The sequence below is a fragment of the Eschrichtius robustus genome, chromosome 6 (genome assembly GCF_028021215.1).
Source record: "Eschrichtius robustus isolate mEscRob2 chromosome 6, mEscRob2.pri, whole genome shotgun sequence".
Taxonomy (NCBI): Eukaryota; Metazoa; Chordata; class Mammalia; order Artiodactyla; family Eschrichtiidae; genus Eschrichtius; species Eschrichtius robustus.
The window spans coordinates 66,636,426-67,789,858 of record NC_090829.1 but is presented as its reverse complement, the minus strand read 5'-3'; the positions used below and the strand labels follow the sequence as shown (position 1 = coordinate 67,789,858).

General features: G+C 41.3%; 1 protein-coding gene and 1 pseudogene across 11 annotated transcripts; one reads left to right on the top strand and one right to left on the bottom strand.

Annotated features, from left to right (window-relative positions):
• Positions 1–244,072: 244,072 nt before the first annotated feature.
• LPP (LIM domain containing preferred translocation partner in lipoma) lies at positions 244,073–928,345 on the bottom strand. Of its 11 annotated transcripts, none has more exons than XM_068546435.1 (12): positions 928,202–928,345; positions 858,327–858,443; positions 784,111–784,566; positions 696,527–696,727; positions 625,023–625,135; positions 594,304–594,426; positions 502,136–502,828; positions 407,487–407,613; positions 353,271–353,440; positions 254,816–254,994; positions 249,082–249,202; positions 244,073–247,496 (listed from the first exon to the last, which is right to left on the bottom strand). In XM_068546435.1, the coding sequence occupies exons 3-12, from the start codon at positions 784,160–784,162 to the stop codon at positions 247,368–247,370; spliced, it is 1,908 nt and encodes a 635-aa protein (XP_068402536.1). In that variant the 5' UTR covers positions 784,163–784,566; positions 858,327–858,443; positions 928,202–928,345; the 3' UTR covers positions 244,073–247,367. The 11 variants fall into 11 exon arrangements, with proteins under 11 accessions (XP_068402536.1, XP_068402542.1, XP_068402540.1 ...); XM_068546441.1 differs by lacking the exon at positions 784,111–784,566 and adding an exon at positions 748,864–748,925 and having other exon boundaries at positions 696,527–696,729; XM_068546439.1 differs by lacking the exon at positions 928,202–928,345 and adding an exon at positions 928,038–928,081.
• LOC137765893 (large ribosomal subunit protein eL28 pseudogene) lies at positions 916,205–918,933 on the top strand (annotated as a pseudogene).
• Positions 928,346–1,153,433: the final 225,088 nt, after the last annotated feature.

Below are 1,153,433 nucleotides of genomic sequence, written 5' to 3'. Positions count from 1 at the left end.
CCCATTATGTCCCTTTACATATCATGTCTTCCATCCAAACCAAACTGTCACCATTCCCCAAATGTGTCTCATGCGCTTCTACACCCAAGCCTTTTCTCAGGATGTTCCCTCTGCCTGGAGCCCCTCCCCATCACCTCCACCTAGAGGAAGTCTTCACAGCCCGAGACTTTCTCAACTGACCTTCTCCACCGAGCTTCTCCAATTGTCACCAAACTGCCACCGCTCAGGTGCCGCCTGCCTCGACTTTTACCCTCCACATTCTTTCACCTCTTTTCCAGCACATACAGTCTCTGTCTCATTATATAATTATTTCTGGACTGTGCCATTCCCTGACTAATCTGGGAGCTCTTTGAGAGAAGAACTGTCACTTTAATCACAGTAAGTCCTGTCATCCCTGGCATATAATAGGTGCTCAATTAACATTTATTTCATGGAAAGGAATGGTATAAAATGGAACAAATAAAAGGTGAAAAAAACAGATAAAGACCTAGGCACAATCATTTAGACCTAGTGCCGGGCTTTTGATCTTAGAGAATGAAATATTTTGTACAGTCGTGGCACCTGAAAAAAAAGTAGTTGGTGAGGGGAGGCAGGCAGATGTGGATAAGAAGGACAAAAGGAAGAACTTACTATTTATTAAGCTAAGGAGCCAAGTACTCTGTTGGGCAGTTGGCATATTTGTATCATTTGGCTCTCACAAGATCCCTGCATTCAATGGCTGAAGAAAGCGAGGAGAAGCAAGAGTGAATGCATATGTCCATGCCACTCTCTCATGTCGTCCCAGCTTACCATATATACACTACCAAATGTAAAATGGATGGCTAGTGGGAAGCAGCTGCATAGCACAGGGAGGTCAGCTCGGTGCTTTGTGACCACGTAGAGGGGTGGTGGGAGGGAGACGCAAGAGAGAGGAGATATGGGGATATAGGTATATGTATAGCTGATTCACTTTGTTATGCAGCAGCAACTAACACACCATTGTAAAGCAATTATACTCCAATAAAGATGTTAAAAAAAAAAAAAAAAGAGTGAACAAATTAGTTGCTCAAGGCCACACAGGCGGTCTGATTCTAACGCCTGTGCTGTTTCCCGAAGCATGTGGTTTCTCATAACAAAAGAAAGGGGAGAAGACCGTGCCTATTCCCTCTAATCTTGCCCTCCATGCTGATCTTCTACTAGATTCTGTCAGCAGTTATATGTAATAAAAAATTAACGATAGAAGCTAATACCTCCTACATGTCTACCATGTACTCAGTGAATAGGTACTTCACACACATTGTCCTAAAATTTCCTGATCATCCCATGAGGTAGGTATTATAAGTATCATTACAGGGAAGGAAACTGAAGTTCAGTGATGTGTCCATGGTCATGCCACAGTGCAAAGCCAAAGATCCAACCTGGATCTCTATGAGGTGCCCTTTCAGTTAAAGCTCATTTCCTCTACTCCATAGATTCTAGTCATAAGGGATTAAAAAAAAAAAAAAAAAAAAAACCCTAGAAGGAATCATTGTTTTGAATATGAAGGACACAAGAATTTTCCATTTGGTGATTTACATTTTTGTCCTCCAGAGAAGAATATACATGGAAACAGTTCTGGCAGGTGAAGAGAGTGGGGCAATGCCAGCATCCCAACACTTCCTCTGAGCTTTTACCTTTCCCTGGAGTTCTTGTATTTTGATTCCTGTTGCCATCACCAAGCTAAGTCCCCATCTCCCAGGGCTGGGGAGGCAAGGAGGATGAGAGAGAAATACTTTCCCTCTTTTCTTCTTCACTCAAGGTAAACATAATCTTTCTCCTTGTTTTTCTTAGCACAACTGAGACAGGCTGACATATTCAAGATGAAAATTTACCAAACACTGAGAAAAACCTGAAAGTAAACAAAGAAAATAAGAGTACAAAATAGATGACTGATCCTAAGACTTCTAATTAAAGAAGGGGTTTATTGAGCACCAAAGTCTATTGTATTCAGCCAACCAAAGATTATCGTAAATAATATACCAGCACCTTGCATGGGGTCCCCACCCTCTTGATGCCCATGTGGGATTATCTTCCCACTGTGAAGAAGAAATCGCCCAATCAAATCCCCAGAGTCAACTTACAGACTGCCTAGGGTCCTTCCACTCAATTTTATTTTTCTTTCAGAAAATTCAACTCATAGATCATTTGTCAAGAGGTGCTAACTGACATCCCGGACATCCGTAAGTCCCAGTGAGGTCTGTAGCCCATCTCAGTTCAGGCTGACAACTCCACCCACTTCCTTCTCAGCAATGTCGACCCCTCCACCCATCTGCCCACCCAACCACCAGAGAGATGTTCCTTTGGAATTTGAATTTTAGAATTTATTATGACATGAAGCCGAGAGCGGCAATGTCTGAGAAGGTCACCTCCTACACTCTTTTGCAATGCTTACAAGACTGATGACAGTGAATCTTTGCAACTCAAACTGCACAAAAAAAAAAACAAAAAACTTTCCAACAAAGCATCACTTACCACAACAGACTTTACCCCAAGGTTACGGGTATGAACCTGCAGAACCTGAGAAAAACAGAAGTCCTGTTTCTCATTGCCCGTCCCACCTTGCATTCCTAAGACCAAGAACAACATAGAAGATAATTTAAAAACACCAGCCACTGAATCAAATCATTCCTGTGTGGGACTCATGGTTGACTTCAAGTCATCTGTAATAACAATGACAAGAACACGTAAATAACAATATCGGTATGAACAAATGCTGCTGCCTTATATTAGTGCAGTGCTCCATAGCCTATGAAAGCTTCCCATCGCTCATCTCTACTGGGCTTCCCGTCAGTTCTAAGAAATCACCAGGACTGGGGATATAACTCTGTCCTTCCATCTTCCCAGCCTCCTCCTCCAGAATCATCTCTCACTTTCCCCTGGTCTCTCCCTCTCTATGACCTTGACACACCATGCTTGCTTATGCTTCTCTAAGTTTGTCCATCCTATTTCCTCTACCTGAAATACCACCTCCATCTCTTCCTTTACCTGATGAAATATGCCACCTTTGGAGACCTATTCCTTGGGTAACTTTTGTAATTCTCACAGTTGGTTCTTCCCTTGCTTATCTCTTTATCTGAAAAGCTGGAAAGAAACTTTATTATCTTTTTTTTAAGTGCATTGCTCAGATTAATTACCATTTTGAATAGTTTTTAAAGAGTATACTTTGATTTAACATTGAAGCAAAAAGTTGTGAGCACAGAATGGCACAGACCCAGGGCAGCAGGGTGTAAATGTGGTGTGAGTGGAGTACATTTTTATCATTATAACTGCCAGCTACTCTGAAGAAAATTTTGGAGACAATAAACTTTATTGTCTTCACAGCTTTCACAATAATTCTTCTTAAGAAGAAATTTGCCTTTGTCTAGGGCAAAAAGAAAAAAAAAAATACCTTGATAAGCTCTTGAGAGAGAAAATGTGTTTTTGCGGACAGCTTCAGAGAAGTGGGCAAACATCTGCAGTGAAAATGAGAGTAATTTGGTTTTATTCCTCAGAAGAGGGAATGAGAAAAGAAGACAACAGAGCTGTGAAAAGAAGGAAAATAGAGAGAACCCAACAAGATGGGAGCAAACTGAACTAAACAAATGGAGGCCAGTGTAATTCCACGTTGGTGGGAATGATGGTTTAAGGAAGGTGATGCCTGCTCTTCCCATTTGATGGTTTTAAAAGGCTTTAGGTCCACTTGATTTCTGGGAGCCTCAGTTTCCCCAGCTGTCCAAAGAGAATAATAATGAAACTTAGTTCACAAGGGCTGTTTGGTGGACTGAGTGTTACAAATTAGTAAGAACAGTTTGAAAACCAGGAAATAATGATGGTTACTATTTCTTACATGAGATGGTTTGAGGGACCCTCCCATGGTGATGGTGAATGACTATGACGTCATCATTCAATATCTTTTCCATCACAAAAGGTTTGGGCAGAGTCTTTGTTTTATAAATGTAGTCCCTGAGAACAAAAAGAGTGATGTAACATTAATAAAGTCCCGCAGTAAATAGACAATATCCCTTTTAATCCACTTGCTTATTTATTCAAGATTTTATTATTCTCTATAATACACATTGCACAATACATAGCACTAGTAATTCAGTCTTTGGTGCTGTTAGACAGATCAGGTTCCCCACAGCCAGGAAGGAGAGAGGATGGTGGAATTTATGAGAACTCCTGTCACGTAGACCCAGCAGGCTCCAACTCATCAACCTGGCCCAGGGAAGGAGATGGGGGGCATGTTCACGAAGCAGATCTGCCCGTCTTCCTGGGATGCAGCAGGAGGGTGTTTTGCTTTGTGTTTTATCTTCATGGAAACGTCCTCCCTAAAGGTAAAGGATTTCTGCCACACTCTCTAAACAGTCGAATCCCTTCCTTCTTTGCTTTTTCTTTTCTCCCTTGTCTTTCACCAAAAGCATCATTAGGCAAACCAGAACAGAAGGTGGCCGGAATCTGCCCTGTGTGTCTGCCTCAGAGAGCTCCGAGCCAGAAGGAAGGTGCCCCTCACCGAGTTCCTGGCATTTGATGTCCAGTCTGGAAAGGAAGTGTGGCCATCTGCCTTGGACTCTACTGAATAGATAGAGCCTCACAGCTCGGTCCTGTGGACACGTGAATCATGGACCACTTGGAACAGAAACAAGCCCTCTAATGCAGCCTAAGAAATGATCACTCCAGGGGCAGAATAAAGCCCAGTAGGATGGCAGGGAAGAGAAGATGAGAGAAGCAGGTCAGTGCCTGCTCGACAGAACCATGGCTGGCTGAAGGCTCGTTCAAGCTTCTCAGACAAACCGCTGATATTGGTGAGAACCAGAGAACCAGGTTCAAGGAGGCTCGGGGAAAACACTGGCTCCGGCACTCTCAATTTACAGATGAGGAAACTGAAGCTGAAGATGAGGGAGGGACAGCAGGTGAGTAGCAGAGCCAGAGTCAGAGTCAGGGAGCCTGTCGCTCCTCTCACTACTCTAATAGGACTCTCGTCACTGGCTGAGGACAGCCAGACAAGGGCAGTGTTGTAAGCGGCTGTTTCAGAGATGCTCTGTGTAAGGAATCTTTCCCACAGCCTGAGAACCCCACCAGCAGACCATCCACAGGCCTCTAGATAACACAGTGTACGTCAAAACGACTTTTATTTCCTGAGTGTTTTCTCAGCTGTGCCTTAAAATAAAATATATGTGTCTAATCTCATCCAGCTCTGTGCTACCTGCTGGCATCAGAGAACAGTGAGGAAGTGCTGATAGAGAGAAGCTGCAACAGAGAGTGTGAAACTCTGCCGGGAAATTAGGAGAAGGGTGATGGCAGTGGAGAAACCCATCTGACCAACTGCGCTGGGTGCATCTCCCATGAACGTCATCCTGGCTCGGCTCTTTCGCATAGTAAGAGTAGAAAGGGCACGGCTAGATGGACCTGGTCTCACTGTCACAGAGCAGGTCTTCCCCATCACAATAAAGGACAACCTTCCAGTGACTCCATCACAGACTCTTAAAGTTATCCCCGACTTTCTTTTTCTCCCATTTTGCATCCATTCCATCAGTAAACACTGTTGGTTCTAACTCTGTAATATAGCTTATATTTCTTCCCTGTTGCTGCTATAACAAATCACCACAAATGTAGTGGCTTAAAAAAACAACACAATTTCTTTTGTCTTATAGCTTTGGAGGCCAGAAGTCTGCAAGGCTGCATTCTTTTTAGAAGCGTTAGGGGGAAACCTTTTCTTTGACTTTTCAGAGAAGCTTCTGGAAGCCAGCTCTATTCCTTGTCTCATGGCCCCTTCCTCCATCATCCAAGCCAGCAGTGTAACATCTTCTCTCTCTGCTTCTCCTATCCTCACATTGTTTTTTCTCTTTCTTACTCAGCTGCATCCCTCTTATAAAGACCCTCGTGATTACACTGGGCTCATCCAATAACCCAGAATAATCTCCCCACCTCAAGATCTTTAAACATACCTGTAACATCCTGTTTGCCATAAGGCTCTAGGGATTAGGACATAGACATATTTGGGGGCCATTATTCAGCCTCCCGCAGAGCCCAACTCTGATTATTTTCTCAGCAATCTTAGCCTCCATTATCACTCACCTGGTCTATTGCAGTAACATCCTAACCAGTTTCCCTGCTTTTGCCATCCCTCTACCAATACTGCCCTCCCCCATCCCCAGCCCTACACACAGGAGTTCTTCTAGAAACAGCAGTCAGAGTGATTTATTTGAAATGTAAGTCAGATCACGTCAATTCTCTGCTCCATACATTTTCTGATCTCCAAAGCCCCTGTGATCAAGCCCAGTTACCTCCTCTGGCCACTCTCTTCCTTGCTCGCTCTGCCCCAAACACACTGGTGTCCATGCAGGTCCTTGAGCTTGCCAGGTGCACCCATGCCTCACAGTGGTTTGCACTTGCTGTTCACTCTGCCTGGGAACACTCCTCTCCAGATCCTCACATGCCCACCCCCTTATCTCTTTCAGGTCTTTGATGAAATGTCACTGTCTTAGCGAGACCTACCTTGACTGCCCAACTTAAAATGGCAAAATCATAATAAGGCCACTTCCCTACTCTCCTTCCCTGAGTTATATTTCTTTCTAGAATTTTTCTTGATCTGATATACTGCAGGATTTACTTATCTATTATCTTCTGCCTCTATCACCCCCAACACACACAGACATGTACACTACATGAGGGTAGGGATTCTTGAAGATTTTGCTCACAGCTGAAACCCCAGCACCTAGAAGAGTACCTAACACACAGTAGGCACTCCACAAATATTTGATGAATAAATGATTGAAGGTGCTTAACCTCTCTAAATCAGCGAATGAAGTTACTCCTCTGAGCCTCAGTTTTCATACCTATAAAATGGGAGTAACAATATCCATTTTGCAAGTTTCTCAGGAGGTGTTTTGCACATGCCTTCCATTTTCTGTCCAGCATCCAACCTTTCTTCCTATTTCTGAAGAATATCCCATGATGTGAGTTACGGATAAGATGAAGTGCCTTCTTCCCATCCAAGAAAAACAAAAGAGTTTCCCTCTCTTTATTTCCAGGCATTTTGGTAAATGGACATATGATCTAGATTTGGCCAACAGGTGCTTCTAACCCGAGGACCGGCTTTGGAGGCATGATGGGATTTACTCACAGAGGCTCTGGTCCAGTCCAGTGGCATCTAGACATGGTACTGTCTTAGCTAGTCAGTTATGGCTGAAAGATCCTCACCGCACTGAGGGTCTTCTAAGACGTGATCCTCTTGGCCCTCTAAGGCTGCGCTGGCTTCTGCCAATGGTCCACATCTAGTCCTCCTCCTTCTCAAATCAGTCAGCCCTCTACAGCTTCCAATCAGTTCTTCTTTTGCCTACGCTAGTCAGAGATTTTGTGGCCTGCGGCCAAGCCCCTGTAGTAGACTCATGGGGGAGATCTGGAATAGGTGCTACTGGTGCCCCATCCAGATCCCACTTGCCAACTGGTGCACCCATCTGGCAGCCCCTGAAGGTAGTGCAGCTAGCAGCTTACACACATGATGTTCAAAGAACTGCCCTGGGCTAATGGAAGCTGACTCCCCAGAGACACTTGGGAGGTTATCCCATCCCTCACACCTTATATTCAATGACTGACTGATCCAGGAGTCAAGAAGCCCAGACCTCTTGCTTCAGGTTGGAACCACTCTCCTGTGTGAATTATACTCCAGACCTGCCCTGAATCAGAACAAGTCTTGATGTCACCTGAGATCACATTGTTGCTTGGTTCTTCCCTTCCCTATCCTTCCCTATCCTCATTCCCTTGGCGACATTTTTCTGCAGAGCATACCTTCAATTCACCATGTGCACCCAAATCCCTTCTCAGTTTCTGATTCTAAGGAACCTGAATTAAGACAGATCTTGACTGATAACCAGATGAAGAGAACTAAAATACTTACTTGGAACAACCTTAGCCAGTGCCTGGCATGTAAATTCCCAATCAGTGCTAATGACGATACCTGTCAAAGTCTGGCAGTGGTAAACTCATTATCTGATATAACCTCCAACTCCATCTATATTATGCTCTGACTGTCAGAAGAAATATTTTCCTTAAGTTAAAAGATGTTTCCCTACATATGTCCTGTTCCTTTGTCCTATTTCTCTCCTCTAGCGTGATCCCAGCCACGCCTGATACCACTTTCATAAGATAGTTGTGTAAATAACAGTGTAGCAATCCTAGTCCTTCTAAGGTGTTCTCTTCACCAAACGAACGTTCCCAGTCAAGCAGACACAACTGCCCCACCATCACACAGTCCTTTGTAAAGGAAACTGCCCTCGTACCGTCTTCACTGAGTGATGGGATCTCCCTCTGGGTTTAGAGTAGTTATGTTCATAGGCTAGAACCTGCTTCTGGCCAAAGCTGTTTAGACCAGGAAGTGCCCATGACCTAAGGGTTGCCAAAATATAGGCTAATCAGCAACTATGGAATGACTTGAAGAAAACAATCTACCCAGCCAGGGGTTATGGTAATTAACCACAGTAATCAGATCATGTCTCACCAGATTTTATAGCATGGACTAAATGATGAAACTTGGTAGCATGAAGAGAAAAGGATAGATTCTGAGAGAAGCAGACGCTGACAGCAGCCGAGTTGCACTGAAGACGAAGTGCAGGATCAAGGCAGGTGTGCCTTACTTACTTCCCACAGTCCTTAGAGCAGGTCTAAGTCAGTCTGTTGGATCCAGATCGCCTTCCTGTTCCAGGCGCTGGGTGAGGCCTGATGGTTAAGATTTACCTGGCTTCCAGTAAACCCAGAGGCCTGTTTTCACATGTACGCACCCTTAAAATTAATCCTCCATCGCTTGATCTAACTGGAGTGACTTTCCCTTTGTCACAGCCAAGGGAACTTAACACTCTCAGTTACTAGGTACAAAGTAGTACCCTATTCTAAAGCCCTTTGCAAGGCAGTGGTTTTCGCTATATTTCGGGTCAGTTTTGACTCCACAGAACATCTCCAGCATACCTACGTTACAAAGTGAGAAGACTGCTACCGGATATCAGCTCTCCCTCTCAGCTCACATCGGTTTCTTCAGCATGGGTGGGTGCCTAATAGTACAGGAACCGCAGAACCCACCTGCTCTTCTGAATGCTTGGACTTACTGAACCCCAAGGACGAGAGCGCTAAGTCATTTTGGAGGCATGCTTGCTGTTTGAATTATCTGCGCTGATCTTTGCCCAGACATCTTGAGAAGTGAATGGGAGCCAACACTGGACTTTTACTAATTGAAAATTACTCAGCAGTTTCAATCAAAAGGTTGGGGTTTTTTTGGTATCTGAGACAAAACCAACGAAATCCAAGGCACTGTCAGAGATGCAAAGTCCTGGAGAGTCAATGTCCTTATTTCACAGGTAGGAAAACTGAGGCCCTAAAGTGAGTGACTTACCCAGGGTCATGTATGCAGGAGCTGGGAGAGCCAGGGCTCTAATACAGACGTCAGAACCTCCAGCCCTGCCGCTCTCCATGAACATCCACTCCTCCCTGCCCTCAGGGAGCTACAAAGGAAGCTGAACAACCCCAATGCATGAGTAGCACTGCATTGTGTTTACTTATTGATTTTCATTTGAAATTATTCCAGGAAAAAAAAAAAGTGACATCTGGTCTTAAGGAGACTCTGCTGAGGGCCCACATGCCTTCTGTATCCTTATGGGTTCTTATATTGAAAATCCATTGAAAAAGTAGTTATTGATCATGTACTGTGAGCCAGGTCCCAATCCAAGCACTGAAGGCTTCTTCCTTCGAGGAGTTCAGAGTTTAGCAAAGGGAGACAAGCATCAAAACCAACAGTTACAACTGAGTGAGGTAAGTGAGCAGTGGATATTCATACAAAATCTGCACAGTGCACAAAGGCCCTCCGGCCTCACCTGGCTGCTCTTCATCAAGGGCTATAGGCTAAGTTACATTTCCACTTTCTCTAATAAAGCATAGAATGGCCCCAACCCATTCACTGCAAAGTGTGATATTCACTCGGTTAATGTTTACTGAACTTGGCACTGGGTGCATAAAAGGACACTGGCCAATGTGCCCTCAGGAAAATAACAATTAACTTAAGTAATGTAGGCAAGAGTCTATGCTAAAGTACCTGTTCAACCATGTGGAAAATTCTGTGTACATAATCAAGTCCTGGGAAAAGTCTGAGTGGAAATTAACATCTTTTTGTGAAAGCTTCCAAGAAAAGGTGGGGGCCTGAGTTGGAAAGATGTGGCAGATGTCAGCTGCCAGATGGCAAGAAGGAGGCAGTTCCGGACACAAGCCTGAAACAGAGAAGCTAGTGTGGGAAGGTGAGAGCAAACTGACCCCATCGTGCAGAAAGAGTGGGCAAGGCGTGAGGAAAGACAAGGAGCAAGAGAAGGAATGAGAGGAAGTGCTGTAGGGTGGGTGGCATTTGTGTTTTGAATCTGAAAGTGTAGATCTGAAAGGGTAGAAGGATAACCACATCAGGGGAACAAAGCAGCTTTTGGCCGTCAAGGGAACAGTCACTATTGATCAATTAGACTGAAATCCCTCTCCTTGTGGCAAATGCCATCCAGAGGCTATGCATCTTTACAGAACAGAAAGACCTGCAGCTCTCCATAATTCAGCCACTCATCAAAAGGCTCCTGAATACCTTCCCAGAGTGCAGTTCTTAGAATGAAAGCAACAAGTTGCACGACATTAGTGAGAGCCAAAAGATTCCTTCTCAAAACTCCTTCATAGATGGTCTGTGGGCTGAGGATGGAACATATGCTGTAGATACTGAATGTGAGTTAGTATATTGGGCAGTAGACAAATGATGCTTAATAGACACTGCAGAGATGACTGGTCTCTAGTCACCTTCTTACAGATGCCCTCTTATAACGGGAGCCAGAGACCGGGTGATATAGGTTTAGTGTTTAAGAAAGTTAATTTACTCATAAAATGGGGGTTACCATAAAATGGGGTTTTCAGAACTGTAAGCAACTCTAGTAAAAGGCGTAGGAAAGAAGTCAATCTGAAAAGGGTACACACTGCATGATTTCAGCTATATGACTTTCTGGAAAGGCAAAACTTCGGAGACAGTAAAAAGGTCAGTGGTTACCAGGGAGTGCGGAAAGGGATGAATAGGCAGAGCACAGAGTATTTTTAGGGCAGTGAAACACTAATGCAAACTGTGCACATTGGTTGATTATGATGTATCAATGGAGGTTCATCAGTTGTAACAAACGTACCCCTCTGGTGAGGGATGTTGATAATGGGGGAGGTTATACATGTGTTGGAGCAGGGAGTATATGGGAATTGTCTGCACCTTCCTCTTAATTTTGCTAAAACTGCTCTAAAAAAAAAAAAAAAGAGTATTTTTAAAAATCAAGAATAAGTAACACATTTTTTTGATTAATTTAAAAGATAGGAAAAGATCTAGAACCTAGTATATGAAGACCCATGTCATAGGAGGGAAGGATGTACTTACCTCCAAAACCAGGCAGAGATGATCGTGTTAGCTAAGGGACCCTCCACAGTGCTGGGTATCAAACCATGTTTTGCTGGGCCTTAATACCGCCCCAGAGCATCCATATATACCAAGGATGGGAGATGGGAGATGGGAGACAATTCTTCAGGCTCTGGACTGTCACTTCTGCTTCAATCTGAATATCTATGGCTTCACCTCGTTCACGTAATGGATTTCCATAGACGATTTCAAATAACAAGAGGGTCCAGATGCTTAAAGTCATACGTACAGACACCTGTTGTCTATATTACTTTACCACCGAAATCTGATCCCATCTTTTCCTGCTAACTCATCTTAAGTGGACTCATTGCCTTGCTGAGACATTCAAGCTCCTTCGTGGTCTGGCCTCAAACTTCTTCCAGCTTTTTGTCTATAGCTTCTTTCCCACGTTCCTTACTTACCAACCAGACTACCTAACAACTTGCATCTTACACTCCTAAAATGGTGCTTTTTAAGTTAAAATTACTTGCTAACATGTCAAGTGCTTCCATTAGACTGGGAAGTCTTCAAAGGCAGGAACCATGTTTTGTTCATTACTGCTTCGTTACAAACGGGAGAACAGCCTGGCCCCTTCTAAGCGTTTGTTGAGTAAACGTTCTCATTCAAATTGCAGTGACCAGCAGTTCCCACCAGATGGCAGTGCGTGGATACCAATCAGAAGGGAGGGGAAGGGTTTAGGGCAAGTCGCCTTTCATCTCTGCCCTTGCAGACCGACAAGCAAATCTCTGCAGACATCAGGGCTTGTGACTGGGCAGGAGAATTCGCATCGCTGAATCAGAACCTCAGGCGGCCGTTGCATTCCCTCGATACTGCCTCTCTCTGAAAACATTCCTCCTGGAGGCTGAGAAAGGATTATGCTCCTCTGTGTTCTAGGAAGGACGGAGGAACTTGGAGTTGAGTTTGATCGTCACAGGCACAAGGTGACCATCTTCTCAGCACTTAGGAAAAATGGCCACCAACACCCACTGATCGCTGCCATCTGTTGAGGTTCTTTAACCTCCTGCCCACCCCCGTCTGCCAGACCCAGGCAGCAAGCCAAAGTCAGCCAAACCTGCAGGCTGACTTCTGAAGACAGTGTCTTCCTGGGGTTCCTGCCTTCCCCACTTGAGAGCACTGGGATGGTCAGCTCAGGAGACCTGAGGCGCTCTGAGCGTAGAGCACCTCCCCTCTTTACCTGGGGACCCGGTGCTCTGCTCTGGAGCTTCTCAGAAGCAAAGGGCTCCCACATGGAAGACATCCGCAGTCCAAATGAAAAGCAATGAGAAACATCTCCAAAGAAGGTCCCAGACTAAAAACGCCCAGGGGCAAAAGGGGCCTCACCTTTTCACGTCCTTCTGTTTCTGTGAGCCTCTCTCCTCACTACAGTCCAGGAAGGCAGGAGCCTTCCCTTCTTGCTACTTTGAAAGCCTCTATGTTGTTTCTGCCATCATCCAAGATGCTCTAGCTCCACTAAACTCGTCCTGGTTCTTACAGACTTCTCCTTTCTTCACTGCTAGAGCAGAATTTATAATGGGATGTGAGTCAGGAAGATTCTGGAGAGTTCAGCTCCTTTTAAGCAAGCAAGGCTCTCACTTCTAAGGGGGTTTCCCTGGAGATGGGACTCACTGGCTAACTCTGCCCCGCCCTGGACGACATGCCTCATTCAGTGGATAGCAGGGTGGTTTAACACTCAAGCTTTGGAGTCAGCAGACCTGGGTCAATGCTGGCTATGCCACGTCCTAACTGTGTGACCAGGGGTGAATTGCTTAGCCTCTCCAAATCCTTGCTTCCTCATCTATAGAATGGGGAGAGTATCTACATACCTCAGAGGGATGTTGTGCTAGTTAAATGACATGTAAAGTGTTTGGCACAGGGCTTCCCTGGTGGTGCAGTGGTTGAGAATCCGCCTGCCAATGCAGGGGACACGGACACGGGTTCGAGCCCTGGTCTGGGAAGATCCCACATGCCGCGGAGCAACCAGGCCTGTGAGCCACAACTACTGAGCCTGCGCGTCTGGAGCCTATGCTCTGCAACAAGAGAGGCCGCGATAGTGAGAGGCCCGCGCACTGCGATGAAGAGTGGTCCCCGCTTGCCACATCTAGAGAAAGCCCTCACACAGAAACGAAGATGCAACACAGCCAAAAATAAATTAATTAATTAATTAATTAAAAAAAAAGTGTTTAGCACAGTACCAGTTCAAGGTGCACTAAATAAATGCTAGCAATCGCTACAAGCATTAACAGAAATACCCTGCAGAAGACACAGCTCCCTAGGAGTAATTCTTGGTGTTACACTCAACACGGCTTCAGAAACATCTAAAGAATCCAAAAGCTCTTCATAAATCGTGTCAGGACCCATCCCTTAAATGAGAGCCGTTTTGCTTTTATTTATTTAGTCTTTCATTCAATAAGATCTAACTGAGTCTATAAGCTGGGGCAAGCTCAGGGGAGGCCATGAAGATACCCGTTTGTATCAGACATGGTCTCTGTCCTCAGGGAGCTCACAGCGCATGGAGAAGCCCACCCATAAGCAATTATAGTGTAGTGGGATCCGTGCTCTAACCTGGGTATGCACATGATACAGCAGATGCAGAGGGAAGGAGCCTGAGACCTGACACGCCTTGCAAGGCATTGCCATCCTTCATGCTCTAACCCTTGCCTTCCCGTCAGCGTCTGCTCCCAGAAATAACTGTCTTCCTGATGATACATTATGATACCTCAGACATCTAAACTTGGCACTGACTATATGCTCTCTTAATGGAATGCCCGCCTGCTTGGAAAACGCCTACCAATCCTCCAAGTTTCTGCCTAAAGGTGGCATCCTGTGAGAAGTCTTCCTCAGTCCCCGCAAGGAGACTTAGGGGCTTCTTATCCCCAAGTAGCCGTGATCTCATTGAAAGTGGGACCCACACACTTTTACTTTGGCCCTCAGCACTTGACTCGGTGGCCAGTGCACAACTGGCATTCAGCAATGGTGATGCACAAATGAAAACTGCTTCCATGCTGCCCACACCGTCCCGCCCCTTGCAACTAGCACTGGCCTTATTTCAGCCAGTCCAGGGAAAACCAGCTCATAGGATAGAAGGTCCACTGTCCGTCAAATCACCAGCATGCATTATTGGAACGCTCTATTGCCACAGAACGTTTTCTAATGTCATCTGAAGTTTCTTTCCTTTTAACGCCCACAAGTCTGGGCCTGGTTTTTCTCTTTAGAACAATGCAGAATAAATACGTTCCTATTCTCTTCAACACAGCAGCCCTTCAGATGTAGGAAGACATCAGACAAATATAATATCAATATAAAATCCTCCTGTGTGCTTTTCCTCTTCAAACACACACAGCTAATTAAGCCATCATTAACACACATTATTTAAGTGCCTAACATACGCTGAGCTCTTCTTAGAAGCTTTTTTTTTTTTTTTCATAGAGATATATTCATGTTTGGTCCAATTTCTTCTTAAGCAAGAAAATGGTGAATGGTAGACAAATTTACGATAGTGGTTACCTCTGGAGGGGAGATGAGGAAATGGAATGGGAGGCTCCCTTCTCCCCCAAAGAAAAATAAATTCATCAGTTATTACATCCCCAGAGAGTGTTCACTGGATTTTTTTTTTCACACACACACACACTGTATTTTATTTTTACAAGAGATAAATCAACTGACCCCAAACATTGTAAATGGATGACCACAACAAAAGCAACAATGATTGCAACTACCAAACACGAAACACACTCATACTATGTCATAATATTGACATTCAGTCCAGTAATCCTCCACTGAAACAGCTCCTTTACTTTGCAGTGAAAACTGATTTGTATATTTTTTGCCTCTGAGTCCTTGTGGGTTCTTAGAAGCTTTGAGTGTCGTAAATTTAGTCCTGATACCTCCAACACCACCAGCATACACATACCTAAGTTTTGATTTATTTCATCATGTTGGTTTCAGTCTCATGTTCTAGAGGTTCTAGATCATTTTAGGTACTAAAGCTTCATTATTGTTTTTAATATTGCATTAATTTATTAAAAATATATGCCAAGCATAATATTAGGCTTCTTTTTAGATACTTATATTGAACTGAAAGGGCAAGCAACTAGATTGCTTCTTTATAGGTAATGAGACTGAACCATCAGAGATTAACCCCTGTTCAATGTTACCTTGCTGATAAGGGTCAGAGACAAGAGACAAGGTCAACCCAGCCTTCCTCCAAGGCCAGGCCTCCTTCCACTGTATGTACAAGGCCATCTGTTTGTGCCAGTCTGTGGCATTTGCTTTTCATCTTAGTTTGGTGTCATCTGCAAATTTGGACATTTCTCCTTCTAGAGAACCTTTCAAGTCATGAATAAAAAATATTGAAAAAAAGCCTTTGGTCCTCACCAGGGATCTCTTTCTAGCCGACATGGAGCTGTTAGCAACCCTTAAGAGACATTTTTGTTACCTAACTGTGAAACCAGTGAATACATGACACGATCCTGCTCATATGTCACCATCTTATGCAAAATCACATCACAGGAAGCCGTGTGAAGTCCGTTGCTAAAACTTCCTCATCCTGCTGATTCACCAATTTAGTGGCACAATAAGAAAAGAAAATGTGGTGTGTCTAGCATGACCCATTAGTGGTACACTTGCATGAACTCCTAGTGATCAGTGCCTTTTCTTCAAAATGCCCACAGATCAGTTGTGTAATGATCTGTTTCAAAATATCAGCAGGAACCTAGATAAAACTCATTATTTCCCGGCTTCAGTGTTTAGTTCTGTATTAGGATGCCAAGTAAACCCCTTTATTCAAAGGAGAAACCCTTATGAACTTGTCAAAATTTTATCTGTTCCCAGGGCTATTGAGAAGCATCTCCAGTTACGTTGAATGCTCAGTTTGACAGCAGAACCTCCTGCTTCTTCATTTTGGTGCATGATGTCACATCTGTATCTCATGTCCCTTTTTCTTTCATTGCCTATTTGCCACCTGGCAGAGTGTTTGGCTAAATTTCCCTAACCCCCAAATTAAAGGCTAAAAGCTCTTTAAAATTGTAGGAATAAATGGCTGCCTATGAGGTATGCGGATCTCAGAAGTCCACTTACAGGAAACAGCTTTCTTGCCCCAAGTGTGTTAAATCCAGGAGGATGTGGGTGAGGTCAGATTGTTCATCATTGTATTCCCAGTGCCAGGAGCATAGTAAGTGCTCAGGAAGTATTCTTTACAGCAAGTGGGGAGAAGATACAGCAGCTGCAGACCAAAAAATAAAAATACAAAAGTACGTATACCTTTAGGAGAGGGAACTGAAAGTTTCGAACTCTTACTAAAATATGTGTGACTGATATGAGACACTTTCTAGAAACCAGGTCTTGTTTGAAGACTGCAGGAAGAGTTCCCAAAGATTCCTAAAGGAGGATGGGAAAGCTGCGGAGAGAGGAAAGGGAAGGGAAAAGTAGAAGGGCCGGGGAGCTGCACTGGAAACAGTAGAATAAGCTATAATGTTGGAGACAGAGGTCCAGGGTTTAAGCCTCCAGTGTCCACTGTTGGCTGTTTGCCCTTGAATAAACCTCACACCTTAACAGAGCCTCAATCCTAAGTGATGTGACAGAAGTAAGAAGTCACATCTCACAGAAGCGCTGTGAGCATCTAATGAGATAAAGAATATGAAAGCACTGTATCAAATCAGTGTCACCTACACCCAAATCTGTGTTGGGGTCAGCCTGAGTAGAAGAGCAGTGGATCACAAGAATATAGTTAGGATGGATGAAGAGACTGCTGTATAACTGTCAGCTTTCAGACAAACTTGAAATGTTTCTGACTTAGGAAAAACGTTGATCCCCACCGGGTTGAGAAGACAGTGCTTATGCGGTATTGGAGCAGCTGAGAGACAAAGCCATACACATACCCATCCAGCTCTGGGTCCTCTAGTCGACTGAAACTCAGTACATCCTAAACTGAATTTAGAATCTTTCACAGAGAATCAGTCATCCCTATTTCTGTTACTGATAGAACTGTATCTCAAGCCACTTGAGCCTGAAATCTGTGTCTTCATTATCAACCCTCTACCAGCCTAAGGGTGGGGGGAGGGGGGGAGTGGCAGTGGTAGGGATGGAGAGAACTGATGCAGATAACTGTCATCCTGAGACCTCTTTTCTCTGTTCTGAGCCCCATTATTCTCATCTGTTGAGTGGAGACGACTCCACCTGCCCCACTTGATTTCAGCGTTTTATGAGAATCAGTGATTAATGTAAAAGCTCTTTGAAAACTGTAAAATGCTCTGAAAAAAATAAAGATGTTCTTAATATTTGCAATAGTGTAAGACTAAACCTGGAAGACTGCCTTTGTCTAGATTGTACACAGAAAACTGAGTCCAAAAAACTGCTATTTAGTAATACCAAAAGATATTGTCACAAACAATTCATACTACCACTTGTCTAATTGTCCTACTTGTTGTCTGGCTAAATAGCTTGAATCTACGGAGTTCTGATGCTGAAAGAATTAAGGAAATCATTACTACATTAAAAGTGCAAAATTTTTTTTAAATATATTAATGAGGTAGTGGGAAGCAGGCTGAGAGTAAAGTAAGTTTGGAAGTGTTTGGTTTCCCTAATTGAATGGAGCTAATGAGTTTCTCCACTGAGCCTCAGTGCTGGGCTAAACAGGCTAACAAGCCTCAGATTTCTGTGATCTCAATAAGAAATGGCCAACTGGCAGCTGAAAATAACCTGCATCATGGGGTGACTCATTCTTCACACCTTTGGGTGAAACCTTTGCATCAGAAGGCAGGAGCAAGTCGCAAGCACCATGCAGGGCTGAAGTCAGATCCTCTGGGGTCTTCAGAAGCTGCAGACTCCTCATGACAAGGGACCTTAGCACCATGTCACGACGAGGTACAGAGAATCACAAAGTGAAAGCTACCCTAGATCATGGATCAGAGCTGGGAACAAAGTGGCAAAGAGGAGATGGAATTTAATTTAAATGACATTCATTGAGCCTGGAGGTGGGGAGTAGGATACAGAGATATAAAAGGCATACCCCTGCCCTCCTCCTACAAGCTTTTGAACAAGTTGAGGAAATAGATATGATTTTTAAAAATTAAAAGACAATTTAGAGCATCCTCAGTGCTCCCATGGTGTCTCCAGATATAAGCAATCCCTCAGCATAGGTTATGAAGCCAGTTATGACATGGCCCCGCCTCTCTCTCCATTTCTGGCCACGCCCTTAATTTCTCGCCAACACACACAAGGGACATGGATGGAGCTTCTCTCAGACCTGGAGTGCCCTTTCAGACCCCTCTGTGTGTGTGTGTGTGTGTGTGTGTGTGTGTGTGTGTGTGTGTGCTGCCCCTTTTGCCTGAAATGCACTGTTTTTCCCTCTGGCCTTGGAGAACCATCCTTAGTGGGGCCACATGGTCGAAGCCCTTCCCGATCACTCCTTCTGGTCACTCTGTTTCTCCCAGTTCCTCAAACCCTCCGTGCTCATTCGCCTGTGGGACTTTGCGCATGCACTTTCCTGTCTCTCCCATTCTTGTTCCTACTCAGCTCTCAGGTGTCCACTTAAATACAGCATAGAGAAGCATTCCTTGATGCCCCACCGCATCTAAGTCAGGGCCCGATCTTATTGTCTGCTAGAAGCCTGTTTTCTTCCTTCATTACACGTATGGAAGCTTTGAAGTGAGTAATAAATAATAAATTGTGGCTTAATCTGTCTGCCAGCTTCCTTGTGGCAGGAATGGATTGTTTACCACTACATCCCTAGTGCCTAGCACTGTGTCTGGCACACAAATAATTTTTAAGAGACTAAATGAATCAATGAATGAATGAGTAGAGTTTCTTCCCCCATGTTGTCCTGATCTTCCAAAGTACTCTTGAAACGTTGAAAGAATATTATGTCCCAGGACTCTAGTGTTTCATATACCTTCTGTGCCTGTGATTCCTGCTTGGAGCACATCCAGTAAAATTTATAAAACTTCCTATTTACAGAATAGTTGCACAACGAGGGCATCAACTTCCTTGAAATAATGGTTTTTCTCCACAAAATGATGCGAAGACCTGGAGGCATGAAGCTTCCCTCCCCGACTGAATTTAAAGCATCATGTGATTTATTGAAAATTGCTATCTTTAAATTTCCCAAGGAGACATCTATTCTGTAAAGCTTGATGTAGTCTGGCAAAACATCACTCATCACCAGATAGGACCCAGCTGATAACATGCCCCCTCCAAATACTGTGCTCGATGTGGCATGGACACACCCCAAGCAAGTCCGAGAAGAGCTGCCAGGCTAGTAGGGGGGCTCAAAGCTGCACCAGAACAGATGAACCGGTTTGCAGGGCAGAAATTGCGACAGATGTAGAGAACAAACATATGGACACCAAGGGGGGAAAGCCGCAGTGGTGGGGGGCATGAATTGGGCGACTGGGATTGACATGTATACACTGATGTGTATAAAATGGATGACTATTAAGAACCTGCTGCATAAATAAATAAAATAAAATTTAAAAATTAAAAAAAAAAAGCTGCACCAGAATAGGAAGTTGAAGGTATAAGAGGTGCTGAATGAGAGTAGAGAATGTTTGCAGGGTGCCTGATAGCCTCTCCAAATACCAAAGGGCTACCACCCAATTCGACTTTTGTCGTGTGTCCCAGAAGAAGGGCTCAAGGTAGGGGTGAGATTTGTGATTAATATAAGGAAAAACCGATTCACAGAGTCATACAGAAGAGAATGGGCTGCCTTAGAAGGGACTGACATCTTGGACACCAAAGGGATGCAAGACCAGAACAAGAGAACAATGAAGGGTGAATCTGTAAGAGACGTGAAGCATCTGACTTGGGAATGGGGATGGTAGGGAAGAGGTAGTGAATACTAACGGGCATAATTGATTGACTCAGGTGTGTGCTTAGGCATTTAGTCCTCACAACATCCTAAGTTGTGAAGGTACTCTTATCACCCTCCATATCCCAGATGAAGAAACTGAGTTACACAAAGCTTCAGAAAGTGCCCTATGGCACCAAGCCAGGGATGGCATCAGGATTCATGCCCAGGTTCACCCTACTTCAGAGCCAGTGCTCCAAAGACTGCTAAAGTCCCTTGCAAACCTAATATTCTGCGACATTTTGAACATAGAGATATCAAGGAAAAAAATCAATAAACCAGTCTCAAATGTAACTCATGGAGCTGAGTGAGTCCTCTGCCTTCTCCCTTCCTTTGTCCTCCAGTGTAATGCCTATGCTTGTGAGTACAGAGCATCTAACCAGGTTTCAAGTTTCCCGTGTGTCTCTGTGTGTATAGATCTGACAGGGCTAGTTCATTTCAAGTAACCAAGTATGTCTTTGGACAGCTCTTGTCAAGATCCAATAGAAGAGCCAATTCCAAAAATATGTTCCTTTAGTGGTTTTTTAGGGTTCTCTGCTCTGCACGGATTGACAATGTGGTAACAAGAGACATTCTGGAGACTGGATTTAATGCAACCATATGCTAGACAGAATGAGAACCCATATTGCAGCAGACCAGCCGGTACATTTCCATGTTAACAGAAGCTTGATTGCAAATTACATTTAGTCTCAACAGCTCAGTTCACTGCACACAGATGCCATGGGGGACTGTAAAGTTAGCGAGATGTGGGGGAGTACGACTAACATTTTTTTTTTTGAAAAAAAAATCCTTCAGCTGATAGAATGCCAAGGAGCATCAGCGCTGATGCTGAAAAGAAAATGCTGCTATATTTGTTTTGCCAGGAAAGGAAAAATAATCATTGTCGCGAGTTGTTAGTCAAATTATGAATACGAGCTCGGCTGGTAATTGTCTGATAATACAAACAGTGATATTAGGGCTATCAGATGCTTCATGCACTGTTTGACAGCTAACATGTACGTGCTCTCTGAATTTGGAGTTGGTTCACTAATTCCAAAAGTTAAGCAGACAGAAGGGCGGGTAATGGAGGAGAATTTCCCCAGGCTCCTGGCTTCATATCCAGGACTGGATCTGGGTCAGCTTCCTAAAGTGTGGTCAGTATCTCCCCCATGCAGAGGCGGATCTGTGGAATTATAGAAAGAGCACAATATGGGTTTGAGTTGCAGATCTATCTTTACTTGCTGTGCAAGCCCGGGTAAGTCATCTAACCACTCTGGGCATAGGTTTCTCCACTTCTGAAATGGGGATCATAATATTCAACCAGGTCCTCTTTCCAGGGATATTTTGAAGATCAGCTGAGAGCTGGTGTGTGAACATACAGTAAACACATGGTGCTCTAAATGTTGGGGCTATAATTTGCCTACTTGGCTGAGTTTCTTTTTGTTCCCATTTTAAGAGTTGAGCTGAAATGATTTCTTGTCCATTGTCTCATGGCTGGAGCAGAATTCTTTTGTCTAGGTACAAGCACTTTTCAGTTAGGATCATCCATCTTCTTTCTTTGAGGAGTCTGGCTACCGGGCACCTCTCACCCAGAGCCTGACTTGACTCACTTATCACGTGCTTTTCCCATAAGGAAGCTAGAAGACTTTCATCAGATCTCATCAAGGATGCAGAATGCCTTTACTCTCTCCACCCTCCTGTACTCCAGACTCCAAGCTGTGGTAGAAACTGTTCTACTCAGCAATACATGTTCTCCCCTTAACTGCTAGTTCCCAGAACCCCATTGCAGCTAAGTGTGGCCACGTAGCTAGGTTCTGCCCACAGGAATATGAGCAGGGGTAAAGTCTACAACTTCCTGGCCTTACCTTTAAACTTCTTGCCTCATTCTCTGTTGCCATCCACCAGCTGAGGGGCAAAGACTCAAGGATCTACGGGAGGACAGAGCCACAGATAGAAGGAAATTGGGCCCCTGAATGACTGTCTGGAACATAATTCCCTGCCAACCTGCTCTAGGCTCTCAAGTGAGTGAGAAATGGAAGTCTACTCTCTTCATCCACTGAGGTTCATTGGTTGGTTGTTAAAGTTGGTAGCCTACCATAAAACCCAAGCAATCATCTATTTTATCTCACCATATAAAATGTGCTGTTACCAGAAACACAACGAGTATCTCATCAAACACACCCCCAACACAGCATGCACATTCACACGTTTCCTCTGCCTCCATCATGCCCCTCAACCCCAACTATATACTCTTCTACTGAGCAAACTCCTACTTCCAGGGTTCAGCTCTGAAGAACCCACTCAGATGGAGTTAATGGCTATCTTTTCTGGGTTTTCACAGAACTTGTACATGCCCCTTACTGGATTATAGTGGAATTATGGTTGACATACATCTCCCTCCTCTTAAGGCAGAGAAACTGTCTCATTCAAACCCTTAGTGACTGTGTGAGAAAGCATCTTTCTTATTTTGCTTCTGTTTTCTTTCGTCCACTAGCTGTGGGATTGGGGGCCCTGGGGCTATATCTTCAGCTTAAAGATGGAAGAGCGCAGAGGCAAATGTAAATTCCCATTTAACTTTACAAGCTCTCTTCCTACAGCTCAGGAAAAGAAAGATCATATCTCTCTTTCTATGCATCCACCATCTGAGGCCTGCACTTGATACCTACAGAGATGTGAGGAGGGGGAGGGTACTGGCCTGAGAAAAGCCTACAGAATGTGCCATGGGCATGAAGCATGCCCCTATGAATGGAGGCCTCCTCCCTCTCCCTGATCACCCCGTGCCCCATCATCACCCCACTGGGACTCCTATTGATCATCCTTCAAAAGGCAAGAGGTAAAACTATGGCCTTTTCACATTGGAGTCCAGCTCAGCCTGTCAATCAGGGATGCTTGGAAGATACAAATGTAGAGTTCTGTCCACAGCAGGATGAGATGCTCGCATCAAACACCGCTTTGTACAACTTAAGGACACCCTGCTGGGTTCCAGCTCTAAGGGAACAAACCATTCTTGTTTTTGTTTTCCAGTGGCTATTGCTCTTGTTCCTTGTTTTGGTTTGTGATCTATTCCCCTTCCCCCACTTTGGGGTTTTCAAGAGCTGCTTTATTTTCTTACTTTCTTCTATTTGTTACTTTGGGTTTTTCTATTTGCTGCTCTCACATCCATCTGCATTGGCATTAACTATTTTTTTCAGATAACACCTAGAGAATGCTCAGGGATTTTCCAACGGTGGTGAGACACAAGGATGGCTAAATTAGGGTCCTGGATTGGGAATGGGCAGTCCAGCTGAGTTCCAGCTCTATCACCTACCAGGGACAAATCATTTCACCTTCGTCTCCTTGTCTCTAGGAATAAAAATATGAACTCGGTCCCTCTAGACTGTAAGCTCCATCAGGGCAGGGGTCATGTCCATTTTGTTCAAAACTGAACATACCCAGTGCTTGGTATGTTGTAGGCCCTCAATAAGGATTGTTCAGTGACTGACTGTCTATTGTAGAGACCAAATAAGGTAATAGACATAAAAAAAAAACTTTGTAAATCCTGTAGTGGTGTACACAGGAAAGCGTTATTATTGCACAGATGGGGAATGCATGCACTGTCCTCAAATTGAGAGTTACTTAGCTATTGTAAGATATTGAAAGATACTTTGGCAAATATGTTTCAAATATGCATAATATCCTTGGAGTGGCCCAGGGATGCAATTCAAATGGGAGACAGGGCGGAGAGGTAATCGCTGTCTTAACAAAGATGAAGAGAGGAGAAAGCAGCATGTGTTAGAGAGGCCTGGAATGTTCCTAAGCAAAAGAGTTACATGTCAGAGGGGAATCTTATGCTCACTTGTTCTAGCAGAACAGGTTTCATTGGCTGGCCAAGGTCACTGGAATCTAGAGTCAGATAAGGATTTTCCCAAGGAGTCATTATTTCTTAATGTGTTTTATATTTATTTATAATCCCACCGAGTCTGAAAAATGACTTACTTGTCAAAACAGACCATCCCAGCTGACATTTGAGCTGGTCGAATCTCTCATTTCATTGATGGGAGGAGAATTAAGAAAATGATGTGTCCAAGGTAACTCAGCTAGGTGTGATATTCAGTGCTAGCCACATTCTGAACACAGCTTTCTGAATCACAAATAGCTGGCAGCACTGATATTGGCCTATAGCAAGAAGGAAGATTAAAACACAGAAAAGGCACACAGAGAGAACAAGGACAAAAGTAGAGCCGCTTCTTGGGTTCCCTATGGCTCTCCATCCCTTGGTTCCAGCTCAGTTCAAGACCTAGTTACTTCCTGGCCCCTGGGTTCTGACACCCTCACATTCTTAAAATAAATTTCTCTTTGTAACCTGGCTAGCAGAGTTGGGTTTCTGTTCATGGGAACCAGGAGTCTTTACCAACCCAACTACTTGCAAGATGCTCCTTGAGGGTTCATATGTTCCCACAGCTCTGGCACAACACCCTGCACAGAGAAGGTGCTCAGTAAGTATAAGACCTGATACTGAAGCTTCAGGAATCTTCCCCAATATCCTCTCTCCAAGAGTGGCTTTCCTTTCCCCAAAGTCCCCTCCCATACAGATCTTGTACTGTAATTGCCAATAGACTCATCCCATGTCCCTTTCTCAATGCTCCCCTGTCCCAACATAACCCCCACAGGTTGCCATCTAGACCAGGTAGTAGTGGGGGAGGTGAAGAGGCTGGAGACCACTGTCCTAGAACTGTAAGCTTGTGTATTACATGAAGTTCATCAAGCATCCACCATAAGTTACTCAATGAATGTCAAAGGAAGTGAAAGAGAACAGAATCACCATTCCAGACAAAGAAATGAATAAAATATAGTCCCCAGCCCTTAAGGAGCTTAGAATTTGTTGGGAGATACAAACAAACACACACAACTAGAATATAACTTAAACATCATAAGAGACACAAGTACAGAGTACTCTGAGAGCTCAGACATCATTCTGGGACGTGGGATCAAAGAAGGCTTCAGAGGGTAGGAGACATTTGAACTGGGCCGTGAAATATGCGTAGGACTTCCCCAGATGGCCAGAGTCAGGGAGAAAGACATTCTAAGCAGAGGAAATAACAAGTGCAGTGACAAAGAGGGGTGGACACATGTGCCAATGACGGGGGGCTACAATTCATCTGGAATGGCTAAACTAGTATTTTCCAGGAGATGCTCTGGAAAAAAATGTTCTATGGCCAATAAGTATGGGAAATGCCTCCTGTATTCCCATTTAGAAATTTAAAATGCCTATTTGCCTATCAAAGGCTCTGAGAAATAAGTTAGGAGACTACATAGCTAGTCCAGGGAAATATGGCACAGGGCCTGAAGAGGGGCAGTGGAAGTGAGGACAAAAGGGCATGTATGTGAGAGAGATTTCAGAGGACGCATAATCAAGACTTACCAAATGCAGAAGAGGAAGGGATTTAAAAGGACCAAGTTTTAGCTTGTTGGACTGAATGGGTGGCAGTGCAATTTGAGAAGAGAAGTATTTGGGGAAGATAGCACAGGTTTTGCTTCAGTCCTGGTGAATGTGAGCTGACAACGGGGCAACCATGTGAAGATGTTAACAGAGAGCTGACAATACAGGTCTAGGTTCCAGAAGTGCTGCTGTAGTTCAAGAAGATGCTGGACAACCATTATAACCATTATGGAAAAGATCAAGCGCTGGACAGGGCATTGGATTGGATAAGCTCCAAGGTCCCTTTTGGCCCAGAACTAGTATGATTTTATGGCCAGAGGGGCCCACACTGAGGAGTGTAGATGGTCCAGCCTCTGCTTGCTGATCATGTCCAAGTGCATAACCTCTTGCAGCTGGTCATGGAAGTAATGACTGCAGAGGAGTTTGACATCTGCACACATCCCAATGAATGGAAGTGGTTTTAAAAGAAATGTCTTTTACTAGTAAAACTTTGTAATGACCCTGTAAAATGGTTCCATTTCTTATGGCCTGGCCTCACTGGGGAGAAACAATGGAAATACAGGATATTCAAGAACCATCATGGAAATTGAGTGTGTTCCTTTCAGTGTATTTCATTGACCCTTCCTAGGTATCCATACAGCCTGGGAGAGTGGAGACAGCACTGGGCTGAAAGTCAGGTAGCCGAGGTCCTGACTATATCATTAAACCACTTTACACCCTTCGGAAAATTACCTACCTTCTATGTGTCTCTATGCTTCGATTTACACACCTGTAAAATATGTTAAAATAATGTTACCCTCACTGCTTATTCCTAAGGTTGTCAGGAGGGTTCAATGAGATGGGTTTGTATTGTGAAAGATAACATTAACAGTGGAGACCGCCTGTTCTAAATATACATCTTAAACTAGTGGAGTCTCACGGGGCCCTGGACACTGAATCACAGAACAGGCTCATTTTGCAGATGGGAAATCAAGTCCCAGGGAGGGCAGGTGATTTACCCAAGATCAGACAGGCAGCAGAGCAAACCCAGCATATAGGTATGTGTTCTTCCTTCCAAGCACCACTGCCTTCCAAAGACCAAGAACTGGGACCATGGCTGGAAAGAAACCACAGGCTGGAAAAAATTGTGGTTGAGTAGCCAACCAATAGTATTCAGAACCCCAACCAGGAAATCAAGCCTTCAGGGTGAGTAGGCCAGCTAAAAACTATTTACCCCATATTTCTGCAAACTGAGCAATCTTCCTTTGTTTGTGTCAAGCTGAGTTGGCCACAGCTGAGTCTCCCTGACCCCTCAGCTCAATTACTTCAACATACACTAACATTCTATGATGATGAGCATTTTTATATTGATGTCTTCACTGACTAGATGAGAAGTTTAGACATATGAACGTCACCCTCTCTTGTAGATCTTCTCCTCTCTAACCCCAGAGGGAATGCTCTAGGTGGGGAGCAATGAGCTGTCCTCTGACACCAAATGTGTGTGGGATGGTTTCCTACACTAACCAATTGTCCAGCTATCTAATGCTAATGACTCAGGATTAAGGTGGACCCCACGGGTTAAGAGCTCATTTCTGCAAGACTGTCCCCACTTCAGATGCCAGTTTTACCATGTATACTTCTGACCAAAGCGTTATCAATTCAGGGGGTTCCCACAAGCCTCTCCTCACGTTTGATAATTTGCCACAGTAACTCACAGGACTCAAGAAAACACTATTTACTATCACAGATTTATTATAAAGGATACAGGTCAGGAATAGCCAAATGGAAGAGACGCATAGGGCAACACATGGGGGAAGGAGCATGGAGCTTTTCTGCCCTGAGTGTGCTACCCTGCCAGTACCTCAATGTGTTCACCAACCTGGAAGCTCACCAAACCCCATTGTTTAGGGGCTTTTATGGAGGTTTCCTTACATTGGCGTGAATGATTAAATCCTTGGCCATTGGTGTTTACTTCAAACTCCAGCACCTCTTCCCATTCCAGAGGCTGGGAGATAGGGTTGAAAGTACCAACCCTCTAATCATATCTTGTTCTCTTTCTGGCAACCAGCACCAATTCTGAAGCTATCTAGGGACCCCCAAACACCAGTCATCTCATTGAAAAAAAAAAAAAAAAAAGACATTCCTATCACCCAGGAAATTCCAAGGGATTTAGGAGCTCTGTGTCAGAAGATCAAAAGATGCTCTTACTACTTCTATCACTCAAGAAATTACAAGGGTTTGAGGAGCTCTATGCCAAGAACCAGGGACAAAAACTGAGTAGTGTATATTTCTTATTATGCCACAGTGGTCACACTTTATTTAGGCAGTGTCTCCTAACTGACCCTCCTGGATCTGACTTCTCTTTCATCTTTTCTCCCCATGGTTGGCATTGTTATCTTCCCATAGTGTCACGCTTCTCCCCCTCCCCAACTCCACAGAATACAGGGCAAGACCCAAAACTTCATCTTGGCATTCAAAGGTCTTTTGGATCTGGTCCCAGTCTGTCTTTCAAGATTTTTTTCTTCTACTCCCTTACTTGTACCCCACATGCCAAACTAAACCTGGACTCTTCACTGAATCCTGAATACACACAGGCCTTCCTTCACACTAATCTCACACTCTGGTAGGCCATTGGTCAAGGTCCATCTCTGTTTCCTTCGCACCTTCATAGTCTCATGTTTTTCCTGTTTTCAGCACACATTTTCTTTCATAATATCGTGATGTGTGTACTTGTCCCACTTCCTCATTAGATGGTCCTCATGTCCATCCCCCACTGCACTCAGCTCAGTGACTGAAAACCAAGTCTTAGCCAGAAAATAACACATTATTTGAGAGAAAAAAAGATACACACACTGCACCAGAACTGAAGACCACCATACTCAAAAACAAAAGCAAAAACAAAAACAAAACACCATTGGCTAAATATGAAAGCAGTTCCATGCAGCTTCAAATCAGAGCTGATTAGTTGGTTCTCCAGACAAGCACTTGGAAAAACTGTTTTACCTCTTCCCCCTCTTGTCTGTTCAGTTGCCTAAGTTGCTTTGAAGTCTGTAAAATGGCCAATACCTCCAATCAGAGCGGCATTTCCTTTCCAGACAGGAAGACTGCTAAGGAGAGAAGCCACGCTAGTTTTTGAGGTCTGAGCTGCTGCGGTGACTCATCCAGTAAAGCCAGAGGCTGTCTATTTTGATCTTTCTATGTTCAGAGTCTATTTACGGTTGTAATTTTCTTTCTTTCTCTTTCTCCCTTCCCGCCTATGGTGACTTATCGGACTGGTCACACACATTTGACAAACGGAACCTGTATGAGGAGAGAGTGAGCAGAATGGAACAGGCTTTCAGCTAAAACCCACGAAGGAATGAATGCTTGTGTTTACAGCTCTGATGATAGTGTTCTGGTAATGACTTGGCCTTTTTCTCCTTGACTGGATATTCCCCTGGGCCTGCCAGTCTGGGCTCCTGTTATTTAATGAGGACATTGGAGCACAACCTCAAGATGTATGCAAAAATGACCTTTTTTTCGGGCTCATTCCAAATGCAAAGAAAAGTAGACCCCCAATTAGACAGGGTGCCTCTGGAATACAACTTTGGAATCCCCTCTTTTCCCCAGAAGCTCAGAAGCTTGGAATCACACCCTCTCAGAGCCAGAGAGAACCACAGAGATGAACCAGTTACCCATTTTCATTCTGTGGATGGTGAAACCCAGGACCAGAGAAAAAAAGCAGGTGGTCATAAATCATCACCGGGAAGGCACAATCACAACAGACTCAGGCTTGGGGCCTAAGTCTCCACGTTGTAGTCAGTGTACTTTTGAGTGGGTCAAGATAGAAATTAACAGCTGGCTAAATGGTGGCTTACAGAAAGGAAAAGCTTCTCTTAATTTCCCCTGTGTGATACCGTGGCAGCATTACGCTCTCCTTTAGCTGTGCTCACAGTGAGAGACTAGCAGCATGAGCAAAGGAATTAGCCTCTAACTATAAACTCAGTGTCACACTTTTAGCTTTAAAAGCCAATGGGGGCTTCCCTGGTGGCGCAGTGGTTGAGAATCTGCCTGCTAATGCAGGGGACACGGGTTCGAGCCCTGGTCTGGGAAGATCCCACATGCCGCGGAGCAACTGGGCCTGTGAGCCACAACTACTGAGCCTGCGCGTCTGGAGCCTGTGCTCCGCAACAAGAGAGGCCGCGATAGTGAGAGGCCCGCGCACCGCGATGAAGAGTGGCCCCTGCTTGCTGCAACTAGAGAAAGCCCTTGCACAGAAACGAAGACACAACACAGCCAAAAATAAATAAATAAATTTATTTAAAAAAAAAAAAGCCAATGGAATATTACTCAGCTATAAAAAGAAACGAAATTGAGTTATTTGTAGTGAGGTGGATGGAGTTAGAGTCTGTCATACAGAGTGAAGTAAGTCAGAAAGAGAAAAACAAATACAGTATGCTAACGCATATATATGGAATCTAAGGAAAAAAAAAAAAAAGTCATGAAGAACCTAGTGGCAAGATGGGAATAAAGACACAGACCTACTAGAGAATGGACTTGAGGATATGGGGAGGGGGAAGGATAAGCTGGGACAAAGTGAGAGAGTGGCATGGACATACATACACTACCAAATGTAAAATAGATAGCTAGTGGGAAGCAGCCGCATAGCACAGGGAGATCAGCTTGGTGCTTTGTGACCACCTAGAGGGGTGGGATGGGGAGGGTGGGAGGGAGGGAGATGCAAGAGGGAAGAGATATGGGAACATATGTATTTGTATAACTGATCCACTTTGTTATAAAGCAGAAACTAACACACCATTGTAAAGCAATTATACTCCAATAAAGACGTTAAAAAAAAAAAAAAAAAGCCAACATAGGATTAGCATAAGAGTCAGTGGTGTTGAGTCTTAACTAGGACGACCTCTGAGGTCCCAGAGCCGCCTCATTCACTATACATCTGCATTTTAGCTTCACCTGCAAAATGGAGAGGGAATTCGTTTACTGACTGTGAGTTTTCTTATAAAGTTTAAATGAGAAAACATGGTCAGAAAGTTCTTGGCAATATAAAGCTCTGTTCTACTCGTGAAAGGATTTTATTATGTTGTTAGACTTCTACTTATAGGGTCTTATTTTCTTCAACTTGGTGATTTCATAGTCTCCTATCAAAGGAGACCCCTTAATTCTAAATGAGAGATTTTAAAGATTGTTTTTTGCTACAAATATTTCACATGCTCGTTGTAGACTACCTGGAAATCCAGAAACATATTTTTAAAAAAGAAAATCAACCATCTCATTACCCAGCTATAACCACATGCTTACACTAGGACTAAATTATTATAATTTTGCCCTTTTTGTGAGCTTTTTTCCAAGGTCATTAAATATATGTATATAATATATATCTGCATATTATTCCACCAGAATGCATCATAATATATTTAAATGGCAATCATTTTTTAATATTTAAGTAGTTTATCAGTGATTTCCTTAACATAAGTTTAAAGACCGCATGCAACCCAAGTTGGAATTTCTCTGAGCCGTCCTATAAATAGGGTGACCCTATGTTCTCTGGTCCAAAACAGGGCATTTTTTTAGAGTAGAAAGTCAAATTATTGATAATTATGCGGTGACAAAAAGCATAAATCTGAACTGTTTTGGGCAAAGTGGGACATATGGCTACTCTACGTACAGTCATAAAGAATTTTAGAAATATCACTGTCCCCAGGCAACATTGCATAAGGTAAAAAATACACACTCTAGAATCAGAGCATTTGGGTCCAAGATTGGGATCCACCATTGTTAGCAAAAATAACAGAATAGCACTGGACTTCAGTTTCTTCATTTTAAAATACAGGCTACTACCTGAATCTCAAACTTACCTGCATTTGAGTAAGAATGTAAATGAAGGCCTGTTGTAGCTGGAATAAGCTCAACAGTTGGGAAGATTTTTTTTTTTTTTTTTAATGGTATTAGTGCAATGGAGCTGGGTTCTCCTCACATCAGCATTCTTCATGAGGCGTTCTAAACAATTCACATTCTGCCTGAATATGCAAATGATTCCTCCAACAGGAGATAGGATAGTAAACCACTGACCCACACAAGGAGAAGCTACATTTGCCCCTAGATGGATCTCATTACACTGCACATAAAAGGACAATTAGTGTTCTCTTTAAAGCTGTCCTTTAGCTTTATTGACTGCTGGTTAAAATAATAGGCTACAGTTTAGAAATCGTTTGACCATGCCAGTCCTTTATCCTCTGATGATACTTGGGTCACTGGGATTATACCTATATAGTCTGTTTCAGTCCCCTGTTAAGAAAGAAAGCACCAAGAACAGAAGTTTAACTTTTCCAAGGAATTTCCAATTTCCTAATGAGGAACAATGCTTGAATTCTCTGAAGCCTCATAGTTTCTCTCAGGCAGAAAAGGAATTGTGGGTCTCAAAGGCAGTCAAATGGTTATCTTTTAGTTGGGTTCTTCTCTCTGAATTGAGAGAGACTATGGTGCTTATAACTCTATGAACAAAGGCATCCAAGATCTGCACATACATCATCATCTGGCTGGGGTTGCTTTACACTACACAGAGCGGACCTTGCAGTGAGAGCTTGATAACTGCATTATGGATACACCTGTCCTTGCCATAACCACCAAAGCAGTCATTTATCAGTTCAGTATTCAGCTGAAAAGCTTCATTATCACTTTAATAGAGTGCCTTAAGTATTCACCTTTATCAGCCTCCTTGAGATATGTGTACATTTTTCTTTTCTTCACAGTGCTTCACCCAATGCCTTGTATAGAAATAAGTGTTTGATCAATACTTGTGAAGTGAACAAAATAATTCCCATCCCCTTTCCAAGGCACACTTGAAACAACCATACCTTTACAGTAACCCAAACTCTTTTACTTTCTCTTTCACCTGTGCTTTAGTGACAGGAGTAATAAACTCGGAATTACAATAACTGAGTTTAAATGAGAGTGAAGCTACAACTCTTTCCTACAGAAGAATTTCAATTAATAAATGTAGAAGGAACAAGAAAAATAGAAAATGGCCAGAATACCACAATAATCGTGCAGTAAGCAAGATCCACCAATAGATGCTAAATTAGTTGGTGAAAGTTTAAATAGAAACATGGTATTTATATCTCCTCAAGGCATGTCCTCTCAAAATATTTAGTAATCACAAAGGAAAAAAAAAATAGTAAATTTACAGTGGAGAAACCCAGCAGATGTCTTTTTTTACCAAGTGATCAAGGTTAATGTTTCCAGTAGTACCTATCAACGTAATCTGATACGCCTTGAGAAAAATACATCCCCTCTGCATTATCCTTCCCAATACCTTCAGTATAATCACAAAAAAAACATGGTAAGCCAGAATTGAAGGTTATTCTACAAACTAACTCATCAGTACTCTTCAAAAGTGTTAAGATCATGAAAGACAAGGAAAAACTGTGAGGCACGGTTCCAGATGGCAGCAGATGACGAAGGAGATGTGGCAATGATAGTAGTGTGGGAATCAGAATTGGATCCTGGGAAAGAAAAAGGGTATTAGTGGAAAAAATGGTGAAATCTGAATAAAGTCTGTACTTCAGTGAATAATACTGTACCAAGGTTAACGTCTTAGTTTTGATTATTGTTCTATGGTTATACAAGGCATTAATGTTAGGGGGAGTTGGGTGACGGGTAAACATAAATGCTCTGTACTGTTTTTGCAACTTTTTGGTAAGCCTGAAATCATCTCAGAATAAAAGTTTAAAAAAATAACTGAACTTGAATGCTAACACTGCCACCATCCGTGTCATGTCCTTGGGTGAGTCGCCTAACCTCTGGGACCCTCACCTTTCACCATCTCTAAAGTCAGGAGACCTGTCCTCATATTTGTTAATGTGAGGTCAAAATGAGATAAGGGAACTAAGGGCACTTTTTAAATTATAAACTCTTTCTTTATAAAGGTATTTTTATTATCATTTACCCCCCTTACGGCGGTCGACAGAGATGGAAGCTAGCCTGCCTCTGTGTTCTCCCCTCCTGTGTGTGATTTCCGCCAAGGGTTGCTGCATCATTTCTCCATCATTGCTCCTCCCTCCTCCCTCCCTCACCTTTCTTGGAGTGGCTTGGGGATTTTAGGCTTCCTGTTTTATCTCGTGTGTGTGGTGACTCATCCACCTAGGGCTGCCAGATAAAATACAGGATGCCCACTTAAATTTGAATTTCAGATAAATAATAGATTTTAGTATAAGTATGTCCCACGTGATAACTGAGATACACTTTAAAACCGTATGTTTGTTTATCTGGAATTCAAATTTAACTGGGTGTCCTGTATTTTCATTTACCAAATCTGGCAATGGTACCTCCACCCAACTTCCAATACTCTGTCCCTTTCTTTAAGACAGCCCTTCCTTCCCTCATTCAGTCTCTCTATACAGTGCTGATGATCTCGGCCCTGAGCGTCCTCTAGCGCAAGGATTCCACCTGTGCACGATGGCGGTCCATGCTCCAGGAATAACCCACGAAGGTTAGTCAATAACAGGATGCAACTCTGGCAAAGTGAGTTCACAGGGAATGTGTGACTTAGAGGAATCTCTTCTCTCTGACTTGTGATTGTACACAATTTATTTTTAAATTGTTAGGGTATTTTTATGATCCACCACTCACAACAGCCCAATGATAGTCTTATGCACATTTTTAAGCCACAAGGAAAAATCGGAACAACCAACAGCCCAGATGATAGACCACCTCTTGAGACCTGTGGTCTGGTTTTGGGGAGGGAATGAGAAAAAGAGGGAACATTGAGCACAGCACTTTCACATACATCACCTAGTCACATGGGGAAGTAAGCCTGTTCTCTCTTTCCTGAGTAACTGAGGCTGAGGGAAGACGAAGAACTCAGACTCTCTTAAACTTATAAGGACATGACCATCTTTTTGCTTTAGGTCTTTCATTGCATACATTTCTTATTCTTCCATAGCATCTGGTCATCAAGGTTCTGCTCAAGGGCCACCTCTTTTTGTGAGTTTTCACCCCTGATTCTCCAGAACAGGTATGGTTTGTTTTTTTTCTGACTTTCCACATTACTTTGAAAAGAACTAAGACCTTTACCTGGGATTGTAGTCACACATGTCCACATTTGATCTCGTTTTTTGGCTTTGAGGGCAAAGACTGTGTTATGTTCATGTCAAGATTTCCTACAGTGCCTCCAAGCAAAGGTGAGACTTTCTAAATTGGGGATCGAGAGGCCAAGTCCAGGTTCAGATTAACCACGAACTTGGCCCATTGGTAACAGTACATACTGTTACAGGTACAATTTCAACGTTGGTAAATAGTGTCTGTTTATTCACATATAAAATTGCCTAGACGATTTCTAAGATCCTTCCAGGTCTGACATCCTGCACCCCGGGACCCTGATGTCTGATGGAGCAGGCATCTGAGTAATGGTCTTGCGCTGCCTGGCTACTGAAAACAACTTCCCGTATCACAATCTTCCCTTTTGGTTGAGACTCCCACATTCCTTCTCGCCACCTTGGAGGTGTATCAGAAATATTAAAAGCAAGGATCTTCTGTAGGGGATGCCCCAGGCTCCGAGCATGCCATTGAGTGAGCAGTAGCCTTTCCGTGAATCAATAGCATTAAATCTCCGCTGTCTTTTCCCCAAGGTCATCTTCAGGAACGATGTTTGCTGCCTCAAAGGGAAGGTGCAGTTTAATTGTAACCAGCAGTGGTCACAGGCTCTAAGTTTATATGTTGCTTTACAGAATATTCCTGCTAGATTTAAGTAGAGTAACTTAAATTACATTTCATCTTTCCGGGCCTTAGGTTACCAATTGTTCCACAATGGAGACCATGTGAAAAAGAGCTGCTCTTCTTTCCTCACAGTATTAGGTAGAAATCAAATAAGGTATAACTAGCAGCCACTTATAAAGTGTACATCACAAGCCAGGTACTGGGCACTTTTCTCATCACAATTCTCATTTGAACAATGAGGAAATCACAATTCTCATTTGAACAATGAGGAAATCCATGCTCAGTAAGTTTAAGCAAATTGTGCAAGGTCACAAAGCTAGGAAATCATTGGAATGGGATACAGATGCATTGCTGCCCCACAAACCCATGCTCTTAACCTCATGCTCCCCACTTCTTACGTGAAAATGCTTTAAAATCAGAAGGCATCACGCACATGAAGGAATTGTCACTTAATCCTCACAACACACCAGGGGATGGTAACGCAGATATTTTTATCCCCACTTTATAAATAAACATAGATCGGACCTATTTTTGTCCAGCTAGTAAGTTGTAAAACTAGGAGCCAAACTCATTGCCTGGTTCCGTGACCAGATTCCCTCAACTAAAGAAAGAGGTATATAGTTCCCTGTGCGATACAGTAGGACCTTGTTGTTTATCCATTCTATATATGATAGTTTGCATCTGTGCATAACTGAATCATTTTGCTGTACAGCAGAAACTAACACAACATTGTAGATCAACTATACTTTAATAAATAAATTTTATGTAAAAAAAGAATAAAAGGTATTGCAAAAAAAGAAAAAAAAGAAAAAGAGAACGGTATAACCTTCAAGCTCTGTCTGAAAGGAGAATGGTATATATTTTTAATACTAGAAGAAGGTCATGCCACCTAACAAGAGCATGGCTCTCCCCTCCATGTGTCTTCTGAGTCAAATTGACTTATTTCATCTGGAACAAGGAATTTTCCCGATGTCAGCACCTCATACCTCGAAATGGGCTTTTCTGTCTCATGTATCGTCCCCCAAACCTAAACTGCCAGCAAAGTCCTGCTTCCAGAATTGTTATTATCTATAATGATGCTCTAAACTTAGGCAAAGAGCCGACCTCTGTTCCAGGCATCAGCAGTGCTCGTTGTGCTGGCAGGGAGAAATCCACCTTGCACTTTGTCAGGAAAGTTAATCTGATATGAGACAATAAAGAAGGAAAGCCATGAGGGCGATGTTCCCGCAGAAGCACTTTGCCGATCGTGAAAGACATTTTAAAAATAAAACAAAATATAACAACAACAACTAAAAAACAGAAGCTCCATTTTCTGAGCAGATAATGAAATCTCTCACTGAAAAAAAAATGTAAAATCTGCCATGAAGAATGTTGCAAAAGAAGAGGATGGTCTGCTCAGAGGTCTGAGGTCCTGGAGCTGCCAGGATCCTAACGTGGGGCTGGAAGGTACTGCTTCCTTTGTGCCTGTGACTAAGAAGACACATGAATAGGGAGACCAAAGAAGCATTAAGTGGGAGAGAAGTTGTTTACATGAAGCTGTAGCTTTTCATTTCTTTGCCAATCCCCTACGTCTGTGGACCTCAAAAAGCAGGAGAAGCAGGGAGGAATTAATCAACTATAAACAAAAAACCCTGGAAAATATGATATGGTCTGGCAGGCCCAGGGCTCAACAAATAATAAGCACCTTCATCTATGTAACACTTTCTAGTTCACGGTACACTTCCAGTTAGATTATTTCTTTTGATCCTCAAAAACAATAAGGGAAGTCAGCTGGGATTAGAATCCCCATTTCATACGGGAGAAAACTGAAACCCAGAGAAGGAACGAAATTTGGCCAAGGTTACACAGCCAGTTTGTAACAGAACAAGAATTTGGACCACTTTCTCTGACTCTAGAATACAGGTTTCCCCCCACTATGCAACATGATTATCATAAAGTAAATGCTGAAAACAATAACACTTATGGTTTGAGTATAAGCACACTTCTCCATGTAGCTGCATAGAAATTAAGTGAATAAAATCTACCTTTATCATCCAAGATTAGAAAACAGAAAGTATAAGCGAGCACTTAGTGCAGGCAGGTACCTAAAAGATCACCTATGAAACCGAGTCAGAGTGAATCACTTAGGATCTCATTGCAAGATCTATTGTTGCTTTGGTAGAGAGTTTATTTCACTTTCAAGATAACAAACTAAATGTCATGATTTCTTTAACGTGGGTCTTCTATACAAAGATAGGTCTAGTCACTGCAACGGTTCACCCATTCAGCGAATATTTATCTTGCTCCGAGCCAGTTGCTAACCTTCCCAAATTGAATGCAAAAATACTTTAGTAGGTAGGTTTCATGGAGGAAGAACTAAGGATCACTATTTTTAGCAATGACTACAAAATAACAAATATTTATTTACGATAAATATTTTCCTCACGTGTGAAATGTGGAGGACATTGACTCGTGCTTCCAGGAGTTAACGAAGGCAACTTATATTGCTTGTCCGTATTTTTTGTGTAAAGTCCTTTGGTCTAAAAAACTCATAAGAAATATGTCCATACAAAGCAAGAAAAAGAGGAAGTCTTCAATTGAGGGGAGGAGGTGGCTGGGATGGCACAAGAGTAATCCAAGCCCTCCTGGTCAGCCTGTCTCCAGCCTTCTCCTGACAGAGCCCCATTAGGGAACCGCTGCTTTATTCCCTGTACAAGCGAGCCCTCAGGCCCCTCTGAGCCCCCAGTGCACGTTGCAACTGCCTCTCTTCTAAGCCACCGCGTTTTACTGTCATGAGGAGTTTTCCTGCCTGACCTCCCCCCCACCCCACCAGACTGAGCACCCCTTGAGGACAGGCCCCATGTCTTATTTCACGTCCCCACTCCAGAGCCTTCCCCGTACCGTCTCCCACACTCTGGAATCCGTTAATTAATGCGTTCTGAATAAAAGTCTGAATTAGTGAGTGAGCGAATGAACAATAAGTATCTTTAAGGAGGAAGGCAATATTCTTGAAAGATCTGATCAGAACAAATACAATTAGGGAAAGACAATATTCTGTGGCATCACTCTAACGCGTTTTGAAACCTAACTTATCATAGGGTAACACCCCTATTTTGTAAATGGAGGAGACACCAGCCTCGATGGACCTGCCAAGACCAGCAAGTCAGGGTCTGGGCGAGAGGACCCCAGGAGAATAGTTCTCAGGCACACTCTTAGTCCTTAAGGAGAATGGCTGCTGTCAAGTTAATCAGCCAAATCCTCCTGATTACCAGAGGTCAAGAGCACAGGCAGCAAACGATTTCTCTGCTGGCTTAGGCCAAGGAAAGCCTTGATAGCGTGCCAGGAAATACAATGAATGTTTTACCTTACAAATGCTGAGGAGACAACATGTTCCTTTTAGCATTAATTGCTTAATTCAAGAGAAGCCATTTAGGATCTGAGCCTGGTCTTTTTCCTTGATGAGTAATTTCAGGCTGCCTACCAAAGCTTTTGTTTGTTGGGAGGAGAGAGGAAGAGAAAGCATTTTGTTAAGGTACTTTAATTTTCATATTTAATGAAACAGACTGGGTAGCAGGTTCCTTTGATTTTATTTTTCTGTTCTCTGAATACCTTCTTGTGTATTACATATTCTGCCGGAGCTTCCTGCAAGAACTTTTCAATATTTCATGAGTTAAGGCTGTCAAACGTTACCCACTGAATCCAATACATTTCTTGCACAAATATTTGCTTGTTATTATTATTGTTACAGACCAATCATAAAAAGCTGGAGAGAAAGGGAACATGTACTGATGTTACCCCGTATTCTCTTGAGCGCAGAAAATTATATAACTCTCTGAAGCCCTCTTTTTATTGCTGCATCTAAAAGGCTTTGCATTCTTTACAGAATAATTTTTGAAGGGGTTATTTCTCCTTATTAAAAGAGAATTAATCAATCAATCAGATATTTCATTTGTTTCAGTTAATTAACAAAAACATTGAGAAAAACACCACTGGATTAGTGTCAGGAGGCAAGCTGGCTCATTTCAGCTATTATTTATTTTAGTGCTTTCTCTCTCTTTCTCCTCCATGAAAGGAGGGCAGAGACTTTGCCTGTTTCATTCGTAATTATAACAAAACTAGGACAGTGCCTGGACCACAAAAGGGGCTCAGTCAATATTTGTGGAATAAATGAATAAGATAGTTCAACAATTTGACTTGCTTTTTCTGGGCCTCAATTTCCTTGTTTGTGAAAAACCAAAAGGCTTGATAATGTCTGTGTTTTCCAGCTTACATAGTTATTGTAAGGATCTGAGGAGATAAATAATGGCTTTGTGAAACTGTTGAGTTATGCACATAATTAAAGGAGCAGCAGCATTAGTAATAACAGAGGGTCTGTACCTAATCAGCTCCTGTGACCTTGGCCTAAACATTCCCATTCTCTAGGCTTCCGTTTCCTCATCTATAAACAGACAGGCTTGGACCTGATGATCCCTAAATTTCTTTCCAGCCCAAACCAAGATCTTTAAACCAGTCAGCAAATACTTAGTTAGTCCCCACTCTATGCAAAATACTCTTCTAGGAAAAAAACACCAAGGAATAATGGAAGAGATTTCAAAGAAAAACAAAAACAATAACTTTTCTGAAATACTTCTTCCTGGTTATTTTTTGAAATGTAAAAGCAGCCATTAAGCGAAGAACATGGGAAGATGTGAAAAGCAGATTTCACAAGAAAAAAAGCCATTTGGAGAAATCAAAAATTTAGTTAGCTGCTGGTACATATCTTGTGGAGATCATTCTGACCTTCCAAACTGCTTGTGCAACAAACTTGGATTTGTGTTGGCTTTTAACATCTACCTAAGGAGAACTATCTTTAAAAAGAGCAAGAGTATGCTGCATAAAAATGTTCAGGAAAATGTAGATTTGGGGGGAGGGGGAGCCAAGGAGAAAGCAGCGCAAATATGCTATTATGATTTAAACAATCTACTTCCTTTGAGTGTGTGGACAACTCAAGGCCATTCCAGCACAGAAAGAATAAGCATCTTCACAGCTCTCTGGGGAATTCATTGAACCAAGGAGTCAGAAAAATTCCTCCAGAATTCAGTTGAACCGTGAAGGAACCAACCCATCAACAAATGTAGGTGTTATATCCATAGATTCTACAGGAAATTAAACCTATAAGACCACAAGTATATACACAAAATACCCTCAGTGATATTTATAAGATCATACATGATATAAAGCTAAATACTCTTCTAACATAACATGTCCAAAATTAATTTCATACTTTTAATTCTCAGACCTACTCATTTCAATTCACCATTTCACCTACACAAACCAAAAACCACAAAAGTTTTTCTTGATTTCTGCTCCCTCACCTTCTATGCCCAATGATTTATCAAGCCTTATTTTTATAAATGATCCTCACAAAATCCAAAGAAGGGCACGGGAATACCTCTAAGTGGAGGAGTGTATTTGTCAGAGTTCGCCAGGCTATGCCTCAGTAACAAATAATCCCCGGAATACCAGTGGCTTAACACAGCAAACATTTACTTCTTGCTCATGATACAGTTTGACGTAGGTTATCTCTACTCAGTGGTTCTCCTAGGCCATGATTCAAGGATTCAGTTGCTTCTGCTTTTTAACTACAAAAAGTATATTGTAGAAAGGGAGACAATATATGAGATATTTTCACAGGCCAAGTTTAGAAGTGGTTTACATCTCTTCTGCTCACATTCCATTGGTTAAAACTCAGTCACACAATCCTAATCTAATCCTTAATCTTAATCAGTCACTCAGTCTTAATCTAACTTCATGGAGGCTGCTGAGAGATGTAGCCTTCTAATGTATCCAGGAAAAGGAAGTCATGCAGTGAACTCAGAGCCACAAGGACTGATACTTAAATTAGATTATCTTATCCTATTAAAAGAAATTTATCAGGCACTAAGATTCACAAACACGCAGGGTTCTCTACCTAACTGACAAAATCCACTCCTAATTAAACTGTTCCTACAATTCTTGTGGTTTTATCCCCTAAGAAAATTAAAATATACAGATCTGTGTCTTTATTGTCACTTATCTCATTCTGAGATAAAAGACTTCTGCACATACAGCTCTGCACAATTTAATAATTTACCTTTAGCTTTCCCACAAGTGTAATCCTTTCTCCATTACACAATAAAATGCTTTACTAGTCAACTAAATTTTCCCATTTTCCCACATTCCTTTGAAACTGCAGAGATCTCAACATAACCTGGGCTCAGGCAGTGGTGTCTGACAATGAGGAGAAGTTTAGATTTCAAAACCCTGAAGTCAGTTGACCCACACCATCAAGGTTGACCAGGTGTGCCTTTCAGCTATAATTTAGACAAAATTTCCTGAGTCCTCTTAACATTTTTGCCTCTCCAGCCCCATTTAGCCGACGGACCCTCATTCATCTTTCAGGTCTAAACCTAGATATCACTTTTCTCTGGGAGGCTTTCCTGGCCTCCAAAGTCTGTTTGGGTGTCCCTTTTATATGAACTCAAAGTACACTGTTCTTACTTTTCTCATAGCATTTGCCATGCTCTGTGTTCAAAGCATCAATTTTTTCTCCCCCTGATGGGGAGGTGGTCAGTATTCCTCACTAAACTGTAAGCTCTTTGACATAAAGATGAGTTCTGGTGGCAGTGATGGTGGTGGCGGTGGTGGTCATTGTGTCTCCATCTCCTAAAGCCATGTAGATCCTCAAAACCATGTTTGTTGAATGAATAAATGAATGAATGAACGCATGCATGAATAAGGAAAAGTAGCAGCTAAATACATTTTGGAGTAATTTAAGGGAGGCCAAACAGTGTTGGCAATTGGTGATCACCACTGAAGTCCATGTAGATGGGAATAAGAAAGTTTCAGAAGGGTTACCTCTGGAAAAGAGCGATGACTTTCAAGGCACACTTGAACATCACTTCTTTCACAAAACTTGCTCTGGTCACCTCAACTTACAAGTGGTCATACTCCATAATCACAGGACCTTTCTTATAGCACTGAATATATGTGATTTTGTCTCATAGTGTCTTTTTCTTATGGTTCTAACTAGATGGTGAACTCTTGAGACAAGGAATATACTGTGTTTTAGTGTATTTCTCAATACTTAGTTCACTGCCTTATGTGTAGTAGGATTCCTAAATATACGTTGTAGATATTATACCTTATGAATGCATGTTGAATTGAGTGTAGATACAACCTACAGTAGAATTTTATATCTGAACACACAATAAATTTTTACATCTTTAAATCTGTTCTTGTGTGTTTATGTTGTTTCAAATCTTATCTTAAAGACTCTGTTTCCAGTCTCTCTCCCATTTCATATAATTGTTTAGGAATATCAATGACTAATAGTTTATAGACCATAAAGTAGCTGCATGACTTCTGGCAAATTCTTACGCCCTGTGTTTTATTATTCTCCTTTGGAAGTAGAGGATAGCAAACCTTGTCCTAGATAAATCACAAGGTGGTATATAGCTCAAATTGGATATTGTTTATTATCACACTTATAGTGTGGGAAAGTCTTTTAACCATTTTACATTACGGGTCACCTGAAGGCAGACTAGCTGTTCACTTTGAGGGAAGAGACCAGCACACCCTTGGGGTAATATAGCTCCCACCTTTATGAGAGTTACTCTTAATCTACCAAGTTGTTCCTTTGTGTATCTTCTGGGACCAAGGTGGGCAGTTTAGCCTTTGCCTATAAAATACTCAAATGGGGGCTTCCCTGGTGGCGCAGTGGTTGAGAATCCGCCTGCCAATGCAGGGGACACGGGTTCGAACCCTGGTCTGGGAAGATCCCACGTGCAGTGGAGCAGCTAGGCCCGTGAGCCACAGTTACTGAGCCTGCGCATCTGGAGCCTGTGCTCCGCAACAAGAGAGGCCGCGATAGTGAGAGGCCCGCGCACCGCGATGAAGAGTGGTCCCCGCTTGCCACAACTAGAGAAAGCCCTCGCACAGAAACGAAGACCCAACAAAGCCATAAATAAATAAATAAACAAATACTTAAAAAAAAAAAAAAACTCAAATGGGTAAGAAGAGGAAATCATACTATACCGTAGACCAAACATTAAATTATTCCCTTTAGCATCATTCAATATATAGAGAGACAATGAGATCAAATGTCAAAGTAAAGATAATTTTTTTTTAAATTCAATATAGAAATGTTTCAGATTCGAACAATAAGAATTTCAACCTATTATCAAATTCTCATGGAGAAATTGAGATCTAGAGATTAATGTCCTTTCTTATTGTATGTTTTGTGCCAAGAGACAAAATCTTCCCTATTTCTTTCTCATTTCAGCCAGAAGGTCTATTGGCTCAGAACCCTGGACAGAGTCTGAGTTCCCGTATCATCCTCAGTCTGAACTCTGTTAATAGAATAGGGTAGTTCCTTAAATGCCTTCCAAATTAAATTAATCTAATCAAGGCTTTCTTGTGGCTCACGAGTTTAAAACACCAGAAAGTTAATAGACACAAATGTTATCACAATGCCTGCTCCACACCATCAAAATATAAAAACCACAAGCAAATTCCCAGCCCCTAGAACAAAGATACCAGTCAAAATGATGCCCTAGATCTCAAGTATAGAACATTAAGACATGTAGCTGTTGCCAGGGCACAAGCAGATAACCAGGATATCTGAGTAGAGGAGAGTAAAGAGAAAAAAAATAATATCCACACCCTTCAGCCTTACCAATCTCTTTGTCCAGAGTCTACTTTGAACAAAACTTGGAACTTATACTTGGTAAGAATAAAAATCACTAAATTAAGAATAAGGATATTTACCCTAACTGCATGTGGGGAGAATTCACCTGTGCATACTCTCAACTTTTCTTCAGAGACTGACTTTCTTGCTTTTTTTTCCAAGTTTAGAAATTTTCAGTGGTCGCAGCCCCAGGCATCAGTCATTGTTGAGTTTGTTTGTTTGTTTTCTTCAATCCAACATACTAAACCTCTAAAAATAGCCAACTCTACCTTGAACCTGTGCTCCTGATACATCGGCACTGGATTGAGAGCTAATATAGCCTCCACACTCTATTTTAAGCAGGCATTGTAAGCATAGTGGCTATTGCCACTGCCTCTGACAAACACTGCATGTCTGGTGTTTTTACAGTAAGCACCTTTGCTATAGACATTTTTGTCACAAACTTTTCACTGCATAACTAATTGACCTTAAGGCAGTTTTGCTGTGAAAGATAAGATAACTTGTTGACAGTTTTTGGTTTGACAGTTTGGTTTTAACTGGTTGAAATGTGTTAGTATTTCTTCCAGTTAGTGATATTACTGATGGCTTTATTGAACTTACAGATGATGATGATTTAGCCCAAGAGTTGGTTTCTTATTTTGAAACACACTACATCGGAGGAGAGAGGCCCAGGGCCTCATAGGTGCAGAGTTGAACCCATACTTCCCATAGAACTCCAGAATGTCTGTCAACAAACAAGTGACAAGATGCTAAGAGCAAACAACACAATACAAAGCTCAGTTACAAACATTCATCCTAGTATTTGGAACTGATACCTGTCTTAATGAAGGAAGAAGTTTTAGCGAAAAAGAAAAAGTGTGATGCCAAACCAGGAGGCGAATCAACACACACACACACACACACAAAAATGTATAAACACTATGAACCAAAGACTTGAAAGATAAATGCTTAGGTACAACCCACAAAACAAAGTCATTTATTTGCACAGTATTGCCATGAACCTACACACATTTTAAATGTATTCAAATATTTTGTATTTCACAACAGAGTCTTTTTAATTTTGTTATTCATATCTCATGTTTCATTACATTCTTTTTAATTTCCTCTTTTATTTTTCATGATTTTCTCTTTTACAGCAAGTTAGTTATACAGCAAAAATGCTTGCGGCAAAGATGCTTAGAACCCAAACACTGATATTTGGGGTTTTGTTACAGCAGCTGGTATCACTTACCCTTACTAACACAGGGACTCCTCCATAGAGAAAGTGATGAAGTCGTGAGTTCTGAGTTTTCCAATTGTGTTTATTTTCAACAGGATCTGGTCTGTCCACATCTCCCAGCATTACATGGTCACATTTTGAACATGTTGTTCCATCAGATTAATATTTATATCAAGCCTGGACACCATCTCTATTGACTTACTATTCCTTTAGTATGTCTCTGTGTTTGGCACAGTTAAAATGCCCTTTCAGGTCTCACACTTTCTCACTTGTTTCCCAGATATTCGGCTCTTCCCCGTGGAGAGCTCAGGATGGCTCTGCCATCTCCAACACCTCCTCATCTGCTAACTAGGCCTCCACTGTGCCTGCTCTGGCTGCAACCAGAGTAGCTCCAGCAGCCAGGTCACAAAGGTGCTGCTTCCTTCTACCACTTCTGTACTTGGATGCAGTGCAAACCCATAGGGTATGGAACCCGGCCTCCCCAAGGACTAAGTACAAGGGAGTCTGTCTGTAATGAGAAGTTTGAGTAACAGGTGGTTGTAAGGAGCTGGCAGGTTAATTCCTCTCCCTCCTCCTTCCAGAGATGACCCACATGATTGAACAGCCACTGATTGCTTATGAAGATGTGGACAGCTCAGTAGCTCCCACCTTGTATTTCCTTACCCTCTTTTCCTCTTTACCCTCTTTTCCTTCACTCTATCTGCCTGAGATTGTACCTCCCAGTGAAGTATTTGTATTAAACTTTGCCTCAGGTGAAGGAAGAAAGACTGTTTGAACTGGAGAAAGAGAGATTTATTTAAGGGAAAGTTTGAGATCTTGGAGGACAGGCAAGTTGATATGAAAGGAAAGGGGGATACAGCCAAGTCTAACTTCTCTTTGAGAAGAATATTTTTAGTGCCTTTTTTCAATTATTTTATTTTAAATTGTGTTAAAATATGTAAAACATAAAATTTATCATCCTAACCATTTTTAAATGTACAGTTCAGTAGTGTTAAGTACATTCACATTGTTTTGCAACCAATCTCCAGAGCTCTTTTCATCTTGTAAAACTGAAACGCTACACTCATTAAACAGGTCTCCATTCCTCCCTTCCCCCAGCCTCTGGCAACCACTATTCTACTTTCTGTCTCTATGAATCTGACTACTCTAGATAGCTCATATAAACGGAAACATACAGTACGTGTCTTTTTGTGACTGGCTTATTTCACTTAGCAAATGTCCTCAAGATTCATGCATGCTGTAGCATGTTTCAGAATCTTCTTCTTTTTAAGGCTGAATAATATTCCACTGTATGTATATGCCATATTATTTATTCATTTACCTGTCAATGGACACTTGGGGTGCTTCCACACTTTGGCTATTCTGAATAATGTTTCTATGAACATGGGTGTACAAAAATCTTTTTGAAACCGTGCTTTCACTTCTCTTGTGTATATACTCAGAAGTAGAATTGCGGGATCATAAGTTAATTCAATTTTTAATTTTCTGAGGAACTGTCATACCATTTCCCACAGTACCTGCCCCATTTTACATTCCTCCCAACAGTACACAAGTGTTCCAACTTCTCCACATCCTTGCCTAAACTTGCTATATCTGTATTTATCTATTTTATTGTTGCCATCCTAATGGGTGTGAGGTGGAATCTCAGTGTAGTTTTGATTTGCATTTCTTTGAGAGGGATTTTTAAAAGAGATTTTTCATTTGTTCGTAGATTCAAACAGGTAATGAGCCCAAGGAAAGTCTCACAGAGAAAGACAGGGATGATGATGAGAGCTAGAACTCTATTGTTCTCTCCTTTGCTCCAGAACCAAATGCAATTTCAAATAAGATAAAGAGTAAGGGAATTAAGGCACGTTGATCTAATGCTAAAGGCTAGCACCTAATACAATTTAGACACCATGTCTCACCTACTGTTACTTTGTGGAACTTAGTTTTAGCTTTTATAATTTTAAAACCCAGCCTGCAATCCTGGAAAAATACACAGCAGGGAACCATTGGTCAACTATTAATACTTTAAAGGTCTGTATAATGAAACACCAACTGCATTGTACAAATCTATGCCTTCTTTTGTCCAAAGTAAGCTGTAGATGTGTGTACTAGCGGAAATCCAGCTACATGGATAAAACGTAAGCCAGTGCCAATCACCTAAGTCAGATACACACAAGAATTTGGCTTACCAAAGTATCAAAGCCTACACCTATTGCCCTAGCTATTGTGAAAGGCTCAATTTCTCCTGGAGGTCAGCTTCCAAACACCAGCCCTTGGGATTATTTCTCAAGGTTCCCAGCCCATGTACCAATCTGTTGAAGTTTGCATTGGGAGACAGTACGTAACACGCCTTTCTCCTCTCAAGATCTGATCCATTTAAGAAATGACTCAGGAATCATCAAAGATCAAAATATCAGTTTTACTACATAGAAAGGGCTTTTCTTCCTCCTCAGTTTCATGCTCCACTCCTGAATTGAACACATACATCCTGCCTTAAGCAGAGCTGGGCAATATAACCACAAGCTCCCACCAAGCAGAGTGTGTATATGACCTGGGATCAAGTCTCTCCAACAGTAGGTGACGTGGAGCAAAAATAAGTGTTGTCTTCCCTTTACTTCTGCAAAAACAGAAATTCCTACTTTATGTACTTTACTTTCTCAAAATATTGTCTTTGTCTATTAAGAAAAATTATCTCCAGTGCCTGAATGGTTGGGAAAGGCTCTGGAAAGCATAAGGGAGATAAAAACATTTCCCACTTTAATATCTCCAAAAACTATTTTGCTGCATATAGAAATAATAGTAGAAATCTCTAGTTGATAAAATTTAAGTATTATTTTTATTTCTAATTTAAATTTTCTATGACAATCATGCATTATCTTTAAAATCAGAAAAGAACACTAGAGCGTTTTTTAAAAAAAGAGTGCAGTGTTATCATTTGGACAAGTTCATATAAGAAGAAAATTATCAGATTTTATGAAGTACTGTTTCCCCACCTATGAAATTTTTTTGAAGGCAAAAAAAGATAACCTGAATACACAGCATCTAGATGTCTGGCACAATCTCTGTGCCCAACAAATTGGTTTCCTTCTCTCCAAAAGCAGCAAAGCTTGCCCCAGAGCTGGTGCCATTGGAAGGAAGGAAGGAAGGGAGGAAGGAAATATGGAAGGAGAGAATATAATTATATAGCAATATCTCTTATGAATATAGATGCAAAATTTCCACAAAGTACTATCAAATAGAATCCAATAGCATATAAAAAGGATTCAATTGATCCTTTTTGTATTCATCATGACCAAATAGAGTTATCACAAGAATGCAGGGCTGGTTCAACATTTAAATATCAGTAAGTGTAATTCATCATATCAACAGACTAAACAAGGAAAAAATAGATCACCTCAATAACTACTGAGAAATTTTTTGGTAAAATCTGACATCCATCCTGATTAAAAAGAAGAAAACCTCTCAGTAAACTGGGTATAAAAGTGAGTTTCCACAATCTACTAAAGAGTACTCACAAAGAGCTAAGCTAACATCATACTTAATGATAAAAGACTTTCCCCCTAATGCTTTTCCCCTAAGACCAGGATCAAGAAAAGAATGTCTGTCCTCACCACTTCTATTCAGGTACAAGCCAGTGCAACAAGGCAAGGGGGAAAAAAGGCATATACGGTGGAAAGGAAGAAATAAAAGAGTCTCTATTCACAAGTAAGATGATTGCCTAAAGACAGAATCTCAAAATGTATCCAAAAAAGCAACCAGAACTAATATATTAGTTTAGCAAGAGTGCAGGATATATGGTCAATCACATTTCTGCTTGCTAACAATGGATAATTAGAAATTTAAAATATAAAAGTCTTATTTACAATAGCAGCAAAAAGCATGAAATACTTATGTATATATCTTTCCAATTATCTAAAAGACCTTTGCTGAAAACTATACAATACTGATGAAAGAAATCAAAGAAGACCTACATAAATGGCTGTATATACTATGTTTATGGATCAGATTACTCAACATTATTAAGATGTTAATTTTTCCCTAAATTGATCTACAGATTTAAAGCAATTCCAGTCAAAACCCCGAAGGATTCTTTTTTTTTTTTTAGAAATTGACAAGCTGATTCTAAAATTTACAAAGAAAGACAAAGAAGGCAACAATGTTGAAAGAAGAAACAAAGTTGGAAGATTTATACCACCTAATTTCCAGACTAACTAGGATACTATATATAGTCAATTACTATAACAATCAAAACAGTTTGGTAAATAGAGAAAGGTTACACATATAGATTGATGAAATGCAGCAGAGACTCCAAAACAGACCCACACATGGTCAACTGCGTTTCAATAAAGGTGTAAAGGCAATTTCAACAGTCATCTTTTCAACAGAAAGTCCTGGAACAATTGGATGTCGACTTGCAAAGAAACAAACAAGCAAACAAAACAAAACAAAACAAAAAGAACATAGATCCTTGTACCTTATGCAAAACTTAAAATGGGTCACAGACCTAAATGTAAAAACTATAAAACTTCTAGAAGAAAAAGGGGGAAAAAACCTTTATATCTTTGGAATAAGCAAAGAGTTATTAGATAAAGCATAAGCCATAAAAGAAAATTTGATATATTGGACTTTATCAAATGTAAGAACTTCTGCTTTTTAATGACAATGGTAAGAGCACAATACGAGGCATAGATTGGGAGAAAGTATTTCCAAATGATATGTCTGATTATGAACTTGTAGCCAGAATATATTAAAAACTCTCAAAATTCAGCTACTAAACTAAAAAACAATTTAAAAGTGGGTAAAACATTTGAACAGATAATTTACCAAAGATATAAAAATGGCAAGTAGTCATGCAGATTAAAATCACAATGTAGTACCATTACGTACACATTAGACTAACAAATTAAAAAAAAAAAAAAAAAAACTGACAATACGAAGTGGAGCAGGTAGAACTTCTCACACGTTGCTGATGAGAATGTGAATTGTTAGAGCCACTTTGGAAATTGATCTGGCAGTATCTTATAAAGTTAGGCATAAATCACACAATGCAGCAAACCTATTTCAAGGTATTTACCCAAGTAAAATGAAAACCCATGTCCACACAAAAACCTGTGTGTAAACGTTTATAGCAGCTTTATTTGCAGTCACCAAAACCTGGAAGCAACCATGGTACATATGTACAATCAAATACTACTCAGTAATAAAAAGGAACAAACTATTGATACATGGAATAACGCAGATGAATCTCAGATGCGTTATTCTAAGTGAAAGAAGCTAGACTCAAAAGGCTTCAATAGTTTTGATCCCATTTAAATGACATTCTTGAAAAGCCAAAATCACAGGGAGAAAAAATAGATCAATGGTTGCCAGGGGAGAGGGACTGACTACAAAGAAACACTGGGGAATTTGGGGGAGTGAGAGAACTGTCCTATATCATGATTGTGGTGATGATTAAAGACTAAATGTTTGCCAAAATTTGCAGAACTGTGTACTAAAAGAATGAATTGTACTATTTGTAAATTTTACCTTAATTTTTTTAAGTGAGAAAAACAGTTCTCGATTGTACAGGAAGTATGCCTCTCAGTCCTCTCACCTAGGTGTACAATAAGCATTCATTTTCTATAATTCAATGTAATATTTCTATCTTGAGTTTCTATTCTGCTGGGTTGGTGGACAAACTTATTGCCAATGTTTCCTGAGACTTATCCCCCTATCCTTGTCTCCCCCAAGCTTATGCCATAGTTAGGACTCCATATGCAGTAGCAAGGTGAGAGGGCAATTACAATAGAGTTGCAGTCATAAGTCCACATGAGTTGCTGTATCCATTGTCCCATGGTGCATGGCTCACTATATCTGATAACTCTCCATTGTTTCCCTGTCACTCTTGGGGAAAAGAAATTTTTCTTACAAGGCTGCTGCATATCAATTTTCACATTGCATTCCACGCAGGAGGCTGCCATTTCCTCCTTAGGATCTCCTTACTGCTCCATCAGTGCTGCTGGGAAGTAGGGGGGAGGGGTCCTTCTTCCCTCTGGACCGCAGAGCTCTCTGAGTCATCCTGTCTCTCTCCCCCTCTCCCTTTTCCTCTCTTTCTTTCCCTCTCTCTCCCTCCCCCATCCTCTCCCAACCAACACACCCTCACAGGCTTACAAAGTGCCCAGAGGAATACTCTGCTCTCTCCTCTGCCTGCTTCTGGCCAAAATACTTTGTCTATATCCTTAAATACCAACCTTTCACCTTCTCTACAAAACTCTCAAAGTTCCCCTGAGGGCTTAGGCTTTTCCGTGACAAATGTCAGAAGGGTAAGCAGGCTATTTCTGAGCTCAGCCCTTTCCCTGCCTCCCCTGAAGCCATCAAGTACTGAGTTAACTACAGGGGTGCAGAGAGACGGAAGGGAGAAACACTGGTAGGAAAAAAAAAAAAAACAGACTGATATCTTAAAATATTACTCCATCTCACTTGGATCAAACAATCTAAAGGTGCTACCTTTATTGCAGTTTCCTCTACAGGAAGATGGAAATATCTGAGCAAACCACATCATTTCACAAGGTACCATAAATGTTGGGTTTTGATTTGACATGGTTAAAATTATGTTATTATGTTATAAATTATGTTATTCTACAGAATGCAGAAACGAATGTAAGGAATAATGTGTGAACCAACAAGTGACAAAGAATGCGCATAAAATCTTACTTAGAGAAGTTGTGCTCCTATCAGCATTCTGGACAGTTGTTATGAAGAAAAAAAAAAAAGAAAGAAAGAAAGAGAAAGAGATTCTAAAAACTACAATTTATTAAAACTGTGCTGCCCAACGGTAAGTAAAAATTAATCAGTGAAAAGACTAATTAATTCACATATTACATATTCTCCTTTTTTTAATGCTCCCCAATGGCACTCATGTACTTTTGAGGGGGATATCTGGAACCCTAAGCTCACTTAAAACAGTCTTTTTCTAGCAAGCAGCCAGCCCGGAATCTCCATATTCTGAGAGCTGCTGTCAGCTCACCCGTGCTTCCAGCCCCACATGAAGTCAGCCTGCCTTGCTACCAGACAGTCCGAACAATCGCACACTGGCTCTGAGAGCAGAGAGCACTCTTCAGGTGTCCATGATTCAGGGAAGCTACTGTCCAGACATAATGAAGCCCCATACTGCACAAGCCAGCAACTCGCTGGAGGGTTAGAGGGACCACATTTAGTTGGGTAGGCAACCAACCTGGTTTACCCCTGGGTGTATACGGTAGAAGTGAGGCGGTGACTTCCCCATCACACAAAGTACTCAAGCAGGCAAGAGATGACTGGAGGACACAGTGCAGAGGAGATTCAAAGGCAGTTGGTCTAAATGACCTATAAAATCTCCTGCCACCATAAGACCTTATGATTCTATGAACTTCCCTTTTTTCAAAGAAGTGAGAAAAAAAATACTACATGATAAGAAACTTCTCTTCCTTAATGAATCAAAGCCTGGCTGATTCCATACAGAAATGAAAATAAATGATACCATATTCAGGAATTATATAACCTGAGATATAAATCAGAGATTAGTATACAAATTAAGGAATATTTTTTTAATATACATCAAGTCAGTGAAATACTTGTAGTGATATACATAACTCTTCATTTGAACTAAGTCTGTGTTCTATGACTGTTCTGGGTTTCTATGGTTTTCTGAATGTAGGAGAATAAACAATAGACCTTACTAATTTGAAACAATGAAAGAGTAGTATGACTCAGTGGGGAAAAAAAGGCTAATGTATGGAATTTCTATAGAGGAATTTCTTGCATTGCTTTCAAGTCTCCATATTATTGCAAAGGCAATGACAAATAAAATGAAGTAAATAATAGGAAAAAAAGCATAATTTGTAATAGACATATTATGAAGCAAAAGATATGTTTGAGAGTATTTTTAATTTTTTAAGCCACTGGCTTGATAAAAACTAATATTTTCATTTTGACCAATTGCTCTCATAAAAAAAATACATTAAATGTATTCAGATGGAGACATTGTTTCCTGCCTTTAATCAGTATATATTACATACAGCCTGTGTGAAGTTCTGTGAACCCCAAAGAAATGGGATCAAGTCAGTGAAATCCTCCCCTCACAGTCTTCTCTAGCATAGGTCACATGAAGAAATCAAGTTTTAAAAGTCATGGGGTTGCAGGGGACAAAGGAAAATTCTCTGTACCTTTTGCTCAATTTTGCCATGAACCTAAAACTGCTCTAAAAAAATAAATATACTGGAAAAAAAAATTAAGGAGATTATATTTTACCTAGATCTTTCTAGGAAGTGGTTACTATTTTTTTCCAGGTTAAAAAAAAATTAAATTGTGGGCATTAAATCATTTCTAAAAGAAACTATTTTTAAAAATTACTAATGGAAAGAGCACTAGAAAAATAAATAAAAAATAAAAGAACAGAACAATTTTTTCAAGTCAAAAAAATTATTTTGATTAAAACAAAAGCACGAAACTGAGTCAACAGCTCCACATGTCACCAGCTAAGTGAGCGTGTGTTAGTTCCTTTTTCTGGACCTCAGTTTCATCAGACAAAAATTGGGACAGTAATGACCACCCTTCCCTACCTAAAATGACAGGAACCTGAAAACCCTTTGAAAACAGCAAGGCCACATACAAATGTAAGCAAGGAAGAAAGAAAACAGTATGCTTTAGGAATCATTCATTCATTCATACAACAAATATGTGCATTCCCAACATAAACCAGGCTCTCTGCCAAGTGCTGGGATTTTCACAATAAATGAAGCAGACAGAATTGCAAACTTTTTGGAGTTTACAGTGTAGGGGAGAAGGCAGGTGCTATATAATCATACAAGTAAACATATTTAAAATTGTGATGTTTGCCATGAGGAAAAAGTAAAGGCAAGTTGGAAAATATATCATGATGGGTGACATGATTTGCGTGGGGACTGGGAATAAGGGGTAAAGGAATCAAAGAAAAGTTTCTCAGAGGCTGGAAGCATGAGGAGTTGGCAGGCAAATTTTTGATGAGAAGAGGTTGCAGGGAGTATTCCAGGCAAAGCACAAAGCACGTACAAATGCCTTGAGGTAAAAAAAGCTTGACACATTCAAGACACTAGCAGAAGGCCAGGGTTGCTACTGATGGTTTTTGTGTTCCTGCTACCATGATAATGATTTCATACTACTTTTGAGAATAGACTGGAATAACTATGAATATTGACACACTAATTTTTACTTAGGCTAAACTTTCCTCAACCAATGTTTCCAATTTAGATGTCTCTATATCCAAAGCAAATCCTAATCTCTACAGTTTTAGTGTTTATTATGCCTAAAGGACATTTGAAATATCCTCTATTCTGTAGGCTTCAAGAGAAAGTCAACCCGTTAAAATTAAAAATTTTAAAAAGAAAATTGATAGACCAGAATCTATCCTGAGAAAAGCTAAGTGGACCTGAAACTATAACACATGAGCAACAGCTGAAGGTCCTAAGGCTGGAGGTGCTGAAAAAGAGAACACAAAGGAGATAACAGTCTTGATCTCACATACTTCCTCAAGCTGTCATGTAGAGAAGAGGCTATGCTGACTGTCTTTAGTGGACACCAGAGGATTTCACAGTTAAAGCCTGCAGGGGGGCAAAATGTTCCTCAGTGCCTAAGAAAGAACTGGATAAGAGTGGGAGATGCCTAATTTTGCAGAGGGAAGAAATAGGTATTCCTCTAGAAGTCACAAATAAATCATAAATATAAGTACAGATTACATCGCTCCTTGGGGACACTTAGAGAAGATTCAGGTATCTTTAGAGACCAATGTAGTAAACAACCTCTAAAGTGTCTTCCGGCACTGAGAGATGCCATTGAAAAATGTGACCTTAACCGAAAGATTTAAGAAACTATTCTCAGTAAAAGAGAAGTTTCATCTCCCAAAACCCTTAACCATTTAAAAGACTGGCACTGTGATGTAAAAGAATGAAATTAGAACACTCCCTAACACCACACACAAAACTAAACTCAAAATGGATTAAAGACCTAAATGTAAGGCCAGACACTATAAAACTCTAAGAGGAAAACATAGGCAGAACACTCTATGACATAAATCACAGCAAGATCCTTTTCGACCCACCTCCTAGAGAAATGGAAATAAAAACAAAAATAAACAAATGGGACCTAATGAAAGTTAAAAGCTTTTGCACAGCAAAAGAAACCACAAAAAAGACGAAAAGACAACCCTCAGAATGGGAGAAAATATTTGCAAATGAAGCAACTGACAAAGGATTAATCTCCAAATCTTACAAGCAGCTCATGCGCTCAATATCAAAAAAACAAACAACCCAATCCAAAAATGGGCAGAAGACTTAAATAGACATTTCTCCAAAGAAGATATACAGATTGCCAACAAACACATGAAAGGATGCTCAACATCACTAATCATTAGAGAAATGCAAATCAAAACTACAAGGAGGTATCACCTCACACCAGTCAGAATGGCCATCATCAAAAAATCGACAAACAATAAATGCTGGAGAGAGTGTGGAGAAAAAGGAACCCTCTTGCATTGTTGGTGGGAATGTAAATTGATACAGCCACTATGTAGAACAGTATGGAGGTTCCTTAAAACACTAAAAATAGAACTACCATATGACCCAGCAATCCCACTACTGGGCATATACCCTGAGAAAACCATAATTCAAAAAGAGTCATGTACCACAACGGTCATTGCAGCTTTATTTACAATAGCCAGGACATGGAAGCAACCTAGGTGTCCATTGACAGATGAATGGATAAAGAGGATGTGGCACATATATACAATGGAATATTAGCCTTAAAAAGAAACGAAATTGAGTTATTTATAGTGAGGTGGATGGACCTAGAGTCTGTCATACAGAGTGAAGTAAGTCAGAAAGAGAAAAATAAATACCATATGCTAAAACACATCTATATGGAATCTTAAAAAAAAAAAACAAAAGGTTTTGAAGAACCTAGGGGCAGGACAGGAATAAAGACACAGATGTAGAGAATGGACTTGAGGACACAGGGAGTGGGAAGGGTAAGCTGGGACGAAGTGAGAGAGTGGCATGGACATATATACACTACCAAATGTAAAATAGATAGCTAGTGGGAAGCAGCCACATAGCACAGGGAGATCAGCTCGGTGCTATGTGACCACCTAGAGGGGTGGGATAGGGAGGGTGGGAGGGAGACGCAAGAGGGAGGAGATATGGGGATATATGTATATGTATAGCTGATTCACTTTGTTATAAAGCAGAAACTAACACACCATTGTAAAGCAATTATACTCCAATAAAGATGTTTTTAAAAAAAATAAGACTGGCACCATGATCAGGAGTGGGATGGCCTTGATACCATGGCCATCTGAGAGTTGTTGAGCGCTTTGTAAACAATAAACGGTTTCAACAAAGTATTTACCAGTGGAGAGAAATTTTTATTCATCAGAAACCTTCTTTGGCATTACCCAGTATGGGTTTAGAAGAAACAGTTTGGTAATGGAAATTGGGGTAGGAGGTGGAAGCCCCAGGTACCTGGCTTGAGCAAAAATCCCCAGGTCTGGGGAAAAGTTGTTTTATAATTTCTGAAGGTAGATGGTGATGGGTCAGGAAAGTTATAGAGTCAGAACAGATAACAGAAGGTTGAAGAGCTATGCAAATGAAGGTAATGGGGCAGAAGAATGCATTTCAATATGAAATAAAGAGCAAGTGTTACCCGAGGGAGAAGGTATGTTCAGGAAAGTACAAGAATTAATAGTTCGGGTGTACGTTGTGTGAGCTAGTTTGGTGAACAGGTAAGCTAGAGCTTTGCTCATGAAAAAATAAAAGTTGACCCAGTAGGTCAGGGATTCTTAACCTTGAGTTTCTGTTAGCCTTCTGAACATATGAGTATAGTCACTTATTGGTACAAACGAGGGCTTTGTTCTGTGGTGCCCGAGATTTTTCTTAAGGAATCTGGCAACTCAGGATGAGCCAAGGGCAAGTCCTGGCTTTATTTATGTTGACTTAAGTATGATTATGAGACAAGATGGGACATAGAGACTGATAGAGATTTTATCAGGTCATCATGCTGATGAAATTTTAAAAACGTGACCTGCTATGATAAATTGTCCCTAAATCCTCCTCCCAAATCCAGTCCAAATGAGGGATTAGAAAGTTAGATAGCATTTACTGAGCGTCTATTACCTACCAAGTATTGTATAAGTGCTTTATTCTCCACTCAAGCCTGTAAAATAAATGCTATTCTCATTTTACAGCAGAAGAAGAGGTTAGCTCCTTTAGTCATTTCATTTAGTCATTCATTTATTGAGTCAACTTATATTAGTTAAATACCTCTTATATGCTACTATGGGTGGGGGCGTCTATCAGGTGCTATTACAGGGGGAACCTGCCAGGAGCTACTATAGTAGACACCTATCGTTTTATCTGTTCAGCACCTCTTCTTCTGAATAGTACCACTTCTGTTTTTGGATCTTCTTCTTTCTCCAGTCTATATGTATCACTAAAACTTCCATTTTCTCATCTATCCCTATTCCCTGACCACAAGCGATGGTCAACTAACTTTTGGGCTATGGGACTAAGAGAAAATCAAAACAAGGTCTGGTCAATAGCTGAAAGCTATAAGGTGAAATATTGAGGAGCTGAGATGGGCCGTGATTTTGCCAGCTAGAGGAAGTCCATAGTGAAAGGGGAAAATGAAGCTGCCATAGCAACAAATAGCAGAGACATGAGACAGAGACCAGATCCTGATGGCAGTCATTTATCCGGTCCATTTCTCTAGGTGTTCACCTCTTCCTGAGATTCCATGAGTATATCCCAGGATCCTTCAAAAATTCTTTCTACATAATCCCGTCTTTTTTTTTTTTTTTTTAACTTCTAATAGCTCGTTATGGAAGACACAAAGATGAAAAACACACAGTCCCTGCCTTACAGCACTCTTAAGAGGTGTTTCATAAGGACACATGTGTGGACATAGACCATTACAACATTATCAGTGGGATGGGGTGGGGACATAATCCTCTACGTTGTGTATCTGAATCAGCCAACTACCCCTTTCCTAGCCACTCATCCTCTGCAAGATCTTGATCTGCTTCCTCCCTCCAGGCATGGGCATCTCTGACTAAGAATCTGGCTATAGTGATGCACAGTAATTGATGCAAGGTCAGGGGCCTGCAAACGTTTTCTGTAAAGGACCAGATAATAAATATTTTGGCTTTGTGGACTATATAGACTCTGTCACAACTATTCAATTCTGCTCTTATAGTGCAAAAGCAGCCATGGAGAATATTTACATGAATGATCATGCCTGTGTTCCAATAAAACTTTATTTACAAAAACAAGTGAGAGGCTGGATTTGGGTCCATGGGCCGTAGTTTACCAATCCTAGCTCTAGGTGTTTGGGGCAAAGTGAAGTTCAGAGCCGTGATGTACAGTGTTAATCGATTGGCAGACGTATGTACCAAGTGCTGTAGAACCTCAGAGGAAGCAACAAACTAAGCCATGAGCATCAGGAAAACACATTTCTGCAAGAGATGACATCTGAACTGAGTCTTTAAAGAAACACAAGGTGGAGTTAGCCAGAGCAAGAAAGGATGGTAGGAAAGGAAACATTTACAAATGCAATGAGCTTTGAAAGACACTGGCACTTGAGGGACTCCCAATAGTTCCCTACTAGCGGGGCAAAAAGTAAAAAGCTAGGAGAATAGCAAAAATAAGAAAAAGGAGAGAAGCAAAGAGAATATTTTTTAAAAGACTTAATACGCTAGGAAATTTAAACTTTACCCTGAAAGTTTGGGGGCGCCATGGAAGAATTTTAGGCAGAAATCATCTGCCAAAAATCATCCGACATCACCCGATCCCTTTTTTTTTCTTTAACAATCTTTTAGGACTATAAAAAGTAGAAGCAGGAATTTTACATAGGAAAGCATTGCAATTGTTCAGATATGAAGTGATAAGGGCCTGAATGTAGGCAATGAAGTCAGTTGAAGCATTAGTATCAATAGGATCCAACTTAGAGATAGGTTGTATAGAAGATCAAGAGAAGGAAAAAAAAAAAGATACCCATAAGGCAGTTGGGTAGAAAAAAGGGGATAGTCATCAATATTGAAACATTTGGGGCATGGTGAGTTCCGTTTGGGACATGCTGAGTATGAGATACCAGTGAGATTCAAGGTGAGATGCAGAAGGAGAGTCATCCAAGGGCTGTGAAGGTAGATCAGCTTTTACACACATCTCCTTACTACATATGACCCTATGAGGTAGGTGCTGTTCTTATTTCCATTTTGCAAATGAAGAAACTGAGGTAAAAGAGAGGCAAGGGGAAGTGGTTTTTACAATAATTCCAGCTGGATTACAGAATTACTACTTAACTGAATACAGGAGCAAGTGTCAAGTTCATTTGGAAAGAGTATGTAGGATGAGAAGAGAGGAAGACTGAGGATGAAATCCCAGAAACAAAAACTTACAGGAGATGGGGACAGTAGTGACTGCGGTTATACACTAAATCCAAAATGTCTGAGTTCAAATCCCAGTTCAGTTGCTTATTAGCAGCTGTGTGATTTGAACAAGCCATTTAGACACCTCCAGCCCTGTTTCCTTATCTGCAAAGTGAGAATAATAATAACACCTCACTCCTAGGTTGTATGCATCAAATGAAAGGACGTATGTGAAAATCTGTCCAGGTAGCATGGCAATAGTGAATACTCAAGAAATAGTTGCTATTATGGTTATTACTAACTTGAAAAGGAAAAAGAAACAAGAAATGACTGGTAAAATAGGAAAAGTAGGAATAGCTATAGTCCCAGAAGCTAAGGAAAGAGAAACCTCAAGAGACAGGAAATACACAAAGCATCAAATACTATAGAGAGGTCAAGAAAAACAGGTCTCAAACAGATCTGTTTGGTTTACCCGCTTCAAGGTCATGTGTGGAGTTGTGGAGGCAGCAGCCAGACTGGCTGGTTGAGGAAAGAGTGCGTAGTGAAGAGGTAGAATCAACAATAGCCAAGTATACTCTCAAATGGTTTGTAGGTGAAGGAAGCAGAGACTGTTGGCTAAAGGAGGTACTGGTGCGATGTAGTTCTTAATCAATTTGGGTTGCTTAGGGAGGAGAGATGGGCAATTTTCTATGCTGAAGGGAAAAAGCAAGTAGTGAAGAAGAGGTTGAAGATTCAAGGAATAGGAAAGAACTGTTAGAACAGAGGGCTTGAGGAGGAAGAGGTACATAATGAAATCCAGAGCTCAGGGGGCAATTGACCTGAAAGGTAAAGAGATACCTATTCGACAGAGGCAGGTGTGGACAAGATAAGGAATGATCCCAGATACAATTCTCATCTGATAACATCAACATCACTGTGAAGTAGCAGATATGGTACATTGCTGACTGTGATAGAGCCATAGGATAGAGCAATTGAGTCTCTAGAAAATTCTACAATGTGTGTTGTAGGAAATAAAAGGAGGACAAATTCTGGATTCATAAAAGACTTTACAGGTGTCGTTGATGACCAGACTGAGGTTGAAACCATGAATTTGTAGTGGCTCCAATTTATGATTTTCCCCAGTTGGCTCAGCGGTCTAAGTGCAGGAGCAGAGGAAACAGAGTGGAGTTGATCAGAATGTGCAGTGGTCAAGAAAAGGGATGCATGATACCAACAAGAATGGCTCTCCAGGCTGGACAGAATGAACAGATGGACAGGAAAACAGAAAACTGGTAGGTGAAGGAAGGTAAGCATGGACAGCACAAGGAGTGTCGAAACCTCGGGGAATAGATGAAGAGGGTGAGAGGTGGAAAGATAGAGGTTTGTGGTCAAAGGATGAAATGCTGAAGTTTTTGAAAATCAAGGAATTGGATAGCCCTCTAGATAGTGACCACCCAGTACAGTGGTAGGACCTAGGGAAGGAGGGAGAACAGCCAGTTGCATGCCTAAGTCTCCAATGAACATGGAGAGAGATTAAGAGGGCCATGATTGGCGGTGGGGGTGGGATGTGGAGGATGTGGGTGGTGTAGCCAAAGACTATGCTATTTGAGAGCAACAGGGCCTAGGAGGAAGGATAATGATTTGGAAGCAGCAATGTGGGGCATAGGAAAAAGTCCCATTGCTCTAACGTCAGGGTAAGACTTAAGAAAAATGTGTTGGAAATTCAGGTAAGAGAACTTCCAGACAAGTGGTACACCCTGGGGAGACCAGCTTTCAGTAAATGCAGAAGATAAAGAAAGAACTCAATAAAGAGACTAAAAATGCGAGTTCGTCGGCATGGACAGGCAAACTTCAACGGAGCAACGCAAATGGCTGGGAGGGGTAATGTGCAAATGGGAAAGGGAGAGAAAGCAAAGCAGGGCAGGGATGCAGGGATGTGCCCAGATGAGCAGTAATGACCCAAGGGCATGGTTACCAAGGAGAGCTGTGATGTGAAGACTGGCAGAGCTCACTGCCTACAAATTTCCAAAAGAAGCTTTGCAATAAACCTGTTCTGATGCTAGAAAACCATGGCATTTGCTCAGAGTTCCAAAAAGCATGTTGGTGAAAATACGATGCCTCCAAAATAATCTTTTTCTGTGTGTGCAGGGCAGGATTTTCTTTTACCATAAACCTAGCTTGTGGTGGAAACTGTAGTGATTCCACTACTAAATAAGAGGGCACAGATCTCTCTTGGTGGCACCAACGGCTACCTGGACTGATCAAGCCAAGTGTCCCAGCTCACCTAGTCACCCAACAAAAAAGCTTATATTCAAACCCTTACCTAATGGAATCAAGCTCTGTGCTTTTTGTATTAGTTTACCTCTATTTAGAGCAGACTACCAATAACTATTCTAGCTGTTTCTCAGGGCCACCATAGAGAAAGAACAAATGAGTTAACATTTGCAAAAGCAATGAATTTTGCTAGCAGAGATACACCGTACAAATATTAGTCACTACTACTACCAAATAATTTATGGTGTGACAGTTTGAGGTATATACTATAAACAAAATATGAAGTGCAATAGAGTGGGGTAGAGAGGTAAGACCAAGACCCATGGGGAGTGACTTGGCAAGGGTTTCTGGAGGAGGTGAGATTGGAGCTGGCCTTCGAATGATGTGTTTTCTTTTTCCCAAAGATCCCTCTCCTCTAAATTCCCAGCCATACCTTGCCTAACTCCATTTCAACCAAGCTGAGGAATTCTGACCTTCAGTAGGGAATGGGGGAAAAACCAGCAAGGCCTGCCTCGGCTCACTGGAGCCGGGTGTGGGATGGGAGAGCAGGGCCCACCTACCTCACAGGCCATCATCTTCCCTTGGCAAAAACACTTCTTACTGCTCCAGTGCAGCTCCTGTGGCCTGACCTCTTTTTCAAGCCTGTGGTCAGCCTGCTTATCGGGCCTGACCTCCTCCAGCTGGATCTTGTTTTCCACTTGGCTTCTTTCTTCTCAGCTGTTGCCATTTTAGGCCTCTCTTACTGATTCTTGAAAGCAAAGTAGCCAAGCTTCTTCCCTCTGCCCAGGTCATGGCAAAGGGTTTGTATTTGGGCACAATGGACCTAGGTGGGACCAAGGTGTCCATCGTTGGCCTTCTGGTAGAGGTCTCATTTGGGTACAGCTGTGCCTTCTCTAAGAGTCTGGGGCTCGGAAGAACAGGACTAGATAACCTACCGTGTAAGAACAAAATGAAGAGAGACTCAACAGGGAGGAACAGCAAAGACTTTGTTTTTCAAAAAAATGGCTAAAGGACAATCCAAGGCCAGAGGGAGTAGGTCCCTGAACGGCCATTGTCCACTTTCCTTCCATTCTGAGCAGCTGAGCTACCAAGGGGCACTCAGTCCAGCCCCACATATTATACAGTTTTTTCCAGCTCTGAGGCCCAGCATGTACAGAGCCAGGAGCTCACCCATGTGTCACATAAACAACAAAGACACACAGAAACCTTTCTCTAAATTTTTGTGCCACAGATTTTGTGTTGTGTCTCCACCTCCAGGAGCAAGTGGCTTCCTGGAAGTCTCAAGGGGGTAAAAGAAAGCAAGACTGGTTCTCCCTATTACCCACTGTCACGCCACCACCCCGCCCGCCTTCCCCTTCCCACCCACAAGCCCTCCTACTCCCCAGGGTGCCATTTTGGAGCCAAAATCCACTTTGTCAGTGCAAGAACAGCCCTGCCTTCTCTTGCTCCACACACCATGTGACCCTGGAGAACCTCCAGGGCATATTTCATCTGGCATCAGCAACTAGAGGTCACCGTGACCCAAGACTTCCTGCATTCTCGGGCCTGGCAGCCCCTGCCAAAGCCAGCCATAGCGGGGGAAGGAGAGCGCCGCTTGGTGGGGAGCAGACCACGTGTGGTGTCTGTCGTCCCGGCTGCCAGCAGACAGCAGCACTGGTTTTCCACTGCCGGCCATTCACTGGACTTGGAGAGCTTTGTTCCTTCCCTGGGACCAAGTCAACAAGCTGAGACCAGAGGAGCTGCAGCCCTGGCATGCAGAGTGAAGCCATTTCTGTTTGCATGCACACCGTGGGCAGCAGCTGTGCTCCGTGGCCCCCAGAGATGCTGATTCCCCACCTGTCCTACCTGCTGGGCACTGCAGTGTGACAGGGTTCAGGATTCCCAGGGATTGCTTTTTTTTTTTCCTACATAAGAAAAAGCAAATTGTTATAGAGCCCAGAGACTTCATGTTTAAAGAGAGTGAAGGTGAACCTCTAAGGTCGGGAAACAATTTTAGGATTGGTTCACAGAGGCCCCTTGCATGCAAGAACCATAAAGTTTTAGGGCAAGAAAAGATCATAAACCAACCAAGTCGGTGGTTCTTCATCCAGTTTGGTAAAGAGACCTTTTGGTAACTGATGAAAACAACTCACTCCCTGCCCTAAAATAACCCATGGACACACAAGATTTGCTCACAATTTGGGGAGTGCAGGGACTCCTGGAGCCCACCTGTGGAAGGTCTTGTCTACCTCCAGTTCCATTCCTTTCCCACTTAGCCCTCTCATTTTGCAGAAGGGGAAATGTGAGGCCCAGAGAGGATGTAAACTCTTGCAAGAATAGAGGCTATAAGTGGTCCTACTGAACCCAGACCTCCTATTCACATCTTTCTAACAGATCGCATGATGCCCTCTCACCCCTGGAGCCCCTCTTCCCTTTGTCTTATTTTCTTTACTCTTATTGTCTTTCTTTTTCTTCATTTTTTCCCCTTTCTGCATTCTCTCCTTAGTTCTTCGCTCTTTCATTCTCATATTCTTCCTCTTTAAACCTTGTTTCCTCTGTGTTTTCTCTGACCCCATTCTCTTTTCTTTCTTTCTGTCTTGTGCCTCAGGCACTCAATCAATTGATCAATCTTAACTCTGGGGTCCTCTGAATAGGTCACCAGCTCCTGGTGAATCCAAAGACATAACGTGTAAACCTAGGAAAGAATGAAGTTGCAGAAAGTAGTCAAATCAAGAAGAAAATCTCTCTCCCCAAATCTTCAGGATAGATCTAGCACAAATGGGTCTTTTCACCCTTAGTAAAGAAAAGATGCATACATAAAGAGGGAGAAATACAAAATCAATCCTATAGATCAGTGGTTCTCAGAGTATCATCCAGGGACCCCTAGGGATCTCTGAGACTCTTTGAGGGGGTCTACAAGGTCAGAATTGTTTTCACCATAACACTAAGATATTCTTTGCCATTTTCACTGTGTTAACATTTGAATTGATGATACAGAAACCACAGTGGTTAAAAATTTCTGGGGCCTTAGCATGTGTCAAGGCATTGAAACCAAATTGGATTCATGGTCACTGTACTCCTCACTGCTATGGAAAAGGGTTTTTTTAAAGAGTAAATTTTATTTAAGAATGCCCTTAAAGAAGTGGTTCAAATTATTTATTTTATTAAATTTAGAACCTTGAGTACATATCTTTTTTTGTTCCATGACAAAATGAGAAACAGGTGTAAAGCACTCCTACTGCCTCCTGAAGCATAATATTTGTCTCAAGGAAAAGTAGTTATGCAACTGAGTTGTAAGCTATACCGATCACCTTTTCCAGTTTTATCTGGAAGAATGACTGACAAACTGCGGTTATTTACACCTGTGTATTTAGCAGATGTTTTCTTAATAATGAACAAAGTGAGGGTGAGGATGTCACTTCAAGGGCAGATTGACAGTACTTTTTACCAATCGTACTTTCAAGCTTTTGGTCAAAATTAGAATGTTGGAAAATGTGTATCCACCACCATAAACTTCATGGCTTCACAATACTTAAAACCTTTCTGATTAGATCAGTGGAGATGGTAACAAATGTGATTACTTGAATTTTGGAATCAAATGTGTCAACATTTGAAAGATCAGTGTAAGTCAGTAAAGCAATGTTTTCCAAATGACCAATACCTGCAATGGAAAAATATCCACTTGAAATGTAAGATAGATTAATAGATTTCACTATATCTGAGTACCAAATGTTCATTAATATGGTTTCAGACTCCACAATGCAACTAAATTTTAAGAAACTACCACATATTGAATTTTTGACATAGTAGCAAAGAAAAATGCCTACAATTATCTGAAAATGTTATTAAAATATTCCACCCTTTCCCAACTGCATGTATGTACAAGGCAGAATTTCCTTCATCTACTTTAACTAAACACCGTATTATTGCAGGTTGAATATAACAGAAGATAAAAAAAATCTACCAGTTTCAAGTCAGACTTTAAAGAGATTTACAAAAATGTAAAACAATACCACTCTTTCTTTTGGAAAATATGTGAATTGGTGAATTTTTTTAATTTCTCAGTTTTAATTTCTAATACAGTAAATATGAATAGGTATAACCCACACAAGAAAAACTCTCTAGAGTCCTCAATAACTTGAAGGAACACAAAGGAGTCCTGAGGCTAAACTGTTTGAGCATCCCTGCTATAGACTGTCCTAGGAGGAAAGAGGGATAAATCAGTGCGGCACTCATTTGCTGAGCATCTAGAATGGGCAAGGCTCAGTGCTAAGTACTATGGGGGACCGAGCTCTTACAGACCTCACGGTCCAGTGAGAAGACAAGACATTAAGGTCAATAACTACACTACGAGCACAGGAGTGCCACTGGAGAGAAATGAAGAGCCACCAGAGCGTCACGTGGGGTATAGGGAAGAAGTCTAGAAAAGTCTTCACAGAGGAGATAACAGTCGAGAAGCCCAAATAGAAACTGAGCATTTAGAAAACAAAACCAAAAAGAGGCAGAGGGGATGGGGAGGGGTTGTGCCTACCAAGCAAGGGGAAGAACCCGGGAACAGAAGAGCAGACGGTTTATTGGGTGGTGAGTAAATATTCCATTAGGACCAACTGAGGTACAGTATGCAAAGCCTCATGGGAGAAGCCCCTTGTACAGTTAGCGCTCCAGAAATGTGTGTCAGATGAATCTGTATATAAAAACAATGATTGACTAAGCCATGGATGGGCTTATCTATATCTTATCAAGCCCACTTCCCACAGTGTAAGGGAGAAAATTTTATGGATAAAGCTGTTAGAGGCCAAGAGAAGTGAGATAATTCATACAAAATCAGAGGCAGAGCTGGGCCCTGATCAAACTTCCCTATCCTGTCTTCAAAGTCTCCTTCACCAGTCAATTTCTTCTGAAGTCAAGTTCTGGCTGGAATTTCTCTGTCCAACTTGGAAGTGATTCCGAATGAGTAAGGGTGAGCCAGACAAAAACTTGGAGATTTATCATTTGAAGCACTTCCTCAGAATACCCACACCCTGATAGGAGCAGTGAGTACTCAGAAATGAAAACACACTGCTCTTGTCCTCATAGTCTCTGGAACAAGACATTTGGGGGAGCAAGACCCATCTGACCATGACTGAGAGAGAATAAGTACAGAGCACAGAGAAGACCTCTGTCTAAAGGATGATGAAACTTTCAAGAGGCATGGAGAAGATGGGAGTGATTCAAGAGACTTTTAAAGGATAAAGGCTGATTAGATACATAGCTACAGAGCACTCATTCACAGCCCTGCACGGCTGTGAGTCTGTCTTCTTTGTCTCTGGATCCCTAACACTCAGCATAGGGCCTATCACAACAGAGACATTCCATAAATGTTTGATGAGCTACTCTGAAGGCAAGGGTGAGGAAGAGATATGCTACTGAGACCCAATTTTTTTCCACCTCTATGAAGATATTTTTGATGTATAATATGTGTAAGTTTAAGATGTACAACACGATTTGATACACATATATATTGCAAAATGATTACCACGATAAGGTTAGTTAACACCTCCATTGCCTCTGATAATTAGCATTTTTGTGTGTGTAGTGATAACTTTTAAGATCTACTCTGTTAGCAACTTTCAAGTATGTAATACATTATTGTTAATTATAGTTATCATGCCATACATTAGATGCCCAGGACTTACTCCTCTGATAACTACAAGTTTGCACCCTTTGACCAACATTTCCCCATTTCCCCTACCCCCCAGCCCCTGGCAACCACAATTCTAGTGTCTATTTCTTTGAGTTTGATTTTTTTAGATTCCACATATAATGAAGAACATAGAGTATTTGTTTTCCTCTGTCTGACTTATTTCAGGTAGCATAATGCCCTCAAGGTCCATCCATGTTGTTACAAGTGGCAGAATTTCCTTCTTTTTTATGGCTGAATAATATTCCATTGTAAATATATACCACATTTTGTTTATGCATTCATATCTTGATGGACACTTAGGTTGTTGCCATGTGTTGGCTCTCATGAATAATGTTGCAATGAACATGGGGGTGCAGATACCTCTTCGAGAGAGTGATTTCATTTCCTTTGGATATATACCCAGAAGTGGAATTGTTGGTCATATGATAATTCCATTTTTAATTTTTTGAGGAGACTCCATACGATTGCACCAATTTACATTCGCACCAACAGTGCACAAGGGTTCCCTTTTCTCCTCAGGCTCACCAATACTTGTCGTCTCTTTTCGATAATAATCATTCTAACAGGTATGAAGTGATACCTCATTGTGATTTTGATTTGCATTTCCCTAATGATTAATGATGTTTGAGCATCTTTTCATGTACCTCTTGGCCATTCCTAAGACTCAGTTTCAAATATGCCACACATTATCTATGCTCTGGTCTGACTCCACACTCTCCCCTTCTCCACCATTAGAAATCTTGCCAGTCATTGGGACCCAAATCTGCCACTGCAGGCAACCTCTCTTGGACTGGCATTCAAAAGGTAGAAGTTGTCTGATTTCACTGCAGACAGACCTTCGTAGGCAGCCACGACAAATGAGACAGTAGCCATTGCAGATCGAGTCTGTGTCACCTTCACACAGTCTTTCTCACCTCCCTCTCTCATCAGGCAGGGACCACAAGAACTGCATTGGTACCCTAGATGTGAGCCTGAATCTCCGCAAGAAATGCTACAATCAATACACATGACATAAGACTGATATGATGCCCTGGAACTGGGGGAGCAACCTGCAAAACTGATGCCAATCATCTCCTGAGGTCATGCACTGTGCTCCTCCAGGATGGATGGGCTGCTCCCCAGCTTGACAAGAGCAAGGAGGAAGGCTTCAGTGATGGAGACAGCAAGAGGATTAGCACCGCTAAAGAAGGGATATTGTGTACTTCTCTCACTGCCCCATCAGCACTGACATGTGCAGAGATTCAGCCCTACCCATCATCTCCAAAAATGCCCACATTTAAAACACTTCCCCTTTGGGGGATTGGCTGACAATACAAGTGACACCATGAGATAATTAATTACACCTGGGTGAACTCTGGTGCCGTAACTCACAGAGCTGTGTTCATCAGAACAAATGACACAAACTTAAGATGTAAGCAGGTGTCAGTGAGGAGGCAGAGAGCTTTCAACAGGATAAATAGCAAGCCAATTCCAAACCCATGGACTTGAAGCAGTCTGGTCAACCCAAGACTTCCTAAGCACCACTTAAAGGGGAATCTCAGGGCACTTTCAATAGATATTTTTTGTTTATCAACAAAGCTTTAAAAATGGGGGATTCAGAGGCATGGTTGAGTGAGTAGGAGAAGCGGGGGCAGTCATGGAGTGCTTGAGGATGTATAAGAAAGAACTAATTTTACTGAAGAATATCTATTCATCTTATGAATCCAGGTAGAAGGTTACCTGTCCTGGACCCCCACTTACTCAGGTGGAGTGAGGCCTCCTCTCAGCTCATCTCATGTGACACCCTTTGCATCACCTTCTTACAACACACATAATGTGTCATAGTACTCTATTTCCAAGTCTGTCTCCCTATAGGACTCTGATGGCCCCTGAACTCAGGGACTTGGTGGAATTATCTTTGTGTCCCAGGGCTGGAACCTAGGGCTGGGCCCATAGTAGGAGCCCGGTATATTTAGAGGCTGTATTTTGAGTGAGACTCAAGTGAAAAACTGAAAAATGAACAATTGATTAGAAGTGGAGATAAACCTAAACAAAGCCAATGTCCCAAGGGCTGCTCTGACCATGTCTTTCTGTTAAGTTGCTTTCTTTACCAAGAATAATACTGTTTGATCTTAATTAAAAACAGTTAGAACAGCTCTTGGAGGCACAGTAAATTTCAAACTCTAAAGAAATAGATTTTGATAAATATAGAGAATTGGGATTGTGTTTCCTTTGTAAAACAAATACCTTTAAAAATAGGGGAGACATTTTTAAGTGTGTGAGCTTTGAAATTCCCAGAACCCAACATACTGGAAATTAGTGGCCTGAGCCCAAAATACAGATGGTTTCAACTGTCTTTCCATTGTCCATCCACATCCTGAAAATTATAGGAAAAATCCCTACGGTAAAAGATCACATTAAGCTGCAGATTCAAATCAGTCAGGTTCCAAGATTTAAATGGCTTCTTCTTTGGCATCTAGGTAAATATTACCAATAAAATCCCTGCAAGCCCACAAAATAAAAGACCATTTTATTTAGCTCACAGAAACAATCCATACAACACAGGACAAGATGTCTCTCCAATAAACTTATGAAAATCTGCCTTTTTGTAAGCCGAAATTACTATTCCCCCCCGTTCTCCTGGGTTACATCTCTAAGGTCACTATAGCCAGAGCTCTCTCTGAATGTCAAGGGCTACTCAATTAATCTTCTTGTTTGCAGAGATTTGAAAGCATTTAAGGAAGGTCAAAAACTAACATCAAGCAAATGCAGCTGAATTCCCCACTCTTGTGCAAATTTCACCTTCACTCTGTTCTTCTTTCCCCTTTCATTGTCTTTTCTGTGTTGACACTTTCTCCCCAACTTCTCCTTTTTATTTCTTCTTTCTTCTCTTCTCTTCCTTTCTCTCTGTCTTTCTTATTTGCTTTACTCTGTTCCCTTCCCATTATACAGGGTTTGGTTTTTGGGTTATCATCCAATTACCCTGGAATATTTGGTCTATTTCATCCAAATAACTATGTCTTCAGCATCCTTCCATTTACTCCCAGGAGTAAAGAAAGACAAGAGTATAGGATGAGAATAAAGACAGATTGTGTTCCTCAATCTAAGTAAGTTAGAGGGATGAAACATACAGAGAGGAAGATTGATGTGCTTTAGATTTTCAAGGTTTGACAAGTTCCATCCATTAAGTGAGTTAATACATGTAACACTTAGTGCCTTTCATGCCACAGACACTCAAAAATGTTAATTTAATTGTTTCTATCATCTTAATTATTGGCTGTGCTGGTCAGCCCTATTCCCAGCTTGTGCTAAACAGTTGGTAGCAGTGGTTTGCTCATATGCTAAAGCAGTGAAAGGCCACTCTGAAGTTGGGAGGGGGCTGGATCTAGAGCCCCACACGCTCCCATGCACTCCCCTGAGGAGAAGGTAAGCAACAGGTAACTGACAACCAACTTAAAAATAAGGAGAAAAGAAGAAAAAAAAGAAAGGAGAGGAAAAGGAAGGGAAGAGAAGGGAAGGGGAGGGGAAGGGAATAAAAGATAAGATTTGAGAAAAACCAACACCAGAAGAGAGAAGCCACAAACTCCACAAACACAAGTATTAACACTCAAGAAACAGAGTAAACAGAGGATACAGAGGCAGACATTTAAGATTAATGATTCAGATCTTCAGAAAGATTAAAGCAGACATCACAGCCATGAAAAAGGAGCAGCTAGAGCCTTGCTTATCAAAGTGTGGTCCACATCACCATGACCTGGGAGCTTGTTAGAAACAGAAATCTCAGGCCTCTTCCCAGAATGACTAAAACAAAGCCTGTATGTTTTACAAGATTTGTATGCCCACTGCCAGGTCATTTGTATGCCCACTGCCGTTAGTGGAGCACTGTGATAGAGGGCTTGGCATTTGAAAGTTTGATCATTGGAAGAAAATGACGGGCAGGCAGAAAAGAAACAGATTTATCCGAATTAAAAATTAGTGAATTAGGGGCTTCCCTGGTGGCGCAGTGGTTGCAAATCCGCCTGCCAATTCAGGGGACATGGTTTCGAGCCCTGGTCTGGGAAGGTCCCTCATGCCGCGGAGCAACTGGGCCCGTGAGCCACAACTACTGAGCCTGCGCGTCTGGAGCCTGTGCTCCGCAACAAGAAAGGCTGCGACAGTGAGAGGCCCGCGCACCGCGATGAAGAGTGGCCCCCGCTTGCCACAACTAGAGAAAGCCCTTGCACAGAAACGAAGACCCAAAATAGCCAAAAAAAAAATTAGTGAGTTAAAAGCCCCAGTGGAGGTGGTTTCTTTCAGTACTGCATCTGAGCTCTCATTGGTAAAGCTAGACATTAAGAGAAATTAAAGGAAGAGATATTTTTCTTAGAATCTTATACTTAGTATGTAAATTACCAGTGAAATAAGGGAGCAAAATCAAGACGTATTTAGGATTGCAAAGATTCAGAAAAGTTACTCTGGGGGGCGGGGTGGGGAGGCAGGGGGCCCAAGGAAAGAGCTGTGTGAAGCACAAAGAAAATAAATCAAAGATTAAATAATATATAAGATACAAGAAAGAGTGGTGAGTAAATGAAGTAGAAACCTAGATTAGGTTTAAATAACTCCTGATGCATGATTTTTAAATATTTATAATTAAAATCCCAAATAATCTCAAAATAGAAGGGGGCAGAGGGAAAAGAGACAGGAAAGAAGAAAAAACTACTTAGGTTCTGGTTCCATTTAGGGGTAAATAAAGGTATTGAGTAACTAGGTAGTAATAAAAAAATATGTTTAAATGTATATGTCATGAAAGACTGCAAGCTGTATGATTTCATTTATATTTAACTCTAAAAAAACCAAATCTAATCCACAGTGGCCGAAAGCATATCAATGGCTACCTGGGGCTGGAGAGGGTTTGATGGAGTGGGAGATGTACTGTATGGAAAGTGGTACAAGGTATTTTGGGGTGATGAAAATGTTCTATGTCTCAATTGTGGTGATGACTAAATGTGTATATAAATTTGTCAAAATTCACCAAAGTACTATACACTTAAAATGGGTATGTTATATTGTATGTAAATGATACTTCAATAAAGTTGATTTTTAAAAATGCACGTGTCACATATACAAAGTAACTGTTTGAAGAGTAAAAATTAGATGTATCACTTCCAAAATACTGGAAGAAGAAAGGGGGTAGGGGGCAGTTTGATTAACTCAACAGATACAACAGGGGAGTATCTGATAAATATGCATAATGATAAACATAGCTAACATTTATTTGGTACTTACTCTTCCACAGGCAAAGTTTTAGATACTTTACATATAGTAATTTCCTAATGCCTTTAACAAGGCAACAAATTTAGCATGATTATAGTTATTTCCATTTTATTGTTGAAGACACTGAGGCACAGAGACTTTATAGAACTTAAATAATGTCAAACATCTAGTATGAAAGAGCTAGGTTTCCAAGCCAGGTCACATAACATTCTGCTCTACTTTTTTTCATAGTAAAGAGAAACCATAAAGTAAAGTGAAAGAAACAATTGCAAAAATGTCATTAATAAAGCAAAATAATTCATAAAAGTTGTAATCTCAGTATAAATGTTTACTTTTGTTGGTCAACATTTAAACCCACTTTCCAGGTGGCTCTTGAAGAAGCTGAGGAAATGAGTTCCTAGCCTTTATTGGGAGGGGACTATATATTGGGACTTGACGGGAAGCGGATGACCCAGAGCCAGAGAATCAACAACCAGCTCCTGCAAGTGAAGCAAACATTAGTCTGGGCTAAGCTGCAACATCCAGTTGCTGGAGCTCCATAGTAAATACACACACACACACCCACACACACACGCACACACAGAGAATATGCAAAACACTCGTGCAAACCATGCCCATCACTAGCAGCCATCTTTCCCTTTTGTTCCCAGATATGATGGGGACAGGACTTACACACCTTTGCATGGTGAGAAGAGCTCACTCTGGAGCAGCTCCCTGACGGACTTACCCACCTTCAGGCATTGCATAGCCTCTAGCCTTCTCCACCTGCAGGGGCCATAATTTATACATATCCCACTTGCTGACAGAGCCTGTTCCTGGATTTTTGTTTTATTTTTGTTTTTTTGAGTCTAGGCTGTACTACTTTACGGTTTATGGGATTGTGGACAAAATCATTCAATCTATGTGTCCTCACTTGTTAAACAGCGTAATAACACTGTCCTTACAGAATTGCTATGAGGAAAGTGCTTACAGCCATGCTTGGTAACGTTTGTGGGCCTGTACTATCTCTTACTGCTATGTAACATTTTTATTAAGCAGCTACTATTTATGAGGTGATAGAAATGACAAAACTGTGGTTGCCTACCTCTCAGGATGTAGTCTCTCCTGAAACATTTGGGTAAGATCATCATGTTTGTAGCAACTGTGTAGATTTACTAAGTACCCTGTCTTCTTGGCATCGCGTAAGGTTATCACAATAACACAGAGAAACAACAGTTTTATAAAACTCACCTTTGTTTAGAAAACACTGCAGTGTTCTCTCTGGAGGGTGGGAGGGGTGAGAGGCCCGAGAAAAGTGAGGCGAGATGGCCATTCTGAGAACCGCACAGGAAGAGACAGAAGCCTTTTGGCTTAGGAGAAGCTTTCCCCGGAGACTGATTAGAAATGAAACAAGTTAACCTAATTAAGCAAATGCTACTTTAATTAAGTTGAGGAAAATGTAAGTTGCAAAGGTGGGGAAGACCCTTGGACTTTGTTCAGATTCTTGTCAGAGAAATGGAGGAGATCTTGCTGAGAGAATTATGAGGAATGACAACCTGAGAGGAATTCTGAGGCAAACTTAAATAATGATAAAGAGCTAAGTGCATTTTGCAAGGATGTCTCCTTATTTTTATGATAGAATGTATCTTCAGGAGAAAATTTTTTGATTTAGCAAGTCTTCTTGACCAGCTCAAGTTTGTGGGTCATCTCTGTTTGTACACTTTATAAATTTACATTTTTAGTAATGGATTGATAGGGTTTGTTATTAGAATATCTAATTAAAAATACACTAACAGGAGCTTCAAGACGGCGGAAGAGTAAGACGCGGAGATCACCTTCTTCCCCACAAATACATCAGAAATACATCTACACGTGGAACTGCTCCTATAGAACACCCACTGAACGCTGGCAGAAGACGTCAGACCTCCCAAAAGGCAAGAAACTCCCCACGTACTTGGGTAGGGCAAAAGAAAAAAGAAAAAACAGAGACAAAAGAATACGAACGGGACCTACACCAGAGGGAGGGAGCTGTGAAGGAGGAAAGGTTTCCACACACTAGGAAGCCCCTTCACGGGCGGAGACTGTGGGTGGCGGAGGGGGGAAGCTTCGGAGCCACGGAGGAGAGCACAGCAACAGGGGTGCGGAGGGCAAAGCGGAGAGATTCCCTCACGGAGGCTCGGCGCCGAGCAGCACTCACCTGCCCGAGAGGCTTGTCTGCTCACCCGCCGGGGCGGGCGGGACTGGGAGCTGAGGCTCGGGCTTCGGTCGGATCGCAGGGAGAGGACTGGGGTTGGCTGCGTGAACACAGCCTGAAGGGGGCTAGTGCGCCACAGCTAGCCGGGAGGGAGTCCGGGAAAAAGTCTGCAGCTGCCAAAGAGGCAAGAGACTTTTTCTCCCCTCTTTGTTTCCTGGTGCGCGAGGAGAGGGGATTCAGAGCGCCGCCTAAACGAGCTCCAGAGACGGGCGCGAGCCGGCGCTATCAGCGCGGACCCCAGAGACGGGCATGAGACGCTAAGGCTGCTGCTGCCACCACCAAGAAGCCTGTGTGCAAGCACAGGTGACTCTCCACACCACCCCTCCCGGGAGCCTGTGCAGCCCACCACTGCCAGGGTCCTGTGATCCAGGGACAACTTCCCCGGGAGAACGCATGGCGCGCCTCGGGCTGGTGCAATGTCACGGTGGCCTCTGCGGCTGCAGGCTCACCCCGCATCCATACCCCTCCCTCCCCGCGACCTGAGTGAGCCAGAGCCCCCGAATCAGCTGCTCCTTTAACCCCGTCCTGTCTGAGTGAAGAACAGATGCCCTCAGGTGACCTACGCGTAGAGGCGGGTCCAAATCCAAAGCTGAACCCCGGGAGCTGTGCGAACAAAGAAGAGAAAGGGAAATCTCTCCCAGCAGCCTCAGAAGCAGCGGATTAAAGCTCCACAAACAACTTGATGTGCCTGCATCTGTGGAATACCTAAATACACAATGAATCATCCCAAAAAGAAGAGATGGACTTTGGGAGCAAAAGATATATTATCTTTTCCCCCTTTTTCTTTTTTTGTGAGTGTGTATGTGTATGCTTCTGTGTGTGATTTTGTCTGTATAGCTTTGCTTTCACCATTTGTCCTAAGGTTCTGTCCGTCCGTTTTTTTGTTTTGTTTTGTTTTGGTTTTGTTTTTTTACTTTTAAAAATTATTTTCTTCACAATTATCTTTTATTTTTTATTTTAATAAGTTTATTTTATCTTACTTTATTTTATTTTATTTTATCTTCTTTCTTTCTTTCTTTCTTTCTATTTTTTCTCCCTTTTATTCTGAGCTGTGTGGATGAAAGGCTCTTTGTGCTCCAGCCAGGCGTAAGGGCTGTGCCTCTGAGGTGGGAGAGCCAACTTCAGGACACTGGTCCACAAGAGACCTCCCAGCTCCACATAATATCAAATGGCTAAAATCTCCCAGAGATCTCCATCTCAATGCCAAGACCCAGCTTCACTCAACGACCAGCAAGCTACAGTGCTGGACACCCCATGCCAAACAACGAGCAAGACAGGAACACAACCCCATCCATTAGCAGAGAGGCTGCCTAAAATCATAATAAGGCCACAGACCCCGCAAAACACAGCACAAGACGTGGACCCGCCCACCAGAAAGACAAGATCCAGCCTCATCCACCAGAACACAGGCACTAGTCCCCTTCACCAGGAACCTACACAACCCACTGAGCAAACCTTAGCCACTGGAGACAGACACCAGAAACAACGGGAACTACGAACCTGCAGCCTGCGAAAAGGAGACCCCAAACACAGTAAGTTAAGCAAAATGAGAAGACAGACAATTACACAACAGATGAAGGAGCAAGGTAAAAACTCACCAGGCCAAGCAAATGAAGAGGAAATAGGCAGTCTACCTGAAAAAGAATTCAGAGTAATGGTAGTAAAGATGATCCAAAATCATGGAAGTAGAATGGAGAAAATAAAAGAAATGTTTAACAAGGATGTAGAGGAACTAAAGCGCAAACAAACAATGCTGAACGACACAATAAATGAAATTTAAAATTCTCTAGAAGGGATCAATAGCAGAATAACTGAGGCAGAAAAACGGATAAGTGACCTGGAAGATAAAATAGTGGAAATAACTACTGCAGAGCAGAAGAAAGAAAAAAGAATGAAAAGAACTGAGGACAGTCTCAGATACCTCTGGGACAACATTAAACACACCAAAATTCGAATTATAGGGTCCCAGAAGAAGAAGAGAAACAGAAAGGGACTGAGAAAATATTTAAAGACATTATAGTTGAAAACTTCCCTAATATGGGAAAGGAAATAGTTAATCAAGTCCAGGAAGCACAGAGAGTCCCACACAGGATAAATCCAAGGAGAAACACACCAAGACACATATTAATCAAACTATCAAAAATTAAATACAAAGAAAAAATATTAAAAGCAGCAAGGGAGAAACAACAAATAACATACAAGGGAATCCCCATAAGGCTAACAGCTGATCTTTCAGCAGAAACTCTGCAAGCCAGAAGGGAGTGGCAGGACATATTTAAAGTGATGAAGGAGAAAAACCTACAACCAAGATTACTCGACCCAGCAAGGATCTCACTCAGATTTGATGGAGAAATTAAAACCTTTACAGACAAGCAAAAGCTAAGAGAATTCAGCACCACCAAACCAGCTTTACAACAAATGCTAAAGGAACTTCTCTGGGCAGGAAACACAAGAGAAGAAAAAGACCTACAATAACAAACCCAAAACAATTAAGAAAATGGGAATAGGAACATACATATTGATAATTACCTTAAATGTAAATGGATTAAATGCTCCAACCAAAAGACATAGACTGGCTGAACAGATACCAAAACAAGACCCGTATATATGCTGTCTACAAGAGACCCACTTCAGACCTAGGGACACATACAGACTGAAAGTGAGGGAATGGAAAAAGATATTCCATGCAAATGGAAATCAAAACAAAGCTGGAGTAGCAACTCTCATATCAGACAAAATAGACTTAAAAATAAAGACTATTACAAGAGACAAAGAAGGACACTACATAATGATCAAGGGATCGATCCAAGAAGAAGGTATAACAATTGTAAATATTTATGCACCCAACATAGGTGCATCTCAATACATAAGGCAAATGCTAACAGCCATAAAAGGGGAAATTCACAGTAACACAATCATAGTAGGGGACTTTAACACCCCACTTTCACCAGTGGACAGATCATCCAAAATGAAAATAAATAAGGAAACACAAGCTTTAAATGACACATTAAACGAGATAGACTTAATTAATGTTTATAGGACATTCCATCCAAAAACAACAAATACACATTCTTTTCAAGTGCACATGGAACATTCTCCAGGATAGATCAAATCTTGGGTCACAAATCAAGCCTTGGTAAATTTAAGAAAATTGAAATCGTATCAAGTATCTTTTCCGACCACAACGCTATGAGACTAGATATCAATTACAGGAAAAAATCTGTAAAAAATACAAGCACATGGAGGCTAAACAATACACTACTTAATAACCAAGAGATCACTGAAGAAATCAAAGAGGAAATCAGAAAATACCTAGAAGCAAATGACAATAAAAACACGACAACCCAAAACCTATGGGATGCAGCAAAAGCAGTTCTAACAGGGAAGTTTATAGCAATACAATCCTACCTTAAGAAACAAGATACATCTCAAATAAACAACCTAACCTTACACCTAAAGCAATTAGAGAAAGAAGAACAAAAAAACCTCAAATTTAGCAGAAGGAAAGAAATCATAAAGATCAGATCAGAAATAAATGGAAAAGAAAAGAAGGAAACAATACCAAAGATCAATAAAACTAAAAGATGCTTCTTTGAGAAGAAAAACAAAATTGATAAACCATTAGTCAGACTCATCAAGAAAAAAAAGGAGAAGACTCAAATCAACAGAATTAGAAATGAAAGAGGAGAAGTAACAATGGACACTGCAGAAATACAAAGGATCATGAGAGATTACTAAAAGCAACTCTGCCAATAAAATGGACAACCTGGAAGGAATGGACAAATTCTTAGAAAAGCGCAACCTTCCAAGACCGAACCAGGAAGAAATAGAAAATATGAACAGACCAATCACAAGCACTGAAATTGAAACTGTGATTAAAAATCTTCCAACAAACAAAAGCCCAGGACCAGATGGCTTCACAGGCGAATTCTATCAAACATTTAGAGAAGAGCTACCACCTATCCTTCTCAAACTCTTCCAAAATATTGCAGAGGGAGGAACACTCTCAAACTCATTCTATGAGGCCACCATCACCCTGATACCAAAACCAGACAAAGATGTCACAAAGAAAGAAAACTACAGGCCAATATCACTGATGAACATAGATGCAAAAATCCTCAACAAAATACTAGCAAACAGAATCCAACAGCACATTAAAAGGATCATACACCATGATCAATTGGGGTTTATCCCAGGAATGCAAGGATTCTTCAATATACGCAAATCAATGAATGTGATACACCATATTAACAAATTGAAGGAGAAAAACCATGTGATCATCTCAATCAATGCAGAGAAAGCTTTCGACAAAATTCAAGACCTATTTATGATAAAAACTCTCCAGAAAGTAGGCATAGAGGGAACTTTCCTCAACATAATAAAGGCCATATATGACAAACCCACAGCCAACATCGTCCTCAATGGTGAAAAACTGAAACCATTTCCACTAAGATCAGGAACAAGACAAGGTTGCCCACTCTCACCACCATTATTCAACATAGTTTTGGAAGTTTTAGACACAGAAGTCAGAGAATAAAAAGAAATAAAAGGAATCCCAATCGGAAAAAAAGAAGTAAAGCTGTCATGCTTTCAGATGACATGATACTATACATAGAGAATCCTGAAGATGCCACCAGAAAACTACTAGAGCTAATCAATGAATTTGGTAAAGTAGCAGGATACAAAATGAATGCACAGAAATCTCTAGCATTCCTATACACTAATGGTGAAAAATCTGAAAGTGAAATTAAGAAAACACTCCCATTTACCACTGCAACAAAAAGAATAAAATATCTAGGAATAAACCTACCTAAGGAGACAAAGAACCTGTATGCAGAAAATTATAAGACCCTGATGAAAGAAATTAAAGATGATACAAATAGATGGAGAGATATACCATGTTCCTGGATTGGAAGAATCAACATTGTGAAAATGACTCTACTACCCAAAGCAATCTACAGATTCAATGCAATCCCTATCAAACTACCACTGGCATTTTTCACAGAACTAGAACAAAAAATTTCACAATTTGTATGGAAACGCAAAAGACCCCAAATAGCCAAAGTAATCTTGAGAAGGAAAAACGGAGCTGGAGGAATCAGACTCCCTGACTTCAGACTATACTACAAAGCTACAGTAATCAAGACAGTATGGTACTGGCACAAAAACAGACATATAGATCAATGGAACAGGATAGAAAGCCCAGAGGTAAACCCACGCACATATGGTCACCTTATCTTTGATAAAGAGGCAAGAATATACAGTGGAGAAAGGACAGCCTCTTCAATAAGTGGTGCTGGGAAAACTGAGCAGGTACATGTAAAAGTATGAAATTAGAACACTCCCTAACACCATACGCAAAAATAAACTCAAAGTGGATTAAAGACTTAAATGTAAAACCAGACACTCTAAAACTCTTAGAGGAAAACATAGGCAGAACACTCTATGACATAAATCACAGCAAATACTTTTTGACCCACTTCCTAGCGAAATGGAAATAAAAACAAAAATAAACAAATAGGACCTAATGAAAGTTAAAAGCTTTTGCACAGCAAAGGAAACCATAAACAAGACCAAAAGACAACCCTCAGAATGGGAGAAAAGATTTGCATATGAAGCAACTGACAAAGGATTAACCTCCAAAATTTACAAGCAGCTCATGCAGCTCAGTATCAAAAAAGGAAACAACCCAATCCAAAAATGGGCAGAAGACCTAAATAGACATTTCTGCAAAGAAGATATACAGATTGCCAACAAACACATGAAAGAATGCTCAACATCATTAATCATTAGAGAAATGCAAATCAAAACTACAATGAGATATCATCTCACACCGGTCAGAATGGCCATCATCAAAAAATCTACAAACAATAAATGCTGGAGAGGGTGTAGAGAAAAGGGAACCCTCTTGCACTGTTGGTGGGAATGTAAATTGATACAGCCACTATGGAGAACAGTATGGAGGTTCCTTAAAACACTAAAAATAGGGCTTCCCTGGTGGCACAGTGGTTGAGAATCTGCCTGCTAATGCAGGGGACACGGGTTCGAGCCCTGGTCTGGGAGGATCCCACATGCCGCGGAGCAACTAGGCCCATGAGCCACAACTACTGAGCCTGCGCGTCTGGAGCCTGTGCTCCGCAACAAGAGAGGCCACAATAGTGAGAGGCCCGCGCACCGCGATGAAGAGTGGCCCCCGCTTGCCGCAATTAGAGAAAGCCCTTGCACAGAAACGAAGACCCAACATAGCCAAAAGTAAATGAATTAATTAATTAATTTTTTTAAAAAAACACTAAAAATAGAATGACCATACGACCCAGCAATTCCACTACTGTGCATATACCCTGAGAAAACCATAATTCAAAAAGAGTCATATATCAAAATGTTCATTGCAGCTCTATTTACAATAGCCAGGACATGGAAGCAACCTAAGTGTCCATCAACAGATGAATGGATAAAGAAGATGTGGCACATATATACAATGGAATATTACTCAGCCATAAAAGGAAACGAAATTGAGTTATTTGTAGTGAGGTGGATGGACCTAGAGTCTGTCATACAGAGTGAAGTAAGTCAGAAAGAGAAAAACAAATACTGTATGCTAACACATATAAATGGAATCTAAGAAAAAAAAAAGAAAAGGTCATGAAGAGCTTGGGCAAGACGGGAATAAAGACACAGACCTACTAGAGAATGGACTTGAGGATATGGGGAGGGGGAATGGTAAGCTGTGACAAAGTGAGAGAGTGGCATGGACATATATACACTACCAAATGTAAAATAGATAGCTAGTGGGAAGCAGCTGCATAGCAAAGGGAGATCAGCTTGGTGCTTTGTGACCACCTAGAGGGGTGGAAGGGAGACGCAAGAGGGAGGAGATATGGAGATATATGTATACATAGAGCTGATTCACTTTGTTATACAGCAGAAGCTAACACACCATTGTAAAGCAATTATACTCCAATAAATATGTTAAAAAAATAATAATACACTAACAGTGGGTACCACTTACTGGGCACCAACTATGTCCCTGATATGTTGTATATTTGTTTTTAATGACTCTGACAGGAGGTGTCACTATCCTCATTATACAGATGAAGAAGCTGAGAGTGATAGAGATAAAGAAACTTGTTCAAAGTCACAGAGGCAGTGAATGACAAAAATAGGACCTGAAGCTGGATCTGCCAAGGGTCACAGGTAACGACATTCTTATGATTCCACATTTAGAATTTGTCAAAAGTAACTTGACATAGGGCGCTTGGAAAATAGTTGTTTAATTAATTGACAAGAGAACAATAAATTCAGGAGATGAATAATGTTACACCTAGGAGGATATTTCAGATCAAATCCAAAATCCTCATTTCCCAGACCACAAAACTTAGAAAGGAAGGATGACCTATCTAAGGAACAAAGCAAGGCAGTGACAAAGCTGATATGAAAAGTTAAGAAGTCTCGTGATCCCTGCTCCAACTGTTCCCTAGATCCTTGGACAAGACCACGCGTCAGGCCCATGAACTAGTCATTCAGCTACAGTGACCATGAGGTGCCCATCTTGGCCTTCCCTCTCCTTCTCTGGGTTCTGCTGGTTCTCCTCTGTTGCCCACGAACCTTCTAGAAGAAGCCTCACTGTTGCTGCTCTAGCCCTGGTCAGGACCCAACATTCCAGCGAGAGTGGTCAGAGTTTCCAGGCCTCTGTCTCCAGGGCTGTGCTGGCTTCCAGGCAGCGTCCGTGAGAAGTGCCTCTTCCGCAGCTCAGTGCCGCCCTTGGTCACCTGGGCCCCAGTGGTTCTGCTTGTGCCAAGAATCTCACAAAATAGTTTTTAAACAAGACCTGCCAGCTTCCCCCTCCCTGCCCACCCTAGTCCACACTAATTATAGGCACTCAAAGCCAGTCAATGGAAAACTGAAAGAATGAACCACGCTGTCTTCTCTCTTTTTCTTGCCTTTCTCTTCCCAGACTCTGTCCCCACCCAAACTTCATCTCTCTCTCCCCCCAGTTATGTATGTGATAAGACACAAATACCCATAAATATTTCCTCCGTGTGTGAGTGTGAATGTGTATAAATGCAGCAGTGATGTTGTAAGCAGTCAAATATTCTGTTATGCTTGGTATTAATTTGCTGGTCTCTTTAAGTGTCAGTCACACAGTTAATGGCTACTACAGCTGCCTTTATTAAAGTTCTGACCACTGGAATTTCTCTCTCTGAGCTCAAGAAATTCAAAGTAAATTGTAAAGCTTGACACAGAATCAGTCCGAGCAAATGGCAGTGAGTGGCAGGGCACCTGAGAGTATTTGTCTCTGTTGCTCAAGTACTATAAGATGTCGCAAGTCTTGAACTGGACTTGGAATCAGTTGTAGGGACTCCATTAATGGGGGTGTGTACAGGTAAAGCCCAGAAGACTTCCTGCAACCTTGAGGAGTTAGGCAGAGAATTCACCAACTGTTGTGTGGCCTTCTGACAAGAAGCCTAACAGGTTTCTAGGTTTTCGTCTTACTGGATGAAGTATATTTAAAAAAAAAAAAAAAGAGTTCCACATATTCATCTTCCCTTGGTAGATCCTCTCAAAAGCTATGTAAGGTCCAGAGAGGTTAATTAATGATCTGTCCAAAAACATGCACCCAGGGATGGTAGAGCCAGGCAAGGACCCAGGTCTTCTCATGTGAAATAGCATGGCTTTCCTGTGCACATACTTACCTGCAGACCATCTTTCCACATATGAGACACGCCCTCTCCTATTTTCCCCCTTGGGTGTCCCCGTCTTGTCACTCACCACTAAGAGACTCCTCCCTGGAGAGACAGTTACACAGTCTACTCTTCCCACTGAGCTGAGGCCAGTAGCTATTGACAGCTTATTATCAAATGGCCTCCAACTCTTTACAAATGAGTTTAACCCCCTCCTAAGTCTCTTTTTGATCTCAAAACAGAAATTAATTGAACCTAGATGACTCCCAGGCAAATTTCAACCTCTACAGGCAGATAAATAGTACTACAAAAAGAAAGTTTCACCTATATGGAGTTACAACCAAGGAAACCTAAAATATGTAACACCATTAATGTTGTAGGACACTGTAAATTTTGGCATACACTTTTCACAAGGAAAGAAACTGGAAGAGAAGATAGTTATATTGAGCGTGTGTATGTGTGTGTGTGTGTGGTGGATTTTTTTAATGGAAAGAAATACATCACTACATTTTAACAAAACTTGAGAATAGAGAGGTAATCTTTGTTACTAAAGGATACAGAGTAAATCCAGCAACAGGTCTTCTTGGTCTGTATTTCCATCAAATTCTCTGTATCATTCAACACTTTATAACCATACTTTGTTCTTTTCTTCTCTTCTTTCATTCAAACTCGAATTTTGCCTTGCTCATTATGTGAGGATACCTTACCAGTTGAACCATATTTCCTGCCCCTGTACAACACTGACTCCCCAACATGCCCTGGCTTGTCTTTTCACTTTCCTTCTTAAATTCTACATGTCTTCCTACCTTTTTAATTGCAGTCTGTTACCTTTATGTCAGAAAGAGAAAAACAAATACTAACTCCTTTTTATCTCCCGTTTCTTAGGACATTAGCCAAGGCTAATCCTTTGCTCTCACAATAATCCCTCTCCCATGCGTTCTCTTTTCATCTCCTTTTTATTCATTCTCCTAGCCAGCTGATGACCTCCAAAACCACACTGCCACTTCTGTTCTTTCAACTACGTGCCAGTAGTAGGTCTGTTTTCCTAGATTTGTCTGTTTATATTTTGCCATTATCTCAAATCCAACTCATCCAAAGGGTACACATCATCTTCTCTCACCAGCTCATCTCAATTACAGTTATTCTTCCAGTTAGTCAGGCTGAAAAATTGGCATCATTTTTAACTTATTCTTCATTTTCACCTCTTATAATTAGAAAAGTTTGTCAAACACTGAAGTCTATTTATTCCTCTCTATACCTGCTGCCATTACCTTGTGAAGACTTGCTGGTCCACATGTGAATTATTGCAGTGGCTAGATTTGTGGTTTCCCTGTCTCTGGTCTCTCCTCACTCCAGCCCACTCTGCATATCCCTTCGAGAAATTATTCCTTCAACACCATTTTCATCATGTCACTCCTCTACTCAAATATCTGTAATGATTTTTTTATAAATAATTCTGAAGCTCCTTGTCAGGTTTTCAAAGCATACCATGTCATGGTATAATCCTGTTGACTAGTTTAATCCCAGTACTACTCTACATGCACTTCCTCATCTACCCAGAGTGGCTTTCCTATTCTGTCATAAATATGCCTCACACCACTTTGTATTTGCTCACGTAGGTCCCATTTTCTACAAGTGGCTCATTCTTGACCCTTCAAGTCTTGCAATTCAACTTATCCTTCAAGACCCAACCCATGCTCCTCTTTCTTTAGGAACCTCTGTTGGTCAGCTGCCAGTTTGCTCCCAGGTCCATCCTCTCCCTTCCCTTGTGCTCCCTGTATCATTACTAGGGAACTAGGCTCCTTTGCCCTCAAGCTTCTAGGTAGCTTTGGCCCCCAGAACCCATAGAAAAAGAGTAAAGGGGAAGAGGAAAACTAGCAGCATTTTTCTTTTCTTTCTTCTATGCTTTCTGTGATGTCTCCAATAATGGCTATGTCTTCACCATGGCTCTGGCTAATATGGACAGTCCCAGCTTCTTAAGTCTGGAAACAACACCACCTTTCTTTGGTCCTACCAGGTTAAGGGTGGTTTTTGTTTTCCGTGTTACCTCAACAGCCCCTGTTTGGTTTCTCAGCTCTTCTATCACAGGTATGGCCAATTGCCTACACTGAAATTCCCTCTATTTAAATATTTAGCATTTCTGTTTCCCTGTCCAGACTCAAGCAAAGTTGAACAGATAACTTTAAACATCCTTCCTTTCTCTAACAGTCTTTGTCCATTACCACATAATGTAGCCCTTTGTCATATAGGGGTTGGAATTGTGCAATACTTTTTCTCATTTATTCATTAATTCAACAGATGTCTATTAATATATATAATGTACATTCAACCATATCAGGTCTTGGAGATTGAAGGGCGGGCACAAAAAACTATTGGGTACAAAGCTTTTATAATCTTGGCGGTAGGGAGAGGTATCCACACACAAGTCAAGCACCAACATAGCAGTACTTGGATAAGGGTAGGGTGAATGTGACACAAAGTGATCGTTATCCATATTTAAACTTTTTGCCCTAAGAGATGAGGTTTTAAATATGTGCTTAGAGGATGAAGTTTATGTCCAGAAGGTCATTAAATAACAACTGGTTTATTTTTTCACTGTAGAAATTGCATATGGTATTACTGGGTTATGGGAAGTATAGAATGTCAACCAAAACCAAGAAAATCAAAAAGATTTATTTATTTGTTTGTTTGTTTGTTTGTTTGTTTGTTTATTTGGCTGCTCCAGGTCTTAGTTACAGCACGTGGGATCTTTAGTTGCGGCATGCGAACTCTTAGTTGCAGCATGCATGTGGGATCTAGTTCCCTGACCAGGGATCGAACCCAGGTCCCCTGTATTGGGGTTGTGGAGTCCTAACCACTGGACCACCAGGGAAGTCCCTCAAAAAGATTTTTAAGGCCAAGAATCAAACACCAATTAATCCTTTCAAAAATTATTATTAGGTTGAATTGCTATTCAATTAATAATGAAAAGAGATCCTTAAAATGAAACAAATTATTTATTCATTTATTTTTGAAATATACTGAGTGCTGGTGAAAAAATGTAAGTCATGGTCTCTGCCCTTGAGAAGCTTACAATCTAGTATGGGACACAAACAAGTAAACAAACAATAATGTATAGCCTGATAATGATAATTATGGCTACCTGCTAGGTACCAAACATTACACTATTACTTTACTTAAATTATAAAAACAAACATTTTTGCAGATATTATTACCACATATCACATTATTATTGTACAAGAATAAATAAATAAATAAAAACATAGAGTCAGAAATTGAAACTTTGTTTAAAGGACACAGCTAGTGTGTGCTGGAGCCAAAATATTTAAACCCAAGTATGACTAAACTCAGAGTCATGAGTCACTAATTACACAGTGCCGCATACGGTATCTGTCACCACCAGATCATTTTCCTTCATACAACCGTGAATTTATACAGCAATAAAGAGCTTATAGAACTTAGCTTACAAAGGAGTTTAGACTACAACCTAGCTAAGGGAAAGAACTTTCATTGCTAATCTCATGTTTCCTCTTCTTCCCTTATTCAGTAGGAGGTATGTAGGAAATTAAGAATGCATTTGTAGGACATTCTAATTATAGAAACACATTTTTAAGGAAAAAGGTTTCAGGAAAAATGTAATGAGACAGTGTTCTTCAGAGTAGATTAGCTGGAGAAAGTTTCTGTGACCAACTTTGTTGGGAAGAAACCAACTTTGTTAGCTTTGCTTGAGGAACATTGCATTAAATTTGAACCACTATATGTTTGGTTCTGTTCAGGTACAAAGCTGACAGTGCAATTTCTCAGTTCTCCAACTAAAACAGAGTTCAAGAAAACATGTAGTAAGAGATATTTGTGTTTCAACTAACCCATACTGAGTTCTTGAAAAGTGTAAGGTGTGAATAGTAATAGGCCGGCTCGACTGGAATTTATGTTTCTCTATAGTCACTTTTTAATTGAGCTATAATTAACATACAATAAAATGAACAAACCTTAAATGTTCAGTCCAATGAGTTCTGACAATTTTATACACCTGTATAGTCACTCCTTCAAATAAAATATTGAATATTTTCGCCATCCCAGAAAGTTCCTTGTATCCTTTTCCAGTCAATTCTTTCCATACAGGCAACAACTTTCTGACTTCTAGCCCCATAGATTAGTTTCACCTGTTCTTGGACTTTGCATAGAATCAGATAGTATGTATTTTTCTTTTGCATGTAGCTCTTTTCGGTTAATATATTTTTTATGTCCACCCATGTTGTTATGTGTCAGAATAATTCATTATTCTTAATTGCTAAGTAGCATTCCATTGAATTAATATACCACAGTTTGTTTTCTTATTATCCTGACAGGGACATTTGCATTGTTCCCAGATTTTAGCTTTATTAATAGGTTTGCTAGAAACTTTGTTGTTTAAGTTTTTGTGGACTTATGCTTCATACATTTTGAGTAAATACCTACAGATGGAATTGCTCAGTCATGGGGTACATACACATTTAACTTTAGAAGAAACTGCAGAACATGTCTCCATAGCCATGTACCATTTTACACTCCCATTAGCAATGTATGAGAGTTCCAGTTGCTCCACATCATCACTGACAATTTACTGTTGTTAGTCTTCTTGATTTTTGCCATTTATAGCTTATCTCACTGTGGCTTTAATTTGCAGTAAGCACTTTCTCATGTGATTATTAGCCATTAATATATATTCTTTTGTGAAGTGTTTGCCCATTTGTCTACATTTAAAATTTTTAACTTCTTATCTAGTCTGATTCAACATCATAATATTTAATTTGATAGTTCAGGTATTCATATATCAATTCCAGAATAAACGGTGATAGATTTGCCTAGGTGGCCCATTAGTGTATCCTTAGAAATTATTGGGCATGTTTTGCTTAGTTACATTACTTTACCTCTTCCAGTAATAATATATATGCATTTAAAAGCAGGGAAGGAGAGATCATTAAGCCCAGGGGTTAACAGAAACTTCCGTGTGGAATCATTAAATCACTTACTAACCATCTGCTTTTGGTGATGAGCCCATTCTGTTTTATTACAGAAGGTTTTTTGTAAAGAACAGTCTTAGTGACACATAATACACATATCTTAAAAATAAGTGATATTTGACAACCTATGGCTTGTTGAGAAGGGAGCAAACTAAGGTGATTCAAAAACCATTACAGCTGAAAGGGAACTTAAAGCTCATCTCAGCCAAACTACAATGTTCTATAAAAGACTGAGGCCCAGAGACTTAAATAATTTCCCAGCCAAGAACAGAACCCAGGTAATTTTACTTATAGCCCAATGCCCTTTCACCGTATTAAGACGCTGTTAAAGAAGAAAAGTACTCTCATCTCATTTACAGTCCAAAGTATTAAAGAATGTCTAAACTCAGTAGAAGTTTAGAAAAATACTAAATGGAGAAATAAAAGCCAACAGAAAGGCTACTTGGAGTCACTAAAAAAAATGTGGAATCTGAAGCCAGGAAACCCGGATTTGAATCCCAGCACTTTCACTCATTAACTGCACTTTAATATCCTCAACTGAAATTCGAGGTTGATGACAATAAATATGTTGTTATATTGAGAAACAGAGCAGAAGTGTAAATTGGGAAGGGGATGTTGAAACAGAAGACCTGCTAGCCTCCAGAGCCAGACGTCAGGAGTGGCAAAGAATAATGGGATAAAAGTGTTTTATGTAAGATGGGTGACAAAAACTAGGCTCACTGCTTGAGGCTAGGGATTTGCTGTAGGGGGTGTCCACATGCATAAAGGGGACAGGGGGAAGAAAAGGTTGACAATTTTATCCCTGAAGCTATGTTTTATAGTTTATAGAAAGCTGTGGAGCCAAGGAAGTAGGACTACAAAAACACAGCCTGATGTGGGACTGAGCTAGAAACCCACTGACTCAAAGATTGGATCTCAGACTCCCCTGGTGGTCCAGTGGTTAAGAATCTGCCCGCCAATGCAGGGGACACAGGTTCGAGCCCTGGTCTGGGAATATCCCACATGCCACAGGGCAACTAAGCCCATATGCCACAACTACTGAGACCGCGCATCACAACTACTGAATCCCGTGTACCTAGAGCCCGTGTTCTGCAACAAGAGAAGCCACTGCAATGAGAAACCTGTGCACCGCAACAAAGAGTAGCCCCCTCTTGCCACAACTAGAGAAAGCCTGAGTGCAGCAACTAAGACCCAGTGCAGCCAAAAAATTAATTAATTAATTAATTTAAAAAGATTGGATCTCAATACCTCTAAAATCCCATAGAGCTGAAACCTTAAAATGCCATTATAATATCAGGCTTGGGACTGGGTTTATAGGAGAGGTAGTTTCAAATGCCTGTGAAAATACAAAACTACTGACTATGAAGAAAAAGAGACAAAAAGAATCCCTCTGACACAAAATGGGCCCATTATCCCAAATTTGAAATGAAATGATGAGATCTGTAGCTAAGAAAGACAACCAATGAAATCAATGATTAGAACATGAATTAACTCTTTGTAAAATTAATTTTAAGAGATAGTGTGAAAAAGACTAAAATAAGAATGTTAGCCTAGCCAGAGATAAAGGAAGGCATAACATAATTAAAATGAACCAAAGATATGAACAAATGATAAATAATACAAGAATAAGTAGATACGACAATATGAACTTAATTGAAAAAGAAGAGAACAGAGATAACAGAGATATAGAAATAGAAATATTAAAGAACAGTTAAGAACCATGGAGAATAAACTGAGATGCTCCAACATATATCTAATAGGAGTTACAGAAGAAGAGAAGAGAAGAAAAATAAGAGAAATATCAGAGAAGTTTCCCAACTTAAAGAGTAAAATAAGTTCTTAAAATAAAAAACACTAAAAAAAATAAAAATAAAAAACACTCCAAATACCAATGTGAATTAATAACGACGAATCTACACTACAACACATGAAGCTGCAGAATTTCAGGGACTAAGAGAAAGGCCAAATTCTACAAATAACAATTATACTAATGGCATGAATGAAAAAATAACACATATTTGTGCTTACATTTCCTAAAAGAAACATGGAAAGGATAAACCAGAAAATAATCAAACTGCTTACCTACCAGGGACACAAGGGACAAGGGAGAATGACACTTCTATGAGTATCCTTCCTTTGTAATGTTTAACATATGAGATAATGTTAATTACCTACAAATTCAAAACATAAAATTAAATCAGCAAAGATGGGAAAGGGAACAATAAAAGCAAGTACAAACAGAAATCAATGAACATAAGTATATCAAATGACTAACATAATCACACTAAACGGGAAAGAAAAAGAGCTGTTCAGGTAACTTTTTTTTTTTTTTTAAAGGAATTCCTTTATTTTTATTGTTTATTTATTTATTTTTGGCTGTGTTGGGTTTTCGTTTCTGTGCTAGGGCTTTCTCTAGTTGCGGCAAGCGGGGGCCACTCTTCATCGCGGTGCGTGGGCCTCTCACTATCGCGGCCTCTCTTGTTGCGGAGCACAGGCTCCAGACGCGCAGGCTCAGTAATTGTGGCTCATGGGCCCAGCCGCTCTGCGGCATGTGGGATCTTCCCAGACCAGGGCTCGAACCCGTGTCCCCTGCATTGACAGGCAGATTCTCAACCACTGCGCCACCAGGGAAGCCCTGTTCAGGTAACTTTTGACACTGTCCTTTGTCTATATATTTTTCATCTAAAGAAAAAAAAAAAAGAACTGGAAGCAAATCTTGAATTTTTTTAAATTGGTTAGTTTTCATAGTGTTATAACAATATTTAAATAATTTTTTGTGTGTTATGGGATTGAACAAAAGAGTAAATATATTGAAATTTTGGGGAGCTAGCGTTCTTACTTGGAAGGAAGGGAATACATATATGGAATGGGGGAAGGGGAGGATTAACTCTGTGGGGGTGAAATGGAATTGGAGGAACCAGTTTAAATTCATGATTTCATATGGATGTCTATTTCCTGGACCTGTCCACTGAAAGATCTTGAAACAATGACACTCCCATAGCAATGAACCCAACTAGCGCCCAGATCTTGGATTCTAAATATCATTCTCATTAAAGAAACCAGTACTCCTTGGGAAGATGGCTGATTCGAGAACTAGAACAGGGGAAGTACAAAATAAGTATGAAACATCTTGTGCCAGAAAGTTAAAAAGTATCTAAAAAATGGAGGCATATACAAATACACAGAAGTCTACTTGAAAGTGCTACCATTTTAAAATCTAGGACAATGTGAGTGTAAAAATTAATAAGGATTGTTGTGGATTATAACCAGTTGAATATAAGAATCTATCAATCCATACTAATAATAAATAGGTAGGTGGATAGATAGATATAGTTGGATGGATGGGTGGAAGGGTAGACAGTTAGATAGGAGAAATGCTTCCTTACAGATGAATGCCAACTGGTAAATATAGAAGAAATGATGAAATTAGAAAATAACAGTTTGAAACCATTATAGTAAAAATTAAATTTAGGCAAAAAGCAATAATGAATTTTGGCTAGAGGAAGGTAGTTTTGTGAGTAATAGGACATTTACAAATCTAGAAGCATATCACTACAAGTTACTTATAAATTAAGAAAGGAAAAAGCTGGAGAAACCAAACACTTTAACCAAGTGATCAAAATTAACCTTACCAATGAATGGGAAACAAGACATCATGTATGTCCGGATGTGAGGCCACCGAGAAAGACACAATATCATTTATAGAGTAAACGAACCAAAAGGAATATTATCATGAGCGAACATCTGAAAAATTCACATTGGGGAACAATCTTTGAAACAGTGGACCAGTATTTTTCAAACTTATCAATGACATGAAAAACAAAGAATAACTGAAGATTTGTTCCCAATTAAAAGAAAATAAAGAGCCATGGCATCTAAATGCAATGTATGACTCTAGATTGGATCCTGAACTGGGGGAAAAATAACAGTTATAAAGGACATTATTAAGGCAGTTGACAATTCTAGAATATGATTTGTAGATAAAAGTATTGTATCAATGTTAAATTTCCTCAACATATTGATGAAAGAAGGGAACTCCTTGAGTAATAAGCCCATCTGTTATGCCTCTTCCTCCATAAATTTTAGAATCCAAGTTCAGTAAGAATATTAAATATTCATTTTCCCCCTTCATCACTGTCCAGTCTGCCTGATGAAGCCCAACAGGGCCAACATTTCACATTCCCTGATCACTACTCCTCGACTAATTGAGGCTTAGCTGTATTCTTCATGCACATGCCAAGGAGGAGAGAGATGATACCAGGCTTTAAGAGTCTGCAGCCTGCCTGAACCCAGCTCCGTGGAGACTTTCATGGAGATCCAGGTCCTGATTGTATTTGTGGGAACCAAAGCTGGATTGAATTGAGCACACAACCTAATTAACAGATTTGGAACCTTAGAAACCTTCATTATGCTAAAACTCCCACATCATCTTTTGAAGCTAAAAAAAAAAAAAAATGTAGCTCTGTTCATTACTTTATTGCAATAAGTGCATCATCTCTCCCTTTGAATACTCTGAGGCTAATGGTATGCCAAAGTATGCTGCAAAGAAAGATTCCAAATGTCAAATAGATAGCTAGTGGGAAGCAGCCGCATAGCACAGGGAGATCAGCTCGGTGCTTTGTGACCATCTAGAGGGGTGGGATAGGGAGGGTGGGAGGGAGACGCAAGAGGGAGGAGATATGGAGATATATGTATACATAGAGCTGACTCACTTTGTTATACAGCAGAAACTAACACACCACTGTAAAGCAATTATACTCCAATAAAGATGTTAAAAAAAAAAAGATTCATAATAGTTTTTCTTGTAGGGAGTTCTGTGTATGTATACATATATGCCACTGTGAATGAAATTTTTTATACCTGTGGGATGACCTCTTTCAGCAGTGTGTGCACAAGGAGGTGTGTGTTTACAGATGCACACTGGTGTTTGTGGGTGTAGGTTCATGCCTCTGTACAGGCATGTGGACACCCCTGCACTGGTGTATTTCTGTGTGTACATGAAAACTTACACACTGCTGAGTATAAGGTCGATAAACAATATAACTATTCAGGATCTCAAGATTGCAAATGACATTAAATCAAACTGAAAATTGTTTAAGCATAAAGGAAATTTACTGGCACATTTAACTGAATTGTCCAAGGTTAGCTTTAAATCCCCATTAGGGAAAGGGAGAAGTAGGGAACCACACCTAGTGGTGACTAATTCTCAGCACAGTGCTGCTGAGCAGGAATGCCCAGGATTCCCTGACGAGGAGTTCTTGCTTTTGGTCAGCTGATCTGGGAGCCTCCGCTGAGCTCTCCCCAAGGCACTTTCCATTTTTTGAGTTGTAGTCTCTTTGCTTCTGGGGAATTCCTGGGGCAAATAAAAAATCCAGAAGTCTTATCAAATCACCATATTTGAACCCAGAAATTGGTCAAGGAATTCCTGTTTCCTAGCAACAAGCCTCTCTTCATCCCCTTCACCCTCAGCTTTTTGGTCTGTCTTGATCAGTCAAAGGCCAGTTTGATACAGTGGTCACCCAGGGAATCAAACTTCTTCAAGCCCTTATTTAATTTCCTGCCATATTTCTTGGGCCACTGCATTTGCTCATACTAACTGAAGATGAGGGAAATCTGTTTTTTCAACACTAAGACTCTGGGATTCCTGGGTACACAGATATCTTAAATTTCAAGTTCTAGGTAGAAAGGGTTTTCAGAGCAAAACTGTATTGTCATTCTCTCTTTCTCTCTTTCTTTTTTTTTTTACTATATGTTTATATAATTTAAATTATTATTGAGATTATTGTTGATTTACATGTGGTTATAAGACAAAACACAGAGATATCCTCCAGACACTTTTCCCATTTTCCCCATTGGTAACATTTTGCAAAATTATAGTACATTACAATCAGGGTGTGTGGACTTTGATATAATCAAAGCAATCTTATTCCAATTCCTCCAGTTTTATTTGTGATTATTTTTGTGGTGTGTGGTCTTTGTGTGTGTGTGTGTGTAAGAAAAGATGCTTAACATTACATCATTAAGGAGTTGCAAATTAAAATAACATGGAGATAACACTATACACCTATTAGAATGACCAAAATTCCAAACACTGACAACACAAATGCTGGTGAGAATGTGAAGCAATGGGGGCTCTCATTCATTACTGGTGGGAAAGCAAGATGGCATAGCCACTTTGGAAAACAGTTTGGCAGTTTCCTACAAAACTAAACACATTCTTACCATGTAACCCAGCAATTATAATCCCTGACATTTACCCAAATGAGTTGAAATCTATATCCACAAAAAGCCTGAGCACTTATGTTTATAGCATTTTATTCATAATTGCCAAAGCTTGGAAGCAAGCAAGTTGTCTTTCAATAGGTAAATGGGGAAATAAATGGTGGTACATCCATACAGTGGAATATTATTCAGCACTAAAAAGAAATGAGCTATCAAGCCATGAAAAGACATAGAGGAAACTTAAATGCATATTAGGAAGTGAAAGAAACCCATTTGAAAGGCTACATATTTTCTGATACCAACTATATGACATTTTGGAAAAGCTTAAACTATGGAGACTTAAAGCAATCAGAATTTGCCAGGAGTTGTGGGGAGAGAGGGATGAATAGGCATAGCAGAGAGGATTTTTAGGGCAGAGAAACTATGCTGTATGATACTATAATGGTGGGAACATATCATTATATATTTGTCAAAACCCATAGACTATACAACTCCAAGAGTGAACCCTAATGTAAACTATGGACTTTGAGTGATAACAATGTGTCAATGTAGGTTCATTGATTATATTGTTATTGGTACAATAACAAATGTACCACTCTGGTATGGGATGTTGATATTGGGGGAGGCTTTTGCAGGAGAGGGGGAGGAGGAAGTATGTGGATTTTCTCTCTACTTTCTACTCAGTTTTGCTGTGAATCTAAACCTGCACTAAAAATAAAGTCTATTAAAAAAATTAGTTCAGCATATTTGTGTGGGTCTATTTCCAGGTTCTCAATTCTGTTCCATTGATCTATGTGTCTATCTTTCCAACAAAACCACACAGTCTTGATTACTATAGCTATATGCCTTAATAGAATGATTCCTCTCACTTTATTCTTCTTTACAAATTCCTTTGCTTATTCTAGAGTCTTTGGATTTCCATACAAAATTTGCAATAAGCTTGTCTATGTCTACAAAAGACAGTTCTGGGATATTGAAAGAAATACCATTTTAGGAGAATTAACACCTTTAAGATGTTGAGTCATCCAATCCATGAACACAGTATGCCTCTCCATTTATTTAGGTCTTATCTGATTTCCTTCACCAACATTTTGTAATTTTCATATTCTTAAAAAAATTGTAACTATATGAGGTCATGGATGTTAACTAAACTTATTGTGGTAATATACATACATCAAATCATTGTGTTTTACACCTTAAACTTATACAATATTATAGGTCACTTATTTCTCAATAAAACTGGGGAAAAAACACCTGTTTTGTTAAGTGTAGACACATAAGTGTTTTATTTTCTTTGGAATGATTTTTGAGTTGCAATACCCAATGAAAACTTTGAACTTTTAGGCTCAGGCAAGTTTCCTTGACAGATGTTTTACATATGCAGTCACAATTCATTGCTGGAGGAGTTAAGTGCAACCTGTGTGACTCCACTAGGAGAAGATTCTTAGCAGCTTGTGCCTGGATTCCTTCAGACCTTGCCCCATACACCGTTCCCTTTGCTGATTCTTCTTTTTATCCCTTCACTGTAATAAACTGGAACCAGGAGTATAAAAACTTGAGTCCTATGAGTCCTTCCAATGAATCACCAAACCTGTTTCTAATGTAAGCATTTTGGTGCTATAAATTTTCCTCTCAGGACTGTTTTAGATGCCTCTTACATATTTTGATGTATTGTATTTTTCAATATAATTTGGTTCTATATATTTTTAAATTTCCTTTGACATTTTCTTTTTTACCAATGAATTATTTAGAAGTGTGTTATTTAACTACATATTTAGAGATATTTATTTCCATTATGGTCAAAGAACACATGTTGTTAGATGTCAATTATTGTCAATTTATTGAAATCTATTATATGGTCCAAGATATGGTCTGTTTTGGTGAATGGTTCACAGGCACTTGAAAAAAAAATGTCTATTCTGCTGCTGTTGAATGGAGGATTTTTTTTTAATATGTCAATTAGATACTGTTGGTTAATTGTGTTATTTATGTATCTTATATACTTTCTGATTTTCTGTCTAGGAATTCCATTATTTGCTGAGAGGAGGTGTTGAAGTCCTGAATTACAGATTTAACTATTTCTCCTTTCAGCTCCATCAGTTTTTGCTTCATGTATTCTGAGGCTCTTTTGTTTAGTCTGTACACTCTAAGAATCATTATGTCCTCCTGGTGGATTGATCCTTTCATATGTAATTTAACTCTTTTTCCACTTTATCAGGTATTAATATACTCACACCTGCTTTTTTGTTTTGTTTTGTTTTGCTTTGCTTTGCTTAATGTTCTCATAGCATGTCTTTTTCCATACTTTTATTTTTGATATAGCTATGTCATTGAGTTTGAAGTGTATTTCTTATAAACACTGTAGAGTTCTTATGTACTTATTTTTCTAATCAATCAGCTCTGCCAATCTTTGCCTTTGATTGGTGTATTTAGACCATTTACATTTAAGATAATTATTGATGTGCTAGTACTTAAGCCTGCCATTTTATTATTTGTTTTCTGTTTGCTTTCTGTGCTTCTTCTTTCTCTGTTTTTCTTTTCTTGCCTTCCTATGGGTTACATGAACTTTTTTATGATTCCATCTTGATTTATTTACAGTGTTTTTGAGAGTATTCCTTTTTATGGTTTTTGTAGGATTTCTTTGGGTATTACAAAGATCATATATGGCACATCACATTCTACTGGCATCAATATTTTACTACGTCAAGTGAGGTGTGACAACCTTTCTTCCATTTAGGTTCCTTTACCTTCCTCACTTTTAAATATCATTGTCTTGAGTATTAGATGATGTTAGAATTTTTGTTCAATCATCATTTATGATTTAGAAAACTCATGAGGAGAAAGGTAGTCTATTGTATGTACTCATATTTTTGCTCTTTTTGCTATTTCTTTTTCCTCTCTAATACTCCAAGATTTTTCTTTTTTTTATTGTTTCCTGTCTGATTGAAGAAATTTCATTAGCTGATCTTTAAGGGTAGGTCTGCTAGCAACAAATTCTCCTAGTTTTTCTTCATCAGTGAATGTCTTAATTTCCTATTTATTTTTAAAGGACAGTTTCACCTGATAAAAAATATTCAGTTGACAGTGCTTCCTTTTAACACTTAAAAAATGTTGTGCCTCTTTCTCCCAACCTCTATGGCTTCATGTGAGAAATCTGTAAGTAATGCCTCATTTCTCTCTGGCTGCTTTCAAGATTTTGAAGCCATTTTGAAAACTAGAGATTTTGTCTTTAGTTTTCAGATTTTTAATTATGAAGTGTCTTTGTGTGGATTTGGGGGAATTTATCCTGCTTGTGATTTGCTCAGCTTCTTGAATCTGTAAGTTTCTGTTTCTGCTTTAAGTTGTAACATCTCTGAATACTCTTTCAGCCCCATTCTCTTTTGCTCAGTTCTGGAACTCTGATGTTATGCCTGGTGGTATTTTTGTTATTGTCATACAAGTCTCTGAGGCTCTGTTTTGTTTTCTTTTTTTCAGTCTGTCTATTTTCTTTCTGTTGTTCAGATTGGGTGAATTCTATTGATCTGTTGTCAAGTTCACTGATTCTGTTCTCCATCACTTCCCTGCTTCTATTCAGCCCATCCAATAAGTTTTTTTTTTTTTTTAATGTCTGACATTTTATTCTTCAGTTCTTTAAATTCCATTTGGTTCTTTTTTGTAAATTCCATTTCTTTGCTAAAGTTTTCTCTTTTTTCATTTGTTTCAAGGGAATTTGTAATTGATGTTGAATCACTTTTGTGTGTCTGCTTTCAAATCTTTGTCAGATAATTCCAACATCATATTCATCTCCAAGTTGGTGTCAGTTGATTGTCTTTCTCATACAAGTTGTGATTTTCTTAATTCTAAGTATAATGAGTAATTTTCTATTGTATTCTGGACACTGTTTCTATTATGTTAGGGGAATCTAGGTCCTATTTAAATCTTTTTACATTATCACTTTGTTTAGATTAAGCATGCAGGTAGGTCCTGGCCTACATTTTTGTGCTGTGGTTCTAATGATAGTGTAATTTGCACAGCACTTTCAATGTTACTTTTGTCTGGTTTATGTGAGGTTATTGGGGCTGGTCCCTGCTGGTGCTGCCTGAGGTGGTGGAAGGATTTCTCTGGGCTGGGCTACTGTGTGTTCCTGGTGGGAGAGGGGAGTTTCAGGCCTATGGACACCAAAAGGGTCTCCTGTCCAGGCACTTGTTGTGGTAGGACCCCCTACCTATGCTCCACAGGTCCCCAGTGTCTCTGGGTAAGAAATGGAATCTCAGGTTCTTATTCTAAGAGGATTCCCCGGCTAGGCCTCTTCTTTTGGCTAAGTTTTTCTTCCTGCTTCCACCCACCCACACTGATGTCTCTGGGCAGGGGAGGAAATTCTCAAGTCCAGTTAGGAAGCCCACTTCCCTCAGCTGCTCCAGATCAATCACCCTTGCTGGTGATGTTTGGCACACCTGATGTTGTCATAGAGACTCCTATTTAATCTAGGAAAGAAGGAGTCTACCTGGGCTGCCTTCCATTGCTAGGTTGGAGGTCAGAAAATTCTGGGATTCCTTTTTCTGTTTTGGTGGAGGGGGGACTATATAAGAAAACTTGCCACTGTGTTTTTCCTCCAGTCCTGGGGTTCTAAATGAGTCTGCCTTTTTCTTACCACCTTTTAGAGCTCTCCTTTTGGTTGCCTTTTATTAAATAATGTAAAAGCGTTTATACTTGTGCTTAGTGAGGAGGAACACAATCTATGCCATCTTGTCCAGATGTCATTCTCTTTTCATCAATAAGCCAGCTTTAATCTTAGCTTATCTCTTTCTTATAGAGCTTTTCTGGAGGCCACATGTTAGCCAGTAGACTCTAACATCATGAAAAGTACTGCATAGTCCCCAGGAGAATAAAGGAACTCTCTCTGCCTTTCATCCAACTCAGCCAGTTCTACATTTTTTTTTTTTTTTTTTTTTTTGGGTCAGTCACTTGCAACATCTCACTTCCTGGATTAATTTCTATATCCCTTAGGACCATGGCATAAGCAAAACAAATTGACTAACTAAAATTTTTAAAGGATTTTATTGTAAGAAGAAGGATCACTTGCAGAATTGAAAAAAGAGGGGAGCATGTGGAAGAATCAGGCTTGAAAAGTCATAAACAGGTAATCCCAAAAGTCTCAGTAGGACAAACATCCTGAGAACTTCATCAATCTCGCCACTGAAATAAATGAAGAGGAAGCATTTCTTCTATTTTGGGGTTATACTATTAAGACTCAAATTACCAGAAAAAAGGGGTCCCTTTGCCTACATTTGTCACAGACCTATTCCTTGGTCAAAAGACGGCAGAGTTTTTTGATTAACAGCCTTTCTAAGACAATGCATGATGGAGGAGAGATAATTCCCTAAAAGAATTTTGCAGGGCTCCATCAGCCCCTTACACTCACTAACTAGTTCTCTTATTTGTAATCTTCTCTTGGTCTATACCTAAATCCTGCCTTCACATTTTCTTCCCTAAAATAATATAGTCTAGGGCTTCCCTGGTGGCACAGTGGTTAAGAATCCGCCTGCCAATGCAGGGGACAAGGGTTCAAGCCCTGGTCTGGGAGGTTCCCACAGGCCACGGAGCAATGAAGCCCGTGCGCCACAACTGCTGAGCCTGCGCTCTAGAGCCCAAAAGCCACAACTACTGAGTCCTCGTGCCCCAACTACTGAAGCCCGCGCGCCTAGAGCCCGTGCTCTGCAGCAAGAGAAGCCACCACAATGAGAAGCCCAGGCACCGCAACGAAGAGTAGCCCTCGCTCACTGCAACTGGAGAAAGCACGCACGCAGCAAGGAAGACCCAATGCAGCCAAGAATAAATAAATAAATTAAAAAATAGTAATAAATAAATAAATAAAATAATATAGTATTTGAACTAATTGATCTTGTCAAGATTCTTTACATTCCAAGTGATATAGAAATCCAACTCAACCTAGCACATGTATACAAAGAAAATGTATTAACTTAGATAACTAGGAAGTTTACAGGAAAACCTCAGACAAAACTGGCTCCAGTAGTTCAAATGAAGTGACTAGGATCCAGCCTCTCCTTCTCTGCACCTCTTACCTCTCCTTGACTCTTCTTCAAATGTAGGATAAGCTTGGCTCCTTACCACGATTTCTTATCACAAGGTCTTCATGACCTGCTACTTTTCTAGCCTTATCGCCTGTATTTTGTGACTCTGACTTCAGATACTGGCAACTGAAACTCTCCATATTCCACGAAGATGCTACACCTACTCACCCAACCCATCTTCACCTACTAACACTTTGCTCACCCAACCCGTCTTCACTTACTAACTCCTCTGACCCTCTCCTTCCTGTGCTAGAAAAAATAAATCTCCCTTCCTCAATGCAGGTTTGTTAAATTATTACTTACTCTGCATGCAATTTACATAATGTCCTAATTTGTCCTTATGTATTGTTCTAAGAATACAATAACAATACAGGTAACATGTAAGAGCCTCTGGAGCCAGACTGTCAAGGTTTGAATTGCAGCTACAAAGCTATGGACTGTATGACCTTAGAGAAATTATATAACCTCTCTATGCCTCAATTTCCTCATTTGTCAAATTGAAACAATAATATTATCTCTCTCACAGAGTTGCTGTAAGGATTTAATTGAGTTTATACATGTGAAGTTCTTAGAACCGTGCCTAGTACATAGAAAGAGCTCCGTAAATATTATTCTTATTGTTATTGTTAAGACCTCTTTATGTGCTAAACACTTGGGACTATGTCGTATAATCCTCACGACAGGCCTGTGAATTAGATAATATCATTATCCACATTTTAGATATTAGGAAAGTGAGGCTTGAAGTGATTAAATAACTTGCCCAAGATCACAGAGCTAGCAAGTGATGGAGCCAAAACTGGTACAAATCTGCCCTGGGACATCCTAATGATCTTGGAGTCTTGGTGCTAGTGTGCAGAGGGGCAAAATTAGATATGTTCATAGAAGGAGGATTGTCTACATAAGACTTTCCTCAGTCTGTGTTAGCTACATCTTGCTCATGAACTGGTCTCTGAACATATGGGCCTTTCTCAAAGCCTCTGAGTGTGTCCTCTACTTAGTATATTTTGAGGTCCATTTCACCAATGCAGCCTGAGCAGCAAAAGCATAAATCATCCATCTCTTCCCCAGCCTCAGGAGTAAAGACTGAATGTGTGTGTTAAATACAGCTGTTGTAAGTTAGCCACATCCTGGGTAAATCACCTTTACAGACAACCTACTGCTTTCCCAAGAAAGCATTAACTTTAAAAAACCAGCATAAAGGATTATTTTTCTTAAAACAGTTTCATGATGCATGCCTCTTTGTTGAGGATCCTTATTTGTGGAGACTGTGTTAATCCTAACAGTACCTTGACCCTTCTAAATTCATTGATCCAGTGGGATGCTTTATGAGCCCCACAAAGTGGTCCATACACAGATATGTATGCATACAGAATAACTTAGTCACTTAGGTTGGATGTTTGGTACTATGTTATGATAACCAGCTAAATTCTTCATTTTCTACCTATTACACTGTCAACTGAGGCCAGACCACTTTGTGGAGACTTTTTATGTCCCAAGATTACATGCTTTGATCACACAGAAGGAGTCCATTGTTAAACTGGTCAGAGTTGGCTTCAAGGAGAACAAAACACAGGGTGGGGGAAAGATCCCAGGCTGCTAGGTTAAAACCTTGGCTCTAGCAAATATTTAAATTACTTGTCATCTCTAAGGTCTCATTCTTCTTGTATGAGTTGTGTAGGTGAAGGTGTATTAGGTAATCTCTAAGGCCCCTTTCTGGCCAAAAATCTATGGGTGCAGAACTCACCATCCAAGTAAAGAGTAGCCCAAACCAAATGAGTTTCAATTAACACTTTGGAGGTCCAGAAGAAGTTCCTGACATACATATATTCTTATGTTAATACACATATAGAGATATGAACTGTGCTTCAGAAATGAGAAGCACAGCTGTTGTTGTTGCTGTTTTGGGTTTTTTTTTTAATTTATTTTATTGAAGTATAGTTGATTTATAATGTTGTATTAATTTCTGCTGTACGGCAAAGTGATTCAGTTACACATATACATACATTCTTTTTCATATTCTTTTCCATTATGGTTTATCACAGGATATTGAATATAGTTCCCTGTGCTATACAGTAGGACCTTGTTGTTTATCCATCCTATATATAATAGTTTGCATCTGCTAATCCCAAACTCCCAATCCTTCCCTCTCCCACTCTCCCTCCCCCTTGGCAACCACAAGTCTGGAGAATAGCTCTCTCTTGTCTTCTATCAATGGGTCCATTTCTTCTGGTGTTTTATTTATTTATTTATTTTGTTTCAGTGAAAGGTTTGCCCACAGCTATTAACACTTTCTCCCTTGGGCCACACAGAAGGGTGGTTAAAGAATTCGGCAGAAGGTGATAGGATTGTAGAAATGAGACCATAAAATTCGTAAAGAGCAATCATGTCTCTGTAGGAACTGCATCTTCTCGCACATGCCGTCTTATTATCATCTCTGATGATTTTCTTTTTTTCTTGCGTCGTGTCTAGACAAAATAAAACTGCTGGAGGTTTATGAAATAATTTCCAATCCGACAATCTTCGTTTTCAAGGTATAGCCCAGAGGGGGTATTTTCCACTTCAATGATTTTGACCCAAAGAGATATGGCACACAAGCAGGCACCTCATGGCTGAAGCATACATCATATGCTGGCAGCACAAACAGTAATAAGCCCAGGGCTTCAAATGCCACTGTGTATAGAACATTTTTGGATTCACTCACTGATTTCCGAGGAATATTTTCTTGCTCAGCATTTACTATGCTCCTAGCAACTCCCCAATCCTAATGGGCCTTAGAGAGCTTACAGAAAGCATGATAGATGCAATGTCAAGCTGTTAATTTAGCAATGCTCCAAGGAGGAAGAGAGAGTGATTAATTCTTACACTTCAGAAATTATCCCTCTGGGTGGGGAGGGAGGGGGGAATCTCAAGATGCCGTTGGAAGAAGAAAGAGTTAGCGGGAGTAAAAAGCTCAGGCAGTTGAGATTACATACCTTCTTCGATATTCACATGACGTTGGTACTTCCCAGAGGTTCTGCCATCATTTTGATTAGTAGCCCCAGACAGTGCAGTCCCCAAAGGAGTCGGCACGAACCAGAATAAAAACTAAAAATCCCGCCCTGGTCCAGGACTATGTATTCAAGCTGTCCATCTGTCAGCATTGAGAGAATGGTTCAACCATTCCAGATGGAGTTGCACACAAGTGAGGGAGAGAGAATAAACAGCCATACATCTAGTATTACAACAATGGGAGTAGGCATGAAGTGCCCTGCATGTCCTCCTCTCCTTCTGGGTCCCACTTCTCTATGTCCTTCTGGTTGCTTCTGGAAACACTTCCTTTAAACTGGCTTCTTTAAAACTGAATTTTTGCCACTTGGTCTGCTTCTGGGACAACAACCCAAGTAGGGAACAGTACTTAGAAAGAAGATGGAAAAGGAGATGACACTAAAGGCTGTGGCATTGACGACTTTAGACTGGGAACTGGGAGATGCTTTCCCATAGAAAGCACCTCCTACTTTTGGTCTAAGTGTTCATATACAGAACTTTTAATTTGGTCCAGAGGAACTACATAACTAAATACCAGGTAAGATTTCATTGGAAAAGATAATTTAGGGCAAATGGATATTGACCACACATATACACATGTCTCAGTAATATACATGTGAAATCTCTTACATTGATATCAATTTTTATAGCATCCTTCTCCATCTAGTTGGCCTTGACAGAAAGAGCCATACCTATATTTTCAGAATAAAATAAAATAAAGCTGCCTGGATTCCAAGATCTTTCTCTGCCTTAAACAGGGGTTGTACTTGTTCCAATACTTTTTTTCTTCCCCTCTGGGTTCAATGAAGACTCAGGTGTTTTTGTATCAGTTTTTCTTGGTGGTAGTCTGAGGTGGTGTTAAGGGATGCAGTTGAAAGTGTTGACTAATAGCCATAAAACAAAAATTGCCTTGCCTGGACAGCTTCCACCACAGGGAAAGAAGAATGGAGAATGTCTTTAATCTTCAAACTTTTTAGAGAAACCAGTAAATCTTTTCAAGAAGCTTTAAAAACTCTGTTGTAATGTTTCTGTTATACAATCTTTGGCTTTTCCCTGGTTTGTCAGATGAATCATTCCCTTTTCACTGTATTTCCCTGCTGGGTTTTTGACTTAAAGAATTCCCTGCATAACTACTCCCTACATCTCAGGCCAGGAAATTTTTCCTAGATATTTCCAAGAGAAACAGCTAGCTCTGTCTCACATATTTAATCATTGGATCTTTGCAAGAGCCCTGAGAAGCAGACTTGATCATCCCTCTTACAGGACTGCATCATGTTCTCTGAGACCACATGGGCCGTGTGTAACTCAGTGCCCAAGAGGAACAGAGTTTACCAGCCATCTCTATCTGCCAATCAGTGGACCCTGAAATTAAATCTTACTGTCACTAACCTAGAAATTCAGCGTGCACACGAGGAACCACCGATCCCCAACCAAGACTCAACTGGGCTTTTGCCTCAGTTTCCTCAACTTGCTGGTCCCCGCACCCTGCCTCTTCGCAAGGCCCCAGGAGTCTGCTGTCCTCCTGCCAGTTCCATTCTGGGAGCGGTGTCCTAGCTGAGACCCTGAATCACTATGCTGTACACCAGAAACTCACACAACATTGTAAATCAACTATACTTCAATAAAAATAATTTTTAGGAACTCCCTGGTGGTCCAGTGGTTAGGACTCCAAGCTTCCACTGCAGGGGGCATGGGTTTGATCCCTAGTCGGGGAACTAAGATCCCACAAAAAAAAAATTATTTTTAAAGAAAAATAATTTAATATTAATGACAATGATAATGATTAAAATTCTACCATTTAGCAGAGAATTACTCTCTTCCGGCTTCTATTCCATGCACTATACAAATATTTTCCCATTTTACAGATTAAGAACTGAGGTTTAGAGAAATCAAGAAATCTGTTCCAGTATAACTGTTATAACTGACAGAGTCAAAATTGAATCTAAACATCTAATTCCAATATCTGTTCTTTTTTCCACTTATACCACAAAATGTATAAATTCTGATCTTATTATTTAGAACATTTTGAGACTTATTGCCCTTCTTTCTCCTAGTGACAAACAGCAGTTATACAAACCATTTGCCCATGAAGATGAAATGAAAAACTGGACCTAGACATCGATGAATCTACTGTAATTCTTGCAATAGAATGCTGTGCAGTTGGCAATTAGATTGTATTAGCGCTGAAAATAAAATCATATTTGTTTGGGAAGTCCTTTAGTATTCTTAGAACTGAAATATCATGTTTGCCATTCATGATATTTATCTTTACTGTAGTGCTTTAAAAATATATATATGAGCATTGGTTAAAAATAGACTTTAGCCAGTGAAGGACATGGTTAAATAAGCTCTCCAAGGGTATATTTCTGCTTATGCTAGATAAATTAGATCTTCCAGGGTAGCAGAGTTTTATTTGGTCATTTTCCAGGAATACTAATGAATACTCTGATTGCCTGAAAGAGTTCATTTTCTTCACCCGGGATGAGCATTACACTTTCAAAGATCAATCACACTTTGACCTAAAATGTAATACTGTGGCCCTTTTACGGTATACTAGCTTAGGTTTAAATGAATGAACTCTAATCTTTGTTCTGATCATAGCCTGCCCCTTCTCAAAAATGTCCAGTGGCTCTCCACTTTCAACAGAAGTCCAAAGCTTCTGTCATTCTAGTTTCTTTCAAGACCACCACCAACTGACTTGATTTCTTCCCCACCTCATGTATCCTAGACCACAGCTCTTTTCTGCCCAAAATAGTTCCTTCCTGCCTTTGCTATGCCTTTCTTAAGCTGGGTCTCCTCTCCTACTCTTTACCATTTTTACGTATGAAAAACATACCTGTCTTTCAAGGCTCAACTCAAATTCCTTCTTTTTCATGATGTCCCATTTAATCTCTCCAGCTCTGAAGTCCCAGGGATACTTATCTCTTTCTTATAGTACAGGTCACAGGCTACCTTGTATTTATTAATTTATGTCCATGTCTCCTCTGTCTCTTTCCTGTTAATTCTTTGAGGAGATGTACGGATTTTAGACATCAAGACTCATTTATTTATCCAACATTCCCTAGATATCAGCTTTGTGCCTACTATTTATAGAAAACAGACACCAGTGAAACGCTGATATTGGATCATGAGATAGGAAAATGAGACATGAAGAAAGTTCAGTTCCTTGTGTTAGTTCCCTCTCCTGGGTATAGCTCAAATGCTGTAGATGGCACTCATCATTCAGAGAGACCTCATTATTTCGAGGGAGCCGGCTTTCTCCTCTGGTAATGAAAGTCACTTCTTGTAATGGCATTCTTGCGGAAACTTTTGGCTCCCGTCAGTAGCCATCTCTGGATCACAACCCAGCTACTAGTTTTAAAGGGCAATTCAACCACTAGCCCCAAGCAGAAATGCCAATGTCACCGTGTCCTTCTCCAATTCAAGAGTGGGCGTCACAGAATTCCAGGGCCATTCCAGCACTGAAATTGAGGTGGTGAATGGCATGCTCTCAATATACACAAGCCAGACCCTGCAGGAAGTTGTCGCCCAAAAAATTTCAACAAGCTAAGCACAGGATTGACTTTGGTGACAGACTGCTTCTTAGTAAATCAACAAATTGTTCTTTCACCTGGGGAAAATATGAAAAATAAAGAGAATACTTAATGTCACAGAAGGTCAAATCCCATAAAAGGCCCGCGTGATATGTGGTTCAAACTTGCCATGTTGGTGGATGGAAAAACTGAGCCTCAGAAAGAAATGGCTTGCTCTGGGTCACAGAGAAAGCCAGGGGAAGTGTTGGGAGCCTCTCCGCAGCCTGACCCCCCCTGATTCCCAGTCTTGGGGTCGTTACAGTGCTCCTTTTGTGTCCCTTTTGATTTGCACCCTCTCCATATTTTTTCCTCAAAGAAAGAATCTTATTTTTGTAAAAACTCAGACTTCTTTAGGCCCTATTATATTCAAGCCAGTATTTGATGCTTCAGATTTATCTTATCTCTTACTTTGGATTTAGTTTGTGTATATTCTTGCCTCTGTTTTCTGAGCAGGACCCATTTATTTGTGACCTTAGAAGCGAGGTGAAACTAGAAAGGCCTTATAATTAGTAGGTGCAATAGTATTCTCTGTGGCCTGACAAAGGAGAATAAACAGTAGATGGTCAGTGTGATCAGTGTCACCAGTCACGAGTGGTGATGGGAACCAGGCCTACTATGGCTAGTTGCCATTGTCCCCTTTATGGAGGTCTTTGGGCCAAGACCAGGGTTCTAGTGCCCATCCTGCTGGTGAGCCACCGTGCATCTCATGCAAGTAACTCTCCCCCTCTCTGGGCATCAGTTTCCTCCTCTGTAAAATAAGGTTCCTCCCAGCCTTTGCAGATTATATGTTGTGATATACTGCTTTATCTAAATGTCAAAAGAAATTATTGCATTTTCTATTTTTTGGCATACTTTTCTTTGGGCAAGACTGAGTTCATTTTCACCAGGGATTGTCAAGTGTGCCCTAAGCAGCTGAGATATAAAGAAGCAGTCAGAAGCCCTGGATGTGAGAGCCAACTCTGACACTTGCTAGCCCAGTTATTACATAACCTCTCTGGGACGCTCTCTGCTCATCTGCAGACATAAGATGACAGACACCGTCCTCCTTGCTCTTCATTCAAAACCCATTTCTTGAAAATCTACAGTGGACCAGGGTTGGCGTGAGGTTTTTGAGATGTAGCTATCTAAATAATCTATAAATTGTGAAACACCTTATAGATGGAAAATGTTACCAATATTTTTATTCACCTCTAATTTAAAACTTTTTATGTGTCTAGCAGACTTGGATGACTCAAAGGGAGATAAAATACATGCTAAGACGGTAGAAAAATAAATGTAACCAAAAAGCATGAAATTGGCAAAAACATTTATTCTTGATAGCTTACAAATTCATTAAATTTGCAATCATGTCACCAAACTTCATCTTCTTTTGGCTTTCTGATACTTATTTTACGACCTAGGATATTTTCCAATTCCTAAAGATGAGAATATTTTAGTTTTTCAATGTTTGGGGTCTCTTAAGGACATAACCAGTCCTGATACCCAGCAGGTAACTCAATTCGCTTCAACCGTTGTTTATGGAACACCCCACTACGTCAGAAACAGGCCTCTAAAGTTGACATGAATGACCCAGAAGGATCCCAAGCTTAGGGGAGGGGGTGTTGATTTTTATATCAGAATTCAAATTATTAGGCTTGAGATTTATGTCTGGATTTGTATCTGACATTCAGCATTCTAAGGAAATAAACAGACCTGAAGCAACAAGGATAAGATGGCTCCGTGTGTAAAGGTGAGGGCTCTGTGCAAGGCAGTTGCAGAATCTGCTGGGTTCCTCCCCCATTTGAAAGCTTAGCAGAGAGTAAGCTCAGGTGGTCCAAAAGAAATTATACTCCTCTCTGCCACCAGAGAGCCCCATCATCAGGCAATAGGGCAGAAAATTGCCAACATCTGTGTGAATGACTCAGACTAGGAAGTTCCACCTCCCCACTTGAAGGTGGCAGTTGATGCCATGAGCACCTCACCCGTGTCCTGTGTGGGATTTTGGTTTGCTCCCTAATTAATAACGGAAGTATCTCCCACATATTGGAGGCTCCATGACATATGTTACTTAGTTAATCCTCACAGTAGTCCTGTGAATTAGGTAGTACTGCTAGTCTCCTTTGACAGATAAGGAAACTGAGACTGAGCGTGGTTAAACAATTTGCCCAAATCACACAGTTAGAAAGGGACAGAGTCAGGATTTGAACCAAGGCTGTCTGATTTCAAAGTTCAAATTCTTAGCCATAATGCTGTGTTTTCTCTGTTACCTGGATAACTCAAGCAGCTTTTAGTTCATCATCTTGGACCTGGCAGTGAGTTCAGAAAATGTAATGACCATGCTAAGTGAAACTTCAGCTTATGAAATGATCCAGTTTCTAGAGGAAGGTGAGCTCCTCTTTAACCAAGTGAGAGAAAGCAGAAAAGGGAGGAAGGGAGACTGGTGCTGTCCTAAAATAGCTGTGGCTGGTCTGCGCTTCAATAACCCCTCCCCCATTCTGTTTTCATCCATCATGTCTAGAGCTGTGATGTTATGCAGACAAAGGGCAAAGGGGTCCCAGTTCAAGCTGCAGCTACTTTCAGCCTAAAATTGAGACAAGTCTGGAGAAGCCCAGACCTAGATAGAGGGGGTGCTCAGGACTGAACAGACCTGAGGAGTCTCCTGGGAAATAAGTCAGTCTAAGGAATGTTGCCAAAACCCAGGCAGAGATGCCTGAAACTGCATCTGAACTGGAGAGAGGAATAATATCGAAGACCACCCAATGTTTTCTCTTAGACTCTTCACTCAGCTGAGTCCCCAGGGACTTGTGCCCAAATCCTGGGGAAAGAAGACTTGCAAGTAAACCTTTAATGGGACGTTTTCGCCCATTGTCGCCATAAAATTTTGGGTATAAGGGGATACACCACCATGGGAACAGTGTAAGAGACAATGGCACAAAGAGAGGGAAGGGATTTTCTCCATCTCATAGACATCAGCAGGAGTAGCACCAGTATCAGCAGTGGTACCAGCTTTAGAAGGCAGGCACAGAAATGCTCTTAATGGTGGACAGAATGGCATTTTGATTCAATCGGTGGATGCCAAGGACCTCAGCCACAGCAGGAAGCAAAGCAGTTTGCCTGAGGTGGGGTTTAGAGGGCAAGAGAAAAGCCCAAGAGAACCCTTGGCATAACTCTCTTGGCACCATCCACAGGGCATACCAGCAGCAGAGACAGTGATGAAACTACCAGGGAAACGGGCACTTTGGCAACCGTGACTGTGGAGGCTTATTTTTGCAGCCATAGGTGTACCTCTGGGGATGCTTAAAAATAATTGGTGGATGGTTAGGAAGTAGACATCCAATATCTCACTCTTTTCTTGAATTTCTAGGGAGAGAGAAAAGTCTATTTAGTCTTCATTAATATTAATTCATCTTCATTAAGGTTCATTTTATTCCTCACCACAGTGAGCACATCATGTGGAAGATAAGGTTTATAAGAAATGTGATCTCACTTCACAGAGGGAGGTGAGATCCAAGAGTTACAACCGGGTCCCAGGGAAACTCTCTTAAGGATGGGACAACGTCTCTTAAAGGAATGGATCAATGGCCTGATTCCAGTAGATTCTTGAGATTAACTTATTAGGGAATTGATATTTGTGGAGAGAATTCCATAGCAGGCTAGAGCTGTGTTAGTTAACTTTATGGAAGCCACTTCCAGCTCTAACGTTCTGTGGTTCTTTGAAAAATTAAAAAAATAAATAAATCTGGAATGAGAGGGAGATATCTGAGAATGATCTCCTTTCTGAGGTCCCCTCTGAACTGAGACAAACTTCACTTATTTTCTTGGTTTTCCTGAAATGACAGGAAAACAAGGAAAAATTTTCTTTTAATAACTTGGTGTTCAAAACTAGATTTCTGGGCTTCCCTGGTGGTGCAGTGTGATTAAGAGTCTGCTTGCCAGCGCAGGGGACACGGGTTCGAGCCCTGGTCTGGGAAGATCTCACATGCCGCAGAGCAACTAAGCCTGCGAGCCACAACGCCTGAGCCTGTGTGCCACAACTACTGAAGCCCGTGTGCCTAGAGCCCGTGCTCCACAAGAGAAGCCACCACAATGAGGAGCCCGTGCACTGTAACGAAGAGTAGCCCCCGCTCGACCCAAACTATAATGCTCTGACTATCCTTGTATATGCCATCTATGGCTCTGTGTAAGTTTCTCTAGGGTATAGATCCAGAAGAGGCATTTCTGGCCATGAGATTCACACATATTCAATTTCCTGACAGATTGCTCTCCAGAATGGCTCACCAGTTTACACTCCCACCAGCAGTGCATGGGGATTCTCATTTCCCCACATCTGTGCCAACAAGGGTACCATCTGACTTTCTAATTTTTACCAATCTGGTGGGTGTAAAATGAGTCTCATTGTGGTTTTAATTTATATCCCTCTCATTGCTTGTGTTGTTGGGGATCTCTTCATGAACATGTAGGTAATTTGGGTTTCCCCTTCTGTGAATTGCCTATTCATAGTCTTTGCCAATTCCTCTCTTTTTATTGTTGATTTGCAGGAATTGCTTAATTATTCTAGATATTAATCCCTTGTCAGTTTTAAATGCTGTAATTATCTTCTCCCAGTCTGTCTCCCATCTGCTACCTTTATCTACAGTGTCCTTGGCTGAACAAAAATCCTTAATTTTTAATGTAGTCAGATCCATTTTTCTCATTATGGTTTGGACTTTTTGGGTACTGTTCAAGAAACATTTCCCACCCCAAAGTCACCAGGCTGTCTTCCAACATTTTCTCACTAGCTTATAATTTATCTATATATTTAGGAGTTCAATGCATTAGAAATTTTATCAATTCTTATTTTTCTCTATTTATTGAGCCACTTTTGGCAATACTATATGCTAAAAATATCCATCTTTCCTTCACTGATTTATTGTATCAATCTAGTACATATAAGGACATCTAATCATTTATAATCCAAACTGAGAGAGATTTGAGAGTAAAGGGGGATATTATTTGTAATTTTAGTAGGCCAACAGGCACAAAGTTAGGACTTTGCCAGGCAAATTGGAATAGTCACCTTAATTTTATACCATATATCATATGGGACTGTTTATGGCTCTTTAATCTTTTCCATTATTCTATTTATCTCTTAATGTTACAGGCCGCATTGTTTCTTTTATGGTTATGTAGTAATACAGAGTACAACAAATATGCCCTTTTGCTTTTCTTTTCCAAAATTGTCATTTACTTGTGGACTTTTATTTTTCAAAATATATTTTCGACCCAGTATTTCAGATGTCTCTGCAGAGGTGTTGCTTACAATTCCAAGTGCAGTTTATTTAAGTTGGGAAAATTTGACATCTTTAAAATGTTAAGTTATCCCATCCATGAACATGGTTTATCTCTACTCTTATTTAGATCTTCTTGTATGCCTTTAGATAGAGACATTAATTTCTCCAAAATCATCTTATACAATTTTTATTAGGTTAATACACATATTTTAAAGTTGTATTGGTATACTGTGAATAACAAACACATTTTACATATTTATTCCTGGTGTGAAGAATGCTGTTGGTTGTTGTATCCATCATTTATCCAAATTATGATTCTACACCAAATAGCATAAAGGATTGTATTAATTTCCATAAACAGTTATGTCATCTGAAACTCTTTCTCTTTCCAATATTGATATCTAACTGTGTTTCTTGCTTTATTATACCAGTTATATTCTGTAGCATTAGGTTAACTAGTAGTGTAAATAAGGCTTTCTTGTCTTATATGAAATATGTCTAAAGTTCCTTCTTTAAATAAGATGTTTGCTGGAAATATTTCATATATAGCTTTTAGCTAGTTAGTGATGTACTTTCCTATGCCTACCTTTGAGAAAAAATTGTATAGTATGTAAAATTTGAATTTTATTCAGTAATTCTCTACCTCTATTGAATTAAGCATATGATTTATTTACTTAGTAAACTAATATGCTATTTACATTGATAACTTTTTGATGTGAAAAAGTCCTTGCATTGTTGAGTTAAACCATATAAGATCATAATACGTTTTTTTTTTAATTAATGTAATTTGTGATCTAATGATTACTTTGGAATTTTTACATCTATGTTTATAAATAAAACTGGCCTTTTTTTTAACATATAACATTTTTATACAGTCAAAAATCAATGCTAAAAAAAAAAAAAATCAATGCTACACTAGCCCCAGAAGATAATTTAAACACTTCAGCCTTTTTTATTTTTTCATTATCTAGGACACCTGTATAAAGAGGATTATTTGTTTCTTAATTTTTATTTTAAGAAATCACTTACAAACCGTTTAGTAGAGGATAGAGGTTGGGATGGGGACTTTCCCAAGAACCATTTCAGTTTCTTTTATGATGTTTGAATGTTTTATTTATTTATTTATTTTTAGCTGTGTTGGCTCTTCTTTGCTGCACGTGGGCTTTCTCTAGTTGTGGTGAGCGGGGGCCACTCTTCGTTGCGGTGCGTGAGCTTCTCATTGCAGTGGCTTCTCTTGTTGTAGAGCACGGGCTCTAGGCGTGTGGGCTTCAGTAGTTGTGGCATGCAGGCTCAGTAGTTGTGGCTTGCAGGCTCTAGAGCGCAGGCTCAGTAGTTGTGGCTCAAGGGCTTAGTTGCTCTGCGGCATGTGGGATCTTCCCGGACCAGGGCTCAAACCTGTGTCCCCTGCATTGGCAGGCGGATTCTTAACCACTGTGCCACCAGGGAAGTCCCTATGATGTTTGAATTTGAAATTATTTTAATTTCAAATTTTCTATTTCTTTTTCTGCTGATTGTGGAATTTTTTACAAAAATTTAATTATTCCATCTAGGTTTATCAGTTTACAGGTCTTTCATGTATTTACTGCTTTTGTAATCTCCTTTACACATATAATTATTTATTACACCTATAATTATAATCATACATTTGCTCATTACATCTATAGTTATATCTTTCCATTTTGTATTTTTCTAACTTTTATCTTCTTTTTTAATCAATATTACCAAGTACCTATGTATATTATTTATCTTATCAAAGAATTAAAATTTATTAGTTTATTTGTGCTCGTTTATATATTTTTATTGTTTCTTATTCCATTAATTTTATTTTCTTCTTTTTATTATTTCCTTCTTCCTCACTTATATGGGATAATATTATGTTGTTGCTATTTTTCTTCTTCAGTGGAAAATAAGTTTTTATTTTTATAGATGTTTTTAAAGCACCAAATTTCCTTCTAAATGCTGTTGTTCCAATCTTTTATTCCTTTTCTTCCTTTCATCTGTTTTAATTAAGTGTTTTCAAGGACTGCCCAACTCCAGATATTAATTTACCTTTATTCCACCATAGTTCTGTCAGTTGTTGCTTTATACATTTGAACATACATTGTTATGTTGGAAGCAAATATGTTTATGATTGTTATATATCTTCATCTGTTGTTCGGATTACCAGTATGTTACATCTATCTTTTTTTCTGATGACAATTTTTCTCCATTTCTAATTTGTTCAAGTTTGAAATTGCTATTCTGACTTACTATCAGATTGTATTTGTCTAGTGTTTTTATGCCTTATTTTTAATCTTCCTGTACACTCTTCTTTAAATGTAGCTTATATAGATAACATAATGGTGTTTTTAATCCAAACTGAAAAGGTCTGTTTTTGGTGGGTGAGTATAATCATGTATATTTATTGTAACTACTACTTTGTTAGAACTTACTGCTACCAAATTGTTTTGTGTTTTTTATTTATAAAATTTTTATTTGTTTCCTATTTTCCCTCCCAATATACCTGTCATTGGATATGTCAAAATTTATTCTGGTTGTTTGGAAATTACGCATTCTATTTTTAATATCCTGAAGTAATTCTTAAATTTACAGGACATATACCTACATTTAAATCACTAACAATTTAAAAGCTAATAAATATCTGTATATTTTCCTCAACCAGACAAATGCTTTAATGTGCTCTGATGAACATTTTGTCTACCCCTGCATCTCCCCAAACCTTGTGGGTATCATTGATAATCTATACATAGAATATTCTACACCTTTTTTCTTTTATTAAGAGGGATAGCAATTTTACTGTTACTTGCTTAGTTGTCTCCAATATCTATTCTCCCTCTTTCCTATAGTGAGAGAGCCCTGGCTTTTCATTGAGCACACAGCTACTCAAAGTAAAGACTACATTTCCTAGCCTCATTTGCAGCATGACTATGTGATAAAGTTCTGGCCAAAGATATGTGAGAAATTATGTGTGCAATTTCTGGAACATTTACTTCAAGAGAAGGAACATGATTAAATAAGTGGTACTGGGAAAGCTGGACATCTACATCTAAGACAATGAAATTAGAACTTTTTCTAACACCATATACAAATATAAACTCAAAATGGATTAAAGACCTAAATGTAAGACTGGAAACCATAAAACTCCTAGAGGAAAAAATAGGCAGAACACTCTTTGACATAAATCATAGAAATTGGGGGGTTGGGGAGGGAAGAATCTGTCTCCTAAAGCAAAGGAAATAAAAGCAAAAATGAACAAATGGGACCTAATTAAACTTAAAAGCTTTTGCACAGCAAAGGAAACCATTGACAAAACAAAAAGACAACCTACTGTGTGGGAGAAAATATTTGCAAATGATATGACCAATAAGGGGTTAATATCCAAAATACATAAATAGCTCATACAATTCAACATCAAAAAAAAAAAACAAAACAAACAACCTAATTTAAAAATGGGCAGAAGAACTGAAAAGACATTTTTCCAAAGAGGAAATGCAGATGGCCAACAGGCACATGAAAAGATGCTCAACATCGCTAATCGTCAGGGGAATGCAAAACAAACCCACAATAAGATATCACCTCACACCTGTCAGAATGGCTATCATCAGAAAGAACACAAATAACAAATGTTGGTGAGGATGAGGAGAGAAGGGAACCCTCCTACACTGTAGGTGGGAATGTAAATTGTTGCAGCCACTGTGGAAAACAGTATGGAGGTTTCTCAAAAAACTAAAAATAGAACTACCATATGACCCAGCAATTCCACTCCTGAGTATATATCCAAAAAAAACCAAAAACAATAATTTGAAAAGATACACACACCCCAATGTTCATAGCAGTATTATTTACAATTGCTAAACTATGGAAGCAACTTAAGTGTCCATCAACAGATGAATGGATAAAGAAGATGCAGTATATATATATATATACAATGGAATACTACTCAGCCATAAAAGAGAATGAAATTTTGCCATTTCATTCTGGATGGACTTGGAGGGCATTATGCTAAGTGAAATAAGTCAGAGAAATACAAATACTGTATGATATCGCTTATATGTGATATACAAATATAAAAAATAAAAGAAACTAGTGAATATAACAAAACAGACTCACAGACATAGAGAAGAAACTAGTGGTTACCAGTGGAGAGAGGGAAGAGGGGAGGGGCAAGATAGAGATAGCGGTACAAAGATAGAGGTACAAAGTATTATGTATAAAATAAGTAAGCTACACGAATATATTGTACAGCACAGGGAATATTGCCAATATTTTATAATAAATATAAATGGAGTATAACCTTTACAAATTGTGAGTCACTATGTTGTACACCTTAACATATAATATTTTATGTCAACTATACTTCAAAAAAAGAGAGAGAAGGGACATGACCTCTCTTTTCCTTTTCTTTCATCCAGCTGCTTGAAACATATTTTAGTTTTGAGACATTTTTGATCATCAATGTAACCAACATTTTTAAGAGGAAAGATTAACAAGCTATAAGCAGCCAGGATTCTTGACAATCCTGTGAAGCAAAACCATCCCACGAGTCCTGTACCACCTACCATTTGATTCTTCTTAGGAGAAAAGTAACTCATCCCTTGTGTATTGGTTTTCTATTGCTCCTATAACCAACTGTCACAATCTTAGTGACTTAAATAAATTTATTATCATACAGTTTTGAAGATCAGAAGTCATAAAGTCATGGTGTAGACAGGGCTATATCCCTTCTGGTGGCCCTCAGGAAGAATCTGTTTCCTTGCCTTTTTCAACATCTACAAGTTACTTGCATTACTTGGGTCATGGCCCCTTCTTTGTATCACTCCAATGTCTCCATCGGGCATCAGATCTCCTGTTCTGGCTCTGAGCCTCCTCCCTCCTTATATTACACTGGGCCCATCCACATAATCTGTGGTAATCTCTTTATTTTAAAATCTGCAACATAACCCCATCTGCAAAGTCTCCTTTGCCACATAGTAACAATAGTCATGTGTTACAGGGATTAGGATGTGGACATCTTTTCAGGCACCGTCAAAACACCTATAATACCTTATTTAAATAACTGTTAACTTTGGATCAGTTTTACACATAGCTAGACCTAAATTCTAATATTCCCTTGTTTCCCAAACTCTATTAGATTCTTCTTATTATCCCTTGTTTTTATTACTTTTGTTGCTTCTTTTCTTGTTAAGATACTTCTTCCAAGAGTGTTTGCAGAGAAGATTGTTGTTTGGAAAACTCTCTTTGACATGTCGTGTACAGTCTCTGTCTCCCCACTTCTCAGATAAGAGCTGCCTGAAATTTCCTCTCTTGGTCTTGACCATCCCTCCACAAAGCCAATCATCAACAGTATTAATAAAGAACCCAGTCTGTGCATATTTATATTTCAAGAGCCCAAAACAGTGCCTAGAACACAGTACTTACTCAGTAAAATTTTGTTACATGAAGCACTGAATTTGTTTTTATGTGACATCCACAGCAAAAAGAGAAAAGCCAACAACATAAGAGATATGGCAGGAGAGACACTAGAAAAAATATTCATTTACCTCTCAATATAGCATGCCTTGACTTCCAGAGATATGCACATCTATATAAAAAGCCTTGATATAAATGTATAGATAGATATAACATCACTCACACACATATCAAGTACATGTGTACCATATATCCTGTAGATAGGAGTTGTCTTGCCCACTTTTCAACTTTACATAGTTATCAGTGCCTTTTTTAAATTTTGTACTGAATATTTTCTCCAGCAGTTGGTGATGGAGTGTCAACACTGATGACAAGAGACCTCTAATATTGTGGTCAAGGGCATAGACGCTGGAGCCAGATAGTCTGGGTTCAGGTGCTGAGTTTGTCTGTTACTAGCTATGTGACCTTAGACAAATTACTCAACATTTGTGTGCCTTAGTTTCCTCATCTGTCAAGTGGGATGATGGTGATAATAGAAGCTAATTGATAGGATTTATGAAGGGTTTAAATGAGTTAATAAACATAAAGCATTTAACTAGTTGCAAGTAGTAAGCTCTATAAGTGCTAGCTATTATTTTTTAAATGGTATTTATGAAGCCTTCAATCAATTTTAAATGAGTAAATTAAATCGCTTTTCCCTTATACTTTATGGTGAAGTTTGCATGAGCAGCAGCGAAATGGAATCCATCCCATCCCATGAAAGATTGTCATAGATGGTAATCTGCCCATTAACCTTTCTTTATGCCTCTAAGAGGAGTGGTCCACTCCACTCCCTAGGGTGGACGAGAGTGGGGTGGGGCATGGGAGCACGTTTGGAGTAACCCTTCCAGCTCCTCTCTTTGCTTCTTCCCCTGCATGGGGATTGCCTGCATTTAATTTTTAGTAAGTTTAATTGGGAATAATCGTTGCAAGAATGGGAAACTGGTTGTAACTCAAAGCCAAATTATCCAGTCCAGATTTATTAGGGAAAATAAAAAGCTGAGCCCAGCGTATTTTGACTCCTGAGTCCAGTGACTATTCAAAACTCATTTGAGAAAAGTGTATGACTGACACCTCAGAGACAGTGTTGCCAGATAAAATACAGGATGCTCAGTTAAATTCGAATTTAAATTTAACTATGTGTTGGTTTTGTTTTGCTTTTGTTTTCGTCTTTTGCTAAATCTGACAACTCTATTCAGAAACTCCAATAATCATCTTACTCAATTCCCTCATTTTATGATGGGGAAACTGTGACATTGATGATGAAATAAAGTCTCTTCCATCTAGCAAATGGGGTCCAAGAGTCAAACCCAGGCCTTATTATGTCTTTTCTTAAGTGAAGCACAAAAAATGTCAGAAGTATTGAGGTTAAAAAGCAAGTAAAGGGGGGAGAAACATCTCTGGTTTCTACCTCTGACCTAAAAATATCTTAAATTTGGGATTCAGCTTCCCAGTCATTTGTGAAGCCCTATACTACCTTATTGTTGTTCCTAAAATCATTAACCCATTAATTAAGATCTTGTAGGCCTGCTCTGGAAAAGCTTATTGAATTGCTTTTGTCTGTTCTACAATAAATGACAGACAGAGGCAGTTTGGCATTAATTACGTTAAAGCCCTATCCATCTCTATTGATGTTAGCTCACGTGAAATGTTTTATAACATCAATATTTTATACTGTTTATTCCCTGCTCTTTTTATCATAAGCCGCAGCATCATAAAACACAGCACCTCTAAGTGAACCACATTTCCACGAGCCTGTTTTTGACTGTGAAATCACACCTCACACATAAACTGATTCTCTGTTTTTTCCTTGAACAAATTTAAATTTCGATAAAGAGGTATTATTTTCTCTGGCTCCCTTAGCACAGGCTAGCAGACATTATCATATTAATAACTTTAGAATAGAAAAAAAAGGTTTAATTTTCATTGAACTTCTTCCACAACTGTTCAATCCTGTTCAACCCACCTAAAATAAATTCTCACATCCAACCCACTAAATCACTTTGTTTTTTCCACCGAAAACACTTATTCGATTCCATCTTCAATAAGAAGTAGACCATGACTGGGGACATGCAGAAAGTTAAATTAGTCTCCCTTGCTCCTCTATTCTAAGATTCTTGCTGTCTTCTCTAAAACGCTTGTCATAATCTGCTCTGTAGGCAAACTACTTATGCATGTGTCCGCCTTGTCTGCTGGAATGGGAGCTCCCTGAGGGCATGGGCTATGTTGAACCCTAACCCACACAGCAAAAATAAATTATTGTATTTGTTTATCACGTCTCTGTTTACAGAGACAAATGACCATGCTAACTGCCGTTTATTGAGCTTACCACACTTCAGGCAACGTGCTCAGCATCTTATCCAAAGTATATCACAACAATACTGAGTAGTAAGAAATATTAGCACACCTCCCTTACAGGTTAAAAAAAACGAAACAAAACTGAGGCTTGAGGGGTAATTCAAAACAACTAGAAAATGCTAGAGCAGGAATTTAAATCTAGATCTCTTTGCACCAGAAGTTCTTTGTTTGCTTAATCGTTAGTTATAATGGGTGAAGACCTCAGATGCGAGACCATGACTGTGACCCTTTTCCATCCTTCACTTAGTACCAAGGAGTGCAAAAGCAAATGCATAGAAAGTGATGCTATGGCCCTGGAGAAGAGATCATTAAGTGACACGACTGGTCATCTTCCTAGGCTTGATTATCTGGCCTTTCATTGTTTTCCCCACCTTTATACAGTGGGCAACATGAAGAATGCCCAAGGGTCTACCTCAAGCGCCAGGGTTACGTGGCAAGTAGGGCACTGGAATGGGGATCAGGGAGCTGGAAGCCTGGTCCTGACACTATAATTTACCAGAGTTTCTGCATCTGTAAAATCATGAGATCAAACTGTATAATCATAATATAGATAATAGCTGTATCTTCCTATAATCCATGGGAATATGAGCTTCCTGAGAAACCCTGCAACTGGCACACAGTAAGTTCTCAATAATAAATACTTGGATAAAGTAATGAGTACATGAGTGAATAACAAAAATATGTCTCTTACTCCAGTTCCTAGGAAACACAAATAAGATTTCCCTTCACTTCAATGCATGGGAGAGGATGCGAGCTTACTGTTTGCAATGCTGGTGTTTTTAAGCCTTCCAACACACTTCCATCTGGCCCTGGTTTTCCATTTTTCCAATCTGGAACAACTTTTCCCACTCACTGGAATCACTTCTTTTCTTATGTTTACAAAACAGATGATTTGGTGATTTTACATAATTCATCCTAAACATAGACTAACTCAAACTGAGTCCAAGTACCATCCACCAGCAGCAGGGAACATTGCATTGGATGTAAAAAAAATGATTCTGTATGCCTTTGAAAACCTAGTGAAAACTGCAACCTGACAATATTTTTAATCACAATAATGTTGCCTCTGTGAGCTTGTCCTGCATACACCCTGCATGTGTTTACATTCCTATACAGGGTTTATAGTGTTTTGGTTCATTACAGACTGGTTGTTCAAGTGAATCCAGAAAAATGAGATTTTTAAGCATAGTTCTGGCTTTCTATTTACTTACCTTACTTAGTCCAGATGTAAACTTTTAGAACAGCCGCATCCCTTAGATGCAAAGGATTTACTGGTTGCTTACAGGCGTTTTGGGTTTCTGGTGGGGTATATTTTGAGTTTCTCTTGGCAGGGTCAGTGGAGGCAGAGTGGAGCAGGCTGAAATCTAGTTGTTTACAAAAGTAGGCCTGAGAGATAAATGTAGTGGAACCACAGGCGTCATTAAGTGAAAAACTTTTATTTTCTGGTTGGTCAGGGAAAAAAGAAAGTGTTGATTTGGGATTTTTCTCTAGTGCTTTCCCACCTTCACTATATAAGCAAACATTTATAGAGCATGCCAGGTACTTTTCTAAGCACCTTACATAAACTGACTCATCTAAAACTCATAACACTTTGATCAGCCCTGCCTTCCTTACAAAGAAACAAAAGCCCCAAAAAGGAATGCCATTTGCCTAAAGTTATTCAGTTATATAAGTGGTATAAATCAGGTCTGAAACCAGACAGCCTGGTTGAGAGTCGATGCTCTTACCAACCATACTGTACGTACCAAGCTGTGTCTGGACTATCCATTCTTGATTATTTCAGTGGCTTCCTAACCGGCCTCCTTACTTCCCACCAAATACCCACACCTTCCAACCCATCCTTCACCAGCATAACCTGCTTATAATGCAGCTTTGACCCATGTCGTTCCCCAGCTCAAAGTTCTTCAGTGGCTCTCAGCCATCTTCCCAAGTCAAGTGATACATCCTCACCCTCCTACTCCAAGGCTCTATAACTTTGTCCCAACCTCCTTTTTCAACCTATTTCCTGTATCACTACCTCCACAAGTACTCTGTTCCAGCTAAACTTAAACCCTACTTGCCATTCCCAAAACACAGTTTTGATTTTTCTATGTCCATGATCTTGTCCATAGGGCATGGAAAACCCTCCCCAATACCAAGGCTAATATAAACCTCACCTGCCTTCCAATGTGCAAAAATCACATGCTCTCTGTCATGGTCTGAATTAAATCCCCCTAAAATTCATATGTTGAAGCCCTAACCCCCAATGTGACTATATTTGGAGATAGGACCTCTAAGAAGGTAAGTAAGGTTAAATGAGGTCATAAGGCTGTGTCTAAATCCAATATGTCTCGTGTCTTTATAAGAAGAGGAAGAGACACCAGGGATGCACACGCAGAGGAAAGGCCATGTGAGGACACAGCAAAGAAACGGCCATTTGCAAGCCAGGAAGAAAGGCCTTCCCAGACCTCTCTGGCACCTTGATCTCGGACTTCCAGCCTCCTCAAGTATAAAAAAATACATTTCCGTTGTTTAAGCCACCCAGTCTGTGGTATTTTGTTATGGCATCCCAAGTAGACTAATGCACTCTCCCTTATTCCTTAAGGTAGGAATTCTCAATCTTGTGTTCAGTGACTGTTTTGGAGTCCTTTAAATTTTGGTAATGCCCTAATAGCAGACTAAAAATTAAAAAAAAAAGAAAAAACAACTCAAAAAATCACTATTAAAATCAACACGATCACTTCTGAGGAAGAACAGTGTCTTTGAATGTTTAAATATCACGTTTTTTGCACTTTTTCTGGGTCATTATACTGAACTGTATTTGTTCTTATTTTAGACATGTTGACTGATCTGATAGTACTTTCTTAAATATTTGAAAGACAACATTCTTACATATTCTAGAGAACATTCCAGAAAGCAAGCACAGGCTTGATTATGCCAAGTCTCTTCCTTCTCACTGTCAGTAAGTTTCTCCCTGCTCTTACCCTTATTTCAGGTGAGATGTCAATCACTGGAGTGTGTGTAATCACTAAGACCACAATTTAGTTTAACACTGCTCACGTTTCATCAGCACTCCTGAAAAGCACATCAGCAAACCGGTTAAGAATTACTGCATTTGGGCAATGACCATCTGAGAGTCACAGGATAACACTATAGGTAAATATAGGCATACATATTAGATTTATTTCTCTTGGCAAAGGACTTTGCATTAATAAATGAATAGAAACAAAGGACCAGAAAGTTGGTAAGTAGAAGGAAAGATTACGGGGTGATTTTAGTGTAGTTTTCTTTTTTTAATGCCTCTCTGCATTTCCAAATTTTCTCTGGTGATCAAGGATTACTTTTAGAATCATGGGGGTAGGGGAGGGAAGAAATTTTTACTGAACAGAATTCCTAGCTCTCTAGTCTCCCGGGTCCTTCCTTATAGGATGTCAATGGGTCTTCCTTCCCTAATTAGCACGTTTCTTGCCCTGCTCCTTGGTCTAGCATACACCCTTAAGCATCATTTACATTCACCAGGTCAATGTCCTTTCCCTCAGGTCAGTCAAATAATTGACCATATTAATGGGAACTAATGAATTAGTAGGGTGCAGTGCTCTACAACCCTGATTAATACATTTGAATTTTGATCATGCCTTCAAAAAACACCCCCCCAAATTTGGACTTTCTAGCCTTAGTACTAGCCAGTGGTCCATGAAAGTATGGGTGGGGCTAGACCAGCCTTCTAATCACTAACAAGAATGTGGTCACTTATTCAGTAGCTCTTCTCTATGCCGGAATAAATCATTAGTCCTGTGGTATCAAACAGACAGCTGCAGCACCAGGCCAAATTGCAAGGCCCTAATTAATTCCCTTAACCTTTCTCGTAACCACCTTTGCTGATCCACTCACTCTCAATCTGGAAAAGTCAAGAGGCCTTAGAGAGACAAAAGAAGGTATTGAGATGTCTATACCTTACCCTGCTGGGAGACAATATAGCATAATGCTTAAGGACTCTATTCAAACAAACAGATTTTGTTTTGTTTTGCTTTGTTTTACTTAGCACATCTTAAATTCCAAATGGACTCGCCCCATGACTGTTCCCTTTACCATACCCATTTGATGCCTTCCAGAGTCCATAAACCCTGCCATGCATCATGCGTGGAGCAAGAACAATCTCTGACAGCAAAGAGCAAACCCAAAATAAGAATGTCATTACTTTAGAGCCTCCCAGGCATTCTCCCAGCCCAAGGAAGACAGTAAAAATTCTTGCTTTGAAAGAAGGCATAGGATACCAGTTAATTTCTCATTGAGACATTCCACTATTTTGTTAAAATAAAACAGTGCCAGAGCTTGGGTTAGAACTATAGTTCAGAAACCCAGGCCAGGGTTATTGTCACCACATTAATGATTCTCAACCTTGGCTGCACATTGGAATTACCTATAAAGCTTTAATAATTACCAATGTCCAGACACACCCCAGGAGATTCTGATTTAATTGGTGTGGAGTATGGCCTGTGTATCAAGACCTGTAAAAGATCCCCAGGTGAATCTGATACGCAGCCAAGCTTGCAAACCACTGATCACAATGTACTGCCTCTCCTAGTGACTAATGGCCAACCATCCAGGTCCCACAGATAGTGAACGAAATAGCAGATGGACTTACATTTTTCACCCCAGCTTTCCCTCTCTGCCCCATCTCCCTATTCGCATATGTGCATGTAGGTACTTAACATAACGAGTTGTTTATTTAACCAATGGCTGTTGCACGTGTCATTGCATTTGGTACAGTGGCTTTAATTTAATAGATGCCCAATTAATGCTGAATGAATTGAATTAGTTTACTAATGATTTGTTTATATAGGCCTATATTTAAAATTTCCTTCTACTCTTAAGCCTTTTAAGAGTAATAAAAATATCCCCAAGGGTAGAAGAGAATTAGATGACTTTTTTATAAAAAGACAACACATAAAGGGAATTTCCTTCCCAACTCAAAGTAGAATCTCCTTAGCCAAGGGCACATGCCCAGAAACACTTTTGTTAACTACTTAAAATAAGGGAACATAACTCCCAGCTGATTTCTCTTCCTTATAGAATCATTAATGCTTAAAAGGTCACAAAAGCAAAGCTGTCAGCAGGATTTTTCTGGATGAGTAGATGCTCAACTTTGGCTGAATCATCAGTAAAAATGATAATTTCCTCTTCATTTAGAATTTTTCTTGGAACACACCTCAAAATACCCCTGGAGAGCTCTGGAGAGGGTCATAAGTTCCGCCTCAGAGCTTGATTTGGAGATACCTCACCCCAGCTCCCCAGTCACCTCTCACCTGCTCCACTGGGAAATCAGTAATTGCTTAATTAAGACTATGATCCCCCACTATGCATCAGACACTTTACCGGCCAGCGAGGTGATGAAAGATCTATGAGTTCAAGCAGTTTATGATCTGATGAGTAAGAACAGATGTACAATTCTGAGATGGACTCTAAAGTATTCTATGGGGTGTTGGCTTCAAATTCCAGAGAGACAGACAGACAGACAGAGCAAGGTGGGCCAGGATAGGTGGAGAAAGCTTCCAAGGGCAAATTCCCATCTCCAGACTTCTAGTGGTACATGTATTTGCACTGAGTACAGGCCTCTGGGCGGGCATTTGAGGAGATAATGGCTAGAGGAAGAGGAAGAAGCTTTACTAGCTGGCTCAAAAGGACATCTGAAGAGCAGGTTCCTGAAGAGTTCTGCCCCATGCAATCATTGAGGGGTCCATGCTATCTTGTGACTCTCCCCTCCCCTGCCTCCCTGGGTTCCTCACCATTCAGCCAGATGGTGAGTCCTAGGAGAGACAGGATCAATGAGAAAGGTTCTTAAGGGCCAAGCCTGGAAGTGGACACATCACGTCTATTCTTATTCCATTGGTCATAACTCAGTCCTGTGGTCACCCTGAACCACAAGGAAGATGAGAAAAATTTGTCTGCATGCTCAGGAAGAGGAGAATAAATCACTATTAAAGAATAGTAACAGCTTGCACCACAGTGTGCTGTTCTGGCCATCAAACTTCCAGTTTACTTTTTTTCAGCATATTGAACACACTTACATCCTCCCCAGAAAACACAACACAAAGTTCCATCCAGTCACTGCACCAAACTCAAAGTCCAGGATGTCTGAATCCATCCTCTCTGTCCAATCTGGATATATCTCCTTATGGTCCAGCGACCTACAAGCTACATGGAATATATAATAGTGAATAAGGAAGGATTACCAAAATAGAAACACTCATTCAACAAAAAAGAAGAATGGGAGACATGCAAAAGTGATGCATCCATATTAATTCCTTAATCTCTCTAGGAAGGCATTTTGAAGGCCTCCTACTATGCGGGTGGGGAAGATTAGTTGACTAGATGTTGAAGCTGCCCTTGGGAAGAGCTCTCTTGTCTATTTGTTTCTATGACAGCTGGCTCCCTGTCTGGGAAGTTCTTCCCTGTCCACTACCCTATGGCCATATCTGAAGTGAATGTTTGTGCTCTTTTGGAGCAGTCCAAATTTCACAGCCAATTTCCTGCTGGTATAAATATGAGAACCTGAAGAAAATAGAACAGCATTTTCAATCCTGGATCATAGTTTCTCTGACATTACAATGCACTAGAAAATTTGATAGGTTTATAATCTATTTGCTTCTTGTCAGTTCCTCATGCAAATACACACACTCAAAGTCTTTCCTAGATAGAGGAGAGGTGAATGTTGGTGAGCATTACTGGTTTCTGGTATAACTACCCAGTGCGTAAGAAAGGGGGGAGATAAGAATATGCATTTATATTTACTTGTTATTTTAAAAATAAACAGTAGAATGATAAGTACAATGAGCAAGGGAACACAAAGTGAATAGAGACAGGGTGGGAACCAGATTCTCAGTTTATATCTGTTAACACTGTTTGGATTTTTGAAACACATGACTGTAATATTACCATTATGCAAAAATGCATTACTATTTCCAAAAAATAGCAACTTTTAAAATGTACATAAAGAAAAGCTGGTGCTCACATACATCCCAATAGCCTGCCTTCCTTCAGCCCTTCAGAAGCATCAGTTCTCTTTGTGGGCTTCACTGATAGTGTTTATTTTCCCTAAATTTTGCTCAGATAGAAATGTGAGCACATTGAATCAGGGGCAAGAACCAGGTGGTAAGATTCACTCCTAAATCCTCAGCTTCTCTCCAGCTCCCCAGAGGAGTGATGGCAAGAACTAAACATATAGCTACAGGTACACCTAAAAAAATTACAACAAGGACAACGCTGAGGAAAAAATAAGCCATGGCATTTTCTGGCATACATGAAGGGTCTTTTTAAAAAGTCGCAGTTGGGGAATTCCCTGACAGTCCAGTGGTTAGGACTTGGCGCTTTCACTGCCAGGACCCAGGCTCAATCCCTGGTTGGGAACTAAGATCCCACAAGCCACTGGGTGCTGCCAAAAAAAAAAAAAGTCACATTTGGGTAAGTAGAGGAAAGGAGAAAGGACTTCTCAGACTAGCCTGCAAGACAAGAGGAAACTGTGAAACCAACCCATCCAAGGATCAAACGAAATCTCTAATTCATATCCAGACACGAAAAATGAAGCAGGGATTACACAGGGTCCTGCTCTTAGAAGAGCCCAATCTTGGTTTAGTGCTTACTCTACCATCTTGAAATTCTTAATAACTTTTGAACATAAAGCTATATCGTCTCATTTTGCACTGTCCCCCACACATTATGGAGCCAGTCCTGCTCTTAGATAAAATTTTCATATCTTACTATAGCTTATAAGACTTTCATAACTAAGTCCATTTTCTCTGTCTTGTCAGCCACTCATCTTGCTCTTTCTGTCTGAACACACACACACACACACACACACGCACATGCACGACTCAAACATTTGCACCCAATCCCCAACCCTTTATTAAAATACTCTTCAATCTGTAGATCTCTGTTTCAACATTATTTTCTCTGCCTTGTCACACTCCATTCCATAACTAGTCCCAATTACAGGGTATCTCTGCTGCTCCAATATGTCACTCATCTCCCTCTATGGCAACTGTTATTTGCTTTTCTGTATCTTTCAGAGAATGCTAAGATCCATGCCACTGTGTACTACTTCATCCGCAGTGTATTATATGGTTCCTATAGTATTATGGATATATGTACCTAATACTTCATAGTGAATGGTTAACAAACAGTAATTGTCTTTTTTTAATTTTTTTCAAAAGAAATAAATATGCAAATGCTAAAAAAAGATAATGAATCAGGGGACTAGGCAACACAAAATGACTCTGAAGTCAGTCAATATACTAGGCACAGCTCTGCAACAGCATTCCACAGTGATTAGCTACAATAAGTCTCCATAAATTTTGAAGGGCGGTCTTAAAGAAGAGGGCAGAAACTTGGTCTATATGGTCCCAGACAACAGAAGTATAAGCCTAGATGAAAGTTCCAAAGTGTCTGCAATTAAGAAAGTTTAAAAACAGTTGTCCAGATATGGAATGGACTGCTTTGCATTTTGAGGAAGGAGTGCCACGGAGGCCTGGGGCTGCACTAACCGGAGGAGCTGCAGGAGGCCTTGGGGCCAGGTGGTCTCTCAGTCCATGCCAACCCTGAAGCCCGGGGGCTCAACACCTTGTGGGTGACTTTGGCACTGTAACTCTCTCTCATTCTCTGCCTCTCTGTGCCACTGCTTGAACACTATGCCTGGGACGTGGTGTGGACCAAGTAGTAAGTAGTACACAAACACAATCACTGTTTCTGAAACCACAGCTGCAGGCGACAATGGCATGTGAAAAAAAAAGTGTTTGTTTCACCTTTAACACAACTAAGGGGATAAGCTGTGGGGAACACATTACAGAACTTCATTTGGAAGATTCAAAAGCCATTTTTTGAAGCCAAAAAGATAATAATAATAACAGCTAATATTATTAAACTCTTAAACATATATGCTAGGTGTGGTTTAAGTGTTTATTATATTTTAAGTAATTTAATTCTCGGAGGAAGTGGCCTTTGAGCAAGTGCTTAAAAAATAAAAAAAAGAAACTGACATTCAATATAGTGGGCAGGTAGAATATAATGACTGAATTCAAGGTCTGGGTGAAGCCTGTGTTGGTTCAGAGCAAGGTCCCAATAATGTCCTCTAATCCTTTTTGGTACTGGAGAATTCTGGCTCAATATTCATCAGATGAAGGGTGATATCTACAGACATGAAAAATGTAGATTTAGAAAACTCCTTAGGGTTACCATTTATCAGCGTGTAGCTACAGGGAGAATGGAGTAAGCAGAGATTTGTTTTGTTTTTTGTTTTTTTTTGTTTGTTTGCCTTTTGTTTGTTTGTTTTTAAGTTCTTGAGTTTGGAGAGACATTTGGAGAGCTTGGTATGAAGTATTCTGTTCTATAGCTGGAGCTGCTAAACCTTCAAGGATAGACTTAAATGTTTGTGTTGTGGTTGATGAGCATGAAGATAAATAGATTGAGCCAACCTGACTGGCAAGACTCTCCACAGTTCAACAACTCGTATCTAAGAATTACAAATAACTCCAAATCACAGACTCCTAAAAAAGAGTTTGTAGTCTAACAGCAAAGGAGAATGGTAAAGACAGGGACTAGAAGCCAGAGAATCCTGCTTTCACATCCAAATTTTGCTACAAGTGTTGATAACACTTGGACACAATCTCTAATCCTCCCATTCAGCAAGGCTCTTGTGATGGATGTGAAAAGACATGTCTTTGATCCCCCTGCAAGGAAGGATTTTTCGCCCCAGTTGCTGGGATTGCTGTCACAGGTCACCTTCAGCAGTCAACCCTCAGGGATGGCCTCCCATGAAGAGCTGCCTTACCCAAGGTGACACCCTTCCTGTTGTGGCACATATCCAAGAATGGAGGCTGGGCTATAAAGGCCTGGCCATTGCAGTCAAGGTGGGACAACTCTGATGGACCATTTTAGCTCCAGAGGTCCTTGTGGTATTAGCTGAAACTATCAGGCAACTGTGTTCCCTTATGGCAGCTCCATTTCTCCCTCTGCCCCCTCCCTCCCATAGGCACTGATCCCAAGGATGCTCCCTAGTAAATATACTGGTAACTAATCTCCTTCACCTGTACTGAAAGATAAGAAAGAAGAATCTAATCACTGAAATCAGATATGAAAGTGGAGACATTACTATCTACTCTATAGAAATTATAAAAGGGTACTATGAACAATTGTATGCAAACAGATTTGTTAACCTAGAAAAAATGAACAAATTTTAGATATACAAAATCTACCAAGACTAAATCTTGAAGAAATAGAAAATCTGAATTGAATCTATAACTAGTAATGAGAATCAGTATCAAAAATCTCCCAGCGAAGAAAACCCCTGGTCCTGAGAGCTTTACTGATGAATTCTAACAAACAAATAACTAATACCAATCCTTCTCAAAATTTTCCAAAATATGAAAGAGGAGGGAATAACTTCTAACTCATTCTATAAGGCCAGTGTTACCATGATTCCATACCCAGATAAAGTCACAACAAGAAAAAAAAAAAAGATGAATATCCCTTGTGAACACTGATGCAAAAATCTTCAACAAAATACTAGCAAATCAAATTCAGCAGCATATTAAAAAGATTACACACCATGACAAATGGAATTTATTCTTGGAATGCAAGGATGGTTCAAGAGATGAAAATTGATCAATAAAATACACCTCATTAACAGAATGAAGAAAAAAAACATATGATTATCTCAATTGATGCAGAAAAGCATTTGACAAAATTCAACACCCTGTCATGATAAAAACGCTCAACAAACTAGAAATAGAAGGAAACTATCTCAACATAACAGAAGTCATATATGGAAAACCCACAGTGAACATCATACTCAAGGATGAAACACTAAAAGTTTTTCCTCTAAGATCAGGAATAATGCCAGGATGTCAAATTTAACCATTTCTAAATAAAGTAAAATCAAAATGCAATAAAATTGGAAAAGAAGAAGTAAAATTATCTCTGTTCTCAGATGATATAATCTTATATGTAGAAAACTCCAGAAATTCCACACATACACACACACCAAAAAAAAAAAAAAAAACCTGTTGAAACTAATAAATGAATTCAGCAAAGTAGCAGGATTCAAGGTCAACAAGCAAAAATCAATTGCATTTCTATATACTGGCAATGAAAAATCTTAAAGTAAATACAAAGACAAGTTCACTTACAATAGAATAAAATACTTAGGAATTAACCAAGTAGGTGAAAGATTTGTACAATAAAAACTACACAATAGTGGTGAAAGAAATTGAAGACATAAATAAATAGAAACACATCCCATGTTTATGAATTGGAATATTTAATATTGCTAAGATGTCAGGGCTTCCCTGGTGGCGCAGTGGTTGAGAATCTGCCTGCTAATGCAGGGGACACGGGTTCGAGCCCTGGTCTGGGAAGATCCCACATGCCGCGGAGCAACTAGGTGCATGAGCCACAACTACTGAGCCTGCACGTCTGGAGCCTGTGCTCTGCAACAAGAGAGGCCGCGATAGTGAGAGGCCTGCACATCGCGATGAAGAGTGGCCCCCGCTTGCCACAACTAGAGAAAGCCCTCGCACAGAAATGAAGACCCAACACAGCCATAAGAATTTTAAAATTAATTAATTAATTAATTAAAGTTTATAAAAAAAAAAAAGATGTCAATAGTACCCAAAGCAATCTACAGATTGGATGCCATCCTTATCAAAACTCCTAATAATTTTCTTGCAGAAATAAAAAATTCACCCTAAAATACATATGGAATATCAAGGGACCCCAAATAACCAAAACAATCTTGAAAAAGAACAAAGGTGCAAGACTCCTGATTTCAGAACTTACTACAAAGCTACAGTAATCAAACCATGTGGTACTAGAATAAAAATAGACATATAAACCAATGGAATAGAATAAAGAGTCCAAGAATGAACTCCTGCATATATGATCAAATAATTTTTGACAAGGGTGCCAAGACCATTCAATGGGGAAAGAACTATTCAACAAATAGTTCTGGAGATCCACATGCAAAAGAATGAAGTTGGATCCTTACCTAACACCATATACAAAAATTAACTCAAAATTGATCAAAGACCTAAATGTGAGACCTAAAATTATAAAACTCTTAGAAGATAAAGTAGGGCAAAATCTTCATGACACTGGATTTGACAATGATTTATTGGATATGACACCATAGGCACAGGCAACAAAAGAAAAAATTGATAAATTGAAATTCATGAATATTTTAAAAATTTGTATATCAAAAGACAATATCAACAGAGTAAAAAGTCAACCCACAGAAAGGGAAAAAATATCTGCAATTCATATATCTGGTAAGAAATTAATTTCCAGAGTATATGAAGAATTCCTAAAACTCAGCAATAAAAAGACAGCTCAATTCAAAAATGGGCAAAGGACTTGAGAAGACATTTCTACAAAGAAGATATACAGATAACCAATAAGCACATGAAAAGATGCTCAATATCACTAATCATTAGAAAAATGCAAATCAAAACTGCAATAAGATACCACCTCACACCCACTACAATGGCTACTATCAAAAAACAAAAACAACAAGTGTTGGTGAGGGTGTGGCAAAATTGGAACCCTTGTGCACTGTTTGTGGGCGATTATAATGGTATAGCTGCTGTGAAAACAGTATAGCAGTTCCTCAAGAAAATTAAAAATACAATTAACATATGGATGATCTGGGAATTCAGCTTCTGTGTATATAACCAAAAGAATTGAAAACAGGATCTCGAAGAAATATGTGTACACCCATGTTCATAGCAGCATTATTCACAATAGCAAAACATAGATGTGACCCAAGTGTCCATCAACAGATGAATGGTTAAACAAAATGTTGTATATACATACAATGGAATGGTATTCAACCTTAAAAAGGAAGGAAATTCTTCAATATGTTCTCACATGGATGAAACTTGAACATTACGCTAAGAGAAATAAGCCAGTGACAGAAAGACAAATACTGTATGATTACACTTACACGAGGTACTTAGAGTAGTCAAAATTTTAGAGACAGACAGTAGACTGGTGGTTGCTAGGGGCTGGGGAGAGGGGAGAATGAGGAGTTGTTTCATGGGTACAGAGTTTTTGGTTTTACAAGAAGAAAAATGGTTAAGGAGATGGATGGTGGTGATGGTTGCACAACATCATCAATGTATTTAATATCCCTAAACTGTATACTTAAAAGTGGTTAAGATGGTAAATTTTATGTGATGGATATTTTGCCATTGGAAAAAAAAATTTCTTCAAGGGAAAACATTCTCCTTCCCCTTCTTTTGGTTTCTCTGTTTTATTTTTGGTTTTGGTTTGGCTGTTTGTCTTTCTAGCTTAAATATCTCAACTCAAATTTGTTGAACCTGAGGAACACCTAAATGAATGAATATACATCCCTGGTTGGGAAGATTTGATATATTATGTTGTTAACATTCTCCAAAATTTATTTTTACATTTCTTATTATTCCAGTCAAAATTTGAAGGTCTTTTTAAAACGAGAGTTCTTTGGAAGACTTACACACCCAGAAATAAAATGGGATTAAAGAGCTATAATTCTTTAAATAGTGGAGCAGGAACACAGAGATGGGTAAATAGAATGGAGGAGAAAGCTAAAACAACGGAGCCAAACACGTATAATAATTATGTATTTACATTAAGAATGAGGTAGATGCATTGCATTTTTAAAGTCCAGTCATCTGTATACTTATATAGGAATTTCGGTAGGTATATCTCAATAATTTGAGAGGGCAAGCATTTTAAATTAGAGAAGAAATAAAAGATTCAATAGTTAACGTGTATTGATCAATTTAACTATTTTGAAAAATAAAACCTTAGATATTAAACTTATACCATAGACTAAAAGAAATATTAGTTTAATTAACCCTTTAAAAATATGAGTGATATTTATATGATATCAGTATAAGGAAGGCAGCTGTAATATAGTAAAAGATGTACACATTGAATCCAACAACAATCCATTGGTCAAATAAATTAGATTGAAGCATATGTAGCAGTAAACAGTTGTTACAAATTGAATACTCCAATAGAATAATGGCCAATGGCTAATTTTTATATATAAATTTCAGTCTACTCAATACTTTTTAAATATCAGTTTAATCAGCAGAGACATTTTTTTCTATCAAACTGGTAAATTTGTTTTTCTTTTTCTTTATGATAATGTCCAAATTTGGCTGCAGTGTGAGGAAATACACAACTAGTGGAACTATAAACTGGTATAATCTTTGGCAATATGTAGCAAAAGCCTTACATCTTGCATCTTCCAGAGTACTTGAGCCAGCAAATCCAACTGTAGGAATTTATCTTAAATAAATAATCATATGGAAAAATATGTATATGTGAAAATTGTTTATTATAGAACTATAGTTAATAGAGATTATTGGAAATAATCAATGTTTGACAAAGGGGAAGATCAATTATATAATCTATAATGTATTCATATAATGGATATCATACAGCCATTAAAATTATTTAATAAATGCAGTAACTTTCATTTCTTGCCAGACATTTTTCTAAGTGCTTTACATGTGTTAACTCATTTAATCCTTACGAAATCCTATGAGATATATACTACTTATTATCCTTCATGGGGAAACGGGCAAAGAAGTTAATTTGACCTACATCCACAGTTAGGAAGTGGCAGGATGGAGTACAAAGTTGAGCAGTGTAGCTCAAGAGCTACAACTCCTAACCACCATGCACAATCCCACATTGTGGTGAAGGAATATTTAATACTCTGCAGAAATGCTTTGCTCCCTTCAGAATCGTATCTCTTTTCAGTAGCTCTTATTATAGGCATGCCATGAGTGCTATGATCAATGAAGAGTGTTCAGACACCAAAAGCCACTTTTTTGCTCACGTCAAGAATCCAGGAGGCATCCTTAATTCTTCCTAATCTCCCACCCCTATGCCTTCTAGTCCAACAGCAAGTCCTGTTATCCGTACCTCCAAAGTATGTCCCAGATATGACCACTTCCTTCCTCCACTGCTCCCACCCAACAACAAGCCAGTTTTTACATTCATTTGAAAGATCTCAGTACCTCCCTAATTTGGTCTCACTGCCTCTACTCTTAACTCCTATGATCTTTCCCACACAACAGTCAAAAAGATATATATTTTTTTAATATTTATTTATTTATTTGGTTGCTCCAGGTCTTAGTTGTGGCAGGTGGGCTCCTTAGTTGTGGCATGCGAACTCTTAGTTGTAGCATACATGTGGGATCTAGTTCCCTGACCAGGGATCGAACCCAGGCCCCCTGCATTGGGACCTTGGAGTCTTATCCACTGCACCACCAGGGAAGTCCCAGAAGATGTCTTTTTTTTTTTTTTTAAAACATCTTAGCTCCCAGAGAAATGGAAATAAGAACACAAATAAACAAATGGGACCTAATGAAACTTAAAAGCTTTTGCACAGCAAAGGAAACCATAAACAAGACCAAAAGACAACCCTCAGAATGGGAGAAAATATTTGCAAATGAAGCAACTGACAAAGGATTAATCTCCAAGATTTACAAGCAGCTCATGCAGCTCAATAACAAAAAAACCAACAACCCAATCCAAAAATGGGCAGAAGACCTAAATAGACATTTCTCCAAAGAAGATATACAGATGGCCTACAGACACATGAAAGAATGCTCAACATCATTAATCATTAGAGAAATGCAAATCAAAACTACAATGAGATATCATCTCACACCGGTCAGAATGGCCATCATGAAAAAATCTAGAAACAATAAATGCTGGAGAGGGTGTGGAGGAAAGGGAACACTCTTGCACTGTTGGTGGGAATGTAAATTGATACAGCCACTATGGAGAACAGTATGGAGGTTCCTTAAAAAACTAAAAATAGAACTACCATACGACCCAGCAATCCCAATACTGGGCATATACCCTGAGAAAACCATAGGTCAAAAAGAGTCATGTACCAAAATGTTCATTGCAGCTCTTTTTACAATAGCCAGGACATGGAAGCAACCTAAATGTCCATCGACAGATGAATGGATAAAGAAGATGTGGCACATATATACAATGGAATATTACTCAGCCATAAAAAGAAATGAAATGGAGGTATTTGTAATGAGGTGGATGGAGTTAGAGTCTGTCATACAGAGTGAAGTAAGTCAGAAAGAGAAAAACAAATACAGTATGCTAACACATATATACGGAATCTAAGGAAAAAAAAAAAAAAAAAGGACATGAAGAACCTAGTGGCAAGACGGGAATAAAGACACAGACCTACTAGAGAATGGACTTGAGGATATGGGGAGGGGGTGGGGTGAGATGTGACAGGGTAAGAGAGTGTCATGGACATATATACACTACCAAATGTAAAATAGATAACTAGTGGGAAGCAGCCGCATAGCACAGGGAGATCAGCTCGGTGCTTTTTGACCACCTAGAGGGGTGGGATGGGGAGGGTGGGAGGGAGGGAGATGCAAGAGGGAAGAGAAATGGGAACATATTGTATATGTATAACTGATTCACTTTGTTATAAAGCAGAAGCTAACACACCATTGTAAGGCAATTATACTTCAATAAAGATGTTTAAAAAAAAAAAAGACGGATAAAGCCAGTAAAGAGAATTTACATGAAAAAAAAATATCACCACTGACTCTTATGCTAATCCTATGTTGGCTTTTTTTTTTTTTTTTAACATCTTTATTGGAGTATAATTGCTTTACAATGGTGTGTTAGTTTCTGCTTTATAACAAAGTGGATCAGTTATACATATACATATGTTCCCATATCTCTTCCCTCTTGCATCTCCCTCCCTCCCACCCTCCCCATCCCACCCCTCTAGGTGGTCACAGAGCACCGAGCTGATCTCCCTGTGCTATGCGGCTGCTTCCCACTAGCTATCTATTTTACATTTGGTAGTGTATATATGTCCATGACACTCTCTCACCCTGTCACATCTCACCTCTCCCCCTCCCCATATCCTCGAGTCCATTCTCTAGTAGGTCTGTGTCTTTATTCCCGTCTTGCCACTAGGTTCTTCATGACCTTTTTTTTTTTCCCTTAGGTTCCATATATATGTGTTAGCATACAGTATTTGTTTTTCTCTTTCTGACTTACTTCACTCTGTATGACAGACTCTAACTCCATCCACCTCATTACAAATACCTCCATTTCATTTCTTTTTATGGCTGAGTAATATTCCATTGTATATATGTGCCACATCTTCTTTATCCATTCATCCGATGATGGACACTTAGGTTGCTTCCATGTCCTGGCTATTGTAAATGGAGCTGCGATGAACATTTTGGTACATGACTCTTTTTGACCTATGGTTTTCTCAGGGTATATGCCCAGTATTGGGATTGCTGGGTCGTATGGTAGTTCTATTTTTAGTTTTTTAAGGAACCTCCATACTGTTCTCCATAGTGGCTGTATCAATTTACATTCCCACCAACAGTGCAAGAGTGTTCCCTTTCCTCCACACCCTCTCCAGCATTTATTGTTTCTGGATTTTTTGATGATGGCCATTCTGACCGGTGTGAGATGATATCTCATTGTAGTTTTCATTTGCATTTCTCTAATGATTAATGATGTTGAGCATTCTTTCATGTGTCTGTTGGCAATCTGTATATCTTCTTTGGAGAAATGTCTATTTAGGTCTTCTGCCCATTTTTGGATTGGGTTTTTTGTTTCTTTGATATTGAGCTGCATGAGCTGCTTGTAAATCTTGGAGATTAATCCTTTGTCATTTGCTTCATTTGCAAATATTTTCTCCCATTCTGAGGGTTGTCTTTTGGTCTTGTTTATGGTTTCCTTTGCTGTGCAAAAGCTTTTAAGTTTCATTAGGTCCCATTTGTTTATTTGTGTTTTTATTTCCATTTCTCTAGGAGCTGTGTCAAAAAGGATCTTGCTGTGATTTCTGTCACAGAGTGTTCTGCCTATGTTTTCCTCTAAGAGTTTGATAGTGTCTGGCCTTACACTTAGGTCTTTAATCCATTTTGAGTTTATTTTTGTGTATGGTGTCAGGGAGTGTTCTAATTTCATATTTTTACATGTACCTGTCCAATTTTCCCAGCACCACTTATTGAAGAGGCTGTCTTTTCTCCACTGTATATGCTTGCCTCCTTTATCAAAGATAAGGTGACTGTATGTGCATGGGTTTATCTCTGGGCTGTCTATCCTGTTCCATTGATCTATATTTCTGTTTTTGTGCCAGTACCAAACTGTCTTGATTACTGTAGCTTTGTAATATAGTCTGAAGTCAGGAAGCCTGATTCCTCCAGCTCCATTTTTCGTTCTCAAGATTGCTTTGGCTATTCGGGGTCTTTTGTGTCTCCATACAAATTGTGAAATTTTTTGTTCTAGTTCAGTGAAAAATGCCAGCGGTAGTTTGATAGGGATTGCATTGAATCTGTAGATTGCTTTGGGTAGTATTGTCATTTTCACAATGCTGATTCTTCCAATCCAAGAACATGGTATATCTCTCCATCTGTTTGTATCATTTTTAATTTCTTCCATCAGTGTCTTATAGTTTTCTGCATACAGGTCTTTTGTCTCCTTAGGTAGGTTTATTCCTAGGTATTTGATTCTTTTTGTTGCAGTGGTAAATGGGAGTGTTTCCTTAATTTCTCTTTCAGATTTTTCATCATTAGTGTATGGGAATGCAAGAGATTCCTGTGCATTAATTTTGTATCCTGCAACTTTACCAAATTCATTGATTAGCTCTAGTAGTTTTCTGGTAGCATCTTTAGGATTCTTTATGTATAGTATCATGTCATCAAAAGATATCTATTTTTAATGTGATTCAGAACACGTCACTCTCCGACTCAAAATCACATAGTGTCTTCACCCAAGTTCTTTACCATAGCCTTCAAAGCCCTAGCATGCTCTGGTTCCCTCCTATCTTTCTAATATCATAAAATAACATATTCGCTTCCTGTGTTCCAGCCATATTGACCTTCTAGATGTTTTTCATACAAGTCAAGCTCATTTGCATTTAGGAATCTTCATGTACACACTCTTCCTTTCTCTCAATCTTTTCAAGACTGCCTCCTCCTCATATTTCCAGCTACAGCTCACATTCTACCTCCTCACAAAGGTCTTTCCTTAAAACCCAATTTAAAGTACACCTCATTACTCTTTATCCACCCCACAGTTTTATTTTTATTCACATCTAAATTACTTTACTCTTGTATTTCACACATTTGTGTGTTGGCTGTCTACTCCCACAAGAACATAAGTTTCACATACTTTAAACCATCAAACCCCCAGAACCTAAAATAGTGTCTGGGACATAGTAAAAATTCCATACATTTTTAGTTGAACAAATGAGTGAATGAATGAATGTGAATGAATATGAATTTTTTTGTTTGTCCCTGAATTGTTTCCACTCACAACACTTCCAACACCGAACGTGTGCTTTTTTCCTCATGCTAACCAATTCTGACACCAACTGGATGTCTTACATTTCAATTCTGACACTAACTACCCCAAGTTAGCTTTCAGGGCTCAGTTCCACAAGACTGTCCCCACTTCAGATGCCAGCCCTAAGTATTGGATCCTCAAGTTACCCATGCTTCTGTCTAACTTGGCTACAAGTTTAAGGGTTCCCATAACCAGCCCCCAAACCCCATCCCCCCTGCAAGTTTCAATATTTGCTAGAACAACATACAGAACACAAGAAAATGCTTTACTTACTATTATCAGTTTGTTATAAAGTCTACAACTCAGGAACAGCCAAGCGGAAGAGATGCATAGGACAAGCTACTGCAGGGTGATGTGGAGGCACAGAGCTTCCATGCTTTCTCCAGGAACACCACCCTCACAGCACCCTGTTGTGTTCACCAACCTGGAAGCTTTCTAAATCTCATTGTTCAAAAATGTTTACAGAGCTTAATCTCCAACGGCACCCCACCCCTTCCTGGAGGTTCATGGGTGAGGCTGAAAGTTCCAATCCTCTATTCTCTTGGTCTTTCTTGAGACCAGCCCCATCCTTAAGCTGTTTAGGAGCCCTATCCTAAATCTCTTCATTAGCATAAACTCAGGTGTTATGAATATACAAAAGACATTTCTACCATTCAGGAAATTCCATGGGTTTTAGGAGCTCTGTGTGTCTCAGGAACTGAGACAAAGACCAAATATATTTTTATATTATATCACAGTCTCTAAGAGTAAAGTTAAATCCTGGTGTGTAGAAAAAGGGTATATCTCTAAGATAAAGCCAAACTGAGGGAGAAGAAGAATCATACATCTCAAACAAGACACTGGGGGAGGAAGGGGACGGCATCTGGGGATGGCAGGAGGAGGCAAGGAAGATTGCAGATGAACTGCAGAGGGGAAAGTCTCCCTCTTTTGAGTTTGTAATGGGCAACAAGATGCATAGGAGATCACTCCTGAACTGTAGTCATTCAGATGTTCCTTCCCTGGATATATTACCAGGAGCTAGAAAAATAAGAACTCTTTTCAGGAACCTGAAAGCTTGTGCTAGTTCTTTGAGGCTGGAGGGTAAGTATCTCAGACAGTGAGCTAATTGGGCAAAATATAGGGTGACCAACACATCCTAGTTTACCTTAAACTGTCCCAGTTTTAAAAACTGAAATTCCCATGTCCCAGAAACCTCCTCAGCCGCTGGCAAACTAGGATAATTGGTCACCCTAAAAGATCAGAACTTTGCACGTTCGTAAGCAAAACTTTATATTTTTCTATCTTTGACTGGAGTTCCCTATAGCTTTCTTCAGACTTTGATATATTTAAAAATCCCAGGAACAACTTTCTGCACTATATAGAAATTAAGAGTGTTTAAAGGGGACCACCTGATGGTGTCAGTGTGATTATAGTGAGTGAGCCCCAGGGGAAAAATGACATATAAGGAAACAGAATTGGTGCTTCTTGGCCTAGCGATTCTCCTACCTATGCCAAATCTTGAAGACATTTTGCCAAGAAAAAAATGAATGGAGAGAGGGAGAAAAACATAAATGATTTGAATTAAAAAGCATATTAATCTGGCACTGATGAACCTCAATTCCTTTGAGCTGTTTTACCAGCAATAAAGATGGAATTTATGCCAGTTAATCTGCTCTCTCACACCAAGTCCCTCTTGTGGTCAAGTTGCTCATAGCTAAGAGAGGCCAGCAAGACCACCTTCTCAGAGTTTAAGATTCATTTTCAGTAGAAAATGTATTTGATAAATTCCAACATTCTTTCCAGGTTAAAATTTTTTTTTGAGTAGATGGTATCTCATTTTTTTAATAAGCTTTTTAAAAATTAAGGTATAACATGCATACAGAAAAGTGTGCAGATCCTAAGTGTACAAATCCATGAGTTTTCAAAGTAAACACACCCATACAACTAGTAAACAGGTCAAGCAACAGAATATTAACACCATTTCAGAAATCTCTCTTGTTCCTCCCACTTCACTGCCCTCACTCTCACACAAGTGTCCACTATACTGACATTTTTTTTTAACAGCCTTATTGAGATATATTGACACATAGTAAACTGCACAACTTAACATTTTGATAAGTTTTGACATGTATATACCTGTCAAACTATCTTCACAGTCAAGATAACATGTCTATAACCTTTAAAAGTTTCCTCGTGTCCCATTATAATCCTGCCCTTCCAGTCACCCGTTCCAGGTTAAATTTTATAATAAAATCGGAAATAAGAAGAGATGGACATACCATTTTGATTTCTGATCCTTTGTATGTGACATTTTCTATCATCTAGCGGCTTTTAGACACTTCTGTTTGCCCATGTTGTTCTGGATCTTTTTCATTCACTATGATAGGCACCACAAGTACACTTCCAACCTCAAGTGTCATGTGTTTTAGATTGGGGAGATTTTATAAAATTGATACTTGAATAATTTCTTCTCCACTGTTTACTCTGGTCTTTCGGGAGTGCCTAGTGGTTGGGTGTTAGAGCTTATGGTTTGATCTTCTAATTTTCTTTTGTTTTCTCTTGTATTGATGGTCTCTGTGCTTTTATTCTAATGACTGGCTTATTTCCTTAATTTTATATTTCAACTATTTTTCAGACATTTTTATTGTCATATTTTTAATTTCTCAGAAGCTCTGTCTTATTCTCTGGTTGTTTTTGTTTGTTTTGTCTTTAAATATATTAATATTAAACATCTTTGTCTTATTTTCAGGATGTTTTATTTTCTCTTACCTCTCTGAGGAAACTATTTATAATATTTTAGTTGGCTTTTTCTATTAAGTCTGCTTGTTTCAAATTCCTTTTTATTTGTTATTTATTTATTTATTTATTTATTTATCTATTTATTTATTTATTCTGTTTTGTGAGAGACTTTTCTCAGATGTTTCTCTTTTTCCTTGGAATTGTGTTTCCTTTGCCAAATTTTCTGTTAGTCTGAGAAATTTCTCTTTTTGCTATTAAAGAACTCTTTATATATTAAGGATATTGTAGGCAACCATTTTCCTACTGAATAATCATTTGTCTTATTTGAGTATCTGTATAGAAAATTTTTAATTTTATGTGGTTAAATTTAGTTGTCATTTTATTCAGGAGTTTGGGTAATATTGAGGCAAGCCTTCCATAATCCAAGACTGTATTTCATAAAATGTTACATTTTTTTCTAAAACATTTATTTTTTAACATTTACATTGTTATTCCATCTGAGCCTAATTCTGGTGTAAAAAGTGAAGTAAAGGTTCCACTTTGTTTTTTCCCAGATGACTAGGTACATGTCCTAACATAATTTATTGAGAAATTCACTGATTTGAAGGGTTACATTTAGCTGAATATCTTAGAAACCTGATCAAAGTGATTAAATCAAGTAGATGTTTTTCCCCATATTTAACCAGAAAGCTGAAAATTAAAAAGTCTCGGAGGGGGTTTTGTAATGTCATTCATATCCTAGTCTCTTTCTATTATTCTCTTCCTTGTAAACTTTATTTTCATGGTTGCTTCAAGTCATATAAAGGCTGTCTGACCCCTTACATAAAATCAGCTTATTCAGGGAGGAAGGGAGAAAAGAGAGGATAAAGAGAATAAAGGGAAGGAGAAGTATCTTACGGATCTTCTTATGAGTATCTCATGAACAATATTGGCTGCAAGAGAGGCTAGAAAATAATTTTTTAAGTTATATGTATTGCTGTCCTAAACAAATATCAGGCTTCCATTAATAAAAGAGAAAGGGAGAATAAATTTTGGATGCACTACTAACAATTTTGGGTACTAAATTGTTACCTGTGGACTTGGTAGATGACCTAGTGCATTTGACTACATATAAAATAATAATGCAGAGTATTTTATAAAGCTGTTAGAGCACATGGGGCTTAATTAGTTATATGTACTTAAAAATGAAGAAAATTAATAAGGCAATCATTAACTCCAGGAAAACCAAAGAACTGTATACAAACACGCAAGCAATCATGATTTACTATTTATCTCAACAATAAACCTTGCTTCTATAATCATGATAATGTAAATACTGAAGTCTTTCTGACTTCAGGAGAAGAGAAAAACCATTTCAAACAGCCTTTAAAGTTCCCATTTTTCCATCCTTGCTCATCTCCTGGGTTCCAGGTTACAGTGCATCAAGGACCTCTGTGAGGAGACTAGTAACAAGAGGAATATCACAGACCCTATGGATTCAAGTGGACTTCACATCAATTAGGACACTCTCCAGCTTAACTTTTCTCTACAGAGTCCCTGATAAATGGTTACTTGCCTTCTACTTGAACATATCCACTGACAGGGAGCTCACTATTCCTCCAGACAGTCTATTCAATTCCTGGACAGCTCTAATCACTGCCAAATCATTTCTTATAATTAGGTTAAGGTCAACCAGTTCTACTTCACTCTAGTCACACTTTTCTGCGCCATAAAGTTTTATAGTATATGTTCAATTCTTCTTTCACAAGAAAGCAATCAGCTATTTGAATATTATTGTCAAGCTACTCACTCATAATCTTCCCCATGTCAAACTCTTCCTCAGGCCCAATCATTTGATATGGTTTCACATTCCAGTGACATTTTGGACATCTTCTTTTGGATGCACTTCATCCAGTTAATGTCCCTCTTAAAATACGGCACTAGAACAGAACACATGATTGCCAGATGGAGTGGGAAAAAATATGAAATACAAAGTTTCTGAATTTCGCATTATATTCAGAAGGTACCCTGTAATATGTTTCCTTTTGGGGTCTTTTTGGAGATCTTTTGGCAAAAGATAGGACTGTTTGCCTTTACAAAAACTTATGGAAAGCCATGCATTTCATCCCCCAGACTTTTACCAAAGACATCTGTCCCTTTTCACTATCCACAATGCTAAAAAAGTGCCAAAATCTAGGCATGAAGTGAAAGAGAACGGGGTCTGAGTGAGCCATCCTCTCTTTCAGGAATCAAAGGAGAATTGTAAACTAGGATTCTTTTAACAGTGTTGAATATCAAAGAAGTCCAGGATGAGATCTTTTTCCAACACCCTGCCCTACCCACAAGAGACCATGTCCCAATTTGCTGAATTCAAACAGCCAGGCTCTGTTTCTGATCTGCAGTCTCTGTCAGTATTCTTTGTCTTCGTATCTACTCATTCCTCTTCTTTATACTCATTTAGAATACACTAATGGAAGTAGCCTGCCACGTGGCTTTCCTTTTTGCCACTTTTTCTCGGGAAATGTGATTAAAGAACTAGGAGTGGGCTGTTTTACGCACAAATATTCAGACAGTCTCTTAGCAATAAATGGCTGTCGCTCCTATTATGTGTCTGGCTTTGAGTTCTATTATCTGTTGTGAATTGTTGCAGGGCTCTGTGAAACAGTTTAAAGCAGCCTCATTACTCCCTTCCACACCTTCCGCTCCATCTGAGAGTGCTGCTGCTGTGATTGCTGGGTAATGTTTGCCACTAGACAAGGCACATAAAAGGATCAAGTTATGACTAATTCACTTGATGGCTGTGTGCCCTGTGTCATGCTCATTAACACCTCTCGACTTCATTATTAAAGAGAATCACAGAGCAGATCCCAGCGGGCTGACATTTATACTATAGTATGCTTTATTTTTCCATCTGAGCCACATCCTTAACACCAACTTCTCCTGATCATACTTACATTCTACCCCAGGCCTATTCCACTCAGCCACACTTAACTAGGTCTTTCACTGAATAAATAAATGTTTATGGGGGTCTGTTGCCAAGAGGCCTTTAGGTTATCTGGAAATGTGAGTTTATACCCTCTGAAGAATCATCCAACCAACTTTCAACTGAGAAGTCATCAGACATGCTCCTGATGGAAGTCCAAAGGGAAAACAATACACCTTAAAATATTGAAGTCTACTCAGCCCTTTTGTAATTATTATTTAATTTGAAGTTTACAACAACTTCTTGTGGTAGACTGAATAAATAGTACTCTATCAGTAGCTTGAACACTAGATTTTCTAACTCTGAAGAAGCATCATATAGAAGACAAACAGGTTATCTACAATTACAATGCTGGGCAAAATATAAAGCAATAGTATTATTTATGCTCGACTTTCCCAAGCTTAGTGATCAAAGTAATGGCAAAAGAAGATAGAGAGTATTTTCCTTAGTACTGACTCATAGTGTTCTCATCCAAGACTATAGGGGCGTCATACTTAGCTGCCTTAATCGTTAACTCCAGCTGAATAGTCATAAGTTCATATGGTAACTATTACTATTGTTCACTATTATCTAGGTATCCTCTACTTCTGAGTCCATGGAGGATTGCACCAATCTGCCTCTTGAAGTTGGGCATGGCCATGTGATTTGATTTGACCATGAAATGTGAGTGGAAGTGACAAGCATGGTTTTCATGTGGAAACATTTATTTGCAGATGCTTTAATCTATAGCTTAGCCCTTCCCTTGCCATGAGAATTACAGAAGCATGGAACCATATGGCGATACCATGAGATCTAAATAGCCTAAGATACTGAGTTAGCACATGGGAGACAGTAGCTCTGGAGAAACACTTGGACTTTTAGTAGAATTTGAATGAGCACTAGACAAAATTTTGTTATGATAAATTACTATGATTTTGGAGTTGTTTGTTATCACAGAGTGTATAGTCTATACTGACTGATGTAGTTTTCATTTGCTCTAGATGCATCATAAAATTAAGCCATTTGTGGAAAAGAAAAATAGATGCAGCATGGCTGAAAGCAAAAGGAAATAACTGAACTTAAAGTCAAAAGTTCAAATCCACTCTACGACATGAACTCTGCCGGTACCAAATAATGGTTGGCAAGGTTTTACAATGCACAAGGACAACCATCTGGTATGGACAAGTGACATCTGAAATCTAATCCATGCTTTTCTCATCATGGTTCAGTGCTATGTCCAAGAGCGGGCACCTTTCTCCAATTTACACAAAAGTGCTTTATGCGAAAGCCGATCTCACTTACCTTTTAGATGTCCTATGAGACATCAATTAACTTCTCTAAAGTTTTCATTTTTTTCTCATCTTTAACATATGAACAAAAATCTTCACCTCTCTGTCTGTTAGGAAATTTAAATTAAATGAGAGATATAAAAGTGCATATATAGTATCCATATCATAGACCAATAACATTCAAACCTGAAGTGTTAACTTTGATTGTTGAAAGACCCCTTCAGAAAATGTGGAGGTAATGTTTGTATCATAAATGACCACTTTCAAACTAAGTCGTTTGAGAAGCTTCACAAATGTGAGTTACATTGCACTTGTTCCAATGTTATGATAATATGTGTTTCCAAGTGACAGAAATCTGGTTTAAACTAATTTAGTAAAAAAGAGAAGGGGCGGTGAGTGGGAAGAGAGTGGTAATTGGTTCACATAAACAAAACAAGATTTGAGTAAGCAAACCACCAGAAGAGGAGAGATGAAGCTGGACTTTGAAACAAGTAGAATCAGGGACTTGAACATGACCACACCCCTCTCTTTTTTCATGTCTTTTTCTTTTTTTTGCTCTTTTCCTCTCTATTTGTCACTTTCCTTTCCTCTCACTGCAAACTTGCGTGTTCCAGATAACAAGAAACAGAGCTGCAAAGATTTCTTGAATTTTCCACTAGAAGATAAAGACTTACTCTCTTTCTCAATTACATTTCAAGAAATTCTAGAAATAATTCTGATGGCCTAGTCTGAACAAGGACCCACACTTAGACCAATAAATCATTTCCAAATGAAAGAAAACACCCTGGGACTTCCCTGGTGGCTCAGTGGTTAAGAATTGCCTGCCAATGCAGGGGACATGGGTTCAATCCCTGGTCTGGGAAGATCCCACATGCCACGGAGCAACTAAGCCCGTGCACCACAACTACTGAGCCTGCACTCTAGAGCCCGTGAGCCACAACTACTGAGCTCACGTGCCACAACTACTGAAGCCCCCGTGCTCTAGGGCCCTCATGCCACAACTACTGAGCCCGTGTGCTGCAACTACTGAAGCCCGTGCTCCGCAATGAGAAGCCACCGCAATGAGAAGCTCGTGCACCACAGCGAAGAGTAGCCCCCACTCGCCGCAACTAGAGAAAACCCGCACACAGCCATGAAGCCCCAACGCAGCCAAAAAAAAAAAAGAAAACAAGAATACACCCTGACCGCCCCAATTTGAGTAATATACCATCCATGGACCAATAAACTGGCCAAAAATGGGATCAGGGTCATAGAAAATCATGGTAGCCCCAACTAAAACCAATCAGTTGGAATGGAAGAAGAAAAAAAGAAATGAAAAATACAGATTAGAAAATATTATAGATGTCCAGTTTCGATAGTAATTTAAGGTGAATCAGTTGGGTAATGTGAAAGTAACAAAAACAAATTCAACATTCTGATGGGAAAGGAAGATCAAATTATCTCTATAATGGGTTCAGTGGCAGAATTTAGCAATGTATTTCTAGTTGTTTGAGTAATTTTCCAGAAAGACAGATTATCTGGGCCAGCTGGATGTTTTCCCATCCATTACCTCCCCCATTATGGGGCACTATCCACTCATCAGGGAGATTTAGATGAACCAGAAGCCATTTAACTACATTTCTCCGAATCCTCTTTGTTATATAGTTCTGGATAGAGTTTGTCAATAAGAAAAACTCACATGAGATTTCGGAAAGCAGAAGTGATTTAGGAGGTCAAGGTGGCCACACAGAGGGCCAGAGGGAAGTAACATAGCCAACCAAAATACTCGATTGGGAGCTTTCCCTGAGACTCAAGAATTGCAGCAGTTTCCTGGTGAAACTTTTGAAACTACTCATTACAGGGTTTCAGGCTGTTTCTCTGATATTTTAACTGCACCCTTCCTAATCTTCCCTTTCCCAGAAAAATCTCTAATTCCTATATTAAAATAGTATTCTATATAGAATTCAAAAACTCTATTCTTTATATAATTCAATGTTATATACACTTATATTCAATATAAAACGTATTCCTGCATTGCTTCGACTGACTCTGTTTTCCTGTCCTAACAAGACCGGTACAGGTGAAGATCCAGTTTGGTACAGGTGACGATCCAGTTAGGTGCAAGTAAAGAGATTCTAGGCTGGTTCACTATAAAGTACAAGAATCAGAGTGAGTTTGGTGAAGAAAAAGAATGAAAGATAGAGAGAATCGGGGGATTGATCACCCAGTAAAATGGTACAGCAAATCTCAGGATCCAACATGACAGAAAGAATATACTTACCTATAAAATGTCCAAGTTTTTTTTCTTGTGCTACAAAGAATGTAAGTGGGACAACTGGTAACTGTAAGATTAGATAATATTGTATCAATGTTAATTTCCTGATTTTGATAATGTACCATGGTTATGTAAAAGAATATTTTTGTTTTCAGGGTATACATACAGAAGTCGTTAGGTTTTGCAACTTATTCTCAAATGGTTCAAAGAAATTGGGTGGAAGGAGAGAGAGAAAAGACGGAAAAGAAAAGAAAACTGGAACTCCCAGTTCTACCCAGCAGTAACAAGGAGCTCACCAATTGTGTGTCAATGGGCACCAAGTTGGGAACCTAGCTTCCAGCCCTACATGGCAGTAGCAATGCAGCGTCCTCCCCTCCCCATGCCTAAGTGGACTCAGTAAAAGAAAGCTAAAACAGAAGGTTTTAGTAAGATCCAGTTTCTCATAACATAGTTCCAAAATGTCCAAGTTTCAATTAAAAAAAAAAAAAAACCCACTCATGCCAACTACAAGGAAGATCTCAAATTGAATGAACGAAGACAATCAATAAATGCCAACACTGAGATGACAGTGATGTTAGAATTATCTGACAAATATTGTAAAGCGCCATCATAAAAATGCTTCAGTGAACAATTATAAACACAGTTGAAGCACATGACAAAATAGGAAGTGCCAGCAAAAAAATAGGTCTCAGCAAGAAACAGAAAATACATCCCCTCCCCAAAATTAAAATTTTAGAACTTAAAAATACAATAACTGATATTTTAAAACTCAATGGATGGGTTTAACAGCAAAATGGAGGGAGTATATTAACTAGTGAACTTTAAGAACAGTAGAAATTACCCAATCTAAACAAAAGAGAAAAATAGACTGAGAGAAAATGAGCAAAGTCTCAAGTACCTGTGGGAATATAACAAAAGATCTAACATTTGTGTAACTGGAGTTCTACAAGGAAAGAGAAAAAGGGTGGGACTGAAAAAATACTTGAAGAATTAAGCCTGAAAACTTCCCAAATTTGTCAAAGAAAATGAAAAAAAACCCACAAAACAACACATAAATTTCCAGATTCAAGAAGCTGAGCAAACCCAAAGAAGGAAAAAAAACAAAGAAATCCCCAACAAGATGTATCATAGTCAAAGTTATGAAAATTGAATACAAAGAAAAAAATATTTGAAAGCAACAAAAGAGAACCAAAAGCAAACCTCTATGAAAAACACCATTCAAATTACAGTGGATTTCTCAGCAAGAGCAAGTGGAAGCCAGAGCAAGTTGCACAACACTTTCCAGCATAAATAAAAGAACTGTCAATCCAGAATCCAATGTTCAGTGAAAATATTTTTCAGAAGTGAAAGGGAAATCAAGACATTCTCAGAAACAGGAAAATTAAAAGAATTTGTCATCAGAAGACCTACCATAACAGAATGGCTATGGAAGTTCTCTAAACAGAAAAGAAATCATAAAAGAAGGAATACCAGGAAGGGAGAAAGTACATGTAAGAAAAAATATGGATAAATAAAAATAGACTATCCCTCTCCTCTTTTCTAAATTATTCTTGTTTTCTAAATTATTTTTGACAATTGAAACAAAAAATCATAACACTATGTGATGAGTATCTAAAGGTATGTAGAGAAAATGTTTAAGAAAGTTATATTTTAAGTGGGGGAAGGCAGAGAAATATAAAGGGAGGTAAGGTTTCATATGTCACTCGAACTGGTAAAATGACACCAATAAACAGTGATAAGTTATGTGTATATAATGTAAAACCTAGAGCAACCACTGAAACAGCTATAAAAAGAGATAACATTCAGTTATAAGTCATAGTTCTAGTTATTACTTTAAAATGTATATCTCAGTAATAACTAAATTTCCTTGTCAATTGCATTATTATGAACTTTCATCAAATCTTTAACTGTGGTCATTTTTAGGTCTTTTGTCATTTACAGACAGTTCTGGGTGTACTCTGATGCTTTTGCAAATATGTTCCTATAAAAGGGTTTCATCTTCAAGGAATTCATGGAAAAGACTCTGACAAGTACAGGTTTCTGGTAACTGACTGTACTGCTGAACTGAATGAATAAGCATTTTCAGAACTCTAATGGAAAACTGATGAATTCATAAAAGTGCTAACAAAAGATCAAGATGAAAAAAAATTAATTACATGGGACTGAGTGAACTGATGAGGATGATTATAATTTTTGTGACTTTCTGTTTGAATTAAAAAAAAAATCCCACAAGGACTCAGAGGCAAAAATATACAAATCAATTTTCACTGCAAAGGAGCTGTTACAGTGGAGGATTACTGGACTGAATGTCAATATTATGACATAGTATGAGTGTGTTTCGTGTTTGGTAATTGCAATCATTGTTGCTTTTGTTGTGGTCATCCATTTACAATGCTTGGTGTCAGTCTATTTATCTCTTGTAAAAATAAAATACAGTGTGTGTGTGTGTGTGTGTGAAAAAAAAAATGAGAGGGCAGGATATTCACCCCCAGAAAATGGAGAGGGGATTGGGGGAAGGAAACCAAGGAAGGATGAAAATCAGGGACACAGTCTGCAAAACAGATGTCTAGCATTTCATATTTTTATGGTTTGGAAATAGAGGTCTTCAGAGCACTGAAAACAAAAAAAAAAGAGATAACGTTCAAAAAAGCTATAGAAAAATCAAAATGGAATTCTAAAAAACTTTCAAGTAACCCAGAGGACGTTAGGAAAAACAAAAACAGAAACAAAAAATGGAATAAAAAGACAACAAAAAAAAATGGCAAGCATAACCCTAAGATATCAATAATTATAGTAAATGTAAACAGGCTAAATACATTAATAAAAGGCAGAGATTGACAGACAAGAAAAGAAGAAAAAAGTGATATAAATCATGCTACTTGATATTAAGGCTTAGTATATACTTTCATTAATCAATTCAGTTTGGTATTCATAGAGGAATAGACACATAGATCTATGGAACAAGATAGAGAACCAAGAATTAGATTCACAAAAATATGCCCAGCTGACTTTTGACAAAGGTACAAAAACAATTCAATGGAGGAAAGACACCCTTTTCAATGTATGATGCTGGAGTAATTGGACATCTACAAGCAAAAATAAATAAATAAAAAGAACTTCAATATAATCCTCACATCATCTTATATAGAAATTAACTCAAATGGATTATGGACTTAAATGTAAAATAGAAAACTACAAACTTGTATTTTAAAAAATAGGAAAAAGTCTTCAGTATCTCGGGCTAGGCAAGAATTCTTATAATTGACACTAAAAACATGATCCTTAAGGGGAAACAAATGATAAAGTGGACTTCATCAAAATTAAACTCTTACTCCAGGAAAGACTTAGGCTATGGTAGAACAAGATACAGACTGGGAACAAATATTCACAAACCTCATATACAACAAAGGACTATTATCTAGGATATATAAAAACTCTCACAACTCAATAGTAAAAACAACCAACCAAGCATATAAAAGATGTCCATCATCATTTGCTAAGAAATTTAAATCAATACCATAATGAGCTATCACTACACACCTATTAGAATTGCTTAAATAAAAAGTAGTGACGACACCAAATGCTGGTGAAGCTGCAGGGAAACTGGATCACTCATACATTGCTGGTGGGAATGTAAAATGGTACAGTTACTTTGGAAACAGCTTGGCTATTTCTTTCAAAACTAAACATGTAATTACCATACAAACCAGCAATTTTACTCCTGGGCATTTATCCCAAAGAAATGAAGACTTGTATTCATTCAAAACCTTACACACAAATGTTTATGGCACTCTGTTAGTTTCTAGTGCTGCCATAACAAAGTTGCACAAACTGGGTGGCTTTAACAACAAAAATTTATTATCTCACAGTTTGGGAGGCAGAAATCCAAGATCAAGGTGTCAGCAGAGTTGCTTCCTTGGGAGGGTTGTAAGAGAGACTCTGTTCCATGCCTCTTACCTAGCTTCTGGCAGTTTGCTGGCCTTTCTTAGTGCTTCTTGACTTGTTGAAGCATAACCCCAATCTCTGACTTCATGTTCACATGGTGCTCTCTCTGTGTGCATGCCTGTGTCCAAATTTACCTTTTTTATAAGAAAAGTCAAACTGGATCAGGGCCCATCCTAATGACCTCATTTTTACTTGATTACTTCTGTACAGATGCTGTTTTCAAATACTGTTATATTCTGAGGTACTTGGGGCTAAGACATCAACATACAAATTCTGGGGAGATGCAATTCAATTTATAACAAACACCTTTATTTGTAATATTCCATTACTGGAAACAATCCCGATGTCTTTCAATAGGCAAATATTTAAACAAACTGTGGTATGTCCATACCATGGAGTATTACTCAGCAATGAAAAGGGGGAGGGGGATCTATTGATACACACAAGAACCTGGATGACTCCCCAGAAAATTATTCTAAGTGAAAAAAGCCAACCCCAAAAGATTACATACTGTATGATTCCACTTCTGTAACATTCTCAAAATTATAAAATTGTAAAAATCGAGAACAGATTAATGGCTGCCAGGGGTCAAGGAGGTAAGAGGGCAAGCCAGAAATGGGTATGGCTAAAAGGGGAATAAGTGGGATCCTTGTGGGAATGGAATGTTCTGTATCTTGACTCTATGAAAGTCAAAAATCCTGGTCATAATATTGTGCTGTAGTTTGGAAGGTCTTACCATAGGTAGAAACAGGGTAAAGCATACACGGGATCTCTCTGTATTGTTTTTTATAACTGCATGTCAATTTTAAGTTATCTCAAAATAAATTTTTAAATACATACATAAATACATAAATTAAATGTTAGTTTTAAGTTTGTGCTATTTTTCTCAGATTGCAATAATTATATATGACCAAAACTGAAGACTTAGAAAATAAAGGATAATACATGGGGAAACATTTTTAAGTCACTCATAATACACATAAGGTTGGACTGTTATTTCTAAAAAGTAATGAGGTTACAGTACATACATCTGGGATCACCCTGCCCCTTAAACGGTAGATAAGATTGAGTCAAGTACATCCTTACTTCCATGTCCCTTTCAGTGTTCTATAAAAATTGAAACAGTCTCCCCAGATTTCTGTTCTTGCCTGGAGGTAGGAGCAGGAAGTGATTAGAGCTCACAGATGCCTGTGTTTCTGAAGTCTTGCTTCGGTTGAATCAGTTCCGTTTGTGGATCATCTACCAATTCTGTGCATGACATATCCAAGTTTTTGCAGTCCCACCCCTTTCCTAATACTCTACTCTCTTGAGATAGGTGTGTACTTAATATGTTTTACTAATGATCAAAGGAAGGTAACTGAAGAGAGAACTATATCATACCAACAAAAATATATTCAAACTGAACACCAGACTTCTTTGCTCTAGAAAGCCTTTGATTCTCCCACAACTGGACATCGTCACTGTCCAACTTTCTGCTGAGGTCTTCAGCCTTATGCTACCTTCTAACATCTTGTCTTTTCCCTCTTATTCATTCACTTTTCGTCCCACATTCCCAAATTCCTATTCATCATTTATTCAAAGAAGGTTATCCTTCTCCTTTGTTGTTCTAACTCCTGGTAGCCCATGACCTCTGAGTATCACTTTTCCAATAAGCATCTTGTCAAGGATTTTTCTAAACCAAGGCATTTTCTTCCTTAAGAGAAATTCCGGTACCATTTGTTAAGGAAACCCATTTATTTCACTTACCACAGTACAAAAGTGTATGCTTTCAGTGGATTCTGACTAGCCATGTGTCCAGGGACATTATCTAGAGACAGAGGTGATCAAATACCCTGATCTTTGGTTTCTCTGAATCATTTCTAATATTGGCCTGTTCCAAACTGGTTAAGTTTGGGGAAATGAAGGATTTCAACAATCATTACATGAAAAAATAATAATGCTAATAAGTGAGGATATCTGTCACAGTCATTCTTCCTTCTTTCTTGTTAACAAACCCCAATGTTGCCTGAGCAGTCATATGCCAAATCCCAAAGGATCAGTCATGATGGATATTATGAGCTGGATTGTATCTCCCCAGAACTCAGACTGTATTGAATCCCCATTACCTCAGAATGTGACTATATTTGGAGATAGGGTCTTTAAAGAGGTAATCAAGTTGAAATGAAGTCATTAGCGCATTAGAGTGGGCCTTAGTCCATTATGACTGGTGTCCTTATAAGAAGAGAAGATTAAGGCACAGACACACATAGAGGAATGACCATATGAAGCACAAGTAGAAGACAGTTATATACAACCCAAGAAGAGACGACTCAAAAAATAAATAAATAAATAAATAAATAATAAACAACCCTGTGGACACTTTGACCTTGGACTTCTAGCCTCCAGAATCATGAGAAAATTCATTTCTGTTGCCTGAGCCACCCTGTCTTTGTTATGGGTGGCACTCTGTTATGGCAGCCTTGAGAAACTAATACAATGGCTCCAAGTCAATCATGGAAATGTATTTATATTTTGCATATGGCCTGGTTATGAAAAATTAGGTATAACAGGAAGTCTTTAAGAGCTTTCCAAAAACTCTTATGTTGTGCTTTAGACATTATTCTGTGAAGATATGATGCTTGGAACTGTAATAGCCATCTTGAAAGCATGAAAGAAATACAAAGAAAATTCCCGGAACATTGGTCTTAACCTTTGACACTGATGAATTGCTGATCCAACCCGAGAACTGCTAATCTCTGGACGTCTTATTTTGTAAGTTTTATTAATAAATCTGAACTGTTTGGATTGGTTTTGAGAGGTGCTCACTATTTGCGGCCAAAAGCATCAAACTGTTACACCTGTAAGCATTGCTACAACTGTTTTCATGTGAAGTCAGTCCCATTCTTTGTCTGAAATCTGAAAGACTCATTTTCAGAGGTAATATTACTATAGCAATCACCAGAATGAATTTCAACACATTTCAGAAAGTGGAAGGAAATGGATAGAGGTACACTAAAAAAATACCATTAAATTGTATCTAAAGCCTTTTGGTAGAAGGTATTCCCTCCCTAGTCTTGGCATATTAATTCCTTCATTCCAGAAACATTTCCTGAGTATCACCTACTTATACTATGTTGGTGCCATTTCCATTGAAAGAGATATTGGGCTTATGTATACATTTTCCTGACTCTGGTTCAAGATTGTTTACTGTGTATATGGAGACTAAATATTTCAGCAAGACCCATTTGGCTGACAAATAGAACCAACTGAGTGAGGCAAAACCTGGCCTGGTGACTTTGGCTCCAAAAGCATCCAGACACTGTTCCTTCCACTTTCTTCCCCACACCATGATAGAGCATCCACACTGGTCCTATCAGAAAATACCTGAAGAGACAATGTTAAGATGCACAGTCAGTTGGTGGCCACAGAAGGATGGTGCAGCTGTGAGTCTCTGCTCCAGGGAGCATACCAATGGCACAGGCTGCTTTCCAGAGAACAATACCATTTGTAAAAGCATGCTGGCGCCACCAAGACATGGTCAAGCGCCATTCTCCCTTGAGTCTTGCTGCTCCAGAGGTGAGAAGACGGCTGACAAAATTAGTGGCAAGGTAACTCATCCTTCTGAACCAAGCAATTCATAGCTGGAGTGAAGAGGGAAAAGTAAAATAAGCCTTGGGTTTTTGTTTTTGTATGTATGTGTGTGATGACAGCCAAGGAATCATTATTTTCTTTCCCGGTGTCCAATAACTGAACAGCCACTTTTGAGGGCGCCAACGCTACCAGCTCAGTATTGTTGTTACCCCATTAAGGGGTGGGTAGAGGCTGGCAGTGAGACAGACTGTTTTAATTGGCCTTCTCCTGGAAGGGAAAGAGCCAAACGTTTGCGGAATGCTTATTCGAGCCAGTTTCAGAGTAATAAAAGTGCATCTTTGATACACAGAGAGTTTATGTTCTTCATAAAAATGCTAATTGCAATCTTTGCAGAAAGGAGTGGCTTGAATGCTTACCCCTTCAGCTCTTTAATATGAATACGGTTTACTATGTGGATGACCTTGTATTCATTAACAAGGGACAAGGCTTAAGTCCTCTCTGCAGCCTTTCAAAACCCACTTCAAGGATTCTACCACTGCGAATCTGAGAGCATTCAAACTCTTTTCATGGAAAACTGGAAAGCAATCTATTTGTTTCTTTAAAAAAAAAAAAAAAATCTCTTAATACAAATACAGAGGGGGAGTTTAGAATATTTTTTTCCTTCAGTGAGTATGTTTTTCCAAGGTCAATTTGGAGGTTCTTCCTATTTGGCTGAGAAAAACTGGAGCCCCAGTAAGCGTGTTCACAGCCCTCTCTGTGGCTTGGAAGGCTTCCCCACCTACAGATGCTACAAGAAGTTGCTGATGTTTTTCCAGGGCCCCACTATTTGCTTCTCTCGCTACAGAGAAGAAAGACAGGGTGATGAGTGAGGTTTTATTTATCCTGCTGGATGACTCATTCAACGAGACTTTCCAACCCAGAATCCTCACCTCTCTTTGCTCTATTCATCCGCACCCCCAGCCCCTTTTAGTTTTTGGTCCTTGGGTGGGTTTCCATTCACCCTCTCCCGTCGAGCTCTCCCTCCAATCTCAAAAAAATAATAAGAATTTTTTTTTAAGTTAAACTTCCCACAATTGCACTCAATTTACTCTGGGAACGCATTTAAAGGGCACGGGTTTGGAAACATGATCAACAAAATAATCAGTCTGGGTTACATGAAATACCATCTTTCCAGACTGAGCCAAGCCTTAAGAGGGAAAACAGCTCCCTTCGATCCCTCCCACCATGAATGGGACTCTGTTTCTCAAAAAGTTTTTATTGAATATTTCCCGAAATGATGTCGTCTTTCCAACCCGGACTGTGCGCAGTCTTTCTCAGAACCCCGTCCCATCTTTGGTCCAGCTGCAGGCAGGTGTTACCCAACAGCCTTGGGCTTCTCTGCTGCCTTCACAGTGTCTCCACAGCAGATGCTCTGTATTCTCAAGAATCCTGCTCTTTTTTTTTTTTTTTTTTTTGAAAAGGGGTGGGGTGAGGAGACACTAAATAGAAGGGAATCAAAACAAAGTAGACTAACTGGACCGACAAAACATCACATCATCTAACCAGTTTTTATTGCAGCCACACATCCAGGAGATCGAATGTCAAAATCTGGGTTCGTAAAACCAATTTCTAACATCTCTATCATCTTTTCTAATTAATTATAAAACATACAAGATATTGCTCTTTAAATTTTGTCCTTCCCCATCTGCAAATTGGACAAAGAGAAAGAAGGAACACAGAGCAGTAATATTTCTTATGAGATGCTGCTTCCCAGTCACATAATAAAATAGTCACATGGAAATCGTCTCCTCTGCCTGTTCTAGATCTGGCACAGTCCCGTACTGACCAAGGAGCCCGGGTTAACAGTAGCTTCTGTGGACTGCATCTTATAGGAGGTCAGGCTCTACCCGAGGCAAAAATGACCAAGGCTGGGAGAGATCAGACAAATCAGACTGTGTGTTAGGGAAAGCAGGAGTTTTTTTGTTTTGGTCTGGTTTGGTTTTTTGGTTTCTTTTGAGTGTAACTGCTTTACAATGTTGTGTTAGTTTCCGCTGTACAACGAAGTGAATCAGCTGTATGTGTACATACATCCCCTCTCTCTTGGACCTCCCTCCCACCGCCGCCCCCATCCCACCCACCTAGGTCATCACACAGCACCGAGCTGAGCTCCCTGTGCTATACCGTAGGTTCCCACTAGCTATCTATTTTACACATGGTAGCGTATTTCAAAGCAGGGGTTTTAACTCAAGGAAGACATTCTACAAATACCAAGTTTAGGTCAAGGCTAGCATCACAGAGCCAAGAGTTCACAGCCAAATTAATCAGTATCAAATGCTACCATGCTCTCCTAAAGAGAGGACAGGTACTTAATGGGGGGCGGGGGTGGGGGAGAAGGTGGTGAATATGTTATAGTTGTGAGGAGTGGAGAGGTCTTCCTAGAAGTATTGATACCTGCATTAATGAAGGTGTCTTTAATTAACCAAGTGAAGAATTGCTGGGTGTCGTGAGGTGAAAAAAAGTAACAAAGGAAGAAAGAACCACAACAGCAAGAGTATGGAGACAATAAACTGCATGGTATGAGGGAGAAGCACAAGAATATATAAATGATGAATGAATGAATGGCACAAAATGAGTAAGTAATGGCAAAGGGCATTGATGGCATTTGAGAAGGAAAGCAACACAGACAGATAAATAAATATAGCAAGAATGTGTTGCAGGATCTTGGGAGAGTCATAAGACAGAGAAACCTGTGACCTCCCCTGTTTTACTCCTGTGGTCACACTATCTGCAGTTTTATAATTTAAAATTTTTAATGTATATCTTCTCCCAGGTACGATTCTTTTTTGTCTTCACCATGTCGGTATCCCCAACACCAGCTAGATATCTAGCACATAGGAAGTATCCAATCAATGTCTGTGTTAAACACATGAGTATATGGATACATGAATGTATAAAGTGTAAAGAAACCCAGAGCAATGACAGCCACGATAGAAATAGAGATAAACCCAGGCAAGTCTCTATGAGGTGTTAAAATCCATAGCACTTGGTGATTGATTCGATTTGAGGAACAAAGAGGGAGAAGTCAAAGGTGACAGTTTAGGAACTAAGTGTCTGAGTAAATGCCACAGGTTTGGGTGGAGATGATAGGAGGCTACATTCTCAGGACCCAGAGTAGGACCAGGTCCAGATGGAGAGGAGGCTGGCTTTGGTCCTGTTGAGTTAGGGTAGTGATAGCTTTTGCTGAAATGTCTAAAAGAGCTAAAAATACAGAACTGGGGCTCAGAAAAGAGGTCAAAGCTAAAGAGAGAGGTTTGAGTTTACCTGTGGAGGGGTTGTTCGTTAAAGCTGTGGGCAAGGATGAACTTGTCCAAGAGGGCGGACAGAGAAGGAAAAGCAAAGACAGAGCCTTAGGGAGGGTGGCAAGATGAGCTGGTGTCTGAAGCTTGGGAACTGTGTCTTGATATCCTGATTCAGTTATCTGATCTCTCAGCCACCCAACCAACCCAGAAAACAGCATAGGTCCTTGTCCTGCCTAGGGAGAGGAGGCCTTTAAATGCATGCGGCATTCCAGCCCTTCACTACAATCAACAGTTCCTGCATTAACAATTAACAGCCACAGAGCAGCTCAAAGATTGCCACTGGGGCCTGTACCTTGCAAACTTATTTTTCCCTCTGATGCTCTTTAGTGTCTGACAATGTTATTAAAATGAAAGGATTTTTTTTTTAATGAGCTGGAAGGAAATCCATTTAACCAAATTGTTCGAAAAAGGAATAAAACACATCAAGACTCTTTGCTTTGCGCCAATCCACCAATATAGGATCCTGCAAAAACCTTCTTATGTAAATATTTACAAGGAGGGTAAAAAAGGAAAGTGGTTTGGGGAGCAACCAGATGGAATAATACAAGAACAAACTTGAATACAGTCAAAATGGGATTCAGCAACAACAGGGCATCCTCTCAGGGATCTACTATTGCCTGGGGGGAGAGCAAAGAAAAATATAGAGTTAAAAAGAAAACCAGCTCCGGGAGAGCATCTCTTGAGCCCCATTTCAGCTAATCTCTGAAAACTGGGTTTTTGTTTTTATTAAAATCTCCAAAAACCAATTATAGTAGGCTCCCTAATAATAACATGTATGAATTAATTCATTATTCATCACTCCTCTGGAACCAACTTCTACCCTCTCCCAAAGTCTTTCAAAAGATGCCATTTTGGTGCCTGGGGGTCCATGAGCAGGAGTGGGGCTTCCTCCTGGGTTGTGAGCCTACGATGCTTTCTCATTTTTCATTTCTCCATCTGCCTTGGGTAGCTTGATTACAAAGAAAGGATCTTTAACAAATAGATCAATTATATAATGTTTTTGTAACTGCTTTCCTGCCCTCCCCTCACCTCTCCCTGGGTTCCCAATGCAACCCTCTTCCAACTCAGGGAACATTTGAAGCGAGCTTGGCTCACAATCCATTTTGCAAACAAACCACAGAATAACATGATGGTAAAAATGTTAGCTGCAAATTTAATAAATAAGGAAATAAATAAGTGCGTAACCACAAAGGCTTGTCTGGCTCCTCCGCCATCTGACCACAGAGGCTCTCTGCAGCCTGTCCTCACTAGCGGGGAGGCCAGGAAACTGGGAAGACACTTCAGCCTTGCCCAGGGGTCTCAGAGGTGGAAGTTACACAGAAATAGATTTTTTTCTCTCTCTCTCACTGTGAGGTAGACAGTTCTATGTCAAAGCTATCCAACAAAAGACATCACCAGAGAGTGGGAAAGGTGGGCTTCTTGCCACTGTTGTCTCAAATTCACCCACCATTTTTCAGCACATAATAGGGGTCTGTGTCTCAAAGCATTCACAGGACATCTCTTTAGTAAGCTGGGCAAGAGGATATGATTAGTTCCATTATGCAGATGAGCAAACTGAAGCCCATCAAGAAACAAGTAGAGGTCAGATGACAACATTTCACAGATGCTATAAAATCTCCCTAATAATTGGAATGGGGGAAGGGAGCATAGAAGAGCCATGTGTGATTTTTAACCCTGCTTTCAAGACTGGCTGCTGACACTATTTATAATAACCAGGACATGGGCAACCTAAATGTCCATCAACAGAAGAATGGATAAAGAAGATGTGGTACATATATGCAAGGGAATATTACTCAGCCATAAAAAGGAACGAAATCGGGTCATTTGTAGAGACGTGAATGGACCTAGAGAGTGTCATACAGAGTAAAGTAAGTCAGAAAGAGAAAAACAAATATTGTATATTAATGCATATATGTGAAATCTAGAAAAATGGTGTAGATGACCTTATTTCCTAAGCAGAAATAGAGACACAGATGTAGAGAACAAGCATATGGATACCAAGGGGGAAAGGAGTGGGGTGGAAGGAATTGGGAAATTGGGATTGACACATATACACCATTGATTCTATGTATAAAATAGACAACTGATGGGAACATACTGTACAGCACAGGGAACTCAACACACTGTGGTGTCCTAAATGGGAGGGAAATGCAAAAGGGAGGGGATATATGTATATATACGGCTGATTCATTATGCTGTGCAGTAGAAGCTAGCACAACATTGTAAAGCAACTATACTCCCAAAAAAATTAATTTAAAAAAATAAAATGTATCCAGAAGACAAAAAAAAAAAAAAAAATAGACTGGCTGCTGAGATATCGTCATTTACAAAGATTTTGAGATGAAAACACCAGGTTTGCCAAGTTTTTTCCTAACTTTTACTTTGAAATCCTGATGGCCCCAAGCTCCTCTTCACCAGAAGACTTCTGTGGCTGATGGGTTCTGCTAAGAGTATGACCACTACAGTCCAAACAAAGATGCAATGGGAGGCTGAAGACTGAGCCTGAAACTGAATAATAGAGTGCAAAATTTTTGATTCAGGGCCCAGAGTCCAGTATTCACTAATTTTTTATGCCCTAGGACAGGGCTTAAGTATCAGGAATAGAAAACAGAATCCCTCATGTTTACTATTCAGAGACAGCAGCCTGCTAGGCACTTTAGTCAGACCTCCTGCATCACACAACCATAGAGGACCCCATTCACTGCATGGTCATATGAATAGTGTTGGGCAGTGCACATGACCTGCAGTGCCATTCAGGAAAGTCTGTCTTCAAGGAGATGCAAAAAAAAAAAAAAATCAAGAAAAACACACCCTCAAATAAGTTAACAATCAAATGAGGGAGACAGATGTGGATGCAAATGATGCTTAGAGGTGGGGGTAGTTATAAGCGCAATGTATAGGCTGAGAATGAAACCACTGTCCAGTTTACTAATCTCACATCAATTAATGCCTTCGGTTGTCACAACAACTCCATGAATAAGAGGTATTATCCCCTTTATTTCCAAAGAGGAAAACAGAGTTTCAAAGTAGGAACGTGAGGGACTTCCCTGGTGGTGCAGTGGTTAAGAATCCACCTGCCCATGCAGGGGACACGGGTTCGAGCCCCGGTCCGGGAAGATCCCACATGCCACGGAGCAACTAAGCCCGTGCACCACAACTACTGAGCCTGCGCTCTACAGCCCACGAGCCACAACTACTGAGCCCATGTACCACAACTACTGAAGCCCATGTGCCTAGAGCCTGTGCTCCGCAACAAGAGAAGCCACCGCAATGAGAAGCCCACACACCACAATGAAGAGTAGCCCCCATCTGCCACAACTAGAGAAAGCCCGCACACAGCAACGAAGACCCAACACAGCCAAAAATAAATAAATAAATAAAAAGATTCAATGCTTCCTTGAAAAAAAAAAAAATAACAATAAAAAAAACAAAGTAGGAGGGCTTCCCTGGTGGCGCAGTGGTTGAGAGTCTGCCTGCCGATGCGGGGGACACGGGTTCGAGCCCTGGTCTGGGAAGATCCCACATGCCATGGAGCGACTAGGCCCGTGAGCCACAATTGCTGAGCCTGCGCGTCTGGAGCCTGTGGTCCGCAACAAGAGAGGCCGCGACAGTGAGAGGCCCGTGCACCGCGATGAAGAGTGGCCCCCGCTTGCCACAACTAGAGAAAGCCCTCGCACAGAAACGAAGACCCAACACAGCCATAAATAAATAAATAAATAAATAAATAAATAAATAAATAAATAAATAAATAAAAAAAACAAAGTAGGAAAGTGAGTTTTCTAAAATCTCTGGCTCTTAGGTAGGAAGCTAAGCCCAGCCCAGGTCCCGAGGCCCCGCCTCAGAGCCCCTCCCTTGCCCCTCCCCGCCAGTTGGAAATGCTGTAGACGAGGGAACAACAGCGTCACGGTGCCTGCTGCTGAAAGCCACAGTCAGGGAAGAAGGAAAAGAAACTTTAAGAATGCAGGAGGCATAGAGATGATGCAAAGGAGACTGGAAGATGGGGTTGTGACATACCATGACTCACAGCACTTCTGGATTTATTAAAAGTCAAACCACATTATTCCTTGTCTAGAAGGTAGCATTCCAAATGCTGAAGCTTTCTGGCTTTAATACAAATTTTATTGTAACTCAATTGGGAAGGAACTCTTTCTAAAATCGATTATGCATTTGTCTGTATTCTAAAACAAAGCATAAAGAATATAAATTAGCCGTTTCTGAAAGGACTAGAGGCTGTCATTTTCTTCACTGAACTCTAACGTCAGATGACATTCTAGAGGACTCTCTCAATTTCAGGACTGCTTGACTCCCACACTCGACCCAGATTGCTGTGATTTTTCCATTCTTGAGGATTTGTGGTAGGGTTTTGTTTTGCTCTTCTGTCTCCTCCTTTATCAAGCCATCCCCCTTGTATTTCTCTCCATTTTCAAGAGCCTACCTGTAGTAGCCCCTTCTCTCACTTTTAATTTGCTGGTTTGGGTCTCGTATGTATTTATAGGTGACCAAATTTATTAGCAGTTTGTATAAACTAAAAGTAATCAAGCTCTGAGTGAAGGACTACAGCCCATAAGCAAACCGTAAACATTTGTGCATTAAGCGTGAGCCCTTCTTGTGGCTGTGCCCACGTCCTTTGCTCTTATTTGCCAGGTTTACTTGTGTTCTTCAATGAGTGGCCTTCAAGATCTAAAAGTCAAGTAAAACCTCCTTCAGAAGACATCCCATGAGTCCCCAGCAGAAATCACCTCTGCCTCTGAACTCCCAAACCACCAGATGTGCCTCTGGGGCGGGGCGGGGGGCTCACTGCCTACCTCTGGGTCATCGTCAGTGGGGCTGCTCCCTCTACTACAACAGAAGTGTGATTTGCATTTGACTTGTCTTTAATATCTTCCCCCAACCAGGGCTTTGTCCATAATGAAGACATACGTGTTGTCTTTAAGGGGATTTCATCCTAGTAGAAGAGGTAAAAGGGAGGAGGAAAAAAGGGGAAAGGTTGGTGGGGAAGGAAGATAGGGAGGAGGAAAAAAGGGGAAAGGTTGGTGGGGAAGGAAGATAGGGAGGAGATGGGGAAGGGAAGAAGAGAAATAAGAGGTGGAAGACCCTTTATTCCCTTAGCTCAGTTCGTTTTCCCAAACCAAGTATCAGCAGCACCAAGTGGGGCCATTTCTGGCATTTCCTGAGTCTCTTGCTAGATTCTGTCCAGTGACTGCCAACAAATGTAGACAGTTGCCCCCAGAGCTAGGACAGAGGACTGAACGTGGGCACCCAGGTGAGCCCCCCCGCAGCCCTGCCTGAAAGGACATCAAAGGCCAGGAGGCACACACCACACACACACACACACACACACACACACACACACACGCCCGCTGCCAGGAGGCTCACGGGAGGAGAGGGCTGCCCCAGCTGGCAGGAGGCTGTGCAGTCCGGTCACTGCGGGCTCTGCCTTTTCCTGGCTCCATAGCGCTGAGCTCATCCTGGGGTGAGCTCACCAGAGGCCCCCCTGCTTTCTCACAGATATTCAAACGAGCGGATGTTTTATTTTAAAAGACTTCGTTTAAAAACATGGTCTCAGAAATTTCTCTGTTCCTCTTGCTCTCATGCTCACCAATGCCAGAGTAAGAAAACTAGGCCAGTTTGAAATCAACAAAATGAAAGCTGTTAAACATTTGGTTGGACTCCCAATATATGCCCTATGAATATCCCCGCTTTGGAACTTCCACAACCTGTCTTCTTCCAGATTTGTTGTTGAGTGAATTGATATTCTGATTCACCACGGTATCTTCCCAATGTGCGAAGCATGGTGTTGCCACAGAGCGTTCACCTTTTAAGCTCTCGTGGCTTGGATGCTGCAAAGTCTCTCTGTTGTTTTGACCTTTCCAGTACCTACTTTCTCCTATTCTGGCAACAGCACTTCACTTTTCCTTTAGAGAACCACCCCTCCGGCTCTCAATCCACGTGGTTTATGAAGAACTGAACTCACTCCTCTAGGCTCTATTTGTGGAGGAGACCCAGGCTTGGCCAATCAGCATATCTAAACTTGCTGGCCACGGTGACCAACCTAGAGATGGACACATGCCTGTGTCATTCACTCCATGGAGAGTTAATTGTGGAATTTTTGCCAAAATTACGTGGGGAAAATAAAACAACTTTCCGTTACCATTTTTGAACTGATAGGATATAAACCTGCAGCTGCTGAGAAACACCAAGAAAAAGAGATGCTTGATAAAGAAGCCAACACAGAGAAAACCATAGCTGATGGAAAAAGAGAAACATCGTTCTGATTTTCTCACTGGCTATCTGTTGCAATTATTTCGTTAGGTGGCCAAAGCATGATTTTTCACTTAGTCGACTTCGAGTTGGGTTTCTGTTTGTTGCAACCAAAAGTGTCCTGATTAGTACAGGTGCAGAGACACATGTAATATAAAATTCTTATCTTTATAATGTTTATAGCTTGTAAAGTACCATCATATACATTATCTCATTTAAATATCATAAAAATTCCCAAAGGTGGCTATTATCATGTTCCCTATTTAATAAATGAGAAAATGGAGATTAACGAAATTACCTAAGCTCCAGTAGCCAGTAGATACCAGAGCCAGGACTGAAATCTTGTGTTCCTGCTCTAAATCCAGTGTCACCCACCCTTGTTACAATCGAAAGGAGGCAAGGTGAGCCCATGTATAACGTTAAACAACACAAAACATGACAGTCCGTGCGATGGTAAAATATACCAGATAAGGCAGCCTTTGTTTGGCGGTAACATTGATGGTTCTTAGAGTAAATGATCTGTGTCCTCAGAGGGGAGAGAGCGCTGAGGACTGGCCAGCATTAGGAGAATGTATGGAGGGGAAGGGATTGCACTGCTGGTAAATTTTCCTGGAGGATTTTAAGGCATCTTGGGATATCACATTCAGAAAGGCCTCTAAAAAAATCTTCTAGTCCAATCCCATCTTTTTACAAAAAATAAATAAATAAATAAATAATAAAATAAATAAGGAAATAGTAGGATTGGTAAGAGAAAGGGGTTTGTCATTATTATTATTGTATTATTGGTCATTCACTGACTATCTACTGACTTCCAGGCTCTATTTATGTACATTATCAACATTGCAAGTTAAGTATTATTATCCCCATTTTCCAGATTTGAAAAGCAAAACCCAAAAGTTTTTTCCTTGGTTCTTTTGTACAAGTTGTGCTTTTACCACAGATGCCCTTCCTTTTCTACCCAAATGAGGAGCACCTTCTTATCTTCCAAGACGTCCCTGAAGACACCTTCCACAGAGACTTTTCTACCCTCCACTCAAGCGCCAACGAACCCTGTCAAAGCACAACACTTCATTAGACTTAGAGGTCTTCATTCACCCATCCATCTCCCCTCTGCCAGACTGTGAGTTCCTTGGGGTTAGATACTCTATTTTATTTATCTTTGCATACCCAGTACCTGGCTTAAAAGCTGGCACCGGAGCTGATGAGAGGAGTGAGAGAATGAGAGGAGAAAAAACAGAGGACACAGCCTTAAGTTTAGGGACGTGCCCAAAGTTAGGAGGCTGTGAAAGAACTGAAGACGGTCAGGATGGAGATGTTTGAGTAGAACCAGAGTAACATTGGGTCTCAGGAAACACTGAGGGAAAGAATGTCAAAAGTATGTAATGCTGCCGAGAGATCCAAGAAAACCGACTGGAGAGAAGGTCAGACAGTGGATAACCATGCTGGTTTTGCATCCTGCTGGTAATTCTTTGGAACAAATTATCAGGGCTTTTAGATTTATTGAGAGAAAAGCTTTTTTCTGGAGGCAATCTGGAGGATTTATAAAGTTGAGCGATGGTGTAATTACACTTCCGTCTGGTTTGCCTAAATGACCTAGGGTGAAAGACCTTTGGGGCTTCCGGTTTGTTTCCATCTTCAGAGCAGAGAGACGGGTTGTAGCAGCTTAGCTCTCTTGGGGGAAAACCCAGCACAAACGATAGCGAAGCACATATCGTATGCCAAGGATATCAGGGTTCAAAACCAAAGTACAAGCCAAACTGATAAAAAGCTTCACGAGGGTTTAGTTAAACTCATAGGTGAGAAATTCTTAATGGATTACTAAAAAAAAAAAATCTAGAAATACAGGAGCGACTCCCCTCGTTTTAGTTGCTGCAGTGAGAGAGATAACCCAGGTCCTTCTCCAGAATACTCTCCCTGGCCACTATCAGAGACCCAGTCTGGGGGTGGATTAGCCTTGGGTCTCTTCCCAGGGGGAGGAAAGAAGAGTAAACCAGAAGACCTAATTTCAGTGTTTGTTCTGACCAGAGGTGTAGTGGTTACACAAGACATTTCCCTGCTCTGAACCTCAATGTTTCGACCTGTGAAGTGGGTAGTGTAATAATAGCTGTCCCACAGGGCTGGTGTGGGAATCCAGCAAGATACTGGCCTTAAAAATTATTTCTAAACTCTAAAGTGTTATCCCAATACTGCAAATTTCCAGCCTGGTAGAACTGCTTTCTTTACCAGTAGAGGTAAACGGTGGAAAGGGCCCCAAAGTGTGAAGTCCAAGCCCACACAACTCAATCTTTTTTCCATTTATCTTTTGACCTTTAGGATTCATTAATCTCAGTATAAGTATCTGCTGAGATAAAAACTTACATTTTTATTCTTTCATTACCTATTTACTGAATACCTATTATATGCTAAACAGTGTTCTAAGCACTGGACATATGAAGGGAAGAATAACAATAGTAAAAATAATAATAACAACACCAACAAATACCCAGCATTCCTTGAGCATTGTCTATGTTCCAGGCTCTGTATTAAGCAGCTGACATGTACTCCCACATTTAATCTTTTTAACACAATAGGAGTTGGGCATATTTATTAACTTCATATCACGGATGAGAAAACTAAGATTTGAAGACATTCAGTAATTTGCCCAAAGTCACACAGTAAGTGGCAAAGCCAGGGCTAGAACTAGGACTGCCGCAGGCTGCCTGTCCCTAAAGCCTGTACGGTCACCACCGTGCTAGAGTGCCGCAGTGGACAGACAGGACCCTTCCTCTCACAGCACTTGCGGACTAACCGAGGGTGCAGACAGGTCATCGGGCAATGACAGTAATTGCCCCCATGGGGAGCACCTGGGGAGAGCAACCCCTCTCAGGCAGGGGAACATGCAGGCCTGCTGCCCTGTGCCTGCCGGCCAGGATCTGAGGCAGAAGGCAGCACCTAACTCTAACCGGATACTTTCAGTACGGAATATTTTCCTCTGAAATCGTTACAACCTTTTAGATCTAATCATAATACTACCCCCTCACATTTCTGTAGGGCTTCATGTTTCTGACCTCTGTCTACAAGGTATTTTACACTCATGATCTCATTTGATCCCACAGTGATGTAAGACGGCCAGGGCTGGGACAATTAGCTCCATTTTACAGCTAAGAAAACGGAGGCCCTGAGAGAGAAGGGTCCCGAGTCATTCCAAGTAGCAGACCGGGACTTCACACTAAATCATCAGACTCAAGTCCAGGCTCCACCTAATACCATCTAGCACCTTGGTCCGGAAGATGTGACAAACTGAATTACCTCTCTTGTCAAACCTGCAGATGTGTTACAATAGACCTCAGAGTAGGGTTTTGAAGTTCTGCTTTCCATAAACCTGTAATTTTTTAGGTGAAGCTACTTTGTAGTTATAGAGTGTCTTTTGTTACTTCTAAACACTTTCAGCCTCAGAGTTCAGAGAATTTTGTACCCCCAGGATTCCTTAGCCATTAACTTTGATCTCCCCTGACCTTGTCTAATGTGATCATCTAATGTGATCATCTTAGTAATTTTAAAACATTGCTGATCACAGTATATATCACTTAGGGATGCCTGGCACACACAGAGCACATCAGTATCTGAAACGCACTGTACTTATTCTCTGGGGCAAGGAGAGCCCTCCAACCAGATTTTTCCATGGGCCTGAGCTTAAGAATAGCATTAGGATATGAAATCGATTTCCAAGTGTCATGAAAAAGTCTTCAGAGACTTTGAACACATTTTCTACTTGCTGAATATAGTCAGTATAGTTTTAAATACCAGAATATGTTATTTATTTCCACCGTTTCTCTCTCCCTCTTTCCCTTCTTCCCCAAAAGGCACCCAGCCGTCTTGCCCGGGGAAACTCCATGCAGGCTGCCACTTTTATAGTGATTAACACTTGGTAAGGACAAAAATTATTACCACTGACTCCTATGTGTCTTAATAATCATGAAGGATAAGAAGGTGATGAATGAGGGGGTTCTATATAGAGGTCTGAAAGCTATTAATGTAAATTTAAGGCTCTTTCTCTTCTAAATCTTATCCAGGATTGTTCATGTAACCAAACATCCTTGAGTTTGATTTCTGTTGGTCCTGGGCATGTGGGAGAGTTTCTGGGATAAACAAGCTGAACCACAGATTCCTTTTCTTAGGAGGCTCAGGTTGAAATACTTTGTTATTCATCAAACTCAAAATTTGAACATGTGATCTGAAATGTATAACGATCTTTACAGTGACAACAGAGCAGAAATCCAATGCAACCTGTAAAACCCTGGGCATATGATGATTGCCAGGAGGAGAGGGTGTGGAAGAGAAGGGCCAGCCAGACTGCAATTTGAATGCATATCTGGAGGACTCAAGGCTACTAGGGCAAGCCACTAGACATTGTAACTGTGTAACTGAGGACTACCGGAATCGCTACTCTATCCCCCAAAGCTATCCTTTGAAAAAAGCACAGCTCTGATCATGGTACTCAGCAGTTCAAAATTCATCCCTTTCCATCTAACTCCAGAGTGGTCCATGTTGTTTGTCACAGATGTGATTCCCTCCACCTGGAATGCCCCTCTCAGACCTTTTCTCCCTGGAAAACTCCTACATCCTGATCTCCAGCAAGCTCAAATGTCACCCCCTCTGAGAACTCTTCCCTAACTACCAGTACAGTTAGTTTTTCCTGCCTCTGTGCCCCCTTAGCACTTTGTGCATACCTCCAGGCTAGAAGAAACTGTTGCATTGTAATTTTTTATAGGTCTCTCTCCTTGGCTACGTTAGACTAATATCATACCATATAATATATATATATATATATATATATATATATATATATATATCTCCTCAGTGTCATACACAATGGCTGACACATAGCAGGCACTTAAATGTTCGATGAAAGAAAGAAAAGAGAAAAAAGGAAGAAAGAGAGGGAAGAAATCAGGGAGGAAGGAAAGGAATGGAGAGGTGGAAGGGAGGGAAAGAAAGGAGAATGAAGGAGGGAGAAGGAAACAGAAGAAGGAATGAAAGGAACTCTGTTTTCCCAACTGATAATCCTACTGTGAAATAGGAATAATCTCTCCTCCCTCTTTGCAGATATGAAGAATCCATATTTATTTCACATTCTCTCAATTAAATTGCTCATTTGTATCTACTAAGACATTTATTGATTCTTGGTTTTCTATTGATTCTGAAGAGGTCCTTAGGAAGATTTGATAAGTGTAGAAAAGATAAATAAGTGTACAACTAATAAACTCTATATTACATAAGCAAACATTACTTAATTACATTCCTCTTAATACACAGACTCTGTAATGAATTTTGAGGCATTTAATTATCAATTTGACAAGATAATCTAGGGGTAGTCAATGATTATACCAGTAAATTGTTTTAAAAAATCACTGACAATTATTAAGTCTTGTAACAGACATCCAATTAACTTGCTGGAGCTGTCTGGTTGAATAGACAGCAGTTAATTATGAGGTACTTACACATGCCTCACATGTTAATGTGCAAGCCTTTTTAATTGTGTAACGTCAAAAATGTTGTGTAAGGGAACAGTTTACCCATGGGGAATATTCCTGTTCTGTGCAGTGTGGCCACTGGACAGCAGAAGCATGATCTGTGATGTCTAGTCTGGCTTGTCCCACTTTTCATCTTGGAACAGAAAGACAGAACTCCCTAAGAAACGATGATTGTCATATGCAGTCCGGCCTCTGGGGCCATTCAAACTCTCTCTCGCAAAAGGAGCAATGGAAAAGTGGTCACATGACAAAAGTTTAGGATAATAGTGGTAACGTTTGCCACCTTATTTGCGCCAGCTATGGGCCAGACACCATGCAAGATGCTTTATATGGACTATCTATCTCTTTTATGGTCAAAAGGTAGAAAATCCCATCAATAGGCAGGTTTCCCTCGGAACGCTTAGTGGAGGAGGAGGAATAAGAAATTACATGTACCAGGCCAATGAGATGACTTCATCTTAGCTCAAAAGAAGGCTGCTGGCCACAAGGTCTGGAACCAGACACAGAGCAATGGTCCCAGTGTTGAAGACATAAACCCAGCCAAAGATCATTTACTTTTCAGGAATCCCAAGTACCTATTTTTCCAACCTGGATTCTGTGGTCCCAGGAGACACCTATTTCCCCGTGGCTGGGCCGCTTTTTATTTAATGAGCAGAGGAAAGGTGAGACTTTATAAACCACCTTTATTCTGACCCTCACAGTTCCAGATTTGACATTCTTTCTGGAGACTGACTTATTCACCCCATATCTTACTATCATCAAAACCCACAAACACTAAGCACTCAAGAGAGTATTTCTTGAATTGAAATGAATTGAACTGAATAGGATTGGACTGGATTGGATTGGATTGGATTGGATGGGCCTGCATTGGATTGCAATCCATTGGACTGGACTAATGGAATTGAACCTTGTAAGGAAGGAGAACAGACTCTAGAACCTATGTTTCTTTACTTTTAGGCCAAGGCACTTTCACTGATAATAAAGCAGCATGAGAACTATGCAGGGACTCTGTCGTCAGACTACAGAGTCCTAAGTTAAAAGTTCTAAGTTCTCAAGTGGTGATCAGTGCCACCACTTATCAGCTCTGTGAGGTAGGGTAACTTCCTTAATCTCCTTGTACCTCCCTGAGTAAAGCTAGGACAATCGTTGTACCTACTTTATAGGACTGCTATGAAGATCTATTCAATTAAGTCCTTGGAATAATGTCTGGCACATAGAATGCACTATATAAATGTTTTTAAAATAATAATTTTTTAAACATCATCACTTTGAATTGTATTCCGCTTTACATTTAACACAGCCCTTTCACATATGGCAACTCACATCACAGATGCATTGGAAGGATTATCCCTATTAATCCCCATCTTGCGAATAAGAAAACCAAGGCTCATAAAAGCAAGTGCAGATCAAGAAGTCAAGCAGGACATAAATAATCATAGAACTTGAGCCCAGTTCTGTCTTATTTAAGGCATATTTTCAGTTCAGTTCAGTATGATATCCCTGATAGTTTTCATATGTAGTCCTGACTGCAGTGTAGGCTGTCAGTTGCCTGATAGGCAAGAGTTAAGTAAAGTCATAGCATCCTCAGTGTTATTGGAATAGCCTTTTTCTTACCCAGTACTCAGCAAAGCAAAGGATTGCAGCCTGGACTAAGGTGAAAGGTCTGTGATGCGGTGTGATAGAAATAGCTCCATTGAAGGAGTCAGGAAACCTGAACTCTGGCCTTGACTCAACCACTAACTTTTGTCATACTGATAACTAACATTGATTGAGGGCTTACTCTGTGCCATGCACTATATTCATATCTTTTAAACCTCACAGCAAACTGTGGGCATAGAGACTTTTATTATTCCATTTTTCAGGTGAGGAAACCAAGGTATAGAGTGAATAAGTAACCTGTTCAGGTCAAATTGCTAGTAAGTGCCATAATAAATCTTATTTGTAGAATGAGGGCATTAGACTACTATGACCTCAAAGGTACTTTCACACCCAGTCCATCCATAATTCAGGGAGTTCTTGCCTAATCCTCACTCCCCTGGGGGGTAATTCTGTGGTTCTGAGCAATGCTACGTCAAACCTCAGACATCTCAAGGTCTCCCAGGACACCAAGGTTGAAAAACTGGTGAATTGTTGCAGAATGTGGGATTTTTCTAATCATTGAAAGAATGAAACTTTTAAGTGAAAAATAGTCAGAAAATAAAAAAACCCAACTCTTCCCCAGCTTACCAATTTCATGTATACATTTATTACATTTGTAATCATGAAGTTCATTCCATTTTGCATTTTTCTTTCTTCACTTAATTTACTATCACAAACATTTTTCCAATAATTATGGCTAAAATTCTTCATAATTATCATTTTCATGACTATATAAACAATCAGCAATAACTAGCAGATGATATTTGACAAAAAATATCATAATAAAATGATTAACCCTTTGCAAAATTATTTAAGCAGTTTTTGGCGTATTTTTTAAATATATAATGCTGCAATGAACCTCTTTGTGCAGTTCATTTTTCTCCTCAGATATGTTGTTTCTATAGCATACATTCCCCAGAAGGCAAGGCTAAGCAAAAGGCGTACCTGTGTTTGTGGCTCATACACTCTGTAAAGACAGAGTGTAATGTTGATAGTGACCACACATGGCCCTGCATTGATGAAATCTTAAGACAATGAACAGTGAATCTGGTTCCAGATTTTGAGTGAGTATTACTGGTTTGCTAAGGTGAGCAAACATTAATTTAATAGAGGTTTTGAATGCTGAATTCTTGGTGCTTGGCTTCAAGGGGGAAAAGGTCTGTAAGAAGTGCTTACAAGAAACAGACTTACAGGAGTAAAATGAGATTTTATGGGAAGTTTAAAAAGGCCAAACCTTCAAGAGATTAGTACTCAGGAGACATAAGCAAACCAGTTCTCTTGGACCTCACTTTGATATTTTTATCTTCATACTAAAGAAACACACTGCCATCAGTGTCAGCTAATCAGAAAATGTGGTTAAAGCTGGGAATCATCTGATATATTTTAACTTAAGACATTCATTTGCCAGTCAGTAGGCCAAGTCCTTTCTTTAAGCATACCCTTTCCAATTCCAGAGTTCCTTCTCATTTTTCTTGACTAAACCACTCCCATAACATATTCTCCATTATTTCCAGTTTCAAGTGTTTTTGTTTTTATTTTGTCTGCTTTTGTTTTATTTGTCTTAATGGAGGAAATCTTTAAAAACTTGCAGAATTCTTCTGGATCTTAATTTTTGTCATCCTTTACAGTTGTTTCACCCACAAATTAACTATAGAGTATTTTTTTGGCAACTCATCCCCCTTAAGCCTTTCCAAAGCAATTAATTATCATTGAAACGATCTCTTTATTTTCACACTCATACTTCATTTGTTTGCATAATACTTAAGTTATATAATTGCATTAACTAATACAATTGGCATAAATAAGTTTGGGGGGAAAAAGATCAACTGATTTTTAGTAAGCAGGCATACAGTTCAACTGATGGGAGGAGATGGGCACAGGACCCCAAAGAGCAGCCTCACAGCCATGAGTATTTAGTGTGCAGTGGGCATCTGTCAGAATGCTTTACAAAGGGAATGGAGGGCTTCTGTCAGCTCAGTGGGAGTTACATCTACTGACTGATGAGTGTTCCTCAACATGGAAGAGAAGGAGAGAATGAGAACTGAATTCCTGGACCCTGAATGCAGAAGCAGTGTATATCTGCTGTCTCCATGTCAACAAGGGGCTAAAGAGACACTAAGTGTAACTCTATGGAAAGAGTTAGAGCTTACGTCCTTCACTTTCTTGGAAACCTAATTCTAAGGTTAACTTGGTGATTTGTATGAATTTGGGGGTGATCCTAGACCCTTCTGGTGAAATCTAAGGAGGTTTTTTCTCTCTCTCCAAGAAAATTCACAGAAGCGTTAACAACTACAGGCAACTTCAGAAAGCTGATAGATCTTTTGGTACAGCCTGATCCTATAGGATTCTGAAGATCCCAAAATAGGGATTACTATTCTAAAAGGGAGGAGTGCTTTTTGTAATGGTAACAGTGCCACCATTTGGGAGGAACTCTGTGCCAAAATACAATGTACACTTGAAAATCTTAAACATTAGCTCTGGGCCAGCCCTTAGAGATCACGTAGTTTCCCTCGTCTTAACAAATTGGGGCTCAGAAAGGGCAGCAGTTTGTCTGAAGTCGTCTGTCCACGGAACAGTGCTCAGAACAGAATAAATTATTTTTCTGTACTCTACTAGCTTAAGAAAATAACTTCTCTCTAATGGCTAGTGAACAGGGCCATGGGTGTATTTGAAGCCTAAATATCTGGCCAGAGTCCATCTTCCAGATTCACTGGAGGTGAGAGATTCTGGAACGTGTAAGAATTGGATCCTGAAACTAGAGCACCAGCTAAAGGTCCTGGGCTCCACTTCAAGCTTTACTACAAAGTCACTGATGCTGGAAGTCATTTCTATTCATGTTTAATTAGTCCCATTAGATAGTTTGACTAGGAAATTTCTAAGATTCATTACCAATTCCCAAAAAGAAGTCTGGGTTTTCCTCCTTTTCTTGGCCTTTTTTCCCTTTCGCACAACCCGGAGATGATGACCACTAGGGGTCAGACTTGCAAGAAAGAACCCAAGTCTTGGATTTTTTTTTTTTTTTTTTTTTTAATTGGGAGGAAATGAGAGATCTCTAGCCTGGCAAGTAGCACCACATTTAAACTCTTTCAACATGGGAGACTCTATTAAATTCTTAAGACTTCTAAGAAACAGAGGTTTCCACAACCCTGTCTTCCAAGAAAGTCCTCCTTACAGTTAACGTAGGTCTCTCAAATATAATTTGAATCTCTTATTGCGGTGCTTCAGTGGACACTGGTAATTCTGGCTGTTATCCTCTGGGTAAGACGCATGTTCTTCTGAGCAAGCATCAGTTTATGTCTCACTCTTTCAATAAATAGCACCTAACCGCCTGACACTGTTCACAGGGTACACAGACATGGACCAGCCCTCAAAGAGTTTTGATGATCTCCAACATCTCTGGTGTTGGCTCTAAAGTTCAGTGATGAAATGAGATTACGTGTCATTTTCTTAGGTAGGGCCTCATTTTACACTTTTCAAAATAGAGGAGTCACAGTAAATGTCCCTTAAGCCTCTTTCATGTCTATGGCTATAGGAGTCTATGGTTCTCCTTGCTGGACTATTCTAATCCTAGTAGCCCTCTTTCAGAATTCTTTCTTTCAACCATCTTAATTATGCTTTATGCCTTGTTTCCCCTCAAAATGTGTCCATATTTTATGCCTCAGATGCACCTTTTCTCTAAGTATTCTTCTCACCCAGAGTTTACCATCTGCACCCATTTTCCAGGCTCTGTTCACCCAGGAGCACAGAGGGTGCCCTGGCAGAAGGAGAGCCCAGACACATGCTCCTCAGCTGGACACAGCACAAGACCCTCAGCCTCTTCCCATCCCACAAGGAGCTTAGTTTAGTTGTTGCCTTGTTTTTAAAATACTTGTTCTATATTATAAAGTCTCTATATATGTGTAAAAATTTCAACCAATAAAAAAGTGTCTACGTTCAGGAATAAAATTTCCCATTTCTTCCTCTTGCTCCAATTGCATGCCTCATAGGTGAAGGCTATAAATATTTTGGTGACTTTACTTCCATATTTTTTCTTTTTGTACACACACACGCAAGCTTTTTGTTTTTACCAATTCAGAATTCTCAAGGAGGTGTGCGCACCACTTACTAAAGATAGCTTTTTAGTGGGAATGAACAAACTACCAATACATACAGTAACAAGAATGAGTAATTGAAAACATTATATTGAATGAAATTAGACTTATACAGACGTGTACATACTATATTATTCCATTTATATGAAGTTCCAGAACAGGTCAAACTAATCTATGGTGAAAAAAATCAGAATAGAGTTTCTCCCTAGTTGGGGAAGACAGGGATTGACTGGGACGGGACATGTGAGAACCTTACAGGGTGATGTTAATATGCTATATATCCTAGTAGCGGTTTGGGATACACAGATGTACTATTTGTCAAAATTCAATGAATGTATAATTAAGACTGTTCATTTCATTGTATATAAATGTATATTAAAAGAAAAAAGTCAACAAATATTGATCTCTAGCTAATGATATTCATGCTGAAGAATTTAAGAAGTGTACTGTTATCTGCAAATTACTTTGAAATACATAAAGTGTGGATTGATGGATAAAGGAATGGATAAACAGATAAATGATAAAGCAAGTTTGGTAAAATGTTAATGGTAGAATCTAAGAAGTGGGTATATGTGTGTTATGAAATTATTTCATCTTTGCTATAGGTTTAAATTTTTTCACAATAAAATGGAAAAAAAGAGTGCCTTAAAAATTTTAAAAACATACAAATAGAATAGACTATTATTGATAATTGATTATTATTATTGATAATAACAATAAGTCATCACATTTTTGAGCCCTTAAGAAATAGCATAAAGGCGAGAGGCCCAATGCTGTCCTCTAGATCTTAACAACTTAGTAGCTACATTATTCATATAGGCTCCAGGAAGAAGAAAAAACTCTCAGGAAATAATAGTAATAGCTATGATATACTGGACACTCCTGCTATAAACTTCAAATACATTATGTTGTTAAATCCTTTCACTTTGAAAAATATTAGTTTTCCTATTTTAAGGAAAAACACGATAATAAGGCTTGGACTTAAGGCAACTAATTCAAAATCACATGACCAGTGAATGGCTGGGCCTGGATTAAAACTGAGTCTTACATAACCCCAAAGCCCATGTTCTGCTCACTAGAATACACTGTCTCTCACACAGTGCCCCTCCTGGCCTCTGCCTGCCAGGGAGAACCACAGACCTGGCATCAAGGAATGCAGAGGATGCAGAGAGAGGGGTCCCCACAGTTGTAATGGCGCAGTAGCTGCCTTGGTCACTTGGACCGCTGTGGTGATGGCTAAAGTTAGCTCCAGAAACCCTCATCATCAATCAGTGCAGGCTTCGACATGAAGTGACAGCCTTCAGGCTTTGTAGAGGAAGTTAAAGGCAGTAAACTCTAAACCAGCAGTAAAAATTAAATGTGTTCTGATGTGTTGGATCAAAACTTGGAAACCTCATGGGTTCCACCCTCCCCCTTCCCCCCATAACAGCTGCAAATGTTTGTTTTATTTCTCTCCCATCTGGCCAGCCCATGTGTAAACAGAATGAAGGGTCAGTGTCAGGATCTGAACTCCTCATTTCTCACAGCCTCTTACGGATGTAGTGAAATGGGACAGAGCCTGAGTTAGGAAATGTTTTTTAATTTCATTGGGATTTAGGCAGCAGTTTCCAAATGCACATTAGGATCTCTTACATATGGGTCCTTTTTCACGCCTTTGTAGGGAGGCCGTGTTGGGGAGTGGTGAGACCTCTGGGTTGAGAATTGAATGACCCAGATTCCAATCCGGGCTCCTCCAATAACTGCCCTTGAACTTTTGGGAGATTTTTTTCTTTCTAGGTCTCATTGTACCATCTGGGTTATAAGAGGGTGAAATCCTCTCTAAGGTTTCATCCAGCTTCAATATTCCATTTTTCAGCATAATTTCAGTGTTTACCATATTACTGCCTCTATTTATTCAGTAAGTATATTCCTAGCCACTGCCTTTCCATTGTCTGCATGGTACTTCAAAGAGTATCAACCCCCAAAACTTTTTAATGTTTGGTAACTTTCACCTTGTTTCCCTCCAAAGAACATGTTAGAACTAAACCCAATGCTAAAGATAGGATTCAATCTACCAATTATTGCTTCTGTTTAAAAAGCTAATTATTTAAGCAAGGTCTTTTGCCTTGTTCAAAATTATAAGCAGATTAAGTATTTGCTGAGCCTGATTTTTAATGTGAAATGTATGACTTTGATATTCAAATATACTTTAAAAAATTTCGATACATTTTCGTTTCCTAAAAACTAGATCAAGGTAAAGTTCTTGTTTAAAATAAGCATGCTATTAGCCTTGATAAATGAAATGCAAACAAAATAATGCATTATGAATTTATAAATATACCTTGAATGTAAGGTAAAGACTGTTGACTTAATTTAGTGAGCAATGAATGGCTGATGAAAGTTTTTAACCTAAGGAGTAATACAATCTGAGATTAGAAATTGAGTTATTTTAAGAAATTGCCCTTTGAAACCCAGCCATTAGGCCTCAAGAAAGTAGAATCCATAATTTTATGCCCATTTCACTAGACCCAGTTTCCCCTCTTTAAATCCTATTTTTCCACCCCAAGATGATCTTTTAGGCTGAATTACCACGGTGGATTCTTTCCCCAAATACTAATCAGCAAGATGAGACAAAAGAAAGAAATTGAAATAGAGGGAATGAGAAATGGAGAGGCAAGAGAACCTCGTGAAATGGATCCATCTTATTTTGAGCTTGTATTTAAATAGGGGGAGCTCGGAGCTTCCCTGAAGGGGAACCCATCTCTCAAGGAAATCCCAATCCTTTTTCATCCTTTCAGTGTCCCTGTTGGCCCCATTTCCAAGATGGTTGAGACTGCTGGGGCCTGCACCGGTCCAGCAGAGGGCACTCTTGGAACAGAATTAAGGACAGTGGTGGGAAACTCTGGGAGGACAATCTCAACCTCCTTCAACACAGGGCTGGCTGGTGTTATCTGAGCCTTCTGCGCTGACCTGAAAGACAGATCGTTGGTCCTTCTTGCCTTGTCATATGGAATTCTGCTCATAGCCCAGTTAAACTGCTGAAGACCCCATTTTCCAGTTCTACCTCTCTTCCCACTACCAAGAAAAAAAAATGACTTAACTGATCCTTAAGAGATAGGAAATGAGTCAAGAAATGTGGCATCCAGGTGACTGCACAGAAAAGCTGCTGAGAGCTGAGAAATCAGGAAAAGGTTAACCAGGTTTGGTATGTGTCAGAGACAGTCAAAGCAGCTTAAGCAAAATCACCTGTCTGCCTCTCCCTACCTCACCATCCACAAGGGAATGCCTACATTTTTTTAAGTGGTGCCAGATATCATGGACAGAGCCCAAATAATGACACAAAATGAACCTTAAATTAGGAATGGGTAGCAGAAATCCACAAAGGTTTTTGAGCCCAAGGATGATGCAATCAAAGCTTAGCAACTGGGTCGCCTAGCAGAAGATTTATCCATTGCAACCCAGCTAGTAGCAAAAAATAAGCACCAAGGAATAGTGCAGATCTGGGGTCCAGCCCTGGCTCTGAGGCTTCTTGGCTCTGTGTCTTGGGCCAAGTCCCTGGGGTAAGTCTCTTTAAGCCTCATTTTCTTTGTCTATCAACTGAAGGAGTTGAATCACACAATCTGTCAGATTCGTTTCACATTTTATATTCAGAGTACAGGTTTCAAGCATCCTAGAATTACAATTTAAAATATTTGGGGGGAATCCATGTATGGCAGGTAAAGGGTAGCTGACCATTCATTCAATCACTCATTATTCAGTGAACACACATGTCCTTCACAGGACAGAAGAACTTGTGTCAAACTTTCAGCCACATCGCCACTCTCCTCCAGATATGCCCTTCATTCACCAGCAGTAGGGGTGTGGTGTGGGGCTACAGGTAAGGGAGAAAACATCAGTTTCTTAGCTGGTTTTTAGACTCTGAGGTGGATTTTGGAGCTCCATCAGTCAACTCATGTAGAGACTTGTAGGCAAATAGAACATGAGTACTAAAAGGGACCTCAAAGTTCAACTGCTCTCCCCCATCATTTGATAAACGCTCAGACACAGATCTCAAGACAACATAGTAATTGATAGAATCAACCTGGATTATTTAGTCCTTATGGGTGAAATGTCACTTTCACCATATAACCATATACCTGCTAATCCCGTAAACTCGCTGGATTATTTAGATTTTCTTCTTCCAATTATTACTGGGTCCTTGCACTGCTTACAGAACATCACAATCCCTTCAAAACTTCTCACACAAAACTGCAACTCAAACAAAGGAGCACTAAGAAAATAGTTTGAGTGAAAGATGCTTTCACTAGGGATGCTCTGATATTTTGGATATTTTGCTTCAACTAAAGTTAGGAGGGCTTCAGTCAGTTCACTCGTCATAAGTGGACTTATTTCTCCACTTCACACAATGACTCAGATCCAGCTGAACCCTCATTTATTTATTTATTCACTTATTTACATAAACTTATGTGGAAAACAATTTGAGGAAGCTTACAATAAAAAGCATACGTATTTTTAAATCCAACTATAAGACAGGAGCATACATTCAATTATCCCTGAACCTAAAGGAACTATTGCAAACCCCAAAATGACCCCAAAAAACCCCACTTTTAATATATTCTTCTTTACTATATGAGTTCACCGAGGGTTTTCTATGTGGGTCTTTACATAAGGACCATTAAATAACTTAACAGACGATATCCCAATAGCACCTTCATAATAGAGAATCTTCTAGGTGCCAGTCTTATAATGGACCTGGGTAAATGTCAAGGCATATTGTCAAGTCGTATTTTAAAGGCAGAGTTCTGAGGCCCCGAACCATGTAGTCCTGGATGGTACAAGCCTTCCTGGAAACCTAACACAGGAGCGGGCGAGATCCGAAGCATCTTGAGGGGCAGCCGGTTAGCATGAACCTCAGTTCAGCCTTCTCAAACAGCAGCTGTCTCAGCCCGACTGGGAAGTAGGCAGCAGACAAGTCTAGACAGAGGTTGCTGACCAGGCCTTAAATCCAGATGTGCTGTGTTGGGACCTGAAGAAAGATCTCCAGGTTCTGGACACACAGGGAGTCCTCCAGACCTGCTTAAGCTCTTAAGGCTGCTCAGGCTTCCTACCTGAAGACCAAGGCTGCCAGACATAGCTTTGTGTCTAACACAGCAGTTACCACATCCCCCCTCACACACACACACACACACACACACAGGCTATTTCCTGATGGTCTTTACTGTAGCATCACAGCATGTTCCAGTTATTCAGGGCCATTTTACCCGTTTATTTTACAGAGATGGAAACAGAAGCTCAGATGGAGGGGAGCCGCCATTCGCTTAAGGCCAAACTGGGATGTGACTGATGCCAGCTCCAGAGTCTGTCCCTCGACCTGACAGATGTGTCTCACTAAAACACACTGCAGATCGCGCCGTGCCCCGACTCAGTCCCCTCCACTGATCCCCCGTGGCCCTCAGGAGAGAGTGCAAATGTCCCCACCCAGCATTAAAGCCCTCCATACAATAGTCCTGTTTGCTTTTTATTGCCAGCTCCCTGTTCCCCTTCTTGATTGCTCCCATGACTTTCACTCCCACTCAAACAGCCCAGACTCATTCCCACCTCCATCTTGAGACTGATTCTCCTGCCCACTTCCAGTTTCAGAGAGGTCGTTCTCAGTGAACTGAGGTGTTCTAGAAACTAAAGCAGCATCCTAAAATGGCTTCACATACCCTCCATGTGTGCCCCTCCAGAGAGTCCAAAATACACTGACAGGACATTTTTACTTTTAATCGTACTTTTTTGTACAATTACCAAGGTAGAGCCTCAGCCCCCTCCTGTGTGGTAGGAGTGGCAAATACACCCATTTTATAGGGGAGATGAAGGAAGTGAGACCCAATGCCGAGAAAGGGCATATGATTCATGCTCCAGAAAGCAGTGAGTCAGAGGGGAAGGAGAAAGAAGACCCAGCCTTCCTGACGCTGGTGATCCATTCTCAAAGCCAGGCATCTTGCCTGCTGTTATTTCCAAAGGCTTGGTGTCTTTAAAAATAAGTCAACAAACAGCCCAACAGGCTGACTTTTGAGAAAACTTATGATGCAAAAGGGCAAGAGACCATATCTTTCCTACCCTCTGAGCCATACCTAGAATGTTAACTACATATTTTGTAATAAAGCAGCTCTGAGCTTTCCAAGTTGTGACCTCCTAAGGCAACTACATAAATGAAAGTAGTTCTGAAGAGTGGGACTGTTAAAGAAATTGGGCAAGACCACAAATCCAGCTGAGGCTGGAAATGAGGGCTTCATCCCACAGACCGAGTGACCTTCTCTAGCGTTTGATACATATTTCCAACACCCGGCAGCTGTCTGACTATTGAGGGGCTAAGAAGCATGGGAAGAATTGGAGTAAGCCACTTCTAGTTGGGTCAGAACATTTGTAATCTTGGAAAGGCTTGTCAAAAAGAAAGTGGCACTAAGTCCTTCTGTAGTTCTTCCCGAGGGAAGAAGAAGAGAACCAAATGCCTCCAGGCTGGAGAAAAAGGTAGGCCTGAGAGCCCCCAGGGAATCAGGTAAGAAACAACTCTTATATATTCTTCACAACAGTTCACACATTTATTAAGTCTACTCATGTGCCAGGTACTTGGATAGAGACGGGAAGTAAGGTGACCACAGAATTTATCGTCCAAACCAGAGCACTCCAGAGTGAAAGAGGGAGCCATTAATTATACTAGGGCAACGGGCATAAAGTAGGAAGGCAAACCAGGATATTTGGTCACCTTAACCTTCAGAGTTGAGATCAACAACAAAGGGTCCCTATTCATAGAAAAATGTCTACTCCATAAGAAGGATATAATAAGCACAAAGATGGCTGGTTATACTGAGACAGCATTAAAAAGTCCCAAGAAGAGTTGAAAGAAAGATATTACATCTCTAGACTCTTTCTAAAGAGGAGTTGTCATTTGAGCTGAGTTTTGAGGGATGCAAAGGATCTGCATGTGTGGTAATGAGAGGTCAGTCTTCCAAGTGACTGTAAAAAAGAAGCTTTGGCCAAGCTCCAGTGACAGGGGAGTGTGGGCCTCCATGGGACATGGTAAGGAGGCAGAGTGGATCTGCTGTGGCTGCAGTGGAGGGCGGAGTGAACCCAGTCAGGGATGGGACAGGAAGAATGCTGATGCCCGGTTGGACTTGGTTTTAATTTTGTGAACACCCCCAGGGGTGAGCTCTCCTCCTGTCCTAAGTGGGGTTGCATAAATCAGCTTTCCCGGTCTTGGACTTGGGGTGAGACTCACCCAGATGTCCAGACTCACAAGGCATAGGCTGCTGCCGTTGTCACCAGGCCAACTGTCTTCCCTCCACTACGTAAGGGTGTCTCGTCATTTGAGGAACTGCTCGACCTCTTCTGGTTTCAGTACCAAGCACTTTCTCTCGCCATCCGGCCGCTGGAGAAGTGGGTTTGGACGTTAGGGGCAAGTGTCTGTTTGGCAATCCAACAGGGCTAGACAGCTTGAGGGGGGTGGATTTTAAGGGCTTTCCCCTTGTGAGTATTCAAACCTTTGAAGCTTCTTGGTGAGACTACTTATATTCCTATTTTTCAGGAGTACACACAAGTCCAGAAGAAGTTTGGACCTTGGGGCTTTCAGAGGAGTCAAGAGAGACAGAGAGAACATCTGTGTATCTGTGACACTTAAGCAGAGCTTTGCAGTTTGTAAGTGACATTCACATTTGAGCCTCACAATTGTGCGAGATAGGTCAGGAAGGTGTTATTGTGGCCAACAATTGACATATAAGGGAATGAAGGAGCAGAGAAATGGGTGACTCATCCAAGGTCACGCAGCAAGTGACAGAGCTCAAGTCTCCTGGAGCCAGGCCATGTATGCAGGCGGCCACCCCACAGCCTGCTCACAGAAAGGAGACGAGAGAGGAGGGGAAAGAGGAAGAGGAGGCCGAGTGGGAGGAGGGAAGGAGGAAGAGGGAGCGTCGCAGAAGAAGGATGGCAAACCCTTCCCTCTAGTCGTGGGGTCTGGGATGGACCTAAAAGCTTCTCCCTTAATCCTTTCCCACCCCAGTCCCATTTTTCTTCCTGGACCCAATAAAATGGGCCCGAGGCCGTGCGGTAGGGAAGGGCTGCCGGGTAACGTCTTCCCAGAGGCGCGAGCTTGGCCCCGCGGGGTGGCCCGGCCTTTCAAAGGCCACTTGTACACTGGGACGCGGCGCAGGGGCGGCCGGAGAGCCCGGGCCAGGAGGAGGGGCCAGGCCTGCCTTTGGTGCCTAGAAATCAAAGCAGCCAACCTTGGGCTTTTTCTTCCCCTCACACTGAGGCACTTTTATTGGCGAGATGAAGGGAGGCAAAGCGGGCCTACAGACCTCGCTTTGCTTTTGGAGGTTAATGACCCAGTTAGCAGCTCTTGGCTGCGTTTCCGACATTTTGCAGACATCAAGCCCCGCGTCTCTGCCAAGTACATTCTGTTCCCTGGAGCTCATCCAATGCATCTCAGATTACTATGTAATGCGACAAAGAGGGAGAGGTGGCTGGGAGGGGCGGCGGGGAGGGCGGGGGAGCGGGCGGCAGCGGGGAGGGCGGGACGCCGGAGCGGCGGGGCGGGGGAAGGGGGATGCCAGCCTAAATATAGCTCTCCTGGACACGCAGCCCCAAGGTGAGGGTGCGGAGGGCCCCGGGGTCCGGGCAATAAGTGAAGGAATCCTGAGGCCGAGAGCCAAGCCCCCGACCCGGGACGGCGGCGGGGTGGGGGCCGCCAGAGACTCCGGGCGCGGAGGGCGGGGAGCGGAATGATAAGGGGAGGGCCTAAGGGGATAGGCCCCGCCCCGAAGCCCTTCCCCCTGCAGCGCCAGCTGTGGCCGCAGCCCGCGCGCTAATTATAGACGTGAATGGAAAGCGGCAGCTTTTGAATGATCGTGTTGCTCGCGCTGCCTTTGGAGGCTGAGGAGCAGGTGCTGCCCCGCTAGATACAGTGATTCATTTAAAAGCCCTCTGTCACGCACGCACGCTCACCGACGTGCACAAATCCTCTGGCTCTCCCCCACCACCTCCAGGAAGTGCTTCCAGAATTGGTTTTAAGAGGCCTGGGCACCGGGGTCTGGGACAGAGACTGTGGGGCGGGGGGGCTTTTCCTGTCTCTTTCACCCATCCTTCGAAAACTCCCCGTGAATAACAAGAACCTTAGGCCTTTTCAAGCTGTGGGAAAGTAGCATCTTGTTTCACGGATGGAGAAACTGAGGCTGGGAGAGAAGCTGGGATGTACCCAGGGCACAGGATGAGTCAGTGCAGTGCCGAGACAGCCCGGTCGCCTGACGGCCTCTCCCTTTCCCTTACCAGGTTGGAACCTGAGCAGAGTTCACTTCAGTGGCATTCATTTCCAGGCATGGATCCTTCCTACAGACATCCATCCTTCCCCCTCCTTTCCCGGTTCAGCTCCTCCCCCATCCTACCCCGCACCTACACCCGCTCCCACACAGAAAACTTGCTAGTGCCAGCTGATTCTCACTGGTAGGTTTAATACCTCCAGGCCTGGAAACTGGGTAACGTGGAAACCATGCCCATCTTCCTGTCAGGTTTGTGGGAGTCAACCTGATGTGCCCTCTGTCAGCATACCCGCGGCATAACCACGTCGCGACGAATTCCAGAGGTGGCAAAACCTAGACGTGTCTTCCTCAGCGTCTCATGTGCCCCTAACACCCATAGTGGGCCGAGTGCTCTCACGAACATCATGACCTAACCCAGGCCACACAAGCACAGTAGAAAGTCGTACGTCCATTTCACAGAGTCCCTGTAGAAATGGCGTGTCGGAGGGGGAAGTGACCTGCTCACAATCATCTGCTGATGAGTGGCCAAGTTGGGAGCCAAATCCCGGACTCCCACCCCTGTCCTGGGGTGTGTCCAGTACTCGTGCTGTGGTCTGCAAGGGGGAGCAAGGATCCACCTAGTCATAAAGAGGGGTCGCTCAAAGTGACCTGGGCATCTCCAGCGTGACCGCTGGCCTCCCCTCCCCATAGTCTTGGGTCATTGCCCCAATATTCTTGCCTCCATCCTAGGCCGTGGCATGAAACTGGACACAAACAGCTGCTGCTTTCCCTAGGGCCAGAAATCTCCAAGCCTACTCACTGCTCCTGACTCCAAAAAAAAGGCCAGCCTCACTCACTCTGGGACTTATCCTAGCCCCTTACCTTTGCTGACCACTCTGGACATAACTCTTTGCCTGTGTCTCCCCGGTGCCCTCAAGATGTCCACCAGATGGATGGATAAATGTGCAGCAACAAGTACCACGCTGAAAAAAAAAGAGAGAGGGAATAGGTGTGCAGGATATTTTAATTGTTTTGTATTTGCCTCTTGGAAGCAAGGTACTGTATCCTAGTCTTTGTAAGTCCCCACCCTGCCCAACATACATAGGGTCCAGCCCAACGCACTGAGCAGAGGAGACCCACAGATGTTAAAGAATCATAAAACTTTCACATGGCTGAGGAAATTTGTATATACCTAGGCTGGCCATTGTCATGTGTCTCTGACAACACAGGTGAGTGGTTCAAGAACATGAGCTTTGCATGTACAAGACCAGGCTCTGCCCTGATCAGTTGTACGATATTGAGAATATCGTACAACTCTAATCTCTAGTTCTCAGTTTTCTCATCTGTAAAATGGGCATGATTATACTTCATAGAGGTCTAACCGAGCAGTACTGGCAGTGCTGATTCTATGTGAATGGTTGACTCTACAATCACTACCTAGTTTGGAACCCACATTCAGCTATGGGTAAGTTTTTTAACCTCCACATGCCTTAATGTCCTCATGTATAAGATGAGGATGATAAGAGTACCTCTTGCATGAATTAAATGAGCTGATAGATGTAGAGGGCTGGAAATAGTGCTTGGCACAGAGTAAGTGCTCAGTACACATGGCTGTCCTTTTTATTGGAATTAGATCTAATATACGGATCTAATATATGGAAAGTCCCTAGCATATTGCCTAGCAGAGTGTCAGCACCTAGTACTCATAATAACTATTATTATTTCCTCATCTATAAAATGAGATTGTAATAGCTCCTCTCACACAGGATTGTTCTGAGGATTAACTTAGATAATATCAATATATATGAACTCTCTTTGTGAAACTATATAGGACTGTTCACATGCTTCATTATTAATGGTATTATTGGGGCACTGATTCAACACATATTGTGTGTTACCTGCACCTCTTATTTGAGATTCAGAGATAAATAATATCCATGTGTTCAAGGGGCAGATAAGCAGGTAAGGCCTAGGATGGGTATAACTATATATAACTATCTCACACCAGGCAGAGGGTGATGAGCGCTCTGCCTAGCACAATAAAGCGAATGCCGTGAGGCATCAGGGAAGGAAGGCAAGCAGATACACTGAGGCAGAAAGAGGAGTTCAGGAATGGCTGCAGCAAGGATACAGGTGCATAAACAGAACCTGGATGAATGAGCAGGATTTGGACAAGTGAGGACAGAGGTGAGAGAAAGACATTCCTAGTAAAGGGATCAGAAAGAGCAAAGGCCCAAAGCAGGAATAGAAAGCGGGTAATTGGAGAACTGCAAGCACGTCCGTGTTCAGAGAACAGAGCCTGACAGAGAAGGGCCGGGGAGGTAAGCTAGGAGGCCAGGCAGCAGAGTCCCAGGGAGCCCAAGAGGGCCCTGTGATCCTCACTGATGACATGGAGGAACGATGTGCCGGGGACAGTCTAGGGATGATGATTCATGGTCAGACTGAAGAATCCCATGTAGCAGAAGTGCAGACAGAATGGAGGAATGCTTTTGCAGGGCCAGAGCTAAAGCGGCAGGAACTGGGGTGGTTTCATAGCTCCTTCATAGCACCTCTCAGATTTCATAATTGTATATTTACTTTTGTGTTTCGCTCTTTATTTTGACATGTAAGCTCCCTGAGTGATGAGAGTAAGAGTCTTTCTTTTCTTATTTATCCCCAGTGTCTGCCATGGTGACTGACACACAGTAGGAGCTCAATAAAGACTCACTGAGCAAATGTATGCTCCCTTGATTCCAAGGCCAAAAACACCACCCACGTGGTCCAAAAGCAGTCAAAGGATTCTCCAAGGTTTTTCCTACCTTTTGCTTCAGCAAACAGGTGTCCCCAGGGTTAAAAATTCACTAAACAGGAGAGCCGAACTTATTTCACAATCCTTCAGATAGGTCTATTTTTAGAAAATAAGATCAGAAAGAACTGGGAAAAAAGGGAAAAGAAGAAACCTGGAGCAGATATAAAATTCCTCCTGTAACTCTCCATCTCTTACCTAGTTACCTTAATTAGCATCTTCTATTTTTAGTCCTTGCTTTCTAAAAAAGTAAAAAAGAAGAGGAAGGGTGGAAAGAAAGAGAGAAGAAAAGAAACTACCCAAGAAATCTATGAGTTTGATCAACTGGTTTTGTTGTCTTCTCTACCCCTCTATGACCTGGATCCCTTCCCAGCTCAAGTTGGGAAGCAGAAAAGAAATCCAACTGGTTTCAGTTGTTAAGGATTTGGGACAAGCATCTGGCTGATAGAAACTTTGCCTACTCTCTTATTTCAGCCTTCTTTAAAATATCAATGTCATTGCCTTTCTTCCTCTCTCTTGGGATGGCAATTTGGTGCTATGATTCCTGATCAGAGGCACAGAAGGCCGGAGGTGGAACAAACAGAACCTAGAGGTTATTTGGTTCAACTCCTTTATGTTATAAATGAGAAAACCAAAGAAAACGAGAGAGGCAATGAATTCTCCAAGATCATCCAGCTCATCTTTGATGGAGAACAGGACCCAAGACTTCAAATTTCAAGTTAAGTGCTCTTTCCATACTCCATGAAACCCCCTTTAATGAAGTAACATTCATATGATAACATATATCACATTCGTATTTCCCTGAAAAAAAAATAAAGATAGCTTTGAAAGAAGCAGATCTGGGTTTGAATCCCAGTTCTACTGTACACTAGCTGTGTAACCTTAGGCAAGAAGCCAGATCTTCTACAATAATAATAGCCATCATTGCTGGGCACCGATCTTGTGTCAAACTCAGAAAAGTTAAGAAACTGGTCCAAGGCGGTACAAGTTTGAACCCAGCTTAGTCTGTCTTATTCTAAATCCCATGATTTTTCCATTGTACTACACTGCTTCCCTATGCTTCAGATTTCTCATCTGTAAAATATGGGATATTTTTAAGAATAAATGAGATTCAAAGTGCCTAGAACTGTACTTGATGTATACAGTAGGTGCTCTATAAACAGCAGCTATCATTATTTTGAACAACACATCTTGAATACATGTTACACCTGAGGTCTTACCATTTTGATTACAGTATATTACTCAAGAATGTTAGCTACTATCAGTCATTATCACCATACTCATTAGCTTTCCCCCTCCCGGTCTCAGCTTTCCCCTGATGTGCTCTCTCAAGGGGTTGGGTTCCAAACATGGAAGATCTAAGCAGAACAGGTAAGGCAGTGTGGGACCTGAACCCGCCTACTGGTGCTGGAATGCTGAGCAGACAACTCAGGTCTGGCAACAGAGCTACAGCCATTCACAGACCAGGCAACCGAGTGTCCAAGTACAGATACTCTGGGGGGCAGAGTACAGGGATTTGAGATGGGCAAAGCCAAAGGCAGACAGACCACGGCTTCAAAGACCAAATCATGGGAGCAAGGTCCAAGTTACCATTTCTGGCAAAAGCCAGACAAGATGTTAGCTAGGAGGAAATAAACCTGGGTAGGAAGATCACCAGAAAAAGAACATAAAAACCAGGATTAAAGCAAAAACCAGTTGGAAGCAATAGAGATTAAAATAGACCTAGGGGGGATTAAAATAGGCCTAGGGGGGATTAAAATAGGCCTAGGGGGGCTTCCCTGGTGGCGCAGTGGTTGAGAATCCGCCTGCCAATGCGGGGGACATGGGTTCAAGCCCTGGTCCGGGAAGATCCCACATGCCGCGGAGCAACTAAGCCCGTGCACCACAACTACTGAGCCTGCACTCCAGAGCCCGCGAGCCACAAGTACTGAAGCCCGCCCGCCTGGAGTCCGTGCTCCGCAACAAGAGAAGCCACCGCAATAAGCCCGCTCACCTCAACGAAAGAAAGCCCACACGTAGCAACAAAGACCCAACGCAGCCAAAAATAAATTAATTAATTTTAAAAAATTAAAAAATAAAATTGACCTAGGCCTTCTGAACATGACAGATGAGTCTTTTATTCCCCCTCTGATTATAAAATCTAATAAATAACCATGAAATTGTCTTGGTTATGTAAATAACCATGATATTATTTGTGGATACATCGTTTGGAGTGAAAGTACGAAAACATTCATGGGAATGATACCTACCAAATTCAAATAGTGTTTTCCCTGGTAGAGAGTAGGAGGGAAAGAAAGAGGGAGGAAGAGGAAATGGCAGGTGGGGGCTTTAACTATGTGTGTTACATTTAATTTCTTTTACGAAAAAAGAGATCTGAAGCAAATATGGCAAAATGTTAGCATCTGTTAATTCTGATGGTGAGTACACGACATCTGTTATATCTTTTCGGTATGGTTACATAGTTAATAATTTAAAATAAAAATATAAAGCATAAAAGTATTTAAAATCTAATAAATTGTATTAATATGTAATCACTGTAGAAAATCTGGGGATTTCATGAATAACAACATAGGAAGATAATGAGTTTTAAAAGTTATGATGTTGGTTAGCTGATGTGATATTTCTCAGGTAAGACAACAGGCCTTAATCCAATGAGATTCATAGAAGAAGTTCGTGGTAGGTTTGCACACTGACAGTCCATATATGTGTGTTAGGAGGAAGACTTCAGGATTCTTCAAATCAGACTATCTGGCCAACTATTCCAGAAGTGCCCAGCTGTTGATCCCTAACCTGGCTGGCCAGAAAGTCCCATTTTAAGATAAGAACCAAGATGTTATACTCTGATATGGAAAGAAAATCTAAAGAGACTTCTGGACCATCAAAGCTAATGTTACAAACTTCACAAACTAGAATTCATGGATGGAAACCCAGCAAGGATATGAAGAACAGAGCACCCCCATCAACCACTGCATCTGACTGACATTTACAGAACACTCTGCCCAACAAGAGCAGAATACACATCCTTTTCAAGTGCACATGAAACATTCACCAAGATGGACTATATCCTGGGTCGTAAACCTTCTGGATGTCTCCCACGAAACAAGGACCTTCAGACCCTCACTCAGAAATGAGTCTCATTTTACATAAAATTGATGGACCATCTGGAGTCTCTGATCACAGCATGACAGAAGAGAAAAACAGAATTGCTTCCCGATGGGCAACACTCATCAGTAATAGCTGGCTGCCAAGCCGTTTGGGAGGAGACAAAAGAGCTATAAAATACAGACACAAGGGCCCAGAGCTTAGCAGTCGAGGACCATCTAGTTCAGGGCCAAAGCATAACAGGCCCAGAGGTGCCCGAGGCACTCCTGTACTAATACACTCAGTGGTTTAGTAGAAAGAGCATATGTGAGTCAGCTGAAGAGGGTTTGGGCTTGGCTCTACCACTAACCCACAAGAGGCTGTGGGCCGGTCCCTTTCACTTCTCCTTTCTGGGAACTGGCTTCCTCTTGGGCAAAATGGAGTCACTAGAATCTAGTGGCTAGGTCTCCAAGTTGATTTCCACTTCTACCTCTCTCTAGTTTTGTGTTCATTCTAATACCCCTGGGTCTTCAAAGAAAGGAAAAATAATTCTTGGTGACTTTTGTGTTCGAAAGCAGGGCACAGTGTGAGACCTCAGAGGGCGTGTTTGCTTTCATGCCCTGGCTTATTCCCCTCCACAGTCGTAGGCATGCTCACAAGTATCCCGAAGGGTTCCACAAGGACATATTTACAAACAGCTTCCAGAAAGCAGTAAAATGGCAAAAACAAGCCTTGCAAGAGAAATTCTGTATACCAGACAATTTAATTCAGAACAATGAACCACATGAGGGTGTATAAATAACTAATTACGCTGGACAACATGAACAGCTTTTGGGGATGATTGCAAAATTGGGGAGGAAGGAAATGTGATGGGTATTTATATATTTGGGCTTCAGTCAAAGATTTCATATTCACTCTTAAGCAATTTGACTTGCAAAATTAGCTCAAACTAGAACACGGTCAAACGACTTGAAACTGGCAGCAGGTCTGCTATCGAAGGGGGATGTTTGTGCCCAAGAGTCCAGGAGACTGGAATGGAGGGCTGGGTGCATGCCCGTGCCGTCTCTGCAGGATGTTCCGTGAGAGGTGCCTTGGTCTCCACAATGACCCTGAGGAGCAAAGACTGTTCAGGGGCGTTTGTAATAAGTAGTTTCAATGGGAAGTCAGACTCATCTTGTTATCACACAAGCACATATTCCTGGACACTCAGTTCCACATTTTTCCTGAGTCTGTACTGTGTGATCAGTACTCTGTCAAGTCTTGGAGATACAGCGACTGGATCTCTGTAAGAAGCACTGGGATACCTCACTCACCACTGTGGGTCTGGTGCCTACCTCTGCCTCTGGTACCTATATACCAAGTGTGCAGAAATACTCGTCTGACCAGTGAATTGTTGAATGAAATGAGTAACACACAGTCCTTACCCAAACAGAATCCTCGGTCTAGTGGATGACATAAAACTGGGCAGTGCTCTCTAATACAGAGTGGGTGTCAATAGTGTGATCACCAAGGTGCCAAGGGCTCTGTGAACACAGAGAAGAAGGAGTAGTCAATTCCGACCTTAGGGGCTGGCAAGGCTCTTTCCTTCCTGCTGCAGTGTCCTCACACACCCATTTCTCTGTTGATACTCTCTGCTAAGTCCTATTCATTGTCAGAACATCACTTCCAGATTTGAGCAGGACCTTGAAAAAGATTCTGACAAAGAGAGATTTAGGAGAAGAGAATTCCAGGAGGATACAGTAGCCTGACCAGAAGCAAAGAAAGGGAAAAATGCAGATAATAAGAGTGACTGAAATGGTCCCCAGGAGCAGACCTGTCTTCCCCACAAATGACACACTAAGGAATGGCAGGGGGAGCCATCAGTGATTTTTGAGGTAGAGAAATAAAAGTACCAGAGCTAGAACTTAAAAAAGTGGCCCGGGGCTTCCCTGGTGTGGCAGTGGTTGAGAATATGCCTGCCAATGCAGGGGACACGGGTTCGAGCCCTGGTCTGGGAAGATCCCACATGCCGCGGAGCAACTAGGCCCGTGAGCCACAACTACTGAGCCTGCGCATCTGAAGCCTGTGCTCCACAACAAGAGAGGCCGCGATAGTGAGAGGCCCGTGCACCGCGATGAAGAGTGGCCCCCGCTTGCCACAACTAGAGAAAGCCCTCGCACAGAAACGAAGACCCAACACAGCCATAAATAAATAAACAAATACATTAATTAATTAATTAATTATTTAAAAAAAGTGGCTCAAGAAGCTTTCTGAAGGATTGATTGGTGGAAAGAGAAACTGGAGAGTGAAAGATAATTAGAAGGCTGCTAAAGTAATCCGTGGAAAAAGGGATGGGGGTCTGACCAGGGCAGCCCTAGTAGGAATGAAAAGATCAAAGACAAGGCTGCAGAATGATTGAAAGGAATCAACACGTGAGGAGACGGGAGAAGGAGAACCCAGCAAGAACCCTCAAGTTTCTGCCTGGGAGACTGGCTGACGGGAATGGAACTGTGAGCAGAGATTGCAAAGCAGCAAAAGGAGGACGAGTTTGGGAATGAAGTAAAAGAGTTGGATAGGCACAGCCAGCGTTGGAGCTGCTGAAGAGCCATTAATGGGAACCACCCCCAGACACGAGGAGATCAGGACCAAGACGTGGACTTAGGCGGCACCTGCCCAGAGTGGGTACCTCCATTTTCCCTGCACGGCAGCTCAGCCTGAGCCTCAGACAGCGACCCCAATCCTCCAGGATGCTAGAACCCTCTTTCTGCGCCTTTGCTGGAAACAGCGGAGGCACACCCTGCTTGTTATTCAGTCGTTGGCACAAATGGAAGCACTGCTCTTGGATCCTGGAAAATCACCTCTCTAACTTGAAAACCTTTTTGACTGTCTCTCCTTCTGCTGGGTTCTTCCAACCAGCGCATGTAGCCTGGGCTGTCCCAGCCCGCACTCCTAGTGAGACAGGAAGGAAGGGGGCAGGGCACAACCATTTAAAGAATGACACAACCATTAAGAGTGGGATACAACATAAACTGGTTAGAACCTACTAGGTCCAAGATGGCAGAAGATTCAACTTCCGGTAGACCTTGAGCCTCATTCTATGCTCATTGAAATAATTAGCATGCTAAATACACATCCGCAGGCGCCATGACAGTTCCAAGGCTGACCATAAAAGGCCAAAAAGTGGGTGGTGCCCCAATTCCTGGAAATCCCCACCCTTCTCCAAGATAGACTATTCCTCCCACTCTTTAGCCTATGAAATTACCCAGCCCATAAAAACTAACCTCCCCATATTTCGGGGCCACCTCTTGCATTCTGAGATGGCCCACACTCTGCTGACAGAGTGTGTATCTCTCTAAATACAACCGCTTTCACATTACAGTGGATCGCTCTTGAAGTCTTTCCTGCGAGAAGCCAAGGACCCTCACTTGGTTGCCCGTCCCAGGGGCTCTCCCGAGACCTGGGACATGACCATCCTCTTGCACCCCAATTTTCCAGCAATACAAGCAGCCAAAGCTAAATTCCCCCTCACCATGTTGAGCCAAAGAAAAAATGGACTTGGGAGAAAAAGAACACAAACAAAATCCCCACATAGCTAGAAAACATTCTCTCCCTAGCAGAAACTTCAGCTTTGACTGACAGAAAGATTACACCCCTAAGTTTTTCCAAACGTAAATAATAAGGAAACGCAGCCAAGTGCCAGATAGCTGTGAAGGAATTGCCCAAGGTGAGGGGCACCACAGGGTTATTTGGTCATGACAGTGGACAGAGAGAACATTGTTTCTCACCAGTTGTCCAGGGTCAGGTACAGGGAGGGGGAGGCCAGACCAAGCCAGACACCCTCAGCTCTCAAGGAGTTTTTCCTTGAAAGAGAAAAACAAAGGCAGGATGAGAACTCCCCCAGCTGCTTCCTCCAGGAGATCTGCTGCGGCAGAAGTCGCCCCTCACAGATCTGCCAAGAAGGAAGCTTCGAAATTACTCCTGACGAGGACACAGGGTCAGAAGTTCCTAGAATTACTTCCTACTTGAATCAAAGAAGCGCAGGAAGAGAAGGGGGTCTGCCATCAGATGTGAGTGACTTTGAACCCTGGCCCACACTCCGATCCCCTGGAGAGCTTGACTACCTCTGTAAGTGAAGGGGGGTCCTGCCTAGCAGCTGACAATCAGCACAAGCCATTTGCTCTTTTTAAGGCCCCACGGTGTTTAGCTTGAGCCTTTCTACGGGAGCAAGTACATTACTGCCCTAGGGCAGGACCACGCACCCTTCTCCACCTCTCTAAGGGATGCCCATTATTTTCGTCTTAATTTCAAAATCATTTCTCTTGTCTTTGATGTTGGTATTCTTCTTCTTACTGTGGGAGGCAGCAAATTTGGATTTGGAAAAGTCCCGAGGTTAAAAGCCGCTCTGCCACCGGCAGGCCTTTTGGTTTCCCTGCTGAGGGTTCTCAGGCCCTTCTGAGGAATAGATAATACTATATGTGCACATGGGAAAGGGCTTTGTGCCTTTATGCTCTCCACACGTCAGAGATCATAATCATGCACTGACTAAACCTGTCGGGTGAGTTTTCTTCCTCCTCAACTGCTGTTCCATTTCCCCTGAGGGTCACGCGATGTAGTAAGTGGCCGTCACCTGCCTTCTCCGGCTGCTTTCTCTCTGTCTCTGTCTCCGGTGGAACTGACATGTCTACGGAGCACGAGGTTACTCAGCACTTCCAGTCTGTGAGAGCTGCTTGCGTGGCTGATGTCAGAGCAAATTAGACGGAAAAGAAAGCAGAATGATCCCCACCATTAATGTAACCCATAACGAAGCACAGCCAAGCTGATCAGAGGACGCTAGATCAACCAACCTTGCCTAGAACATTCTCAAATAAAGGGACTTCATTTGGATGGATGGGAACTTGGAGCCAGATCGTCCCGGGTTCCAGTCCCATAGCCAGTTCTGGCTGGGTCACCCCAACAGGGACACCTAACTTCTCACATTGTCCTTATCAATAGAATGTGGTTAATAATAATAACTAATGAAAAGAGTTATCAATATTAAATTAAATGAGATAGTAACTGTGGAAGTGTCTGTCACATAATAAGTCCGCAGACATATGGGTTTCCTTCCTTCCTCACAGGACCAGAGAAAAAATGTAATAGCAACAATGACAGTAGAAGCTAATGTCTATATAGCATTTGTGATATAGCAGGCGCTGTTCTAGGAGCCTTACTTGTATTGACTCAATCTTCACAACTGTTTCCATCCTCATGTGATAGATGGGTGACCTCAGTGAGATTAAGCACGTACTTGAGGCCAAGTAGCTCTCAGGGGCAGAATCAGGGTTTAACGCCGGTAGTCTGACACTCAAGCATTGCGCTTACCCACCATCCTCTAGTGCTTCCCATGATCATGGATGGTAACCCACAAGGGCACTTTCTGCTTTGTTCTGAGATTTGATGCACAGGCTTTTCCCCTTTCATTAATATAAAATGGCTTTCTAGAAAATATATATTCTAATTAGTTTTTTTAATATTGCAAATGTGCTTTCCTGTCATTTATAATGACTCAGCTTCTGACAAGCTTGTTAATTGAATGCTATTTTTCCCCCACCTAAACCTCCTTGGCAAAGTTCACACGCGTCATGCAATTATTAATGGTTTGAGGAAGAGCATCCTATATGTAAACTGAAGAATGTTTACTAAAGTTAGAATTAACAGTGATTGATTTGATTTCACTGATTCGGTAACTGGGGAAATGAACAGGTAATTTAGTATTTACAGAAGAAGGTCAGGCATGGTTTCTGGGAGGGGCCACCAGATCCCTTCCAGAAGACTTTGCTCAGCCTTGCCTCCCCCAAAACCACCCCACTGTGGATCAGGAAAGAAAAGCACCGCCTCTACATTTGCTTCTGGCTGATTCACTTTTCTCACTGTGATGGGATCTACTCCGACACCTCCACAGACACCGTTGCCTGTGGAATAAAAGCAAGCCTCAGCTAGGCATCAAGGGTCCTCCACACTTGTCCAATATTCTAGACTGCTTCTCCAAAACTCTCTTCTACCACACTCTAGACTCTGCTTTTCCCCAGTCGCTCAATGATCCCTCCTTCCCCCAGGCCTTTGCACAGGCGGGGCCCTCCCCCTTCCACTCTGCCAAAGTTCTAGTAAATGTTCAAGACGGTTTAAACTGTGCCTTCCCCACATGTATGTCCCAGATACCCCCAGTTCAGAATTATTTTTCTTGCTTGAGTTTCCCACTGCATAAAACTTTGCTAACAAACATTTTAGAATTCATCACTGATCATCTTGAGTTGTGTGTGTGTGTGTGTGTGTGTGTGTGTGTGTGTGTGTGTGCTCCTTCCACCAGAGCAAACCTATAACTGGCAGGGTGAAGGTCACATTCATCTCTAATCACCCTCACAGTCCTTCATCAGCACAATCCCTGTGAAAGGAAGCTTTCAATAAATGTCAGTTTACTTGAATTGAGCTTCTCACGCAGCAGAGTGAAACCACTTCGTGCTTTTGCTTGAGTTGAGAGTCCACCCCCAGAGGCTAAACCAGCCAAGGAACTTTTTCCACAGTGACTATGACACAACTTCAGCCATCAATCTCTGAGAGCCAGAAAGAAAACTCTTCTTCAAGCATCTGGAGATTTACTTAACTAAAAGAGTCATTCCACCAGAACGTGTGATTGTGATTTCTCTTATTATCCAGAGTATGAATAAGAATCATTATCATGATAAATTAGTGGCAAGAGTCATTGATTTATACGAAGGAAAATTAATAATGCACCATGAAATTGTATTTATAGAATCTTTTTCAGGCATTCTTTGCACGTACTCTCTAATAATAAGAATTTGGACTTCCCTGGTGGCGCGGTGGTTAAGAATCCACCTGCCAATGCAGGGAACACGGGTTCAAGCCCTGGTCCGAGAAGATCCCACATGCCGCGGAGCAACTAAGCCCGTGCGCCACAACTACTGAGCCTGCACTCTAGAGCCCACAAGCCACAACTACTGAGCCCGCATGCCACAACTACTGAAGCCCATGCGCCTAGAGCCTGTGCTCCGCAACAAGAGAAGCCACCGCAATGAGAAGCCCACGCACCGCAATGAAGAGTAGGCCCCGCTCACCGCAACTGGAGAAAGCCCATGTGTAGCAACAAAGACCCAACACAGCCAAAAATAAATAAATAAATAAAAATAACCACACAAATATTAAAAAAAAAAAAAAAAGAGTTCACTCTGTAGCATTTTACAATTGGTATATCAACCTATGATTTCATCCTCATACCAATCTAGAGAACCTGGACTCATTGACAGTTTACAGATAAGCAAATCTAAGTCCAGGCAGACAAAGAGACAAAGAATTATTTAGTGCTAGAGTTGGGCCTCAAACTCAGGACCCCTGACTATATGCTGGATTCTCTTCTCCCAGACATTGTGCTATAGACTGAATGTTTGTGTCTCCCCGCAAAATTCATATGTTGCAATCTAATCCCCAATGTGATAGTATTAGGAGGTGGGGCTTTTGGGAGGTGAATGGGTCATGAGAGTGGAACCCTCATGAATGGGATGAGTGCCCTTATAAAAGGGACCCCAGAGAGACCCCTTGCCTCTTCTTCCAGGGAGATGACAGCCATCTACGAACCAAGAAGCGGCCCTTCACCAGACACTGAATCTGCCAGTGCCTTGTTCTTGGACTTCCAGCCTCCAGAACTCAGACACAAATGTCTGTTTTTTAAGTCATCCAGTCCGTGGTTTGTTATAGCAGCCTGAACAGACTAGGACACACTGCCAAGGGTGGAACCCCCAAAAGGTATATCAGTCAGGTCAGCAGCTTCCTCTCCAGGCACCGAGGGTCTTGTCCGAGGCCTGGGTGTATGTTTGTGCCACCCTAGCTACACTTGGGCAAGCACACTTTAGGAGTCTCAGTGCTGTGGAATTACTCATCCCCAGGTGTTTCAGTATCTATGGCTCTTTCAGGGCCTTACTTTCAATTTTTGTATCCAAGTCCCCTACATTCAAGAAATAATGTTATATCCTTACTCTCTAAACCCCTCCTTCTCCCTATCACCTTCACCCTGCACCATAAACTGCCTTCTTCTTTCAAATATCTTCTTTCAAAATGAAATTAGCGACATAACTGTACCCAGAGGAGGGGTTGTTCTAAGTGAGCTCAATCTGCATCTAATTCGGTAGAACATTAGTTCGCAAGATAAACTTCCCGGTTATATAGAAGAGAGCACACAGAAAGCACTCCGTACATATTATTGCTGAGGAAAGTTAAATAAACAAGAAATAATAATATTAATCAGCATGTTATTTAGATTTGGGGAGGTAATCACCATCAAAACTAGAGCCAGGATGGTTAGACGTCCTTGCCTCTGAGTAAAATGACTCATGGTGGGAGGGACATAAATCAGGAGCGTATTGCCTTTATTATATTCCTTCCACAGTATTTGACTTCAGGGAGCAGTCAGTCTAATCCCAGCCAAAGTCTTTTTTTGGCCTTTCTACCTGTTAACCACATCTTCCCCACCTGAAAATGGAAAACCACCCACTGGGGAGCCCGAAGTTTGCACCTGTTTTAACCATGTGTGGCTGTATTAACTTTAACAAAAATTCAGACATTCAATATATTTTACAAATCAGTCTGTTTATATGCTTTGCACCTGTGGTTTCTGGGTTGCATAAACAAAGGACCAAAAGCCTCTAGCAAGCATCCTTTCTTCACTCTCCTTCCCGTAGCCTAGAACAATGAGGCCAAATGGAAGAAATAAGCAAACACCAAAAGAGAGACGCACAGCCCTTTCACACACTCAACAAGGTTTCTTTCAGAATGGGTTACTAAGCCATCTCCCCATCAATTTTCTCATGATCCTGGGCCCAGTGTCCACTGAAGTCCCAGACCACCCCTTATGTCTCCTGCTGTCCACACTGAATCTCAGGCCTCCTTAGTCCGGGGCAGCCCTGCCCGTGCAGAGGGCAGAGGGAGAGTCCCTCCAGGCTGGTCTCATAGAAGGAGCCCAGGACATGTCCGTAGGGCTTCTGATTAGCCGGATGCTGAGGCTGAGTGAGGATGACGTGCCATCCTGGAAATGACACCATTTAAACCAAAGCCCCAAATAAATGTTTAAGTCTGAAATTAAACAAGAGTGACAAAGAGGAGTGGGTAGAAGGACGATGTGGGCTCTGGGCCTGCCTCTGCTGCCCAGTGGCTGGGGGTCTCTGAACAAGTCACTCCTCTGGACCACAGGCTGCGACTCCTCACAAGAGGAGGACAAAACCCTGCCTCGCCAGCCTCATAGGCTGGCTGTGATCCTCAGAGGAGATGCAGGGTGTTAAAAAGTTTGGGGAGCTATAAGGCTCTGTTTATTTTGAAAGTTTCTGTTACCATGCATTGGGCTGGAGAGAGGAGAAATTGTTTTATTTTTCCCTGGTCTGAAACTTTGAGTCACAAAGCAGCTAACTCAGCAGCTTTGGGGCAGACCTAGGGTAGGAATTCTGGCCTCCTGCCTCTGGTCCAAGTTGCTAAAATCCAGCACATCGCTCTAGAAAAGAATTCATCATATAGATGTCAGCTTTAAAAGCCAACCCAGAGGGCCCGAGGGCTGCTCGCCAGGCCCTCCCCCCAGGACCCTGGAGGACAGTCGCGCTGACTCTCTGAAACCTGTGCTTTCTCCCCAGGCTTAACCTTTCAGAGCCAGGTTCAGAAAAGAGGCATTGAGGGCTTCCTGTTTCTGGGGAAGGTTCATGGCATTTAGCTGAATCCCAGCAACCCTGTGAGGCAGGAGCAATTATCACCCCATTTTCAAGATGAGGACTGGGGTTGAGAAAGATGAAGTGAGTTACTCAAGCCTACCTGGAATTCCAGGCCCAGATCTCTCCAGCCTGAACTCCTGGGCTTTATGGTGACTGGACATGGGGCCAGGAAACCAGCTGTGAGGTATCAGAACCCAGCTCCAGGCTAGACTGGGCCAGAGGCGGTGGATACCCCACCCTCCTCCCTCCCTGCAAAGCACTTACTCTCCAGGGAAGTTCTAGAGGCTTCTGGGAGGAGCTTCTTTAACCCAGCAATAAGAGTGCTGCCAGCCTAGGGGAGACGTCGAGAGGGCCTGTCTGTTTCTCTGCTCGAAGGGGCCCTTGCAGGGGATGGTTATACCCGGGACAAATCTCCAGGGTCTCCGTCTGGCGGGGGACCCTCTCCGGGTGACCTGCCCACGTCAATCGCACTCAGGCTGAGTGGGCATGGCCCACGCGGGTTCCCAGCCAGCCACGGCCTCGTCTGAGACCTCCGAGTTCCCGGTATGCACCCGGGAACAATTACAATAGGTTCTAGGAGAGGGTCTCTTGGTCTCTGGTCAATACAGGACTCAGGAGAGAGGGCTGTCATCCTGAAGCTGAAGCAGCCGTTATATTCTCTAAAGATCTCGGGTGGCCACGCAGTCTTTGTCTCAGGGTTTGTTCTATCCAGCTCAGCATTTGATATAGGTTCCAGCTCAGGACTAGGGGACACTGGCTCTAGGACACCCTTAAGCTAAGAATTGCATTGACTCTCTGGATCTGGAGCCAAGGCTGGGGTCCCAGATAGAATGCACTCTTCCACTGATAGTGGGTGTGATTGTTCCCACAGGCCTAACAGATAGCCCTGCCCCTGCTCTCTCCAGGTAGCTCCACCTCTTACAGTTATGCTTCAGGGCAGCCCCTGGGCTCTTCAGCTCCCACCTGGGCCACAGGGAGGTAGGTGGACCTCTGGGGGCTGAGAGGCTCACAGCCTCCTCCCGCCTCTCTGACCATGGCCTGGGGCTTCTGGGTCTGGGTTTAGGAGAGTCAGTCTGTGGCTGTAGGACCTGGGTTACAGGGAAGCACTGAGGCCTGAACCTCTCACCTGGAGCCAGGCACTGCATGGGGAGGGGCCCCAGGAGGGCTGAGGGTATGAGGGGCCAGCTCAGGGTTGCTGTGGGGGAGGATGGCAAGCTACGCTTAGGCTTCATGTCTCCTCAGCCTCTGGGCCTTCAGGAAGGAAGTCGCTTGGCTTCCCTGACCCCTGGCGGTGGGCTGGCAGGGATCTAATTCTGATAGTGGCATTCTGAAAGGGCAGCTGGGCACAGCCAGGGCAGGCAAGGATCCTCTCTGGGCCTCTACACATACGCAGGCCATGAAAGGGATCTGTGGGGCTGGAAATGGGTAGGACCTCGGCAGGGTGAAGGCTGCAAGGTTGGGGCAGTCACAGACTTTCAGGCCTCAGGGTCTGAGTTGTCTTGGAGGGTTCTGGGCACCAACCTGAACTGGAGGTGATTCAGAGAGAATCTGTGTATCCTCTAGAGCCAGCGAGCGGGAGAGAATTTGGGAATGCGGGGAACCTGATTGGGTTTGGTTGGAGAGCTGCAGGAGCCACTTCCTTCCCTACAGTCTCTGGAAATAAACCCATGGGTCTCTCATTCTGGGCTTTCCTGGGTCTAGCAGGAGAGGCCATTGCTGGGCAGAGTCCTGTCAAATTCTTCTGGCACAAATTCAGGAGCCACAGGTGGACGCACTAGGTTGTGAGAGTGTGCTTTAGAGCAGCTGTCCTGAACAGATTGGGAGGGCCTGGAAGGTTCAAGTAACCGTCAAGCCCTTCCACTCCACAGCCCTTCCCCCAAAGGCTACAGAAAGGCCAGGCTTGTGGGCGCAAGCACCTTGTCAGGAGAACACAAATCTAGGCAAAGGGAGAAGGCTGCCAGGCCACCTACTAATTCAGGAAGGTCCTTGGGGGGGTCCTGGGAGACAAGCAGAGCATGGCAGTGTGGCTGGGGACAAGCAGTGAGCAGAGATTCAAGTAGCGATGGGGGTTGGGGGACCTGGAAGCAAGTACGCGTTCCCACACCTGGGTCAGATATGGGGACAGGCCAGGTCCCGCTAAAATGGGAAACTTGAGAAGTCAAGGATATTAGCTGGAAGGTAGGATTCCACTCCATGAGTTTATAAAGGCAGGGCCCCAGGTTCCAAATGCAGGCAGAGGAATCACGGCACCAGGGCCAAAGGGGTGAAGTAGCCACGGTGACTTGGTGCTTATTTCCCAGAACTACTGATCCCGGACTTCTTAAATCCTAATTGATTTTTTCCTTAATAAAAATAACATTTATAACACCAAAGAACCTAGGGCCAGGCTGACCCATTACAGGGTCTACATGGAATCTGGTACAAGTTACTGGAAAGAGGATGGAGAGCCCAACTCCATCACTAAATCCCTGTTTGGCCTTCAATAAACCCCATCACCCCCTTGGGCCTTCGTGACCTCATGTGTGAAAAGAGGGTGTTGGATCACAGCAGAGGTTTCCAAACTGCTCTCTGTGAAGCCCAGCGATCTGAGGAGGGGTCTCATGGGGTCAGATAAGACGGAAGCTAGAAAAGGAGGCCAAAGCCCCATACCCACAACTGCCTAGAGCACTTGCATTTTTAAGTTTAATACGTTAGATTTCCATATAAGATTTTATGTGGAAGCCGCAACAAGAAAAGGAATGAAAAGGAAAGGAAAGGGGGAAATAAAGACTAGAAAAGAAAAGAAAGGAGACAAGACAAATAAGGGTTCTGAGCTGGATGATCTCCAAGCTGTTTCAGTCTTGTCCTTCTCTGACTCACCATGACGCTCTCCTGCTCACATTTTCAAGAACCACTTCTGTTCCTTCCTGCCACCCTCTCAGGGAAGCATCCATACATAAGCCCAGAAAAAGCCACTGGTGAGATCTCATTTCCCAGCTCGGAGGAGTGCTGGCTCACAGAGGAGGAAACTGGGGGGTTTATGTGGGCTGGGAGGGAGGAGATTTGAGGCCCTGAGCTGTAAATCAGGCTCAGAGGTTTGGATTCCCTGCCGCGTGACCTTCAGATGCCCCCTCCACTCCAGAAGCCAGCACGCTGACATCCAGGCCGAGGGAAACATGCCCAGCTCCCAGGCTGCCCCTGAAAGCTGGGCCCACTCTCAAGAGTTGTTTTGATTTTTCAGGGAAAACTAGTCCAAGCCAAACCTTCCCTCCCAAAAACAACACAGGCAGGGATTTTCGATGTGCTTGGGAGATGAAGGCTTTGGGTGGCTCTTCGCCATTGCCCCCGGCCAGTAAGACCAACAGATAACATCCATACCTGAATCAGTACAGGTGGCTCCTAACTGCGATTTCTTTCTATTCTAAACACCTCCCACTCCTGCCGAGTCTCGGGATTTCCTATTTCAAATGGGTTTGCTCTCCCATTTGCCAGCCTGACCGCCTGCCTGCACATCCATCAATACCCAGCCCACGAGTCCAGGAATTCCACGGCTGCTTGGAGGTGTGGCAGTCCAGCCTGAACTGGGGACCTCCTTTATGCGAACACACATGCCACCCAGCCAGGGCGCTCTGCTGCCCTCTCACACAAGAGGAGGGTAGGTGGAAACTACCTGACCGCGTAGGGTGGTGGGATGAAATCTGGACGAGGAGTCAAGAGAAGGATTCCCTGGGGCCATCGCAGCTGGACCCTCCCTCCATGTGAGCTCCGGTGGATCACCTGCCCTTTCCAGGCCTGTCTCCTCCTCTGTGAAAAGAGGGAGATCCCTAACTTACTCAACCAGCATTTACCATGTGCCTGCTTTCTGGCGAAGTGGTTCTCCTTGACCAAGGTCACAGCCCAAGGAATGGCATGAAAGCCACATCAGTCAAATTAACTCTGGAGTTCAATAGGGTATCTGATGTCAAGACAGTTCTGCCTGTGTAAAGGAAATGAATTAGATGTATTCTCATCCCTGGGAAAGCTAACCGTGTAGGGAAGGAGAGTGTGACATCGAGGGATAATCACCTAACAGGGTGGTAAATGCTCTGAGAGGCTGCTCTTACAGTGCGTCCCAGAAGAAGTGACAGCTAAGTTGAATTTTAAAGGCTGAGCACCAAGCAGGGGAAACGAACGAGGTGGAGAGAAGAATATGGGAAGGGGCCAGTTTGGAGAATTTCAAGTAATTAACCAAGGACGGGATGCCCTGGGGTGAGAAGGGCAGAGGAGGTAAGAGATGGAGCAAATTAGATCTCCAGGGGCCTGTGTCCGTCAGGCTATGTGTATTTCAGGTTATGGGTTACTTTTTTTTGTTGCTGTTGTTGTCATTTCCTGAAGGCAGTGGGGAAACACTCAAATGCAGGGGAATAAGATAATCACATTTGTATTCTAGAAGTCTCACTCTGGCCGTCTTGTAGGGCATGGTTTGGAGAGGAAGAGAAACGGAAGACAGGGAGATCACTCTGGAAGCAAGAGCAAGAGGAGATGGTGTCACAACCCATGTCAGGCAGGACGGGAGTGAAGAAGGAAGCGCCATCCAAGAAGAGAGTAAGGGCTGCGACTAGATGAGCATTCTCCACTGCTGACTTTCTAGGACTCGACAGCTAAAGAAGTCTCCCGGCACACATTCCACCTCCCATTTTTATCCATCCCTCCTCCCATCTCCCACACACCGCAAAGTCTGGCCGGACCCTCCCACTCCCAGGCTTGGATAATAGGTGTGGCAGCGGGCCCAGGAGTTCCCGCCATCCCTTCCACCAGCATGTTCTGCTGCCTGAGCAGTTGGCTGCCACCATGAGTGTTAATTGGAGAGACATCTGAGGTGACCAGACTGGTGACGCCGCTGCCATGATAGACGCACTCCATCTGCTCCAGCAAGGCGCGTCTCCTGCACACAGGAGGCCGGCCCCACTCCCTGGGCCTGGGCCTTGTTAGAAGTGAGACTCAAAGAAGTTAGATTCACGGGCTTTGAAACTGAAAACCGCCTCCGAGAACGTTGAACCCAAGCCGCTCGGTTGATGAGGAGGAAACTAAGGCCCCGTGCCACCCAGGCTTACTCTTGGAGCTCAGGGCTAGGACGTCTGCTGACCTGTCCCCTGTCCTTTCTTCGTAGGTGGGGAAGGTGGGAAGCCGGAGACTGAGCGTCTAAAATCATGAGCTGACCTGTATGGGTCCCTCCGCAGATCTGCTCAAACTCTCCATGAACTGGTAAGTGTCGTGACTTGACTTTAGGATGAAATTTTCATGGAACCTATCAATTTCTTGGAAAATTTTTATGGAAGTTTATTCTATGATCTAGCTGGAAGGGACTTCAGAAATAGTCCAGGCCAATGGTTTTCTCACTGGTATTCATTTATTTGGGTTTTGTTTTTGTTTTGTTTTAGTACTAGAGCCTTTTTCAGGTAATGAAACTGAGGTTCAGAAAGGGTAGCACTTGGGTAAGATGACATAAGTTTAAGTGATGAAGTTACGAGATATGGTTGGAACTGAGCTCTTGGAACCCCAAGCACATAGTTCACGTCCGTTATCTTATTTGGTCTTCGCGACTACTCTCACTGCCGCCCACCCCCGGTTCCACCATGGAAGGGGACAGAGAGGAGAAAGCTCCGTGGTGAATAGTGTCTGTCTTATTTTAAGCTCTAAAATCTTCTAGAACAGACTCTTTTAATATTGCCTGATCAATGTATGGCATTTTCTAATTAAGTATTCACTTTCACCTATATACTCTCATGTTCACTGTGAAGAACGTCATGTATGCCATTTTACAGAAGGCAGAAAATAGAGAAGTGGGGGCATCCCATCCAGGGACCCCCGTACCCGGGAGTTACCATGCATCCTGAGGGTACCCCCACCCTCCTCAGTTGCCTTTTGTGGACTGAAGTCCAGGGTGGAGGAGGAGAACCAAGCTGCTGAGCTGAAGAGATGCTGAGCTGCAACATCACAAATAGCACTGCAACCTCCTCGATCTTGGTTCATCAACAGGGAGACAGAAGTCATCAAAGAGACCAATCTGAGATCTGTAGTTAACTAGGAGCCAAAGCATCCCGAGGAACCAGCAGTGATTAGAGGTCTCAGTGAACAGGAGAAGGATGTCTCCTTTCTGAGAGTCAGCCAACACCAGGAAGCCCCAGCTTGGCCTCCTCTGCTGCCCAGATGCTGAGAAGGTAAATACGCTGGACCAGGCCTGCCGAAGGACAAAGGTGAAGCTATGTGGCAGGCCCTAACATCAGCAGGGTCGGCAGTGCAGGTAAGATTGGATGCCAGAGGACCAACAAGGTGCTCCTAGGAGACCCTGGTCATCTGTGGGCCTGAGGCGCATCCTGCATCTGGGTGGGGGACGGAGGACCATGCCTAGGAGGGGCTCAGGACTCTGTCAACACCCCTCCACCTGGACGGTTTCAGAATAGGTTAAATCTGGCTATAGTGACCCTGAGAGGGAGAGAAGAGCAATGGAGAAATGCAGCTATAAGCAGGGCCGTGGTTTTTTATGGAAGGGGGCTTCAAATGCATTCTAATTTAGCCTATTTTTGGTCATGCGGTGATTGAGTCACTTGGCAATGACAGCTGCCTGATTCTTGGAAGCAGCTAACAACCCTCCCATGGCAATAATAGTGATAAAAATAATAAGAATAGCAGTGGTAATTATTAGTATAAATATATATTAAAATAACTACTATTACTTTAAGGACACTTAACAGATATAAACAGTTTTTAGTCCACAACAGTCTTTACTGTTTATTATTGCCTTTGCTTTTCACAAAACCCACAGTTGGTAGGCAAGGCAGGAATGGTAACCACACGCATTTTACAGAAGAAGAAACTGAGGCCCAGAGACTAGGACTGGGTTCCCTAAATTGCACAGTAAGTTAGTGGCAGAGCAGCCAGGATTTGGAGGTGGGAGAAGGGAGGAGGAAAGTTGAAAAATCTGCACCTGCTGAGTCCCAACGAAGAGGGATGCAAATTTCCCTCTGGAAGGGATGCATAATGTTCATCCTCCTGGGTAAGGTGGCCTTGGAAGGATACACTGTTGAATGGGGAGTCAATATCCCCAAAGATCCAGCTGTGTATGTGGAATGTGCCTTAAGAGGAACACCTTAAAAAAGGGAGATTCCCGGGACTTCCCCGGCCATCCAGTGGTTAAGGCTCTGTGCTTCCACCGCAAGGGGTGCAGGTTCCGATCTCTGGTCGAGGAGTTAAGATCCCGCATGCCACGCTGCGTGGCCAAGAATGAATGAATGAATGAATGAATGAATGAATGAATAAATAAATAAATAAATAAGGCTATTCCGGTCTCTGGGCCTTGAGCACAGAGTGGACAACACTCACGGCTGCCCTGGCCTCACCTACGTGATAGATGCCACAAGACCAATGGAATAGAATGAATAAGCTGCTTACACACACCTCCGGCATTGCTCTTAAAGATCACGCTTACCCCCTGCCCATCGGCTCCTGCTGCTCTGATGTGAGGAGCTTCTTGATGTCCGAGACTTTTTTTCTTCTTTGTCTTCGGTGCCTATTACATTGCCATGATCAGTACGTGTTGATTTCATGTGTGCCTAAAGAAATAGATGGATATACCAAGAGGCAACTGACCTGGAGCCTGGGGAGACATGAAATGTAACTCTTGACCGAGATAACCTGCTTTTTGGTGCCAAGAACTTGGTCTCTGTGTGTCTTCCCCTATGAGACCACTAATATTTACTCCCTTGGAAAGTTCAGTGAGAACAAAAACAACATGGAGTCTGAGAGACAAAAGGTTAAAGAGCGGCATGAACCCCAAGGCATCACTGATAGGCTCTGCTTAATAAATGCCACACAGATGCCGTCCCCCTCCACATTAGGCCTGGCATCATTTCTAACCTGATGAAAACCCAGCTACCTGAAATGATGCCCATTTAGCTGTTCCAGCCCACCTGGCTTCACACATACAACAGTTTCAATCTAGCTCTGGGACTTCACCCAAAAGACCATTTGATTTAAATGCAAATACCCCAAACAGGGCATTTGATTTAAATTCAAAGGCATAATAGGCATCTACATGTGCAGAGCTCTGTGTTAGGCACCCAGGGGATAAGACCGTTAATCTGATTGGTCCTTGCTCTCAAGGAGTCTGCAATATTACGAAGGACAAGATAGTACCAGGCAAATAATAAATAAATGCTAAATAGAGAATATTAGTTTCTTCTTGCAGCTTTAAAAAATTACCACATACTTCATGGCTTCAAATGACACAAATGCCTTATCATATAGTTCTCCAGGTCAGAAATTTGAAAAGGGGCCACTGGGCTGCATTTTTTCTGGATGCTCTAGGGGAGAATCTCCTTCCTTACCTTTTCCAGCTTAGAGAGGCGACCTGCATTTCTTCACTCCCAGCCCCCTTTCTCCATCTTCAAAGCCAACAGAATGGCAGCTTCTCTTCTCTCTGACCTTCTTCTGCCCTTTTATAAGGACCACTGTGATTACACTGGGTCCACCTGGATAATCTAGGATAATTTTCCCGTTTCAAGATCTTAACTTAATTGCATCTGCAAAGTTCCTTTTGCCATGTGAGGTGACATGGTCACAGGTTCTGGGGATTAGGACATGGGCATTATTGGGGGCCATGATTCTGTCGAGCACATAAAGGAACAGTTAGAAGCTTTGGGGGTACAAAGAAAGCCATGGTAAATTCCAACAAGAGCCTTGAGGGTCAGAAGGGCGTCACAAAGGAGACAACATTTGACCTGGTCTTGAGGGATAGGTAGGATTTTATAGGGTGAGAGGACAGAAGAAACGATGACAAATAATCTGGTGAGAGTGGAATATAAGATCTATTTGGGAGGGAAGCACTGGGGGAAGAGGCTAATGGTATTGTTTAGGCCAAACTGAGGAGCACCGCCAATGCCATGTGAAGCCCTTTGTGTCCTCTATGCAGGAAGACCTCAAACATTTTTTAGAAATGTCCTGTCCTGCCGAAAGATCATTTTCGCAACAGCATGGAGGATGTGTAAGAGAGGAAGAATGTACAAGAGAGGATAAGGCGACCAGGTTGAAGTTGTTGTAATAGCCAAAGCAATAAAAATGACGACCTTGGCAATGGTCTGGAAAGAGGGGAAGATGTAGAGATACTGAAGAAGTAAATTTGTGAGGACTTGGTAATTAATTATATACAGAAAGTTAGGAACATGGAAGAGGTAGAGCTATAAATGCAGTAACTTGAACTGATACCCTTATGTGGATTGTTAATTAGATGAACCATTAGCTAAAATGCATATGGGAAAAGGAGCAGGTTCGGGGAAGGAAGGGGATGGGTTCAGTTTAGGACATGCTGTTGAATCCAAGGTGCCTGGATCCAAGGAATCCAAGGAATCCAAGGTTCCTGGTGGAGATGCCAGCAGATAAGCGGAGTCTCAGAATTGGACGATAGCTGACAGAGCGAGACCCCTTACATCTGGCTGCCTCCCGTCTGTCCGGTACTAGGGTCATAGATAACATAAGTTTTTGAAACGAGTTGCTGAGAATTGTCATCAGACGGCAGAAATTCCAGTTCTCAAGGCTGAAGGAAGCATGACGAGAAGACACACTGCCACCTCCAGGCTAGTGATTCTCAGACATGACATTTTCACATGTCACAACGAGGGAGCAATTGTGGGTGCTGTTCTCAAAGAATCAGGAACAGAACCCCTGTGTATCCGTGACCAAAGTCAGCCTGTGTGGGGCTCAGGTTATGAGCAGAGGCAGAGAAGAGTGGGTGAGAAGACAGAGCTCTCCAGGAGTGGGCTTACTCTCCTCCATTTGTATGTGTTCCAGCTCAACCCTCCTTCTACTTTCCTGCCTCTATGACTTATGACCTCCCCTTCCACTTAGATTGCTTTTTCTTCTTCCCATCAAGGCTCAGCTCAAAGGCCGCTTCCTCTGGAAAGCCTTCCATGGTTCACCTCCAAGGACATAATACTCTTTCCTTACCATTGGTTGTATATTTTTTATGATTTCCTGCCTGTAGTATCTATTACAATCATCTGTGTTATAAGTATTATAATTAGTATTATAATCATCCGTGTATTTAAGGCTCTCTTTCTCACCTAACTCAGAATTTCTTGAGAGTGCAGATTTTGCCTGATCTATTTTTGTGAGCATGCCAGCACCTTACGTAATGCCCTATACGCTGTCAGTGCTCCGTAAATGCAGGATGAATGGATAAAAATAGTTGTTTGGGCATTTATGTTATTCCCTCCTCTTTCCCACCCTTTGATAAACAGACTTTGAGTGACATCCTTGTGGGCAGGGGTCAGTTCTTAGTAAACTCCCAAAGCCTCTCTTATGGATACCTTTCAAATGACCGGAAATCCATCAAACATTGTTGAACACTGTTGGGTTGATGACTTACGACTTTAGCAAAGAGACATAGAATAATGACGCCTGGGATATACTTATGTTGAAGCAATATGCCATGAGACATATTTAGGGCAGGAACTCTGCCTGTCTGATTCTTATCAGTAGCCCCATACTTTGTGTTTGTCATATTCTAGGTACCCAATATTTGTTGAGTATTTGACTACCTATAAAATAGAAAAAGGTTGGGGAGTAAGAAGAGATGATTTCTAGGAAAATTCTGTCTCTCCTAACTGTACAACTGTACATGTCAATCTGTATACCTCTGATGCCCATGGAAATTCTGAAATGAAATATAAATTTACGTCTCCATCATTATTGCAATGACATGTTCTTTGATATATAGTTGGTGGCCTAATTCTTCTTCAAGCCTCTTGAAAATTCTACCAATAACATCTTTTGTTTCTGTTAAGGACTATAATTTAAAATTCATTTTCTCACTTGATCCTACAAGCACCTATGGGGAAAAGTATTATTATCCTATTTTACAAGTGAGAAAACTCAAAGCTCAGTGGGGTAAAGTGATTAGCCCAGGGTCACACAGCTTGGCTGTGGCCAAGGCGCCAGGTGTCTTGATCCCAAGTTCTATGCTTTCCCCCTAGACCTCACTGCATCTTAGCCACCAGCAAGTTAAAGCTCTATACTGTATGAAAAACAGTATATGCAAGACAAATTCTCCAGTCTGAAGTTGCTACCTCTCCCATGCTGGCATAAGCAGGCGGGTTCACTGGGCCAGTGAATTCTTCTCTCTATCAATGCAAAGTCAGTCCAGCTGTGTCAATACTCTGGCCTGTGAGGCCCAGGGACTCTGGTCACAGAGGCAGAGAACTTTACAGTGAAAAATAGAAGAGTACCTAGATATCACCTACTTCTACCTGAGGCACAAAGAGGAAGTGATTTCCGAGTTCTCCTGAGTCCAGATCTTTAAGTCATTGTACCGTAACTACTCAGTGTCTCATGAAGACACATGGGGCAATCAAAACTGGATTCTCTGCTTTAGGAAAAAAGTGAGCCTGGCCTGCATTTACCCTGACCTGGTGGGGAAAGCCTGAATTAATGAGGCAACAAGGACTAAGAGCCCCTTCTCTCTGGGGGTAAAGGAGAGTGCAACGCTAGGTCCTTCAGAGCAAATCCCACAGCAAAGATGCTCTCAGGAGCCTGGGGGAATTGAAGCCTCATTCCTTGAGCGTGACAACCTGAGAGTCTCTGCTCCAAGCCACAAGCTGCCTCTGCCTATGCAGGTGGGCTAGAACAGGCCAGGCCCATAGGTAAACCTGAGTGGTGCCCCAGGAGAGGTCTTACCTCAAGACCCCCAGATCTAGATGGCCTCTAGGGGACACAAGGTATGGGACTTGATTTTTCCCTAAACTCGATAAAAAAGTCAAGCTCAGGTCCTCCATTTTCTCCTCTGTAGAGTGTGGCAGGACAGGCAGGGGAATTAAGTGACTTCATCATTGACAGACACTAGCCCGTTGGAACATTACTGTTTTACCTTTACTTCTAAAAAAGCCGACCACTTAATCCATAAACAAGGCAAGAGAAAGGTGTTTTCTGACTTTTGGCATTAGACAGGATTTTCTCCATTAGTGCTTAAAGCACTCTACACACCGTTGGCATGTTGTAATTTATTAAATGTTTTCATATTCATTATATCACTTCACCCTGCTAGTAACTCTGTGAGTGAGACAAGCCAGGTCCTCATTCATTCACCGGGTAGGTACTAGGTAATGAAAAGGCTTTGCTCTGTGCCAGTAGCTGTGCTAGATGTTGGGATCACATGTGCAAAAGGTGACAGAAGGGGAAACTGAGGCTCAGGAAGACGATGTGATTTTTCCTAGGAGTACAGAGGTACTCTGCAGGGGAACTGGAGCCCAGAGCCAGTTCTGCCATGTGGCCTTTTCCTTGTCTACACACACCTCACCGCCCATTTCTGCACACAGAAATTCAAAAGGATGATCATCTCTCCCTCTTCCTTTCTTCTCCTAATTTACATATTGCTAAATGATGAAATTATACAGTACATAATTCCACAGCAACTCTGCTGCTTAAAAAAAATTGGGAATGGAGTAATTAGGCAGAAAGTATTCTCAATTAGGCAGTGGATTCTGTTTCTAAAGCAGTAAATGGGGAAGAGATATTTTTTAACTGTCTCTTGCATACATTGCCACAGAATGATTGCTGCCTTGGAGAGCAGCAGCGCGGCTCTGAAATGGAACCCTCTGGTCTGGCCTCCAAGCAGTATTTTGCATCTGAGTTTCCTGCCTAGTTCCAGACTCTCAGATTTCAAAGGTAACCTCACACTTTAGAATCTTTGGAACAAAGTGGCAGTCAAGACCACCACTTAATTCTAGGTGTCTTCTCTAGATTTCTTTGTTTATTTTGAGGTTGGAAATGTGAAAAGTCCAGAGGTCTTGCCAGAACCCTTTGTGCTGGGAAGCAGCAGAAAATGATGGAAAGTATCTGGGTTTTCCGGAGCTGGTCTTGAATTCCTGAGCTGACACCTCCAAGTTGGGTGGCCTTGCAGAATTCTACCTCTCTGAACTTTAGCTCTCTGGGCTAATGAACACTGAGTAATTCCAACCCCGAAATAATAGTGAGGATGATGGGAGGTAATAGTAGTAAGTGTGAGGACATGATTTTAATTCCCAAACAGTCCTTTCCTGGTCCTATCCACACCTGAACATCTATAATCCCCTGTAACTTTCTCTCAAACTATTTCTGAGCAGCCTGAGGGGGTGACTCACACATGCTCTCATACACAACATCATTTGGAATATGTCATTTTGCCCCTTCTAGTACCTTCTGTTGACTCTAGCAATGAACTGAGGCAGAATCTCCACGCTGCCATCCCAAATTCAAGTTCGTGTAACTGTCAAAGGTGCAGACACCACTCATAGTGGTAGCCTCAAAGCATTAGAGCTACCTTGTGCTGCCTCCTTCTATGTTTCGTAGGCTGATGTTCCACGGGCCCCCTACTGGAGCTGCCTGGTGCTTCTAATCCATACAGACTTTCATGAAACCTTGCTTCAGATTTATGAGCATCCATTCTCCTGAGTTCTGGCATGAGTTGAGGCAAATGGGTACAATATTCTGAGAATGGCCCCTCTCCTTTCCCAAGGTTCACGTTCCATGGACCTTTGTCCTCATCCCTCTCCCATCCCTTAGAAGCCTTCCTTCCCAGCAGGTTTCTTGGTCACCACTGCAAATAGTCACCCACTGACCTATCCCACAGACCTTCCAGTCCTCTGCAGACAGATCTGCATCCTAGGCTAGGCTGAAGTCAGCCTAGCTGCAGGTCAACATTTCCAAATCACAGATGTCCACACTACATACATACACATGTATATATGCATATACATAAATATACAATATACATATATATATACATAAATCCACAGATAATTAATTGTTACATTGTGCTATACTGGCAACTGGAGGATACAACTTAGTTGAATACAAGTAACTATGGGGTAGATCTTTAGGCTGTCAGGCTAAAGTTGCTTTCTCTCATATCTTGAAAAGTGCAGGAAGCACAGGCTGTTCCAGGGACACGGAATGGGCATCAGCTGTACTGCACTCTTTGAAGTATGAGTGCCACCCACATGAAATCCATTTCCATAATTCAAATACTCAAGCCAAAGGCTGCTGGGGTATCCTGAGCCTCAGCTGGACTGGGACCTCTCAGAGGTGGGTCCTCTCATTTGCAGAAGCACTCAGATGTCCCTCACCAGACCAATGGCCATCAGCCCAGCAATGCCTGGCAAGGTCTGCAGCATCCTGCTTGGAGGTTTTTCTCTTAGAAGGTGACGCAGAAACTCCTTAAATGAAGAGAACCGAAGACAATAGATCACTTCCTATGTCCATTTCACAGAGGAAGACAGTATTTCAAGGAAGCGGATGTTTTACGTCTACACAGATTTCCACTTAGCCTCTGACCTCTTCTACTGCTGCTGTAAATCTGATGACTGCCCAGCTGTCAGTTTCCCAGATGGCATTTCTCTGCCATGCCCCTTTAGGAGAAGAAAAAGTGCACCAGAGGAGAGAGAGACTGTCTCAGGCAAGGTCTCTGTGAACAAAGCACATGGTTGTAGCATGACATTAATGAGAAGCTGAAGGGGGGTGAGGAAGAAAGGGGGTGTGCGTGTGCAGGCACATGTGCGGATGCGTGTGCCCCTTGAAGCCCTGTCCTTCTAATGATCTTTTCCTCTTGGTACCTCAACTGGGGTTGCAATTGTTGCTTAGGAATCAGTTCTGAGGTTGCAGTCATGGCAATAATTTTGTTTAAAAACACTTTATGATCTCAGAATTGGATTTCAATCTTATCCCTAGTCACCAGCAGACTAAGTGACCTTGAACAATTCATTTAACCCCTCGAGTCTCATTTTTTTTGCGTAGCTGAGAAAAATGTATTTATCCCACAGCATACATAGAGCACCCACTCTGTACCAGGCTCTCTGCTAGTTGTGGTGTTTTGCGGGGGGAGGGGAAGAAAGGAAATAAGCAACACTTTCCATCAAGTTCTAACGGGACTGCTTGATTCTTAACACTCTCCTTTCTCGGCCTGCCTGGCACCATTTGCTTTCTCTGTGATCAGAACCCGTCTGGCCCCCACTCCCGATCTCATCTTTCCCTGCACAAGCATCTTTCATGTACACATCTATAGACTCTCTCTCCCTTACGCTACCTTCCATATTCTCGCTCTCCTGAACTATGAAATACGTGTGCTATTTAAATTGCCCAACATTTTTCTATATACACACTCCCAAAGAACCATTTCTTTCACCTTCTTAGCATTAGCACAGTAATAATTTTTTCTTCATCTTTATTCTTTAATTAATGGCTGTCTCACTCATTTGATTGAAACTTTTCATGTAGACAAGACTCACATCTGCTCTTCTTCACCACTCTATCTGCAGAGCCTAGCACGTTCCCTGATACCAAGCGGGCACTGAATATCTGTTAAATGAATGAAGTAATAAACATTTTGTTTCTACCCTGCTCTTCCATAGATTCTCCTTCGGGTTTATTTAGCCCAACTGCCTCATTTTACAGATGAGAAAACTGAATTCCTGGGAGAAAGAAACTTGCTCAACACAAACTTGCTCACACTGTGCCTTAAAGGCTGAGACAGAGCTACACACCAGGTTTTCTGACTCCAGGGAAAGAAGATAGAATACCTATCATGCTGTTCTTCCTTTCCTTTTGGAGTATAATTGAAATGCCTCAGGGCTTACCAGTCTGTGACTGCCAAAAAAACAAAGAGGTAGGGGGAGACTTATTTTTTACTGAAAGTATGATAATACAAACTCCTAGTTGCCAGAAAGCAGCTTCCGTTAAGGTAACTCCCATCTGTAGTCGGGAATCCCCAAAAAGGAGAGTCACAGGGACCCACGAAGCAGAGTGTCAGCAACAACCATCATTCATCAGCCCTACTCTTTGCCTCTCCGCCCACTTGTCCACAACCGATTCCTACAGAATGATTTCTAGAAACCTCCCGGCTTCCACCCACCACTGCAAGAACATCAATTTTGGTGTCAAGCCTTCTGTCTCCGATGTTTTTAGTCTGCAGGATGCAAGACCGTCACTTGTTTCCTGCAGAAGGAAGGAAAGCAACTCCTCCCTCCCCCATGCCTTATGTACTGTTCTCTGTGCTGAGCCTCACAAAGGCTTGTGTCAATCCTCCAGATCCTATCAGTCTCACACTCTTCTCTCTACAGGAGCCACAAATCAGCCTGAGGACCAGTGAGGGACAGCAGGGACCACTGATACCCTGGATCGTCTTCCCCAGCACAAGCCCCCAACCAAGTCTCTCAAGGGACCTTGATGAGGACTGAGACTGGGGAACGTGACGTGGTGTCTGTCTACACTGCCTTAGTCCGAGCTTGGCAGTCAGTAACGTAACTTGTCATCAGTACCTGGGCCGAGACCGCACAGAAACTCAGACGCTTAGACAGCAAAGCTGATGACCTTGCTTCTCCTTTGTAACAAAGGCACTGTTTTTGCTGAAATCAAAGCATCGCAGGTAAAATTACCTATTATCTGTCAGGGACTTCCTTTATATTGTAGTGCGTCTCTCACTGAGTGCAGCCCACTGTGCTTCTCACAGAAGACCCCTAATACATGTGCTTTCCGTTTATAGCACATACAGGGTAACTCAATTATTTTGACGCCATGGATTTTGTCAAAACAAACACGTAGCTAAAAGTCATATGCCAAGTTCAAAGGAGAGTGAAATGGAACAAAGTGCTACTTGGTCTCTCCCAGCAAGATCCTAGAGGGAGATGGAGTTTCTCTGCTCTTTCCTCCACCCCTTCATTTATTCATTCATTAGGATTTGGGCTGGGACCTGGGGCTACCAACATAATAAGACCCAGGCCTTGGCCTCAAGGTGCATTTAATGTCCAACTCTACTGGGCACATGAAAACAGAAACAATCTAGCATCCGGCTTGCTAAAAAAAATGCTGGCCATGGGGGTGTCTGGGGGAGAAATGGCTAGAATCCAGATATCAGAGGAGCACAAGTTAATTCCAGAAAGATCTGAAATAAAGAGGAAAATGCCAAAACAGGAAATTGGATATAATATGGACAAACAAAGTCCAGGAAACTGAGTGGGAAAGCAGATGGCCAAGTACGTCCAGACATTAGGTAAGATCACTAAGCCATGTGTATTTGGGTGGCAACAGAACCAAGCCAGGAGGAAAGAGAGAGCACATACAGGATCAGAGCCTCTCCAGTCCAGGCGGCCCCCTGGGTAACTTGGGCTGACACAGCCAGGAAAGCAGAGGGGCAGCTCAGACCCTCTGCTGGGCCTCAAGGACCTTGCAGGGCCCTTTGCGGACTGGGATTTGATGTGTGACCCCAATTTAACCATGTTCCCGTTTTGGGGGGCGACTCTCAATCACTTGATCAAGGTCATATCGAAGAAGATTTAGGGCTAAAAATAGGGCCCCCAGACTCCACAAATTCTCCTGGTTGTCTGAGGACTCACAATTCTGCAGAAGACAAGGCCCAGAGAGCTCCCCTCAAAACTACGGATGTGGTAGGGAAGTGGAAACCAAGCCGACATTTGGTGTGTTGTAGCATTCCCAGCTCTGGTTTAACACAAGTGATGTGTTTCGCTCACAAACTGGCACTGAGAGCTCATTTACATTTAAATAAGAGGCTTGTTAATGCCAGCAGGAGGACGCTGTCAATGCCAAGCCTGGCTCAGGATTCCTGCCAAGGAGTTTCTAAGAGCATTGCTCTAGGAAACTCCCCCAGAAGAGAAGCAAGCATGCCTTCTCATTAAGACAACTCCACCACAGTGACATTTGCCTCAGAGCGGCAAGCCTTTGGCTGGGCCGGAAGCAAGTTGTCAAGTCTCAGAAAGTTATCAGTCTCCAAGACTGTCTTTTAGTTCAGTTTGGCTCCGTACACACTCCAAGACCACCTGGCACATGTAGGGTGGCCTGGTCAGGAGGATGGCAGGTTCATTCCTGACTGCTGGCCCCTCCAGTCATGTCAGGAGTTACCAAGAAGCACATGCAGATCATCTTGTGACAAAGAGAAGACCTACCGCATTATTGGACAACTCTCATTATTGGAAGTTCCTTCCTGGCATTGACAGGAAATATGTTTGTCTCTTGTGAGGATGGTTCATTCAAATACCTACAGATGCCAAGCAGGGAACATAGAGGATGAGACGGGCTGTTTATGAAACCCTCCAAAGTGGTTGGGAGTGTAGCTGTCTAGTCTAAAGGGGAATGTGCTACTCAGTGAGAACTGATTTTGGTTTTGTAAACATGGATCTTGTTCTCTGTGGCTTAAAAACTAATGGGGGGACTTCCCTGGTGGTGCAGTAGTTAAGAATCCACCTGCCAACGCAGGGGACACGGGTTCGATCCCTGGTCTGGGAAGATCCCACATGCCACGGAAAAACTAAGCCCGTGCGTCACAACTACTGAAGCCCACACACCTTAGAGCCCGTGCGCTGCAACTACTGAGCCCACCCGCTGCTACTACTGAAGCCCACGCACCTAGAGCCCGTGCTCCACAGCAAGAGAAGCTACCACAATGAGAAGCCCGCGCACCGCAACGAAGAGTAGCCCCCGCTCACCGCAACTAGAGAAAGCCTGCGCGCAGCAACGAAGACCCAACACAGCCAAAAAAATAAAAAATAAAACTAACAGGGAAGTCAGGTAATTAGACAAGAATCACAACACAATTAATGAGTGCTATGATGGGGAAGTAAAAAGTGCTGTGGAGTACATAGGAGTAATAGGGGTACCTAACTCATAATTTAAAGGTCATGAAGGGATTGATGTTTAAGTTCAATCTGAAGGATAAACAGAAGTTACCCAGGCAAAGAGGTTTAGGAGAGAGGGAGGGGCAGGTACCAAGGTCCTGAGGCCATAGCGAGAACAAACTACATTAGAGAACCTAGAGAAATTTTGTATGGGGAGAGCTTAAAATTCAAGGGAGGGAAAGGATGAAGAAGTAACTAGGGACTAGACTGTGAAGGGCTTTCCAAGCCACTGAAGTGTTTAGGCTTTAACCTAAGAGCAATGAGGTTAAGCAGAGGAATAACAGGATCAGGGTTGATGCTGGCTGAGTCTTCTAAAGGTTAAATACCCCCAGTTCTGGTAAAGGAGGCAACACAGTGGATAGAGAAGAGCTCAGGACTTGGAATCAGAAAGTGGTGGGTCTGGGTCTAGCTCCATCACTCTGTAAACATGGACAAGCCTCATATCTCTCTCCTGTAAAATGCGAAGAACATATACCATTGCTGGTGAAATAATGGTGACAGGGAACTGTCGCACTCTGTTGGTGGTAACGATAAAAGCATAAATTATTATGAAAATCTTGTCGGGGCTGTTTGACAACATGTATCAGAAGCCTTAAAACGTGCATTCTCTTGGACCTAATAATTCCATTTCTAATATTTAGCCTAAATAAAAAATTAAGCATTGTTTGCAAATATTTAACTTCAGTGGTATTCTATGCAGTGTTTGTAAGAGCCAAAAAAAAAAAAAAAAGAGTGTAATTTAAGTGTCTTCTGACTGGACATTCTTCAATGTTGAATGAAGAATGTTGAATGAAGAATTCTTCATTCTTCATTCTTCAATGACCTCCTGCTCAGGTCATTTTGGCCGTTAATATTTAAGCAAGTTTGGCTCAGGGACTCATCTCAAGTGCAGGGAAAACCCTGGGGCCCCGATCCCAATATCTCTGGTGGTTCTCATTCTCCAAGTTGACTCTGCCTCCAAAATCTGTTTAATTCTCCATCCCTGCTCTGTTTTTTGCATCTACCCCTACTGTCGCTTTTCTGTCAAGTACCACTCTGCATAAGACAATCCACCCCAAACATCTTTCACTCTCCCATGTACCTTGGCGAGGAGTACACAGCAAGGAGTGTGGTCAAGCTTTACTAAGGGTTTGGACAGTGAAAGGTTTCATGTTCAGCAGACAACTACCTTTCTCAGCACCCTCCTCCCCCTATTCTAAGCCTCTTTCCATCTACTCTCTTCTTTGCTTTCCAGGATCCTGCATTCTTGGCCTCTTCTTCGGCTACCCACGCCTAGGCTATTTCCCTTCCCTTATACTTTCCAGATTCATCTGGCTCTCTACTCCTCAATTCCTACCCTATACTAACCAGAGATTCCTGAATGGACTCTACTCAGTATCTTACCCATTAACAACACAGAAGAGCCTTAACTTAAGATTTCTTTCCCTTTCTTGCTTCCTCAATGGTGTCTGTGAATGAAAAGACACACCAGAAAGATTTATTTCCCCATTCAAATGCATTATTCCAAACTCTTCCCATTTTAGAAGGCAAAAGACGCACAAAAAATTGGTTTTGGTTTTCATCTTCTTACCACCTTTGGAAATAATCTCCATGTCCCCAAATCAAAGATGAAATCAATCATGTTACAACGGTGCAATGGAGCACAATAGAGAGGGTAAGATAATATTGTAGAACAGATATCAACATGGGAAAGTGTTCAGGATCTTTGGTTAAGTGAAAAATGAAAATACAAAACAATATATGTATTGCAACTCCATTTTAAAAATAGGTATCACTTGTTTGCATGTAGGAAAAAAGACTGGAAAATGGCATTACTGATTATCTCTAGAATTTTGGTTTTTAATGGGAGTAATTTTGCTGCTAGGGGGCATATGGCAATGTCTCATGACCTGTTCGTTGGTCCAATTGGGGGAGGAGACAGTGTACTACTGACATCTAATGCGTAGAAGATGCAGGGATGCTGTTAAACATCCTACAGAGCACAGGACAGTACAGCCCTCCAGCTCTGAATGTCAGTAGTGCTGAGGTTGAGAGAAACCCTCCTCTAGATGATGGGCTTATGGAATACTAAAACTTTCTTTTTTGCTTGTTTTTATTTCCTACTTTTTCTACAACGAGCATGTAGTTCATGTGTAGTTTTTATTTGTTTGTTTGTTTTTGTAAAACACATTAAGAGAATACTTCTGAAAAAGATCTGGAGCAAATCCCTATATTTTTTGCTACGGAGATAACTCATATGAAGGTACTTAGCACAGTTCCTCAGGTTTCCTCATCACCACAGTGACTTTCTCTAAACTCACTCCTTTAAACTGCGGCCAAGGGTCAGGGAACCCTCTACCCCAGAAGAAGCAGATGACCCTCTCCCCAGCTGTGCTTCTGCTCAGTCTCCCTACATGGCCTGAGCCTTTGGGCACTGTCATCACGCAGCTGACCCAGTGAACTTGCTATTCACAAGTATGTCACATATGTGGTCTCCGAAGGCATCTCAACAGAACTAGAGGTGGAGCAGGGCTCTGGCAGAGGAGACAGGGTGCCTTGCACACCCAGAGTTCCAGGCTACCAGATCCTCCACTCATGGAGGCACGTCTTGGGGATGCCATTACCTGGGAGAACCTTTGCCAAGGAATGGTTCTTGTGGTAATCAAAGTGTGTTTGCTTAGAAGTTTAATCACTTGAAGAAGCGGTTTATTGCCCCCCACAGACTCCTCTGCTGTGAACGTTAGTCCTAATTAGTAGCTGAAATTGTGATGATTTAGCAGAGCCTCTCTATTTGATGGCTGTGGTTTCTGGGCCACCAATCACAGTTGAAAAGGAAAAGGCAATCATCTCTGCCTTGTAATGAATCCTTCATCCTAACTCCCAGGGAGCTAAAAGGCCCTGTGGGAGGGAGATCACCTCGGTGCTTTGTGACCACCTAGAGGGGTGGCATAGGGAGGGTGGGAGGGAGGGAGACGCAAGAGGGAAGAGATATGGGGATATATGTATATGTATAACTGATTCACTTTGTTATAAAGCAGAAACTAACACACCATTGTAAAGCTATTATACTCCAATAAAGACGTTAAAAAAAAAAAAAAAAAAAAAAAGGTCCTGTGGGGACTGGCTTTTCCTTTGACCCTAAACCTGGTAGAAACTCAAAGGCTGTAGAAATGACTCGCCCCTGAGAAAAGTGAATCCAACAGCTGGAAGGGGCTTTGGTTGATTTTCAGAGCGGCGCTGTGCCTTCCTATGAATGCATCCAGCTTCTTGCAAAGAAAGGAGCAAAACCTCAGAGAGGGGAGATGGAGTATGGGAGAGTCAATCCCCTCTGCCCCCAGTCTGGTTGGGGGAGAGGAGAAGCTGAGTGGAAGCTAGGAGGACCAGCAGCCTGGAAAAGTTGGATGAGTCAGGGGCTGGCATCTTCTGATGTTTTGGAAGGAGAGAATGAATGGAGAAAATATTGGGACTGAAAAGCTTGGGTTAGACGATTTCAGCTATCCATAATCTGCCATGATGAGGGAGAAGGGACTCTTCTGATCTTCCAAAGGCACATTTGATGGGTGTCCTTCCTCTCTGTTTCCACTCTTTGAACACACTTCTAGAGCTTCGGTTCTGCTCACTTCTCCATTTTCTCTCTGACAGAAGTCATTACCAACCTGTCTCTAGTGATCTAGTCCACATGGAAAAGGCTCGGGATCTCTTTACTCTCTGTAAACACCACTCTGCAAAAAAACTTCCCAGAAGGCAAAACTAAGAGGAATAGTCTACAGGGAGATGGAAGGAACTGTTGGCAGCCCAAAGGTGTGAAGGTTTGTTCTGGAAGGAACAGAGCTCCCGAACTAAGAAAAAGAGTGTTTACATCGCGCCTGATGGGGGATGGGGGAAATGTCTTGGTGTCCCAGGGACACCGCAGATCTCAGGATGGGCAAGGAAAGTGTTGACTCCTCACTAGATGACCTGGGCAAGGTCCTTTCCAATTTGGATTGTGATATTCTTTGTTGCTTTTGTGAATAACACAGGACAACAAAAACAAAAACGACAAAATCCAAGAACAAAAAGCCATTGCTAAACTTAAGGGAACCCTTGGGAGGTTGTTTTTATTTTTCCCCTCTTCCATTTTTTTTCCCTTTCTCGAGTGGTTATGATAAGCAGCAAATTATCCTGTCCAGACAGCAACGTAGAACAACAGCTTGGAACGTTTCCATTCTACTGAGTCAAAAACAAACAAAAAAAAGTGCCAGAGGAAGTAATATTAGTCAGTACTTAGTCACACTTGAAAACAATGGGATAGTTTAGGTCGGCTTGACATCACACATTTGCGTCTGGCTATGGCCACGATGAAGTCCTTTTAGTGGGCAGATTTTGTCCCCGGTTTGAAGGGATTCCTCCCTGCCCTTGGATTACAGTAAAGCATACAAAATGGTTCTTCACAGCCCCTGAGAGAAAAAGGTTTGCATACAAACTCAGAAAGACTTGGGAATGAAAAAAAAAAAAAAAATGGAGTGGGAAATCTCTGGGCGACAAGAAAGGGCAAGTGTGTACTGGTCCGGTCTTCCTCTCCTCCTGGAGAAGTGTAATCGTTTCCCTCCTGCTCTGCAGTCACACCTCTGTGTCCATTTCCTTTAGGGACCACTCTAGCGAGAGAGCATATCTTAACCCTTACCACCCCGTACAGAAGCGTCCATTTGCTCGTTCATTCATTCATTCATCCAGGCTCCTCTTCATACGCATGTATTCCAGGCCTGTTACACCTGGCTCAATGCATACAGGGACGAATAAAACACAATTTTCAACCTTCAAGGTTTTAGTGCAGATGGAAATTTAAACTAGAAGAAAAGAAAGAAAATTTTACTTTAGTACAATAAGTATCCTACTATATGTCTGTTAGAAGTTGTATGGGCTTACATACGTAAGAGTGACAAATATCATAGTGGAGGTCAAAGAAAGAAAAATTCTTGGAGGTGGTGACATGGAGTCTGGGTCTTGAAGTGTCAGTAGTGTCAAAGGTAAACAAAGCCAGACATTAACGTGGAGAAAACAGATTTTATTCTGTAACTACTGACGGTAGGGCAAAGAGCTTTCCATTTGTGCAGTGGTGACTGGGCATTTTAAAGGGAGAATGAGGTAATAGGAGGGGAGTGGGCAGGGGCTCAGCTAGCTCTGGGCACATGAAAAATTACAAAAAGCAAGTAAGAGGATTGGTCAGTGTAAATGTGATCAGACCAGCTGTGTCTGCTGGCTGGCAACCATTGAAGTTAAGATTTTATCCTCCCACAGAGACTGGGAGACAGGGGCTCTATCCTTCCTGATGATTACATTTCAAAGGGATGGCTTTCAGGACCTTGAGAGAGACACTCTTGGGTTGGTTGTCTTAAAAGGACAGAGGAAGAGTTACAAATGTAAGCTTTTTTAAAGTGAATTCTCTAAGAAAGAGGAGGTCAGGGGTCTATTGTCAGGTGTTGGCCAGAACAAAGAGTAAATTCTTTTCATAGCCTTGATATTTTGCAGATAGAAAGTCAAAGTGGAGCTGGGTTGTCCCAGGGATGTGCCCTCAGGCTGCCAGCAACCATGTTAGCTAGCATTGATCAAGTCTCTTAGTGCAGGGATTTGGATGGGGTTACGTGCCAGAGGTCTTTTGTAGTTCTCAGTGGGTACCAGGTGGGAGGGGAAGGGGCAGCCTAAACACAAAGAAGGGAGCATAAAGGCGTGGAGAAGTGAGAAGGCCTGTTCTGTTTGGGAATGGTGCATGGTTTAGTGGTCCGCATGTTGGAGGAGGAGTCGGAGTAGATGAGTATGGAAAGATAATTTAGAAAAATTGTCAATTAATGGTGCTAATGAAATCTAGACCTTCAAAAAAAAGAAAGATAACCCACAGTCTTCAAGGTCATGCCAAGGAATTTGGATTGAATCTTGAGGGCAATGGAAAGACAGTAAAGGCTGGAATCAGAGGAGCAGGGTGGTCCTATTCGTGCCTTGGAAATAGGCTGGCCCCAGTGAAGGATGGTTTAGAGGTGGTGGTGAGGTGTTAAGTTCAGAAAGACTGAGGCAGGGAGAGAAGTGCTGACCAGTGATTTCCTAAAGGAATGAAAGTCTGGAATGAAAGCAGGGTGGACAAAATGCGGGAGATGGGAATTGAGGAGAAGGAAGGGACAGCTTACGGGAAACCATTAGATGAAGAAATAAGAGGGAGGAATTGGGGACAAAATTGAGGTTTGAACCCTGAGTGACCCAAAGGACATGGCAGGCTTTGCTGGCATGGCCATCCTGTGTTTGTTTCTTCCTTTTTACCTATTTATCTGGCTCATTCCCTTCGTAAGAGAGTTGGGAGGGAGGAAGCTCTCAGACCTGAATTTAGGAATCTTACTTGTGATAGATACTTCATGCAGAATTCGCTACCACTGTTAGTTTTACAACATCATAGGGAAGTAATGAATATTTTATTTACTTCCTGACTATAATAGCCGAGTTAGAAAGAGGTAAAACGCTTTGCTTTGGACATGAATCTGGAGTGAAACTGAAAGAGGATCAATTTAATTCAATTGGATAAGAATTTATTTAGGGTCTGTAATGTGCCAGGCTGTGCTAGATATTTTGTGGGCAACTAAATTACCAAGATCATTTCCTTCCCAGAAAAATCATGGAAATCGTTTGGGTATGCAGACATGTACATAACTGAGGAATGGTGGTATGCTAGTTTGCACTGGAATGGGAATCCAGAAGAGGGAAGTAGTCAGTTTCAGTAAAGAAAGCGGTGAAGGCTTCATGGAAGAAAAGTCTTTATAGAAGGTGCCAGGGGCAGAGAAGTGCGGGGAGGGAGAGGGGAAGTGTCCTATAATTGCATGGCCCACGCTGAGAGCTTTGCTCCCCATTTTCCATTCATCTGCATCTACATTTACTAAGGAAGTTACTTGTAGGATTTTGTATAAGAAGTGCTGAAAAGTGCTTAGCCTTCTTCTAAGGCAGGCTTAAGGTCATTAAGGATGTATTGAGCACTTGACTCTGCACTGGAGTGGAAAAAAGAGTTATCAGAAAGCACTTCTTTCAGAATTCCCTGGTGGTCCAGTGGTTAGGACTCCATGCTTTCACTGCTGAGGGCCTGGGTTTGATTCCTGGTGGGGGAACTAACAGCCCACAAGTTGTGCAGCACAGCCAAAAAAAAAAAAAAAAAAAAAAAAAGACAGCATTTCTTCCTTTTCTTTCTCTCTTAACTATTATATTATGAAATATTTGATAGGTATATAACACATATTATAATGTATAATAATAAAATGAAGGCCTATGAACCTACAATCCAACTAAAGAAATCTAATATTAATAACAGCACTGAAGATCCCTTATGCCATGTTTTTCACCAATCACATCTCCCTCCTTTTATCCTAACTCCACAACATAATGAGTTTTCTTGTTTTAAAATTTCCTATACACAATATGATATGAATATATCTATTTGTTTATGAATGTTTTCCTCTAACATTGTTTCTGAGAATTGACCACATTGATTTATTCAATTATAGATAGTTAGTTTTCAGTGTTATGCATCATTCTATTGCAGAAATATACTATTATTCACTTACCAATTCTTGGAAGGACATTTGTCTTATCTTCAGCTTTCTGCCATTACAAACAGTACAGCTCCGTATGTCTCTGTACACGCCTTTGGGTTACATGGGCAAGAGCAGCATTGTTTGTCATGGGATTTCCACATCATCATCTTTATTAGATAATGCTAAATTATTTTCCAAAGTGATTTTAACAATTTATACTCCCACCAATATTGTATATAAATATCCATTGCTCCGTCATCTCCAATATTTGACATCATCAGCCTTTTAAATATTTGCTGATCTGGTGGTATAAAATGATAACTTATATTGGTTTTCATTTGCATTTCCCTAATGACTAACATAAGTGTTTTTCATATGTCAATTGGCCATTTGTATTTCCTCTTCCATAAAATGACTGTTCTTGCCCCCATTTTTCTATTGAATTTTCTTTTTCTTAAGAATTCTTTGTATATTCTGGATAGTAATCCTTTGTTATTTTTATGTCTGGCAAATAGCTTTTCCTAGCTTGAAGCTATTATGAGTCTTTTGCTTAACTACATTTCTTAATTTTAATGGGGTTTAAATTATTATTTTATTTACAGCTTTAATGTTTTTTATTTTGTTTAATAAATTCTTTGTAACATAAAGATTCTTTTTAGCAGGTCTTAAAGTTTTGTATACATGAGGTAGGCTTTGGATGTTATTTTTTTCCACATGGAAAGCCAATTATCTCAGCATCTACCCTTGCCACAGTGATCTGAAATATCATTCATGTCAAAGATAAAGTTACCATAAATGGATGGTTTTGTTTTAGGATTCTCAGCTGTGGTCCATTTAGATTATGCATGTCTTTTTCTTATACAAATAATACATTGCCTTAATTACTATAGCTTAGAAAGTTTTATCTGGTAAAGAAAATTATCTTTGCTTGTTCTTTAAAAATGTTTTGGGTATTTGGCATTTGGTTTTCTGAGTAAATTTTAGACTCAGCTTGCTAAAGTCCATAAAAATTCTGCTGGGACTTGGATTAGCATTCCATTAAATCTATGAATCAATTTAGGGAGAATTTACATTTTTATGATATTATTTTCTTATCTTTGAAGAGGGTATATCTTTCCACTTATTTAGATCTACTTTAATGTCTTTCAATAACGTTTTATGATTTTCTTCATTTAGGTATTTTATATTTTAAAAAAGATATTCTAGGGTACTTTACATTTTTGGTCACTATTATATATGGTTTATTCAAAAATACATTATCAAAAATACATAATCAAACTCTTTGTGGCTACTGCACAGAAATAAAATGCAGTTTTGGTATATTAATGTTATATCTAGCAAACTGTTATGTGTATAGCATACTGATTTGACAACCAAATACATTAAGAGATGATCAACACGATAAGTCTAGTAACCATCTGTCACCATACAAAATTATTACTGTTATACTATGTTCTTTATGTTGTACATTACATCCCTGTGACTTATGCATTTTATAATTGGAAGTTTGTACCCTTTAATCCCCTTCATCTATTTCACCCAACATCCACTCTCCTCCCCTCTTGCAATCACCAGTATGCTCTATCTATAAATCTGTTTAATGTTAATTATTTATATATTATTTTGGGTTTCTATATATAGTTTTCTGTAGTTATATCATCTATGAATAATGCCACTTTGGTTTCTTACATTCTATTCTTTATATCTTTTATTCATGTTTTTATTATGACTGTACTGGTTAGAATCTTCAGTACAAAGTTGAATAGAAGTGTTTATAGTGGGTATCCTCTTTTATAATTTAAAATAACTACTTCTAATGTTTCACCATTTGTGGTGATCTTTGCATAGATAGACTTTACTCAAGGAAGTTTCTTTCTACTCTTAGTTTGCTAAGGGGTTGTTCTTTATTATGAATGTTTCATTGTATTACATTCTTTTCCTGCATCTATTGAGATATTATGATTATAACACTTTACTATTTTGTTCTGTGAAAGTGGTGAATCACATTAATAGATTTTCTAGTGTTCGACTACGCCTATATTCTGGGGATAAACTCAGGTTGAGATTGAACTATATGATTGCCATTCTCTCTGCTCGCCATTCCTTGTGCCTCACTGATATTCCTTCCTGGTTTATTTTCTTTCTTCCTGAAATATGTCTTTTAGAATTTCTTTTAGTTATGCTCTATGGACACCAAGCCCTCTCAGTTTTTGTTCATTTTTAAATTGTCTTTCTTCTTCCTAGAAATGGAGATTATATATAAAACCCTTTTTCTACTCTCTTCCACATTATTAAAGCTGTCAGTATGATAGCACAGGACTCGGGGTCAGGCCAGGACACAAGATCCAGCCTTGTAATTAAATTACATTGTGACCTTAGGTAAATTCTTTCCTCTCTCTGGGACCTAGTATTTCCTTCACAAAATCAGAGAACATGCTCTCTATTTGCCCTTTCTAGCTCTCACATTTGATGAATAGGGGCAAATAAATATATGTGCAGTGTTAAAACACAAAGCAGAAGGGGGCCAAAGAACATAAAGTGAGTAATTTGAGGAAAATAGGGAAAGGAAAGGCAAGTTCACATGTTACATGCCCTTCTCTGTTTACAGCTTTCTGGCAAGAAGTTACAAATACGCCGAGCCCCAGTGATGTATCTACCATTTGTTAATTCAAAGACACACCTTGTGTCTGGTACCTTTGAAACTGGCGGCCTCTTGCGGAGCTCTCAGACCCCTCAGCATTAGTAGGCTGAAACATGAGGTTGGAGAGGTAAAACCCAAAGCCTAAGTGGGAAGGAGAAGGGATACCCATTTCTGAATTTCATGGAAGGAGTTTCATGTGCCCTCTAGTTCTAGCCACTCTTACGTTTTAGACTGGACTAGGGGTCAGGGTACTGGGTTCTCTTGTAGATCTGTTTAAAAAGTTAAAAATGGGTGTTCAGTGAACGAATGGTGATCTTGGATTGTTAACTTTCTCACATTCTTAGCATATTCATCTATAAAACGTGGGCAAAAATCCTTCCAGATCACAGACCTATTAAAAATGATATGATAATGAAAAGTTTTGAAAATGCTGAGTTATACTCTCCCAAGTGTCTGATTCTTCCTGTCTTCTTACCATGGTTATTTGTCAGCTTTACTAGAGACTTCTTGAAAGCAGGAATTATGTCTGATTTTTATTTATGTCTGTATCCCTCAAGGAGCCTAGCACAGAGCAGATTCTCAGCATTGGAAAAGCATGCATAAACAGGTGGAATAAAAGTGCGAAAAGTCAGCCAGCCGTTAGTGATGTGAGTGGAGAACTCTCCATTTGCCGCCCCCCCACCCCAGGAACTGATTCATTTGCATCCAACTTTAAAAGGGGAAAGTTCTTTACTTGAAAGTTTAAGACAAAGTGGTCAAGTAATTCCTGAACGTATCTAACCTTAAGATCTTCCGTGCTAACAGTGGAGAAGAGTGGGTACCTTCATTGTCTTTTTGGCATCATATTTGCTTTGAGAGACGTTCCCTTTCTCAGAGGACCATATGGAAAGCAAAGGATGTAAAAAATGAATCACAGTAAAAGAGGTTAGAAGAAAGGAGACAGGGATTATCCAACTCAAAAAGAATTCCACACATAGGCAAGTAAATGTAATAACTTTATTGGATTTCTAAATATAATAAAGTAGTTGCAATTCTTTTACAGAAAAAAAAGGAATATGATTTTCGTATTTATTCTTATAGAGCATTGGAAAAACATAATTGATAGAAAAAACTGATAGAAGGTAAATAGAAACATGATTTAATATAGTTGGTAATGTATAAAAACAAAAGAAAATAACCCAAATCATTTGCTTATAACAGGTTTTATCTCATTTTCATAAGGAACCATGAGGGCTATTTTGGATATGTCAGTGATGGTTCATGATGTAGTGGAGAGATGCAATTTGCTAAGAATAAAAAAGAGAACTCTGTATTTTGGGAATACCATGGCTCTGTCGGTATCATACATGTGAAAAAAGGCATATTCCCTATACGTTTTGTGTGTGTGTGTATGGCTTTCCCTAAGTCAGAGAATGTTATTCAGACTCGCAGCTGATCATGGTGGGTCTATGACTGTATTTAGTTAGAAGGAAGCTCTTGTTCTTCGACACATTTAGCACAGAGAAGACCTGGTTTTTCCCCCTTTTCCCTTGATCTGTCTACTTGTAAATACCATTTAACATTACATAAAACTCTCTCATAGTCACAATCAGATTGAAACCTGGAGCAAAGCCATGCTGTCTCTTTCCCAGTCCATCTTGTTTCCAAGGAGGAAAAACTCTGTAGTATCCCAATGCCCCTTTTGACATCACACAGAGATTGAACCCTTATCGAGTACTAACATCTGATTCTCTAAAAAAAATGAAAGAAAATGACTAGTGTTGAAACTGAATAAAGTAAAAACGGAAGATCACCAGGAAGAGTAGACAGTTTCAGTGAAGAGTATCACTTTCTCCAAGAAGACAAGTGGTCTCATAAAATGATAACTAAGGAAGGGTGGTCCACACTCTGGAAATGATGAAGCCACGATCCGTTCCGCCCTCCTCCCTAGTTTAAGTAGTGGAGCCCCTTAGATGGAAAGCAGAATGGTGGCTGACTTCAAGGGCATGGGAAGCATCTTCTATTGCTTGTCCCCCTTTACTTCCATTTGGTGAAACTAGGTGGCATAGGAGACAACTTTGTGACCAAGTGGATGCCAAGAGCTTCCTTGGGGAAAGGCTAAATGGAGGTATCCTGCCTTCCCAAAGCAGAGGCAGAATCAAGTGAACGTGGAGCCAACTGACTTAGAAGGGAAGAGAGCGACTTGGCAAGTGTAATTTGCCAGCTGGTTGAGTCAGACGACACATTGAGAAAGATCTTTTTTGGAAGCACGTCCTCCCTTCAACTCTTTTCCTAAAATCGTGCATAGTCTACCTCGTCCTATTTGTCCAGACCCTCTCCTGTTGCCACACCTGGGTAAGAATCCAACTTCCTAGGCTGAGCTGGTGCTCCGTCGACAATATCTAAAGTTATAATGTCAGTGACAGAACCATGGAAACAAAAGCCATTAAATAACATGGGCTACTATTTTTAGGAGTCAAAGATGCTCTAAGGATCTGGCAAGGGCCTTTGGCCCCCTGAGCCTCCGATTCTCAGAGCCAAGACTTTTCTTTAGTTTTCACTGATGTTAGCCCGAGAGATAAAAGGAGAAGCAATGTGCTGACATTCTAAGCTCACCAATGCCTAGTTTATAAAACACACATATGACACATATCCTAATACAGACCCTGGCTCATTAATTCCCTTAAACAATTTTTTTCCTGACTAAATGTTCCAATTCCATAAAGCATAATATATTCCCTTGAAGTAGATACAGGAAACCTCAGCAATATGCCACCACCCAGTAGGATAAAAATATAAAGTGGCTGTATCAGCAAGGAATGCTCAGGGAATGTGCTTGCAGCCTGTTTCACGGTGCCACTTGGGAGGGGATATTGGAAACGAGGGACTTTCATTTGGCAAGGTTTCCTTATCTTAGCACCTACTCCTTTCGATGGTATGTTTTTGAAGGCTGCACGGTATGACTCTGGGTACCGTGTGTACATACATATGTAGGAATAACGTCTATGTTTCTCAGAATAGGCACTTTTTTGAAGGCAGTAAATCTAAAAGTAAAGTTAATAGAGCCTATATTTAGTGCTCATCTTCTCACTTTGCTGATGTGTATGCTGAACAGAAGATCACAGATTTGAGTCAGTCTCGCAAAGAGGCCGGAGTCGGCAAATGGCTATATTCAGAGCTGGGGAAGTCTTGCCAACTCAACTGTAGCTGTTAAAAGGCAGACTTGGAGAAGGTGCAATCGTTTTTCTCAAAGGTGACAGCACAGAAGGAGAAAAGCCTGTGACAAAGCCATGAAATAAAAGCTGGTGTGTACGGCTCAGAGAAAATTACTATCCTCCGGCTCTGCATCTTCATGTCACGTCTACTTCATGGCACAGATTTGCAACCCGAAAGTTCTTTGTTTTCCCTTCCTTTTTTGGGGGGTGCATCTCATAATTGCACATATTCCCAGTAGAGAAAGAGACAGCCCCATATCTGTTTAACTAATGATAAAGAATGATAAAGGTGAAGTTTAAAAGGCAAAACAAAACAAAAAAAGTAATTAATTGCATAGATAACAAGGCAAAAGTTCAATACTGCATCCTGCTGTTAAAACTTTTGCATTTAGTTTAAATTTTCGCTGAAGGCACATTAAATCACATAATTTTATTCATGCTAAATAATCAGACAATCGATGCCATCTTTAATTCCATTTGCTTTTTCATATGTTTCCTGAAAATTAATGAAGACTACTTCAGATTTTTGGGGGGGAAATATTCTGACTTTTTGTTTAATAAGAAATAATTCTTGGATAATTTGCCCATCAGCTTTCCCAAGAGAAAAAATGGGCACTAAAAGGAAGAAAGTCATTTAAAAATGATTTTGCAACTAGTTAATTAGAAGCTAATGGTGGGTGACAAGATTTAGTTTCCAGGGTCCTAAATCTCTTTCATCAAGGATACACCTCAGTTCAGGTATTTCAGTTAAGTAAGAAGTCTGGCACGGTTTATCCCAGTTTCAACTTGCTACCCAGTGAGGAAGGTCCAAGGCACTTTAACGCTTTTTGGCAATTTCGCCCTGATATGTTAATGCAATGACATTCATCTAAAAACTAAGCAGAAGGCATATAGGGTTAGTAAAATGCAAACACTGCCCAAATATCAACTCACCTTTTACTGTTTGAAAGTTAAAATATGAGGCCATTCCTATTGTTGGCATTTAAATGATAAAATCCCTTTTCCTCTCAAAGTCTGTGCTTGAAGGAATGAAGCATGTTGGCAGATACATCATAACCTGGCTAAGCTATTCGCCTACTTCTGGTTTATAATTACTAAGTGATCATCAACTGTCACCCAAAGAGAAAGAGAGATGAAAAGAAACTGGATTTTTTTCCTTTATATTTGTCTCCCAAGAAAGAAGAAAAATGGAGACATATATCCAGGAAAAGCTAGCTCTCCCCCTTGTGCACTTTCTAAACTAGCTCAGAAATGGCGTGAAATAATTTGGTGAGGGAAGACATTCAGGCTTTAATATGTACTCCCTCGTGATAGGGGAAAAGGAGTCAAAAAAACAACTCATTCTTATGCCTCGGTAGGAAGCAAAGCAGGCATCGTACAAGGTGGCAACACAAATGCATCAAATAATAATTGCCCAAGAATAGTCCTTACCCTTTTCCCAACAGGTAGAAATATAAAGAGAGCCTCAAGCAGCAGAGATAAATACCTTAGTCTCCACCCTCACCTCAAATTGCTTTGGCATATTTTAAGAGATAAATGGACGCGTACAAAAGTTAAATAGCTTTTTCTTTTCTTTTTTGGCAGTCACTAAAATGGGTCAGGTCTAGGAATTATTAGTTTCTTGGCCTGAAAAATCCAAGTGTTTTAAAAGAAGATTTCCTTTTTGAAGGATCAGCCTTCTTGGAAGATGTCTGCGTGTGTGTGTGCGTGTGTGCGTGTGAGAGAGAGTGTGCCTGTGTGCAAGCACGTGCATGGATGAGCGTTTTGAAGACAACACAATTGTATTTTCCCTAAGCATGGGGGGTAATATTGTGTACAGTGGAGGAAGAAAAAAATACATTCATAATTTCCTTTACATTATGTAAAGATAAACCAGAGTTTGTGGCTCCCTTGATTTTTTTAAAGGGCTGCTTTTTCATATGCACAGCTTCACTGTCCTTTTATTCCCTCTAATAAGACAGCACCATTTCTACCCAAGTGAGTCTCGGCTCAGGCGTACTTACCCAGATAATTCTGAAAAGTTCTCAGTAGCTTCTGCTACCCACTCCTGTAGTGAGGGTTATACCTGTTATTCTACGAGAAATCATTTTCCACTCCATCAGTCATCACATTAATCAAACTGCACAGCAAGATCAGCCACCTTTCCAGTGTCTAAATGTTGCCGTCTCAGCCAAGGAGACTCGTCTGCTGGCCCCGCCGGCCCCGCATGTATTTCCCAGGTGTGAAGACCGGAAAGGGGTGAGAGGCCATTTGTTATTTAACTTGGCCGTCATTAATCCCAGGGAATTCAGCAGAGGGATGATGAGACCAGCTTGATGGATGGCAGACTCTAGGGAGGGAAAATGCCTAGAAAGCTTATTAGATAAGCTCATTTTAAAGGTTCCCTGCAGTAGATTGAACTCAGATGAAGAAAGATATTTTTCAATCAGTGAACAGATTTTAACTTAAAGCCAAACAACTATAATGAGAAATGGGAGGAACTAAAAACCCAAGAGCACACATCAAAAGGCACAGCTTCCCGAGGGATGCAGCTCAAGAGAAGGCATGCCCAGTTGCTGAAATGCCACCTACAGCAGGTTCTAGAATATACACGCAGGCTTCCAAGTAAGTATGCTGGAAACAACATAGTACCAAACGCCTCATGATAAGTACACACAAATCACAAAACGACCACAGCTGGATAAGCCCAGGCTATCAAATAGCAAAAGCCCAGTCACAGAACGGCAGTCAATCCCATAGCATTTGTTCACAGACATTTCAAGGTCAAGGTCGGTTGGCTGGCTCGGAAATGCCTGATGCTGTGACATACACTTGGTGGGCCTCGATAAATGTGAACTGAGAGAAGAATATGCATTGTTTACCTACAGCAGTTCCTGCCTCTGTGGGGTGTAAATCGTAGCCCACAGGAGAATCGTCCTAAGGGTCAAGTCACTTCTGCACGCCACTGGATTCTAAATGACATGGTCTTGGTTGATAAATGGAACCTCACAGTTCCAGAGAGTTTTTCAGTTAATGTAAAGTAAACCACGGTCTCTGGGGAAATTTGCTGCAGTGTACTTCAGTGCCACAGTGCTTGTTCTTAGCGGTGGCCTTTCCTCACCGGCTCCATCACACTGCCAATCAGAATACCTAGTAGTTTCCCACAAGATGACACAGAAAATGCATGCAAGCTCTAAATGACCTCAAACACCACAGTACACACATGGCTCTGCCACCTGATAGCTGAGTAACCTATGTGAATTTCCTTGGATGCCCTCAAACAGGGGGCACGGTGGTCTGTGAGAAGCATACAGCATGCTCTGAGGTATTTTGTGCCCTAAGAGCGGCCACTGGAGAGAGCACTGCACTTGCAAGACCTGGGTATGTCCCCAAATCTACCACTTACCAGCTCTATCGCTTTTGGCAAGTCACTTAACGGTGCTGAGCCTCAGCTTTCTCTTCTAGGATAGGGCTATTAATAACCTTCCTCCCAGGGCTGTTTTATGTGTGAAAGCAGTTTGTAAGCTCTCTTAGGAATTATTATTTCAGAGCTCAGAAAGCCACCTCCAAGTCCTGCCCAGGAGCCTGATGACAGGTTCTGCCGATAGGACTCTGGAATTTAAGGCTGGGGTGGAAGGGCTGCAAGCCTTGTCCTCCCAAAGACCAAGGAATGGTATTGACACTAAATAGTAACTCGGGACAATACGCAAAGAAGGTATATACATTTCTATGTAAAACCATGACATAATGTAACCTCCTTCCTTTCGCACAGGACAACTGGCCAGAGGTGATGCATTTCAATAGAACCAGTATTTTCTGCTTTTGACATTTTCCTTGTTAGAAGTGGAGACCACACGCTGACATTTCCCAACATTTTAAGGTCAGTATCAGCAGAATGAATAACAGGAGAGGGTTTCATGGGTTAGTTACTGGGGGAAGGCATGAAGCTGTGTAACAACGGTCAGAACAGTTTGTCTTTTGAATAAGAAAGCAAAAACAGCAACCCCAAACTCATACTCTAAAACCTAACCCTTAGAAAACCCGTCAGACTGTTTTTAAGGATGTTTAAAGGTTTTCATAATCTTCAGCTAAAAAAAAAAATCAAAGTTTATTTTTTGTAAAGTAATGTGTTGCCGAAAGCAAAATATATTTGGAAGGAAAACAGAGGGAGGAAGCGACATTTTATTATGTACTAAAGATTAATTTTGTGTGGCACCAAGGAGCACCTAAACCCCAAAGGCTGGTTCTGGGAGCTTGGAACAAAGCATGATGGAGGAAATGGAAGGGCTTATGAAGTAATGAGCTCCTTGATGCAGGTGATACTTAAGCAGAGTCTGGATTATGACTTAGCAAGAAATCTATAAGGGAATTTTAACACCAAGTGGAATAGATGAATGTGGAGTCCTTTCCAATTGTGGACCTAGAAGTAATAGGAAAATAGAGGTGTCCTGCTCATTGCCTTGTGGGCTCAAAAGATACGGGTGTTTGGTGCAAGAGTGGATTACAGAACTATGAGCCAATGCAAATGTACATTTTGTATGTTATCAAAAAAGATTCCTGTTGATACTGTATGGGTTGGATTATAATTTGACAACTTATCCCATCTTACATTTACATAGAGATGAAAAAGCAAATTGAATCAATCTTGCTCTATGCTTTTCCCTTCTCACTGACCTTGAATATCTGGAAGCGTTTTCTCCTGTGAAGGACATTGCAGAATCTGTGATACTTAAAGCAGAAGGTCTTCTCTGAACATAACCTATGCTTTCCTTTTGTTTCTGGTGCCGTCAGTATTCTTCTCTAAACTTCTAAATCAAGCCAATGAACCAAGATTCCTTAACAAAGTTCACTCTTCCACGAAGCCTTACTGATACCACTGGGGAGAATTACTTTTCCTGAAGCTATATTCCTTCCTATGGAGTGCAGACTGAACCTATTTGATTTTACTGCAGTTAGCTTCAATCGAAGTTACTTAGGGGCTGATTCTCTTAAAGTGATTATTACATTGAGGAGATGAGTAAGGGGTAAAGATGTTAGAAAGACAAAAGTATAGAGAAAACATGGACTCCTAAGGGTAGTTCTTAACTAATCAAGTAGAGAAGCTGCTCACTTGGTCTAGAGTGCAACATCTATACGTACTAACATTTGAGCCCAGAAGAATGAAAGCAAATCTCAAAACCCAACCAGCCAGAAATATTTATGTGGAACCTATAAAGAGCCCAGGACTCTTTTTGTGTATTCAGTATGGGAACATGGACAAGAAATGTCTTATTCTTGAGGAGACAAGAACAAAGGGAAAGGGTTGAAGAGCATTTATGAACATTGACCAAGAAGTGGCAGTCTTATGGATGACATATATACTAACTAGCTCACTTCCTCTTTTGACTTTTTGGTAACAACAGAAACAGTAAAGGACATAGCGTAAGAGGACTGTTTTGCACACATGGGAGATCTATCCTCATCAAGCTTTCACTCTCCTGGGTCTGAGTCCTTGGGGGAAGTTTCCACATCGAATATCAGTTTCCTTTGGATGATTCCAATTCCACTTACTTTCAACCCTGAAGAAAGTGTTTTTACCTAGCCTGACCCAAAGTCCTGGCTACATTTCACCAAGTAGACTGAAACAAAATTAGAAAATACTGTTGGGTCCAACTGTTCAAAGGAGAAGCAAGAGGGTGCTTGGACTTGATACCATGTCAATCAATGAGGAAAAGTTGAAAGAGTTAGTGATATCTGACCTAGAGGCAACGATTTAGACATTACGCATTAGACTTCTTGTGCATAGCTCCAGAGCCAGAGTTTTGTTTAACACGGAAGAACTTTTGTAGAAAAAAGCTGCCCCAGTGGTAGAAGCGACTGCCATGAATAATACTACATACTAGCCAGCTCTAAGAAGATGTGAAATGGAGACTTGTCAGGAAAATAACGGGAGATTCAGATCCTTAAAGGACACATGATTTGTCTAGGAACAGCACTGGGGCTTGGGGTCAGCAATAGCCCTCTACACTGGTGTAGAACACAAGATGACATAATGAAACCTGTCTCAGTCTTGGTAGATCATTCTATTCCTGGGGTTGAACACTGAAGTTAGAAGCTATGTTCAGTACCAAGTTGATTGCATTTGTGGGTCATTTAATAAGACTTCTATTTGGGCCTATTAGGTAAATGTCTAACAGAGTTAGATGAATGATGTTTTCTCTTGCCCATAAGTGAATAAGTATCCTGGAAAAAGTAGCAAGCACACAGTAGGGAAGGATTAATGTAACCATCTTAAAGTATTACAAGAGAATTAGCTATGGTTTCCCTCATCTTTCTAGTATACATAACATTTTGCTTGTAGAATCCTACAAAATCTGTGCTTATAACAAGGGCTAGGATAAGAGATATTTATTAGTGTGGTTAGAAACTGCTGTAAATTAAGTAACAATCAGGAATAAAGAGCGAAGATTTTAGTAATTTTTTTTTTTGTAACTTCACGGGAGAAAAGTCAATGAGTTTAATAAAATGCATCTTCCACACAACTTCCCACAAAATAAGCCACACGCATGTTGGATAACAAAATTATAGAGTCTACAACTTTTTGCACAGGGTCCAGGAAAATAAAAGAGGTAAAGGAGTAAGTGTCTTTCCTTTCTATATTGAAGGAAAAATATGCCATTTTATATTTCTTCTTTGAACTTAGTAAGCTAAAGTTAGTTTTCTGTGCTTGTAACTAAAAAGGAGAAAAGCAGTACAAATCAATTCTAGTATAGCTGTTTAGGCAGGGCATTACAGAAAGTGGATGACTGGATTTGAACAAGAGACCCACAGACCAAAACAACCCCTGCCTACTGTGCTCACCAAGTAAGTACATCAGAAGGGATGAAATATTGAACGTGTGAAAATAGAAACCTCTAACCTTCAGAGACGCTTAGGGTGTAGTACAGCTTAACTAAGACTATGTAAGAATATGCATTGCCATCTGTCACAAAGAGAACGAGCTATGGCCCTCTCACAGAGGGATGAAATGACATGTATTATAAAAGTCTTGTGTAGTTATGGCCATGCCATGGGGCTGAGAAGCAGCTCCCATTTTAATTCTCTTCTGACAAGGGAAAAATACATTGTTAGCCATAGTGATTTTTAAACACCTCATAAACTTGGAAATATAAATATTTCACTTGTTTAAAAAACTACAATTGCCAATCCTTAAAACCCCTATGAAAATTCTGAGTTACACGGTACAAGAATCTTATTGTTTAAATTGTGACCTGCCCCTTCTCTCAAATTCCTCCTTCCCCGCCAAATCCCTCTCTTCTTGGAGACAGGTAAAAAAAAAAAAAACCAAAAAAACCAAAAAAACCCCCCCAAAAACCTCTGCCTGTTTATCAAAACAACACATTCACTGAGACCATCATTAATTCTCGGCAAATTCATTTGTGTATTGAATTATGTATGTATTAGTTATGCTTTTACTTTCCTCATATGTGACCCTCCTAAAAATGAAAATCAAGGTCAACTTGTAGAAAACAGAAGTAAGGGCAGAAACCAAAAATAGAAATACAGTCCTAGAATTCTAAGCTTTTTCTAAACAAATTTATAAAAAGTGGACACAGAAGGCATGTTTTGATCGGTATTAGCCAGAGCTCAAAAGAATCTCTGACTCATTTTAAGACAATATGTTTTACTGAAAGACCCAGATTGTTCTTCTCAGGTTGCTTTTTATAAACAGACTACAGGTCTGTAATCTGCGCTTCAGGAAAAACTCTGTTGCTGACCTACTCCCTGCAAAATACTGTGATTCAAGTATTAGGGTTTAATATTATTGTCATGGGAAAAATGCTGATATGTTTAAAAATTCCAGAAGGATAATAGCTTTCCCCTGCCATAAGGAAAACTCTCAAGTTTCACTGATCTAAAATAACATGCCACCACTTAAAAATATGATTGTTTTGTTGGTCAAAATGCTTTGGATTAAAAAAAAAATCTCAACCTAGTCTTAGAAAGATCACTTTGCCTATAGCTGAGAAAAGTAGGCCAGTCATAAAGGAATTTGCCAAGAACTCTGTGATCTGAGTCCCTGATGAAAACTCATTAAAATAAAACTGAAAGACTCTATTATCTCACCTCACTTTATGAATAAACACAATCTGGAAAAATAGGTACTTTTAAAGAAAGAATTTATGGGTGACACATGTATTTTGCAGTACAATTCTTCCCTTAATATGATCATAATTCCATAAGGATTGTAATGCATTGATTTAACTTATTTATGAAAAGTCCAAGCACGATAACATTAATGAGTAGGAATGCGAAGGAATAAGAAGGGAAACAAGGGGCGGGGGAGAGAGAGAGAGGGGAAGAACTCTCACCACGCCACACAGCTTTAATCAGATCACTTTTTAAAGGTTGAAATAATAAGTGAACTAAACAACAGCTTCATGAGAAAAGTTATCCGTCAAGGAAATAACTTGACCTGAAATGTTCATGACTGCACCATAACAATGACTCAGAACCAAGATCCTCAACTTGTTCTGTACACTATTAAATTAAAAAAACAACAACAAACAAAAAAATTGTGGCCATTAAAAAAAAAGTGGACATGCTGAATAGGTGTTAAAGGCTCAAGTGGAAGTCTGTCTTCATTATCTAACTAAAATGAGAGTAAGACCACTAAGTAAGACCACCTAGTCACTAACAACACCCAAGACATCACCTTGTGGCATAAGAATGTTTACCTAATTTAGGAATCTGTGAGGTACTTCTAAGAGGTGGCGAGAACAGAAATACTGTTAGAATACATTAAGATGAAGAGTTCAGATTTCTCTGGATTTCGACTTTTTGATGAGTATATCTTGGAGATTTGGGGATGGTTATTTAAGTGACAGACTCTTCAGTGGAGCATTCATAGTAGTGTAAAGATTCTTTAAAAATAAGGCACAAATACATGTTGCTCTCTGATTGTCTCCCATGAAAGTGCACCAAAAGAGCGATCTCAGGAAATGAACTTGAGGCACATTTTGCAGAGGTATATCTTTTCCAGCCTCCTGGTTTCCTACAGATGGCTAAAGCACGGTATGGAACATGCTGTCATATTTCATTCATAACACACATGCACTGTAGCTCTAGGCAACAGATGGACAATCGCTTGTTTAAACTACAAATGTGAAATACTAAGGTAGAATAGCAATATTTCTAGAAATGTATATGGAAAAAAAGCCTTTCCAAGCCAAGAGGAATGGTGAGAGGCTGTGAGGTTACATCAGTGTTTCCCTGATCTCCCTGGCAGCTGCCATAACTTCCCCAACACCCTGCAAAACTTGATAATGGAGGGATCAAGGGGCAGCTGACACAGATTTGACAAGAGAAGCCCAAACCATATCAAATAGAAATAACACTGTTACTCCTGGCTGGTTCACATTAATAGGATTTTTACTAACTAGGAAAACTGTTGGAAGTTGTGTTTTCAGAGTCCTGTCTATATTCCATAAACCCTCTACTATAGCCCCATGGTAAAATGCTCTTTTTTTCCCCTGGGACCCAAATATAAAACACTTGAGAATTTTATATGCTTGAAACATCACAAACATCTCTGCAGAATCTTTCATAGTGAGAAAACAATTATAGTGTTGATATCTCCACTGTATTAATCAGCATACACTCAATGAAGTAATTTTGATCAGAGAAGTTGCTCTTACAGAAACAATTTGTTAATGAAAGAAAAAAGAACCCACATCTTTGAGCTGCAGAGATGTTCAGGATCTCAAAGTCTTGATGCACTTTGCTGGGACACATGACTTAGTTTTGAGTTTTAAAGGCCGATTTGTTTGCAGATGAGACTCCACACTCAGTCGCCATGAGCTGGAGATCCAGGCAATGGAGAAATCTAATTGTGAAATGGTCTGCAGAGCCCAAGACATAGTGGGTTTCTTTTTCCTTTTCTATGTCTCTCATGTTACATAAAATTACCAAATATTTGTGTTCTTGACAATTTTTTTTAAAGCCAGTATATTTTTAGTATATTTTTACAAACTTTCTCTTATAGACGCTATGATTCTCTTCTATTATTTATGTATTTAAATGATTAACAATCAAGACAATATATCAAAAGACAGTAGAATTATAATCCTTAAGGTACTAGATCCTTATGTCTCTGTTATAGGCAAAATTTCATGTAGCTAAAACAGTAAAAAGTGATTTGGCATTGCTGACACCAAATGATTAATAGAAGATAAGAAAGCAATATAAATCATATATTTAAGAAATCCTGAAATAAAATATTTTAGGATCCTTTCCTTATTATACCTTGTGAAAGAAAAAAAAAATCTAAATCTAAATAGTCTATATATGTAGGTGTGCACATTCATTATTTAAAAAGTATGATAAGTCTATATTAAAAGGACATTTACTTTAAAAATCTTTGGTAAAGATACTCTGAGGTTATGTGATAAAAATGCACTATAAAGATTGTAAGCAAGCAGTATTCTGGCAATGCCACAGTGAGGGGCCTGTGAAAGCATTTTTTTATAACTCTCTCTTTTTTTTTTTTGGCATGTAAACATTCAGTTACATAAGGACTTAAATGTAACAAACAAGTAGAATGTTATTGCATTTTTATAGTATAAATATTTCATAAATTCTCCCTCCTTTGGCAAAATTCATACTAATAGCACTGCACTTCAAGAGATAAAATCTCTCTCTCAATAAACTGGGCTCTTTGCTTTTGACCAAAAGACAATTTCCCCCCAAGTATTTCATAGAAAACAAGTTACTGAAACAATTCAAGCAGATTATATTATTATATTATCATTATCACCTCAATTGTCTAATAGTCAGTATTCTTTGAGATCATCTGCATGGTCTGGCCTTTCATTTGGAAGACAGAAATTCAGAGATACAGTTGCCATTGTATCCTAAAATTCACATGCTGCCCGAAGTGGACCCCTTGTATTTCACATTATGAGAAATGTGAGATCAAGGAAAAGGGCAGCAAGGTAAGGAAAGGACAGTGGTCAAAGGACCCTTTGAAAAGCTGTAACTGTGGTGGTTCTAAAACAAAACCGTTTGGTGACCAAAGCAAATGAGCCACAGATTAACTCAGAAGAGCTATAAGCTTAAGAATTTCTTACAGAAAAAAAAAAAATCAACCACCTTTATGATTGATTATTCCTACTAAAGTAAAATAAATTTAATTGGGACTCTTGAGGCCTGGGTTGCAATTCAAAACATGCACAAACAACTTTTCATTTCTGAGTGTTAAAATTAAAAATTAAAAACAAAAGTCAGACTAGAAAACTTTCTAATCAGGAAAAAAATATCTGTGGAATCAGGGAAGGGTATACAAGGGAATGTAACTATATTTGTTATATTTGATTTCTTAAACTGGGTGGCACAGAGAGTCATTATATTATTATTTATACTTTTGTGTATATTTAAAATACTTCATAATTTAAAAGTATATACTTGTGGAAAATTTGAAGAAAGCTTTAACTAATCTTAACCCAAAATACTTAATTAGTTTACAAAACGGTAACCTGCTACTAAGAGAAGTGTCCTTCCTTAAAAGAAACATGTTAAAACGTAATAAAGTAGATGCGGTTCTGGAGCTGGCAAGCAAGCATTTCCCTGCCCAATAAGAGTTTGAATAAAGATTCTAGGCAGAGACTCTGCATATTTTTAGCTCAAAAAGGCAATTTTTTTCAGTGATTGTCTTTGAAAGTGTGGTGTAAATGTCACATCGATGATATGAAAATGTCTTCTGCAGTATGTAATTTGAGTTGCAGAAGGATTATAAGAATAATGAAACTGTGGTTTCACAATCTTTTCAACCTTTCCTGTCTTTTTAAAGTAAACTACACAAAACTAACACAATTTTATGTGCCCTGATTTGCAACTGTCAGGCAAAAAGGACCTGGGCCTGGAAAAAAAAAATTCTAAACTGCTCTTTATAGCTATTTTCCTCTAGAGAAAAAGTCAATTTTGGTAGTTGTGTTTGGATATTAAAAAAAAAATGGCAATATTTCTGACATGAAAAGTGGAACAGTATTGGAAATGTTATATTCTAGAGAAAACCAAGTTTGTCCATATTATTATGTCCAGGTAGCATGGAAAAGGAAAGTCTTAAGATAACATTTTGGGGTAATAATGAGTTTTTCAAATATCACCCCAAAATGCTTTATCCAGCATACCCTATCCGTAATTTCTTTAGAAAAATATTGAAGTTTGGTTCTCTCTCACCAGTATCTGTTTTCAAATGAGTCCCAAACACTGGTCATTATAGATTTTGAATTAGGATGGTTGCAAATTCGATGTGGGCTTCTTTTAACCTATGTAATTTACAGCTTAAATTCTTTATAGCCTGACATATAATTGTGCATTTTTTTTTCCCCAAGGGACACGACTAGTTTAGAGCAACAGAAAGATGTATTTTTCAATACACAGAAAAAGAATGGCTATCTTTTATGCTCACTGGCAATGTGGAAGCGATAGGATGGAGCCTTCAAGCCTAAAAGCACCTGTGAGTTGGCAGACTCACCCAGGAAAAACTGTGTGACAGCAAATACCACACTAAAAAAAGCCATTCAACCAGATGAAAAGTGAGACAAACATAGGGATTAAAAGTTAAAGGAATGCAGAAGTGAATGGGATGGAGTATAATCCGTGCAAAAATGTGCAAGTCCTTGGGAACAAAGGCCCATCAAGGTCCTACATGATTAAATGTGAAATGTGTATTTGGTAAGAATTTTAAAAAATCTCACACTCTATGTGTTTCTAAAGAAAGGTTAGTAGTGGATGAAGTAGAGACCACCCCATAGCTTGATTGCCTTTCCTCTCTTTTCCTATTTCTCTTCTTATATTTTTCTTGTGTTTCATCCTTCTCAGAGCCACCAACTAACCGCTAAATAGGTGACTGGATTTAAAGGTCAGTGCTAGCCTTGGCGGTCAACACCCTGATGCGGGCAGAGTTGCAGGTCTTGCAGAGGATGTGTCCATCCAAAGGGTAGCAGCCTTGGTTATCTCCTTCAGACAGGAGACCACCACAATCCTGGAAGAAGGAAGACAGATGGAAAGGATATCAGTGAAAATGGAAACATATTCCTTTGCTTTCCATTCAAGGCTTCCATAGTGAGGCCAACTACTACCTTTCCTCTTCATACACCGCCAACCCCTTCAAATCCTTCTGCAGGATATAACATGGTATGTCTTGCATTAAGCTTAAGTAGAGACTGGGGACATCAATATGAACAGAGTGAAATGAGCCTCCTGAGATCACTTAATGGGAAATACAGGTCCAGGAAAAGAAGAACCTGAGGGTCTAGGCTCCCAGCTAGTAGTTTTGCTCCCCTCACCCAAACAACAAGAACAAGCACAAGAGAAAATAAAACAAGAAGAGATCCCGAATCATTAATTCATCTTTGCCATTTATCATTAATTTAAGGATCTCTCAAAAGTAATATACAGGTGCAGGGACAGAATCTCCTGGTAATTGCAGGGCAGAAGCTAAGTTGTAGAGTGACTCCTGCTAAGCAGAAAGGCCACCAACGGGCTCTACTTACTTATTCCAACTTTAGAAAGAAAATAAAACCTTAAGGTTTGGGGGCGGGGGCTGGAGGGAAATGACCTAATGTACTTTTTTTTTTTAAAATTAATTAATTAATTAATTAATTTTTATGGCTGTGTTGGGTCTTCGTTTCTGTGCGAGGGCTTTCTCTAGTTGCGGCAAGCGGGGGCCACTCTTCATCGCGGTGCGCGGGCCTCTCACTATCGCGGCCTCTCTTGTTGCGGAGCACAGGCTCCAGACGCGCAGGCTCAGTAGTTGTGGCTCACGGGCCCAGCTGCTCCGCGGCATGTGGGATCTTCCCAGACCAGGGCTCGAACCCGTGTCCCCTGCATTGGCAGGCAGATTCTCAACCACTGCACCACCAGGGAAGCCCCTGCTGTACTTTCTAAAGGATACAGCACGGAGGAGAGGACACTGCTGTTTCTCTTTAGTCATAAAACCTAGTGTAAAAGCTGCAAGTCTTTTATTCTCTTTGCTCATGTGAAGGCCAGGGAGAGGCATGTAGGGCCAAACAAAGCACACTGCATGAAACAGGTGGTCGTTACAGCTCAGGCGGTGAATGACATGACTGCAGTCCTGGAGAGCAGGGGCCACCCCGCCAACCCCGCCAGCCTGTGTCTTGGGAAAATCTCCTCGTGGGACTAGAAGAGCCAATCTCATGAGGATGTGGTAATAAAGAGGTTCACACTATCTCTCGCAGACAGCTAATGCTAACTGCTGCACTCGGAAGCGCTGCTAGAAAACAAGAAAAGTGCTTTCAAAGAGGGGCTCTGGGTAAGTCATAGGACGAGGACAAGAAAATGTTTTAAAATCATTCTCTGAATGTTTTTATACCTTTTCATACCCAGATTAGAGGAGAAAGACTTGCTGCCCTTTGCTGTATAAATGAAGACATGGCCCTTGGGCAAGAGGCTTCCCTTGTCACTTCCAGCCTGGATTACAGGCCTCTTGTAAAACACAAGTCCTATGAACACAGGCACTAGGGGCTCCCCCAGATTTAATCATTGCTATATTTATGAAAATCCGGCTCTAGTGGGCCCGGCAGGGTGAGGGGGCGCCGACCACAGACCTCACACCGGTAGCAGTGAACATGGAAATCGCGATCCAGAGCCACAATCCGGACGGTCTCTTCCTGGCCGGGGGCTGGCATGATAGGCTCCTTGCACACAGAACAGCGGGGGGCAAACTTCCTGAAAATGGAGAGATAGTTCTGGTTAGATACTGAGCATAGACAATGGCAAAAAGATGAGACTTGGAGGTGAAAAGAAAAGGTGTAAACCAAGAGCCAGGACACCTGGTCTGCCGTCTTGTGTGACCTTGAGCAAGTCACTTTCCTTGAGTCTGCTTCCTCAGCTTAAAATAAGGGACTTACACTTGGTGACTCTTGAGGTCCTTCTAGATGATAAATATCATGATATTTGGTGAGGTAGGGGCGTGAGTGTGTGAACTGCTTCCGCATGAAGAGCTACCGTGGCGTGGGATTCACCTGTGGATAGATCGCAAACACAAACCCTGGGCTTGGGCAGGTCAGCCAGAGAGGCAAGGAGGCCCCTACTTGTTTCTGACTTCTGCTTCTATACTTTTGTATGTGCTCCCCAGGCCCTACCCAAGTATCCTGAGGTTGGTAACCTTGCCTCATTCCCAATTATTAAGCCTCTTCTTTGAAATGTGTCTTGAATTCTAGGAATGAACACAAGAAACCTCAAATACGTATCTTTTCAAAGCAGCAGAGGTTAGTGAGTTTAAATACTCTTTATACCAAACTTCCTATGGCCAAATCTGCACTTCTTATATTTTGGTTGTGTTAAACTTTTGTTTAAAAAGAAAAAATTATAAAGCTGTCCAGTTCTCTATTCTTCAAAGGATTTTAGAACTTCCAAAGGGTATGTGTATATGAATACCCCACCCGACACACACACACACACACACACACATACATATATATATACATACACGCACATATACATATGTTTTTGAGGTTAACTCTTGGTGAGGAATTTAATATTTCCTAATCTCTTAATATTCCTTAATATGACCAATGGCCATAACATTTTTTTTTTTCTCATAACAGATTAATAGGCTGCAAATATAGGCTGTGCACCCATCTGTATCTTCTGGAAATTAGGTGTGGTATTTATGAAGGTGTGAAATGAGACGTGATTTGAAACGGAAAGGGATAAGACCTGAAAAGATTAAAAAAGAAAGACTGAGCAACTCAGTTTTTTCATCGTAATGGTTTTAAGATTAATGATGTTAAAATTTATCTATTTGTAGAGAGACTTAAAAAGAAATAATGATAGTAATCTAACTCTTTGCAGAGCACTTTATGGTTGTCAAAGCATCTTTACATACATTATACTCTATATGTACATATTAATTTTCCTGGCAGCACCCAAAAGGCATCTGTATGGCTGCAATCTAAATAAATATGAATTAAGCAGCAGATCAATTGATTGCTATGAAAGAAAAATTTAGAGGATCATGGTACAATTGCGGCAGTAATCAGAGTTGTTATAATTGGTATTTTATGCAAGAAGTTCATACTCAGTGGCAAAAAAAATTGCTTTGGACTACTTGATTATTTTTGAATCTGGGTCATCAGTAGTGAAATAAGCAGCCTTCTGGAATCAGCTGCAAAATTTCCTTCCCCAAACCCACTGGGACTGTAAACTCTGTGAGGTCAGAAGTGTGTCTTGCCTATCACTTTATCTGTGAGTCTTCCCCAATGTCCCCAAGTAGGATTACTAACTCCTTGAGGATAAAATATCTTTCACTGAAATTGCCTATTTTAGCAGTAATTATCTGCATATCTTTGGAGACCTCAAAACTGTGAGCTTCCAAAGGACAGGATTTGCTCTATTTCTGAGTTTCTAGAAATAACTAGCGTGACTGGTGCAGAAGGTAGAAAGTCAGGCAATATCTAATGGAATGAAGTATTTGCCACATTTTGCATAAAAAGATGTTGCTTAGGCCTTTATGTTCAATCTCAAGGTTCCTCTTTGGAAAGGCACAGACTGTATTCTTGCTGAGTAATGATTTCTTCTTACCAATTGGCCTCATTTCTATGATGGGAAAAGGCAAAGTGAAGAGACAGGCAGTGGTTTCCACCGTCCCCACTGTGTTCCTTGGCCGGCATTTTGAGGATTGTTAAAAATCCCAGGTGGTCTATTTCAAGGCTCAGCTCACTAAGCAGACAATAATAATAAAATTAATTTGATAAAAACACTTCTGATGGTTAAAATTGTGTGCTTATTATTGTGCCAAGCCTTGTTAAGCACTCTATACACTTGGCCTTATTTTTTACTGATAGCAAACATTATTAAGAAATACTTTTATCATTTCTGCTTTACAGCCATGGGAGCCAAAGCTCAGAGAGGGATGATCTTAATCACTGGGTCCTGGCACATTTCTGGCAATCCACAAATGGATGCTGACTAAACAAATAAATGGATGCATGTAACATCCCTGATAAGAAAACACAGATAGCGGAATAAAGACTCAACACAGTGAAAGGGTCAGTTAAATGAATCTGCTTTTCTGAGCTCACTGTCTTGGCACTGGGAATACAGAAATGAACTCAGACTCCAGCAATCACACTGGTGAGGGAGTTCTATATATTTCTGCATTTGTTCTATTAACATATATACATATCCTACCATATTGCAAAAATGATTTAAGGGGGTTACTGTAAAATAGCGTGTGTGCGCGCGTGTGTGTGTGTGTATTCTTTATTACTAATCAGGCTATGTAAAATGCTATCTATAGTGAATTTACAAAACTATGAAACATAGAGAAGGAGATATAAATTCAAACATGGGTTTAGGGAGCATTTGAGATCAGAGGAGGATTCTTAGAGTAGATGATAATTGAGTTGGGCCTTGAAAGATGGCCATTTAGGTGAAATGGGAAAGTAAATCTGTGTGTGTGTGTGTGTGTGTGTGTGTTTTGGGGGTGAGGGTGCGATACAGGCAGTCTGCCAGGGAACTAGTTTGAGCAGTCATCTGAAATGACATATGGGACAGAGTTTCTGCCTAATAGGATGGAGGATTTGGGCCAACCCTGACTGATGGCAGTTATGGAGGGGATGGCCCATAAGCAAGGCTTTAAAAATAGCATTTTAGAAGCTTGTTACTCAGAGTGCAGTCCAAGACCACCTGGGACCTTGTCAGAAAGACAGAATCTTAGGCACTCCCACCCCAGACCTCCTGAACTAAAATCTGCAATTTAACAAGATCGCTAGGTGACTTGTAAGCCCACTGAAGTTTGGGAAGCACCAGTTTAAAGGAAGGGTTTCTAAGCAGGAGAGATAAATTCCTTCTCCTGGGCCTCCTGCATCTCACCATAGCTTCTATTCGCAGGCTGTTCTCGTTTCAGCCAAGCGGATCTTTCTTGAAAGCAGAGAGCCTTTCTTCACTCTGGGCCCTTTGTTATTGCCTGAGTTGTTCCTTCTGCCAAGAATCTCCATTTCCCATTTAGTACACTCTGCTTCCAGAAGCCTACTCAGATCCCAGGGCTGAGTAATATCTTCTGGGTCTGACAGCTCAAGCCCTTGCCTGTGCCTCACATCGTCACCTTTACAGTCTTTTCTGCCTGGTATCACACAGAATCTGCACTTATTCTCTCCCCTCGTCCTGGCAAGCTCCTTGCAGACAGGCGCTTCTCTCTACGTATTTCTACCTATGCAATTTCTCTCCTTTAGCACTAAGCACAGTAATTGGCACATAGAGGGCTCTTCATAGATGTGGTAGAACAGAATTGAAATACATCTCCCAAAAGCTCACAAATGGGAGATCTGTTCAGAATGATCAAGAATCTGCAGAAGGCGGCTATATTCCCCTCTCTGCAGCCCACTCTTCTTAGCCATGCAATGTCCATGGCTAAGACATGGCTAACGGGTTGGACTTGTAGCTGCTTTTTATTCCAGTCCTTTCAAGACTCAGAAATGGAGTTCTGTAAAATGTATCTTTTATTCTTCTTTGGGAAATGGAGAAAAGATCAAAAAGCTTCTCCCCCTGCATACCTGCCAATCATGCAGACAACATTATTTTTAACAATTTGTATTTTAACTGGCCACTGAATTAGCGGTGATGGGGAGCATTGGGGGTTTCAGATTCTTTTTCCCTTCAGTTGCTCAAGTCTGCCTTCCTGGAGTGTTCAGACCCACACACATGTCACCAGTCACAAGTCTCTAATTATGCTCTCCACTCCTAGAAATGAAAGATAAATGGCATAGATATAAACTTACATTTGTCAGAATTGATTTCCTGTTTTAATTGAGGGGTGTAACATATCAGTCTTTTTCAGCAACAGAAACATGTGTGCTCTGATTATATCTATCAGTCTTTCTTGGATTAGGGTAAGTCTAAGAAAGGAGAGAAACAGTGACAGAAATACACTCCCCAATGGTATCTTTTCACTTCCCTTAAATAGATGCAGGATTTTTTTCTTTTTTTTTCATGTGTAATTAGAAGCTAAAAATATCAATAACGTGAAGTACAATTTATGCTGTGACTGCCCTTTCAAAGTGAGCCCTTTCTTGTCTAATTCAGGTCGAGAATTCCTGCCTCTGGGGTTTTTTTTTTGTTTTGTTTTTTTAAATTTATTCAGCCTCACATCTTTTGGTGAGGTTTTCACTTTCCCTGCTACTTGAAAAGTGGTCAGGAAATTCTTTTTTTAAAATATGAGTCTCAGGTCCCCAAACTGTTTGTGGCAAGTACCTCCCAGTTGTTGACAATCAACAGAGCGGTGAAAATTAACCCACAAGACTGCACATCTGGAGGCCATAGAACAGATACCCAAACTGGTGAGCCATATGAGCTTCATCTCTCTGAGAGCCTCAGACTGTTCTTAAAGCCACTGCGAAGCAAACATGAGCCAGAAACCTCCGTGTCTGCCATTTACAAACCACATCTATAGCTGTCATATGGTTCCTAGAAATATGCAACAAATGTGATCAACCAATTAACCAACCAACAAACTGGCCAAATAAGAATAAGCAAAATGCAAAGCTATACAATTTTCATGAAAACTCCAGCTATAATAAAGAGGGATCTACAAATTAGAGAAGTGAGGAAGTGGTGACATAATTTTCCAGGCCCATCAGTTAAGTGGTCTTGACCTTAAGATTCTACTTTTTAATCGTCATCGAAAGATTAGAAAATATCCTGAGGAAGAGAAGACCGGGGTGGGGGGTGGGTAGAGCTTAGTGGAGGGTGTGAATATGCTGATAATGGCATAAAATAGCCTCCAAATATGTGAGAGGCTGCATTAGCAAGAGGGGTTGAACTGTTCTCTGTGCCAGTCCCTCCCATAACCGCCTATGTGCAGAGTGGCCAAGACGTAGAGGTCAGCTCTAGAGAGAACCCTAGGCTGTCTCAGATGGGAAGCTTTAAGACAGGGTCTGGTCTAATGACCAAACTGAGAAGCTCAGAGAAATTGGGCAATTTGTCCATTGTCACATATCTTGTTCATGTTTAGGCCAGGGAGAGCTACCCCAGGATCCTGCCTCTTTCCAGTACACATGTTCTGCGGCTAAGTCAACTTCCTCATAATTAGAGCTACACAAAGATGTGATGGATAAGCCCCAGGGAAGTCTTGAAGCAGAGGCCAGGCTGGAGGACCACATGGAGTACCTAATATCAATTCCTGCATTGGAGGAGGGGATAAATAACCTCTTTTTAACGTCCCACCAAATCCGGAGATCCTATAGCTCGGAGAGAGAAGAGTGTGAAGCCCAGATACAGGCAGTAAGAATAGACCCCAAGAGGACAATTAGGCTGCAGGAGGGAGAGTAGGTTGCCTACTTGTGGAAGTCTTCGATGCAATGGATGAGGCCGCCAGCGTCCACGGTGAACGGGATCCCATCCAGGCTGCGGTGGCACATCACGCAGGTAAAGCAGTGAGGATGATAGGCCTTCCCAGTGGCTCGGAGAATCCGCTCCATGATGGGCTTGGAGCACACGCTGCACTGCTCCAGGGTATTCTGAGGAGGAAAAGAAAAATGCCAACGTTAGGCTAAGACGTGAAGAGCTCCATTTATGTAGTAACTTACAGCATGACAAGCACTGTTACAGAACACATGGGCTCATGTGCTTATCACAGTATTTGGAGGAAGGCAGAGTGTATATCTTTATTACAGAGAGAATGAAACACAGATGGATCAAGTGGCTTTTCTAAGGTCATGCAGGTTCTGGGTGGCAAATGTAGGATTTAGGACTCATGTTGTCTGACTTCTACTCGTGTTCCTTTCCAATACAACAGGGGTAATAGCAAACTTTTCTGTAAAGGCCCATGTAGTAAATACTTCTAGCTTTGTTAGAGCAACTCAATTTTGCTGTAGTGGCAAGAAGGCAGCCATAGACAGTGTGTAAGTAAATGGGCATGACTGTATTTCAATAAAACTTTATTTACAAAAGCAGGCTGGATTTGGCCATGGCGATAGTTTTGACCCCTGAACTACACAATCCGGGATCTCCACTGGAAGAATACTTCTCTATTACTTCTAAAACTTGATTAGTCATCAAAATCCTAGTGGGGTCACCAAGGACCTTAACATTTTAGAGTGGTCTTTCTGACGACCCACACTCGCAGAGAGCATGCTGGTTGCAGAACCCAATCAGAGCTCAGCGTAATCAATGAGGCTTTTGATCATTTAAAGCCTTGATTCAAACAACACCATCTCCACGCTTAGTGTTGTGAACTCTTGATGGAAACGTTGAACCTAGCGGGGTTCCAGTTTTGAGAAATGAATTAAGAAAGTCAATTTATTTGACTTTAAAAATATGCTCAGCTTTAAAAATAAATCCCCCCCCCCCCTTGAAAAGGGATACCATTTATTGAGTCAGGACTCAGAAAGATTGATACAATTAGCTGTTAACTTTCCATCCTTGCCTAGAATACCATGCTCTCTTACCAACAGCCATGTTTCACATGTAATGTGCTATATTTCAACTGAGAAGTCTGGACTGACTCAATGAGTTTACGATTTAGAATAAACCTGGGATGGGGATCTGATTAGAAACATGTGGAACTCGAAGGGATGTGGAAATCAAGGAGTAATTTCCCTCTTACCACTAGAACCTTTAAATGGGCATGAGGCAAGGCGTGCCTGTAGGTAGATAACTAGTGTGCTGATGACAACTACAGCAACAGTTCCTGACTGGCTTCTTGTTTCCATCTCTCTTCCTGTAACACTTGCCCATCCTCACAGTGACTTCCAGTTTCCTTTCTAAAACACAGATGTGACCAAGCAGCTTTCTTGCTAGAAAAACTTATATGGCTCCACAATGTGAAAACAGCTCGTTCCTTACCTGACATGCAAACTCCCTTTTTAGGCTCAGATTCCCCTGATGTCTCAGACTGCTCACTTTTGTTCAAACCTACGAGAAACTTCCATATTTCTGTGCATTGGCTAATGCCTAGAAGGAATCACAATTTGCTATTTTGACCTTTCAAGGTACAGGTCAGAAGGCATCTCCCCAGTAAAGCCTTCCTCAATGCCTTCAGTTGGAATAAATTGCTTCTTTCTCTCCCCTTCCTGAGCACTTAATTCATGTTGCTTAAAGCACTTACAGTGTTCACTGTATTGAAGTTATTTGCACATGTGTCTATTTCCTCTACTATACTGCAATTCTTTAAGGGCAGGGACTACGTCTTAAGAATGTATTTCTCTGTTCCATGCTTCACCTGGTATACTACCTGGAATAAAAAGAAACTCAGGATGAATATGTGCAAAAAGAATGAAGGAAGGAATATTGTTTACATCCCACTTTGGCATCACAGTGCTGGCCCGATTCCCCTAACTCTGGAATCCAGAGGACAGTAAATCCATCACCGTCCTCTCCTCCAAGTTGCGGTTGCTGGAGGTTCTGAAATTGCTTAGTATGCCTCTGGTCACAGTCTAAACTCATGGAAACTATTAACCTATTTTCCCCCCATTTTGAAGTGGTGAAATTAAAATAGCAGAAGAACATAAGATGAGAGTCTGGAGATGACGATGGTCTCGACAATGAAGGCCCTAGTTCTTTTCTACCCTGGTGATCTGAGCTAATGTGGCTGGAAACTGTCTTCCCAGGGTTTGTGTTTTGCTCTTCTGTGGGTTTTCACTTTTTTTTTTTTTTTTAAAGCCAACCCTGTAATGGAGTTGAACAAACGAGAAAATGCTTGACCAGAAAATATTTTTGTTTGCATTGAGGCTTGGCTGCAAGATTCAAGCCCATTTACTCAAAACCAGCAGCAGCATATAAGGTAGAGTCAGTTTCTGAGGAAAGACTTTATGGTCCATGTTTAAAGAACAGGTAATCTGAACATTTCTGCTACAAAGGAAGAACAGTGTAAAATATACCTAAAGTGAGACTATTGTAAAATGCCCCTAAATCAGAAAATATAGGCTCCAAGAATGCATCTGACTAGAAGCTTGGACTAGCAAATGGTTGAGGAGGACATGTGAATCTTCCTGAGCCAGTTCTCTTTACTGTATTCTTCTCCTTTCAGTCTTCAACTGGCCCTCTAGGACCCTTAGACATATCTGCTCCTAAAGAAAGGATAAAGACTCTTAAAATGCCTGGGAGGAGGGCTTTGGAGTTCCTCTAGTCCAGACCTCTGATTTCCCAGGTGAGAAAACAGACCTGGAAGACTGATACAGCTGGGACCTGAGTCATGGAGATGATTAGGGGCAGAGGATGGGTTGGTACCCCAGTTTCCTGCCTCCCAATAATTCAGATAGGTATCTAATGAATTCATTATGTAGCCATAGAGAGACAAAGTTGCTAGATGAAGAATATGAATTGTCCCTCTGGATTTGTCAACATCTACTGTATGACCTTAGGTAAATGATTTCTTCTCTCTAGACCTTGGTTTTCTCACCTGTAAAACAATGATTAATTCCAACTCTGCAATTTTGTTACTCCGTGATATATCAGTATTAACAGAAACAGGTAAAGGTCAATGTTTCCATTACTAGAGATATACTAAAAACAACTGGACAACCCTTCATCTGAGGCTTGAAACGAGGGTTCATGTGTTAGAAATCTGGACTATCTAAACTTTACCTTACCACTTGGAATTCCAGAAATTGCTAGTAGTAGAATTTTAAGCATGACAGAGAAAGATCTTTGTGTCTTTTTATAGAAGGTTATTTTAAAGCCAGACTAAAAGATACACTCTTTATATAAACATGAGGCTTTTCTAAAGTAGGTTAAAATGAAACGGTTAATAAATAAAATAGTATTTAAGAAAATAGAAAAAGAAATAAGTCTTCAAGCAAACAAGTGGAAGAAGGGTGTCTCTAAGTATATCTACTCAAATTACATCTTGTATGTGAAGTAGGGGTGCCAAGTTTGACAGACGGGAATTAGGAAGGAAGAGGACACTCCAGCATAAGAACCTTCAAAATCAGTAGAGTGCTTCTCGGCCTGGCTCTGGACCCATCTCTACTGGGACCCCACCCGTGGAGCCCACCTTCCAGCTGCCACACTGAGCTCTCTGCCACATCTTTAATAAGCTGTGTTCTTTTACAAACCCAGACTACCTCACTTCCTTCTTTGTCTAGAGAAGACCTACTCATTCTTCAAAGTTAAGCTCAAACACTACCTCTTCGGCAAAACCTTTCGTAATTCTTCCTTTGTTATACTCCAAGCAAAATAAGTCACTTCTTCCACTCCCATAGGATTGTATGATGCTTCTATGACACCAAATATAATAATGTCCTTGATTTAAAGGTTTATGTCAACCTCCGTGACCAAACAGTGGCACCCTGCTCTCCCCGTATGGAGCTATAGTCATAGGTTGAGTTTGCTAGGAATCAGATTCTGAAACAGAGCTTTGCACTAAAGAAGTTATTGAAGAGTGGCTTTGAGCTCATGCCTGTGGGTGAGAACAGGAAGCATCTGGATAGAGGGAGGAATTGAACTATGGTTCAGTTATAACAAAGGCTTCTGATGGTTTCACGGAGAACCCTGGAGTTCGGATGGCTCTGCAGAATTGTCTTTCCTTGAAGCTAGGGGGAAGGGCTTTTATACCCCTACATCTGCCAGCCAACGGATACGGGCTGCTTGCAAGGAAGAAGAGAGGGACTCAGCTGTGAACCGTCAGCAGCCAACAATCCCAGCCAGTGGGGGAGTGAGAGCCTCAGTCCTAAAGGGGGTCTGGGCAGTGCAATACAGCAGTCACAACAGTAAGCATCCTTGCCCAGGACCTCCATGGTCCATGACACACATTAGGCAACAAGTAACCAGGTGTGAAACACCTTCTAGATTAAGCTGAAAGAATAGTCTAGATTTTACGCTTTTTAAAAATCCTAGGCCCTGTTTGAGGATTTTTAAGGATTTTTTGAAAATGTTTTAAGCAGTTACTTCAATGAGAGTGTGGTTAACAAGAGAAGATGTTAAGAGTAGCAGAAAAACCAAGAAATTATTTAACTGCTAAAAGGCACAGCTTATCAACTTTCCTGAAATGATGGCAATACAACTGTGATTAAAAACAAAAAGTTAAGTGAAAGTAAAAATAAAATCACCAACAAACCTTGTACACAAAACTCCCAAATGCAACTGTTTTTAAATTAAGAGATACAATCTGGTTGTATCTTTTCTGTCCTTGGATATTGTATAAATAAATTCTCTAACTCACAGTCAGAAGAGCTGGAAGAATCATCTGAATCTAAATGAAGCATACAGGTAACATAAGCATTGACTACTAGTTATATGATGGAGAAAATAATATTTCTAAAATTTATATATTACTTAGGTGTATGTGTGTTCGCTGTTGAAGATTTTAAATCAAGAGACATAAATATTTGAAGATTTGGAAGACCATAAAGTATTGCCATTTAGAAATGTTAAAATTTTCATTTCATAAAATTAAAATGTGGTCTTATATTCAGTCTTTATTGTTTTTTTTTTTTAGGTACCAAAGCAATACTGGAACAGAAAAGACTCTTGGAAAGATTAAGGGTGACAGCTCATGTTCTACATACAGTTTTGGTCTTGTTGAGCTAAGAATAAAAAGAAAAAAAAAAAAGGAGAGTTAGAAAATATGAGACTTTTAAAAGTCTTTAGAGATTATTCTGGTCCAGAAGTTTTCAACTTCCCGCACTTGCCTCCCTCTCCCATAATCCTTTGTTCAGGGAAACAATTTATCAAAGAAGCACATCCAAAAGAGTCCAAAATCACTTCTGGATGAAGAACAGGAAAGGATGGAGCCTGTGGGGAATCCACATAGTACAGTTTAAAACCCATCCAGCTGGTCCAACTACCAGATTCAAGAAACTAAGGTGCAGAGAGGGAAAACTACTAGTGGAAGATTTGGAATTAAGAGTATAGGTCTAATTCTCCATCCAGTGGATAACCCCACTGCTATTATCACAGTATACCTATTCCATATTTCAGTAGCCATACTTCACCTTACAAATATAAGGCTGACGACCTGCAAGCTACATGCATATCAATAAAGAGAGGAAACACGTTGAGATCTTAAGATAGTTCGTCTACTGTCAATTTCATTGGCTCCCACGGGGTAGGACAGAAAATTCATTGTTGGATCCCTAGCATCTACAACAGTATCCTTGCATAAAATTGATGCTGCACAAATATTGGTTTCATCATGAATAAACTCTGGATACTTGCCATAAAATAAAATTATTCTATTTAATCATGCAAAACAAGTCTCTTGTGCAAAGCTTCTCAACTGGCAGGCTAAGACACAGTGTGCCTCAAATGGGCCCCAGGTGTACCATATTTGGGAGGGTCAGAAGGGGCCAGAGATTCCATAGTCCCTGAGCAGTCACCTTGGGCCAAGAGAAGCCTCATCTACTCACGCCAGTGTGCTGAATGAATGCCATCACTTTCCACATGAATCGTGATGTGAAAGAAGTTGGGAAGCACAGCCTAAGTGTAGGTGTTCCCAACAGAATAGCAACGCGGTACAGTAAGAAGAGAACAGGGCTATGACTCAGCAAGCTCCACTGAAATGCCATTGACATTATTTAAACTCAAATAATTGTATTACCTACTTTAATTCTGGAATACAAACGTATTCTTGATTCTGGTAATCAAGGCTTCCCAGGTAATGACAGTACTTCTGGGTTTCCTTCGCAAATGAAGACATCATTTTATCTTGGTAGTTTTCCTAATAAGCCTGCAGTACAAAACTGCCCAACATCTCTGCCTCCCAGTGAGGCACGCATTACTTATTGAAAGTTTTTGTGCACTTTCCAAATGTCCTTTGCCTATATCTATATCTTAAATCTAAATCTATACTGTATTTATATCTAATACGCGTTTCAAAACAGACTGAAAATAACAATGGTAAGCCTAGTGATATCCCATCCCTATGACTGTGATTTTCCAACTAGAATCAAAATTCCTACTCTGTAGGTGAGAATTCTGATTTTTCAAAACAGGAAAAATTTTGAGTCAATTTATCAAATGGCATCAATACCTCAAGATGTATTTTCTTTTGATGTCATTACCGCCACACACAAAATGACAGCTATGAAACACGCAACTGAAAATTCAGTAAAAGAACTTCAACATTCTTATTTTTCTCACTTCTGTTACTCCTTTTGAGCACAACTCTTTGCATCCAACGCCTGTGTTACCTCAGCTTTCTCATAAATACCCTTTAAAAAAACTTTTCACATGATTTTCTGATGAGCAGAGCTGCCTCCCCACATAATTCAACATTGCAGAAAGCCTCAAGAGTGGGACAAAACATTTAACATCCTGGCAGGTACGGCTGAAGAGAGAACAGACGGACACCATGCCTGCCCGCAGAGGTTCCCACCATGGTAGGAGAGGTAGACACTTCTGTAAATAACTGACTAGAGGCGAAGGGCACAACAAATTGCTGTTATAGAGGAATGAGTAATGTGTGATGGGAACACAGAGAAGAGGGTAATTACTTATGAATGGTGAGGGAGCAGGCAATGTGGTGGTGATGTACGATTCTGGGAATCTATTCTAAGTGGGATTTGAGTTGGCTCTTGAAAAAAAACCCCACATTATGACAGTTTTTGGAATTAATGTTGTGTTATAACAAAAGTCTTCATTATATAAGTCCCAGATATGCCTACACTGAGACAAAATTCATTTCACAGGAAGAATATCGTAAAAAAATCAGTGTATTGGGCAGCATTGGTAAAAGGGAACTCAACATTGCTAGAGATGCGTGTCTTTGTGTTAAACTAACTCAAACAAAACATGTGTGACTATTAACATAGAATTTAGGGAAAACAATTCTTATAAGATTTTCTGTTTATATTTGAACTAAATAAACTGGATTTAAAATTAAGAAATGTGTCTTAAAACCACAAGGGAAAAAACCCACAGAAAGGACACAAACATCAAGACAATTAGATCATTTTATTCAATTTTGCCATGAGCCACAAATCACATTCTTCACAAAGTAAATAATGCCCTCCTGTTTATTCCGAAGCACTTAGGTTGGGCTTACAATCTGAGCTTTAGTGAATTAAAAAAAGAATCTCCATTAAAGGACATTTAGTTTGTCTATACCTTCAGGCCCAGAGAGGTGCTATTTTACCTTAAAATGTGTAGCCCTTGTGGAATGCTAGTTCGTTCAAAACAAAAACAGTTATCTTGAACGTCTCCTAACCCTTGAGAAAAATGATGGGGGAGCTGGGACTTGATGAGCGTGTCAGACCTTTATGCCAGGAGCAAAATTAAAAGATCACAGCACTCCACTGAGATTATTGTGAGAGGGGAAAAAAAGAGTAGAATTCCTTTCCTTCCAAGCTAAGTCAGATCATAGACTTCCCTTTACAACATCATTAAGGTACAGTCTGTTGCGACTTGTTAACTCAGGAACCAGAGAAGAGTCTGTGATATGAGGTAAGAGAATTACTGGTAGATTTAAGAGACCTGGGTTTGAAATCTAGGCAACTTTCTTGACCTCTTCGATCTTTTGTTTCCTCATCTAGTATAGAAGAATGAAAATATTTACACGGCAGTGTTGTAAGGACTAAATGAGATCACATATATGAAAACAAGTACACAGTGCCTGGCTGTATAATAAATGTTAGTTTTGTGTGATTCTTACAAATTCTAGGAGAGTAGAACATATATTGAATTAACTTGACATTCCTTGATCATTTAATTAAATTATTATATGTAAGCACTACATTTCCAACTTTTTGTTTCACCATCAATTCTCTTATATTTTACATCTCTACTTAAAGAGATGGATTATTGAAGGAATTCTGTGCATGATACTCTGGGACAACTGGATTACATAAAAACATAAAATGGGCTTCTGGATTCCTAAGAGGTTTCCCCCCTACTTCCATGAGAATTTTGTGGAAAAGCTGTTCTTCCTTTTATGTAAAATTATTATACTTCAAACCCTTAAATACCTTAGTTCTTCATAAAAGTAATTTTCATCATGTTATACTCGCAAAACAAAAACTGACACTTTGCTCTGGTAGAGTTTTTAAAGTTTAGTAACTGTACCCAACCAGGACCTCATTTGATCTCCACAACAGTCAGTAGAATGGTAGAATTCTTATCCCTGTTATATGCCATGTGCCTATAAATGTGGTTGGATTTGAAACCCTATGTCTTTTAAGTCCAAAGACAAAGTTGTTCATTCTTCTACTTCACACTGTTCTCCAATTAACAGATTTTTCCTATCTCTTGCTATCTGGTTCCCTTTAATGGCAATTACATTGAATGGAGATATTAACCTTCAGCAAACTGCTGTGCTATAGCCTTTCACAAATACACAGTTTGCTTGAACTTGAAAAAAATTATTGAAATCATCTTGCCCAGCTCTCTCGCCTTATATACTAGGACACTGCATTCAGGGAAGTTGATTGCCTAATGTTGTAAACTAGTGAAAGAGCTGAGCAGTATATAGAAACCAAGGTTTCTAACCAATTACCTTGGCTTCTATGTAGTGCTCTTTCCAAACCCCATACTAGATCCTTTTTGGAGTACCAAAACTTCTCTTTGGTGTTCCGGCCCTTGTTAACGATAAGAATATGACAACTCTTGTTGATTAGTTATTGACAATTATTTACATGACCAATGGAAAATCATTAGGTGGAGTATATTACATTACTTGGGTTTTTGTCACTGTCAAAACAAGGCTGTCTCACACTGATAAGTATAGAGGTTCTCCGGCCAGTAACTCAGAGGAGCTAATCCTAAACTCAGCATCATGGCATGATGTATTAGGTCCAGCTTTTATAATGCCTGCTATTTGCAACTTGTAAACAGAGGTTATTAATAGACACTCAGACCAGTTTCACTGAGGCAGACACTTTGCAGAGTAGCTAGAATATCACGGCATCTTGAACAAAATTCCATAATCTGAGTGTCAATTTTCTCATCTACAGAATGAGATATAATTATCCTGTCCTGTCTACCTCCCAGAATTGTGATAATTAAATGAGATGAGAAATTTAAGATTCACTCTTGAAGAATGTAAAGAGATGTAAAAATATTGTCATAAAGTTCTTTTCTCTGGGTAAAATTACTGTTCCACGTGAGAACAGAACCTAATTATTAGTTCTTCAGTTTCTGACTAATCAACTGAGAGGTTACTTTGCAGTACTCTTATTACTGGAGAGAAGAAAATATGATCTGTACAAACAGACATCCACAATCCTATGTATATTGAGTTTGAGAAAATACAGTGTGTTTTTTTCCTTTCATTTTTGTTTTGTTTTCAACAGACATTTTTCTTATTATATTTTTACATACCTGGAACACCTGATAAGTGATGGACCAGTTACATACCAGGCATTTAGGATGTACACAGAGAAGTCTCATGGAACATGTAGTTTACTGCAGATACACTTGGCAGGGTCCCTAACTGAACCCCTGATACCTGTGCCTGTGAGGTACCATCTTAATCACCCTCAATCATGTTCTCTTCAATTTAGAGTAGACAGGAGGTCCTGATGGGGAAAATGACTTATCTTTGGGTCCCAATACTAAGCCCAGCACTATTTGAAACTGGAATTGTTGAAATAGATGTTTATGGAAATCCCGCATGGTACAGTGACAAAGAGAAATGACCCTGAGCCAAGGGCTGTGCTCTAGTCTTGCAAAGCCCAGCCACTGGCAGGGAGGCATGTGCAAAGCATTTGCTTCTCTGGGCCTAAACTCCTTCACCTCTAAAATAAGAGACCTAAGTTAATAGACCTCTTGGTCCCTCGAAACTCCATGATTGCTTTGAGGCTGAACAAAACTTTTAATAGGGCAGGGCTCATTGTCTTGTCCACTGCTTCACCCCTAGTTCACTGAAAAATGACTGGCACATAGAAGGAACAGAATAAATATTTTATTAAGTCAGTAAATGAATGATTGGGAATGAATACTCCCAAGAGTCATCCAACAGCACTTATTCCCATAGACAGACCTGAAATTCCATCACCATCCTCAGATGGCCTTCCATCACCACCCTATGTAAGCAGTCCCCTCTCCTGAGCCAGACTCTAGCTCATGACCCTGTTACTTTCTTCACAGTCCTTAATTACTATCTGATATCACCTCCTGGATTTAGCTGCTGACATACTTAGTGCTTATCTCCCCACCAGCCTGAGACACGACTGCATTCACAGCCTGTGGAGCAGTACTTAACATATAACAGGCACTTAATTAAGTATTTATTGAATGAAAAAAGTAAATGACATTTAACTACCTAAGGTCTCTTCCAATTCTTGGGTTTTTTGGTTCTACCTCAGCAATAGTATATTTCTCAAAAAATCAGTGCTACAAACTTCGCTAAGAATATAAATTATCTGAAGTTAATTACACAACATAGTAGGTAGGACAACACTCTTTATACTTATTGTATCTGTCTACCATGGGTAACTGACCCATCCAGGGGCAAAATCTAAAACTGGGGTTTCAGTGATGTTTTCAGCCCCATGTATACATAGCAATGGCTGCCTGCCTGTGCATTTCAGATCAGAATTAAATCTATTGTGAATCATCCATTAGAATCAAGAACTGCAAGCAGAGACTAGAAATGTTCCCAATACCATTCTGCTCACGTGTCGGTTCCCTTCAGAACTGCCTGAAACTCAGCTCTGCCAAGATGTTTATCTTCTACCTGGCTTTATGAATTGCAATTACTTCCTAAATTATAACAAGCCATAAGTGGTCTGAGCCAAACAACTAGGGTCACAGAAGGTCTCTCCTTGTACTTCTGGGGATGACAGAAAAGCTTGTTTGAACCAAACTTGATCCTCTTTCAAAAGAAAGAAAACGTTTAAGCCTTTAACTCCTGGGAGTGGCAAAGAGAACAGCCAGAGGGCCATGAGCTAACTTCGATTCTCTAGAGATCAGTCTAACAGATTTGGCAATGATTTGGCTTCTGGTGAAAACAAGCCCTTCTAATTATACTTCTGCCAGTGGAAGACAAAAGACAGCACCATCACTTAGAAAGACCGTGATGACATGGCAACATCATGGCTGCGACTGTGCAGTTACCTTCTGAGCAGAGCACTGCCAATGTATATGTCAAACACTGGGCTCTGGCACCTATTCATAAGAACGTGACCTCCTGAAGAGTACAAAGTGAAGCCGGTGAAGTGATTTCCTTTCCTTCAACTGTATCTTGGCTGTAATATTTTCTGACACGAGAAATAAAATAATTCCATGTTTCGGTTCCTCTCTCTACCCTCACCGTGCCGGAAGTGGTTTACATTAAGTAGGTAAGAAAGGCAGAAACAACTAATATAGGGTTTTCCATTCTGTAACTGCTGAAAAACAAAGGGGACAGAAAATACAGATGTTTTCTCTTTGCTGCTACAAAAGGGTGGTGGACTAACTCTTTCAGTGTCTCTGGAATGCAAATTTTCTTTCACAGTTTAGCAGTCTTTTTTGGATTTCAGCACAGTGAACTAACACTTTCCTGGATTCCAAGACCTCCAGAGAACCAGATGGATGAGAGGAATTGGGAAAAAAAGAACCCACGCTACTTGAAAAAGGTATGAATTTCTCACTCTGCATCTAGCCAAAAGCTCTGAAAATTAGAAGAGTGAAATCACTTTGGGTTTGTTCAAATGCATGCCATCCTAGAGTTGTTTGTGGTGGGGTAAAAAAAAAAAAAAATCTAAAATGATTTGATGGTTTAGAGTTTGCGTTCAGTTTAAACTAGGAAGCAAACTTTAACAGAGATGATATGTTTACTATCAAAGGCAGGAAAGAATGTGGATGGAGATTACACAAGAGCATCATCCAATATGCCTGTGCTCTAAAGCCAGTCACTGCTCCCCAGTGCCGAACTTTTTCACTTGACACCCAAGGCCCTTCAGGATATTGTCTTCCCTTCCCTTTCCAGGCACCTACCCCACCATTCCCCCAATACGGTCTTTAACCTGTCAATCCAAACTTTTTAACACTTCACACGCCTTGTTCTTGCATGATTTTACATCCACTGTTGCCTCTGCCTTGAACATTTCTTAACAAGTTAGATGGCTCAGATTTTATGACCCAGGGCATGTGAATGCAACCTTCCTTACTAATCGTTTCCCTACTCTTCTGTTCTTTCACGGCACTGTTCATACCTTCATGATAGCACAGACCCTGTGTAGAGTGTCATCTGTCTATATGCTATGACACAGTGTACTTTCCAAAGATGTGACATCAACACATATCTCATCCCATATACTCCTCTTCTAGTGTGATGGATCCTGACTGTCCATCAGGGAGAGATGGATGCCCGGGAGGACATTTGTAACTGCCTGGCCAATGGAATGCGGTAGAAGTGATGCTGTATGACTCCCGGTGCTACTCATAAAATGAGAGATGGTCTTCTTCTGAGACACATACCTTTGAAGCCCTGAGTTGTCATGTTAGAAGCTGAGCTACCCTGAAGCTGCCACGCTGAAGAGACTACACGCAGATAGAGGGAGATGCCTGAAGAACCCCAGTTGTTCTAGAACAGGTACTCAAGTATTCCCAGGCTGGGCACCAGACGTACAGGTGAAGAAGTCTTTGGGAGAACTCAGATCCAGGAATCTCATGAGGGACCCCCAAGCCAGAATTGCTCATTTGGGGTGCTATCAAATGCCTGACCCACCAAACGTGAGAGATAATAAATGTTGATTGTTCTCTTCAGCTACTAAGTTTTGGAATGGTTAGGCATGTAGCCATAGTAACGGAAACATAAGCACAGTTTCCATATTTGATTATGAGCTCTTCCAATATAACAATTAAAAATGTATGTTTCTAGCATGAAAGAGGGTGAATGAAATATGGAAGAGATTGTTTATTGAAGAAATACTTGAATGAATAAATATTAACTTTTGGACATGGCCACATAAATTAATATCCTGTAACTTGATGAGGCCAGTTAGGTTTATTCAGCTAGGGCATTCTGAGTAACAATAATGCCCAAACCATATACATGCAAAATAGACCTTCCTCTTCCATACGGGGGGATAATGTGTTTTTCATATTTGGCAAGCTATTGTTTATTCCCAGTAATAGCCTGAGAATAAACTGGTACAGAACTATATGTATAGAGATCTTTTTCTCCAAAAGCTTCCAGTACTATTCTTAACATCTCTACAGGTGAAAAGACAACAACTTTCTCTTAGCGTTGGCATCAATTAATAAAGACAAATTACCTATTTAATTGTACTGTCAAAAAAATTAAGGGGCTACAACTTCACATACAACCTGGAGTAACATCAAAGTGAGAAGGACCTTAGGGACCATCTGCCCCAGTCAATCTGTCTGATCCATAAATCCCCTCTGTAACATCCTCAGTCAGTCAATCAACACTTGTCCAGTCCCTGGGACTGCTTGTGTCATGTCCAGTCACAGCAGACTGTCTCAGAAGGTGTCCATTCTACCAGTAGGTCTAATTGTTAGAATATTCTTTACTATATCAATTTAAATACCTGCCACCTCATTAGCCCTACTTCCGCCCTCTCAGGACAAGTCTGTTGCTTTTTCTATATAACAGCCCTAAAGAATATTAAAAAAAATTGCCCCTCCCCTTAGCCTTCTCTTTATTGGGATAAACACCTGGATTCCTTCAACAATTACTTATGGGACATGACTTCTGTCATCTTATCCTCTTGACCATCCTCTTCTGCACCAGTTCCCTTCAATGTGTGGGCCCCAGGAATAAACACATCACTCTAGGAACTACTGTTTCCCCTCTTCTACATGCTTCTCCTTATATGAGTGCTGCCGAAGGTGCATTTACTTTGCTGTGGTCTTATTTATTATTATTGATCTTGGGGTCAGATTGTCTCCCTTACAAGTCTTTTTTTTCTTTTTTTTGCCATGAACGTCTGTCAAATTAAATAATCCTCATATGTACTTGGAGAGTTAATTTTTAAAGCTAAGAATAAGATTTGGCTTTTGTCTCTCTTACATTTTACCTTGCTGGATCTGGGTTACTGTTCCAGATAACAAAAAATTTTAGTAATGTTAATGATCATATTTTACATATTTTCCTCCCATCCTTTACCTCAAACCAGTAAGTTCAAGTTAGATATATTCCAAGAGCTACAATTTTGCTACTATTAAAAGATGTTTGACAGCAAAATCAGTATCAACTTCCCTCTTCCTGCATCCCATGAGGCACCAAGTTCTACTATTGTGCCTACTAAATATGTAAATTCATCAATTATTCTCTTTCTCTACCATATTATTCCGTCATCTCTCACCTAGGTAGAATCACAGTAGCCTCCTAATTGGCCTCTCAGCCTCACCGTTTCTGTCTACTCCAATCTGCCACCATACTGATTTGTTTACAACACAATAGCACGGACTCATCAGACAGCTTTAAAAACTAAAGATTCCCGGACCACTCCCAGACCTATTTCATCGTTATCCCTGGGGTCGGGGCTCAGACATCCATAACTTTTAAAAAGTTCTATGATTGTGCCAGAGCTTCCCGATCTTTGCAGATTGTCTGAAATGTGAGTTTTTATAAAGCAAAAAAGAACTGATGATGCATCTAAACAAATTTATTGTGGGTATCTGGAGAAGAGTTTTGTCAAGGATTTCGATTCCTTTCAACGACCTCCTAGGAAACTGAGGTGGCCTCAGAGGAAACCCGAGCAAGCAAGGAGGAAGGAGATGGGAACTAACATTTGCAGCACTAGATACCTACTTCCTTACTAAGCACTGGACTAGGACCTTTCATGGGTATTATCCCCTTTAATTCTTAAAACAATGCCACTGATAAGATACTATCGTTATTTTAGAGGAGAAAAAACTCAAGTTTATATTTTTAATCCGTATGTACCTGAAGTCACAAATTGGAACACAGGAATTAAACGTGGGTCTGCCTGACTCCTATCTACAAGGCCTAGGGATTAATAAATACAAAAATATCTTAAGCAAAGGAGAAACACTGCATGTCGTATGGACACATACAATGATGAATTTATACATTTCAACGTGGTCTATAGGCTTTAATTAAAGATCACATCTCTGTGAGAAAAATCTAGAGTCAGGAAACAGAATACTAGTCCTGGAAATGTCCCGAATTTGCCATGGTATGCCTTGATCGTTGTTGTTCTATAGCTGCTCCTCCCGTCTTTCTTTAGAACCTCCAAATTTTAGCTAGGTACACAGCTGTCCTGAATAAATATTAGATTTTTCAGCCTTCCCTGCAGGTAAGTTTGGCTAGGGACTTGAAGGTGGAATGGAAGTGTCCTCAGAGGGAAGGGCTCTGGTCTCAGTCCATTGGGATGCAGGAGCTGCCATCTTGGGCCCCTCAGTAGGAGCCACAAGCTGAGCGTGGCTGAGGAAACCAGCAGGAGACTGGGTCCTTGCCTACCACTGTCCTGGATCTCTGCTTCCTTCCATAGAGAGAAATGAACACCGTTTTGTTTCATCACTGATTTCTGTCACTCCAGCTGAACCTAATCCTACCGAATACACTTGCTTTGTGATGTCCAGTCATCCCCCTTCTTTGTGTTTCAGTTTTCTCATTTATGTTAGAAAAAGGTTGGACTAGATGACACCTAAGGTCTATATCGCATTCTCTATGACTGAATGACAAGCTCTATAGAAAAGATTCCAAATTGAAATCAGGCTCTCAAAGAGATATCTGCACTTCCATGTGCACCGCACTATTCACAACAGACCATGTATGGAAACAATCCAAGTGTCTCCTGACAGACAAATGGATAAAGAAAATGTGTCATATACACACACACAGAGACACACGCTGGAATATTATGCAGCCTTAAAAAAGAAGGAAATCCTTCTATTCACAACAATATGGATAAACCTGGAGGACATTATACTAAGTGAAATTAATCAGTCACAGAAGGACCAATACTGCATGATTCCACTTACACGAGATATCTAAAAGAGTCAAATCACGGAAGCAGAGAATACAATAGTGGTTGCCAGAAGCTGGGAAGAGAGGGAAATAGGAAGTGCTTATTGAATGGGTATAAAGTTTCAGTTTTGCTAGTATATTCTAGAGATCTGCTCTACAACATAAATGCCTATAGTTAATAATATGGTGTTGTGCACTTTGAAATTTGTTAGGAGGTCAGATTACATGTTAAATGTTCTTACCACGAAAAACAAAGCAAAAGCAAAGCAAAACAAAAGGGACACAAGGAAACTCTGGATGTTGTTGGATATATCTATTATCTTGATTGTGGTGATGGTATCATGGGTGTTTGCACTGTCCAAACATCAAATTATACATTAAATATGTGCAGTTCTTGGTATATCGATTATACTTCATAAAGCTGTTGATGGAAAGAAAGTCCTAATGATTTTTAAAAAATTCTTACCTCCAGCAGCTTGACACCTGACCTGCTAGTGACTAGCCCTTCAAAATCCATAAGAGGGCTATGTCAGTATCAGTGGAAGCTACTGGAAGAGAGGAATCCACCCTGGTGCAGAATGCCAGTATAAACAGTTATCAAGCAATTGCCTATCGCTGGATATTCTAACGATAGTCCACTCAGCTCAGCCCCACCTGGAAACTCACGAGACAAGACTTGAGGCTTTAATAATACCCACAGGTCTCAATCTAGAGTTTGTATCACCCCATGGTGGAGACGTACATAAGAATTAGACAAGATTATTAATCATAAATGATTAACTGTAATCAAGGCCTGTAGACTCTCATGGGATGGAGAATAACATTTTATGATTTGTGATCATAAATACTTATTTATTTTCAAAATCTGCCTATCAGGGCCAGGATTAAGGTAAAGCAAGTGAGGCATTTAGGGAGCAAAATCTAAGGAGGTGTTCACTTTTAGGTGAAAGGATAAGTGGCTGGACACTCAGCCACTCCTCTTATGTAACCTACAGTCCAGCCAAATCAGATGCTCGCCTTACCCTGAACATGTCCTACACTTTCCCCCTTGGTGCCTCTCTTCATATGACTCTTCCCACTTCATCCCAGCCTGGACAACATCAGACTCCAGTCATATGTGCTCTCTTCTCTGATGCCTTCCCCGAGTTAGTCCCTCTCAGGCAGAATTGGCTGATACCTCTTTCCTCATCCATAGAACTTCTGCAGGTGTACTGTTGTGGCATTTTTCAACTGCGTTCTGGTTTTGTGAACATTGATCTCTCCCACCCTATTTTGAGCTTCTTGAGAAGGGACCAAGTTTTACCCATCTTTTGCATCCCCAGCACAGTGTCTGGTACAAAACAATAGGGATGCAATAAGAGTGCTTTTGCTAATGAATGACTCAATAAAAGCTCAAATGCGAAAAAGCCTTTAAGTTGATTCTGTTGAGGTTAACAGTGTGAATCCTCCTCTGGTTTAGTAAAGACTAGAATTCATAGAGAAAAGTTAGGTTTAAAAGACAAAAGGAAGAGCCTGGAAGTTTGCGCAGCAACTGTAACCATTTTCCTTATCTGAGGCAAGCACAATAGTAAACACTTTGTAGCCATGTAGCATCTTTCTCCCATGAGCTCTCAGCCCACTGCAGACATGATCTTCTTCACCTTGTGTTTGAATCAACTTGCTCCAAGGTCAGAGTCAGTATTTGACAGAAACAGCAGATGTAAGAGCTCTTGATTCCCATGTCAGTGCTCTGAGTTCCAGAGCACACTGTCTCCATTAACAGTGTTCCTCTTGTCAGGGATACACGGTATATACACAGGAGGAAATTTATGAAGGAAGCTGGCTCCAAGATCTGCTTAGATATGCTTCTACACCCACTCATGTTCCATCAAGGAGAACGAATCACAAGCACTCCAAACAGTTACCTGAAGAGAGGACCATTTCAAAATTCTAGACAAATAATGCATCTCTTGCAAGTGAAAATTTACTTTATGGTGTGGATCCTTTTTGTAATTCACTAATCCTCCCTCAAGCCCATTGAATTTCTTAAGCTTTTTACCATCCTCCCCCACACCTTCTAGCGACAGGAGGACGGTTTCCAGATTTTGGGGCTGCCTTAGCCTCGACTACACCATCAGGAGACACCTACCCATACAGAGGTCTTATCTCTGCAATGCGCACAGAGTGTGGTCACTTAGTAAACATTCTGATTATGCCCCACCTGGTCCTCCACTGGAAAAGAGTGTGTATGAGGCCTTTAAGATATAATTTTCTGGATCTAATCACAATTTGGTAAGATATAAGGCAATGATAAAAGATCTCAGACTCTGTGAGTGTGCACATGAAATTTACACTTCATTTTGGAAGTTCCAAAGTTAGAGATGAAAACTTTGGGCTTTAATTTTGATGTTATAATGAGGAGTAGCAGAAATGACAACTCCAAAGTAATTGCGTTACCACCTTTATTGGGTTCATGCCTTATGTGCCATGAATTTTATATGTATTATCTAAGAACCTCAGAACAACCTAGAAAAATAGAGACTATTATTCCCAATTTACAGATAAAAATATCAAGGCTTAAAGAGGTTAAGTGATTATCCAAAGTTATTCAACTGGAACATAGCTGGGCCAAGATAAAAAAATTAGCCTTTCTAACTCTGCAAGTCCATGCTCTTTCTTGTCCAATATATTGCAAAGAATATACCCAAGGAGATGGATAATAGAAATGATAGATACTTCCCAAATCCATTTTTGCTTAGAGATGGAATTTTGAATTTTCTACTGTATATGAGTAAATATACTAACCTCTAAACTCCCTTGGTATCCAAAATAATTATATTATTTTGACTTAAAAGAAGCTGGAAAAATATCCTTCTTCACTGTTCATCTCCCTCCAGTTAATTTCATTCTAAGTATAGATACAATTCCTTAAAGTGAAGCAAAGTTGCCTTTAAAATAAAAAATTCATAGAAAACATTTCCCGTAGGGAGAATGGTTGTGTTTCAAAGACCCCCTCCCTCTTTTTTTTCTATGAATTGGGAAGAGAAGGAGAGGAGGTATTTAAAAGTTGAGTTCTAAAGTAAAATAGACACTGCCAAGTGAATAATATTAGCCCAGGACTAGCTGAAATATAGGTAGGCCAGCACTTGACTATCTGGTGCCTAAACTCAGATGACACAACTATTACTACAAACAGGAGGAAAAAACTTAAGTCAACAGTTTAGAATCCACCACCAAAGACAATGGTTCAACATGGAAGGGAGACAGAAAGTACAAATCCACAACGTAGTTTTGAAGTATGATATAAAATACAATGAAGTATGATATTGCTGATTAACTTTGCAAATTAATAGTATTTAAGAACATGACAAATAGGTGCAAATTTAAGACCCAACACTTTTTAGGGAAATCTTTCTTGCAGCAAGTTCCAGACAACATTTCTTCTCTATGCTCCAAGTCTAGAAAAGGAACGTGTCGGGTGTGGAAGAGGAATAAGGACCAGAGATATTTGTCGACTAATCTGATGCTTTGGATACTTCACCACAGAGATGTAAAAGAGTGAAATCCTAGGACTGACTGATAAGGAAGTGATGTGTAGAGCCCAGAGGAAGGATTTGCAAAGAACCATGGGATCTCTGAGATGAAAGAGCTGAAGAGTTATCCAGTCTAACCAGACCATTTTACTGATGGAGAAACTGAGGCTTGGTGATGAAGTGGCCAGTTATACTGCTGAGCGGGGGCAGAGCTGCTGTCTGAACACAAGTCTCTTGACTCTCAGGCCAATGTTCTTCCCAATTCCACAAGACACTAGTGGAAACAATGACATAATAAACGACTACTACGAGAAGCAAAGGTATATGCCTAATGGTTCAGCTTGGTTTCAGGTGACAAACACCTGAGGCCCTTGGGCCTGAACAAAAGATGGATTTGACCCAAAGATTCAATACTTACTTATATCCCCATGTTTCCCACTTATATAAATTCATGACCAAATCAAAAAAGAGGAGAATGGATAAAGGAATTGGGAGTACGTTCATACAATGGAATACTGCTCAATAACAAAAAGGAACAGACTGATGATACAACAGCATGGATGAATGGATGAATCTCAAAACCTGCATGTTGAATGAAGAAGCCAGACACAAAAACAAATATGGTGTGATTCTATCTATCTGAATTTTTAAAAAAGACAAATAATTTATGGTGACAGAAGTTGGAAAGTAGTTGCCTCTGAGGGTGGCAGGTGGATATTGGTTGGAGAGATTCACAGGGGAACTTTCTAGGGTGATGTATACAATCGTCAAATCTCATCAATAGTTTAGAGGCCCCTAACAGAAACACTCATGATCTGAGTATTTTATTGCATGTAAATTATGCCTTTTTTAAAAACGAGAAAAAAAGCATGAAGAAAGCAAGTAACAATATTAAGTGATATTATAAATAAATGCTAAAATATACTAATATAATATTTTAAAATATAAATAAACAAATAAATAAAAATAGGAAAAACATTAACTTTATAGCCCATTTAACATAATGAATGTCCTAACTAGGCAGGGGTCTTACTCTCAAGAGTGCAAAGAAAGAAACTATAATTGTGCTTTTTCTTTTTATAAGGATGGACATCATTAGAAAGAGATGCTCTATTTCTCTGCTGCCTTAAATAGCTCTTATTCATAACTTAACCTTTTTTTCATAATGAGATCTGTAGCTCTTTCAATCGACATAGAAAAGTTAAAGAACACTTTCAGAGAAGGAAGGGATGCTTGAAATCATCTGGTTCAAACACACAACTGGGTAGTTGAGAAAACAGATTCAGAAAGGGGAGGTAACTTTACCAGAAGAGGCAGGACTAGAAGTTAGTGTTCTAAGTTTTCAGGATAAGCTCTTTTCACTGTCCCACACTAGCTCATGACCATGAGAGATGCCTTAAAGTTAGCCTGCCTTCAGACATTCAGCTTTATAAAGCACTGTCACTGAGAATACTAAACGCATACAGGTACAAGTTATAGAGTTTGCTTTTCTAATGTGTCTTCCATGTGGGCTGACAAAAAGAACCCACAAAGATTGTGTCTCACAAGCACACTTTATCGCTAGGCTGGTCCTCATGAAGAACCTATGGTATAACCCCAGCCCTGGTGCTCTCCTAATTCTCCTGATAGGTCAGGGGTGATCTGAAGACCCCACAGCCCACAGTAACCCTGTGCATTGGGACCTGAGAAGGAAAGCAAGTCCCAAAGACAGCACCATTTTCCCACGGGGTCTGGACGCTGCCACATCACACTGCTTCTCCACCTTTAGTACAAACTGAGCCTGAGCTTGCTCTGTGGGCCTGAGGGAGCCAGAAACAAGGCTGGAGGTGGAAAAGAACGTTATTGGATTCTGGAACAAGCCAAGATGCTGTTACTGGCTCATGTGATTTCATGTCATGGGCAAGTAACTTCACCATAGTTTCCTCATCTGTAAAACAAAGATACTAATGTCCCTTTGTGGGACATAGTGAAAGTAAAATCTAGCTTCTCCAAATGCAGAGATTCACTGTTACAAGGGTTGGCATAACATCTTCCCTTAGCTTGGGGAATAGCTGTATGGCCTCCTTTCCCAATTTCAACATCTGGTCCTCTAGGTCTCAGAGGAAGACATGGTTGTGTGCAGGTAAAACACAGCCTAACACACAGTTGCACACCCAACTATCCCTTGAATTCACAGATACTGGTTCCCAAATAGATAAGGGGTGCAACAAAGATCCGAACATATCATTCCCTGCCTCCACCAACAGCTGGAAAAAGGAAGGGAATCTTGAGTTTCTTCGAACATGAAGGAATAGGAAAACATACGGTGGGGAAAAGAAACTGCCTCTGTTTCGTGATAAATCTTTATGTCTTTTGATTTTCTAGGAACTAGGATTGGAATAATATCCAGCACCCTAAATTGACTTGATGGGTGAATTTTTCTCACATTTTACTTGTAAAGCAGACATTTATAATTTACTACTTGTGGATAGTAAAACTAAAGTTCAGAAAAGTTAAGTACTTATCCTGGATTGGCTGTATAAACAGTTAAGTGGTGAGGCTGGGTTTTATACTTAGGCCTGTTTGATTCATTCCTATGGCTTCTTCCCCTTTCTCTTGCTGTTGACTCAAATAAATAACCCTTTTAGCACATGTCTGAGCCCAGTCTCGACAATGATTACTGCACTTACTGCTAGCCCTAGAAGTGATGTGCAAAATGTTTGCTGGAGCCTTGGGGGCTCTAAGTACAGAATAAACATCAGTTATCCTTGCTGACCTCATAAGGGAGCTGGGCCTTGAAATCTAACCTAGGATAACAGCTGACACTTACAGACAGCTTTTAGATATTTAGATAAGACTCTATTAAAAGCACCAATAAAACCTTTTCCCTGTTTGTACACCACACTGTCCACTAGCTTCAGAGTTTAAAGAGGCTTTGTGTAGCCCAAGTGCCTTTCCATACTTGTAGGTGCAGTCAGGGTTCTCTCTCATTAAGAATTTTAGGGAAAAAAGACCTCCTCTTTGGCGATTCTTATCAAGTTGTGAGCAGACAGAGGTGTGGGAGATACCACTGCAAACTGTGACTTCCATCCCCCAGCTTGAACGTCCAAAGTCTTATAAGAAATTGCATTTCACATTTTTAAATGGGGAATGAAACCCACTCGTGTGAAATGGAACTGCTTCCAACCTAAAGCTGTATGTTTTCAAGGAACAAAATTTTTTCTAGAATATATTGTGAGAAAGATGAGACAGAGAGGGGTGAGGGGCTGGATAAGCCAAGCTTTTCTGACTCCAATCATGTCAGATGTTCAGGACCTCCACAGCCTTAGGAAAGAACCTGGGTTTAGGAGTTTCAAAATGTGGGTTCGAATCTCTCCCATTATTCAGAAGCAAACTTGTGTCACAAAGTCCTTTATTCTCCTACAGTCTCTCTTTTTTCGTCTGTAAAATGTAGATCACGATACATCCAATATTCTATTACATTCTATTATTTAATACATTCTAGATTTATATATAATATATCTAATTAATGTACTATATATCTATATTAACATTCTAATATACTCTATTATTCAGTAATACAATACTAAAGTAAAAGAGAACATTTATTTTAATACTAGAATAACATTAAGTAATATTAACAATAATAGAATGATAAAATAATAAAGTACTGTATAAGTCATGAGATGTTAAATAAATATTGGCTGTCATTTGAGATTGTTGCTCATGAGAAGCTACCTGACCAAAGAAGATCTGGAATAGGAACCACTAGAGATAGTGGTTTTTAATAATATGAGTTTGCATAGGTTAATCCCTGGTCCGAAACTGTTCCACACTTTCCCGTACTAGATAGATAGGGCGACAAAGTTTCCAGGGTTCCTGACGTTCCTAAACCCATAAGGCTAAAAGGACACTGTGCAAGGATTCAGACAAGGATTTTATAGAACCAAGCAAGGCTCTCCTCATTTCCTGGCCACTCTGCCTCCTTTTTTTGACTTGAGCAATATCCCTTCCTATTTCCCAACTTGTTAAGTTGTTAATTCTTCTCCAAGTAATGACAGTATTTAGAAAGACCTCTAAGGTGGAAAAGATTTTGGAAAGCCGGGCTGCAGGCATACCAAAAACAAACCATGGCTTTAATAGTCACTGGTCATCAAACTTGAAATAAGGGCAATTTCAAGATTTGTCAGAAAATATGAACTTGGTCAGCAGAACAGAATGAATTTCTCAGCTGGTTATGAAAATGACTATTGTTCTCTTTTCCCCCAAACAAAAGCAACCTCAATTTAGCTATGAACACAAAGGACAGAGGTCTTGCCTGACAGTGAGAATAGCATCGCTGGAAATGAAGCAGGTGGCCCAGACTACTTCTTAGCTCTTCTCTACCTCTAGAACCAGTCAGTCTGGGAACAGTCACAAAACAGAGTCATATTACATTTGTATTTTAAAACATATTGTGAATATACACAGAGTATCTTGATTAGGGAGAGTGCAAACTCTTAATTCATTCCCTAGCCATAAAGAATGCAAATATGTCAGCTTCGTCATCTGTAAATGATATGGATGTAGATAGGATCTCTAAAAGCCTGTGCAGCTCTGAGAGTTTAGGAATTTAGGACACATGAACACAAAGTTAGGCAACCAAGCTGGCCACGAAACCCAGGAATTGAGTCTCATGGACTGAATGCCATTTTGTGGGAAGATATTGAAAAGATTAACTCTGTCATTGGAAATGTTTTAATTTCTATTCATTTGAGCTCTACTGAAAGTAACACAAACCATTCATTTTGGTATTAAAAAGCAATAAGAGGGGATATGGGGATATATGTATATGTATAGCTAATTCACTTTGTGATGCAGCAGAAACTAACACACCATTGTAAAGCAATTATACTCCAATAAAGATGTTAAAAAAAAAAAAAAAAAGGATAGGATAGTTATACCAAACCTTAATGAACGGATAATATCAAGGCTGTACAAACTGTTTAAGAGAATTCACAAAGAGGTAAATGGCCAACTTTGTGCTTGCATGATTTGGATACAAAACTGGACAAGGAGTGTATAAGAAAAATATAAATGAATTAATCTCTGGTATGAAAATAGATGCACAAATCCTAAACAAAATATTACCACATTGAATCCAGCAATTCATTAAAAAGTACATCATGACTAAGTAGGATTTACCTTACTATCTCAAGGATCTTTCGGGCGTCGGAAAAATCTTTCAATACATTTCCTCAGTTTAACAAATTAAGGGAGATAATTCATATGATCGTTTTAGTATAGCGAAGGATTTCTTAGGACGGAAAGTCACATTAGAAAAAGACTGATAAAATCAACTACATTGAAATTAAAAATTACATTCATGCTTAGTATAAGACACCACAAAATGTGTTTAAAAAGCCACAAACTGGGAGAAATGATTGCAATGTATAACACTAAGAAGGGATTAGTACTACAAGATAATAAATAGACAAAAAAACAAAGAACAAACAAAAATATTGAAACAGTTGACAAAGGCAATTAACTGAAGATGGATTCTGAAAGGCCAGTAAACATAACCTCAGTAACACTGAAATTTAAATTAAGACCACTATGAGATACCAATTTATATCCAGTCACCAGAATGACACAAAAGTTCTGATGATATGAAGTACTGTAAAGATATAGGAAAATAGGAACTCTTGTACACAGCTAATAGGATTACAAATAGGTACTCCATATTCAAAGACAATTTAATAATATTTTAAAAGTTTTGAAATGCACATATTCTCCTATCTAGCAATTCTACTTCCAGGGATAGTTCTTTAAAACAAAACTCTAAGAATCTGAAGGATGTTCATTGCAACATTGTTTGTAGGAATACAAAATTGGGAAAAAATAAAATGTCCATAAGGAAGAGAATCACAGTGTAAATTTTAGTACAATGGAGTACTATGCTTCAATTTAAATGAAAATACTAGGTTTACAAACATTTATTTGGATGTATCTGGAAAACAATGTTAAGTGAAAAAGAGATTCAGAATTTTACATAAAATACATTTATGTAAATGTAAAACACAGTATGTCCAACATATAATGAATATTAAAAAAAAAGCAATAAGAAAAATGTACCAATTAAATGTCTCATGAAAACCTAGGTGATGCATCTAACAGAATTAAACAGCTCCTGGAATCAAACTGAAAATTCACCCATGCATTCATTCATGCATTGAGCCTCTACTGCGTGCAAAGCATAATTATAAGCCCTGCAGGGATAGAGTGAGGAATCAGATCATGGATGCTATCCTTGTCACGTTGCTCACACAGAAACAATATGAAGGAACCCCATACAGGCCTGGAAAGTTGACAAAACTGAAAAGTCATGGAACACCAAATGCTTATTGTATAAGAAGTCTAGGGAAAGTATGAAAGCCCTAAGACCGGCACCAAGAATTGCTATAGAAATAGGAACACACAGAAGCGTTTTGTGTTTGCCCTCCTCCAAGGCTATAGACTAAAGAGAATAATCTTTTATTTTATGCTTAAAGGGACGACATCAAAGAGTTGGAGGCTCAAGATGTGGGGAAGCGAAAGCTCACACAAAGAGAAATCAAAACAGTAGTTTGGCAGTAGAAGCTTTTGATACATTTTTCTTTATTCTCCCCCTTCTTTAAAGAAAATTAAAATAAACATTTCCTGGAGTTTCAAAAAACCTAACATGACCCTACAGCTCTAGACAGAAGTAATATATGAAATTTATCTGAAATAAAAGGCAAAATTGCCGGAAAGCATTTGTTCTAAATCCTGGCAGACAGGTGTTCACAAGATAGGTAACAAAGCCCTTGTTTTCTTTAACAAAAATGAAAAGACATGCACAGGAACAAGATGCACATGGGAGACGATTAGAATGGTTTCCCTGCAACAAAAACTATTGTCCTTGCCTATGAAGACTGTGCAGAGGCTCGTCCTTGAATCAAGAACTGTTACCTTATTGTAAACACCTCTCCTGTTAGATAGGGATGGGCACAGGCACCCTGCCCACACACACTCCACTGACCTCACAGCGGATGGAGCTTTTCCTCACGGTAGCAGACGTCCTTTCTTGCTGCCACCACTGATGGCTGCTGGAACTCTTTCTCATTTGCCTTATAGCTTATTCTCCAGTAGGGTCAGGACCCGTGAATAATTATTTTATCTAACGCTGGATTAAATGAGTTTCCCTGTGGGCTAAGGGATGCAACTAATTGGTATAAGCGTCTGTGATAAAATGAGAATAAACCATAAGGAAAATACGAACCAAGCAGGAATTAGCTTTGCCACAAACTCTTCCCAGGACTTTCAGTGAGGCAAAGTGCTCCCTCAGGGTTGAGTTGCTTCATCTCTGAAAAGGGAAGGCTGTAGTGAATTCTGTCAAGATCTATGAATTGGAATACTCATTCATCTCTGAACTACTAGAACATAACCCACCTGTAATTAGGGTGCTTCCCATACGGATTGTCACCGATCATTCAAATCCTTTCACTTGGGGTCCCACATGCTATGGCAAAATTTAGGATTGCATTACTGGTCCATGAGAAAAGTGTAACCTATGAACAGTCATTCACTTATGAAATAAACAGTTATGGAACATCAGCTTTCTGCATGGTCTTGTGCTAGGCACTGGGGTTATAATGAACTGGGCAAGGAGGTTTTCTGCATTGCAAGAGCTTACCACCTAGTGGGGGAAACTGAGGAAGTAAGAGATAACTTAAAATTTCAATGGTGGCATTTATGGTAGGTTGATTAAAAATTCTCTAGGCTCAAAGATGAGAAAGCAGGTAACTTCCTTGGTGGGGAAGGCTGCTAGCATGACATCTGAACAACTGAGATCATCAGCCAGAGGAACTCCAAGAAACCAGGCTCAAATATTTCACTCTAGCATTCAGCTGAGCACTGGACTTCAGGCCAAAAATCCAAAACAAACAAAGAACAACAAAAAATGAAAATGAAAATTAAAAAATAACAATATAGGCTTGATAAAGGGCGAAGACACACAATGTAGTGCTGACAGCACATTGCTATACGCTCCTGCCACTTGCTACCACCACACGTATTATTATGCTGACAAGAGAACAGGGTGTGTACAGAGGCAGGTAAAATTCAGACCAAAGGTAGGAAACATTTTTGTGAGACCAAATATAAAAGGCTATATAGATATTTGGCTGACTGAACACTTTTTAATCTAAGTTTTTAAAAGGAGGGGTTTGTGGAGGATTTTGGCTTTAATAATGAGACCTAGGTTTTATTCTTCCTAAAGTGGGCAAAAGAATAAAAATATCACTACAATAAAATAGTGATACTTTTAATAATAATGTGAGCCATACAATGTAAAGATAGATAGCAAACAGACCCCGAAAAATACAAGTATAAACATATTTTTCTTTTCCAAATGAGGAGAATCACAATACATAAACAGTCTGTACAAAAAGAATTAGCAGCGCTTTGCTGGGATATCCTTGAATGGACAGATTAAACAGCCTCATCATTTCTTGGGCTCTTGGGGATTAATTTACTTCATCGTGGCTCGTGGTTGCAGGGAGGACTCTTAAAGAAAATAAATGAGTTTGGGGCCGGCTGAAAGTGTAAAGTGGCTGGATTTGTAAGTGAAGACATTTTGCTTAGTGAAATCTCTCATCAGGTAAACTGCCAAGACTCCAACAGCCCTTCAAGAACAGACAAACACGTTCAAACCAGTTTTGCCTGTAGACAGAGCAACGCTAATTGCTTTACCCAGATTCTCTTGAACCTTCCTGCATGCAGAAACATTCAAATAGCCAAGCTGTATACACTGTCTCCAGGATCCAACCCTCCACCTGTGGAAAGGAATTCAAGTTTCAACTCTATCTCGCTGCCACAGGTTTGCTTTGGAGTCTAATTACCAACTAAGTTTGATGACAATGTAACTGGCTCCAGGGCCTTCTTGTTCCTTCCAAACAAAACGAAAAACAAATTCCTGAAGCAAGACCTGAAATGCACTGCTGGGAATCCAGGGTCAGTGATGCAATTCCAAACAGGGGCTGGTCTCCTCTTATCTTCACATCAGCAGCTTCCCTGGAGAGCCTGTCTTCATAAGCATGGACCAGCTTTAACAGATATTTACTGACAAATGACTATTATTTTAATAATAATAATCATTTGCAATCATTTGCTGATGTACAGCCACCAATATTTTCATAGATGCCACCTCACTTGATGGCCACAATTCTATAAGGAAAATACGCAGAGCAGGGCTTATTAACTTATTTAACTGGGTGAAAGTTTAGACTGCGGCAGAGCGGTAAAACTGGGAGCAAAAGATCCAGTGCTATCTGTCACATGCATTCCCCTTCAGTCCTTCTTTTATGAAAAAGGATGGCTCTGGACTGTTAGCCTCTTGGGATAGTCCAGACCCAAGAGAACTAGGACCTCCTCACCGGCCTACCTGAATCCATGGCTCATCCTAAGCTATGTCTGCAGAGTGTATTACCTCCACAAGAGCTGAGCTTGACAACATGCAAACCTGTTTAACACTGAAATGGGCTGCCCTGTGAAATGGTAGCTCCCTGTCACTGAAGATGTTTAAGCAGAATCTTGGTAACCACTTGAGTTGGACAACAGTAGAGGGGACTCCTTCATTGGGTGAGGCTTTTCTGAAGACTATCTGTTTAGAATACTGTAAAGGGTACTGTATTAGCTTTCAATTGCTGCCTAACATTCTTGGTGGCTTAAAACAACATACATTTATTATCTCATGGTCTTTGAGGGTCCATGCATAGTTTTTCTGGGTCCTCTACTAAATCTCACAGGCTTGCAATTGAGATGTTGGCTGAGATGCATTCTTATCTGGAGGCTTGACTGGGGAAGAATCTGTTCGTAAAGGATAGTTGATCCGTGATGCAACAGAAACAATCCAGGATAACCACAGAATCTGAATAGGTTCCTGGACTCTGCAATAAACTTGGCCCGTAATGCTGAGCCTCTTACTAGAACAAGACAGATCAACACATCACTTAGTATCACTGAATTGTACAGATAAATATAGAGACCTCTGGGGTTTGCCCAGAAACAACCTTCTTCACCGTTTCTTAAGTATGTGTGTTCACTGGGAGAGGGGCTATTTTAAAATGATATTTAAACTCTGGAGAGGGGGTTGTGCATACACTCTTTTTTCAGCCTATAAGCTTAAAAACGCTTTCATAAATTCTATATTCTTTACCATTAGTGTCAAATCTTAGATACACCTGAAAAGGGCTTCTAAAGGGCATCTGTTTCTCTGGTGTGTGTGGAAATTATAAAAAGTGTCCATTTCTTTCCTTCACATACATCAGTCATTATATTTTCACAGAGTTTATTCATCCCCCCCTGACATTTATACATGGCAATTTATATTTTCTGAAATTTCTTAACATGTCTTTTAATCTTCAAAGTATTCCTGTGAGTCAGGGAGGGCAAGAGTTAGTTTTATTTTACAGAAGTGAAAATTGAGACTTTAAGGCATTTTCCAGGGTCATAGGGTGAGTAAATAGCAAAACTCGGGTGAGAATTCAGGTCATCCAAGTGCCAGGCATGAACTTTTTCAAACTCGATATTATTGCTTCAGGTAATAGGAATTCAGGTGTTGACTCTGCCTTTTTTGCCATGTGCACTTGGATTTTTCACTTCACTCATCTGAGCATGTTTCCTTACTAGAAACATGCAGCTGATAATATCTGAAGTTTGTACCTCACACAGTTGTTCTAAGGATCAATCAAGAAAATGTATGAAATTGGTCTTTTACTAGAAAGTGCTAAACAGCTAGAATAACATGATTACTAGAGGTATATGGCATGCATGTGGGTTTTGACAGGGGATTGGGTGACTCCCAATAGAGAGAAATGGTTAAGGTTGCGTGAAGGTGGAATGAGGTTATAGGAGCTGGCTGGATCCACAGTCAAATGATCCTCAGAAAGCTTCTGTGAAGGAGCAGAGGGGTGTGTGAGTCAGGGAGACAAGGACCATGAGTTTGGCCTTCTGTAAGAGGTGGGAAGGATGGTGATGAGAAAGCAGGGAGGGGACGAGGAGAGGATGCAGCTGGTGTTTAGACGTGATATGAGAACGGGGAGAATTAGAGAAGGGTTCTAAAAACTGGCTTCCAGGAAAGATTACTGTGTCTAGGAAAGGGATATCCCATTTGTTTCTTTCTAATTTAGCAAGCGAACATAGATTCTTCTGTGTGCTGGGCACTATGAGGGACACAGAGACCAACAGGAGGAGGTTGTTGTCTTCAAAAGTTCAGTCCAGGGGCTTCCCTGGTGGCACAGTGGTTGAGAATCTGCCTGCTAATGCAGGGGACATGGGTTCAAGCCCTCGTCTGGGAAGATCCCACATGCCACGGAGCAACTGGGCCCGTGAGCCACAACTACTGAGCCTGCGCGTCTGGAGCCTGTGCTCCGCAACAGGAGAGGCCATGATGGTGAGAGGTCCGCGCACCGCGATGAAGAGTGGCCCCCGCTTGCCGCAACTAGAGAAAGCCCTAGCACAGAAACGAAGACCCAACATAGAAATCAATCAATCAATAAATCTTTAAAAAAAAAAAGAAAAAAAAAACGTTCAGTCCAGTAGGAGAAACAGACACAGATGAAAATACAGGTATTTTGAGAAAAATGGAATATTAGAGGCACAGTCAGATAAGAATATCATACACACAACATATACACATATACACTATATATACATCATATTTATATATTATACAATATATAACATCACATTAATAACAATACAAACTAACAATCATTAAGTTTCTACAGGGGACCAGCCCCTGCGTTGAACACTTAACAAGTATCATCTCATGTAATTTCCACAACAACCCAAGAAGATACCCCGAGAAGAAGATTTCTCTTATGATCCCTGATATAAAGACGAGGACTCTGAGGCCCAGTGAGGTCTATTAACGTGCCCAGTCACATGACTTGGATGGATGGAGCTGGGATTCCACCTCCAGCCCATGCTGTCTGACCTGGCACTGAGACCTTTCGTCCCTCCTCCTCTGGAACTCCCTCTTCCTTCCCGGCTTATTTTCTCTCAGCACTTATTACTTTCCCAATATTCTATATAACTTCCAATGATTTTGTTTATTGTCTCCCCTTTGAATGGAAGCTCCACGAGGAGGAATTTTTGTGTCTTTTGCTCACTGTTGTATCCTCAACAACTAGAACGGTACCTGGGACCAAGTATGTCCCCAATAATATTTTGTTGAGCAGGTACATGAATAAATGTTAAGAGATCACATTATCCTACTGTGGGTCTCATAGCTAGGGAAGAAGGTGGCCAGATGGAAACATTTGGAAGAAGAATGCGATGTACCATGAAAAGGTAGATGGAGACGAAAGTAGGAGAATGGAAAAAGTTATGCAGATAAAGAAACACTGAAAGCAGGTGGTGGGGAAGCAGATGGGAGGAACCGGGGTTGTTTGCAGGTCAGTGAGGAAAAGGACGATGAGAGAGATTTACAGTCCACATTCCACCAGGCACTCAGCTCAGTACACACTCAAAGCTCTGAATTCCCTCACGTCACGCTGTTACATGGTTGGAGAAAGGAATCTTCCCCCTGCCCCACCATTTGGCTCCTGCCTACATCTCCTCCTACTGCTGAAGTGCAGAACTCCCAGTATTTTCTTCCTGTCTACTCCTCTCCCCATTGTGGGAATGTCAGCCAGCTCCACTACTACTTCCTTTCGTGTTGTCAGTGACCCAACTGATTGACCTTCACTCATTCAGTCGTTTACCAAGTACAAAATTGAGTAAGACTTGTCTTATCCCCTTACCTGGGTTTCTGATTCAGCTGTGCAGAACCACCACATGATGGAAGTAGTCATGTTTCCCTCTCAAGTCGCTGCTATTTGGTTTGTACTCTTTATATCAGCAAGAAAATAAATGTATGTGGTGATGTGCTGTAGGGGTGGGAAATTATCTTCCCATAATCATGTGTCTTGGCAATAGTATGTTTATGTCACTATTATTTTAGCTTTGTTTCAAAAGAATATCCTGAGTGGTTGCCGGATCGGAGTTACAAGTCCTAGCTCTCTTATTTCCTCACTATGTGATCTGGCTGGTCATATATAAATCTTTGTTTCCTCATTTGAAAATGAAGATGGTATGGTAGGTGAGGTGGTGGTAACATTTTGAAGTTCCAGACGACTCTAATATTCCATCCCATTATTAATAAAATTTCTCAAATCTCCTGTATAATCAATCTCTTTTTAATAGCCCCAGTCAATGGAACAACTCGCTCCAGCATTCTGCATATGGTTTCTGCCATTTATTCATACACCTATTCAACCAGTAGTCTTTGAACAGCTACAGTGTGTGAGGAACTAAGCCTGCCCTAAACCTCATTAGGAAAGGGGCGGGAGGAGATAAGATGGGACCCTACTATCATCTCAAGGAATTTCATATCTAGTAGGAGATAAAGCATATTCAACTAAAAAACAAATAACACAAGATAAAACGTGGCTGAAGATATCCTGGGAAGTACAGAGATGACAGTGGAAATTCAGAGGAGAGGACTGTCACTTTCAGCCAGGACAATTAGGGCAATATCTTTTCAGAGGACGAGGTATTTGAGTTAGGTCTTAAGGGATAGGATGCATGCCAGTGGTGGAGGTGATGGTGGTGGTGGTGGTGAAGGAATTCCAGGCAGAGACAACAATACAAGCAAAGACACAGTGATGGGAAAACCTATTGCTAATGTGAGGGGATAATGAAGGAGGTTAAGGACATAGAGTTACCAGTCAGATCATGGAGGACCCACAATGCCAATCTAAGATATCTAGATACTATGTGATAGATATTATTTGACATTGCACATTAAGCCACATTCCTGTTTGCATGCAGTCTTCTGCCTATTAAAATGTCTATCCTAATACACACTGCTCAATTAAGACTAATAGGGCAGAACTTTCCAGATGAGACCTTGAACTAATTACTACAGAAAGTTAATGGGGCAAGAATCTACACTGAGGACAGCAAGATGTGTCCAATAAGTAAATCAGCAGAAACCAGAGAGTATTTTGTTAGTGCCCCAACCCAAACCAAGCATTAACTGGATGCATTCAAAAATGGCAAAAACCCCCTCAGCCTACAAGAGAGCATGAGCCGCTCTCGAGAGCGCTAACCTGTCCACTGGAGAGTCTGGAAGTGTTTGCAAGTGTACTGTTCTCTTCAGTCCATCTTGTGGCAGCTGCTTCTGAACCAAAATAAGTGACAGGCTATAGAGAATGAGCTGTCTGCCACGTAGAGTGGCACATAAAGACCCAGGGGAGGGGAGGGTGAGAGGAGACTTGAGGGGGTGGAGAGAGGAAAGAAAGGCTAGGTAGGATTATGTCAGCGGGTAGCCTAGGTAACCAGAAAACATCTTGTATATTCTGCTTGAGAGTTCAGTGGCACATGGAAGAAAAATGTGCCCTACTTCTGTCAACATCAACAGCATGGGAACAGGACATCTCTGTGCCTCGGTCAAGGTGAGAGCAGAGCTTTCCAGGACCCTTAAGTCTTAAGCATTTTGCAAAGAAAGAAACACACAGATTTGGAGTGTGTGTGTGTTGGTGGGTGGGGGGAGGTGGCACTGGGGTGTGGTGGTGAAGAAAGCTCTCACAGTGAGCGGGAGGTATTGTGAAGGTCCCAGACTATCGGGGTTACGTAGTTCTGAAGGCAGCATCCTATCAACTCAAGGGTTGAGTGGATATCCTGCAAGGGAAGGGCTCAACCCAGTTGACAGGGCTCAACTCCAGAGACAGGACATGGAGACACCTTGCTTTCTTCCTCAGTTTGGCAGACCACAGGGTTCTGGGGCAGAGAGAGAGCACTGGACTTTGTAGGTTCACTAATGAGAATATTAGTGTCCTAATAATTATGGCTAATTTATAGCTAATACTTAATAGCACTTACAATGTGCCAGGAACTGTACTGAGATATATGTATGTGAACATACACATACATATATACGCATATGTGAGAACGAGTATATATGTATGAGTATACAGTCAGCCCTCAAGATCTGCGGATTCTGCATCCACATGTTCAACCAACCACAGATCAAAAATATTCGGAAAAAGTTCCAGAAAGTTCCAAAAAGCAAGACAAATTTGCTGCACGCTAGCACCTATTTACAGAGCATTTACATTGTATTTACAACTCTTTACTTATGTAGCATTTATACTGTATTAGGTATTAATAAGTAACCTAGAGATGACAAAGAATACAGGAGGAGGTGCATAGGTTATATGCAAATACTAAGCTATTTTATATAAGGGACTTGAGCATCTGTGGATTTTGGTATCTGTGCAGGGTCCTGGAACCAATCCTCCCACATATATTTGTAGACATATATAGTCACAGACATTCTCATTTGATCCTCATGGCCATTCTGCTACAGAAACTTACAATCCTCATTGTAGATGAGAAAACTAAAACACAAAGAAGGTATGTAACTATGCCAAGACCATCTAACTAGTCTGTGGTGGAACTGGGAATTCTACAGAGACAGTCAGGTCATGGTCCATATTGGGGAAAAAAGGTGAAACTACCAAGCATAAAGAAAAAATGTACTTTCACACTTGTGAGCTCTAGTGAGTATGCATGTGTGTGTGCGCTCATGCACACACACACGCACACACACACATTAAAAGAGATACTCAGGTACCACTGCACCTGTACTGAAATGAACCTCAGATTGGAAAGGCGGCATAAATGGTCACCACTCTATAACTTTATCACAATGTTGTAAAAAAAAAATTGATGATATTAATAATCAGTACTAACTTGGGTATATGGTTTTATAGTTCATAAGAACTTTCAAAATCAGACATTTGCATAGAATGTGGGGGGCTAGCAAACCATAAGCAGAAGGGGTATATATTTTCTGCTTATTATGCAGCTGCTTCTGGTCACTTAAGATGAATTTCTGCCAATCCATAATAGCAACATGATTCTCAGATATGCCCTCACTCGTCATTCCCAGAACCATTATCCCACTTTACTTAAGGCCTCTAAAGCTCAGTACGTCATCCTCACCTTGGCCTTGGATGACTAAATTTATGAAGGAGACTGTGAGGTTTCATTTTGGAACTCAGATGAAGCCAGAGAAATGTGCCAAAGATGACAATGGACATATATGGTCCTTAAAAATGATTCTGACAGAATTCAGAATAAGCATGCCCACTGATTTCACATCTGTGGTGATGCAGCTGACATGCCATCAACACAAAGTAACCACTCCCACATGGCAGGTTCACGATCTTGCACGTGGTTCAAGGAGAGACAGAGTTCTCTGAGGGTTGTACTGCTCCAGTAGCTCACAGGCCAACTCAAATTGATACCATCCAAACTCAAACAGCAATTGCCAGCACTCTGGAAGGGGCTGTCATTCTAGATCCGTGCTGTCCAACAGAACTCTTTGCAGTGATGAACTCTTTGCACTGTCCAATATGGTAGCTACTACTTATTTGTGACTGTTGAGCATTTGAAATGTGGCCCATGGGACTGAGGAGTTGAATTTTTAATTTTAACTAATTTACATTTAAAGAAGCCACATGTAGCTAGTGGCTACCACATTGGACAATGCAGTTCTGGATCACCTAGACCAGCGTATTCATTTTACTCCTCCCATAAGTCATCTCCTTTAAACCTGACATCACCCAAATGAGTGAACGCACCGTTCAGAAGACAACACTGTAGCGACAGAGGGTAAATTACTTGCTCAAAATGGCACAGCCATTCCACAGCAGAGCCAGGATTATAAAATAAACCTCCTGATTCTTCTTCCACTGAACTACATATTTCTGAGATGAAATTATGATACAAATAAATAGATTAGTATGAGTCAAATCATGACCATTAACCTCCTCTTTTCTCCTTAAAATTCATGACTTTTGTAGCAAAGTATACTTAAGATCTAATGGTTTTAAGAATTAGCAACAGTAAAAACAACAAAAAAGGTCAGCCACAAAGATTGGATAGATGTGCAAAGGGCAGAATGTAAAAGTTTTATGATTGACAAATGACAAAACTGGTGAGTTGAAGACATAATTTGAAAATCCTAAATTAAAAGTTATTATTAATAGCATAATCTTTTTGGACTAGTAAAAACACGCTAAAAACCCCCATTAGAATCTTTGCCGGCTGATTACTATAGTTCCACATCTTACCCCTGCTATTCGCTAACTTTATTTAACTTCGTTTGTTATTTGTCTTTCTGTACTAAAGCAGTTACGGATTGTCATAAAATCCAAAAGTATTTTGGAGTCATGGGAATGCAAAAAAGCCTCTTCAAAACAAAACATTTTAATTTGTTTTACTTGTTCTTTTTTTTATTAACATTTACAACATAGAAATTGTGTTTGTTTTTTCCTCCCTCCACCCAAATCTGTACCCAATAAAAAATGTTTCCAAACTGGGATGCCAAGTTTCCATTCAAATCCCATTTTATTTTATATCCCTGGGTGAACCCTCCTTAGAACAAAGATTTACACTGAAGCTTGGATGAACTTAAAGTTGAAATAGTGAGATAAACCATCCGGTAGCCATCTGAGTCCTCCCAAGCCTTGACGGCACTGGGAGAGGAGCCGTCAAAGGAGAAGCGCCAGCTTCAGCAAGGTCAGGCCCTCTCTCTGGCTACTAGGGAAAGCTGCTTATAATCCTGAAGGTATTTATTCTCACCCATCTCCTCTAGAAAGGCTGAGAAATCTCACACCTCTTTGCCATATTATTTTGATTATTATCCTGGCTTGCTCCTCTCTCACAGATTGGCTGGAATTCTGAACAAGACTCTCGGAAGGAAGTACATAATTGAATTATAAAAAGTCCAAGTAAAACCTTTACAGAAAGAGACAGGCCATCTAACCTGAACCCAAGCCTTTGTGCAGGACTGCTCCCCTCTCAAGAAAGCTACCATAGTGTAAGGTTTACAGTTTCCTGTACATACATGTATGTATATATACACACACACACACACACACACAACTATGACAGGGGATTTTACTTTGGAGGGATTTCACATTGACATAAGAAAGAATTTCCTGTACATATGGTCCCCAATTTTAGACACAATGCATTCCTGGAAATTGTATCATAAAGCAGATCACCAGTAGGGAAAGCTGTGATTGTGCCTGCTTCTTTCATTCAACAAACATCTACTGAATGCCCACTATGTCCCAGGCACAATGACAATCTCTATCCCATTCACATGGTCTTAAAAATGATCCACGCATCAGACTGGGTAAGACTGTAAGAACAGAAATAAGTGTTTAGGAGGCTACGTCAAACGAGAGGGCAGCAGAGCGCGGAAGAGTAGGCATTGCCAGGACACTCTTTGGACCGCTGAGTTTGGAACTTAATCATAAACTACCTGAAACCATGACTTTCCAAGCAGACTGTCAGCATCTTGTGAACATATGCCATGTCAAACTCAGGTGACACAAGACCCCGTGGAATTTCAGTGCTCTCATCCATCTGCTGCTTCCTCTATCACTCTTGACCCATTTCTCCCAGAATTTGGCTCAGACCTTCCTGATGCCTCATGCCTCCAAATTTAGGCTCACTTCTCTTAGCCTAAGTAGATGGCTTCAGCCTTTTATGTCACAGAAGATAATGTTCATATGCCATCTATTCCCCAATATTTTTCCGCTTCACCTAAAAGAGTCCTTGCTGCCATTTCGTGACCTGTGTTTCCTTTCTCAGAGGAGAAAGTATAGCCAATCACTTCCAAGATAACCTTGACAGTTAGTAGGGACTCTTTCAAGGCCAAGGTTCAATGCTTCTAAAACCCAGGGCAGTTCTGTATTAAGTTCTGAGTCTATAGGAAGAGCAGAAAATAACAATTCCTTTAAATGCCAGAAAGAAATAGGGCACAAGGGAGCTCTCAAGGAGCTACTACTCTTCTTCCTGTGGAAAAGTAGCCCACATAGAAAGGAATCAATAGATCACTCAATATATCCCCAAAGTAAAAATTGGATTAATGCCCCCAAATTGTTTAAGGATGTTTCCTGCAATCTTAATGTATAAGAATAGAAGAATAAGTGAATGGTGGTATAATCATGTAGTATAAATGTTACACAAATATTAAGAACTAGGTTCTTAGAGAATGTATTTGGGAATATGTGGGAAAACATGCCTGGAAATAAAAGAGATTTGGAATAAAACCACACACACATATTATCATCAACTTACATACAAATATGTAAAAAGGTATCCAATATGTAAGCATAAATACATTTTATATAATATATAACATAAGATCATATACATATATGATTGCAATTTTGTTTTAAAAAGAAACAAAGAAAAAGATTAGCAGGTAAACTATTACAAAATGTTTATAGTAATTAAATAGTGAATTATGGAATTACAGGTGTTTTAAAATGTCCTTGTCTTTTTTAAAAACGTGTTTTTGTAAAAAAAATGTTGAACATCATAATAAAAAAAGATTTAAACCAATAATTCCCCACACGGGAATCACCTAAAGAGCTTTAAAAAATACTGATGCCTATAACCCACCTTCAGATATTCTGTAAGTGGTCTGAGGTGCTGCCTGGGTATCAGAACTTTATTTCTTATATATTTTTTAATTTATTTATTTTATTTGTGGCTGCGTTGGGTCTTCATTGCTGTGTTTGGGTTTTCTCTAGTTGCAGAGGGCGGGGGCTACTCTTTGTTGCGGTGCACAGGCTTCTCATTGCGGTAGCTTCTCTTGCTACGGAGCACGGGCTCTAGTGCGTGGGCTTCAGTAGTTGTGCCACGTGGGCTCAGTAGTTGTGGCTCATGGGCTCTAGAGCGCAGGCTCAGTAGTTGTGGCACACGGGCTTAGTTGTTCCGCGGCATGTGGGATCTTCCCGGACCAGGGCTCGAACCCGTGTCCCCTGCATTGGCAGGCAGATTCTTAACCACTGTGCCACCAGGGGAGCCCCTGGGTATCAGAACTTTAAAAGCACCTAGGTAATTCTAATGTTTAGCTATAACTGAGAATCAGTTTTAAAAATATGTTTATTTTCAACCATATGCTTTATTTATTTTAAATATACAGTTCAAAAAAGAATTTGACTTGAATTACAAGTAAAAGTCACATTCATTAAGGTTGTTGTAACTAAAATCTGAAAGAAAAAAAAAAAAAAATCGGAGACTACAGAGAAGAATGGAGGAGAGAACTGTACCAGAAACCGAAAAAAGATAGTTACTGTAGCACAGCATTAAATTTAGGCTTGCACTTCCTGGTGGCCAGGACAAAGAAAGGAATTTAATATAAAATAAAAATAATTAATTTCTATTAAAGAAACTTAGAACTAAATTCTAAGAGAAAATGAAAACATCTCTATATAATATAATATAGTGGAAAACATCTCTATCAATGTGTCACAAAAAATAGAGACATCTTTTCTTATAAAAGTTTCTAACACTGACTTCTCATAAAAGCCAAAGGTAAAAATAAAAGCAAAATACTATAAAGTGTTTGATATAAATTTTGTGAAACATTTCAGTGGTGGACTGAGCTAAATGGTCTGGGCTTACTGTAGGTGACAATGTATTTCTTTCCTATAAAAAGGATTATTCAAGAACACTGAAAACTAAAATGTGTGTCCTTTTCATTGAATTTCCATATATCTGTAACACAGAAGATAATTTCTCAGTTTAGTACTTTCAGATATGTAAACTGACCAGATATAGGAAATTTCACTTTGGGGCTATGTTGGGGAGTGGGGTATCTTGGGGAGATGCAAATACAAACAAAGAATGAAATAATTCAAGTCAGCAAATATGAAAGTAGGTTTTTGGGGAAAAAATATTGATGTGAACGTTTGAGAACTGCTTTCCACCTTTTATACCAATTAACACACACAGACTCAACCGTAAACAAAAAAGATAACGCACATACTTCTGTATTTTAGTGATAACTTCCAAAATACATTTATAAACATTTGACTCAAAATAACTTGAGAATTTCAACTTGAGTCTCCTCTGATCTTTACTCAGTTGCAAACTCACACACATACACACACGTGCACACACAAGTTTACAGGAGAGCAAAACATACCAGGGAGCCTAGGAAAGAAATTCTATGGGGGAAAATTTTTGACCTTTAACACAGAAGCAATGATTTATTGCTAACAGTACTTAATGTGAGGGTTTTGGAAAAATGCTTAGCACACTTCCTTGGGAGAATCTGCTAAAAACAAAACTGACCCTATTACACAACAGTGAAAATAACTCCGAGTCTTGTGGACTCTGCATGTGTAGTTGAAGTCACAGACACTATGTAACCTTTTGAAATCTCTAGTCTGCTTCAAGTTAGGGCACAAAGCTTCCTTTTCAGATATGATGGCCAAATATTATATATATATATATACATATATATATATATGTATATACATATAATTGCACACACATATATATATAATATATACAATAATTTAATCTCTTAAGGCTTTTAAATTGATGGCTGGCAGAGTTAGTTGATTAAAAATCCAGGTTTGGTCATGCTTATTCCACTGCTCACAAACCTTCCTGTTGACCCCCAGAGGTGAGTACACCATTCAGGACCGTCCTTGAAGCAGCCCTAAGTGTTCCTTCTGACCCTTCTACCTTTATTTTCTACTCCTGTCTTTTTACATTCCTGCCCCACTGGCTGGCTGATCGCCACCCATGTGTTGATCTTGTCCAACTCTGATCCTCGGCCCAGGCTCTTGGATCTTTCTCCTCCTTTCTGCCCAACGTTACCTGCCGAAGGTCCTACTCAGTCCTTAACACTCAGCTCCCACCTCCTCTACAAAGCATTCTCTCCCTGATCATCTGGTTAAAATAAATCCTTTCTCACCCAATTTTATATTTCTATTATAACACCCTTCAAATTCAACTTTTTTTGTTTTGTAGACAACTTAAGTTTTTTCTCTTCCTCTTACAAACTCCCAGAAGGCAGAGTTTGCTGTGTGGGTCTTTGTAGCACCTACAGCGAGGTGTACCATAGGTATTCGGTACAGATTTTTAAAAATGTAGTTGGATTTTTAAAACCAGACTAATCAAATAGAGTCATAGAGGAATAACAGAGATGGCAAAAATTTCATAAATTATACACATATAGAAATAACTTATGTGTTGCAACTCTTTAAAGATGAAGGGAAACAAATTCTTAAATTAGCTTCAACTGAATTCTCACGACAATTATCAGACAATTATCTTCATGGCGAATTATTTTCTCTTCCTACAACCCAAGTTGGTGTTAAAACAGATGCTGACCATACAAGGCTGGGAAGGAAGCTGGCATGTGTTATGTGTTTACAAGGAGTCAGGTACTTCACATATGTAATCCAGTAGAAACACTGCAAGGAAAAAATTTAACCCACACCTGCCCTGTGCTTTTTTTATTTGAAGAAACTGAGACTAAGAAAGGTAAAAAATTTTGCCCAGGGCCACACTGCTTGAAAACAGTATAAACCCTGGACTGTAGAATTACAAAATCCACACTCTTTCTACCCCACCAAGCTGCCTCTCACAAATACATAGTTAAGACTTTAGCTGAAGATGAAAAAGAGAATGGTTCTCATACGACCTTACATTGTTTTAGGGCTTTAGAGCAACACCTGTCCAATTGACATGGAACTATCAATACAAAATCCTGACATTTGCTTAGAGATGTAAGGGAAGCAATAGCTCAAGAGAGAAAGTAACAATAGAAACTATTATAGCACTCAGAAGAGCTTGAAAATTATTAAAATGAGGATGCATGCTTATATCAACTATTATATCGTTCTGTCAGATTACACACATTGTATGTTATTATTCACAAAAAAGCACAGGTAGATGTACTGGAAAAACAAAAAGGGCATTGATTAGAACTCATGAGGCTGATTTCAGTACAGGAAATCATGGACTTAGCGGTGGTATCTTGAGTAAGTCTTTCCCTTTTCTGGGTTGTCGTTGTGGCCCATTTGTTCAGTAAAGGGGTTGATTACATGATTTCCAATGAACCCTTGGTTCTGACACCCTGTGAGCCTGAGGCTACCAACTGATATACCTACACGATCTCACTAACAATGAAGACAGACTCTGCTCATGCCCGCCCTCTGAACATTATTTGATGTGCATTGAATTATGATCCACACCATTTTCCTAAAAGTATTAACTCATTGTTGATGCTAAGTTAAGAATCAGAAGGAAGAACAAAAATGTGAATGCCTAAAATAGGCCTCTGAAGGTGATTTCCTCGTTACTTTCCTTTAAAGGGTGCCCAGACACTTCACTGCACTGTAGCATCTATTTCTTCACTTTAGGTTAGGACGCGGAATTTCAGTTTTGAGACAAACACAGGATCTGGTTTTCCATTTTTGTTCTATATACAAAGCACAGTTACAACCACTTCGAATTCAAGCAGAACTCCTTTCCATCCCACGAGCCCACAAGAATTCTAACAGGGCTGGGTTTTGTTTTGGGGTGGGGAATGGCAGGAGCTGCAAAAATACTTGTAAAATGGAAGAAGGTGTGATACGTTGCAGAAAAGGGATGAGCTGCCAGGAGCAGCGAGGATGGAAAAACCTGGCATCCTAACTGAAACAGCTGCAGAAGAGGCATCTAGTTTGTTATATTCATTTACGTATCTTTACAGTGCAGAGCTAAGCGCTTAGGCAGCCCTTTTGAAATCTGAAAATGTGTTTTCCATTCATTCAGAGCTTATACATTGGCTCAGACTAGCTCTTGTTAGGAAGGTCATCTGGGAGGTCATGGCACATTGTATGCCAGAGTCTGCATTAAACTTCGATAAAGCTCTGGGAAAATAGGGTGAGTGCTGCTGGGAGGATCTGTAGAACTGTACCAATGTCTACTCCCACCAAACCACTCTGGTAGCCAGGGCCCATAACACAGGACATTCTCACAAACAATTATAATAATGGGGCGATGTCAGGAAATGGACTCATTTGCTCTAAAAACTTCGTGCTGGCTTTATATTAATTCATTTCAAATTTATTTGAAAATGGCCCTGTCTTTTCAAGGAGCCCCATTTTCCCCTCTCCATTATTTACAAATGCCTGTTTCCATGCAACAATCAAAGAGGCAGAAGAACGCCAGGGTACTGGTTGCTTCTCACTGCTCCGTTTTGAGGGAGAAAAAAGGAGATCGAGAGTGGCTTTTCTTCTATCAATGAAGGAGTTGTTATCAATGTTTTATTGCAATATTTTTTGTACCCTTACTGGGTGCTTAGCTCTATGCTAAGTGCTGGGGATTATATATGATTTTTCCAGTATTTAGGAACATAAGATTAGTTATTTCACATATTGGTCTTGGCTTCCCAAGTACATTCAAGTTCTGTTCATTCCCAGCAAGTAGATAAAAAGCATAAGTTTGTTTGACACTGAATCCAAATGGCATAGGATTTTAGAAAAGGGGACACTCTCAGGAAAGGTTTCATTAGTACTGATTTTAATATATATGATGGGAGGTATAAGCTCTGCCTGATTTAGGAGGGAGAACTGGGAGAGTAAATCAAAAGAGCTTCCCAGCGGATGAGGAGATTTGAGTTCTAGCTTAGATAAAGAGAGTAGAAGCAATGACTATGAGGTACTGAAGTACCTGTGGAGTGTTTTATAATTTATCAATCACAGTTTCTGATTTTACCTCAATCATCTCATTAGGAGAGAAGGTCAAAAGTGGGCAGAAACTTTACTCATTTGAAAAAAAAAAAAAACTCGCAAAACTAAAAAATCATATGGGCAGGATATAGATTCATTTTTCTTCTTATGAAATTTACTTTTGGATTCTCTCTGAACACAATGGACATAAGTGATCAGTAGTTGATGCAAAGACCTTAGTAATGAAATATGCTTCCCTGTGGCCTGTAGGAGCCTGCCTGCAGCCCACCATTGGCTTGAGGCAGAGAACATGGCTAGTCTACCCTGAACAGTTGCCAAGGGAACAGCCAGCAATTTATGACATTATGGTCTGATTAGGGTGAAATAGACTGACCCTGTAACAATGCCAGGAGAAGACCAGCTGCTTGGAAAATCACAATGCTTACCCAAAGTCTTCTTTCAAAAGACGCATGCAGCAACAGAAAATCCAAACCAACATATGCGACCATGAAAACAATTGCTTTTTCCAACAAATCCATTGTGGAGTCCTGGCCTAAATATAAAAGTTGATTACTGCTTCTATTTTTTTTTTTAAGCAGTTAGAATCCCCTGATATTTTGTCTCATTCAGAGATATAATCTTAAATCCAGACTTAGATTATTAACCAACATCAGCCAGAAAGGAAACGAGTCTATGTTGAAGTACTCTTAATAGCAAACCTATACCTGTCTCTATAGTCCTTGAACATCTTGGCTTTCCTCATAAAATATTCATGGGAATAGATGCAAAGTCTAATTATGCCTGTATCACATCAGAATGTTTATAGAAAGGCCAGAAAAGCTATCCAGGTGGCCTGGGAGCTGCCTTGAGTTCAAGGGATAGGGTTGGGTTTGGAACAAAATCCAAATGGCATGATGAGGCTTTGTTATCCATAGGGTAGCCATCAGAGTGAAGAGTTAGGGGCACTACATTCTAGTCCTTTAAATATGTACCTATGAATAAGTGCCTGGATTTTCGCAGATGTTTAATACATGTTGGCTGAGGTTAACAGTAACTAGTGTTCATTAAGTCTTAGTGTGTGTGAGGCACCGCTTGGCATGTATTTTCTCATTTAATCCTCACAATTACCCAAAGGGAGGAAAGACATATTACCCTTGTCCCCATTTATGGATGTGAGCACTGAGTCCTGGAGACAGGAAGAGTAATTGGCTTGATACCCCACAGCTCACAGGCAGGGAAGCCTGTCTCCTGAGCCCTGCCTCTAACCATTCTGCTATCTTGCCTCTCAACTGAGAGACTGAAGCAGTGCAAGGCCCAGCTTCCCACAGTGGGTGACACATGAATCATATACTGTTTCTGTCTTCTAAGAGGTTACAAAATAGTCTGTGTTTTAGCGTATATGTGTGTGAATGTGCATTAGAGTAAAAGAGGGGTGGAGAATACACTCTGTAGAACCAAACGAACCAAACGTGGAGTCGCTTATGTCAGGGACAGCATGGAGACAGTCAACGCAGGTGCAAAAAGGAAAATTCACCTTGCAGGGGTTTACAGCTCTTCTCAGAAATCAGCAGAGGACACCCGCCAATCCCCAAATGCCAAGTCTGTTCACGCCATTTCTGGACCTCTTTGTTCCCCTGACTCAGCTTCCCTGAACCAAACAAGAAAGAAGACCACTAGGCAACCTATCAGCTGAAAAAGCCAAATAACTTCCATATTTGTCCCATACAAATCCGTTAGCCTGCGAGTAACTCGGAACTCACTGGTTCTGTAGCCTTGAGTTTCCTCAGCTTGCAAGTCAAAAGCTTTGTAATAAACTCATGTTTCTGCTTTGTTTTATTCAATATGCAGAGTTTGGGTTTTGACAACATAATGTGTTCAGACAACTCTCATCCAAGCCAGAACAAATCTACTACAAGAGAGGAAAGAAGAATTTGGGGAACAACAAAGAGGAATTTTAATCCCATTTGACCTGGGAGAAGCCATTTAGTTTATTTGAAAGGGAATATAGGAAATTCAGGTGAGGGGGCAGTTGAGTGGAATTTCAATTAGAAGTAAATAGAAAAGTAAATAGAAAAGCTTAATGCTTTAACCCAGAGCCATTTCCATGAGAGTGGACTGTAATACTGTGAGGGTATAATAAAGAAAGGGGGAGGAGGGATTTTAATATTACTCCTGCGGTACTAATTATCTTCACCTCTACTTCCAAACTGAGTCAGTGCCGTATAATGATACTGGGAAAGTGAGGTTGTAAAATTGTTCCCAAGCTAACTCCTAACTGTGGTTTGTCTTCTCAGTTACTATCTCGTTGTATAGTTTTGGGCACCTTCTCATCTACTCAGAGAGCTAGACCAGATGATCTCCCAAGTTAAAGGCCCGATAGCATCTCCTAAGGTGATACTGGGATGCACTGACCATGACAGATAAGTGAATGAATGCTTTGTTAACCAAATTCCCTTGGGGAACTAGCTCCTTTAAAATAAGCTAGATTTTGCTCACGTGGGTCCCTGAACTCTGCAACAGCATTAACCTTGTCCTGGAGCCTGGCAGTTCCAAGGAGCAGAGTGTGTAGCCTCTGTGTGATATCTAGTGTTATCTGGCTGAGAGATTATAAACGCAATTAGAAGAGGGCCTAAAACTCTGTCTGATGCATAGTAGGCATCCAATGATATATCGAATAAATGAACAAATGAGTACTGATTAAGAATTCACTACTTACTAGCCTTTTAACTTAACAGTGACCTACTTTTCTCTTTCGATATCAAGTAAACAATCATAATAGTGGTACTGATTTAATAGATCACTGATATGGTTAAATAAGATCTGGCATGCAAAACGCTCAGCACAAAAACTAGCACAGAGTAAAGCATGAAGTCGGTGATATTACTGAAGAACCCAGAGGGACATGCATGATTGAATAAACGGGTGTTGGTGTTACTGCAGTTAAATAGCTAAGGTATTTGTTCATCCCACTGGAGGCTAATAAGTTCATTCATATGAGAATATATGTAGTGTATAATTTCCATTATTCAAAGACCATTTTTAAATTTAATTCATGAATTCTGTATATATCTGGGTGGCACAATTCTTTAAGCTTTCAGTGCTCCATTTATTACCAGGACTGGCTCCAGAAATTGGGGAAAACAATAGAAAACTTCACACTGATTCAGAAGCTATGTTTTGTTCATAATCACTCATCAATTCCCCTATTCAACTGGGTTCATTCTCCTCTCCTTCCTCTGCCCTCACTGACTGATACTTTAATTTAAACAGAAAACATAAAGGACACTAAGAGAAGTGCAAATTTTTCTCTTGAGTCAAACCTATACCTGGAACATTAGACGTCTGGAGTAAAATTTATTAGACATAATATACAAAAACAATAAAATATAATTGGCTCCTGGGGGTGAAGGAAATCTTAAAAACTACCCATGAATAAGTGAAAAAAGTGTCACTCTGGGCGTAGCCCTTTGAATTATTTAATAATCACATCTACAAAGCCCACACTAATCTACTCCATCAGTGAACATTTTGGAAACTATTTAGTTGGTTTTTAAAATATAATCTTAAAAAATCCTCAATATGCACAAGAGAAATGAAAAAATAAACACAGATGTGAAAGAAACAAACTGAATTGTGCTTTTTTGGATCCTCCTAGTCATCTTTGCAAATTCCTTCAAAGTATGCATTTAGATCTTTTTATGTCTGATTACATTCACCATTAAAACATTGGGTAAAATCCACCATTGCTACTAATGTGGAATTGGAGGTTTATGCTAGCTGCAAGAAATAACCTTTCAGAATTCTCTGGTTGTATGGAGACTGTTATTTGTCCACTGGCACTGCAAGTACCAATAAAAGGAACTGGGAAGCATTATAATGAAGAATTTTGTACCTGAAACACACAGAGGAAAAAGAGAATAACCAGGATTCTCCAGGTTTTACTTTATTCTCTGCCGCCTAGATCATCAACTGTATAAACTACCTTTGGTTTTGAACCACAAACCGTATTTACAAAATATTTAAAAACTTGCTCACCCTTGCCCTTGAACAGGCCAGGAGGAATGTAAGGGAATAAGAATTCTTTCCTAATTTCTACAACCACAAAGTTCACGAAGAATAAAAAGATGAGTAAGACAACGCTCCACCACTCAGAACTCTGAGTACAGCTGGGAGATTTCAACAAGTACATACCTTAGCAGAGTGCAACCCTGGGCAAGTCCTTTCCTCTCTCTGGGCCTCAGTTTTCTCATCTGTGAGAATTTAGGACCTGGTGATCTCTAAGGGACAGCCATTCCTTAATGAATGGTTCTGAGATTAGTTCTTCCAGGGGAAAAAGACCCAGATGATATCCTCAATATCTCCTTAAAACAAGGTCATATATTTCATTCCTGACATAATGACTCTAAATTCTATGAAATCTCTGAAGAAGATGACTCTGAGATCAAATTGACGGAGGCTGAGGCTGATGCTGATAATGATGATGGCAGCTAACATTTCTTGAGCACTTAAGATGTGCATGATGGCGCATTATTTAATTCATGTTGCTATTATGATTAGTCACATTTTAAAGAAGGGAAAACTGAGTTTTACCCAGATGGGATGTGCAGAACTAGGATTGAAGTTAAAATCTCCAGATTCCAGTTCTTAGCTGATATTTATACTACTATACTTGAGGGTCCAGATCAAATGACACTTTCTCCAATATGCTTTTCCTGATTCTTCCAGTCATGATTTCTCTCTCCCCACTCTTTTTTTTTTTTGGTACAGAACTTGATCACATCCCTATCTTTTAAGCTCCTCAACGGCAGTGACTTCTCCTTCACCTTTCAATTCCTAAGTGCCTATTATGTTAACAGGTTCTCAGTTAATGTTTGAGTATGTGAATATCCATAGATCTATTATGTTACATTTTAAAAGATGGCCTGTGGTCATTTAAGACAGGTGTACTTTTCTATAAGTTATACTTCATGGAAAATTTTCAATAAAAATAATTTATCAAGATTATACATATATACCTTATAATACATATATATGTATATATATGTACTCTATAAGTCATCAATTCTACTCCTATGTCTATATCTTACAGAAATATTTATATATGTGCACCAAAAGACATGTGATCACAGAAGCATTATTTGAAGTATTGAACCCAACTCTAACTAATACAAACTTCTCTCCATAATAGAATAGAAAAAATTTTAATACTTTTTTCATAAAATGGAAAGCTATACGTATAAGAAAATGAATAAACTGAGATGGACGGCTTCTTCATAGGATGAAGAAAGCTGGAAAGACCACTGCTACCATCCTTACAACAAAAAAACACGCCAGACAGTCTGCAAATCCACATTTTTTGAACCCATTAGAGAAGTGAGGCTGTCGAGTAACCAACTAACATGAAATCTAAGGAGAGACAGGATACCTGAAGCAAATGCCTCTGAATGCCATACTATCTGGTAAGAAGAAGTCATCTAAAATTATTAACACATTGTTAAAGGCTGGTTGTGGACGAGTATAAGAACACAGAGCTCCTGGGCAGTGAGGATAGAAGGGAAATTTGATTTACGACCCCCTTGTAGGATTTTCTGCACAGATCTCACCAGATTCTCACAAGAACGGCCTGAGGTAGGGTGAGAGTCCTGATAAAGTGTCTGTTCTGGTGTAAGCCTAGGGAGGGGAAGAGCAACAGCCCTGCAAAAGGCCTAAAGCCCTGCCCAGATCCTTCTCTCATATTTCCCTTCAGAACAAAAGCCTTAAGCCCTTGGGGAAAGGGCAGTGAATCCTGTTGCCCTTAGAGCACCAGTGAAGACCCACTGTGACTGGGGAAGGAAACAAAATAAGACTCTAGTGCTGGGGGAGAGGCAGGATCGTCGAGACAGCTTGCTCCTGAGACCCACAAAGCGCTGCCCTAAAACTGAGAGTGAAACAGAATGGAGAGCACCTCTCTGGCTTTATGAACATCAAGTAAAACATCATAGCAGTCTAGTATTGGGAGAGAGACAAGAGAGAGTTCTCTGAGGTACAGGCACAATGAAAAGACCTGAATCTGAGGGTGGGACAGATACTGAGAAAATCCCTTTGGCAAACCACTCCCCACTGCAAAGACAACATTAAAGGAATGTGAAACCTGTGTTGCACTGAGGGTAACTGAAGCAAAAAATCAAAAACACCCCAAACTAAGGGCAACTCATGACTAGGCTGACTCAAGCACCCTACACTAAAGGCCTCACAGAAGAAAAGATATGTCTATTTTCAGGCACAGAATATTTTGGCCTAAGTCTCTACTATCCTATACAAGATGTCTGGCTTTCAAGAAAAAAATTACAATGTATATAAAAAGCAAAAATAACATTATACCTTACAGTGCATATAACTCTATAACCCATCAATTGTACTCCTATGTCTGTACTTTATAGAAATATATATATGTGTGCACCAAAAGACATCTGATCATAGAAGCATTATTTGTAGTAATGGACCCAACTCTAAATAGTACAAATTTCTCTCAGTAATATAAAAGAAATAATTATGTTATTTTTTATACAATGGAAAGCTATACATACAAGAAAATGAATAACTGAGATGGATGGCTGCTGCATAGGATGAAGAAAGCTGGAAAGACCACTGCTGCCATCCTTACAACAACAAAACATGCCGGACAATCAAGAGACAAAGCAAACAGCAAAAACAGACTCAGAACACAGATATCAAACTGTCAGGGAATTTAGAATAACTGATTAACATTAAAGGCTTTAATGGAAAAGGCAGAAAACATGCACGACCAGCAGAGACACAGAGACTATATACTATGAGACTATGTCTTGTTGTCTCTTATGAGAATAAACTGAAAGTGCTAGAAATGAGAAACATAGAAGAAAAATGCTTACAATAGGCTCATGTGTACTCTCAACAACTGGGGAAAGAATCATCAAAAGTGAAGATAGGTCAAAAGAAATTATGCAAACACAAGAAAAGCATGCAAAAGAACAGAGAACCAAAGAGCCGTAGGACAATATCAAACATACATGTAGCTAGAATCCTAGAAGGAGAAGAAAGAGGGAATGAAGCAACAAACAACAATTTGAAGGGGTAATGGCTGAGCATCTCTAAAATTAAGGACAAACAACAAAGTGCAGGTCTGAGATGCAAGAAATTAAGGGACCATCAGGAAGGGTATGTATAAAAACTAAGACTAAAATAAGAAAATGAAAAAACCCTATAAATATAACATTTTCAAACTGTTGAAAAACAAAGAAAAAATCTTGAAACCAAAGGGGAAAAATATATACTGCATAGAAAGCAAAGAAGAAAAATTTTACAGAGACTTCTTGTCAGACATGCAAGTGGGAGAATAATGGAATGACATCTTCAAAGCGAGGAAAGGAAAAAATCTGTCAATGTAATTCTCTACTCAGTAAAAATATCTTTCAAAATGAAGGAGAATTGAAAACAAAGATTAAGAGGGAATTCATTTCTCACAGACCTCTGCTGCAAGAAATGTTAGAGGAATTTCTTCAAGCGGAAGGAGTATGACACCAGACAGAAACGTGATTTACACACACAAAAGGAAGAGTGCTAGAAAAGCCTAAATAAATAAAGTTTTTCTTATTTTTAATTGCTCTAAAAATTGTCTAAAGCAAAATTAGCAGCAATGTGCTGTGTGTTCATAGCATATCCACAAATAAAAAGAAATGACAAGAGCATAAAAAATGGCAAGGAGAGTGGGAATATTCTATGGTAAGGTCCCGATACGGTACACATAGTGATATAATATTATTTGAAGGTGGACTCTGATTAATTAAGATGTATGTTGCAAATCAAAGGACAACACTAACATTCCAATCAAGAGTATAAATAATTGAAAAAGTGTAAGAATAACATAGTTGTGAAAAATACACAACCCAAAATAGAAAATAGAAAAAGAATCCAAATATTTAGAAATTCAATAATATAATTCTAAATACCCAGGGCTCAAAAGGAAATAACAGAGAAATTAGAAAACATCTTGAATGAAAATCAAAGTGCAACATATTAAAATTTATAGGATGCAGTTAAAACAGGGCTTTTAAATTAAATGTTTATATTAGAAAAGACAAAAGACTTCAAATCAATGATTGAAGATTTAAATTTAAGGAAATAGAGAAGAGCAAATTAAAACCAAGGCAAGAAAGAGAAACAAAATAATAGAGCAGAAATCAATGAAAGCGAGAGCACAAAAACATAGAAAAAATTATTGATGGAACCAAAAGCTGATTCTTTTGAGAAAAAAAAAAAAAATCAATAAAATTGCTAAACTCCATCCAGACCGATCAAAGGAAAAAAATTAGATAAGACGTAGATTTAAACATCATGAATGAGAGAGAAAACAATACCACAGTACCTACAGACGTTAAAATAATAATAAGGGAATACTGTAAACCATCATTGTGCCTATAAATGCAGCCATTTAGATTAAATAGACCAATTTCTTGAGAGACACAAACTGTTAAAGTTCACTTAGGATAAATTAAATTTGTAGGTAAAAGCTTTCTAACAAAGAAAATTCCAGGTCCAGATGGTTTCACTAGCAAATTCTGCCAAACATTTTAGGAATAATACCAATTTCCACAAATTCTTCCAGAATTTAAGAGAGGATGGAACACTTGTTAATACCTTTTATGAGATAGTATTACCCTGATACCAAATCCAGACAAAGACATTACAACAAACAAAGACAACAACAACAATAAACTATAGACCAGTATCCCTCATGAAGATAGACGCAAAAATCCTTAACAAACTACTAACAAATTAGATCTAACAATACATAAAATGTTTAGTACAACATGACCAAGTAGGTTCTAAATGATCAGTGCTCTTTCCCCCAAGTTATCTCTCTGATATCATCTCCTACTACCCCCCGCTTGCTCACTTCTCCATGGTTACTCTGGACACTGATATTCCTCCAGCACTGAAGGCACGCTCCTGGTCTAGGGTCCCTTCCTCGCAACTTTCAACTCACTGTTCAAAGATGGTCTTCTCAAGTCTGACCCTGACCACCCAATTAAACGTTGCAACTTCCACTTGTACTGCATTCTTGATTGCTTGCTTTTTTTTCTTTTTCCTCTCCATTGCATATATCATTTTCAAATATGCTACATAATATACTTTTGTGTCAGGTTTATCATTTATTGTATATCTTCCCCTGCTAGGAAGGCAGAGGTTTCTGCTTCTCTGATGCCTATAAAGACCCTGGCATATCTGCTGAAAGAACTGAATGAATAATTGTGAAGTAACTCTAGATAACTATATATTTTTAAAGGAATAAAGAAGATTTTTCAGTATGCAAGGGTAAGTTATCTTGTAATATAAATATCTACCACTTTCCCATCTAAAAAATCTATTTTGAATAAGCCTTTGAATTAATCTGTTATACTAAGTCTTATTTAATGAATAAACTGGTATAAAAGAGTCCTGTAGATGACTGCAGAAATTAGCCCCTTCTTAAATGAACCAACACAGAAAGAAGCATTCAAAAGAATGTCCTCAGCTACTACCTGGACCATTTAGAGTTATTACTCCGCTCTTATTTCAGAGAGAATGAAGGAATGAGAGCCATAGCTATATCTTTTTATTTTTTTCTTTCAAGTCTAAAAAACTAAACTGGGAAAAATCAAGCCCATTTCAGAGGAGATGAGTGCTAAAATATCAACGCTAGTCTACATGATATGGGGACATGTTAAAACACATTTAATTACTGCAGTTCCTGTTCAAACTAGCAGTCCTTCTTTCAACACCATAATAAAGGGCAATAGATACTTGGATTATTCCTTGCATTTTTGTAAGGCACTATGCTATTCACAAAAGGTAAGAGCATCCATTATGTCTCTACTCTACCCTAGTCAGGATGACAATACATGCAGTAGTACTCTCACTGTAAAAGAGAAAAAAGAACTGAGGTTTAGAAATGTTAAGAAGATCTGCCCAAGATTAACCAGCAAAGAATGGCCAAGTAGGTAAAATAGGAGTCAGGACTGCAGTAGGAGTCAGGACTCTAAGGATCTGGGTACCGCTCTGGTATTAACTAGCTGAGGGTTCTCAAAGATTATCTCTTAACTTACAGAATTGAAAGCTTGGCCCAAATCAGCTACTCATAACTGTGGGCAGCAGATTCCTGCTGGGCCTTGAGTCAGCAGGGTCCTCAGATGAATGCATCACCTACGAACTACATAAAGTAACAGATAATAAAGAAATAATCAAAATAATAAAATAAGTCCTGAGCATTGTCTATAGTCATACGCATACTTTCAGTTTCAAATATATGTTGAACAAAAATAAGCAAATGGGATCTAATGAAACTTAAAAGTTTTTGCACAGCAAAGGAAACCATAAACAAGACGAAAAGACAACCCTCAGAATGGGAGAAAATATTTGCAAATGAAGTAACTGACAAAGGATTAATCTCTAAAATTTACAAGCAGCTCATGCAGTTCAATATCAAAAAAACAAACAACCTAATTCAAAAATGGGCAGAAGACCTAAATAGACATTTCTCCAAAGAAGATCTATAGATGGCCAAGAAGCACATGAAAAGCTGCTCCACATCACTAATTATTAGAGAAATGCAAATCAAAACTACAATGAGGTATCACCTCACACCAGTGAGAATGGCCATCATCAAAAAATCTACAAACAATATATGCTGGAGAGGGTGTGGAGAAAAGGGAACCCTCTTGCACTGTTGGTGGGAATGTAAATTGATGCAGCCACTATGGAGAACAGTATGGAGGTTCCTTAAAACACTAAAAATAGAACTACCATATGACCCAGCAATCCCACTACTGGGCATATACCCTGAGAAAGCCATAACTCAAAAAGAGTCATGTACCACAATGTTCATTGCAGCACTATTTACAATAGCCAGGACATGGAAGCAACCTAAGTGTCCATCGACAGATGAATGGATAAAGAAGATGTGGCACATATATACAATGGAATATTACTCAGCCATGAAAAGAAACGAAACTGAGTTATTTGTAGTGAGGTGGATGGACCTAGAGTCTGTCATACAGAGTGAAGTAAGTCAGAAAGAGAAAAACAAATACCGTATGCTAACACGTATATATGGAATCTAAAAAAAAAAAAAAAGGTTCTGAAGAACCTAGGGGCAGGACAGGAATAAAGACGCAGACATAGAGAATGGACTTGAGGACATGGGAAGGGGGAAGGGTAAGCTGGGACGAAGTGAGAGAGTGGCATGGACATATATACACTACCAAATGTAAAATAGATAGCTAGTGGGAAGCAGCCGCATAGCACGGGGAGATCAGCTCAGTGCTTTGTGACCACCTAGAGGGGTGGGATAGGGAGGGTAGGAGGGAGATGCAAGAGGGAGGGGATATGGGGATATATACACGTATAGCTGATTCACTTTGTGATACAGCAGAAACTAACATACCATTGTAAAGCAATTATACTCCAATAAAGATGTTAAAAATATATATATAGGTTGAAGATATTATGAAGAGTAAAATAATTATCAGTATTAGGTATTATGGAATTCATGACAGCTATCTGTCAGCATCTTATGTGTATCGACATATATTAACAGTATAGTTCACATGATTTAGGTGTTTGTAATGAATTGGAACTTAATATTTACTTTCTAAGCACCCTTCCAATTTAAAAATGCTAAGTTGTAGAGCCTGAGACAGATCACTTTATGACAAATCTAGGGCTCTTCCTCCCATGGGAGTGTTTTTTCAACATCTTTTTAGACCCAGGAGACTTTTTTTTTTTTAAGGCATTATTGAATTTGTTACAATATTGCTACTGCTTTATGTTTTGGTTTTTTGGCTGTGAGGCATGTGGGATCTTAGCTCCCCCAAGGATTGAACCTGCACCCCCTGCATTGGAAGGCGAAGTCCTAACCACTGGACAGCCAGGTTAGTCCCCACAGGAGCCTTTCTTAAATTTCAAGCCCAAAGTTCAACATGAAATGCAAGTAAAAACTGGGCAACTCTGTTTGACCAATGTCTCTGTGTAGCTGAAGTAAGAAGAGGGAGGTAGGACTCTGGAGAGCCCAAACAGCCAGGCCAATTCTTCCTACTCAGGGTCTTCTCCAAGGAACCCACAGGGCTCTGCGGGGCAGTTTCAAAATAACCACCAAGAAAAGGTTAAAACTCATATAACTTCCGATACATCCATAAGAAAAACATAACTCAACCAAAAAAAGGACAAAAGATGTGAATAGGCAGATGGCTAGTAAGCATATGAAATGATGCTAAACCTACTAAAAATTATAAAAATGAAAAAGAATTCCATTTTGGGGGGCAGAAATTTAAAATATGAACAGGTACAAGATCAGGGAGGGTATGTGGAATCAGATATTCTTACACACCATTGAGAAGAATGAACTGGGACCACCTTTTTGGAGGACTATTTCAGTAGGTATCAAAATGGAAATGCACATACACTTTTGACTCAGCAAGTTCATTCTAGAGATCTATTCCACAGAAAGTTCAAAACTGCATAAAGATAATTGCACAAAGGTATTTGCTTTTAATGGCAAAAATGGAAACAATGTAAATATCCATTGGTAGAGAAATGACTAAATTATGGTTCATGCATCCTATAAACACTATGGCACCATGACAAAGGTAGACCCATATATACTATCATTTTCAGAAAGATATCAATCCTCTATAAGGGGAAAAACAAAAGTCCTGAGATGTAGAATATTATGTATGCTGTGTCTGTATGAATACGTACATACACATATGTGTTTATAATGTATACAAAATTCTGGATTCTGGAAGTAGATACACAGAACTGCTAACAATGGCTTCTTCTAGGGAGAGGAGTTGGGAAGAATTTCACTTTTTATTTTAGATATTTCTGCATAATTTTATTTTTTACTAGAAGATCAATTACTTTTATAATTAAAACAAAGAACTCTGCTGTATAGCATGCTGCCTCTCTACATAAACATTGCTTGAATGAGGAAATGTAAGCCTAAATTACACATGAAGTGCAAGAGACAATTGTGAACCTCACTTCCATACCCGTTTACTGATAAAGTCTATAAAAAGAAGGTGACAGGGCTTCCCTGGTGGCGCAGTGGTTGAGAATCTGCCTGCCAATGCAGGAGACACGGGTTCGAGCCCTGGTCTGAGAAGATCCCACATGCCGCGGAGCAGCTGGGCCCGTGAGCCACAACTACTGAGCCTGCGCGTCTGGAGCCTGTGCTCTGCAACAAGAGAGGCCGCGATAGTGAGAGGCCTGCGCACCGCGATGAAGAGTGGCCCCCGCTTGCCACAACTAGAGAAAGCCCTCGCATAGAAACGAAGACCCAACACCGCCAAAAAAATAAAGTAAATAAATAAATAAGTCAGGAGCTCTTTAAAAAAAAAAAAAAAAAAAAGAAGGTGACAGGCACACTTTATGGGAATTTCAGCCCTTTACACATTCTGAAGACAGAAAACACTAAATACTACTAATGATGGAAAGAAAAAGGATGTCAACAACAGTAAAAAAAGATATAGTGGCATTAATAAAGACCTTTGTTAAAACAGCAAGACACTATTAAAATAATTAATAGGGTGAAGAGGACATGGAAACGGAAGGCAGTGAAGAGTGGAGCCTGGAAGTTTGCAGTGACCCCCACGTCATGCTTCTACAATTCTTGCGAAACACATCTCTGAGAAAAACGGGATCAACGTACAAGCCCATAAAAAGAGAGGTTTAAATTTTAAGTGGTTTTGTATCTGTTGCGAATACAAAGGTTAAACGGGTATTAAAAGAGCCATCATTCTTTCTGATTAAATTTTGATCCAAAGATAGAAGAAAATGTTCAAAATGAAGTAGAGACTTTATTAACAGTTACAGGAGATGCTGTGAGAGTTAAACAAAATCTCACTGGCTGAGGGGGAGCTCTTCTTTCTTTCTTTTTTTTTTTTTTTTTTTTCAGCTAAAGGTGAGGTTGTAAAATTGGAACCTTCATGCTGTGCCAGACTGAAGGAAAACCTGTTAAAAGGCAGTTGACTAATTCTGGATTATTTTTTTATTATTGCGAAGACTTGGCTTACACTGAAGGGGAAAGAAGCAAAACAACTACACACATGTAGCTGAACTGGCAATTAAATAATTATTCATCACAAAGAGTTAATCACCCTTTTAAGTGAAGAGGGTGCAACTCAGCTGCAGCTGTATTTTCACACACTGAGCAAGAACATTCAGCAGCAAGTGACAGAGTTCATAAAACCTAAACCTGTAGAGGCTGCACAGAGGGTGAAATCTGCCTCCTCTTAAGCATCTTTCCCTCATTTCTATTCAGCATCTTCCCAGCCTGGGCCACCCAAGTGATGGTGAGTACTGACTCAAGTCAGCAAGCGGCTACTTCACGGTCCCACTGAAGTGTTCTTTGACACCAGGAACTGTATCTTCTATTTCTGCCACCTCTCTGGGTAGTATTTCAAAGCAGCTATATCTTATACTTTAAAAGGCACATAAAAGAATTGGAACCCGTCCAGGGCAAAGAGACCAAGATGAACACAGGGAGAGAGAAGAAAATCTGACCTGTGAGGAAAGAGGATGGACCTGGACTGTTTACTTTCCAGAGGAGGCTGCGTAGCGGGGAACTGAGATTTATCCTCGAATGTCTGGGAGAGTGAACAGACTTTATTATGTCCCTGGACATGGCTAGATTTATGAGTTGCATTGCGTATTTAAGTGATAATTCAGCTTGGAGAAAGTATCAAGAAGGCAGTGTCAAGAGCACAGGTCCCGGAGTCTGACTGCCCGAGTTTAAGTTCCAGTACCTCTGACATCTGTGCCAAATTTGGACAAATTACTAAGCTTCTCTAAGTCTCAGTTTTCTGTTTTATAAAATGGGATGGATCAGAGTACCCATCTCAATGCATGAAATGCACCACATAAGTATTTACTAAATATTAAAATTATTATTTATAAGATATTTTGTATTTTGCATAAACAGTACATACTAACCACAGACACATCAATGTGTGCAGGATATAAACTACCCTCTTTAAATATCTACCATAACTAAGTCCCACACCAGGAGTTCTCTTATAAGTCTTCTCATTTATTCCTCACCAGAGATTCTCCTAGTGAGGAATTTAGGAGATTTAGATAGGTTAAGAAACTTGTCCATGGTCATAAATAAATGTTTTAATCATAGAGCTCTATTTGAACTAAATTCTTACTGACCTCAAAACACTTTGTCCCACTAGAAGGAGCTCTAGGAAACACAAATATCAAGAAAAGGCCCTTCTCTCAAAAGCTGCTCTTATGGAGAATATAAGACATACACATATAAAGGCATAAGTATATCAATAAAGATGACCTATGTCATAAAGTGAGCAGGAGAGAAAGTGATTACTTCCAAACTGTGAGACAAAAGGAAGCTTCAGGGATGAGGTGACACTGGAGTTGGCCATGTAAGATTTTGACATAAAGGTGAAGGGAAAGGCATTTCAATGCAGGGCACAGAATGAACAAAAGCAGAAGGTCAGAAAAGGGTAAGACTTTTTGAGGAATACAAAACAGGTCAGGACCCCTGAAGTATAGGATGTATGAAATGAGATGAGATTATCTGCTTTTTGATAATTCGGGTCATATGAAGGCTTTGATCTCTCCAACTCTTCTCTATCTAGAAGTCTAGAAGATCCCATGATTTTAATCTTTAGGCAACATTGAATCTGTAGGAATGAACATTCATCAGGCAACATAGATGCGATGGACTGGATTAACTGCAAGACACCTTACTACTATTTTAATCATCATGAACCTCAACCCTCTGGCAGAGGAAGCATTACTATGTACGGACTGTAATACATGGGCTGTATCAGCTCATGCATTAACAAACTGAGGAAGAACACTCAATAATAGCTTGACCATGGTTTTCCAGCAAATCCAGGCCAAAGATAGCCTTCAACTCCTGTCAGTTTCTGTCTTTCCCTGCTTTGTTAAATCACCAAAGCCCACACTCCCCAGTTCAGAGCCCAGACTGGTGTTATCAAGAAAAATAGCTGAAGACAATTCCCTCAAGCAGGTTTTCTATTCAGTGGGAGAAGAATAAAATCAATAAATTTGTCCTCAGGGCAGATTTTGTGGAGATGAGAGTCTTGAGTTCCAATTTGAAAGTTAGTTCCAGTTTTAGAAGGAAAAGAAAGGTCATCTCAGTGGGAAGAAAAGGGGATAAAGAATAAGTGACCTGGTTCAATCAGAAAGGGTGTTTTAAAGATTATGGAGAAGGGAGAACTACAATTGGATCTGTGTGGAAAAGTGGAAAGTATATTGGACTAGGAATCAGAAGGCTGTAATCTAGACCCATTTCTGAAAATAACTGCTGGAAAGTTGCTGATAAGTTGGAATTGGGTGGCAGAGGGAAGGCCTGGAAATATGACTCCAAATCCAGTTGTGTCTCTACTGAATCATGTAGTAGATGATGCAGATAGGGATCGCATTTGGAAGAGGAAAAACCCTTCACTCTGCGGGTTGTGTTCTTAACTAAGTCACGTTTCCATCAAGCTTGTCTTAGCTCTAGGAAACAATGAGGAGAATTGGGGACGTGGAGAATGCATGGTGTGTGGCTAAAAACCACAGCACTTAGGGAAAAGGCTCTGCCATTCACGTACTCATGATGTTGCTTCCATATCTCCCTTATTGCCAAAGACCTTTCAGGAAAAGCCTGTGATGGATGAGTGGTGTAAGAAGTAACGAAATGGCTGGGCTTTCCTTTACTTTTGGGAGAGTAGCTAAAATCCTTAGCATGGCCTAAGTCCTTCATGGTCTACCTCTGAAAACTCGCCTTGCATCAGGCTTCTCCGTCAGCCTCTGAGCTCTGACCACACTGGCCTTCTTTCAGTTCCTCAAATCAGCATGCTCCGCTGTCTGAGATGGCCAAACTCCACTCACTCCTCCTGCCTCAGTGAAGGAGCACTTCTTCAGGAAGGCTTTCTTGACCCCTCCGTCTAGGTCAGGTTCCTTTGTGTTAATTCTTTTAAGACAATCTTCTTTTTTTTTAAAAACACTCTGTCCAGTTCTCTGTAGAACACAAACTTCCTGAAAGCAGGCTGCTTGTCTGTTTTTGCTCACCACCGAATATCCAGTTGCTGATCTGTGGCGGGCTCTCAATGAATATTTGGTGCATAAGTAAATAAATATTTTCTTCCTCAAACATAAGGTACATCCCTCAGTTGTGGACATGGAGGAGTTAGAGGTTAAATTATCTAGTTGGGGGCCCATGGAATCTATTTGTTAGTCATTATTTTAAATCAGACCAAGATAGAAAACACACACAAGAATAAAGATAAATTACATTATGGAAAAGTGTCTTTTACATACTTTGTTAAGCTAAGTGATCCACAAAGTTTGATTTGGAAAATTCCAGGAAAGTACACTGATGATGAGGATGATTAAAGCATGGCTAGACATATACCAAACCACTTCCTCTTCCTTTGGGGCACACATGGTGGCTACATTTCCAAGCATTCTTTGCAGCTGTAGTCAAATGACTGAGTCCCAGCCAACGGAATATGAGTAGAAAGGAAACACGTTACCCAGTCTGGCCCAAACCCATCCTCATCACCACCTCATGAGGTCCTCAATGTTCTCTCTTCCCTCGTCTGCCAGATGGCAGAGACTCTAGTATGGGACCTGCAAACTCTAGGGAATGGTGGAGCCAGTGGATGGAATAAGGCAGAGACTCTGCCTCGCCAAATGGAAAGCACCTGCCAAATATCTGATTTTATCAGAGAGAAATAAACTATTGTGTTCAATCACTGAGATTTGGGAGTTTATTTGCTCCAGCACTCAGCACTACTTGCCCAAACTAATACATCAGGCATGGCATTAAGAAAATTATATTTTTAAAGTTCTCCTTCTCCATAATATTTGAGGTGAAATCATAAGGGTAGATTTCAAATTGACTTTCTGCTCAGTTCTACCGCTCCATGTTTTTCGGCGCTTGTAGATTCCTTGTAGATTCCCAGGGCTGGACAAGATCTTAGGGCCATTTTGTCTAGCTCCTAGCCAATGCAGAAAGTAATCTTTGGCATCACAGGTCACCGACAGTCTCTGCCAAGACCCTCATAAGAGAAGGCAGGAGGACCCTTGAGGTGTCTCTTCTCAGCCTGTATTACTTGTTATAAAATCGTTTCTTATGCTGAACCCCAAATCTCTTCTGTGGCTTCTTCCAGTGAATTATTCTTTTAACACTTCAAGAAATGGGTTTAAAAAACCATGTGCCCCCTCATTGCCTTCTAATATAAACCCAGTTAAACGTAAATTGGGAGCACGATAGAGTGGTGGAGGACAAACACAGTCACTTAAACCACAGTTGCAGAATATGCGAGAAAGTTTGAGACAAGAAATCTAGATTCACCTGTTACGCTGGAGGCACTTAGGAGCTGGAGAGTTATCTTCCTTACAAATGAGCCGCTAAAAGTCAGACTCTTATGTGATATTTGATTTTTTTTTTTTAACATCTTTACTGAAGTATAATTGCTTTACAATGGTGTGTTAGTTTCTGCTTTAAAACAAAGTGAATCAGTTATACATATACATATGTTCCCATATCTCTTCCCTCTTGCATCTCCCTCCCTCCCACCCTCCCTATCCCACCCCTCTAGGTGGTCACAAAGCACCGAGCTGATCTCCCTGTGCTATGCGGCTGCTTCCCACTAGCTATCTATTTGCCTATGCCTGGGCCTTACTTTTAAATATTCTGATTTCATTGTTCTGGAGTGGGGACTTAGCATCAGAGTTAAAAAAATTACCTTTTTGTTTGTTTTTTGGCTGTGTAGCTTGCTATCTTAGTTCCCTGACCAGGGATTGAACCCACGTCCCCTGCAGTGGAAGTGCAGAGTCCTAACCACTGGACCGCCAGGGAATTCCCTCTAATATTTTAATGATTCTAATGCACAGCCAGAGTTGAGAAACAGTGAGATACACTTCTATCAACTATCAATATAAGTTATCCATGTAGGAATACTGCAGGGAATAAAATGTAAGATTGCTTACAAAGATTCTTGTCCAAAACAGCCCCTAAAATCAGGCTGGATTCATGGACTGAAGAAAAAAAAAGCATCTTTTCTTGCCATGATTTTCACTCATTATCCAAGCACTCTAAATTGGAGGAAGATGATGAGTCTTGATGAGAAAGGCCTGGCTGGAGGTCAACCAAGACAAGGACATATGTCCTGCAAAGCACTTCCAAAGGAAATTATGCCAGCAAGTCACTTTATGTATTACACAGGAGAAGCCCAGAGCTCCTTACAGACATGGGAATGTGAGTTCCAGGAGGACAGGGACCAGTGTACCTTGCTCCCGGCTCTATTCCAACATCTGCAACACCGGCCCCTAAGCACCTAAGGGTGCATGCAAATTCTTTTTTATAGGTTCTTTGAATGATATTGAACCTAGTTGGATAAGAAACTAGAAAAGCTGTCCACTCACTCATAGGAAGAAAAGAATGGCTTCTAAGAGACCTGGATACCCCTTTGCTAATGACTAAAGCTCATATGCCCTAGATGAGCAGGTTTCACTTAAAGGGTGGTCATTCTGGCTTCAGAGCCAGAGAGTGAAATGATTGGTTACATCCCTCATCTGGGTCTCAAATTCACTATCAGCACAATGGGAAAGGGTAACTTGAGTCCTTTGTCTTGACAATCTCTTCCTTCTAGATTTCTAAATAATAAGAAACTTCTCTGTGCCTCTGACTGCTATGTGCCAGCCCCTCAGAAGCTAAGAGCCACCACAGCTGGGCTCGCTGTGATGTGGACCAGTGCCCACCAGAGGGACTAGAGACACATTCACTCGCAGCCCACAGCCCTGACTTCTTCCCTTCTTCAGATGCTTCAAGATGCTGTGGCTTCTACTCTTTATAAAAATCTTTTCTTGCACCAGAAAGTGAGGAAGTTTGAAACTAAATGTAGCGTTGTCTTTATCTTCCACTATCCACACAGCTAATACTTGAATGCAGTGCCTCATTATCCCAGAGGTCTTATTAGCAGGGTAGGGTGACTGAGCAGAGGATCCCACTTTGATTTTGCCTGACTTCTGATTTCCACACACATTATGAGTGAGTGGGGAAGAGGTGGGACAGACTGATCTAAACCATTCTTGTTTGCTTTTTGCTGTTTCTCCTCTGCCTCAGAGTCAGCCAGGTAGGGTTGTTTACTTTTAGAAGAATCTGTCAACTTCTAGATGGTTTTCACCGCACTGCCTCAGAGAAGTTGGTCCTGCCAGGAACAGGAGCCCTTCAGAAGAAGAGGGAACAAGTGATTCTAAAATTCCACCAGTGCAAATCTGAACTCTTGTCTTAAAACTTTTAATAAGAGGTTGACTGAAAGCCTAAACAGAAAGGTAGGATTCACGGCCCCACCTCTCACCAGTGTCCAAACTGGTAAGGTCCAGCACAATCAGAGGTGGAGGCAGTGAGCTGGCCTTAGGTGGGGGGAAGAAGGGTTATCATGGTGCCACTCCCTGAGACCATAAATACTGACTGACATGTGGTAAACCCATCTGATTGGAGCTGAAACCAGGAAAGATGGAAAGCAATTCTCAAAGTGAGAATGATTCCAGGTATTCTATCCCTTCCCTATTAAACAGAATCTTGAAGGACATTAAATTGTCAACTCCTATCCTGCCCTAAAAACTCTGAGGATACACATGATCACACTGGGCACAGTACTTGGGCTGAGGGAACAGAACAAGGGGAAGGTAGTCGGGAGAGAGCCCGGTGTAGGAGCAAAAGCAGGGCGCTCAGGCTCAGAAGACGTGGGGTCTGTCTGGTCTAAAGCTTATTCATGCAGCACACGCTGATAATGCATCTACTGTGTGTCAGGCGCCAGGTCATGGCAAGGGATGTAATAGTGCCTTCAGTACAATCGGAGGACAGAAACTTTCCCTGTCCTCGAAGAGTGGGCTGCAGACAAGCAGAGCCCAAATCCAGAGTAAGAAGTAGTAGGTGCTATGAAGGGAGACACATCAGCAGGACAAAACTGTCTCGAGAGGCCAGGGAGGCTCCATGGAGGAAGTGAAAAGTCCACTGAGATCTGAAGGATGGGAGAGAGTATTCTAGGCAGACAAAGATTATGCACCCAGGGCTGTGGGTGGACCAACCATGGTGCAACTGGAAAACTGAAAGTATCTGAAAGTGACCCAATGCGGTCAGAGTGGAGAGTGAAGGGATGAGGCTGGAGAGATACAAAAAGTCTGCCTTATCTCAGCCACGTCTTTGGGCAGCTGACTCATTCAACACATGTGTCATTGGCTCAAGGCCAGTGACAAAAGGTCCCATAAACAAGGGCACATTTAAATACGTTAAGAAGCTTTGCATTTATATACAGAATAACTAGGGACAGGGAGCACTGAGAAGAAGAGCTAATTGAAGGGTTTGAAATACAAGGGCAACATCATGAGGTTTGAATTTCAGAAAGATCATTCATTCTTCCATTAAGAAGACATCCTGGAGTAGGAGGCACGCCCATGAATCTAGGTGGCAAAGGCGCCAGAAGGAGCAAAGAGTAGACAGGCACTTATTTGTCTCAGACGTAGGGCCTTGATCTGCAGAAGGAGGCTATTGTTGAGAGGTGATGGGTGGCCTCTCGGGTCCTCCCACGCTGAGGCCTACGCGCCATGACAGCTGACGGATCACACGGTGCAGGAAAGGCCAAAGATTAGTCACCTGCTTGCTATTATGATTTGGGGTGAAGGTGGGAATTCTGACTCGCTGAGTGGGATTATTAATTTTTTCTTACTTTAAAAGTCATATAAATATAAAGCTTCTGAAGTGTGTTTTTTCTTCTTTAAGGTTTTTCTATTGTGGTCAATTAAATTGGGCAAACCAATGAAACCCACTGCAGCTCACTGAAATAAGAAAAACTGTTTAAGCTGAATGCTAACTTTTCAAATATTTGTATGTATACCCATGTATACTCATGTAAAAATCAAATTGGCACAGAAGGATATAAAGTGAAAAATAAAACTCCATCCCAGAGGTAACCACCCCAAAATTGATGATTCCTACAATTTTTCTATGCTTGTACATAAATGGGTGGTTCTGTGTGCACACGTGCATGTACGCGTGCACACACACACACACATACATTCACACGTGCACACACACACACACACATTCACACGTAAACACCCTTTTAAAAAGTTTCTCTTTAAACACAAATGAGATCCTTTACGTACTGTTCTGCTCCTTGTTTTTTCTTTAACTAGTTTTTCTTGGGTGTCTTTTATAGCACATATAGATTTATCATGTCTAAGTCTCCATGTTGTCGTATGAATTTGCCGTATCTTACCTATTTTGTAATTTTATTTAACTAGTCCCTACAACGTTACAAACAATGCCACAATGTACATTTTTGAACAGGTACTGCTGTGCCCTTGTGCAAATCAAACAGCATACTGTTTGAAATTAAATCATAGTGTCGAAATATGGATATAATTAAAATTTTGAAAGATAGTGCCAAATTTTGTTTCCAAAAGATTGTATCAATTTGTACTCTAATCAAAACCACACAAGAGTACCTGTTTCCCTCAGCTTTGCCAAAAGCAGGTATTAAACTTGTAAATCGCGGTCATTTTGATGAGGGGAAAATGGTATTTTAAACTGCACTTCTTTAAATAAAATAAGGCTGAACATCCTTTCATAGGTTTAGCAGCTATGTTTATTGTCTCTTTTGTGAATTGCCTGTTGATGTCCTCACTCTTTTTGTCTAATGGATGATGCTTTTTAAATCAATTTTCATGTGATCTTTATATACAATCAAAACTATTCGTTCCACTGTTGATCATTTTTGTTCACATGAATAAGTCACTGAACCTCAGTTTCCAAATGCGTGAGGATTAAATGAGATAATGGATATGAAAGCATATTGAGAAGTATAAAGCACTACAGACACATAATTCTTAGACTTTACAAGACTTCTTCACTGGAGTGTTCCAAATCATTGCACACATATCATCTAGCCATACAATGGGGCACAATGAGATGTGTTTACTGCCATAAAATAAAGACACCCTTTAAAGGGATGGGCACGTCAAATGCTCCACAGCAGTCCCTTAGTCAGCGGCAGAGCCAAGCGGGTCCAACTCTCCTGATTTCCAGTTCAATGTACTTTCCACTAAGCCAGACGTGCTATAATAACTGTTAAAAAACAACAAAAAACCTCGACTCTCTATGGATGAGGTAACATATTAGGTGAAATAACCATTGATGTTGGAGGGACCACAAACTGGGAGGATTAGCCATGTCCTACTGCGATGAGCCAGCCAGCAGAATAGCAGCCACTAAAACTGAGAAGGGGCACCAAAGACTCATGATGTCACACTTACAGTCAGCACTGGTTAGACCCTGAGTCATTCTGGCCTATACAGTGTGAGAGAACTTGCAAAAACAATTGAGAAGAGGGCTGGCAAGATTCACAGGAAGTGACTAAAAGGTTTGGAAATCAGGGGCTGTGCAGCGGGGAATCATTCATCCAGTACACGATCATTTACGCCACAGCTGTCCCTATAGCACTTACGCGTATGGCTTTGTATTCAGCGATCTCATCTTTGTTCAGTTCAGTCCAACCCAGCAGTCAAGAAACATTTGAGTGCTTACTATAGGACACAACGAGGAACACGATAACATCTCTGCCCTTGGGGAGAGTTTATAGAGAATGGGGTACATGAGAAATACATGGGTCATTTAAATGCAATCTTCTAAGTGGTATGGTAGAGGTAAAGGAAAAAATGTTACCACAGTGCACTGGGGAGGACAAGGTACAAGGACCACACTTTTATGGATGTCTAAATTGAGGTCTTAAGGAGGATAATTCTTGGCTAGGTGACGAAGATGGAAGTGAGAAGGTCACGTATTCCAAGAATGGAAAGTATTTGCTCAGCCCCAGAGGTAAGAGAAAGTCTCCCTGTTTTGGAAGTGTGTGTGTGTGTGTGTGTGTGTGTGCGCGCGTGCACACGTGTGCACACACATGGTCACGTGTATGTGGGTGCATGTGGCTATGGGCTTTTTATACGACAGTCTGAGCAGTGTGAACTTTATTGTGAAGGCAGTGAAAAGTCACTGAAGGATTTCTAAAGGTAGATATACAGGAAGCTAAAGTATTATATCAGAATTTGGTGAGTGACGGATAAGAGGAGACAGTGAGACAAGGGCAGGAATCAGGACAGCTCCTGTGCCTTTGATCAGGGAAAGCAAGTGGTGTCATTCACCGTGCAGGAACACAGGAAAGAGCTTTTTTAAAAGGGAAAATCGTGTGTTCTGTTTTGAAAGTGTTGAATTTGTGGGCCTATAAGCCAATTTATAAAGACTGGTAAGCGGATAGATACATCCTCTGGAGCTCGGAGGGAGCTCTCAACTGCAGATCTTGGCCAGAGAGTTTTCAGCACATAGATGATATCTGTGGTCACGGGAGCAGATGAAATCACTTAGGAGAGCGTGGAGTGAGACCAGACGGGGGATTAGGGCAGAACTCAGAAAAACATCGAAATAAGGAATGAGGAAGGGAAAGGAAATCTGTTAAAAAAGAGCGGGGTGCTGTGAGTAGACAGGTAGAAGGAGAACCCAGAGTGGATGGTGTCACAGAAGCCAAATGAAGAACACGTTTCGAGGAGACCGTGTCAACAGCTTTAAATGGTGAACAGGGCTCAAGAGAGATAAGGACAGAAAAGCCCCCAGCATATTTAGCATGAAAGAGGTCACTGGTGGTGCTGAGGAGTGCAGTGTAAGTGGAGATGTGGGGACAGAAGCCAGATTGCAGGGGGTGAGTAGTGAGTAGGAGGTGAGAGAGCAGAGAGAACAAAGCTTAGATGTGTGTGTGCGCGCACCTGCACGCACACACATGCGCACACGCACATATTTATTTCTAGGCAATTTTATTACATGTATACACGTAATATGTCCACCACCACAGCCAAGATACAGGACGGCTCCCTCACCACAAGGATCCCTTCTGTTGCCCTTTTATAACCACATCCACTCCTGCCCATCCTTAACCCTTGACTTCTCCCCTCAACCGTGACCCCTGGCAAACGGTGATCTGTTCACTGTATCTAGCACCCTCTCAAGAATGTTATATAAGTAGAATCATGCAACATGCAACCTTTTGGGATTAGCTTTTTCCACTCAGCATAATTCTCTTGAGATTCATCCAAGTCGTGGTGTGTATCAGTAATTCATTCCTTTTTTATTGCTGAATAGTATTCCTGGGTAAGAATATACCACCTGTTGAAGAACTTCTGGGTTGTTTCCAGTTTGGGGCTATTATGGATATAGCTGCTATGAACAGATTTTTGAGTAAACACGTCTTCATTTCTCTGGAACAAATGCCCAGAAATCAACTGCTGGCTTATAGGGTAGTTGTATGTTTAATTTTTAAAGGAACTTCCAAAGTGTTTTCCAGCATGGCTATACCATTTTACATTCCCACCAGCAAGGTATGAGTGATCCAGTTTATTCACATCCTTTCCTGCATTCCATCATCATTGGCCATTAGGGAAATACACATTAAAACTATAATGAAATATCACTATACACTTAGAATGGCTAAAATGAAAAACAGTAACAACACCATCCAGGTACCTATTTGAGACATGACAGCATACTGATGGTACTTAGACGCTTGGGAGGAAATGAGAGTGACTACAGAGAGAACTGAGGGAGAAAAGGAGCCAAGAAAAGCTAGACAATTTAGGGACATGCAAGAAGGAGCAAGACGGCAAAAAAAAAAAAAAAAAAAAAATCTGAGAAGTAGATAAATAGAAAAATCAGAAAGCTGGAGATGTCAAGGGAGCGGGGAGGATAGCTTTTTAAAGACGAAATGTCCATCCCACCCCCTGCTGAGATATCACGTCAGATGAACACTGACACTGATCTATGGTTTTGGCAATGTGGAAGTCGCAAGTCACAGATGTCCTCAGCCAGGGTAGTGGAGGTAGGAGTGCTGGGGAGAAAAGCCAGAATGTGAGATAAGGAAAAGGAGGCAGCATGTGTAATGAAAAATCTTCTAGAGTCTGGCTTTGGGGAGGAGATAATGCAACAGCTAGAGAGAGCTGTGTAGTCAATGGGGGCGGGGGGTGGCAGGGAGGGGATCTACGCCATGCTAGAACACAACTGGACGCTAATGAGAAGAATCCAATCAAGGACAGGCAGAGGATCCAGGGTGAAGAACAGACGAACAATGGAGTGAGGGTCCTCTCAAGATGAAGGAAATGGGATCAGAATACATTTATGCCAATTGGTGTTTGTTTGATAATCTGACGAGCTCTTCTGCTTGTTGTAACAGAAGGAACAGAGAGGACAGGCACAAATTTAACGGCAGAAGCTGAGGGAGTGTCTTCTGGTGGCTTTCATTGTCACTGCGGAGAATGAGGCAGTCATCTCTTAAGCAGTGGGGAGTGGGGATGGGGTGCAGTCAGATACTGGGGTAGAGTAGAGAATGTAGGTAACAGCTGAGAGCAGCAGATAAGAATGCAGGCTGTGAGTGGGGTTAAGGTGGGTCACAATTTATTCTGATATCAATATGCCTGGATGTGTGCTTTTCTCCAGCGACATCCAGCCGCTTTGGTGAGCAAAAGACAAGTGGTTGAGTTCACCCAGATTACAGTATGGCCAGGAAAGAGTGACAGGAGAGAAAAGCAAAGGATTGAAGGAAGATATTATGATGTAAATTTCTATGGTATATTTATAATCTATTTTCCAGAGGAGGTATGGTACGATAAATGTCTTCAGAGTGAATCTCAGCAACAACAGATAGCATTTATTAAACACCTATTAGGAGGCAGGCACTGTGCTTGGCACTTACATGAACTCATTTAACCTTCCCAGGAGCCCAACACAGTAAATACTATCAACCTCCTTTCACAGCCTTGCTTTAGAGAACTAAATAACCTTGACCCATCACAAAGTACAGAGTAGTAAAGTCCGGGTTCAAACAAATTTCTCTTTGATTCAGTCTGAGTTCTGTGCATTGCCTTGCAGCCTTCAGTTCAGGTACATGGAGACTGAGCCAAGAGACAAAAATGGTCCTGAATGTCACAAGACACTGAGTTTGGATTTTTCATCTTGGTATGTCCTGATGTGAATTTGCAGTTGCAGGTGCAGCTAAGTACCCTTTAACTAAAAAAGGCATTAACTGCTATTGCCATATTATTTCCATGCAGGGCACATGAATAGCTCTGCTACTCTTTAAAGAAGATAGGTATACCATGTGGGCTGTGGATGCAAGCATGTCGGGGGTTTATGGACAAACAGGTCCCTTTCCTGTGTTCGACTTTCATGTTGGAAAGGCTGGTAGAGGTCATTTTCTCCACTCCCCCTTCCTTGACAAGAGTCATCTCTGATAAGTGACCATCTAGAACCTGCCCCTTTCCTTCCAGTGGCAGGATGCTCCTGTTTGACACGGTGTATTCAGTCTCTTTGGGGATCTCTCAGGTATCTGCCTTCCTTTTTATGCAATACATGTTGCTGGGGCTGAACATGACCCATGAATGGCAGTAGCCGCTGTCTCAAAAAGTTCTATTTGATATTCACAAAACCCTGAAAAATACTGTTATAGCAATTTTACATGAAGAAGAAAGTGAAAACCCTGTATACCTCTCCCAGTGAGTTCTACCCCATGAATACACACAGGACCAATCTAACAGCTCTTTCACCCAAAAGCTCTCCAGTGCTGTCACAGTCAGGGTCCGGATGCCTTTCACCATCCAGATGCATGCTTTAAATACAACTTGAAAATGAGATTGCTCAATCTCCTTTGAAGGGGTGAGCATTGCTTAACAGTTGGAAGTGTCTCCTCCATTACTGGAACTGGCTGCGCAGTACTGTGATTACTGGAACGGGCTTTATGGCTGGGACACTTCATCAAATGTGGAAAATTTGAGGAGCGTTCTGAAAGAGAGAGTGGGTCCCGTTTGATAAGGACATGGACCCAGAAACAGAATGGTGTGATGAGAAGGCTCCCCGGGCAGTGGTGAGGTGGGATAGATGTGGAGTGATGGTGGTTGAGGTCAGAGAGGCAGTGAGGAGGAGGCTTTTCACTAGAAGGGAGAAACAGGTAGAAGCATTGGACTTTTACTGCAAGTCCAGACTAAGCATAAGCCTGGGCTTCTGGACGACTGTGTCCAGGTGGCTGGGGAAACTGGCTGGAGACTAGGAGCCCCGAGCTTGAGCTCTTCCCCTGACCCCATAACTTATTTGTTTGGGATCATCACTCTTTTCACTGAAGCCTCACTTCTCCCACTTGTGTTTCAGAATTTGGATACAAAATGAACCTGTTGCTGGGAACCCTTAAAGAGGTTCCATTTGCTGTCTCAGTTCTGGTCCTCACAGACCAGCCATTCCCCCAAGTTACTGCAGATTCATTTTGGATAGAGAGGCTACAATGCTCCAAAGAAATGCTGCTCTAATGCAGCTCCTAGAAACCCAAAGGATTGCTTTCAAATTTACCAAAAGCCTTTGAATTTGAATAACACCTCTGGCAAGGGTATAGAAATCAAAGCTCTCCCTCCCCCCAAAAATACATTTAAAAGCTCTCCCCCCATTTAAAAATACATTCTACCCAGGCAGAAACCAAGGAAGAGATAACCAACTAACAGATGCTCTGTTTAAATGACAAAGTTTAGAGCCACAATGTCTTACATTCAAATCTTCTGACCAGCTCTGCGTTCTTGAGTAAGTCCCTTAAACTTTCTGAGCCTTGATTTCCTCATATTAAACAACAACAACAAAACACACACACAAAAACAAAACCTGTACACCAAGCTCAAATTTAGATTGGAAATGTTTTATAAACTGGAAAGCACTAGGTATTATTATTATTGTTCTTTAATTCTAAACAATTAATGGACATCACCTATGCCAAGCCAGTGCTGACTGCTAAAGGTGCAAAGAAATAAGTAAATTACCCCTGGATGGAGATGAAACATGTACTTTAATGTAAGTTAGAAAATGATAAATGTCGTAAATCTTGTTTTACTTCTGATTGAAACAGATTGAAGAGAACAAGATCTAATATGCAATTTTACTTTATTCCAGCAGAATTGGGCAATGGGTTATAAAATTTTCTTTCAACTTTAAAACACGTATTGTTACTCAGAATCTTCTTTTTTGTTGTTGTTATGTATGTGTCTTTTAAATAAAGTTCTACATATCCCAAGAGGTCAATTTCTTTACACAAGGTAATGGAAATTCTAAGTACTACACTGGAAGAATGATATTGATATGCTGGAAGAATCCATTAGAAAGTGGTCAGGATGGAGAATTTCAACATTCATTCAACACATGAATGGAGAAGAAGAGAAGATTCAGATGGACTTGAGAACTTTCTTCAAATACCTAAAAGGCTTTCAAACGGAAGATGTATTAGCTGTCTACTTTGTGGACAGATGAGTAGCTGTTGTAAGGAAACAGACTTCCATCCAAAACAAGAAGTAACTTTATAACCTTTAGAGAATTCAACAAAGGAAAAAGCTGCCTTGAGAGCTAGTAAATTTCCCATCACTGGAACTGCGCTTATTTAAAAAAATATAATGGTAAATCCATTGCAAAACAACTTTGCAAACTCCGTGGCAAAAAGACTTTTGAAAAGTGAGTAAGCACGCCGCCTCTGTTTCTTTCATAAACTGTTCACTTGCCTAACTGGCACAAAATGAAAGTAGACCTCCATAGGCCAAGACCCACCCAGAGAAAGAGAACCAAATGGCACACTTGATGAGTTTGAAGGGGCCTTTTATGTACTACTCAAGTGAGCCTCTGCCTTCACTGGATCCCTGTGCGCCATCCTACATCGATCCACAACCCTTCCTGATTTTCTGCTGTCATTTGTACTAAATGAAATAACTTATTGTCTATAAAGTCTGCTTTACAATCTGGTTTTACTCATCAAGGGAATGTATCTGCAACATGTACTTTCTCCAACATCCCTATCTCTTGACAACGTTATCATCAGGTACTTTTTCAGAAGGGGAGGTGGCAAATTACTTCAAACTGCATGAATTTCTATAAGTGCAATAACATTCCTCAGTTTTTAAAGGGCATCTTTTTTTTTCTTTTCTTTTAAAGTTGTCATTTGAATTCAAACTCTTTGGAAAACATGCATAATAATCTTAATGATCCCATTGAGCAGTTTAAATTCAAATTGTGGAGCATTTGAAATACCATGCTGGCAGCACTTTCCATAAATTACTTTCAAATTCAATACACACACACACACACACACACACACACACACACATTTAACCAGTACCACACTCAAAAATATTTAAATTACACTTTCTCTTATCTAGTCCCATTTAAATTATTATTTGGTTGATAAATTAGTGCCATACTATCTGCTTATAAATTTCCAAATTAATTTTCAAGAAAATAATTTTGTGGTAGGCATGCATTTTTATTTGCCCTCAGGATAAATGGAACTTTGTTTTGTGGTAGGGTTCCTGGCTTTGGTGTGAGCTTGTGCTTGTGTCTGTATGCACACATGGGTGGGTATCTTGGTGTTTGGTACATCAAGTCCAATTTACTCATTTACCTTGCAATTCACTCTGTACATTATCATTTTTAGGAAATGCTGGGAGATAATCAAAAAGGCCACTTTTGCTAAAGAGACTGCTCAAACTAGACTCTTTATGAGCTCCTATCTACAGCAGAATTGAACTAATTACATCTTGAGAATTTAATGATTAAAGGAAACTCCTAGATATATGAGAGAAAAACCTCATTTTTGCTTTATTTCTAGTATCTTTGAAATTAATATTTGTTCACAAAGCTTGCCAGTAACATTTCAGAAACCAGGAAATATATATATGTGAGCTGGGAAATATTCTGTTTGTAATATATGGTCGAAATAAAGCAATACAAAATGTTGGCATTGTGCAGCAGAATTCCAAGCTTGTGCAATTGACATATTTAATCACAACTTGGCTATGAGGAAAAATTTCCCCATAATTTTGAAAATATGGGTGTTCTTTGGCACTGAATAGCACTGAAATCTATCCCCTTCCTGTGCAAAACAGTTGCAATGTTTGATACCACTCAAATTATCAATGAAACAGTAATGATTAGATACTCGGGAATAATTAGAATTTTTAAAGACTGATTAAAGGCTGTTTTGATGTGTTAACAGCCCTTAATGAAAGATACAATTCACTGACTGAAGAAGAGAACAGTCATACAAGTACAACACTCTAAACTGCAAATGTTGGGCAAAGACTGGTTAAAATAGAGCATCTACTATATTGAGTATGTTAGTATTTAGAAGCTATCTCGTAAAGTTGTTTATTTTTCTTAAAAGTGATTTTTAAAAGGCTAACTCAAATTTGTAAATTAAACTCTGCTCTACTCAAGGGCCAGCTGGAAACTTCTCCAGTGTGAGAGTCAGAGGGAAAAATCATCGGCGTCATCAACAACAGATACTGACTGAATGCCAGCAGAGTATGAGGCCTGTGCTTGGAGTCTCGGGGGAGACAGAGACACATGCCACGGTAAGATATTTACAATCTAGCTGGGGAAACAGGACTGGGACATGCTTAGATAAACAGCTACAAAATTATTCCCCCAATCTTATGTGTCCCCCTTCCCTCAAAGACCCAGTATGCACTTAACATGCTACATATTTGTTTGAATGGCTATCTCCTTCAAATGGGGAGCTCCCCAAGGACTCGGGGTTGTATCTTTTTAAACTCTGTAACCCTAATGCCCACTACAATATTTGAAATATAGAAGGTGCTTAGTAAATACTCAGTGGTTGGATAAATGACTGAAGACCATTTAGTCAGGCAACTGAGATGCCAAGGTAAGAAAACCAGACTCCCAGTCAGAAGATGGAAGTCAGAGCCCATTTCAGTTTCTTAGCTATATAGGCTACTTTCTCTGAGCCTTAGTTTTCTCATGTTTAATCTAGGAATAACACCTGCCCTGTGGAATTGTTGTGAGCATCAAATGAAAAACAACTATAAAGGTACTCTGGGCACATGCATTTAAGTATAAGGTATTATTATGCTAAGCAATTGGTACAGGTGGTAAATGCTAAAAGATATATAATTATCATAGCTGGACAACAGGTAGGTTATTAAGTGAAGTTGCCTAATACCATCCAATAGTAACTCAGGGAATTGGGAGTCAACTTATTCCTCCCTGAAAGCCTAATCATTCTCTTCCATGTGAAGGTAACACAAATACCTAATAATAAACCAGTTGTTATGTGATTTAGGAAGTTCACTTGGCTCTCTTTCACCTAGAAAAACTGTATTCTGGGCTTCAGTTTACTAATATGCAAAAAGTGGGGCTTGGTTAGAGAGTTTTCAAGGTCCTTTCAGGTTTCAATGGCATCAATATTGACTTCCACTCAATTCTACTAGCAAAATGGACTTAAACCGTCTAAAGGTATAGTAGCACTTTTTCATAGCATTTAAGTACCCACTTTTTCCGAAAAGGAAGAACAGCATCAACATGGCTTTTCCATTGGTTGCTGTTACTGGTGGTCTCAGGACAAAGGAACTTGGCCTTTGTAATAAATCCAATTAAGACGCCATCAGAAGAAGGTAATGAGTCCGAGACTATCTTGTTGCGTATCCAGAAAAACCCATGAACCAGAAGATATTCTTTACTTCCTCTGCTCCCACTTTCTCTGCAGAATAATACACATATCATGAACGTTCAACAAATCCTTACTTAGCAACAGGCTGGTTTCTTTTCCTTTTATCCCAGGAGTTGTAAAGGAGTTCAACATGGAAAACAAATGTTTAGAAATTGGAATTATTTTTGTGCATTCTTTTCCCCCTATCATATCCAACTCTACTTTCAAGGCCTAGCTCAAATGCTGCATCATCTGGGAGGTCTTTCTTGGTGCTGGTGTCCTCCAAACCCACCCTTTTCTGAGCTCTCATCACTGCCTGAGTCTCCCTCACAGACAGATTCTGCCTTATATTATACTTGTGTATGTGTGTGGTGCTGCTTCTCTGACTAAGGGCTCCATGAGAGCAGGGATTGCACCTCATGCTGCTCGTATCCCCCATAGCATTGAACTCAGCCCTCTGTACACAAAAGGTGTCCATTCGATGGCTCTCACAGTCAGCAAATAGTTTATTCTTCAGTTAAAAATATTCAAGAGACATATGTTTAAATGCTTGCTTTTCCCAAGGCAATGGAGACAGTAATCCTCCTCTCCATCTCCTGGATTCTATTCCATAAAAACTCAGAAACACTCTTGAGCAAAGTCTGACAGCACAATTTCACAAAAACAACCTTCATTTCATTTTACTTTGAACTTAATTAATAGTAATGCTTAACCTACCACCTCTTAATTACATTGGCAAGTTGGTGAGGCTTATTGATCCATGCCTGAGGAGTTAATTCCAAAAGAGACTTTGACAAAAAGCACTTTATTGGAGAACACATCGTTATTCTGGCAGCTTTTCTGGAATGACCTGCAGACACTGCCTGGCCAGACACAGGCCAGTTTGGCTTCCTGCCACTTGTGCCAATTTCCTAATGATCTAATAGGAATGCACAGCAACTCTCCAAAGAACCAAGTTTTTCTCTTTTCTCTGGTCTAAAAAATGAGGTAAGATCTAGTGGGTAAAAGTGTAACCTTAAAGGAAAATGGGCTATATGATGTTTTAAACATTAACAGGGCCCTACTGAGGGTCCACCAAAATTCTTTAAAGGCAACAGGATACGCAAACACCTGTTAAATATCTCAGTATGTAGCTTCTATATCTAGAAACACAGGATGTTCTAATCACCACTCCATCAACCAGGACCAATAATGCATTTACAGACCTATAGCCAAAAGGTGTAGTTCATTGCTATGGACTGAACTGTTTCCTCCCAAAATTCATGTCCAAGCCCTAACTCACAACGTGATAGTATTTGCAGATGGGGCATTTGGGAGACAACTAGGTTTAGATGAGGTAAGAGGGTGGGGTCCTCATGATGGGATTAGTGCCCTTCTAAAAGCAGAAACCAGAGAGCTTGCACTCTCTTTCTTTCTCCCTGTCATGTGAGGGCATAGTGAGAAGTCGACCTTCTACAAGCCAGGAAGAGGTCTCATACCAGAAACCCACCATGCTGGCACTTTGATCTTCGATTTCCAGGCTCTAGAACTGTGAGAAATTTCTATTGTTTAAGCCACACAGTCTGTGGTATTTTGTTATGACAACCTGAACAGACTAAGTCATTCATTTAAAAAAAAAATAAGTACTAAATACCTCCCAGGGTGAGAGGTATTGCTTTGGGCACTATTTTGGGAGATGTGGAGTAAGGTTTGGGCATGAATAGGAAAGAGACACAAAGAAGAACAGGAAAAAATGAGCCTGCTTCTTAAGGAGCTCACAGTCTCTATACATGTGGGTGAGACTGTCTGCCTAATGTAAGGTTAAGACAAAGGTGAATGATTAAAACAAAGGTATAGATAAAAGCTCTGGGGAGTCAGAGGAGGAAGTGCTTATCTTCAGCTGGAAGGACATAGGGAAGGATTTTCAAAACAGTGGTAACCAAACTGGGACCTGAGGGCTGTAAAAAAAAGAAAAAAAAAAAAAAAGCCTTGTTGATTAAAAAAAGACCTATCTGATGACAGGCCATCTGTTAACTTGAATTTATTTAAGAGAAAGGTAGAGGCTAAGATTTAGAATGCAGGAGCTCAAAGTTCTGCTCTAATCCTATGCTAATTCCTCATTTTCCAAAGCCCTTGGTTTTTTAAGCCTTGATTTTGTTAATTTGTAAAAAGGAATAGTAACAGTTCTCATTCACCTGTCAGGGTAGAAAAAGAATAAATATGTGGTATCAGAAGGAACTAAGATTTACCATGTGACACACTGGTACTGGTCTCTTCCTCCACGAAGATGTTCCTGTTGAATTCCTCCTTTTTCCTCCAAATGTCTCTACTCCCTTCCCTTAGTTCTTTCCTCTGAGGCCCCAGCACATTCAGTGCTATCTACTTTACGGAAAAACTATTTGTCTATTGGTTATGCTTTTATAATAGAATTTACTTAGAGTTTTTGTCTAAACTAGAATAAAAATATAAACTTTCACTTTTTTAGGGATACATTTTAGAAGGTTCAGTTTTATTTTAACTAATGTGTCCCAATGGCTTTATTGATATAAATTGCCTCAAATATCTTTTAGCATTATAAAAGAGCCCATAAAGTAAAAGTAACTTCTGTGGAAGATGTTTATGATCCAAAATAACTGATACAATTTAAAAACTCATCACATATGTGCATTTGTGATTTTCAGATTTCTTAGAGTTCTCAGTGCATCTATGCATTCATGACATCCCAAGCAAGTCTTCTCCCCTCTCCTGGTATCCTATTTTCCCGTATTGTAAATGTAGGAGACTGAATTATTAAATAATCTTCAAGTTAAAGAAATACTTTTTGAAGACCTATCAGGTATACCAGATATACCAGGCCCTTGTCACTACGAAGGGCTCAAAAAGAGTACCTGCCTTGCTATAAAGCTGATGCTAACCTCACCTGGCATCCCCTGACTCTGCAGGGGGGTGAGCAAAAGAGAGGTTCAGGAAGCAAATTTTTTTTTTAAGTAAGCCAGGCTGTGGGAGAGAATTACCATGTCCCATTCAAAGTCATCAGAACATCAGAGAACCTCCACCCTAACTCCCCGGCAATTTTCATCTGTAAGTCGGGCCTGTGTGTTTGACCTTGAGTACGGCAGCTCATATGAAGATTCTACAGCTGGAAGCAAGACAGCTGGCTTCACTCTCACATCCCTCCTTTCAATCTTTTACATTTACATTTCAACAGTGACTGCTCCCAGGCTCCCGGAGCCAAGTTCCCTTCTTTGCTTCTTATACACACATAGAGTTCCAAATCCAAGGTATAGCAAAGGGCAAATGGTCAAAGACTCTCTCAGCAGACACTGTGATCTAGAGGGAAACCCAGTCCCTCTCCAGCCCCTCTCATCCCAAATAAATATCAGAGCAGACATAGGCTCACATGTTGGGACAAGAACTAAGGAAAAGAAAAAAATGAATAAAATCTGATAACCCCCGACCCTAACATACACACACACACACACACACACACACACACACACACACTCTCTCTCTCTCTCTCTAAGGATTTCAAATCAGTAAGGAAATGTGCCAGAGTCTCAAATGACTATAATACCAGTTGTAGAGGGTTAAATCCTATAAGAGCAGGAGAAACAAAAGCCTTGCATGTTCAGGAAAGGCCACATCTATTTGGGGAAGTTCCAGGAAAGCTTTTTAAGGTTGGATGACACAGATTTTCAAATGATGGAGACAAAGCAAGGTACAAGACAGACAGCAGTCTGGGCACAGAGAGAGAAGGCTAAGATAGCAATGTCTGGGAGAAGTGTCCAGTTTGGTCAAGTGTTCGAAAGGAATGTGTAGGAGAGAGATGGGGGTAAAAGTGAAGTATTTGGGAGACTACTTCTTACAGAAAGTGGGGCTGGAGGTACAGGTACGTGGATCTCAAACCTGAGCATGCCTAAGAATCCTTCCTAGGAGCCTCGTAAAAGATGCTAATTTCCTGGCTGGTTGTGCAGGGATTCTGGGGAGTGGTCCAGAATTTTATTTTTAATGAGGACTTCAGGGTGATTCCAAAGCAGGTGACCTCTGACACGTTTGGAGAAACCAAGTTTCCAGAGTCTCGTGCCTGGCCACTGCCCCTCAGACTCTTGGAGCTCTCAAACCAGTAGTGTGCAGGTAACATTGCGGAAACTGAAATGCTGGCGAATAAACGTCCTTTGGTGATGTGAGTTAGGCAAACTTCTCCTTTGCAGGTTTTGTAGGTGTGCCCCTGAGGCTTCGTCTGTGCAGTTACTTACTGCTCAAAGCCCCCATAACCTTGAGTTTTATTCAGCCCTGTCAACCTCTCTGAACTCTCACTTAGCCACTGAGGTAAGAAATACCACTTTCATTCTATTTGTGAGGAAATTTAAGCTAAAAGAAATGAGGTGAATGCAGCATAGTAGCTGGCTAAGCTGGGTGTGAATGAGGTCTGACTTTAAATTCCATATTCTTTCTCATTTGCTGCTTCACATCAGGTCCCCTAAGTGAAAGACTGATATCTTACCTAGGACTCTTGAACTTATTTTCAGGTTTATTTTTAAGATCAATTTGAAAGCATAAACTCTCTCTCTCTCTCTCTCTCTCTCTCTCTCTCTCCCCTCTGCACAAATCCTTTTTCTGCCAATTGAAAATGTATTTCATTTTTCTCTTCTGAGGGTATGGAGCAGTTCAGAAGACCCTACTAACGCAGATTCCAAGCTGTAGCTGGGTAATTATCATTCCTTTATCCTTTAAGAGATATAAGATAAATATGAAAGAAAACGAGGACCAGACTCCTTCCCTATTTTCTTTCCATCCTTTTATCTCTAAAGTAGGAAGTTTACTGAACCACTGCCAACAATTCACTCAGCCTAATGAAGTATATAAGTAATAGGATTAAATAATCTTAAACCATTTTTACAGTGGCCTGATGCTGACATTCATCCAAACTCTGGCAAACACCGAGTGGTGAGTTCATGCTTGATTTAAAAATAAACAAACTAGGCCAGTGGGAAGGTTCTAGCACAAAGTTTCAGAGGCATTTAACCTGGAAATCTGAGACTCTCCATCTTGGTTGGGACTGAAGCAAATGCTGTCCTATTTCTAAACTCTCCAACCAAAATTTACACAACCAACATTTTCTAGGCATGTTTCTCAGGGGCCTGTAGCCACATATGGTTAAATCTCTTCATGTCAGTCACAAAGAAAGCAGTTCTTTGAAGGCATCATCAAGGCTCATGGTTTCTATTCCTCCCCCTGACATTAATAAACCATACAACCTCAGGCAAATCAGTCAGCTTTCTTGGGCTTTAGGTTTTCTTGGCTATGAAAATGACGTTATTGAATTTCTAAGGTTCCTCCTGGCTCTTAAAAAGCATTCTAATTCTATGACAACAGAAATGAATACAGTTTGGGATAGGCACTGGAGGAAAAGGTTTTGTTCAGCTAGGTCTCTTTCTTATTCCGGGAGGTCTACTTACAGGTGTGAGCTTTACTACCCTTATCAAGGACTGCCTTGAAGCCTGCAGGGATGTGGTGGGCAGTAATCAAAATCAGCAAAGGACTGGGGGCTATCTGGGGAAAAGGGCTAAATAAAAACCATTAGCAGAGGACAGTGCAGTAACTATTCTTCTCCCACTGAAAGCTGTGCTGTTGTATAATTACAGGGTGCTGATATAAATGCCTGTTAAAGTGAGAGGTGCTTTCCAAAGCATATTCAATCCCCAAATCATTTTGCTCATGAGTTAATTATCCCTGTAAAATTTTATAGCATTCTTCTCTTAGATCATTTACACTTTGAAAGGTTTACCTAGGTGTTTTATACTTTTTGTTACTTCTGTATAGGGATTTTTTTTTCCTGTTATATTTTCTAAACTTAAATTCCTAATTTTAATGTTGGTAGGTTACTAAACTTTTCTTATTCTAATACTTTAGGTTTTCTCAGATTTTCTTAAACAATAATCTTATCATCTGTAAACATTTATACATCCTAGTCTTATAATTTTGAGTGAAGAATCTCAGAAAAATAGGCATGATACAATGCCATTCATTTAAAATTAAGAAACACTATATACAAACAATACTATATATATATTTTATATATTATATATATTTATAGGTATAAGTATATATTTTAGAGGTATGTAGTAAAACTACAAAGAAATGCATGGATATGATAAAAAAACAAATTTAGCAGAGTAGCTACCTCTGTACAGGAGTCTTGAGAATGTGATTAGGGACAAGAACCTAAGGGATTTCAACTGAATTTCTAATATTTTATTTCTTAAATTGGATAATGGATACATGGAATTTCATCTTATTATGTTTTTTATCTTTGTCTGTGTTAGAAATATTATGCAATTGAAATATACATAAAACAAAGAAAAAGTCATATATATAGTATATATTTATCCTTTGTTTCTAAATTTCCATTACAAAGACTAGAATGTTAAGAATAATATTGATATAATAGGAGGGATTCTGTGCATATCTAGGAAAATCTAGGAAGAAGGCTCACTATTGGTTTATTTTATCCTATTGAAATTATACATCTTTTTTCTTCAATTTTACTTAGAGCTCATTTTGAGTTACTGCAATTGTTTTTGTTTTTAAACAAGAATGTGTGACAAATTTCATTAAATACCCTTTTGGCATCTATGGAGATGATTATCTAGTTTTTTAAAATTTGATATATCAATACAATGAATTATGTTAAAAGATTCCTGATACTATTCTAACATTGGAATCATGGAATAACCTGGGTTGTTTTATTATGTGGCATTCCATTTGCTAATATTTCATTTAGGATTTCTGCATTTGTGAAAGTTTGATTAGCATAGAGTGTTCTTTGGGGGGCAACCTAGGTTATGTATTATTATTCAGGGTCAGGCTAGCTTTACAAGATGATTTGGGAAGCTCATCTTCTCTTACTAAGCTCTGAAAGTTGAAATAGCACAGGAATCAGTTGTTCTTCAAAGATCTGAAAAATCCTGTTAGTGAAATTTCTTGGTTCTTTCTCAGGTGGTAGCTCTGCATTTCACCCATGTTTATGAGGTTATTTAACTTTTCTTCCCCTGTATTTAGATTTGCACAGAAAATAGCCTTTTTTTACATAAAATTTTAAGTGCAATAATTTTTGTATGTCTTCTATACCTATGCTAAACGCTTCTTTTTTCATTCCTAATTTTCTGTAAATTTTGTTTCTCCCTTTTTTTCTTGATTATCTTCACTGGATGTTTATTTTATTGTGCTTTTCAAAGAATCACCTCCTGGACCTGAAAATTCAGTATTTTTCAACGTGTCGATAACTGCCTTTATTTTAAACTAATCCCTTCTCCCTTTGGGTTGATTTTGTTGTCCTTTTCTAGCTTTTTAGGTTCATATATTTGCACTCTGGTTGCAATTAATGATTCTAACTTTACTTGGAACTCAAGTTTGGCTGCATCTCATCTTCCTGTCATACGGTGTTATCATTATCACTACTTTCTAAGAATTTTTTAACCCAAGAGTGTGTTTGTTTATCCTTTTATAGATTTCTTGTCTTACTATAACATATGTACAACTCTGCCTGCCAAAGTAGGAACTGTCTACATTTTCCTTTCAGACTATATTATGATGCTTTTCTAAATCTTCCACAAAGATTTGGAAAGATATAATCTCTTTGGTTGTATGGACCAAAGAGATTATATTAATCATATTAATCATATTATTCAACTTCTATAATTGGTTTGTCAGAGACTGCAAGAAATGTGTTACAGTTTTATAAAGACTATGGTTTTACCATTTTCATTTCATATTTCATCAATATTTTTATATCATATATTTCAACATAATGCTATTTAATGAAGAAAGACTCAGAGCTGTTCTTTGGAAACTGTGACATGTATCAATAAAATAATGTTCTTTGGCTTGATAGTTTTGTCCTATATTGTATTTTGTCTGCTATTTTTTATTCTCTCTCTCTTTTTTTTTTTATTTGGCTGTGCTGCGTGGCTTGTGGGATCTTAGTTCCCCCACCAGGGTTCGAACCCGGGCCCCCTGAAGTGGAAGCATGGATTCTTAATCACTGGCCACCAGGGAATCCCTGTCTGCTTTTATTATTATAGTTAGTAGGTAATTAATATTATTTCCTTTTGGTCTGAATTTGCCATTACATCTTTTCCTATCTCTTTATTTATTTATTTATTTAACATCTTTATTGGAGTATAATTGCTTTACAATGTTGTGTTAGTTTCTGCTGTATAACAAAGTGAATCAGCTATATGTATACATATATCCCCATATCACCTGATTTTTACCTATTAGTTTTATTGGTTCATGGCTTATCACCAATTTATTTGCTCTGGATTTCCCACACACTTTTTGATTAACTTATTTGTCTGCTGGAATATTTCTTTGAGTCACTTTTTCAGAAAGGGCATGTACATAATACACATTCTTTTTGAGTGTCCATGGAATATCTAAAAGAAACTATTTCTGTAGAAGGCAAAGTTTGGTATACTATTAAGTAAGAAAAACAAGTTATTAATTCATATGAATAGCATGACCTCATTGTGTTTGTGTATATGTGTAAACATTTATACAGATGTGTGGTTACATTTATAAGCATGTATCCATACAGAGGTACACTGAAATAGAAAAGGAATATGTGGTAAAGAGTAAACTGTTATAATATTTAGACGGGAGAGCTACATACCTTTTAAAATATTTTCCAATTTTTCTCTAATAAGCATGTAATAATTAAAAACTGAGTTTTCATTGTTTTTTTTTAAAAAGAGTTACTACCATAAGAAAAAATATTCTGAGCTCAATATGGTAATAGAGAAAAAATTAATAGGAAAAAAGAAATCTAGTAATAACAAATGAGATCTTCAGTGATTTGCTGGATATGTGGAAAGAGCTGGACTTGAGAATCAAAAGCCAGGGTCAAGTCCTGGATCTGACACTCATGCTCTGTGGAACTGAGCAAGCTGATTTTTTCTAAAACTCAGTTTCTTACTATTGGAAATGAAGGCGATAATAACTGTACCTATTTTCTAAGATCATGAGAGAATGACATGAGATAAAAGAAAAGTGCTTTGTAAAAGTTAAAGCACCACAAAAAATGTTAGTTATTCCTATATTATTTTTAACCATAAAAAGTGGCTTTTGTCTTAAAACCTGAGGCTTTTCAAAGACAGCAAAAATTAAATGCTCAAGAAAAGATGGGGCTATGGTTTTCCTTTGATAGAAGTTCAGCCTTTCAGGTTCTGTAATACTGGAAGGCATGACTCATGTGGTCATCAATGAAAATCGTGGGAATCGAAGGCTATAATCCCAGGGGCTGTCAGTATCTGCACATTTTTAGGAAGCTGAACACTAGTTTCAGGGTGGCAGTATGGATCCAGCCATAAAGTGCAAGTTAAATCTGTTCCCTAGTCTTCATTTTTGTCTTTTACTTTGAAAATATCAAAGCCACTGTAAATGGGACTAATAATCTTCCCCTTGTCTGTTTCACAAGATTCTAATAGGTATGGCAAGGTGCAGTAATACAGGCTCAGGAGCACTGTAAAATGTAAGGGGCTGTACAAATGGAAGAGATAATTATTCATAGTAGTTAGCATGGTTAAATCTCTCAAGAGCATACTTGACAAATTCTCTTCTCGCTTGAAGCACTTTTCTCCTTCCTGGGTGAGTGCTTGTGGGATGATGACGTAACATTAAGAAGAAAGTGTGTGTGTGTGTGCACCCACGTGTGTGTGTGTGTGAGAGAGAGAAACACTCCTTGGAAATGAGAGAGCAGAGGTGGGCAATTAAGAAAAGAGGAGGAGGGAAGTTCATGTGAATTTTTCAAGTTTAGTCCAAACTCTCAAGTCCTTTCCTAATATCCACATAAAGCACTGGCCATAACTGCTTTTAAAACATTTTATTAGGAGGAATTGAGCATATAAAAGGAAAACTTTCCTGCAGAGGTACAAAACCTACCTCCTAATGTAGCTTGAAAAGTTAGAATGTTTTGACTGTAGCCATTTAGTGACAGAGGGAGCAAATGGCTGTTAGTGTGTTGGCCACCAATGCGTCAAATTCAGGAAACTTCAAGTGTTTAGTCTCCTGTGGAGTTGGTCTCCTATTTCCTGAGGTCTTTTAATCGCTTGGATTGTAACTGTAATAAAAATGTCTGTACCAACTTCCACTGCTGGAGAGTCAGGAGTTGGATTTCACCCGCTCTGAGTAAGAGCCCTGGTTTAGGGGAAGATCCTTGGCTGCCATTTCATAAACAGACTTTCTGAGAATCTCTGATGCACTGTGTCTCTAGGCCCAGACTCTTTGGCAATGCTAAGAACACAGCAATTCTTTTGTAAATCTGTACTTATGAGTAAACCTGTCTCATTAAGGGCAGAAGGACACATAAGTGGGAGGCATGGTTGCTGCCTTTACCAACACAAGAATCTTCTTAAGCAACACATGAACCTCTTCTTCTCATATATGCCCTCACATTCTTTCTATGACATCTATTTATTTCAGTATTTCCATAGCAACTGCAGCTATGAAATTACCCCAGAGGTAGAGCATTTCTAAATTCTATCAGATTAAGCTAAGGGAAAAAGCAATGATAATAATGTTATTAATCAGATTAAGCCCTTATATAAGTAAACAATTTCTTCATGATGCACAAAGTCTGACACTTGTTCATTCCTTCCCTTTGAAGACAAGGAAGAAGTTAATATCTCCCTTTAATAAATGAGGATACTGGTACTCAGAAATTAAATGACTGATCTAACATCACACCAGGAGAGCAAGGACTAGAACCAATGTATTCTATTTACATCACTTTCCTTCCCAAGGAAGCTTAGTGCTCCTAATTTTAATTTGTTCATTTATCCAAATCCATAAGAATAATCAAAACTAAGCTTTTAAGAGATCTATCATCAAAGTAGAAAAGCTTCTCATTGATTTTCTAATCATAAAAACTCAAATTAAAAACTATTACATAATGCATCTATTAGAAATTGGTTCAAAATAAATGTAAACAAACCTCTTCAGTAGTGGATAGGTTATAGTTTAACATTTGGTCTCATTATTGCTCATGGTTCTGAAAATTGGAAAAATCTTTTTAAGTCAATCCAGTAAAAGTTCTCCAATTGCCATAAAGTAAACTTGGTAACATAAATCAAAGGACTTATGTTAAGAACATAATTCAAAATAAAATAACATAAAAATTTTTACTCAGTTATTTATACGCATGTTATGTACAATACTAAAAGTTTGGAAAATACCCAATATCTTCCTAGTGGCCAATGGTTTTAAAATGTGGTGTGTAAACATAATGTAAAACTAAACAGATAAAAAGCTAAAATGGAAATTATTAACAATGGAAAGCTATATACATATTTACATTCAGTCAATCAATAGAAAATACAAAGGAAAGCATGTATAAAATGATTAAAGAGAATTACAATGCCTTACTAAATCCAAATTTGTTTGATTACAGCTATGTACACGTAAGGATTAAGGATTCAAGAGATCATAGGAAAATATGAATAATCATTAAATCAAAGATAAAGCCATAACTGGTATAGTCTCTCTCCAAATTATGTAAATGTTTAATTTAAATATGGTCTTAAGTTGATCAGTAACCAACACAGGCAAGAATGAATTAAATTTATATTAGACTGGTCTCCTTCCTGAACTCAGAGCATCAAACAGGGTGGTCCTTACACAGAAATAATTAACTAACTAAACCACTATCTTCAATATTCTGATTCCATCAACCAAAAAAAAAAAAAAAAAAAAAAAAAGGCACAGACTGAGCCCAGGGCTTAGGTTTTCTCTGTTTTGTACAGGATGTCTTTCAGACATCTTGTTTCCACTAATGGAACAAGAGGCAGTTTGAATGAATGACATTGCTCTGTTCTAAGGGCTTTGTTTCCAAGGGACATACATACAGCCCTAGGGTCCTCCTTAAACAAACTCTATCTTCAAAACAAACTTATTTCATTTTATTCTCCCAGCTTCCCCAACCTCCCCCAAAAGAGAACTCTTTACATTTTTCGTGTGGCAGCTTATTGGACTTACGAAAGTTCAGAAGAACTTAAAATGCTAAAACATCCATCTGAGGGCTTGAGGGCTGTGCTGAACTCTGAAATCAATATCGAACAAGGAAAGGTCTTTCAGTAAAGCTTAACTGAATTCTGATAAGAATTAAATTACATTTAGAGTCACCACGGATAGATCTCATTAAAGAAAAATCGTGATTAAAGTTTCTTCAGAGGGAGTGAAGTCAAAAAGGATGGTAAGAATTTCCATTATTTGAATTCACCCACTTCTTCCAAGGATGTGATTAAATATCACCCAGATAGTGCTCCTTGTCACCAGCATAGTATAGTAACAGGCAACCAAGGCCTAAGGAAACACATCCTAAAGAATCACTGAGCTGCTACGCCTGGAATGGAGATGGAAACCTCAGTCCACCACTGTAGAAGCTCTTAATTACCCAGCTTAGACTTTCTTAAGTTTTACTATACCCTCAGGAGAGCAAGCAAAGCATTTAAAAATGAGAGAGGGGTTAAGTCTGAGATTTCCCAAGCCCGATGCATCTCACTACACATGTAAGGTGCTCACTTTCAGAAACGCTAAATAGGCCAGAAATCTTATCAAAATTAATCTCAGAATAACATTCATTCCACTAGCCTTCCCTGAGCCAGACAAGTGTGCTTTACAAGGACTGCCTCATTTCATATTTGCAAGTCTGGGGAGAATCCAGCAATCATCACCATTATATATATGAGGAAACTGAGGCTTAGAAAGATCAAGGAACTTTCCCAAGAAGTCAAAGTATTAAGTGATGTGGCGCGCCTCAGGCTGGCGCAACATCACGCCGGCCTCTGACACTGCAGGCTCGCTCTGCATCCGTACCCTTCCCTCCCCCTGGCCTGAGTGAGCCAGAGCCCCCGAATCAGCTACTCCTTTAACCCCGTCCTGTCTGAGCGAAGAACAGACGCCCTCAGGCGACCTACACGCAGAGGCGGGTCCAAATCCAAAGCTGAACCCCGGGAGCTGTGCGAACAAAGAAGAGAAAGGGAAATTTCTCCCAGCAGCCTCAGGAGCAGCGGATTAAATCTCCACAATCAACTTGATGTACCTGCATCTGTGGAATACCTGAATAGACAACGAATCATGCCAAATTGAGGAGGTGGATTTTGGGAGCAAAGATATATATATATTTTTCCTGTTTCTCTTTTTGTGAGTGTGTATGTGTATGCTTCTGTGTGTGATTTTCTCTGTATAGCTTTGCTTTTACCATTTCTCCTAGGGTTCTGTCCGTCCGTTTTTTTTTTTTTTTTACTTTAAAAAATTTTTTTCTTAATAATTATTATTTATCTTTTATTTTAATAACTATTTTATTTTCTTTTATATTATTCTCTTTTCTTTCTTTCTTTCTATTTTTTCTCCCTTTTATTCTGAGCCATGAGGATGAAAGGCTCCTGGTGCTCCAGCCAGGCATCAGGGCTGTGCCTCTGAGGTGGAAGAGCCAACTTCAGGACACTGGTCCACAAGAGACCTCCCAGCTCCACGTAATGTCAAACGGCAAAAATCTCCCAGAGATCTCCATCTCAACGCCAAGACCCAGCTTCACTCAACGACCAGCAAGCTACAGTGCTGGACACCCTATGCCAAACAAATAGCAAGACAGGAACACAACCCCATCCATTAGCAGAGAGGCTGCCTAAAATCATAATAAGGCCACAGACCCCGCAAAACACACCAACAGACGTGGACCCGCCCACCAGAAACACAAGATCCAGCCTCATCCACCAGAACACAGGCACTAGTCCCCTCCACCAGGGAGCCTACACAACCCACTGAACCAACCTTAGCCACTGCAGACAGACACCAAAAACAACGGGAACCACGAACCTGCAGCCTGAGAAAAGGAGACCCCAAACACAGTAAGTTAAGCAAAATGAGAAGACAGAAAAACACACAGCAGATGAAGGAGCAAGGCAAAAACCCACCAGACCTAACAAATGAAGAGGAAATAGGAAGTCTGCCTGAAAAAGAATTCAGAATAATGATAGTAAACATGATCCAAAATCTTGGAAATAGAATAGAGAAAATACAAGAAATGTTTAACAAGGACCTAGAAGAACTAAAGAGCAAACAAACAATGATGAACAACTCAATAAATGAAATTAAAAATTCTCTAGAAGGGATCAACAGCAGAATAACTGAGGCAGAAGAACGGATAAGTGACCTGGAAGATAAAATAGTGGAAATAACTACTGCAGAGCAGAAGAAAGAAAAAAGAATGAAAAGAACTGAGGACAGTCTCAGATACCTCTGGGACAACATTAAACGCACCAACATTCAAATTATAGGGGTCCCAGAAGAAGAAGAGAAAAAGAAGGGGACTGAGAAAATATTTGAAGAGATTATAGTTGAAAACTTCCCTAATATGGGAAAGGAAATAGTTAATCAGGTCCAGGAATCACAGAGAGTCCCATACAGGATAAATCCAAGGAGAAACACATCAAGACACATATCAATCAAACTATCAAAAACTAAATAAAAAGAAAAAATATTAAAAGCAGCAAGGGAAAAACAGCAAATAACATACAAGGGAATCCACATAAGGTTAACAACTGATCTTTCAGCAGAAACTCTGCAAGCCAGAAGGGAGTGGCAGGACATATTTAAAGTGATGAAGGAGAAAAACCTACAACCAAGATTATTCTACCCAGCAAGGATCTCATTCAGATTTGATGGAGAAATTAAAACCTTTACAGACAAGCAAAAGCTAAGAGAATTCAGCACCACCAAACCAGCTTTACAACAAATGCTAAAGGAACTTCTCTGGGCAGGAAACACAAGAGAAGGAAAAGACCTACAATAACAAACCCAAAACAATTAAGAAAATGGGAATAGGAACATACATATCGATAATTACCTTAAATGTAAATGGTTTAAATGCTCTAACCAAAAGACATGGACTGGCTGAATGGATACCAAAACAAGACCCGTATATATGCTGTCTACAAGAGACCCACTTCAGACCTAGGGACACATACAGACTGAAAGTGAGGGGATGGAAAAAGATATTCCATGCAAATGGAAATCAAAAGAAAGCTGGAGTAGCAATTCTCATATCAGACAAAATAGACTTTAAAATAAAGACTATTACAAAAGACAAAGAAGGACACTACATAATGATCAAGGGATCGATCCAAGAAGAAGATATAACAATTGTAAATATTTATGCACCCAACATAGGAGCACCTCAATACATAAGGCAAATACTAACAGCCATAAAAGAGGAAATCGACAGTAACACAATCATAGTAGGGGACTTTAACACCCCACTTTCACCAATGGACAGATCATCCAAAATGAAAATAAATAAGGAAACACAAGCTTTAAATGATACATTAAACAAGATGGACTTAATTAATATTTATAAAACATTCCATCCAAAAACAACAGAATACACATTCTCCTCAAGTGCTCATGGAACATTCTCCAGGATAGATCAAATCTTGGGTCACAAATCAAGCCTTGGTAAATTTAAGAAAATTGAAATCATATCAAGTATCTTTTCCGACCACAACGCTATGAGACTAGATAGATATCAATTATAGGAAAAAATCTGTAAAAAATACAAACACATGGAGGCTAAACAATACACTACTTAATAACCAAGAGATCACTGAAGAAATCGAAGAGGAAATCAGAAAATACCTAGAAACAAATGACAATGAAAACACGACGACCCAAAGCCTATGCGGTGTAGCAAAAGCAGTTCTAAGAGGGAAGTTTATAGCAATACAATCCTACCTTAAGAAACAAGAAACACCTCAAATAAACAACCTAACCTTACACCTAAAGCAATTAGAGAAAGAAGAACAAAAAAATCTCAAATTTAGCAGAAGGATAGAAATCATAAAGATCAGATCAGACATAAATGAAAAAGAAATGAAGGAAACGATAGCAAAGATCAATAAAACTAAAAGCTGGTTCTTTGAGAAGATAAACAAAATTGATAAACCATTAGCCAGACTCATCAAGAAAAAAAGGGAGAAGACTCAAATCAATAGAATTAGAAATGAAAAAGGAGAAGTAACAACTGACACTGCAGAAATACAGAGGATCATGAGAGATTACTACAAGCAACTCTATGCCAATAAAATGGACAACCTGGAAAAAATGGACAAATTCTTAGAAATGCACAACCTTCTGAGACTGAACCAGGAAGAAATAGAAAATATGAACAGACCAATCACAAGCACTGAAATTGAAACTGTGATTAAAAATCTTCCAACAAACAAAAGCCCAGGACCAGATGGCTTCACAGGCGAATTGTATCAAACATTTAGAGAAGAGCTAACACCTATCCTTCTCAAACTCTTCCAAAATATAGCAGAGGGAGGAACACTCCCAAACTCATTCTACGAGGCCACCATCACCCTGATACCAAAACCCGACAAAGATGTCACAAAGAAAGAAAACTACAGGCCAATATCACTGATGAACATGGATGCAAAAATCCTCAACAAAATACTAGCAAACAGAATCCAACAGCACAGTAAAAGGATCATACACCATGATCAAGTGTGGTTTATCCCAGTAATGCAAGGATTCTTCAATATATGCAAATCAATGAATGTGATACATCATATTAACAAACGGAAGGAGAAAAACCATATGATCATCTCAATAGATGCAGAGAAAGCTTTCGACAAAATTCAACACCCATTTATGATAAAAACCTTGGAGAAAGTAGGTATAGAGGGAACTTTCCTCAACATAATAAAGGCCATATATGACAAACCCACAGCCAACATTGTCCTCAATGGAGAAAAACTGAAACCATTTCCACTAAGATCAGGAACAAGAAAAGGTTGCTCACTCTCACCACTATTATTCAGCATAGTTTTGCAAGTTTTAGCCACAGCAATCAGAGAAGAAAAAGAAATAAAAGGAATCCAAATCGGAAAAGAAGAAGTAAAGCTGTCACTGTTTGCAGATGACATGATACTATACATAGAGAATCCTAAAGATGCTACCAGAAAACTACTAGAGCTAATCAATGAATTTGGTAAAGTAGCAGGATACAAAATGAATGCACAGAAATCTCTAGCATTCCTATACACTAATGATGAAAAATCTGAAAGTGAAATTAAGAAAACACTCCCATTTACCATTGAAACAAAAAGAATAAAATATCTAGGAATAAACCTACCTAAGGAGACAAAAGACCTGTATGCAGAAAATTATAAGACCCTGATGAAAGAAATTAAAGATGATACAAATAGATGGAGAGATATACCATGTTGTTGGATTGGAAGAATCAACATTGTGAAAATGACTCTACTACCCAAAGCAGTCTACAGATTCAATGCAATCCCTATCAAACTACCGCTGGCATTTTTCACAGAACTAGAACAAAAAATTTCACAATTTGTATGGAAACACAAAAGATCCCGAATAGCCAAAGCAATCTTGAGAAAGAAAAACGGAGGTGGAGGAATCAGGCTCCCTGACTTCAGACTATACTACAAAGCTACAGTAATCAAGCCAGTACGGTACTGGCACAAAAACAGGAATATAGATCAATGGAACAGGATAGAAAGCCCAGAGATAAACCCATGCATATATGGTCACCATATCTTTGATAAAGGAGGCAAGAATATACAGTGGAGAAAAGACAGCCTCTTCAACAAGTGGTGCTGGGAAAACTGGACAGCTACATGTAAAGGTATGAAATTAGAACACTCCCTAACACCATACACAAAAATAAACTCAAAATGGATTAAAGACCTAAATGTAAGGCCAGACACCATCAAACTCTTAGAGGAAAATACAGGCAGGACACTCTATGACATAAATCACACAAGATCCTTTTGACCCACCTCCTAGAGAAATGGAAATAAAAACAAGAATAAACAAATGGGACCTAATGAAACTTCAAAGCTTTTGCAGAGCAAAGGAAACCATAAACAAGACCAAAAGACAAGCCTCAGAATGGGAGAAAAGATTTGCAAATGAAGCAACTGACAAAGGATTAATCTCCAAAATTTACAAGCAGCTCATGCAGCTCAATATCAAAAAAACAAACAACCCAATCCAAAAATGGGCAGAAGACCTAAATAGACAGTTCTCCAAAGAACATATACAGATTGTCAACAAGCACATGAAAGAATGCTCAACATCATTAATCATTAGAGAAATGCAAATCAAAACTACAATGAGATATCATCTCACAACGGTCAGAATGGCCATCATCAAAAAATCTACAAACAATAAATGCTGGAGAGGGTGTGGAGAAAAGGGAACCCTCTTGCACTGTTGGTGGGAATGTAAATTGATACAGCCACTATGGAGAACAGTATGGAGGTTCCTTAAAAAACTAAAAATACAACTACCATACGACCCAGCAATCCCTCTACTGGGCATATACCCTGAGAAAACTATAATTCAAAAAGAGTCATGTACCACAATGGTCATTGCAGCTCTATTTACAATAGCCAGGACATGGAAGCAACCTAAGTGTCCATCAACAGATGAATGGATAAAGAAGATGTGGCACATATATACAATGGAATATTACTCAGCCATAAAAAGAAACGAAATTGAGTTATTTGTAGTGAGGTGGATGGACCTAGAGTCTGTCATACAGAGTGAAGTAAGTCAGAAAGAGAAAAACAAATACTGTATGCTAACACATATATATGGAATCTAAGAAAAAAAAGGTCATGAAGAACCTAGGGGAAAGACAGGAATAAAGACGCAGACCTACTAGAGAATGGACTTGAGGATATGGGGAGGGGGAAGGGTAAGCTGGGACAAAGTGAGAGAGTGGCGTGGACATATATACACTACCAAACGTAAAACAGATAGCTAGTGGGAAGCAGCCGCATAGCACAGGGAGATCAGCTCGGTGCTTTATGACCACCTAGAGGGGTGGGATAAGGAGGGTGGGAAGGAGACGCAAGGGGGAAGAGATATGGGAACATATGTATATGTATAACTGATTCCCTTTGTTATACAGCAGAAACTAACACACCATTGTAAAGCAATTATACTCCAATAAAGATGTTAAAAAAAAAAAAAAGAAAAAGTATTAAGTGATGGAATCAAATTCAAACCCATGTTCTTCATACCATGTTATAGTGTTTCCCAGTATTGTTCATGTGATTCCTAGCTCGTAAGAGATGAAAGAAAACTGAAGGAAGCAGCCATAGGAGCATCATTCAAGTAACAAGAATCAACAATGCAGTGAAAAAAAGGGTGAAAAATAGACACAAGAATTACAAAAAACAGTGTATTCTGTGGTCACTTAGTGTATGGACAAACAGCCATAGGTGCTTCTAGAGGCTCTGCTGAGATCACTGCAATAAATAATTTCACTCTGGTCCTAGATCAGTGTGAATGACAGTCCACACAGTCTGTTACAAAGGCAGGGAACTTTGTAATTTTCTCATTCAATGAAGATTTCTAAGAGTGATATTTGAAACATTTTTATTTCCTGAAGAGGCAAACTTTTGTTCACTAGACTTTTCCTGATATGTAATTGTCCCTTCCTAAGCAACGGGATATCACTGTGTCTGTGTTTATGTTCTGGATAAACTAAAGCCTTGTGGTATGTTTATGTTCTGGAGAACTAAAGCCTTGTGGTGTCTGCAACAAATATGAGACTAGTGTGAACAACTGAATTTAATCCTGGCTTTGACACTAATAAAATAAGTCATTTCCTTCCTCTCTGTGTATTCTCACTTTTTTTTTTAAATAAATTTATTTATTTATTTATTCATTTTTGCCTGCATTGGGTCTTTGTTGCTACACGCAGGCTTTCTCTAGTTGCAGCGAGCGGGGGCTACTCTTCATTGCGGTGTGCGGGCTTCTCATTGTGGTGGCTTCTCTTGTTGAGGAGCACGGGCTCCAGGCACGCAGGCTTCAGCAGTTGTGGCACGTGGGCTCAGCAGTTGTGGCTCACGGGCTCAGCAGTTGTGGCTTGCGGGCTCTAGAGCACAGGCTCAGTAGTTGTGGCACACGGGCTTAGTTGCTCCGCGGCATGTGGGATCTTTCCGGACCAGGGCTCGAACCCGTGTCTCCTGCACTGGCAGGCAGATTCTTAACCACTGTGCCACCAGGGAAGTCCCTGTATTCTCACTTCTAAAGAGAGGAGTTAGACAAATGACCTTAAGTTTTTTTTTTTCCAGCTCCAACATTGTGTGGCACTATAGTGATATTATATGTGACCAAGTTGCCCTTGGGGAGGAAAATGAAATAAAATTGACCTTAAGAGATGCAAAACAATATTCAATCCTGCAAGATCTTAATCTCGAAGAAATTTCAGATCTATGCTACAGATTCCAGAGCTGCAATGAGTTTGAGCTGTCAGGTTATAGGAAAATCCCAGTGAGGCCAGCAACTTCTGCAATAAACTTGAACCTCGGGGCTCTGCAAAGCTATGTGTATAACTTCCAACACCTCGCACCCAAGGTTTCTCTTACGTTGAAATGCTGGGGATGCTGAGGGCCAAATCATGCCTCTTGTGTGGGTTTGCAAAAAAGCACTACTTTTTCCACTAACAAGTGTTCAACAGAGAGATAAAATCGTGTAGAAGGATAGCAAGGAAATTTACTTTAGATTAAAAAAGTTTATGTTCATTTACCAAACTGCTCTATCAGAAGATAGCTTAACGTGTAGATTTAAGTAGCCTGACAAACAGCTAAGGTAATGTGACTATGAGTATTTTTTAGTCACCCAGCTATGTTATTCAAATATAGTTGTGTATTTAAAAAAAAGAGACAATTATTAGCTCAGTCAGCATGACTATTTATTTCCCTTTAAGGTAGTCTATAATAGTTTCTCTAACTGCATCATGAAAACCTGCTGGGTATGACAGGTAAGAGAAACTCTGGGTAGAAAAAAGGTGATTCAAAGGACCCAGGAGTTTGAAAGAGCACTCACAAGTCCCAAGGCCCTGCAACGTTTCTCTACAAATACGACATCAAATACGGAGTGAGATCTAATAAAAAGTGGTGTGACTCTGCTACTTGGGAAACCTTCTGATGCTTTAAGGGGGAACGTGCTAGCTTGTACATATATGCTTGTAAGCTACAGGGTGATGATCTTCCTGGCAGACCACTAACTGAATGGTAGCCCCATCTAATGCACCCTTTGACCTCATATGAACAGGGGGCATATGGATAAAAATTAAGATAGACCAATTTACACACACGCATATTTTGAAATCTGATGAGAAGCAAAGATCTGACGGCTACGTTTGAGCTGGAGTGACTGGCATTTTGCCAAATAAGTCATCTTTGTAAAGTACCTGAGGATCAAATCTGAACTTACGATGTAGCAGGGCTCACAGTAGGCTTTCTTCTCCACCGCATAGAAGGGCTGCCCTCGGAGCTTGTTGTTACAGACGATGCAGGTAAAACAATCCACGTGGAAGACCTGATCCATGGCAGTGCATCCTGTACCTTCCCCTACTACATTTTCCCCACAGCGAGCACAGCGGCCTGAAAGAAAAAAGGGGTTGACTGTTAAGAACACCTTCAGCCCTTCTAAAGAAGACAATGTGTGGTGGGGACAGCACATTTGTAATGTCAACAGCAGATGGGATCACCACCACCGCCATCACCGTCATGAGCAGGATGACCACTACAGCCCCCGTGAGGCCAGCATGACGGGGATTTTACGAATCAGTTGACAAGTTGACCCTCACAGCCAAGGTCCCACGGAGAGTGACTGAGTAGAACCCAGGTCTTCTGATGTTGAGGCCAGTGCTCTGCCTCTAATCTCACACACAAATTAAGAGGAACATGACTCAGGATGGTAGGAGCGGAAGGCACAATCTAGAAAAGTCTTTCTCCTTGGAGAGACTATGTGTCCAGCTAGACTGTGAGGGAACTGGGTCCAAACTCAAACTTCAACTCCTTCCACGAAAGCCTGGCTTGCAAAACCTCTGCATCCAGCCCTCAGTGACAGGCAGATAAAAAAGTAGTCCCTTTTATTTCCAGATAGCGCTGACTGCTAGAAAGTGTTCTCGTATTGAGCCGGAATGCTTCCTCATTCTGTTACCCAATAGTCCCAGTTCTGTCCTTTAGGGCCTCAAGAAATAAGTCTCATCTCTTACACTTGACACCCTTTAAGATATTACAACTCAGCATTGCCTCCAAGTCTGTTTATAGTTTGAATATCCCTTAATCATGCAACAGTTCCACAGACTGTAGGATTTTGAGTCTGTCATGGCCTTGGTTGGCACTGTCCAGCCCAGGGTTCTGCAAATTTTCAGCATGATTAAATTGATTCGTGGGGCTTCTGACCACATATGGACACTGTGTTTAGGTTAAAAAAAAAAACTGCATTAAAATTTGAATAATAACATTAACATGTAATTTACAAAAAAAAAAATTTATGTCATTGAGAGGCATTGTGCTGGCTGCAGTCTGTACCCATAGCTGGCTTCACCATGGGAATCTTGAGCCAGAGGTCAGAGCCGCATTCAGTTTCCCTTCTTATTCTTTATTTCTATGAAGGTTAAAAGTTTTAACAAGTAATTACAAGTCACTGGGAACGTCAGCAAGAATCGGCAGGCTTTTACAGATAAGCTTTAGCAAACCTAGTGCTTCCTATGGGTCAGGCATTTTCTAGGGGCTTTCTGTATATTAACTCATTTCATATTCACAACAACCTGTGTGACAAGTACTATTAGTATCCCTATTTTACAGATGAGGAAACTGGGTTACATAAGTGGTTGACTACCTTCTAACCCAAGCAGTCTAGCTTCAGTGTCGATGGTCCTAACCATTCTGCTGTCTTGCTTCTGCCTAGTTCTGTGCGTCAGGATTGAACACAGAGCTGACACTATGGAGAGATTTCTCACTAAAGGCTGCCTTCAGCCCTCCATCACATTGGACTGACGACTATTTCACACCTAGAAGGGAGGAGGTTTAAATGTTTCAACTTGGGAGAAAAGAGGCAAATGTGTTTCTAATCCTCTCTTGCACTGATCCTGGAAAGTATTTCTTTACATTTTGTTGCAGAATTTGAATGCATCTTTAAAATATAGCCCAAACTATAGAACATTTTCCCCCTAAAGAATGAGAAATATCAAGTGCTGAAAAAAAAGAGTCAAACTTTTGGAAACTAAGCCACTTCCACCATAGATGATATTTTTATGAAGTCTTGACATATTCTTGACATTTGATAAACTTTTATAAAATAAATGTTTGTAATAAACTTTGTGGCTTGATTTACAAACTTCTATCCAAGAGTGAACTTGTGTCTGTTTTTTATTAAAAGATGTACAACTTTAGAAAGGTGCTTTAAAATTTTAGACTCTCATTGCCTTTAGTATCAAAATTAGGATTTTCATATGGCACTATTTTGTGATTATTCAGAAAAAAAAAAAAAACTTCATTGATTTACTAAAAAGTTCACTATACTATGTTTGAAAATGATGCTGAAAGTCTGAGAGCTTCATGCCACTATCTGACAACATTTCACTACAGAGAACATATTGGGAATTACAGGCGAATGGATCACCAATCCATAAAATATAATTTAAAAAATTATATCATCATCATCATAGCATTCCAAATTTTCTTTTTCAACTGCTTGTACAAAATAATCACATTCATCCCATTGTATATAGATTCATTTCCAATATTTATACTGGAATTGTTTTCACTAACGTTTACATTTGTAATATTAATCTGAAGTGGTATTTATGGGATTATCTTTATTACTATTTTTTCTACTTTCAAAGAATCATATTCAAATCACTGATCTATTTTGGCGAACTGAAGAAATAGCGTAATATAGTAATGATAAAAAAATGTAGGTTTAGCAGCAATAGAAAAAAAAAAAACATACTAATGACATGAAAATACTGTGAGCGTAATGGCAATGTTACTGAACGTCGGATAAGCAACACCGATCAACATAGGTTTGGTGGTACATATGCAATCTTTAAGAATGTGCAATCTTTAAGAATGATTCATATTAAGAGCATATTGGATTCCTGTGAATATTGTAGTTTTACAATTCAGATTCATTAAATGCAAGTCAACAAAATAATTATTTATTACTCTTTCCTTTTCTGGACTCCTTGATACTCCATCAGGGACTACCGGTGATCTGTGGACCACACTTTGGAAAAAATTTGTTCTGGCCAAATGTGATTGACTGTTGGTCATGGTGGTCGATGAGATAGGTAGAGGTAGCAATTATGATTCCAGACCATGGCTGCCCAATGTGTAATATCTGGAATCCAAGAGGCTGAGCCTACATGGTTTATGGAGAGTTTGAGAGCTACCCATGAGGATCTAGGAGAAAATTTCAATCACTGATTAAAGGGAAAGGTTGGAGCAGAGCCCTAAAGGGCAGGATGAAAAGCTAAGCTTTGGAATTATCATTGTATTCAACAGGCATTCCCCAGGTATTTACTCTTTGCCCAGTACTGTAATCTGTATGATACCCAGAAATGAATTAGGCGACGTCAGTGCCTTTCACATTAATTAGGAGACTATATAACATCCTACAATCACATGACAAAATGTGGTGTCATCTGAGAAAGTGCTCTGGAGATGTGGGAGGAACATCACACTTGAGAGGGCTCAGGAAAGGTTTTGTGGAGAAAGAGGCATTTAAGCCCAATCTTAAAGGATGGAATTTTGACAGGTGGGGATGGAAGAGAAAAAAACATTCTAGTTTTTCCACACAGTGGATGAGTGGCTGGGTTTCCTGGATCCAAACACTGTGCAGTGGCTTGGTGGTGGGACAACAAGGTTTTGTCCTCTCGGCTATGAAAGCAGATGGTCTGTGTTCACAAGGAACAATCTTTTCCTTTATATTTTGGAGAATATTCTTCCAGAGTGGGTCAGGCTAATACGCTGGACCCAGACATGACCAGCTTGCTGCCTCCCGTATTTTTCCTATTCTTGGGAGAAATTGGGGACACCAGGCTCGAGGGCAGTCAGTCTGGCACCTTTAAAATCACAAGCACAGAAAAGAGCAAAGAACAAAAATTTAAAATAGCTCTCTCTACACTTTCTGTCAACAGCAGGACAGAAAAGGTGCCCGAATGTTACCTTTTCACATTAACAAAAATGTACCGACTATACCTTTTAGGGAGGCATTCACAATGGAAAGAAAGTCACTAGAGCATAACGCTTCCTTGCCCCTAGAGGGGCTCATGCTACACATCATTAAAAGCATCCTGCAATCTTGCTGCCCATCTTGGAGACAAGTATCTCAGCGCTTTTAAACGAGAAAAACCAGGGGAATGGTACCAGACTTGGAGGCATCAGAGTATGAAGGAAACATTGTTGATTAGGGGCCAGTGGGAAGCTCAGGGTCAAGTTCAGACCCAGGGATGGTATGAGGAGCTCATTGGCAAAGCTTAGCACAGTAACTTAAAAAATCCAAGGACAGAGGGTTACACAGCCTGGGGGGAACTTTGGCAGTGAATTGAGATGCCTGAACCAAAAAAAGCTTGTCCATGTATTATCGTTTGTTATATATCGATAACGTTTTGTATCGATTGTGGAGCTAGTCAGGGACTCTTCTCACCCCTCCCCCTCCTTCTTCCCCACTCCCACAGCTATTACAACCTCTGCAAAGTCTCTGAAATGCTTCTCTTCCATCACAGGTCTGCTGCCCACATTGGGCTTATTATCTTTCATGGGTCATTGCAATGACTTCCTGATTGTTCCACTAAGCTCTGACTTACTCCCTCTTACACGTGGACAGGCTTTATGGTGGTCTTACTACTTGAGCTAAGTCTGGAAGTTTAGATAGTTTTTGAACAAGCCATTTTAGGAATGGCATGGGTGAAGGGCAACGTTACAGGCAAATCTACAAGTTAAGCAAGACAGGTGGAGTAGTGGGACATGGGTTTTCATATTTACTGGTGCCAGCTTTCTCTTTCTGTAATGTGAATTTATTTTCTTTATAATATGAAAATAAAATTTCATTTAAAAATGATGTTCTTGTGACCAGTACACCATTAATACGATAGGCCATAGACCCTCTTCTGCAGATACTGCTTGTTTCTGGGGTGAGACCAAAAATGTCCAGTCATTTTGAGAGTCGGTGGCATGGTGATGGGGGGGGGGGGTGTGTGTGACATACTCTCAAACTTGTGCATTATTCAACATCAAAAGCAAACTAGTACATTTATGCAGACATAAAGCCAGGTCACATATGTCTCCATCTCCTCCTTGCCACTTGCCTTGTAACAGAAATTTTTGGCATAAGCAAAATTAATAGTCTATCTTTAAATATTATAATGAATTGAAACTCTATATGCCAATTGTATGATCTATCAGCTTTCTCACTAAGCACCTTTTAAAATATATTCTGAACAAAGTCCTACTCCAAAAGTTGAATCAATAAGGTTATATCAGAGTAGTGAACTGATAGCAAATCATTCCTAGAAACAAAGCTTGCTCCAATTTACCCTACATGTGTCCACTGGAGTTATCTTCCTAAAGCACAGGCTCCATTAAGTTGATTCAGAAATTATCTTCCACTGAAAGTACAAAAAGTTCATAGAACAAGTTTGTACTCTTTATGTGACAGGTCCATATGACATTCACTGAAGTCTAGGATGATGGCATTTTCTAATCACCAAAGCTTTTACTTTATGAAACCCTGTAGTATTAATGCATGGAATAATAGATAACCTGTTTTTTAAACTGCGTAAGTCCTAGGACAGTGATTCTCAACCTTGCCTGTATGTTGGAATCATCTGGGGAATTGAAAAAAAAAAAAAAAATACTGATCTCTGGGTCCCAGCTCCAGAGAGTCTGATTTCATTGGTCTGAGGTAGGATGTCTTAGGATTGGAATTTTTAAAAGCTCTCCAGGTGATTGCAAGTGAAGCCACTGTTCCAAGGGATGCCTATTTCTGCACTGCTTGTCAGAATAACAGCTGACAAGAAGCGCCCAGACAGACCTCATCTGCATGCAAAACAGTTAGGGGACAGACTGTTAACCATGAGTTGGCTGAAAAAAAGAAATTTCTGTGGCATCATAATATATCTTGCTTTTCACCAACAAGAGTAATTTCCCTAATGCTGTCTCTTTATGTTTTAGTCTGAAGAGTTTCCAGTGGCTTTCCATCCATTGATAACACACATGAAGAGAATCAGCTAAGTTTTACCATAAAATACTTTGACAGCATTAAGCCAGAGAAAGCAGTTCACATATATTAATTACAAGTATTCCCATAGAACAGGCTTCTTTCGTGCTGTAAATAAATTTATCATATGGCACTGCTATGTGGCCTTAGACAATACAGAACACACAAAGAATGTCAACCGATAGCCATTTAAGGTAATGATACCACATAGTATACATCATACATCAAATCAAGTTTTATATATTTTCTTGGACTCTGCCTTTAAATACTGTACCAATATCCGGTCTCCTATGGTTAGTGCCATTTAGCTCTGTGAATCCTGGGATCCTTAACATATATTAAAAGCTGGACTGCAGGACACATCTAATTTTGTCACTGCTTGTGTGTATATAATTGTATTATACGACTTCACTGTTATTGCTTAGATGGTCCTTGCAGAGACGGCTTGCAGATTCAACGGGCACATGGATGGGAATGAGAAGCAGAGGGCAGATAGCTGTTCTCCTCTCTTTCTCTTCTCTATTCTCTCTCTCTCTCTCTCAGGCACACATGTGCACAGGCAGACAACAGGAAAAGGAGCAATGACTACAATAGCACTAGAACCAACGGTAGACATGTACAGCTTTCAGAAGGAGACAAAATAAGAAGTATTTTAGTACAAAATAAGAAATTAAGCTAAGTAACAAGAAAACAAAACAAAACAAACAGACTCCCAAAAATTGTCAGAGAGAATGGTTCGGGAATGGGTGGACAGAGGCCTGGGCAACAAACCAGATGAGATGGAGTGAGAAACGAGTGACCTGGTAAAAGGAAGTCATTACAAAGTCTAATCATGAGGTGACTCATTTATAGACACATATTTGCTTAGGTTGGACCTTCAGGTAAGGAGGTAAATTGGGAGGGGAAGTCCCACATAGGGCTGCATAAGCAAGCATGTTTCACTGATTTAAATACACTGCATTGTGAAGAAGCATAACAAAAACGTAAAAGAAAATTACTGTATTTTTTCCTCTGGGTCAGACACTGCCTTAAGCTCTCTACATGCATTCTCTCGTTTAGTCCCATCAACATTTATCTATTCTTGTTTGATAGATAAGAAACCAGGGGTTAAGTCTCTTGGCCAAGGTCTCAAAGGTAGAAATGAGGTGAGGCTGGGATGGGAACCAGGTCAGACTTCTAAAGTCCATCTTCTTAATCAGCTTGTGGTTTTCTAGGAATACACTTCATTATTCAATCATAACTGTGATGTTTTCGGCATTGCTGAGGAGTGGGGTGTGTTCCCACTCCCAGGGAAAGAAGAGCCAGCAAAGTATCACTTCTCCAACACCCCAAAGCTCAGGCGAGCTTAGTGAAGTGTCAGAATCAGCTACACGTGGCGAAATCAGTACAGCTAAGGGTCCTTCAGAGACCTCTGGTTGAACCCTAACCCTTACCCTTTGTTGATTCTCAAACTCTGGCTTCCCACCAGGAACGCTTTTAAAATAATACTGATGGCTACACTCTGCTTGCAGAAATTCTGATTTATTTGGTTTGGTGGGGGGGGCCCTGAAATCACGATGCTAATGCGCAGTGGGGTTGGGGACCATTGTTCTAAAGGGAACCACGCGTTCGTATGTTCCACAAAGCGGAGTTCATCCTAGAGTGTTCTTAGAAAGCAGTGATGTTTGGGATCAAAAGCCCTGGCCCTAAGGAGCTACATCCTAGGAAACTGCAGAAGGAGAAAGCTGGTCACCATGTACCCTGGTCCTAACCTTCACTAAACTAATATACACAGGCACAGTGGTCAGGAAAATTACTTTCTGACAACAACTTCCAGTCTCAGGAGGAGCAGTAAAAGCATAACCAAAAACCAGACAACAACAAAAGCAAAACAAAAAACAATACTGCTTTGCAGTTTGGGATACAATACATGGTGCCCTTTGAACAAAATTATATATTCCACGGTATAAAGGCAATCAGACAGAATTGCGAGTCCTGCCTGTGTTACTCACTAGCTATGGGAACCTGGACAAGTTTCCTAAATTCTCTGATCCTGAAGTCCCTTGTTTTCAAAACAAGTAGTTGAGTCATCTATCCAGTTATTCTTTCAACCCCTCCACTAACGCACTTACTGAGTCTCTATTCTGTGCTAAGTCCTGTGCACAGGGGTAACCTTTTCTCAGCCTCTGTAAAAAGGAATGGATAAACAACAAGGTCCTACTGTACAGCACAGAGAACTGTATTCAGTATCCTATGATAAACCATAATGGAAAAGAGTATAAGAAATGTATATACATATACATATATATGTATAACTGAATCACTTTGCTGTACAGCAGAAATTAACCCAACACTGTAAATCGACTATACTTCAATAAAAAAAAAAAAAAAAAAAGTCATGATGATGACTGCCTTGACTACCTGGTCACCAAGTTCAATGATGGGAACAGCTACAAAGTGCCTAGTACAGTCCCTGCTTATTTCCCCCTCCAACTAAGGAGGTAGAGGAAAACTTCAAAACGAAGAGCTCATTATGACTAGGACCAGAGATGGTGGTCCATGAGGGGGTAAGAGGAAGCTGCATCTATGAGGCAGTTACGTAAGGTTTATCTTTACCAGTATGGTATTAATAGAATTCAGTGCTCGAAATTCAAACCCAATCTTGAAAAAAATCTGTGGATCCCAGAGTGATGATAATCATCAAGATTTATGCAGCACTTATTATGTGCCAAGCACTGTTTTAAGTATTTAAATATATTATCTCAAGTAATCCTTCCAACAACCTGATGACGTAGGTCCTCTCATTATGTTCATTATAGTATAAGAAATGGCAGCCTAGAAAGATTAGGTAGCTTGCCCAAGGCCACAGAGTTAACTACTGAAGCTGGAATTGGGAACCAGTCGGTCTGGCCTTAAAGCCCACTTAACCAGTCCTTTACTCTGGTTTTTGATTTTAGAATTCCAAAATTCTTAAAAACATCTGGCCTGGCAGATGTTAGCTTGCATAAACCTTACAACATTCCTGACAGGAATATTAGTATCTGTTTTGGCTAAAGCAAGATTTTTTTCACTTTAATTTTTACACACGGGCATTTTCATATCCTGACTCTTAATTTTTAATCTATTCTTCTATATTTAAAATTTATTTCATGATTGCTCTGTTAATGGAAAAAAAAATCAGTGTTTACTAGTACAGTTAAAACTGCTACTGCAATGTTTATTTTTGACTTATGATTAAAATGTGCTCTAGGGTATCTCTCATGGGAATGTGCATTTCCCTCAGCCTCCACTCAAAGCCGAAAAAAACTTTGTTTGCCATGTTACTTTTAGTTTTATTGATGGGAAATCTCCGAATGTATTTTGGTTATTTAAGAGCAAACCTAACACTGGGTGTCCCCGAAGCTACTGTGTTTCAATGCCTAACAATAGCCATAATCTTCTCTTTATAATATTAACAAGCACTCCTTATATTTATATATTGCCTTATAATAGTAAATGTGCTTTCTTACCCGACGCTACCAAAAAGAGCAAAATGAAAGCTATAATTAACACTACTTCTTTTAGCTTTCTGATATATGAAGAATGAGAGTAACCCTGCAAATTCACATAAAACTTCATCATTTCCATGTTCTCATTTGAACCTTACAAAAACTAAAAGCCAGATAAGACAATTATCCTCTTTTAACAAATGAGTTAGCCTAGGAATAACCTTGCGCATGACTTGAAAGGTAGATAATAAGAGTTGGAATTCAAGCTCAGTTCATCTGACCCCAAGACTACTGATCTTTGAGCTGGACCATGTTACCTGCTTGCATGGTGCTGGACCCAGAGATGGGTGATATTCTCACCTGACACGTCTCAGGGAAGCCAATTAGTCTTACTTGGGTTTTGGATTTTCTACTTGGTGCTGAAATGCCCGTAACACATGGTTAGAGGATTTTAAAAGCCCTAAAACGTAAGAGCATGTGAAAACTTAGACACCATTCAGTGCAACCTCATCTACAGATGAAAAAACAAAGGCTCAGGCAGAGGCAGTGCCTAGATTAAGATCCTACAGCAAGCCAACAGCAGAGGTGAGACCTGAATTCAGGCCTTCAGGCTCTCAGTACAGTGTGCTTTCAGCTGCACAAAACTATTTCCCAGTGTGCTGCCTCAGCTGTTAGTTTCTTTCCACTAGCAGGCGCTGTGGCCTGAGCACAAGGTAAAGTTTCACCGTATCAATAAATGAAAGTATTGTGTGGGGACTGCAGTCCACAGGATGACTCCTACATGATTCCAGAACAAGGTTAACGCCATTACCCTCTGAAGCAGCACAATCATTCCATTTCTGTCTGAAACACCTGGTATACTTCGGATTTGTACATCTGTATGTTCTGAAAATGGAAAAAAAGGCAGCGGGATGTGGGGTACTGGGTCCTGCAGAGGTATCTTGGGACCAAAGAAGGCCAGGTTCTGGTGTCTGTTTGACCATAGCTGGTCTGAATCAATTTGGTTTGTACATTTGAGTTACATTGAATATTCACTTGATAGGTTTCCAGTTTTATTTTGTTATTTATTATTATTTTTTTAAAGACTAAGAACCACTTGAGTGAAATAAGTGGCAGATTTGTGGTTAGAACAACTGGGTTCTACTCCTAATACTACCGTATCTGTGACTTTGGGCAAGTAACTAGGAGACTCAAAGTGTTACTGGGAGGAATATATATACACTAAATTATAAGTGACAAGAAGATGTAAGGAATTCCTTCAAAACATATCACTGTAAAATAAATTTTGTTATAGATATTAATACAAATCACATGCACAATAGAGCAGAAAATACTTATGTATCTGGGACTTGCATCCAGAGATCACATTCTAAGGAATTCCTATGCAAAAGCTACAAGATGGAATGCAGTACTGGATGTGAGTGGAGAGATTGTGAAGAGCTAAGCTTCTTGGAAATGCTGGCAGTGCCATTTATCTTCGCAGTGGAGTGGGCAGATGGATGCCGTGAATATTTGACACATGATGCTACATCAGAGCTCAGAGGGAGACCCAGGCGTGAAGTCTTAGACCTCAGGCCATCTTCGCCCTTGCGTGTCTGTAAAATCCTCGTTGCTAAACTGCAGTCGGCATGGATTCCATCTCTGGCACTTGCATAGCAACACTGAGCCCTCTGAGCGCTGAACTGACGTCTTGGGAACAGTTATTAATACATGTATGTATGCACACAGTATGTGAAAATGTGCAAGATTGAAAGCGATTAGTGGATTACTTTTAGGTAATACTTCCCACCAGGACTATGCTCCTGGAAAAATTCCTCTCTCTCAAAAAGCTTGCACAATTGTCTGCTATCACATACCAAAATGTTTGGGATAAAAATGGTGTCAACTTTAAGGAAACACACTTCTCAATTTTCTTTGTTAACATCTGAATAAAACATGAGAAGGTTCCTACTTTTCCCCTCTCCTCTTTCATTCAGAGAATAAGTCCCTTCACAACCTTGCTTTGAGTGAGAGAGGAAATAAATAGTCACCCTTCTTTGCCACCTCCAGAATAGAACGATCACTGGGTTTAAAGGTAGAAAAGTTTAAATTCCATTCTAATAAATTCCACTGGCTATCATCATTTCTGAGGTGCAGTGCAATGTTTTATAAAAAGAACAGAGCAAGACATCACATTTCTACCTTGTAGAAGCTTATGGTCCTGTGAGATCACGGGAGAGCAGCACAAGAAAGGCACAGAAAGTTCTACAGGAAGGATCTGGTTGGGATTGAAAGAACACTTTCTGGACCATATGAGAGTTTGAGAAAAATATGGAACATTTCCTTAATGTAACTGGGCTGGACATATACCTTCTATCTCCTGTTATAAAATGAATACGCTGAATCAACTGTCAAGTGTTTTTCTAAGCACCTACCCAGTCTTCAATTTTTCATTCTAAGATATATTTTATAAGATGAATATGCAAATTGAAGTTAGATTAAGTCTGCCTGAGGGTAAGGAGAATAAGCTCAATAATAATCTTTGGACAGCTTTTCAAGATCCCAAATTTGTTGAAAAACTACAAAAGTTATGAACTAAAAAAAAAAAAAGAAAAAAAAGAAAAAAACAAGAACACCAGGCAATAGGCATGTTCTATTTATGTCAGCAGAGTATTTCTGGGTGATTCCTCTTGTGCTAATGTAGTTTCCATTTTTAGATTATCATATTTGGTAAACATTTAATTTTTACAGGATGACTAATACCCAAGTGCCTCATATCTAGTGAGATAAATAAAGGGCTCTTCCTTACTAAGGCTTATAGGGAGCTCCCAGAAACCAAGTAAATCCACAGAAGCTGCACAAAAACAGATAAGCTCAGTAATGGGTTGTTGCATCGGCTCCTGTTCATGTGCTTTTATTTGTAGTTCTGTCTTGGGCAAGAGATACCACACAAGGGGAGTGCAAAGTTGAAGGTCTTTAGCAAAAATTTGGACTGTAAACACAGCCTGGCATTATCAGCATTCTGTTAAGTTCAAAGAAGAGACAGTTACAACAAATACAGCTTGCTTTATTTCTGAAACAAAACTGTGCACATATTTGTGGCCATACTACTAATTAACCTGTAGATTGTTCCTTTCATCTATTCAGCGTGTTTTTCTGCCCCTTGTTACAACATGTTGGGGTTATTTTTCCCATCTGGAATATCCTCAAACTGTTCTCTTAGAGGCACTAGAGAGAAGAATGGTACAAATGATGAAGGGGCTAGAGACACTGACTTGTACAGAAAGATTAGAGGAGCTATATATGTACATATAACGAGGCCGAAGGATGACTAAGGAGTGCCACGATGATGGTCTATAAATATTTGAAAGGTGTAAACACCGAGGAATAATTTAGCTTGGTCCAGGTGGTACAACTGGAAGCAATGGTGTATCTTAAAGAAAAGGGAAGATCTCTATTAAAGAAAAATGTTTAAATAAATATAAATGTTTAAATGTTTAAGATGTTACCCATGGAATACAGCAAAATTGAAACAGAAAGGCAGTTTAAAAATATTAGCATAAAAGTCAGAAGACATGGGCTTATGGGTTGGCTTTACCATACATACACAGCTATGTGACCTTAGGTCATTTAACCACCATGGGCCTCAGATACCTGTTTCATAAAGTGTGAACCAGAATTAGATATTTTTAAAGTGTGCTCCGAAGAACCTTAAGGGTTCTGAGGATTCAGCTATGTCGGATCCTGAGAAAAGAAAGAAGACTGGAGGGGAGTGATGATGACCAGAGCCCCTTTATCAGTTTCATCTCTATACCATCAGCTTCCTCAGAATAAGTCTTTCGGAATTTCCTAAGTTAAAGAAGTTTGCACGAGAAACTTTCCGACTTAAAAAGTTTGAGGAAGGTATTAGAGATCAGTTTTAGACCCGTTCTTGTTCAAAAGACTCCTGAGAAGACAGAAGACTCATTACAATTATGCTTTCACAAAATGTTTATTGAGTACCTACTATGGGCCAACATAGTTGATAAAGTAGTAATGCAGATACGCCCTTGCAGAACGCACATTCCAAATGCAATTTTTAATACAGAACTGCCCAAAATTCTAAAATGAATAGAGGCTTAACTCATGTAATTCCATGTAAGACTGAAAATAATTCAACACTTATTGAGCACTTACTATGAAATCCTTGAGACTCGTGATATATAATATAGAAGGTAAACATTCAAATTAAGCAGATATTGAGCACATACTATATGTCAGGCATTGTGTGACAAACTAGCAATCTTCAGTTTCCATTCCAGTGGCCACTCAGTCATGTGTCTTTGTGCACAACCAGTGAACACGGTCATGAGCACAGCCTGACTCATGCTCCAACCTGCTACCAGAGTCAGCTGGATTTGATCCTAAACCTACTCATACCATTTGAACTTGTTATTGCAATTAAGCTATTTAATGAAATATTATATGTAAGTTAGCAAAAAAGTGAAAATGTTTTAATTTTTAAAAATAACATCTAAATACAATGTTTTGGAAAAGTTCCAGAGAGACATTTCACTTAGGGAAAAAAATAAATAAATTATTCAGTAAGGTATGGATAAGCAACTTTAAAATATTAGGAAAAAAAGCTTAAAAATTGTAAAGCATTCTGCACTCACATTATTTCACAAGTGTTTTTAAATTCTTGCTCTCCGACAATATCCAACCAGGTTGGAAATTGTCGGGGACCCATTATGACATTATGCATAATGACACAACAGACACAAAGCTGACAGCTCTCACTCAAATATGTCTTGTTCATATTTCAAAAAAAGGTGAAATATGCATTTTGTTTATTTATTAAAATAAACTGTATTGAGGTATAATTTACATGTAATAAATGAACTCATTTTAAGTGTGCATTTTGATAAATTTTAAGAAATTCATAGGCCCTTGTAACTATCACCATAATCAAGTCCTAAAACATTTCGATTACCCTGAAAAGTTCCCTTGTGTCCCATTAGAGTCAATCTTCTCCCCCAGCTTCAGAAATCCACTGACTGTTCTCTGTCACTATAAATTTGTCTTTTCTATGATTTCATACAAATTGAGTTACATAGTAGATACTTTTTTTTGGCAGGGGGAGAGGTCTGGCTCACTTCGCTCAGCATAAAGTTTGTGAGGTTTTCCCACGTTGTACTTATTGGTAGTTCACTTTTTTATTAATGATGGGTAGCATTCCATTCTAAATATATAGCACAATTTGTCCTTTGACCTGCTGATGGGCATTTGAGTTGTTTCCAGTTTTTGGCCACTGCAAATAAAGCTGTTATGAATTTTTATGTACAAGTCTTTGTATGGAAAAATGTTTTCATTTCCCTTGGGTCAATATATGGGAGGAAAAATGCTGGGTCGTATGATAAATATGTGTTTTATTTTTTTAAGACACTACCAAAGTGTTTTCCAAAGTGGTGGTACCATTTTACATCGTCACCAGCAATGTATGAGAGTTCTAGTTGCTCCGTCTACTAGTTAACACTTTGTAATGTCATTCCTTTAAATCTCAGTCATTCTAATCAATTTGTAGAGGTACCTCATAATTTGTACTTCTCTGAAGACTAAAGGTTTGGAACATTTTTTAATTTGCTTATTGGTTTTGTATATTTTATTTCAATAAGTGTGTTCAAATATTTTGCCAATTTTTAAATTGAATTGTTTGCCTTCGAGTAGTAAGAGTTCTTTCTATATTTTGGACACAAGTGCTTTGTCAGATACGTATATATTGCACTTATTTTCTCCCAATATATGGTGTGTCATTTCATTAAAAATTTACTGAGGTAACACTAGTTTATAAAATTATGTAAATTTCATGTGTACAACATTATATTTCTACATCCGTATACCCTACAGCATGCTCACCACCAAAAATATACTGATGGTTGCAAGAGGGGAGGAGGGTAAAATCAGATGGTATTTGTCTTTCTCTTTCTTATTTCACTCAGCATAATACCGTCTAGGTCCATCCATGCCATTGCAAATGGCAAGCTTTCACTCTTTTTATGGCTGAATAATATTCCATTCTTTTTTATCCATTCATCTGTGGATGCACATAGGTTGCTTCCATATCTTGGCTACTGTAAGTAATACTTCAATTAGGGTGTATATTTCTTTTTGAATTAGTGTTTTTGTTTTCTATGGATAAATACCCAGAAGTGGAATAACTGGATTGTACGGTAGTTCTATTTTTAAGTTTTTGAGGAAACTCCATAGTGTTTCCCATAAGTGGCTGTTCTAATATACATTCTCACCAACAGTCCTCTAGGGTTCCCTTTTCTCCACATCCTTGCCAACATTTATCATTTCTTGTCTTTTTGATAATAGCCATTCTGAGAGGTGTGAGGTGATATCTCTCACGGTGGTTTTGATTTGCATTTCCCTGATGATTAGTGATGCTGAACATATTTTCATGTGCCCATTGGCCATGTGTATTTCTTCTTTGGAAAAAATGTCTATTCAGATCCACTGCCCATTTTTAAATCAGATTTTTTTTTGATATTAAATTGTATGAGTTCCTTATACATTTTGGATATTAAGAATATCATTTACAAATATCTTCTCCCATTCAAATTGCTTTTCATTTTGTTGATGGTTTCCTTCACTGTGCAAACATTTTTAATTTGATGCAGTCCCATTTGTTTATTTTTGCTTTTTTTGCCCTTGACTGAGGAAACAGTTTCCCCACCCCACCCTCCCCACCCAAATACTGCTAAGACCAATGTGAAAGAGTGCAGCATCTATGTTTTTTTCCAAGAGTTTTATGGTTTCAGGTCTTATGTTTAAGTCTTTAATCCATTTTAAGTTTCTTTTTGTATATGGTATATGAAAGTAGTCTAGTTTCATTCTTTTGCAAGTAGCTGCCCAGTTTCTCCAAAAACATTTCTTGAAGAGACTGTCTTCCCCACTGTTATAGTCTTGCCTCCTTTCCATAGATTAACTGACCATGTAAGTGTGGGTTTATTTATGGGCTCTGTTCTGTTTCATTGATCTTTGTGTCAGTTTTTGTCCAATATCATTCTGTTTTGATTACCTTTGCTTTGTAGTATAGTTTGAAATGAGGGAGCGTGATAACTCCAGCTTCTTCTTTCTCAAAATTGCTTTGACTATTTGGGGCCTTTTGTGCTTCCACACAAATTTTAAGATTTTTTGTTCTAATTCTGTGAAAAATGCCATGGGTATTTTGATAGGGATTGCACTGAATCTGCAGATTGCCTTGGTTATCCTAGGACTTGGGGCACACTGGGTGACCTTAGCAGATAGGCTAGAGCACCTGAACCATGTTCCTGCAATACTATAAGGTGGAAGGGGAATGCAAAAAATGGCACTCTCTGGCCCCTCTGACACCAGAGAGAGTTCCAGCAGTTTCCTGACCATTTGGCAGATGCATTAGGGCTAGCAAATGGATTTTTTTCCTGTATACTCTAGGTGTCCTTTAAACTGCTCCTTTTTCACTGTGCTTCAGGGTGGGTGAGTCTGTGTGCAGGCCCCTCAGTGATGTCCCTTTCCACTGCAGGTTTCTGCATCGAGGGTGTGGTTCCTGTCAGTACTGTATCTCCATCTGTCCTACCCGTCTCTATGTGGTCCCTCTATCGTTTGTTGTGCAGAAGCCACTCAATCAGCTCTCAGTTCTTCTTCAGGAGGAACTGCTCTATATGCAGGTATAGATTTAGTGTGTCTGTGGGAGAAGGTGAGTTCAGGGTCTTCCTACATTGCCATCTTGGACTGGAAATTCATTTCATTTTTTTTTTTTTTTTTTGGCTGTGTTGGGTCTTCGTTTCTGTGCGAGGGCTTTCTCTGGTTGCGGTGAGCGAGGGCCACTCTTCATCGCGGTGCGCGGGCCTCTCACTATCGCGGCCTCTCTTGTTGCGGAGCACAGGCTCCAGACGCGCAGGCTCAGTCGTTGTGGCTCACGGGCCCAGTTGCTCCGCGGCATGTGGGATCTTCCCAGACCAGGGCTCAAACCTGTGTCTCCTGCATTGGCAGGCGGATTCTCAACCACTGCGCCACCAGGAAAGCCCTCATTTCATTTTTAAAATGGGGTTTTTGAAACGCCAAAGTTTTAAAATTTTTATAAAATACAATTTATTGTGTGTGCTTTTTTTTTTTTAATTTGGCTTGTGGGTTTTTTGATTTTTTTTTTTTTTTTTTTGATATCTTCTCTAGGAAATCTTTTCTTCCCGCAACATCATAAGGATTTTCTATGTTTTCTTGTAAAAGTCTTATAATTTAGCTTTGACATTTAGGTCTATGACCCAAAACATGTGTAAGACCTTTACAATGAGAACCATAAGACATTGCTGAGAGAAATTAAAGAAGATCTAAATAAAGAGAGAAATATGCCATGTTCATGTATTGGAAGACAAGTTAAGGTGTCATTTCTCCCCAGTTTTATCGGCACAAATTGGTAAACTGATCGTAAATTTTACATGGAAATGCAAAGAATGCAAAATAGTCCAAATAATTTTTAAAAAGAACACAGTTGGAGGACTTAGTTATCTAATATCAAGATTTGATCTAAAGGTACAGTAATTAAGACAGAGGAGTATTGGTACAAGGATAGATATAAAGGTAAAAATATTAAAATTAAATAATGTAATCTCTCTCTCTTTTTCTCAACTGGGATTCCCCAGTTCAAAGTGCATTTTGATTAGCTCAGTGGACCCAAATGCATTGAAGAAGGTTCTATTATATTTCTTTTCCATAAAATTTTGCCACAAAATTTCAAGTTTTTTTTGTTTAAACAGCATGTTTAGGAAAGCATCACACTTCCTTTACTAATTTCCTCTATAAGGATACTAAAAACTAGTATTTTGATTTTTTTTGATGGTTCATACCAGTGAAACATATTAATGCCTTTTTATTTGTTTTCCTCTCCAAAAGAACAGTTGTACATCTTTTATCAAATATATTACTATTGTCCCTCAAATTTTTTTATTTGCTAAAAAAAATAATTGTGTATGGTCATGGAAACTGAGAAGAGGTAGATGATCAGCAGAGAGATTTTACATTCTGTCAAGAGATCGAATTAATACCTGGTTTTTGATGTTAAACAAACAAAAGAACAAACAAAACTACACACTTTTTTTTCCTGGTGTGGGAAGGATGATAATCATTTTGCAACTCACAGATTCAAATTTAAAAGTATTTCATTACGATGAAGCCATTTCTTATGGATCACTACATAAAGATATGAATTTTACAACCTGCTGAGCATATCAAATAAGTTTAACTATATGATCAAAATCTGAAGACAAAAGACTTCTAAATGGTCCTTACCCTATGAATTCAGGCTTATTTTTCATTTCTTACCATTTATTGTGCCTGAAATATTTAAAGTAAGTTATGAGGGCCTGAAGTATGAAGCACTCCTTATAAAGGATTATTCTTCACTAATAAGTGAATGTAATTTTTCTAACTCTGTGGAATAAAATATTCATAATGGATTAACGTGAAAGGATAGAGACACAATTAAATGTAATTTCTCCTTATTAAAATTGATGTCAGATATTGGGCTTAGATAAGTATGCTTTAATAGAAAATACGAATGTAGCAGAGCATAAAATATGTTACTATATTACTTTTTTCTTGCAGTTCTAAAATGCAAGAGTACACTCGGAAGTCCGCAGGTAGATCCATTATTCACTGCTATTATTATGAGCAAATTAAGGCTCACAGCCCATTCGGTACCATAGTCCCTATTGCAAAAGCAACATTTAATAAACAAATTGGCTTGATGATGCCTGTGTTAACATCCACATTAGCTCTCTATTGACAACCTGGAGGAAATCACCTTCCAGAGTCTGTTAGTGCATATGGAAATACATTTTGGCCCTGGATGGACATAGATAACACCCTTGCAGAGTTCTGTGGGCATTCAGACTGAGAAGCAAAAGGCAAATTTTTTATTACTTTTTAGTATCAACAAATTCGAGACAATGATGGCCATTGAATGATAATCGTTGATCATTTACCTTTATGAAATGTGAGATACATGTGAAGACCTAAGAAGCAACTTTCAGAGATTATTATAAAAAGGCACCGTTGTCAGTCAAACTGTTTTATCAAGCAAGAGCAAGGGATTACTCCCAATTCTGGCTTTTAGCAGGAGATAAAGATAGGATGATGGCAACTCAAAGGACTATCAAAAATTCTGGTCTTTAGTAGGCTTATAGATAACACTGTTACATCCACGTCCAGCTGGTTTATCAAGAATATTTGTGACCCTGAAGTAACTAACTCCCATCTTCAGTTACAAGGCTCTTCTATCAGATGGGAACAGATTTTCAGGAACTTCTGGATTTATCTTATCACCCCATCCCCAGTTTCCCAGAATTCATCTTCTAAAGAATCACGCAACGACACACCATTTGAAATGAAAAGTCCTCCATTACAGGAATATAGAAAGTTATCCCTATACAACCTCCTAAGAACCAGCATAGATCCTTCAATATTATAGAGAATTACATGTTTCCCTCCTGACTTCTGTTTTCCAATTGCTCCATGTTTTCCAACCTCTATGTCTTTGCTGAAGTTACTCCTACCTTCTTCATGCCCTGCAACCCCTTTTCACCAATCACAAGTATAAATAATTATCCAAAGCCTGTCTCAAATGCTGCCTTCTGACAGAAGCCAGACAAGAAACGAGTCCTTTCCTTCTCTCTTTCTAATAAATACTGCAGTATTCCCCTGCTATGAATTGCCTGTTTAAAACTTTGACCCATTTTTCTGTTGGGTCATTCAGGAACCCTTTCTTTATACTCCCAAAGTATATATAACATCTCCCTTCTTCAAATTATTGTAGAAATTTTGGCTCTTTTCAGGCAATCATATTAATTCAGTTTGTGTTACAGGGATTTATATAATTGACTGATCCCCACGATAAGATCTTGAGAACCTTTACAGCAAAAACATTTATTTATGTACTCCATGGGATCCCAGCCTATGTCTGATAGAAAGACTTCAAATAAGTATATACAGTGGTAAGCCCCCATTTTTACGAGAATTTTTTAAACAATCAGGACAGCAAGTCTTTGCGAGAAAGGAGTTTGATATTTAGGCCAGTTAATGTTCTCACGGTGAGAGCTGAAAGGTACATTGCTCCTTGGTTTATAGGAATTATGTCTTGATAGTGCCAAATGAAGGAATAAAATGAATATAACTTTCATATCAAAAGTCAAATAGACATAGCACCAGGGATCCAATTAAATGTTCAAAGTTAAGAGTTAGGGGACACCAGAAAACTTGTGTTATCAACTAAGAAACTATTTACATTTGTGATTAAAAGCAGCCCACATTCTATCAAGTGACTATGTTTGGAAATGGGAATCCCTTGTACCTATATAAAGCACCACAGTAAAATAGAGAGCTTTAAACTCACCACTAGGGTAGACTAAAATTCTCCAGATGGTCTCAGTCACATTACTATATTTAGAAAGGAGCACTCAGGAGCAAGGTTTCTGAAGTCATATTATCTGCCTTTAAGACCTGGCTTTGTCACTTACTGGTGTGTGTCCTTGGGCAAGTCACCTAACCTATCTGGACATAAGTTTCCTCCCCTGGTGAAGCACATATAATGTTTTAATATATAATAATATCATTATTCAATATGTTTCAGGTATAATCATACCTACTTAAGCAGAGTTGCTGTGGGAATTACATGTCAATGCATAAAAAGAGCTTTGCAAAGCACCTAGCGCATCTATAAATACCATCTTTACTGTTATTGTTATTGCCAAAGAGTCTGCGGATACCCTGCATGACTGATCCTCATTTGGAATAACACTGCTGAAAGCTTGTTTGTTAGGAAATTTAATTTCCTTATAAACAGATCAAGATGTGGGACTAAGAACAAAAATGCGGTCCCTGACTCTACTGAAATAAAAGCATACAGGTACCAAAAATAATAACAGCAAACAGTGGGGGAGGTGAGAAGGGGAATAAAAAGAGAATGTATGTTGGGTAGGAAGGTTACAACAGACAAGATTATTTCAATTTGTGTCTGGAATTTTTTTTAAAAACAGCAAATGAGAACAGGTTGCCACAAGATGTGGAATAGGTCACATCGTAGAATAATAAGGCAGGTTGGAGCTAAGAGAGGTAAAGTGAAGGCTGAACTGCAGACCATTCTAAACTAAAGGTTTCCTGGACATGATGACTACAATTTCAATCTGAATCGCAGGGTTGGAAAAGGTGGATTTACACTTCCTTAGTCCCATACTTAGAGGGCACTGCCACATTTCCTAAGGCTATTAAACATTTCAAAATCCATGATGGGTATATTCAGCAACAAACCACAGCCAACGCCAGCCAAAAATCACTCTGAGGCTGAAGTGGTGTGAGGGTCTAGAACTGCCTAAGAGCACAGATACTACTGAATATGTGCTTCCCCCATCTCAAAGCTGATGTCAACTGGGAAGGGGACAATTGGCATCAGTAATTTCTTAGTTCTCTTCCAGAAGAGTGAAAAAGGATGATCAGTGGGAAGGAGTTTGGAAATTCACCCACAGGAAATTTAGTCTGGGCTACTTACTGTCTACCAGGGTTGGCAGGCCCATGGGTATACAGGGAAGGGCTCTTGCGTAAAACACTGGCTCGTAGAACCTTTGAGCCAAAAGAGACAATCTCAACAAATCTCTCTGGATTCTAGAATCCAGGTCCCCCCACTTCTAATCTAGAGCTCTCTTCACTATCTCACTCATAACTTCATTTACTTGTTCTTTCTTACATTCTTATTTTGCTAGTTAGTTCTGTTTCTCTTTTTAAAATGTATTTTATGATTACAAAAATAGCACATGTTCACTGTAGTTACTTTGAAAATTAAGGAAAATTATGAAGAAAGTAATAATCATATGATCTGATTAGTGAGAACTAGTCTGTTTACATTTTAATGTGTTTTCTTAAAGGACTTCTATACGTATTTTTAACTTACGTTTGATCATACTAAATACACAGGTTTAAACCATTCCCCCTCCTACAGAAGAGCATTTTCCTAAATATATTAAATTCTTCAAATACAGTATTTTAATATCGCATCATTTGGATCTACAATATTTTATAAAACAGGTCCCCTACTTTTGGTCATTTCAACTTTCAATTTCTCATTATAAATTGTTCCTCAGTGAACATTTTTGTAAATAGGTTTTGTTCAAATTTCTATTTCCTTGGGATAGATAGATGATATATGTGTTTATATGTGCATCTATCTCCCTGTCTGCCTGCCTATCATCTATTTGGATTGAGAAATATGAAACATTTAAAGTTCTTGAAGAATATTGCCAAATAATTTTCCAAAACTACTGGGCTAATTTACACTCCCACCAGTTGCAGATGAGAGTAGTTTTTTTCCCTAAATCTTTGCTAATTTCATATGAAAAACTAGACTTCATTTGCTTTAATTTTCATTTCATTTTAGTGAGAATAAAATTTAAGTTAATCATCCACTGTACTTATTCTGTTAAGAATTGTTTACAGCCTTTGTGTTTCCCTATTGGGATTTCTCCAACTGCATAAAAGTTTTCATATCATATATATCATATATAATAAATATTTATTATCATATTTATTGTAAATATAATTCCCATTTATTTTTTCTTAATTTTAATCTCTGACATTTATAAATACTTTAAATTTTTTCTCAAATCTATTGCGAATATCTTTTGTTATGGTCCTTATTGCTTTATAAGAATAAAGCATAAAGAACATCCTTTCTCAATACTAGATCAAATCAATTCAGATCTGATTACATTTCACCAGAGGTTATTTTTAAATTGTTGTTAGTTTTTAAACATTGAGTTCTTTAATTCATCTGGATTGAGCAGATAGTATGAGTTAAGGAACTTTTTGTTTTTCCGAAAGCACTGTTCTTTGGATAAGCCATAAACCTTATTTTTAAAGTAGTTTAAACATTCAGGAGAGGTTTGTGACAGGTCCTGTCTACCTCTCCTAATTCCACTTATCCAAACCACCTCTTGCATGCAAGGCTAGCGGGTACCCTAAGTCAGAATCCCTCTAACTGCTAGAATGGTTAAATGAAATCATTTGGCCTATCCCATGTCCACCTCTGCAAACTGGCCATGGTTGGTTTATAACCCCTTATGTCCGACATATCATTCTGAAAAGATTTTGGGGCATTTCTCTTCCTCTATGACTTTAAAATAGATTAGGACATTACATACAATGAAAATTGGATCACAATTAAGGTGATTTAACTTGGTTAATTCATTTAAGCATTTTGCCTTTGTACCTGTAATACCTTTATTGTTGATACGCTTAGGGCAGCTCTGCTGAAAGATTAATCAGACCATTTAACTGCCTGAAACAAACACACAATAACCTCTGAGGAACAAGGTTAGAAATGTTAAGGTCAGTGGTCACTGCATCATGATCTGGCTTAATGAGAAGAATCAGACTCAACAGCATTTGAATTCACAGATATGGATCAGTTGGGCTACCTGCTAAAAAAAAGAATTCTGCTTGTGATCAAAGATTAGAACTACACTAATTTGAACTACATATGCATATAACTTTTAAGGGTGGAATAACTGAATGCTGGGTTCACATTAGAGGATGTAGAGGATGTAGAGGATGGCATTCTTGAGGATGTAGAGGATGGCATTCTTGAATTCAGGGCACAGGGTGACACTGAGTGGCTACAATTTCAAGAAGGGCTGAATACCCTCAGGCTCTTGACCATATGCTCGCCAAACGTGTCAGTGTTTCTCCTGGACTCCTTTCAAACTCAGCAAATGCATCCTTTCCATTGAAGTCATTGGGATGGATGACAATCTTCACAGGTCATCTAATCCATGCACCTGCCTTTAGGCAGGGCTGCTCTTAAAACCACCCAAGACAGATGGTTCTTTACTGTTCTCAAAATTCCCCAGGGAAGGAGGTCCCACAGGCTGCCACAATAATCCATTCCCATGTCTCCCAGTCACCCGTAGGACACTGAATCCTAAGTATTTAGTTAATAGCAGGTGGCAATGAGACAACTCTTTGTCTCTCTCTGAGGAATTGGAAACTGGCCAAATTAGCCATGGGGCAATTGCCAAAGTGTACAGAAACCCCAATGTTGCTCTGAGCTTTACAGATATCAAGTTAAGTGAGGGTATTTAGTGTTCCCAGCTGACAAAACACCAAAGCCAGCAATGAGCTGGGCACGTTTTATAATGCTCAGTCTGGAATTTATGTGTCAGTAATAAATTTCAAGGCTTAATTTCTTTCAATTTAAAAAACAGAAAAATAAAAAGATGAAAATAACTTGGGAATAAATTTCTAAATAATTCTTAGATGGAAGAACAACTGAATCATAAAATATTTATAATAAATCTAAAAAGACATATCAAAAACCCATGGGATACAGATGAAGTTAGAGGAATATTTATAAAATTAAATGCTTTCATTATTAAACAAAAGAGACAGAGAATAAATGAACTAACATTCAGATTAAGATGCTACAACAATGGATAACTAAATGAACTAAAATAAGGTAGGAAATATAAATTAATAACACACTAAATGTAATGAGTTAGAAAACAAACAAACAAAAAAACAACTCCACACACATATACATATACACATAAGAAAACTCTTAGAAGAGCTTAGCTAAAAGGAAAACAGGAAAATTAGGCCAAATTTTTAAAAAGAGATAAATATAGGCAAAGATATTTCAAAAATTACAAGTGAGTAATATGCCTACATCATGCTAACACAGTTAAAAATGTTGATGAAATGGATGATTTTTTATAGCATTTGGATATAAACTACCAAATGAATTCCAAGAGAAGTTTAAACCCTTCAGCAACCCCATAGTCACTGAAGAAATTTAAAAGTTTGTTAAAGATTTACCAATGAAAAAGACAGATGAAATTCAGTTCACCCTAATGTTTAAGGAAGATATAATTTCTAAATGAATCAAACTATTCTAGACCATATTAAAAAAAGGGAAGCTTTCAAACTGATTTTAGGAGGTTAGCCTATGCTTAATACCAAAATATAATATTGTGCAAAAAGAAGAGCTCAATCCTAATTTATGAACATAGGTACAGAATTCTAAATGAATAGCATTAAAAACTTGAAGCTATCAGTTTATTAAATAGTAAAAATTATAAAGTGAAATGTAAACCAACAATGTAAGGATGGGTCTACTTCAGGGATTCTACTAACATAATTCATTTACATGAATAAATAAAAGAAAAAAATCTAAGTAAGGTTAAGTAAATCTGAAAATTTAATAAAATTTAATGGCTATTTCTAATTTAAAAAATACAAGTAAGAGAGAAATAGAATGAAATCTCCTATAATAAAAAAGTATTTGACTGAAGCTACTAGTAAACATTATGTCAAAATATGAAATGCTGAAGTCAGTTCTATTGAAATAAGTAACAAGATGAGATGTCCAATATCATTGCTACCATTCAGTAACATTTAAAAAAACTATAGTAAAGCCATAGGACAAGAAAATGAAATAAGCAGTATAAACATTGGAAAAGAAAAGACAAAATTGGTAGATAACACTGTATGATTAAAAGAACCCAAGTAACCCCAACAAAAGAATTATAGAACTAATAACATAATTCAGTAATGTGTTTGGATAGGTAAGTAAAAGTCAAGAGCTTCCTTTTATACAATCAATTACCATTTAGAAATGGAAACAAATGAATACACAAATTGCACAATAGCAACAAAAATTGATTTAGTTTACTGAGGAAAGATATATGACTTAGATGAAGAAAATTATAAAAAAATGTACTGAAGGGCATGAAACAGAATTTAAATAAAGGGAGAGAATATCACAAGGAAGCCTAATTTTTAAAAAAAAATTGACTCCAGTACAGAATTATGGAGCAACATGCAAATAGTAACTTACTTTTCAGAAGTATTAGAGAATTGTTTAGCTTTTTTACAGAGTTTCTTTTGTGTGTATGTCTGCATGCATATTAGCATGGATATACATATACAGACACACACATATACACAGACACATACATACATACATACACACATTTTTGGTGAAGGAAAATAAAATGGGATGGGTATACTTTACTGTAGACATAGTCACTCTGCAGCACAGAAATATAGGAATGTTCCATTTAGGCTATGCCTATTGCACAGTAACAATGAGACTTGGGTTAGAATTTAGGACTGTAAAGGTAATCATCCCTAAAGAAACAAAGTTCAAACCCTCTGTGGACATGACTATGGCAGCAGGAGCTCAGAGGTAGGCAGTGCTGGTGCTTTTTCACCAAGTCTGACTTCCACTTATTCTCCCACTTTGATACCCATGGCCAAAGTTGTGGCTACTCCAACTTTTCTCCCTGGCTCAAGTAAGAGAAAATCAAATATCTCTGAGGTGAAACAACAGAATAAAGAGGAGCAGAAAGAAGAAATTTTACAACTCTAATAGTTTAAAGAATATTTTTCACTGATATTATTCAGTTTGATCTATATCTCAGTACTGTAGGAGACATATTTAACAATTTTATGAAAAAGAAATATGAATCAGACACCTTAAAAATTTTTGACTTTTCTCTTCTCAGTAGGATATTCTTTTCTGATCAATATTGGTTCATCTAATTGTTATAATCAGTCGGCATTAATATGGCAACTTACATTGCAGTGGTTCCTGGAAGAGGGAATTTTGGATATAAATGCAAGTGTATCTTGAGGACTATTAAAACACATCCCCTTATTTCTCCTCCTACCCAGACCTCAGAATAAGTTCACTCATTTCTGAATTGTGTCTGACCTGATTCTTATGGTCAGAAATAAACATTTCCACTTGGGAGCCATGTTTGTTTTCTAATTGAGAAAGAACCCATGCTTTGATGAACACGTCCTTTCCCATAGTACCAGTCATAAGACTCTTTATTTCCCTTCAGTGTCTTCCATAGAGCTACTACTCAATTCTGGAACTCTTGGCTTAACTATTTCCAGGAAACACAACCGTTTTATAGGACTACCTAAGACTGGCAGGGGGTTGGGGATAGAGAAGCTTTCCTCCTGGCCTCTTCTCTTTACCCATAAACTCTTTTTTTTTTTTTAACATCTTTATTGGAGTATAATTGTTTTACAATGGTGTGTTAGTTTCTGCTTTACAACAAAGTGAATCGGTTATACATATACATATATCCCCATATCTCTTCCCGCTTGCGTCTCCCTCCCTCCCACCTTCCCTATCCCACCCCTCTAGGTGGTCACAAAGTACCGAGCTGATCTCCCTGTGCTATGTGGCTGCTTCCCACTAGCTATCTATTTTACATTTGGTAGTGTATATATGTCCATGACACTCTCTCACTTTGTCCCAGCTTACCCTTCCCCCTCCCCTTATCCTCAAGTCCATTCTCTACTAGGTCTGCGTCTTTATTCCCATGTTGCCCCGAGGTTCTTCATGACCATTTTTTTGTTTGTTTTTTTAGATTCCATATATATGTGTTAGCATACTGTATTTGTTTTTCTCTTTCTGACTTCCTTCACTCTGTATGACAGACTCCAGGTCCATCCATCTCACTACAAATAACTCAGTTTCGTTTCTTTTTATGGCTGAGTAATATTCCATTGTATATATGTGCCACATCTTCTTTATCCATTCATCTGTCGATGGACACTTAGGTTGCTTCCATGTTCTGGCTATTGTAAATAGAGCTGCAATGAACATTGTGGTACATGACCCTTTTTGAATTATGGTTTTCTCAGGGTATATGCCCAGTAGTGGGAATGCTGGGTCGTACGGTAGTTCTATTTTTAGATTTTAAGGAACCTCCATACTGTTCTCCATAGTGGCTGTATCAATTTACATTCCCATCAACAATGCAAGAGGGGTCCCTTTTCTCCACACCCTCTCCAGCATTTATTGTTTGTAGATTTTTTGATGATGGCCATTCTGACCGTTGTGAGATGATATCTCATTGTAGTTTTGATTTGCATTTCTCTAATGAATAATGATGTTGAGCATTATTTCATGTGCTTGTTGACAATCTGTATATCTTCTTTGGGGAAATGTCTATTTAGGTCTTCTGCCCATTTTTGGATTGGGTTGTTTGTTTTTTTGATATTGAGCTGCATGAGCTGCTTGTATATTTTGGAGATTAATCCTTTGTCAATTGCTTCATTTGCAAATCTTTTCTCCCATTCTGAGGGTTGTCTTTTCGTCTTGTTTATGGTTTCCTTTGCTGTGCAAAAGCTTTTAAGTTTCATTAGGTCCCATTTGTTTACTTTTGTTTTTATTTCCATTTCTCTAGGAGCTGGGTCAAAAAGGATCTTGCTGTGATGTATGTCATAGAGTGTTCTGCCAATGTTTTCCTCTAAGAGTTTGATAGTGTCTGGCCTTACATTTATGTCTTTAATCCATTTTGAGTTTATTTTTGTGTATGGTGTTAGGGAGTGTTCTAATTTCATACTTTTCCATGTAGCTGTCCAGTTTTCCCAGCACCACTTATTGAAGAGGCTGTCTTTTCTCCACTGTATTTTCTTGCCTCCTTTATCAAAGATAAGGTGACCAGGCTTCCCTGGTGGCGCAGTGGTTGAGAGTCTGCCTGCCAATGCGGGGTGCACGGGTTCGGGCCCTGGTCCAGGAGGATGCCGCATGCCGCGGAGCGGCTGGGCCCGTGGGCCACAACTGCTGAGCCTGCGCATCTGGAGCCTGTGCTCCACAACAGGAGAGGCCGCGATGGTGAGAGGCCCATGCACCGCGATGAGGGGTGGCCCCTGTTTGCCGCAACTGGAGTGAGCCCTCGCACGCAGATGGGGACCCAACACAGCCAAAAATAAATATAAAAATAAATTAATTAATTAAAAAAAAAAAGACCTAAAGAAGAAATACATGGTGAATATCTTCTCAAAAAAAAAAAAAAAAAAAAAAAGATAAGGTGACCCTATGTGCGTGGTTTATCTCTGGGCTTTCTATCCTGTTCCATTGATCTATATTTCTGTTTTTGTGCCAGTACCGTACTGGCTTGATTACTGTAGCTTTGTAGTATAGTCTGAAGTCAGGGAGCCTGATTCCTCCACCTCCGTTTTTCTTTCTCAAGATTGCTTTGGCTATTCGGGATCTTTTGTGTTTCCATACAAATTGTGAAATTTTTTGTTCTAGTTCTGTGAAAAATGCCAGCGGTAGTTTCATAGGGATTGCATTGAATCTGTAGATTGCTCTGGGTAGTAGAGTCATTTTCACAATGTTGATTCTTCCAATCCAACAACATGGTATATCTCTCTATCTATTTGTATCATCTTTAATTTCTTTCATCAGTGTCTTATAATTTTCTGCATACAGGTCTTTTGTCTCCTTAGGTAGGTTTATTCCTAGATATTTTATTCTTTTTGTTGCAATGGTAAATGGGAGTGTTTTCTTAATTTTACTTTCAGATTTTTCATCATTAGTGTATAGGAATGCTAGAGATTTCTGTGCATTCATTTTGTATCCTGCTACTTTACCAAATTCATTGATTAGCTCTAGTAGCTTTCTGGTAGCATCTTTAGGATCCTCTATGTATAGTATCATGTCATCTGCAAACAGTGACAGCTTTACGTCTTCTTTTCCGATTTGGATTCCTTTTATTTCCTTTCCTTCTCTGATTGCTGTGGCTAAAACTTCCAAAACTAGACTGGCTGAATGGATACAAAAACAAGACCCATATATATGCTGTCTACAAGACACCCACTTCAGACCTAGGGACACATACAGATTGAAAGTGAGGGGATGGAAAAAGATATTCCACGCAAATGGAAATCAAAAGAAAGCTGGAGTAGCAATTCTCATATCAGACAAAATAGACTTTAAAACAAAGACTATTACAAGAGACAAAGAAGGACACTACCTAATGATCAAGGGATCAATCCAAGAAGAAGATATAACAATTGTAAATATTTATGCACCCAACATAGGAGCACCTCAATACATAAGGCAAATACTAACAGCCATAAAAGGGGAAATCGACAGTAACACAATCATAGTAGGGGACTTTAACACCTCACTTTCACCAATGGACAGATCATCCAAAATGAAAATAAATAAGGAAACACAAGCTTTAAATGATACATAAAAAAAGATGGACTTAATTGATATTTATAGGACATTCCATCCAAAAACAAGAGAATACACATTCTTCTCAAGTGCTCATGGAACATTCTCCAGGAGCAATCATATCTTGGTCACAAATCAAGCCTGGTAAATTTAAGAAAATTGAAATCATATCAAGTATCTTTTCTGACCACAATGCTATGAAACTAGATATCAATTACAGGAAAAAATCTGTAAAAAATACAAACACATGGAGGCTAAACAATACACTACTTAATAACCAATAGATCACTGAAGAAATCAAAGAGGAAATCAAAAAATACCTAGAAACAAATGATAATGAAAACACGACGACCCAAAGCCTATGGGATGTAGCAAAAGCAGTTCTAAGAGGGAAGTTTATAGCAATACAATCCTACCTTAAGAAACAAGAAACATCTCAAATAAACAACCTAACCTTACACCTAAAGCAATTAGAGAAAGAAGAACAAAAAAACCCCAAAGTTAGCAGAAGGAAAGAAATCATAAAGATCAGAAAGAAATGAGAAAGAAATGAAGGAAATGACAGCAAAGATCAATAAAACTAAAAGCTGGTTCTTTGAGAAGATAAAGAAAATTGAGAAACCATTAGCCAGACTCATCAAGAAAAAAAGGGAGAAGACTCAAATCAATAGAATTAGAAATGAAAGAGGAGAAGTAACAACTGACACTGCAGAAATACAAAGGATCATGAGAGATTACTATAAGCAACTCTATGCCAATAAAATGGACAACCTGGAAGAAATGGAAAAATTCTTAGAAATGCACAACCTTCCGAGACTGAACCAGGAAGAAATAGAAAATATGAACAGACCAATCACAAGCACTGAAATTGAAACTGTGATTAAAAATCTTCCAACAAACAAAAGCCCAGGACCAGATGGCTTCACAGGTGAATTCTATCAAACATTTAGAAAAGAGCTAATACCTGTCCTTCTCAAACTCTTCCAAAACATAGCAGAGGGAGGAACACTCCCAAACTCATTCTACGAGGCCACCATCACCCTGATACCAAAACCAGACAAGGATGTCACAAAGAAAGAAAACTACAGGCCAATATCACTGATGAACATAGATGCAAAAATCCTAAACAAAATACTAGCAAACAGAATCCAACAGCACATTAAAGGGATCATACACCATGATCAAGTGGGGTTTATCCCAGGAATGCAAGGATTCTTCAATATACGCAAATCAATGAATGTGATACACCATATTAACAAGTTGAAGGAGAAAAACCATATGATCATCTCAATAGATGCAGAAAAAGCTTTCAACAAAATTCAACACCCATTTATGATAAAAACCCTCCAGAAAGTAGGCACAGAGGGAACTTACCTCAACATAATAAAGGCCATATATGACAAACCCACAGCCAACATCGTCCTCAATGGTGAAAAACTGAAACCATTTCCACTAAGATCAGGAACAAGACAAGGTTGCCCACTCTCACCACTATTATTCAACATCGTCTTGGAAGTTTTAGACAAAGCAATCAGAGAAGAAAAAAATAAAAGGAATCCAAATCGGAAAAGAAGAAGTAAAGCTGTCACTGTTTGCAGATGACATGATACTATACATAGAGAATCCTAAAGATGCTACCAGAAAACTACTAGAGCTAATCAATGCATTTGGTAAAGTAGCAGGATACAAAATTAATGCACAGAAATCTCTTGCATTCCTATACACTAATGATGAAAAATCTGAAAGTGAAATTAAGAATACCCATAAACTCTTTAATATATTTATTTAACCCTCATCTTTCTTCCCTTAATCTTGTCCTTCCTTCCTTCCAGCACTTCTCTGTAAGTGAAAAGAAGGAAAGAAAGGGAGATAGGGAGGGAGAGAAGATGGAAAGAATGAAGAAAGGAAAGAGTCAAGATATAGTAAGGGAAGGATTGGAAAAGAGTGACCAATGTTGAGAGAAACTATAGCTTCGTTTCTAATAACTTATAAGCTTAAATGTTCCATCAGAAGGATCAAGCTTACCAGGGAATCAGAAAATTTGTTTTAGATATTTCAGGACCTTCATATGGTTGTTTAAGTCTGAATGACTTTTTTCTCACAGTGGAGCTATCAGCACAATAAAATTTGTAGGCAAATCTCAAGTTTTCCTTTACTACAAGATTAGAATCCATAGGAAGAGTTCGGACCCTTAATAGATAGGTTTTGGGGGCACCTCCATCCATGTCCCAAGGATGAGCCTGGCAGTATAATCTCTAGAAGACCACCAGAAATTTACCAGAAGAGAATTTTGGTAGGAAGCATAATGGTTTCCATATCCTAATCCCTAGAACCTATGAATATTTTATGACAAAATATGATATATGACAAAAGGGATTTTACAGATGTGTTTAAGGATCTTGAAATAAGGACATTATCTGAGATTACCTAGGTAGGCCCAATCTAGTCTCAGAGGTCTTAAAATCAGAGCGTTCCTAGTTGCGGTCAGAAAGAAACTTGACTATGGAGAAATGATCAGTGATGCTATGCTGCAGGCTTTGAAGATGGAGGAAGGGGGCCACAAGTTAAGGAATGTGAGCAACCTCTAGAAGTTGGAAAAGGCAAGGAGGATTCTCTCCTGGAACCTCCAGAAAAGAATGGACCCCTGCTAACATGTTGATTTTAGCCCACTGAGACTCATGTTAAACTTCTGACCTACAGAACTGTAAGATAATAAATGTGTATTGTTTTAAGTCCCTATGTTTTTGGTAATTTGTTGTAGGAGCAATAGAAAACTAATACAGGCCTCATAAACTAGTTCTGACACAATCCTTTATAGTTGATAAAATACCCTTTCATGTCACATCAAACCTATTTGAGAATGAAGAAGGGAGGAGAAGCCCTCATGTTCTGCTTACCCATGCCCTACCTTCTTCCCCTTGTGAAAGATGATTTGAACTAAGGTTGCTATGATAAATCCAATCATACTTCCTTACCAAATTCCTCAAGTATTCTTTTCTTATTGTTTCTACATTTACAAATGAGTACCAAGATATCTGTTACCTTAGGATGACTCACTCAATCCATAACTGCCAAACACTTTGCAAATAAATGATACAAAAAAAAATGAGGTTTCTATTTTTATAATGAATCTTTAATAATGGAAAGAACCAAGTTTTAACCTGGGCACTGCTACTTGATGGCTGTGGCTTGGACTACTGCTTCTCTCTGGACATCATTTTCTTTATCAAAAAAATGACAGAATTAGGAGATGATTTCAAGGTACTTTCTATGCTAAACACTATACCTATTTTAAATTCTTAAGGAGGAATCCAGACCTTGAAATGTTTTCTGCTTGAAGGTAGGACCAGCACAAATAACACCCATGCACACACACACACATATAATGATTTTCTGAGGATCTGTGTATTTTTTGAAAGTTGAGAATCATCTTTAAATTTGTAGGTTCATATATCACTTTTAAAATCTGCTGGTCCTCCATCAGTTGAATCTGGTGAATTATTCACATAGCAGTACTCAGCAGCAGTATTGCTGATGTGCAAAAAGCAGAATACACACAAAACACACCAAGAACACAGTTTCCTCGACTTGCATTTTTGCATACCTAGGCACTTCCTGTTTTGAACTATGAGTAAAAAGATAGCCATTTCTTTTTTCTCACTCCACAAGTCACTTCAATCTGTTCTCATGAAATCTCCAGCTTCATTATCCCTTGTGAACTGGCTCTATAAAGTTATCTAGGCCACTAGTAGTGTTACATGGCAATAAAAGTGGCTATCCCCTCAATTTTTTATAAATCACTAATCTGATATTGCCCTCTGTTTAACAATAGTCAACAATTTCCCATTTTTCCACAAAAAAGATACAAAAGTTCCTTTCTATGACATCACACCTGATCTTTCATCACTGGACCTCAGGTTCTCTATACTCCCATGTACCAAGAGTTTTCCCCCAACTCAACTTTCCTTTAGTCCCAGGAAACTTCTGATATGAAGTCTGTAATGCTTCCTGTTCCCCAGTACATCCTGCTTTCCTACCTCTATTCTTTTGAACATGCTGTTTTTTCTCTAACATCTTTCCTCTCCTTTTCTACTTGGAAAAATTCTGTTCCTCCTTGAAGACTTGGCTCAGGTATCACCCAGTAATCTCCACACTCACCCACAGACCTCCAGACATTCTCATAGCCACATGCACAAAGCTCCTTCATAACATTTGTCACATGGTAAAAGGATTATTATGTATTTTTGACTCTTTAACCTCTAGTAGTCTACAAATCTCCTGGGAGCAGAGATCTCTGAATTTAATTACTTATAGCACATTTTTCCCCCCCAGAAAAGGTTTATAACAACTCTTGATTCAACCCACCTAGGTCAGTGATGGACATATGGTAGGCTCTCAATAAATACCTACTTAACAAACAAGCCAAATAACCTTAGAATCTACTGTGTCATTACTAGATATACTGATTCACTAGAGAAGAAAGATCACAGAAAATCTAGGAGATAATTCTCCTTCTGAGTTTTGTCATCTCTGCTATTTGTTCTGCTATCAAAGGAACAGAAATTGAAAACAGACACAAGAAGAGCTATGCAAGCCACAAACCTACTATTATGAAAATGTGCATTCCATATCGATGAGTTGTTACTTTACTAGAACCCAGTGAATAGGTGGAGAACAGCATAACATAGCAAACTTATCCTCTCTTGACCAACTGATTTGTTATGGGAACTTGGGCAAATTACTCACTCCCTTTGTTCTGCCTTATATTCCTCTAGAACTATCAAGGAGGACAAAGGCAGTTGTGAGGAATAAACAGGAAAATTGCCTAATACCGAAAGTCAGAGGGCCCAGGTTCTACAGGTAGATGTGAAATAAATGAGCTGTGATCTTGGGGAAGTTACACTCCCTCTCTGATTCTCAATTTTCACTACATGAACACTTATAAGTAACTCTCAAGCCCCCCCCCCCTTTCTTTCTTTCCACCACCTGCGGAATATGGCACACTCCATCAGCTAAATTTTTTCAGAGTAATAGCATTTTCTCAGTGGAGGTGGGCCTAAGATTATGTCAGAATCACAATGTATGTACAAGGTAGGTGTGTGTGGGTGTGTAGGTTTAGTGATAAAGTTCCCTCAGGTGATTCTCAGTCTTCAAGTTGAGAACCAGGAAACTCCCTCCAGATCCTGCCAGCAAAAACAACCTATGATTTTATAATTTTATGAATGAATAGTATGAATGGCACAGAAAGGACAGTAGTGTAAAATGCAGACTGCCTGCAGCATAAGTAACTACTTGAGAAAAAATATCATCATTAAAAAGTCATGTGCTGAACAAACAAGAACGGACTGGTTTATGAAAATTTAGTCTGTGCCTCTTACTATCTTATTTGTGTGACCTTGGACAAGGTACTGAACTGCCTTTGAACTGAATTTTCTCATCTGTAAAATCCAGATACAAATGCCTCCCTGCAGGGGGGATTAAGTATGATGAACTATGTAAAACATTCAAGCATGGTGCTTGGAACATAGTCAGTACTTATTAAATGGCTGTCAACAGTTATGAGGCCAATCTGTGCTAGATGTACCTAAATGGATCCCGACGTATTCTTGTCTTTAAAGGCTAGGGTTCCATTTCTGGTTTAGAATCTCATGTAACTCAGTTCTAGAATGAATTGTCTAGAACTAATGTGAGTGAAATGAATATCAAAGTTATTTTGATGTGTTCTATATTTACTCAGTGACCCAAAGGAACTTGTTAATATTTTACTATATTAACTGGAAATTCCAGAAGATCTTATGCGTGGCCATCATCACAGTCTGGCTTCAAGTTTATACCCAAACACACAAAGTCTAAATAAGCTATATCATAATGTTCTAATACCCTTAGTATTGTAACAATATAGTGAACATTTTCTAAACAGTAACTGTGTGTCAGGCACTGCTGTGAGTAATTTACATGTATTAATATTAACTTTAATCCTCAAAAACACTCTCATAAATACTATTATAATCATCCCTATTTTGCAAATGAGGAAACTGACGCAGAGAGGTAAAAATTCCTTAAGGCCACTGTGGCAAAGGAGAAATTCAAACCCAGGAAGCCAGATCCCAGATCCCAAGCTTAGGGCCTGTCTGGTACAGTGGATAATGGTAGGAGTTCTAGATGAACTGTTAGGAAACCTAAAGTCTAGACCTACCTGGGTGTCCTCAAATAAGCTATTTTCTTTCTCTGTCTAAACTAAAAGATTTGGATTCAATACAAGGTTCTCCAGCATTAAAATATCAGAATTATTATCCTGGTTCAAATATTATCTCTCTCCTTCCTGCGAAATTCTAATTCATACTATCCAGCATTTTGAATGACAAGGATTAGTGTCTGAGGGAGCCTCCATTTTTTTACTTTAAAAAAAAATATATTTACTTTTTTAGCTGCTGTTTTCTTTTGTTTTTCTTGGCATGTGTTATGCTGGCAACACAAACCATTGTGTCTACATTTCTGTGTTTGTAAATGTTTATGTTGCTATTTATTTCCTTTGTTTAGGAGAAATAACAATTTATAAAACACACATGAAAAGAAACAAAATTAGGCAGACCAGATTTCACCAGCAAGAGGAACCTCACAACTACATTTGTCACATTTTTACTGTGTTACTTCTACCCCAACCGCCAATGTTGCATTCACTGTCTCCGTTCTTCTGCTCAATTTTTCTCTGTAGGATACATCACCATCTGACACAGGATGTATTTGACTTATTTATGTGTTGTCTTTCCTTACTAAAATGGAAGCCCATAACAGAGGCTTTATGTCTGTTCTACCCCTGCTTTGTGTCAATGCCTACAACAGTGCCTGCACACAGTAGGTGATCAATAAGCACCGACAAATAGAACTACATTGCTTCCGGATAAGGAGGATCTCGGGGGCTGAAGGCACGTCACTCTTGAACTTCTTCTGTTTTCTCACCTCACTTAATGTCATTATCCACCGAATACAGAAGCTCAGGAATCAGCCTCCACGCATCCCTCTTACTCTGCCCTGAATTGTCACAACATGACTGCCTTGGCTCAGGCTCTTTTTTATCCCCATGGGCTGAGGCAAATGACCTTCAGTCTCCCAAATCACCTCCTGTTCAACGCCAGTCTCCCCAACAGTACCCAGCATGATCTTTAATCAACGTCTATCAGATCATGTTGTTCCCTTGTGTAAATCCTTCATGGATCCTCAGGGCCTTCAGGACAGACTCTAGACTCTTTAGCAGGAAACAAAAACCCCTTTTGATCTGACCACTGGTCATCCTTTTAGTCTCATTTCCCCACTACATTACCCTAGTCATTCTGCACTTTTTGTAATCCTCTCTTGGTCTCTTTGTATCCACTGAATCGTTTGTCTGAAATGCCCTTAAATTCATGGTTTACCTGGGAAATTACACCACATTCAGCCCCGACATCACCTATGCTGGAAAACCTTTCCCCACTTTTCCAATCACACTAAGCCATTCTAACTTTTTTCCTCCCATAAGACTTTTCACCTAACTCCAGTAATACATTTATTATATTGCAATTCAGTTATTTTTAAAACTTCTGTTTCTCTTTTGTAGACTAATGTTTAATGGAAATTAACACAGTGCTTGGCACATAGTAGGCCGTCAACAACTACTGAATAAAGAAATGAACAAACAAATACCATAAATGTCCTATCTAGAAATCCTTATCCTTCTCATTTAAAAGCATGTTTATAAACAAATCAGATCCCAAATCCTTACCGACGAGACAAAGTTTAGAATTTTCCTAGTCTTACCTAAACACATCTTGTGGCCTGTCTAAGGTATCTCTTGACTTTGACAGTAACTGCAGTGCTGAGGCCATTCCTTCCATAGGTATCTTCTTACGTGATCTCCAAATGAAAATCCACCTTGAGCCTAATGTATCAGTGAGAATGCTGCTATGACAGACACACGGTGGAAGGTAACAGGATGCACACACCTGAGTTGTATTTCCTTGGTCGGCCAGAGGAAAACCGGAAGCAGTGGTATCCCCACACCACCTGTGACCAGAGATGTAGAGCAGGGGAGATGCCAGGATAGTAGGATGTGGGGTAGACTGTTCCCAGGATTGCTTTAGTAGCACAAGAAAAGTTTTCTTTAGCATCAGGGTATCATAACAGCTTCCTGAAGACAACACACATCCAAAATTAGGAGTGGGAACTAAGTCGAAGAATCAGTTAATCAGTGTCTGGCTTCCTGAACCACCTTAATGAAATAAAATGCCAAAATTCACAAATACATTGACACTCCTGCTGACAGCCTAAAATAGCATCAACTTCCGACTGAGTGAGCCAATTGCTAGCTATTGCATAGAACTCTTCTACCTGATGATATGTCAATAGGCTGACCTTATTTTCAAGATAAGTTCCCTTCTCCTTGCTGTCTCTCATTTCTGCTTTGACAGTGAGACTGAACTTGGCTTTTTCCAAGGCTCACTAGATTAGAAGATGCCACTGCAGATGGATTGCTGAAAGTTAAAAGTAACTATTTCCACGTGTGAAAGAAAGCTTCACTGGATTGGGATGAAGCATTGGGAGAAGGGACTTTCTGGATTTAGATAATGTTAAAATCACAAGAACCAGGTTTCAATTTCAAGAGGGAACAGAGGAATAGAAATGTATATTTCAAGTGGTAACAAAAATAGTTTTACATTCAGCACTTGTCTTACATTGTCTGGAGTAAGTGGCACACATGGGCACTATTATCTTTGTAGGGGAGCCAAGACGGTATCCCTGAAGACATCTGGTAGACTGCAAACAGAATGATGGCATGCAGGGATTTCTATCTGCTGCCTGGCCAGTTGTGGGACTCTTCAATCAGAGGAAATCAAATCATACTAAAAAAAGTCCCCCAGGAGAAGCAGAGGAGAAATAGAATGGAATTTGGCAGAAAAGCCACATGATGAGCACAGGCTTTGTGGCCCAATCTTCTGCCAGGCCTAGTTAGCTGACTTTCCGCAAGCTATAGTCATTGACAAAGTACATACAGTGGTTAGGAGGCAGACTCTGGGTTCAAGTTACAACTCCAATAATTACTAGACCCTGGGCAAATTATTTACCTTCTTTTTGGTTCAGTTTTCTCATCTGGGAAAGAACAATGCCTACACCTCACAGGGTTATAGTCAAGAAATATGTATAATGCATGTAAAACTTGTAGTATATAGTAAGTGCTCAGTGCATGCTAGTCTTATTGTAAACAGAACCATTAGTGGGGGTATTTAGAGTCAAGTCAGACTAGAGAAACTCTACTGCAAGCAAAAGTCTTGATGGAGGGGCATAGAGAGATTTAAGAACTCATCTAGCTCTATCTCCTTGTGGTGCTCTTCGGGGAAGAGCAAGATAAGGAAGAGGTGGTCTTTCTTCACAATGATCTTACAGTAAGGTAGAAGGTATAGACATATAAACATATATTATGTATATTACATAGTATATATAACATATATACACATGTGTGTATGTATATATAGATGAGAAATAAAGGCCATAAAAATTATGAATAAAATACAACAGTAACAAAAATTTAAATGAAATTAATGCTGACTTAGAAATTGGAGACTATATCCTAGGGTAGGTTACAGTGCCTTTCTATCTGTACCAAACCCTTTTTTTAAAAAGCTACATTTGCAAGTAAGGTAGATTATACATCTGAATCCTGGACTCCAGCAGGACAAAGTCTTCATTTTTCTTTAATCATTCACATCAATAACCCAAGTAAGTTAAATTCAAGGAAGCAGCAATTCTACCGTGGCCAAGTTTCTGTTATTTTGCTGTCTCCCTGCTCCCTACTGAACTGACAAAGGAAACTGGGATCAGATGTGGTCCAAGCTTGTCCCATCGCTGATTGGCCTCTAATTGTTCAATAGAGATCACAGGTACATTTCTGAATGTTTTGGACAACTTCTGATGAGTCCCAAACTCTCCTGATTGGAATGCTTTAAACAAAGCAGGAAAAAAAAATCAGCAAAGAAAAAATTAACCATGTTTTCTACTACCTGCAATTCTTAGCCTAGTAGTAATACACTCTTTGTTCTGCGGAAAAACACTCTATATTGATTATGCTGACACTGACAGTAAAGCTGTGTGGTGGCTGGCTTTATTTTAATTTATTTTTTCTTCACATCTCAGATGAGAAAGTGGGTTATGATTCATCCTGCACAATCTGAGTCAAAATTCATTTTTGTCTCTTTTCAATTAGTTCTTCTTCATTCCACATTAAAAAGCAAGAGTAGTTTGCTCAGCAAATGAGAACACTGTGGTATGTCTGTGTGTTGCTTTCTCACACACAATGACTGAAAAACATTTTTTGTAATGATAGTCCAATAACAAGAGAACATCATAAGAAAATTCAAAGTGTTAATTCAAATAGAGATAAACAGTGACATTAAAAATTCAGAGCGGCTGATTATTACACACTAATCATAAGCGGCATAAATCAAGCTAGATGCTGCACTGTGAAGCAATACTGACATCTCTTAAATTTTTGATTTGTTATGGTTTAGAATACATTTTCACATCTATTTCTTTAACTTGGTCCTCACAAAAATTATATAAAATAGATAGGATAACCTTTATTAATAGGTGAAATAACTGAAATTCAAAAAGTTTAAGAGGTTATATAAAGTTGCTTAAAGTACATGTAATTTAATCCAGAAAACCTACATTAAGAATTTGGTTCCATCTCTTAACTGGTCCTTGTTTAAGCTGATTTCTCTCTAATCCTAAAACTGTTAAAAAAAATGTTTTCAAATAATGCAAAATATGTTCTAAAGCACATTGCAAATGTCAAATGTCACCAATGTCACGCAGAGAAGATACTTGGATTTCCTGACTCCAAGTCCAGTTCTGGTGTCACTATGCCATGTAACAAAAGATGAATTATTTATATTTATGACAATGCTATACTATACACTGAAGACCATGATCACATTCATGGTTACTAATATTAATATCATTTATGTATACAAAGTATCATTAGTGAACAACATATTAAACCAGGAAAATCCTTAAACAGTGATGCTAGAATATCCAACTCAGTACACAGTGTCACTTATGTTCTACAATCTTAGTTTATGTTTGTTAACTGACATTTAAAGCTACTTCAGATGATGTGAACCTTCTCGTAAATCTTAGGAAATGAGGAACAGTACTGAGCAGAGTATAAAACAGTCTAGGAAATATAATTCTTGGGTTTCTTTTCCAATTCTTCTGAAGCAAGCAATGTTGTAATTCTACATAGGGCAGCTCTGTTCCTACCCACTTACGTTTTAACGGTGTATAGAGGACAATATACGAAAAGTATTTGAGGTAAGTAAATTAAAAGGCCAAAGGATCCCAAGAGATCATGAAGTCTACGAGAGATGAGGTCCATGGAAAAGGGGCTGGTCTAATATGTCACAGCAAGATTGTGGGACAGTGACCAGCCCAGAATCTGGCCTCTGGTTACTTGATACCTGGCTCTTTACACCACTACACGGCCTCTCATGATAACATGATGATGCTGGGTATAAAAAAAAAAATTTTTTTAGTAAAACTTAACTCAATGTGTAACCTTTGACATCATTTCACCATAATATTCCATCAATTTATCTTCTGGTTGAGTTATACAGACATTTCTCAGTATTTTGAACATTGGAGGGTTCATGGATGAACATTTTAAATTTAATTATGGTATTTAGTTTCATGCCTTTTAGGGGAAAAAAAGCAACAAGTACTTTAATCCATAAAATCAAATTATGGATATTATTGACATGAATGAAGATAAAATAGGTTAAAAAATAAATGAATTGATTTGAACAAAAATGTTAGGCAAATAATAGTACAGATGGTTTGCATATGTGGTGAAAATTACGAAGGTGGCCTCCAATGACCAAAGAATGGGAAGCTTTCAAGTTGGAAGATTTATAGCCGGCTCTCTAACTGTGCCATGATCCTAGGGCTGAATGGTGTGTGTGTGTGTGTGTGTGTGTGTGTGTGGGTGGGTGGGCGTGTGTGTATCTGTGAGTGTGTCTGTGTGAGTGTGTGTGTGAGTGTTTCTGTGTGAGTGTGAGTGAGTGTATGTGTGTGTGTCTCTGTGTGTGTGAGTGTGTCTGTGTGAGAGTGTGTGTGTGTCAATGTGTCTGTGTGTGTCTGTGTGAAAGTGTGTGTGAATGTGTCTGTGTGTGTGTGTGAATGTGTCTGTGTGTGTCTGTGTGAGTGTGTGAGTATTATGAGTGTGTGTGTGAGTGTGTGTGTGTGTCTGTGTGAGTGTGTGTGTCTCTGTGAGTGTGTGAGTGTGTCTGTGTGAGAGTGTGTGTGTGAATGTGTCTGTGTGTGTGAATGTGTCTGTGTGTGTCTGTGTGAGTGTGTGTTATGAGTGTGTGTGTGTGGAGAGCGAGACAGTAGATGTTAGTAACTGTTTTCAATTACCTCCTGCCTACTGTATCATCTCAGCCTCCTTCAACAAGTCACTCCACAGTGTTTGTGTTCCTTCTTGTTGAATTTTAACAAATGATGTTCACTTCCAGGTAGGAGTGGAGCCAGGTCCAGGACTGATATAAATTGAAGTTTTGATAGAGAACCAGATGGGGACTGAGATCAGAGCTGTGCAGTGCTGTAATTAAACTGGGAGAATTTAATGTAACATGACCGGCATCAGAGTGAGAATTAGGAAGACAATCAGAATAAGGTCATTCATTTGGACCTGCTTGTGGGATTTCCCAGTTTATCGGCCTTGGATATTTTCTGCTTGCTTTCCTCTTAAAGCATTCAACTGTCTTTGCTGAGAACTCTGTCCACAAATAGTGCTTCACCAATAGGTCTCTCTATTCCCCAGCAACAGGTGGACTCCTCTGGCATTTTATCTGGCACAGGTCAGCTGGCAATAGTGGCAAAAGCCCCTGAACCTGGATGAAAAAGAATGTATTTTCCACTTCCAGTCATGAAATCTGTTTTCCATCAAAGCCCTTGGTGCTAGAGGATTGAACAAATGCTTTCTCTCCTTGGTCATTATGTTACCTTATTTCTTTTCTCTCCCATAGCACACACTTCAATGATTGGTGTATAGCAAGCACTCAATAAATATTTGAAGATGAGTGAATCCGTTCAATTGAAAGTACAACAGATGCCTACCAAGTAGAACTCTGCAGATGTTCAAACAATGGCTTTGCTGACAGTCAATTAATTATGCCTTCTGACAATTCTAATGTCACTTCAAAGTCTGGAAGGAGATGATTATCTGTTTTAGAGAAAGTTGCGGGGAAAGTTCAGGTTGGGGGAAAGGAGCGTGGTTTGGAGAGGAAAGGGAGTTGAGTTCACAGTTATCTGTATTTGTGTGTTTAAGATCAGAAGATGCATAATTAGCACTTGTAGGTTCGGGTCTCAGCTCTGCATGTCTCAGTACACAACCACAGACAACCTACAAGTTGAAACTTTCTTTTGCCATACACATTGTGTGCCCCGCCAGCTCTTTCTCTCTCAGGGTATCAAGCTTATTTCCACAGTTATTAGGTAAAGGATGCTTGATTATAAAGTAAAAATCTCTTTTCTACTTTTGTTTTCATTCTTTGATAAAGAGAATGGTGATCCCAAAGCAACAGAGTGAGTGAGTATCTGCTGTATGTATGAAACACCAATCCTGGGTGAGTCTTCCCAGTCTTGAAGGGGTGGTAATATAAGAGAATGATCTTTTATAACTGGTTGCTAGGGAAAAAACACGTAAACTTGGAGAAAGGATTTCTTTTTTTCAGTGTGATGCCCTGCCCATCTGACCCAATTAGATTAGAACAGAAGAAAACTGAGGAGGTAAGAGATTGTCTTGGGAACCAAGGACCACAAAGGAATCCCAGAGGGGAGAAAATGTGATTTAGAACTTAAAAAAGAAAATCCTAACTATGTAACCTATCCACTGATGAATTTCAATCTTTAATTTTCAAAGAAAACACATGGAAAAGAGATCAAGTTCAAGGGTATCAATCTAATTTTGACTGAAGTTCAATGATCGTAGCAACCATGTGTTGTTCTACCTTAAACATTCTCTAGTGCCTTTAAGTGATTTAAAAAAGGAATGAGAAAGTCTGAGTTATAATCCATGGCTCTGTCACTAATTAGTTTGTGAACCTAGAAAACCCCCTTATTTTCACAATCTCTAAAAATGAGAGGATTTTCCTAGGTAGTCTTTAAGATTCCCTCTAGCTGTAACATTTTAAGATTCCATAAGGTGTTAAATAAATGAAGAATTTTCCCTCTGTAGTTTATACCATGTCCTGCCACAAGGAATATGGAATGTCTGCTCACAATTCTTATTCATGGGTTAATTAATTAATTAAACATTAAATATCTCCTATGTGCCAGGCATTGATCTAGGACCAAAGATGGGGACACAGCAGTGTACTAAACAAAAACTACCTTCAATCAGACTTATATACTAGTGAGGTAAACGATAAATACTACAAGTAAGTAACTTGATGAGTATAAGAAAAGAGGATATTGGCAATCTCTTCAGTTCATTTATATTTGAAAATCAAGGAGATAAGGACAGTATATGTACAAAGGTTCTAACAAGTTTTTATCATTTTATTTTATCATTTTTAAGGGCAATGTGTTCTTAACTCAAATTTGAATAAGGTGTCACCACGTCTGGGTTCACAAAAATAGCAGGCCCAACCTACTCCCTCACCTTTGTGAACAGCCCTGCCATTCCTCTTCTTACCATCAGAGACTAATTTCTATTGTTTGTTCAGAAAGGAAATTCTGGCCATAGAGTTCAAATCACTCCCAGCTGTATGACCTTGAACGAGTCATTTGGGCTTTAGTTTTCTGGAAAATGAAAGGTTGTCCTAGATAGTTTCTAAGATTAAATTATTCTTTATGATACTACAAGTCTAGGTTTCCAAATCGATGCTTAAAAACACACTATGTAGCCAAATTAATTAAAAATTAACGTGTGCTAAGATAGAACACATAAAATGCTTAGGATTATTATTTATTTACTGCTGTAATCATATATTGCCCCAAGCAAACATTTTACCAGAAATCACTACCACAAAAGGAAATATATCAAATATGTCTCATTAATAGAAAACATTCTATTCCCATGACCCACAGAGACCTTAAACAAAAAGCTAGAGAGAAGCAAAACCAAGAAATCCATTTTTTTTCCCAAATCAATACCACCTTTTCTCTAAACCACTTATTTTCTACTTATTCTTCCATTGTGGTTTTGGGGTTTTTAATTAATTAGGTTATTTTTCTGTGAAAATAAGATCCTTACGGTTTCAGGTTCCATCTGTACTAAAGGCAGCTCCCACTTGGAATCACTTTCTAGTTTGTAATTGACAGGAGCACTTTGGAAACCATTTCCTTGACACAAAATAATAAAAACAATGAAATACAAATTACTTAGCACTTGCCAGTTGAAACCCTCTAAAAACTTTTCAAAGCAATCACATTGTTCCTTGTACCGATGAAGAAGCTAAAACACAGAGAGTATGTTCACTGATTTATCTCATAGTCTATGACCAATCCAGTAACATGGTGCTAACAGAGCATGATGGGGTGGAAAAAGAACAGGATCTGGGATCAGTAGGCCTGGGCCCCTGTGCAATTCTGATGCTAATGGGATCTATGTCTAGCAGGGGTGGCAGAGGGCTCTGAGGAATGGGGAGTCCATTAATCACACAGATCCCGTTTCTTCATATGCCAAATGGAAATAAACATACTGTCTGTTTTGCAGGGCTGCTGTCTAGTTTAAATTAAATTATATAACAAGTATGAAAGTGCTTTACAAAGCACTATATAAATGTTAGTTGTAATCATGTAATAATAATGATAAGCTGGGGGTAGCACTAGAAGTTAGATGCAAGAGCTTGATTCCCACGCAAGTTGAGATGCCTAAGTCACTGAATATCAGAGTTGGACAAGTATTTCTGAAATCTAATCTCATAGTCCACTGAATGCTTGAGTACCTTTCACCACTTCCCCAACAAGGGGTTACTGGGCTTTGGCCTACACTCTTCCAAGAAACTTCTTCTGTCTGTTAAACATGTTAATTCATTATACCGAATGTAAATTTGCCAGCTTCCCCTCACTTGCCTTTGTAGCTAACTTTGGAATAACACATATTAAGTCTAGTACCTTTTCGACATGGCAGTTCTCCAATAGCTTTCAGGGCTCCAGGTTTTCTTTTCTCCACTCCTTCAACTGTAGCTCAAATAGTGGTTTCCAGTTTCCTAAGCCTCTTAGTCCAAGTCCTCTAGACATGCTCACTTATCCTTTGGTCTTACTAGAATAGAAAAGAAATAAACCATCTTCCCCATTGTTTGGGGCACTCTGCTTCTACTCACGAACATCCTTTGGACCTCCATCTTGCTCTCAATTGAGAAGATATGTAGTACCAAGTATGGTGAGGTGGTTTTATCAGTAAAGTACTCGTAGCACCTTCCCATCCATGCCTTTCTTCTCTTAGGGCTTGACACATGCCAGGTCCCCACCGCCTCATATCTTCCCCTCTGTTCACCTGTCCTTTGAAGCAATAAATTAGGCTACTTCTCCTAGAACCAACTTCTGGCTTTATGCAAAAACTCTCAGTATGCCTCACTAACAATGCTCAAGAGATAAACAAAAAAATTCTTAGATAAATGCCAAGTTCTGTGAAGAGAATTTACCTAGCGCTGCTCTAAAGGCATAGGGATTCTTCAAATAGCTCACTAAACAATATTAAGACTCACACACTTCAGTTTTTTTTTTTTTTTTTTGGAAGAAGGAATAAGACAACACCATGTAAACACTGCCAAGATAATTACAGCTTCCTGCTTAAAAATAAGCTGGTAGATATTTTTAGACCATCCTCAGATATATTACATTATTCATTTCCAGAGATACTGTATTCCAAGATTGTTGCCTTCTGCCTTAGGGTCTGTACAGCCAGAGCACCATTATTTTGGAGAGAATCATGCCATGGCCACAGACTGAGACACGGAACTTCTCACCTACAAACATGCTTTCTCTTTCAAAATGAATGAAAACACAAAACTTAGAGGCTCTGGGTATACCAACCAACATGGAGAACACCTGGATAAATTCACAGACATGGCTCAAGGATATCTGGAGACAAACTCAACTTTCCTTTACATTTCTCCCTCAAAACTATCTGAAAAATATAAGCTCCAAATGCTGGCCACTAGCCCTGTAAGTTCCCTAATTTTCTAGCAACGAAAACTTTCTCCCCCATTAATTTTAATAGCTAATTTAAAAATCCTCCCTCTCCTATTTTAAGTTTTGAACTTTACCCTAAATTATAGTAATTTATAGTTCATCACCCCTTGTTCTTTCTATGTATCTACCCCTGGCACTGAGAGTCTCCTCTAGTAGAAACATAGTTTTCTAGTTGCCCAGGGAAACAGGTTGCTCCAAGATGCAAGCACTTGAACCAAGGCCTGTGGCCTTGCAAATGATGTGAACTAAAGATCTACTGCCTGGTTAACTGAATTAGATGAGAATTTCTCCTTACCTTCAACTTTCTTCTATATTTCCTCTCTTCCCCCTAGAGCACAGCATTCTAGGCCCACTCAAGTACGCCCTTGCTAATGGAAAGACACTTGGGAATCTGCTACAGCCAAAATTCAACTCCAAGTAGATGAAAAATGTTCAGAACATGAGAGGCTATCTTCCCTTCAAAGATCTGGGCTTATCATACTGCTCTACTATGATTCATCTGCTGTGGCATGTAGCTAATACTGTAATGCGACAGTTACAATTTTTGATGAAGATGTAAAAGGAAGGGCATGGAAGCACTGAAACTAGCACATTTTCAGAAGAAATCATTAAAAAAAAAACAAACAGCTGAGACTCAATTGAAGGTTCCAGCTTGTAATATTTTATTAAGAAATGACTTGAGGAAACAATCACTATAGCTCTTAGTGATTTTTAGTGATTTGCTTTCCCTTAAGGTCAACAGTCAGCTAACATGGCTGATAGAGAGGTATCAGGTGGGCTATCTCCCTACAGTATGTATCTGAGCCATGGCAAAAAGCCTATGCTTAGTGTTACATCAGTTAATTCAGGAGTTAAAGATAGTCAAAGTATATTGCCAGTGACATTGAAGTCTGGGCTACAGAGGCCCTCGGAACAGTTGGTCTCTTACTTAAAGATCATGACTTCAGGAGGTAAAGGATGACATGAGGCAGGAAGAGCCACCTACAGGAACAGTTTATGCCTTTTTGTAACGGTAATGAATCAGAATGGACTTGCGATCTGAAGAATAAGTCGAAATCCTAAAATTTATAGCTGTGTGACTTGAACAACTCATTGAGTCTCTCTGAATCTCTGTTTCCTCATCAGAGAAATGAAAACTTCATGGCCAGATATATGAGTCACACCATGACTGGGAGTAGGCTTTTTAAACTTGTAGAGGTTTAAGTAAATATAGCTTTCATCATCTCCACCACAATGGTTATCATCTCACCAACAACAGAAAGGGTATGTGTCCAGTAGAAAATAAAGAAACAGATACACAAGAAAGGGAAATTTTAAAAACAGTCAAGTTTACAAGATATAGGAATGACTCTCTACTTCTCCCGCCCAAGAAGCGAGTGTTAAGATGATTCATTTGTGGGACTTCCCTGGCGGTCCAGTGGTTAGGGCTTGGCGCTTCCACTGCAGGGGGCGCAGGTTCGATCCTTGGTTGGAGAACTAAGATCCCGTATGCCATGCAGCACGTACAAAAATAAAAGATAATTCATTTGTGATAGGCTTCAATACTCCTGGGGGGAAAAAGGGTATCCTTTGTAGCTGTGCAGTTATAGTATCTCTTATTGTTATAATCTGAAGTGATTCTGCCCTCCTCATAATATCTCTACATCTATCTATCTTGTTTCAAAATAAGTTACTGACATAATGACACTTTACCCTAAATACTTCAACAGTTTGCTCCTAAAAACAAGGATATTATCTTATATAACCACAATGCCATTACTATACCCACAAAATTAACATTGATGTATTAACTAATATATAGTTCATATTTAAATTTCTCTAAACTTGCCCTAAATACTTTGTTTTTTGATCCAGATTCAATCAAGACGCATGCCTTGCATTTGAATAGCATGTCTTTTTTCATTTTCTTTAATCTTGACATTTTAAAAGAATTCAGGACAATTGTCTTGAAAAATGGCACATCATTTGGATTTGTCTACTTCCTAATGGTTGGATTTCAGGTTAAATATTTCAGCAAGACTATATTACACAGGTGATGTTGTGTACTTTCTACTACATCATATCAGCTGGCACATGTCAGTTTGTCCCATTATTGGTGATGCTAAGTTTCATCACTTGGATTAAGAAAGTTTCCAAACTCTATTTGTGAAGGTATCTTTTCTCCTTTGACTTAAGTCACCTGTGAGGTGATATTTTGATATTCCTGCCCTACTTTGAAGCATGCCATAATTATAGTTCTTTAAACAAAGAAAAACTGCTAAGAGTAATGGGAAACTCCATAATGAAAAACAAAACACAAATATATTCATGAATTATTCCACTCAAGGAAAAAAGAAAATAGGGGCTGCACAGAAAAAAATGAACATGACCACAGGGGAATCTATTCCATTGACACCATTTATTTACATTTTGTTCCCTCTCACTCACTGGTGCAGCTCATAATCTAGTAGGAGATCTTTGACATGAAAGCATTTAATGACCTTCAGCAAATCAGCTATAGTGTCAATGAAAATTCCAGCATTAAATAGGCAAAGTGATAGAAAAAGTGAGGGGGTTGAGGTGGGGCTGGGCACGTTAACGCAAGAGTGAAAAGTTCTTTTAAGGTGGTGATTAGCAATGCTATTTCCAGCCCAGAATGGAACTCAGGTAAAATTCTGAGAGAGAACAAGAGATGACTCTTCTTCATCTCCCTTGGGTTAGGCCCTTCTGTTGCAAACACATTATTATGTAGCCTCCTTCTCTCATCTTCAGACTTAACTCTGTCTTCTATGCTCACCTAGTGTCTCAGGCAGACCCAACACAGTGCTGCACCCCTTGCTGCACAGACATTCCTTACATGCCTGCCTCTCTCCTGTCCTTCCCAGAACTTGTGAATCCCCTGAGGGCAGAGACTCTGCTTGGTGTCCCTTGCACACAGCAGCAGGCATGCAAAACATGTTCGGGAAATGTTTAATGTTTGAGTAGAACAGTAAACCATAGTTCTGTTAACTCATCCTTTGCTTCCTGCTTTCATCTAGCCAGTGAGAGGTAGAGCTGGCATTCAAACCAAGGCATTCTGGCTTTGGAACCCACATTCTTAACCACATTTCATGAAACAGTTCCCATAACCTTTGATCTCAACGTGCAGCACTCATTATATAAGATAAAGTCCTTAGTCTTCAGGCCATTGGTCCCAGCCTACCTCCCCTACCTTATTTCCCAAAATGTGTTCCTTCCCACATGGGTGCTTCACTCCAATGATTTTATTCCCTATTATGTTAAAATTCTACTCCTCAGAAATGACATCACTTCTCTACTATCATCGCACTTCCAAACCTCTATTACCGTAATTTTAAAAGCAACCCAAAGGCTATCCACTCCACAAACACTTTTCCATTCCTGCCTCATAATGTTCTCTCTCCTTTCTTCTCATTTCTCAAAGTGCTTTGGCTGAACTTCAAATAAGTTACTTGTCGCTTTCTGCCTTGTGTTAGGATTAAACACCACAACGTTGTACACATCCTCTCTTAAGACTATAAGCTCCTTTAAAGGTAAGACCCACATCTCCCTAGCTCCACATGTCTCCAACACCTACCTAGCACAGTAGCCTGCACATAATAGGCCCTTGGTGGATATCTGCCATATAAAGTAATTTTCCTTAAATAATCTTGGCCTCAATTTATATTTTATTCATTCTATCTACTTAGAAGAGAATGCCCTTCCCTTATTTTCCATCTGTCCAAAGCTGATCTCCTCCGTAAAACCCTTCCTAAATACCCAGACTAAACTTTGGAAGGGAAGGATATGTTTATTACCTGGGTTGTGGTGACGGCAAATATAAGCGCACACATACATCCAAACCCACCAAATTGTATACATTAACTATGTGACTTTGTTTACTTCAATAAAGCTGTGGAAAAAGTTTTAGAAGAAAAAAAAAAATGTATAGACCTGGAGTTTGGATTCTAATCCAGTCCTGCAACTTATTAGCTGTTCGTATTGGGCGGATTACTTAACATTTCTGTGCCTTGATTTCCTAATCTGGAAATAATAATAGCATTTACTTCACAGGGTTATATTTTTTTCTGTAAGGATGAAATGAGTTAATTCTTAATAAAGTACACACTGTATAACAGTGCTGCCATATTGTAAGCACCCAATAAAACTTAATCATTATTCCACATTCTCTCTCATGGTTTGTAATACTCATTTGGCAATGATTATTTACCAATTGGTGACATATGTTCTATTTTTGCTAGGAACTTCAGTTTAAATCACGTATTATTAATGGCTTTTTAATGGGCATATCTTGTTTTCTTTAGTAAAGCACGGGATAACTTTGATTATTGAGCATATTCTACATGCCAAGAACTTGGCTAAGTGCTTTCTATAAATATTTCATTCAGTACTCACTATAAAAGTATAAACTAGCCATTATTTCCACATTATAGATAAAGCAAAACAAAAAGATGTAGAGAATAAGCAATTTGTTCAAGTTGTCTAAACTAGTGAGTAGTAGAGCTAGGACAGTTCTTGAAGGCAAAGATAATATTTAATTAATCTCCCAGAGCGATTAATATATACTCATTAACACAGTTACTATCTATGTTCAATGTTTTTTATTGCTATCTATTTTGTTGTTGTGAAAATTGAAGCATATATATTTGGTATGTTAGCTTTTTGTGTTTGGTATACCTTAATACAGAGGCCTTATTTTTCACTCTTAATAAGCTTTTTAAAAAAGTTACCTTAGGCTCCAATATAAGCCCTTGTCCCATGTCAATGACAAGAGCGTGATATACTTTTAGTATATTTTAATATAACTAGAGACTTTTTTTTAACTATTCTCTATGCATTTGTGCTAATCTCTATCAACTTACATTTAACTTTTAGCTTTGTGTACTTCTCTGCATTAATGCTGTTTCTACAGAGAACTTACTATGCAAGAAACGCTAAAGCACATTTGCTTCACACCTATGATTCACCAAGGTAGGAAATGGGGTTGAGGCAGTTGAGGAACGGGCCAATATTGCTTAGCTGGTAAAAGGCAGAAAAGGAACCAGAACCAGAACTCTTTATCCCCACTACTGTGCTCTTTTAGCCAAGCTACACTGTCTCCTGCATACAAAGAAATGTCACGTTTTTCATATTTTAACCCAATGCATTTATGATGTGGCTTTGTGCCCTCAGTTTACCTGTCATTACATATTCCCAAATAGGAAGCAAGTGGGAAGACATGAAAGTAGGAAGTATTTGAAGAAGTAAAAGTCCTGTGCAATTTTTCCACCTCTATGCCTTTGCTCCCAACTGCTCCCCAAATGTAATATCCTCTCTCCAGATGCCCGAAAAGCAGTGCTACTCAGGATGATCTACAGATTCCTGTCTGACTAAGACACTCTGCAATGAGACAAGTACAGACACAGACAGTATTTAGAAAATATGATAGCAATTTAATAGAGTAATTTATTCCTGTTAAATCTAATAATGGTAAAACTCAGTCTTCCATTTTGTATTCTGTTTATTTCATTTTCTTAGTAACTAATTTTAATTGTACTCTATGGAAATATTGGTCTCCAACAGATTAGGGAGAAAACAGAAAATCTGAAAGGCACTGCTTTGAGTCCAGGTTCAAGAACCACCAAATCTTCTCAAAAGCATTCCCGATGTTCTCGATGAATAGAGCTTTTACATTTTGTAACATTTGACCTAAGCTTCTCTTTTTTTTTTTTAACTGTAATACCTTAGTGCGAGGGACTTGATTCAGGGGCCAGCAGACTTTTTTTTTTTTTAATTAATTAATTAATTTATTTATTTATTTTTATTTTTGGCTGTGTTGGGTCTTTCTCTAGTTGCGGCAAGCAGGGGCCACTCTTCATCGCGGTGCACGGGCCTCTCACTATCGCGGCCTCTCTTGTTGCGGAGCACAGGCTCCAGACACGCAGGCTCAGTAGTTGTGGCTCACGGGCCTAGTTGCTCTGCGGCATGTGGGATCTTCCCAGACTAGGGCTCGAACCCATGTCCCCTGCATTAGCAGGCAGATTCTCAACCACTGCACCACCAGGGAAGCCTGACCTAAGCTTCTCTTATGCCTCATAACTTTCTACCTAGATTAGCAATTGTTTGTTTTTCTTATCTTTTCTAAATAATTCCAACCTCCCTGAGGATAGGTTATGTATCTTTAACACCTCATACTTGGCGTATAATTCATAAATTCACATCACACGAATGGACTGGATGATTAACCACTGATAATTATTCACAGGTTTGGAGAGAGGAGAAGTTAAAAAAAATTCAAAGGGGACAACTTTTCCTAAATAGGGAAAGGATTGAAAGCACAAAGTTTAGATACTACCCGATTCCACATTTTGTAAATGAACATTTAGATCAGTGAGAGACCTGAACCCACACGGAAACCCTATTTCTGCCTAATAAGAAGCTAATAAATTGTCAAAAATTAACTTTTAAAATCAAATTTGTATTCAAGAAACTCTGCATTACCCCTGAAACTTTAGTCCAAGCTAAACAGACATCACATTTACGGCAGTCTCACAAAGCAACTTCCAGAACACTCAGGTGTGTGTACATGCATACCAACTCCAACGCATCCAGACTCAAAGCTTTTACCAGTGGAGCCGGTACTATTCCTAATTACTAATTAAGGAAAACAGAACAGAACCTTTACTTCAGAACTCAGCCCTAGACCCCACTCACCAAAGTATTCATCGGCGGGTGGATTTTCCATGTCATACAGCATCTTCTTGGTCAGATGCTCGAGCTCATCTTCAGGGCGGAATGAGGAGGATACAGCCGGAGGCCCCATGGATCCTGTTTGTCCACTCTGAAAGGCAGAAAACACAGAGTCCTTTAAGTGCAACCTAGACATCAACCAAGGCAATCAGGCAGTGTTTGCACTGTAGAGGAAAAAGCCCTGGATGGGGCTATTAGGAGGCCTGGGTTTAGAATTGGTTTTATCAGCTAGTCAGTGTCTGACCTTGGGGGCACTTCTTTATTCACTTGCCTTATATAGATGAGCCATCTATCAGGCTTAGAAATCCATGTTTACAAAGAATAGGACTCTATTTCATTCAACAATTGCTAAGCAGTCACTATGTGCCAGTTGTAGATTTACAAAAAAAGATGAAGAAACTGAGTCTCTTCCCTTACAGAGCTTACAGTCAAGTAAGAGATATAGGCACCCTAGTAATTAAAGATAAAGCAACTGTAGAAAGTGCACAATCAGAGCACAAAGGGGACTCCCACGTGTCCGGAGAGGAAGAATTCCAGAGGAGAGGCACCAGCACAGACTAGGATTTATTCAGCTAAAGGAGAGGAACCATAAACGTTGAAGTTTTTTTACATTCAGGTGAGGAAGAAGCCAGGTGGCATAGGAACTCCTATGTATAAAGTTTGAGATAAGAAAAGAGATGAATATTAATGGATACATGGGGTCCACAAAGTGAAGGGCCTTGTGTTCCAGTTAAGGAGGTTGAGTAACCCCCCTGCCCCACCCCACCAGACCACCCCTGCACTGCAAACAACCAGATATCAAATGAGGAGGTAAATCAGCAGCAGTAAACACTGGATTGGTGTTAAATAGGCGGATGTGCCTGAATTAAAGCAATGCAAGGGAATCAAATGTCAGGTGAAAGAACACTTGAGGTGATCAACCAAGAATCTAAAGTATGTAAAGAAAGAAAAAAGACCAGAGGCCAGATGTAAAATAGCTGGTGCTATGTAAATAAGAGGGAATTTGTTATACTTTCCTTTGCCTACATTATAACTTTGACCACTTCCGATATTACACCCCAGTATCTTCAAAGTATTAAAAATAAAAAGACTGTTAAAGGTTTAGAAATATTGGTGAAGATATTCCCCATGGCAAATGGAAAGAGCTGAGATTGGGAATGTACTGCCTTGATCTTTATGCACTCTTAAAATTGTTGACCAAGAGTTTCTCCTTTCATGAATAGTTTACAAGAATCAGTTCAACAAGACTTGAAGCTGCATATTCATTCACCCGTCATCTTCACTATACCAAATGAGTTCTTAGATGTGAAAATCCTGTGAAGAACAAATCCTTGTACAAAAGTTTCATTATTATTACCAGCATCATTTCAACAACTAAGAAGGGTATTAATTACTTGTGTTATGGCTAGGGCATGAAATGCCTTCTAAACATATGTGAAATTGTTGATGGGTACCTATTTGGCATTTTCTCTCTAATTATCTCTCATCTGGCATCTGCAGGATCATTACCTCAACCTACTCATTGTGAGGTAAAGAAATTGACACCCAAAAAGATTGGGCAGGGCTAATTAGGATAAAGCCAGAACAAGAGCCCATCCTAGATTCACTCATTTGTCCTAAACATTAATCTCAGGGCCTCCTCTAAACTTCAAATAATGCCTGCCCCATTGAGTTAGTGTGAGGGTTAAAGAAGTTCTTGACTCATTCATGCTTGTTTTGCTTATTAGTTTATGCACACGTTCTTACAGTGCCTATTTTGTGTACCCTCTGCAAGCATCAGGGAGGAACACAAAGACGTATTTGACACAGTCTTTGCCTTTGAAAGGACTGGAGTCTAGTGAGGGTGAAAGACAGACACAAATGATCATCAGTTCCATAAAGCACACTATACTGGGGGGAGTGTATGCAGATATAAACATTGGAGGAGTGATTTGCTAGTATAATTAAACTTCAAATTGCTCATATATGCTATCAACTTCCAAGAAAATTTTATAGAAATATTCATATAAGAACATAAAATTATTGTGGCCAGAGATAGTGAAGGGATATACGGTGTGGCAGTGGCATTGTGGTTGGGGACAGATTTAATGAGGTGAGCTTGTGAACCTGTCTGAACTTGAGACCCCCTTCTGTAAAATGGGCTTGCAATGCTACCTCACAGTCTTTGTGAGAATTAAGATGAGACAGCTTGCCTTTCATGCTAAATAGAGCTTAACTACTTTCAAGCCATGGCAACAAAGGGACTCTAGATCCCCCAGCCTGCCTCTGAGGGAGGGGACTATCCCAGTTCAGGTGACAACATTGAAGACGAGATAGGAAAATTATCTACAACTTTTTTTTGCAGGTTTGCAATTAAGAGCGAACTTGAGCCCCAAATTTGGTATTAACCTGACTCTAAATTCTACGTATTCTTTTCCAACCAAACATTGCTTTCCATAGAGAAAGTGCTAGAAAAGTATGAAATATTAATGGTCGTGGCTGTTTTAATTCAAATCAACAACTAGTAGAGAAAATCTGATAATTCCTGTTTCCAGTCTTAGGGTGAACCCTCAGGGAATGGACACAATTTATTATTGTTTGGCCCTAAAATCTGCCGGCTTCCCTTTTCATATAAACAAAGGCAGCAAGAAAGCCAAGTCTGTCCTCTGTAAATCGGAGCCAGTAATTGAGATTCTACCTTTAGCACTTACATTTCAAGCAGAGGCCTAATTTCAAAGTACTTACCTTGTCAGTATTTCACAGATTTTAAGAAACAATACGTATATTATACCTTTTATTCTACAAATATTCCTTCTTATTTGCTTGCGATACTGTTCCTGAAGTTTGGAAAGGCTCTTTTCTTTTAGATTCTAATCTCAAATATTGCTGATCTTGGATTCCTGGTATTCCTTCTGAATAAAGACCCCAGGAGATCATCTCTTCCAGTGTTTCTGGACCTTATTTGGCTAGAGAACTCTCCCCACTGCCCCCACCTCCAGTGGGTAATGCTCAACATCTGTGGAATACATAGTGGTAAAAAGTCAAGTTCTTCCCAGTTGTCTCTCACACCCAGGAAAATATAGTTCAGGACTTTCTTCAGGGTTCAAGTCTCGTAAGTAGTAGTTTAGCACTTTCTCACTGGGATGAAGAAATCCCTTTCAATTTCTCTCTCCCGGGAGTGCTTAGGACTCAACACATCCTAGGAAAAATTAATCATTGTGTCCAAATCATTTTTAAATAAGCAGCTTCTAAAATTGTGTCTGGGCAATAAAACACAATTGAAAATTTATAAGTGGGGGGTGAGGGAGGGCTGGCAGGGGATGTGATATATTATTTTGTTTTTTATTTCTTCAGAAGTAGAAATATGGATAGCATCAGCAGTATATTCATTGTGACATAATAACAGTTCCTTGTATCTGTATGACCCTTTTCAAAGTGCCTGCTTTCACATATGTCATCTCAAATGTTTATACAACAGCCCTGTGTGATATATCACCCTATTTTATGGATGAGGAAATTGAGGCTCAGAAAAGATAACTGAGCAATGCTGTGTGCAGTACCAGCCCTGAAAGCCAGCAGAGCCCTGACTGAGACTAGGTAGGCTGAGTTGGCCGTGTTTTGGCTCCACTTCAATGCCTCGCTGGATTCCGATATTGTTATTTCCAAGCCTTCCAGCTCTATCACTATAGTCATTTGGATTTTAAAATACTGATTGTATTATCTAATAAGCAAAGATGTTTTCCAGAGTGGAGGCTTACTGCTAAATAGTGAAACAAAAGCACTGCACAACAAATATAAACACAGCCTCTAGCCTTTTCTAAGTAAAAGACATTCTTATAAGTATCAATATTAATCACTAATATGTGCGTTCTTTGAAATGCCTGGACCTCCTAGTAAAGGCAAAAAAAGAGAAAAAACATTATATGACCCACGGATGAAATTATTGAGAAATAAATTTCAGAGAATTCCTTCAAAATTCTCTTAACATACTTTTCCTAAGGAAATGCCAAGTACTAAGCACTATCATTATAAAGTCAAATTATTCAGGATTCCTGCCTCTGACAACTCAGTTTAGGAAGAGAGAGACATGAAAATAGGTAATTACAGTGAAGTGTAAGTACAAAAACACAGGTATGAATTCAGTGTTCTGAGATAACAGAACACTGACAGAAAGGAGGTGACCACTTAGTTTGATATTGAAGGATAAACTGGATTTCACCAGATGAAAGAAAGGAAGAAAGAAAGAGAGAGAGAGAGAAAGAGGGAGAGAGAGAGAGACAGAGAGAGAGAGAAAGAAAGGAAGGAAGGAGGGAGAGAGAGAGAGAAAGAAAGAAAGAAAGAAGAAAAGGAAAAAAGAAAGAGAAAAAAAGTAAAGATATTCCAAGAACAGTATGTACAAAAGAACATGAATATTAGCAAAAATCTTAAGAAATAGAGGAAGAACAGAGCTAGGATGAGGCTAGAGAAAAATGGGTTGTGGTCAAAGTCAAGACTGTTTTAGGCAACAGATAATCTTTAGGAGATTTAAAATGGTGGGCTGACTTTACTAAAGTCATGCTTCTGAAATATGCCTATTGGTGAATATCTCAAACCCAAAGCCAATGATGACTTAAAAAAGTGCAACCAGACATCATGGCATTTCTGAGCAATTTAATGGTTAATATGCTTTAAAAGAACTCTGATATGTACTATGTAAATTTGCTAACTGCTCACCAAAATGTGTTTCCCCTTCCTTCTGAGCACACAGCTAGACTATTTTCCATTCTCCCTTGCAGTTAGATACAGCCATATGAGGCATAGGAAAAAGGAGCTCACTCCTGGAGGAGAGCCATCCACTGACCAGGCTGGCTTGCCTCACACTGTCACAGAAGGGAGACTGGAAAGCAATATGCTCAGAGATTAATGGTTAAAAGTGATGGGCAGTGGTTTATATTCCTTTTATTTATACTTTCCTTTTTCTACAATGAAGATTTTTTCCTCAGATGTGAAAAAATAATTTTTTTTTTCCTGACACAAAGTGTCAGGAAACAGAAAATGTCCAAGTATCTACAGCAGGCTCTTCTCTGCCATGGTTCTTTTCTTGCTAGGGGCCCAGCTGATTATCATTCTGGAGAAGGCCTAATATGAATACCACAGCCAAATTTGGATCCTAGGCCCCTGGTAAAGGTTATGGATGAGACTGTGCAAAAATAAGGACTGTTTCTGCAAACAAAATGCATATGGACAGAATCTGCTTGGTGAGCAAAAAAAGTCTGCCAGATTAAGAATAGCACAAATAACAGTATCCATCATACTTATATTAACACTTCATGGTATTTGAAGTGTTTTGTATTTTCTTACACCAGAACCTATTAAGTCAAAAGACCTATTTATCTCTCTAATCTTAGTTCTGCCTTTAACTTGTCCAGTCATTTGGATCAAATCATTTCTATTCCCTGAGCCTTGGTATGTTTATGCGTAAAATGGTGTTTTCAAAGATTCCTTTGATTTTTAACTCTATCACATTTTTGTACCCGTAATATGCAGATATTTACAGATATTTATAGTGAAATCACAGGTATTCATATTTATGGCAACTTTGTAGTTTATAAAAACAGACACACCGAGCAAGTGGAGACCTCATTATTATAGAGATTTCCATTTACATGAGGACTTAAACCACTTGTCAGCATCCCCTGAAACAATCTAGAACTTCATTCAGCATTCTGAATCTGAGTAAGCAGCTGGCAGGTCACAGGGTTTCTGCAGCCTACAGAACTTTCACTACACATGGGGCATGAAATCAAGAACATACAAAGGTTAACCACCCTTTCCTACCACCACCCTTCCTTGGGTGGGGAAAGCAGAATTGTCCCTCCTAAAGAGAAAAGGAAGCATGGTAAACAGCCTACACTATGGTGCAAACAGCAAAGACCCCTAGGAGAACACCCACCTCCTTGAATCTTTGTTACCACCAACTTAACTAATTAAATATATGTGTTAAGGATCCATATTACAAAATGGCTACCTAATCTGTCATCACATCAGCCTTCTGGGTTACTCTGATATTGACCTCGCCATGGGCCATTTTTCTCCCATGAGTCCTTACCTGCTGTTGATTTCCTAGTTACAGAGCGCTAGGTAACTGGAACTTAGTGCAAATCTGAACCTTACCAGAAAAGCACCGCCCAGGCAGATACAACACTGGGAAAAGGCAGCCAAGATATTCAGAGGGATTACACGATAATGAATACTCTATCACTCTAGGTACCAGAGCTTCTCATTTTTCTTGTCCACTTGCAATGATGTACAAGAGGTTCCTTCTCGCAGAGGGAAAATAACTTCAATTACGTGTTCTTGAAAAAAGAAACACTGAAATTATCTTCTTTCAAACGGTGGAATTAGCCCCATTTTGAGCTGAAAGCCTGCCAGAAAAAATATATTTCTGATATTTTCGTTCTTTTTCTCTCCCCTTATTTAACTGTGTCAAGTTTGCAGTTTGCAATTTCCTGACGCTGCTTCTACTTTCTGACTCTCACTGAATTATCACACTCTATGCTCAACGTCTCACTGTTCAGTGGAAGGAGCACTCCGCTTCAGGCCAAAGGCAGAAGATGTGCTGGGCACCCACCCTGCTTCAGGTTGAAAGCAATGGGTCTCAGAGAAGGACGGGGGAGGAGGAGAACCACTTATTAACGATTAGAAACCCACCAATGAACATTCCTCACAGCTGCATGGGAGCAGAAAGGCATGTGCTTAGTTCTTCTATTCCTAAGGTCCATTTTCTTGGAGAATGAATGGTTAAGGGCACAAAGAAGACCATCCAGAAAATCTGACTTTAAAAGTGTGATTTTATGCCAGTTAGTCTTCAACTTTCAAAAGGTTTGTTTTCTTACAACCCGTTTTTCATACTCCCTTTCTCATGCCATGCATAGATGCCCCTAAATCATCCTTCTTAGGCCAAATTTGGAGTCATAGCCAAGGACTGATGATTCTGAATGACAGCCTGGGGGAGTTGCTGGATGTCACCGCAGCCAGGGGAAAGCGCTGGGTGTCCACCTAGGGGCTGTGGTGTTTGCACACCAGAGAATTATGGTAACGTAGGCTGAGCTGAGAGGTAGTGGCTTCTCTCCATGCCCACCCCACCAGTCCCCAAAGTATCAGGGTAGCCTTAAGAGTGCCTCGCTTGGAGCATGCTTATTTCTGGCCCTGACAGCTAGGGCACCATTTCAGTTCCCCAAGGGTTTTGTTTCTCTATTAGACTTTCCCATCTATAAACTGGAAGATACTAATATCTAATTCATATGAAGAAGCTCTGTAAAATATTAAACATAATATTGTGTTTAAATGACAGCTGCGGTTACCAGGAGGGACACCTTACAAGCCACTAACAAAGATGACTTTCTTCTTGGAAGTGGAATGTTTGCAGATAACAGTATCTCTCCAGTAACTCTTCACTCTTCTATCTGCTGATAAAGTACTTCAGTCTAGTCTATTTGAATTTCACATTAATTGTTGTAGCAAGAGATGTAATTCCTCTGAGTCTTTTTAATTGTAAACCTTGAAATACATGACATTTGGTGAAGGTATGCTTTGCTGGCTCTCCAAATTGTTAAACTCTCTGCATCTTAGCCTTTGGCACCAAAGATAAACAGTAAAGCAGGGCTCATGTTTGGTTATTCAGAACGAAGTAGCCTCCCTTATGTGTTCCTGCCTAGATGAGCTCCAAGCAAAAAAGGCATAACCACATATGCTCTCCCACCTGGTAGACAGGTAGGAAAGGTCAGAAGCAGGAGTCCCAGTTACTCAGGGTCAGGGAGAAGCTAAAGCAAAGATCTCTTACCAACCTGCTTCATAGTTCTCGTTTCATGACTCCTTCTCTCCATACTCCCATATTCTCCATACTTTCCATCCTTCAAGAAGGCAGGCCTTCCTTAAAGGAGAAAGCCAGTGGCCTCTGTGGCAGGTGATAAGATCTCTATCAATCTGCTTCCTTCTTATATACCACCGTACATGATTCCTACACAAGGCTACTAGAAGCTATTTCCACAGCATGAGAGCTAAAAGCTACCTGCATTTCTTTGCTCCATTAATTAGGCCTATGTGTGCTATGCAGAAGGGATCTGATACAACAAAGGAAAGACAATGACAAGACATTATTTCCACTGGTAGGTTTCACCTCAACAAGACTCAAGACATAAGAAGTTTGATGAATGGGATGAACTGTTGTTCAAGGTTGCGTTTTCAAACAAAACGAGGTCTTGGTCTTTGCTGTGCTCCACTAGTACCTGGCAGTGACTTCCACTGAAAAGACATTTCATCTTTATTTGATTGCCTGGAACAATGCAAAGGGCTAGTTGCTCCAACACTGGGAAGAAAAGCGTTACCACAACGCACTACTTTCCACGCACTGTCCCATAGAAAAGCCATCCTCAACCAGACATCTTACTGTTTCTCTTACCAGGGCTCCAGCCTTGACCATGGTTCTAATTCACTGGGGCTTTACCAATTCCTTCCTGTTACATATTTAGATTGTTTCACAATTCTTGTCATTATTATGTTACAGAAAACCCCAGAAAGATATTAAAAAAGTACTATCTGATAATTCCAAATGTATACAAATATATATGTAAGGGTGCCAGCATGTGTGTCTATGTAGGTATAAAAAAACAGATACTGGAAGAAAAAAATACCAACATGTTAACAGCTCATGTTAGGATGATAGGAATATTAATTTTTTCTTTAATATTTTAAAATTATCTAAATATAGTAAAAAATGGACGACCCTTAAAAAATAAGAACTATTCTTTACAAGACATGGGATTTCAGTCTTTTCTTTAGCATTGTCAGACACAAAGCCAGAAGAAAAAGAAGAATGTAAAGTGGGGACAATTTGTTGAAAAAAATAAAGGCACCTAGATTTTCAGTCAGATATGCACAGAAACACTTTCCTATTATACAAGCTGTTTCTATCTAAGTGGGCTTGACAGATGCCTGAACGTGACACAAGACACTGAAATAACATGCAAATCAGTTTTCGGTTTTAATATGCAAATATGACGCTTGGCACATCACTTTCCATGGCTGAGGTGAATTTCTGTTTTTGAGTTTTTCGTGGGAAATGCACGCCAGCAAACAAATGGTTAACTCCCCATATTTCACCTAACACAAGGTGGTTTTCATTTGAGTCAGAAAGGTTCTTGCTCAGCAATCCAAGGCACTTAGGATGCAAAGGAAGGGCATGTGTTTTGTTCAGTAACAATGCCACCCGCAGCAAACAAGTCCATCCTCTGACAGATGCACTGATCACACTGGATTTCTGGGCCTTGGCGGGGAGGCAGGCAAAGTGTGTCCATGAGAATAACAGAGAAAAGGTTTTTTGCTTGACCTGTGAAAATCAAATCAAAGTAGCTCAACATGGTGGGAAGATTAGCTTCTGGAGACAAAGACAAGGAAGGAGTCAAAAGTCCTTGCTTCCAGGACACTGAGGCAGTGTGAAAAACTGTACCCTCGGTGAAATCTACATTAAATTATCCACAAATACTAGTCATTAGGCATGACGGCAATCATCAAGATAACTGAGGTGTATTCAATATCTCAATTACTGGAATTGAAATTCCAGTTCAAGGAATTTATAATTCAGTCAAGAAATCAAGGCACATGAGGGAGAAATAAAGAACGAAGCAAAACACTGACTGCTGATGGTAATCAGTATGGTTTAGACACTTAAGAGTATAGGCTCTAGGGGCTGGCTACCTGCTTGGATTCAAATCCCACATCCACTACTTACCGCAAGTGTGACTCGGGGCAAGATACTTCATTTTACGAAGTATTAGTTGCATAAACCATAAAATGGGGTCAGTAGGACTTACCCCATGAGTTAAATGAGATGGCCCATGTAAATCATTCACTGCCTGCACTGATTAAGAGCCTATTCTTATCCTTAAAGATATGCTACACAGTAATAGATACCACATGAATACTCCAATGGATGATATGAATTTAGAGGAAAGAGAAGTTACAGTGGACTGGGGCATACCAAAAACACGCCACGGGGGATGAGAAGATTGCACTGGGACTTGAAGCAAAGGAAGAAAGGTCTTCGCATTTCCACGCTCCTTCACAGGCAGCAAGGAACTCTGGGGCAACACTCACGCACGCTACATTTTATTTAATACTCTCCAAGGCAGGAATGTGTGTCTTCTGTACAAAGAAACAAACCACGTTAGTGGTTTGTTAAGTGACTATGTTAAGTGACTTAGCCAAAATCACACCCGTAGGAAGTGGCAGCGCCAAGAGTTAAACATGAGTCTTCTGATCCAAGCTCAGTGTTTTTCCACTAATTTACAGCTGCCTCTATATATTCATTTAGAAATATGAAACTTATATGATCTGTCATAAAGATTAATCAAGACAGTCAACCTCACTGATTAAAGCATGATGCTAATTATATCAGAGGTTGGAGACCAATGTGGCCCCATTTACTTTCAGAAACATTGATTGTGGTGTAATGGAGAAAGTGTGGGCTTTGGAAGCAGAAAAAGCTGGTTCAAATACCAAGTTATATCCCTTATTTTGCATAACACTTCACAAGAGTTTTTAAACTTCTCTTAGCATAAGCATCTTCATCTGTAAATGGGGTCAGGGGGCAGGCAGGGAATAGGGAATGCTTCCATTTCAGGGCCGTTGTAATACCTAAGATGATACATGGCATGTGCTAATATTTAACAGGGGCTCATGACTTGTATTAAATGCTCACAAACAGTCTGTCAAATTTGAGCTATGGCTGCCTTTCAAATGTGGCAGGAAGGTGGATGAGGGAATATGAATGACTCAGTGCCATTCATCAGCACTGCAGCAGAGGGTGAAATAGATCATGCCCTGACACTGAATCTAAAGGTCAACAGCACTGAATATTTCTAACTGATCAGCAACCTTGATTCAAATAACAGTAATTCTATTGAAGGAATATCTCCTTCCATAAACTCTGAAAGGTAGAAATATGTAAGTATTTAATTTATATATTTATTGATTTATAATTGATGACACTGAAAATAATTAAGGTATCCTGAATAGTTTAGCAAGGACCAGACAATGTTCAAAATACGTTAACTCATTTAGTCACCACAGCAGCCCCATCAGATCAGAGATTCCAATTTTACAAATGAGAAAACTGAGGCACGGAGATCACCTTGACAGTACCTGGGGACTTGGAATCAGAATGCAGTCATCAATCCAGAAAGTGCATGCTTAACCATCATACAACTGCCTCAGCCTCTCAACCCATCTACATTTTTTTTCAGAGGGATTTTATGACCTATCTACTTACGTTCAGGAGAATTTAATCTTGTATTATGAAGTCTTGAACTATCAAAGGAAACTTCCTAAGGGACAAATACCAACAATTTTTTAAATTGAAGTATAGTTAATTTACAATGTTGTGTTAATTTCTGGTGTACAGCAAAGCGATTCAGTTGAATATATGTAAATATATTCTTTTTCATATTCGTTTCCCTTCTAGTTTATTACAAGATATTGAATATAGTTCCCTGTGCTATAGAGTAGGACCCTGTTGTTCATCTATTTTATATATCGTAGTTTGTATCTGCTAATCCCAAACTCCTAATTTATCCCTCCCCTGCCTTTCCCCTTTGGTTTCCATCAGTTTGTTTTCTATGTCTGTGAGTTTGTTTCTGTTTTGTAAATATGAAGTATTTACTGTGTAGAACGATGGTAACCTAGAAAATAACAAGCATCCTGGGTAATTCTGATGTAGATGGACTGAGCACAAGAAGTGGAGAGACAGGGCCACTTTTGATGTCTTCATTCATGATTCAGCAAGAGAAGTAGAACTGCTCTTCAAAAGACTACTTCCTTTATCAATCTCTGACACAAGCTGGGCGGTAATGCTAAATCTTAAAACAGTAAAAAGAAATGATAATTAGCACTGTACTAGAAGTGAGTGAAGGAAAAATCATGTAAAGGGTCATTAATACTCTGATATAAAAAACTAAAAGATAATACCATTTCCTAGGGACCAAAGTAATAATTTTTTTTTCTGCTGGGTTAAAAGTCCAAGCATGAATAAAACACTACGCAATATTCTATTCTATAAGAACTTGGGCCTCACCGAAATGTAAAACGCTGTAGTCTGCGGTAGTCTACTGGGAGGTAACTGTAGATCCCCAGCACTCTCTGAGCATTCCAGAAACAGAACACACTAGAGATCATTTAGTGGTAGGTGAAGCCCCTCATTTATAATGAGAAAACTGAGAGTCAAGGAGGGGAACTGAGCTGTCCCAGGTCACCTAAAAAATGAGTGGTGGAATAAAGAAGGGCTCAAATCAGGAAAGAGGTCTATTTGAAACTAGTTCGTTCTTTTTCCACCGTGAAAGATGCACTCAGCACAGTGATGCATTCTCGATGCCCTATAAAGTATGTTCCCTCTTGGCATGACTTTGGGAGCCCTCACCTCCATTTATGCAGCATTCTGAGATCCTGAGATGGAAGCTGCTTTAAAGTGAAAATCATGGCTGTTATTCTCGGCGAGCTTACACAGACTGACAACAGCTGGCACAAACAGATGTGGTCCCCAGAGGAGTCTGCAGGCTGTGCTGGTGTCACCCCCATGCCAGTCTTCTCTTCCTTGACTTAGCAAAAGGCATCTCTCCTCACATGATGCAGACCCCACGAGCCACTTTTCGTCACAGGGGAGTCCAGAGTCCTAGGCAAGTTGGCCTCAATATCTCCCCTCTCTTTTTGTCTTATCCATTGTTTCCTAATGACATACATGGCTTTCTGAAAGAAATACTTCCTTCTGGTAAGAATTTTCTTGACTCAGGGCCTTATTCAATGCCCAGGGATTATAGTAATACCATTTATGGAGTCACTTACTGTCTACATGTGTTATGTCATTTAGCCTCTGAAATAATCCAACTACATGAGCACTTTTGCTACCTCACTTTACAGATGAGGAAACAGACACAGAGACTCCAAAGAGCTTTGCTCAAAGTCACAGAGCTGGTGTGAGAAGGAGCTAGGATATGTATCCAACCACACTGATTCTAGAAACCGCCTCTCAAGTTCTAGTAACTAGAGATTAAGACCCAGAAGGATGGGGTTGAAAGTGTCACTATAATAAGAATGAAGTGGGGTGGTTAAGAACCCGCCTGCCATTGCAGGGGACATGGGTTCGAGCCCTGGTCTGGGAAGATCCCACATGCCGCAGAGCAACTAAGCCCGTGTGCCACAACTACTGAGCCTGCGCTCTAGAGCCTGAAAGCCACAACTACTGAGCCCACGTGCCACAGTTACTGAAGCCTGTGCGCCTAGAGCCCATAGCCTGCAACAAGAGAAGCCACCGCAAAGAGAAGCCAGTGCACTGCAACGAAGAGTAGGCCCCGCTCGCCGCAACTAGAGAAAGCCCGCGCACAGCAACAAAGACCCAACACAGCCAAAAATAATAAATAAATAAAATTTTAAAAAAAAGAATGAAGTGGATTTGATATCATTAAGTGCCAAAAACTTACAAACAGTTATTGTTATAACACCACCATGAATATCATCAAAAACTCTATATGTTTCATTATCACTGTCATTCTAACTACCCTCACTGATAGGTAGGAAGCCAGTTATTACTGGCTTTATTCTTTTTCTAACCAAGAGACGTATTACAGTGACTGACGCAGGTCACTCGGCAGGCAGTGCCTCAACCCTCATGACAATGCTGAATGTTATGGACTCAGCTCACATTGCTTCTTGAATATAAAATGAGCTTGTGGGAGAAGAACAAGTACAAGATGTTACAGTACATCAAGCACATTAAAGATCATATTGTTTCACATATGAGATGCAACCTAGCAAGGTCCTAATAGCACAGAAACTAAACATAACGGAGGAGATGATTGTAAATAATACATTTATTCAAAGCACAATTGCTGAGTGCCTAGTAAGTGCTAGAGCTCAAGAACTTAAAGAAATAACTGAGACATGGCCCTGCCCTCTGAGAGATGTAGTAGGAAATATTAGACATCTGGAAATATCCAAAAGTAAAATATCCAAAAATACAATAACCAAAGTTAAATGTTTTAATCAATGCTACCAGAACACAGAGAAAGAGGAGGTGGCTCACATTGGGAAGACGAAGGGACACTCACAAGGGAAGGTGGCATTTTAACCACGTCTTGGATGAATATGGAATTTGGACATCCAGAGATGCAGCAAGAATGACATTCCAGGTGAAGACCCCAAGAGGGACACACGAGAGAGTCAAGTTGATAAGTTATCATCTTTCATTTCAGGTCAAAATCACATGTAATTGACCTTTGGCTCTTCTGCCCTCTCTGTTTCTTTTTGTTAGTTTCACTGTGCTGTGCATGAAGATGTCCGTAATACTTTAGCGAAAGTGAGGGAATTGTCTACTGGGACAACCACCCCTACATGAGGCTGCAGGAGAAGATGTCTACAGATCAGCCCATGACCTCGGCACAGCAGGTCAGCTGCTCCAGACTCGAGTGCATACTACTCACTGAAATGTTTGCTTTTTGCTGCTGATCTTAAAAAAAATGATTGCTTTAGTGAGAGGCTGAAGAAAATGAGCATACAAGTGGCTGTGATGATTTCTGACGCCAACAACTCAGTGCCTAGAGGAAGGTCAGAGTAGAGAAACATGGGGGCCCTGGGATTTTGCTGCAAGGGCTGTGCCGACACATAAAAGATGAGAATCATGATGGAAGCTGTTTATTTATTTGTTTGCTTATTTGCTTTTGCAGGTTCCACAGAGGGATATGCTGTCTTTACGTAAAGCTTGGGTGCACGTTTTCAGGAATCCTCTCCATTTGCCCCTTAGAAACCTACATAGGTATCTATGTTCCAGTTGATATGAAACACTGTCATACAAAACCAGATTGAAAAAAAACTAAATGTGCTTTACTGTCTCTTTAGCTTAATCTGCAATCTCGGATAGTAACTAGGAGTCAAAAATTACTTTCCCCAACTAAGAAGTCTATATAGGAAACAAACACAGAGCAGCCTGGTGGTTAGGAATTTTAGGCCCCTCTTTGCCATAAACTTGCTAAATACAACTTAGATAGTCATTTCCCCTCTCTGGGTCTGGTTCTCTCCAATGGGTATAATCTTCAGTCTCCTAATGCATGTTTCTTATGGCAAACAAAGGGAGCAGGAGAGGTAAAATCACTCAAGTAATTTGTGAACAGCAACATGCATAAAGGGGACACACAAATCATGCTCATCTTCCTCTTCCTCATCATCACAGCTAAGATTTATTGAGTCAGGCCCTGTTCTAAATGTTTCAAATGCACCTCACCCTCCCAACCTCCTGCTCAGGTAGTTACTCATTCAGCGATGAAGAAATTGAAGCCTGGAGTTGTAAGTAGAGCGCTCAAGGTATCACAGCCAGGATTCAAACACAACTACAGTCCATGGCCTTGACTGCTATACCATGTGTGGTATTATGAGTGTTGCACTGTCGGTGTTTTCTCTTCTCTGTTTTCTAAACTTTTGGCTAGGTTGTTATGTTGCTCTCGTAAGTTAAAATTAAAATTTATTAATCCAAATCATATTTACTGAGCCGGCACAAGGTGGCAGATACTGCATTAGTCAGCACTTTGATTAGAAAGGTGAAGATAAAATTAGAAATGCAAAACACCCCATGACACAGTAGCATAAACTGACGTTAAATGTAGCTGATACTATTTCTTCTCTATGGAAAAGACACGGATAGACGTATCCTAAAGGGTAAGAAAAAGGGTCTTGGATGAAGACAAACACAGTGATAAGAGGTAACCATAATTACCAACTAAAAATGTGCAGGCATTGTACTAAATCAATGTTCTACAAATCACATGGAATAGCATTAGACCTCTTTCTCCAAATGAGGAAAACAGAGGCCCCGGAAGGTTAGATAGATTGTCTACAGTCTTGCAGGTAGTACCGGGAGAGCCAAGACACAAATCCTGGACTGTCTGTCTGGCTCTAGTGTTTGTGTTCTTAACCACAAAACTACCTCTAGAAGAGGGAGGAGGATGGCGAAGGAGAGAAGAATGCCGTGACTATTCTCGTATTCTACCTGGCTCTGACTACAGGGATTTCTGTGAGTATTTATAGAACCCATCTATATTTCACACTGCTATTTATCACCCTTTAAGACGTGTTATTGCTTGTGCTCGAAGGGAACATAGAAATTAGGCCAACCTCTCACTTCCAACTTGTAGATTAAAGAAGCTTGGAACATTTTGTGGAATGTTAAAAAAAATTGGAGGTAAAATTGGGAAATAAACGAAAACTTCTCTTTAAACAAGTGGAGCAGTCCCTTGAAAGCCACATATTTTTCACTTCGAAGGGTATATCACACCTGCATTACTATGGCAAACTTAGAAGCTTGTCAGTTTAGCTTTGCCAAGTTCTAACTTCCAAAGGGAAAGCCTAACCCACAGCAAACAGCAAGGAGGTCAGATGGAGGCTGAGATGTCAGATACTATAACAAATACCGGAGTCAGAGCCAGAGGACTAGGATTTCAGCCCTAAATCTGCCACATACTAGTCACATGACCTAGCATATGTCACCTGATCTCCCTAGACCTTATTCTGGACCAAGTGGGTTCTACCTATACTTCACAGAGTAGGTTTGAAGATAATTACCCTTGGAAGCATTATAGAAATCTTTAAGAGTTTGTCAAATGTAAATATGGTCAATATATTGAAGACATGGTCTATGACGGAATAGGTTTACCTTGTGATCAGTCAGGGAAAGAGAGACAGTGATTTCACAGGTCAGAGAAGCATATCAATATTAAGAACCCCATTCGGCGTTGCCCGTGCTCACTCACTGAGCCAAAAAACGAACCCAGATCTCCTGACATACCATCATGTGTTAACCAGACAAAAAAGTACTAGTATCTTTCCTCACAGTTTCTCTGATGTAACAGCAAACCTCTTACAAACACACAGCACGAGGAGCTTTATGACTTTGGGCAAGTCAGTTTACTTTTGTGGGTCTCAATCTCCTTGGTGACTGAATGAATACAGTAAAGTGTTCAAATTCCGACCATATGGATTTCAGAGAGATTTTATTAGGAATGAGTGACATCATGAATTGTGAAAATGTGAAAACAACAGAATGTCAGACAGACCAGGGACAGCCAACACCACCCCTTTAAGCCACTGTGAGAAGGACTCAGTCACTTGCGAATACAATTATAAGCACAGGCAAATCAACTTCTCCTGCCAAGAAGTTCTGTTGCCCTTGATGAAGTGATAGCATTTTGGCCAGAGAGAAAATTTCATCATTTTCCTTTGACTTTGCTTCTGACTTTTACAAAATGCATGCCTGGGATTCAGGGACTGAGGATCCAGAAGGCAATACAGTCCTGACTGCAGTTCACAGCCGGGAGTAAGCAACTTGATCACTGCCCAAGCAGAGAAGAGATCTGCCAGCTACAAATCCTAGGCTGAAATCCCCCCAACCTACAGGCACCAGAGTACACAGGCCTTCCAACCAGCCAGACAGCAGAAGTGTACTTCCTGAAGCCTACCACAGGCCAGGCACTGTGATACAGAAAGAAACAGATTACAAAGCTCCTGCTGTGTCAAGCGCATCCTATCTTCTCATTTAATCTTTCCACATCCTCAGTGAGGCAGGCACTAAGAGCCCTGATTTATGGATCAGTGAACTGAGGTGCATACAATAAAAATAATAGAGCTGGGATTGTAATCCAGGTTTAACTCTGAAACTTGCACTTTTTTTCAGTTGAACAAAAGTGCCTGCCCTCCAGGAGCTCACAATCTAGTGGGAAAGTCAGAAAGGCAACTCAATAGACTGTGAGCTCCTTGAGGGCAAGGACCATTTTGTATTCTTTCTTGTATCTTCAGAGCCAAGCGTGGTGTCTGCCATGCAGAAGGTGTTTATTTAGTGTCTGCTGAGTGGATAAACCATAATCAGATGTTCTCTCTCTTAAGATACAAATCCACTTACACCACTCCTCTGTTCTCACACACCTCTGCTGGGTGCGCTTTGCCAACCCCCTGAGAATTACTTTACAAAGTTCTTTGCAGCCCTGCCTTCATAGCCTCAACTTTCACTATTCATGCCCTTCCACATGCCCTGTGCTCCATTTCCCTAACCTCCAACCACCTGGCCATGGAGGTGGCAGTCAACAAATGTTCACTGAATGGACACACGAATATGAGAAGGGAACGATCACAGTGCTATGTATGAGCCCCGAATATAATAATGCCTTGTGAACACCAGGGTTAGATTTATCCATTAGGAAGCTTCACAGAAGACAATGGATTTGGGCCATCTAACTCTAAAATCTCAAAGGCTGGATGACATTGCATAGGAAAAATTCAGTCCTTTTTTTTTTTTTTTTTTTTTTACTATTAATTAGACAAGTGACATCAGAACAAAACATTTTTCTTTAAATCAGAATATAAGCTGTGGCAAATTGTATCTTCTCCTCAAGGATCTGGGTGCAGGGCCAAAAGCCCATCATATGCATTATTGTTTTTCCTCTCCTAAGTACTCAGGGAAAATTGAGTCTCATCTGGCATGCAGTGGCTCTCAGCAAGGTCATGGTTCTTCTGCGGTGGTGCCTAGGGCAGTTAAGGTAAGAACTGTGTTTTCAAAAGGAAGAAACTTCAGTCGTCTTTGAAAATAAGACACATGGTTAGCCAGGATGGCATGGGGACAGTCCAGGCTTTGGTCAAGAAAACAGAAGGAGTAGGAGAAAGTTGGAGACATTCCTAAGTTAGCCCTTCCATCCTTGAACCCCGTATTGAGTAGACCATGGTGCACTGCCCGAGGAGACAAGAGATCTGTTCCTACAGGACTGTGAGATGTCAGGCATCACTCAGTTTGCTCATCTCTAACACGAGGCAGCTGGAACTGAACTAGATGATTTCCCATAATTTGGAAACTGGAAATGAGAAAGCACGGAGAAAAGAGTTAAGCTGTAACCAAGCATATAAATCTAAAGACTCGTAAGAAAGCCACAGAATTCCTTTATTATTTTGACAGCAAGCAAAATTAAGAAAATCTGTCCTTTCAGAGAGCCTGACGCTGAGGCGCTCACATCAGTACATATACTTCACCTCAGCACGCACATACCAGGTGCCTTTGCCGGTCCCCAAGCTAGAGTCGTAAAACCCCTGCTTACTATCTATTTGAAGATTAGACGCAACTGTCACATCCTTGATGTTGACGTCCCCCTACCCCTGCTTTTTTTGTACTGCCTGCAAATGTGGCCCAGAGATAAGCGATGGAGCAGGAGTAAAGCTCCAGCTCCCTGAGCACTTGTTGAGTCTGTCTCACACTGATTCTTCTCGTGGTTGCCGTCAGCGCATTTCCATTTCCTCCCTCGGTTCCCCCATCCTCTGAGTCATGGGTTCTGAAGCCTGGCTGCCCATTGGAATCACTTGGGGAGCTTAAAAAATAATAATGCCCTCTCCCCACCCAAGAACAATTAAATCAGTATCTCTGGGGATGAAGTTCAGGAACTGGTGTGTTTACAAGGCTCCCCAGATAATTCTGACCAGCAAATGGGGGCAAGAACAAGTGCTAGTTTAAACACTGGAAGTCATATACCAAGTTAACTTCTCTCTTTTTTACTGTCTGGCATTCCTCATGGGAATCCTCTAATCCCTCCTGCATCCATGGTGCCCATTAGATTTCTCCCCAGAGCCATCAGTCAGGGTAAGAGTTGCAAGAACGGCTGTGGGGATAAGTTGGAGCCACTCAACTTAGTTTAAAGGAGGCTAGAACTTTCTATACCTTCTCCTTATCATCACTGCCTTTCGTATAGGCCCGTGGCTACATAAAATAAAACCATCCAGAGGAAGAGCTGGTACTTTGACTGGTATGATTCATCCTTCATGTTGTTATCAGTATTAATAATGCCTACATTTATTGGACACTGAGAGTGTGCAGGCACTGGGCTAAGTATTTTATATAGATTATTGCATTTAATCCAAAAACCCCTGTGAGGCAAGTACAGATAATATCCCCATTATACAGATGAGGAAACTGAGGCTCGGTGAGGTGAACTATGCGTAACACACTCTGGCCCAGGGCTGCCTGCCTTCAAAGCCTGTAATTATACACATTAGGCCATGGTGATACCCTGACTGCATCACTGTCTTCACAAAGATGGAGGGAAAATGTAGCTCTCAGTATGTCCACGTTTGGCTCCAAGAGTAAGAAGTCATCCTTTGGACCTGTTTGTGTGCCTAATAATACCTCTGACACTGGCCTAAATAATGGCCAAACTGAGTGAAGAAAAGAGAGGTGGTGGTTGGTAGAGGAAAGAGAACCCTTAGAGGAAAATCGGTTGTTAAATTAAGAAAATTTTTAAGCATAGGTGATAAGCTAAGCATGGCAGCTAAACTCAGCACAGGCTGTGGTAGCAAATGTTTTTCCAAAAGATTTCAAGAGGCATCTGAAAAAGGGAGCTGTGCAGCTCCCAGGCAGTGGGTTCGTCTTGCTGGTTGATAAAGCCAGCACCGTGGAGAAGGGAGAAGAGCTGCAGCTGTGTGTGAGCCATTGGAACTGATGCCCAGGCGGGCAAAGAAGCTTTCCTCAGCACTTTGCCCTGCTAAAGGGCACCCCCTTCAGGGGGCTCTTTACTCCTGTCTCTCCTTTTCTCAGTGGTGACTCATCCCTACCTAGGAAGGGGTGACCCAGAAATTATTTAAGAAGGGTAGAGAAGGTTGATCAAGGGAGCAAGAAAAATGTCTACAACTCAGAATTCCTTGGCTCCAGTGGGACATGGGTTGTACTAAAGCAAGTGGGTTGAATTTGGAAAGCTTCCTTCACCAACAGAGAGGTGAATACCTTTTAGGGAAGTGGTCCAGCTTGCTTAATTGGGTTTATGCATCTGAGGGTGTTCTCTCTCAGGACGGCAGGTATTAGCAGTTAGCTTCTCTACCTTGAGCAGAGTGCTGCAGCGGACACAGGCGTGCTCTGCTTGCCATGCTGGTCTTAGACCTATAATCGCCTAGTGGCCTCACGCAGACAAATGAAATTACTGTTTTTTCAACACAACCCCAGAAGTCATTTTCCACCTCAAGGCTACCACCCATATTATGTCCACTGTCATGAATGCCAAGAGCCAGACAGTCCCAAACATCCCCTGTAGGGTCAGTGCTACTTGCCTTCACATCCTACTTCAGATTCCTCATTCCTTGATCCTGAAGCCAAAGCAATTTCTTCTTCCTCTCACCTCTCAAAGCATAGCATAGTGCTTATGAGCACACACACCAGAGCCTACTGCCTGGACCCACTGCTATTAACTGTGTGACTCTGAGCAGATGACTTACCCTCTCTGTGCATCAGTGCAAAATGGAGATAATCACAGCGCTCACATTTCAACGGGCTGTTTTGAGGATGACATGAGTTAATAAATAGAACAGTGCTTGACACGTAATAAGTGCAATATAAGTACTTGATAAATGAATAAGTACCCCCTCTGAGGCACCAATTACTGTCTAGCCAGTAGTGTACATTACATGCTTTTAGCACATTATAGGAACTCTTAAGTATTTGTTTCGGGATTAGTAGTGTCCATACTTTCACAGCATGGACCCAGCACCTGACCCAGAGAAGGCAAACAGTAAATGTTCATTGAAATGAATTGTGTTGAACTAATGAATATCAATGCCACATTCCTATGATTCTGCAAACCGAATAGCAAAGCAAGAGGCTTTGGCTAAGATTGAGCACCTTCGTTATCCTATAGCATCTTCCCAATAGCACACAGAGAAAACTAGTAAGAAGGAATTTCTGTTTTCTTTTCAGTGCTGTATAATTTTGGTCTCATGTTAACACACCTCGGGGAATAAAATATGTATTTACATAAAATTTCTGGTAATGGCATCTTGAAAAGTAATTAAATGAAACAACAGCTTCTATCTGCTGAGGGCTCCGTTTCTAACACTAGGTGTGTGGTGATGTTCTGGAATGTGACCTGGACAGCTGCTCCCCCCAAACAGTCTACCCATGAACCACAGGGAAGAACCTGGCTCATCTATGACTTCAGGAAGCCAGAACTATCTTGGGAACATGCAAGAACCTGGCAGACCTTAGGCCCGCTGACAGAACTCCCTGGGTAAGGTGAACATAGGTGTTCCATAATTAAGAAGACATACTTCCTTCTCCTTCTCTGCCAGCTTTCACGCCCCAAAAGAGTTTGGGAGAGAGTTTAACCTAAGAATCTGTAGAAGATTTTAGAAATCATCTAGGTTAATGGTCCTCAACCTTTTGCCCCTAGGGCCTGATGTGCCGTGATATCTGTATACCAGAGCTTCAGGATGACTTCAAAATTTTAAAAAGCCTAAAATACACAAGTATTTGGCTGGGGCTAGACTGTTTACTGATAGAATATCAACTCATTGCAGTGACATTGGTTATATCACTCTATGATCAAAGTGTCTGAGCTGGAGTATAAAAACTGGAAAAGAATGCACATTTCCTTAATAAATGCAGCTTGCTGGGCAGTATCTTCAGCACAAGGGGTCTTAATTCCAAAAGTAAAATGAGGTGCTTGTGCTGATGAAAAGATCCTGCCTGAGATTAAAATGACATAAAGACTCAGGTTTCCTGACTTCAAGTCTAGTATTTCTTTAACTACATCAGAGCTGATACTTCTGACTGGATGGTCCTTACAGGGGTGTTACGGTATCTACACTGATATTTTATATGTAATATCTTTGCATCAATAGAATAAGATTTCTTGACCCTCCTATTGTTCACTTACACTGGCTTACTTGCTGTAAACATATAGACAACTAGAAACACACAAACACAAACTGCCCTCCCTATCTCCCCAACCGTGATTTCCTAACTGACCATTCATTTTCATAAACTTGTTTTTAAGAAATTTCAAGAGTTTTCCCTCATTTCACGCCTTGTGCCTTTCTGTCAGATTAGGAAATAATCAGAGTGCACAATCAAAAACCCAAGCGGGCAAGGCAGATGGACCAAAAACACAGCAGTCTGACAAGCTGTTTCCCTAGGAAACCAGGCAAAAAGCAGGATTTGGACCAAATATAGAACTGGCAGCCAAAATGTGGAAACAGAAACTTCCAGTCGTGGATGGGTGGGAAACCCAAACAGCCCACCTCTGCAAACCACATACAGGAGGTGAAACCAAAGGAGAGGCGTGCTTCATTGGGTGAATCCAGTAAGCTCAGAGGACATGCACTTCCACGGTGCTAATTCCAGGATGAGACACTCACATGGGTCTCCAGTGAGTCTCCTGAGTCACTTATGAGAAAGGAAAAGGGAAAGAAATGAGTCCTACCTACACCGAGCACCCCAAGTTCATGGACTACAGCCTGACTCACGGTCTAATGGAGAATCAGACTCATGAATGTGTAGACATGCCTTTCACCCCATTATGATCTGTCTGAGTGAATAAGGAGAGAGGCATTGGGGAGCTCATGGGCTACTCACTGTCACTGCCACAGAGTCTGTGACTTAAGATCTCCTTTGTACAGTTTTTTTACTGACTCATCTCTCCCCTCACGGGCTTCGGATAGAAGCAAACGCTTGTTTTCTCTTGTACTTCAGTGTAGGAGCCTGTATCACTGTATACCTTATTCCTCTTTGTAGTCATCCTGTTTTAAGATAAAAGCAAAACAGAGCGGTGTCTGAGAATAGAAAGTGACTGTTGCTACACCTCAATTTGCTGCCTAATGTCTCCAGGTCCTTCCATGCATCAGGGCCTTAAGGGGTGTCCTTTCCTGGCTGGTGTGTATGCACCAAATCTGTCTGCAATTATAGGCGGAGACGGCATGCGATACCTGGCTTCTGTTTCAGCAAAACATGATATTTCATTCAGATTTCATGGTGATTATTGACATCCTTGGACACTCAGTACAACTTAGTAATTTGCATGGATGTTTACTGTGTTTGCCAATGTGAGCTACAATTAGGGCGAACATAAACTTTTGACAACAGCCCAGCCTAGTTCTACTCCTGAAATGCCTGCTCTGCTGCTTCCTTCAAGCCCTTTGCACTTGTCAAAGGGACCATAACAAACCCTGCTGCATGTCACTTGGCCTTGGCCTGACTAAGCAACAGCCCTGACAGGTCCTGGTGCTATCAGGGCAGGGAGAGCCTACAAGACGAATTAACAAGGACTGGAAAAGTACAAGCTGAGAGCTGTGGGGGGTGTGTGTGTGTGTATGTGTGCATACACTGACACATATGCTAATAAAGGCAAGAGGATGGAAAAGAAAGGCTTTTCCTCCTCAAAAAATCACACAATCTGTGTTATCATTGGATTGAAAAGTCAGTAATTTCTTGTGTACGCATCATGCATTTAAATTTGGAAACAAATTTTCCTTGTGTGACTTTTCTTGCTTTGCTACTAATATAGCAAATTCCCAGAAGACAGAAGGGAAAGGATACGGAAATAGAAAATCTGAGTTCAAGTCTTGGTTGTGCCCATGACTAGCTATGTGACCTTGAGTGGTCTCGAGGCTTTAGGTTTGCTACCTGCAAAACAGGAAGACAAGCATGGTGTTGTATTCACCTCACAAGGTTTGGATGACCAAACAGTTAATATCTTCATTCATTCATGTAACAAATATTTATTGAGCTTCCCCTCTTTGTCAGGCACTGTTCAAGTACCTGGGGATATAGTCATGAACACAACAATGTCCTTGCCCTCAGAGAGCTTATGCTTGTGGGTGCACACAACGTGTGTGTGTGTGTGTGTGTGTGTCAGAGAGAGAGAGAGAGAGAGAGAGAGAGAGAGGAGCAATATACACACAAATTAAAAAGATACACATGCAGATAGACACTACACACCCATGCACACAATATTAGGATGGTGAAGAATGCTACGGAAATACAGTGAAAAACTGTACGTGGTAAAAATGGCATACAAGTCAAAAGTATTATTTAGCATTATTACATTAGGGCCCTAGATATATGCTTTCTATAACTGTAATATATCCTTCTTTTCATCTTTCCCACCTTCCCTCCCTTCTCTCCCTTCCTTCCATAAATATTGGTTAAAAGCATACTTTGAGAATTGCATCAGGGTGCAGGTTCATAAGGGAAGCAGATAAATTAGAAGCAGCTCCTGCCCTCAGGAAGCTTGCAGATGGCATAAAGATAAGGCATTATGTAAGTTACCATCGTTGTAGGTACATCGTGATCAAAGCGATCTCAGAGAAGAGTAGGTCTAATGCCTTGGAGATCTCCCCCAGAGAGATCACTCGCGCTTGGGAAGGCAACAGCTCAGGAAGTACCTCCTGGAGGCGAGGGGGAGGCAGAGCCTGGGGTGGGGAGGGCTGTCCCAGGCAGAAAGGAAGGAGGGAGCAATAGGAGTGTGTACTAACATGGACTTGTGACGCTGGCTGTCTCCCAGGACGTAACGGGAAATGAACTTGGGAAGATGCAATGGGGAACCGTCAGCCCCCCACCGTGGAGAATCAGCCCACTTAATGTTCTCAGCAACATTTTCTCTGTAACAGGAAGTCCTCACTTCTGCTGGGAAACTTAGTTCTCCAGCCTCTAAGTTCTGGCCTTAACCAGAGTAAAATGAGATCTGTGTTTCATAATGAGATTTTCCCTAATTTCAAAGTTTGGGTAACTATTACACAGGCTCCTTTTCAGTAATAATGACACAATGATCCTTTCACACATGACTTCTAAGTAAAATGATAAGTAAAGGCATCTTCCTCTATTGGGTCTGTATCTCTACTTACTAACTAAAGTTACACTTTCAGGAAAGCTGAGGCCTTTCCTATAAATTGAAGCAAATGATTCTATTTTTTCTTGCTGCTGTTTGAGTCTGAATGTGTCACCGTCATTTTCTGCTGCTGATTTGGGGATAAGGCTGGGTAGTAAGGAAGTGTCCTTCCATTACGGCAAGCATCTGTAATATGAAGTTAGAGAACTAAGTTATGCTTTTTGGCTTGATTTCAAATACCCTTCTTATTATGAAGGGTGTGAACTGGAAATAAAGATGTCTTCTTTCATTTGAAAGATTGTGAGCATTCTTGCTTGATAGTCCAAATAAATGGATGAAAGCTGCCAACAGTATGTGGCTTCAAATTAGCTTGTTCTTAAAGCCACAGTGAACTGAGACAATCAGCTGTGATCCAATTTAGAAACACTCATCTAATTGTTACGACTGCAGAACAAAATCTGAGCAGAGGGTAAGGAAGCATATAGTCAGAGCCTACATTTCCCATTTCCCTGAGAAATGGAAAAGAAAAGAAAAAGATGATGATGATGAAGAAGCAGCAGCAGGAGGAGCAGACTCAGCTTTGTGTTTGTAAAATAGCAATTTGAAAAAAATGCCAGATCCCTATCAAACTACCGATGGCATTTTTCACAGAACTGGAACAAAAAATTTCACAATTTGTAAGGAAACACAAAAGACCCCGAATAGCCAAAGCAATCTCGAGAAAGAAAAACAGAGCTGGAGGAATCAGGCTCCCGGACTTCAGACTATACAACAAAGCTACAGTAATCAAGACAGTATAGTACTGGTGCAAAAAAAGAAATATAGATCAATGGAACAGGATAGAAAGCCCAGAGATAAACCCAAGCACATATAGTCACCTCCTTTGATAAAGGAGGCAAGAATATACAATGGAGAAAAGACAGTCTCTTCAATAAGTGGTGCTGGGAAAACTGGACAGCTACATGGAAAAGAATGAAATTAGAACACTCTCCAACACCATACACCAAAATAAACTCAAAAAGGATTAAAGACCTAAATGTAAGGCCAGACACTATAAAATTCTTAGAGGAAAACATAGGAAGAACAGTCTTTGACATATATCACAGCAAGATACTTTGACCCACCTCCTAGAGAAATGGAAATAAAAACAAAAATAAACAAACGGGACCTAATGAAACTTAAAAGCTTTTGCACAGCAAAGGAAACCATAAACAAGATGAAAAGACAACCCTCAGAATGGGAGAAAATTTTTGCAAATGAAGCAACTGACAAAGGATTAATCTCCAAAATATACAAGCAGCTCATGCAGCTCAATATCAAAAAAACAAACAACCCAATCCAAAAATGGGCAGAAGACCTAAAAAGACATTTCTCCAAAGAAGATATATAGATTGCCAACAAACGCATGAAAGGATGCTCAACAGAACTAATCATTAGAGAAATGCAAATCAAAACTACAATGAGGTATCACCTCACACCAGTCAGAATGGCCATCATCAAAAAATCTACAAACAATAAATGCTGGAGAGGGTGTGGAGAAAAGGGAACCCTCTTGCACTGTTGGTGGGAATGTGAATTGATACAGCCACTATGGAGAACAGTATGGAGGTTCCTTAAAAAACTAAAAATAGAACTACAATATGACCCAGTAATCCCACTACTGAGCATATACCCTGAGAAAACCATAATCCAAAAAGAGTCATGTACCACAATGTTCACTGCAGCACTATTTACAATAGCCAGGACATGGAAGCAACCTAAGTGTCCATCGACAGATGAATGGATAAAGAAGATGTGGCACATATATACAATGGAATATTACTCAGCCATAAAAGGAAATGAAATTGAGTTATCTATAGTGAGGTGGATGGACCCAGCGTCTGTCATACAGAGTGAAGTAAGTCAGAAAGAGAAAAACAAATACTGTATGCTAACACATATATATGGAATCTGAAAAAAAAAAAAATGGTTCTCATGAACCTAGGGGCAGGACAGGAATAAAGATGCAGACGTAGAGAACTCAGTTGAGGACATGGGGAGGGGGAAGGGTAAGCTGGGACAAAGTGAGAGAGTGGCATGGACATATATACACGACCAAATGTAAAATAGATAGTGGGAAGCAGCCGCATAGCACAGGGAGATCAGCTCGGTGCTTTGTGACCACCTAGAGGGATGGGATAGGGAGGGTGGGAGGGAGACGCAAGAGGGAGGGGATATGGGGATACATGTATATGTATAGCTGATTCACTTTATTATAAAGCAGAAGCTAACACACCATTGTAAAGCAATTATAGTCCAATAAAGATGTTAAAAATAAATAAATAAAAAATTTTAAAAATGCCAGAATAAAAGGATTCTTTCCTCTGATGGATGCTCCTCTGGGAGTTATGAGCATCCAGTGCTTATTGGCTCATATTCACCAACAATTCTAATGACCATTTTGCTGCTGCTTCCTCATACCAGAGGAGATTAGAACCAGTAAACATTAGAAGGTGGTGGGAAAGACTGTGAGAGGCAGCGCAGTGACAGCAGAAATGGCAGCTGACAGCCTGAGGGGACAGGAGAGACAAATTCCTGCATTACAGCAGAGTCAATAATAGATGGTCATGATGATGACCTTGAGTCATCAAGAGGTTTCAAATGCTTAGAATGGCCTCTACGGACAGAGAGAAATATGAAATGTATTTGAATAAGGTTTTCAAAATAAGCCATTACAACTGCTTACCATTATTATTATTATTACTACTAATTTTGCCTCTGTTAGAGGAGAAAGCCTAAGCTTTGTGGAAAAGTCAAGTGTAAGGTACAAAGTGGCTATACAGAGCGTGTATATAATACATTCATGAGTACACAGAAATGCACCAATTCTCCACTGAGGCCAAATATTTTTCACACACACACACACACACACACACACACACACGTATTCAAAGTCTCGGCAAACTAAAGCAAGATAATCACAAATACTGAAATGTGCATTTGCTTGGCTAGAGTGGACACGGTAACAGCCATGATTTTACAAACAGGTGAAAGGGCACAATCTTAAAGAAGGTGGCTCCTATTATATTCCTCCTGATAGTAAAAAAAATAATAAGTGAACTTTCCCATAGATTTTCATGATTTACAGCCACACCTGTGTTGTTATCTGCATGTTTTCTAACCACCCTGTGAGGTGGGCCTTCCAATGATCTCCATTTTACACCTGAGGAGTCTGAGGTGTCTAAGCCTTGGCCCACAGTCACACACTGCTGGGTGACTGGAGCCCAGGTCACTGAGTTACCAACCCACATGGCTTCTTCTGTCCAGCACCACTCCTCCCTTAGTCAGCGGCCTCTCTACCAAACATACCCCAAAGCTCACTTTGCTACTCCTACTATGGATTGTCTGTTCAATGCCAGCCACTCCCCATGTCTTCTCATTCAATCTTCCCAACCAATCTGTAAAGCAGATTATCAGCCCCCATTTTTCACATGAGGAAACAGTTCTCAGAAACGTCAAGTTACCTACCTACATCAGCAGATTTATAATCTAACTGCACTCACTTGAGCCTGGCCTTCTTTTTGTGCATCTTTTTCTTTCTTTCCACAAAACTCAGAATTTTCACTTCCTTAATTATCTTTTTCCTTATAAGGGCAAGATCTAGGCCTTATTTATCTGTATTCCCTCATCGTATCTAACATGGTACATGGGACACAGTGGATGCATAGAAAATGTTAGCTAAATATATGTCTGTGCATAAAGGAAAGAGTATGAAGTTTGGAATCGGCAAGACTAGGATTTATATCTCTTCTCTGCTATTTCTGAGCGTTGTGTCCTTGGGAAAGTCTTCATAAGCCTTAGGAGTTCTCTGCTAACTAGTAATGCAGAATTGTATAACGTATTCTGAACCCAGAAGATAATCAATACTTTCTTGGTTAAGTTACAGTCCAATTGATTTCCCCATATTCTTTTGGGTGACCTATTCAGAATGTTTTAGAAATAGTTTAACAAAATGCTTTTAACTCATAAAAGAAATCTGAGCTATATGTAGCTATACCAAATGTAATGTCCCTCACGGGAAGAAGAAAGTGGTTTGTCTTATTAACATTCAAGCATACTTATCTGCTCATTCATTTCTTTTTTCACTCATTCATTCAAAATTGAGGGAAACGTGCTGTAATGCAGGACCATGATGGAAATGGAAGCTCCACGAAGAGGGGCTCTGCTGATACTGGAACAGGAGCTAGAATGATGTGATGAGTGTTATAAAGAAAGAAATATGATGTAGTGTTTCCGGGAACTTTCCAAATAGCTCTTTATCTTCCATTTGGTTGGGTGAATAAAGAAATGATAGAGAGCTTAGTTGAGGGTTTGGTAATTTCCCATGTAAGTCAGAAGAGGCATGACCACACTGGGGCCACATTGGGGTTACTCCAGGGCTACAACTTGTTTCAGAGTATTAGGAGTATTAGGATCCTCTGTCATTTCCAAATTGTCAAGCCCCTGTCTTCCAGCAAACTACACCTGGGGGTCACCTAGGCCCGCGGGAGGTGAAAGAGGCGGCTCTGATACAGACACATCCTTCTTTTTTTTTTTTTTTTTTTAATTTTTTTTTAAACGTTTCTTTAATTTATTTATTTTATATTTATTTTTGGCTGTGTTGGGTCCTCGCCTCTGTGCGAGGGCTTTCTCCAGCTGCGGCGAGCGGGGGCCACTCTTCATTGCGGTGCGCGGGCCTCTCGCTGCTGCGGCCTCTCCCGTTGCGGAGCACAGGCTCCAGACACGCAGGCTCAGTAGTTGTGGCTCACAGGCTTAGTTGCTCCGCGGCATGTGGGATCTTCCCAGACCAGGGCTCGAACCCGTGTCCCCTGCATTGGCAGGCGGATTCTTAACCACTGCGCCACCAGGGAAGCCCAAGACACATCCTTCTTTTGGCCAGTTTGAGTGCCTGCCCTACTTCCCTAACATTCTTCAGGCTCAATAGTGACCTTGTAAAATGGTAGTTTCATTTTAAGGCTCCTATTCTCGTGATTTTTAACTGAATTTCACTAGAATGCAGATGACAGAGAAGCTCAAAGAATGATCTCCACACCCCATTTTCCACCATGAAAAGTTCTGATATACCACCTATGGCTCAGAAAGATTTAAAAACAGCTCTCAGAGAAACTCATCTTCATATAATTCAGCTGGATTCAGCAAGGATGTATCAATGATTTTCAACCTTATCCAACTTCCTTATAACACATAGACAAGGGACATCTCATTTGAAGAGATACCGGAAACTGAGGAGCACATTTAAGACCAACACAAAGTCAAAGATAAGTCAATTCCTAAATAAAATACCCTCAATGATTCTGAAGATGGGGTAACAAGCCACTTTCACTTAGTAACTAGTCTGAAGAGAATGAAAGATGAAGAAAATGGTGGATTCTAAAAATAACATGATTGTATTAACTACTGCTGCATACCGATAAAAACGTAGTGGAGTGAAACAACATACATTTATGGTCTCAGTTTCTGTGGGTCCTGAGTACCAACGTGGCTTAGCTGGGTCCTCTGCCTCAGGGTCTCACAGGCTGCAAGCAAGGTGTCTGCCAGGGTTGTGGTCTCACCATTAAGTTCAACTGCAGAAGGATCTGCTTTCAAGTTAATATGGTTGTGGGCAACATTTAGTTCCTGCAGGCTGCTGGACAGAAGGTTTCAGTTTCTTTTAGCTACTGGCTGCCCTGAACTCCTTGTCACACTGTCCCCTCCATACGGCAGCTTACAACACGGCAGCTTGTTTCTTCAAAGCCACCAAGGGAGACAGCCTCCTTGTAGGACAGATGTTACAGTCTCATGAAGCACAATCCTGTATGAGTAATCTTGTACGTGCCATCACCTTTGCTTTATTCTATTGGTTAGAAGCAAGTCACAAGTCCTGTCCACTCTCAAGGGCAGTGCCATACACAAAGGCATGAATACCAGGAGGTGGGGATAATTAGGAACCACCTTAGGGTCTATCTGCTTTCATGACATTTCCTGCCTTCTGCATAAATATCTGTCTAAGAGGCTGCAGTGGTCTTAAACACAAGAGAGGGGTTTTCATTTTCTAATTGAGAAGGAACTGTAGGTATTGATGAAGATTTTGCCCTGTCATCATTTGTCTGATACAGAACATGTATTTTTTCCTCTGTTAAGCACAAAGACATATGATAAAGAATGGAGAAGGGGCTTCCCTGGTGGCACAGTGATTAAAAATCCGCCAGCCAATGCAGAGGACAGGGGTTTGATCCCTGGTCCGGGAAGATCCCACATGCCGTGGAGCAACTAAGCCCGTGCGCCACAACTACTGAGCCTGCGCTCTAGAGCCCGAGAGCCACAACTACTGAGCCCGCAAGCCACAACTACTGAAGCCCATGCACCTAGAGTCCGTGCTCCGCAACGAGAGAAGCCACTGCAATGAGAAGCCCATGCACCGCAGTGAAGAGTAGCCCCCGCTCGCCACAACTAGAGAAAGCCCGTGTGCAGCAACGAAGACCCAACGCAGCCAAAAATAAAGTAAATAAAAAAATAAAATAAATATAAATAAATTTATTAAAAAAAAAAGAATGGAGAAAACATTTTTGTTGTTTTTGTTTTAAATCCTTCACAGTGTAACCTCTGGACAGAGTTAGAAAACTCAGGGGTTACTTTGAGACGCATTAATCCTGCTCTGAAGTCCAGCCCTGGACTCAACTTCAGTGCTAATGGCCTGTCCTATACCCACTGCAAATTACCTAAGAGGTGGGGAAACAGAGTAGGTGAGTGAAAACACTTAACTGAGAGTCGCTACAACCTGCCCTTGGGATAAAGTGTAGCGGTTTCAACAATTTGGTGTATCCTCTCAAAAAGTATAAGGCAGGATTTTATCAAGAACATTCCATGAACAGACAAATATTCAAGGGTCGGAGTCCACTAGAATATGGTAGTGACTGCTACTTACTTTTTCTCCAGCATGTTCCCTTTTCTAATGCGTTCTTCTCAAAAATATTATCTTTTTATCCAGCCTATCTCAAATTCTGAATTAGAGATGAGTAATCTTTCACCCCTAGTACTCTTTCTCATTAATAAATAAGGGGATTTCACTCATCAAAACTTAAAACTGGCTTCCAATGTAAAAGGGAAGAACACCAAAACTTAAAAACTAGTGTCTATTATAAGAAAGAGGAACACAGCAGCAGAGACATTAAGGTACAAGAAGGAAAACTGAAAATTAAGAATTTTGAAAGCGTGATTCCAGAATGTTTTTCTATAACAAGGTCAGCCTTTAACATTTTCAAGGAGAAAGAACACACCTCTTTTGATGCATACTAAAGTAGTTAATATATGTCCCTATACTGCAGTGGGCAATCAAAGCACACTAAGAATTGTAAAGTCATTAAATGCTAGAGCTGAATTAGAACTTTGTGATCATCCAGCCTAATCCCTACAATACCAGGAGGACACTGGGGAGCTGAGAGGTTATACAATGACAGTAACCTGACGGTAGGACTGGAACTAAACTTGGTATACTTGGCTTCTAAACTTAGCCGATTTTACCACCACCACTTTGTGATGTGTTGTTCTTCATACCCAAACAGCCATACATACACCAGGAAATACAGACTCGAAGATATTTCTCCTATTTGCTGGAGCTATTGTCTCCCTCTTCCTCCCAATCTCCTTCCCTCCTTTGTACTCGTGTGTTTTGGTGAAGTTTTTGAACAGGGAAGGAAGTCAAATGATGGAAATGGAGACCCAGGCTACCCATTCAGATCTTATTATTCCTCAAAACAGTTTAACACCCACCCACACGCTCCCTCTGCGAGGCTCTCATTATACCCCAGCAAAAAGTGACTTGACACACTGCCTCATCTCTGTAAATGAACCTAATCAGTGCCAGTTATTTGATTGTTTCAATTCTTCCATCTTTTTATCTACCATCCAGAAGGACTATTTTTCTCCTTCTATATTATACAAATAACTAAGCCTAATGTTAGGCATGTAGAAATGGCTTAAAAAAATATTTCTTGATTATTCCGATGCCCACATAATCATAATTATTTTCAACGGGATCGGAATGGCATCAAAAAGTCATTTTGTCAAAGGCTTACACAACAGAATACCAATATTTCATTCACACATCTCTAGTTGCTAAGGCAGGATGCATGCTCTGGGATTATAGACTTTGAAGTAACAGATATGTCATAACCGCTGAAGCTTCCATCTTGATCTTCTGTATGGTTTTCCATGAGGTGGAAAGAGCATGGACTTTGAAGTCAGAGATGTTTGGGTTCATAGCTCACCTCAGACATGTACCCTCAGGCAAAATATTTAATATCTCCAAGCTCCAGATTCCACATTGCAAAGTGGAATGGTAACCCACACTTAGCAGGGTTACCATGAAGATTAAATGAGAAACTGTATAAGAAGAAGCGTAGCCCAGTGTCTGTTGCAAACAAGGTACCCATTATATGTTACTTTTCCTTCCTTACCTTCACTGAGAGTATGGTATTAAGTTAACTCAAGAACTTGGGCACAGCAGTATCAACAAAACCAAGTGAAGTTTACAAAGGAAGAGTTTCCTAATCTAAATCATATTGTGGTATGCTAAAAGATTCAAATGCATTACTGTGTATCCAAGACAGGATGGAAAAGAGGGAGGAAAGCCAAGCCACTTCTGCAATGAATGAAAAGTGAGAAGAAAGAAGGGAAAGAAATCAAGCAAAAATAGTAAAAATTCACCCAAAGTGCCCACAGAAAAGAGGTTGGGAAACAATGAATTGAAGAGCAGTAGGAAGCAAGATTATTAGGAATTTGAAAGCTGGGAACTCCTTTGTGCCAAAATTAAAAGTTAAAGAGTTTCCAACCACATTTTTGTAAACCTAGCGTCCCTGAATGTACTAAGTAAACACTTAGCCAAATATGACTAGCTCGGCTCAGAATGGGGCAATTCAATAGGGAGGGCTGTCAGGCTAATTTGGTAAACCAAGAGTTCAATAATATATTCCAGAAAGCGGTGGTGTCTGTTATGACATGCCCATGGTTATAATGGGTTGGGAATGTTCTTCCTTATACTCTACAGGAATGAGATGCAAATAACCCAAGGGGTACATTTCATCAGTCATCTCCCGGAGAGACTGAATCTTACTCAATCTTCTCTGAAGGCAAGACAAAGAAAAAAAAAAAAATTACCAAAAAAACCCCAAAAAACAAGAGGCTCTAATTTTCCTCAAGAGACTGGGTGTTGGTCTTAGCCATATTCCAATTTACCGCTTTTCAGTTACTCCACCAATACACCACCCCCGCTCCAGTTTCAGCAGGGCATGCTAAGTTTTCATTTCTTGTCTTCAATGTGGAGAAGCAGCAACGTGGTCCATTTCTTTTATGCCAGGAGGGGCAGGAAGGTGCACAGAATCCAGAACCATAGCTTCAGGGAGAGCTAGAACAGTCAAGATCAGCGGGTTAAATTAATCCTCAGCTGATAAATGAATTCTGCCAAATGACCTCTCCCCCATGATGTCTTAAAAGCCTCAGAGACAGAAAACATGAGTCTAGTTATCATTGATATTATAGATCCTAATTTAAATGGGAAAGTATCACAGAAGTGCTATGTCCATTAATTATAGAGGCTGTACGCTATCAAACCATATTATAAATCTTTAACAGTTTACATAAATGTTGATGGGGTGAACACGTCTTTATCTTTCTTTGACACTATTTTATAGTTTTTGTTTGTTTGTTTGTTTTCACATGCAGGGCCCTCAGCCATTCAAGAAATGATGTAAACTGACCAAGCTCACAGGGGCCCTCACATGAAAAAAAGAAAAGAGGGCCTTCTTTATCATGAATTAGCTTGGCGGAAGTTGAACTTCTCCTGGCTAGCAATAAGCTGTCTCTCACTTGAACCTCCACAGGTTGTTTTATGTGTACCTCCCTAAGCATTCGCATCCCTTGTACGAAAGTTATTTATATGATATTTCATTTCCTCTATTTGAACAAACAGACCATGTGGCCTCCATCTTAGTGTCCCAAATGGCAGTTAAGACAGTTGGAGAGTCTCAGTAAAGGAGTGCTGAATGGAAGCAAAACAAAAGAACAAATGAAAAAAGAAATCAAGTTTTGTCCTCAGATATAGAATTTGTGTTAAACTTTATGTCACGAAGTCTACAGCAATTCGTACACTGTATCAACTCCATTCTTCCAGTTCCTGTCCTTTCAGGGTCCGGACATTTAGAAGAGAAGCCATGCTTTCTTTTTTTCTTTTTTTTTTTTTTTGAATTAATTAATTAATTAATTTATTTTTGGCTGTGTTGGGTCTTCGTTTCTGTGTGAGGGTTTTCTCTAGTTGCGGCGAGCGGGGGCCACTCTTCATCGCGGTGCGCGGGCCTCTCACTATCGTGGCCTCTATGCTTTCTTTTAGCCACAGTTCAGGGAGCAACCCTAGAAGGTGTTGTCAAAGCAGTGAAGAGAATGAACAAAATTTTTCTGTGGAAAGAACAGGTGACTCAAGAGCAGTGAAGGTGCAGATTTCAGTGGCATGGAGTAGGAGGAAGGCACCTGCCAGCAGTTCCTGGGGTCAGGGAGTGAGTTGGCAGCAGCGAATAGAAACAAAATGGTGCGCGTAAGATCACTCTCAGGCACACTCACTGAATGTGAGAAAGGGCAAAAGACAAATAGTATTTTTACTTGGGTCTTTTAACCATCTCTGTACAATAACAAGAACAAAGACAAAGCTAATCAAAAAAGTTGCATATATTAAAACAAAATAAGTGCAGCCCCTGTGGACAACAGTATGGAGGTTTCTCAAAAAACGGAAAATAGAGCTACCATATGACTCAGCAATTCCACCCCGGGTATACATCCGAAAAAAACCGAAAACACTAATTTGAAAAGATCCATGCACCCGGATGTTCATAGCAGCATTATTTACAATGGCCAAGATATGGAAGCAACTAAGTGTCCATCCACAGATGAATGGATAAAGAAGGTGTGGTATATATACACAATGGAATACTACTCAGCCATAAGTAAGAACAAAACTTGGCCATCTTCAGTCCATGGATGGACTTAGCATTATGCTTAAGTGAAATAAGTCAGGCAAAGACAAATACTGCATTCTATCACATACATGTGGAATCTAAAAAATACAACAAACTAGTGAACATAACAAAAAAGAAGCAGACTCACAGATGTAGAGAACAAACTATTGCTTAACAGTGGGGGGGCGGCGGGGGAGTGGGCAGTACAAGCTATTGGGTGTAAGAGAGGGTTAAGGATGTATTGTACAACACAGGGAATATAGCCAATGTTTTGTAATAACTGTAAATGGAAAGTAACATTTAAATATTGTATAAAAATTAAAAAACAAAACAAAAACAAAACAAGAGCCTAGAAGACAATGTACCAAACTCAGCAGGGTGAGCCCTGGGGAGTGAAGGCTGCTATCGGTGCCTTCCACTTTTTCTTTCATATAGTTTTGCGTTGGTGATTTAAAAAAAAAAAATAACATCCTTTATAACAATTTAAAAATTAAAGACAAAAAGCTCACCCTAAACAGCATTTGGAAAACAGACTGCCTTTTATGAAGTACCATGAAAGATTATAATAAACCTGAGTCCTGCCTTCCAGGAATGCAAATAGCTTCCTCATTTCTGTTCCTCCCAGTTCTTACTTAAATTCTTGTACCGTCAGTTCAGACTCATTCAGTCCCTTGATACCAAAAGTGTGAGCAGGAAAGCATTCAAAATGCAAAAATGAAGATTAATGGAGGATTTTCAAGCACTTCTATTTAAACAGTGTTTTGCACAGACTGCGTTCTCGCTCTTCGGCGGCAGTGTGGCTGGAGACCACTGAAGAATACTTATTTTTTTCGTAATTCGATGTCCCACAAATGCAGTAAATGATGCAAAAAGAGCACAATGTTCAGAGCTGTCATTTATGGTCAAATAATTAGTCGACATTACATTCAAATGCTACCTCTGGTATTACAGCCTGAAGGGTTCTGTATTTCATTGAATGCAGGGACCTATTCCAGTAATTTGTCTAAAATAAACTCCTTGCTTTCTGGAGAGAATGGGTCAACCCCTCTAAACTAGTTACATTTCAAAATGCAAATAAGGAACAGCACAGAATTAAGTAGAAGTTTTTTTCCCCAAAAAATAACATATGCAACTACCTCTCAATTGCTTTTCAATAAGTCATCTCCTTTATTTAAACCACATACACATACGCAAACATGTATGCACACATATGGGTGTGCATATACATGCTCAGTGAAAATGTTAATTAGGTTATCTTCACTTCAGAAGCAAGATTATGTTTGGTATGCAGCAGATTACCAGGCAACTCTTGAAAAATAGATGATACATGGGTATTCAAATTAATTCGCTCTTTCATGAGATATTTATTGCACCTCTGCATGCAGAAGACCTTGTGCTATATAATACCATGTGGGGAAATCAAAAGATACAAGGGACCCCAGTCTGTGCAGAAGTGTATAAGTACAGGGACAAGACAGTAATACAAGGTTTAACACAGAGGGTCTGTGTGCCTTAGCTAGGTTCTAGTCCCAGAGTTTTTCCAAAACTCAGTTATTACTAGTAATACTAGATGTAAAATGGTAAGTAATCTTAAACATCTATAAAAATACTGTAGAAGCTCAGAATAAGAAGGCACTCTGCCAGTCTCACATAGAAGAATGGTGACATCTTTGACTCCTCTCTGCCTCTCCAGCCCCACACCCAATCCAGTAGCAAATCCTGTCAACTCTACCTTTGAAATATACACACAACAGTCGGAACACCTCGGCTACCACCTCAGTCCAAGACACCATCACCTCTTGCCCAGTCTATGGTAACAGCCTCTTAACTGCTCTCTTGCTACTGTCCTTTACCCCTACAGTTTACTCTCTGCAGAGCAGCCAGAGTCATTCATTTAAAAACTGGTCAAGAGAAAGGAAATAAAAAAAAAAAAAAAAACTGGTCAATGTGGCACATATATACAATGGAATATTACTCAGCCATAAAAAGAAAAGAAATTGAGTTATTTGGAGTGAGGTGGATGGACCTAGAGACTGTCATACAGAGTGAAGTAAGTCAGAAAGAGAAAAACAAATACTGTATGCTAACACATATATATGGAATCTAAAAACAAAAAAATGGTTCTGATGAACCTAGGGGCAGGACAGGAATAAAGACACAGACGTAGAGAATGGACTTGAGGACACGGGGAGTGGGAAGGGTAAGCTGGAACGAAGTGGAGAGTGGCATGGACATATATACACTACCAAATGTAAAATAGATAGCCAGTGGGAAGCAGCTGCACAGCACAGGGAGATCAGCTCGGTGCTTTGTGAGCACCTAGAGGGGTGGGATAGGGAGGGTGGGAGGGAGATGCAAGAGGGAGGAGATGTGGGGATATATGTATAGCTGATTCACTTTGTTATAAAGCAGAAACTAACACACCATTGTAAAGCGATTATACTCCAATAAAGATGTTAAAAAAAATAAAACAAAACTGGTCAGCACATGCCATGCTTCAGCTCAAAACACACTACGCCTTCTCAACTCATTTAGCATAAAATCCAAGTCCTTTCATGGCTTATAAAACCCTACAGCACCTGGTTCTTGGCTGCCTCTCTGATCTCATGTCCTGCAACTCTCCCCCATCGTTGCAATCCAGGCACCTGGCCTTTCTTGGTTCTGCATATTTCAAAACTGCTTGGGCTTCAGAGGCTTGCATTTCTGTTCCCTCTGCCTGGCATGCTCTTCCCCAGATCCTATACACATCCTACACGTCATTCAAGTCTCAATCCAAATGCACTTAATCAAAACAGCCCTTCCATAATCTACCCCACTGCATCCATACTCCATCTTCTTAATCTTTGTTTTTCTTCCTAGCATTTAATATCATTGAACCCTGTGTGTGTGTGTGTGTGTGTGTGTGTGTGTGTGTGTATGTGTGTTAACTGCCCTTTTCTACTCTCTAGCATTTAAGTTCCATGAGAGAAGGAACTTTAATTTGCTCGCTGCTGGTGTGAACACTTCAGCACCTAGGACAATGCCAACCATATAGTAGGAGCTCAAATTCTGGTGTAGGTCCTTAAAGGGTGGAAGGATCTAGACATGATGAGGATGGAAGCAGTATCCAAATTATTCAACCAACAAATGTCAATCAAGTTCCAGTGCTTTGAGGACACTCATTCATTCAAACTATATTGAATGCCAACTTTGTGTGAGGCACTGTGGTACTCTATGCATAAAAAGGCCAAGATGGAAAATAAGGGTTGTCTATGAGTAGACCAAACTCCAAGAGGCTGGGAGATGTAAAATACCTCTCAAGGAAGTTGGAATCAGGTTAACCACTAAGGTCTACAGTGTTAGTTATCACCTGAAAGGAGAACGCTAAGAGCACTTGATGTATTAAGAGTAACATCAATCCAATCAATAACCTCACTATTCTTCCCCCCTTACGATGCCAGAGCTGCACAGACCCTCAGTGAACCTCTTGACCAATCTTCATTTCAGGTGGCATGAAAGTTGTATTTTCAGAACATGTCACTTTACTTCCATTGCCTAATCAAGCAGTTCTGATGGAGAAGCTGTGACATTTAACACTGATCAGAGCTGCCCTGACCCATTTCACTCTACTGTCACTCAAGTTTGAGGAGTGAGCTAGGTTAGATTCTGAGAATTCATGAATTTGTGGATAAAGGGGGCAATGGGACAAACTGTTAATATTAACAAAAATGTTTCTCCTTTTATCATATCAAGATGTAATTCTTCCTATTGCTATTGTGAAGGAAAAGGGGAGGGGAGGGTATTAGTCAATTGGATTTGTGCTTTTTGTTGAGAAAATTGCCAATTTTTATTTTTCAATTTCAGTGAAGTAAATATTGAAGCATGATAAACTGAAGGAAATGCTGACAGCTTTGCCAACACTTCTAGATGTCAACTTCTATAGTTTTTAACATGATTGCAAAGAAAGTCATGTGAAATTTTTAGGGATATGGGATAGTATGCCAAAATAATTTAATCCCCAGATATTTATTAAGTGAAAAAAAGGCAATGCTAGGTTCAATGGAGATAGTAACTATAAATACAAACTATTTCTCTTTTCAAGGTTGCAATATCTAGTGTCAGTATAATAACTATAATCCAAGATAGGCTTCAATAAATGCCGTAAAAGAGGCAGAACCATTTTAGCCTGGATGGTGCTTGATCTGAGACTTAAAAATTGGAAGAATTTTAAAAGGTAAAGACAGCGTCCCAGGAAGAGCTAAATTGCATGAACAAATGTGTGGAGAAAAGGCAACTGCTGTGGAATATGTGTGGGGGGCTGGAGGTATTGAAACTGGTCCATTAGGTTGGAAACATATAACTGACAAGTAGCAATGATGGGCGTCAAGGCCAAAAAGGTAATGAAAGACAATTATGGAATGCTTCAGATGGCAATGGGGCCAGCAGTAATAATGGTACTGACTGATATAAAAAGTCTGTGGCCATGAGATGTGACGGTTCAGAACTCCTTGACTTCATTTTGCTCCCCTGTCTCCTACCCCTATCCAGTTTGGAGGCAAAGGAAGCTGCATCCAAAAATAAGTATAATCTTCAAATATGCTTGTGGTAAAGGCCTTAGCTCCAACCACATGTGTTAAATCCAATAGCAAAATTATAAAGGCGAAGAGGAAGTAATATGTGTGCCAACACAGAGGTGAGTTTAGTTCAGCAGGAGATCCATCTCAAAAACGCCCTCACCCAGAATTGGTTCAAACCCCAATGGCTGGCCTGAAGTAGCCCTGGCTAACAGTGGACACAAATAGGAACTAAAAGGGTGGAGACTACTGGCTTAAATAATGGGCAACCTGGGTTCTCATCTTGTGTTTTCTATTAAATAATGTTAAACGCCTATGTGACCATCGGCAAATCCCTTCCTCACCCAGACTCTTGCTTTTCTCATCGGTAAACAAGGAGCTTTGACTAGACAAATTAGGGCAGTCTTTTAACTCTAATAATCTGACTTCATACACTGCATGCTCCGAGTAGGTCAGACTCTACAACCACCTCAGGGCCGACATGGAGTTGAAATGGCCTTTTCTCTATCATGATCCCATTGCCGTTGCCCAATATCAAAAGGCTCCCTACTTCCCTCTGCAGTTTTCCTAAAATTATACCTTGTTCCTTCTCTCCTAGTCTATATATCACTTAAATATCCCACTGAACTCGTGTTTGTATCTGATAGAGCCCCTAGTCCAGGATCTTACAAATAATGTTCATTCAATAAATATTTGTGTGGGGCTTCCCTGGTGGCGCAGTGGTTGAGAAGCTGCCTGCCAATGCAGGGGACACGGGTTCGAGCCCTGGTCTGGGAAGATCCCACCTGCCGCGGAGCAACTAAGCCCGTGAGCCGCAACTACTGAGCCTGCGCGTCTGGAGCCTGTGCTCCGCAACAAGAGAGGCCGCGATAGTGAGAGGCCCGCGCACCGCGATGAAGAGTGGCCCCCGCTCGCCACAACTGGAGAAAGCCCTTGCACAGAAACGAAGACCCAACACAGTCAAAAATAAATAAATAAATAAATTTATAAAAATAAAATAAAATAAATATTTGTGGAGTGAATGAATGAAATGTCAGAGTTTTTGAGTAACATAGCAGATTATATTTCTAGAAAACTCTTGAAGTATTAACACTAAATATCAAGGAAGATTACACATTGTTGCTCCCATTATTACTACTATTTTACTTTTGGATATATCTTAGGCAATTGGCCCCAAAAGAACTAACCGTCCAAAGGAAAAATCAGCAAATCACTCAGCGATCGTGTATTTCCATGCCAGATTGTGATTCGTAGCCAAAGTCTTTATCCCCAGATTCATGCATCAGAGAAGGATGAGCCCTGAGGATCTAACTTCCAGGCTTGCCTCTTACGCTCACATACCTATCAAAGAGGCCGATTACATCTTGGCTGTTTCAGTGACACTGGTGATTCTGGAATTAAGAGCTGTTCAGCACTGAAAATTACTTATTTGTAAGCAATTACACATACTGCACTTCTTCCTAAGTTATCTAACAGCTATTTAATACCTGAAAAGTTACATAGTTCACAAAGAAACCATACCACTGAGTTATGGTGTTTGCAGTGAACACCTCCCAATACCCACTCTGCATAACACACAGTGGGTGTAAACTAAATGACTTCCCATTGTACACTGTTCATGTCACAGGCGTAAAATTATAAGAGTTTCCATCCTCAGAGTCAAAAAAAAAAAAAAAAAAAGGAAATAGGAAAAAAAAAAGCCCCTAATTTAACACATCATCTTTAAGAATAAATGAGGTTACAAATCTACATTTGGAAGAACAGAATCTAGTCCATATGTACTAGATACCATTTTTTTTTTTTTTTTCAAACTCAAACTCCGGATTTCAAAATGTATACTCTCTCTATATACTGAGGTAACAGCTTGTCAGAGGAATGTGGCAAAAGCAACAGCAGGACTAGCACAGCAGATGGGTAGTATTTTTATACTGGCTTTTAAGTGATAATGTGAGTTTACATAGGGTCATCCTAAATATTGTTTAAGTGCATGGAATGACTTGAGTCACTGTCTAACCTTGAGTAGGCTGTTTTGCTTTCAGTTTTTGTCTAAATTTGCTGCCGTCAAGGCTTCATCGAGAGAAGTCTATCTTTTCTTTGAAATAGGAACTGCACAAATTTCTCAGAAACCCTCTTTTCCGATTCTTGTAAATGTTTTAAACTGACATTAAGAACATAGGGAAGAAAACAGCTACGATAACTTCTCTAGTTAACACAGTGGACTAACTCAGTCTCCGCCAACAGGTCACAAAGGATATGTGTCCTGGGAGAAAAAACATAAAGAGCCCTGCAGGGTGGTTGGCGACCCTAAGTTTTCATTTTCACTCTCCCCTGTGAATTGGCTTCATAGAATCTCTGAGCCTCAGTTTCCATATCTGGAAGACATGCTTATCAAAAACTACTGTACAGAGTTGCAGGGGTGGGAGGTATCAAAACCAAAGAAAGCACCCACCAACGCACTCAGGGTTCACACCCTTCCCTTCTTGCGCCTGGGTCTAGTTCACTTTATGATAAAATGGAGGGAACAGTCTTGCTGACATTCAAGTGCAATTTCAAAAGATTTTATGGATTTTTAAGCAATCCTATGTAATCAGAACAAAAATTCCATTTGGTTCATTCACAAGTAACGTACATCAATCTTAAGAAAATCTCAAGGAAGCCTTAGGATGATAACTTTTATCAACACCTTTTCTGTGTGGCAAACCCGAGGGATAGAACACACAAGGACTAGAAACAGTGGCTTCCTTTAAGGTGAGACTTCTTAGATGGGGATGGGTAGGTTGGAAGAGAGTGGAGTGGAGGTTTCAGGATGTTGGCAAGGTGTTAGATACTAGTTCCTTTGAAAAGCTGGGACGCCCAATATAATACAGCCAGAATGAAAGCACCTAGGAGGCAGGTATTTTTTATTATTGTGTTCAATACTGTATCTCCAGTGCCTAGAAGAGACACACTCAAAAATATTTATTAAAGGACTGTTAAATAAATGGCAGGCTCATTTAAGCATATCATTTTCCCTCTTCCCTACCGAAAAATCATGGTCCTAAAGAGATCTGTGACGTATGCTCTTTTTCCCAAATAAGAAAATACTGTGTTCAGAATTAAACATCTTACCTAAGTTTACATATCCAGAGAGTGCCTGAAGCAGGATGTCACCCCAACTTACAGTTTACTATTCTTTCTCTTAAGCCAGGTTGCCTTGATGAACCTTATAAGTAGAAAGGCATAAGGTCAACTCATTTGACCACAGACAAGGCTGTGAATCATTCTGACCTTTCAAGTTCCACCTCTGTAAGGATGGGTTAATAATATAATACTTCAGAGAATCACTGGCTCAACAGAGATCAAATTATAAGTGAGTAAATGGAGAATTAAGAATGTGTTCTCAGGTCTCTTGGGTACAAATAGGAATGTGTGACTTTGCTTTGTAAGTGATAAAATACTACAGAAATATTAATAATTACTGACATTATGATTCTTGGTTTATAAGCTTCTTTAGTCGAGGCACTTATTCACCTACTCATGAACGAACTGGCCAGCGCCTGATAAGCAGTGTCTGGCAAAGTTGGCATTCTGAGATTGAATGACTGGATAAGTGAATAAGAATGATAAAATCTAAAACTACTAGAGCTAATCAATGAATTTGGTAAAGTAGCAGGATACAAAATTAATGCACAGAAATCTCTTGCATTCCTATATACTAATGATGAAAAACCTGAAAGTGGAATTAAGAAAACACTCCCGTTTACCATTGCAACAAAAAGAATAAAATATCTAGGAATAAACCTACCTAAGGAGACAAAAGACCTGTATGCAGAAAATTATAGCACACTGATGAAAGAAATTAAAGATGATACAAATAGATGGAGAGGTATATCATGTTCTTGGATTGGAAGAATCAACATTGTGAAAATGACTCTACTACCCAAAGCAATCTACAGATTCAATGCAATCCCTATCAAACTACCACAGGCATTTTTCACAGAACTAGAACAAAAAATTTCACAATTTGTATGGAGACACAAAAGACCCCGAATAGCCAAAGCAATCTTGAGAACGAGAAATGGAGCTGGAGGAATCAGGCTCCCTGACTTCAGACTATATTACAAAGCTACAGTAATCAAGACAGTTTGGTACTGGCACAAAAACAGAAATATAGATCAATGGAACAGGATAGAAAGCCCAGAGATAAACCCACGCACATATGGTCACCTTATCTTTGATAAAGGAGGCAAGCATATACAGTGGAGAAAAGACAGTCTCTTCAATAAGTGGTGCTGGGAAAATTGGACAGGTACATGTAAAAGTATGAAATTAGAACACTCCCTGACACCATACACAAAAATAAACTCAAAATGGATTAAAGACCTAAGTGTAAAGCCAGACACTATCAAACTCTTAGAGGAAAACATAGGCAGAACACTCTATGACATAAATCGCAGCAAGATCCTTTTTGACCCAGCTCCTAGAGAAATGGAAATAAAAACAAAAATAAACAAATGGGACCTAATGAAACTTAAAAGCTTTTGCACAGCAAAGGAAACCATAAACAAGACCAAAAGACAACCCTCAGAATGGGAGAAAATATTTGCAAATGAAGCAACTGACAAAGGATTAATCTCCAAGATTTACAAGCAGCTCATGCAGCTCAATAACAAAAAAACCAACAACCCAATCCAAAAATGGGCAGAAGACCTAAATAGACATTTCTCCAAAGAAGATATACAGATGGCCAACAGACACATGAAAGAATGCTCAACATCCTTAATCATTAGAGAAATGCAAATCAAAACTACAATGAGGTATCATCTCACACCGGTCAGAATGGCCATCATCAAAAAATCTAGAAACAATAAATGCTGGAGAGGGTGTGGAGAAAAGGGAACCCTCTTGCTCTGTGGGTGGGAATGTAAATTGATACAGCCACTATGGAGAACAGTATGGAGGTTCCTTAAAAAAATAAAAATAGAACTACCATACGACCCAGTAATCCCACTACTGGGCATATACCCTGAGAAAACCATAATTCAAAAAGAGTCATGTACCAAAATGTTCATTGCAGCTCTATTTACAATAGCCAGGACATGGAAGCAACCAAAGTGTCCATCATCGGATGAATGGATAAAGAAGATGTGGCACATATATACAATGGAATATTACTCAGCCATAAAAAGAAATGAAATGGAGGTATTTGTAATGAGGTGGATGGAGTTAGAGTCTGTCATACAGAGTGAAGTAAGTCAGAAAGAGAAAAACAAATACAGTATGCTAACACATACATATGGAATATAAGGAAAAAAAAAAAGGTCATGAAGAACCTAGTGGCAAGATGGGAATAAAGACACAGACCTACTAAAGGATGGACTTGAGGATATGGGGAGGGGGAGGGGTGACATGTGACAGGGTGAGAGAGTGTCATGGACATATATACACTACCAAATGTAAAATAGATAGCTAGTGGGAAGCAGCCGCATAGCACAGGGAGATCAGCTCGGTGCTTTGTGACCACCTAGAGGGGTGGGATAGGGAGGGTGGGAGGGAGGGAGATGCAAGAGGGAAGAGATATGGGAACATATGTATATGTATAACTGATTCACTTTGTTTTAAAGCAGAAACTAACACACCATTGTAAGGCAATTATACTTCAATAAAGAGATTAAAAAAAAAAAAGAACGATAAAGTCTTAGAGGGACAAATGTAAATGACTGTATTTCTGACAAAACATTAATTGTAGAATTATAGGATGGGTCAGATCCTTCCAAATAAGGCAGAGGTTAAGATAAAATTATGCACTAAATGCAAAATTCATAGGTCCCCATTTACTTCTTCAACAAAACTGATCCTTGTTACAAAGGAAAAGACAAGTTGGCCTCAAGACATGTATTTTTAAAATTGTATTTAGGAACAAAGTAATATGTTAGCTATATTTAGAAAGGAAGTTACAATTTTCTAATAAAACAGTAACTACTCAAACATGAATTGTAGGAACTATGATGAAATAAATTGATTTACCAGAATCTTTCTTTCCTTTGTCCTAAAATTCTACCCTTTAGATTGTCTGAAAATTTTACGTTTTCTAGAACTTAATGTTCAGCACAGAAAAGGGGGATGTACTATTTACAACAATATTCAACATATTCAATTCCATTAAAATGATAGTTTAAAAGGTCAAACAGGGCACACAGTAACAAAATCTGAATTTGAGAGGAACCAGCAAAAAGAAAAACAGCACAGGATTCTCAGGCAACCCTTGATCACAATCAGTCTTAAGAGTTCCATATATCCAGACAGTGGTTCTCCAAAGACACCAGAGTGAGAGGATAGATTCCTTCAGGGGGCTTAATGCACTGGGAGTGTTTTTGGTTGTCACAATGGGTGTGTGTGTGACGAGGTCGTATGGACATTTAGTGGGTAGAGACCAAGAACGTCAGTGTGCTTCCATGCACTAGACATTGCCAAAAAATGAGGAACTCTCTTGCCCTAAATGTGAATAACACCAGTTGAAAAACACTAGACCACACCTTACTTTACTCCCGAGTTTTCCATAATTTTGATTCCTAGTAATATTTCTGTAGCTAATCTGATGGTTAATTTGATGTGTCAACTTGACTTGGCTAAGGGATGCCCAGATAGCTGGTAAAATATTATTTCTGGATTTGTCTATGACGGTGTCTCTGGAACAGATTAGCATTTGAATCAGTAGACCAGTTAAGAAGATCTGCCCTCACCAATGTGGGTGAACCTCATCCAATCCACCGAGGGTCTGAATAGAATAAAAGGGTGGAGGAAGGGCAAATTCGCTTTCCGCTGGAGCTGGGACATCCATTTCCTCTGGCTCTCTGGTACCCGTGCTCCGGGTTCTCAGGCCTTCGGACTGAGACCAGAAATGAAACCATCAGTGCCTCCCCACCACCAACCCTACCCCCGCCCCCACTCTGGTTCTTAGACCTTTGGATTCTGACTGAATTAAACCACCGCCTTTCTTGGTTCTCTAGCTTTCAGACAGCAAACTGTGGGATTTCTCAGCCTCCATGATTGCTTAAGCCAATTCCTATAATATTTAAATATATGGATAGCCTATTGGTTCTGTTTCTCTGGAAAACCCTAAAACAGCTTTCACTTGAAAAATCAATCTTTGATCAAAAAGATCACTAACACAAAACACAAAACAGAAGATACTGACAGTCTCAAAATTATTTAGAATTTTTAATTTTTTCATGTAACTAGAGGACATAGCCGGTGTAATGGATCTCTCTCTCTCACACACACATTTTCTCTCTCTCTTTCTCAAATGGTAAAGGTAAGTAAAATTTTAAAAATTGTTTTCATCAGGCCACTGAGTATATGAAAGTGGTAGAATACACAGGCCTTGAACTTCACAATTTTAATAGAAGCAGACATCTTGATAGTCAAAGAAATAGGTCAACTTGAAGCACATTGTGTAATTTTCTTTGTTCATTCATTCAAACAAGGTTATGGAACACCTTCTAGGTTTTATGCACTTAGCAGCATACCAAAATAGGAAGCAGGAGATTAAAACGTCCATTAGAGGTGTATGATCAAGGGCAAGAGGAATTCAGAGAGGGGCATTCGCTTTTAGCTCAAGGAGCTGAAAAGGCTCACTGGCTAGGTGGCACCTGAAAACAAGATGTTCCTGCTCTACCCACCCCGACACTCTGAGTATGGCACATGGTGGTGATACACGGCTTGCAATGGACTGGGTGTGCAAACCAGGTAACATTTAATGGTATAAATTCTACAGCCAATTTCATTATAGTACCTTACAAAAGCATTTGCCCCAATTACAAAATTCCACAAAAATCATCTTGAAGACACAAAATGACAACAGTTGGCTTTTTCCCACTTACCATAGTTTTTCACATTGCATCAGAAAACAAGGTCATGGCATTGTGTTCTGAACGTATGTGTAATATTTATCATGTGCACACGTACCGCACGTAATAGCCATGCTACTTGTTGTATGTAGCTTTAAGCAGTAACATGCTTGATACTTAATATGACAAAGTAGGGTGGAGAAGAGAATAGCAAAAACTTGTTTGAAAGAATTAATTTTTAATTTATTAGGTGCAAAGGGATTTAGACGGCAAAAAAAAAAAAAAAAAATAGAGCCTCCTGTGGAAACACTTCATTTACCTAACAGCTTGAAATATTTACTGTGGATTATCTTTAATGTGAGTTCCCCCACCCCTTTTTGGAGTTTGTATACTGCAATTAAAGGAAATATGAAGCCTAGCAGCCAGGGACACCACGGACCTTTAATCATCCAGATCTGAGATGCCTGCACTTGAAACAAGAATGGGACGTCGACGCAAGGTTCACGTTCAGATAGAAATGTCTTCCAGTGATTTTCATCCCACCCCCACCGCTTGTCCTGGGTTTTTTCTTCCCTCTTGCGTCTCCTTTCCCTGCGGTTTTTCTGGGGACTTATACTGTCTTCTGTTCCGTTTGATGACACTTTGTCAATTAGATGCATTCCGTTCAGTTCAGAAGTTCATTAAATTCAGATAACACACCATTCTTGCAAACTGACTGATGTTTATTAATGTAACATGTGAAACGGGTAATTCACCAGGGAATTTGAGCCATTCTTTGCATTGCTCAGACACCTAGAATAATGCAGTGTGTCTGGAATTCATCAGGGACACTATGATATTATTTACACATTTAAAGATTCCTTGAAAGTCACATGCCTTTGAGAAATTCAAGAATGTGTTCATTGTGCAAAGGTAAATCAGATATAGGCAATATGCTGATTCACAGCCCTAAACAGCTTTGATTTTTGTGTCTGCATTGTGGGGGGTGGAGAAGGAGAGGGGGCAGGGGAGAGGCAATAAGAAGTTCTCTACGTAATTAAGCGCTGGGTTTTTAATAAGATGTTTGAGACTATTAACAGCTAACCTTTAGGTTAATAACATTAATCTTTATTTAAATAGTAAGTGCAATTTTCAGTTATTGTCCTCTGTTTGTTATGTCATTAAGCTGGGGTTTTCTATTATGTTTTTCTGAAGAATAAAAACAAACATAAATGAAACAAATATTAATTGATCCAGTCCTTAGTCACATAATCTTGCTAGCAGGAAGGATTTCCAAGTTACATGGCATTGAAAGAACTGGAACTCAGGGAAGGGCATATACCCACCACCCATCTGCTCCCTCAAATCTTTATAACCTTTTGTGCCAGTTGAGCCCATTAAAACAAAGATGGTGAGCTGAAGCCCAATGACTACCACCTGCTGGGCACTCTTAGATTCTCTGAGATAAATCCCTTCCTCTTCGGAAGGAAGCTCACAGTTTAGGAAGAAATAAACAAGTACCATGTATGCATAACTGAGAGCAATTATTTAAATATTGCTAATGTTCCATAGATAAGCAAAAGACTGAGCTGATGATTCTGCCTTCTTTTCCTTCCTCTCTCCCCTCTCTCTTTCTGATGACACTAACCGCAGGCGTTGAAATGCCATCGTGTGTACAAGTTTGCTTATTGCAGTAATGGTCAATAATTTTACTTAAGAGTTAAAAAAAGATAGATTAAGCACTCACTGAGCATCAGAATATTCTTGTATCCCACCAAGGTTGTTTTTTACTACATGAATCAAAGAGAAAAGGATTATAGAGAACTCGAAGAAAAAAATCAGCTGCTTGCAAGTTAATCTTTTAAACCCATTTCAAGATATGCTATAAACAAGCGACAGTACACTGGAGCAAATGTGGTTGGACAAAAACATCTCTGTCAAGAAGATAAGAAGACAAGCACAGATGGAAAGAAAATATTTGCGAAAGATATATCTGATAAAAACTGCTATCTAAAATATACAAAGAACTCATAAAACTCAACAATAAGAAAATGAACAGCATGATTAAAATATGGGAAAAGACCTGGACACCTCACCAAGAAAGATATGCAGGTGGTAAGTAAGCATGCAAAAAGATGCTAAACATTTAATGTTACTAGAGAATTGCAAATTAAAATAACAATGAGATACATTACATACTTGTTAGAATGGTCAAAGTCCAAAACACTGACAACACCAAATGCTGTCCAGGATATGGAGCAATAGGAACTCTCATTCACTGCTATGGAAATGCAAAATGGTACAGCCACTGTGGAAGACAGTTTGACAGTCTCCTACAAAAATAGACATACTCTTAACATAAGATTCAAAAGTCACACTCCTTGATATTTCCCTACATGAGCTGAAGACTTATGTCCACACAAAAACCTATACATGGATGTCTGTAGCAGTTTTATTCATAATTGGTAAAACTTGGAAGCAACCAAGATATCCTTCAGTAGGTATATGGATAAATAAACTGTGGTACATCCAGACAATGGAAGATTATTCAGCCCTAAAAAGAAAGGAGCTATCAAGCCATGAAAAGTCATGGAAGAAACTTTAATGCATGTTACCAAGTGAAAAAAGCCAGTCTGAAATGGCTACGCTACTGTACAAGTTCAACTATATGACATTCTGGGAAAGGAAACACCATGGAGACTGTAAAAAGGTGGCTGATTGCCAGACGTTAGAGAGGAAGAAGGGATGGATAGGTAGAGGGTTTTCAGTTAAGACTTTCAACGGTAAAACCATTCCGCAGGATACTATAATAGTGGATACATATCATTATACATATGTTCGTACACAAAGAATGTACAACAGCGCGAGTGAAAGTTACGTGAACTTGGGTGATTATGATGTGACAATGTAGGCTCATTGATTGTAACACACGAACCGTTGTGGTGCAGGGCGTTGTGGTGCAGGGCGTTGTGGTGCAGGGCGCTGTGGTGCAGGGCGTTGATGGTGAAGGAGGCTGTGTGTGTGGAGGCAGCGGGGGTGGGAAACCTCTGATCTTCCTGCTCAATTTTGCTGTGGTCTCAAACTGCTACAAAAAGTAAAGTCTTTTCAAAACACACACACACACACACACACACACACACACACACACACACACACACACACATCTTTGGAAATTCACTTCAGGCTGGGAAAGACAAGAAATTCTATGATGCTTAGCACTGTAGCCTAAAATAGTTGAAAGAAAGAGGCTTTTAAGAGAGAAAGGATGGATTGACTCCAGGTTCTAGTCTCTACTAGTTGTTTAACAACTTCTCTAACAACCTCCACATCTGTAAGATGGGATGAAACACCTAAGGGGTTTTGTGAGCATGAGAATGAGATAAGGGACACACAAATGCTCCACACTTCAAAGCATGTGCGTGTTACTGAACGCTTCTGCTTTTAGGTGGTTGCGGTAACTTTCTTAAAGAATTGATTCCAAAGAACTTAGGTTTTCTGTTTGCGTATGCAAAAAGAGAAAAAATATCATGCATTCATGGCAGGGAAATAAAACTGGAGTAGGAGGTAAAAGCCCGGTGATTGGTGGTCTTAGAAGGATTCCCACCCATCTCAAGGACAGAGGCAGAAAATAAGGAGGTTGGGGGCTCCCCTGGTGGCGTAATGGTTAAGAATCCGCCTGCCAAAGCAGGGGACACGGGTTCGAGCCCTGGTCCGGGAAGATCCCACATGCCGCAGAGCAACAAAGCCCGTGCGCCACAACTACTGAGCCTGTGCTCTAGAGCCCGTGAGCCACAACTACTGAAGCCCGCGCACCTACAGCCTGTGCTCTGCAACAAGATAAGTCACCGCAATGAGAGGCCCACGCACCCCAACAAAGAGTAGCCCCCGCTCGCCACAACCAGAGAAAGCCCACGCACAGCAACGAAGACCGAACGCAGCCAAAAATAAACTAAAAACAAAAAAAAGTCCTAAAGAATAAAAAAAAAAAAAGAAAGTAAGGAGGTTGGGAATGTAAAACGAAAAGCATATACACAAATGCACACATATGTGAGTTGTGCCATGTGTCATTCCACATCCATTTATTCTCACATCCTTAGGCATTAAAAGATCCAACCAATGTAGTCTAGAATCAACTCATTTTTGTTCTACTTAAAATGAAAAGCACCTGGGCAAGAGATGAAGAATGAAGGGAAATGGATTAAGAACAATAAGGATTAAAGACAAAGGTTAGCAGGATTGCAAAATCCTTTCCAGCTCTCAACTTGTGTGTGTCACGTGAGTGTGTGTGTAGGATCCAATCCACAAGGCAGAAGCAATAATGTAAAATTAAAACTGAATAAACTAATCAGTGCAACGCAAGAAGCCTGATGGTGAGAACCTTTGCCAAGCTATGAAATGCAGGAAGGATCTGGAGCAATCCTGCGAGGGGGGGTACTCTGGCTGCACTTCTGGGCTCTAGTGGGGCCCCCCTCCAAGCTCCCAAAACACCTGTTTCTCCACCAGACTCTTATTTAGTATAAATCGAACTTTGATAAACAACTGTGGAAACATTTGTTAAATAAGTGAATAAGTGAATGGCAAAAGAATATATTGAAGGCCACCCCAGATTCCTTCCTTTATTAGCAACTTGTGAGCCACAGAGATAACCAAGTATACTAGCTCATCTGATTGTTACACAAAAATGATTCTAGGGAAAGGATTAGTAATCCTATTTTATAGATGAAAACTGAGGCACTGAAAGAAGATGTAACATGGGAATATGGCCTTTCCAGAAAGCAGCTGAGTCCAGGTCTCCGGACGTAAATAATAATGTTCTATCCACTGTATCACATTCCAATCATCTCTAAACAATGATCATTAAGTCCCTGGGAGGCAGAGGGCAGAGAAATATATCACATATAACCAATTATCCCCAACACCTAACAGGTTATTTTATACCATAAAGAATCTATCAAGATACACTGTTGTTTCGTAACACTTATTAAGTATCTAGACTATATTTGTTAACAAAGTTGAGATGAATGTAGGCTGCCAGCTCTGTGGTCCTAAGAGTACCTTGTATTTCTTGTAAGGACATTAAAAATTTCCAAGTCGTTCTATCATTATTTCTCCTGCAACTTTCAAGCCTAAGTGTTGTGGGGAAATGGGGCCCTAGAGGATCATCAAGTAACTCTTTTGGCTCAAAGGCAGACATAATCAGCCTAAAACACCAGGTCAGCAGGCCAGCAATGAAGCCAGCAGCAAGAAAGGACCTCATTGTCACAGTTTCCTGATTTTGGAGGGAGAAGGGCTAAAGCCCCCCAAACTGGGAGGCTCTAAAAAGTCAAACACACATATAGATGGAATATTCATATCCTTTGTATTGTTAATCCACAGTTAATGTCTAAAATTCATGAATCCTCAGATAGAAAACATGCCCTTTTTTTGGAAACATGGAGCAGTGCAAATGCCAGGGAGAAGCAGCTAAATGTTATTTGCAAAGTAGGACTGGGAGATTGGAGAAGAGTGGAGCATAAAAAGGATATTGTTTGTTTTACACCTATTAGTCCTATTAGGCTTGTTAAACTAGAAGAGTGTATTACTTTAATTTAAAAAAAGAGAGAAAAAACTTGAGAAATATGGAACATTTAAATGACAAGATTGCACAGCAAAGGAAACCATAAACAAAACAAAAAGACAACCTACGGAATGGGAGAAAATAATTAAAAATGATGAGACCGACAAGGGATTAATTTCCAAAATATACAAACAGTTCATACAGCTCAATATCAACAAAACAAACAACCAAATCAAAAAATTGGCAGAAGACCTAAATAGACATTTCTCCAAAGACATACAGATGGCCAATAGGCACACGAAAAGATGCTCAACATCGCTAATTACTAGCGAAATGAAAATCAAAACTACATAAGGTATCACCTCACATGGGTCAGAATGACCATTGTTAAAAAGTCTACAAATAATAAATGCTGGAGAGGTTGTGAAGAAAAGGGAACCCTCCCACACTGTCGGTGGGAACGTAAACTGGTGTAGCCATCATGGAGAACAGTATGGAGGTGCCTTAAAGAACTAAAAATAGAGTTACCATATGATCCAGCAATCCCACTCCTGGGCATATATCTGGAAAAGATGAAAACTCTAACTTGAAGAGATACATGCATCGCAATGTTCATAGCAGCACTATTTATAATAGTTAAGACATGGAAGCAACCTAAATGTCCACCAACAGATGAATGGATAAAGAAGATGTGGTATACACACACACACACACACACATACACATACACACACTGGAATATGACTCAGCCATAAAAATTAATGAAATGATGTCATTTGCAGCAACATGGATGGACCTAGAGATTATCATAGCAAGTGAAGTAAATCAGGCAGAGAAAGACAAATATGATATCACTTTTATGTGGAATCTAAGAAAATGATACAAATGAACTTATTTACAAAACAGAAATCGACTCACAGACATAGGAAACAAACTTATGGTTACCAAAGGGGAAGGGAGGAGAGGGATAAATTAGGAGTATGGGATTAACAGATATACACTACTATACATAAAAGTGATAAATAACAAGGATCTACTGTATAGCACAGAAAACTGTATTCAATATCTTGTAATAACCTATAACGGAAAGGAACCTGAAAAAGTATATATACACACACATACATACACACACACACACACACACACAACTGAATCACCTTGCTGTATACCTGAAACTAACACACTGTCGAGAAACTACACTTCAATAAAAAAATAAAAATAAATGACAAGAACATTGGTTACTCATTCATCATCATTGCTACTGTGTTGATTAATAAACAAATATGTCAGATCACACCAAGGAGGTCAAGGAGATCAAAATTTAGTAGGGATATTAAGATGCCCTCCTGTCAGGTGCAACATTACATGTTTTTTATATGCCACTGTTCAGTTTACAGAGCACACTCTCATAGGGCTGTAAGAGAGGTTCAGTAACGTGCTGTGGGCAGGCAGAGGAAGAAATTATTTCCATCTGGAGGAATCTGTGAAGGTGTCATAGAAGTGGTCTTTTTGAGCTTAGCTAACCTAGATTGAAAAAAAAAGGAGCATTCTTCACGGAGGGACAGTTTAATTAAAAGCAGAGAAATAGATGGTCAGTATGCATAAGGACCAGCTCTTTGATTGGATAGGGTAAACTGTGGAGACTGCGAAGGAAAACTGGCAAAAAGTAATGGAGAGAGAACAACAAAAAGTCCATGGGTATCAGGCTCTGCAGTGCAGGCTTCCTTCCATTGTCATGCGAAGCTGTTCAGAGCAAAATTAATGAGTAGCAAAGTGACTAAAGCAAAATGAAAAAGCATATAAAATATAAAGTAAGTAGTAGGAAGGCTAAATTGATATCAGCCTGTGATCAATGATTTAAAATACTGAGGAAGGCCAAGTGTTGCAAATAACATAAGGGCAAACATTTTTGAAGTTAAGGTTGTAATGACAGTCACCAAATTCTTTGCCATTTTATATTGTTTCTTGCCCAGGTCAAACTAAAACAACTATAATAAATGTCTTACACGCTCTGTTTTTGGGTATACATTCCTTGACAGCTCTGGGAAACTCATACATCACTAGAGTATTAAGGGGAACGTGCACACTGGAGGGGAAAGCGGAGAAAATAACTGAATTCAGATATGATATCCTGGGACAACTTAACCCCCCCAAACAATCAGGCAACTAATAAAGTACCTGAACACTTGTAAAACATCCCACGGAAATGGGCCAACACGGACCCTATTTGGAAAGCCCTGTGAGAAAGTAGGAATCTGGTATTATTTTCAAAGGAGGTAACAGAATCTCCTTTTCAAGAGCTATCAAATGGGTGGTTAGCTAGAAGTAGGATCATGTAGTAGAAAGAACAGCGATGTGATATCGGAAAGCCTGGGCTTGAATTCTCGCTTCGTATTTTACTGGTCCTGTGATCTTGAGAAAGCCTCTTCTCTAATCCCCAGTTTCCTCACCCATTCCACAGGGCTGTTGTGAACCTCCGATGTCAATGTCAGTTATTAGTCACTATTATTCCCTCAAGTGGAGAATTTTCATTGAACCTTCATTCCAAACGGAGAAAATGAGCTTGATCTGCTCAACCTCATACCTCTAGCCAGTGGGAAAGTCACGTTAAGAGTGAGGGCTCCAAAACCCCTCCAGATTTAACCACTAGAAATGGCTCACCTGCCAGTAGGGCACGGTCTGATGTCATTTGCTGTAATTTGGGAAAAACAGAAACTTAGCCACGAGGCCTTGGCAGGTGAGCAAAAAGGTTGTCGCCGTTTTTTCCCAACACTTTGTTTTTAAATGTAATTGTTTGTTTGCTTTTTTTGAGTCTACACAATCTGTTCTTTGATTTGGGATCTCAAACAGTTTGCTATTACCTCACGGCTTTGAAGATCAGCTTCAAGGAACGAAATCAACGAGCTGTCACAGACAGTGAGCATTAAAGCCGCCAATATTTGCAAGCATCACCAGAGGAAGGAGCCCTCAAGTCCTGTCTTCAGGACCCTCACTTAGAGGCCTGGCAGTACCCCTCACCTTAGTACTTCTTGGCATGGGGCCTCTTCTTAAATCAAAGTGTTTTCTAAATGTTAGATTTTTACTGCTTGCAATTTGGGCAAGGAAACATCAACATCACAGGTTGATGTTTTCTGAAGTCACAGTTAAAAGCTGCATACAGTAGATTTTGCCTGAAAAGTTCAGACCAATGTCAGGATTATCTAAGATAAATAAATTTGTAGTTCAGCCAATTCTCTCTAACCTCTAGTAGATATCTTTCTCTATTCTTTGAGAAGAACTCATTTCAGTGACTAGAATCTTGGAATCTTAAGGCTGGAAACAACCCCCATGGTGATCTATTCAACCCTCAACCTCTGCTTCATTTGATGAATCCCCACTGCAATCTTCCAGTACAGAGATGGACATCTCACTACTTTCAAAAGCAATGGTGCTTTATTTCAGACAGCTATGTTTTGGTCTTCCTGTCATTGAGCTAAGTTATCGTTTCTTCCATGTACCTTCCACTTATCATTATTATACTGTCACGTTTATTAAGCAATCTCCCTAATTCTGTCTGCCAAAATTTTGCCTTATTCATTTTCTAAAACCCACCTTAAATTTCATTTCTCCTAGAAGCTCAGTAGGGCTATTCTACCCTTTTTGGATATCCCTTCCCTCATCTCAAACCTGATGGTGCTTACCAAGCTCTGGGTTCTTTTCCAGATGATAGTAGGAACTAGACCTTCTCTTCTGGACCTTCTTACCCTGAAGTTAAGAGGGGAACAGGGGCATATTTTAGACCCACACAGATATTAGGTGACTGGATCATGCAGATGTGTCAGTTAAAGGGAAAGTACATCATACCCTTCACTGCAAAACAAAACATAAGCCTAAGAACGCTTCATTTTGCATCTTCCGTTCATAGTCGGCGTTCCAACGATATGCATGCCTTCACCCAATGAATAACTTCTACCACTTTATTTTATACATATGTATGTTTTTTCCATATAAATTATGTCTCCTCCCACCCTACCCCAGGGCAATTTTCCCCTTCTACAGGATGCCAGCCCAACACTATGAAATCCCTGGACTGAAACTATTGATTGCATGAGTCTGTTCTCTGAGTATGATTAGGATTATCTTCTCCCTGCTGGTGTAACCAAGTTGAAGCTATTGTCCTCATTACTGACTGACTGAAGGGACAGCAGGTGGGTGTGGTCTAAAGTTCATCCGTGAAGGGATCCTGCTGCTTGCAGATGCAGATTCTCCTATCCTCAGCCACTAATCCAGGAAGGGACTGGCTAAGCTTTTGGAGACCACGAAGAAACTCAGCAGGACTGAGAAATATTGATAGATTTCATCATTTTGCTGAGTGCGGTGCTTAAGCATGCAGTTATCTGCAGAAAACTGTGGAAAATTGCTCCATTTGGCATTGCCATTGATTTGTGGAAACATGTGGAGTTTGCGTGTGTGTGTGTACGTATACACACACAATTCAGAGAGAAAGAGTTTGATTGTCTGCATTTTGAGGGTTCGCTGATCTTTACCCTAAAGTATGTGGGAATCTTAAAGTAAACTGTGGCTATATTAATAAGAGGTGCCACTTTTAAGCCATACTAACAAGCATAGGCCGATTTAATCTCCAGAATTCTCTGCCTCCCTAAGTATACTCAAACCATTTCCTCAATCAGGAATGTCACTCTCCTACTCTGTACCCTGAGGTCACTGATTGCCCAAGCTCAATGGTTAAGACCCAGTCAACACCACTTTCCTCTTGAACCTCCTCTCAACCCCCAAAGGACATTGTTCTTCTTTGTGGCACTTAATATACTCCGCTTTCTATACACATTTTATATTGGTGCAAGTTTACTGGATTTATCTTTTGCATAAACCACAGTAATCTTTCTAGTTCCAAACATGATGAAGTCCTCAGAAAACCCAGCATAACATATTTATAAAGCATAAAATAGAGGTCATGGACATTTAACAAAGCAAGCAATGAAATACCTTCATCGAGTCTAAGATCACAGAGGACAGGGGATGCTGGTATGGTAACCTCTCACCCCATTCTAGCACCAAGAAATGACAATAGTGGCAGATCACTAACTGAGCTCAGTTTACAAGCCTGAGGACAGATACAATAGGACAATCAATTAAATATCTGTCGGTTTTATATCTAAGACCCATGAGCAGATGCCATCCAACTACTGGCGGTCATTCCTTAATTAATGAGGAAATGGACATGGTCAAAATGTATAAAAGCAAAAGCCAACAAAGAAAATACATTTGCTTCATAAACCAAATAATTGAGGGCTGTACACATGACCATGATTGGTTGCATTGGGGCAGGTGCTTTAGAAATGCCTATCTTTGCAGACTTTGTTAATCTTTCACCATCAGGCTCCTTCTTCAAGTTGGAGCATCTCTTACAGATGAGCGACTTCAGTCCAAGAGTTTCTCTGTAACTCATCTTTTGGAAATCAGGAATTCATGCTTTCATAAAAACAGTGCTCTAATTGGAGGTTAGGCTCCAAGGCTAACCCCAAAATTCTATTAAACCTGTGATTATGTGAATCATATTTTCTGAACCCAAAATAGAGACGTGGTATGAAAAGTTCAAGGAGAAGAGAAAAACAATGATGATAACAATAGTAACTAAACCTTGCACAGCCCGGGACTGTCCTAAGAACTTATCATGTGCTCATTTAATCCTTACAACAGCCCGATCAGAAGAGTCCTTGCCCGGAGACACTGGGAGACGTGCTTAAGGTCCAGGCTAGTAAGTTAAGTAGCAAGATTGAAATCCTGATCAACTCATTCCAGAGCCCATCTCTTAACCTCTATACTTTATGACTTCCAGCTAAGAAAAAAATGTACTGAAAGCTCCAATTTATTTTTTTCAAGGCCACTCTTGTTGGGATAAGAATTGGCAGTAGAATCTGTTCCTTTAGCTGTGGAAGAGCAGTGGGAAGAGAGACATTTCTAACACACGTTTACAATACAGTGTTAGAGGCTTCCATGGTCCAAGTCAGACAACTAAGGAGAAAATAGAGCTTTTGGGGGGTAAAGAGCTTGAACATTTGAAGCTAGGGATCTGGAGAGACGACCGAGCACATAAATGGAGAAGAGACATCTGGAGCAGGATTTGGTAAGGGGAGTGGGCACAAGGTCAGAAGCCCATGGTTACCAGACTGTGAATAACGGGACTTGGTGAATGGTGGTTTTTGAGGCCCCTCCCACTTCTCTCACATTCTATGAGGTGTTGGCATTTCACCAGATTCCCCACCTTCTGTCCAAAACTCCCTTAGTGAAGGAGGGAACTGTGTGATGAGGGGGTAGAGGGTCTATGAGCTGGTATCCACAACAAGGAAGGGAAAAAGGGATAACAGAAAGCAGAGAAAGCTCCAAGTAAATGGAGAATAAGAGAATCCAATGACAATCTAATGAGGGCAGCCATACTTATATAAGAGGAAAGCATACGGAGTCCCGACCATGGTTACTTCAACCAGCAGCATGTGCAATAATGCCAAGTGCAAAAAAAACCATTTCTTAGCAATGTCTGAAATAAAGCAGGTTACTTTAGTGCAGGCAAAGTCAAAGGCCCCTTTCTCCCATCTTTCAGACCAATTACAAGTTCCAGGGAATATTTGTAGACTTAAGTCAGGGAAGTTTGACTCAGGGGGACAGTCTTGTGGCTTTGGAGCCAGAAGAAGTGGGGTCAGGTCAGTTTTACTGTTTACAAGCAATGAACATTTGAACAAGTAACTTATCTGTCCTGATCAACTCTCAGTTCTTAATAAAACATAGAAAATTATTATAACTAACTTCCATTGTAAAGACAGATTATGGATGAATAGTATTTCATAAACTGTGATGCCGTTACTAGCATACCAAATTATTTCAAGGTAGAGTTGAAGCTACTAGAAATAAAATATTTGTTTCTACCCTTGATCATCTATCAAGGCTCATCCTTTCAGACGCAGGTGAAATTTTAACAACGCTGTGATATCTTTCCCCAAAATTACAGGAAGTCAGGCCACCCCTACTCTATGCATTCTCTCGGCCTCTTTATTCTATCTCCCGTATAGCATCTATCACTGTGAGAGCGTTTGCTGATTTGCATGTCTGTCTCTGCTAACAGACTGGGAGCTCAGACTGTGTTGTATTTGCCTGAATATCCAGCATCTGGCAGAAATTCCTGAAACATGCAGTATCCTCAGAACAAGCTGGTAGAAGAAGATGAGGAATTATACTCTATGGATTTCTTGTCCATCATCTCTTAGCTTGGGGTTTCTGTTTTAAGTTTTTTTCTCTTCTTAATTGTTCTGAGTTTTATTCATGGAGAGTTTCAGGACCACATGTTTCATAAATAGAAAAGTATGATTAGGGACATCAGAATTTTTGTTTTCTTTGTCTGCTTTCCTTCAGAGATTCATAAGTTCCCCTAGTTTGGCAAACTTCTTCTGTAAAGAGCCAGATAGTAAATATTGTAGGGTTTGTGGGCCATTTGGTCTTTGTCACAACTACTCAGCTCTTTCTGTAGAGAGAAATCAGCTACAGACACATACACAAACGGGTGTGACTGAGTTCCGATAAATATTTACAAACACAAGTAGTGGACCGGATTTGGCCCAGGAGCTATAGTCTGCTGCTCCCTGTCCTAGATACTAATTGAAATCTTTTTTTCTACTATTTCCAACAGTTCCAAGTCACTTAGACAATGTGAAACACTATGTATCAAATGCCCTACTGCTCCAACAACTGATCCTGAGTTGCAACCAAGTGCTTAACACTTGCGAAAATGCTCGTCTTGATTTTCAGTCTTTTATCTTCTGACAGCACCTGGTATAGGTCCACTGAAACCCAACCACAAGGACGGAAGATAATAGGAAAGACAAACAGTGTGACCAATGTGTACATCTCTTGGCTAAGATGAGCAGAAGTAAAGGTGCAATCACAATGGCAAGCATTCAGGGTTAGAAACAATGTCTCATGATAGCGGAAGAATGTATGTCCTCACTTTATGCTAGTACAGTGTCTGACATGGAAGGAATGCACGGTAAACTCTCAAAAGGTAGATGGGGAAATGTGATTCTGGCTCACAGGCATCATTCTGGTAGGAAATGCCTGAGTTTATGATTATAATGACACCACCTTCAAGAGGTTCTATGTGTCTCTTTCTTTCACTCTTTTATAGATCCATAACATTTACTCAGCTGTTTTTGTCTCCATTACTAACTCACAAGGTGTTCCTAACCGAATTCTTTATCTCCATTAGGATATGGCAAAATGTCTGTCACATTGAGGGCATGAACTTTTGCAGAATGAGTGGATGGATGGATGGATAAATGGATAGACAGATGCTGTGTTACCATGTGAGGAATCTTTCCGAATATGAAACATACCATCAGGTGGTAACTCAGATAGATAGATACATAGATAGATACACACATAGGCTATAAATAGTAGATGACAATAATGATATAGAAAAAGGGCAAGGTAGAAGCCAAATTCATAATTATTACCTATGACTGAGGCAAATTCTTTCAGGAAGAATTCATCAAAGCCTCCTGTGTGCTTCCTTGGTATCCCGTTCGTTATACCTAGCTTACAGATTTGGAAATAGCAATTTACACATCTGTCTCCATTCCTCGATGATGAGCTCTCTGTGGACAGGGATCATAGCTGACTCAGGAGTCGTAATTGATTCATCTTCTGTCTCTGTCTCAGATCCTGCTTCATTTCTTCTGTGGCTCATTGCAAGGCCTGATCTAGTAAAAGCCTCCATAGCTATTTGAAGACTAAAAGCTCTTGGATGCCTGACAGAGGAACGCAGGGATTTTGCTATCACCTCAGCACTAGAACGATGGTCTTTATCTAGCTCACAATTTCACCTGTGGTTATCATTTCCCACAGGGGGCTGGGTTTCACTGCAGGAGCTCTGAGTTTTCTTACAGTCAAGTCCAGTCTCCTTTGGGGTGGCTGAGATGAGGGCTGGTTTGGTCACAACCGTTAAAACTAGAGAAGCATTAAATCAAAGTACCTCAGCTGTCATCCAAAACCTGGAGGCCATTCTGGCAAATAGCCGTATCCCCCCTTCCTCCAAGGATTTTTTTTTTTTTTTTTTTTTTTTGCTTGAGTAGTTACAATATAACAATAGTCTGGATTAAGCATCATCGTTTACCTGTAAATGGTACTGTCAGAGCAAGATGCACTGAAGCTTAAAGCTATTTGAAATTCAGGGTTTCGAGAACTGTAAAACTAATTAGCTTCTCACTATGACTTTTATGCATTTGAAATTTCTTTTGTTGAATTTACGTAAAATATGGAATATCCTTGGTACAAATAGAACATTCCTGCTATTAAGCTGAAAATGACAATGACAATAACACTTTGACAAAATAAAACGGTGATAAAAACATTTTGTAGCAAACACTTCACGTGCCAGAATTAGAATCAAGCAAACACTCCTCTCCTATCCTGAAACATTACAGAAAAGAGGGACGACCTTTTCAGAGAGAAGGAAAACATATTTTTTGACATGTGCATCTTAGCTTGGTTACAAGAGCTAAGAAACCAACACAACCTAGCAACATGCTGGCCCAAACTGGGCAACAATAAAATAGAAAGGGGAAAAAATAAACCCCCATGTCAGATCCGCCTCAAGAGGAAATCTTCTTGGTGCTTGACCACCAAAGTCTGCAGTTAACTCTGGAGAAATCCGCCAGCCTCAGGAATACTGGAAACAAATACCTAAATGATGGTACCATTTATTTAAAATAAGGGTACCATGAAGAAGATGGTTCTAGAAGCATGGGAGCTGGAGAGAGCAATGGAAGGAAAGGGAAAAAATGAGAGGGCAGTAGGACAAGAGGACAAGGCTTTCAGTGCAATGGGCCAAAGCTGATGTCTCGAAGAGAGCTGAGTCGGGCCTACAGCTACGTCATGGTTCCCTCCTCATCCATCTTCCTTCGTGAGTATTCATTATCTGAAAAGAAAGACCCCATAAGCCAGTCATGGGCACACACCAGGATCTAACTTCCCATCCTGATTTGGCATCAGGTGAACCCCTGCTAGCTCAGTGCATTCCCAGGGGCCTGTGCTCGTCATCTACAGAGTGGAAATAAGTAAGGCACAGCCCTTTGGGAGCTCATACGGGTGGTATAGAAAGAACTCAACATCCTTCGTCTAGCCTGCATGGCCCGGAGAATTACACCGGTAGCTCATTTTCTCCAAGTAATTCTTAGGGAAAGTTTAATCTGAAGTCGACCGCATCATGTGCTCAGATCAATGCAGAGTGCCAATTTATTAATGGAACATGAGAGAAGTCCAATACTAATTTTCCTATTTATATAGTGCTCTATTGTCTATGAAGCACTTTCTCACTGAGTCTCACATTTAAACCTCACCATAGCAGAGTGAGATAGACAGGCCAAATACAAGTATCCTGGATTTCCAAATCAAAACACCGAGGCCCGATAGGACCAAATAACTGAAGTCCTATCTTCTAACCACAGGCCCTGTGTGCTGGCCGCAAACTGTGCAGTTCCCTTCACTCGTGCTGCCTCGTCTTTAATTATGAAAGAGTAATACTTTTTGAGAAGTGAAAAATATGCTAGGTTAGCTAAGGCAGAGCAGAAAAGGATCAGGTCAGGACAACAGTGACACAGTGACACATTAGGGAAATGACCAGCAGTGACCCTTTTCTTGGAAAAATTGCTTGAGGGAAATTCAGGTGCTCAGATGGTCTCTATTAAATCCTTGTGGCCAGAGTGGAGGTAATGTTTCTTCTGAGGTCCCCATAATAACCAGGACTCATGTGAACGCACACTCTGTCTCGTACCCACACACCTTTTATTGTCTCTTAAAGATGTTCAAGGGGGGAACGGGGAGGGAGGGCGATGGCAGAGAAAGGTTTCTCTTAACCTTGGAAGAGAATCAGTAGCAGCTGTGTCCTGAGGTGTAAACACACTAAATTAAACAAAAACGAAGAGAGGGCAAGAGAAAAGGAGCAAGTGAATCAAGTCTTCTCTTCTGTTTCCAGTCCTTCCTGGCAAATATTTTGTCACTAATGAAAGATCCATTCATGAAGCCCTATCTCCTAATTAGGTAGGTGCTTCCAACCAGGCCCTGCAGCAGAAGCCCCTTAGACTGGGCCAGGCCCCCTGATACTAAACACTGTATGAGGACCACTGTTAGGGTCCCAAGGTAGGCAGTGGCCTGCCCGGGACGGACCCAGAGCCATCATGGTGGGACGGGGGGGGGGGGGGGGGGATGCACCGTGCTCATCTCCAAGTGGGGTTACACGGGGAAATCCAGACATGAATAGCCCAAAACAGCAGTCCTAATAGCATAAGAGGAGGACTGAAGGGAAGAAAGGAGGTACATATTAGTGGAGCATCCATTATGGGCCAAGCATTAAGCCAGACACTGACATGTTATCTTACTTAATAAAGGCCAACACCCTGCTTGGCATGCATTATTCACAATGAGGCTCAGGGAGGGGAAGCAACCTAGCTCTACAGACATGCCCAGGAAGTAGCAATGAGATGTGCACTGAGGTCACAGTGATTCCTTGGTCCTTTTATAGTTTCCTGATGCTTTCCTGTGTTTATGCATCTAACCCTCAGCACAATGTGATATAAAGAAAACTTGTGTTTTGTTTCCACCTCAGGAACAATTTAGCCTTCTTCTGTCAAGTGAGGGCATCAGAGGAGATGATTTCTAAGGAAAATTTCAGATCTGGTAATGTAACAATTCTGTGGAACTCTAGGGGCTTTCTGCACCTAAATGTAGCAAGCTACCAGTGGTTTTGAGGTCATGCTTCACAACATACCAGCTTACCGTGCGTGATTCTACTTGACATCCTTACCTTTATAAGCAACCTTACTTCTGTGGGCTTCAATTGCCTCATCAGTAACACAGAGACAATAATAACCCTGCCTTAACTAACTCAAATTTGCAGGCAGTTTATATTACTTTGTATACAAAGAGTCATTTTGTAAATATTATCAGCACTCCTGCTCCTCCAAGGGTTAGCCTATAGAGTTCCAGAATTGCCTCAATATGCAAGACGTTGGGTATGGTTCTATCTAACGCATTGCTGCTCCAGGTAATGGACTGAGGTTCTGATGGCCATCCTTGGCCACTCCCCTGCATAAATCCTAAAGGACCATGGAGGGCAAACAGATATTAGGAACCTAAGGTGAATGACTGAAGCTATATAGTATATTTCCCCAGCATAATGCCTTATCATATCAACAATATCATTCCTTCCTGACAACAACCCTTAGATGTAGGGAAAGAATATTTTCTCTACAGGTGAGGGGACATATGTAATGTCAAAATCAGAAGAAATATCAGAAATGATTTAGTTTTACTTCTTTGTTTAAATTTAGGAAAACGGAAACCCAAGTTTTGGAAGATATGGGCAAAGGTATGAGATATAAAGATGTTTGGTACTCAACATTTACCTAATGACTAGAAAATTTTATTTTCTGCCAATATTATTTAGAACTGCATTCATTCTTTTGATCTAAGTTATTTAAAGATTTTTGGGGGGAATTCCTTTCTTTTTTTTTTTTTTTCTTTTTTTGTTCAAGGAATGATATTTGGCATTGGTAAAAGGAAACACACAACACATTTCTTCTAAATGTACTATCCCTTTACAAATATTTTATGACCAAGGAAAGAAGAGCTCAATAGGTTTCTCTGAAGCTATGCTCAGTTACAAGGGACCACACGGCAAAACTGATGTTAGAAAGAAGGGATCCAGGTGCCTACACAACAGCTATTATTGGGCACCTATCACCTAATAAGAAGAAAGTGACACTGCACTCCACTGGTGAGTCCACACTTCAAGGACAACATCTGATTTTGAGTCATACATTTCTTAACACGGATGAGGGCAACACTCTGAATACAGATGTGGTCCTCAAAACCATATTAAAAAAGAACCATTTAAGAACTGGCAATGGTCACCCAGATGAAGAGAATATTGAAAGCATTTATGACTATTGACTTCAATACACTAAAAAGAAAGCCATGTAAACAAGTATGTCCTTCCTTCCTTCCTTCCTTTTCATCTTCCCAGTATCAGAGAAAAAGTTCCAGAGCTTAAAAGTGGCACCAGGGTTTAGAAAGCTTTCAGCTTAATAAAAGCAGAATAGATCTATTCAAAGATGGGATGAACTGTTTTGGAAGGTAATAAGCATCTCATCACTGGGAATAATTAAGCTTATAATAACTAAAGTAACCATTAACTAAGTATATAGTATGTGTCAAACTGGGCTACCTGTTTACATGTATTTTCTCATTTACTCTTTACCACAGTCCTATAGGTACATGCTATTATACCACTTTGCAAACAAAAAAGCTGAAGCTTAACATCACATAGTGAATATAAGGCAAAGAAAAATTCTGAGCCCAGTTCTGCCTGATTTCCAAATTTATACTAACCTCTTCCGATTCCTTTCCTTCTCTGCACCCTATACCAGGCCACAGCCACCTAGGAATGGATCTCTCCAACAAATATAAGATTCAGAAGAACTGATTTTCCTTTTGTTGAGTTAATGAGTCTGCCTATAGTCAGTTTTATGCCACCCATCACCCATAAGTATGGCATTTCCTCCCAACTGTTGATCCCTTGAGTTAAAGACACCATCATGCCAGATAGCAAAGCCTCACAGATGAAGCCAACGTATCCCGAATCCTTAACATTAAAAGTTAATCTCCTAAAGGGAGACCTTACCAAACAATGAATGAGGGCATTTATTCCATTTCTTAGTCCGGCACTGTGTGTGGCTTCAGGAAAGTTGTTGACTACTAAACGTTAACCAAACATCCTATTTTTAGAAGAATATTTAGCTCCATCTTTACAGTGTCTGGACTTGTAACTACCCATTTCTCTAACATCAAGCTGAGCCACACAAGAAAATTACTATAGTGATAGTATTTCCAGGGCACACTGAGTCACTGTCCAAAGTCTAAAATGGGAAATAAATAATTTGTGAAGATTTGTTGGCACAATGAGAAGGAGGATACTCCACTGTTGGTGTTCCGTAGTAAACCTCAGGGTTTCATGTGGGGGAAATGATCTATTTCCCCCAAAAGGGGGTTGCTATCTTGTTTTTTTAAATAATACTTCAGGCTTAGGAATAAGAAAGTAAGAGTGGGCAGAGGCCAGTACCACCAATAATTATCACGCGTAACTGCTGTAAAAGCAAAGATGCGGTTTGCTTCTGCTGGTAACAGGCCTTTTGGGGGGAATGAATGATCAGAGGCACCCTACCCAGCAGCCAGCCAGGAGATAGGCCAAGGATCAAAGGCCTCAAGATTCAAATCCCAGGCCACACAGAAAGAAAAGGGTGTCTATCAGAACAGGCCAAATGTCACAGCTATTGTGGGAGGTTGCCCTGTCCCCAGGTGAAGTAACAGAAGCGTTTTGTCTGTACTTCGTCCATCCAAAACCTTCCTTTGCTGCCAGCTTCACCTCCAAAGGAAAAGAAGAAGAAGAAAAACAAAACAAGCCCAACTGATTATACAGGCGATGGTAATGTACCAGTCTTCACTGTGGCCGACATTATTTTGATCAAACCTAAGCTTCTTCTTCTTTTTTTTTAAGTTAATTAATTAATTAATTTTTAACATCTTTATTGGAGTATAATTGCTTTACAATGGTGTGTTAGTTTCTGCTGTATAACAAAGTGAATCAGCTCTATGTATACCTATATCCCCATAAACCTAAGCTTCTTTTAAGATGGTTCTCCAACAAATATTTCTCTTCAATTTTGATCTTCTCATAGGTGAAGAGAAAGGAAAGGATAAAAGAAACAAACAAAACCAAAATATGATTCACTCTCCCAGCAGGGCAGCATGGTGTAAACAAAAATAATAGTTACGCTCCTGGGTTCTGAGCCCTCACAGTGTTGCTGTAGAAAATAATTTTAATGGAGAGCCAGAGAGTCTTGCAAAACACATAACGAAGCCCCAATAAAGTGGGATACTTATCCTGCTGCTCCGATTAGACCACTTCCATTCAATGGTTGTAACTAATGGCTTGTTTTTCCTCTGGTATTAGGAGCCCTATTACTGTGCTGAACATAACATACCTTATTTTGTTTTCCTAACCATGCTTGTCTCTTTCCCTGATGACTACAATTCTATATTTACGAAATCACATACAAATAATGTATAATCTTCCTTATTACTCCCTCCCAAATAGAATAAAATTATTCAGAGGACAATAGATTAATGTACACTCCAATGCATGTGTCCTTTTTTTTCTAACCACTTCTAACTGACAGTCTCTATCCCTCTCTCTCTCTCTCTGGCTGGAGAACACACTGTACATTGGAGATAACTGACTGTGGAATATGATGATGTTTATTCAAAAACAGGTCACACAGACTGCAATTTGAGAGTCTTCCTTTATCCTCCTTACTTATTCTCATCCAAGGGAAATGCATAACACCGTTTCCTGCAAATCAGAAATATGGAGTCTTAATTGCTCTTTTAGATTTAACCTACTGAGAAAAATCCACTGCAAATGTACCCACCTCCCTTGAGATTGGCAGCATTTAGAAAACTCACTTCCGATTACTCATGTGTAACAAACTGGGATGAGATAGACGGTGCACTCATTTTAACAGTATGTTCTACTGTTTCTAAACAAGCACATTATGGCATTTAGACTTGTCTTCTCAGGAATTTCACAAACGGACAGTAACCGCTGGGTGGGAAGGTATGGTTGGGGGGAAAACATCTTGGGCTATCAATAACCTCTGGCAATGGTATGGACCTGAAGACTGGTCTTTGACCTTAGGGTAGAGCTTTTCCTCCTGTCTGCTGCTGGTACATTCTGACTAATTCAAGTAAAAAATGGAGTTGTCCAAAAGGCGACGAGAATTCTGCCACTGACAGTGTACTCATGTAAATCATTTATGCTGTACAAAGAGGCAATCATGTTGAATGGGTTGAATTTCACCCTAAGGTGACATTCATAGGGATCTAGTTCTCAATCTATAATACCATTCAACTTTTAGGCCAGGCACTGGGTAGAGCAGGTGACTAGTAGCATACTGTCATCACACACACGTACGCACACACACACACACACACACACATGAGTCCATCACTTTCCTGCCGCTTCTCAATGTAGTCTAATATAGGCCTGTGTTTAGGAAATGGGGTCAGATCACAATCACAATGATCTCATTCATTATAGTCATTTAATAAATGTTTACTGAGTACTGGTCTAGGTGCTCAGAAATAGGCTAGGTCTAGAAACATGAAGGGAATGAGATATAAACCTGGAGTTAGTTAAGAACTTGTTATTTGAAACATCATCGTGATATGTCCTTGGTATCTATTTAGAGAAGTTCTCAATGAACTTGTGAGCTAAATACTAAGCATCTTGATTCACAGGCTCTCTAGGCACTTGTAAAAGAGAAAGGAGTCGAATCTCCTTGTTTCATAAAACTGAAGAAAGGAGAGATGACTTGTCTAAAACCGCTTATGGATTATTAACTAGAGCTAGAGCCTAGGATTTTTGACCTAGAAAAGTCTACTTTCCTATATCCCACACCACTTCATTTTTTAATTTCAGTTCGCTCCCTTAAATCTGGTATTGACTTAACAAACGTTTATTGAGTGCTTATTGTGCCATTTGAATGCTGAGGAATAAATTTTCATTATTTCAAGGGAAGTACACATCGTTCTTCCATCCCCCAAGGCATCCTCTCATTTCCCATGGCATCAAATTCCAAAACAGAGAACATCTAGACTCCAATCTATCAGAAATGGTACACAGGATGTTGGTGTATTGAGGCAATTCCCAGTCCCTGCATACTTGGAGTGGAGCACCCCAGGGACTCCAGCAGTGTTGTCTGTATTTCCCTGGAATGCACATGTTCAGCCCTCATGTGGTTCAAAACGCCCTGAGTATGTCGAAATAGTCTGACAAAGCCTGCTCTCACCATATTTGTGGTGGGCTAGAACCAAACGTGCTGGGAACCTCTTGAGAACAAGCTGTCTTATGAGATCTGTGCTCCACAATTCAAATGACAGAGCTTGAGAAACACATCCAGACTCTGTTTGGGTAGATGCAATGCAGGCTTTCTAAACTGCCACTACCGATGGCCAAGAAGCACTGTCACGAAAGGGAACCTTTCTAACAACCCAGAATGTGAGACAGAGGCTTCTGAAAACTCAGAGCACTCAAAAATCTATCCTTTCTTTTTCCAGATGTCTTTGGAATTAATACTGAACACCAAAATTCATAAATTTGAAGCATAAAGTTTCGACACAGAGCCTGTGAAGTTTGCAACCAGGAACAAGAATAATTTCAATCCAGCTGCAGATTCTCTGCGATGTCCCGGGTTAGGGGGATGGAGCAGTCGTGGAGAACCAGAACTGAATGGTGGGCTGGGAGACCTTGGGCTAGTCTCCCTTCTATCTCCTATGCCTACAAGGCCTTGAGCACATGGCTCTAAGCATTACTTTCCTTGCCTATTTCCTACCCGACTGAAGTCTTCACAAGCAAGGACTGTATCTTCTTCATCTCGGTAGATGCAACCCCTAGCACAGGGTCTGGCACATGGTGAGAGCTCAATCAATGTGTGTGGAGTAAATGAGAGGAACAAGGGCTTGAACTAGATGTTACCTAAACCCCTCTCTAGCGCTTAAGTTTATTAGTTCAACCGAGAAAATATCAGGGTGGTCGCTTGAAGGTCTGAGAAAAGGGACGATAAGGAAGAAAGCTTTGATTCCAGGATCTGAGGCACTAAGTGCTTCCTGGTACTTTCTTTTTATTAAGGTTTATGGAACTACACTTTATATGGAAGATTTTCATTCAGCCTTTTGTAGAGATCCCCTTAAAATATACCTTGTGCTGAACCGCTAGACTGACTGAAACAGGTAGTACAGTTCTGGTCTAATCAAGCTACACAGTTTATCTGATAGTTCCATGGCAGACAGAATGACCCACATCTGGAACAGAGTAAAAAATGAGATCACAAAGTGAAAAGACTTCAGATTAATTCTTATGACCAAAAGCAAAAGAGAACAAAAAGAGGAACGCTATGTCACATTAGATAATATTTTGATGAAACATCAGTCAAAGACAGAACTGTGATAGTTTGAAGAATTACTGTATGAGTGATATACAGATATATTTTTCAATTATATCCCTGCTATTTTACTTGTAAATATTGTGACTGCATTACTTGCCATTTGTCAGAAGAGGGATTGATTATTTTTATTGGCATATTCCCCTCACTCCACTCAATTTTATTTTAATATACTCACGCCAGTAGAATAAGTTATCTGGAAAAAAAAATCACCATGGGGAGCAAAATTATGTGAGATATAAATGTGCTCGAGACAAGTGTGTTCATTCACTATAAATGGAAGAGTAGTCTTTGTACAGTCTTTCCTATTATTATTCCTAAAAACTCAGTACACAGACAGCCATTCCCACCAGAGAGTAATATTCATAGTGCTCACAGGGCTGCTATCTGCCACCATTAACCCTTACAGTACCAGGTACGTCAGCAACTGATTCATCATTGCCTTTACTTCTCAAATTACAGTAAGAACTGTCATGGAAGCCACAACAAAAATCAATGTAACATTTACTGAACATGTGCCCTGTACAAAGAACTGTGTTTCCACAGTGAAGTGGGAGGCAACCCGGCTGGGTTCTGTTTAGACTGGGTGCTGCCTAAGCACTACCAGTTACCAAGGTATTGTGCACTTCACTACAGAGTTCCTTACTCTCGAGGGACTCACAGTCTAGTATGTTGACAGCAAAATGTCTCTTTCGCGAAGATGAAAATAACCAACAGATCTATATGACTTGGCAGAATGACGCAAAGATGACTGAACATGCAAATATCCCTACTGGTTCCGTCATCACGTCACACTGGGTGATGCTGGGCCAATCACTTGCCTCAGATCTCCTGTGAAAGAGAAACTTTTCTAGATTCTTCTCCCTCTGGGCCACAGAAAGCTCAGAAAGAAGGCTGTGCCTAGACTGTCTTCTATGGGAGACAGAAGAGTCGCTGGAATAACAGAAACAAAGGAGCAAATGGGAGTGGGGAAAAAAAAAGGAAACACAAGCAAATACTAAATTTGGGAGAGAGTTGAGGACTCGTGAGAGAAAAAAACAGCAAGTCGAAAATGGAGAATCAACATTGCTACCAAATATCACTGAAGAATAGATTCTATTTGTCCATGGGTGGTAGTACTGAAACATGGGGTCTTAGTGAAAGGGTTGTCTGAAATCTATCTCTGGTGAAGCAGACAAAGCTATTAGCTTAATTCCTTCAGACGCTGTCACATAAATGACTTAAGGGATCCCACAATAAAGATGTGATCAGATGTTCTGAACCTTGAGCCTTAAAAGAGGCACCAAACTCTGGAAGACATTTCTCAAAAGCACAGAGATGGCCACCACATCAGGGATTTCCCCTTAGTCCATTTGTTTTGACCATGTAACCAAATAAGCCTTTAAATGTTACAGATACAGAAAAAGGTCCTGTAGAGGTGCAGCCATATGCAGCATCGGCGGTCAGGAAGGCCCTTTTGTCTTCCCAGTATCACCAGTCCCAATCCTAGCCATCCTTTAGGCTAGATCAAATGCTGCTTCCTCATAAAGACTTCCCTGATCGCTCAAGCTGAATGTGACCCTAAATCATCTGGTACCAGTAGATTTTTAACAGCTTTGGCTACCCATCACTTTATCCTGTGCTGTAGGCATCATCATATGTGTTTTATCCCTCCTAACATGGGGTCTGGAATATGGTATGCACAGAATAAATATTTAAGAAAGAGAAATATGGAAGGAGGGAAGGGGGCAGGAAGGGAAGGAATAACTCTTCCCAAGCAAATACCCAGGGTAGAAGAGATACTTTTAAACAAACATGGATTGACAAGAAATGAAGGTTCAGGGTCCGTCACTTCCTTCAGCCCCTTCTAAGACCTTCAGAGGGTCCAAGCAATGTGTTCCTTGCTGCCTCTTTCCACTCTGACTGTCCTCTGTTACATACTCATGTGGGACAGTGTTGGAATGGTGTCAGGAATTTGGGGGTTTGGTTAGGGGAAGATGAATTGAGGATACATTTAGTTGAGCATCGTGGGATACATTTACGTACGGTTTGCTGTCACTACAGTGTGTGCATAAGGCATGGCCAATTACCATTGTGTAGGAATGACTTCCTGGCATACTTTCAATGCCCCTGGGTCCACTACTCCCCTAGCTCTGGGACTCAGGGGTATGGAGCCAAAAATCCTGCGACAAGAATGTGTCCTGCAACACCCAGCATGTGGATTATGCTGGTAGAGGAGAGAAACAGGGTGTGAAATGTATGGAGCCAGAAGCTAGGTCAGCAGAAAGTTCTACCAATTGTCAGATGTGTAAAAGTATACACACAGAGAGGACTACTCAGTATTCAGTGATGCAAAAACAGATGCTTTCCCTTATTAGGACTGTACTCAGTGATGTACTAGAAGCAATTATAAATGTACCACTGACTTGATTTTCTTTTCTGATGTGGATTTCACAAAATAGAATGTATCAGTGTATGAACTTACAGCAACAGTACACGTATTTTTGTAACAGCTTTCAAATAAAAGAAACTTGATAGAAGATTCCCCAAATTTGACAATCATCTTAAGTTTTAGGACATTACCAACAACAGTTGTACAGATTAAAGGAAGTTTTCCAAACTTTTAATAGTAATAATAATAATAATAAATTTCTATTAACCATTTAAGAGGAAAGAGTGAAATTATCTTTCTATTCTCCTTATAGAAAAAAAATTACAAAGTTAGGTTGCATGGAGAGGTGACCAGAGAGCATGCAGCCACAAAATGTAAGAAAAAGTCATTGGGCATTTAATTAATTAATTAATTAAAATGATATTTTTCTGGATTTTGTGATTTTTGTCATATTTCACAGATTTTTAAAACAATTTAAAATATGTTTCATTCGCTTTTCTCACTTGAAATAAGTATTCATTTTCTTACATAATTGTTTTGGGATGAATTCTATCCCCCCAAATTCATATGTTGAAGTACCCTAGTACCGTAGAATGTGACTGTATTTGGAGATAGGATCTTCAAAGAGACACTTACGTTAAAATGGGATTGTTAGGTTGGGCCTAATCCAACATGACTGATGTCCCTCTAAGCAGAGGAGATCAGGACACAGATGCACAAAGAGGAAAGAGCAACTGAGGACACAAGGAGAAGACGCCCATCGATAAATAAGCCAAGGAGAGAGGCCTCAGAAGAAGCCAACCCTGCCAATACCGCGATCTCAGAATTCCAGCCTCCAGAAACATGAGAAAATAAATTTCTGCTGAGTAAGTCATCCAGTCTGTGGTACTTTGCTATGGCAGCCCTAGCAAGCTACTGCAATAATTTTCTGGTCATCATTTTGTATTTTTAAAAGAAGTCTCCCCAAACTGATAAGCTTCAAAGCTTTAGGTCCCACAGAATCTGAATATATCTACACACACACACACACACACACACACACACACACACACACACAATCTCACTATTCACTGTTGGGTGTATTAACTATAGTAGCGAAAGCCAAGGCTGTTTTGTCAGAAATTCTTACTTTTTATACATACTTCTTTACAAAAACTTTCTATCTTGAACAGTCATTTATATTGTAGTAACTACCAATTAGGAATCAATCATTTAATCAAAAGGTTTATTTGGCTTCTGAGATTTGTGTAACCTTGGCATCTACAGAGACATCATCTGTAGAGCCTTCCCAGATGGAGGACTGAAGAACACCTAGATATCAGCCCCAGCCTTTTATTGACTGTCCTGTTTAATGAATTTCCTATTTTTCAATCTAAATTTTAAGCAACTGCAGAGGGCATTTTGTAAACAGAAAAGCTGGGGATTGCAATTTCTTTTAGTTCCATGTTGCATGCTATGGATTTTATAGACAAGGGACAAGGATTCTATGATTTATACAGTGTGCAAAATTGGGGAAGTGACTTGGATTCTCTAAAATCGTGTCGTCATCTGTAAAAGAAGATAATTGCCCACTCTTTGTCCATCTCAGCAAGTTTTGTTTTGTTTTGTTTTCAGGAACAAATGAGACAATGGATATGAAAATGTATTACGTTAAAAAGTTCACTGTTATTTTATCGAACGCAATGGTAAATCAGCTATCAATGTAGACATAGGATTGTTCTTGATCTCCCAAATCTAGAGGTTTAAACATTGTTTTAAAGTCCTGCCTGTGAGACCTTGGGCAGTCATTCTCTGGGTCTTAATTTCTTGTAAATGGGCAAGATGGCTTCTTAGGAAAGCAAAGGGACACATTTCATCTCTGACAGCCTAAAAATCTGTGAACTTCCCATCACTGAGAACATTTTTGTGGTAATTATTATGTTCCAGAAGACTACTGGGAAAGCTTGTTTTCATTTCTAGGACTTTTTTTTTTTTTTTACTTTGTAATTGGTTAACACTCAAAGTAGAAAACTAGACTCCTGTTTTTAACAGGGACATTTAGCGTGGAATAAACATGGAACCAGAGGATATAAAATGGAAACCAATGACTTCCTCACCTGAACACCTCTTGCTAAAGGAAAGGGTCCTTTGTAAACATGATCCATGCAGTTAAGAAAAAAAAGGAAAGCAAGCACACACTTGTGCTCCTCGCTATTAATAGCCTGGTATTAGAACTCGTAGAACTGCCACAGAAGGCTGAACAGTCCTGGGCTTTGCACGTGACCACGTTCACACTTCCACGGTTCATTAAGTAAGGCTTTCCAAACAAACTTGGCCTAGGCTCACTCATTTGGCATTTCTCCTGTAGGAATGCAACTCAATGCTCTACCCAAAGGTTCTAAGAATGACAGCTTGGGATATTTATAGATCGATTTAATCCTCTCTCAGGACCGGCTCATTTTGAATCAATGGCAAATGTCACGAATCAATGGAACATTCACTTTGTCCGGCTTTGTACTTTGGATATAAGTGGGTTGGGTTTTACAGCTTATTTTAACTTTTTCTTTCCCCTTACCCTTTGCTGATCAGCTCTTCAAAGACAATGTCAATTATTCATGCCAATGTACAAAACAATGTTACTCCTGGCATCTTGCAAGCAGTTCACACGTTTGGGGGGAATTATATCACACTTGAAAAACTGGGCATTGTTGGTTTTGTTTTCTCACTTGGAGACACTATGCTGATGCCACACATTGGCTCTGAGGAGGCCTTCATATCTTCATGCATCTTCATGCAACTTGTCCTGCAGCTCTCAGAGCTCAGGAGTACTTTCCTCTCAGAGATTCAAGGCTACTGGCTAGATTCTTGCCTATGACATTCCATTTAGCTCCATTCCATAGCCCACCCATCACACCCCTCACGCTGATGCTTCGTAAGTACCGGGCAGGAGAGACCAGTAGATGAGGAATGAAGAAATGAACTTATATCATCTATTAGAAAAATAATTAGGAAAGCTTTCCTGGCAGATAACCTCTCAATAGACTCATGCTAAGAAGAGGGATCCTCAGCAGCTTAGCATATGGGTCCTACTCATGATCAGAAAAGAACGTGATTTAAGGTTTACAGCTGGGTTGCTGCACATCAGGGAGAATTTTTGTTAACATCCTTTTATAGAGAATTTGTGTAGTATCATGCATGGCTAAGAGCTCGTCCTGTGGTCTTGGGCGAGTAGCTTAATCTCTCTCTATCTTGGTTTCCCACTTAGTAAAGATTCAGGATATTAATAGTACTTTCTTTTATACTTTCTTCCAGGACTAAATGAGCCAACGCACATGAAGGCATTGCAAAGAGAAATAATAACTCGCCTTGGGTGATATCTAGCATTCATACTTGAAAGCAGGTTTGAAAACTTCAGAACACACACACATTTTGCCACACTAGATTTTCAAGCATAAAGTTTCTCAAGTTATTAGAATGTGCTTGCTGAGGGGACATGAGCTCCCAGTAGTTAAAAATCACTATTGTTAATATTCATCATTTATTAGGTATTACTTACCTACTAACTTTGGTAAGTAACAAAAAGCTATGCTACGGTCTTTACTAGGCATGCTTGTATTTTTTTGTTGTTGGTAATTTTAATTTTAAAAAAATTTTTATTGAAATATAGTTAATTTACAACATTGTGTTAGTTTTAGGTGTACAACCAAGTGATTCAGTTATATTGATACATATATATATATAAAATATATATGTTTACTTTTACATTCTCTTCCATGATAGGTTATTAGAAGATATTGAGTATTGTTCCCTGTGCTATCTATACAGCACAAGCTTGTCTTTCAGCTACAACATGTAAAGATATAAGTGGTGAGCCAGCCTTTACATTGATCTTATTTTTAGAGGTAAATGGCAAGAAAAATGGAGAATCAGAATGGCAGTCAATTCATATTGAAATAAATCTAAGTTAAGGAAGAGCTTTTGACTTCTCAGCCATTAGAGGCTCTGGACAATAAAACAATCTAATCTTGGCTACTTTCCCACCCCTCATTTTGAATCCCATTGATTCAAAACTAATAGAGGTCACATCCTACATGACCCCTTGCAAACGTGAAGATCAGTACCTCTTCTGAAGATCACTAGAACTCTCTCAGGCCCTTTCTTTTAGCATCTACAATTCCTGTCTTGTGTGAACTATTTGTCCATAAGTAACTGATCATGGGGGGAAATGCTCTATTCTCTAAGCAAGTGGGGATGCTAGCTCTATTTTTTTTTTTTTTTTTTGTACTTCACACTGATCAATAAGAAGGTCAGAATGGTCAGAGGCCAGTGTTTCCAATAATACATATCTCAAGCTCTTTGAGGATGAACTAAATTTTAATTGATTTTTTGCTTATCTTTTGGCATCTAGAAAAATGGTATATGTTATTTGTTGAAAGTAAAAATTTAAGAAAAATAGTTCTATGCAGCAATACACTAACATTGGTACTTTGTAAGCAGCTCTTGAGTTGCACAGAAAGACCTTAAGATATCTCCAAATTGCAGGTGCTGGGAAAGCGGTCCCCTGTTGATAAACACTTTGGGCCATTTATACAAAGAATCGTTATAAAGACTGCAAAGTGTCGCGGTAGTAGTCGTTTCAAGGCAAAGGGATAACTTGAAAAGATAACTTGAAAGAGGAGGGTGAGACAAAAAATCGAGCTGATGAGAAGCACATGTCAAGGTGAATGACACGTGGTGCGAACAGAAAGTCTTGAAGAACGCGATGCCATCATCTGCCTTTTATTGGTTATACTGACACCAGGGGTGGAGACTGGATGAGGAAGAAGGTCCCTGTTATCCTAGTGAGCCTGTCATAGAAATAGAAGTAGATATAACTCTCATCCCTCACCCATGTCCATGCTGTCTTTAACTGAGTATTCAGTTTTTAACTGCTCAAGTGCCATTTAAAATATATATATATAGTAGTGTCATACTGTATCTTTTTTGGCGAAGTAATTAAAACCAGAAGATTTTGAGAAACAGTCAACTCTAGTTCATCTCCCAAACGTCTTGAACCATCATGGCTTCCATTACTACCTATCTTGGGAAAACTTGCCCTGCCACTTGTGAGAGAACAAGTGGTGTGTATTTGCTATTTCCACTTCTCATTCAACAACCACACTCCTCCACTGCCCCTAGAGCCAGAGACTGTGAGTCTGTTTAACTATAGGAATCTGCAGATATAAACTCTATACTCATAAAGTGGCCCATACCTTCGCATTTCTTAACATAAAAGCTTTTCTATTTGCAAATAAGAAAGTTCATAAGCCCATCTTTTCAATAGTTTTAAGGGAAACCACAGAAGCATCAGAACCTAACAAATCTTCCTACAACCACTTTGATCTTACACAGTGGCTGGGATTATCTTAAAACAAAACCAGGCCCTATCAGTCCCTTGCTAAACGCTCCAGTGGATTTCCATTTCATTTAGAATAAGGACAAACTCCTTACTACAGTCCATAAGATCTGGACCCTGCTCACCTTTATCACCTCATTTTATTTATTCTCTTCCAACAAGTAAGTTCTAGCCTCCCTGGCTTTCTTTCTATTCCCGTAAATGCCAAGCTGAGAGGACTCATCCTTGCTGTTCTCTGCTTGTAATATTCTTCACCCAGATCTTAGAACAGCTGGCCCCTGTGCATTATTCAGGTTTTGGCTCAAAGGTCATTTCTCCAACGACTTTCCTGAGTTGGCTATCTAAACCAGCCACTCTCTATCTCATTATTAAAATCTTTTATTTTAGCCACAGAAAGTATCACTGCCTAAAATTATGTCTTACTGCCTCTCTTCTGAAAACACTACTAGAATATCAGCTTGAAGAGGAATGAAATATTACCCTCCTTCTGACTCTAATCCAGCACCAAAAGTAGACACTGAATAATTTTTTAATGAATGAATGTACAAATGAAGCCATGTGTTGGCTTCCAATAAAATTGACCTAATTTGCTTTAACTCTTAACTTTGTTTATATTCATGAAAATTTATAAAAGAAAGAGTTTCTGGATTCAGTAAACTACTTAATCTCTCCAAGACTCAGTTTTTATCTGCAAAGTGAAAATAATAACACTATCTACCTGAAAGTGTTACTGAGAAGATTGCATGAGCTAATCCACAGAAAGTGCTTAGCACAGTACCTGATATAGCTTTAAAATATTTAACAGCCCCATCTATCACTTAAGATTTTTGGTTCCCCTCCTTTATTCTAAGTCCTTCAAGTTATAATAACCTTTCAAATAGCTGTGGTATTTTATAATCAAAGAGTACTTGCCCATCTGTCATCACGCAAGACTTTCTTTGTAGTTTGGACTCCAACCTCAGATTTGATGTCAAATACCAGGGTCTATCTACCATGTCAACATTATCATGGTGTTAAAGGGAGGGCTGGGGAGCTCAGGCAGTAGAAGGCGGGTGGGATGGGGAACACGCAGTTCGGGGAAATCATACATAAATGGGTGGCATATATTGGAAGACCTCAGGGCTTTGCACCCTTTTCACATAATAAAAGTCACTGTCACATCACTGCAGACTTATCTGGATAAAAAAAATAACGGATGGAATGATCCTGTGCCCAGCATTTGTTCATTTATTTTTTCTGAGGACTTACGACTTGTCAGACAGTGTTCTCTATATAGCAGTTAACTAAACAGAAAAACAAACAAACAAACAAGACTCTGCTTTCGGGATACATTCTAGAGGGAGAGACACAAAAAAACAAATGATTAAGATACACAGTATGTTAGATGGAAATAAACATTACAGGGGAAATTGGGAGATTGGGATTGACCTGTATACACTGATGTGTATAAAATGGATGACTAATAAGAACAAAGAAAAAAAGAAAAAAAAGAAATCAAACCAAGCACACTGTGGAGGCTCCAGATAGCTCAGAGCAAACAGTCACTATATATGGACTGCGTAGCCTGCACTAGTTTTTAAAATTGTTGTGTTTTTAAGCACTTATCTATGTGCCTGATACAAATGATAAAAATACGTGGTCTCTGTTCTCTAAGAGCAGGAATGTGCAGTGAAATCATAATGTAACAAACAAAGAAAAAAAAGAAAAAAACAAAAAACATTACAGGGGAATAAAGTGAAGGTAGATAGGGACACTTCGGGGCAGGGGAGGGATTTTAGGTTGGTCAGGGAAGACTTCTCCAGCAAAGTAACCTTTGAGTGAGGTCCCGCAGGAGGTGAGAGAATAGGCCACATGGATACCAGGGGAAAAGGGCTCAACAAAACAAAGGCCCTGAAACAGGAGTGTGGTTGGAGCAGAGGGAAGGGGGGCTGGAGCTAGATGAAGTCAGCCTGTTAATGGGTGGAGACAGTGGGGCCTTGTAAGCACAGTTCCGGCTTTTTTTTTTTTTTTTTCCTTGGCTGAGATGGGAAGCTGTTGGAGAGTTTTGAGCAGGACAGTGAAAGAATGTGACAAACAGGATCACTCTGGGTTGAGAACAGGGCAAAGTGGAACAAAGGTGAGTAGAGCAGAGCAATAGGAGGGGGTTAAATGACCCAGGCAAGATGTGCTGGGGCTTGGATAGGTGCAGGCAGTGGAGGCGCTGAGACATGGTGGGGTTTTAGACACACTTTAAAGGTGGAGATGAAGGCATTTTGCTGTGTGAGAGAAAAGAGGAATCAAGCATGACTTCAGGTTTCAGGCTTGAGCTCCTGGAAGAGCAGAATCACTTCTGAAAAGAGCAACAGTGCCATGTGGGAGAAGGTGAGATCAGAAGGTCCTATTTCCCTCAGTGATGAAAAAAGCTTCTTTAGGTTTACACATAACATGAGCTGTATGGGACAGAGACAAGAGCAATTTAAACTGACCACAACAAAGGAGAGAAAAACTACAACGATGTAGGCTGGGAAATTAACAAGGACTAAAATAGACTCCATCTGAAAGAAGATTAATCTACTGGTAATACAAGCTAGGAGCTAAAGACCAGAAGAGACCAGGAACACAGCTAGAATAAAAAAAAAAAATTAAACACCTATAAAAGCACAGCTATTAAAAAAAACACAAAGAACCCTCAGTAATAAGAACTGTATGTGGGTCCATGTCCATCATTTCACTTTGATTGATTCTTTCATTCATGAGTGCCTGACATATGCAAGATACTATGTTAGGTGTACAAGAAACACAACTGAATTAGACATGATTCACACACTTGAAGAACATAGATGTCTACCTGGGGAGGCAGACACGTAACATGATTAAAATCAAATGGGATGTGGAGATGTGGAGAAACTGAAATGCTCATACACTGCTGGTGGAAATGTAAGATGGCAAAGCTCCTTTGGAAAGCAGTCCAACAGTTCTTCAAAAGGTTAAACAAAAAGTTACCACATAACCCAGCAAGTTCACGCTAGGTATATACCCAAGAGAACTGAAAGCAACGTCCATACAAAAACTTGTACTCAAATATTGATAACACCATAGCCAAAGTGGAAAAAACCCAAGCACCTATCAACTGATGAAAAAATAAATAGAGTGTAGAATGTCCACACACTGGAATATTATTCAGCAATAAAAAAGAATGAAGTACTCATATGAGCTACAACACAGATGAAACTTGTAAATATTATGGTAAGAATCCAGTAAAAGACCATATATTGTATAATTCCAAATGTCCAGATTTGGCAAATCCATAGATACAGAAAGTAGATTAGTGGTTACCAAGGGGTGGAAGGTTTGAGGGAAATGAGTGACTGTTAATGAGCTTTTTCCTGGGATGAGAAAACTGATGATGGTTGCACAACTCCATGAATACACTAAAATAATAATAACAATAATGACGATTGAACTGTACATTTAAAATGAGTAAATTCTATTGTGTATGAATTATATCTCAATAAAGTTATTATCTATTTAAAATATCCAATAAGACGCATGCTACAGTAAAGGGATTTTAAAAAGTGCTGTGAGAAGAATTCAGAAGAAAGACAAACTAATAATATGTGGGGACTGGGTGAATGGTCAAGCTTCTCCAAGCACTTAATACTAGAGATAGCTCTTGAAGGCTAAAGAGTAGTTGACCAGGCTGGGAAAACATGAGGGATGCAGAATCTATTCTGTAAGTAGCAGGTAAATTTGGGGTTTTGATATTTAATTCTTCCCTCCCCCCCAGATTCCCACCAATAACCTCCGGCTCAGATGTAGTATATACTGGTTAAGAAAAAAATAGCTGAAAAATATTCAAGCAATTTTAACGAGAACCTAAATTTTGCAAAGTCATTTCCATATTTTCAGTAAGGGGTTGATAAACTTCTTCTGTGAAGGGACATACAGTAAATGTTTTGGGCTTGGAAGATCAGCTTCTGATGCACCTTCTCAATTTTACTGTTGTAGTGTGAAAGCAGCCATAGATAATATTTAAGCAAGTGAGCGTGGCTGAATTTCAAATAACACATTATTTACCAAACCAGGTGGCAGGTGAGATCGGCCCATGGGTTGCAGTTGGCAGGGCCCTGGTCCATGTTCCCCACCTGCCTTGCTTAACTCTTCTCTGGTTCTCTGCTGGTCACTAGCAATTTCCCCACCCCTGCAGGGATTACCAGCCTCAGCTGTCTCATGGAGAGCCTGCTTAATACTTTGCATCCTTTGGATGGGATGAAAAGCAGGATTAAAAATGGGGTTTCATCTGGTAAAGATTATAAGTATCATCTTTATAGTAAGTCTATCCAAATTCATGTTAAAGATTGCATGTATGCACAATGAAAAATACACTTAGCTAACCGATCTATAAAGAATACAAAGCATACCTCTACTCTCTTATCCCTTTTCACAATAATACCTAAAGGTACATAAAAAATAAACAAGGTGTCTATGTTTGAGCAATAAATATACCAAATACTTATAAAGACAGAATAAAAGGGGGCCTGTTATCTGGAACTTATATTTAGTATATAGCTTCAACTCCTGGACTCTTGATATAATGTTGACTGAATCTTGGGTTTCAAATGTTAAATGTGTTACGTCCCAGAAATACAACTCTAAGGTTTTAACCCCTAAACTGTCTGGCCCAATCAATATTTGATGTTTGGATAACTGTACAGTGAGCTAACACATGTAAACACAGACAGCTATGAATGAAGGCAAGTGTCACTGTGTGGAAAGAACATATTGGGCTGGCACTCAGAAGACCTAAGAGCTTATCCTTCTTCTGACATTGGGTATTGGTATGATACTAGGCAAGCTGCCCCTGGACATGTTACAGAGTTTTCCCCACATATGAAAGTATTTGGTAAATTTTGTAAGGGGTTACAAAAATGCTACATGTTATTGTTATATAAACTAAGATGTTATAGTTATAGTTAAGTAAACTTCTGAAATAAACCATATTGTATTTTTCTGAAGAACAGTCACTGAATTCTAAGGATGAAATAGAGCAAACACTGTATTATTTGCTAAGAATATATCCAAAAGTTGGGTTTTCCATATTCCAGAAAATCAAAGACCTAACATAACAAGTAAATATTTCTGGGACAATGGCAGTTTTGGAAAGTCAGCTATTTGACTTTCACTTTGGGATACTTCCTAATATTCTGCGTGTAACATCTGTCAAAGGTTTTATATTCACCACTAATTATTATACATTGATAGTGGTTGAATGTCTTTGTTTGCTGGGGAGGAGAACAACTATAGTTTCTCCTCTGAAATAGGACAGTGTGGGTGTTTGCAGCTGGCCAAGAAGGAAAGGAGATTTCTAGAGAGACATATCAGCGGGTCCACTTGCAAAATGAAGTGCGTTCTCTTGCTCTTAAACACAAAAATTACATATTGCTAGAGTCGTTTGTTAAAACTACTTAATTTTCCAAAGAGATTAGGGACCTGGGATACCTTCAAACATCTAAATCTATGAAAAACATTATACAAGTAAAATGAATAAATAATATTCACAGACATGTCTTAGTGTACTAGGACATCCATCCTCACGGTAACTTTTAAAATCAGGGGAAGGGGCTTCCCTGGTGGCACAGTGGTTAAGAATCTGCCTACCAGTGCAGGGGACATGGGTTCGAGCCCTGGTCTGGGAAGATCCCACATGCCACGGAGCAACTAAGCCCGTGCGCCACAATTACTGAGCTTGCGCTCTAAAGCCTGCGAGCCACAAGTACTGAGCCTGTGTGCCACAACTACTGAAGCCCATGTGCCTAGAGCCCATGCTCCACAACAAGAGAAGCCACTGCAATGAGAAGCCTGCGCACCGCAACGAAGAGTAGCCCCTGCTCACCTCAATAAAATAAATAAAATAAAATAAATAAATTTATTTTTAAAAAACTCTAATAAAATAAATAAATTAAAAAAATAAAATCAGGGGAAGGAGAGATGACAGACTGAGTCAAAATCATAAAGACCCTAAGAACTAGTCGCCTCACAGGAACAACTGTGGGCCCGAACAAGAAACACCAGAATGGCCTCCATTTTCTATTATTAAGAGGCCTTACAGAATTAGTGTGGAGGTCTAAGGCCAGGAGATCAGCTCCTTTTAACAATAGTTATTATATCTTTTAAAGGTCCTTTATACTTCCGATCTCATTGGTCTTGAACCAATGTAGAGAGAAACTGTGATTTAGAAAAAAGTGTTAAGTTTTCTACTCAAATGTGCCACTTACTAGTTGTATAACTAACTCTTCAGGTCACTGTAACTCTTCATGCCTCAGTTTCTCATCTGTAATTTTAAGGGATTATAACCTACTGATTCTGAAGATAACTTCTATGTCTGACAGTTTCAACAGGCCAGTCTAGAGGAATGGAGAGTAAAGATTTATTATTTTTTTTTCCAATTTCCGTCCTTCAAATTTGTAGGAAACTGTCTCTTCTTCAATCAAGAAGCAAATCTTCCAAACATAGAAAGGTGATGGATAGACTCCTATCCATAAAGGAAATAAACAGTTGAATCAAGAATTTATTTGCAGATGAAATGATCAGGTAGAAAAGCCTAAGGAGTCTTAAGAAGCTAGTAAAACTGGTAAAGAGGTCATAAGATGCAAGGTCAATATTAAAAAAATCAATGGCATTTGTATACACTACAAAATGACTGCAAATTAAGAATTTTTTAAAAATACCATTTATAATAGCACCCAGAATATGAAATAATTTAACAAAATATGGGTAAAACTACAATACATTGTTGAGAGAAATTAATAAAAGCATAAACAGAATGAGAGATATACCATGTTCATGGGTTGGAAGACTCAATATTGTTAAGATATCAGCTCTTTCCAAATTATAGATTCAACAAAATCTCAACTGAAACCACAGCAAGCTATTTTGTGGAAATTGACAAGCTGATGCTAAAATTTATAAGGAAATGGAAAAGACTTAGAATAATAAAAGTACTTTTGAAAGAGAAGATGGAAAGCTTATATTGTCAGATTTCAAAATCTTGTATAAAAGTCAGAGATCAAGATAATGTGGCATTGGCTTGAGGATAGATATACAAATTAATGGAATAGAATAGAGTCCAGATGGACCCACACATCTGTGGTCAATTGATTTTTGTCAAAGGTGTCAAGGTATTTCAACGGAAGAAAAGAGTCTTTTCAATAAACCATGATGGAAAAACTGTGTCTCAATGGGGGTAAATGACTTTTGACCCTTCTCTCACACAATACACAAAGATTAACTTGAAGTGAATTATAACCTTGAATTTACCTGTAAAACATCTAAAAGAAAGCACAGAATAAAATCTTTATGACCATGAGGAGGCAAAAATATCTAAGGAAACAGAAAGCATAAACTATAGAAGATAAAAGTGATAAATTGACCTCCATCAAAAGTAAATACTTCTGCTCTTAGAAAACAACATTAAGAAAATGAAAAGTCAAGTCACCGACTGGGAATGCATATATCTAAGGACTCTTACTCAGAATACATAATGTACTCTTACCAAAAAAAAAAAAAAAAAAAAAAGGAAACAATCCAATTTAAAAAATAAACCAAAAATTTGATGACACTTCACAAAAGAAGACAAACAAATGGCTAATAAGTGCATGAATAATAAGTGTTCCACATCATTAATCAAAAGGAAAATGTAAATATAAACCACAATCAGATACATCTATACAGCATGAAAAGAGCTAAAATTAAGAAGGCTGACAATACCAAGTGCTGCCAGGATTAGGGAGCAACTGGACCTCTCATACATTGCTGGTGAGACTGTAAAATGGTACATTTAGGAAAACAATTCGGCAGTCTCTTATGAAGTTAAATATTTACCACACAGCCCAGCAGTTCCTCTGCTAGGTATTTATCCAAGAAAAATGAAAACTATGTTCATATAAAGACTTGTACATGCATGTTCATAGCAGCTTTATTAATAATCAAAAATGGGGAAAAAAATAAATGCCCCCAAACAAGTGAATGGATAAACAAAATGTAGTATATCCATATAATGGATACATACACAAATGAAGCTCAAAAAAACTACAGTGAGTAGAAGGCGCCTAGATGCGAGAGTGTATACTATATGATTCTATTTATATGGAATTCTAGAAAGGGTAAAAATAATCCATGTTAGAAAGCAGAAAGGTTGCCTGGGGCTAAGGGTAAAGGGGGCTGACTGCAAGAGGGCTCGAGGGAGCTCTGTGGGGTAGTGGAAACGTTCTCTATCTTGATTTTGATGGTGGTTACCCAGGTGCATAAATTTGCCAAAGATTCACTGCCTTGTGCATTTCAGATGGGCACATTTTATTGTATATAGATTGAACCTCAAAAAGGTAATTAAAGAATCTGAATCAACAAATTCTATGGACGTTTGGCAAATGCAAAAAGTAAAAAAGACTGTGTACATAACAGCATACACATACACACATGTATCCCAGAAGGAATGTAAAACATTAGCACAATTGTGAACATGAGAAATTATCTAGCTACTTTGGATACTGAGTTGCTCATGTGACAATGCGTGTGTTACTGAGGTCACCTAAGCGAATTTGGTGGTGTAGATTTGGGTTTTGGCATTTTGATCAACAATCTGCTAAATTCTAAAGCAGGGCTTACTCCTTATTTTACTAGGACATAGGAAGTTTCTTCAAGTACCTTCATTAAACAAGAATGTATTATGTACAGTCTTAGTTACTCTGGACGAAACAGTGCTCAGATACCATCTCTATCCCCTAAATCTCAGAGTCTAATATATGCTAGGGCATAGGCTGGTGAAGGACAGGCACATAAATGATTCTAGTACAGTAAGTGTGTGAAAATTTACATAAGAGAGGGTAAAATAATGTCCAACTTAATTTTAGAAAGAGAAGGCTTCACAAGAGAGATTAACACTTTAGTTTGGTCTTAATGGGTCACGTTGGATATGCAAACATTTAATTTATTTGGGGAGAGGTCTGGGAAGGCATTCAAGGAAGACGTAGCTCCACGATGAAAGCTATAGAGATGAAAAATAACTAGGAATGTAATTTCTCAGCTGGAAGCTGGGATGCTTAAAGGGGGAGATAAAACTGGAAATCTAGGCTGGGGTTTCAATTCATTCCATAACTGGGTGGGGACTCCTGAAGGTTTTTGGGAAAAGGCAATTAGTGACGAGCGCAGAGCTGTGGGGTAGAAAGGTTAATCTGATAGCATGTGTAGGATGAACAGGTGTGGAGTGACTAGAGGTGGGGACACCCAGTAAAAGGCCATTTCAATGGCTCAGGTGAGAAACGGGGACAACTGAACCAGGACAGTAGCAAAGGGGGTTTCAGTAAGAAAACAGATTTGAGATACTGTGAACGTAGAAACACTGGAATAAATTGTACATAGTGATGGGAAAGAGGAAGCATAGCCCCACGGTGCTGAGCCTGGGCGCCCAGCAGGGATTTAACGGTGCTTCCCCTGCAGCTGTTGATCTCATGACACAGCACCGCAACTGCCTGAGCCTATCGACATGTCTGCCTGTGATGTGGGCCATAGCGGAGCCACGCCCAGAGGCTGCCAATGCGGATGTGGCACTCCCCCCATCCAAACGCCAAACCAACATCCATAGTTTACCAGGTGGAAAGCATGAGGACAAACCTTCTGAAAACCTGATTTGGAAACGTGGCTCACCCATGAATTTGACATATGACCTTAGGTGAGTGACTCTCATTACTGAGCTTTTGAACCCCTATCAGTGAAAGAGAGACAAAATCCTCTACCTGTGCGTATCGCTTATGTTTTTTGTGAGGTCCACAAAGCATTCTGGAAACTGAAAAACCCTGTGCAAAGGGGAATTACTAATATTACGGTCACTGTCCTCAAGCAATCTCTTCCATCCTCAGCTTTATACAGACCTAGGTATTATTTGCACCTGACTGGAGGCCTATATCCACATCTATCCTTCTCCCCACCCTAACTAACTCTTCTTTTTTGTTTCTCTGATCCTGGAATTGAGAGATATTTAGCACAGGGATTACCATAAAGATAGTTTTCTCCCAAATGCCACCAATTCTTGCAGGACACCCAATATATACAACCTCCATTTCACTGTGGAAAAGACCACAATGAAATGAAATTTAAATATTTTGATATTACTTGAGTATCTGAAATGCTACTATATCAACATTCTCAAATATTTTCTTAATCTCAACAATTCCCAGGTCTTGGGGATCCGTCAACACTGACCCTGGTGGTTCACTACCTTCACTCTCCTCTCTGACGCATTAAATATCCCCAGATTCAAACACTAAATGAACAGCAGTAATCTGTTCTGACTCTGGATAAGATAAACTTGGTGTTGGATTTATTGAAAGGTGATTGGTTGATCTCCAAGTTCTCACTGTCCTGAAGGATTTTTCCAAGGAAATTTTAATAGATGGTTTTAGAATGTAACTTAACCCCCCCCCCCCCGCCCAACTAGTTGGGTCTCCACAGCTTTCCAGACATGCATAGCACCAGCACTCTTAACATATTACAGAGGAAATACCTGTCTCTGCAACAGAGCTGAGGCTGCCATAGATTAGGTTTATGACAAGGAAATGGAAGCTAAAGCTACCTGCCACTGTGGACCTGAAAGTGATGACTGCCTCTAGGTCCTGGCTCTGGGGCTTTCAAGCTGACTCGCCTTACCTGAATATTGGAGAAAATACACATCCTACCTCATGGGAATGTGAAGATAACACACAGGACAAAAGTTCTGTGGACAACACAACAACCAGCAGATATTAGCTTTTATAAAATGGCAAAGAGAAGAGATTCCACTGTGTCTTTAAGAGGATTTCCAGTGAGAAGGGAACATTTCTCTCTTATAAAGACTTGCTTATAACAATATTTTTCAAGGAACTCGGCTCACATGGTCCAGGAAACACATTATGGTCTACTGTAGCATGCAAATTCAGTGCTCAGCACATTATGGAAACACAAATATAATCATGATCCCCCAAGGCTTGTAGGTTCTGATTTGGTCTCCTTCCTTTCTTCATTCTTTTCTTCCTTTCTTTTTTCTTTTTTTTTTTCCTTTTCTTTCCTACTTTCTCCTTCCCTTCTTCTACTTCTTCTTCTGTATCATACCACGGTGTGGAAAAATTAAAGCAGCTTATCTCAAATCTAAAGGAGATTTATTTCTTTCATTTTTTGAAAACTTTTTCCTTAATGGGTTAAATGCCAAACTCCGAAGAACTTCTCAGTGTAACAAAAGGTAATTGTTTTAAGGCACCGAGGTATGTTTTCCATCAGTGCCTAAAAAATTGGAAATAAATGAAAGCCAGTGAAAAAGCTTGAATAGTCCTCACTTGGCAATTATTCAGCCCTTGGACATTTCCAAGCCCTTTGCAATCATTAATTAATTAGTGAAGATGACATTCCACTTTACTGAGGCTGGGAGTATGACATAAAGAGGTCTAGAGGCTTTCCTCAAGCTGAAAGAAGAATATCAAGGGAGGAGCTGGGATTAGAATTAGGAGCTCACTTCTCAAGCCAGGAGTCACATCGCTAAGCCAAGCCAAGTTAATATTTGAGACAGTAAGGCGCTCTGTGCACAGGTGCAGTTGAATACAGTAGTGTGCTGCTCAAAGACCAACTGGTGAAAGAGCCCACCCCTTCACCCACCAATGCGCCCACAACACACACAGACGATATCTGTAGCTTCATCAGCCTCTTTCCCCTTTCCCAAAACAAAGACAGATGGCTAAATATCAATCTCTAACCACTCTCCTTAATAATCACAGCAAAAAGTACATGATTTGATTTTCATTTTTTAAATGCACAATATGAGGTTAAAACACATGACACTGTTGAAAAACAAATGTTTCAGAATTTTTTTTAAGTGGACATGAAATCCACTGATGTCCAGAATCCTTAACAAGGTAATAGATCATCCTGAATATTACTTTTACTCCAATGAGAAGGAAAATAAAGTTTCATGCTTTCTGGAGAGTGGTTAATACAAGTTCATTCTGTCACCCCAAGTAAGTTGACAAAGACAGACCAAATACTAGTGATGTTTCTGGACCTAACATCTTAGAACCAGGTCTTGCAGTGGGTGCTGATTCTTTTTTTTACCCTACTGGATTGGTTCCAGAGGGCCCAGTGACGTGATGGGAAATCAGGAAACTCAAAGATTGGCTTCGTACTTCACCAGATCATTCTCCCCACTTAGACATACTTTTGCTCTGTCTCATGTCTGTTTCCCCAGGTGGGGTAATAGGATCCTTAAATAACTCAGGGCCCATCTCCTGCCCTTAGGAACATCACTCAGCCATCCTATCACAGTCAGGCTGCTTTGGACAGGGCAAAACTGCATACCTATTGGAACTTAAATGTTGATGGCCATTGTCCCAACCTAAATTTTTAATCTTCTGTAGGGGAATTTGTTGCAATTGTACCAAAGTGAGGTAAAGCTGAATAACCCCATTTTTTTCTGAACCAGTTGCTCTGGGGTTAGGATGGACGAATGCAAATATACTGCAATGTTAACAAAGGGCAAAGTTGTCCAGCTTGGCTATTTTGGGCAATACTTATTTTAAAAACAAAACAAAATAAAACAAAAAAACCCTTAATAACATTTCTTTTCATAAAGAGATTTTTGGAAAGAAAGTCCTTCTAAGAGTAATGTTTCAAAAACACTTAACATTTTCACTTGAAATCTTTATGTTGGAAGATGATCATGGCTTGGTCCACTTTCATGTAATGGGCAATCGTAAGGTTGATGGACGCCTCCAGCTACCCACAGGCCCCACTTGCTGGGAAGGGTTCTTTCCTCTAAGGAACCTAAAATCCATCTGCATCATTAACAGAGCAGATGCTTTCATGTGAGAATAGTGATTTAGTAAACTCCCTACCCGGAGAGTAAGGACCTCACTAAATTCTGTTATAATGTTGAAAATGTGAATGGATATGCCTGAAAATCGACAATCTCAACTGTGTAAAGGATTAAAAAAAAACAAACAAACATATAGTCCAAACTTCCACCCAGTACACCCTCCCAATTTATCATTGAACTTCTCGATAATCAAGGGCTCTCCAATTTCTGATTTCTTACAGTTCTTACTACAGGGAAGGGAGTGCTCGGTTCTAACACAATGGCTGGAAACTAGATTGGTTTCTCCACCTCACTCCTTCCAAGTAACTCTCCTTGGTTCCTCTTTTCATGGTGGGAGGAAACATCATCATGTTGGTTCTAGGACACATGAAAAATCCAAGTTGTAGGTGAGTAGGTGTGTATAGTATTATATCTTGCCTATTCACAGGAAGTAATTGAACATGTTGACTTAAAACACATACATGCTTGAAATTAAATCAAACAACAAAAAAGATAACTGTCATAAAGAATATTTTTAAGTTGCCTAATAGGTTAAAGGTTGGAGAGTAATATTCTTCTTGGAGGATCATTAATGTAGATAAACAAGGGGTAACAAACAAGTGCCATTCTACTACAGCCCCTTCCCAAAGAAAACTAGACAAGATATCTGCATTACCTTAGATCTCCTTAGCCTCACCTGTCTCCTGGGCCCTTGTCCACTTGTTCTTCCCCAGCAGTCACTATGGTACCAACTTTGCTTGGGTTCTGACCGCCTTCACATGAGGCCAACCTGTCATCAGCTCATCTCATGCTGCCCTGAGCACCTCTCACCTCCACATGTGGGGATTCCCTGTCCCTGCTGAGGCATCAGATACTTCAGATCTATTTAGTGACCAAGTAAATGCAACATCTAAGTGTGAGGAAGTCTATGACCCACAGAAGGAAGCTCTGACCAACAGAAAAGGAGCTGGAAGATAAATTATTTTCCCTTTCTCTCTCCGAACAGATTGTCCTGAGCTGCTACGGTTCATATGGTCTTTTGGAAGAAGGTCCTTCAAGATTGAAAAATTAGTTGTACTTGATACTAAACGGAAGCCATATTGGTAACACCCCCACCCCATATCCCCAAATAGGATCTCCCCATTTTCCTGCTTCGCTCATGCACTTCCTTCAGATTGTACTTTCTAATGAAATAAAAGTAGCACATATACTTTTGCCTTAGGCTCTGCTTTCTGGGGAAGGCAGACCAAGATAGGTACCCCCTTATTCCCATCACTATATTAATGAGTTCCCTACCTTTGGTTGCAGTGGTGGTGCACAGGGGGCTGAAACAGGGTCTGTGATGTAGGTCTTCTTGGGACCAGCAACTGGATACATCCCAGCAGGGTTCTGGTTCCCGGTGCCAGAAGGAGTATACACTTGTTCCCGCTTCCAGGTATTTGGGTGACCTTGTTGACCATAGGCAGGATCAGAGTCATTTTTGCCCCCATAGCCAGGCCCCGCTGCACAATAGGGTTCATAATAGCGTCCTTGGTTGGGGGCATACCCATACCCAGGCTCAGGCTGAAGTCCTGGTGGTGGAATATATGCATAATCCATGCCTCCCCGTGTAGAAGGAGGTGGACCCTGCCCAGCGATAGGAACTGGTTGAGTGTTATAGCCCTGGGCCCCTGGCCCTGAGCCATAAAATTGTCCTGGTGAAGGGGCAGCCATGTAATGAGAGCTGGGCTGGGCTGACTTCACCTGCACATTGAAGGTAGGCCTTGAAGGGGTAGATGCCGTAGTGTAGGAGGCTGGGACGGGCTGAGGCTGGGGTTTTAGCGTTCCAATTGGAGCCACGGGGATGGGTCCAGCCTGGGGTACAGGCTGTGTCTTCAATGTAGACTTTTTCGTTGCCGTCAGAGGGGGCTGGTTTGGTATGACCATTCTCTTATGTCCTGTGACAGGGGTGGAAACTGGAGGAGAAGCTGTTGTTGAGCTAGTAGAGCCCTAAAGCAGAAAAGAGAAAAGGGAAAAAAAAAAAAAAAAAGACAAAGGTTATTGCTAATGAAAAATAAAAATACATAAATAGACAAATATTAATAAATGCCATTATTACTTTTGTATTAACTCTGCAAAACATAAACAAGGCATGGTTCCTGACTTCTAAGAGTTCACAGACAACGCAAAAATCAGTTGCGCTTCTGTGTACCAATTCCATTTATAATAACATCAAAAAGAAAGAAAAAACTTAGGAATAAACTTAACCAAAGAGGTGAAAGTCTTATACACTGAAAAGTACAAAATGTTGCTGATAAATTAAAGAAGATACAACTAAATGGAAAGACATATCATGTTCATGGATTGGAAGACTTGATATTGTAAAAATGTTAATACTACCCAGAGCAATCTACAGATTCAATGCAATCCCTGTCAAAATCCCAATGGAACTTTTCTGCAAAAATAGAAAAATCCATATGCAATCTCAAGAGACTCTGAATAACCAAAACAATCTTGAAAAAGAAGATTGGAGCTCTCACACTATGCAACTTCAAAATTTATTACAAAGCTATAATAATCAGTGTTCCATTGGCATAAAGACAGACATAGACCAATGGAATAGAATTGAGAGCCCAGAAATACATCCTTGCATACATGATTTGATTTTTGACATGGGTGTCAAGACCATTTGATTGGGAAAGGTTAGTCTTTTCAACAAATAGTGCTGGGAATACTGGACATCCACATGCAAAAGAATGAAGTTGGACCCTTACTTTACACCATATACAAAAAGTAACCCAAAATTTTAGCTCTAAATGTAAGAGCTAAAACTATAAAACTCCTTAAAAAAAACACAGAAGAAAAAAATTCATGACATTGGATTTGGCAATGATTTATTTTTAATACATATAGAAACATCAAAAGCACCAGCACCAAAAGAAAACAGATAAATTGAACAATGGGATCTCAAACAAACTACCCAAAGACTTGGTCACCATACTGCTAAAAGGCAATACTAGAGAAAGAGAGCTGAAGGACTAAGCAGAGGGAACAAAAAAAAGCAATGAGGGGTGTTGGGAGAAATAAACAAACACCGCTGGTACAACCAAAGAGATACTAAATTTAGGATCAAAGATTCCTGTCAAAGAGTGATTTACCAAAGATAACTCAAATGCAGCCTCCTCCCTTTACATCTTTCTGTTTTTTGTCGCATTCATTTGTTCAATTAAGAAATACTTACTGAATGCCCTAAAAATGTCCTAAGGCCACAAAGATTAAAAGACTTTCTGCTGAACTGTGAGAGGTCTTGGTTAGGCTGGGGATAAGTAAAGGCTTAGGGAAGGTTTGAAGAGTCAAACATTCATCCTAAGGCACTAGTCTATTAGGGATCTGTAAACATTCCAGTGGCAGAATGTCTTAATTTTGCTCTGGCTTACTCTGATTAGATTTGTTCATACAAGAAATGAATGACCACACCCTAATTCGGTTGTTCATTAATTTCCAGGTCAATTCTAGTATGTATAGGAAGAAACGACACAAGACTTTATATTACTCTAGTGTCATTTGCCCACACCAAGCCATTAGAGATATATACATGTGGGGCAGATGCTAACTGCTTCCCCATACCCACTGCCCTTCTTCATTACTCAAAAAATTTCAGTTTTGTTTGGGGCAGCAATGTGCCCACTCTTCCCTAGATTACTTTGCATGTAGGAGTTGCCATGTGACACAGTTCTGGCCAATGAGATGTATGCGAAGCATTTCTGGAAAAGCTAGAGCTCTCCTGACACAGCATGATCCCCTCCTACTTTTCCCTTTTCCTCCTTCCTGCCTGGGATGTGGATGTGGGGCTGGAGATAGTACAGCTACCCTGTCCCCACCATAACATACAAGTATACTGATTTAGACATATGGCTTTCTGGGAATAGCTTTCTGGTGATCTAGGTTGATCCAGAGATAAAGATTAAAACATCTCAGGGATGTTTGGTTACATATAGTATTTCTCTTTTTTTTTTTGGCCGTGCCATGCTGCTTGCCGGATCTTAGTTCCCGGACCAGACCAGGGATCAAACCTATGCCCCCTTCAGTGGAAGTGTGGAGTTCTGACCAGTGAACTGCCAGGGAATTCTCTGTATAGCGGTTCTCAACTGGAGAGGAAATCACCTAGCGACCAGGGAGAGTTTAGAAATGTGTGGCAATGTTTTTTACTGTCACAGTGATTAGGGGATTCTATTTTCATTTAATGGTTAAAAGGCAAAAACACATCACTGTCAAACCCAAGATGACAACAGTGCCCCTGTTGAGAGACACCAGTAAACTCTTGAGCCACATGTCTTCTGGGAACCTGATTGCGAAGTTCCCAGCTGTCAGCCAAGGAGGGTCACTGGTCCTTTCTAGGATCTCTCTTCTATCACACTCTCTCCTCCTATTCAAATCACTGTTCTCCCCCTTGGTCCTCTTGAACCCAGGGAGATGACAGTTCTGACTCTGTTAGCCCCAGATTATCACTTTGTCCCTAATGGCTTCTCTATACCCAAGTGGACCTATGTACACAATGCATTTATAAGTCAGCTCCTTGAGAGGGACTAGTTTCTGTGTGCTATCATTTTCACTGGATCTGACTGTGACGGCTATCTTTTCCCGTCATTTGTGATTTGTCTCAATTGTAGTTTCCTAGAGATTTTGTAATTCTAGATTTAGTTTTCTGTTAAGTTACAGAAAGCCGTTGAATAGAGTTATCTTTTTTCCTTTTTTGATAGCCTCTCAGGGGGCAAACCTGCCATTTCCTTTTGTAATTTAAGTATCATCGAGTATTCTTGTCTTGGTGGAGTAGCCTTTCCCTTCTGTATGAAGGTGGTCCCAATAGTACCCAACAGAAGATGCAGTTTCCACATTGTTAAAATATATATCCTGAAGAAATTCCTAAATAAATGCTCAGTAAGACACTGACATTCTGTAGCAGAGAGTATGGAAGAGTCAGTTCGAACCTCAAAAAAAAAAAAAGTAAGGTTAGATTTCTCTAGTCAACCATGTCGGTCTTAAAAAAACGTCCACATTGGGGACTGACTCTGCCCCCCATTAGCGTGGTACTGGCCACTGAACAGAAGAGAAGCCCTGGCTCACACCTGGCTCTGGCCCTAGCGCCTCCACCTCCAGCCCCGCCTCCTACCAAGGTGATAGCTGCCAGCACACCCTGGGGAAAGATGTAACTCGTGCTCACTTCAGATACAGTTCTCCCACCAAAGCCACTGGGCAGACTGTATAGAGTTGCTCCCACACAAGGACACCTCTTCAAGACTGGGATGGGTAACTGTTTCATCAAATTTCACTGAGACAGAGAAAGTTAAGCAAAATGAGAGGGCAGAGGAATTTGTTTCAACGGAAAGAACAAGGAAAAAAACAACCTGAAAAAACAACTAATGAAACAGAGATAATTTATCAAATAAAGAGTTCAATCAAGGCTTTAAAAAAATGATGCTACTGTGCTATGAAACCTTGATAAAAGCATTGTTTTAAAAGTGCTTAAGTGTCTATCAGTGTTTAGGTGTACAGAATTGTGCAAAATCACTGATGGAGTATTTTTGAAAGAAGATAATAATAATTATTATTATTGTTAACTATAATAATTACAGCTTAAAATAGTTTGTGTTACACCCTCTACTAAGCAATTAACAAATCTATCATTTTATTATAATTTGTTAAAAGTTCCTGAGAAATAAAAATTAAACTTGATAAATGTAAAAAAAAAAAAAAAAATGTCCACATGGATGGAACTGAATATAAGAAGGAATAAAGCTTTGCTTTTCTTTGATGACTCAAGATCAGCAGAAACCCAGAGTTCCTATTTTAAACACTTTACAAACCCAACTATAAATGGAGACAGTGACTGAGCAACTGAGCTAATGACAGGCATACTCTGGGCCGCAGCTGGAAAGGAGTCTGCCCCAAAAACAGATACTTCAAAAGTCATATACTTTGAAGATGAAAACCAATAACATTCATAAAGTAAACAAAAAAGAATGTAGACCTAACTCCTTAGAAGCAACTTTTTTCAACAAATTTCTCTTTCACTTTTTCTTTCTTGGTGAACATGCACACATGTGCACACACATTCACTACTTACAGATTCCTCAAGTCTTTGAAGGAAGGCATCAGGGAGCAATTTCAGGACCCATTGCTAACTTCTAGGAAATATCTCCCTAGATGAGAAGGTTTCTCATAACTTTATTATGAATTCTGCTACGTATGTGCCGGCATGTTTCTGAGTATTTTCTATTTCAAAACTACGTGTGTGAAAATAGCACATTTAGCTCTATTTTTTTCCTTTGCAATTTTAAATTCTTTACCTCATTGGAGGTGGAAGGGGTAAAGAACAGGAATCATTTTAAAGCATACTTATTTATGTTCTTGATGATAAAAGAAAGCTATGGCAACACTTTCTTGGCCCACATATTCAATTAAATACACAGCGAATCTTTTCTACTTACTGGATTAGTAGGCACTTCCAAATATTTATTTTTGGCATTTCATTTCTTTTTTGTTCTTTGCAAAAATTCTTGAAGTTTTATCATGATTTAACATTTTCGTTTTGAAAAACAAGCACATTTTTAAAATTACACTCATACAGATATATATATATATATATATATATATATATATATATATATATACACACACACACACACACACACATATTTTTTTCCCTGAGACTTGAATGTCTCTGTAGCAGTGTTTTTATGTGGTTATTTTTCCATTAATTATTTTCTAAGCATCTTCAACATGGAAAGCTCAGCGAGGTTAATGGGAGGATAGCATCCCAGGATGAATAGCGCATGTCTCCCTGTCCCCCAGGAGTTTGTATGTAGTCTGGTAGAGGGACTGATCAATCACTGTTTGAACGGACGTCTCCACTACCAGGCAGAACTGGCTGTGGCCATGAGACAAGAACAGACAAAGGGCTGTAAGAGCACCTCTCGTGCTCACCTTTGGGAGCAGGCCCTCAACTTCCTTTTTGCCCAACTCGGAATAACATCTTACATTCCCCTATCCCTCTCACCGTTGACCCGCCCATTCCCTGAACACACCCCGCATGTACATACACACACACACCCCTAATCTACTATTATGTCTTCTATATAAGCCCTGATTACTTCTGGCATCCCTGTACTTTACCCCAGTCTCACTTTCTCTCTCCTAGTTCTGGCTCCCATCATCACTTCTCAGAGCTGTTTATTGCCATGATCTAACCTCACTTCTCTCTCATATCTCCTCCTCAGTACTGTCACAGTGATCTCTCTAACGTGACTATCTGATCCCGGCTCTCTGCTGATCTAGATTTGCCAATGACTCTGCCTTGTGTGGAACTCTTTTTATCATGGTGTACTCTCTCTCCCTTTTTTAAACACACTTTATAAGGACGTTCCAATCTAGCCCTGGCCTTTCTGTCCAGACACCTCCTTATTTCCTATATTAGTCACAGCATATTAAGCCTAATCTTAGGCTTATGTAGAGACGGGAATAGACCATACACTCAGGTGTGTACTCATATCTGTCCACCAGCACCTCCTTCTATAGTCTATGATTTGTTCTTTATGACTCTCCTCCATGTTTCTCATCTGCAGCTCAAACATAGCCATCTTCTGCCTGGAAGTTGCCTACTGATTCTTTAAGTCTCTGATCAAATGGTGCCTCTTCTGTAATGTCTTTCCAGAAGTCTGGAGACATCCATTCAACAGTTACTATGTATTAGCCCCTATACCAGACTATAAACTGCTGGGGGACAGGGAGACATCCTATCCTCTTCCCATTAGCCTGACAGAGCTTTACATGTTGAAGATATTTACAAAATAATTAATTGAAAAATAAAAACATAAAAAGACATAAAAATCCCCTGGAAGGATTTTGGGGGTTTTCTATGGTCCTCTGGCTTTACCGCCAATGGGCTTTGTACATACCTCCATTAAAGCAAATACCTTACAGCGTTTTCATAACTGACTTGCATGTTTTATAAGTTGGGAAGAAGTTAAACTGTAAGCCACAGAAAATCAAATTATCACGGTCATAGATAGAAATTTGTCTTTTGTAATAGAAAGGGCAGCCAAGAACCACTATGTCTGTTCAACAGTGACAGCAAGGACCCAGGCTCTGGCTAGATTTCTGCTAGAAGTACTTTTCCAATCTTTCTATAAAAGTGCTCCTGACAACATTAGTCAACATATTGCCCAATCACCCCTCAATAAAGATCCTTTTCATCTGACACAGGACCTCCTCTCCTCTATTAACTCTCTCCAGGACCATGCCCACAACTTGAAATAGCTCCTGTGTATGATGACTCTCTTGAAGTTCTCTCTCTAGAATCCATCTGTACTTGAAATGCTAGACCCAAATATTCAACTCTCTCTTTCATGTGTTTACTTGGATGTCTCATTCGCTCTTCAGGCTCAAGATGTTAAAAACTGTTTCATCACCTTCCTTGAATCTGCTTTACATGCCTTTCATCTGGTTTTCTCATCCACCCCAGCACTGTTCAAATGAGAACACTAGGAGTCATTCTTGAGCCTCTCCTTCACATCCCATTCAAGTATCAAATCCTGTTGATCCTATTCCCTAAATAGGAAATTCTATATCTCTCAAAGTTGTCTGCATTTCAACCATTTCCTCTGCTGTAATTCAATTCCAAGACACCACCACCTCTCACCAGGAATTATCCAACAGCATCCAAACTGGTCTCCCAGTATCTATGCTTGTTCCCCTTCGATGAATCCTTCATTCTGTAGGAAGAGTGATTTCTCTCAAATGCAGATCTAATCACATTATTTTCCTGCTTAAAAATCTTCAGTGGTTTAGTGGAGTGATTTGGACTCAATCTATTTCTTCTGTCTCTCCTTGAGAGGTACATGTCATGTCACCCTCGAGAGGTACACATCATGTTACTCTCTGACACTGACTTCCTTTCATATCTGATGTGCTAGACTCTCTCCTATCTCATGGATTATACCTCTGTGCTTTCCCACCTCTCTCTGGATTCTATGTCTAGCTAATTCCTAAGAACCCCTGAAGTCTCAGCCTGAGTGTCAGGTTCCTCAGTGAACCTTTGCCCAAATCCTCTGGCACAGTGAGCTCTTCTACACATATCACACTTGTGTATGTCTGTTCTCATAAAGTTAGAGATTGTCCCTTTTATTCGCTGCTGCTTTTCCACTGGCTTTTTCATATCATAGTACATAGTAGGCATGTAACAAACATTTGAATAAATGAGTAATGGTCTCCCAAGAAAAGTGCATTTCTCTTGTCAGATTACAACCAAATATGTAAAATATGAGCTATCTCATTTATCTTATTACTTGATAATCAAGGAAATCTGATATAACACATTTTTTTAACATCTTTATTTGGAGTATAATTGCTTTACAATATTGTGTTAGTTTCTGCTGTATAACAAAGTGAATCAGCTATATGTATACATATATCCCCACAGCCCCTCTCTCTTGCGGCTCCCTCCCACCCTCCCTATCCCACCCCTCTAGGTGGTCACAAAGCACCGAGCGATGCAGCTGCTTCCCACTAGCTATCTATTTTACATTTGGTAGTGTATATATGTCAATGCTACTCTCTCACTTCATTCCAGCTTACTCTTCTCCCTCTCCGTGTCCTCAAGTCCATTCTCTATGTCTGCATCTTTATTCCTGTCTTGCCCCTAGGTTCAACAGAACCATTTTTTCTTTTTTTTTTTTTTTTTTTTTTTTAGATTCCATATATATGTACTAGCATACAGTATTTGTTTTTCTCTTTCTGACTTACTTCACTCTGTATGACAGACTCTAGGTCCATCCACCTCACTACAAATAACTCAATTTCGTTTCTTTTTGTGGCTGAGTAATATTCCATTGTATATATGTGCCACATCTTCTTTATCCATTCATGTGTCAATGGACACTTAGGTTGCTTCCATGTCCTGGCTATTGTAAAATAGAGCTGCAGTGAACATTGTGGTACATGACTCTTTTTGAATTATGGCTTTCTCAGGGTATATGCCCAGTAGTGGGATTGCTGGGTCATATGGTAGCTCTATTTTTAGTTTTCTAAGGAACCTCCATACTGTTCTCCACAGTGGCTGTATCAGTTTATATTATTTAACACATTTTTGACTGGAGACGTATTATGGCCACAGGCGTTAGTTTCTGCAAAAATCCCCCAGTCAATAATGTGTTTATGCATGCTTAATTACAGTAATCTCGTTAGTCTCTCCCTCCCTCTAAGCAGTTTAAGGACTTTACCTTTTGAATTTATTAACACTACTATCTTTCAAAGAAGCATTTGAGGTGCTTATTTTCATTTCAATGGTCAGACTGTATATGTAAGTTCTACTTGATGCCAGCTCAAACTCCTACAGAAATAGTCAAAGGGCAAATTTTAAATAAAAGTACCATGAAAAGAAAGAGACTAAAGCATATTAAAATAATTTTTAACATGTACTGAAAAGAAACACATTTTGAATTAACTATCAGATAATTACAATATCCCAATCTCCTCAAATTTAATGAATCCAAGATATTTATTAAACAAAAATTTATTGAAATTCTGCTCTGTGTCAGGCACTGAGCTAGTTGCTAAAGTCACAATAAGACAAAGGGAATCAAAGTCACTGCACTCAAATAATTCTTAATTCATTCAATTTTTTGACAAAATTTGGTGTAATGAATGAAAATGATTTCTACTTAGAAAGGAAACTTTCTAAGGGAACAGAAGGGGAAAATATACAAAAGCTAAAGCCCGACATATACACAGCAACATAAAACTCAAAGCTCCTTCATTACATTTTGATTCCAGCTATTATAAAGACATGAAAACATGCTTAAGATGCTAAAGGAAAATGTAAATATTAAATGAAAAACATAGAATGGGAAATCAATCATGTGTACAATACAGTTGAGGCTACACAAAACGGTATTTCCATACGGACAAGGACCAGACAAACTATGGAAAGAGAGGTGGTTGATTTGTTAGAAGATGGGATTACAAATATTTCAACTTCAATTTTCTTTTCATGACAATTGTTTCAAGTTATTTGAACAAGACCTGATGACCATTTGTCACTTGTAGTTATGTATTTTATCTGTATATCACTGTGGCAGTAAAAACAAACTAAAATACCTACTGGCATCTTTAAAAAGATGTATACTAACAGCAAACACTTACGTAACATTTACTTTCCGTAAATATTTTGTATTCAATGCAGTTTATACTTACTCCTGACAAGTACCCTTGAGACAGAAACTACTACTTACCCCGATTTCCCAGATGAAGATACTGAAGTACAGAGAAATTAAGTAACTGCCCAAGGTTACACAGCTAGCAGGTGGCAGATCCAGGACTCAACCCAGGTAGCCTATTCCCTAGTTAGAAGTTTTAAAAACAATTCTACCTCTCTCGGGTAAAGAAAAAGTGAGAAATTCACAAAAACACAAACAAGAGGCCTTCTCAGTCTATGTGGGTACAGAAAAATATTTCTCTCCTAGAAGAAAAATAATGGAGTAAATGGGACAACAGACAGCAAGTGATAGTCAGTGTCGTTATCTGGGAAACAATAGAGTGACATGAACTTTATACAATAAGAGTTCATAGTCTAAGGCAGCTGCTGTACTGTGCCAGCTGATTGCTGTCGTGTAAAAAATGGATCCGACATTCCTCTTCTGACTTTAAAGCTTTGCTCATTATTGACTGATTGATTGATTGATTGCAAACACCAGGAAGCCAAATTTTGCAACTTCCATTCTCAGTTAAGGACACTGGCAGATAGAAATATCACCAGGGAGGATGAGTCATTAAATTGAAGGGTCATGCAGTAGAGCTCGGGGGGAAAACAATTCCAGCTTTGCCACTATTTAGAATTGAGTGACACTGCAAAATTCGTATTACTTCTCCAGACGGACTCCTCATCGGAACAACAAAGAAGACCTAGGAATACTGTCATTTTCTCCTCCTATATTTTTCTTCAAATAAGAGTCTTTCTATAACCCAAACAAGAAGTGAGCTTCACTGGACAAGGAACAGAGTTGAGGGGACGTGCTCATACTTCTTGCTCTTCTAATACTATTTATTCCTCTACAAAAGAAGTCAGAAGGACATTCAAAATCCAGTGATTCCAAGAGTAAATTCTGAATATTTGCAGTGAGTTTTACTGGCCAAAAAGAGCTTGATCTCATCATAAGGATTCACACCAGGTAGGTACTTAACAAATCATGACTGGATAAATGAATGGACAGGCTTGGAGTTTGAGTTTATACAGTGAGGGAAAAAAAAAAAAAAAAAAAGAACCACGGCTTACCCATTTCACTTACAAAGCCACGCATCCATTATTTGCTACTTGTTTTTTGCTCAAGAAAAATTACTTCACATTTTCTCCAAGCCCTTAATATAGAAAATAACTTAATTTTGCTTTCTTGAGTCCCCTCACTGATTATCTTCCATAATTCAGGGTTTAATACTCACAGCTCCATTCCTCACTCATTCGAGTCACACCCTATCCACTTGATAGATGACCCCACGAGCTAGAAAACAACCCAATAGACTAAGAGTACAATATATGAATATGCTACTCTACATTTAGAGAAGCGCTTTTCAAGTCTGACTGCACAACAGAATCATTGAGCATTCTTTAAATACAAAGTATCTTGCATTTAGAGCTTTTTAGATACAAATTATCTTAGACCCATCCACTTGGGGAGTGAAATCTGGAAATTAAAAAGGGGAGGAACAAATGATTTTTTGTTGATACCAGAGTTAAGAACCACCTTTTTAGGTTCTGTTGTTAAGCAGAATAGGGAATCACACCTGGAGTTGGGGGTCTATGGGTGATGGGAGGCTTTTATCCCAATTGTCTTCAAAGGGCAATGTTTATATAATTCAGACTTAGGAACCAATGTGATATTTGTTCCTATAAACTTCCTATGGGCAATCTGTGGGTTAATTTGGTGATATGTATCAGAAGCCTTAACAAAGTCTGTACCTTTTAAGAATTTAACCTAAGGAAATAACCATAGATGTTTAAATCTTCTGATTTCAAGAAGTGTTCATGGTAACGTAATTTATAAAAGTAAAAGATTATATGCGATTTATATAATCAATACATGGGGATTGGTTAAATAAATGATGGTATATTCATATAATGGAATACTGTATCATTAAAATGTTTCAAAACATAGCAACAATCTAGCAACTCCACTTCTGGATATATACCCCAAAGAGCTCATAGAAGGGAGGGACTCAAACATGCATCTGTATACCCATGTTCATAGCAGAATTATTCACAATGTCCAAAAATGTGGGAGCAACCAAAGTGTCCACTGACAGATGAATGAATAAACAAAATGTAGTATAAACATACAGTGTTGTATTATTCAGCCTAAAACAAGAAAGAAATTCTGAAACATGCTAAAACATTAATGAACCATGAAAACATTATGCTAAAATGAAATAACCCAGTTACGAAAGGACATATATTGTATGATGCCAATGATATAAGGTACCTAAAGTAATCAAATTCATGAAGACAAAGTAGAATGTGGTTACCAGGGTGGTCAGGGGAGGGGGAAATTAGGAGTAATTATTTAATTGATATGCATTTTCAGTTTGGGGGGAAAAAAAGTTCTGAAGATGTATGGTGGTGATGGTTGCACAACGATGTGAATATACTTAATGTCACTTAAATGTATCCTTAAAAATGATTAAGGTGGTGAATTTTGTTATGTATATCTTACTATAGTAAAAAGGAAAGAAGGAAGGAAGGGAGGGAGGGAGGGAGAGAGGGACGGAAAAGAAAATAAAGGAAAAAAGAAAAGAAAGAAAGAAAAATCAACAATTTTATACATTTTAAAATCACATTAGGGAACATTGTTTTATACGTGTTAATCAATATATGCATCTATCTGTATCTCTCATATACACATACACACGTATAGAGCTAGAAAGACTTGTTCCCAAAATGATAACAGTGGTTAATGTAAGGGGGTGATTTTGGAGTATATACTTTTCCTATTTTACGAAGTTTCTAACACAATCACATACTGTGAAAAATATATATAGATATTCCTCTGATGTGTGCATATATACATACATACATATGCATGTAAATATATATTTTAAATTATATGAAATAAATTATTTTAAAAATTAATAGACACCAAAAAATAACATTGTAGTATCCCAGCTTGGGTGTGTTTGTGTGTACATAGAAAAAAAGGAAGGGACATAGGAAAAATTAAAAATGATTTTAAAATACTTTAAAAGGTTAAAAAATGGCATCAGCTGATACAATTAACAGAAATTTTTATTTTTGTCTTCATATGTTTTTGAATTTTCTACATTAAAAGGAAAAGTTACCTCATGAATAGTAGCGGAAAACTGGTGAATGGTTAAAATGATCTCAAAGATTACTTTTGAAATTAAAATCACAGTATTTTAACTGGTGCCACTGAGTTCAAAACAATGCTGCCAATATGGGGATGGAGACACTACTAATACGCTAATTTTCAGTCATTGATGGACACCTAAACCAAACACACACACACACCTGACAAGTCCCCCAAAGAGCTCTTGTCAGAGAGATCCAAAGATGTCTTACTTCCGTGCATTGTATCAGCACTTGTTCACGTCACACTGCGGTGCTTTGGGAATACGTACAACAGCTAGCGAGGGGCTATTCTCAATAACTTCAGAAGGCTGAAACTGAAAAAGCAGTACAGTCTGGTGTAGTAATCCAGGGCAGTTTTTGTCTTAGAAACTCTCCACTTAATTAATTCTCACAGCGTTCTGAATGGTATAAGATACTTCGAAGACAAAGGGCTCCCTGGACTACTGAAGACATGGATGCCAGTACGTCAACTTGTTTCCTCAGAAATAAAATCAAGGCAGTTGGGAGCACCAAGATGCTGCCTGAAGTCCTCCTTTCTTAATCCCTAACTATTCAACAGAGAAGCAATGACCTAGGTAGGCCCTGCACTCACATGTTCATAAAACTAGCATGTCATCATGTTAAAACCACAAAAGCCAGTATTTTAAGGAGTGTTTTTTCCCCCAGTAAACATCAAATAAGGTGGTATGTCAACAGTTTTGACTTGGAGAGGTGTCCAGGGCTCCTATGTATATAAATACCCGCACAGTACAGAACACTTAGTCCCTAGCATGCATGGAACTGGCGCTGGATAAAACGCCATGGTGATGAGGGTTAATTCAATCTGAGTGTCTTCTATAATCTAGGAATGTGGCAAGAGAAGAGCCTTCTCCCATAGCAAGCGACCTCATACACTGAGTCATCCCCTCAAGGGCCTATGTGCTTGTGCTTTTCTCCCATCAGGCCAGGGGGTCAGTGAAAAGCACCTGGAGTTGAAGCACCTAGTCAAGAAATAATAAAACATCCTCTCTGTGAGAATATGATCGTGCAGGTGCATTATTACACGACTGGTAGCACCGGAAGTTGGAATAATTCCTTTGGTGGGTAAACTGGCAATGAAGAGCCATTAAAATGCCCATAACTTACATTGATTGTATATTTAAAAATAAAATATTAGAGGATGCTTGAGAAAAACATGGTGCATTGTTCTGATGGAATGTTATACAACTGGTAAGCAAGGAAACAGGTATTCAAAACAATGGTCTATAAAGAAAAGTAAAATAAGAGTGCATATGTATACTGATAAAATCGTAAACCAGTAATATTTAAGGTTAGTAGGTATTTCAAAGACTTATAGTAATGTGACTGAATGTTATAAATATGACCATACTAATTTTTCTCCCCTTGGTATTTTAAAGGTTGTTGATTCCATCTCGTAATTACCTTCAGCCTTTCCAGTTCTCACTGGAAAGAGAGATGTGTTGATTCCCTAGTTTTGTCCACCATCACTGGTTCCCTAGTTTACTGCAATATGTATATAGACATATATATGTATACTGCATACATACACACATATGCTGATATAGGTATTCTTAAATATGACCTCTTATTGGTCACTAGTACACTCTGCTGCAATCAGAATATTCCTAAAATCCAAGTCGATCGTTGCCTTCTTTTATTAAATCTCCCAAAGTTTCCCATTGTTCTTAGGATGAAGTTCAATTTTTTTTCCTGATACAGCCATCGCTTTGCTTTCCAGTCTCCTCTCTTCCTTCCCTCCCCCTGGGACTTGATGCTCCAGCCATCCTGCAGTTACCCGACTTGGATGCTTTCCAACCTGCCTCACCTCCCAACTCCTAACCAGTATTCATCCTTCAGGTTTCAAATGAATGACACTCTGGAAAGCCAGTCAGTCCTGAGTCCCCATGTCTCAGTAAGGTGTCCATCACTGGTGTCCTTGAACAGGCCGTACTTCCCTTATGATAGCCCTTGCCCACTGTTTTGCAATTCCTTCTTTAATGTTATCGTCCCCTCTGAGCTTCATACAGGCGAGGACTTTGTCTTTCTTATTCAACATATACTCCAGCAAAAATATACTCCATACGTATTTATTCAATGAATGAATGATTTCAAGAATGCATTATTGACAAACTCTACAAAAGAGAGGTTCAATGAAATAAAACAAGAATGGCAGTAGTTGGCTAAATGATAACCACTCCATACTCTTCTACTTTCCCCACCAGCTTTTTTTTGCCAAGCCAGGCAGCATGCAGGATCTTAGTTTCCCGATCAGGGATTGAACCCACGCTCCTGTAGTGGAAGCATGGAGTCTTAACCACTGGACCTCCAGGGAAGTCCCTTCTCACCAGCTTTGTGAAGCCAAACCCTTAGTTATTTACCCAAGAGGTAGTTAAGTATGATAGAGGATTCTGTAATTCAATCTAATTTTTTAAAAGTATTCTGAGTTAGTTTATGCATTTTAGGTTTCTCAGCTGTAGGTAATAGGAAATGTGGTAAGGCTGCTTCAGTAGCTTTTGGTTATAATCAACTACCATGATAGAACCAACCATTCCAGTCTATTGTTGCTACTCAGAAGCCATTAAAAGACAGAAAGATAACTAAAAGAGTGAGATCCTTTCAGGAAACCCCCAAGTCCTATAGGGGTTTCTCATTGCTGAAGTTTGCCTGTCAGGGTGGAAGTTAAAATGTGGTCACCTTTGAGACACAGTCTGAAGAGAGCTATCTGGTGCAGATGTAGACACAAAGGAACTTGTAAGAAGAAATAAAGTTGACTTATTTGTATATCACGAAAATACATGATATTCTTTACAGAATCACAGAGTATTAGAGCTTGAAGGAATTTGAAGGTCATAAATTTCTACCTTCTCCTCAAGGAAACTAGGCTCAGGAAAGATTCGCCCAAGGTGATAAGGCCTTGACAGGTCAGAATTAGAATCCAGCTTTCCAAGACCGCTGTTGGAACTCTAATACCAGTGTTCCTGCCATCACACCAGAATGACCAGACTTAGTAACAAGCTTACCAAAAGGCAACAAACCCAGTTTTGTTTTGTAACAAAAGTGAACCTCAGTATATAGACACTGGGCAGTATTGCATGGAAATCACCCACGAGGCTCAAATGGGGACAGGTTGGGTTGCTGTGTTTTCATACAGGAGTTTCCAAAATAGTAGTGGAATTCAGTGAGGGAAGCCACCAGTGTGAGCAAGTGGCTATATTTGCTTCAGTGGAAACAAACAGACCCTTCGTTCACATATGTCCAAAGGAATCTGGGTGACCGAAAGCAAGTAAAAAGAAAAGGAATAGGTGGTGTGTTACAGTTCTCAGAGAATACGGTGAGCAAAAATTTGCTAAGACCTATTGAATATTTCAAATAAAATGCTGCAAGGACACCATATTCACAACACAATAAGCTCATAGCACAGTCACTAGATGTTTGCTCTGGTTTTATTTATTTTTTCCTTTTTGCAGAAAAAATGCTCATTTTTAAATGATCACTACATTATTATGATTTGAATATACATCATACATATTATATATTGTATGGGAAAATGAAGTTTCTCTTCTCCTAACATATTTGTTCTCAGAAATGGAGGCTGTTTGTCCAGTTATTGCAGACAGATAAAAGGGCTGAATCACAGAAGGGTATAATTTCTAAGGAGAGAGCACTTTTGCCACCAAGTAGGAGACAGGGTAGAAAATGTTTTCGTAAAAAGCAACTATTAGAGACAAATAAGAGCTCTAGTCACCAAACCTGTACATATCCCTTTATCCTTGTAAAACAAGCTATGAAAGCACATAATGACTAACTGCAGCAAAATTACTCACATTCCAACTTTGCATAATCGCTAAAATGGTTCTGGTTTTTTAACCCTCCCCCTTCAACAATTCTGCACTCCTAGAAAAATTTTTTTTCAACCACAGCACAAATGGTTATAGCAAACGAGTGTACCAGGCACATCTGCTGTTCCAGAAAGAATTCACTCTCCTGTGCCAAATCCACGTCTATCGGAAGAAATAAAAATAAATTGCGAGCAGGTTCAGCAAATGCCCGGATAAATCCCGCAATGACCACATGGGGGTAGATTCATTTCTGCCCGTTGGTGTGGCCAAAAAAGGGTGAGGCAATGGTGGAGTTGATCTGGAAGCAAAGGTTTCTCTCACGCCTGTCTTTGTCACTCAATCACGGAGAACACACTTAAGGTAGCTCCCTACTCGCTTTCTCTGGACAACTATTTAGGTAATAGGATTGAGTTTTTATAACCTCCGATGTGAAGGGAAATTGGCACAGTGTTTTGCAATATATGGATAGTCTCCTTAAAAATACCAACGACAAGAGCAAAAGCAGTCCTAGTGTGAATGGCCCCCCAAACCACCCAATGCTATTCTGTCCATTTATATTTTTGAAAGCTTTGCAGATAGAGTCCGTATGATATTTTAGATCATGCAGTGGGGTAAATGTGCTAAAATCTGAAGTAGTAAAGAATTTGTTTTCTCTTTTCTAGATAGACATTGTCAGCTGGAAATTCGAAGATGGCTCGTGGGAGGGACCACCATTATTTTGGCCATGGCACATGGTGACCGAGCCCTATGAGAGAGCAAGGGAATGATGGCTAGGCCAAGATCAGGGTAGCAGCACCACTACTAAAACCCTTCAACAGCTGAAATCCTACAAATGGCTGATAGAGTTCAATCATTTGGGGGCTCATTTCTTCAGTGGAACTTCCTTCCAAAGGTAAAATGAAGAGTTGTTTTATCCTTTCTTCTTTCTTTTCAGCATTACAAAATAGAAAACAATAACAAATTCAGATAAATATTCTTTGGGACACAAATCTGAATTGGGACAACAAGGTCTGAAAGCCCTGGGTCAAAACAAATTCACTTATGTTGTTCTTTGGTTCTCAATTTCCTCAATTTCATCTTATAAAAAGATGAGGGGATTTGAATGGAAGAATTCAAAGATCTCTGGTTGCACGCAGAGCATCTCAGGAAAGCCTTTGATCCCATGAACTCTGATACCTGAGGTCCTCGGCAATGGCGTATAAACTGAGACATTTCTCATTCTGATACTATTTTCAAGATTCACTTTGATACATCTCAAGATCTATATATGTTACAGAATGCTAATCCCCTTATGTTATAATGTTACAAGAAAATAAAAGGACATAAACTTGTACATATAGCATGATTTAACTCCAATATCTGAATAAGAAAAAAACACTGAGTGGTTATTATTAAGAAAACAGCTATTTTTTCCCTTTCATTTTGTTTTATAAAATGAACGTGTATACTAATATTTAAGATAAAATAGCTTTATTTACACAGAAAAAGAATCGTACCTCCAAATACCTTTTCCTTTCAGAGAACACACTGCATTTTCTCAAGCCACACAATAGCAGAGAAATACATTAGTTGCCCCTAAATATATGACTTAAGAAATTTTTTTTTTTTTTTTTTTTTTGAAAAATGGTGTCATTCATACAGTCATCAACCATTAACTGACCACCTTCTAAATGCCAGGAATTTTGCCAACTGCTGGGTAACAAGTTATGGTTCCTGGCCTCAGTGAACTCAACTATAGCCAGGGAAAACAGGCAGAAAACCAGTGGAAACTTCTCAGATTCCCAGAAGACTGACAAACGCTACTCGGAAAACACTGCTGCACTGTAACCCATTCATTTTTTAAACAGAGAGCTGAGTTCGAGCCAGCCAAAAAGCACTGTCTTAAGAGGCCAAGGGCCAGGGTCCTTCATTCTACTCTGTTAACTACTGGAAGACATTAGGCAAGTCCCTATCCTCTCCATTCCTCAGCTCCTTCTGCCTCAGGTGCTGGCTAAAGATCCTTCTTTTTTGAACATCACATAAGCAGCTGCATTCAAACATCTTCCTCTAGCCAGTTCTTCCTCTGATATCCTATGTATATCAGATAAATGCCATTATTTACGTAATTCTTATGCACGCTCAAGTTGAAGAACCGTGGTGCTAAACAATGTTGAGAGTAGGGACCATATTCTAATATTCATCTATTATCCTTTCATAACACTCAGAACATGGCAGCACAAAGATTAAGGCACGGCAGGCTATCAAAACATCATTGAGGAAAGAAAAAAAAAAAAAATCATTGAGGAATTAGTGAATTAATAAACATATTTAAGTATGAAGTAAGTATGAAATTATCCTCCTTTTTCTTAATTTCGTGTGTGTCTGCCCGCCCTTGTGGGTTCTAGGTATCAACTATATCACTATTTGGTGATAAAAAAGGAAAATCACAGGAATAAAAAGAAAAATTACCACAAATGATCCCAGGCATCAGAGATGTAATCTACAGAGCTTTCCATTTTATTGCTAGATTTCTTCACTCAATACCCCAGTCATTTAAAAAAAAAAAAAAAAAAAGCAGCAAAACATACAATTTCCCAGAAGCATTGATCATAGATGGCAGGCAGTGGAACTATTCAAAATGTTATTTTACCTTATAAAAAGATAATTCAACTATGACTATTTATTGTGTCACTCCATGATTTTTTAGTGATGTTTGAACAAAATAATATAATTCACTCTTGAACAAATTAATATAATGAGTGAATAATATAATTCACTCATTTCTCACTGAATGAGAGTGCTAGGTGAGCCCTCATGTAAGTTGCAGTTTCCTCATTAAAACAGTAATACTCATTGTAGAAAATACAGGAAATATATTAACAAAATTAATAAAGAAAATGAAAAAATTCATAATTCAAAACCTCAGTGACAGTAATTGTAAATTTTGGTTAATTTCCAAGCTTTTTTATTTTCTATGCATTTACATGTATATTTGTGTGTGTGTCTGAGTGTCTGTGCGTATGTGTGCATGTGTGCAAGCATGCGGTTGGTATGGGTGTTGGTGTTTAAATGTGAACACTGTTTATGTGCAGTTTTATATCTTACTTTTTCTTTTAATATATCATAAATGATAAATTTAAAAATTCTTCAAAAAAGCTGTTTACAGTGTGGTAACCAAGTAGTCAATCTGCTTTAACAGATATGAACACTCAAATGCAATAACCTCCTATTTAGCATACATGTTTAATTGCAAAACCAAGACCAGGATGGAAAGCATTAAGATTTTCCCACCGTCCTGAATTATGCTATATTTTCTTGACAATGTTTCTGATAACAAAGATTTGAGGAGGTGTAATGGTCTATCAAAACACCAAGCATGCAATTCTAACAAAATGTCAACTCCCCACCCACTCACTTCTCATGTATATCAGATGATCTTCTTTCAATCAGCCACACTCCACACATGCATTCAGACCCAAGCCAAATACCTCAATGTTAAACGCTCTGATATTGAATTCCACTCTGTTATCTCAAAACATCTGATGTTTGAGACGGAGCATCTAAGAGCATTCACTAATTATTATTGTCATCTTATCATCATTATTATATTCCTTCTATCTGTATAACAGGTAGATTGTTATGAAGCCACATGTGGAATGATAGGACCAGGATTGTGTTAAAGAAATATTAATCTAGAAGCCATATGTTTATGAAGGGCATAAAGGCAGCCAGATGAGAAGCTATGGCAATAATCCAGGCAAGAAATGATGAGGCCCAAATGAGGGGCAAAGTTTGAAAGAAAAAGGCTCCCACAGCATCAACTAGAGAGCTTATACCTGTACAAACTCTGTCCCAGCAGATCTTTTTCTAGCATCTTTTATTTTGTACAATGCTATTTCCAAACATGAATAAGTACGGAGCAAACGAGACCCACTGGTGTAGCTGATTTGATGGAAACCAAGAAAATATAATTGAAATGATCATTGTTCAGACACCTAGGGTGTCAGAACAGAGAGAAACAGAATCATGGAAAAGGGCTCTTAAAACTGAAGGTCTCAAGTCTGGTAGTTAAAATTAAGTGATGTTTTTCACATTAAGTAATCCATGGCTCCTTTAACAGAGTGAATGATTTGTTTCTTTTGGGAAATCCAAGTATTACAGCAGTCATACATATGTTTTAACAGAGGGGCTAGACAATTTTGTGGGGAAGCACAACATACGTGTCCCCAGTGACCTAAATGATTTGACTGCAGCCAAAATCCAATGATATAATCTTGTCTCTGATTCGGAATGCTATCATCTGGTTGTGGAGATTCCTATATAAACCCTCAGGGGGGAGAGGGAAAACACCCAAATTATACTGTATTTATTTCACATACTTATTAGACTTTATCTAAATAGTTCAACCAAAATTGGGATTTGGCATTAGAAAAGCATGACCAATTTGGTTTTGTTAAATAAAGCACTAACTGATTGTTTTCCAGTGATGTCAAATCTCAAATTAAGTCTTAGAAGTCACAGGCCATTTAAGTAGAACTCAGTCCCAGGGATCTAGCAACACTGAGTTTGCATTGCTACATGCAGCTTGGGTTACAGCTGCCATACTGCCTCATCACTTCCTAGTATTTCCCAATCAGAAACGAGGTGTCAGTTAACCATTCCTCTCCTTGCTTGTACTGTGGTTTTTCCTCTAATGAAGGGTAAAGTGAAATACCTCTTTTGCAATAACTTGTCTATCTAAAAAATGGAAAGAATATTTGCTTTAAGAAATATGGAAGAATATGTAAATTATTCTTAGGTGTGCTCTATGTAAACAAGAAGCATCTATAAAGAGAAAACCTAACCTAAAAAGCCATTATGAAACAAACCATACTTTTTGGTCTGCTTTGATCACTTACCTGGATCTACGATGATGAAATTAGCACCCTAGAATAAATGAATTATCATTTAGCAATGAGGAAACATAGAGATTTTTTAAACCTGTGTACAAGAGTGCTGTGCAATGCAACAGAAACAAGAAACAGACACAGAAACACTGTTGCAAAAACAAACAAAAAAACAATGACAAAAGAAAGCAAAAATAAAATCAAGCAAAAAATGCGGCAAATAGTAAAACCTTCGTATTTTCAAACAAGATATACAAGCTATGCATTTCATGTCTTTAAGTCAAATTTTGTTATTTTTAATAAAGTCTAAAGCCTTTAAAAAGTCCAATAATAAAATATTTCCCAATAGAATTTGCCACACTATCATGTTTTATGATTTTATGATTTGTTTTTAAAATATAATCAAGTAGCTTCAATGTCTAAAGATTAAACTGTTTTAAGCCTCACAAGTTATCAGCGTAAAGAAATAATGCAACATAACTTTTATCATGGAATATAGTGTTAAACTATTCTTTCAGAGTATAATATTTTTAAAGACATAACAGGATTAGAGTTTCCAGAATGTAACTGTTGGTTTATAACCCACATGACCATCACACACAAAAAATATATCATTCAGGCACAGAGTTTCTTGTACAGTTTTCATAGAGTATATATGTGCATTAACTGTACATATAGTATTTAAATATTTTGTCTAATTACCCATCGATAAAGAACATCATTCACAGAAGTAACAGATCTGCTTTCATTTTCTTTTAATAAGGAATTTGTCATTCTTTTCCAAAACTACTGAGAGCTAAATGAGGGAAGGAAACACAAGAGGAACTCACATATTGCTTAAATGGACTAAATGTGTCTACTTTTGTTCCTCCTAATTTTCTGACCTTTGCCAATGCCCAGAAGTGATAGGATTAATGTAAAAATATAGAACACATCATGTACATTCAAAAGTGTTTCAAATAAGATATAAAGAAAAGCACTCTTTGCTAATTAAATAAGCACGGCAGATCACAAGGCAATGGGCTCTTTGGAGTAGGGTGAAATTCATCACATGAGTTCCCTGGATTCAAGGAGCTGACATACCAGCAAAAGAGACAAAATAACACTAGCAAATGCCTATAGCATAACAGTTGAGAATACTAAGAAACACAAGAGAAGTTATTAAGGTTTCAGATGCATTAGCCCCAAACTGGCAGGTAGAGAGAGGGGATCTCTGAGCTATCTCATGGAGTGGACACAAAGATGGCTTCGTGTTTACATTTGCACGTGCCTGCCTTGCAAGAGGAGGGCGGATTCTGTTTCAAGCAAAAGATGTGAGCAGAGGCACAGACAAAAGGATAGGGCACACAGGAGAGCAATCAAGTTTGGCAGGAATTTAATAATAGCTGAGACATCCTATGTGCCAGTCCTTATCTAAGTGCTTTACATACAGCAAAGGGCCTGTTATTCCCATTTTATAGATGAGGAAACTGAGGTCTAGTGAGTTTAATTTGTCCAAGGTTACAGAATAATCTAATATTGGTGTCTGAATCTACACTTTGTGGTTCCAAAGTTGTTCTGTTAGCCACTTCTACACTAAAAGTAAGTACCTAAAACAAATCTGCAAAATTAGATCAGGACAGATTGTGAAGGGTAACAGCTGTCTTTAACTGTAGTTGACAACTAATCTGATAGAATTAAGGGACAAGTATTAGGGCAAAAGAAGGGCAGGAGCGGGACTCTCAGTGCCGAGAAAAAAATACGTTGCAAGGAGAACAATTACTTTCTGAAGACAGACACTGTTGTTTCATGAAGAGTAAGGACACACACACCTCTGATGCAAATTACTTCTGTTTAGCTGAGGGTGACATTTTCAGTCTTGAAAAAGGCAGCTTACAAACTATTATTTTTATTAAAGCCCTATTGTCATAGCTAGATACATTATTCTGTATCCACGCACAATCTCAGTCTAAAAGATAATATTTTTAAATATCAAAGATTTAACTCCATGTATGATGCCATTTAAAATTCTTTCCTCACAGGACACTGGGGGAATTTAATTATCATGTTAACACATTGTGAAAATTAAAACAACATCAATGATGGCCACAGAACCAGAAGCATGACTTTCCATTTATTAGGAACCATCACAGTGCAATGTACTGTATACTTCTTGAAATTAACATTATTTAATATTGCTTGGGGTTTTTAGAAAGAGTTAGAGGGAGGGAGAGAGCAAAAAGCCAACGGATGAACTATTCCCTAAATATCTTAACTAGTGAGCCCACCGAAAAGCAAGAAATGTATTTTATTTTAAAAGAAGAAAAATTATACAAGATCCCTTATTAATGTAAAGTCCTGAGTACATTGCAGCAGATAATTCTGGCCGTCAATCTCTTTATTTAATTCAAAATTCAACAGACACAAAGCACATAACCACTTTAGGAAAGGCTGTTTCAAAACACACTGCTTTTTTATTACCCTATTACACAAAAATTATGGTAATTTCATAATAAAGTTATGGAAACAGGTCGCATTATTAATTGTATTGCAAATATAGTATTTAATTAAAGATACATTATGTTGATAGGATTTAGCATCTGGCGCTCGGGCTTTGCAGACCGTGTAGAGTAACAACATGAAAATACTCACTATAAATGACCTCTTGCGTTTCAGTCCTCAGTACAGTCAACTTTCTTTAGAACAACAGTTAAGGTCTATTATATGTTGTGGAAAATACCTAGGACTAAGGGAGAAACTCATTTGCAACTGCCATGTATTACATCACCCAGTTTTCTGTGCGTCCCCTTCTCTTGGGAGACATAAACAGCTTTTCTATAAGCATGTTAGTGACATGGGTGCTGTTTTGTGGACACTCACACACAATCATCTGTTTCTAAATTTTAAAACAGACACTCTAAAGACTTACATTAGTGTAACATCAAGTTTTCTTATATATACATCCCAAAATTTTCCAGAATCTAATGTCAATTGAACATAGTCAATGGTGGACTAATGAGACCTAATTAGTAGCGATTCATCATTTACTGCACTGGTACTGTTGCCTACAGGGCTTTATTTCTCCCACTAAACCACAGTCATATCTCATTACTATTGCTTCATGACTACTTTCTGGTCTAAATTTTGTCGCTGGCACTTGGTTAAGATTTTTCCATAAAATCTAAAGAACCTTTTCCATTTAAAAATGTCAAGTCACATATACACACTACCAAACGTAAAACAGATAGCTAGTGGGAAGCAGCCGCATAGCACAGGGAGATCAGCTCAGTGCTTTGTGACCACCTAGAGGGGTGGGATAGGGAGGGTGGGAGGGAGACGCAAGAGGGAGGGGATATGGGGATATATGTATATGTATGGCTGATTCACTTTGTTATAAAGCAGAAACTAACACACCATTGTAAAGCAATTATACTCCAATAAAGATGTTAAAATAAATAAATAAATAAATAATAAAAATGTCAAGTCAAAGTGTTCCTAACTTAAAAATACTACAGTCAAATTAAGACAATTAATCTCAACAACAATAATAAAAACAACAACAAAAGAGGTATTTTTTTTTTTTTTTCCTTCTGGTTTAAAACGTATTCCAGGGACTCCCCTGGTGGCGTAGTGGTTGAGAATCTCCCTGCCAATGCAGGGGACACAGGTTCGAGCCCTGGTCTGGGAAGATCCCACATGCCGCGGAGCAACTAAGCCCGTGCGCCACAACTACTGAGCCTGCACTCTAGAGCCCACAAGCCACAACTACTGAACCCGCGTGTGACAACTACTGAAGCCAAGGCACCTAGAGCCCGTGCTCCAAAAGAGAGGCCACCGCAATGAAAAGCCCATACGCCGCAATGAAGAGTAGCCCCGGCTCGCCAGAACTGGAGAAACCCCACACGCAGCAATGAAGACCCAACGCAACCAAAAATAAATAAATAAAATAAATAAATTTATTAAAAAAAAAAAAGTATTCCACATTGTCACGAAAACTTGGACAAGCCTGCACACAGCCACTTCTGCAGGTAGCAATGACCTTGCTCTGCTTAAAAGCAGAATGTAAAAGCTCTCCACACCTCATCCTGCCCCAAGGAGACCCCCTCCAAAAAACTGTGATCTTTTATTACAAGATGCAGTATGTGACAGAATTTGGAGATGGATAAAGAAACTGTAGGAGTGTTAGCTAATAATGCTGCTCCTTATGTAGCTTTATATATGTATATAAATACACAGATATGTGTTTATGTGTGTGTTTGCATGTATTTCACACACATTTAATGAAGGAACAGAAATAATCTTGGCAATTCAGATACAAAACAGTGCATTTACAAGTCCTCTATTTATTCCCTCATGAAATACTGATATAAATATACAGTAATAGTTAGCTGTAAATGGAAAATAGGTTTTCAATTGTAAATGGTTTGGACATTTTCAACTTCAAAATTTTAAAGTTTTGTACCCCAGGGGCAAAAGCAGTATTTATATCCAAACTCTAGGACAGAAAGAAGAATGCCAAGTCCCCTAGACTGGTCCATCTGGCTTATAGAAGGGACCCATTTCTCTATCTCACTGGGGGCCACGCTGTCAGAGTTGTGAGAGAATCCTCTCTACTCCCAGGAGTCCATTCAGTTGCCAAGGCAATGGTTCAAGCTCAGAAGTCGGTCTTCAGAAAATAAGGAGAGGAAGAAGAAGAAAAAAAAAACCAGGAAAATAACCTGATATACCCTAACATAAAATAGTGAACCTTCAAAGAAGTAAAATGTAAAACAAAAAGGGTAAAGCCCGTGCATTTCAACAACCCATATAAACTTGTTACTAAAAAAAACAGGCATTAATATGCTAAAGGAAACAAATTTAATAAACTTCTAACAAGTTATTCTACCTTCTTGAGGACTCTGAATTCTCTAAATGAGTCACTGGTTCTCTGTAGAATTATAAAAAGTTGAGTCATGCCATGCCATGTAATTTATTTCTTTATTTGTTCCTTTAGGTTGCCAGCTGAAATATGGGGTCCCTAGAGAAACGTTCAAATGACATGTATATTTGCCAGAATTCAGTGGAAAAGCTTTCCGTCTCCAAGTCGTGTTGTAAATAAAACATGAAAACATATTTTCTAAACTCTTAAGGCAATGATGTTTCATTTCAATTATACTAAACAACTTTTGTTCAAGTTTTTAAAACTGTTGTAGAAATGTTACATGAATGAGATTTTTCAGAGAGGGAGAAATTTATATCACATAAGGAACGCAGACCATCTTCACCAGTTTGAATGTTAAAAAAGAAGTTGGTTGAAGAAATCTGTGTTTGAGAAGTGAGATGATGTGTAGCGTAATAAAAAGTAAGACCCAGATATAGAAATATGAAAGAAAAAATTGAGGGAACAGGATGTAAAAATGAATAATTTAGATATAAAACATAAGGCATGAACCATGCCAATAAATAGACATAATTTAAATAGAAAATGTCCTGTGATTGTTTTAAGCCATGACCAAATTCACACAGATGCAAAAAGACCAAAAGTAAAAAACAACATCGAAGCCTATTTTTTCCTAGTCTAAAACTGGAAATAGGAGCTTACTTTTTAAAGGGAAAAAAAAAAAAAAAAATCCCTCATTTAATTCTTGTTCTTATCAGAGAACCTTCTTTGTCAGTTTTAACAGCAGATTAATCACTTTCACAACCTACGGAAAAAGTTTTCTGGAAAGCATAACAGCCTGCAAGTGTAAATGACAGTATTACTTTTCCTACAGCTCAGCCGCCTACAAATTCTCTCTCATCCATGACTCAGCATGAGGTAAAAGGAGCTAATGAAAAGGGCCACATTTCCTTTTAAAATTTGTGAACTTTCTTTCAGCATGTAGAACTGCTAAAAAAAAAAAAAAAAAAATCCCCAAAAGCTCGACAGAAAAGTAAAGCAGCTCTCCATGAATGCTTGTCAGTTATATACCTAGGAACTTCCTTCCAAGTAATGCTAAAAGTAGGTTTGTTGTCACCCATCCAAGGCCGAATGTTATAATCTGTTGGGGATTTAGTGTAAACACATCTCTGTATTACATTTATAGGATTCTGGGGAGAGGATAAAAGTGTTGCTTTGCTGAAACCAAGATTTCAAAAGGAAAGACACAAAACATAGAACTTCGTGGTCAAGACAAGGGACTTGTCCTGGGGCTTTCCCTCCTAGCAAAATACCACTTGATTTGATTGTGTAAACAGCTCTCTAGAAGCAGTCAGTTTGCTAGGGAGCCACCACAGAGGTAGGAGAATTATATTTTTTGGCATGTTTTCTCCCACAGAAGGAACAATGTGATCACTTTGTTGGAAACATAAGTGAATTAGTGAGAGCATCTTGTGAACATTCATCAAATGTTCACTGAGTGCCCAACCTTTGCTAGACACTGTGCTAAGCACTGGACAGCAGGGACAGGAAGCTTAACAAGATGGTCAAGGTCAGTAGTCAATGTCTGCACGGAACTTCCAGTGGGTGGACACCGGATGATCGAGTGGGAGGAGAAGGCAGTGAGTAAATGAGCATTCACAGGACAGGACAGAAAGTATGGGGATTAGGAAGTTCAAGGAAAAAGATATAGGAGCACACAGCAAGAGCACCCAAACTACATAAGAGCAGAGGGGGTCGCTGAACAATTTCTCAAAGGAAATGACATCTATGTTGAGACATGGCAACAGAGGGCTGGGAGTATGGATAGTGTTCAATGCCTTTGGGGATCTGAGAGAAGTCCAGTGTGGCTTCACAGAGCATAAGAGGGGCAGTAGTAGAAGAAGTCAAAGGGCATAAAACATCTTAAAAAACACAAGAAAGTAAAGAAAAACAAAACAAAACAAAAACAGCCCTGCAATCAGTATTCCTGTTTTACATATGGGAACAAACCATTAAAATTGGTTACTTGTCCAAGATCACATAGCACATAAGTGAGATTCAAACTCATTTCTGTTTGATTCCAAAGTCTGTTTTCTTAATCATTCTGTTATACTACTGGGCTAAAAAGATAAGGCATTAGGGGAATTGTACAGTGAGATCTGCATTTTAGGAACAGACTAGGTGGCAGGCAAGGGGCTACAAGGAAACCAGTTAGGAGTGTATGGCCAATGCCATACATATGTGATACATGTGAGATCCCTCAGAGGCAGTGGAGATGGGGAGAAGTAGAAAGTATGTTTAGGAGGTAAAATTGACAATAAGGGAAAGAGAGGAGTGTAGAAATAGTACCCAGATTTCTGGCTTAGGAAAATGGTTAGATGGTGACACCATTAAATTTAACAGCACAAGAGGAGAAGGAATTCCAGAGAGAAGTTGACGAATTTATTTTAGACATGTTGAGACTAAGTTTTCTGTGATATATACAAATGCACCTGGCTGATAAGCACTTAGAAAGGTCTGGATCTGAAATGCTAGAAAGCTTGCTGAGACACATCTACATAACAACATTACAGCACAGGTATTTGAGGCCACAGAATTGAGAGTTTCCAAACCAAATTGGGAGGCAGAACAAGAACAGACTCCAGGAAAGACGTCCCCCACCCCTGGTCCCCATCACCACCACCACCACTAAAGAAAACCAATCTTCTGGCAGAAGAAGATGAGCTAAGGAGATCCTTAAAAGTGGAATTGTTCAGAAAAGGAGGCAGAAAAACCAAGAGAGCATGGTATGTAAAAACCCAGGAAAGTTGGCAAGATGGCCTAAGTGCTGCAGGTTGAAACAGGGCAGGTACACAAATGAAACTCTGGAAAAAGCCAACTGAAAGAAAGTCAACAGCGGGAAGAATGGGCTGCAGTATTGATCCATAGAATCTAAATTGGATAAGAAGAAATACAGTCAGGGACTGATGGGGAAATAGAAATAAAGATAATGGAAGGCAAAGATGCTGAAGAAGAGTAGAGTATGAGTTGTCTAAGAGTTAGAAGAATACAGGGCTGTGGTTTTGTTTTGTTTTGCTTTGTTTTGTTTTGATTGTTTAATTAATGAACAAGGCAATAACAAGATCCAGGTTGTAACCCCGGGATCGGTGGCTACAGCTGAGTGGAGATAAGAGTCACAGGAGATGTGAGATCAAGGGACTGAGAAGCCAGCGAATTAAGCACTGAAATCTTCCAACAAGGCTAAAAGCCTGGACCCAGAGGAGAGACAGTGAGACATTTGCCAAGAGGTCAGTGAGTGACAGCCAGGACCAGGAGACTAGGGGATGATAGCAAGGTGGAGGAAAAAGCATTTTAGCCAAATGCTTTCAACTCTGAAGAAGCATATAAACATGTTATGAAGTTGTATCGATAACTCAATAACGAATGCAAAAGAAACTGCAATCAACTCTGATGTTTGGAACTTAGAACTAACACAGAGGAACTATTTGACAAGCAATAGTTCTATTCCCAGAGCAGGTAGGCAAAGCCTTTTCAGGTCTCAACATGCATGAGGTAGAACACTAGTCTGTCCACATTTACTGTCCCATAGATCTATCATCACTCCGCCACCAATCCTGATGATGCTGCTGGGATTCTCAAGGCTCCTCCTGCACCTTTCCTGCTTTCCCTGTTTCTGATCTCAGTGCCCATGGCTTCTCTACCACAGACTGATCTTTTGTAGAAAACAGCTACCCTTCTGTGATGATCAGTTTTGTGTGTCAATGTTGCTAGACTACATTCTCACCAGTTATTCAATCAAACACTAATCTAGGTATGGCTGTGAAGGCATTTTGTGTAAGTGATTAGAGTCCACAATCAATTGACTTTAAGTAAGGGAGATTATCCTAGATAATGTGGGTTGGCCTGATTGAAAGTTGAAAGGCCTTGAGAGCAAAGCAGAGACTTCTTTAAAGGAAAAGAAATTCTACCTGTGGACAGTAGTGTCAGCTCTTGTAGCAAAGTTCCAGCCTGCCCTTCCTAACAGCCTACACTACAGATGTTGGATTGCTGAGCCAGCCCACACAATCACATAAGATAATTCAGTGCAATGAATCTCTAAATATTTATCTCCTACCAGCTCTGGTAAAACATTGACTAATATACCTTCCATAGGCATCACCAGTCACACTGGTTGATCTTTGACCAAACAACCATTCATAAGGTCTGCCAAAGTTGCTGCAAGACTCTGTGTAGGGATTGGTTCAAGATGGCGGAGTAGAAGGATGTGCTCTCACTCCCTCCCATGAGAACACCGGAATCACAATTAACTGCTGAACAATCATTGACAGGAAGACAATGGAACTCACCAAAAAAGACACCCCACATCCAAAGACAAAGGAGAAGCCACAATGAGACAGTAGGAGGGGCGCAATCACAATAAATTCAAATCCCATAACTGCTGGGTGGGTGACTCACAGACTGGAGAACACTTATACCACAGAAGTCCACCCACTGGAGCGAAGGTTCGGAGACCCATGTCAGGCTTCCGAACCTGGGGGTCCGGCAACGGGAGAAGGAATTACTAGAGAATCAGAATTTGAAGGCTAGCGGGATTTGATTGCAGGACTTTGACAGGACTGGGGGAAACAGAGACTCCACTCTTGGAGGGCACACACAAAGTAGTGTGTGCATCGGGACCTAGGGGAAGGAGCAGTGACCCCGTAAGAGACTGAACCAGACCTACCTGCTAGTGTTGGAGGGTCTCCTGCAGAGGCGGGTGGTGGCTCTGTCTCACGGTGAGGACAAGGACACTGGCAGCAGAAGTTCTAGGAAGTACTCCTTGGCGTGAGCCCTCCCAGGGTCTGCCATTAGCCCCACCAAAGAGCCCAGGTAGGCTCCAGTGCTGGGTCGCTTCAGGACAAACAACCAACAGGGAGGGAACTGAGCCCCACCCATCAGCAGTCAAGCAGATTAAAGTTTTACTGACCTATGCCCACCAGAGCAGCAGCCAGCTCTACCCACCACCAGTCCCTCCCATCAGGAAACTTGCACAAGCCTCTTAGATAGCCTCATCCACCAGAGGGCAGACAGCAGAAGCAAGAAGAACTACAATCCTGCAGCCTGTGGAACAAAAACCACATTCACAGAAAGACAGACAAGATGAAAAGGCAGAGGGCTATGTCCCAGATGAAGGAACAAGATAAAACCCCTGAAAAACAACTAAATGAAGTGGAGATAGGCAACCTTCCACAAAAAGAATTCAGAATAATGATCGTGAAGATGATCCAGGACCTCGGAAAAAGAATGGAGGCAAAGACTGAGAAGATGCAAGAAATGTTTAACCAAGACCTAGAAGGATTAAAGAACAAACAAACAGAGATGAACAATACAATAACTGAAATGAAAACTACACTAGGAGGAATCAATGGCAGAATAACTGAGGCAGAAGAACGGAGAAGTGACCTGGAAGACAGAATGGTGGAATTCACTGCTGCGGGACAGACTAAAGAAAAAAGAATGAAAAGAAATGAAGACAGCCTAAGAGACCTCTGGGACAACATTAAACGCAACAACATTTGCATTATAGGGGTCCCAGAAGGAGAAGAGAGAGAGAAGGGACCCGAGAAAATATCTGAAGAGATTATAGTCGAAAACTTCCCTAACATGGGAAAGGAAATAGCCACCCAAGTCCAGGAAGTGCAGAGAGTCCCATAGAGGATAAACCCAAGGAGAAACACACCGAGACACGTAGTAATCAAACTGACAAAAATTAAAGACAAAGAAAAATTACTGAAAGCAGCAAGGGAAAAATGGCAAATAACATACAAGGGAACTCCCAAAAGGTTAACAGCTGATTTCTCAGCAGAAACTCTACAAGCCAGAAGGGAGTGCCATGATATACTTAAAGTGATGAAAGGGAAGAACCTAAAACCAAGATTACTCTACCTGGCAAGGATCTCATTCAGATTTGATGGAGAAATCAAAAGCTTTACAGACAAGCAAAACCTAAGAGAATTCAGCACTGTCAAACCAGCTCTACAACAAATGCTAAAGGAACTTCTCTAAGTGTGAAACACAAGGGAAGAAAAGGACCTACAAAAACAAACCCAAAACATTAAGAAAATGGTCATAGGAACATATATATTGATAATTACCTTAAACGTGAATGGATTAAATGCTCCAACCAAAAGACACAGGCTTGCTGAATGGATACAAAAACAAGACCCATATATATGCTGTCTACAAGAGACCCACTTCAGACCTAGGGACACATACGGACTGAAAGTGAGGGGATGGAAAAAGATATTCCATGCAAATGGAAATCAAAAGAAAGCCGGAGTAGCTATACTCATATCAGATAAAATAGACTTTAAAATAAAGAATGTTACAAGAGACAAGGAAGGACACTACATAATGATCAAGGGATCAATGCAAGAAGAAGATATAACAATTATAAATCTATATGCACCCAACATAGGAGCACCTCAATACATAAGGCAAATACTAACAGCCATAAAAGGGGAAATCGACAGTAACACAATAATAGTGGGGGACTTTAACACCTCACTTACACCAATGGAGAGATCATCCAAAATGAAAATAAATAAGAAAACAGAAGCTGTAAATGACACAATAGACCAGATAGATTTAATTGATATTTATAGGACATTCCATCCAAAAACAGCAGATTACATTTTCTTCTCAAGTACGCACAGAACATTCTCCAGGATAGATCACATCTTGGGTCACAAATCAAGCCTCAGTAAATTTAAGAAAACTGAAATCATATCAAGCATCTTTTCTGACTATAACACTATGAGATTAGAAATGAATTAGAGGGAAAAAAAGGTAAAAAACACAAACACATGGAGGCTAAACAATACGTTACTAAATAACCAAGAGATCACTGAAGAAATCAAAGAGGAAATCAAAAAATACCCAGAGACAAATGACAATGAAAACCCGAGGATCCAAAACCTATGGGATGCAGCAAAAGCAGTTCTCAGAGGGAAGTTTATAGCTATACAAGCCTACCTCAAGAAACGAGAAAAATCTCAAATAAACAATCTAACGTTACACCTAAAGGAACTAGAGAAAGAAGAACAAACAAAACCCAAAGTTAGCAGAAGGAAAGAAATCATAAAGATCGAGCAGAAATAAATGAAATAGAAACAAAGAAAACAATAGCAAAGATCAATAAAACTAAAAGCTGGTTCTTCGAGAAGATAAACAAAATTGATAAACCATTAGTCAGACTCAACAAGAAAAAGAGGGAGAGGACTCACATCAATAAAATTAGAAATGAAAAAGGAGAAGTTACAACAGACACCGCAGAAATACAAAGCATCCTAAGAGACTACTACAAGCAACTCTATGCCAATAAAATGGACAACCTGAAAGAAATGGACAAATTCTTAGAAAGGTATAACCTTCCAAGACTGAACCAGAAAGAAATAGAAAATATGAACAGACCAATCACAAGTAATGAAATTGAAACTGTGATTAAAAATCTTCCAACAAACAAAAGTCCAGGACCAGATGTCTTCACAGGTGAATTCTATCAAACATTTAGAGAAGAGCTAATACCCACCCTTCTCAAACTCTTCCAAAAAATTGCAGAGGAAGGAACATTCCCAAACTCATTCGATGAGGCCACCATCACCCTGATACCAAAACCAGACAAAGGTACTACAAAAAAAGAAAATTACAGACCAATATCACTGATGAATATAGATGCAAAAATCCTCAACAAAATACTAGCAAACAGAATCCAACAACACATTAAAAGGATCATACACCATGATCAACTGCGATTTATCCCAGGGATGCAAGGATTCTTCAATATACGCAAATCAAGCAATGTGATACACCATATTAACAAACTGAAGAATAAAAACCATATGATCATCTCAATAGATGCAGAAAAAGCTTTTGACAAAATTCAACACCCATTTATGATAAAAACTCTCAGAAAGTGGGCATAGAGGGAACCTACCTCAACATAATAAAGGCCATGTACAACAAACCCACAGCAAACACCATTCTCAGTGGTGAAAAACTGAAAACATTTCCTCTAAGATCAGGAACAAGACAAGGATGTCCACTCTCACCACTATTATTCAACATAGTTTTGGAAATCCTAGCCACGGCAATCAGAGAAGAAAAAGAAATAAAAGGAATACAAATTGGAAAAGAAGAAGTAAAGCTGTCACTGTCTGCAGATGACATGATACTATACATAGAGAATCCTAAAGATGCCACCAGAAAACTACTAGAGCTAATCAATGAATTTGGTAAAGTTGTAGGATACAAAATTAATGCACAAATATCTCTTGCATTCCTATATACTAACGATGAAAAATCTGAAAGAGAAATTATGGAAACACTCCCATTTACCACTGCAACAAAAAGAATAAAATACCTAGGAATAAACCTACAAAAGACCTGTATGAAGAAAACTATAAGACACTGATGAAAGAAATTAAAGATGATACCAACAGGTGGAGAGATATGCCACGTTCTTGGATTGGAAGAATCAATATTGTGAAAATTACTGTACTACCCAAAGCAATCTACAGATTCAGTGCAATATCTATCAAATTACCAATGCCATTTTTTACAGAACTAGCACAAAAATCTTAAAATTTGTATGGAGACACAAAAGACCCCGAATAGCCAAAACAGTCTTGAGGGAAAAAAGCACAGCTGGAGGAATCAGACTCCCTGACTTCAGACTAAACTACAAAGCTACAGTAATCAAGACAATATGGTACTGGCACAAAAAAACAGAAATATAGATCAACGCAGCAAGATAGAAAGCCCAGAGATAAACGCACGCACCTATGGTCAACTAATCTATGACAAAGGAGGCAAGGATATTCAATGGAGAAAAGACAGTCTCTTCAATAAGTAGTGCTGGGAAAACTGGACAGCTACATTGAAAAGAATGAAATTAGAACGCTCCCTAACACCATACATAGAAATAAACTCAAAACGGATTAGAGACCTAAATGTAAGACCAGACATTATAAAACTCATAGAGGAAAACATAGGAAGAACACTCTTTGACATAAATCAAGATCTTTTTTGATCCACCTCCTAGAGTAATGGAAATAAAAACAAAAATAAACAAATGGGACCTAATGAAACGTAAAAGCTTTTTTTTTTGCACAGCAAAGGAAACCATAAACAAGACGAAAAGACAACCCTCAGAATGGGAGAAAATATTTGCAAACGAATCAATGGACAAAGGATTAACCTCCAAAATATACAAGCAGATCATGCAGCTCAATATTAAAAAAAACAAACAACCCAATCCAAAAATGGGCAGAAGACCTAAATAGACATTTCTCCAAAGAAGACATACAGATGGCCAAGAAGCACATGAAAAGCTGCTCAACAACACTAATTATTAGAGAAATGCAACTCAAAACTACAATGAGGTATCACCTCACAACAGTTAGAATGGGCATCATCAGAAAATCTACAAACGACAAATGCTGGAGAGGGTGTGGAGAAAAGAGAACCCTCTTGCACTGTTGGTGGGAATGTAAATTGATACAGCCACTATGGAGAACAGTATGGAGGTTCCTTAAAAACTAAAAATAGAACTACCATACGACCCAGCAATCCCACTACTGGGCATATACCCTGAGAAAACCATAATTCAAAAAGATACATGCACCCCAATGTTCATTGCAGCACTATTTACAATAGCCAGGACATGGAAGCAACCTAAATGCCCATTGACAGACGAATGGATAAAGAAGATGTGGTACATATATACAACGGAATATTACTCAGCCATAAAAAGGAACGAAATTGGGTCATTTGTAGAGACGTGGATGGATCTAGAGACCATCATACAGAGTGAAGTAAGTCAGAAAGAGTAAAACAAATATCGTATATTAACGCATATATGTGGAACCTAGAAAAATGGTATAGATGAACCGGTCTGCAGGGCAGAAATTGACACACTGATGTAGAGAACAAACATATGGACACCAAGGGGGGAAAGCGGCAGGGGGGGGTGGTGGTGGGATGAATTGGGAGATTGGGACTGACATGTATACACTGATGTGTATAAAATGGATGACTAATAAGAACCTGCTGTATAAAAAATAAAATAAAATTCAAAAAATAAAAAAAAGTCTATATGTAGACCATTCTTGCTGCATTCTGATTTCCACCCTAAACAAAACTGTAAGGTTGCTTCTGAAAAAAGATGCCTTCCTACTATAAGCCAAGAACACTAGCAATATATCTCCCCAATGGTCTCTCAAGATGGAGACTTCCTGGATCCCTTGGAAGCTTGTAGCTGTCCCACAAGAAGGGGGGGAGCAATTACAAGACATAGAAAGCTAATAAAAATGTCTTCATACTCTACATACAAAGTGAAGTAATTAAAATAAGGAAGAGGGCGGCAATGGGTAGTAATAACAGTGGAGAAAAACATGTAATTGAAGAGGCAGAGGTAGCAGGCATTACTGATACAACAATTCTTTATAGGTTTTATCTGCATATAATTATAAATAAATACTAAATGCTTTGGGTCATATTTTTTTTAAATTGGGAAAGGAGGGGTTTATTGAGAAAAACAATACTACAACCGTTATAGTATTACTCTCATGAGAAATACGAGAGGATTTCTGATAAAATAGCTCTTGGAGCCTTGTCAATTGCATTGCTTATAGTATTACAGTTTGTACAAGCTATGGTTTGAACCTGAGCTCCTAACTCGACAGGGTCTTTAAATGTATAATTAGATCCAGAATTGATATATCCTGACTAACTAGAAACACTATATATGTATTTTTTTCCTTCTCTACAATGGGATTGCTTTTGTTATTATCATCATTGTTGTTTCATTTATTTTACTTTAGTTAACACAGAGACATGATGAACATGTATGGCCTTTCTCTTATGGAATAATCTAAAGCACAGAATATCAATGATGAAAGATCTTAGTCTGACATCCTTATTTTACACATGATTAAATGCCAAGGAAGGTAACTAACTTTGCCAGTATGATGGAGATTAGGTGAAACCAGGTCTAGAATGCAGGTTTTCCAGCTTTTTTAGCCAGTGTTCTTTCCGCCACACACCGCTGGTAAGAAAGCTTTAAAACATATTCACATACACACCTCCACACCCCTGGTTTTCCCTAACCGTAATAAAATCCCAAGGGATGCTTTCCGCAGGATGCAGAGATTGCTTTGGCAACTCTAACCTCATTCCTGGAATCCATTTGCAAATGCTGGTCAGCAGAGCCGGCTTCATTCCCTTTTTGGTATTACTCACTCAGTAAAGGTTAAGTGCATGTGAATTATCATAAGTTTATTTTTATTCTCCCACCAGCCCCTTTTTTTTGGTAAGTGATCAGTGGCTACAAGGCACAGGAAATACATTTCACTGAATGATTTTCTAAAATCAAAACTCCATCTGGGCTGGAACTGAGACAGACTTAGGGATGATCATTTATAACATTAATACCAGCTACAACAAGCCATTCAAAGATGATCAGAGTGAGGAAGGGGTCTCCATCTTTTCCTGAAAGTACTTTCCAGGCTGAACCTCGGCCACCACACTGTCTAGTGTGCCAGGTGGAAAAGCCCGCAAGCAGCTGGTGATCGCATTGTGACTCAGTGCACCTTGGGGAGGGGGGCCACAGGAGGAACTCACTCAGAATTGTAGAACACGAGTCTCAACTAGCAAGTACTAAATGTGGTCTCCTTAGTTGGACAGATCAAATTGAAAAAAGAAAAAAAGTGAGAGGATAGACTACTAAAGTCAGTCTCCTTAAGTGAGAAATAATATTTCCCCTTAAAAAATTCAGAGGGACACACAAACACTTGCTCCCTTCACTCTGGATTAAGTTCACATCATAATAACTAAAATGAACAGCATCACATGGACTGACAAGGGAAACGCTACACAAAGAAAAAAGCATAAGTAGAGCAGGGTGGTCCCATAGCAGACATCTGTAGAGAAAAAGTAAAGTGCATAAGCTTTAGTTATTAGGACCCAAACTCCTGGCTGCTACAAGCTAATGAACCAAGAGCTTGCAAACCTGAAAAGAAAGGAAAAGAAATCATCATGGCCACTGAGAACCATAAAGGGCACTCAACTTGGACGAGTGCTACTAGAATCACCAGACTTGGGTTGAAGTGTTCTGTTCTCTCTCATCAGGGTGGTTGGGAAGGAAAGTCTACTCATTAAAGACTGAACTTAGTGTTAAAAATCATAGCTCTACTTTTGTTTTGAGATAGGTTCAATACCACAATGATATGTGGATACAAGGACAAGACATCTCCTCTCAAAACACACATTCTATTTTTCTAACACACTATATTTAAGATCAATATTGTTTCAGTTTCTATTCTGAAAGGTGCTAAAAAGGTGCTGGGCAGGGACAAAAGAAAGAAAGAAAGAGGGATGGAGGGAGAGATTAGATAGATTAATAGACTGATATAAAGAAGAGGGAGAGAAGGGGGAAAAGGGAGGGAGAGGGGAGGGAAGAAAAAATTAATGGTTTTGAAATTTTCCCCTGTAGATGTTTACTGTTAAAGGGTGTTTTACTTTGCCAAAATACTGTATGTGTGTGTATATACATACATACATACATACATACACATATTTATACAAATTTATGAAGTGAGACATTATATATACATTTACCAAAACATTTATATACACTATACCTGTAAAACAAAAGCAAAGTAGGTTAATTATAGAAACCTTAAAAATACCTAGAAGTAATATAAGAAAGAAGTCGTATCTCCTATGACCCCAGAAATAACTGTTAGTGTATTTATCACTTTAAATGTTGTAAAATATGCATATGTACTTGTATGTGTATGAAAATATATGTCACAATCCAAGTAATATATAGATTCATATCTAATTAAGAGGAAATATAATAGATGTGGAAGTATTAAGGGTGTTACTTCTCATTTCACATGGAGTAAATTAAGAGAAGAATTTGCTGTCAGGGAAATAAAAACAGAGTCAGGATTTTAAAATCTAAGTCCCTACAATTATGCATAAGGAATATCAAAGATACTCTCAGACTGTTTCACACAACTAGAAAGTATTGGGGTAAAGAGAGAGATGAATGTGAAAGATAGCTGGTAATCACAAGAGTGACATTACCGTCCAGAAGATTACCTCTTTGCAGCGGAGAAAATACCTCTCACTCATTTCTTCACAACCCAACATACTTATCCAATATTATTATTGTTCCATTTTTCTCATGGGGAAATGAGGTCTGAAGACATCAACCAGAGTAGTTAAGGTCACTAAGCCAGTAAATGCGGGAGCCAGGACTTCAGTGAATGTCTTTAATTACTGACAGGTAGAAAAGCTAACACAGAACGTAGAATGTTTTATGAAGATGCATAATTCTCTTCACCATTTTGAAGTTCTGCTTCTGGAAATCTGCTCCCTGGTGACAGAGTGAGTCATGGGAACATCCCTTCTCCAGGGGTACACAGTAAGATGCGGCCCCCTCTCCTCCCTGGTTATTACCCTTCTCGACAGGATGTGCCAACACCCTTTTCAAGACAACAATAGTTCTGGCATTTAGAACTTCAAGAATTCAGGTTCAGTGTTTTTAATCCTTGTTTTGTTTTCTGAGATATAGAAGATCGACCTTGACACAGTATGGTATAAAGAAAACACTGGACTCCAAGTTAGGAACTTGTGCTCAGAACTCACCATCATAACCTCACAGCCCTGCAAATGAGCAAGCCATCTCTTCCAGCTTCTCCTTTACCTCCTCTAGAAAACGGAGCTAATAATAGGGCTGATGAAATTCACTGAAGTAATAGGTAGTGCACCTGACATAGTGCATGAAACATGCAAGGAAGTAACACAACATTCCACCAGCCTACCGGTTACCATCTCAGGGAGCTGACAGCCCACTGGCATAAAGAACATCACTTCCTCCAAGCTGGCGTCACTGGGGTAAGCACTGACTATCTTCAATTCTATGTAAATTCTGTGTATTTAAAGGAAACTCACCAATCAAATCACTGTGAACCGAAGCAAACTCTTTGTGCATCAGAAGTCTGTAAAGGGCCAAAGAATATCGAAGAGCTGCATATTTTCCTGAACCAAGTCTGGATATAAACCAATAGGCTGAAGTGGGATAAGAACCACACAAACAGATGACCATGAGCCTTGGCCATTCAGATCAGAGCCCTGAAATCACCACACTGTGGTGGGGTGGGCGTGGCTACTCAAAGGGCAGGCAGAATCCAGTCAGGCTTCTTTCCGTGCACTTCCATGCTCTCCAGCCACTGCTGAAAGCCCACGGTTCAAAAAGACAATCCTAGTGTAACTCTCAAGTCCAATCAATCACCCAAAGGAGCATTTTTTTGTTTGGTGGAGTGGAAGAACGACTCCAAGTGGTCCTAAGAGGCTAGAACAACTGGTGAGAACCCATTTCTTAGCACCCTTCCATCAAGAAGTCCACGTCATCAGAACGCTAATTTAATAAAACCGGAACGGTGGTGCTATAATTGGATTGCCATTCTAGCTAGTGGGTTTCCAGGGTAACCGTGTTCTTGACATAGATGAAATGCACCTAGTAGCACAAAGATTAAGGGTTTGGCAAGAGTCAGTGTCAAACAAGAGGTCAAGAATTCAGGCTGAAGAGAGCTAGCTATACCGAAAGCAAATTAGTGAAAGTGGTCTAGATTCAAAATCCCAGCCCTGCCACGTCCCAGCTGTATGAATTCCGAAAAACACAAAACAAAAACAAACAAACAAAAACCCTTTAACTTCTCTAGGCCTTGTTTCCTCATCTGTAAGATGAGCATAAAGGCATCTGTCTCATAGGGTTGTTACAAGGATAAAACAGGGAACTTAAAACAATAATTGGTACATTTTAAACTCTAAGTAATGTTAAAAAAAAAAAAAAAAAAAAAAAAGCTATGACAGATGTCTCTAAACCTAGATATTCAGAGGCCTGAAAAACTGGAACAGTAATTTTTGTTCTTTTCAGTTTACTGCTTCGGAGGGAAAGACCCTGAAAGCTTCCCAAAGGAGCCTGGAATGGCTTAAATCCACGTTGCCTTAAGGTCGTGCTCATGTTATTCCTGCCTCCAAGGCCCTGACTTCTGGGAATATGCTGCCACGTCAGAGGCAATCTAGCAAGTCTTAATTGAGGAGGGACACAGCTTTTCAGGCCACAAATTCAGGATCGGCAAATCTCCCTTGCTTAAGGGGTAGCAGCTAACAGGAATGGTTCATAGCCATAAATACAGCAGCCAACTTAGCATGCTTCCCCTCGGGGGAGAGACTCAGCTGCTGCAAAAGTAACACTTATGAAGAAAAAGGGAAATTTTCCTTTTGAATGAAAGAATGCATTTGGGGGGCGGGGGCGGGAGGGAGCCGCATACCTTCCTTTGTGTCTGTTACAGTTAGAACAGGTATCTGAAGGTGAAAACCTAGAATTAAGTTCAGTTGTAAAACCTATCATTCTGGGACCCCCCCCACCCCACCCCCACACACAACAGGAAGTTAAGCTGGCAAAGGAGAAAGAGAGCCACTAATAAACGTCTGTTCTCACACTCGCAAACTTCCAGGCAACCAACAGCAAAGCGGCGACGAAGATGAAGTTTGAGAGCAAGAACATGTACGCACAAAAAAAGTTTCTGTTGTCCTCAGATTAAATGCTGAGGCAGGAAGAGATACTATTCTTGAATCAAGTGAGAAAAGATGGTAAAGTGTGATATTAAAATGCAGCACACTGGAATAAGTTTGCCTCTATAAAAACTGTTATGTTCTGTATGTGATTTAAATTAATGCCTATATTTGTTGGAGATAAAATTAAAATGAAGATAAACGGTGCCAACATATAACGTGTTTGCTGGAGCAATAAATAAGGCAGTGAAAGGTACTTTACATTTCAGTCACATCTATCCGAGCGGGCAGCTCACAGCATTTGAGGAACATTTGTTAACTGAATGTTATAATAGATTTGTGAGGCCCCCGGATGGTTAGTATATGCGTCTTTCAAAGAGACAGGGAGGTTCAATGACCCAGCGTCCTCTGGATGCCGCTCATTTGGAAGCCCAGGGCGGTCAGGCAGTGTGCTTTCTAGTTCAGCGGATTCTCTGCCTGACGGTAGGGCCCAGAACACAGAGCTCCTTTGCGCTGCCCCCTAACAGACATCAGATGTCCAGCTCTCTGTTTATTAACTACCTCAGTGGTGGACAAGACTGCAGTTTTAGCTGGGAAGAAAGGCAATAATTTTGACATACATTAACAACAAATCTCTCCTCTCCCCACTTACCTTTCAGGACTGTCCCATGAATGATTAAATACTGTCACATCATTTATCCTCAGCTTGATAACTTGTCCATTGAGTGTTGCCCTGTCTTCAAATCAACCTCTTCAATCCCGTCCTCCCCATGTCCTCACTAAGCCTGCCCATCACCAAGCTGCCAACTAGTCACTGGCTTTCTGTGTTGTGAGTCCTGTTCTCTGAGTCCCACAAACCCAAGGAACTCAGTCTGTGTTCAAAGGTCTACTTGATAGGTGGCCAGATTAACTTATGAAGCTAAATCAAGCAGGATTGGGTGAGCACTGACACTTGTGTATGGATAACTGATAATCTGGTATACTGGGTTCACTATAATCTTCTGTTTTTACATACGTTTGAAATTCCCAACTAGAAAAGTTCAAATAAGTCAAAGAGGGAACATTCACAGCAACCCTGGCGGGCCATTTACTGGGACGACACTCCTCTCCTGAGCTACCAGGGGAAGTGTGCTGGTCAAGGGAGGGCCCCTGGCTTCTGAAGACGAGGTTGCAAAAGAAACAGGGGAGTCACCTTTTTTGCAGGTCATTTTAGGATTCAGGTGAAATTTTAGGGAGCCTTAGGGATCACTTAGTCCACTCTTGTTTTTTCAGAAAAGAAGAAATCTCAACTGTATCTTCCTTTTACAGTTTAAAAAGATACGTTCAATTCCATCAATGCAATAGATCCTGCAACAGCCCTGCTCTGCCTCTTCTGCACAGGTTAATCTACCGCTTTTCTGCTTCGGTTTCCCACCTGTACAATGGCGATCGCGAGCATATCTGCTTCACAAGGGCTAAAGGACTCCACACCTGGAAAGCACTTATAATGTAACAGTTCCTGGTATATAGGAACGATTATTATTATTATTAATTATTGCAAACTTTGTGGTAGTCATCAATGCTACTTTCCAATATTTCCAACTCTGCTTTCTGGCACCCTTATGGCTAGATGGAGCCATATGAAGAGTTTTGGCTGACAAGCTGTGAGTAAAGTCCACATGTGTTACTTATAGGCCAGAGCATGCAATTGCCAGGTAAAGACCCTCAGAGGTCTTTTACTCTGGGATGGGGGCCAGCAGTGTTTGAGATGGTGGCTATTCCATCAGCCTGCAAAGAAGTTCTGACCCACAATGAACAAGTAACAGAAGCAAAAAATAAGCTTTTGTTTCAAGGACTAAGATCGGGAGAATATTTGTTAGCACAGCATTGCCTGAACTATCCTGACATACTTCTTACTATGGTTTACAAAATGCTTTCACTTCTATTATTCAACTTAACTCTCATAATCAAGAGAAAAGGGCAGTATGTAGGTATTTAGAAGATGTGACTTTCAGCCCAAGTTAGTGCAGTATCCACTGAATGAATGTAGGCAAGTCTTACTGATATAGCTGCAAGTCAAGTTCTCTAGACTTTAGGTAAATCCAAGGTATTCTTTCAACACACTTGACTCAGAATCAAAGGCCTTAGGACTGTTAACTTTGACAATGTACCTACCCATATTAACCTCAACCCAAATACTAATTACAACCGCTAGCATTTTCTGAGTGCTTACTACAAGGTCCCATCAAAAAAGGTGTCACTAATTATAAAATGCACCAGTAGTTATTGCACCACTAGAAACAAAAATACTGTGACTTAAATTACGACAGTGTTTTATTATTAGAATTGTTGTTATATGTTATTGAAAGAAATGTTTTAAAATTATTTAGACAGTTTTTAAAAAATCATGTCACTCCATTGCATGTATACAAAAATACATAACACATGTGAAACAAATTGAAGCATTCCAAAAGCTTCTTCATATTCAGAGTTCAACCCTTTGAATCACTTTTCAACGGAAAATCATGGAAGTTTTATGCGTTTTCCCGAAATACTGTTCACTGGGCGATCCATAACAATGATAAAAGAGGGTTCCATTATGACCCGCAGGATTTTCTTCCAAACAAGTGTTGATGTGCATTTGCAACAATGACAACTATGTCACTGTTAATTATTCACCAACAGTAATTAGTCAGCAATGGTTCAGGATGTGAATATGGGTTTTAGAATTGACAAAATATAAGTATGTGAGAGACACAGTGCTTTACTGATCTAGGTATAGTGGTGTTTTACTCCTCATAACAGCTGCATGAAGTGGGCACTGTATTATTATAGCCATTTTGCAATCAGGAACTGAGAGGCATGGAGATACTACATTGCCTGCTGAACTTCACACAGCTAGTAAGTGGAGGATTCAGAGTTTTGCATCTAAGGTAGCTGCCATCTTTCGAGTAACTACTCTTAGCCACTATGTGGTACAGCTTCTCATTACAGAAATCAGATCAGCACTTTTTTTTGGGGGGGGGGATGGAGTGGAGAGTGGAGGCACAAGAACTACAAACTCAAAGTAAGTGCTCACTTGTCTCTTAAAGTTTACGCATTGGTCTGTTTTGTTTAAAGTGAACCAAAGGGGCTTTGGGGCTTCCCTGGTGGCGCAGTGGTTAAGAATCCGCCTGCCAATGCAGGGGAAACGGGTTCGAGCCTTGGTCCGGGAAGATCCCACATGCCACAGAGCAGCTAAGCCCGTGCGCCACAACTACTGAGCCTGTGCTCTAGAGCCTGTGCACCACAACTACTGAGCCTGTGCTCTAGAGCCCGTGAGCCACAACTACTGAGCCCGCGTGCCACAACTACTGAAGCCGCAAGCGCCTAGAGCCCGTGCTCCGCAACAAGAGAAGCCACCGCAATGAGAAGCCCGCACACCGCAACGAAGAGCAGCCCCCGCTCACCTCAACTAGAGAAAGCTCGCACACAGCCCAACGCAGCCAGAAAGAAAGAAAGAAGAAAGAAAGAAAGAAAAGAAAGAAAGCCAAAGAAAAACTGACCCTTGTATTACTGCCAACTTTTTTTTATATACTAAATGGACAATTTAGCAGATGTCCTGGCCTCCTTTTGGTTATCTTCAAAGAATTATTGAAAAAAATCTGCATGCAGACCTATCTTTTTAAAATATTGGGATGTATGTGCAGTGAACACAGATATATAACATCTATACCTACACAGACATACACGCTGTAGCTCTTAAAACACATTTTCATCGCATTTAGTTTTATTAGTGTCTATGTTTCTACATGGATATTATCTTTGGATAGGCAAAGCAATCACCACTGTTGGATATCTGAAGACCAAATGTGTGCTTGATCCTTACAGAGCATGAAATTAGACTTAGTCTGTGCCCAGAGGGGGCAATCTTACTGAACAAGTATAACAGTTGATTTTTTTTCAGCAGTTCTTTGTCTCTTCTCCTTTAAAAAGGACAGTTAGCACAACAGAACAATGACTTAGGAGGTACGATACAAAGCTTTGAGTGTAGCTCTTTATATACTTATCAAATGAGTATTATAATTTGCTATAATTCTTCCTCCTGATTACATACAGTAGCTATTTCATTCTCTAAATAATATCTTATACTTTTCGTTTTTTTTAGAAGTTGGTTAAATTGCTTAGGAGGAGAATATTAGGCTCAGTTTCTTTGAAGGGTAATACAGTGGGAGTGACTGTATAATTATCTCCACCGGGCTCTCACCCTCTATACAATGTTGTCTACTATATCTACTGCTTTCCTGTTGGGAACTCCAGTTAATCCTAACTAACTAGCACACAGGAAAATGAGGCAAGAGGATTTTATTTTTAACTTGGGACTGAGAAAATAAGAAAAAGAAATGCTAAGATTGATGAAATCTGGTGCATTTGCAATTTTTATTTTAAGCCATTTTAGATATATGAGCTACCAAATAGGTACAGTAATTCAGGCCGAACAGTTACTTATGTCGTAGCGTCCTATCCAGTACTCTCTGCCTGAGACCAACTGTCCTTTAAGCTCCTGCACAGCTGGGCTATTTTACGTCTGGCAATTACTACTCTATTCTGGATGGGGAGTTTTATTTTATTTAACATTGATGTGGATTTTATCCTCAAAATGCCAAGCAGTCCAAATGCTTCATACGTACTAGATTTTTATAAACAATTCCATGGCTTTCAGCAGAAAGAAGTTTAACACAAGTCCTTCAACAAATACATGGAGATTTCTAGACGAATTCCATTCCCCAATGTTGTTCAATGATGTGTCTATTTCTGTGTCAGCCTCTCCAAAAGACAAATGAACTCAAGTGTGGAGCCTGGAGCAGTCTTACTCATGTGCATATGACTAATGACTGACACAGGGCTGGCACTTTTACACTTCTCTGCCCTAAATTAAGAACAGAGAACATTACTTTCATGCAGATGTTAGAAATTAGAAGTTCAAACTATGTTACACTCCTGAGTTACTGAGTAAGCCTATCAGATTGCTACTATTCAAAACAAACTGTCACTAAAGTGAAATCACATTCATTTAAAGACTGATGACCACTAAAGCAGATTGGAGGTTACATAGGGTTAGAGGTGAGAACAGAGACTGACTACAAACTGGTATGAGATTTCTTTTCAGGATGGAAGAAAAGTTCTAAAATTAGATCAGGGTAATGGTTGCAAAATCATTGAATCATTGAGTTGTAAAAAAAGACAAAATAAACAAACAAACAAACAAAAAAAAACTGCCCCCAAATTCCTCCTCACCAACACAATTACTGTTAGTATTTTTGATTATGCATTCAGTTGTCAATTCTTATAATTAGGCTTAGTAGCTAGACTGTTTTTGGCTCAAACACCAGCTCTTCCACTTACTAGTTCCAGGTTTCACCTCTCTAGGCCATGATCTCCTCGTCTGTAAAATAGGGGGAAATGATAGGCTGCCTCATTGGGCTTTTGTAAGGATCAAGTGAATTAATACTTGGAAGTGACACGGTACATTTTCAATGAATGTTGGTTAACATTTCCATAACTCTTATTTAATTATAATTTCCTAATATTAGAAATTATTGAACATTGGTGCAAAGGGTAATTGAATTTTATATAAAATGTTAACTAGAAAAACAATAGAGATGACATACTCCTAAGTTTCATTTACAACCCTGGGCTCCTCCGATTCAAGTATAGCCAGAGTTATCTTAGAAGATTAGAAGCATACTTCTGATTTCTTTTCTCAAATCTTCAATGTTCTAGTCTTCTCTCAAACTGTGTTCCCTACCCTCCACCCCCAGCTGCCGACAGGATGAAGAGCACAATGTACAAATTCATTGCACTGCACAGAATCCATCTATAAGCTGCCCTTCAACCCTCACCAATGTACTATTTTGGCTTTGTTCTTTCTCTGTTTCACTTACCTCATCTTCCAAGCCCTTCAAATTCCTTACCCGGCTGAAAACACCATTGTTTTACACACATTTATTTCTACAATTGTAGTTCCTTCTGCCTGGACTAACTGTAGACTGCCTCAACAACCTCCTAGACATCCTTTGTGACTCAACTCAAATGTCACATCCTCTAGCTGACCTCATCCTCCTTTGTGACCTCCTAGTAAGACATACTGTTTCTGTGAAGGCACACATTGACGGACTCTCTGACCTTCAGACCCAGCAGAAACTGTCCTTCCCACACCGTTCCCCCATGCTCTAACTCTACTGAACTGCCATGGGTTACCTATGTCTCACCTCTGTGCGGTGGCACGTTTCTTTCTTCCTCCCTAAAAATTCTCCCTTCTCTTTTGTCCCCAGTCATCAACCTAGCAAACTCTTTACAGGCTTCTCAGGTTCTGTTTAGAGATGACAACCTCTCAGAAACCTCCCCAGTTCTCCCAAGAGTGGGTTTTCTTTGTCTCTCTGATGTATTCCCCAAGTACCCTTTGCTGACACCAAATGTTGGTCTTTAACACCATACTGAAGAGTCTATTAAACAGACCCACAGACATAGAAAACTTATGGTTACCAAAGGGGAAAAGGGGGTGGGGAGGAATAAATTAGGGTTTGGGATTAACACATACACACTACTATATATAAAATTGATAACCAATAAGCACAGGGAACTATACTCAATATTCTGTAATAACCTATAAGGGGAAAGAATCTGAAAAAAATAGATATATATATGTATGTATAACTGAATCACTTTCCTGTACACCTGAAACTAACAAACACTGTAGACGAACTATACTTCAATAAAAAAAATAAAATAAAACAAAAGATTCTGTTGATGGACATTTTGTGAGAGGCTAGGTTCTGTAGAACTACTGTCAGTCTCTCTAACCTCAGCACCTAAACAGTCCCTGGTACATAGCAGGTGCTCATAAAATACTTGTTGAGTAAATATATAATCACCTCCTTTAAAAATAATTTGAGTCGATGAATTGTATGGTAAGTGAATAATATATCCAAAAAAAATCTGTTGTAAAAAAACTCTGAGTTACCAATCTATGAGTTTCACTGTAGTTTAACCTCTCAGTTGCTGGACAGAGGTCTTATATGCTTGCATCCTTATTGCGGAGCCTGGTACATATAAGATGCTCAATTATATTTAATTTAATGATTTAATAAAAATGAAAATATTAGCTAGATTCTAAGCTACTGAACCACTTTCTACAAATGCCCAATTTATATGATGTTTCTCAGTAAGTAAATTAATAGTGATATCACAAATCACACAGCTAGAAAACTCATTTATTTCAACATCCACATTTTATAAATAAGGAATCAGGTGAAATAAAAGAAGCAAATTACCCAGGATCACGTGGATAGGATCCCAAAAGAATGCTTCCTCCAAAATCACTATCATTAACGGTGTCTGACTTAGAAAGATGCATGTCACTGTTGAAGTCAGATCGAGAGTTATGAGTGTAGACTATGCAAGGACCTAATACTGGTGCTAAAAGCTGTTTGTAGAAATAATAGATCACCAATTTTTAATATATGATCAGATTAAACAGGTGTTGATAATCATGAAAAGAGGAATAAATAAACTCTTCACGGCCTAGGTCTTTCATTTACCAGTTGTGTGTCTTGGCTTGACATGAGTCATTATTTGATGGTCTATTTCAAGACAGAATTGATACTTCTAAACAGCTGATACCAAGAGAGGCAATACCAAAGAACCACAGAAGTGGGAAAAAAAAAAATCACTAATGATTTCTTTTATAGAACAATTCCATACACTGTGAAAAGTTACCACTTACAGATTTGTAGTATCAGAAACTTCCACTTGGAAGAGTGTAGGCTTTTAAAAAGTCTCCAAAGAAAAAAAAGAACAAAAACCTCCAAAACTGACACCTAGGCGTACGTATGTTTGGCAACTAGATATCACTAGCACTGTACAACCTTAGAAAACTAACTAGGGAAAATCATTTCATAGCTTGTTCTTCAGTGTACTCATCTAGAAAAGAGGACAAAACAATCCACGTGCTCATATCCCTCTCCAGAATATAAGACCTTCCCTAAAGCACTGAAAAAAATATAAGCTTATAAGGTATGGTAAAGAATACCCAAATCCTTTGCTCCTGAGAGACAAAACTCAGCATCTGCTATGAAGCCTAAAATCACAGCCACCTTAGGACTGTAGGCATCTATCCCCGCTGGTCCACCTGACCCATTCCATGCCCTTAAAAGATTCAAGCTCATTTCTGTCTCAGGCACGTGCATTGTTCTGCAAGTGCAAGTTCTCAACTTGACATTGAGTTGTCACTTCAGAAGTCAACTCCTCAGAGAAGCATTGCCTGACCTTCTCAGCAAGCATCCTTCCAGACACTCCAATCTGTACTTTTTTTCCTGTTTCACCGTCTAAATTTGTTTACTGACTCGTTGTTTATGTCTTACTTTCCTCTCATCTCTCTTCAGCATTTAAGATCAGAGAAAAAAAAAACCTCATCTGCCTTAGTTATCTCTCATCCTCAGCACCCAGAGTTTATACTATGTAGTAAGACTCAATAAAGGTGAGATAAATGCAGCATAAATAAAACAACCTAAGTTCACGGCCTAGGTCTTTCACTTACCAGTTGTTTGATCTCTAGCAAATATTCCTGGCTCTGTTTATTAAAATAAAGATCAGGAATCATAAGTATATCTGCCTCATGGTGTAGAAGTCAATGAGTTTAGGTACAAATGTCCTACAAACCACAAATATGGCATTCAGACAATGATAACAGTATCGCCCTGGAAGACCTATTATGGGCCAGGCTCTGTTCTAATAAGCACTTTACACACGCAATATGATGCGTTTGATAGTAAGATGCATTATTATTTTTTTTTACTGGTAAGAAAGAAATAACTGGTATCTATTAATCTGCAAAACAATGGAATCTTATCAAATCAATCACAGTGTGCATATCAATCTCAAAGAAATTAAACCATGGGGAAAAAAAGGTGCTTCATAAAATGGAAGGAATATAATTTTATACATTTAGTGCTTTAACAATCGTATGAGATAAGTCCTATTATCATCCACATTTTCCAGATGTGAAAACCGAGGCACAGAGAGGTTAAGTAGCTTGTTGAAGGTTACAAAGTGAGTTTTAATGATGATAAGACAAAAGAAGGACTCGTGAAACTCTGTGGCTTCAGCTCTCCATAAAATATCAAGAAATAGATTTGTTTTTTTTAATGATACAATTCAACCAGGAAATTTTCCTCACCAAAGTGTAGGGTGTACAAAATTCTAACAATTCTCATGGCAAAGTATTATGAAAATAAAAGTAGAGAGATACCAGTTTTAAATACTGAACTTCGCTTTCTTAATTTGCATCCTCTTTGCATTTATATAACTCAATTCTTACCAGACCAATTTGCACTCATTTAGATTTCGCTTTTAAGTTTTCTTAATCCTTTCATTTATCTGTTTTCTGTATTCGTAAAGATATGGGCAGCTATTCTGGAGATGATAGTCTATTTGGGTTTAGATCTAATTTCTGCCCTTCTCCACTCTCCACATTTTTTGCTCTGAGCTTAGTCGGCATTAAATAAATGTTGCTGACTAATTAAAAGCAAAAAAGAGATCTGATTTGGGATATTAAAAAAAAACAACAACACAACTCAAGCATATATTATTGTGAGCTTCCCAAATATGATTAGTGGCAATATTAGTGTAATTTACGTAAAGAGAGATCATGGCTTTTTGAACTAAACAGAAAAATCCAGGGGTGTGGTATGTATGGAGTCGGGGGGGGGGGGGGGGGGTTGGGGGTGGGGAGGGAGTCAAAAGCAACACATACAACACTTCAGAGATGTGACTGTAATATTACCAAGACTTGATCACTGTTCTTAGTCTGATCATAGTTGAGATTAAAAAAAAAAATCTCAGTTATTTGGTGAGGTTATAAAAATAGCTAATGAAGCTAACGTATGAAATATGACCCAGATTTTAAAGAGCACGGTCCCCATCAATGCTCATTTTGAAAACAACATTCTTTTATATATAAAATCCCTCAAAGTACAGAAAAGTTGTTTGCCGAGTCCTGCTCCCACATACGAAAAGTCAAGACGTGATATTCAAAATCACCTGTGAAATTCTAACATACATATTAGGAAAAGCAGACAAGGTGTAAGCCCTTTCATATTGCCTTATGATAGTGAGGGAAGATCAAAAAGAAACACAGTTGTTAACTTCTGCAATTGTTCATCATCAAAGATCTTGGCTAGTTGAAAAGTTACCGAGAATATAAAATTAAACCTTATTAACCCATTTTTCTATCATATGAAAAGTTCTATTAACTACACTGTAAAAGCTTCCTTGCTCATACACAGGTTAAGAACTAGAGGCTGTTCCAAAGTCATTTTGTCTCTAAATCCTAAATGACAGTACACAATCGCCCATCCACACCATCTCTTAGTGGCAGGTAGAGATGATTTGCATATTCCGGCAAAGAGCTTTATCCACATTTGCAAAACTTTGAGAGTTTGTGAGTAAAGGAACTTATACACATTTTCCAATAATACACGTTACTAACAATAACCCTGAGGTATAGTAAAAGTCCCTTTTGAGTCATCAAATATTGAATGCTTTCAATTATTTTAGTATCAAATATATCTTATTCTATTTGGTTCTTTAATTCTTTCCCCATAATCCATAAGACACACAATATGCACCTGACAACATATTTATGAACAAATTAAAATTCTATTCAGCATCAAAAAAAAAAAAAAAAAAACTACTAGAAATTTTAGCTTTGAATGGACAGAAATGGAATGAAACCTTTTGGAAGTTGTCAAAGCTGTGATGCTATCTCACAATTGTTTTCTAAAGGGCTCATTGCTGTGCTAATTGCCTTTATCAGAAATCTGTAAAGTATGTGTGTATGTATTGCGAATTCATCCCTCTTAAGGAATATTGGCACTTTGAAGAAAGGTTTACTTGGACAGGAACTTACTTGCCCTATACTCACAGGTGTATACTCATAGGTGTGTTTGTATATGAAGAGGTCTCTGTGAGGAACTGGACATTTCACATGATGGAATTAGCAATGTGAAAGTATCAAGGGAGCCAGTTTCTTCTGCAAGGATTTTACTGTTTGAGCTTTGACTAAACTTCTTTGGCTGTTAGTTTTACATTCTGTAAAAAGGCAAATACAAAAAGTTGTTCTTGAATACCTTAAAGAGTCACTAAGATGTGAACGTTACTTGAAATACAAATCTTTAGTAATGACAGTAATTTCCTTTATTAATCATGCTCTTATGGGAAATTTTCCATTTTAGATGCTAACTAAACTTCACCGAGACTGCACCTCAGAAACGTAAGGATTCTTTTTCATGCCTGGATCAGCCAAAATGACTATTTTACAAACTCACTTGAAAATCTCTGAAAGTAGGCACAGCTGATTGCAGATAAGGGAACGAGGCTCTGATGTGATACTGCCATTGGAGGCAAGCCCAAATGAGCTTTTGCATAAGTTGTAACATTAGGAAGAATCATGTAGTCTACACTGACTTTCAGCAAACCTAATACAGCGATTGTGCTACCCAACAGTTTTGAAACCACAGTGAAAACTAAGTACTCATGGAACCTGGACCAGGAGCCCAAGGCAGAGGCAAGAGGAAAATGAGAGGAGCAGATATCTAAGTTACAGAACCTGTTAACTTGCAAGTATCGGGGAGAAACCCCACCTCAGAGAGTCAGTTCACCCTGACTCATAATTCCTCCCTCTTTCTTACCCCACTGGACACTCAAGTCCACTCAGCAGTACCCACCACCCAGCTACATTCCAGACCTCACTTCCACCTCTCGCCACACTTCCTGCAGAATAGGTGCCCCTTTAATCCTCTTTGCCTTAGCCATCTGGAGTCTCTTTGCCTTTACAAGACATCAAATCACTCCACCTTCATCCAACCCCTCAACACCCCATTTGGAACTGTCATCACTAAATGAAGGGGGAAAGTTCATTCCATACTTGAGTTTTCCACAAGGAGGGACCTTCCATGAAGAAACATTCCTATCGTCGGTCTATGCCCCACTCAACCTCCTGACAAGGAGCAATGACTTAACCTTGTGACTTTGAGGAAAGAAACAAGGCAGGTACGGTTCAGTCCCTTTCCGAGCTCCACTCAGAATCTGCTGCCTGCAAATCATGTTTTTCTCTACTTCTTCAGACTCAAAATTGTTTAGGGGAAGGGGGAAGGGTGTGGAAGACAGCTTCACTTCAGGAGGAGCCTGCAGGTGACAAGTGCTGACCACTATCAAAGGGCCACCTGTCTTTTCAGAGGTAGAACAGTAGTAATTTCCTTGGACCTAAAGGTAATGGCATTCATCCAAGGTACTTTTATCTGTCATAAGGCTGACATTTTAGTCTCCAACTATCTGATTCCTCTATTTCTCAATGGCTGCTGAATATGGGTAGAAAGGAGGGTACTATTTATTGTATTCCCTGAAGTCACACAATTAATACTCAATTAGCCTTGTTCCCTTGTTTTTCATCCAACGTTTCGGCTAACCTTTAACTCACAGTCACCTACAATGTCTCCTCCCTCCCTTCTTCCCTTCCTCCCTCCCTCCCTCCCTCCCTTCCTTCCTTCCTTTCATTTTATTTTATTTTTGGTAGCTGTCTGGGATTGTGCAGATTCTTGAGAAGGGCAAGAAATAGTGCAGACCTCATCATTAGATTTCAAGTGGGTCTCAGTGGTACACCACAACCTTTTCATGGATCTCTTTATTAAACATCCCCCAAAGGGTCCACCTAAATGTCCTTGGCCTCACACACTCCCATGCCCTCTTTCCACACATAACTTCCCTCCCTACTTTGGAGAAGAGTAAGGCTCTATTAGCATAAATGTTCTCCCCTAGTCAGTCACTTCTCATCAATCTATCTTTGTTTCCATAGATGTACTTGTCTCTCTCTGCAGGAACAGAGGAAAAAAACACCCAATCTCCTTGCTAAGCAAATCCTTCCCATCGTGTTCTTGATTCCAGCCCCTACTGCCTCCTCTAGAACCCAGTTCCCTCATTCCCTCCCTTCTCCACACTGATTAGTATCTTCCATGGCTCCCACTCCATGGGTGCATTTCCAAGGGAATACAGGTCTCACTTTTACTTGGGGGCAGAGGATTGTGGGCACCTAGCCTTAGTCCTCCTCTTCTCTTAAGCTAGTTTTTTTCCTTTTTTACAGTAAACTTCTTGAAAACATGGGTAAACTGAAGCTTAGAAATGAGAGCTAAACTACAAGAAGCTCCAATGCTTGCTGGAGTAACGTAAGAACCAGAATCTAAGTCTTCCAAATAAATGTTTCTGGAGCATGTGGACTTGAATGCTGCATCTTCAAAACCTTCCAAATGGCTGAGTTAAAACCTCACCATGATTGAGGAGGGCATAAAATGTTGAGTCTCTACCACATCCACAGCTCTGTTTAAGGTGAGAGCCTCAAAAAGTTGTTGGTTTGTTTTTTAAATAAATCCACTACCGCATCTTTGTAAACAGGTAATTCTGAGTTTGGCCCACAACTAACTGGATCAGAGATTGAACCAAAACCAGCTCCATGAGATGTGTTGGAGGAAGACGTGTTTCCCAATTTGTACTGGACAGGAACCAGCTAAAATAATGGATCCCACTGCTTCGAGTGCAAGGCATACAGAGAAAGGACAGCGGGTAGCAGAAATAGAACGGGGCAAAAGCAAGAGATACACAGAATGGTATGGAGAAGCCCTAAGGCAGGAGAGGGCGTTACAGAGTGAACATCACGGTGTCCAGAAGAAGACTAAACAGAATCATCGACAGGAGCATCAGTAGGAAACGGAAAGAAAAACTGAGTGAAGCTAAGTGCTAGGAATGGAGACCCACTGGTTAAGGAAACATGGGGTGTTTACTTGGAGGGGATGACAAAATCAGCTACTGTTGTGTCCTCAGTGATCTTCCAGGTTTCCATGGGGCTTGGTTGTCTGGCTGCTGACATGGTTTTTGGACTTCTTTCCTTCTCTTTGTATCCTATCCACAAATCCCCACCATCTAATGTCATCTGAGGTAGCTTTAAGCACATCTGGGATTCCTGCAACCGAAAAGGACCTAAGGACAACAAACCTGAGAAATAATTTCTTTATTTTAAAAGAACTTAGGCAAACAGGATTCTGACCTCTACTGGTATTTATGGTTTTAAAAATAACTAAAGCCTTTTAACAATGAAAAAGAAAATAGAAGGACGGGGGAAAGGGAGTTTATTTTGTGTGTCTGCTTGTCACACATTATTCGTGATTTGGGAAATATCTGTGAGCAGGCTCTCCTGCAATCTATAAACTGCACAAGAGCTCTCTTCTCTTCCATACCCACATTTTCAGACTTTAACCCCTATTAATTACCTCCAGTACGAAGCAGCAGGAAGATGTGGAAAGAGACAGGATGGTTTGGAACGTAGAATTTACTCTCTGGACACTCATATAATATAACTGGTAGACAAAGTTAAATCATATTTTTTTCAAGCCTGATTATGCAAAAATCTTGTTTCTTAACAAAGAATAAATTCATGGTAGTTTTGAGCACATGGCACCATTTGCATTCTTAATTCTGATAGATATTTTCATTGCATTAAGTAACTTCTTCTAGCCGAATGAAGAATGCGGCTGTCTTAAGTAAACAAAATTGTCACAAGAATACCCTACTCTTCTTCCATGGTGGGTGCCACCTGCATCCAAGCCACAGAGCCATGGAAAATAACCTCCCCAACATTTACTCTCCTGGCCACAAGAGTCTGTTTAGACAAGTGTCTAGATTGTTCCGAAAAACACATCCTTGAACAACTAAGTGGAAGGTCAGGTCTATAACACGGGCTAATATGAGGATTCTAACATTTGGGATGGTGGCTGAAACTGACTTTTGATAAACCTGGAAATTCCAAGCTATTCCAATTCCAGACATTTAATTACGGATTCACACAAAAACAAAGATACCATGCAAGGAAGCTCATCTTAATATGACTTATAATAAAGAAGAGCTGAAGCCCATCCTGAATGCCTATCGGTGCAGAAGAGGTACATGATGCTGCATTCAAACTGTGGAGCACTGAATGGGTGTTAAAGACAATACGGCACATCCCTGTTTATTGACGTGAAAAGGTCTGGAGGAAAAGAACAAATTAGAGACAAGAGATAATATCATTCTACTTATGTTTAAAATAAATGCTACCTATACCGCCAGAGCCATGTACTGAATATATTAATGTATTGGTAAAAAACTGGGAAGATGTACAAACGGACTATAGCGATTACTTCATGAAAAAAAGGACGGAGTTGGTGTGGGTAGAGAAGAAATAAATAGAGTGGTTAGTGAGGGATGACTTTGAAGTGCTATTCTACATACTTCTGATTGTTGGGATAGTGTCATGAGAGTTTATCCACATACTCCATTCATACATATGTTTCAATAAAGTTAAGGAAAAGGATACCTCCAATGTACTGCACACATATTTGACTGATGGGCCAGTACAGAAAAGTGGAGGAATCACTGGATTCAAAATCAAAATCAAGGGACTTCCCTGGAGGTCCAGTGCTTTAGACTCCTCGCTTTCAATGCAGGGCATAAGTTCCATCCCTGGTCAGGGAACTGAGATCCCACATGCTGCGCGGCCAAAAAAAAAAAAAAAAAGAATCAAAATCAAAATCAACAGGACCACTTTAGAAGTAGGCGTTTGGGGCAATTCATTCAACCTGTGTGTATTAAGGGGACAGTAGTTTTTGGCCAGGCAAACTCACAGACTTGATGTCAGGGTAGGATGAGAAATGAACACAAGGCCACCCTATAAGCTGCTAAGCGCTCTATAAATCTCAACTACTACTAGTAGTGTTTGCATTTTTTGACCTCTCCAATTTCCCCCAGAGAGAAATTGACAAGTTTGTGATAATAGATAATTTATTTTAAACTCCTCTGTTTGAGCCACATCGTTTTATCTCCTCTGTCTCCTCTCACTAAGGTCTGAAATGAAAACAAACATCAAATGAGGCCATAGGATTCTATTTTATCTGTCACATACTGCTGTCATTAAACACACTTGAGATGAGTGGGTTTAGTTCATATAAAACTGCTTCTTTCCCAAGCTCAACAAACACGAAGTGGGGAGAAAAGGAAGATTGCACTTGAATCGCGCTTAGAAGCGCTACACTTCAAGGAGATCCATCTGGCAGGCTGACACAGTAATAAGTTCTTTTAATTGTCAGGTCAGGCAGATTACAGATCCAGGCTGTCAATTCTTTCATTGCAGTTTTATTTTGCTATTGGTAGCTCATTTTTTTAAAAAAATTCTCCCAGTGATTCAACATAAGAAAAACCACCTACTTTCTCTCCTTCCTAGGATTTTAGGCAGGCAGCAATTCAGTGCAACAAGCATTTCCTACCGAGTACCAACTATGCTGGAACCATGCTTGGTGCTGGATATTCAAGAAAGAATATATACAAAATTCTGTCCCACAAGAAGTCACTACCAACAGGGGAGATAAACTCTTACAATCCCAAATGACAATCATATGGCTCAAAGATGCTGGTATACCTGATTTTCTCCATTGTTGTAAAGGAGTTACTTCTCAGATGTACACAACTACTTAATCTTGACAGTTTATCCGCTTGCTGAAGTAAAAAGAGCAACAGTCAGGAGACCCTTAAAAGAGGTGTGTATGTGCAGATGCGTGTGTGTATGTGTGAGCATGCCTGCAGTACACACTGTGGAGATGCCCCAAACTCACGCCAAACTGCCCTTTCTCACAACCTTATCTCTAGCTGCTCACCTCCACGCATATAGATCCTCAGTGACGCCTCATTCTCAATAGAACCTGCACTTTCAAACTGTCCTATCATTACTCATAATCTCCTCTTTTGGATGTCTCCCTCCTCCAAACTTCCATTATACCTTAATTATATTTCTCATAGAATGCACTCAATACATAGCTGTAAAGCCTCCTAATGTTACATGCAACAAGCATTTCCCTGCAAAATGCAAACAATGACAGATAGTATTCCAGTAAGTTACAAAGGAGAAAAACTTGCTGAAGAATTTACCAGTCATTAGAGTTGAAAAGAACCTTAGAAAAGATTTAGTTCAATGCTTTATAAAAGATAAATGAGATGTTCAGATAAGTGAAATGATTTTTCCGAAGTCAAATAATTAGTGGAAGAGGAGGGTTTGGAATCTGCTCTTGTGACCTTTAGCCCAGTGCTCTTTCTACACCATACTGTTTGTTCCCTTACATTTTTGAGTAATGACAGGGACGTGTACTGACAAGCACAGTGGATTATTAACCATGGGATGGCATTCCATTAAAGAGAGGGGAGAAAAATCAAGGGTGCTTATTAAAATAAGTGTGCTTTCTTTTACCGTGACTGCCTCTCGAGTCTCGAGTTAATACTCAAGGCGAGGTGCATTCAGCTACCGAGTGCACCGCTCTTGCCCATCACAACGAAGAAATGTGCTTTACTGAGAATTCTGCAGAAGCCAAGGTAACAGTGAATTTCTTGAGCTTAACAAGGAATTTAAATTTAGGAATGTATTGGAAAAGGAGGGAAATGTAGATCCTATAAGCTTCAGAAAATGTTTGAAAGTTTCGATTTATACTCATGTTAGAAAAGACAGATTTGCTTAGGGTCTAATAAGCACACAGACACCCTAACTCAGGTTGGGGGTCACGTTTACATTCAGAACAAAGGCCGGGACATTGGTCTGGGAGAAGAAGGATGCTGCCTGAAATCTAGGTTACGCAGCACTTACTATAGGACTCCTGGGCAAATCATTTTGTCTCTCAGCCTGTTTCCTCATGTCTAAAACGTGGATAAGAATCCCCATCTCCAAGAGTTATCGTGACACCTCAATCCTAAAGAATAAATAAAAATACTTTGTAAACTCTAAGATATCAGAGGAAAGCACTGCATTATCATTATCAGGAAGGAAGACCAGCCCTTGAAGGGCCTGTAGATTAGCCAGGCTGAGAAATGTTACCTAGTGCCTATTTCAGGGGTAACAGTGGAAACATAGAAACTTTGAATCCTAAGAAAGGAAGGGAACACAGGAGGGGATGGCCCTCGATACTTCAATATCTAATAAACAAAAGCATAAATAATCTATGCAGTTCTCGGGAGACCTTAAGGGATAGGACTGTCATTTAAATATGCAGAAGGAAATGGGTTGGCATAGTTCAAACGCTAGGTGAATCTGAGAGTTACGATTGGAGTCCAGGTCTGGTGGACCCCACACTACATTATGGAGACTGAAACAACAGAAGCCTAAGAAACACGCAAGGAAACTGACATCACAGTGCTGAAAAGATCTGCTGGGGAGTGATCTGAGGCCTCACTAAATTGTATGGGATCCTGAGCGGTGGTTGCCTGCCATTTTTCCTAACTTATCAGAGCAGTGGAAGACCCCTTGGGGATAGAGTAGCAGAGAGAAAAAGCAGGTGAAGCAACAGAGACCACGGGCCATCTAGAGGAGGGGAGGCAAACCTGCACATACTATGGGTCATCTAGAGGAGGGGAGGCAAACCTGCACATACTATGGGTCATGGGATGGACCCATGCATGAATAGAATGCTTTCTATGCATTCTTTCTCATAATTCTAGCCACGTCAAAAAGTAAATGTAACCAACCATTCCTCTCTTACCGATGAGGAAATTAGGATCTAGGGAACTTCAACACCTTCCAGCACTCACAGAGCTGCTGAGTGGTAGAAGAGAATCCAGGTCCAGGATTATCAGAGTGAGACCAGGAGCTCTTTGTGCTTTGCCAGATGGACGGCTCCAGCCCTGTCCCAGCCCAGCAGGCAGAAGTGCCTGAGATGCTGGAAGGAGGAGGTCAGGAGAGCTGCTGTGTAGACAGCTGGCATTCAAAGGAGAAAGTGGTTTGGGGAACAGTGTTACATTCACATTTTCTGAAGTGAGTTTATGCGAGGTAAGTGTTTTTATTTTCTCTGATGGGAAACTGGGCAATTCTGGGTACCTTTTTCAAAGGAAAAATATTTCTCTTTGTGGCACTGCTGTGGTTAAAGAATAATAAAATATGCAAAACTATAAATATAACTGCTATGAGTCAGGAGCCAGAATGACTTGGACAAAGAGGCTAGCAGGAAGCTTTGTTTTCCAGTTTTGAGCGAAATAGTTGATTCTGTGAACATAGAGATTCAAGAATGAAAACAACACATGATGATTGGTTTTCCTTACTAGAGACAGTACTACATATGGCAGCTCAGGCTTCCTATAAGTGGAGCTCTTATTACACCATCATCCTTAACTCACAAAAATCAAATTGTATTACTCCCTTATAATGTTCTTTCTCGCTTGGTGCATTATTTCACTTATCATTTTACACTCTAATGAGATACTGAATAGGTTACATTACATATACATCTGATAGAATATTTAGGACTCAATTTTCACCATCACTGAACAGCTTTATGCAATTCATATATTCAAAAATGTGTGAATAATCAAGTACTTGTGATCATGACGGTGGGCCAATTAAGAGCCGAAGGTTGGGTCATATGTCATCAGAATGAATTACTCCTCAATCGCAACCTAGAATTCCAGGTGGAGGAAGTGCTGGAAATTAACTACTTCCGCTCCCTCATGTGACATCTGGAGAGACTAAGGCCCAGAAGGGGCAGGGACATGTTAGGGTCACACGGCTAGACAGGAGCCCAGGCAGAGCGGTGCACTGGAACACAGATATTTTGTTTCCTTATGTCTGTGGAGATCTGTGTCTCCCACTGGAGACAAGAAGTCAAGCTCTTTGTTGTAACGGTAACTCTTCTTTTTCCTGTGAGTTCAGAATAGGACAAAGGCATCTCTGCTCTGAGAAAAGCAGAGTCCTATGCCCATCACTAGACAGAAAGTTAATCAAATGTAATCCGTGTGGCCCACTATCCTTTAGATCATCACATTCATTTGTGACCTTTGGGGAACCTGTAGTTTTATTTTACTTGTGTTTAGAACTGTGACCTTTGGGGAACCTGTAGTTTTATTTTGCTTGTATTTAGAACTGTAAGTGGGAGGTAAAAATGGCAAAAACAACTATGGCCTCGCAGTCCTGGAAACTCTATTCGCTGAGTTGTTTTAAAAAGTGTTGAAGCAGCCTCATAGCACAGGGAGATCAGCTCGGTGCTTTGGGCCCACCTAGAGGGGTGGGATAGGGAGGGCGGGAGGGAGACGCAAGAGGGAAGAGATATGGGGATATGTGTATATGTATAGCTGATTCACTTTGTTATAAAGCAGAAACTAACACACCATTGTAAAGCAATTATACTCCAATAAAGATGTTAAAAAAAAAAAAAAGTGTTGAAGGTTTAATTCCCACCCCCCGACCCTTTGTCTTCATTGGTTCAGCAAACATCCACTGAGAGACTAACCCATACCAAGTATTTTTGTTAATTTTACTGATTGTTTTATGCCATTTACGGGTCATTTACTATGTGACAGATACTGTGCTAAGTGTTTATCTCATTCAATCCTCCCAATAACCCTATGAGGTGGATAATACCATTTCCTCCCTTTAAAAAGAAGCACATCGCGATGAAGAGTGGCCCCCGCTTGCCGCAACTAGAGAAAAGCACTCACACAGAAACGAAGACCCAACACAGTCAAAAATAAACTAAAAAAATAAAAAAAAAAAGAAGCACAGACGAAGGTAAAATAAGTTGTACACACTTAAACAACCAGTAAATATGGAACGAGGATTGGACTCCAGGCAATGTAATTCCAGAGTCCTTGTATTTAACGATAATTTAGTGTGGGTTCCACCTGGACAAAGGAAATGTAAAACAAGTGTGAGCCAACAGCTCAGAAGAATGAGGAGAACTGCCTGTGTCAAGGTAGCACCCATCAAAGATTTAAATCCAGTGGCCCATTTTTAGACCTCATGGCATTTGATCCAACAGTGCAGATAACTTGCTCACTCACTCACCCCTGAAGCACCTTTGCCACTACATTTTTGGATGGCTCTGTCTCTTGCTTCTCCTCCCACCTCAACACCCCTGTTCATGACATCTCTAATGGTTCCTCTGTGTCTCCAAGAGACCTCAAAGTCGTGGCCTCACAGCTTAATCCATCATCTTAGATAATGTCACTCAGTGCCAAGATTTTAAATTCATATCTCCTGACTCCTAAATCTATATCAAGTCAACACTTTGCCCTTGAACCCCAGACTCAAATATATAATTGTCTACTCAACCACTACTTGGAAGGCTAACAGCTCAAATTTAACATATCGGAAAGCAAATTCCTGATCACCTTTTCTTCTCAAAACAAAACAAACAAAAAACAAACCACAAAACTAATGATCTTGTGTCCTCCTGACATCTCTCTATATCGCATGTCCATCCTTCTCATTGCTCAGGCTTAAAACCTAGCGGTCATTCTTGACTCTTCCTTTGCTCCTATATTCTACATCTAATCTGTCCACTAAACTGGTTGATGATACCATCAAAATACATCCAGAACCCCACTACTTCTTAGCACCTGCTCCATAGCTACCAACCAACTACCATTTCTAGCCCACATTCAATTCTCCACAAAGCTGCCAGAGTGATCTTTAATGTAAGTCTGATCACATGACTCCAAATGGTCCCCATCTCGCTCAGAGTAAGAGTCAAAGTCATTAGAACAGCCTACAAGGCCCTGTGTAACGGTCCCTGTCACCTCCCTGCCCTTATCTTTTCTCACTCTCCTTAAGATCACTCAGCTCCAGCTTCCCTTGACAACTTTACTCTTTCTCACACAAGCCAGGTGCCAGCCAGGCCCCTTCCCAGTGCTTCCACATGGGCACTTTCCTCTGTGTGGAACACGTTTCCCTCTGTCCTAAATACCTGCGTGGCACACTCCCTCACCTACTTGCCTTCTCTAAGCTTCTCTAACTGCCTTATGTAAAACAACCACAATTATCCCACTCCATCCAAGGCACTCTCTCTCCCCTTTTTGTCTTGCCTTATTTTTCTCTACAGCACTTAACTCCATTGGACTTAAATGTTTATTCGTTTATCTGCTTATGATGCCTCTCCCTAGGGGAAAAGTAACTGTTTGAGGAAATACACTTTCTTTCATGCATAGCTGCACCCTCAGCCTCTAGAAGAGACTTGTCACCCAACAAGTGTTCAATACATATTTGAAATGATCCTGAATACATGGCTCCTCTTGTTACTCTTATAGGGGTTCTAGAAATAAGACTCAACTTGAAGAATCCAATAGCGTAAAAAGTAAGGCAGCAGTGTAAGCACTTCTAAAAGTGGCTTGTTGATTTAGAATCAAAGTAACATATTATATGTCACCATAGATTTGGACTGTGAGTCAGAGACTATTAAACTTGGGAGGCAGCTGTGCTGGACCAGAAAGAAAGTAACTGGGAGTCAGGTGATGATGGCTCCAGCCTTGGCAGTGCCACTGACCTACTGCATGACCTCAGACAAGCAGCTTCAGCCCTGTGGGCTCTCCTCGTTCATCCAAATAAAGAACAATTCACCTCAAATCTCGAACGTTTTGTAGTTTGGTATGAAATTCAACTACTACTTGTTCAACAGATACCCCTTCTGAGTTCGTGTAGAGAAGATCAGTTCACTGTTGTCAACTCTACTTGCAAGTTAGGAAAGAAGTCACATTTGAAATTGCATGCCTTCTCTGAAAAAATACATAATTAACATCTAAAGTGGAAGGTAGAAGCTTCTTCCACTCCATGCACCAGAGTGGATGTTAGACATTATCAACTACAGCATAGAAGGAACAAGTAGTCAGGATGCTAAACTCTTCCGGATACACACACCTACACACATGTATGCACACACACTCATGCACATGAAATTCACACATGGGAAAACAACTTGCAGTTTTCCTTCAAATATGCTCATTTCCCATTCTTGATATGCAGTCTCACATAAGCATAAAATGCGTTTTCTCATAAGTAATAGAGATGACCTTTAAAAATACAACCCTCTCTTTATTCCCTAGCCTGCAATCGCATGAAGATCAAAGCCAGTTTGCTCTTCTGCATCAACATTTCTGCGATCAGATATAATGTGGGCACCCTGATTCTATCTGTGTTAAGGCATCATCTCACAAGTGAATCGCTTGCTAGACGATCAGGCATTGGACACGGCTCTGACACCATGTCCTTTGAGGTTGGTTCCCCCTTGGTAGTATCACAAGCCAACATCCTGTTTAGCTGCTTTCCTCTGCAAGACAACAGGGCAATTGGAACTGACTGAACAATAAATCTCAATTTCCCTGTTGCATCAGGAGAATCTTTCAATTTACTAGGCTCCTTCTATTCAGCAATTCCTCCTCAGGATTACGAATCATTCCTGAAAGAGTATACAAGTTAACTGCCCACTTTTACATTAAAGGCAGAGGGGAGCAGTGCTAATTCTTTCATTAGACTTCCTAGATCTGTTCCTTGGGGACCCAAGAGAAAGCTGGGGGTTGCTCCTGGGTTGGATATATGAAGAGGCCACCCACCTCCTCACTCAGGCTCTGTCAGCTCCAGGAAGCACGAGTTCTATGTACCGCCGTTCCGAGGAACAGGCATCTCTTTGTCCACCTAAGCACCCCTTGCTGCTACCAAGTTCCAGTTTCCAAAATCTGAGACACCTTTGCCCGATGAAAGCCATCCTGAACTTTTCACCCAACAAGTCAGAGACCATGAATGGCATTCCTTCAGGCTCCAGAAAAACTAAGTAGGGAGAGAGGGTAGAAGAGAACATGGTACAAAGGAATGGGGAACGTAATACTATGCACAGGACACAAAATATGTCCCAGGATACTAAGTTCAAAAGTAGACAATTTTCCCATAGAAATAAATGCAAAGGATTGTTGGGTACCACTGAACTTCTTACTTCAATAGCTTAACTTCATTATAGATTAAATATCCTTGTACTAAAAAGAATTGACTAGCTCCCTGTTGCCATCAGGTTACTTTAGAACTCTACATAAAGCACAAAACATGCTTCATGATCTGGCTACTTCAGCTCTTCTCATTTATATCCTCACTCTCTATACATTATTTACAATGTGTAATTATTCACATTCCCATAAAAAGACTATGGTTGACAGAATCATGGTTCCCCTGTAGATAGCCACACTCTGATTTCCTGGAACCTGTGAAAGCATTACTTTGTTTGGCAAAAGAGACTTTGCAGGTGTGATTAAGATGAAAGATTCTGAAATGAAGAGATTATCCTGGATTATCCAGCTAGCCCTAATCTAATCACGTGACTTCTTAAAAGCAGGGAACCTTTCTGAGCTGTGGTCAGAGGGAGACACAGCTATAGAAGAATGGTCAAAGAGGTGCAATGTTGCTGGCTTTGAAAGGAACTAGAATTTCCTTTTGAGAAAAACAGGCCACAAGCCAAGAAATACAGTGTCCTCTACAAGATGGAAAAGGCAAGGAAAGTGATTCTCCCCTAGAACCTCCAGAAAAGAATGCAGTTCTGCCAACACTTTCCTTTTAGCCAGCGAGACCTGTACTGGACCACTGAACTACAGACCTATAAGATAATAGAGAACTGTGTTGTTTTAAGTCACCAAGTTCATGATATTTTGTTACAGCAATAATAGAAAACTAATACACATACCAAGCTCATGTCCTCTTTCTGGCCTTTGCCCATAATGTTTCCTGAGCAGGTAACGGTGCTTACAGCATCCTCTACTTACTGCTCATAGAGTTTTCCAGATCATATTTAAATCAGAAACACATGACTATTCTCCCAACCCCAGTTCCCACTGGACTTCTCATAATTTGAGTTTATTCAGTGCTGGGCCCCTGGGACCTAGCACAGGATGCTATAGATCTACTGTAGAACCACTTCAGTTCTATTATAAATATGTACTGAATAAATAATTCTCAGTGGGAGATTAAGATTTAATAATTCAAGGAATTACGAAACGTCAGAGATCATAGTCACAACTTAGAAGTTAGAAAGTAAAGACTCTCATTTGATAGATGAGCAAATTGAAGCTCAGGGATGGGAAGTCCCCATGGATACAATGTAATTTTCTTTCAGTGAATCAGTGAATATTCAAACTATTTGCACAAGTTTTTCCACCTGACTTGCAAGGACCTTCAAGATGGAATCACACCTTTCTAATCTGAACTTTTACCATTCCTTCCTCCTTGTATCCTACTCCAAATGAAAAGCTAAACTGCTCAGGGTTTCTTGAAATTGCTTATGCTAGAGATCTCTGCTCCTAGAGCAGCATTACAACCAGTATCACTGAATGCTCACAGTTGATCTGTTAAATAAATAAAGGCCAGGCTCAAACATGATTTTTTTCAGCGTTGATTTTTTTCAACAATCTCCCTGGCAGAAAGTGACTCTTCAACAGCCACTGCCATCCCTCTCACCCCCCAACACCCGTAAGCTGTATATTCTCCATTCATCTCTTATGGACCAAAGCTCCTCCTCTCTATTCTCTGTCACTGTATATGTAACAGTTTCCCTACTAAAAGGTAAGTTTCTAAAGGGAAGGTTTCTTTTTTACAGCCTGGTGACTAACATAGCATCTGTTCCATACATATCTGTTAGTTTGACGAGAGGCCAACATGTTTTTTAAATATTTGGAAATATTAGATATTCTATAAACAGCTAGGTTTATTATTAAGTTTGATATTACTTCACTATGTAGAAACTTACACAATTCTTAGTGAAAATATCCTATGATCCAGTTTCTTACTGTAGATACAACAAGCTCCCTAAGGATCATAAGGAGAAACTTTGCCAAAAGATCCATGGACACCAACTAATATTTGGAGACATATTTATTATGTCTTTCATTGATATCATCTCAGTTAACACACAACCCCGTGAGTTAAGAAGCACAGCTACATTGTCTCCATTCTAGAAATAAGGGATACTCATTCATACAACTTTTCTCACCATGATCTATGTTTCTTACCACCTCTAACCAGCAGCCTTTCCGGTCAACTCTCCAGTAACCTAAAGCCTGTAAGTGCAATGGACTAGCTGATCTGTGCTTTATAAAGGTCTCAATTACCAAAATTAAATGAGTGCTTAGGGCCTAGCCACTATGGTTAATACCCCAAAACCTGGTTTGTTTGTCTTATTTTTCAAAAACTGTTGCACTGCTAGTTTTTGTTTATTTGATTTCTTATTCTGCTTTATCTTGAGTTATACTTTTAAAACTTTGCACAAATCACTATTTATAACACAGAGGATTTTTTCAATTTAAAAAGTTGTGGAGAGTGTCAAATGGGGAGAAGGAGTTCTGTTAAGATTCTGATAAAGTAAGAGTGCCTTTGAATTACCTTGGTCACATTAACACCACAACAACATCCCTTTTCTTTTACCATAGAAGTACCTTGTCAATATACTATCAATACATCATCGGAGACCTACATGAAGTTCAGGAAAGCTTCATGACCAGTGCGCAAGTGATGATGTAAATATAGTGACAGAGGTCACAAACACTACTTTCCACAAAAGTAGCAATGAAAATTTAGCACTAATGTTTTAATGCACACCAACTTGAACCTCCATGTGTTCCTCAACTTCCAAGGTAGGAGTGATGAACTAAAGAAAAGACAACTTGACTGGTAAGTATAAGTCCTATTTTACTAAATCCCCTAGCTTCTAAATATTCTAAATACTCTGTAAATTTAAGCCAGTGATATGTCTCAGTGTTCTCCGTTATAGTAAAGTGCAACATATATGTGGCAGTGCTTTGGAAAAGATACTGCTGAATAAGCCTGAGATACTGGTTCTTGCAGGGAGTGGAACTGTACACAAAAGCTAAAAGCTGTGTCTTGGCTCTGAATATCCCTGCAATGAGGTAATAGTGAAGCCAGTCCAAGGGTTTGCTAGAATAAACAAGAGGCCACTGATGAGATCTGACATGGCTTCCCCCACCTCCCCACCCCCAGGCAAACAACTAGGCAACAAGGTCAATCGCAGAAGACGGCGTGAGAGGTAAGGGGACAAAAATAGCCATACCACAAATGCAGATAATTTTGCGTGTTTTCCAACAGATCTCTTACGGGACCATCTCAACAGAGCTTAATTACACCTCTATGTGGTTATACATTGAATTATTTTCCCATAATGTACCTGCCCAAAATCACCAGAAAGAGACAGAGAGAGTGATAAGGACCTAGATGTTCTGATTTCTAGTCCAGATCTATTCCTACCATAATAAGTCACCTCCCTGTCTGGAAAAGTTCCTTGATATAAATCTCAATGTGCAAAGAATTCTGATTTATTTTTGAAGAGTCTTTCAAGTGGCCAAATCTTTTCTCAGTAGTATCTCAGAGTACCATTGTGTAGTAGATAGAAGCATGGGCTTTGGAATCAGACAGCCACCGCTGTAATTCCTGCTTACACAGTCATGGGCTGTGTGACTCTGGAAAACTGACTTAAACCCCTCTCACACCTCAGGTTCCTCCTCTGTTCAACTGGGATACTACTAGTACCACCTCTTAAGTATAAACATGAAACAAGATGATGCACGCAAAACATTTAGCAGACTATGACTATTACGTCTTCAGACAGTAAAGATCACACTTCTAAGTAGTGCTCAGAATGTATGGGTATCTGTGTGTGCGTCTCTGTTGTATGTGTAAGGTGTGTGCATATGCATGTAAGTGTAGAGGGGTGTGTGTTGCACATGTGTATGTCTGTGTGTGACTGTGTGTACATAACTCTATATGCACATGTACGCTGCATAAGCGTAGGTGTGTATATGATGTGTTTGTATAAATGTGTGAGTATGGGGATATAAGTGAATGTGCGTATGCTTGTGTGCATGTAGGGTTGGGGAAGCTAGGAAAGGGGTGAAGGAAAAATTAAAGAACTCAGGGTCAGGTAGATGAGAAGAAGCTAGTTTACAAATAAAAATAAAGGCCTTGACAGATAACACTTTAGAAATGCATATCCTGTGTTTGTTTAAAAAAAAAAAAAAAAACAGAAGGGCAATTAGATATCTCATAGCACAATAATGACACATCTTTAGATTAAGTTTCCAAATCTATCTTCCCACTCTAAGGTCTTTTCTTCTCAGAGATTGCTGGACAGGGAACGAGCATAAACATGTGAGCCTGTGCTCAGATATTTCTTACCTACTTCAGGAAAAGGCTGTGAGGAGGTGGTCATAAGAATATAAACTTAATTGTTAATGAAGAACCTCATTCCCCCATAAAGAAAAGGAAATGGGTGGTGGTGGAGGCCTCTGTGCTCCTCAGTCTCAGGTAAGCTGAGTTTGTATGTATTAGGTTTATCAATCTTCTCTTCACCTCACATGCTGTACTTGGAGATGATGAGATAAAGCACAATGCTGTAGCCTTCAGTGGTAAAGCCAGGCCACTGTTATAAAGCAGAATTGTCTGGTAATCCGGCTTGGAGCTACCAAAGATACAAAAACTACATAAAATTATTTTTTAAAAACCACTGTTTGCAGGTCTCTGAGATACCAGTCAAGTCGACATCCTCTAATGTCTGCAGATGGTGTCCACGGCATCAGAAAAAAGGATCTGGAGAGGTAGAATTACCACAGTGAGGCCTCACCAATTTATATCTTTCTTGGATTTTTAAAAAATAATATGGAGCTTTAATATATGAGGGGAGATAGTATATTCCAGTACTGCCATATCTTTATGTTCCAAGTCAAAAAAACAAAACAAAAATGGAAATCATTAATGAGTAAAACAAAACAAAGACTTCTCTTAAACTGTCCACCAACATCCAGCTTATGTGGGAAACTGCTTTGTACTGGAACATCTCATAAATATTTTCATAAGTTCAAGGGCTCTAAACACGTTAAGTACATTCCAGAAATGAGAGTGGCACCTGTTGTTATCAAAATATTAAGCTCGTGGTTTTCTTTTCCTGCCATTCCTGTGGGAGTCTTTATTTCTTCTCAGTTAGGTCTCACCCCTAGCACCAAGCACCTGTTAATGACTATTTAGATGGACCCACAGTTTTCTGGGACATCTTAGGACCACCTGGCCCCTGCACCCACCGCTTTCCAGTGGAGGCCATTCTCTACCAACTAGCCTGTGAAAGGAGTGTGCAGCAGCATTGTGAGTGGGCACGTCAGTCCCCAGGCTCAGGACTGGGTGTCCTCCTCTTTAAGACTGAGGGGCTTGATCCAGAAGACTTCCAAGGACCCTTCCCACATTGCAGTATTGGACAGAGGAAAGGTGAAATATGTAGCCTTTTACAAAGGGCTCTGCCATCAATACCATCCATGCCCCTCCTGGTGTCTACCTTGCCCTCCTTCCTGCTTTTTAGATCTGAGTCAAATCTGTCCTGATTCTTGTAGGACAAGAGATACAGTGGCTGGCAATTTTTACAGTCATAGCCCTTCTCCTTTTCTGCCTTTCCCCTCCCTCTTCTTCACCCCCAGGATTTCCTCACTTATTATCCCCACATTCAAGGCAGCAATATAAGGCAGGAAGTCTAATGAAATGTTTGAACCCAATGACCCAACACATGGACAAAAAGTGAGTAAGTACTTAATTCCTACATGATGATAATTTATCCAACTCAGCAGGCCAAGCTCTCTCTATCCATGAAACATGACACTTCTGAAGTATCTACCACAGGAGGTCATGAAAGGGAGTGGGAAACACTAGGGTTGATCCTTTTGGGGTCTGAGGTAGGACAAGCTATGTATCTTCCTCAAGGAATGAAGGCCTCATGGAATATTTTCTAACAGAACCCAAGGGGACTTGGAACCCAAATCCTTCATTTTTGAATTGAAATGCTGGCACAAGAGAAGGGAAATAGCTTGTCTGCTAAAAATCCCTCAGCAAGTTAGGGGGAGAATTAAGATAAGAATTCACAGGCTCTGCCCACGACACCAAACTGTTTTCATCATCTTCTGGTTCTTTCACTCTCTCACGGGCTGGGCTTTGAGCCACAGGAACTCATAGTAGGATCAGTGGGAAAATGGTGTGACTGACCCCACATGGGCAGTGAGTGACTCGTACCCCTTGTTAATCCCACCCTCAGAAGCAAAACGATCATTTGGTCTTTCCTGAGGCCTCCAAGGAAGGACATGAAGAATTAGCACAGTGCAGTGGGACTGGTTTTCACATTAGAGATGGAGATGCCTCAGGGCAGCATCTGGAGCGAGCAGGATGACACTCTGCAATGCTCCAGAGTCCCAACTCCATATTTTAACCAGAGCTGTTTCCCTTTAGCCATTTTATATACCAACTTCCAACTCAGAGTTCATTTGAACGGAGATCACACTATGGAGGACCACCGACGCGCGAGAAATGTGTTGGGACTTGGAGACAGAGGATATGGATTTAAGCAATGATGTCTCCAGTTTGCTTTTCGTGAGAATGAAGGCAAGACATTTCATATTTCTGGACCTAAATTTCATCTTATGTTAGACGGATTAACAACCTATATGGGCTAAATAATCAAAAAGACACTGTACGGTAAATGTGGTTTTTGTGCAGTGAAGCACTTCCAAATCATGACTGTTACCACAGGACACTGCTACAGACGGGCCCAGCAGCTTTATAAAGAAGGGACGTGAGAGGAGAGGCTGACCCTAGTGGCTCCAGTGACTTATGACGGGTGTGATTTTACCCCGATAGGACACATGACTTTCTAGCCCCCATCCTGACAGCGTTTAGGTCAGTCATTGGCAATGAGGTATTTGCACTGAGGACAGATAGATAGAGGGATCACAGAGAAATGTAACACTGTGTATGTTTGTTGTCTGTTGCCTGAGATTCCCGGTCCTGAGTCATCACTGTGTCTATAAGGCAGAAAGGAAGACAGAATGAGGGAATGCGTTTGCAGAAACGTTTACCTTTTAAACATTTAACATTTACCTGCCTTCTTTTCCAGGCATATGCCATGACATCTGCCCTACGCACCCTGAGTTCCAATCAGGCTGAACTATTTCCAGTTCCTTAATATAGCTACGTAAATGCCACCTCTGGAAAGCCTCCTCTGACCTCTCCAGGAGGGGACTGGGGCACCTTCCTCTATGAATCCATAAAGTTTTGTTCATTGTATTAGTCATATACCCCTGTTATCTGTTTAGGCATCTGTTTCCTACATTAGAAGTCCCTTGTGGGATGGGGAACAGTAAGAACTGTGATCCCCTTGATTTTAAACTGCAGCATCCTGTACTCAGCAGGGGCTTAACAATTGTTGTTTGAATAAAGAAGTGATACAATTTGATGAATAAATAAGTTTTAAAAACTGATACAAATTAATACATAATTAGCTGTAATTTTCTCAATTTGGGGCTAGACTTTAATAAAAATTCCAACATAGAAACCAGTTCCAGTATAGGATTTAGTTTGCTGGCTAGGTCACCAGGCAGAATACCAAGTAGCTGAGCTTTGGTGGGACAAGGATAGATGCCCCTCAATTTCTTTAGTTTTCCAATATTGTCCCCTGTTGTCCATTTTCTCTTCTCATCTGTCTCTTCTTACTCAGCTGCTCTCCCTGGCTTTCCCCAGACTCTCATATGCCTTTTTAAATTAAAGGAAAAATCATCATGACCACTGCAATCTCTGGATGGAACTAATGGCATGTTGTTTCTTTTCTTGGAGCCTCCTAGCATTGGTCCCTGGAGCACCTGGGGACAGGCTCAGACCCATCACTTTCAAAGGCGGTACTGCGTCTGCATGTGATCCCTCCCTGTTAATACTGCCTCTCCAACTACCCACTCTTTTTAAGGTAGATAGATGGAGATGGGGATGGAAAAGGTGTGGGTAAGAGCATGGTATGGACAAGGATCTGAGATCTAGATAAAAACACAGAAGTCGTCGGGTAGAGTGGTTAAAAGTATGGGCTCCAGAACTGGATCAGATCAGAATCTGAATTCTGCCACTTGTGAGCTGGTTTGACCTTAGGTAACTTACTTAACATCTTTGTGCCTTGGTTTTCTCATCTGTGAAAATGAGAATAATGATTACTTCATAGGGTTGTTGTATAAATTAAGTGAACGCTAAGAGAATTACAGAACTTACGTGCCTGGCACTTAGTAAATACTCAACAATGGAAACCAATAAGATATATAACACAGGCCATTATAATATGATAGGATAAACTATGACATGATACAGTACAGTACAATACAATACAACAACAGATTATATTTTCCAAAGATGGCCACAACAGTATCTCTTGCACATATGCTATTGTAGAACCTTGCCACAACCCCATCAAAAGGTGGAGTCTATGTCCCTTGCCCTTGAACCTGGGTGAGTCTTTGTGACTATCTATCTTAACCAACAGTGTACAGTGGAAGTGACACCGAATGTGACTTCGAAAACTAGGTCATAAAAACGCATGCATTTCTACCTTGTTCCCTTGGGATATTCACTCCCACAACTCAACCACCATGCTATAAGGAAGCCCAAGTAGTGTGTGGAGGTAACCACATGGGGAGGAACCATGATCCCTGAAGCACAGCTCTAGCCAAGCTCCCAGCACCAACCTGCCAACCAATAGTCACATATCTTGAGAGTGAATGTTCCACCCCAAAGTCAAGCCACCCAGCCATATTTCACAGAACAGAGGTAAACCATCCTCATGGAGCAGTACCAAAATTATAGATTTGTGAGCAAAAGAAACAACACTACGTTTGGGGTAGTTTATCATGTACCAATAGATGACTGATGCAGATATAGAAATAGATAAAATTATCCGTATTTTTATGAACTGATGTTCACCCTTTCTGGGAAAAGGGGGTGTTTGTTTTGTGCACATCATTTGTTTCAACAAACACATAGCTGTTTTCTAAAAGGCTGTTATAGCTTATAAGGAATGTTCACAAACAAGAGTCAATGTGTCCATCACACGCAAATAAGTATACATGACAAATGATAGTTCCACGTTACCAACTGAGTAACCATATCTTAAGAAAGTAAATCAATCAAGGTCACACAGCTACTCAGAGGCAAATCAAAAATCATGAAACCACATCTTTTTACCCCAAATCCGGAGCTCTTTCCATTATGTCATGCTGACAGTCTGGACAAAGAGGTTTGACGACTTGATCCAACTATTGGCTCAGTTGCAATCCCTGTGGCCTGAGCAAGGCCCTCTGTGAGCCTTGGAGCCCTTGAGAAAATGAAGTGTGCAGATCAAAAGACCTCTAAAACCCCACACAGCTTGAATATTCTCAGAGAGTAGAAATCCTCCTACACCTGTTAGAGCCTTTCATTACCTCTTATTCCTTCCAGATTGGATTCTTCTCTTGATATCCGACCTGCCTCCTCTGTCCTTGACTCACACATCCACCAGATTCCACAAGCAAATTCACATTTGTGTTAAATCCCTGGGCACAAGAAGTCTTACCTCACCCTCTCCTATGGTAGGCAGGTGTCTAAGATGGCCCCTAGTGATCCCTGCCCCCTGGTATTCACAGCCTTGCATAATCTCCTCACTCTGAGTGTGGTCTGATCCCAGTCACTTACTTCTAACCAACAGAATGCGGTATATGTGATGGGATATCACTTTCACAATTAGGTTTCACATGATTACGACTTATATCTGGTGAGCAGGCTCTACCTTTTGCCTTCTCAGATTCCATGCTTTGATGTAATGAGCTGTCATGTTGGAGAGCTGCACTTGACCAGGAGCTGACAGCAGTCCCCAGCCAACAGCCAGCTAGAAACTAAGGCTCTCAGTTCAACAACCCAGGAGAAACTGAACCGCTGACAACAACCAGCTGGGCTTGGAAGCAGATCATTCCCCAATCGAGCCGTCAGATGAGACTGTAGACTCTGAGGCCAATACACTTACTGCAGACTTGGGAGACACTGTGAACTGATGGTCCAACTAAGCTGTGTCCAGATTCCTGGCCCACAAAAAAAATGTGAGAGTGTGTGCTGTTTTTAAGCTGCTAGATTTTTAAGCAATCTGTTGCACAGCAATAGAGAACTAATACTTTTTACTATGCATTAATAATAAGGGAGGTCCTCTGAATATCACTGAAAGGAAAAACTCACTAAAAACATGAAAGCCTTGTCTCCACCCACACCACCCAGCATCTCTATCTCAGGGGATCCAAAACAAGACACAGTCTTGTTACATTTTCAATCATACCAACAGAATCACAGCCCTAAGAAACCCAGTCAGACCCTGAAGGAAAGGGATGGTGGAGTTATACTGCATCATATGAAATGCAAACAGCAGTTAGGCCTGAGGCATGAAAAGGAAAATATACTATTAGAATAGATCCAGGTCAATGTGGACACTCTGTTTAGAGTTTCTCAAGAAGGTGATAAATATCATTTAGAAGCTGCCTTATAACTCTAATACCATAGACACTGTGAGTGGAAGGAATGAGTAAGATCTGGCCTCATTTACAAATGGGGACCTGAGCCTTAGAGGAATTGACTGACTTTACACAACTTGTTAATTGCAGAACTGGGAGCAGAATCCACTTCTGTTAGCTCAACTCAGTTCTGTTTCCAACGTAAATGCAAAAAAAAAAAAAGATTCATTTCAAGCAAAATAGCAATTCACGTATTTCATTCTTAATAAATGTGACTTGCAGGTATCTTACATAAAAGGATACTAGGAGAAAAATTCATAGTACATGCATATGTGTGTGATGACATCTCACATATATGTAAGTATTCAGATGCATAAATAGCTAAATGACAATTTCTAATTGCTTAGTTTTAAAAGCAGATTAGCAGAGAAATCAATGTTGGAAGGAAATGAAAAATATCCTATGCAAAAGGTGACAGGTTTATAATGTACTACTTCCTCCCAAAATCAGTTACAAATGTCAATATTTACCCTAGATGAGTGAGAGAATGATGTGCCTGTCATAAAATATATTATGTTTAACATGATATTGCATCTGAAAACTGGAATGAGTTTGAAAAATATTTGTATAGCACTTCATAATTTACAAAGCACTTTAATGCACAGTATGTCATTTACTTCTCACAAAACCATATATGGTAAGCAGAGGAGGTATTCATATCGTGGATGAAGAAAATGAGGTTCAGAGAGATAAAGCAACTAAAATTCATACTTCCTAACATGGCAGAGCTGGAATTGGAATGCTAGTTTTCTAAATCTAAATGCTTAGTCTAAGAATTAGAGATGCAAATCATTCTCAATTAAAAACAAAAATCTTCCAGATTCTGTCAATTTACTGTGTAACCAGGGGGAGATACTTCTGAGTTTGGGTTTCCTCCTCTAGAAAATGAAGACATTAGGCTAGTGTCCGCTACTGACACTAGAGCGAGCCTTCGGAGAATACAGCTGTAGAGGTGAGACAAAGGAGGGAAAGGATGCTGCTTATAGAACATTTGACTGACAAATCAATGTTTGCTTTAAAGGGTTCTCAAAGTACGGTCCCAACATCAGCACCATCTGGGAACTTCTTAGAAATACAAACTCTTGAGAATCACGGCAGATCTACTGCAACAGAAATTCAGAGAGTGGAGGCCAGCACTCTTCTCAACAAACCTGCCAGGGCATCCAGAAGGAGAGTAACTTGACCATAGCTGTCCACGCTTTAGTCTCTGTGCCGGTGATAAACAATGAGAATAAACTATACCAAGAGTCCAATACTAGGCTTATTAAATTGTGACAAGTTGATAATCTATGAATCATGATTTTTGTTTTTAAAGTGAACCTTATTTGGTTATCAGAGGGATTACCCTATAATCCACAGAAATAGATGTTGATGATTCATGCGTATGTCAGATGAAAGGTTATTTGCTCTAGCTTTGGCTTTAGAATCCATGCATTAGAAGCCACTAAAATAATCAAAAGAACTGGACAGAAGCTGAGGAACAGCTAGACCCACGCTCTTTGGCATACTGTAAGAACGATTTCCGCTTTATGTAAGACAGATAATCTGTTCAGAGTTGTATAGTGATGACAGACCAAATTTATAAATCAATCTTTTTTTTTACATAAAAGCAACAACTTGGACAATTTTAAAATAGGCATGGGCATTTAATTCCCAATAATAAGATCTGCTACTGCAAATGGTGCTAACTATATACCAAACGCTGTTTTAAGTGCTTTACACATGGTAACTCATTTATTCCTCATCACAATCCTATGAGGTGGATACTGTAACTATCTTCATTATAGAGGTGAAAAAACTGAGGTACAAAAAGCTTAAGTGACTGATCCCAGGTCACACAGAAAATGGTAGAGTTGGGATTTGAACTCAAGGCAGTCTGGTCCAAGAATCTATGATTTTAATCACTACAGTATACAGCATTTTGAATAATCTTAAATTCTAGGAGGCTGGTTCCAAATCATCCTGAACACCATGAATCTGGGTTCACATTATCTTGAAAAACATGAACTTGGCCCTTCAATTTGCAGACACTTTCCTCTGGTTGCACATAATGACTCCCAGAAACTTCAAACCAGTCGTACAGAAAAATCGTCTATAGTGAAATAATAAAAGGACAGAAAGAAAAATCAATATATACATATTTTTTCTTTTATACAGGGCAAAAGCCATACCAGCTCAAAGCTAAAAACACCATGAGAGATCATCTCATTCCTCAAGTCCAGTTTACAGATATTGAAACAGACCCAAAGAGAGGTAGTGATATCTTGGCCAGTCATGGAAATTCTGGACCTTGTAAGACATCTTAAATAATTGTTTCCAGAGGTCTAACCAAGTTGTCCAACTTGTTTTTAAGAGATGACATGTTTTTGCAAGGTTGAGGAAGTAGTCTCTTTCTGCTTCACCCTCACACTGTTTCACCTATAGCCCTTCTCAGTGTTCATCTGAGTTCTATTCATATTCGTAAAGACCATCTTCCAAGGTCATTGAAGGTTACTGTCAGTAACAATTCTTAAAAAATCACACATCTATACTAGCTATTATAGCAAACAGCACAAAACCATTATTGAGGCTGTGTAGTTTGTCTTAGACACAGAAATAGTCAATTTGGGGGCCTGGAATAAGACCAAGGTCTGTCTTTCCTTCCAAGTTTTATATCAGGGAACAGAAAACTCCAAACCCTGTGACCAAGAATGAGAGTACCACAAAATCTTAGCATCATTCAAACCAATTCTCCCATCTGTTGCCTGAATTCTTTCCCGGCATTATTGCCAAAATTCATTTGATAATGATGATGGTGGAGAGAGCGACAGTAATAACAGTGTCATTCTGTGCTAGATAGTGTATCCACACATTATACACACACCCATTATTTCATGTGGTCCTCATGTAAACTCTGAGACGTATTATTAACTCAGGTTAATAACCGAGGTTTTAGAGAGTTTAAATAACTCACTTGGTAAATGCCAGAGTATCATTTCAACCAGCTCCAATGAAGGCAAACTTGCCATTTTCTGAGGCAGCCTGCATTGACAACTGTCCTTATTGGTAGAAAGGTACTGTCCTTATACTGTATTGCCGATTCCCTTTCTTGGCTTCTAAATATTAGGCTTTATTCTGCTCTCTGGAGCTGCACAGAAGTCTGTTCCTATCTGCAGAGATTCCTATCCAAGTAAGGATGGAAGGCACAGACAGCTTCCACGACCTCCAGGCTGAGTTCTACCTCTTCCTCTTCCAGAAGCATTCTATATGTGCTTCTTCCTTAGGATGTACACTCTGTGCTGTAATTGTCAGTTTGTATTCTCCCAATAGACTGTGGGCTTCTTTAAGGCGGAGGCCATGCACAATTTTATCTATGTATTCCAGGCACACTGCTCGATATAGAGCTTTATTTGTTAAACTTTTAAGTGAGATATAATTTACATACCACTAAATCCACTCTTTAAAAATGTACAGTGTTCCTTAATGTATTTATATCACTATCTAATTCCAGACTATTTTGATCATTCCCAAAATAACTACTGTCCCCACTGGTAGTCACTCCCTATTCTCCCCGCTCCTCAGTCACTGGTGGCCACCAATCTTTCTATATATATATATATATATATATATATATATATATATATTAGCCTATTCGTATAAATAGAATCATGCTACATGAAGTTTTTTGTGTCTGGCTTCTTTCATACAGCATAATTTTCAACATTCATATATGTTATAGCATGTACCACTATTTAATTTATGATTAAATAACATTCAATTTTACGGACATACTACATTTTGTTTATTCATTCTTCGAATGATGGATGTTTAGGTTGTTTCCACTTTCTGGCTGTTATGAATAATGCTGCTAAGCACATTTACTGACAGGTTTTTGTGTGGATACATGTTTTAATCCTTTTGGATATATAATTAGGAATACAGTTGCTTGATCATATGATAACTCTATGTCTAATCTTTTGAGGAACTGCTAGACTTTTTCTAAAGTGGCTGTACCATTTTACAATCAACCAGCAACGTATAACAATTCCAATTTCACTACATTATTGCCAACATGTGTTACTGTCTGTCTTTTGTATTATAACCATCTTAGTGTGGGTAAAGTGGTATCTCATTGTAGTTTTGATTTGATTATTTCCTGGATGACTAATAATGTCAAGCATCTTTTCCTATGCATATTAGCTTCATGTATATCTTTGGAGAAATGCCTATTAAGATCCTTTGTCCATTTTTTAATTGGATTATTTGTCTTCTTAGTGAGTTGTAAGAGTCTTAATATATTCTAGATACAAATCTCTTATCAGATATATGATTTGCAAATGAATTCTCCCAGTCCATGGGTTGTTTATTCACTTCCTTGATGGTATCATTTGAAGCACAAAAGTGTTTAATTTTGAAAAAGTCTAATTTATCAAAATTTTTTTAGCCGTTTGTACTTTTGGTATCACTGACTAATCCAAGGTCATGAAGATTGCTCCTATGCTTTCCTCTAAGAGTTTTATAGCTTTACTCCTGATATTTATGTCTTTGATCCACCTTAAGTTAATTTTTGTATATGATATGAGGGAGGTGTCCAACTTCATTCTTTCACATGTAGATATCCAGTTGTCCCAGCATTATTTGTTGAAAAAACTATTCTTTCCCCATTGAATATCTTGGTACCCCTGTCAAAAATCAATTGCTATAAATGTAATGGTTTATTCCTGGACTCTCAATTCCATTCCATCATCTTATATGTATACTTTATGCCAGTACCACACTGCTTGATTCCTGTAGCTTTGTATTAAGTTTTGAAATGGGGTAAACCTCTGCATTTTTTTCCTTCAAAATTGTTTTGGCTATTCTGTGTCCCTTGAATTTACATATGAATTTTATATTTCACCTGCCAACCTCTACAAAGAAGATAACTGTAAAATTCTGACAGGAATTAAATCTGCAGATCAATTTGGGGATCATGCCACCTTAACAATATTGTATCTTCCAAGCAAAGAACCCGAATATCCTTCCACCTATTTGGGTCTTCTTTAATATCACTCAACAATTCAACAGAGATTTTATGTTCAGTTATAATCAGTGAACAAAAGAAAACACTAAATGAGTGAGCAAACCAATCAATGAATAAGAGAGCTCTTAGTAAAACATACACAATGGCCACCTTCTCAATTCGCTTTTCCCTTTTCAAAAAGCCACCCTTTACTAGTCCCAGTTTTCAAGCTACATTTCTGTCTTTTCCTCACATTTTTGTTTCTTGGTTTTTGCTTTTTTTTTTTTTTTTAATAAATTAAGGGCAGACGCACCCACTAAGCAACTTGAGGCAGAGACAGCAGCACATGCATGGCAGGTTTCCATGAAGATTTTCCTTTCTTTTTTTTTCAGAATGGATATTTATTTATTTATTGGCCCCCTCACAGCATGTGGGATCTTAGTTCCCCAACCAGGGGTCGAACCTGTGCCCCCTGCAGTGGAAGCAAAGAGTCCTAACCACTGGACCACCAGGGAATTCTCACATTTTTGGTAATAAATTTTATAGTTTCTTTCTCTTTTTTCCATTGATATGATGCAGTGTGGTGGAGAGGTGATGGCTGAATGATGCACTTCCATTCACACCTTTCCTTCAGAAGGTACTCCAGGAAACTTGTTCTAACACAGCTGCCAGCACACCACCCTGAACCTCCCTCTTTTTTTCCTCCATGCGCTGGTTGTGAGGTCTCATCTACAAGTAGACTTCCCTATAAACAAAGTAAAGCAACATAATTTTTAGCTATGCTAGGCTGGCTGATGAGAAAAGAGCCCTACAATTAGGATTACACAGAATATTATGCCATCCAGGATGCTATTTGTAAAATCTGTTCCCTGGCTTTGACTGCCTTGGTAAGGATCAATTTAACATCGGCCATTTAGGAAATAAAACAGCACTCTGTGTAGGTTGGGTGGCAGAGAGAGCCAAGAAGACTCCTCAAGGCACCTCTAGCAGTACCTGAGAAATAACATTTTCCAGTGTTTTCATATAAGTAGTACAATATCAAGATGGAATTCAAAACAGTTCAAGACAACTTACAAATGATTCGGGTAATAGGCTTACATGTCTCACTACTAGTACTTCAAGCTTTCTGAAACACCACGTTTCTTAAAAGGAACAAATAAATATTCTCTTTAGCCCACTTTAATTCTTTTATTTTACTTACACAAGCAGAATATGTTACTTTAATGGATCCACTGTTTACCATCAATATAAGCAAAGAATCCATTTAGAATTAAATTATCTCTTTAAGATAAGTATGAAGTTTACATATTTTTAAGGATGTTCACAGGGACATATAGATAGAAAGTTTATTTCCATTTAAAAAGCACAAGTTAGGTTAAGGCAATTAATTAGTTGTGAAATAGCTTATAATTGGCATACACTTATATCATTTCAAATATCGTGTCAGGAGGTATCAGAAATAATGTGGTAAAGGAAGGAGATGAACCATAGAGTCTCAAGCAAAAGTCATACGATAATTCTGCAGACTTTTGCTTTTATTCCGAAAAAAAAGGAAGCATATATCAGCTTATCAGTCAGGTAACTTTTTGTCTCCTATCATTGCATCCAAAGAATTGATTGTGTTGATCTTTGTTTTAGGCAACACTGAGTAACATGAAGGTCTTCTCTCTTCAGCAGTTCCTTGGAGGATGCAGAAAAGAACTTGATATTTATTTTTATATCAACCCAATAATAAGAGAATAGTTATAATATTGAATTATAACCCCAGATAATATCATCTTTTCAACCAAGTGCATTGCCTTCAAGTGATATAAGGCAGTGCAGGGGTAAAGGTAGAAATTTCAGCTGATTCAGCAGCTACCGTTAAGTTGTCCTTATAAAACTCATTTGCCTCAGCTGTACTATTTTTTATTGGTGCAAATACCTGTTAATTATGGAAAAATCAGAAAGCAGTTATAACGATGTCATACACTAACTCGATATCAATTCCGGAGTGGGTTCTCTAGCAGATTTCTAGGGTGTGAATCCTTACATCATTATTAGATTTGATGGCAATATTTACTTATTTATTCAGTACGTATGAATTTGTATGTCTCTTGTTTGCCAGGAAATGAAAAGATAATCTTGCCTCAAGGACTTCATACTCTGGTATTTAACACAATTATATTTTTACTGTTCAAGCTTAAGGCATTATGCACTTTTATACTGTCTCTGTAAGGTATACTCCGTGAGGTACAATGACTAGAATTTTTGCTTTATATTTGAGTAATTTGTGATTTAGAACAACAAAACATAATCCAGTTCCATTCTGTGGTCTTGAACCCCAATATGACAGCACAGATTAGGTGCATGTTTGGGTGAGGGCCTGGGACCTCAGAGAGGTCAAATTCTAAAATTCACAAGTGGCCTTGTCTGCACTTACGGATGAAAATTATACTTACTGGCTCAACAGCAGTAAGTGACCAATTTGTACCTTTTGTTTCAATAAAATTCCAGTTTGTAGTTTTATGTAAACTGGAAATATGTATGTTCAAATTATGAAACATAACAAATTAAAGTTTCATATTTGTAGTTGATATATTCACGGAAAGGCGATGTGTAACTTTCCTGGTAATTCTTCCACAGTGTGAAAGGAAACTTAGCAGTTATACTCCAACGTGGTATTTTGTGGAGAGGACAGGCCAGTTACTCACCATGACAAATGGTGACATGTAGGATTAGTTATTAACCACCTCCAACCTTCTGTCTAGATAGGCCATCGTTATCACCATTATAGTTTAGTTTGGCTATAAGGCATATAAAGGAGATGGATGTCAAAATGCACAAAACAGTGACAATATCTTATCTGAGATTCGGCTTTTGCTCTTAAAACACAATATTCCCATGGTAAAATCTAATCATCTCGAGTAAAAAATATAGTCGGATTTGTATTTTGTTGTTTATTTGCTTTTAAATTAAAAAAAAAAGAAGAAGAAGAAGAAGAAGAAGAAGGGAATAAAGGGAACCATGGGGTTTGAGACCAAGGCTACTACCAAAATAGATATTTAAACAGTGGGAGAGGAGGACAGAAATAAGAAAACCGGTCCTGACAAGAAAGCTCTTTAATTTTGCAAATGTGATGTGTGCGTCTGCATGGACATAAGGCTAATTACTTCCACTAAAATGCTGCTGTAAAATGGAGAAGCTCAACAGGCATCTTTGTGAGTTTCTTTTTAAACCAATGCCTGGATGGAGTGACTCAGTGTAATGTAACACAATCATCTCTGATCCAAGGTCTTGCAAACATATCACAGCTAAAGGTTACCCCAGGGACCATGGCCAGGGTACCATAGAAGACGCCCCCTCCCTGCCCTAGGCTCCAGCAGAGCTGGTTTCTCCCGGGTGCTCTCGGCAGCAGCTGCCTTGCTTACCTTCCTCCTATTTCACTGCTGGGAGCTAACCTACACCACATACTCAGAGCACACCCTTACATTGGGACAAGTAAAATGGGCATTTTGGGGCAAAAGTTTTGTAGAGGTTCGATTCAAGGTAGATCTTCAACCTAAAGTTCCGCTCTGAAAATGTTACATTTTCATGGTGCTCAAAACAAGATTAAAAGTTAACTTTATTATGCTTGTCATATAAGACACAAACATCACCTTCTTAAAAAGGAGGAGGAGGTATACATGTTATTGAGATGCAGTTATATACAATCTAAAAATCAGTTGCCCGTCATCAAACTCAGGGCATGCAACTCTGAGTCAGCTAACCGCTCCACCACCGCCACCTCATTGTTACTTAATGTTGAGGTTTCCTGGCAGGTACAGACTAATTCAAAATGACCCAGATCTCCTAAATGTGGGCACTGCAAAGAATTAGATCCCCTGTTCTTTTAAAATGGTATTTTTGCCTCTATTATTTTATTGCACTCCATTTGGTATCATATATGAGGTTTCTACTATATTTCAACTTTGACCCTAGCTCTCAGAGAAAACTATTAGTAAGCAGACAGTACAGACACATAGACAAATCTGTTTTTCTTTCTTAAGCAAATCACAGTATGCACCTCATTTTTTCCCAGTTGAATATGGGAAGAGGAAGTGACACTATCCACACCTCTTTTCTTTTTCAACAGTATAATACCCAGTTCCTATCTCCATTCCCAAGAAGCCAAACAAAGCAGCAGCAAAGTCCCAGTCTGCAGGGATAGTCTACATCTTACCACACAGTATCAGCATGTTGCAGCCTTCATCTCCCAGTAGCCTACATGTTTGGGTTGCAACAAATAATATGGAATATTAAAAATTTAATTCCTAATTAATCTCCCCTGCAGCTGCTCATGGCTTTTGCAAGCCAGAACATGGAGCATAAGAGAATAGAAGATCCACGGCACCATAAAACTCCACCCTGATTATGCTGCCTGCAAGCCCTCAGGCCACATGAATTCCAAACAAAAAGCCTTCCATGCAACACAGACACACCTGAAATAATTTCTTAGGTTGCCTCATAGATTATTGCTCTATGAAAGGGACTCAGTGTGGCAGCACTGGAATTTCAATTTGAGATGTGTCCATGTGACCAAACAGCATGTATGTACTCAGTTTCCAGATAGACTAAGAAATTACAATACTTTTAAAATGCTTTAAATGAGAAAGATAAATATATCACTGATAGCGCAACCAGCATTCAGAAAGGATAATAAACCCCAAACCTTCAAAGACCTGAACCTTCAAAGTAAGCTCCAGACACAAGCTAGCAATCCCAAAACAAAAATGGGAAGGATTGAGTGGACTGTTGCTCAAAGCCAACATCTTATTTCTTGTAACTCTAGAACAATATGGTATCTCTGCAAAAGGGGAAAAACTGTAGCTACCATGCCCATTTTAGAAATATAGAAAAGGAAGCTCAGACTGGTGATGTGGAGAATTCACACAACTGGAGCTCTTTTTAGAGAGGTGATCACAGGGAATTGAGAAGACAGTGCTCTTCTTATTGGCAAACTTGGGAGCCTAGACTATCAAACTAGGTCCAACCTTATTCTTATCCCTGGAATCTCTCCAAATTTTTTCATACTAGTCTAAATGAGGATAGTAAAATTTCAATTCCAAAGAAATTTGATTCAAAAATACTAAATCCCCAGTTACAATTAATATACAATATCTGAAAGTTCTTCCAAGTCACCTAGGTACCAGCTCCAACCCTACTAAACTCACTGCAGGGAAGAAAAGGCAGCTTTGTAGTAGGAATTAGACGGCCAGCACTCTAGGCCTGGTTTTGTCAGGAGAAGGGAAAGAAAATGATAAGTCCATGGATTTATCCTTTGTCTTCCAAGGAATCAAGAGAATTTCAATGTGATCCCGTGTGGCTCTTCCCAAGAGTCTAAGCTGTACTTTTATTAACAGTAGAAAGCCAGATGGGTGGGATCTAGACACATACTAATTCAAAGACACTATACTATCATAAATTTTCTGTTTACCTTTATGTTTTTGATCTGTCTACTCCTTTATGTTTCCAAGCCATATTTTAGGGAAACTACCACAAAAGAGAGCTATTTTGGAATAAACTAATTGAAATGCTAAAGGGAACCAAGGTGTCGCTTGGTTGATCTTAGCATCCACAGGGAACCATTACATCATGGTTCAAGCAAAACAGAAAAAAATCATTCATCCTACCTCTAACTGAGCCTCACTGAGCAATGCTCTTTCCCTCTCTAGACAAAAAACTTTCCTTCTGTAAAGTAAGAGTTTGGCTACATGACCTCTAAGCTGTGATACTCTCAGATCATACTGAGTCTGCAATTCACCCCACAACCACTTCCGAGCTTCTCACACCTGTTTTTCTAAAACCACCCCCGAATACACACATTTTTTAATGATCAGAAATTTTATTGCTAAACACTAAGGTAGTTTAATTGCATTACTCTGGGCAGTGGCTGGCACAGATGTACAATTTATATCTTCTGTAAAACACGCTAAAGGTGTTACCCTGCAAACCCACTGTAGCCAGAAACACTGCTGCTACCCGTCTCTCCCCCCCCCCCCAAATTTCTCCTTTTACTGAGAGAGTCCTTGGGCATCAAGGCTACTTAGGTATTAAATTAGTGCCTGTGATTTCATCTGCCATTCACTTTGTATTCCACATGCCCTATATCATAATTGAACTACCTCATTCTTCCAACAAGGCATTCACTTTCAACATTCCTTGACTTTCTCATTCCTGTTATTCTCTCATTTGAATCCCATGCCTTTCCCATGACATATGCAGCCAAGGGAACTCAAATTCTACCTGTTCTGTGCAGTCCTCCCTGCCACTTCCCTAGAAAAGTATAAAATACAATGTTGATATTCCTATCTTTGATTTCCCAACAATTTCAACATCTGGTGAGTCACACAATAACTTAAAGTAGCACATCCAACAAAGCTCTTCTTTTGTGTCCCTCTGAATTGTTTATGCATTTGTCTCTTCTGTAAGACTAAGGATTACTCTAGAGCAAGAACATGCTGACACACTAACCTCTATATTTCCAATGCCTAATCCACAGTGGGATCTCAATAAATGTTAGCTGAATGAATGAAAATGTGGAATGAAGCCACATTTCCCAAATAAAAATATGGATAAATAAGTGAACAGAAATAAAGTTGGGAAATCTGAGAGTGGAAATTGCCCCTTTCAAAAAAGGAAGAAAATGCCCCATAAAAATCTATTTTCAAGAGCTCAGATATTTTTCAAACTTGTTATGTGAATAGAGCAACTTTGGACCACTTACTGTACAAACATTCCACCTATATGATCATTTTCTGCTCAATCCATGAGTCAAAGCAGCCTTGCAAAGGTGATTCAGAGGTGGGTTCGGGGAAAGCACAAAACACATTCTTGAATAATGAGAAATCACAAACCTACTAGCCTACTTTAAGTAGTCAGGTGATTCAACAGGTTTTGCAGTTTGCTTTGGATCAAAAATGGAAACAACAAAATTGGGCAGTAACAGTCTACATTTCTAGGACTTTTCAAGTACCTTTTGATTACAACACAACCCAGTCTACTGCAGACATCATCTTCTCTTAGCGCATACTTTTAATATTTTAAGTGTGTGATTATTGTTCTCACAGCATATAATTATGTTAACCAATAAATACTAACACATCTAATTTAGTTCCACCAGAGTAAAGATCATTCAGAAGAATGAGCTGCTTCTCCCAATTAACTCTTGCTTTCCTAAATTAGAATAATAAAGAAGTTAGAATGGATCACTCTTTAATTTCTGAATGGAACAGGCAGCTGAAAAGTGGAATTCTCAACCTGTTCTACTTAAGAGTTATCACTATTAATTTTTGAAATTTTTATACAATTTCTAAAGGTAATTTTCCATTTACAGTTATTACAAAATATTAGCTATATTCCCTGTGTTGTACAATATATCCTTGAGCCTATCTTATACCCAATAGTTTATACCTTTCACTCCCCCACTCCTATATTGCCCCTCCGCCCGAATTTTTTTTTTACCCTTTGAATGTTTTTCTTTTTATGAGAAAGCCATACTCAAGGGACACTGTTACTCATGTGACTGACCAGTGTCCCTTGAGTATGGCTTTCTCATAAAAAGAAAAACATTCCGAGGGATAGCCTCAATCTGGTTCTAGAACTTAAAAATCAAACACAGGTCTAAATTCAAGGTCCAGCTGTGCTCACATTGTAGTCATATGTCCTAACTTAGTTTCCTCATCCACAAAATAAGCACACCATCTATATCTCAGAGTTGAGATATCTGTATTTCACTGAAGTGTGAATAGATGTGAAAGTGCTTTATTTTACAATCAGTAAAGCACTGTCCAAATATCAGTGATTATGAGTTTGTGTGCACAGTGAGATTGCTCAAACAAAAACGTGGCTGCTGAATAAACCCATTAAAATGCAGTGGTTTACGGGAGGCGTGTGTAGACACAGTCTTAAAGGATGAAGGCTATATTAAGCAAAAACCTCTATGCAGAATCTCCCCAGGGTATATCAGGGTATGAGAATTTAGGAGGGAAAAAAAAGAGCAAACAAAACTCCTATTTAAAAAGGGGGAGGAGGCTTCCCTGGTGGCGCAGTGGTTGAGAATCTGCCTGCCAATGCAGGGGACACGGGTTCGAGCCCTGGCCTGGGAAGATCCCACATGCCGCGGAGCAACTAGGCCCGTGAGCCACAATTACTGAGCCTGCGCGTCTGGAGCCTGTGCTCCGCAACAAGAGAGGACGTGATAGTGAGAGGCCCGCGCACCGCGATGAACTGTGGCCCCCGCTCGCCGCAACTGGAGAAAGCCCTCACACAGAAACGAAGACCCAACACAACCATAAAAATAAATAAATAAATAAATAAATAAATAAATAAATAAATAAAAAGGGGGAGAGGGCATAGAAGTATTTACTCACAAAATGGATGAGTCCAGGGGCAAAGTCAGTGGCCTTGCTGTTCCGAGAAAGTGGGCTTGAGGTATTTGCTTGGGTGCAATTGGAAACATGCTTAACATCAAACTACAGTTTGCTGGAAAACATTTCTGAGACCTGGGTCCATCCTCTTGCATCTTTCCAGAGTCTGTCTTATTTCCTATGTTCCTTTTTTCAGGATGAATTATAGCTTTCCCCTGCTTGAAAACCTTCAACTATCCCCTATTATTTATAAAAGACAGATCAAAATCTTAATCTGGCATTCAAACAAGTCCACAGGCTGTTAGCAGGAAGCCCCCAGGCCTGTAGCCCACTTGAAGCTCTCCATGGCCTCGTCTGCAGCCACCACGCTGCTTGCAGTTCTCTGAATGCAGCCCGGACCTTCCTGCCCCGTGGCTCAGGCTGCTCTCTCTCCCCTCTTGCTTCCAACATCACCGTGCCACCCATCCCTTAGCTGAACACGCAGATCTTCGGATGAACCTTCTCAGATGTTGCCACCTTTAAAAGAATATCTCGCTCTTTTCCTTGTGCTTCTATATATCTGCCACTGTTGAACTTAGGATATTATAGGCTCCTGAAAGATGACAACTCGGTCCTATTTTTCTCCCTTTCAACCTCCTAACAGTTCCGCCAAAAGACCACAGCCCATGCTACCTACCTGCAGCTCAGCACATTGTTTACGGAAATAAAGTGCATTTTCACCACTGACAGGTCTAGTGGAGCCAAGAGTAACGAGAGCTGAGGAAGAGCTAAGCTCTAGTGTGTTTTGCCTTGTGCCTCTACATAGCTGACAGTCCCATTGTATGTCTAGAAAAGGCAATGGGAACATGTCTAAAGAGGAAAGCACCTTACGAAGTTCTGTGTTGAAACGACTGACAGCAGAGAAGCAGGACTGGCTTTTAATCTGTGAAATGAACCATTGTGAATATAGAGGCTGCTGTTGAAGAACTGGAGTGCTGTAGGTCAAGCAAACATCACACGAGAGTCAAACAACACAGTGACAACAGTGCCGGTCCAAGATCTGCATGCAGAGTCCTGCTGGCTGTCTTCTGAGGACTCACAAGCCCTGAAATTGATTTGCCGTTACTTTCTCAAGACCGGAGGGAGGCAGTGGAATGACCACAAGCAGTGCAAGGTCGGCTTCCAAAATGCAGATAATAAATGAAGGTGCAGAAGAATAGCCATGCTCCAAAGGAAGCCAAAGGATACAAAGAAGAACTGATAACAAGGCACCATTTGCATTAAAAAAAAAAAAAAAAAGATTAATTGCTGTCACCAAATTCTGGTAAGATTGGGGAGAAACTGATATATTCAAACTGCTGGTGCCAGTATAGGCTATGTACCACCCGTGGAAAGAAAAGTAAAGAAAGCACTCGTAATCCCCAATGTAGAAATCCCGCTCTAAAAAAATCTGAGTTAGGGAAATAGCTCCAAAGAAAATATACACGAAAATGCCCCACATAGTATTACTTTCAACGAGCAAAAAAGCAAGCCGCCTCAATATCCAACGTAAGGAATTTCTTAGAAAAGGTGTAGCCCTCACCCTAACTTTAACATAGCCATGCTAAGCCATATTTCTGAAGGTTATACCAACACATAACAAAATATCCACCTAGACAAAGCCAGAAAAAGAGCAGGGCAATGGAATAAGAGATTTAATTTTATAACGATTGTGTATAACACTCTTGGGTTATTTTAAAGAAAATACTAATCAAATCAATGAAAGAAATGTCTGTCTGTTAACTAACACATGTTGATATTAAATAAAAAGACAACTTAGGGCTTCCCTGGTGGCGCAGTGGTTGAGAATCTGCCTGCCAATGCAGGGGACACGGGTTTGAGCCCTGGTCCGGGAAGATCCCACATGCCGCGGAGCAACTGGGCCCGTGCGCCACAACTACTGAGCCTGCGCGTCTGGAGCCTGTGCTCCGCAGCCAGAGAGGCCGCGATGGTGAGAGGCCCGCGCACCGCGATGAAGAGTGGCCCCTGCTCGCCGCAACTAGAGAAAGCCCTCGCACAGAAACGAAGACCCAACGCAGCCAAAAATAAATATATAAAAATAAAAATAAATAAATAAATAAAAAGAAAAACCTAATTAAAAAAAAAAAAAAAAAAGACAACTTAGACCGTTGACTCTGAGAAAATCCAAAAAGAATGGAAGAGATAAAAGAAGCAGCTTGTTCTTTCAGATAATTGCAGGTTATCTGTGGTGAGTATTTGCAGATAGCTCTTACCTGTGGAGGCCGAGGCTTGTAGGGGGAGCTGCACTCCAGGTCAGCCAAGATGCTAGTCAATGAGTCGATCTCAGCGTCCAGGCTCGAGCGTCTCTCCTCAAGGGTCTTGCCTCCAGGATTTCCCTGTGAGAAGCAACACAGTCATGTTAAAAAGGGAAATTTCCAGTTTCCATCCATATCAATCTGAGTTCAAATTTCTCAATTATACTGTGACTTTGTCCAAGTTTTTCTGCACCTCATTTCTTTTAGCTTTTATAACATCTCAGTGAGGCAGGCTGGAGAATTATCGCTCTTTGACAGGTAAGAAAACTGAAATATATGAGGTGATTGTCCTAAAGTCATACTCTTATTTAGAGGATATTTCCTTTGATGAATATCCAAGTTAAAGGAAGTAAATGTCTCCATCCCTGCACTCAAGGAGCAGATCCAACTAGGGACATAATGCAAACTCCACGTTCAGAAACCACTCACTGTACAGAATGATGACATTTTAGTTGGAGCAGGAAAAGGCAAGGAGAGACTTAAGGCCAGGAAGAGGAATGGAATCAGTGTGAGATCAGTGGACTAGGTGTGCCTGTGTCAGAGAGAGACGGCAAGCCCCAAGCGATGCCCCTAAAAAGTGAACTAGAATAAGACCGCTCAGGGTCCTGGCCAAGGGGCCACAGAGGAAGCATGTGGCAGTGACCACTGATTGTGAACCTGGGGATCTGTGGATTTCATATGTCAGTGTCCCATGTTAGCACGAGCACCGACTGCTACCGGCACTGAGAATCCATGTGGAGCGAGCAGAGGGCAATAACACCGCCACAAGGGCATCCCCAGGATGTGGGAGCAAGCTTAGGAGAAACAAGCAGTTTGCCTAGAGCTTAAGGCAAGGAAATAGAGAGTGAAATACAAAGGAACCATAAAGGTCGCCCTAGAATTTGGAAGCAGGGTGAGTTAAAGTAAATTTTTTTTTAATTAATTTATTTATTTATTTTTGCTGTGTTGGGTCTTCGTTTCTGTGCGAGGGCTTTCTCCAGTTGCGGCGAGCGGGGGCCACTCTTCATCGTGGTGCACGGGCCTCTCACCGTTGTGGCCTCTCTTGTTGCGGAGCACAGGCTCCAGACGCGCAGGCTCAGTAGTTGCGGCTCACGGGCCCAGCTGCTCCGCGGCATGTGGGATCCTCCCAGACCAGGGCTCGAACCCGTGTCCCCTGCATTGGCAGGCAGATTCTCAACCACTGCGCCACCAGGGAAGCCCTAAAGTAATTTTTTAAGGTGACAAGTGTAATAACAATCATGGACATGTGATAAGAATATCTCTTAAGACTCCGTCAAGAAATCAAAGTGAATCTGCGGTAAGGCCCAGTAGGAATGAAATAATGGGAAGTTAGTGTAATTGAATTAACTCTATTGAACTTGTCTAAGGAAGTTAAATATCAGTATAGTGTCTGGGAGAGTTTAGAAAAAAGCCAAGAAACCAGAGTTTCCTCAGTGACGACAAAAACTAGGGTACCCTTACAAGCTAGCGTTAAAATCTTACAATTCTCTAGGCAAATTTATCTTTTTAATGAATATGATGCATCAATGATAGCATAATGGTATTTCTGATTAAGACCACTAGTTTCTTTTCCCTTAGTAGCTTGCTCCCAAAACCTTCCCTGAGTTCTTATACCTATTTAATTCTCTGTATAAAACATCTCTATTGGGATCTAGCGTATTGGTCAGTCTCTTGCGAATTTAGCCAGCATGAGTTAATCCCTCTGGACCTTATCTATCCCAGGCACGATGATAACATCAAGGTGATGAAGCTATAGCCCAGCCCCTTGGAGCCAAACCCAAAGACTGCTGCCTGCCCCGTAGGCAGTGGCATCTGTTCTTGTGAGCCCTCTTTAACTATGGGTACCGTTAATCGCACTACCTAAAACAACCTTCTCATCATTTTCTCTTTCTGGATGCATTTGTATGACCCCTCTATGGCACTCTATCCCCTCACCCTGTTTTGCTTATTTTTCTTGTAATTTCTATCACCATCTAACATTATATTTTATGTATAGTTGTCTGTCTATCATCAGACTCCCCAGGAGAATGTAAGCTTCATGAGGGCAAGGAATTTGTCTGTTTCCCTCGTCACTATTTCCCCAGAATCTTGCTCAGGGCCTAATCCATGAATGTGTTCAATGAATAATTTGAGTAAATAAATGAATAAGTAATGGCAGACTCTGCCACAGGTCCAGCCCGTAACCTTTTCCATATCAACATCTTTTGGGTGAAATCAGCTAGAAGTACAGCAGGATCAGTGGATGCGAAGGGAAGCAAAAGGCTCAGTGTGCCTGTGTGTGCACACTTGTGTGTGTCTGTCTATTTCACGCTGTATGGCCCAGATTTGAAGGTCGTCCTTGTGAAAATTGAGAGGCTTTCCTCAGCCCTCTCGCTACACAGCCAGAAATGGGAAAACAGTGAAATGACAGGTTGGTTATGTCTTCTCAGAGTCTGAATTTCCAGTTGACCAAAGCCTCTGAGACCAGTGGGCCTCTGCCCTAGGACCAGATGTTTTCAAAGAGCTAGTCCCTCTATTAGAGGTGATCTCATCTTTACTTCATTGAGTATTAATAACTATGAAATACTGTGGTTTTATTAAGAAAAAAAGACCCTCAAAAATTTAAAATTCATGTGAACATTCTGGCAATGGATTCTGGTACAAGGAAAGGTAGGATCTCAGTTGCGTTATGGAAGGCAATTGAGAATTGTGTGAACCTGATTCTCTTATATGCAGTTATAAAACATTATTATTAACATGAAGTTGATCACTGTATTCCCATATACTCATAGACAGCACAAAATATTGGTAAGGGTGGTGGACTGGAGTCAGTCTAGTTAAATTCCTCCCTGGGCCATAGTTTCCTCACCTATAAAACTAGGAGAACATCACCTGCCCTACCGAAGTCAGAGGGATGTTACAAGACTCAGATAAGGAAATGGATGGGAAAAACACTCGTTAAATTGTAAAGCGCTATAATTATTATGATTTTCATAAATTGCATTAATTATAGCAACCAGTAACTATAAATTAACATGAATAATATAGCTATTGTTAATTCTTCTTTTTTTTTTTTTTAAACATCTTTATTGAAGTATAATTGCTTTACAATGGTGTGGTAGTTTCTGCTTTATAACAAAGTGAATCAGTTATACATATACATATGTTCCCATATCTCTTCCCTCTTGAATTCTTCTTCTTAAAGGGAGCATCATTCATTAAGTATTCCCTTGGGGTATCAGTAAAGAGACAGGATTTAATCAGGTCTTCAACATCTGTACTCCACTGTAGCAGACAGCACAGCAGCTGCCCATGCCCTGAGTAAAGGGATACCACGGAGCCTCAGAAGTCACAGAATTGCCCTGAGCCATGCAATGAAACAAGTAATTATAGTGTCCGATCAGCCTGTGCATGTAAGACCTCATTCTGCCTTCCCTCTGAGTTGGGACGACTCCCCATTTTCAGTTTCTCATATTAGGTTGATGTCACGGAACAAGTTCCAGCCTAATGCTGTGAGGTTTTTCACCCAAGACCCCCCTTGCTGCCCTACCTGGCCTTCTGATAAGAACTTTGTTCCTACATTTCAATCCCCATTATGGACTAGGATAGGCTTCTTTCTCACCACTGATTCTCTACTTAATGTCTCAGTTCAAATAACTGAAGTCCTGCATAAGTCTCACCACCAGCCCTTCTCTGGGTGCTTCATCTACTACCACAGCGCGTTTAGATCTGGGAACTTCCTTGCTACTCTCGACACTTTACACTACACACCGGAGGACATAGTCCTATAACCAGCTAATGGAATCCTACACACTTACCTACATGTCTTCTCCTTAACTCCCTGTCACTGCAGCCTTACCAGTCACCTGACGGTTGAATGACCTGCCCGAGGCCAAGTAACAATAAGGAAGAGTCTCCTGACTCTTGGCCTAATGCTTTTTCCAGATACCAAAGGGCCTCCTATAAAGTGGTCACTATAATAATAATGATTCTTGGGCTTCCCTGCTGGCGCAGTGGTTGAGAATCTGCCTGACAATGCAGGGGACACGGGTTCAAGCCCTGGTCTGGGAGGATCCCACATGCCGCGGAGCAACTAGGCCCGTGAGCCACAACTACTGAGCGAGCCATAACTACTGAGCCTGCGCGTCTGGAGCCTGTGCTCCGCAACAAGAGAGGCCGCAATAGTGAGAGGCCCACGCACCGCGATGAAGAGTGAGAGGTCCGCGCACCGCGATGAAGAGTGGCTCCCACTCTCTGCAACTGGAGAAAGCCCTCGCACAGAAACGAAGACCCAACACAGCCAAAAATAAATAAATAAAATTAAAAAAAAAATGATTCTTATGCTCTTCAACAATAAGTAGAGAGAGTCCATTGTCTTAGTCCAGGATCTGCCGAAAACAAAGCCTGAGACAAAGGCTTGTGTGCAGGTCATTGATTTTGGGAATCAGTCCCAGAAAACGGTACTGAAGGACCAGACAAGTTAAGCAGGAAAGGAGGGAAAGCCAATTCAAAGGTGCTGAATTGAGCTGGTCACCAATACGGAGAACTAGGGCTCCATTTTCCTGGGAGCTCTCTAAGGAGCTCCGTGAAACGTGCCTCAGATTTTCCCACGTAGGGAATGAGAGAAGAGAATGTTTATCCTCTGGCTCTAGTTCTCTACTGGTTTAGAATCACTACAGGGATATTAACTCCCTCATACTTGTCCCAAGAAGTACAGAGGTAGCAGAAAAGTCCCAGGACAGAGAGTGAGAGAAAGGTCTGACAGCTGAGGCTGTATTCCCCTCAGGTACTGCTAGGTCATACCTATGCAGTGGTGGTTGCCATGGCAATGGCTGGCATCTGAAGGTGGAATGAGAGGGTGAGAAGTAGGGTACACAGGGTGTCCAGTGACTGTGTCCCCTTACTAACAGCTATAAAACTCGCATGAATAAGCCACTCACGGGATATTATTTCCTATAAGACACTTAATTTCATTCATTCAATAAATATGTATATGATAAAAGCTCACCAAATCACAATCAGGGCTTATTATAATTTGGAAAATCATAATTCTGAGTGCCACTACTAGAATTACAGTGTGATGACTCTCCCACTGTAAGTACACAGAAATATGCTTTAAAATAGGGCCCAGAACCAGAATTCATAGCGTGTGAGGCCATTTGGGTTATACTGCTAGTCCACTAACTGCAGGTGATAGATAAGGAGTGCCAGCAGCGAGTCATGAAAGAGCATTATTTATATTTATTTATTTACTCACTCTTTACATCCAAATATCTTATATAAAAAATTAACTCATAGAAAAGTTGAACAAGTAGCAAAATGAACTCCATCCACACCCTTCCCCCAGATTTATCAATGGCCAACATTTTGCCTCCCCTTCTAATAACAAAAATGTATTTGCTTGCTTGTTATTGTAGTTTAACTATTTGAAAGAAGTTGCAGAAACTTCCCCTCCATACACTTCAGCTTACATATCCTAAGAACTAACTTTTCAATACCATTGTCACACCCAAGAAATGTAATGTGGGTGCAGTAATCTGATATGCACGCATGTTCACATTTCACCAGAAGTCCCAGTAATGTCCTTTTATCGACTGTTGTTAATTTCCATCCAGAATCCAATCAAAGATCATACATTGAGGTGACATGTCTTTTTAGTCTCTTTTAAGTTAGAACAGGCCCCAGCCTATTTTCGCCTTTCATGAAACTGACTTTGTGTAAAGAATTCAGGCCAGGTGTCTTGCAAAAAGTTGAACAATCTGGCTTTGTCTGATGATGAGATTCAGATTACACAAGTTTGTCAGGAAGAGTCCATGCATGACGCTGTGCTCTTTCCGTCGCATCACATCAGGAAGCTCATAACGTTATTTGGCCATTCAGTGATGACAAGTTTGATGACTTGGTTAAGGTAGTGTCCACCAGATTTCTTCACTGTAAAAGTGTCTTCTTCCCTTTTAAATCAATACATGATGTGTGAGGTGACACTTTGAGACTCTGCTAATATTCTGCTCATCACAAACTTTTCACCCAATGATTTTAGTATCCATAGATGATTCTTGCCTGCATGGATTATTGCACTGGTGGTTGCAAAATGGTGAGAGTATCCATTATTAACAAATGGAAATAAATGGATCCTGCTTAGCATAATAACAATTTATTTGTTAAGTATTCATTTCCTTTTTGAGGTAGGGAGCAGAACTGCAAAGTCCTCTGCTCTGAAAAAAACGTCAGGAACCTAATGATCAGATCAGCATTGTTAAAGAGAGAGTTCTCTTCAGGCTGTTAAGATAAACAAAGGATTGGGGAATGGTCTAGTTAATTAAGAACCGCTCTCTGCCCTAGGAAGTTAACATCCTAGAATCAGAGCCAATCCACAGTGTCACACTCCAAACATGCATGAACTGACCTAATCCTCAACAACATCCAGAATCTTTGAGGTGGCCAAGCGATCACACTGACCCATCACAGAAGGGGGATTGGAAGAGCCAAGATGTGCATGTGACTGCTCAAAATAATCAGAGAGACCACTTGATGTTGGAGGTACTAAATCTGTGATATTTACATTGCATTTCACAAAGCTCACGGAACTCCTCGGGGCAGACCCTATGTGTAACACTAAGGGACTCCAAACCCCTACCTATGCCTGGACTTCCCTTTGTGGTTCATTAGAGAGAAAAAAAGCTCTCCCTGAGAGCTGAGCAATATATATAAAACTATCTCATCTTAGGGAACCCTAGGAGGCAAGTGGCACAAAATAGTATATTCCTTTTACATACAATTTTGATTTTCTTTTCAATGGTATTATTTCAGTATTAATAATACAGTGTGAATTTCACTTCATTTTTGTATTCTTTTATGGTTAATAAAGTTCATTATTCCCTTATTTCTAAATTAATGTTAAAAAGATACTGGTTGGTGAAAACAAAAGGGATACAAAAAAGCTGTATTATCTCTAAGCAACAAAAATAAGTATCTATCATTTATCCATCATCTTTCTTTCTTTGATGAACCTGAGAATATAATCAATGAATTTCTTTGTGATCATTTTAATTGAGTTCTACTCCCAAAGCATCCTTAACAAGAAAAAAGTAGTGGTGGGACTTGCCTGGTGGCGCAGTGGTTAAGAATCCGCCTTCCAATGCAGGAGACACGGGTTCGACCTCTGGTCCAGGAAGATCCCACATGCCGCGGAGCAACTAAGCCCGTGCGCCACAACTACCGAGCCTGCGCTCTAGAGCCCGCGAGCCACAGCTACTGAGGCCTGCGCGCCTAGAGCCCGTGCTCCGCAGCAAGAGAAGCCACCGCAATGAGAAGCCCGTGCACCGCAACGAAGAGTAGCCCCCGATCGCCGCAACTAGAGAAAGCCCACGCGCAGCAACGAAGACCCAATGCAGCCCAAAAAAAAAAAAAAAAAAAAGTAGTGGTGTAGGCTCTGGAGTCAGACTGGAGGGGTCTGAAACCTGGATCTGCCATTTACCAGTTTTGTGACCTTAAGCAATTTACCTAAGGTCTCTGGGTCTTAGTTTGTCATGCAGTTGTCGCAAAGATTAAATGAGTTCATACATGTCAAGTGCCGTTCACATCTTAAGTATTCAATAAACAACAGCTACTCGATCATTACCTTGATCACAGTCTCAAAATAAATGCTTTGGATGACATGGTCAGTCAACTGAGTATGTAACTTTTAAAAGCATTTTGATTCAAAGTAAAAATCAGCTGCTGGGGGCTTCAATTAGATGGGGCACCTATGCTTCTTAACACAGGATGGTGCTAGGAATTAACTGTGAAGCACATAATTCTGCCTGAGCAGTTCTCAAACTTTAGCCTGTAGAGGACCACCTGGAGAGCTTGTTAAAACACAGGTTACTGGATCCCACTCCAGAGTCTCTGATTCTGTAAATCTTGGGTGAGGCCCAAGAACTTACATTTCTAACAAGTTCCCGAGTGATGCTGACGGTGCTGATCTGAGGACCACACTTCGAGAACCACTGCTCTAAGTGCACCTCTAACACAACGAACACTTCAGAGGGTAAACAGTGTATATTTTATATGGTTATGGAGGCCATCCAAATAATGAGTAAGAGAAACCTGGACCAAAATAAAATGGAAACAGTAGCACTGCTTCTTCATATAATCCCGCATGCTACATAATAGTGTGACCCTCCTCATCACATTGATTCCGGTAATGCTGAGTCGAGACAGGCAGCATTCAGCAGTAAGAACTCCAGAAAAGATGGCCGATTTTATCTAACAGAAATGTCACTTTATTGAATTTGGAGGAAAATGTTGAAAAGAGAAAAAAAAAAAAAAAAAATGCTTTAGTTCATGGTTGTGCATTCTTCTTCCCACTCATTGAGTTGAAGGGCTTACCTTTCCAAAAACCCATCTATCTCATCGTATATACTCCTCCAGGAAGGCATCACTGAAAACCCAGCTTATATGATAATTGACTCTTCTTTGTTTGATTCTCTCTGACAGCAGGGTTCACAGGGTAACTCATTGTTGGTTCATGTGAATGGCTCTTCTCCCACATTGCTCCATAAAATCTTTGTGCTAAGTAGCAAGCAGTCTAAGGAAGGCATGATCCCCAACCGCAAGACGCTACAGTCTACTGGATAGTATGACTTTCACATCTGCCTAGTGATATCAAATACACTCATGTTCTTTAAGACTCTGTAAAACCACACGGAGGAGGCAGATATTTAAACAAACAAACAAACCTTCCCTAAGAAGCTTATTAGCCAATGGCTGATAGAAATACAATTCAACTTTTCTAATGTGCACAGCTAGGCTAAAACTCAAGTCTCATTATTATGTAAGAAGAGTCATCCACCCTACAGGTTAAGGACCGCGAGGAAAGGTGCCATAAAAAGCCATCTTTGGTGCAAACGCTGTAGCATTCAAAATAGAGACAACATCTTCACAATTCAAAGTAGAACAATAGTTTGGCAACTGAGAGTGTGGCAATGAATAAACAGAAAGTAAGGTGACAAAAGGAAACAAAGAGAGGTTTTCATGGTTCTAGCATACTTGGAGCAAAAAACATCAAGATAAAACTTCAGCACTAGGCTTGACACAGGCCTCAGCTTTTTCCTTCCTATTCCCTATCATCCCATCCTTTTCAGGCCTAGAACACTCACCCAAAGTTGATAATGTTTGGTCAACCCACATCTCTTTAAAGGAAACAGTCTTGCCCCCAGACCTTGTTGCCAAAAGAGCCATGTTTTGGACCATGGGACTCCACAGCACTGTGACCCACAAAAGCAAGGCTGGACAGCCCATCTACAAACGGCCTGGTGAATCTCACCTTTGGTCTGTGGCAAAAAGATGAGCTAGGCAATAAACCTCCTTCTCTTACAAATATGAACTAAGCAACATGTGACAAAACTGCCATGAAGATGAACTGTGGTCGTGATAAAACAAGAGGATCATGTTCATGGCTAATAATCAGAGCATGTAAGAAGATAAGATGCAATTATGTGAGAGAAGAGATTAATGGGAATGCAAATAATAGAAAAGAAGAGGATCAGAGAGTGAAGAAAGGAAAGGAAGAAGAAAAAGGGGAATAAAAAGGAGAGAGATATGGCCCCATCCTTGAGCCTTCTGGTGTCAGATCTCAACCACACGGATCCTTAAGATAAACTCCTTTATATGGAAATACCCCAAGTGGTCTCTGCTCCACAGTCAGCCTTACTGAAGCAGCCAGCACAAGACCCACTCATTCACAGGGATGACAGCAAGAGGTCAGGTCTACTTGTGACACCAACAGGCAGTCACTTTTCCTTTCTGAAACCCAACTTTCACTTCTATAAAATGAAGGGTATGAACCTGCCAGGTCCTCTTTTATTTTTTTTTAAGCTCGAACATTGCATGAGTCTATAATGACATTTCACAGTTTGCCTGCCACTATCTTTGCTGCCCACTCGCAACCAGACCCAAACCCACCAGTTAGGCCCACTCAGAGTTTAAGCCAACTCAGATGTAAGGAAGGACAGGGCCATGGTTAAAGTGGTCCGTGCTTAAGTACACACAAGCAGCCCCTTTGTTCACTGCTCTATTCAGAAGCAAAACATACACAAATAAGCGCGCGCACACACACACACACACAATATGAGTTATTTCTACTGAATTCTAATCTTTATAAAATAAATATTGATAATGTACTCTTAAAGTAGTCCCTTAAAATTAAAAAGTCAATTTGTATGAGAATAGCTATATAATAACATAGAAAATACATACAGTATCTATCCATCGATAAAATAAGAGCCATAAAAATAACCATAATAAGATTAATTATTTGACAGTAAAAGAGACACTTGGCACACCTTTATTAAGCAGCAGAACCCTACGGGGAAAATAAAATCATACACGGAACCCCATTGTTTAAAACATATAAAAACAGAGCTGCTCTGGTTCAAATACAAACAGGGAAGCGTACGGTTCCACCCACTGGGTTTTTCCCATTGCCCCCAATAATGTCTGCTGAAGCAGTTCTATAAAAGATACTTGGAAAATCACTGCTGCTGATTTTCTGGGCGAGCTATAGAGGAAGAAACAGGATCCTTAGGGGAGCCACCTTGCCAGTCAGTCCACACACATAGTTTGGCAACACTATACCAAGCTGCCTTTTCTGCACTGTGTGTGCCTGTATGTGTGTGTGTGTAAAAAGGAGATATAGCCAACTGAAATAGCTATAAAGATATCATCATATAGTGCCATGGAAACTTTCCCAGGAATGCTTTGCTAATACAATTAACACAAAATAATACAAGTATTAGAAGTTTTAAGAGGTAGAGAAAAAAAGAGTTTGGTTTGCCCTTAAGGAAATAATATCTGAGCGGGGAGGGGAAAGAACAATTATCATTCGAACTTACGAAACAAATAGACTGACGAAATATTTTTGGTCCCTGCTGTAGCATGCAGTAGAAAATAGACCGTGCCAGGTATTTTTGCTATTGATTTTGTTTTAAAACCTCATGGAAGATAGTTTTCTGATTTTGCATTTTGATAACACAGGACCAATGGGTTGGGGCATGATAAATTCCAGAAACCACTTCCTCACACTCCCCAACAATGCAACAGAAATACCAGAAGCAAATACTCAAATACTTAGAAATGTGATGGTAACATTATATATTGGTTCATCATTCTCACACCTTTTATCCTTGAATCCTTTCAGGACTCCTCAAAACGTTACCAAAATTGAAAACGAAGGAAAGTGTTCAGTTCCCATGTCAAGCATTCCATGTCAAGTAGCCAAAGTTATAAAGCCAAGGGGCTTGTCATCGAAGCAGATAAGGGGTAAGAAATTCCTTTAAACTTTTGTGTTTCTGAATCTGTGTGCTAAGCACCATCAACCAGGACTTACAGATAAGAGATGTTTGGGAACGTGTGAATAGATTATAGATGATTAGCATAGAAAAGGTAACTCAGGCTCATGAAATATTAGAACTGGAAGGGGAATTTAAGCAGTTATTCCAACATTTTCACTTAAATATAATAAAATGCCCCCAAAGAAGTGATTTAGATGTCAGCGATAATAATTCGGTGAAGGGACTGAAATCAGTCTAAAAATTGAACACCTTATACTGTGAAACATCTTCTCCAAAGCAAATATCTCATACATTATTTCAACTATTCTTCTTAAGAATCCATGAAATAAGCAGAAAGTTACTCTCATCCCATCTTCCAGATGTGGCAACTTTATGGAAGAGAGGAGCACAGACACTGTCTGAGGATTTCCAGCCTCACTTGTGGGACAAGATCAACAAAATTAAGCAAGGACTCCATCCTCCAACCGGTGGAGAATGCAATATGGACACAACAGGTGCAAACCAGTGCTACAGAAATTCCTAGAAGAGAGACACCAGAATGGATGGAGACACTTAGATTCATTGAAGTGGCATTGAAGACAGGAAGATCCTTAGCTAACATCTATTACAATATCATAATCGTACCAAAAAGGAAACAAAGGCCCAGAGAGCGTAAGTGATTTACTACTGGTCAAACAACCAAGTGATAAGGATGGCACAGGGAGACCTGAATCAATGCTTCCTTGCCCCAGTCCTCCCACTCAAAACTCACTGTCAAGTAAATGAAGACAGGATTGTAATTTTCTCCTAAGAAACTAGTAAGTACGCTCATGTCAGAAGATGACTGAATATTTAGAAATGTTGACCCAGAAAAGTGACACATTATCCACCCAGCGCAACCACAGAAATCCCTTTAGTGAATACTCAGGCGAATGTGTAGGCAAGGAGAGTAGAGAAACAACAAACTAGGCATTTTGTCTTGGTTCTGCCTTAATTCAGTAGGGTGACCCTGGGCGAATCATTTTCCCTTTCTAAGCCTGTGTTTTCTCAACAGCAAAATGATGGGTTTAGACCTGATCTTTATGTTTTCTTTTAGTTTAAAAGTTCTGTTATTCTAACACATTCATATAAATACAGCCTACCTAACATTATAAGGAGCTTAAAGTTTTTCATTGTTGTTGTTGTTTTTTTCCCTTATAGCCACTTACTGGAACCAAATTACTCTGTTTCTACTTAGTGTGAGTGTACTTTGATAGTCAACAATACAGAAGATATAGCGCAGATACTAACAAGATACAATTTGAAACACTCCTTTCAAAAATAGGGTTACTGATAACAACTTCAGAGAGGAAGCTGCATTCGGTTGTATTGTTTTCAGAGTCACTAGCTGACTAATGGAAATGGAAAAAGATAAGTGAGAGTGACAACATCCTAGCAAGCAGGCAGGAGGGGAAAAGGCAAAACACACGTCATGTCTTATCTCAAAGGCTAAGAATGGAAAAAGTATGGGGGAAATTACCTAAAATGGCAGGAATCATATTTTCTAACAATCAAAGATGCATCAGTTCCCTAAATAATCATTCTAGATCTGTTCATCATTTTCTCTTGGTCAAACTCTCTGTTCCAAGAGAGTTCTGGGAAATATCCTATGAACCTGCAGCATTGCTGGCCAGCTACCCAGTCCACTGTACACAGCCTGGGACACAGTTACCGCTGAGAACATGGAGAAAGAAAATCATAGCTCCCTCTCTCTACGCTGCCATTATCAACAGAGAAGTGCCTAAGTGTAGAAAAGCGCTTTCACAAATATCATCTCATCCAATTCTCCCAGCAATCATAGAGACTGGTAGCTATTATTCCTATTTTACAAAAGAGGATACCGAGGATCAGAGAATAAAAGACTTTTCCAAGTCACTCTGGTAGAAAACAGAAGAATTAAAATTAGGGACGCAAACATTTTGCTCTAACTCTTGAGCTCTAACTCTTGTACTTTCCATGACACTAGGCTGGAAATGTTAAAGGGGAAAGGTCTTCCCTTCAAACATGAAACGGAGAGTATAAGGGCCTCTTAGGTTACCATGAATTAGGTCACGGCTGCAGCTACTGTTAAAAGCCAAGCTCCGTTCCTCCCTCTCGCCTTCTGTCTCCCCATTTAGCACAGTTTTCATTCACTTTTCCATAAATATTTATCAGATATTCACTACATATTGATATGAAGGACAGGAATTACTTTAAAGGAAAAAAAAAAAAAAGGAGAAGGAATATCATCAATTCTCTGTCCTCCAAGGGCTTACAATTCCATTCGAGGGGTTAGTTTGTCCACATATAACCGTACTATAGGGCTGAATACAGGCAGGTAAGTATTAAAGTATAAGAAACACAAGATGCTAGAGCAAAAAAATAGAAAATCAGAGAGGGCTGCATGGATGCAGTGAGAAGTGAGACGATCTTAGAGGGAGAAAAATATTTAAGACATATGCCACAGGAACATAAAGATACAGAAGGAAAACACTGCAATGTGCACTAGCGCTTGGCAAATACAAGTGTCCTTTTAGGTAAAAATAGAGGAGGATCAGACTCAGAGGATCAGCTGTGGTCAGATGATGCAGGTGTGCAAACCCTATAGGCATAGAAGAAGCTTGGCTGGTATCCAGGGAACAGATATCCGGAGGATAAACATGGTCCTCATGACGAAAGAAGAGAGTGGTCAGGGGTCATTGTAACCTGGGACTTAGTGTTGATGTGGGAACAAACACATCGTATGAATCACATATATTTTGGGCCGTGCACAGACAATTCACATTAATGACACTCCCAGGAGGAATTCCTATTTTTACGAAAAGGTTGCCATTGATAAAAAGTGAGTATGGGACCAGAGCAGAAAGTTGAATTCACCTTAATCAGGAATGAATGTGAGTCCGCAAGAAAACAAACATTTCTGCCTTCGACCTCGGGAATACAAATAAACAAGTGCTATGAAAAGTCTGTTATTACCCCCAACAGAAACTAAAGAAGCCAAAGGAGGCAAGGGATGACGCTGTCTCAAGCCTCAGCTTTCTCATCTCCACTGAAAAAGCCTTGCTCTACTCCACAACTCTGCTCATGCCTCTTCTCAGGCTTTCCTGAGAAATGTTTCCTTTTCGTAGACTATTCAGAGTCAAGCCATAATCAAATGGCTACTGTTTACTTAGTGATGGTTCAATACCTAGTCTCTATTAAAGAACCAGGACGAATAACAAGGAAATAATGAAAAACTGAATTTGTCATTTCTACCATTCCTGCCCTCCTCTCACCTATTGCATCGTGAACTTTCTTCTTTATGACACATTCCACTTAAACCAGTTCTAGATGCTCTGTCCCCAACTGTTGTTCAGAGTGGAATCCAGGCCCCCACTTGGATTTCAATCAAAAGGGTTTAAAGTAGTGAGATATCTCACCAAGTCATATCCCCTCTTGGTTTTAGTTTCCACCTATGAAATAGAAAAATAATAATACAACTCCCACAGGGATACTTTGAAAACCAGGTGGGCTAAGGTCTTGGGAACCACGTGTCCTGTAGAATGCTAAGGGTACAGTAGGTTCTTCTGTCAGTGTTGGCTCACAGGGTGTTTGGAAATGAGAGGATTGCAGGATTACACTAAGCGAATGGTAGGAGGCCCTACAGATATTAAATCACAAGTCTTGGTCTCAGGATGGGGCTAGATTTTGGTGGTGAAAGAAAGACCCTACAAGAAGGAAAAGGCTGAGGTTCTGAAGGGACACTGGGCCGCCTCTGAGGACAGAAGCACCTCAGATGCCCATTAAAAGGGAAAATCCTTAGGCCCCCTCCCAGATTTACCAAATCTGAACTTTTGGGAGCAGGGCCTAGTGATCTGAATTTAACAAGCCCTTTGCAACCCCTCCCCTAATTCTTTCCCACACTCAATTTGAAATCTGCTGGCCTAGAATTTGGGTGTTGGGCGCTAATGCAAGTGCTAACAATAACTGGAACAATTTAATTAAAATCCCACAACTCTGAACACATTTAAGGAGAACTCTTTACTAATGTATTCTAACCCAATTCCCGGGGACAGGGAAAAGACTTTTCTCTCCCTCGACAGCTCTGTGTTCTCACCCACAGTGCCAACAGAGCAAACACAATCCACTTCACTTGTCCTCTTCTGCAGAAATGGCAGCAGCGTTTACCACCTTGAAGGGGTGCTGTGAGTTTCCATTTACTGGCGTTTATAAAGTCTTCTGAGTGTTCTGATAAATCAACTATAAATTGTCGTTATTCATAGCACCCTGTTGGAGCTTAATACATATTCAATTGAAAAGCAATGACAACAATACAGCGATATCCACAAATTAGCATTCATTATAGCAATGTATGATTCTCACCCTACCGTCACAATTGTATCTAAGCAGAGCTGTTTCTGTCTGGAGACTGTGGAGTCCCTCTCATTAATGACAAGTAATCTTTGCTCAGTGGTATCCACATTTCCTCCAGTAAAGTTCACATTACACTGGCCTCAGAGTTCTGATTTTTCAGAGGAATTTCCTATTTGGCAAACACTAGGATAGAAAGCAAATATCTCTTTCCTGAAGAAAGTCAGGATCCTGCAAAGCATCTTGGACCCCTCCATTTCCCATCTCCCCTCCTTCCAAATGGCTCTGGACTCCAGCTCCCCTTCACCATGGTCATGGCCACCACCCCGTTTCAGGCTCTGGTCTGCCTCACGAGACTCTTGCAGTTGACTCCAAACCATCCTACCATTGCCACTTCTGACCAGTCAAGGCCTGCTATATTATAGAAAGCCATCTAAATGGAGACCAGGTAATTTTATTCTCTTTCATAAAGTTCTTTATTGTTCCCCAATGATAACTAGTATAGACTCAGATTGGGAAAATCCCCAAACTGTCACCTAAACAGCTAAAGAGAAGTAATTCACTTATTTGAATTAGGGGAGCGGCTGTAAGGCACTCAGGGAAAGAAAGAGAGCAGAGAGAGACACTCAGGCAGAAGGAACAGCTTGAGCAAAGGGCTGTAACACTAGGTGTCTCTTTATCTATGTAGTTCAGAGTTCAGCTTTCTCCAGGGGCATCATCTGGCAGCCGGCCAAGACTCCACTGATGGAGGTGTCTCCCTCCCCTCCCCCTGCCTTCTCTGCCCTGTCTCTCAGGCACCAGAGCACATCTTGCCATCCTCGGTTTTGCTGACTCCAGTCTCCTCCTCTGCATGAGCCTTTGACATGCATAGTTGAGGTTGAGGAATCTGTGCCTAGTGGGTTTGAGGTTTCATCAAGAGAAAAAGAAGGAACTTATGTGATTTCACTGAGTAACTATTTTCACTACAAAAAATTCCCATATTTATTTTTTTCCCTTTTTGAAATGGCACTAAGGAGATACATGCCAGACTGCCATGAACAGGGTTGTACTTTCCAAACAGTAGCAAGGACTAAAAATAGAAAAGCTTGATTTGCTCAAGATGTATATAATATAACTTCCTCTCCCGTTTCCTTTCCCCACCATGCTGAGCCAGTGCACAGAAGTGTACATTTTGGACCCTTTGAGTGTTTACAACAGCATCAAAAGGGTGATAAGCCTATGTATATAGTACATACTCCACAGAGGTTTCCAGAGAATTCTTATTGCCAAGACAAAGAATGAATCAATCAATCCACAAATATCTACCAAATATCCCTCAATGAGATAAACACTATGGGTGATACAGGAATGTGAGCTGTGATCCAACCTTCACACAGTTTCTAAAAGGGGAATGACAAGAGAATAATAGATAGCATTCAAATCTGTGAGTCCAGAACTTCCAGTTGGGATGGGGGTTGGGGTCACCTCTCCTACGGTGTCACCCTGGGCAGTTAACTCAAGAAATCTGGGCACCCATTTCCTCATCACAGGAAAGATGAACTGGATTATGATCCTTTCGAAGCTGAGGCTCTAGGATTTGTGATGTCAAGTGATTTCTACAGGTCTCCCCCGTGTCGTATTTTGATTCTGGCTTTATGATATAGAGTTTGGAGGCACATGATATAATTACATCAGTCCACAAACAGGCATATATCCAGTGGCAGCAAAATGAAACATAATTAACTGATTTATCCATTAACTGATTCATTGTAGCCTTTACTATGAACCAGATACTACTGGATACTCTATACTCTTTACCTTAACGAATCCTCAGAATAACTTTCTAAGTGATCATTCCCATTTTGCATGTGAAGATAACTGGTAACACAACTGGTAAGCAATAGAGCAGAGCTTCCTGGCACTAAACCCTAGGTTCATGTCACTGCACCACACCACCCAGTCAATAGAGTCAGGATGCAAAGAAGGGAGAGATGGGGACGACACATCTGGCGGTGTCAGAGGGTACGAATCAGGCTTTTAAAAAATGGGGAGGATTCCTGATCAGCTGAGAGCTGAGGATACTTCAGGCACCAAGAAAGACACAAGGAGAATTAACTCACATGGGAAACTGACAGTGACGCCATCAGCCTCGCAAGAGCAAAGATGAAAAGAGCACAGTGGGAGATAAGGTGTACTTTAAAGGATGAGGTAGGTCTTGGAGTACTCTGAAAATCAACTAAGAGAAGAAATTTAGTGTGACAGTCAAAAAAAGCCATAGAAGGAAAATAACATTTTTCGAAGACTGATCAGTTAGGGAAATGCAGCTGGAAGGGAAAAAAAAACACAAAGCAATGAGTCTATTGTGATATGGAGAAGGAATGAACTAGGACATCGAAAATGAAGAGACTAGAGCAAACTTGAGAGTCACTTTGAACCAAAAAAAAAAAATCAGATGTTGGTGCTAGATATATTTAAAAAGTAAGACACATCAACAGTGACCACAGAGTTTAGAATTTGGGAGCCAAGAAAATATGGTGGTACCTCTAACAGAATGGAAGTTTTGGGGGAAGACGTGAGTAGAATTTGTACACCTGTTGAATGTGAAGGTGCTCCCTGTGGAAAGATTTTCTATGGATAAATGGCACAATAGTTGTCAAAGAAAGACACAGTGCCAAGAGTCGTAACCAGTCCAAGTCATTAAATAGACAGGGATGGAAGCTGACTCTGTGAGAGTTGTGACTTCTACTGAGAGAAGACAGAAGGTCAAAAGGGAGAACACTGAGTGGGCACCTAAAAAATTAGGGACAGAAAAAAAGAAAAAGGGAGTTCTAAGAAAGAAAAGGAATAGTTGCAGATCTAGCAAAGGAACCAAGGAGGTTCTTTTTTTTTTTTTTTTTAATATTTATGTATTTATTTGCACTGGGTCTTAGTTGCAGCAGGCGGGCTCCTTAGTTGTGGCTCGTGGGCTCCTTAGTTGCAACACACATGTGGGATCTAGTTCCCTGACCAGGTATCGAACCTGGGCTCCCTGCATTGGGAGCATGGAGTCTTAACCACTGCGCCACCAGGGAAGTCCCCCAAGGAGGTTCTTTTTAATGAAAATTGAAGGAGGAAGCAAGGAGGTTCAAGTCATCAAGAGTGTTCCTTGCCCGACAGAGTTAGAAGAACGTCTCAGAAAAATAACAGTCATTAGCGAATCAGGGATTGGGTGGGGGTGGGGGTAGGTGGTAGGTGGTAGCAGATGCATGCAAGAGCCATTTCAATAGAGTTGAAATGACTTAAGTTCATGGTAGGACTGTAACTTAAAATCGGAGAGAAACATGGTGGAGGGGAGGGGAGACAGCCTCATTTGCTGAATCTGTAACTGCGGAAATAGTTTTCTGTAGTAGTTGCCATGCCCGAAAACTGGTTTCTGTCCCCACTGGGTCAGAAAAGAAATACTAAAGTGACACGGTATGGCTTTCAATGAGCTAAAAGGAAATGAAAACAATACAATAGGCACATTTCAAGTTACAAAATGGCTTGATTTAAAATGATAATAAAAATGATGAAGTTCCCTGAATATGCACAGTGAAATATTCTTCTGGTTGCTGTTATTTTTAATTTAATTGTTTGATCATCTCTCAATGGAATACCTGAGTCTGAGCCAGCCAGGTCCTCTGTGCAGTTCTGAGACAGGTTTTCTGAAGTCAGGACCCTGACTCTCAAGGGCACATATGACGTGAATCCTTAAATCTGTGTTCAGGGGATGGTTTGCCATGCTCTTTTCAATACACATCATACATCAAATATACCATTGAAGGCCATTCAGTTAATCATTGCTCCAAATATATAATTTCTAATAGAAAGAATTAAAGCTCAAGGATGCTAAAATAATGTTATGAAAAATACATATTTTAAGGTAAATCCTTTAATTACTGATTCAGAAAGTGCTATCAAATGGGTTATTTTCATCTGACTGTCCAAAAAAAAAAAAAAAAAACCCAGAAGATGAGAGAAATAGAATTATCATTCTAGTTCTATGACTGAAAAATTGAGAGATCTGGCTCTTAGAGATGATCCTCCCCAAATCACATATCATATGGATGTGTCATCTACAGGTCAAAACAGAAGGTGGTTTTAGGATAGGCACAGACTCCTTTAAGCACTAAAGGGAATGAAACAAACTATGGGGAAAGGAGGGCGTGTCTGGGCTCTGGCTCTTGCTCTCCCTCTCTCCCTCTCTCCCTCTCTCTCTCTCTCTCTCTCTCTCTCTCTCCTTCTTTACACCAGGTATTGCCAATTTTACTTTTTTCTACAGTAATAAAAATTGACATCTTTACTGAAGTTTACTGACGAAATAAATATAAAAACAAACAAAAAATTTGGAAAAAATTCCATTTTAAAGGTCTACAAGCAACTTTCCTGTATTTTAATGTCAAAGTACAATCTTCCAATCTGTAAAGATGCAGACAGTTTTAAAAAGGCTAAAGACAATATTGCAATAGAGGATTTTACAACCAAACTCATAAAAGCATGGGCTACCAATTAATGAAATTACTTGGAGAGGAACATGACAATTGGTGTTTTGTGTCCTTCATTGAAAAACAGTATAAAGGAAGAGTAACAATAAAGCAGTGCTGCCAAAAGAGAAAGAAATGGACTGGCATGACTCAGAAAAAGGTAGGGTCTCGTTCCTGCCCCAAGACACCTAATACTATGGAAACCTGGACTATTACCTAACTCTCTGAGCCTCAGTCTCTTCACTAGCACAAGGTGGAGAATTATCCCTACCCTTCCCCTTCATAAGTTATTTAACGGCTCAAGTGAGATAAAGTGTATGAAAGTCTTTCATTAAAAACAAAACAACAAAACAATGTCAATTTTGGAATTTATGGAATTTACAGGGTAGGAGCCTTGGACAGGTCAAACTCACAAAAGTTAATGATAAAATAATGATAATAATAGCTTAACCCCTCAAGGATTCATATAAGTACTGCATGCAGTAATATATTTTCAGTTTTAAATACCTGACTTTTGAATGGATCAACCCAAATTAGCTATGCACAGAAAATCTCCCTAAAACATTAGAGTTTCAAAAATAAAATATGAGTTAATGCCCTTGGTTTTTGGTTTTGGCACCCTCTATGCCCACTTTTACCCCTTCTTTCGGATCAAGTTGTTTTGTGCTCATGTTGAGTGGATTACGGAAATTACAGAGGAACTAAAGGATCTGTGACCCCAAAGGATCTGTGAGCCCATAGGGCTTCCTTACCAAATCCATGGATAAGAAGTACATGGTACAATCGGTGAGGGGATTGTCAGGGAATATGCCGGAGGCTGGGATGGAAGATGTGCTTATTTCCACTAAAGAATTACAAAGAAAGCTATCTTGGTGGCCCCTGGCCACTAGCCATAAACACATATTGTTGATGACTTTGGCTGCTTTTTGAGAATTTAAAATGATCTGCCTTCTCTCATTTGTAAGGATTTGATACTAAGCCAAGAGGCTTAAAAGTCCCCCAAATGCATTTTGTTTTTGTTTTTATCCATTCAAAAATAAATCATTGCTTCCATGAAACTTGTTGTGAAATCTAAACAAGCTGCCTCAAATCTTTGAGGCTTAACTTTTTTTGTATTTGTTAAATTAAATGTGTGCTATTCTTACTTATGAAGATCAAATTCAATAATATAAAGTATTTTGCAGTTTGTAAACAACTATGAAGTTATAAAACAGCTAATATTTTATTATTGGTAATAACACCTTGGGGCATTGAATTTTAGAGTCATAAGAGAGCTAAGATTATTTAATTCAACCATTTTGACGAAAGAGCTTGTGGGAGTATTTCTTTGGCAAAAAGCCTTAAAATCCTCAAGCATGTAAGAGCAAGGGATGGCATCATTAGTGAACCTTGGGGAGGTGTGGTACAAAGCAAAGGACAGCAATAACTATGCCAGAACTCAGCACAGAGACCAGTTAACCCAGAACAGTGTAACCATAATAGCATCAATGGTTAACATTTACTAAGCTCTAAGCTATGGCAGGCTCATATGATATTCTCTATGTAACCTCACAACAACCCAAAGAGGTAGGTACAACAATTATTCCCATTCTACAGATAAGCAAACAGGGGCATGAAAAGGTTAAATAACATGATCATAGTCACATAGCTAGTGAGTGGGGAGCCACGTGTGACCCCAGGTAGTCTGGATCAGCACTTACAGTGTTCACCATCATACTATGTTGTCCCTGAAGTTTTACTTGGCCTAGATGATGCAATCAGGGAGGGCTTTTCTGTGGTGGCGCCCTCAAGGGCAGCAGCGTGAGCCTGAGATAAATAGCAAAAGATAGCAATATCTGAGCTGACTTCAAACTGCCTCGACAAAAAAGGTGAGGGGGTGGTGGAGCCTCTTAGAAAAGAAAGTTTGGGGTACATACTGAAAGCCAGTCAAAACAGCAGTGAAATCACTTAATGAGTTCATTCCTTCTAATAAAAGGTACTTTGCCACTATCCCTGACACTCCTGGTGACATAGTCATAGAAAGGCATGAATGAGGAAAAAGTGAGGGAGGAAACTGAGAACTCAAGCAGAGAACACCCTGCAGAAGGGCTGGCCACAGCCTACTGCTGCCCTCACTGGGCATATATGTACAGCATGTAAAACAGGGGCTTTGCTACCCGCCAAGGGACCTTCACAACTAATAAATAGCCTTGATGCTTCTTGTTCTGCTCTTGGCATGTGTATCTAAGGGAAACCCGTTCCCTGGCCTCCCACACAGTGACGACCGGATGCACACACCCTGTGGCTGACCTGATATTTAAAGGACTATATGTTGAGGTAGGTTCCCTCTATGCCCACTTTCTGGAGAGTTTTTCTCATAAATGGGTGTTGAATTTTGTCAAAAGCTTTTTCTGCATCTATTGAGATGATCATATGGTTTTTATTCTTCAATTTGTTAATATGGTGTATCACATTGATTGATTTGCGTATATTGAAGAATCCTTGCATCCCTGGGGTAAATCCCACTTGATCGTGGTGTATGATCCTTTTAATGTGCTGCTGGACTCTGTTTGCTAGTATTTTGTTGAGGATTTTTGCGTCTATGTTCATCAGTGATAATTGGTCTGTAATTTTCTTTTTTTGTGATATCTTTGTCTGGTTTTGGTATCAGGGTGATGGTGGCCTCATTGAACGAGTTTGGGAGCGTTCCTCCCTCTGCAATTTTTTGGAAGAGTTTGAGAAGGACAAGTGTTAGCTCTTCTCTAAATGTTTGATAGAATTTGCCTGTGAAGCCATCTGATCCTGGACTTTTGTTTGCTGCAAGATTTTTAATTATAGTTTCAATTTCATTACTTGTGATTGGTCTGTTTAATCACTTCATTGTACAGCAGAAACTAACACAACTTTGTAAAGCAATTATACTCCAATTAAAAAAAAAAAGTGGCAAGTAAAGGACTGTATGGTTTCTGATATAGATAAAAGATAAAGTTTGGAGTACAAGCGAGCTAAGTCTACCAGAACAGCAGATTCAGAGCGGCCCCAAAGCACATTTTCTCCCTAAACTCAGGTGTATATAGCATTTATAATTTGAGAGTACATCATCACCACAAAATTAAAAATAAAGAAAGGAAGCAAGCAATAGGGATTCTTCCATATGGCAGAACTATTGAAAAAGAATACCAATATGAAGAATGGGGGAAAAAAATCCAAAACCATAAAATAGGAGTTCCATAAGGGAGAAAACGGCAAATGAAAAATTAAAACTCATTTTCCCAACATCACAAGAAAATCCCCCTTAGCTAAATAAAAACTTGACTCCTCAGATCAAACAGATTCACTGAATGCTGAGTAGAAATATTGGGGTGAGGGTGAGGGAAGCTGTATCTAGAAACAGTGTAGTAAAATTGCTGAATCCCCCAAACAAAGCTTACAGATCAAACAAGAAAAAGTTACTAAATTGGAAAAAGAATCAGACTGGCATCAGATTTCTCATCTGTAACACTAAAGACTGAACGATACAAAGTAATAACATAGAAATCTTTGTTGAGTATTGAGGTAAAGAAAATTTGACCCTAGAATTCTACTTGCAGCCAAACTTTTACTTAACAATGAAACCAAAAAAAAAGTCATTTTCAGATATACAAGGACTTAGAAAATATATCATCCATGTAGCCTTTCCCAAATAAATAAACAAATAAGTAAGTAAATAAATAAATAAATATTTTATAAAGTACTGTAGGAGGAATTAAAAAAAAAAAAAAAAAGGACAAAAAAGAGCCAGTATGATGAATTCAAGAAAAAGAAATAGCAAACAAACAAGAAACAATGCAATAAACAAAAGCTATAGTTTATTAATAATGTGATGGTACAATTTAATGTGAGAAATAATTTTTTAAAAAGAGGTGTTATAAAGTTTAAAATATTGCAACACATTCTCCAAACTGTGTTAATAATACTTTAGATGAGGCAGGAAAAGGAATGCTCAAATTTCATATGGTATATATATTGGGAGTAGGGCACATATGCATATCATAATTTTTCCTTGATAGAGAAACATGTTTGAAAATATTTACTCCATATTGTTTGATTTACTTACATTACTAAGAAAAATCATGCATTACTTTTTAGCTGTACAAAAAAAAAATAAATGTATTTCAGCTTTGAAGGAATCACTAAGATTCTTGATGGGAAAGACAAAATGGGATAAAAACTTCCACTGACTCAGAAAGAACCAACTTAAGTTTCACTTAATTTGGGCACAGGAAATTTTCTGAAATATGCAAATATTGTAAATTACTCCCAATAAAGAAACTCAGGAGCTAAAGCAAATCTAACCTCACCGGTTATCTCAACACACAACAGAACTGACCGCAACCTATTTCCCCCTAAGACTTTTCTTGCCCAGCAATCAGCCAAACTTTCACTGCAGAATACATGCATGTGTCCTAGATTATTTCAAAAGAGTAGCAGCAGTGGTAATTGAGTTGATATGGGTGAATGAGCATGCGTGTGTACACATACTCCACTATCGATCCCTGGGAAAGGGTTTACCTTTTAAAATAGATTCTTAAAAAACAAGGAAGAGAAACTGTGACATTCATGAAAAAGGGTCAAATTACTAAATGAAACACTGGAATACTCCCTATCGGCTGTGGCCTGCTACTTTCAAAGAAGTTTTTATAAGTCTAGACACCAAAAATATCTCATTTCTCATCTGAATACCCAATCGGAGGATGATTCAGAGCGAAAGGCAAACAGGAAAACTCCGACATTCGCTTCTAGAAAGTCACACTGCCCGGAGGCTGTGACATGCCTAAGAACCCACCAGCCCTGCTAAACATACACTCCTCTACATGTGTGGACCGTAAAAGGAGGAGATAATCATGAAGCAAGCTGCTGCTGCTACTGTTGTTGCCAGGGTCACAAACAACCCTACAAATCAACTAGGGCCCCTCGCTAACACAAGACCCAAAGGAACAAGGCAAAGGGCCAGGAAGAAATAAGCATCACGGTCACTCCTCTGGTATGTTTTCATGGATCAAGATATTCTTATATCCTCACTACAAAGGAAGGATAAGCACTTCAGAGTGGATTAAAGCTTTTGCTGAGCATTTTGGTTTTGCTCTGGCAATACTGCATCTCTGCTCTTAATTTCTGTAGACTGGATCTCCTTTTTCACCCAGCCTCTTCCTTCCTCACCCCACTACCAGGTAGCAGAAGGGATGACTTCTATGGTAGGGTATGTCCAAACCATAGGAAGCAAGGCCTGCTGCCTATTTCTGTGAGCTCATGAATGAATGTGCCCATGGCTGAGGGCCTGAGTTCTCTACGTCTACAAGTAAAATTCTGTCATTCCGTACCTGTCATCATGATAGCACTAGACTAAGGGTCACAGGACACAGATTTCAGTTCCAGTTCTACTGAAACATCAATAGATTTTTAAGCTATTATTGATAAATGAAATACATAAAATGAGTAAGTAGATAAATGACTACAATCCACCATTCACCCTACACATCTATGAGCTTTGAAATTGTTTTCACAAGAGTAGAAACGACTTAGCCCACAAACTTTTGGACCCTGACTTTAAGACAAGACAATAAAGGATTTAGAAGTTTCTCCAGAAACAGACTCATAGACATAGAGTACAGACCTGTGGTTGCCAAGGAAGGTTGGGGGAAAGGGGAGGGAGGGATGGATTGGGAGTTTGGGATTAGCAGATGCAAACTAATATATATAGAATGGATAAACAACAAGGTCCTACCTTATAGCACAGGGAACTCTATTCAATATCCTGTGATAAACCATAATGGAAAATAATATGAAAAAGAACATATACATAACTGAATCACTTCACTGTACAGCAGAAATTAACACAACATTGTAAATCAACTATACTCCAAATCAACTATACTCCAATAAAATGAATTTTTAAAAATTAAAAATTAAAAAAAAGAAGTCCCTCTTCTTCCTTCTCTTTTCAACAAACTCTGGGCATTTCCCCAAGTTCAGTGAGTAGCTCACATGACACTGTTTTCATGCTCTCCTCAGAAAAGTGACCTCTTTCAGGAGTTTTATGGCTCACCCCCTTGAGAGAGACACCACCTCTCTCTCTCCTGGCCAGACAGTTCCTTTGAATGCACATCATTTTCTAAGAGGGTAGGAAGAAAATCAGTATGAGGAAATCATAAAGGGACAAATTTCAGTTCAATAAGAGAAAGACATTTGTAATACCTGGAGTAACCAGCAATGGATGAAACAGTCTGTTTTCTGAGGTGGAGGGGCTGGAGTTACCCTAGCAAAGGCAGCCATCTGCCTGAAGGAATGGAAGAGGTGATGGGAACTGGAAAGGTAAAAGCCCAGGAGAACAGACACATAAAAGCAAGCCACGCTCTGGGTCACAAAGAGTGAGGTAGAGTGAGGAGATGTCAGCTGGTGGTCATGAAGAAAAAGTCAAGCAAACATGTCATAAAAAGAGGAAGTTAAATATCGGGCACCTGAACTCAAAGCCATCAGGTATCAGCAGGTAAATCCCTGAGGAGCTCAAGGAAGTCTACCAGACAACTCAGAGCTATTTGCATAGGGCTTCCCACAAGGGCAACACGTTTTGTCTGATGGTGTGTTAAAAGCACCACTTGGCACCCAACAACAGACCTGGGGATCTCAACCTTATATTTCAATAATAACAAATACCTGTAATGATTTCAGAACATTCTTCAGAATATTCTGTATTCTTATACTTGTTGCTTTATTGCCTAAAATTCCATTCCCCCATTTGAAAATTAAGATCTTAATTAGCCATCAAAGTTCAGTTCAATTGAAATTGTTTCCAAGAATCCTTCTTGCATGTCTCTAGACATAGTTAATTTATTTCCCCCACCCTCTACCTCAATATAGGACTAAGATTGTGCTTCCGATCAAAGCATGATGACTAAGGAATAATTTACTACGAAACACCTTAATTTAGAAGTTGGGTATATATGCATCTTCCAAGCTTGAATCGGAGGTTGTATCTGATCTATTCCTTGGCCTTCAACATTGCCTCAGCTGTAGCAGTCACCCATAAACATTTTGTTAAATTGAAAAAAAATTAGGAGAGTCAAATGACAGAAAAGGCACTTGAGTTATGATCTCTAATTCCCTTGCAAACCTGAAATTCTATGACATATTCTCCCTCTCTAAAACTTCTCTAAACGATGCTATATGCCTGCCCATTGGCTGGCTGAAATAGAAAGGAATTACCAACTGTGGCATGAGATCAAACAAAGCTAACAGTTCCAACATTGAGACTCAGGGCACTAGACCCATGATGACAAGTTCTAAGGCTATAAACCCCAGCGTATGTGTCTGACCTATAGAAGTTATTCAACGTATCATGAATGAATGAATAACAAATGAATGAATGAAGTGACTGCTAAATGGTCACCCCAAACCTTACAGCCACTATGCTCGAACCGATACTGACAGAAGAGAAAATCTCTCATTGATTTTCCAAGATTCATCTTTTCCCACAAAAATGAGAATTCTCAAAACAAGAATTCTTGACACTAAATATTTGCCTTTTGCAAAGGAAAAAGAAAAAAGTTTACAGCATGCAGCAGAAATTCAGAGACAAGCAAAACTCCAACAACACCTGGTCCTTCCAAACAAAAGCATGTTACCCCCTCATCGGAACCTCAGAGTCTTGAGAGGCCTGAAGCAAAATCACGTGCAAAGTGAGAGGAAGGACAGATAAAGAGTCAAGATTTCTCAAAAGAGTTCTGTCAGAAACTATAGGATCCACATCTTCTTGGGTCTCAGTTTCCTCACTTGTGAAGAGAGGGAATTAATTCATTCAGCAAGTATTTGAAAAGCTGTAACCAGATGCCTGGCACCAGGTTTGGACTCAATGATCTCTTAGGTCCCTTTCAGCTCTGAAAAACTTATAATTCTTAGAGTCACACTTAATAGAGGTTCTTTTGGCCCTGACCTGAAGATCTAGCTGGAAACATAAACAGATTTCTACATAAAAACACACATTTACCAGCTATAATTTGGACTTGGCAACAGGAGTTTTCACCATTGGCTGGGAGAAAAACATGCAGAATTTTCTCCTGTGATTACATTACTCTGAGTTCCATCGTAGCTCAAATCTAAAGTTGGGGCAAATATGGCCAGAAATATGGCCAGAGTGGGACCAAGCCTCTATCACATCACATCACCACCACACAAGGAAAGGACATGCCCATTTTCTTCTTCTTCTTCTTTTTTTTTAATGTATTTACTTTATTTATTTATTTTTGGCTGCGTTGGGTCTTTGTTGCTGCACGTGGGCTTTCCCTAGTTGCAGCGAGAGGGGGCTACTCTTCCTTGTGGTGCGCGGGCTTCTCATTGCGGTGGCTTCTCTTGTTGCGGAACATGGGCTCTAGGCACGTGGGCTTCAGTAGTTGTGGCTCGCGGGCTTAGTTGCTCCGCGGCATGTGGGATCTTCCCGGACCAGGGCTCGAACCCGTGTCCCCTGCATTGGCAGGCGGATTCTTAACCACTGCGCCACCAGGGAAGTCCCTGCCCATTTTCTTTTGAACTTGTCAACAATCTTCCACATATTCAATCACAACACACCTCTCCTACCAGATCTGCCCTTTTCCATTTGGCAAAATCTGTTTTATTTTTTTATCCTTCTTCCTTCTGTTTTATAGAACATAAGCCAACATGGCAACAAGCTTTTTGTTTATTTCCTTCCTTTTCAAAAACAAAGTCATAGCTTGGATATGGTTAACAGGACAAGATCTATACAGAAAAAGACTTCTTGTAATTTTATGAAAGCCCCAGGTTTGATTTTTCTTAATGAAACCCTTGGCAAGCCTTATTATTATTCTTGTTGCTGTTACTTTTATATGGTGACAATTATAACATCAAAATATCTATAAGGTGATTATAGTTTAGTACATTCAAATCCATCTGTATTTCATTTAATTATTAGAGGTAGAAACAGTTATCTTATCTTTAATTACAAGAAAAGTGGGCCTTCGGGTGACCTGGTCGAGATCATGTGACAAGAATAAGCTGCTCAACTAGTATCAAACACAACTCTTCTGTCACAAGGTCAAGCAAACTTTTCAGAACTCAGGATTTTACATGCTTACAAAATAGTTACATAACTATTCAAGAAAGAAGATAGACTAAGCAAAATGTTTAATTGCATAAATTAAACAATATGCAAAGAACAGCCCTTACTAACATGTAAGTTTCATAAGGGCAGAACCCTGTTTGTCTTTTTTGATATAGAATACGTAGTGCTATAAAGGTGCCCACACAGAGCACAGAAATATTTGTTGAGTGAATTAATCATTTCTACCTTTGTCTCCTCTAACCTGAAATTTAAGAGAAAAAAAGTCACACAATGAACTGAACTATTTAAGCAGTTACTTTCTATGGCTTTTCCTCTTTAAAATTTATTATGGGAAATCTTAAACATGTACAAAGGTAGAACAAATAATGAATTAAACCTCCATGCACCCAACAATTATCAACTCATAACTAATATTTTCTCACCTATATTCTCACTCAGCAGCTCCCTACTCTTACGATTCTTTTTTATTGGAGTATAGTTGATTTACACTGTTGTGTTAGTTTCAGGTGTACAGCAAAGTGAATCAGTTATACATATATATATATATATGTATATATATACATATATATATATATATGTATATATACACATATATACATATATATATATATACACATACCCACTCTTTTTTAGATTCTTTTGATTTTAAAGCAAATACCAGGCACTATTCCACTTCATTCACCAATCCTGCCGACATTTCTCCAAAAAATAAGGATTTTTTTCTTTGACATATCTATAGTAACATCATCACCCCTAAAAATATGACAATAATTTTATGACAATATTACTTAGTCTTCCTTCCTGACATAACTGGCATTTAACTGCCTAAACAGTGGCAGCTGGGCACCAGTGGCTCTACATGAACACAGGCTGAGAACTTTTACTGTTGCTTCTGAATCTAGCCCTGAGTCACCTTGCTATCAACACCCCCTGGAGCACAAATACTTCTAAATAGTCAATACATACCATACTGTGCACGCCTGACCTCACTCAGAAGAGAAAACCTAAGAAATTTTGCTGTTGCTTTTGCTAGAAAGATGTTGCTGACCAATTAGTACCCACAGTGACCAGCCAGAACCTTAAAATATCAGCCTTACTCATTTAGAATGCAGCGTCTGTGGAAAGAGAAAAAAGGCAATAAAAAAGCCTGGTTGTGTGTCTCCAGGATAACAAGAAAATGTGGACTTCTCAAATGGCATTCCTAAAGAATGACTTTCAGTTTCAAAATAAAATTAGTAGGTAAAAGGATTTCCAGGGCTTCAGAGGGCAAGCCAGCAGAACTCCGGGAAGCTTGAGCTGGGCAGCTGGCATTAAAATGCCTTAGTGCTTTGTGAGGTGTAAAGCTCTCTGTAGGCTCTGGATGAATGTTTATCCATCACAGAAACAATCTCAGAATTCATGATTCCTAGCATGGCTTATAAACATGACTTCAACCCCAGATCTTACCTGTGCCCTGAAAGCACTGTCATCAAGGGGAGGTGGAGGAGGGAAGTTCCCAGAGCCCGATGGAGAAGCACTGGAATCATCTAGAGGTGGAGGCGGGGGTGGAAGAAAATCACCTGTGGAAAGGAAACACACACATGAAATTAACACGGATGCAATACTATAGCACTCTTACAAACACAGACAGTCCCCAACTTATGATGGTTCCACCTATAATTTCTCGACTTTACCACGGTGCAAAAGCAACAGGCACTCAACAAAAAACGTACTTTGAATTTTGATCTATTCCTGGGCTAGCTAATCATATGGGGTGCAATACTGTTGTGATGCTGGGCTTCGGCAGGCAGCCTCAGCTCCCGGTCAGCCAGGAGATCGCCGGGGTGAACAACCCATACACTTACAACCATTCTGTTTTTCACTTTCAGTACAGTGTCCAATACATGACATAATATACCCAACTTTTTATTATAAAATAGGCTTTGTGTTACATGATTTTGCCCAACTGTAGGCTGAATGTAAGTGCATGTTTAAGGTAGGCAAGGCTAAGCTATGATGTTTGGTAGATTAGGTGTATTAAATACATTTTCCACTTAATATTTTCAACTTACAGTGGGTTTTTCACGATGCAACCCCATCGTAAGTCAAGGAAGATTTGCATTAGCTGGCATTTTACTGCTTTGTAATTGGCTTTGACACATAATCTTTTGTCCTGCACAGCAATTATTCCCTAAGTTCTCCTCGTTTAATTAGCATCCTTAACTTTCAGAATAATAAGGATCAGACGGGATGCTTAGAAGTGACATAAAGCTGCTGTAGAAGCGCGTCAAGTACATTTAGCCAGAACAGGGAAGGTGCTTGGAGTGGTGGATTACTGAGGTGTATGAGACTTGTTGCTTGTTCTCAATAAATTTTCAGTCAAGCAGAGAAGGAAAAAAATGTGTAAACAGGTAAGGTAACACAAGGTGCAATTTATTAAGCTCTACAAACTCTTTTGGAAGTTAAGATAAAGGAAAGCTTACATTCATTTGGAGTAACAAGGAAGCTTTACTGGAGTATTTAAATTGTCCCTGAACATTATGATGTAGATAGTAAGTTCACGCTAGACAGAAATAAAGGAAAATAGAGGCATAATGGTAAAAAAAAAAAAAAAAAAAAAAATCAGAGTCTAGAGAATAAAAAGCAAGTTACAATATAGCATAAACACAGGAATGTAAAATAACACTAGTAGGTTATAAAAATTAAAGCAGTATGAAAATAAGCTTTTAAGTGTGTTCCACATCTAGCATAGAGTTTGAATTTTATTGTGCATGCAGTGAGGATCCATTAAGGATTTCTGAGAAGGAAACACTTCTAAGAATATGATTTACTAAAGACTAAGCTAAAAGAGTGTGCAGGACAAGATTAGGAGAAACTGGAATAAGAAACATCCAATTTGGAAAGCCATACACTATCCAGGCTTTAGGATACTAGGAAATCTAACATCGCTTCTTCGGTTCTTGGTATGGAATCTTTTTAAATATTCTTTGCAAGAAATTCTATTAAGAAAAGGAAATCTTCATTTTCTAAAACAAATTTCTCTATGTGCCCTTTTCCTTTTAGCAATAATGTTTTAGACGTGTTGGGGAACTGTCCTCCTCTATGGATAAATAGTTTTTCCTTGCATTTCAGCTGTTCAACACTTAGTGGTAGAGTATAGTCTCTACCACTCAGTGAGTCACTGTTGGATAGTACCAAAACATCACAACTTAGGTCTTCAGAAAAGAAACAGTCTAAATCTCACAGTGGAAGGATGGTGACTTGGACTGATTGTTCTGATACACCTTTGAGATTGTTCAGTTGAGCTCCATTTGCCTTATAAATAACAGTCTTACACAGAGAACAGATTTGTGGTTGCCAAGAGGGAGGGGGAGGTGGGGTAGGGATGGATTGGGAGTTTACGATTAGCAGATGCAAACTATTATATATAGAATGGATAAACAACAAGGTCCTACTGTATAACACAGGGAACTATATTCAATATCCTATGATAAACCATAGTGGAAAAGAATATGAAAAAGAATGCACATATATGTATGACTGAATTACTGTGCTATACAGCAGAAATTAACACATTGTAAATCAACTATACTTCAATAAAATAAATTTTAGAAAAGTAACAGTCTTAGAGTTGGAAGAGTAGCTAACAGCTGTCAAGTCTAGCTCCCAGCCATATTCAGGCTACCAAGAAGTCAAACACACTATCTTTGGAATACTCTGTTTTTTGGACTCTCACCATGCACCAGGCACTGAGCTAAGATTCTCCTAGGCTACCTCTTACTCCCACAACAACTCTCTATGCTGCTGATGGTTCTGAAACTTTAGAGCTCACTAGGATCGCTGGAAGGTCTCGTTAAAACACAGATTGCTGGGTCCCACCCCCAGAAGCTCTGATTCAGTAGGTCTGGGTCAGGGTCTGATAATTTGCGTTCCTAATAAATCCCCAGGTGATGCTGGTGCTCCTGGTGACCACACTTTGAGAACCACTGCATTAAGCAAAGTGTCATAGTATTCCTACTTTGGACCCCATAGAATTGGAAAGGTTCAATGGCATGTCATATAGAAACATCTCTACTTCTCTCATCCTTCTGGGTGTACACATCTGAAGATATATGTCGTCTATATCCTTATTAAAATTATAAGTCTCATAAATCATTATTAACTCCATCTAAGAGTTCTAAACATTGGCTAGGTACTAGAATCACCAAGGAATCTTATCTAAAAATGCCGATGCCCAAACCCTATCTCATACCAATGCATTCAGAATCTCAGGGATGGGGAAAAGGAATGGGGAGAAGGGATCAGATGCCCGTATTCCTTTAAAACCCAGATAATGCTAATGTGCAGCCAGGACTGAGAAACTCACTGGCCTTCAAAAAAAAATGAAATACCTGTCAAGTAAAAAGGATCGTCACCAAGATCTTTTCTACCTTTAAAGGTCATAATGTATGAGACAAAAGCTCACAATGAAGTTTTAAGTGATCAGCAAAGAAGTCTAGGTTGATGGAGACTCGATGATCAAATTCTACTTCACAGCTTAATTTTCAGGTTCAAATGTTCTATCTGGACCTATGTCGTCTTCATATTCAATTTAAAAGAGAATTTCTCAGCACCTTCTTATACTTTACCAGATTCTCTATGTCATAGGAATTGTCAGAGCATTAAACAGTATCAGAACTGACCAAAATCTTGGAGATATATTATGAAGGTAGAAACAGAGGCCCACAAAAGACACATGAACTGCCCAAATTCTCAGAGCAAACTTGTCTTAGAATAAAAAGTACACCTGCCTATCTCTGAGGTCCCTTCCAACTATATCCTTCTTGACCCTATACTTCTGCCATAGAAATTAAATAAAGTGAGGTGCAGGTTGATGAGAGTCCTGGGAGGGTGAAAAGGAACCGAGAAAGAAAACAGGATGTATTTTTTTAAAAGAAATATCTTGAAAACAACATAAATCTAGACCATGTGTTCTAGGCAAGATTAGGCAGATTATTAAAGTCATAGTGATAACCTCATAATACGTATCTGCTTATTTTAATCAGTTACTAAGTTAGACCAAAGTTTTCCATCTTTCAAGCTCAATCATCATAGGCTTCTTGCTACATTGTTTAGAGTGGAGCTCACATTTTAAAAGGATGTGGAGGACTGGGTAAATGTCTAGAAAACAGACACACACACATGATAAAGGGATAGAAAATGGGTCCTTTGAAGGGAAGCATGACTAGTTAAGACAGTTGGAATGAAAAACTCTTCGTAAAGAGTTTTAAATCAGACTAAGAACTATTATGAGAATTCTGACTTCAGGCTCACCATTTTAACAGGCAGGTCAACAGAGGGAAATGCCTCTAAGTAACCGTAAGTTCAGCTTAAGAGAGAAGGCACAATTTCCATGTTTAAGGAAGATGGCAAAAAGGAAAGAACAAAATGTGTGTATATAAATGTTGCGGGGGAAGATCCTTTCCTTTACAGTAGATTTCTTCAAACGATGAAAGAGCACTTGGCTGAGATGCTTGCAGGGCAACCCTCCTAAAGGAAAAAGCACCTGGACGGAATCAGCTGTAGTATCTTACAACCAGCAATGCTAAGCTGTAGACCTTCACATTAGTGCATGCCCTGCCCTCTGGGCTTGCTGGGGAAATCCAAGTGAACTCCCAGACCCTGTGAATTACAGGGGTACTGAATAAATCCAACAGGCAAGCCAAAAATGGACACACATCAGGCAACTGGGGAATGCAGTGATACATAAAAGCTAAGAAAGAAATATTCGGTTTTATTAGGAGTAGAGTAGTCACAGACACATGTCTATAAACCTGGTTTCCTCCTTACCCTTTTCCTCACCATACAAAGCCTACCCAACACACAAAATACATTTATTCCTCAATTACCAGCTAAAATGATTTACTCCAAAGTTACACTGCTAGTGAAATACAGAGCTGGAAATAGATGCTCACAATGCCTTGGAGAGAAGCAAGGAAAGATCTTGCTTAATTTGCTCTATACCATCCCATCTCATTCAGCTAATATTCAAAAGGTTTTTGCTTTGTGCCAGATGTAGCACCATGAGGCAGTTCAGGTGAGTTCGGCAAATAAAGTATTATATCCCTGATTCCCAAACACTACTTTATTCCAGTTGACATCAGAAAATAGCCTGTTATGCATACCATTAACTTGAAGAGAGTGAGGAAAAACTCCCAGAAACCCAGCTATTTATATTTTCTCAAGCTACCCTTTCTAGTCTAGGGGTATTTAAAAGGCAGTGGCACTGAGAAGCAGATGTGGCTACTTGATTGTAACTGAGTCATCACCCACTGTAGCTACCCCAGTAACATGGCTCAGGCATATATAAAAGGCATCTACCTGAAAACAGTTTGCTTAGCCCTTCATGATATGACGTCCCCCGTGAGAGGGAGAAAATAACAAGAATTTACCAACAAAGAAGATGGTTACTGGTTATATATGATTGTAGTGCAAAAGTACAAGGGAGTAATTAAACTCAGATCATCAATAAAGTCTGGATTCATTTACTATGGTTAAAAAAAAAAAAAAAAGCAAGCATCATTCTCCTTCTTCTTGATCCAAATATCCATGTAAACCTACATACACACACACATACGAATTTAGATAACAGCCCCTTTTGTGCCTCATACAGGTTCTATCCCAGCATCTATAATACTTGACTGCATTTATGTGTTCATGGCCATTCTCTCCTAGTAAGAACTGAAACTCCTAACAAACAGAGCCCACTCATAATTTATCTTTCTATCCCCACCACCTGGCATAAGGTTTGGGCCATGTCATCCCTCAGTAAACGCAGGCTGAAAAACTAAATGAATAAAAAGCCATTTAATCACTCAATTGCTTTTTTTTTTTTAAATGACCTGGTGTCTTAGGTGCTTTTCAAACATCAATGTTCAAATCACCAAAAGGATCTAGCTAAAATGCAGGCTCTGATTCGCCAGGTCTGGGGTGAGGCCTGAGATTCTGCATTTCTCACATGCTCCCAGGTGATGCTGATGTAGATCTGTAGACCGCACATGAAGGGCTCTGGCAGTTGGCAGATGTTGGCTCTCTAACTTCCTTAAATGGAGAAATTCTGGTTGTTTAAGGAAAATCTAAACTTTAAGGTAATTATAAATAAAATTACTTTGGAGCTCCTCAAATTAAGAATTTAAATTATGAGTACACAAGAGATTGGGTTGGAACACACACACACACACACACACACACACACACACACACACGAAATAAAAATAATTATGGTGACCAGATCATAAGCTTCAAGTAAAGACAGTTATTCTTTTCCATTAATAGTAACTAACAGAGAAAGGAAATATGTTCCAAAGAAAATAGTACAAAATTTCAAGCCCCAAAACTTAAAACACAAAGCCTAGCTCAACCCTTTACTTTGGAAAAGGCACTGCTACCATCTCAGGTTCAGTTTTCCTCACCTATTAAATGAGTATAACAATAGCCACTTCACGGTGTCCCTCTGCAGATCAGCCCAGTTAAAACTGAGAGTCTGGACCTTTTTTTTGACTACAACCTAGAAGTAAAGAAATAACCTTTTACATGATGATGCAAAATTCCTATCTGGACATGTGTAAGTACCTGTATATCTGAAACAAGGGTTTCATGAAACCATACTTATTGCACGTAATCCACACTGACATCTTCTCTGTTATTTATTTTACTTTAAAGGTGTTGTGTGTGACCCACTAAAGTGACTGTGACCCATGAATGGGTCTCAATCCACAGTCTGAACACTGCTAAGCTAAGCTGCACGTAAGTGACTTGTACAATGTGTACATGATAGATGACATTTTTTTCTTTGCACTTACGCACAAAAGAGCAGCTGAGTCTAAATTTGCCTGCTCAGTAGAGAAGACCAAATCTGAGAAGATGAAGCTCTCTGAGCAAGGGTGAGAAAAGAGAACAAGTGAGAAGATACAATAAATAGAACAGGAGTGAAAAATCCCTGTAAGGTGGTTGAGTTATATCACAGCTGTAGCATTCTCCTCATAAATGAGAGGCAATTTATTATGAAACCAAGCAACTGAAGACTTTGTTTACAATTTTACCCTCAAATCCATCTTCAGTTTGCATTAAAACACATGTGCCACCAAGAAAACTCCATCAGAGAGCACACTGGGTAAAATCTTTTAAAAGTGAAGTATCAAGATTTATGACACTAAGTAAATGTTATTTGTGTGATAACATATATACATATATGCCTGTATTATCAGGGAGTACCTTTGAAGTAGATTCCCAAGAAATTGTTAAAGGCAAGTTGCCTCTAAGAAGATCAATTTTGCAACTGGGGAACAAGAGTGGAAGAGAAACTCACTTTTCGTTATACAAATTTCTAACCGGTCACTGTTCTACCCACTTATTTTAAAATAACACATACACACAATTCAAAAGAGAATTTTCAGTACCTAGAAATGTGTCATAAGTTTTCAAAAACCACCAGGAAATATTGGGATATGGCAGAGATCAAGGAACCATTGAGGATAAGTCCCATTTAATGCATCACCTCCCAGTCTTCTCAATCTATTTACTACCCATTGGTTGTAACTAAAAATATGAAAGGAGTTGCACTGATTTACTCAATGTGTGGCTCCTATTAGAGATAGGATAAAAAGCCTGCTTATTCCCAGAGCCAAAGCCTAGGCACCATCTCAGAGTGACCACAGACCTCTTTCCTGGATTAAGCACTCACGGAGCTACTAATAAGGCAGCTCCTGAATTTCCATTTTTCTCCTGTTCCTTCAGTGTGCAGCCCCTTTGAGAACTCACTGGCAGAACTGATAATTATCAGGGCAAGGTTGGGCATCCCTGGTTCCCTGTCCTCACTGTCATCAAAATAGCAACAATACTGCCCCCCTTAAATGACACGTCTTCATCTGTAAATGGGAAGATATGTGACCTCAACCAAGTAGCTTCAGTTCTCTAGTTCTCACACTAGACATTTTTGGAGTTCATGCTTTTGTTATATATAATGATATATTAGAAGAGAAACCTTTCTACTTTTCTTCCATTTTTATTTTCTGCTGCTTAACTAAAAAACAAACAAATTTTTGATTCTGATAGTACTTAATTTTCTAAGTCATGTTATTTAAATGAAAGGTCAAAATTAAAGAGTGATGAAACACAATAATGGTATAAGACGATATAAGAAATTCAGCACTCGTACGCTACTTATATATAAATAGGAGTGTTAAAGATAAAACTTTCTCAAGAAAATTTGGCAACAGGTATCAAAAGCCTTAAAAATGTTTATACACTTTGATGCAGCAATACCACTTTTAATAAATTATCCGACTAAAGCAGTGACTAAAGACTATACAGGGAAGCAGGTTAAAGAATCTTAATCACAGTGAAATACAATGGAAATGATCAGACTATTCATCAATAAAATTTGGGTAAAAAAAAATCAATTGAAGTCAGTCACACACTGGAAAATTGTGTTGCCATCAAAATGATGATGTTGATCTAGATCTGACATCTATTTAGTCATTGATTGGGTGCCTTCTATGTGCCAGGGATTATTTTAGACACCAGAAGGAAACATCGAACAAACAAATAAATAAAACAAACACAAAGAGCGGCACTCGTGTAATTTATACTCTATCAGGAGAAGAAGAACACTTAAAAAATAAATTACATAAAACATACTTGATATCAAATCTTGATAAGTACTATACAGATATATAGGGCAAGGAAGGGGGAAAGGACTGCTAGGGTGATGGTGGAACGTTGCAGTTTTAAAGAGAAAGGTTGGAAAATGTCTCATGGAGGTGATATTTGAACAAAGACTTAAATCTAGTGAAGGTGTGAGTCATGGGGTATCTGGTACAAGTACATGAAACGCTGTTTCTGATGTATTACCTTGTGAGGAAAAAAATGGGCTACTGAATATTGTTTATAATATGGCACTATTTCTGTATAAACATTTTGTATACGTTAACAATGTTGTTTATAGCTCATGGGATGGTTGTCTACAGCTCATGCCTTCTCCTTTTGGTTTAATTGTTATACAATAAATGTGAATTATAGGCATGCATTTTTAAAAAATCAAAAGGAAGATACTTTGAAATGAATTGCAGAATCTACTTAAGCCAGTGTTTAATTTTAATGCATCACTATATTTACCCAAGCCAAAATGTAATGTCTCCGTCATCCTTCTAAATAACTTAGCTTGAAATGCTCTTACAGATTCTCAAATTAAAAGCAGGAAGAATGATTATCCTAAAGTAGATGAAGTCTCCCTGATTTTCAGATGGACAGTTTCACTCTACATCTAGCTAATACGGAATCCCTGGGTCGTCACTGAGTTCAATAGTCCTCATGTTTGACCACAAATAAATAGTCTGTGTGAAGGTGAAATACCTTAGGGCATCGTATCTAAGTATGCTGTATTTCTCTATCACATAGGGGTCTCCATTTGTTGAAAAACAGATTCACTTTCTTAGTCAAGAAACACTGAATGATTTTCAAATAATATGAAATTAGGAGGACAGTCTGGTTCTCCAAATGGAGTAAAACCAAATTGCATTTTTGAATCCACCAAGTGTCAATTGTCTTACAAAAAGACAGTAATTTCTACCGAAACAACAAACCACACCATATAATTTGGCTTCCAAAGATGGGCATTCAAAATAAACAGGGCAATGATTTAAGCCTAAGCATCAATCTTCTACCAACTATTGAGATACCTTTAGCCCCACACCAAAAAGTGAAATTCTCTCAGTTTAAAAATTAAAAATTCATGCCGTGGACACAGAATGAGGCATCAGTCTAGAGAAACAAAAAAATCTTAACTTACCACTGAAAAAAGAAGCTGGCAAACAAATATCAATGTGCTGAGAGACTATTCCAAAAATACTCTTTTTTCTTGGAGATGGGACGTCACCCTGTGGCGGCCACTGAGGCCAGAAGCTTACCTTCCTTCCAAAGATGGTGATGGAGCTGGAGGGATGATAGTTTCAGAATAAAAACACTTTAAATAGCTCATTTAAACTTATTTCACCACTGCTATATCTGGATAGAGTGACCCATCGTCACTTCCAGTGACAACATATTGCTCCTTCCTGATTTAGCTCTATTGGAGCACATATTCTGCTCTCTGTTAGTTTAATTGCATATCTACTGGTTTCTCCTACTAGACTATAAGCACCTTGAGAGCAGGCTCTCTGTTTTAGAGGGCACATAGAGCACACAGGAGATGCCTGATGAATAGTAATACTATTACTATTATAAATGATTATTATTATAAATCTATATTATATTAAACTGAATTGAACTCTGAAAAAATGAACATATGTATTTCTACCATGGACCATTTTGCCCCTTTTCAATTACTGACATAAGGTCAGTACACTATAGTACTGGGGGCGGGGGTGTCATAGGTTCTGCATGATGCTCATAGCTGGACAGTTAATAACATCGGTCTTAAAGAAGCCACCTAGTTTTGCTGTTGTTGTTGGCATTGCTATTGTTGTTGCTGTCATTGTTTTTACACATTAACTTACTCGGAGCATGTCTTCAGGATACAGGCCCTGAGTCCTCATCCCTAAGTCACCACCTGGCTATGGGGACACCCTCATCTCAAGAAACACTGCAACCATGTGTACTGTACTTGATCTTTCTTCTGCAATAAAAGGTCTGTAGATAGGTCTTAACAGTATCTTATCCCACAACGTATCTAGAAACTCCTTCAAATCCTCCAGGAATGTTGGAGGGTCAGGTTTCTGTCCATAAAGGAGACTTGGGAATGGAAGAGGAACAGAGAAATGAAGGAAGTGGAAGGAGAGATGTTATGTGAATAGAAACACAAAATGGTAGTGCTTGAGGTGTTGAAACAGCTCTGACTTTTAAACGAAGGTACGCACCAGCATCTCAGGAAGCACTTTCTTTTACTGCATACAGCGAGGCCCCACTCTACAATTCTTAGATCAGAACCTTTGGGGTTGGGACCCAGACACAAGTATCTTGACAAGCTCCCCACATGATTCTGACATGTAGCCCTGGTTAAGAGTCACTGACCTTCATAAAAGACAAACTAAGACTGAGAAGCTATCCTAGCTTAAAGAAGACTAAGAAGACAAGGCAACTAAATGCAACTTGTGATTCTGGATAGGGTCCTAGACCAGAAAAAGAATCTTAATAGAATAATTGATTAACTCTGAATAAAGTCTATATATTAGCAAGAAGTATCGTGGTCAGTGTGTTAATTGCCTAATTTTGGTAACTGTCCTATGATTATGTAAGATATCAACATTTGGGGAAACTGGATATAAAGGCTAAGTGAGAATCCTTTATATTATTTTTCAACGTTTGTGTGAAGTCTGAGATCATTTCAAAGTGAAAAGTAAAATTTTATTTTTTAAACTTTAAGAAAAAAAGTCATTGATTGGGTGCCTTCTATGTGCCAGGGCTTTTATTTTACACATGGAGAAATTTCAACCAGTGTGGTAAAGAGAAACACATATAGTGTAGAACCATACCAAGAAACCCACTGTGACCCTGCATCCCCTAACTTCTGGCTGAGGACATATTTACCACGATAGATGGCAAATTTAGTGTGAGAAACTGAGGCTGCTTAAGAATACGGAGGAAACCTGCTCGGCCCCTACAACTTCAGAAGACTATGAAGAAGAGAAGAGGTTCTTACTATTTAGGAGACTTGGATTAGATGATCAGAAACACGTGAAATATCTTCAATAACACCCAGGCTAAATGCAGCATGGATAGGCTGGGAATCCTAGTGTGACGATCAGCAGCAATGAAATCCCACCACGCTTCCTTGGCCCGACTGTGTGAGCCCATTTCCCTGCCTCAGGAGACTCCCTGAGGGTAAGAAGGGCTGTCTGAGACCAGGGGCTTTGTGTGATTTCTCCAGTCTTCATCTTTTATGCACAAATGACTTCAAATCCTTCTCACTGAGAAATTCTTGTTACTATTTATATAAAATGATGCCAACGTTACTCACTCTCCTTCAACCCTGCCATTTCATCGAGACTGAGGCTTAGCAAATGCATAAATGCTTTAAAAATAATCAAACAGAGACACTCATTTCATCGCAAGGTGGTTGTTTTTTGGCATGTTTTTTTTTTTTTTTTTTCCCAAAAGAATACTGGAGCTGACAGGTACTTGCTCTAAAAATTTACTTCACCACCTGCTAGCTGAAATATTGCTTTCATGGGTTTATATTGTATTAAAAGGTCACTGGCTGTTTAAGTCTTAAACAGTTTTAATCATTCTAAAAGTCTCTTAACAGTAAGAAAAGGAAGCTCAGAACAAACAGCAGCAGGGACTCTAATTAAAAGGGCCAATTCATTTAATTTTATTTGGGGTTAATTATTCAGGATTCATTCTTTGATGTGTAAGGAATAGCAATTAGTAATTTTAGTGATTTGAGAATCACTGGAGGTGTAATCAGTTAAAATGAGTGAGTGTTTACAACACAAGATGGTGAATTAGTCTCTCTCAGCTGGAGAACAGGAACATTAGGCTCCAAGAGATCAAGGCTAAGGATTAGAGACGCTGGTAATAACAGTCACTTCAAAATAAAACACATGTCAACAGCATCTAGCGTTCTCTTTCCTCTGAGCTAAGGCAATGCACAGAAGCTTCATGAAATTACCTTTCACCAGATCTCCATCTTTGCTGCTCTTGCCAACCACGTCCCTTCATTTGGCTCTTGCCACCATGGTAACCGTAAATGCATTACATTAAAAAAAAAAAATTCTACACCATTTATAAGCAACATAAGACCCAGAATAACCATGACACTCATTTATTCCACGTCGGCATCTGTAACTGATGGCTGGGCATCCCCATCTGAACCTCTAGCTCAGTGTTCAAAACTGAATTCAGATCCCCTAACCCACAGACCTGCTCAGCTCCTCTTGTGCCCTTTATTTTTCTATTTATCTCAGTACAATTCTTCCAATCACAAAGGTTGGGAGAAAACCCCATTTCTCTTTTTTGTCTCATTCGTTCACACTGAATATAGCAAGCCATATTAAATTATTCCAAATATTCCAAATCCATTTACTGCTCTCCAACTCGACTGCCACCAAAATACTTAATGACGAGTTACTTCATATCTAGACTTATGAAACAGCCTAAATAGTTTTCATTCTTCCCAGCCTAGTCCTTTCCAACTAATCTTATACACTGTTGCCAGCTTGAAAACTTCCATTGGCCCCCAAATAACCAAAACGATCTTGGGGGGGGAAAAAAAAAGGGACAAAGTTGGAGAATTCTCCCTTCCTGGTTTCAAAACTCACCACAAAGTTACAGCAATCAAAACAGTATGGTGCTGGCATGAGGAAAGACATAATGACCAGAGAAATAGAATAGAGAGCCTAGAAATGAACCCTCACATACATGGCCAATTGAGTCAATGGCAACTGTGCTGGAGTTTTAGAGAAGGATGGCTTGGGAATACTAGAGGCTTGGTAAGACCCCTGGTCCAGGTTTCCCAAAATCTGACAGGACCTCATCTGGCACAGGCAGAATCCTTAAACAGGATGGGCCTCTTAGGAGAAAATAGAGAGCAATGTGACAAGTTCACTCCAGTGTATACCCTCCTGGAGTGCTCCGGTGAGTATGCATTCTTTGAGATCACTGCTGCCAGCACCAGCGCTGCAAGTTCAGCACTTCAGAACACTGACTTTTGCTCAGCCACATACCCAGTCATATATCCGACTACGTTCCTTGACTCTAATAATTTGCTCATGCCTTTGTCTGCATCAAGACCTCCCTCTCCACCATTTTTCATTTTGAAACCCAAGCTCTTCCTGGAGCCCAGGTCACCTGCCAACGCGACACAGCCTTTCTTGGCTGCCTCCCGACAAAAGCACCTTCCCAACTCTCACCCTCCAGAGCCCTTGGAGAGCATGTTCATGATGCATCTTGTTGAGAATACAGGACCCATGTACCTGCACCGTGTGTTCCTTTAGGGCACACATCACGTACGATTCATCACTCTAGCCCAAAAGTACCTCTTCCCATGCCTCAGAGAGTTGATATGGACAAGAGTTAAGAAAATATTTGCTGAGTGGGTATATGCACAAATTCTTGACAACTACAAGTTGAATCCCAGCCAAATTAAGTTATCCTTTAAAGGATGAATCTGAGTGGTTATCAGTCTCAAAATAAGTGTATGTAGGTGTGAGGGAGAGAGAGTGAGAGTGGTGCAGGGGAGGGGAGGAGAGAGAGAGAGACAGAGGGGCATAGGAGTGTAACTGAAACAATAGCAGAATGAAGTCGTAGCAGCCAAATAAACAAATACTGTGCTCTCCCCGGAATGTTCAGAAATCTTGGAAAGGAACCACATAAAGAGCCCTGAGGTGGCACTAACTTGGCACATCAAGTGCTTCTGTGACTGATTAACCCAACATTTCCTTGGGTCTGGGAGTATTACTAGGTCACTTTTATTATGGACAAACTGTTCTTGAACAATTTGTAAGACATAAACAAGCTATTGTGATGAATCAATCAAAGAGGTCAGTTTTGTCCTGAAAACCTGCCAAAATAGCCAAGGCAAAACCACCACCACCACCACAACCAGGCAGTCAAACAAACAAGAACATCCCCAAACCCCAGTGCCTTTCGCTGAGGTCTGAATGGGCTCTTCTTGGCCCACGTTGACCTATAAACCCACACCCTCACACCTGCAATGGGCAAGTCCTGCATCACGAGAAAACGTCAAAAGGCCTTCAAAACCTATTAGATGCTGCAAAATCTATTAGATTCATAAACTTACGTTTTTTTGAATTAGAATAGAGAATTCAAACAGTAATCTCCTGAAAAGTCAGATTTTGTCTCTAGGGAGGTACTCCAAGAAAAACCTCATTCTTTGTATTTCATTCACTCTGCTTTCTTCACTTCCTCAGATTAGGAAGTCATGTGATAGGAGACGGTCCCCAGTGCAAAGTTTGGTGACGTGTTCTGGGCAGAAGTTCAGGCACTTTGTTATTTTAACAGACCTGGTCCGGCTGCCCAAAGACATAATTTAGCTAAATGCGGACCTCGTTCCCTCCTCCTGCTTCATTTGGCCAGCTGTCTCAGAAGGTCTTTCATTCTGGAGGGCAATGGATTTATTGCTCCCTTTTACTTCTCCAACAGTAGTTCCACTTCTTTTGAGTTTCAAGTTCAATGAGCTCAGCCTTGGCATTCAAGGTTCTCCTTATGTCTCATCCTTAAGAGTGTTTGTCCCAGGTCCGTTTGCCAAGGACTTGGTGGCAGTTCCCTTCCTGACACTCAAGCTGGCAATACCATGCTTCTTCTTATAAACAGACCCATCCCGTTACCTGAGTTACCTCTTCAAGTCCTACTGGCACTTGCATGGCTTAACTGGCACTAATGGTACAACTTTATAAACTCACAAAATCATCAGGTTAGAAAGGAATTAGAATGGAATAAGGAGGTTCTGCTAATCTATGAGTCAGCAAACAATGGCCAAATCCAGACTGTCTCCTGTTTTGTAAATAAAGTTTTATTGGAACACAGCTACAGTCATGAACTCATTTTTCGTCTATGGCTGCTTTTGTGTTCTGTTGGCAGAATTGAGTAGTTGAGACAAAGACCTTACAGCCAGCAAAACCTAAAATATTTTGCATCTTGACTTCCAGAAAAATTTGGCAACCCAGATCCAGCCCTTGAACTCATTTTATAGATGAGAAGATTAAGATTCGGTAAGGTTAAACAATGTTCCTAGGGAGTAAGCAAAATTTGCAAAGCACAATGATTAGGGCAATGCTGGGTAGAAGGTATATACACACTCGGTAAATACTAGATCTCTCCGGTGTTTGACAGAAAATTTTACTCCTTTAAGGTAGAATAGTGCTAAGTTTTTTTTTTTAATGACAACTTGTTGCCTTTGAGAAATTCATTGTCTAGAGGAGCGAAGAGACATAAACAGGTAATATCAACATAATATTGTATCAGTTTTCTACTGCTGCTTCAAAAACTTACCACAAAAAATTGTTTAAACACAACACAAATGTATTATCATACACTTCTGTAAATAAGAAGGCTGTCATGAGTCTCACTGGGCTAAAATCAAGGCGTCAGCAGGGTTGCATTCCTTGCTGGAGTTTCTAGGGAATCCATTCCCTTGCTTTTCCAGCTTCTAGAGGCCACCATTATTCTGTGGCTTGTGGCCCCCTTCCTCCATGTTCAAAGTCAGCAAAGGCTATTGAGATCTTTCTCAAATCACATCACTCCAAAGACCTCTTCCATCTCCATCATTCATTTCTACAGACCCTCATGATTAAGGACCCTTAATTCCATCTGCAACCTTTATCCCCTTTGCCATGTAACTGTACATATTCACACGCTCTGGAGATTAGGACATGGACACCTTTGGGGCCATTATTGTGCTAACCACAGGTGTCATAAAGAAGAGAAGTGTGCACACAGTGCTATAAACCTCAAAGGACAGTTCGTCTGCATAGGAGCATAGTGTAGGCAAGAGTCAAAGCTCTTTCATGGTACAAGTTTTCTGGAGTTTCCCACAATTTTCTGAAAATGTCATCCTATTTCACCATATTTTAAATTTAAATGTATTATTTAAAGTTGTTTCATTTTGTTCCACACACGTAGTTCTTTTCTTTTGGGAACCATCATCTTGATACCACATTTAAGAAAAGAAACCCTATTAGATATTAGGTTGAGGACTTTTAAGAAGTAAGTTTGAATTAGAATTTCATACTCTCCCTGTGGGATTGCTTTTCTTAGGTCAATTCTGTGGATAAGGAAACTTAGATAGACTAGGAACCTGCCCACACAGACCCCAGCTAAAGCCTAGAGAAACTTATTTCATCTCTTTGAACCACATAAACAGAATGAAAAATGTTAGGGCAATGTTTTTACGATGATCTACATGGCAATGCCTTAAAAAGCCGGGGGGTGGGGGGCGGGTGATAAAATCTATTACTTTGAGAAAAATGAATGTTATGATTTAGCAAAATGATAGAGCTATACATTTTATTTCAAGTATAGTTAGCTCTTTAGACAAAACTATAACTGAGACTAAAGGACATAAAAATATGTGCCTTTACCGTTATTAAGATGTAGACAGAAAAATTAAGTTTGCTTACAAAAAATGTTAAGAATTTCACAGAAACATTAACAAATGTCTATCAATAGAGTGTATGTAACTGCATTTACAAATCCTAAGGCATAACAGTGAAGACTGAAGAGAAATTACCTGGTTTGAGAATGTGTGAGTGAGAAGTGACTGGAAGTGTTCAAGTAGAGGCAAGAAAACTACTTGCTGTGTACATTATAAAGATCTGAGCTTTATAAACCCAACAGACCTAGTAAAATGGCCTTTAAAGGCCCTCTCAATACTGGTAGTTTGTGATTTCATGACTTAAAGTACAAGAGTCAATTAATGGCAATAAGAGACTGAAGTTTCTTTTTAATGGATATAGTCAGAAAATGCCCTCTGATGCCATGATAGGACAGTTATCCCAACTACAAGTAGGTGCTTACCAAGCATAGGACATAAAATAATTCTTGAAGCAAGATCCCGCAAAAAGCAACTTGTAATGTAGGCAATACCTACGGTCTGACCCTGACTCCTGTGCCTCTCTGCCTCACTGAAAATGAAGCTGTTTGTATTCAGAATTTCCCAAAAAGTTATATTTTACTCACTATAAGGCCATAATTTTCCAAAGGACAAATGAGTGCTCACCTAAGCAGTGTGAAGGGGAGTACCTAGGCTGTCAATTGTTGCAAATGTTACCCCTCGGGAATCCATAAACCTGCTTCTTGGAAATAGTTTATTCCCTTTGACTTAATAAGTATATAAAAATCTGGTAGACAGTCTTCAAAACATGTGAGAACTTTCTGACCTGGCCCTTGTTAACCGAGATGGAGGTGATGCAACAATATTTCTTAAGTTACGGTGTACACATTTCCACCCTTTACAATAAAACCAAGTAAAATACCAAATTACCAAGACGGAAAATTCCCACCATAAACAACCAGAGCTACCCAGAAGAGAAAAACAAGACATCCAGTCACAGGAACTCAATGCCCTCCTGTTTAGAGAAAATATACACACATTCCCACGCAGAACCCTTTCCTTGTGAATAGAGCTCAAGGTGCAGGAAATAGTTTGATAGAGACATTATATTACTTAGACAAAACTGAACTAGATTATCTGTTTGTTTATTAGATTACGGCTTTAGGCACATTGTTCTTCACTAAGAGCTCTTGACATGAGCAGACACACACATTCTTTGGAATGAAGGCTTTTGTGAGAGTATTTTATGGTACTTAGGCTCTTGAAAAGACTTGCGAAAGCCTTCACACCAGAGGATTAAACACAGTCTTTGGGGCCACCACGCTAGGAAGGTACAGTTCACTTCACACAGCCTTAACTAGGACATGTGAGCTTTCTTGGACATAACGCCAAAGGGTTCCAACTCATTCATTGTGGAATTTCTCACGTGGACCCCCACCAGCTCATCTTAGTCACAAACCAAACACCAGATCCTGAGTGCTGGTGGATGAAACTGAAAGCAGAGTACTCTAGAAACGGAATTCTACTAGGTTTCATTTCTATCTGTCACTAAAGTGGGGGGATATACTCTTGGTTTTATTTTTATTTAAATTTCAGTCAGGGACATTCTTAAAATAATAAATAAATTCCCAGAACGTATCACATCACATGTTCTAATTCCATATTTGCCTGTGAATAAAAGATCATGGATTAAAGATCATGGCATCCACGCGGGTTCTAGTTTGATTTTGTTAGTTTGTTTTCAATAGTAGGGCTTTTTCAGCCTCGAATTGGGTCTAAAATTAGACCAGTGTGTCGAATCCAAACAGTCTCACTCTAAGCTTCCTTAACATTTAAAGGACTCAGAATGACTGTTCATCCCAAACTGTCAGAGGTATAAATGTAAAAAGACCACGTATTTCTAGATACAGAAAGACCTCAACACTTTATTCAAACACCTGCAGCCTTTGTTTCTCTAGTATTTAAGGTGTTGGGCTGTGGAGATTCTCTTAATCCCCTCAGTTATAAAATGAGTATAGTAATAAGTATTGATCTACCCTTGTAGTAAATGATTTTTGTATCTTGTTCTTCTGTTGATTATTGTCCGTGAAATCATGGCATCTCACTGTTTCATCAATCATTAAAGAAAGAGTTCTTGGGCTTCCCTGGTGGCGCAGTGGTTGAGAGTCTGCCTGACAATGCAGGGGACACGGGTTCCAGCCCTGGTCTGGGAAGATCCCACATGCGGCGGAGCGACTAGGCCCGTGAGCCACAATTACTGAGCCTGCGCGTCTGGAGCCTGTGCTCCGCAAGAAGAGAGGCCGCGATAGTGAGAGGCCCGCGCACCGCGATGAAGAGTGGCCCCCACTTGCCGCAACTGGAGAAAGCCCTCGCACGGAAACGAAGACCCAACACAGCCACAAATAAATTAATTAATTAATTAAAAAAAAAAAAAAACACACACGTATCAGGAAAAGCATATTAGATACAAACTTTAAAAAAAAAAAAAAAAAGAAAGAGTTCTTTGACTAAAACTTACAGAACCCCATAAGGTACACCTCAATACTTCTTCCTTTTTCTTAAATCTTCTGTCTGTAGAATCACGTATACCAATGCTGTACAACAGAAATGTCTGCAATTTTGGAAATGTTCTATATTGTGTCAATACTCACCAAATGTGGCTCTCTTGAGCGCTTGAAATGTGGCTATAGTGACTGAGAGATTAAATTTTTAAATTCTATTTAAGTTTAATTAATTTAAATTCAAATTCACATTTGTACCTTCCACATTGGACCTCACAGATTTTGTCATATTTTACTTAGAATTTTACTCCCTACCGCCCCCAAAAAATGTCTTCTGTAAAAGAAATCCAAGATTTCAGTAGCAAATAACTTAAACCGTATAAAGATTTTAGACTACGAGCTGGAAACATAAACACACACCTGCATTTCTATTTATTTAAATGGACCCATACCTTTGGGAAGAAGAACTGGGTCTCACTTTCTCTCAAAACTCCAAATCCAACACTGTCTCAAGCACGCTTACAAATGAAAGACTGTAAACAGGAAGAGTTTTCTCAGTATGCCCTGGTATAAAAAGGACAAAGCAGCACAGGGGCCAGTGCCGGCTCTGTCATGGGCTTGCTGTAAACCTGGGACAAATCGGTCCACAGACAGTTCTCGTGCTTCCATTTAATGAATAATCTTACCTTTACTCATTAATTTTGCGATCTCTTTTACTGTATATGTGTTTAGTGTACAGGCATGCATATTTTGTGCCATTAACGTCTGTCTATTCTTGTGTAAACACCTCCACATCATCAGTGTAAGGATGTTAATGATGATCAAATTACAGAGAGGATGCAAAAGTGTCTCAGGAAAGCCTAGAATAGAACAGGCAATGGACACAAGCTGGCTAAAGTCTACTCTCCACCTCACCAAAAGGTGGATGAGCAGGAGGGCTGCACAGCCGGTAAAGTTCCTACTCAGGTCCTATCCCAGCCATGACAAGCTAGCACACTGCTCATGTCCTCTGATGCAGAGAACATTTAATAAAATTAAGTGGGGCAGAACTGGATTCCTGCAAGTTCACTTCCTTTGCAAAGACACTGCAAAGGTGGCTAAGAAAATCTCAAATGAAACTGATGAGGAGGAGGTGTTTACACAAGAATAGACAGACGTTAATGGCACAAGATATGCGTGCCTGTACGCTAAACACATATACAGTAAAAGAGATCGCAAAATTAATGAGTAAAGGTAAGATTATTCATTAAATGGAAACACGAAGACATATACATATGTCATTTAAAAAATTAATTTAGATCCTCACCTTAAACCAAAACTAGTTCCAGTTTGGTTTAAAAGCTGAATATTTAAAAAAAAAAAAAAAAAAATTGAAACCAACTTGTACACGCTTCCAAATTGGAACACAATTGAAAATAAACACCCAAAAAGGTAATGCATACATACACTTATATACAAAGCACAAATTGTCTAAAGACGCTAACACAAAATACAAATGATTTTAAAAAGTTCAATGAAAAGGATATACATGTGAGAGACAATAGAGTATCAGGCTAGAGACTAGAGAATTTAGAACCACAAACATGCCACTAATTAGCTTCATTACATTGGGCATGTTACTTAGTGTTCTGTTTCTCAGTTTCCCCATCTGAAAAATGAGAGAAATAGTAATAATAACAACCTTTTTAGAAGTTAATTTAAAGCAGCAGAAGAGGTAGTATATAAAGACTATTTAGCATCATGGCTGACTATATGTACCAAAAGTATAACTGGTTTACGAATATGTGAAAAAAAGTTGCCATATTAATAATTCAAGAAAAGGAAAAGAATAGTTTCTCATAGAATTAGAGTATTTTTTTAAAAATTACCAGCATATGGTTAAACAGGCACTATCATGCATTACTAATGGAAGTATAATTTGGTAACCTTATGATAAAAATTTGGTAAAATAAATCCAGAGTTTTAAAAATGCATCATACCACTAGATTTAATAATTCCACAAATGCGAGTCAATCTGAAATACTGGGTGGGATGATGCGTGTAAAGAGATGGGGGTGGAGGGGGTGTGGAACTATATGCCCAAAGACTTTAATAGTGAAAAACGGAAAACAACCTAAATCTCGAATGTTAGAATATTGGTTACATGGACACTAAAATTCTGCCTATAAGTACTTATTTCATAAGGCTAGGCATATATAGAAACTTGCCAAGAAGAGCACTGCTATTTAAGCCTGACTCAAAAAGTGACGAACATGGATTAAAAATACTTGGTAACACTGTATGGCCCCTATTATATTACAACTTCTTTCAACAGTTTCTCATAAGACGTGGCATCAAGCACTCTCTCCATCTTGGCTGGTTTTCTCTGGATGACAATATCTGTTTTACAGTGGAGTGCTCAGAAGTGAATAGCAAGTTTCCCAGTGGAGGTCTGGCTGGGGGAGAGAAAACTTAGACACAAGGCAAACTCTATTCCATTAATGGACACTCCTTGCTCTCTATATTGCTAACTCCTATCAAGTTCATTCAAGGAACACACTCCTAATCACACAATTTCAGACATCACTGACTGGCTCCTTATCATCTTAATTAAGCTCCCTGCTTTCGACTTTACCAATGTTCTTTCAAAGTAGAAGTTTAGAAGTAAAAGTTATACATACGGTCTTAGAAACTAAGAAAACATAGTTTCCTGAAATTTTACCGTAAGTCATAAATGAAGAATCTGGAATAGCCTATTCTCTTACACTAGGAAAAGAAAAAATCAGTGCTGATAATGGGGGCAAAGGATTAAGGAGAATGCTGTTCCATAGGTCACTGTCCCTGGAAAAAGTCAAGTTTGCTGTGACGGACAAAGCCAGATTTTCAAGTTCCACTACTGTCTCCAGGAGATGTTTAATCCAGAGACCAGTCATTTGAAGTCTACAAAGACCAAACTGGAGAGAATATTTAAGGAGTACCTTGTTCAATCTCCTTGTAGAGAATGGAGGAAACCAAATCTAAAGTAGAGATGCCATTCTCAAGGGCACAAGCTCTTTGTGAGAAGAACTCTGAATGGCCTTGATATCTGCACTCCAATGCCAGACAACTTTAAGAACTATATACTCTTTGTTTACGGATCCTGTTCAGATTCAAAACCAGGAAAGGCAGGCATAGCCAATAAAGTTGGTGTTAGTGTTGATGAACAGAAAGATGTCTTTAAATTAATGAGGCAGCTATTTATATTCCAAAAATTTTCATCATAAGGCAGACAACACTAAAGCTGGAATTTTTACACAATTGACTACTTTACTCAATGTGCAGGAAATGAATTCATCAAACTGCTGCTATGAAATTGTCAACCAACTCTCCATTTTTCCTTGAATGTAGACATTCCAATCTCAAGCAAGAGATTCATGAACACAAGAAAGATGAAAAAACTGTTGACTAAGACAAAACATGGACATGTTAACTGGGCATTCTCTTGATCTCAAAATGAAGGATCCCAAAAGAATAATCAACACATATTGCTAGGAAGAAAATAAGTATGCTCTTAACCTGATTCTATTGATGATAGTCAGATATAAAAGTTCAGAACTACATTTGGTGTGAATATTATGAAACCCTATCTTTCCCTTGAGGTCACATTTGATTAGGAAGGTCCCCATGAAAGTGGATTCTCAGAATTTCCTTTTCCACAATTTTTATTTTAAAAAGCAAGCCCATACTGAAAAGAACTATTTTGGAAAATAGAGCTAATGAAGCAGGTTTCGTGGAAAAGTCCATTCTGAACAGGAAACTCACTGAGCAATGGGGAACCGGAACCAGTGCATAAATTCTCCCTTCCTCCTATAAGTGGTCTATTCTGAGACACACTGGTGGGGTGGGGGAGGGGAAGGGGATGGGCCTTTTGTGAAGACATGCTGTGAAACCAAGCCATCAATTCCACTTGTTAGGAAGTGTGGCCAGCTTATAAAGGCTAATGTGGCCTTTATATCTGCTCTCCCTCCTTCCCTGTCTCGCTCTTCTTTTCCCCCTGCTTTCCTTTCTTTCTTCCTGGTGCGGGGGGGGGGGGTGGGCTGCTCCTTCCAATCAATCAAGTTTTGCCTCAGGCTCTGTTTTCTAGGTAATCTGTACTCGGCACTAGGCTTGGTACACAAAGACCCACTTCCTCAACTGAGGGAATGGGAGGAATCGCTGTAGTCAAGTATTAAAGTGCGCTCAACCTGGGCTTACTTCAGTAACTTTACTTACAGTGCTTTTTAAATTAAGACCACAACTCTGCTACAAATAGAATACTAAATGATACTCAGATAATTTAAGAATGCTAGCTGTTTGGGCTTCAGGGCAAAAGGATCGCTAATGTTAATCTAGTCTACCTGATGAGGCAAATACAAATAAACTTAGACTAACCTGCTGTCTCTCCCAACCACTTAAAGTGTAAACCCTCATCCAATAACACCCTCACAGTGTGCCCCTAAAGCTAAACCTACCTCAAGAAAGCAGAGAAATGGGCAAAACAAAAGACTGCCTTTTCTAATCTCCTCTTCCATAAAACAGTAGCCACTCTTATACCAAAGCCACAAGATCAATAAATAAGCCTCTTTCAAAAGAGCCTTCCTAACATGTTCTTCATGGCTGTGAGAAATCTTTCAGACGCAACTACTAACAATGAAAATTTACAACAGCAATTAAATTATATGGTAGCTGGGATTAGCTTTAAAATAATCTTGGGTGAGGGAAAGAAATAGGTATATAGATGAAACAAGACTGGCCTAAGTCAAATCATTGCCGAAGCTGGATAATATATTCATGGAGGTTTATTGTAGTATTCTCGTTACTCTTGTATATGTTTGAATTTTTCCACAGGAAAACGCTTAAACAATGAAAAGTAAATATTTTTAAAAGTTATAATAGCAACCCCCTCTCTCCTAAGATTAAGAAAGGTAACGAAGCTTAACTGTTCACCTCATTTCTTAGCTGAATGTGCTGCCCTCATCTTGTTTTACAAAATAAAAAAGACGACGCTTCAGGATCAAGAAAAAGTCCATCTTCAAGCTAGTCTCAGCCAGTATGTTTAATGCTTCATGCGGGTTGGAAGTACCTCAAAGCCTTGCTGAATCTTTTATACACATACCCAATTTACCCCATATACAAGTTCTCCTTCAGTTTTCTCTTCAGAGCTTAAAAAGGCACCTCGTGCATGCAAAACTAATAGTACCACTTGGTTCATATTTACTGGAAACTGTCTGCACTGGAATTCTAACTTGTGAACGCCTGAGGTAACTGTGCAAGTACAATATTTGCATTTGCCTAAGGAAATGAACTAAAAATACAATATCTACTGCTCCATGTATCAGCTCATAGTTTAATTCCAATATGCTGCACATTATATCAATAATACCACCATTATTTGTATAGCGCCAATCCAGTGACCTCAGAGGATGAGGGGAACACTACCGTATTTTAATTCTCAAATCATCCCCCCCGAGGAGTGCAAGTGTTGGGAAAAATGACACTTAAACAACACGATTCCAAATATGGGAGCATTTCATGTGTTTAGACCCATCATAGTGAAGAGCTAGTATTTTGCTCTCAGTGGGAAACTCTAGGCAAATTCTAGCATTTTAATGTTTCTTCCTCTCTTTAAAAAACAAGATGGAATTAAAATTAGATTGGCACCCAAAAGTCCCAGTATCCCAGTACATTTTTCCTGTGTACTAGGATCTTTTGAAAATGATTATTTAACTGTACAACAAGATAGTAAGTTTAGGGTGAGGGGATGGGTTATAGAGCAGGAAAAGATCTGAATGCCATGGCGCCAACCTCTTACCTTACTGAAATATCTCCTCTCCCAGCTCACCCAGGAACAGTATTGTCCAGACTCAAAGACTTCAGTGCCTTGTGAGGAACACTGTCCCATTTTTTAACAGGACCAAATTCTGGGGAAGATTCACTCCAAATTGACCACCCATGTGTATGTGCCCAGAGAAAACTGAAGGCTACTTTCTAATAGTTCTCAAATGATTCTCTTCCAGATGTGAAATTCTGTGACTCTTTAGTACATTTCTGATTTGGATACCAAAAGGCAGTGCTAGAGTTCCTAAAGAGTTAATGCAAATACTAGAGCTGCCTAATTTCCTGCAAGGAACAAGGCCAGCTCTGGCTAGTTACCTCTTGCCCTTTCCTCACAGGATTCAGGGACTAAGTGCCTGTCGCATCCTCTACACAAGCAATCTTAAAAGTAATTAGAGGCTATTATCATGTCACTTCATGCACTTTCTTCCTTGGACTTAGCTCTTTTTCTCATAAATCACAGGCATTCCCTAAAGCCCCAGCTCCATTGGTTTAGCTTACTTATTTGCTCAAGGTGCTCACATTCTTCTTAAACTCAGAAGCTGAGGTTAGCTCTGCCATCAGTGGCCAAAAGAAATGCAATGCTTCTTTGAAATATCACGGAATGTTTCCGCACCTTGAACCATATCGACACACACCAATCCCCATCCTGACTCTCATATACCAAACCCCATTCAGAATTAACCAACTGTTCAAGTCCATCACAAATGTCACCTCCTTCATGAAGCCTTCACTGATTTCTCCATTCAAGTTCTTTTCTGTTTTCATTGCATTCTCATAGCAGATATATGTGTCATCCTTTTGGCATTCTCACTTTCTACCTTATAACTGCATCTAGACCTACTTATGTGTAAGCTCCCTGCTGATGGAAACTGTGATTGATTTCTATGACCCCCACCATCCCCACAGCAGTTTCTCAGATATACTTGGCCATCACCCAGAAAAAGAAATGCACTTTACAGAGGTCCAACACAACCTAAGTACATGTGCTTGTGCACCCACCCACCCCTCCCCCCCACACACACAACTGAAAAGTTTTCCCAAACAACACTGACCCTCACTACACGTGACATGTTTATTTTTGCTGGGCCTATCACAACCCACTAATTTGATTTGTTACCTATTAATTGGTTGTGAACCACTTTGGTAACGTAGTACGTAGTACAGGGTTTCTTACGTAGTGTCAAACAATGCCAAACGAATGCATGAGTCAGCTAACAAAGACAGATTTACTTTTTCACAACCGTATTTGTCAACTATACTTCTCTTTGTTCCCTTAATAAAAAGATTCCCTGCAAAATGAATGATGGACAAAACTAATATCCTTTTTACAGGTCAAGCACTGAGAGCTGGCTTTACCATTCATTTACCAGAGCAGGTCACATTCATTTTTTTGCCCTGAAAAGTTTATCAACATTGCCGTTCTCCTTCTTAAGTATTATATTATGATAAAGAGATCACTTTAAGCATCATATTTAAATCAAGTACACATATCTACTGTTTTCAACCTTAACCTATGTCTTACATAGAACAGGTGATCGATAAAATTCCACCAAATTAAATCTCATACATGATATCAATGACTTCACCAATCAAGGGAAGCAAGGATTTGAGCACTCTTCCTCTGAGTGTGTTTTATTTATTCCAAACATTAATTGAGCCCTATTATCAGTAACGCATAAAACCTCGTCTTCAGCTTCAAGGAAATCACACTCTCCTGAGTGTGTGTAGATTACATTTTACATAAACTATGCAAAAGAATCTTTGTAGGAAGAGAAGGCCAAGAATATCAGGTCAGTACCTCCCTTCCCCCGCCTTGTCTGTGCTTACCATGGTAGCACTTTGCTCATCCCCAAATTTTATTATTAATGATGATCTTGAGATTTCATCAGGCTCTCACCTAAAAATTTTGTTATATAAACCACCCTAAAACTACCTAGCTTAATGAAGTAACACCTATATTATCTATTAAACCGTCTTCTACTCTAATTGTCTCGCCCTAGAACTATGATTCTATTCTAGCTCAGCTCTTATAAAGACAAACATAAAAACAGGGTATTAACAATCTGTGTCATCTCCCTTGTATAAAGGTTACTTCTCCAAATGTTCAAGACTAACAGAAGTTGTTTTTCCAATAACATACTGTGAATACCTTCTAGAACATAAGACAAATAGTTAGCTTATCCTTGTGTATAATGCCTAAAAATTGAAGTTGTTTGCAAATAATATAAATCAAGATTTCATGGCTGAATTATTTGCAGGTAGGAAAGTTTTACTAGTTTATCTTAAATTATAAATTTCAAATTCCACAGCTGAGAAATCTTTGAAAATATTAAAGTCTTAAAACACAAATCAAAGAGATATGTTAGTTTTCCACTGGGAAAAGTTACTGAGAAATATCATTGCCCACAATTCTCAAACATTATTAACTGAGAATGTCAGTGGCTTTAGGCTTCTATTCTGAGCCCCTGCTCTCCTGCAGCTTTGCAGGGCAATTAAGAGCATAGGCTGTGGAGCCAGACTCCTGGGTTGGTGTCCTGGCTGTCATGTGCTGGCTACATAAACTTAGACAAGTTACTTAACCTCTCTCTGCCTCACGTCCTCATATGTGAAGTGGGAACAGTAAGATTAGTTGCCTTAAAGGATTTCTATGATGATTAAATTAAATAAACATTGAAATGTGGAGCACAGTGGCTGGAATACACTAAGCACTCAAAAAAAGGTAGACGTTACTCCAGTACCCTGCTCTCAACTGTATTACAAAAAAGGTAGGACTATACAAAAAGGAAAGAATGGGGTATGGTGGAAAGAATTTTTCATTAAAATGTGAAATGAGAGGGACTTACCTGGTGGCGCAGTGGTAAAGAATCCGCCTGCCAATGCAGGGGACACGGGTTCAGTAATATCGGACATGCCATGGAGCAACTAAGCCCGTGCGCTACAACTACCGAGCCAGCGCTCTAGAGCCCGCGAGCCACAACTACTGAGCCCACGTGCCACAACTACTGAAGCCCGCACGCCTAGAGACCGTGCTCTGCACAAAGAAAAGCCACCGCACTGAGAAGCCCGCACACCGCAATGAAAAGTAGGCCCTGCTCACCGCAACTAGAGAAAGCCCGTGAGTAGCAACAAAGACCCAATGCAGCCAAGAATAAAATAACTAAATAAATTTGTTACAAAAGCAAAAAAAATGTGAATTAGAACCTCTACAGTTCTACCTGTTCTATTTGTGACTTGGAGTTATTTAAACTGAGTCCTGTCTCCTCAACTGTGAAATGCTAAGAAATAAAACAGAAGTACCCGAAAATGTAGCAGAAACTCAAAGGAAATGAAAATAACTCTTAGCTAAGAAATCAGAGGAGGCTTCATAGAGAATGTACTATCTTGATATAGATCGTAGAATAGACATGTGGAAGTAGAAACATTGAAAAGTGTGTTCTAGACTCGAGGAAGGAAAGCATGGCATGTTTTCAGAGAATAGCACATGGTCCAATCTGGCCAGCACAAAGAGTGTAAAGGGAAGCAGCTGGAGTGGAGGTTAAACAGGCAGATTCCATCGGCAAGGGATCATAGGTTCCTGGTTGGATTGGGACTTATGCCCACAGGCATGTGGGTACAATAAAGGTTGCAATAGGCCACTAACAGGATCGGGTCAATAGTTTAGAAGAAACAGTGCAAGGTACAGAGTGATCGGAGGCCCAGGGTCTGGAGATAAGGAGTTCCAGAATCTATAAAGGGTCTAAACAAGGCTACTGCCGAAGAATGGAGGGGTGTGATGCCATAGAAGGGCAGACATGATGGGGATGTAGAACAAGTTGATCTCAACACCTGAGGAAGAAAGAAGCAAGAAAGAAAACTGACATAGCTGTGCAGTGTCATACACAGATGCCTGCGGAGGAGGAGATTTAAAAGCGATGAAACCAAAGAAGCCACAAGAGGTGGTCCACCTAAGGAGAAACCTTAAACAACCAACTACAGTCTCCTTCCTGTGCGCCACTAGACACAACTGAGAACCACGTTCATGTACAGTATGTGAGCTGCCTTAACGTAGAAATGAGTTTGAACCTAAAGATCTAGGATCAAGAAAAGAATTGGGGTTGGGGGAATGCTTGGAGAATAGAGATGTAGCAGCTATAATGAATGAATAAGATGTGACAAAACAGGGTTCTTTCATAGGACACAAACTAACTCCATCAAATAGACAAGATAAGGCAAAACCAGGCTATGGTCTCTCTCCCATGAAATGGACCATTTGCATTATGTATTATGCCTACTTCATCCCTTAGAAAATGAAGCAAGAGTCAATAACAAAATCTCCCCTCAACATCAGCCATTTTCCACTCACAAACATTGATGGTCGGGGGCAAAAGTGGTAGGTGGAAAACATTAAACTATAAGGTCGGGAAGTCAGGAGTGGGTAGAAACTGTTCAAAAAAATATTTTTTTGTTGTTTTCCCTTTACATCACGTGTCAGTTAAAGGAAAAGGAGACTTCTGCACCCCTGGACAAAAAAATAAACTTAAAGAACTGTTAAGCGTTTTGCATGACAATACTGACTGAGCAGACAAGAGCCTGACTTTGTCCCATAGCAAGTGCAGTCTTCCTGGGGACAAGAAGAAACAAGAGGTGTGGAGATCAGTCAGCTAAACAGCAGACTCAGAGCCCCAAAGCTATCTATTTTTATAGCAGCTCCACACAAACAAACTATGTGCCCTTGAACAACACATACTTTTGATATATTGCCGGTCTTATGGCAAAAGAAGAAAAATAAGAAGTGATCTTTGCTGACAACAGCAAGGAAACTTAACAAGAATGCACCTCCTCGTGATAATAAGATTTCAAATCCTACAGGCCCCTGATGAAGAGGGTCTCAGACAAACTGTACCATCTTCTGATAAAGGTAAACAGAAGGTTAAAAGAGATCTGAAACCAAATCATTAAAAAACAAACGAAAGATCACTGGAACATTGGCTGCCTGCATTAGAGAAAAATCAAGGGAGATAAGTGCAGGAAAGAACTCCTTGCCTGCAAGCCTTCCCAAGTTCATCTCACTCACTCCTCAGTGCTATGTCTTGTTCACTGCCATATTCTGGACTATAGTAAACACTCAACAAAAGTGTGTTAAATAAATGAATAAAAGCCTTCAAAACAACACTCGTTTTTCCCTTCATTGAAGATACCAGATTCCTTCTTGCCTCTGGGTCCCTGCACAGGTTATTCTTCCTGTCTGAATACTCTTCCTCAGCACTTCACCTTATCCTATAACTCCCCTGACCTACAGCATCCCCACACACTTGCATCAAATAAATATAAGAACATCAGCTACCCCCGTTATATACCAGAACTGCTTCTGCTTCCTCTGCATAGCACTGGTCATGGTTCATGTTGACATGAGTGCTTGATTAACAGCTATCCCCCCAACTAAACTACAGGTTCCAAGAAACCAAAGGTCATATCTATTTTGCCCCCAATTGTGTTCCCAAGTACCTGAAAAAGTTCCTAAGATGTGGTTGTCACTCAATAAATTTTGTAAAAAAACAGAGGAATGAAATAAGGACCCCTCAGTAACATCAGTAGAACAGTCTGCCTTGATAACACCACTTCCTCAGAGAATCTGTTCCTACCCACGAACCCTGCTGGCAATTTGCCTCTCATGACCACAGTCCTAGAGATCTATTTGACCAGAAATGGACACCTTGAAATTGTGAAACAAACCTGTCACCCCGGTAGTTTTGAGAGAACAAGTCTGTTTATTATGTGTAGAATAGAAGCAGAAACTAGAAGTTACCACTCTACACCCATCATATTAGTAAAAAGTATAAAGTCACATGATACTGTGTGTTGGAGACAACAAGAATTCTAATGTTTTACTGGGGGAAAAGGACCCCGGTGCAGCCTACAAGTAAAAAAATTTGGCAGAACCTAGTGAGATTGAGTATGAAAACGTACTGGGACCAAGCACTCTACTCCTAGCCACAAAGCCGAGCTAAGTTCTGCCAATCCTTGAGAACACTTGTACAAAGATGTTCAACACAGGTCACAGGTCTGTGGGAGCAGGGAATTGGAGGCACCTTTGAGGTATACGAAAGGAAAATATCTGAGGAAAATGAATCCATGAAATGCCGTAGATACATACTCTGGAATACCCTGCAGTGTCAGAAGCAGTAAACCTCCTTGAGGGGCAATAGTAAATATATCTTTAAAAGACAACGCTGATCATATAGTCAAATGCAAATTAATATAATTGTTTAACCCATTAGTAATGGTGGAGCAGTAGTTCCCATTCTGGGGGCAAGACTGTATATCAGAGATACTGCAAGGGTCCTAACCATTATATGCTCACTGAGCATTATTTGTGCATACGATTAAAGATACCTCACACAAGCTTCCCAGTTTTGAAGTGTAGGCAATTTTTTCTCATCTGTTAAAAAAATTAATACCAATATTTTAGCGGTATTCAAAGTGAACAATCTAACCCATACGAATAATGTCTGATAAAACCTAAACCCTCTATGAATGTTACCTATGTATTACAATTAATAAAAATACTACTTAATTTGGGGAGCAAAAAAAGACTATGCTGAGCCACAATAACAGCAAAAAAGATAAGAAATAGGACTGGGTCTACAGCACAGTACCACGATCTATGGGCACAAGAGCAAACTAGGCAAGAGGGAGATGTGCAGAGTCAGACTATGTGGGGTTTGAATCCTGGCCCTGCTACTAACTTGCCATCCATGTGACCTTGGGAAAGGTACCTTCTCCGTGCTGTTTTCTAATCTATAAAACAGGTAAGATAATAGTCCCTGCATCAGAGTTTATTGTGAGAATTACTGGAGTTAACACACGTAAAGGACTTGGAACTGAGCTTAGCAAGTGGGAAATAGATGATAAACATTAGGCATTATTATTAGGTAAATTAAAATGCTATATATTTGTAAAGATTCATGCATATATAAGGACTATTCCAAACACATTAGAGCAGGAATCTATGGGGTGGAAGGCAAATGGGAATAAGGATAAAGGATGAGGCAAAGAAAAAATTAAAAAAAAAAAAAAAAAGACAAAAATAAGAAAGAGGCTCTTCAAGAACCAACTGTGGAAATTTACCATCCTTGGAGTCATACAGTTAACTCAGTCTAAAGGAGGAAAGAGCAGAGATATACACGGACTCGTGGGATGGAGGTGCAATAGAGTGAAAGTCTTGAAACTCTAGTTTCCAAGGACCCCAGAGCTACTGTGGCTCCCACCTTCATGGCTTTTGACCTCTCTTGAATTTTCTAACATACAGCACACCAACCTTCACTTGTGTAGTATGAGTTGGTTTCTGTTTCTTGCTACCTTAAAGCATGTAACTAAGAAAGGCCCTCAAGTGGAAAAGAGATCAGACTTGCTCTGTGTTATCTCAGAAGGCAAAAGACTTGAGAAGACAGAATCCAGTATAAGAGACGTATTTCCAGCATATGATTCACCCAACAAATAAACAGGCTCCAGGGAGTCATGAATCACTTATCACCTTGGATGTGCAAGCAGAGTCTATGCAAACATCAATCCAGGATGCAAGTCCTGGATGGGAGGCTGAACTAGTTAACTTCCAAGGTTTTTCAGGAATGCATGATTCTAGGACTCACTAAGATCTTTATGAGCAGAAAAAGCCTCAGGTATACTAAGGAATAGCGCAAAATGCATCTGTGATACAAATGTTGACGGAGATTTTCTTGCCTTACAGGCATTGCGCCTGTTTCCTCCCACTGGCACCATGTGCCATGAATGTTTCACGGTGAGACTTGTCCATGGCCTGCCACCTAAATCCCAGTGAACGTCCTAAGCAAGACTGACAGAAACCACCCTTGTGATTTGGCCACACACTTAGTCCTGTCTCCACTGCTGCAGCAGATATTAGATAGACCTGCCTTACTTCCAAATCAATTAACACTTATTCAGTATCTATCCTGTGTCAGCTTTCACATATGTCATCTTGAGGAAACTGCCTAAAACCCAGGAAGAAGGGAAAATTATCTCAAAAGAAACAGAGTTTTCCCAACTTCCCAGACCACACAAAGCCAGAATCAGAACTTGAACCCAAGATATTTGTCAACAAATATGATATCTTTACAATATACCACTTAGGAACACATCCCACATTTTGAAGCATCAAGCCCTAAAGCTAAATCCTATGATCCTCTCCTTGGGAATCTATACACACCCAGTTATCCAGATTCCCCTTAACATCCTGAGTCAACCACCTGCAAACGCTCCCTGTTGATAACGTTGATGAGTTGGAGCGCTGAACACCCACCCCCATGTCTACACTCCTGTGTGGTGGAAGCTTGGGAATTCTCCCCACCACCCAGGAGCAGAGGAGACAACCTGGCCCTCACCAAATGAGAGTCAATGGCAGTAAATGCAGTGGAGACAGTGCCTACTGTAGATCAGGAGACACATGTTCTTGTCCCTACTCCACGGTCATACTGCTATGGGAGCCTGGGCAAGTCACCTTTCTCCTTGTAAAATCAGGTGGTAAGATGAACTCAGTGATTCTCAAACCAAGTTTCCCAGAATCATATGAGAAACTTTCATAAAGTACTGATGCACAAGCCCACTGCAGAACAATTAAATCAGAATCTCTGGTGGGGAAAGCCCTGGTACTTGTAGTTCACAAAAGCTCTGTTCCTGATTCTGAGGTAAAGGCAGGGTTGACAGCCCAGATGATCTTCCAGGTTTTTCTCAAGACTTTCTAAGGTTCTTGACCCAAAAGAATCCAAGAGTTAGACCACGTAGACCGCAACGGCACTTCAGGCTTTCTGAAGCTCCCATGCTTTCACGCCTCAGAAAGCCTCTTTAAGGCCAACAGCCGAAGGAGAGACACCTTCTTGTCCTCCAATGGTCATGTGGTCACCAGCATCTGCAGTTTAGAAAACAACTGTGAAAACAGCAGTTCAGCAGTTCTATGGCAAATAGGACATGTCTAGAAAGCTTAGAAATGAGAATTAGGGCTGAAAAGGGCATGGAGGAAATGTAAAAATGAGAAATATAAACTGCCCAATCCTACTCTGGACAACTCTACCTCATTGTCATTTTGAAGACATAAATGTTAGCAAGCAAAGGCTTTTGAAGAAGGAAAAGGCGAGCTGGGACTTGGAGATGACAAGGAATGCAAGGCACCAAGAAAGGCTGACAAGTTTTGGAATAAGCTCAGTATTTTCATCAGTCAGTAAAAAATTAGGAAAGCTCAGGGAAATGAGGTTAGAAAAGTAGAGTGGGGCTAGATTATTAAAAAACAAATAACAAACAATAAAAAAAGAAAGAAAAAGAAAACCCACAGAAAATTTCAGACACACTATAAAAGCAGTCACCTTAGGAGTGACTAAGGCAGAGAAGTTAAATGTCATTCACAGTAACCAACAGGTCACAAAGGCGCTTTTACAAAGAAAGAGCTGAAATGATCTATGGTCCATTTCACAAAGTGTTGGCCCTGATAGCCCACTGGCACAGAGCCTGGAGGGTGGCAGAAAGAGAAACATTTCAGAAAAACTAAAAGCCAAACACCACCTGCTACTTTCACTGGTTCATAAAGGCCAGGTGAGATTTGAGTAGCAGAAGGAAGCCAAACCTGCAGGCTCACTTCAAGTGATGAGATGATCCCGGTGCGCTTACTAAAGAGAGCTGATTCTAGTCATTTCAGTGGTGCCCCACAAGCCTTTTTAAGGTAAGTATGGTGGACAGGACTCTCCTGAGATTATTAAGCACAAAACACACGTGCAAGGCCACTGCCTTGGAGCAGAGTATGAGAAAGTTGTTTTGACTGAAAACTGAAAGCATTAGGTGCAAAAGTGGCAGACAACTCCACTCCCCACGAGATGGGACATGGAAGGACCAAATGAGATCATTCATTATAAGAAGAGAGGCCTTTAAGGATGATGGGACTGATGGCAAATCATTACATCTATTCTATATCACAAATGACTGGGGAATTCTTTATCTTCTTACACTGATGTGTAACACACTGATACGTGTGTGTGTGTGTGAGAGAGGTTTTCACCACTTGAGCCATTATACACATTTCTGTATAGTCTATCCTCTCCCTTTCTACAGCATAAAATCCAGGAGGGCAAGGACTTTGGTCATTGCTTATTCCCAGTCCTAAAACAGCACCTGGAACATTTGATTTCTCGATGCTTGACTAAATGAATGAATGAACAAATGAGTGAATTAGTGTCTTTTGTCTTCTATATAATGAATTTATGCTTGCATCTTTTCCTTCACAAAATCCTGAGAACCATCTCATTCAGGTATAACAGATATGTTTTCCTAGTTAATATGTAATCAGAGAAGCAGACAACAACCTTTTGATTTCAAGTTTAGTATTGAGATGCATAGCTAAAGTTATAAGACGATTTAGTCCATAATTGTGTCTTAATGTCTCAAAATGTACCTCTATTCCACTTTCTTTTCAAAATATACATGCAGAGATACAAACTCAAACACACATAGATACAAATGGATTATTTGTATTATTTGAAGAAGAAAACAGCCCAACCGTATCAATGCTGTAGAGGCTGAAAATGCATCATCCCTGTAGTTTAAAATATTGAAATCTTTCATTGTTCTCTTCAAAAGAAGTGAAAAAAATGTCTGAATTTCCAAAGATGAAATTTCCAGGTTGGAACATTTTAATGAAGAGAGGAAAAACACAGATTCTGAACAGGTTTGAGACAGATTTAAAGGCGTATTTGAAAATTAGGTACTGTACACTCTTTATACACATGCTGACAAAATTAAGGGCATACCATCCTTTGCTGAATGAGAGCTTATTAGAAGTGCTGGTGTGAGCCATTTCCTTTTGTTCCCTGGAGAAAAAGCTAAGGCTTGAAAAAATACTTTGTTAATGAATCATCTTAAGCTGGCGAATTTAAGTCAGTAAGACTGATAAATTAAGGTTCTGATGGCAACACGATTCTTTCCTGTCATGCACATGGTAGAGCTATAACAGGAACACTAGTTTCCATCTTAAGGATCTGGGAGGATTGATACAACGCTGAGATTCGGCATTGCTAATTAGGAATGTCAGCAAAAGTTCTGACGCTCTCTGTGTTGCTGAAGTCAAAATAGCAGAGAAAGGTACATAAGACTCATGCTCCCATCTTCTCCTTAGCCAGGGGGTGAAAAAATAACAGCCCCTTCATACTCGTTCAGCACTTGCAATTTACAATTCACTTCTGCACACAACTACCATTTGAACTGTACTGAACGTTCGAAACATACTGTTTACACCCATTTGATAAATCAGGAAACTGAGTTCAGTAGGATAAGTGACCTCTCCCATGTCACAGAGCCTGCAACTGATAAAGCCAGGCCTCAAAGGCAGGCCCGTACTTCATTTTTATATACAAGGCTGCACTGAATTACAGCACCGGCAAGAACATGCCATCTACTCTTTCGCTTTGCTTACATTATTTTCAAAAACAAACAGGGATTGCCATTTCAGTTGCTGGGACAGTGGTAAATGAATGAACCAGTAAATGGAGCCCAAGTATGGAAATGGCTTCTACTTTTAGCAAGCATTATGTGTCCCTTTGTGTATAAGTGCATCGGTCGTAAAAGCATGGAAAGTCAAGTTCAAGTAGTGAAAATCGAGTTCTGAGAGGACAGATCACAAACACGCTTTCATGACTTGTCCATCTGCCTCTATCTTGCCTTTGAAACAGAAAGAAGAAAAAAAAAAGTGCCTTTCTTAGAATGCTTTTTGCCATCCCCAAAATGGTTTTACAAACAGACATGTAAACCCCTGCAATGTGTTGTTAAGCGAGGAGGCCCTGGGAGCCCGGGAGAGCTCCTCAGGGTTACCCAGATGCTCCGCTGCTTTGTAAAGCCAGGTGACATCCTCAGGACAAAACACCTCAGTCTGACATACAACCGTGAAAAACACTAGACATCTTGGCGGAGCAGTTTCTATTAAAAAAGGGGCTTATATTTAAAAAAAAAAAAAAATGTATTCACAGAGCTTAAGTTTGGGAAACTCTCCACAGTGAAAGTATGAACTGAAGCCATAGCCACAAAATAGTCTAAGCAAGAAAAGCCAAAGAAACCTACTTCGGGAAGCACCTCACTTGGCCTCGTGCTATGAGTGACAGAAAGTGTGGGGCTGCCCAGGCTGCCTACCTGTCACGTTAATATATGAACAATCTAAGTGTCAGATTCTGGCAAGAAAGACAGAGGGAGAGAAGAGTAAGGGAGAATGGTGGCATGGATAGTTAAGACAGGGGTTAGACAAACACAATAATTGATGGATAAGGAGAAAGAATAATGAACACATTTAACTTTGCAGAGTCACTCTGAGCCCTGACATCAGGGATCACAATTCCCGCTGTCTCTCTATTATGACCCGGTGATTCATCCTCACGATCCATTCTCTAAATATACTGTTCTTTCTAACATTGTTCCCATTCACAAAAAAATCTACTCTCCAAGATCCAGACGAAATACATCTCCAGGAAGCCTTGCCCAATGTCCCTGATCAGAAAAAATACCTTACCTCTCTCTGCTGTTCGCAATAGGCTTTGCCCAGAGCCCTGCTAGAATTCATTTCACATATTTTAAATGCCTCCCTCCCCACAAATTATTAGCTTTTGAGGGTGGAAACCATGTCTTGTTTCTCAATACAAACTGCAAAGCATCTATGTCAGTGCTTGGAATAGAGGTTTTTAGTAATATTTTATTAAGTTGAATTCAAATACTTAAAAGGCTCCTTGTAACACTGACACTCTGGACTTAAGAAGTGTGTATCCATCTTGCTTAATCATTTATCCATTCATTCATTCATTAAACAGTTATTTACTAAGCACCTATTATTGCCTGCCACCCATTGTGCTCAGACCTCTAAGATGCAAGGGTGCCCCCTGGGAGTTTACAGCTGAGTCTGGGCAGTGATCAAATAATTATGAAAATAGAACTGTGGTAAGTACTGCAATGGAAAAATTTAGGAGGATTTGAAAAGATTCATTCAGCTCTAACACTGAAACTTCCAGGGACCGGTTATCAAAACACAGACAGAGGCAACTGTGATAAAAACAAGAAAAGGAGTATGAAAGGCCTTAAATGATGACAAATGCAGCTTCACTTCAGTTTTATTTGTATTAGGAACTTAAGCAACATTATAAAAGAAGAAGTAAATGTTCAACTTCATCCTATATCTGTGCTTCTAAATTGTCTTCTGATATATTCTGATATACAACATGGTGAAAGATTATACCTGCCTCAGGACTTTGAAAATCTGTTCAGCCCTTGCTCTAGAACACATCAGCTGTTGACTCTGAACTTCCCCATCTGTAAAATGGAGACCATAAATTCTGCTGTGACAACTAAACAGGGTTGATGTGTAAGGATTCAATGACAGTAGAGTATAAACGCATTTTGTAAAGTGCATATCGTGTGCACACATAACTGTCAACCCAAAAGTCCGATATATATATATAACCATACAAAATATATACATATATTCATATATATACACATAAATTCATATATATATATTATGTATATAGTTGGATTTTGCATTATGTTACACAGTTTTTTCATCATAGCAATTTTTCAGTCACTCTGTTGTTCTTCTTTACAATACATTTTCTCTGCCAGCAGGAAATGGGAGAGGGAGGTAAGAGGATATCAAAGTCTTTCTGCCTGACTCCTCTGCTCACAGCCAGGATAAACAAAGGACAAAGAACCAAGGACCTGAGTCAAACCCCAAAGGTCAAGCTGCACCGCTGGAAGATGGTACCAATTAACATAACCTCTTGTAAAATTGTTGCCAGCAATAAGTATCTGGAAAAATTCTGAGACTTTAATGATACCATGAACTGACATTGAGGGGAAACGGTAGCATAATTTTTACCTAACGTTTTGTCAGCAACCATAGAAGAATACGAGACGTACACAACTGAAACAGCATATTTACATCTAGTTTCCTATATAAAGAAGGCTGACGTAAAATCCTAGACTGCATGTCTCTTCTCTATCAATCATAAAGAACTGCAAGAAAATCCTAGAAAGAAATGCTAGCACTTCCCAAGCAGCAGTAAAATCATTTATTAATGATAACATGTAGTAAATGCTTATTAAATGCCAGACACTGTTAAAAGAACTTTCAGTACAATACCCAACCTTCACAAAACCCTAGGAAGTAGGAATAATTGTCTTCTTTTTTTTACAGAAGAGAACACTGAGACTCAGAGAAGTTCACTAATTCATCTAAGATCCCACAGTCAGCATTGACCAAACATACTGAACAGTACCATTTATCTGGCACTGTGCTAGGAGGCCAGGACAGGTTGGGGAAGGGAAAAGTCAAAAGGGAGACATCCTTGACCCAGAGATGAGTCATAGACTGCTTCGACCCAAAGAATCTGCAGCAAAGCTGAGACATGAACATAAATTACTATAATCCAAGGTAGAAAATTTTAAGTACCATAAGAAATGCACAGTTAAGTTCCATCTTGCTATTTATGGGTACGTGGGCGGGGCGTACTTAAGGGGTACGTGCGCAGCAGATGAGATGAATTCTAGGCCGAAAAAAATTACAGAATTAACGTGAATAACCTTATTCTTCACAACCTTACAAACGTCTGGGGCTTGATTCCTTTAGGATAAGCTTATGGACTATGTATTCTCTGAGTTTGCTTCCTGGGGTAATTCAGTAATACACTTCACAGTAAGTAGACTGGAAGCTTCCTGAGGACAGGTGCTGTCTGTACTGTATCCTCGTGCCTAGGACGGTGTCTAGTACACAGAAATATGGAATTAGGGGTCGAATGAATTAATGTGTTAGTTAAAAAGAGAGCAAATGAACGAATAGCGAAGCGCAAAGTCAGGTGTACACTGTTAAGAAGTATAGACCACACTGGAGTTCATGAACTCAAGTTCCCTGACTGCTAAAGCCCCGTGCCCAGGTGTAACTTTGCAAACACGAGTGCCGAGGGACTTTTGCTAGACAGCAGGTGGGAGTTCTCTTAACCGAGAGACCACACTGGTGACCCACCTGGTCAGTGATTTGAAGAATACCAAGAAGCAAAGCATGAACTCTTGTTTTATTCCCCATTATGGCAGGAAGCACGGAGTGAACCGCAAAAGCTGTGTTATCTAGAACTTTCTTGAGAACTATAAAGTAACTCATTTGCAGAAGTCGTTGATTTCGTACATGGGGGCTGTTTGGTGAGACTGAGGAAGCGAACGATGGCTGACTTCCTGGAGTGAGTCATGGCCGTAACCCCCTTTGACAGTATTAATAGAACAGGGGGAAAATTTCCAGGAAACGTCAATTACCACAAGCACCAAAATAGAAAAGACGGCTAGTGACTTAATCACTAAACTTTTGGGGAGACTGCTCCCTTTCTTTATCAGAAAAAGCTAACAATACATCAAACTAACACATTTTGAAACTAGTTAACAGCATCCCTTCATAGTTTGCAGAGTTATCTTTTAATTCTACACGAAGATTTTGCTTTCGCAAAATGACCACGCATACTCTGGGCTAATTCCAGTTAAACCAAGGTTCCGAGGTCAAGATTTAGACCTCCAAGGAACAGACATATGCACTGAATGATTCATTCATCCATTCATTCCTTCCTTCAAACCTTAAATTAATAGGTACTTAATGGGCATCTACTACTATGTTCCAGATTCATATTCCCTAAGAAACAAAGAAATAAATAAAAGAGATGATAACTATGATAAACGTCTTGATCTCAGCTCACTGTTGTGGCTAAATCTCTTCACGTTGTTTGCAGGTTATATCGTCATTAGGGTTAAGAGATTAGTTCTGTTTTGCAGCCTCAGAAAGTGCTAGGAATCTTAGGTCAATCTAATAGGTTTAAAAACCTAAGGGGTTTAGTCCTACTCTAAAGACATGCCATACCTGCCTTCATAGCTTCATTTCCTCATAACCTGGCAGCATAGTGTAGTACCTGGCAGCATAGTGTAGGACCTATGTGTACAAGTTCTGGGACCCGAATGTCTGGGTTCAAAGCCTAGTTCTGCTACTTAATAACTATGTGACTTAAGAGCAAGTTATTCCACGCCTCTGTGCTTCAGTTTCCACATCCAACAAATGGAAATGAATGGCAGCACTATTTCGTAAGATTATTACGGGGATTAAATGAGTGTGTGTGTGTGTGTGTATATATATATATATATATATATACACACACACACACACATACATACATATATATACACACACATACATACACACACACATATATAATCGGGAGATATATATATATATTTATATGTTTGGAATGGTATCTGGAACATAACACTTCAGAAAATTTTACTATTTTTCTCATTACTATTATTACCCCCACTTAGTCCAAGAGGGGGGTTTTTCATTACTCTGCACAGGAGCAGAATCAGTTGCACAACTAACCCTGGTCACGCATGCCAGCTGACCTCTGTCTGCTCACTCACTTGTGATCGATCTCTGTGCTCTGCCGTCCTGACTACAATGAGACCACACGCGCCAGCCCAGAAGGATATTATATCCAGGCAATCCAGCTGGACCACCTTTCCCTCACTGCGGTTGATTTGCTTCCATTGCTTATTTAAATTCAATAAGTGTGGCTAAGGAAATAGCCTGCCCATCCCATGCTCACCCACCTCAAACACATAAAAACCTTCTCAACTAACCAGTTCCAAGCATCCTTTCTGGCCCCCAAGTATTTCACCACAGCTGCTGTACTAACTGCAGAATGGAATTTAATTAAAAGGATATTTTGGCAAGAACCAGTAATAAGTTGGTCATAAATATGTTCCCAATTTCTTCAACATGCTATTTCCTTAAAAAGCTGTAGCTGTGAAGACCTTCACTATGTTCTCTAACAGAAAACACTGGAAGCAACGCATATGATTGGCGACATGGCAATATCTGAATAAATTCTGAAATATCTACTCCAAGGACCGTAATACCATTGCTAAATATGATGTCGGAAATTCTTATTCTATAACACTAAATGAAAAAAAATGCAAAATTACATCTCTCCTGATTATGCATTATAAAAACTACAGACCCATGTTACTGAAGACATAGAAAATTGGGTTGATGTGTTAGGGAAGAAGGATTGTGGGTATTTTTTAAATGAGTTTATTTTATTTTTCTTATAAAAAGCACATGTGCACATTTTAAAATATATCTCAATAATCTTCAAATTTACCTAAAGTCCACAAAGAAAAAAATATCTTAAGAAGGATTTATACGATTGAAATACATTAGAAAACTTCAAGTGCGTAACAAATCATCCTAATAAGCAGGAACTTTTCCCTCTGAAGGATACAAAAGTACTCCCAAAATTAAATCCAGGCATTACTCAGCACATCACTCAAATGCAGGCGCTTTGGGACGGAAGCTCTCATATCCTCCCAGATCCACCTACGCCTGAAACCCACAGAAGCAGCAACGTGCCTAAATCTCATTCATCAGCAGCCTCAAGTGCTACTTAGGAAGGGTGTTCACAACCAAGAGCATCGTCTTAATTTCTAATTATTAGCATGTGAGTGGCTGTGTAAATGGCTGGATGAGGCTCCCTGATTCCAAGGAGTTTTCATCCTTAACTCACACTATGGTTCTAGGCTCCAGGCTGGAGGGCTGGCAGTGTCTTCTCCTTTCCTTCTCTTTGATCATTCCTTCCACACCTAGGAGACCAGAACTCCCTGCTGGCGCAGGCACCTCCTACTGCCATCGTAGTCACACATTTCTCTTCAGCTGACCACCCGTTCCACCCCAATTCTGCCTGCTTACCCCTCACCATCCCACTCCACATCTCTCACCCCATAGCCAATCTGTATCTATCCAACCTTCAGAACCCACCTACTTTCAACTATCCAGGCCTAAAAGCACACACTCTTTCTCAAATTTCCTACTGAACTTAAAGTCTGGATTATTTTCTAATTGGCTCATTATTTTTCAAATCTCACCAAAGGCACTTTCGAGCATTTCAAATATAAATCCCAGGTCTTAAGTTTTTGTCGTTGTTTGTTCCCAAGGCAATTAATAATACTGGACAAATATTAGGGCCTAAGTAAATATGTGCTTAAAGAATATTAATTATACATAGAAGATGTTGACAATAAAGAGGAGTTATTTGTGAAATGCACACCTACTTCTCAAGTAATACAAGCACTGTACAACGCTATGATCAGAACAGGGGACCTGGAGAGGGATAAATCTGTGAGGTACTATGTTAAACCCCTGAAACAGGGAATTGAAGACCTGTTTCTGTGTACTGACCTCCAAAACACTAGGAACTCCATTTCTCTCAGCCTCAGTTTCCTCACCTACAAATTAGGAGTGTTCAAACAGATCATCTGAATTGTACATCGGCAGTGACCTTCCACAATCTACCTGACCTCCCTTGGCTCAGGAGTCAGGAGCCCTATTATTCTGGTCTTGGTACCGTGACTTTATAGGTGAGTCATATGAGATGACATCACCTCTGGATACTTCAGCTGAGACATCTACAAAATAGGAAGAGTATCCCCTGCCATTTACCTATCAAAGAAGAGTTCTAAGGGTCACGTAAAATAACGGCTGTGAATGTTTTTCAAATGTAAAATGCCACATAATATTAAGGAATTTTATTTAGTCCTTAACAGGACTAAATTTGTTAACATTAGGTTTGGGCCAGAGGAAGTATCAGGAGTGTAATCTATGGGACAGTTGCTCTAGAAGAGGCCTCTGAAGAGAGGCTCAGTAAATGAACTTCAAGAGGGCAATGCACCTTTCTGTCTCATTATACCAATAAGAAAACTTCAGAGAATTGGATGGTCGAGTAAGATATGTGAGTGTCTGGCATTTCCTCAAGGAAAGGCACAAAATGGAAGCACAATTACAAACCCAAAGTCCTCAGATTCATTCTGGTGTTTGCACTTAAGTCCCTTAAACTGACTTAACCAAACCAGTCTCGTTCAGAAAGTGACATCACTGAGAACATTATTTCCAATATCCCCAATAGTGCAGGGTATTTCCATGGTTTATAAACTACTAAAAGATCAGCTCAAACTAAATAAGGTTCTGCCTAAAGGGGAAAAAAAAAATAAGAAGAAAAAGAAAAATGTTCAAGCATTATTTGTTCTGAAAAAACCATAGGTATTAATTTGTATTTCCTTATTTACTTTCCTCACCCCCAGGGGTGAAAAAGTTTGTAACAACACCTTGTATTTATACAAGCATGTGTCTCTTAGCAGCAGAGAGTGCTGTACAGATATTATTTAATCAAACTTCACCTTATCACTAGGTAGTGGGCAATGGGTCATTACTAAGGGGTCATGTTAGTTGGGAAGAAAAAAAAGTCACAAAATATAGAAAATTTCAGGGTGGGATTGGGGGTGGGAATCAGCCCACCATACTGGGTTCACCATACTGAACTCATACTGGTGAGTTCAGAGAGGTCAAAAAACGTAACTCAGAGGCGGCAACTAAGATGCCATTCTTCCGTTACTTACAACGTTTAGTCTACCTGCATGACCACTATCATCAATCTCTCCGTATATGAATCCATTTTTCCCCCTCGAAGTCGAGCCCCAAAGCTTCGTCCTCCTACACTAATGTAGCCTTCAGCTTTTACCTTCCCAGTCAGATTAATTTATCCTTTCTTGTGATCTTTTATATTTTAATTCTACCCTAACTGTAGTGTTTAACAAGTTGTGGGTTTTTTTGTTTTTTTTTGTTTTTTGCCACGCCGTGCGGCTTGTTAGATCGCAGCTCCCCAACCAGGGACTGAACCCTGGCCACAGCAGTGAAGGCCCAGAGTCCTACCACTGGGCCACCAGGGAACTCCCAAGTTGTGTCTTTTTGAACTTAGTTGTGTACACATCGTTACTTCTATACCAGATTGAGACATCTGAGGTGAGAAACTAGGATTCAGTCTTTTGTGTACCTTGCTTCCTAACACAGAGCCTTAGATTTAGGAAGAAGGGAGTCTGTCAGTGTTCTTTTTCTCAAACTGAATCTTGGAGATAAAGCGATTCAACTGGATAATTTCTGGGGTCCCTTTCAGCTACAAATTCCAAGATGTCACAGTCAGAAGGAATTTATGACATTATCTAATGCAACCCCATCACTAAGCAAGGGGCTCCAAGTGAGAAAGGAATGTGTCCAGGTGCAACCAATTCTCCTGAGCCCCATCCCGTGCTTCCCGGCCACACTATGGCACTTTTTCTAAACTGTTGACAGGACACGAGGAATCGCCTCAGGTTTATTCCTCTAAATTTCAAGCCAAGATCTTAGGATGCATCTACTTGACAGATGACAAGAAAATATTTAGCTTAAATAACCGTTACTCAGAACATCACAATGCTGGCCAAGGACTCCCCACCATGGCTGAACTTGCTGCTTGGCATCATTTTAATACAATTAAAATGGAAGGCAAATGCCGCCCCGAGACTAGTGTTTTTCAAACTGTAGAAAGCAACTCATTAATGGATCACAAAATCAATTTACTGGATCCCCAAAAGTATCTTAAAAACTGAAATAGAGGGCTTCCCTGGTGGCGCAGTGGTTGAGAATCTGCCTGCTAATGCAGGGGAGACGGGTTCGAGCCCTGGTCTGGGAAGATCCCACATGCCGCGGAGTAACTGGGCCCGTGAGCCACAATTACTGAGCCTGCGCGTCTGGAGCCTGTGCTCCGCAACAAGAGAGGCCGCGATAGTGAGAGGCCCGCGCACCGCGATGAAGAGTGGCCCCCGCTTGCCGCAACTGGAGAAAGCCCTCGCACAGAAACGAAGACCCAACACAGCCAAAAATAAGTATAAAAATAAATAAATAAATAAATAAGACCCGGTGCAACCAAATAAATAAATAAGTATTTTTTTAAAAAAACTGAAATAGAATAGAAAACATCAACGTGTATCATGTAAAGTAAGAGCATGTACTGTGAAGTGAAATTTTCTTTCACATCTTTATCTATATCTATGTGTGTGTGTGTGTAATTATTAACGTAAAATCTATTTCTTACTGCCTTTTGTGTCACAAAAAAAAAAAAAAAAAAGTTTGGAAGTCACTACCTTGGACCAAAGTCTGTAGTGATAAATATTAATAGCTACAGAGCTGACTGCTACACAGTTAACAAGCAGGGCAGGCAAAAACAGATCTTATAAAACTAATAATACCACCTCTAGACTTTGCATTCCTGTTCCTTGGGGAGCATTCTAGTATTTCCAGTCTCATCTGGTAACACTGGGCACAATGAAATGACACCACCTCCCTCCCCCAGCATCCTCTCGTGCTTGGGACCACCAAGTTCCTGTTTTAGGAGACAAAGATTCTTTGGTCCCTGCCCACCCTTTGCCTCTTTCTCCCTCTTTCTGAGATAAGTTTAAAAAAACAAATTACCACAAGAGAGAGGAAGGAAGGCAAAGAAAGAAAGGTTTCTGTTTCAGAGATTTGTTTGTTTGTTTCTTTACTTATTTATTTCTTACTTTCCTTTTAAAAAAAAAAAAGAGACCCAAGCCAGCCTATAGGAGCTGCCACGTAGAAATCATGTTCCTGAGCACTTTCAGCAGTCTTTCAGACTATTTTTCTTTCTACTTCCCTGGCTGGATGGCCAGGTTTGAGTAATTTTCTCTTTCTCCTGGGGTTGGTTGCTAAGAGACACTCTATTACTTCTCTTTCTCTTATGACCCGATTACTGTGATCAGCAAAGACGGCATGCAGACAACATCCTGACGTGTCTCATACAAGATCACTGGGCCTGGTTACAAAACAGTGGACTCTCTTTAACCCTCTCACAACCACTGGACCAAGATTTTCAAAGTCCTTTTTTACAAAGGTCTAAGGATTTTCCCATCTTCCTTTAAATGGTGGTCATGATGGATCAACTGTATCCCTCATTACAGCAGCCAATATTCATATTGAAATATACTTCCATAACAGTTCCATGCCATCTCCTTACTTTTAATATACATTTTTTTTTTAAATTTCACAAGTAACCAAAGAGACCAAAAAATGCTCTGGGTGCATCTCCAGCCTGGATAAGGACAAAGCTGAAAGGAAACTCTTAAATAGCTTCTTAGCCAGAGTCCTCCTGCCTCCCCTTCTTTGGCACAAATACACAGCCAAAGTAAAGTTCCCACGTTGTTTACCTCTAATCCTACACAGCTCTTGGGTGTGTAGGATTAAATGTCCCAGGTGCTCAATGGATGTTTACTGAATGAATAAACGAATGAGTGCTCAGATTAGGCTTTTATTCCCATTTCTGGAGGCTCCTATCCACTCCCCCAGCACCCACCGCCTCCTGCTTTTATTTCAGTAAAAAGAAAAAGAAATGGTTACAGGTTCTTTGCTAAAGGTTTTGATACCCTCAAAACAGACTAGGATTTTTTTTTTAAATAAATAAATTTAAGGAAGTAACAAATATTCTGAATCTTTATCCAACGCATCTTCCCTAGTTTATGTTTCCTACATACTACCTCGAAGAATCAGGTAGCCAGCCATTCAACCATTCTCTCCTCCTGATCCCGAGGTTAACTGGGAAGAAATTCTGTTTTACAACACTTCTTGCCACAAGGCCAAGTTCCTATATCATCTCTAGTATATATCCATAGACATCATGGCCCCCAGACTCCTCTCCTGGTATCTCCTGATAACTAAACTTTTATCATTAGAACCTCATGCCTTCAGTTTAAGGTTCTGATTTCTATTCAAAATAGAAGTCCTTCTGGCAAGGTTTCACTTTGGCATACTCTCAAAGATGTAGACCTCCCTCTTTCTGATAGCTAGTTAGCTAGCTGGATATGAATATACAGATATAGGTAGATATATATCTGTTATAGGTAGATATATATCTGTATCTCAGTGTGAGCACATTTAACAAATATTTCTTGTATAGATTTTGGGAGTCAGCATACAAAATACAACAGAAAGATCATGAAATTTGGATTTAGAGATGGCTGGATTCAAATCAAAGATTCATTATTCATTAGCCAGGAGACATCAGGCAACTTATTTACTATCTCTCTAAGCCTCAATTTCATTATTTGAACATTTGAAATATTAGTACCAAATTTCAAATAATGATATAAAGATGATATATCAGAGACCTACCATACAGTAGACACAAATAAAATGTTAGCTTCTTCATGAACTATATGTAGTTAAGAACATGAATTTCTATCTTGCTCTGGTGTAGAAAAAAGAATGTTTGAGGATATTAGCCTAGAATGGAAGACTTGAGAAGGCGTGCAGGCGGGTGGCAGAGGAACATGCGGAGGGCACACAGAATGGAGAGCCTTTAGCCCATTTCATGGCCTTACTAAATGCATGATATTCCATGGGAACAATTTTACTCCACGCCTCTTAGGAGTAACCAATTTTACGCAATTTCTGTAGCTGAATCATATTTTCATACAATTTTAGAACAGGAAATGAAGAGATAATATTGTTCAATCTCACTGTTTTACAATTGGGAAAACCAACCCCGGGTGGTTTGGTGATGTACATAGGCCATTAGTGCGTAGCTAGGAAGTGTCCTTTCCACTGGACCACACTTCCCTCTGGTTAGCTCTTGTCATGTGCAGTGGTTGCCTTCTTGATTGGCTGGCGCTTCCTTTTTGGTGTAGCTAAGGTAAAATTTCCTTTATTCTGGCAAGTTATTTGTTCTCTCCTTTCAATTGGATATCCACACAATTCTGAGGTTGCCTTCAGAACAAAGTCAAACTTTGCAGTAGATCCTAGCTATTAACTAGGATTCATTGTTCTTTATACTCTGGGGAAGAAATAACAAGTGCTACTAGGGTTGAGTTTATTTCTGAAAACAGGATGTTTGAAGGGCACTTCACGAATGGTGCCCACCTTCTAACTACAAGCCTTTGCCCTAGCATTCCCTCTGTGACTCTAGCCTTCCCCTTCCTCTACTTCCAGGAAATGCCCAACTAAGGCACTGATCTACTACCAACAAGTGTCCTGGCAGCTGTTGAAGAGAAGGAAAATTCCTTGTAATACCCAAAATGAGCATAGATCCTAAGATATCTCCTTCTTCAACCTTAGGCTGATACTGTTTTCCAGGATAAGAGGCACCAGTGCCCAATGACAATTTCAGTCTACAGCTGGCAATATTTTCATACAGGTTAATTTTTATCTGGGCTATATCCAATATAGAGCAAACTGCATGGGACACACTGCTTAGGAATGTTATAGATTCACCACTCGCAAAACATGATGCCTCAAAAAACCCTATTTTTAAAGGGAGCTATGGCTGAAGCTCTCTGAAACAGTAACATTATTTGGAATCCAAGAAGCCTGAGAGAAAAAAAAGAACTTAATTGTGACATGGTTAAATGAATTGAAAAGAGACTATCGGCACAAATAAAATATATATACCCCCCAAAATATCTACATTGAGGTGGGGGGGTGTTGGAGGGCTCAATGCCATCAGTGATGATGTAAAAGTGTTTTCAGTTTTATTGAACTTGGCCTTATCTATGTGACTGTGAGTTTGAAGCCTGTGCCTATGCCTCTACCTTGTCAGGTTGCCACAGGAAGATCTTAGAAGTTTCAGGAGACAATCTCACCAGTACCTCCTCTCCAGATGTCTCTGGGTGTTGAGTCATCTGCCTCTATTACTCTAACTATGAATTCTTTACATTCTAAACAAATACATGGGATAGTAAATCACAAAGGTAAGTATAACTGTGGAATGAATGCTGCCACTTCACCACCTTAACTCATAGGCTGAGTTTTAAGAGTTTTGATGTTCACTTTTTCAATTAACCAATGTTTTAGGCATGCTACAACCAGGTAGGGGTAGCATGTAATTGCAACACATGAATAACAAATCACTGGCATAGGCAGAGGGAAAGTAGCAGATTATCCTTCGTCCTTAAGAAAAATACAATAAAAAGAATAAAAATTAAAGGTCTGTAAAACAACTTGAACCCATGAACAAGATAAACCAGGGAAAGCTACTGCAAAAAACAATTACATGGGCAATGCTGATAATCTTATTAATAATCTTAGTTTTGTCTTTACTATTACTCATTCTTAACTCTAACTTTTCCAATTTGTTTCCTCAAAATTTAGACTTGCTTGAGTCCCATGAACTCCAACTTATTTATTGAACTATAAATCCTATTTGCCCTAATCTAGCTACTTAATCTAATCACAGGAAAGTTCTAAATTCATTTGTTGACCTTACTACCCACCAAGACCTTGTATTCTTTTCCATTTACAGTGAAGGAAAAAGAGTATTTTCAAAAGTATACACATGAATTTTTTAAAAGTCAACCATAATAATACCACATAGACTAGTCCTATAAGTAAGCCTGACAAACTGCTGAAATTGTAATGGCAATCCTTGGTACTTGCACCTTTGTTTAGGGAAAGGAATTCTCTTAGAGGATTTTGCCATTTTCTATCTGCACCCTGTAGCATTAAGTTCAGTTCTGGGTCCTCACAAATGACGCTTTCCAGGATAGGCTAAATATAATAAAACAATTAAAAGCTTTAGAAACCCTACAACGGAACTGTTCAGCTTGAAGGGGGGTAAGAAGATGGGGTGAGGGACAAATCACTATCTTGTAAGGCTCCAAGGGCTCACATAGGGAAGAGGATTTTTCTTTGCAATTCACCTGAATATAGGAAAATATCTTTTAATCCAAAAGAAACACAAGTGACTCTATAAATAAAATATGCTCCCACCTCCTCCATCTATTAAAGCCAAAGAAAACTTCAGATTGTCTAAGAGGACAGATCTACAACAGGGGGATTGCTACTGAGTCTTATGTCATTCCGGAGGGCTTGAGGGTCGTTATTTTGTTTTTGTTCTTGTTTGTGTGGCTAGAGAAGTTCTGTTATCTCTTATTAAATTTGTGCCTAGGCATTTTAAGCTTTATTCCCTCTGCAAAAGGGACCTTCTCCCACTATATTTTCTAAACTATTGTTACATTTAAAACTATCAGTTTTGTATATTTAATTTGAGCCACCTTCATAAATTTCATACATATTATTTATTCAGTAAATATTCACTGAATGCACCTTAACTGTGTTAGGCACCGTGAATTTCATGGTGACCAGCATTCCTGCTGCTTCCTGCTCTTAAGGCCAAATCAGCTAGTTGGCAAGGTAACTCTGATGATGCCTCACTAGAATAAATGCCTGCTTAATTTGTTTCTCTGTTCGCTCTTCACCGTTCCTTTCCCAGAGATTCGTAACTCAAAAGTGGTTCCATTTAATGACAACTGGATCACAACTAGGACAATGCAATTAGATTGTTACAGATTTTTTCCCCCTGAGGGTACATGCTTACAACATTAAGTACTAACTACACTCCATGACAAGAGATTATAAATTTATAAGACTAAGTGATATGGCCACTGATTTTATGAAAGCAGATTTCAAACCAGAATAAAGATGAACTTTCCAAAAACTCAGAACTGTCCAAAGACAGAAAGGCCAGTTTCAGTTTCCTGCACTAGAAATATTCAAGAAAAGCCTGAAAAACACCTTGTTAGAGACAGTAGAAACTCAAGTATCAGAAGAGAGACTGGCCTGCCTCCGTGGTTCTAAAGCTTCGAAAGTGTCTTTAAAAAAAAAAAAAGGTGCCCAGATCAATTATATTAGAATATCTGAGGGTGAAGGCCAAGTCTTGGTATTTTTAGAAGCTCCCGAGGTGATTCTTTTGCATGTCATGAGGGTAGAGAACAACTGAGAGACATTGAAAGCCCTCTGCAATACAGTGCGGGCTGTTTTCTAAAATGTTTGTAGATTTTAAGCCCCAAAGTAAAGGGAAAATATGGTAGAAAGACAGTGGCATAACCTCTTCCACTTTAGCAGGGTCATCAAGGAGAAAGGCAATAGGCAACAACATTGGCTGTAATAAAAGAGTCCAAGTCCTAAGATGGGTTCATGAAGGAGAAAGGTCAGAGGTATCAGTAAGTAATACGTTGAAAGCAGACAGAGAAAGGGAGACACACATTTTGAGATTCCAGAGACCATTACTTTCTCAGGCTCTACATGGAAAAGTTGTACTGAGTAAGATATGCATTTCAGATTGTTAGGAGTTCTTGCTCCTTTTCTTCCCTTTATTTATTTATTTTTTAAACCAGAAACTCCCCAGTCACAGTCTCACCTCTTCCAAAGCTGCAGTTACGTTAATGAGATGTTTGCAGAATTCACTGGAATTTTGGGAAGACTGGCAGGAGAAACAGCTTAGCAAAATTATTTTGTCAAGGATAGAGCCGTGGCTTTGGGTATCGAAAACAGATCTACCAAAGGCATAAAAGCAAATGTAAAATAAGCTCAAGGCCCCCACTGAATGTCTATGATTTCCAAGTACCATAATATGCTAACACTATAACACTAGAAAACAGCCTATTTTTAGTACTTGAGGTTGTTTTGGAAAATCACTGTGCCATTGAAACTTTTTTTTTTTATACTACATCTTTTCCATCCCTTCAAAATTACTAATGATTATTCACCGAGATACCCTATAGCCAAAGGCAACAGTGGTAATAAGGTTGACAGAACCTGGGAAGGGAAAAGTCCACCTCTCCCCTTCAGTGGCTCAGAGGAAGAGAAAGGTAAATGGGGAATAGAAAGGTAAGCACATTGGTCAAGGCCAGAGTGAAAGCTGGCACTGGCCCCAAGAGAAAAATGCAGAAGTTCTGACTCTCAGCCCTTATTGCAAACCACCAGCCATTCTCACTTCCCCTGCCAACAGAGCTGACTTTTGCCAGGGAGGGAAGAACTAGTTTCACAAACAATTATCACAATAAGAAACAAGGGTGGGGTATGAAGGAATCATAACCATGGTGGATTGTTTTTTTGACTATATGATCACTGCCAGGCTTTCAAAAGAAATCAATTTGTTCCTTCAACATTTTACTAGACCAGTTTATAATAAAATCAAATCAGTAATTGTTGCTTGCGTTGATGTAGTTGAACTTTCTGTTTAAGAGTACAAAAAGCTCCAGAGGATGGAGAGAGGCAAACTTGACCCGAACAGTTAACCTTCAAAATATAAAAGCTGCCAGAAGAGCCACCACAAATGAGCCAGGGCAGGAAAGCAAAAGGGGATTTTCTACAGCCATTAATTGCCATATTACTATTATTATCATTATATAACACAGTAGCATATGGGGGGTATTAAATGGTGTACTTTCCAAAGAGACTCTGGCCAACTGGGTTAGGCAATGGCCTCCTTGAATCAAAACCTATTGCTCCTTGAGGCTTGCATAGCTGCCTTGATGAAACACAGCAGCAGGCTGCAGTTGAAGGGACGATTCTTCTTTTTTTTTTGAAGGGAGGTAGAACAGAGTAATTGCCAGATGTTTGCAATTTTAGCTATAAAAAGATGGCTGCTTTCCATTCCTGAGTATGTTGAATCTTTTTTTTTTCTTTCTACCCAAGCTATTGTGGTTCGCTAAAATAGGCCACTGCACTGATGAATCATCATTCAAAACTGCAATAATGGAAGCAGAACAAATATGACATTTTAAATTCACATATAAGAGAAATCAGTAAAAATGTATGGGTAATAGTTATATGCTAGGCAACAGAAAGCATACTGCAGTATAAAGAACTCAAGAATCTCCTCTTGACTACTTTCTACCTGTAGGACCAGGTATAGTCAATTTCATCACAGAACCTCCATCTCCTCAACCATCAGATGGGAATGAATACCCCTGCGTGGTTAGAGGAAAGAGCCCATGCCTTATCCATCTCCATGCCTCGCCTTACATATGCACTGCCCAGAGGAGATGTGCAAATAGATATGAACGTGTACCAAAACCATATATCATGAGATAATTGTGTATATACATCGTATGTTATATTGTACATTCACTGTAATTTCTAATATAATTATTAGAACCTGCACCACCATCACCACCAAATGCTCAGTTCTCTCTTCAGACACTGCCTCCTACATTTGGCAAGAGGAAGAGGAAACCCTGGCTTTTATTTAAGCAGCATTAATATTACTGGCTTGGGAGACTGGTGACCTCTTAGGCAGGGGATGTTGTCTTTCTTAATGAGTGAGTTAAGTAACTCTTTGAGGATTTGATGACATGTGGACCCCTTCCCTGAAAAAGACATACACATGGACTAAGTTTAAATACAATATCAGGAGACAGGCTAAATTCCAAGTATGAGTCCCAGAGATAAATGGGACCCAACATAAAATTCCTAAGCAAATTAATTAATTATTTTTCTGTGATGATATAATTAATACCATCTCTAAAATCTCTCTGCCTCATTTAAGAATTTAGAACACAAAAGGGTTTTTAAATTAATAAAAATGGTTTACTTTATACAGTTTGCTTTATATAATGTTCACTTATGTTATTATCTGTGATACTAGTTCAATAATAATAAAAATGTTCCTTCTTAAAGAGATACCATACATATGAATCTTTTTTCTTCCATATTGACATGGTTAAAGTAAAGCCTCTCTCTGAGAAAGGTGTTTTGCAAATTCCAAAAAGGACATATAAACACATCACAATTCTATCAGGAATAAGACAAGCCGATCCTAAAATGTCAATTAGCAAAACATTATCATAGAACAGATAAAACCATGGTTATTTTCAAAAATAGCCAGTAAGAATTACATTTAGACAATTATGATTAAAAATCTATAGATGAAAAAACTATGGATTATTATTCCCAGGGTTAATGTTCATGTTTTAATTTTAATAATAATAATAGCTACAATAACGCTGGCAGCTTCCATCGATTTCACCTTTATTTTGTGCCAGATACTATGCCAATTTATTCACTTAATTTTGAAAATCTGAGATACGTGTATCCCTATTTTAATGTAAGAACATACGGAGAGAGCTTAAGTAGCTACTTAACCTAGTTAGCCCAAGTTCCTAGAGAAGTAAGGGGTAAAATCCAAACTTGAACCCAGATCTATCTGATGTGAGTCTATGTGCTTAACCACTGCCTCCTCTGAGCCTCCCCTCTTTTATCCTTCCAATCCTGTCCTGGCCCCAAGTAAACTCTTCTTTCTGAACCCTCTGAGAAGTTAACCATAAAGCCACTTCACAGACAGAATTTATAGCTTTATGTTGTTAGTTACCTGATCATTTTCATATGTCAGGTTTCTAATGAAAATATAAACTGCTTAAGGGCTAGCATGTGTTTTTACTCTTTCCCTATCTATTATAGAGTTCTGTTCAATAAAAATGGCATAAGGTGCATCTGAATTGGCCCGAGTAGGGGAACTGAAGTAAAGGCAGAGGGTGAGATATGAAAATGCAAATTCAGTCTACTGGGAACCATACTGGGTGGGTATGTATGACACCTCAAATGGTGATGTTTCTAGATACACATCATATAACTTGGAGATTTCTTTTTCCAGTAAATATTTTTTTTACAAAGGAAGCACTTAATAAACTACAAGTCATTATTATATATGAACAAATCAATAACAAAAATATCTGCAAATTTAAATGTCATTTTAATTTCATTTTAATGTCAGTAAAACTACCAATGACATCTAACAAGTCTAAGCAAAATGACATAATTCACCAGAATTAATGGATATTTCAAATGGTTATTCCAAAGGCCCTCTGAAATAATGTCTTCTTGGTAATGACTTACAGAGATTACTTTGGCTGTTTTATACTTTCATACATCATCCCATACACACCCATGCACAGGTGATTCTAAGTAATTTTCACATATTTTTGGACAAATTCAATTTTCAAACATCTCTGAATGGTAATGACTAGGGAAAATGATTGTGAGAATTTTCTTCTTTTAAAAAATAATAATAGCATTAACATGAGATGCAATGTAGTGCCAAGGAAAACCTCTGGACTTGGAGTTAGGAAGCAAGGATTCAAATCCCAGCTTTGCCCTGTGCTGCCTGTTTCACTTTGTATTATATTCTCTGTAGATTGAAGGTGATGATACCCATCTTTTATAGTGTAACTGAGAGATTAGGTTAACAATGAAGCAGATGAAACAGACTAATAAATCCACTAGAAAGTCTTTTACATCGTTACAACAAAGTTCTCCCAGAGAAACTGTTTTAGTAATAGCAGTGGTCAACAATTATTATGCACTGGTTATTCTATATTACCAATGCTTTACTTAAGGGAAAACACTCAAGCTTGGTCACATGTGGCTTCTACATTTATAAGCTTCACTGTGAGTCCTCTGAATCTCAAATTGTTCATTTGTCTTTAGGAACCTTAATAATATAGGAACCATAATAATGTTACAGGATATGGTGGTAATTAAATTAGATACTATGTGGGAAAGTGCTTCAAAATCTATTCACACACACACACACACACACACACACACACATACACATCTTTAAAGTTGCAAGTTATAGCGAATATTCCATAATAAAGTTCTTCCTTCACTGCTTCCTATTTTCTCAGGATCACCCCAAAAAGGAGATAAACCAGAACCAAAAAAAAAAAAAAAAAAAAATGTTTTAGTTGCCTCACATCTCACATTCTTAAGGATGAGTGTTTGACTAGGTAAAAAAGGCTACTTTGACCTAGTTTGGGGAGAATTAAAAGAGACTTGGTTTTTTTCCCCTGCTTTTTTGACTTAGCATCTGTACATACAGAAACATTTCATTCTCAAGCATGACAGACGCTTGGACAGAAATGGCCTGATCCTTCTGGCCAAGACCACCAGGATAGTAGCTCTTGCCCATGGTGTAATAAGATCAGTATGCTTTGTTTCTTGGTGCTTCCTGCCTGTAGCTACCCAACTTCCTGGAGCTATTCCTAGAGATATGTGTCAAAGCACACGAGATGTTGAGTCTGCTCAGAGTGAAGTTACTTTGCTCATATTGCAAAGTTCCCAGGAGCCCCGATGCACCACCTAAGGACGTCAGCAAAGAGCTGCTAAAATTATAAGGGTCAGAACCGGCACCTTGCTCTGCGTTTGCATATGCCGTTCCCTTTGCTTGGCATGTCACGCTGTCCACCACCCTCTTCTGCCTGGCAAACAACTAACTCACTCTCCAAGACTCAGCTCAGATGTCCCCTCCTCTGTGAAGCTTTCCCCAATTCCTCCTACACCACATCCTTCATCTTCTTTTACGGCACTTAATTTACAAAATTCAACTTCTGCTATTATATGTCTACCTTTACTAGCAGACCATCTATTCTGCTTGAAAGCAGCAAGATACAGAACAACATACAGAATGGATAGTAAGAGAGAATGCTGGAAGGTCAAAGTGCTAGCAGGGTCTAGGTGTCACACCTCAGGGATCTGCCCTCCTCTCTCTCTGGTGCTGTCCTCAGCCATCCAGTCTCTGGATACTGTAAATTTAAGGAAGGATGATAAAAAATATAACAGCATGATATTTCTTTCTTTTACAGCTCCTAGGGTCAATCATTGTTCCAGGGTATGATTTCTTTATATGGCACATTTGCCCAAAGGCTTAGGTGTCGGATTTATTTTTATAATATTCATAATGAATCCATTTATAGATGATTTACATAGGGCTGTTGTGACCCAAAATCGGCTGACATTTCAGGCATTGTTACCTGAAGTTACACAAGAGCAAGTGCTCTATAATGAAAAAGTTTGGGCACTGCTGAGGCATTCTAGAAGAATCTTTTTTATTTACATCTTCTTCTGTTTTTGGATCCCAATTAAAATTCCTTGGAACAACATATGCAGGAAACTGGTATTTATGAGGAAAAGCACAGCATCATGAAGGCCGATTTGAGCCCCTGAATTGCTACATTGTTCATACAATAAAAGATGCATAAGACTTCCACAGCCACTATCCTTTACTAATTAGAGAGTCTGTACCCACAGAACCTGGAGAAGGTTCAAGGGCATTAAAAGATTGGCCCCTGGAGTTACTGAAATAAACAAATGGTTCCCAAACTTTGGTTGAGTATCAATCAGAATTATCTGGCGAGTTTTATTTCATTTTGTTTTAATGCAGATTTCTGGGACCCATGCCCTGAGATTCTGATTCTGTAGGATTGACATGAGCCCCAGGGACCGTGCTCTTTTTTTTTTTTTTTTTAATGTTCCCCAAGTCTTTCTGATGACTGGCCAGCTTTGAAAACCACTGGTGTAAACCACCATTGTAACAGTGATCTTCAAATGGTGCATGCAAGATGGCACCTTGAGAAGGACAAGAAAACATTAAGAAATCTATATGTATGTATTTACCTTATTGTTCTGAAACTTTTTATTTTAAAATATAGACTCACAGAAAGTTGTAAAAATAGTATAAAGAGTCCCAAGTACTGCTTACCCAGCCTCCCCCAATGGTAACGTCTGATAAAGATATAATACAAAATCCAAGCCAGGAAAACTGACATTGTTTCATTACTGTTAACTAGCCCTTATTCAGTTTTCACCATATTTTAACCTGCATTCCTTTGTCTGTGTATATAGATCTATGCTATTTTAACTCATGTACAGGTTCATGTAACCACCACCGCAATCGAGATACAGAACTCTTCCACCACCAATTCCCTGTTGCTTTTTCTTGGTATGAATTCCCTGCCCCACTCCATCCCCAATCCTGTCCCCTAACAACCATTAATCTGTTCTCCATCACTAGAGTTTAGTCATCTCAAGAATGTCTTATAAATGGAATCATACGGTATATGTAATCCTTCAAGATTGATTTTTCTTTTTTCATTAAGCATAATGCCCTTGATGTGAATCCAGGATGCTGCATGTATCAATAGATCACCCCTTCTTATTAATGAACAGTACTATTCCACTGTATGCATGGCCCTGACTCTATTTAAACACTTACCCACTGGAGGACGTTTGAGACGTTGCCCATATCTTGCCATTATGAAAAAAGTTATGAACATTCATGTACAGGAGTTTCTGTGAACATAACTTTTCATGTCTCTGGATTAAATGCTCCAGGGTACAACTGCTAAATCATATGGTTAGTACACATTTATGTTGGTTTAAAAAAAAACAGCTGCCAAAGAGTTTTCCAGAATGTTTATACCATTTTACATACAACTACCAGCAATGCATGAGAAATTCAGCTTCTCCACACCTTCGCCAGCATATATGATTTCTTATTTTACCTGGCTTAATGGGTGTATGGTGACGCCTTATTGTAGTTCTACATTTATTTTTATTCTTGAAAAAGAAATTAAGCTTTCTTCATATTTAAAACATGGAGTGAAAATTGTATCACACATTTATATAATTTAAAAATGAAGATTGAAGAGCACCTCACCACACAATACTGCATTATTCACAGTTTTTGGAGTCAGACACGGATGAGGAATCTACCACCTCATTAAGGCATTCACTTCAGCAGTTAATTAAGTTGACAGGTTACAAAATAAAAGAGACTTTTGTCAACAATTCATGAATTCGTTTTTGTTCTAAAACATCTAATCCACTCACTCTGTGCACATACATTAATTCTATCACTGGAGATTCTAAGCAAGTCACCCAAAACAGGTCAGTGACACAGAACAGTGGCCATAATGGAAGGGTCCAGAGGATCCAGACTCAGCTTCACCATTTACTGTTCTGTAATATTGAACAAACAACCTGACCGCTCTGAACCTTTAAAACTGAGGTAATAACCCCTGCCTGTATTCAACAATTTTGATTTGTTATTTACAGCATTCCTAGAGAAAAGGTCCTATACCTCCTAGAAATGTATTAGGGAATTAACTATCCTTATGTGAGAAATGAAATTGTATTAGATAATTTTTAAGATTCATCCTGGTTCAAGAATTTTACAATATATATAATACTGAGGCACTGTGATTCCTATCACTGTCATTAGAGGTTAATACTGTTTACCAGTATTTATGAATATTATTATTAGTAATAATTATATTTATATTACTATATATTTATTAGTCTTATAGTACTAGTATTATAATTTAGAAAAATTATTAGTAATAGTGTGTATAAAATTATGAAATGCATTTATTAAATACTGTTTTATAATTTTATCAATATTACTTAATATTAATAAAAGCAACTAGTTATTTTTATTATAGCAAGAAATACACTCTATGAGGGCAGAGATCAGTCTCTGTTTTGCTCATTACTTCAGCCCCTAGAAGAGTGTCTGGCACAAATTCTGTTTTAAGTAAATGATTGTTGAATAAGTATGCAAAAGTAATTCCTAGAGTCGTAAGGTATTTTATAATTTATAAAACATTTTTACACTCACTGTTATATTTGATCCTCAAAACAATCTGGTAAGATAATTAATATTAACAACTAGTTTTATAAATTAAGAAATATGGGGCTTCCCTGGTGGCGCAGTGGTTGAGGGTCTGCCTGCCAATGCGGGGGACGCGGGTTCGGGCCCTGGTCTGGGAGGATCCCGCATGCCGCGGAACGGCTGGGCCCGTGGGCCACAATTGCTGGGCCTGCGCGTCTGGAGCCTGTGCTCCGCGGCGGGAGAGGCCGCGGTGGTGGGAGGCCCGCGCGCCGCGGTGGGGAGTGGCCCCCACTTGCCGCAACTGGAGAAAGCCCTCGCACAGAAATGAAGACCCAACACAGCCATAAATAAAATAAATAAATAAAAATAAAAAAATAAAATAAAATAAACAGGAGCTGTTGTTTAAAAAAAAAAAAAAAAAGAAATATGGAATAGAAAATTGTCATGCCCAAGGTCAAGTGGTGAAACTGAGGCTGGCATGTAAATACCCTGACAACCAAGTCACCACTGAACCTTGGCTCTTTTGAGTGTCAATAAGGCCTCTGAATATTTAGTAAGATCTGATTTCACGATTTCACCCAAACAATTACAAGTTCTTTCCTCTTCAGGAAGGTGCAATGTAAAGATCAAATTAATACAATTATTACCCAACCCTTTAATGAATGAACAGCTTGTCCTTTTTCCCCCCTGAGGCTCTGAAAATTAAAACTCACGTACTGGCACTCCACAGTGATAGATGAGGCTCAAGATGCTTACCCTGAACCAGAAAAGCGACATGCCAGTCAAACTCGAGTCTCATTAGAGTTCCTGATGTTTCAGTGAATCTGCGACTGTCCTCTTGACAGACCATGCATGGTTATAACAAACAGTCTGAGAAGTCGCGAGTGTTCTTCTGCGATGGCTGGCAACTTAACAGGACTGTCAGAACTACATAAGGAAGATGTTTCCCATTTGTACCTACAAAATCACAGGCCAGATTCACCTTTCATGTCAGAGAAGAGAGACGATAGGACTCCAGAGACAGGAGCGTACAGTGCAAGTATAAATATTTTGACATCAACTTGTTCAGAGCTCACCATCAGTCCTTAATGTATTTTCTACTACCAATTATTCCAGGTGTAAGAAAGAAAAAGCTTTTACTAACTGTAAGAAGAGAAGCAGCATCAAATTGGCTTATATGGGCAAGATTAAAAATGGCAGAAAAAAATCCACTCTAAATTACTTCTTCAAATATATTGCCATAGGTGGCCATCCATTTCCCTCACATTTTAGCTATCTGTTGAGAAAACAAATATGTCCTGCCTGACCAAGTTACATGACTTCATATCACTAAAAGCTAGTTCTGCACCAAGTAACAATAATCAGACTCATCAATTCCTAGGAACCAAGCCCCAACTTTGTCTCTTCCAATCTAAGTCAGTGGAGAACCAATAGAATGAGTGTATTTAGGGCCAGAGTTCTGGAGCCAGTTCAGCCCCAAACTCTTGGGTGACCTTGGGAAGACATTCTCTTCCCTCTCAGACTCAGTTTTCACATCTGACAAGTAAAAGAATTGAGCTAGAAAACCTTCAAACACTTTTCTAGTTCTGCTGCTCAAAGACTTCGTGATTAAAACATGAAGAATGGCTCTGGCAGGAGAGTGGAATGGAAACAAGCTTGGCTGCCATTTCCATCATGGGAGATCAGTTGCTTATGAGGACATTTGTTCTGGTTACTATGTTTACCCCAGATTATCAATCGCCTATAACTATTCCCTCTCCATAGAATGGATTAGTAACCTCAGGTAGCAGAAAGCACAGAGAGATCTAGTAAAAAATTTCCAGGCTTAGGACCCTCACTGAATAGAATTCACTTCACCTATTCTGATTTGACTTTACAAGTCGAGGTGAAGCAATGTAGGCAAAGCTTGAAAACAGAGGCTTTGTTTATATTATACAGAAGTCTGTAAGGTAATATACATAGGAAAAGTTTGTGAAAAGAGCAACCATTTTGAAATTAATTTCAAAGAAAAATCATGAAATAATAAAATAATGGAGTTAAAATAGATGAGGTTGTCTAGCCCAATCTCTAATAAATAGAAACCTTTAAAATCAGCAAGAGCCCTAGGTATAAAGAATAGAGCCTAGCTCTACAATTTTACTAACTACATGATTATGGAATAAGTTATTTCACTTCTGGTAGTTTACCACTCAGTAAAATGGCAACAGCAACTGTTCTACCTAACTCAGAGAGCTACAGTAAAAACTCTCTTTTGAGAATTAAATAACAATGAATATGGAAGTGCTATATGAACTACAAAGGAGTGTACAAGTAAAAGTAATTCTCCTGAAAGGGTCGCCTGGAATTTGTACCCTATGGATTCATTTTTTTAAAAAATCTTATATAATAAATATTTTTTAAAAGAAACTTCAGACACTGGAGAAAGTCAACTTCAAGCCGTAAGATAACTCCAACTATACAAACTTGCAAACTTTACAAATCATTCTGTATGATAATCTATTGTAACGAGGGATACAAAATATTATCAAATGTCATTCAGCCAAACTATTGAGAGAGAGAGAGAGACAGAGAGACAGAGAAAATTTCCAACTGCCAGAGTTATAACAGTAGGAAAATTTCAAAACCATCTCCATAAAATAATGTATTAGTAAAGGAAAAAAGCTCACTTACTTTGCTATCTACCAAGGACAAAAAAAGAAAGATCTATACCCTATTCTGCCATCAAAGTCTAGGGCTTTGGGGAATGTTCGAAAATTTGAAGCAAAGAGAGGACCCTGATGATAGGAAAAAGAACACTACTGCTAGGTGGGGCTAATGGCGGACTCTGGGAGGGCTCACGCCAAGGAGTACTCTTAAGAACTTCTGCTGCCAGTGTCCTTCTCCCCGTGGTGAGCCACAGCTGCCCCCCACCTCTGCAGGAGACCCTCCAACACTAGCAGACCTTGTGTCAAGAAGCAAGAACAACTACAATCCTGCAGCCTGTGGAACAAAAACCACATTCACAGAAAGATAGACAAGATGAAAAGGCAGAGGGCTATGTACAAGATGAAGGAACAAGATAAAACCACAGAAAAAAAAACTAAATGAAGTGGAGATAGGCAACATTCAGAATAATGGTAGTAAAGATGATCCAGGACCACGGAAAAAGAATAGAGGCAAAGATCGAGAAGATGCAAGAAATGTTTGAAAAAGACCTAGAAGAATTAAAGGGCAAACAAAGAGAGATGAACAATACAATAACTGAAATAAAAAATACACTAGAAGGGATCAATAGCAGAGTAACAGAGGCAGAAGAACAGATGAGTGACCTGGAAGACAGAATGGTGGAATTCACTGCTGCAGAACAGAATAAAGAAAAAAGAATGAAAATAAATGAAGACAGCCTAAGAGGCCTCTGGAACAACATTAAAGGCAACAACATTCGCATTATAGGGGTCCCAGAAAGAGAAGAGAGAAAGGACTCGAGAAAATATTTGAAGAGATTATAGTCAAAAACTTCCCTAACATGGGAAAAGAAATAGCCACCCAGGTCCAGGAAGCGCAGAGAGTCCCATACAGGATAAACCAAGGAGAAACACACCAAGACACACAGAAATCAAATTGGCAAAAATTAAAGACAAAGAAAAATTATTGAAAGCAGCAGGGAAAAATGACAAATAGCATACAAGGGAACTCCCATAAGGTTAACAGCGGATTTCTCAGCAGAAACTCTGCAAGCCAGAAGGGAGTGGCATGATATATTGAAAGTGATGAAAGGGAAGAACCTACAACCAAGATTACTCTACCCGGAAAGGATCTCATTCAGATTTGATGGAGAAATCAAAAGCTTTACAGACAAGCAAAACCTAAGAGAATTCAGCACTGTCAAACCAGCTCTACAACAAATGCTAAAGATAATTCTCTAAGTGGGAAACACAAGAGAAGAAAAGGACCTACAAAAACAAACCCAAAACAATTAAGAAAATGGCAATAGGAACATACATAGTGATAATTACCTTAAACGTGAATGGATTAAATGCTCCAACCAAAAGACACAGGCTCTCTGAATGGATACAAAAACAAGACCCATATATATGCTGTCTACAAGAGACCCTAGGGACACATACAGACTGAAAGTGAGGGGATGGAAAAAGATATCACATGCAAATGGAAATCAAAAGAAAGCTGGAATAGCTATACTCATATCAGATAAAATAGACTTTAAAATAAAGAATGTTACAAGAGACAAGGAAGGACACTACATAATGATCAAGGGATCAATCCAAGAAAAAGATATAACAATTATAAATATATATGCACCCAACATAGGAGCACCTCAATACATAAGGCAACTGCTAACAGCTATAAAAGAGAAAATCGACAGTAACACAGTAACAGTGGGGGATTTTAACACCTCACTCACACCAATGGACAGATCATCCAAACAGAAAATTAATGAGGAAACACAAGCTTTAACTGACACAATAGACCAGATAGATTTAATTGATATTTATAGGACATTCCATCCAAAAACAGCAGATTACACGTTCTTCTCAAGTGCGCACGGAACATTCTCCAGGATAGATCACATCTTGGGTCACAAATCAAGCCTCAGTAAATTTAAGAAAATTGAAATGATATTAAGCATCTTTTCTGACCACAACGCTATGAGATTAGAAATCAATTACAGGGAAAAAAAGGGGAAAAAACACAAACACATGGAGGTTAAACAATACATTACTAAATAACCAAGAGATCACTGAATAAATCAAAGAAGAAATAAAAAAATACCTAGAGACAAATGACAATGAAAACACGATGATCCAAAACCTATAGGATGCAGCAAAAGCAGTTCTAAGAGGGAAGTTCATAGCAATACAAGCCTACCTCAAGAAACAACAAACATCTCAAATAAACAATCTAACCTTACACCTAAAGGAACTAGAGAAAGAAGAACAAAGAAAACCCAAAGTTAGTAGAAGGAAAGATCAGAGCAGAAATAAAGATCAGAGCAGAAATAAATGAAACAGAAACAAAGAAAACAATACAAAGATCAATAAAACTAAAAGCTGGTTCTTTGAGAAGATAAACAAAACTGATAAACCATTAGCCAGACTCATCAAGAAAAAGAGGGAGAGGACTCAAATCAATAAAATTACAAATGAAAAAGGAGAAGTTACAACAGACACGGCAGAAATACAATGCATCCTAAGAGACTACTACAAGAGACTCTATGTCAATAAAATGGACAACCTGGAAGAAATGGACAAATTCTTAGAAAGGTATAACCTTCGAAGACTGAATCAGGAAGAAATAGAAAATATGAACAGACCAATCACAAGTGATGAAATTGAAACTGTGATTAAAAATCTTCCAACAAACAAAAGTCCAGGACCAGATGGCTTCACAGGTGAATTCTATCAAATATATAGAGAAGAGCTAACACCCATCCTTCTCAAACTCTTCCAAAAAGTTGCAGAGGAAGGAACGCTCCCGAGCTCTTTCTATGAGGCCACCATCACCTTGATACTAAAACCAGACAAAGATACTACAAAAAAAGAAAATTACAGACCAATATCACTGATGAACATAGATGCAAAAATCCTCAACAAAATACTAGCGAACAGAATCCAACAACACATTAAAAGGATCATACACCATGATCAACTGCGATTTATCCCAGGGATGCAAGGATTCTTCAATATACGCAAATCAATCAATGTGATACACCATATCAATAAACTGAAGAATAAAAACCATATGATCATCTCAATAGATGCAGAAAAAGCTTTTGACAAAATTCAACACCCATTTATGATAAAAACTCTTCAGAAAGTGGGCATAGAGGGAACCTACCTCAACATAATAAAGGCTATATATGACAAACCCACATCAAACATCATTCTCAATGGTGAAAAACTGGAAACATTTCCTCTAAGATCAGGAACAAGACAAGGATGTCCACTCTCGCCACTACTATTCAACATAATTTTGGAAGTTGTAACCATGGCATTCAGAGAAGAAAAAGAAATAAAAGGAATACAAATGGGAAAAGAAGAAGTAAAACCATCACTGTTTGCAGATGACATGATACTATACGTAGAGAATCCTAAAGATGCCACCAGAAAACTACTAGAGCTAATCAATGAATTTGGTAAAGTTGCCGAATACAAAATTAATGCATGGAAATCTCTTGCATTCCTATATACTAATGATGAAAAATCTGAAAGAGAAATTAAGGAAACACTCCCATTTACCACTGTAACAAAAAGAATAAAATACCTAGGAATAAACCTACTTAGGGAGACAAAAGACTTGTATGCAGAAAACTATAAGACACTGATGAAAGAAATTAAAGATGATACAAACAGATGGATATACCATGTTCTTGGATTGGAAGACTCAATACTGTGAAAATGACTATATTACCCAAAGCAATCTACAGATTCAATACAATCCCTATCAAATTACCAATGGCATTTTTTATAGAACTAAAACAAAAAATCTTAAAATTTGTATGGAGACACAAAAGACCCCGAATAGCCAAAGCAGTCTTGAGGGAAAAAAACATAGCTGGAGGAATCAGACTCCCTGACTTCGGACTATACTACAAAGCTACAGTAATCAAGACAATATGGTACTGGCACAAAAACAGAAATACAGTTCAATGGAACAGGATAGAAAGCCCAGAGATAAACCCACACACCTATGGTCAACTAATCTATGACAAAGGAGGCAAGGATATACAATGGAGAAAAGATAGTCTCTTCAATAAGTGGTGCTGGGAAAACTGAACAGCTACATGGAAAAGAATGAAATTAGAATACTCCCTAACACCATACACAAAAATAAAGTCAAAATGGATTAGAGACCTAAATGTAAGACCAGACACTACAAAACTCTTAGAGGAAAACATAGGAAGAACACTCTTTGACATAAATCACAGCAAGATCTTTTTTGATCCACCTCCTAGAGTAATGGAAATAAAAACAAAAATAAACAAATGGGACCTAATGAAACTTAAAAGCTTTTGCAAAGCAAAGGAAACTACAAGCAAGACGAAAAGACAACCCTCGGAATGGGAGAAAATATTTGCAAACAAATCAACGGACAAAGGATTAATCTCCAAAATATATAAACAGCTCATGCAGCTCAATATTAAAAAAACAAACAACCCAATCCAAAAATGGGCAGAGGACCTAAATAGACATTTCTCCAAAGAAGACATACAGATGGCCAAGAGGCACATGAAAAGCTGCTCAACATCACTAATTATTAGTGAAATGCAAATCGAAACTACAATGAGGTATCACCTCACACCAGTTAGAATGGGCATCGTCAGAAAATCTACATACAACAAATGCTAGAGAGGGTGTGGAGAAAAGGGAACCCTCTTGTACTGTTGGTGGGAATGTAAATTAATACAGCCACTATGGAGAACAGTACGGAGGTTCCTTTAAAAACTCAAAATAGAATTACCACATGACCCAGCAATCCCACTACTGGGCATATACCCAGAGAAACTGTAATTCAAAAGACACCCCAGGGCTTCGCTGGTGGCACAGTGGTTGAGAGTCTGCCTGCTAATGCAGGGGACACGGGTTCGAGCCCTGGTCTGGGAAGATCCCACATGCCGTGGAGCAACTAGGCCCGTGAGCCACAACTACTGAGCCTGAGCGTCTGGAGCCTGTGCTCTGCAACAAGAGAGGCCATGATAGTGAGAGGCCCGCGCACCGCAATGAAGAGTGGCCCCCGCTTGCTGCAACTAGAGGAAGCCCTCGCACCGAAACGAAGACCCAACACAGGCAAATAAATAAATAAATAAATAAATAATAATTAAAGGTGCTAATAATTAAAAAAAAAAAAAAAAAAAGACACCCTAATGTTCATTGCAGCACTATTTACAATAGCCATGACATGGAAGCAACCTAAATGCCCATCGACAGACGAATGGATAAAGAAGATGTGGTACAATGGAATATTATTATACAATGGAATATTATTCAACCATTAAAAGGAACGAAATTGGGTCATTTGTAGAGACGTGGATGGATCTAGAGACTGTCATACAGAGTGAAGTAAGTCAGAAAGAGAAAAACAAATATCGTATATTAACGCATATATGTGGAACCTCGAAAAATGGTACAGATGAACCAGTTTGCAGGGCAGAAATTGCCACACAGATGTAGCAACATATGGACACCAAGGGGAGAAAGTGGTGGGGGTAGGGGTGGTGGTGTGATGAATTGGGAGATTGGGATTGACATATATCCACTAATATGTATTAAAAAAAAAAAAAAACCACTACTGCTAGTACTTTCAAGACCAAAAGAAAAACTGCATCATCTTATTGCCCTCATCAGTCTAGAACAGAACGTGATGAGACAAAACCGTATATACATACCAACTTCATTCCATAAAAAAATACATAGACACTTAACATGGTAAAATTTGCAAGAAGACAAAACAATAAAAAATCTATATGGGCTCATAAGCATATAGTACAGGACACAAAAAGGCATTTGGAAATGCAGGGGCATTCCAAGACACACAAGTTGTTGAAAAAGAAAAATCAATGAAAAATGAGAACAATGGTAGTAAAATAAAAAGACCCTAAGGCCTAAAGAGCTACTAACTGGGAAAAAAAGTACACCCACTCTTAAATGTGCCAAAGCCCTTTAGAGAAAGTTATTAGCAGAATACCTTATAAAAAAAATTATATAAATATAAGTTGACGTGGAAAACATGTGGGTACTTTTTCTACTTTCACAGTCAGAATTTAAAAATGAGAAAGCAAACCCCAGAGATTACAGACATAATACCAAGGTGAGAAATGTAATTGGTAACTTCAAGGTAGCAGTGGTTAAACAAATCCTGGGCTAAAAAGCTCAGGGAATGGGGAGACGAGGTAAAAGAAATTCAAACAGAACCATAAAGCCTAAAAAGTGGTTAAGAAGCTCGAATCTGTGCCTGGAAAAGCAGGCTCATATTGCTGTAGTTTAACTATCACCGCAAACATCATTGAGTAGCTACTAGGTGTCAGGTGTCCTGCTGGATGCTGTTGGGAGTAAAGGCATGAGTCAGGCAGCCCCAGCCTCTAAAAGGTCCGAGGCTTCCAAAGGAGACAGGACCATACACAAGTAAATCTATTAGAAGGACAGTGGTGAAAAGGATTGTATGAGATGCATAGAGGTTATGGCTGAGGGACAGAGTAGAATATAATACAAGGTCCTGATAACTCTGGACTCAAACAAAGGGGACCTGAGGTCTGGTACCAACTTGACCACAAGCAGGCTGTGCATCTCTGAACAAATCACTCAGTCTCTCCGCACTGCAGTTCTCATCTTTATACCAGCAAAAGGTGGACTGTGTGATTTCTGTTAGTTCTACACTCTGTCTTTGTGGCTGAGGTTCTTGGAAGTCAGGGCCTGAATTAAGCTATGAATGTTAAGGCTTTATGGGCTAGAAATTGAGGGTGCGTATGTACAGGGGCAAAGAATGGCAATGGCGTGAGCTGAGACACGAGACCTCATCAACTCACGCGGTAAATGAAAACTGTGTTACCTACTACCTGGGGATTTCACTAATGGTACAGAACATTCTAAATGGACAAAAAAAGAAAAAGAAAATGGATATAAACTTTAGGAAATGTATAAAAAATTAAACAAAAATATCATGAATTATAAAAACATTGAGAGCAACAGAGGATGCACTAACATTTAAATTAAATATAAAGGAAAGCAAATCTTACACTTCTAACAAATATCATGTCATAATATACAGCAGATGAAGAGATGGAGCTATATTTTAAAAAGTCTGAATATCCATGAACCTTTATCCATGTTTGTCTTTAAAATGTATATATGCAAGGGAAATTTCTTCCTTTACGTATTCAAAAAAGGTTATATTAAAAAGAAAAGAGAGATTGGCAGAATTGCAAGAAAGACTCAAGACTTCAGAAATTCAGTGAGACTGAGTTGCTTCGAGAGAGGATGCCACACTCCAAACTGTTTATTGCAAGAGGAGAATTACTGAGCAGTGCACTCACCCATGCAGCCATCCGCCATCCATCCAAATATATATACACATAGGAACATACAGACATACATTTGACCATACACAATCATTCCCACTAAAAACACAGTAGCATAATAAGAGCCAAGAGGAACATAAGGATGAGTGAGAAACCATGTCTTGTTGCTTAAATGGGGAAACAAAGCTTACATTCTTATAAGGAAGTAGGGAAGTATCACCATCATATGGGGCCTGAGTGCCACATATGCCAGGAAGAGAAGGACCGGCAGCATAGCAGGCTGGGTGAAGACAACAGCCTCACTTCAGAAACTCGGTAGCCACAAAACCACAGAGAATGTCACCTCTTTTCTCTAAGCTTCCATTGCTTTATGTGAAAAAATACTTAGTTCATAGGGTTATAGGGAAGGCAATAAAATGACAGTGAAAAGCACAGTGCCTCACACGGACTATCTGGTCAGTAGCGGCAGATTAAGAAGAGCAGGAGGAACAACAAAAGAAGTAGGAAGTCGATAGTCAGAATAGGATGTACGTGGAAACCCAGGGAAGGGAGTGATTACTTCGGATCTAGGTCAAGTCCAGACACCGGAGAAGGTGATACAAATAGGATGGTGACAGGTGACAGAAGGGTGTGAGGTGTCATGCTAAGAAAGGACAAAGAGTGGAGCAAAGAGCTGCAGAGGATCAGAGATGATGCCAGTGTCCCCAGAGACCCAGCTAGACAGGGGGAGAACCTCACAGAGTACAGTGACGAGGATGGGGCATCTCAATGCAGGAAGAGTCGGCCAAGGGGACAACTCACCGGAATTCACAGCACTCGTGGTGAATCTGACCCCTCGAGGAGGGGTCTGAAGTGCACCCATTACCTGCTTCTCTCCTCCCTCTCACACACGCCAACACGAGATAGGACCTGCCCCATCCTGCCCCTCGGGTGTGCATCGACTGTCATACCTGCTAGACCTCCTCACACCTCTGCCTCCTTCTCTATAAGAAACCCTGTCTTTATTCCCTTCACATCAGAAGGGAGTCCACTGTTTGGCAGCATTTTTGGACACACCTCCAACGGTAAGAGGGAGGGACGACTGGGTGCTAGACACATTTCTATAAGACGGTGGGATGGGGATGGAGGATACAGCAGTAGAAGAGCACTGAGCTATGAATGAAGAGATGAGGGTTCTAGTTTTAGCTCTGGCCCGAACTCACTGTATAACCATAGTCATATAGCCCCTAAGAGATCTCAATCTTTATGCCCAAAAGAAGAGCTGCCTGGATGGTTACTTGATGCTTTTTAACCTTTGACAGTCTATACACTATGATAACCACACCACAAATTCTTGAGCTACCTTGTTCCAACACAACTTTGTACTACAAATCACTTTTTATTGTATTGAACTCTCCCATTTGGGGCACCCACCTCTGCAATCCTTCACTCACCTTCACCGCCAGGTTGCTTGTATGGGTTGTACTTGGGCTTTGGAGCAACGACTGGGGCAAACTTCTTCGGTGGTTGTTGTGTGGACACTGAAATGCTGGGGGTCCCAAAGGAATGGGTGGTCTCCATCCGTGCAGACACATGGCCAAGGGGCTCAGCAGAGCTTTTGGGTGGCAGCCAAGATGGGTGAGACATTGTTGAATCTGGAATTTAAAAGAAACCAACAGTTGTTTTTAAAGAAACACAAAAATGAAGACAATATACTTCACTTTGTTATTACTTCTTCTTAATCCATACTTAATAAAATCTTGAAAAAGGACTCTAAGAAGGAGAGAAGGAAGGAAGGAAGGAAGGGTGGGAGGGAGGGAGGGGGGAAGGGAGGGAGAGGAGGGGAGGGGAGGGGAGGGGAGGGTAGGAAAAAAAGGAGGAGAGTTATGAAAAACTTGCCTTAACTGGAGGAGGAGAAAAATTGAACACTCCCCTCAACCAATCTGGAATTCCTCTCTTCCAACAGTTACCTATTTTAGTGCCTAGGACTCTTCAGGAAATAGACATGAGTAAGAAATGGTCCCTAACCTTAAGAAGTTTCTATGGTAGGAGAATCTTATACTAGCAAGGTTGGAAAAAAGCTTCAATTTTATTAATAATCTATTAAAATGATTACCACATCAATTAAATGGTGGTAAGTGACCTAAATGAGGTGATATTATCTAAAGGAGGTAAAAAAAAATAAAGTGTTGCTGGAATGTAGAAAAAGATAAGATCACTTATTGCAGGGAGCAGAACTAAGACCTCATTAATGAGGCAACCTTCAGACTGGGCCTTGAGTGCTGAGTAGAGGTCGGGCCCGAACAAAGGAGGCAACCTCGCATGAGCAGAAAAGTACACAGTACTTCAATTTAGCGTGGCTGTGGGGGAATAAGGAAAAGTAGCTAGCAAAAGAACTAAAAATGAGGGATGGAACCAAAGCACTGACAGCTTTGCATGCAAGCTTGAGGAGTCCGAATTTATTCTGCAGGCATTAAGGAACCCCCAAAGGTTTATTCTTGAAACAAGGGCATGACTAACGCAAGGCAGGACATTTAAAATGATCCCTCTGGCAGGAGCAGTACTGCTCCTCACCAAGGGGCACTTGGAAATCGCAAGGAGGGACACCGTTTGCCGCAATGCCTAGGACAATTACTGGTACTTAGTAGCCAGGGGCTAAAATATTCAACCCCTGTAACGCACAGGGCAGCCCCGCATAACACCCATTCAGGAACTCTGCTGAGCGGATGCCATACAGGACCTTTAGGAAGAACTCAGCCAGTCCAGGGGCTATCCTACTGGGATTAAAATACACTCTGCGAGGAAAGAAAAACGATGTCTTGGTGTCAGGGTAAGCCAACCACCCCTACAGGCAGCCTGCAGGCTGGGGCCAAGCCTCACAGACTGCCACTGAGGAGGGCTCTCCAAGTCTGATTGCAAGAGCTCTCCAGCACAGGGAGGCCCGGAAGGCTCCCTCACCCTCTCCCAGCCCCAAATCCACCCCATAATTTATTAATTGGACTGAATTAATTGAGAGGGCTCCATGATTACCTCCAGATGTCTGTAACAACCAAGAAAACTGGAAATGCAGGAAAAAATAAAGGCCTCAGCACGTGGCATGGCCAGGGAGAGATGGGGTGGAGGGGGAGAGATGGGGCCCAGCTTGGCCTGGGTAGCATTACACCACGCCAGGAGGGGTGACATGACCCTGAGCAGCCCCACTGCCCTTATCCGCTGTCCCAGGTTCCCCTGTTCCCTGTCCTCCTTAACTCACAGAATTTCATGACAACCAATGAGATGACAACATTAAAGTGTTTTATATACTGTCAACTGCTAAGCAAAGTGAGGGGAGGAAAATTGTTGGAGGTGTAGGTCTCTCAATCAAAGAGGACGACATGAAGCAATGAGGAAGCCTCTAAATTAGGAATCAGGAGGGTTCTGTTACTTAAGCCAGTGGGGACACTGGCTTTTCACTCTGGTTGCAGGGCCTTATTTTCCTCCCCTGCACCTTGTACACATGCTAATGTACACAGACACTTGGTAAATTGTAGGTTCCTTGGAAGAGCGGGGACCATATTTTATACATCCCTAAACCACCATTAAGGCCCAGCACAAAACCAATACAGAAAAACAACTGTGAATCTGGTTTACTCCTGGTTCTTAAAACTGGCTGCACATTTAGAAGTCTTGGAGATTTTTTTTTTTTTAGATACCAAAACCAAGCTCATCTCTCAGGGTTGAGAAACATTAATTTTGGTTTTGTTTGTTTAATTGAGCCTCAGTTTTCTACTAAAAGGGAATAAAGTGTCTGTTCTACTCTCAACAAGACCAAAGTGAGTATAAGTGGGGAACAAGTAGGATAAGATTAAGATTTGAAAATTTTAACATGCCCTGCACATTTGTAGTATAAATTTTATCTGTGGATTTTTTTAAAAAATGGGTTAATATTATCCTTGCAAATTTTCTATAAGTCTCAAGTTATTCCAAAATAGAAACTTTCAAAATGGGTTAATATAGGATACAGTGATTTCTAAAGCAAAGAGGCACGTTTCCAGAGCAATCGCACATTGCCAATTGACTGTAGAATCCTGGCCTTTTCAGAAATTCTACAGATATAAAGGAACAGGAAACTTCTGGGAGAATATAAAAAATGAAAATGTAAGCATCCATGTGCAAACCATGGACCCCACCATATTTTCAGTTATCCCCAGCACCATATATCACCCTTCCACTGTACTCTCCACGGAGGCAACCCCAGTGACACCTCCAGTGAGCGCCAGGGTCTGGCCAAGTACCTGTCTGCATGAGACCTTAACAGCATTTTCTCAAACCTTTCTTCTATATGTTACCAATGGCCCGGTGACACCACTCCCAGGATTTATAATGAAATTTAATGACCCTGAAGACTTGCTCATTCTGTGTCCACCATCTACAATGCCATTACTTTCTACCAAGTACACCCCCCCTCCTCTTTGTTATCTTGACCCAGCTGAAATGTCTCTGATGCTGTGAACATTTCCCTAGCTCCCTCCAGAAAGAGTAGCTTAATTCCCAGGCTCTTGTTTCATACTAATAACAGTCCACATGTAAGCTATTTAATCACCTGTCTATCTGCCCCCAGTAAGCTGGAAGTTCCTAAGTGGTCTCACTATACCAGCACAATGCCTGGCCAGGAAGCCCTTAGAAAAATATGTTATGCATGAATGGGTGAATGAATAAATGCTGATCTCCTTGGTTACTCCTCCTTTTCTAGAATCTTCATCTCCCTTCTTAGCATCCACTGATGGAATCATCTCTTTTTTCCCTCCCTTAATTTAGAGATGTAATGAATTGTGTTGATAGATTTCTAGATATTGAACCATCTTTGCAGTACTAGAAAAAAATCCTACTCAGTCACAGTTGTCGTGTTTTGGTATATTGATGAATTAAATATTCTATTTTACATAGAATTTCTGTACATATAATACTAAGTAAGATCATTCTGTAGTGTTTTCCTCTACTTGTTTTACTTATCATTATTAGGTTTTGATATGGGGGTTCTGCATCCTCTTCTACTGTTTGGATTAGTTTAATGATAAGATTAGAACTATCTGATCTTTAAAGGTTTATCAGAATTCAGTGTAAAGCCATCTAGATATGAAACTTTCTTTAATAATAGAGCTTAATCATATTTCCAAGAACTTCTACAATAATTGTAGCAGTTTTAGACTTCTTTTGAGCTCATTTTTCAGTATTTATATTCTGCTGGAAATTCATCCATTTCCTCTAGGTTTTATCTCTGCTCCCCTTCACCCAAGCTACCTCTCGATTAAAAATGATGTCTCATGTACTATGTATCATTTAGATCTGAGCATCACTTCCTACTAGTCCTTGAAGACATAATTCACATTCTCCATCCTCCAGTTCAAGCTATGTCCCCTTTCACTACATTTCCACAGCACCTGGGATACTGCCGTCATCACTCTCATCACATGTCACTCTGCCTCTCTGCTTGCCTGTATCACAAACTAAACTCTTCATTCCTTGAGAGCAGAAGTAATTATCATGCTCTAACCTCACGGCCTAATACATAATAGGCACTCAATAAAAATGTCCGTTAATTTAATAAATGAGTAAATTTATTTGCCAAGCCCTAGAGCTCCAGATAAAGCAAAGTCTCATCCTGTATTCAGATGGTTCAGATTATCATCTTGTCTTCAAGGAGTTTAAAGCCTACCTGAGGAAGATATATTTTTATATGTGAAAAGAGAAAAAGGGCAACACAAAGTATACAAAAACAAAAAAACAAAAAAAACCAATTGGGGTATGTCACAGGATCTAGCACAGGGGTACTTTGAAAGCTAGGGGGCTCTGAAAGACAAAGGGAATAAGCAAAAAGACAATGCCTGAAAATTCTGTGAACTGAAGGAAGAAGCAAGGCATTTCTTTGAGAAGGCAGCAGACCAGCTGAACTGAAATGAGGGACTTAAGAATATTTGGGGGAAAGATTTGGAAGGTTAAAATGAGCCTTGCTCATTTAAAGGTCTTATACAGAGAAATAAAAAGCTAGAACTTTTATCTTTGAACGGGAATCTAACAGGAGTGAAAACTCTATGTAAGAAAAACTAATCTATGCAAAATGGATCCAAGGAAGGAGATAAATACAATAGTATAGACATAGAGTCCCTATGACCCCAGCTCTAGTCTCAGCTTTGCCAGTGTGACCTTTAACAAGAGAGGATGCTCATTTGCAGAATGAATGTCTGTAAAGTCCCAATCAGCTCTAATATTCTAGAGTGCTTTCCTTCTCTGAAATCTTAATTACAGCCCTTCATTTTGATAAATGGGTTTGAGAAAACCTCACAAGTTTAGTGAACAGACGAACTAGAACATTTCCCTGGGGTTTCTCAGCTTCTCAGAAAGAGACCCATGGTAAACAGAGAGATAAGCACTGGTGAGAGCTGGTTTTGCTGGACCAAAACTTACCCTACTCTTACTTCCTCTGGTTCTCAATTGGTTTCACTCTAAGCATATAATCATCATGAAAGCAAGAAGTGAAAGGGAAGATCTACACAGAGGCTCTGAAAATACACAAACACCATCAGAAGAGAGGAAAACAAGAGAAGTGGCCCTCCTCTAAGCACGATGCCTACTGCTGATGGGAGTTAAAAAGCTGGGGCTCCCTAAGCACTGGTCTTTCAGGAACTGTCATCAAATGCAAAGCAATTAAGTAGAACCTAAGAGGTTTCACTTATTGCCGCTCTGTCACTCTTCTGTCTTTTCCTCCTAACTGTTCAGTGAGTACAAGAAAGCTACAGACTAACAATAAATAGAAAGTGTTTATTGAGGACTTACTATATGCCAAGCAATTTTCTACTGGCCACATAATCATTCCGACTATTACATGAGGTAGGGTTATCTTTCTCCATATTTAGCAGATCAAGAAAGTAAGGCTCTAAGAGTTAAATAACTTGCTCAAGGATACACAGCTAAGAAAGATCAAAGCTGAAGCTTGGACACAAGTCTTGGACCCAAAAGCCATGGTCTTCACCATGGTACTACCTGTATGTTTGGAGGAAAAAGAGAACACCACAATCCAAAGAAAGTCATCACTGAGAAAAAGGAGATTTTGCTTTCACATCCATCCCTAGCTCCTGCATCCTACCTGCCATAATGTCTTCTCTATTTTGTTCCATCAAACCTAACTATCATGAGTCCCAGGATCACAAATGGATGAAGCCAAAAGTCTAGCCAAATTGATCAGACACAAGAAAACACAAACAACTGAAAAAGGCCATGTGACGTCCAAGACCCTTCCTCTATGTGTGGGAAAACCTAGGGCTACAGGTAAGGTGACATTTAATACTAAAAATGGCTACCAAGCCTCTCTAAAGATAGCATGTGAATGACAAGTCACTGTCATCCACAAAAATAGAACAACTAGTGTTTGCTCAAGTTTTGCTTCTTTTCTAAAATCAATAACAAGGGAGTTCCCTGGCGGTCGAGTGGTTAAGACTCTGCGCTCCCAAGGCAGGGGTATGGGTTTGATCCCTGGTCAGGGAACTAAGATCCCGTGTGCTGCACGGCACAGCCAAAAAAAAAAAAAAAAAAAAGAAAAAAAGCTTAAAATCGATAGTACTCTTCTTTAAACATTGACATAGCTCACCAAACTTTAAAAACAACCAAGCCCCGTTGTATGGTATTATCTAACACCAGGTGCTATAAGCTTAAAGAAGTGGTTTTCAAAACTGCACACTAGACCCATCTGGGAATCTTTATGTACATATTCTGATTCAAGGGTTGGGAATAATTGACTTAGAGTGTTTATTTTAATCTTTTGATTATGTTGCATCAGTCCTTAAATCTCCCTTGGCAATTAACCCAAGCAAGGCCTGGCTCTTGGTCAATGCTTGCTGAATAAATGAATGACACTGAAGGAAGAGACAGGTATGAACAACACTATTTTATTGGTAGAAGAACTGAGAGGCTGAGGGGCTTTGTGACTTAAACATCAGAAGTAGTTGATAGCCGATTAAGTTTAGGATTCGTGTCCCTTAGCAACATTTTCTCCACTTAAACAAGCAATTAAGATTTAAATAACACTGTCCTATACCTTTGGAGATTTTTCACGATCTTCCCTCTTTGTATAAAAGTCAGTGCCTTCCTAGAGTTTCAAAACTGCTTTCTTAAGAGGCTGTTAAAATGGTACACTGTGCTTCCCTCCCTAGACTACAGCTAATTATCCTTTTCTACATCTTGGTCCTCAGCTGCAAGATACCTGATCTTCTGAATTCAGACCCAGCTCCCAGTCTCAGCTCTGCCATGAGCTCATAGCGCAACCTTTGCTCTCTCTGGGATCACAGTGACCTCCTCTGAAAATGATGTGACTCGATTATTACATGAATGCTAATGACAACTCTACACACAAACTCATGAGTCTAGGGAAGATCCTGACTGTAGAACTAGCCAGAAACAAGTAAAAGTCAGCCATGGAGATTCCAAATCACCCATAATTCTCCTCTTAGGTCATCAGTGAGGAAACACAGCCCTCTTTTTTGTTGTCGTTGTTCTTTTTTTGTCACCCGTTTCCCGGTCTCTTCAATCCTCCCCATTGTGGGAGGGAACCTTAGAATGATCTCAGAGATTACCAAGGTATCAATCAAGATTTATTATGCACAAGTAAATAAGTACTTTAGGCAAACCTTTTCCAAACGGTGTAGGTAAGTCCCTACCAGTGTAATCACGAAGCAGATATGTTGTGGCGTGCGATGGAAGCATGGGAAGACAACGTTAAACAACAAGGCAGGCTGAAAATTGCACACAATTGTTAGTTGAATAGCAAACGTAATCACTCTTCCTCTGATGAGAGCTGGAAGGGCAAACACGATCTGCCATGGGCTGAAAATGTCAATGCATTCACTCCACTTCTCTTTACAGGCAACTCTGGCCCCGCACTAGCTAAGTGCCCCACTCTCTGCATGGATAGCTGGCATTACTCGGAAGGGGTGACGAGAGAACAACTCTACAGAAATGCCAAACCTTTATACAGACTATCTGACAGACAGATGGAAATACTGGAAAAAACACTGGACTGAGATGCAGAGGACTTGGGTGGATTTCCAGCACAGCCACTAACTGGCTCTATGACTTTAGTCCCTTGACCTCTTTGAACCTCAGTGTGTCTCCCTATCTGTAAACCAAAGATGAGATGCCCGCTACCATTCCTTCCAAAACCTCATGTTCCATGACTCCTCCTACAAGTCCGCCAGCTGACTGAGCTGAGGTTTCTTACAAAACCGTCTTCACTCCTATGAGTCCCCTTGACTGGGGGCGGTAGAGTGAGGGGAGGCAGACCAGGAATCAACAGGTTAAATGCCAACCTGCCTTGCACAGAGTTAGTACGAATACAAATCAATGCTAAAGGTGCAATCCCTATGACTGGCAACACAGCTGGTGGCCAGAAAAACCCAACTACATTTGCAGATGCCAGTAAACTAAGAAGCAGAAAGAGGGAGAAGCATCAGTCCGTTCAAGTAAACATTTGTCTCTGATAAAGAATTGAGGCGGAATAGAGACATAATCCACATTGCACTGTCACTTCAGATTCAGAATATCACACGGAAAGGGAACAAGCGACCCTGACAGTGAAGCAACAGCACTGGAAGACCAGGCCTCTCAGAAGATGGTAAAGGAGAGAATGCAACCAAACCAATTACTACCTCATGGGCTTTTATTTGCCGCAACTGGGTGACAACAGCCAGCACAGGCTATTCAATGGCTAAGAAGTCACAGGGAGTTGCACCTGGATTCAACCCCGTTGTTCTGCTTCCAGAAGGTGTCTGTGGTGGAAAAGTTTCACTAAACAAGTGAGAAACTCTTGCTTATTGTTGGATAATAACTAGAAAGAGTGGGTAAAAGGCACTGAAATAGACATAGGATTAAAGAATTTCTCTTCCAAAAGAGTCAGCACCCACGCCATTGGAGATCAGCACTGAAGTCATGAGACCCCAACTTTGCACTCCAGGTCACCTTTAATGACAATGGTTCTGCTTGGCTAAATGAACAAGAAAATATGTACCCTGTCTGGACCTCAAATTCTCCAGCTCTGATAAGCTCAGTGCTTGTGATCACCTAGAGGGGTGGGATAGGGAAGGTGGAAGGGAGACGCAAGAGGGAGGGGATGTGGGGATATATGTATATGTATGGCTGATTCACTTCATTATACAGCAGAAACTAACACACCATTGTAAAGCAACTATACTCCAATAAAGATGTTAAAAAAAAAATTCTCCAGCTCTAAAATAATGAGCATTAAGAAGATGATCTCCAACATGCTATGTTCTGCAATGGTATGGCTAGTCTGCGGAGTGTGCTGTGCTTATTTTTAAAATGTCCTCTTAAGGAGCTTTCTCTTAAGTCTCTGATTCTAGCAGACTTTTCTGTACAAGGCCAAGAAAAGGGGGCAAACAATACTTTGAGCCCTTTGAGTTCAGTAAGTCTACTTCTAAAAGTGGAAATCTGGATTTACAAAGATGAGATTCTGAGTGCCTGATTCATAAGGGTTTAAAATTCTGGTTTATACCCTGCCCCTCCACCAGGATGAAAAAGTGACTATGGGAAAAATCACCAATAGCATCTCTAACAAGGCTTAGCAATCTCTTTGGTGGTATCTGGCTGGAATCCTCTCATTCCAAACCGACTGCCAAGTGGGTAGGTCCTCAAGTTAATTGCTGCTCACTGTCTGCTTTCCCCTGACAGCTTGTTCAAACCTGTATTAAAATACATGAACACCGTATTTTAGCTATCTGTTTACAAGTCCATTGTTCCCATTAGACAGATCAGAGACTATTACTAGCACTTGAGGGATGTTTTCATTGATTTTAATTTTTTTAATAATTTTTTTGTTCTTCTTTATTACAAATTCACTTTGATATCCCAATAAAACTATACTGAATAAGAGAAAAAAAACTCTATTTTAGATATATCTTGAAAAGTAGAAATATTTCACTTTGTCTTGAATGAATATAAACCCTCTACTGACAAACCTCAGGCTATATTTACATGACACTACTATATGTGACACTGCGAAGCAATGTTTGCTCAGACCATATAACCTGCCAAGAGTAATCATGGCAACAAGACATAGAGTTAACTGTTGCCCTCCAGCCTTCTAAACATTATATTGCTCACAAAACTGTCACCTGTCAACTGTGCTGTTTGTATCCTAATGTCTCATTACTGGTTGTAAACTAGTTCAGAGCTTTTGCATAGAGTTTGGATGCTATAATTTGAATTAACATTATTGAATTTGGATAATATGATTATTACAAGTTAAAGTTTCCAAATTAATCTTTGTTTCTCTAATACTTAATTTTCATCTTAAATTTCTGTTAAACCCCAAATCTACTTCATTCTAAGGTTAAAATGTAAGGATATTGCTAAATTAAATTAAAATGCCCAGTCACTGGAAAAATAAAGGGGGAGGAAGAAGAGGCACAACTTTTCAACCTTTAAGGATCTTAAGATACAGCTTTAAAGAAGAAAGAGACTCAATGCATTATATGCTCTGAAATAAAAATTTCCGTTTAACACCAATCCAAGAGCCTGGAGAAATTTCTCAGTATTTGAAATGGTATGAAAAACAGGCAGGCTTCTCATTAGAATGTGTTATAAATTCAAATTATGTAAGAGAGGCTAGTTTTCCAATTTCACATTTCATAGCAAAACAATTGAAACCATTTTCAACTGGTGACCTTTTTCTTAAGTCATGTTGGAAGCTGTTCCACTTTTATTTCAAGATTTTGAAACAGAGACAAAATCTGTAAGAGCATCGACCAATAGCCGCTGAGTAAAAACGAGCCAGGCTGTTTCGGATCAGTTTCAGAATGACATGGGTGGATGTTATTCCCTTTCAAATTTCTTTCGATGAGAGTGCTGACGTTATGCCTTCTGCATTTTTATTAATTACTGACTACCATGCAAAAAAGACAATGCCATGTGTGAAGAATGTACTCAATTGGCTAATATTCTGGGGAAATAAAACACATACATACACGTGCACTTTAGACATACGTAAGGCAGTAGCTAACGACTTACGAATACAGAAGCTTTAATATCCAAGAAGCATGAAATTGTTAATGAAGTTATTTCTTCTAATATGGAGCTGAAGTTGATACTTAATCACCCTCTGTGAGTGTGCTTGTCCAAATCAATGACAAGGAACTTATTACCTCACAAGGCAGCCCCTTCCATGGCAGGAAAGTTATTAACTGCTAGAAAGTTATGTGAGGCTGAAAACTATTCCCCTAAGAACCACCGATCAGCCCTGCTTTTTCCTTGGAATCACAAGCCCTCTTATACATGGAAGCCCTCCAGATACTTAAAATATTTTTTTTTAGTTTCGTACGTAACTTTTTCTAAGTCCCATTCTTCCTTTTTTTCCAACTAGCCTTATAGCTTTAGAACAATAACATAAAATTTAAAATCTCAAACCAGTAGTTTTCAAACTTTTCTTTGGCAAAAAATTATTTCTTCATGCCAAATCTTTAAGAAAATCCCAAGAATAAAATAGACAAATTGATAAAAGAGTTCCTCGGATGTATTTAGATCTTCGTCCTTCGGCAGAATACACTTTACTTGTGGGGGAAGTATAAAACGTATTACTTCCTTAGCCCTCCAATGAGAACTATGCTATGAGCCAGGGTGAAAACCCTCTGCTCTAAAATCTTACAGTGATTGTAAGGAAATAAAGAACACAGGCCGGTATCTTCCTTTATTTTCCTAGTGCCTACTACAGAACCTGTCCCATCATCAGTGCTTAGCATGTGATTATTATATAAAAGAGAAGGGAAACTTAAAGATTTGGGAATATAAAGAGTTAAACTCTTCTTCTGAATCATGTCAGTTCACATTTCAAGCACTGTTCTCCATAATTCCTTATAATTAGGGTGACCATACATCCAATTTATGCCTGCTGTTTCAGTGTAATTATTAACAGTGTCTCTTTTCACTCTCAGAAGTGTCCCCATTTAGACAATACCTTATATATAGTCCCTTTACTTATAACAGCAATAATGAGGTTTTGGTCACTGAGTCCAGGAGAATTCTGAATATGATAGGGTCCCCTCCCAAAGGCTCCATATGGCCAAAGACCTTCCAACTTTGAGTCTATTACTGCAGTTGCTAAGAGGGCAGAGCAATTAGCAGTGAGAAGGTCTTGGGGGCTTCCCTGCTCCAGAAGCACGTGCTTCCCAGTAAGGACGGAAGAAGGTACCAGAATGACTGCACAGGAGTAGAAAAATACAGGATACAGGAGAAATCAAGAAGAAGCTAGTATCAACTACCCTACTCACTCAGCCTCTTTCTCCTGAAGTAAAGAATATCACCTTTTCCAAGAAAATCAGATTATTTACTTCAATTATATCTTTACCACCTGCCCACTCCTGTCCCCATGACTATCAATATTACCAGTGATTTTATGTCTACTCTGTTTCAAGTAGAAGGACAATTTGGAACAGGAAAAATTAGGGAGTGGGCAAGAAACAGAAATAAAGTGTGTCCAAATGTATTCACTAGGGTACAAGAGTAAAGATGGAGGGGATTACTTATAAATGTTTTACATTTTTAAATAGGGTCTGGGGGAAAGTTAAGGGAAACAAAGTCAAAAGAATTCAGTGCTGGCCCATAGGCTATATGTCAATTTAATTTACTTTAAATAAACTATTTTATACTGATTTCCCTTGGAAATTCAAAACGTATATTCCACAGGGGCGGGGGAGGAGGCGAAGCATTCAAAGTGGAAAGTCGACAACCCATGCCAAAGACGGAACTCCCCCCCAGACATGGTAAGCACTGTTGTATCATAAAATTGCATGTCTCCTTGTAGTACCTTCCAAGATGTTTGAAACCAAAACAGTTTAGAATACTCTCCCAGCTCAGGATCTTCCCTCCTTATGGCATTTTTTCTGATAAATAGGAATTCCCCTTAGGGATTCCCTAAAGTAAAACTCTTGCCTTCCTTTCTGTTATATAATTAATTACACTGACAAATAGAGATCTAATGGAACATAATTGTTAATCCATCCTCAATTTAATATCAGCTACACACAGAGCCTTATGGAAGGCATGCCCCAAATGTGACAACAATAACCCTCACTGTGTTGGAAATGGTGGATAAGCACTCAACCTTGCCATGTTGCAGAGGCTGCCTGGCAGGGTAGGCTTGGATTGCAAAAGAGATTTTGCCAAAATATATGTACCAGCTTGAGACTTGGAAGATGAAAGTAAGATGGAGGCCACGTTCTGCCACTTTGGCTTGCTGTCTGCTGGAAACACGGTCACGGAGACAGAGGGTTTTTCTGCATCCACATTCCAACATTCGGTCTTCAACCTTGTGGTTGTCAAGAAGCAGCTGCGGCAGAGACAGCAGGTGGACTCCAGGTTTTAAGGGTCCAATTACTACCTTCCCGATCGCGGCTTCTTAACCTCTGGTTCACAAGTAGTGTGCCGTATTCTTGACCACGGCAGTCCCGTGGCAGCCTCATGACTCTGCTGTCCCGCACACAGTAATTTTATGTGGTTCTGAGATTTACTATTGGAAGCTCAGCCTATAGCCGGCTCTATACAATCCTTCCAGTGATTTTGAAGCACCTAACACCCTGCATTAAAACCTTTCTGCTCCAAATATCTAGAGTGGTTTGCTTCCCAGAGTAAACCCTGACTAAACCCCACCTCCATACCCTTAAAATTCCATTTGCCAATAGACAGTAATGATATTTTATCAACAAGAGACAGGTTCAAATCACTCCCTGTGCAAAGAAACCTTGAGTGCCTATGCAAAGCCCTCTGATTTTCACTAGGGAGCAGAGCCATGCCCAGGGTAGACACAGTGCCAGCCCTCTCAGAGCTCAGAGACTGGTAAGAAGAGACATGACACAGCAGGGGAAGTATGAAGCGACATGCAACAAGCCAGCAGAGAGCCTAATCTAACGCCAGCAACCTAGCCTCCATTTTATCACTAACTGGCCACATTTTCAAATCAAGGGGGCTAGATGGATGAAAGTCCCTTGAAACTCTAACATTCCACAGTTCTATGAGTCTTTGTACTCATAAGGGAATTTACTTGGATTCAAGTCCTAACAAAACTTCCTAAATTTTCAGTTCCCTAAATCTGAAGGTCAGAGCACAAAGGTCACATAACACAAAAGCCTCATAGAGTTAAAATAGGAACAGGAATCACTGAGCCCCAAATGTGAAGCATTATAGCAGCCTACAACTAGAAAACCTCAGGGAAAAAATCCAAACTCATGGTTGCAATGGTTGTTAAGAATACCAAAGAACAAACACAGTTTCTTCAGGGTCTCTGTCTTCTCTGAAAATGTCTGCCTCACTGACTGAAAAAAAAAAAAAAGGGGAATATTTACATGTGACTATCTTCTCTGAAAGTACTCAGGCCAATACGTGAAAGAAATATTAGGCAAATGCAATAATGCTTAGATCTCTCAAGAAAAGTCACCAGTTTCTTCGTGTCTTGGACAAGAAAATCCCTGAAACTCATAAAAGAGAAGCAATTTCGTGGACAGGAAGAAAAATGTCAGCAGAGTCAAGGTCATGCATTTAAAGGCAGTTCTGCTACCAGCTCCAAGGGCAGTCTAAGGCCAGGGCCTTCCAGACCTCGCTGGGCCTTAGTTTCCTCATCTGTAAAATGGAGACAACAATCTCTGCCCTGCTTACCTCATAGGTGTTGATGAGGGTTAAGTGTAACACAGGAAACAAGAGCATTTCATAAACAGCAGATGATACATATATATGAAGAAAGATTATTAGTAAAGGAATTTACTAGGAAAGCTGTGAATGGTACTTCGCAGCAAAAGGAAATATAAATATAGCCATGATTTTACAATTTTATAAACAGGAGGAAGAAATATTGTTCAGAATTGTGACAAACAATGATGTCCAAAAGAGAAGAGAAACCAGCTTGGCTCTGTCATAACGGTCTCAGTTCCTGTAGCACACACAACAATGGAAAGACTGCAGGGAGGGGCAGAGGCAGCCTTTGTGATGGCAGCTCACCCAGGACATGGAGACCCTGGACCAAGAAAAGGACGCTTCCACCTCAGTCCCTATCATAATCTCACCGTGTGTGTCCTCTAAGAACCTCTGTGTGGCTCTGGGCAAGTCACTTCACCATTTTCTCATTCATATCTCTTGGAAAACAGAAATAACCATCATCACTCAGGAGTGAAACATAATTCTGATCATTCTTTAAAGGAGTGCAATTGGAGGGAGGGAGGCTCGAGCTCTAGGGTTTCTCACCAGGACAGACAGAAATGCAAAGGTAGATCTTGCCCACAATTGGATTTCAGGCCCCAAAGGGCATAGGTAGGTTCAGGTAATACTCAGACAACAACTAACTCTAAAGGAGCTGGAAGCAGCAAAGCACCACTCAGGATGGAGAAACAAAGTGGTCCTCCAGCCTCAGTCTATTGGCAAGTAGCTAGCCTAGGACACGGGTAAGAACTGAACTGAAAATCAAGTCCCAGGCCCTTGAGCACAAAGTTACAGGAAGAGTTATAATTCGTGACGCCAAATGGTACCCTGTTAGTCTGCACTGGTCGGGAGATACCACAGGTCTCCAGGGCCTTGAGACATCAAGTGACAAGAAGATAAAATAAGTGAGATAAATTAACCCTACTTGTAATTCACTGAAGAGGTGACCTCAATGGAAAACAAATATAGCAAATAATAATAATAATAAAAATACACATACACAACTTCAACAGTAGAGAAATGCAAATTAAAATAGCAAGGAGATACTACTTTTCACATACTGGCAAAAAAATTAAAAGATACATAAAATTCACTTTGGGAACAGATGTGTGAGGAAACTGACACTTACAATATTATGTTTCTTCTTACAAACAGATGTGTTCTCTATTTCTTTATTAGATGTGTGACTTGTCCATGGCTGCTTTGGTGCCACAATGGCAGAGTTGAGTAGTTGTGACAGAGACACTCTGGCCTCAAAGCCTAAAATATTTGCTACCTGGTCCCTCACAGAAAAATTTTGTAAACCCCAGTTCTAAATTTTAAAAAGTTATTATTTACAATTACTAAAGATATAATCAATCTGTTCATTTATTAAAGCATTTCTCTAGTTGTCTTTTTTTTTAACATGACCTTTAATTCATAGCAAGGTCTATTCTGATACATATTCATGATACAACTCTTTTTTCATTAATGCCTACCAATTATCCCAATGCCATTAAAAGAACCCTCCCTTTTCAAAATGTTTCGAGGTGGTCCTTTTATTGCATATTGAATTCGACCTGCAGTTGCTCTGTTTCTGGGTGAGTTACGTCACCCCAATGGCCTTCATCTATTCCAGCACCAACACTTCACCACTTCAATTATGGTTCCCTTATAATCTACTTTAGCATCTGGCCAGGCTGGTCCCTGTCCCTCATTACTCTTGTTTTTCAAATTTCTCTTAGCTGTTTTGCCTGTTTATTATCTAGACCATGTTAGAATTTTTTTGTTAAGATTCAAAAACAATTAACTTGAAAGTTGTGCTGAGATTACATAAAATGTAGGGGTATATAACTACTTAACAACCTTAACATGTCCATTTATGAATAAGGTATGTCTTTCAATTTATTCAAGGGCTCCTTCATATGACTCAAAAAGTTCTAGAACCTCTTTGGACAAGTCATGTACAATTCTCATTAAAATACTGATTCTTCATTTTGCTGTGAAGAGGTTCCCATAGATCACAAAGTATTCATTTTCAAATGCCATAAACAAAACATAACTAGACATGAGACATGAGGACACACGTTTAACCTCACAATAACCAAAGAAATACTAGTACCAAGAAGACAACGTATCTAATGCTGGCACCACTGGGGAGACACTGACCCACTCACACATTCCTGCTGCAATTACAGAAACATCCCTTGTAGAACACAAGTCATCGGGGAATTTGAATAACCATAAAATGCTAACCTCTGACCCTGAGATCTCAACCCTCCAACATGCTTAAGATTTTTGACGAATTAAGCTATATTTATGCATAAAAATGTCAATCACAGCAATACATAAAAATAATGGAATAATTAAGTAAGATATGGCATAACCACTCAATGAAATATTAAACAGTTATTAAAATTGTAATCTTTCAAGAATATGCAGCAGTACAGAAAACGCTTAATATATGATGCCATACATGTATATGATACATAGCACTATGGTAATTTTTGCCTAATAGCTAAAGACTGGAAGGGAATATACAAAAATGATAGGTTGTACTTATCAAGGTGGTGGAATTATGGGTGACATTTTCCCTCCTAAATGGTCTGAGCTTGATATAATGTTGCAACTTTACTTAAAAAAATTTTTAAAAGAGAGGACCAATTTTTTGGCAGACCAATCTGCCTTCCAGATATAAGCTTTGCAATTCCTTTGTTATTTAAGGTGGAAAAATGAGACTCAGGTGTCTGATCTGACTTTTCTAAGGCCCACAGATCAAGTCACAGACAGAATTGGGACTAAAACCCAGGTCTTCAGACTTGAAAGGTAGTATTCTTTCCTACACAGCATTTTTGTGTTGTCATTCTTCTCAAACCAACTCTAGGGTCATTTAAAAATTTTTATACATTATTAATATATAAAATAACAATGAAACAATTAATATAAATGAAAATAACAATGTTCAATTACCTCTCTAAGAGAGCAACTGCTTTTAAAAATCCTTTAAAATGCTTTAGTGTGCTAGAGATTGAATTAAACTTTTTTTCTAAACACGGCTATTCAACACAGCAGAGGGTATCAAAGTATGTCTTTTCTACAAAAGCTTGCTTAGTAGAAATAGTCATTTCTGCATAAAATCATAAAGCAATTTCAGTGCTGAGTTAGGCATTAACTTAATAAAAAGGTAAACTCCGCCTTTGGACACTTACTTTAGAACCTGCGAAGTCTCAACCTGCAGTATTATTACTCTAGGGGAGAAAATACCTTTGAAATTCAAAAGCTAATAAGAACTAGTTCCTTGACTTTTCTCACTGCAGCCTGACAACAGATCTGGCAGAAAAGCTATTTATATACCTGTATACACAATGGATAACCATAATTAGTTTGTAATATTCCGTAATGCCTAAAGATAACATTTGGAACCCACATGTTCTGTGAATTTTGAGAGGTTCTAATTAGGTCCCAGTGGAGGTAATATTTGGAAAGGAACAAGGTAAAGGAAGTCATCAAATAAAACAGAGTTAGGAATAAATGGTTAATAAGGCAGAGAGACTGGTGTGTGTGCATGTTTGTGTGCGGGCACACACTGTGATTTAAGCATCATCTGTTGAAAGCACACTTACCAAGAGTCTGAACAACCACTTCCAGCAACTGGTGAGATAGCTTCCTATTTCCTGATATGCTACAGACCTCTCTCCCTAATTCCTATGGTTTTCTAAACACTGACATACACATCAATCATCCTCATACTTTTTCTTGTTCATCTTCTGAAAAAAAGCCCCATAAATCTTTCATTCTGCTTTGATACTATTCAAATCATAATAAAATTAAAATTAAAAGACTGAGTTAGAGTGAGGCAAAAGTCAGGTAAAATTTTGTATAATATATAAAGAATATATATATATATATATATGCACATATATGTGTGTGTGTATATATAGTTTTATTTTTAAATTTTATTTTAAAATTTTGTATTACATATAAAGAAGAATCACCTCAGGCAAGGAGAATGTGGGCGCTAAATACACAATGGTAAATGAGTATACTGGCAACTTCATGAGAGTCCCCACTCAAGTTTAATCTTTTCTTCTCACATACTCCAATACACACTTTTGTGCCTTTACTGTTGAAAGCATCTTAACCCAGCCAGTGCTAGAAACTTCCTGTTAAAATGTCTGTCTCTTCCACTAGACGCAGAGCTCCTTGAGGGCAGGAACTACACCTTAACCATGTCTCAAGTCCTAAAGCATCTTACATGGTGTCTGGTTAAAAAAAAAAAAAAAAAAAAATTAAGTGGCAAACCATGCTAAGGAGGTGAGGAGAAAGTAAAGAAAACTGAGAATAATATTTACCCAAAAATCAATTAAAATGGATTATGTGGATCCATACTGGCAACATTCAACACAATAAAACAAACAGTAAATTTTCCCCTAATACATGGCAAAATGTTTTCTATGCCTGGCGTCATTCCTGATTATGTCTAGGAACAAACGCACCACAACAGGGTGAAAAGGAGAGTGCAATCTGAAGTAGAATAGGATGGAACTGGGCTCAAAAACAGAATCCTAATGAAATTTTAATGTGATAAAAGTCAGTAATTTCATCCCAAAATCTGAAAAAAAATTAAAAGGAAAGAAGCTAAACAAACATCAGTAAGCCTGAGTGGAAAGCACAGAATTGGCACCGATCTGAAACCAGGACCCACACTGACCTGAACCAAATATGGATGAACCCTCTCTGGGCCTTAGTTTTCTATGAAGCAGTTGGACTCTATGTTCCTATAGGATTTAAGTGTCAGCAGACACACTATTGGCATCATTGCTGGGGCAGAGTGAGAACAGCAGGATATCAGGAGAGACCCACCTGATGGCAGTAGGACAGCACACCAGCAGAAGGTGAGACACAAGGGAGGGGACCAATAAAGTCAAAGAATAAATTCTTTATAGAGAAGTTAACATCCCACTAACATACAGGGAAAACTTCTTCAAAATAAATGCTACAACAACAACCAAAAAACAAAAAGCAGAAAAAAAGAAATAAGACTCTAATCATTATTGTGCAATGAACGTCTAATACATATAAGTACTGAGGAAGCTTAAAAGGAAAAAAATGTATATGAGAGGAAAAAGTGTATATAAATGCAAAGGAACTTAGAGTTTACCTGGAAAGTGAAAACAAACATCATAATTACTATATTATAAATGTGGGGGAAAAAATGTGGGGGAAAGGAGATTTACAGGAGTTCTGGGGCTGGTGGACATTGCCCAGGTTAGTGACAAAAGAGCTATCTGGGCAGACGGGACTTGAGATAGATGTCACCCTCCAGAAGGAAAGGAGGGAGAGAACTTTTTTCTCTCTTCAAAAGTTCCTTGAGCCATATTGTCTACTGCTCTGCTTTCACTGTATCCTGACAGTTCCCAACTTTAGTCCTGACCTTTCTTCGAAATTTTAGTCTTGAACATACAATAATTCATTTGCTAACCTTTCAAATCTGAAAAGCTAAAAAAAACTCCCATTCTGCCCTGTACCCACATAACAGGGGAGCTGCCTTCAGTATTGCCTATTTCAATGACTGCCACCATCCAGTCTCCAAAATTAGAAATCAGGGAGCCTCCTCTGTAGGAGGGTAAGACATTGGCTTCAGGTACTTTGCTTTCCCTCAACACTGTTTCATGTGTGACAGCTCCACCAAGGACCTTCGGGGATAGAGACGTGTTGACCACAGAGGAGTAGGATAGTTTCCAGGTCCCCCACCACAAAACCATCTTAGGAACATTAAAACACTCAATTACTAATGATTCCATCTTAGCTCAGTGAGGTAAGTGCTTAATAATGCTTGTTGAAGGAAGGGGAGAAAGGAACACAGAGAAGGAGAGGGAAGAAAAGGAGACAAGAAGAGAGGGGGGAAAGAGAGAGGATGAGGGTCAGAAGCAGAACCAAAAGGTCAAAAAGGAGCATTTTTATTTTTATTTTAAAATGTGTGTTAAAGTCTCATGGTTTGACTTTGGGTTTGTTTGTATCACTGTCACATGTTGACAGGTACGTGTTCTTAATCACAGCACCAAATTGAACTTCTCTCTGGCCTTCTACTACCCCTTTATCAAAGGAGGGTCAATCAACTCCAAAGTCTAAACAAGGTAAAAGAGAGAAAGGCAAAAGACATGCTTGGTGAAAAGGCATAAGCGTGAGAAGCATGGACTCTGGCGTCTGACTGCAGGGTCTGAATCTAGGTTCTGTCACCTACCAGCTCTGTGACCTTGGGCAAGATGACTTAATTGCTGTATGACTCAGTTTCATGATCCATGAGGGTGAGTTGTAAAGATTTAATGATATAAGCAAAGGAGCTCAATATGATTAGTATGGAAGAGATTTATCCTCTTTGGAGGGAAACAAACCACTTGAGAATCTTATAGGCACTTGGGGGAAGGAGATATGCCACCACACAAATTTAGAGAATTACACAAACAATTTCAGGAGGCTCGTGGACCACTAACCCTTAGGTCAATAGTCCATGAACCAGATGATCTCCAAAATCCCTCCTCTTGCAAAAGCCTGTGACATAAGCAGCTCAGAAACAAACAATGAGTAATTTCTGTAGGCTTTAAGAGAACCAAACATTTACCAACTACACTTGGGATACCTCTGACTTTCATTTGATTGGCAGGAATCTATCAAATGACTATAGGGAACATAGCCAAGGCCACAAGTCCAAAGGAAATCAAAACAAAGTAAGACTCTGCTACAGACTGAATTGTGTTCCCTACAAAATTCATATGTTGAAGCCCTAACTTCCAAAATGATGATATTTGGAGATAGGGCCTTTGGGAGGTAATTAGGTTTTGATGAGGGTGGGAGGCCCTGATGATGAAATCAGTGCCTTTGTAAGAAAAGACACCAAAGAGTTTGCTCTCTCTCCCCTCTCCATGTGGGGACACAGTGAGAAGGTGGTCTTCTACAAGCCAGAAAAATATACCGCACCAGAATCGGACCATACTGGTACCCTTATCTCAGACTTCTACCCTCCAGAACCATAAAAAATAATAATAATAATGATTAATTTCTGTTGTTTAAGCCACCCAGTCTATGGTATTTTGTTATGGCAGCCCAAGCTGACTAATACAGACTCTGTATCCAAAACAGCACATGACAGGATACTGTAGAGGCAAGCAAATGGGCCAGAGGAGAGCCTGTTTCCTCCTGATGTGAGAAATATACATAGTGGGCTTTACCATGAAAATATCACCTTATCCCAAGTGTCCAAGGAACAGCATTTTTAATCATAACCTATATAGTTTTATTTTTTACATGCTTCTAATCGTTTTTTTAAAACAACTATAACAGAAAAAGTCACCTGTACTTTTTTACTCACTCCAGCTAACAAATAAAAAGCAAGAGGCAGTAGAATGTGCGGAAAAATTACTCAGGAGTTAGGAGTTCTTGATTTCACACCTGGCTTTCCACAACCAACTTAGGTGACCTTGGAGTTTTAATTACCAATTTCTCTTTATCTTATCTCTATCAAGTCACAGTACTCCCCTTTCAAAAACATCTGCATCCTGAAAGAAGTTCAAACTTACTCCTAATTTTCATACTCTGCTCCAAATTATATTTCCGTCTATATTTACCATAGGTTCCCCAACAAGCCCTACTCCACAGACCCAAAATTCTACTTTCAACCCCTCAAACACAACCCATGCTTTCTTAAGAAGGTCTTTCTCTTACCTCACCCTAGCGCATCATTTTGGGGTGAACTTCCTTCTGTTTTCCAGCAATCAAAAACCTATTCATCATGCCACAGCATGGATGAAACTGGAAAATATTACGGCAAGTGAAAGAAACCGGTCACAAGAGAGCCCACATCATGTGATCACATGCATATGAAATGTTCAGACTGGGCAACTCCACAGAGCAGGAAGTAGATTAGTGGCTGCTTAGGGCTAGGTGAAAGGAGGTTTGGGGAAAGAAGCGGAGACTGCCAATAGGTACAGGGTTTCTGCTGGAGGTGCTGAAAATGTTCCAAAATTGATTTTGCCGATGGTTGTGCAACCCTGGGAATATAATAAAAACCACTGAATTGTATACTTCAAAGGAGCTAATTGTATGACATATGAATTAGATCTCAATAAAGCTACTATTTAAAAAAAAAAAAAGAAGAAGAAAAAACTTGCCCATCCAACTTGGCTTTTCAATTGCTGTATAAATTTACTCTCCCCACCCTGTCAGAATTAAAATCCTTCAATTAAGGCCCCTCGGCCTGTCATCTGTACCTCTGATTAACATATTTCATTCTGGCTGGCAGTATAATTATGTTTAGTTACTCCCATGTCTGCCTCCCCCACTAAACTATGAGGGCTTTCAGAGAAAAACAAACCTGTGTCAGACATTTCCATACCCAGGCCTCTGCTAACCATTAGGTTCTTTTGAACACATTAGAAAAATGCACCCGGTCTTGGCTTGGCAAATAGAGGGGGGGCAGGATTTGACGCCCACTTGCCCTCCTGCCCTGGAGCAGGATATAATCCGAATGGCAGTAACCAGTAGCTCTGCCTCTACCCTTTTCCTTCTCACCTCCAGCGGTCCATTACAATACCAAAGGACCCAAGGGAGGCACTCTGAATAGATAAATAAATACATGCAGAATGAAAATGGTACATCTGAAACCATGTCTTATGATAAGACACTCCCAGATTCCAGCAAAAAGCTCAAGGCATTGGTATTTCAGTTTTTCTTTACTGTTATTTATTTTTGTGTTACTTAACAATGACATGAAAAGTGTTTTTCTTACTAATTGGATTCAAGGACTTTGGGTGTACACATGAAATACGGTGAATTATTTTAACAATCTAGGAAGTAGTAAGGAAAACAGAGAGGTCTTCTTTTCTTAAGTCAATTTACAATTACTAAACCAGGACAGGATGCTACAAAAACCCACCACTTACAGGGGGGAAAAGCAAGGTAATATTCTTTTTTTAAAAAAAATAACTTTATTTATTTAATTATTTTGGGGGGACTGCATTTGATCTTTGTTGCTGCGCACAGGCTTTCTCTAGTTGTGGCGAGTGGGTGCTACTCTTCCTTGGGGTGTGCGGGCTTCTCATTGCGGTGGCTTCTCTTGTTGCGGAGCACGGGCTCTAGGAGCACGGGCTTCAGTAGTTGTGGCACGCGGTCTCAGTAGTTGTGTCTCGCGGGCTCCAGAGCACAGGTTCAGTAGCTGTGGCGCTCGGGCTTAGTTGCTCTGCAGCATGTGGGATATTCCCAGACCAGGGCTCGAACCCGTGTCCCCTGCATTGGCAGGCGGATTCTTAACGACTGCACCACCAGGGAAGTCCAACAAGGAAAAATTCTGAAAGGAGTTTTATCATCAAACCAGTTTTCAAAACATTCTTCCTCACCTCAACTTCCACAGTACTTGAGCTGAGCACTGAACATTTTCTACCTTATATGAGAGCTATCTGTCCAAGCCCGCTCCCCTGTGCTCATCTTTCCCTGGCTAATTCCACTTCTTTTGGGAAACACACACACAAACATACAGTTTGTCTTTCGCCCACAAACTAGGCCAAGGGGGGGAAAAAAAAACTGTTTTATATTCCCACCACACCTTTGCTTGTACCTTTGCTTTGTGGCACCTATCACAGCCATAATTATATAATTATCTGTGAAATTATGAATGTGGTGGTTGTCACTCCTGGACCAGAAGTCCTATGATGAGAGGGCTTGTATCTGCTGGTATCCACGGTTCTGCCACTCGGTCATGGTGGGCACTCAAGAACTAACTGTTGATTAACAAAGTGAATCCTCCCCCCTTCAAAGTCTTAGGTCCTTATAAACTGGGATAGTGTCAAATTTATTTTGGTATCACTATTCTGTCTGGTAGGTAGGTAATATCACATAATTCATATGTAGATGAAGGAATAAGTGAACTCCAGAGTGGGTCACTTATGGGGATTGAAGAGACCATCCATTGGAGAGGTGTGTTAGTGGTAAAATCTACTGAGTGGATTAGGAGTTAAAGGCAACCCTCCAAGAAAGCTGGTGCCAGTAAGAGATCTTGGAACAGCATCACATAAAGAAGGAAGGCAGAGTCAGAGAGATGGAAGATGTCTGTGACCTAAGATTTACGTCAACGTCCTTGGGCTCTAAGAGTTAATTGTCTCCCAATTTCAATGGGTGTGACTCTTTCCCAGATGCAACTGGGCTACAAATCTTGGGTGGTATGCAAGCAGAGCCCAAGAAAACCAGGCCTTCAGAAAAATAAAAAAACAGCAAAACCAAAATAAGCTGAAGCAGCCGGGAGACTCTGGTGGAGAGTCTTCAACCAGAACTCACTCAGATAAAGTTAAGCAGGCATAAGAAAGTTGGAGCGCGCACGTCACACAGAAAACAAACGGGCCGCAACTTGAAACTTGCCTCCCCTGTGGAGACTTGTCCAGAGTCACACCACAGCAACCTCAACTGGCTTTTTTTTTTTTTTTTTTTTTTATTTTTAGTTGTGTTGGGTCTTCGTTTCTGTGTGAGGGCTTTCTCTAGTTGCGGCAAGCGGGGGCCACTCTTCATCGCGGTGCGCAGGCCTCTCACTATTGCGGCCTCTCTTGTTGCGGAGCACAGGCTCTAGACACGCAGGCTCAGTATTTGTGGCTCACGGGCCCAGTTGCTCCGCGGCATGTGGGATCTTCCCAGACCAGGGCTCGAACCCATGTCCCCTGCATTGGCAGGCAGATTCTCAACCACTGCGCCACCAGGGAAGCCCTCAACTGGCTTTTGATGTGAAAAGGTCATTCCGTCAAACACACTTTGGGGAGATGCCAATGGCAGGCCTCCCTGAGGGCTTCAAAGACTCTAAGGTTGGCCAGAAAACAAACGGTGCGCATACAGGGAGATACTACCCATTGCCAAACCCTGTATCAGGCATTGGAAATACACACTCCAGCACTGAAAACCTGCAATCAAGATGCTGTAAATCTAATGTGGAGTTAAAGGACAACCACCACCAAAAACCTCAAGAGCTAAATGATAATCGTGGAGCTGATTAGATGAGGACTCTGACAACAGGACACACCTGGGATCGCCGGAGAGTTCTTCAAATCTATCCAGCTGCCGTCGTTCTGGGCCACCAGAGCAGAGTTTGAATCCCAGCTCTGCCACTCACTGGCTGTGCAGCCTTGGGAAAGTTACTTGAGCTCTCTGTGCTTATGTGTCCTCATTTGTAAAATGAAGATGATGATGGCCCTCAGTTTAAATGTGAGCTCTGATTACTGATCAGCGACTGAACCTGTGAGGGGTAAAAAAACTGCTGAACAGAATCACAAATCCCAGAACAGAAGGGCCCTGACATTCAACCAGAGTCCAAGTGCTTCTTTTACAAAGAACACGTCTCAGGCCCAGGGAAGGGAGAAACGTACCCACAACCACTGAGTAAATAGCCAGCTGATCCAGGTAAGCAGCCGCCTGCTGATTTATGACGCCAGGTGCTATTCGCTAACACACAGATCTGCTGTCAGAATTGTGAACCAACAGATGTACAAGGCTTAAAACGGTACCTGGCTCAAAAGCAGCAGTGTAGTTGTGTTTGCTATTATTATCGCTTACCTGATTGCTATAAATATGCTCACAAGTACTTATAGGGTGCTTTATAGTTTACAAAGCCTTTTCATATCCCTTATCTCATTTAATCCACACAATTACAGGAATCATGATTCCCCGAGCCCCGATGAAGAGATTGGGTCAAATGAAGCTCAGAGAGGTCTTTTGGTTTTCCCAGGATCCCACAGCTAGTTAGCAGAGAAGTGCAACCCAGAACCCATATTTTCCACTGTTAACTTTAAGGCCCTTGCCTTCTTCACATGATACTACACCACCGTTATTGCAAGCACCGGACTACAGATTCTGCAGTAGCTTTTTAATGGGGAATTTCCTAAGATCTCTAACCACCAAATCCTTCTACCTAAAGGAAAAAACTCAAAGGCATGAGAATTTTTTTTTTTGCTTTTGCTACAGCTGGGTGAAACCTCACAGAAGGAATGTCTTCCTTGGATCTGAGCTTTCTTTCCTGTCTTTGAAGCGAGATAGCCCTCCTGCTGAAGACATGGGCAATGGAGAAAGGAGAGAGGGGCTGAAACTAGGAGAAAGGGGGAGGGGAAGAGGAGAGAAATAACCACACGATGATGTATAACTAAGCCATAGCCCTCAAGCACTTGGTGACAGCCAGTTCTTCTCCTTATGTCGAAAACCTTAGATACCCCCTTGCTGTAGTGAATCTCTCAGCCTGAAATAAGAGAGATTAAAATGTTCGGCATGACCCTCTTTTTCACACCTATCTCTTCCACGGAAGTGAATCGATTTCTCAAGTGAACAGTATCAAAGACCTGGCCTGAGGTGGGTGAAGTTCTTTTTTAAAAAAAAAAGGAGACAACGAGGGTCTTCTTACCTTGAGAGTAAAAGAGTTTCTAATTATGGGCATCTATCTATCATCTGTGTAGGTACATATCTACCTACCTACTATCTAAACAAGAGAAGCAATTAACTCCTTTCTTTTTAACAGAGTGTACAATAAATAAAAAGTTACTAGGCTTACTTTAGTAAGTAAGTGAGAGTTCTTGATTTTTAGCTCTGGTTTTGTCACTAACTAGTAAAGAGACTTAGAAAGGTCACTGAAGCCTTCTGGGCCTCTATTTCCTCATCTGTCAAGTGCAGGCTGGGACAAGATCAACAAGGACCCTTCCCGCATTAAAAAAAAAAAAAAAAAAAAAAGCTAATATCCTAAATAAACAAAAAAAATGCCATGATGGTCAAGCCAACTGTTTCAGAAAAGTTAAAGAAAGTATTGTTTCCTCCACAAGCCCTGGTTTTGAATGCAAGAAACATGTCAGTTTAAAAGTACCCATATTCGTGCCTTTGATGGTGAAAAAGTCCCCCACCAAAAGCCATAAAAGTTTTGCTTAAAAACAACCTATTTTCAGGAACAACTCTCCAAGTTAAAGCCCTAATTCACAAAATTGGGTTTGGCTGGTATAATACTGTCTTCTTTCTGCAGTTATTAGGCTCTAAAAGGGTTATTTTTTTTTTTTTTCTCCTAACAACATTTCATTTGAAAAGTGTTTGATCCTGAAATAAACCTGTAATTTCTCCTATGGAGAAGGGAGGGCAGGTGAAGGTCTATAGTTTAGCCCAGATGACTTTATATTTCACACAAGATTATTACAAGAAGACAGATGTGAACCTTAAGAATTTTAACAATAAAGTCATGCTATCCAAAGAATGTTCCACAGAACACGAGTCTGGGAAATCATCCACAAAATGGTTCCATGATAAAATAAATTTGACAAAGCCTGAATTTCACATTACAGAAAGGAATGGTGTGGTTATTTTTTTTTTACCTATAGGTCTTCTCAGAGTTAATCTTGCTATAAAGGTACAGGAAGAATCTCCAAAATGGAGATTGCAATAAAAGCAACTGATTCCCAACCTGATTTGGCCATTTGTAGAGCTAGTACACCACGGAGCACACTTTAGGAAATGTTGCCAATGGACCATGACAAGGACAAAGTTTTAGCCCTGACAAAATCCCTACCCCTGAAAGGTAAGGTCTACAATTCAATTAGGAACTTGTATGTTTAACTCTAGCTTTATGTACACCAGATTTTACAATAGAGGTAACTATAACCAACTAGAAACTTTGATAAAGTGATTTCTGTCTTGAAACTTTCTTGTAAATCTAGAAGGAGCCTCATGCCAGGAGGACTGGGTTTTCCCTGTGCTACAGATACACTCTGTGATGTTAGGCAATGCTAAAGGGAACTTTTTCCCCTCTCTCTTTCTCTCTCTTTTTTTTTAAATTATTCATAGGCTTAACACAGAATCAATTTTCCTTAAGGCAGAGAAACAATGAGAAAATAAGCAGAGAGAGCTAACAAGGTAACTGAGAACGGGATGTTTCCCCATCTAAGGGAAAGACCCCACTGTACACATCAATATTTGTCTCGGGGCCTCAGTTTTCTCACATTCAGAATGAGGTTAGTGGATTCCATGGTCTCACATTTCATGCTTCTATGACTTTTTAGGGTGGCTCATCGTCATCTCTGAAGGCGATTCCAAGGATGCTTTGAGCAGTGGAAGCAACTTAGGACCAAGCGCCCCCTGTGCTGGAATGGTACCCCCACAAGGAGTGCTACTTGCATCTACACGTTCCAGGGTGTTGGCTAAAACTCCAGGCTCGTTATTTTGCAACCATGCCGTGTTATGTTTGGCCAGCTGACATTATGGTGCCTCATTTTGCTAAAAGTGTCAGTAAGTTCAAAACCACCTCGACATGGCAGAGAGCTGATGGAGAGCAGCCACAGCGCTGAAGCACACTCACCAACCACCCACAGGGCTGCTGGTAGCATCCTGGCTTATAATGACCTGCTTCTACAGGAAAGGCATTTAAATACCCAGATCTATTGCCCAGCATATAATGTATTCCAGGAAATACTCATATTTCCCGCCCAGATTTATTTTTAAGGGCAGAGGATAGAGTGATTTTAATACTGGTTCTTAAAAAAAAAGAAGAAGAAGAAGAGGCAAGGAGGAAAAAGTGACACTTTTTGATATATATATATATATGCAAAAGCACCTATATCTCCCCTAAAAGTGATCTGAGAAAGCATAAAGAGCACTCAGTTGGCCTTCATTATAATCCCTCTACAAACATCCAACATTTCCTGCCTTTGTCTCTCCCATTCCTCCTCTCTTACACCGCCTTTAAAACACATTCATTAGAATGGCTCCTTCGTCCACTTTTTTTTTTTTAATTTATTTATTTTATTTATTTATGGCTGTGTTGGGTCTTCGTTTCTGTGCGAGGGCTTTCTCTAGTTGCGGCAAGTGGGGGCCACTCTTCATCGCGGTGCGCGGGCCTCTCACTGTCGCGGCCTCTCTTGTTGCGGAGCACAGGCTCCAGACGCGCAGGCTCAGTAGTTGTGGCTCACGGGCCCAGTTGCTCCGCGGCATGTGGGATCTTCCCAGACCAGGGCTCGAACCCGTGTCCCCTGCATTGGCAGGCAGACTCTGAACCACTGCGCCACCAGGGAAGCCCCCGTCCATTTTTTTATACAGGACCTGGGGACTATGAAAGCCTCACTCACACACTCACTGGCTTTCCAACTGAGATTCCACCTGCAATAACAGCTCTCCAAAGGGCCTGGATAGTGGCCAGAGGGCAGCACGAGGAAAACGTGAGAAAACCAAGTGCAGTTCACTCGCTTCACTTAGCCTGGGAATTCTTTTCCCCTTTTCGGTCAGGTCAAATTCTACCCAGCATTCAGGTCCCAGATCAAATCCCTCCTCCTCCAGGAAGACTTCCTTCATTTTCTCCACATTTGCATTCAACCCCAACCAAAGTTAATGTCTCTCTCCTCTAAGGACCACAGATTCCTTAACTAGACCTCTTAATATTTAGGAATACTATTCAAATATCTTAACTCTCATTGGCGCAATCTCTAGTCTATCTCCAATAAGAGTTATCTGCATTAACTTTCATCAACCCCAATTTCCCCTTCAAAAAGTCCCTTAAGGGCAGAGACTGGGTCTTGTTGAATTCATCAAATATAAAGATAAAACCTGTCTAAAGAAAGACTTAAAACAAGTATATAAATAATTATCTTACAGGAATGATTCTATTAAAGATAAAACGACAAGGATAGATGAAGGATCCCAGACTAGAAGTGAAGCAAGTCCGTGTGGGATGTGTACTAAAGACCTTCACACACAGAACAGTACATTGCCTTATAAAAATGAAGGCAGCTAACATTAACTGAGCACTGGCTATGAGTCAGGTAGAGCCTTAAACATTTTCCAGGTATTAACTCTCTTAATCTTCAAAGCAACCTTGGAGGTAGGTACTGTTTTTACCTCCATTCGATAAGGGGATGAGTCAAAGAGAGCTCACACAACTTGCCCAAGCAAATAGAAGAGCTGGCTTCACACTTCAGCAAAGAGACTCCAGCTAATGTGCTTGACCACCACGCTCTCCTGCTTCTGCAAAAGACTGTCCACATCCTGCACAACGGAAGAGGGAGGTGGTACTCTCCAGAACCCAGTCAAAGGAGGTACTTTTGCAAAAGGACCCAAGAAGTAACAGCATACGGGTAAAGGAAACTTTAAGGATAAACATCACATTCTAGACGTCTCTACCTGCGCAATTTGAAAGGAGAAGACTAAAGCCACTTTAAAGCTGTAGCTTTCTCTAATTTACCTGACTTCCTCAAACTGGAACTTACTCATTCTTTGCTGAGAGCAGTGAGGCTGAACTTCTTTTTCCTTGCACTGTTATTTTATGAGTGAAAGAAATGGGGTTGTTACCTTGACTGCTAATGTTAGAGATGCTTTGTGAAGACCTGGTCAGTATTTTCCTTCCAGAAAAGGGGAAAGGCCTTTTAGCAAAGTACTGGATGTGAAAAATCAAACTTAAATGATGAAAGAGAGCATCTTGTGGCCAATCTTAATGATACTTAATTCTCAGATGAGGAATTCTGTAGTAAACAACCTCTTGATTCTGTGCAAAACATTTTTAATTTCATGCCCTGCTAATCACACAGCTGTTAAATTTTCCTTCCCATCAGTTGTAAAAAAATAAATAGATAATTGTAATAATAATTTAAGAAACAGTTGGGCTTCAAACAAAATTTGAGCCCTCATGAATTTTCCCATCTGGAATTAATAATGTAGTGGATAGTGAAATTGAGTCACCATCAATTCAGTGGATTCAGTTGATATAAACTTATATTACATGATTATAAGTATCAAAATGCAAGGCTCTAAACATCAAAGGCTTCTGACACGCGGGCCACAGAATGTAAAGTCAATCTACACTGCATTCCCAGACAAGTCTGGCACCTGATGTTTCTTCCAACAGATTTTAACAACCTGTTTCCTTTCACTGTGGCCTTATCTCCTCTTGGCCACAATAGGCACTATACACATATAAGTACCACCTAGACTTGGTGTTACAGGCTTGGCAATCCAGAGCCTAGAGAAGAGAAAAATCAGTGTGAACGCGTCAATCTAATCAATACACGGACATTTTTAAAAGGCAATCGTTAATGCTGCAAATCAAAACAAGAGTGAGGATGAAAGGGGGTTTTTAAATAGTTGGGGAGCAGAGAAAGAGGTGGTTCAAAGGAGTATGATGATATGGTAGCAAGGGTGAGCCAACTTTGCAGGCAAGAGAGGCTAAGGACCAGGAAAGAAAACACCAGCAAGGAAGTGGCAAAAAGGGATATCCTGTAAAGAAGGAGGGGACAAATATACTAAAGGAAATAAAATAAGCATAGTCAGATGGACCAGAATATCAGCAGGGGATCTTCAAAGAAGATCTTCTGTTTCTGTGCATCAATACTTTTCCCATCACCTTGGCTATAAAACACTATAGGAAATGCCTGGAGTACTAACACAGTGTCTCTTCATCTGGCTTGCTCCAACCTAAAGTTGGTTTGCTGAAATCCTTTCAGTTCTTCAAGGCATGCTTACACACCACCTCCTTCAGGAGCCCCTCCTCCGGGTTCCCACAGCATGCCACCTGTGTACCTCTCCTTTGTCACCTAGCTGGTTTGGCTTTGTGAAACAGCTAGTTGTGCATGTGTCTGTGTCTCCCACTGGACTGTAAACTCCGTGAAAGAAGAAATTACACATCCCACCATATTTTTATTCCTCAGTGCCTGATCTAGACTTTGCACTGTAGGCCCTTAAGGAATGCATATGCTATCTTAAGAAAACCTAGAAGAGGACACTTCCTGTTTTAGGTATTCTGGTTACAGAAAACAGAAATTTAAGGATTTATAAACTTGACCACTAGCAGTCACCCTACAAACCCCTGTAAGTGACAACCACTATGAATATTTCATCACTCAAGTTTACATGAAAAGTTCATAAAATGAACACAATTTTCATAATCATTATCACGGCCTACCCGAAGAAAAAGTTCAATACAAAGGCACGTTGCTTTTCTGACCTGAGCACGGGCTTATAACTGTCAGTGTCAGTGTGAGAATCATTTCCAGAAACTGAAAAGAACTTTCCTGAAATCTCAGCATCACTTCAGCCCCACCCTCCACTCCACATCTCATCAAAAACCAACAGCATTTCCTTCATGCCTCATCATTAATGATAAAGTGAATGAGTCAACTGCACAGAACAAACAAAACACCAACAATAATTTACTGTGAACATCGTTGCATTTGTACCACACTTTATGTACCCACTCTCTCATTTGATGTTTTCCATGAGCTTCTGCAGCAGGAGGAAATGGAATAATTATTTTAGAGATGAGAAAACTCAACTCTACACGATGTGATTTGCCCCAAAACACACAGCTCATAAGCAGCTATGACAGCCTGTGAATTCAGGATTCCAGATTCTCCATCCGGACTTACGTTCATTTATTCAACGTTGTCTCTCTTATCTAAAGCATTTAAGCAGACACAAGAAGTTGATAATGAAGCCCCAGAGACTTACATAAATGAGAAGTTATCTAAATCAGATAGGGCCTAGCTGAGTTCCATTAGAATATGAAAGAAGGAAAGAAAAAGAGAGAGAAAGGAAGAAAGAAACCACTTTGCGTAAAGATAGTAAAATTTCCTGGAAAACAGGGGTCTTGAACTGTACTTTAAAGGTGTATTAATCAAAGTGAGCCCACAAACTGACAGTTTCAGAATCATCTGGGAGCTTGTTAGAAATACAAATTCTCCCACACTGTGTTCTCAGACCTCCGGGACCATAGCCTCTGAGGGTGAGATTCCCCAGGTGATTCCAATGCACAGCAAGTTTGAAAAGTGTCGCTTGAAAGTTACGATCAGACCTGAGCAAATAACAAGAAGGTAACAGGTAGGTTCCAGGAAGGGGGTGTGGAAGTGGGGTGACATTAAAAATTCAGAGGCCCAGAACCCAGAAAACTCAAAATATGTCAGCGAAGAAGGTCCAGAACTCTGGGCTGGAGAAGAAGTATCCTGTGAAGGATGGGGTCTGAATGAAGTTACGATGAAGTCACACCGTAGAGAAAGCTGAATGCAGGCAGAGCAGGGCAGCTCTAGAATCACTCAGGCCCCACGTTTGAACCTTGAGAGAAAGCATGTAGCCCTAAGCAACAAGAGCATCATGCAGTTCAGGACCAAGAGGTCCCACGGGGTTCAGAAGGTCTTTAGAGGAGAACCTCTTTTACAACCTGGAGGAACACAAGTTCACCAGGCAGACAAGGATGGAAAGGAACATGGTCAAGGTCCAAGATATAAAACAACGTGAGGTATTCAGCACTACTGAGACACCCTGGATTCGGTGTCCTCATCTATACGAGATTAATAATCCTAACCTAGTGGGATTGTTGAGGGGATTAAGTGAGAAAGTGTTACACCACGACGACTCCGAATGTGGTGTCTGGGAAGGAGGAGACATTCAACACAGCCCACTGCCTTTCTTCCCCTTTCAGGACAATGCAGCACATGAGAGTGAGCTAGGCTCCTCGCCCTCTCCAGGGCTGGTTGGCAAGCTCCTGACTTGAAGGATGTTTTCTCATAAATGTTCACAGGGCAGCCTGCTGGGGGTGGTCCTGTGGTTGCGATCTATTGCACTCAGACACATTCCAAGACCTAGGGCTCCTTCACTTCCTGCTTCTCACTCTTACTTTTTCAGAGGGGCTGCAGGTTCTCAAGGTTATCTTGGGCACAGCTTTCTTTCTAAATGACACATAACCATTTCTACAGGCAAAAGTGCTCTGTGCAACTTCTTCTTTCAGAATGGGACTTCGGGCTGCCCTGAGAGTGGATCTGCTTCTCGTCTCAGAGGATCTGTTGGACAGCAGACACAGATCAGTCCAGCTGGTGGGCTGGAGGTCTCTGGGAGTCTATCTACTCGGGGATGTTAACTAGGGTTGCTCAAAGGGAAAAACCAAGTTCCAGAGTCAAATGAAAGTAAGCTGACGGCTATCCCACAGGGCTTCCTGAAAGATTTAACAAGCTAACATACATTGTCAATACCTAAGAGGGCGCCAGAGTATGCTGCATTCTCCAGGCTTACGGGGGACACATCTTTTTAGACTGGTATCTCCTTGGACTAGTATTTATGGACCACGCACAAGAAAATAAATTGAGTCAAAGCATGATCTACGTAAGGCAGGGATCATCTATTTGCCTAGAGTTGACTCCCAGAAAGATGATGAAGATGGCAGTTTTTGGTTATGCTTTTCCATCTTCCCATTCATTACCTTACTCACCATGTCCTCCCCTTCCTCCACATGCCCCTTCCCTTCCCCGTTCCTCAGTGCACACAGTTTTGGAAAGAATCTGCTAAACTCATCAGCATTTGATGAACTAACGCCTTCTTTTTCACCACCCTGCACTTCGATGACTCTATTCCATTGTTCATTCCATTTGCTCAGAAAGCCTCCCCCTTTATCAAAATCCCGCTCAAGGCCAACCCAAGTGTCACTTTCCCCAGGAAGCCCTCCTTAATCCCCTGCCCTCCACCCCAGTTGGAAGTGATCATTCTTTTCTCTTCTCTGAACTTTCTCAGCAAGTTTCTACTTTCTACTTTATAGTTATTTGTGTGCTGTCTCACCTTCACCTGTTGGTTCACCCCTTTCCTAATACTTTCACACCTATCATCTTGTTTCAGCCTCATGACATGATGGGAGGTAGAACAGGCAGGTATAATTACACCCACAGTATGGAGACAACGTAGCTTAGTGGTTAAGAGAGCAGCTGCTGGGAACAGACTACCTGAGTTCAAGTCCTGGGCTGTACCTTTTGGTTTGTCCCCATGTCATCCCCTCTATCCAAACAATCCTTTATACTATTCCACTTCGACCAAAACTATACACAAAATGCTTCCTGTTCCATTGAAAACTGGATGTCTAGAGTTTGATATTGGTTTAGAACATTTTGCCTCATCTCACCAGTTTCTTTAAGGAACAAGTCAGGAACCACTCCTGGTTTTTTTCTAGTTATCCTATACATGTATTTTGGGTCATCCCTTCCCCCCACCCCAGCCCAATAAGCCCAGGTGCATCCCCAGTGGCTGATATGTGACTCAATAAAAGAACATCCTGTCTTGGCACTCAGCTACTGCTTCTGGGCTTACACCGTTTTGATGATATCTGTTACCAAAGGGTCATTTCACTATAAGAAACTGTCATGACAAAATTGTACACTTGACCATTCTCTCCCTTCACAATTTCAGATATTAGGAGAGTTAAACTAATCCCCAAACTTGATCCCTGAGGAACTTTGAAAATGATGCTTCTGAATGTCTAGCAAAATAGACATTCATCCTCTCTCCCATTTTAAGGACACTTTTTTTAATCTATGAGAAATATTTTCTCCAATTTGATTTTATTATGTTCATACTTAAAGGCTTTTCTAAAGTCTTGCTACGTCATATCCCTTGATCATTTGTCATTCTTACAGTCTCTTCCTTGATTTGTAATTCACAACTTTTTAATTCATCTGCCCCATCATTCTGGGGAACATACACAGGAATATGTCCTGCAGAGTGGATCAAGGTGGTAGTGTATGGGGTGGAGGGAAGGAGAAAATAATGGATGAAGTAAAATTCCAAGTTGTAGGTGCTCACCCTCCTCCCCAAATTGGCTGAAACGCTCCAGCTTAAGGAGTAACATTCATATCCTCAACCAAAAGCAGATCAAATACCTGCCAAAGCTTCTATAACTTCCTCTGTCTGTACTTGTTCTAAACAATAGTCTTTGATGATGTAAACATCTGCCAAATTGGAAAGTAAGTTTATTAAGACTAAAAAGCTGCAAGGATTAGAATCAGACATAGATAGGCCCTCAGTTAGTGGCCCTTCCCTCAAATCTCACCACGGAGAATCCTTTGCCATTGAAAGGACTTCCACAGAGGCCACATGGATGCACAGGCAGAACCTGAGGCCAGATTAGCCGAGATCTGCTGGTGTGGCCGCCAGCTGGTATCTCTCAGGAAATGAGCCGCAGAATCAGAGAACACTGACTTTACATCGCATAGTAGAGTGGTTGCCAACAGGTAGGCAAGTTGGTCGCTTAAGCAGTGGAGCCTTTTATTTAAATGAAATAGTATATAAAACTAAATTAAAACAGATCTAAGAGTGAGCTGCTCAGGCAGAAGGGCCCAGAGTCCTCGCCACTCTCCCCGCACCCCATCATCTGAGGCTGTACATCCACCCAGAACTCTGGGCTCCTTGAAGGCATAAGTTTAAAAATTCACTAATCTAATCTAATTTCAACCTTAATAATTCTTCAGAGGAAACTGAGGCCCAGAGATTGAGTGTGGTCCTTGTATCCAGAGCTAGTAAGTAGCAGAGCCACAAATTCTTCCGAACGAAACCATGCTGCCTTTTCCCAAGCATATAGTGTTTATGTTCTAGGATTCTGCCCTTTTATTAGGACGAAGAAGTTGGTATGATCAATGTGCCAAGCAAAATTCAAAAATGCGCCCAAGGTCAAAGAGTAAGGACATCTAAATTAAACCTTGGGAAACCCAGCTTGGAGAAACACAAAACATCCATTCTATGAAGGTTTCATGTGCTGGTTTTGCAGTGAAAACAACAAAAATACAGTAGGGGAATTTTTTTTTTTTCTTTTAGCTTCTATACATAAATGTGTCAGGCACAAAAGTCAAACTACTCTGAAATGTTAAATCCATTCAGTTGTAAGTAAAGGAAAACATAGCAGCATTTGTGTGAGCTGTGGGAGACACGTAACCCAAATGTGTTCTTTGGGTTAGTAACTTGAACTTGGAATTCATTGAAAAAGTGCGAGGAACCTACAAGAAAGAGAACTGAGCAAAAAACACTGTGAGACACGTTTGATATAATAGTCATATGATTAACAAACTGTCACATCAAACTTTCCCACAACGTGGGAACACTTTGACACTTCATATTTTTAAAACTGACATTTTGATTCATTACTGTAAATAGCACATCAGGTTAAATATTGTGACAAGGAACAGATCATATATATATGATCATATATATACATATATATTCACTCTATATATTACGTGTGTATATTTTTCCTAGCTCTGTAACATTTTAGAATATACGCAACCTTTTCTTACAGTGACAGTTTGGGCCAGTATGTAAACAGGCTATATTGCACTACTTAACTATCCATTTTTCTTGCAAGTAGGCAGAGGGACAACATTTCTTCATTCCACAGAAAGTATATGAAGCAGAGGGATTTCAAAAGTAATAGGATGACTTCTAAGAAATTCTGAATAAGTCTATCAACTCCAAGTAAAGGATTTTATCAAAGTTGTTTTGATTTACTGCACTTGAGTTCACAAAATCATTGTCACAACATGCATAAAACATTTCTCTTGTCTTCAAGGTGTTCCCAATCTATTTAAAGAGACACACACATATGCAATTCTAAAGCAAGGCAGACTGCTTCACACATACAAGAAAAGTGCAAAATGCTGCGTCTTTTTTTCCTTTCCTTTATTTATTTAGTGTGCATGTGCATTGCTTATAATAAATAACATGTTTTCTAAGCCATAGCTCAGTGTAAACTAATTCAATCAAATTAAGCAAAGTATGGGCATCAGTGGGGGCTGAAGAAATGTAGAAAGTTTGCAAGAATACTCAGATTCCCAAGCCAAGCTTTCTTCGCAAAGAAAATATAAAGATAGTGTTTGGTTTCCATCTAACACCACACAATACACCCTTCTAACCTTTCACTTTATCTACAGCTCTAAAACAAAAGATAAGATATTCATCCCCTTAAATATCCAAGTTTTGATTTCAATTTTCTCTGGTAATTCCAAAGTTATTATGTACTTTCAAAGTGTAGACAACTTTATAAAAAGACTGAGCTAATCACACACACACACACACACACACACACACACACACACACACACACTACAGAAATAGATTCCATGCGTATTTCTTTTATGTATTCAACTTTCTCTCTGGACATTATACCATTATTATTCAAATCATTCTCCTATTTAAACACCTGGAAAGTTAGACACAAAAAGGAAACATGAGATCTATACATATCAAGATATTATGCTCACTACAGATAAGCTTTGCCTCTGTACTGAAATTTAAATTAGACAACGGTGGTCTTCCGAAGCACATACATAAAAAAGGAAGACTGCTCCACATTTATGTTTTTTCAGAAAGGATGCAGGATGCTATCGACCAAATGCATCCAAATCCTATGAGAGTTAGGAGGCATAATGGATATCATTTAATGTATATGACAAATATTGAGAAAAACCTACAAAACATGAATATCAACCAAAACCCAGGCTTTAGCTGCAGCATCAAAAACTTCTTGCGTCCTTCATTCGTAACCAAAAAAAGTGCTCTAATTTTGTTTTTAGCTAAATTAGTCAACTCATTTAGGGCAGAAGGCCTTTTTATCCCCATATTCTGGATGTATCTATATGTATTAAAAGTTCAAAGTCTTACACACCATTTCAAAGTTTCTTTCAAACTAAGCAAATTAAAGAATATAGAAATGCACTATTTTTCCCTTGGCTTGCCGAAAAAAAAAAAGCAGCCTAAGGTTGTCCAAACCATAATAAGTCACTGTTTCAATCTGAGGACTCATACTTACTTTTCCAAACTCTTAAGGGGGTAGGTTACAACCTTCAAAGGTTGGAGACTCCTCGATAGAAGGGTGAACCACTGTCTATGGAACAACTGCTCTTCCATAGTACTGGGGAAGAGTAGAAGTAACATTACAACATTTGAAGACAGAAGATCTAGATGCAAATCAAATCTCACCATTTACTCCTTGAAGTGAATTGGAGCAGGTCACTTGGCTTTTGTTTCTTCATTGTAAAATGAGGATAATACTGGACAGTGTACTGGGTTTCATGAAGATTAACTAAGAGTGTACAAGAAATCTCACTGAATCCTAATTGGTGAGAACACTATTCCCCCAAACTTTTATTTGCCAATTTTTACCATCCATTAATAAAAATGTTAAGAGGTCATCTGAATTCAACTAAGTTCAACTCAACAAAAATTTACTGGATGCTCATTGTATGTGATTTCAGTCTCTGCCAGGTGCCATGATTGAAGGCGGGCAGGGGAAGGAAGAAGAGAAGGAGGGAGGAAAAAGGAAGGGAGGAAGGTCCAGCAAAGACACAATTTCTGTCCCCTAAGGCCCTGTAATCTTGTGAAGGAGACAGCATTTCACATATGAACTTTCTGAAGAATACTTAACACTATATAATAAAGTACCCCAAAAAGGGTGGTGCTGACAATGGGTTTTAATGGTAGTTTTATATGAGGTGTAACATGAGGTGAAGAAAGTGTTCAGAGCAATAGAGAACGTGACCTAATTATTCCCCTGCCCCTGTAAGCATCTACTTCTCAGTGGACCAACCTGTGGAATCTGATAGAAAAGAGTCTCTTCGGATGGGCCTTGCTGAGGGGCCCCTTGGGCGTTTACTCTGGCCTCTATCACCCCCACTCTATCCGTAACCCCCCTCCTTTCCTCATTCGTCCCTCTGCACTGAGCTTCCCCCTCTCTCTTCACCTCCTCTGCCCATTCCTAGGGAAGCCATGCCCCCGGGTCTGGCTCATCTCCATCCACAGCCATCTGGGCTGAAAAGGGCCCTGAGGCAGGGGTAAGGGTGGCACAGTTGGAACATTAGCGCACCGAGAATCAAGAGACCTGAGTTCCTGTCCCAGCTTTGTCCCTACTTCACTCTGAGACCTTGAGCAAGTCACTTCCACTCAATGGGCCTCAGGACCCTCACTCATCAAAGGAGACTAGAGGATATTTAACAGCCCTTCTTGCTCCTAAATGTTCAATGTCTGTGACCTGACCTACAGCTTCCAACAGTTTCCAAGTCATAACTGGGGGCCCACCAGTCCCAGGCCTCCTGGAGAGGCACTGACATGACCACATCAACGGTTTCTACTGTGGGGAAGGTCAGGGACTCCTTCAGAAAATAGCTGATCTAAACAGAGCCCAAGGAGTGTCATGGCAACACTGCTCGCAAGCTGCCAGAGGTAGGGAGGAAAAGCAGCCAAGATGCATGTGCAGCTGCCACATTTCAGCACAGCACTCAAACCTCGTTAATATCATCTTGCTTAATACCGAGTCCCATAGATCAGAAGCTATTTTTACTGTGTATTTAACAGATTTGTGTACCGTCTTCCCTGCCAGCGTTTTCACAGTCCAGTACAGGAGACTCTGCCATTGGAGAGCCTTCAGAACCTGAGGCCACCCAGGGTTAACTCAGGAGAGGGAAGGAGGGGGAGAAGGAGAATGAATAGAAGGGAGAAAAATAGACGCAGTGGGGCTGGAGGCTAGGGGAGAGGTGGGAGTAAGATGTAACCAGAGCAAGTATGAGCCAATACTACCAACCCCCAAGTGTGAGGCATTCTTGTCTCAGTTCTCCAAAGACTCAGGGATGCACGTGTGGAGGAGAGAGGGGGAGAGCTGAGTCCTCTCTTATACTCGGGGGAGTACAGGTCCTCCCACGGCAATTGTGATCACCACCTCGGCTCGCTTCCATTGGTCTCCCCCATCAGTTCCCCCTAGAACAGCCAAGAGTACCACTCTGCAGAGCCCTCTGCCCACACTCTAGGAGGCAAAAACCTATCCACTACTGTGCACTCTTCGGAGCTTACAGGGAAGGGCTCTGGCTAAATGTCCTGTTTCCACCTGTCTCCCACGTGTAGGAGTGGGAATTCTAGATTATGATGACTGACCGAGCTAAACGATGTGAAAGCACCTGCCACGGGCCTGTCACATAGTACGTCACAGTAGACACCCAGTAAACGTGTGCTTGCTTCCATCTGTTTCATAAGGCAACAGCGTCACGTGTACCACCTTTATTCCTAACATTCTTCGTAGAAAGAAGGAACCCAGTCAAGGCTTGCCGAGTGGTGAGCAGGAGCTCAGGTCCCAACCATTCCTCTCCTGCTTGGTCATATGGGGGCGCCATTCTCAGACCTGTCACTAATCGGGCAGGTAAAGTAGGGTAAGCCATTTCTTCCCCGGGAGGGGGCTCAACTAGACAGAGAGTTTTTAAGTTCCTTTCCCGTTCTGAAATTCTATACATCTCTAAGTGTCATATCCATCTTAAAAACAAGCAAGAAGCAGAGGGGAAAACCGTTGAAGAACACAGTTGTGCGTTTCTTTATCGAGCACGATACAGAAGGCATTGTGCCAGGAGCTAAAGGAAATTCAGAAAAGCAGAATGAAGTAGTCCTTAGATTCAGAACCCTTATAATGTATGTATATTGGTGAGGGAAGGTAAGAGGAAATACAAAAAGACGGCAGTACAAAATAAAGTCAATTATAAAACAAAGTCCAATTCTAAGACTATACTTCTGAGCCAAGGGGTGGAGAGAGAAGGCTTCCTCAGGAGGAGGGATGTGTGCTGGTCCTTCAGACAGGAAAGCAAAGCCCACACAGGCAAAATGGAGGAAGGTAGCATTTTACAAGAGTGGACCCTCTCCAGTGGAAGGGTCATCAGGTCTGTAAGATGGTTAAATATCTTGTCTGTTTTATGTCTTAGATTATTTTAAAATTCTGTGTTGCATACATTAAAGGATGGAATAATAATGGTCATCCCACCCACTCATCATCATAATGCTCTGTGGGGTCACAGGAAGAGCAGTGAAATAGGAAACAGGACACTTGGGTTCTGAGACCTGCTCCATTGCCACTATGAGCTGCCAGCCTTTAGCTAAATGGCTTATCTAGCTGTGGGGTAGGAGATCTTGAAGAATTCCAGTTGGAGTTCTTGAGGCTTCTTGAGAACCAAATTGTCCAAAGCTCACGCTTTGCAGATGAGGAGACTGAGGTCCGCCAGGAAAGAAGTGATTTCTCTCAACTACACATTTCTGTCATCTGTGCCCAGTTCTCTGGGCAAGGCTGGTACTCACCTGCTTCTGGGTCTTGCCTCAGGCTGATCCTTGCCTGCCAGAGATTTCCTCTGAAGTCCCTGTAATATCCCACCAAGGTCCATCCAATCATCCTTCAAAGTCAATTCCAGTCCCTGGTTTTATATGAAACCTCCCGTAGAAAGAGCTCCCACATTCTCTCACTCACGAAGTATAATTTCTGAGCCCACACATCACACTGAGTCCTGGCTGGCCCTGAATCAAACTCACCTCCACACACCTGCCAGCTCCCTCCTTCGATGTCTTAGCGAGCCACCTTTCTCAGTAAGTGCTAAGTAAATGCTTCTCAAGTTAGGTTGGTCTGCACCTCGGTTTTCTGACACTCGGCTAAGTACCTTCTCAAACATATCATGCTGCCTCTGATTATCACAAGCCTGGATGTGTGCGACCCCCAGAGCAGCCAAAAGAGCTTCAACCACCTCCAAATCCATCAAGCTATTTACCAGAGCGACTAAACACACAGCAAGAGAGAAGAGACATAAAGAAAAGAAGAGGGGGAGCAAAGGGCATGGACTGCAAATCGGATAAAGAGCCATGCCTGCGAGCTGAGATGCACTGGAATCACCATTCCGGGTTTACAGGGGAGAAATCTGCAGTGCAGACACCAGTGGGGGCCCAGAGTCTCACACATAGTCCCCAGTGGAGCAAGGAGGTCCAACGCTGCAGTCTGAAAGGATGCCATGGTAAACGGAGAGATGGACAAAGTCTCAATACCTAGCCATCGGCTAGGCAGGTCCATTCCGTCTACTGCAGAGAGAGAGAAACATCTGGAAAGGAAGAGCATGGTAGCCCTCGACTGCAAAGGTTTTATACTGAGCGACACTCCACCAGTAATGTTGGAGTGAAACATGGCAGAAAGATTCATGAGGCAGAGCTGTGCAACTCCAGAGGCAACCCAAGGCACACATCAGATGGGAATTTTAAATAATCCCTTTAAACACACGAGGACTCAGATGCCAGCACACACAGTGATGGCCCCAGCCAGACAGCAAAGGCATATTGGCACCACTGTAATTTGTCCATTCACCAATATGCTTCCGGAAAAACACCCATATGCTTTCTTTTAGCTTCCATATGCTTTTTTAGCAAGGAAACTAAAATATTTCATTAGTTTTGAGTAATTAATAATTACTTATTTCACAATAGTCTCCCTCATTAAAAAATGAAAATAACTGATTAAGCTGCAGGATCCTGGCTTTCAACTCAAGCTTTTTCATTTAACTTAATTTTATTTTTTTAAATTCTTCCCCTCTAGGAATTGAGTAATAGAGTAAAACAGCAAGTGTAGAAATACTGGCACTATGGGAAATGAAGAGTTATCACCCACACAGCGCAGCATTCCTCCTGACTGAGACATCGTGGTTTAATGAAAAGAACACAGACTTTGGGAGCCCAAAGCCTTGGGATCCGATCCCAGTTTGACCCCTGGTGAATAGTACTTCTGAGGAAATGAAGGGCGTTGAAAAGATAAAGCCTGCTGGATTCCTGCAACCCAGGCTTCCACTACTCCCAGGGAGCGACTTCACAGGGCTCCCTCCTGCCTCTCAAGGCTTGGGGAAGGCATGTCACGGAATGCTGGCTCAGACCCAGTCAGTGTCAGCAGGCCTGTGGCCAACAGTCTCGGAATTGTCTCCAGCGGAAAACAATGCTTCGCAAACTCGAATGAGCCTAGGAACTACCTGGGGATCTTATTAAAATGCAGATTCTGATTAGGAGGTCTGGAGTGGGGCCTGAGGTCTGCATTTCTAACAAGCTCCCAGGTGATGCTGATGTCCCTGGTCTTCAGACCAAACTCTGAGAAGCAACTTGACCTGAAAAGTATCAAGATGAAGTTAGGAAGTAGAATCTGTAAGAGCAGGACACGCGTGCCTGTCTCATTGGGATAGGATGAGGATTGTTAATCATATGGACAATGATACTTCTGTGTGTTGTACAGCACAATGGTATTTCACTTACCCTCACAACAGTCCTGCCAATAGGGTGTGATTTCCATTTTACAGACAACAAAACTGAGACCCAAAGAAATCAAGTAATGCATCCAAAGTCATGCAGCTAATAATGCTAGGCTCCCAATCCAGGGTCAAGTACAAGCATGAGCCGGTGGAAGACAGAAAATTTAAGTAGCTATTACTGTAGGGTGCCGGTATGAAGCCTGCTTCTTGTTCTGCCGCCCCTTCTCGGGGCCTCCGTCTTCCCATCCGAAGCTGCGGCCCCTGAAAATCTCCAAGGCCTCTTCCACGTCTAACACCGGCCTTCATTCCCAGGGCTCCCACATAGACTCACAGTGGGTCACCAGGCACTGAGATTAGATTCACACATGTGGCAGTCATTACATCTTGGCACGATCCAAATTCTAGCTGCTCACATCTGCATTTGTGCTGATCTGTGCACGGCCAGAAGTCTATCTCTGGTAAAATATCTCACGCTCAATATAAGAGGGAGAAAACAACCAACAGATTCCCCAAAGCATCAAAATTCCAATTCAGTTGATAACTTGCAGTATGGTCAGGGCTCTATGACCCTAATCACTCTGTCTCCTCCTGCACTCACAAAAATGGAGAGTCTGAGACGACTAACCTGATAGAAGTTTGAAAGAAGAGGAAAAACATGAGTTATTTATAATGCAGTTTATACAATTGCCCAGCTTTTCTTATTCTGCCTTAAGGTACCACAAGGGCATTTAATTAATGAATTATCATATAACGATTCAGGATATGTGATCTTGTCCCTCTCTGAACTCCCAGAGCACACATTCACTGTACTCCTCGGGGGCCCACTGGCCATTTTCTACCGGGAATTTCTATCATTTATAGAATTGTTCCATTGTCCCTATTCACATTCAGTGTTATCTCTGGAGGTATTCACATATTTTCAAGCAGATCTGGATTTGAATCCAAACTTTGCTATTCATTTGCTGTATGACGTTAAGCAAATTAATCTCTCTGAGCTCAGTTTCCACATATGAAAAGTGGGAAAAAATAATTTTCTGTTTTATGAGATTAAATGAAATGATGTATTAAAATGGATAGCACTTAACAGATTCTGGGTTAAAAGTACATTTGAGTGAGTGAGTGAGTGAGTGAGTGAGTGAGTGAATAAATGAATAAAGCAAGCAGAATAAGAGTTTCAATATTAAAACATCACTCAACAGTTTGAAACATAAATGTCCAGAGTCACACTCATTTATGAGTCTGACACTCAGAGCAAAACAATAGGTGAATTGTGGGAGAAATCCAACAGCAAAGGAAATGTGTTACCCAAATGTCATCTCAAACTTCGCACATTGAAAAAAATCTTTCGCTTAACCTAGAACCTATGTACGGCCTTCAGAAGGTTTACAAACCTCATGAAACTGTAGACAACATTCTATGCAGATGTGCATTCTCTAACTATTTCATAGATTCATCCGAGTTTCCAAATATTCCGTAATCCTCTCCCCACCACTACACACACACACACACACACACACACACACACACACACACAGACGAATTAATAACTACTGCCTTAGGCAAGTCCCTTGACAGAAAGGGATCTGCCAACTGAGAGAGAAAAAGTTCACTTAATAAAACAAGGCTGAAAGATACAAGCATGCGGTTTAGAAAGTACAGACGGTGGAAGTTTTTACGATAAGCGCTCCCATCCAGAGAAAAGAGCTCTGAATCTAAGACTCAGCTTGGCTGCAAACTTGGTACAGGACCTTAGGCAAATCAGAGACTCAGGAAAATCAGGCTTTGGGGAACCTTTGACATCCAATCTGTTTCACCCTCTTCCTCCTCCTCCTCCTCCTCGCATCTCACAGATGGAAAAACTGAGGTTCAGAGGAAGGTAATGCCTTCACCAAAATCACAGCAAATAAAGTAGAGCCAGGATTTGAACCTCAGACCCAGTAAAATGATTTCCACTCAGTGTGTCATTATTATGAAGTGCAAGGTAAGTGTTTAGACCCAGTGGCCTCTAAGTTATCTTCCAACTGATAGATAATTACTACTCTATTCTCTGCACCTGGAAATCTCATGAAAACATTAGTTTGGTTTTGGCAAAGATCATTCTAGCTGCTTCTCAGCCCCAGCCCAGTCCCACAAGAACAAGGCAGAGAGAAGATCTGAAAGAATGAGAGATGCTGCTATTAATCTTGTGTAGCACAGAGATCGGGAACTGCAGGCCTTGAACTAGATTTCACTGTGTTGGCTATTACTCACCTGTCCTCCTGCGTATTAATCCTGCATCTGTCTTCTCTTTATTAATGTTCCCAACTATGCACAGTACACAGCCAGCTAGGAACTCACCCTTAGCTTCCTATAATTCATTGGATCAGAAAAGGACAGGAGGAAACAGTGTGATGTCAGGGTCAAGTAATCTCTTACAGGAAGAACTGCAAGGGAATCCTAATAAACACAGAGAGCAGAGGCCAGCCAGAATCCTCTATTCCATGCTTCACGGAATGAACGAAGAAGTCTGGCATCCACTTATGTTTCAAGGGCATCTCACATCCCTGCGTTAACAATAGGATTGGTTTTGCCTGAAAGATAATGTCCCTTTAAATGGTGGGAAGAGAAAGGATACTTCACATACAGAGATCCCTCTCCTAAAACAGAGGTACAACTATGGAGTCAGAAGAAAGAATTCTAGCCTAGGATCTGCCACTAAAAGCTTAGACAAATCATATTCCCTCCCTGACCCCAAAATCTCCATCTCTGAGATTTGGCTAGATGGGTCCTTAAAGTTCCCTCTGCCTTTGACATTCTGACCTCTCCTTACAGGTCACTGACTCAACCCTGGAAAAGTCAAACAACAGAAGAGGATCCTCTCTATATTGCTAGTGAAGTTTACCAGAGCCTCAAAACTGAGACCCGGATTATCAAGCAGAGAAACATGAAGGAAGATGGATTTTTATTTTTTCCTTTCTAACCAGAAACTGAATGTTGCTGGGGGTAGGGAACAAGCAATGCATAAATGCCCAATCACAGTGTATATATAATTCAAATCACTAACTGCCCTTCAGGTATGTACAAGAATCAAAAGCTAAAAAGAACAACTATTTTCACACACTGAACTCTCCTATGACTTTGGAAAAGTGGCAGCAGGAGGAAGAAAGAATTGACCAAGAAATAAAATCATAGATATTAGGACATTTGACTAGAAATAATGCCATAAGCACATGGTCCAACTCTACCTGTTGTTAGATACTGAAATGGACCCCAAAGAGGGGAAATGACTTGCCCAAGGTGACACAGCCAGAGCTGGGAGTAGAATTAGAGTCTCATGACTCCTCATTCATAGAACATAACCCATAACACATTACTTCACTCCTGCAAGCGATGAGATTCTATCCAGGTAACTAAGAAAATAATTCAAAGATTTTGAAATAACAAAGCTCATAACTCAATAATAACTCTACCTCAAATAACAATAACTGATTTATTGGATTTAAGGTAGACTAGGGCTGTTTCTATCAAATTATAATAAACAATTCACTGTAGCAATATAGACAAGTCCATGAGAAATAACTGTGCATTACTCATCCTTGCTAATGAATCACCCTGTGGAAAACAGGGATAATCAACAGTCTACCAAAGGCCAGAAGCCTGTTCTTGCTCAAGTACAGATCTTCCCTGTTAAAGAACATCAGGTATCAGCTCTAAATAGTAAACAGGGTATACAGTTTCAGATTCCATGGAGTACAGCTTTAAATAGATTCGGTTTGGAAATGGGACATGGAACACACCGCAGTCAGTGGATCAATGTTGAAAGCTGAGGAAAACAATGATTACACTAATTAAGTGGGTACCTGTTGACACATCTACTGTCAAGTCTAATTGTTTATTTAAACTGTTATTCTTTCTTCATTACTGCCACTGACACCAATTATTACCACAAGATTATTTTAAATTTCTTGTAGCATGCCCCCAGAATATTTACTTCTCTACCTTCCAAAGGCTATTTGAGTTTTTATCCTTCTTTCCCCACCAAATCCACTTCTAAAATAAAAAAAAAAAAAAAAATAGATGAATAGATGAATGAATAGATGGATGGATGGAGTGATAGAGAGATAGGCAGATAGAGAGATAGATGAAATTCCTCTTTCTCAAGAGCAATTTTTCATAACCTTTCCAGCCTTGCTTAAACTCTTCTTGGTAACTTCAAGATGGGTTTCAGTGCAGAAATGGGGGCATAGTTAACCACTTTTGAAATTTTATTTTATTAATATTTAACAACTGGCATTTGGAGGAAAGTTAATATAATAACTGCAGTTTCTAAGTGAACAAATAGATCTCTGCCCAACAGAGCCACCAAAAATTATGATATCACATGTCTACAGTACATTCTTCTCTGATGTGTTTATCCCTGAAAATACATGAAGTACATAGGAAAGGATTTTTTTGCAGAGGTGTTTTATGGACTAGAGAGGGACAAAAAGATGGGCAGTAGTCACTCCTGTATTTTTGGCTACCATCTTTTTTTTTTAGTAACCCTCTCTTTTGTAGAAACGAGCATAAAGTCTAAACAACACAAGTGGCTTCTAGGTCTGATCTGCTCATAGAAGAGTTTCACAGTCGATGCGTCCCCCCTCACCGGCCTCCTTTGCACATGACCTCTTCTTATTCCATGTGTATGATGAATATCAGCTTTGAAAACCGTATTAATGTAACACCAAAATTTCCACTCATTTCTAAATTGCTAGCTCCTGCAAATATGGGTCAGTACCAACAAACCTCAATTCTTTCAAAGGTCTGTGTAATTAAAATTATGTTTAAACTACTATATATAAAATTGATAATTAATAAGGACCTACTGCATAGGAATTCCCTACTGCAGCGAACTTTACTCAGTACTCTGTAATGGCCTATATGGTAAAAGAATCTAAAAAAGAGTGGATATATGTATATATATAACTAATTCACTTTGCTGTACATCTGAAACTAACACAACATTGTAAATCAACTGTACTCCAATAAAATTTTTTTTAAAAATTATGTTTAAGATCATGGAAAGAGGGACTTCCCTGGTGGTCCAGTGGCTAAGACTCCACACTCCCAATGCAGGGGGCCTAGGTTCGAGCCCTGGTCAGGGAACTAGATCCCACATGCATGCCGCAACTAAGAAGCCCACATGCGGCAACTAAGAGATCCCACGTACCGCAACTAAGACCTGGCACAGACTAAATAAATAAATAAATATTTAAAAAAAAAAAAAAAAAGATCATGGAAAGAACATACCAAAGGGATAATCAAAATATTCATCAGAACAAATGTTTACAGTACTTGAAATGCTGATATCAAATCTTCCACAAAGTTGCTATTCTATAGGGCCTGCAGTTAGGATCATCATAGTGACTACTTCACCTCTTTTTGGCTAAGACTTCTAGAAGATTATAGAGAGCATAGCGGAGCTAGCTGGGAAGTACAGATAATCAGCTAGTTATCTGCAGAGGAAAACTCACATTTTGCAAATTTTAAAACTTTTTATGCTTCCTTAAACACATAAAACAAATTTTATGCTTCCTTATTTTTTTTTTTAAACTGGTCTCCGTTTTCTTTTTCTTTTTTTTAACATATTTATTGGAGTATAATTGCTTTACAATGGTGTGTTAGTTTCTGCTTTATAACAAAGTGAACCAGCTATACATATACCTATATCCCCATATCTCCTCCCTCTTGCGTCTCCCTCCCACCCTCCCTATCCCATCCCTCTAGGTGGTCACAAAGCACCAGCTGATCTCCCTGTGCTATGCGGCTGCTTCCCACTAGCTATCTATTTTACATTTGGTACTGTATATGTGTCATGCCACTCTCTCACTTCGTCCCAGCTAACCCTTCCCCCTCCCCGTGTCAAGTCCATTCTCTACATCTGTATCTTTATTCCTGTCCTGCACCTAGGTTTTTCAGAACCTTTTTTTTTTTTTTGATTCCATATATATGTGTTAGCATACGGTATTTGTTTTTCTCTTTCTGACTTACTTTACTCTGTATGACAGACTCTAGGTCCATCCACCTCACTACAAATAACTCAGTTTCGTTTCTTTTTATGGCTGAGTAATATTCCATTGTATATATGTGCCACATCTTCTTTATCCATTCATCTGTCAATGGACACTTAGGTTGCTTCCATGCCCTGGGTATTGTAAATAGAGCTGCAATGAACAATGTGGTACATGACTCTTTTTGAATTATGGTTTTCTCAGGGTATATGCCCAGTGGTGGGATTGCTGGGTTGTACGGTAGTTCTACTTTTAGTTTTTTAAGGAACCTCCATACTGTTCTCCATAGTGGCTGTATCAATCTACATTCCCACCAACAGTGCAAGAGGGTTCCCTTTTCTTCACACCCTCTCCAGCATTTATTGTTTGTAGATTTTTTAATGATGGCCATTCTGACTGGTGTGAGGTGATACCTCATTGTAGTTTTGATTTCTCTAATAATTAGTGATGTTGAGCATCCTTTCATGTGTTTGTTGGCAATCTGTATATCTTCTTTGGAGAAATGTCTATTTAGGTCTTCTGCCCATTTTTGGATTGGGTTATTTGTTTTTTTGATATTGAGCTGCATGAGCTGCTTGTAAATTTTGGGGATTAATCCTTTATCAGTTGTTTCATTTGCAAATATTTTCTCCCAATCTGAGAGTTGTCTTTGTGCTTGTTTATGGTTTCCTTTGCTGTGCAAAAGCTTTTAAGTTTCATCAGGTCCCATTTGTTTATTTTTGTTTTTATTTCCATTTCTCTAGGAGGTGGGTCAAAAAGGATCTTGCTGTGATGTATGTAATAGAGTGCTCTGCCTATGTTTTCCTCTAAGAGTTTTATAGTGTCTGGCCTTACATTTAGGTCTTTAATCCATTTGGAGTATATTTTTGTGTATGGTGTTAGGGAGTGTTCTAATTTCATTCTTTTACATGTAGCTGTCCAGTTTTCCCAGCACCACTTATTGAAGAGGCTGTCTTTTCTCCATTGTATATTCTTGCCTCCTTTATCAAAAATAAGGTGACCATATGTGTGTGGGTTTATCTCTGGGCTTTCTACCCTGTTCCATTGATCTATATTTGTTTTTGTGCCAGTACCATACTGTCTTGATTATTGTAGCTTTGTAGTATAGTCTGAAGTCAGGGAGCCTGATTCCTCCAGCTCCATTTTTCTTTCTCAAGATTGCCTTGGCTATACCAGGTCTTTTGTTAAACTGGTCACTGTTTTCTTGACAAACTCAAGAAGAACGAATTCTTCTGCCAAAGTCCCAACTGCTTCACACTGGTTCCCCAGGAGAGTGGAATGCAGACACTATAGGCCCTGGGTTTCAAAAGACTCTAACTCATGTTCTGTATTCTTAAGATTTTTTTTGTTGTAGGCTTAGATTATGTCCTTTTGAGATGTGTTTTGGGCAGTTAAGAGGCAGTGACAGACCCAACGAGTAAAGTTTGGCCCCTTCAGAGCCAGGTAACACTGGCAGCATAGTGTAGTGAAAAATGCACTCAATTGACAGCCAGGAAACTGGAGAGAAAGCTCTCCTGCTATATACTCACTGGGGATACAAGAAGGTACTAGATAAGAACATCCTAGGTAGAGAACAAACATATGGATACCAAGGGGAAGCGGGGGGGGGGGGAAGACCACGATACTATTATACATAGTATCAATAGTGTATATATGTCAATCCCAATCCCAATTGGAAGATTGGGATTGACATATATACACTATTGACACTATGTATAAAATAGGTAACTAATGAGAACCTACTGTATAGCACAGGGAACTCTACCCAATGCTCTGACCTAAATGGGAAGGAAATCCAAACGAGAGAGGATATATGTATATGTATAGCTGATTCACCTTGCTGCACAGCTGAAACTAACACAACATTGTAAAGCAACTATACTCCAATAATAAGTAATTAATTTAAAAAAAAAAAAAAAGGCCACCCTAGGACATGGCATACTATGGACACTTAAATACTTCCATGTTGCCCAGACTTTTGTGCTTTTGATATGAACCTTAAAAAGCTAGGAATTGAAAGAGAAATCAAATCAAGAAGACATAAAAGGGGCAAAGTTCACTGTCTTGGTCATTTTTCAGGTTTTGATGCTCATGAAATACCTTACTATTTCTTCTGTTGGGAGTGAAATCTACATTAAACATTACTGGCTAAGATGCCTATCAGCATTTCATAAACATGATGATGCCAAGCCTCTCTTATCTTGGACAGCTAGCTCTTGGAATGATCAGTGGACACAAGGTTCGGCAAACTGCAATGCTAGTGTCTGTAAATGAAACAGGTAAAGGTTACTCTTAGGTTCCAAGCTCTATTTATTCATTAACAATCATAAACTCTTCTATCTATACAGCAGTTTCTTGTTTGCAAAACACTTTCACATTCATTATCTCATTTCACCCCATGACAACCTGGTGAAGAAGCAGGAAGAGATTATTCTACCCACTTCTTAGGTGAGGAAACAGAAGCTCACAGAGTGAGAAGGGAACTAACATCTCTCTCTTGATTAACTTCACAAATGTCACGGGAAATGGGTATTATTGTCTTGATTTTACAGATGTGAAAACTGAAGTTCAGAAAAAGTAGGTAACTTGTCCAAGACTACATAGTATAGTACATGGCAGAGTGAGAGTTTGGACCCTCTGAGCTCTGCCTGTTCGTCCAGTGGTCTTTCCTTTATACCTAGGATATTAGGCGGGAAAACACAAGGACAGACAACTCACTGACTAGATCCACTAGACTTAGTGGAAGAGGGAATAATGAAATAAAACCAGCTATTTGATTGATGTGAAGAAGTAGCAAAAACACATGGGATTTAGAGCCAGTCAGACCTGTCTTCCTCTTACCAATGGTCTTAGGCAAGTTACTTAAGCCCCAAATGTCAATTTCCTTACACATAAATGTGGCATATAATACCTACTTCATAGCCAAAGAAGTGTTAAACTTTTTTTGGAAGATTTTCCTCCATTATTTCATATCTATAGGCATGGACAGCGGTGGTATACAAAATGGTAACATTTCTTCCTATGAGCCCACACTTATATGATCAAAGAATGATACTCTAAGCACGGAAGGCTAGAGGATATCTCTGGGTTGGATATTTCCTTGATTTGTGACCCTAGTTTTAAAATACCACAAAATTTATCTATATCAATCTTAACATGGCCTCACCTAACAGCAGCACAAAGAACTTTTGTTCCAAACGACAAAACCTAGAAAGTTAAGAATCATGTATCCCCTCAACCCCCAAAAACAAAAAAAAAACTGCTTTAGGTGAATGGCCCGCAGGTTTATCACAGATCATTCTAAAGTTTGTGCCTGTATCGTGCTTTAGGTTCAGAGACATGGAGCTTCCAACAGGAGTGCAAGAACAAGGGGATTTGTTTTAACATAAGCATAGATTTATTGAGAAGTAAAGACCTCTGAGAAGTTTTATGAATATATCCCATTTTCATACAGGGCTCAAATCAGATTATATGAATAGAGCATGGTTGATAGGATACTCTGCAAGAAACTCTTATCATATGCCACCAATATCAAAACATTAATCATCTTTAACATTATACTTTATGGTTTGAAAAGTATTTCATGACCATGTTTTCTCAAATCATCCTCGACATAACCCCAGTGAAACCTTACTACCCCAATTCCACCAATCAGGAAACCAAACTTCAAAAATCACGTGGTTAACATGGAACAGATAAAAGTTTAACCTTGTATCTTGATCCCCAAACAAGTAAGGACTCTTCTACTACACGATGCAGCCTCCCATTTGGGGGCGCTCTATTTGGAGGGAAAGGTAAAATGAGTATATACCCAATTAAAGTCCATTGTCAAGGCACTAAAGCACATTTAGTATTGAGTCCTGATTCACTGGCAAGTGAAAGGAGAGAGACTTCACATCTGTGGTCTAACCAGAAGATGACACATTACTAAGCTGAGGCAAAAGAGTGTTCAATGCAGGGTTACCATGAACACTTTCTCAGCTCTCCCCAGTGAAGTTTCAGAGATGCGACATCCTTGGGCAAACTATCGAAACACAAGCCACAGAAACAACAGAAGGCTGTACCACTGAATTTTCGTAAAGGGGTCTACATCACTAAGTTTCATCTCACACCGTAGAAAAGCTGAAACCTTCTAGCTAAGAAGTTCGCCGTCCTCTTCTCACACGGTTTAAGTGGCACGTGTCCTCAGTAACTTGAGTATTTCCCAATGCAGTGGAGTTCTCCACTAGACCCATAAAGACATCTGGGACAAGTGACAAATCCCACTCTAGCGTCTTGGTAATAAAGCCGGTTATCCTTGGCTGCCTCTGTAGATTTTATGATTGTTGGCCCAGAACCTGGCAGGTCTGCATCCTCTATCAAATCACCCATCCTCTCCCAAGAAAACTGTTCTCATCTCCAGAAGCAATTTCAGCCAAAAATAAAGAAATCAGTATGATCAACCTCTAACTTACAAAATGTCAACTTATTAATTAGAATCAGTGCAAAAGCAAGACTCACCAAACCTAGCTGGGACTAGTATAAAATAATTCATCATTTCTACTGTATTTGGGGGAAAATTGGAGAGAACAACAGAGCCAAAGGAAAAAACAGAGGGGGGGGGAAGAAAAATGATGGGGAATAAGGAAAAAAGAAGAGAGGAACAGGAGGACATGAGAAATGAAGAGAGCAGAGGACCTGTTTTGACAGGTTCTTCACAAACCATGGTAACCTCTGGATTGACCACTGCACCCCAGAACATTTTTTAGGCAACATAACTCTAGATGATGATCCTGACATTACGAACAAAAATTCCAACCAAATGGCATGAGAATCGCTAAGGTCAATGTATAGATGCCCCGTAATACTTGGTATTTTACAAGTGCTATAGTACAAATGAGCAGTTGACAGAGCCTTGTAAAAACTTCCTCTAAGCCAATAAACAAGTAAGTCTTCAGTCTTGTGGTCCCAGATTTTCTTTCTGAGCAAGGGGGGTTATCTTGAAAAGAACACTGGATTGAGGACCTGGGTTCTGGTTTTAGCACTACAATTCCCAAGTCTTTTAAATCAGAAGTTGTATTAAATATACATTTTTCTACTTCTCTTTCCATGGGTCTTGGCCATGGTTGTCCCTAAACCACTGTGAAAAGGCCAAGAATTATTTTGTCTAGACTTTGTGCATTTTGTAAGTTTTATGGATTGATAAAGGTGGTGGTGAGAGGATTACTTATAAATTACCAAACAATGTCATAATCTTAAACATGATTATTAGGAAGTCTGACCCCAAAAGCAATTGAAATGTGAGATTAGGCCAAAGGCTTTGGATGACAAACATGGAATGTCCTTCATTCCCATCATCAAATCCCGTATGAAGAACATTTTTAAATGCACGCTCACCTGATACCCTAAGACGTTTATCAAGAATACAACGTACTCCATGGCTTATGAACAATTTGGTTGTCTCATTAAAGTAATGTTTGCCAGTATTTAATTGCTTCCCTCCCTGATTTTAATTTCCTCACCTGTCAGCATCTATCAAAGGCACTGAGATCTTCTGACATCCTGGCTGATTGTGTTGAAATTAATCAGATTTTTAAAAAGTAGATTGCATGGCCTAAAGGTAATGCTCATCTTCTTCATGTGATATTTATAAGGGTTCTATCAATGGAACTTATAATCTAGAAGTTAAATCAGAGGCTTTAGGAATCCTAAGCAGAAATATAAGTAGCTCACAAATTTCCAGCACTGGACTTTAGAAGATCAGTCCTTTACAAAATTCAATCAACAAGTGTTTACTGAACATATAGCACTTGAGAGCAGTCACTACTGGGTAAACAGAAGAAAGTAAGACAAAGCTACCTCAGAAAGTTTAAGAAACAAGTGAAAATTATTTAATTAAGCTGAATTGACCTTGACAAAGTAGCCAACAATCTGGTCACTCAAAAGATACATTTTGTATTTTCAACTGTGATCAGTTATATATATATTGTGTTTTCACATGGATTAATGATTTTATTCTTCACCTCAAGCCAATGAGGTGAAATTGGTATTATTGTTAGTAATAGTAGCAATATTCCTATTTGACAAGTGACAAATGTGAGGCACAGGGTAGAAAAGGGACTCTTTCTTAGATACCCGGTTATGGGCAGAGCTGGTCTGTGATCTAAATAAAATCAGACAATACAGCATGATCACTCTGAAATAAAGAGAGAAAAAATTATTTGTAAATCCTCCATACATAATTATTCAGTGTTAATATCTATCTGTAACAATACTTAAGATACTCACTAAGGAAACCCACAGGCACTAACCTGTTCTATAAGAAGTAAGGGAGATGATGGATGGGGAAAGACTTTGTAATGTGTCCTACCATCATGAGATTATTTTTATGTATTTATGTTATTATTCCTACCTTGGAATACAGAAATACGCATTCATGCAGTAATTAGGTCCTAAACACTGGTTCTAAGGCCCCTAAACTAAACAGAAAAAAGGCAAATATTGCATGTATGCAATTCTGGGCAGCAGGGGTGGGGAAGTCAATGATAACACATAGAACTTAGAAGTTGGCTTTATAACCAAACATAACTAACCCCTAGTATATGGGTCTTATCTTTCCAGTGGACTCTAAGCCCCTACTCAGCCTTTAAGCGTATCTCCTGCTATGAAGCTTTTCCTGACCCAAAGGGGTTTGGTGAAGCAGTCTTTCCAAAGATGACCATAATGCCTAGTTTCATATCTAGATCACTGAAATTACCACACTGTTTTATAACTTTTCCTTGATTCTATGTCTTGAAGGAGAAACCTTGTCCAATTCAATTTCTTGAAACCAAACCCCAAATCCAGAATCTGGTCCTTAGCAGGTACTCAAGAAAATGTTTACTGAATGACTGCATGAACAAATGATAAAAGTGTTCTATGTAATTCCTATAGCGTTTAGATCAATACACTGTCATATAACAAGTGCTTAGTAAATGTCAGTTGAATTGAAATTAACTGAACAGTTAATTTAAAAAGCATATTGTTCAACTAAATGATTCTAAAAGCTACTAAGTGAGTGGTTCAGTGAAAAGTTAAGCAACCTGCAGTGGCCCAGCCATCATTAACCCAGTAGAGGGGTGAAGAAATGTTCTTCACAGGAAGAATAATAAAGGCTGAACATATGAACAGAAATGTAGGCAGGAGTTGAGAAAATTCATGTAGAGGAAAACAATATTTGTCAAGAAAACCATGCTAAATGATATGAAATTTAAAAATAGAGGGGGAAAATAATCTAGAGATAATGGAAATTTCTTCTAAAATTATAGGTATAAATAAAATCCAAACAAGGAACAATGGAAAAAGAAAGAGGAAGGAGAGATTCTTGAAATAATAAAAACTAAAAACCAGGTCATATGTGGGGAAAAAGAAAATCAAAGACAGAACGGTGTGTGTGTATATATATATATATATATATATATATATATACACACACACATACACGTATATATTTAAATATAAAACTATATATGTATAAAATTTAATCATTGTGCTACACACCTGAAACTAACACAATATTGTAAATCAACTTTACTTCAATAAAAAAAATTAAAGATTTTTTAAAAAATTGATCAAGTCAAAAGTAATATCTATTACATGCTATGTTTCTGTAACTGAGCTAAGCCCTTCACATATTTTAATCCTTAAAAATATTCTTAGAAGTCATTATATTTCCCTCTTGCATCTGAGTAAAGGAATGCTTAGAAAGAGTAAGTAATCTGATCAAGTTCACACACCTAGTAAGTTATGGTACTATAATTCATATCCCAGCTTTTAGGCCCCCAAACTCATACTGTTCTTAGTATAATAACAAAGAAAAGAAGTCGGTTTGAAAGAGGCATTTAGAGTTGGATGGCAAGATGGAACTCTAGAAAGTGGTATGAAATAGGGAAGGCATAAAGAATATGAGCATCCTGGGACATAAGTAGCAAGAAAAAGACTGAAGGAGGAAAGAAGATGGATGGGGAATCAAAGCTATCTTGAGGTATCTGAGGATGTGTCCTGTATAAGTCACATTATACTTTTGAATTATCTACAATGCTGGAACTATTAGGGTTAAAATGATAGAAAATCCAGTTTCAGAACAATGCAAAGGAGAACATTAAACATGAAGTGGTCCAGCAGCAGAACCAATTGCCCCCAAAGATTCAGAAGTATTCAAGTAGAGGCTAAGTGGCCATCTGCCAGGAAAGGCATGCATGACATTTGGTGGGAGGGACTCGACATGAGAAGACGGGCCAGTGCAGCTCTGTGTTTCAGAGATTTAGCTGGCCAATATTGAGACATACAATAGCTCAGATCACCAGATAAAAATCTGAAGAATGCCCTTTGAAAAAGAGATAAAAATAACATCCACTCAACACATCCATGGAGCTCCTACGATGCACCAAGCATAGGACAGACCCAAGCTCCAGAAGTTCTGACAAGACAGAGGAAAACATTGTGAAGAGTTAGAACTATTGCTAGGCAATTTTTGAGCCTAATAAATGTCTGGGAAAAACCATAACTAGAAGTCTAAAAAAGAAAGAAAAAAGACTTAATGGTTTGCAGGTAACTAAGGGCCGGAAACATCAGTTTTGTGGAAAGAAAAGGAAGTTACCAAAGGCCTAGGTTTAGGGAAGAGTTGATTCACAGGGGTGACCAAAGGCCAAATCTGATCACATTTTGGGGTAAAGAAAACAGACATGGGGGAAGCATCAGAAAGTTAGAAAACAAAGTTTAGCTCACAAAGTTCACAGGTAAGGGAAAGCAATCAATGTTGGATGAGAAATAGGAAAAAATGACATCTTGCAAAAGAACATCCAACTTATTTGAAAATGAGAGAACAATACATTTGGGAGTCTGCAAACCTACTTTTACGGCTTGCCAGACATACTCATTTTCATACACTGCAACTGCTTTCAACCCCCAACCTCCCTCAAAACTACTCTAAAACAGGAGGAAGGTATTAAAGAGAAAATGCAATGCCTAGGTCTGGTTCTACTGCCTCTCTCAGCATCCTTCATTGCAATTTCAAAATCTGACCAATATTTATTGAAGAAGTCATCACATAAAACATTAACATAAGCAAAACCAAATTAAGAGTAATTTTTATTGGACAACCTCCCTCCTTCAGGGAAGGGGAGAAGGAAAGAGAGAGAGAGAGGGAGAGAGAGGGAGAGAGAGGGAGAGAGGAAAAGAGGGAGAGAGGGGGAGAGAGAGAGACAAGCTTTAATAGAGAATTGAAGGTTGAGGGTGGCTGGCCGGTGAGATGACTTGTCGTGATATGAAAGATAATGGTTGTGTGTACAATTTCCTTTCCTGTGACTTTTAACTAATCTAGGTGAAGAAGGAAGTCTTTGCTTCAGCCCAAACTCACTGATTCTTTTCTCCCCACAAAGCTGGAATTCTAAACCAGAAAATGAATAAGCAGTCAACTGCTCCCTCACCTTCTCTCCACTTGGCAAAGACAAAGCATGCTCTGTTTAAAGAGGCAGCATTGGTAACTACTGAAATATTGAAAAGCAGAAGAGAGAGCAGTGGTGAAGTGGTGAGTACAGAGTAGGGAAAACACGCAAAGGGTTTAATATGCAAAAAATATGGAAATCTTCCTAAATATGTTCAATAATTATATACTTTGGCATCACCATATTCACAAAAGAATGTCACGAACATCTACCTTGAAATTTCTGAAACTGAAACAGGAAATCAAAAGAAAAAAAGAAAGAGGAATGCACTAACAACTGAGCTCTTGTCCCTGTTCTACCACTAACCGGTGGGGCTGTCTTGGGTTGGTCTTTTCCAGCTCCCCTCTGTCATAAAATGCAAAGACTGGATTAGATCAGTGACTCTCAGTGTGTGATCCATAAACTCGTAGGTCCTCTAGACCTTTTCAGGGGAGTGTAAGTTCATAATACTAAGACGTTATGAACCTTTTTCACTGCGTGGACATTTACACCAATGGTGCAAAAGCAATAAGTGGGTAAAAATGGCTGGAGTTTTAACATGAATCAAGGAAGTGGCACCAAATGTACTGATAGTCATTGTACTTTTCACCACCAAGCACCCACAGTAAAGGGGGGGTGCAGGGGGATTGTTTCACTTAAGACTGTCCTTAATGCATGAAAAATCCTTAATTTTATTAAATCTCAGTCCTGAGGTTTTCACATCTTCTTCGTAAGACTGATACATCTTTTTAATATTCTGTGTGAGATAGTAGGAAGTATTCACAAAGCACTTCTGCTGAATCCCAAACTATAATGGTTGCCTCCAAGAAACACACGTGTGTGACTGTTTATATCGAGAGATGAACTAACAGCTCTTTGCGTGAAACACCATTTTTATTTGAAAGAATGAGGGACAAACTGTGGTCATTCTGACTTGGTCATGTCATACATTTTCTCAAAAATAAACCAAAAGAACCTATCATTTCAAGAAAAACAACTAACAGGATTCATTGTCGTTGATAAAACTCAAATGGTAAAGTGAAAATTAGAATTTTTAAAACCTTGCATCTACTATTATGCACTTGACATCTTCCTAATACTTAAAACACTCTTTTTTGATGAAATCAGTGGTGATATTAATGAATGTAATTGTTTTTTTAAATGCTAAAGAATAAAACATGTCAACATTTGGAAGATACGCATAACTCCGTGAACCAAATAACCAGTGAATGATGTTACACAATCATAGGTGAAGATCAATCCAAAGTAAAAATTAGACCAGTGGATTTTAATATAATGGATTATTAAAAAAAAAAGATTTATTGATATGAGTTCAGACTTCACATTGCAACTAAACTTTAAGAAACTACCACTTGTCAAATTTTGGTGTATTATCAAAAAAGAAAATCCACAATTACCTTTTTTTTTTACTTCCTTTTCCAATCCTTTCTGTAAATCCTTTCTGGATTTTCTTCATAAATTTTAATCAAAATACATGTTGCAAAAAATACAACGCAGAGGTTAAGAATCCAGTTGCCACTTTTTTCACTAATTTCTTTGTTTATTTTGGAAAATGTACTTATTCTCATACAAATATTTTTATTAAAATATTGGTTTTGTTTTTGTTTAATTTCTAAGATAATGAATAGCATTAGTTACCACTCACATAAACAAAAACTCATTTTTAAGAGTGCAAATAGGTCCTGAGACCAAACCACTGGACTTGATGGGATTTATGTCTGCTCCCTTCCCACCTCGTACTAATCTTCTTTGGTTCTAAACCTTTAGGGAAGATACAGAGTGGCCTCAGTTCTGCGTTCAGATCCTGCTACCTGTTTACCTTCACGCAGCTGCAATGTTAGTGAGCATTTAGAAACACTGAAACATCTGTATGGCTTCACCATGGAGTAGTCCTTTGGTTAGTCAACAGACATTCACTGGGTGCCTTCCGTGGGGGCAGCCACTGGTTAATATGGCAGGTGGACCAGAATCCAGACTCCATTACTACTTAAGGGATGCTCTTGGTCAAGATACAAAACCTCTCTAAACCTGTTTCTTTAATGTAAAAATGAGCATGACATTAGGACCCACTCAAGATTACTGTGTCACTCCAGTGAAATGATCCACTGAAAAGCTTAGTATACACAGCGCCTGGCCTATAGTAAAAACTCAGTAAATCTTACCAACCGTTATTATAACTAGGATGTCTCTTACCAAAACAGACTGTTTGCCATGAACATGAAAGAAATAAAAACAGTTTAACATATATATTATCAGAGGCTTAAAACTCAACCCCAGTTACCAAAGCATTCAGCTCCATGGAAACATAGAAGCAAAATTATCCAGGAGCACTTGTTTCTCACTTCAAGAACAAGAATCTGGGGAGTTCCCTGGTGGCCTAGTGGTTAGGATTCCAGGCTTTCACTGCCATGGCCCGGATTCAATCCTTGGTCGGGGAACTGAGATCCTGAAAGCCGCAGCGAGGCCAGTAAATAAATATATAGATAGATAGAAATAAATAAATAAATAAATAAATAAATAAAATGTCATTCTGTTTTAAAAAAAAAAAAAAAAGAACAAGAATCTGTCTGTGACCAGGAATGAAATCAGGGTTGTAATAATGACCCATCCACTGCATAATTGCCTAAACTTTCTGTGGTCAAACTAGCAAGCACTTCATACTCAGCATCATTCTCAGCACTGTGGTGACAGGACAAAGGACACGAGGGGAGTGAGGATTCAAACCAAGTTCCTGATTAGACAAAACTTTGACTTTTCCTTTGTTTGAGCAAAAAGTCATGTTCATTTTATCTCTTTACTCCACTTCATTTGAAACCCAAAAGGAATGAGGTTGGGGAAAAATAAGGATGTTTGTCAATCTGAGGTCAGACCAAAAGTGAAAAGAGATGCCCTAATATTGCTAAGAATGTATTATAAGTAGGAGAGAGGAGGTCCTTGATAAGTTTCTTTCTTTTTTTCTTTTTTTCGTTTTTTTTGACCTCATGGCACGGCATGCAGGATCTTAGTTCCCGGACCAGGGATCGAACCCATGCCCCCTGCGGTGGAAGCGCATGGAGTCTTAACCACTGGACCACCAGGGAAGTCCTGATAAGTTTCTTTAAATAAAAAATATAATCTGGAGGAACAGACAAATGCACACTTACCTCCAAATTTTTATAAATATATAAGGTACTAATCATTAAACTAGTTATACTGATGAGGCCCAAATTTCACTTTTAAATGGAAAAAAAAAGATGTCTTTATTTCACTTTATTTCATCAACTCTAAGTATAACCACTTCTAGTGTCAATATCTTACTAGCCTGATAAGACTTCAACTGCTGATTTAATAGAATGATGTAAGTTATGCTTCCAGAATAATGTATAGAAACGATCATGCCCCCTTAACAGCACTTGGATCTTCAATCAGGAAATTCAATTTTAGCTGCAAAACTATGTTTTGGCAAAAGTGCAATTGAACTCAGTGTACTTGTCACATTTCTAAATATACTCCAGTCACCATGACAACAAGGGAGACTGATGGATCGCTTAAAAGAGTACGGTATATTTAATTGTCAGCATTTTAAACTGACTCAGAAAAATGCTGTGTGATAGGTCTACTCACCATGGTTACTGCCGGCTGAGTCCATAATAATAAAAGGTTCACATACACACGTCGACAACGTGCGCACAAAGAACATAAAACTCGGAAGGCCCTGTATTTCCAACCAGGCCAATCGCCAAACTTAAGGCTTTAGAAAGACTTGTTCTCATTAAGGTGCCACTCAAGAACCTCTCTCCCAGATTTTCAGGACCTGCATCTGTACCCAAGGCCACTAGAGCAAATCCTAAATCAGATTCCAATGCCTGCTCCACCTCTTAGACTAAAGATAAAGACCAACTTAAGGTTAATTTCTCCTGGAACATATCTGGAATAGGGAAGAAGGAGACTCTTCCTTCCTTGCATGTAGATTTGTTTCCAAATGACAATCTTCTGGGACCCATTCATTCCCTAAATAACCATTTCCCAAGTGCCTCTCCTATGTAAGGCAATCTTCCACAGGCTGGGGATATAGTGGCAACAGACAAGGTCCCCAACCTTTAGAGAGCTGACATCCTAAGACAAGAGGAAGATAAAGATATCAATAAATAATCCTTCAAGAGAATGAGATAATCCAATTACCTAATCCATTAGAGTATACTATAAGCAGTGCCTGGTGTATAGTAAGCACTCAGCAAGTAGGCAGAAAGGTCACAAGGGGAAGTCATAAAAGTATCGAGACCGTTTCAGACTCTGTTGCCATAGTCAAGGTTATGAATGGTGACTTCGAGTGGGTCACTAGTCTATCCCAGTGCTTTTCCACGGCGCACACTCACCTGCTCAACCACCTCTTACGAAAGAGGTAGTGAGAACAATCAAAATCAGGAAATATTCCAGAGGCAGAACAAACACACACTGGCCAAGCAGAGCAAAGGGGGTAGGTGGTAGCAAGTGGCATTGGATGTAGGCCACGCAGCCCGGTAGGGGATGTGCCCCAGGGTTCAGCAGGTCTGGAAGGGGCTTCAGATGCTGCCTGTCTAGTGAGCTATGAGGCTGCTGCTCGGGGAACCGCAGTTTGAGAACCAGGGCTCTACGAGAGTCTGGAGGCAGGAACACCAGTCGGGCAGGAGGCAATGAGAACGTGTCTTAGGGCAATAATAGGCGGAACAGAGAAAAGGGAAAATATCCCAGAGATGTAGCAAAAAAAGGATAATATCCAAAACCTGAGGCCAAACAATCCATGAGCGCAAATATAAAGGAAGATGGTAGAACTGATTCCAAGCTTTCTTTAATGACCTTGTTCACTCAATAGATAGTTTCCATCTTTCTAGTACAAAGCCCTTTCACAACTAATGTTTCCTGTAGCCACAGTCTATCCCTATAGGGCAGCATCAAGGAAAATGATTGTGGTGACATAATAACAATAACAATAGCAAACACAATACCAGTCATTTATTGAGAGCTTATTCTGTGCCAGGCACCTTACTCCACGTGCTACCTCCAGTACTGACACAATCCTATCCCTGTTTCACAGGAGATGAAACTGAAACTCAGCATGTAGCTCGCCCAGAATCACACCTGCTTCGACTGGACTCAAACACGGGAACGGACCCTATAATCCATGACCTTCACCTCAATCCTGCCTGCGAAGTTAAATCTATAGGAGAATTAGATGCCCATGGAGGGCATTCATCCTCAAAGTCAGGCTTCTCTTCTAATCTGACTAAGCTTTAAGACTGCAAGTGGCAAAGCTTGATCCACGGGCTCTATCTAGTAGCATAGGAGTGAAGCAACCAAGGTCAGCTGGCCTGTCTGGAGCAAGGCTGTGACTCATTTCATACATGGCTTGAGTGTTTCTGTGCTCACACTCACCTTTCTATATACCTACTCCATGTGCTTTTCCATGGCCCCAGGCTTACCCTCTCAACTTGATTCTGCTTTGCTTTATACCTTTTTCTGCCCGGAGAGTAACAAGCTCTCTGTACATTGATGTATTTGGAGTAAGGATGTGAGAAAGAGGCCCTCGTTTGTGAAGATGCACGGTGAACGGTAGTGGATATTGACAAGGCATCAGCAGGTAAGAAAGATGAGCTTAGACATTTGCCAGCCCAGGAAGTGGGTAAGAAATGAACCACAAGACCTTCCTTCTAGTCACCCACACTGTGCTTTCCCAGGATGATTCACAGGTACGGCTCCACGGACCTGACAAAGGGGACTGTCTTCAGGAAGATGAAAGCATGTTTTTAGGCCTGCTCTCTCTCTTTTTTTATTTGTTCTTTCTTGAGTAGTAACTATTAATTGCGCTAGGCGGGCAGTACAGAGATGAGTCTACCGGGAAACCAGCACAAATCCATCAAGTGCTTTTAGTCTGAGCTTTTTAGAAGCAATTGTTTACTACATTTTCCCTGCTCTTTTTCTCACAGCTAGAATTAAAGTGGATTTTACCACACGATCACCGCAGTGCCCTCCTCCCCCACCTCCAAATGAAGACAGAAGATGGCTAGTGGTCTATCACCAGCAAAATCACAAGACCTGTGTGAGAAAACCAATTCATTTAGTGTTTGTAAAGCCTAAGGATTGGTCCCTAAAATAAGTACTGCACCTTTATTAACATACGAGAACCCTGTGATGGAGATATTGTCCCATTTGAACCGATGAAGAAATTTAGGCTCAGAGATAATATGTTACTTGTCTAGAGTCGGAAAACTAGAAAATAGCAGAGCTAGAAAGTAAGCACAGGTCTTCTGACTCCAAAGCCAATACTTTTTCCACTCATTACAGCCGCCATGTACACACTTCCAAGAGAATGCACGACCTTCCATTCTGTTCAGAAGAAGAATCAAAGCTTCAAATAGTCTTAGAAATAGGCTGTATATTGGCTTCCCTGGTGGTGCAGTGGTTGAGAATCTGCCTGCCAATGCAGAGGACACGGGTTCGAGCCCTGGTCTGGGAAGGTCCCACATGCCGCGGAGCAACTGGGCCCGTGAGCCACAACTACTGAGCCTGCGCGTCTGGAGCCTGTGCTCCGCAACAAGAGAGGCCGCGATAGTGAGAGGCCCGCGTACCGCGATGAAGAGTGGCCCCCGCTTGCCACAACTAGAGAAAGCCCTAGCACAGAAACAAAGACCCAACACAGCCATAAATAAATAAATTTTAAAAAAAAGAGAAGAAATAGGCTGTATATAACCAAAAAAATCTCTTTTGAGAGGCCTTTATTAGGAATAGTGAGCTACAAAGCCATTGTAGATTCTATAAGCCTTGGCTCTAACCGAGGCAACATGTCCTGGACTACATCTGGACATTAGGTAGAGTCTGCACCATTCATAATGTAAAATCAAAAATCATGGAGGCTCCTGAATTTCCCAGCACAGGGCTCAGGCCAAATAACAACATAGCACAAAGCCTGCTCTCTCACCCAGCCCCAGGGCTTATACTGAAGAAGGAACACTCAAGGGAATGAACGTAATGGAAGAGTAAGGGCCTGTAAGTCATGTGTTCACAGAGGCTCTGGCTCAGCATGAAGCAGAATAAAATTTAAAAACCAGATGAAAAGTTAACATAGCCCAAGCTTAAACTCATTTTTCATTAGTATTCCTAGATCCTCCAAAGCATAGGTAGATAATGAAAAGGATCCAACAAGAGGAAAAATAAGAATAATCCAGTCTTCAGGCCCTTAGATTTAATATCTGAACAAGATGAGGATTAATTTGTGCAAGCAGCATCTTTTTCTGTCTCCCCTTACCCAGGGGGGTGGTAAACTTAATAAGCATTTTGAAAAGATTCTTTATCATAAGCAAAGCTGACAGGGACACCTGATGAGAATGATAATTAAATCAAGAAGTAAACAAACACTTGGATCAATGTTCTTTACTTTTCATGACTGACTTAAGAAAACAGGGTGCCTTATAAAGGGGGATATTTCTCTCTTCCAACCATAAATATAAGGTAGCTTCGTAAGGTTTTCACTTCTTTAAAAGTTATTTTGCTTCTGAACAAATGCCAGCTAACCACCTTCTATGTGTTAGTGTGTGGTTTGGGGGGAAAGGATGGTAGAAAGAGAAAGGACACCATCCTTATTTTCAAAGAGCTCAAAGTCTGGTACCTGAAGCCAAGCACAAAATGTTGTGATTTTTTTTTTTTTAAGTCAGCAAGTTATGTTCTCAATTATGAAAATACCAAATGTCCGATTCTTCTCCAGTCCAAGCAATCATGTAAAATGAACTGATTCTTCTGAATCAGGCTTTTTTTTAATGAAAATTATGACTGTTGAAGCCTTTCCTTTTAATGCCAGCATTATTAGAACTCAGAGGAGAACACAAGGTCAATTCACTGTGCTCCCTACTTTTCCCAGGTTCTAACCACCGTCCAACAGAAATATAATGTGAGCCACATATGCAATTTAAAATTTCCTAGCCACCACGTTTTAAAAGAATATTAAAAAGAAATTTACCTTACAAATAGATACAAAATTTTATTCTTTCAGCATGTGGCAGTAGCCACATTTCAAGTGCTCAATAGCCACACGTGGCTAAGTGGCTGTCATACTGGACAGCACATCTCCAACTTCTCCTCAACCTTCACCTAACAGAGTGAAACATTTGTTGCAGAAAGGTAACAAGTTTTGCAATAGCTATTAAGATACTCCACTCCCACAGGCAGACCCAACTCACCCAATATTGCAAAGTATTTCTCTCAACCCTATACCTCGAGACCAAGAGATTGTAGGTCACTGTGAAAGCAAATGCAAGAGAGAGAAAATGCTCCGTCTCATATGTGAGGATGAGGAAAACCAAAGAGGACCAAGGATTATGGCCAACAAAATAGCAACTTAGGGCTTCCCTGGTGGCGCAGTGGTTAAGAATCCACCTGCCAACGCAGGGGATACAGGTTCGAGTCCTGGTCCGGGAAGATCCCACATGCCACAGAGCAACTAAGCGAGGAAAACCAAAGAGGACCAAGGATTATGACCAACAAAATAGCAACTTAGGGCTTCCCTGGTGGCGCAGTGGTTAAGAATCCACCTGCCAACGCAGGGGATACAGGTTCGAGTCCTGGTCCGGGAAGATCCCACATGCCACGGAGCAACTAAGCCCGTGCGCCACAACTACTGAGCCTGCACCCTAGAGCCTGCGAGCCACAACTACTGAAGCCCACGCACCTAGAGCCCGTGCTCTGCAACAAGAGAAGCCACCGCAATGAGACGCCTGCGCACCACAACAAAGAGTAGCCCCCGCTTGCCGCAACTAGAGAAAGCCCGCACCCAGCAACAAAGACCCAGCGCAGCCACACATACATACATACATACATACACACATACATACATAAATAAATAAATTTATTTATTAAAAAAAAAAAAAATAGCAACTCAGCCACTCTACCCACTGGGATACTGATATCATCACACAGAGGACCTGAGATTCTACCCTCAAATCTTTTGTGTCTTGAATCAAGGTTTGTTTTCCAGCTCTAGTCATCAGTACTTCTCTTCCCAACCCGACTGTGTATCCTCTGAGAATAAGACAAGGTAGGTAAAAATTCAGTAAATGTGCAATGCGTCAATGCATGAAGCTACAGAAAAAAAGAAGTGAGAAACTCTTCACCTTTTCATATCTTCTGGTTTGGGTCCGTGAATATGGAAGATTCCGTTCCCTTGTCAAATGCTAAAGAGCTCTCCGTCTATCACTTTTTCCCCCAAGATAGGAAGGAGGATGATAATGGCTGGCATCCCTGAAGCCATACCAATCAAGGAGAAGGATCATCTCCAGAAGTCTGGCAGAGCCCATCTCTCTCTCTTTCCTGCCTTCCCTCGTGTTCTCCTTTCTGTTGGAGATTTGGTTTCTAAGGTGGGCCCCAATCCCTGTGTTGTTCACTGGGTAAGAATGCACAAAACCAGCACCGTCGTTCAACTCTCCCCACAGGCAAGGCCCAGGGTTAGGACTGGAGAAATGTTGAAGCCAGCCCCAAGATGAGCCTCACGTCAGAACCACATTTTCCAACTGAGCTTTGGCAGACACTTGCTTTAGGAGTTTCGCACTTCCATTAGAATGAAGCTGGTAGTTTGAAGACTAGTCAGCGATGGTCACCACTAATGTGTCAAGATGTCCGAGTGTTAACAGTCCCAGACAAATGGTCTTTAGTTAAAACATAATAAAACAAAACTGATCAACAGCAATGTTAACATCCTAGTGAGAGGTCACGTTAATATCATGTAGTCCCTGATATGAAGCCATGAGAAGGGTTTTACCTCTATGGTGGTCTTCCCAAAATCCACAAGCCTAGTCTAATTATGTGAAAACATCAGAGGGACATTCTACAAAATACCCTGCCCAGTACACTTAAAAAGTGCCAAGATCATAAAAAGCTAGGAAAGGCTGAAAATGGTTACAGACGGGAGACTAAGAAGACATGATGACCAAACGCAGAAGAGTATGCTGAACTGGATCGTGGAACAGACAAAAAGCATTAGTGGAAAAACTGGGGAAATCCAAATAAAAGTTGTAGATTAATTAACCATGTGAACTGATGATACTTTCTTAGCTTTGATAAACGTACTTTGGTTACGTGAGCTATTAACAGTAGCAGAAGCTGGGTGAAGTGTACAAAGGAACTTTCTACTCTTTTCGTAACTCACCAACAGAAACAGGTAAAAATTACTGGGGAAATGAACACCCTCAGGCTGCTTCCAGCCAAACCAAAACTCGATCAGGAAAAGAGCTGACAACACTGAACTGCGAGAAAAGACATTACATAAAGTGACTTCTTGCTTTTTGTTGTTCTTATAATAAATTAAAAAATATTTCCAATTAGTTAAAAGATTCACTGCAAGCTAGAAATTAGCTGAATTAAAAAGATTTTTTTTAATTCTAAATAAATAAAGGAATCGAATGTGAAAGGACAACTTGGCCCAAAAAAAAAAAAAATTGGTAATTGAAAAAGTCACATGTTTGCTAATTATTGAAATTTTTAATTTTATATTTGGACTGGCATTATATAGGGAATCATCTTCCCAAATCATGTTTGAAAGTTTCAAAGATTATATTGGCTCTGTTTTACTGAAAAAGAGTCTGTCTCCATCTGTGCTAAGAAGAAAAAGTGCTTAGCCAACACATTCACAGGGTTTTCAGATAGCAGTGTGTCCAGACTTTTTTAGTTCCCATCCCAAGTATCTGTGAAACTATATAACCTAGGGTGGAAAAAATCCTTTTCAAGGAATCATGACACTTTTTTTTTTTCAAATTTTTCTTTCAAAAGTCAGTTTTTCTTCAACTCAGTTGACTTGATTCACCAAACCAACCGAAGTCTAAAGCATAAGAGAAACTAAATTATACCATCTTCCATAGATAGGCAGATAGGGAGGTAGGTGGGTAGATGTGCGGGTAGGAGAGTAGACAGAGGGAGGGAGGAAGGGAGGGGGGAAGGGAGAGGGAAGGAGAAGGAGAGAAAGGGAGAGGGAGAGAAAGGGAGAGGGAGAGAAAGGGAGAGGGAGAGGGGGAGAGAGAGAGAAAGAGAACAAGAATAAAAGCTAAGATTGTCTGAGCCCAGTATGTAAGCTGAAGTCCTCCATTAAAGGAAAAGGACTTTTGGAAACATTTTACTCCTTCCCAAAGCCTTAGCACTGTAACAGAAATATCAACATATTCACTGAGAATTTTTTTAGCCCTAGTTTTAGAAAAATGTTTTCCCTTCAACAAAGGTAGTGAGTGTTATAGAAACCAAGTCATGAAGCCCAACACTTTTTGGATGAGGAAACAGTGAAGCTAAAACAGAAATGGAATTACACAAATCAGCTCTTTCCTGTCAGAACCCCTCCTAAACACTCCTTCAGATATTTAACCTTGAATTAAAAAGCAAGGCCCAAAACAAATTTTTTTTTTTAAAAAAAGGCAAGTATTGGGCTTCCCTGGTGGCGCAGTGGTTGAGAGTCTGCCTGCCAATGCAGGGGATGCGGGTTCGAGCCCTGGTCTGGGGCGATCCCGCGTGCCACAGAGCAGCTGGGCCCGTGAGCCACAACTGCTGAGCTTGCACGTCTGGAGCCTGTGCTCCGCAACAAGAGAGGCCACGATAGTGAGAGGCCCGCGCACCGCGATGAAGAGTGGCCCCCACTTGCCACAACTAGAGAAAGCCCTCGCACAGAAACGAAGACCCAACACAGCCATAAATAAATTAAATAAATAAATAAATAAATAAATAAATAAAATAATAAAAAGGCAAGTATTGTGAACAAAGTGTCATGCTAATGGCAGGATACGGAGACAAATAAAGAAGCCAAGGCCATCCCTGACCCTAAGGAGCTTTAGAACCACTCTTACACTCCTTGGAGGGCATGTGGAGGGCTTCCTTGGAGACGGCTCGTCTCTGAGGATGCTCTTTTCCCTGCAACCTCTCTGTTTGTGTCTGCCTGTCCTCTCACACTCCAGATAGACAGGGTCCAAAGCCACTGCCGGTACTTTTCTAGTCGTTCCTTCGCTATCACACACCCTGACTCTAGTCTCCTGTTCTCCCACCTCTAATTTTTACTTTTACTTTTCCACTGAGACTTCCAGCTCCTAAGATCGTCTCTTTCCTCCCTGGGCGCCATCCCTTCATGGCAGCATTTTTTTTCCTGGTTGAAGGTAGAGCCCACGTACTACATTTCAGGCATTATTTTGGCCCTTTATCTGTCCTAACCATCCCCAGTGTTGGATAAATACAACAATCTGCCTTCCCAGCTCTCACACCTAGTAAACATAACCTTAACAGACTAAATTATCGACAATGCAAAAATAACTTCAATAACAACCCTCTCGATTTACAGTGTAGAGCTAATGAAGCATTTCCTTACTTATTAACCTCATTTGATTCCCACCACCCTAGTAAACAGGCACAGGAGAACTAGATACCCATTTAACAGAGGGGAAGCAAAGTTGCAGAGATGGGAAGTAACCTCTACCAAGGGCTCACAGGAAAGTTCTGGCACTGCTGAAACTGGGACCCAAATCTTCTCATATGTGGCCCAAGGCGATTTCCATTATCCCTAGGTTCTACGATCCCCTGCACAACAAACGACACACCAGGAACGGAGAGGACAAATCTTAACCTACACCAGAATTAGACCGGCATTTTTAGTTGATTTAGAAAGGGGGGAAAACTCAAAGAAAAAAGTTCTCCAACTGATTCTGGTAGAGACGATTAGCAGAAATATCTTGTAAAGAACGTGGGTGTCCTGGAAGACTCATCGTCGTCGTCATTATAATTTCTAATCATGCTATGTGGGCAGGTGTCCGTGCAGCAGAAACACCATTGGCACCCAGATTAGCAATTTCATCAGGAGACTAGAAACTATGTCTGCAGTTCTTAGACCTCAGAGCCTGAATCACAGCTTTCCCCTCCGGGATCAGCAAATAAACTGCCTATGCCTTAGCAAGGATTGTTAAGCCTGCCGAGGGAGGTCATCAAATATCAGGTCCATCAAAAAGCACACACTGGTGCAAAGTACAGGAGTCCTCCCGGGAGCCCGGAAATACCACTAAATGCAGAGACAGAAGGCCGGAGTTGTAGTCCCACGTTATGCCTCTAATTCACTGAGTAACTTTGAATGAATCATTTGCCTTCTTTGCATTTTTGTTTTTCATTCTCAGCTGAAAATTGAGAGTTTTTGAACTTAAACTATGGTTTTCAAATGAGACATGGGAGGAGGTCAGGAGGGAAAGCAGCCAGCAGTAGGGTTTTGGGCTTCCCTGGCTCTGTGCCCTCCCCTCTACTATAGCAGGTATGTTTTTATCATTTTACATTCTGGACTTGGGCCTGTCTGCAAGATTTAGCTTGAACAAAGGACCCAAGTCCGCAAAAATCATGGGCATGATCTCTGATAACTCATCAGCTCTCACATTATGATTCTACTCAAATATATTTTCTCTGGGCTAATCTTCTTTTTACTCAGGTTTATTTGATTGGGGGGAAATTGTATTGGTAGACTTTAAAAATAAATCCACTAATAACATACTCTGAAAACCGAACGTGAAGTACGTCTAATATTTTCTCATGCCTCCACATTAGTAGATACCAAGAGAGAATGTCCAAAGATGGCAGAAATGAACTAGAGTAACAGGAGAGAACCAGCCACAGATCCCATAATTATTTCATAGGGTTATTTATTCATACAAAAATATTTCTTAAGCACTTGCTATGTGATAGGCGCTATGGTAGGCTCAAAATGAATAAACAGAGAGGTTCCTATCCTCGTGATGCTTACATTATAATTGGATCTGGCATTCTAGAAAATTGTACATAGCCAAATAACTAAATCGAAAACAAAATGTATGGCATACAGCTAGAGAAATCTGTAAAGAAAAATGTATTCCTTATTTATATGAATAAGAAAACAGAAATGAAAATATGTGAATGAAGAGTCAAGCTCAATTAGAAAAATGACAACATAAACCTAGTCACAGTAGAAGAAACATACTATTGAAGATTTTAAAGAGAAAATAAAGAGTGGTACAGCCAATAATAAATGCAAGAACTATGTTTTGAATGAATAATAAAACTTTTTCTAAACTAATCAAAAAGAGGATAGCGGCGGGGGGGGGGAACGAAACCACAAAACTGTAAATAATAATGTGGAAATAACCATAAACAGAGAGGAAATGAAAATAATTACAAGAAATTATTTAACTCCATGCAAATAAATTTGAAATAGGTGACTTTCCTAAAATACAATTAACAAAAGTGGCCACAGAAAAGATATAAAAGAAAATCAGTCCAATTACTATAGAAGAAATAAAAAGTTTTTAAAAAGCAAACACCTCCACCGCTCTAAAAAAGGCACCAGGTCAAGGCAGTTTCACAGAGGAATTCTAACACACTTTTAAAGAATAGATCATACAAATGTTATTTAAACTATTTCAAAAAGGAACAAAGAAAAAGAAAAGCTTCCAAATTATTTTTATGATGATTTAAGCATAATACTAATAGTAGAATCTGACAATGCAAATACACACACATATACACAAACATAATTTTGAAATAGTCTCATTTATGAAAATTGATGCAAAAATTGTTAATAGAGCACTGAGATCTAGATTCCAACAATACTAAAATAAAATAAAATGAAATAATGCACAAACTGTTACAAAGTGGATATTATTCCAAGAACACTAGCATGATTTCCTCTTTGAAGAATGTGTTTATATATTTCACCAAATTTATAGGATAAAAGAGAAAAACAACTCTTTTCTTAGAAAAGAAAAAAGGAGACAATGTATGATTATTTCCATAGTTTCCAAAAAGGTATCAGATAAACATTTAACAACGAGTCTCCACTTAAAAAAATAAGAAAACACTCTCAGAATAAGGATGGATAGTTTTTAACACAATCTATTTCTCAAAACAAAACCCAACATCACAATGAACAGGGAACATTTTGAGCATTCCCATTAAAGTCAGAAAGAAGAGGTCATTCACTCTAACACTAACACTGCTATTCTATATTCATTCTTCGCTGGGTAGTAGACAATATAATTAAAAAAAAGCTGTGAGTTATAAAAATTAGAAAGAGAAAGGTAAATTATTGGCAGATGATATGATTACTTAATTAGAAACTAGAAAAAAATTTAATTATTCAAGTAATAAAAGAATTTAGTAAAGTGACTGTGTAGAAAAAATACTGAAACCAAGAAGCTACACACACTCACACACACACACACATACACACACACAATTAGTTAGATGGTATAATATAAGAAATAATTCCATTAACTAGAGCAAACAGAAAATACCTAAGAAAACAAACCTAGAAGAAACATGCATGGTCTACATGAAAAATTTAAACGCCCCTAGGGACATAAAAGAAGACTTCAACAAATGCAAAGGCATAGTGTTCTAAGAACAAGAAATAACAAATTTACAATGCATAATGCATGAAGTTAATGAACAAATTTAGGGCAACTCCCATAAAAATGTCAACAGGACATTACTTTTAAAACTGGACAAGTTCATTCTAAGGTTCATGGAAAAAATAAACAAGTGCTAAAAGACAAAAACTTGGGAAAAAAAGGAACTAATCAGAGAGTGAAGTAGCACCATCAGATAATAAAACATTACACAGCTACAGTAATTGATAATGATGCATGAAGTGACAGATGAATGGAACAAAAGGCCCCCAAATGAGGCAAATTCCTAAGTATTAAATATTTAAGTACTTAAGCATTAAAGTATTTAATATATAATAAAGGTGGCTTTTCAAATCAGTGTGGAAAAGATGGACTATTCAATAAATAGCTTTTGGACAGGTGGGTCTGAAAAAATATAAAAATGGATCCCTACCTCACATCTTTTACCAAAATGTAATTTCAATGAATTGGTGATGAGAGACAGAGAGAGAGAGAGACCAGATGAAACAACTAGAAGGAAAATTAGAAGATTTTTTTAAATGAAGTGGAAAAGGCATTTCAAAGTGTTACACAAAACCCAAAAGCCATAAAACCAAAAGATTGAACTGACTATATATATATATTTAAATTTTGATCTGCAAGTTCAAAAGACAAATGCAAAATGGCAGGGTATTGCTCCTCCTATCACAGACTAAGGGTTCATTTTCTTAACTGTAATAAATCAATAAGCAAAAAATCCAACAATACAATAGAAAGGGAGGCAAAGGGCAGTTCACAAAAAAGGAAATACAAATGGGGATAGTCTATTTAAAATGATGCCCCAAAATCACTAAACAACAGAAATGTAAATTAAATCTACAAGATACCAGACATAAGATACTGATATAGAAATCATCTAGACGTATGATTACATGAAAAAAGCAAGATGCCAAATAATGAGTGTAGTATGCTCCCCTTTGTGTAAATATTCTATACACACTGGGATATAAAGGAATATAAATACTTATATATGCTTGTTTATACCCAGTTTATTTCTACAAAGGGATATAAGGAACCGATAACAGTGCCTGCCTCTTAGGGGGATGAAAGAGCGGGCAGAGTCGAGAGATAAGACATTGATAACAGTAAGACTTGCTTTTCATTACATGCATTTTTGTAACTTTTTAATTGTGTACTATCTTTTTGTGTTGATTCCTCAGATTAATTTTTAGTCTTCTTTAGAGAAAGTCTGACGAACAATGCGTCAGTGAGAACTTCAAATGGAGGCGAAGGAAGCCTGCTAGATGGCCAGCAACCTTCAAACTCTGCAACTGAACAGGGTATAGCGGAATGAGAATGACAAAGGTGTCAGGGTTTGAAGCGTAAAGCAGCTACTTAATAGCTTTGACTTTGGGGAAGTTCTTTATTCTTGCAATACCTCAGTTTCCACAGCTGTGAAACAGAAAGCTAAGATTCACACCTCAACAGAGCTGTGGTGAAAACTAAATAAGATAACAAGTATAAAGCTCTTAGCCCAAGGTCTGGCAAGGAATATACGTTCAATAAACGTTAGCTCCCCGTACTATAAGGACTATTCCTGAATTAATAATAACGATAATAATAATAATCTTTCTAGTGCTGTTCTGCTCAACCACATCCATTCAACCAAACACCCACCCCCCCCAACCCCTGGCCTCAGCTTCCCTTCCCACGGCCACGACACCCCAAGTCCCCATGAAGCAAGAGTTGAATAAATAATCACCAATTTTAAATACCACTCAGGAGAATGACTGGAAAATATCTATTTCAACTCCTACATTTCAGTGAGAAATGAGCAGAGGCCAGCTGTGGTTAAGTGGCAGCCCCAAGGGACGAACACTCAAGTCCCTGACCTCCATTCCATAGACGTTTCACCACATGTCACGTGTTGGCAAGGAATGGGCCTCTTTCCCTCAATTTCACTGGTCTCTCATTTTTAAAGGGTGCTTTGTTTTACCTCCAGAGAGCTCCCTTTTTACTCTCTAGCACACCCCTCAATCCAGCATCTCTGGCCTCTCTCTCCTAGTGAACCTGAATAGTCCCAATACACACAAAGTCATCTGTGTCAGGATGCCCAAGCACATTAAAGGACAAAATTACCCTTCTCGCAGCGTCATAAAAGGCCAACTTTGCCAGTCCTCCAGAAAAGGGAAAAAAAGAAAAAAATAGTTTTAAGAAATGCAGGCCCCTTCCCCTAGAATGCGATGACCTAAAAATGGCTAGTTTAGAGACCACGCATCCTCTGCGCACTGGGGTTTGTTAGTGGTGATGGTGGTGGTGAGGTTTTTATTTGTTTATTTTGTTTTATTTTTCTTTCTGTGTTGGGTCTTTGAGAAAGATTCTATTATGGTTGCTATCAATTCTCATTTAGAGAAATAAGGACAACGGTATTAATAATGAAACAAAAGTACTCCTTTTTACTCTCTGTGGTCTGCAAGGAGTTTCATATTCCACTCAGATCAGAACTCCATGTTTTACTGATGTGAAAGTGTGTGGTTTTTGCGATAGCCAAGTTCTTCTAATATTCAACTTTCTGTTGTTTCTTACTTGCAACTTACAGTAAACGAATCCCAATTTTTCCCCTTGGTCAAAATCAGCCCATTTTCAAAACAACCAGGCCACCTCAGACATGGCACTTTTCATGAATATCCTAGAGGCATGAGCCTATTCAGACCCAGTTTACTGCATTTAACAATCTTAACTATGAAACAGATCGCCCAAATTGTATCTTTGGACTCCACAGAACATAACTCTTCTGGAGAAGCACAGAAGGAAGTCCAGTCCCGCCTTTGCTTTCCTCCCCTTTCCCCCAAAGTCCTCTCAACCTTCACTCTTGGCTACATTTGGACAGAGAAGGCAGGGATCATTATTCTACGAGAGGAGAAAAAACACTGCTGTCATCGCTCCCTTCCTCATCTTCCTTACCTTGGTTATGGTGATTTGTCTTGCACGGGGGCGTATTTCCCATCCTATCAAGCCTGGGAAATGAGGGGTCGCCAAAATTACACTCCCTCACTTTGTATTAGAAGAAACTTAGGCTCAGAAAGGGCAAGTGAATTGCCCGGAAGCTTCCAGCAAGAACTAGCAAGAACAGGGCCTCAACCCAAGTTTTATCTTTGGGAAACAAGATCTCTTCCACTCCCCACCCCGCCTGGGGAGAGCAGCCCAGAGTCTCCCTCCATCCTGTGTACATCGCTGGCTCTTGGCTGCTTTGTCATGACAGGCTCTGACTCCATTAGCAAGGCTGTACTTGATGGCACAACTGTTTCTGTCAGGGTCGGTTTTGGTGGTTCAGTGCCTGGGCCACACCAGCGGTTAAGTGTTTTCACTGTCACCCGAGGTCCTTCAGTTGTCAGATGTGTCACAAGCAATTTGTTACCCATCACTGTTAAAGTCCTAAAGTTCCAAATGAATTGTTTTTATTTAGAAACTGGTGCTCTATCAAGGTTTATCCCTATGATGTTGTCGAGCACACTCCCACTGACTCTCTTAAATGGAAGAACAAGAGGCAGAGCTATAGTTAGGTCTCTAGTTATTCCATGTAACCTCAGCCTGCCTTCCGTGGGTCACAGCCCATGGTGTTCTGTTATAGGAATATTATCTATCGTAAGAGTCTGTGATGAATAAAGCCTGAGAACTACTGCTATAGGTGGTGGGAGCAGAGTGACCTACAGAAGTTGGCTTTCCTAGAAAGAGAAGAAAATATCTGAATTCCCTGTAGACTGGGTAAACCTCTACCATCAGTCCTGAACCTGTTCTATGGCCTGATCTTTGGGTAAAAAAAAACTCAGAATGCCCTGCTTGTAATCCCTAGCTGTCTCACTAAAACACTGTACCCAAACAGGGTAAGGTGAGTGTGTTACCTGTGGCTCAGTTTACACTTAAACACACACACACACACACACACACACACAGAAGGGATCCAGTCCAGCACAGCAGGTGAGCAAAAATGCCCCACAGTCCATTCAGTACATGTCAAGACAATTTATCCCAACAACATGCAAGTGATAAACAACAGTATTCCGAGTCTCAGTGAAGTCGGCATGACCGTCACTGTTATCAGCTTCTCTCATAGAACCAAATATGCATTATCTGTCTTCTTCACTAGAATGGAGGTACCCCGTAATGAAGGACTGATTATTCATTCAAATTAATATTTACTAAGTACCTACTATGTGTCAGGCGCTAATCTAGATGGTGGGGATACAGCAAAAAGAAACCCAACTAAATTCCTGCCCTCATGGAGCTGACATCCCAGTGGTAAAGGCAAAAAATTCACAAACAGGTAAATGAACACATAACTTTCAGAGAGTAATTAATGCTCTAAAGAAAAATAAAACAGGGTACAGAAGATCGGGAGTGCCTGATGTGGTGAGAGAGGCTGTTATCTATATTGCTTCTATCTCTAATCACCGATTTGGAGCTTTTTAAAAAATACCCATGGGCTTCCCTGGTGGCGCAGTGGTGGAGAATCTGCCTGCTAATGCAGGGGACACGGGTTCGAGCCCTGGTCTGGGAAGATCCCACATGCCGCGGAGCAACTGGGCCCGTGAGCCACAATTACTGAGTCTGCGCGTCTGGAGCCTGTGCTCCGCAACAAGAGAGGCCACGATAGTGAGAGGCCCGCGCACCGCGATGAAGAGTGGCCCCCGCTTGGCACAACTAGAGAAAGCCCTCGCACAGAAACGAAGACCCAACACAGCCAAAAATAAATAAATAAATTAATAAAAAAAAATGTAAATATTAAAAAAAAAAAAAAAAATACCCATGCCTGGGTCCCAACCCCAGATATTCTGATTTAATTAGCTTGGAGGTAGGCTTGGGAAAGAGTATTTTAAGGGTACTCCAGTGATTCTAACACACAATCAAGTTGAGAACCACTGGCATGCTTGGTTTTGAAAATGAACAGGCCTGGGTTTGAAACTCACCGGTTACACATGATCTGTGTGATCTCAGGAAAGATACTTAATCTCTCTGAGCTTCAGTGTCCTTACCTATAAATTGGGATAATAATAGTAACAGTACCTCTGGGTTACTGTAAGAATTAACTGAGGGGCTTCCCTGGTGGCACAGTGGTTAAGAATCCGTCTGCCAATGCAGGGGACACGGGTTCGAGCCCTGGTCCAGGAAGATCCCACATGCCGCGGAGCAACTAAGCCCGTGCACCACAACTACTGAGCCCGCGTGCCACAACTACTGAAGCCCGCACGCCTAGGGCCCATGCTCTGCAACAAGAGAAGCCACTGCCATGAGAAGCCCACGCACCACAACGAAGAGTAGCCCCCGCTCGCCGCAGCTAGAGAAAGCCCACACGCAGCAGCGAAGACCCAATGCAACCAAAAATAAAAATAAATTTAAAAAAAAAAAAAAGGAATTAACTGATATATGTAAAGTCCAAAGAAGAGTGCCTAGGACATGGAAGGGACTCAGGAAGTGTTAGCCATCATTTACTGTTACCTTTAACAGTTAAAAATATGCACAGAAGATGCAAACTGGAGGGCTGCAGGTCAAAGCTGGTCCTTAGATGGGTTCTGTTTGCCATGTACAGTGTGGACTTTTAAAGCGCTTTGTTGTTGTTTTGAGCCAAAGTTGATGTTACTGAGTGAGATCATAACTTGCATTTTTCTCCTTCCAAGAGGAAGTATCTCTTGCAATGTTTTAAATATATTTGAATGAGTTGCCAACATTTGAAAACCTAAACACTTCACATAAAAAAAATCTGACCATGCATTCCTATGTGCAATAACTGATCAGTGCCAGGCAGCGCCACCCTTCTCAGAGACAGCGCTCTCAAGCTCTCCATGTCCCCCACTACCCCCTTCCGCTCTCTCCCCAAGACACATGCTCAGACTGTGGCCATGAACAAGTCCCATTTCATCAGCACACTTGCACTTTTATCTTACCTACGAAAAAAAGGAAAACAAAATATGGGAAAAGGAACGCTAGATAAAAGGGCTTTGTGTTTCAAGCAAAGGGACCAGAAGCATTTCTTTGTGGCAGTCAAGGATCTCTGTCTATGAACTGTGCCAGTGCAGTGTGTCTGTGTCAAAAGCATGAAACTTACACATCATCTACTCCCTCTTTTACATAAGTCACATGACTCTGTAGGCAAATGACCTCTCATATCCTGGGCACTGAAATAGGAGCTTGGCAAACATTAGCTCCTTTAATCCCACAACTCCAGGGGGTGCTTTCCATTACGACCATTTTCAAGATGAGGAAACCGAACCTTGGCAAGGATAAGCAACGGTCTTGGGTCACATGAATAATAGATGGCAAAGTTAGGTATGGAACCAGAACCTTCTGACGTCAAAGTCGAAACTTCTTCCACCACGCGATGCTCGCTCCACCCAGGGAACGATTTAGTGCAATTTAACTACTGAGGTGAACAATAACTAGATGGGAAAATTCTTGGAAAGAACACCATTAGTTTGGAACAGGATACTCTCTCTCTGGCCAATATGCTTGCTGTCCATGCCATTGATGACGAAGGCCATCTGTGTCTTTTGGATGTTGCGAAACCTGCAGATGACACGATGAAACCTGCTCCTCTCCCTACCTTTTGTCCCATGTAAAGACAGTTCTACTCTTATATCTACAGCCCAACAGATTGCAAAAAAATGCCAAAAAACAAAAACCATCACCTTGTGTGTACAGGTGTATGTGTATGTGTCGTGTTGACAAAGATCAAAACCAATGGTTAAAATGAAAGAGCAAGACACATTCAGGTTCATCTCAAACAATGTCTCTTGGCTAAAGCCTCCCTTGATTCACCTCATCAGAATTAACCTGCCTCCAGATTCCAGCACAGGTTATTTGCATCTAAGATTTCTATATCACATTATATTTATGTGTTGTATGTCAACATCCCCACCAAACTAGAATTCCCTGAGAGAACGAACCATCTTCTATTCACTTTTCTATGCCGTCCCCAATGCAGCCCTACCACCAATGTTATGCACAAAGCATGGCACAAAGTCAGATGCAAAATAAGAAAGAATTAAGTGAATACGTAAAGATAAGACTGACCATTTTCTATCCATGTTTCTTTAAGTAAATGTATACTTAGTATGAGTACCTACAGAGCTAGGCTTTGTGGAGATGCAAAGATTAATTTTTTTAAAAGCTTTGATTCAAGATGCTCACCATCTCCTGGGAGAGACAAATGTCTCTGGCGGTTGAGAGAAATGTGCAAGATATGAAATTCTCAGGAGTTTGCTATAAACTTTAAGTGGTCAATTAAAATATACCTTACCCAAATAAATATGCAATTTCTTTCTCTGATAATGTACTGACATTTCTTTTTTGAAGTTACTGACATTTAACTATCAAAAGAGCTGTTAAGAAAGGTCTCAGCCATAATGAGGAATTCAACTTTTTTTTTAAGGAAATTTAAGAGAAAGTATCTTTGTATTTCAGCAATTCTGTAAAAGCCTGACTTTTCTGACAATATAACTGCAAAGAAACTTGCGTCAAAACACACAAGAAAGAAGAAGATGCTCAAGATATTTCAAGTCTACAATTACTTGCTGAATACATGCTAAAGTGCCAGGAAATATGTTAAGCTCTCCAGGGAAACAGAGCTCAGTGTTTATTTGGGGTAACAATGAGATATGGGTCCAAGAGAAGACATTAGGATATAACTTGATGATAAGCAGCATACAAGAGGTATCGGCAAAAGGCTATGAGAGTCAAGGGGAAGAGAAATTACGTAAATTAGGACCTTTATTTATAAATGTGGCATCGCACTATGACAAGAAAACTAAGTTGAATAACTTGGTATTTGCGTTATACTCCTGGTTCTGCCAATAATTTGGTGACAGAACTTAAGCAAGTCACTGCCTATATTTTAGTTCAGTTTCCCCCATCATTAAAGAGACATATGGCCCTCCCAGTGGTCACAGTCTACAAACGTGGGCATTCAATTAAACGACCTTTTGAATCGGAGTTACAGCAAGAGAAAGAAAGTTCTCTACTGTGTTGTTTGAATACATTTGCCCTCTTAGATGTTTGCCAATCAATAATTCAAAAGCAATAAATCTAGTAGCTACACGGAATTTGATGTTTTCATTATAATTTATACAACTGACTAAATTACATGCCATCCCATCATAAAGGCTAGAGTACTCCTACAAGATCAGTAGGGGACATATGAAGGTGGACAGATAATTATGGTGGATATCTACCAGAGTTCCCCCTCCATTCTATGGGCAGAAGGTACAGGACAAATCTAGGTCCAGCTGCCATCAGTCAATACTGATTCTTTTGGAAGGAAAAGTAAAAATTTTATTTCCCATCAGAAATGACCCCAGTGTATCTTTCCTGTGTCATCTCCCACTACTACTTCCTTGCAAACCTTTATTCATAAGCTAGTATTGGCCAAACTTGCCTTACTAAATCAGAATTTCTAGGGAAGGTACTGGGAATCTATATTATTAATAACAAACAATTTCAATGATTAGGCAGGTCAGGGAAATCCTATTACAGTATACATCTAAAGTACTCATTATTCATCACAAATGACCTGCTTCTTGTCAATGTGTGTGTTTCTTCTGCCTGCAGTGTGCTTCTCCCCTCTCTGGCGGGTGACTTATATTTACCTATTCTTCAGGATCCAGTTAAAATACCACCTGATTCCTCTACTCTCATACGTGTATTCTTATCTCCTCTCTTGGATTATGAACTCTTAGAGATCAGAGGAGGAGTCTCATTCATTCATTCATTAGTTCATTCACTCAACAAATACTTATTGAGTGTTTGGCATCTACCACATGCCAGGCACTGTTCTAGGCACTGATGACATCGCAATGAACAAGACAAAGTTCACAATTTCATGGGCATTCAAGTACTGGAGTTGGCAAACTGTGGCCCACAGACCAAATGTGGCTCACTGCATGTTTCTGTTAAAAGTTGTACTTGAAACATGGCCACACTCAGTTGTTCACATGTTGTCTATGGCAGAGTTGAGTATTTTACACATTGTCTGATAGCAGAATGAGTAGCTGTGACAGAGACCACACAGACCACAGGGTTAAACTATTTACCACTTGCCCCTTTATAGAAAGACCCCTGTTCTAGTATATCACCACGTAGCCGAGTGCCTGGTAGACAGAAGGCACTAACAAATGCTGAGAGAATAAACTGAGGATGGAAAGTGAGAAATAAGATCATGTAAGGCCATGCCACTCTCTCACTTCGTCCCAGCTTACCCCTCCCCCTAGAGGGGTGGGATAGGGAGGGTGGGAGGGAGACACAAGAGGGAGGAGATATGGGGATATATGTATATGTATAGCTCATTCACTTTGTTATAAAGCAGAAACTAACACACCATTGTAAAGCAATTATACTCCAATAAAGATGTTAAAAAAAAAAAAAGATCATGTAAGGCAGGTCCTATTGCAGAGCTTCTTTTACCTACTCTCTATCTTCATTCCTAGTGATGTCAAAACATTAATAATTAAAAATTGACAATTTCTAGGATGTCACTAGCAATGTTACAGTTTAGGATGATAAAAAGAGAGGGGATAAGTTTTCAAACCTATAGAAAATTTAAGAACTAAATAAATTTGCTGTGTCTTCAAAAGTCATGACTATTTCAGGTCCACCTGTGATCATACCAGTTGGTCTGGCAAAATATATTACAATAGCTGTTATGTCTGGCTTTCCAGAGCTTACAAAAGTTTGAGGAGAGTTGTTATTGTATTTCACTGGTTTGTCTGCTTCATAAGATGCATCTTGTGGATGGGAACTTTGTGTCTTTCGGATCAAGCTGACTAAGAAGACTCACGTTAAATCAAACACAAACACAGAGCTGCACATGAGGAAAACCCCATTCTGTCAAATAAGTCAAGTTTATAGATTCAGTCTTATATCCATATCCTCAGAACTGTCTTCTTTATCATGTCCATATGCAAACCCTCTCATCTTTCAAGAAAAGAATTGAAAACTGCAGGATCCTTTTCAGAGGCTGAGTTACTATAAAACTTAAAGCGGAGAGCTGATATACAGCTAAGGTTTTACAAGTCTTCAGCACGGTGTCAGTGTGTTTTACTGCAAAGAGTAACAGTTTTAGAGTCAAACAAGTCTTAATTCCAAGAAAGCTGTGCCACTCGTTAACCATGTAAACTAGGAAAATTGTTTAGCTTCTTCAAGTCTCTGCCTATTATCTACATAATGGGAATAATACAAGTTACATCACAGGGTTGATGTGAGAATTGAAGAAGATAGTTAAGCACAAAGCAGCTTTCTTAGAATGAGAAGAAAATAGGTTTTCAGTAACAGTTGGTTCCTTTCTTTCCATTAACAAGTTCAACACAGGCCCCTACACCTCAACAATACCCTTGTTTGATATATCTAAATTCCCTAAAAATGTTACAATACATTTATTAAGGCAATAAATTTGGAAAGATGTCATTTGCACATCTCTGACTTTTAATCCAAACTCAAGAAAATTCTGTTCCCCTCTGAATTTACTACTCAAAAGCTATAATATAGCTCTTGTTTAGTCTATCTCCTGGTGACTGATTTCTAGCAAACTATTACTTGAAACAACATTCCTCAAAATGCAATATACTAAAACCCTCCTGATGAGCATCATAGAATAGGTAATCAGGTCAGTTTTGAACATCCCCTCTGATTTCAAGGTGAAACAAAAATGGTCAAGTTCTACTCATTTTCACTTTCTGGTTCTTGCGCCCTTGATTCCTGCGATCCCCTTTGTAAAATGTAACAAAGAAATGCATGTGCTTCCATCAAAATAGTCACCCTTCACTGTACAGATAGATATGGATAAAGATGAGCGATGGAGACGGAGAGAGATTAAGTGAGTGGGTAGATAAAATGGCCAGGGGAGAGATGATTAGATGGATGATTGGATGGATAAGCAGAAGGATGGATGGGTGGGGGCATGGAAGTCAGGCAAATGTAGATGACAAGATGCCACACAGACATGTAGAAATTCCTAAAGAGAGGCAAAGAGATAAATCTATGACAAAAAAAGCTCAATCTCAGGACTGAAATACTAGCACAATTCCCTCTCTAGCCCACTGCTCCTTAAATCTCCATTTTTAAGACTATCCAAAGGTTTCTCCTCATCATTACATCATCATATTCAAATATGTGGTAACCATAGTATTATGTATCTGCCCAGCAATGGAAATTGAACCCTTTGGGCAAAACAAATTGACCATATCCTCCTAGTAAGAGAAAATAAAAAGTCTTCCAGAAGGCATCAAGCAACTTTTCTAATGCAGTACATTCATGAGACTACCCTTACTATGTTTCAATGTTTCTCTAATTAATGTTATGTTAATTAAGAGAACATGGCCTAATAGATTTTGTTACTGTCAGAATTTTCTTTAAATTCACAATTCACAGGTGTAATTTTACCTTAAAACTGAGATCATAACTAAAAGTACTGCTAAACTCCAGCCCAATATATATTACTATAGGATGAAGTAAAATACGTCAAATTCCTCTACTGTAAAAACAGTGTCAAGGGCCCCTGCCTTGTTTTAAAGCAAGTTTTCTTCTTGATAAACAGTCAGCACTTAATAATAGAAACAATGGTCAAATATCTCACAATAAATGCAAACACAGCACTCACATAACGCAATATCACGCAGTGATTAAAATATGTACTTTTGAAGAATGTTTAATGACACAGGAAAATGTTTACGCTAAAATATTACGTAAAGGAAACATATACAACTAAACATGTGTAACATGACCCCTCTTTAAAAAAGAATAGAGTGGTTATATGTGTAAAATAGAACGGTGGTTATCTCTGGATGATGGGTTATGGGGGTTTTAATTATCTTCTTCGTACTTTTGTGAACTTTAAATTTCTAAAATGAGTGTATATAACTTTTATATCTGAAAAAGAAAGGTTTATTTTGTTTTAGGAAAATGTCCAGCAGCTGTGCTAAGGTAACAAATAAGAAGGGTTTGTTTGATTTTCCTGTTTACATAGTATTTTCATATGCATTAGTAGCTCATCTGATCCATTCAACAATTCAGAGTGATGGGGTCAAGGATCCCCAGCGACAGCGAGCAGTCAAGCTCATTTAGCAAAATGGGACAGAGCAGAACCAATTCAAGGTGTCCTGGTACATTATCACCTTCTTTACAAGCTCCATTCATTTATCTCAGGAAAAGAGTTTTCTTTTTCAGGGATTTTTTTCTAACGGGGCTCCAACCTTGTTTTGCTTTCCTCCTAACCCCAAAGTGTCAACATTCTATTAAAAAAAAAAAAACAAAAAACTACACATATAAGCATACCTGGGCTCCCTAACACCTCACCCCAGAGTGGGAAGGGAATACTGTTCAAGAATGACAAAATGTCCCACTGTTGCCATTTTCAAAGCATATAAAGCCAATTATCCTAATGGGACCAGTCCAATCTATGAAGGGCATGTCCAGGCACAACTTTTTTAAAAGACACGGTCTGACCTAGATAAAGAAATCTGAGACAAGGATTCGAAAGCTGCTTAAGATGACAGGATACTGAGGGAGGCTTCGAGTCAGCAGCATCAAAGAAGCACCTCTGCTCAAATCTTGCTGGTCTTGGGATGACTCACCAGCACTGCTGTGATGCCTTCCTGCTCCATTCATCACACAAGTTTTTTCCATTAGAATTTATTGCCGAGGTGCTCCCCAGTAAGGCGGTAAGATCAACTCTGCAGTTTTGGGTTTTTTCTTCTTTTTTTTGGCTGCATTGGGTCTTTGTTGCTGTGCACGGGCTTTCTCTAGTTGTGGCGAGCGGGGGCTACTGTTCGTTGCGGCATGCAGGTTTCTCTTTGCAGTGGCTTCTCTTGCTGCGGAGCATGGGCTCTAGGTGTGCGGGCTTCAGTAGTTGTGGTGCACAGACTTCAGTAGTTGTGGCTCGAGGGCTCTAGAGTGCAGGCTCAGTAGTTGTGGCGCACGAGCTTAGCTGCTCCACGGCATGTGGGATCTTCACAGACCAGGGATCGAACCCGTGTCCCCTGCATTGGCATGCAGATTCTTAACCACTGTGCCACCAGGGAAGCCCAACTCTGCAGTTTTAAAATAGGGAAGATATGACTGAAAAGTCATAACACTGATTCCACATACTACACTCAAAAAAGCCCAAGGAGAGTAAAATGTCAGTTGAAGGAACACTGGCCTCCATTTCACCTCCACCACTAAGTAAACGCACCAGAGTCCGTTCTGGATTTTTTACTAAAGAATTAGCTGATTCTGACAAAACCTGGTGCATTACTAAAGGCATAAGACAGATTAGTTAGGTGGGGAATATATAGAGGAAAAGGCTGGGTCTGCTTAGGGCCTGGGGGCAGGAATAGAGGTTGTTTTCGTAAAAAGGTTGAACCCTATAGAATAAGATAGAGCCCCATGATTGGCCTCATCTTTACTGGGGATGAGCTAAAAACTCCTGCTCTCAGTCCCTGTGCTGTGGAAACTTCTAGAACAGAACCCATAGCACATACATGTGGGAACAACGAGAATGTTGTTGGGCAAAATAAAGACTCATTTTGGGCAGAGTCTGGGGAATACAAGAAGCGGATGGTCAGGACACTGAGCCTTGGTTCCCTTACAGCAACATCCAGCTTCCTCTCCACCCTCCTTGACTCTCTTTTCAGGCCCTGAGTTTGTCCTTCCCGTCTTCGAATCCACAGCTTAAATATCTTTTAAAAAGCTTTACCTCTAAGCACTGCACAACATAAGTAAACTGAAAAGGGTAGATTTTGAGCTGGAGTGCCCACTGGAATTACCCAAAAAGGTTTTCAAAATGCAAATGCCCATGTCCATACCCAAAGATTTAGGGATGCAGGCTGAAAATCTGAATTCTAGTAAAACTTCCCTAAGGAATGCCGATCCACAAATTCAAGTTAGAAACTATTGCTGTAGGGAGCAATCACCAAACTGGGAACTCAGGAGAACCAATGGGAAGAAAAGCAATGGGGTACCTGGGCTAGTGTCCCCAGGAGGGCCAAGTGGCCCATAGGTAACCTGCATTCATGGTGGACAAAGGGAGGAAAGGAGGACCGGAGAGTAACCAGGGCAACAGACAGGTGTCCCATGGGAAGAGCAGTCCTGTCAAAGATCTCCAGAAAAGAGGATCCACTTAGGAGACATGGAATGAGATAAACAGGGAAATTTGGACAGGATTTAGGTTTTGCAGGGATGGGTTTGCAAAAGGTATTCACCTCAAGAAGGCTAATTAATCAATTTATACAATATATTCAATTTATTATCTTGAAAACAGGAGATAAAAATAGATGAACATATCCTCTGCACATTTCTTTAAATATTGCTGTAACAACAACAGGATCCGGATGAACCCTGAATGGAAAGAAATTTGTCATCGGCCCCCAAATCAAAGATGTATAATCCATCATGGCCACTAAATTTCTATGACAAATCTCTTCAGCCAAAACAAGGTAGAGCGCTTAGCTAATTACAACTCCCTGATCCCTTTGGATGTCAAAACCAAGTCCAATTCATTTGTCTTATGTGTCCCTATAAACAAATCCTGTTGTTTCACTTCAATATGAAAGCCCCAATATAAAACAAAAGATTAATCTGGCTGATGAAACCTAGTCTAGGTGTGCTAGGATAATGATCTTCACATTTGTCTATCATTGTCTCATCTGTAAAATGGGAATAACAGACTTCTCTCCACAGTATAAAAAGGAAATAATACCCTAGGCAGTTGCCAAATAATGAAACACTTAGCTCTAATTGCTAAATAAATGACTTACATAATTAAGAGCTACGTTTCCTCTGTTTTTCTAAAAGCAACATCTAGTTCCTAATTTGTAACATCAACCTATTCAAACCTGAATTGCAAGAATCCCTTCTGCTTTATCCAGAATTCCAAATATGGAATTTATCTATTTGATTAGATTCTCCTACTTCTGTTATCATTATGGAAGCTATGCCTTTACCCTGTGGATTTCTTTATCCTATGACATTCTCTGGAAAGAAGTCTGGGAGGGAAGCAAAGAGTCTGATATTCACGTGTGAGGTCTGAAGTTGAACACTGAGGCATTGTTGCTATTTCTGAAATGGGGGCTGATTCTGTGACTGATGGACCATAGACCCTGAGACCTGTTTACTCTAGTTTGAGTTATCTAAGTGTGTCCTTCAGTGTTTCCCAAATAGATGAACCAGCCTGAATGACTGAATTACATTATTCTCTGCTCAGAGAACTGTCCCTCACTTCACAATACAGCTCTGTCCTTCCTTCCAGCCTCTCACTATTGCCCCTAAAAAAACTATGTTGGGATCTGGGTAAGAGTGGGGGTGGTGAGGAACCTGGGGAAGGCAGAACATCTCTTTTCTACCTTGCTTCATGCCTTTCCATGTTGGACTCTCTCCACCCCCCTTGTCCACAGGGAAGAAGGAGTGAGTTATCTAATTACTGAATCTGGAGAAGGAACTGGGCATGGGCAATTCAGCCCCTTCCTCCCAGTCTTAGGATGTACCTGACTGCGGGGAGCATACCCTCCCTGCGGCTCAAGGTGAGGAATTTTACAGGCCAAGTCCCCTATGAGGGAGTTGTCACAGGTAGAAGATATACGAGAGGAAGAGGGTAACTTTGATTCAGGGATGCTGTGTTAACAAGCCCACTGAGCTAACAGGCCTAAAGCCCATTCTCCAACTAGTCTTTATCTCCAGCTGCCTGACGCTGCATTACCTTCAACTGGTTTCTAGATGAACACACAAGAACAGGAGGCAGGATAGCAAATGGTGCTGGAACTGATGCTTAAGGGCCAAGGCAGAGGCTAGATTAAGCCTCAACGAACCCCCTCCAACCCCGACATATCACCTAGTCTAACCACACTGAACATACCCGACCTCGCACGTGACCTTGCACGTGGTACTTTGGGGCTTCTGCCTTCACTCACACTCCTCATTCATCCTCGAACTACCTTTCCAAATCCTTCACTGGCCCCACCCGACCCACAGGCCAGGATTACCCAGCCTTCTCAGATGCAGCCAACCTCAGGGACCTCTCCATTCCCTGAATCCTCACTGCTCATTCTCTCTTGGTCTTTATCACTGTAATCACAGACATTTTTAAGTGTAAGTCTAATCTCTGGGACAGAGTCTTAGTTCCTTCACTGTCAAATCCCAATCACCTCCTCCCCATCACTCCTCCACTGGCAAAAGTTAACTAGTGTTTATTGAGAACTTATTTTGTACCAGGCATGAAACTAAGAGCCTTATGTTCATTACCTTGTTTAATCTTCCGTAGGAAGTAGGTACAGTTATCCTTCTCTAGAAGGAACAGGGTCTATGCTCAAAAAGGCTCATCATGCCAAGCACATCTCACTGTGTCTGGTGTAACTATGGGAGATTTGCAGACTTGAGACAGAACAGCAGATGGGGATGGGAAGTGAGACTCAGGGGGACTCAATTCAGTCCCAAACTGAGGGTTCCACCTTCACTGCCTTGACCTTGACCTTCACCTACACTTGCCCCTGGCTTTAAGGAGGAAAAGAAGTCTCGCTTTAAAAAAAAAAAAAAAAAAAGACGAAGAAGAAGAAGTAAATGGAGAAAATAAGCAGGTGGTCACCGCTCCATGAAAGGTCTAACTGATCAACGGGAAAAGGCTCCCCAACCTGAATCCTTGCTCTGAAAACAGAGGTCTGGATCACTGTGGTTTTGTCATGAGATGAATAACAAGCCCCAAGGATTGATCGAATTACAAGGCCCAGACCAGATCCACTCAAATATAGCTGGAAGCTTTCTAGTAACTCTTACTGTGCATGGGGAATGAGCTGCTCAGAGAAGTGACTCACTTACTGGAATCCGTGCTGCCTGCATTACTCAGCTGATATTAATACACCCACTGGTTCATTAAAGTTTAATTGGCGTTCATGTGAATTGGTTTCACCGGATACTTAATCAAAGAGAAGTGTTTGTGTATGAAGCGTTCACATACAAAGCTAGAAAGCACAGCTCTTCTCCAGCCTCTGCACACTTTCACTGGCTGCTCTTCTAACTCTGTTGACACAGTAAGTTAGTCAGAGAGGGTGGGACAGTGATCTTGAAAAGAGAAGGGGGAAAAGCTGTCCAAACACAAAACAGGAATCAATGATAAATCCTCTGTACCGCACTAGACACGGTTCCCTAGCTCATCAGCGACAGTCTGACACTGGCCAGGACTCAAATGCCAACTCCTCAATACAACCTTGTTCCTTTCTGGGTTCATTATCAAAACTGCAAGGCTCCTTTTCTCCCTGGGCACCTGTCTCCCAGCCGTACATCTTTATTTTTCAAATGGGTGGATAAGGAAATTAACCATCATTCAACATAATCACACACTTTTCTTGTACTGACAAGCAAACCATGAACGCAATCCCAAACGCTTATTTATACAATCAGGGCTGTCAGTACCCTGTTATTTCTTATCGGATATCTCACTAATCAACATTTCTGGAAATATAAGTTTTTAAAGCTCCTGAAAAGACCGTGCATGAAGTTGGGGAGAAAAGATTTCAAGTCTGGTGACTCTGGTTGTATTATCAATTTTTCCTTAGGGATGGTCACTGTTGTACGCATGACTTCCTGGCCCAAAACAAATCAAGGTGGGTTAAAAACTTGACACTCTAGACTAACCCTCAGAGACTGTAGGTTGAAAGGCAATGTACTGATTTTTTTTAATAGCTTTATTGAGATTTGATTCACACACCATACAATTCACCCATTTAAAGTCTACAATTCGGTTTTTAAAATACTCACAGAGTTGTGCAACCATTGCCACAATCTAATTTAATAACATTTTCATTGCCCCAAAAAGAAACCCATACTCATTAGCAGTCACTCCCTACCCCCCACCCAACCCCTGCCAGCAACCACTAATCTACTTTCTGTCTTTATAGACTTTACGAATTTTCCTACTGTAGACTTTTCATATAAATGGAATCACATAATATGTGGCCTTTTGTGACTAGCTTCTTTCACTTACCATAATGTTCTCAAGATTCATTCATGTATCAGGACTGCATTCCTTTTTATTGCTGACTACTACTCTGTTTTATGGATATACCAAATTCTGCTTAGCCATTCAGCAATCCGCCTTTTAAAAATAAAATAGATCTACCAAAGAATAGCAAATTATTTAGCAGCACTCAGCTTGGCAGATAATTTGCTAATCCCCTTCATGATCCAGTCACCATCAGACATGTAATAAGGTACGTGGGGTTGTAGTAGGGCTTCACACATGTGGGAAGAGGCGGCAGAGCCTAGCAGCCTCAGCCTTTCGAAAGTGAACGCTCATCACGATGACCCATCTGCGCATGGCTTCACAGTTTACAAAGAGCTTTCACTGGCGCCATGTAGCTAGACAGTGGTTCCTTGAGGAAGGAGCTGCCATGTCTGCATCTCTAACTTCCCCAAGGCGCCCAGCATCACTTGGAATGCACTGAACGAACAGCACGAGCATCCACTTCTCTCTCTAGGAAAGCCACCTTTTTCAGCTTCTTAAGATATGACCCAACTACTTAGTAATAAGCACCTACGATGTGCCAGGCACTATCATGGTGATTAATAAGATATGACACCTGCCCTACAGGGGTTTAAAATCTAGTAGAAAAGACCAAAGGAGGGACTTCCCTGGCGGCCCAGTGGTTGAGAATCCGCCTGCCAATGCAGGGGACAAGGGTTCAAGCCCTGGTACGGGAAGATCCCACATGCCGCGGAGTAACAAAGCCAGGGCACCACAACTACTGAGCCTGCGCACCTAGAACCTGTGCTCCGCAACAAGAGAAGCCACGGCAGTGAGAAGCCAACTCAATGAGAAGCCCATGCACCGCAATGAAGAGTAGCCCCCACTTGCCACAACTAGAGAAAGCCCGCACGCAGCAGCGAAGACCCAATGCAGCAAAAAATAAATAAAATAAATAAATAAATGTATTTAAAAAAAAAAAAAAAGACCAAAGGAATACACACAGGACAAATCAGTGCCAGATGAACAGAATTAAGGGTGTGAGAGAAACTGAGAGAAGGAAATCTCTAGCTTATTACATCTCACTTGCCATGCTAGTGATTTCATTTCTAACCTTGTTTGTAGAGTGGGAGAGCTAATTACAACATGACAATCATAGATAGTACATAGACTTTCATGGAGATAGAGAATTCATAGCTATGAGTGTCCTGAAAAAGTACAAACTGATCTGCATCTGGAGCATAAAACAGAGCCAACTTCAGCACGCACATGATTAACATCACCAGATAATGTAGACCAAAAAAGCAACCATCCAAGATGGAAAGTCAAGGGGGTCATCTGTCCAAACCAAAGGAATTTCTGCCTCCTTCAAAGCAGGCTTTTTAAGACACTGTCAGGAAGCTGGCAATTCACCCAGAAGTTGCTACCTAAGAAACCATATACTGTGAAGGAAAGAAATAAGCTTCCAAAATACATGTAATCTAACCATACTCTGGTACATGAGGCCAATAATACAGCACTGGGCTTATTTGGTGCCATATGTCTAAGGGACTCAGAGACATTTGCCAAAGAGAACTCAGTCCTTCCCACCCCCTAAGCAAGCGTAGAGTTGACTCCTCGTCATTAAGAAGCTCAAGAGCATCTTCCATTCCTCTGTCCTGTATTCTGAGGACACACTTGAGCTGCCAGATAAAAGTACTTTGCCATCAAACGAGAAGTCCAACTCATGTTTCTGATTTTTGGAGTGTAGGGATGTATACATTCCTTGGATCCAACTCATGGAACATGAAACATTAGGTTTTCACACAAACCATAAACAATTGACACACTTAATGAGAGCTTCTTTCACTTAAAATTTCTACCAGCATGAAACCCTCTTTAATATATTCATCCAGTTTGTACATCAATACAAGTGTTCCTTTTTAAATTCCTATAGCAAGTTCGTACATCCTGTTTCCTAATTACCTCATGCAAAAAAGGGAATTTTATCTTCACCTCTCTTGTTCATTAAAGCAAGTTTCAGGAAATACTTTGACATTTGATTTTTAAAAAACACATGCTGATTTAACAGAAAGTTTTAGAGATTCATTGCTGCTTATACTTGGGGAGAAACAAGTTAATATCAAATCATAGTTAACTTTTTAACCAATGGGAAAAAAGAAAAATAAAGGGGAGCATTTTTCAGGTTTATTGCAACTCTATACAACCTAGATAGCGCTTGGTAAGACCTCATTACACCCGAATGAGGGTGGTGAAGCGGAAAGCAGCCCAGAGTTAAAGGTTCTAGGTTTGCATCCATCACTGCTTTAAGAAAACTCACCTCATCTCTCTGAACCTCAGTTACATCATCTCTAAAAGGGAAATCAATGACAAGCTCTGCCTTGCCTACCTCATGGGGCTGTCATAAGGTGCACATAAGAAAATGTGTATTTAAGTGCTTTGCAAACCGCAAAGCCCCATACACAATGTGAGGTATTCATAATATGAGGCATTATCTCAATATCCTTTCCTATAAAGACATTTTTAAACGACATGAGCAAACACTTTTGCCTTTCTGTTTCTATTTTGAATAAGCCAAGGAAACACCCCCAAAATCAGCACTACCAGTTCCAGGAAGCTTCACTCTCTCTCACACACACACACACACAAACACACACACACACACACACACACACACATGCACACACATAAGCTTTTTAACGATAAGTGCTGTATAAGACAATAAGCCCAAGAAAGCACCAGCTCCTGAAGAATCTTCCATCTCTGAGCTATCCTCATGAGCACAGCTTTAAAATTAGTGTCTTTCAGTGTATCTTATTTTCTGAAGGTGTGTGAAATATCTTAGAGTATATCACCTTTCAAAAGACGTTACGCCAAAATCCCCACCCACCTCCTTCTGGTGCAGGAGAAATGGTCCCGGAAAGAAGTGGCCCCAGCATATCAATGTCTTCTGGAGAGGAGGGAAATGGGAGCCAGCACTGAGGACAGGACCAGGCACGTGCAGACTGAGAGAAGACAGAACCTGCCTGGGTGACACAGGAAAACTTCCACCCTACAGGCCATCTTGGATCAGCAAACTGACCCTCAGAGCCACATGGCAACGCTCCAGGAAGCAGCTTATCAAGGATGTGGATGCCTTCAACTCCCCACGCGCACGCTATCATCTGAAGTTGGCTCTCTCAACTACCATCTGCGGATGAGCAAAGATCAAGGACAGAGAAGCCAAACTTTTCCAAGGTCCTGAGTGGCTGTGCAAATGCAATTCCTATGTCCCAGGCTAAACTGGTTCCCGGTCCTTGAGTGAACAGGCCAGGGTCCTAAAACAGACCTAAACCATTCACTTGGTACCTGTCCTTCATCACTGTAGCAGGACGGAATAATGAGAGCTAACACTTACAGAGGGCTTGCTGTACCAGGCACCATTAAATATGTTTTACACACATTTTTAACTTATGTTTTAGCTTATTGAACCCTTACAACGACCCTATGAGGTAAGTATATGAGATGAGGAAACCGAGGCGCCAAGAGATGGAGTTGTTTGCCCAAGGTTCTATGACAACACGTAGTGGACAGATTTAGATCCTGGTGGTCTGGCTTTGATGGCCGCTCTCACCCGCACGCGCTCTGCCTATCCCTGGGTACTTCCCACACTGGCTGAATACCCACCAGGAGCCAGGCACCGCTGGAGGCTCTCACATATATTTTCTAATTTATTCTCACAGTGACATTGGGAGACAGAGTCTATTATCTGGAATTCAAAGAAAGACACAGAGACTCTAGGAGGTCGTTTAACCAAGGTTTTAACAAACATTTAGAAGCACACTAGGATTTGAACCCCTGTCCAATTTCAAGTTTGGTGCTCTTTGTAAACATCCAGGTTCTGCCCCAGCTCTGACAGCAGCAAACTACACAATCCTCTAATCATCATTAGCACTGTCTATCTATATCTACCTAGCTATCTGCTCATTCAGTTTATGACAAGTGGTGCAGCGGAAAGAACATGTGTTTAGGAAACAGGAAGACCAGAGAGGTTCCATCACTTACCAGCTGTGTGACTTGGGCAAGTTATTTAGCTACTCTGTGCCTCAGTTTCCTCATCGAACCAATAAGAACAATGATAACAGTACCCACTACCACCTCGAGGACTGTTATAAAAATTAAATGAGATGATGCATGTACAACATTATGACAGTGACCAATACATCATCAGTGCTCAATAAGAATTCACTGATAATTGAGTGAAACCTGAAGATCAAATGGCATAATCTAAGAACAATTCCTAGCAGAGTTCCAGTCATATAATAGCTGCTCAAAGACAAAAATGATCTTCATTTGTTGTGCATTTCCTCTGATGGTCTAAACATGTCTTGTCTCACAGCCCTCTCCGACTCAGACCCTAAACCCCACCACATGGCCAGCACATATTGCACATTAGAGATGTTTAGAGTCAAGGATCATATGATCCTTCTCTGAACTTACTGAGGAAAGAAAATCTAAGATGCTAATCTAAGATGCTAACTTCTCTGAAAGGTTGGGAGCTTCGGTTGTCCATTCTCACCGGAAATGTTACCTTCAATGTGAAAATTATTACCCATAATTGAAGTCCTAAAACACACTAAAAGGCCTCAGTTGAATGTTCTTATTTATTTCTGATACATTTCTCAAGAAATAAAGAAGAAAAATGATTTCCCAACCTCCACATTTTTTAACTTTTTGTCTGTCTTCTCTACAAAGACTACACCATTACTTATAAAATCATTTATTTTGCATCAGGTCCTTCAGAGATGGTAATCACAGGGCTTTCCTCAGTCATTCACTGGTGAGCAAAAGAGAGGAGAAAGGGAAGGAAGGAAGGAGGGACAGAGAGAGAGATGGGGAGAGAGAGAGATGGGAGGGGAGATTGTAAATACAAGAAATAGAGGACATTTGACATTAAAAGAAAATTCATATGGCAGAACTGCTTCAACCAGGACATGAAAGGAAAAACAGCTGTAAGAGTACATAATTAAATTTGGTGGAAAGGAAAAAAATGTGTGTGTGTGTGTGTATAGGTGTGTGTGTATGTGTGTTTAGGTGTGTGTCCATGTGTGCATGCACACACGCACATATATGAAAAAGAGCTAAGATGAAAACCATCCACCACTGGGCAGGAGAAGGGGTGCCCACACCAGGAGTTTTGGGCAGCGTGCAAAGGGTCACAATGCTGCCTGGGCCCTGGGGGCCGGAGGACTAGATTTGCAGCCCAGCTGTGTTGTGCCATCCAACTGCCCCATCTGGAACAAGCCATTTCAACTCAGTCTCCTGTGCTCAGAATGGAGCCCTCTCAGGACTGGTGTGCGATCTAAGCAACAAAAGAGATATGAAAGTGTTTTGGAAACAGCTGTACAAACATAAATGGGCGTTAGTAACCCGTTTATTCCAATGCCGAGGAGAGCGACTTTTCATCAGAGCCACCGTTCCTCAGAAGTGGAATCTACGCCCATCTTAGCCTGCTTTCAGCACAGGAAGAAGGGATACAGACGGTTTTCCAGAGAGGTGATGCTTTTTAATTTCTCTATTATTTCCACAACAAAAAAGCAAAAATCTTCCCCCCTTTTGTTTTTCCAAATAAAAATAAATTATAACCCTAACTTGTTAATAAATGCAGGTTGGAGCTGTCCTTAAGTAAAAGCTTTTGATAACAAATTGCCTGCACTAACTGCTATTTTACTGCTGAATTTTTTATTGTTGCTTAAGCACAGCAATTATGCTAATAAGCCTGGGAGGATGGTACATAGAGTATTGAATCTGACAGATAAAATACTCAATGAAATGCTAATCTCACCTGAAAATTGGAATCAGACAGCCTTATTAGTATTTATGGATATGGCATCTTAAACATGTTTTTTTTTCAGATGAATATATATGAAATCAGTGTGGTCTCCTAATACAGCCTGCCATTTCGAGGCCTCTGTGTGCTTTAAATTCAAGGTGACGATTCCTCATTGCCTCAGCGTTGCTTCTTGACAGAGAAACGAGAACTTATTGGTCATCTCTGCCACAGAAAGAATCGGGCAATAAAATGTGTTTCTTCCTGCACCTCCCTCCCTCTCTGCCCATCCCATCTAAGCCCCCCAAAAAGGGAAGGTAAGAACTGTCTTTCTGAGCAGAAAGAGGAGGCAGATTTGACAGCAACAAGAACCATTTGTCAAACCATCTGGCTTCTCTCTTCACCTGACAGGAGGGAAGAGTGATGTGTCAGAAAGAACAGGGAATTGAGGATTCAAACACCTAGCTTCTCATCTTGAGTTTTGCCATTTCCTCCATGGGAGGACTTGATGGGACTCAGTTTCCTACAAAGGGACCTTCAGAGCCCCATGATCAAGTCTCTCTGAGAAACAAGTCTCCACGGCAGACATAAAAAATGGGGGCCAAAGCCCCAGTGTCTATGAAGAATGAAGTATTATAAGCCAAGGTAGACACATCGTGGGAACCTGAGATTCTTGAACTTGTGCTTTGATTTCTATTTACATGGTCCCTCCTTACCGTGTATCCCCACTATATATTTGAAATGGTTCAGCTTAAATTCAGAGACCTCAGACACCAAACACAAAAACATAAACAAGACTGGACTGTTTACCAACTGCCCTCAGGAATTTAATTGGTTTTCTTCTTTGGTATCAATACATTACTTCTGGGAGGGAGCAAAGAAGAGAAGTCAGCTGCCTATTTTAAGCAGCAGAAACTAGTGCTATCTGAATATTGCAATATTATTTATTAAAAAAATCCTTCTTTCCTTTGATTTCCATATGAACCCCATAAAAGCAGGAAAGAGAAAATCCTCTTCTCCAGAAGCTGCTGTAGATAAGAAAATTAAGAATCAGACAGGACTTCCTCATCCAGCCAGAGTACGTGGGTTCTGGGGTTAGGATGACCAGTTTTGCCTTCTGACTAATTCCAGCCTGCCACCAAGCACACTCAGGTCCTCTGGGTCATGGGCCTGTTGACTCACCCCAAACCCCAATACCCAAGTTACCAGTCACTGCTGGACAAGAGAGGCAGCGAACAGGAACCTCAACACCTGCAGCAGCCACACCAGTGACTTCTCCCACCACCTTCTAGGCTTCAAAGGGCTGACACCCCTTCCAGAAGTTTCTATCTCCCCCGGCTAGGTCGTAGGCATGGAAAAATTCAGGCTTGCCCGGAATGGAGGAATTTGACATGTTGTGACAAAACTGGGCACAGATCCCAGGACTCCAATTCACTCTGGGGCCTTGGAGAGTCCCCTTCCTCTATAAGCCCCCGTTTCTTCCTCTGTGCCGCTTCGCCTTTTCAAGACAAAAGATGTCCCTTGGCCATTAGCAGAAGGGGAAAGAGAGAGAAAATGGGCTTCAAAAATACAGAGTTCAATGCAACTTACAGAGGGCCCTCACATCCCTTTCTTCAGCAAATCCTCACAATGCAGCCAAAGCTGCACTGATTATTATCCCCATTTTGCAGATAAAGACGTAAAGGCCTAAAAATTCAGAAATTCCCCCCAGATAACACAAGAGCTAGAAGATCCTCAGCCCATAGCTGGGGGTTAGGGGGAAATGCTGGTACAGGCGGTCAGCCCAAGGCAGGGTAGATTCTATAGGCGTTAATCATAATGCTCCAAGACACACCACCTCCAAAAAAAAGAAAATTCTGGTATTCCTTTGATATTAGTGATCCACACCACCCATGGGAGCTGACCACCTCGCTACCTCCCCCTCTGCTTCACACACCTAGAAAGTCCAGACGCCCCTTTATCTTTATCATACGAGGACCAACACTGCAATTTGCAAAGCATCGTCACGACAAATTCATCAAGTAGGAATCAAAAAGCCATGCACTAAGAAGTCTATTCACTCGCCCAATTTTCATGGGTCTCACAAAGCAGGCCCAGCACCCAGACCCAGGCCCCCTGTGCTTTCCACTTGATTAAGCCACCTCTGAATTGCCAGGGCCACCATCTCTTTAGTAAACAACCACAGCAGAAAGTCAGCTCTGAACTGAGACATCTCCCAACAGAGTAACGATTCGAGTCATACTTCGAGGAATAATTTCTGGGAAAGCAGAGGAGGTGATGCTATCAAACAGTGAAACTTAAAACTCCTACTCACTACCTGCCTGGGAGGGAGCAGGAAATGGGGCTGAGGCCCTTTCCCTACATGCTCCCCCTGCCCATTTCTGTCACTCACAGTCATTACTAAACTTAGCGCTTTAAGCAAATGAAAGATGTTTCCTAGCTGCATGGCCTTGGGTAAATCCCCAACCTCTTTGGTCCTGTTCCTAATACACACTTATGCACACATGCACATACACAGATGCACACACGTGCGCACACACACACACACACCCTAGGACCATCCCTTCTTTTCCCTAGTGGGATGGTGACAACGGAAAGCCCCTGTCCTGCTTATCCTGCGAAGTCCCGCAGCTACACCATACTTGTTCATGTGTCTCCAGCCTCTGCACCCAATACTCTGACCAGAACCCTCCACCTCTTCCTTGGGCTTCCTAATTCCCACCCTCCTTCTGCTAAGCCCCACTTCTCCATCCTCACCTGCCACTCTCCTCTGTTAGGCCTGGTCACCTCCACCCTGGACCAGCACTAGCTTCTCTGTCCACCACCAATCTCAACCTTCCCCTCGCATCCGAAATCCACCTTTCCCTAACTGAAATACTGCCAGCTCTCCAACAAATGAAAGCTCTTAAAACATCCTTCACTGGACTGGCTGCACTTCTCCAGACATGCTCTGGTTGGTAGCCTCCTAAAATCAGCATCTCCATAACTAAGTCTATTCTACAAGTCTGGTTTCTAGAGAGAAAGGTTTTGTGCCCAGGACACAGGAAGGAAGTATGGCGCTAAGGGGAACTTCAGTCAACACCTCTGAGACACAACGCCCCACAGCGTACATCTCACCACTCCAGAGAAGCTGGGGCAGTGGGGAGGGTCAATCCCCGGGCCAGATGCTGAGAAACACCACCTTGCTAGGGCTTTTACAAACATTGTCTAATCTACAACTGAGCATGCAAGGTATATTTAATGCCAAATAAAATCCATTTAAATTGGGGCTCAGAGAGGTTTAGTAACTCAGTCTCACTGAAGTTATGTAAATCATCTTAATTCAAACAGCTACTGGAAACGGGCTCATAACCAAGTCGATACAATTTCACTGAGATTCTCTGTTGTTGAACCATGTCCGGTGCTCTGCCAGATGCTTTGCCTAGATAATCTCAGTTAACATACATAACAACCCCTCCTAGTAATTATTAGTGTCCCATTTTACAGATCTGGAAATTAAGGCCACATGCCACACAATATGTCTCTGGCACATTTAGGACTGGAAGCAGGGGTCCTGGACTTGCTCTTTTTCTCTTTCCTCTGTATCACGCCTCTTTTTCACACCTAAAGTCTCTATCTCTATCTGTGATGTGTTAAACATAAAGCGTTTTTCTATGCATGAGTCACTAGAAGCAACCCTCAGTAGTCCATGCAGAATCTGCACTGCAAGTCAGGAAAAGGTGTTTCACAAGCAGCAATTGAGTTAAGATCCCAATAGTGATGGCGGAAGGTGGATTTCTGGAGCATGCCATGTGCGTACAGCCTGACCCTGGACTGTTCCCAAGGGTCAGAGTCACAAAGCAAGGCTGGAGTTTCACTCAGTTTCACAAAGCACACCTTGACTTGTCCACCTCCCCTGTAGCAGGGGAAACCGCAAAGTCTTTTTCAAGAAGGTTCATAACCAAAGTCAGAAATCCAGAGGTCATCACATAAACCACTTCCTCCTCTTCAGAAGGAAATCTTTTCCTTTGTTGAGGAGCACGGGCTCTAGGCGCGCGGGCTTCAGTAGTTGTGGCACGCAGGCTCAGTAGTTGTGGCTCACGGGTTCTAGAGTGCAGGCTCAGTAGTTGTGGCGCACGGGCTTAACAAGAGAAGCCACCGCAATGAGAAGCCCGTGCACCGCAACAGAGAGCGGCCCCCGCTCACCGCAACTAGAGAAAGCCTGTGCACAGCAACGAAGACCCAATGCAGCCAAAACTAAATAAATAAATAAATAAAATTTTTTTTAGAAAGGAAATCTTTTCTGATAGAAGGAAGGTTGATACTCCAAGAACTTGAGAGCTAGAAGAAGAGATGGTGCATCTTGACCTATCTCACTGGGAATGTCACCAGCATCTTAAGCAGACATCACCTTTCCCTCTGCCTCTGGAAAAACAGGATTAAGAAGGAGCCGGGGTGGGGGGGGGGGGAAGCTGATAGCTGCTCTTAAGAGCTATAGGTCCCTAAATCAGTTCCCAGGAGCCCTTCTAATTCCTTGGGTTAACTGTAGATAACCTTCCAACCCCTCAGGCCTCCTAAGTAATTCAATTTAACACATATCTACAGAGTGCCTAAAAATGCCAGCTACTGAGCTAGGCTCCCAAGGCTCAGAGATACCCGCCTTCTGCAGATCAGAGCTCAGAAACAGATATCACCCATTAAAATACAAGATGGTCTGAGAAAGCATTTCTGAAAATACAAACCATGGGATGGGGAAGGTAGGAGCCAAGAGACTGATTCCAAATGGGAAAGCTGATGTTTCTGAGAAGGCGGAATTGGAGCTAGGTATGGAAGGATGTTGCCTGGCATCCATAGCCAGCCAGGCAGAATGGCCCTCCCTGTGGAATGAAGAGTATGAGCATGGGGTAGATGGGGGCGGGGGGGTTGGAGTCAGGGAGCAGGGGGAAAGGCAGCCTGAAGTCAGATCGGGTAGGGCCCTGTGCAGGCTTATCACATATATTAAGGACACTGGGAGGCCAGAAAAACACAAGGCAAGTCTCATGACAGAGGCTGTGAGCTCACTACTCTCAGGGCACCCCACCAAAATAAAACCTACCCCTCCAAAAAACCAAGGAATGTGCATGTGTACGCAAGCCAACCTCCTAGCATGCCACAGACAGAACAAGGAAAGACATGTTATCACTCACTCATGCCCCAATATGGCCTCTTGAGGCTGGACATGGTACCACAACCTCCAGTGTTAAAGACAAGGAAACAGAAGCCCAAGAAAATATATTGGTGAGACCTGGCAATTCAGAGCTGGAACTGGGTGGCCAAAGCCTGATTCTCCAAAGGCCTATAACATCATGCAAAGTATGGTCACTAAGATCCAATTTAAGCTAAGGACAGAGATTTTTAAAAATGAAAAGAGGAAGAAAGGTAGGAAGGTAGATAACCAGGGAGGGAGGGAAGGAAGGAAGAAAGGGAGGGAACAGATGAGAAGGGAAGGGTAGGTGAAAGAAGAAAGGAAAGTCTCCCAAGGCCACAGTGAGAAGGGAAAACAGTATAGGTACCACTGCCTACGGATAAAGAATGATTATACATAAGTCAAACATAAGGAATTCCTTTAAAAAAACTAAAAATAGAGTTACCGTATGATCCAGCAATCCCACTCCTGGGCATATTTCCAGAGAAAACTCTAATTCAAAAAGATACATGAACCTCAATGTTCATAGAAGCACTATTTGCAATAGCCAGGACATGGAAGCAACCTACTTGTCCAACAAGAGACAAATAAAGAAGACGTGGTACATATATACAATGGAATACTATTCAGTCATAAAAAAGAATGAAATAATACCACTGGCAGCAACATGGATGGACCTAGAGATTATCATACTAAGTGAAGTGAGCCAGACAGAGAAAGACAAATATCATACGATATCACTTATATGTGGAATCTAAAATATGAAACAAATGAACTTATTTACGAAACAAAAATAGACTCACAGACATAGAAAAAAAAAAAAAACTTACGGTTACCAAAGGGGGAAAAAGGGTGAGAAATAAATTAGGAATTTGGGATTAACAGATAACACACTACTATATATAAAACAGATAAACAACCAGGACCTACTGTATGGCACAGAGCACTATATTCACTATCTTGTAATAACCTATGATGGAAAAGAATCTGAACCTATAATAGAACTGAATCACTTTGCTGTACACCTGAAACACTGTAAATCAAGTATACTTCAACTAAAAAAAATAAATAAATAAGTCAAACATGGCACTGCAGCTCCAAGTGACTGTTTCAATTTTGATAGTCCTGGTATTCTTTTGAAAAAACAAAGAATGTAAACTTTTTACAAATAATTTTTGAGTTTTTTTTTTTTTAACCAAGAAATAAATATATATTTATAGCAATATAAATGTACAGGGGAAAACTAGACACATACTAAATTTTTAATGATGGTTCCTTCTTGGGAGAAAAAAGGATGAGGGTGTAGGAAGGGGTTTGGTAAGTTGCAGAAAGGTTCACAAACTCACTCACTCCCTGCATCCTCACCCTTGCAATGTAAGTTTCAAGCTTCTCTACCCATGTTACTAAAAAGTGTGTATTCATTCACGGACCCATAAATTAATCCATTGCCTGTTTCATAATCCACCCTACATGTCTCCATCTTATCTGTAAATATGTAAAAGATTTTAAATGCTTTATTAAATTCAAAGGTCTCCTACTACGAGTAACGATAGCAACATTTACTGAATGCTTAATATGTGCAAGGTGTTGTTTTAGGATTTCACATGCATTATTTCATAGAGTCTTCCTCTGTTCTATCATTAGCCCCACTTTATAGAAGAGGAAGCTGAGTCGCAGAAATTAAGCAACTTGCCTAAGGTCGTGTAGCTACTAAGCAGAGGATGCTGGATTTAAACCCAGACGACCTGACTCCAAAGCCTGCCCGGTCTACACTATGTCTATGATTATCACTCTAATCCACCAGCTGATTACCTCAAACAAAAAGGGAAATGGCGAGGTGACCCTGTTCCAGCTCCTCGTGAACACAGCTTCCTTTCAAAGACTCAAAAATCATCTGTCGAAAAAGCAAGTCTAGAATTATACGGGGAATCACAATAAAGTCAGCAGATTCTAGACTCCGGATACTGGTTTGTTTTGGGGTTTTTTTTGATAACTGATATCTATTTCCTCATCTCTCACTTCTGGCATTTCTGCTGATTTCCAGGTTTCCTCAGAATTACTGGCAGCCCTTCCACAGTCACCATCAGACCTCCTCTGTATCTTGAGATGCAGTACATGTGGCCCATGAACTTTGAAATCATTTAGTAGAGCAGATTGCTCTCTTGCAACCTTCTCTTCCGTCGAGGACATCAATTTCTTCTTAATGACGTCGATTCTACCCTTCCTAGCTCACAGATCATCCCCTTTCCCTTGATAGAGATGACTGACAGAGGCAGAAAACAGTCATCTGGGCCATTACATCACCCTCCCCAGGTTACAGAACACTAAAGGACTCCCTCCCCTGGAGCCCATTCTAATCCCATCCCTGTCCAAGAAGTAACTGGAAACGAAAGGCTGTGATTGGCTGCCAATTACATCATTGCTCTACAGGCCTGATTGAACTCTTAATTAAGTGAATGCCACTTTACTTCCTCACCTGACTCCACGGATGAATAAATAACCACAAAGAGAACAACATGGGGTGAAGGCAGTAATAAACTATAGCCTCTGGCTCAGGTAGGAAAGAGGAAACATTTGCTGGGGTTACCTGTCATTAAGAACGATTTGGTCACCAGGTGAGGACATACAGTTCTCTATATTAAATTAGAGGAATGATTCAAAGGGGACCAGTTTCAGCTGACAAGAGCAAAAAGAAAATCAATTTCAGGTTGCCAGGACAACTAGACTTTTCCTGCAAGAATAAATTTGATACAGCCCTAAAATCTGACAACTAAATGTTTCCTCACATTACATCATATCCCCAAAACGTTTGTTGAACCAGTTAGATAATCAAGCCTACTAATTACTTTCTACAACATCCATAAGACACAGGATTGATGCTCTTGGCTCCAGTCTGGCTTTCCTCTAGCAGCTCCACTCAGTACCTTAGTTTTACAGTGAATGAGGACTATGTGCTTCTTCAAATAAATCTGAAGGCTTATCATTGTCAGGTTGTCCTTGGATCCTGGAAAAGGGAAGGTGAACACCTTTTGAATATACATCCCCTAATGGCTGAGATCTATACCCACGTTCCCTGTCGTATCATTCACCAACTACCTCTTCCAAAGAAGGGGTCCAAAGTCATAGAATTATATTTAACACAATGTTGGATCTAAAGGGACTTGGGAGATGACCCTTGTTTTACCAGAGAGTGAATCCAAGATACAGATAGGCAAAAGCGATGGCTCAAGGTCAATACAGATGGTCAACAGCCAAGTCAGGACTGGAATCCAGGTCCTTTGATAATGGCTTCTAGGCAATTTCCTTAAATAGCTACCATCATTCCACCTCTGCCTTAGAGACTCTGGGAGCTAAAGTAAAGTCCACTTGGTCTCCTATTAATCCTCATGAGGCAATGACCCCAAATGGCCTCATCCCAGGAGTTCAAAGTCCTGACCCCAGATCCAATAATATCTGATGAGATGAGCCTTCTCTATGCGTTTTATGTTCTCAGAAGGTTGAATATCAACTTACCTCCAGGGGCTATTAAAAACAAGAACAGCTAATAAATCACTGGAAAGCACTTTGCAAATGTAAAGTAATACAAAAATGCTAAGCACCAATAATATAAGTGCCCCAGGCTGAGGCAGGTCCCTGGAGAGCAAATGATTTCAAGGGGCTGGGCTGTGCTACCATCATCCACCAGAAGATGTGAAGGCCACGCCTCTCTCCAAACTTCACTCTCTTTTCTTAGACTGCTCCCAAAATCTCAACTATACCTCTAGATATTATTATAACATATTGTAATTATGATGGATATGCAGGAGGGTACTTGCTATCAGTTCATACGGTCATAGAGTCTTTGCTAAGTGTGGAGAAACACTGAAAGGAGATGAGAATCCAATAGACAGGAAAGTAAATGTCAAGCTGTCCCTCACTGGTGATAAACCAAGTAAACCATGAAAAACAATGAACCCATTAGAAGGTACCTGTCAGCAAATTCAGCCTTGAGAGCCAATGTAGAATCTGATGAGCGGTCAGAAGAATAGAGCGCTCTGGCTACAGGTGCCAATGGGAGAAAGAAGTGAGGACAGAGCATTCCTTCCATCCAATACCTGGTCCTTGACTCTCATAAGCAAGGAGAGCAGAAAAGGGCGGGAGAGGAAACCAGGGGTGAGTAGAGTAATTCAGAAATCAAAAGCTGGTGCCTGAGGGATTTGACTTCTAACCCAAACCCTGTCATCACATTTTGTGTGATGTTGGGCAAGTTACTTAAATCTCTCTAAGCCTCAATTTCCTCATCCATCCAACATAGATAATACTACTACCTACTACACTAGCTGGCTTTTAGGATTAAATGAAAGGAAATATGGAAAGCAATTTAGTCAGTGCCTGACATTTAGTACATGTGCAATAAACATGAGTTATCATGCTAACCAGAGAGACTGGGGGCTGGAATCCAGCACAGAAACAAAAGTCAAAAAGTAAAGCATGGGACTTCCCTGGTGGTTCAGTGGTTAAGAATCCACCTGCCAGTGAAGGGGATACGGGTTTGAGCCCTGGTCCGGGAAGATCCCACATGTCGTGGAGCAACTAAGCCCGTGCGCCACAACTGCTGAGCCTGCGCTCTAGAGCCCGCAAGCCACAACTACTGAAGCCTGCGCACCTAGAGCCTGTGCTCTGCAACAAGAGAAGCCACCACAATGAGAAGCCCGCGCACCGCAACAAAGAGTAGCCCCCGCTCGCCACAACTAGAGAAAGCCTGCGCACAGCAACGAAGACCCAACGCAGCCATAAATAAATAAATAAATTTATTTTTTTTAAAAAAAGTAAAGCATGATGTTAGAGGTCAAGATCATGGGAACAGAGAAGAAAAGCTCTATCCTACCAGTTCTACTTTGTATCTACTAGGGAGTTATCATGGTCGCATTCCCAAATATCAGATTTAGGGGTAGATGACAATAACCCAGAAATGGTCAGGCATCTGCAAACCTCAGACTTGAGTGGAAATCCAGAAGCACTTGAAAATTCAACCACTTGATCAGTGTAGAGGTCAGCTCTCTGCATTTGAGCCACTAAAATCTAGGATTGAGTAATAAATGTGGCTCCAAGAGTCTCACCCCAAAACAAGAAACAAATTTTAGTTTTTGTAAAATGCTCCCCCTCCCACCCCCAGTTCATTTAACAGACTTTAACACACATGGACACAGTCCATGCTTCCTAGGGAGGTAAGAAATGGGCACAAGAACCATGAAATTAAAGAGTAAGTCCCATTAAGTCAAGCCCAGATAAAGAGACATGAGACTTCAGAGAAGCAAAAGAAACTAAATTTACTGAGCTTCTATTCTGGCAAAGATGCATGATAAGAATTGAGAGGAGAGAATCAAGGAAGACTTCCTGAGAGAAGCCCCTATGAGCTGATAATCTGCTGGAGCACCTAGGATTTGGGGCCACATCCATCTCTTCAACAGGATCCTGACAATGCAGTGCTGCTGGATGGGCAACCAAAAGCTCCAGAGCCACCAGCCACCCTTCCCTCCAGGTTCCAACTGGCAGCATGGGCATCTACCCACCACTCCATGCCTGGAGGTGAAGCAGGAGCACAGGGAAGCTAGGGTGTGAGCACAAAGTTGGGAGCAAGCCAGCATCAGGGCTCATCTGCTGCACCCCCATGTACAAAGCACAAGCAGACATAAAGAGGAGACAAAGAAAGGAATGAAGAAAATACAGGCTTCTCGGTCAGACAGGGTGAGAGAATAAAGGGTGTTGAGTCAGGTTATGAAGAGAAAAAAAAAAAAAAATGAGAGACAAGAGAAAGAGTAGGAGGAAAGGGCAGAAGGAAAGAGCTGGTGTGTTGTTTGTGGTGTTTATTTGTTTAAGCATACTTCTGCCCAGTCATTTTTTTAAAAGTCATACTTGTGTTAAATCCTTCAAATGTTAGCTTGAGAGGACTTTGTTTTATGCGCTGACCAGCACTGAGAAGAGTTCCTGGAATATAGTAGGTGCTGAATAAATATTTACTAATTGAATGAATAATGCTCAGCTACAGTGGGTCACTGTTGCTGAGAAGAAAGAGGCTTTGCAAGTCACCAAGAAAAACAGCAAGATTCTGTTTATACTTCAGTTCACTCACTTTCATAAGGTGGGATAACACAGGTGAAAACGTAGTTCATGGTTCCTCGTGGGCAGTCACCGTATATTCACCAAATTTGAATCAGACTGACCCACGCTTCAGGACAAAGGAAAGGCAGGCCGTTCCCTGGATGAAATCCCTCTTATACTGATGGTTCAAAGGCAGGACGGGCCCTGACCATTCCACTGTCTCCTTTGGAGAAAGGTGCCATTTTCCATCACTTGAGAATACTCATGGTCTGGAAGTAAAATAGAGGTGACTACAGACTCCGTAAAAGACATAACAGTTGAGGAAGAGGACAGGATCCAGAAAGGACTGGATTTAAGCACGGAATTAAAGCCTTGCCTATCAATTAAAGACTTGCCTATCAATTTTCATGATGTTCCTTCGATCCCTCTCCTAACGATAATTGGAAGGCTTAATTCCTAGCCAGTTTAGAAAGTAACTTTGCCCACAATGAGGAATATACAGTGACTTGAAGATGGAAACACTAATTGCAAACTGATGAAAGGGGTCAACCCCAACCATTTCACTCTACCACCATAAGATCTATCAGAAGTTTCTATAGCCCGTTATTATTTATTACACATGAAGCATTTTCTATCTGCAAAGTGCTTTGGAATCGTGTTTTACGAGTTACTCAGCATTCTTAAATCTAAACACAGCTAAAGCCCTAGCGGAGGGGGGTTAACCCCGTGATTTACTTATTCATCACACTCAGTGGGTCCATACAACTCCTCCCAATGACTGAACAAGTTGAGGAAGGGGCAAAGAAAGCACGAAAACTGAGAAATCCAATCAATCCAATTCTTTTGTCAAGGCCCCCTGGCACTGGCAGTAAGAGGTACAGAAATATATCTGACACAGCTCCTGACCTCAAGGAATTTATAGTCTAGGGCTATCTGAGGGAATCCTTATGCTCCCTTCCAACTTGAAGAGTTTGCGTTTCTAAGAAAGTATAAATAGTTTTCAAATACCATGTGCAGAAACATGTTCCTACATGATGCAAAATTTGAGCAATTATACAGATATAATTCTGGTCCCAAAAATGGAGTTGAAAGAATACAATATGGGCTTATTTCCCCAATTTTCACCTTCCAGAATCAAGATAAGCAGCCCCAAATCATGTTAAGAGGAAATTTTAGGAGAAATGAGAGTTAAATAATTTCTCTCAAGAGCAGTCAGCCAACCCAAGGAACTTACTCTAAGAAGAAAACATAAATTTAAGAGAAGGATTCCATTTTCATAAAGCCACTTAACAGATGAATAAATTAACACTGATGGAAGTTACAAACAGTTTGGGTATTTCTCTAAACATTAAAGATCAAAGTGTTTGGAGCAACTACCCCCTACAATAAGAGATCGCATGAAGTAGTCAAGTTCAGTTGCACATATCACCTGATGAGAATAACAGAGGAGGGAATGATGGATGAGAGGAAAGATGGGGTATTCTACACACATTTTAAAGTCCTTCCCAACCCTTCGTTTATGATTCACTTCTACGGATTAGAATCTAGCACTAAACCTGGCACATATTAAATGTTTGATAATTTTTAGTTCTTTGCTGTCTTAAGTAAATGAAAGTACACATGCAAGAATGAACAGTCCCAAACTAGAAATCCTCAGTTCTGTTCCCTGTCATAGTGCCCTAGTTGAGAATTCAGCTGTGAAAGTGAACTGACTGTCACACCACCCTACTCATCACCAAGACTGATTCACCAAATATTATGGCTTGCACAATTCACAACTAATTAAATACCATCTTCTACCATCCTCTGATGGGGGTGGTGGGTGTGTACGTGTGTGTGTGTATGTGTTTATCCTGACTTATTGGATAGGCTGAAGCTTCAAAAAGAAACACAGTGCAGGCATAAAAGCACTAGACAAATCTCTGCCATGCCATCTCTTTACCCTGCGACACTGGGCAGCCTCTTCAACTTTATTTGAGCATCAGTTTGCTCTTAAGTAAAGTGAGGGTATATTCTTTAGCCTGCCACCTCACCTATGAGGATCTGATGAGTTAATGGGTATGGAAAAGGGTTAGTCCACTGGAAAGCCCTGTAGAAACCTACATCACATATCATACTCCCCGAAGGATCAGTCACAGCCAATAAATTATTACTGTTTATATAATTGGTCTTCCCTGTGGTTTTCTCATAATAGCACCAAGCATTTGTAACCATTACAATGTACGCTTTCTACCAAAGCAGAAGATACACTGCACTCAGTTTCCTTAAATATCCCCTAACTCACTGGTAGAGTCTAACACAGAGGCTCAGGATCCTGACTCATTCTTCTCAATTCCACTCCAGCCCCAGTTACGCTGCCTGGTCATCGTGTGCAGTCTCTTCTCTTTTATACACACACCTACCTCCGTGGCACCAGAGGGCTCGAAGTCAAGATGAAGGCCACCCACGCAAGGAAAGGCTGCTGAAGCCCCCATTCCCCAACCCAGAACCATCAGTTGGAACTAGACTGTGAAGGGAGTTGAATGCCTTGCTAAAAAATTTGGTCAAAATAGTATAATGAGTGGGAACCCACAGAGGAGCCATCCTGCCTTTGTTCTATTGGATGTTAAGGAGGCCTGGTCAGAACTCTGTGCAAGTTGATGAGCTCAGTATGACTGGGGATATGAAGTAGGAGCAATATGAGAGATGAAGCAACGATCTGGAAATATGTTCAATTAAATACCTTCCGAGGCCCACAAGCATTTCACTTTCCAGATGGAGAAATGAAGGCCTAGAGACCTGAAGCATCTTGGACCAAGTCACAAAGAAAGCTCACGGCACAGGTGCCAGCAGAACACAGACCTCTTAGCTCCCACTCTCTCTGGAGCAATCGCTCTCTGCTTTCTCAGTACTTGCCTGTCTCCTCCTCCACCACCTAGGACTTGGCGGCTCTGCAGGAGCATTTATTGGTCCCATCGGAGGGGCCGTCACAGCAAGGCAGAGCGGCGCCGGAGCTGAGCCTCAGCAGGGAGAAAGGGGCTCCCCTGGATACCTGCTGAACCACCGTGGGCTCCTCCAAACAGCACCTTTCCACGACCGCTCAGCGTGCTGGTGGGCATGGGCTGCCATCAAGACAGGAAAGCCCGAGGGCTGGAACGCTTTGTCAGGGAACAGAGAAGGCTCCCTTTATCTCAACTGAGCAATGAGAGAAAGAAAGAAATCACGTCTGGTCTCATAAAGTAGAAATGACTGCGGTCCTCTCGAGGGCCAAAATTTTGTATTTTTATTTCTTCTTAACCTTCTTAACATCTGTGACAGGCCAGTGACTCATACAATTACTAACTGGAAAGCCAACACCTCAATTTCACATCCCTAGTTCCATTTCCCGAGGTGTGAGGAAGTTTCTGGAGCTGCCTCCTACCAATGCCGTTTCTCCCACAGAGGAGACGGAATTTATAAAAGACGCAGACAACTGATAAGGCCATTACAAGGCTGCACTTGCTAAGTGCACACCTGTTCCTACAACTCTGTGTTGGGCATACCTGAATTTCTTCTCCAACAACAAGAGGGACCAGCAGAGGGGAAAGACCATGAGGGTGCAGTAAATGCAACCATCTCCACCCTCAGCAAGAAGCTATCTGCCAAGTGAAAGGCTAACAACGTGTCCAAGTTATATTTAAGGAAATCACAAAGAAAAATTCAAGACCAGGGTTTTTATTTTGTCTTTTTAAGTTCAAACCACAGAAAGTATTTGGAAGAATTAGAAACTACTTTCTGTGGGGAATTCCACAGGAACTGGAAAATCTCAGGCAAAATTAGAACCAAAGACAACAGAAATAGTAGAGATCTCAGAGATCATCATATTCAGCCCTGTCACTCTGACATTGAGAAAAAACAAGCCAGAGAGAGTTTCACAGCTGGATGGCGGTGGTGTTGGGCTGAGTACCCACATCTGCTGACTCCAAGAATAATTTCTGAGTCCTCATTCCTTGCTAGCATTGACTTCAACACTGACTCCAAATTAAACCTACATGTGACCAAAAAGAAAAGGGAAAATAAACTGTTCCCTGTGGCAGATGCTTGGAACATTGGCTTCTTTCTGAAAACGTCACAGTTTCATGTTCTGCAGAAGATGGAAACCAACGAGGGTCCTGTTTTGTCAGTTGCGAACGCACACTTCTCAGGAATGCATTTTATGTCTGGTATTCTCCCTCCGCTCCCTCACCCTGTTTCTCTTTTGGCCATATATGGAACTGAGCTCCAATGCCTGGGTCACAGAACTCAGGCCTCGGGTATGAAAGCAATCTGCTTTCTGAGCTGTTTGTCTTTACTGGAAATTCGATGAATCCATCTAGGAAACATTTACTGAAATGCAAAAGCCAGGGAGAATTGATTCACACCCTGAACTTGGCACAGAGAAAAAGATTTTTCTTTTGCTCACCCAAAGGTATGCTAACCAGATTCTGTGGAGAAAATGACAAATTTAACAAATGTAAGAGGGTCTCTTGCTCAAGAACTCTGTGTGTGTGTGTGTGTGTGTGTGTGTGTGTCTGTGCGTCTGTGTGCCTGTGCGTGCGCATGCTGACGTGTGTCTTGGGGGAGGGGAGGAGAGTTGTCCTAACACAAGAATTAGAAAGACAAAATTGACACTGAAAAAAGCAAGACACCACCAGCAAACCAATCAGAATATGTATTAGGCATTCATCTTTCCTGATACGACTTAGTTACCTCTTCACGCGGTGTCTGACTTTCAAACTTTGGCAAATGGCATTTCAGAAGCAGAAAATCTCTTTGAAAACTGGCATTACCTGCAATTATCATTTCAATTTAAAACAAGCATTTACTGAGCATCTATAATTCCCAACAATATTTTTGAAAGGACTTATACGAAGAGAATTCAATAAGCACATTCCCCGGACATGTAAACTTAGGACAGAAAGATCAGGAAAGAAAAGCTATTTTGAGTGAGGGGGAAACCAAGGGCCCAGGAAGAGAAATGACTTGCCCAATGGTGCACAGATCAGTAATTTCCCGTGGTGAGCACATAAAATCAAAAAGGAAAGGAGAAGAGACTGCATAAAGATGTTACAAGCTCCAAGAGCAGAGAGAAAATGGCCACCTGTTAACCCTCAACAGTATGCAGCACTCACTGTAGCGTGTGGTCACCCACAAACTAGCCTTGTCGTTTTCAAGAGAGCACTTTTGGTCTCCCTAGTGAGGACCAAGGATGGGCAGAGATCACATCCTCTATGTGAAAGGCCTCTGGAGGCAAGCAGTCCTGGTTAGAATACGAGGTCCATTGACTCTGTGAAGAGGAACCTTCAGCAAGTTACCTGTGCTCTCAATATCTCCAGCGATTCGTCTTCAAACTGGACATGATCATTACTACCTTATACGGTAGCTGAAGAGATTAAATGAGCTTTTTACAAAGTGTCTCCCTAGCAGTGTTTGACACATAAATACGCACTTAATAAACAGTAGCTGTTAGTAGCATATTCAGTCATAATTCCTGCTACAAGGAGAAGGAATACTTTGGTACAATGGTATGAGTCACGGAGCCTAAGGTTCACATCCCCGTAATTCTTCCCAACCTGACTGTGAACCGTGAGCCTGACTCTGATTCCACATGTATTACCTCGTTGAGACTCCTTTGCATCCGCATTATTGTGAGGCTCAAGTGAGATCTTAGCTAGAAAAAAAGCTCTTTAGAAATTGTCTTGCAATGTGAAAATGTGAAGTATGATCATAAAGGTCAGAACCTTCTTTGGGGAATAGTAGAGTGTCATACGATTGTAGGTACTGCATAAGTATCAATAGCGAAATGAGAGATGGCCCGTGCTTTACTTTTCTGCCAAAAAGCAAATTCAGCATTTAAAAAAAAAAACAAAAAACAAAGGTTTCCTTAAAAATGGCTTGAATGCCATGTTACTCCTCTCATAATGTTCCTGAGACAGAGGCTGTGAGCCCAACAACGGTGGCAAGAATTGACTGAGATGACTGCTCAGTGCAGTGCAATGACCATTTATGAGGTGCTGGCCAGGGCAGGCACAGGTCCAGGCCCAGGTGAGGAGGCCTGGGGGCTGAGCAGCCCCCTGAGAACAATCACCGGAAGTGAGCAAGCCAAAAGGCCTTCAAAACGTGGGATTTCACAGCCAGTGTAAGATCAAGTCTCCCTCTGGGCCCATCTTCCTCATCTGTACAGGTGCCACGTTCTCAACCTTGAGAGATGTCCAGAAAGGCAGAAAGCTTGAAGAAGCCAGAACCATGGTCACCAGGGCTGCCAGAAGTCTTGAAGCACCTCCACTACAATGGTTTTCAAAGCGCGTTCCGCAGAGGCACAGAGCTCTGGACGATAACTTGGCCCTGGATAGAAGCCTGTTTAACCATTTAAGAACAGCATCACCATATAACTCTACTTTGGTTATTCTATATTCAGGTATCTTCTGCTTCTCGAAAGTTTTCTTTATAGCACTTTGCTTTTATGAAAAACCTACATTACATTTGTTTTCACTAACCAAAAGAAAGCCGAAGAGGATTTTCACTTTACTCCATTTAGGCTCATAAAACATTTTGTACGAACGCTCTACTTCCGGATAGCAGCAGGGGAAACCTGCATTGGGATTTCCCATGATATTTCATGAGGGGTTTAAAAAAGAATTCCATGAAGAGAAAGGTTCTGAAAACACCAAGGCCTAATGAGTCTACTGTCCAAGGTCATACGGCCAGTTAATGTCTGGACCACACAGACGTTTCTTGGATGAAGGCCTGGGAATGAGGGGCTAATGAGAAACAATCAGAAGGGGTTAAAAGCGCTCCAGAGAGCATGCACTGCAGTCAGAGAGGTCAACTTGCCCCACCCCTCCCAAAAGGCTGGAAATCTCTAGAAAGATTTGAGAAGCAAGAAGTGGAGGATCATGGGAGCCAGAAGGACAGGTATCCCAGGTCTGGGAGTTCCTTAACTTCTGTCCTCCACGCTCATCTCTGGGTCTTCTCACCCAGGTGAGCCACCCTGGAAGAAAGCTCTTCCTGCATGGTGGCTGGGCCCTGAAGGAGAAGGGCGAAGCCGGGAAAGGAGAGCACACACTTTTCTCTGGCTCTTCAGACGGCACTCTGGCAGCTCGGGTTAAAGTCCCTCTTGGGCGCCAGTAGACTTGAGCTTTGCATTCCTCCACCTTTCCACGGGCCAGAAAGGAATAAGAGGATCCACGTCAACCCTAGAGGAGTCTGGCGAAATCGCAGGCAGGACTCTCCAATCTGCTTAGTAACGGCAACAGAAAGTGCTAAATTAGTGAGTCAAGAAATATTTCTGGAAGAGCTATTCAGCTGGAATGCTTGGAGATCCACCCGCATTGCAATAACTCGATCTGTCCTCATCTTTTAGAACACCCGTGAGCCCGGGTTTAAAAAAGGACTTCACAGCTCCAGGGGCGGCCAAATAAATAAATAAACACATAGAAAGCTCTCAGTGGCTGATTGAAGTTATTAGGGAGAAAGTTATGCTCTCAATAAGGATGCGATTTCCCTCTCTCTCTCTCTCTCTCTCTCTCTCTCTCATTTCACATCTTTTCCCCAACCACTTTTGGTAGTGAGCAATTTGTCATGCTTCCAAGGAAAGCGACGCAGTCTCCTGCACGGCTGATCCATCTAAAAAACATATCATCTGTCTCTGCGGCAGAAAGCCCAGTTGGAAGAAGCAAGTTCTGTGCGTTCAACTAGAAAACACTTCTTGTTCTCACTGTCAAAATAATTCTGTATTAAACTTCTGGGATATGTGACTAATGTGCTTGGAACCTTTTGGAGCGACTGGTTTATTTATTTTAGGGAGGGGAGGGCTGCTGCTCCTGCTGGGGGTGAGGAGAGAAGAAGAGGAGGAAGAAGGATGGGAAACCGTGAAGAACAGGCCCAGGGTCTGCTCGGACCTCACATCGGCTCCCGGGAGCCCGCACTGCCACACTTCATTATCAGAAGCCAGACGAGGCCCCAGGCCAGGCCGGAAGAGGAAAGAAAAAAGACATAGAAAGACAGGCAGTGCACACTTCCCAGAGTCAAGGTTGCCTCACAGTTCCTAAAAAGACTCGGAAAATTAAAAAGTAAAAGCAAAGTAGAACACACACACGCACCGGAGTAATCCTATCACAGCTCTTTCTAAAACTCATAATCCCTCCCTTCTGCTTACAGGGAAAAAAAACCCCAAACATACAGGGGGGGGTGGAGGATTTACCCCTTCTATGGTTCCTCACCTCGGCAGCCTGTCACTCCCCATTCTTCTCTGTCTTCCCATGCCTCTGCTGTTCCCTTTGTCTTGAAGACGCGTGTCTCTCTTCCTTGTGTATTAAAGTCCTAGCCATCTTTCAAGACCTTTCAACACCACACCCCACAGTGAAGCTCTCCCCAGCAGCAGCACACAGCACGTCCAGGAGGTGATCATCAGTTGTGGGCAAACCAATCTACCTACTCCCTGCCCCCCCCCTTCCATCTTCCATCCCCAGAAACCAGAATCCCCACAGCAACCACAGAGCGCATGTGCGCACACACACACACACACACACACACACACACACACACACACACACACACACACAGCCAAGCCCTTGCAGTCAGAAGTCCAATTTTCCTATCTCAGCATCCCCCGCCAATAGCTTGAGGCCTGCATATGCCAAGCACTCAGTCAAGGCAAGCCCATCACTGAAACTTGGTGCCTTCCACACCAAAGCATCTTTAGCAGTAAACTCGAGAGACCCAATAGAAAAAAAAAAAAAAAAAAGTCAGCTGAAAAATCTTCAGAAAAAGGCCAGGAATTTGCTCATGTTAAACCTCTAGAATCAGCACTTGAAAACTGCCCTGCTCACTTCTCAAATCCCGTTGTGTGGTCAGTCTCCTCTCCGGCTTTGAGTCAGAACGTGGGTGGAAGTCTGGGAAAAGAAATGAGGAGGGGTGGCAGGAGGGGAAGCTCCCAGTGGGAAACAGATCAGGAAAACAAATCTAAAACACATCATTTTTATAACTGCAGACTGAAATTATCTGCTTGCCTTGTGTTTCGTTTTAATTTTCCTCCAGCTTCTCACTTGTAATACTTACACGATTTAAAAAAAAAAAAAAAGGAAGAAGGAAAGAGGAAAGAAGATGTTTGGAAGTGAAGAATAGGGATGGGGGAGTGACCAGGACAACGAGGAAAGAAAGAGGGAGTTAGTCTGCTTAGGCAGGCCCTCCCTCTGAACTTTCTCTCCAGGGAGCTATTTGGCAAGAGAACTTCAGAAAACAGTTTTCACTTTCCTTCTCCAAACTCCACCTCCCTCCCCCACCTCATTTTAAAAATCAGCTCCAACCTCCTAAAGAGGGAAAGGAAAAGTGAGACCCAATTCGCTTCACATTTTATACCACTTAAGGAAAACCATTTCTTGGAGCAATTGCTTTACAGTTCAGAGAATAACCTTCTCTCTCATCCCGTTTCTCTCTACTTCTGCAGTTTTCCTTTCATTCCTGTCTTTTTGCCCTTCTTCAACTTGGAAGGGGTTCTCTGCCCTCAGAACTAGCCTCATCCTTATTCAAAATATCTCTTCTCTCTCCCTCTCCCTCTCTCTCTCTCATTTTACAGATAGAACAACACACACAGTGTTGTTCCTATTTTTTTCTATCTGTAAAATGAGAAGTTGGTTCTATTTTCAACACACACAGAACAACACAGAGTGTTGTTCCTATTTTCTTGCCTTTATTAGAAGGTAATAAATACCCACAAAGTGGGACTTTATTCATTCATTTATTCAATTTAAATATAGCTTAATAAGCACCTACTAATAAGCACTCTGCTCTCAAAGAGCTAATATTCTAGTAGGGGAGATCAAACAAACCCATCCAAAACTGTAAAGCAACGTCGATGGTGATGTGTCAGAGGGATGGCAGAAGTGTTGGACCTCCCCCAGCTCCAAGAACCGTGGAAGCCTTCCTAAATAATGCACCTGGCACACAACAGAATCTCTAAAAAAAAATCTGTTAAGGGAATAAAGAATATGTGAATTAGTGAAGAAAGAAATGGATAAAGATGCATTTGAGCCTGGCCTTAAAAGGATGATTAAGATTTGGACACACATGAAATGAGAGAGCCAACATGTTAAAGTTAAGGGTCACAGCTGCACAGAGGCAGGAGAATGAAGGGACCGTCTCAGGAAGGACCCGAAGTCTAGCGCAAAAGGGAAATGCTATCAGGGGAGGAGCTGGAAAGGTACCCATTTAGTAAACAAAGAAAGCACTTTCTATGTAATGCATTAGGACCTAGTCACTGGTAAACCTTTACAAATCCTAACTCATTTACTCCCCAGAACAATCTTATTGCCATTTTACACATGAGGAAACTGAAACACAGGTGCAGTATCCTGCCCAGGTAAGAGTGCTAATTGGTGGTGGAGCAGCCTGGCTGCCAAGTCTGGCTCTTAACTGCTACATTATTACATCTCCATATTATATCGGTGTCAAGGATAGATCACAGAGGGCCTCAAATGCCAGGCAGGAGTCCACGCTTTGTTCTGTATGCAAAAGGAAACAACTGAAGGTTTGGGGAGTTAGAATAATAGGGTCACATTTAGAGAGAATGAATAATTTGCACGTGTGTATAAGACTTATTGGAGCTCATGAATGAATTACAGACTAAGATGAATCCACCTCAACTTCACCCCCTGCCCCACCCCCAGTCAGTCATGCTCATCCATCACTGTTTCATTAAGTACACAAGTTGAACAGGATACGCAGTCATTTTTTTCTGTGTACACTCAGACCCTGAAATTTGATTGAAAAAGTCTGTTCCCATCTGCTTTCTGGGCCCAGGATTCCGTGCCGCCTGCCGTAGAGGGAGAGCATGTCTGCAGTCAGCAGTGAATGGCCTCTTGGTCCAGCCAGAATGCTGCGAGAGGCAACATTGTACATGTATTGAATAGTCACAAAAATAGCTCTGAGAAAGGACACCGGGGAAAAAACCTGCACTCTTTAGAACTGACGTGTTTTTCCTTTTCTCTTTCCACCACTGCTTCTATGACCTAGTAAGGAGGTATCACTGTCGAGTAGGAAGAGCACTGGACTGGAATTCAGGAGACCTGGGCTGAAGTGTCGATTGCCACTTTTTTTTATGCGATCTTGGACAAGTTCTAGGCCTCAGTTTTCCTATCTGTAAAATGAGAAGTCGGTTCTCAACAAGAGTGATCATTCCCCTTTGTGTGTGCGTGTGTGTGCATGAGGTTAGCCTGTGTCAAAAGAGATGAATGTGCATTTTGCTTGAAATACAGTACTTTTTTTAATCTCAAATGCTTTAAAAATATTATACAAAGTAGAGCTGAGAACTAGATTTTGGAGAGTGAGTTCAGGTAAAAAAACCTGGGGTCACATAGCCAAACAGAATTCCACAAATAAAATGTCAAAGTAGTGACCTGTCAAGGGTGGGATTCCAAGTGGTCTTCTTTTTTTTTTTACACTTTCCTCCACATTCTAAATTTACAACATGAGCACATGTTACTTTTACCAAAAGAACCACTATGTTTAATATTAATTTGATTATTAATTAATTTTAATAATAACCGGAATCATACCTGCAGGGAATATCGGGAGAGTCCAGAAGCTCACTAACAATGCGAGTGCAGTCTTCATTTTGGTAAATGAAGAACAGAATAGAGACTGTCATGACTACCCCTGGGCCCCCTGCGCACCCCCCCACCCACCGCAGCACATGCGGCTTCCGGGTGTGCGCATTTCGGCCAGGCTGAGACCCGGAGGGCGGAAGCAGCGTCTCCGGCTCTGGTTAACGCCTGCGCCGAGCCGGGTGCCAGCCCCATTCTAAATTCTTAGTCATGTGATATCACTCATATGTGGAACCTAATTTTTTAAAATGATACAAATGAACTTATTTACAAAACAGAAACAGACTTACAGATATCGAAAACAAACTTACGGTTACCAAAGGGGAAACGTAGGGGGGAGGGATAAATCAGGAGTTTGGGATTAACATACACACACTACTATATATAAGATAGATAACCAACAAGGACCTACTGTATGGAACAGAGAACTCCACTCAATATTCTGTGATAACCTATATGAGAAAAGAATCTGAAAAAGAGTGAATATATGTATATGTATAACTGAATCACTTTGCTGTACACCTGAAACTAACACATTATAAATCAACTATACTTCAGTAAAATTTTAAAAAACTGAAAAATAAAAAATAAACGTTTAGTCAATATGTCCTCAAATAACAAACGACCTGGCTTAGAATTACTACAGGAGTAAAGCTGATAATACCCAATTATATCTAAAGAACTTTTTTAAATCATGAAGCCATAAAAAAGGGGGGAAGGGTCATTTTAAAAGACATGTAAACAACCGCCACCACAAAAAATCCAGGCTCTTCTTTCACGGAGTTTAAACATGAGCCTCCCTCACCAGTGAGCCTGCAGGGGATATTCTGTAACTAGGTCACCGGATTTCACTCTATCACGGTAGACCTCTCCAAATGTTCACCAAAGCTACCAACATCTCATGAGGTTAATTTTGGACAACTGCTGAGTTGAACTAAAAGTAACACATTCACTCAAAAAACATTCAGGGAACGGCTCCAATATTCTCGGCACAGCAGAAGACACCAAAATTAAGAAGCTTCCCCACCCTCCACAAGCTTACAGAAGGGGAAGAATTATACACACGCATAAATAAGAATAGCTCAAGGTACAACGTGATAAGTTCTAAAAGTGCTCCCACTCAAAGCAGTGTGGGGTTCTAGGAAAGAAAACGTTATTTCTAGCCTCTGGGATGAGGGTCTGAGGTAATGTTCCAGCAGGACGAGAAGGGAACAAAGGCAGGGATCGGGCAGACCCTGGTCCAGGGTACAGTTCAGCTGGCTGGAGCCCAAAGACACTAAAGAGTGGCCTTAATTCCAGAGTGAAAGACTGGCATCAGATGATGGGGAGAATTCTGAATGCCAGCCTGGGAGGATGGGTGTACTTCCACCAGAGCAAGATGCAGTCCCTCTGCGTGCATAGTGATCTTGTCAGTTGAAGCCAGTCTTTTCTACGTAGTAGTAAATTCAATCAGTAAACAAAAAGTAAAGAGGCTACATATAAACATATATCCAAGCTAGTGTAAATAAGCCACAATAGGCTCAGGAGTAAAATCGTTGGAAGTAATTGTAAATACCCCACAACTAAAAAACACACGCCTTCAAACGCTGAAAATCTGGTGCCGGGGTGGGGGGAGAGAACGAATTAGGAGGGGAGGTGGCAAAAGTCATGGCTCTGTCTTTTGGTTGCTCCAAAGTGGCTCATTCCCGTCCTCTAAGGCCACTGATTTCAGTATCTGTGTCTGTTCCCGTAACACCTTCTCCAAAGTCTAAGCCACCTCAAAAAAGCATGAATGCTTTGGATGAGTAAATTCAACCTCTCAATGGAATGATAACATCATAAGATTGAGGGTTCACTGAAGTCAGAAGAAAACATACCACGTCAACAAAAGAGTAAAGAGAGGGCTTTTCTGCCCCTAAAGCATTGATTTTGCCTGGACACTAGAATCCTCTGGAGTACTTATTTTTTTCAAATGCTGATACCCAGGGCCCCACCCCAGTCCATTTAAATCAGAATGTCTAGACGGGGGACACAGGCATGGTTATAACTAAAACCCCAGGTGATTTTAACACACAGCCAGGATTGAGAGTCACTGCTGGAAGTTTGGATAAAATGTTCAAAGGAAAGCAAGACAGCAAATAAATGAAAAGAACTGACTGGCAGCCCAACTCAAGCAGCACAGTAATCCCAATCAGGCACCAGCTCCTTGTCAAGGAATCCTCCCTCTGGTTGGGGAGTCCAGGGTGAGCTCTTGGCGGGGGGAGGGGGGTCAGCTTTCCCCGGGGTCTGTCAGCGGATGCCTTCTAGAGGGTCATCAGCATCCTGTAATTAATGAAGGTATGTCCCCCACATCAGAACACAAGTCAAGGACACCAGGGCAGCAGGAGCCAGCACTGGCTCATGTAAAGTTCTCCCTCCCACAAGGAGGAGTGTGCGGATCTCAGTTTCCAGACTTCAACGCCGGGGCAGTGTGGACGTGGGGCTAGAGGCTTTGCAGTTAGGTAAATGCTGACTCTGCCACTTTCTTCGTGAACTTAAGCAAGTCCTTTCATCTCTCCAAGCCTATGTTTCCTTATTTGTAAACTGGGAATTAGAATATAAGCCTTGCATGTCGTTTTTCTTCTAAGGTTAAGAATGCTGTTTGTTTGCAGCAACATGGATGGACCTAGAGATTATCATACTAAGTGAAGTAAGCCAGACAGAGAAAGACAAATATCATATGATATCGTTTCTATGTGGAATCTTAAAAAAAACTGATACAAGTGAACTTATATCCAAAACAGAAATAGACCCACAGACATAGAAAACAAATTTATGGTTACCAAAGGGGAAAGGGGCAGGGAGATAAATTAGGAGTTTGAGATTAACATATATACACTACTATATATAAGTAACCCACGAGGATCTACTGTATACCACAGAGAACTATACTCAGTATTTTGTAATGATCTATAAGGGAAGAGAATCTGGAAAAGAATATATATATACACACACACACGCACACATATACGTATAGCTGAATCACTTTGCTGTACACCTGAAACTAACTAACACAACATTGTAAATCAACTATACTTCAATAAAAAATAAAATAAAATAAAAATACAGGAAAAAAAAAGATGTCTGGTACATACCAGATCCTCACTAAATGACAATGAATATATTATTATCATTATTGAGCAAATAAACCGACCTGAAATTGTCCCCAAATTTGTATTCCATGACCACACCATGAACTGAAGACAAAAATAAGAAATATATGTGGCAGACAACCAATTTCATCTCATACACCAGGAAGAAGTATTATTTGCACTTCCAGTGACAACTAAAAACCAGAGCCTGTTTAAACTTAGAATGTAATTTATTGCCCTCAGTCATACCTGTCAGCAAATACAAACTGGCCAGGACTCCATCAGTCATCAAGACTCACCTTTCCTCTATTCAGCCTTTATCACCCAACAGAAAGACAAAGCTGAAAGGTCTCCGGAGAAGACATGACCATCAGGCTCACTGTGCAAGCGAGAGAGGAAACCAAGGCTGACGGGGGACACACAGCGTGTAAGGAGCACGTCTGTCCTCAAGAAGGTGGTCAATTTCAATTAAACTTAGAAGCTACTGATGTTCAGAATAGAACTGTAAACACACCCTAATTAATGAGTTTACTAACACTTCTTCTCATAAGACAGGCAGTATGGAAATTAAATGCCTTACTCTATGTGTGCCAGGAACAGCTCCAAAGCCAGGACTAAAAGCCAGGCCTGGGGGATTCCAAGCACTGGAATGGAGATGGGGTCAAATGTTCAGGGTCCTCCACCACCTGATCCTTAAGGATCAGGGCCCCACCCCCCACCTGATCCTTAAGGATCCCCAGCAGAATTAATAGATGGCGACCATGGAAACCATTTGTAAACAAATTAATGGTAGATAAACGTGAGGAATTTGTTCCAGTCTGACCTGGAGACACCTACATGTTGTCTCTCAGTACAAAAGCATAAAAAATCGACTGATAGAAGATTAGTACCCATTACCCACTTGGGCCAAATGCCAAATAGCTGAGTGTTAAAAATCAATACTAAGCCAAAACTGAGACTGATATCTATTACCATCATCATCTAGATTTCCTTGATACAAGAATAAATACAAAATTTCTCTGTGTTGAAGATAATTTATCAATTATTTGTTGTGCATGATTGTGGAGGTCTTCCTGATCATGAAATGTTGAGGGGACAAAGTCGGCAATCTTCCTGTAATTTATCTTTTAAAAAAATTAAACAATTCTTAAATAGGACTTTTCTAGAAAGATCCATGGCCTTACGTAAAATTAAATACTGAAATTTAAAAACAGTTCCTAATAGTCACTCTTTTTAATTATGAATGCATTCACCAACCAATCCTATAATGACTCGAATTATAATATAATTTAATCTCATAACAATGCCTCTATTGCAATTTATAGTTTTATAAACACTTATTAGCTAAGAAAGAATATGATGTTCTTCCCAAAGTTACCTCGCTAATGTACCCTATTAACTAAGATTTCACTAATCTAATACTAGCATTTACTATCAATTTATTTCCCTAATTGTTTAACAATTCAAAAGTTCTTAATAATTATTTTACCCATAAATTTAACAGCTTTCACAATCACCATTAAATATTGTTGCATTTTGCTCTTATATACTTTTATATGTCAATGGATTTGTAGAATTTCAGGGTATAAAACACTTTTAGAAGACTTTTCACTACAAATTACATGTAAAAGATTCACTTATATTTGAAAGTAACAATCTGGAAATTAATTTGCCAGATATTAGGTGGAAAGTAATATCTGGATATAAACAACAAATCTGAAATACATGTTTGTTCATATTGCAAATGGTTTTATGCTGATATGACAGAACTTATGTGATGTTAGCACTCAATCGCTTCCTGCACAGAGATGCCCAAAATATTAATGAAGTAGGCATATGGCTATCTTACCCTTCCAAGGGCTGAAGCAGAGATCTAAGCCAAAGAGCAGCTTTACACCAAATATTAAAGCAAAAACCAAAGTCAGTGCATCCTTAAAGGCAACTGAGTTGCCTAATTCTAAAATGGCACTTCTGGATTTTTAGTGTCCTAGCATGGAAACACAACATGGGGCAAACACTAGAATTTTCAATACATATACATCAAAGGCCTGACATGAATCAGATACCATACTAAGTAAGATATCTAGAACTCACAGTTCAGCACAGGAGACAAATATGTACACAACAACCATCACCGTGTTCATAGAGGTCTGGCACAGAGTGGGTGTGGTGGGGAGCAGGGTGTCAGGAAAACCTTCACAGAACAGGTCTTTCAAGCCCCAGATGGAGGCTGCGTGACCTGAATCTATGAACAAGCTCAGAGAAACAGTGGTGCTCTAGAATGGCAGGGTGGACAGGAATAGTGACAAATGTCATGGCTTTCCAGACCTGGCTTTGAGTCTCAGTTCTGTGACTACTACCTCTGTGACCTGGGAGAGTAACATAAAATACAGGAGCCTCAGTGTCCTCATCTGTAAAATGGGGTAGCATCTCTATTTTGAGCGGGTGTTGGAGAGATTGTACAAGGTATCTAGTGGAAGCATCTAGCACGGTCTCCGGCTGTGGATACGGCATTCTGTATCTTTTTTGCTCCTTTCCCAATATCAATGCACACGCCTAGTACATGACTGCAGCCAAATGGTTCTTAACCCTGTCGTTCAAACAACCAAGATGTTTCCACAACTCCATCAAGGCAGAGGGTACTTTCCCAAGAAACCATAATAGGAATGACACTTAAGTAAGCCACTCAAACATTTTATAACCTCCCTGGCCTGGGGTGGGAGTGAGTCGGAATGTGAGGGTCTATCTGTGTTTGTCCAGCACCACACAGAGGAGACAGACGCTGTCACTGGTGAGTATGGCTGAGAAAGACAAAGCCTCCAGGGATCTAAATATTTAGGCATCAATTTCTGTTGGAAGTCCTGCTGAGAGGTTACACTCCAGGAAGGCAACTATCCTTCAATAACAGTTGCCCTGGGTGATTTTTGATCCTCCAGCTACACGTGCCACATCTTCCACCAAAGGAGAGGCAGTGAAGGAATTCTACCCACTGCGTCTGGTGGGCACAAGCTTGTTGGGGCCCTGAGAGGAAGATGCCCATGGAGCAGCGAATATTCTCCTTTAGACCCTCCAAACGCTTTGCTCCGATTCTTCCTTCACCATGCAGTGTCTCTAACAACCAATCCCATTCCAACAGCAACCAAGGCAGAGCACAGACACCGGCAAGCCAGTTAATGCAAAGCTCTTGCTCCCAGGTATGTATGAAAGTGGCACTGAGTTGATCCCAGGCTGCCTCATGCACCTGACTAATGCAATTTCCTCTCCATCCCGCTACTGAAACCCTGATTCGCTATTTTAAAAAAGGGGAGTGGGAGGTTCCAGGCCTAAAATGATGATGACCAGATACAAACTGTGCTGACCACACAATAAATTGAGGCCCTGTCTCATAACTGGCAGACACTTCCAAATCAGCAGAGGTAACACCTACTGAACTGGTACAATCTTACTGAACTTGTCCTGCCCTTATAAGGGCACCTTCATCTGTAGTGGCTCTCACCTTCTTCTGTAGTTTTAGAATACATCACGTGTAGAATTTAACTTCTTAAGAATAGTTGGGCATATCCAATTCTGGTTTAATGTCTAGCCACTGAAATTCATCATGCATTTATTGAGCAAAAACCATGTGCACAGACGGTCCTGGACTAGCCCCTAGAAGTACAAAGGTGAACCAAGATACAACCGTTGACTCACGTAGCACAATGATTTGCCTTGTAGGCACTAAGTAAAGGTTAACTGTTGAGTGTTGCAATACATAAATATTATAAATATTAATTGTAATGTTAAAAATACAGGACTTATTTAACAATGGAGGACTGGTTTAAAAAGCAAACCACAGAACAGCAGTCTGCAGTGTGTACACACACACACGCACACACACACACACACACACACACACACACATATACACAGGATAGAACATTATTCACTATAATGTATTTTGAGGTAATAGGATTACAGGCAATACAAATTTTGTTCCTTAAACTTTCCTGTGATTTCCAAATTTTCTATAATGAAAATTAATTACTTGTATATTCAAAAAGAACACAAATATAATGTTGAAAATAAAGAAAGAGCTTCCCTGGTGGCGCAGTGGTTAAGAATCCGCCTGCCAATGCAGGGGACACGGGTTCGAGCCCTGGTCCGGGAAGATCCCACATGCCGCGGAGCAACTAAGCTCGTGCACCACAACTACTGAGCTTGCTCTCTAGAGCTCACGGGCCACAACTACTGAGCCCGCGTGCCACAACTACTGAAGCCCGCGCGCCTACAGCCTGTGCTCCGCAACAAGAGAAGCCACCGCCATGAGAAGCCCGTGCACCACAATGAAGAGCAGCCCCCGCTCGACACAACTAAAGAAAAGCCCGCGTGCAGCAACGAAGACCCAACACAGCCAAAAGTAAAAATAAATAATAAATAAATTTTAAAAAAAACCCAGCTCATTTAACTTTAAAAAAAAAAAAGAAAAGAAAGAAAGCACACTAATAGCTCAGAATTCTGAGTTCCCAAAGAGCTCCTGTATTAAACCTAGATACCTGACACCTCAGCCCCTCACTCAGAAGATGTACGTGTGTGCATGTGCATGCACGCACCTAAGTACACATTTATGGCTGATACCAACTAACCTAAAATACGGGATCCTCTGTAAGATCCTGGTTGGGATGGGAAGGTGCAGGGAAGATTGGACAAGCTCCAGGAGATAGGTGGTCATCTTTCAGAGCAGCTGAAACTGGAATACATCAGCGCAGTTGCTGATCAGAAAAGCTATTCAAATCTATAAGATGCATGAGACAGAGAAAACAAACAGTGGTTTCCAGTCCAAGTCCTAAACTGAAAATGCAGAAGGGCAGAGCTCCCGAGCACAGGCATTGCCTGGTAAACTAGCTGCTTCTCCCAGGGCCATTTCTATGTGTGTATTTCGGGGTGACAAGCGGCAATGTTTATATCATTTATGTAGTAATGATTCATGATTAAGCTTTACCCCTCTAGAGAGGCCAGGAAGTTATACACAGAGTTCTTTGCAAATATGTTGTCTGATTGTTAGGACTAAAAAGAAAGTAACTGCTGTTTAGAACATATACCTTTGGAAGGGGAACCAAACCAGAAACACTGTAGCAAGGTCAATGAGAGCTGACAACTTCAAGCTCAGAAATACTTAATGAGCACCTACTACACTCCAGGCACTGTAGGTATTTGTAGCACAGTAGGTATTTGTAGCACAGTAATGAATAAATGCCTTCACAGAGCTTAACTTTGGAAGAGTTTAGGAGGAAACAATAAAACCAAAAAGAGGATATGGAATCCTGCTACTATATGATACAGTATTGCAGCCCAAATACACTTGATGGTACAGATCAAAGTATCAAAGCTATTAATAGGTGTAAATGGGTTGGGAGGAGGGGGGCAGTTATTTGTTCCTGATTAAAGAAATTTGACAAATTCATACTAAGAGCTATGAGAAGTCCTACAGCAAAGAAATGTGTCTAAATTTGCATAAGCTGTCATTTCTCAAACATGTTTGACCACAAAAATTTCCCTTTTCATGGAATAGCTATCCACAGATCAAAGAAGGCTAACATTTAGCAGAACTCAGTTTGCAAAATGCACAAAAATGGCTGTGCCATCAATACTAAATTATCAGGTGAGTTCTTTTAAAGAAGATAGGAGACATTTATTATGCGTTCTATAAAAATTAACAAACTTTTAAATTTTGACTCCTGAAGGTATGAAACTTATTTATTTGTAATTCTTCATTCCCCAAAATCTAGGAAAAAGAGATTTTGGTATATTTCCCAACTTGATGGAGATTTATGGAGCTGTAAAGCCAGCCTTCCAAAACCCTAAAACCTCTGCGATCCCTTCTCACCCTATGTGGCTATGGGCTACAAGCAGAGATGTCACTGAAACAAAGGCAGTTGGCAGAAGTGGACAAAGTGAGTAATCAGCGTGTGACCAGGTGCTACAGACAACAGACACAGAGTCACAGGTGCTCACCAAAAAGTATGCAGCCAAGTTCTCATAATCTATTTCAGGTAGGAGGAGTGGTTACAGATCCCTGAGAAGGAGGAGAGGACAGATAATGCCTAAACCCCTCTTTTGTTTTAAACATCTTTCCTGTTAAATATGTTAGGGGAAATGGATGAGAGAGGTTGACTTATAAAAGGTCAAGTATTCTGGATTGAAAGTGAGGAGATATAGGTTTGATTCTGGTCTCAGTCTTTAGCCAGAACCTCTAAATTTTCCTCTAATCACCCAATTCCACTGTTTACCATCATTCAGTCTCCTTCACATCTAGTCAAGGTATAGGTTAAAAAGTAACCATCAATCTCAAATCACAAAGAATTGTTTAACTAAATGGTGTTGGGGCCCTAGACAGCCATTTGGATAAAGATAAAATTAGAACCATTCATCACATCACATATAAGAATAAACTGCAAATGAATCAGAGATCTAAATGTGAAAAGTGAAACTATGGGCTTCCCTGGTGGTGCAGTGGTTAAGAATCCACCTGCTAGTGTAGGGGACACGGGTTCGAGCCCTGGTCCGGGAAGATCCCACATGCCACGGTGCAGCTGGGCCCGTGAGCCACAACTATTGAGCCTGCGCACCTAGAGCCCGTGCTCCATAACAAGGAAGGCCACCGCAATGAGAAGCCCGTGCACAACAAGGAAGAGTAGCCCCCGCTCACCGAAGCTAGAGAAAGCCTGCGCATAGCAACGAAGACCCAATGCAGCCAAATTAATTAATTAATTAATTAATTAATTACTTTTTTTAAAGAAAGTGAAACTATGCACGTACTGGAAGATAACGCAAGCGAATATCGTGTCAGGAAATGCTTTCTAACTATGATCAAAGAACAGAAGCAATAAAAAAAAAGAAAAGATTGTTAAACTTGTCTATATAAATATAAATGTTGCCTTTTTTCATGACAAAAAGAGAAAAGCACTATAAACAAAGTCAAAAAACAAACTGGGATAAAATATTCGTAATATATTTCATAAATTAAGGGCTAATTTACAGAGACATTTTTGAGGGAAAAAAAGACCAAAATCCAAATTTAAAAAATGGGCAAAAGATATGAACAGACAATTCACAAAAATGGAATTTATAAAATTAACTAATATGGTCTTTAAACACAGGAGAAGATGTTCAACTTCATTCATAATAGGATATATGCAAATTTAAACTACACTGAGATATCATTTCTCACCCATCACATTGGCAGCAATTCAAAAGCTTGACGATACACTCTGTGGTTGAGGATGCTGGTGGGACACCCCCATGGAGAGCAATATGGCACTACCTACCTAACAAAACATTCTCCCTTGACCCGGCATTCCCTCTTTTAAGAATATAGCCTGAAGATACACCTCCAATGTTATGAAAATAAATATGCATAATATTATTCATGGCAGGAAACTACTCAACTGTCCAAGCATAGGAGATCAGTCATATAAAAGAAGGAGACAGAAAGAGAGAAAGAAAGAAGGAAGGAAAGGCAGAAAGTAAGGCAAAAAGATGGAAAATAAGAAGGAAGAAAAGAGAGAGAAGGGAAGAGAGAGACAAAGAGAAAGACAGAAGGACAGAAGAAAAGAAGGAAGGAAGTTCTAAAGAAAGAAGAAAGGAGGAAGAGAGAAAGAAAGAAGAAAAGAATTTTTAAAAAGCAAAGTACAAAAGAGCATATATGTTACCTTTTGTGTAAGAAAGAAAAGGAAATATGAGAGACACAAGAAGGATAACCAAGAAAACAATGAGGCTGATTACCTACAAGAGGTGTAGGGAGTAACAGGGTAGAAGAAATATTGGAGGGAGTAGCACTTCTCTGAGTATACTTTTTTGTTTAGTTTTGACATTTGAAGCTTGTTAACATTTTACGTATTCAAAAAATAAAATTAAATCAACAAGACAAGGGTGTGAAGGAGAGAAACTAAAATCCAAAGCCAAATGAAACAACTGAACTCAAACAAATTTCAAATGAACAACATAATGACACTAAGGGGTTGGGGGGAAGGATCGTAAAGAAAAAAGAACCAATCCAGGTAATTCCTAAACACAGTATTTGACAATATACCCTCAATCCTGGGAAGGGTTAAAGATGGGGGGAGAAGATCACAAGCAAACCCTGAGCTCTTTTTAGCAGGTTTGTTTTGTGTAGTGTACAATAATAAAAATAAAATCATTATTAATATTATTTGTATACACATATATGGATACACATCCATATAGCACAGGTATGTATATATGTGGGTGCTTTATATATACACGTATTTGCCTATATACTTTTATGTGTAAAATTTCCTAGCTCTGGCCATTGGAAGGGCCTAGGACCAAAGGCACCACAGTACCCATGAGCATACGTAGCACTCAAATATTGGTCCCTAACACCATTCTCCACTGAAAAGAACCAGGACACAGTGAAGAAATGGTTGACTTCAGAGCTCAAGCACAGAAGATACAAGATTAAACTAAAATACCTTTTTATCTGAGCAGGTAAATAAGTGCTAGCAACAACAAAGATGGGGACATATCACAAGTACACAGGAGCCAGCTTACAGGGGCTCCACTGCAATAGTCTGGGACAATTTAAGCATCACAATAATTAAATAGCACTAATTAATTATACAAGATTGAAACAGAAAACTGGAGTCCATACCTATATTTGAAACAGAGAGAAAGAGAAGAGAAGGAGTCTTGCTTAGAGTAGACTGCAGAATGTTGCATAATAAACATTAAGAAAGCACTAAATATGGAAAACCATCATTTTGCAAACATCATAGTAAAGACTGGTTTCACAAGAATTTCAAGGAAATTTTTGATGAGGAGCAAGAATAAAGTATCTCCTTGTGGACTGCTTAATAACTGCAAGGGAAAAATGGTAACTATATAGTGGAGAAACTGAACAATACCTTGACTCACCATCATGAGCCTCCAGACAGAATTCCTGCAGAGGACACAACATCACCTACATAATATTCTAGCGGGGAATGCATAACTGAATCTTAACACAAAGAAACAGTGGACAAACCCAACATGAGGAATATTATATTTCTCAAAAGGGGGGCACTGTATTCTTCAAAAATGTCTACATCATAAAAAAAGAAGAAAGGCTGTGGAAATGTTCCAGATTAAAAGAGACTAAAGAAACATGACAACTAAATGCACTGCCTGATTTTAGGCTGGATTCTCTACTAGAGGGGAAAAATGCTGTCAAGCATATTATATAACTGGCAAGCTGACAAAACAGAAGTACAAAACAATAGATTAAAGTATTAAATCAGACTACAAAAAAAGAAAATTACAGACCAGTATCACTGATGAATACAGATGCAAAAATCCTCAACAAAATACTAGCAAACAGAATCCAACAACACATTAAAAGGATCATACACCATGATCAAGCGGGATTTATCCCAGGGATGCAAGGATTCTTCAATATATGCAAATCAGTCACTGTGATACACCATATTAACAAATTGAATAATAAAAACCATATGATCGTCTCAATAGATGCAGAAAAAGCTGTTGACAAAATTCAACACCCATTTATGATAAAAACTATCCAGAAAGTGGGCATAGAGGGAACCTACCTCAACATAATAAAGGCTATATACGACAAAGCCGCAGCAAACATCACTCTCAATGGTGAAAACCTGAAAGCATTTCCTCTAAGACCAGGAACAAGACAAGGATGTCCATTCTCACCACTATTATTCAACATAGTTTTGGAAGTCTTAGCCATGGCAATCAGAGAAGAAAAAGAAATAAAAGGAATACAAATTGGAAAAGAAGAAGTAAAGCTGTCACTGTTTGCAGATGACATGATACTATATACAGAGAATCCTAAAGGTGCCACCAGAAAACTACTAGAGCTAATCAATGAATTTGGTAAAGTAGCAGGATACAAAATTAATGCACAGAAATCTCTTGCATTCCTATACACTAATGATGAAAAATTTAAAAGAGAAATTAAGGAAACACTCCCATTTACCATTGCAACAAAAAGAATAAAATACCTAGGAATAAACCTACCCAGGGAAACAAAAGACCTGTATGCAGAAAACTATAAGACACTGATGAAAGAAATTAAAGATGATACAAACAGATGGAGAGATATACCATGTTCTTGGATTGGAAGACCCAATATTGTGAAAATGACTATATTACCCAAAGCAATCTACAGATTCAATGCAATCCCTATCAAATTACCAATGGCATTTTTTACAGAACTAGAACAAAAAATCTTAAAATTTGTATGGAGACACAAAAGACCCCAAAGAGCCAAAGCAGTCTTGAGGGAAAAAAACGGAGCTGGAGGAATCAGACTCCCTGACTTTGGACTATACTACAAAGCTACAGTAATCAAGACAATATGGTACTGGCACAAAAACAGAGATATAGATCAATGGAACAGGATAGAAAGCCCAGAGATAAACCCACGCACCTATGGTCAACTAATCTATGACAAAGGAGGCAAGGATATACAATGGAGAAAAGACAGTCTCTTCAATAAGTGTTGCTGGGAAAACTGGACAGCTACATGGAAAAGAATGAAATTAGAACACTCCCTAACACCATACACAAAAATAAAGTCAAAATGGATTAGAGACCTAAATGTAAGGCCGGACACTATAAAACTCTTAGAGGAAAACATTGGAAGAACACACTTTGACATAAATCACAGCAAGATCTTTTTTGATCCACCTCCTAGAGTAATGGAAATAAAAACAAAAATAAACAAACGGGACCTAATGAAACTTAAATTTTGCAAAGCAAAGGAAACTACAAACAAGACGAAAAGACAACCTCAGAATGGGAGAAAATATTTGCAAACAAATCAACAGACAGAGGATTAATCTCCAAAATATATAAACAGCTCATGCAGCTCAATATTAAAAAAACAAACAACCCAATCCAAAAATGGGCAGAAGACCTAAATAGACATTTCTCCAAAGAAAACATACAGATGGCCAAGAAGCACATGAAAAGCTGCTCCACATCACTAATTATTAGAGAAATGCAAATCAAAACTACAATGAGGTATCACCTCACACCGGTTAGAATGGGCATCATCAGAAAATCTACAAACAACAAATGCTGGAGAGGGTGTGGAGAAAAGGGAACCCTCTTGCACTGTTGGTGGGAATGTAGATTGATACAGCCACTATGGAGAACAGTATGGAGGTGCCTTAAAAAACTAAAAATAGAACTACCATACAACCCAGCAATCCCACTACTGGGCGTATACCCTGAGAAAACCATAATCCAAAAAGACACATGCACCCCAGTGTTCACTGCAGCACTATTTACAATAGCCAGGTCATGGAAGCAACCTAAATGCCCATCAACAGACGAATGGATAATGAAGATGTGGTACATATAACCAATGGAATATTGCTCAGCCATAAAAAGGAACAAAATTGGGTCATTTGTAGAGATGTGGATGAATCTAGAGACTGTCATACAGAGTAAAGTAAGTCAGAAAGAGAAAAACAAATATCGTATATTAACGCATATATGTGGAACCTAGAAAAATGGTACAGATGAACCGGTTTGCAGGGCAGAAATTGAGACACAGATGTAGAGAACAAACATATGGACACCAAGGGGGGAAAGCGGTGGGGGGCAGGGGGGGTGGTACTGTGATGAATTGGGAGATTGGGATTGACATGTATACACTAATATGTATTAAATGGATAACTAATAAGAACCTGCTGTATAAAAAAATATATAAAATAAAATTCAAAAAAAAGTATTAAATCAATGTTATGGGTACTGAAGTTGATAACTATAATGTGAATATGAAGAGATGATCTTTATTATTAGGAAATACACACTGCACTTAGGCATAGGGGGCCATGATGTATCATGACATATGCAACTTCCTCTCAAACACTGTAGAAAAAATACTGTAGAAAAATATATATATGTATATGTGTTTGTGTGTGTGTGTGTGTGTGTGTGTGTGTGTGTGTGTATACACATAAGAAGAAGATAGAGAGGGGAGACTGCAAATGGGATAAAATGTTAACAATCAATGAATCTGATGAAAGCATGTGGGTATTCTACCATATGACCCAGCAATTCCACTTCTGGATATATATGTGAAGAAAACAAAAACACTAAATTGAAAAGACACACACACCCCAATGTTCATAGCAGTATCATTTACAACTGCCAAGATATGGAAGCAACTTAAGTGTCCCTCAACAGATGAATGGACAAAGAAGATGTGATATATAATGGAATATTGTTCAGCCATAAAAAAGAATAGTTTTGCCATTTGCAATAACATGGATGAACCGGGAGGCTATTATGCTTAGTGAAATGAATCAGACAGAAAGAAATACTGTATGATATCACTTACATGTGGAATCTAAAAAATAAAAAAAACTAGTGAATATAACAAAACAGAAACAGACTCACAGATATAAAGAACAAACCAGTGGTTACCAGTGGAGAAAGGGAAGTGGGTAGGGGCAAGATACACGTAGGGGATTAAGAGGCACAAACTACTATGTACAAAATAAATAATCTACATGAATATATCGTACAGTACAGGGAATATAGCCAATATTTTTAAATAACTATAAATGGAGTATAACCTTTAAAACCTGTGGATCACTATGTTGTACACCTGTAATTTAAATAATAGTGTACATCCACTATACCTCGATAAAAAAATAATTTTAAAAATTTTAAAAATTTTAAAAGCTTATGGGTATTGTTTGGACTATTCTTTTTATGTTGGAAATCACTTACAATAAAAAATTAAAGTAATAACCACTGAGAAAGAGAAGGGGAAAAAATGTAACAATTAAGAAGTAGCTCTGTTTTCTAACAGGATTTGAAAGTAATTAATAAATTAAGTCAAAACTACTTCATTCCATACAATATGTGTCTGTATGTTTCATAGCGACACAAAGAATTTTGCACATTTTAATTTCTTAACATGGAAGATTATCCTATCATTTCTTCTTCTAAAACTCCTGGGGTAAATAATACATAACATGTACAAGGCCACAGTGTATATGTAACCAGGGCTACAATTACAAGATTTGTAGGTCAATTCAAGCCTCTGAAATTCCAGTTCACCACATTTGCAATCCGAGTACTATTTCCCTTCTAGAAAGAGCAAGTTTAGAGTTGGAAGAAGAGCTATATCTAACAAGGTAATAGCTAGCATCAATTTTTTAAAATCTATCAGCAGTGACCTTTGAGGTTAAAGATCACCAAGTGCACGGTGTTGGGGAGGCGGATGGGCAAGGAACACTCTTTTTGTCAAAATATAGACTAGGTCACATGTGCTACACACCTGAACTTCCCAGCAGGAGGAAAAAATAGTGAATCAGGCCTTGCAGTTTTCTTCCTGGATAAGTTTGGAAAGGGAAATAAAAAGATATGAAGGTTAGACATTATGAGGTCAAGAACCATCAACCAAATAGAATTTGATGTTTAAACAGAAACAGGTAAAATATCTGGGAAGGTAGCAGAACTCTCAGCCTTCTGGTTCCAAAACAGGGCCTGCTGACTGGGGAAAAAAAAAAAAAATATATATATATATAAAATTAAAAATTGTACTGCAGCTGAATACTAGGTATTGTTCCTTTCCAAAAAGCATTAAAATATAAATGTCAGTTAGCTTAAATGGTATTTTATTGTACAGACTTTAAAAAGACCTGAACAATTAAAGCAATGAAATATATTCCTTGCTATCATTTTATACGTTCTTAGAAGCATAAAAGAAGGCACGTACCAGTGTAAAAAATATTAAGCCCTTCTCTCCCTTTATATTTATTTTAAGGCCTCGCAGAACTTAAGAGCCTTCTCAAGTAGAGTTCCCAGTGCGTTCGTGTTGTTTGGGTGAAATTCTTGGTCCTCCAGCAGTTTCACTTGTGTGTCAGGGGTGTGACAGCCCATGGAGAGAGATTATTTACCAAGATACCACCAAAGACACAGGTTAAAGATCAAGATGAGATCAATGGGTCTCCAAGGAGCTCTAAAATAAGACTGAAGCTCAGACACTCTAATTCAGGTGAGCAGCTTAAGGACAGGGCATTTTTTTTTCTTAGCTCCTCCAGAGATTTTAATAGGTGGCCAGGCTTGCAAACCACTGGACTGGAAGATGGTAAACTCCTCTGCAGCTCCTAAGCTCTAGGAAAAACTTCAACCACCTGCTGCTTTACAGTATCCTTAGACTGACACTGACAGCATCCTACTATTTCTCTCCCTGGTTCAGTTTCCACAAAAATAAAATGGCAAAAATGACAAACCAATTTCACCAAGCTAGAGGAAAAAAAGGTGATAGATTTTAAGGTACTTTGTATATGTATCAGTTTTTATCAACTTCCTTACATAATATATAAAAGCGTTCCTTAACTTTTCAAAGGTATTGCTCTCCTACCAAATAGTCTATAAGCAGTCTAAGGCTCTGAAAATAGCCTCAACCTTCTTTTCCCCACCCAAGTACCTGGCAACTAGTACCTTGGGAGTGGTACTTGCTCACAGAATCATAGATCCCAGGGTAGGAAGAGCTCCCCAGAGGTTGTCTGGACAGCCCTCCGCTTTCATGCAGAAAAGAGGTCATTACCCCATTTCACGCATGGGTCAAGTGAGGCTCAGAAAGCTCAAGTGATTTGAGCTTAGTCACACTGACATCCCACAACTCCACACCAACATGCCTCTCTGATTGCTGAAGGGAAGAGGCTTTCCTGTCAGGCCTTTAAGTATAAGATGACTACAGTTCCTGTTCTAGTTCATCCGGGTGACGAGACAACCAGAGTCCCCTCACCAGGCCTTGGTTCACTAACCTCTAGCAAAGGAGGCTGAGACCCCAAAACCTCTCATCCAAGGCCGAAAAATGAAAGAAAAGCCTTAGATGTCAATAAGTTGTTGTCACTTAATGGATTAATAACTTTGAGCAAGATATTTAGTGCAAGAGGGAAAGAATACCCTATAGTTACATTTCAAAACATGAGCTTGGGATATGAGAAAGGGCAGAGAATGTTAATCACAAACAAATTAGTGCAATGAAGTGCGGGGTGTCTGCTTCCTAGAGGCGTCTGAAAATTACTGAGGCTGATGATTACGTGCGTTAAGGGGTCATCATTCCACTTAAAGGTCAGAAAAATGAAGATGCCTAGAAATATCTGTCTGTTCCCAAAACTCTCAGGTACCATGGATTTAATGTTAATGAGGAAAAAAAAAAAAAAGTTGTGGAGATCATCTTGATAATCTCATTTTAGAGATCAAGAAATGACAAGGGATAAAGAAACTTCCTCAAGATGACAAAACAATTAAGAAGCAGATACAACACCCAAGGGATGCTCTCAGACATTTCTCCATTAGAAAATCCTTACACCATGTCACACTATTTTATGCTATCAGCCAATACATAAAATGGAAAACTCAGAATATATATTTCAACAATTACAGTCAAGAAACGGAAATCTTTGTTTCCCTAACATATTACAATATCATGGACAAAGGAGAACGGTAAGAGCAGCACGAGATATTTACCATTATTTGATTTTTTTTTTTAGCAGAGCACACCCAAAAGCAGAGTTTTTTGACCTACAAAAAATGCGGGGGTTGGAGAAGAAAACATGCTTTATTGTTTGATTATACTTTGCCGTCTTCATTGTACGGGAGGCATTAGCACACAAGCTGCCTCCTAAGACAAGGTGAAAGGCCTGGTGGCCTAAGACCTCATTCTCACAGCCCACGTTTTTTGTCAGCTCAAGAGGGCAAGGACCACACCAAAAGGATACATTAATTAACTGTGGACTGCAAAGGCAGATATAAGAAATTAAGAAATGCAGGAAGAGGGAAAGAAACCATTTGACAACATTTTGTCCACAAGTTTCTCGAAGAAACTTCCCAGACCCTGCCTTCTGCAATCCCAACCCATGTCCTTTGAGGTTTGCTCTCCCATGTTAAACTGCCCCAACTCTCAGTTTTTCCAGCAGTTTCCTGCAGCAAAGGTGGGAGAGGATTGCCAATTTCTCGTGAATCCTGAAGATTTCCTTTCTGAGTCATGGAAAACTGAAATAACTAGGGGGGCGGGGATGACTTTAGAAAGAAACACCATTTTAAATCAGTTCCCACTAATTTGTTCGGCTGTGTGGTATAAGTCCTGAACACAGGAAAAATTAAGTTTCTAGAGTTGACGCAAAAATGGGAGTTTTTGTTAGGTTCTGTCAATTGTCACCGTGGCAATTCTTATTAGGATTTTTCTTACTGTCATTTTTTTGTTAAATTAATTATAGTTTGATCAGTGTAGGAGCTATTTTGAATCCATGGGACTTTCCTCACCAGATTGTTTTGGCATTTTAAAGTCACTCACATTCAGGGCCTAAACAATATGGCAAGTATCTCTTTTCCTCTCTCATTTATACTCAAATTCTAAACAAAGGAACCATCTGTTCTCTCTCTGAAAACATCAGCCCTTGTTTTCATTTCTCTGTTAATAATAACGCCTCAAAGTTATAGCACATCTTTTTCCAACTTGCTTATTAAAGCATTCTATAGATACTGCCTCATTCATCTGCAACATCACCCCTGATAAACTGGGGAGAAAAGGGAAATGTTTGTCAATTTTTAATTAGATAAGTGACTATCAGATGTTTGATGAGTTTTGTACAAATGACTGCATGTGAGCCTCCGAAAGGACGTGGCCATCACCTGCCCCAGCTCTGACTCTTCCATATGTAAAAGGGAGACCAGAAAGGAGAAGTCACTTCGTGATCTATTTTTGTACTTGGTCCTCTATCCCCGACTGTGAGCAGCCAAGGTGAGAACCGTGTCTTACACATTTTTTGTGTCTCAGGTAACTGATGTGTAAAAAGTGCTCATTTAAATATTTCTTGAATAAATGAAAATTTTGAGGGTAGTTCCGCAGATGGTTGTAGCAGAGCTGGGGTCGGAGCTCAGCTCACCCGGCCTCTTATTTAGTGTGTTATTTTTAAGACCAAATAGACCTAAATGCAAGACGAATCAAATAGGGACATCACCAAAAAGGGGGGGGGGGGCACATAAGATGCAGGCCTGTGTCTAGATGTAAGAAATTTGTTGAACAAAGCCAGTAGGCATCACCAAGTTTGGCCACTGGCCACACATGAACACAATCCATGCTAAGGCTGACTCTTCAAATGCTCTGCATTCCCTCTGGGCTCCGAGTACTTGGGGATTTGGTGGAACTAGTCCTTAAACATGACCCGACTGGAAGAAATGATGTGTCTTAATGCCAAAGGACACTATGTCTCTGTAACAGCCCTGAGCCCAATAAGAGAGCGCCCTCCACCCTGAGATTTCCCCTCATCACTCTCTGTAACCTGAGAGCACTCAGTCTCGGGATCATGAAATCTACCAGCCTAGAGTTTTCCAACCAGCAGAGAGGTCACTGAAATCAAAACCTTTTTTCCAAGTGCCTCGCTGGAAATCAGCAACTCATTTGGCACATTTTTTTTTTTTATTTTCAGAACGCCCTATTCCCCACTGCTACTCCTTGAAGCTAAAGGGAAAATAAATTGTTTCTAGAAAAGCAAGTTAACTGTGGGATTCTGTCATCCGAATTGCTTCTACACTAATAGTTCCAACAAAGTTGGCAACTCCCTGAAGAGTCTTCAAAAATAGATTGTCTGTGTAGATGAGAAAGCTAGAGGTCTGAGGAGAGAAAGAAAAATCCCTTTTTTAAGTAAAAGAAAAAACAAAAGAAATCATAGAGCCAAAGAGAATTCAAGTATATTATAATGTGGTCTCACATAAGGTGAATTTGTTTCAGATATGAACAGGAAACAAATTAGTAACAAAATGCAAACAGGGCTTCCCTGGTGGCGCAGTGGTTAAGAATCTGCCTGCCAATGCAGGGGACACGGGTTCGAGCTCTGGTCTGGGAAGATCCCACATGCCGTGGAGCAGCTGAGCCCGTGCTCCACAACTGCTGAGCCTGCGCTCTAGAGCCCGTGAGCCACAGCTGCTGCAGCCTGCGCACCTAGAGTCTGTGCTCCGCGGCAAGGGAAGCCACCGCACTGAGAAGCCCACAACAAAGAGTGGTCCCCGCTCACCGCAACTAGAGAAAGCCTGCGTGCAGCAACGAAGACCCAATGCAGCCAAAAACAAACAAACAAATTAATTAAATAAAATAAAATAAAAATACAAACAAATCTGCATAAATGAACCTTCAAACAATTCGGGTGATTTTTTTTCTCAAAGGGGGGAGGTGGGTGGGTATGGTGGGGCGGAGGGGAGAGAAAGACATGGGAATAAGGATGGAGCCACTTGAACGCCCAACACGCTGTGTCTGACACGGACACAGAGGCTGCGGGCGGTGTCTGGCATTGTCCAGCCCACGGTGGGAAGCATTTACATCAAGCCACACAGTTATCAGCAGGAGAAGAAGACAGCGAGTACTTCAGGGCAGACAGTTGCAGAGAGGGCCCCTGCACAGAGCCCACACAGCAAGCTGAATGCGTCTTATTTCAATATTCCTTCCCTCGCTCACCACACTCGACTCCTGGAGGCCTTCAGGGTCAAGGCTGTCCCCAGAACCATTCATCATTCCTGCCGCCACTACCCGTTGACCGGCTCTCAATATGTTCCTGACAAGTTTGCCCTTTTCATACATACGGACCTTCCTGCTCTCAGGCTACCTCCGAAAATATCACCTTGGACTTTGCGTACATCTCCGGTAATCCAGCATCCTAACGTTTAACGTTTAAAAGTGAAAGGGTCCTACATTAAAGAACATGTAAAAGATCCACAAAATGTTACTTAACTGGCCTTCATCTCCAAACCTAACTTTTTCAGAAGATCATTTGGAAGATGGCCACCGGGGAGGTCGGTCAAGCGTTCATCTGACGTCTGATTAGGTGTCTGTCACGGCTGCAAGAACAGAGAAGACCTGTGCTTGGAGCTGTCACAGCCCTTGACAATCTCCTCCTGGCAAAGCCACCTCTGAGAAAAGAACCCCTAAGAAGGCAGATGCTTCCTCTCACATGAGTGGCCCTACTGGCTAACCAGTAAATACGACTTGATAGTGATGATCGGTACTTTTTCAAATAAAAGTTTCTATCAAAGGATGTTGCCGGTGTGATATTCTAACTACTCAGTTCAAGTTGGATGATTGGGGGGCAAGGCTCTCAACCACTCTGGACATCAGTTTCTTTTTCTACAAAATAAAGTAGTCCAATTCAATAAGCTTTAGACTTCCTTCTGGCTCAGAAATCCTGTGCCTAATTATTTACTTCCTACTGCCAAGTGGTCTGCCCTCTCCCTCCTAGTTTATTCATCTCCATCCTCTCTCTCCCTCCCCACCCCACTCCTCTTTCTCTCTCTTTCTCTCCCCCCGCCACACACACACACACACACACACACACACACACACACAATCCACCCCAACATCCCTCTTATCCAGTCCACAAACTTGTTATTTAGGCAAACTGCAAGCAATTCCTACCCACAATCCCCATCACTGCTTCTCTGCTTAAGATTTGACACCAAAAGGATTTTTTAATTAGTTTATGAGAGAAAAAAATGGGACACATGCCCCCCGCTTTACACACAGACCTCACCTTGAGATGAGATCCTCTGGGGGCTCCAGCAGTCTCTTCATCCCCCGGCCACAGAGGCTGCCACCTGCCAGGACTCCAGCTGCTCAAGTCTGATCTCTACCCCTTACTCTCTGACACCTTGAACAAGTCATTTTACCTCTCTGGGCCTCAGTTTCCCTAACTGTAAAGTGAGGCATTCGGAATAAAATAAATGCCAATGTAACTACCAATTCTGATATCCTTCTCTAGAGCTCTGAAATTTCATCAGACATCAAAACAGACACCCTCCAAAGCCCTCTCTCTGATATTGGTGTTGACCTACAGGCTCCCAGATAAATGGAAGTGACTTTTTGCATGATCTTGCACAATAAGTAATAATAGCGCATCAATAGGGGCAAGTACTTCTAATTTGTGTTTGTTTATTTGTTTATTCCCAGGCTAAAGAAGTTGTAGGAACCACCTGCTATTGGCCTTTGGAGACCCCATGATGCCTTTTTTTTTTTTTTTTTTTTACAATGGACCAGAAGTTCAGAAACTAAAAAGGTAAACGTGGAAACCACACAGTAAAAACATGGAGCCTGAAAAATTGAGAAAATGATTTAGGGTAAATAATACCACATCCCTCTTAAAACTTTTTTTTTAAAACAATAATGAGAGTAAGAGGAGTACTATAAAGTAAAAATAAAATTGAGCACAGAAAAGACTGATTTGCCTAGGATTCCTCTCAGCCATGTAATCAGCACGCATGGCAAAGACCGTATAATACTCATGTTTCTATTTGTTGCCCTCAACTGACATGGTTGGTCGTTTGTTTTGTTTTAAATAAAATGGGGAAGCAACAAATATATTAAATCCATCTGCAAAAAACCCATATTTGCATGTGGAAAACAAATAAGTGGGTGTCTGAATGGGTGATTAGGCATGCAATTGCCCATCTGCACCCGGGGCCCCAGTCTCCCTGCAGGTGCGCCTGACGCAGGAGCAGAGACTAAGAAAGAAGGGTCCTCCACCACGGAGAGCGACAGACAAGAGGGAAACCATACCCTCCGCAACTGGACTTGTTCTGAGCTGCCCCCGGTACTGTCCCAGCTCTCCATCCACTGTCCCTGTATCTTAAAGCTGAAAGCCAGAAATAACTTTCATCATCCTTTTCTTAGATTGCAGTGGATTCTTTAAATCACAAAGGCAATTTTTTTTTCTGAGCATCTTCAGTACGTGCTTAACAAATATTTGTTGTTGCATCTGTCTTTATGAGAATGGGAGGCCTCCTCTCCTGCACTCTTCACCTCGGTCACTCTACTCCAGCCACGCTGGCCTCCTCACTTTTCTGGAATGCGTCAGGCATGCTTCGGCCTCGGGGCTTTGGCAATTGCTTTCTTTCAGCCTGAAACATTCTTTCCCCTCTCTTCAGCTGACTGCCTCACTGCCTTCAGGCCCGTGTGCCTGTGTACTCGTATCAGTAAGACCTTCTCGGACCAATGAATTTTAAATCTGTGTCAGCCCCACACTCTGTGCCCTTAACCTGCTTTATTTTTCTTCTGAAAATAGATCACAACCTAAATATTATCTATTTACTCATTGATTTATGTGTTGTCTGTTTCCATCAAAGAGAAAGTTTGTCAGATTTTGTTCATAGTTCTATTCCCTACACCTGGAATAGTCTAGCACATAGTAGGTGCCAAATACCCAGTTGTTAGGTTAATGAGTCATCGTCATTATTTGCAAACCACTACACTGGGCACCATGGGTCCTCTTATGGAAGAAGACAGGATTTACGCTCTTAGGAAGCTTCTACAACCTCGTGGAGAAGGAAGACTGGAAATCTGCTTACATAGCAGAGCAAAGCAACGTGAATGCTCCACTGGAGGTATAAACAAAGCGCTCTGATAGTACAGAAAAAGCAAGCTGTTGACATTGGAGGAGGGAGTGGGCGGGGAGCGGACTGAAGGACGCCAACAGAACAGAATTCTTTGGAACTATCTTGAAAAGAAGCTCAGAAATCATCCTAAAAACTGCATTCAGCACAAACAAGTACTGAGACATCCTTAGTTAGCCTCCTTTCCTTCATCAATAATGCTAAGTGAAACAAGATTGCCCAAGATAAGTCAGCATTTCTGTGTGCCAAGACCATGGAGAAAAGAAGAATCACTTTCCTCCATAAAGCCTTCGCTTTAAAATGGAAATTATTTAATTTGCACACAAAATGCACACAAAACATGTCTATAGAAAATTCCATGCTCTCCCGACAGGAACGACCTTAAAGGGCATCTAGTCCAATGTCTTATTTCCTCTGCGAGGACCCATCAGTATCAGCCTCTACCTAAATAACCCTAACGCCCGAAATGGCCCATGCCACTGTGGTCTGCTCTTAATACTAAAACATTCTCCCTCACACTGTCTTTCTGTTGCTTCCACCCACTGCTCCCAGAACTCCTTCTGGGGTCACAAAGAGCAAGTTCATGTCCCCTTCCATGGCAGAGTCCCACTCTGCTCCCTCCTCCTCCATCCCCTTTCTCTCTTCTCCACACTAACCACTTCCGGTTCCTTCTTTCATCCATCCTAAACTGCCCCCTTCCTTCCCCTCCTCTATCTCTCTCTGTCTCTCACTGTTCCAGGACTTTTTTTTTTTTTTTTTTTGGAGCTGATCTAGTGCTCAAGCAATTTAGCATTCTTTGGAGAGCTGAGCATTTTGTCTGGGGTCTGGGAGAGGGGCACAGAGGATCCAAAGGAACATGGGTTAACTCTGTGAGCCTTGACCCAGGAAGAAGACCCTGGCAGAGTAACCTAACTTTCTGACCTTGACCTTGAAATGCCACCTTTGACATATAAATTAGAATATTGTAGACATTATAACTCTTTGGAAGCAAAGAAGGCAAAGAGGTGAAGAGCACCTCCTGAGCCCACTCCACCCCAAGGACACAAAGAATTTGGGGAGTCTTGTGCCTCCGGTAAACCATGGCCCCTCTAGTCTTGTTGATCCCAGCTTCTCAACTCCCACGGCCAGGCTGCATTAGAATATGTAGTTTTTAACCATCTCCATATCTGAGCATTGAATTCTAACCACTACTTGCCTGTGTGACCTTGGGCAAGACACTTAAAGTCAGCAAATCAAAGCATCCCGGAAGGTAAAACAAAAAGAGAGCTCTAAATCACCCAGTCCAAAAATTGCCCAGAGACCTCCTGTGCGCCTCCACCCTCCCCTCTCCACCCACAGCCATGGCAGACACTGCTAAAATGATCACGGACTCCTTCCTTCTCCGTCAGGATACCACTTCAGAATTCTTCTCAACACAGCATCTTAAAGAGCCACTACCAATCCACCATGCGGCCACATGAAATGAAACCCAAACTACTCATTCTTCAGATGAGGAAAACTGAAGCTCAAAGATGGGCCGTGACTTCCCTGTGTCTCAGTGTTAGGAGCAGAACCAGAACTACAAAGGCCCCCTCCCCGTTTTCCTGAGTCCCTTCTCCTCTTCTAACTCTGATATTCTATCAGTGTTCCTTGCAGTGGGGATGGGAACGCTGTTGTATTAAGTTCTGTGGTATTAAATACAGAGAAGGGGTTTCTAAATAGGAGGCAGAAGCTTCAGAGAAGGCTTGGAGGGAGAGGTGCATTTGAGCTGGCCTGAAGAAGTTTGCTATCTGTAGGAACCAGTGAGCTACATCTGCCTTTAGCCGAAGAAAATTCAGGATCGGGGAAGCATTTCCTGTAGCAAGAACAGCATAAGCAAAAGAGTGGTGAGGACCATGGCGTGATGAGAGGAGGCTAAGGGCTTCTGAGAGAGCTGTAGCCAAAACAGAGGCCAAGGAGAGCACTGGGGGAGGGGAACAAAGATGACGACAAGAGTCAACCAGAGTCTTTGCGGGGGTTTTAAATGCTGATTTTTTAAAAATTGACTTAAAGCCCTTAAGACTTACAAATGGGAAACAGAGATAAGAAAGGACTGGAGGGAAAGTAAAGAATCCATCTCTATTCTCAAGGGAAAAAAAGCCTTGCCCTAAACTGTATTACAGGAACACTTTCATTATGTAAAAGCCTATTTTGTTTTCATGTCATTCTTAGATTACATCATAGAGTGGCTGTAGCCGTCTCGTACCATATTATAAATAAATCACCAGCTTAATCATAGAACAAGCCAGGGCCCTAGATTTAAGAGGAAAATATTAGATCATTTTTTAATAACTGATATAACTCAAGCCAGTCACCACTGAAGCAGGGGGAAGTGATGTCATCCTAAAGGAGTCCAAAGAGGAACCGGAGAGGGTCAGCCCTGGGCGGGTCCCAGAGAAGCTTCCATTTACAAAGGAAGAGGTGGCTGATGGTAGCTGAGTGGAGCTCATCCTCTGGACTGAACAATCTTGTCATGAAAACCAACACTGACTTCTTAATAGACCTTCCTCATGAAACACAGTGCACAAATAGTTGTTCCCAAAACGACTATATTTCCAAAGACCAGGAAACATGAGCATATTTTGATGTCTGTATTTACGTCTTGGGAGCCATTGAGCAAAATTATAAAGGTTAAGGCTTTTAGTTATTCAGGAAAAGATGAAACCTGGGGTGACATATGCAAATGCCGCAGGTCTGGCCCAAGCCGAGGAGACAGTGCAAAGTGGGGACACTGAGATAATGGTCTGACAAAGAAAAGAACCAGGGTTGTTTCTAGCAGTTACAGACTATTAAGGAGATTGGAAACGAAACCGTTTAATGTGCACCAACTATGCACTAAGCAGCATACACAATTGGCACTTTAAATACGTCATGCTGCTTTGTGAGCACAGAAGAATCTGTAAGATAGGTGCTACTGGCACAATATTTTTCAGATATGGAAACCAGTTTAAAAATGATTAAACAACTTAAGTAAGACAATGCAGCTAATATATGACAGTCTCCCTACTCCAATTCCGCTTTATCAGGGACACATAGTTTTTTGAGGCAGGAGCCCGATGTGTCCCCCTTTGCCTGGCAACGTATCAGTAATAAAGCTATCCTTTTAAAAAAAAAAAAAAAAATCCGCTTATCTCGTTGCTTTCCCCCGATGAAAACTACTTCTTACTATCGACTTTCAATAAAAGTTAAATAATTGATAAGAAACACTTTGAAAGCACCAAAAGTAAAAAAAAAAAAAAAAAAAAAAATATTGAAATCCAAAAGGAACCGTGGAGTTGGGAATAGTATTAACATTCTGGCCAGTGACAGTCTCAATGACCAAAGCTGGCCTTCCTTGTTTTGGCTGCAGGGCTGCTAATGAGTTTGACCATCCTTTTAAGTCTCCCATTTCCATTAATTTTTAGGAATGTTAAGGTGGGCTCTAAGGGAACCTGTCATCTTCTATAAAATGTACTGTCGAGCTTGGTTTTATAAAAAGACTACTTTGGTGGGGGGAGGAGACGGATGCTCTGGAAAAGGGCTTTCTGCCAGACAGAAAGTATTGACTGAGGTTTTCTGTCTGATCCTGTCAGTCTCACAGTAATGCTGTGTATTGGCTCACTGTTCTTAATACAAATGTTATTCATAACTGCAGAGACACACTGTCTGAGCCAAGTAATACTGATTTATGCAACTTTTCAGGACACAGCGTGACTCAATAGGAGATGTAGACCCTGAAATTTAACTAAAACAACAACATCAAGGCTCAGGTCTCCAAATTTTGACCTATTTTCCCCAATCTCTTTCTGGGACAGGATAGAGGTTGCAAAAAGCAGAGAATACATGCCTAAAAGTTGTATGGACTGATTTGGAGGCAGAGACTGTGCGGAGAGGTGGAGGGGACACACTGGGCCAGAGTCTGAGGTGCCTTCGATGTCCCTCCCATGGCTACCCCTGGCTCCGTGGCCCTGGAAGAGTCTGTCCCCTCTCTGGGTCTTGCCATCTCATCTGCACAGCAAAGAGCTCAAGTAAGAACATGCAAAGAGCTCAAGTAAGAACATGCAAACATTTCCACCAAAGCAGCCCTAACTGCTAAAGAGGGCAAAGAGTTAGAAGTATAGTAGCACAGCATTAATTAAAAACTTGTGTTCTTCCTCTGAAAAGCCATGCTAGTTTTTCATTCTGTGTGATTACATATCAATGCTTATATTCAGATTTTAAATGGAGTTCTCCCCCAAAAAAGTCTTCAAGTAAAATTGATCCACAGAGGTGCACTGAGAATATGCACTTTAGCCCTTGCCATGTAAGCTTGGGTGCCTGTGGCAGGTAGCACCCAGAGGGTCCCCTGTAACTCCACCTCCTGTGCTTCAGGCCCTTGTGCAGTCCCTCCCCTTGACTGGGCTGGATCTAGTGACTTGCTTTTAGCAAGAAGAACGAGGCAGAGGAAATGGTGTGTCACTTCCAGGATTAGGTTACAAAAAGGCTGTGGATGTGGCTTGATCTGAGGGATTGTGTCTTGCTCACTTGCTCTGAGGGAAGCCAGCTGCAATGTTGTGAGCTGCCTATGGAGAAGCCCACAAGGCAAGCAACTGAGGGCAGCCTCCAGCCAACAGTCTGAGAGGAACTGAGGCCCCCAGTCCAACAACCCATGGGGAACTGGATCCTGCCAATGACGTGATTGAGCTTGGTGGTGGGTCCTCCCCCAGTGGAACCTTCCGATGAGACTGTAACCTCAGGACAGAACTGAAGGTACCCATCTAAGCTGTTCCCAGATTCCTGACTCACAGAACCTGTGAGATAATCAATGTTTCTTGTTTTAATGTGCTAAGTTTGGGGTAACTGGTTATGCAGCAATAGACAGAGAAGACGGCATTCCAATCTGAGAGGTCCAGTCCTGGATTATTTTAAAGGCCCCTACCAACACCACCATTTTTCTTGAGGCTTAGGGAGTAGACCAAAAGAGACTGGCTATCAGGAACTCTTGAAAGGAACCTGTGTCCCACAGAATGTAGAGATGCTTGCTGGCTTGGTAACATATACCCAGGCATGCTCTGGCCACCTGGAGGTGACCATGGAAATAATATCAGTGCAGGTCAAAATCAACATGATGTTTTCGGCAGCAGTACAGTGATGGGAAATAAACCAGAGACTGAAGCACATGTGGAACATGAAAGGCTCCTTGCCTGCCCAGCTGTGTTCTGCCATCAGCTACACCACCATCAGAACCTGTCCAGCCAAACTGCAGCTCCATGGTTCACTGAGAAGTTCTGAGGTCAGACCCCCTCCTTCTAGAAACCTTCCCCAATGTTCCCAATTCTTTCCACTCCCCCATCCTTTCATCTAAGTCCCCTGAGAACTGAAGCTATAACTTAATTACCTCGATTTCCCAAGCACCTAATACAAGACCCAGTGATCAAAGGGAGACCTTCAAGATGGCAGAGGAGTAAGACGTGGAGATCACCTTCCTCCCCACAAATACATCAGAAATACATCTACATGTGGAACAACTCCTACAGAACACCTACTGAATGCTGGCAGAAGACCTCAGACTTCACAAAAGGGAAAAAATTCCCCACATACCTGGGTAGGGCAAAAAAAAAGAAAAAACAGAGACAAAAGAATAGGGCCGGGACCTGCACCTCTAGGAGGGAGTTGTGAAGGGGGAAAAGTTTCCACACACTAGGAAGCCCCTTCACTGGCGGAGATGGGGGGTGGTGGGGTGGAAGCTTTGGAGCAATGGAGGAGAGCACAGCAACAGGGGTGCGGAGGGCAAAGTGGAGAGATTCCCGCACGGAGGATCGGTGCCGAGCAGCACTCAGCAGCCCGAGAGGCTTGTCTGCTCACCCGCCGGGGTGGGCAGGGGCGGGGAGCTGAGGCTCGGGCTTCGGAAGTTGGATCCCAGGGAGAGGACTGGGGTTGGCTGCGTGAACACAGCCTGAAGGGGGCTAGTGCGCCACAGCTAGCCGGGAGGGAGTCCGGGAAAAAGTCTGGACCAGCCAAAGAGGCAAGAGACCATTGTTTTGGGGTGCGCGAGGAGAGGGGATTCAGAGAACCACCTAAACGAGCTCCAGAGACTGGCGCGAGCCACGGCTATCAGCGCGGATCCCAGAGACGGGCAGGAGACGCTAAGGCTGCTGCTGCCGCCACCAAGAAGCCTGTGTGCGAGCACAGGTCACTATCCACACCTCCCCTCCTGGGAGCCTGTGCAGCCCGCCACTGCCAGGGTCCCATGATCCAGGGACAACTTCCCCGGGAGAACACACAGCGCGCCTCAGGCTGGTGCAACGTCACACCGGCCTCTGCCATCGCCAGCTCGCCCCACATTCCATACCCCTCCCTCCACCCCAGCCTGAGTAAGCCAGAGCCCCCGAAGCAGCTGCTCCTTTAACCCCGTCTTGTCTGAGAGAAGAACAGACACCCTCAGGCGACCTAGACACCAAGGCAGGGCCAAATCCAAAGCTGAACCCCAGGAGCTGTGCGAACAAAGAAGAGAAAGGGAAATTTCTCCCAGCAGCCTCAGGAGCAGCGGATTAAATCTCCACAATCAACGTGATGTACCCTGCATCTGTGGAATACCTGAATAGACAATGAAGCATCCCAAAACGGAGGAAGTGGACTTTGGGAGCAACTGTTGACTTGGGGTTTGTTTTCTGCATCTAATTTGTTTCTGGTTTTATGTTTATCTTACTTTAGTATTTAGAGTTTATTATCATTGGTAGATTTGTTTATTGATTTCGTTGCTCTCTTCCTTTTTTTTTTAATATATATAGATTTTTTTTTTTCCTTTTTCTCTTTTTGTGAGGGTGTATGTGTATGCTTCTTTGTGTGATTTTGTCTGTATAGCTTTCTTTTACCATTTGTCCTAGGGTTCTGTCTGTCTGTTTTTGCTTGTTTGTTTGTTTTTTAGTATAGTTTTTAGTGCTTGCTATCATTGGTGGATTTGATTTTTTGGTTCGGTTGATCTTTCTTTCTTTCTTTTCTTTTTTTTATTACTTTTTAGTTTTTTACTTTTAATAATTTTTTTATTGTTTGTTTTAATAACTTTTTTATTTTATTTTATTTTTTCTTTCTTTCTTTCTTTCTAACTGAGGCAGAAGAAGGGATAAGTGACCTGGAAAATAAAATAGTGGAAATAACTACTGCAGAGCAGAAGAAAGAAAAAGGAATGAAAAGAACTGAGGACAGTCTCAGAGACCTGTGGGACAACATTAAACACACCAACATTCAAATTATAGGGGTCCCAGAAGAAGAAGAGAAAAAGAAGGGGACTGAGAAAATATTTAAAGAGATTATAGTTGAAAACTTCCCTAATATGGGAAAGGAAATAGTTAATCAAGTCCAGGAAGCACAGAGAGTCCCACACAGGATAAATCCAAGGAGAAACATGCCAAGACACATATTAATCAAACTATCAAAAATTAAATACAAAGAAAAAATATTAAAAGCAGCAAGGGAAAAACAACAAATAACATACGAGGGAATCCCCATAAAGTTAACAGCTGATCTTTCAGCAGAAACTCTGCAAGCCAGAAGGGAGTGGCAGGACATATTTAAAGTGATGAAGAAGAAAAACCTACAACCAAGATTACTCGAGCCAGCAAGGATCTCATTCAGATTTGATGGAGAAATTAAAACCTTTACAGACAAGCAAAAGCTAAGAGAATTCAGCACCACCAAACCAGCTTTACAACAAATGCTTAAGGAACTTCTCTAGGCAGGAAACACAAGAGAAGGAAAAGACCTATAATAACAAACCCAAAACAATTAAGAAAATGGTAATAGGAACATACATATCAATAACTACCTTAAATGTAAATGGATTAAATGCTCCAACCAAAAGACATAGACTGGGGCTGAACGGATACAAAAACAAGACCCATATATATGCTGTCTGCAAGAGACCCACTTCAGTCCTAGGGACACATACAGACTGAAAGTGAGGGGATGGAAAAAGATATTCCATGCAAATGGAAATCAAAAGAAAGCTGGAGTAGCAATTCTCATATCAGACAAAACAGACTTTAAAATAAAGACTATTACAAGAGACAAAAAAGGACACTACATAATGATTAAGGGGTCAATCCAAGATGAAGATATAACAATTGTAAACATTTATGCACCCAACATAGGAGCACCTCAATACATAAGGCAAATGATAACAGCCATAAAAGGGGAAATCAACAGTAACACAATCACAGTAGGGGACTTTAACACCTCACTTTCACCAATGGACAGATCATCCAAAATGAAAATAAATAAGGAAACACAAGCTTTAAATGATGCATTAAACAAGATGGACTTAATTGATATTTATAGGATATTCCATCCAAAAACAACAGAATACACTTTCTTCTCAAGTGTTCATGGAACTATCCTCCAGGATAGATCATATCTTGGGTCACAAATCAAGCCTCGGTAAATTTAAGAAAATTGAAATCGTATCAAGTATCTTTTCCAACCACAACGCTATAAGACTAGATATCAATTACCTGAAAAAATCTGTAAAAAACACAAACACATGGAGGCTAAACAATACACTACTAAATAACCAAGAGATCACTGAAGAAATCAAAGAGGAAATCAAAAAATACCTAGAAACAAATGACAATGAAAACAGGACAACACAAAACCTATGGGATGCAGCAAAAGCAGTTCTAAGAGGGAAGTTTATAGCAATACAATCCTACCTCAAGAAACAACAAACGTCTCAAATAAACAACCTAACCTTACACCTAGAGCAATTAGAGAAAGAAGAAAAAAAAAAACCCCAAAGTTAGCAGAAGGAAAGAAATCATAAAGATAAGATCAGAAATAAATGAAAAAGAAATGAGGTAAACAATAGCAAAGATCAATAAAACTAAAAGCTGCTTCTTTGAGAAGATAAACAAAATTAATAAACCATTAGCCAGACTCATCAAGAAAAAAAGGGAGAAGACTCAAATCAATAGAATTAGAAATGAAAAAGGAGAAGTAACAACTGACACTGCAGAAATGCAAAGGATTATAAGAGACTACTACAAACAACTATATGCCAATAAAATGGACAACCTGGAAGAAATGGACAAATTCTTAGAAAAGCACAAACTTCCAAGACTGAACAAGGAAGAAATAGAAAATATAAACAGACCAATCACAAACACTGACATTGAGACTGTGATTTAAAATCTTCCAACAAACAAAAGCCCAGGACCAGATGGCTTCATAGGCAAATTCTATCAAACATTTAGAGAAGAGCTAACACCTATCTTTCTCAAACTCTTCCAAAATATAGCAGAGGGAGGAACACTCCCAAACTCATTCCATGAGGCCACCATCACCCTGATACCAAAACCAGACAAAGATGTCACAAAGAAAGAAAACTACAGGCCAATATCACTGATGAACAGAGATGCAAAAATCCTCAACAAAATACTAGCAAACAGAATCCAACAGCACAGTAAAAGGATCATACACTGTGACCAAGTGGGTTTATCCCAGGAATGCAAGGATTCTTCAGTACATGCAAATCAATCAATGTGATACACCACATTAACAAACTGAAGAGTAAAAACCATATGATCATCTGAATAGATGCAGAAAAAGCTGTTGACAAAATTCAACACCCATTTATGATTAAAAACCCTCCAGAAAGTAGGCATAGACGGAACTCACCTCAACATAATAAAGGCCATATATGACAAACCTAGAGCCAACATCGTTCTCAATGGTCAAAAACTGAAACCACTTCCTCTAAGATCAGGAACAAGACAAGGCTGTCCACTCTCACCACTATTATTCAACATAATTTTGGAAGTTTTAGCCACAGAAATCAGAAAAGAAAAAGAAATAAAAGGAATCCAAATCAGAAAACAAGAAGTAAAGCTACCACTGTTTGCAGATGACATGATACTATACACAGAGAATCCTAAAGATGCTACCAGAAAACTACTAGAGCTAATCAATGAATTTGGTAAAGTAGCAGGATACAAAATTAATACACAGAAATCTCTTGCATTCCTATACACTAATGATGAAAAATCTGACAGAGGAATTAATGAAACACTCCCATTTACCACTGCAACAAAAAGAATAAAATACCTAGGAATAAACCTACCTAAGGAGACAAAAGACCGGTATGCAGAAAACTATAAGACACTGATGAAAGAAATTAAAGATGATACAAACAGATGGAGAGATATACCATGTTCTTGGATTGGAAGAATCAACATTGTGAAAATGACTGTACTACCCAAAGCAATCTACAGATTCAATGGAATCCCTATCAAACTACCAGTGGCATTTTTCACAGAACTAGAACAAAAAATTTCACAGTTTGTATGGAAACACAAAAGACCCCAAAGAGCCAAAGCAATCTTGTGAAAGAAAAATGGAGCTGGAGGAATCAGGCTCCCGGACTTCAGAGTATACTACAAAGCTACAGTAATCAAGACAGTATGGTACTGGCACAAAAATAGAAATATAGATCAATGGAAAAGGACAGAAAGCCCAGAGATAAACCCATGCCCCTATGGTCACCTTATTTTTGATAAAGGAGGCAAGAATACAGAGTGGAGAAAAGACACCCTCTTCAATAAGCAGTGCTGGGAAAACTGGACAGCTACATGGAAAAGAATGAAATTAGAACACTCCCTAATGCCATACACAAAAATAAACTCAAAATGGTTTAAAGACCTAAATGTAAGACCAGACACTATAAAACTCTTAGAGGAAAACGAAAACATAGGCAGAACACTCTAGGACATAAATCACAGCAAGATCCTTTTTGACCCATCTTCTAGAGAAATGGAAATAAAAATAAACAAACGGGACCTAATGAAACTTAAAAGCTTTTGCACAGCAAAGGAAACTACAAACAAGACGAAAAGACAGCCCTCAGAATGGGAGAAAATATTTGCAAATGAAGCAACTGACAAAGGATTAATCTCCAAAATATACAAGCAGCTCATGCAGCTCAATATCAAAGAAACAAACAACCCAATCCAAAAATGGGCAGAAGACCTGAATAGACATTTCTCCAAAGAAGATATACAGATGGCCAACAGACACAGGAAAGAATGCTCAGCATCGCTAATCATTAGAGAAATGCAAATCAAAACTACAATGAGGTATCACCTCACACCAGTCAGAATGGCCATCATAAAAAAATCTACAAACAATAAATGCTGGAGAGGGCATGGAGAAAAAGGAACCCTCTTGCACTGTTGGTGGGAATGTAAATTGATACAGCCATTATGGAGAACAGTGTGGAGGTTCCTTAAAAAACTAAAAATAGAACTACCATACGACCCAGCAATCCCACTACTGGGCATATACTCTGAGAAAACCATAATTCAAAAAGAGTCATGTACCACAATGTTCACTGCAGCTCTATTTACAATAGCCAGAACATGGAAGCAACCTAAGTGTCCATCGACAGAAGAATGGATAAAGAAGATGTGGCACATATATACAATGGAATATTACTCAGTTAAACTGAAATGAAATTGAGTTATTTGTAGTGAGGTGGATGGACCTAGAGTCTGTCATACAGAGTGAAGTAAGTCAGAAAGAGAAAAACAAATACCGTATGCTAACACATATATACAGAATCTAAAAAAAAAAAAAACAAAAATGGTTCTGAAGAACCTAGGGGCAGGACAGGAATAAAGACGCAGACGGAGAGAATGGACTTGAGGACACGGGGAGGGGGAAGGGTAAGCTGGGACGAAGTGAGAGAGGCATGGACATATACACACTACCAAATGTAAAATAGATAGCTAGTGGGAAGCAGCCGCATAGCACAGGGAGATCAGCTCGGTGCTTTGTGACCACCTAGAGGGGTGGGATAGGGAGGGTGGGAGGGAGATGCAAGAGGGAGGAGATATGGGGATATAGGTATATGTATAGCTGATTTACTTTGCTATAAATCAGAAACTAACACACCATTGTAAAGCAATTATACTCCAATAAAGATGTTAAAAAAAAAAAAGACCTGGTGATCAATGAATGTGTGTTGTAAACAATAGCTTTCTAATGTGTATTTCCCTCTTATGTATGTCTTTCTCTCCAACTAGACTATAAGCTTCTCATGGTTAGGGACTATGCCTAATTCACCATGGTGTCCTAAAGATCCTGAGTTTTGCTGACTTCCAGACAAACACTGGGATCAGGGCAGAGAGCAAGCACACGCCCTGTGAAACAGGAGTAAATATTTGGCAGCAATCTACACAGGACTCACGGGGCTCTCCATCCATTCACCATCAGCCCCCCTCCACCACACAGTAGCCCAATGGGGGAGAACCTGAGAACTCCTGACAACCTAGGGCTCTGCCCAAGGTAGAGTAGAAGTGTGTCCACTGTGTTGAGGTCAGGAAATAGAAGCATGTGGAATTAGGAGGAAAGAAACAAAAGAAAGAGCCAGCTCCACCTTCTACTTACATGGACAGCAAAACATCTCCGACAACACATCCCTTGGTTACAGAACAGCCACAGGGCCTCAGGAGTCTGGATGAGTCCCTGCTCAGACCCAACAAATCCTTTTGTAACTTTTGAAGCAGTAACATAAAAGCATTAAAGCTGGCTACACAGATGGTCACACATGCCCAGAAATCACCTGACTTGACAGATTGGAGGGAGCCAAGACCTTCACCTCTGACGGAAGTGACCAATGCTTTGCTTCCGGCGGAGTGTAATACCTGATTCTTCTAAGGACCAAAGAGGAAATATTAAAACTGAAAGCCCTTGGCTACCATCAACAATTGTATGCTAGTATCAACAGAGGGAAATAATTTCCTTCCTGACTCCCACTAGGCCAGTCACGCCTAGAGCAGAAGGTGTGATTATCTAATCAAACAACGCAAGTCCCAAATGGCTAGACTGTAGCTTCTAGGGAATTTCTCAAAGCACTGAGACTTCCTCAGTCTCTGAATCTACCTCCCTCCACCTCCTGCCGCCTAGAGCAAAGACAAATACGGAAAGTACTCATGATACACAACTTCATCTCAACTTCAACCATGATCATTAAGCTAGGTTCCAGATCTAGCTCCTTTCCAAGACGGAGGACAAATTACTGCCCATCCAGTCCTGGGGATGATGGGGGTACAGAGTTGGAAGGAAGGGCACACACTGAGCATATACTATGCACCAGGAACAGTGCAGGGGATTGCACATTACATTGTCTTATGTTTCTTTATATTTAAGATCAATATTTTTCTTTATAGTCAATGTCTTATTTTTCTTTATACTCTTTATGTTGAAACTAAAGAAGAAAACAACTGTAACGACCTATCACGTATGGACCACACTTTACAGTTTGCAAAACAAGTTGGCATCGATCAACCCACCTGCTCTAAACAAACACGAGACGTGGGCAGGACAACGATTATTATTCCTAATTCTCTGATCAGGGGAATGAAGGTGGAGGGATGTTGTTTTCTAGGGTTGCACATCTAATATTTGGCGGGTCTTCTGATACCCCATGCCACCATACTCGCTGCCTCTTTATGCACTCGCAAACTTCTTAAGGTGCACTGGTCCCAGAAGCCTATTTCTGTCCAGTTATTTGTTTCATTCTCATACAACCACGCAGTTCAGCCTCATCTGTGCTAGAATTGCTAAAGCTTGCCAACAGAGAATTGGTCAGCACCTGACAGAACACCCTCAGGAAAAGGGCCAGTCACTACCTTTGGATTTAGTCTTTCTACCCAGGAAAATGCACTGTGCACCTATTATGTGCCAGAGATCCTACTAGCCTGTGGAGCTACACACATGAGCAGGAGATGCTGCCCGTCTTCTGACTGCATTTTATATTCTTAAAGGTCATTGTCATGTGTGCCCTGCATCCTGCCTTTTCCGGGTCTCATTCCTGTAACAGTGGGACATCATTTCCGGTCCTCTCAGCATCCTAGTGTGGAGAGGCCAGTTGGCTAACGTCCCTTTCAGAGGAGGAGGCAAGGACTAAAGTCCCATACCCTAGGAGAGCCCCAACAGGAGGGTAAACAAAAGGTTCATGGTCGCCCACAAAGCCTTAGGGCTCTCTCTGGCCCCTATCAGCACTCACATACTCTTTGGAGGAACCACCTCTTCTCCACTGTGGAGCTGCCATAAGCTTCCAGGTGACAGCAGGCAGCCAGCTCGTGACCAAGAGGGGAAACATCCTGCGGATGAAGCCAACACACACACAAGAGGGCAGAGCAAGGAGCACTGCAGAGAAACAGAGCCCAGGTCCTGCTCAAACTGAGCCTAAGGGCCACCTTACCTCGGGACTTGCCGGCTTCTGGCAGGGTCACCCCCCCCCCCCCCCACGTTGTTCTCTCTGTACTGCAGCCTGAGGCTGCATCAGTGTTTTGGAAGACAAAAGCCACTGCTGGCTCATAATTAGCTTATGGACAACAGACACTTCTGAGTTTCTTCCAACGCGCTCCTGGTAAGGTGCTCTCTCCCATTCTGTCATGACACACTCGATTTTTTGTTTGAATCCAAGTACAAGGCTTCATATTCATCACAATTTAATTTTAAGTACTGAAAAAACTCAGGCAGTAGAGCGGAGAACAAAGATTTACATCTGATGCTCAAAGTGTGTGCTTGGGGCAAGACATCTCAGAACATGTTTGAAATGTTAACAGACTAAAATGTTTAAGAGTCCAAGCAGTGGTTTCCAGCCTTTCATCTTATGCAGATCCATAGGTGCAAAGGTGTTCTTTTAAGATACATTGATTAAGAAAACAAAGGGTGACAAAATGTAACTGTAAACTCAGACATACTTTTAAATGAAATTAGGTTTTATGCATCACTACAGCATCTGCTCCCTTTTGAAAAACTACACCATGATCATGGCAACACATATTATTTATCTGGTAAAAAGCCAGAGGCGGGGCATATAGGGACTGGCCCTGGAGATGGAGAGCACAAATCTAGAATTCTAAATAGAAGCCTTTCCCAGAATCCCCCAGCTATTTTCCTCAGATCCCCCTACAGCCCAGGGTATCCCATATCATCGATTCTTTTCTAGAATACGATGTTCTACCTGCTATAAACACAGAGGAATTCCAAAACACAAGGGAAAGTTTCCCTTACCTGCTCACCATTCTCCTTTCTGAGTGTGCAACAGGATTCCAGGATTCAAACTCAGATCCCTGTGGAGCCCGTGCAGGCCCTTTAAGACACAGGTGCACACCCTTGACTAAGCGAATTTAGCTTCCCCTACCTCAAAGGGTTGATGTGAAAATACAATAAGATCACAGAAGAAGCCTCTTGCACCGGGGTGAGCAAGAGCAGCTCAATACTATGACTTGTTTTCCTCAGAAACGCCCATAACACTGTTCATTGACTCTTTCTGGTCCTTCAATTTCAACAACACTTCCCTCCATGACAAAGGAGAAAGAAGGAAGCAATGCAATTATTGGCAATCTAAAATGCTCATTCGTCCAAATCTTCTTCCAATTTCTCTTCCTGCCACCTTCCAAGAGCTGAGTCCTGCCTTTGCTTTGCCACACATTTTATTAGCATTATTATATCCTGTCCATTGCCAATGAAATCGGCTCAAGAAGACAGGAAGAATATTTTTGTTCTTCTTAGTTCTTAGTCCATCCTAGCTACCAGTGCCCGTGCTTTAAATGGAAACCACTGATTTTTAAAACTCATTAAAATATGCATATTGATTATAAAAGGAAAAAGTTTTCTTCTTTGCATAGGACTCACCAACTGAGGAAAAATATCTTCCCTCCGATGAGTGCCCTGTAGAACAACGGAGAAAGCACTAAACTGGAATCAGGTGACTGGATTCTGTCTTCAGTTCTGTTTCCTCAATGTTCCCACCTGTGGAAATGGGAGAAGGAGGTTGCTTATGAATCTCTAGGATCTTACCAGCTGTAGAACTTCCCAAGTTTATGAACTTACTGGGTAAACCATACTGGGAATACCAGGCTTGAAACCCACAAATCTAGTGGCTGACCTCTGTATCTCCTAAGCTGCCAGTCAGCTCCTAGCACTTCTGTTTCACTAATGTGCCTTAGAATGATGAGGAAAGAGAATGCTGGTACCCCAGTGTTCCTACCTCAGCTTTTGGGGGGAATATAGCTTCATCATAATATCAGAAGTGAAAGAGATAGATCGATTAGATACTCACATTTTAGGCAAGAAAAAACTAACAGCAAAATCTGAACTACAATAAATAAAAAGAGACAAGGAATATGAGTTTGGAGATTGATTTCTAACTATGGGATCTAGTGGCCGCTGTGAACCTTAGTTTCCTTGCCCAAAAAATGAGAGCCAGTGAGCAGCAGAGGGCTGGACAACCTTGATGCTTCCTGGGAAGTCCTCATTACTGGCTTTATTTCATTAAGAACTATCAGTATGGGCTTCCCTAGTGGCGCAGTGGTTGAGAGTCCGCCTGCCAATGCAGGGGACACGGCTTCGAGCCCTGGTCTGGGAAGATCCCACATGCCGCGGAGCAGCTGGGCACGTGAGCCACAACTACTGAGCCTGCGCGTCTGGAGCCTGTGCTCTGCAACAAGAGAGGCCGTGATAGTGAGAGGTCCGCGCACCGTGATGAAGAGTGGCCCCCGCTTGCCACAACTAGAGAAAGCCCTCGCACAGAAACGAAGACCCAACACAGCCATAGATAAATAAATAAAAACAAATACTTTAAAAAAAAAAAAAAAAAAGAACTATCAGTATTTTGGATTCGTCAATATATATTCCAACAGACAAGTATTCCAGGGTAGCTGGTTGTTACAAAATGTGTCTTTTGTAGACACAGGGGAAATCCACATACCAGAAGAATGACTACTCCCATTTTTATTGCTGTCATTTGAAACATTATTGAACCAATCATACAATTGTTTTGTGAATATGATCCCATTCAATCTTCAAATACCTGTACAAGCTCAAAGTTGAGAGAGACCTTAAAAATGACCCACTTCAACTCTTCCAACTGACAGGAGAAGAACCTGGGGGCCAGAGGAGGGAGGTGGCCACCCAGGAGCGCACCATTAGTGAGTGGCAGGCAGCCCAGGGCTCAAGTCCGGGGCTCGCTCCACTGGACCGAGGTACGGCCACTGTAACAGAAGAGGTCACCGACACTCACTGGCCAGAGACCTGCCATCAGCCATGCAATCAGCTTTGGAGGAAAACCAGGACTTCCACACCCAGACCTCAGAACACCCGCTTCAAAGCTCTTGCATAAGCACATGAAAGGATGCTCAACATCACTAATTATTAGAGAAATGCAAATCAAAACTACAATGAGGTATCACCTCACACTGGTCAGAATGGCCATCATCAAAAAATCTACAAACAATAAATGCTGGAGAGGGTGTGGAGAAAAGGGAACCCTCTTACACTGTTGGTGGGAACGTAAATTGATACAGCCACTATGGAGAACAGTATGGAGGTTCCTTAAAAAACTAAAAATAGAACTACCATACGACCCAGCAATCCCACTACTGGGCATATACCCTGAGAAAACCATAATTCAAAAAGCGTCATGTACCAAAACGTTCATTGCAGCTCTATTTACAATAGCCAGGACATGGAAGCAACCTAAGTGTCCAGCATCGAATGAATGGATAAAGAAGATGTGGCACATATATACAACGGAATATTACTCAGCCATAAAAAGAAACGAAATGGAGGTATTTGTAGTGAGGTGGATGGACCTAGAGTCTGTCATACAGAGTGAAGTAAGTCAGAAAGAGAAAAACAAATACAGTATGCTAACACATATATATGGAATCTAAGGGGAAAAAAAAAAAAAAAGGTCATGAAGAACCTAGTGGCAAGACGGGAATAAAGACACAGACATACTAGAGAATGGACTTAGGGATATGGGGAGGGGGAAGGGTAAGATGTGACAGGGTGAGAGAGTGGCATGGACATATATACACTACTAAATGTAAAATAGATAGCTAGTGGGAAGCAGTCGCATAGCACAGGGAGATCAACTCGGTGCTTTGTGACCACCTAGAGGGGTGGGATAGGGAGGGTGGGAGGGAGGGAGACGCAAGAGGGAAGAGATATGGGAACATATGTATATGTATAACTGTTTCACTTTGTTATAAAGCAGAAACTAACACACTATTGTAAAGCAATTATACCCCAATAAAGATGTTAAAAAATGTTCTTGCATATAGCCCAACAGCAGAAAGAAACTAAGTTGGGAAAATGGAGTATAATCGATGTGAGTCCAGCAAAGCAATGTGTTTCCTGAGAGCTAGCGCTCTTGACGGGCATTCGAAATTTCAAAGCCATCTCACTGAAATGAGAGAAAGGCATAATTTCCAACTTGCTGAGGGGATGGAATGTGAGGAGTCCAACATTGGCTCTGTGGACAGTGAAATCTCAAAAAAACTAAAATAAAAACAAAAAGACCCCACCTCTAAGTCCCAGGAAACCTAAGCTTCTCCTTGCAGAGGGAGATATCAATTATAACAGTTTGTACAACAGCAGCAAAGGGCAGCTGACTTCCCAGATTTTCAAACTTCGCTGAAAGGCAAAGCTCTCCACCTTGGGCCTAGGGCAGTGTTTCAGGCACTGGCTAGCTTCTCTCCGTGCACAAATGAACACGGTTCCCCTTCTCCGTAGTCAACTTTTCTTCTAACAATTTTTTTTCTTCTTTTCCATAAAGAGAACAAGCAGTTCTGCTAAAAAACCACTGTGAAATGATTGAAGTTCTCATGCAAACAAACCATTAGCAGAGTTCAAATGCAATTTAAATTACCAGTTGTTAAAGTGCGCCTCGATTTCTCCGCAAGTTTCCAAGGAGAATTACATACTATACACCATTTAATTGGTTGTTTTCTATTTTTTAACATCCATTTATTCCCCCCCATTTTATTTTCAGAAGTGTCTATAAAAGCTTCCCTTTAAAAAATTATACATTGTTGGATAGATTAAACCTGAAGATTGAAAAGTAGCAGAGAAACAGCTGCAGGATTACGCAGCTCAGCAGAAATTGATGGTTTCGACACCACAAGACATGCAGAGTTTTAAAATCTTAGGAGTCACCTGATGGTGCCCTCACTGTTTACAGATGAAGACGCTGAAACCCTGAAAGGGAAAGGAAGGCTTGGCCCAAGTCCTCTCACTGGTCAGTGACAGGTGCCAGGTGAGAACTCCCTACCTTCCAGCCCCGTGCTGCCTCTTCCCACTACCACATGTTGGAGGAGATGATGGGAAATGCTCAACAGATTTAATTTCCACCTGTAATTTTTCTCTTAAAGAAAATATGAAGTCATCTTCAAATACATCCCTGACCTCAAAAGTGCAGCTGGCCAATGGCAAATATCTCCCCAAAAGGGAGAAAGAGAGGTAAAGGCTGATGAATGAGTATAGTCAAAGGAGCTCCAAATGAGCAGATTCCTGGCAGGAAAAGTCAAGACACTCTTCTAGACTCATTAAACAAGTTATGGGACATTAAGACTGCCGATTTCCACTGCTTTATCTGGCCCAGAACTTGTGGCTGCCCTGGAATGAAGGGATAAAGGCAGGTCTTGTCACTTCTGTAAATGGAAAGGATTTCTAGAGGCCATCACAAGTACAGGGCGAAGTTCAAGGCTTTGCTATGGGAACCTGTGTAAATTATTTAACCTCCCTGAGCTCAAGCTTTCCTGTCTTCAAAGTGGGGCTAATATCACCTACCCCTCAGGGTGTATGTAATCATTTCTTGGGATGCCGTACCCAGCATGCAAAGCACAGAGCCTGCAGGCAGTGTGCATTAATCAATGTTCACCCCCTCATCTTCCAAAGTTTCTATCTACAATTTCTCAAAGCCTATGGTTCTGTGGTTCTAATTTATTAGAACTATAACTGAGTCTTATAAGCCATATATGCTCACTAGGTCTGTTAGATACTGTGTGTCCCCTGACTGTAAATTCATTTATTTTGTCATCTAAAAAATAAAACAAAATAAAATACATGCCTGAAAACTTACACATCCAAGCATTTGCCACCAAAAGCAAACTCTTTGGAACTGCTATCTAAAAATGTCCTTCGAATCCAATTGATGAGCCAGACAGTAGTAAAAACCCCAATTTAATGCACAAGACCTCATTTAAACTGTCCATCAGCCCTATGAAAAAGATTTCCCAATTGTCCACTGAGGAAACTAAGGGTCAGGGAGGTCAAACAACTGTCTAAGATTTGGGGGCTAGTAAATGGTAAAGCCCAGACTTGACCCCAAGTCTTCAAAATCAAGCTCCACGACCTGTGTTTTATTATTTTGCAGTTAAAACTATACTATGGACAGCTATTCTGCTCGAGGCAGAAATATACCGGAAAAAAAATCTTCTGCTATGTTCACATTTTAAAACAAAGTCTGAACTTTCAAACTAAAAAATGTTCACATTAAAAGCAGATAGATCCTTCTTGAATGTCACCTTGCTGTTATGTTCTTTTTTTTTAATTTATTTTATTGAAGTAGAGTTGATTTACAATGTTGTGTTAACTTCTGCTGTACAGCAAAGTGATTCAGATATATATATGTATGTATATATGTATATTCTTTTTCATATTCTTTTCCTATATGGTTTATCACAGGATATTAAATATAGTTCCCTGTGCTATACAGTAGGACCTTGCTGTTTATCCATTCTATATATAATTGATTGCATCTGCTACTTCCAAATTTGCAATCCATCCCTCCCCCACCTCCCCTTCCCCTTGGCAACCACAAGTCTGTTCTCTATGTCTGTGAGGCTGTTTCTGTTTCGTAGATAGGTTCATTTGTGTCATATTTTAGATTTCACATGTAAGTGATAGCATATATTTGTTTTTTTTCTTTCTGACTTACTTCACTTAGTATAGTAATCTCTAGGTCCAGCCATGTTGCTGCAAATGGCATTGTTTCACTCTTTTTTATGGCTGAGTAGTATTCCATTGTGTATATATAGCACATCTTCTTTATCCATTCATCTGTCAATGGACTTTTAGGTTGTTTCCATATGTTGGCTATTGTGAATAGTGCTGCTATAAACATAGGGGTACATGTATCTTTTCGAATTATAGTTTTGTCTGGATATACACCCAGGAGTGGGATTGCTGGATCATATGGAGAAAAGGGAACAATCCTACATTGTTGGTGAGAACATAAATTGGTGCAGCCACTATGGAAAACTGTATGGAGGTTCCTCAAAAAACTAAAAATAGAAGCTGCCATATGATCTTGCTGCTATGTTCTTAAGTGAAATAAAGAGCTCAGAGCCCTGGCACTAAGCAGACATCTGCCAGGTGAGAAGCAGGCCTGAGAAAGGTTAGCAGTGAGCTAATATCAGGGCAACTCAAAAACATTATTCAAATGTCTGGGCTCATGATCAAATGGATCACGGGTAATCCTAGTATGAGCTTCTGAACACCCCCCGGCGCAACTGTTAGCTGCCACGATGTCAGATGCCCTGCATTCAGAGGTGCACAAAACAGGCATTTGCTGGCGCCTCCTGTCCTTAAGAAGGCACAGTGTACGGGCCTCGCAGATATAGGCGCTGAGTCAGACATGCCTTAAGCTCTCAAAGAGCTCACAGGTTCAAGAGGGACACACTCACCCGGGACAAGACAGAAGGAAAAGTGTGCAAAGTAGCAGTACGTGCAGTGTCCTTTTGAGGGTCAGGAAGAGCTCTGCCGACGATGACTTCTAAACTGAGCCTGAAGATCCAAGAGGATTTCCACGTATGAGGAGGAGGGAAACAGGCCCAGAGAACACAGTGTGCTAAGGCTTTAAGGAGATGAGTTCAGGGTGTTCTTCTTGGGGAAAGTGACTAATCTGGTGAGGCCAGTGGCAAAAAACATGGAGGGAAGTGGTGGGACATGAGGCTGGAAAGGAATGCTGCGGCCAGAACATGGAGGACCTTGTGTGCCAGGCTAAAACACTGGCACTTGAGACTCATGGCTACTGCATTTTGGAAAATGACACAAGAGAAAGCTAGATGGAACTGAATCCCCTTCCATAATCAGCTTCCAAGCACAGCAAGGGTGGGCGTGTCTAAACAAAAGCTTCCTCTGGAGGGACCCCTTCTCTGTGGCCCCACCCAGAGAAGTCAGAGGAGTGGGTGGCCCTCAGAGTTGCCCCAAACCCACCCCTCCACTGACACTTTCCTCTAGTCTGGAACACTCACCCATGGAAGACCCAGAAAAGAAACCAAGTCTCGTGTTCCAAACAGGATTTCCATTCTGCCTTTAGGGAAATGTCAGCACTACCCAATTTGATGAACCAGAAGAACACAGGCTAAACACAAGCTCTAGCCTCTTTTCTGTCACTCAAGAAGCAGGAGCCAGAGGCCTATCCAGCACATACTATGTGTGCTCAAAGCTCCATATCACAGAGCTCCCAGCCAGGCTGGCACCACGTGACTGGGGCCTTGTAATGAGCCTGAACTGAGTGATGCCACCAGTGATGTTATAAGGAAACCTTTCCCTTAAAGGAGACTTTGTGGCAGGTCCCATATGTCAAAGGCACAGGCAAGATGTGATCCTTCCTGCCCTTAAAGAGCTCCCAGTCTAGAGATAGAGATAAAACATAAAGTAGGTGATGGCAGGTGCCATAGAAGGAGCACAGATAACAGTACAAATCTTCATAACAACCTGTGGGTTGGTGTGATTATTTGTACCCACTTGACAGACGAGGCAACTCATCAGGTTAACTGACCTAACAAATCACACAGCTAGGGAAGCATCACAGCCAAGACTCAAATCCAGATCCCATGCCTGTAAGCACCATACAGTTATACTTTATTGCCTCCTGGCCCACTGGGTTGTGAGTTAGCAGAACAGAGATCGCTTCTAGGGAGTATGGACGGTAGGGAACGGATGGTGATCAGAGGTTACTTCACTCAGAAGGTGGCATCTGTGCAGAAGTTTACAGGAGGAGCAGGAGTTCTAGGGATGAAGATGGGAGAGGTCATCTCAGGCAAAAAGAACAGCATGAGTTACAGCATGAAGGTGAGAAAATGAGTGAGCGGCAACATCAAGGGTGTTCACAGTGGATAGGTACTGCTGTCTGGTTATGATGAGCCCTGGGTAGCAGGGGCAGGAGTGTTTACTTAGATGCCAAAAATACTAGGAAAATGTTATGAATAACAAAATAAGTGAATTTAAAGTCAGGGAAATACCGCTGGAAATACCGCTGAATATACTGGGAAAATAATAAATGTTTCAAAACAGGACTGTGGCATGGTCTCAGGTTTCCTTGGGATTCTGTGCTTCGGTGCTAAGACCATGCACTAACCTTTCAGGACCTGGGCCAGAGTCAGGAATAAAGGGCCTTCAGGTCCTTTCAGGTCAATGTACAGCGGGACACTGGACCCTCTGGAGGTTAGGACTTCTATACCTATCTCATAGATCCTGACCTTCTCTAGAAGAGTTTCTACAGATAACGAAATGAATTCCAGGCCCTTGCTGGAGCATAAGTACCCCCCCAGTTGGTAAAAAGAGCATGGAGTACAGGACGGGAGTTATAGAATCAAAAGACCTTACACTTGGTTCTTGGATTCTCCACTAATTAACTATGGAATGCTGAGCAAGTCACTTCCTTTTAACGAAGGCACAGTTTCCTCAGTTGTACAATGGAAACGATCATACTTACATAGCTAGGTTCTTATGAGTGTTAACAAGGAATCTGTGAGATTAAATATAAGGATATGTGTTTCTACATGTGGGGTGACATGTTTAGAATAGGTGCTCCCCCTGAAAGCCACCACATCGATAGAAATAGTATAAAAACTGCCCAATCCTCCTGGTGAAGTATCTAAATCTGGAATTGTCAACAATTTTTCCCCCTGTTGAAAATTGAGCTATATTCCCCAGGCAAAGTCATTACATCTTTTTGTGCCAAATTGTTTTCATCTTTTAAATGACCCAGTAATCCCACTTTGGGCAATATACATAAGGGAATAATCCAAAAGGAAAAAAAGAAGGCAATTTGTTCAGAGATGTTATTCATAGTGCTATTTCTAGCTCCTTATATATCCCTCTATTATAGCACTTATCTCACTGTGCTGTAATTATCCACTCCCATACGCCTCCAAATTATCTTTGAATCCATCCCCGGCACCTAGCACAATGCCTGGCATACAGTAAGAACTCAATAAATGTTTGTTGACTAAATGAATGGGTAATATACAAGAGAAATTTTAAAAGAAATTCAAGTGAGCAAAAACAAAACATTGTTTTTAAGAGATGATGCTAAAAGAGGTGTAAAAAAAAAAAAACAGAAAACAAAACAACACTGGCAACTATAGACTGCAAACTATTTGAAGAGGAGTTTGTGAAGAAGAAGCCTCAGGAGCGAATTTCAGATGATTTCGTCTATAATCTCTGGGCATCTCCAGGCTTAGGCCAAGTGCGGTCTAAGACCGCCATGAGACACCCCGGGAAAAGAGGTCACATGCTAGGTCACTTTGGCCTGGTGGCCAGAGCACGAGGCTCGGTCAGGAATCTTGGATTCCCAAACTGACTCAGCCACTACCTAACATTGACTAATCACCTAACTTCTCTGAGACCAGTTTCTCCATTGAAACTTGGAGTACTTACAGGGGAGTCCAGCCCATTAAAAGGAATTACAGGGAGCAGGGCAAGGGCCAGCAAGTGTGAATTCAAATGTAAATAAAAGAGGAGGGCTGAGGGGTACCCTTGGACCAGGGTCCCCAAGGCAAGGTGGGGCTTTGAAGCCCCAGCTCTTCCAGGCCCCCACTGAGCCTTCTAAATCCATCTGACGGGGTGGTTGAAGGCGCCTCACCACAGAGTTTACCGGAGGCAGGAGTCTCTGCAAGAACAGAGGACACATCAAGGAAAAAACATATGTTAAATATGGCCCATGAAGTCAACATCACTCTGATGTTCTGTATTCTTGGTGGGAAAGAATGCTTTATACAAATACCCAGACAGAGCAAAGGAAGCGGCATGTTCTGCGGGGCTCATCGTGGGGCGTTCCAGCAGCTCTCAGCCAGGATGTCAGAGGCAGGAAGCCACTGCCCTCCGGTCCTTGGCCAGAAGCTCAAGGCTAGAAACCAAAGCGGGGAGCACTCAGACTCCTTAGTCCAAACCAGCTGCAAGTCTGTGCACCCCACTCCACCTCCATCGGGGTCTCTCAGATTGCTGCCCACTTGAGCTTGACATTTCTCTGGAGGAAACTGCACTTGACATCCTACAGAGTTAGACGATCCCACCAAAGCATGTCATGAACCCATCCCCTTCTCTCTGGTTCCACTTCGACTACCCTAATCACTGTGATTACCACCTTTCACCCGGATTATGGCTTGCTTCTACTCTTTGCAATGCATTTCCCCCACAGAAGTCAGAATGATGCTGGTAAACGTAACTCAGATGCTTCCCATTACACCTCAACTCAGCTCCAAGCCCCTTCTCGAGCTCACTGACACCTACCAGCCACTGCCTTGCCCTCATCTCATGCTTCTCCCCAAGCAGTCCACTACCTTCTGGCACACTGGTCTCCTCTGTTCCTCAAACACAAACTCATTCCCACTCCACAGCCCTGGCACTGGCCTTGCCCTCTGCCTACAACGCTCCCTGCCCAACCCCGACTTTCCCATGGCTGGCTACTTGTCATTCAGAGCTCAGCTTAAACATCACTTCCTGGGCTCTTCCGCATTCCCTCACGGGCAGAGCACCCTCTGTGAACCCTCCTAAGCGTTACTTATTATTCTCTGCTGTTTACATGTTCATCTATTATCCGCCTCCTCCACACAACCCTACTAGAATGTAAGTTCCAAGGGACCATTGTTTTGTGTGTCTTTTTCTTCACTCTAAACCCAATACTGGATCAGCGCCCAGAGCAGTACGAGGCACATAATTGGGAATCCAATAAAGACTTAATGAAATTAGATGAATGCATGCCACAGATGGCAGAAGCCTCAAAGGCTGCTTCAAGGCAAGTAGCCCAGCACTGCGGCTAACATCCTGGGCTTCGGAGTCAGACGCGGATCACTGATGCTTGCACTCAGGAGCTGTAGGAGTTCAGGCAAGTTTTCCCACTTCTCTAGGCCTTATTTATCTCAACTAAAAAGGGGACAACAGGACTTCCCTGGTGGCGCAGTGGTTAAGAATCCGCCTGCCAATGCAGGGGACACGGGTTCGAGCCCTGGTCCGGGAAGATCCACATGCCGCGGAGCAACTAAGCCCATGCACCACAACTACTGAGCCTGCGCTCTAGAGCCCGCAAGCCACAACTACTGAGCCCACGTGCCACAACTACTGAAACCTGCACGCCTAGAGCCCGTGCTCCGCAACAAGAGAAGCCACCGCAATGAGAAGCCCGCCCCCCGCAACGAAGAGTAGCCCCCGCTCGCCGCAACTAGAGAAAGCCCACGTGCAGCAACGAAGACCCAATGCAGCCATAAATAAATAAATAAATAAACAAGGAAAAAAGAAAAATAATATTAATTAAGGGTGGGGCAGGGGGGACAACAGCACCTGCCTTGTGGGAGTGTGGGGAGAATTAAAGGAGATAAACCACGTGGAGTGCCTAGAGCAGGGCTCAGCACAGACGAAATGTTTGCTGTCATCAACTGCAGCCCCATCTTCCAGGCGGGAAAACTGAGACTCAGAAAGGTGCATGCGTCTTCGCCCAAGTTAGACACTGAGTTAACAGCAGAGTCAGGTTAGAAAATCTCCTTTTTAGTCCCTGTCCACTGCTCCACAGACCAGTTATTCCTTAGACAATAATAATAACAAAAATACCTGATATCATGTCATTGATTTATATATTCTGCCTTGTTCCAGAAAAAATCTGAAGTACCTGACAAAAGATGCACACTGTTCATGATTTTTTTTTAAAGTAAGAAAATTGGGAAGGGAGATGGAAAAATAAGGTGAAGGAAAGGGACAGAAATATAAGCCATATGCCTCATACCATTTGCTAGAGGTGAGCTTCACATTTGGCTCTGAGCTTCCCAGAGGCCAATATAAACCAGAGGGAAATACCTGTGTACATATGGTCCTTGGGAACACTTGGTTACTGAAATGTCACAGCACTGTGTGAGGAGGTGTCACCACCCAGGTGAGAATCACCCTGGTTTTTCACACTCTTGCCAGCTGAATTCCACCATCTGCTTACTCCTGATCACATGCACTCTACAGCCACACGACCTGGGTTCAAATCCCAGCTCCACTACTGATTGCATGATGTTGGACAACTTACTTATTAACTCCTCAAAGCCTCAGGTTCTTCTGCTATAAAATGGAGGTAAAAAATAGTACCTAAATGGAAAAATAAAATGTGGTGGTATATATACAATTTATTACTATTCAGCCATAAAAAGAAAGGACATTCTGACACATGCTACAACATAGATGAAGCTTGAAGACATTATGCTGAGTGAAATAAGCCAGTCACAAAAGGACAAATACTGTATGATTCCACTTTTATAAGATACCTAGAAAAGTCAAATTCATAGAGGCAGAAGGCAGAATGATGGCTGTCAGGGGCTGCGGGAGGGGAGAATGAGGAGTAAAAGTTTAACGGGTACAGAGTTTCAGTTTTGCAAGATGAAAAGCATTCCGGAGATTGGTTGTCCAATATATGACTGTACTGAACACTACTGAGCTGTACACTTAAAAATGGTTAAGATGATGGGGCTTCCCTGGTGGCGCAGTGGTTAAGAATCCGCCTGCCAATGCAGGGGACACGGGTTCGAGCCCTGGTCTGGGAAGATCCCACATGCCGCGGAGCAACTGGGCCCGTGAGCCACAACTACTGAGCCTGCGCTCTAGAGCCCGCGAGCCACAACTACTGAGCCTGTGTGCCACAACTACTGAAGCCCGCATGCCTAGAGCCCGTGCTCCACAACAAGAGAAGCCACCGCAGTGAGAAGCCCGTGCACCGCAACGAAGAGTAGCCCCCGCTCGCCGCAACCAGAGAAAAGCCCGCGTGCACCAACGAAGACCCAACACAGCCGAAAATAAAATAAATTAAAAAAATTTTTTTTAAATGGTTAAGATGGTAAAAATCATTGTGTATTCTACCAAAATTAAAAATACAATTAAAACAATAGTACCAACTGAATCACTTTGCTGTACAGCAGAAATTAACACAACATTGTAAAACAACTATACTTCAATCAAATAATTTTTAAATAAATAAATAAATATCCCCCCAAATAGTACCTACTCACAGGTAGCTGTAGTGGTGAATCAATGTAGGTCAAGTGCTTAGCCCAGTGCCTGGCACCCAGAAAGCAGTCAATGCATGTTAGTTTTCCTTATGGGCAGTAATAGCATTCCCATTGGTACTACCAACCCTAACCTCTTGGTGCCCCTGGTCAGCATCACAGCGGGAAAACATCCCAAGCCTCCAAGCTTCAAGGTAGGCTCGTCCCACCTGGTGAACAGAGCCTACAATCACGGCCCAGGCACAGCGGGGAGGAGGAGGTGGGGTGCGTGCAGTTTCCTGGGAGGGAAGTCCCTGTCTCCCCCGTGCTTCAGAGCCGCTTAGAGAGCTGCTTCCCCTCCCTTCCTCACCGACCACACAAGCTCAGGTGTCAGAGCACTTTCTCCCCTCTATGGTGATCTGTCACCTAACGCCATGGGCATCAAAGCACTTCTCCAAAACACATCTCCAACATCTTTCCTGCACTAGAGAAAGGGGCCCCCAAGTTGATCAGAAACTGATCTGACTACGAAGAGTTACTCATTAGGGCCGTGTAACATCTGGGGGACTATAGTAGGGTGGTGCCCTCTTGGTCTCTGTCGAATGCTGCTGGCACATCAAAGAAGGCTAAAGACGTCTCTGTGTGTGTGTGTGTGTGTGTGTGTGTGTTTAAAATCTATTCAGAATCAGGGCTCACCTATGAATGGGAATTATACTCCAGAATTCTTGCAGCTTTAAGAATAGTGGGAGAGGCTCAGATGGAAAGCCCTGATCAGTTTCTTTCAAGGCCTGTGCATAATTTCACCTCCCCGGGTAAAGCTGAAATAAAAGCCTCCACTATTCAGTTCCTCCTCTTGGACAAGCTATCATCCTCTTTCAGGAAAGAAAAAGATAACAGGCAGCAAAGCAGATCGGAAGGTAGCAGCTCACATTCAAACAATATTCACATGACCCAAAGAAGAAAAGGGTAAGTAGAAACCAAAGAAGAAAAAAAATAAAAAAGTGAAATTAAAAAACCATCAAATTCAGACCTTTGAGTCCATGTAACGTGACAGAAAGAAGTCTGACCTGGGAGAACTTGGCTCCAGTTCTCAATTTCTCACAAATTAGATCAATAAGTGTGGGCACCTCTGGCATCCTGAGTCCCAATTTCCTCATCTGCAAAATGGGCATCTTCTCTGCCTTTGTCTGAAGGGGCAGCTTCCACATAGTAGAAGGAGGAATGACCCGAGAATAAAAAGATCTGGATTCTAATCCCACCTAACTAGCCATGTACCTGCGAGGCAGGTGAGCTGCACTCCTGGGCCTCCCCTGCCCACCATCATGCTGTAAAATGAAACAGATCAATCAAATCATCCCAACTCCCGCAGTCCATCAGATCTATGCAGTGTCCACACGCCAGGTATTTATTGCAGAGTGGATGCCGTGCAAATGCTATACAGAAACCTTCTGCGTACTCTTAAGTCCAACCATAACTCTGCTTTTCAAGATAAAACTAGCCCTCCCCAAGTGTCCACAAACACCCCTTCTGGGGTGTTGCTCTAGCCCTAGCAATCAGACAGACAACAACACTCCCAAATTACCTTTCTCCCCAAATTAAGTTAGGCCTCACTTAGGTGGGAGGAATACCTCTCTAATTTTTAATATACGAATAGAATTCTTCCTCAGGCATAGCCCGTCTCTAAATCCCACTGTGAGAAGTATTACCCTGGGAAAGCAGCTGTCCACACCCCAAAGGAAAGCAGCTAGTGCTCCCAGCCACATGCCCCATCACCATGCAAGCGAACCAGCCCTCAGGACTCCGAGCCCTGGGTCTGCGGGCAGAAATGTCACTGGCTCTGGCAATAACGATATACTCACACGCCGTCAAGCCCCACAGGCAGCTGGCCTTCCGCTGGCCCTCACTCTCTCTCTCACACACCCTGAGGCCCACCGCAAGGAGGTGGTCCCCAGGCCGGAGGGGAACAGCACTGAAACCTTCTCTCCTCGGCTCCCAGAACAAGGGGCAAAGGAATGGAGGGGGAGGGGCGGGGGGGGAGGGGGCGACTTTGTTTCTGGAAACAAGAATTCAAATCCTGCTTCTCCTAAACCCTGAGTCACCTCCTTCCCTTCCAATAGATCAGTGTGGTGGGTAAACATTTCCATATATGGAGAAGCAGGCTGGAGGATGTCAGAAAAATCACGCTTCTCTCCTCTGGCACTTGAAGAACATGCCCCACTGAAGACAGAATTCCTTACTCAGAGTGAATTATTAACCCCCAAAGAAGTGGAGTCTCAACAGTTCCACAGGCTCTCCTGTTACAGGAAAAAGGCTCCCCTGTCCAGATAAGGAAGTGACTGGTTTGAAAGGCTTTAAGTTCATCTTAGGAATGGGGCCATCTAGAATGCAACTGCATTTACGAAGTCAATTTATTAATGGGGAGGGGGAGTGTTTAGGGGGATGCACCTGAAGAGGTCACCAAGAATCCAGCCCACAGTTCTTTCAGTGGCAGATGAGTACAAAAACAACCCTTGGACCCCAATCCCTGACCCCCGTGGGCCTAGAGTCCTCTTGGGAACTTAGTTTCGCATGAGTTCTTCATAGGACAGACACCAGGCAAGAAGACCCAGAATAAAACCAGACTTCCAGGAGAAAACTGGAGGGGGGGTGGGGGGGGAGGCGGAGGGAGGGTGGACAGAAGCGTGGCATGCCCAATTTAATTTGTAAGATTCATTCCCTTCGTTTGTAAGATTAATTCTCACCCGAAGGTCCTGAAAAGTGTCCAATGACTAAATTGAACCGGTGGAGTCAATCAGGGATGAATCTGGTCTGAAATGACTCCAGACTGAATTAGAGAAGAAAGGAGAGAGATGAAATGGCAGTGTGGGGAAGTCGGGGTCTGCTCAGAGAAGGAATCCATATCTTGGCTTCCTAGTGGTTCTATTCCTTAGCACGATCTTATTCTACTGTTGGCTGTAAAGGCTTTCTGTAGGTCAGATGAACCATTGTTCAGAATCATCGCCCACTTGCTGCTTTTTGGGGCTTCACCATGAGGGTGCTTGTTCTCATCCCAAGGCAACCTTCAAGCAATAAACACCACTGGTCAGGGAGCAAGGGGACCCAAGCCCTAAGCCCAGGTCAGTCACTCCTTACCACTTTGGACAAATCTGTTCTCCTCTCGTAGCTTAAATTCTCTCATCTACAAATTGGGTAGATATCCCAAAATTGTCCAACTATGTGCTCTAAAAGCAGCTTCTGTCCGGCCTATCGAACAGTCCTGACATTTATTTTGATCACTTGCTTTCTATTTTTGCAAGCACGCCACAAGTACCTGAAAAAATGGCCAACACTTCTTATTCATTGCATGTTTCATAAGTAAACACAAATATAAGTGATTACTAAATGAGGTAAGGAAACAGGATCAGAAAACCTTCCACCACGTGCCAGAACCAGAACTCAGCACAGAATTCTTACAACTGCAGTACTCCCAAGAGGTCCCAGAAGTAGGCTTGAAGAGGGTAAGGAGATGGTCCTCATTTGTAACTGACACGAAACCAGCCATCAGACTTAGTGTTTCTGTAGATAGACTGTCATCCTTTCAGGAGCTCAGAGTTCCTTCCAATATTCCAACAGGAGCAGAGGAAAGAGATATTCCATGGAAAATAGCTACCCAGGGATGACCTGGGAACTCTGTAAACCAAGGACCAAGGAGGGAACTACAGAGACAGGAATGAAAACCAGAATGAAAGGTCTAAAGCTACCCTCCATTCTGCTAGTAGCATTTGGAGATCAGTTTCCATATCCACAAAGCAACCCTTCATCCCTTAATGTATGTGTGTCTTTCTTCCTCGTGACCCCTGACAACCACTGGCTCTGGGATCTCAGGGGAAGAAAAGACCATAAAGGCCACTGAGCCCAATGTCTCTCCTATTTATGAACCAAACCCTCCCCCCATGGCATCCCTGAGGTCTCCAGTGAGGTGGAGATCATTATCTCCTGCAGCTGTAAATTCCATCTTTCCAACAGAAAGTTCTTCCTTATATGGAAATAAATATGGCTTCCGGGCCTTCAACCTCTGGCTCCTTATTCTGCTTCTTTGAACCATACAAACAACCTATGTCTGTCTCATGGGTTTGGAACTTTTGTAGGTGAATGTGGCTACAGAAACAAAGCTCTCCAAGATCTCATTCCTCGGTCACCTTGGCTGCCTCCTGCCAACTTGAGGCCCATCCTTTTTGGATTTTTCCAATAAGCATTAGTGCTTAGCAACCCATTCTGCATATGTACTGCTGGCCTTGTGGGTTCACAAGACATACCCTATTAAATCCCAGTCACTGAGAAAAGAGAGAAAACAGACTTTGAGATCAGTTCCTCATCCACCTGGACCCCATCACCCACACCACATTCCCACCCTTTGTGGACGAAGCTCAGGAATGCAGATCCCCTCCCCAGCTCCCCACTCCTGCTCTCCAGCCTGGCTAACCTAAAACTGTCTCCAGGATACAGGACTGTTTCAAGGAACATTAAGAGCGAACTCTGTAAGAAAAGAGCACCTTGCCAACATAAGCGCTCTCAGAATCACAAAGCGGCCTGCAGGCAGGGCAGCAGGGCCAATCTGCTGATCACAAGGCTGGGAGCTCGTGATCCCTGACAACTGCCGGCACCGTTATCCTCAGTGTCCTTTCAAAATGGGGGAAAAAAACGTTCTTTTCTGCCACAGTTCTGATGTGGCACTATTTGAATTCAAGGTATGTGTGATAATGATGCCTCACATTATTGCATTCTTTACAGTTTAGTAAGTGCTTTACCAGACAGTCTCATTTAATCCCTACTGACAACTATCCCTGGAGGATTATACCCACTGTAGTGATAGGAAAAGTGAGGCTCAGGGAGGTTAAGTATATTCCCAAGGTCACACCGATGGTAAGTAATGAAAAGAATGCTGGTTTAAGAGTTAGACTATTTAAGATTCCAGTTCCATTCTGCTGCATATGAAATAAATGACCTCTGGCCAACTGTTTGACTTTTCTAAACCTCAGTTCCTGCAGCTGAAAATTAGAGATGAAAACAGCCCCTCTGCCTACCTCTCAGAGCGGTTATGAGGATCAACTGAGATAAGGCTAGTGAAAGCCCTCTGGAAAATGGGTAGGTGTTACAAAAGTGTAGGGGATTATGGTGATTACTTGTCAATGACTGTGCATTCCAACACAAACACAAAAAGCAGCGAGGTCATTCTCAAGACAAAGACACATTAAGGCTCTGGGAATTCAAGGGAAATGATTAGACGTTCTGCAGGGTTCTGTCTATATGCTACTCATTCGTGCAGCTGAAACTCAGCAGCAACTGTCAGATTTTCAGCCCCACGTCACAAATGTCTCCAGGACTGCTCAAGACAAACTCGCCCTTTTTGGCTACAAGCAAATGCCAGGCCAAAAGGAGGTAATAGAGATGGGCGCTGGGAAGACCCCCTGAGAGTCTCAGTTCTGAAAACGTGACCTGCAATGTTTTCCTTGGAGAACTTGTTAGAAACACAGGCTCCAGTCTCTCTGCAACAAGCCCGTAGGGAAAGAAACGCACGGTACGGAGCTATTTACCAGAGGACACTAAGGAAGCTCCCGAGCATGAATTAATCAAGGGAACAGGATATTTCAAGCTGCAGATTCCAAAAGAAATCTCCAACCCATTAAACCTCTGGCCCAGCTCACAGAAGCTCAGCCTGGCATTCGGGCGGCCCAGGCTGCAGAGAAGCCCGTTTACATACCAGAGGTCCTGCGGCAGGTCACCAGGAGCCAGAAGGCACCCAAGAAGATCTGAGAGCTCAGGTGGGAGCCTGGCTTCCTTCAGGCCTCCCCCAACACACTAGTCATCAGGATTCTCTTCAGTTTCTGCAAAGATCCAAGTCATCCGTGGCATTTATGGAGGGGCCGGATCTTCCCCAGAAATCCATTCCCAAGGCTGATGCACACACAGCTCAATGATGACTGTTTTCTAGTTTGCATTTGATCATCTGCTTCCTTGTGCTTAACGGTGAAGGAAGACCCTACATTATTTTGTTGCATAGATGTGTGATTCCTACCATGAGTGTGTGCCTGCATCCTCAGGGATGCTATAGCAAAGGGCTTTGAGATGCAAATAACTTCAAGGAGCTCACAAGCATGGAAGAGAAAGGCTGACCGTAACACAGGACAAGAGACTTCAGTAGGGTCCCCCTCGATGGGAGAGATGGATTTCCGGGTCAGCTATTAAGAGGGTAGGACAGGAAAAGGGGGAGGTGAAGGAGTAAAGGACATGCCAGGCAAAAGGAAAGATTTGAGCCCAGGCGTTAAGGAGCTATGCCCAGTGAACAGCAAGCTTAGTGGATGTGTAGGGAACTAGTGGGACAGGTGGGCAGGTGAGTGGAGACAAAGAGTAGCTCAGCAAGGTAAACTGAGGCCAAATAATAGCTGGAGGCTAAGGTGACTGGATTCTAGTTCTAAAAACTGTTTTTGAGAAACAATCTTTGATCACACCATTGATCATATTTTAAAAAATAGTCTCTTTGGCTCCTCAATGCTAAATAATAACAATAACAACTATAATTTATTGAGTATTTCATCTGTGCTGAGCACCGAACAAAGCAGGCTGCATACACTGTCCCATTTAACCCCATCAACAACCCTGTGAGCTAGGCAGTCTGGCTCCCATAATACAGATCAGGAAATGAAGGCTTAAAGATAAACTGTGCCAGTCTTAGAGAAAGAAAGTGGGAGAGGCCAGGATTAACTAACTCACAGTGCAAACTCAACCCCTTGCAATTCTAGACCACACTCTCCAATTACTAACCTTCTTCTTTCCTACTGCCCAGACTCTTCCTACCCCATTTCTATGAGATAAAATCATCCTATCACACATAATAATCCTATATAACAAACATAATGATCTCCAAAAATAGTTGACAAAATTCCCTACTTGATTCTGTTTCCCCACAAAGCCCTTGGCGTCAGGAACCTTGTCTGTGGTCTCAGCACTGTACACACAGCGGACAATCAATAATTACATGTTATTCAGTTAGACAACATCTTTGAAGGTTGGACCGTGGAAGTAACACAATACTGGCTGTAATTTCCACTCTCTTCTACATAGAAATGGAACTAATCTCAGCGAGGGTCCCAAGATCCAAAGGGGAGACATAGCCAAGTTGAAAGATACAGGTCAAGAATCATGTGCCTGGAGCAGCCCGAAGGCTCTGCAGCTACTCAGGGGATGCATGACTCTGAACCTACAGCCAGGTGCTCCAAAGGCCCATCAGAAGGAGGTGGACAGGACACCTATTTCCTTGACAAAAGGAAAAAGCTCCGGGACCCTCACAGCTGTGACTGGTGCTATGCCACTTTGCCTTTCAGCCTTAGTACAAAGACAGACTGGGCCAGCACAGTGGTTTTCAAACTTTTTTTCCCTAGCAGTAGAGCTTTTCCATTATGCAAAATGCTTCGTGGATGCTTAGCTTGTAACGAAGATAAAAGCAGAGCTGCTAAGACTGGGTTCCAGAGCCCCCTTCCCTCCTACTCTTCTGACCATTTGTCGCCTCCCTACCTCGCAGCCCAACCCCAAGGCCCCTCTCGGAGTCTCCCAGGCTCAGGGGAGCACAGCTTGAAAACCAGCAGCCTCTGAGAGCTTCATAGTACCTTCCAGCTCTGATTCTAGTAACTTCCAAGGTCTGAGATGTACCTCCTTTTAAGCAGCTCTGCATTTTTACCAGTGAGACAGGCAATATATGGTGTAGCGGGGAAGAAAGAGGTCTCAAAGTAGAAAACTTGGATGATAATCTATTTAAAGACCTGTGTTCTCAGAAGCAAGTTATTTAAATCTTGCTAAGCCTCAGTTTTCTCATCTGTAAATGGGAAATAATATTGTTATCCACCTAATAAGGCGTTTATGAGAATTAACTAATTTCATGCATAAGTTACTTAGCAGAATGCAACAATAAATACTGTGTTATGATCACTCCATCTAGAAGTCCATCTATGTCCACAGATGAAAAAGCAGGTAGCACTGCATCCAGGGCATAGAAGATGCTCAACAAGTGACAGAGGTCCAATTTTTTCCTTCCTTGCTCTCACGGACATTTCAACCTAAACAAACAATATGATGGCAATAAAGAGCTAAAGGGAAGAATACATTTCATGTCCCAAACTCCCTACAGATCATCTTTGAAAATATTACATCTTGTCTCTGGAACCTTTGAAACTCATGGCCATCTCAGGCTTCCAAGGATGTCAACCAAGACAGTCCAGGGTGCAGAAGGTGAGTTTGAGAAAACCAGGTCACTGGCACAGGAGAAAGTGTGAGACTTGGTATCCCAGGATCTGGCTATAAAACTATTATCATTTTTATTATAACCTCAAGTAAAAAGTTGAACCACTGAAAAAAATAACTTAGAATGTGCCCAAAACTTGCGAATCACCTCATCTTGAGGCCCCTGCTCCAACTACAAGACTCCCTGTCTCTCACCTGAGTTTTGCCCCAGGTTCCCTGAACATCCTGAAGGTGCTGCCAGGTTAACCCCCAATTTCATCCCAACTTTCGCAGGTGACCCCTCACCAGTGCTCTGAACTGCACAAAAAATAATGTCCAACTTCCTTCAGGACAGCACTCATGGCCTCCAGGATGGGCCCCAACCCATCTTTCCAGTCACACTTTCCATTATACTGTCATTAAGGGTACCAGGCAAGAGTATACCCCCAGTTCCTCCCAACTCCAAGGTTTGGCCATGCTTCCTCCAGGAATGTGTCTCCAAATCTGAGTGCCAGATCTCTTCACTGTGCAGTGGGGAAGAGGAACCCTTAGGAGTGTTCTGAGATCAGGATGTAGTCAACAGTGTCTTCACTGCCCCATCCTTTCTCTAAAGACGGTCCCACCAACTACTGGTCCATAAACATCCACACCATGGGAAGAAGAAATATCTGTGTATTTCTTTGTTGTCAACAAAGCTTTTCACATGCCGCACCTTTTTAAACGCTTCGTGTAAGATACGACCATGACACCCACTTTATAAATGAGGAACCTGAGGGTCCAGAATATAGTCAGGAGCTGAGCCGGTAGCCAGGCACAGGGCTTTGGCTCCAGAGCCCTTACACACTACACTCTCCCCCAGGAGCTGAGTGCAACTGAAACCCTGCTATAAAAGGTGCCGTTCTCCCGGCCAGCTCACTGTATGGCCCTGGGCACATCACTTTCCTTCTCTAAGCCATAAAATAAGGGCTCTGAGGTCATCCCACACATCTACATACCCCTTTCCCTCTCCCCTTGAAAGATTTCTGAAATAAAACCTTACAAAGGAATTACCGAGGTAACGTCTTGTGTATGTGTTTGGTCAGTTCCATCCCAAGCTTTCCCTCCCAAACTCCCACACCCAACCCGACAGAAGGAAGAGTGACTGACCCGAGTGTCAAAAAGCCACCAGGACTCTACACGACACAGCACAGGGAATGCAGTGTGGCAGGATCACCATAGAGACCAGCAAGCTGCTCCCCAAGAACAACTGCAGTCATGTTCACAGTGCATGAACCTTGTCAGCAGATTGCTGGTTAGATTGGCAATTTATAATAAGCTCAAGATGCACGAGCATTAACGCGGACAGCACAGTATACATCTTACATGCCCCATGGCCTATGGGCTCCACGAGGGAGGGCAATGGAAAAATCCCTCTTTCCTTCAAGATTCTGAAGACATTAGCACGTCTTCTCTCTTTAGCACGAGCAACTACAACTGCTGCCTGACCGCAACACTCCCATCCGGATGTGAAGACAGTATCTGTGGAACAAGCTGCCATGCCCTCTCTGTGCTTTCTCCTAAAGTCCAAATGCTGACTGCCAGGCTCTCCCAGGACCACAGGATCCTAGATCTGGCAAAACTCAAATAGCAACTGGTCCAACTCCTGTAAACAACTTGTCTGGGGGCATTCATTCATTCAAAAAGCATCACTGATGTCTCCTTAATGCACAGCGATAGGATGAGGCTAGGTTTCTGCTCTCAAGAACCCTGTGCCAATATCTTCAGTGGCTTCTCAGTGGCCACGGAATAGTCCGAGCGCTTTATCCAATATCTCAAGTTTCTCAACAACTTGGACTCAATCTTCTATTTCCACCATGAACTCCCTCCCGCTCCCACTCAGCACACATTCTCTGCTTTATTCAGACTGAACTCTTAGCTCTTGGTGCTTTTGCCTGACCTACTACCCTTCCCCAGGCCAAGATCAGTTTATAGATAATCCTACAAGACCTACTGGTAGTTCTCAACTGGAACAAGATCGCTCTTTGAAGAAAGGCAGTCATTTCAGCAGTGTCTCATGCATTACAGGGTACCGAGCACCTCTGGTCCTGACCACTGAATGACAACGGTGGTCTGGCCTCCAGCACTGAGATAACAAAAAACACTCCACCACATTCGCAAATGCCCCTGAAAGTGATGTTACTGCCCCCCCAACGGACAGTCACCGGACCACTGTCACCCTGCATGAAACCTCCCTTGCTTCTCGGTCCAGCCAGAATAGTCTCTTGTCTCTGGATTTGCTCAGCCTGCTACCTAGGACATCGACAGTGACCTTCCTCGTACTATTCTCACTACGTACTTGACATACTCCCTTTCCAGGGAGGGCTCCCAGTGGGAGCGTCCATGACTTATCTCTGCCCCTGGTGCCAAAACTAGCACAGCACCAGGCTCATAGCAAGTGTTTAATAAACATTTATGAACAAATTACATAAACAAGACAACTGTCCAGGGCATGACTCTCAGGAGGAGATTAAACCGAGCTGGAAAATTACAAAACAACCAGTGCTGTCAATACTAAGGAGAACTCATTGCAGGGGCTGAGACTGAGCAAATGGCCTGTTGTTCCGTATATTAAGTATAGTAATGTTATACATTTTATCTAAATAAACAAATATGAAGTAGAACACTCCAGCAGTTATATTACAGTATTATAATTAATTATACATATTAAGTATTTGGGGATAATAGCCCTGGGCATTTTTAAATGACTGTCAGTGGCTGATACATTCTCTCAATTGGCTCCAAGTTCCCTTACACCCTCTGAAGTGCCTTCCTGTGCCACAGAAGCAGACTGCTAAAAACTACATTTCCCACACTCCCCTGAAGCTAATAAACTAGAATCCAGGAATAAGATGCACTTGTGTGAGACTTAGAAGGTGGAAGTGAGGCTAAGGCACCCTGCTGCTCCTTCTTCTGGCAAGCTACACCTTGCAATCATTAAGTCAAAATGCCATTCCGTTTGCTAATCCAATGTCCCGCCGCCAACCATGAGGACATTGAGAAAAACGTCAGAGGTCTCTGTAGGGGCTTCCTAACCCCATCTCCCTTCTCCCCGGATTGCAGCTGTGGAATAAATCCTTAAACTCAATTGCTATAGATGTAGCCTCCTGGCTCCCACTGCTCCAGCCTTTCCAACAATTTTGTTAGCGTCTCTTTCCCCGAATTAATCCCTTTCCACTTAAATTATGCGGAATGTCTTTCCCGCACTTAAGCCTGAAACACACAGGAAGGGGGGAAGAAACAAAACAATAGATCAATTAACTGATCATCCATTCGTCTGTTTCTGATCTGATGGAGACCTCTGTCTATCTATACCTAGACCTTCTCCCTTGCCTGTGTGAAGGGGAGAAAAATATGTCACTTTATTGTAACCAGCCAAACAGACCTAAGGGACATAAGTAGCAGGTGTCATAAACTAGACGATGATCAACAGAAACTCTAATTCTTATACAATGAAGCACGCTTATAGCATAATTACTGACTCTTTCCTGAGAATTCTTTGGCTTGACCTCTTTGTTTTCCAGAACTGCCACTGAATCCTTCAGTACCTCAAAGGCATACCGGCTGCACACCTAGCCCATCTGCTCTGTGCAGCCCCACAGAAAAGGCCTCCAGAAATGTCTGTTCCTGTCCTTGTTTCCTTATTTGTAACATAGGGATAGCAATAGTACCTTCCTCGTAGGCGTGTTTAGAGGATTAGGTGGATCGCTATGAATAAAGCACCTACAAGAGCAACCGGCACACAATGACTGCTTACCACGCGTCACCTAGTGTATAACCTAGCAGCAATCGTAGGACACAGGTCTAAGTCCTGTTTTATTGATACAAATGAGGAAACTGAGACTCAGATTCTATAACTCCCCCAAGGTCAAGACGGCTGGCAAGCAAGGAGTGGAGGCAGGATCCAAATCCAGCTCCTTGGCTCCCACCAAATCCGACGCTCTCTGCACCTCAGCGTCCTGCTTGCTAATATGAACACCTAATGGAAAAAGGTATTAAACAGGAGGAGAAAAACCAGCCCAGACATAACGGGGCTGTACCTTGGGAGCTCTCTGGGCATCACAGGATGATAAGGCCAATGTCATAAGCCCTGCCCTTCAGCACAGTCAGCTCCTGCGGATAAAATTAGCTCAGCTCTGCTCCAGTGCTACCTGGAGCCCTGAGGCAAAACTCACCCCAGGCACAGCTCGACCTCACCTGACCCTCACTCTCAGGAAGGGTCTCTCATGCACCTCATTAGGGCCTGAGATGACTCATTTTGCTCTTTCCGGCTCTGGCTGCTAAGGTCACCTCTCTGCTCTCCAGAAAGGCAGCTCCAAAGGAGAAGTAAAGATAAAAAATCAAGCAACCGTCCTGCATTCCTTTCCTCCAGGGCAGCTCACGAGCAAGGATGGGGTGTCTACCTGCCATGCCAGCTGTGCCCTGGGGGAAGGAGGCTCTGCTCAGTTATACAACCCAGCTCAGGACCAAAGACAGACACTAGCCCAGGTGGACTCCTGAGATTATCCTCCTTATTCTACTCTGGTGATGATGGTACTGACCAGGGGAAGGGCCCAGTCTACATTCTTGTGTGCTGTAGAACACAGCACACTGATGATGACCACCAGGGTCTCCTCTGCATCCTCCCAACCCAATGCCACCAAACTTGAAGGTGGAGCTCAAATGTCACCTCTCCTGGGGACTTCCCTGCTCCCATCCCTACCCAGCTGGAATTTTCATCACAATTTCCACAATGCCTTATCTCTACCCTTTTTTTTTTTTTTGGCATTTATTTGTTCAACAAATATCTCTTGCATACCTATTTTGGACTTGAGGATACAGAAATGAAAGGCATAACCCTTACCTTCAAGGAAAGACAACCAACTGCAATAAACAGCCAAAAATGGGGGAAGTGGAGCTATCAGAGGTCAGAGGTACATGCCAAGCAGAGTTGATATCAGAGCAAAGTCTTGAAAGGAACCTGTGAGCTACCCTGATAAGGTGGGAGAGAAGCGATGTTTTGACAAGGAAACAGTATGTTAAGTCGTGGAGGCTACAGAGAATCCCATGTATATTCTGGAGCACAGGATCTGTCTTGGAGATTAGTGAGATGAGGATGAAAAGAGGCAGGGGCTAAATTCCCAACAGTCTTCTATTTTATGCAAAGGGTTTTGGATTTTACCCAAAAATCACTGAAGGATTTTAAAAACAGAGATTTGGCATGACTGGATTTGCATTTTTTGGAAAATCACTCTGGAAGAACAGAGAATGGACTGGAGGAGGGTGAGAATAAAAAACAAAGAATAAACAACAAAGGCCAGTTGAGCATTACTGAAATCCTGTAGAAGAGAGATGCTGAGGGTGTGAACTGAGGCGGGGCAGCAAAGGCGGAGTGGGTAGGTAGGGTGTAGTTACCTGCAGTGGGTGAGGAAGAGCAGTTACCATGGTTGACTCAACAAGGTCTGAGGATGAATAGATAGAAAGGTGAGGTAAAGGGAAGAAGCATCCAGAATGAGTCCCAGTTTCCAGGCTTGGGTGACTAAGTAGACAGACGTTGCTATCATTCACTAAGGTGACAATGCTAAGAGAAAAAAATAACATTAAGATTTCCAATCGGAGCATCCAAAAGGCACTTACATACACGGCTCTGGGGCTCAGGAGTTCCAAACCCAATATAACCCCCTAGGAGTCATGAGCACAGAGACACAGAAGGAGGCTAAAGACAAAGCTTTGCATGTGAGCAGGGACAAGGGCCAGCAAAGGAACCTTGAGGACAGATGCAGGGAAAGAATGAAAGAAGCAAGAACGGTCAAGAGTGACCATACCACAGAGGCCAGATCAGAGCAGTGCTAACAAGAAATGAACTTGGCCCCATAGACCTGCGTGAGAGCTGCTTCTGTCAGACTGCAATGGGCTAAGAGGCCAAAAGAAGGTGAGGAAGGAGAGAGAAGTGTAAAGACAGAGAAGCAAAGAAGGGGGATGGCATGTTGCTGGAGAAGGTGAAACGAGTACACATCTTACTTCCCCTACTAGGCAGTAGGCTTGGAGAATAGTGCTGCCCAGTAGACGGATCATGTAAGCATCACCTGCAATTTGTTATTTTCCAGCAGCCACCTTTTTTAAAAAGCCAAGAAGGAACAGGAAAAATTAATTTTAATAATATATTTTACTTAACCCAATATACCCATACTCATTTCATAGGTAATGAACATAAAATTTATTAGTAAGATATTTTACCTTTTTTTTTTATACTAAGCCTTTGAAATCTGCTATTTTACACTTACAGCACATCTCAATTTGAACTGGGCCACATTTTAAATCCTCAGCAGTCACATGTCATTCTGATCTTACTTTGACGAGTCAGGACTCAGCATGGAAGCTGGCACATTGCATTTTTTTTAATATGATGAAATGAATGGACAGGTGATGGATGGAAGGATGGATGGATGAACTGTCATTCCACTGAGAAAATTACTGAAGTCTCTGTGGTTCTCTGCCTTTATCAACTACACTTTAAAATTCCAGTCTTGGGTCATATTATGACTGGAGCCTTGGTATAGCTTAATATTAATATAAACAGCACAACTTCTATTCCTTCTAAACTTCCTCTCTTCCTTCAAAATTCAAAAACAGTGGCAGTCTCTAATTTTCTTAGAGCAAAACAACTCTGTCAAACACTGGTCAGAAGATCTACCACTAACATAGATCTCAAGCAGGTCACTTTACCGCTTTGAGCTTCCGTTTTCCCTACCATAAAAAAATAAGCCTAACTCTGCATATCTCATAGACTCATTGAAAACTCAAAATAGTGAAAACACTAAAGTATTACACAGAAGCAAGGTATCACCAAGAAGTTTCCCCATATTATAAATATAAACCATGTGAGCTTATCATATTATAAACTCCAATCGTGCCTACGTGCACACATACAAAACAAATAAAACTCTGTGTGGCTACATTAACACTAGTATTTTAATTTCCAATCCCACTATTCTTCCCGTCTCCTTGCAAAAACCACAGAAGATGTGGTCACCAGCCTTAAGTAGAGACTTGAAAGTGCAAGTCCAGGATGTGAGTAAGCCTGGGAGATGGTACGGTTGAGGGCTCCATGGCCTTTCAACAGATGGGACAAAATGTCCTGTATTGGACTGACCACTTACAGTTTAACAGTGAAAATCTTCTCCACCCCACCCAACTCCCAAGAGCGGAATGGTAATAACTATTTGCTTTCATTCGGCCTTTTGAGCATGAGACACAAATATTGGGGGAGATTAGAAAAGGTGTGAAGCTGAAATGAAGACTTCTTAGGGGCACAATTGCCAAATGGAGAGAAAAAAATTAAGATGATCAGTTTGTTTCTTCTGCTGACCGGGGTCACCATCCACAAACCTGATTTTTTTAAAAAAATTCCTTCAAAACTCTGCAGCTAACTGACCAAGAATGAGGGCCACTCACAGACCCCAGAATGAAGGAGCTCATCTGACCATCCAGCACCTAATTTCAGCAGGGAAGAAACAATATGAAGAAGAGAAAGCGGAGGTCCCTAGTTATAGGGGGAGGAAGAGGGGAAGAGGGGTGGAGGGAGTGGGTCACCCATGGGGTTACGTTATGTGAGTGGCACAGCAAAGCCTTAAACCCTGTTGATCAGAATCCAAATCTTTTGTTGTCTCCCTTTATGTGACCCCTGATCTGTTTAAAAGCCAAATTAAAAATTACCCACTAATTAACCCAGCCAGATAAAACTATTGACACACAGCTTGCAGAGTATAATACCAGGAAAAATTTTAAAATATATAAACTTAGCTGTAAATGCCACTTAATCCAACCTCTGTTCTACTAGCAAAAGACAAATCTTTGTTCCACTTGGTATTTCTCAGACACACATTTTCCACAGCCAGTAAAGTTCTTCTGGCAAACCAGCCATCACAACCAGTCTCCACCCGACCACACAGATGAACGCATCACCTTTCTATGCTGACCACACAGCAGAAGTCAGACTTGTGCCCTCATCTGCACAAGATGAGGTTTTAAAGAAAAACCAGAACACACTAGTACATCCTGGCCATGGAAGGCAGGGTCCATTTATAAAATACTGCTATTGTTGATTAACAAACACTTGTTATGTGCCAGGTAATTTTCTAAGCCTGTTACCGATATTAACTCATATAACCTTCCCAACAAGCCCTATGAAGTACGTACCATTATCATTATTCCCATTTTACAGATAAGAAAACTGAGGCACAGGTAGACACAGAGATAGATAGTGGTGGGGCTGGGAACTGAATCTAGGCCATCTGGCTCAACGCCTGTGTTCTTCCCCTCCACGCTACGCTGCCTCTCAGTTGGTTTTGTTTGTCCTCCTTGTTTTTATTGTTGGGGGAGAGAACACAAACATTAATGGACAGTAAGAAATATGAAGGGCGCACAACCAGCACATTCTCTCCCTAAAGTCAAGTGTCAAGAGAGGCCAAATCTTAATGAGGAACCAAGTTACTGATTTGCTCTGAGAAAGCCCTGTCACAAGACCAGAAATACGCAGTGTCGTGAGATCAGTATACTCCCTGTCACCGTCAGGAGGTGGTCTCAGGAGAGGTGAAGTCAAGTCCGAGTTTCAGGGATGGCAGGAGAGATAGACTGAAGCATCACTCCCGTGATGTCAGGCTGAGAGGACTGGAAGGCAGGACCGAGGCCCTCTCTTCCCCGAGCACTTCCCATGCTTGCAGCAGGGACTCCAATCCCCATTCTGCAGATGAGAACACTGCTGCCCCCAGTTTTGTTCCAAGTTCCAGAGAAGCACCCATTCCTCGCAGACGTCACTACGAGTTCATGGGACACAGTGGTGACACAGTGCGGGGGGGGACCGTTCAGGCTCTGCAGTCAGACAAATCCAAGTTCAGATCCTGTTCCTGCCACTGCATGACACTGTGACAGTTACATGCAGAGTTTTGACTTCTTAACCCATGAAGTGGGGAAGGATAAAAATTCTTACCTCCTAGGGTTACTGGGAGATTAGAGACAATGCTTGCAAACAGCGTAACACCTGGCCCAGGGCAGCTACTACAGTCCTCCCCGCCTTATCTGCAGTTTCAGTTACCCGAGGTCAATGCGGTCCAAAAATATTACATGGAAAATTCCAGAAACGAACAATTCATAGGTTTCAAATTGAGGGCCATTCCTGAAATCTCACGCCATCCTGCTCGGTCGCCCCCAGAGTGAATTATCCCTTCATTCAGCATATCCCGTGCCTCTTAGTCACTTAGTAGCCAGCTTGGTTATCGAATCTACTGTCTCGGTATCAGCGTTTGCGTTCAAGTCATCCTTCTTTTACGTAACAACGGCCCAAAGCGCAAGTGTAGTGATGCTGGCAATAAAAGGTGAAAAGTTCTCCACTTAATAAGGAAAAAAAAAAAATTGTATGCTGAGGTTGCTAAGATCTACATACAGGAAGAACGAATCCATGAAATTGTGAAGAAGGAAAATGAAATCCATGCTAGTTTTGCTGTCGCACCTCAAACTGCAAAAGTTATGGCTACAGTACATGATATGTACTTAGTTAAGATGGAAAAGGCATTAAATTTATACAAGATATTTTGAGAGAGAGACCACATTCACATAACTTTTATTACAGCATATTGTTATAATTGTTCTATTTTATTATTGTTATTGTTAATCTTTTATTGGCCTAATTTATAAATTAAACTTTATCATAGATATGTATGTATAGGAAAAAACGCAGTATATAAAGGGTTCAGCACCATCCACTGTTTCAGGCATTCACCGGGGGTCTTGGAACATATGCCCTGCGGATAAAGAGGAACCACTGCATCTTAAATAAAAATAAAAATTGCCCGACACACCCCCTACCCCTGGATCTTTTCCTTTCCCTCGTGGGAAGGATAAAATAGACGTGGCACTCTTCCTCCTTTCTTCCCTGCTCTTTCAGTGGCACTGCTATGCTCACAGTCACCTGGGCATAAAATCCCTTAAGCCCTTCAACCATTCAGTCACGTCCTCTGCGCTTACATACACTGGTGCTCTTATCCAGGTCCTCCCTTTTTTCCTAGAAAGTTTTTTACCAAACTCCTATTCATATTATAAAACCCAACTCAAGCCTCACTGACCCCAGGCAGCCATTCTGATCATTCCTTCCTCTGTGCTTCGTGTGCACATGAATTATTACACTGATGACACTAGAAGATAATTGAATAACCACATGCAAAGCTGATATTCACAACACACAGAGATGTGGCAATACAGATTGCTAAAATATTTAAATATGTCCTTGCCCAGCTTCTGTTTCGAGGCCCCCAAATGCCCTCACATCACCTCAGTTTTCCCGATCCCTCCTTTAGGACCCCTTGAACCTCCCCGCAATCCAGCAACAAAAAGATTCCCTGTGGCAGAGCTTGTGCCCCTTCAGCACAGGGGATTATACACATATAAATATCACCTCTGTCTGTAGGGACAACTCACCTCTAAACTAAACGTTGATTTACATACTTTTTGGAGCAGGACAGGTATTCCTTACTGGCTAGGGTGCTCCTTGAAGATCAGAAGCACTTGATTCCTCAGCATCCAGAACACGCCCCCCAGGGCAAACTCTTGGCAAATGCCCAAGTGATTCACAATGTCTCGGATGGTTCTCCCTCCTCAGCCAGGACTTGCCACATAGTAGGCTTTCAGTAAGTCCTTGCTGCCCGACCGCCCTGCTGTGTGCAGCTTTGGAGTCAGACCCAGTTTGACTCCCGCCTCCCCCAGCTGCCCAGTCCAGCCCCCTGACCCCAGCTGCTGGCCCTGCAGTCCATCCTTACCCCCCAACGACACAACCGAGAGGCCAGCTCTCTGCTCCACGCCTCCAACGGCCCCCAGTTCTGACAAATCCAATCCAGACTCTCCTGCGACTGCACGGGCGTCCTCATTCTTGACCTCCTTCTAGGAATACAGAGATGACCGAAGGGCACACCATTCCTCAAAGTACACAAAGGGCAGTGAATAAATGTAAGAAGTTACCCTTTAAAAGTTAACCAAAGCTGTTAAAAGCAGCTCCTGATATTTTTATAACGTATTAGGGTTTTAAACACCTTTTACATCAAATTGATTCACTTCCTCCTCCCTCACCATCCAGTGAAGTAGGAAGAACAGGGATTACTTTCTCCAATATGAGTGATGGGAGGTGACTTCACCACGTAACACAGCTGAGTCACATCGGCCACCACTGAATTCTAACCTCAAGAACCTCAATCCAGAGCTGTCGGGTTCCCTTGGGTAAGCGCATCTCCTTAAGGCACAATTTTATGAACTAGGATATGAAAACACAACACACACCTCTGTCGCTCGCTGGGTCCTAAAGCTGCTGTATTCTCCTGCGTAGCACTTTTCACTTTCTGAAAGCATGGATCTGTTTACTTGTCTGTTGTCTGCCTCACTCCCTAGACTGCCAGCAATCCGAGGCCATGGACTTTGCCTGTCTCCTTCATCACTATATCCCAGCACCTAGAACAGAGCAGGGTGCACTTGACTGTGAAAAGGAAAGAGGATTTGGAGTCAGACCCAATACTGACTCCCTCCACCCTCCCTTACCAGCAGCCTAACAGTGGACAACTAAACCTCTCCAAGCCTCAATCTCTTCATCCTTAAAAGCCAAATGATGACACCTACTCCCCAGTGTGCTGGGGAGGGGTGTAAAAAAAAAAATATTTGCCAGTGCTCCACACAAGATAAGCAGTCAATAAATGTCAGTTCCCTTTCTCTACCAGCCACCAGCTGTGCTTCCTTCAATCCCCGCCCACCCCTAAATGTCTCCTTCTCCTATCAATCACCCCCATCTCCTGCAGCCCTAAGGCCACAAATACGCCCTTCTCCACCTCCGCCCTTCTCCACCTCTGAGCGTCAGATCCTTCCTGTGGCCAGTGTCTACGAGAGAGGCCCAGGCTGAGCTCACAGCTGCAAACGACCACATTTTCATGTCTGCCAAGCTCTGACCTACTTCCCAGCCAGACCAAAGCAGGTGATGCTGGTAGTGATTCAGCAAGGCCCTTTTTTTTCCCCCCAAGTCATGTTGAACATAGGTCATAACACAGAATCATGGGCTCACAGAGGTCAGAGCTAAAAATGTCTACAAAGCCCAGCCCATAAAGTGCAACTCTCTTACTTTATAGACGTGGAATCTGTGTCCTAGAGAATGGAAGTGTCTTAGCCAAGAACAAACCCCCCAAGTTCCCCAAAGATCAGTTAACAACAGCAGGGCTCCAGTTATATCCTAAGATACAACCCTGGCTTGCCCACCACGTTCCCTCATCTCAGAAACGATTCCTTGTGTCTCAAAGCTTAAATTCTTGCTGATTCCATTCCAGGCAAATGTATTCTCTCCATTGTTAAATATTCTGCATCTCTGTAGATGATGGAATGTTTCTCTAATTTTCAACCCCATGAACTACAGTTTACACACCTAGAAATAAAATTGCAACTGTTTTAAATTATAAGACATGGTATAAGAAAAGACCAACAGACTACAAGTGAGGGGGTATGGAGTCTAAACTTGGTTCTGCTACTAACCACTTATATGACCTTGAGTGAGTCCTTCTCCCCTCTGGGTCCCCTTTTTCTCATATTAAAATGGGACTGTTGGAGCAGATCCTCTCCAAGCTGTGATATTCTGGATCTGTGTGTCTCATCATCACCTTCAATATAATATTATCACCCACTATCCAAAATAATTAGACTGTAACTCATTAAGCCCAGAATTTTTCCGTAGTGTAACTGGGTATATGTCCTTTAGCATGTGATCAGTGTTGTCAATGAATTGTAAAGCTTTTCAAAAACAAGGGTTGCATTTTCGTGTAATTATGTCACACAGACTTTGTAAATACCATAGAGTAAATACTGCCAAACTGATGAAGTTTTAGAGTAACGCATGCTATAGGGTGAGAATAAAACAATAAGATAGTCTCAACAATACATCAAAATTTAGGCTTCCCGCGACTGTGGATTTCTTCACAGTGGTTCCTTTATTCTAATAATCCTGCCATTCTTCAAATCCCTTCCTTATAAACTTTGTGAAGAAGCAGCTGTAGATCTTGTAGAATATTCCCAATGGGAGTACCTCTGATTTTGGAGATGGATTCTTATTTTTGCAACAGTCACTGAGAGACAATTCCAGTGAATAAGGGAGATAATCCAGTTGCAGGGGATCAGGCTGAATAATACTTGGCCAAGAAAATTATCACATGAAGTTTTTGGGTGATAAGAGCATCATGGGCACAAGTCACAGAGCCACAGCTGACCCCAGAGGACCCACCTAAAGAGGCTGATACGATACTCAGTGGATTTCTAAGCAGTATCAGGTTTGCAATACATCACACTAAATCTTCCTGAAGCTGCCAAGAAGACTCAACGTGCTGATTCAGAGGTGGTACTTCTCTCCTGCTTCCTACTGCTCTTTTCCCAAAAAAGAAAAAAGTTTCTTAATAAGAAATGCCAGGTGAACTCTATTAGAACCCAACACGAGCATAGTCCCTGGAATATGCCCTCAAAGATGATGACACAGGTCCCCCAGTTTTCTTTCCCTACTAAGCACTCATAAAACAAACTAACGAAAAAGGCCTTATGCGTTAAAATGTTCATAACAGTGTTATTTAGAAAAGCAGGTAATTGGCAATAATCCATGTCCAAAAATATGTAAATGGCTAAATATAAAAACAGTACATCTACCCAATGGAATATAAGTGGTCATTAAAAATATGAGAATTATATGGGACTTCCCTGGTGGTCCAGTGGTTAAGACACCACGCTTCCAATGCAAGGGGCACAGGTTCAATCCCTAGTCAGGGAACTAAGATCCCACGTGCCACGTGGTGCAGCCAAAAAAAAAAAAAAAAATGAGAATTATAAAATAACCTGAAAATGTTTAGGAATACTCATTGGAGAAAAGAAAAGAGCACATAAAACTGCCTAGTAAGAATAAGAAAGTACTAGTGGATAATATTTTAATAACATACCTTCTTTTGAATAATAATGATGATGACTAACAGCTAATGGCATGACTCATGACTCCTCCATGACAGCCTGGAAATATCTGAAGCTATGATAAAGACATAGGGGTTTAAATAGAAGGCAATCAGAAACTCCAGAAAAAACAAAAGACTACGTGAGAAATCATGACGCAAATTTGGAGAAACCAGTACAAAATAAAAGAAAAAGTTGATGGAACTTCAAGAAGAAATGCAGAATAGACTCCAAGCAGGTGGGAGAGCAGTTAGAAAGACAGAAGATATATAGGATATGGTAGAAAATACTTAATTACTTAATTTTCTTTGCCCAGTCAAAAAAATACAACCCTCAAAATTCAAGAATATTAACAACAACAACAAAAAAGCAAGAATCTCAGTGTAGAAATAAAACAAACAACCTGGAATGATTCTAAACAACTAGAGGAGAATTAGAAGGATCTATTAGATTTTGATGCAAACTAAGGGAAAGTTCAGTCCCCTGTGAGTGGCTTATAGGTGGTGACCTCAGAAGCCTAGAAACGGAAATGAAACCACAGCACATGACTTAGCCCGGTATTGAGCAATATTTACCTAGAAATCATAATGTAAATGTTGTTAATTGTTTTCAGTTTTTGAAATCAACCCACAGACACAGCATAGAAGACTCAGTGATGGCTACAAAACTGTATAAAAGTGCATGTAGACATGTATCTGTTATAAAAGCTGGAGATGCAAAAGGTAACATAAAACATAACTGACAAATTTTAAAAGTGGGAGAAGAAAGGTACAGAGAAACCTCAACATCTTCATCTTACAAAATGGTGGGTAAAAAGATGCTGCCAAAAGTTGATATGGCAAGGAATGGAGATGAATGCACATTGTATAAATTTATAAAGGAAACTAACCCAGAGAGTAAAAGAAATGATCCAACTGTCAAAAATTGGGAAGGGGGATGGGAGGTGCCAGCGTGTATATGAGTTAGTCCTCGCCTATCACAAAAGACAGAAGTCAAACACCTGAAACTAATAACTTAAAAACTAAAGATATAAACATACTCTTTAGAGATATGATAATAACCACGAGAAGAATTAAAAACAAAAAATGGTTACAAGTGGGGAAGGGACTGGGGTAGGGAGAGATGGGACAATAAATTCTTCTTCTTGGTTTTTTGGGGTTCTTTAATAAATGTTTCTGTAGTATTTTATTGTATTTTTACTATGAGTATTTATTTGAACAACATTTAAGATTTTTAAAAATAATAAAAATAATATTTCAAAGGAAAAAGGAATTGCTCCAAATAGCACGACCCAGAGGTCACAGAGGTCAAATGTGGAGGGGACTTCTTGGGAAAATCACTACAAAAGGACACTCTCGTGGAGATACTAAATGTACAGCCAGTCCCCTTTTTAAGGCACTTTGCCCCCTTTTAAAAACTTCCCTCTCCCCTTCTCTCCCCAAGCTCTCTAACTCTCTCCTAACGTCTTCCTATAAAATTTTGAACACTCTATGTCCCTCAATTTTCTTCGCTGGCTTCAAAATAAAAAGTAAACCTCAATGCAAACTTGAAAATGTAAAGAATCCCTGAGGAAACCCTAAAATCAACAGACGGCTCAGCCTGTGCGGTCCTGTGGCCTAGAAGCGCACCAGGGCCTGGAGGTTGGAGCTATAATTAGCTGCTTCTGGGCAGACAACAAGGACTCCTGTTCCCTGGAAAGGAGGTAATTAAAAGAAGCAGATTTAGGCCCGAGGTGGCAAGTCTCAAGGAACTGTGGCTCCGGGCAATCCCAGCCTACACCCCAAATGAGGAAATAGGAACCTGCTGGCCTGACACTCCATTCCTAAACCATTTTTTCCTCTCTCCGGTTTCTAAGGCCAGGGGAATGCCAGCCATCAGCCCAATCACTTTTTCTTGGTCACTTAAGACCAATTTACTGGGCACCCCCTATGTACCAGGCATGTGCTCAGTGCTACAGGGAGGGTGGGGATGAGTCAGACCCGAACCTTGACCTCAGGGAGACAACAGGGGAGCACAAACAAAATTTAGAGCACACAGCACTCCTGATAGACTTTCTCTCCCACTCCTGCAACCACCCAGCAGGGTAAGATGCTTTCCCCCTGTTTTACAGATGAAGAATCTGGAGCTCAGAGAAGAGAAATCACCTTCCCAAGGTCACGGAGCTGTAGAGTGGGCACAAACTCAAAACCAGGCTTCTCTAGCTCTAAAACCCAAGCCTTTTCTCCCTGTGCCACCAAAAGAAATAGGAAAAGAAGGCATCTCTGCAAAAGGGGCTAAGGAGATAGGCCAGTGACCATGTGTGAACCTTTCTCAGAGCTCAGAGCAAAACTCATGGATTTCCGTTTTTAGGAATTTCCAAAATTTCACATTGCACCTGTGCCAGTGTTTAAAGGGCTCCCTCTCATACTGTCCAACACCTTAGCTGTCACCATCTCAGCATTTAGAGCCTTTCAAAACGTGGGCCCTGGCTCAGCTTTTATCTCCCAGGGTTTGGCACTCCACAGGGTCCTTGCTTTATGTAGGAAAGGATCACACAGCATGAGCCACCAAAAACCCACAAATCTGAGCTCCATCGCCACGAGCCTAAGGGAGATAGCAGCTCCAGCTTCATGCCCTTGTCTCGCATCTCAGCATCGTCCACCTGAGACCCTCCAAATACAGTCAGGCTTCTAGGGTGAGTGGCCTGGAACAGCAGCTCTGCCTGGCACATGTCTCTCCTGCATAGGGAGGCCTGCCTTCTGCAGTTCTGTGTCCATCTGCTAATTTTCCCTGCATATCCACCCAAAACTGTCCCCATAAACTTGACAGGGGTGATGCCAAATTTCCTCTGCTTGGGAAAGAGAAGAGGCACAGGGGAGGGGAGCCTTCAGGTAAGACTGGATCGTGACCTTGTCATGAAACAAAGATTTAAGATACAACTCAGCTACTGGATGCACCAGCTTCCCCATTACATGTGGCAACTCCATGATGTAGGGACACTGCTTTGCTATCCTGTACAAAAAAGAAATCTAGAGTTTGGTGTTCAACTAAAAAAAATACAGCCTGAGGACTGTTCTCCCTATATCACATCCACTGATCAGTTCCTCTTACCCCAACCCTTCTTGTAGGCACATGGACACTCCTGGCCCTTTATCTGGACATCCTGAAGTCAGAACCAAGGTTGGTACTGAGATTAGCTACTTAAATATAGCTGTGCCTTGCAAGTCTTGGCCCATGTTTGTAAGTATGCTACATATTAGCAAGTGTCCACCTGGCTACCAGCTACCCAGATACTCCCATGAGAATTTTCCATGAATTCTTCAAAACTTTCCAGCCTATGAATTTAAGGGGACTTCCCAGGCATTCCCTCACCTACCCTTAATGGTCTTATACTGCAACCGGAGGTGAGAAGTAACTTACATTGGTCATAAGTATACGAAGGCAGACGAGGGAAGTCCTTCATTCATACCTCTGGCAAAAATGTACTGAGCAATTAATTCATCTAGGCACTATGCTGTGTTAAGTGCCTGGATACAGAGCTGAAAACACAGGGAGGCTGCCCTCAAAATATTCAGCCTAATAGGAGGCCAAGGACAAGCAAATAACTGAACAAGTACTGACACAGCAGAAACCATACCATCCACTCCTGACTCCCAGCCTCCTTACGGGCAGCAGTGCACATCTCCCATGAGCCAGCATCCCTGGACCACTCTAACAGATGCTAAAACACACTTCAGTTCTCCCAGCTGGAAGTGGTGGGAGGAAGATACAGCACCTGATCGGTTAGTAATACACAGTGGAACCTATTTCATGCTGAAGATAAGGGGGAAAAAATAGAGACGAAAAGGAACTTATCCAAGAGCTTCTTCAGCTTTCAATTACTAGAAGATACCAGACGGAGAGAAGGAGACCAAAGTACTGGGAATTTCCCAGCTCTTTCTGGCGCCACACACCAAGGCACTGAATCCAGGTCAAGATCAAGGAGAGCAAAGAGATGTGGGACCCTTACACACCTCAAGGCCACAGAGATAACCAAGTCTCATCCACACCTTTACCTACACAGCTCCCTCTTCCTGACAGGTCCCTGCCTGACCTCTCCTTCGAGCTCACCCCTGCTCATCCTTAGAGGCGGGCTTTGCTCGCTCCAGCCACAATGGCCACACAGCAAAGTGCTAATGGAATTAGATAAGACACCCCTGCTCTTTCTCCACTACTCTGCAAAATAAGAGTTTAACAGATCACTATAACTTTCGGAAGAAGCCCAAGAGACTCATTCTTCAATTTCTTATCAGCCGAGGCCCTCCACAGCAGGGCCCGACCTGCCTTCTCAGCATACAATGAGCTCCATCCTAGGGAGTCTAAGCAACCTCACAAGCCCAGTTCAAGTCCAACACTGTTCATAGAACAGTACAATTCCCTGCTCATGGAACCCACCCCTTCCTCTAAGCCTATGGGGCACACGCTTGTCCGCTTTCCCCACACTATCTGCTCTTGGGTAGTTTAACTTTTCATGGGAGCGTGTCCTCCCACCCCTACTGGATGGGGAGCTCCCTGTGGGCAGGTCCTCACACCCAGGAAACCCCAGAGCCTGACAGTCCTGGTGCATTGGAGGCACTCAGGAAACCACCACAGCACAGCTCTCGCAGCTGGAAGTAAGCCCTATAAAATCAAAAATTCACCACCTCTCAGTGATCAATCTATACACTTTCACATAATGTACTTTTTATTGTTTTATGACTAGATCCTCCAATTAGATTTACAACATCTTGGTCAGTCCAATCCCCATCTGACAGTCTCCCGCCAAGAGGCTCTCCTTGAACACTTCCAACGACTAGAAGTCTTTCCTCGCTCATTTTTTGATATCTTTTACCATGTACTCTTAAATGTTGAGTTCAATCTATCTCCCTGGGCTTCCCGGTTAAATCCCTAGGAGCAGCAGGTGAGAGAGGGTTAGCACAGGACCAGCTGCAGAAGCAGTGTCACGTGACAACTAAGAGCGTGGACTTTAAAATCAAGCAGAACTGGGTTCACCTTCCAGCCTGCCACCTGGGAGAAGGCATCAAACCCCAGGTCTCTCGTGGCTGTTAAAGGAGTAACAGAAATATAACTCAGGCAGAGTGCCCAGCACAGTGAGCGCTCAATAAAGAGCAGCTATCATGGTAATTGGTTCTATTCCTGTTTCCCATTCCGGCCTGCCGCATAATCAGAGTGCTAATCGCACCCCTGACCGCTCCGTGATGCCCGTCTACCCTTCCATAGGAGGTCTTTGCAAAGCCTCAACCAACATCCCGTTCTGTCTGCCGCTGGTTGGCAGGACTGAAAGCAAGGGCTGACCACACTTCTCATTAAAACCCTGGCACCGAGAGGACCGTGAAAAGTCAGGGGGAACACAGATCCGTGAGCTACTGCCTTGAAGGGTGCTGTCCACCCACCACTCCACAGAGTGAAGGACATCAGATGCCTCAGCAGCTGCCTCGGCCACTTGGAGCTGGGGACGGTCCTCAAGCCTCTCCAATCACAGCCCCAAACGCCGGCACCAGGAAGGAGGGCAAAGGTAGGGACGAAAGGGAAGAGCAGCACGTGACCACGTCTGTCCTCTACAGTCAGGCTGCCGAGCCACTCGCCGCCCTGGGACACGTCTGCCTCCTCTTCACCCAGTTTACTTCCCACCCGTCAGCAGCTCAGGGGCTGCGTCCTCGGGTAGAAGACACGGGATCCAGTCCTGGCTTCGGACTAAACTCTAGCTGATCCCGGAGGCTCAGTGGTCTCTTTGAGGCTCACTTTCCTCATCTGCACAACTGGATACTGGCTTAGACTGTTGGTTCGTTAACCAGGGAAGCCCGGCAAAAATTAGGGAGTTTTCTCTAAGTACTCGGGACCAGGCTAGCTCTCAGAAATTCTGATTCAGGACTGGAGTGGCAGCTGGGCATGTATATATTTTTAAAATTCTCTGGCTGATTCTGAAGGTTAAGAATCACTGGCCTTAGTGGGCAAGGACAAATTAGGGGTACGCAATTAACAGGTATAAACTACCAAAAATAAAATAGATAAACAATAAGGATTCACTGTACAGGGAAGTGTACCCATTACTTTGTAATAAACTCTAATGGAATATAATCTGCAAAAATACTGAATCACTATGCTCTACACCTGAAACTATCACAATATTGTAAATCAACTATACTTCAATTAAAAAAAAAGAATTCAAGGGGGAAAAAAAGAAGAATCATAGACCTTAAAGATCCCTATGTCCTCTCTGGCTGAGATCATCACGCCTCACCTTTGGGAAAATGTGTGTAAAGATCTTGGCACGGGGCCTGGCACACAACAGGTACTAGTTAAAGGCTCACTCCTTCCACCATCACATCCACCCCCCAGCCAAAAGCAACGGCAGCCACACAGGCTCTAGTAGGCAAGACGGCAGCTGTGAAACAAACTGTGTTGGCCAACCCGGCCAGTCCGAATCAGTGCAGACCCATGGTCCACCCCCAGGAGGTTCCTACCAGTGGAAAGAACGGGGAAGGGCTGCCTGTGAACAAACATATGCCCAGAAGAGCAGAGGTGAGCGCTAGAGTGATGCTTCTCAAACCTTACAGTACACACACATCATTGCAGGAACTTGTTAAGATGCAGATTCGGAGGTGGGGCTGAGAGTCTCCATTTTTAACAAGTCCCAGGTAATACGGATGCAACTGGCCCAAGAAATAAATCTTGAATAGCAGTGTTCTGAATAGAGGCATTTGGAAGGGGGTAAACTCACACACGAATTTGCTGAGCATCAACTAAGTACCACTCCACCCCGTGCTGGGGCCGGCAAGACAGAGACGAATAAGATGTGGAAAAGAGACATCTCAGCAAACAGTCTCAATAAAAAATGCTTTAGTTCTACATCTGAGGCAGAGCCAAGGTGTCATGGGCATTCCAGCAAGAAGCCATTAATAATATCCGAAACAGAAAACCGTAAGGAGCAGTGAGGAGGTAGTTACCTTGTGGAGGAGAACACCACAAAGTAGTATGTACGGCAGGGCCCCACTTTGGAGACTAGAACTGTAAGGGTTCTAGCCAGTAGTGGTTTTTATATTTTTTAAAGGGAAAAAGAAGGAGGGGGAGGGGGAAGAGGAGAAGATGTGACATAGACTGTATGAGGCCTACAAAGCCTGATATATTTACCATCCAGCTCTTTACAGAAAATGCTTGCCGATACCTGGGCTAGAAAGATAGAGAGATGCACAGATACGATACACAAATTTCACATTGGTTATTGCAAGTGGCTACAGGTAGTTTTTTATTTTCTTCTCTGTGCTTTTCCATATGTTCCTTATTTTCTTCAGTGACAATGGATTATTTTGAAATTAAGGGTGAAAAAAAGTTCTTGTACTTTGGGCAAGCAATCTCATGTCCAAGTAATCTATCTTGGAAAATAATCAGAGGTGCAGATAAAGAATTTGGTAAAAAGGATGTTCATCACAGTGCTATTTACAATGATGAAATATTAGAAATTCAAATGTCAGCTACCAAAAAAAAAAAAATTAACAATTATGGTATATTCTTATGATAGAATAATATCCAGTCATCAAAAATTATATGTATGAAGAACTCCTAACGCCATAAAAAGGTGCCCAGGCTCTACTGTTTGGTGAAATGGTAACATACAAAACTATATATACTGTTAAGACGTGAAGTCAGTCAAATGCACAAAAAAGTAATGAAAAGAACTACTCAATAATATTAAAAACAAAAGAGTGTTTGAATCTAAATCATGGATTTACAAGTGAGTCTCATTTCCTCCTTTATTTGGTTCTATATATTCGAAATATTTTATTATGAGCATGTACTGCTCTCAGAGCAATACTTATAAAATTTGGCCTTGTTTTACGCTTTCACAATTCTTCCTGAGGGATTGAGAAGAGGTTCGAGGGAAGGAGACATCTGTGCTACCTTTTGAGGTATGAGCAAGTTGTTCACCAAATAGAAACAAAGGGCCCAAGGCCAAGAGGAAAGCACGTGCAAAGACACAGGCGTGTGAGACAGGGCGACCAATAACACACTTGCGGTAGCTGAAGCACAGAATGTGACTGGCAAGGGTTGGCAGGAGACACTTCTAGAACCGAGGCAAGGTCAGATGATGGCAGAGCAGAGGTGTGCCCAGGGAAGGATTTTACCCACAGGCCATGGGAGAGGGTGAGCGGGAAGGCAGAGGCCAGCTGGGAAGCTGGAGGAGAAATGCCTGCCCTAAAGCAGAGATGGGGGATCGAAGAAGCCCAGGCAGACCAGGGAGAAAACTGGTAGGCGAGTGTCTTCCACTCAGTTCCCCTCACAAAACGATTCTCCTTCATTTTCTCCTAACAAGGCTGCGCATGTATTTGTGCCTAGAAATAAAATTAATTGGGAAATCAAACCAACACGTTCTTATTGTCCCAGGCATTGTCAGAGGCCATTCTGACTTCCTCCTAAAAGTAGACCCAACTAACCCTCTGTGTTGCTTCACAAGTTACTTCTGAGTGTCAGGCACAGATACCAGGCAAAGGAACAGGTGCCATTCTGTCCAGCGGACCCAAGGCAGGAGGCTGAGTGGACGAGGAGGAAGAAGAAGAAAGCCTCACACGAGGGGAACAAGGAGGATGAGGTAAGACAGGGCTGGTCCCTTCTCTAGCAGGAGGTCATGATCTTGGAGGAGAGAAGAGGCTGTGCTAAAGTCCCATTCAAGACTGGCTTCCCAGCAGGATGAGAAATGGGGCTCCAGTAAACCCAAAGGAAGGGTGTTGGTGGGAGACATTAGGACCTACTCACAACGGCTTTAAATGGAAATATGAGAGCAAGGGAGGAATTGAGAAGTGCAGAGCATGTGTTGGGCAAACAAGTGTGTCCAAGATATGGGCACCCCAGAAGGGCAGGGGCTCCAGGATCACAGGGGAAGCCACGGGAAGGAGATCAGTCTGGCCAGCCCTCCCAGCCTCCAGGGGCCCTTGAGCCAAGGCAGGAAATGAGCTGCAGCACTGGGGCAGGAGCCCGGGAGGAGATCGCAGGTCTGCAGAGAGGGCTGCCTGGCAGAAGTTCACGGATGAGCCAGAGAGGGAGGCAATGCAAGAGGCCGCTGTGGAAGATTCTGCACAGCCCTCAAGGATGGCAAACTCAAAAGCCCTGGGGTGCGCACGCTGCCAAGGTTAACAGGGAATGGGGAGGACTGTGGCTCTGTAGGGCGCACATCAACGCTCGCAAATGTCTCTCTTTCTCTTTTTTGGTGGCCAAACATTTCTGCATGTCTGCAGAGCCACTGATCTGCAACCCTGACGGGCTCTCTACATCACCCATCTGCCGGGACGCTTCCTCTGTGTCTTATACACACACACACCCGGCGCTGCTTCGCCCGCTGCCCCAATCTGGTTTGCATGTCTGTTTCCTGTGTCGACCACAACCTCGCAGACGGCTGAAAGGGTACCTTATTCATCTTCTCCACCCCGTCCCAGGCATGTCAGACAGTGGACACAGAGTCGACATGTGTCCTCTGCTCCACACGTCAGCTACGACTCTCCTTTTACACCAAGCAAAACGCCTGATGGATTCTCACTCTGACTCACCAACAGTGTGACCCATAGTTGAGGGAACCAAAGAGGTAAATGATCACCTGGAGTTTAATTCCAACCAAGGAAGAGCGGTTTGATGCAGTGGGTAGGAGCCAAACAATGGAAGAATGATACCATATTGTCCTGAGTGAAGATCGAGAGATTCCAAGACCTTGGAAAAGCATGTGGGAGGCAAGTAGCCAGGAGCTCGTAGTAGTCTCAGGCAGCAGAGAAGAGAGACCAACCGAGATGGGTGGAGAAGGCAAGACATGGGGGGTCGGCCTACGTGGAGTATGGCACGAGGGGAACCTGCCAGAGAAAGGAGGAGCATGAGGGGAGGGGGCTGTGAGGGGCACGGAGGCCCTTCCCATGGGCGTGCGGTGCACTCAACGGGGGACAGACTTCCCATCGTGGATCACTCCCCCCATCTGTGAAATGAGTGGAATCCCTGAGGTCTCTCCAAGCACAGACTGGCTATGGAGCCACAAGAGAGCCTGGACTCCCTGGGAGCACCATCCACCGCCCTGACACCCCTGCCGAAGTGAGACCACAAGAGCCTCGCTTTTCTCACCTGTGTGAACCGAGGGTGCTGCAGTGTCCGCCCCGTCGGAGCCCCCAGGCCCACCTGAGCCGAAAGCTCCATGGATGTGAAAAGAAAAGAGTGTGTACTGAATCAGCCCGGGGCAAGCAACATTCTCGTAGACGCTTAAACCCTACACAGTCCTCACACACATACTCCCATCCTCCCAGCATCCCTGTCCTCCTCTGCGATGACTTCCCAGATTCCTGTAGCAGCTCCATCTCCCCATCTCTCTTGCTTCTGCAGCTCTTTGATGATCCCTTATAATACGAACACCACGCAGGTCTCTGGTATTTCATAACCATGAAGTGTCTTCCCACAGACAAGTACTTTCATTCTTAATCCAGATAGAAAGGAGGACATCAGCATAATCATCATCATTCCCATTTTACAGATAAGGAAACTGAGGCTTGTGGGAGACCTCATCTTTATCTTCCCCAGGACCACCCCCACTTCTAGCCAGGCCTCTCCCAGCTCTTGGACCAATCATGAAAGACAGAGCAATCAAATCCAGTACCTCTCTAATCTAACCTATTTGCTGCTAAATAAGCCCAGAAACCAAGGTGCCAAGGTCAATCCTGGGTTCTAATGACTGCACTGTCTTTCATCCTGTGCTGGTCCAGAGTGCAGAACCGTGAGTGCACCTCCAGGCCCTAGTCCAAAGCAGATGCCATGACTCTGGCCATGCTCCAATGCTGGCAGCCCCCTCCCTGTCAGTCCTGAGGGCTCTCCACTGGTGGGGGTCCCTGACATGGGAGTGAGGACATCTCTTCTGGGTTGCAGGCAAGCCCCTCTCTGGGCTGGCTGGCCCAGTCCACCATCACTGGACCACCCCCAGGCCTGCTGCCCCTTCCAACACCAAGCCTCACGTCACCCAGCTCCTTCTACGGGCCTCTTCCTCAATAAGAAGCATTCCCCATCAACCCGCAACTTGCACCTGGCAGACAGATTTCCACCTTTTCCCAATTTCTGTCCTTTTTCTTGCTCATTATGCTCTTCTATTATATAAACTAAGTCTACCTGCTACAACTTATAGCTCAGAGAGGTCAAGTGACTTGCCCAAGACCACACAGCTAGTAAGTGGCAAAGCTGAGACTTGAACTCAGCTCTCCTAATTCCAAGCCATGTGTTTGTTCCACTACTTCCCACTTCCTCTCAATTGTAGAGTTCAGGAAGCCACCTATGCATGAGAGGGTAGGGACCACATCTTACCATCTTTAGTAATAATGATGGCAACAAAAGCTACCATTCACATAGTGAAGGCCGGGTACATGCTCAGCACTCTACCTACAGTCCTAGGAGGTGTTCCTGTTCTCATTTTCAGATGAGAAAATGAAAAAGTAATTTACTCAAGGTCAGACTAGTTGAAGCCCATGCTTTCAGACTACCACAGTGCTACACCACCTCGGGTTCAAATGCAATTCCCAGTGCACAGCAGTAGCCAAAAATTTGGATTAACTGAATAAGAATATGTAGGTGGAGACAACTAAATGGAAGGCTATGAAAAATAAACCTGTGACCAGATCAGGCAAAGCTGGTGAAACCAAACCATCACCCTGCAGTAGAACTAAAAATAATATTGTTCCTGGACAGTCTCTGGTGACAGTATGGAAATGACTTCAAACCAGGATTCATGGTTTCCACTCCAGCCTCGCTCCTGACAGCTGTGTGACTCTAGGCAAGTCCTTTCCACATACCTCTGCATCTCATTTCTCCATCTAAAAAAACCAACAGACCAGCAGTTGGACTAGGTCAGTGGTTCTCATCAGCACTGGCACAACCCGTGAGCTTGTCGTAAGTACAAATTCATGATCTACTGCATCAGAAGCTCTGGGATGGGGTCCAGCAAACCCTCCAGGATGACTCTGGTGCTCCTTTGAGTCTGAGAACCATGACACTAGATGACCTTCGGATCCTTTCATCCCTAACCACCCAGAACCTTCAGCGTCTGCAGTTCAGCATCATCAAAGTCCTCCCAATTTTGCCACTCTGATTTCGATCTGACATGAACTTCAGTCAGCTGGCTCTCTCATCTGGCCGTGTCTGACACCTCCTCCTGTGACTAATACAGAAGGCCCCAAGAAACAGACAGTTAACTCCACTGCACTTCTTTTTCCATTTACCACCTCAGCAGTATGCATCCTGTCACTATATTAAAAAAATAAGAGTAGAGACATTAGCAAGGAAGCCCAACCATGAGCACTGTGGCATCCTGGCACCATCTTTTAAAAAACTGGGATGAGGACTTATTCCTAAGGAAATCAGTAAGGGACTGCCAGATACCCTGGTGCCTTTCTAAGCCCAGTGATCTCTCTTTACTACCAAGCCAGCTGAAGGAATGAGAGAGCATTTGCTTTGTACACCAATAACACAAGTACATGAAACAAAACATTTCTTGCTTGGTCCTTCTGTGTCAAAAGAAAAAAAAAAAAAAATTCCAGATAATCCTTACAAGAATAAAAACATATCCCAAAGGATACTCGATTCTCTATGCAGACTATCAACAAATGGACTATTCACTGCTTCAACCCTGAAGTAGTGCCTAAAAGTCTATTGTGGGATGAATGAATGAATGAATGAACGAACGAATAAAAGTGCACCTTCTCAGTGCTGATACTGGGGGGAATGTAAAGATTAGCAACTTAAAATCCTACTCTAAAGGAACTAAGTTTAAGAGTAGTATGGGCAATGTCAAACCTGTCCATCCATCCACCCATCCATCCATCCATGCATCCGTCCATCCATCCATCCATCCATCCATCCATCCATCCATCCACCCATCCACCCGTCCACCCGTCCATGCATCCGTCCATCCATCCATCCATCCATCCATCCATCCATCCATCCATCCATGCATCCGTCCATCCATCCATCCATCCATCCATCCATCCGTCCATCCATCCGTCCATGCATCCGTCCATCCATCCATCCATCCATCCATCCATCCATCCATCCATCCATGCATCCGTCCATCCGTCCATCCATCCATCCATCCATCCATGCATCCGTCCGTCCATCCATCCATCCATCCATCCATCCATCCATCCATCCATCCATGCATCCGTCCATCCATCAACAAGCGTTTGCTATATGTCTGCCAGATTCCAGATGATCGGGAATGAATGTCCTAAAGAAGTTAGAGACCCCAAACAAGACAGGAACACAGATAACTACAATAGAAGGTAAAAAGTGCTCAGTGCCCTGCATGCAGTCCAGATAAAGGGCCATGGGAGATCAGAAGATGAAGGGATTATTTCCTGCTTAGGGGCAAAGGGTGGAAATCAAGGCCTGTTTCATGGATGAAGTGCTGGCTTTGAAGATCAATTTGGATTCAAACAGGTGATGATGGCAGAAAACAGCAATCCAGACTGAGAAAACGTTATTGATGAAGCAAGAGCGAGGGAAAGTAATGGAGGTTAGGTTCCAAAAGTCAGTTGGTCCCACTCAACACAACCATAAATGGCCGGATAAAAAGGATATATGTGAAGACAATAAAAAGATCAGTGGTTGCCAGGTTTTGGGGAGAGAGGTAGGTATGAATAGGCAGATGACAGGATTTTTAGGGCAGTGAAGTAATCTGTATGATATAATGATGGATACAGTCACTATACATTTGTCCAAACCCACAGAACATACCACATTGAGAGTAAACCCTAATGTAAACTATGGACTCTGGGTGATAATGATGTACCAACGTGGGTTCACCAATGGCAACAAACATACCACTCTGGTAGGAGATGTTGATAATGGGGGAGGCTCTGCATGTGTGGAGGGCAGGCAGCATGTGAGAAATCTCTGTTCCTTCCTCTCACTTTTGCTGTGAGTCTAAACCTACTCTTAACAAGTAAAGTCTTTAAAATTTAAAAAATCTTTTAAAGATATACAAAGGGTTTACTTCTCCAGGATTTTGCCACTGCCTGGACTGCCTTCAGCTTCTCCACCCGGCCTCCCCGCTGGAGATGGCCTCCCTCCATCTCTCCTGGCACTGAGCACGACGCCGGACACCTGTCTGCCTCATCCTGCTTCCCGCCTCCTGTGCCGTCTCGGCCGCCACAACCTTGTCTTCCTCCTGGGTACCAACCAGTGCCTGCCGCAGGCTTAACTGTACTTACTATGCCATGTCGTTACACTACTGTTTTCTGTAATTTATAAAACACATACTGCCCACGAGTTTGTATTTTTAATTCCTATAAGAAGTTTTGGGATCCAATTTGTGTGAAAGTCACAGACTGCAACATAATGTTGTATTATATGATAAAAGCCTCCAAGAATAAGAGCAGACAGTATATACCCCACTTATCAGCAACTCAAACACTGGTTCCATTTCTGAGTGTCACAGATTTCCTTATGAATGACTAGTTTTGGTTTTGTATCAATTTGTCCCCATCTTCTTGAAATCAGTTCTAATGATAAAGTTTCCTAATTTTCAAAGCTTCTTTTTTTCGAGCATTTCCTGAGAACCTACTATGTTTCAGGCTATGCTAAAAGTAAGCATCTTGGCTCATGTAACTTTCACAAGGTAAATGGTGGTACTTTGTGAGTATTAAGTACTGTGAGGTATCACTGACCGCTGAACACACTTTACAGATAACAACAACTGAGGCATAGAGTGGAAGAACCTGGATCCAAACCCAGATCTTCCAGACTCCCTGACTGTTGCTCGCTCATCCATTCAACAACAGAGACAAGATCGGGATATTCCCGTGATCCTTTTCTGACCTTCTCTGGGTTTCCAGTTTCACAAAGCATCATCACTCCCCAATCAGGGGCCTCAGTCTCCTCCCATGAAAACAAGGAGGCTGGATTATGGTGATACTTAAGCCCTGACACTTAAGCCCTGCTTTACCAGAGCCTCTTCAAATAGAAAAAGCAGGGAAGGGCAAGAAAGGCGGGTGCGTCCTGCCCCATTTCATCCACAGCTGCTCCAGTTTATTCCTTCAGCATTACTTGTTGTAATAGGCTTTTCTATAAAGAATCCCTCCCTAACTATTAAAAAAAAAAAAAATATGAAAGTTTCAGAGCCACTCTAGGCAAGGGAGATGTCAACTAAATGCAATGTGGTACCCTGGGTTGTATCCTGCAAAAACAGAAAGAGGACATTACTGGAAAAACTGGTGAAATCTAAATAGAGTCTATAGTTTAGTTAATAGCCGTGTACCAACGTCAGTTTCTTAGTTTTGACAAATGTACCATGCTAATGTAAGATGTCAAAAATGAGAGAAATTGAGTAAGGGGTGTATGGAAATTCTCTGTACAATCTTTAAAATTACTCTGTAAACCTAAAACTATTCCAAAATGAAATTTATTTAAAAAGGCAAAAAACAAAAAAACAAGAAAAAAGAACCCACTAAACCTCATTCATCTCTAATATCTTTTCCAAATCACAATTTGCTGACTTTATAAGGATAACACATAATAACAGCAGCCAATATTTAATGGATACTTGGCATGTGTCAGGCTCTGTTCTAAAGGCTTGACGTAGCTCACTTGATCCTCACAACAAGGAGATAGGTAATTTTCTTATTCCCATTCTGTGGATACGGCAACAAAATCCTAAAGAGACTGAGTAACAAGTCAAAGTAGTAATGGTAGAGCCAGGATGCAGCCTAGCTCCAAAGGACATGCTCTTAAAGCGCTACACAGGTCAAAGCTTTCAAAATGTTTCTGGATTTTTTTCAAGTAGGCCTATATAACTGGGAAAATCCAAAGAACTAATCACAAAGACCAAAAGGTGAGGGTTATGTTTAAAACAAAGAAGAGGAAGCCAAAGGATTCTCAAGGTAAATTCCTAACTTTGGAAAATCTTTTCTGGAGCAGAACCAAACCTCACTGCCGTTACTAATGGCGACTCCACATGTGAATGACATCTCTGGGCCTGTGTTGTGTCTTGTGCTCCCTGACACATCATTCTTGATGATTTGCACTACCAGCCCATGTTATGGCCTCTGGCGTGTCACTTGCCAGGCTGCCTGCTGACATTTTCATCCCTAAAGTGCCTGTCCAGGTAGATGGTGAAATGAAACATGCAGGCTGCCGTTTCAAGGTCTGCAAAACAAGCTTCAGCTTTCCAAGTGATTAGTTTTCCTAGATGCTTAAGAGTCCATGCCGAGGACCTATCAGTGCATCGCCCAGTTCTAGAGAGCAAAAAACCTTCCTCTCCAATGTATCATGTTCCTCACTCACTATGGTTTCCATCAAGTGTCAACGAGACGTCAGAAAGCTTCTCACTGCCACTGTGGGCTCCCTCTAGGCAAGACTGTTCTCATTCATTGAAGAATATTTGTTCAATAGAGAAACAGTTCTGAAGAACAGATAGTCTCCTGAAAAGATCTGTAGCTGGCCAGGACCGCCATTCCCCAATCTGCCCCACCATGCTAGTCATTTGTCTTTAGAAGGTTCCAGAGTGGACACCCTCCATGGGCAGATCCAGAAGGGAAAAAGGAATCTAAGGGGGGGGGCGGGCGGCACTGGCTATCCAGTTGGGCAACAGGAGAGGAACACTTACAGCAGGGAGAGTGTTGGCAAAGAATAGGTAAGCTTGAGTGGCAGAGGAGAAGGAGGTATGACTAAAAAGTAACAGGCAATATAAGGAAAATGAATCCAGTTGGAGGCTGGGCATAGGAGAACCACACCTCCCATGTATGGACATAGAGCTCTGCCCATTGCCCATTTCCAGGCTCCAAAATACGTCTCATCAAACAGCCCAGACTGACTCCAGCAAATGTTGACTTAGCAAATGCTAACACTCAACATGTTTAGTTGAAAGGACCCTGAGACCACACTGAGCCTACACCTAACATTTCACAGATGGATAAACTGAGGCTCAGACAGGGGAAAAACTCATGCCCAGAAACAGAACCCAGATCTCCCCATTCCTTTGCCTGTGCTCCCTTCCGTACAGACGTGGTTAACAAGGTGGGTACTGAAAGAACCCAAACTGAGGGCAACTCTCCCCTGCTATGGAGGACCAGATCTATAGATTATCTTCCACTTCATCCAGCATTTTCCATCTGCTGGTTGCTGCTGGAGAGGAGAAAATTCGTAGCACTATTTCAAGTGAAGTAAATGAACTTGTCAGGAAGAATATAAAGGGTAGCTTGCCTCAGATGGAGAGGATGATACAGATGGATAAGAATGAAAAATGCAGACACAGGTGACTCATCAGAAGAAGGGACGCTAGGTTGGAAGGAAAGGTGGAGAGTGTGGGATGTGATGAGGGAAATGGAAACCGGACCTGCCAGACTGAAGCTGTCAATGAAGAAGCAGAGACGTCTCTTCACAAGGCAGAGGCTCTGCCCCAGACGGTGTCAGGATGCCTTACAGAAGGGATCACTCCCGCAGATGGGCAGTCACTCGGTGGAACAAGGCCTAACGAGCAGACAGTTCTGCACCAAAAAATCCGCCGCCTCTTTACCTCTCTAGATTTAGGCGATAACAAAAATTGGTCTAAGTTGTATCCATATGCTGGGGTGTCTCAACCAAATCAGCCATGTCAGAATTTCACAATTGTTCTGTTCCCGATGACTCTTCAGCAATCCTCCGGGCCTCTCCACTTACACAAACTGTGTCTCTCTCACAAGCCCAACTCTCCTCTATGAGGAAAGTTTGCCCTGATTTCACACCTTCAACCCCAGCCAAAAGTCCCTATGTCTGAAATCACCCACTTTTTTCTGCACACCTTTCATACAAATTAGAACTTCCAACCCTGTATGGGTTACTAGGGTGCATGCCTGCGTACCCCTGCTAGGCTGAGATGCTGAGAGACGGGATCCACGGCTCACAGTGGCTTTTCCCAAAGCACATTGGAAGACTAAGACCAAGAAACGTCCGGGGGCGGGGTGAAGGTTGGTGATGCAGAGAGTCTAGGATCTAAAACTTTGAGAACAAACCTCTTGGGAAGTCACAATGCACATTAGTTCCCTAAAGATTCAGAAACGTCCCACAGTAAGGATACCCATTTAATTTTGTTTAATCTGCCAAACTTTCTTGGCTACAAGACCTTTTCTCATAGAACACTAAGGGACCTCAGAGCTTCTACAGCAGCACCTTATCCAATATTTCCACTACTGCTCATCTCATACTAGACTACATGTCTTCCTTAACAGCAAGGACCTTGTCTAAATCATCATGGTATCTCTGACACCCAGCAGAGTGCCTTACAAGCTGTAGGCCAAAAAATACGTGTTCAATGAATGCACTAAATCCAGTCCTCTCATTTCTAAGATGAGAAAATAAAACCAAGTATGTCAACATGACCTCCTCTGTAGCTTCCTAAGTGTTCAGAAGAATGTCTTTCACAGAGAATGTGTTCAACAATTCTTGAAGAATGGAATGCAACGGAATGCAATGGAATGGAATGCAATGGAATGGAACAGAACAATTTCTCAGCTGCGCCCCAAGCCAGAAAGTTCCCATAACACAATAGACTCCTACCTCTTCTCCTCCTCCTTCACCCAAGTTGGGTGTCAAGCAGATGAAAATGAAGATGACAAATCAGAAGAGGAAAGCCAAGGGAAAACCAAAGGCCCTTTGGGGTGGGAGGTGGGGAAACGGTGTTTGCAAACTGATGGGGATAAACAAGACCTGCCTGTATCTAATTTAGACTTCATAAGATAGCTTGTTGAATGTTAATTAATACTCAGTGGTTGTTACCAACTGTGGTGATTAACTTAATTTTGAATTAAATAAGCAATAAACGCTTAACTGAAGTTCTATTAAATTTTACCCAGCAAGTGAGGTATATGAGGCTCTTAATTGACTTTAAACAAGATAGTTATGGCAAGTTAGTTGAATTCTTATTACCTGAAGATAACTGCCTTATTAAAACTAAATTGAGTACTTTATTTGATAGAGAAATATGTCACCTTCTTCCCATTTACCAAAAACATGTCCAAAAAGGTTCACAGTTGGTCTAAACGGCTTAGATGGGGTAATTTTGTTTTCTAGTCCTATTTTAATAATAAGTGTGCTGGGGACTTCCCTGGTGGTCCAGTGGTTAAGACTTCGCCTTTCAATGCAGGGGGTGCAGGTTCGATCCCTAGTTGGGGAGCTAAGATCCCACATGCCTCACGGCCAAAAAACCAAAACATAAAACAGAAGCAATATTGTAACAAATTCAATAAAGACTTTAAAAATGGTCCACATCGAAAAAAATGTTTAAAAAAATAAATAATAATAAGTGTGCTCATTTAAGAATGAACGTAAATGTAAGAGGCAAAGAGCTCTAGGAAGGAGTTATATATGAGACTGAAGAACCGGGTGATCATATTTTCTAAATCAAAAATCCGGACTCTGCTTTCTCAGTGTAGATACAGTTTGGAGGTGTTGTCTAGATACCACAATTCTGCAATTTCCAGGATATTTCCAAGGCTTAAAAGGCTACTGATAAAAAACATACAAAATCACAATTACTGTTCAAATAAATGGTTGGCTCTGCTACTGAACAAGCTGAATGACTTTGGTAATTAATCTCTTTTTTCTAGATCTCAGCCACCACACATATTACATGAGGAGGTTGGAGTGGAGATCACTGACTTTACTCCCTTATTTTTTTCTTTGTGGTATGCATAGCCCCTGGAAGAGTGCCTGGCACATAGCAGGTGCTCAATAAACATTGAGTGACTGAATGAATGAATACATAAACTAAAGTTTAGGCAACTCAAAACACTAAACATTTTTAGCCCTTTCATATGAACCTTCTCCAGCCCAGACCATTTTTAAATATTGCCATTTGAGAATTCACGCAAGGGGACACACAAACTCTAAACCACTTCTCAGGATATTTTTTCAGTAATTAAAGGAATGCAAATTGAAACAATAATGAAATATGATTTCCTACATATTAATTTAGCAGTAATTAAAGGAATGCAAATTGAAACAATAATGAAATATGATTTCCTACATATTAATTTAGCAGAGGCAAATGTAAAGTTATAAAATTAAATTCTAGGGAAGACATGGAGAAACCAGAAGATTCACCCACTGCTAATGACTCTGCAAATGAGTACAGTCTTTCTGGAGGCTGAATAGCAACCAGCATGAAAAGTAATAGAACGATTCAGTACTTTGTGCCTATAATTCTCCTTTGAAAGAACTTAAAACTTATTTAGCCAGCTGATAAACATGTATTTAAGGTCTACCTGCTATGGGTCATACTCTATGGGGAAATACAAGGGAAAGGATCTTGGCTGTCTTATCATCTGGTGGGTGACAAGAGAGAAAAGAGGGAAGAGATAGCATTTTTCAGCAGATCACACGGCAGGCTTCAATGTTTTCCTACCCTGACCACAGAATCCCTTCCACAATGACATTACATGGAAGGCACTATTATCCTCTTTCACAGACGACCAGCTGGAGGTTCACAGAGGCTAAGTAACCAGTATGATTATATAACTATCAAGATACAGTGCCGTGATTTGAACCCAAACCTGTCTGACTCTCCAGCCATACATGCATTTTCTCCTACATCCCTGAGGAGATAAGATACATAGTCACATAACCACAAAACATAAGGGACAAAATGGTAACCAATGTGCGGGAAAGTAGAAATGCCAAAGAAATCATTGTCTTCAGGAAATTATTTAGAAGGAAGTAAAAGCTATCTATTTGTCCACTGATGTTTACAACGCATGTTTTAACATATTGAATTGTATTAAATTTCTTTAAAAACTAAAAACTATCCTAGTGTCCACATGGGTAATGTCAATTTCAACAAAATCTTTAGTTATATAAAAGATAAATATAGGGCTTCCCTGGTGGTGCAGTGGTTAAGAATCCGCCTGCCAATGTAGGAGACACGGGTTCGAGCCCTGGTCCGGGAAGATCCCACATGCCGCGGAGCAACTAAGCCCCCGTGCCGCACGACTACTGAAGCCTGAGAGCCTAAAGCCCGAGCTCCGCAACAAGAGAAGCCACCGCAATGAGAAGCCTGCGCACCGCAACGAAAAGTAGCCCCCGCTCGCCGCAACCAGAGAAAAGCCTGAGCGCAGCAACGAAGACCCAACGCAGCCAAAAATAAATTTAAAAATAAAATAAAATACATTTATAAAAAAGATAAAGACCAGGCCAAAAGAAGAAAGAGCTTTTCTTGTAATAATATTAAGTGGAAGGAAACATTGTACACAGAGAAGTGGACATGCCCTTTGGGGGAGTTAAGGTCAGGGTTATGGTCCCCTAAAAGATCAGAGAGAGGTATTCAGGTAAAAGAGTTTTGGTGGGAGCTTTTCTGTTTTGTTTTGTTTTTTTAATGAAGTTGAGTAAATGTATTCTAAATGAGTTCTTTCTCATAGTCTTTTGATAACAGATTAATTAATGTTTAGAGGAGCTCAATTAGGTTTTTTTATTACTAAAGATATTCTTAAAACTCAAGTTGTCATTTATTACTTCATTTATATTATTCATTCACATGTTCATTCAGCAAGCACTGATTAAATCCTTACCTTATATCAGGATCCACAATGGATTTAAGGTTATCAATAGCAATAAAGCTAGAGCCTGTCTCAGGGATCTGCGCAGGCTGGGAATAGGAGGAATCTAAAATTGTGCAAATAAAAACCTCAAGTTGAAGTCCTGGTTCAACATCCGGCTAGCTGGGGCCCTGAGCAAGTCATTGAATCTTTCTCAGCCTCTCGTTCTTGATAGTAAAACTTGAACAATAATAATAACTGCTCACAGGACTATTGTGAGGATTTACCTGTAATTTGTAGGAAAACACATGATAACTGTAAAGCACTATAAAAATGGCGATTGGTCGAAAGCATCATTAACTGTATGGTGGATTCCATTTTGATCAGGATCATGCAGGCTGGCCTAGGTCACAAAGGTCTCCCTGGGGAGTATTAACTTACTGGCCCCCAAATGGTTATTCCCTCATGACTCTGCATGAACTATGGCCCACCATTCTTAGTGCCTAATCATCCATTTTTAACTCTCTCTGCCTTTTGTCCAATTTGGCTAAAATCATCCTGAGGAGCCAAATGGATAGAGGAACCCCAGGTAAGACTGTTGTAAGTATCTTCTCCAAGGAAGGAAGAAAGGGAAGGAGGGAAGGAGGTAGGAAGGAATGAATTAAAAAAAAAGAGTCAGGGTTAATAGACCTCAAAGATGTTCTAGACCAAGTCTTCAACCATTGCCTGAGTTTTCACTGTAACATCCCAATCAGCCACTGCTTGAATATCTCCAGTGATCACAGATTCAATAACTCGAGAAAGAGCCAATTTCATTCAGAGTTAAGAGATTCCATGGAAGTCTTAAAAGATAAGAAGTGATGGAGAGCTTCCTCTTGACAAACGGCTATCTCAGCAACTAGGCACCTGTTACCCTGGGCAGAGGATGGATCACCTGGGGGTTATGATGGAACCAGGGCTGTGGACTCTGTATGTGTTACCTGCTCAGGGCCTGGGTTTCCTCTTGTTTAAATGAGGAGACTGGGTGACCTCTATTCCACCTGTGAACTGTCCCTCACAGCCAATGCCTCAACCTCATTTCAGCTTCCATTTATCTGGTGCCTGGACTACAGCAGCACATCTCACCATCTCCAGTACCAGGCCCCTCCAACCATCCGTAACCCATCACTTTTCTAAAGCACAGATCCAATCATCTCCCATCCCTACGTGATGCTCCTTTCACAGCACAGTCTCAAGTCCTCAGTCAGCAATCAAGACCTTTGTCAATCCGCGTCCCAGCCCACCCCTGCACCCTCATTTCCATGGCCTCTCTACTCCGCAGCCCATCCCCAGTGACTCCAGTTTTCCGAGGTGCCATGCACTTTCTCACCTGTTCGTGTTATTTCCCTTGCTCAATGACCGCCCCCCCCCTCCTCCTCTAGCCCACTAGACAAATCCCCACTCATCCTTCAAGGCCCAATCAAATGATAGTCTTTTTATCTGTGAAGTTTCCCCAGGGTCCCTAGAGTTAGTCGCCATTCAATTAGAGTCACCAGATATTTTTTCCATATACTTTTACATCCTCTCTAGATTATTTAAATGACCTCTGGAGGCAGGGATGGCACAGCATTCATGTTTCCATCCCCCAAGCCCAGGCTAGAGTTTCACTCATTCATTCACAGGTACACCTGGCACCTGGTGTGGAATGAATGAACACACAAACACATCAGATCGATGGACAGATGTATCTGGAGGGTCCTGTCCAGCTGTCATTACTGGAACCCTCATAGTCTCCTATGAAGTGAAGCTGCTGCAGCCGAGAAGAGAAGTCCAGTTTGGAAACAACCAGACTACAGGAAAGCTGACCTGCCTTTCACCTCATTCTAAGAAAAGGTGCCGCTTACCCTCCAGGTCACTTCAGAATTTGCCTTTCCCATGAAATCGGGGCACACCCTGCCCTCTGGGTGGCAACTCCCTCCTCCAGTTCCTGAAAATGATTCATTTTCATATCAAACAAGACAGACGCTCTAGGTGCCAACTAAGTTTTTTTTATTTGTTTTTTTTTTTTTTTTTCTTCCTGGGAACTAAACAAGAACCATATTCTTTGGAAACTCGTTAGAAGAATAAGTATAAGTTACCCTGGTGACCTCTTGGCACAGAACTTGGTACCGCATTAAGCTGTCACAGTTACAGTTAAAGATCTTTATCAAGATGGGCCATCGGCTAGAAAATAATAGATTTAAAAACCCAGCTAAATTACACACATGGGGACTTCCCTGGTGGTCCAGTAGTTAAGAGTCTGCGCTTCCACTGCAGAGGGCCCAGGTTCAGTCCCTGGTCGGGGAACTAAGATCCCACGCGTGGTGTGGCCAGAAATAAATATATAAAATACACACATGGACAGAGATTCAATCTTATTTCTTAACTATAAGCAGCCAGAGCAATTTAGCTGCCCCATCACACCCTGGACTAAGCGTTCCTGTCCTTCCATGTTTAATCCAAGGCCCAGCCCTTCCAACAAGCTTCCGCACACGTTCCAGAGAACTCAATAAGCCCTCCATCCGTACCACTCTCCTGGCGGTTTTTTATATTCCAAACAGGTACTAACACATTTTTATCAACCTAATAAACTCTAACTGCCTACAAGCTAGACATTCCCTTCAAACATTCTCAAACTTTACCTTTATAAAAGTAGTTCACTGGGCTTCCCTGGTGGCGCAGTGGTTGAGAATCTGCCTGCCAATGCAGGGGACGCGGGTTCGAGCCCTGGTCTGGGAAGATCCCACATGCCGCGGAGCAACTGGGCCCTTGGGCCACAACTACTGAGCCTGCGCGTCTGGAGCCTGTGCTCCGCAACAAGAGAGGCCACGATAGTGAGAGGCCCGCGCACCGCGATGAAGAGTGGCCCCCGCTCGCCGCAACTAGAGAAAGCCCTCGCGCAGAAACGAAGACCCAACACAGCCAAAAAATAAATAAATAAATAAATAAATAAATAAATAAATAAATTTACTAAAAAAAAGTAGTTCACTGAACAAACATTTCTTGAGCACCTAGCATCTCCTCTGACAAAAACAGTAGACATTTGTTGACATTTTACTTTAGTCCTGGTCTTATACATATTACTTATACCAGCGGTCCCCAACCTTTTTGTCACCAGGGACTGGTTTCCTGGAAGACAATTTTTACAGGGACGGGGCGGGGGGCGGTGTTGGTTCAGGCGATAACGTGAGCGATGGGGAGCCGCTGACGAAGCTTCACTCCCTGGCCCGCCGCTCACCTCCCACTGTGGGCCCGGTTTCTAACAGGCGACTGACCGGTCCTGGTCCACGGCCCGGGGATTGGGGACCCCTGACTTACACAACCTCACTCAGTACTAACAAGCAGGTTGACCTCCAATCAGAATACCTCTGAGAGTGGAAGGGAACGCTCTATATACTACACCAGGACGCAGGCATAAACCAGGGCTGTCCTGGCAAAACCAGAAAGTATGGTCCCTCTACCTCTGCATCAAGTACTGTTGCTACAGCCATTTTTACAGACAAGGAACCCGACACTAACATTAAAGACAGGATTCCCTTAACGCCCAAAAAGCGGTCTCCTGAAAATGCCAAGGAATTCGCACTACACATGCCCACGGCCATCTTCTCCGAAGCTGCTGGTTGATGGCCTGAGTGACTACGGAATGCCGACCACGGCTGCAGCGGAAAAAGTGCCCATTGTGGGGATGGAATGAGGCCAAAGCACACTTCTTGAAGGACACTGAAACAACTCTGCCCTGTCCTGACCCTCTTGCTTACCTGCCCTGTGAAAGGTTCCCACACAAGTTTCTGAGGAAGGCCTGGAACCACCCCTCAGCACCAGCTTTCCATGGGAACTACAGGGGGCTTCGATGGGAGGCCGGGAAAGAAGCAACGACTGCAGTAGAAGCAGAGCACAAACACAGCGCAAACCAAACCCCAGAGAGGCCCCGCCCCCCCGCCTGCCTCTTTCCAGCCTCTGCAAGCAGAGGAGCTGCCGCCACGTCCGCGCGTCTGCAATGGCTGGTCGTCCGGAACTGCTCCAGCTTCTTGATCAAGAGGAACAAGCAGACGTACAGCACCAAACCCAGTAACCTAAAGGCCCGCAACTCCTTCCGCCACAACGGGCTCATTCACCGCAAGACTGTGGGTGTGAAGCCGGCGGCAGATAGCAAAGGGGTCGTGGTAGTGATGAAGCGGTGATCCGACCCGCGAAAGCCAGCCCACCTATGTGCGGACCACCGTCAACAAGAACGCGCGGGCCACCCTCAGCAGCATCCGGCACGTGATCCAAAAGAACAAGCACCGCACGGATTGGCGCCTGGCCGCCACCTGCAGAGCCAGCGCCATCCTGCGCTGCCAGAAGCCTGTGACGGTGAAGAGGAAGCAGACCTGCCCACCAAGAGCTCCTGAGTGACCCCCTTCCCCAAAGCAATAAAGATGTCAGCCGATTTTTCTCAAATAAAAATAAATTAAAAAAATTTAAAAACCAAGAGAGAGTTGGAGGATCACAACGGAGAAGAAGAAACACTGGACAGCCATTCACTGGTGACAAACCATCCCTCTGCACAGCCTGGAAATGCCTGTGAACGTCTGTGGCACTCGCCCCACTTCGCAAAGTGACTGTTGTCAACAGTGATGCCCTCATGAATAAGAAGTCTAAAAATGAGTAAGTCTACACCATGTCGCCCGTGACCACCCCAGGGAGCACCCTCCGTGAAGTCGCACGGCTAAGACTTGAACTTGGAGCTGCCTGGGTCTAAATCCCACAGTCTCCTCTAGAAGGACAAGGTGCCATTCCTGTGGGCTAGACACCTTGCTGGGCACCAAGAATTAGCCACGTGTAGCCACTGCATGGCCACGTTACACACTATACGACCATGTATAAAGCACTGTCAGGGAAATGTCTGGTTCTCACAGATGCATTGGGATAGATCATATGATCTATAATCGAAGGTAACTGAGGCTCAGGAACGTTCTGGAACTTGCTTAAGATCACAGGGCTAATGTGTGGCTCAAACACAGGTCTTTGTTTTCATACACCAAAAACCAAGTTGGTGATGGTACTGCTGAAATGATAGCATCTGAAGCCCAGGTCCTCAGGGCTCTGGGGTCTCCAACCAGATTCTCAGGTGCCTTCCAAAGTCACAGACAGGGGCAGCTAATGCTACCAATTAGCACACCATGAAATAATAACAGTTTCTCACCTGTGTATAGGGCTTGCTAAGGACTTTCACATCAATTATCTCCTGCTCACCAGCAGAAATGAAGGAAGGAGCAAGACAGGAGCTTTAGAGCTGGGAGTCTGATTCTCACTCTACCACTTAAGCACCGCAGGGGAAGTTCCTTCACCCCTGAACTTTTACAAGATTGATCCTGCTGACCCATCTCTTGGATGGCAATTGGGAGCTAAGTAATAAAAAACAACGGTAAAATGCATTCGCCACATAAAAAGTGCTACAAAGGCTATGAAACGCTAATGGGTTCTATGAGATGGGTTGTGATGGGCAGATTTTAAGACGGAAAGAAAAAACAGCAGGATCCACCCTGTAAGGGATCTAATGCTGGCAACTTGAAAACCTTTAGGCAAGCAAAAATAAGTAAAAATAAAAGGGGAATGAGGGTGGGGGCCGCCCCATGCAAGGAACCTTAAAGTTATCATGCAGAAGCTTGGTTCCGGCAAACAAGCGACAGGAATAAATAGCAGAAAAAGAAAGAAACCCCCAAAGCACTCGTAGACTGAAACTGAACCTTCTTAATCACTTTGTTTTCAAAGCGCAAAGATCAAGGTTCAAGCCCGGTAACAACGATCTCCAAGTGATAGTCCCTTCCAAATTCTCCCAAGCAAAGCCCCTGGGGGTGGGGTGGGGAAGGAATGTGTCCAGCCAGGCTGAGCAGAGAGAAGAGGGCAGGAAATGGAGTAAGGGCCACACCCAACTCCAGCTCAGCGGACAAGGGTGTGACCGAGCACTTCCGTCCTTTCCCTGGGGCCTCGGTTTCCTCACCAGCAAAAGGAGGAATCAGGTCGCTCTGGCCACCAAGGCCCCAGCCCACAGTTCTAAGGCATGAACTGGCTGCCAGCCTGCTGCTTCCACTGTGTACAAGCTTTGGTGCTGATAAAATAGTTTTTCCAGTCAAGGCTGATAAGCTGGCAAATAATTGGAAGGACAAGAATAGGAACTAAGCTGCCTGATAAGATTCTAACAGTAAACAACTTTTTCCCTCTCTACTCTGCTGACCTGGTGCAGGCCGGTGTTTCCTGACCTGGAACATTTCAGCAGCCTCCTAAGCGGTGTCCCCACCTCTGGCCCAGAACTGCGATCACTCTGCCACCAGAGTTCTCTGAAACACAGACCCAACGACACCCTCCTTTGCTCAAAAAGTAACAAAAGCCCTCCTGCTCCCTACCCACCACCACCGCTGCCATCATCCTTAGCTCAAGCTGCCAGCCCTTTACCCTCTAATCCTCCCTGGCCAGCCCCATCTTTCTCAGTGATCTCCAAACACACCCCCCAAACACTCTTAGGCCTCAGGCTTGTGCCTATATATCAAGGTCTCTCTGCCCAGAAAGCTCTTCCACCTCTGTCCACCATAAGAACCCCTACTCACCCTTCAAAACCCAACCCAATGTCTTCTTCTCCATGAGCATTTTTTCCTGTTCCTCCAGGTAGTCAGTCAGCCGTTTCTCACTGCTCCCATTATTTCTTTGTTCATCACTCTAGTAGGGGCTTCCCATGTTCTATTTCAGTCTGTCTCCTAGGCTGGAATGAAGATCCTTGAAGACAGAGCCTTAGCTGTCTTTGTAAGATCAGTTTCCAGCATTTCTGTCTGGCATGGGGTAATCACTCAGGACCCGAATGATGTGCTGAACTGAACACAAGAGACAGAGATGCATGTGATCACACATATAAGTGGGGTATAAGGGGGCTAAGAGTCTGGGAATGGCTTCATGGCACAAGGTGGCTTTTCGCCTTGAACTTAAAAAATCATAGGTTTACAACACGCAGAGAGGCCTGGAACTCCAGGTAGAGAAAACAGCATAAGGAAAGGCATGGACATGAAAACAGCGGAATGTTCAAAGACAACACAACCACCTGGCTGTGAGGGAGAAGGGAAAGCGCAGTTTGAATCGCACTTACTCTTGGGGTGGCTAGTTAGTTTAGACACTCAGTTCTACACTCCCGCTCCCTAATCTTGACCCTGATGGTGGGTCTGCCCAGTACCACCTGTGGCGGCTTCACAGCATTGTGGGGACTCAATCCAGTCCTGGGACCCCACAGGCCCAAACTTCTCGGTCAGTAAAAAGTTCCTTTCCCCCATCATTGCTATCTTGTGGTTGCAGTAAACTAAGCCAACCCCTTTCTTCACCTAACAAACAGTTCCAGGGTGCCTACGCTGTACCAGGCACTCCTCTGGACTGGGGAACATGGCCCTTAACAAAGTAGGCATCCTTGCGAAACTCCTGCCGCTTATTTTAAAGTGGAGGGGAGAGCAAAGTCAAGCAAATATATGTGGTCAAGCGTGATCCGTGCTTACATTGTATCAGTAAATGTTACTCATTCTAAATGAGTAAACAAGCAGTTACTGAACATCTTCAAGGTACCAGAGATGAGAGGTATTCAAAGAAGAGAAAGCCAAGGTCTTATTTACTTTGCTGGGTGCCATTCCTAGGATCTGTCTTCTCGCCCCTGAAAATATCTTACCTGTAAGTTATCAAAATGCAAATAACCCACCTGAGGTGGGTAGGTCACAGAAAGGACCTTAGTTGATCCCTCAGAGTCCTGAGCCAGAAAGCCTTCTTGGAGGAAGAGGTCTGCATGACCTAGGGAAGGGCGGGATCCAACAGGAGCTATCGGGCTCGACTCCAGAGAACATTGTCCCAGGAGCCATAGATTTAGGGCAATGACTGAGATCAAGACCCTCCATCACTCCCCTACTTTGTTATCCTATTTCCCCAACTGCCTCTCTGTGGGGTACCTCAAATCCTTATTACTCCAAGAGACTGGGGAGAAGGCAATGTTGGGGGGAGGAAGCAGATGTTTGCTAGAGAAGCTCTGTCCTCTCCAGTCAGCTGTGCAGAGAGAAGACACCCAAAGGGAAGAGGGAATGGCAGCATCTCAAGAGAGACCGGGCTGAAGCAGCACCAGTATGGAAGTGAAAAGCCTGCTTGCCCAGGGAAACCCTGGATTATGGTCCTGCTGGGGCCCAAGGAATGGGTACTGAGTTAAATTCTGAGGAAGAACATTGAAAGACAGTGGTGACTTTGTGAAATAAAATTCATATTTTACGGCAAGGCAAGAAAATTTAAACATAAAAATGCTTCCCTGCCCTTTGGCCCCCTCTCTCCCCGCACGGCGCATCGCGATGCGCGTATCTGCATCGCGTATCTGCATCGAGTATCTGCATTACGATTCGACCAGACCTCCCCCAGCGGCAGGAATACCTGCTCAACCTTGAAGAGCAACATGCTCCTAGCATCAACCAGACAACGCCTTAATAACATTCCTTCTTGATGTTGCAGGGGTCACATGACCCACCAGGATGATGCTGAGATCTGCATTAAGTAAACTGTTGATAATATCAATACATCATGTGATGTACACCCTCTGTCTCAAAAAGCTTATATAACCGTGCCTTGACTTCTAACAGGCGGAACAGTTCTCAGAGCGTTCTGAGATGCTCTTCCCGGGTTATAATGCTCAAATTTGGATCGAATAAAATTTTCCAGTTCTTTTTTAAATCGACTGATTAATTTTCATCGACAATTTTCACTTTTCCTTCTGTGGGCACAGAGAGAGTGATGAAGATCAGGGAAAGGTTCTAAACTCGGCCATTTCACTTAGTAGTTGTGTAACCTTATTTAACCAAACTCATTTTCTCATCTGCAAAATGAGATTGATAATCATAAAACCTGCTTTAATGAATCAGTATGAGAATTATATAAGTACATGGTAAGTACTCAAATTTTTTACATTATGTTATTAAGAAAGAAGGATCGAAAGATAAACATTTTCTAGCCTCAATTTTGTGGTCTACCTGCTTCCAAGCATGAATCCCATTAACCCCCTGGCCAGCCACCCACCCTATTTGTAGAAAGTCAGGAGAGGTGAGGTCCTCATCAATGCATCAGTGTCCTTTCCCATTTCTATGACTCGCATTAAGAAGGCACTGCCATTTCCTCCACGCATCCAAGCCACCTAGAGCAGACTCCCACATCACGATTCCATTCCTTCCTCCCTTCCCCACCTCTGCTCCACACACACCTTCAAGCCCGTGAATTTCCACCCAGATAAGCTTCCTGCATGCATCACAACTTTACCTCCCCTTTCCTCGCCTCGGTTTCTTCCAGCTGGGTGCTGCCTTCCAATGCCATTATCCAGGAAGAGTCCCCACCCAGCAATGCACACGCTGAGCTAGGACTCCTAATTACTGCCCAGGGTCAAAGTCTCAGCTCCACTCAACCACTTACTAAATATGTTACTCTTCTTCCTGCGGTAAGCATCCCAATACCTAATCCCACAGATGCTTCCAGAGCCCTTGCCCAGCCTTGTTTTCGTGCAAATCTCTAGAGAAGCCTTTAATGGCCCCTACAGCCCACAAGATAAATTTAAATCTACTTAGCAAAGAATGAAAGTCCTCCCTTTTCCCATCTCCCACCACCCTGTTCATGCTGGCCATGCCAAAACCAGCCTCAACCACCATGCTCCTCCTTCCCTACATTTGTCTGCATATGCCTAACAGGTTCAGCCCTTACCTGTTCTTCTTCCACTTGGGCGATTCCTATATAACCCTAAAGACTCTCTTCAGACACTGCTCCCTCTGGTAGCTTCCCTGAGGTGGGACCACCTCAGTGCAGCAGAAACATACCCCTCGAACAGCACCACACACACACACACACACACACACACACACACACACACACGTGCTCCCCAAGAACAGGGACCGTGTCCTCCCCATCTTTGCACTCCCAGGCTAGCCAGTTCCTGCTTCACAGAAGGCAGGCTCCAGAACCTGCGTGCTTCATCCACCGCTCCTCTCCTTTCTGTGTAAAAACAGCAGCGTGCTCCATCCTCTGGTTTTATTGTGTTACCTGGCATCTTCTATCTCCCTGCCCATTTTCTATTTAATGCAGCAAATCTCTGGGCTAAGGGATCCTCCCAGTCCTCATGAGTTACATTCTGCCCTTGGCCAAACCACCCCCCACCCAAAAAAAAAACCACCATCATTCCAGCATCTTCAGCCATAGTTCTGAAATCAAATGCAATTTGACTCTTCCCATACCTAATGAACCCATGCTAGTTCCACAGCAGGGTAAAGTCACATATGAACATCAAGAGTCAAAGTTCTAGGCTGTCATTTTGAGCACATTTCTTTTTTTTTTAAGAAATTTTTTTAAGAGTAGTTATTTGTTATTTCATTTTTTTTTAAAGCTTGATGGTATTCACATTGCTTAATTTGTGTCATGCTTTATTTATTTATTTTATTTCTTTATTTATGGCTGTGTTGGGTCTTCGTTTCTGTGCTAGGGCTTTCTCTAGCTGTGGCAAGCGGGGGCCACTCTTCATCGCGGTGCGCAGGCCTCTCGCTGTCGTGGCCTCTCTTGTCGCGGAGCACAGGCTCCAGACGCGCATGCTCAGTAATTGTGGCTCACGGGCCCAGCTGCTCCGCGGCACGTGGGATCTTCCCAGACCAGGGCTCGAACCCGTATCCCCTGCATTGGCAGGCAGATTCTCAACCACTGCGCCACCAGGGAAGCCCCTTGAGCACATTTCTAATTAGCTCTGTGACCTTGCGCAAGAGGTAAAATCGAGATGACAGGATCACCAGGCCCAATTCTCAGGGGATTTTTGAGACTCAAATGGAATATCTGATGGAAAACTTTTATAAAGTGCAAAGCACTGTACATTCATAAAGGGTATGATCAAGAAATTTTATCAACTCTTACTTAACCATCAAGGGTAAGATGTACCATTATCAACTTAGAATGAAGAGCCCCTCAACGATGACACATCTGTGATATAAGACAACCCAATTTCAGTGATATTAAAATGGGAAAAAGTATACTTTTTATATGCCTCAATACATACAATGTACAATGTATATGCGTAATAAAATAAGGAACCTGCCGTAAAAGTTTCATCTTTGCCAATGGCACATAACAGACACTCAGTAATATACGTGGGGTAAATGAGCAACACCCCACCGATAATATTCTTAGGCCAGATTATGGCCTCTCTCACTGGAATGGGCAGCAGAAGGCCTCCCACTGCCAGTTCCTCTCCTCTCACTCGTGTCCCAGCCTGCTCAAAACCCTCGAATGATCACTTCAAGTCATATCCATGCCTGGCATTTTTAAGGACCTTCATAATGAAGCCTCCTTACCACCTCCCACTGCCTGGAACTGACTGTCCACTGGTATATGTCACTCGAAGAAGGGTCCTACTCAGTCAGTCCCAATCATAGTAACCAGCTCCACAGCTATTTCTCCTCCTTCTGTCAATTCCCAAAGCCGGCTAGGCCTGCCCGCTGCTTACAAGGAGCATGACCCTGGGCAGCTGCCTGACCCAAAGGCCCCAGGCATGCACCCCTACCATTCATACAGCTAACCCCCGCTACCTATCTCGCATCTAGAGTCTACACCCTAGACTCTGAAGTCCTGGGTGTTGGTGTTGGGGGACTGCCTTGCAAAAATTAAATGCAAGATACACATTCTTGCACCTAGAGACTGTCACACAGAGTGAAGTAAGTCAGAAAGAGAAAAACAAATACCGTATATTAACGCATATATGTGGAACCTAGAAAAATGGTACAGGTGAAACGGTTTGCAGGGCAGAAATTGAGACACAGATGTAGAGAACAAATGTATGGATACCACGGGGGGAAAGCGGCGGGGGGCAGGGGGGGTGGTGGTGTGATGAATTGGGCGATTGGGATTGACATGTATACACTGATGTGTATAAAATGGATGACTAATAAGAACCTGCTGTATAAAAAATACATAAAAATAAAAAGTGTATTCTTATACTGAGATAAAAAAAAAAAAAAAGATACACATTCTTTCTTTTGACTGAGCCTGGTGCAGGCAGAGACCCTGAAAGGAAGAAGGCTGGTCATGGGGTACAGAGAACCCTACTGGAAGTTCTGGCCTCCCACCGGCTACCATTATTCACTGTAGGCTTTAGAACTGGCACCCATCTTCTCTGGGCTTTTATTTATGTTTCCCTATCTGTAAGGGCAGGGAGGGTGAGGATGCAGGGGAAAGGCGAGTGTTAGTTAGCTGTTTTATCTCCTTCCGCTTAAAGGCTTTCTTAAAATGCTCTTGTGCTGGGGGAGGTAAGCCATTGCCAAGTCACTAACACCTTCGTGAGAATGAGTTTTATTGGTAAGCAAGCACTAGAAAAGGGGGAGGAGGTGGAAAGAGAGACGGGATTGGACACAAGGTTAAGCAAGTCTGGTCCTAGAAAAGCAGCTCAAACGTGAACCTAAATTTTTGCATTTTGTGTTGAGGGCGAGCAGACATTGGATAACAGGGAAAGGAAGCCACAAAGCTCTTGCAGCTCCCCCAGCACCTCAAAGTCCCAAAGACACCCCTCAGGCCCAATTCCACTGATTATCTCATCTCCTGAACCCACGCCTCCCAACCCCGTGCTCCCAGCACAGTAACAGTTGCAGCTCCATCCCCACTCTCCACATTTTATTGAGTCTTCTCTGCTCTGCGGTTGCCTCCCGCACAAGGCCTCGCTCCTTGTGCCTGGCTGGCTTCAGAAAACCCCCCATCCTTCAAAAGCCTCTGATGCTTCTTGAGGGACGAGGAAACCAAACTCTTTTCTCTGAGCCCCTTGAAATTTTACCCTTGCCTTTTCCCCAGCACTTAGCACCTTCTACCTTGGGTCACGTTTGGCTCCTCGGGTTGACTGTGCGCTCCCTGAGGGCAGAGTCAGGGCCCTAAATGCATCTGACCCAACAACCCAGCACAGCGCGGGCTCACAGTGGGCGCTGGAAAACTGCTTGGAGAAAAGGAACTAGGAGTCGGGAGCCATTTATTTTAATTATGGCTCAGCCTCTAGCGAGCGACTTTGGGGAGGCTCTCCTCCTCCCTGGGCCTCAGTTGCCCCAGCTGGAAAATGGGGGAACTTCATGTGAGGGCTCCTAGGCCCCTTCCACTGTGACAACTGTGATTCCGCGAAAGCTCGGAGCTGCTGGGTGTGGCCCCGCCCCCTGGGAGCCCTGAAAAGCCCGGGCAGGGGGCGCGCAGGGAAGGCCTCCACCCGCGCCCAGCCCCCGGTCGACGCTTCCCGAAAAACTCGGGGTCCCCCTCCCCCACGCGTGCACCCCATGATCGCGCTGCGGCCGGCACTTCCGCACCGCGGGCCCTGCGGCCCGGCCCGGGCGCGCGCTCGGCGCCCTGCGCCCCGCGCTCCTGCCACCCCGGAGGCGCTCGCGCTCGGGGAGGGCTGGGGGTTCCCGAGGGCGCCCGCGGGCGGAGGGTGGGGGGAAGGAAGGAGGATTTGCAACAAATACCTCGGGGAGGAGGCGGCCGGGGCAGCGGCGGCGGCGGCGGCGGCTGGAGGCGGAGGCAGCGGAGAAGGAGGAGGTGCCCAGGCACTCCCCCTCCCATTGTCCCCAGGCCCGGCCCCGCGCCCCGCACCGCGCCCCGCGCCCCCGGCCGCGCAGCCAGCCCTTACCTTGCAGCGCCCGGCTCTCCCCCGCTCGCTAAAGCTACTTATCCCAGGAAAGCTCGCGCGGGGCCCGGGAGCGAACCCACAGACAAAAAGTGAAACTTCGGCAGGGCTGGAGCGGCTGCTGGTTGGTGCCTTTCCCCCTCCTTCCTCCCCACCGTCCCCACCCCCTCCCCTCGGTCTCCCGTGCGGTGCCCTGAGAGCTGGAGGCTGACGTCAGGGGCCTGAATTCCTGACTTTGCCTGCACGCATTTGTCCATGTAAGGTATGGGAAGGCGGGTGCCCGCGGGGCCGCCGCGCCGCGCTCGCCGCCGGGGGAGGGGGCGCCCGCCGCGGGCCGTGGCCTTGCCCCAAGGTGGGCGCGCTGACGACAGTTGATTTCCTGGGAGGAAGGGAAGACGCGGGGATGCGGGGAGACTGCAAAGGAGGAAGGGAAAGGGAGGTGTGGAGGTTTTGCCTGCACTGGAGGAAGAGGAAGGAGACGTAGAAGGAGGAAGCGGCCGGGGCGAGGGGTTGCCGAAAAAATGGGGGAACCTGCGTCCACTGTTAGGGCGCCAGATTAGGGGGCCGAATCTGAGCAGACGAGATCCTGCCGTGGAATCCCCTTCAGAGATCTTCCTCGTGAGCCCCGCCCCGGATTCCCAGCAAGGTTCAGAGCTGGCCCAGACCAACTTCCAACCCGTCCACTTCACACATGGGAAAACTGGAGCTTTCGGAAGAGAAATGACTCCTACAGGGTCATGCCCGCCACAGATCCAGGCGCGGGACCCGGATGCTCGGCCTCCCAGCTGTGTTCCTGTCTCCAGGCAGAGCCCTGACTCCCTCCTTCCCGAGGAGCAGTGAACCAGGCTAGATGTCAGCGGGCAACGAGGACCACCCTGGGAAGAGATTCAGAGCTTCCCTGGGCCTCGGAGGGAGTCAGTTCCTGGAAGGTTCTAATTGCCAGTGAGCCCTGGATAGCCATGCCAATCAGTTGCTTCAAGGCAACTCCCTCTATCCGGTGCTCAAATAAACGAAACCCTGGAGTTCACTTCACAGCCCTGCCGGAAGCCCAGAAAGCTTATTCTGTGCTTACAGCTTCAAAAAAAATCTGCGAACTGGGTGAACGGGTTTGAATAAAGGCAAGTCTGTTCTTGGAAGGTTTGAGTGGGACTTCTTTTCCTCAGACGGTTGTAAATGTGAGCAACCAGGGGACCCACCAATTACCGTGTCGGGGTTAAAATGTGCAGCAGCCATTGCCTGGAAGGCACTCCAAGGCTGGAGACTATTTCCTTGTATTTCTATCCTACTGACGTCCTCACCTCAGCACATCATAAAAGCACTTTCTCACTGGTTTATTAGATCTTCTTGTTAGGACTGATTATAGTGCATCGTTTACATTTGAGGTAAAAAGTCAGGTAAAATGACTTACCCAACACAAAATAAGCAACAGAGCAAGCACCTGAACCCACCTCCCCCCAGCCAGGTCACCTGACTAATCCCATGATTTTTCCACCCAACAAGGAGGCCCTGACCTCCTAATTTCTGTTAATGAATGTTGAGAGTACACCGTGAGTTACTGGTTCATGAAACCTCCAAAACTTGGTTCTTTTGGGATTTGGTGGGATTCTTTTTGACCAAGAATTAAACAAACGCTGAAACACATTTCTGCACTTACCAGATACTGGTAAAGATACTGCTTTATCGAGCATCTTCTTAGTGCGAAGTCTTTGAATCCAGACATTCTTGGGTCCAAATTACTCCATCTCTCTTGCTCTCAGTTTCTCATCTACTCATACAAAAAATATGAAGATAGTAGTAGAGGTAAGGTCAAGGGTACCTGTTCCATGCAATAATGAAAATTTTTGTCTTTGCAACTAATGTAGTTTGAAATAGGAAACATGAGCTCTTAAAGAGATTTTATTCTGGGGCTTTAAAAAGATCATTCTATTACACCACAATTCACTTACTCTGTTCTCAACGTTTCAGCAAACCCACATTCTGAGTGCCACTGTTTAACATGAAAAACTCCTGGTATCACACAAACTAAGAATAGATTCACCCATTCCCCGTTGGACATAACGGGACTTGACCAGTGCTTCTTTTTTTTTCTTCCCCAGTAACCCACTTATAAAGAATAATAGGATTCTAATGAGGATTAATAAGATTTAATAACGTATAATTAGCATTCATTTCCTTCATCATACACATTGTAAGAGTGCAGTGTTAGATCCAGAAATGCTCCTAATTATGTTGAAACTGTTGTATGAGTGTGTTGGGGAAGATCACTGTGTCTCTCCTCCTGAAATATTTATGAATTGCTCAGGTGGGCCTAGAGTGAGCACAAGCATTATATAAAGTTAATCACAAAAGACAATATCTACTCAGGAGGCACTCACCAGGAGCGTAAGAGGCAAAGTCATAAATTGGATGCTTGGCGAACCGCATGCAGTGTTGTCATCAGTGCAAACCCAAATCAAAAGCCTCCTCCTCGTTTGCTGATCTGGTTTCTTTTGTATTCACCCTTTTCTCAACAACCCTATTAAAACCTGCTGCGTGCAGGGACTTGGGAAAGAAGGGAAGGCTGTGTGACTCTGCAGACTCAATGCTAGAGAAATACAGGTTTACCAATTCAGAGACTACAAGAAGCACGGAATTTCAGGTGGGGCGGAGGGCATGTGACTGGAGGATTGCCAGTGATGACACCAGAGACTGAACAATGCTAGGCTGTGTTCCCACCATTTGCTTGCATCCATGACAATCCCTTTCCCCAAGGCCTTTGCGTAGCTCTTCTCAGTCCTTTCTCTGTCCTCATATATGCCCGGCAATATTCTAGGATTTTTCATCTGCATTTCACTTAACTCTCAGGAAACCCTTCTGAGGTTGGCATTATTATTTTCTCTAGCCCAAGGAGGTTAAGTAGCCTGTTCTTAACACAGAGCTAGTACCCGGTTAAACTGAGATGCCCCACTGAGCCCAGGCAGCCTGACTCTTCCCTTACCCACTGCTGAGTGGCCATCTGGTCTCAGATTGAACATTCCAATGTGCAGAACTCATAATCTGCCGTGGCTGACCAAGAGGAAAAGATATGAAGAGGCTACTGGAGAAATAATAAGAACAGGGACATTGAAGATGGAAGGTAAATACCAACCCTATGTGGCCTCTCCCCAGGTTAAAACCCATCAGGCCAAACTCCTCAGTGTAGTTTGCATAGCTCTTCAGCCTCATGTCTGCCAGTCCTGAACCCTACAGCCAATTGGAGGTCTGGTGGTTTCTCAAACACCTTAACTGACCCTGCTTCTCTGCCTTTATACAGGTTCTTCTTTCTCCCGGGAGCTCTCTTTCTTCTCCGTACACCTGGCAACCCTTACCTAGCTTCTTCAGACTCGCCTTAAATATCACGTCCTCTGAGAGGCCTTTTTGCCCCTCCCACCACCTCCAGTGGATGCATTGCCCCTACAGAGTGCTCCCATCACTCTGTGCTTACCCTCAGTCCCTGTGACTCTGCATGATGTCATTGGTCACCTTGTCTTTCTCAGCTACTGGGCTGAGAGTGCAATTTGTCTCTGAGTCTCTAATAAAGTGCCTGCCGTTGTCAAGGTAGGCATTCAACTGTTGTGTTCTGTTTTTTTTCCTTCCTGTTCCTGGTCAAAGGCAGAGGAAGATGCAGAAGGTAAAAGGCCTGGGCATTTAAATAAAATCGGATAACTTCCTCAAGAGATGAAGACTGGATGTAAGCAGACCAGTGGGAAGGGAGAGGAAGAATCAACAGGGCCTGGCCACTTGGAAACAGAAGCAGGATGGGCATGGGGAGGCAAAGGAGAGGAAGGTTTGTAGTCCTTTCCTTGTCCTAAAACTGCGTTGTAACCCCATGGCAAGTCACTTCCTCTTTGGTCTCAGTTTCTTTATCCACACGATTAGGTTCTCAGACTTTATGCTCTCCAACACTGTCTTCAATTTGAGGCTACTTTCAACCTGTTGACCAAATTCATCTTCCCAGAGCATAGCGTGCCACACTATACTCTGAACTTGTAAAGGTTCCATGATATCAACCACATTAAGTCCAAACTCTTCTGCTGCCCCTCCCTGGTTCCATGATCAGCTTTTTCCAACTGTAGACTGTACCTCCAACCCTCCACCATCACCACCACACACACACACACACACACACACACACAGCTTCCTGCACTTCCTGCCTCAGGACTTTTTCTCATCTAGTTCCCTCTTCTCAAAATACTTTCCCAGGCCCACCTCCATGAATGCAGATTTCACCTGTCCTGCCAGCATCCTCTCAAGGAATCTCTCCCCTGTTACTCATTCCCTCCAAATCTCCTCCACTGATATGAAAATAATTTCTCTATCTTCTGAAAAAGGCACGCACTGGATTGTCCCATTGCATTGTAATTTTTCCTAAGTGTGTTTGATCTGCTCCTGTCAAACATACAGCTCTTCACAGTGAGCTCCATATCTTCTTCATTTCTCCTCCCCAGCAGCCATGGCAACATCTGGGACTTACGCTCAAATGTTATCCAGTGAGTGAGTGAATGCATGAATCCTTCATCTTGGCTAGAAAAGCAACACAGTTGATATCGTCTCTCTGGAAGACTGGTCATGTTATCTTAGACCATGACTCTGGGCAGGTACCAGGAGGGATGAGGGAGAGGGGGAGGATTTAATATTTGTCATTTGTTACAATGTGCCCTGTGTGTGAGATTTTAGAGAAACCATGCACCTCAGATTGGGACTTGAACCCACAAGGCTGGGACTCAAACCCAGCCAAAACCCTGACTGGGACTTGAACCCACGCAGCCAGGCCTCAAACCCGGCCGAAACCCACAGTCTTCCAACTGAGATCACACACCTGGTTTCAGGACTTAGTGAAGCTCAGGCTCTTGATGTCTCATCACAGAAAGAATTCAGTGAGAGACAAAGTGATAGGTAAGAAATGGATTTATTTAGGGAGAAACACTCCACAGACAGAGTGTGGGCCATCTCAGAAGGTGAGAAAGGCACCAGGGTATAGGGTTGTATGGGGTTGTCAGTTTTTACAGGGGTGATTAATTTCATAGGCTAATGAGTGGTGGAAGAAGTATTCCAGCTATTTCAGAAAGGGGCAGGGATTTCCAGGAATTGGGCCACCACCCACTTTTTTTAAAATTAATGTATTTATTTATTTATTTTTGGCTGGGTTGGATCTTTGTTGCTGCCCGCGGGCTTTCTCTAGTTGTGGCGAGCGGGGGCTACTCTTTGTTGTGGTGCGCGGGCTTCTCATTGCAGTGGCTTCTCTTGTTGCGGAGCACGGGTTCTAGGCGTGCGGGCTTCAGTAGTTGTGGCTCGTGGGCTCAGTAGTTGTGGCTCCCGGGCTCTAGAGTGCAGGCTCAGTAGTTGTGGTGCACGGGCTTAGTTGCTCCGCGGCATGTGGGATCTTCCCGGACCAGGGCTTGAACCCGTGTCCCCTGCTTTGGCAGGCGGATTCTTAACCACTGCGCCACCAGGGAAGCCCCGCACCACCCACTTTTTGATCCTTATGGTCAGTCTTGGGACTGTCATGGAGCCTGTGGGTGTGTCATTTAGCTTGCTCATGTGTTACAGTGAGCGTATACTGAGGCTCAAGACCTAATGGAAATTGACTTGTCCGCCATCTTGGACCCATTTGGTTCAAATCAGCTTACGTTATGTCCTCGGGCTATGTCATTCTTTCAAAGGTTGTGCCCTGTCCCCTTCCCTTCTGTTTCACTAGGTCTTCTCACATTTAGCATATATCAGTTTTACAAATTATCTAAGGATATAGTTCTGCTCTGGGAGTAGACACAGAATTAAAGCAATGGTTGCTTTGCAACTTTATATCAAATAAATTATTTAAAAAAATACTAAAGGTCAACTTTTTCCAGGAAGAATTAAGCACAAGTGACAGTTTAAATATTTAATGTGTCCTGCTCTATAGCTGAGCTTAATTCTCTTCTCAAGACTATTGTACCAGCCTGTGATGCAAACAAGACCTCTGACCAGATCAGATAAGCATCAGCCTTTTGTAAAGAGATGAAAACTTGTATGGTAAACAATAGTGGTAGAGTTTTATTAAATGCAGTATTAAAGATAATGAAGTCTATTACAAAAGGTCTCTTTACTCCGTATTCTTCACATCTCATTGTACAATGGGAAAAAATTATCTCCATGTAAAAAAGGAATAGATTATCAGACTTCCTAAATGAATATTTTCTCCCTGTTTTGAGAGGGAGAAAAGACTTGGTTTTTTCTTGAGGGCAAAATGGTGTCACAAGCTACTTTCTTTATTGGTTTTGAGAAATCAAGCCAATGTGGACAAATGATAGTTTGTATCGGCCCATGAATTTCTGCACAATTTTACCCAGCTTTGCAGCCCAGTTTTCAGCCAGAGGCTGTAATCATTGTTTGCATTTTATCAGATCGCAGGATCAGATTATCTGAATGCATTCTGGCCCATCCCAACTCACCCCTTGCACAAGTCTGCTGGCTTTTGACCTCAGGTAAGCCCAGAACATAGGAGAGCTGTGACCACGCCTGGAAGCCAGTGAAACTTCAACGGTTGGGCAGTCTAGTCTGACAGGGGGCCGGTCTGTGGTAGTAGAAATGTTGATGGATGGAGCTTTAATCCCTCTTGGGTCCACTACCAATGAAAAGTTTCACAGAGACTCAAACACAAAGGGAGACAGTTTATGCCACCTTTTTATTTTAACAAGTACATAATATGCACTTGCTAACTGTACTAGACCTAGGAATAGTGTTGAGAAAAATAGACAGAATGCCAGTTCTACATGTTAAAACAAAGATCAAACAGGATAGCAACTCCAAGGGAAGGAGTGGGTGAGATAGTTTGGCTGAGCTCTCCCAATGGACCCCTGGATGGACTGGACCTGCTACTTCAGCCAGGAGCCTCTTTTGATAGTGATGGAGCAGGCAAGGATGAGCCTGGAGACACCCCCCGGGACCCGTTGAAGGAACACAAACATGGAGCACACATCTTTGTCCTCACAAAACAGCGAGAGGTAGAAAATAATGTCCAGAGGTTTGATGTCTGCAGCCTTGGTCTTGGTGGCCTCTCTGCTTCCTTTAGGAAGCTGTGTAGAGCTGTATGACTTCTGAAGAGGGTCTGCTCGTTCTTGATGATCTACGTATCTGGGGATATGCTTTAGGATGTAGTTTGCCTCATTCGTGGCTGTGATACACAGCCTCACCCACTCTTAGGGAATCACAGCACATGCAAGGGCAGGAGAGAGAATCTCTGCCCAACAGTAGGGATTTGATTAGATTTATATTTCCAACTACAGTTTTAGGTGAATGAAAAGAGGTCCATGATATATATTTTGACAGCTTAATTGCGGTATAATTTATATACCATAAAATTCATTCATTTTAAGCATACAAGTGATTTTACATAACTTTATGGAATTGTATAACCATCACTGCACTCTAATATTAGGACAGTTTCATCATCCCCCAAAGAAACCTTGCACCCATTTACAGTCATTCCCCACTTCTGCCTGCAGCCTCAGGCAACCGCTAATCTACTTTCTGTCTCTATAGATTTGCATATTCTGGACATTTCATGTAAATGGAATCATAAATTGTGCAGCTTTGCATCTGGCTTCTTTCACTTAGCATAATGTTTTCGAAGTTCATCCATGTTGTAGCATGTATTAATGGTTTTTGTTCTTTTTTTATGGCCTAATACTAATCTATTGGATGGGTATACCGTATTCTGTTTATCCATTATCAGTTGTTGAATATTTGGATTAGTTCAACTTTGGAGCTATTATGAATGACACTGCTATGAATGTATCATGTAAAACTCTCTGTGTGGTCATGTATTTTCATTTATCTTGAGTACACGATGTTTTAAAGTGGAAAAAAAAAAAAGGATAGGCATATAAAGAGGAATCTTAAAGGATATGAACTTAGGTTTTCAAAGTGATTATCGTTAAATGGTAAGATGATTCCTTCTTTTTACTTACCAAAATTTTCTTACAATAAGCTTATATTATTTTAACTTTTCCTATGTGTCTGGAATAAGACAAAGACAATATAGCTCTCATTTTTTAAGACAAAAAAACCAACAAATATTTGGAGAGTTGCAGTCCCTCTTTTGACAATTGAATCTTCTCGGGAATCCTTAACAGGTGGTTTGTAGTGAGATATTATTTTGAAATATTTAATGAGATTTTTACTCATATTTCTAACCGTTAGCCCTTCACTCAACCAGTTAGCTTAAGACATTCTGTGTTAGTGCATTCCCAGAGAAAGGGTGGAATAGACCTCAAATTGAATGAGACTAGGTTTCTCCTACCTTGCAGAATAAATTTAATTTTAATTAGAAGCTCCCAATTATAGACAATTTTCATATTTTTATTTCTCACTTTTGAGTTGCGGACTCAAACTAGTATTCTCTATAGGTTATCCAGCCTTTACTTGAGAACCCTCAAACTCAACATGGCTCTAAATTCAACTTCCTAAGTCCTCCCTACATTATACCTCCCTACTTCCAACCATCCCAGTCACAACCCTGAATCATTCCTGACCTCTCTCTCCCCCCAACTCCTCTCTTCAATGAGTTGTCAAGTCTAGCCAATTCTGCCCTAAACAGTTCTCTCCCACTTGTCCCCTTGTGTGAGGTCAGGTTCTCATTACACTGTAGTCCCATCATTGATGCATGTAGCATCCACAAATTCAGCATGAGAGCAGAGAGAGGAGAGAGGTAACCATGGAAATGCCGCTGGTGGTCCTTACCACCAGGGTTCTTGTGAGCAGGAGGTTCAAGATGTGAACCTGCTCTCCCACACTGGGTCTCCCAGTCTCTGCCCATCTTTCATTGTCAACTCTCCCACCTCTATGATTTTGTTGTTTAATGGTACCCATTTTCTTTTTAATTATTATTTATTTATTTATTTATTTATTTTTGGCTGTGTTGGGTCTTCATTTCTGTGCAAGGGCTTTCTCTAGTTGAGGCGAGCGGGGGCCACTCTTCATCGCGGTGCGCGGGCCTCTCACTATCGCGGCCTCTCTTGTTGTGGAGCACAGGCTCCAGACGCGCAGGCTCAGTAGTTGTGGCTCACGGGCCTCGTTGCTCCGCGGCATGTGGGATCTTCCCAGACCAGGGCTCGAACCTGTGTCCCCTGCATTGGCAGGCAGACTCTCAACCACTGCACCACCAGGGAAGCCCAATGGTACCCATTTTTTTATTCAGCATGGTCCTCAGTTAAAAGCCAGCTACTGCTTCTGGGGCTCAACCAATAAACAGCAATTAATTCCAAAGCTGGAGGAAAAACAGGCTGGGTTGGGCACCAACAGGGCACCTTCCTAAGTATTTTTCAAGGATAATTTCAAGCAAAAGTTTTCACTGTATGCTTTCATTTCAATCACTAACACTAACATTAGATGGGGCTCCACTGAATGGTCACCAGGAAAATTCAAAGGCACTTTGAGTACACAATATTAGCACAATCCTACCAAAGAAACAAAAAGAATAAAAATAAATATACATCTAGAATAGTAGGTCAGCAATTCACGTCTGCATCCTAAAATGATTTTTTTAAACCAAGGGGGCTTGGTGTTTTCACCTTCCATTTGAACCTTACAAATTCCCAGTCAGGCACATGGTATTTCATTTGTCAGGTTGACTCATGGATTACCCCACTACCTTAATATCTCACCTTTAGATCCTGATCCCCTCTAGTTCCAGATCACCCAGGTGGCTGCAGCTGTGTAACCTGAGGCTCAGATACCTGCAGGGCACTGAGAAGGCTCTGGCAATAAGATATAGCTTCCTTTCAGCAGGTTTTTTATTATACGTTTTCTCTTTGCTCACACATATGGCTTAATAGACAGACAGGAAAAGAACAAGAACCCTTCAAGATTTCCTTAGCAGAAAGATAAGCAGTGTGAATGTTTTCCGGTGGCACTTGCAAATTCCGAGTAGGACAGGTCACACTTTTTAGGCCCCCTGTACCATGCACAGATGAAGCACTCAACCATATAACTGAGCCCAGGGGAAGATGCTCAGGCAAGGAGTCAAGAGACTTGGGTTCTGGTCCCAACTCTGCTAATAATGAATAATGAATGTGAAAGCACATTGCAGACTATAAACACCATGCAAATGTCTGAAACGATTGGTATCGGTTTCCATGATTCCTAGCACTGCTTTTCCTATCCCCACTGAACCTTTTCAACATTGTTCTCAAAGTTAGCCTCCAGTGTTCTCTCATGGTCTATTTGACCCTAAATTTGTCAACCTATTGGTAACAATAGATCTACTAAACCACAGTTTGACCCAAATGCAATATATATTGAGCCTTGATTTCCCTGAATAGAATGTAGATAAGAAGACTTCTAGGGCATCAGGCTCTTAAATGGAGGATGACTTAACTGATGCTTAAATGCTCCTTTTCTTTAAAGAGAAAAAAAGTGGTTGCCGCATTGGGATGATGGCTGAGTCTCCAATTAAATTCTTTAAAGCACATGGCTTTGACATTTTATTCCTACCTCTGATTACAGTTAGAGGATTATGCTTGATCACCATGGCAGAGGTAGAAGAAACAGATTTGATTTTGTTTCCTTCTGTTTTATATTGACTAATGATTACAGTTCAAAAAGTGTCTAAATTGCAATGTTTCCCATTGCATATTCCACACTTAATCAAAAGGGAAGTAGCATTCATTAGGGTAAAGAATAAAGAGAATCAAGAATCCTGGGAAGTTTATCTGATCCTGTTGCTAATCCCCTGCTTACAGTTTGATTATGTGATGACCAGCTTTCGTACTTAGTTTGTCCTTCTAGCGAGTGAGTGTAATGCCAGAAGCTCTCCCTGACCCAGCACCTTTTAGCTTGGTTCCTATCTCTGGTCCCTCTTAGCCTGCCTCATCACTTGTGGGTCAGCCTTGCATGCATATACAGGTATGTAGCCTTTAGAAATCACCAGATCCCATCCTCCACTTTAATAGGTGAGGAAACTGATCCTCTGGGCAAGATCTGCACCCGACAGAGCCCTAGGTAGCTACCCCTTCCCCCATCAGACCTCTATTTCTACTTTCTCAGAGCTAGGAAATCCCAGCCCCAACCAACAGACCTGCACAGAATGAAAACCTGAAGACACCAGGAACTGGGCCAGAAATGGAATACGACATCCAGCTCTACTCTGAGAATGGGTTCGACCTGGACCCAGGTGGATAGAGTGGAGTCAAGGATTTACTGTGCTATAAAAGCAGATGACCACTCATTTAAGAAACGGTAACCAGAAAATAAGACCACCATGGGGTCTGTTTAAAAGATATTGATCGTATCATGCAGGGTTCTTAGTTGTAAATTAGTTGTGAAGTAGTCTCTGACAATATAAACAGAAAATAAATTTATTAAACTGATGTTGAGGAGCTTCCATTGTCTACTTTGAGACTAAAGCGCAGGTTCAAAGACTATATAATAAGCTATTGAATTGCTCCCATGGTGACACCCCTAAATGCTACAGCTGGCTATGGACATTAGTGCTTGTACCCAACCCTAGGTGCTGCCTCTAGAACTGCCACCATGCTGCATCTGGAAACTGGAGTTGGCCAGTTCTGCTCTGCTTCCTTGATCCACTCGTGTTAGTCAGTGCGTAGACCAGAGACATCTAATTGGCAGAGCCTACTGCGTGTGCCCTGATGGTAAGGGAGATGGAGAAATTGAGTTTCCAGCATTTTCAGTTTCTATATGGAAAACAAACTTTGCTCCACAAAATGGGAGATTCTCCAAATGTAGGAAGGAGGAAGGAAGAGATTCAGATGCTGAGACACAAAAAGAATGACAAATGTCCATGACCCTATAGAACAAGGGAAAAGAGAATATTATCCTGGAAAAACAAAGGGAGAACAACCTTTGATTTGCCCAAGGAACCAGAAGAAAATGAGAAAGAAGTTTTTGGTATTCTCTGAAAAGTTAAAGGCAATGCCTTTTGCAACAAGGACATAAGTAATAAAGAGAGATTCCAATACGAAAAGACAACAGAATAACTGAAATGGGAAATGGACAAATATTTAGGAAATTTAAAAAGTGCCAATAGCAGAATTAACATCCACTTTGGGGGTGAGAACCAAGAGCAGAAATTACCCAGAAAAATCTAGCCAGTGACACAGAGGATAAACTTAAGCATCTCTCCTAGATTATGGAAAAAAGCCTAAAGAGATCAAAGTAAAAGGAGAAAATCATCTATGTAAATCAAGGGCCAGAGATCCAACCTGAAAATTATTGAAAGTAAGTCCTTAGGAAGAAAACAGGACCTGGCTCGGAAACAATCACTGGTCAGAAACACTGACTAGGGCATCAGTAGAGGAAACTTTCCCAAGCTGCAGAGGTTACCTGGGTGTGCAAGTCACAGGCTCCACACTACATTCAAGGCAAAACCAAAGACAAGAGATTCACACGCACACACATCAGGGTGAAATGTTTGTAACACGGAGTAAAGCGAAACGACAACAACAAATCCCATAAACATCTGGGTGGCAAAAAGAGTTTACCTAGCAAGGAATAAAAATCACTTTAGCCTCAGGACTTCCCTGGAGGCGCAGTGGTTAAGAATCCACCTGCCAATGCAGGGGACACGGGTTCAACCCCTGGTCCGGGAAAATCCTACATCTGGCGGAACAACTAAGCCCGTGCGCCACAACTACTGAGCCCGCGTGCCTCGAGCCCGTGCTCCGCAACAAGAGAAGCCACCGCAATGAGAAGCCCGCACACCGCAACAAAGAGTAGCCCCCGCTCGCCACAACTAGAGAAAGCCCACGCCCAGCAATGAAGACCCAATGCAGCCAAAAATAAAAAAAAATAATTAATTTAAAAAATCACTTTAGCCTCAGCTTTTTGGGCCATGATAAAATGTCAAAAGTAAATAAAATAAGATTTATATCATTTTGGGGAGAATAGTTTTGACCAAATGAACATGTTTTACTTGTGTGAAAGCAACAGAAAGACATCTTAGGCATGAAAAAGAAAATACTCCAAGATCTCGCTTCTGGAAGTATGGTCTGTAGGCCAGCAGCACCAGCACCATCTAGGAGCTTGTTAGAAATGCAGAGTCTCCAGCCCTCCGGACCTACTGAATTAGAATCTGCATTTTACCCAGATCCTCAGGCAATTCCTATGCGTGTTACTGCCTGAGAAACACTGGGTTAAGACGAACCCTACAGACCAACAATGGAACCAAAGTTATGAACTCGGGAATGGTGAAGTGATGGTTTAAATGATTGGCAAACTGCTCTGTGAACTGTCAACAGGGCCCCCACCTCATCAGAAGGTCCCTGAAGAGCATGGTCAAGACCACCCGTGACTAAACAGGTGGGACGAAGCATCTGCAACAACAGGAAGCGTTGGTGCCCTCTTGCAGTAGCGTCTGGATCGAAGTTTCCCTTTTATCGCTTTCATTGTGGCATTTTATCTCTTTTGAGACTAATACTGTCATTGAACACAAGAAATTTCTCTTTCAGGACCCATCACTTAATTATTGAGAAAAACAATTAAGTGTGATTAAAACAATGTTTAAAAAATATCAAAACAGTTATGTCTGTTTAAAAAAATACCGGAAGGAAATAAAGCAAATTATTAAATAATAAAATTATTTCTTTTTAAATCTCTATATTTTTCAGGTTTTCTTGAATGAGCTGATTATTACGGATTATAAAAAAAAATTTTTAAATAAATGTTTTCTGGCATGGTGAGAATACTTAAGCCAGGAAACAAATCATAACTTATATGGGATATTTCCCCTAAGCCTTCCTTTCCAGCATTTTCTCACTTTTCCCCTTCCTGCTCTCTGTTCTAACAAAACTACCTTATGCTTTGTCACCTCACTGTCTTTACTAACTGGGAAATCCACCTCTCCCAGCCTACCAAAAATATCTGAGGGGACAAATCCTATAGTCTTTCAAAGCTGGTTCAGGTGACACCTTCCCTACAAAAACCTCCCTGATAGTTAGAACCATTGGTATTCTAACCCTCCTTCAACTCCCTGTGTGTTTCTTCAGGTCTTTTACACTTTATATCTCATATTATTATGTTATTAATAGTAATAGTAGTATTAGTAGTAATAGTCTAAAGCCTTTGCTATACTATGAGCTCTTCAAGGCCTTTTGGAGTTTTGAAAATACCTTGATTACAGTAAACACCAATAGGTGTTGTTAAGTGAAAGATTCATCATTTGGCCTAGGAGTTGAGGCAGGTGCAAAAGATTGTGGAAATACCCCACGTCTTTTCTTTTTACCAGCTGTGTAGCATTGCTTTGAGTTTGGTTAATATAGCAACTGAGCGGTTTTAGTAACAATAGCTTTTTAGGCTTGACAAATAGAAAACCCAAGGAAATACTTGTGTTTCTTTTTAAAAAACACCAAAAAGAACATGTTGTATCTTTCTGTATTTAGAACAACTTACTATCCTGCCTTGGGCAACTTGCTTCCTGAGCTCCAGAGGAACTGTTTGCTCTAAAATTAGAAGAAATTAGTTTGGATTCAGAGCTCTCTAAGGCCCCTTCCAAATCTAGCCTTCTATAATCCTAAAAATGATGATAAAGCCAAGTTTGGCTTTTAGGGACTTCAGTTGTTGTGTTCCAAATATGACAATGTCAAAGTGCCATAACTATTAATAATAAATGCTTAGTATTTACAAGAATATGCAGCCTGATCCTTGATTCTCACATCATCTAGTCTCTGCTATAGTAGTATTTTTTTTCTTTTTAGAACAACCTAAAGCCAAAGGCTTCCTCTCTCATTGTTTGCCTTCTCAAGTGGAGACACGCCTTCTGCAGCCACAGCGGTCCCCAATTAACATTTCTCCTTGCCACCAGTGCACGAGCCCCCATGACTCAGCAATCCCAGCCTCTGAAAGAGTCCATCATCATGACAAAGCATCAACCATTAAGCTTTTCTTGCACACTAGTTCTGAGTCAGGCAAGTACAACTTTCTTCCCAATGTAAATCTCCAGATCCAATTAAGTGACCAACTTTGAATTCATTCCATGGGAATTTTATTGATAATCTATTAGGTACATAGTTATACCTTGTAAACTGTGGATGATACGTAACACATAATCTACCATAACACAAACAACTAACGTTTATTTCCAGTTTTACAGTTTATGAGTGGTTTCCACATATATGTGTGCCATATTGTCTCTTAGAATTCATATCAACGATTGTTGAGTTGACTTTCAAATGTGTTGTAGTTAAGAAATACCAAGAGAGGCCTGCTCCCCACACTCTGTTGTGGTCAACACAGAGCAGAGTCCAATCGTCAGCACTGCTGCATCAACAGAGATGGGGACATTCTATTCATTCGACCAGAGGTGATCACTTCATATACCCATATATCATCTCAACTGCCCAAGTTGAAACCAAAGTTTTCTTTCTCCATAAAGTCTTCCTAGATTTCCACCTCTCCAGCCAGAAAAATCTCCCCTTTTCTGAACATCCATAGTACTTTTCTTATATCTCATCTATTATATTTTTATTACATTAAAAAAACTTTTTTTGAATTTTATTTTATTTATTTTTTTATACAGCAGGTTCTTATTAGTCATCCATTTTATACACATCAGTGTATACATGTCAATCCCAATCTCCCAATTCATCATTTTTACATTAAAAAATTTTTATTACATTTTTCCTTCTTGTTCATATTTTATTGCCTCGGCTACTCTGTGAATACCTACTCTAAACCCACTGAGGCAGAGTCTAAGAGGCATCTGTAATTATAAAAAGCTTCATGGTTCATATGTGGAGCCAGAGTCACCTGCGTGAAGGGCAGAAGCCATATACATAAGTCACATATTCCTTGAGAGACAGTGGACACAACGGTGAAGAGCCCAGGTGCTGGCATGCCAGACTACCCTGCTTCACAGCCCAGCTCTGCCACTTACAAGTTAGGCCTTCAGCAAGTCACTTAACCACTGTGAACTTAATGTGTGAATGAGGAGATAATAGAACCTGCCTCATGGGTTCGTGGTGAGCTTCAATGCGTCAACACGTATAAACACTAGAAGTGACTGGCTACGCCGGTCAACTGTTATTCTCCCCTATGGAAGCCTGTGCCCAGGAGCTGCTTTCTGATTAAATATTTTAAAAAACCATAAGCATATAATTTTATCGCTGTGAAGCACAACCACATGCATAGACTTGTATCACTTATTTCTCAGGGGACTTAGGCGAACTAATTGATTTAGGTTCATAAATCAGAGCTCTCTGTGATCCTTACAAAGCGTACATACTAGTACATGCATTATTTCTGTTTTTACAACAATTGGGCCACTTTCTTCTCTCTGTGGCAAAGTTCATTCATGGGCATGTTATTGTTGTCAGCAAGCAGCAAGCACAGGGCATTTCTAAAGACTTCATTGGCCCAACCAGGCTATGGGTTGAGAGTCCCCAAGCAGAGGAACTTTCACAGGTCATTTCCCAATGACATGTGACAAACTGGAATCCTAACAGAAGCCTCAGGTGAGTGAGGCCAGAGGGTGCACTGGCCAGACCTGAGGAGGCTGTGGGCAGGAGATTAGACTTTACGGTAGCGCAGACAAGTGAAGGACTCTGATTTATTTTCACTTTTCCTACAACTTGTATATATTTCAGTCCCCAGGCTGCATTTTTCATATGCTATACCTTGTTTAAATATCAGGAGGTAAGAAAACTTAAAGTAAGTATCTTTAAGCAAAAATCGCCATTGGTTAGGGCAGTAGCATGTTTGCAAAGATGGCTACAATAATCTCTTTGCAATGTGACTCTCTCTGTTATCCCTCCCACAAAGAGGTGGAGTCCACTTATCCATCCTTTGAATGGAGGCTGGCCTTGTGACTTTGACTAATAGAAGAATACAGCGGCAGTAATATTTTGTAACTTCTGAGCCTAGGCCTTGAGAAGCCTTGTAGCTTCTGCTCTTACCCTGTCTTGCTGTGTTTACAACTCAACTGCATGTGAAAAACCCTGAGCTGGCTTGTTAGATGTTGCAGGCACACAACCTAGACAAAAGCACACAACATTGTAAATCAACTATACTCCAATAAAAATTTAAATAAATACCCAAAATTAAAAAAAAAAAAAAAAAGAAGAAGGGTTCAGCAACTACGAATGAGTGTAAAGACACTTACATAGCTTGGACAGCTCATTCACAGACAGAAACTAAAGTGAGTTAATGAACTCCCCACCCCTTTCTACACACGTGAACTCAGATTTCCAGACATTTCCAGAACTCAGATTACCACGGACCCTACAGCTCCACTGTTATCTCCATTTTCCACAGGTGAGGGACCTGGGCTGAGAAACTTGTTTGAGATCATTCAGACCAGGCAAGGCTCTAACAGGAGTTTACTGAATCTAAGCCCAGATCTTTCACACTTGCCAATGATGTTTGGGAATTGGTAACTCTGTTGAGTTAAAGCTCAACCACAGGAAAATTATATACTACATGTATGTCATTGCCCACTATGGTCACCATAAACCAAGATTCATGATTAATTTTTTTTTTTTTTTTTTGGCCACGCCACGTGGCATGTGGGATTTCAGTTCCTCGACCTGAGATCAAACCCGTGCCCTCTGCAGTGGAACCTCAGAGTCTTAATCACTGGACCGCCAGGGAAGTCCCCCATGATTGATTTTTAGCGAGTGAAATAGCCTGTTTTAACATTCTTGTAGAAACACTTGCACTCAAATGTTAGAAAAGCAATGGCTTTCTTTCTTCAGCAACCCACAGAAAAGAAATGAACTTGCCCTTGTGACCCCAGAGGTGCAGAAGTTAGAATCAAAATTTGGACGTGACAGGAGGTAGATTGTAGCTTATATTTTTTTAATCCTTTTTTTAAAAATCTAATTTCTGTCATAAAATTGGCATCTCACATCCCTAAGGTGTCCAGAATCTCGCAGATGGGACTCCAGGGCTAGTCAAGAGGGCCGGTAATCTGACATCCCAGATTCCTATACGGAAGTTTATAAAAGCTGAGTTCCTTGGACTTAAGTGAGGATTACTGCTTTTATTGACTCTCTGAAAAATCTTGTCCCCAGAGAAAAGGCCTGTTGCATCTGTTCCCCAAACATTGAGGAACCCTTTATTCAGGACCCTTTTGGAACATAAAGAACGTTTGTTCTGTCTAGGTAGCCTGGCAACTGAAATTCACCAGCCCTTCGTACGTGCACATTACAGTGCCAAAGATATTTATGGCAGGGTCTTTAGGGGTCTCACATACCCTTGGCCACATGCCTTCAGTACTGGGGAGACAGGCTTCTACAAGACGAAAAGCCCCCTGTAATTTGTGTCTATTTCAGTTTTCTCACGCATGTCAAAGTAGGAAGAAGTAAGGTGGGGGAGGGCAGGAAAGAAAGAAACTGGTACTGGTCCTTGAGGGTATGCCAGGCACTAGACTAGGGGCTTTGCAAAAGTTATCTTCTTTAATCCTGTAGACAACCATAGAGACAGCTGGGTTTATTCTCTTTATTTTCCAGACAGGTAAACTTCTCCCTGGTCCCATTGCTAAAAGGGGTTAGCTGGCTCTAAAGCCCGGCTCTAAAACCCCTACCTTTCCCTCCAGCAGCCCCGCAGAAAGGCTTTGGTGAAAGTAGCTCAGTCTCTCTCCCGGAGTCCAAAAGAAGAATCATGTACAGTGTTCTTAAATCACGTAATCTGTGTCATACACACAAGCCCTCACCACCTCAGGAGGCCCCCAAGGAAGGGGAAACAGTGTTCTGATTCACCGGAAAGCCCACTGGGCTGACCAAATGCCCATCTCTGCTCTGAACTCCAGTTTGTCCACTTGTAAATAAAGAGCTTTGGACTACTTGCTTTCTTCAGCCCTATTTCTAGTTCTAAAAAATGTCCATGGAATCAGTCAAAGAAATGATTACCTGACTAATGTGTGTTAAGGAATTTCTTTCAACAGTGAGAATCCCTACCTCTGCGAGTTTTATTTAAAAAAATTTTTTTTCATGTGCATACTTGGTAGGAGTAGAAGGTGTGAGAGTGGGGACCTTTATTTATTCCCAGGGTGTCTTTGGCATAAGCAGGATCTGAGATCTTCCGCCACACATGAGAATCACAGACATCTCCCCCAAGGGGTGTGAGCTGAGCCCCACTCAGCCTTTGCTGAGAAGCTAGCAGCCTGCCAGGTGGGGCTGGAGGTGACAGGGAATGTGGTGGGAGACAGATGGAAGAGCAGTGTTGGGTGTCATGAGATGCCGTTCTAGTGTGGACCCCATCTCAGGGTGTGATGGCAGGTAAGACGTGGCTCTTCCAGCCTCTAGTTTCTCAGCTCTGAAAGAAGGAACTTGGGCTGACAGATGGCCAAGCAACCTAATAAGATGGCCCGTGCATGATCGTATAACTTGATTCATTGGTTCTAGACTTCAGTTCTTTAGAGCTGGATCTAAAGGTATGCCCTTTGGACCTTCTTTCAGCCTCATAGGTCATCTTGGGCTAGTCAAGTTCATCTCGTACACTGTGTGTCTGTGAATAAGTTACCTTATGGATCATTCAAGATTCCTACTCCAGGAACAAAATAGATTTTGCTCTTTATTGAGCAAAAATGTATTACTTGAGAAGGTGCAAAGAACCAACCTAAAAACTCCTTGAATTAGACAAAAATGGCTCTGGGGAAGTTACCCACTCATCACTGAGAATGGGGCTCGCTCCCCCTCACAGACAGTCAAGTAACTGGTCTAGATTTAAGAACCCAGTCTCAAGGAGACCAGAGAAGGATGCTAAGCTCAGCTCTTTCCACTAGTGCTCAGACCAAGTCCCAAGTCGTCCAGCCTGAGAACCTTCAGTGAGTCACAGCCAGCTGAGAGGCACAGCTTGAAAAGGACCATAGGTCTCTAGCACTAGGAAAGCATTTTCATTAAACCTGTTAACTAGAAGCTAGTACATTCTCCCGCCAAATCCAAGAATCCCTTCCAGAGCATCCCTGACAAATGGTTGTTCCCTTTCTGTTTCAACATTTCCAACAACCGGAAAAGTACCACTTTAATGTGACAGCCAGTCCCATTCTTTTCCAGCAATTAGTTAGAAAATTATGCTGTGAGAGCAGCCTCTCTGTAACGGAGTAAAGAATGTCTTTCTATCATTCACTTGTATCAAGCTTTCTAAAGGAGGAACCATCTCCTATAGAGCTAATCAGGATTGTTAACTGCAAGCAACAGAAACAGACTCTGGTCCCTTGTGAAAAGGTACTATATTAAAGTGTTATTAGGGCTCACAAAACAAGAGGGAGACTGAAAGAATGAGCTTGGGCAACAGGCAAGATCTACAGTCAAGACTGTATTTCAGGAACAATCCGATCCATGTGTAGGTGCTCTGACTGTCTGAGCTGCAAATGTTTCCTCCATCTATACCTATTCGCTGAAGATTCCAAGTCCTAGGAGTAAGTGTGTGATTGGTTAAAGCTCAAGGCATGTGGTTTAGACTTGGAGAACTTACAAGTCAGCCTTTCTTCTAAAGGAGTGACCATAAAGCCTTAGTCATGGAACTCTCTGAGTACATATATACGGCTTACTTCTTTGTACCCTAATTATGCCTCGTACAGACTAAATGCCCACTGCCTGTCTCCAGTGGAGACACATAGTTCTTCTCCAGGAGGGATTTTTGTTTTTGTTTTTTTTAATAAACTGATTTATTTATTTATTTTTGGCTGCGTTGGGTCTTCGTTGCTGCACGCGGGCTTTCTCTAGTTGCGGCAAGCAGGGGCTACTCTTCGTTGCGGTGCGCAGGCTTCTCATTGTGGTGACTTCTCTTGTTGTGGAGCACAGTCTCTAGGCGCAAAGGCTTCAGTAGTTGTGGCTCGTGAGCTCTAGAGTGCAGGCTCAGTAGTTGTGGCTCAAGGGCTTAGTTGCTCTGCGGCATGTGGGATCTTCCCAGACTAGGGATTGAACCCAGGTTCCCTGCATTGGCAGGCGGATTCTTAACCACTGCACCATCAGGGAAGTCCCAGGAGGGTATTTTAGAAAGGAGAAGAAATGAATTTTGCCATCCAATCCAGTTGTACCTTTCAGCTTGTTAATGCTGTGTATAACTTTATACTTCTATTACCTGTGCTAAAATGCACCAGTATCACTTAATGAACTTTTTAATTGGCTCTTTAAAATGGTAGTGCAATCAGACTCCTCATTTGATTCATGCACAAAAATCTTCAGACAGCCTGAAAGGAAAAATGTGAATCACAGTTTAAATAGATGCTTTTCAACTACTTTGTAAGACAAACAGATGTATTAATTAGCACATACTTTAGGGCATGTTTTATACTCGGAAGGAGAAAGGAGAACAGAATATCATCTCACCAGAGGCAACAAGAAAGATTTGCGTTCTGACCCCAGAAACAAAATGGCATCTTGTTTTCAGAAATGCCTATTCCTGAGAACAATGAATTCAGGGGCTTAGATTAGGGCTCTGAAGGCCTGAACAGGCCAGAGAAATGATCTCTGGATTTATGGAACAAGGAGGCTCTTGTCTAAGAGGTATATAAGAAGCAGACCTCAGCCTTAGTAATGTGGGGAAAAGCCTTTTAACATAGATATGCATGAAGAAATCCAGTAGTCATAGAGCTAAGACATTTTAAAAGGTCTTTAGTAACACAGTTGTGCTCTTATATGCCAAGAACTTAAGTATAAGAAGATTAGGCTGAAGGTAGAGGCAAAATTCTGGGCATACATGATATTATGCTAAGTGTTATTGAGATAATAGAGACAACAAGGTCCCTACCTTGCAGGAGATTTGAAGGGGTCACATGGACACAGACATGAATTTAATGTAGCATGTTTTCTTATTGTGGTAAATTCATATTTTTTTTCTTTTAACTAAAAGGTGAGACAAACTCTTTTTCCTAAAATGATGATTATGTGATTCTTTCTTGCCTTGAGTTTCTTCGGCATCCATCCCCACCCACCTTGGGTCATTATTTGTAGGTCTATCTTATTAGATTTTATGCATGAGAGAAAAAATTATGTCTCCTTCCTTTCTTTTTCTCTCTCCACCCCCCATTCTTGCCTAGCACATAGAGAATTCTCAGTATGTGTGTGCAGAATGAAAGAATCATGAAACAGAATCAGGAAGACATAGGGCTCCTTGTAGTCCAGGAAGAATTCTTCCATTTCAGACGAGGCTGTATAAAGTTGGCAAGTAAATTCACCTCTCTGAGGCCTTCCTTTCAAATGAAGGGGTAAAGTATTGGCTAGATTGAGGATGGTAGTTTTCAACTTACATGCCTACTCAGATTGCTAGTGGCTGAATTGAGCTCTAGTTTGGGAAGGATTTGTAGGCCACATCTGGGCTTAGTCAGGAAGAGGATTGTGATTGAATAGCCATGTCTGTCATGGGCATTGGAGCAGCAAGTAGTTGCATGTGTCCTCTCTCTGTCGGAAGATACCTGCATCTAGGACCTTTTAACTGTCACTCAAACTGGGAGCTTCAGTGGGAAAATAAGATGGAGATGGACCAAGGAGATGGTCCATTTCTCTGGGTTCTTTGAATTCTCTCTTGGGCCAAATTGCATACTTCTGGTATGGGCAGGCAGGATGCTGCCTGATGGAAAAGAAACAGGACATTCTGAAGCTTCTGTGCATCTGATCACCCATATGCCCTGCTCACCTATAGGTTGTTGTATCTACATTGTTTTATAGAATGAGGAAGTAAATGATTTGTAAAAGAACATTAACAGAATACGAAAGTTATAGGAGAGCCATTGCCTGCCCTTCCATGTAGATAGCTTCTTACCCTCTAGGCAGTTCCCTAGAAAAATCATGTTTATCAAGTATGCAAGTGAAACTGAGCAGGCAAGGTTATGGTATAACCGGGATTTCCAAATGCAGGCTGATGGATCCTGATGTACTGACTGATAACCACGTAAGAGGCTTGTTTTAGGTACAGCTTCCTGGGTCCTTTCCTAGAACAAGTGAATCAAAATCTTGAGAATAGAGTTTGGGAGGAATAATTATGTTTGAAAAATTTTCACAATGATTCTGGTATGAAGCTAGGATTGGAAAGCACTGTTTTTGATTGCTGAATCATAGTCCAAAAGTGTCTGGAAAGGGTGAACAAACAAGATAAAATGTCAGAGACAAATGTAAATTCCTCAATTTTACAATAACAAGAATTGGGGAAACCTAGGCTGACAACCGCATGTGTAATAAATCTGCAGTATTTGATTTTCTGTGAACTCAGGATGAACTCTGAGACTCAGCCTTCCAAATGGCAACTGTGGTGTTAGGCTAAACGCATGTGAATGTAACATCCAGAGCAGGGGAGGAGAGCTCCCTTTCCTAGTCTGTACTCTTGGAACACGACTGGATTATACTGTTGATTTAATAGTAGTAATTGTTACTTTTGGGTAGTAATATCTAGCAACAGTAATACATTTTTTTATGAAGCATTTCATCGTTTACAAGCTTTCTGTGTCCAACATTTCACTTATCCTACATAAAAACTTCAGTTCAGCTGTGTTGATGGAATACAACCCATTGGTAGATGCACAATTCAAACCTAGGTCTTTTGTCCCCCAAGTCCCATGTCATGTTTGACAGTTTGGAGAATTAACAGACCACAGGAGGAATATAGCTGAAAACCGTGCCATCAGGAGAACTGGAGTTTCTTATCCTGGAGAAGATGTAATAAGGCCTTATGTGTTGCCTCCAAAGGTCTGGTGGGTTTCCATGGGGAGAGAGGATAGATTGCCATGGAGGCCCCAGAGGACAGATCTGACCAGTTGTAGAAATTACAGGGAGACAGACCTTGACCCACACAAGACATTTCTCGGTAGTCAAAGCTCTTTAAAAATGGAACAAACTGCCTCCAGACAGAGGCTGGAAAACTATTTACTAGGAATGCATAGGGAAGAAGTTTGGGGTTGGTGACTTCAGAGGTCCTAGAAGGAACCCTGAGTTGTGAAACCCAGGCTCATCCAATCTTCTGATGATCAGGGTTGCTGAAACAGCAGGTCTGGGGGCAGGGGTTGTAGGGGAGAATGGTGACCTCAGATGTGGGAACCTCCCACTCTGTGCCCAAGTGGAGGAGAGTCTCACCTCTTGCCCTCTGACCTCTTGCTGGAGAAGCTCATGCCTTAAGCTGAGCTAGAGCATTGGGAGCAGCCCGATATCCCTTATGCTTCTGGCAACCACAGGGTCTCTCCTTTTCTATCTGTTTAGTGATCGCTGATTTAGTCATAGAACCACAGATTCCCAGAGCTAGAGGGCACTTAGAGGTCATTTGGTCCAACCTGGCCACATTATAGATGAAAAAACAAACAGTGAAATATGTGACTTGAATCACAAACACCATTAAGTATTAGAGTTGGAAGAGGATCTTAGGACGCCCTGGCCATGCCCCTTCATTTCTCTGACACTTGAGAAGGGGAGTGATTGTCCCACCCTCATAGGGTGAACGATAGTGAGGCCGAGACGGCGGCCCAGTCTCTCAGCATAGTGATCCCCTTTGTTCCACACGTCACCTCCTGTTTCTCCCCGGGGATCTTTTCTTTCTGTCCCAGTAAGGACAGTATCCTCTGCTGTGAGATGGATAGAGGCTGGAGCTGAGCTCACGGAGCGCCCACCCCATCATGCCCAGCACCACCTGCGCTCCAAGCTGGGCCTCAGGAAGGCGTGCAACCCTGCCATGGCTGCAAGCAGCGTTCTCCAAGCACGAAGCAAAATGTCAGTGTTTTATAATCTGCAACTCACGTCACTGAGGTTTTCAAGTAAACAGACTAAACATTCTTTTGGATAATTCTACTCATTAATCCTTCCCTGGGTGAGTTTTGTGTGTGTTTGTGTGTTGGAGCAGAGCTAGTATTATGGGTGGAAAATAGAATTTAGTATAGAATAGAATTTATCCTTATATTTGTTGAGATTTTTTTAATGGAGTGAGGAGAGAAACAGCATTTGGCTATTTTCTTCCTCCTTCCCTCCCTCCTTCCCTCCCTCCCTCCCTCCCTCCCTCTCTCCTTCTCTCCCTTCCTTCCTTTCCTCCTGAATTTTCCAACTCAGGGCTGCAGGTGCTCATCAGTTGAACAACGAGTGTCCTCACTCTGAAGACCTAGTACATACCGCTCTAATTTAAGGATGCTTTATAATGCCTTTCAGCTTCTTTGCCCGTCTAAGAACACAACTCTAAAGAACTGGGCCATCAGACACTCTTCTTTGTGAAAGTCTATACCCAAAGCCAGTGCAAAATCCCTCTTAAGTCTGACTAACACCCTCATTTGTTCTGAACTTATCATCTCTGCAAGGCCTGGTGTTTGCAGTCACAAATACCAGAGGTTACCAAATGCCTGGCCTGTTTCAAAATTTCTATTCGTGATTGCTCACTGCTCTTTGAGAAATTTTCCTTTCTCCACTGGAATTTTCCATAGAGTACTCTACCCTAAAGGTGAATTTTTCTGGTGAGGCAATCCGAATATCCCATTTACAGATTTTTTTCTCTTTAAATCATGACTGCGCTTGCCATTTTTAGCAGGAAAAAAAGGCCAAAATCAGAAGATCCACCTCTCCCGCATCTAATTGCACTAGGAAGTGACTCTCTAGGGTAAGCGTCAGTTTCCCCAAAGGTACTCAAAAAAGAAGAGTTTGGAAACTAGTGATGTTACCTCCTGAGAGAATGGAATGAATGTGGAAGAGCAGGTGTCTCCTTGGGATGGAAGACCTGGGCTCATCTCCTGTTTTTTCTACTCCTCAGAACCTAGACTGACAGCTCTACTGTTTACAAGCTGTGTGACCTTGAGCTTAAGTGACTTAACCTCTCTGTACTTCATGTGGGGATAAGACTGCTCCACACTTCCTATGTTTGTTATGAGGAATAAAGGAGTATCTGCATCTAAAGCATGGTGAGAGGGCTTCCTTGGCAACAGAAAAGCTGAAGCGGAGGTCTGGAGGCTGGCGTGAGGGGCCTGTGTGAGGGACAGGACGATGAGAAGAAAGGCCAGCTGATCTGGGCAGGGCTACAGCGAACGCAGTGGGGCCGCAGATGGCCAGGGCTAGCCAGACCTGCTCACTGAGGGCCTTGGGAACATCAGGCCAAATGAGGATGCGTCGGAGAGCTGGGATTCCCTCTTTTCAAATGAAGAACTGGAATTCACAGCTGGGAATAGACAGTGAGGTCAATCACTGTTTTAACAAATAGACCATATAACAAATTACCAGATTTGGAAAAAATGTTGTCCAGGAGGACAGGAGATCTCAACCTTGCCTCAGCCTGCTAGGAATCTGATATTTGACTATGGCAAGTAAGTAGGCAAGTAACTTGCTCTTTCCAAGGCTCACTTTCCCTGTTTCTTAATAAAAGAAGCAGGGCTAGATTACTAGATTTTCTCCTCTGGCTCTGATATTCTGTGATTTCTGATTTATGAGCATTCTCCTTAGTGCTTAACAAGGAGAGAAAAGGTTATGCTGAATTGCAATTAAAAAAAAAAAAAAAGGAAAGAAAAAGGAAACCCTTAAGCTCTAATAGAACTAGTGAGCTGTGCACCATTTCTAGCAATCCCTGGCAAGTGTTTCATAACAGGAGCAGCTTGCTTACCCTTATGGAATATTTGCAGAAAGGGAGGTACAGATTGTGAGCAGGAAGACACTCGAGATGTTGAATATCTTTGAACGTCTGATAAGAAAAGGGAAAGGAGGAAATGGCATTTGATGGTAATTTTATTCACTCAGTAAACATATGTCAAGTGCACCCTGTGAGCCTGTGCAGCTGGCCCACATTTATCCCACTTGATTTGGGTCCTCAAGAAGTCACAGTTTCATGTAGGAGATAGACATGTAATAGAAAATCGACTCTACAGACATAGTGAAAAAAGAGCTGGAGAAAGGAAGGATTCTTCCCAACTGGGGGAGGATTAGGAAAGGCTTCACACAGGGTGATGTTGAACTAGCCTTTAAACGATGAGTAAGATTTTGATAGGTGGAAAGTGAGAAAAGGGGGCATTCCAGGCTGAGATAATGGCATGAATAAAGGATTGCAAGTGGGAAAGTCTGGGTATTTTTAGGGCACAGAGGTAGGCCACATTGCTGAAACAGCAGCATGGGAGATCTCAGAAAAGTGGCTAGAAAAGAAGGGATGTTTTTTGTTTCTTAGTTGCTTTCGCTGAAATTAACTTACTGACGGTTCTTAATAGAGAATTCTACCCAATATTCATTTGAGGGACAAAGAACCATATATAAAATGCTTGGGAAGATGATGTCAGTGTTTAGTAATCCAGCCAAGGTGTGACCAATGTTTAGTAATCCAGCAAGTTTGGAGTACAGAAGCCTATGGAAATGACATATTGTCAAGAAATGAATCTTGGTTTTCATTCTTTGGCTTTCTATTAAGAGTAAGAAATCTACTGCGGACTCAGTCATTATGGTGAGGGGACTTGGACAAGTCAATTTATATCTTCAGGTCTCTCTAGATGAATGACCTGCAGTGAGTTAAGGGTGACTTTTTTTTTTTTTTTTAATTAAGTTATTTATTTTTGGCTGCATTGGGTCTTCGTTACGGTGCACGGGCTTCTCATTACAGTGGCTTCTCTTGTTGTGGAGCACGGGCTCTAGGCGTGCGGGCTTCAGTAGTTGTGGCATGCAGACTCAGTAGTTGTGGCTGGCAGGCTCAGTAGTTGTGGCTCACGGGCCTAGTTGCTCCGCGACATGTGGCATCTTCCCGGACCAGGGCTCGAACCCGTGTCCCCTGCACTGGCAGGCGGATTCTTAAGCACTGTGTCACAGGGAAGTCCCAAGGGTGACTTTCAAAAATAAAGATTCTGGGGCCAGATATTCGAAGCTCATTTGACCCTGTCACAGACAAACTCTGTGACCTTAGGCCCAATCAACTGACCTTTCATTGTCTCAGCTTCTTCCTCAGAAAACTGTGGCAATGCTACAGTGCCCTGAGTCACCGTGGGAGGCCCAGGGTGGGGTGTGAGGAGCCCTGGAGCAGGAGCCAGGAGCTGGGGCTTCTAGGGTGGCCTCCAGGCGGAACTCAGGGTCCCGTAGCCCTGTGTGGAGGCTGCTTTCCTCATTCTAAGAGTAATGATAGTATTGCTTCTTACATCGTAGGCTTGCTTGAAAGTTAAACAAGGTCGAGAATGAGTAATAAAAACCACCACAAAAATGTGATAATATATGATTACTTAAAAATTAGCTTATATATATATGATTAAAAATAGTTAAAAAACATAGATATGGAGTATATTTAATCAAAATACAAGTTTACCAGCCATATCACATATATTTAGTACAAAATTTATGTCTAATGCAACAATCAGAAAAAATTAGGATGGAAGATTGGAAAGAATATAAGACTTTTCTTGAATAACTTTTTTTTTGATAAAAAGCATAAGATGCAAAAGCACCTATTCAGGTCTAGTTTAAGACCTGCGTTGGATGATGCCTTGGAAATGGTCCCTTTGGCTTAGAGACAGAGCATCGTTTGCACAGGGCAGACCAGTCCTCCAAGGAGATCCAGTTTCCCTGGGGGCAGCTCTCAAGTTTGAAAGGGTCTTTCTTGTGTGGAGTTTTTGGAATTTTAGAAATTCAGAAATGAAAGCGCCCTTGGAGTTCATCTAAGCCCATCCCCCGGAGAACACAGAAATATCTTCTACAACCCAGCTCCTGGGGATGGGGGTCTCTGGGCCTTCCAGATGGGTTTCTCAGCACTTCAAGGAGAAAACCAGGGCATTATTGAGCAGGCCTAATTGTTAGAAAAGATGCGCTTCTTTCTTGGCCCAGGTTCTCTGAGACCACTGCAGACCTTGTGGCCTTAGGCCCGATTAACTGATATTTGGAATCTTAACTTCACAGAGCAAGGCTTATCTGCCTTCGATTTGATTACCCTTCAGATACATGGAAACCCATAATTATCTGGGGCTTTTTTTTTTTTTTCAGCGAATCATTCCCAGTTCCTTCAGGTGTTCTTCATTTCACCCCTTTCCGCAAACCTTTCCTCACTTTGGGCCCCATCTCTTAATGTCTGGCTCAACTGCCTCTCCCCTGACTTCTTCCTGCTTGAGTCCTCCCACTCATGGAAGCCTGAGCCCTTTCTTCAAGGCACTTTCCTTGACCCTCCCCCTTAGAAACAATGGCTCCTTCATTCAGACTCCAGACATACTCTACTGTCTACCATCTTCATTTTCTGCCTTATCTACATATCTGTGACTATATAATGAAAGAAAGGTCACACTTTCTTCTTACTGACCTACATTTTGGGGAGTGTTGAAGTTATCATTTACCTTCAACTTGAAGAGTATATGACCTTCTCGATGTGTCAGCCTTGGCTAATTATGCTAGTGTTTACATCCATGGTGGAGATGTTGGAAAAGGAGCATCCTTCCCTGACTTACTGCTAGAAGAAGATTATGTGGGATGGCTGCCATTATGTGAGAGGTCAAATGCTGTCACGAGCACAAGCCAGAAGACATAGGCCTCAGCAGATGGACAACCTTGGGCCTGCCACTTGACCTTCTTGTGCTCCATTTTATTTCAACTCTGGGATGTGAATAATAATATCCTCAATATAGGGCTGTCCTGAGAATCAGATGAGGTGCTATGTGACAGCGCCTGGCTCATAGGAGCTGCTCCACAGTGTCACATGAAGCCAAGTAGAGTAGAATTGCAGTTCAGTATGACCCCTTAAATTAGAGAAGTTGACATGAATGTGCAGGATTATGCTTAGCTGAGGGAAAGGGAGTTCTCTGACAGAAGAGGAGTAAACAACTATTATACAAGAGGAGGGGATGACAGCTTACGCTCAAAATAAATAGCAGAGTGCCATACAAATATCAGGAGGTATTATGCAAAGAATGCAGAAATTAGAAATTAGCATAAGTTAAATATTATTTAGTGATACCTTATTATCAAAACTCTTTAGGCCGTGTTTATAGTGCTTTGTCTCAACACTATAACTGAGGACCTTAAGCAAAACCATATACGTTGGAGCCGCAGTCTTCTCGTGTGCAAAATCTAGATGTTTGGAAGAAGTGATCTCTAAGATCTCATCAGCTCTAAGATCCTTAGACTCTAGCATTTTTAACTCAGTGCAAAAATTCTTAGATTAAAAAATAATACATATATATATATATATAACCACTGCATTTATGAGCATTGGGAAATCCTACGGAAGAGCTCTCTCAATACCAGCCATCAGGCATCAGAAGGGATATTACTGTAAGGGTGGGGGTATGGGGGTGTGTGTGACAAGCTTTTTTCCATTCCCAGTGAAGACAGAGCCAAAGCAAACTCACTTCAATTGCAAAAGGGAAGTCCTTCCAACTATCTGGGGTGTGTAACCCAGAAACAGTTACCAAAGAGAGCTTGGGAAATCAGACCTTTAAGAAGAGCAGAGCAAAATGTTTCAACAAATGGCTTTGTGAAGGTCTTTCCAGCCCATTGGCTCTCAGACACCTCTCTGTGCTTGGTTGGCTATCAGGCACCTCCCGACTCTACATCCTGGCCTGGTTCAAGCTCTTCTCACTTTCATTCAATGTTACTAGGGAGTGTGACTCAGAGCCAGATGGGTGAGCTGGATTCCTAGTTGCTCAACGTTTTTTCTAAGCAGTTAGATGACGCTGTGTTGGTGCTAACGTGCTTCACGATGAGTTGCATTAGCTGCTCCTTGCAATTATTTTGAAGGGCGTTTGCTGTTTCCCCATTTTTTAAGATGGAAATACAACTGGAGAGATGAGGGCAAAATCAAAGATGGCACTGGAATGCATAACTTCCCAAGCCTGAGCCCTTAACTTGGTCTTCAGCTATCCATGTTACCTAGTAAGTCCTCTTAAGTCCTAATAGGTACCCACTTAACAAATAGGAAAAATAGAGCATGAGCATGTGAGAGGCAGGAAAATGGATAATCTACACACCAGAGACCTCTACTATACTTATTCCAGAGCTAGAAAGAGAATATAGAAAATCCAGCCAAATGCTGTAAACATTTGGTGTCACTAGAATCACTGGATAGAGGTAAACATGGTCTTTGACCTGTGCCAAAGTTTGTGACCTGGGTGCCCGGGACCATGGACCTGCGGGAGTATGTCCAAAATTTCCTTCCTCGAAATACCCAGGAAAATAATGTGTTGTAGGAGTGGTATTCAGAGACCTGGGTTCGAGTCCCAGAAATACCATGAACTGCTGTGGGAACCTGGGCATGTCCCTTCTGGCTCTGAGCCTCAGTTTCCTTCTCCGTGCTGAGGCAAGCCTGTGGATGTTGGGGGGCAGGAGCTGTGATCAGTTCATAGGTGAACTGCCTCTTGCTGCTCCGGTGGCATCACTGTGGACGTGTGGATGCTTCTGGGGCCACGTGCTATTGCAAGATGGGTCTCGCAGCCTCTGGAGGATCATGAATATCAAGATCATCCAGGATTATCAGACCACAGCCAGCACCACCATGGCACGGAAATGCCGTGTACAGAGTGGGTATTCAGCATGTGCCTATTCAGGGAATGCATTGGGCTCAGTTGTGGGCAACAAAGACCTGAAAAACAGTGGTTTGTACAAGATAGAAGTTTATCTCTCTGCAGCTATATTGTAGGCCTCACAAAGATGTCCATGCCTTAATCTCCATAACTTGTGAGTATCTTAGGTTACATGGCAAAGGGGAATTAAGAAGGCAGTTGGAATTAAGTTTGCTAATAAACTGACCTTAAAATATGGAGATCATCCTGGATTATCTAGGTGGGCCCAATGTAATCAGAAGGATCCTTAACAGTAGAAGAGGAAATTGGAAGAGAGAACCAGAGTGATGGCAGCATGAGAGGGAGTGGCCAGATGTTGCTGGCTTTGAAGATAGAACAAGAGGGCCATGACCCAAGGAATGTGGGCAAAATTTCCCCTATGTTTCCAGAAAGGAATACACCCTGCTGACACTTTGATCTTGCCCAGTGAGACCCTTGTCAGACTTCTGATCTATAGAGCTGTATGGTGAAAAAAGATTGTGTTGTTTTAAGTCAATGAATTTGGAGCAAATTTTCAGAGTAGCAATCAGAAACTAATACAGTCCCATAGATCGGGGACCCAGGCTCCTTCTCTCTTGTCATGCTAATGTGTGACTTTCATTCTCAAGGCCACCTCAAGGACAAAGATGGCTGCTGGAGTGCCAACCATCACATCTGCAGTCTGAGTAGAAGAAAGATGAAGAGAGGAAAAGTTCTTCCTCTGAGAGAAAGAGGGAAAAGGGGAGGGACAACAAGGAGGTAGGAGAGTTTCTGGAAGTCACACATACATCTGCTGACTTTTCACTGACTAGGACTTAGTCATCGGGGCACATCAAGCAGCAGGACAGGCTGGGAAATCCAGCTGACTGATTCTGTGGCCAGTCAAAAACCAGGGTAATTACTGAAAAGGAGACACTACATGTTTGGAGGCAACTAACAGATTCTGGCATGATACTGACAGTCTTTTTTGCTCTCTCTATAACAGATTTTTAAGGAAACAAGTTCTACTCTCAAAACCTGCTTTTGATGCGTGGTGAGAAAGAGTGTAGACTCTCAGTGTGTCAGTTACTTGTCTTCTAACCCTTTCATTTTGGCCCAACACACACTCTCAGCCTTTCTCTCCACTTAGCGGCCTTTCAGATCTTATCGCTCTCTGCCTTGATGGCCCCTGTCTATTTTCAGGCAGAGACTTGTCCCCTCTTGTCTGGATTCTTTCTGAAGCATTTGGCACTCTGTTGAGGTAGATGGTGTAGATATATTATCCCCCATCTCCCCCACCTGAAGAAAGTGAGGTGCAGGGAGGTGATGTGACTTGCCCAGGATCCCAACTGGTGGGTGGCAGGGGAGCAGTGTTGAAAGGTGTTTGGCTGGGTGTCGGCTGCCTAATTGCACCAGAGTCCTTTTCCATTGCTAACCAGGCCTCTGGGTGGGAAATAAATTTACTGATCATATTCTGGGATAAGTTTTTTAACTTATCCAAAATTGTGGCAATGTATAATCTATTATCTGTTATGTAGAGCTCCAAGCAGAGTGGAAGTGGGAGAAGAAGAGATAGAAAACAAGGATAGGGGTCAGCTGTAAGGTGGGCTTCCTCATTCTCAGAATCTGTGTTGACATGCTGGTATTCCCCCGAATGGAACCTCTCCATAAATCCACTGCCCCACCCATATCACCAAAGTCTCTGTGTTTCCAGGCTAGAAACCTTGGGATTGTCTTTTATTCCTCCCTCTCTTACCAGCTCCTTTACCTGGTCCCCCATCATCTAGTTATGGCCAAATCCTCCGATTATAAGTCAGCAATGCTTCCTTTATCCATGTCCTTCTTGTCATTCCCACTGCCACTGTTTTTCTGTTTCATACTTCGGTAGCTGCCCAAGGGTCTACCTTCCTCCCGTCTGTCCCTCCCTTCTTCTTTCCCGCAGTGCTGTCAAACGGTGCTGTCTAAAATGTAGCTATTGGTTCCGCCACTGAGAAAAGTTCAACCCCTCTCCCATTACACCGGAACATAGTCCAAACCTTGCCCTTCCCTTCTTTGCTGCCCTTGTTCACACTGTGCCCTTTAAATGGAGTCCCCTTCCCCTACCAACATTCAATGGCCAAATCTTACACAATCTTCAAAACAGGCACAAGTGGCACTTTATCTCTGAAACCTTCTTTAATACCTGTCCCCATATACCCAATGAGGGAGCAATTCCTCCTCCTCCATTATGATCTTCTAAAATTTTATTTTTCTGTTTAGAATTGTATATTTATTTGTATAATTATTTGGCTAAAGTCTACTTCCTCCATTCCTTGTGTAAGTTCTATGAAGTCTTGGTCACCAGGCAAGGATGTGGAGAAAAGGGACCCCTAGTACACTAGTACATTGGTGGTAATGTAAATTGGTGCAGCCACTATGGAAAACAGTATGGAGGTTCCTCAAAAAACTAAAAATAGAACTACCATATGATCCAGCAATTCCACTCCTGGGTATTTATTTGAAGAAAACAGAAACACTAATTTGAAAAGATACATGCACACAATGTTCATATGTTCATAGCTGCATTACTCACAATTGCCAAGATATGGAAGCAACCTAAATGTTCACCAACAGATGAATGGAAAAAGAAAATGTGGTATGTGTGTACACACACACACACACACACACACGCATACACACAATGGAATATTACTCAGCCAGAAAAAAGAATGAAATTCTGCCGTTTGCAACATCATGGATGGATCTAAAGAGTATTACACTTAGTGAAATAAGTCAGATGGGGAAAGACAGATACTGTATGCTACCACTTATATGTAGAATCTAAAAAATAAAACAAATGAATGAATTAACAAAACAGAAATAGACTCAAAAATGCAGAGAATATGCCAGTGGTTACCAGTAGGGAGAGGGAAAAGGGGAGGGACAAGAAGGAGGTAGGGGGTTAAGAGGCACCAAATACTATGTATAAAATAGATAAGCTACAAGGATATATTGTACTGCACAGGGAATATAACCCATATTTTACAATAACTTTAAATGGAGTATAATCTATAAAAATATTGAATCACTTAAAAAAAAGACATGATCACCATTGTATGACCAGGGCACAGTGCCTGCACATTATAGGTACTCCAAAAATATTGAATGAATGAATGAATGAATGAATGAATGCATCAGTTGGATTAGTTCTCATGGTTGCCTGGTTATATCAGTATGCCTTGAATGTTTATATAAGTAGATAAAACATATGTATTATATATGTATATAAAGATATCTATAGCTGTAGATATATCTACCTCTATCTATAGATATAGAGATATCTTAACACACACACCAGACACACACACATACACATATATCTATCTATATCTATACCTATTTCTATCTATCTATCTATCTATCTATCTATCTATCTATCTATCTATCTATCTCTCTCTCTCTCTCTCTCTCTCTATCTATCTTTCGAGAGACTGAGGTTCCTCACATCCTACCTACCTACCCACCAAATAACCAAATAACCAACAGAGAAATAATCAAAATAATTCTGAATAAGAAACACAAGTGGGGGCTTCCCTGGTGGTGCAGTGGTTAAGAATCCGCCTGCCAATGCAGGGGACACGGGTTCGAGCCCTGGTCCGGGAAGATCCCACATGCCACGGAGCAACTAAGCCCATGTGCCACAACTCCTGAGCCGTGGCTCTAGAGCCCGCGAGCCACAACTACTGAGCCTGTGTGCCACGACTACTGAACGCACGTGCCTAGAGCCTGTGCTCCGCAACAAGAGAAGCCCCCACTCGCTGCAACTAAAAGAAAGCCCACGTGCAGCAATGAGGACCCAACGCAGCCATAAACAAACAAACAAACAAATAAATAAATTCATTTTAAAGAAAAAAGAAACACAAGTGGGGAGGAATTCAACTTTTTTTTTTTTTTTTTTTTGGCTGCACCACGAGGCTTGTGGGATATTACTTCCCCAATCAGGGATCGAACCTGGACCCGGCAGTGAAAGCACCTATCCTTACCACTGGTCTGCTAGGGAATGCCCAAAGTTAACATATTTTGGAAACGCTCCTAAGTGATTTCGATAGGAATGCTTTCTTACCCCAGCTCTTGGGCATGCCTTTTGTTGCCCACCCAGACGAAGATCTTAACGGACGGGCTGGAGTCTAACTCATCTCTGTATCTCCACCCTCCAGCACCACGGATGCATCACGCATTCAGTAGGTGGATGGCAAACCAACTAGATGCGGTGGAGCAGTGTGCGTTGCAAATTGAAGAAATATTGTTTTCTTCTCTTGCCCAGAGCAAAGGAATATTTAGAAAGCCCAACCTCTTGCCTCTGCCAGAGAGAGCCCTTTTGGTAATGAGAATGCTTGGTTATACAAAAAAAAAAAAAAAAAAAATTCAAAGCAAGGGCCAAACATTTCAAAAGGTGAGCAGATGGCCCTCCAGGTAGTGTTCACTGACTAACTGGGATGCTTTCAACCGCCCGAGCTAAAACTGGTGCTAGAGACTAATGTCTTGCTTGTCTTGCCTCATTAGAAAGTCTTTCTCTTTCTAAGACGTGTTGCAGGAAAAGAAGAAAGAGAAATGAAGGAGAGAAAAAAAGACAGCTGCTAGGTTGCCACCGGAGGGGAACAGGGTCTAAAGATGCAGTACGTATTTGAAGACTGGACTGATCCGGCTCACCTTTCATCTCTTTTTATTACTACTTCACACTCCCATGTCAAGCTTCATTTCCTATTAGGATCCTTCCAAAGAAAGGAGCTTGCCTTTCTTTTGCCTCCCCCAAGCTTCCAAAGGCATTTCTGATCTCTTTGGCTAGAACAAGCTGAGAGGGGCCACGAACTCTCTCTTTCCTGCCACTCTGAGGAGGAACGCAGAAAGCAGAGGTGAGGGCAGATGACCTACCTTACAGTGGGAGTAAGGAGTGCTCTGCCCAAATTAACATCATAGAGAGAGGCTGAGGCTCTCCTTCCCCGATGACGCTGGCGTTAGAGTCTGGTTCACAGCAGCAGTCTGAAGCGGATTCTGTAGGGGTGCAGGAAAGAGAGGTAGAAATAGCATTGTAGTTAATTTCCCATTCTACACACACAGACAGAGGCAGAGGGAGGGCAGCAAAGCTACAACAAGTGACAACAAAGAGTGGGTAATCCCAATTCCACATCCATACACACCTGCTGGAGCATGGTGCAGAGCTGGCTTGGGGTCTGGAAGAAACATTTGTTATCAATTTTTCACGAAGTGGATGAGTGAGAATTGACCCAATTTTTTGGACAAAATGCAATTGTAAAGTTGTGATATTCTTTACACTTCCTACTGTTGAAAAAATGCTTAATTCAGGGTTGCTTGGCTATCGGTGCATTGATCTTAAACTCACTCCACCCCACCCACCAGGGAATAACACTGGATTAAAAGGCAGTTCAAAGCATGATGAGAGGAATTGTGATCAGCTTCTCCAGGAGCACTGGCCTCACCCTGAATTCTCAGGCACCCTGGACCTTTCTCTTTTGAGTCATTGTTGAGTGGAGGATACATCTTATTTAAAACTGTGGCTTGGACTCTCGCCAGTGCAAATGTGTAGACTGGGTCAGATTACAAATACCTGCCCCTCTTCATGGGGAGATGGGTGTCTGGCAGAAGCAGGAGTTTCCTCCTCAACACACCACAGTGCCCAGCCTAGAGAATGGACTCTACAGCAGAAATTGAGCCAGGGAGGTGTATACGCACCACACTGACACACAACCCCTCCAGCGAAGGTTCTAGAGAAGAGCTCTGACAGAAACCCGGGACTATCAGAAGAACCCAGGAAACCTCTATCCTGTCTTTGATCATAGACCCAGCCTGCAATGACTTCCCCTTATTTGGAGATAATGGAAGAGAAAGACCCCCAATGTAGGCTCTTTAAAAAAATTCTATCATGTGAAAGAAGGACTACCTTGTATTCAAGATGTAGAGAGAGGACACACATTTGGAAAGATGTATTGTTGGGCCACCCTGATGTGCAGCCTTCTTGATCAAGACTGTGAAACCTGGAGCCAACCCCTGCAGAGAAGCAAATCACATCATGTGAGTTGGGACGCAGGCTACTTTCACTGGGCAGCAGCCCTGTCCTTGGAGGTCCTTCATCTTCAGTCTTGCCTCTGTGCCATCCCTGAAGCATGGACCTTATACTCATGGTCCAAGGTAGTGGTTAGAGTTCCATCCATCACATTAATATTCCAGTCATCAGGATGACAGAAGAAACAAAAGCACACACTCATTATCTTTTAAGCAAGGTTACCAGGAACTGCTATACACTTCTGCTTACATTCTATTGGTCCAATTTTACCATATGGCCACCCTCAATTGCAAGAGATTCATCCTAGTGTCATATTCGTTTAAAGTATGCATCCCTAGCTTATTTAAACAAATGAGATCACTCTGCTAGGTAATTTGCATTCTTGCTCAAACTACCTTGCATATGCAGGAGCACTTAGTTGTTTTTAATAGTTGAATGGTATATGTCACTGTATGTACCTTGATTGAATTAATCACTTGATATTTAAATAATCTTCTACCTCTCCTTTCTCCCCAGCCACAACCAATCCTGCAGTAAATATCCTTGACTATCCTTCTAGTGTACTTTGTGAGCAGTACTTTTTTTTTTTTTTCCTGTTCTCTGTCTTAGCTTGAGTTCTTCAGAAGTCAGAATTGAAGTAGAATTATGTTGTTTTACTTCATTAAGGAATTTAATCTCAGGCAACATGAGTGAAAAGGGAGCAAAGCAGGGAAGGAGGGAGAGCCAATATAAAAATGGTTATTGAGCTTGTCATTACTTTGTGATACTGATTGCTCAATAAATGGGATGGCACCCCAAGCTGCCTTAGAAACTGCATCTACTGACTACCCATTAATTGGGGGAGAAGAGAGATGACTTTTTCCCCTGGTTTCTGTCTCCCATTGCTCAAAGGTTTACTCCACAGAGCGTTAAATCCCCTACACTTCTGGCTAGTGCACGTACACTCAGGGCTACTGACCTGGTCATGCAGCAATCTGCGTAAGAAAGCCCTGAGGTAGGAGATGAGCAGGGTTCAGTGTGAACATGAGATGGTCAGTTTGTCACTCTACAGTTCACCGAATCCACACAAAACTGAAACAAGAAACATGAGGCCAAGAGGATCTGCCCTGGTACAAGCGATGGACTGTGTTAGACATTTATTATGCACCCCCTGCAGCTCTGTTTATTCTCCTTCTTATATCTGGTTTCCATGCTGCAATAGAGAAGGATCTCTACAAGAACAAGGATGCTTCACTTCTTTTCTATTGGTGTGATAAAAGTTCAATGAGTCTTCTTCAAGGTGGTCTTGAAGCCAAAATTGAGATTCATTATATCTCTGTTTAACCACTCTTTCTAAATGTCCCTCTCCTTGGCCGGCACATCAGCTGGTCGGTTTGCATGCCTGGTGGGGTGGCCAGTTACACATATTACGTGAACATCGCAATGTATCCAGCTGTCCCCTGAGCCAAACTCACGCTACCGACCACTACCTCAGTCCACATCTGCTTCATCTCTGCCTCGATTGTTACAATAGGCTTTCAGTTGATCTCCCCAGCTTTCATCTTTTCAGCTCTCCTTTCCATACTCACAACCATTTCCAGATGAAAATTTGTAAAACTGCAGATTGGTTTATGTGATTATCCACACAAAAAAAGGCTTCCTCTTGCTCATGCAATGAAGTCTAAAGTCCTTAGCTGCAAACTTAAGGCTCTTGTTAATCTGACTCCTACCTGATTCTCCAGCATTATCTCCTCCTTTATACCCTCTCTAACCTCATGTGCTCTGACCCCAGATAACCATCTTGATTCTATGCTTTCCTATTGTCACCCCTCTTCTCATGCTGTTCTTATCACACGTGCGCATATTCAAACCCTACTTATCTTTGGAGGCTCAACACAATGAAGATACTTACTAAACTAGGGGGTGAGGGATAGAGTCAATGGGAAATGAAGAGAAGGGGTCAGGGACCATCCCAAAGAAACAGGGTTGGTCAATAGCAAGTTTAGGGACCCCTTGCCCTATCACTCACTGGGTACACCCTAACTATAGTGTTCTTATGAGTTTTTGTTTTTAACATACTTCTCTGGTTTTGATACATCACTCCTTGTTTAGATCAAAGACTTCAGAACCAGGAGCAGATTTAATGCTGAAAATTAATATACAATATTTTAGACTAAACAAATAAGAATAATTTCTGTGAATTCTTTGATTTACAAGGGAAACTACACTTACATATTTTCATGTTTAATTGACTATGTCACTTAACTCTGTTTCTATTTTTTTAGATAGACCAATTCAAAAGAGGGATTTAAAAGGCTTTACATACATGTGTGTGCTGAGCAATACATCACATATTTTCTGGAACTTTTTTTGAGAGCATATTCAACAAATATAGTAATAATTATTTATAGATTAACTAGTATATTCTAGGCACTTTGCTAGTGGTGAAAAAGACACACACTTTGCCACTAAGGGGCTTACATACTAGTCAATAAAATAGACAAGTGAGTATGAAGTTAAATATAGGAGGAAAAGTGGTTTTATGGGACACTGGAGAGCTAGCAAGGGGATGGGAATGTGTGACACCGGCATAGGGGATTAGAAAAAGTGACAGGTGAGCTGAATCAGTCTAGGAGAGGGTCTCTGTGTCAAACGTTCATTCATCTGTTTCTGTAGTCATTATTCAATCATTCGCTTTTGTCCCTTCATACAACAGACCTTTACTGGGAGCTGTGGCAGACACTCTTGGTTAATTAAACTGTTTTATTCCTAATCACCTTCCAAATAAGAGTAGCCATTTCACCCAATTCTCGCTAATAAGGTGAAAGAGTAAAATTGCTGCAGGAGTCCTGTACATATTTTGATTCCCTGACAAAGATACCACCATTTTCCTTTCTTCTTTATTTTTGCAGGATTATATATATATGATGGTTGTAGCTGCTGCAGCCAGAATGTAACCATGAGGAAAAAAGCCCAGAGAATTTCAACTTAAAAGAATTGTGATGACTTTGAGCCTCTAAGCTAGCGCCAGCAATCATCTTCTTGTGTATATTTTATGTGAGAAAAAGAAACTTCCATTTGTTTAGGTTGACATAGCTGAGTTTTCTGTTACTTGCAACTGAAAGCATTCTCAACAAAACTGGGCATGTGCTTTGGGCCAGGCCTTTTGTTTGGTGATCTCTTAATAAAGTTGTCTGTTGCAAACAGCTTGAAAAGGTGAGAGCCCACTACAAAGGAGCCGGTGATATCTCTTCAGTTGTTCCTCTTCAGTGAATGAGGCACTAAGATTTATAACTGGGAGATTGGGACAAGAGTTATAGGTATCTGGCCTCCTGTCTCAGCACCATTGTCTATTTCTTTAATGAAGTGTGAGACCAGAACTCCATAAATTCACATAGTAGCCGAAACGGGCAGCAGCGCCTCAGCGTAGCTATTCAGGGAGCCCAGCATCACTCTCTGTGTATTAGAGAAGTTCACTGCTGGTTAAAAATAGGTTCGGAGAGAACTCGCTTTTAGACCACAGCTCATTTTGGATTTCTCTGGAGCTCCATTCTGGGCCACAGTGTATTTCCTTTTTCCTTTCCTTTGAGTAAGGGCACCCAGGCAGTTCCGAGACAATAGATGCATGGTTATCTTTAGGTCTGCTGTGCGCTGAAAGCAGAACTAGGGAGAAACAACAGTAACCCCTTGGGCACAGGGAGAATTACAGCTTTTTAGTAAATACCCGCACTGACTGAGCCTTCACTATGGGCGAGGCTTTAAATCTTCAAAACAGCCCTCTGAGAAAAATACTATACGTAGCCTCTTTTCTCTGATGAAGAGCCTGAGGTTCAGAGCAGACCACCAACTTACTTAAAGTCATGCAGCTATAAGTAGCAAGACCAGGATTTGAACCAAGGTCTGTCTGGTTCCACTCAGCACCGTGCTCTCAGGCTGGTCACACAGGGCTTTCGGCCTCACGTCATTTTGATCCTCAGAGCAGCCTCGTGAAGTAGGCAGGGCGGGGAGATGACCCCAGTTTGCGGAGGAGAAAACTGAGGACCAGAGAAGTGAAATGATTTGCCAAGGTCAACCCACCCATGCGCAGTAAAACCAGGACTTGAACCACACCTTCTGATTTTGTTCTGTGAGCACAGTGCAAGCTGAGCGTTCAAGCCCCTCAGTTCTGAAAGAAGAACATCCTGAATTTTGGGGGGTTGACTTCTGAGGTTCAACAGCAGGCCCTATATCAAGGAACCAAACATCCCAGGGCTAACCTGATTTATTCAGAGTCTATGATAGATAACTTCCTACCTAGTACCTCTGTTGAATGATATTTGGTACTGACATTTAAAATTCCCAATGTAATATTGTTTCACTCTTAATTTAACAGTCCTTCAAATAAAGGCAGTGGGGAATGAGCTGGAAGGGATAGACGTCTTGAATAGGGGACTGCCAATTTAGCTGATAAAGCTAGTATAACATCTCTTTGAACATTTAAATTATCCTGTGACAAGGAAGCTGAGAATTAACTTATGAGGGGGATAGGGTAGGTATTGTACATGTGAATATTTTTTTAAACACCTGAGTTTTAAAAAATAAAAGTGGTCTGCCCACATTTTCAAGCACAGTGGTAGTCAAAAGAGAGCTCTATGGAGGTAATAATACCTTGTGTTTAAATACTGCTTGTCTCTGAAGAGCTCAAAGCATGCTATAATCATTTCCTTATTATGATTCTCAAAGCTTCCTGGGTCAAAAAGTTACAAAGTTTATACCTTAACTCTCTGGCCTCAGTTTCCTCTCAGAGAATTTGAGGTGAAAAAGCAGGCTGGGGTCTCAGAACTCTATCAGGGCCCAAACCTTCTCCACTCTGCCCCCATCTGCCCCTGCCTGTCTCCCCAGACCCCTGTCCTTGTCATCTTACTACCCTATTTAGCCTAGCTTCTTTTTTTTTTTTTTTCTAGATCTAACTGGTTACTCTCATGACATCGAACCATACGATATTTTAATTAGAAGAGTTCCACTCCAGTGAGCTAGGGCTGAGCACATAGTTCCAGGTGGGGATGGGGGAGGGTCCCTGCAGACAGAAGGGTTCCACTTTTATCTGCTTTTAGATAATATTGGAGATCTGCAGGAGATTTCATCTTTAAAGAGGATTTTTGCTGTTAAAAAACTGAAATCTGCCAGTCCAGTCTAACCCCTTCATTTTGCTGATGGAAAAACTGAGGCCCCAAGCAAGGGAGTAACTTGTTCAAGGTTCCACTCCGGCTGTTGGGTGGCCCATCTGTCCTTGAACCCTGGTCTCCCGGTGCCAGTCTGGGGCTCCTGGGAGGCCATTAGGTTTCTTTTCCCCCAGCTGTCACTTTCCCTGACATCACCCCAGTCCCAAATGTAGACCCACGGCTGTGGGCTCATACCTAGGGTGACTTGAATGCTCCTGACAGAACAATATCTACTTCCTTTTTTAGAGTTAAAGGGACTTATTTTACCTAGGAAGGTTAGACTAGACCACGAAGGGAAAAGCAGGGAGAATTAGTATGTGCCATTTTCACCTAGTGCCAAAATGGTTCTCCATTTCAACTAAGTCATGAAGAAAAAAAGTGTAAGTACAAACATACACATATATTTATATAGCCACTGCCTCCCAGTGAGCTTGAAGCATACATAAACACACACACACACACACACACTTTATTAGTTCTCCTCGAGGAAAGGAAGGATAATTATTGCCAGCCTTTTTTGTAGTGAGAAAATCAAGGCACAGAAGAAACTCATCATGATTCAAATCATGGCCTGAATTGGTGGTATTGGCATAGACTGTCTAAACATTTGTCGTATCACATTGTGCTCCAGGAGCAGAGTCTGGGAAGTTGAAGACCCAAGTTGTAGGCCTGTGTTGAGATGTGACCTTGGGCAAGTCACCCCCTGAGCCTCAGTTTTCCCATCTGGTAAATGGATAGAGGAGGGGTGTTGGCCGTTTTCTCTTAATAGCTCCTTTCTTTGTACTACGAGTTATGTGTGCAGAGGTTGAGAGGAGCAGGGGTGAGCCCGGGGCAGCCCACGTGGATGGGCGGTGGCTATCGCTTACTTCCCTAACCCTGGGTATTCTAGTCTTTGTAGTGTGTTCAGCTTGCGTTCTGCGGGCTAGTTTTGTTGGGGTCCTAGACCAGACCACATACCAAGGGTTGAGGCTGCCCCACAGAGGGAATCCACGTCCCAGCTGTTGTTATATGAATCCTGGGGCTAAAAGTGAGAATGGGGTGTGTTGATGTGTATGGGAGGTGGGGACGAAAGTTCAGGGGGTAGTGTGTAGTGAGTGGTGTGTAGTGGGTCCATACTCCAAGCGTGGAGATGCCTGAGTGGTTCTGCTGCTTGTGGGGCTTGCCCCCCTGGCCTCAAGGAGGCGTGACAGGAGGAAGATGGGGGACTGGCTCCGTTAGAGACCCCAGAAGTACCCTGGGAGTAGTAGTAATTTTAGGCTGTTTTTAGCTTTCCTTTCCTTTCATTATTCCTAGAATGGTAGGTACTTCACTGTAAGTCATCCCTGACACTGTTCCAAAGAAGATATATAAATAGCCAACAAGCACCATGAGAAGATGCTCAATGTTATTTGTCAATAGGGAAATGCAAATCAAAACCACAGTGTGATACCACTTCCCATCCACTAGAAGGGTTATAATGAAAAAGAACAAAAACAAAAAACCCAGAACAACCAAACAGAAAATAACAAGTGTTGTGAGGATGTAGGGAGATGGAACCCTTGTATAACGCTGGTGGGAATGTAAAGTTGTTCAGCCACTGTGGAAAACTCTTTGGTGGTTCCTCAGCAAGTTAAACACACAATTACAATACGATTCAGCAATTCCACTCCTACGTATATAACCCCAAACAGTTGAAAACAGGGACTCAAACAGATACTTGTACACCCAAGTCCATAGCTGCATTATTCAAAAGGTGGAAACAACCAAATGTCCATCAACACATGAATGGATAAACGTCTTGTGGTATAGACTGACAATGGAATTGTTTTCAGCCATAAAAAGGAAAGAAGTGTAGTAGCTTCAGAATCATGCACTAGATTAGATTAGCTCAGATTAGGATTAGAAATGAGGAAGAGAGAGAACAAAGTCTGCCCCTGGCATCTGTGAAGTCCAAGGCAAGTGTACAAAATGAGGCCCCTGGCTTGCTGCTCGCCTCCTGCTTTCCCCACCCCTGCTTGCTAATGCATTGTGAGCACCTGGCATGCGCTTACAATGCATGGGCTCCAGCCTCATGACAAAGATCCACCCACAACCCAATCCCCACCCCAGCCCATCCCTGGCACCCTGCACACAGCTGCCGCTTGGCCTAGGAGTACACACACTAGCATCATGTTTTGTCCTCCACAGGGCAGACCTGGGGAAGCAAGGTCCTAGCAGTAGGTTCAGGACCATGTGGGCAGGGAATTTTGGAGTCCTGGGTTCTTTTTTTTTTTTAATTTCATTTTATTGTATTATTTGGCTGCATCAGGTCCTAGTTGCAGCACGCGGGATCTTCATTGTGGCGCACAGGCTCCAGAGCACACAGGCTCGGTAGTTGTGGCCCGTGGGCTTAGTTGTCCCATGGCATGTGGGATCTTAGTTCCCCGACGTGGGATCTTAGTTTCCCTACCAGGGATTGAACCTGCATCCCCTGCATTGGGAGGCAGATTCTTAACCAGTGGACCACCAGGGAAGTCCCTGGAGTCCTGGGTTCTTGGACTGTGGGCTAGAAGCTGAACATGACTCTAGGTGGGCATGTCCCCTGGTGCCTGTGGACTCCTCACCTAGTGGAGAGGAGAACACGTGATGGGACGGGCTGGGGCCTCAAAAGTGCCAGGTCCTGCTGGACCAATCGGGTACAGGGCCCGGGGGTGCTCTAGTCTAAAGCAAGGCTAGAAAGAACTAAGATGTATTGAGCCAGGCCATGGCGTGGCACTTTTTGTTTGTCACTGATCATTATCACAATCTCAGAAACTATTACTTTCCCCATTTTACAGGGGAGACGCACAAAAGTAACTTAGTGAGGGCCACACAGCGAGTGAGTGGCAGTGATTCTAAAGCCTGTGTTTTTTCAAGGACTGTGTTTTTCCATAGGACAACTGGAGAAGGCACCAGAAAATTCTAAGGATGCTTTCTAGACAGAGGTGGTGTGTTTTGCCGTCAGAAGTCAGGCTGTGCAGCAGGTTAGATAGGATTTTGCCCTCACATTTGCTTGGTGATGTGGGAGGGTCTTGTGCAGGTTCCCTCTGCTGCTCTGCTCAGGGCACCCAGAGCATGTTCTATAGCATTCCCGGCAGTTCAGGTTGACAGTCTGACAGTGAGCCTTGATATAGCCGCATCTGTCCAGGACCACACAGCCGTCAGTCTAAACACTTCCACTAGCACAGCTGTGCGAAAGGCACCCTTGAGTTCCCTGGTAAACAAGGCAGGGCAGTTGCCTTGGTGTCTTTCCATCCCTCTCAGTCTCATAGGAGATAATCCGCATCACGGTTCAGAAGCCAAGAAGTCTCTGAGCAGCACGATGAGATAAACTAAACCAGAACTTTCCTTTACTACTTTCCTTGCTACCGAAGAAAACGTTTCCTATTCTCATCCCGTGCCTTAGTGTCCTTGTTTGGAAATGAGGCACGTAGGCACTCGCTTCATATGGTGAAGGGCTTTAAAGTGGGTTCTTCTGATTGCTGCTTTTTAAATAGTCAGAGTTGTCTACCCAGGGAGGTAGTGAGTTCCCTCAAACTGTGGATTTTTAAACCGATGACGGAAGACTTGGCAGTGGTGTGTGGAAGATTCGAGAATTAGGTGCTCTGTTAAGTCTCTTTTAGCCTTACGATTAAATTACAACTGTTTTTTTATAATAGAAGAGAAATTGTGTTACGTACCATAAAGAAGCACAGATTGAGCTCTTATAAAGATATTACATAAAGAAGAAGCTGAATCTGGCTGGGAGAGTTGTAGGAGGATTCATAGAAGGGGTGTCATTTGAATTTGGCCTGGAGAAACGGCTAGAATTTGATGGGAAGAACGGCAGGAGCAAAGGTGTGGAACACAGAGCCGCAAGGCATGAGGACCACTTGTACAGTTAAATGTAAGTAGTTTATTCTTTTTGCAATGTGGTGTAGAAAGTGGGACATATTGCTGGTTTAGTAACTTCAGGTTAGATGAGAAGACGGGAGATCTTGAAGCCTAAGACATTTTGCATTTATCCTGAAAAACATAGGAAGTTATCAGTTTATTTGTTTGCTTGCTTGCTCTGTAAGCAAGAGTAATGAAATAGTCATTAATGCTGTTCACTGAATATTTCTGGGTCCACCCCTTCTGGACACATGATAGGATTGTACTTCCTGGCCAGCTGTGGGTGGGGCCATGAGATCAGTTCTGCCCAGTGAGCTGTGAGCAGAAGTGGCCTTTGCCACCTCCAGGCAGACATTGATCTATCAGCGTGAGACCCTCTGGAGCTCTCTCATCTCTCTTCCACCAGCCTCAGCAGTGTTTCAGATGGTGGCTGGTTCATCGACCTGGGTCTCAGAGGGGGGACAATAATGACATGGAGCTGAATCCCCAGCTCCCAAAGATGAACGTGCAGGGAGAGTGAGAAATAGGCCTTTGTTGTTTCAAGTCACTGTAACGTTGTGTTTGTCTGTTACTGTGGCATAGCCTAACCTATCCTGACTGATGCAAATAACGACGTCAGGGCTGTACTTCAGGGCTATGGTATGCAAGATAGGTTGTCTTTAGGAGACAGACCGGAACGAGGAAGAAAAGTTAGGAGAGAGTGCAATAGGCCAAACCAGAGATAAAGAACCTATGAGGAGGGGCAGTGGACAGAAAGATGGAATGGAAGTTATAGACATGATGACTTTCAAAGGCGACTCTGAAAACGGAGCAGTCACAGGACCTGGCAAACAATCAGATTTATCTGCAGGCAGATTTTGGACTACTTTCAGCATCCCACTCTGGTGCAACAAACAGGATTCCCTAAAAATATCCCTGGAAACTCACTGTTTTGCCAGGACAATTAATTCTTCGGGACCAGAGGCTCCCCCTTCTCCCAACAGGAGGAACTGCACCCAAATTCAGCTTCCAGTGGGATCTGGCGGGAGGTTTCTTCTCCCAGGTAGGAAGGGCTGCTTCTGAACCCAACTTCTTATGATTCCCCAGGGTTTGCAGGTGCTACCCAGTTATCTTTCTTAGGAAACTCCTGTAAACACTGAAACTCACTGGCATATAAAAGCCAGACAGCCTGGCACTCATGCAGTCCACAGTTACCCTCCCCTAATCCCCAAGTATGCTCTCAAGCGCGACCTTTAAAAGGGAACATTCAGCTACGGTAAATCTAGCAGGGTGCCCTGGCTCTGGCGTGCCTCTCCATGGAAAAGTAAGAGACTGGTCCACATGTCTTCCACTGCTGACCTTTGCTTTGTAAGTTTTCCTAATAATCCCTGTTGTGAAACCCGTATCATGCTCTGAGCCCCGTTGCATGTTGCAAAATAAGTGTGACAACAAAGGGACTCAGCTGAAATACCACCACGGATGCTGATTTACTGTGTCACTCCGGATGAGGGAGTTGGGGGAGCAGGCATGCAGAGGGCCTGATACAACAGGATGTATCCTGCTGGCCTGGAGTTCTTTCAAGCAGAAAGACGGAGAACACCCTGGATAAGAGTGAAACACAGAGCCTAACGCGAAAACGTAACAGTACTCCGAGATGTATACTCCCTTCCACCCTGGTAAAAATTATCTGATTGTATTCAGTGAATCACCATTTTTTTTTTTTTTTTTTTGAAAAGAGGGTCATTATTGTTCAAAATGATCAGCCTGCTCATTTCCATTTTTCAACTCCATCACAGAGCTCCTTGGTGAATTCTTGAAGGATCGCAAGGCATGGACAACTTCCCTGAGAGTCGACTCCTTGGGGCTCAGGGCACATTTCCTGGATGATGTTTTCAGTGTTAAGTGGAGCCCCAGCCCATCTCTCTATGGTCTCTGAGCCCCATAGTATAATTGAAGCATAATATATTTGTGTTAAAAATAGTAAAACCCACTCTAGTAATTTAAAATCTAGGGTGGTATTTTTGTTTGAGTTTTTAGGTAGCACATTGGTACTTGAAGACAACAGAAGGTGAGGGTACTGACAGGCCTTTGGTAGGATTGCCAAAGTAACTTCTGGGCATTTTCATGGACTTTAAGGGGCTGATGAAATAAGTTTCTTGTAATGCTCACTTCACTACAAAATGCAAGTCTCCCTTTGCCTTTCACTTGGGGTGTCATCAGCACTACGCTGAGGGCTGTCAGTCTGAGAGAGTGGTTTAGGGCTCATGCCAGAGTTGGTGGAGGGGAAAGAAGGCAGAAGAGAGATTTTCCTGTGGTAAATGGGTGAAAGCTGGAGAAGAGACAGGAAGAGAGGGCCAGAGAGGTTGTGTTTGCACGTGTCAAAGAGAAGTGGCTGGAGGGGCCTTACCTCAGTGGTAGGTGGTAAATGAGGGGAAAGGGGAGCCATATGGTAAATGCAAGGTTCCCGGAGAACCTTGTGGGAAAGCCAGCCTCCGTGCCGGCCAGTTCGGTTTCTCCCGGAGTGTGGGATGCACCAGAAGCGTTGTGTGTGGGGCCTGTGCCACACGTGTGTGGGATTTTACAGGCTGGAGGGTGTTTCTTCGTGACCATAGCAGCAGCGTGGTGTAAGAGGCTCCAAATCAAGACCCCTAAGCTCTTATCCTGACTTCTACTTTAATTCATTACGTGAATAAGGAGTACCTGCGAGGTGGCCGGCCCGGGGTTGGGTGCTGAAGGGTCAAGAGTGATGTCGCCATCTTGAGGAACTTGGGTCTGATGAGGAAGCAGCTGCCTCCCCTGCTGTGTTCCGTGGCCGTGTCACTTACCCTCTCGGGAGAGTGTGGTTTATGTCTCTGGGGTGAGTGGACTTCCTGATACTGAACCCCGGTTGTGTTGATTTATCCATCCTGCCACAAGCACTGCTGGAAAATAGCAGCCTCTCACAAGCCCAAGGCCTTGGTTGCTATGTTTACACTGGGGCAAGAGCAATTGAGACCACATATGCTCGGAGGGCAGACTGAAGGGGGAGAACTGGAAAGGTGCACAGGCCACGACCCCACTTCCAAATGGCCCATCGGAGAAGTGACTCTGCTCCTCTCTACCCAGGGAGGGGTGCAGGGGGCCTGGGGTATCCCACCTTTGTAGCTCCCTACACTGAAGGAACCATCAGAATGGAGAGTAGGGAAAAGGTTTCTCCTCCTAACAGACTTGTGGTAGGGAAATTTATTCTAGCCCACAACTGTCTTATCATTTCCCACTGGGATAATAGTCCTCTAAACTGGATAGGAAATAAGAACAAAATGGGAGCAAAACACATATGTGGTGATGTATGCACCTCCATCTGAACACATTCTAGTGGGAAAAAATAATTAAATGCTTGTCAAAAGACTGCTGAAATATATACCTGGCTTCTACTTATTATAAAAAGATATAAATGACATTGACTAATTTCATTTAAAATGTAATAGCTTATCTCATTTGCATGTCCAATTTTTTTTTTTTTTGTATATTATAAAGCTGAGCAACAAAGTTCCACTAAACTCAAGTAGGTTGGAGCCTTGACATGATCAATAAAAGAAACTTGGCCACAAAGTGTCCTCAAACTATTGGAGCATAAACCTGAACTGGTATTGTGTCGGTTGCAGTTTGCTCTTATTTATCCATCAGCACCTCCAACTAAATATGCGTGTGAAGAGCAGTTGCAGATATAGACAGGCATCGGTGTCTCTAGAATTATTAAGAACCACCGACGTGTGAAATATCAGTATTCAAAAGTACTGATTTCTCCCGTGAGGTACTTTTCATATCTTATTTTGATATCTGAATGCAAATGAGCCTTAGTAAACCCTTCCTCACCTGGGTTCTTTGCATGATGGTGCAACTGCGTCTGTTTATTACAGACAATTAACAAATATATAGCCCAGTTTAGATTTATACAAATCGACAGTTAGGTGAGTTACCAAAAACATATTTGAAGGTGAAAACAAGCCTATCTTTAATTACAGCTCTGTTGATTCTTGGCTTTCTATAATTACCATGATTTGCTTCAGTGTGTGGGTATGTTCACTGCCAAGAATGGAGAGTTTGAGTCCAGGCTCTGTCACTTACTAACTCTTGGATCTGGGACAGTCACGTCCTCTGTCTGACCTTGGGAAAATCGGGATAGGCATCCTCTCCGCGCCTATCTTACTGGTTTGCTCAGCGGCTTAGAAAACAGGATAGACGTGATAGCTCTTGGTGAGATTATCCAAACATGTAAGCAGGAGCATGACTCCGCCTAGAAGAGCCCTAGAAAACCAGGGGCACATCTGCTTGTGTCCTAGGAGATGCATAGACACCAAGAGCTCTTTGGAAAAATTACTTTTGCTGTTATTGTTTCAGTCATTTTCATCATTTAGCAGTCATGACTAGATGTAATAGTAATCCCACCTCTCCCTCTTAGGGGCCTCATACATCTTGCATATATTTAATTTGACAAACACTGATGAGGAACCTACTGTGTACCAGAGGCTGTTGCAGGGGACCTGGAGTTGGGTAAGAAACGTTCTTACCGCACACAAGTGATTCTAGTGAAAGGCAGAGGTGCGAACGGGCCTTTGGGGTGGCACAAGCTCTTTGCTGAAGGAGAGCTTCATTCCCATGGGGGTGGGTTGAAGGAGTGAAGGTGGGATTTCAGCAGGTCCTTAAAGGGCCTGACACAAGTGTCTGCCAGATACTTTCTAAAGAATGGGCCAAAAAAAAAAAAAAAAAAAAATCACTTTTTGCAGCAAGGCTGGTTGAATCCATCCCTGGGTGGCAAACTTGCTGCGGTCTTCTTTCCTCTTCTTCATGGCTGAATGTCTGGAGTTTAGCAGAGGGCCAGCACATAGTGAGCACTCAGCAAATGTCATGGAGGGAATTACTGAGCAAAGTCATACTGCATGTTTGTAATGCAGTTGGGTGGGTCAGACACTAAAGAGAGGGAGTGCACCTTGCTCCAAGAACTTGACCAGGTCACTTTCCTTCTTCTCTCATCAGGACGCTGGAGGGGCACATCTGATCTGCTTTACAGGCTTGTGAGCTGTCTGCTGCTTGGGAGGTCTCTGGAATCGACCGCCAAGTAGCAAGAATAAAGCCACTTTCTGGAAGCATGCTGGGGACGATAATGACTATCATATGAGATTTAGCATGGGGAGAGAGAGCGTCCTGTGGAGCAGCCATCACTGTTCCGTACAGGAGGACCAGCCTGAACACTAAACCAGCATGAAAGAAAAAGGTGATTAACAAAGGTAATTGTCTATTGTGTCGAGGAAACCTTCCTAGGGCACTTTTCTTTAAGAAAGTTAACTATCTTCATAGATAGCTAGAATATTAGGGTTATTAGGGGGGAAAAACAGCTGATGTTTCATCTGTAATTATTGGTGACATGCTAATGAGTTGAGAAAAAGAAAGCTGATTGGCCCAAAGGCTTAGCACAGAAAGGTCACTGGGGAAGAGCAGAGGATGGGCTGGCCAACCTCTGAGTTATCGCCGTGCGGTCATCAAGTAATCACTGCTTCCCGTTTTAGCAGAGATCATGTCTGAGGAGCAGGCAGGGGCTTGTGGGCACAGTGATTGTACTTTGGGGGGAGTCTCTGAAAGGTGCAGAGAGCACTGTCAAGAGTAGCCTGTGCCTACATCCTCACCCACCTGCGGGACTAACTTTATCTTTGTTTTAGCTGTTAGTGGAGTCTTTAGAGACTTGGAGCTGCTGGTCTCCCTTGCATAAAGTGTGATGTTTTGTAAGCATGTAAAACACTCTTACATATTTCAATTTGTTTTGTCCCGTTTGCAAGAGTCAGAGAAATGCTGTTGACCCCAGGTTATGGGAGTTGAAGGTAGTGGGGAAATTAAGAGTAAAGCCTCTCTCTGTCAGAGAGACTGGGCCTCCGGCTATGAGGAAATGTTTGCTGCCCTTCTGGAAACAGCTGTCATGCCTTGTGGCCATCTCCTCATCTGTGGAGGCCCCTCAAGTCACTCTGGCATTCTCAGGCCTCAGCTTGTCCTCCATCCTAGCACCTCTTCTTGTCATGGCTGCTGACCTCTTCGCTCCAGGTTTCTCTTATCTCATGGCTTCTCCTGTCTGATCTCACTCCTAGGTCTCCGGGAGCCTCCATTTCAGCACCTCCTTGTCCCCACTTGTGGTCATGCCACCCTTAAGAGAGAAACCACACGACCTAGAGGATCTCTGTTGGCAGGACTGGCTTCACGGGTGCACAAGCTGTGCATTCTCACAGCACCCTGCACTCCGAGGAGGCCAGCACTGGGTTTAGTTTTCTCCTCTGGAAAGACTCTCAGCAGTGTGACACCTCCATAAAAGCACACATTACATTGCAATGTCTTTATCTGTCTTGTCTCATACACTGTTAGCTCCTTGAGAGCAAGAAACACATCTCTTTCATTCCTGTGTCCCTGGCACCTACCTCAATATTCAGCCTCTATTAGGTGCTCATTAAGTATCTGTGGAATGAAAACAAGGGCCCACAGATGGTTGGTGGCACTGGGGCTATAACCAAAGTCTCCCATCTCTCCACCTTGGGCTTCGACAACTGCACCAAATATGCAAATGGATTTTCAGTTGACAGCTGTTATGGAGACTTTCTTCTTTTCTGTCTTTTGTGAGGTGGATTCCTAAGCCAGCAAAATTGCACCTGCGGCTCCACGCTTCCTTGAAAGGCAGATGATGTTCAGGTGAGCTCTGGATTTCCAGCTGTACAGACACTGCCCCCAAGGTGACCCTGGCTCAGAAGGACCCGACGTGGTTTAGCATGGACCCCGCTTGGCATAGTTGCAAGCAACAGAGGCAGGCAAACAAGAAAGCACTAAGAAAATTCCAGTTCGGGAAGCTAGGAGGGAAAGGAAGCTGTGGGATACAGAGATCTCTCATTCTTTTCTCTCTCCAGGTTTCTTGGTTTCTGCCCCAGTTCTGTTATTCAATAGTTGTGTGACCTAGAGCAGGTCACTTAACCGTGATGAAATTCATCAATAAATATGATAGTGACATCTCAATTGCACACTTCGTGATGTCTTAATAGGCTCAAATGAAAGTGCTTATAAAAATGCTTTGTAAAATTTGGAAAGCATGTTGCTCATATCATGCTGTTATTCCATGTTATTACATGTAATAAGATGTCTGTTATTCCCAAATATACTTATCACACATGTGGCTTTCCAATGAATTTTGGCCAGACTTGACAATCCTAACTGAACATTGGTTCCTAGGGTAAAAATAGAGATTTGTGGGAGTCATGAAAACCCAGAAGTGCCTTTATTCACATGAAATATAAATGGCAGGCAGGCCTTGTTGTTGCCTCTGGGGAAGACAAATGTTATCAACTTTGGTCTTTATACCTTGTAGAAGTTGTCTGTTGCTCTGACTTTTCCCCATCAACCCCACTTCACATAAAGTCAAAACATATTTACCTATGACCTCGCAGTATGTAACAGCATAAGGGATAATGTAAGATATCCTGTCTGAAGTCTTAAGAGAAAAACCAGACACCAACATGAATAATTATAACCCAAGGTAGACCATAAAAAGAGGGAACCACAATGGTCTTTGACAGCTTTGAAGAGGAGAAATGACATCCCACTGGAAGGTTGAGGAATGATTCATGGAGTCTATCTCCGAATCTTGTCGTTCTTGGACCCAGTTCCTTTGATAAGGAAAAACCCTTCAAGGTTCTTACAGAGCTCGTGGACCCGTAGGGAGAGGGCATCTTCAGGAATCTTTCTCTCTCGGAGCCTGGGAATAGCACTGTCAGACTGTTTCAATCTCTCTCTCCCTGTGAGGCCCAGAGCTCTGCAGAGATGAAGTTTGAAATGCTTGGCCTCCTAGAATCTCGACTGGGTTGCCTCTAGGCGAGCCCCTTAGCCTCTCAGTTTTCTCATCTGGAAAATGGACATAATAATACTAACTTCAAAGCAATGTTGTAACATTTAATTGATGTTTGCAAAACCTTCTGAGATCTACAGATGAAAGACCTTGGAGAAGAACACAGCATGATTATTATACGGGAATTAATCCCTTCATCAGTCTTTGGGAGTTTTCTGTTTGTTCAATCTGTACCCTCTTTGGGGGTCACTGGGCTGCATTTCCAGATGCAAAACATTCTTACAAGAAGAAACAAGTGGTTCTTGATTTCCTGGTCACCCCTGGGACTTTTTCAGCTCAACATCATCCCTAGACTATCACCTTCTCTCTTCTTTTTTCCCACTCTTGAGGCAAAGGCCTTACTCTTTCACACCTGGGCAGCGGTCAGCCTGATCTCACCCTGGAGCATGCTGTGGGTGAGAAAAAGCTGACCCATTAATAATATGTTTGTGAACTTCAAAGACTCAGTATTTTCTGCTTTTTGAGCTACAGGGAAAATGTCCTGCCCACTCTTGGAATCAGTGACAGCTTTTTAGCCCCTTAGAAAACATAGCTCCCTTGTCCAGAATCTGATACTTTTCATCTCTTCATCCTGAAAATGAGATGAACGTCCTTGGCCTGTGATTCCATAGGAGGGAGAACGAGCCCCCAAATGAAGTCTGATAATTTCCTTTGATTTGCTTCTCTCAGCCTTTCCTTTCTTTAGATTCCTCAACTATAAAGTGAGTATAATAATTCTTCTCAAAAATTTGTCCTGAGGAGTTCATGAGATCATGTAGTTGAAAGCACTTTGTAAACTCTAAAGGATGTGTAGATACACAGAAGTGAAGTAGAGTATTATCTGATTTGTAATGCAGAAATCGTTGGATACACCCAACGCTTACAGAAGTGGATTTGGCATAAAAAACAGACATAAAGATCAGCCCCACTCTTTCCACGTTTGCTGAAAGAATCTCCTCTACAAACTCCCTGTCTGTTGAACATCTGGCCTCTGAACACCTCTAGTAATGGGGAGCTCACTTCCTATCAAGGCAGTCTATTTCATACTTGGAGGCTTCTCACTGGCAAAAAGTTCTTTCTTTGGCTAAGATGACATCAGTCTCTCTGTCACTTCCAACTGCTTTGCAGTTCTAGTTCCTGATTCCACACCAAAAAAATCAAACCTTCCTTCCTTATAATGGTCCTTCAGATTTGTGAAATCAAGGATCCCATCTCTCTTGGGTTCTCTCATCACCAACTAAAACTCCCCAGTTCCTTTCATTTTTCTCAAGGCACTATTTCCAGGCCTTTCACCATTCCAAGAGGTAAGATCCATTATTTGCCCAAGAAATGGGGGGAGTAGAGGCTCCAGGACCAGCAGTAGAGCAGGGTGGGAACTGTTGGATCCCTGTGTACTCAAGGTTACGAGGAACAGCATGGAAAGGACATTTTTATCACACTGACTAGAGCCAGCTAGCTCAGCACCCAACACTGTCAGTGCCTTGCACACAGTTGGAGCTGAAGGAATAAATACCGTGAATGAATAAACACAGTGAAAAATTTGTTGTCCGTGATGGATACATATTTTCATTCCTCCAGACTATTGTGATTTTGGAGTGTCTTTTAATAATTTTTCAGCTGCTATATCACTATGGAGGGACAGGACAGCTTTTAGTTTCTTCTTCAACCCCGAGGTATTTCACTTTCATCCAAAGTTCTGTCTTTGGGTCTCATACTTTATAGGTGCACATGACAAAATGGGGTATGGGGGCAAATTGGAGAGTGGTTCAGATAGGATGCCTTCCCAAGATCTCTCTTACAGATGTTTGTAGCTCTTTCCCATGCCCAGTCTTAGAGTGACAAAACTTTTGGCCTGGCACAGAAATGAGGTCCCAAAGCATTAAAAAGGGGGTGTGGAGGCCTGAGTCACAAATCCAAGCGGAAGAGATATTGGATGTCAGCCAATCCAGATCAGCTCCTGATGACTGATCTCCTCTATAATGCCAGATTCTATTTGGTTAATAGTTACTGAGAGGTTATGATATTCCAGGCACTCTGCTAGATGCTTTAACACACAATCTCTTACTTAGTCCTCCCTTCTATGTGATGGGAAATGTGTCACAGTCTCCCAGAGTCAAGAGAGATTGGACATCAACGACACTGACCCGCAATTAGTGTTCTATTTTCCAAGGGAGCACGCTTCATTCATTAATCAAGAAATGTCTATAAAGCCCTCAGCAGTGGTTCCCAGATTCGGGATTCTTTTTAAACCTTTTTCTTTTTGCAAGAAAATCTCTGAATCCACATGTGTGCTCAAGATTGTCTAGAGACTGCAAAAGACAGGCGTATTTTACTCATATGTACTTGTATTTCTCAAGCATATGTGGGCGCTGTTGTGATTAATCAGATATAATTTTTAAAACCAGGCTACGAAAACCATGGTGTTGTTGTCATCATATACTTTATGAATCATTAGAATTTTAAAATTAATATACATTATTTTTTGAGCAGTTTTAGTTTTACAGAATAGGCAAGCGGAAAGTACAGCAAGTTCCCATACTCCCCTTTGCCCTTCCGCCAAGTTTCCCCTGTTATTAACTTCTTGCGTTAATGTGGTATATTTGTTATAGTTAATGAGCCAATACCGATACATTATTATTAGCTGAAGCCATAGTTTACATTAGGGTTTACTCTTTGTGTTGTATATTCTATTGGTTTTGACAAATGTATAACGACAAGTATCCGCCATTACAGTATCATACAACATAGTTTCAATGCCCCAAAAATCCCCTGTGCTCCACCAATTCATCTCTCCTTTCCTCTCTCTCAATCACTGATTTTTTTTTTTTACTGTATCTACAGTTTTGCCTTTTCCAGAATGTCATATAGTTGGAATCATGCAGTATGTAGCCTTTTCACGTTGTCTTCTTTCACTTAGCAATAGGCCTTTAAGGTTCCTCTTTGTCTTTTCATGGCTTGATAGCTCAATTTTTTATTACTGAAAAATGTTTTATTGTATAGATGTACCATAATTTGTTCATCCATTGTCCTATTGAAGGACATCTTGGTTGCTTCCAAGTTTTAGCAACTATGAAAAAAGTTGCTATAAAAATCCATGTGCAAGCTTTTACGTGGACATACGTCTTCAGCTCATCTGAGAAAATATCAAGGAATGTGATTGCTGAATTGTGTGGTAAAAGCATGTTTATTTTCGTAAGGAATTGCCAAACTGTCTTCTGAATTGGCTGTACCGACTTTTCCATTCCCACCAGCAATGAATGAGAGTTCCTATCGTTCCACAGTCTCACCAGCATTTGGCGTGTACTCAGTGTTCTGGATCTGGGCCATTCTGATAGATGTATCGTGTATCTCATTGTATTAATTCGAAATTCCCTATTGACATGTGTTGTTGCGCATCTTTTCATATGCTTATTTGCCATATATATTTTTTCTTTGGTGAAATGTTTGTTCAGATCTTTTGCTCATTTTAAAATTGGGTGGTGTGTTTTCTAATTGTTGAGTTTTAAGAGTTCTTTGTATATTTTTGATACCAGTCTTTTTTCATATATGTGTTTTGCAAATATTTTCTCCCAGTCTGTGGCTTATCTTTTCATTCTCTTAACAGGGTCTTTCACAGAGTAGAAGTTTTTAATTTTCATGAAGTCCAACTTATCAATCTTTTCTTTCATGAACTGTGCTTTTGGTATTGTTTCTAAATAGTCGTTGCCAAACCCAAGGTCACCAAAATTTTCTCCTATCTTGTCTTCTTGAAGTTGTATAGTTTTGAGTTATATTTAGGTCTATGACCTATTTTGAGTTAATTTTTGGAAAGATGTGAAGTCCGTATCTAGATTTACTTTTTTTGCATGTAGATGGTCAGTTATTTCAGCACCATTTATTGAAAAGACTATCTTTTCTCCATTGAATTGCCTTTGCTCCTTTGTCAAATATCAGTTGACTATATTTGTGTGAGTCTATTTCTGGGCCCTCTCTTCTGTCCCATTGGTTTTTCTGTTCCTTTGCCAGTGCCACACCGTCTTGATTACTGTAACTTTATAGTAAATCTTACTGTTGGGTAGTGTCAGTCCTCCAGTTTTGTTCTTCTTTAATACTGTGTTGATTATTCTGGATATATATATATATATATATTTTTTTTTTTTTTTTTTTTTTTGCCTTTCCACACAAACTTTAGAATCATTTTGTTGCCATCCACAAAGTAGCTTGCTGGGATTAATAATCCCTTGATTGAGATTGCTCTGACTTTATAGATCAAGTTGGGAAGAACTGATATCTTGACCATATTGAGCTTTCTAACCCATGTACCTGGAATATCTCTTCATTTATTTAGATCTTCTTTAATTTCTTTTCATCAGAGTACTGTGGTTTTCCTCATACAGCTCTTTTACATATATTGTTGAATTTATACATAAATATTTCAGTTTTGGGGGTGCTAATGTAAATGGTATTATGTCATTAAAAGTTGAAAGTATAACTGGTATCAAGTGGGAAGTCTGTGATATTTTTCAGGTTAAAATGTGGTCTGTATAATCCCAAAGATGAGAAAGTGCTGGCTGACGTGATGTTGGACATGAAGGAGCCGACAGTAGGGCTCTGAGCTCCTGTTGCCAGAAGGGTGTCTAATGGTGTTACGGTGGCAATGTCACGGTATACTGGAAGGAAAAATCTCATTTGCAGCTCAGACTTTAAATGTGAAATAACCTTTTCCATCCGAAAGAGTTTAAAACTCTTCGCCCTTGTCACAGACCCCATAGAGAGAAGTGGGAACCAGAGAGCCTGTGCAGAAGGTCCAGGTTAGAGGAATGAAGAACTGTGGCAACAGCCCACCATTTTATTTTTATTTATAGCAGAGTAAATAACTGACAATGCTCATGGGATAAAGATAAAAATTCTTACCATTGCCTACAGTCCTGGAATGGTCTGACCTCTACCAGCCTCTTAAACCATATATGCTCCCTCCTCTGCTCAGCCGCTTTGTCCTTGCACGTCCTTTTCTTTGCCACACTTCTTTCCTGGGGCCTTTTCATATGCTGTTCCTGCCCCTCTTTAGCCAGCTCATGAATCACTTCCCTGATCCTCCTCGGCCAGGCCTCTGAAAGCACAGCTTACTTCTGAGTGCGTATTACGTTGTGATTTTACATTTATTTATGTGATTAGCTGATTACAAAACTGTAAATTCCGGGGCTTCCCTGGTGGCGCAGTGGTTGAGAGTCTGCTTGCCAATGCAGAGGACACGGGTTCGAGCCCTGGTCTGGGAAGATCCCACATGCCTCAGAGCAACTAGGCCCGTGAGCCACAACTACTGAGCCTGTGCGTCTGGAGCCTGTGCTCCGCAGCCAGAGAGGCCGCGATGGTGAGAGGCCCGCGCACCGCGATGAAGAGTGGCCCCCGCTCGCCGCAACTAGAGAAAGCCCTCGCACAGAAACGAAGACCCAACACAGCCATAAATAAATAAATAAATAAAATTAAAAAAACAAAACAAAACTGTAAATTCCTTGAAGGAAGGCACTGTCTGTATTGCTCACCTTTATGGTCCCAGCGCTGCAATTGTTGAGCGAATGGATGATTGATGGGATATACTACAGAATCATGAACTGTGTATATTTCTCAGTTTTGAGTATGGGGACCGCTCAATGAATCATGTAGTTTCCTAAAGGGCTCCTCTAGGTGTTATGGTACATGCAGTTACCTGGTATGGTTGGTTCCCCACCCAAGCACTATAATCAATGTTCTGGTTCCTAGAACAGTGAAACCTGAGTCAATAGCTTCCTTTGCATAGTGTTGGCTAACTGAGGCTTATAGCGCTTTGGTAAACATTAATTCTTTTAAATTTTATTCAGCAAACACGTGTTAAATGTCCACTATCTACCACACATTGTGTTAAATGAGAACCAGGTATGGAACCCCTGCAGCCATGTCTCCACCTGGGAAGACTGGTGTGACAGTGTAGGCGGGGTGTTCACCAATCCAAGCCAAGCTGAATGGTCCAGGGTGGAGTTAGAGTAGGGGCTGTAAATTGTTGCCTCTGGGGCCCAGGCTGCATGCTTTTCTTTTTTAATTTTCTTTTTATTATTATTTTTTTATTGGGGTCTAGTTGTTTCTGCACGCTTCTTTTGGCTGTATGATCTTTCTAAAACTTTTGGACCTGAGTGTCTTAGGTGGGTCCTGCATGTTTTGTTCCCTCAATCTCCTACCACTCCCTACTGTCTCAGACCTGGCTTGGGATTTCTTGTGTTTCCGCTGCCTGCCTGGTCCCTAAGCGCATCCCGTTGGTGACCCTTGCTTGAGTCCAGTCCTCCTCTGGGGTGAGTGGCCGGCCAGAGAGAAGGACTGCTTTTCACATTCCTATTTCGTACAGGAACTGGGGGAGCCACACGGCTGGATCACACAGGCCCTGCTGAAGAACTCGCAGTCCAGACGAGGAAGTGACATGCACATAAACGGCCAGAACACTGTGCTTCCGAGTGTTTACAAAAGCAGCTGTGAGAAGGGCAGTGACGGGAGCACATGCTTCTGACCCGCGTGTTTGTGGGTCTGGTTCACAGGACGGTGGCGGTGTGGGCGAAGACGCGGCAAAAGCAGCCTTCAGGCCCTGGGCTCGTCCTCCGTCAGTGAAACACACTGTGACTCTTGCTGTGGGTCCCTGCGTGAGTTATTTCAACTTCACCTCTTTGAGCCTCAGATTCTATAACTGTAAACTGGAGGTGATGTGAGGGGCAAGAGGGGTGTTGTTTAAAAAACGGGGTTTAAAAAAAGAATGCCTATGAAAACGCTTAGCATGATGCTTCATACGGAAGAGACAAGCGGAAACTGCTGAATTTGAATCCTGCTTTACGGGAACCTTTATAGAGACTGCTGCAGAATATGTCTTGGCAACTCTTGGGCCCACCTTCCAAAGGACGCCTCGGTAGGGGGTCGGGCGGTCCTCCTCCTCGCCCAGCCATCGGCTGCGTAGAGCACCCTGTGCCAGCAGCCGGCCAGGCCATGTGACCTCTTCTCCTTCTTGGCTGTTCCCACTGGCAAGCGATGAATAGCCAGAGAGACGCCCTCCATCGTGCCGAGAGTTTTCCCAAGGAGCCCAGAGGGAAGAATGTTCTGTGTTTTTGCAAAGCCTGACCCTCTTCTGGAGCCAATTCTGGTGGAGATACAGGAACCTAATTGTTTACTGTTCTTCAGGTCCCCTCCATTGGGGGCCACTTAAGCCCTCCTTTAACACAATGAATGGAATGCTTCAAAGAGTCAGTATCTGACAATCTCAGCTTCCAGTGGTCACAAGAGCACCAGGAGTTTCAGGTTTACAGATTCAGAGAGTGTCAGAGCAGGAAGGTGTCCCAAACTTATTTGTCCAACTCTCTCACTTTACAGCTAAGTAAACTGATGCCCAAAGAGACAAAGCCAGTGACAGACCTAGGTCTCCTGCCTTCCAGTCCTGGGCTTCTGCCATGACACCAAGCTGCCCTCCATGTACGGAAAGAAACATTGAGCATGAATGTGAGTGTGTGATTCCACTAGTGTCAGTTATCACGAATGATAGAACAGCAGATTCAGCCCCCCCTCCCAAAAAAAAGAGTGTGTGCGTGTAGGGGGGATTTATTAAGTTCTGTAACTGAGATGTACAGGAGGACATCTGGCTTTGGCAATGTTCTTGGGATCCGGTTTTTCTCTCTCCATCTCTTAGGTCTTCTTCTCTTTTCCTTCAAGAAGGCCACCAGAAGTTTCCAGGGCAAAATCCTTTCAGGATCATGTGCCATGGGAAAATATGAAAGTTCTCTGTCCCTGCTTTGTCTGCAAAAATCCCAAGGTTCACCTTGATTGGGATTTCTGTATCACGTGCTCTGCTGTCAGCCAATCACTGGGGCTGGAGAGTGCAACGTGCTAATTGATGTAGGTCTGGGTCACGTGCTCCACCCCAGGGCTGAGGGCGAGGCCCACTCAGACCCTGTGGATTGAAAGTGGGGTGCTGCCAGGAAGGGGAAATGGGGTTCAGTGGCTAAAAAAATGAAAAATGTCCTCTGTGCCCCCGCAGTGCTCCCATGTCTGAAAATAAATGTGATTATGTCTTAGGTGCATCAAATCTTCCATCTTGTCAATTTAGGGAGTGTTTTGCTCTCTAGCAAACAGTGCAGTTGAGACAGTAGAAATTAATGAGAAGAGACTGGGGCATTTTGCCGTGAAGTGGGGTTCTGGGGTTTAGGTAACATGACATCCTACAGTCAGTCAGCTAACCTATGGCTTATTCTGCATGTACTTCTATTAAGTAAAAAAACAAACAAACAAAAAAGAGACAAGCAAACAAACAAAAATCAAAACCGACCAACAAATAAACAAACAAAACTACTCAAGGCCTAATCTTTCAGCTTGCTAAGAAAGTCTGATTAAACATATTCCAACATAAGACAGGGGTTACTGTAGCTGTATGAGGGGCTTTCTTGGTACCTAGAAATATGCAACCCACCTCACTGAGCATCAGTTTATTCACCTTATAAAAGTCAGGTAATGTCTAACAGTTGCACAGAGCTAACCATTTATGAAGCACTTTCATGACAACTATTTCACAGCCTGGACAGACAGGAAGGTGAGGCACAGAGAGGTTGAGCAATTTTCAGAGGTCACCCAGCGTGTCAGTGCTAGATCTGGGAAGCCAGCCCAGGCCCTTTGACCTCAGAGACCATTATCTTTCAGTATGTCATGTTTTCTCTGAGAAAGTTAACACATTTTAAGTGTTAACACTTTTTATTATTTCCCATTTTAAAGGAAAATATGCTTGAAATGCAAATTAACATCAACAATGCATATTTTATTTTTACTATCAGATTGGCAAAAAAAATTAAGAGAATCGATGATATTAAGTTTTAGTAAAGGATATAAGAAAATAGGTCCTCTCCTACACTGTTGGTCAGCCTGCAAGTCAGTGTAATACTTTTGGAGTCAAATTTGTGTTTCTAAGATGAACATACAAAAATGTTCATTGCATCATTGTTGGTGATGGAGAAAAACATAAAGATCACTAGAGGTCCATTCACAGGGGAATGGCTTAACTGCAGGGTAGTAATATTATGAAATACCAGGGAATACAGTACATCTGTGACAGCTAACAAGGCTAGGGCTCCTCTATGCGTTAAGTTAAAAAAAATTGTAAAACAACGTACACACCACTAGACCATTTACATAAGGAACAAACTGCAAGACACACTGAGGTATTTCTATATGCACATGTAATTAGTTGCATAGAGTGAAGGGCTAAAATGATACTGATAAGTACTAACAATAGGGGTCGGGGACAGGGGTGGGGGGAGAGGGGGAGAAGGGTGGGGAGTTAGCAGGGAGTAGGGATTGGGATCAGGAGGGTCAGTCAAAAGGACATTTGCTTTTCGATATTTGAACATTTTGCAGTAAAAATATATTCATGTTCTATTTGTGTAATTTAAAATATTGAAATATAAAATAACCCGAGGTTCTTACTAAAACATATTAAGTCATTTGAATTAAGAAATGTTTTATTGGTAGCTGAGTTTAGATGGAAAAGATGCTGATTCTTTTCCCAGTTCTCCAATCATTACACATGCTTATCCAAAGCCTCCTCAGTTCCAGGTCATCTTGCAACTTTGACGAACTTGTAGATCTATAGAACTTTATGTCAGAAGGAATTTAGGGATCACTGCTGTTCACCTGCAGGGAGGAGACTACTGGGGACTAGAGTCCAGTTACCTTCCTGGTTCTTTTCCAGATGACTCATCCGGGAGTGAGATCACGACCACACTCCTGGGACTCCATCTCTAGAGAGAAGAGCTTATCATAATGCTTCCTTCCCTGCTTTCTTGTAAGGATTAAATCAGTCGGTGATTATGAAATTGTTAGGGAGCTGTCAAACATGATAAAAATGTTAGAGATGATGTCATTGCTCGTGTTCCCATTTTTCTGAGCCTCAGAGTTGAAGTGATTTGCCCGAGGACACGTGGCTGCAGGACAGCTTCGGCTCCCTCTTTGTCACAGTCCTGGTGGCGCTTTGCAGTAATGCTCGTATCACACTGTCCACAAACTGTGAATGTGCCTGTGTTCTCTACTAGGTGGGGAGTCCTCTGAAGTCAGAGACCCGAGCCCAGGCATCTTCTTACCCAGCATCTGTCTAACATCTTGCAGGCCTTCAGGGAATGTTATGTATGAGACTTTCTGGACTCGGTTTCTCCTTCTCTAAACGAAGAGTGGGATCTAAATTGCTAATATCGGGCTTCCCTCGTGGCGCAGTGGTTAAGAATCCGCCTGCCAGTGCAGGGGACCCGGGTTTGAGCCCTGGTCCGGGAAGATCCCACATGTCGCGGAGCAACTAAGCCCCTGCGCCACAACTACTGAGCCTGCGCTCTAGACCCCACAAGCCACAACTACTGAGCCCGTGAGCCACAACTACTGAAGCCCGCGCTCCTAGAGCCCATGCTCCACAACAAGAGAAGCCACCGCAATGAGAAGCCCGCGCACCGCAATGAAGAGTGGCCCCCACATGTCGCAACTAGAGAAAGCCCGCGCACAGCAACGAAGACCCAACACAGCCACAAATAAATAATAAATTAATTAATTAGTTTAAAAAAATCATAAAAAAAAATAAATTGCTAATATCCTTTTCAGCTGCGAGGGTCTGTGATTTAAAGATCGAGGTCTTCACTTCACTCATCTTTAACCAGATGGTTGACTCACCCCAAATTCCTCCGAAACTTGGACATTTCAGCCAGATGAGAAGCTGAAGGATCAGCTGGTCCTTTCAGGTCCGGAGAGAGAGGAGGTTTCTGCAGGGACCTGAACTGTGATGTCCTTGGCTGATGTGTACTTGGAGGTAATAACACCTTGTGTTTATGGAGCCTCTTGTTTCTGAGGTGCTCAAAGGGCTTCCCAGACATTATCTCACTCTTCCTCATACCCTGGCATACCCAGCGCCAATGGGTTAAGTGGTTTTCCCATAACGCTCCGGCGGCAGAGTCAGGACCAGAACTCAGGTCGCCAGACCTCTCATTGCATCCTACCGCTTTCAGGATTGGTGCTCTGCCTCATGGAGAAGGGACAATTTACCATCAATGTTGTAAGGGTATGGGACAGCTGCTGGAGCCCCTGGGAAAAAAACGCTCTTCTCTCCTCTCCTGCTCCAGCCTCATGAAGTTGATAATGTATGAACTGATTCTAATTGGAGCATGGGTGATTCATCCTCTGGAAGAATGAATCAGAGACATCTATTGATGCCAGAGTGCAATATGGGGGGCCATTGGAAGCCTGGGTGGTCTCCCAGGTTCGGTGGGTACTGTGCTTCAGTAATACAACATCAGAAACCTTAACTGGACCATCCATTTCACTCCTTGATTATTTCCTACATGATAAAATGACGTTACGGAAGCTGGGAAAAAGGACTGGATTTATAGTCAGGAGATCTGAGTTTCACTGAAGTATTAATATGTATTCTGGTGCCCTATGCTACTGGGAAAAGTACTTCATCTCTCTGTTCTTCAATTTCCCCATTGATGAAAATGGGTAATACCTGCCTCATCAATTTGTTATAAAGAACAAATAAGAGACAGTGTAAGCCAGTCGTGGTTTTCCAAACATTTGGGATACTTGGTAGTGCCAGGGAATACCCTAAGCCACGGTGATATCAACTTCAGCCAAGATTTTGGGGAAATTAATTTTATATTAAAATAAGGACACGTTTATGATGAAGTAGCAAGCTAAAACTGAATACATTTTAAAGATAAATTTTACTTTGCTCCAGAGATGGAAGAGGACGTGACTGATCCTCTATTTCCCCATCCCACAGAGGATTCCTCTTCTCTCTGCCGTGGGGTGCTATTAGGGACACTGGGTGGAGAAGTTTGAGAAGTGTTTGTTTAAATAGTTCATTCCTTTGATTTTTCTGAGTTATTTTCTTGTATCCATTTTGGTTACTTAGATGATATTAGCTCAGGTTCCTGTAGCAATGACTTCACAACTTTTAAAAAATATCATGTCCTCAGATTTTTATCAAGTGTCAGTATAATAAATGGTTGTGTGGAGAATGATTCTGCATTGTCTGCAAAACCACTGTTGAAGATTTGGTTCCTTATGTTACTTAGCGCCTCCTATAAAAAGATGCAGATGATAAAACTCTTCCTCAAATTTTCTGCCCAGTAGAAGTTTGTCTCCTTTGAAGAATGAGTATTTGTACTTTTGATCACATAATAAAAGCCAGGTAACTCAGCACTTTTCTAGTTTTGCTTTAGCAGTCAGGAGGCTCAGAGCTGTTTTATTCTTATATTTAGTAAAAATTGAATCCAAGGTTCCTGGCATGATTATTTCCTTTGTTTCATAGCGTGGCAAATCTGTATCTTTAGCCATCTGGTATTTTTCCTGCAAGCCTTCTCCAGGTTTTTGTTTTTGTTTTTTTAGAAATAGATAGGGTATCAATGATAAGGAAACCAATTCTGAGATAGCCTTATTCTAGAGAGAGAGGAAGAGATGCTAAGACTCACCGTTAAAATATAAAATCAAATTTCTCCAGAGGAGAGGCCTGAGGCAAACCTGGGAAGGAGCCTGGGCTTGCCTGTGGGCCTTTGGAGTGACCGACTGGACAGCTCCAGCTTGGGAAGAGCGTCACTACTCGGTGGCCCACTCTGCTTCCCACCACCTTCCAACGTGGATCCTTCACAGCCTGCTGTTCTTTGGCAGCCAGTCCCCCACCCCAGCATTTGCAGGTCAGGTATCAGTACAGATGGAGGTCGCTGGTCATACCCCACTGTCCCCACCCCCTCCCCCCTCTCTTCCATCCCCGGCCCTGCTCCTCACTGGCATTGATAGGCATTCGCACCCCAAAGACAAATGCTTTGCAAACTTTTCCACCCAAGTATTCCTGAGGGCAGGGAAGAGTGGGATGTGGAGGTGGAACATCAATCACGCCCCCCATCCCTGGACCACGCCCAGCCCTAGGGCTGTGCACCCTGGGGCTGTGATCTGCTCTGGGGATGAGGAACCAGGGGAGAGATCAGGTAGGGCCTGGAAGCAGACCTTGGGCCATTTGCACAGGCTCTTTCAGGGTCCCAGGTACCCAGAGTTTGCTTTGAAAGGGGGAGGTGGGCTCCAGGTACACATGTTCATGGCACCATGGACCTCTGCCCTGTAAGGAAGGCCAGAGCTGCCCCTAAGGCATGGGGCCCAGGGGGGGGTGGTGGTGGCCTAGTTTTACTGTTATCTGAAAGCCTTCCTACTTAGAAAGACTACCCTTGTCATCACAACTGACCTGCTCTGTGTCTCCTTCAGTCATAGGGTCCTGGAGTATTGAAGCTGGAAGCAATTATGGGGACTTCTCATTTTAAAGATGGGAATATCGAGGACTAGAGAGGCAACTAACCGACTCAAGTCCTTTAAATTGTGTTCTAAATACTTGTACCAAGTCCTCCAAGGATGGGGGTAGAGTAAAAAGAGAGAGAGATTTATAACATTATGTAATGGTGATAGCATAGCCAGATCTGTGTCTGTTTAATACATCTTCGATTAAAAATTCCTAGAGGCTCATGGATGAACAAGGTGTGAGAAATGAAAGGTGGGAGGAGAAAAAATTCATATCCAACGTCCACCGTCAGAAAAAGTATTTTTCCCCCTTGGATATATTGCACGGCAGAGATAAAAATTAATAGCTTTGTCGCCTGTGATCTATTATCAGCCAAAGTACAAGACTGTGGCTCTCAGTAATTTTAATGGAAAAACTGAAGTCGTATTATCAGGTGATAAGGCTGTGTCAGGCGTTATTTTATTCTCTTATCTCGCTTGTTCAAGGCGAGGTGTTCCAGCCCTGAGGGATGAGCCAGGCTACTGTGACTGTGACTTCCCTGTGCCTTGATCTCACTCCACCTTTTAAGATAACTGTGGCAGGTGAGAGAGCGCTCTGGGGCCAGCTGATTCTGAGCACGGATCCCAGGGAAGGCTGTGACGGCTGAGATCCTTGTCGTAGGAGGCTGGGACAGGTAGCTTGAGAGCTCTGCAGACTCTGTCCCATGGCCCAGGTCACCTACATGGCTGAAGCTTTCACGACTCCTCCGGGAGAATTTATTCAGCCCACACTAACTGGTGGTCTCGGATGTTCCCAGCATGATGTCTGATAGGGAGGGAAAGATGAGTCATGCCGGTTCCTGCAACCCTAGGGAAGCTCGGGCGGGCGGACAGACGGTTGCAAGTTTGGTTGCATGGGAAGGAGTCTTAGTCACATCCTCCTGCTCTGGGCTTCTAGAGTCCATCTACCTAGCTGCACTCCGGCTTCCGTCACGGTGTGTGGTCGTTTATTTGTCTAGGTGTCTGTTTCTTCTCCTGTTGGAATGTGTGTTCCTCTGGGGCAGAGACCAGACCTTAGACATGGTCTCCGGTCCGTCTTCTGTGCCAGCTGAAATATTATCAATGTTTGTGTACTACATTAAGGTGAGAGCTACTGCATTTATTCATCTGTTCATTCATTCATTCAGTATCCAATGTCCAGTTGCTGATTTCGTTATATAACACTACATCTAGTCAGCCTTGTTACTAATATCAGAGATTTACAAAAGGAGTAGCTCGGCTCTGAGTGTCAGGTGTGGCTCATGGAGGAGAATAAAGGAGACCCCTGCCTCAGCTCCCTTGTCACACCAACAAAGACCCCTGGCCTCTCACCCTTTGCCAACCCTAGGGGTGATTCAGAACTGGTTGTGGACAAGACCCCTCAGACGTTGTAAAATGAGTGCTGGCCACCGTGGGACAGGCTGGGTTCTGACTGCCCCAGGTCTGCCACTTCTTAGATGGGTGAAAGGGGACAGGTGGCTTCCCCTCCCCGAGTCTCAGTTACTTCACCTAGGAAATGGGGAGGATAGAACTCGGTCTTGCCTTCTTCACAAGGCTTTTGAAAGAGTCATGGGTGTGACTGGTAAAAGTGCACCAGGGAAAGCAAAGATTATTACAGAATAAGGCAGCTCCCTCTGCACCGTGCCCTAGGACCCTTCATGTGCTTTGGAAAAAAGCCATCCCATAGGCAAACACCATATCTTCCTTTTTGTATGTAGAATAATTATTTCTTCCCTTTATTATGTTTCTGAGAGTCTGGAGGAGTGGCTTGGCAAGAAGTGGAACCAGTCCCCAAACTGCCATCCCCTGATGGCATCCACATTTCACTAGAAGCCCATGTGGAGCTCAAGAAGACTGCATCCTCAGAATGGGCTTTCTTGTGTAGATTTTATGGTTATTGGCTAGAAAGCCAATGAAACAATGGTCACTGGCTAAAGAGCCAAAGAAAGTCCTCCAGGTCTGCACGACTCAGCCCCAGGAGAGGCTCGTTGCATGTTAAAATCAAGGGAAGTGCTGAAGCAAGGAAAGGCACAGGAAACTATCCGAGATAAAAGATAGCATCGATCAAAATACAATCCCAGACTCCTCTTCTCACTCCTGCTGGGGTGGAATTGAAATAATCATGGTGTCTCCTTTGAACTGGTCAGAGTCCTGGAGCCCTGGGTTCTGGGAATGACTCAGCCGGAGTGATCTTGGACTAGTCCTTGACCTGTTCTGTTTCCAGGCTTTTATCTGTCATATGAAGAGGCTGATTAATTTCCAAGGTCCCCACTAGCTCTGGCATCTAATGATTCTAGCTATCCAACTGTTTTATGATTCCCGGATACTCTGAGGTGATTTACAGGCAGGTGGCCCTTGTCTTAGGATTCCCCCAACGTACTTCTGGGTGGCCTGAGCCCCTGTCTCTACAGGAGGCCCCACATAGCCATTAGCAGGGCCTGGGGGACCAACAGCAGCAGGCTTTTTCCTCCAGAACATGGCCCTGCATTAGCAGTGACCCCTGTGGGGTTTAAGCTGAATATTGGACAAGAAAGCAGAACACAGGTTCTAGTCTAGGTCAGCTGTGACTCACTTAATCCCTTAAAACCCATCTCTGGTGAACTCTCTTTTAGGAAGCTTTCCCAGATTCCCACCTAGAAGATTCTGTTCCTCCCCTGTTCTCCTCTTAGTTCTCTTGCCAGTCTGCGAGAGTGGTAGGGGCTGGTGGAGTCGTCTGTCTTCCCACAGGTGCCAGGAGGATTTTGTACACGGTAGAAGCTCAATAAACATGAATCAGCGGATTTGAGATTGAGATTTGAATTAGATATGGATTCAGATTGACAGATATAGCAAACACATTTCTGTGATCTCCTTGGTGCTTGGTTAATGATTCCCAACCAGGGGTCCCTGGTGCCCAGAGATCTATTTAAGTAATAATGAGAGGAAGGAGGGAGTAGATAGAATTATTTGGTTGTAAGTGACAAAACGCCTGACATATTGGCTAAAGCAAAAAAAAAAAAAAAAAAAAAATGGGGACTTCTTGGGGGCAGAGCTGGCTTCTGGTTTGACAACCAAGGCGCTTGAGCTGTCATCAGCTTCTGCTCTCTCACTCCCATCTTTGCTTCCTTCTGTGTTGGTTCGATGCTCAGGCATACCCTTCGTGGTGGCAGTATGGCTGGTAGCAACCCCAGGGAAAATGAAAACCCATTTCTTCCCTAACCTTTTCAAAAGAGTACTGGGCTTAGCTCCCAAAATTTATTGTTAGTTAATAGTCCTTGTAACCAAAGAGGAAGTGGACTTGGATTGACTTTGGTCCAAGTACATCCCTGGAGCTGGGGGTGGTCTGTGGATTGATGTGGTATGGGGTGGGATGGGGAAAAGGGGTTGGTGCTGTAACCAGAAGAAGGGGGATTGATGCTTATGGCAAAACCAATAAAGTGTCTTCAAAATATTTTCAGTGTTTTAGAAAGCCTAGCAGAAATAGTCCATTTATTGATGTTAAAGCCACAGACGCTAATGAAAATGTCAAGTTTTTTTTACCTTTGTCTGAAGTTATATCAGCTCAATTTGAAAACATTGGAAATCTCTTACTGACCAGAAGCTCTTTGCTTCATAAAGAATGGGAAGGAAAGTTAATTTCTGGCATACCCCATTTAATCACACAGATTCATTTTAACCGTAATTACTATGAATTTTTTCCCTTGAAACATGTATTATACATAGCATATCATAAATATTTCTACCTGGGATTGAAGGGTTAGAATATGCTCTCAGCCAATAAGAGATGGATAAACTTGGCTGTGTCCTTTCAGCCAATAATCATTACTGCCCCATCCTACAAGTGGCTCTCAGCCAATGGGCACTCCAACTGCACTTTGAGAATTCAGAGTCTTTGGTGACTTGTGTTTTTTCCCCCGGGACCCTCTCTTTTTGCTGTATATATTGTGCTCTGGTCAACGCTTTGCCATGGGACTATAAGTATTGGAGAAAGATGAAGAAACAAAGTTGAGTAACTTAACTGCAGGAGCTTAAAATGCCAGACTCAGGAGGCCTTCAAAGAAAATATCCAGAGTCAAGATTTAGAAGCAATTAGGCAACTGTGGAAATCTTTTGACCTTAGGAAGGGCCTGGTGAGCACATCTGAGCCCAGGGGTTAAAACCTTGTAATAATAGGTAGGAGAAGCCATGGCCAGGGCAAGTCATAACTTGAGGGCATTGGAAGGAACCAGAAGATCCACCGCCTAGGAGAGTCAAAGGCTGGGAACAAGCTCTTTTTTTCTGGCCAACCTACAATAGTTGGCTCTCTAATTCTGAGGATTTACAAATGCTAATGAAAAATTTTGTAGCTGCTTTATGTAATCATTAGAATATCTTAACGAAGGGAAAAAGAACATCTCTGCCTACCATCCCTCATCTTAAAGGAGCTCCCTCTCTGTTCAGGTTTTGCTTTTTTCTGAGTAGTTCAAGTTGATTAATCTGGAGCATCACCTGCTTAGTGGACTCTAGATCTGAGGCAGGATTAGGGGTCTAGAGAACCAGGCAGTTCCTGGACATTCCTGCCTGAGAACAGACAGTGGGTTGCAGAGGTGAGGGCCGCAGACTGAGGACCCGCACTGGTGAAAAGGAGAACAAGTTAGAGAGCATGCTGCAGATGGTGTGCAGCGGGGAGGAACAGGCAGGGAACCCCTGAACCCCTCCATGGTCCCCACTGAGCTCTGTGTGAACGAGTACCTGGATTTGAGTTAAATGCTGCTGTAAGCGCATGGCCCATCTGGGCTACAGAGCTAACCCAGAGCAAGGCAAGGACCCAGCCTGTTCATTCCCAAGTCATAAGAGCTCTGTTGCCTGAATCAGGAGGTGATCTTAGAGATGATCCTTGTCCTACCTCCTCATTCCACATATGGGGAAATTCAGGCTCAGAGAAAAGGGGACAATTTGCCTACAGCTGGTAGGATTTTAGTATGTTTGTTCTACCATCTAGTGATATCAGGATCAACTAGGAATGCTGGTTAAAATGCTGATTCTTGGGAACTAAGCCAGACTTAGGAGATTGGATGTCCTGGAAGTGGGCCCAGGAATCTGCATTTTAGCAAGTACCCCAGGTGATTCCTAGACATCCCAAGTTTGAGAAGCGCTGGTCTAATGTTCCAAAGCTGGTTCAGTATCGACTCTGTAGAAAGACTCCTGACTCCAGGCTCACTCCTCTGTCTGATACCAGAGGGCTGACAGAGCTGGTGACCATGGGGAAAGGCAGGTCCAGGAGAGTGAATTGGGGAGCTACGAAGAGTGAGGTTTTGTTTCTAATTCTTCCTGCACTCTGAGAAGACCTGGTTGCCTTTCTTCAGACTAGATATAAAGAAATTAACCAAATGATTCCTGTTTGCCTATCAGGCACTATGATGTTTGAGTGAGTGTGTCTTGAAATACTGTTACTCCCTAAACTGCAACTGATCATTTGACAAATGAAAAAGCTCACAAAAACTCCTCTCTTTCTCTTTTTTAAAGTTAATAGCTCCTCTTTAGTCTCCAACACTGCATGTGTAACAGTTTAACAGGATGGCATGCATCCTTCTACTGCGTTCACATCGCAAACTTAAATTGCTGAAAACCTCAAGAGATGATCTCCAAATCTTAACTACAAAGATTAAAATGAAAAGAATTGGTTCTTTTTGTTATTTTTACAATGACATAGTTCTTTACTGATGGTTAAAATAACATTTACCTCTTGCTGTAAAGTTGTGTGTATTGTCTTACATTTCACTATGTGAAGACTTCTTTTAGCTTTTTAAGCTGGATTCCATTGGGATGTCCTAGGACCCCAGTAGAACTAGAGGTTAGTGGCTAAAATTTTAATTTTCAATTATAAAAAGTCAATAAATAGCTCATCGAGTTACTAATAAAGGTTAAACAAAAGAATAGGTTTTTTTTTTTTTTCTTTAAAAACTCAGCTTGTATGTGTATGGTTCTTTAGAACATTTGACTGGGATTCAGGACAGGGATCGATGCTGGCTCTGCTCTAAATAGGCTGTGTGAACTTGGACAAGGCACCGCCCTTCTCTGGGCCTCAGTTTCCCCTTCCAGAGAACAAGAGGGTCAGGTGATTTCTGAAGACCTCTTCAGCTCTGAAAGTTTCAGGGTAAAGTACCAAGGGGGTATGAAATGTCACACAGTGTGGGAGGGAACAAATATGTCATGATTTCGTTCCAGTTTAATCTGTTTCACATTTAGTATAGTCCAATCTGAGATAGGTCCTCTGTGGAACACAGATGACTCACTTCCTGTCCTAAGTGGGTCTTCTCTGAGGTGTGGAACAGATCCTTCTTTCAAACATCAAGCCAGCCAAGGGGGTTAAGTCTATGGGTCTCTGGACAAATTCAGCATGTTCTTTATTTGTGTCAACTTAAACCTGGTAATTAGCACACACAGACACACCCACACATACACACGGACATTTAAGTACATGGCGGTTTAGAAGCTAGAGATTCCTGAAAAGTGTGCCCTTCAAGTTTTTATAATCACAATCCCAACTGAAATGAAGATTAGGGTGAAACTTTTTGTAAGGTGACAGATGTCTTTTGTGTAAGCAGTTATGAAGGCTGAAAAAGCCCAGCATATTTCAGAAATATTAAGAGTCAATTGTTAAACCATCCTTGCATTTGGCTATGGTGGGCGTACTTACGCATGGAATTTGGCAAAATCAAGACTTTTTTCTTCAGAGAGCTGGATTACCAGCACATCACAGTAAGACCCAGAGTTACCAACTCAAATGCCCTTTGAAGAAAGGAAGTAACATGTATAAGTGATTTGTTCAGATCTAGAAACATTTCTTTCAATGAAATATCAAAGCATGCTGGCCCCTTGCTAGACTAAAATTAATACCTAAGGAAGTCCAGAAACTGAAATTTCTCAATATAAAATATATGTTTATATAAATATAAATATATAAAATATATATTATATAATACATAGAAATATAAATATAAATTACATATTTATAAATATAAATGTATATTAAATATATCTATTACAGGTTCTTACAATACATCCAGCTCCCCTATTACTTTCCCCATAAATATTTTAAAATTTGCATGATAGAAAACCCTGATGAACATTTTTCCTGAATTCATGCAGTCTGTCTCAAGGTGAAGCCAATCTTTCACCTCTAATTAGGGAGCGATGCATCGCCTCTATAAGAGAAAGCACTAAGATGTCAGTTGCCACTGTAAAGATTCCAGCCCAGTGTTGCTAGATCTTTTGCTTTTTCAAGAGAAGCCAGAAATCTGGGTTTTAATGAGAAACTTCCCAGCTACTAAAAGTTGACTTAACATTTTTAAAAAAGCACTGTGGGCCAAACAAAACACTTGCACAGCCTTCATCGGGCCCCAGGGCTGCCAGTGTGTAACTCTATTTGAAAGTTCATGTACATGGTCATCCATCTGGGGGAGGGGAGGGGAGGGGAGGGGAGGGGAGGGCCCACCCTTCCTCCAACATGCCAGAAATCAACTTTCTTGTGAACCCTGGCATGTGGCATGTAGATATCAAATTTATTTCATTCAGAAACATTGGTTAAGTGACATACTTTGTCCTCCAGCATGCTGGAGCAAGTCACGTCAGTTATATTTGTTCTTCCCATTTAGCTGTGGGCTCCTCCAGGTAAGCCCCTGGACTGCATCTTTATCTCCTCCAAGCATGTAGTACTGAGGACAGCAAATAGGAGCTTGCTATGGAGCGAGCCTTATAGACATCTTGCCCAGTCTCTCGAAGAAAGTGGCACCCAAAGAGATGAAGTCACTTGCCCTGGGCCTCAAGAGTGAATTAGGAAAGAACTAGAACTAACCCAGATCTCTAAATTGTAGATTCTGGGGCTGGAAAGGACCTATGGTTCTCAGGAAATACTTGTTGAATTAATGAGTATGTGAAATAATGATAGAAGAATCAGTGGATGTATGAACAAGTGAGCACTACCTGAAATGACCAACTGGTTTATGGAATAGAGTTTACAATATGGATCACGCGAGTTGGGACTTGGTTTCAGTTCTTCAGCTCACTACCGTGTTGCCTTAGGCATGTACCTTATCCTCTCTGGTCCTTGACTTTCTTATCTATATGCTGTCTTATATCTCAGTGTTGTTTCAAAAATCATAGACTAATAGCAATAGTCAAAATTATTGAGTGCTGTATGCCAACCATTGGGCTAAATGCTTTACAAGGATTTCATCAATGCTTATGATAGTTCTATGAAGTGAACACTGTTTTTATCACCTCCATTTCATAGATGAAGAAACAGACACACAATATTACAACTAACGTGTCCAAGTTCACACAATGTGTAAGTAAACGGTAGATGGGATTTGAAGCTAGACATTTTATTCTGGAATTATAACAGCAATAAAAATGTTATGAGAAATGAAAGGATGACACAGATGTATGATCAGAATGTTTTGGGGAGTTTCAGAGATGTGGCATTCCTAAGGCTTTTGAAAAGAATGATGCTTAGAGTTAAAGAGACATTTTTTTCTGTGTTTCGTACTGTAGAGTTGACATTCGAATCAACTTGAGTATTAGAATAAGTGACCTCTGGGGAACCTTTTAGAGTGATGAAAAGAGCTGGCTTCTAGTCCTAGAACGTTTCTGGGTAACTTTGAGCAGATCCTCTCAGTTTCTCTATATATTCACTGTGGACTGGAACACATTAGAAACTATTTCAGCTCTGATATTCAAAGGCCCTGTGGAGGATTTAATAAGAAGCTAACATGAGTCAAGATTATTTTGGTTGCAAATGACAGAAACCTACCGGAAATAGCCCAAGCCAAAGAGGGTATTAATTAACTCAGTAATAGAAAAGCCTAAGAGTAGTCTTGCTTTAGGCTTGGCTGTATCTAGGGGCTCAGATAATATCATCAGGTTTTCTTCTCTCCAGCTCTCTCCATATATGGGCAGGATAATCACCTGTAAGACTCACATTATAACAACTAAGCAAACCCAATGAGAAAAACTAATCATCTTCCCTAAAAGCAGAAAGGTCATGGTGAGCCATTGGATTGACTTGCTTTGGTCTCATGTTCACCGTCATCTTCATATGGTGACCTGGCCCAGGACATATGTTTGCCTCTTTGCCTATGTGGGAAGAGTCTGTTTCCGTATACAGTACACAGGATAGATTTTCCACTGAATAAGAACTTTCTATATGAGAAGAAAGAGAGAGGGTGCTGGGCAAGAAACAGAGAAGTTGACTCCAAGAAACTTCACCTCCCACTTAAGAGGAAGACTGACAGAATGGGCATTCTGGGGCTGAACTTTCAGCTCAGAATCACAAGCTGTGCTGTTGGTCTTCAGTATTAGAAATAAGTCATTGCTATATATGTCTTTTGGAAAGTTTTCCTCCATCTTCAGGGACTTTTGGACTTTATTTTGGTTGTTATTTTGGTTGTTATTTTGCCCTATAGTTACAGTTCCTTGGAGAAATATATACAGCAATGATCTCAGCACAGGTAATAAATTAGGCAATAAATGATCAAGCTTTGAGCAAAGTTTGCCAGAGCTGTATTTATGAGGAATCAGCCAATTAGGCAACTTGGTAATGCCTCTGATTTAATTCACCACCCCCCTGGTTTGTACTGGAGAGGGTGACCAGCCCCTTTGCCTGTTTTAGCTGGCACAAGTAGTTACTTGTGCTAATCAGCAGTAGGGCAAAGGGGCATGAAATATCCACCAACAAGATGTGATGGGTGACAAAAACCCCTCCTGGGCACTGACTTCTAGGACGCTAATGGATAGAAAAGTGTTTGATCAGCCCCCCACTCAAAAACACCTATACTTACCATTTGGATACTCACAGCTTATTAGAGCTAGAAGAATGTTTAGACATTACCTAATACAACTCTTTTATTTTTCAGTTGAAGAAACTGAGGCCCAGGGAGGGCAAATAACTTGGTCAAGGGAGTGCTGCTAAGGAGTAGCTGAACCAGAACTTCAACCCAAGCCTCCTTATTCATTTTCCAAATGCTCATCCCTGCATGGCAAGCTCCCTTTGGTTTTGCCCTCAGGACTCTGGTAAACATTTTGAATTATGGAAGCTTTGCCCAGGAGGAAACTTCATTTAATTTGATCTTCCCTGGAAGTGCAGGGAAGAGAAATAAGAAGTGTCTGTTGCAATGCCTTAGACTTAAATATTCTCAGCTCTCACTTCTGCAAGCTCAAGGAAGGAAATAATAGCTTGAGGCTCTTCAACATTAGAAAATCAAAAGGTAATTCATGAATCTTTGAAAGGAACGGAAGGGATATAAGTTATGTTTACTTTCCTAAGTCTATTTATGTTTAGTTAGTATTAAAAGAGTGCTAAAGGAGGAGTTTGGGGATCTAAATTCTACTTGGATGTGGATCTTGATGGGTAATCTTGGCTAACTCATTCTCTCTGGGTTTTGGTTTCCTAGTCTGTAAGTTTAGCCAGTTCTTGAGACCCTGGTCAACCTCAAGCTTCAGGGGTCTAAAGAAATTTCTATGCTTTGAGTATCATTTTTATGGGTAGAGAAGGAACTTTTTGGATGGAAGGTAGCTAGCCTAAAGCCAGTCTGCCTTTGCAGATTAAGTGCTCTCCTTACTAATTTGGCCCAATGGAGGAAGTACAGGGCCAAGAGCCTAGGACATGACTGTGCTTCCCTTTGCTCCCTGACCTTGGGCAAGTTCTTAACTTTCTCTAGGCCTTAAAAAAAAAAAAAAAAAACAACTCTCAAATGGTATTAACGCCTTCACAGCCTTGCCTCATAGGGCTGTAGCCTGGAGCTAAAGGATGTAGAAATGCTTTATGATATGCAGGCTCTTTTATATGTGTGACTTAATACTGAGTTTGCCTTTGGTGACTGAGAACAATGCAAAAACAACCTGTAGATCCAAGTTTCCATGTGGCCAAGACCACACTGAGGGAACTAAAATCTTTTTTCCTCAAGGTCATTTTGTTTTCTTGTTTTTCCAGTTATAGTGCAAGTTGAAACAGGGTTTAATAAAATGTCCATACATCCAGTTTGCCTGGTACAGTCCTATTTGCTATGGTCATAATTATTAACAATTTTTCACATTCAAAAGTGTCTCTATTCTGGCAGTAAATTACATTGTTACCCTTAGACATAAATATCATTCTATTCAACCTCTTCACTTCACATATTGGAAAATGGAGGCTCAGAGAAGAGAAATGACTTCCCCAATCCACTCAGAGTTTGCCCAGAGCCTGGACTTGGCAAACTCTTCTCCTTGTGCCTGGGAAGAAAGTGAAGGGGAAAGCAGGGTGAGAGAATGCTCCCTTTGTCTGCCCTCTAGCTTCCCAAAGCAACCCCTCAGCAGGAGCAGCCCCCCCTCTCTCTTGATTTCCTGGAAAGTTATCAGCAATCCTGTGGCTGCCAGTGGCCCAGAGGGAGCTGGGGGATGGAGCAAGCATTGCAGGATGCTGGAAAAGGAAGCTTTTTCTCTTCTGTACCCAGAAGAACAACCCCAAGGGGAGAACAACTCCCTATTAATAACTAGCTCTTATTTAGGCACATAGGTTTTTTTGAATTAATATTATTGTTCACAGAGCACGTTTATATCCATAATCTTAATTGGTCTAATTCTTACTGCCTTTGGAAAAGGTCTTGGAGACATGATTATTCCCATTTTGTAGTTGAGAAATTGAAGACCTACAAAGACAGTTGATTTGCTTTAGGTTTCACAGTCAGTGTCAGAGATGGGAACAGGGCTTGATCTCCTGACTCCTGGCCCAATGTTCCTTCTACTTCTCCTTGCTTCCTGCAGGGTCTACCTTTAGGCATCTCCTAGGAGAAACCTCATTATAATAAGGTATTTTGGTGTTCAAGTAACTAAACCCTTTGGATGCAGCCCAAGGCAGAGCCACCTTATACCCTGAATTTGTCTCTGTGGCAAATAGTAGTGTCAGAACACGGTTCATGATTAACCATGGTCTTCGTTCTGTTGACATCATCTCTGAGAAAATGAGTATGTGGATGGGGAAAACGATATTGAATCCCGGTATAAGATTTTTGTCTTTAAGATTATTGCTGGGATCATGGGGAATAGACTCTCAAGACAGTCCTTAACTGCGCTGTGCTTGCAAATCACTGACCTGATAATTTGCCCAATCCCTGTTTCAGAAAGGTTTGTTCTAGCGGAGATTGAAATTCTTTATTTGGAACTTGACACATCCCAGACCCATAAGAACTCAGCATGACAAGATATGCAGCTACATCCATCATTACTCAGCCCTAAGCAGGCAACAATGCAGGGCAAGGCTTTGATGGGCAAAAGTCAGGGACCCCAGGTACGTCCCGGTTGTGTGTGTGACTCGTGTGATGTTAGGAAAGCCACTCTTCTGTTAGGAAGCTCAGTTGCTTCAACTGTCACATGTTGAGATTGGATTAATCAATATGCTGCTAACTTTGAAAGCCACTTGATTCTTTTTTCTGAGAATGCTGTGGGAACCTAGGATGTAGAAATGGTAAAACAGGTAAGGCTAAGGACTTGGAGCCCCTTCGTTTAATCCACTTGTGTTGCCATGTGACATCTGCATGGACGATATCAGTGTGGAAATGACTGGATAATTTCCCAAAGCCCTTTTAGTCCCCAACACTGGCATTCCGAGGACCAGTAATATTGTGGATAGATTGAACAGCTGAGGGCTTGCAGTGAGCCCAGAATTCAGGTTCCAGAACTGGGCAGACAGGGGAAGGGGTTATAATGGCGTCACGAAGAGTAGAATTTGGGGTGGAGGGCAGCATGATAACAGTTGTTACCCTTCACAGGTGCACAGCACTTTTTAGTTTTTGTGCATCAGTTATAAGTGTTTGCGCATCAGTTGTCTCTTTCGGGCTTGCCCAGCACTGTATATTCAGATATTTACACGATGACCATTCATAAGGAGACAGTGGTATGACCCGTACTGTGGTCGTGCTCGGAATATAAAGAGGATCCATTCGATCCTCAAGAAGCTCGTCTTCTGATGAAGGAAAAGGCATGTAAACATATCATTGCAATTGCAAAACTGAAAGCCTCTTAGAGAGGTGCGTGCAAATGTTGAGGAGAGAAGAGAAAGAAACGATTCACTTTTCCTGGGGAGGGGAAGAGGCATACTTAGGGTGCGGCTCTGCAGGTGGCCCTCCCTAGGGGGTTAATCAACGTCATTCTACCTGCTCAGTCCCGGCTACTTGAGAAAGCCAGCGGGGGAGAGGGGAAGGGTTTGGGGAACCCGGCCAGCGGGGAGCAAACAGAGGTGAAGCTGTGAAGGTAGATTCACTGGGAAGGGCTTTGCGTGCCCATGCAGAGAGTTCGGACCCCGTGGCAATGAGCTCTTAGTTTTCCAGTTGAGGAGACAGGCCCACAGGCGCCTGAAGCTTCGCTGACGCCACAGGCTGCGGAAGGGAACTGCAAGGCCGGCCCAGCCGGCGTCCTGCCGCTCTTCCTGCTACCCTGGGCTGCCTTCAGCAGGCCTGAGCCGAGCAGGCCCTGGTGGGAGAGGCCTCCGGGCTGTTGATCCGGCTCAGTGGCGCAGGCCCCGGCGGGGAATGGAAGTGGGTGGGGCGAGGCGGTGGAGGAGAGGAGGGGCCTGACAACAAGGGCGACATTCAAGGCCTGCACTGCAGCCGGCCGAGGAGAATGGAAAGCTACAGGCTGTCGGAGCGTCCAGCCTTGGCAAGGCGGTCGGGGCCTTATAAGGAAATGTTGTTCTCTCCCAGCCAGAGGCGCTGGGACGGAGCCCTGTGCCCACAGGACAGAGCTGCCCTTGTGGGAGTAGGCCGGGGTGCCACCCGCCCTCGGCTGTGAGTGGGAGCTCTCAATGGGCCGCTTCTGCAGGCTCAGCGTTCCCTCTCAGCCCCAGCCGGCCTGCAGCCTCCACCCGCTCCGTGCTCTCCCACTCCCCGGTGCCCCGGGCTGATTGGAGGAAAGGAAACAAAACAAAACAAAACAAAGACTTGGCCAGATTTCAGGCCTCGATGCTGTTTGGTACCGAATTACCCCGAAAACAGGCTCAAGACAGATTCCCTCTCCTGTCCCCGCAGGGAGCACGAGGGAAGGGATGGCTCTGTGCCCTCCGTCCCTGCCCTGCGCCCGGTCTCTTCCCTGTAACCACAGGACTCCCAGCGCTGGGCCCTGTGGGCGCAGAGAGCCGGGGAGGAGGAGGCCTGGTGCTGGTGCTGAGGAAGGACAGAGCCACGGGCGCGTTCGTTGGAGCAGGGCGACTCTTCGGGCTCCTCGCCAGTGCCCGGCAGGCCAGAGGGCCTGGGAGACTCGGGGGGCGCAGAGGAAGAACACAGCCAGCCCACAAAGCAACGGAGAGGGCTCCCTGGGAGAGGGCGGTCGGCATTAGTCAGCTCCTGGAAGGAGCCCCTCTCCATAGCTGTGCCACCGCCGTGAGGAGTGAGTTAAAGCTCCCTCGATCCCTAAGGGAGCTCCCTGAACCTGGGATTGGGGGTGGAAGCAGAAAAGATGCTTAGCGCGGCCTTTTGCTTTGCCTATTCATAGCCTCACAGTCACATGAAACCCTGGAGCTACCAGGAAACAGGTCAGCCAGCTCAGCTCTCTACCTAAAGCTAACGTGGCAGAACTTCAGGAGGCCTGTGCTCTCCCCGTGTCCACGAACGTGGTCCCTCAGGCCAGTCCCTCCGGTATCTACAGGTGACCCTGCATGTCAGCCATCACGGGCCCCCCTGAGGGCACTCTCCAGGGCCGAGCCATGAGAGACACACAGGGAACAAAATGCAAAGGAGAAAGTTATGAACACTGAGAAAAACACGCAAAAAATGCTCTTAGAGTTGAGCGAGAGGGACGTTCCTCTTGAATAGGTGACCAGAGCAGTGGACAGTAATGGCCCGGGCGAAGAGAAAACACTTGGGGTGCAGAAAGGCTCGGAGCTCAAGAAGTGACGTTCTGAAAGCTTGGAGAGTAGGGGAGATGGTTTCTGGGGGGTGCTGGCATGGGCAGGCTGGAGGGGGGATGGGACGGCATGGGGCTGGCTTGGTACGTGGAGGGACGGTCTTGGCTGCTGTACAGAGCTGGGAGAGGGGAGCTTTGTCGCCATCCAGGTTAGCACCAGACTTTGGAGGCCCTGAGTGTCAGAGGGAAGAAGAGACTCAAGTGAAAGACAGCCGGGAGCCATGGAAGGCTCTTGAGCATCAGAGAGGCTGGGTTTTCGGCAGTGTGATCCGGTAGCGCGTGCAGGAAGAGGCATCTTCCTCCCCACTTCAGTCAAGTCAGGAAAGTGCTCCTTCCCCCGGCAGAGCTCCGGGTGGGCCACATTCCCCTTCCTGGGGTCTGCAGGCCTGGCTCTCCAGACGGCCACCCAGACCCCAGGATTTCGAGGGCCGCTGGATTTTAGTGGTGCCTTTTGAACAAGCAGTGACGTTTCCCCCAGGAGAGGGCTAGGACTGGCTGCTTTGCTTCATTTCTCTTTTCGAATTGAGGCTTTTGTACACAAGTTGCTCTGTTCAGATGGGGTTAAGAAACCTCACCTTCGGTCCTTTTCGGCAAGAAGTGATTAAAAAGCACCCAGGGGCTTCCCAGGTGGCGCAGTGGTTGAGAATCTGCCTGCCAATGCAGGGGACATGGGTTCGAGCCCTGGTCTGGGAAGATCCCACATGCCGCGGAGCGGCTAGGCCCGTGAGCCACAGCTACTGAGCCTGCGCATCTGGAGCCTGTGCTCCGCAGCCAGAGAGGCCGCGATAGTGAGAGGCCCGCGCACCGCGATGAGGAGTGGCCCCCACTTGCCGCAGCTAGAGAAAGCCCTCGCACAGAAACAAAGACCCAACACAGCAAAAATAAATATAAATTAAAAACAAAACAAAACAAAAAAAACCACACTGGTCTAAAGTATTAAAAAAAAAAAAGCACCCAGGGTCGAAAGGCAAAGACACAGCGATGCCGTCTCATCTCAGAGAGCCTGTCCTTTGCTGGGCACCCACTGATCACACATTGGCGCTTGTCTTGCTGCTGATGGCAGATGGGCGGCCTCCTCCATTTTCCCTCTATTGCTTCCTTCTCTTCCTTTCGAGGCCTGTCCCCATCGTGGCACCACTGAGGAGAGAAAAGGAGGCCCTTTGCAGAGGAGAGCAGGGCTGACTCCTTGCCCGTGGGGAACACTGAGGGACTCTCGGGCAGAGCAGCGAGCTCGCTCGGTGTTCCAGCCCTGGGTTCCGTGGTCCACTGCCCGGGATAGCTGCCTCTGCATCAGGCTTGGGAAGAACTTGAGCTTGATCCTCACACCTGGTTCCTGCCTCGTGGCCTTGAGGGCAGAAACTGAGGAGCTGTTGTTGTGAATCTCAGTAGCACATCTTGCTTCCCATCAACTTTTTCTTCCCCCTCAATGCAGGCACTGACCCTTAGGGTCATGAAGACCCAGTTTCAGTCCCCCTGCAGTAGGCAGGGTTCAGCTTGAATTTGCATTAGATGAAAATGAATTTATCTCTTCCCTTTCAAGGGCACATGTGAGTATTTTATGGTGAGATATTGTCTTAACTCTAAAGAGTGAATTTCAAATAATAATAAGCTCAGATGGTGGCTAAGGTCCTATTATGTGATATCTTCCTGGAACCCCTTAATTTTTACTGCCACCTCTTAAATTGCCTACTAACCTCAGCCTCCATTTCAGGGAAATGTCATTGGCAAATCTCTGCAGATTTTCATTTTGTTTAATTTTACCTAACTGTTCATTCCTTATTCACCCATTTATTTGAGTTGGTAATGAGTAGTTCAAAAAAAAATAGAAAAGCAGAAAGGGAATGCAGTAAAAGTCTCCCTCTTACCCTTTCTTCAGTTTCCTCTTGTCCTCCCCCAAAGCAGCCTGTGTTACCATCTGCTTGTGTATCCTTCTCCTCTCTGATGATTTTATGGAAACCGTTATCAAGGACTTTCCTCATCCAATAGATATAGGTTCAGATTCAGAAAGATGCAAGCTTGTTCAAACAAAAATTTCTAGGGGCAGTTGCTCTCCCAGGTTTGCCTTCCCGGAATGCTGATCCCTGATTCTGGATGTCGGAGAGCCTCACCTGATCCAGGTGTCTATAGAGCAATCCCTGATGTCCTAAAGGACTTTATCATTGGTGTGCTGAGGATGCCTGAGAGCAGCCTCTTGAATGAGATTTAAATACCACCCCCTGCGTGATCTTATAGAAAATGAATCGTACAGAGACTGTACAGTGAGTTCTGTTGCCAAATTAGGAAAGATGTGGTATCCAGGTGGCTAGGGTTGAGGGAAGAGTCCCTGAGGTGTTAACATCCTCTTCTCTGGGGCAGAATTCTCTGGTTCCTCATGGTTTGAACTGGACTGAAATGCCCATCACTTGTTCTAGACTTCTACTTACTGACCACAGAGGAATCGATGCCTGCTCACCCTGGGAATGGAAGCTCCACTAACGCTGCAGCAACTCACCCATCTCATGGGAGCACTTCCTTGCCCACCCATCACACGGGAGCACCACTGGCTCACTGATCGTGCAGGGGCACCATCTTGTTCAGCGATGGTGTTGGAGCTGCTTTTCCTCAGCGAGAATCAGGATTCATCAGTCCTGGCAGCTCTGGTCTCTGCATACTGGTTGCTGGGAAGGTTTTGAAAGACTCTTTGGTGGGAAGACTTCCTGATCCGAGTCCAAACTGAAAATGGATACTCCATTTGCAAAACAGTGACACTTCCAGTGTGGTATCATCAAACATCTCCCAAGCAACAGCAGCCTGGAACATTATTGTTTAACCACTTCTTGCTCAACATTGTGTGGGTTTCACTTACAGAAGGATCTACGTGGTAAGTGAGGTAGGAGCAGGTCAGCACAAACAGAACTATAAATATCTTGATAGAGACAGGTGTATGAAATCGAACTCGGTTGGGAAAACAGACGTAGATAAACAGCTGGATAAGAACACAGGCTTGAACCTACTGAAATACTAAGATGATATAAAAGATAATATTAAAGAAAAAGTTACCTGTGGTTCTTTTATTTTCTGCAACAATTTTTATTTTCCACAGTCCCTTTAATCTTGTCCATGTACAATGCACATTTTTACATAGCTGCAATCCTATCACATATACTATTCAGTCTGTGTTTTTGCTTAATATTGAAAGCACTTACCATATTGCACCAACCTTTATTTTATGGCTGCAGAAGTGCCATTGTGGTGATTCACAATACATTTCTTGTTTATACCTATTGTTTCAATTTTATGTCTCCAGCTGCTTAGTGTTATGGATAATTTGGCAAAGAACATCTTAGGATCCTTTGTGCTTTTGTTGATTTCCTTCAGATCAATTTCATGGAAGGAGATGATTTGGCCAAAGAGTATGGACAGCTTTATGAGGAGTAGCATTCCCTCTGGCACAAGGCTAACTGTGTCGGGCAGCTCTGAGCCTCATACCGATCTTTTTTTTTAAAAGATTTATTTATTATTTATTTATTTATTTTTGGCTGCGTCGGGTCTTAGTTGTGGCACGCGGGATCCTCATTGAGGCACGAGGGATCTTTCGTTGTGGCGTGCGGGCTTCTCTCTTGTTGTGGCGGTGGGTTTTCTCTTCTCTAGTTGTGGCGTGCAGACTCCAGGGTGCCTGGGCTCTGTAGTTGTGGTACACGGGTTCCAGAGCGCGTGGGCTCTGTAGTTGGCAGCACGCAGGCTCTCTAGTTGAGGCGCGTGAGCACAGTAGTTGTGGCACGCAGGCTTAGTTGTCCCGCGGCCTGTGGGATCTTAGTTCCCTGACAAGGGATCGAACCCGTGTCCCTTGCGTTGTAAGGCAGATTCTTTACCACTGGACCACCAAGGAAGTCCCTCATACTAATCTTATTGGCCTGTTGCTCTAAGCCAGTAAATAACATGTCACCTGGCAACTGAGCAGAAGAGCAGAGGTTTATTAGGCCCTGAGGGACTGCACAAGTTCTCTACTTTTGACAGCAGAATATATATGGGTGCCATTCCAGGGGTCTGCTTTATATGCAAAGGTTGTTCATCTGTGGTTGCCATATAAGGGCCTCTGAACCAACCATTGTTTGGGAGCAAAAGCAAACCAGTGCTGAGATCCCTGCTCTTGTACTGTGGCTGCAGGGTGAGGGCTGCATGGGGTATAGAGGTGCAAGTCACTGCATTCTTGGTGTAAGGACACGGTGGGCCTCATCAGTGGCACTAACCAGAGGCACGGCCCTTGGGGCAGATGTCCAATTATGTTCAACCCAGATGTCAGCCGAGGCCCTTGGAGATTTTCTTAAACTTGACCCAAACCCCAATGCCAAGCCTCGTGGGAGCCTCAAATCCATCGCCCTACTTGCGTGAGTGCACACAGTGTATGCCGTCACACCTCGCTCAGCCTCCATGCCCGCTCGCTGGAGTGTGTTATTCAGTTCTGCCCCACATCGGTTCCCGGAGCAAAGCCTGGTTCCTTCCCTGGTCTTCACAACAATCCCCTTGCGCCCAGGCCTTTGTGAATTTGGTAACTTTACTGAAGATGGAGGGTCATGGGGAGGAGTCTCCTCGTGGACTGGGCAGCCTTTTTTTCTCTTTAGCGCCGCCCATCTCTCTTTGTCAACCTCGTGACCCCTGGGCAACACGCAGCTGATTTCCCCCTGTCTTCCTCAGAACAGTTCTCCCACATTCAGGCTCCTTCTGTGCCATCCAGGGAAATACATGTCACTCCCTGAAAGGGATTCTGCTGGATAAGATTCCTCTGTCCATTGTCAGTACCATGGCCTTGCAGGAAGCTGGCAAGTGTGGAGTTTTATTTTGCTTTGTTTTTTAAAATGAGATAAAACTTCACACAGGGAAGAGGTGTTTGCAGGGTACTTTATAGATATCTAATTCAGGTCTCCCAGTGACCTTGACAGGTGATCAATTGGACAGGCATTCTCATCCTGACTTAGAAGTGTGGAAACTGTGGCAAGGAGAGGGGAAAGACCTGTCTTAGGTCACTCAGTTGACTATCTGATGAGCTGAAACTGGAAGCCAGATCTCCCCTGGGCTCAGTGAGTGGTCCTTTTTCACATCACGCTGCCCAGCCATCTGTTTGGGCACCTCATGGAGCTTTAGCCATGGCAGGCATCGATAAATGCCCATTCACTTTGCCATCGCCTTGTGCCTGCCTTTAAAGAGTGCAGAGAGAAAGGCGTATGAATAAATTGAGGGACTTCTTATTACCCCAGTACCAACTTAGTTAAAACCAGGTGTGATAGACCAAATATGGCATATACATACAAAGGAATATTACTTAGCCACAAAAAGGAGTGAAGTGCTGACACATGCTACAACATGGCTAGATCTCAAACACATGATACTAAGTGAAAGAAGCAAGACCCAAAAGGCCACATATTCAAAGATTCCATTTATACAAAGGGTCCAGAAAAGGCAAATCCATAGAGACAGAAAACTGGTGGTTGCCATTCTGGGCCGGGGTGTGTGTGTGTGTGTGGAATTGATGACTGAATAGGTATGAGGTTTTCTCTGGGGGCGGTGAAAATATCTTGGAACTAGATGGAGGTGATGGTTGCACCATACTGTGAATCTACTAAATGCCTCTCAGTTGTAGACTTTCATTTGATGTTATGTGACTTTTACTTCAATTTTCAAAAAAAGGAAAACCAAGCCAGCAAATAAAAGCCAGGTGTGAATTTCATCTCCCCGTCTTCTGCTCTCTACTTCCTTGCCTGGTTCCATGTTGTGATGTTCCCTCCCTGCACGAGGAATGAACATGCAGACACAATTCTCAATTCTGTCACTTATCAGCTGTGTGGCCTTGAATAGTTTATGCCTCTCTCTGGACCTCAGCCTCCCGATCTCCAAGATGAGGAGAATGACTCAGATTTTACCCAAAGTGCCTCCTGGGTCAGCTTCTGGGATCTGGAGGGAAGAAAGGGGATGAAATTCACTGAGGGGAGGGAGGCATCCTCTGAGTTTCTTTTGAACCTTTCTCTTCTCAGCTAGTGGAGTGCGGTGACTTTCAATTTCCTCTGTCCTCGGGCACCAGGGAAAGAGTCACAGAGATAACAGCCTTGGCCCCTGACCTGGCTGGCACCGATCGGGCTCCCACCATGCTTCATTGAGCAACGTGAGCCCCTCGGTAATCCTGTTAAGCCGCTGGGGCTGTGAGTCATTTCCATACCACCCAAGCACCTTTCTGTCCCGAGGAGGAGAGGCTCTCCAGCCAGAACGATAAGACTTGACCTGCAGCAACATTCTAAACATAAATTGGAGCTTTTAACTGGGCTGTGACTTGGAAACCCATCATGCCTAAATTAGTGTTTAGAAGAGCTCAAGCTGTGCTCATTTGTTTACTTATGACCCCTTTTCTGAGCCTCTGTGACATCCCAAGCCCTGTGCTAAGCTTCAGGAAGACACAGCTATATCTGAGCCTCTGTCTTCAAGAAATTCAAGGACCTCTGGGAGAGACAGACTTGTAAACAGGGGGGAAATGTAGCAGTACAAAGGCAGGGGAAAAAAATGTAAAATAGGACAGGGAGCAGTCCAGAGGAGAGAAGCATTACCTCTGGGGGTGGAGGGAGGGCTGGGGTGGAAGGTCAAGGAAAGTCTTTACAGATGCGGGGACACCTAGGCTGGGTTTTGAAGGATGAGGTGGGCTTCCCTGTTCCAGTGGGGCTCCAAGGGAGCGTGATGTTTAAAGCGGTGCCTGAGCGGGGAGACGTGTTTTGTCACTGTCCGTGTTTAGAATTGCCAGTGCAAGGTGCCAATAAAAAGAAGGCTACATTTTAGTTGGTTTTATTACTGATTTTAAATTCCTACAAACAGTGCACCCCCTTATTGCCTAGTCTGAGCCAGATTGCTCTTTCCCTCACTACTACCAGGCATACAAGGTTGGGAAGGGCATTCAAAACAGTGGGAACAGAATGTACCCAAAGCCCAGAAGTATGAAACTTGAGAATATATTAGTGGAATGGCAAGCAATTTGGTAGGATGGGACATGGCGTATTTGGAGAAGGAGACCTGGAGATGAACTGAAAATGAAGCCTCTTTCCTTGCCGGCCCAAATTACTGTATTACGCCTGGGTTTTATCCTAGAAGGCAATGGGGAGCCACAGACGGTTGTAAGCAGGAGCACGATATAATCGCCTCTTTTGTTGATGTAGCACTTTGACAGCTGATAGGATAGGATGGAAATGAGGATGGAGGAAGGAGACTGGTTGGGAAGCCCTTGCTGTCATCTGGGAGAGAAGATGAGGATTATATCAAAGCTGGGTCCCGAGGGGAGAAGCAGAAGATGGGCTCTAGGGATATGTAGAAACTCAACTCCAAAGGCGTAGAGTCTGATTGGAGGTGTGGATGGGAGAACGAAGGTCTAAATGATGACTCCGACTTCTCTTCCCATGCAAATGTCAGAGTTGGAGGGATGTTCAGGACCACCCACTCAACTGCTGTGGGCCAAGGAAGGGTAAGGTACTTACCATCCAAGCTCTTGAGTCATTGGTGGAGTCAGTGGGAATCCCTGTCTCTAAAGCCCCTGTTGCAGGGCTCTCTTCCACTGTGGCAGCCCTCCTGTTGCCTTGACTCTGCCCTCCACCCACCTCTGCTGGCTGAGCAGTGCACTGGACAGGCCTGCGTTCCCGCCCAGATGCTGCCCACAGGACAGAGTGACCTCCAGGAAGACCCTCCCTTCTTTGAGTCTCTGTCTTCCCATCCCCCAATGAAAGGCCTGCAAATGTGTGGTGTCTCCATTTTTGTTCTCTTGCTTTCTGGTTTTTGAGTTTTTATTTTGCTACAGTCCGTGGCCATTTCCTCTTGCGTTACATTAAGCCCACTTCACTCATTTATACTCTCTGCTTGGACCTGTGGGCATTTGTGCCTGGGAGTCCCTGGGCTGGATCGCCTCCCAAGCCTCTCCGTCTTATCTCTAGCAATCTGGGCTTGTCCGGGTAGAGGATATGGTTTTCCAGAGCTGGACCTCCTCTCTGGCTCAGAAAGGCTACCTCCTTCTCTTCTGTGGCTCCCCCTGGGTTCTCTACCCCTAGAGCAAAGTCACCGAATGCAGGTGGTGTGGATCTGTAACTGTGTCTGCTGGGCCCAGCGTAGCTCTGACCAAGCTTGCTCAGGAGGAAACAGCTTTGGGGCCTGTGATCTGTGAAGACAGGGTCCTCAGTGTAGATGAGCCCAGCTTGCCTGCTCTCTTGGGGCGTCACAGTCTCTTGGGTCAGGTGCCTTAGAGGCAGATCTCAAGGAGAGAAAGTGGCTCAGGTGGGCTTCCTCATCTAAACTTCTTCCTCCCCCTTCCTGCCCCTCCCTTCCCAAGTGGCAGGAGAGTCAGAATGCAGGGAGGGGTGAGGGTTCCCAGAGGCCCTGGGGCCACCCTGGCAGCCAATGCAGGATCACTTCTTCGGCTTTCCTGTCCTTTAGTCTCTTAGCCTCACTTGAACACTTTATATACTTCATGTGTGCCTGTTTGGGGCATCTTGTCCTGTCCTCGTTTAGAACTGTCTTCCAGATGAAACTGCCTTCTTGTAACTCCCAGTGACTGGTCCTCTTAGAACGTACCAGATCCCTCTCTGGCAAGACCGTCTTTTGAATGTATGAAAAAAAAGATTTTATACTCTACTCCCATCCAACTCCTTTCTCTTCTGCAGGTTATCACACCTCTTATGTCATGTAGTTGCCATACTCTTGGAATGTGGTGCTTCCATAAGGCAAAGATTCCAGATATGGGTTAAATAACTTCTGAAACAAACAAACCAGAAATGCCAGTGGCCTAACACAAAGGAAGTGTACTTCTCCATATATAACTGGTCCTGGTCAGTGGGTGGTCTTCTTCCACATGGTGATTCAGGGTTCCAGGTCCCTGCTAACTTGGATCTCCATCATCCCCTCCCCACTGCCAGGGACAGAAAGGGAGGGTGGAGAGGGCACAGAGACCCCCCCCTGGAAGGGCATCTCTAGCCCTCCACTCTCATTCCATTGGTGAGAGCCAGTCACGTGGTCTCACCTCATACTCACATGAACTGGGAACTACAGTCCCCAGCTGGTCTGCTGTCCCTTGGAGACAAATTTATGAGGGGGAGTGGGAAGGTGGGGGACACCTAGAGGGCAGCAGGCCACCTTGGCCACACCTGAGTCACTCTTCTGCCTCTCACTTCTGAGCACCCAGCTTGGGGGACATGTTAGAGGCTGAGAATGGGGCCCCCTCTTGTTTCTAATTGGTAAACAGTGTTTTCCTGAACTTCAGTTCTGCAAACACCACTTTGGAGACTTTGGGTGTATTTGCATAACACCTGTACTGTAATTGACATAATATTCTCTTTAAATCGATTCACTTTTTAATTTAGTTTCACCTGAATAATATATCTAGGAAATCATCGTTTTGATGTGCTAATTATATTTTTCCTAATATACTCTGAAATAAATTTATAGTTACTCCAGTAAAAATACTTGCACATATACCACCCCAAATATTTGCACACACAGGTAGTATGCATTGCACATTTGGGGAAATATGATGATTGAGTCTGTATAAAACCCTCCATGATCTAGCCCTAGACTTTCTCTCTGACTTCATGTTCTGCCCCTTCCCACAACCCTCCATGTCCACAGATTTTTTTAGTTCCTCAAACCTGCCAAGCTCATTCCTACCTCAGGGCCTTTGCACCGTCTGCTATCTCTGTAAGGAGCACTCCCCCCACCACCCTCACATCTGCACATGTCTGACTCTTTCTAGATATTAAAGTATTAGCTCAGATGGCTCTTCCACAGGGAAAGACCTAGTCTAGCTGTCTCACACCCTAGTCCACTCCACCCTTCAAAGTCACTCCTTGTGTCAGGCCCTTCAAAGCACTTTTCAAGATCTGACATGCTCTGTTTATTTGTTTGCTGATTGATTTACTGTTTCTCTGTGCCCAGTAACATGTAGACTCTGTAAATGCAGGGATTTTTTTTCTATTCTATTAACCCCGCTTTCCCAGCACTTAGCACTGGGCCTGACACATAATACATGCTCCATAAATATTTGTTACATGAATAAAAACTGTAGAAAATAGACACATAGGTCACTAGTCAAATGAGATCTAAAATACAATTTTATCAACTGCTTGGCAATCCCTGATATGCATCTCGTCAACTGCTGGAGAAGGCAGCTTGGAGGTGAGGCCACCATGACGTCTCCAATTCCATCCCTGCAATTCACAGGTGTGCTGGTCACCTGACTTGCTCACCCAGCCACAGAGAGAGAAGCTGGACAAGGGAGAGCTGAAGAGCCAGACGCACCCCTAGAAGACACTTGCAGCAAGGAGGCAAGAGGTGAGGAGAGAACAGGCCAAGGACCAATCACCCCTGCTTGGGGCCGTGAGCAGCCATGGTGGCTCAGAGAGCCTGCCCACTGGAGCACGTGGTCCAGAGGCCATCAACCTCCACCAGATTGGCTCCTGCCCCTACTCCTTGGTGTGTGTGTGTGGCGGCACTAGTGGGGCTGGAGATGGAGGTGGGGTGTAAATAAGGGATGTTGAAAAACCTGAAAGTGCCCAATCCACACCCTTAAATGGGACCTGGGATCTGGGAGTGAAAGTCTCCTTTCTTTATGAAGAGAGTGGTCATAGTTTTCCTTGCAAAAGGAGTCAGTCCACAAAAGAAATCCAAGTTGCGGGAAAAGGTCAACGTTTCCATCTCCTCACCTCTCCGGAAGTACGTTTGTCACGGATGCCGTGATGCACCTGCCTGACCCCCCTTCAGAACCAAGGTGCTCATTCCTGCCACTCAATGCTGCTGGATCACAGCTGAGTCTCTTCCCAGGAATCGTCCTAGACCAAAGGGAGCTGCCTTACTCAAGGTAATACTCCCACCCCGGGGACAGTTCACATTCAATGTGGGGTACAAAGTCCTGGCCCTTTGCCTCGACTGAGGACAATTCTGAAGGGCCAAGCCAGTTTTAGACCAACCTTGTCTGCTGTCCAATCCTCTCCTTCTATCCAATCCTGCTTCCTTCTCATTCCCAATAGACTCCTTGCTTCCCAGATCTTGGAGTCTCTTCCCAGGGAACCCTAGGACAACATGGGTCAAACCCTAGTTGGCTCTGTCCTGCACCATCAGTTGCCCTATTGCCTAAGTGAGAACTAATTTCTCACCAAGTCTTTTATTAGATTTGCTTCCTGTACTTGAAGTTGAGACAAGCCACATACAAACAAATGACATGTGGGTGTGCCTAAGAGAATGGTGGTCATTCCCTTAAAACTACTCAAGACAATAAAGGTTAAAATTAAAGGAAGGCGATAAAAATAAAGTAAAGTAATATTTCTAGAGCGGTTGACATTTTCCAAATATGTTTCACATGAAGCACTGGACTCTGTTTATGTTCTGCCCCATTTGCGTGGCCCCACCTGTTCCCCCTGGGCCCTCCACATACTCAGGGAAGAGCCCCTGTGTGTCCTACCTCCACCAGTTTTCTCAGACACCCTCACCCTGTCAGGCTGGGCCTGAGCTTGGACGTGACCTCAACCACACTCAGTGCATGGGACCCCCCACTGTCGCAGCTCCAGTGCCCAGGACCCACCAGACAGGACCATGTAAGCTTGTCTCCTCTCATGGTGTCTAGATGTAAATGATGAGTCAGATCTTGGATCCCCAGTGGCTGCCCAGAGGAATGGGGTGATACCACCTGGAAATCCAGGAAAGCTCGTTCTCCATGGGGTGAAGTTTGACTGTCTAGAGACTGGTAACTGTTATACTCTCACCCTTCCGCTGTCCCCTCCTTGCCCCAACAATGGACGCCTAACAGAGGTTCTATCTGTCCTACCCAAGGACGTCTCACCAAATAGCACTGGCCGCATGATCTGGCGATGCTGTGGCCAGTGTGGTGCTCACCTTCGTGGACTTGTTTCCCCTCCTTTCTGCCTCACTTCTCTTTTCACCTCTTGCTACCCTGAGATTACAACCCCTCAGGAAAGCATCAGCATGTAAGCTACATGTAAGCTTTGCTTTGCGTATTTCTCCCTAGACAACCCAGATGAAGACATGGCATTTGCTTATTTGATTGATTTTCACAAAAAGTCATTCTATGGGGGTAGGAATTCTTACTGCCATCTTTCAGTTGAGTAAACTAGAGTTAAAATGAACTACTCAAGACCAAAGCTACACAGTAAGTGGCAGATCAGGATGCAGTCTACCTGTTTCGTCTCCACATTGGGTGTTTTTCTTACACTTGAATGTAAGTTTCCATTAAGAGTTACAAGAACCAGTTAACTATTTCTTTTCCTGTAAAGATGGTGTCTAGGGAGGAGGTGGGGCAGTAATTACTAGAAAGTGGATTATTGAAGAGCCTCCTGAAAGGATGAGTTGAGGTGAGAGGCCCATAGACTCTGGCTAGCTTTTACTTTCCATAGGTTCAAGGTCAAATGTATACAGTTTGGACCGATGAGAGTACAGAGAACAGTGTTGTCAGGTGTATTAGTTCCCCAGGGCTTCCTTAACAAATTACCATAACTTGGGTGACTTAACATCAGAAACGTATCCTTTCACAATTCTGGAGGTCAGAAGTCTCAAATCAAGGTATCGGCAGGACCATGATTCTTCAGGAGGCTCTAGGGGAGAACCTCTCCCTTGCTTCTTACAGCTCCTGCTGGTCGTCCGTAATCCTGGACTTGTTGGTTGAATCTCTCTCTGCTCAGTCTTTGTATGGCCTTTCTTCTGTGTGTCTGCATTATCTTCCTTTGCCTTTCTCTTATAAGGACACTTGTGATGGCATTTAAGGCCCTCACGGGTAATCCAGGGTAATCTCATCTCAGTATGCTTAATTTAATTACATCTGCAAAGACTCTTTTCCCAAAAAGGTAACATTTATAAATTCCAGGCATTAGGACTTAGTATTTCTGGGTGGCCATTATTCAGTCAACTACACTATATGAGGCCACTTTGCCTGGAGACATCAGTGTGTGCTTAAACATGCTTAAAGACAGTTCTGAGTGTTCCTCTACATTACACTATTTGTCTTATCCACTGGCACAGTGGAGGAGTAATCGGGGTGGTAGAGGTGGCCGAACCTGAGCTGTCTGCGTATTCAGCAGTGAGCTGGAAGGGGCACCAGACTGGAATTTGCCCTGCCCCTCCCTCCTAGCCTTAGTTATGGGAAAAGGTCTCTCAGATATTGTCAAGATGGTGACACAATTCCCCTACTGCTGGGATCGTGGAGGACACTGGGCTGTATTGCTTGTGTTTGAATTCTCAGTTGCCATCAATCACCCTGATCCAAAGTGTATATTTTGCAGAACTATCTCATGGCAAGTTTTGGAGGAAAGACTCCTCCTAATCGCAAGTATTTGCAGTACTTGACCTCTTTGCACTTTGGCCAGTGATGTTGAAAATGGGTCATGTGCTGCCCTGAGGGACCCTACAGACATGTCTGTTTGGAGGGTTTACTGGCCATGTCATCTTCTTAGGCATCTCGTGGAAAGGACAGAGGTGCTGAAAGGAAAAGAACATGCTGTGCCTGACAGAGGGCCAGATGCCATGCACAGAAAGTCTTCACAAATCCCAGCTTCCTTCTTTTGTTTATTCTCAGGCAGCTTCTATTCCTAGCTTGTTGAATGTTGTTTTTTTTTTAAATCAGGAAATTGTGTTGGATTTTGTTAAATGCTTTTTCTGTGTATTTTGAAATGATCACCTTTTTTGTTCTTTATTCTATTAACATGGTGCATTGATTTTCATATGTCGAACTAACTTTCCATCCCTGGGATATATCCCGCTTGGTCATGGTGTATAATCCTTTTTATGTGTTGCTCAAGTCTCTCTTTCTCTTATATCTTCCATATTTTTTTCCATTGATTTCTTTCCTTTAGCTGATAAACTTGCTCACATTTCTTTCATAATAACAGAGAACAAAACAAACTTACCTCATGGGCTCTATGCCCCCAAACTACTGTCTTCTCTCTCTTCTTCCATTTTTATTCAAGTTTTGGAAAGGGTTGTTCTCTTTCTGGCTTAATATTGATTTGTAACTTAATCATAATGGAAACTGCTTTCGTTAAGATCAGGAAGGACTTTCTAACTACCGAAGTCCTTATTTTACCAGACTTACATATCATTCTCCAGTTTCCTACTTCCTTCTTCTTTGAAACTTTCAAATTCCTGGTTTTCTTTGTATCTTTTTGATTATAGTGTCTTGCTCTCCTTTGTGGGCACTTTCTCCCCTGCTTATAAAATAGTGGTATTCCTTAATGTTCTGTCTTTAGTTCACTTCTCTTCTCACTTTATACCTTGTCTGGGAAAACTTACAGATACTCATCACTTTTATTATCATCTGCATGCTAATGAGTACTGAATTGTTACCTTTTCTTGGATCCAGCCAGGTATATTCAAACAACACCTCCTGGACATCGCCACTTGAAAGTTCCACAGGATTGTCAAATATAAGAGGTCAAAACAAAACTTTGAAACCTTCTTATCCTGCCTAACGTGTCCTTCTTCCAGCCTGAGGCAAATCTCTGGAATTTAGGGAAATTTCAATGGCTTCCTAAACGAGGTGAGGATTGCCTTAGTTTACCAAGGCAGGTTGGCAGTTCTGCCTTTTCATTGGTGTGAGATGCTGGGCAGCAGAAAGAGAGAATTCAACATTTTACCCTAACTTCAGAGAGCTTTTAGTCTTAGGTAAGAGACAGGAAGAGACACAGCTGACTTTATTCCAAGGCAGGTTAAGAAAGAGAAACAAAAATGAATGATAATAGGAGATCAAAGGAGAATGAGCTTGAGTCTGCCTGGGAAGGTAGCAGATGGGAGTGGGGAGACCTCCCAGACAGAGATGGTGATTCTGAACTGAGACAGGAAGGTGAGCGGGACTTAGACGTGCAGGAAGGTAGAGAATTGGCTGAGCTTTCATAGGGGATAAATCCAGTATGTTCAGGGAGGAGCATATGGTTTGATGTGTCTGGTGGGAGATTGAAAAAGTAGCAGGTAAAAAAAAAAAAAAAAAAAAGTAGCAGGTATCCAGGTGAGGGCCAGAATTTGAAGGGTCTTGAATGGCCCCATGGAGAATTTGAGATTTTATTCTGTAGACAGGAGAGATTCATTAAAGCTGTTAGGCAGTGTGGTGTCAGGGTCTGAGCCATATTCCGGGAACACTCAAAGAGTCCTATGCATCTAGAGTTTACATGCATCTAAAGTTATTCTTGGGCCTCTCAGAGTTAGTGATGTGAAAAAGGTCTTGAGAAGTCACCTGTCCTTGTTATTGCTCTGGAAGGTGTGGTTCTTATATTTAAAAATAGGAAAATAATGAAGCTGCATTGGACATTAGCCTTTGAAAGATTGACCATCTCTGCCCAGGGGCTCTTCCTCCCCACACTCTTCTGGCACTGTGTCCTGAAGTGCCACTGAAATGTGTGTCACTATTTTCCGAGGGCGGTAGGAAAATATATGTGAGACAAACAGGAACAAAAGAGGCCCAAAGAAAAACCCACCAACAGCCATACATGGCAGGTGTACTGACTCTTCCTCATTCAACAGCCTTCCCCCACCCTCCCACCCTGTAAAGTTGCTGAGGTCAAAGCAGAACATGTACAAAGAGGGGCTTCCTCAGGGTATAAAGCACAAAACTCTTTGTATGCTTCATAACCTCCAGGGCTCCCTCTTCCTTAAAGACTCCTAGTTCTTCCCCAATAGGAAGAGATCTCTCCCTTCTCTGCTTTCACAAGACACTCTGATATCTGTGAAGTTCTCATGGCATTTGTTCCTGACTGCTGTGAACCCAAGAACAGGACTGTGTCATCCATCACTGTATACTCCATGGCGTTCGGGCTCCTTAGGGCAGTGATCTGCAAATGTGCGCAGCCTTGGGGGATGTAAACAACAATCTTTTGGAGAGTGGGAAGAAAGTATTAGAACTTCATTTATGCTTATTTCTAATCCAAGATAAGCAAGAAATCAAACTTTATTATTCTTTAATATATAGATCGACAAGAGTATGTAGATACAAAATACAAATAAATAAATAATAAATGAGGAAAGCTCAAAAAATTTTGTTGTTGAGATTTGATTAAGAAAATGGGATCACAGCTCTAGGTGCTGAATTAATGATTGTTGCATGAAATAACTCTAAAGTATTTGACGATGAATAGGAAATTTATTGCCAAAGAAGAACCTGGGTCATTAATTTATTCATTTATTCTTGTCAACAAACAGATACAAGCATTACATAGTGCCTTTTATGTACCAGGCAATGTGCCAGACTCTGTGGGTTGTTTTGTTGTTCAAAGATGAATACAACATATGTACGAATACTTTGAAGAAGTTTTAAATCCACATAATATAATAGAATGGGAGCGAGGTTACAGGGGAGCATATGGGGAAATGGGCACCTTTGTCTCTTCAAAGATCTTTGAAAAGTCCATACATTGACCCAGCAAGTCTACTTCTAAAAATATATCTAAAGTATAATTAAGGATTCGTGCAAATATTTAGCTACAAGAGTGATTATCACAGCATCATTTCTTTTTTTTTTATGTATATGTATTTTTAATTTTAATAAGATTATCAGATTGCCTTCACAAAAAGGTTGTCACAATTTCCAATTCTACTAACAATACACGAGTCCTCTTTCCCCTGTATTCCACCAACAATAGATATTAGGAGCTTTATAGTTTTTGCAAGGCTGTTTGGTATAAAGTAATACCTACTACTTGATTTTTCATATCCCTATGAGTGAATTTGTACATATTTTTGTGTGGTTTTCTTTTTTATGGGGGGAGGGAAATGATGGTATTTGATTTGCTGTTCTCTAAATTGACTTTAATACTTTTTGCCTATTTTTTTTGAGTTATTTTCTCCTTGTCAGTTTGAAAGATATCTTTATTATATATAATAGCTATCTTAATAGCTATATATTATATATATTATAACTATTAAGTTATATTTTTATTATATTTTTCTCCAAATCTAGTATTGATTATTGACTTTAACTTTTCTTGCTGTGCATTTTTTTTCTTTTTTTTTAACATCTTTATTGGAGTATAATTGCTTTACAATGGTGTGTTAGTTTCTGCTGTATAACAAAGTGAATCAGCTATACATATACATATATCCCCATATCTCCACCTTCTTGTGTCTCCCTCCCACCCTCCTTATTCCACCCCTCTAGGTGGACGCAAAGCACCGAGCTGATCTCCCTGTGCTATGCGGCTTCTTCCCACTAGCTATCTATTTTACATTTGGTAGTGTATATAAGTCCATGCCACTCTCTCACTTTGTCCCAGCTTACCCTTCTCTCTCCCCGTGTCCTCAAGTCCATTCTCTCCGTCTGCGTCTTTATTCTTGTCCTGCCCCTAGGTTCTTCAGAACCTTTTTTTTTTTTTAGATTCCACATATATGTGTTAGCATACGATATTTGTTTTTCTCTTTCTGACTTACTTCACTCTGTATGACAGTCTCTAGGTCCATCCACCTCACTACAAATAACTCAATTTCATTTCTTTTTATGGCTGAGTAATATTCCATTGTATATATGTGCCACATCTTCTTTATCCATTCATCTGTCGATGGACACTTAGGTTGCTTCCATGACCTGGCTATTGTAAATAGTGCTGCAATGAACATTGTGGGACATGACTCTTTTTGAATTACAGTTTTCTCTGGGTATATGCCCAGTAGTGGGATTGCTGGGGTGTATGGTAGTTCTATTTTTAGTGTTTTAAGGAACCTCCATACTGTTCTCCATAGTGGCTGCATCAATTTACATTCCCACCAACAGTTCAAGAGGGTTCCCTTTTCTCCACACCCTCTCCAGCATTTATTGTTTGTAGATTTTTTGATGATGGCCATTCTGACTGGTGTGAGGTGATACGTCATTGTAGTTTTGATTTGCATTTCTCTAATGATTAGTGATGTTGAACATCCTTTCATGTGTTTGTTGGCAATCTGTATATCTTCTTTGGAGAAATGTCTATTTAGGTCTTTTGCCCATTTTTGGATTGGGTTGTTTGTTTTTTTGATATTGAGCTGCATGAGCTGTTTATATATTTTGGAGATTAATCCTTTGCCAGTTGCTTCATTTGCAAATATTTTCTCCCATTCTGAGGGTTGTCTTTTTGTCTTGTTTATGGTTTCTTTTGCTGTGCAAAAGCTTTGAAGTTTCATTAGGTCCCATTTGTTTATTTTTGTTTTTATTTCCATTTCTCTAGGAGGTGGGTCAAAAAGGATCTTGCTGTGATTTATGTCATAGAGTGTTCTGCTTATGTTTTCCTCTAAGAGTTTTATAGTGTCTGGCCTTACATTTAGGTCTTTAATCCATTTTGAGTTTATTTTTGTGTACACAGCATCATTTCTAATACTGCAAAATCAGAGACAATCCAAACTTCCAACAACATGGAACTGCTTACATATAAAGTGTTATATCCATTCAGTGGAACACAGCCCAACCATTAAAATTGATATTTAGATACATATTTAATTATATTGAAAGCTATTTACAACATTTTAAAATCAAAATGGGTTATACAGTATTATCTAATACAGAATGATTCTATTAACATACACAACTATAGGAAAAGATTCAGGTGGAGTGTGCTAAGACTTTTCTTTTTTTGAACTTTTGAATTTTATTTTATTTATTTTTTTATACAGCAGGTTCTTATTAGTCATCAATTTTATACACATCAGTGTATACATGTCAATCCCAATCTCCCAATTCATCATACCCCCACCCCCACCCCCCACCGCTTTCCCCCCTTGGTGTCCATACATTTGTTCTCTACATCTGTGTCTCTATTTCTACCCTGCAAACTGGTTCATCTGTACCATTTTTCTACGTTACACATATATGTGTTAATATATGATATTTCTTTTTCTCTTTCTGACTTACTTCACTCTGTATGACAGTGTCTAGATCCATCCACGTCTCTGCAAATGACCCAATTTCTTTCCTTTTTATGGCTGAGTAATATTCCATTGTACATATATACCACATCTTCTTTATCCATTCATCTGTCGATGGGCATTTAGGTTGCTTCCACGTCCTGGCTATTGTAAATAGTGCTGCAATGAACATTGGGGTGCATGTGTCTTTTTGAATTATGGTTTTCTCTGGGTATATGCCCAGTAGTGGGATTGCTGGATCATATGGTAATTCTATTTTTAGTTTTTTAAGGAACCTCCATATTGTTCTCCATAGTGGCTGTATCAATGTACATTCCCACCAACAGTGCAAGAGGGTTCCCTTTTCTCCACACCCTCTCCAGCATTTGTTGTTTGTAGATTTTCTGATGATGCCCATTCTAAGTGGTGTGAGGTGATACGTCATTGTAGTTTTGATTTGCATTTCTCTAATAATTAGTGATGTTGAGCAGCTTTTCATGTGCTTCTTGGCCATCTGTATGTCTTCTTTGGAGAAATGTCTATTTAGCTCTTCTGCCCTTTTTTGGATTGGGTTGTTTGTTTTTTTAATATTGAACTGCATGAGCTGTTTACATATTTTGGAGATTAATCCTTTGTCTGTTGATGCATTTGCAAATATTTTCTCCCATTTTGAGGGTTGTGTTTTTGTCTTGTTTATGGTTTCCTTTGCTGTGCAAAATCTTTTAAGTTTCATTAGGTCCCATTTGTTTATTTTTGTTTTTATTTCCATTTTTCTAGGAAGTGGATCAAAAAAGATCTTGCTGTGGTTTATGTCAGAGTGTTCTTCCTATGTTTTCCTCTAAGAGTTTTATAGTGTCCGGTCTTACATTTAGGTCTCTAATCCATTTTCTAAGACTTACTTTTAATTTTAGTTTTTAAATCAACATACTGTAATGTACAGTTTTATGAGTTTTAACTATGTATAAATTTGTCTAACCACCACAACAATCAGGACAGCCAGATCTATCACTTCAAAAAAAATCCTTGTGCTGCCCTTTTGCGTTAACTCCAAATCCCTGGCAACCACTAATGTGTTCTCTGTTGTTATAGCTTGGCTTCCAGAATGTCATAAAAATGGGATCATACAGTATATAATTTAAAAACTTACTTCTTTCACTCGGTGTAATGCCTTTGTGATATGGCACTAATAGTTCCTTTCTTTTTATTGTGAGTAGTATTCCATTGTATGGCTGTACCACAGCTGTTTACTCATTCATCTGTTGAAGAACACTGATTTTTTTCTTTTTTTTTTACTTTGAGGATACTATGAATAGAGCTATAAACATTTGTGTACAATTTTTACTTTCTAAAAACCTACCAAACTGTTTACAGATGGTTTTATGTTTATACTTTCTCACCAGCAATGTACGAGAATACCAGTTACTCTGCATTCTTGCCAGCACTTAGTATTGACAAGGTTTTTTCCTTTTTTTTTTTTTTCTATTTTAGTCATTCTAATAGGTGTGCAGTGTTCTCTCATCATGGTTTTCATTTTCATTTCATAATGGCTAATGAAGTGAACATCTCCTTATGTGTTTATTTGCCATCAGTAGGTCCTCTGATAAAGTGTCTATTCAAGTCTAGTGTCCATTTGAAAAATCAGATTGTGTGTTTTCTTTTGATTGAGTTTTGAGGGTTCCTTATATATTCTTGTTATAAGTCCTTTGTCAGATGTGTGATTTGCAACTACATTCTCCCAGCATTTACCTTGTCTTTTCATTCTCTTAATATTATCTTTCATAGAGACAAAGTTTTTAATTTTTATGAAGTCTGATCAGTTTATCATTTTTTTCTTTTATGTATTGTGTTTTTTGTGTCATAACTAAGACATTTTTGCCTAACTAAGACATTTATGACATTTTTGTGTCATAACTAAGACATTTTGCCTTAGGTCATGAAGATTTTCTCTTATTTCACTTTTAAAAGTCTTATAGTTTTAAATTTTATCTTTATATCTGAGATCCATTTTAAGTTAATTTTTTTCTAGAATGTGTGAGAGTTAGGTTGAAGTGGTTCATATACTTGCATATAGATCTTCAGTGGTCCCAGCATGACTTTTTGATAATAAATTAAATTGTTTTTGTGTCTGTGTAAAATATCAACTGACTATGCTTGTGTGAATCTATTTACGAACCCTGTATTCTGTTCCAATGATCTCTGTGTCTCTTCTTTTGCCAAAACCACACTGTCTGATTACTTTATCATAGATCTTGAAATTAGGTAGGGAGAATCCTCCAATCTTATTCTTCTTTTTCAATTTTGTTTTGGTTATTCTAGTTCCTTCACCTTTCTATATAAACTTTAGAATCAGCTCCTTTGTATCTACCAAAAAAAAAACCTTGCTAGGATTTTGATTGGAATTTGATTAATTCTATATATCAGTTCATAAAGAATTGATATCTTAACTATACTGAGTCTTCCAATCCATGCACATGGTATATATCTCCATTTGCACTAAGATTTTAACAAGGTTTTTGGTTAGATTATGGTCGTTTTCTTTTTGCTTATTTGCTTACTTTGATAGTGTCTTACTTTCAATATTTATTGTTATTTTTAATTCAAAAATTGAAAGGCCTTTCAGTAGGCAATGGACATGGCAGATCAGGAGAAGAGTAGAACTGGAGATTAGAGATGTCCATCATGGAGAGTTGGAAGCAGACCCATTTGCCAGTGGAGTGAGGGATTCCAGTATATAGATATGGCACCTGGAGAGTACGGTATGGGGTAGCTGTTGTTCAGAATCAGGGAGTACCAGGGAGAAGAGGAGTTTCCAGCAGAAAGTCAGCCAAGGATGAGACAATGTCACATGCTGGTTCAGGGTCTGGGCATTGTAAGAGGTTAGGAAGCAGGGTCTTAGCTACTGGGATTCAGGAGGGGGACATTCAGTCTCTCATTGTAGTAGAGATGGTTAGCACAGGTCTGGGATAGGAAGCAGGCATTCTGGATATTAAAACTGGAGTGCACACGGCGGGGGTATGGGAGAGGAACAAGGCAGTAATCCAGATATGGACTTGACATCACTGTGGAAGGATTGGCCAGATCACTAGATTCTGAGTCTCTTGGAGACCTAAACTAAGGCTCCTGAAATTCTACTTGACTAAGTCCTAAATTGGTCCTAAGAATGGTACAGTGTTAAGCCTGAAGGTGGAATTCAAGTAGCCTCAGTTGTGACAAGAGGAGGAATGTTGGGGTAGAAAGCCAGGTGGAGCATTGCTCACTTGTTCACTTATTCACTCAGTATTTGCTACATGAAAGGCATTCTTATTGTTATTGCTACAGTGGACAGCAATGCTGTCTACTTGTGGAATGAGCAGATAGTATGCCTACACACGCTTGAACACACCCACACATTCACACATGCATGTGCACATGCGCACATGCATGGGTGGTTGCACAGAAGGAATGGCAAGCATTGGCCAAATGCCAGCTGGGAAACCCACAGTGATACTGAGCCTTAGGCACTGGGAGCCCCATGGGTCGGTTCACAAGGTAGCTGCTAACATCAAAGAGCACTGGGAATGTCTCAGAACTGGGACAAAGGTGGCTGTAACCCTTAGGCCTTGTGACACCAGAGAATAAGTTGATGCATTTCCTTGGTATTGAAAAATATTCTAGGTGGCATTTGAACAGCTGAGCCTAAGGACACAATGAATTGGCCAAAAATAGGAAGGGGACCTATAAAAAATATATTAAATAGTTCTTGATTTAGGTAGCAACATGAATGGGGTAATTTTTTTTTTTCCCAACAGGAAAGGGGATTAGCAGCCTCTTTTCAGCATCTAAAAGCAAGAAGACAGCCAGTCTCTTGAACTTGAACTTGCTTATTATAAGCCCTTATCATAAACCATCGCTCTCTGTGTATCGATTTCTAGCCAGCGATTAACTAGATGTGACCTTAGAGCCTTGATAATAGCTGGGGGACTCACTCAACAGAGGGAAGCCTGCTAATTTTATGAACAAAGCAGGTATTTACAGACCCCTTCAGTCTCAGGCGAGTACTTTTCCATCCAGGTGGCATAAGAAGTCACAAACACAGAGCTCTGATGGGCCCCTGAACATGAGTTTGCGTTGACCATCGGGAAGGATGAGGCAGTCTAGGCCTGACTGGAAATGACTCAGTGCCAAAATTGTGAGACCAACCACCTGCTATGGAGGGTTGAAATTCAATGCCTACATCCCCATATAATAAGATTACTGATAATAATGTCATTCACTTTTGCATACATTATACTTTAGAATTTTTTTGCATCCTTTATCATAATATTTTTTTCTCTATGATTCCATTTATATAAATTTCAAAAATAACTCAAGTAAACTATATTGTTCAGAGATGCATGCTTAGGTGGTAAAACTATACAGCAAATTAAGGAAATGATCACAGTAATGTCAGGAGAGCAGTGACTCTGGGGGTAGAGAGCAGGTATGATTGGGAAGGGGCACACGCAAGTCTTCTGGGGTGTGGTGTGTTCTATGTCTTCACTTGGATGGAGTTTACACAGGGATTTACTTTGCAATAATTTGTTAAGCTGTACATTTATGACCTATGCACTTTGTGCATGAGTTTATGTCTTACTTTACACACAACAAACAAAAAGCTGAAAAAGAAAAGAAAATCAGTTTCTTTCCTTTGCGTCATTCCAGCCATGATTGGTTCTTAGTTATTGAGATTCTAGGCTAGAGATGGCTAAAGCAAATGCAATATTTAACATGAGACTACCTTGGTGGTATTTTGGATATATTGATCTTTCATATCCCTTAATTAAAAAATATCAATCTCTCTATATAGTCCCAGTCTGAGAGTCCCATGCAAGGAGTACAGACTTGTTCAAAGTCACCAGCTAATGTCAGAGTTAGAACTCAATCCCAGGAGTTCTGACTCTACATCCAATGCTCTTGGGTGATGATACTCATATTTTTTTCCCAGCTTTAAAAATTCCACAAATATCTTTATTTCAAATTGAATTGAGTTGGGTATCTTGGCAAATGGTGGAATTGTCTTTTGGTTTTCAAACTTGCTTTAAAAGATAGAGAATGTTAGGCTCTATACTAGTTAGAGATGCCAAAGAAAGGTTCACTTAGTATTGAGAGTTAATCCAGTAGGAAAGATATGCCTGATTTCCTAGTCACCACAGCATCTTAAAAAATTAAAATCTTTTACATGTAAGATTCAACTCATTATAACATTTTTGTACATCAAATGTATTATGTGTTCATTATAAGCATTTAGAAAAATTCAGGAGAGATAAAGAAGGAAATAAAAACCACCCACAATCCCAACCTTCTGAGATAAGCATTGTTAAATTTTGATGTTTTTAATGTGTTTGATTAAAAAGTGTTAGCAAAATCGATATCCTAAAAATACTGTTTTGAAACTATTTTTTATCTTAACAGTATATTATGAACATTTTTTCTTATTAATAATCCCTCTATAACACATTTTTAAGGCCTGCACATTGTACAAACGGATGTATCATGTTTTTCAAAAAACCAATTTCCCTTTGTTGACTAGTTGTTTTTTTTCCAATTACTTCTATTGTAAATAACATCACAATAAGCATCTTTGTAAATGAATCTTTGCATATACCCATTATTATTTCCTTCGAGTAAATTCCTAGAAGTGAAAACATTGGGTCTGGGTCAAAGGGTATACACACTTTAAAGGCTTCTGATATATTTGCCAAATTACCTTTCAGAACGATTGTCTCAATTTATGCTCCCACAAGGAGTATATAAAAGTGTTTCCCCCAGCCAAGCCAATACTAGATATTCTAATCTGAAATGTAAAAAAAAAATTGTTTACTAATAAGGTTCCATTTTCTCCTGTGGTTTTTTAGCCCTCATGTTGATTTAGTCCTTTAGTCCTTCAAGAAAAAATGTGTATTATCTCTCTTATAGGAGTCTTGATGATCAAACATGAATTACAGGACTGAGATATCTCACCTGTCTATGCATGTTTAAAATTTTCCACTTAAAACATGAAGGGAATCCATTATTAATAAAAAGGAGAGTGGAGTTTTGTCTGTGTTAACACTACAGTTCTCAATTGAATCACTTATTTACATACCTAATGCCCCATTAGGCGTTCTAAGCACACTTACATATTGTTAAAATACCTAATGATCATTCTGAGAAATGGGAAGTCAAACAAGCCCAGTGTATCAATTTGCCAGATTCAACAAACTCCTTGGCGGTGTGCTTACAAGACCCTATGAGGGACAGCAGTCAGGAATAGGCTAGACAGCATATTAGCTTATGAAAAGAGCTGTCGATGCAATCATAATCTACTTGCCTGCATTTCACCGACATTTTTTTCTGAGCTTATGGTGATAGAAAACTATTTCCCACATTCCTACTTAGGCACTCAGCAGAACGATAGGCAGGTTAAATCCCCATAAAACAAATCTTGCTATGATGTGAATCTTTCTGTAACTGAAAGAATGTTAGGCCCCAGGTGGAATTCCATGTATTTGAAATATTTTTTGATATCATAAAATCCTAACACAACAAAATAATTGGGACAGTACTTTGGTTTACATTCTGTTGGGATTTGACTTATTAGTGATAGCTTGATTAACAAGGCTTCTGGAAAGAAATCTGCTTTGATTAAAACATCAGCCTGGGGGACAGAAGTTTGGGAGAAGGATGGACTTGTTCTTTGTTATTCCAGAGCTCTAGAGGGTAGAACTAAGGCCAATAGGTGGAAACAGAGAGTCTGATTATAGATTTCTTAAGGAATATATTTCTAACAACCAGAACTGTTCCAAGAGTGGCTGCCTTGTGCGGTAGGAAATGCCCCTTTTCCTGTAAGGGTCCAAGCTCCTGTTGGAGGAGTAGGCAGAATGCTGAAAAGGAGTTTCCTTTATTGTGGGACCCAGGGTCTGTGTTTTTGGAGGGGATCACATGGACATTGCTGGGATGGGTTGCTCTACCGCTGGCTGTTTACTAGGCAACAAGAAATGTGAGAAATTTCAAGTTCATATTTTTCAAAAGGCTTATTCTTTTTTGAATAATATGCTAGTCAAATACTGATTGCAAAGGTGAGGGCCAACATCAGCTGAGTTAGGCCAAAGTGACAGGTTAGATTACTTTCCCCAAATCTCAAAAACATCTATTTCTTTCTCACAGAAGCTTCGTTGAAGGCTGGAGGGTCCTCCAAGGCAGCTCTCTTTCAATCAGTGACTTAAGGATTTAATCTAGTTTAATTTTGCCTCACACCTCTCTTAACATATGACTTCTAGGGTCTCCATGGCAAGGGAAGAGAAAGCATGGAAGACTTACATACATTTTTCTATTCTTTTACTTATGTCACTTCTACTTATTGTCCATTGGTCAGAACTAGTCACATGGTCCATTGTAGTTGCAAAGGAGAGTGGGAAATACAGTCTTCCTGTGTCCCTAGGAAGAGATAAGTGAAGTAGGTCTTGTGAACCTATAGCACTAGTTTTTGCTCCTGAGTTTTCTTTACTTTTATATTCTACCTTAAAGAAAAATAATGTGAACTTTATCCCATCATAGAACAAGTTGTAGCATGACTTACGCTTTACCGCAGTTGCAGAAAGTTTGTCTGGTCTGAGAAGCTGGGGATAGGTTTTCTCCATGTGCATCCTTGCCCTCTTTCCTGGTGCTTTACTTACTTGGAGTAGGGTTATCAAGAGCCTCTATATAGTTCTAATATATAGTTCTAATATTTTTCTGACTTTCAGCTCTGGATTCGGTAGTCCTGGGCCTTCTGAACAATCGCTGTTGAGGAAGAGGAGTGTATGAGTTTGCTAGGGTCATCAAAACAAAGTACCACAAACTGGGTAGCTTAAACAACAGTAATTTGTTGTCTCATAGTTCTGGAGGCTAGAAGTCTGAGATCAAGATGTTCTTTCTGAGAGCTATGAGGGAGAATCTGTTCCATGCCTCTCTCCTAGCCTCTGGTGATTTGCTGGCAGTCCTTGGTGTTCCTTGGCTTGAAGAAGTATCTTCTTGATTTCTGCCTCCATCATCACCTGGCGTTCTGCCTGTGTGTGTGTCTCTCAGTATCCAAATTTCTCCTTTTTATAGGGACAACAGTCATTTTGGATTAGGGACCACCCTAATGATCTCATTTTCACTTGGTGACCTCTATAAAGACCTTGTCTCCAAATAAGGTCACATTCTGAAGAAAGAGACCTGAGTCTCTGTGCTTTAACCTATAAGAAGAGGAGGATGGATGGGTGAACTTTGAACTTCTAGCCTGATCTGAGCCTCCGATACACAGTTAGTGACACTATAAGATATAATGACATCATGATAGAAGAATTCATGACCAGAAGGGTCTATGTGGCTTTCTGAGTCCCTAATTTCCTATTACAACATGGCTTAGGTGCAGGGAAAAGAGGTCACAAATTGTGGCTTATGTTTTTAGGGTCTCACCTTGGCAGGCAGGCTTGAATGCAATCTCTCTCTCTCTCTCATATACAAACAGTTATATGCACACAGCTTTATTTTTGAATAGAAAAAGGAGATTTTTTAATAGTAGAGTTTTTTTTTTAAATTCCTCCCTTCTTTTTTTCCTGGAAAAAGATGAAATCATCTATTTATTCTGGACCAATTACAAGCACTAGAAAGCACAAGAGGAAGAGAAAGCTTGATCACAAATAAATATACAATGGGGGAGGGGGTATGGAGGAAACTGTTATTGATTGGCCTTGTAAAATCTGCTGCTGAATTGATAGCAATTTCTGGAAACGCCAGACATTTATTTTGTGCGGCTTGAACAGCGGAGATAATAATAAACGTACTTATGAAGTGGGTCTCTTGACACTATTTCCTTGAGCCCCTTATAAGAGCACACATACATAATGGGTGTGATAGGTCTACAGCCATAGTGAATAGACTTCAGATTTAAACCCCAGGCTGAGTTGCCCACCCCAGCCTCTCCACTGTGTTGGACATAGCATTTGAATAAGTCTCTATTAAAGAAACACAAACAATTCTTGCATGAAGAGGTGGGAGAGGTGTCCTCATCAGCTGTGGAAAGGCAAGCCTGGGCTTATTCTGATGCTCAGGGAAGAAAATCAGATGCTGAAACTGCTGGACCCTGCCCTGCCCTTCTGAATTTCTGGACCTACTCTGTTCATTGTTTCTTTCTAACAATGGGCAGCATACCTTATCAGGATGCTCCCTCACCCCTACCCATTATCCTCACCTAGTCCCTTCTCCCACTCCTTGTGCAAGGGCATTTGATAATCTTGCCAGGGCCAGTAGGCCTAAGAAAAGACTCAGGGGTGTAACCGAATAGAGAAGTTGCTCGGTGTGCTTCAGCATAGTAAAAATAATTACTGTTTATCGAGTACCTATAAGGTGCTATGTACTATTAAACTCATGACCTCATTTATTTCTCACAACAACATTTTGAATTATTATTCTTTAAACAGTTTTTTGGAAGAAAGTGAAGCTCATCAAGGTTAAATAAGTTACCCAAGATCATGAAGTTTTTACAAAACTGAGCTAGATTTGAACACAGATCTAATTCTAGATTATTTCCATTCTGCTTTTGCCCGCTGGTGTGTAACAGGGACTGTGGGAGGTGAAGTTATAACATGAAGAGGGCCTTGAATGCCTGGTGAAGGAACGTCAACATTATTCCTGTGCAATAGGGAATGTATGAAGGTTTCTTTGAAAATATAAATGGTATAATCAGACAAGTTATAGAGAGATCTTTCTGGTGCTTGTGTTTAGGACGAACTGATGCAGGTAAACACACACGGTGGGAGACCATATAAAGGATACAGTAGCAGATATGGTGGGAGGCAAAGAGGTTCAGACTAGGAGAGGGACAATGGAATCACCAAGAAGTGGCTCTTGACAGTAACAGGAGTGGCCAATGTTTCCCCTTTTCCTTACTTTGTCTCTGCCTCCCTGCCCAGCTACCTCACCTTCTCCTATTTTGGGATGGCGGGAGGATTCCCTGGAGAATATTCATTCCCAGCCTGGGCCTCTTGATGCAAAGTCAATGTCAAAGATGTTGTTGGATACGGATGCCTGCTGAGCTAGGAATAGATGGAGATCACTTTTCCATCCTGCTTCCTTAATACATCTCCATTTAGTATGGTGCTGCTAAGGAGAATTTGAACTACTAATCTGGATGGTGGGAGACGATGTTCTTCTATAAACTGGTAGATTTCCAAATCCCTGGTTGTGTCCTGTCTCTTCACAATGAACCCATATTTTTGTGAGATAGTCTTTAGGCTCTGAAAACCAGTCTTTCCCTTGAGATCGGGATTGGTGGCGATAGTGATGCTTTCCCTCCAATTACTCAAGGAACCAGCTCTTTTCAGATGCTAAATCAATCCCAGTTTCAAGAGCAGGTCCTGAAAAATAGCTCCCTAAATATCTGAAGAAGGGAAGTCAGAAAGACTTCTTGGATGAACTGTCATGTGAGGACCCATGTGAGTTAATTCTTTAGATGCCTTTTGTGCATGTATTTTGTGCCATACCCTGTGTCGGGGCCTATGGAGGAAGCCAAGAAGAATCATACAGGGTTTCATCCTTCACAGTATAGTAAGGGGACATAAGTTCATGTTCATAAATAACTTCTATACAGTTTCACACCACAGAACTGCCACAGATAGTATAGGTCGTAAGAGTTCCAAGGGAAATAGGAAAGATAGGTTGCAGGTTTTGAGTGGTCCTAGAATGAGAAGAAAAATTATTTTGAAGTTGTGGGGTATTCCAGGTGTAAAGAATGACAATAGCCAGGTGAGGCAGTGAGAAAGCACAGAGTGTGCAAGGAATCCCAGAGAAGAATCCAAATTACTGCGATCCCAATTCACTGAGATTCATGTGGCCTATGGAAGGGAAGAGTATGAGATTGAAGAGATGGGTTAGCGTCAGATAGAGAAGAGTTTAAACACCAGGCAGATGCACTAGCTCTACATACAAAAATTTGACAACTTGGATGAAACAAACCAGTTCCTCTACAACTACTACAGTTTACCCAATACAATATAGACAATTTGAATAGCCCTATAATTATACAGAAATTGTACTCATAATTTAAAAAACTTTCGATAACAAAATCTCCAGTTCCAGATGGTTTCACTGAAGAATTCTTTCCAACATTTAAAGAAGAGTTAACAGCAATTTTACACATCTGCTAGAAAATAGAAGAGGAGAAAACAGTCTACAATTCATTTTATAAAGATAGTATCATCCTGATACTAAAATGACAAACACAGTACAAATAAAGAAAACTACAGACTAACAGCCCCTATGAATATAGAAGTAAAATCTTAAAAGAAAAGGAAAAAACCCAGAATGGAACAAAATAGAAAAAAATATAAATTAGAATTTATCAATTATGAAAAGAATTAGGCACCATGACCAAGTAGGGTCCAGAGATGCAAGCCTGGTTCAGTATTGAATAATCAGTTAATATTAATCCACCATATTAATTATCTAAAGAAGAAAAACCAAATGATCATATCAGTCAATGCAGAAAAAGCATTTGGCAGTCAGTAAGATTAAAAGACAAGCAACCAGCTGGGAAGAAAATATTTGCAAATCATATATCTGTTAAAGAACTGATATCTAGAATATATAGAGATATCTCAAAATTCAACAGTTAAAAAACAAACAACCTAAATTGAAATCAACAAAAGATATGAAGAGACATTTTACCAAAGATGACAAGTGAACACATAGAGTAATAATTCAACATCATTAGAGATCAAGGAAATGCAAATTAAAAACACATGAGATACCACTATACACCTATCAAGAGTGGCTGAAATAACAAAAAATAGCAACAACACGAAGTGCTAGCAAGTATGCAGAGAAACTGGTTTCATGGGAATGTAAAATGATCTCATCTCTCTGGAAAATGGTTGGGCAGTGTCTTCAAAAAAGAAGTAAACATGCACCATCGTGCAACCCAGCATTTATCTCAGAGAGAAGATTTATGCTCACACAAAATCCTGTACATGAGTGTTTATAGCAAAAGTTCACAACTGCTGTAAATTGGAAACAAATGTCTTTCAATGGGAGAATAAACTGTGGCACATTCATACATGAGATACTACTCAATAATGAAAAGGAATTAACTCGATGCACACAACCTGGATGAATCGCCTGATAGAAATTATCCTGATAGGAAAAAGCGCATTCCAAAAGGTTACATATGGTGTGATTCCATTCCTAATTGACAAGATTTTAGAAATGGAGAATAGAATGGTGGTTTCCAGGGATTAAGGGGTGGGCAGGTGGGAGTGAGAGGGAATTGGGTTTGTGTATAAATGGGCAACACGAGAGATCTTTGCGGTGACGGAACTATTCTCCATCTTGACTTATTAACATCAATATATTGATTGTGACACTGTACTATAGTTTTGCAAGATGTTAACACTGAGGGTAAAGGGCACACAGGCTCTCTCTGTATTATTTCTTATAACTACATATGAATCTATAAGTACCTAAGCATAAAAAGTTTAATTAAAAAAATAGTTCAGACGAGACCCAAACTAGGATGCTGATAGTGGTGGGGAGAGGGGATGAACTGGGGTTGTTCACATGACTCTGGTTGTTCAGCCTCTCTCTTGCCTTCTCACTTACTTGGTAAAGAACCGTGAGGGACTTCTCCACCTAGTGTCCATTGTTGCCTTGGAGTATTGTCCTGTTCAAATTTTCTTCAATGACTTCTGGAGGCAAATCAAAGAGACATTCATAAGAGCCTTTGAGGGACCAAACTGGCCTCACATTTGTCCCAGTATCCAAGGTTGGAGAAGTCACATAAAGAAATTTTCTAAAACTCTCCAAGCCAGTAAAGAGGTGGGGGTGGAGGCAGTATGGGCATGAGCTGAATATGAGCTTGCCTGGTAAGCCCATTGGATTAATAAAGAAAAACAGCAAAAAGTGAGAGAATGCTGGCTTCTGGAGCAGTTGGGAGGTCCTCCTCTCCCCTTTCCTTCACACCCATGTCTGCTCCCACACAGGCACTCCACCCTCAAGGATGAGTCAGGGTCAAAAGCAAGGGTGTTCAAATGTAAAATAGATAGCTAGTGGGAAGCAGCCGCATAGCACAGGGAGATCAGCTCGGTGCTTTGTGACCACCTAGGGGGGTGGGATAGGGAGGGTGGGAGGGAGATGCAAGAGGGAGGAGATATGGGAATGTATGTATGTGTATAGCTGATTCACTTTGTTATAAAGCAGAAACTAACACACCATTGTAAAGCAATTATACTCCAATAAAGATGTTAAAAAAAAAAAAAAAAAGCAAGGGTGTTATGGACTCCTGATTTAGGGAGGGAGCTTTGGCAGGGCTGAACTGATAGCTTTGATGTTCTATCCCTGTTGCTTGCAGGGGGCGGCTCTACTTGGAGGGTGACTGCCCTGGGAAGGCCTGAGGCAAGAAGGCTCAGGGGGAGTTGTACTGCTCTCAGCCTGCACAGCCTGAGCACAAGGAGGTCTGATGAGTCCCAGCGGCCCAGATCAACGGGAACTAACGGGGGTCTGGGGGCCGGGCCCAGGCTTGTGGTAATACATCGCTCCTCTGCCGGACTTTGCTGCTGCACGGCTCCCTCAGGAAGAGGTCACGGGAGTTTTTTGCAGCCTGGATCAAGATTCCAGATCTGAGAGAAAGAGAGAGGGAGAGAGACATGGGGTGGGGGGAGGGAGGCAAAACAAGTGAACAGAATATGGTCTTTTTTTCCCTTTCTCTTTCTTTCCTCGTGCTTCCCTTTCACTTTTTCTTTCCCTCTCTTCCTTACCTAACTTTAATCCTCTTTACATGCTTTTGTTGTTGTTCTTATTGTTATATTCTGCATTTTACTTCTTTGTCTCGTTTTATTTTAGTTTTGTCTTCTTTGTGTGGTTGGTTTGGTTTCGGCGTTGAGTAAATGATAGCAGATTCTCCAAGTCAATGGCAAGTCTTTCTCACGGCCTCCATGATGTATCCCCAAACTCCCCTCTCTCCTGCTTCCCCCTTGTCCGTCCAATCCAGGCACACCTGACTCCTCACTGTTCCTTGCACGTGCCAGGAAGGTACCGCTTCAGAGTGTCGGCACTTGCTGGTTTTTTTTTTTTTTTTTGCTGACACCCCTCCCTCCCAACTCCATATATCCCCATGGCTTATTTGTTCACCTCCTCAGGTCTTGACTTAAACACAACATTTCAAGGAGATGGTCACCGAACAGTCTGTGTAAAATTGTATCACACCCCTCAACACTTCTTACCTTCTACATTTTTATTCTTCAAAGCATGTATAACTCTCTTACGTACTCTGCATTTTACTTCTATCTCAGTCACTGTCACAGTACCTCAACTAGAATGGAAGCTTTAGGAAGGCAGGGCTTTTGCCTGTTTCGTTCACTATTGAATGTGCCTAGAACAGAGTGTGGTATAGAGTAGGCAGCCCATAAATATTTGACCAATGAAAGATGGGAATAAGGGAGAGAATAAAATTCTTTCTGGTGCTAGGAAGACATGTGTATATAATACGTAATTTAAATGAAATATATCATTAATTAATTTAATAGTTTAAAATATATTTAAAATAAATCTAGCTTAAGTATGTATGTATTGATAGATTGATTAAAAGTCTGTGACCTTGAAAAGAACCTTGGACTGGAGTTTGAAGAGTTGGTGTCAGTTCTGGTGTCTTTAAAACAGATCCGATGGGGCAGAAGCATTTCATCTCCCCGCCTCGGTGTCTGCCCTTGTGAAATAGGTATAATGTTCCCTTTGTACCTTACAGGATTATCATGAGAATCAAATAAAATATTGGGCAGGGGTGTGTAAAAACTAAAAGGCAAATCACACATACACTCAAACCTCTGCAGGGATAAAACACTGTTATATTAATGTTTAGTTATCACATAATGAAAGAATTCAGAATGTGATCTTCCTTATCCTAACGGTGATAGAAACACATAATATAAGAGAGCTGGGTATTCTGTAGGGCTTAATCTCCACGTGATACCGTGAGGCTGTCTGAGGAACTTATCTTATGAAACCTGAGTGTTATTTGGGAGCTTATCAGGAATGTTTCATGAGAGGAAAGGAGAACAGAGCTCAACCGTGTCATGGAATATTCCTTCCTTTCTTCCATTGCCCCAAGCCCTGTGCTGTTGCATTTCTTGCTGTGTATTATTGACAGAGGAAATGCTGATTCATGGGTCTGAGTTACAGGAAACCTTGTTTCCTGGTGAAGAAACAAGCCTTGTGGTCCTGCCAGCATCCTCCTCTGCCAGTTTCTGCCACAGACACTTCTCCCAGGCTGGCACCAGACAGACTGACAAGGGGTAGAGCTAACTTGAGCTTAACCAGTGAAGTTACCTCCCTTGCAACAGAGTTTAGCACCATGCCTCTCTAGACCCTTCGGCTCTGACCCCACGATACTTTTCCAGCTCAGCTCCCTCCTCTTCCTTCTCATATCCTGAGCTGTGGCCACACATGACTACTCCCAGTCCTTTGTGAACACCCTGTATTTTCCAGTCTCATTGCTTTGGCTCATGATGTGCCCTGCCTGGAATGGTCCCTGACCCAGTGTCGGCTCATTGAAATCCTACCCATGCTTCCATCCTGCTCAGCAGCTACCTGCTATGTGAAGCCTGCTAACTTTCCTTCTCTTTGTTTTTATTCTTTTTAGTAAGGGTATTTTCCAATATGCACATAAGTGGACAGAGCTGTACGGTGAAGTTCTATGTACCCATCTCCCAGCATCAACAATGACATGATTTCTTTTAAATAGCACTTGATCCTTCCTTCTTTGAGCTCTTCTAGTAGCTCTTATGTTCTGTACTTAACCCATATTTGCTGAATTGAATAAGAAGGTGAAACGGTGGATTTAGAATACTCTGTTTACCCACCTGCCACAATGGGGAAACTGAGGCCCAGAGAAGTGAGGTGAGTCACCCAATGTCATAAGACAGGGAGCATCAAGCTGAGACCAGAGTCTTCTGAAGGACCCCATGGTCTAATTGGAAGACGTGAATAATACACTTGTAACAAGTACATGCTACTGGATCTCAAGCACTACAGGAGTTCAGGTTAAGTGATTAGTACGTGTGTGTTGAGTGAATAAATTAATCTTCTATCCAATTGATTTTTTTTTAATAAATTTATTTTATTTATTTATTTTTGGCTGCATTGGTTCTTTGTTGCCGCGTGCGGGCTTTTCTCTAGTTGTGGCGAGTGGGGGCTACTTTTCGTTGTGGTGCGCGGACTTCTCATTGCGGTGGCCTCTCTTGTTGCGGAGTACGGGCTCTAGGCGCGCGGGCTTCAGTAGTTGCAGCACACAGCCTCAGTAGTTGTGGCATGTGGGCCCTGTAGTTGCGGGGGGACCTAGAGCACGTGGGCTTCAGTAGTTGTGGCACGTGGGCTCTAGAGCGCAGGCTCAGTAGTTGTGGCGCATGGGCTTAGTTGCTCCACGGCATGTGGGATCTTCCCAGACCAGGGATCGAACCTGTGTTCCCTGCATTGGCAGGCGGGTTCTTAACCACTGTGTCACCAGGGAAGCCTTATACAATTGATTAATAAGATGACCTCTTAAGCTTTGCACGGAGCAGCCCCCTGGCCCTCTCCATGCTATAATCTGATGTCAACATGCTGAAGGCCTTGGAGATATCTGACTTATATGGAAAGAAAAGCCATCTAATTCTAAAGAGCACTAAGATTTTGTGAAAAGTTTAAATTGATAAATATTCTAAAACAAATTCTGTGTTATTACTACACGGATTAGAGAGCAGGTATTCTGTGTCTGAAGAAAGTAACTGATTCTGAGCTAACTTGGACTAGAAAGTAGGGAGAGAAATTAAGGGAGTCTTAAGTTTTGTGGTCTGGAGTACTTGTGCCTTTGGTCATTTGGGAGGAAGATAGGAAGAGAAAGCGTGGAAAGATAAAGCAAGAACTAAAAAGCCAGTAGGGGAATAATGGCAATTTTTCATCTTGATCCCGATTGGGCTCGAACCTGGATTTTGGAAGGACAGCAAGTGGTCATCTGGATGTCCTGTCTGAGATATCCTGACTTTACTGTGTCAAAATGGAAGGAAGGTCATCAGCCAAGAAGCTGTTGCCATTGGGGTGGAAAACAGAAAGTGCGTGTGGATTTTCCTCATAAAATGGAGTTAAAAAACAATATGAGATCCTTTCCTTGATAAAGATCTTTCGAATCAGATTCTTTCTAAAGCTCACGTATAATTAGGGCACAATCCCTGCCTTTCCTTGGTAAGGCAAAATGGGCGTGTGCTGTGGGGAGCTGTAGGGGGCTCTGACCAGGCATCTACCAGGCCATCCGTCTGCACTATCGCACTGGCCCATGAAAACGGTGGCAGTCACGCCATAACCTAGGTCCCAGGGATGCTGAGACTCACCCGAGTAACAGACACAAAGTGATTTGTAGGCTGTGAAGTGCCTCACCAAGGTCATGACATCTGCCATTACTAGAAGCACAGGAGTAGTAATCTGATGGCCTTGGAGATGTCTCCCGGAGGCAAGAGGGCAGGATAAGGAGACGAAGAAGAGTTATTAGAATCGTGAGCTCATGTTTCACACTTCAGTGTGGGCCAGAGACTGGGTGAGGAGAACGTAGGAGAGAATTATGAAATTGTGGCCCTTCCCTATGTTTGTCTCTCTCTGTCGGTGTCCCTGTGAAGTTTATCATTAAAAGTGTCGGAAAGAATACGTGGCTGTGTGCCTATTTTAGAGGCAGCAAGTCGAGGGGAGGGTACTCAGGAGGAAGTGGGGTCCTGAGTGATGCTCTGAGTTCTCTAGGTGGTCTGGAATCGTGAAGAGAGGAAAATGGGTAGAATTTATGGATCCCGTAGGGAGGAAAGAGGATTTTAGGTTTAATGGGCAGATGGGTTGGGTGTGTTCTCATTTGGGCCGTGGGAATCCATTTAAGTACAAGCAGGAAAAAAATAACTGCTCAAAGGAGACCTGCAATAGTCACCAAAGATAGATAGGATTCCACTACAGCAGGTGATGGTTTGCCCTCTAAAATCCAGGAGAACACACTTCCCTCACAAAGAAAAATATCCCTCCTTCCACCCCACAACACACATGCTCACCTGCCTGTTTTATTTGCTTAATGATTCTTTCTTCAAGGGGATATAAAGGTTAAGTGTGCCCGGCACTAAGTAACCATTACAAACTCCAGATGTGGCCCTCGGTACAGCCGATCTGAATCGAACACCACCAAGGGGCAGGGCACTTTCTCGGGCCTCTGGGGTACACAGACTGGAACAAGATCTGAGCCCTCAAAATGCTAAGGCCTTAGCAAACTCATGTGGTTTAGAGCCTTCACAGAGAAGAAGGAAAGGCAGGGCTTTCTTTGGACCCCTGTGAAAAATTCATCTTCTTCCACACTCTCTTTGGTAAGAGACATCAGTGTTTCCAAGCCAGACGCATTCATGGGGTAGTGTGAAGGGCACGGTCCTGGAGGGCCTGGAAGATTTCCATTACAGAGCTCTGGTGAAGGCCTCGGCTCCGGGGGCCTGCCTCACCTGGAGGGAGTCAGGTAGGAAGAGAATGCTTTGGTTGTGCTGAGCAGATCTCATTAGCCGTGGGGTTTATCCTGAGGTTAATGTATATTCGTTAGACTTTTTTGTTTCCTGGTGTCGTGTTTCCACTCTTAAGCTGAAAAGTTGTCCTGTAGACTTTGGCATGGGTTTAGCTGCGTTCTCATTGAAACTCAAGGCCAGTGTGTCTGCATAGGAAAGCTTCTGATGCCTTCCCGTAAAAGGATTACACTTGGGTGTTCAGGTCAGATGATCAGGCCCAGAGAAGGTACAGAAAGAATGAAGGTTCCTCACCAGCGTGCCTGTAGCTGGTGAACGAGAGACTCTCAGGGGAAACAGCCCTACTGTAGTGTTGGCTGATTTCGGCTGTGTAGAGAGTCTCACCATAGCCAACCTCAAGCTACCAACATGGTCACTGACTGTGGAGTTGGGAAGAGATGTCAAGAATCAGCACTGTGCCCTGGTCGGAGCCACCCCAGCACACCACCCGCCAGCAGTCAGAACGAGACACTGCGGAACTGGCTCAGAGGACCAGGAGGAGTTGGAACCCAGAGACCAGAGGAGGCGGTTAAGTAGGTAAGGGTGTGGGCAGTGCCAGCAGCACATGAAGACACAGACAGGAGATGACAGGCCAGGAGACAGTCAGCACCAAGCCAGCCATAATAGATGGTCATCCAAAGAGAAACAGCTACTGGGGAGGGGGAAGGGTAAGCTGGGACGAAGTGAGAGAGCGGCATGGACATATATACACTACCAAATGTAAAATAGATAGCTAGTGGGAAGCAGCCGCATAGCACAGGGAGATCAGCTCTGTGCTTTGTGATCACCTAGAGGGGTAGGATAGGGAGGGTGGGAGGGAGACGCAAGAGGGAGGGGATATGGGGATATAGGTATATGTACAGCTGATTCACTTTGTTGTACAGCAGAAACTAACACACCATTGTAAAGCAATTATACTCCAATGAAGATGTTAAAAAAAAAAAAAAAGAAAAACAGCTACTGTTCACTGAGCAATACTGTGGGTCAAATTCTCTGCATTGTCACTAATTCTCACAGCATCTCTGCCAGGGTATTTTTATTCCCATTTTACAGATGAGGAAATTGAGGCCCAGGGAGATAAAATGGCTGGTCATGTGAGACATGGTGGAGTGAGAATTCAAATCTGAAGTTTGTTTCCACTACAGCACCAGGACAGGGGCGGCCGGGAATAAGGCCTGCTCCTAAACGTGCCGGACAGGATATATGGCTGCTGGTGGCTGACTCTGATTCCTGGGACGGCGACAGTTTTGTAGGAATGAGGGCACTGGTGGATTATGAAATCAGGGACTCAGTATCAGGGATGAGTCATTGGACCTAGGGTGCCAGGTCAGAGAGAGATGAACTTGCTGCTGGGTCATAGTAAAGGCCCTCAGCCTTGGAGTGGGATTGAAAATTATTAAGTTGGGAACTCTCTGAATGTCCTCTGACCAGAGTATCCATCACTAAGTCCTTTTTGTAGCCGTTGGCACTTCTGAAGAAGGACCTTATATAGGATGACAATGGGTACCTGTGTTTTATACCAAGATGATGTCTACCGACCTTTAAAACTGTAGTACAGTCTATGGAAGCTAATTTGAAAATACAAACGTGTACTTAATTAATAAATTACTTAGGACCCTACGCAATTCAAAGCCAGAGCTGAGGCTATTGTACAGCTGTGCACTGTGTAAGGCAGGGGTCCCCAACCCCCGGGCCGTGGCCTGTTAGGAACCGGGCTGCACAGCATGAGATGAGCGGCGGGCGAACAAGTGAAGCTCCATCTGCCGCTCCCCATCGCTCCCCATCGCTCCCCATCACTCGCATTACCACCTGAACCATTCCTGCCTCCCCAACCCCCGCCTGGTCTGTGGAAAAATTGTCTTCCACGAAACCAGTCCCTGCTGCCAAAAAGGTTGGGGACCGCTGGTGTAAGGCATGGAGGTTGGATGAGGGAGGAGCTGTGTGGTCCCTGTGGGGATGCAGATCCAGTGAGTTAGGTATTGAAGAGGGATGCAACAAAGTGTCTGGAAATTGGAGACAAATGAAAGCCTAAGGATGAGATCCAGAAGGAGAGAGGGAAGAAGCCCACCCTCCAGGTGGAGGATCAAGAAGGCCCAGCTCTGGGAAGAGCCTGTAAGGCCTCCAGGGACTCCACGTGGGGCTGGCTCGAAAGGGAAGCCTGGGTGGGAACCAGTTGCTGAGAAATCAGGTTTAACTTTACTGGTATTTCTTATCTGTTTATGTTCTGAAGTTTCTTTCCTGAGTAGGAGAGTTTAATCATATCTCTTCACTTTCAGTATTTGTGTGTGTGTTAATTGCGGTGGCACAAGGTGGGAAATTCGAGTATTATTGGAAGGAAAACCCATAGGAGATTGATGGTGGGGCTCTGTGACGTGGACGTCCTGTCTATGGAGGACTAATCTCCCTTCTCACTCTTGGGTGCTAGTGGCCAAAGGCCGTGCCATGCCATGGGCTGTTTCATTTGTGACAACCACTCTATGAGGTAGGTTCTATTACTATCCTCATTTTAAGTCATAGACAGGAGAGGTTACTCTGCTAATAAATGTCATGGGGAGGATTTGAACCTCAGGCACTCTTCAGAGCCCAAACCTATATTATTAGAGCAAACCATAGGAAATGGTCTTTCTTTTTTTTATTTATTTTTATTAAAAAAATTTTTTTTTTATTTTTGGCTGCGTTGGGTCTTCGTTGCTGCACGTGGGCTTTCTCTAGTTGTGGCGATCGGGGGGCTACTCTTCATTGTGATGCGCGGGCTTCTCAATGCAGTGGCTTCTCTTGTTGCAGAGCATGGGCTCTAGGCGCACGGGCTTCAGTAGTTGCAGCATGCGGGCTCAGTAGTTGTGGCTCGCGGGCTCTAGAGCACAGGCTCAGTAGCTGTGGCACATGGGCTTAGTTGCTCCACGGCGTGTGGGATCTTCCCAGACCAGGGCTCGAACCCATGTCCCCTGCATTGGCAGGCAGATTCTCAACCACTGCGCCCCCAGGGAAGCCCGGTCTTTCTTTTAGATTGAATATTTGTAATTCCATATCGTGCTATTTTTGACCCTCTGGATACTGAGAGTGTCCTTGAAGTAACCAGATCTTGCTGTTACAGTAAGCAGACCCAGGAACCAACATCAGCTGCAAGGTGGTGGTGTCCTGCCTCTTTTGTCACACGTGATGCCAGCAGTGGGAAGAGAACTTTTTCAGTAGCAAAGGTGATGAACTCGTGAGATTTTCAAACCTGCAGACGTGACTTGAATGGCTTCCCTTTGGGTAATGGACACTGGCTAGAGACCTAGAAAGGGATCGGCCACAGGGTGAACTACTTGAGAGAACCAGCATGGTTTCCAGCACATGGTGTCGAGCAAATGGGGAGCAAAGAACTCGTGCTTAGGTAAGACTTCACACTGGGATGACGTAAAAATATGGCTCTCCCCCGTACATTCACCATTCAGCAACTCAGCCTCTTGGCACGTGGTAGAAATTGTAGACCAGAGCAAATTTTGGCAGAGCAAATGGTGATGAGGTGGAAGAGTCAGCATTTGCCCAAATTGTTCTTCCACTGGCTGAGCCAGGTGACTTCAGGAATGTTGCTTACACTTCCTGGGGCCTCTGTAAAGTGGGCAGGCTGATTCTTTCCAGCTTTCTCTCTAGATGGTTGGGAGGATCTTAAGAGCTTAGAGAAAGTAAGTCTTTGTGAGCTTAGAAAGACCAAAAAAAAAAAAAAAAATTGTCTGAGGTAGAAAACAAAAGGTTTAATTTTGTAGGAAAAAGAGGGAAGCAATATGGTGGCTGGTTTGGAAGTCTGGACAGGCTCACTACTAGTGGGACAGTGGATGGGTCAAAGGGGACAGTGAGAAAGCACTCCTGACACTTTGCCCAAACCTGGCCCAGGGCCTGGATGTCTACAGAGGCCACATCCCGTGCTGCTGACTCAGTGCCTTCACCTGCTGCAGAGAGTGACTAATTCCAATGCCCACCACCACAGCTGTGGGCTTCCTGCCCCTGCCTGCCCCCGGGCCCCTCTCAGCCTCATTCCTCCCAGCCTCCACCCTTTGCCCCTTTTTGGAACAACTGTGCGTAATCCGCTCTCCCCTTCCTTCCCCCTCCCCCAACACTCCCACCTGCCCCTTCTGATTCAGTGCCAGCAGCTGGTCAGTGAGCAGAGCCAAATCAAACAGATGTGTGTGGGATTGGCCGGCGCGTGTCATCGGGCTCCCTGTCCAGACCCCTCCCCGAGCAGGGCTCTCTCTCAACTGGTCAAAGGCTGGGTGTCCCTTTTCAGGGGCACTGCAGGGCTTAAGCCGAGAAGTGGTCAGATGCCTCTGCCTTCTGACCCTTCCTGTTTTTCTCCTCCTCTTGCAATTCTCTTTTTCTTTCTCTTAGAGCAGTATCCCTTCCCCTTCTTGATTGCTTGTCTTTTATTCTATTTTTTATTTAAAAAAATTCTTCCTCATTAATCAAACTCATGAGCCTTTTAAGGATTACGTTAAAAAAAGAAGGCAGGACACCTTCTTTTAAAACAGGTTTTAAAGTTCAAATTCTCGTAGATTCATAAAGGACATCACAACAGGTCAGAAACCAGCCAGAAGAAGAATAACAGCTGGTCCTTTTTCACCGCAGCCCGTCCCAGCCCAGGATCTTCAAGACATCACTTCCTTCCTTCCTTTCTTAGTCAGTGGCATGCAAAATTCATGGTAATTCTCAGAAGTAGGCACCCTTGCAAGCAAACATCTTTGATTTTTCTGTGCAATTGGCTAATTCTCCTCACTCCCACCTACCTGTCTATGTGGGGATGACTTGAGAGCAGCAGCAATTAACCCAAGAGAGCCCTGTGACAGATCAAAGCCCTCAGGGCACTGAAATCTTGTTGAAAATAAGATTAGCAGGTCTAGCATAATGATACAAAGATTGCTCTGTGTTTTCAAGTATATTTATTTTTTTCTTAAAAACACAAGAAGTGAAACAGCTTGCATTCTAGCTGAGAAACAGTCCCAACAGAAATGATAAACAACAACAAAATGGTGTAATGTCATACAGATTTTTCTAAAATAATGGTCTTAAAGGTTGATAATGGTTACTGGTTACCTGAATGTCTCAAAATTCCACAGCCACGCATACCTTTTGCTTTTGTTAGATGAATAGAAAATGCAGGGTTACTGGATTAGGCCTTGCCTAGTTTTCTGAATATCGCTTAAGAGAGTGTTAGCATTTGAGAAACATTACATTATAATAATGTGTTTCCTATCTTGCCCTGATTTTCAGGAAGCTCAGAGTTGAATCTAATGCTTAATCTAACAATTATATTAGCCTTTGCCATTTCTTTTTGTTTTAATCTAAATATCTAATTCTATCTTTTTATACTTCAGTGTATATCTTCTTTTCTTTTTTTCTTTTTTATTTTTTTTAGTGTAAATCTTCTTTAATGTTATAAATCGTTCAAAATTCTTTTCTGGAAAAAAGGATGATATACTAAATATGGGGAATTCCATAAAAATGACTTCTAATAATGATGAAGATAATGATTCATGACACTTCACTTTCTACCTTTAATTAGTTATTTATGTACTTGTCCTAAGATCCTCATTAGACCTCAGATTCCCTGAGGGGAGAGCCACCAGTGTCCCGGAATCTCCCCTGGGGTGGGCGTTTAGTAAGATTCTGTTGGATAAATACAGCCTGAGGGTTAATTTTAGAGGAAATAGAATGAAGTTTTCTTCCCCTTTCTTTTCCATTCCATTCCATTCCTTTCCTTACCTTTTTTTTTTTTTTTTTTTTTGCTTTCCTTAGAGAAGACTCCATTGATATGATCTTTGCACTCAGGCAGCTTGCAGCTAATATATGGGGAATGCTTCTCCTGTGCCGGGTGAGAAGTTATTTCCTCCTCATTCCCCTTTGAAGCCCATCGTAAATTTTTCTTTCTCTGTATTGTTCTCTCCCTCTTCCTGCCTCATACTCAGTAATGTTCTCCTACATAAATAATAACCACTTACATTTACATAAGCACCGGTAACAGTGGCACATTCCTTCCCAAAAGGATTTGAGATGGCCGGCTTAGAGGATTTTTAAACTTTACAACGCACTCTCAGATGCCATCACTGTTATTAGCTAATATTTATTGCACGCTTGCCATGTGCCAGGCACTAGGCAAGGGCTGTTTGGACACGACCTCGGTTAGCCCTTACAGTAATCCTATGGAGAGGCGACCGATAATATCCCCGCTTTCAATGCGAGGAAACTGCGAGGCTCTGGAAACTGCCCAAGGTGGCACAGGCGGGAGGGAGCAGGACTGGCACGGGAACCCTGACCTCCAACTGCGAAACCCAGGCTCCTAGCCTCTGAATACATATCATCCCTTTGGGTCACTGTTTCAACCCAGTGAAATGGGTGAAGTGGGGGTGATTCGCTCTGTCTTACGGATGAGCGGAAAGAGGAACAAGGTTTACTGAGGCCTGATGATGTCCAGGGCTTACGGTTTACTCATTTGGTCCCTCCAGTCATCCTACAAGGTAGACATCAATTTCTGCATCACAAACGAGGGAACAGAAGCTTCGAGTGTTTAGTTAACTTGCATTGGCACTCAGCCGAGGAGGCAGGATTTGAGCCTGGTCACTTTGGCTCTAAAGTCCAAATTTTTTTTTTTTTTTTTTTCATTGTACATGTGGAGGTACAGCCCAAGTTCACACGGTAGTTTCCCAAAAAACCAACCAACCAACCACCAAGCTCGGTCAAACTAGAATTCTTTAAACTGCCCTTTTCAAGTTCTGGTGTCCTGCTGGGGTCAAAAAGGGCAGTGTCTGTCTGGCTACTGAGTGTCTTTCCCCATGTGACCTTGAGAGGGATGGAGCCTCTTATTATGACTTGACAAGGCGAATGCAATTGAATTTCCATCTCATTCAGAGCAGGGAGAGAATAGCTTTGGGAATGAGGCTAGTTTGAATCAAGGACTCCTGAAGCTAATTAAAAGCTAGGCTGGAGCTGTGCTTTTCATTCCTTAAGAATGTTCGACCTCATTAAATAGGAAAAAGCAAGTGGAATTTTCTGATTTTTTTTTTTTTTTTCAGGTTCTGCAGGGGATGGCCAGTGGGACACATTACTACGGCTTTCAGTCTGCACGGTGCCGGCATCGGGCATCGACATCGCTGTTGTGATGAAGACTTACCCTTCTCCAGTGCTTATCACCCTGAAAGGATCGCAGCTTGGTAAAGCAGACGCAGAAGGACACATGCTCCCTGCTTCAGGCTCCGGTTCCCCAGCACTCCATCCCCCGTAGTCACAGGGGGTGGAGGAAGCGTCTGTGGGCTCAATACAGTGGACCAAGTGGTTGGTCTTCATAAAGGCCCCGCCCACAGACACCTGGAGCTAACAGACACTCACAGGCACGAGGTTCCAGCCAAAAGGGACGGAAAAATTCACAGACTCTCCATGTGGCTTCTGGATGGAATAGAAGACTCCAAAATGGACTTAGAACTCACAGCGGGAGCAGCAAGTCAGGGGCCATATGCTCAAGCCACAGAGTTGCCTGGGACTGCAGAGATCAGACTCGCAGAGGCTGAAACTGGAAATCTTTAGGTTTTGATTTAAAGGTTTCCATTGATGGGACACCTACTGAGTGCCAGGCACCGTGCTAGCAGTTTTGCGTCTATTGTATCTAATCTTTCCAGCCACCCTACAAAGTAGGTGCTATTATCCTCATTTTAGAAGTCAGGAAGCAGAGGCAAAGGCTACGATTTCCCTTTTCATGGTTCTCGGTCTTCACTAAGTTAATGCAGCATGATCAGAGGGTCCTAGTTTTACAAGGTATCAGAACTGGAAGGGATGTTAGAGGTCATGTCTACCATCTGAGGATAACGATGAAAAAAGATCCAAAGCGAGAAAAGTAAATTATTTTTCTCAAGGACACGCAGCCGAGCTGGCACCTCCTCCCAGGCCTCTGGGCTTGCCGTGTGGACCTGTCTTTTCTTCTCCGTGTAACAGCAGGGGAACACAGAGATGTCATTGCCGTCTGGGAGGAATGGAACAAATGTCAAGGCCTGTCTGTCTCTAAGCAGTGATCACCACAGACATGGCCATTTTCAAACCGATTCTCACTTGATCTGCTCAACGTTCCTTAAAAAGGAGGGAAGGGGAAGCTTTGCAGTTTTGGAAGATGAAGCAACTTGCAGATGATGAAAAGGGACATCCGTGTCTATCAAATGTTTTAAGCCCCTCAGGGGAAAGGTGCAGGAGGAGAGTGAACTGTTTTGGTATTTTCTTATTTCCATCATCTTGTGATCTTAGGTGTCACACACTGGGAAATCTTCCCTTCAAGACAGTAATGAGTTGCTTTTTTTCACTCCTTGGTTTTCTCCAAACTGCTTGGGGTTGCAGTGGAAAGCTCTTCTAGAAATGTCCCTGTTTCATCTCACCACGTCTCTAGGGAGTGTATAGTCTACATTCACAGCCGTAACATAAACCCCAGTCTCTTTGAGCCACACGCAGGATTGCCCAGATGCGGGCATCTGGCAACTCAGAAATGGTTCTACGTGCTGGGGTCTGGCTGCAGCACCACATGAAGGATGGTTAAGAAGCATTAGGGCTGAAAGGGATCTTGGAGGCTATTTCAAACTCTTATTTTCTGAATCACATGGTACCTGTTTTTCATTAAACAGTGGCTTTCAGAAATTCTCAGGGATTGAACCTGTTAGTATAGTGACGGTCAGGGTCATTTGCAAAGGCACAGAATAAGCAGTTTAGATGCTCGGTTCTTCTTTTCACTTTGAATGTTCTTTATGAGCCAGTTTTATTTACCTGTTAAATCAATAAAATACTGGATGAACACATGTTTTTAAATGGAATGAAATATAAAATCCACACAAGTCTTAATCATGGTCCCTTCACTTCAGTCACTGGTTGACTTGCTGGTCCCTGAAATTAAGTCATGACAATGCCCACTAGAAATAAGACTAATAATTTCTTCAATTTGCTATTAGTGCTTTACACTCTTATCACAAAGGATTGGAAGCTTTGAAGTTAAACTTTCAGATCTACTTTCCCGCCTAACCTTCAAAAGCACCCTGCAAAGTAGATGGGAAAGGGATCTTTATCCCCCATTTTGCAGATGAGCCAACTGAGGCACAGCCAGGTGAAATAATCAGACCAAGCTCACGCAGTGTGTTAGACACAGGAATAATGGGTCTTCTGAATTCCGATCAAGAATTTGTTCTTCTGTATTATATAGGGTAAGTGCTTAACGCTCCCAGATTTGGAGGATATGTTTGGCCACTAAAGCTTTCTCCCAAGATAGGAAAAACACCTGGCTGCCGCTTGCCCCACCACAGTAATGACCCCATACCTCATGTGCACTCAAGCTTCCCTGCCTTGATTCATTCTGGTCCCCCTGATGGGAATGCCCTCTCCTCCCCTTCTCCAAATGACCGGCTCCTCCTAATTCAGTTTCAGGACAACTCAAATCATACCTCCTCTCCACGCGTTCCCTGATTAAATTCCTTTTCTGTGTCTTTGCAAGCCTTTGCTACAGCACGACAATGGGCACCAAGCAGTAGCCAGGCATTTCTTATGGAGTCACAGAAGGAAGAGAAGCCTGTGACCAACTAGAAGGCCAGCTTGTTGAGATCTGGGAGCAGGTCTTTGTTTTTGTATTTTCATCACTTAACACAGTGCCTGGAATATAGTAGATATTTGACCTAAGGTTGTCCAGCACCTGAAAAATAGGCTGCTCCTAAAAAGAAACAAGGTGACAGGCAAGGAGTGATGTAGTAAAAGTGGAAACCAGGATCTCAGCCTTCAGATTTCAAGGTGGATTTCTCGGGGCTATGGATAAGTTCCTGCAGTGCTGTGCATCTGAGATGGTTATGAACCCTTTGGAGGCTGAGGGACTTGGAACCTCTTGTGAGATGGATCTACCAGCAGTTCCTGTTCTGAGGGAGTGAGAGCCCACTAACGCCTTGAGGGCTGAATGCTGGTGTGCCATGTACTGTTGCCTTAGACCAGATTTTTCCTTCTAAGTGTCAAAAACAACTTTAGATGGAGAAAATGAACTGAGTGGGGTGAAAAAACCTATGAGTCCCAGAATAACCTCCAGCTTGGTAATGATTTATCCTATTTCATTGTTAATTTTGCAATTAAGCAAGAGTACTTTATATGCCTGAATAACCCATGGACCGTGTCTTAATCAAATTAATGTGTCTGTAACAGAAGACTGATTCAGTGTTCAACTGTTAGGATAACAAATGATGCAAAGCCCAAGTTTTCTCTCTCCTTTCTCTCTCCTCCCCTCACAAAACCTGCTGACACGAAAGGTCAACTGCCTGAAAGCCTGTTGTTTTGATGACTGCTGTGAGATTCTATTGGTTAAAAATGTGAGAAAACTGGCTACCTCCCCTCCCCCCCACTTCAAACCAACTGTATGTATGTGTGACAGTGTGTGTGTAAGTTTGGATGAAAAAAAAATTGTGGTTAATTCTTCTTGTTGTATACTTCCTGCCACTGACATTTGTTGCTGCTGCTGTGTAATGACGTTGAGGTTGGGTAGGAAAATCAGATGCAAATGACCTATTTATTTATTCCCCAATTATGACTACCCTTCTCAACTCCTGTTCTTGGAAAACCTGGAAAGCAGAGAAAGGGGTTCAGGAAAGCCAGCTGAACATGGCATTGCCCTGAAACAACCCCTAGAACTTTAGGTCATCCTAGCTGATAAGAAATTTGAAAAAATATGATTCTGTTTAATAAAATGGTATATATTTAAAAAAATTATAAGTCATGAATAATGGCTTTTTAATAAAGACTTTTGTGGTTTAGGCCAAGGACCAGGATTTACGTCTCCCTGGGCTCAATTCATCAGCTTTTACAGGGACTTCAGCAATATTTTACCATCCTCATCCTCTCCATTTTCCACAATTAATGGGGTCATTTAAAAATATGTTAATCAGATCACGTCTCTTCCCCGTCTCAAATCTTTCAATGGGTTTCCATTCTATTACTTAGAATAAAGTTCAAAGTTCTTGCCATAGCTTAGAAGGCCCTACATAATATGCCCCCTGCCAGGGAAAGTGGTATGGGGCGGTGGGGGGGGATGAATTGGGAGACTGGGATTGACATATATACACTAATATGTATAAAATAGATAACTAATAAGAACCTGCTGTATAGCACAGGGAACTCCACTTTGCTGTACAATAGAAACTAATACAACATTGTAAAACAACTATACCCCAATAAAAAAAAAAATATGCCCCCTGCATTGCTCTCTGGCCTTTTCTTTTTCCCTGCCCTCCTTGAGACACTGGCTGCTTGCTTTCCAGCCTGAGGGCCTTTGCACAGGCTGTTCCTGCTGCCTGCTTGCCGCTCTGCTCCTGTCCTGGCTCACAGCATAATGCCACCTCTTTAGATAGGCTTTCCCTCACGTTTCCCTATGCATTCCCCTCTCATTACTGCATCATAACTTGTAATTTTATATTTATTTCTGTGCTGAATTTTAATGTTATTATCTGTTTTCTCACTAGTCTATAGGCTTTATATCTGCTTTGTTTGCCACTGTGTCCCGTTCTGGGCCTATCGTAGGAGCTTAATTAATATTTATTGAAAGAAAGAATGGGCAAACCATTGACTTTCATAATACTTAAAATTCCTTAGCCATAAACTGGGAATAGTCATCTTTATTCTGTGGCTAGCTATGGAATTCATTTTGATGTTTGTTTTACACTGAACTTTGAGATGTTAGGATATTGGTTGGACGTGGAAGGAATGTGAGACTGAGAGTTTTGTTTTTTGTTTTTCCCTCTCTGTTCAAAGTTCACTGGCTCATGTGGCAGGGATTAGACACAACCCCTATTCTTCATCCCGAGCCTGGCAAGGGTAGCCACTCCACGACTGGATCTCCTTTCCTTCGGCCCCTTCAGTTATCGTCTCTGCCTTTAACAAGCCAGGTAAATCATGGGGAACGTGTAAGCTGACTGTTCAAGACTTGCTTCTGACCGCTCCCTCACTCTTTAGGAGCTTCTCATTGTCTAAATAACCCTGGAGATTTGAAAAGAGGTGCACAAAAAATGTGGGAGAAGATACGAAGTACAAAATGCCACTGTTCCCCCCCGCTGTCTCTTCTCAAAAGGCTTCAAATCCAGTCCATCTAATTTCTTCTCGGCCTCCCTTCTCTTCATCCCTTTCCAGCCCTGGGATGCCAGAGCCGAGAGTTCCAGGTGTGTTCCTGCAGAAACCATGGCTCTGCTTTCTTTTCAGCCCTGAAATTTCTTCCAAGGTGGATACAGAAACCTGAAAGAGGTTGAGAATAAAAAGAGTCAAAAGGAGCTACATGTCTTCTGGAAAGCCAGTGAATGTCTCTGAAAACTGCACGATTTAAGAGTAAATTAAATCACATACATAATAGTATTTTTACAATGTCTGATACTCAATGCTCAATAAACATCAACTGATTATTCATCAACCACTTTCACTTCTCCCTGCTCTTCTTTGGCCGCTCCAGAATGCATGTGATTCCTTCCGCCCCGGAAGGAAGGAGACTATCATTATGTTGGCCCACCTGTTTGTCAAGAAAGTGGGAAAATGGGTTGAGTTTAGAAGATGAATCAGTTAGGAGCATTGACCTCACATTGGATTTTCCATCTCAGCTCTGTGTGTGCGCTAGAGTTCAGCCTCTAGAATTCCAGTATGCGGAGGGGTTTTAATGGTAAGCAAATTCAATCTCCCCCACTCATTCATAACTAGCAATCTAGTGAACAAAGCAGTCTTTGTAGAACCATCCCACTGTCTGACTTTGCAAACATGCTCCATTTCCACTTCCCAAGGGAGAAAATCCTAGAAAGAATGTGAGATGACCAGAAGAGAAAAAAAGAAGATGCCACCCAACTACTAGCAAATCCCACCATCAAAATAGAACCCTAAGCTTGTTATGTTGGCCTAGAGAAAAATAGCTGGGTTCTCAATCAGGAAGAGTTCTTTAAAGAATCAGTTCCCTTCAAACAGTAGGGTCCCTGACCATCTAGAAGCTAAGTGGATGAGGCATGTGGCAAGATGCTTGTAGAAGACCAAGGATCTGCCTTCAACCATATGATGCCTGCTTGGGAGACATGACTAGGCTGGTGACATTTGAACGGGATGAGAGAACTTCCTGGTTTCCAGCTTTTTCTCTCCAATGCTGTGTGCTTTCCAATAGAACTTGGTTTTCCCCTTTCTGCCTTTGTTTTTTCCTATGTCTACTATGCAGAATTCTGCTAAGGTTCTCAGGCTGGGAGAAAGCTTCTGGTTCTGTGCCAGACTCCTCTTCTGGGACTCCCCCTCCTTGAAAAGTGCAAGCCTGGGGACTTCCTTGGCAGTCCATTGGTTAAGACTTCGCCTTCCAATGCAGGGGGTGTGGGTTTGATCCCTAGTCGGGGAGCTAAGATCCCACGTGCCTTGCGGCCAAAAAACCAAAAAACATAAAACAGAAGCAATATTGTAACAAATTCAATAAAGACTTTAAAAAATGGTCCACATCAAAAAAATCTTTAAAAAAGAGAAAGAAAAGCACCAGCCTGGAATCAGAGTTGGCCCATTTGAGTCAGTGGATCTGAGTTCACGTGCCAGCTCTCTCATTTACAGCAGTGTGACCTGTCACCTTACCTGTCTGTGCCACAGTTTCCATATGGTAAATGGAGGAAGGTGGTGTCCACCTCACGGAGCTCTTAGGGGAGATTACGTAAGACATTGAAGAGTGCCCGGCACTCGGTCAGCAATCAAGGCTAGTTGGTTCCCTTTCTTGTCCAGCCTCCCCTTACTCTGCCATGTTCTGTGCTGTGGAAGGAGCCTGGCAAACCTCAGGGACTACGGGGAAGATTGAGAAGAAAAATTTCAGGTGGAAACGGTCTCCGGGACCTCAAGACGGAGGCGAGGAGCTCTGTTTATCAGGTTAATTTTGCACATGAAGGAGTCTTGTCTTGAACTTGTACCAAAGTTTGGTTGTGCAGGACTGGGACCTGGAAATAAAATTGAAGCTGTAGACAACTTTCCTAGTCCAGATTTATGGTGCTACTTTGAAATATACCCAAAATTCCAGAGGAAGGATTCCATTTCAAAACGATATGATTTTTATTTTTCCTCTTGCTGAAAGTGATCTTTTCAGCAAAGGGGCAGGAGCATTTGAAGTTTATCAGTTAAAAGACTTGTGTCATGGCAGTATTAGAGCAAATGAAAAGAGATGCCCACTTTGTTGACTTTTCAGCGGAGAAGACAGAATATGAAGTAAGTAGTAATGATGAATTGAGTGAGGGCTCTGAGAAGGGTAGCACAGTGTGCCCTGAGAACACATAGCAGAAGCACGAACCTAGTTTGGTGGAGGTGGTTGCGGGGGAGGAGGACAGAGGTGTGGTCAGGGGAGGCTTCCTGGAGGAGGGGGCATTTAAACTGAGACTTGAAGAGTGAGGAGAGGAAATCTACATGCAGAGAGTCAGAAAGGTAGAGGAACCAGCATATGCAAAGGCCCCCCAGTGAAAGAGCATGAAGCAAGGTAGAGACTGAAGGACGTGTGCTTGGGCTGGAGTAGAGGGTAGTAGGTAGGATGAGTCAGAGAAATAGGCAGGGGCCTGCTCATGAACATTCTGGGAAGCCAAGCTCAGGGGTATAGACTGTATCCTAGAACCAACCAAGTGTTTTGCTCAAAGAGTGATCCTAATCAGCAATGCTGGCTGCTGGGTGGGGCATATCTAGACAAGTCAAGCAAGAGAGGCATGTGGCTCGGCTTCAGGCCGTGACAATGGAGAAGGAGAGAAGAGGAGGGACCAAGAGATATTTAGGGGGAACATGGGCAGGAAGCGGCAGGGGGTTGGATGTGGGGTGCTGGAGGAGGAGGGAGGTTGGAGGAGGATACCCAGGAATCAACCCGGGTGAGGTTCAATGAGACAGTAACCCAGAGCCAGAAGCAGGTAGCGGCAGAGAAGGGGTGAAGTTCAGCCTGGGAGCTGGGTTGAGGGGGTTTAGTGTGTACACAAGAGCTAAGATGGAGATAAAGATTTGGAGGTTATCAGCATGTAGGTCATTGTTTCTCAAATTATATTCCAGGTACCACCTGCACCTGAGGTATTCGAGCAAAAGAGATGACTGGGGAAGGCTGGGATAACGGCTAAAGAGTTGTTAAATATTTTGCCCATAAAATGAGCAGAGAGAATATAAATTTGAACACACTTAACTGGAATGGTGTCTGAATATTCCTGGTGTGGTGAGATGGCAGAACCGCTGAAGAAGCTGGAAGGGTTCCTTTCCTCTCCTTCTCTCCTTCTTGTTACCCATTCCACACCCCTTTGCCCCCAGCGACACTCATTTTGTTTGTTCTGTTTTTGGGGGAGGAATGGTACAAATGAAGCCCAGCCCCATTCTTTTTTTCTTTTCTTTTCTTCTTTTTTTAGTCTAATTCAGGACAGAAAAAGCTTTCATTGAAACAACAGATGTCATCTGCTTTGGTCCTTTGTGGTGGTTTTATTTTATTTTATTAAAAAGAAAGATTCCCCTGCAGATGAGGCTAATTTAAACATAATGAAGAGGCAACAAGAGACCTCTCACAGAGAAGGCTCAGATTCAGTCTGACTCAGGGGAGGGAGACCAAACAAGACACTGTCCTGTCTACCGGGCTCCCCTCTGTAGGGCCCCAGCAGCTGCATTTCAGATGCAAATGGGAGAAGAGGGTGGGAGCGGAGGAGGGGAGGGGAAGGGCCCAGGAAGCTGACATGCAGGTGTTAAGGATTCCAGACAGCCCTGTGACAACAGGCTCTGAAAACACAGAGCTCACAGACAGAGCGGGCTTGAGAGCGCTTGCTTGGAGGGCTTAAGTGGCCCCGCAGCTGCAATGGGCATTCCTTTTCAGAGCCATCAATGGGCCCTGTATTGAAAATATGAGAGCCAGCAAATGGCACGTTCGGAGAAAGGAAACGCTTTGGGAATGGAGCAAACACCAGGCTGAGGGGGCTTCTCTGTGGCCGTGCTCATGATTGAAATCCACGAACAGGCATGAAATAGATATTCGCTGTACGACACTGGCATCCTGGGGCTGGAAGGAATCCAGGAATCGAGTCCATCCCTCTCATTCTGTAGATGAGAAAATACACGGCAGGGGCCTGCAGGGCTCGCCCCAGGTCACACGGTGCGTGAGAGGAACCGTTAAGAGCACAGAACCGAGACAGTGGCATCTATGGAGCCCTCTCTGTGCTAGATGACATTCAATATTTTGTGCGCACGATTTAATTTGCACAACAGGCCTCTGAGAGAATTTTCATTATTTCTGTGTTTAATACGGGGAAATTGAGGCTTCAGTGAATTTAAAACTTGTCTCAAGTCAAAAAGCTAATATGTCATAGAGTCATCATCAGGATTTGAACCTAGATGTGTACGTCTGATTCCAAAACTCATGGCTTTTTTCGTTACACTTCATTCCTGATTCCTGGGCAAGTATTCTTTTCTTTCAAGCGCACACATGCGCACGCACACACACCTGTGCTTATGCAAATATTGTTTCTATTCCCATATATGTAAAATGAATGAATATATATATATATACATACACACACATATACACACAAACACACACTCGTATATATCTCGAAAGATGAAACTCTTGACTTCAGACATATAAATATTAAACTACAGCACTATTGAATTCAGTTATGGAAGAGTATGGTTAAGATTGGTACAACCCTTTGCATTGTGCCTGGCACAAAGTATGTAGTCAATAAATATTTGGATTCGAATTGTTCTTTTACATTTGAAAAGGTGCTTTTCCTTAGAGACAGAACCTAGTGTCTACTAGTATAATTACTCCTATGAATCCTACATGTTTGCATTGTGCCTGTGTTCACAAGACACATTCACATGTATTAGCTCATTGCATTTTGGTAATACCTATGTAAGGAAGGTAAGCAGGGCCACTAGGGCCATTTTACAGATGAGAAAACTGAGGCTCAGGGAGATCAAATAATTTCCCCAGAGAAAGCTGCGAGGTGAGCTCAAGTCTGCTCACTCCAGCATGTTGGCAGGAGCTGTTTAGTGAGGGGCAGCTGATGATGGGGGTCAGAGGAGGAGAGCCATCAGAATACGGGTGCACCTGTCTTATCTGCTGAAATATGCTGTGGTCCGATGGGTAGACCTCCAGATTTTCAGACAGATGACCCAACACTCCGTGGGTCTGTGAGCGTGGGGTTGGTGCTGAGAGGTGCGGGGACCATGGAGATAAGACCTGGGGGTGGTGAGACTGTGTGGGTGACTTTCTTTGCACAGATGTGTTACCCTCTTGTGCCTGCCTGAGGACTGTGGCAATGCCTGTGTGAGTGCCCACAGACAGGCACCCACGGGGGTGGATGATGCCCATGACTTGCTGGGGATGTGGCTAGAGTCCTGGCCTGTGGTGGTTTCTGGGTCCTCTTGTAGAGCACTGGCTTTGAGCAGTTCTGTGATTTCAATCGGATCTTCTGAGACAAGCCACTTTGAGTGTGGGTGGACCCACAGTCCCACTCCTTCCTTGGGAAAAACAACTCAGCAATATCTCCTACTAATGAGTGGGCCGGGAGTGTGAGCTGTGTTCTTTGAAGGATGATGCTGTGTAAAATCTGAGGCTGATAGAGTTGTAAGGTACCTGGATCAGATGCCTATTTTACAGATGGAAACACTGAGGATCAGAGGACAAAAGTGACTTTATTACTTCATGCTTGTCTTTAATACTTTATTTATTCAACAAGCATTTGTTACATAGGCATTCTGTGAAAGCACCTGCCTCCAGGTATCTCTAAGTAGAGAGAGACATGTATAAACAAGAAGTCACAGTGCCAACGGGTGCTTAGTGAGAGTGACCGTGGTTTGAGAGAGAGCTCAGAGAAGGAGGTACCAGAGCATTTCTGAGTATCTGAAAGGGCCACACAGAGGAGATGACATTTCAGCTAAATCTAGAGAGATAAACAGTGTTGCCAAAGGCAGAGAAATGCTTACCTGTGGAAAGAACAACATGTTCAAAGACCCAGAGGAGGAAAGAGTGCATGTGATACCAGGACTCTGAGGGTTAGCTCCAGTCTAGGTGGTGTCTCTGTGCATAGGATTTGTGAGGTGGGATCAGCAGACAAAACCAGAAGGTGAGCGGGTCCTGGATCCTGAAGGGCTTCATACACCAGACTGAGGAGTCTGGGCTGTTTCTTGTAGGAATTGGGAAAGCATTGAAGGATGTTAAGCAGGGTGATAACAACATAAGAAGTGAGGTTTGGACATAGCATTCTGTGGACAGTCTGGAAAAGACTGAAGAGAATCAGGAGTCAGGGAGACCAGTTAGAAGAGGCCAGAAAGAGTCGTAGTGAATGATGACAAAGGTCCAGCCAGAGTCAGCTGTAAGTGGGGAAGGAGAGGAGGAAATGGAGTGAGATATTCAGGAACTGAAATTGACATGGATCATAGGGCAATGGGAGTATGGGTAGAGGAGAGGCCCAGGAGGGGTCTACGGTGGCTGGTTGGGTAGATGGCGGTACAGCCAGTGAGAAGAGGAACTGAGGGAGGTGGGCGGGAGGGGGGACATTTTCAGGCTTAAACTTGTTGCACATGAAATGTTTGGGGATATCAAAGTGGTAGTGTAGGTGGGAAAAACAGTCTGGAGCCCAGGAGAGAGGCCCAGTTTGGCAATCAGGCAGCTGTCAGGATTAGAACCCCTGCACACTGATTTTGGTGATATGGGACACTTTTTAAAAACCAGTTCATCAAAAGTGGTATTCAAATGTGGCTCAGTCCTTGGGCTGAAAGCCTCCAGAGGGCAGAATGACACCCAGCATCTGCTCTGGAAGGTCCCCCTGGGCCGGCAGGGTTTAGCTCACCATGAGGTGAGGTGCGGGGGGTCGTGAGAGGGTGCACAGGCCCCTGCCTGTCTGCACCATGTCAGAGCCTGGAACTTACCAGGGCCACACACCTTTATCTTCGAGCCATCCTTCATCATTTCCTCTCCAACCCCCGTGCCCTTCCCACCACCACTACCTCCTCACCTTAGTCACTGGAGCTGAGTCATCCTGTGAGCCTCTTCCTGTCACCTTCCCCTCCGTCAGAACGGAAAGGGTTTGGGCAGGAGCCACTGGGCATAGGTATTGCCATCTGCTGGCCAGATTGGAACAAGGGAATGGGTCTCAGACTCCAGGTTCCAATCCCTTTTGTATCGTTTGCTTCTCAGGAGGCTGAGGGAGAAGGCTGGCCCGTCTCTGTGACTCCCACAAAGGAAAGGAGAAAAAGGAACTAATGTGGGTGGAGCACCTCTGGGGTGCCAGGCAATGCCAGACATGTTAACATCCATCCCCCATCACAGTGGCCTTAGGGCAGGGGTGTTATCCTCAGATGGGGAACACGAGGATCACGAGGTTAAGCCATTTTCCCAAGGTCACACAGCAAGTGTAACTAAATGACTTCAAAGCTCACACTATTTCCACTGCATTTCTCTACTATTGCTCTATCATCTCTGGGGGGAGGAAGGCATTCCAGTCAACACATGTTGAGTACCTACTATGTGCAAAGCACAGCCCCGGAGTGGTTAATAGAGGCATTTTGCTCTTGAGAAGCTCAGCATGTCACGCTGGAAACCCTCGATCCTTTGATTCATTCACTCAATATTATCTGAGCACCACCGATGAGCAGAGCCCGCAGGGGGGCCGTAGAGATGGAGGACACAGGGGCTCAGCCCTGGCACACTGTAACATGGACCTCAGGATGCAGTGGGAAAGCAGAGGAAGGGATTTTTCATATTCTGTGAAGAGTTCAAGGAAGATTTCTCAGAGTTATTTTCGACTGACATCAAGGTTGGGGCTTTTATAGACAAAGAAGGTGGGGAAGGGAAGCCAGGGCTGAGGGAACTACAAGCACCCTACAGTGAGGAAGTATAGGAAACAGCAGGTACAAAGGAGAGCAGCATGGCTTAGCAGATGTTGGGGAGATGTTGGATTGTTGAGATAAACTTTCAAAGCCCCACCAACAAGAGAGAATTACTAAAGATTTGAGTATTTGTGTGTTCTGCTGACCCCTCAGCTCTTCCTTGTATTCACTCCCTTTACTGCTCCCTTGATATCAGGTGCTGGGTGAGGGGTTTGGGGGACAACAGAGAATAAAAATCAGGGACAGTCTCTGCCATCAAGGAGGTTAGAGACCTACATCAGAAGGTCACAATTCAATGGATGTTTGCAAACTTGGATAGTGTTCGGAAAGAAAGGAAGATGGTGTGAGAGACCATGGAACAGGGGGACATGTTTTGGGGGGATGGTGGTGGTAAGGAAGAGCTGCTTGGAAGAAATAGCACTTAAATTGAATCTGAAAAAGTGTACAGGAGTAATTAGATGGTGTGTGTGTGTGTGTGTGTATGTGTGTGTGTGTTGAATGGGTGGTGGAAACAGGGGGTAGAAGGCAGAGAATATTATCCCAGTAGGATGGCATTAACAAAGAGGAGACAGATGATATAACAAGCATTCTAGCAAAATAAGAATGCAGGATGGTCTGGAAGCTGTTGGCACCTTGTTGGGATCCCTGAATCCAGTCATTGAAGCCATGCCCTTGTGCTTATCCCGAGGAACAGCAGCTGTGTTTGGTCTTGGTGACATTCCTGGGTTTTGCTCTATGACTAGGACCTTTGTGTTTCAGCATCTTCATCTGTAGAGTGTAATGGAACTCACCTATGTACTTTTCAGAATACTGATACTAGTAAGAAATGACAAAATACAAGTTATCTATAGACATTTCCTGAAGGATTAACAATTTGGAGTTGATGTAAAAAGTCAGAAAAGAGCTTCAGAGTGTTAATTAAACATACATGCCCATATGCATGCGCAGCCCAGGACTTAATGATGTCAGCTACTAGTAGACAGGTGTGGGTCTTCATTTCCATATCCACCTATCTCTAAATAAAGAGGCGGGATTTGAATAGAAGCAGGGCATGGACACCCCTACTGTGCTTCTTAGGAAGCTCCTGAAAAGAGAACGCTGCTTTCATTTCCCTCCATTTCTTGCACGCTTTTCCTTCCTGGGCTACAAAGGGGCTTCAGTTTGGAGCCGAAGCACATCAGACACGAGGATTAGTGTCTGAGCTGGGAGGAGAATCCAGATTTCCACAGCACTGAGCTGCCACTTTCTGAGAGCTGAAGCCCTGGCAGAGTTTTCCGGTTTGTTGTATAAGAGCCTAAGAACACTTAGACCCTGCAAACTTCAGAGACCAATGAGAAAATGAGTCCATGTTATTCAGCAAATTCCCATCCCTGAGAGTTTAAGGGCAGGGACAGTCCTCAGAACATCAGTGGGCATTTTGGCCTCTAGCCTCAGTTCTTCCACATATTGACGGTATGACCTTGGACACAGTCACTTCCTGGATCAGAGGCCCTGTTTGCCCAACTCCAAAACACGGTGGTGGGTCCATGGTCTCTGACCTGCTGTGTTTCTAGGACTTGAAGCCCTCACAGAAAGACCCTGGGTAGTATTGAACCTGGTTTTGGATCACTGTTTGCCTATGTTTGCCATTGGAAGGGCTCTCTTTCCTGCTTGCTGTTGTCTTATCACCTAATCCCAAGCTGCAAATAAGGTTTTTTCCACACACTTTCAGTACCAGCATTTCATGGATGGCTTCCACATAATTTCAAGATTTTCTGTTGATGAGGGCCCCGGGAGTCTGAACTGATGCCAGAATAAGTTTCATTTATAATACAGGTAGTGCAGTGATCAGTCAGGGCAGGCCGAGATCAAGGTGATGGATGGCATGATCAAGGAATAGCTGAGTAGGATGGGCAGATTGGTTTGGTCTAAACAACCCGTAATGAAAGCTTTCCCCTTCACCCCCACTATCCAATGCTCTCCTTCCAGCTCCTGACCGAGAGTGAATTTCCCTGACAGTTAAAAGTTTGCTTGTGAAATTTGATAAACTAAAACAAAATTTACAGTTCTACATGTTTATGTATATATGTAATGTAGTACAATACATACAGTTATATATGTGTATGTATGTATAAATGTATTATAGACACACTATATATATACACCATATACATATACACACTTTGTATACATATACACATATACATATATATATACATACATACATGTGTATATATATATATTTTTTTTTTCTTTGATTTGACTCCTGTATATACCCTGATTTTTTTTTTTTTTTTGGCTGCACCGTGTGGCTTGTGGGATCTTAGTTCCCCGACCGGGGGATGGAACCCAGGCCCACTGCTGTGGAAGCAGGGTGTCCTAACCACACTGGACTGCCAGGGAAGTCCCTCCCCTGATTTTGATACAACTGTGCTTCCTAGAGTCGTAGAAAGTGGTAAAAGCCCCAATGCTGTAAGAAAGCCTATTATGAAGGAGCTTTCTCACCTCTCCAAGACTTGCACAAAATAAGAAAATAGACTTCGTCCTCCTGAATTGAATCAGGGTAACCCCCAACTCATATCGTTTTCTTTGGACGCTCATGATAACCCTGTGAGGTAGGTTGGTCTGGATGAAGAAAGAGATCTTGGAAAGTCACTCAGCTAGCAGGTTGCAGCACTAGAATTCAACTGCTACCTTAAGAAAAAAAAGAATAATGTAATTGTGTGTCTCTCATTATGCACCTATTCATCCAGTTTTGCAGATGAGGAAACAGAGGTTCCATAGCTGATCTCCAAAGTGCCCTCTGGTTTGTGACTTGGCCTGGCTCTACTGAGGACTTGGACAGATTCCATCCCACGGTGGTGCTTCTTTTTGCTCCATTATGAGCGTTACCATTCTGGTGAGACAGTTTTAGTCACGGCTTGCATGTCTGTCATTCTCTGTCCCTTGGAAAACACATTTCATGGTCCAATAGAGCAGAGTTTCATCCAATAGCACTTTGACTGGGTGGCTTCAAAGTGTGGTACCAACCTCCGGCTGGGTTCGGGGCAGTAATGCATAACAGTCTGGTAGTTAAATTAGAAACAACAGTAACACAACAGCCAGGTTTGGTCCCAAACCCTAATGATCCCCAAACCTCACGCTGTAAGTGGAAGAAGTGGAAGGGGATGGATGAGTTTGTGATTCTGTAGAATTCCTACCTTGTTCTTCTACAGCCAGACAGAGCAAGAAATCCCATTTAGCCATGGCCCAAAATCCCACTCTGTGGTTGAAAAAACTTGTGCTTTGTCGACCATCTCTCAAGTCTCAATGCTGACAGGCTGGGAATAAATGGGAATAATTAATTCTAAAATTATCCCAAAGACAAATCTTTTTTCCCAAAGATATGGGTTGCTTTAATGCCTGGAGTGCGTGGTATTTGGGTTTTTCTTCCATCATTAATGCAATTATACATCTAGCTTGGGTCCCAGGGCTCTAGGGTCTCCAGAAATGGAGTGTCCCATTTCCAGGTCAGCCCTCGCATGAGTGCCCCAACGTGACAAGGCAGCGGACTTTCAGAGTTTAATCCCCTCAGATGCTCCAACCAGGGTGGCTTGGTTTGTGGTTCATCTCAGGACAATGCAAACTGAGCTATGCATTTACTGTAATTCTAATCAGATGACTCTATAATTGGAAGAACACCAGTGGCATTCTGTCTTTGGAATCTTCTCCATTAAGTGACTGAACGAGGGCCAGGGGACATTTGCTTGTCCCAAATGCAGGTCCTGATAGAGATGTTTGGATCTGGGTACTATGTTCCATTCTGCAATAGGATCAAGTTCTTCCTTTGTTGGTAAGATTCTAAATCAGTCTGGAATTGGCACTTCGTGTGTATAGCAGTCATTTCCCCTCTGCTTTCAGTAAAGTCTGGCCAATTGCTCTTCTAATAGCAAAGAACAAGTGAAATGAACATAGTGTGTGTGTGGCAGGTAGGTGGGGGATCTGTGCATAAGCTTCATGACAGTGACTGAACATTTTAGATAAACATTTCCAAGTGTAGATCATAATCATATGTGGTCATGGTTGTCTAAACCATGAATAATTGTCTAACAAGAATAATAATCTGAATTTCTTAATTTCTCTGGATACCCCTGTTAGAGATAGAAAGAAACATTAAAGAAAAATGCACCGAGGAACCAGTTTGTAGTAGGAACTTTGCAAAGTATTGTGTGGCTTTGGGAAATATAGAAATGAATCAGAACTAGACCCTGACCTTGAAGAGCTCATATTGGGAGAGAGGTATAAATCATGTTCATAAAAATTATAATCCAAGATAGAAAGTACAAGGCCTGTGGCATTGGGATTTAGAGGAAGGAAAGATCACTCCCTCGTGGGGATATCTGGCTTGACTTCTTGGAGGAGGTGGATTTTGAGCCAGACTTCAAAGAATGGGAGGGATCTGGCTCACGGAAAAACCAGGAGAAGAGATCGTAGGAGCAAAGGTGAGAGGGGAAACGTGAGGATGTAGGGATTGGTGAGGGTTGTCTTTAAGCAGCCAGAGTGAGGAGGACTTCATGCCCGGGGTCAGGAATCTGGGTCATATTCTTTGTCAGTATTTCTCAACACTCAAGTGCAGACCCATGGGGATCTATTAAAATACAGATTCTGAAGCAGTAAGTCTGGGGTGGGGCCTGAAATTCTGCATTTGGAATAAACTCCCAGGTGTTGCTGAGGCTGCTGGTCTGGGGACCACTCTAAGCAACGAGGATTTTTTTTAAAGTTTTTTTTTTTAATTTTTATTTTATATCGGAGTATAGCTGATTAACAATGTTGTGTTAGTTTCAGGTGTACAGCAAAGACCACTGAGGATTTTAAACAGTAGGGAAGGAGCTGCTGCTATAATCAGCCTTACACATCCCTTTAAGGAGATATTCTGAGGTTGCTGACACACACACACACGTGCACGCTCACACGCACACACACACACACACACACACACACGACTGGTACGGCAAGCAGGGTTCATGTGAGCGTTTGCTTTCTATCCTTCTTTCCTCAATTGTACTGACTCAAAACAAAAATCCAGTTAGAGGGTGAAAGCGGAAAAGGGGTGGAAAGATAGTCAAGACCTGGATTCGAGAAACCAGATAGACACAAACCACAATATAAATGCTGTTTTGGCTTCAGAAATGGTTTCTTCTCCTAAACTGTTTGTTGAAGGGCAGAAGTGAGCTGATGAGTGCCTTTGTATTTGAAAGCAACTTAAATACTGGCCCTCTGGCTTGGTCATTAATACAATTTTGCAATATGATGAAAATACTTTAATTGTACTACGGATGAAAGAATAGAGATCAAAGTCAGAAGATCTGGCTTAATCCTCTAACCTTTCTGGGTCTCACATGAAGTTCCTCATCTAGAACATGGGAGAATCATCCTTTCCCTGGTCAGCTCTCAGTTCTTCATAAAAAGCAAATGAGTCAATGGGTATGAAGGTCCTTCTTAGACTGACAAGTGCCTTGCAGGTGAAGCACTTGGCAGGTGCAAGGGCCACCTCTTATCACTACAGATGGAGACGTTAGTCTTTTCTCTGCTCTTGGCAATTGCTGGTGGAATGACTTAGCATCTATGGGGAGGGGCCTGTGACAGCCTCAGGGGCAAGGCCCCAGGTACTAAGGTGTGCGAGGTCCTTCTGTGGAGTTTGCATCCCCTGTCACAGCAGGATGCACCTGCAGCCGGTGGGTCAGACTTGCCCTCGCATCTGGCGGTGTAGCTTCCTGTGATCTCTGGGGAAGTGTTATCAGCAGCAATATTGCCGTGCAAAGCATCCTCTGGGAGTGACTTTGAGGTCAGACTCAGTGCTCGTGAGCTGTTGCCTGGGTTACGTCCTGTGTTCTCTGCTGCCCAAGGAAAGTTTTTCTGGCTTCAAATCCAGAGCTGGTAACACTGGCAGGTGGGGATATTTGTTAAATAAGGGTAGAGTCAAGAACATTAGGGCTCCAAGGGCTACGAGAAAACAAGCAAGACACCAAGAGGCAGTCTTTGGGCCAGATAGAGAGGAAGACAAAGAGGTGGCATTCAGGGTATGTGGGGAGAGGAGAAGACAGCTCCTGAGAGCCAAACCTGCAAAGTCAGTACCCTGGACCAGAAAGCTCATTTTTAGGGAGGATTCTGCTGCATTTCATGCTTGATAGAATTGGGTGTTCTTAAAACAACGGACATTAGAGATAACCACGGGGGTCAGGTTCAATCCCTTCATTTTGTACATGTGGCAACTGAGGTATTTGGCAGGGGCTTGCCCTGGTTAAAGTCTAAATTAATAGAAGACCCCAGGGTGAATGCCAGGTCTCTTGATTACCTATTGAAGTTCGAGAAGGATCATCCTTTTTTCCTCTCTTGGCCTCAGTTTCTTCATTTGGAAAATGAGGGGAATGGAAGAGCTCTTCTTTCCCTTCTATAATCTTCCAGCTCAAGTATTTGATGAGTCCCAAGGACCCAGACTCAATATAGGCCTAGGACATTTCCCCCTACAGGCTGTGCTCTGAGGAATTACATCCTCTCCCCTTATTCTTCCTCGGGAATGTGCAATAATGCTTAATTCTTGCTCCCAGACTCACTTTCACAAGAGGAAATCAATAGATTCTTCAAGCGGTTGGACCACAGGATGATGCCTGGGCCTAGTTTGTCAACCAGGTGGCTCTGGTGAGGGAAGTCGTATGAGTCATTATCGGCCAGAAATGTAAATCTAGCCTGAGGCTTCCCTTGAAGCAAAATTTAGGTCATTAATAATAGTGAACGTTACAGCACGTTACAGTTACAAAGCACTTTACATACCTCATTTGTTTATCACAACTATTCAGAGGTGTAGGTGTTATTGTTATGCCCATTTTACAGATGAGAAAAATAGGCCTGGGAGGCATGGTAAAACTTTCCTAAGGTGACAGGAAGTGTGAGTGGTCAATGTGGGACTTAGTTAAGTCTTTGGACTTCCTAATCCATGCTCCATACACCACCTCTCTTTACATCAGGCTTCCTACTGCCAGTTCAGCCTCCATGGAAATAAACAACAGCAAGCAAGGTCAACCTGCTCAGAGTCATTACCATGAAGAAGCAATGGTGGCAGCACTAGTGTGGCTACGACAATCATGGTGATGGGCCCAGGAACAGACCTAGGGGGGCTGACAGTTTTACTACCTCTGTCCACCTACCCTGCCTCTTTCACCTTCCATTCCTCAGATGGAAGCCCAAGCCTCCTGATTTCCAAACCAGGGCTTTTTTTTTTTTTTTTTTAATTTTGTGAAACATGAAACATAATTCAAACTCGTAAAAAGGCTGATGAGAACTGTAAAAAATACCCATTGTGGTAAACTTTCTTGCCTTTAGCCAAATATTTCCGATTCTATCCACTGCTGGGCTTGTAGTGGGATTGTACTTCCTGGCCCCCGTGAGCAAGTGAGGACGATGTAATTAGTTCTGGCTAATTAGTTGTGCGAGGAGGCGACCATGTCACTTCTAGTCTGGAGCGTGTAATTTTTCTTTCTTTTCCTTGGCACAGCTGCCAGCAAGAAGGTGGTGGCTGTTCTGTTAGCCTTGGTCCCTGAGTGACAGCAATAAGCAGAGTCCCTCTGTTAACCCACCATGTGTGAGCAAAAAACCAAATCCTTGCTGTTTGAAGCTACTATGATTCCAATTTGTTGTTACTGCAGCAAAACCTAACCTATCCTGACTTTTATATTCATGTTTCTACCACCCTGACTTTGAAGAACATTAACGTTTTCTTACACCTGCTTCAGCTTGTAAAAGAAACAAACACCACCCAAAACAACTGAGTCTCTTTCTAGCTTACCTCTTCCCAGCCCTTTTCCTGTTCCCCCAAACAAGCACCATCCAAAGATGGGATGCCTCTGTCCTGTCCATGTTGGATACATTTACTCCATAAATGTGTCCGAGACAATAGATAGTGTTGTTTCATGTTTCTAAAATCTGCATGAATGATATCATGCTGACTTATTCTGCAAATTGCTTTTTTCATTCAATATTATTATTTTAAATATGCTGATATTGGTACATAGTTCATTCCCTTTAACTTCTACATCACATTCCTTTTTTATAACTATGTCACAATTTATGAGGCATTTCTCTACTAATGGGCTTTTAAATTTCTTTTACTTCTTATAAGCAATGATGCAGTGAACATCCTTGTGTAAAGCTCTTTGTGTATATGTGCAAGAACTTCTCTCAGTTGTGAACCTGAGAGTGGAGTTGCTGGGATATAAGATATATATATAGGCTCAAATTTAGTAGATATTGCCAAATTTCTCTCCAAAGCGTCTGTACCCATTTGTAGTCCTATCATCATGGGTTTGTGCTTTGCTATTGCTTTATATCATTATATAAACACTTCATATTGTCAGACTTCAAAATTTTTGGCTAATCTGATGGATGTGAGATGGCATCTCTTAATTTTTTTAATTTGCATTCCTTTGACTGTTAGTGAAGTTGAGCCTCTTACCATGTGCTAAGAATCATTTGCTTTTCGGCACTTTGCATGTTCATATAGTCTGCCAATTTATTTCTATTGTTTTTTCTTCTTCTTATGGATGTGTAGGATTCCTCCCCCCCAATATTCAGTGTATTAATCCTTTGTCAGTTACATATTTTGAATATGCGTCTGTGACTTGCTTTTAATTTTGTGCATTGCCCAGTTCTCATTCTCTTGCAAGCCACAGGCTGCCTGCTTCTGGATACTCTTGACTTTTCAGATCACAGCAACAACATGGTGAAAATGGTTTAAAGGTGTATTTTGAAAAGTCCATGTGAATAAATGTTCCCTGACTCTAAATATCTGTAGTAGGCTAAGGAATGTGTTCTTACGAAAGAATCTGTGAAGGACCTATTTTGCTTACTCAAGGATCTCATTTGCTAATATAATTGTGTGGTGAAAGCAAAAGAACCAGGTGTTAAGTGGAAAAAACCTTAGTCACTAAGGCTTGTTTGGGCTGCTCATTGCTGGGTACCAGGGGTGACAGGCTCCCCCACTGCAGTGAATCCTGGCATGATTTGCCTGGCTGTTTTGACATTTTGTAGCCCCAACGTATGTGGGAGGACACCTGAGAGAAGTCTCTCGTACTCAGGTGGTCTCTCCTTCCCCCCCACACACCTTGGAGAGCTGTTGCAAGGGTGTGACGATGGCAAGGCTGGGACATGTTCATCAGAGGTAGGAGAAAGCAGTGTCTTGGAAGGGCTTCTAGCTTTCCAGCGGGGAGAGTCACTTTCAAGCTTTGTTTATCTCTCGGTGCCTCAGCTAACCCCAGGAGAAAAGCTTCGCTCAGGACAGGAAGCTCAGAGCACCCAAAAGGATGACTACACAACTCAGGTCTATTTATGTCTGCCTCTCACGTGTCCCTCCGTCTCTTCCCCAGGAGGCTGGGCTGCGCAGGTGCCCTAAGGGAGCCTGATACACCATCACTCCCTAGGAAACCAATGGGCGTGGCGGAAGCCGAGCTCTGGGATCAATTACGCTCGTGAAACTACAAAGGCAAGAGATGAGCCAGGAGTGTAGTGGCTTAGGAACGACCTTATGAAAAAAGACTTGATGTTCCCAGGTGGAACCCAGTGCCCCAGGGGAGGTGACCCTGTGTGTCTGACCGACCGGCCGTAGCACTGGGGGCGAGGAGCCAGGACACGCCTTCCGTTCCAGCGGACTCACTTAAGAGGCAAATTCTTTTCTCTCGTGCGATCCTCTCATCTTCAAAGGGAATTCAGTAAGCCCCACAATGCCATCAGCACCTGGCCAGGTGTTGTACTGGCCCATTAGGTGTATACAGGCCACTACCCCAGGGAGCATGCCGAATAAGGTGGAGCATCCAGCTGAGACCCGTTGACATGCCCCAAGATTGTCGTGAAGCAACTTCTATAAACCCTCCAGCCGTTTCAAACAGTGTGTACGTGGCTCTCAGCGCATGCTGTGTTCTCTCCTCAGCCCCGCGCCTTAGCTCACTCTGTTCCCTTTGCCTGGAATGCTTTTCCACTCTGTGCGCTCAATACTTTCAAATGCCAACTCTTAAGTGGAGTCTTCTCTGATCACCCCGGGCAGAACTGACCTCTCTGAAGTCTATACATCCCCCTCCTCATAGCGTTTTGTATCGTTGTGAATATGACGCATACCATATATGCCAGAATCGTTTGCTTACATGTTTATCTCCCATAATGGAGTCTGAGTTTCTTGAAGGTGGATTCTCTGACTTATTCGTCTTTGTTTCCCCACCAAGAATTCAGTAGGTGCTCAGTAAACATGTGCCAGATTAAATACAGCAAGGGCACAATTCACGCTTTTATCTGATTCCACCTTGTGATATGACTGTAAGCAGGTCACGTCTCTCTGAGTCTTAGTTTCCTGCTCTGTAAAATGAGAGTGGGGAGGATAAATGATATACAAGGCTTCTAAGAGGTTTTCTGACTCTGTTTCCATGATTTGAAGATTCTGGTCTCCTAGCAGAAAATTGAGGGTTCATTATAACTCTGTAAAGACCAGGGTAGTGTTCTCATGTACATGTATTAAAGGGCTCCATATTCCTTCCCACCTCTAGTCTGTCACCTTTTAGAAAATGTGTACTATTTAGCATTTTGCAAATTCTCTGACTAAAGTTTCAAGAAGCTTGTGAGATTGATTGATTACAGGAAGTATGTACATTTTATCTTCCCTGGGGAATAAAACTGTTGAGCTAAGTGATTCTTTGAAAGGAATTTCTGACTATATTTTCTGACGACGTTTGTCAGCCTGGATGTGTGTGGAAGGGGTCATTGTGTAGCTGTGTATGTCACCCCAGCATCTCTCTTCCCACCAATGCAGGCCTGCTATATGTGTCAGGCCCAGTAGCTCCGGACCCATGAGACCACCGCTCTTCCTATGCCATTGCTCTGCCCCTTGAGTTATAGGTTTGGAATTCCCTGCATGAATAGGATTGAGTAGCTCTCATATTCTGAGAACACATTTATAAGATGCTAATAATACACAGCTGTGATCTTTGTAACCGACCTATGAAGTGAGGCAGGACAGAGGTTATTATTGACCCATTTTGCAGATAGAGCTAAGACTCAGACAGGTGAAGTGACTTGTGCACTTCTTCTGAGTCTGGCCTAGTGAGATCCATTTATCCTCCACTGTTCTAAATTTCATTGACCCCTTTAAAAATTGTTTAGATTGCTGTTTTCTTGACTGATTGCTCTGAGGCTTATTATCTGGTGAAACCAGAAGCAGGTGAATTCTAGCAGAAGGAAAGAAGGCATCCTAACCCACTTCTGATTTTGTGGTACCAAGAGGCTGCATTCATTAACTAGGAGGGAAGTCAGATGAGTTAGAGCTGTGCATTGGGGGTTTCTCACTTTGCCAGTGAAGAAGTTGTTGAAGCCTGGAGGGTCTCCTTCTGAAAACCTGAGAAGATTCAAGCTGTAGGGCAGGGTTGGGGGACATCTTAGGAACATGAGGTCTTAGTGCCCTCCCTTTACTTCTCCAAATCCAGCTCAGAGGGGGCATAACTTGCTAGTTGTTATCTGTGAACTGGAGATGATACATCCTTCCCAGCTTACCTCAGGGGGTGGTTGTGAGGGTCACATATTATATGGAGGTGACAGTGTTCTGGAAACTCAAAGTGCTGGGTGAAAATCAGGCAGCATCAGTATACTTCCATAGCTACAGATGGTCTTACTGGAGGGATAGGAGTTCAGACCAGTGTTTTTTTTCCTAAAAGTGGTTCCAAGAAACATTATGCAAGAGAACACATAGCATGAAGTATGAATAACCACAGTTCCTGCCCTACCTACCTGTCAGAACACTGCAGAGGATTAAGTTAGGTAATGATGTAAGGGCATTTTAAAATTGTAACAATTGCTATTATTATGACATTCTTGTTCCTCAAAGGTTAAAAGGTAGTTCTTCTACAAACAAGACGAAAAGACAACCCTCAGAATGGGAGAAAATATTTGCAAACGAATCAATGGACAAAGGATTAATCTCCAAAATATATAAACAGCTCATGCAGCTCAATATTAAAAAAACAACCCAATCAAAAAAGGGCAGAGGACCTAAATAGACATTTCTCCAAAGAAGACATACAGATGGCCAAGAAGTACATGAAAAGCTGCTCAACATCACTAATTATTAGAGAAATGCAAATCAAAACTACAATGACGTATCACCTCACACCAGTTAGAAAGGGCATCATCAGAAAATGTACAAACAACAAATGCTGGAGAGGGTGTGGAGAAAAGGGAACCCTCTTGCACTGTTGGTGGGAATGTACATTGATACAGCCACTATGGAGAACAATATGGAGGTTCCTTAAAAAACTAAAAATAGAATTACCATATGATCCAGCAGTCCCACTACTGGGCATATACCCAGAGAAAACCATAATTCAAAAAGACACATGCACCCCAATGTTCACTGCAGCACTATTTACAATAGCCAGGTCATGGAAGCAACCTAAATGCCCATCGACAGACGAACGGATAAAGAAGATGTGGCACATATATACAATGGAATATTACTCAGCCATAAAAAGGAACAAAATTGGGTCATTTGTAGAGATGTGGATGGATCTAGACACTGTCATGCAGAGTGAAGTAAGTCAGAAAGAGAAAAACAAATATCATATATTAACGCATATATGTGGAACCTAGAAAAATGGTACAGATGAACCAGTTTGCAAGGCAGAAACAGAGACACAGATGTAGAGAACAAACGTATGGACACCAAGGGGTGGCAGGGGTGGTGGTGGTGGGATGAATTAGGAGATTGGAATTGACATATATACACTAATATGTATAAAATACATAACTAATAAAAACCTGCTGTGTAAAAAATAGATAAAATAAAATTCAAAAATTCAAAAAATAAATAAAAGAAACTGCCATGTGGTTTAAAAAAAAAAAAAAAAGGTTAAAAGGTAGTTCTTAATAACCTGAAAGGAATTTACCCAAACCCTCTGTGATGCTATTTATGTTGTAGCCCTGCCTCATCTTGGGAGTAGTTTTACTTGGCTGAGAAGTACAAAATGGGCTGGGTTGGAACTCCTCTGCTCAGATTTTGTTTCTCATGTCTTTTGGATGCTCTTTTTGAGTCAATGGCTCTAGCTTTCTATAACGATCTGTAGGCTTCTGGCCCCCTTGGCTCTAAGTGGTCCCTGAGGACTAATTCCCTTTCCAAAGAGGGCTTTTTTTTGTTTGTTTTCACTCTTGTACCTGGGGAAAAATAGTTACTCTCATAGAGCATAAAGAAAAACTTCTCAGGAGGCTAAAAAATATTTGAAGTGGATAGGGTCCAACTTTAGATTGATAATATCAAATGAAAACATATATACTTTTTATTTCCAAAGAGTAGTAGAGGCAGCTTATGATATGGGACATGCACTGAGGATATTAAATTGTAAATAAAAAATTAAAGCCATAAAAATAGCAAGAAAACAAATATGTTAATTATAAGGCTTAATTAGCATATTATTACAGTTGAGCCTTAAATATAACTCTGAGCTTCCTGGCAGGCCGGGCAAAAGGTAAACATGATGACTTATGTCCTTTTTTCTGATTGAAGGGAGTGTCCTGATTGTTTGAATTTTTTTTCTGGTACTAATTTTGAAAACAAATTTCATACTAAGTAACCCTCAAGGGTAATGAATGTCTTTAGCAAGAATTTCACATCTAATGCAGGAAAGTTCTTTTTATATTTCCATCTTGTTCCCCTTTTTGAGTTCAAAGGCCCATATTAACTGGTGACTAAATTTCTTCCCCTAGATATTCCAGAGTCACCTCAGACTGAACAAATACCAAACTGAATTTAACTTCTTTCTGAAATTAGTTCATTCTCCTGGCTTCATTAATTCAGTTGAAGCATCGCATGTACAAGCTGCCCTTGCCAGAAAAATCTCAGGTTGTTTAGATGACTCCAACCCTAACCTCCAGCCTGCACCCAGTCAATCCTGGAGACTCTCTTTTGATTTTGTTCAAGTCCCCCCTCTCCTCTTCACTCCCATCACCACTATTTTAGGTCAAGCTCTCACCATGTCTCACCTGGGCTACTGCAATGGCCTTTTAACTTGCCTTCTTATTATTTCAACCTCTTTTTCACACTGTGTTTCTAGAATCTGATCTATAAAAGACGTAAAACTTCTGCAAACTTTCCAAAGGCTGCACATTGCCTTCATGGTGAAATCTAAACTCCGGGCTTGGCAGGTGAGACCTTTCACCTGCTGAGTTTCCAGCCTCATCTGCTGCCACAGCTCTTACAAATTCTCTAACACAGGCTACCTGTTCCCTAAGCACGCATCATGCTCCTGCCTCTGTGCTTTGCACAGCCTATTCCTTCTGCCTAGAAATCTCTCCTACTTTGCACACTTGGTGTCCTCCATCTGGGAAGCTTTTCTGATACCCTTTCAACATCCACCATAGTTAGGTTCTCCCTGCTCTGGATGCCCCAGGACCTGGGCATATCTCAGGTTATACTTACCACATGGTGCTGTAACCACTGGCTTAGCTTCTGAATCCTCCAAGAATAGTAACTCCTTAAAGATGGAAATGGAATCTCATTCATCCCGGATTTCCAGCTCTGTATGTATGTCTGACATAGTTGGAGCCTGATAAGTATTTGTTGACCAAATGGGTGGAAGAAAAGAGAGAACACTGTTAGACATGTCCCAGTGAGGCCAAGTTCAGGATGTGTTCACTACCAGAACAGGGATCTGCAGAACTTTTTCTTTAAGATATCTGGAAGAGTGAGTGGATAGACAGCACTTCAGATAAACCTCTCTGAAAGTATCTCTCTGTGCCAGCCTTCGGTAGGAGCTGGTGGCGGACAATGAATGGTTTTGCTGTTTGCAGAGGTCTCAGTGGCTGATATTCTATGCTGACCAGGAGAGTCTGTATACCTTGACCATCCTGTATGTGGGTGGAGGGGTAGGGACAGTATAATTCTATTAAGAGAAGAAAGAAGGCTGACCAGGACTTGGATTATGAGGGTATCACCCTGCACACCCAGGGTTTCCCTCAAGAAGTACTGCTTTCTATCAATGCCCTGGCACAGCATTGATCGAGTCCTTTCCTTGCTCGACTCCATCATCATGTAGCGTTTTTGTCAAACGCATCTGAATTAACTGGGGCACTTGTTTAAATGGCAGACTCCCCAGGCCCCCCTCACCCCCCAAAAGACCCCTGCTTCAAAGATGGCCTCCAAGTTGGCTGGGGAAATCTATCAAGCAGGCCCCATTGCTTAGCTCCTTGCTGATCCTGTCCTGGCTCTAGACTGACGGAGCTTGGGTTTCATCTTGTTTTTAACCTCTACAGGTCATTTGGTGTGAAGGTTTGTGGGCACAAGCAATTTCCAATGCCCCTGGGCCCAGTACAGCAGAGCTAAGCTACCCCACAGGCTCCGGGCACCGTTCTCTTCATGTTACACAGGCCCCACCTGAGAGCAGCTCTACTTCGAGGAAGGGATGCGAGCTCCTGTGCATGGTTTGGCCAGCGTGGCACAGGTTGGTAATTCTTATGAATAATAATGCCCAGTAATCCATTTTTGGAAGTAAATAATAATCATTCAAAGTCAAATAGGGTTTTGCTGTTATCCAAACTCTTGCTCTTGCGTGATTTCCTTTGATCTCACGATAGCCCTTCGAGGCGGGCAAACCAGGGCTATTCCCATTGTATAGACGTAGAAACAAGGTGACTTGTACAAGGTCACACAGATGGGATGTTAACACCTGGCCCCAGGTTTTCTGACTCCATTTTCATCCTGCATTCCATTCCACCTTGCTTGCTGATCTCTTACCAGATTTGCAAGTTGAGGAATAGGAACATTACTAAGGATGATAGAGCTGTATTTTAGGGCTCAACAATGTCCATAAAGAAATTTGCTATCAAATGCTAGGTACAAAGTTAAATAAAAATAAGAATTTCCATTTCTGAATTGCTGGAGGAACAGACACTGTGGCTGGAGGTTAAAACTTAAGCCCCATGTATTAAGAAGTCTTCCAAAATCCATTATACCAACCTGAGCCTTGAGTAAGTTTTCCGGGGTGTGCTGCACTCACTAGGGAGAGCCAGTTGTGGCCCTCTTTTCCTCACTTCATGGTTTAGTGATGTCATATCGGTAGCTTGAAATCGGCATGGCGCAAGAATTTACCCCATGGAAATCAGCAAATGCTACAATTCAGGGCTTTGTCATTCCAGAGAACCAGTTGTTAAACATTTACCAGCACACCACTGCTTCCAGCTAATAGTGACTGGCACAAAATTAGAATCTGAAAGTTCTCCTCTGTCATCTGCATGGGACCATTTTCAGTGCTGATTTCACTTCTGACCACAAGTCATACCCCATTCGTGGGATTATGCCATTCCTTAAACAGGAGACTCTTTCTATCTGAGCTTGCAAAATCAAGGCGGGTGGGCTTCTACTAACAGTCCTTCATGTTTGTATAGTTTGCAAAGCGTTTACACACCCTTCATCACTTCTGAGGTTTGTGTGGTCTGTGGGGCAGATGCCTTCTCCTCTTGGTAGAGAGGAAGGGCCTGAAGGTCCCACAAGGGATGTGACCTCTCGCAGGGGCATAGGCCTAGCAAGTGGTAGACAGGGGCTTGAACGGGGTCTTCTGCCTCCTTGTTCTGCGCTTCCTCCCCTTGTACCAGACCCCCTCCTTTACTTGGGACACTTGCAATACCTGCAGCTCAGGCTGCTGTCTGGGGCATAGAGAAGGGATGCCTAGATGAAGTCTGGGGTGTAACATTTCTCTTAGCCCTTGACCGAGAAGGACAGACATACTAGCTTGGGAATTTCTGCAAAATAACAGCTAGCTCCGCTTTACTGATCTCATGCAAGGGGAAAAGTCTACTTTCATTCCCCTTTCCCTTGATCCTCCCTTTGATTCCTTTAAAAACTGTTATGGGGACCTTGAGTTTTTAGGTCCTGCTCTCAGAAGAAATTTGGAGTCTCCTGAGTGATCGGCATTAATGCCCTGCTTCCCCTCTTGCACAACTCCCACCTTCTCTACTGCCTAGTGATGGAATTATTGATTGGTACGCATTTCACAACACATTTTCAAAACATGCTGAAGGTCAAGAATTAATGACTCATGGGCAGTCACATTTCTTTCGCCATGGCCCCTCTATATTATATTGGTGAGGTTGGTGAATGCAAGGCATGGGAGAAACTGAGAAAAAGTTAACTCTGTCCAACTCTGGCCAGCAGGACTATTATGTAGCTTGAAAAAATAATTCTTGATCTTCTATTTAGTGCTTGATCTGCTGAATCACTTAGTTTTTAATACCCAGTCTCTTGAAGAATATAAGATGTAATTAAAGGATTTCAGTGCTGATTTTGCCACCAACTTGTCCCAGGGGATCAGAGTACCAGAGAGGTACTAAGCTGAAGAAACATCTTGGGTTATATCTGAGGGGAATTTTGCTGCTCCGATCGTCCGTGATTGTACAGCAGTCCTTCAGAGAACAAATAGATAACCCCCGATCCAGTCTTGTAGATAATTTTTCACCTCTCTGCTTGAGGCCAGTAAAAGCTCCCCTTGGGACAGCGTGGAAGAACGCCTAGCACAGGAACAGAGAGTTCCAGACCAGGAGGCAAAAGGTCTGGGTTCACTCTCAACTTTGCCACCTATGATTTGCGTTCACTAACAAGTTGCTAGACCTATTAGAGCTTCAGTTTCCTCACCTGTGAAAGGGAGACATTGACAAAGACCTTCTTTCAGAGGGCTGTTTCAAAGATCAAGTGATATCATGTGTGTGAACTTTTCAGTTATAAACTCTAATGCATAAAAAGACCTACAATCTGGTCCTCCAAGGGCTGGTTTAAAAGGTTTTGGGGCAAAGAATGTCAAGGTGATATTGTTTTCTTCTTGATATGAAAATTTTTTTCTCACATATTTTTTCCCCCCAAAGTAATCTAATTTGCAGAATTAGAATTTCTGAATGCCTTTTCAGTAACAATTATGGAACTGAAAATTTCTTAATGATTCTCCTGTAGGTGTTCATAGTCTAGATACTCTGAAGGTCCTTTAATATCATCACAGAAATAAGCGTGATGCAGTTGAAGTAATTGGTGGTGTCTGCGCCTCCGTAGCAGCATGGGCCCTCCCCACAGATACTCCTGCATCTTCCCTCTCTCCAAGCTGGTGTGGGCAACATTGCTTCCCTTGCTCCCCACTAAAGAACAAACCGGTAAAAAAGGAAGTAAATTCACTTATGTAAAGCACATTCTGGGTGAGGAAAGGCAAGCATGTGTTTTGCCTTGACTGAAATTGCTTTGTCCCACCAGTTTGTCCTCTCTCCAGGACATATCAGAACTTATACAGACCTTGGCAGTCACCGCTCTCACCTCTCCAATGTGAAAAAGAGCCACAAGGCTTAGAGCTGAGAAATGACTTCACAGGGTCACACAGCTAGCTTGGGGAAGAATCAGGATTCAAGCACCCATCACCTGACTTCTCCCGTCTCCTCTCTCATTACAACAGATATGGAGAGAACACAGAGAACCTAAAAGAAGAGAAAAAAGAAGTACGTCTTGGTTAAATATCTTGGGCTTCTGGTTTTCAAGGACAGTTTGATGATCAGCAGCAATAATGCCTCAAAAGCTATGATGATTAGCTTGAATGAACTTACGTAATAAACACATCACAGCACATGTGGCATCAAACATCTGCTAGATCTGAGGGTTGGCGCCAAAGCTGCTTTCATTGTCAAAGAAAAGGCGGGGGGAAAGGAACTTGGCTGAACAAAGCTGACAGACTTTTCACTAGAAAATTCAGAGGTAGTTTTTGGAGGAATAGGAACACATTTCCAATGGTTTTAAAAATTTATTTAAATGTGAGTGGGTGAATTTAGTAATTAAAGAAGTGAAGGCCACTGAGAACCATTTGGTGCCTTAGGCATCTTCCAGACTGGTCCCTTCTACCTGCCTTGGTCAGAGTCCTAGAAGCCTCAAGATGGGCAGGTTCAGAGGTTTGCCCAGAGCAATGGCTGAGGTTGCTGATTTCCATCTAGGCTCCCACACAAACACATGCCAAAACACTCATGCTTCTCCCTGGAATCTCTTCTCATTACCAGAACAAAGTCAGGGAGGCAGGGGCCACCTGTCTCTCAAACTGAGTCTATCCATACAAAGTGGATTCTTTGGCCTGTTTTGGAGGTTAACCTACATCAACAGAACAGGGCAGTTGCCAAATACATGGTCACTTCCCTTTGGCTACCCACAAATTTTTGAACTGCAAGATCTGTTCATTTATTTACTTGTTTGAAGTTATTATCAGGAGAACATTGGATTAGAATACTTGCTGGATGTGCAGCTCCCTCAACCTGAGTTTCCTCACCTGTAAGATGCTACTCATTATCTGCCTCGTGGACCTCGCCAGTTGTTTCAGGCATCATTTGAATGACACATGGAAGTGCTGTTTCAGCTCTAAAGGCTGCCATGAGAGTGAAGGATTATTGTTACTACTCTGTGCCCAACAATGTTCTAGGCACCAGGGGGGTTACAAAAGAAACGTAAGAGATGGTCCCTACCCTCCAGGAACTTCCAACCCTGTGTTGGGAAAACAAGACACACCCAAATGAAACAGATATGTAACACCTCAAGCCTGTATTTACTACTTAAATGATGGCTAAAGACTGAGATTTGTAGGAGCTCAGAGAAGGCCAAGATCATCAGCAAGCTGGACAAGTCGGGAATGCGTCTTGGAGGAGGTGAGGCTTGAGTTGGGTGACAAAGTAGGCAGAGAAGACAGAGAAGGTCTCTCCATCAGGGTGTGGCACACCAGTAGTGGAGGGCTCTCTTGGTAGACCAATCTACGTGGAGTTACACTCCCTGTCAAGCTTGAGTTATGGATTTAAGAACTTGAGAGATTTATAGGAAAGGGAAAGTCAGGAGAGCTTTTAGATCAACGATAGGTTATGATGAAACAATGATTTAGGAGGACTCATATGTGAAGGATGGACTTGTGGTGAGATACAGGAGAGAAGAGGGCTGGTGTGGGAATCTAGGCTCGGGATGCTGTGGTTTGGACCAGACCAATGGAAATGGTAAGAGAAGGAATTACATGTAAGTGAAAGATAGTTCTCTTTGTAACGGGAGGACAAGTCACATTATTAACCCTTCCTTCTTTGTTCGTGTCTACACTTTGGAATTTGAATTAAATTGGGTAAGGAGGGGCAAAAAATAGGGAGCATCTCTATAAGTACATTAGAAGAGTCTAGAAAACCCAAATTGGTCTCACAGTGTCTATTTGTCTCTCTATAAAAAAGGATTTGAAGTGGCTAGCTGATCCATAGAATGATAGATTTTAGGAGTTGGACAAAACCATAATGTTCACCTGTTCACACCTGTGGCCAATTTCAGAATTTCTGCTCCAATATCCCCAGCAAATGCTCATCCATTCTCTTCTTGAACTTCTCTAATGAAGGGTGTTCACTACCACTTGAGGAAGACCTTGCATAGTTGGATGTCTGTAGCTTCACAATTTTAAAATTTTGAGGTTTTGTGAATTTTCCTGATTGGCTCTCTTATTGGCTCCCAGGATCATCCAGAACTTTTTACATTCCTTTCACCTCTTCTGGACTCAATCATTTTAAATTGAAGGTGCAGGCCCGGCCTTCTAAGTTTTCTTCATCACCCACATTTATAAATTACCTTTTAAAGTAAATAAGTAAATTGCCACAAAATCTCATCACTTCTATTTTTAGTTATCACTTGACCCAAAGACAAGAGACTTTGATTCTGGACTTTACAGAAAAGATAAATAAATAAGAAAGGAAGAAAAACTTGTGGGATCCTTCTTATCCTTCTTTCTTTACTTCAACCAGGGTGTTTTTATGCCCTTGCACAAAAGTCAGGTCCCACGAACCCATGAAATAGGTGTTTTCATCTCTTTCTTTTTTCAGCTGAGCAGCTGGATATCTTTCCAGGGATTCAGTATCAGAAATCAAAGCCAACAAGTGGGAAGTTTGACTTGATTCAGGACAGTCTTGCCAAGTAGCCAAGCGGAGGGTGAAGTCAGGTCAATTAGAGGGGGCAGCAAATGTGAAGCTTTTGAAAAACGTGCTGTATATTTGGAGCAGGAAAGGACTTTAGTCAGTAGCAGTTGTTATTAATAAAACATAAAAACAAAAGAAACCATCACCATCATCATCGTCATCACCATCATCATCAACCAGGCAAACCCTAAAACGTCTTCACTGACACAGAAGGAAGGAGATCTGTATAAACACACTATTGTCCTCAGATGGTCTTTTATCATTGCCTAAGTTATATTGCCACGGTCTCTTTCAGGCTGTGTTGCAGAAAAATTTCAGCATTTACTTTAAAAGTTTAGGGTAAGAAGGATAATCTTTAACAGAACATAGAAAATGCTCCTTCAGATCAAAACCAACAAGCAAACAAACAGAAGCCAGGTCAGTTCTCTTTTTGGCACTGGGCAGGACCATATGCTTCCAGAGATGAGAATTTAAAAATAGCCTGTCACACAGCTCACATTGTAGCCCTGGGACATAGTGGGGTGGGAAGGATTGCCTCACACTTAATAATAGTGACACTTCACATTTATACTAACCTCTTCTCAAACTAACTCAGACTACTTTCCAGTTATTTATTTTTCTTAAAAAAAATCGAATCCTTCTGGAGTCCCTAGAAGTTGAGTAGGAGCTGGTACAATTCTTCCCACTTCACAGAGACGATGACTGAGGTATCGAAAGGTAGAGTTACTAACTCAGGATTATAGAGTGACTCAGGGGTTAGTCTTGTGCTGTTCAAAACACGCTGGGCTGGCAACTGCAGCAATATCCTGGCCTGTGAGAGCCACGAGTTCATAGGATGTTGCACAAAAAAGAGAGACAGTTGTTTCCCATTGCTTCTGTTTTGAAATGCGCTTGCCTTTCATTTTAAGCATTTCATCAGTTTCCAATTTTAAGGCAAGTAGCTTATAAGCCGTGCTGACCTATATCTGCAGACCAACTTACAGAGGCATCACAATAATGTAATTTTTCACATCTCCACAATTCCTTGCAACTGAGATGGTTTTATACTCACCATCTCATCAGGTCTGTGTAACGAGCTGTAACTTAGGCAGGGCCAGAGGTACGAGGGAACAGAGGCTCAGGGTGTGAGAGAACTTTCTCACCTGGTGAGTGCAACAGACACCGACAGAAACCCAGGTCTTTTCTCTGCACGTCTGGGGTGTTTTCCTGCCCCACACTGTCGCCTAGGTCTAAGCCAAGTGGAGAGACTCGCTGTAGAGTGTGTGTTACTAGGAAAAACATCCCCCTCTGTGCTCAGGTTTGACTCCCCCCAGCCCCGGTTTGGTGCCCAATACTCAGTTTCCAATTGGTGGCATAACTCTGAAGGGGGATTCTAGATGTGGCAAAAAAACCAAGGGAAGTCAGTAATGAGCTCCCTTTTCCGGGGGAAGGAAAACTCTTGACATACTGAGAGGTCTAGGCAGACAGTCTGGATACAAGTGGAGTCCAGTGATGTGTTATTGACAAGTCTTAACCCCTATTCCAACCATAACTCTCTGCTCTGTGTCATAACCACTCTCTTTCCAATACTCTAAATTCCCTTCCTGCTTTCCCCTTCATTGGGCTAAACCCCAGTCCTGGTGAAATGTAATTGTTTTCTCTCTCCTCCTTTGCTTGCAACTAAGCAACAGAATGCTGTTAAGAACATTGTGGATCTCGCAGACCAGCTCACCTTACATTTTTGACCACAGTTCTTAAATGGACCCTGCCAGAGCGCCCTCTAACACTTTTAGCAAAGTTGCTTTCTCAGGCTCTGGATCTATTCGTTCATACCTTTATCTCACTCCTTAAATCTCCACCATGTTTCACTCTCTCCATCCCCCAGCATGATGACTTTCCTTCACTGCTATCAGAGGAAATCATTCCATCTTTCCACCACCAACTCCTTAACTCACCTGCATCTGCACCCACATACACTGCCTCCTTCCTATTAAGTGGAGAAAGTGTCACAACCTCTAAGGTCACCTTTTCCATGTGTCCTCTGGATCCTGTCTCCTTTCACGTATTTCTTTCCTGCAACATTATTTTCGCTTATTCTGTTACATCCATTCTATAAGCAAACAAATATGTCTTCATAACAACCATTATAAAACAACAACTCTCCCTTGACCCTACACGCCCCGGCAGCTGCCATCCCATTTCTCTGATGCCTTCACAAAGAACTTTAAAAAAGTGAGATCTACATTTCCTCTCTCCTTTGCTCCCATTCTCTCCTCAGCAATGCTCCAAATTTCTTCCGATCCTGTCTCTCTACATAACAGCCCTTATCAAGGTTACCAATGGTGGACGTTTAGGAAGCCAAAATGTACTGAACTAACTGGACTATTCAGTAGAATTCAACATGGTTGATCCTTCCAACTTTGAACGTTTTCTTCTCTAGCCTTCCCGTGATTCCACACTTACCTCGTTTGCCCTTACCTCTTGTCTCCTTGTCTGACTCTTCTTCTTCTATATCAAATTTTGGAGTGCTCTGGGGTTCTTGTCTTAATTCTGTCTATACTCTTCCTAGACAAACTCCTTGAGTCCCATGGCTTTAATATACTATCTATATGCAGATAACTTTAAATCTCTATCTCTGTCTGACTTCTCCCTTGAACTCCAGACTTGATAACTCTAATTGTATATCTAATAGGTATTTCACACAAACCATGACCCAAACCAAACAATTGCTTTATCCCTCCCCCACCCTCAATTCCTCCTTCCCAAGCCTTCCCTGTCACGGGAAGTGGCCTTGAGCCTTCTAGCTATTTGTTCAGGGTCAATCATCAAATCATTCTCGTTTTCTTTATTTCCCTCAAAACCCCATGTTTAATCCATCTGCAAGTTGCATTGACCTTACGTCTAAAACAGGTGTCAACTTAGACTATTTTCATCATCTCCACAGCAGCCATCTTATTCCAACTACCATCATGTTTTTCCCATCTAGACTTTTGCTACCCTAGTCAGCTTTCTGTGCAGTCACCAAAATGGTATTTGTAGAATCATAAATTATAATGTTACCTCTCTGCCAACTCCTCTTACCATGACCCATAAAACCCTGTGGGACCTCTTCCCTGACTACCTGTCTAGCATCAACTCCTTTCACTCTCAGCCTTGTCCACAATGTTCACTGGACTTTTTCTCCCTCAGACTTGCTATCGCCTTCTAATCTGAGGACCTTTGCACTTGCCCTCCCTTCTGCTAGATGCTCTTCTTGCACATTTCCAATGTCTGCTTCATCTTGTCATTCAAGCCTCAGCACAACTCTTGTCATTCCCTGAGAACCAATTCGCTTGACCCACATTGCTAAGGTAGTCCCCTCTAGGACCAAGTAAATAAGTATCCTTCCCACCTTCCCCCGCTCCCAAACAGAAGTGTTTTCATTTAGGTTGAATCTGGGTGAATTAATTATACCCTCAACTTACATAGTGAGTCAATATAAGAATTAACTTTGAAATTTGTGACTACATTGTCCCTTGTGGTTTAGAGGACATGATTTGGCATGTCATTCAGTGGCCTTTCTATAAAGCCCCATCTGAGGAATTCTGTTAGGTCTAAGGGCTAAAAAGTTTGTTTCCTCTGAGGAACTAGTAATGGGACACTGACTTTGATTTGTTTTTTGGCTTTGCTAATACAAAGCTCAGAACCAAAATCTTGGCTGCATTATTGCAAATGTGTAGAACTATAGCACCTGGTTACCTGTCTAGACAGCAGTGTCCAATAGAACTTTCTACAATCATGGAAATACTCCATATCTGCAATGTCCAATAAGTGGCCATCAGCCAGAGGTAGTCACTGAGCTCTTGAAAGGTGGCTAGTGACCTTGAGAGGCTAGATTTTTTAAATTCTATTTAGTTTTAATTAATTTAAATTTAAATAGATATATGTGCCATTGAACAGCATGGGCCTGGGTATCCTATGGTCCATTTCTAAGACATTAGAGTTTATTTTTATGCACACTTTATTATTGATTATTGGATTTCCTATAAGTTGCTTTGATCCTTTGTGGCTGGTTAAAAAAAAAAAAAAAAGAAGGAACCATATTTAAATGAGTAATTGAGTCTACAGGTAAGTTAGTATGTTCAGAGCTTAGGCGACATGGTCAGTGAAGGCAGACAATGAGTCTTAAATCCTCTCTCTCTTCGGGAGCTCTGGGGAAAGGGCAACAGCAGCAAGTCCGAGCTCCAGGTTCTAGTCTTTGTTTTGCGGTTGTGACTCCAAGTGAGCCAGATATTCAGTATGTTCAGATATAAAATGGGACTTACGGATTGATGACTTGGTGTCTTTGGCATCTGGGATGCCAGATGTGTAGCCCCTGCACCCATTCCCATGTTTTCCGGAGCCTAAAAAGCTGGCCCTTGGCTACCTACTTGGAATATAAGGCAGACCATCGGGAGGTGATTTCATTCATGCCTGTGCCTAAGGTGGGGTCATTGATAAACCAATTTAAAACAAATATGAATAGTCCCATCTTCAAAACATCTTTAGGGAAGGAGAACCCACCCAAATACCTAAGTGCTTAGGTATTTGGATGGTTTTGAATGCAGGATGAGGTATCATTTCTTTTATTATATAAAAGCATAGGACTGAAATCAGAAGACTTGTGTTCCAGTCCCATCTCAGCTACTAACTAGCAATGTGACTTTGATCAAGTCAGTTTCCTTTCCTCTCAAATGGGAGGATTGAACCAGATGACATTTAATTTCCTGTCTCACACCAGCCATAACAATAAAAACTAACATTTATTGAGTGCTTAGAATGTGCTGAGGTGCAATACCTTATTTAGTCCTATGGAGATTGATAATGCTACTACTTCCACTTTCCAGGACAGAAGAAACTGAGCTTCATTGTTTCCCGAGAGTTGGCAAATGGTGGATTCTCTATCTGAATCTGGTCTGCTTTCAGGATTCACTTTCTTACCTCTTCTACCTTCTTCAGAATTTCGTGTTTTTCCATAGGCCAGAACACCCCTGCTTTTCTGGAGTTGCCTTAATCCTTTCAACCAATGCTTTCCAAATCTGGGCCCCAGTGGGCCCCAATACTGTCTCCTTAGTCCTTGGAGTGACCAGAATAAAGGGGTTGGTTGCCAGCATGCGAGAACAGCCATGTTCATTTGCCCAGTATGCTGTACAAACACTGTCACTTTCTAAGGATGCCATGATATGCAAAATGTTGGGAAGCATGCGGACTTAGACATATATCATGACTCATTTGAAGGGTGTAGCTTAGACATTTCACAAGTCATGTCACATACATTATACAAGATCTTATCAGGAAGAGATGGTCTATCCCACAAATCCAAATCATCACTCCCTGAGATGGGAGTATCACAGTTATTCCATCTCAGAACCTGGCCTTAAGCTGATCCTCAAAATAGAAGTTATTTTGCTAGGTGACAGAGTAGCATCCCTGTGTTGGTTAGAATTCTAGAAAGTTAGAGCCAGAAGGAAGTTTAGAAATTTTAAGTCCAACCCAAAGAGGGTAGAGGATTTTTTTAAGGTCAGTGTCAAAGTTGGAACGAAAACTCTGGTCTCTCTCAGGCCCACTCCAGGGCCCTTCCCCTACCTCTAAACCCCCAACTGATCATCAGAACTGCTTGTTTTGGGAGATGATGCAGAGGAAACATAACTGAAATTTCATCTCTCCTCTGCAGATGTCAGGAGCAATGGAGCACCCGCGGTAGGAGAACGTGCCTCCCTGGCTCCTTCAAAGGCCACAGACCCATGAGAACCATTCAGTGTAGCCTGAGCCACATGCCCGGAGGCCACAGCAGCGCACAGGAAAGTGAGGGGAAGTGGAAACGTGTGAGCAGACGCCTCAAAGCGACGGGCTTACCACCGGAAAAAAAAATAAAAATAAACACGCTCAGAAATAGTGTAACTGATATGCAAAGGAGATCAAAACAAGGGTTTTAAAATATCTTGGCTGCTTTAGAGGAGGTGAGAGTGGTAAATGAAGCGAGGTTACAAATGTGTGTTAGGGGAACGGGGCGATAAGGGGATGGCTCACTGCAGCCTGCTGGGCCATGGGAACCTGGAACGCAGAGGTATTTCAAATGAAAATGTGGGAGGTGTAAATCCCCACGGGGAGCTCCGAGGCACGCGTGGACCTGGGAGCAGGAACCCCAGAGTCCCACAGCCCCAAACTCCTCCCTCCCTGCCCCTCTTGCTCTTCCCTGAGATTCTGCCCCCTTTGCAGTCGTGGACATTTCTCCTGGGGCAGGGCATTGAGGCTCAGACGAGCCAGCAGTGGAGGCACCCCGAAGTCCACCCAACTTGGCTGAACTTCAAGGCTCAAGTAGCAGTTTGGAACCAGTGTTCCAGGGTTAAGGGCTGGGGCTGAGCAAACTCACGGAAGACAAATTCCCCAGTCTTGCAAAGTGCAATTCCCTTTCCTTTCAGTGGGTCGGGAAGAACTGCAGACATGCGCTCTCTTCAAGGGAAAGGTTTTCTTTCGAAACCGGTTCCTGAAATGGGAAGCACAAAGGTTAATGATGGCTGCACGGGCTGTTTATAGGCTCCCTCTGCCAGTGTAACCATTCCTAATAATAGCTCAAGGAACATGGGACATTTCCAGCATCAGAAGGCCATCAGTCAACAGCACAGGTACAAAAGGGAGCATCTACTCCTCTATAGATCCAAATGGCCTCATGGATTTTAACAGAGGAAAAATACTGGGCAAGAGTGTGTGGGGGGGTGGAGGGCAGAGCCTGGGCTTTGGAAATTAACCATCTCTCGTACAGGTCTAGCATTTATACTTACAAAGCACATTCACATCTATTATCCAGTGAAACGGGCCAGGCAGGGGCAATCACCCACATTTTCCAGTTGAGAAGACTGAGGTTCCAAGCTGAAGGGTACAAGGACACCATTAGTGACCCACAGTGCTGTATGTTCATTATAGGGCCCCGAGGAGCCAGAGATGGGAATCTGGTCCCTTTGATCTGAACTTGAACCATCCCTCATCCCTCTCCACCTCTTCCTTCTCCTCCTTACTCTTCCTCCTCCTTTTCTGAGAGAAGAGGTGCATTAACTACTTTAGTTATGGAATAGAAGATTTTTACTTTTTATTTATTATTTATGTATTTATGTATTTATTTATTTATTTATTTATTTATTTATTGGCTGCGTTGGGTCTTCGTTGCTGCACGCAGGCTTTCTCCAGTTGCGGCGAGCGGGGGCTACTCTTCGTTGTGGTGCGCAGGCTTCTCCTTGCAGTGGCTTCTCTTGTTGCGGAACACGGGCTCCAGGTGCGTGGGCTTCAGTAGCTGTGGCACGCGGGCTCAGTAGTTGTGGCGCTCGGGCTTACTTGTTCTGCAGCATGTGGGATCTTCCTGGACCAGGGCGCGAACCTGTGTCCCCTGCATTGGCAGGTGGATTCTTAACCACTGTGCCTCCAGGGAAGTCCAGGATTTTTACTTTTGATCCAAAATCTTTTCTGTGTTTCTTACTTGTTTGGTCATGGGAAGGCAAATCCTGCTCCCAACTTTTCTTGGACTTGGTATTTAGTAGAGAACCACCAATAGATGCGTGTGACTGACCTTTTTCTGATGTGCAAAGCCTAGCCCTGGGCTGAGGCGGGGAGACAGCAGGTAAAGGCAAGCTTGAATCCTGCCTGATACAGGTTTGCTCTGAGGCCACGGGAGTAGGGTGGCTGACGCAGGCTGAGGAATGTCGCAAGGGAGAGTTCACTGTGGGCTGAGGGTATCCGGGGGAGACTTCTAGCAGGAGGTAGCCCTTAATGATGCAGCATCTTGAAGGACAGATCTGGGTTGAAGTGTGGGGAGCAGGTCCAGAGAAGCCACAGGATAAAGGTCCAAAGGTTTAAAAAGTGCAGAGGATATCGTCAGAAATTCAATCAGACCCAACAGGCGGAAGCAGTGGAAATGATGTTGAAGAGGCACTTTGGAGTCACACTCTGGAGGGCCTTGAAAGACTAGCCAAATCACTGGAATTTTATCCTGTAGGTGGGAGGAGTCTCTGAAGCTTTGTGAATGTAAGAGTAGTCTGAGAAAAATGGTGATCTAGAAAGCTCCTTTTAGCCAAATATGCAAGATGGATAATAAGGGAGTAGCTGGGAGAAGAAAACTTACAAGGAGCCCTGGACTTGGAGTCAGGAGGCTGACAGCGCTGCTTCCTAACTATGTAAACCTGGTCAGATCATGCCCAGACATACGCACGACTACAGGATTGTCTCCTCTTGAATGTGAAAACCTGCCCTGCCCACCCCTCAGGGAGGTCCTGGACATCACATACAGCGAGGTTAAAACGCTTTGTAAACTATAAAACTGCAGAACAAACATGGGGGGATGGTAATCCAGGCTGGCGGGAGGCGGTGGAAGCATGGGTTGGTTGGTGGCCCTGGGGCTGGGCAGTTGGGCGGGGAGGTTGAGTGAGAGGCCCCATTTAGGGGAGAGCATCTTCCCTCTGGAGGGATATCTTTTTTCCTCCCTGGCAAGTGCCGTGTCACCTGGCCCAGACGGGGGGCCAGCGAAAGATGGGGGCGTGTAGAGCTAGCAGTCGAGAGCCGAAGACCAGAAGTCCCCTGGGTCCCTAGTAACTTCTTCAAGGGAAAGAAAGAAAATACACAGCTAGCTCTTCAATCTTGAGCTTGAAATAAAAACAAACAGTTGGGTTACTGTTTTGCAGAGTTGCCGAGTAATTGTGGAAGGCAAGGAAGAGCCGGTTTGCACAAGGTGGTTGCTCAATGGAAAGGTCTTACCGGAGGAGGTGTCCGGGAAGGTACAAGCAGAAGTCAGCGCAGCTGCTCTCAGAGCTTCTTGTTGGGAGAGAACTTTCTAGGCTTTCAGCCAGCCCTGGGCTTCTAGTGGAAGCATTTCACAATCTCCTCCTTTCTCCGCGGGTTATGTCCTTGGATTGAACAGCCAGTGGGGGCTTCTTGGGTGAGTGGAAAGTGCACTGGACTCGGGGCCAGAGCTCTACATTCCAGCCTTGGCTCCATCACTGCCCGGTGGTGTGACCCTTCCTCTTAGGGCCAGAGTTAGACTAGGCTGCATGATCCCTGGGGCGCCTTTCAAATCTAGACTCCTGGGAGGTGGGGGACAGGACAGCCTGTCTCTTCAGATTGGGATTCAGAGGGAAGAGCAGCTACTGTGAGTGAACTGACCTACGGCCCAGAGCCACTGAGTTGTGTGACCAGGCTTTAGCTCTGGCCACGGCGGCAACATGGGGAATTTCAAATGAGGTCAGCTTGGGGCAGAGGCAATTGTGCGGTTGCCAACCAAGTCTGGCAATTCAGATGAATCAGAAAGCTGGGATCCCTCCTAGTTCACCTGCAGTGAGCTGTGGAGCTCCATGTAGCCAGGAGGAGAACCTTCCTAACAGATTCCACGTACAAGGACAGCATCTCCCTTTGAGCTTGGAAGAGCATAAGCCACAGATCGTTTCCCTCCCACTCCCATTCTCCTTCCTCAAGTCTTAGGAAATAGGACCTCTTCCCTGCCCCTTGTCCCATTTCCCAAGCAGAGTCTCAGTCATAAGTGCAGCACTTTCTCTCTCGTACTCACTTCCCCTATTCTTTCTGGTCACCAGGAGCAGCACTGGTCCAGGCTTTGGGAAGTATAACGTTGGGGCATGAGGGTAGAGTTCACTGAGCTGACCTGTTGGTCCCTTTGGCTGCCCAGCCTGTGCTGTATCCATGCAGGCAGAGTCCAGTATTGAGCGGCTCTGTCTCATTTCTAAAGAGGGACCCATTACTCCCAAGCAGCTCAGGATGACCAACAACTTTCTCCGGCCTTCTGTCCAGGGTCCAGGGGAACAGTCGAATAAGAGAAACCTTTACTGAGCACCTATGAAATGCTAGAATCCATTTTTAGATGAGACAAAGGATTCAGAGGTAGGTCAGTTTCTGCTTCCAAGGCGGGAGACAGGATAACTGGAAAATCACTATAAAACCACGTAGAACATGGGGACAGCCTTCGTACAGGGACACTTCAAAAGAAGGAGAACTGGTACTCGATTGGAGATCATAGAAAGCTGTGTGGAACAAATGACTTAAGATAGACCAATCATCAGCGTCATTATGATTATGTTTATGATTATAGCTAACTTTTGTTCAACTCTTACTCTGTTCTAGGTGCTGTGCTAAGCCAAGCCCTGTGTCTTACCTGAGTTCCTCTTCACGAAAGCCCTTCCCTCTTAACATGAGGCTCGGAGAGGTTAAGTAAGTTTCCCAAGGCCAACCTGTGGGTAAATGATTAGAGCCCATGCTTTCCACGGAGGTATAGTGTGAGGTATTCCTAGTGGAGAATAAAGAATGACAGCTTGGAGTGGGAAAGTACAGCGTAATTTGATGGGGAGCTGCGGGTGTTAAGGTCAGTGGGACTTGAGGGCTAGTGAGGAGTTTGACTTTGTTCTGGCAGCTGCAGGGAGACTGGGGGTGTGTGAGCAGGACTTGGCCTAATGAGAAGCCGGCACTTGGAGTGGTCATTTAGCGGGGAGAGCAGGGGGACCGCAGGAGGACTGAAGATGAGGGGACTGAGCTGAGAGACCTGGGTGTAAGGATACAGGGATGAGGACTTAGGGTGGCAGGGGTGGGAGGAGAGGGGGCGGGGGAGGAGAGGAGCGACCTGAGTCCGAACCCCTCTCCACCCATCCCCCTGCTCTCAGCATCAACGGCACAGCACGCAGAGAAGCGTGTGAGGGCGGCCTCACTCTGCGGAGGATCCACAGGAGCCTGGGGGGCTTTCCTGTCACTCCAGTCTTACGTGAGGCCCCAGCGAGGTGGCTGGCACCCTTTCCTCATTCTCAGTGAGCGGTGCATCCTCTGAATCAGAACCCTCTGTACATGTCCGATTTTTACCTTTTCCATCACTCTCTTCTCCCCACTCTCAAAACCCCAAAGCAGCAGAACCAAATGAATCACAGAGCTCTTTTAACGGAATCAGGGTCCCAAGGAGAATACCTGGGTGGAGCCAAAGAGAGGGTTCTGTGAGTCCTCAGCCACCTTCAAGAGATCAAGGAGGAGGGGGGGTCAGAGAGCGACAGAGGGGGGGCAGGTGGAGGAAGGAGAGTGTCCGTGACTGCGAACCGCGAAATCGGATGGAAGCCGGAGCGCAAACTCCCATCTCCACGCTCCCGAGGAACCTCCTGCAGCGACTGTGGCCGAGAAGGCAAGAGTGAAAGCTGCAGAGTTTTTTGCCTCGGCCAGATGAGTGTAGCCACCCGTGGTCATGCTCTTCCTACCAAAGAGCTGTTTTGACATCTCAGAGCAGCCCAGGGTGGGATTTCCAGTCCTCACTGTCCCAACAAGGAACGCAGTCAACATGACAGCAAGAGAAAGGGGCCCCTAGAGGCAAGTTAATCCAATCTGTGAGTGTCCAGAGTGGGTATGTGACTCATTGCCCCTCATACAGTCGCCTGTCTTCCCAGTTTGCTTTATAAACACATGGTGCTTACGTGCCAGGCATTGTTCTAAGCACTTTGTAAGTTATTAACTTATTCAATTCGCATGACGTCCTGTAACGTGTCTACCTTTACCCTCTCTTAATGATGAGGAAACTGAGGCACAGAGGCATGAAATAACTTGGTCAAGGTCTCACAGTAATTGGTAGAATCAGGACTGAGCCCGGGCAGTTCAGCTACAGGGTGCAAACTCTGAACCCCTGAGCTCTGTTAGTCTTTATTCTAATTTCCACTCTAAGTCTCTAGCACTCCTACAAAAAAAGGAGATCAGAGCAAATCATTTCTAAAGTTGCACCAAGCTCTAACACTTTGTGATTCAGTGGAATCAGTAAGTGGTTAAGTCTCAGGCTGTGAGTTTTCAGTGGGCTGTGAAATATGCTTTGGTGTGACACAAATACCCCGTGTGTGTGCATTTCACTGAGTTCTGGCGTTGGCTGGCCACCAGCCTGGCTGTGACTCAGTGGATCTGCCTGGCCCATTGCAGGGCCCCAGATCTTCACATCAGGGACTCGCAGATTCTGCACCTCTTTGCAAAGCTCTAGCCAATGAGATTGTGAAAACAGCACTCAATCTAAGCAAAGAAGTGAGATGCGGAAGTAACCACGATTTGGGCTGCAGGGGTACAGTGATTCAGTGAGATAAGGCCGGGAGGAAACACTTAGTCCTGAGCGCTGGCGGTGGAGGTAGACCAGAGGCTTCGGTTTCCTTAGCAAGGACAGCGCGGCAGGTGATTGGTTGTTGGCAGTGGGGTTACTTGAGTGGAAGAAATATGACCTTTCTAGTGGCCCAAATGAGAAAGGCTCTGTATGGTAATACAATCTCAAATTTCCCAGTTTGTTTAAACATTCAAATGGGATATAGCTAAATTCACATTGTGGATTCCCCAGTGGGAAGGTAGTAGGTAGAGTGGAAAGAACACTGGCCTGGTGTTTGGACATCTAAGTTCCAACCCTGGATCTGCCACTAGCTAGGTAAGAGGTGTTAGACAAGTCAAGTCCCACCTTGGCCTCAGTTTACCTATGATAACAGTGACAATTTCTTGAGTCGTTGGCACGCTGAGAACAGTTCTCAGAGCTTGACATGTATTACCCTTTCTAATTCTTATAGCGGTGCCGTGAGGGATGCACTATGATTACTGCTATAACCCAGAGGAGGAAAAGGAGGCTCCGAGAGGTGAAGGAACTTACCCAGGGTCATACACTAAGCAGTGGACTGGGAATTGTTCCTAGCGTGTCTAGCTATATCTCCCACATTCTCAGACATGATGCTCTACTGCCCTTGCCTTTATAGAGAGGGGTGGGTCTCTGGATGGGTTACAAACAAACCTATTTAGGATACTTGTGATGAAGATGGCCCTTCCAGGAGCCTGTCTTTGCTCATGCCTTTGTGCCCATGGAGTTTGGCAGCTTCCATCAACCTCCCCTGGACGGTCAGCTCTGTGTGGGCAGGGCTCCATCACTGCAGTCCTAGTGATAAGCACCATGCTTGATCTGTAGTATCAGTGAATATTTGTTGAATGAATGTAAGGAAGAATCACTGAGCCTGGCAGAGCCGAGGAGCAGCTGAAGTGATGGGAAGTATGAGAGAAGCAGAATGGAACTAGCTCAGCGGAGTGTGAGCTGGTCCAGACAGTCTGAGACCTGAAGATGTTCACGAAGAGTTAAGATTTGGGCTTTCAGATGAAAAGCTGCAGTGTAACATGTGATCCCCTTGTAACGAACAAACTCTCCACTGAGGAGTTCATGTATGGGAATGTCTGCCCCATAGGGTCTGGCTGCTAAAGAAGGGCCTTGAGGGTGAAGCCCAGGTCTGCCAGCCCTCAGGGAGGCCTTGGCAAGCCCTTCAGCCTCTCTGGGCTGGGCTTGCCTCCTCTATCTAATTCCTTCTCTAGCCAGTTGGGGTTGGGACTAAGCCCTCAGCCTCTTATGACCCCACCCCAGCTTTCCTTCCTGCACAGGGAGCATATCAAGCCCCGTTCTTCCCAGACACCTACTGTCCATCACAACTTACCTGTCTTGTGTTCTGTGTCTTCAGGATCCTGTCCTCTGCTAAGCGACATTTATCCTTAGCTACTGCAGTGAACACACCTGCTGATGTGCACTTGGGTATTCATGTGCTTTGCCCTGGTAAAATATTCCCATTTCACCAGGCCCTTGAAGACATAGTTACTGATGGGACTTTTCAGCCCCGGAGAGGGTTGTGGGGGGCAGGTGGTTATTAATCACAGTGATAACAACTACCAGTACAATGGACAAAACACTTTGTTGTCCTTTATCTCATTTGACTGCCAGGTGCAAGGGCAGGTTGGAGGGGCACCGTGGGCCTGTGAGAGGAGACCTGTGTGGCTCCAGCTCTGCCACTGTGGGGCTTCTTCCTCAGTGTCTTCTTTTCGTATGAAAGAAGGTTGATGAGGTGATTCTAGGGCTCCCTTGGATTTAACATTCCTCAAATCTAGCATTAGGGGCTTGTTTTACAGAGAGCAAGTGAGGTTTAGGCGGTTTGGCTGTTTAAACTGCATTCTTACATGGCTTCCTTATGTGGCCTTCTTACTTACGTGGCTCCCCAATGTGTAAAGTGCTGGCCCATGCTGAGACAGGCAGCACAGAGGTTATTATTATTACACTCATTTCACAGACAAGGACACAGAGACTCAGAGAGATTAAATGAATTGTCTGGAGCTACACAAAGCAAGACGAAGGCACTGGGATTTAAACCCAGCCGTCAGGATGGCCAACCTGCCTGTGGGGTTAGTAGCATCTCTTGGGAGCTCTTGGTCTGGTTTTTCTTGTGCTCCCCTGAGACTTAGGGCCAGATTGGCTCCCAGAGAGCTGCAGCTGGGCTCTACGGTGACTTTACTCTGAGAGAATCGGGCTACTGCTTCCTCCTCAAATCCCAGCCCCTCAGACTCTGTGCTGTGCCCCCTCCACCAATTTCTTGCCTATGGCAGCTGCCAGCAGCTGTGTGCTGGGTGTTCTCTCTCTGACCCTCCACATCCATGCTCCTTCCTTCTCATTCGGCCTCTCCAGGAGGTCAGTAGTTTCCTCTGCCCTCTGGCTTCTGGTTGGATTCAGCTCAGCACTGATTAGGTGAGCAGAGGGTGGGAGAAGGGAGGATGGTTCTTCCCCAGCCCCTTCTCTGTGGGCCGTAGGTTGGCAATGGCTGCGTGCATCTGTCAAAGGCCACAGAGCCATCTGGATAGCCCTCTCCTAGCTCCCCAGAACTGCCTAGCCCACGAGGTTCTGGCAACTGCCTCTCCCTTTGCCCTTTCAGCCTGAGGACTGGTAACGGCTCCCAGGTATTGTTAGCCTCAGGGTGCATCATCATCTCCTGGTTTTCCTTAACCTTGTCTACACCTTCATAAATTATCCTTTAATTAATCTCTCTTTGGTCACCCTCTTTTGAGTGTGTCCTCTGCTTCCTCCTTGGACCATGACTGATATATGCTGCCTCTTTCCTTCATGTCTCTAGCCTTCCATTTCTTAAAGGCACAATGATCCCAGGCTTTTAGCATGAAGGTCTGCCGATATTGCTTCTTGCAAAGTTTAATGGAAAAACAAAACCAAGCTAAAGAGAAAAACAAAAGTTTGAGGTGGCCAGGGGGTATGGTAAAGGGCACTGAGCTTGGACCTGGGGGCTGAAGACCCAAACTTGCCACTAACTAGCTCTGTCATCTTGCCAGTCCCCTGGCCCTTCCAATAAAAACAAGGAAGAATCATTTTTGCGTTATTTTTCCCATAAGCCTCTTGGGCAGATCAAATGAGGTGATGCCAGTGGAAGTACCCTGTGAATGCTGAAGCCTTTTCTGAGCATTAGGTGTTACTGTTGTTGTTTTTATCAGACACGACATGTAGACAAAATCCTCAAAAGGCCATGTGCTGCATTTTCCAATGCACTCAGATTTCCCTGTTGCCCATATGCCTCCTGGATTAGGAGATCTGGCATTTGCAGAATCCAAGATTGATGTCCAGGGAGGGTTGGCCAAGTCTGGACCCACATGAGCTAAAAATACCCTTGACCTCAGTGGGAGCATGTCAGTCCTGAAGGGGATGAACCCAAGGCACAGAGACAGTGAGGGAAATGACCTCCATCATTCATCGGCTGGGGTTAGGAGAGGGCAGGGAGAAGGTGGCTGTCACAGGCCGTCCTTGTCAAGAGCCGGTGGGAACACTGGCTTGATCTTTCTCCCTGTTTTTCTGTCTGTCGCTCTGTCTGTCTGTGAATAGGATTAACCTGAACCTTTTGTACTTTCCTGTTAGAGTGAAGGCTACATCATAAAAGCTCTTCCTCATGGCCAAGCCTCTTAGGGGTTTTCCCAGCCTGCCTTGTGGGGATGACAAACACCTCCAGCCAGAGGGAGGTAAGGAGGTGATCCTAGAACCTTGGCTGACTTCCATCCAGAGAAGGAGACGTTAATCCAGGAGCCTTGGTTTGATTTCTCTGGGGATGGGGAGTGTTGAGGTTCATCACCTCTCTATCCTAAAGATCAGTGGTTTGGGAACAACAATCCTTAGAGCTCTAGACTGTTGCTATTTAAAGTGTGGTCCATGCATCACCAGCATCGACATCGACCAGGAGCTTGTTAGAAGTGCAGAATTAAAAAAAAAATTAAAATGCAGAATTTCAGGTCCCACCACAGACCTCTAGATCAGAATCTGACTTTTAACCAGATCCACTATGGATTCATATGCACGTTAAAGTCTGAGAAGCACTACTCTAGCATCCCTCTGAAGAACCTGAGGGGGTCACACGGGCAGGTTGTCTACGTGGGGTCCCATAAAAGATAACATTTGAAAAAGAAGTTTCGCTTGTATTTAAAAAAAGAAGAAAAGGTTGAAACCAATGTGATCTTTCCCGTCCTTTGATAGGAACCTCTGCTGACGTTAGGACTCTGCTCCCTGTCTCTCCCTCGGTCCCCACGCCCCAGCCCCAGCCTCTCCATTAGATCCTCAGATGCCTGCTGCAAGCCTGCCGTGGCGGCTGCTCCATCAGTGAGGGGCTGTGTTAGGCGACTTGTGGGAATCGGATTATTTCCCAAGCTGCTTCTCGGCTCCGGGGGTCTAGCCGCGACAGGGCTGCCTGGCGAGGCACTGAGGACAAAAAAAGGAACTTGCCACGAGCTGGGAGTTTAGGACTCAGCTCGTTTCTCTGAAAGGGGAGGGCAGAAGGGTGTGGAGCTGCCTCCTCTGTAGGTGGAATTACTCGGGCAGCTGAGTGTTTGTTGTACGAGGAACAGCCTGGCAGGAGCTGAGAAGAGAGAAGTCTGCCACCAGCTGGGATCTGGGCCCAGCCCCACGGCAGCAGGTTTTCAGGATTTCCAGAGGGAGTGCTTGGCGGCCCGCAGTCTCAGTTTGCTGCAGTTATAAATATCTGCGATTTGCATTCCCTTCACCTCCTCCCCTGGAGCTGCTCAGCATGTTCTGCCGTCGCTCCCCCCCTGCCTCCACCCCCAGCTCACACAGGTCCCTTACCGGCAACATTCATGGCTTCCAGTTCACAGCAGGGGAAACTGAGGCTCTACCAAGCCACCCAAGGGCCCCACCTACATCTGGGCTGACTCAGGGAAGAAACTAGCACCTTAGAACAGCCTCAAAGTCCTTCACACACCAGCCGCAGACCTCCTGGCCTGAACTCTAGCCCTTTCTCATCCTGTGTTTACCCTCAGTCCAGACCACCCACCCTGCTAGCCTTCCCTGAGCACGTGAGCCCTCGAGTTGTGCAGACGTGTTCCTTTCTCTCCTCTCACACCTTGACACCCCAGACACACACCTGTGCCTCTCTCCGGTGGCACAACTGTCTTCCCTTGATTGGAGCCATCTGACAAAGTGCCTCCCCCGTCCCCACCCTCGCCAGCTTTCAAAATCATGGAGTCAGGTGTGTTGCAGGCCCCTCGGTCCCAACTCAGTGCCATCCTCAGAAAACACTTGTGTAATGATGAATGAACCAGAAGACAAAAATATACAAGCTAGTGGATGAAGCAGAGACAGAGTATTTTATAGACTCTCATGGGTGAAACGAGCATGCCATTCAACAGTTCTGATGCTTTGCAGGAGCTCATGTGAAAAAGATTTGGAGCAGAAGCTGCAGATCCCTAATGAAAAACATCTCTCTGGGGTTTCCCTGGTGGCGCAGTGGTTGAGAATCTGCCTGCCAATGCAGGGGACACGGGTTCGAGCCCTGGTCCGGGAAGATCCAACAGACCACGGAGCAACTAAGCCCACGTACCACAACTACTGAAGCCTGCGTGCCTAGAGCCTGTGCTCCGCAACAAGAGAAGCCACCACCATGAGAAGCCCACGCACTGCAACGAAGAGTAGCCCCCGCTTGCCGCAACTAGGGAAAGCCTGCACTCAGCAATGAAGACACAACACAGCCAAAAATAAAGAAATAAATAAATTTATTAAAAAAAAAAAAATCTCCCTGTGGCTTAGAGACGTCTTAGGTACAAACCAGACACTAGCTTGTGACTCAAGATACTTGAGTTATCTGAGTCCCAGGGTTGGTTGGTTTGTTTTTACCTGAAAATGGACATTCTGAGATTATTTACCACCTAGCGTCATTGGGAAGATGAAATAAAGTGAGGTACATGTAAGATGTTTATGAGAGGATAGGCACCTCCTATACTCTTGGCACTTCTCTACCACTAGCTCCTAGGAGGACTCTTCCTTTCTTCTCCTATCCTGAAGCTCAATTATGCCTGAGGAAGAGGAGAGAAAGGTGACAGGTAATCCTGAATTTGGAACTGAGACATTCATTTCAGGTCACAAATGCTCTGGATCTTCAGAACTGGTTTTCCAGGATTCTAAACACAATGATTTAAAAAATGGAGTCTGATCCAGCCCACACTAAGTTCTTCGTTCCAATCATGTAACTATTCACCAGTGATTTAGGAATTACGCAAGCCCAGCCTCTGGGCCAGTGGTCTCCATTCTGGCTTCAGTTTGTAGAACCAGTGAAGCGGGGTTGAAGAAGGACTGGTCTGGGGTCCTCAGGACCTGAGTTTGTCCTCTGACTCACTTTGTGACCATTGACCGTTCATTCCTCCTTTTTGGGCCTCAGTTCCTCATCTGTCAAATGAGGAGACTGGACTAGATGCTTCACAGGGCCAATCACCTTAGATCCACATGGAAAACAGGAGCCTCCATAGCCTCTGCTCTCTAGGCATCTCTGTTGCTTTCTTCTCACCCTGTCTACCTATCCTGATGAGTGGGGTCTCAGTTGAATGAGAATAAGCCCGTGAAACAGTGCTTTATGTATTCAAAATGGCTCCATACTCACTCTAGCTTTACAAACACCTCAGTGGGGGGCAGATAAGATGGATCTCATAATCCTTATTTTATAGACAACAAAACTGAGGCTCAGAGGAAGAAAGGGTTCCCAGGGCACATTGCTCAGCAGAGGCAAAGCAGCGCCTTTGCATTCCCAGTTCTGATTTTCTCTGCCAGGGACTCCCAGGACTGGTGGTGGTTATACTGCTGGGTTGGTTCCTTGGGCCCAAATGAGCCTCTTTTGGTTCCTCCCAATCTCCCTCCCCTGCCCAGGCTCTGCCATCTTGGTCCTTGCTTGGCCTCCCAGTAAGAGAGGGATGTGGTGAAGCGGAGTCCCGGGTGAGTACACAAGACGAAGCCCCATGAGGCTCCATTTCACCCCCTCTGCTGCTTCCTCCTGTGCTGAAGTCCTCATCCAGGTTTCACCTCCTGACCAAACCTCCTTGTGAGGGCACAGAGATGGGGGGCTATTGTCCTCTGCATCTGCAGGTGGAGGGTGCTGAGGACAGAGACAGGGGCAGGGGAATGACCCAGGCCAAGTGTGACAGTGAGACTTCTGAGCTGCACGGTTGACCTGCTCTGATGGGTTGAAGACAAGTAATTGGGCAGAAAGTCACGGACCTGGGAGATGGAAAGATAAGCTTCCAAAGAGGGGGTGGGGCAGGTAGTATGACGCCTGCAGTGAATGGGTGTATGAGTTACTGCGGAGAATTAGTCATGGTGATTTGGAGGCATGTAGGCAGCTCTGTGGAAACATTTCTCACACCCATCCCTTTCTTCCATTTTCACTGCCACCACCCTCTCACTTCTCATCCAGGAGGTTGCAAGCACCTCTTGACTGGTCTCCCCGCTTCAGTCTCCTCCTGCTCCTTTCCACGCCCACATGCATCCCAACCTACCTGTTGAGCTGTAGTCCTCAGAGCTCCATCTGAGCATGCAGCCCTGCTGAACTACGAACTCTTCCTGGTCCTGTACTTTTCCATCTCTGGACGTGGCTGGTGTTATTTTCCTGCTGCTCAGCTCTGCCTGTGAGTGCAAATCCTACTTCATTCACTTCAATGCCACCTTCTCCCCATGATATCTTTCCTGGTCCTGCCCTTCTCCTCTCCCACATGGCTTGAGTGTGTATAATACCTGCTGGTTCCATCTCTTCTTTTAGAGCGTTTATTGCCATCTACCTGGTATTATAATGATTTCTGTGAGTGTCTTGTCTCTCCTGCTGGACTGGGATCACCTTGCAGTTAGTAAAGAGATTATTTTCAAGTTTGTATCCCTCATGTCTCGGCTGCTATTTAGTTATTGGATGAATTAATAAAGACATAAGTGAACCAGTGCTTGCTGGGACAAGAAACAGAAGAGCTCTACCATCTAAGCTACAAATCAAGTTAACCATAAACCCAAAATTAAACTGAGAAAGTCATTTTGAGGCACGTGTGGAGGGAAATGCAAATAAATACATTCAGAGAAAGGCGGATCAGAAAGAAAAGAGCTTGGCACGAGAGTGCAACCCAGGGGACCGAGAAGATAGGTATGAGGGAGACGACAGTGTTTTATGCCTGGTAACAGGAGAAGTCAACAGAAGCTGGAAGAAGCGCCTTAGGGTGGGGCCAGATGAATCATAAGGCTTCCATTTAACCCTTGAATGGCCCCATAGGTCCTCCCCCTGGTAGAAGCCGTAGGAAAGAAGAGTGCCCGGCACATTATAGGGGCATCAAAAGTTATTGAATTCATGCACATTTAGTATTTACCTTGAGTCAGTGAAGAGCAGCAACATGAGCAAGACACAACTCTTGTTCCCAAAGAGTTCACAGTCTACTAGGAAGAAGATGACATGTTCCAAGTAATCATGACAAAACATATGGTCAAATGTGTATGTGTATGTATGTGTTTGTAAGAATGTATCAAACATGTGCCGTGGCACTGCGGAAGAGGCAACAAGTTACTCTAAGTAAGGGAAGGGGGAGACGAAGATAAAGATGAGGGAAGACGTTATAGACACCATGCTTGGGAAGCAGAGGCTTTGAGAATGGGCTGGCTTTCCACCAGTCTCCAGAAACTGTCTGTGAGAAGGTAACCAAGGTATGAGTTAAAGTCATGAGGTCATCCGAGGAGGGCAAACGTGAGTGGGTCAGGGCACAGGAGACTGTCATGCCCAGATAGGCAGCAACAGTGGCCTGTCTTTTCTAAGGACAATGGGTATTGACTGACCAGTGTTTATGTTTTAGAATGACTAAAAAAAAGCCCACACTGCTTTGTGTGTGTCTCTCTGTGTGTATGTGTGTGTGTGTGTGGTGTGCAGGAAGGCTCAACGAAACTATGAAATGGAAAACTCTAGTGAAAAATGGAAAGTAATTCCTCCTTCTTCAAACCTAGCCCTACCTGTGCGGGTGGAAGGCAGGATTGAGTCCTCCAGGGAGGAGGGTGTTGGAAAGGAAGCCTCACCTTGGCCACTCTTGGCTTAGGAAAAGTGAAAGGCTGAGAAGAATGTGTCTTTTCCCTTTGGGCAGCCCTTGCTTATTCACAGCCTCATCTGCATAGGGAAATCGGAGCGGTCGGCAGTGCAGGACGAGCCAGCTGTGCTTGTGCAGCTGCATGGAGAGATGCTCCAGCAGCGGCAGTGGTGGGGAGTCCCCAGAGCTACTCCGGGCTATCAGCGCACGCCCTGTTTGGAGCTGGGGGGCAGGAAAGAGGGGATAATGTAATGGGAGACTGTCAGAGAGGAAAGGGGCCCTGGGGCCATTTTAGTTAACTCCTTTATCGGGGAAACTTAAGAGGGGCAATGGGCTTGTACATGGTCTGTCCCACAGTCAGTGACCGTCAGGACCTTGGTGAGAACCCACATCTCCTGGGGGTTAGTGCTGCATCCTGTCCCCTTGCAAGACGGACGCGGAGGAGAGGGACAGAAAAGGAAAATAACCGGGGTGAAGAGCCCCTGGGTACCCCACAAGACACAGTGGCATTCCCGCCTGACCAGCTGTTCTCTGCCTGTCAGCTTCTGTCTTTATCCCACTCACCTTCCAAGCTACGAGGCTCCCAGGGCCATAGGAAATTAGGGGGCAATGGCTTCTGTAAGAAACACTTTCACAATTTCCATGAAATTTGCAAGGTGTTTCTGTTTGTTTGTTTGTGTTTATTAGAATCCTTTTGAATCTCGTCAGTGTTGCTTTCATGGGTAAAGAACTTACAGTCACCAATTATATCTGAAGGTTTTGAGTGGCAGAAAGATGAGCATTAAGACATTCATGCTTGTTCCACAAATTTTACTTTATGTTTCGAAGAGATTAACCCCAATTTTATTGTAGGTTTTTAAGGTAATTAAGCTGAGAGGCAGTTGTGCTCTACTGAGAAGAGCATTAACCTTGACATCAGAAAACCTGGGTTCAAACGCCAGCTCTGATGTTTCCTAACCTTTTTTATTTTCATCAGTTTCTCTCTCTGAGCCTCAGTTTCCTCATCTGAAAATGGGGATATTAATAATTCATTAATATTAGTAATTTATATTATTAATGTTCATTTAAATTTATTTAACAGATATTTATTGAGCCCCTATTATGTGCCAGGTGATGTTCACGAGACTGAGATAAAATCATGAACAAGATAGCTGAAATTCCGGCTCCCTCAGAGTTTATAATGGAGGTGAGATGTGATAAGCTGTCTTAAAGAGCTTAGCAGTATTCTGGGCGTGTAGTAGTTGCTTAATAAATTGTAAAATTAGAACTCTCACAACACTGGGTGCTGGGAGAGCTAGTTTAGTTTTGGTTGTGCCATTAACCAGCTGGGAAACCTCAGAAGTCTCTGGATACCTAAGTCTTTGGAGTACTGTCCCTTGGCTCGTGTGACCTTCCGTAGCACAAATGATTGGGGACCCTCCTATGTTTCACCGTTCTCATAGGGTTTCACAGACAGAAAACCCCTTTGCTTGTGTAACACCCATTCATGTAGGGACCCTGGGTTACTGGCCTTAAATATGACCATTGAATAGTCCTTGCCTCATGGATCTGAAACTAAATTTTTAACTTTTTTTCTGTCTGTTGCTTGCTTTCTACTTAACTTTTCTCTGGCTATTAATAAGCAGCTTAGCTAACAAAAGTCTGATGAAATCTGCTCTAACCTTAGATGAACCTGCTTTCACAAGGAATGGGGGTGAGAGAGTTAGTGGCCAGTAATCATGGTCAATGAAATTTCCATCCAGTTGTGTTGGTCCATCTTAAGGGACTGATAAAACTCCTTTCCGTTGATGGTATATTGAAGAGAGTTTCAGGAGTGGATTGGGGTTTCACAACTACCACTGGCTGACTAAGCTGAAGCCAGAGAATCATGGACAGAAGGGAGAATAAACATTATCATGTTTAACCTCTTTATCTTATAGTTAAGAGAACTGTGGTCCATTATTGACAATCGCCAAGACATGGAAGCATCCTAAGTGTTCATCAATGGACGAATGGATAAAGAAGATGTGGTGTGTGTAATGGAGTACTTTTTCAGCCAAGACAAAGAAAGAATTTCTAACATTTGCAACAACATGGATGGACCTTGAGGGCATTGTGCTGAGTGAAATAAGTCAGACAGAAAGAGACAAATACTATATGATCTCACTTATATGTGAACTCTAAAAAAGCCAGAGTCATAGAAACAGAGACTAGAAAGGTGGTTATCAGGGGCTGGGGTGTAGGAGAAAGGGGAGATGTTGGTCAAACAGTACAAGCTTCTAGCCATAAAATGACTAAGTTCTGAGGATCCAATGTACAGCATAGTGATTATAGTTAACAATACTGTGTTATATACTTGAAAGCTGCAAAGAGAGTAGATCTTGTGTTCTCAGTACAAAAAAGAAATGGTAATTATGGGACTTGATACAGATGTTAGCTTATGCTATGGTGGTCATAATTTTGTAATATATACTGTATCAAATCAACCTCTAACTTACACAGTGTTGTAAGTCAGTTATATCTCAATAAAGCTGGAAACAAAACGGAGTGAGGGTTGGAGGGAGAGAATTTGGTGTGGAACATATGGAGTATAAACTGCCTGCTGGATATGAAAATAAAGATAGCCAAAAGGCATTTGGAAGATGATTCTGAAGGCTAAGGAGCAAGGGACGTGTGTGTGTGTGTGTGTGTGTGTGTGTGTGTGTGTGTGTGAGAGAGAGAGAGAGAGAAAGAGAGTGAGAGAGAAGGAGAGAGAAAACCTGTGGTCCAGAAATGTGAGGTCCCTGCCCTGTAAGATCCATTTACTAACTAGTGACAGATAAGTGACATGGACTTCATATAAAAAGTTACAGAACATCACTAGAATCTAGGTCTCCTGATTTCCAGTCTAATACTTATTCTTTAGCCCTCTCAAAGCTGGAAATGTGACATTATACTCTTCCTTTAGAATTTTTAAAGTCCCCCCCACCAAACAATTGCTACCTAAATATGATTTTTGTTCATGACATTGACTTCAACAAATAGGAATAAGAGCTGGATTTAAACACCTGAAGGAACGTGAAAAGGAAGAGTTTTCAGATTTGTTGTCTGGCATCTCAAAGGCAGAGATGGGGCCAAGATGAATGTAGTAAATAGAGATAAGTTTTGTTTAAACCTAAGAAAGCACTTTCTGATGTGCAGAGCTCTCAATAGCTGGAATGACCTACCTTGGGAGAAAGCGAGCTCTTTGCCACTGGACGTAAACAAGTGGATGCCCATGAGGTGGTAATTCAGGCCAGGTCAACTTCAAGTTGTCACTCATCTTTAATAAACCCATGTGGAATTTATGAGCCTTTATGGTATTTAAATAATCCCTTCTTAAACCTATTTCTAGCTAGTTACTACCTCTGCGCTCATTGGGTTACCACCTACTATGTAAAGTATACTTCAATCTAACTCTTGCAAACTTTGGGCTAAGGGGAGGCTGGGATAGTTCTGTTTTTCTGAGATTTGCTGATTAAGTACACAGTTCCATTCTATCAAGCATTGTAGTATCCCCTCTCAGCCTTCTCTTTTTTAGTAAAAGGCAAAATATTTATGCGTCCTGAAGAGAAACCAGAGTATAGCCTTCTCTTTTTTGATTGAGGAAATCTAATTTTGTTAAGTCTATCTGTTTTACCAACAAGCGCCATCATATTGATGATTTGAATAGTCCTCCGTCCTTTCCCCACCTCCCCAGCTCCACTGAATTTTTCTTGAAGTCCATGACTATAACTGCCATGTTTTTCCTGAGCCCACACAATGCTATCATTTGATCATAGGATAATGTCTTTCTGTTGGCTTCCATACTCTTTCTGGTGAAACCCAAGTGCCTCAGCTTAAGCTACTGGAGTTCAGATTTGTCAAGTTGATCTCCATTTCTGCCCTGCCACTTATTAGCTATGTGACCTTTGACATGTCACTAATTTTCCTTTGGAAATGGGGAAAACAATACTCCAAAAAATTGGTAAGAGACTCAAAAAAGAGAAGATCCACGCAGGTAGCTTGCACAGTACCTGGTACGGCAACTATACTCAGTACTTGTTTATAGAAGTGAAATGAAATAAACTTAAATATATTTCCTGAGTTGTGATACATTAGTGTCCATCATTTTATAAAGAGAGATTAGGGTATAAGTTACCTAAGAGCACTGCTTTCTGTTTTTCCAAACTGAAGCTCGGTTGTTACATCCTCCCCTCCCCCCATTCTCCTGAGATCTTTATGCCCCTGAGATTTAAAGTCAGGGAACTCCAGTTTGAGTTCTTTCTCTATGATTTATTAGCTTTACAGTTTTGGTTTATTAATATTTCTAAGTCCATTTCCTCAACTGTCACATTGAGATAATAGAAATATTTGACCTAGAAGGGCTTTGAACCTAAATAGACTCAGGTTTCAAATCTGAGCTTCACCAATTTATGGCTTTGTGACCATGGACAAGTTGCTTAACCTTGCTCAGTTTCCTAATATGCAGAAAGAAAAAATGACACCCACCTCAAAGAGTCACGGTCATAATTCAGTGAAACAACTATGTAGAGCATCTGATATAACCCCTCGTCACACACAGCAGGTTCTCAACAGCCAGTTGCGTTCCTCCCCGTGTCACGGAGCTATCTAGATGCTTTGTAACTTCTGAAGAGGTGTGCAGATATTAGAAGCTGTTGTTTGCTGTGGTATTTCTTTGCCCAGAAGCAATACTGTGTGATGAAAAGTGCACTGGATTTGGAGTCCAAATGGGATTCAAGGGATGTAAGGTTTGGAAACACATTCTGCTCCCTGAAGCGTGGCTTCTTCATCTCAAATGGGAGATGATAGAGCTCGGTCTGCTCAGCTCACAGGTGCACCTTGAGCATCTGATGAAATATTAATGGTGAAACCATTAAGGTAGTCTGAAAATGAGGCACCATGATGACTAGAAATGCTCATGACATTTGCAAAAGTGGAGATTTCACTACTTTATTTTCTTTCTTCCAAGTCCTCTTATTAAAGTATGATTTAAAACCCAATTCTGGGTGATTTTTGATGTCTGGAGATTTCTTTGTTAATAGTCTCTATTTGGGGAGGTTGCAACAATATTGTCATATTATTTCCATGATCCTTGTGAAAGATGACATAGTATCATGACAAACAATTCTGGAATCAAGCTGCTCTCTGATGTAAAAATTCAGTCACAGATATCTTGAATCTACGAAAATTGAAAGCCTTGAGTTTCAATAGTCCCCTACTTAGACCCTAGCCCTAGTTTCTTAGAGAACATTGGTTTGTTAAAGTCCTTCTGTTTTTTTCCCCTGATAGGTTATGCTTTTACATTTCCATGATCCCACTTGTTCTTATGAATTCCAGACACGGCAATGAGGTTTAGTAGCTTATGCTTCCCAGGTGGCCCAACAGATGGGTGGGAAACCCACTGGCAGGGTGACATTCCTTCTGGTTCAGTGGCCATTTACAATGACTGGATGTGCATTCTTGACAACTAGCATGGCAATTCTACCCATGACTTACTCCAGAATTCTGGGGTAGATGCTTTCTGGCCCAGATGACTTATTTATTTAGTTTGTCCATTCCAATTATTTGGTGAGGGGGTGGGCAGAAGTTCATACATGCAGCCCTGACTTGAGAGGCAAGAGATTTGAACTCTTGCCCCCAGTATGCTACTAACTTGCTGGAAAAAAATACTGAGCAAGTCATTTCTCTCTATGGTTCAGCATCCCCACCTGCGACTTGAAAGGGTTGGATGAGATGATCTCTAATGTCTTTTCCAGTTTTGTCATTTTGTGATTCTAAAATATGCTGTCATTCATAGTTCTTCCTGGCAAGGTCATGGAAGGCCAAGGCTGAGGTAGCTGAAACATCTGATAACACATTTCTCTTTCCTGGCCAGCTACTCAGAAGCTCCCCTTCAAATAAACTCTAGGTGGATATCCCTTAAATAAGCACATCAGACCCTGTAGAACTCAGCAACTAGCATGGCAACTTAGACCAGACAGGAGTTCAAAGGAGTTGATGGAAAATCATTTGTATTGATCTTCTATTAGTCAAGTAAATTGTAAAAATACCCATAAATGAAAATTAGAGAAAAAATGAAAAGGGGAAAGAGATTGCCCGGCTTGTTTCATAGTGCCGGCATTGGAACTATATCTTCATTAGGGCCTTGTACAGAGGAAAGGGACTTAAACTAGACAGTTCGCTGAGTTCCATCCTGACGACATTCTCGTGCTGTGTGACCTCGCGCAGGTCCAGCTCCGTGTTCGAGCCCTTATTTCCTCCTCCTGGTGACGAGCATCTTGGGCTAAGGCAGTGATGCTCAAAGCGCAACGTGCATATGAATCCTCTAAAGATCTTTCTAAAATGCAGACTCTGGCTCTGTAAGTCTGGAGAGGTGCCTCTGATTCTGTAGTTCTAACAGGGTCCTCCATGCATCTGCTGCCGCTGGTCCTTCACTCGTTGAGAAGCAGGGGACTAGATAATTTTTAAGGCCCTTTTCACCTGTGAACTCTCCATGATTCAAAACAGTCCCCCATACTAAGGTGGGAAGCAGAATAGGAAAGCCTCTCTAGATGGTCCACCATCTATATTAAAATAACCCTTTTTTTAAGAGAGATAAGAATAGAATTCCGAAACCTGGGCTTAAGCAAGACGGAAGGTGGGCACCGATGGGAATATTTGCTCTGAAGCCTAAGGCAATCTGAAAAGATATTGATGCTTGAAAGGAAAGCAGAGGAGAGAGGCAGAAGGTTTGCTTGAGGCAGGTAGAAAAGTCAAGGAACAAGCGTCCATAGAAACCACAGGTGACAGTGTTGGAAATGGTCATAGAAATGTAATAAAGAGCTTGATGCTAATTCCGCTGAGAGGTCTGGTTGGCCCTGGGTTTAGAGATATTATCTCACGCACCCTCACAGCATTCCTGCAAAGCTGAGGAGAACAGCAGACCTCTCCCCATCATAAAGGGGAGCTAGGTGGAGAGAAAAAGGGGGCCTAAGCTGAGAACACCAGGGAGGTGGTGGTCTCTGGGATCTGGCAGCAGAACCCTGGCTTTGACATCCCAGCCACGAGCCTGGTGCATCTGTCTCTGCACACGCTTGGCCATAAGCCGCTGAGGCTCTCCCCATGTCACCCCTTTGGAGCCGCCCGTGGGCAGCGGTGGGGGGGAAGGAAAGTGTCTCAGCAGAACCTCGGTTTCACTTCCTGCCTCGAGCACAGAGAGTCATTATATAAATATCAACCTCAGCAGCTGCTACTCTCACCCCTCTTCTCGCTATTACTCCCGAGGCCCAGCTCACAGGCAGGACGCCTGCAGCCTCTCACTTTCCCCTGGTCCCACAGCCTTGCACCAGGTCAACCAGGTGGGTGCCTGGGGCAGAAATGAATCACAACCTCTCTCTGGCCCTCCAGCCAGCCGTGCCCCGTGGCCCTCGCCTCACTGAGCAGGGGAGGTTGTCCTGCCCAGTGGCCCACATTAATCAAATGAAACCTCGTTTACAGACGTGACAGGCAGCCAGCCCATCTGTAGAGGCCACAGAATGCATCGTCAGCACTCGTGCTGGTCGAGGTGGGGCACGTTCATATATGTATACTCCATTCCATGAAATGAACGAAAATCATCCAACCCTTCCAAACCTAAGGCAGGAAGGCAGTGAAGCATGGTGTAAAGAAAAGTCTGGAATGAAAGATCAAAAATGAGTTCAAGTCTCCACTCCACGACAAATGGATAAAATCCTCTGCTAATCTTCAAATGTAAGAAACTCCCCTTTGAACATTGGCTTATAGTTGTTGACTTATTGTATTTCTGAAGATATTATCTTAAAAAAAAACCAAGCAGAACAAAAATTCCAGGCAGGTACATGTAATCACCTTGATCCTAAATTTCTTCATCTTTAAAATAATGACGTGAGCCATGCTTCTTCTCTGGGGTTGTTACAAAGACCATACAAGATGTACGATGTCTCTCTCTCTGCCTGAGTGCACTGATTGACATATAATGGTGGGTGTGCGTGCAAATTGAAAGCTGTTATTCCAAGCTATGTTAATTACTCATATCTTAACAATGTTTTAGCCATGGCCATATTAGAGGCAGGAAAGCCTCTGCAGAGCCCAGCAAGATGCCTTCATTGGGCCCTTGACACAGTCGATGGAAGGCAGTTTTTGGGCATCTCAACATCTGTGTGTTACTCAACAGATCAAATGTTGTCAAAGTATTACGTTCCTTCTCCCACTTGACGCACTTATGACCCAACCAGATATTTGTGATTTATTATTAAATGACAAAAACAGATTACTAGGCAGTTTGTTCAGCATGAATCCATTAAACAGATTATATATACGCTTGACAAAAAGACTAAAGAAGAATGGATGTTCACCAAGATATTAATTACTGGTAATCTCTACATGGCGATATTGCGGAGGTTTAAATTTCTGTCTCCATGCTTTTGTGGGATGATTGGCCCCTTAAAGATCAGGGAGGTTAGGTGCTATTAGTTCTTCCTCTTCCCTTAAGCACACATATGAGGTGTCAAGTGAAGGGAAACCAAAGGTGAGGGAGCTGAAGTAAGTTGCCATGGGTCCAAGCAGAGTGAGGGTCTGGAGTTATTTTTTTTTACATCTTGGAAATCCCAAGAGTGATTGGTTGATTCCTATGTTTGTCAGCTGTTCATTCATTCATCCATCGTATCACCATTCATTCACTTAGTCACCAAAGAGTTATTGAATTGCTTATGCTGTGTAGAGGAAGGGCATGGACTAGTTGTCAGAAGACTGAGGTTCGAGTCCTGCTACCATTTTTCTGAGGCCATGAGCCCTTTGCCCTTTGGACCACCTGAGGCTCCCCAATCTATAAAATGGGGCTCATAATGAACATGAAAACTCTTTGAGAACTTCACAGTGCTGAGCAAAGAAAGAGTTTCTGTGAAGTCAAAACACTATGCTAGCAGTGCAAGAGAGATGGGTAAGTCATACAGAACCTGCACTCTTGAGAAGCTTACACTCAGGTAGTCTGCTGGCTTAATGCCAAGTCTAGCACTATGGGACATGGAAAGAATCTCTGAACTGGAATCCAGGAAGCCTGGGTTTCAGGTTAGTCTGAGCTGCTGACATGCTGTGTGACTATGAGCCACTCAATTTCCCCCTCTTGACCCTTGACCCCCTCTTGACTCTTTTCCAGCTGTCCTATAAAGGGATTATTAAGCCCAGGTATCTCTAAGGCACCCTGCAGCTTGGACATTCTATGAAATGAGTGAAATCAGGAAAAATTTGAAACACGTTAAGATATCCATCATGAACCATTATGCATCATGTGCTGGTTTCCGTTCGTGCAGCAAAGACACAGGAACATTTTAGGTAGCACCGGCCTCCCACAGGGCAGGTCCTGGGCCTGTGGATGTTGATCTTCTGCGGTATCTCTGCTTCTCTGCTTAGCTTCCATCACTTCGGGAGAAAGAAGGAGTGCAAACTGTTCTACAAGATGACTGGGAATCCACCTGCGAGTCATCAATAAACATGATGGGCAGAACTATTTGCAACACCTTTTGGCCGTGTTTCTGAGCTGTTTCTCAAGCCTATGACGTGAATCTGAATGGGAAAGGCAGAAAGCATGAGCAGAGGGGAACCCAAGTTTGCAAATCTAGAGCCTCGGGTCTAGGGTCAGCTTAACCAGGGACTGACCAGTGACATTCATTTATTCATTATTCATTTATTCAGGAAGAAATTATGGAGCACCTACTGCATATGTTAGCTAGTACTGGGTTAGACATTGGAGACAATGAGGAGAACATAGTTTACTAGACTATGTGTTTCCTGAAAGCAAGCGTCTTGCACTTATTTCTCCAGGGCCTAAACATGACCTTGCCTTAAGGAGCGCATAAACTAGTGGGGTCTTTGGACAAGCAATCTCCCTTCCTACAACTCCCTGTTCTCATTTGTAAGATGGTTTTGGGGAAGTGGACTTAATGATCTCCAAGATCCCTTCTAACCTGGGTGTTCTGTTCTGTGGTTGCATTACCTGGTGTCTTGCAGTGAGAAAGGTTTGCATACAGAGATGGAGCAAAAGTCACAGAACAATCTGCAACGGAGGTGAAATGAAACCGCAGGGCCTCCAGGGAGTGCGTGAAGCTAGTAAATCCCCCCCTCGCCGCTGAAACAAGACAAAGCCTGGTCCAGAAATTCAGTCTGTGTGCTCAGACACTGCAGGAACAGTAGCACCGGCTCTGGGTCTCGGTGGGCCCTTCCCTTAGGGCAGGGGTGGGGCTTATCTGGCAACGAGCTGGACAGTGCCACAGCCAGCCCTCTGGGCCAGACCAGGAGGCAAATGTTAAAGCTGAATACACTCAGGACAGAGAACCAGAATCTCTGAGTTCCTGTCACAATCCCCCACCGCCTGCTTTTACCTGTGTCACCAAAACTCTCCGGGGATGGAGACACCTACCTCCCATATTACTGTGATGATTAAATGTGAAAACACATATGAGAGGTCTTCGTAAACTCTGAAGTGCTTTATACATGGAAAATAGAATTAATATTCATGAAGGAGGGAGAATTAAAGGGCATCTGAAAGAACGAATAGGTACCACCTAAGTGGATAGCTGTGTGCAAGGCATTGAAGTTAGCACTTCATACAAACCAACTCATTTAAACCTCATAACATGAGGCAGGAGTTATTTTTCCCATTCTACAGATGAGGAAACAGAGTCCCTGGGAGTTTAAGTAACTTGATATGGATCACTCCACCAGTAAGTGACAAAGCTAGGACTCACAGCAAGGGAGACTGATTGCAGAATCTGTGCTCTTCACCAATGTGCCCTTCTGCCTTCCCGCATGGAAAAATGTTTTCTAATTCAAGTTAATTCCGACCCATAAATGTGGCCTGAGAGCCAGACTGAGCGCTGGGAACGTGACAATGAAGATATAGGAGCACAAACAAATAAGGAAATACTCCAAGGAATAAGGAAATAGATACCGCAACTATGATCGGTATCGGAATAACGTAAAGAGAAATGTGGAGATGCAAAAGATGAAGAGTGATTCAGAGGCTCTGCATTTATCAGACTAGGGAACAAAGTGGTGGATAAAGAATAGTTCAAGGTGAGGCTGCAAAGGTGAAGTGTTGGAGCCTTATGGTGCAAGATCTAGGGTGCCAGGCTAGAATGATAGGGGTTTAGCCTAGAGCTAATAGGAAACGATGAAATTTCCAGAGCAGGGGAGCAGTGCATCAAAAGTGGAATTTTAAGAGAGTTAAACTAACAAAAGAGAAGAAAACCATTCATCTTGGACCAGCACTATTACGATAGTCTGTGGACTAGTAAAGATGTAGTTAGATGAAAGTGAATTTTTCAAGTTGGACCCCTCATCAGGGAAAAGAGGGGATGAAATTTCAGGGATTTAGTACATCATTGATACTCAAGATGGTGAAGAATGGAGAGGTGGTCCCAGAAGATTGGGTTGAAAGGCTGTCAGGGGTGACATGTCTCCATCCCATGCTTGACCCTCCCACTTCGTTGTTGCGGAGGTGGCCTTGCCTCTGGCAGACTCCTCAGGTGATGGGGAATCGTCACCCCAGGAAGCAGCCTGCTGTCTCCTTGGACAGCTCCTCCTGCTAAAATGAGTTTTTGTTCTTCTCTTTTCCTTCTTATTTAACTACAAAGTGCTCAGCACTGCTTTATTCAAACCTGAGAATATCTTTATCTCAGTATCACCAAGTTGGCAGCCCCCATGGGCCTAAAACCTGCATTAGGTGTCAGCAAGGGAACTTTGTGGGTGACCAGAGGGGCTGGATCTGGGAGGCTCAGGACCCAGACAGACTTAGCAATGCGGGGGAGGAAGTCCAGCCAAGTAGGTGAGACACAGAGCTTAGAGGTGGAAGAAAAGAAGGAGCTACTGTTTATGGGCCTCTGCAGCCAAAGTCCAAGAGCTGGACTTCAAGAATCACTGTGTTAGTCAAGAAATAGGTGAAGGGCTTCCCTGGTGGCGCAGTGGTTAAGAATCCTCCTGCCAATGCAGGGACACAGGTTCAAGCCCTGGTCTGGGAAGATCCCACATGCCGCAGAGCAACTAAGCCCATGCACCACAACTACTGAGCCTGCGCTCTAGAGCCCGCGAGCCACAAACTACTGAGCCCGCGTGCCACAACTACTGAAGCCCGCGCACCTAGAGCCTGTGCTCCGCAACAAGAGAAGCCACTGCAATGAGAAGCCCGCATACCGCAAAGAAGAGTAACCCCCGCTCGCTGCAAGTACGGAAAGCCCATGCGCAGCAAGAAGACCCAATGTAGCCAAAAATAGATAAATGAAATAAGTAAATTAAAAAAAAAAAAAAAAAAGAAATAGGTGAAGTGCTCCAAATGAAGCTCAACTCTAATTCCTCTTAAGAAGCCTCTATCTCTTTTATCTGTGATCTTTTATCTGTGAGGGAAACCTCACAGATCATTCCTGCAACCAATACCTACTGGGTGGCAGGCAGTGAGATTTACAAGCGGGCTAGGCATGCCTCCTGTCCTGAGAGGCTCACACTCTAGGGGGCAGATGAAGGGGAGGAAGGGGTGAGCAAAAAATTATATACAGAATCTGTGATGTATGTGTAGGCGGCCACCAGTCCAAGTTCCATGAGGTCAGAACTATGTCTGTTTCGAATAAGCGTCTGACAGCATCTGATCTAAAACCATAACGAAGTTCTTCTGACCTTCAACTTAATACTTTACTCGCTGTGACCTGGTGATCCTTATATTGTAAGGTCTCCTGTGAGGCTTGTCTGAGCAGGTAGATATTAACTAATTGAGGATAGGCACATGGCATCTACCGCTTTCTATGACAGCACTGCCCATCCCAGTGCTGGTTCCTAGGCCACATGTTGAATCAGCAGAAGCCTGACTTGTTGAGTGAACTTGGGCAAGTCACTTAACCTCTTAGAACTTCAGTTTCTTTTCCGTGAAAGAAAGAGAGCATCCTATCTAGTTCACATTGGTTATTAAATAATTTCATTCCAAGAAAGAGCTTGACCTTGTTGAGAAAGGAACCGAATGGAAGGCAGGCGTTTTTCCTAAAGCAGCTCGATCTTATCAGAACATTCAGACTCAAAGGTTAGCCCCAGGGAGCAGCTGACATTAGAGTGGTATTTGAACCTGTGAACTTTTGCCTTAAAAGTAAGAGTTCACCTCTCCCCCGGTTCTCTCTGGTGTTGCAATGTTGGCCAAAGGTGGCCGCTGTACTCAGCGGAAACCCCAAATTGGGTCTGCATCTCTCTGGCCGAGTTACCTTCCTCAGCTTCACCTCCAGATGTTCCATGGGGGTTTGAGGTGTGGAGGAGGAGTTAACCGAGCTTGGTGTCTCTCTGACCGAGGTGAGTCTGTACACCCGCGTGCATGAGGGAGCTGGGGGTTGAGGGGTGTCCCAGCCCGCTTCTGTAAACGGGTGCCACAGACTGCCACGGGGTGCTTTAGCCAGAAGGCAAAAAATGCTTCTGTAATCACGAGACAGAGGTTTCCCCACCTTCTCTCTGAGAAAATTGGGAGGCCATTTCTTTTTCAGCAAGCTGCCAAGCTTTTCCCCACATCAGTAATACTTCAATGACTTTTACAGACTCGCCTGCCTGCTTTTTAATAAGCAGGGCTTTGCATTGAAGGTACATGTGCAAGGTCTGACCTTTTCATAGGAAAAAACATTCATAACCGAAGCCTATATATAGAAGTTGAAGACGGGAGCAGATAAAGATGTAGGTCATATGACTTTTTTTGTGTGTGAAGCATAATGCAAGAGGGATGCAGCAGACAATTCAAAACTCATGAAATACTGCCACTGGTTTGAGCCTTCCTAATATTTAACAAAGGCTTTCAATAATGACTCTGTTTTCATCTGGGAGTTATAATGCCACCTTCTATCGCTGAACACAGGACTTTTTCTCCACAGGGGAACTTTACTTAGTTTAAGAATGTATTTCACTATCTGGTTAACTCTTAACGATTCCTGTTAAAGGAAAGAAGAACAGTGACCATAAAAATTTATTCAGTGAATAAATATTTCACATAATATGATCGGTAATCCAAAAATCTGCTCTGTGTCAGAGGAAAACATTTCCCCAGGCTCATCTTTACCTAGGTGAACAGAAACCAAATTCCTCTGCGTTCAAGGCTAACATGATCAGGAAGTTGCTTGTCTTTCCAACAATCTTTCCAGCACCCCTTCTTATATGCCTTGTTCCACCAAATCTTATACTCCTATCTATGTCTCCGTGTTCCTTTATCTTTGCCTTTGCTCCCTTTCCTCTCTCTTCTTGGCACCTCCCTTCCTGGACATCTCTGTATGTACAAGTCTATTCTGAAATCTATGGCTCAAACGCTGTTGCCTCCAAGAATCCTTCCTTCTCTCCCTTCCCAAGCTTTTTGGGTTTTTTTGAGCTGATCATAGCTTGCTCTGGATTATGCTTCCTGGGGTCCATTATATTCCATTCTGTTAGACTGTAAGCTCGCTGTGAGCAGGGCAAGAGTCATGTTTGAGGCACTCTGAACCCCGAAGCACGTAATACTGAAGATCATGTACCACAGGTAACACCTATAAAATACATTCCTGCAAAATGTTTATTGAGTGAATGAATTTGGCTTGGAATGCACTAACGGTGATTTGTGGAGTGTTTATGTATAGCTACTGTGCTAAGCATTATCTCATTTGAACATCACTAATAAACCCATGAAGCTGTTAGTGTGTCACCTTCCACAGCTGAAAAAACTAAGGCTCAAAGGAGATTGAAACCTCACCAAACATCACATAGCTGGCAGAACAATAGGCTAGGATTCAAACTCAGATCTGTCTGGCCCAGTGGTTTGCTGGGGGCTGACTTGTTCCAGCTTACAAGAGCTGATCAGGAATTTGGTGAACTGGTTGAAAGCACAGCTACTGTTAAAAATTAAATCATGTAAACATACAAATAAATTACATTAAAAACAATGGTAGAAAATACTCAAAACTCATCGCTTCTTATTTATTTTATGAAATTTTATTATCATGTATGTTCTTGAAGTTATTAGTATTGCTTTTATCTACATGTTAGAGACATTACATACTGCTGCACATCTCTTCCAAACTACACACTCAGCAATGTTGCACTAGTAGCTTGAAAGTAGCTGTGGTGGGAATATCTATACCCAGGATATTGGAAAACACAGCAAGTGGGACTTTCCTCCTACCACACCCCTCCCACTTAGAGCCAGTTGTTAAATATTTACCAGCACACTACTGACCTGGTCCCAAAGTGACACAAATACTTCAGTAAGTAATAGGCTTCGTATCCAATACACGTATAGACTCCTCTGTTTCCAGGCTTAACTTTCACCCTGTAGGGTCTAGCTTTGGACCATCATAGATAAACTGCTTCCTGATGATAGAAAATTGACACTTACATGGCTCCTTTGGGTTTCAGGGTTGGAATAAAGGTAATTCTTAGTAGTTATGTTTTGCCTATACCCATCTATCTTAAACCACCAACACAAATTTAATTATGCTCTTCATCACATCCTATACCCAGGAACACATGATGAATCTCTTATAGAGTAAAATGGGAATTCCAAAATACGGAAATAAACTTATTTCCCCAAATTTACATGAATATAATAACCTACTGTTTGATCTACATTAACTCAGAAGCTGTATTTCATGTACACAGTTTCCTCACTATGTATTTGATGTGTAGTTCTCATGAAATGAGGTCTGTACTTTGAACCAGAGGTTATGGGTTTTGGTACTAATTCTTTAACTCAAGAGCAGGTGTGTTAGCATTGCTGAGCCTCAGTTTCCTCATCTGTCCAGTGAGGAATTTGGCTTAGATGTCCTTATAGATCCTCCTGGCTCTATTTCTAAATGACACTACATGTTGCTTCTCTTCTCTAGGGCTCAGTTTGTGCATCTGTAACCGATGGGGAGTTGATCCAGGTAGCTCCTAATATCCTTTGCAGCTCATCAGTTTGTGGCTGCATGTGAAAAGACTTGTCTTCCACCCAATGTGTCATGCCTACCGGATACCATCATGCCTTACTTACCACTGGAAAAATGCCAGGTAACCTGCTGAACACCCAGAACTCGAGTGCCAAGAGAGGACTTGGAGGTGGAGCTGCTTTTCTGGCCAGGAGCTCTAACTGTCACAGGACCCGGCTGCCACAGCCCTCAAAACAAAGGGAAATGCGTAGGCGGAGGGAGCACCTCTGCTGTTTTCTTTTAGATGGTCTAGAAGACTAAAGAAGTGAGGGTGAGACATCTGCACAGGGGTTTTGATTTGACACTCCAGCTGGGTCTGCAGTGAGGTGGGTGGGGGTGAGGGAGGCACAAGACGTAAGACGGGTGACACTTGCTGTTGGACTGGGGAGACGGGGGTGATGGTGGAAAGGAAAGAGAGGGTTATGCAGGAGCTGCCGGGGTAGCTCTCAGGGTGAGCAGAGCACTCAGCTAGCACATCTCCGTCCCTGCCCTTACTTGTTGACCGTGAACCTACAGCTCATTTGTATCTCTATGGAAAATCAAAAAGCGTTCATAACCCCTCGTCTACATCTTCATCCTCATCCTCCCCTACACAACCCCTTATGCTTTTCAGGTTACAAGCACTTTGACATCTAAAATCTCATCTGACCCACAAGACAACTCTGTGAAATAGGTATGATTACCTGGACTTTTCAGAGGAAGAATCAGAGGTTGAGAAAGGGAACTGAAGTTGTTTTAAGATCACCAAGGTTGTAGAGCTGAGACTGGAATGGAGCCCGTTCTTTGGACTCCAAAATGGGTGCATGCTTCCTATGGCTACAAGAGTGAGTAAAAGTAATTCTTGGTGTCAAGAATGTTAGCTGAAATCACATTTTTCTCAGCTGCTGCTCACTTGAGGACTCACAGAACTATACTAGGAAAAGGAGGAATTGACGCATTCATGGGCGTCATGAATCCTAGAGGTGGAGGGGACCCTGCACATCCCCTGTCCGACCTCTTCAGTTTTCAGATGGGGGAAATGCAGCCCACAGAGGCACGTGGCACGTCCAAAGTCAGGTACAGAGTCAGGGTCAAGGCTGAAACTTCACCTGCTGGTCATTGCCATCTGCTCAGGCACTGCTCAATTTTGATGGCTTTTTAGCCACCAGCAGCATTTCAAGATCATAACTACTCTAAAAGCCTTCACCCTCACTGTGAGGCAAAGTAACATTTTCTACCATCATGGACATGGACAGAAGAACTGTGGATGAAGGGAGGCCAACATTTTCCAACCTCAGCCGTCGTTTTGCGTTTGATCTCTTCTGTGCCAGCAATTGGATTTATTGCTGGTGAGAACAGTGATTCATGCTCTTTTTTGAAATTTTTTTTTAACATCTTTATTGGAGCATAATTGCTTCACAATGGTGTGTTAGTTTCTGCTTTATAACAAAGTGAATCAGCTATGCATATACATATATCCCCAGATCTCCTCCATCTTGCATTTCCCTCCCACCTTCCCTATCCCACCCCTCTAGGTGGTCACAAAGCACGGAGCTTTGTGGCTGCTTCCCACTAGCTATCTATTTTACATTTGGTAGTATGTATAAGTCCATGCCACACTCTCACTTCATCTCAGCTTCCCTTCCCCTTCCTTGTGTGTTCAAGTCCATTCTCTATGTCTGCGTCTTTATTTCTGTCCTGCCCCTAAGTTCTTCAGAACCATTTTTTTTTTTTTTTTAAGATTCCATATATATGTGTTAGCATACGGTATTTGTTTTTCTCTTTCTGACTTACTTCACACTGTATGACAGATTCTAGGTCCATCCACCTCACTACGAATAACTCAATTTCGTTTCTTTCTATGGCTGAGCAATATTACACTGTATATATGTGCCACATCTTCTTTATCCATTCATTTGTTGATGGACACTTAGGTTGCTTCCATGTCCTGGCTATTGTAAGTAGAGCTGCAATGAACATTGGGGTACATGACTCTTTTTGAATTATGGTTTTCTCAGGGTATATGCCCAGTAGTGGGATTGCTGGGTCGTATGGTAGTTCTATTTTTAGTTTTTTAAGGAACCTCCATACTGCCCTCCATAGTGGCTGTATCAGTTTACATTCCCACCAACAGTGCAAGAGGGTTCCCTTTTCTCCACACCCTCTCCAGCATTTATTTGTAGATTTTTTATAATGGCCATTCTGACTGGTGTGAGGTGATACCTCACTGTAGTTTTGATTTGCATTTCTCTAATGATTAGTTCTGTTGAGCATCCTTTCATGTGTTTGTTGGCAATCTGTATATCTTCTTTGGAGGAATGTCTATTTAGGTCTTCTGCCCATTTTTGGATTGGGTTGTTTGTTTTTTTGATATTGAGCTGCATGAGCTGCTTGTATATTTTAGAGATTAATCCTTTGTCAGTTGCTTCATTTGCAAATATTTTCTCCCATTCTGAGGGTTGTCGTTTCGTCTTGTTTATGATTTCCTTTGCTGTGCAAAAGCTTTTTTCATTAGGTCCCATTTGTTTATTTTTGTTTTTATTTCCATTTCTCTAGGAGGTGGGTCAAAAAGGATCTTGCTGTGATGTATGTCATAGAGTGTTCTGCCTATGTTTTCCTCTAAGAGTTTAATAGTGTCTGGCCTTACATTTAGATCTTTAATCCATTTTGAGTTTATATTTGTGTATGGTGTTAGGGAGTGTTCTAATTTCATTCTTTTACACGTAGCTGTCCAGTTTTCCCAGCACCACTTATTGAAGAGGCTGTCTTCAATAAAAAAAATAAGGTGACCATATGTGCGTGGGTTTATCTCTGGGCTTTCTATCCTGTTCCATTGATTTCTATTTTTGTGCCAGTACCATACTGTCTTGATTACTGTAGCTTTGTAGTATAGTCTGATGTCCAGGAGCCTAATTCCTCCAGCTTCATTTTTCTTTCTCAAGATTGCTTTGGCTATTCAGGGTCTTTTGTGTTTCCATACAAATTGTGAAATTTTTTGTTCTAGTTTTGTGAAAAATGCCATTGGTAGTTTGATAGGGATTGCATTGAATCTGTAGATTGCTTTGGATAGTATAGTCATTTTCACAATGTTTATTCTTCCAATCCAAGAACATGGTATATCTCTCCATCTGTTTGTATCATCTTTAATTTCTTTTATCAGTGTCTTGTAGTTTTCTGCATACAGGTCTTTTGTCTCCTTAGGTAGGTTTATTCCTAGGTATTTTATTCTTTTTGTTGCAGTGGTAAATGGTAATGTTTCCTTAATTTGATTCACGCTCTTTTGATGCCAACCAACTAATTTTTCCTGCCATGGCTTCGTAGGTACAAATGTTTAGTATGTGATCAAAATTAGAGACCCTCCTGTCATCCAGGCCCTTATGATTGGTCTTGCCTAAGCCTGAGGACTTTGTCAAACCCAAATCAAACTTTTACCTCAAATGTAATCAGCTTCATTTCAGGAATCATTGACTTGTAACCCAGCCATGAAGGCTAGCAAAATGTAAAAGGGAAAAGAGTCTCACCTAAGATTTCCCTGATCCTCCTTTTGTAAATTGAATTGCTTTGTCACCTCTGGCAACTCATTTCCTCTCTCTGAGCCACATTATCCCCATCTGCCAAATGAGAGGGTTAAAGTGGGTGACTTTGGGGGATTATCTATTTTGAGGAGCTCCTTATAAGATCACAGTTTTATCAGAGACATCTTGTTACATCTCAGTTTTTCTATATGGTCTTGATATGCTTTGGGGATGAGGTTTAACCTGTGTTTTAAATGGGGTTCTGCTCCATTTCGAAAAGGATGAAGAAAGCTAAGAAGAACTATATCTATTTAACCTGTATAAAGTTAACTTCAGGATCAGCAATGGAGGGGTGTACAATGAACTTCCGAACTAGACATCACTTAAGCTTTCTTTCTCTCATTACAGTATTTCTTTTGAAACCTACTTTTCAGGTCACATGGACAGGGCACACACCATAACTATCCAAGAGGTGAAGATGAATTCAGAGGAAAATCCTGCAAGGCTAAAAAGAAACGAGATGTTTTATTTTAAAAGTCACAGATAGTTGTCTCAGGATTCAGCCCGCTTTGATCCTAGAGAGCTGGCTGTACTGATTTTTCTAACATGACTGTCAGAACTCAGGTCTGAAACTTGGGTCTCTTCATTCACTTATTCAACGAATATTTCCTAAGTGCCTATGCAGTTCCAGGCACTTTGCTATGGCTGTGGGAGAAAAAGGATAATTTTAATTCCACCCTGATCATAAGGAACTTAGAGTCTTCCAGAGACGATTTGGCATGTGCACAGATTACTATAGTTTCAGGCAGTGGCTTCAATGCCATGAGAAAGCTAGAAGCTGTTGAGAGGAGAGAGATTCCATCTCACTGGAAGTTCTTCCCAGAGGAAGTGGCATCTCCAGTCTTCATGGTGGTCAGGCAAGATTTTAATTCAGTGTTAATAAGCCAGAGATTGGGGAGCTTACGCCTCTGTGATTCATTTTTTTTTTTCATCTATAGAATGTGACAAGAATAGTATCAACCTCATAGACTTGTAATATGTGATTTCATGTGTATTAAAACTCTTAGAAAAGTTCCTGGAACATTGTAAGTGCTCAAAAACATTCATCATTATTTTTATTCTTAGCATCAGAGTAAAATTACCGAAAAGTTCCTTGCAGTCTCAAGAGAGAGATCTGTGGAGGGAAGACCCACACTCATAGAATTTTTTCGTATGTTACGGTGAAATATACTCAGGTCTTCCCAGGTGTCCAGGCTGTGCAACTCACAAGTGTGCTCTCACTTTCTCCCTCTCCCCCAAACTCATCTTTCTGTCTCTCGATCTCAAACACACCACACACACACACACACACACACACGCACAAACACACTACTCTTTCTCTCTGTAGAAGCTGGACTCTTTATCAAAAGCCCCAGGTGTAGGAGTGTTTCAGATGATTTTTGGAAACTGAAATGATTTCAGAGATAATAGGCATCAAGACCGTGGGTGTAAAATACAAACAATAGGTGAGTTCATAGCGAAATCTTTACATTGAGAAGTGGGTTTTCCTTTTTGTTGCTTTTTTTTTTTTTTTTTTTTTCCAAAAGCATCATCATTTATGCGGTTTGAAAATGATCTTTCCTCTGGAAACTAGACATCGTGACATACAACACAGAGATGTATCTGATTAATTGTATGAACGGCTCAATCTCTTTTGAGCGCGGCTTCGTCCTCCTTCAGGCATGGCAGCCTACAAGAATGAATTTGCTTTGAGTCATATATTTTACATAAACCAAAGAGGTTACCCCTAAGATGAACTGTCTGGCTTACTGTTCCCCACCCCACTGCGTCCCACACACCATCACAGGAAGGTATTAGCAGTTTCAAAACTTGAACTTTCTCTCAAACATTTCTTTACTTGAACCAAGCAGGATTTCTATATTAAAAAAATGATTGTCACATAATGAACGATTATGGGCATGTTGTCCTTTTAGATGTAAAGCTAATGGGATAATATTTCTCACTTACCATCAGTGTGGCAAATACTGGGGAGAGGTTTGCCCTCCTGGATCCAGCTGTGTTTTTTGTCTCTCTGGTCACATTGCGAACAAAGACAAGCAGTCGCAAGAGGCCGACAATGATTAGGGTTCTTGAAGCTCATCTAGTTTACCCCACACCTCTTCTATTTTGGAAAGATTGAGGTCCAAAGAGAGAGAGTGACTTGCCAAAGGTCATGGAGGGGTTAGAACCTAGAACTTTTGAATTGAAGTCCAGGATTCTAACAATAGAACAAAAGATTAACAGTAGCCCATAACCACAGTGCTCCCATAAAACGTAATAACATGATACAATAGTATCTGGCTTGAATGGTTGTTATGGGGATAAATAAGATAATGAATGTGAAATCTTCATGTAAAATCTTAAAGCACTACCTAGGTGGTTGATAAAGAGTGCCGAACATCTACCTAAGTCAAGGGAAAAATGAGAATTGTTTTCTTCCTGCAAATAAAACAGAAGTCCCAAGGTCATTTTAAATGTGTTTGCCTGTATGCCTTCTTTCAGCCTGAAGTTTCCTTTGCATAGTTCAGCACTAGGGAGTTTCATGTCATTTTAGAACAAAAGATGATTTGTCTCAGTCTATCATATAACTAGCGATCTCTAACCAAGCACAAATGTGGCTGAGGTCAAAAGTAGAAACACTACCTTAAACTTGAAGATGGCATTTGCAGACCTAAACCCAGAGCAGGAAGTCTACACTCAGAGTGGAGGATCCCCAATCAAACAGGTAAATAATATCTTTGGCATCACAAAGACTTCCTCTAGAACAAGGAAGATGGGAAGAGACGGTAGAAGGTTAGTTCACAAGGTACTTTGGGCTTGAGAATGGAAGTACGCGCTGCTCATGGGACTTTTAAGACATGGGATTTAAGACAAGTCGAGTCACCTGTGAGATTGGCAGCAACACATTGGATGCTTGTGGAAGCAGGATCAGACTTCTTTGGAGCCAACCACAGGAGGAAGTTCTCATGAGACAAAGTGTGGTTTAGAACTTTCGGACAATCTAAACTGTTAAAACATGGAGCCAGGCTGCCTCTGAGAGGAGAGCACGTCATCCCAGAAGCTGTCCTCCAGGGGCTGTGGAAGGGATGCTGAAAGGAAGAGTCAAGCTGAGAAGGGCTACAGACCAGATAAAACCCCCTGTGCTCTGCCATACCCCAAGAGTCTCTCCAAGAGTCTAGAATTCCTTTTTCCAAAGAGGAAGGATGCCGGAAGAGCCACAGGAGTCAGAGTGACAATAGACAGAGTGGAAAATCCTTAAGCGGTCTCACCTTTCTCCTCTCGTGGAAAGAGGATGATGGGATCCTGCTCTCAGGGAAATGAAAGGGCAGTAACTTTCCAAAGCAATCAAAGGAGCTGCCTCTAGTTCTGTATTCAGGCCACATGTGCAAGTGCTTTCTTTCTGATGGATTGTGGTGGCTTTTTTTCAGCACAGAGGCTTCTGTGGCTGAAGTGATGCGATCCAGATCATGCAGCTGGATTGCTCCATGCTAGGTGGTACCCAGCGTGGAGGACCGCCCTCCATGGCCTAGCAAGTACAACACTGGTGTGGGGTGCAGCGGGAGGTGGTGGTGGTGCTGGGGTGGTTGTAATATTTCTCTTGGAATCTGTGATGTTGCTTTAAAAGACCAACGGGATCATCAGAGAATTTCCCGCCATTTATCAGTTTATCAAAATGGGCTCCATAGAATATTAATTCCATGAGATCCATGTTCTAGGGCTAACTTAGAGGAATGTTTCACATCCATAGTCTCCCTCCCCATGTAGATTTGCATGTAAAGGCTCTGAGAAGGGCCAGAGCAAAGCAACCTGTTTCATTTTGAATAATCCTGCTTTTTTCTAACTTATTTGACCATGGTAACCATTTTTACTTTATACTACAGTCATCCTGGGCACTGATACTCCATGGTGAATCCTTTGGGTGATATTTTTGGGTAATCCCATGGATTCAGTAGTCATTGACACAGGGACCCACAGAACATTAGATCTGAAAGCAACACGGGATTGAATGCCTTCCTCTACATTTTATAAATTTATTTATTTATTTATTTTTGCTGTGCTGGGTCTTCGTTTCTGTGCGAGGGCTTCCTCCAGTTGCGGCAAGCGGGGGCCACTCTTCATCGCGGTGCGCGGGCCTCTCACTATCGCGGCCTCTGTTGTTGCGGAGCACGGGCTCCAGATGCGCAGGCTCAGTAGTTGTGGCTCACGGGCCCAGCTGCTCCGCGGCATGTGGGATCTTCCCAGACCAGGGCTCGAACCCGTGTCCCCTGCATTGGCAGGCAGAGTCTCAACCACTGCGCCACCAGGGAAGCCCCTTCCTCTACATTTTAAATAAAGAAAGCAGAGACCTAGAAGGTTTGTACAAAAGGTAATGACCAACAGCCATTAACCCTGACCTATAAGAACCTAAAATTTTAAAATGTCAACAAATGACTACATAACATTAGGTCATGGATTATGATGTAATATTATATTATATATAAGGTTAAAAGGGAGTTACAAGAATACTGGAGTTGGAATGAATACAACCGGCTTCTAATCTGAGGTCTATGGCTTTTCCACTCTCTCGGCTTGGGCCCATCACTTTTACTAGCACTGGGTACTCTCTCCTGTCTAAACTGGGGAGGATAATGCTTGTCTGGATAATTTCACAAGTTCTGGTGAGAATGAACAGAGATAAAGGATGAGAAAATAGTTTATAAATTGTAAGGTACTATATAAATGGTATATATACCATTTATATATGGTATATATATATAATGGAGATCCTTCTCCCCACTAGTAGGTTGATGTGTCAGTTGGCATTGGGAGGATGTGTACATTTTCCGTCACTTTCCTGTTTCTCGAGGTTTGCATACATCTCTCCACACACTCCATCTTTTAACCACTTTCCTGGGCTAGTGATGTGACCTGTTACCTTCGTGTGGAAGCTCTCAGCAAAGTCAGTTGCCCCTGGAATGAGACATGGAATCTAGGACCTTAACTCACACACAGCCAAGCTGACTTGCAAGAGAAAGCAGAAAGCTATACGCAGGGCCAAACCCTCAGCAGTTTTAGATATGTGGCTCCTACTTCTCATAAACACCTGTGAAGAACACGAAGGCCTCCAAATTCTGTGTTGTCAGGACTGAACAAAAGAAAAAGAAAAAACCAACAACATTAGCACCAAGAGAAAAGAGAGTGACAGAGACGGAATGACTCGGCTGACAAAGCCTGGGTATCTTATCTCTGGAATGTTATTGATGATCTGAGTGTAGTGTGAGATCTTAAGTGAAATGAAGTGGTGGTTTCAGTTCCGGATATGGTATGCAAAGAAAAAAAAAAATTGCTCTTTGAAATTCAGAGCTTCCTCGTCTGGGCTTCAGGAAGCCACACGCCTGAAGTTGAGTGTGGAAACTGACTCATTTCTAGCCCTTTGAGATTAGTCTCTCCAGCCCCCAGACTGTGGGCAGGACCTGAGGCCTAATGGGAAACCAGAATTGGATCCGGCCAAGCCTGGAGAAGGAGATCACAAAGAAGGGTGTCGGATGCACACCTCTTTCAAGGTGCTTGGCCTCCCAGAAGATTCTACAGGCAGTGGACCTTCTGGACAAACTATCCCCAAAGCTTTTCAACTTACAGTTGGTGGTGGGTGGGTGGCCTGAAGTGGGAGGAAAGAAAAATTCAAATGCAGCACTTACCTCATTTTCAAAGTCACGTTAAAGCAGGTTGACTGGCTGACCCACTTGGGGGACCAACTTGACCCTGAGGTTCTGAGTGTAAAGGATATCATATGTTTTTCCACACCGTCCAGCCCTCAGAAGCAATGAGTCATTCTCCACAACTGTCCCAACAATCTGTGGATTTGGTATTCTGTGCTCCACTCAGGGACAGGGGATGCCTAGGAGAGGTATCTTAAATAACTTCTTTAGAAGAGAAAGGCATGTTAGAGATCATATTTCCCCCATTTTCCCTTTACACCTCAAACAGAGTTGCACATGATGTGTCAGTTAAACTGAAGCATGGAACCCCAGGAGGACAGAGGGGAACTCAGATTTTCTAGAAGGACCATTTCAAGCTCGACACTTTAGACCTTAAATCAGTGGTTTCCAGAGTGCCTGCAGACCAGCTCAGCAAGAGAAACAACCACTAAGATGACCTTTTGTTTCAATCTGATCGACACATTAAAAAACCCCAAGCAACTTGTTTGAGGATAATGAGACGAATGCTGGTTTAAATGGAAGCCAGTGAGGGCTTTCCTGGTGGCGCAGTGGTTGAGAGTCTGCCTGCCAATGCAGGGGACACGGGTTCGAGCCCTGGTCTGGGAGGATCTCACATGCCACGGAGCCACTGGGCCCGTGAGCCACAACTACTGAGCCTGCGCGTCTGGAGCCTGTGCTCCGCAAGAAGAGAGGCCGCGATAGTGAGAGGCCCGGGCACCGCGATGAAGAGTGGCCCCCGCTCGCCGCAACTGGAGAAAGCCCTCGCACAGAAACTAAGACCCAACACAGCCAAACATAAATAAATAAATAAATAAATTTATTTAAAAAAACAAACAAAATGGAAGCCAGTGAGAGACAAGGTGATATGGGGAGTGCGGACCAACAAAAGACATGGCTCTGGGTCAGGAGATCTGAGTTTACTAACTCTGTGACTTCTGGCAAGCCACTTAATCCCTCTAAAGCTCACTTTTCTCATCTATAAAGGGAGAACACTAATTACAAATGACGGCACATATATGAAGGCATTTGCCTTATTAAGTGGTAAGGACTATGCAAAGGTCCATAGTTGTTATCACATATAAGCTTTTAAATATAAATGATTAATTTGTGTTAGAAGTGAAATTTCAGACTTCATCATAGAATAAGCATTCATCTTCCAAACTTTCTCATCTGGAAAGCACTCATGAAACATATTAGCCCACATTATTGATTTATTTGCATGGCACTTCCGGAAAGTATCCAAAGTCACTCATAAGACAGAGAGACAACAGCCTCACCAAAACACAGATAAAAGATTAAGACCTGGCCAGGAAAGAAGAGGGCAGTGAGGAGGAAGAAAACTCAGAATTAGAATAACTTTACTGAAGCGTATAGTGTGATTTTGAGCTTCCCAGCAGCTTAGACAAAAAGGGAAATGCACGGTATTATGCAGTCCTTTTCATTCAGTAAAGGAAGGATGGCTATGTGTGGATTGTGAAGGGGGACCAAATCCTTCCTGGCCCTAAACGCCACAAGAAATGTATCATGGATATCTTTATTTAAGGGATTTGAAAAAATAAAAAGGGCAGGATCTTCAAAAGGAGATGCAGCAAAGATACTGTTCCAATCTAACCACTAGGCGATATTTCCCTCTGTGAAGCAGTGCTTGCCTTCCCAGAACAAATAAACAGCAAGATGATTAATAGAAGAAGTAGGCTGCCTTTAAAAAACAGGGCAGTGAATATCAGAATGTTTGTCCCTGGCTGGGGCACGTACTCGCTGGCCCGGGTACTCATGGAGACAGTCACCATTCATTAGGGGAGTACGGTCAACAAGGCAGTCTACAAGGTGCCTTGCACAAGGTCACTTGGTGTCTCTGAAACTGACTCTGCATTCTGAGTTCCTTAATGTTATTTTTTAGGTCACAGTGTTCTAGGCAAAGCTCCCTATTGATGTACATCTCTCATGCAAGATTTAGATCACCTCTTTTCGGGCACAGCTCCATGGAAACACCGTCCATGATTTCTGAAGTGGAGACTGATTGGGTCCCGGTAATGCCTAGCTGGAGTGGGCAGTGAGTCTGCAGTTGACCCGTTGCTGGACAGTTGGCAAGCCTGAGACTCCCAGAATCTAGTCTTTAGAGGCTACTATTATTTTTTTTATTTTTATTTTTTCACACACACACTGTCTTTTATTTTTACAAGAGATAAATCAACTGACACCAAGCATTGTAAATGGATGACCACAGCAAAAGCAACAATGATTGCAATTGCCAAACATGAAACACACTCATACTATGTCATAATATTGACATTCAGTCCAGTAATCCTCCACTGTAACAGCTCTTTTACTTTGCAGTGAAAATTGATTTGTATATTTTCTGTAGAGGTTACTATTATTTTGATGCCACAGTAAATTCCCATTTACCTAAGATGGCTAGGGAATGGGGTATTCTGGGCAACGGAAAATTCTGGTTTGTCTGTTTACTATTTATATCATTTACTGTTGCTTGGCTTCCAAATAGTAAATTACAACGCACTTTGCTAAACACTGAAATCATACGCTGGTATGATTTAACCTTTCTTTGATAATTCATAAGATACTTCAACATCTATTCGCATTCAGTGTTAGCATTAAGATCATAACCTCATTTTCTGGGATCCTGGGTGCAAATGCAGAACGTGTGGAAAATTGGGCTGCTTCTGTACTAACTCCCCACCAGGCCATCGGAATTGTTGTTGTGGTTTAGTCGAATCATTTCGTCCTGGATATCAGTATGTTGGTTGGTGAAATAATAAATGTAAACATATTAGCCTAGTGTCTGGTAAATGGTAAGTTATTGTTTTACCATTTTTTTTCCCCTCATGGACATCAGGAAAAAAAAGAATCTGATTCATTGAATTGGCTAAAGCGTCTGAACAAATTCAATTCACAGTTCATTTCATTAGTTCTGGCAGGGGCCACAAAAATAACATGCCGAATTCCCTGGATTCTTATAAAAGAAAACTAAGGTCCAGAAAGAGAGTGTGACTCTGCCAGTCTCGTGGCTCTTAAGGGTTGGACTTGGTGCAGAACCCATATGTCCTAGGCTAAGGGCAGTGCTCTGCCTAGAGGTCTGACTCCTACCGCTAGGCAGAGTTTCTGCACAGCAGGAAGTCAAGATGGAGGAGAAATGTCCCCTTTTTGAATGGACTCTGGGAATCCACCATTATCAATACCGTTGGAAGGTTCTCAAAGTCCTCTCTGCATAAAAGCCTGGCCGTAGCTCTCAGACAGTTCACAGGGTAAAGGACCAATGACGTCCCCAGCATCCAGTCAAAATGAAAACTTTTCAAAAATAGCCAAGACACACATTGTGAAGCAATTATACTCCAGTAAAGATGTTAAAAAAAAAAAATAGCCAAGAGCCATACAACTCTCCACATCAGCAAGAGTAAACATATAAAAAGCCACCAGACGAGTTAAAATTCCTAGCATCTTTTTTTGCGCTGCCTGTTTTGCAGCTTGATTCATTCCTATTTCTGCCTCTTGGATACTTTCAAAAGTAAGTTTGTACTCACTTAACTTCCAAATTAATTTACGGTAAAGCCACTCCCTGTGCAAGAAGAGGAAGAAGGAAATGAATGATTTTAATGCTGATTACATTTTTGAAAGGCAGGCCTCAATCCCTTTAAAATGAGCTGCTCTTTGGGTTTAGAAGTGTTTTCTTTTCCATGGTTTCAAATTCTGACTTGTCTCTTTTCCTCTTACCAGTCTCTGCAAGCTCTCTCCTGCCTTTGATCCTGGGCCTGGAAATCTGCTGTTTGCACATGAGCGACCAGAGGGCTAAGATCTCTACTGCCTTCCAGAGGAAATCTCACAGGAGACCCATCCTAGCGTCTGAGGGCCCCAACTCCTGCTGTTACTGTTGTCAGAAAGGTTCTCTTGGTATCTGGTGTTCTATATCACATCTTTTTAACTCCAGGAGACTTATTCTCAGAACTGTGTGTGTGTGTGTATCCTGATATTTCCTGTAAAAGTCTTGTGTTGATTATAAATAGTAATTGATCACATAACCTCTTAGGAAGGGATTACAGAGGTCATATAGGGAAGAGCAAGGTTCTCCACACTGTCAAACTCATCCCCATTCAGGATCCTCCAGTGGGTCCCATTGCTTACAGGATGCATTCTAAACCTTGGATATTGACACTCAAACGTAGGAACAGGGCCTGGCAAAAATTGGCACTGGATAAATATTGTGTGAATAAATAACGAGGCAGGTGTCTAACACCTGGCTGACCCCTTCTGCCCCACCTCTTCCAGCATGGTGAAACCTCTCCCTCCCTTTCCTTCTCTTATGAACCTCTGCCGTAGCCAAACACACTGCCCACCTTCCTCCACTGCTCTGACTCCGATCCCTCCATGCCCTTGTTTGAGCACCCTTCCTGACCGACACGGTCAATGCCATTTCTGTCTGTTGCATACACCTCCTTTTTTGTGAGGTATTCCTTCCTTCCTTCCCCAACCTTCACCCACATGGACTTCCTTTCTTCTCTGCTCCCCAAAGAACTTACGTCTCTTAAGTACATCACGGACCTCCCTCACTCAAGTATAAACTCCTTGAGGACAGGAGGGACCCATTTCATCTCTCTCTGCCTTCTGCACAGCCCCTGACAGAGGGCCGAGCATGTGACTGCCATGCAGACAGGCTCTCTGGCTTGAACTGAATCTCTGGTCACCTTCTCCTCTAGCCCGATAAGGAGGGAATGCTGTGTCCTCGCTCTTTTCTCCTCCATGAAAAGCTGAGTTAGGAATTATTTCTGTCCTCACCTCTGACCTAAATCTACACAAGTCTGTCCTGACAACCACACCCACAGACGATGGGTAAGCAAAAATAGCCACTGGAGCTGTGTAACATGGTGGCCCATGCTTGCCTCTCCAGGCCCTCACTCGGCCCTGGAAATTTACAGGCATGTATAGCTGTGCTACTGCTGAGCCAGCTCGAAACCTGTTCTGCTTGAGGCTTCTTCCCTCAGCAGGTATGTCAGGCTATGAGTGTTGCCAGCTGGGACAGGAGGGCACCCAGCCCATGCCCAGGCTTTATTTATGCCAGTGCAGCTGGGCTCCAGGGGCTTTTTGATCCTTAATCATGAACCTGGGAGCCCTTTGAGTTCTCTCAAGCAGTCAAGCCAAGAAGGCTTTCTGATTCCAATGGCAATAACCACGCGTGATTTATGGACTCTCAGGACCTGGAACATCAGAGCTGGAGGTAACCTTCAGAATCACCTAGTCTGATTCTTCATTTCACAGATGGCAGACCGGATTAGAATTGTCTTGCTTTTAAAATGAGGGGGATAGACTGTATTCATCCATTTAGTAATTCCTTCATCCACCTACCCAAACTTCCATCCAATGGTCTATCAATCAACCCATTTGCTAAGTAGCCACTAACAGTAGGTGGCCAGCCCTGCTAGACTCTGGATAGAAAGCACAACTAAGGCAAGTTCTTTGCTTGCCATGCATACACACACACACACACACACACACACAAATAATTACAATCCTATGTGATATGTTATAATGCAAGTGTGAACAAAATGTGTCATGAGCACATAGAAGGCAGTGACTAATTTGCTCTGCATGGAACAGTGGGAGAAGACTTTTAAGAAGGGGAGGCATAACCTTAAAGGAAGGGAAACACAACCTTAAAGGAAGGGAGAGGGTTTTATAAAGGAGGGAGGAGGGTATCACAGAGTGAGGGCAGCCTGTGCCAATGCCCAGCCTCAGAAGAGCGGGCAGCATGCTAGTAGGGCAGTGAGCATTCTCAGGGGCTCCGGAAGAGGCTGGGTGGGGTGGGAGGTGGGGCGTGTCCTGGGGCTGCAGCGAAAGTGATGCAGAGCCTTGGGTGGAGATCTCAGTAGCTGTGCCTACTGTCTGAGCTTGATCTTGGGGGTGACAATGAGTTTCTGAAAGTTTCAAAACTTTCAAATAAAATTTACATTTTATTAAGACCTCTTTGGCCAGCCTTTGCTAAGGGCTGGTTGTAATTGTCTTAGAATAATAAAAGCAGACAGTGAGCTTTCAAACATATAAATCAGATCACATCACCTCCTTGCTTACTACCCTCCGTACTTGTCCTCTAACTGTACTCTTCATCACAAATTCCTGTTGTTTGTTTTTTTTTCTCCATAGTACTTACTACTGTATTAAATCATCTTGTTTATTTGTTTGCATGTGAATGGTCTGTCTCCAATCCTACAACGAGAGCACCATCAGATCAGAGCTATGTGTGTCTTACTCACTACTGTGTCTCTAGGCTTGGTACAGCGCCTGGGACTTAACGGGTGCCCACAAAGTGTTTACAGAATGATTGACAAGACCTTGACCTCAGGAAATGGTAATGAGGACGGAGAGGAGATGGCCTTAAAGGCAGAAAAACAGATCCTCCCTTTGCAGACTCATTATGTACTTAATGAGTGAATGGTAGATGGTCTTCAGCAGACAGAGGATAAGGTTACGCTCTTAACGGACTGATGTTACTACCCACATCTGAGAATTTTTATGACAGGCAACCCTATCTTTCCTCTTGCTCTCTTCACTCCAAGTGTTTCCACAAATTATCAGTCTCTAGAACATAACCATCCAAGGACCCTCTCCTTGGGCTTCTGTTCTAGACCCGGCTCAGCCACTAACCTTGTGGGGTAGACGAGATACTTTTCTCAGCACTTCAATTTCTTTAACTGTAAAATGAGAGTGCTAGCCCAGGACCTATACGGTGCTTGTTAACTTACATGCAATGGTTCTCAAGTTTCCTTAGCTAAGGCAAGAGTTCTCTGTTTTCATTTTTTTTTAAGTATATAAACAACGATTATCTACAAAATCTCATAAAACAAATACTTCTTTTATAGTTCTCTGTTGTCCCTTTCAATTTCTAGCCGTAAGTGTTTTCACAGAGTTGTAATCAGAGAGCATGTACAATTTTGCGTTCCACTCTTATCCTTGAATGTTATTTGTTGTGCGCATTTCATGTTGTCTCAGTCCTTCCATGTATCACTTTAACGGCTACATAATTTTCCACAGAGTTAATATATCATAAATTATTTAACCATTCCCAAACTGCTGGGAATTTGGGTTCTCTCCAGGTTTTGATATTTTAAAGGGCTTTGAACATATAGGTTTTTTTCTTTCTTAGAGTTATTTTCCTTAGGGTAAATCCCTCAGAGTGGGATTATTAGATGTGTTTTATGGCTCTTGAAAAGTATTGCCAAATGGCTCTCCAAAAGGATTGTTTCAATTTGTATTCAATTTGTGTTCCATGCGGGAGTGTGCCAGTTTCACAGAAACCTTGCCAGCGTGTTTTTTAAAATCAATTTTTTCTAAGTTGAACTTGTGCGAAATGGGGCTTCCTGATTGTTGCTGTATCGGAGCTATCATTGGTCAGGCTAAAGTTATAATACAGTGCTTGGCAAATAGAAGCACTCAATAACCAGTATTGTTATTATTATAGAAAGAGAGCTCTTAGGAGAGCCAAGCATGCTTGTCTTACCCTCGAACTCAATTTTTTTTCTAACATGGTCTCCAGTTCAGCTCACGGCAGATACATACCCCTTACCTTCAACGTTTCCTCCAATCAAAGTGCCACCAAGTGCCCTCTATTCCAAGGTGGCCAAGCTTCCTTAGACTTAGAAATCATGGGTCAAGCTCCACCCCTTGCCGATCTCTCCTCCCTTCAATTTTCTGTCAGGAGATGGTCCTCGCTAGAGATGGGATGCTGACTGCTTTCCCCCGCCAAATGCTGCTTCTATTAATCTGAAGTAATTCTCCATAGCTTCTCCCATTCCTCGTCTTCCTCAAGATAGCCCACTGACTATTGGAAGATGGGAAATTAGTTCCCCAGTGCGTATTTTCTTCTCCAAGTTGGATATCTCATTTTAAATCTATCCCTTATCCTATTCAGATTTTCACAGTCCTAGTTGCTCTCCTCTGAGTTCCGGTTTGTAAAGTTCTCCCTTTAAGTGTTGGGCCTTTTCATTTATTAAATTTACAGAGCATCTTCTGAGTGACAAGCAAGGTATGAAGATGAATAAGCCCTAGTTCCTGGCCTCAATATGCACAGGGTCCAGTGGGTCAGAGTGGAGCCCAGGCGTCCAAGGCTCTGGTCTTAGAGAACTCTTAGGCAGCATTGAAACTCTTAGAAAGGCATCCCAGAGCCTGAATTTCTGAGGTTCCGTCCATGAGAAGAGTTCTAGGAAGAGTAGGGGATAACCACCCACCAAACAGAGCTGATCCTGGGCCACATCGATAAGGGAGGCTAAAACACCTAAGCAGATGCATTATTGAGGCTGCTGCCTATTCAGGGATCTGGTACAAGTCTAAGAAAAGTCAGTTTCTTAGGGAGGAAGAAAGGGAACCTACTATTAACCAGCAAGGAGATGAATGGAGAAAACTCTAATCCTGGTCTGTCATTGTTGTGTGACCTGAGTTATGTCACTTAACCTCTCTGGAAGTCAGTTTCTTCATGTGTCGTAATGGGTAAGGTTGGACTATTTATTTGATCTGTAGATGTCCCTTCCAACTCGGATAATTTATGATCCACAGAACAGCAAATCCTAACTTGTCACATCCCTTCAACGACTCCTCGCATGCTCCCTCATCCGTTCCAGAAAAGCACAGGAAAGAAGATGACCTCCTTGGTCACTGGACGGACGTTGGGAGAGTCCATTGGGATTCCATGGCCTCTGTAGCTGCTATGGTGACCATGCCCAGTTGCAGCTAAAATCTGTTGCTGGCAGGGTTTATACCCCATTTACTGAGACTGGTGCTGTAACTGCTGCCTTTTACTTCCTCTCATTAAGGCAAAGCACCATCTTATTTTGTTTTGTTTTCCTTGCATGTTTTGAGTTTGCTGCTTCCCAGCTCTTGTTATTAGAACAGACATAATTAATAACTCCTGGCACACAGAGCAGCCAGATTGGACAGTCTGCCTTTTGCTTTCTCGAACTGTCTTTTGAGCAGTCTGCAAGCCTGAATTTATAGCCTGGACCCCATACAGTGGATTGTTTTGTAATCCCCAGAAAGAATCAGGGACTCACCACATTGCCAGCCTGAAAAAATAAAATTCTCTTTGTAGTTCATAGTGGAAGTTTTATCCAACCTCTTCAGTTAACAACTGAAAGCAACATGTGGTCTCATCCTTTCTTAAACCTCTCCCGAGAAGACGATTCTGTGGACTTCTTTGGTCAGCATTCTAGAATTTTTCACTCGGGATTATCAGGAGTTGGTTCCTAAGGTCTAATCCACTCAACTTCTGTGGCAGCCTAGACCCACTTCCTTAGCAGAGATTAAAACTAGAGACTCATGGGCTTCCCTGGTGGCGCAGTGGTTGAGAATCCGCCTGCCAATGCAGGGGAGACGGGTTCGAGCCCTGGTCCGGGAAGATCCCACATGCCGCGGAGCAGCTAAGCCCGTGCCCCACAACTACTGAGCCTGCGCTCTAGAGCCCACGAGCCACAAGTACTGAAGCCCATGCGCCTAGAGCCTGAGCTGCACAACGAAGAGTAGCCCCCACTTGGCGCAACTAGAGAAAGCCGTGGGCAGCAACAAAGACGCAATGCAGCCCAAAATAAATAATAGATAAATTGATTTAAAAAAAAATAGAGACTCACCATTCTCATTTTACTTTTTCTTGTGATTGGAAAACATGACTAAAAACCTTATCAGAGCCCTCTATTGTCACCCTAAGCAATCACAGTTTGTTGGCCTTTTCCACTTCAGGAAACACTCCAAAACGTCAGGCATTTCCAATCCTGTCATTTGGGCTTTTGTTCATTTGTCCATGTTTAAATTGTTAGAACCTAAATCAGACAGATGCAATCATTTACTAATATCCACTGAGCTACTACTTTTATCTTGGTGCTGTGAGGGATACATATTTAAATAAAATAAGATTTCTGCTCTCCAGTAGCCTACAGCTTATAATCATAGGACAGTAATTATGATACAAGGCTGAGCTGTACCCACTTACAGCAGTGCTACAAACTTGTCTGCACATTGGCTCTCCTGGGGAGCTTATAAAGCTACTGAGGACTGTATCCCAGCCCCAGAGACGTTCTGATTTAACTCTTTAGGGTGTATGTCTTGGGCTTTGGAAGTTTTAAAATATTCTCAGGTGATTCTAATGTGCAAACCACTGTGGGGACCACTGGTGTATTTGAAGGACTGAGACACACACACACACACACACACACACACACACACACACACACACACCACACACACAAGACATTTCAATAGAGAAATTGAGAAAGTCTTCACAGAAGAGTTTAGTATAACATTCTGTTGGAGATTCAATTTAATAGTGAGGATTAAGTTGCTGGCTTTGAGGTGATGCAAACTAGAATTTGAACATCAGCTCTGTCTCTTAGTGGCTGTGTGTTCCTGGGTGAGTTACTTACCCTTTCTGAGGGACAGCCATGGGCAAGAGCACACAGAATCTGAAGGAATGTAGGGGTCATGAAGGAAGTAGTAGGAGGTAAGGTGGCAGGTGGGAGGCATAGTTTTTCCTGCTGAGAAAAGGGGGGCGTGATTTGCAGGAGGGCAGGCTCAGAGGAGACACAAAGGAAGTGGTGGATGATACAGATGTTATAGAGGAGGAACTTTTCCTAATGTCCAAACATCTCTCCTCTCCATCCAACCCAGCCACCCAAATCAAAGCCAGTTCAGTTGACTCCCTGTTATGAACCAGAACAAAAATCGATGGCTAAAGACTCAGACCAGAGTCATATTTGAGCAACTGGTTCCGATGAGCAGAGTATATATGTAGCTTCTTCATCAGCTGCTTCCTATCTCTCTGTTACTTAGATTCTTTGGCATTCCCATTGAGAACAAAGGAAATGATAAAAAATTTACATAGAATATATAACAAAACGTGGACAGAATTAGAAGTTGAGACTGAAAAAGAGAAGGCTGAGGATAAAATACTTCTACTCTGAGTAAATCCAGATATGCCCAAGTTAGCATTAATTGCTTTTCATGGTTCCATTGTAAGGTTTATTTAAGTAACAAGTGGTTATTACGCTGTGAATGTTGGTTCCTTAGGTTCTGTCACGTGGCCCATGGCTGGGCTAAGAGGAAGTAAACTTACAGCTGCAAGTGAAGAACTCGTTTTGCTAGAGCAGACTGACGAATTCCGAGGAGAATGTCACATAAATTGCAAATGCATGGAAGAGAAAGCTGTAGACATTCCGCAGAATAGAATCGAGATATAAAATGCAGGGGTTAGGAAGGCCTTTGGAGTTCCTCTCATCCAACATTCAAAGTGTACAGATGAGGAGATGGGGACCCAGGGTAGGTAACGTGATTTGTACAGGGTCACACAGTGAAATAACTGCTGGGGAGAGGAGGGAAATTAAGTGTTTTGCCTCCTGGTGCTCATTTACCATAAGATAAACCATCTTTTTGGTTTTTCGATCAGGAAGAGCTGGTCTTTTCTGGAATGACACGTTACCTTACAACCACTGAAGCTTGTCACATCCCTACAACATGACCACAGGATTCTGTATGCATTTTGCAAATCAACCTGATTTCTTGAGTCCAGCTTGCTACTCTAGCACCATTACTTTGCTTTGTCTCATTTTCTTTCTTTCTTTCTTTTTTTTTTTGCATTAATTTCACTTTTGTATATTAGAAGCATCAGTGCAAATTGTCTTAATTTCTTTGTGGAACAAGGTAGGATAAAAAGATACGTAGCTTTATTCCACTTGTACCATGCTCTCAGAAGAGAAAAGAGAACTTATATTTATTGTTATCAATTATGTGTTTATATACATTATTTTGTTTTAATTCTCTCAACATCACCATGAGGTATGTACTATTATCTTCATTTTACATGGGGAAACTGAGTCTCATAGAATTTAAGAAATTGCCTGAATCTTATAACTGGCAAGTGGAAGGGATGAGGTTAAATCCAGGTTTGACTGGTCCCAACGCTCATGTTCCTTCCCCTACCCTGGGTGACTCTCTGGAGATATTTATTGCCCTGAAGCGGGAAAGCTGCCCGAGCTCTGCTGAATGGCCCGAGTGTGCTGTTTCCCACAGTGCTTTGCTGCTTTATTCTTTAGAAGTGCCTAATTATTTCACTCAGTGAGACCTCAAATCTTACTCCAAACAACTGGCTTCCAAAGAATTGGCTATTTTCCCTGTTTTTAATGTTGGGGAAAGAAACTCAACGAGCTATTTTTCTTTTTTACTCCATTACTTTACAAGAACAAAAATAATCATATTAAGATGTCGAAAATTAATTTTAAATGTGCAAATGTGGGAGAGAGACACCTCCTGTCTGGGAGAATCCAAAGGAATTTAAATAGACTCATGTGTGTTCTTTGTGTGAAATGCAGTGGCCACGGTTCAAATTAAGATGTTAATAAGACATTAATAAGAATGAGCTGGGGGATAAACATAGGACTGCAAAATAAGTTCATAAAGTCATGTAAGTGAGAAGCACATTGTGTGATTGGGACTCTGCACTGTCCTGTCCCTGTTATCAGTGCTGACCCCACAGAGACAGGCTTCCTTCTTGCTACTGCTTCCACCAAGTAGATTGCAGTACACTCTCTGCGCCCAATCCTGAGCCAGATTCTGCAGCAGAGCAAAGGCACTAGTTTGTGCCCTTAAGAACTCCAGTATGGTTGATGAATTTGACTTTGGTTACAGTGAGCAAAGTTTATACTCAAGAAACAATTAGAATTCATCTTACGAGGCAGGCTAAGTTTCAGGGCTGAATGAAGTGATGCCACAAGTTTGGATGGCAGTAAAGTCTTGCAATGATGGAGCTTGAGGGAACCTCAGCGACAACAGTCTGTACCTTCATTTTATATAGGAAGTTTCCAGGGAGGCCCAGGGAGAGGAAGGGGCTGGCCCAGGGTCATACAGTTAATACATGGTCATAATCATGGCTACTTGTTGGGTACCAGACCCTGTGCTACACACTTGACATATTCAACTTCTTATACAATCCATGACAATGCTCTGAGGTAGTTATTAGCCCCATTTGGAGATGAGAAAACTAAGGCATAGAGTTGGGAGCTGTTTGCCTGAGATCACACAGCTAGTAAGTTGTAGAGGAGAGATTTGAACACCAGTACAACTGACTGGAAAGTCCGCCTTCCTTTTAACCATTAACAACAGAGCTGGGACGGGCATCCAGAGCCAGGTTCACCTTGGAAATACTTTCTTTCCCGTAGAGAACCTTTGAGTATATTCAGTGATTTATTTGGTTCATATTTTTCTGAGGGTCCACTGTGAGCAGATCTTGGGCTAGACCCTGGAGATATCAAAAATTAATAAGTGCAGGTTCTTAACCTCCTGGATCTTAAATAATGGAGTGACTGACACTTGAACAGGAAAATTACAGTACAGTGTGGTAAGTGTTATTATGGAGATATAAACAAGTGCTGTGGGAGATCAGGACAGAGTAAAAGTTCTGCCTGGAAGGAATGAAGGGTGACCTCACAGAGATGGTGAAATGGGACTTAGGTCATGACATATGACTGAGTTTTCCAATCAGAGAAGGGAAGAGATACATTCCAGAAAAAGGGAACAGCACGTGCAAAAGCCCCAAATTGTGAAAGACATTGGTATGTTGGGGTAAGAAGTTCAGGGCAACTACATGAGGTGAGGAGGCAGGCGATAAAGCCTGGGATCAGGTTGTGAAGGGTGTTATGTGCTCCCATCAAGGAATTTTGTCTCAATTCTGTAGGCAGCAGGTCATCAACAGGGATTCCTAAACAAGAACATGTCTTGGTTAGATTTGCTTTTTGAGAAGATAACACAAAGAGACGTGGCAGACAGGGAGCAGAAGTTACAGTGGTCCGGCTGAAAACTAATGAGGGCCTGAGCCCAAGGCATTGTGGATGGAGAGGCAGGATGGATGAGAGTTATTAGTTTCCGGAGTCAAGCTCCCAGGGTGTGATGACTGGCTTGTGGAGGGAGAGGGAAGGACGTGTCTGAAGATGACCCCATGATCTCTAGCTCTAGAGGAGGAGTGAATGCAATACTCATAACCGAGACCGAACACAAAGGATGTGGAGCAGGTTTAGTAAAGCTTGGGTGAGAGGTGGGGGAAAGGGAATTCTCTATTGAGCCTGCTGTTTTAAGCTTTTACACAAACACGCCACTGGAGATGAGGGGTGCCTTTGGAAGACAAATGCTGTGGTTGGGAGAGGTGGAGGAGATGGAGATAGAGATTCAGGAGACCTCAGGATATCGATGGTACTTAATACTCTAGAACCAAGTGAGTGTCCCCAGGGAGATCTCCAGGGCTGGAATAGATGAAGCCCCAAGGTAGACCATGAGTGTATTCTATGTTCCCTCTTAAGAGTCCCTTAAGCAGGCAGGGATTCCCATAGGGCAGGTTCTCACTGAAGTCACCCTGGCTTCCTTGAGTAGGATGTGGACCAAGAGGTCATTCCATGCTGACGGCAAAGTCTCTACTAATTTACAATGTTTTCAAATAATTTTCTAAAATTATTAACCTAATAACTATTTATCGAGAGCATCGTGGCTGGCAGGGCATGGAGTGATGAATCAGACGCAATCTCTGTCTTCAAGGAGTTTCTGTCTAATATTACAGGGTGCTATACAGCAAATTAAACAGCAAGTGTGAAAGTGCTTAGCAGGGCGCCTGACTTAATAGGTGAGAAATTATTTTCATTAAAAAAAATGTCATCCATAAGTATCTGAGAGAAGGGATAAAGATGGTTCCGAGGAAGAGGAGATTCCTAGATTTATCAGAGCCATGAGGGAAGGCTTCTTAGAAGAGGTGGGATACAGGCCTGAGGTGTGGGTAGAGTTGGAGCAGGCAGAGGTGACAGTTGCTGGGGACAGGGACACATTGTCTGATAAGCAGCTATGCTTACAGGTGGGAACACCTGTTAAGAGAGGCCCCCGGCAGTGTAGTGCCTCCCGTCCCACAGCAACGGAGCACGAGAACTGAGACTCAGGCCGGACACGGGGTTCACAGGGCTGAGTGACCAGAAGCAGGGCCAGTTCCCAAGAAGGGTCAGAGGGCTCCGGCCTCACGCTCCCTCCCCCCATCCTGACTCATTGTGGGGTGAAGCTGTTTTAGTGCTTCATTTCCCTTGGTCAGACCAGGATGATTTGAATGCACCTGCCTCTCTTCCGTCCCCACTGCCTAGCGAGGGTGGCCGTTGTGAGGGGCAGGGAGTGTTTCCTAATTGTGGTCCTGTGGCCCAAGCGCCACGTGAGGGCTCTTGGCGGTCTCACTCAAATGAGGTGGGGGCCGGCTGACTGCTCAGCCGCAGTTGGAGGATGTCTTGGTTATTCCTTCTCAGTAGACTTCTGGTCTGGTTTTGAAGTTGCACATTTCAGAAGCTCGCTGCTTCTCTTTAAAAAAGGTGAGGGGAGGAAGCGGGGGTGGCGGGGGGGTGAACGGAGTTCCACCTGCCAGATGGCTGCCAGGCCTCGGCAGTGGCGCTCTGCATCTCACTCCCGTGGACCCACCATTGAACCTCCCAGCCCCCCCCCTCCCCACCAAATTAGACACATTTGAAATGCAGAGCAAATGGTCTCATTGAAAAAAAGAGAAAGATGAAAAAAACCAAAACAAAACAGTGAAAGCTATAAAATATCACCATGCTCCTGAGAGGGTCTTAGGGTCCTTTCACACAAAGTGGATTTTTCGGGGAACGCCTACTTCATCGTGCGAGGGGTCACCCTGTTTATCTGCAAGGGCACAGGACCTTGGCTTCTCCATTCAGAGCTCTGCTCCCACCAACCACACCTGCACAGTGGCCAAGAAACCACAGAACCCTGAGCCACCATCCCCAGGGACTACGAGACAGTTGGGGTCAATGTTTTAAACACAGCAATTAGAGATGTTGACCTGTTTGAATTCTCTTGGTCTGCAGGGCACTTGATGATGATGATGATGATGATAAAAATGATGATGAGAATCATGCCATCAATAACTTTCTGTAGTCGTGAGTCATACTGCTACAAAGCACTTTCACATTTATTGACTAATTTTCTCTCAAAAACATACTGGAGATCCCAGCTGCTTTCATAGTATCCCCAAAAGATAAACTACCACCTCCAGCTAAGTGAACTTAAATGTGGATTCATTATTTAGAGCTGCACATGGTGGAACTTTTCAGATTTGCATTGCGGTCTTGCCCTTACCAGCTGGGTGACCTTGGACAAATCACTTCACACCTCCTAGCCCTTAGCTTCTTCATATGTAAAACGTGTTAATAATAACGGTCTCAAAGGGCTATTGTAGGGATTTAAATGACTTCATGTAAATAGAAAAGGACATTAAGCCTCTAAAGCATTATGCAAATATTAATTACCATCTATACCAGGGTGCGCTATTTGCAAAAAAATGAACGTAAATATAGCTTTGAGATGGCCAGTATGATGTGCCTGAAAGAGCACTTTACTTGGAATCAGAAGACATGGGTTCTATTCTGGCCTCTACATGTCAGGTGGCAGCGAAGAGTGTGGCTTTCAGACAGACAAACACAGCCATGCGAGTGATGCATTTACCAGCAAAAAAACGGCTGCCACCATCCACCTGCCACCTTGTCACCTGTAGTAGGTTGAGTAATGACCCCAAAGGTGCCCATGTTCTAATCCCAGGAACCTGTGACTGTGTTACCTTCCATGGTAAACGGACTTTGTAAATGTGATTATGTTAAGGATTTTGAGATGGGAAGATTTTCCTGGATTATCCAGATGGGTCCAATGTGATCACAGAGGTCTTTGTAAGAGGGATGTGGGAGAGTCAGAGTCAGAGAGATGGCTGTGTGACAATGGGAGCAGAAATCGGGGAGATGGTCTTTGAAGATGGAGGAAGATGAAATCAAAGAGTACAAGTAGCCTCTAGAAGCTGAAAAAGGCAAGGAAACACATTCTGTATAGACCCTCCAGAAGGAATCCTCTCTGCTAACACCTTTGACTTTAAAGCCAGAAAAACCAATTTTGGACTTTTGGCTTACAGAACTGTAAGGGAATAACTTTGTGTTGTTTTAAGCCATCTATGGTGGTAATTTGTTACAGCAGCAATAGGAAACTCATACACCACCTTTACCCTGAGCCCCCCAGTCCCTGAGCACTGGGGCTCCTGTTTTCTTCCTTCCAACCTGTACCTAGCATCTGAGTAGGCTAGTGGGCAGTGCCCAAGCGTCCCTCTACCCGCTTCCCAGTTTGGGTGGACCAGCATGTAGCTCACGTATTACTGGGATTGGAAACTGATGAACTCCTCGGCTCTGTACCTCAAATTGGCCAGAGATCTTCCTGGGGCACCGTGTCTCAGGAAACACACCTTGATTGTGGGTAAGTCACTTAAACCCTCAAACTGTCTGTTTTCTCATCTATCATTTGGGGATAAAATTTCCTTCCACCTCTACCTCACAGGGTATTTGGGAAACTTAACAGAAACACTAGCAATGAAAGCGCTTTGCCATCTATAAAATGCTCTGCAAGTGTGCACTCCTATCACTATAATCGCCAGCATTTTAGAAACATAGAATTTTCCAGCTTAATCTCTTCTTCACTCAATATATATGTCGTGGCAAGTGACAAATGCTCTGATTCTAAAGAGGAGGGGAAGAGTTTTTGGAAGGGGGATATCCAGTTGGGCATTCGATTTTGGACATCTGGATTACCCATGAACTTGCACTTTCAATATGGACCTAAAACTATTTAAAAAAAAAACCAAACAGATGTTGTGAGGACATTAAATATTGCTCAGTAATATTGCCCATTTGGAGATGGTGAGATGGGGCAAATTTCACTTGCCTTTCTCTTTGTAGAACTAAAAATAGAAATGACACTTTGTTAATCAGTAACAGGGTCTTCTGAAAACGGGAGCTTTTAAAACATCTTTCAGCCACAAGACTGCTGAGAGCCGAGAAGCTGCGCGGTACTGCAGACCTGTGCTTGTGCATCTTGCCACCAAAAAATGGAAACCCCCGCTAGTAATGGGCTCTTTCTTAAGCATTAAAACCACAATTTACCTAAAACTCACCCTCGACCCTCAGAATGGTTTATGCACCATGACCTCACTAACCTTCTCTGAATTGTTTAGGATCAGAAAAAAGCAAGCAGTCGTCTGGTAAATTTGGTCAG

What these genes read in the sequence shown, in the direction of transcription:
- LPP (XM_068546435.1), bottom strand. Translation starts at nt 784,162, where the DNA reads ATGGAAAAAACTTGTGTGATGAATGGAGCAGGAAGGCATCACAGCAGT. An exon ending in ACTGTGAGCCCTGCTACATC is followed by an intron (nt 254,995 to 353,270) that starts GTAAGTTCAGAT and finishes TTTCCTCCTCAG; the next exon opens with AATACCCTGGAGCAGTGCAG. An exon ending in TTCACTGCTACCGGTGTGAG is followed by an intron (nt 247,497 to 249,081) that starts GTCTGTGGTCGG and finishes TCCTTCTTCCAG; the next exon opens with GATTGTGGTGGTCTCCTGTC.